Here is a 956713-nt window from a genome sequence, read left to right on the forward strand (position 1 = left end):
TAGGAAGACTTGAGAGATTGTCTCTGGTCTGGATTCCTGGCCATATTGGCTTGGAAGGCAATGAAGCAGCTGACTTTCTTGCAGAGGAGGGTGCTGCAAGCAGCTTCATCGACCCAGAACCTGTCATTTGCATGGTTTCAGGCATGGTTTCAATTTTCAGGCTTGGAAGGTAATGAAGCTGCTGACTCCCTTGCAGAGGAGGGTGCTGCAAGCAGCTTCATCGGACCAGAACCTGTCATTTGCATGGTTTCAGGCTTTGCCAAACAAAGATTGAACACTTGGATGGCAAGAAGATTTATGGACTTCTGGTAGAATCTTCCAGGATTGGCACACTCCAAGGCGTTTATTTATTTATTCGGCAGAGCCATACTCTTACCATCTGACCTGAAAGATCACTCACCATACAAACTTATCGGCTTCGTTAAGAATCTGGGTTTATTTGGTCGAGTGTGAATAGATGTGAGCCATAATAGACTCTTGCGGATTGCGTTGAAGGCACACTCCAAGGCGTTTATTTATTTATTTGGCAGAGCCATACTCTTACCATCTGACCTGAAAGATCACTCACCATACAAACTTATCGGCTTCGTTAAGAATCTGGGTTTATTTGGTCGAGTGTGAATAGATGTGAGCCATAATAGACTCTTGCGGATTGCGGTGAAGGGTCGAGTAGACCATCCAATAGTACTACTCTGAAGGGGGCAAAGTATAAATTGATCATTTTTGAGAAAAATCAAATTTCACCTAATTTTTAACAGTACAGCGTATGAATGATGAGAAAAATTATGAAAGAGGAACTTGAACTGCACCCATCGAAAAAGCTACACGATCCAATCAGTTTGATTTCTGGAAAGTACTCTGAATCACTTTCCTTCGCTTCATCGACCTTTATTCGTAACATTTCTTGAAATTCCTCCTGAAAGTCTACGTCACTGTTTCCTTAACGAACGTGACTCAATACAAAAACGCAACAAGTTTCAGACACAGTTATAGCTTTGACCACACTGTGATTTCATACTTCTCAACGGGTCTCTCAAATTAGACGTCACCACCGGCTCTAGACATATTATTTTTCTACGCGTCACTTCCATTTCCGATTTCTTGATTTCGTAAATGGAAAACACGACGAGGTGTCATACTGTAGTTGGAAATTAATTAGTTTTTTGCATATTGAGTCGGTTAGTGACCCCGTTTTATGGAAATCAGTTCGATTCGCGGTGCATTCTATTGGATTTCTTGGGAACAGAGGGTTAAGTTTGTTGTGGTCGAGAAGTTTTTGGTGAATTGCTGTGACTAATGGTGAGTTTTATGTTTGACATATATTTCGTAACTTGTTTTGTTTGTTATACTACATGAAAAGTTGAAAAAAATTGGGTCATTTCTTGCTTTCATTATTGCTATATCCATAGTTTCACTATAAAATTGAATGATCTTCCTCAAGATCTAGTTATTTCAGAGAATATATTAAAAATAATATTGAATGCTATGAAACTCATGAAGAGATACAAGAATATGATACTAGGTTCAAAACCAGAATAGTTGAACTAAAAACAAGGCTTCAAAAAACCACCAAAATTGATAGGGGACCCTATAACAACTTACCATCTCAATTTCGAAATTTACCTCTAAAAAAATTCAAATCCAAATTGAAATGTATCTGATCTAGTAACTGTATATACAACTTCCAAGAATTCACTCAGTTGATCGCTGAAAATCGGCATTTGTTCATGGATATTCACAGTGATTGAACATAATTTTCCATTTTATTGTTACGGAATATATTCATACATTTATCTATATTTCATTCTATACATTTTACATTATATATATATATATATATATATATATATATATATTTACATTTTATACATCATACTTCATATATTTTATACATGTACGTTTTAAATCTAATTCATACATTTTATATATTCATATTTTAGTCATCTCTTAAAATGTATTTTATCTTGTATGTAGATCATATACGTTTTTAATCTTCAATATCCCATATCTCAATTATTGTCAACCTCGATCATATTACCAGGGCTACAAATTATTCTATCATCTATCTTGTTGTTATTTGGGTTGAGGTTTGGATGAGTCTAAAATGTAAAATTTTCTTGAGACAAATAAAAATGAAATGAATTGAAACTATAACCAATCACCAGTCAGAAATACTACAATAGTAAAACAAAAAATAAAAAAAGAACCAGTGTATGGTGAATGTAAATTTGAAACAAGAACTTTTCCTAATTACCAGAAATGCAATACTCTTTTCAACGATGGAGAAAACCTGGTTGAAAAAACGCACATTGAGAAGAGTATTTTATTTCTGGTGATTGAGAAAAGTGATTGTTTTGGATTTATTCTACGACAGCTGTTCCAGTTTCAGTTCTGATTAGTTGAAAAATTTGAGCTGATTTCAAAAAAGGAATATACCAAACTTTTTGGTAAAAAATTATTATTTTGTATTATTTATTAACCAAAAATATAATCACTATGGGGTCCCAGAAATTTGATAGAGAATGAGAAGAGAAATGCCTTTGAATTGAAATGTTATAATTTCAGGAGAGATTTATTTTTACACAAACAAAATATGGAAATGATCCAAGGAAAAAAGTAAACAAACATAAACTCTACTTAAAGATAGAATAGAATAGAGTTTATTCGTGCAATGCATACATAAATAGTATTCGCATACGTCAATATAGTATATAAATTAAAATCAAATAAATACATAAATATTGTGCTATGAAAATATAACTATTATTAGACATGCAACAAATCTGTTGATGAGTCGAAATAATTAAAATATTCTTCGAATGTGTAAAAGGCATCCTGTAAAAGAATATTCTTAATTTTCACTTTAAAAGTGTTCATTCTCATGTCCAAAGTCTAAAACTCATATGGTAATATGTTAAAAAATATATATAAATGAGAGTTTTGCGATTTACCTAATCTATATTTGGGTAGCCTTACATTTGTTTTTTTACCCCTGGTATCATGGTAGTGTATGTCCTCCTCCTCAGTCAATTTATTTTCACCTGTTAAATTTTCAACATAACACAGACATTCATATACGAAGCAAGATCGCAGATTTATTTTACGGAGATTTTTGAAAAGAGGTTTACAATGATAGATGACATGATGAACCATAAACTATTAGTCCATATGTCATTATGCTGTAAAACATGGCGAAATAAGCTACTCTTAAACAACCGTTGTTATTATGTTGCTAAGTTGTTTTATGACGTATATACACGTGGATAGTCGCTTTGATAAATAATTTGTGAATATGTGAAAAGAAATTTAGAGATGAGTCAAAATAGGTACACTCCGTGTAGCTTGACTGGTTCATTATTTTTTATATTATTTTTAGTTGAGAAATCTAACGTTTTGGTTTTATCATCATTCATAGTGGGATAATTGCTTCTAGACCAGTTTGCTAAAAAGTTTTCAGATGTATTAGCGTTAGAAAGTAGATTGTGAGGCGTAGTGTCACTCAACAAGAAAGTTGCACCATCAACGTACATTATAGGAGAGACATTCATTAGGTTGAAAGTCATACCATTAATGTAAATAATAAATAATACAGGACCCAGGACTGAACCCTGTGGTACTCCATAATTTACTTTTAAAGGTTTTGATATTTCGCTGTTGAATTTAACACGTTGATTTTTGATTCTTGTAATAATACACCGTGGTGTACCATATCAAACGCTTTGAACATGTCATAAAATTTCGCTCAGCACAATTTACGCTCCTCAAAAGCTTCTATAATATTTTCATTCATTTCGCAGTGTAGTTCATGCAAAGAAGTAACTTTTAGACACAAACTGGAAGACTAATGAATGTTTGGAGAACAAACTGAATAGGAAAATGCATTTTTTATAGATGTATTCATTCGAAAATTATATTTTATGAGCATTGTAGCCTGTCAACATAAATATAAGGCAAATTTTTATGCCATCAGTCATCCGTACCTAACACGGCAAATATCGAACATGTCGCAAGTAGCAAGACCATCAAAAACATATTGAAAAGAAGTTTTCTTCACTTGGGTACAAAATTTTATGATGTCTTAACAAAAAATTTGAAAAATATCCAGAGCTGGAAACTTTTCAAACGAAAAACCAAGTCATGGGTTCTCCAAATTCCCCGCCTTGAAATCCATCGATATGTTGATGTGAAATATATTTATTACTTCTAAAAATTATTCATTTTTTGAAAGATGTTTCGCTCTGATACATACATTCCAATCCGATTCAGATTATGTGTTTCTTATGCATGCAAAGGGAATAAATTTTTTTTAAAAATATGTTTCTTCGTTAACCAGCTGCCGCACCCCAACAAACGACAACCCTCAGAAGACGAAACTTGTGCGAATTAAGGACTACTGAGGTCTTACCTTTTAACGTGTGATTCCTAACACAGATTGGACGATAGCACGTGAAAATCGATATGTCAATTGAACAATTAAAATATTGATTGCTTAACATTTCAAAAGGTTGAGTTTTGACATTTCTCTTCCAAATGCAATACGCCATAATCGTGATTGAACTTGTCCCCCTCTGCCAAAAGATATTTCGCAATAGTTGAATTGATCTTTCCATTCAAAAAACTACTTCCGTGCTCTTTAAGTTCTCTGGAAAAAGTTTTTCCGGTTTCTCCCATATAAAATTTCGCACTAGAACCACAAGTCAACTTGCATATTCCCGATCTATCCGACATTAGTGTTTTACATTCATTAATTTCATTGAATTTACTCAAATCATTATTTGTTCTAACTCTCAAGTGAAATTCTCACATTAAAGTGTGTTTTTGAAAACGATAAAATGGATTCTCATCAAGTATAGGTTAGTTTTATCATAATTTCATAACGACATGCCGTATGAATTAGTGGGTACATGGGGTGGTTGGTGGGATCAACTCCCTACTAATGAATCAGACTGCAAAGTGGTTCATTGTTGTACGGTTGATCTTACTTTCACGCCTTTCGAGACGACTAATTTGTAATTTTTTGCTATGAAAAAACCTAATGTCATAAAAATCGCACAGAAATGAATCACCTTTGCATGTAGTGAACACTTTCACAGACTGTTTTTTAGTGTTTCTACCATTTTTTTGTACAGCGTTTGGTTAGAAAATAACCTCGTCATGATTAGTACCTGAATTCATAGAATCCTTACAAGAATTTATGATGGATTATGTTGATGGAAGTGTGATGTTGAATGTCGAAAGAGTATTGATTAATATACAGGTTTAGTGCAAACGATTGAAATGGTTCTTGTTATCTTTGTAGAAAAACACACTCAACTTCAAGCGCATAGGAATGTATTGAACAATTATCATTGGTTGATGTTCATACATGAGAAAATAATAAATCAGTTCAGTTCAGTTTAAAACTATATTATCATTGCTATAGAATAACCTAACTTATGAATACAGTTTTATTTTCAAATCTCGAACACCCTCTAACTTCGCCATAATTTCTCTTATTTAATTTCGGCTTATACTCGTTTAGTACCTACATAAGGTCAGGAAAGTTGTCGCTAGAATCAGTAGGCAGGCTTTTTTTCGTTGTAGAAATTATGAAATGTAGAAATAATGCAATATTTTAATTATGTAAGGCTTGCATTTCCAGATATTCCAGGTTATTACATTTGAGAGTTGTGAGTGTGAAGAAACAATTAAGACAGTTCATTTCACTAAAACACTTAAATTCAAAATGGAAAACTAACAACATGAAAATAGTTATTTAAAAAGTACCCTCTGTGGTGCAATTCTCTAATCGTAAATCTTCCTGTCGTGTCTCAAATTGCCCCAATAATATAAAAATTGTAACACATTTCGCAAGAAAGGAAGTAGAAATTTCCTGGAAAACTTCATTATATCGTCGCCCAAACAAAGAATGGTGAATACCTCCACCTTCCCAAGGAAACCACGAATGAGCCGTAATCGATAGAAACACTTGAGAATTTGAAATGGTCGATTATTAAAATATGAGAGCATTGTTCAAGTTGCGTGTTCCTTATTGAAAACATGATGCAAGCCAAAACAGTGACGTTTGCATTCTTCAGAAATTCGATATTTTATAAGGATAGGTTAAAGAAAGAGTTCGTTCTTCTACATTGTGATTCAAAAAATGTTACTTGTGAGTGGTATGCTAATGAAAACGATGAAAAAAATCTATAGTTTGATTGATCTTCCATGAATGATGTGTCCGATAATGTTTTTTATTATTCTGTAAAAAGAAGCCAATAACTAAGGGAGATTGGAGTAAAACGGCTATTTCAAGGAAAAATCTTGTATGGAATTCAGTGTTCAATCGATAGTAATTAACAAGTTAATTCTATGTTGAATAATTTTTAGTTTTTTTTTTCTCTAAATCTTGCACTTTACCCAAACTATTGGGTTTGTGTTTGTGGAGATCAAATCGTGAGGTGTAGTTTTTGAAAAAGTGGATAATATATTTTTTGCCGCCTGAAATTATATATATTGACTTTTACAAAAAGGATTTGAAGCTTTATATCTTCTAATAATTATCTGCGAGCGCTTTCGACAGTTGGTAGTACTGTCATCTTCTAGGCACTCCTCAAACTGAACTTGTCATCCTATCGTCTGCCTCTTTATACGGTCAGAGCGTCTCAACTCAGGTATTCCAGGTACTTTAGGTAAATTAGCCTGTATTCATACTGCATCAGGTACTCTTCTTTGTGTTAGATCTTCTCTAGGAATGTGTATGGTTTTGTTTAATATATTGAATGTGAGGTCTTGTTGTGTTTTGATTTGTACTTGCTTCTCGATAAGTGATTTATGACTGTTAAATTTATGGATGTTCAAGTTTCCCTTGTTGACTTGTTTTATGAGTTTTATGTTCTCTGGTGGGGGGAAATTATGTTTGTTTTGTATGGCGTGTGTTGCGAGGTTTGATTTATATACTATTGGATTTATGTATGCCTTCTTGTGCTCATTGTACCTTTGGATTAGTTTTTTCTTGGTTTGGCCGATATAGAATTTGTTGCAGTCCGAGCATTGTATACTGTATATCCCGTTTTGGTCTTTGTCATCTTCTTTTTCATAGTTGTTTATTTTTTGTGTTATCTTCGGCTTGTATGTGATGTTAATCAGTGGTTTGAAGATGTTTGTTGGTTTTTTGGTTTGGTGTCCTACGTACGTAAATGCTGTCCATCGTTGTGCTGTTTTCTCTGTTGGGGTGGCTTGATCCTTGTTATGTATTTTTTGTTTGATTCTGTTTTCTAGTTTATCTATTGTCTTTTGGGTGTATCCGTTTTCGTTCGCTATTTGGTATTTGACTTTCCGTTCTTTGTTTCGGGCTTCATTGCTGAGTGGTATCCTTAACATTCTATATATGAATGCGTTATAGGCAGCCATTTTGTGTGATGGTGGATGGTTTGAACTTGTGGGTATGGTGGAGCTTGTTTGTGTAGGTTTCCTCTATATTGCCATTTGAAATTGTGTTTTGTTGTGGTTATATCCTATGGTTATGTCCAAGTAGTTAAGTTTTGAGTTGTGGTCTTCCTCAATGCTGAAACATAGTTTTTGATTTATTTCGTTAATTTCTTTTTTTATTTGTTCTATTCTATTTCCATTGTTTTGTGTTATGTACAGTCCATCGTCAACGTATCTGAACCATTCTCCTTTTTCATCATGTGTTTTTATTATTGTTAAGATTTTCTCATCTATGGTTTGCAGGTATATTTCGGATATAATGCTAGATAGTGGGAATCTCATCGCTAGTCCATCTGTTTGTTTATAAATTTTCCCTTCAGATTCGAAATAATTTTGAGTATTGTATTTAGACTGTGTTCCATTTGGTTAATGTAGGTTTTGTCTATGTTTTGGTGTTTTAGTTTCTCAGATATGATGTTTATACTTTCGTTGACTGGTATGTTGGAGTACATGTTTTTTTATGTCAAACGAGAACAGTTTAGTGTTCGGGCTGACATTTGTCGTAGAGATTCTGTCTGTAAGGTCCATTGAATTTTTGATGCTGTGGTCGTTGTTCCTGTTGATTTTGTTTTTCAGTTCGTCGGCTATGATTTTTGAAATTTTGTATGAAGGTGCTTTGGTGAAATTGGTCTTATAGGTTTATTTTCCTTATGTATTTTTATCTGTGCGTTGAGTTTTGGTGATCACAGACAAAACACAACAAAACACTGGTGGCCACTTTGTCACGACATACCACTTTACCTCAGACCAGAGAGAAAAAGTCATGCATTATTATTCCAACATAATGTCATATTCTGTTCCGGCCTGCCATAGAACTCATTAGTTACCAATAACAAGGACAATCCTGTATAAGAAGTGATCATCACGATTTCCTTCACAAAGCTGCCATCTATGAGATCGCCATTGAATCAAATCTCCGTATATATAAGATCGATGAGGATCCCTGGAAAGTAGAGGATCTGTTGAAATAGCAAACTTCGATATCAGTGCCCAAATTAGATATTGCTTCTCGTGTATCTGCATATTTCACTTTTTTATTAGTAATTTATGAACTCTGTGATACAACTAAAGGCAAAAAAGATAATACTTCAAAATGAACAACATCAATGTATGTACAAAACTCTCTATAGATCAGTATACACCAGAACACAGTGGAATAAATACTCATTGAGATATAGATCTACAAAATTACATGACATTAAATGGACAAAACTTTTGAAAACCTTATATATAAACTTTTTTCAATAAAATTAGCTGATAAACATGTTCCCAATTTTTTACCACAATTAGAAAATATCCTGACTAGATTCTTTTAAGGAGAGAGTTCGATTGACTTTATCTGCTTGATTCCATCTAGAGTGATGAAGGAAAATGAAGTACGTAGCAGTTCTTGTTTTTTAGGAGAGTGTGGAAGAATCGGTCAACGGACTTAACACTTCACTTTTTTTGTTGTTTTTTTAAGGTTATGCTACATAATTCTCTAATTATTTTACTAGCAAACAATAAAAAATGTATAATTGTTATTATCAAATACAGCTGCCTATCGCTTCGGGATTTAACTCGATACACCTCGAACTACATCTTCGAAGAACTTTTTCATTCAGCCTGGCGTTTCTGTTGTGTTAACTTCCCGGGTCAATATTGCTAAATGAATATAATCTTTACTAAATCGTTACTTTCGCTCAGAGCGTATTTAAGAATTTTTTGCTGTGCTTGTGCACAGCAAAAAGAGCCGACACCTCACACAAGCCTCATCCCAAAACCCTCTGAAAAGAATTCGTCTAAACCCTTTCCTCTTTTTTATACTTTTCCAGTCGGTGGCTCCGTCTCGGGCTGGCAGCAGGATGCAGCAGTACGACGAGGACGCCCCCCTCGACGAAGAAACCGCCGCCGCCACCTCCGGGGAGAGGTCGGCAGATGGCGGCACGAACGGCCGCCACGAAGATGAGGATGAAGACGTCGTTCCCGCCGCGACGCCACGTGACAAGACGGCGGCCGCCAACGGCGTCGCGGTCAGTGCGAATCGGGACGGTGGCGGCGGCAACGGCGTCCAGGTGCAGCGCGGGAACCACAGACGTGACGAGCCCGATTCCGACGACGAAGACGAGGAGGTCGCCAACTCTAACGGTGAGTAGAGGAGGAATTTGAGGTTAGTTGGGGTTAGTTCGATGGCTAGGAAAGCTTTTAACAACATATTAGGAGTTGAACTGTTTTCGCTACTTGGACACCGTCTGACTTTCACATTTCTTCGAAGCCTACGGGCAACTCTGCAGCTTCATGGGCTCATAGCCCATTTCCACAATTTTGTTACATATTCTTTATTATATCTTAATGATATTCTTCTGGGCATAATTTAGGTTATCTATAAATATCTGTTGAGCTCTTCGTAGGCTAACATAGAAAAATATGTTTTGATTTGATTTTATCATTGAATACAGTTGAATTCGAGAGCAATACAACGATTATAGTGATAATATAATTTTTTGATACCATTTGCATAGTTAGATTTATCTTAAGTCTCAGTTTCGATGAATAATTACCTCTTCCTCGGTGCTAAATTTCTCTCCAGCGAGCATTCTCTGTAGGTTTGAGAACAGATAAAAGTCGCTGAGGGACAGATCTGGAGAATATAATGGAGCTGAAGTAATTTGAAGCTCAATTTATGCAATTTTGCCATCGTTTTCATTGATTTGTGACACGGTACAATGCCTTGATGGAACAGCACTTCCTTTTTCTTCAAATGGTACCGTTTTTCCACGATTTAGTCCTTCAAACCTTCCAATAACTCTATATAATATTATCTGTTGATGGTTTTTCCCTTTTCGAAATATCGATGAATATTATAACATGCGCATCCGAAAATACTGATACCATAACCTTGTCAGCCGACTGTTGGGTCTTTGCACGCTTTTGGGTCATTTCACCATGTGCAGTCCACTCAGATGACGATCGTTTTGATTCTGGTGTAAAATGATGAAGCCTTGTTTCATCCATTGTCACATATCGATGCATAAATTCGCGTTTTTTATGGTGAAACAGCTCCAAACACTGCTCAAAAAGAACAATTATTCCAATATAGTCGCCTACTCTGATAACAAGGCAAAAGCTCTGTAGAATTTGGTAAATATAAACCACCTAACCTAACCTAACCACATAAAAAAAACAGGAAATCAACTTGATAATGAAATGTAGATAATGAAATATTAGCAGATAAAACACAGGTAGCAAATATTTTTGGAAAGTACTTTGCAAATTCTGTCAGAGAGAAGCTAGACTCTCCTAAGCTCCCCGTTGAACTGTGCATAAAATTAGCCATCACAATTCCTAATTCTATGTTTTCTGCTCCTGTGAGAAAAGAAATTTTCCACTGGCATAGATGAAATACCAGCAATTCTTCTGAAAGAGTCCATTGACAATATCTTAAGTACATTAGCCATTATTATAAATCACTCTGTCATTAGTGGAGTGTTCCCAAATAAACTGAAAATATCAAAAGCAGTTCCGGTCTTCAAGACTAGGCATACCAAGTGCGTGAAAAACTACAGAATGATATGTCTGTTGAGCTGTTTTTCCAAAATTAGGGAAATGGCAGTCTATAATCAAATAACATCATACCTGACTAAACATAATTTATTAACTCCACGACAGTTCGGATTCCGACCTGGCTATTCTATCGAAACAGCCTCAGCAAATCTTGTACAATATATACATGATAGCATCAACGAGAATGAGCTTGTGGTTGGACTATTCTTTGATCTGTCTCATGCATTTGACACAATCAACTCTAGGTATCTATAAATAAAACTGGAAGCTCTAGGCATCCGAGGTCCAATTCAAAAATTGATCGAGTCTTATATGTCTGGTAGATCTCTTAAGGTGCAGGTTGAGAAGTAGCTCTCCGAAAATTTGAATATAAAGATTGGCACTCCCCAAGGTGGGGTTCTTGGGCCATTGCTATTTCTGATGTATGTCAATGACCTTCTTAATCACATTAGACAAGGACGTACTTTCGTATACGCAGACGACACAAGAATCGTTGTTACAGCTAAAACTATTAATCAGGTACAGGCTAAAATAGATACTCTAATAAAATAATTCACATACTGGTGTGAAGTAAATCACCTTATCAGTCTTGCAAATAAAATGGCCCCCATTGAATTCACTAGTACATTTATCAATAAATGTTGGTAACACAGAAGTTCACAACTCAGAATCAACGAGATTCCTAGGCCTCGAACTAGACTAAAAACTTTCTTTCAATAGACAAGTTGATGCTCTGTGTGAAAAAACCCAACAAGCTATAATTTGCAGGTATTACTCTGAAATCGAACTTTCAAAGGCACCACCTAGTAAACCTATATTATTTTTAATATACAGTATCATCAGTAGTAACATCATTGTGTGGGAAAGAGCTACAGACACAAGCAGAATTTTCATTCACAAAAAAAATCATAAGGTTAATATATGATTTGAACTATAATTGAAACAATAACATTGAAAACAATATCCTAACACTATCATCTATCTCTACAAATTATAGAAATTATTAATATATACCTATCAGAATGCTAAAAATATGAACAGAAACAGTGACTACCATAAATATGATACCAGACAGAAAAATGACTTCCATTTGCACCACTTGCAAAGAAAGCAACACATAAAGAGTCCTCTCTATACTCGAGCACATTTGTTCAATCTTTTGCCTGAAGTCTTGAAACTCATTATCAATATGAAACATTTCAAAATATCTTTGAAAAAGTTTCTCATCCGTCATAACTTTTATTCCTTATACGAGTATAAACAACTTAGCGACTAGATAGTTATGTTTCAATATATTTTAACATGTGTTTATATTTGAATACTTCATTTTCATTCTTTTTTTTAATTATGTTTGTAACGACTATGTTATTTGTCTTTTTCTTGATGTTTATATCCAATGAGAATTTTTTCTTTTTATGTACTATGAGATCTCATGTTATGAAGCCACCATAAGAGATTTTCTGTCTATCTATCTATCAATTCGTTATTGTTTTTGGTCGATTGTGAGTTTGCGTGGCACCCTCTTTGAAGAGAGCTTTCGTACACCTAAATATTCATAAACGATATGCCCAACACGTTGCTTAGATATCTGTAGAGCCTCAGCTATCTCGATGAACTTCAATTTGTGGTCATTCAAAATTATTTAGTGAACTTTTTTATGTCTTCGTCGGAACAGCTTATTTGGGGCGTCCACTGCATGCATCGTCTCCGGTGCTTATTTCATCTCAATCAAATTCAGCAAATAACTTCTCAATGGTTGATTTTTCTAGTGCGAAGTCCAAATAATGTTTATCAAGCCAAACTTTGGCTTTAACAGAATTTTTTTTGCCACTTTGGTGGTATCACTTTTTGTAATTCTGATATGGCAATCGTTACACCATTAATATTGGGTAAAGCTTTGGACATTATAGTATATTTCCCTTTCCCTGTATGCCAATCTTCCTCGATTACTTCAGATCTAAAAGTTGCTGTGAGTAGGTAATAACGTTCACTTTCATCCAAACCACGTGAATCACAATTCAACCGAAATAGTATTGAAAAAATCATAATTTTGTTTTTGTCATAGGTGGCTACTGGAGATCAGCGGTGGCCTCGAGGCCTAGCACACCCCCCATGGCGGATAATGCCAGTGATGCCTCCTCCATGATGCCTCCGGCAAGGCCAAAGAGTCGCGTGGAGATGGCGACCAGCCGATACAGCAACTTGTCGTACTGGAAAGCTAGAAGAGTCGTCTTCTACAAGAATGGAGATCCGTTCTTTCCTGGAGTTGAATTCAGGTAGCTATATACGTAGTAACCCATTAGAAAAGTAGCAAAAGAAAGCAAATCTTTTACATACCGAGACCAAAAATAGTTTTTTATTTTCTGAATAACTGAAACCCAAAACTGACTGCTACGTTCTTTTTGGTCCTCATTTTCCTCCTCTATTTTCTATAGCTCATAACTCAAGAAGCATGTTTCATATTCCAGATTCAAACCAGGAAGAGACATTGTTAGTCTGGAATCTCTCTTGGACAAACTTTCCTTGCGGATGGATTTACCAAGAGGAGCAAGGTACATTTTCTCCATGGATGGTGATAGGAAATACAGGCTTGATGAGTTAGAGGATGGCGCTTCCTACGTTGTGTCTTCATACAAAGCATTCAAAGTGAGCATTTAGATAATTTATCCAGATACTCGTGTCCCCCACATTGATATATGAAATTGTATTATCTTTCAGTTGACGTATATGATATATATATATATATATATATATACATCGGAAAAGTCTAGGGATATTTTTAAAAATGGCAATAATTTTTTTTAGATCGCTTTAGGGAAAAAAAAGTTGACGGGTGATTATTAAACGAATGTAACTTACAACAAAATTTATTAAATGGTCAAAAATTCTGAGTGCGCATATAAGCAAAACTAAAAAAAAAATATGGCTCTTCTTTGGCACCCCGAAAAAAAATCATAATACAAAAAAAATTGGAATCAGTACAAAGTATGGCCTCCACGCTGGTTTATTACGGCCCTACATATATCGTGAATCGACAAAATGAGATTGTCAATGTCTTGTTGAGGTACATTTGCTCATTCAGCGATTAAAAGCTCTCTCAATTAAAACGTTGTGTGAATGTTCCACATATGCGGAGTAATTTTTCGTTTCAGAGTAATTTTTCCCATCGAGCATGTCCCACACATGCTCGATGGGATTCAGGTCCGGTGATTGTGCTGGCCATGGCAATACATCAACTCCTTCGTTGGTGAGCCAGTCAGTCACTAGACGCGCGACATGTGGACGAGCATTATCGTGTATTAGGTGGAAGTTTTCACCAACAGCACCAGCAAACGGACGGACGATAGGTAGAAGCTGTGAGGGAGCGATTTGGAAAAACGAGATCGGTTCTGCCGCCGATCATGATTCCGCCCCATAACATTACTGTACCACCTCTGTATGTGTGGACTTCCTGGACGTGTCTCGAAACGTTCATTATTTCCAGGTCGTCTCCACAGTCTTACTCGACGAGAATCTGGATGAAATCCAAATCTGGATTCGTCTGTAAACAAAACTGTGGCCCAATCATTTGCATCCCAGTTTTGATGTTCTTGACACCACTCTAATCTTCTACCGCGATTGCCTCTCGACAAAGGTGGACATCTAAGTAGCCTTCTGTTGTGGAGATCTGCTTCATGCAGTCGATTTCTGACAGTATCACGACCAATGGGTACATGGTGCGTCTGGTGCAACACGTTAACCAACTCAGGTGCTGTGATTGTCGGTTGTCTTCTTGCGGTTAAGACCAAAAATCGGTCTTGAACTGCAATTGTAGCGCGTCCTCGCCCTGGATGTTGTTCGGCTGGACTGCCAGTTTCTCGGAAACGCCGCCACAATCGACTGATAACACTTTGGGAGACCCCCAAACGAAGAGCTACATCATTTTGTCACATGCCACCTTGAAGAAGCCCTACAGCTCTATTCATCTCAGCCAATGGTAAGTGATGGCGTTCCATGTTAAAGCACAATACTTTTCCGATGTGTATATATATATATATATATATATATATATATAAATATATATATATATATATATATATATATATATATATATATATATATATATATATATATATATATATATATATATATATATATAAATAAATATATATATATATATATATATATATATATATTAATATTAATATAAGTCACAAAAGGATTTAAAGCTTTATAACTCCCATTTAATTATATGCGAGCGCTTTCGACAGCTGGTCGTGCTGTCATCATCTAGGCTCTACTAGTTTTGAGTAGAACATTATGTTGAAATTTGTTTTAATGGGAAGAAATTATCAAGTCTGAAATTGAAAGCCAAAAATTAATAGTATTTGGAACAATGAACATGATATTCGATAAGTTGTATTTTATTTTGGATCATTTAGTCGACTAGAAAATCATCTCAACTTGATACACTGATGTACGTAAATATATCATTTCTTGCATTGTAACCTACAATAATTCCTCCTATTCTCTTTATATCCAACAAAAAGACACCCGCTCGCCCAGAATGGACTGTACCATGTCCGCTTTAATAGTGACTGGAAAATCGATAAGTAAATACAGACCCACCTGGCTACTTAGCGAATTCACTTTCATTCGGACGTTAGTAAAAGAAACAGCTGATTTTCAAGCAAGCAAATGAACTCTTGGATTTGGGGCGAATAAGAACTTTTCTCTCATTATATAAAACCTTCTGAATTATTGATAGTGTTTTATCTTTCAAACACTAAACCAGACTTTTGAAGAAGAGTAAATTATTTCAAGTGTGCCAATTTATTACAACGATGTGTCAATAATGTTTTTGCGATAATACAAATACTGGTCTCTGTTTCTTACGTAGGAAACAGTAGAAGAGTAGAAAAAACTTATTCATACGCGAACATCTAGGAAAAATTACTATAGATGAGTTAGAAAAATACCAATAACATGACTTGTAGTCGGAGAATAAATAGAAATTGATTTTCTCACCCACAATATATGTTCAAATATGTTCTAAATATGTTTTTTCGCTAACCAGCTATCGCACCCTACGAACGACAACCCTCAGAAATCGAAACTTGTGCGAGCTAAGGACAAACGAGGTCTTACCTCTCAACGTGTGATTCCTAACACGGGTTGGACGATAGCAAGCGAAATATCGAGCGTTCGGCCTGGGGCTTGAATTATTGACTCACACATCGGCCGATTGACTGGGCGATCAAAGCACCCACATCGAACCACCTGGCTACCGACCGACCGACAGTGAAATTATACATCAACCATCACAGTGTTTCTTTATCTTTTTTTTAAATCTAATGATGACCCTCGGATCTAATTGATTTGATTCAGGAACTGAAATCAAAAGCAATTCATTTCAACAGTGGTTATATCCAGAAATTCATTTCGGATAACTTTTATGTTCTGTTTTAAAAAACTCTCAAAGCTGAGAACCATACAGTGTGACCAGATTTTTTTTATTATTGAGTTTAATAAAAATTCGATTTAACATCAATTTCTGCTTCGATCGGAATACACAGAAAATAATTCATGTGTTTCGCATCAGCGCTAAATTTTAAGTTTTTCCAAAAATGTCAATTTCTTCATGTACTGAAAAAGTTATGAGAAGAAATTTTTCTGAATACACTTTCTAGATGATCTGTTTTAGGTGCTTGAGATAATTTTGATATTTGCTAATTTTTTGTAAGTTAAAAGACACTGTTTGACGTGTTAGGAATCATACGTTAAAAGGTAAGACCTCGGTAATCCTTATCTCGCACAAGTTTCGACTTCTGAGGATTGTCGTTCGTAGGGGTGCGACAGCTGGTTAACGGAAAAACATATTTTAAACTGACAGATTTTTAAATACCCTTCAAGAACCATCTTTTTTTGAAAGTGTAGTTTCTGCTTGAAATTGATACAGTATAGTCAAGACAAATTAGTCAATTATAGTCAAGACAAATTAGTAATCAGTGGAAAATAAGTTGACTTCAATGAAAGTGTACATTTTCAACGATTCAATTCAAACATTTTGTGATTTTGAATTTTAAGTTTTTAATCGAATATTCAAATGTTGAGAATCAGACTCCTTTCAATTGAATCCAAAAACAAGCTTTTCTCCTAATAACCAGATTTACGAGAAGAGTGATTGGGTTTGATTGTGGGTTGTGATAAACCTACTTTGAGAAATTTAAATCCAATATACAATGCCAATCATTTGAATTTTTTTCAATTATTATTTATATTGATCAAAGCAGTCATTTAAGTAACACTTTTCGATTGCAATCTTTTGTTGAATTACTTTCAAACACGAGATACAAAAATAGACATACATAATCATTTCGATATATGAGAAAATAAAAATTTAACATTATACAATGCTGAGCATATGATTTTTATTTCTCGATAATTTTTTATATTGATTATATTGATATCAAAATCAAATTTAGAGAAAAACCATTATTGAAAATTTTCATATCACTGATCATTATGAAGTCTCTGTCTGTCTTAACACAACGAGCTCAAAAACTACCGAACTAATTTCAAAATGGTTCACCAATTTATCATTATTTTTTGTGAATCGAATGAAATATGAGGGTGACATCTGTGTGAAATAGGGGCGGAAACCCTACCTAGAAGTTTTCATTAAAAACGCCCTAGTCCCTTTAAGATTTAACGAAATTATTCACTACATTCTTTATGGAATTCAATTAGATATCATTCTCAGGATTGCTACACTATAGAGTATAATTCAAACAATATAATAGGAAAAATCCAAAAAAGATCTCAAAACATATTTACTGAACAACTTCCTGAAATTGTTCCTCCCTTGTATTTTCTCTATTTTTTTTTGAGTGTGGTCAAACAATTGATTGTTGAATAAGAAAATAACCAGTGACCCAAAAAGTTTATGTTTAAGTTAGGATTAGACAGACTCAGGTTAAGTAGGCTTAGGTTAGGTAAGCAAAATAAAAATAATGTGAGCCTTACTACAACAAGGGTTAACTGTTAGAGCACCAATCAGTGAAATTTCCCTTGAGACATTTATTATTATTATAATTTGCTAATTGAAAATGTATTTAGACAGATGTGATATCAATCCTCGTATATATTAGTTGCCATAAGCATTTCATGCACATTATAATGTGCATTCAAATCGTAGTTGCGCACAAGAAAATAAATTCAAGCAGCCTAACAATCGGATGTAACACGCTTGATGATGAAAGGTTGCAATTGCGCTGGTTTTACCGACGTAGTGAACCATTTTGGAAGTCACGGTGGCATTTTTTTTGATGTTGTTATTAGGTGAATAGCTACCTACCTATTTCAACATTAGAATTGTTAGTAAAATTGTTCAAAGGTCATTATTATCAGTTACCAGCGGGGGTGGTAGAAGATTCGCTCAGGAAGTTGATATGTGATTAAGTTGTAGATGGAATGAAATGGTTACATACAAAATTGGTTTCGAATAGTACACAATGTTCCAGAACATTCCGCAGCAATCAAACATGTTCCGGTATGTTCACAAACCTTCCAAACTATTCTCGAACATTTCACGGCATTCCAAAATGGTCCGGTTTGTTTTATTGTGGAATGCTCTCGAATTCTCTAGAACGTTCTGATTTGTTCTAGGAATTTCTAGAGGGCGAAACATTCAGGCCTTTCTAAAGCTAGCCCTTTGAATAATAATAATATGATAATAATAATTTATTCTCCTCTTGTTTTACATTTTCGTACATACATATGACTCAGTGAAGAAGATAAGTTGGGAAGGGGAATCAATGGGCAACAGGAACCTTTTTCTTGGATGTGGGATAGAGGAATATCTGGAATGTTCTGGGAATTTCCGGAACATTCCAGACTATTTCCGAACTATCCACAACATTCTGGAAGACAAGCTGACATTATGTCAGAAAAAAATATAGACTGCCACCTTTACGAATCCGGGTCGGGTCTCTAGTCAAATATGAATAACAAATATACCGACCAGCGTCTACATTTCAATCAGTTTGGAGCCCAGCTCCCTTACCCTTTTAGCTGAATCAAATATAGAGTTTATAGAGTTTCAAATGAATAAGAATCAAATTTATCACTAACCTGGGAAGTCTTTCAAACGTCTCCCATTTCATTGGTTGATTTACTTGTGATCGTGAATGTGTCAGTGCGTTTCACTTTGTGTCATCCAGCCTTAAAAAGATGAAATAATACTCGTTATTGGTTGACTTGGATGACAAAACAAACTCGTCAAGGGTAACAATATTAGTTTACGTTTTGACCACTCCCATCAAATTGATACGATACCATAGCAACCCGTTGATGGATTATAAACAAAGCTTCTTGTTCATCTGAAAAAGGAGTTCAGGTGAAAAATATTCATTACTTCAGGGTTCTTTTTCATTTTTGAATATCAATACCTTGTTATTCTAAAATTGTATGTTTTCAGAAACAGTTCAACTCAAAGGCACTTTGGCAATAACTTTCTGGAACATACTTCTCCATCTTTATATAAAAAATATGGGATTCTTCCGAAGGAAGGGAAAAAGCAATCAACTTTGAAATAAATCCTTTAAAAAAATTGTTGAGCATTCATAAGAATCACTTTCAGATACTAACTGAAAAAGGAGTCTGCCAGTATGAATACATCTGAGGAAGCTATTGTGTAGCGAAACACGTGTTTCCGTTCAATTCAGTTTATTGTCCAGAAAAACAATAAATGGTCCTAATTAGGGACTATAAATAACTACTAAGTATTATAAAATAACATAACCAGGATATTTTACAATAAATACATAACCTAGCTTGAAAAATAACTATGAAATGCACTCAAATATGAAATTGCTTTCAGAAAGTACATGTAGTACAATTGAATGAGTCATTCAATTATAGTTTTTGAACTAGAATACTTCAAATTGAAAGGGTTATATCTTCAGGAGTGACTAATTTTTGGGAAAGAAAGTTTTTGGCTTTCTACTACTCCATCTTGATACAAAAACATGTGTGAATCTTCCAAAGAAAGGAAGGAAGCAATTAACTTTCAGACACAAATTGGAAGAAAGAGTCCTCCTGAAACAGCTACTTTCATGTGGACATGAAAAAAATTCTTTCGTAACAAATACTTTTATATGAACACTGAATTATACAAAAAACACTTTCTGATTTAATTCCAAACATTCGTTGTGGAATTGAATCAGAAATAATTCACAGTTTTTCTACATAACATACTAAATGAAAGGTAAAAATTTCATTTACATGGAACACTGTCATCCTCACTGGTAGACATCGATGTTTCGCCGTAAGACACTTGCCTTAGGGCTCTTTAGTACCAAATTGGATAACATTATAAGAAAAACCACACAATTCATTCATAAATTACGATTAGAAGACTTTCTGTCTTAGATAATGCATAAACTTGTGCAGACTTCTAAATTATTTTAGTCAATTCAATAAATCTTTTGTTAGTATGTATTACATCAAGATGAAAATTATTTGGAACTTTTTGTATTATGATCAAGCAATCTGAAACTTTTATAAAAATTAAATATCACTTCTTAGGAGACTTTTTACAATGTTTATATGAATTTGGTTTTTCCAAAGTCATATTTTCAGTGATTTAGTACAATTTTGAAGTTTCGAAGTATGCCATGGCTTTTCTAATGAGTATGACTTTTACAGCTCTGTTCATTAAATAGTAAATTATATTTTTGTCTTCCAATGCAGAATGAAATGGTATTCAATAGAGTATACAATCATTATAAATTAGAATTTGTGGGTATATGAGTATCGAAAAATTTCATTCTTCTATCTTCTTCCACTAGTGGTATAATTAAGCCTTCAATTTCATTCATATGCTTTTCCAAATTTGAACACTGGTCAAATATGTTTAAATATTCATACTTTCAAGTTTGTTGATTATATCTTACCTAATTTCAACATTCACTCCAATATTGATCACATATTTTTTGAATATCATGTTAACTATCCATTATTGAATGTATGTCATTCAACCATCCATTAATCTTTTCGATATCATTGTTTATATTTCTTTTTAACGAGTTTTCAGTTTTTTCTGAATTGAATAGTGCAAGATCATCTGCAAATGAGAAGTGACCACACATCAAACCTACATATTTAATATAATAATAATAATAATGATAATAATAGCGTTTATTGCCCAACAGTTTCCCATTTACCGAGCAAAACTAACATACTTGAAGGAATAATACTATTTGATATAAGATCAATACTATTTGATATAAAAAACATAAATGACTTACGTGACTTACGCACAAGACTTATTTTTAATTTAATACAAATACTGTAACAAAAAATATCGATGTTAGTAGAGAGCTTTTTCGCATTACGACACATCAGATTGATTGGTGATTTCAACATTAAGTTAGTTTTTGCCCCTTGCTCGCACAAGTTTCGACTTCTGAGGGTTGTCGTTCGTAGGGGTGCGACAGCTGGTTAACGGAAAAACAGATTTAAATAGATCTTCAAGAGGAAGATTAAACTTCCTTTTAAAGGTGATCACTTGGTGATCACTTGATGAACCGTTATTTTTAACACCTCGACACGTGTTTCGATCACCAAGTGATCATCTTCAAGAGGAAGATTAAACTTCCTTTTGAAGATGATCACTCGGTGATCGAAACACGTGTCAAAGTGTTAAAAATAACGGTTTGGTGCTGGAATAAAACTCTAATCAAATCAAATCAAATCAAATCACTTTATTTCATTAAGACAACATACAGTTGTATAAGAAAGAGTCATGGTTACAACTGCATGGTAGTACGGTCGAGATTTAAATGAAGAAATGTAAAAAAGGAAAATAACAGTACATTATGGATTATATAACACTACGAACCATAATAAATATGCATATATATAGTGCACAGAATATAGACTTACATAAAAATACAGATTCACATTATATAAAAATTCTAGTTAAAAGTACTCATTCAAAGAGTATAGACATTTCTCAACCAGGTATCCTTTGATTTTTTTTTGAAAGTACGTTCATGTTTTATTCTTTTGACATAGGAAGGTGAGTTGTTGAAAATTTTTGCGCCGATTCGAGCTAGAGCTTTATAGGAAATATTGCGTTTAGAGAGTTGTAATCGTAAATCATCCTTACGACGTGTGTGGAAATCTTTATTTATGAAAAACAAATCCTTATTTTTGAAGACATAAATACAGATTTCAAATACGTAGAGGCCTGTATAGGTCCGAATTTCAAGTCTTCTGAAGATTTCTCGACAAGAATAGTCTTTTTTTATACTAGCAATACACCTTATGATTTTTTCTGTGATACGACAGTGTAGTCTCCCCATAGGCAAATACCATACCTCAGTCGACCTTCCACTTGTACGTAGTATGACTTCATCAATTGTTGCTGTGTCAAAACAACTTTGAGATTTCTGAACATATAGTGGAGAGATGAAAGTTTGGAAATCAGCGGCTTGCAATATTCTTTCCAATCTAAATGTGAGTCAACGAATAGTACTAAGTATTTACAGCTGTTATTTATAGGCAGAGGTATGTTATTTAAAATTAAATTTACATCTACCAATTCCTTCTGATGACTATGGAATTTCACAAGGTTAGTTTTGTCTGCATTGAAATAAAAAGTGATTTGATTGAACCAAGAAATTAGTTGGCATAGAGCAGTTTCACAGGATTCTTTTAGTTCTATTTGATTTTTGTTTTTTATAAAAAGAACTGGGCCCAAAATAGATCCTTGTGGAACACCTATATTCCACTTCAGTAATACTCATGCCTAATAATAATATCAAGGTGTAATATCTAAATGGTATTTACACACTATATGATCTCGATAATACTAGCTTTTCATACGAATGGCTACAAATCAATTGTGTGAATGAATAGCTGATAATTATTTCCAATTTGTTTATCAATATTTTCAATTTCACATTGATTGCCATCTCAAAGCTATAGCCCCATCGTTATGCGTCATGAATCGAACGGAAAATTCAGCAGAATATGACCTAAATGCGACCACCTATATAAGGAACAGATTTCATGTTTACTTCAAATATAAGAACGGCCAGAAATAGCAAGTGTTCCACGGTGATACGAGTATCGTAAAAAGTGGGTCAAATTAACATAAAATATATTAAAGGGCGATTTATCCCCAATCAACTTCGAATGAAAAGAATGGAAGTGAGCCTGAACGGCGTATTTACATTTGCAAATTCTATTTTTGAAAATTTTAAACATACACATAAACTGCTCTTTCGAAGTGGGATTAGATATACTAGTATGAAATGAAATGCATTGAATGACATGATATGAATTTAATGATATGAATTGGCGTGTTGACAACGTATATACGAAAAAAAACTAAGTAGTTACCGAACGTCGGCAGTTTCTTTGTATGGCATGGACGGCGTACTATGATATTTACTTAACATTGGAGACAATAGAGATGAACTGTTATTATTATTATCCAATGTTTGCCTCATTTCCTGACATTCATTGAATTTTTGTAACAATATTATATCACGTAAATTTCTAAGTAGTACAAACAAAAATGAGCTGAATTGGCCATTTCTGTGTTAGTTTCAACTCCCATAAAATATTGTTGAAAGAAGTACTGCCAGTTTGGTTCTGCCCCAGACTTCATGGAGGAAGTTGGAAGATGAAATAAAAGATAGAACTCTCGTTCATCTAGTTGAGATATTAAATATTTTCTGCTCCACGAATAGTGTGATTTTTCTGGCACAATAAATTTGAAATACAACCTATTGTTTTCTAACATTTTCCGAATTCTTTTTTGATATTAAGTAAAAAAAAATAAACTATCAACATTTCTTCATGTTATTATTTCGTAAAGCAACTCAAGTTACATATAAATTTACAAATCGCATGACTGAAGAAAACTCTTTATTGGAAAATAACTTGATATGAGAGCAGATGGGAGGGAATACTGCGTAGAAAATTATACTCTTCCCATTATCTATACGATATTATGTTACATAATTCTACGTTCGAAATGATAATGAGACCATTAGAATAACACCCGCTCGATAGAATGAATATTAAGGAAAATCCAATACCATTAGGCCACACCTTGGCGAAAAATCGAACCAACTTAATGCAATTCAATAAGCATTTCGCATGTCAAGCGCCGCCTTATGAAAATAAAACATTTCGTGTTATGCATATTTTAAACGGATTTATGACGATTGTACAAGAGCAGTAAATCTGAATATGTTGTGGGCGAGAAAAAAGCAAGTCTCTTATCCACACTGTGATTATAGATAAGTTCTTGATTGAAAAAGTTGAAGCGACCGATCACGTACACATTCTGTTGGGTTGATGGGTCCAGAAATATCCTGATTTTTTATCAATTTTCTGACAATTCTAGTCACTTACGTACCTAGATATGTCTGCTTGTAGTTTGATAGCCGCCTTCCACTTTTTATTGAAACTGATCTTTGGAACTGAGCTAGTGTGAATAATCCAGAAGTAGCGTCATCTGTTGAATAATGGTTTATTTCCAATAGTTTTCTGTGAAGATATAACGAAATCATCAGTATGGAATGTTACTTTTTTCAATTCAAATCTACAGATGGCACCACTTTCATAGCATAACAAAATATACAGCCTGAAATTATAAAAGAGCTCATATGAGAGTTGAAAATCAATAGGGATGAATCGGGAATTTGGCTGAATATTTTAGCAAACAAGCCACTATATTTGAAGTACATTTTCCTTTCAATTGTGGTATTTATCGAACGTCAAAACCGTTTCTGGGATACCTTCAGTGGAAAGTGGAAAGTCATCTTCATGTCATTCAGGCTTGGAGTCCAGCTCCCTTACCCTTTCGGCTGATTATTGGTCACGAGAAGGACCAATGGGTTCATGACTGATGGTATGGCGGCATGAAGTCCTCAGACATCAGCACCGCCCTTCACGGGATACCCCTACCTGGCTGTGGTGGGATGGATGCGAAAGCTGTTCATCCGTTAACGGGGGACATGAGGGCCTCATTCGACAGAGTGTCGGGGCCTTCTATCTACAGCATAATCTGTGGCTTCCCTAACTAACGTAACACCTTCACATCTTAATGTGATTTACTTTTTCTTTCACTTTGAGCGTTTAACAGTGGTCCAGATGTAGTGCCATCTGTTGATAGATTCTTGAGGCAATTTGGTACATAACCTTCCCACCATGCCCCTCCTCGGGTTGAGTGCCCTAAGTTGAAATCTTCCCCACATGGTTGATGTGTGCAGAACATCCTATTTCGTCCATCCACGCCCGCTCCTCCGGAGCGATCCTCAACTTACTGATGGACACTTCAGCAATATTGACATCTGACTTTCTATGGTCGTAAGTCAGCCTCTAGGTGCTTCCACTTTCTGATCTGTTGAATTGATTTATCATGACTTTCCTAACTGAAATATTGCATGGGGTCCCCAAAAACTAATCGGAGACGAGTGTCTTTAGTGGCGAGCAAGTGATGGTTCTTTGTGAATCTCTCGGGGGTGGTCTTTGGTTCTGCTTCGTTGGCCTCCTGTATTTGTCCCTCTCTCGGAATCTGGGGTCATCCCTGTTGAGTGCGTTGTGCAGGTCGCTTAGCACTGGATTTTCGTGCGCTCGAATTCTGTCAAACGTGTCCTCTGCGTGTTTCCTCATGTATGCGTTTACGTAGTGTATGTTCATGTCTAGATCCCGAAATATGTACCTATTCGGTACATATACTCCCACCTTTCGATCTTAGTGAGATTCACTTATCGTTTCATTGTGAGCGTTTAACTGTGATGATCGATTCATGAGGCAATTTGGTTGAGGGATCATTTCTCGAGGCAATTTGGTATATAGCCCTCTGATAGTTCGCTTACGAGAAAAACACAGTCAATTTCTAATCAGTTCGCAATAGGGTTTCCAAAAGATCAGTCTCATTTCTGAATTGCGAATACCATCGTATATCATGTTAGTCGAGAAGAAATATATACTTATGAAAGAAATGAATATTTCAGAATTGAATTCCATGATATTCACCTCTTCCAAAGTTTCTCCAAAGTAGAATCTAGCAAATGTAGAAAACAACTACCAATTCGGTTAATACCTCCATGGATATTGAATTATATCCGACTGACATGTATGCAAGTTACCAGCTGAAGGACCACACTGGAGCCAATCAACTAGATTACATTCAGACCTGTTACGGTTGTGCAGGGAATATCCGACTCCGTCGCATGGACATCACTCAGAAATTTTTGAATGGCGACAATGGCGATCCAGATTTGCGTTAACTGGGGACGAATAACGGGTATATGGTCATGACATCGAAACCAAAGTCGAATCTGCCCAGGAAATTCAAGACCAAGACCAAAAAAGCACGGCAAGTTCCATCAGATGTCGAGGTTTTGCTCCCTGTTTTCTTCGATCTTTAAGTTATGCGCCGTTTGCATACGATATTTTGGAAAGAAATGCATGGCTTTTGCATCACAGTAGTGCATCTGCTCACTCGTCATTGTTTGTTTGTAACTGTTTGGCCAAAAACAAAACCGTGATCATCTGATTGATTCTGATTGTGGAAATCAAATCGTAAGGTGTAGTTTATGAAAACACCGTAATCATGCCTCAGCCACCTCTTATTTACTGGATTTGCCCCCTGCGACTCTTTCCGGTAATACGAGTACACAACTCCACATTAGCCAAGCTTTCCTCTTGAAATTCTTGTGAATTAATTCCCAATTCACCACTCTGAGTATTTTTTGGTTATTCGATAACTTAACTCATTCTTTCATACACTGAATTTGAACAGTCTGTAATTCGACTCAGTAGATTCAAATCATCTTACACTAATTACGTCAATGATACAACTAATGACCAACAAATAATCAGCAGATCTTTTGACTTTCTATTATCATTTTTATGGCTCATATGTCTGAAATAAACAGATTACCAAATCTGGTGGAGTCGAGCTACATACTTAGATTTGAGTTGATGGAATATTCCTGAGCATCAATTTTTTATTCTCATTCACCGTTTTTCCAGAATCATCTATAATTGAACAAGACAAGCCGTATTAGCATTGAACAGATAACGTGTTACCTCAGGGCTAGTACCAGAGTGCCACCAAGATTTAGCCAAAGCCTAGGTAGATAATAACATTATCCTGAGGTGCCTTGAAGGGTAAAGGTAATCGCATTGCCGACTCTTTAGCTAAGGAAACAACTGGACTAAGCATTTTAGGACCCAGTGACACCAACGATCTGATGACATCAACAATTACCGAACTAGTCAAACGTCACGCCAATACTCAATCCCTTAAGAAATGGGTTGAAATCCAAGCATGCCAGGATCACCCTGTGCGACCCTGGGAAGCTGGCGCCGTAGAAATATCTGTTGATGACCAGGAAAAAACACCTCCATATTATAGGGCTAGTGAACATACCTCTATGCAGGATGTGTGAACAGGAAGATGAAACTGTCAGGTATATCTTATACGAGTGTCCGGGGTTATCATCAATGAAAGAGTGTGTGTACGGCGAGTATTGGCCTACACCTACCGATATAAAGGAGTTTCCCCAGTGACCTGTCCACCTTTCTGGAAAGGGCAGGATGTACGATGACCTAGGAGGACGACTCCTTGGGAGGGTGTACAATAGGTCACATGTGGCCTAAGTCCTGTGGGCCTACAATCACCCTCCCTACTCTACAGATACAGATTCTGTAGGTGTAGGTGATACCCATGGAATATTACTGATAGAAGTACTGCCACATTAGTTTTTCCTGGGACTTCGTGCTAGTGGGAGTTACAGAGAATAGAAGAATACACTTTTTCCGGTTCAAGTTCTCTTCATATTCAACCTGACAATAAATCTGACACGTATGTTAATGACAACGAAACTTCAACTCTTTAATACATATAGAATGATACACATTTTTTCAAATGAACAATTCCTATAACATTTATTAGTTTCCTCTTCTCTAAATATTTCGACTAGGTCTATACATTCATGTACAATTTAACCTCCATTAACTCAATTAAAAAATAATCAAACACACTTGCTCATTTCATTTTCTCTGCCATTGATTATGATAGAAGTAGTTGAGGTAATTTACGACCTCAACAAAATGTTAAGCAGTTAAGAAACGTCCCATAAATATTCCTGGAGCCTTGCTGTTTGATTAAATACTTCATGTAAGAAATTATTCCAGTAGGGGTGAGTAAAGTAACTGTTAAGGCAATACGACAATGCAACCAAAACGCTGATTTAGCTAAGTTTGAGAGACAATTTTCACTTACTTAATAATAATTTTCGGTAAAAGATACTGGAAATAAGCTAGAGAAATAGTCATAACTGACATGATAACATATATGAAATAGATGATCTCATATTTCTCATAGTAGTTTAGAATAGAACAAACATATCCGTTGATTACATAATTCAATTCACAAGGTGTGAATCTGGATATAGTACAGTTTGCTGAAATAGTAGAAGGTAAGAAATTATCAAATTAAGGAAACTTAATAAATTGAGGAAAGTTAAACTCCATAGAAATATTGTTTAATTTGTTGAAAACGTGCAATTATCAAAAACAACGTTTTGAATCCGAAGAATAAGGAAGGGTTGAAATTTTTTTCTGTTGTATAGTTACTTCCATAAGGAGAGAGAGAGAGAGAGTATACTGACACACACAATTTGAGTTCTTCGAAAAAATTTGAAATATTGCAATCGAGTAATCTATATTTTCATACAGCTACTACACTATGGACAACTTTAGGATATTTCTGTATAATATTTGTGCCAATCCATTATTTATAGTCAAAAACGCCAAGAATAGTTTTATAGTTCTCTTTGTGACAAAGTGTCCGCCTTCGTGAATGAACATAAGTATAAAAAAGTTTGATCTCCAAGATCTTTTTTTATGTAAATATTTTTTATTTTCAGATTTCAATAGATGGAATTGGAACTGAGTATGACTCACACAAGTGAAATCGAAAAATTAAAATAATCGCTACTTTTTTGAAGAGCTATTTATTGGAAAAAAATAAAATAAAATGGTTCAAAAGAAGTTCACTTCTAAAAAAAGTTTTTCTGTAACGAATGTTGATATTATAGTTGAAACAAATACTGGGGATATTGAAAATAAACATGTGACACGACAAAACTCACGAATAATTTCAAAAATACAAGCGACTTACCTAAGTTTTTAATGAGTTAATGTCGAGTACTATTATTGTTTTTTTTTCCTAAGACCAATATATTATAAATAACTAGGTATTCCAAAGTTGAAAAAAAAATGATAATAATTCAATTATCACTCGGAGATAAGCCGAACAACACAGAATATTTCCAGCAAACAGTAATATCATAAATCCGCTGTATACATGTTTACTTTGAAAGTGTCTCCATTCTAAGAGAATAAAAATGCATGAATGTCTTGAATAGGTCAAAGTTTTCTCTAACTTTCTCCGAAAACTCTACAATCCAACGATTAGAAATCTAGAAAATAAAAACAGCTGCGATCCCGCCATAATATCAACATCGATCACCATTTCCTTCGCCAAAATATCGCACGGACTTATAATGGAAATAAAAATGTTCTTTCATGAAAAGCATTTTGAATTAAATTTTCAGTTCATTTTCTCAACTTCATCCAAGTGAAGAACAATGCAAAACCACAAATTATTAAGTCACGGCGTATATCTCGTGTATGAAAATGTGTATGTAAAATAGTATCAACGAAATTCACTTTTTGACTCATGAAGAGAAATCAACTATTACTACATGATAATTTTTCCCCAAACCTAATTTCCGATCGAACTGCTCCTAATATTTCTTTAATTAACCAAATTATCAATTCAAATTTCATTTGTTCAATGAAAAAAATAATAATAATGGCATGTGTAAATTTTTATTGTGATACTTCACTTTTTTATATCAAATACATCAAATACATACATTATTATCAATTGAATTACTATCGAAAATTTTTCAAATTACAAAACTTAAACAAAGAGACAAAAATGTTTTCTTTGTACTCAGGTTGCCAATGCTTTCGATAGTGTTCTTGAGATGATGAAACAGGTTTTCAAAAATTATATTATGTAATTTGGCGAAAGAACTGGTTACTACAATTTTATGTTTTGGCGGAAGTACAATTGTTCATGATTTTTGTGATGCAGTTTTAATTTATTTAGTACCTTAAGAAAACTTATGAAGGAATCAAGATCTTCCATACGAATTTTTCCAAGTAAATCTGGAAAATCCACACACCCATTTTTGTAGACAATAAAAAATCATTGAACACAAAACAATTCAGTATATCGTCGAGCCAATTGTTTCAAAAATACATTCTGCTGAGTAGTAGTACAAGTATATGAAATCTCATTTTGGAATATCAAAAACCAAAAAGTTGAATTTTATTCATTTATATTTATAGTTTAGTCATTTTTTAAAAGTCTGGAGAATTACCAAAATTATGAACTAACGAGTTGAAAAATGTCTGAAGATGTAACTGAATTATAGATTTTATTCACGAAATCACAAAAATAATGAATATATGAACACAGTGTAATAATAGGTACTAATAATTCCTTTTTAAATCATCAACATTGAAGAATGTATGCTGTAATCAAATTCCCAAAAAACACTTTTCAAAATTTTCAAAGTGGAGTTTACGAAGATTTTATATGTCTACTCAGACTAGGAAAAGTAGAATAATATAACTCAAATTCATCAAAGAAATGAATTCGTAAAAATTGAAGGAATCGTCATTTTCTTGGCAAAATTGAAATTGTGTTCGAGTACAAAATAAAATAAAAATGACCAGAATAGTATTTAGCTAACAAAATGTGCTTAGATTATGGAAACAAGTAATATTTTTGTCGCAACATTAGGTATATTTTTCTGTTACTGAAATTGATAATAACAGTCACAACAACACACACATATATTACAAAAATTTCACTATGGCAAAACTTACAAATGAAATCATACCAGGCATGAGATACAAATAAATCAATATAGACTTCTAAGTTCTGAGTCGAAATAATTCATTGCTCGGTATTTTTTGATCTTATGAACGAACATTCATTTCAAGACCAAGATCTTCAAAACATCGATCAATCGATATAAAAAAATGTATGATTGAAATTGAATTGCTGCATTCACTAATCCCAGTGAAAAAATCAACAAATCTTAACGTCCATACACTCATTTCTGATAGTTTTATGAGTCCTAAATTTGGTAATCGTGGTTTTTCAGGAATGATGAATTGACTACAATTTTTGGAACTATAATTTTTTGTATGATTTATCCCTACGTCACAGGAAACTGTAGTTTCAATTCGTGTTTTTCCTGCTCAATTTCAACTTTATCGTGATTGTACTTGTTTCACATACAGTGGCTATTATATCTTCATCCCGAAATGACACCAACTTGATGAAATGATAAAACGCGAAGGGAATAGTGTGTGGGAAATAATGTGCGTTGCATATTGTTGTTGATATGTTAATTTTGATTTACTTTTTCCTCATTGAGAGTTAACAACTGTCACCGTTTTCAAAAACTCACCAAATAGTGTGTAGCCTACCGTACCCCACTTTCCCCCATCATCAATGCTAGGAAATCCCTGATATGCCGTTCATTCCACTTAACACGATTTTTGCATATTAATCGACGTATAAATTACTCGATATCATGTCAAAATGTCCTTGTCACGTATCGGAAAACGGTCTGATCGCTGGTCTGTTACTTTTCCAGACCTTGCGACCAAATTCGTGGGTATGAGACCTCAAACAACGGTTGACTAATTAAAGCGTATATTTAATAAATCACAGCAATATTCATCATATTGTGTGGTGGATCCTTGAAGAGATGGCCTTATTTGCGAAACATGGAAATGTAAACAGAAGCTTTCACGCATTTCTCTTTTATTGTATAAGAAATGTTCTGGCATGATTCAATAATTTGTATGCATCTACAGAATGAATTGTTAATGAATTCAATATTTGTTTTATGGAGTTGATTAGCTAATGAAGAAATGTTTACTTCAACATATATTATTTACCTTTCCAAAGAAATATTTCTATTTTTTTCTCAAAGTGAAGGTAATTGAGTTGACCACCTATTTATTTTGATGATAAAAACAACTATTTACTATACAGTTCTTCAAGAACCTTCCCACCTACTTTGCGTTGTAATTTTCAACTACCGATAATGTAATCACCGTTCAACAAATCGAAATCATAAAACTGTAATTTCTATTGTGGTTAAACCTGGTTCATCAATATCAATAAGTGTTGACTTCCAAAAATATTGTTGAACTTTGTTTATTGTAATTAGTTATTCTCATATAGAAATTGATATATTTGGTGATTTGGTTCATACAGAAATTAATACATTTGGTGATCCGGAGAAGTGCAATTTGTTTGTGTATGGTGAGTTATTAAATGTTCCTGAACTGGATTTGAAAAATTTGTACAAACACGTCTTTCACATATCTTCATCACAACACATAGTATCAGAATATCCTTAATAATATAATACATTTGGAAAATGATAGACAGTGTCACCAGTAACGTTTGCATTAAATGTGGAATATTTTGATGAATATCTTTATTCCAAATTTGACTTTGGCATCAATTACCTACGAACTGCCTTATACTTTTCCTAAGTATAGAGGACTGGATCCTTCGGAGAAGGAAACATTAAGAACAAATAGTTGTTGGTTCACAGATGGATCAGAAACACCTTCCGGTTCTGGTGCACGTGTTTTCAGTCGCAGACCCAGGACAGAGATATCAACCTGCCTAGGAACCTATGCGACTATACATGGTGTAACTGAATAAGTGTAAAACATTTAAGGAGGTGATTCCTCATCGAAAAAAAGATAGGATCTTTCATATAAAGAAACTTCATTGGATCATCCCTTGTTAGGATACAGCCCCTTAAACATCAGGTTAATTTCAATATTGTAACTTTTTTAGTGCTTGTGAAAAAAATTGTTAAACAAATTTTATGTACCCCCTTTAAGGGGCTGTATCTTAACATGGGATGCTCCAATGAAATTTCTTCATATGAAAGATCCTATCTTTTTCTCGATGAAGAATCACCTCCTTGAATGTTTTACACTTATTTAATTACACCCTGTATTTTAAGCGGAAATCTATGCTATTGAATTATGTGCGGAGAGACTGGTAGAACCAAACCGGATACACCTCATTCTCGGACAGTCAAGTGGCGTTAGAAGCTCTTGGCTCCTACCGAGCAATATCTAAGTTGATAGCAAATTGCCAAAAACGACTCTCCTCAATGAGAAGATTCAACAAATTGTCTCTGGTCTGGACTCTTGGCCACACTAGTTTGAAAGGCAATGAGGCTGCTAACTCCCTTGCAAAGGAGGTTGCTGTAAACTGCTTCATCGGACCAGAACCTGGCATTAGCATCGCTTTAGGTTTTGCCAAACAAACATTGAACACCTGGATGGCAAGAAGATTCAAGGACTTCTTGCAAAATCTTCCAGGATTGGCTCACTCCAAGACGTTCATTCACTGTTAAAAAATTTGTTAAAATCTGCTAACCAGCTGTCGTAACCCTACGAACGACAACCTTCAGAAGTAAGTCAAAACTTGTGCGAGCCAACGATTGACGAGGTGTTATCTTTTAACGTGTGATTCCTAACATGGGTTGGACCATAGCAAGTGAAAAATCGATCGTTCAGACTAGGGTTCGAACCACCGACCAACACGACAGTCAATTCAAGTGAGTGAACGTCGAACCGCTTGGCTACCGACCACTTTTCGAAGCTTGAATCTATACAGTTGTTGGACTTTAGTAAAGATGAACTACGATATCTAATAGGCCTCCTCACAGGTCCTTGTCATATGCAGAGACTCGGACTGTCGGAAGACAGTGTGTGTCGCCACTGTTTGGAAAATGATGAAATAGCAGAGCATATACTTTGTGCCTTCCCCGCTGCGGACCGGATCAGGTTTTCAGGTACTCTTACCAATTGACCTGACAGACCACACACCATACAAACTACTCGGCTTCGTTAAGAAGCTGAATTTATTTATACGAGTTTGAATAGGTGTTAGCCACAATAAACCATTGCGGGTTGCGGTGGAGGGTCGAATAGACCCACTCACTTTTGACCTGACCTAAACTAATCTTGGCATCAGTATCTGCTTTGATCGAGATGGAAAATGAAACTACAAAAATTAGTAACATGATTAGCATTATCAATCAAATTTTAATGAGAAACAAATCAACAGCGGGTTTGGGAAAAGTATTTAAAGAAGTTATTTGACAATGTTTTTCAATGTCTACAATTTCTAGTCCATATGCAGAATGTGTGCTGTCTAAGATGTTTTTTTATTTTTCCCTCCTTTTTAAAGGAGGGAAGAGTGTATATATAGGGTGTTCAAAAAGTTTTGTCGATTTAATGTCATGTGTTTTTGTAGATCTATATCTCAATGAGTATTTATTCCACTGTGTTCTGGTATATACTGATCTATAGAGAGTTTGGTACATACATTGATGTTGTTCATTTTGAAGTATTATCTTTTTTGCCTTTAGTTGTATCACAGAGTTCATAAATTACTAATAAAAAAGTGAAATATGCAGATACACGAGAAGCAATATCTAATTTGGGCACTGATATCGAAGTTTGCTATTTCAACAGATCCTCTACTACCCAGGGATCCTGATCGATCTTATATATACGGAGATTTGATTCAATGGCGATCTCATAGATGTAGTAGTAGTAGTAGTATATATTTGGTGCTAATACAAAGTTTACACAGGTCATAACAGATATTGCTTATCTATAAATACAAAATATAAAATATTCAGATAACTTGAATGGTTAAATGGACAATTACTATAGATATACATACATTTGTGCAAATAAAACAAACTAACTATGAAATAGAAATATAAAACAAGTTAAAATATGTATGATTAAGTGGTATTACATGTCTCGAAAACCATCACTAAAATATTCATCTAAGGAATAAAAAGCTTTTTTAATTAAAAAATTTTTGATTCTGTATTTGAACTCTTTCAAAGGTAGATTTTTGATATTTTGGGGAAGCGAATTATACATTTTTGGAGCATAATAATTTACGCCAGTTCTGGTTCTGTTGACTCTATGGTTCTGGAGATACAGATTTGAATTATTTCGAGTGTTATAACTGTGGATTGCATCATGTGTAGTATAACCTCTTATATGTTTTTTAACATGTAGCAGGCATTGCAATATATATAATGATGGAAGTGTAAGTATTTTATTATTTATGAAGCTACTTCTACAGTCTTGCCTGTAAGAAAGGTTATCAAGAATCCTAATTGCTCTTCTCTGGATGCCAAATAAATCTGATGCATTGGGCACATGGCCCCAGACAAGTACTGAATACGATATGTGAGATTGAATAATCCCATGGAAAGCTGTTTTCAGAACTGGTTTTGATACCGCTTTTTGTAAGTTCCTCAGGAGATAAGTATTTTTTGATATTTTGAGTATAAGTCTATCAATATTTATATTCCAAGTCAATTTGGGGTCAATGTATACACCTAGAAACCTAACATATTCAGGGTTACTGATATCTGGCACTTCGCGCAACGAAAAAATGACTGTTTGGCTCTTATCTTCATCGAGTTTAAGATTATTTACGGCAAACCACTCACTGACATTTGTCAGTGAGTGGTTTCCCGTGGCAGCTTTGTGAAGGAAATCGTGATGATCACTTCTTATACAGGATTGTCCTAGTTAGTGGTAACTGATGAGTTCTATGGCAGGCCGAAACAGAATATGACATTGTGTTGGAATAGTAATGCATGACTTTTTCGCTCTGGTCTCATATATAGGAATGAGGTAAAGTGGTCAGTCGTGACAAAGTGGCCGCCAGTCTTCTGTTGAATAGTTTGTGATCAGTTATTAAAATCTCTCAAGCTTTCGCATATATATATATATATATATATATATATATATATATATATATATATATATATATATATTACAATGTAGGTTTTCACGGATGGTAGAATATGATGTGTTGTTTTTCCGGGTGTTCATCAAGACGAGTTACTGCTTCGCTTCGAGAGGTGTAACTTAACGGATGAACACCCGGAAAAAACAACACATCATATATATATATATATATATATATACATATATATATATATATATATATATATATATATATATATATATATTATATATATTTCGAGCTTTTGTAGGTTTATTCATGTGTTTCATTATTATTGTTTGTATATATTATGAAATATTATGAATAAAATTATCTTATCTTCATCTTCATTCTCAAATTATTTTTTATCAAAATTGGATATAGCAGCAGAGCAACTCTTCATCAATAACAATGACGATTTCTTCTCTCTCAACATAATATTTGTTTGAATGATTTATTTCCGATTCAATTCAATTTTCAATAACTTTTTTCCCTACTATATAAAGTCGAGTTTTGGTTCTTATCATTATTGAAATCGACTTTCAACCATCACTTTTTTCATATTTCAAAATCAACCAATTGAACATATTTGAAAAATTCTCAATAAGTATTAATTGTATGTCAAGGTAAACTTCGTCATCCTGGATGATGTCATACAACAAAGAAAAACAATTATGTTAAAGGGCTCAATTAATCTTCAAGGTCAGTCCATGGAAAACTCGATAACGATTTCTCTAGGACACATACGAGCCCCTGCCAAAAGTCGTCATGGCGTGTGGAAAATCACTGAAACGGTAGCAGCGGCACTGACCTCCTGCTCCGGAAACTACAGCGTAATTTGCGACCTTCGGAATGGCAAGAATCCCCTCCATTGAGTGTTGGTGGTTTCAAAGAAAGAGTTAATTGGACTAGCGAAGATGAATTTATGATTAATTGGCACAACGTTCTAAAATTGCACTTTCTATGTATAAAGTATTTGAAAGAGGTGTAAAAATATTTTTTTAACTCGAATCCAGATGAGTACCTCAAGGAACAGTTCTTGAAGCTTTATCCTACAACCTATACTCAAGTATAGAAGGGAAATAATGAACTGAAACGGAATGGTACGATTTAAATTCCTGGAGAAATTCGAGATATGAGAAATGTTCTTTCAGTCATAATGGCTAATCAATTGAAATTGCCACAAACATAACCTGTGTATTGAAAACACTCCTATTTTTGAAAGTAGAAAAGCTTTCGGCTTTGTACTTCTTCATAGAAAAAATTATATGTGTTTCAATTTCATGCGAAAGTAGTTTGTATGTAAAAGAAACTTCTGTGTCAGAAGTGGAAAGCCGAAAAGCTCCATTTTATGAAGCTAATCTCTTCTAAAAGCATCCCTCTTGTTTTACGAATGACTATGAATAAATGAATGAATGTTTTACGTTCTCTTATGGCGGTATGAACATATTTATTTCATTCGGCGACATAAAGTCGTCGAGAGAAATGCGTGTTTTTTTCTTCAAAATTTAAATTGGTGCTGAAAAAGCGTTGAAAACAAGTGTTTTTTACATAAAACCCAGCCTAAGGATGATAGCGCTATGTATGTGTCGTAATCGTAAGGGAAGGTCTTTTATCCAGTTTCTTTACGCAAAGAAAATCATGTGCAAGATCCAGACATCTTTGTAATGAGTTTATAGATTGTCCACATTACCTAAAACCGCAGCAACTGATCCATGTAAAATGAAATGCCCTGATGGAAGTTGATGTTGCTATTCCGTATGCCAAAACGTTGTTAGATTGAGGAGGCCAGTTTATGTGACAATCCTATATAACATCGAATCCCATTGCTTATCTTTCCCAGATCACTAGAGCTATAGCTACAACGTTAAATGTTAAAAGAGGACAATTGTAGAATTTCCACTTTAGTTTTAGAGGTGAAGCTGAGTTTTCTGCAGCATTCCCTCCCTAGCATTCCTTCCAGCATACTGATGAAACTGTATTCAAATGTTCAAAACTTACTGAAACTTCTGAAATCATACACTTGTGAGACTAATATTACTTGGAACACAAGTCTCAGAGATATATTAGATCATCTCGATGTCCTGACAAAGAAAATATTGCATATCCTAAGAGTGAATTCAGGAACCACATTGTTACGGGCTTCTTCCTGGCTCAGAAGGAGTCTTTATATAATGTGTAAGAGTTTTATCAGTTGTTACTCTGATGGGTGAAACCATATCAAAATTTTATAGTGCTCTACCGAAAGCCAATATTTGAGGTAGGGTAGAGCACTGGTTAGCTCAGTGAAACGAGTGATTCGTATTTCCTAAGTAGTTCAATTAATGTAACCTTTTTCTTTGGTGAGAGAGGGAGAACGTATATAATACGTGACTCTACAAAACTCACTTTCTAATATACTAATACCTAGCCTTGTACGTACTAGGGGTTGAAACAAGTCTAATTTATTTATATAGTTAAACAAGTTAGCTTCAAAATAATTACAAATAACTTGGCCGGTGACGAAATTGGGTGTCAGAAGAAAAAGGCAATAATCAAAGAAATAATGGTGGTACTCATCCGATTCGTTAGCTTTCCTCCCTTTTTGGCTGCAACCTGGGAAGTTGAAACTGCACTCCCCCAACTTCCAGGAAGTAGCGGAACTGTCAGGCGTTCGAATTTCAGAAATTCCTTTATCATGTTATTCAACGGCATGAAACGGCACTGTGACTATAGAATACTTTATCAACTATTTTATCCATACCTTTGATGAAGGGTGGCCTTAGAGTCTGATTTCAGCTTTGTATCTCCTTTAAAAGAGATAATAACAACTATGCTCATAACATTAGTTATTAAAAATGGAACACGGCAATTCAATCCCTAATCGTGGGTAATAGTAATGAAAAATAATCCACAACGCGTATTTTCACACTCAATAAATAAACACACTGTGCTCCTGCCTGAAATCTTTTACTACTGATTCGAATTTCAAGATGTTGGAAAGGGTCTAGACTCCCGTTCATGAAACAAAATAATTAATAGCATTGTTGAACTTCTTTGTCCCACTCATGAGAATATTACACCTAATTTGGCAGCTAATTGTCAGTGATTGATGCGGAGTTGACGAGACATCGAGAAACGTACCTAGTTGCGAACTTTGCAGAACAATAACCCTGATATAATTTATCGAATATGCGAAACAGACAGACAACCACTCTAAGAGAAATTGTACTATAACAACATGAAGAAGTTTCACCTATCTATGGAAACAGTATTAAATGAAATACTATTGAAATAAAGATAGTAGCAGACAACAAAACTAGCTGTAAGAGCATTGTTTCACTCGCGATTATATATGATGAATAATTACATAGTCGGTAACACTTGGGGCAAATATAATGTGATCATCTAAGGACTACAAATGACATACACCTAATCCAAATCTGGACTGTGCACGAATTTCTCAATATTAAAAACTGCTGTGGCTATAATGGACTGAAAACTGACTTGGAGTAATACCATTTTTTTCAACGCAATAGCGGAAATTTGAATATGCCTGAGAACATTTGAGAGGACGTGAGGTTTTGAACCAAAAATTTTCTGCTGGTCATAGCACACAGCCATAAAACTTAAATTCAACAAATTATCTGCAAGAAAAATTCGTAAAGGCCAGTCTCAACTTAACTACACTGTATGTTAATGGACTGACACCTATTAGAAAACAACTACCCCCCTGGTTAATACCACGAAGAGCATTGAATCATATCCGACAGTTGTCAGTACAGGATTCTTCACTGAAGATATTCCTGCATATGCTGTTGGCGATACAAATGCCGGAATCGATTTTCAATTATTGGAACACACTTGCAGACCGATTTGGAGCTATTTGTCCTCTTGTCAGTGCCATTCTAGGTTAGGTTAGGTCCATCGCAACCCGCAAGGGTTTATTGTGGTTCACACCTAGTCACACTCGACCAAATAAACCCAGCTTCTTAACGAAGCCGATTAGTTTGTATGGTGAGTGGTCTTTCAGTACAGTGGTCTATCCAAGGATATGCTCTGCTGTTTCATCGTTAATGAGTTAGTCGAACAGACAAGGTGCAAGATTCCCACCTTGATACCCGCGACAACCTTCCCATATGAGGGTTTTTGCACGTCAGCTACACCTGACGATGCCTTAGATTCAACCGTGCAGGGCTTTTTGGCATCTGGTTTTGGTGAATCATCATTTGAGCGCAAACATTTGCTAACCTGCTCCTGGGGGATTCATTTCTCTACCTGAGACAGATTTTGCCTACGCCACTCAATATATTTTGGTGCAAGGCGGTTTTATAAGGTATCCCGCTTTTGAGGAGATAACTCAGTCGTTTCCTGGCTGCACCACCAAATCTTTTTTTTAAGTTCAGTTATTGGATCAGGAGTTGGGGAGTTGAGAAGATCTTGCTCCTGAACTAAATTTACAGAAAATTGGAGTCGTAAACTAGACATCCATCTCCTCTGTAAACTCGCTTCTGAACTGAATTTACAGGGAGGTCAGCTGGAGTCGTAAACTCGACATTCATCTCCTCTGTAGACTGGCTCCTGAACCAGGGAGGTCAGTTGGAGTCGACATCCATCTCCTCTATAGACTCAGTGTCTAAGTTTACTCTGTCCATAATAGTCCCATTAGTAATTAGGGAAAGAAGGTCAATCACGGCAGAGCCCCGCATTACCGTGACAAGGCGATGCTACGACGAGAGGGTGCCCGGTATCTCGAAGGATAGGATTGAGCCATCGTTGGAATGCCATTCAGTTAGGGAATAACAGAACCACAAGTGATTCTGTCGTTTCCGAATCCAGCGGGGAACATGGAAGCAGGCATCCTATGGCCGGTTTGCTCAACCCCAATATCCCAAGCCAATGCACTCACCAAAAACAGCATGCACAGTGGTTCAGGTAGTGAAAGATCAACAAGGGCAACCAACCCGCCAGTGCCATTCTAACAACCAATACCTTTTTTTCTAAACTTACAGAAAAAACTCCTATTAACTTCCAATTGAAATTAGTCTACTCAATACCATGTGGAAACTGTAGAATTAGATATATTGGTCAAACATCACAACTACTCAAAGATCGGATTGCTTTCAACAAAAGTAATAATAGATTACTCCCTGAGAAATGTGCTCCCAACAACCATGTTTTCAAAGAAGGTCCTAAAATGGACTATAATTCAACTAAATTGTTGACATTTGAAAAAAATGAATCTAATAGATTGTTGCTGGATATGTCATTTATTACAATCAGATAATTACTTCAATAGAAGGTCAGATATAAAAAACCTTCCTCAGCGAAATAAATGCCCTTTTGCTCGGCAATGATTATAACATACATAAATTCTTGGACATATGCAATTACTGACCAATCTCACCAAAAAAATCCTTGTACCACTTTATGTTCCTTCTTTGTTTTCTAGTTCCCAACATTTGTAACTTCTGTCTGATTAACATTCCCATTCCGGCATATTATGCAAATGTGAAAATTCCTGTTTCACAGCACTTTCCAACTTGATATTATTCGCTCATCAATCATTTAGGCGACTGATATGTGACCTAAAAAATGGCACTAGGAAAATTAAATCAAAAGTACTCCAATTCAAAACAACGTCAAATTTCCTTTAACAGGCTGATTATTATGCGTAAGCTAACTTATCCTTATCGTTCATCGGGGTAATAACGTAACAATGGAAGAATATTCAGCTTTTTGTGTGTCCCAGAAAAATTGTACGTTTACATATAAATTAAATGTTGTCGCATGTTTCTGAAATTGCGAGTCAAAGTTTGCCCTGAATATTTGGGGTTTCAATGACAGGGTCAAGTGTGTATTAATAAGTTCAGAAAGTAGGTTAGTGGAGAAAGGAATCACTGAAATAATCTGAGTTGGGAAAGTAGTTAGATCGTATTCTTTGTAACGTGTTTCATGAACTGCTAGGAAAAAATTGTGAGCCATCACAGGACGCCTGGCAGATGTGAAACATCAATAACAATATTTCGTGACTCCTGTGATGATTGTTGGGTACTGAAATATTTATAAAAATTATGGAATTGAAATATACATGAGAAAAATTTATTGTGGCTTTAGTACACTAGTAAAGTAAAGAATCTTAGCTAATTATTAGAATATATTACTAAACATCTTGAATTATAAACACTTATCAATAACAAATGTTTCAATATAAATTCCAACATTATCAAAAATTAATCAATTTATTAATGCTCCTGTATCAAATCAAATTGCTGGTCAGGCCCTATCCCTCGAAGCCCCGATACATTCGGGAGGGCGCGCCAGCATTATCAACCAATGACCACTCCCCACACCGTAGGGTAAGTGATCACTGGGTCCAAGAATCATGTGTCCTGAGCAATCGCAGTGAGCCAAGAATGACAGCCTTCTGCATCTGTGCGGCTAAGATTTCTGCCTTAGTGCGGCAAGCCGGTATGATTTTAAGATACGAGAGTAGAGAGGACATCATTCCACCAAGGACTCCAATAATCAGAACAACTATCTTGACAGAGTGATCTGGGTAGAGTCTGCGGAGTTCGAAGAGAAAATCTAGTTATTTTATCCGTTTTTCCTTCTCTTTTCTGACGATATTCGTCTCGCCAGGATCTGAAAACTCCACGACAAATATCCTTTTGGTCTGGTGGTCGGGAAGGAGTACATCAGGCTTATTAGCTTGTATGAGCCTGAAGATGGGGAACGAATAGTTCCAATAAATTCGGCACTTCTCGTTCCCCACAACGGATTCAATATCCCCCGGAGCGGGGGATATTGAAAACACTGAACTCTACGTAAAAGCAGCAACCGTGAAGACTGTCAGAGAAGCGCTTAAGGTACTCGTCTCCAAGAACAGTTAAGAGGGGTTGAATTCGCTGAAAACAAACGAGCAGGTCGAAGCAAATTATGCTTTGCAAACTTCCCGTTATCCTCATTTTGCATCTGAAGTTTTTCGAATACAGCCACGACCGTTGCACGAAGATTATCAACTTGAAGATTGATTCGACTTTGGTATCATCAGAAACACAGTCTCTAACAGAGAAGCAATACAAGCTATTCTCCGTCGTTTACCACGAAGGCAAAAATGCCAACATTGGACACTACGTGACCGATGCCTTCCACGTCGGCTACAACTGCTGGATCAGGTACGACGATTCTTCGGTCAAGACTGTGCAAGACTGAAACCTCAAGGAACGCAAGTTCCTTATTTGCTGTTCTACAGGAAAAGCGATAAGTTACTGCGTAAAAATCAATTGATGTAATGTTGGAGAAATCATCAGATCAATTTGATACAAATGTTTATCGGAAGAAAACACATACAAATAGATATCTTCACTATACATCGACTCATCATGCGAGTGTTAAAAAAGGTATAATAAATTGCCTTTACAAAAGAACTAAAACGATATGCAATTCAACTGAAAATCTCAATGAAGAAATATCATTAATTGAATCTGCAACGCTTATGCAATAGAAAATAAAGAGTCAATTGAAAACCAAACGAACATACAAACAGCTTCACAGATTCAACAACATCCAACTCAACATCCACCGACACCTTTCACAACTAACGTTATACCTTACATTCCAAGACTATCTGAAAAAATAAGACGAATTGGAAATAGGTATGATGTTAGAACTACTTTCAAAACAAAAAATACACTGAGATCTATACTCACACATACAAAACCCAACAACATTGAAGAAAAAACAAAAAGTTGTATGTATGAAATACCTTGTTCTTGTGGTAAAAGTTACATTGGTGAAACCTTAAGACCATTGAAAGTGCGTGAGAATGAACATCGAGATTACACTAAAAATAGACAATTGACAGGATAAAAATTGTCAGAACACATTTTAAAATCAGACAGTGAACATCGAGTGGAATGGAATAGGACAAGAATGATTACCAATGAGCCTCATTCTAAGAGACGTAAGCTAAAAGAATCAGCGTATATTCTCATTTCTGGAGAGAATTGTATTTCGAATAGCTCCTTAGAATTAAACCGTACTCGGCTACCAATCTTGAAGAAAAATTTGGATAGTGGCGAAATGGCAACAGAATGATATCGGAGAGTACCTTGTATTACATCGAATGTTTCAGTTGTCAATCAACAACATTGACATAATTTCACATTTCAAAACTCCTTTGGCATCTGTCGAAGAAGTAATGAAATAAACAATCAAAAAGGAATAACTGCGAATATATAGAATTTTTTGTCCATTTCTGAAGACGGAGGCAGATTTTGGCCTCCGAAACGTAAAAGATAAATATTGTATTATTTCTTAACAATTTTTTTGGATAGGCAAAATTGTTGAATACGACAAGTTACTGATAAATAGAAGATTTTTCTTTGTGAAAAATACTTTGATTTTTACGCAGTACCTTATCGGGGTAAACTAAAAAGTTTGCCCTTCTACACTTGTGTAAATTTCTCCTTTATAATTTTTATATTTTTCAGATTGTGAAAATATCCAAAAAAGGTAGATAAAAAACTGAATTTTTCCTCCACAAAAAATGACTTTCGTTGAATATTCAAGTCTGACTTTCAAAATCGATGGTGTCCAACACAACCATTCGACAAGATATTCAGGCAATCCAAAGTTGATGAAAATCAAAAGAAATATTCGGCAAAATTCGATCTATTAGAAAGGTACCAAGTTTTGCAGTCAGTTACCGAATGCTTTGAAAATTTGTAATAATCAAAAATTTCGAATTAATTTGATTTTTATAAATTTTTGTATAGATATATTCTCTGCTGAGTACATTTATGTGTATGTTGATGATCATATTCAATTATGAAAAATGAGAATTAAAACTTCCCCTGTTTCTATACCACTTTTGTTTGTACGTTACTGTAGTTTCATCCTACAAGATATGGCGGTCAGCGAACAAACACATTACATAACCGCAAAAGGAATGCAGTCGCCAATTAAACTCTAGTTGAGTACCGAAACGACTACAGAATTCTAGAAAGATCGTTACCGATATATAAGACCGGCTTCTCGTCCCAAGAGGGCAGTTGAGTTCAGAAAGTGAATCGAGCGGTTAAACAAGGAATAAAGATAGTGGAAATAAATTAAGTGTTAGTTGCTAAGTGTTGTAAATAAATTACTTTGTGATAGTGAAATATTGTTACAAATAAATTTGTTCATGACAGTAAATTCTTCAATTTGTTACATTATCAAGGAATGTTATGTATTATTATAGTAAACTTTAAGGGACAATCTGTAAACCTGCAACTGTTCACCTGACCATCATCTTCCTCCTCACTCTCTTGAACTCCGCCGCGATAACGCGAGCTCCACGTCGGGTCACGTCACCCACATTACCCCTACCTCCTCGTGCAACCCTTCATAACTGCGACCTTGGCGGTCTCCTACCCACTACCCCTTCATTAGCACAAATCACTGTATACACCATTTATCAGATATGATCGGTCTCGTGTCATAGTTGGCCAGCGTGTGGTTCATTCTGTTTTGGTGCAACTCGCCGCGAAGGTGGCGTTGAATAGTCATTTGATCTCGCGGCCGCCACAACGCGTCGTTCGGAATATTTTGACAAATGCTGAGTTTTAATTTTGATGACGATACGAGTTTTACCGTTGTTTCTGTACCAAATATGGTGAGTTACTTGTTTTATGACTTCATAGATTTTATGGGGAATTTTTGCTTCATGTAACTCTCTCTGGAGGCAATAATGCATTAATTCATATGTTTTTGGAAACCATCTTTGAAAGAACTTCCCCAAGTAGATATATGATGGAATTGGCCAATACTTGATGAAAATCCATAACTAACGTATTTAAAATATACTTTTTCGACACCCGTACTCTAACAATACACTTATATGACTATAATCCGTTTCATAATGATATCCATTATGATACAGATTTTTCATAACGATACAGATTATCAACCAATAGAAACCCATAATTTTTCAATCAAGAATCCTGTTCCTTTGTTTGTCCTAGATTCTAACCTAAATAACTAATTGCTTTATTTGTCAAAATCAGTTTTCATATTACCTACCTATATTATCAAAATGTCTGAAAACAGCGATATAGAAGGAATACCATCGACTCCAATATTTTTAAAAGATCAGATTAATTACAGTTGTTATATTCAATATAAATATAATTAGAATCTTTATAGTTTTCATATATCCATGATAATGCCATTAAGTTTGTGTTTTTTAAAAAAAAATATGAGTTAATTACTGTAAATGTGTTCAATACAAATATAATATTTATAGTTTTTCATTATTTATCAGGTTTAGAAAAAATAGCGTATGCAACTCTCATGTAATTGTTATTAATACACTCGCATATACCATACAAAACTCGCCTTCGGCTCGTTTCGTATCCCGGTTAATGCTCGTGTCTTAATAACCATCATTACATGTTCGTTGCATAATATACTATTATTGTGAGATTTTCAGTAAATAATTCTACAGAAACGCAACACGTGTTTCGCCATGCAATGGCTCCTTCGTTTGTGTCTTTCTTAAGAATATTCTACATATTCAATGCTTAATATACCCAGTTTTACAATTATAAGTACCTACACTTCAAATAGCTGATTTTTACCTAAGTTCTGGAGTGTAGTTGCTGGGTAATTATTGGAAAGGTTATTTTATCAAAGGCTCCCTCGATATCTATTTTGTAATGAATTAAATTACCAGGGCTTTTGTCCCAGTTTCCACATTTGAAAAAATATTGGGTAACAGGAAATTATTCAATTTCAATTGATCATTCAGTAAATTACCCGAATTCCTGAATCTATTGATTTCTAAACATGCTAGAAAATTGAGTTTCAAACTCGTCTCTTCTAAGTGTAACACGTCGTATTTATGTTTGAACTCATGTCCTTCTTCTAAACGGTGGTTTGCAAATGTGGAATTGGTCTTTCTATTTACAAATTTACTTCTATGTTCTTTAATTCTTTGGGAAAATATTCTCCCTGTTTAGCCAATATACAGTTTTGGAAGCCACAAGTCGGTTTATATACTCCTGATCTATCCGACATCGAAGTTTTTTCTTTATTCTTTCTAATAAATTAACTTAGACTATTAATCGTTCTGTAAGCTACGTTTATGCATTCTTCCTTCAAAAAACGGGCAATAAATTATTGGTTAGTTCACGCAAATGCGACAATGTCCTATAACTGAATTTGGGTAGACCTGGTCCATCGCTTGCTTTTGTAGTTTTTTTGGAAAGAATGGAGTCAGAATGTCATCGTCAATTCATCCAGGTTTGGAGACCAGCTCCCCTACCCTTTTGGCTGATTGTTGGTCTTGAGAGCGACCAATGGGTTCATGACTGAATAGGTGACGGCATGAAGTCCTTAGACATCAGTGCCGCCCTTCACGGGATACCCCTACCTGGCTGGGGTGGGATGGATGAAAAAGTTATTCATCCGTCAACGGGGGACATGAGGGCCTCATTCGACAGAGTGTCGGGGCCTTATATCGGGAGGGGTCGTCTACAGCATAATCTGTGGCTTCCCTAACTAACGGGTTTTCATGAGTTTCCTCGACTGAATGGACTGCCGAATGGAAGGCAGCTGCAAATCTCTGCGAATGGCTTCATTCCGCACGAACCAAGGAGCATTCATAATCATCGTCATTATCTTATTTTGCAATCTTTCCAAAATGGAAATGTTGGACGGAGCCGCTTGTCCCCAGACGCCTGAAGCGTACATGATGACAGGCTTGAACATCGTGTTATAGATCGTGATTTTGTTTTTCAAACTCATCTTTGATTTTCTATTGATCAGAGGGTACAGACTGGCTATCCGACCCTCGATCTTAGATTTGACGTACGTAATGTGCGGGTTCCAAGTGAGCCTGCGGTCTATCAAAAGGCCGAGGTACTTTACCCGCGCTTGCCAGTCAATCTCCCTTCCAGAGATTCTCACTTTTCTGGCCGGAGAAGATAGTAATCTTCCCATGGTTATCGCCTGAGTCTTTTCCGGGTTTACTCGGATCTTCCAATCGAGGTACTAGCGCTCGAGGTCGTCCAATGCACGTTGCATGTAGACGACGCCGAGCTCTCAACCCATGGAAGATGAGAGAAGAGCCGTGTCATCGGCGTACACTCGTACAGGGATATCTTCACTCGTTCGGACCTAGGCAGGTCGCTGGTATAGAGTGAATACAGCGTCGGAAAGAGCACGGCCCCCTGTAGCACTCCAGCGAGGATCTCTCTGCTGTCAGACAGAGAGCCCTTTACTCTGACCTGAAAAGTTCTGTCTTTCAGGAAAGACCCGATCCACCGGATCAGGCCCCGAGGTAGGTCGAATGCGTTTATCTTGTGCAGAAGACCTTCATGCCATACTCGGTCGAAGGCTTCCGAAATGTCTAACAGCACAATATGCACTTTTTTGTTAGTGTTTAGCTCGCTGATGGTGTTTTCGACCAACCTTAGAGCCTGTAACTCAGTGGAGTGATCTCTCCTGAAGCCGAATTGTTCGTTAGGCAGAACATTTCGGTCCTCAACTTCTTCGTTGAGTCTTTGCAGTACAACTCTTTCAGCCAACTTAGCCGCCGACGAGAGTAGACTGATCGGGCGATAGTTCTGCGGGAACAGCTGGTTCTGACCCTGTTTTGGGAGCATGACGACGATCGCATGCTTCCACCTTCTAGGGAAGTGTCTGAGGGCCAACGAACTGAAGAATGGAGTCTATAATATCTACCTTATAGCCATTGTTGACGGCGATTTATTTGATCAAACTTAGCTCTCGATGGAAATTACTCTCAGACAGTGGAATATTCAATAGTCTGTGGAGCATAATAATAATAATAATAATAATAATAATAATAATAATAAGCATAATAATAATAAATTATGTATGATAATGTTCGTGTAAAATGTTTTGTGGAAAATTTCAAATTCATGTTTATTGTTATTTTTCATAATGGTTGAGTCAAGGTAAGTTATTGAATTATTTACCTCCCTTTCAATGGTCAGATTTATTGACGGGTAGATGGAATTGACATATTCAATGAACTTGCCTAATTGCCTATCTGTATCAATGAAACAGACCAGTACAGAACCAGTATAGAAACATTTTAGATTTGTTATAACGGTCATCGAAAATTACTAAGAAGTGTTTGTTTTTTGAAAATTTCTCATTGATAAGCGATAACATATTCACCAACAAAAATCAAACGATATTCTAATGCCATTTAAATAACTTTGTTTCAATTTACGAAATAGTTTTGAATAAATAATTAACAATATTGAACATAATCCTTGAAGCGAAATCAAAATCAATCCAAAATTGACATTTATCAAAATAACTTAGCATGTTTGCTGATATCGTATTGCTAATCAGCATCCAGTTGAAATATAGCAAGATAACTGCTCAATGTTGTAATATACATTATACATTGATTATGAATACCTCTACAATGTTTTAACAGTACGTTGTTACGAAACTCAACTAGATACATGATAGATTTTGGAAAAACAACTATAATGCAATATTATTTCTAGAAAAACAGATGATTTATAAATAAAGAAAAGAGAATTGGAAGTTTCTATTTTCTTCTATCTTCTTCTTTTCTTCTTTTTGATTTCCTACCCCGTAGTAACTGCTATACATCCATTAATTGATTAATAAATATGTTGATTCTTGAAATTTCATGAGAACAAATTGATCAAGTCTCCTGTATAAAGAGTGTGAGGTTATGAATATGAGACAATTATATTACTATTGTACAAACGTGAAGTATCATTTCAGCAAAAATAGAGCATCATCAGGAATCCACGACTATGAAACACGACATCGCGACCAACTAACATATCGTACTATTGAAAAGTTAATTTCACAAAGAGCATATTCTTTCATGGCAACTATATTATATACCACTGTACCTGACAAAATGAAAAATTCTTATTTCAAACCAATATTCGAAAAACAAATAAGAAAACACATTCTCGAAAAAGATAGACAATTTTTCAAAAATCTATTAGAGTGAAATAAGTGAGTCTTAGTCAAATTTATCGCAAAGTTGTGTCACACTGTATTGTAAGTAGCATAATCTTATCCATATTGGCTAAGATTTTATCTATTTATACATTATTATTTTATTCTTAGATAACGTGCAATATTTGTTCAAGGTTTCATCTATTTTGTTTTTCTAGTATTTAATCGGCCTATTTTACGCCAAGCTGAAATATAATTTGTTCAACTATAATAAAATGTTTCTAGTTTCTACTTCATGAACGCCATACTTACTTCTTTACTATTATTTATATACCTAGACATTTTTTATAACGTCTTGCAGAACAGGAGCTCTGCTCTTAATGCCAAACCACTTTGTTAACATATTTTGTTTTAATTATACTCTAATATGTATACGTTATAAATAAAGTTATTATTATTATTATTAATGGTGAGTGAACAACTTCTTCCTGGTCATTAAAATGGAAAATTGAATACTTTCGTTTATTGATTTACAGAGAATCTAGCAAATTTAATTTTTCGTTTGATTTCCTGTATGCCAGAGTCCATGTTGAAATCGAAGTTGTTCTCTAAAGTGAAGGTGGATTTGATTTTCTTCAGTTCAAATTTTTTTATGTTCAAAGATTCTCGTATTGATATTTCTTGAAGTCGTTCCTATATAAATTTTTGGGCACAATTCACATGTTCGTTTGTAGACCCCGTTATCTTTATTCATGTTTGTCTTGTTGTAAAAATATAAAGAACGACAGTAATTTTTTGTGGAGAAGATGAAAAGTTTTTCTTAGAATTACTTCCGAATAAGAACAGTAAACAACACTGTACCACAACCATCCATGATGTATTTGAAATATTTATCGTACGTATGAACAATATTTGTATAACGTAATATAGGAAAAGCACCCACGAGAAAAACTTTCAATCTTTGGGTGTACTTCGAAGTTTCGGTTGAATACACTCGTCTTTACTCCTTTTTGGTCAACTCTGAAAGACGACTCACACACTCCGGTTATTTTATGATTCTTTTCTTGACCCAAATATACGAGTCATTTTAATCCTTGACACCATAAACTTGATGAATTGAAACATTCCGAGAAAAAAACCGACCGGAAACAGAAATAGGCTTAAACTAACGGACATTATGGAGTTCTATCGAAGAAATTGCCGGATGCGGCAGTCATAGACAGATTTATGGCCATACCACACGTTTTACGCTAATACCCAGCAGCGTGAATAGGGCGAAAATATTTCAAAGGATAATGACTGCCTTATCTATCTTGTAAAAGTTGTGTTGCAAACCCATAATGGTTTTTGAATGGCTGTGAAATTATTTCCCTATATACTCTTTAAATTCTAAATGTTTGATGATTTTTTTCAAATCCTGATGATATTGTTCTGTATTTCATTAGTTCGGACTTCCATCGGGTGATAACTGCGGGTGATAACAGTTATCACCCAGAGACGATTGTGGATACTAACAATCGAAACGTTGTGACATAACTTGGTTTGAAATCTTTTGATTTTTCTTTTTCATTTTTTGGTAATAATTATTTTTAATGTTTATTTTTCAGCTTTTATTAATATTTCAATTTTTATTTGTTTGATAGTTACTTGTATGTTATTTCTTTGTGATTTCAGTTTTTTGTTTTAATTAAATTGTTATTTTCGGTTAATCTTATTAATTTTTTAATTGTTTTTTTCAGGGTTTCCAAATCAATTTATATTATATTAGACAATGGAGGTCCGAACTGATGAAATACACCACGAAACATTGTCAACCACCTTCAAACAAACGATGTTGTTCTGGTTAGGCAGTATTTTTTCCTTGTGGGGAAAGAATATTTTCAATGTAATCCTTTGACAAGGTTCAAATTAGTCCAAAAAAATTGGTTTTTAGGTAAAAACTTTGCCTGCTAAAAACGTGTTTTTGAATTTTTGCAAAAAGTCCTTGCCCTTCAAGTAGTTACGATGCAAACTTGATAAATGGAAAGAAAGGCTCGAAAACAGTTGAAATATTGACAGTGGCATACGTTGACTGTACTCTGAATCAGAAAAATGACTAGACACATCGAAATTGATCCGTTTGTTTTGACCGATGTTTAGAACCTCTGCTCAATACTTTCAACCGTTTCCTGTCCTCTAAAGCACCTATATCGTACAATCGTACAACAAGCCATTTAGGGTTAGGTGCATAATTGCTGTGACTGAACTCAAGTTGAACAATACTAGGGAACAATACTGGGGAGCACCGTGTTTATTCGTATTTATACTTTTATAGGCAGTGATGGTGGGGGACTATTTATTGGATACCAAATTCTGTTGAGCCGCATACGTTTTTCTTTTCTGTTTGAATTGTTGGGATACTTATAGATCTCTTATAGATCTCTCTATGAAGTTGTGGGTGCTAATGTGACATATTGAGTAACACATCAGTTTTTGTGTATTCCATTTCTTTCTATTTCTACTAGAACATATAATACAATTACGAATTTCTCGAGTTTTATAAAATGGCAACTACGCTTTTTTTCTTCTATCCTGGTACTGAAAGTATTTTTTCTTTTGTGTAATTTAATGTTTATATGAAAGTAGTTGTTTCAAGAGGGCTTTTTCATGCAATTTGTGTCTGGAACTTACTTCTTCGCATGATCTTCACATCTTTGGGAAGTGTTCGTTTTGAAATCAATTGATTTCTTTCTTCCTTTGGGAGTTTCTCATTTTTTTATGAAGATGGAGAAGTAGAAATTCAAAAGTTTTCTTCTCAAAAAACTAATTTCTCTTACAAATACACCCCTTTCAATTTGAGTATGATATTCAATAGATATTTTCATTCATTCAACGTTAATTATTCATTCATTCATTCATATTGAACAACAGATTAGAAAATATGGAAATTTTCTTCAACTTTATTAGAACATTTTTTTTGCATTTAGTAATTGTTAACTTCAAATTGTTCATTACATTGAATTTTACACTTCAATTCATACAACTTTTCTGACATTTTGAATGTCATCAACTTATTATTATTTTTGTTCCAGGCTGCCAGTTACGGTAAAAAGAACGGAATATGGTACGCCGCCCCCGGAGGGCAGGGATGGAGCAAAGCGACAAGCAGGAAGGCGTCAATAGTAGAAACGGACGCTCCTCCCCCAGGGGGTGGACCTGTCAAACCGAGCTCCGGTAGAGTAATTAGGATAATAAATAATATGGACCACACAGTACAGGTAATTCAGTGTATTAAATACCACCACAAGTGATCCAGAAAGTAAGGTATTTCCTTCTGACAACAGTGGCGTACATAAAAATTTGTATCAGAGGCATCTTGTATCAGTGAAGACCCAAATGTATAATATCATAAAGGGAATTTATTTTTAATATTATGAACTCAAATGATCCATTACGTTGGTAGCAACTCAGGAAATGTGATTTATATTATATACAGTCAGAACTTATAATGTTGCTTCTATGATTTATTAAAAAAAACCAAACGGATTCACGGATTCAATAGTAAAATACCAACTGACTCATCTGAAATAATATTAGTCTCTTATCAATATAATTATATTTATTGTTTTCCCGGGAGTATTGAAAACGTAATAAACTTTCTTTCTATTCATCAGAGTTAGCTGTGAATCAAAAACCCATATCCATAATATTTTCAACAGAAAAAATTTATGGAAAAAATATTAGAGTCGAACTAATCGACTAATTGAATCGAAAGTCGTTTATGTTGAAGAGTTGCAAATCCTCAGTTTAGGCTCGGTACTGAAGTTGAGGAGTTGAAAGCCCGTATTGGCATTTTTTCTCAAAATTGAGCCAAAAATAACGTCCTTGAATAATAGCATGTTATCAATTCACTACCCTGCGTACAATAATTCCTTCACCAGAACATATACAGATCTACCTTCACCAGAATCTCTATATATGCTTTCACCAAAAATTAGAATGTGGTTTTTTGATAGGATTTTATGCACTAGTCTTTCTCAAAGTAGGCGTAACGTCCCCCTTGTGCGCGCTGGACGCCTATAGGGGGGCAGTAAAGGGCACATAGAAGATTGGGGGCGTTGAAACGATTTAGGGGGGCGATGGCTAATTCAAAAATGTATTTTTTAACACAAACTTTACAGCTCCTTTACGTTTAACGCGCGTTTCCTCGTGTAACACAATTTAGGGGACTAGACAGTAACTGTTTCCTGTCCGATAGTTGTCAAACAGTACAATAGATGGCGGTAAGCTTCAATGCGAAGCAAGAAGTTTCTAGTCTCCATTCTCGAAAGTACTAGGCCCGCCCGCTGCCTCATATAAAAGCGCGCGTGTCATCCAGCCAGTAATGACCACCCCCACGAGTCGCCGTTAGGCGACTCCGATAAGCATATTAATCAGACTTTCTTTCAAAAAGTTCACCGCAGAACAACTCGACCGCGATTCAATTATCCTCAGATTCACTGAGGAACGCTCGACGCTAATAACAATAGCCGCCGGTTAGTTTTTGGGGGCACCCATGCAAAAATAGTCAAGACAAAACATTTTTACCGATCACGAGATAATAGAACCCGGAAGGGGGCATGGGGGGAGCCAGTAATGTCATTCGACGATATTACGAAAAGAAGTGAATTCAGTTAGCGACTACCTAGGTGAAGTGCTGTACATGCGGTGGTGAATACTGTGAGGGGTGTCATTAGCAAGTTTTTAATACTCCATTCTTTACTTCGGCATTTTTGAAGACAAAATTATGTCGGAAACAAAAAAGAAGAAACGGCAGCATAGCGCGAACTGGAAAAGAAACACTCAGCTCATTCAGCTGTGTCAAAACTTTTTTTAGCGGCTTCTAAGCAAGACGATGACGGACTCCAAGCTTCCTACAATATGTCTTTGCTAATTGCTCAAACAGGTAAACCTCACACTATTGGAGAGGATTTAATTTTACCGGCAATAGTTTATGTGCTCCATAAATCGCAACAAATATTATCCGAAATTTTTTTTCACCAATAGTTCCGTGCAAAGACGAATTGATGAGATAGCTGTAAACATTGAAGAGTCATTGGGCAATCATCTGAAGACTTCTAAATTCTCAATTCAGTTAGATGAGTCCACTTTACAAACCAATGTAGGGTTGTTGTTGTCATACGTGAGGTTTATTAAAAATGAGAAAATATATCAAGAACTACTATTTGCCAGAAATTTAGAGACAGATACAAAAGAAGAAACCATATATAATACACTGGAAAAATTTTGTGATGAGAAAGAAATTCCACTGTAGAATATTATATCAGCTGCTACGGATGGCGCTCCGGCTATGACAGGACGTCACAAATGCTTCATAACGTACTTAAAAAATAAAATTCCAGATGTGCTCGCTGTACATTGCGTCATTCATAGGCAGCATTTGGTTGCGAAAAATTTGAGTGAGCGTCTCTCGCCATCACTGCAATATATCATCAAAGCAGTCAATAAAATCCGAAACAGTTCTTTACACGACAGATTATTTAATCAGCTTTGTATTGCTAATGATGAAGATTTCAACCGATTGCTATTCCACACAGAAGTGCGTTGGTTATCAAGAAGTAACTGTCTGACTCGATTTTACAATCATTTGACTCTGTAATATAGTTCTTGAACACAAAGACAAAGAATTGCACGACAACCTCATCACTTCAAAGATTGATATTGCCTACTTGATAGACCTGCATGAATTTTTCAATGATGTCAATCTCCAACTTCAAGGTGACGACTTGAATTTGATTAAAACAAAAAATGTAATTGCTGCTTCTGTTACCAAATTGCTCTTATACAAGAATAATTTCGGCAGACGTGAGTTTCGCATTTTCCCTAATTTGTCAGCAGTATCCTTCAACAACGACGACTTGCTTGTTTACTGCCAACATTTGGAGAACCTCCACAGTTATTTCGCAGAACGATTCCAGGATATTTTTAAATTGGAAATACCGGACTGGGTGTTGGATCCTTTTTCAAATGTCAACACAGCAGGATCACCCCAGCTGGAAGAAGAACTCATACAACTGATAACGAACGAAGAAATAAAAATAAATCGCAAAAATGGATTCCAAGAATTTTGGCTAGAAAAACCAATCCCGCAATTGTACCATGGATTTTGGTCCATCGTTCTACGATTTTTGACAGCATTCCTATCATACGTGGATTTAGTGCTGTGGCAACGTTTCTAACTAAAAAGAGAAATCGGTTGCAGATTACCGAACGCGGTGACTTACGGCTGTTTTTGAGTAAATTCGAGCCTAATATTAACAAACTTGTTGAAAATCATCAGATTCATCCTTAACATTAGATTAGTTTTGAAATTCGAATTGAAATGTTTGTTTTAATAACTTGAACGAAAGTTTTCCTAATATTACAAAATAGTGTTTCACATTACCCCCCTCAGAAAGTTTCATTTTCACATGACACACATAATTTAATTATTGAAATGATGACTGCGGTTGAAATTTTCAAGATGTAGTAGAATAAAAAAAATTGGGGGGCGCTAGAAAATAATTATTAATTCTCGAAGTGGGTGGTAGACAAAATAAGTTTGAGAACCTCTGAATACACGAATGTCAGATGTGATTCAACTCATTTTAAAAACTGTCAGGTACCGTTATACTCCATTTATCGTCCGCTAATGGGTGAAGCAAATGATTATTTGAACAGAATGGAATACAAATATTGTATTCCTGAGGCTAGATTCACCTTTGGACTTCTGAATGCTAACATCATCTAAAGCCCATGTCTGACTATTTTGCATGATGATATCCACTCAGACTCTCATAAACTTCGTTTGCAGTGTCGCGTCCTTCTCAATCTTCGAACCTCCCAGCCCTTCGAAGAAGTCCTCGAAGACCTGGGACAAGTCCTGAAGATGAACGGCGCGAAACGAATGTACACCGTCTCCGGGCAGGAAGTGCGGAGCTTTTCTCAACTCAGGAACGAATTCGCAGATGTCGACACCTTCTACTTGGGGGCAGGGAGTGTCGGTGGTGCGGTAACTCCAGGGGTGATGCTCTCTCCCGTGCGTAGGGCGAGGTCCAGGGCCCCTCAGACTGCGATAGTGGAAGACCTGAGTAAGCAGAGGAGGGCGAGGAGTAAAAGTAGACCTCGGGCCCTGTATGCGCCTGAGAACGAAATCGTTAGGACCAACGGTGAGTGACAACACTGTGTTGATAATAGAACGTTGCGGACTACATTATGAAATAACTTAACTGATTTACATTTCATTTTCAGGTGAACTAAAAATGCTTAATTTTTTTCAAAATAATAACGATATTAACCCTTGTGATGCACTGTTTCGAACCTTTGGTGTAGTATTGAATATAACGGGAGTTTTTCCCAACACCAAACCGTTATTTTAACACCTCGACACGTGTTTCGATCGCCAAGTGATCGCTTGTCGAGGTGTTAAAAAAAAGGTTTGGTGTTGGGATAAAACTCCAGTAATATTCATTATTAACCTTGTTTACCAACACAACAGTGTTTGAATTAGAAGGGGTATATTTTTAGAAGAGGTTAATTTTTTGGACAGAAAGGTTCTGGCTTTCTTCTTCTCCATCTTGATACAAAACAATGTGGGAATCTTCCAAAGAAAGGAAGGAAGCAATCAGATTTCAAAAAAGTAACTCTAAACAAAGATGTGTAAAAAAATATTAGGAAATGTTTAAACCAGTCTCAAATATACCTACACAGTAGGTTGAATGGACTGACGCCTATCATAAAACAACTACTCCACTGGCTAATACCATGAACGGCCTTGGATTATATCCGACAGGCGTCACTGCAGGAATCTTCAGAGAGAATTTCCTATATATGCAATTGGCAATACAACTGAAAGAGTTGACCTTCAATTTTGGAACGAGCACACTTGCAGACCGGTTTCGGGCTCCTTAGCGTCAGTGCAAGATAGTGACCATCATCGACCTAAAGTAAATTATATTCCATAATTGAAAATCGAAATTCTTTTAGAGTATTTCATTCCTCATCTTAGGTTAGAGCGAACAACAAAAATGTCACTCCATCTAGTGGACGAGTTACTAACCAACTGCATATCCGAAATTTGCCCGATTCCTCTGAATAAGGAAGAAAAACTTCCTTCGAAACAAATACCTCTATATGAACACTGACTTATACAAAAAACATTTTTCTGTATTGTTGTATTGTATTGTTTGTATTCCAAACATTTGTTATGGAGTTGAATCAGATGTCATTCACAGGATTCCTACACAATATAGTTAATGAAAGAGGTGAAATTTCACTTACATGGAACACTAAAGAGACGCCCGAAGAAGCCATTGTATGGCAAAATAAGTGTTGAGTTTTGGTAAAACTGAATATCTAAGTTGATATCTTCATTTATATTTCTCAAATATGTTATATGAATGTCCCATCATAACATAAATATGTAGGACATCTAATGTATATTAGTATCAAAAGTTTTTTGAGAAATTCATAAATATTTTTTTATTTAAAAGTACAAACATTTTTTAGGATTTTCAACACGCTTTTATTAGCTTCACCTGTATGTATGTATGTATGTATGTTTGTTTGTTTGTAACTCTCAAGCTCGGGATCTGTAGACAGAATTATGAACATTATTGCTTGATCTATTCGCGGGCAGATGGCGCTGTTCGTAACCTCCTTGATATATCGACATTATGGTTGATCTATTCGTGTGCAGATGGCGCTGTACGAAACCTAATTCGAATTCACTCCACATGTATTCCTCCATTTGAAAAATAGATTTTTTTTTATTACCACGCGCGCCTGCTGCCTTATTTGTAACCATCCTTTGCGCGCCTGTTGCCTTAGGCTTGGTAGCTGATTTTCAGGCTCCCTCTCCGAAATCTGAAAATATCAATGGTCATTTTTCTAAACAATATACGGCTGATTGATCCCAATGTTCAAATAAAATAAATATAGTTTAAAAAGACCAAAAAACACGCTTTCATAGCATACGAAACTAAAAAATGAATAATAAATATAGTTTAAAAAACTAAAAAAACACGCTTTTAAAAAACATCGAACTAAAAAGTTAAAAATATTTTTTTTTAAATAAACTCAAAACATTAACGTAAAAAGCGTGGGCGCTTTGTGCCATATTTTTTGTACATCGCTTTTTTCACAATAATAGTAGTATTTTTCGTTCGTTATTGTTTCAAGGTTATGTAAAAAAAATATTTTCAACTGCTTGGTCCGATGTTCTTTGTTTGTGAGTGCTTTTTTTTTAATTTTTCAAACTATATTTATTTATTTGAATATTCACCATTGAAGAATCTTTAAAGAGATATATCCTCATCGATACTGTATCGAACACTTTAGTAATAATAATAATAATTTATTCACTAAGAGACTAAACATTCAATTGGAATAGTTAAGTCTGGAAAAAAAAAACATACAAGGTAGATTTAACAATATCACATTCAGAGATTCGGAATACAAAGACTCACCGTTAAAAATATAGGTGAAAATGTAAAATATAAATAACAGAAACATTATCATTATTATTATTATAAAAAAAATGAAATCATCGGTACTTTGAAGTAGATACTTCAAAGTAAATAACAAAACTTACGTAAACCGATCTAACCTGAGAATTTCTTTTTAAAAAACACAATATAGTTCTTCACATCAGCGTTCGATTTACTGAAAAACATGTTTCTTCATCTCATCATTTCTTTGATGCCAGCTTCAGATTGCTAAGTAGTTGTTGATAAAACGTCATTCACAAGGTAATCACATTCAAATATTTTCAGACTACACCTTACTAGAAGTTTTGAAAGAAGAACCAGTTCGAGTGACAATAAAAGGTCTCAGAAGAACGTTCTACCCACCAATCCATCATGCACCTGTAGACAACACCCCTCCAGAGAAGAAAATGCAGTTAGAATGGGTGTATCCTTTTCCACAATCAACAAGCACAAAGTTTTATCGCGCTCACATAATTCAGTTTTTATTATTATTATTTGTATGTCGAAGCTAGATAAGACCCGGGTAGTCGGTATGAGAGTGAATAAATCTGAAAAGTGGAGCAACTCAAGACATTTGCATAATCGCCAGAAGGCAAAAGTGCATGTCTCTGAGCAATTTCGAAAGATCGAGAAAGAAAAAAGGCGTGCCACTCTTAATATCACTTCAATTAGGGCTGAACGACTATTTCATGCTCTGTAGGTTTTTAAACTTTCTAAATATATCGGTGAAGAGTTATCTATAGAGTACATCATGGAAACGTTCTATTTCCACTGTAATGTTTCAGGTGAATGTAGTGGATACAATATTCAATGAAGAAATCGAATGAATCTTTTGTTGAATTTGAATTCACTGCAAACACATTTATGACTTGGAATACCTCAAAAATCCCTCACCTAACACCAAACTGGTTTCTGGTAACCTGAGAGGAATCTTCAGCTACTTCATGCTGAAAATTGGATCAACTCGCTGATTTCTCTACTTACTTCGTGTATAAAATAATATGCGCCAGCTAGAATTACCGTTTCAAATTACAATTAGTGGCCTTTCACCATTCCAAATAAGTTCATGAATGTTCGTGCTTCTTATTTTGCGTGTTGGTAAATGGTAAGTTTTCTGCGAAAAAATATTATAACAACAATGACTTGAAACAAGAGAAATTTCGATATCCTTATCGTGCTACCGGGTGAATTCATCAACAATTGAAAAGTGAAGTAAATTTGCTCAACTAAAATACTCGTTTGAAGGAGAACATATTTAAATAATCCACTTGGCTGGGATGGGTAATTATTGAGGTTTCAAAAATATTTGTCTAAACAATGTACAGTTGCGTATAATTTGAAAGGAGGGGGCTTTATCCCCCCGAACTTTAATGAGAGATATAACTGTTTGCTGCATCACGAAATGATTCAGTTGAAGTAATAATAATCTGCAGTTGAATTCTGAGCATTTTATTCACTCGCATTACGGATCATCAATACGAAGAAGTCCAACAGCGCTGAAATAAGAAAAAAAAGTGAATGAGAGTTATAACATCGACTAAAATGCATATCCTAAAATTATTATCATACGGGGTATCTCACAAAAAGTTATGAGTGAAAAAATCAATCAGATATTGGCGATACTATCTCCATTCGAGTTTGAAGGCCGTCGTAGTTTGGAACTATCCTAACGAATGGCTGGCTTTTTCAGATGTTTATTCATCTTGATGATCCACCGATGACTGGTGATTTCTATCCTGTTCGTTGTCTTGATTCAGTCAGATTTTTGGGCCTGGGGCCCCTTATCCTTTCGGCTGTTTGAGATTTGGGTTCTTATGGCGGGGCGGCAGGGGATTGCATGGTCCTCTGTCGACTTCTTTTGGCTCTTGGCCCTGTGTGTAGAAGTCGCAGCATACTTCTTTTGGCTTTGCGGCCGTTCAGGCAGTGTTTCTCGTTTTATTTTCCGGCAACCATGGACTGCAGTACCGAAAACTTCACTAGAAGCGCCTGCAGCTGCCCCAAGGCCGTTGGGAGACCTTCGGGAGAGCTGCAGGCGTTCTCTAACGATGAGACGGCCCTCGCGTACGAGACGTCGCTCCTGATCAAGTTTCTTCCGACAGGCCTTGGGTTTGTGGTCTGTCTGTTTTCGTACCCATGGAAGATCGCTGGGTGTTCTCCCTTGCAGTTGAAGCATCGCAAGGGCGAGTTTTTAGGTCTTTTGCATCCCTTGGTCATGTGCCGTCCGACATATTTGACGTAGGCTAGATTTGCTTTGAAGTTACGTTGCGTGTGGCCGAACTTTTGGCAACTGTAACATTGCCCTGCTCGGTTTCTCGGCTTCTGTGTTTCGGCGCTTACGCACACGTTTTGAATTTCGGTAATCTCGTAAATGTTGTTTTGGCTCCTTGGTACCAAAACAAGCACGAATGGTATCGGTGCCTTGTTAGCTTTACTCAGGCGGGCTATGGAAAGGATCTCAAATCCTTTGGCCTGGAGTTCGGTCTTGATGTCGTCTCACTCTATGGACTCCGGGACCCCGCGAAAAACTACTCTGAGTGGTTTTTCACTTTTCATTGTATAGGTGTGGTAGGGTATCTTCTCTTGATGGAGGATCCGAGTAATTTTTCTATAGTCATCTGTATTTTTAAGGTGGACTTCAATTCCATCTGTTGTATTCACCGCCCGCAATATGGAGATGTTTTGCGCAGCGGCAATCGTGTTGAAAGCTTTACACTTTTCTTTTGCGCGAATGGTTATAGGTGGAGGCCTATCCGCTTTTTTGCGTGTTTCGGCCCGGTCGTTTTTCGGGCATCCGTTTTAAGTTCTTCGTCGCCTACTTCCATTGATTCAGGTGACGGGACTTCTGGAAATTTACTACTGGAAATTTCTATTTACTCGAGTGGTTACTATACTGGCTCCAACAATATCTTGCCCAATAGTTTCTCATTAACCACGTGGTCAATTGTCTTTAAGTCTCTTTTGCAAACTCGAGTATTCTATAAATCGCATACCCTGATTCTAATCCAGAATATTTCAGTACCTTGTATCAAAAATTCCAGATCATTCCATAGTTGTGTTTTCCAGATCATCCCATACAGTACCACAATCTACTCATCTCATTGATAACAATTTATGTAAAAGAGTCAAATTTCAAAGATTTGCTGGTTTATAAAGAAAACACGATTTCATTTGTCCTTGACCCTTTACCACAGATACGGATATCGAGGAACAGATTCAAGAAGAAACCTCTGGGTCTTACCAACAGGAGAGTTACTCTATTTCGTTGCTGCAGTTGCTGTTATGTATGACAGAGATGAGGAAACCCAGAGGCACTATATCGGGCATACTGAAGATATACAGTGGTAAGTTGGTTAGGTACAATTTATACAGAGTGGGCGAGTGAAAACGAAACGGGACAATTTCTCTTGAATAGCATTTGGAAAAAATTTGCTCGGACTCATCGATTTTCATTTCACGAAGGAATTTCTGGGCCTATTCCATATCAAGTGGGATCAAGGTCAAGCGATATCTCATTTCAAAAACCATCGATTTCTTTTTTCAACCCTTTCCACTTTTTGGGAATTGATGCGAGGGATATCAAAGAAACAGTTTAGAAATCAATATATGTTAACATGAAGAAAGTAAGCTTCAGGATTTTTCCACGATCTTACTTGATGTGTTCAAAATGTTGGTCTTCTTCTTGCTGGTTTCGTTCAAAACGCTCTTGGGCATTTTGAAGCAGTTCAGGTGTAATATTGAGTCACTCATCAATATTCCGTGGACGTAAGTGATTTAGAGACGCCGGTTGAGTTTTATAGATTGTCAACTTCAATTGACCCCACTAAAAATCTAACAGATTCAAATCTGGTGATCTTGTGGGCCACTCCACTGATTCTCTTCGGCCGATCCACGCACCAGAAAAGTTGTCAAATACCCACTATACCTTTGCCGTTACCATCCTGTTAGAATTTCAATTTATTGACTTTATCTGTTAATGCAAGTATTACATTCCTTCTGTAAGATTTCCTGGTAGAATAAAAGACCCATAACTCAGTGGTCATAAATTACAGCTCATACATTCAGCTCAGGGTGTTGAGTATGAACTTTTCAAGTCAATACTATTGACATTTCTGTTCACAAAAAACTAACACTCATCTGAGAAACAAATGTTGAACAACCAGTTAGAGTTATTCATTATCAGTTCACTCATCAACTCACAAAATTCTGAACACCATTTAATTCTTGCACAATATTGATTTTTACAGGTGGAGACTGTAGAGTACATGATCGCCTGGTTCTTAACGTAGAATCGATACCGATGTGGCCCAACACAGCAAGTTTCATATCTTAGTTCTCAATCATTTCATTTGGGGATTTCTTCTTCTGTGTTCAGCTGTGCTGTAGTATTAGCGCACCTATTATTTTCATGATAGAGTTCAGTTTTCCATACAGATGAATGAACTATATTGAGCAAATTAATAATCCGAAACAGTTGCGGTCAAAATCTGTGACATACGACATGTAGATTAATGGAATTCTGGATATTTTCACAGAGAATTTGACAAAAACTGCGTTTACTTTTTTATTACCAACATCGAATTCCAGAGTGGACAATACTAAATTGTAAATAGGTTAGTAAAATATAGTTCTTGAATCAAAAGCGGCCTAGCTACTCAGTAAAAAATTAGTATTGAAAGTGAAAAAACGCTTTAAGTTCGTTTAGTCCAGATTTTTTATTTACGTTTTTTTCTGAGAAACTACTGAATCAAATTTGAAAAAGTGGGAAGCGTTGTAAAGAGAAATAGATTACTTTCCAAATGGGGAATTTTGGAGCGACAGTGCCACCCCCTAGGCTCCGAGTGAATTTTTTTACGAATGCCATTTATAACAAATTATTTTTGTTCCGTTTTCACTGGCCCACCCTGTATATCGTTACTGAAGATTTTCAATAATTTAAAACTGGGATTTCTGCATATTTTCTGTTCAGCATGGATCTACATCCATCTAGAGAAATGGTAGCTTCAGGTCAACGAGCTGGTAGGAATAGAAAAACTCAAGCCCATATTAGGATTTGGAGTACCGAAACTTTACAAACACTATATGTTTTCGGAATGGGGGAGTTTGAAGTGGGGGTAGCGGCTGTGGCATTTTCACAACTGGTAAGTTGGAATTTTTACTGGAAATTTCATTTTAGGACCCCTTCTCTTTCAGATATTATATCCTCCTTTCAACATGAAGTTAATCAATCGAACTCTGTTAATGGAGCTAATTTCTAATGTAAAAACTGTGTCCCTGAGCACTTCTGAAGTTTCTGACAATACTGGAACATGTATTTATAAATGAACTCTGTTAAAAAAATGTTATACTTACCGGAGCCACCTAATAGCGACTCTCGGGGGTGGTCTCTGGTTCTGTTTCGTTAGCCTCCTGTGTTTGTCCCTCTCTTGGAATCTGGGGTCATCTCTGTTTACTGCATTGTGTGGATCGCTTAGCGCTGGAATGTAGTGCGCTTGAATGCTGTCAAACTCGTCTTCTTCGTGTTGTCTCATAAACGCGTCTACGTAGTGTATGTTCAGGTCTAGATCCCGAAATATGTACCTATTCGGTACATATCTTGAAGCGTTTACGGCGGCCCTTACGCACGCGTTCGTAAACGAGTGTATCTGTCTTCTGTATGTCGCTGCGCACTGGCCCCAGACACTTCACGCATACAGGATTATTGGTAATATTACCGTCTTTATGATCTGCAGCTTCACTTTCAGTCCCATATTGCTTCTTCGATCTATTATTGGTATATGTTTTGTCGGGCAGGAACTAGGGTCGTACTCACACAGAACAGATTCAAACGGTTTTTTACCCCTCTCTCTCTCTTCAGCAACTCCTTACGTGCCGTTGTAAATAGAATTATGGTAAGGAGATCACAGTCACGTTTAATTTTCTCCTTTCAGTGTTATTATTATTTGTTAACTTTCATTCCTCAGCACCTCTGAACAAAAGAAATTAAATCTAAAGAAATGAACTTTGAATGTTCAAGCCCGTCTCGGATCTTCACAGAAAATTTCCTGCATTTGCAATTGGCAATACAACTGAAAGAGTCGACCTTCAATTTTGGAACAGGCACACTTGCAGACCGGTGGCTCCTTAGCCACTCGTCAGTGCAAGATAGTGACCATCATCGACCGAAAGTCATTGATATTCCGTTATTGAAAATCGAAATTCTTTCAGAGTATTTCAATCCTCGTCTTAAGTTGGAGCGAACATCAAAAATGTGACTCCGTCTAGTGGATATACCTACACAGTAGGTTGAATGGACTGAAGCCTATCAGAAAACAACTACTCCACTGGCTAATACCATGAACGGCGTCGGATTATATCCGTAATTATTTGTTAATTTTCAAAAACCCATTAAATACAGTTCACGGCTCTACCAATTGACATCTACCATAACAACATCCGAGACAAAAAAAACAATCAAAACATTGGACTCGAAAGGGAGAACCGGCTCCAAAGAAGATGAAGACCGTTTCATTATAAAAACGGTATCGAACTCATTGAGCGTCGCTGGTAAAAATGTATAGAGCTGCAAGAAGATCGTTTTTTTCAAAAACTTTTATGTTTTCTTCTGGGTACTTCTGGGACCACTCCCGTATACTGCATCACACAGAATCACACAGCTTTTTCTAAATATCAACTGATAAATACTGCCTTTGGGAATAGATTGCTTTCAAAGAAGAGGAAGCATTCTTCAGTTTATTAGTTACATATTCTCTGAAACGTAGAGATGTATCGATTATCAATCCTAAAATCGTGGAAAAATATATAGCCGAACACCAAAGAAAGCTCTCTTGCTTCTAGACTGGAATACTCTCACATCAGTCTAATTCACTTCGCTTTATAAAGAATTTACAACAGAAACTTTTTTTTCAGAATGGCGGTAGTTACGTTTTAGCAGTAGATGCTGGAAGAGAAAGCATACTCTCGGTTTGGCAATGGCAGTGGGGACACCTGCTGGGGAAAGTTGCAGTGAGTATCTATAACTTTTGAGTTTCAAAACTGTCCATATTTCAATCGGTTTATAAATGAAAAAGTTATGTTAATTCAAAGTTTCACGCAAAATATCTATTGAAAAACACACTATAAAAATACAGTTTAGTTGATTATGCTGAAACCTTGTTCAACTATTATTATAGTTTGTGAAACAAAAATTGGAAAATATTCTGCTGCTAGAAAATCTGGGAAAACCCAAAACTGAAGTCCACGCGATCGAAGTCCCGAGAAACAGCTAATAATAAATATAATTCCTTACCAGAGCTTTCCAGAAAATCATTCGAAGTATTTTTGATCTCTCTAGATGAAGTTTTTGCAAAATGGTGATGTTTCAAAGAATTATAGTCTTATTAGCTATTAGCCCAAGAACACAATTGGCAGTCGATCACTCTGCAGTATCATTTCTACAGCAAGCCCCTTCATATTCTGAACAATTATACTTTGAATAAGTGATTGTAGAAAATATGCATAATCACCATTTCGTGATAAGTTCAGCATAAAACGACCTCATCGAGATGGCAACCACCTAAAAATTCACCTTGAACAAAACCCTCCTTTCTATTGTTTTGAATTAACATCTTAATCGGTACGATCATCAAATTCCTTTGATAAGGACACATTTGCATGAATAATAAAATATTTACTCTTACCTGTCATTAGTATTTCCTTTGTATATGATATATTTCAGGTAATAAACTCAAGGAGTGGTATTTTTCGTGTCAACCTTCTGTAAGTGGTTATTTTTTGTTTGGAAAAAGTCCTGCGGATTTTTCCGTCTCACTTTGAAATTATAATAATATATTTTATTTCATTTGCGGTCGGTAAATCAAGTAATGTGATACTTTAATGTGTTTTTGAGAACAATGACGTTCAAGTTTCGACTTTCGAACAGTTCTCACTCAAAAATGATAATTAGAAATTCCACTCAAATCTACACAAAATGTACAAGTTGGGTACACTATTTTTGCCATATTGACGAAAGCTAAGATTTCAATGATAACTATGTGCATCTGTTATAAGAGTAACTATCATAATTTAAAATCATAGCCAACTGGAGAAATACGAGGTGTGTTCAAAAAATAAGCCCCTTTTTTGATAGATAAAATCATTGATTTAGATAAGTAATCGATAAATAAATCAGTTTTCTTTGTGAAAAATACTTTGAATGTATCAGGGTGAACTGCAAAGTTTACCCTTTCTACACGTGTATAAAGTTTTCCATTACAATTTTATTTTTTTCAATTCATCTAGATCTCAATAATGAATATGATGAAATATTAGATAGTTAATCAAAAATACAAAATTGAAAATGATTCACAACGTCCCGTCTTTTATCTAGTACATTAAAATTGAGAAACTAATAAGTATTTGTTTATAATATTTCATCGAATAATACGCTTTTCTTAATGAATTCGTTATTGAAAATCAAGAGTGAACACAATAATAATAATAGTTACTCAAACTTGCACAACTCTAAATAATAATTTTGTAGACATTTTTAATTTTTATCATTTTTTTTTCGTTAATAACATCAACTGACCAAAAAATGTGACTTTGAAGAAAATGGTGGAATCATCTGTATGATAGTATGATAATGATATACATTATGAATATTGAGACAAAAATCAATATGATAAAACAATATTAAAAAAATTCGTTATCTGCAATTACAAAAATTGTTGTTGAGAGATTAACACAAAATTTTCACAATAATATTGTCACTGAAACTTCAACTGAATTTCTTGAAGTTAATATTGATAGTACCTACTAGATTTTGATCCAAATACATTTCTTGATGCTGGTTTTAATTCATTTCAGACTCTGCAAGAGGAGCTAACAGGAGCTGTATTCCATCCTCTAGACGACAACTTGATGATTACACACGGAAAAGGGCATCTCACTTTTTGGAATCGACGGAAAGATGGGTTTTTCGAAAGAACTGACATAATAAAACCAGTAAGTCAAGAGTAGTAAATTATATATCTCGTACTCCAAAAAAACTTTCAGATAACTAATGTAGTAGTAATCAGTGAGCAATTGTATGATTTACGATACCTAATGGATAAGATGACAAATTATTTGTAACAAAAATTAGATAATGATTTTCCAGACACTTGAAGAATTGTATTAAACTTAACTTTCGAATACGTTTAAACTACCTTTTATTTCAATAAACCAAACAATCATTTTCCACTCTGTTACATAATAATAAATGTCAACAGAGGCGGCCTTAGGAATGGCAAGCTGCATAACCATCCAGGGTCTCGCTATCGCCATAAGTTTGTGCGCATGGGGGTGGGCTTGCCATCACGTTTGGTGCTTGCTGTATCTTTCAGACAGAAACTGAAAGAATTGACCCTCTGGAAACAACTACTTTTATATAAACATTGAATTAAATGAAAGAAAAAAACTTTCGAAATAATTTCTGGATTAACTATTCACAATTATCACTATTATTTGAACTTGGACGGTGCTCGGTATCAAAAAATCGTCTGCATTCACCTGAATAATAAATACCTCATAAAATATCTATTATGATAGAGACAGCATACCCCGGTGATCGGTAGCAATGAGGACGAAGTAAGATATATAGATAGATATATAGATAGATAGATAGTTTATTTAGCCACATCATGTAAAAAAATACATTTGTAGCAAGTCAAAACAATAACATATGAACATCCAACAAACATTTCAAATAGATTACAATTTAAATAAAAAAAAATATGATAATTAAAGGCCACAATTAAAATGATTCAGATTCAAACATATGAGTTGGTGTGGCCAGGTACTCATTGACACTATAAAAACAATGTATTAAGAAATTTTTGGTATACCTTTCGAAACTACATACAGGTAGAGTGGCAATATATTATAAATAATAACATTGAGTGTATTGATCGAGGATTTGTTTAGTTTCAGCCTGCGCGGTCTTAAGAGATTAGCAAATCTAGTGTTATGTTCATGGACCTATGAATTGGTCAGATGTTCGTTTTTGTTGTTATGAATTTTCAATAGAGATTGATAGATAAAGATAGTTTAGTTTTTTGAAGAGGGGTCGGCAGGTATCTCTGAAAACGGCATTTGAAATTATTCTAATAGCTCGCTTTTGTAGTAAAAATATTGTCTCAGCATTGAGGCAATTTCCCCAAAGTAAAGTTCCATAGCTAACATGGGAATGAAAAAAGTATGGTATGTTGATAGAAAAGTGTACAACTTGACAAAATTCTTCAATTGCCCAGTAGAAATAGATATTTGGAAAGTTTCGAGCCTAATTCTTCGATGTGGTATGACCAATTCAGAGTATCCTATAGGGTGATGCCTAGTAGTTTAACAGTTTCACCTTTTGCTGTATTATTATTTGTAGAGAATGTGATAGTTTGAGTTTTATCCTTATTTAGTTTCAAAAGGTTAGCACTGAACCATTTCTCAGCCTGATTTATCACAGTTTTCATTGTGGCGAGCAAATTCACACAGTTTTGCTAAGTACACAGAAGAAGAAGTCACTTATATAAATGATGAACAACAGAGGTCCCAAAACGGAGCCCTATGGTACTCCAGATTCGATTGGCGAAAAATCCGAAGTTCAATTTTCACCAAGATCAACGCATTGTTTACGATTGTTCAAGTTAGAGCTGAAGAGGGAAAGTGCAACTCCTCTGATTCCGTTTTCATTCAGTTTCGTTAGTAGATTGTGGTGAAAAACACAGTCAATCGCACAGTGTGGCCGAGCTATGCTGTTTTTGTTCAAAACCATCAACTATGCTCTTGGTCAAGAGCATAACCACACGAACAACAGCTTGTAAAGTATAACCAGATTTTCTAAAGCCATATTGAACCGTGTTGAGGAGATTGTTGATATCAAAGTAGAGGTATAGTCTTTTTTTTTTTAATAATTTCAAAAATTTTGCCAAATATAGGAACTATGGAGATGGGTCAATGATGTTCAAGGAAGTTTATATCGCCCTTTCTAAAAACTGGAATGACCTTACTGATTCTAAATTTATCAACACAGGCATTACGAAAGTTAATTTCATTTTTTCAAAGTTGATGAGTTTCCAGCTATCTCTGACTTTATTATCCGAGTCACTAATGAATTTATCAAAAGCAGATCTTTTCGATTTCAAAATAACTTTATGATATACATTGTTAACATATTTAAAAACTTGTCCATGATTAGGATAGTTAGTCACGTCATAGATTGTTTTTATGGAATGTCTCTCATTTTTGTTAGGTCATCGTTGAACCAGCTAACAAAGGTTCTGTTGGACGCACTGGAGACTTTTTTAAGGGGAAATAATTTATGGACTAGCCTTACATAAAGATTCAATAGAAAATCTACCATAACTTCAGAAGAGCTATTGTCGTTGAATATGCTCCAATACAATTTTTGTGGCGATGTCTGTAGTTCAAGAATACCTGAGGATGTTTTACTTCTTCTGAAGAGAGGGACATTTGAGGCATGGATCAATAACGCCAGATTCATAGCTGTTTCCATTAAAGTTTGTATATTGTCTATACAGCAACTTTGAACTTTGATAGTAGCGAGTATATTGTCTATACAGCTCTTTGAACCATTATCAACTCTAGTAATTTCTTTGATAGTAACCTCAAGTTCAAAAGAATTTGTTAGACAAATCAGATTAGTAAGATTCGAAGAAGGTCTCAAGAAGTTTATGTTGAAGTCTCCGAGTAATATTAGCCTCGTATATTTTTGTGAAATAAAGATTAAAAGTTCTTCAAGCTTACCCAAGAAAACAGAGCAATCTTCAAATAGAAAATGGGGACGTCAGGAAAGAATATGGAAGGAATAAAATCAACTTTTTTCGTTTTTATCATATCGTATTTTGTTTTTCAGCCTCTGAGGACTTTAATCACCTCTCTTCAGTTCGAACAAGACGGAGACGTCATAACTGCCGATAGCGACGGATTCATAACCATTTACAGCGTCGATGCCGACGGTGCATATTTCGTCAAAATGGAATACGAGGCACACAACAAGGGTGTTAGTTCGCTGATAATGTTATCGGAAGGCACCCTTCTGTCCGGAGGGGAGAAAGATAGAAGGATAGCCGCGTGGGACTCGTTACAAAATTATAAGAAAATCACGGACACGAAGGTTAGCCGCATATGATTTAATTTACTGCAAAAACTACTGATGCAATTGTTTCAGCTACCAGAACTTTTTGGGGGAGTGAGGTCAATTTATCCTCAAAGACCTGGAAGAAATGATGGTAATATATATGTCGGAACCACGAAGAACAATATTCTAGAGGGATCGTTACAAAGAAGATTCAATCAGGTCAGTTTAAATATTTTCAATCAAATAATTATTCGGTCAAGTTCTTTATGGTCAGAAGAATTATAATTCCCATTGACAAGATCTGTAGAGAAAATGAATATAACATTATTTTTGAAGATTTCAGATATTTAAAAACATGAAATACAAATCAGTTAACAGAATTTAAAAGAAAAAAAAAGCGCCTCAAAAGGGCTGCTTCGTTTCCTCCTGTTCATAAAAGAGGACATATCCCCCTTACTCACAAGCGATTTAGGTGAAATTGAGGACACGTGTGAATCGTTGAATTCATGCCACTATAAGGGTGTCTGCAACATGCTATGTAATGCCCGTTGTGAGTAGTCCCACTGTGATTCGAAAACGCATATAGATTATAACGACAAGGAGCCACATTGTCTGCTGCATCTTCCTTGCACCTCGAACACGTTGGTTTTTCATCTCCATCCAGAGTTTCCTGTCTTGTGAAGAAATGAAACAGACAGTATGTACAATGATTATCAATGCTATATCAATGCTATATCAAAAATAAAATAGACTGAAATATAAAAATAATTCTAGCTAATTTCATGAAATCACATTTTGAAATCCGTTAATCATGGATCACGTCAGTCAAAATAATTCTATACGTGGACTGTTCAAAAAATGGTACTTTGTAATAGACAAGTTGCTATTCTCAGGATCATAATGGATATGAAATGTGAGGAAGTTTAATCTTCGTTTCGAATATTATTACTTGGTGATTGGAAAACTTGTCGAAGTGTTAAAAATAACGGTTTGGTGTTGGGATAAAATTCCAGTAATAATCACTTGAAACGTTGACAGTGGCATACGGTGATTGTACCCTGAGTTACTGAGTGGTACAAGCTTTTCACAGAAGGTCGAGAAGATAAGAATGACGACACTCGCGTTGGACGCGCCAACACATCAACAACTGATGAAAATGTGTTGAGAAAGTGGGTGAAATTGTTGTGGAGCATCACAATTAGTTGCTGAAGATGTCGGCACTTTGGAAAAGAAGAAAAGAATCTGTAAAAAATTAAAAAGGTCAGCTGAAAAGTAACAATTATATTAAGCAAAACAACTGAAATTACCATGAAATGAAATACAAACAAAAACCAGAAAATCAAAAAAATTGAACTATTAACACGAGAAATGAAAAATTAAAAATTTAAAGATTCCAAACCAAGTTACTTCACGACGTTTCGATTGTTAGTGTCCACAATCGTCTTCGGGTGATAACTGGGCTTATCAGGGACTGCCATCTTGATTTCGTACAGGTTGGAGCCTGGCTCCCTTACCCTTTTGACTGATGTTTGTCAGAGTGGGGGTATTACTCTGAGAACTGAATATTTATAAGTCATTCGAGTGCTTACATCTATATCCCCTCTTCCATTTCTCCGCTTCATCGGTTTTAGTGGAAGCTGACCGTTTGGCGGGAGTTGGTCGTGTTCCGCTTGATTTGAGGTTTCCATATGTTGCGTATCTCTACGCTAGCTTGGCTAAGTTGGACAACATATATGCGGCTTCTTTGTGAAAACACTGATTTTCTCCTAAACCAGTGTTCCTCCTTGTGGATGATTTCAGCTTCAGCCCACTTGATGTTATGTTGATGAGTCCAAACATGCTCTGTTATTCCTGATTTGCTGGTGTCTCCTCGCTGTGTGGGTTTCTTGTGCTCGGCAATGCGAACTTTCAATGACCTCTTAGTTTCACCGATGTATGATTATCCGCACTCGCAGGGTATCCGGTAAATGCAATTCTTGGAATCGCAGTCCGCGTTTGGTGGCCTGGTTTTCGTGACGCTGCTACGGTTAGTGTTCCCAGATCTGAAACAAGTTCTGATATTATACTTGGAACCAATCCTTCTTATCATATCACAAGTACTAGTTGTGGCGTCTTCTAGCTGAAGCCTGTTCCATCATTACTTTGGAGTAACAATTCCGTTGAAGGTCATTTTTGATGATGCCTAGTTTCTTTTCGAGACATTCCTTTGTATTACAGAGCCAGAAAGCACGGTCTAGTAGAGTCTTGATGATTCCTTTCTTAGTCGATTGATGGTGGTTGGATTCCTGGTTCAGATAATGTCCTGTGTGAGTGGGGTCGTCCACGTATCTCAACCAGACTCGGGGCTTCTTGTGGGCTTCTTCAATGGCCAGAGTTTCAAACCACTCCATATATATGTTGGCTATGACTGGTGAAAGTGGCGATCCCATTGGCAGTCCCTCATCTTGCGTAAATAATTTGTCCTTCAGTTGGAAGTAGCAGTTTCTTACACAGCATCCTAATAATTCCATGATTACTTGTATTGGTGAGTTTATTCTATCTTTCAAGTCCCCATCTTCAGATAGCTTCCTCTGTATGATTTGAAGTGCTTCTTCGACAGGGACGTTGGTGTAAAGGCTTTCCACATCGAAACTGATCAGTTGATCCTGCTCTTTGACTTCGATTGCCCCTAGTAGTTCAACAAAATGCCTTGAAGATTTGCAAAAGATGATGTTTTTCCTTGCAGTGGTTTAATTATTGGTAGTAAGAATCTGGACAAGTTCTGAGTGGATGAATCTCTAAAGCTACGATCGGTCTGAGCGGAACATCCTTCTTGTGGATTTTGGGTAGTCCATACAAGTGTTAGCGATGATCATCCCCAACCTTTTCAATTTTTTACAGATTCTTTCAGATATTTCAAATCAATTCATATCTTATTAGACAAGGAAGTCCGAACTAATGAAATGCACCATGGAACATTGTCAACCACCTTCAGACAAGATTGAAAAGACCCATGAAAGCACAGCGTTTCGCGATGATTGAGGAGATAATAACCGATTAGCTGAAAAAGCTCAAGGACATACCAAAAAGTGAGGGGGATTACTTTGAAGGGAACAAAATAGAAATTGATGAGTAAAGAAATATTTTTGAGGAAAATGAAAATTCACCTCATTTTTTAACAGTCCTGTACAGAAAGTCAAGTAAGAGATCAATATGAAAAATAGTTATAATGGCCTCCTAGAATACTGCTTTTGATGGGGGGGATTCTAAAATTACATGTAAGTTTTCTCCAGCAAGAGAATATTATTGCTCAGAAGAAAATAAGGATTTCGAATTGAATTTTTACCTTGAAACAAAGCAGTTGCTAAGCACTTTTCTCTTTAAAATGCGCCACTGGCAAGAATAAAATGTCATACTTTCTAACACATGTATTATTTTTCACAAGAATATCTGGGACAAAACATTTGTTTCTTATAACTTCATCACCCTATATTTCAAAAGTTAAGTTCTGCCTCGTTCAAAACGAACTCAAAAATAGCTTCCCCAATTTTTACTTCGTCATCTCAAGAACCACCCTGTATAGTACAGAAAAACTAGACCTGTATTGTATCAAGAGAATATAAATCATCACAAGAATATAAAGAATGGTTTTTTTTTTCTTCAAACATTTGATTTGTATTCATTGTATACCTGAACATTTCTCTCAGTCATTTAATCAAGGATAATTCAATATTTTTGAATCCTAAGTCCGATTTTTTCCGTTTTTATAACAGACGTGGGAGACTCACACATATCAAGAAGTTTTGAGAGGTGGTTTGTCAAGAGAAAACAGCAAATTTTTAGCTGAAGTAAAACAGAGTGATCGTCCCAATTTTATCCAGGTACTAATTATTTTTTAAATATTCAATTTCTAACTGATTGTGATTACACTCATTCATTCTCGAATTTTCAACTACGTCACCTGTCATTCACTAGTTGTGTGTTGTGAGTCACCATGCACGATATTTGCCCCCCGTATTAAAAAAATCAGTGAAGGGGGAATCTGGGTAACATGTAGCTATGCTTCTAGGTGGTTTTTGGACATGGAAGACAATTATGGGGGCTTGCGGTTCATCCGGATGATGAGATTTTCGCTACGGCTGGACACGACAAGAATATAGCTTTATGGAGGAAGAACAAACTGATTTGGGTAACTCAGGTATGAATCACTAGCCAACAAATAAGAAGAAAAAAATTGCAACTAATATTATAACATCCTGACTGCCACTTGAACATCAAAAATTTTTCATCACGTAAAGATTTTGAGTTATAGTTATTTTTATTGTATACTAAAATTTTCACATATTATAGGGAAATATATAATTTTGAGGATAACAAATTTTCTGGGAAAAAATTCAAATGGAAGTGCAAGAAATAGATTTTGAGAGACATGCAACATCCCATTCTGCAGTAGTTTTCAAGTAGTTCTTCTACAAGTGTTTCGTAATTTTCTACTTTCTTGTTCCCTAAAATCTCCGAAACAATTCTTTTGAAAGAACTCCACGCAGCCATTACTTAATTTTTAATCAAATTGTTGATCTCTTTTGTAGTTTTCTAATTTGTAGTCCAACAAATATACTTTCCTTGGCCGTCTCTTTCTGGCACATCATGGCAACCTGCCTGGTCGTCATACATTTCCAAATCTTCCTTCCAATTTGCCGGGGGGGTGTTGGAACTGGCAAACCTTCTCCATGAAGAACCGGCCTTCTTCAGAAGGAATATCCGGATATACAATTTTGTGTTTGCTCTTTCTTGAAAAACCAGACACGTTTGTCATGTAAAGGTAACCAGTTAGATTTGCTGCACAAGTTTGGAACATACATGAGGAGCCCAATCCCGATTTTGATCACCAACAACCAGGGCCGTCGCGAAAAGAAAAACCAAGGGGGGGAGGGAATCCAAATTTTCCCAACCCACCCGCAAAATTTCCCAACTTCCGAAGAAATGAAAGCCGAGGGATTAGTTACTACTATAATATATTAATTTTCTTACTTAGCTATCTAAAGATTGGCTGAATGCGTATGCCCGTTAGGGTATGCACAAACAAAAATAAATTTTGGTGATTATAAAAATAAAAATGAGAATTATTCTACTTTGGACCAAGGTCCTTGGTCTTCCACCACTGTGGACTGTTCAGGACTGTTTTCTTACTTGGGAGAAATTAAAATTTTTTGAAGATTTCAAACAACTCAGAATTCTCTTCGAGTTATGCATGTTGGGAAATCCCAACCTTCTCCTGATTCTTTTCCATTTCTTATTACCTCTTCTTTTCTTTTCTCTCATTTTTATTTTTTTAATTTTTATTATTTTTTTACTATTATTTTTTTCTATCTTCATGGCCCAAAATTTCCCAACTTTTTCCCAAGTCGAAAAAGCAGGGGGGAGGCTCCCTCCCCCCCCCATGGCGACTGCCCTGCCAACAACACATCCAAAATACTTATGGTAAGCTACTGTGGTAATTTAGTTAATTGGCCGTTTCTGCGATTAAGGGTAAACTGACCACATATACAGGGTGTTCCTTAAACACATGCTAATATTTAAGGAGGTAATTCTTAGACCCATTTTAAGGAAAAAACGTCCTATGGACGTATGTCCTAAACGCCTTAACTTTTGAGATACAGGGTGGCAAAGTTTTCAAAAATAATCAGTTTTTTAATAATAACTAAGATAATTTTGTAGTCATCTTTGGCATATTTGGTACATATTTTCCATGCCTCAAGGCGCCTTTTCTAATGTACAATTTTCTTAATTTTCTCTGCCAGTGGCGTACGTACGAGTTTTGAAATGTATATTTCAATTAAAATTACGTTATAACGCAGCACCGCTTAATAATTTTTGAAAACATAAATTTAGTTATCCTGGAATAAATGACGTGTAGCAGAATTTATTTACTGCACCTCTTGGAAATATGGAGTTTGTCGATATGTGATTTCTTTTAAAGATATTAAAAGCAGAAAAAACAGCGTACCCACCATAGCAATAAAAAACGAATTTTCTGTATGTACAAACGTCAGTAGCTAATATTGATGTTGGTTTAAAGTAAGGTGTTGGTGTTAAAAACTGTCACAGCGCGTTTTGATTGATTTTGAAGTGTTATTGAAGTTATTTTGGTAGTCCGCTGTTTTTATGAATATCAGTAAATATGGTAAATTATACGAATGCGGAAATGGCGCAAATGCAGTACGTATATGGCCTTGCCGATGGTAATGCAACAGAAGCCAGGCGCATTTATCAGGAAAGATATCCTAATCGTACCTTACCAGATAGCCGAACCTTTTCAAATATTCATCGTCGACTTGGGGAAACTGGTAGTTTCAAGAAAGGGACTCCGGAAGGTAGACCTCGTGTAGTAAGAACTCTTGAAATTGAGGAAGCGGTGCTGCAAGAAATTGAGGAACATCCTGAGACGAGTACGAGGAAGATCGCTAGAACTCTGGATATTTGTCATCAAATTGTTTGGCGTATTTTGGTTGATTTTTTGTTATACCCATACCATATTTCAAGAGTGCAGGCATTACTCCCCAGAGATTTTCCACAGCGTGTGAACTTCAGTCAGTGGTATCTACAAAGTATTGCACTAAATCCGCAGTTTGAGACACAAATTTTGTTCACAGACGAAGCAATTTTTTCTCGGAATGCCATTCAAAATTTCCATAACAATCATGTGTGGGCTAAAGAAGACTTACCTGGGTTATTGAAAGATGTGCCACTTGCGTTAAGGAATCGAATATGGTACATGCACGATGGCGCCCCTGCTCATTTCAGTGTAATTGTTCGAAACCATTTAAATACAGTTTATCCTAATCGTTGGATAGGTCGCGGAGGACCTCAGCAATGGCCAGCAAGATCCCCCGATCTCAACAGTTTAGATTTTTTTTATGGGGTCACCTTAAAACTCTTGTGTATAAAACTCCCGTTAATACTTTAGAAGATTTAAGAGAGCGAATAGTTGCCTCGTGTGAAACTATACGAAATACGCCGGGAATATTTGAACGAGTGCGTAATTCCATGCGTAGAAGGGCGGAAGCATGCATACTAAGTGCAGGTGGCCACTTCCAACAATTTTTATAATCAGTTTTGGTATTATTACTAATTAACAAATTTGTGCTATTCGTTTAGACTTACTGTCACAAAATAAAATAAAACTCGTTTTTGTGAAAAATTTATTTTTTTGCAGATTATGTTTTCAAATATTATTAGGGAATTGGTAATGCGTTATGAAGCAATTTTCAGATTCTCATTCATTTTAGAATTCATCTAATTTCTTAATTTGCTTTCTGTCGATTTTTATTTTTTTGAGTGAAAATCATGTGTCGGACAAAGAAATACTAGGAGATCAAATTTTCTCAAAAATAAATGAGGATTTTAAAAATGATTTTATTTTGAAAAGAAAGCATTGGCGTAGTACTTTTTCCCCAAAAATATTCAATGCGAAACCCGTAGGGATGCCACTGTTTGAAAAAATACAAATTTGTGTACATCAGAAAATGCGCCTTGAGGCATGGAACATATGTACCAAATATACCAAAGATGTCTACAAAATTATCTTAGTTATTATTAAAAAACTGATAATTTTTGAAAACTTTGCCACCCTGTATCTCAAAAGTTAAGGCGTTTAGGACATACGTCCATAGGAAGTTTTTTTCTTAAAATGGATCTAAGATATTAGCATGTGTTTAAGGAACACCCTGTATAGCAAAAACTATCTGCGGGATTAACGCAGCCACGTTTCTATACTTTAGACATTTTTGTACTGTTACATACGTCGAGTGCGATACTGCATTTACAGGAGTTAACGCAGTTCACAGGAGTTAAGACAGCACACATGTCTGGAATTAGTTATAAAGAATTTAAAAAATCATAGAATCTCCGAGATATGTTTAAAACTCAAAAAGTATTTTCTTTCCTTTAATGATTTTTTGTTTATTAGGTCTCCTTCGAATGTATTTCGCTCAGCTTTCATCCATTTGGTGTTGCTCTTGCTGTTGGAAGTACAGAAGGACATCTTATAATAATCAACTCGGAAACCGGAGTGGTCGTTAATACCATAAGGGTTTGCGGGTCACCACTCAACTGCGTTGGATTCAACCCCTGTAAGTTTAAAAATTTGGTTCAATTTTCTTATTGTTCGGAATGAAAATGCATTCGAAATATATCTAGAATTTTACTTATTTAGTTTTTTATATTTTCTACGGCTTTTCCCACTGCTAGGTGATATACCTTTATATACCATCATTTATAAATAAACTGAAAATTCAATTTAATCCAATTTATTTCATAGCTGGTGAACTAATAGCTATCGCTTCCCAAAACGGCAGCATATACCTCTTTAGGGTGAGCAGGGATGGTTACTCCTACAAAAAGTCGAATAAAATACGTGGTTCTCAAGGACTCATGCAGATGGACTGGAGTTCGGATAGTAATTTCCTCCAAACCGTCACAGCCGATTATGATCTTTCATTCTGTAAGAAATTAAAAATACATTGTGTAAGTAGTTTTCAATTTTGATATTTTCCAGGGGATGTCAAATCTCTCTCGCCAGAGAAAAGCCCCATCGCGATGAAAGACGTGAAATGGTACACTCACAACTCCACTGTTGGATTCATGGTTGCAGGTATGAGATAATCTGAGATAAAAACGTGTTTCGGTTTGGTTCTGAAAAAAATTCTAACAACTGTGTTCACCGAAAAAAGTAAACGAGTGAAGCTGAAAGCCAGAGCCAAAACACAACGCATTTATCAACGCATCAGTAGTGCTAGGCTGAACCTCAAATGCATTGCTACACTCAACAGTCCTTGAAGGCCAAGCCTCTTAATAAAGTTTATTAACTATAAGTTAATAGAGATGATGACGTTTTTTATTGTCTAGAATACACATTATTTATATCAGTTACTTCTTTACTAACTAGTAGGTACATAGGCATTTGAGACAATCATTTAATTTAATAAATACATGACGATTTCAGGCCGTTGTTATTGGTTAGTGAGAAAGATTGTCGAAGATTGTCGGTGTTATACTTCTGCACTCTGCTGTAATTCGTTGGCGAAGATCTTCTATGGACTCGGGCTGCGTAGCAAAACATTTATTTTTCAAGTGTTCCCAAAAGAAAAAGTCTAAAGGCAATAAATCAGGTGACCTGGCAGGCCATTCGATGGGGCCTCTCCTTCCAACCCACCGTCCGGAAAACCGGTCATCTAAAAACTCTCTTTCCGGAGCAACATAGTGAGGAGGTGCTCCATCTTGCTGGAAATGAAGCCGATCATCATTATGTTTTTGTTCATTTTCAATTATTTCTGTTATGAGAGGATTAATTGTATCTTCAAGCATGTTCAGGTAGACCTCACCAGTTAAATTCCCAGGAATAAAAAGTGGCCCTACGATATCACTACCTAATATGCCACACCAGACATTGATTTTTTGAGGGTACTGGGTATGGACCTCTCGGAATAAGTATGGGTTACTGTCATCCCAGTAACGGCAATTATGCCTATTCACAGCTCCATTAAAAAAAATGTACTCTCATCGGAAAAGCACGTGTTGAATGATAGGTGCGGATCATCAATTAGTAGCTATCTCAGTTGTTCACAAAATTGCAGCCTTCTATCAAGATCATCTTCATTGAGTTCCTGTACTAATTCAATTTTGTACGGATGAAATTTATAGGATTTTAATATCTGTATTATGGACGAACGAGAGACACCTAAGGCTGCAGCAAGCTGACGGGTACTTTGAGTATGATCCAATTCAACATGTCCCAAAACAGCGACTTCCACTGCTTCATTTTTGATCGGTTTCCGTGGCTGGTGTTTCACATTACAGACAGATCCGGTATCGACAAACCTTTGGACAAACTTGGCAACGTACGAATCATTCACATTTTTCCCGGGAGGACTGTTATTAAAGAGGCGAGCAGTAAGTCTAGCACAACTATTATGTTGATAATAAAATTTAACAATTTCAACTCGTTCAGGAATGGAATAAACCATTTTTACAGTAAAGTTGAAATAATTTCAAAAGCAACCGAACTGAATCAATGAACGTTTGCCTAAATTCTTTTTGTACACTCATCTGCTGTTTTTATTTGAACCAAGAAATTGAGGAATGTAGTAGTGATCAAAATGCCGTTTCTTCAACATTTTCATTAACACGAAAAATATCGAGTAAATGTTCTTTCTTTTTTTATAACTATTCAAGTAAATACAACAAATTAGGTATCATTGGAAAGAGAATTTTGTGCCCTTTCAAATGATATATCACTCGACCCCACTTTCCATTAAAAATTTTAGAGTTGTTACCCTAGCTAGGGGGTTGAAGGCACAGGTAGAAAATTACATCTAAAATGTGTCCCCCTCAAAATAAAAATTGACCTGTCTGAGCATTTTTGCGTTAAGTTACAAAAAAAGGAGAAAAGCAAGGTGCATACTTTTCGTTGGACCACTCGATATATATTAATTTTTAAATAAAGATACTGAATGAAAGTAACTTTTCTAAGATACATTTCTAGGATACCCACCTTTCTCAATATGAAATATAAAAATTGTAGTAAAGAATCGCAATTTAAAATTTTTCAGATCGTTAAAGATGAAATTCCTCAAAAAGTCGTAAAAAACTAAAATGCAGAGTTTACACTAGACCAATTGAAATGTTTGATAGTGTCATATAATGGTTTGTTTACTAACCTTCGTATATTCAAACAGTTTTATTTTTTTGTGCCTTTTTGTAGACCTGCAATAAGAAGAATATTGTAGCAGTTGATAATTGGAGTTTTATATTGAACCGTTTGAATTAACGTAGCTGTGTTATAAATTTAATTTAATAACTGAAAAACTTTGAAGACATAACAGATAGTAATAATGAGCTATAGTTATTAACGTAAGTGTTTTAGTTCACAATTTGGTCATTTTGTTTAAAAGTTGCAAATAAACGGTGTCAGGATTTCAATACACCTCTCATGAAATGTGAATTCGATACTATAACTTTTTGAAAACAAATAGAAGCACAACTCTTTAATATCATCAAACACCATTTTCTTTATTGAAAAATATAATGAACTTCTGTTTCCGATATACCGAACATTCATTATGAAGGAACCACGATTGAAACAAACTGGTGCTGTTAGAAAAAAGGCAAGATAACTCTAGATTTCTAAAATAATACCTACACACTTACGATAATTGTTTTTTTGGTATTTGTAACGGAATTTGCGTATCCATTATTTTCTATTTTAAATAGAGGTGAATTAGCAACGAAACTGAAAACAGTACAATATAAAAAGATTGTTATAATATTGAGCTGGAATAAAACAACGAATGAAGATCAATATAACAATCCTAAACATCAAAGTTAAAGATGCTATCATTTTTCAACTTTGAATCTACTAAGTGATACTGTTTATTAGCTCCTATAACTATATTAATGATGTGCATGAAGAATCTGTAAAAAAATTAAAATGATTAACCGAAAAATAACAATTTTATTAAACAAAAAACTGAAATTACAAGAAATAACATACAAGCAACAACAAAAAAAAATAAAAAATTGAGATATTAATACAAGCTGAAAATTAAAAAATTAAAAATATTAACAAAAAATGAAAATAAAAAAAAAGTTAATAATATAGGTTAATATTTTTAATTTTTTAATTTTCAGCTAGTAATAATATTTCAATTTTTTATTTTTTTTTTTGGTTGCTTGTAAATTCAATTTTTTGTTTAATGAAATTGTTATTTTTTTGGGATTTCAAAACAATTTATATTATATTAGATAATGAAGTCCGAACTGATGAAATACACCACGAAACATTGTCAACCAACCACCTTCAAACAAACCAAAGTAAATAATTAATATATTTAATAATAAACTACATTCAGCTACAGATCCCTCAAGGACTGTTTCCATTCAGAAAAACTTTTTTTTTATGTTGAACTTGTTTGTCACATTATTTGCATTTTCATTCTTCAGGAATTTGGAACAACAGGTTTTATCCAATGGTTTCCATTATAAGTACGGCAAGTAGATCAGCAGCACATGACTTATTGATATCTGGTGATACAGATGGTTACCTCAGATTATTCAGGTAAGATTAATATATTTAAGAGATATATTTTCTTTTGCTGCTTGACTTTCCTGCAGTAGATTTGATTCAATAATCTCTGTATCGGAAAATTACCATTTTCAAAATCCTTTTAGAATATCATGTGTAGCAAAAACCCCTGTATGGATCTAAAACATTTTTTATTCATTCATCTTTGAAACAGCATTTTTAAAGGAAATGTTTTCAACAAAATTAGTGTTCAGTAGCTGAACAGTTATACAACTAGGTTACAAGTTTTTGTCAAAAATTGAGAATATGAAATGCACATATGAATTATTTTTTAAATAATAATATGTTTATAATACAATATACAGAATCTCAATTTTGAACATGTTCTTACAAACCAACTGAACAACGAACATTGTTAATTTTTAGAATTCTCTCTTTAGATATTCACGTACTCAAATAACACAACACAGGTTTCACTGTACAATAACTTTTTCAGACGTGTTCAGTTATGATGTGTTATTTGAAGAAGTTATAATTGATATTCATCAAAATTTGGTCAGTTACAAAATATGACTTTTCAATTCACTTGTTTTTTTCAGATATCCTTGCTTGAATCCGAAAGCTGAATATAACGAAGAGAAAGTCTACAGCGGCACCGTAGCTTGCGCGAGATTCCTCTTCAACGACCGAAACGTCGTGACGGTCGGTGGCACTGACGCCTCCCTTATGCTCTGGCAGCTCGTAGAAGAATAGCAGACTCCCCACATGTACTTGCCCTTCCTGAGGAATAATAATAATTACGAGAAACAAGTTGAATCGGATTTCGGGTCAGATTCAGACAGCACAACATTTGAAGTTCTGAATTTACACTACTGAGGACGATGGAGTTGAAACGTACTCTGATACGGGATACAGTATACCTTTTGCTACTTTATAGGTATAAAAAAATATTTGTGGATTGGTGAAAGTGGTAAAGCGACTGATGAGAATTTGGTAATTGGCTTAGGAATGAGACTAACACTGTCCAATTTAAGAAGAGAAATTCGAGAATTCTCACTACCTGCTCATTTCCTGGCGGAATGAATATAAGATTTCCTTATATTTCAATTATTTACCTAATAATTATTCATTTGTATTAGGACGAAAGAGGATGGAAACTATCCGAGATTATTATTGCAACCTAATACTCTCACCGTCTTCTAACGCGCAACTAGTGGGCAGGAACATATTAAAATTTAGAAAGCTCTTCCTACATTCGACATGATGTAATTGAATTGACTTATTTTCCTCACACCACTAGCTATAAACGAGTTTGAAGCCATAACATTCAAAACAACAAGATGAGGCAACAAAATAATTCTACAGATTTTAAACAATCAAAACTTTGTTTCTTTCCATCCAATATTATGAAAATGTTTGAAAAAATATTAGGAATTAATTTAATAATATCCCAAGGTTAGATGTCTTTCGGGCGACATTCTTCACTCTGATTTATCCATCCGACATAACTTGAATTAACGTTATTTCTATATGATTTATAAACAGAGTTATCACATAACTCTGGATAGGTTCAGAGATTTTCCATTCTAATATCTGTAGTTTGTAAAGTAGATTGTTTCCGTTGGTGAAACTGAACAGAACTATTATGATACTATTTTCTAATAGTAATAGGTACATAGTTCTAGTTATCCAGATCGTGGAACTGGAGATGGGGTATTTTGATAATCAAAATGATGGAAGATTAAATATAACAAACACCCTTATTTTTAAGATCCTTGAAATACTCTTGTTATAATACTTAAGTATTCATTCTGTAATCAATAATTCGACAAACAGAAGCCTTCGGGTTATTCCAAACTGCCAATAGTAATAGATTCACTAGGATTAAAATTATCGAATATGTACATGAGTTCATAAATGATCAATAACTATTGAAAGCTTGGTGCATGATTATTAGGCTTATATTACATTTCTATGAATTCGAAATGACAGTAATATAATGAAATTGTTATAAATTTGTTTTGAATTATTTAGGAATGATCTAGTAAATAATTTACAATTGTGAAATAATTTTGAGAATAAAAATGTAAAAATTCCTAATCGTATTTTTCCTTTTCCTGAAGTGAATGAGTTATGTACTTTAATGTTGGCCAAAATGATGAGAGTGTCTTCTTTCACATCCCGATGAAAGTTATAGTTGGAGCGTTCATTTAGGTGTGGTTTGGTATAGCACGCCTCACAATTTGAAATCTCAAGTTATCCCACAAAAAAACGAAACAAAATTCTAATTAACTGCAAGAAAAGCTTTCACCAGCCTGAAAAAGAAGTATTTAATACTTGTTTGATAGGTATGTGCGTACATTTCAAAATATATTTACATGGAAAACTCGAACACGAGCTTGGGAGGTGATATTTGGGGGGTGATGCATATGTGAATTGAAGATTGAAAAAACAATATTACTCATCTATTTCGTAGAAATTTCAATACAAAATGTCACTCTGATATTTTCTATGGGTTTTACACCGCCATCTTACTGCATTGTCCACCCTATATTTTGTTATTCTTGAGTTTTTCGATGCAATCTAGCGGCAATCATCCAATACTTATTTCTTAATGTCACAAAGAGGCCTTCAGATGACGCTGGAGGGCCAGAGACAGAACCACAGTCTAATATTTTAAAACAAGTTAGTTTTGAGAGGTTTCGGCATATGAATTGGTTGTAAATAGCATGACCCAATTTTTCAAATGATAAACGTATCATTGCCGAGTGACTTATCGGGTGCAAGAAACATTTTACTCCGAATGAAAATCTAAGTATGAAAATAAATTTATGAAATATAAAAAAATGTGATGAGTTGAAGAATAGTATTGAAGAAATTAGACAAAAAATGAACAATAAGTATTGATGAGAGGTAATACCACGAAACTGGTCTGTAGGTGATCTATTCAACTGATTATAGCATTGTCCTGCTGCTGGATGAACGAGAAACATCTGTAAAACTAACCTCTGTGAGGTATCTTGCATGAATCTATCGGAATAATTCAATGTCCAGCGTGATATTAGCCGAGCGAGTAGTGGTTTTCTGGCGGGCATTTACCAGAACCTACGGTGTGGGTACTTTAGGAGAGATGAATGTTTCGAAATATTTTTTTCTATACAGTGTGTAAAAGCCAAATGGAATAAATTCATTATTTCCGTTACTGTACATATTTTTAAAATATCCCAAAACACATCAAATGTATATTATAATTTGACAACGTAATGTAAAAATGCCACAATGCCAATGCTACAATGTAAAAATGCCACCCCTACCTTCAACACCCACAACCCCCAATTTTTTAAATGGGAAGTCTAGGTTTGTGATATATCGTTTGAAAGGATTCTTCATTCTTTATTCAAAAATGTTATCGCTTTCAGGTTTATTTCAAAAATAAAGGTAATAAATTGAAATCATGTGGTTACCGAAATTCGATAAAATACACTCAAAAACCAAAATGTAATGCAAAACGTAATGAAATGTAGAACACGAAAAAGAACTATGGATGTTAACGAAGTGGATGTTTAAAATATTCACCGCGAAAGTCTTGGCAACATACTAATCTCAAATAAAACTGTCTTTCAACATTATTTAACATATCAGGCCGATCTACCTAATCGCAAGCGTTATTCATTCTTTCAAGTCATTTAATCGATCCTCGCCTCCTTTTCTACCGATTGGGAAATGTTGTATGGAAGTATTGCCAGACATTAACTTGGTAATGTGGTGGTGCTCCATCCTGCTGAAACTATATCGTATTCACTGGAACTTGTGGGTTTTCTGGATCAGGATATAAATCTGCTAAACTTGGAATGATATCATTTTGAAGTAGTGCCAAATAATTATCGCCATTCAAGTAGCCCTCAATGAAAAAAGGGACCAATGATATGGTTTCCTACAATCGCTGCCTAAACATTAACCTTTTGAGGGTATTACGTGTGTTCTCTCATCCAGTGATGACTTTTCGTTGACCAGTAGCGGCAATTTTGCCGATCATTGTCTTTCATGAGCTCCTGAGTAGGTATCATTTTATAGATATGACCAAGCTCGCGAAACTGTTTCTCTATTTTGCTTATTGTTCCTTGAGATATGGGTGGTAAATTAGGAAATTTGTCATGAAATAGGCGAGCTACTTCCTGTTGTGTTTGGGTTTTATCTCTTTAGCCAATCATTTGTAAAACTATCATTTTATGCATTTCCGTTAATCCAACTGTTTGTCAGACTTGAAGTTAACGAACTTTAAACTTAAATGAAAATACTGACAACAAATGTAATATACAAAACAAGTTGACACGTCATTTTAAACTAACGTTGCCACGGAAATTATTTGCAGTTTTTTAAAAGATACCATCTAAAAAGAACATTGCTATGGTTTTTATTTACTTTCTTATTTTCAATACCTCAACATGAAATAAGTTTTGAGTTTATTGCAATAAGTTTTGAGTGTATTTTATCGAATTTCGGTAACCATGTGATTTTAATTTATTTTATCTTAACTGTTGCAATGAACTTGAAGCGATAACAATTTTGAATAGAGAATGAAGAGACCTTTCAAACAATATATCACAAGCTTATACTTCTTATTTAAAAAATTGGGGGTGTACCTGTCATTCGGCGGGGGTTGAAGGTAGAGGTAGCATTTTTCCGTTGAAGTATGTCAAATTATGATAATTTGACTTGATTCGGGATTTTGTTAAAATATGTATAACCTCGATACAGTATTCAAACTCATTTTGATTTCGTTATATTTGCTAATAGAATATGAATGAAAGTTTGAATGATAATCATTGATGTAGAGAAATTTAAAACATTGACATTTCTCCATCATAATGAAAATCTACCACTCTCTCAATATAATGGTGTTTTACAATGATGGAATGGATAAAGGCTGGAGGCTCAGCAGACTGTCGTGGTGGGAGAATTTCATTAAGTTATTGTTAAGAAGTTTTGAGACATAGCTGTTCATAAACAGGAAATAAACTAATGGTGGTAGTTTTATTATATATTTCATCAGAACATTTGCACTTTCAGATGCAATTCATGGTCATTTTAATATCAATTCAATTAATCCAAAATTTGTGTTTAATTTGGTTGAAACTCGGAGAATTTTCAACATGACCGTCGGCCATGGTGTTCCGGTTCTGTAATGGCTCTTGGTGTGGTCCGGCGGCAGTCGATGTTCTGCGAATTTTTCACTCAAATATTACAGTTCAAAACAAACTCTTAGAAACGAAAAATCCTTTTGAAACAACCTAATATTATTTCACATTGCATTTTTTTGATGTAGCATTTTCTAATTGCTCAACATATTGTTTTTGTTTTTTCATTAAATTAATTACCATAAGAGTTGCCTACTCCACACTACTGGAAATAATATTTGAGACTAGGTTCAAGAATTATTTCATTGAATTTTATTTGCAAGATATTTTTGGAGTTGAGTACAAAAGGGTCATGATTAAAGCAGATGTTGCACACAGTTTTAATTTCACATTTGGGACGTAATGATGATGTCTCGATATAACATTTTTGATCATCACAACATATTCTGACACGTCGTAAATGCTGACTGAAATAGCATGCCAAAATTACAGATCATTTTTGCTGGGACAAGAAAAAAACTGATCATAAGAGCGCCTCCATAGGAAAGCTGGGATCGTTAACCAATGAGAGACCATATTTGCAAAATATTTACTTACCTCTGTTTCCTTCATTTGGGGTTTATTGTTTGAAATGTTTTTTCAGTTATTCATACAAACAAAAATTCTTAAAAGTTGAAAGTTGTTTATGCTGAGCATTAACAAGGTCTTGTCCTTCAACATGCCATTCCTAGTACGTGAAGATTGAAATAAAGATAAAATTATTTCTTAAGAAAACTGTAATACTTTGAAGCATGTACATATATACAAAGCTTTTTCAACAAACGATAAAAAATTAAAATATTGACATATTTACAGAATTAAAGTAAAATAAAAACAGTTTCAAATTGATACTTAATCTAAGTATTATCCCCAGACATGTCAGGCTGATCCTTCTTGGTTTTCCCGACTTCGGAAACTTCCGACGAAGACGAACTGTTCTCCTCACCACACCTTTCGCACTTCATCTCCCTTTTTTCACCCACCAAAACCGTCTCCTGATTTTGAATATCCGTAATATCCGTAATTTTTCCATCCTCGCCTTCCTCACTGATAACAGTCCTTTCACTGCCGAAACTTTTGCTCGGCACTAACTCCATGGCTTCCTTCTTCAGCTCCTCTCCCACTTTGTCGTTCATTTCTGAATTGTCATCCGCACATCCACAGTACCGATCGTCGAAAATGTTGGTGTAGACATGTTCGATGCACGGTCCCGGATTCTGAGATTCGTATTTCTCCGTTTTGATCCGACACGAGTCGAATACAGCAATGGTCGGCGTGTAGTTGATAGGTGTCGCTTCAGTACGTTCGCTGGGGAACATGGTGCTTTTGGTGAACACTTGGATCGGTCGTCGGAATCCTCTCGCTTGGTGCGGTGGGTAGCCTAGGATCTCGCTCTTGGCGAAGCCCACTGCCGGAGACAGGAGGTATTCCCGGAATTTGTCAGGGAAGAATTCTATGGAGTTGTAGTTCTTGTAGATAGTTTCCTGAAAAAAAATTCAATTTTAATTGTATTCCAAATTGTTACTTTTCAGCAAAAAGTATATAACTTGATTCCAATAACTTCACACCTAGTTTTTTTTTACTCTGTATGCTTAATCCTTATTTCTTCAATCGAAAATGATGCTATCTTCTCTTTTTTATATGAAATTTACTCTGAATTGAATGCTGGTGAAGTAGCTGTCGCAATTTTTTGCGATATTTCAAAGGCGTTTAATTGCGTCAATCATAAAATTATTTTATTAAAAAAACTTCATAAATATGGATGTAGAGGTGTAACGAACACTTGGTTCGAATCGTACCTTTTAGATCGGAGTCAAATGGTGAGGACAACGGAACTTTTGGAGAACAGGGCCATTGAATCTGGTGTTCCACAGGGTTGTGTGTTAGGCCCTATTCTGTTTCTGTTATATATGAATGACATATGATTAATATATCTGGTAGTTTCACTCTATTTGCGGATGATACTACAATATTGTGGAAAGAAAAAAACTCAATGGAGCTAAATAAAATGATATCATCTGACTTGAAGAAGGTGAAGAGCTGGTGCGATGCAAATTTACTCTCTCTCAATGCGTCCAAAACAAATATAATATCATTCAAATGTTCGCTAGATAAAATTTTAATAGACGCTGCCATATTAAATAATAAATTAAACACAAAGTTTCTCGGTGTACTCATTGATAATAGGCTGAAATTTGATGAAAACCTTAAATAACTGAAGAGTAAGATCTCTTCCGGATGGTATGCAGTTAGAGTGGTTTCAAATGAGTTGGGTGTCCATGTCGCAAAGACCATTTACCATGTACTTATTGAATCTCGACTACGTTCTGGAATACCTTTTTGGGGAGCATGCAACTCATCCCTTCTCTCTTCTGTATTGATATTACAGAAGAGGGCACTACGATGTCTCTGTAAAGTCAAACCCAGAGAATCTTGCAGGAATTTGTTCAGTGCCAATAAAATGTTAACAGTCATCGCACTTTTTATCTTAGAGACGGTTTGCCTTATTTACAAACATGCTTTTAGTCCTTATGCTACTCGCAATAGCAATTATACCTTTAGACTTCCCATCCCAACTTCGAATTTAATCAAGGATTCCATATACAATAATGGTGCTAAATTGTTCAATCATTTACCATTAGAAATAAGATATGCAAATTTAGGCAATATTCATTTCAAAAAGGCGGTGAAGAACCTACTTGTTGATACACCCTATTATAGTTTGGTAGAGTATTTTAGTGAATCCTTTTAACAATATATTAGCAATTTATTGTTTGTAGTATTACCTTATACATGGTGTTATTTTATCTATACATTTTTAGAACTTTTTTTATATTCACATTCATACATTTTTGGAACTTTTTTATATCTACATTTATACTTTTTTAGTACTTTTTCTATACCTATCAACATTGTATTTCTTGGACTTCGCCAATAAGATGCAAATCTTCGGACGATAAAGCATATTTTGATTTGATTTGAATGATGTATTCATTTATCTCACTTGAATAAAAAGAAATATAAATTTCCATAGGAACAGAAAATAAAGAGAGCCCATCAGACAATGAAAAAGAATCAAAAAAGCAAAGTGAACAAAAAAATTGAGAATGTAGCATCCTAATTGTTCAAGATACTTTCTCTTACAGAAAAAATATTACCATCAAATAAAAAACTAACTTGAAAATGACAGGGTGAGTGTCATCATTTTGTAATTTTTGGTGATTTGACTTTGCTCTCGGCAAATGTATTGATTACATTCTCAAAATCTAAGTTTTTGCGCAGTGGATTTCCCCATTGAGAAGGGCATGGTTTATGAATTTCAACTGGTTTCAACTTTCAGAAATAGAAAGAGTGGATACACCAACCACCTGTATGGTTTTCTATATTCCTGCAGAAAGTCGGTATCGTATTGACTAATTTTGTACAATAAATGAACAAATATATAACTGAACTTACTGTCAATTTCTTTTTGGACTTGTAACTCGCCCAATTCTGCGGTTCGAGAATGAGTTTTCCTCCGGGTTTCAGCTGCGCATACATCCTTCTGAAAGCCTGCTTCATGCCTGCATCTCCCCAATTCAGATGGATCCATTTGGTGATGCTGAGGCAGAGTATCACGTCGAACTGAGGCTGTTCCAAGACGATCAAGTTGTCGTCTTCTAGAATGTAATTACACTAGAAAATGAATAAAATGTGTTGAAATCACACAATCCCATCTACAATGTTTGGAAAGAAAGATGAAAATTTGTCCAATAGGACGTATTTTCTTCAGAAAAGAGGAGGTTTTGTTTGGCTGGCTACCCTACTCTAATGACAAATGTAAAAAATTAATTCTGGTATTATTTTCAAAACTGTGCTCAAAAATGAACCGGTTTTGGGCTATAACAGTAGAAATTTCACGCGTGAGATCAGTCCTATACCTACTAGCAATCAGAGCATTTAACAAAATTATTTTCAATGCTTGGAACCCATAATTTTAAAGCTTATTTCAGGATTTTTAGCTATGGTCTGCAGGTTTGTATTCCCTAAGTTTTGTCAACGACTTACGTAGATATTATTAAGGGTGATAAGACGACAGAATGAATGCTCCAGTTGCCTCATAGCAAACTTCGTTTGGTTTTCCGGTTTTATTCTATTGGTGATGACCTGTTAAGTGTACAATTGTGCTTAGGTAGCCATACTTCATTTATGTTAATTCTCTCTTCGTTTCGGATGGAACTATTTGTGTTTTTGAATTCCCATTGCCTCCCAAGATGTACAATTTCAGAATGTAGCTGAGAGTTCTATGGAGCACTGGGGTTTCATTAAACCAATAACGTGAGTGTCTTCTGTGAAGAGCGACATCATCCGATATGCCATCTTCCCCTCCGTTCACTAGTACATCCAAGAAGTGATTTGTTCCTTTGGTTTTCCGTTCCATTATGAATTGGAATGATGCAGTTCGAAAAAAATTCACTTAAGAGAAGTTGCTCAATTAGCAAATATGAATTCTGACGACCAGCACTCAACTGAACACGTCTCGAATTATATAATTAAACCATTGGGAATGAAGCAACACCCACCAAACTTGAAGATTTTATAACTTATGGACTTGCCGTAATGACACTTTTCCACTTGATACTTTGAGTACTACATCACAGATTAAATATATGTGACTACATGATAAAAAGAGACTGTGAAAGAGAAATGACAAATTATCCCATCCTTCACAATATTTCTCTTTCTTCAGGTCACATTTAGTAGGGAACAACCGACTTGAAGTATTATTACCCTTTTCAACAATGCAACCTTCATTCTTCTCCTTCTAAAGAAAATTTCATGAGTTATAACTAGTGTTCGACCGAAATTTCGGTTTTGGTCGAGTTTGGCAAAAATCGGGTTTCGCTTTAGTTTCGGTGGCAACCTGCCGAAAGTACGACCGACACCGAAACTGTATTCGGGGGTTCTCGCTCTGTGATCGGTCATGTTCGGCGCGTTGAATTTCATACAAAGGACGAAGACATTTTGCCGCGTCCACGTGCCTAATCATGTCGTGACTTAGTTTGTGATTTACTTTGTTTATTATATAAATATTAAGTACCTATTGTGATATTAGGTAGCAACTGAAATAATTTCATCAGTTCGGACTTCCATTGTCTAATATAATATAAATTGATTTGAAATCCCTGAAAAAAATTAAAAAGATTCCCATATTTTTTTGTATCAAGATGGAGTAATAGAAAGCCAAAAACTTTCTTTTCCAAAAATGAATCACTCCTAAAAATATAACCCCTTCAATTCGAAAATAACAGTTTTATTAAACAAAAAAGTGAAATTACAAAGAAATAACATACAAGCAACAACCAAAAAAATAAAAAATTGAAATATTAATAAAAGCTGAAAATTCAAAAATTAAAAAAAACTATTAACAAAAAATGAAAAATAAAAATTAAAAGATTCCAAACCAATTTACTTTATGACGTTTCGATTGTTAGTATCCACAATCGTCTTCGGGTGATGACTGGGCTTATTCCTCCGAGGTCATTCGAGTGCTTTCACCTATCCCCTCTTCACTCTCTCCGCTTCATTGGTTTTAGCGGGAGATGACCGTTTGGCGGGAGTTGGTCGTTTTCCGCTTGATTAGAGATTTCCATATGTTACGTATCTCTACGCTAGCTTGCCTAAAAATGCGTTGTTGGACAACATATACGCGGCTTCATCTTTGTGGATGATTTCAGCTTGAGCCCAGTTGATGTTATGTTGATGAGTCCAAACATGCTCTGCTATTCCGGATTTGCTGGTTTCTCCTCACGGTGTGTTTTTCTTGTGCTCAGCAATGCGAACTTTCAATGGCCTCTTAGTTTCACCGATGAGTTGCACTCGCAGTGAACTCGAGTGCGGAGTGCACTCAGTTTTTTGTTTAATAAAATTGTTATTTTCGGTTAATAATTAATATTTTTCAGGGATTTCAAATCAATTTATATTATATTAGACAATGGAAGTCCGAACTGATGAAATACACCACGAAACATTGTCAACCACCTTCAAACAAACAACTCAAATAAGTAATTTTATGTTTAATATTATTGAAAAACCATTAATAATATTCAAAAGAAGAATCTACACCTACTCAAATAAACACCTCACCTATTTTAAGCATTTTTAAGGTACAATTAATATTTTTTCTTAAATAACGGATTATGTTGATTATCAATAAGTAAAAATGTCGAAGACTGCATAACGTTAAGATTTAAAGATAAAAAAATAAAGACTGACTGATCACAATAACGTTTTCTTTATTTTTTTCTCAAAACATAATCCTTGTAAGGAATTTTCGGTTTCGGCCGAAACTGCGACCGTTGCCGAAATTCGGTTTCGGTCGTAAAAACCAGTTTCGGTCGGCATTAGTTATAACGTCTATGCTCCAACCAAACTTTAAGAATTTGCTGTTAGGATACTTGGACCACTTTGTCCGTTGATACATTATTAGAGTGAAGGACTCAAAGTTGATCCTTGGGGTACAACTCTGATTATACCCTATTTAGTACCTAGCGCAGTTGTATACGAAACCCCAGACATAAAAACCTGCGGACCACAGTAAAAAAAACTTGCAAAATAGCTTTGGCGCAGTTATATTCTTCATGACCCCACCGTAAATCTGACTCACCTGTTTGAAAGTAACGTTGTTAGGAAATCCTGTCCCTTTGGGCGTCCTATCGTGGAATCCTATAACGTCAATCGCTCCATATAATATAGGCATGCTTATAGGAAAAAACTCACTACTTTTTGTTATGCCGCCCGAAGCGGGCGGCTGGCCATCGTCCCCCCGGGGCGATTCCTCTGTTTTCACGTAGTGTTTTATGTTCTTTCGCGCGATCGAAATTAGCGTTTGGTCAATGTCTATGCCCAGTATGGTACGCGCCCCGTAATCCCTCGCTACGGACAGGGTCACGTGACCGATGTTGCAGCCTATGTCCAGGATATCTTTGTTCTCGAACAGGTAAGTGTGATGGGAGAATACGCGCAGCCGGTGGTCGATCTCGTTGTGGGGATTTCTGTAGCCGTAATATCTGAAAAAAAAACATCTGTTGCAGGTGGTGACTTTATGAAAAGTGAGACCTTGTTCTACTGGCAAAATAGTTGAAGAGGGTACGTTATTGTGAGAAGTTGATTACTCAAACGTACTATCAGAAAAGCAAAATAAATTAATAGCGGGATTTAGTGTATGGGTTTCGGTTGATAAAAGACTTTACAAAAACCCTTCACAAATGGTTTCCATTATGAAGACTTGGATCACTGTTTAATGGCGATATGATTCAACAAAACGTGCAAATAATGGAATTGTTTTATCATCTATTCGCAATGTGGTGAATAAGTTTGAGCAAAGACTACAGAATACTATAAGACGTGTCACTCGCTCATTTTTCGACATCTGAGAAATCTCGCCGCCCGCTAGCGACAGCGGGTAATTACCAGCCGAGGTAGTACAGTGTGTCGCTTGAAGTTACCAGTTCTCTTCGGCACACGAGATATAAAGGTTGTCCGTATTGTTTGGTATTGTCAAAGACTACAGAATCGGTAAACTTTGGTATTGTGATAGTGTTGTGTTCGTTCGGAGTTCGAAATATTTATTTTGTGAAAATGTCGACGTATTGCTCAGTGGATGGTTGTCTGAGTACGGTGGGAAGCCCAGGTATTTCGTTTTTCCGCTGCCCAAAGTACAGTGAAAGGTATGCATTCAATATATTCACCATCAATTTTTATTTTACCTATCTATACCTTTTATGGTTTTGTTGTATAAAATTATTCATAACGAAATATACCGCCGGCATTTGCCAATCCAAACTCATTTCAATCTTTTTTCAAAATGTTCAGTTTATCGATTGATATACTTGAATTTTTTTTAGGTGTCAACGTTGGAAAAATGTATTAGGCTTCATTGGGAATCATAGATATGCTACTCTTACCCCAGAGCAGAGTCACAATAGAATTAAAATTTGCAGCTTACATTTTAGAGCCGATGATATTGTGAATTCTCGTATTCATAGCTATGATGTTCCTTCATTGCGTCTGCCTCAAGATGGTTCTCAGAAAGGTTGGTTCAGTGAAGTTTATAGATTCAAATGATGAAAAAATCTTATTCCACTTTTTAACATATGAAATTTACAATATCAATTTTGTTGTTTAAACCTTCCAGATGATGATGCCATTGCCGGTACTAGCAAGGATTTTATTTACATTGATGCTCAGGTTCAAACGGATCAATTAGGATCACGAGGTGAAATATCTTTTCGTTATATTATATACTTACCTGATCTATTTTTATATGCTTCGGAAAAAAAAACGATGACAAGAAAACAATTATTGAAAGTACGTACATCTTTCTTTTAGATGAATGCAGCCAAACATCTGCTAAACTCTCTTCGGGAACTCCAAGAAAAGTGGCATTACGAAAAAAAATTGTATCACTAGAGAAAACAGTAGCTTCAACATCGAAAAGAGCACTGGACGAAACCGGAATTACTCTGGATGATGTTTTCAAGTTTCTGGATCGAAAATATCCTGAGCAATATTGTAAGCTCTTGAAAGCACAGCTTTCTTTGATAAATAAAGCACCAAAAGGGTCCAGGTATAGTGACGAATTCATACAGTTTGCATTGACTGTTTATTTTCTTGGTCCGAAAGCATACAAAAAATGTTCAACAATTTGTAGATTACCGTCAAAAAGTACACTTCATCGTTTCACGAAAAATTGGATTGTTGAACCAGGCTTCAACTATTTTATTTTTCGTGTTATTGAATTCAGGATTGGGCTCATGAAGGAGAAAGAAAGATATTGTATTTTATGCCTAGACGAAATATCTTTGAAATCTCATCTTTATTATGATATTTCCAGAGACAAAATAGTAGGTTTCCAAACAAGTTTGAATGGGACCTCTACTGACATAGCAAGTAGTGCTCTAACAGTAATGGTCAGAGGTTTGGCAAGCAATTGGAAAATACCACTTGCATACTTTTTCTATAAGACATCAGCAACTTCTGATGATTTGAAAGATATTTTGTTCAAAACGGTACGAAGATGCAAAAGTATAGGCCTAAATGTCATGGGGGTGGTTTCCGATCAGGGTTCAAATTTTCAGAAGTTGGTGAAAACTTTGAATGTTACAGACGAAAATCCCATATTTCTGATAGACGATCATAAACTTGTATATTTGTTTGATATCCCGCACTTGCTGAAGTCGACACGAAACAATTTGTTTTCCTATCAGTTTTTACTTCAGGGTGGAGAAACAAGAAAACATTACATAGAAACAATGTATAATTATGATAGAACTAAACAATATAAATTGGCTCTTAAACTTAATAATGACCACATTTATCGAAATAATTTTCAAAAAATGAAAGTCACGTTGGCTTCCCAAGTTCCCATCAAGAGATATTGTTGACCATGTAATAGAGATGGAAAACATATTCATTGAAAATTTTGATAAAATCGGCAGTGAGAAGGGAATTGGACAGTATTTGAAAACAAAATATTCGAAAATTCTTTTCTCACATCCATGTCAAAAATTCCTCTTCGATTATTATATATCTTTATATACAAGAGTTCGGATATACTTTACTTTAAAATTCATGAACCAGGACATGAAGATTGTTAGGAAACATAAATCATGCAATGTAAAATTGAATATTTTAAATCATTTATAAACATATAACATTATATAATTGTATTATTTTTGTTAATAAAACATGTTTTTCTGAATGTATGTTTATCATTTCATCAGTAAATCACTCTGATCTGTTTCTTAGATCATTTATTCATGAGTTTATCTATCATGTTTCTAGAAGTTGATCGACAAACAACTACTTTCGTATCTTTGTTTATCTGTCTGATACAACCGAGCAAGCGAAGTTTCAACTTCGGAACGTCCCCTGTAGATATCGCGAATAGGAACTGCCCTCGTATAACTGTCATGCGGCCGGCGGCTTCCAGACATCGTCTGTCGGCGATATGATTTATGGAAATCGCAAAAAATGCAATCCTGAGCCGTACCGACAAACGAATTCCTTGGAGTGAACCAACTTATAGTATTCGGTAAACTTTGGTTTGAGTCCACTGGTTCAGTAAACGATCGACCAACACCCGTACGTCGACCCGAAACATCGCTGTCTGTGAGTCTGTGCAAAAGAATCCGAGGCAATCGATTTTGCGTCGCTCACAACCATTAGATCAGAAAGTAAAAGCACCTAAAGGCTGACTATCGATTGAAGGAGGTTAGATGATAATCTTGCTGAAGTGCCCACCAGTAATTTGAGGACCGCTCCGGAGGAGCAGGGGTGGATGGACGCGATGGGATGTTCTTCACACAGTAACCGTTTGGGAAAAATTTCAACTCAGGGCACTCAACCCGGGAGGGAGCATGGGGAGGCTCATAAGAACTCGACCTTTCGCAGACTTAGCGTGACTTGGGCCTGCACCCGAACAAAATTCAACTGACCCAGGAACCAAAAGTAAACTACCATAGCGACTACCATAGTGTGTTCGCTCAATTAGCTCTGAAGCAGTTGGAAACTGAACCTAATTTTCATCGAAAAACCATCTTTAGCGATGAGGATCATTTCTGGCGGAATGGGTAGTACGTGAACAAACAAAATTGTCGAATTTGGGTGATACCACTCCATATGAGACCCTAGAGCGTCCAACTCAACCCGAGAATTTCACTGTTGGTGTGGATTTTGGGCTGGCGGCGTTTTCTTCTTTTTTCTTTTGACCAACTTCTTGGGCAACTTCCTGGTTGCATCCCTCTTGGGATGCAACCAAGAAGTAGCCCTTATTCAGACAGACTGTGACATCACACCAGCCAGATTGCCTATCAGCTCGCCATACAAGGCAGACAGATCACCCAGTCAACCAGAGTACACCAAACTGTCACGTGGTGTCCCGACACCCAGCAGGAACCAATCGGAGTGTACCATATTGCCACGTATCGTCCTCAAATTGTCACGCAGCTTGCCAGCTAATCAGAGCACACGCTTCTGCATCTCAGAACATCGTGGGGGAGATTTGAATTTTCTGTGGACATAAATAATTCAAACATACGACCAGGCGTTTCCCTTAACTAGAGAGACCACTCAGTCACATGGCTCGCTTTTCTCAACCCGTCACTTTTTCCGGCTCTCCACATCTTTGTGATGTCTCAGCACACGTCATTGGGGAATTAAAAAAGATCGGAGAATTGAACGCTGCGCTGGTTATCGCCGTGGTAGGCTATGTCCTTAGACTCGACACCAACGTGAGATATTGGAAGTAATTGTGAAATAATTATAGTGATAATCTGATGTCATCGGTTTGTACCTCGAGATCTAGAACTGGTCCTCGAATTGGGTCCTCGATTCAGTCATTGAATCGTTCTTCGAATTGGTTTTAGTCCCGATTTAAAGTTACATCAACACATTTGAAAGAGCTGCAATTATGATCTGATAATTTTCTTTGTGAATACTTGAATTTTACGACCTTCAAAATAAATAATCGATTTTAATTTTTCACCCTCAAAATGGCCCCCAAAAAAGTATGTTACTTTTTAAATAGCTGTCCTATGAATTTGTAACCATCAATTTTTTATCAACGTAGTTCAAGTTAATAGAACGCTGCATTCAAAGTTTCAAACAGAAAGAAAATTAGTCAGTAGTAGAGTTTTATTACGTCGAATCGTGTTTTACCGCTGGGTCGAAACCTCTATTTCAAAGTAATTTCATTGCCCTCTTAGTTTGTGATCAAAAACACCTTTAGATTTCAAAGAAGTATTTCATTTTGAGTGTGTGAATTTTTCTCATTAGAGTTTTTGAAATAATTTTTTGTAACAGAATAATTTGTAGGTAGTTGTAATAGTATCAATATGGTATGGAAATTTTTTCCGATTGCCACGATTATTTTTCCAGTCGCGGGCGAAATCAGAGCCTCAACATCCAACTTGACCTTGCCCTGCGACGTCGCAACGCTCCAAAAAGTTCAACATTCATATTCAATGTTTGAAATAGCGTTTTTTGCAGAAAATTTCTGCATCTTTCACTGCCTTAACCACTGTGCATGCTGTTTTTGGCGAGTGCATTGGCTTGGGATGTGGGGGTTGAGCAAACAGGCCATCGGATGCCTGCTTCCACGTAGCCCCGCTGGATACGGGAATGACAGAATCACGTGTGGTTCTGTTATTCTTCAACTGAATGGCATCCCATCGATGGCTTAATCCTAAGGTGTGTTTATCCGTGTCGAGAGGATGAATGACACTGAGCCTATCAGCTGTCTCTGCGGAACCTTTGAGATACCGGGCACCCTCTCGTCGTAGCATCGCCTTGCCACGTTAATGCGGGGCTCTGCCGAGATTGACCTTCTTTCCCTAGCTACTCATGGGACTTTTATGGACAGCGTAAACTTAAAAATTCTTTCTGACGCTGAGTCTATAGAGGAGATGGATGTCGAGTTTACGACTCCAACTGACCTCCGTGTAAATTTAGTTCAGGAGCGAGAGCTTCTCAACTCCCCAACTCCTGATCCAATAACTAAACCTAAAAAAAGGTTTGATGGTGCAGTCAGGAAACGACTGAGTTGTCTCCTCAAGAGAGGGGGGTACCTTATAAAACCGCCTTGCACTAAATTCTTGGGCGGCGTACGAAGAATCTGTCTCAGGTACGCTCAAATGATGATTCATCAAAACCAGAGGCGAAAAAGCCCTGCACGGTTGAATCTAAAGCATCGTCAGGTGTAGCTGACGTGCAAGAACTCTCATATGGGAAGGTTTTCGCGGATATCGAGGTGGAAATCTTGCATCTTGACTATCGGACTACCTCATTAACGATGAAACAGCAGAGCATATACTTTGTGCCTGCCCCGCTGGGGACCGAATCAGGTTTTTAGAGTTCGGCAGAGCAATACTCTTACCATCTGACCTGAAAGACCACTCACCATACAAACTAATCGGCTTCGTTAAGAAGCTTGGTTTATTTGGTCGAGTGTGAATACACCCACTCACTACGGACCTAACCTAACCTAACCCCAATAGTTTTGGTAAAAATTTTAGCCTCTAATGTTCATAAAGAAATGGGTTACGAATTTTTGAAAAAAAGAATCATCTAGGATCTTGACTGGATCAGGTTATTATTTTTTCAAATGTGTGTTTTTTCTGTTAGCCATAAGAATATGCCAGAGAGGCAAATCGACATTTCGAACTACGCTCCAAAAATAACACACTTCTTTGGTCGCCACTTTGGGGGTGAAAAAAATTTTAAAAATCAATATTCCATGAGTGTCGTAAAATTCAAGTCCACGAAAAAGATTCGCTAATATAAACCCCCTCGGGTACTTCCAGGACCTTGATTCAACGATATATTTTACTAGTTATTTGCGAATATTCACAATCTCTGGCAAAAAAAAAATGTATACGCTTAACCGGTACTTATGATTCCAACATTGAGGCGATTCACCATACTTTCGTTTCGAATGTTGCCTAAAGGAGCACCATCATCCCCTGATAATGCTAAATTGGTTTGCGAAAAGCGCGTCGAGGGATAGTGTTTTTGTTCTGGTGTCATATTAATTTTACGCCACTGTTTCAAGTTCTATCTATCACATTGGAATATTGTCGTTTACAAAAAAAATCTAATCGTTTTTCTTCTCCTAATTTCTTTTCCGGGATATTTCAATCAGTTATCCTTAAAGTTCTGTTTCCTTTTTGTTACCATAATAATCGCTCTTGCTCTATTTAAAACACTCAGCATTAAAGCACGCTGATAACATTTCTTTGTTTTTGTTCGCCGAACAATGGGTTATTCGAAGGCTTGGAATCCGATAAATCCAAGGTCGTCTAATTAATGAAATTCTCAAAACCAACACCTGAAAGCATCATTAACTTTTGTTATTCGTGTTTATTATAATACAGGTAAATGAATGATAATCGCCTCCGTACTTCTAATACTGTAACAAACACATACACCTCATTTTGATTTATATCAAATATACTTGTTAACATATTTCTGTACATCTGTAATATGTATATTCCGGACCAGGATGTTACGCTAGTAGCTATAGCTGCCTACGTGGTCAGGTTAATTGTTGCCTATGTTTTGTCCCATTTTTATGTGTTGTGTCCACTAATTTACCTCTTTTTAATTATTATCAAATATACTTGTTAACATATTTCTGTACATCTGTAATATTTATATTCCGGACCAGGATGTTACGCTAGTAGCTATAGCTGCCTACGTGGTCAGGTTAATTGTTGCCTATGTTTTGTCCGATTTTTATGTGTTGTGTCCTCTAATTTACCTCTTTTTGATTAATATCAATTATACTCGTTAACATCTTTCTGTATATTTGTAATATTTATAATCTTGACCAGGATGTTATGCAGGTAGCCATAGCTGCCTACGTGGTTAGGTTAGTTGTTGCCTATGTTTTGTCCGATTTTTATGTGTTGTGTCCTCTAATTTACCTCTTTTTGATTAATATCAATTATACTCGTTAACATCTTTCTGTATATTTGTAATATTTATAATCTTGACCAGGATGTTACGCAGGTAGCCATAGCTGCCTAGGTGGTCAGGTTAGTTGTTGCCTATGTTTTGTCCGATTTTTATGTGTTGTGTCCTCTAATTTACAACTTTTTGATTAATATCAATTATACTCGTTAACATCTTTCTGTATATTTGTAATATTTATAATCTTGACCAGGATGTTACGCAGGTAGCCATAGCTGCCTACGTGGTTAGGTTAGTTGTTGCCTATGTTTTGTCCGATTTTTATGTGTTGTGTCCTCTAATTTACCTCTTTTTGATTAATATCAATTATACTCGTTAACATCTTTCTGTATATTTGTAATATTTATAATCTTGACCAGGATGTTACGCAGGTAGCCATAGCTGCCTACGTGGTTAGGTTAGTTGTTGCCTATGTTTTGTCCGATTTTTATGTGTTGTGTCCTCTAATTTACCTCTTTTTGATTAATATCAATTATACTCGTTAACATCTTTCTGTATATTTGTAATATTTATAATCCGGCCCAGGATGTTACGCAGGTGGATATAGCTGCCTACGTGGTTAGGTTAGTTGTTGCCTATGTTTTGTCCGACTTTTATGTCTTGTGTCCTCTAATTTACCTCTTTTTGATTAATATCAATTATACTCGTTAACATCTTTCTGTATATTTGTAATATTTATAATCTTGACCAGGATGTTACGCAGGTAGCCATAGTTGCCTACGTGGTCAGGTTAGTTGTTGCCTATGTTTTGTCCCATTTTTATGTGTTGTGTCCGCTAAATCACCTCTTTTTGATTAATATCAATTATACTCGTCATCATACTGTCAATCATACTGTCACATTTTTGTGTTTTGTCCGCTATTACTCATCAAAGATCACAGTAACGGACAACGCATCGTAATAAAAATTTGCGCGATGCCCAATTCTGCAATCAATCAAACCACGTAGTTGGGCGTTGTAGCATTGAAGTCCGATATTATATGTCACTCATGAATAATTCATACTTCACTTGTTGATATTTTTGTAAAGGATTTTATGAATTGATATTCTGAAACAGCTTATGTTTAGGATTCAGTTTCATATGCCGGAAAGGTTTGGAACCTTTGGTGAAGTAATGAATATTACAGGAATTTAGTCCCAATACCATACCGTTATTTTCAACACCTCGACACGTGTTTCAATCACCAAGTAATCATCTTCAAGAGGAAGATTAAACTTAATCTACATAAAATGTTGTCCTTATTTATACCATAGATACATCTGCTAGGTCCCTTCGTATTATATGTCTTAAATTCAATGGGGAATGTTCCTCAATTTGGGTTATTACAGCAAATGCAAGTTTGAACAAAATAAAGTTGAATTTAATTCATGACTTTTTCAAATTCACTTCGAAAAGTATTCAAATTGATGTTTCAAATGTTGGGTTTTAATTTTTAAAGGTATTTCTTTACTAATTCTCAATAAAGTTGAAATAATTTATACGTACCTAGATATTCTACTTTGAAAAAGGGAAATTATCTTTATAAATCAACAATTAAAGCAAAATATAAATTAAAGTTCAATACCACCTCCACAAGCCACATAAACAACAGTTGTTTTGTTATTTATTTATATAGAGGAAGATAGGTTAGGTGTACAAAATGTCATATGTCACAGAATGTCTCGGAACTCGGAACATAAGTAAACAGAACAGCACGCCTCTGAAATATGTCATCTTTGACATATTTCAATTGCCACAGTCTAAAATGATCTGGCGACTCTAGGATCTTAGATTTTAACACTTAAAATGAGAGTCAAATAGTTCAGGACCGAATTGGTTTAATATCTTCGAATCTTTTTAGAGCCCCCGTATCATACAATAATGAGCATGTTGTGGAGATGAAATACGACACGTCAAATCCAATGAACCGCGGAAATCGTAAAACGTACACTCTCCATATGTGAATCATGAAATATTGCAAGCGACTCAACTGCCGATAGATCAAACAAACCTTGATATAGTGCCAAATATATGCATTTGATCATTCATCTAAACTAAATGATGTATTTCTATATCGTTGGATGGGCATTTGATTTTCATGGCAAACTTGGTAGTATAAAATATAAATATTTATTATATGGTTTCGCAAATAATGGAATATAGGCAAACATTTACTGCAGATAAAGTAGTAATAGTCTATAGGCCAATGGGTCAATATAAACATTGCTTACTTTATTTGACGATGTGGAAAACTGCACAATCAATTATGAAAACTGGTTATTCGCCGACATCCAACTGGGTTGAATCATTAAATAGTTATGTACAAATAAATCACGTTTCTATTAGTCAATTACTTTTGTAGTAATTGAAGAAGAATAAAAAAGTTACTCACAATAGTTTGTTTTTTCTCATTCATTTCTCAAGTCATTGTTATGGTGTTTCCTAAAAAAGTGACCAGATATCTTAGTATTTTTTTGGGATTCTTCTGGGGACTCTCGTCTTCCACAAACTGGGAAAAAATTGTGAAAAAGAACTCTATACAGGTGAAAGAAGTGCTAACTTCTAGATAAGTTACTGCGTAAATTCAACATATTTTTTAAAAAGGCAATTGCGTGATTCATCATTAATATGTCGCATTCTATAATTTAGATTATTAAAGAAAAGAGTGAAAAGTTGCAAAGATACTTATGTTTACGTTTCAGATGCCAAAATCTGCATCCACCTTCAGACCTGAAAGAACCAACTGTAGCTATATAGTAGTTTTTCTTCTCTATATCGAATCTTTTTCAGTATCTCACTGTTTGTCTAAGATTAGGAGGTTGCTTAAAGCAAATAATAGGTACCTTAATTGCCGTTCAGGTTCGAGACAGAGTGCTGTTTGAGGCTTCCTTAATATAAATAAGAACTTGCTATGGAACGCCGTTTTACTTTTTATTGTCACAAATATTCATTCCTCCATTTATTCAACTAACAATGTATTTGTTTGAATTTAATTGATTCATGCATTTGTTCGACACATTAAAAACGATTGTTCCCAAAATTTGTTCTATTTTAAATGACACTTGATTTGAAATGTTACATGAATTAATTTGTTTGATGAAAAGTTGCGAACAGTTATAATATAGATTCATTGTTTGAAATTTTTGGAAGTAAATGTTTGTCATATATACTATTTTTGTAACTATCGAATAATTTAATACAATTTCTGTGAAACATGAATAAAATGGTTTGTTGATAATTATAGTTACATGAATTAAAACGATTGTTGATAATTTTAATTCGGCGCTAGCGTCGAACGGATTCTTGCAGAAGCTGAATTTTTAAATCTGGTAACATGATAGTTTAGTGATAGTAACACAATATTCCGTCCGACCGCAGCGCCGAATAAAAATTATCAACAATCAATTTAATTCATGTATCACCTAAAAGCAACAATCAAAACAATTCATTTTTACAAAAGACCAATAGAAAGTAAAACGGCGTCACGGTTGAACGGCGTGTTGTCGTACTATAAATGAACTAGCATGTTGCCATATGTAACAATTGAGGTTCTTGATAAATCCGCTCGATACCAGCGCCGAATTAAAATTATCAACAATCGTTTTAAATGTATCTTTCAAATGCAACAAACCTTTTAAATCATCAAAAAATTTAATTTTTTTGTCAGGAATTAGCTTTTTAAAAAGACTGATGAAATAAAATGATACTTGCTTGAGAATGTTTTGCACAAAAGTTGTAACCAAATTTAAAATTGAATGCATTAAAGTGAATGTTGCAAATATTGAACACTTTCAATAAAATTGAAAATAACAATCTTTATTATTCATAGAAAAATATTTAGTATGGAAAGTTAATTTTCTATATTTTCAGACAAACGAAAGTCTATTTTTATTACCAACAATGTTTCATGGAAAAACTTTGACAGTCATTCAAATATATTCATTGAAATTTTATTCCCAAACTTACTTTTAGAAAGTGAATTTAAAGTTTCATTGTAATTCAACAGTCATATAAATAACTAACATTTTATTGAAAGGTCAAAATTATATGCGGAATTGAAACGTTTGTTGAATTTACTCGAATAATACATTCCATTGATTGTTGAATTGAAATGTTGGTTTATTGCTGAGTTTAACTATATGTATATAGATTATTTTTCAGCATAATATATAATGAATTGGCGTTCCATTTTCCAATACTCTGAAATAATATTTTTCTTCAGAATCAATAAAAGCTTCAAGTTATTTCATTACTCTTTTTTATTCAAATAACAATTTTATTCATGTAACTTTTTAAATCAAGTGTCATTTAAAATAGAACAAATTTTGCGAACAATCGTTTTTAATGTGTCGAACAAATGCATGAGTCAATTAAATTCAAACAAATAAATTGTTAGTTGAATAAATTGAGGAATGAATATTTGTGACAATAAAAAGTAAAACGGCGTTCCATAACTTATCAAAGATGATATAGTTGTATAGTCATAGACATAGTGCTCTTTGAGGTTTCCTTAAAATAAATAAGAACTTGAAGATGATATAGTTGTATAGTCATAGACACAGTGCTCTTTGAGGTTTCCTTAAAATAAATAAGAACTTGCCAAAGACGATATAGTTGACTAGTCATGACACAGTGCTTTTTGAGATTTCCTTAAAATAAATAAGAACTTGTCAAAGATGATATAATTGTATAGTCATAGACACATCGCTCTTTGAGGTTTCCTCAAAATAAATAAGAACTTGCCAAAGACGATATAGTTGTATAGTCATAGACACAGTGCTCTTTGAGGTTTCCTCAAAATAAATAACTTGTCAAAGATGATATAATTGTATAGTCATAGACACACTGCCTTTTGAAGTTTCCTCAAAATAAATAAGAACTTGCCAAAGACGATATAGTTGTCTAGTCATGGTGTTCTGAGTATTGGATACCAAACAGACTTCAAATGAGGTGACTTAATCAATTAACACAAATCATATTTCTAGAAATAAAGCAGATTAACCTATTCTTCCTAATGAATGAAAAATATTCACAAGAAAAATTCAAACTTAGTTATCATGGCATGTTGGTCCCAATAGACAAAACGAAGTATCCTTCGTATTTTAGTGAAAGTTTCTCGCCGATATAAATTTTAGCACAGTTACATGGAATCCTGTAAAATCCCGCTGTTTCGAGTGGATATCCGCTGTCTTTTGCTGATCTCAGATACTCCGATATATTCTTCATTGGTTTAAATACGGTGTTAATTTTCTCCTTCTTTTTAATTTTCCCGATTCGGTAGGCGACACCTTCTATATATGGCAGATAGACACATTGCCTTGGGGTTGCTCTTTACTGGTGTTCCTCTTCTTCTCACTTGCCCTTCTTTTCTCAAGGGACATAACTTCAACAGAAAGGAAGAGAAAACATATCTACCAAAGATCACCCAAATCACGCGGAAAATACGCGTGAACTTGCTATTACAGTAAATGCGCGAAAAATCAGCACTATAAATGACATTGCAGAAATGAGAGCTTCAGTTTCAGTTCATACGTCAAGAAGAGTACTTCGTTGAAGTTGAAACGTCTGAGATTGTGACTGAAGAAGACCACGGCAAAACCCGGAAACCAACCAAAACAATATTTTCATAACTGAGATTAAATCAAATGAGCATATGAATGCCAATACGTGACATGAGTAAATTTGAGTCATCCGTGACCTGAAATCAAAATGTTATGAATGATATAAGTGTTTCCTTCATCCCATGAGGTATTAAGACAAGTGTCTTATTCCGAAACTTCGAAGTCCACCATTCAGGATGATAGTGTTCCAGGTAAGTGAAATTTTATATCATTACTCTACCACATACATTATATTTTGTAGCATTCCTATGAGTGATATCTGACTCAATTCCACGTTTGGAGTGCAAACTGAATTGAAAAAAGTGATTTTTGTTCAATTCAATGAAAGTAGTTGTTCAATAAGTTAGACGATGTCGTATGTCCCACAATAACAAAGTTGCCATAGGTGGGATGGGTGCCCGTCCCGGCAATGTCGTCAACGATATTTCAGATGACGATAGCCTAATAATGAAACATTTCATTTTTATTGCAAAGCGGATGACTTGATGTTTCTGAACCCATCGGCTATGTAGTAACACAAACTATATTCACCGATTACATCGTTTTTCCATTTTCCTGAACATGACACACCGTGTACCCACTCATCAAGCGCCAGACAGCATAAACGTTAGACCAGTCAAAATAGACAATTCATGTTCTACAATTTCGGATTCCAATATGTGTAAATGAATAGGTAGAGTGAAAATAATACTTAACAAATTACGTAACACTAACATTTAATGTTACAGCTGTTTCGACACACTGTTTCATCTTCTGAGCGAGTTACAAAGATGACATCATATACCTAGATTGTCCAGACCAGAGACAATCTGTTCATTCCTCGATAGGAAGCCTTAACAGATTGTCTCTGGTCTGGATTCCTGGCCATACTGGCCTGGAAGGCAATGAGGCTGCTGACTCCCTTACAAAGGAGGGTGGTGAAAGCAGCTTCATCGGACTAGAACCTGTCATTGGCATCGCTTTAAGCTTTGCCAAACTAACATTGAACACCTGGATGGAAAGAAGATTTATGGACTTCTGGAAAACTCTACCAGGAATGGCTCACTCCAAGGCGTTTACTCACCATTCGAAGCTCTATACCAGTTTTTGGACTGCAGTAGAAATGAACTACGATGTTTAACAGGCCTTCTTTCAGGTCACTGTCTTCAGAAAGTTGTTGGTTTAAGACTATTAAAAATGCAGCGATATACGATAGAACAACGTATCTTTATCATAGAACACTATCTAAGAACATAGTGAAAGTTTGGCGGCCGCAGTTCCAAAAATTCCATACAAAATATGGTCGAAATAATGTTTTGACTTCATCAATTGAAAATTTTAGGGAGATTGGATCAGCTGGAGACACTGGATAAACTGGCCGTCCAAAAACGACCCGTTCAAATGTCAATATCGACGCAGTGCGTGAGAGTGTTGCTGAAAATCCAGGAACATCAATTCGGCGTCTTGGACAAGAATTACAATTTTCAATAAGTTCTTTACGGCTTATACTATTTAAATATCTGGGTCTCCATGCAACAATTGAAGCCTAATGACCTCACATAGCGAAAAGAGCTCGTTGAATAAATTATTGAAAATCAAAAAGTGGATGCTGATTTTTCGATCAAATCATCTCAAGCGATGAACCACGTTTTCATCTTGATGGCTTTAGTAATCACAAGCATCAGCCATCCATATAATACAAAAAATTGTAACCGATATCCAACTGAAGAGATATAACACAAGTTTTGGTGCAAATCAATATTTCTGTAAAGGTATAAGCTGCTGAACAGTCACCACATTCTAGTCACAGTCAGGCATATAAAGACTAGAATATGGTTATTGTTCAGCAGGTTATACAGGCCAGGCAGGCAGAAATTTCAACATAAGGTACCGCTTTATCGGACTAGAACCACCTGTCATTGGAATTGCTTTAGGCTTTGTCAAACAAACATTGAACACCTGGATGGCAAGAAGATTTATGGACTTCCGGCAAACTCTTCCAGGAATGGCTCACTCCAAAGCGTTTATTCCCGTCGAAACTTGATACCAAACAGTTGTTGGACTACAGTAGGGATGAACTACAATGTCTAACAGGTCTTTTCACAGTTCACTGTCGTCTGAATCATCATGTACAGAGACTCGGACTGTCGGAAGACAGTGTTTGGAAAATGATGAAACAGCAGAGCACATACTTTGTGCCTGCTCCGCTGGGGACCAAATCAGGTTTTTAGAGTTTGGCAGAGCCGTACTCTTACCATCTGACCTGAAAAATCACTCACCATACAAACTAATCGGCTTCGTTAAAAAACTGGGTTTATTTGGCCGAGTGTGAATAGGTGTGAGCCACTACAAACCCTTGCGGGTTGCGGTGGAGGGTCGAATAGAACCACACACTTTTGACCTAACCTGAGGTACCGCGAGCATGTGTCACCAGATAAAAAATCAGCTATTTATGGACATCTACAAGAAACAAACCACACAATAAAGAAAACATGATAATTCTACATACATACAGTAAAGAAAAGCAGGTGAATTTGTTGACAGCATTGGAAATAAAAAAAAGAATAAAAACCCTAACTTTAAAACCCTCAATGACCAACTAAAACCATGTAGCTCTCCCCTTTTGAAGTTGTGAATTTTGACAACTAGTATTTGGAGAAATCCACAAGTAGTGTTTGTGGATCAATACTAAGTCATTTTGATATGTTATGGAAGTTAAATAACTATTGTTTTGGTATCTCGGATAAGGTACTTATGATGCACTGTTTGGAACCTTTGGTGTAGTAATGAATATTACTGGAGTTTTTTTCCAACACCAAACCGTTATTTCTAACGCCTCGACACGTGTTTCGATCACCAAGTGATCATCTTCGAAGAGGAAAATTAAAACTTCCTCTTTGAATATGATCACCTGGTGATCGAAACACGTGTCAAGGTGTTAAAAATGACGATTTGGTGTTGGGAAAAAACTCCAGTAATATTCATCTCAGATAAGGTATTGATGGTAAAGATAACTGAGGGACAATGACTTTATTATTGTATATTTAAAGTTTTCTTTGTCACTGTCAAACATAGTCTTTTTGGATCAATATCTACTTAGTTTGATATGTTATGAAAGTTAAATAACTGTATTGTTTTGTTATTTCAGATAAGGTATTGATGATTCAGGTTTTGTTACCTGTTACCTGTTCAAGTGAAGTTACCTAAGGGACATTTACTATATTAAAGATTTGTTTGTCAAACTGCGTCAATATACTTGATAATGGTTTAATAAACCGAAACCGGCCGTAACAAATAAAAATCTCAGTGGAGATTAGACAAAAGGTATTTTCTCTTTTAGCTTTTTTCATGAGGTTATATGAAATCAAAAGTGTATGTCAAAAAGCCCGCATCACCCCTGCATTGAAAGAGGAAATTCAACGCTGCATCAATAAAATTCGAACGCATTTACGCAAAATGGTAATGTAAAATTTCGACAAACGTATATTCGTATATTCCAGCAAATATTGAAAGCTATTTGCCCGATGTTTTATTGAAAAAATAACAATAAAAATACCAAAACTCTATTTGAATCAAATCTTGCGTTAATTCCGAGATATCCTTTATTCATAACAGACATATACCAATGATTGTAAGCTCACCACTTTTTCGTCCATATCGAAAGGACTATGTTAATCCGATAGTGAAATAGCGAGCACGCCTCTAAACGAGATTTTTTTTATTACGACCGTAAACGGGCGATGAATGAAATAGTAACAAAAAACTCAGATACGCCACTATTAAATTCATATACATACACTCTAAATCAAACGGGCCGCAAATAGCGACGTTATTGAGTTACAATGGCGTGAGACTAGGAGATAAACCGGTAAAGAACTCGGAAAATACCGTTCCCGTACGATTTATGAGTGTGGATGTATGCGCTCGAGTTTACGAGTTTGTTATTCTTTTGTTCTGTGTTTACCTTTTCAAATTACTTTCGAGATACAAATCGTACAACGCGGGAGCAAATCGGGAATTATTTTGACAGAGTGACAGGAATACGGACGACGTTGTTCTGGGCTGTACATTTGCGCAATAGGTTTTGAAATACCTATTTTAAATTTTGTTTTTGCAGAAATCATCATCACTTTTTTCGAAAAAACATAATTTTTAAATTGAAAAATTATATTTTTAGAATAGACTAGTGTTTGGGATTTTATTTCTCCTGTTTTACACAAAAAATGTGACAAACTTCCGATCAGATATTACTCATAGGAACGTTGAATAATGTATCTAATATACTAGCGACTCGCCTGAATTCGCACGGGTGCAATGCTGATACTAAATAAATATATATATATATATATATATATATATATATATATATATATATATATATATATATATATATATATATATATATATATATATATATATATCGGAAAAGTCTAGGGATATTTTTAAAAATGGCAATAATTTTTTTTAGATCGCTTTAGGGAAAAAAAAGTTGACGGGTGATTATTAAACGAATGTAACTTACAATAAAATTTATTAAATGGTCAAAAATACTGAGTGCGCATATAAGCAAAACTAAAAAAAAAATATGGCTCTTCTTTGGCACCCCGAAAAAAAATCATAATACAAAAAAAATTGGAATCAGTACAAAGTATGGCCTCCACGCTGGTTTATTACGGCCCTACATCTATCGACAAAATGAGATTGACAATGTCTTGTTGAGGTACATTTGCCCATTCAGCGATTAAAAGCTCTCTCAATGAAAACGTTGTGTGAATGTTCCCCATATGCGGAGTAATTCTTCGTTGAAGCATGTCCCACATATGCTCGATGGGATTCAGGTCCGGTGATTGTGCTGGCCATGGCAATACATCAACTCCTTCGTTGGTGAGCCAGTCAGTCACTAGACGCGCGACATGTGGACGAGCATTATCGTGCATTAGGTGGAAGTTTTCACCAACAGCACCAGCAAACGGACGGACGATAGGTAGAAGAATGGTGTCGAGGTACTGTCGAGCTGTGAGGGAGCGATTTGGAAAAACGAGATCAGTTCTGCCGCCGATCATGATTCCGCCCCATAGCATTACTGTACCCCTTCTGTATATGTGGACTTCCTGGACGTGTCTCAAACGTTCATTATTTCCAGGTCGTCTCCACAGTCTTACTCGACGAGAATCTGGATTCGTCTGTAAACAAAACTGTGGCCCAATCATTTGCATCCCAGTTTTGATGTTCTTGACACCACTCTCATCTTCTACCGCGATTGCCTCCCGACAAAGGTGGACATCTAAGTTGCCTTCTGTTGTGGGGATCTGCTTCATGCAGTCGATTTCTGACAGTAAATAAGCCATTATTTCTCGTAAAAAGTAAAGGACAAAAAATGGTTATTGTGGGTTGTCCGTGAAAGATAGACATATACCATCGCGGACTTTCTATTTTAACACACTTTTATTAGCTTCACCTGTATGTGTGTATGTTTGTTTGTTTGTAACTCTCCTTGCTTGATCTATTCGCAGGCAGATGGCGCTGTACGTAACCTCTCGATATATCGACATTATTGCTTGATTTATTCAAAGGCATTTGAAAAAAGTATTTTTTTATCAACACGCTCGCCTGCTGCCTTATTTGTAACCAACCCTCCTTTGCGCGCCTGCTAGCTGCTTGGTAGCTGATTTTCAGACTCCCTCTCCGGAATTGGAAAATATCAATGGTCATTTTTCTAAACAATATACGGCTGAATGATCCCAAAGTTTAGATAAAATAAATATAGTTTAAAAAGACTAAAAAACACGCTTTTATAGCATACGAACCTAAAAAATGAAAAATAAATATAGTTTAGAAAACTAAAAAACACGCTTTTAAAGAACATCGAACTAAAAAGTTGAAAATATTTTTTTAAACGAGCTTGAAACGATAACGAACAAAAAATACTAGTATTTTTATAAAAAAAAAACGTGGGCACTTTGTGCAATATTTTTTGTATATCATCGTCCGTCGTTTTTTTTATAATAATACTAGTATTTTTTGTTCGTTATTGTTTTAAGCTTATTGAAAATTGATATTTTCAACTTTTTAGTTCGATGTTCTTTAAAAGCATGTTTTTTAGTTTTTTAAACTATATTTATTTGAGGAGTAAGACAGTTCTTATTATGAAAACTGAATCGAACTTATTGAATGTCGCTGAAAAATAAATACTTTTTTCCAAAACTTTTGTTTTCTTTGTTGGGCCGGGTACTTATGGGACCAACAGTTAAGTGAAAAACCAATAAAAACTCTCATGAAAAATTTGAGAATGAATAGCCAATATTTTATTTGACCTTTATTGGGTATTTTCAACTATCACAATCTAAACTTATCGTATTCAATAATTTTGCCTATTAAAAAAGAGCTGACGAATTGTACAGATACTTATCTTTCGGAGGCTAAAATCTGCTTTCGTATGATACATGAAGAGATTGATAATAACTTAGATTTCATCCACGAAAATTGACTTTCGTTCGATAAATTATATAATATTATAGAAAACTCCCGTGTTAGGAACCAAACGTTAAAATGTAAGACCTCATTAATGCTTAGCTCGCCTAAGTTTCGACTGTTGAGAATTATCGTTCGTAGGGGGAGCGACAGCTGATTAACGGACAAACAGATTTTTTAAAACCTTAGCAATTTGCGAGGGTCTCACACACTGAGCAGGTGTCGAATAAAAACATATACAGAAAAAAACATCTGCCGTGGAATGTATCTTCGAAATGATACGCGAATAAACGACGTTTGAATTGAATGTCGATTTCAATTAGCGAGGCATTTCTGCTTTATTCAGTTCCTTCTGACGTTCTCAGTTCCTGAATAAATTATTAGCAGAATATTTCACAAGGAAAATTACCTCGATGCAAAGATATAAATGGACAGAGTGAAAAACCGGCCAGCTGGAAAATATTAATTTTTAGTAGATTTGAGTCTGACATAAAGTTTAAAGTCGTTTCAGTTAGCAGAATACATTACGATTTTATGTTCAAAAACATTCATAGAGCACAACCGTATATACTTAACTGTCCATTATTTTAACAAGTTGATTCGTCATAAAATGTGCATGCACTGAGACCAATAATATCAGGGTGAAAGAAAGACAGAAGTGGATACGGCTTTGTCCCGATGCTTTGTGTACAAACCGAGGTGATATATTGATCACAATGTACAGTCCAGTGAACGATATAGTGCAACCTACCTTTCAACAGCTTCCTACTTTCCTTTAATAATATAGTTAGGGAGCTAACTAATTTTGTTATTCAATAATCATTTCTGATTGTATAAAAATCACAATAACTATAAGTTATTGTGTTCTAGGCACTCCTCAAACTCAATCGATTGATTCACAAATACTTCACTAACTTTAATCGAAAGCTTCTGATAATTCCTTTACTATAGTCCCTGTTGCACTATCATTGTCGTCATTTAAATCAATAATGAATTGATTTCCACCATTAATATGGAAGTATCTAACCTCCATATAGTCTTTTTCAACTAAAATTACTTTTTTGGTCCTTTTCTGCCAGTCTTCTTCAGTAATATTAGATACTTCTCCTTTAATTAGCTCTATTACCTTCTTATCAAATTTTGGAAAATAATTTTTACACCTGATGCTTTGTTTCAATTTTCTCGAAATCAACTCGATAGAATTGAAAACACAAAAATAGGGGGGAAGTCTCAGTATAGTGATACTTTTCAGCAATACTCACAAAGGCATATACTTTGTATTGCATCTTTTCTCAAATTTTTATTCGATCAGCTGTCGCGAATATAAAGTGTTGTCAAGAACACTATTCGCATCCAAATTTGGTATCAATGTGTTTTCAAATCATTCCTCGAAAATATTAGCTTCCATGTTCTTATGATAGTCAACATTGCAATCCTTAAGTTTTTTCCACATAATTTCAACGAATTCGGAACCCATCCTTTACTTCCTCCGCAATGCACAATGATTACTCGCGATCCTTTGTTTACAGACATGTTAGGTGTACACATTCTCGAACCCTCAGTCCACCTTTTCGTAACTATATCGTGAGTGTCATACCAAGATTCGTCCAAATAGAAAAAATTTGCCGTTGTTCTTGTCTATATTTAGTTATTTGTTCCAATAATTTTTTTGGCAACTTCACTGTTCTTCTGCTTTCCATAACTGATTGACGTTTGTTTATTATTTTAAATCTAAATCCTAGTTTCTTTATCCAATTCTGAAGAGTTTTGTCACAGCAGTTATGGCCGAAAGTATTTGATTTCTTCCTTATGATTTCAGTTGAAGGAATCTCGTTGCTTTTGTAACAGTCGTATATTTATTTTTTTCAATGATTTTGTTAGATGAACATTTGAAAGTTTTGGTAATTCTGGATAACATCGCATCTTGCGTTCATAAGGTTTGTTTTTGACTATTTTACGTACAGTTGAACTTGACTTTATTTCACTGCTACATTGACTATAAAATCAAACACTTTAATTGAAACTTCAAACTAGTACTGAAATGTCTATCGCTTTATTAGATCACTTCGTACCGCACGGTCAACTAGACTTCCTCGATATGCGTGTGGGTAGTGGTAATCGACGTCTCTCGAAGCCGATAGGGAAGTCGCTAGAAGTCTATGGAAGCGCCGCAATATCTAGAACGATCGCGAAGCGCAAGTCGAGTTGAGCGCGACCTTGGCCAAGTCACAATCGATTAACGACGAGCAGCGGTGGCCGGCGTTATTTTTTTCAGGGGGTGATTTACAACAATAGATATGAGGTACAATAAAATGAAAATCACCAATTTCAGTTTAGTAAAATATATAAAAAATAATCATTAGTCATTTCCATTGTTTTCCAATATTTTACATTCACTAATGTTGGCAGAAACTGCCTAACTGTGTCAATCGAAATGAAATTTGCTGATTTCTTCCGAAATAAAATTCTTATGACAACGATTAACTCAATCATCAGATTTTTATTATTGAATTCGAGTAGGTGATTTGAGCACCTACGTAAAAGTTAAAAAAATCGACAGGAGCCAAATCCGGCTAATACGATGGCCTAGTCAGTTTTGTTTTTAAAAATCTGGTCTTTTTCGACAAATTAGCTCTCTCAAACTCCGCATAACGCTCAGATAATATTCCTTATTTACAGTCTCACCTTCTGACAGGAATCCCAAATGCACAACATCGCGTTAATCGAAACCTTCACTTTTGATCGACTTTTGACGATTTTTTTCGGTTTCCGTTCAGTTGGAGGGCGCCATTCCAAATCTTGTTGACTGAATTGCATATCAAATTCGTGAACTCATGTCTGATCATCAGTTATATGAATATAATAATATGCGTTATATGAATGTGGGGTCGGAATTGACTCGTTCAAAATTGTTCGATCTGATTCATGAGACGTAGAAATTTTAGTGGCTATCTCCATCAGACTTAAAAGCCGATTTTCAGTCACCATTTCCTTTACTTCAGCGATGTAAAGTTCAGTTGAGGATGTTGATGGCTGATGAGAACGAGGCAAATCTTCCATTTTATACCATGCGAATCTCAAAATACTGCGCGTATAACCTTGAGTCTTTTCACGATTTGGAGTCGGTCATCACGTGCAGTCCACTGAGATGACGATCGTTTTGATTCTGGTGTGAAATCAATTGTCACTTATCGACGCATAAATTCTGGTTTTTTATGGTGAAACAGTTTCAAATACTGCTCAGAATAATCAATTCGTTGTTGTTTTTGGTCGACTGTTAGCTCTCGCGGAACTCACGTTCAACAGAGCTTTCTCATCCCCAAATATTCGTGCACAATATGTCCAACACGTTTCTATGATATCTTTAGAGATCAACTTCACTTTGCGGTTATCCAAAATTATTTTGTGAATCCCTTTTTGATGTTTTCGTCGGTAACAACCTCTTTGGAGCGTCCACTGCATGCATCGTCCTCAGTGCTCATTTCACCTCGTTTAAACTTAGCAAACCACTTGTCAACGGTTCAACAGTACCTATCTTTTTTTTTTGTCAAAAAGCAATGCTTTATTAACACACGAAATTCTTTTTTATCCATTCTCTTCAAACTTACAAAAGTTGCATCACTCAAAATATTCTACCCCACAGACTAATAGTCCGATAGCTGTGAAATTCGTACAGCTGTCTTTTGAAGGTTAGGGTTAACTAAAAATAATATGGATTTAATACCAGCAATACCATCTGTGTGATAGCATACGAACTTTTCAGCATATCTAATAATGTATTGTAATCAATCATATGAAAATAAAGTATGATAGTATTAATAAGTAATGTATAACTATGAAGAGAATTCTCTTTCAGAATGTACACTTCGTTTCCTACAAAATTACACCAATTAAATACAAACGAATAATTCTTAACCATGCTGATATCCAACCAATTTGTTATTTGCTATCTGCGCTTTAATTTCCCTATCAATCAACCTTTCAGTCGTTTGTAAACAAGCTTTCGAAAATCGAACTGCACGCTAAATTGAATTCTCTGTAGCTGTATATTCGTGAAAATGTTATATGGCCCGCGGGTGATGTCATAACATACGAAATCGCAATTCGCTTTGTTATACTTTGACGAGCGCAGGAAATAGAAGACGCGACAAAATTGAAGATTACAGTGTTTTTTTGGTTATCGGTTTCAAAATTGATCTGACGAGCCTTTGTCTTTCGCCTGGTTTATCGGGAAAGCTGCTTGAAATAATGGCGTATCCTTCAAGTATAGCCGATAAGTTGGGAGTAAGGGAGTATCAATTTAAAATTTTTAAAGTAAACCGAAACGCCAAATTATTCGTGATAAACGGACAAAAACGCGTAGCCTATTCCCAAAAAGGGCAAGAAAAATCTTTCAAATAACTATAGACCAGTCGCTTTGCTATAAGTGATATCAAAAATCATAGAGAAAACCGTAATAAAATATTTGGAAGGCTTTAACTTCTTGAGCGATCATCAATATGGCTTTCGGAAACAAATATCAACAGGCGATTTTCTATCGTATGTCACTCATATTTGGAATAACGCAATCGACAAACATGAAGAGCTGTTGCGCTTGATATGATGGCCCTTGACCGTATGTGGCATGAGGGTTTGCTGGCCAAACTTTGATGCTATGGCTTATCGGATCATTTTTGTGTATGGCTCTCCAGCTTCCTGAAAGAACGTTCCCTGCATCAACGCTAGTGTTCACCAGGAATCCATATTATCTCCAACCCTCCTTTTATTGTATATCAACGACTTATTGGAAAAAAAACAAGAATCCAATATACAGGGTGTAACTTAATAAGTGTAAAACATTTGAGGAGGTGATTCCTCATCGAAAAAAAGATAGGATCTTTCATATAAAGAAATTTCATTGGAGCATCCCTTGTTAAGATACACCCCCTTAAAGGGGATACATAAAATTTATATAACAATTTTTTCACAAGCCCTAACAGAGTTACAATATTGAAATCAACCTGACGTTTTGTACTACCAAAAAGACACTTAGCCAAAAACTTATTTGGTTTACCCCATGGTTGTGAGATGTGGAAAACGCAACCCCTAAAATTTATTTCCAATGTAACTTTTTCTCTTATTATTTGTTTACCATTTAAAAATTCATTTCCGATAGCCTGTTTCATTCTAAACAAAAAATGTCTCTTGGGTTTTTTGCCCTAAATAAACCAGTTCGCAGCAAAACATTATTTTACGAACAAATACAGAGATACATCGTCATAAATGCGAAAATACGTAACTAATCTATCTAGTAGGTCGCTATTAGCGATAGTGACAATTAAATTGGTATGACGCTGTCAGTTTGTGAATTTTCGAAACTGAATTAATACTAATTGTGTGTTGTTGTTCTGTTTTTAATTTGTTACTTTAATAATTCACTTGTTATTAAAATGACATACACAAATGAGGAAACGGCAGCATCCTTCGCATAGAATAGTTGCTCGACTTCATCAACGATTACGAGAATATGGTTCATTCGACAAAAGTACGCAGGATTGTGGTCGTCATCGAGAAGTACGAACACCACAGCTTGAGGAAGCAGTACTTAATTTGATTGAAGAACAACCTACAACCAGTACTAGAGAGATTGCTTTCCAGCTAAATGTTGATCATATGACGGTATTTCGAATTTTAAAGGAACAACTCTTATACTCTCACCATCTGGAACGAGTACAGGCACTGTTACCGCGAGACTTTCCGAACCGTCTTGAATTTTGCAATTGGATGCTGGAAATGATTAGAAGAAATTGTGACTTTCTGAAGACGATACAATTCACAGACGAATGTAGTTTTTGTCGGGACAAAATTATTAATTTTCATAATTACCACATATGGGCTGACGAAAACCCTAACGCTATTGTCGAAACTAACTATCAAGAACAGTTTTCTCTTAACGTGTGGTTCGGAGTTATTGGGGATGATTTAATTGGGCCTCATTTTCTACCTCCTCGATTAAATGGTGAGGTATACGTTCAATTTTTAAGAGAAGTGCATCTAGAACTGCTGGAGGAAGTTTCTTTGGGAGTCAGAAGGGATATGTTTTTTATGCATGATGGGGCTCCCGCCCATTTTAGTCAAGTAGCACGTCAGCATTCAACTGAAACATATGCAAATCAGTGGATAGGTCGAGGAGGACCATAGAACTGGCCGGCTCGATCCCCGGATCTCAATCCTCTCGATTTCTTTATTTGGGGCCATTTACAGCATTTGGTTTATCGTACTCCTGTTCGCGATGTAGAGGACTTAAGAAAACGCATCATCGATGCGTGCAGAGTAATCAGAGAGACTCCAGGAATATTTAAGCGAATACGTGGCTCAATGCGCCGACATCTAGACGCATGCGTAATGTCTGAAGGTAGACATATTGAACATTTAGTATGATTTCTACATGTTGTGTGTTTTGCTATTAATAAATTAGTTTTATTTATTACCCTTTAATTGTTTGATGCAGGTACTAACTACAAAATAACAATAAATCCAGTTCGCAATTATGACAATGTATCTCTGTAGCTGTTCGTAAAATAATTTTTTGCTGCGAACTGGTTTATTTTGGGCAAAAAACCCAAGAGACACTTTTTGTTCAGAATGAAACGGGCTATCGGAAATACATTTTTAAATGGTAAACAAATAATAAGACAAAAAGTTACCTTGGAAATAAATTTTAGGGGTTGCGTTTTCCACCCCTTACAACCATGGGGTAAACCAAATAAATAACTGGCTAAGTGTCTTTTTGGTAGTACAAAACGTCAGGTTAATTTTCAGTGCTTGTGAAAAAAATTGTTATACAAATTTTATGTACCTCCTTTAACGGGCTGTATCTTAACAAGGGATGCTCCAATGAAGTTTCTTTATATGAAAGATATTATCTTTTTTTTCGATGAGGAATCACCTCCTTAAATGTTTTACACTTATTCAGTTACACCCTGTATTGCTTTGCTGACGACAGCACACTTGTCTCGTCATTCCATTTGGATTCCAGGACATCGGCTACGGAGGCACATCTTCACCGGCAGCAGGAGGTTGCATATCTTAATGAGGATCTAGAAGTGATTTCGAATTGAGGTGGAAGTAACCAGGTTCAATTCAATGCCACAAAAACCCAGGCATCGGTTTTCTCCGAGAAAATAAATGTTTCCGAACCGGATATAATGTCAGGACAGACAATTCCGCATTCTACTTCGATAAGTTTGTTGAGGGTTAAAAGGGACTCCAATATGTCTTGGCACAATCATGTCGCTGGAGTTGCGAAGGCAGCTTCCAAAAAGCTTGGAACACTGTTCCGAACCAGAAAACTGTACGCACCTCAGCTACTTTTGATGTTTTATAAAGCTCACATCAGACTTTCTTTGAAATATTGTTTTGATGTATGGAGCTCTACCCCTAAACATACCATAAAGCTGCTGGATCCCATCCAGAAAAAAGCCATCCACCAGATTGGAAACGCAAACATCACTTGCAAACTTGATAGTCTGGAACATCGAAGAAAAGTTGGGGATTTGTCTCTCTTCTATAGATACTTTCACCACGGGAAGTGTTCAAGTGACTTGGCACATTTGATTCCACCAAAAGCGGTACATATCATCGTTTTGAGGTTCAACTCAGTACACCTCAAACTTCACTGTTCAAAAACTATTTCATTTGGAGAACTGCGTTTATTGGAATAAACTTCCTGAGAACGTTTTTCCGAATGGATTTAATTTCCAGTGATGTGAATCGCTACTTTCGCACAGGCACCGCTCTTAGAGCGCCTTAAGGATTTTCCTGTAGTGTTGCCCTTCAAAAAAACCTCTAATTAAAAATTTTTCAAAAAATTAGTGCGAGCCCAAAATACAGGAAAGAATATTGTGGGGGAATGGATTTGGAGTCTTTGGAAATAATGATCATAGATAAATTTGTTTCATTCACATATTTCGAGTTTTTCGTAACATCAAATTATTCGACTGAACGTAAAAACTTATATGTCTGCCTAGAAAACTGCTTGCAGAACGTCACTTGAAAAATAACCGCCATTGCACATTTTGATAAGTGGAGGAGTTAAATTCGACGCAACAACAATTCGACGTAGCAGGAATTTAAAGTAATAACCCTCCGATGTAGCAGAATTTCGAAGGAGGTAAAAGTGTTACTACGTCGAATTGTTGCTGAGTCGAAATATCGTTACGTCAAGTCTGATACTTTATAAACTGTGTGTCTTCGTAACGTCATCCTCAAGGTAGATGATGAATTTCACTGTAACAATAATTCGTTGTGGTTACAATAGATCGCAATGACCCACACCCGAATTTGAAATTCATCCAACTCCTATTCACTCCACCTCCCTATTAGTGACTTTTCAACGAAGAAACTATAGTAACAAAGCCAGAAACACAAACCAAAACACAAAAGAAAAAATCTCATCAAAAAAATATAAAAGACCGAGCACAATAATTCGAAAGGCAGCTTTCACACTCCACTTCACTGTCATTCGCGCAAAACTTCTTCCGTTCCTTTGTTGCCGTGCAGTGATTAAAATCCAAACAGTTTCAACTTTCAACCCGGACAAGTGAATTGAAGAGAACGGCGAATAATGCAGTGCAGAGTCGGACTGGCCATATAGTTGCGTTTGCCGCCGTGCCCTAGCATTACTATCATATAGCTGAAGACTTACATGTAAAATGGTTCTTCATACATAGAGTTTGCAAATCTAGAAAAACAGTTGAGAATCCTCACGTTCCCTGGCGCAGTACGCATTAGGATGAAAGAGGATGGAAAGAACCGCTCCTCAAGAATCATGGTACTGTTTACCGAGCAGGGCAATATCAAAATTCAGAAAGCTCTTCCTACATTTGGCAAGCTAGATTGCCAAATGTAGGAAGATAGAGACCAAAAGACGGGGTTTACTTGCAAAAGGCCCAGTAGTTCTAAATTATTTATGTGCTGTCTAGGACGTTTAGTGTTCAACATTGAAATGCGCAATTCTCCCCCCTCCACGCTTTCTGCCATCTTAAAAAACGACACTTTCTTCATAAATTTACTAATATTTTCTTTCTGGTGCCTTTTAGGTACAAATAAGTTCTTAATGTTGTAGAGAATATAATTTCCTACAATTCATATTCCTACAGTTTGATTCAAAGACTGATTTCAGAGTAGTTTTTTTAAATTAAAATAACGCACTTTGCGGAAATTTGATCAATTGCCAACTTAAAACACTCAACGTCAGTTACAGCCTATTTGAGGCTGAGGATGAAACTGACAAGAATTCAATTATCTACAGGAAAAGTTTGGAGACACTGTTGCGACTCCTCAAAACTTGTATTTCTGGTATGGTGGCAGTAGATTGTAGTCGTTGAACTTCCAACGCCAAAGCAAATTCAAGACCAGTACCACCAAGGTCATTCCCGAACAACCTTCTACCATTTACTCAACAGAATTAGTAAAGACACTGCTCCTCCAAACTTACTATATGGGGGGGGGGCATATGACTATGAAAAGGATGGCACAAATTATCACGCCTTTTTGCAAACTCTACTAGCCAGAATGTTATAATAGGAATCTTTGAAGACTACGCCGGTCTAAAGCCGCTATTCAACGGAAATGAAGATCTCCCGACTTCATTAACTCACTCCTTAAGGAACGCATATACATTTGTTAATTTTCATTCCTTATTTGTTTATAATTTTTTTTGCTGCCTTTTGTTCTCACGCTATTCAAATTAAAGTAACTGCTGTATCGATGAGTTATTTCAAATGGAACATCTTCTCTTACCAATTGGTATTCAAGTGATAATACCTGCCTGAAGAAATTGGCTTTGTATTTGTTCCACAATTTTTCCAAATGAAACTAGTAATTATTTTAATTTTTTTAGATACAGTGTGACGTCACAATAGCAAAAAGAGTAATATTTCGTCATGTTCGATTTTTTGTTCCCTCTTCCCCCGTAGGGTTAGTTCTATAGTTAATTTTTGGACTCGATCGATTCAAAATTTCCAAGACTTCTAAGTTTAGTAACTATCTTCCGAACGCTGGTAAAGCCAGTGCTTTAGTTTACAAATGAATCTAATAATTAACTTTATATGCAGTTTTTATCAATGAGGATTAAATTGATAATGCCTTATGTTTTATCAATGAGGATTAAATTGATAATGCCTTATGTCCTTTACTGTATGTCATTGAGAATTATTGATATGTATATTTCATTATTATCCGATCCATTTCCTGCGGAGGTGAAGTATCTAAAAAATTCACACGGAACGCTCACTTAAAAAGGTTTTAAATAAAATCAGACTGTACCTATGGACATGTCGCAGGATTTGTGAAACATCTTAGGGCTTAGATCCCAAAACAAATCCATTGAATATATGTGATGATTATTATCAGATCAAAAATCATGTATTGCCTGGTGGTCGAACATACAAAATTGTGCATATTTTCAACACTATTGGCTGACACTGAAACTCACAGCATTCTGGAAATAACATTTAAATACGAACTGTCAATGCCTGGTAGAGGGAACTGGATCGTACGGGAGGAAGGCAGACACCTTCAAGTTCTGTTGCAGATGCAGCCGTATTTCAAGCAGAAATGCCATTGATTATGTGAGGAGGAATTTGTGGAAACCACCACCAATAAAGATATCTGAGCACCAAGCGGCTTTGGAAGCATTTGGCTCTCACTGATCAGCGTTCAAGTTCCTGGAGAACTACCGAAAAAGACCTCCACAAAAGAAAGACTCAACAAATTGTCACTGGTCTGAATTTCCAACCCTGGAAGGTAATGAACTTACCGACAATTTACAAGAAAGGGCGCTGCAATCGCATTGATCGGAACAGAACCTGCCATTGCCATCGCTTTCGTCTTCGGCAAACCAATACAAAATACCTGGACTGCATCTTGACCATCATTTGAAGAAACTTTGACTATCGGAAGACAGATGACGAAGTTGGTAATGTTTCTCTTTTATCATTGACTTGAAAGACCACTCTCCAAATGAAGTAGTAGGCTTCATTAAGAAGCTGGATTTATTTGGTTGAGTTCGAAAAGGTGTGAGCCAAGATAAACCATCGCGGGTTGCAATAAACCTTGGCGTGGGTAGACTAGACCCACTCACTTTGAACCCACCAAGCTCACAAACAGCCTCACGGGCCCTTCTGGCACAGTACGAACCTGATGCAGATAACACAAGAGTGTCGAGATTCTCTGTAAAGTCGGTAGATGATTTTATAATTAAAATTAATTCGCACAACTCGAGCTCGGCCGTGTTTTGCGAGGATTAACACAATCTGTATTTCACTCGAATATCCCGTAGTTGATTCGGTGTGCCACAAACTCAAACTATCCTCAATTAATTACAGTTTTAGTTGTTTCATTTCGAACACAAATCCCGCCCTTTGGGACACGGAATTGAAATCGTTTTCATTGGAAATCATTCGACGGATTGCCATCCAATATTCATTTACCAAAATACCAATGATAGCATTTCAGAAATCTTTATAACGAAATGTAATTCAGATCTGCAAGAATGATACTTGTGATGAATTTTGCAAATATATGTAATTCAATATACATCGGTGGCGTATTTAGCGGGGCTGAAAGGGATGCAGTCCTGGGCGACAGTTGTGAGGGAGCGGCAAATCTACCCCCGTTTTTCTTTTTCTACTATAGTTTTTCAGTGAGTACATTACACTGTTGTTTCCTTTAGTGAGGCATGCAGCATGTCACAATAATTACGCCGACTAGGGATTCATTTAGGCGTGTTATCGAATGCATAAATAATTTTTAATTTTATCAACTTGGCTTGGTCTGCATTTTCTACTTTCATATAACAACTATTTGGATAATTGGTTTGTTGAAGTAAAGTAAATTCACAGATCCTATAATACATGTAAGTATAATACATGTAAGTATACATGTTAGACAATATTTTTCAGTTGACAAATTTGAAAATCAGTCAAACTATTCCTATTAGGAATTACTTTTACGCTCAGATATGACCACGGTCATCTCTGGACAAGTGTGGTTCCCAAGTAGCAAAGAAAAGACAATGACAACCCACTGGTTAGGTGTGTTGTAGACTATACCATAGAGGACACGACCCGTTTCAAATGAACCTGACTTAGTCGATACAAGGTATCCATCCATCTCTTGGTATATACCAAGAGATGAATATATACCAAGATATTCGTTTCCAACACAAACTCAAAGTAAACACACGCATGATCAGGGAGTTGACTCGTATCCCAATCTGCAGTATGGCTTTGGTTTTGGTTAAAAAGTGTCCACCTGTGATCAGTTATTACTGGCTTACTACAACCCTCTCCATTTGATGTTCACGTAACTGAAGCGCGTTTCTGTTTTGATGAAGCTTATCTTGAAGTTAAATATAGTGAATGAATAACGTTTTCCTCGTAACTCTATCAGGAGGGATACCAAAACCTGGGCACCTAGAGAGGTTCTCTAGAACCTCTTAGAGAGGTTCTCTTTCGCCACACCGTGTTCCACTGACTGGTTCATCATCTCAATCGAAATAATAGTCATGCTCGAAAATACCATGACCAAAGATCATCTACAAAACCCAGTTTAGGTTCCCTAGCAATCGGACTGTTCTTACACCTGATTTTTTCATGACTTCTCCTCGCGCTTGTGGTTCCTGATATTCTTTTTCACCTTATCCTTCCTTCCACATCTCCCTTATCCGATCTGTCCTCGCCTCTCAACAAGGAAGTCTTTGCAGGGCTGTGATTGTTTTATATGCACCTCTCAATACTCAGATGAATTAAACATTTGATGAATTTATGTCAATAAACTTGATGGATGAGCAAAGAACATTCAATGAGAAAAAAAACACTCACCTGTTGTAGTTCCCATACCGGAACTGCTTGTCCTTCTCCTTGAACAGGGGCATCTTCAGCTCCTCCGCCGGATTCTTGTTCTGCCTCGGTTTCGACCACTTATTCACCGAATTGCTCCTCTTCAGCCACGCGCCGGGTTGCGGCACGACCGGACTCACGATTTTGTCCATCGAATTGTTTTTGAATTTTTTTATGCCGTGTCCGAAGTCATCCGATTTTCGTTTGTTTTTCTCCTTTTTAATAGCCGCCGCCGGACCGGGAGTGGCGTTCAACTCGATGCTAAGGTCGCGGCTAACATTCGGTGCCCGAGGCGCGTTTTCTTCGGGTACGTCGGGAATCTTCGCGGAATCCGTCGACGTTTCGGGCGTTTTCGCCTCAGAGTTCGCGCTCACGTCCGCAATCGACTCCGATGTCGAATCCATCGTCACGGAAATGGTCCTCCTCTTCTTCAAGCGTTTCTTCTTGGCCTACAGAAGTAATAACATGAATTAATCTGAATAACATAAAGAATAAATAGGCATAGACATCTCCCATTGCGAAGCGGTCTTCTATGGAATCGACAGAAGGCTCAAACGAATATCAAAGATAAACGAGGCTCTCAAAGCGATCCGTAGCAAAGCCAAGCTTCAGTTTCGACCGTAGAACGAGTTTTCCGTCCTTCACTGCAGCTTTCACTGCAAGGCACCAATTGAAAGCAGAGCCCAAAAATACTGCTTAATTATTGAGCTCTGGTATCAGCATAAAGTATGTTGAAAAAGACAAGATTTGACACCCGGAGGAGGTTAGGGTACTTCAAAATTTGAAACATTCGAATGTTGAGTTTCATGAGATTCAGATAACTGATCAACACGAAACGTGATTATTCCACACGTATTATGTACATACAAAATATGGAATGAATTCGATATTTCATAGTAGAGTAGCTTGTTAGTTTAAAAACACCACGAATCTACAGAACTTGATATTTCTTTTGAAAAAATATCTGCTATCACAATTGTGACTTAAACTTCCATATAGGTACTGTACTTTTTGTTTACGACTTCATTTCAGCATACTTTGTATTATTCCTGTTATAAATGTTGTTGAATTAACGTTATCATTATTATTTCTGCTTTGATAATTATTCATTTCAAATAATGGTGGACGAGCGGGTTTGATGTCGTCGAGTGAAACTACATTTTTATCAAGACTCGTTGCTCCGATCGACTTTCCACACGAGTACTTTTATTCATAAAATTTTCCAAGTAACCTTAATTTGTTGAAAAATATTGAAAAATATCTGTCATTTCAAAGTTTTGGGGTGTGGACCATCGGGAGTAGTCCGTTCCTGACTTTGTAGCAAAACAACTGACTCCTGCATGAAAGCTCATCGAAGGAATTCATTTGTTTAGTCAATTACCAAAATTTGGATGATTTTGAATATTCACTTGAAAAGTTATCAAAGAAAAACATTTTTCATTTTGTAACTTCGAGGGCCCGTTAATTGGTAACGAAGGATTTTAGGAAAAAAAGTTATATGAAGTACTGGTGATATTTTGACCCCATCTATACATTCCCGAGAGGAAAAGAGGAAGTCCAGGGACACCCTGTATATTTCTTTTGAACAGCAATTCGCAAAGCGCAGATATGTTAAGGATCATAACATGCTGAAGGACGCTGCCATAAAAAAAAAATCTCGCCAGGAGTAGTAGTTACCAAAAACGATTGCCCAACTGAATTATGTATGGATCATTACAAACTGTCAAAGTTCACTCAGAAAATAAGAGACAATGTAAAGGGCCTCTTTGCTCCACTTGGAGGGCGGAATTATGATGGGAATATTCAGTGACATTGACACTATGACGTTATCGTCGAATTCTAAGTAACTTCCAAAAAGTGCAATTCATTTCAAAAAGAGGGACCTTCTCAGGTCACGTTATTCCAGTCAGAGATATGAAAGGTGACCCTGCAAAAATTTAAACTATCAAGACTCAGAAAAAAAAAGTTCAGTTCTCATGATCTGGCATCTAATATCGAAGGATTTCGAAAAATTTGCTATAAAAAGCTAAAGCTGAAATCAACTGAAAAAGATTTTAACGACAAATGCCCAAGAAAGAAACCAGGTCTGTTCATCCTAATGACAAAGAAAACTATATAGTCTAGTAGGGGAAAATCCTGGATGAAGTTTATCTTATTTATAACTTCATCTAGTATTGCAACATCATAACTCATTATCCATCGGAGCAGAGGAAAAAAATATTTTCAAATGACACTGAAGAGTTCTTGGATGCCTACCTCAAATGTCAGTTTGAATTCCAAAGAACTCTGTGCGATATCGACGTATTAGAATGAAGTCATCGGAACGATAAGTGGAACCTGTCACGCACTTGGGGGTCTAGTTCAAATTCGCGATCGTTTCTATAAGGCCAATAGTTGTGGGAATGTTGGTTAAAAAATGAGCTCGTTTGCTCTTCGGCCCAAAATCAGAAATCCATTAAGGGTAGCCTAATATCTTTGCGGGGATCATTCGAAATTACATTATTACGGTGGCCATGGAATAATTATGATTGCCTGGACTTGTCCTAACACCTAACCATAAATCTAGATAGTACAAAAAGCCACCGATAGTTTTTATCAGTTCGATATGTCAAATACGGTTGTACTGACTATAAAAAAGTGCCGATAATGTTTATGAATCGAAACGAGATCATCGCAAAATAACTGAGAGAAAGTTCTCTGTGGCGGTCGATGGATATCTTTCGAATACTTTCACCATCAATGCTGGTGTTCCCCAGGGATCCATATTGTCTCCAACCCTCTTTTTATTGTATAGCAACGACTTATTGGAAAAAAACAAGAATCCAATTTATTGCTTTGCTGACGTTCGTACACTTGACTCATCACTGCATTTGGATTCCTGGATATCGGCTACGGAGGCATATCTTCACCGGCAACAGGAGGTTGCATATCTTAATGAGGATCTAGAAGTGATTTCGAAATGGGGTGAAAGTAATCAGGTTCAATTAATTGCCGCAAAAACCCAGGCATCGGTTTTCTCCAAGATAAATGCCTCCGAACTGGATAATAATAATGTCAGGTCAGACAATTCCGCTTTCTGCTTCAATAAGTTTGTTGGGGATTAAAATGGATATCAATATGTCTTGGCACAACCATGTCGCACAAGCTTGGAACACTGTTCCAAACCAGAAAACTGTACACACCTCAGCGATTTTTGATGCTTTATAAAGCTCATATTAGACCTTCTTTAGAGAATTGTTCTCATATGTATGGAGCTCTGCCGTCAAACATATCCTGTAGTTGTTGGATTCCATCCAGGAAAGAGCCATCCGCCTGATTGGAGACGCGAACACCACGTGCAACCTTGATTGTCTGGAACATCAAAGAAAGGTTGGAGATTTGTCTCTCTTCTAAAGATACTTTCACGGCAAGTATTCAAGTGCCTTGGCACATTTGATTCCACCAAGAGCGGTACATATCAGAAATACGCGACGGACTCTGGCTGCTCATCGTTTTGAGGTTCAGCTCAGTACACCTGAAACTTTATTGTTTAAGAACTCTCTCATCTGGAGAACTGCGTGTATATGGAATAAACTTCCTGAGAACGTTTTTCCAAATGGATTTAATTTCCAGCGATTGAAATCCAATGTGAATCACTACTCTCGCACAGGCACCGCTCTGAGAGCGCCTTAAGGATATTCCTGCAGTGCTTGTATTTTGTCCATAAAAAAACTGTCTCGGAAAATGACAGACTCGATGACAGACAAAAAAAATCGTCTTTCAACTGTTTGTTTTCAATAAGCTGATAGCCATGGATTCTGAGGTAGATTTTCTATACTGAACTGAAAAAAGTCCTCCGGGTTAGATTCTTACAGCTTATCAAAAAGCAAATAATTATAAAACCTGTATCTATTTAAGTATGTACCATACAATTATTTCCAATGTCATAACATCGCGGTTGTCATAAAGCAAAGTATACATTGTAGCTCAAATTGCTTAGATAATGAATTCAAATTCAAATGCACATTTTTCGGTCGCTTCAGCGACATAACATAGCAGAAACGTGAAAGTGATTCTTTCGGTCCATAAATAAAACTAAACACATTTCTCTCCTTTTGAATGATTCATTCAACATGGACAAGTCGTCTACCGCATGTTACTCATCACTCTTACTGGGGCGCCAAGTTTACTGAACAATTGAAAAATTAAACAACGAAGAGATTTCATATTAGATCAACTTCTGATTATAACATTCATTATTTATAGCGAGACTGTTTTGAACAGAAACGAGAATTTCATTCTCTATGAAAAACGTTTATGGAAGATATTTAGCAAAGATGTACACTTGGGGCGATAAAACTTTACACATGTCAGCAATTTATGTATTTAAAGTTTATAATCACGGTATAATATCATTTACTGTGAAATATAAATTGCATTAATTGTGGAAACAACTATTTGCGTGGTATAAGAGAACTGAACTCCTAAAAACTTTTCATTATACATGTCAGGTGGTCCCATAATAGCAAAAAAATGATAATTTGACAGGACAGACATTTTAACATGGTCTAACTGATTCTAAGGTGCCGTTGATTCACGATTTAGAAAACTACGATCTAGATTATTTACCTTATTCTTTCTGGTTTGGAATTATTTTTCATTCAACTGGTGATCTGACCTTTTAGAGTACCACTGTACACATATATTTTAGACTTCTAATTGTACCATTGTACACATATGTTTTAGACAAAGAAGTCCAAATAGACTTCTTTGTTGTTTACAGCCAACTGGTGGTATATGAGCACTGAGCACTTACGTTAAGCGAGAAAATTCAGAAACACTTGAAATATTCTTTATCGGTTCAAAGACCACAAACCCGAGTTCAATATCCTCAATCCAATATCATCAGAATCACCATAAAGGGTGATTCTGATGATTTTGAGCAGTGTTTGAAATTGTTTCACCACAAAAAAACCCGAATTTATGCGTTGATATGTGACAGTGGATGAGACTTGCTTGGCCTCATCATTTCATACCAGAACCAAAACGATCGTCATCTGAGGCTGTCAATATTACACCGATTTTTTAAAAGCATTTGACACCGTGAACCATAAAGTTCTTTGTGAAATTAAAGGCAATTAGCTTTTTTGGGAGTTTGTTGGACTGGTTCTCAAGTTATCTTTGTGACAGATCACAGTTTGTGAAAATTTAAGGATTTATCTCTCACGAGATATCTGTTACCTCAGGAGTACATTCAGGGAGTCACTTGGGACTTTTTCTCTTCAATATCTGTGTAAATGATATCATGGAAAAAATTACTCACTGTGAAATACTGATGTTTGCAGACGATCTGAAAAATTTTAGAGCAATAGATTCGTTGCAGGATTGTGCAAAAATTCAAATGGACCTTAAATCTTTTTCTGATTGGTGTAAGATAAATTATATGGATGTCAATGTGGCAAAATGTAAAAGTATTTCCTTTTCAAAGTCATTAAACCTCTATACAGCTGGTTATAGTATTGCAGGGAAGAAGTTAGAACGTGTACAATCACGTTCTATACGAGATCTGGGTGTTATGATGGATGACAAGATGGACTTCAATTTACAGAATGAACACATAGGTATCTAACAAAGCTATGAAAATGGTAGGATTCATATGCAGATCAACTAAAGATTTTACCAACATTATTTCTATTAAAATAATATAATTTGCATTGCACTTGTATCTGGTCTCCAACTTACTTCAACCACAGTTATGAATAAAGTTCAGTTCAGAATAAAATTTTTACATATGTTGCCTACAAAATGAACATGCCAACTAGAAGTCATTCGCTCTTTGAAATTCGCTCTACTATTGGATTGCTCAAACTCTGTCCAAGACAGGCACATGCAGACATAATATTCCTACATAAATTGTTGATCAACGAAATTAATTGCCTAACGCTTCTCTGTCAAGTCAATCTGCATGTTCCCCCAAGAAGGACACGTAACAACAACAACAACTTTCACACTCGACTTTCATAGGTGTAATTATGGAAAAATTTCTCCTTTGTCCAGAATTCTATCGAATGTCAATGGGACCAATATAGATATACTCTACGTCGTATAGATTTATAAGACTATTTTTTTATCACAATTTTATTTTAATTTTCTCTATGTAGGTTGATTTATAAGATATATAGATACTAGAATAGTTAACTTTCTAAGGTTGATATATTATATGAAATTGGAGGTTACCCGTTGAATAAATAAATAAATAAAGTATTTTGGTAAAATATTCATCGACAATCTTGAAAAGCGAAAAATCATCAACAGCGAGTATCCCATGGCGTCACTGGAACGTTTGAAGGACGAAATCGCGAAAAACTGTCCCATTTGAAGAAGAAAGTGTTGTTTCATCAAAGCACCGTGTCACAAATCAATGAAAACAATGACAAAATTGTATGAATTGGGCTTCGAATTGCTTCCGCAACCACCGTATTCTCCAGATCTGACCTCCGGCGACTTTTTCCTATCATCAGACCTCGCTGAAAAGAAATTCAGCACCGATGAAGAAGCAATCGTCGAAACTGAGGCCTACTTCAAAGCTAAAGACAAATCGTGCTATAAAAATTGGCGGGTTGGCTGTCCTTGTTCATCTTTCACTGCCTGAACTACTGTGCATGCTGTTTTTGGCGAGTGCATTGGCCTGGGATGTGGGGGTTGAGCAAACCGGCCATCGGATGCCTGCTTCCACGTAGCCCCACTGGATACGGGAATGACAGAATCACTTGTGGTTCTGTTATTCCCTAACTGAATGGCTTAATCGTAAGGTGTGTGTATCCGTGCCAAGATGATGAATGACACTGACCTTCTTTTTCTAGCTACTCGTGGGACTTTTATGGACAGAATAAACTCAAAAATTCTTTCTAACGCTGAGTCTATAGAGGAGATTGGATGTCGAGCTTACGACTCCAACTGACCTCCCTGTAAATTTAGAGCAGGAGCGAGTCTACAGAGGAGATGGATGTCGAGTTTACGACTCCAACTGACCTCCCTGTAAATTTAGTTCAGGAGCGAGAGCTTCTCAACTCCCCAATTCCTGATCCAATAACTGAACCTAAAAAAAGGTTTGATGGTTCAGCCAGGAAACGACTGAGTCGTCTCCTGAAGAGAGGGGTACCTTATAAAACCGCTTTGCACCAAATTCTTGAGCGGCGTATGCAGTCGGGTCGCAGGGGTTTGTTTCTCCACCTGTCCCAAGTGGGGAAACAAACACCTGTCCCAGGTGGGGAAACAAACCCCCCATGAGCAGGTTAGCAAACGTTTACGCTCAAGGGATGATTCACCAAAACCAGAGGCGAAAAAGCCCTGCACGGTTGTATCTAAGGCATCGTCAGTTGTAGCTAACGTGCAAAAACCCTCATATTCAAACTGATCGGCTTCGTTGGGTTTATTTGGTCGAGTGTGAATAGATGTGAGCCACAATAAACCTTTGCGGGTTGCGGTGGAGAGTCGAACAGATCCTCTCACTTTGGACCTAACCTAACCTAACTATAAAAATTGTATGGCCGCTATAATCGTTGTATCTCTCTCGAAAGCAACTATACTGAACAATAAAATAAAATTTTATGAAAAAATAGTTTTTCCATGTTAGCCAACGAACTTTTTAGCCCAGTTGTTGAGCTACTCACAGCTTACCTTTTTAATCGGTGAACACAGCTGCTGTTCGTATTCGGCATCATCGGAGCAATCGATCAGATTTAGGGGATCGTGAATGTTTTTGGGGATTATTACTTCGATCTGTCCTTTCTTCCTCGGAGGGGTCGGGACAGGAGAAGATTTCGGAGTAACTGCGTTCATAGCCCTGAAACAAAAATATAGCAACACTGGACGTATGTATACACCTCAGATTTTCGAATAACTATAAATTACACTAAATGAAAGTTGATTACGACTGAAAAACGGAACGATACCTGAAAAAGAGTAACGAATATTCAATCATTCATAACTTTCTTCTTGTTTTTGGTAAAATTTTTTTGGGTTTGCAACACAGACAACTGTGGTTATTAGCCTCGTGTTCTTGGTATTGGTATCTAACCTTTTATGTGTGTTTGATATTTATTTCGTCATAAAGTCAAATTTTTACTCATCAGAGAAAAACAGTGGAAGTAACACAAATGTACACTAATTTTAAACCCTTGAAAAATGTTCTAATACCCAAAGAATCCTTTCTAAACAATAAAGCTATTTTTAGTTATTTAATTTGCATGTGGGTAATGTAATACCAAGAAACAAATGAAAACATTCAAGAAAAATCAAAGAATAAATGCAAAAAAATTAAATAGTACTACATAAATGTTTTTCCTTATCCTTATCCCAGTTATTGTCGAACTTCGTTAAACCTGGTCCTCCGCCAAAAATTATGAAAAGGTTTTTGTACGATAAATTTGAAATTTCTTCTGAATGATCATTAATTATTATATTTCGAAATCACTCAACACCAATGAGATGAAAGCATTTATGAGTACAGTGTGTCCGCAAAGTATGGAATAAATTCAATAGTTCCAAAACCAAAGGCCGTTTTACAAAAACCTCAAACACGTCGATTTTTAATTTTAATATTATTCATTTTACAACATAATTTCATTATACAGGGTGATCCATATTAATGTGGTAACGTCATCGGTAATTTTTTAATGCAACACCCTGTATTTGGTATCAGTTTTAGATAATCCGTAACGAGCTGATTCCGAAAAGGTATGATACTTGGGGTCTAACGGACAGAATTTGAAAGATGTGCGTTTAGAAAATAAATTTTATTGATATATAATAAAAGTAGAAATTAATTAATTATTTTATATTTTTTTCTAATGATTAATTTAGCAATGGGAAAGTAATCCAGTAATAAATACGTGACTTTATTTTAAATGTTCGAACTGTAGTTCTTGCTGTATTTGACAGTAACCTAAACGTTGAATAAATTCTTGTTGAACCTTGTTTATGGTTTCTTGAGAAATATTCTTTATTTCTGTTCGAATTATCTCTTTTAATTCTTGAATATCTGCTGGTTTCGTTTTATAAACAACATTCTTCAGATGGCCCCACATAAAGTAATCCAACGTATTTAAGTCTGGCATCCTCGCTGGCCATTCAATATGTCCACGTCTACTAATCCATCGGTTCGTAAACATTTGGTCGAGATACCTTCGAACATCTGCAGCATAATGTGGAGGCGCATCGTCCTGTTGGAACCATAAACTTTCATCAAAACTTCCAGGATTAATTCTACTGAGGAATAAATTAATCAAAGTAGGTACAAGATATCCTTTTAAAAACTGAAGGTATGTGAGCCCGTCTAAAATACCGTCGAAAAAGGGTCCGATGATCCTGTTTCTCACAATGCCAGCCATACATTTATTTACCTTTTGCGGGTATTGTGTATGATGCTCATACCACTGGGGGCCAAGTACCTATAATTCTGACGGTTGACCCCATGTAAAAAAGGCTTCATCAGAAAAAATTATATTTTTCACGAGGAGACGGTCTCGGTGACAGTTATCCATCATTGCTTCACAAAATTCTATTCTTCTACCTGGATCATCCTCGTTTAATTCCTGTAGTAGTTCGATTTTAAAGGAATGCCATTTTTCCAATTTTAATACGTTGTGTACAGTTGTTTTACTGACATCGAAATTACGACTAACCTTACGAACAGAAGTGTGCACATTTTCTTCAAAAGCAAGTAGAACATCTAGTTTTGTATCATCATTTACAGAAGGACGAACTGATTTGCGTGCATTTTCAACTGTACCAGTTTCTCGAAATTTCTTTTCAATCTTACTTACTGCTGACTGCGTTATGCATCTTTCTGGAGATTTTTCATTAAATAAGTTACAGACTTCCATCTGAGTTCGCGATCTGTCTCCATAACCAATCATAAGTATTTCAATTCTTTGCTTCACACTTAAATTCATTACAACTTCAAATTCATTCGAAACAATACTACAGAAAATTCACGAATTAATACAACAACAACTGTCCTATTTAACAGTTACTGAACGTCAATCGAAATAATGACATTTCACAATAACAAAAAAAGCTAGCCGATTAGTTTTTTGAAATTAATAAGAAATACTTGCTAGCACGGTTACTGTCAACTACAACAAGGACTACAGTTCGAACATTTTAAATAAAGTCATGTATTTATTACTGGATTACTTTCCCATTGTTAAATTAATCATTAGAAAAAAATATATAATAATGAATTAATTTCTACTTTTAATAGATATCAATAAAATTTATTTTCTAAGCGCACATCTTTCAAATTCTGTCCGTTAGATCCCAAGTATCATACCTTTTCGGAATCAGCTCGTTACGGATTATCTAAAACTGACCCCAAATACAGGGTGTTGAATTTTGAAAAATTACCGATGACGTTATCACATTAATATGGATGTAGAATATCAAAATTAAAAATCGACGTGTTTCAGGTTTTTGTAAAACGACCTTTGGTTTTGGAAATATCGAATTTTCTCCATACTGTGCGGACACACTGTATATATTAGTAACTAAATATGAACGCAATTGCTCAAGTTTTCTCAGTAAAAAAACCAAATATACAATTAACTTTGAAATGAATTATTTCCACGTATTGACAAAATCTCAAGTGAGATTATTCATTATCCAATTATAATACCTAGTTGCTATTTGTCAAAATTTACAACAACTATTGGAGACCTATGTTTTCCGTTGATCCCATTATTTATGAAAGAAATTATCATGTCCAGTTTTCATTATTTTTTTTATCAGAAAACAAGAAAAATGAGAAATAAAACTTTCTATTTTTTTTACCACTTTTATTTGTAACTAACGTTACTGCAGTTTCGTCCTTTAAGGGCATTTTCAAACTTATACATTGAACTAAAAATGATTGATTACATTCAGCCCTTATATAACAACAATGTAGGTAATAACAGAGGTACTTGACTCAATTAAGAACCTGAATTTTGTTTACCTGTGACAATGTGGATACGCTAATTTGAAAACCGGTGAGTAAACTAAATCGATTTGATCATTCAACAGGTTGCACCCGCAATGCTCATGCTTATTATTTTCCAAGGATTTCAAATAATTGAGTTTGCAACCCTTCCTTTCATAGCGCAAAATTTCCGTATCGTTTAGATTCGGGAATTTGTGGTTACATGCCAAGGATTGGTTTAAAAACGTCGAATTATTTTTACCTAGTCTGAAGGACCTTTCATGTTCAGCATACCGTTTGTTTTTGAATTACCTGCAAATTATTATTTATTCCGGGTCGAAGAACGAAATTTTATATTCTTTTAGAAAAGTCAGACGTCTTTCAAAAACTTTACTTTTTTTTTCAACAACTCATATTTTCACATCAACCTTGATCACTACTAACAAATGTCAACTAAAAACGATATACAGGGTGTAATCACATAACAATCATAAATCTATAACATTCTCCCCCTTAGTAATTGAATAACAAATTACTACTATTTTATAACATCTAAAACGATGAGTCTTGAAACTGGTCGTCGAAAAATCGTGCCACTACTATTCTTCACATCGACGATCCTGATTTTACCATCTTTGGCAGGATAAACTTCGTTGATAATACCTCTCTGCCAAATATTTCTGGGTCCATTTGGATCTACCATTAAAACAACATCTCCTACACTGACAGATTTTGAATCACCATGCCATTTTGATCTCCTGATCAAACTTGGCAAATACTCCTTTGTCCATCTGAACCAGAATAAATCAGATAATTTCTGTGCAGCACGCCAACTGGACATCAAATTCATATCCCTATCGCTGGTTTCGGTACAGGAGAGTGCAGCATACGACGGACCGATGAGAAAGTGATTAGGAGTCAATGCCTCTGCATCTTCAGAGTCCAATGAAACATATGTTAAAGGCCTAGAATTTAAAATATTTTCGCATTCAATCAAAAAAGTTCTCAGAATATGTTCTGGATAGTACTTTGATTTTAAAATTTCTTTTAAAACCTTTTTTATACTTTGAATAAGTCGTTCCCAACATCCTCCCATGTGAGGTGCTAGAGGAGGATTGAAAACCCATTTAATTTTTTTCATTGCACAAAATCGTAGTATTTCATCCTGGTTCAACTTCTTCAGTTCTTGAGATATTTCCTTTTCAGCTCCTATAAAGTTTTTTCCATTATCACTATATAATTCCTCAGGAAATCCTCTCCGACATCCAAACTGACGAAGTACATTGATAAATGAATTCGTACTCAAATCATGTGCTATTTCAAGATGAATAGCTCGAGTGACCATACAGGTGAAAATAACACCATATCTTTTTTCTCGGCTCCTCTTGACTGATACTTCTAAAGGTCCGAAATAGTCAACGCCTGTTTTAATGAAGGCCCTGATTGTGGGTTCAATCCTGCAAGGGGGTAGTTGTCCCATCATTGGGATTCTTGGTAAAGCTCTTTGATTTTTACAATGTTGACAGCTGTTCCAAGCACTTCTTACCGCTTGCCTCATTCTTAATATCCAAAATCTCATTCGCAGATTATTCACTACCATTTCTTGACCATGGTGGTGAACCATTTCATGATAATGTTGGATCAGAAGTTTAGTTATTCTGTGGTTAGGATCTAAAACTATAGGACGTTTTGCAGAGTCGGTCAACTGAATTGACTGGTCCAGTCTTCCACTGAGCCGTATGAGTCCATCATCCTCAGAATAACTACAAGAAAGAGTGTAAAGTCGACTTTTACTTCTGATGGGCATTTTATTTCTAAGAAATGTCATCTCTTCATTGAATGAATCCAACTGAATTTTTCTGAAAAGATGAACTTCAGCTTTGCAAATTTCCTCTGCAGTTAATTCGGACTTGAATTTACTGTGATTCTTAATAATTTCATAAAACCTAATGACATAGGCTGTAGCACGTAACAATCTCTTCCATTTAGAGAACCTATTCGGGTCAGGCACTATGAGATTATCTTGAATGAAATGATAGAATACAAATTCGCAAGGTCTTTCTTCCAGATGATCAATATTTACTTCCCTTTCCATTTTTTCTTTTGGCCACTGATCTGGTGATAATATCAAGAAATCTGGTCCGGTAATCCATCTCCGGTTATTATCGCTAAACGTAATTTTTTCCAATCTCTTCGTAGCTTCATCAGCCACATTTTCTTTGGAATTGATGTATTTCCATTCTGAAGAATTCGTCAAGTCCTGTATTTCTCCTAGTCTCTGGGCAACAAAAACTTTGAATCTTCTAGCTTCAGACCGTATCCAATGCAAAACCGTTTTTGAGTCGCTCCAGTACCAAATAGCCGAAATTTCCATGTCTAAGGTTTTCTTCAAGAAATGTCCTAGGCGCGCTCCCATCAGTGCAGCTTGTAACTCTAACCTAGGAATGGAAAGAGGTTTTAAAGGTGCCACTCGTGTCTTAGCAGTGATAAAACTTGTCTCAACTTTCTCTCCTTGTTGAATTCTTAAGTAGGCTACAGCTGCGTAACATTTTTCAGAGGCATCGCAGAATATGTGGAGTTGAATTTCACTTTTTTGTCTATCCAAAGTGAAGTATTGTCTGTGAATCTTGAAATTGTGGATAGTTTTCAAATCTGCAATCCACAGTTGCCACTTTTCATCCATACAATCTGAAATTTCATCATCCCAGCCAATTTGACTTCTCCAGATGTCCTGTAGTAAAATCTTCCCTTGAATTAAAAAATTTGCCAGAAATCCTAATGGATCAAAGATGGACATCAAAACCTTCAAGATTTCCCTTTTTGTTGGTCGTCTTAGGTGTTCCAAAATATCGCTGTCAATTTTCTGAAATTTTGTTTGAAAGCTGAACGTGTCGTCATGAGGATTCCAAAAAACTCCTAAAATTCTTTCTAATACGAATTCTCCATTCTTTTCCATATTCTTTCCACCTGAAGCTAAGAGTGAAACATCAATACTTTGGCTGATTTTTTCATGATTCGTGATCCAGTTACAAATGACAAAACCTCCTGCTTTGTGTACATGAATCACATCCTTAATAAGACTTATTGACTCTTCGAGTGTGTCTGCCGATCCCAAATAATCATCCATATAGTGTTGTTGTATGATGGCAGTTGCTGCTTCTGGAAATTCTTCTCTGAAGTCTTCGGCATTTCTGTTTTTAGCCTCCTGGGCTAAGCAAGGTCCACAGGTCGATCCAAAAAATACGACAACAATTTCATATGTATCAGGTTCAATTCGTCGATCTTTACCTCGCCATAATATTCGTTGTGCAGAGCAATCTTCCGGTCTTACTTTAACTTGCAAAAACATTTCTTTTATATCAGCAGTGAATGCATATTTTTTAATTCTAAAATTCAACAGAATATCATTCATGGAGTTATACAAATCGGGACCTGTCAATAAATTATCATTGAGGCTCACACCGTGACTTCTGACTGAAGCATCAAAGACAATTCTTAATTTATTTGGTTTGTTTACATTTGTTACCCCGAAATGTGGCAAATACCATGTTTTCTCATTCACATTATTTGCTTCTTTTTTTGTCAACTTCTTGATATAACCTTTCTTCTCCATGTCTTGAATTTTTTCGCAATATATTTCACCGTACTTCTCATCTCTATCCATTTTTCGTTCAATATAGTTCAGTCTTTTTAGCGCATTTGTTCTGCTTTCAGGAAGAACAATGTTATCTTTTTTCCATAGAAGTCCTGTTTCAAATCTCTCTCCACTTCGTTTCATTGTTGTGTCCAAAATATGCTGTGCTCTCTTATCTTCAATCGACAAAACTTTATCAGACATACTTTGAACAGTTTCCAATTTCCAATTTTCTTTAACCATTTCGTGTAGAATATCCAAATCATCCTTCTCATTTCGGAGATCGTGGGTACTGATATGACAGACGATATGTTCATTTCTACTGGAGACATCCAAATTTCCATGAATTACCCATCCCAATAATGTTTTACTCAGGGCGGGTCCATTCCATGGTCCAGAAATGAGTTTTCTGTTAACTAGAAGTGGCCAATTATCTTGTCCGATGAGTATCCTGGGTTGAGCATCTTTCAACGGTGAAATCTTGTCCTGGATGTATGGATACTTCATCCTGATTTTATCGAAATCTACTGTCTGCGAGGGAAGAGAAAGTTTCGTTGTTCGTACATGGCGCATCTGAAAATTGGGACCATTGTCTTTGGAACTAATAGTAAATGAAACAACTTTAGAATCATTTTGTTGATGAAACAAATCGTCATTAGTCCATTGTAGAGAAAGACTTTGTATGGGACCATCAAGACCAAGATAATTAGCAAATTCTTCATCTATTAAAGAAATTGTTGATGCGTCATCCAAAAGTGCATAAGTTTCGACTGTTTTGTTTCGACAAGTGACAACTACCGGTAAAATTTTCAGTAGAACGGATTTATTATTGAAAACGTGAGAATTTGTTCCAACAATGGCAGAGTCATCAACATTATTGCCTTCATTAATAGTCTGAGGAACGTCTTTATGTAATAACTTATGATGAAACTTTGGACATTGTTGGACTCCACATACCTTTCGTTTTCTGCATTGCTTTAGATTATGATAAAAACTCAAACAAGAAAAGCATATCTTATTTTCCGTTATTATTGACCACCTACCATCTACTGGCATTGACTTGAATTCAGAACACTCTGTAAGATGATGTACATTTTTCTTACAGCAAATACAAGATTTTTTGCTCGTTGCTAAAGTAACTCCTTTTTTGACATATTTTGATTTTGACGTATTTTCCTGAATGTCATATTTTGGAATTTGAATTTGACTAGCCGCATTTGCCTTTTCATCAAGCCACTTTCCTAATTCTACTAGTTTGAATCGTGGTTTTTCTAACTTAGAAAGGTGTTCTACCCATGATAGCTGATATGAGGTTGGTAATTTACTCATTATTTCATTCACTAGAATTGAATTATGTAAATGTTCTTCCTCATTGAGCGATTCTATAGTAGCTACAAAATTTTTGATTTCATCACAAAACTCTATGAATAACTCAAGCTTTTCTTCTCTCACGGGTGGAAATTTCTTTATTTTCTCTAACAACATCATTATTATATGATCTGGCCGACCAAAACGATTTTTCAGTAAATCAATAACTTTGTCAACATTTTGTGGCATTATTAAAAGGGATTGAACAATTTTTTTGGCATTTCCTTTTAGGCACTTCTGTAGTCTAGATTGATTTTCCTCGTTTGAAAATCCACAAATAGCGTCAGAATTATTATAATGATAAATAAAATTGGGCCATTCACTTGGATTTCCGTCAAAAATGGGAAGTTCTCGTGGCAGAGATTGCCTTGTTAATATTTTTGTCATCTGAGGAAGAGTCATTTGATACATATTGTTATGAAAGAAAGGGGTAGAATACTTTTCCGGACTATTTTTAGAATGAGAATCTCTTACCAATTCATCTTCTTTTACCATAAATATCGAATGCTTATCCTCACCGTCATGCCCGTTTGTCCATGGAGTTTTACCGTCGATCCAATCTTCCACGTTAGGCTTTTGGGACTGATGCATTGACATTGACTCACTTTCATCACTATTCTCTTCAATTTCTGCTACTTTCAGGGCTAGTTCTAGATCTATAAGCTCTTTTTCTAATGTTTTCTTCTTTATTGCCGTTTCGATTTCCAATTTCTTCAGTCTTGAAGCTTGACTACTCCTACTGCTTCCTTTTAGTTTGGAAGGAGATTTTCTGATTGCTCCTTGACCTTCAACTGCTGTCACGACTACATCAGATTTAGCCTCTAGCTTCTCTTTCTTTTCTTTCAATCTTTGACTGTACCTCAGGTTTTGAACAGATTTGCTTGCATTCATGCTATCCATGGTGTTGTTTCTTTGCATATCTCGAAGGACCATATGTTTTTGAATTACCTGCAAATTATTATTTATTCCGGGTCGAAGAACCATATGTTTTTGAATTACCTGCAAATTATTATTTATTCCGGGTCGAAGAACGAAATTTTATATTCTTTTAGAAAAGTCAGACGTCTTTCAAAAACTTTACTTTTTTTTTCAACAACTCATATTTTCACATCAACCTTGATCACTACTAACAAATGTCAACTAAAAACGATATACAGGGTGTAATCACATAACAATCATAAATCTATAACACCGTTTTTGGAAATTTCGACAACGTTGTCCCACATAAACACTATTATCTACACTCCGGACACTCAAGCTTATAAACTCCAGATTTCTCCAGCTTGTCAACTTTATCTTTGGCATTGAAAAGAAAATCAGATAACCTGTCATGTGATCTGAATACCACTTCCACATTGTTTTTCTGAAGAAACCCGCAATGGGGAATGCTACTCAATTTGGGTTATTACAGCAAATGCAAGTTTGAACAAAATAGAGTTGACCTCGATTCATGAGTTTTTCAAATTCACTTCGAAAAGTATTCAAATTGATGTTTCAAATGTTGGGTTTTCATTTTTAAAGGGATTTGTTTCTAATGTACATATTGGCAACAGCGCCTAGAATTTATACGTACCTAGATATTCTACTTTTAAAAAGGAAAATTATCTTCATAAATCAACAATTAAGGCAAAATAAAAATTATAGTTCAATACCACCTCCACAAGCCACATAAACAGTTGTTTTGTTATTTGTTTATATAGAGGAAGATAGGTTAGGTGCACAAAATGTCATATGTCACAGAATGTCTCGGAACTCGAAACATAAATAAACAGAACAGCACGCCTCTGAAATATGTCATCTTTGTTTGTCTCATACAGGTAACAGATTCATTGTCCTTTATTAGCTATAACCGATGTTGCCAAATGGTGAAATAGAAACGAATCCCTTTAAATGTTGAATGCATTATTTCATTCCTCTTTTTTAAGTATTCAAATAATTTTTTAAAGAAAAAGGTTGAAATGACAAGTATAAAATGCGTTGTTTTAGAGCTCTTTTATGAAAACTACTTGATTTTTGTCAGGAGGAACATTCCCCATTATCTCTGTTCTTTTTCCAAAATATGTTTGCGTTACCCATTTCTTGATTTCTAATTGTTTGATCTGGGGGTATATAAATCTCTAAGTGAATTTACGGCTTTGTTTTTTGACAGATTTCTGGATTGTGTCTGCGTTGAAACCATTATTATGGCCTATCTGTATAATTATTTTAATTTCCCTAGCTAGATTGTTAGCAGACAAAGGCAATGAGAATGCTCTGTGCAATATTGAATTGTAGGCTGCTAATTTATGACTGTCTGGATGGATTCAGAAAACCTAGCTATAGAGACATTTCCATCCCAAGTGTTTCTTTCCACAGAAAGTTCCATTTCTCATTTTTCATGATGATTTCCTATCACGTAGTAACGGCTACATCCATCAATTTATTAAAACAAGAAGAAATAAAAGATATAAAATAAAATCTACAAAAAATCAGTAAAAAAAAACGATGGCGTCTATCAGAAACTTACCTGTTTATCTCTTCGTCCTGGAGACTGTTCAAGTTGAGAGGATCTTTGATATTCCCGCCGAGCAAAAACTTGGAAGGCAGGACCGGCTTCTGACTTATCGGGAGGCCGCATCCCGAAAAACTTTTCGATCTCTTTCTGCTGCCTCTGTCGTACTTGTTTTTGCGCTTTGAGTTGTTGTTGTTGGTCGGCTTCATAGGGTGTTTCTGGTTGTTGTTGGGGCCGGTTTTTATTGGCGGCGGGTCCAACACTTGCACGGAAGACATGGTTGATGTCTAGAAAATGAAATCGTTAGGTAATTTATCTTGCTTCTGTTCATTCAACGGTCTCTAAAATGGCATAAATGTTTGCTAAATAAGTACATATGGCCAGCTACTGATGTATGCTGTCTACTCGACAAGATATTCGTTGATTCTGCTGGTTTCACCGTTTAGCTATCAAAATCAAACCAAAATCCTTCATTATCAGACAATTTTGAAATTGCAAAAATTTTAGTGTCATTCAAGTTTCCTTCATTACTCCACTGAACAAATTTTTGCTTCTCGTTGAATAGAATATTTATGTAACTACAGGCAGGCATTTCAGAAGTGAAAACAGTTTTATGGAAAATATTTCAATCCTGAAGAAACAATAATATACGGATCATTTCAGGCTCCTACTAACCCCTAACGCTGCATATAGACTTGTGCACAATGCCAATTGCACAAATCAATGTAATGCAGAGTGCAACAGACTGTTGCTTGACACTGGAAGTCACAGCATTCTGGAAAACCGCTGACTGTATGCCTCCAACTGTCAACTACAAACTGCCTTATAAAGTACTGTTCCCACAGAGGACTGGATCCTCCGGGAGAAGGAAATATTAAGAACAGATAGTTGTTGGTTCACAGATGGATCAAAAACATCTTCCGGTTCTGGTGCAGGTGTTTTCAGTCGCAGACCCAGGTCAGACATATCAACCTGCCTGGAAACCTATGCGACTGTATTTCAAGTGAGAATTTACGCTATTGAATTGTGTGCGGAGAAATTGGAAGAATACAAACTCAAATTATTTTTGGACAGTCAAGCGGCATTGGAAGCTCTTGGCTCCTACCGAGCAACGTCTAAACTGGTGACAAATTGCAAAAAACGACTCTCCCTCCTCGATAGGAACACTTAACAGATTGTCTCTAGTCTGGATTGCGGGCCATACTGGCCTGGAAGGCAATGAGGCTGCTAACTCCCTTGCAAAGGAGGGTGCTGTAAACAGTTTCATCGGACCAGAACCTGTCATTCGAAGCTTGATACCAAACAGTTGTTGGACTACAGAAGAGATGAACTACTATGTCTAACAGGCCTTCTCACTGTCATTTGAATCATCATATGTAGAGACTCGGACTGTCGGAAGACAGTATGTATCGCCTATGTTTGGAAAATAATGAAACAGCAGAGAACATACTTTGTGCCTGCCCCGCTAGGGACCTTATCAGGTCATTAGAGTTCGGCAGAGCCTTACTCGTACCATCTAACCTGATGGTAATCAGGCTTCGTTAAGCTGGGTTTATTTGGTCGAGTGTGAGTCACAATAAACCCTTGCGGGTTGCGGTGGATAGTCGAATAGATCCACTTATTTTGAACCTAACCTCTGACGCTGATTTTCCAGGTGTTGCGTTTTGAAAACGTTTCTGAAATTTTGAATTTTCAATAATTTTAGGCTTATTTCAGACTTCTTCATACTCTATATTGGCCCAACAGCGAGCAAATTTCTTCAAAGAATGAAAGAGCATAGAAGTAGTTTCTTGAATGGAAAGACCAATTCCACATCTTCAAAACATCTTTTGGCAGAATGACATAAGTTCAATCACGACTATGACGTGTTACATCAGAAAACGAAAAGTTAGAAACTCAATCTTTCAGAATGTTTAGAAATGAATAGATTTGAGAATTCGGAATTAAATAACTACCCGTTACTGAATATTTTTTCGAATGTGAAAACTGGTAAATAACTGATACATAAATTTCATTCATTACATGTTTATTCAAAAATTTATTTTCTCATGTCAATGTTTATTGATTCATTCTTGAACTCAGGTACACATTTTTAACATTAATTGGGTAGGAGAAATATTCAGGGACTTCAAACTGTAAAAAAATATATATAAGGCTTTGGATATAAAGATTTTAGTAAGTTTAGACACGCCTAAGGAAGTTATTGTATAGCGAAACAAGTGTTGCGGTTGTGTAAACTGTGTATTGAAAATCTCAGAGAGTGTTTATTCAATGAGATTCCTTCATTATCCTACTGAACAAATTACAGCAATCCATATTTGGGTGACTACCTCTCACACACACGGCAGAAGCGAAAATATGATTTGGAAACATTTTTCAAATGTGAGAGAGATAAAATATATTAGAAATGTTGGGCTTCCACTTTCTCTCTTGCCGGTTTTTCATATACTGCTATTCGAAATCAGTAAGTTCTATAAGCTTTATAGGTAAGATGACAGAACAATTAAATAAAACTCTGCACTTTTTGGAAATATTGCATTTGCAACAATTTTGGTCCCATTTTAGATCCCGAACTGAAAAATGGTCTGCTTCTCTTTTAGGTTGAATATTTAGATGACTAACAGCTCAGTGTGGAAGAGACAAAATATATTGGGCTTCTGCTTTTTCGTTAAGCTAGCTGTAAATTTTAGACTCACTTTAAGCTCTTCGTTTGAATTTAATATTTAGGTGATTGTCTCAAACTCACTTAATCAGTAAGTTCAGCTAGCTTTATCGTTAAGCTGACTGTAAATTCCAGACTCACTTTAGGCTCCTCTTTTGAATTTAGGTGATTGTCTCAAACTCACTTAATCAATTGGTTCAATTAGCTTTATCGTTTAGCTAGCTGTAAATTTTAGACTCACTTTACGCTCTTCGTTTGAATTTAATATTTAGGTGATTGTCTCACTCACTTAATCAGTAGGTTCAGCTGGCTTTATCATTAAGCTGACTGTAAATTCCAGACTCACTTTAGGCTCCTCTTTTGAATTTAGGTGATTGTCTCAAACTCACTTAATCAATTGGTTCAATTAGCTTTATCGTTTAGCTAGCTGTAAATTTTAGACTCACTTTACGCTCTTCGTTTGAATTTAATATTTAGGTGATTGTCTCACTCACTTAATCAGTAGGTTCAGCTGGCTTTATCATTAAGCTGACTGTAAATTCCAGACTCACTTTAGGCTCCTCTTTTGAATTTAGGTGATTGTCTCAAACTCACTTAATCAATTGGTTCAATTAGCTTTATCGTTAAGCTAGCTGTAAATTTTAGACTCACTTTACGCTCTTCGTTTGAATTTAATATTTAGGTGATTGTCTCACTCGCTTAATCAGTAGGTTCAGCTGGCTTTATCGTTAAGCTAGCTGTAAATTTTAGACTCATTTTAGGCTCCTCGTTTGAATTTAGGTGATTGTCTCAAACTCACTTAATCAATTGGTTCAATTAGCTTTATCGTTAAGCTAGCTGTAAATTTTAGACTCACTTCAAGCTCTTCGTTTGAATTTAATATTTAGGTGATTGTCTCAAACTCACTTAATCAGTAGGTTCAGCTAGCTTTATCGTTAAGCTAACTGTAAATTCTAGACTAACTTTTGGCTCCTCTTTTGAATTTAGATGATTGTCTCAAACTCACTTAATCAGTGGGTTCAATTAGCTTTATCGTTGAGCTAGCTGTAAATTTTAGACTCACTTTAAGCTCTTCGTTTGAATTTAATATTTAGGTGATTGTCTCAAACTCACTTAATCAGTAGGTTCAGCTAGCTTTATCGTTAAGCTAACTGTAAATTCTAGACTCACTTTAGGCTCCTCTTTTGAATTTAGGTGATTGTCTCAAACCCACTTAATCAGTGGGTTCAATTAGCTTTATCGTTGAGCTAGCTGTAAATTTTAGACTCACTTTAAGCTCTTCGTTTGAATTTAATATTTAGGTGATTGTCTCAAACTCACTTAATCAGTAGGTTCAGCTAGCTTTATCGTTAAGCTGACTGTAAATTCTAGACTCACTTTAGTGTCCTCTTTTGAATTTAGGTGATTGTCTCAAACTCACTTAATCAGTGGGTTCAATTAGCTTTATCGTTAAACTAGCTGTAAATTTTAGACTCACTTTAAGCTCTTCGTTTGAATTTAATATTTAGGTGATTGTCTCAAACTCACTTAATCAGTAGGTTCACCTAGCTTTATCGTTAAGCTAACTGTAAATTCTAGACTCACTTTAGGCTCCTCTTTTGAATTTAGGTGATTGTCTCAAACCCACTTAATCAGTGGGTTCAATTAGCTTTATCGTTGAGCTAGCTGTAAATTTTAGACTCACTTTAAGCTCTTCGTTTGAATTTAATATTTAGGTGATTGTCTCAAACTCACTTAATCAGTAGGTTCAGCTAGCTTTATCGTTAAGCTGACTGTAAATTCTAGACTCACTTTAGTGTCCTCTTTTGAATTTAGGTGATTGTCTCAAACTCACTTAATCAGTGGGTTCAATTAGCTTTATCGTTAAACTAGCTGTAAATTTTAGACTCACTTTAAGCTCTTCGTTTGAATTTAATATTTAGGTGATTGTCTCAAACTCACTTAATCAGTAGGTTCAGCTAGCTTTATCGTTAAGCTAGCTGTATATTTTAGATTCACTTTAGGCTCCTCGTTTGAATTTAATATTTAGGTGATTGTCTCTCTCACAAGGTAAAAGTGAAACTAATTTTCTGAGGTCATACCTGTCTGAGGTAATCGCACTCAAAATATTGAATTCAAACAAGGAGCAAACAAAATACAATGTAATGGGTAATGAGAGAGTCTAAAATGAGCCTAAAATTAATGCAAGTTCAAATTCACAATAAATGAAGAATTTAGATTTAGTTCGACCAGCTCAACGGTAAAGTTATCAAAACCCACCGATTTTTTTTAACAAAACAACACTTAGAAAATTGTAGATAGGGAGGAAAAACTATGTTTTTCTGTGGTTGAATTCTGCTAGCTTAACGTTACGATATATCCGTTAGAAGAGCGAACATTTCGAGAACAGAGTATAAATTTCGCCTTAAATTATGGCCTGAAAATAACGTAAAAATTGAAAAGTGGTCTTGCTAACTCAACAAAGGTGAGTTTACGACAAATTGAGAATCGAACCTACAGCAATCCATATATCCATCATCTCGAGTATAATTACATTTCACGTTCGACAAAATACCGTTATTTGATAAATCGATCTGTGTTCGACGGAAAACGGAAAATGAAGAAGAAAAAACGAATAACGACCGTCAAATTGGCTCGATTTTATGTGAAACGTCGATAGATGAACCAATAAAGATGTCGACAAATCCTGGGAGAGTTCGCAGATAACTATGTGTGTCATGTGATCGACTTGTTTCGAATCGCATGTTACACAAAGATAATTTGATTGACAGATACGTCTATTCTCATTTGCCGGCTCGGAATGTGAATTGGGAAGTAATTCCATGGATGGAATAGAAAAGTAATATGTCGAAGTGACTTACAGAATATTAATAACGTGTGCTATCAGGTATAATGATATCTTTAGGAGCACATTACTGGCACATATAGAGGTTTTCCGTTTATAGTCGAAGTAAACGATATTGTGCACATTTAAAGTTGGCGACACTCTCAGAGGGCAAAAAAAACAATACATGGAAATGAACCGGTTGCGAACTAGTCCACGTGGACTGTAGAATTGGCGGTTCGTATTGAATAAGTTTTACTAACAGAGTTTTATGATTGGCTGAAGAGTCATAAAATTCATGTTACGGTGACGAATAGAAATCGGGGAATGCGAGGATGGTTATCGCCGTCGTGTTCGGTTCAGGAACTGATCGCGATTTGACTGTTGAAATTCGATAATGGTGTAGTTATAATCACTTAAAATGTTTATTATCTGTTCAAAATGTGGCGTCCTTGGACAAATACTAATATTATTGACGAGTGTGCTAACAACGCAGACTTTTTCCGGTGTAGTGATTCCAATACCGATGATGAACAATGCGAAAAAGGGAAACCAGTGAATAAGATTCGAATGCATTTAATATTGCGGCCATAACGTGAGCTGCTGTGACAAAACTGTTCAGAATTGGATAAAGAAACTAGGATTTATATTTGAAATAATAAACAAACGTCAAGCAGTTATGGAAAGCAGAAGAATAGTGGAATCGCGTAACAAATACTTGAAACAAATAACTAAATGTAGACAAGAACAACGGCAAATTTTCTATTCGGACGAAATTTGGTATGACACTCACAACATAGTTCCGAAAGGGTGGACTGATGGTTCGAAAATGTGTACGCCTAACGTGCCTGCAAACAAAGGATCACGATTAATCTTTGTGCATTGCGGAGGAAGTGAAGGATGGGTTCCGAATTCTTTGAAATTATGTGGAAAAAACTTGAGGACTGCAATGTTGACATCTCAAGAACATGAGAGCTAACATTTTCGAGGAATGGTTTGAAAACACATTGAACCCAAATTTGGATGCGAATAGTGTAATAGTTCTTGACAACGCTTCCTATCAATCACCACAGCTCATCAAAGTTCCGAATAACAAATTGAGGAAAGATGAAATACAAAGTTTTTTAATGGATAACAATTTGTATTTTGAAAATTACTACACCAAAAACCAACTACTTGAAGTTTTACAGACAAAAACATTTGAAAAAGTGTATGTATATATATATATATATATATATATATATATATATATATATATATATATATATATATATATATAAATACGTTAGCTATGTGATTTATAATTTGTAAAAGCTCATGGCTTAATATTTTAGTCAAGTCTTATAGGATAGGTGTTTTTATCATGATCACAACGTTCATATTTTAATTTTGACTCAACTCAATTGCGACCAATCTCACTAACATTGTAAGTATCCGTCTGTTAACTTAAGTTCTGTATTAATTCAAAATCTATCATCTTAGCTCCCTGATGATGACAATAACCATTGTCGAAATATTGGAAATATAATGTTATAAGAGTACACTTGCGCTTCGCTGCTATCCCAAATAACTCCAAGGAATTATATATATATATATATATATATATATATATATATATATATATATATATATATATATATATATATATATATTCACTGGATTATACAACAAATCGGGAAGTTAAACTGAGTTACCAAAAAGTCGAAGATGGCACAGAGTCTAGAGCACACACGGCGAAATAAGTAATGAGCAAAAAATAGTGATTCACTTTTTTTTGTACGTAGCATGAGATCGTAGGTAGGTCTCTATTAATATGGTTTAGGTCAGGGGTCGGCAAGTAGTTTTAGGTGGGGCCGGATACTGTGGGAAAATTTTAACAGGGTCCAGAAAAAAAAACAAATATTAATAAAAAAATGCTACATATTATTTTGGTTTCAAATCACATTCTGAATCATAAAAGAAATACAAGACCTTTTATTAACGTGAGAAACTACACCGACGGTCTTTTTTTCAGTTTTTTATAGTTTGGTCCTCGAGAGGAACAGCAAATTCGAAGTGTGTCTTCTAGGTGAGCGTTTGTTAATCTCGAACGATATTAGTTTTTCAAAAAATTCATCTTTGAGAAAGATGTTTCATATATGTATGTCGAGCCAAACATAGTGGCCAAATTGATAGCTAGTCTTTTACAATTTTCATATTTTTCTGAGACATGTTTGGCCCAAAATTCTTCAGTGGATACCGTTCTATATATTTACAAAGACACATCTTCTTGCTCTGACATATTAAACAACTTGACAACTTTGCCGCTGCATCAATTTCAAATGGAGATTTAAGAAACGGAGATCTATCTCTGCAAATTCGTTTTTAAGATCGGCCAGAAATTTTACAAACTCTGCAAACTCTTCTTCAGAGGTCTCTCCTTTTTAAATTCAAGAATTGTCGGAAAATGAATAAATTCTTGTTTAACGATATCTTTTTCAAAGATATCCAGCTTACGACGATAAGCAGACACGCTTTGTATCAGATCACATATTAATTTTCCATTTCTTTGTAACTCTGTATTAGGCGCATTCAAATATTTTAAAATACCTTTCAGAAAAGCCACAACCAGCATATTGGGCTCGTTTTTTATAAACTCAAAGTTCTTTCTAGCTGCCTGCGTATCCAAGTTTTGCAAGATGGAGGATACTTCTTCTTTAATTAGCCAGAAACGTTCAATAACTTGACCTTTACTTAGCCAACGAACATTGTTGTGTTGTAGTAAGTTAGAAAACGCAGAATCATATTCAGAAAGGAACTCTTTGAAATGTCGGTGCTGAAGAGCAGAATGAGATCTCATAAAATTAATCCACCTGACCAAGCTATCCATCACTTCTTTGAGTGTAGCACAAAATTTTCCACAAAGAGCTGCCTGGTGAATTATGCACTGATACGATATTAGACCTGAATTTTTATCTCTGATTCTCTTTACTACACCTTTTTCTTTGCCAATCATTGCTGGGGCACCGTCAGTTGAAAGCGAACCCATTTTATCATAACTGACGTTATATTTCGTTATAATAAGTCTTCTCCTCGAGTGTTACCTTTCAACGACAATCTCGCTAGCAACTCTTCTCTAAAAATCTGACACTCAACTTCAAAATTTTATGCAAATTCTTTAATCCATCCACTTGAAACTGTGAACATATGTTCGAGACGAGTGTACCAACAAAAAAAACGCAATCGAATGTAGGTAGCCCGCGAAATTTGAATATTCACATAATTTTTTGCACAGACCTCATATAACATTTCATACAAAACATCATTTGCTAATATTACTCCACAACAATACAAAGATATATTTGAAAATGAAAATAGTTTACAGGAGATTCTGGTACTCCTTGGCGAAGTCTAGCTCAAAGCTACTCTAACTCAACCAACAAGCACCACTCCATAATGCACGCAAACATACAAAAATAAAAGCAATTAACAGTGATGTTACCACGAAATGAGAACCGTAAATAAAATAATAATTTGTGATTACCTTCTAAAGATAGTTGATAAATAATTTAATTAAATTGATCTGTTGTCTAAAAAGTAAAAGTTGACATTACTGACTATTATAGATATAATTTTTATATTTGTATTTGAATTTCCTGATATTGAATCTCTTCAATTGCTCAGGCAATGAATTATAGAGTTTTACAGCACCAAAAAGAAATGATCTCTGGAACTGTGCAGTGCGAGGTTGTGGCATAGTTAATTTGTTTTTATATCTGATGTTTCTTGAGTGAATATTCTCACGCAGAATTAGTTTTTGTATTAAAAGAGGAGAATGGGAAAGGGTGATCAATTTATGGACAAAACAACCCAAATGATGAATCATACGGTTTTTCATATTGAGCCAGCGGGAGTTTTTAAAGGCTTCAGAAATTGAATCATACTTACGAAGTCCATGAATTAGGCGGCAACAAGAATTTTGCACTTTTTGTATTCTTTTTTTATCTGAATCATATAAGTATGGCCCATATATGAAGTCACAGTAGTTGAAATGGCTTAGCACCAAACTATCACAGAGCATTCTTTTTAGAGGTTGGCTCAAAATAAAACGATTACAGTATAACAGTTTCAATGACATATAAACTTTTTTCATTAAATTTTTAACATGACTAGTAAATCTAAGATCAGTGTCAAGCATGACCCCTAAGTTTTTAGCTGTATTGACAGGAGTCAACATAGTATAACCTGGTTCTAAACGGAAATTGTTTTCTGCAAATTTACGATTCTTCTGCGATCCAAAGTGCATCATCATTGTTTTATTAGGATTAATTTTCAAATCATGTTCACTTGATAGCCCATTGATCAAATCAAGATCAGTGTTGAAGAGATTTTGTGCCTCAGCACACTCATCTATTTTAAAGTGCATGTATAATTGTATGTCATTAGCATACGCCTGTATTTTACATTTCTTGATGGACGAGATAATGTCAGTAGTATAAATGATGAACAATAAAGGTCCCAAAATGGAACCTTGTGGTACTCCTGATAGAATATCAAGAGGTAAGGACTGATGACCATCAACAACAACTTTTTGAGATCGACCAAGTAAATAAGACCAGATGAGAAATAAGGCAGAAAAAATACTAAAAAGTTCCTTTTTTCTCTTCAATATTCATTCCTCAAAAATTCAAGGGGAAAGTGCGATGAAAGTCTTTTCCTATCAATCACAAACATCCCCTGCCTATTTTACGAGCAAAAACGCTGGGCATCGATAACCAAGGGTATACATTTACATCCCTTTCGAACATGAAAAAGTTGCCAACGGAGCGCCTATATTTAGATAGACTACGGTTACAAAGTTCGACAAACAACATGAGGAAGAATGATGGTTATTCAACAAAAATAATAGCCTGCTTGACATACAGAATGCCCCGAAAGTTCCTTCGTAAAATACACCCATCATATAAGGATTCGAAGTACTGTGGAAATCGTCATACAGGGTGTTACTAAATACTCCTGTTATATATCTGAATGAAACGACGATTTCTAATAGACTGTCTTTATTTCAGTTCTCAAGTCAATTACATAAAAAACGCTGAACTTTTAGTTTTTGCTTCCGCCAAGGCTGCTACGATTTACTATGTTTACATGTTGTACAATATATTGACTGAGGATAAGAAATACAATACGTGACAACTCCAAGTTTCCTCTTCTTTGGAAAAGAAGATTTTAGTTTAATTAAGCGCCTCCTATCTTTGAATTTAAATAAAACAAAAATGTGTGTGAGATATCATCGAAATTTTTAAAAAAAATCTGTTTTTTCGTTAACCAGCTGTCACATCCCTACGAAAGACAACCCTTAGAAGTCGAAACGTACCCATTTTGATAAAACAATTTTGTTATTTGCACGTGTTGCTGATTGCTTTATCCGTTCATGGTGATTTGGCAAAACAGACTGAATAAATGACAACCAATTTGACAGATGTAGCTTCAACATGATGGCCGTTATCGATTGTCAAAGTTCGGAAGTTTCTATTGGAAGACCCTTTATTTAAAATACATGAAAAAAGGGAGGTCAACGATGCACTTTTCATATCCATTATCATCCTAAGATATTCAAATTGACTACCAAGGTAGCATGCATCTTTGATTCCTCTTCTTCTCGCATTTTGGATAATTGATTCTAAGAACCTTGTACGAGGGTTGTCTTTTATACAAGAACAAAAACAAATATTAATCACCGAAAATCACTTTATTGTTTTTCAAAATATTCCCCATGAAGATCTATATACTTTTGCATGCGTTTGAACCAATTGTCGAAGCACTTTTGCCAGTCTGAGGTATCTCCAAAAAATGCATTCTGAATGCAACAACCGCGTCTTCAGGTGTCGAAAAACGTTGACCTCTCAGTTTGTTTTTTACGTGCGGGAATAAAAAGAAGTCATTCGGTGCCAAGTCAGGACTATACGGCGGATGACTCATCAAATCGATGTTTTGAGTACTCAAAAATGCAGTAGTTTGAGCCGATGTGTGAGAGCTTGCTTTGTTGTGGTGAAGAGTGGTCCGTCTTCGGCGGTTGGTTTTCCTGATTTCTTGGAAGACAACTGGCAAACAAATGGTTGTGTACCACTCAGAATTGACTGTCCTGCGTTGTTCTAGTGGTACGGTTTTGACATGTCCAATTTTTCCTAAAAAACTGGCGACAATTTGCTTGGAAGTGCTTCGTGCGCGAACAACTTTTGTTGGATTTGGCTCATCTTAAAATACCCATACAGTCGACTGCTGTTTACTGTTGGGCTCATACGCGTCAATCTACGATACATCACCCGTCACGATGTCATAGACGTGTTTCGAAGCACCGCGATCGTATTTTTTGAGCATTTTTTTCGACCAATCGACACGAGCCTTTTCTTGAGGTTGACAAATTGTGTGGGATCCAACGCGAACAAATTTTTTGACAGTTAAATGTTTATGCAATATTGAATTGTCCCACTAATGCCTAAAGTTGTCTCAATCTCACGATAAGTCACATGACGTTCTTACAATATCAGTTCGCGCACAGCATCAATGGTTTTCGGAACAACTACTGATTTCGGACGACCTTCACAAAATTCGTCTTGGAGTGAATTACGACCACTTTTGAATTCACCATACCATCGATAAACACTGGTCCTTGATGGAGCTTCATCGCCAAAAATTGAATTAAGTTCATCCATGCACTGTTGCTGAGTTAATCCACGTTGAAAGTTGTAAAAAAATAATCGCAAGAAAATGTTCACGATTTAATTCCATTTTTGGGCCGAGATGAATCTTTAAAGTTACTGTAAACAACACAAATAACGCGCGTATGTCGAAACGTTCTGAGTACGTATAAGCTCAAAAATGTGAACTTTACAATAGAGCTGTCAGTTGCCAGATTGCAACACTAGGGTTGCCAAATCCCAAAACATAAAAGGCAACCTATCGTATCGAATGTGCTTTCAATATCTAAGAAAGTAGCAAATAGAATTTTCTTGTTCTTTTTAGCATATTCTCCTTTATCTGTGACCAATGTCACGTTTATACAGTGCGGTCCATATGTATGGAATAAATTCATTTTTAGCGTTATTATGTACTATGTGAAAAAACCTGAAACAGGTCGATTTTTATTCTTAAATTGACAATTTACAGTTTGAAAATATTATCCCCCTCCAGCACCTCTTCTGAATTATAAGCACCCCCTCGAAAATTTTAAATAGCAAAGGGGGTCGTGTGGCACCTTGTTGAAAAGGGATTTTAGTCCTCTGTTGAGCAATATAAAGTTTTTGAAGTTTGGTGCAATCATAACTGAGAAAATTATTTTTTCCAATTAAATTAAATGTTCAAAATGACCACCATTATTCACTTCTTGACAATAACCTGATCTATTAAACAGACCATCCCTGTTACACGCTCCTTACTAACCTTGAATCCTGGAAAAAATCTTTGAAGATACTAAAATATTAGACAAAAAGCCAAATAAACAATTGATATTAATTTAGTAGGCTGTGTCATTTAGGTATTTAAAGTCACTAAAAGACGTCAATATATTTGAGGGCGTATTAAATTTAATTATGGCTCATTTGTCCGAGACTCAAAGAATAGACATTTTAATTATGATTCGTTGTGGTAATAAAACAAGAACTGAAAAGGAGGTTTGTGAAATTTTTTATAATAAATAACCTGGTCAACACGTGTTGCAGTCTACAGGTAGCCAAATTGAAAAAAAGTTTCGTGAAACTGGACATTTAAAAAATATTGGAAAACCAGGTAGAAATGTTCAATTTACTGATGAAAACTCGAGAACTTGCCGCCGAGAATGATGTAAGTAAATCATCTATTTTGAGAGTTTTGCGTATAGAAAAATACCACCCTTACAAAGTTCATTTGGTTCAGGAGTTAAATGAAGACGATCCTGATAGAAGGCAAGAATTCTGTGAATTAATGATAGACAGAATAAACGCAGATTTGCAGTTCATAAACAAAATAGTGTTTTCTGATGAAGCGACGTTTCATTTAAACGGAACAGTCAACAGACAGAACTGTAGATATTAGAGCAGAGAAAATCCTCATTGGATATGTTCGACTCACACTAAATATCCTAAAAAAGTTAACGTTTGGGCTGGTATCATTAACAATAAAATTATTGGCCCTTATTTTTTGAGGGCACTGTTAATGGTGAGGTTTATCTAGATTTTTTGATTAACTTTTTAGTGCCTACATTACAAATACATTTTCCTGATGTTAATCATCGAACTATCTACTACCAACAAGACGGAGCTCCACCGCATTTAACACGTATAGTTAGAAATTATTTAAACGAGGTTTTTCCCAGTAGGTGGATTGGAAGACGTGGAACGATCGAATGGCCGGCTAGATCTCCGGATTAGACTCCTCTCTATTACTTCTTACAGGTTTATTTGAAATCTAAAGTATATTTTAATAGACCAAACAATATTGCTGATTTAAAAGTTACGATAACGGAAGAAATTAACAAAACCCCCGAGGTCATACAAAATGTTGTACGAGAATTCCAAAATCGCCTCGGTTATTGTCAAGAAGTTAATAGTGGTCATTTTGAACATTTAATTTAATTGTAAAGTACATTGAAAAATATATTCTAAATATTATGTAGCATTATTATCTTCATTCTACGTAAAGTTTTGGGATACCTAGAGACATTATCAAAATTTTACATCCTAAAAATCAATGTTCTCTGTTATGTTTACACCAAACCTAAATAAACTTTATATTCCTAAACAGAGGACTAAACTCCCTTTCCAACAAGGTGCCACACGACCCCCTTTGCTATTTAAAATTTTCGAGGGGGTGCTTATTATTCAGAAGGGGTGCTGGAGGGGGATAATATTTTCATACTGTAAATTGTCAATTTAAGAATAAAAATCGACCTATTTCAGGTTTTTTTCACATAGTACATAATAACGCTAAAAATGAATTTATTCCATACATACATATACAAACCCATATTCCAAACCCTGGTACCGATGCAATGACGTCATGGACAGATAAGTCCCTAATTTGCCTGTCAATATAATATATTCAACTTCCTGGTCTAAAATAATTTTCCAGATTTTTAACAATCTGCGTTTACTATTCCAGCAAACTGTTTGTACCCAGGCTCGTTGCTATTGAATTTGACATCCAACAAAGTGAAACTGTGTATTCTTAGCACCTAAACTGAAAGATGGGGTAAATATGCGAAAAAAACATATCGAATGTTTTGAATATTTCACCTTCCCTGTCCTCTCTCGCCCTGTTCAAAGTTGTGAACAAATTAGAGTATTGTAGAATAATTATTCAATCTTCTTCTTTTCTTCGAATTTCATCGAAACTAACTTAAACGGACATATCATAGTTATAATTATTTATATAATTTTCATACTAAACGCATTCTTAACTGAAACAGCATCATTATATCGATTCTACAGCACGGTTTCGAAAAGCAAGAGTATGATTAACCTGTTCATAAATAGTTGATTATTACACGAGTGAGCTGTGTTAGATTATGAGTCACGCAAGAAAACTATATCCAACATTTTCTGCGTTCGCTGATCGGTTAAAAACTTATGATTTCAAAGAAAGTGGGTTTTGAATTGTTTATTATAAACGGCTCTTGGTGATATGAAAATTACAGGTACCTTCATAAATCTTTTTTGGTAAGTAGATGTTTTATTATTCATTATTTCTTGCGTTCACTACGCAAGAATTAAAACATATATTTTGGCGGAAGTTCTGGTATGAAAACCAACGATTTTTTTTGATGCGTTCAAAAAGTATTGCTCCTAAATAGGTATATTTTTAGATATTCTCTTTGGAAAAAATATTTGGAACATAAAAGTAAAAATTCGCTACCTGAAACAATAAAAAAAAATATAATAAGCATTTGTTCCAAAAAAAGGTGGGGGTATACAAATATACTCGAACGTGGAAGATATTTTGTACAAATGCTGAACTAGGACTTCAAATACTTACCTGGACTTGACACAACTTTAACGACTGAGTTCAATACATCTTTCGCAGATGAAATTCTCCTTAATCATTGCTTTTTTTATCATATTACTGTATTGAAATTTTATTATAATGTTTATATACCTTCCTGTTATTTTATTATATTACTTTATTGAAAATTCATTATAATTTTTATAGGTCTATTTAAAATTAATTTCCTGTATGTTTTATTGCTATAACGAAGTCCTTGGGTACTTATCGCTTTTACTTATTTCAAAACGCATTTATATTTTGCATTTGTTAAGTGAATAAAGTTATGCGCGGCTTTAACATTTTAATACCACTTTTGTAGAACGATGTATCTTTTGCCTCAAAACAGGTCTCTCTTTCTTCATTCGAGCGAAATTTCTTATGGGAGCGCATTTTTTGAGGTTGGGAACGGCCAGTTGTCGCTGGGAGCCAAATCTGGCGAATATGGTGGATGTGGGAGCAATTCCAAGCAATGGAATTTCTTCTTGACGTTTCGCTCGCACGAGTGGCTAGCTTCTTCAGAGGTTAACCATCATGGCTTGCTGTCCGATGACTGACTTTTAGGCTTCGAAAAGTGTATTTATGCCTTGTCAGGTAATCAGTTGTATTGGTACCTGTATTTGTACCTGTACTTGTACGTGCACTTGTGCCTGTACTTGAACCTGGAACATTAACAATCTTGCTGTATGTTGTCATTCTTTTTGTTATTCTCAAATTCCTTGAAATGGGGTTGCATATTCGATTGAGGTTCACCGCTTCTTCTTTTCTATTGTTTGTGGATCTCTATTGCCTCCCGTACCAATCGGCTATAGTATCCCTTGTTGGGGACAATTAGTTCTGTGTTTTCAAACAAAATTATGTGGTCTCCTTCACTAAGCGCGTGTTCTGCCACAGCTGACTTGTCCTCTTGGCCTAGTCTGCAGTTCCTTTTATGCTCTTTCAGTCTTGTTCCCATGAATCGTTTGGTGGTTCCGATATATACCTTCCCACAAGTGCACGGTATGCGATAGACCCCTGCTGCTGATAATGGGTCTCTTTTGTCTTCAGCCGACCTGAGGTTGTGTTGTATCTTCCTCATGGGTTTGAAGACTGTTTCGATGTCGTGATTATCCATTAGTTTTCCAATTCTGTCGGTGACCCTAGGGATAAACGGTAGATTTGCACGTGCAACCATCTGATCCTTTTTCGCTTTTTGAACCGTGGTGCTCTTCGTTTTCATGGCTTTCCTGATCTCGGAGGCACTGTATCCATTCGATCTCAAGGTCACTTCAAGGTATTTCAGTTCCCTCTCCAGATGTTCTGGTTCACATATTCTCCGAGCCCGTTCCGTTAGAGTGAAGATGACTCCTCTCTTTTGGCTAGGATGGTGGTTCGATAGTGCGTGCAAGTATCTATCTGTGTGTGTGTATGGGTTTTCCATACACTTTGTGGGTTAGTCTGGTACCACATCGTTCTACTGGTACATCTAGGAAAGCTATCCGTTGGTCCTGCTCAATCTCCATGGTGAATTTTATGCTAGGGTGTTAGACGTTCAAGTGGTTCAGGAAAGGGTCAGGGCGTCTCTTCCATGTTTCCAGATGACGAAGGTGTCATCCATGTAAGGTAACCACAAGGTCGGCTTCAATTCAAAAGTGTCTATCGCTTTTCCTTCAAACCGTTCTATGAAATATTTTGCTATCACCGGGTTAAGTGGACTCCCCATCGTAACGCCACCTAGTTGCTCATAGACCGTTGAAAGCCCCTTGTAGCCCAACAACTGTTTAGTATCAAGCTTCGAAGGTTGAATAAACGCCTTGGAGTGTGCCAATCCTGGAAGATTTTGTTAGAATTCCATACATCTTGCCATCCTGGTGTTCAATCTTTGTTTGCCAATGGCAAGTTCTGGTCCGATGAAGCTGCTTGCAGCACCCTCCTTTGCAAGGGAGTCAGCAGCCTCATTGCCTTCCAGGCAATGTTGCCAATGCTTGTGATTTATCACCAGATTCAGTGATTTTCATGTCAATGTGGTGATTTTGTGATTATTTTTCATGTTCTGTGATATTTTGGCGATGTTTGTTTATTTATGACATATTTCAAATTGAAAGACAAGAAGAACGCAAAGCTTGTCGCTCGCATAACCCGGCAACTGAAAACGATAACCTCGCATTGTTATCATCGACATGAAGCATAGCGCACTTGTATAGCGTATGATTTTATGAGTTCTATGTTAAGTCACATATCTTCTGTGTTCTGTGGTTTTGTTCATAATTTAAATGCTGACATTGTTAACTGAGCCTAACTTATTTTCTTTTGAATCTATAAATTGTAAAAAATATCAAAATGCAAAATAAAGAAAATGAATTAAAGACGATGAAATCCATAGATAATGATACATTTTTAGGTATTATTTATGAAGGGCAAGTCTAGCTAACGAATTGATGTATCATTTGTAGAAGTTATTCATTCTCCCGTTGATACAAATTCATCAGAAACATATACAAATACAGTCCCTAAAGATATTGAAACAAAACAAATATCCAAACGGAAGAGGAATTATAAGCATAAATACAATTCTCAATCGGAAAAAAGTTTACATGGATTGAATCCATGTAAACTTTGATTGATTTGATTGATTGAAAAAAGTTTACATGGACTCGATGTAGCAAATTAGGAAGCAATTATGTAACATAGATTTGCAAGGTGAAATCTCATCAGTACAAAAGAATGAAAGGACGAAAAAACACATGCAGAAAGCTTCTTTTGTAAAATTGCAGTAACCAGTCTCACGAATGAGGTTATTCACAGACAACCGAACTCAAAAGAAAAAATCACAAGAACTAGAAATAAGATTAGCTTCATTCATTGTGGAACGTAACATAGCTATAAGCAGTGTTGATCATTTGGAAGAAATGATGAAAGAAACAAGCAAACATCCTGAGGCAGCGAAAGATGTTAATTTGAAGCGCACAAAATGCACTGCTATTATTAAAAATGTTTTAGGTCATCATTCACTAGCTTTGTTATTACAGAAAGCTGGATCTACAAAGTTTTCCATTCTCATTGCTGAATTCTGACACCCTCAGTGGAATTCTTCACTCTAAACGAGTTATATTAAACAATAAGAAAAACTGTTACAACTTTGAAATTTCTGATAGTATACTAAGGAAATGTGATCATAAAATGTATGAATCAAAATAATAGTAGTAGGTAGTTGATCAAAATATACTTGGTCATTAATTTTCTGGGTTTTTTTGTGTTTTCGTTCAAATATTTATTTACAAGAGAGTTCATTTTATTTTTTTTTCCTTTATTGTCTTGGCCATTAATTTTCTGTTTGTTTTTGCTCAAATATTTATTTATGAGAGAGTTATGTTTTTTTATATTTATTGTGTAAGAATGAATACTTATTTCAATAAATTTTCTGTTTGAAACTTTGTATTTAGTTTTGGTCACAATTTCCTATTCATTTTTTGTTCAATATGGTGAAATCTGGTGATATTTTTTCAAATCTGGTGATTTTTGCTTCATAGATTTGGTAATTTTAAATTTTGCCCGCCGGCAACACAGCTTCCAGGCCAGTATGGCCAGGAATCCAGACCAGAGACAATCTGTTTAGTCTTCCTATCGAATGGAGTTGTTTTCGGCAATTTGCTACCAATTTAGACATTGCTCGGTTGGAGCCAAGAATTTCCAAGGCCGCTTGACTGTCCGAGAATATTTTTATTGACGTGTATGAGATTTGATTCTTTCAACCTTTCGGCACATAATTCAATAGCGTAAATTTTTGCTTGAAATACAGTCGGATAGATTCCTAGGCAGGTAGATATCTCTGTCCTTGGTCTGCGACTCAAAACACCTGCACCAGAACCACAAGGTGTTTTTGATCTATCTGTGAACCATCAACTATCTACTCTCAATATTTCCGTCTCCCGGAGGATCCAGTCCTCTCTACTCGGGAACAGTACTTTACAAGGCAGTTCGTAGTTGACTGATGCCGAAGTCAAATCTGGAATAATGCTATTATGCTCTCTATCATTTTTCAAATGTATCATATTATCAAGGATATTCTGATACTATGTGTTGTGATAAAGATATGTGAAAGACGTGTTTGTACAAATTTCTAAAATCCAGTTCAGAAACATTTAATAATTCACCATACACGAACAAATTGCATCTCTCCGGATCACCAAATGTATCAATTTCTGTATGAACCAAATCACCAAATACATCAATTTCTGTATGAGAATAACTGGGTACAATAAAAAATCGCTAATTGAATAAAATTAGCCATTTGTTTCATACACCATTCGCCAAATACAATCTCGAAAAGAATTATCCGAGTATACTTGGCGCAAAATATCCAATAAACTACCCGAAGTCATGAAAAATTGTGAATAAATTTAAAATATTTTTTTAAGAACACATGTAATCTTTTTAATCTGTGACATGTCATTGCTTCTTTTTATTATTACTTTGTATTATTAAATAATGTTTCATTTTGTACTGTTTTCACTATTTTTCTCTCTTTCTTAAAAAATTGGGTATGCAATACTATTGGGTACTACATAGATATGGGTTGCAAATATGACGATTACCATACAATGTGAATTATCTTGAGATAAGAATGTATTCATATTCTTATTATTATTACTATTATAATACTCTTATTTTTATTAAAGTATTTTACTATTTACCGTTCTGGAATAAAATTATTGGTATCATGCAAACTCCTGTGAACTAGTAATTAAACTGACCTTCAGATGTTTGTTAGTAGTAGTTTTTACAGCTGAAACTCATGAAATAATTTCGACTAAATATTCAAGTACGAATCAACATCTATAAAAGCGAGAACAAATTTATTACCGCTCAAAACACGCACGCCGATGATAATTGTATAACAAAAAAAAACAGTATTGTGTAGAGAAACATATCAATTACCAAGCGGGAACTATTTATTTTAATGAAGACATCTAGGAATCACACGTTAAAAGGTAAAAGCCCGCACAAGTTTCTCAACTTCTGAGAGTTGTCGTTCGTATGGGGGCGACAGCTGATTAACGGAAAAACAGATTTTAAACAAACAGATTTAAGAAATATATCGGCTCACCTCATCTGAAATATGTTTAAAAAAAAAGTTCAAAATGTGTTTTTTTCGTTAAGCAGCTATCGCATCCCTACGAACGACAACCCTCAGAAGTCAAAACTTGTGCGAGCTAAGGACTAACGAGGTCTTACCTTTCAATGTGCGGTTCCTAATAATTTACATATTCACGCATTCATGACACACAAAGCAATATTTTAATTTTCTTTCAAGTTTTGATTTAGTTTCAATAGAGTTGCATAAAACAACTACTCGAAAAAAAAGTTGTGATTCATAAAAAAAAGTCCTAAAATTAAATTTGAAGTCATTACGGTGACGAATAGAAATCGGGGAATGCGGAGATGGTTATCGCCGTTGTGTTCAATTCAGGAACTGATCGCGATTTGAGTGTTGAAATTCGATATTGGTGCAGTTATAATAACTTAAAATTTTTATTATCTGTTCGAAATGTGGCATCCTTGGACAAATACTAATAGTATTAACGAGTGTGATAACAACGCAGACTTTTTCAGTGTAATGATTCCAATAGCGATATTGAACAATGCGAAAAAGAGATGGCAGTGAATAAGATCGGGATGCATTTAATATTGAAACACGGAGAATATTTTTTAATGTATATAAGAATCTACATTTCAAGTTTGGTTTCGAGGGAAACAAATTATTACAAGCAACATCAGATTTGACCGAAATTCCTTTCTCAACTTTAGATGTTCATCTAATAAAATCATTGAAAAAAACAATTTACGACTGTTACAAAAGCAATGAGATTTCTACAATTGAAATCATAAGGAAGAAATTGAATACTTCCGGCCATAACGTGAGCTGCTGTGACAAAACTCTTTGGAATTGGATAAATAAACTAGGATTTAGTTTAAAATAATAAACAAACGACAAGCAGTTATGGAAAGAAGAAGAATAGTGGAATTGCGTAACAAATACTTAGAACAAATAACTAAATATAGACAAGAACAACGGCAAATATTCTATATGGTATGACACTCTCGACACAATTACGAAATGGTGGACTGATGGTTCAAAAATGTGTTCGCCTAACATGTCTGCAAACAAAAGATATCGACTAATCATTGTGCATTGCGGAGGAAGTAGAGGATGAGTTCCGAATTCTTTGAAATTATGTGGAAAATAACTTGAGGACTGCATTGTTTATTATCATAAGGAATCGATAAATAGTTTGAAAACACATTGATTCCAAATTTTGATGCGAATAGTATAAAATTTCTCGACAACGCGACGGCTCATCAAAGTACCGAATGAAAATTCGAGGAAAGATGAAATACAAAGTTTTTTGAAGGATAACAATTTGTATTTTGATGATTACTATACCAAAAACCAACTACTTATATAGTTACTGTGATTCTTATACACTGAGTCCGCAAAGTATGGAATAAATTTGATATTTCCAAAACCAAAGGTCGTTTTACAAAAACCTGAAACACGTCAATTTTTAATTTGATTATTCTAAATTTTACAACAAAATTTCATTATACAGGGAGATCCATATTAATGTGATGACGTCACCCGTATTTTTTAATGCGACACTTTGTATTTGGTGTCAGTTTTAGATAATCCGTAACGAGCTGATTCCGAAAAGGTATGATACTTGGGGTCTAACGGACATAATTTGAAAGATGTGCGCTTAGAAAATAATTTTTATTGATATCTAATAAAAGTAGAAATGAATTAATTATTTTATATTTTTTTAATGATTAATTTAACAATGGGTAAATGTTCGAACTGTAGTCCTTGCTGCATTTGACAGTAACCTAAACGTTGAATAAATTCTTGTTGAACCTTGTTTATGGTTTCTTGAGAAATATTCTTTATTTCTGTTCGAATTATCTGTTTTAATTCTTGAATATTTGCTGATTTCGCTTTATAAACAACATTCTTCAGATGGCCCCACATACAGTAATCCAACGGATTCAAGTCTGGCGACCTCGCTGGCCATTCAATATGTCCACGTCTACCAATCCATCGATTCGTAAACATTTGGTCGAGATACCTTCGAACATCTGCAGCATAATGTGGAGGCGCACCATCCTGTTGAAACCATAAACTTTCATCAAAACTTCCAGGATTAAATCTACTGGGGATAAATTAATTAAAGTAGGTACAAGATATCCCCTTAAAAACTGAAGGTATGTTGGCCCGTCTAAAGTACCGTCGAAAAAGTAGGGTCCGATAATCCTGTTTCTTACAATGCCATCCCATACATTTATTTACCTTTTGCAGGTATTGTGTATGATGCTCACGCATCCAGTGGGGGTTTTCTTTGGCCCAGTACCTACAATTCTGACGGTTGACCCCACCATTTAATGTAAAAGTGGCTTCACCAAAAAAAAGTATATTTTTTACGAGGAGACGGTCTCGGTGACAGTTATCTATCATGGCTTCACAAAATTCTATTCTTCTATCGCTCATCTTTCAAATTCTCTCCGTTAGACCCCAAGTATCTACCTTTTCGGAATCAGCTCGTTACGGATTATCTAAAACTGACACCAAATAGAGAGTGTTGCATTTGAAAAAATTACCGATGACGTCATCACATTATACAGGAATCTGTTTAAAAAAAATCTGTTTAAAATATGTTTTCCGTTAACCAGCTGTCGCACCCCTACGAACGACAACCCTCAGAAGTCGAAACTTGTGCGAGCTAAGGATTAACGAGGTCTTACTTTTTAACGTGTGATTCCTAACACGGGATCACCCTGTATAATGATATTTTGTTATAAAATGTAGAATATTAAAATTAAAAATCGACGTGTTTCAGTTTTTTGTAAAACGACCTTTGGTTTTGGGAATATCGAATTTATTCCATACTGTGCGGACACACTGTATATATTAGTAATTAAAGATGAACGCAATTGCTCAAGTTTTCTTAGTAAAAAACCCAAATATTCAATTAACTTTGAAATGAATTATTTCAAGTGAGTTTATTCATTATTCAATTATAATAACTAGTTGCTATTTGTCAAAATTTACAACAACTATTGGAGACCTATGTTTTCCGGACACACTGTATAATCAGAAATGATTATTTAATAACGAAATTAGTTAGCTCCCTAATTATATTATTAAAGGAGAGCTGTTGGAAGGTAGGTTGCACTATATTGTTTACTTGAACGATGACTGTGTACACTTCGGTTATTTTAACTTTACCGATACGTCATCGTTGATGTGCATATGAAATAAATCGCGAAATTGTGGTCAAATGTAAGACGAAGTGGCTAATATCCCGATAAAAATTATAACGTGTAGTTAATGACAATAAATTGACATTTTCAAATTTTTGGAAATATCGGATCCTAACAACCTCAAAAGTTAGTTTTTATGTAGATGTGACAGTTAACGAAAAAGATGGCATTGCAATGTTTCCAAAACATTTGCAGACATTAATATTAACAAACGAGTTTCAATCAAATCATCCGTGCATGGATGCAGAGACACTGTAAAACTGACGAAAACAATACCCAAACACAAAACAATGATACTGTCAACTGTCAATATCATCTCTGGCAAATGTAGGTAAATTATAAAACACTGTCGGCTGTCTGGTTATCTCTTTCCACTGTTATGAGTATTAATTGATCATCACTATAACATAAGTCTTTGATTAGAAGACAAATGTTAACGAAGTGTCATCTGTTCATAGCGGTTGATAGAAAGATATGTTACATAGAGTGGTGTGACTTCTATGATCATAAATTGATGACGTATCGGTAAAGTTAAAATAATCGAAGTGTATGTATTCACTGAACACATTGTCATTATCATTAACTTCTTCGACAGCAGGACTCTAGAACACCAATTAAAACTGAGACATAAAGCATGATTCAATAAAGAATCATTAATTACGCAGCCCGTCTGGTTCGTCCTCGTAATTATTCTCAAATATTTATGGGAATTTATCGCCTAATTTATGGAGGAAACAGGACACCTGATATGTATGCATAGCACGAGGCCGTCGTACTTGTTAAGTTTTCGTACATGTTTGGTTCTGACGGATGAAAGAGAAAGGATGCTCGAATACTTTGATACAAAAAAGGCAGCGAAGCGAAAGACCTTACCCGTACGGGACCGGAGATTGTGCGATTGTAGAGAATACAGGGGACGCGATTGAATGAGCGGTCGTTATCGCTGTGTTACATTTTAACAAAGTATTATTAACGGAAACGTATTGAGGAACAAGTAGAAACAAGAAAGTATTTTTATCTTCAACGGTCAATCGTTATCTCAATTAGCTTTCGAAACAATCACATTATAACGGATTGAATGTAATGTTTTTACATATACTACGTATTGGTAGTACTGTAAAATTAAACAACGGAACAATAATAAAGTCTAGATAACCATAAAAATAGTTGATATTCCCTAAAGGTCACTCTCTGGCCTCTCAATGTGGAGTGCCAGAGCATTTTTTCTCACTCATTCGGAAACTACTATAGTAAAATGGGAAATATTCCTCCTGATCAAAATCAAGTAGTTTTCATAAAAGAGCTCTAAAACAACGCATTTTAAACTTATCATTTCAACCTTTTTCTTTAAAAAAATATTTGAATATTTAAAAAAGAGGAATGAAATAATGCATTTAACATTTAAAGGGATTCGTTTCTATTTCACCATTTGGCAACATCGATTATAGCTAATAAAGGACAATGAATCCGTTTTACCTGTATGAGGCAAACAAAGATGGCGTGCTGTTCCGTTTACTTATGTTCCGAGTTTCGAGACATTCTGTGACATATGACATTTTGTGCACCTAACCTAACTTGCTCTATCTGAATAAATAACAAAACAACTGTTGTTTATGTGGCTTGTGGAGGTGGTATTGAACTATAATTTATATTTTGCACAATTGTTGATTTATAAAGATAATTTTCCTTTTCTAAAGTAGAATATCTAGGCACGTATAAATTATTTCAACGTGATATAGGCGCTGTTGCCAATATGTGAATTAGAAACAAATCCCTTCAAAAATTAAAACCCAACATTTGAAACATCAATTTGAATACTTATCGATGTGAATTTGAAAAACTCATGAATTGAACTCAACTTTATTTTGTTCAAACTTGCATTTGCTGTAATAACCCAAATTGAGGAACATTCCCCATTTCATACTTCAAGTTTCCAACCCAACGGTGTCGAAAATATATTGCCTCCCAAAAATCCACAAACCGGGAAAATCAATATGCTCCATCGTGTCAGCTATTGGAGCTCCTACCTACCAAACAGCAAAGTGGCTCACTAAGGAATTTGAAACCTTGTCTATTGCGGAACCAGGTTTTAGTATAAAAAACATACAACATACAAAAAACATCGTTCTGTTTGTTCCTTATTTCCAAGCGTCCAAATTCCACAGACCTTGCAATACCTCGGGGAATTACTAGAGAAAAATAATTTCAATAATAACGAAATCAATGAATTCGTTTTTCTTACTAATTTGTGTATGAAACAAAATCGGTTCCAGGTAGAAGGTTGCTTTTATGAACAACAGGAAGGAACGGCCATGCGTAACCCCTTGTCCCCCTACCTGTCAGGCCTGTTCATGAACAGATTCGAAATGGAAACCAAAGAAAATTCAAAGTAATTTCCTAGGATTTGGCTAAGGTATGTTTATATTTTCGCAATAATCGATACCAAAAAATCGAATATTGAGGACTTTGTTTCCTTTTCAAATAATAGACGAATGAGTTAGAAAATAAAGGACAACTACTATTTCTTGACGTTTTGGTAATGAGGAACCAATATGGAGGGTTAGAATATGATATATTCAGAAGAGAAACAAGCACGTACAGGTATATTCCTGTCAGTTTACATCTGTGGACAGCACAAACGTGCTGGGTTGAATTTTTTAGTGCATCGTCTTTTGACTTTCCCTCCAACACATGAGAGGTTCACAAAAGAAAAACGTACAATACAGGAAATAGCAGCCACTAACGGTTTCTCGAGGGGTATTGTAGATGACATAATGAGGAAGAAGAAAGTTAGGTTAAGAATGAACGGAATCTCGACTTTCAGAAAGGACAAAAACCAAGAAAAATATATCTCAGTTCTATACCACCAATACACGAAGAACTTTGTAAAGATTTTCAAGGAACTAGGTATGAAGGTGGTTTTTGAAACAAGTCATACACCACAGAGCCTTTTGGGAAGTCCAAAAGACAAAGTCGAGAATTCAGAAAAGCCTGGAATTTAGTAAATTGAATGTAAGGACTGCAATGCAAAATATATATTAAAGTAAGATATAAGGAACACATACCACACTTAAAATATGGAAGACCTGAAAAATCAGCAGTCACCCATCATATTTTGCAACAAAACCATTTCATAGACTTCAGTTCATTAAGATTAGTTAGACAAGTTAACACAACAACAGGCAACTAGATGCCTATAAGAGTGTAGAAATTAGTAAACATAATATTATGAATAACAAGGACGGACCAATACCAAATAGCATACTATATGCTTATTAAAATAATATTATTAGATTTACTGACTATTACATAAGGACACATTGTAAAAATAAATTTAGATAGACAATAGATAAGACAGACGATTTGGTGTTGGGAAAAAACTCCAGTAATATTCAATTCCATATTAGTAGGCACTGAATTTTCAAAAATATTATTACATTAAAACAAAAACATTGTCAAGGTTGTGATTTTGTATATCCTTATCATGATTTTTCCTCATCTGTTTAGTATAACTTCCGTACGCCACAGCAACAGACAGATTAAGACAAAAATAACGTCAATCATGTCTGAGAATGTATTGCCTACTATTTTGGAACTATAGTATATACTACTGATGTTAATATAAAATTCAATGGACTATTTTTTTTCTGAATTTTATCTTTATTGTATCGTGAAGAATAACCCCCAAAACGTTTGAGTGAATTCGATCGGGTATTTTCTTTTCAATTGTTTTCTGAATATCTCCAGAACTATGAATATTTTTTGTGATAAAACGAGTTATCCTTTTCTGTTCATCATAGAATTATATACTTACAGACAAAATATTTAATGTTCATTTCTCTATAATTATATTATAAAATAAAGTCTCCCGACTCGTGTCTATCTGAACGCGATAATATCAAAAGCAACCGAACGGATTTTCATACGGTTTTCTCCAATTGATGAAGTGATTCAGAAGTGTGTATAATTTATCAATGTTTTGTGGGAATTGGTGTGAATATGTAGATGTTATCCGTAAGAAGTCGGGCGGTGGTGTTAGGTACCCGTGCACAGCCAGGAACTTTCATCGAAAACGCTGCCTAGTCCCTTTGAGATACATCAAAAAAATTCATTACATATTGTTCTCCTGTTATATCCCCCTGTTATAGGTCTACAAAAAAGCCCGCGATGGCATATGTCTGCCTTTTAAGGAAAGCTTACGAAACCCATCGAGAAAAACGTAAAAATCTTACTATGAAAACGTTTTCCAATGTTCTTAATTGCAGAACTACAACAGAAATGAGCATGAAAATTATTGTTTGAACATTACTTGTGTACCGCAACAAAAACTTTAGGAAATGTCTGGGCTTACATAACTCCTAAACATTCCCAAGAGTTATTTATTTGGAGTTTATATATGTTCAGGATACTTCAGGATACGAAAAATATTGGTCTCTCCTGTTTGAGACATTTCTGACCGGGAATTGTTCTGATGATGTTTTTCCGAAGGAAAACGTCAAGAAACGCATGTGTTGTGATGCGTGGCTGATGAATTTGTTGAGAATGACTTGGTGTTGATTATGGAATCCAATAAATAAAATTTATAGCAGATCGATCATACCAACACAAAAAGTTACTGTGCCACATTTTCATATAATATGAAACAGTGGTGGTGGAGCCAAAAAAGAAAATCCGACTATTTTAGTTTTTTTGTGAGAAAAAGATTTTTATTGTCCTTCAACTAGGCATTTTTTTTTAATATAACTAACCTTGCGAGTCTTACCATTTTCGAGATAGCAATAGTGGAATCAGACAAAAAACGTATTTATATCATTGGATGAAAAAATATATCCAAAACAATTACTTTCGGGAACACAAGATTTTAGCTTTCTGATTCTCCATCTTGATACGAAAAAAGGGAGAATCTTCCAAAGAAAGGAAGAAAGCAATTATTTAAAATTAATTGCAGGAAGAAAGTAATTATTTAAAATTAATTGCAGGAAGAAAGTAATTATTTGAAATTATTTGCAGGAAGAAATCAATTATTTTAAGTTAATTGCAGGAATAAAGAAATTATTTGCAGGAAGAAATCAATTATTTGAAATCAATTGCAGGGAGAAATTAATTATTTGAAATTAATTGCAGGAAAAAAGCAATTATTTGCACGAAGAAAGCAATTATTTGAAATTATTTGCAGGAAGAAATCAATTATTTGAAATCAATTACAGGGAGAAATCAATTATTTGGAATTAATTGCAGTAACAAAGCAATTATTTGAAATTAATTGTAGGACGAAATCAATTATTTGAAATTAATTATAGGAAGAAAGCAATTATTTGAAATTATTTGCAGGACGAAATCAATTATTTGAAACTAATTGCAGGAAAAAAGCAATTATTTGCAGAAAGAAAGCAATTATTTGAAATTAATTGCAGGACAAAATCAATTTTTTTGAAGTTAATTGCAGGAAGAAAGCAATTATTTGCAGGAAGAAAGCAATTATTTGAAATTGATTGCAGAAAGAAATCAATTATTTGAAATCAATTACAGGAATAAAGCAATTAATTTCAAATAATTGACGACTTCCTTTCTTTGGAAGATTCCCATATTTTTGTATAAAGATGGAGAAGTAGAAAGTCAAAACCTTTCTTTTTTAAACTCGCCTTATCTTTTCAGAATGTCCCATTCAAAATATATTGTTTGTGTTAACGGTTGTAGCTGTTGTTGCTATCTAGTTTCATTTTAATTTTTTCACTATTTCACATACTGATGTGTAGATAAGGTACAAATGAAATACGAAATGCTCATATGCTTCTAACTAATTAAAATATCAAGAATATTAATCAAAAAAGATGAAAAGATATTTCAAACCTAGGAGAACCATGTTGATTCTGGAACTTACTACTGATAGACGTGTATTAAAAAGTCATATACCGACGGAAAGTAAATATAACCTAGTTGTGACGTCATTTTATCATGATCAAGGCAAGTCCAGTTCAATGGAATTTACTTCTCTTTAACTATGTTGGATATAGATTTTTCAAAAAATGCAAAAATAATAGGCAAAGTACTGTGAGGCATTTACCAATGAAATAATAAAATTAAATTCCTGATAAAATCGCAAATTACAAAATTAGCGATTATCAAATAACATGTCAAACTTAACACATCCACTTCCAACACGATTTTTTTAAAAGGGGAAACAAAGAAGCAACATAATGAGACACTATAAAAGGATAGGTACAAACAAGTTTCAAAATTCCGTGTTTTCTAAAAAAACACTGAAGGAATAAAAAAGCATTTCGGAATCGAGAATTTCATTGAATCTTCATAATCTAGAGTAGTTTACCTATGACAGAATTTTTCTTCCGGCCTGTATAAAAAAACTGAATGACCCACACGTCTAAGTAAGAGTTTTATTTGATACTTCAATTTCTTTCTTTTGAAGTTTCTGACTCTTTATATTAATGGAGAAGTAGAAAGGTATTTTTTTTAAACTAATCTCTGCTGAAAATGCTGTCTTTTCAATAAAAGAAAATTCATTAATCAGCATAAAAATACTGAATGATAGGGGGTAACGACCTCGCTAATTTTGTATACAAATAATTGAAAAATCCCCCTTTTGTAACAATATCACTTCACATAACTTAATATTTGCTTTGTGAACTTTAAGAATGAAAAATAATTTCCGAATCTTTATGCCTAAATCTTAAGTAAAACTCACTCTTTTATAAATCCTGTATTACACAAAAATAGCAATACCAACGAAATCAAATATTGATAATTCAATTTTAAAAACTACCTTCAAAGGCTACGCTTGTCAAAGCATATGGAAAACTTCCAGTCAATAACTAGTTGTTCTCTATTATGCAGACATCCAGTATAAATTCTGGAAATATGCCAAACCACGAAATTAAATCCATGATCTTCCCCTCAACTTTCTTCGTCCATTACACTTATATCCTTCATTATATACCTACATACATCTATTGTTATTTTTTGAACATGATAAAGAATCTCAAAATATCAAATACTCCTAATAAGAAAATATCTAATAGAAGCAATGAGCTCAGAAATAATTTTCACTGCACATAGTTCCATGAGAAGGAAAATTCTTGTTTCCACAATGTCATAAAATCAAAATTAAATATTTAATGAAAGGAACTCTACAATAATACCTACTGCCGATTCACATATTTGCGTTACTCCTAAAGACTCAGAATAAATAGTTTCTAATACTTTTTCATGAACTTCTAAAAGAACCAAGGAAATGAAATTACTCAATTATTTATAACCACATAAAAATTCATCTTATCTGCGTCGCATATATAGACAGCCCACACATATTTTATTGTCCTGAATAGTGAAAATTAATTACATTTCAGTGGCTCTCAATTCGAAAACCCCGTAACAATTTTTTCAAAAGAATAATAAATATTAGAAAAGAAAAAATCCAGAATTAATCGTGTTCATTAAAAAAATATGAAGCTTATAAACTGAATATTTAAATATGCAATTACCTTCAAGCATTCCCGCAAAAAAATCGTACAGCACGCATGCGCACCTAACAGCAAACATTATGCCACTGCAGAGACTCGCCATGGGTCTCTTTTAAAATGGGATTTCAGCCTTAAAACTACATAAATGTCAAAAATGTTACCTTCTGTCGATTCAGCGAAGTATCCTGCACAATTCAACGTCAGATTTTGGGCACTTTTGCTTTACATACCGCAATAACTGAACATTAATCGAGAGAGCCTGATAAGAACACACCATCAATTCGTCTACAAATAGTTGTGCTTGTAAGGCAGACTCCATTTTAATATTGGAGACGATTGATTCCGAACGTAAACGACATGTACCGAGCGGGGTAGATATGAGTGCATTCTACAGTGTTGCCAAATGCAAAGAAATTTATTAGGATTTGAATAATTTAAAATTATTAATATAAAGTTTTTATCGACCTTCTTGGAGATTTTCACCTTCCACAATCTGCGCAATTTCTTAGCTCTCTTTTTCATTGGCAAAATCATCAAATACTGCTTATAAATATAAAACTTAGATTTGTGAAAAATGCTTTGAATTTATACCGTAAGTTATCGGGATTAAAAGTAAAGTTTGCCATTCTACACATGAATGAATTTCTCCATCACAATTTCATCCGTAAAAAATGAAATTTGTTCAACTTGAATGGATACAAATTTTTAGTTCAATTGATAAGAAATCTAAAGAAAAATTGGAGTCATCCAGAAACCAATCTTCAAATATAGTATTCCTGAACAAATCACCTCTGAAAGGCAGAATTATATAGTATAAAATTTGGAAAAATATGGTACAAAAAAAGAAAAATGCCAGCAAAGGGGTGACAATTTTTTTTTCGAATTTACTTGTAGAAAAAAAGTTTTACAACTGAATGTGAAACATGTATGTATGTACCTATTTTTTTTATGAGTAATGTTTTTGGTGCAATTACTATAGACATGAGTAACTGATCACAACAATTAGTGAAAATAGGATGTTTTATCTTTCGACTTATAGAGACCCAGGTGTTTTAACCGATTAACTTTTGTTTTGTTAAAAACTCTCGACGCGAGAAATGAGGTTCATTAAACTTTGTACACATGTTAATAGATGGTGCCAGAATCGAAATATATCGCGCGAATTTTGTTCAGATCTTCAATTTATGGACTATAATGTGAATAAATTATTTCACCAGTGTCAATTCATGAATGGACTGACCCGTTACTTGATGAAAATCAATAGTACTATCCTTGATAATAACTATACAATTTCCACAAACATTTTTATTGCATTTTCTACCGAGCAAGCTACGATGTTAGCGAAACGCGTCTAGAAATTGTGAAAGGTGTGTAGTTATTATCATTGATGTACTATCAATGTATCCCCAAATGTGAGTAACATTTAAAATTGAAGTGCTAACTTGACGTTGTCAAGTTGCCGCATTTAAGTTGTACTCGGCACCTCTGTGACTGAAATGCTGAAATGTATTGAATATCTTTATTAGGTATTATTTATCAAGAGTGCTGAAGATCGAGAGATTTTTGACAAATTATTTTACATGGGAAAGGGATTCAAGTGATTACACCAAGGGTATTCTATGCATCTTGGTTCTGGTATTCCTGATAGATGTCGTGGCTTGATGAATTGTCCTATGTTCCTCTTTCTCCCATGCGTTAAATGTGTTACCTTTAATTTTATATGCATCTATATACCATATTCGTGTTCTCGTACTTTCAAAAGAATTAAAAATATATGTAAATAAAAATAGCAACAGAATGAAGCTTGCTTATGTTACGCCTTCTTCGGAAAAAAATATTCTGAATCTTTTAATAAAAATATAGGTATAGTCGAAGTAAACGATAATATGCATATTTTAAGTTGACGGCACTCTCAAAAAATACAATACAATGAAAGCCGAACTAGTCCACGTGGACTATAGACTTGACGGTTCGTATTGGATAATTTTTACTAACCGAGTTTTTAGATTGGCTGAAGAGTCATAAAATTAAATTTGAAGTCATGTTACGGTGACGAATAGAAATTGGGAATGATAATGAATGATGACAGTTATCACCCGAAGACGATTATTGTGGATACTAACAATCGAAACGTCGTGACGTAACTTGTTTGGAATCTTTTGATTTTTCAATTTTTTTTTGTTAATTATATTTTCTAATTTTTTAATTTTCAGCTTTGATTAATATTTCAATTTTTCATTTTTTGGTTGTTGCTTGTATGTTATTTCTTTGTAATTTCAGTTTTTGTTTAATAAAATTGTTATTTTCGGTTAATCTTTCTAATTTTTCTCAGGGATTTCAAATCAATTTATATATTAAACAATGGAAGTCCGAACTGATGAAATACACCACAAAACATTGTCAATCACCTTCAAACAAATCTCTCACATACTTTGTTTAATTTAATTTTAAAAGATAGGAAGCGCTTAATATAATATTAGTCTTAATATTTCACTCAAAAAAACTCTGTTCCCTTGTGTTATCAACAGTTTGATTGAAAACTCATTATTATTTTTTAAATATAGTGGAATTATATATATACAAATTTTCCATATTTTTATTAAAATTTAATCAATGATACGAAATATTAATAAAGATATGTTTCATAAATTACAATTTCAATTAAATTGAGAATCATAATGCCAATAATTTTATTCATATTCAGAATTTATACCTACTGTCCTGATCAGATATTGTAATTGTTTTACAAATTCTACTTGTTATCTCTAAATGTACCTGTTTTGCAAGAACTGAGATGGTAATTTGTTTTACAAATTCTACCTGTTATCTCATTTACTATTAACCAATTAAGTGAGGTAAATCACTGTTGAATATAAAAATTGTTTGTCTTGTACTACCGATGATGGTGTTAGCGAAACGCGCATGTAGAATTGAAAAAATATTTGTGAAAATTGTTTAATTATCATCATGGATAGTGTTATTAATTTTCATCAAATAACGGGTCAGTCAACTTACAATTTATAAACATTTCAGTTGAACACCTGTATAGATATGCGTTTTTTGCAAATATCTGAATAACTATATAATAAATGAATCTCTTGACAACACTTCTTCCTCTCCAGAACAAAAATAGTGTCACTCGACGTGCGTTTCGCTAACCGAATTAGTATCATCAGGAGATTTGATGGTGCTAAAAAGTGTTTTCAACAGATCTGAAGTGCTTTTTATACAAAATATCTTTGAAAAATGACCTCATCCCGAAACTTTATCGCCAATATTCATAGTTTCAATTGAGCAGTGAAAATATTTTTAACCAATAAATGTGAATATTCAGGATTGTTGAATCTTCGAAAATAAAAACACTGAACTAAAAATCGTTTATCGTTGTAAAATTTAATATTGAAATATATATATATATATATATATATATATATATATATATATTTCAATATTAAATTTTACTCCATTTAAAAAATGTTCCATTTAAAAAAATACACATATTTTTATTCAAAACTATAAAGACAGAATTGACTTGTTATCTATGAACACTATGTAAGAAAATTTTTCGAATTGAATATAAAAACATATTGAGAGGAAACTGCTGAAGCAAATTCCACGAACTTATTTTTTACGGCTGATTCAAACTTTGGGAACTAGCGTTTTTAAAAAAATGTAATATATCGGAATCAACTGCATTCAGATATGAATAACTTTGTTGTCTTCTTAGATCTCAAAATTGAAATGTATAATAAAGTGTGTTCCATTAAAAAAAACATAATTTTAATATATTACATTTTTCATGGAAACCCTGTATATTTGAAAATAACTTTGAAACATGGCCACAAGTGACCTGCATATTATTCGTGCCACTCAGTTTATCTGAAATCACTGAAAATATGTTTCGTCTAACTTCTAGGATCCGTCTCGTTACTCGTGACCCAATCTATGTGTGTACATGAGTCTAAGATAAGAACGACCAGAATGTAAAATTAGGAAAATGTTGCCCAATTTGCAACTTATTTGAATGACCTCTTGGAATTTACTGATTGAACTAAATCAATGACCAGTCGTCAAACAGGAAAACTTATAATGGGTCAATATGAAAAAATAAAATTGGTGATGGTTTTTCGAAGACGAAACGCCGGATTAAAATTATGTGAACGCTATTATGTACAGCTTGAGACAATGTGTTTTCATATTTTAATATCTTCTTAAATAACGTCAGAAAAACATTCCAAAGAAATTGTCGAATTTTGATTCTTTGAAATATCTCCGGAACTAATTGGAATTTTTCTAAATGTAGAAACTTCATTAGAGTAAGCTAAAATGGACAGATTTTTCATTTTCCCATGCAGGTCCTCCTTGGATATATGATATATAATATCGAAAGGATGACCGATTTTGATACAATGCTGAATCTTCATTTTTCAAACACGTCCGTTGAATAGATCTTTGACAAACACTCAGAAAAAATCACAAACACGATCCCAAGTAACAAGCAAGAAAAACGAACTAGAACTCATGGAAAACATGAAGCACCGATGATGACGAAAATCCAAACTGAGCTAACCTCTCGACGTGTCAAATAATAACAAAATGAATGCCGCGAGCGCACGCGCATGATTTTCGATCAAGAACGTACAAATTCAAAATAAATGAATTCCTGAAAAAGAGAAGTGTGCCTATATAGTTGTAAATCTTCGAATATGTATGAAGTTACCGAATGTTAATTCGATATCTGATTTTTTGTTGTTTCAGATTTTAAAATGCCACTGCTTTCGAAGAAAACTTTTGCGAAACCCACGAAAAGACCCGCTAAAGCGTTTAAGCAACCAGTACTAACGCACAAAAATATCGAGAAAATTCTGGGCGAAGATACTGAAAAACCCAGGCGACATTCCAGTAATGCATCATCCAAAGCCTCATTTAAGGACAACAATGTCGAGCTGGGAAGTAATTCTTCGAAAAAATGTTTGAGCGAGTCCCTATCTTTTGAGGAATCCCAGCCTGAGTACAAATCTGAAGATTTATCGTACCGAATGAACGAACCAGCTGTGAAAGATGCCTACTTGAAGTTCGTTAAAAGTTTCAGTCAATCGAACAAAGGTAATTCTAATGAAAACAACTTTTCTCTCACATTTTTCTAACCAAATTAGCATCGTTAGGAGATGAAAGAGAGTGGAATTTATTGGTCATTAAAAATTTCACAATTGCATAAAAAAATACTTATAAAATCTTATTGGACTAGTCAGAACCCAAATATTAAGCTCAATATAAAATTACTGGAGACATATATGTAAATTATGCCCTGTAACTGAGGGTGTTAAAATACCCCGACAGTGGTATTTTATTTATAGCTCTGAGCCAACTCAGTACTGCTAACAGGACCTTCGAGATACCGGGAAGAACTTTCTTCATTGTAAGCCTTGTATCTGTATCCTGCCTACTTTGAATTTTTTGTTTTTTATAAGCAGAACTTCTGTCCGAGCACGTACCATATTAGTGCCTCTGGCATTATTTTAACTTACATTTTCTACGCACTTCTTCATTGGAATTTTCATATATCCCAATATTTCTAACGTTCTTAACTTGCAGGCAACAGCACACTTTTTTGCATATGCAGGACACTCTTGGGGGCTATTAATCTTCTGGCATGTATTTTTCTTATAATTGTTACTATTTTATCTAAAAAGTTTCTTCTAAACTATTATTACTTCAGTGATATGATCTTGGAACATAAGAGTCTTTTGTTCACAATGTTAATTGGTCCTGCAGAAATGGATAGCCTGAAGTTGCATTCCTTACGCCCACAAGCTCAGTTTTCATGAGACTACACAGAATTTATTCCATTGAAATTACAACTCTTAATCAATCAGTTAAAATGTTGTCCTAAAGTTTCACCCTCTTTGTAGCACTTATTTACTAGGGATCTACATACTATTCAATAAGTTGCAAAATTAAATTATATTCATTTTGTGTAGCCAGTATACCTGCAGATTCTGTACCAATTGTATTTTTTGAGTTGGACAGCTTTACCTCATTGGCGGATTGATTTTGACTCGTGGCAAGATGAAGATGAAAGGAAGTCTTCCAGAATTTCTACTGAGCGGCAATTTTTCCCTTGGATATTGAAATCTGGTGTCAACTTGATTGGTCCGCTCATCGAATCAATAGGTTTGTTCTGGTTCTCAGTTTTACTGTTTCGAATCGTCCTAAATCAGTGAGTCAGTTGTGGATTGAAAAGGTTTATGCGATGTGTTCAGTATTCAGTTGGATAACTGCTTTCTGACCGTTAGGAACAGTCCGGGCAGAGAACCAGAACAGGCCTCATATTTCATATTGTACTTATAAACTTCCTTGAGTAAACAATTTACAAGCTTCTCGACCTATGAATATGAATCTATACTTTCTTTTTTCCTGAATTATTCGTTCTGGCAACTTCGTCATGTTCAATTCCGAATGTTTTAATAAAAAGGCCTCTTAATTTGAACTCATTCTAATTTATTACTTCAAGACATCCTCAGTTCATAAATTTTTTGCATGGTCATCGAATGAACCTCAAGTCTTGAAGTTAATTTATTGGACTGAGTTGAAAGTATCGAAACTATATATTTTTGGTCATACACTATTAAACATCGAAGGAAGAAAGAAGTACACGTCATTGGAAATTATTTGCAAAGATGTGTAGATCATGCACATGAATATCATTCAGGTACAAACTGGAAAACAAATCTATCTAAAATAACTACTTCGAAAATTATGACTTGAATTCAAAGGAAATAATTTTTTTCATTCAATTTGTACTCCAAACGTTCATAATGGCATTGAAACAGATCATTCTCGGAATGTTAATTCGTATGTTAAATTTTGTAGATTTCCTGTAACAGATATGTTTCAATTCCATTATGAATGTTTGGAGAACTAACTGATAGGAAAAATTGATTTCTGTGTAATTCAATATTCATAAACTTGAAAGTAGTTCAAATTGCAAGCATATATTTTTAGGAGAGATTAATTTTTGGGAATGAAAGATTTTGGCTTTCTCTATACTTCTCAATCTTGATACAAAAAATGTAAGAATCTTCTAAAGAAAGGAAGGAAGCAATCAATTTCAGAAATTAACTCTATATGAAGATGTGTAGGCAAACAAGTAGCTTTCAGACAAAAACTGCAATAAAAAACCCTGTCGAAACAGCTATTTTCATAAAAACATTGAATTGCACGAAAGAAAAATACTTTCGAAACAATTACTTTTATATGAACGCTGAATTATATGAAAAACATTCCTTCTATTCCGTTCGTATTCCAAACATTCATAATGGAATTGAATCAGATATCATTCACAGGATTCCTACACAATATAATCAATTAAAGAGGATGACAGTGTTCCATGTAGGTGAAATTTGCTTTTTTCATTAATTATATCGTGTAGGAATCCTGTGAATGATATCTGATTTAATTCCATTACGAATGATTGGAATACAAAAGGAATAAAAGGGATGTTTTTCGTATGTAGGCTTTCATAAAAAAGTATGTTTTTCGAAAGTATTTTTCTTTCGTGCAATTCAGTGTTTTTATTAAAATAGCTGTTTCAATAGGGTTTTTTCTTCCAGTTTGTGCCTGAAGCTACTTCTTTGCATGACCTATACATCTTTATATAGAGTTATTTTTTTTAATTGATTGCTTCCTTCCTTTCTTTGAAAGATTCCCATATTTTTTGTATCAAGATGGAGAAGTAAAAAGCCAAAACCTTTCTTTCCCTTGAAAGTAGTTATTTCAGACTATTCATTCCAGTTTATATCTAAAAGTAACTTCTGTGCATGAACTACACATCTTTGTAAAAATGTTTTGCTGATATATTTAATTACTTTGTTGCCATTCAGAAGTTTTCCACGTTCTATACATATGATGATGAAGTATAAAGTGGTTTTATTAAAAAAACTGATCGCTCCTGAAAAATTTTTTTTCTTTCAATTAAAGGTGATTCGATTTGTTCGACTCCAGCAACAAAGGCGGACAGCATCTTATCTAAATCCTTGGAGGATCTGTTTAAATCTTTACCTGCCGACGAAGCTGAAGCTTCTGGAACCAGTAAACAGAAGATTCTTGATTCAAGTGAATCCCTTTCGCAAGAGGTTCTAAATCGTAAAGAGGTGAAAGACGCGTATTTGAAATGTATGGATCAGTTCATGGGAGAAGAAAAGTTCGATTTCATGAAGAACTTCAAGCCAGCGAAAAAAAGAGCGAAATCGTTCAAAAATTCGCCTGAAAAAATCAAGATTCCCAAACAGACGAGCAATTCCTCAAAAATCTCCAAAGACAAGAACATCACAAACTCCAAGAAGGTCAATAATGAGGCCGGTAAGAAAAGAAAGCTGCCAGAAGATGGAGCACTTGCGAAAACTGATCGCAATAAAGAAAAAACAGGGAGGAACTCTAAAGAAAAGAAAACCAAGCAGGAAAATATTTCACTTTACGATAAAATGATATTAATTCAAGAGTCCCGAAACGTAGGACTTTATGCCATATGTGATATTTGCGATAAAGCACGGTACCTGCCTGACGTTACAGATCCTCTTGATTTACCCGACAAGTGGTACTGCTCAATGAACCCGGACGAAAAGCATAACAATTGTAATTCGCCCGAAGAGGTATATGAAGAGGAGGAATACTTGGTTGAGAAGTTGTATAATGCTGGCAGTATTGTTTGGGCAAAAATTGGTAGCTATCCTTGGTGGCCAGCTATGGTCGAAGACGACCCAGACTTCGAAACTTATTTTTGGTTGGAGAAGGATATTCTGCTACCGGTGAGTGGTCTTATGTTTGCTGTTTTTTTCGATATCCTTAAATCCTTTTAGAGTTTTTTCAAGGTCCAGAACTTAACGACCTGTTGAAACTAAATTCAACAGTGATAACCTTTTAATTTTGAATTCAAAGATTTTAGCACTTGATCAAAAGTTAATCATGTTTAAAAGTGAACATGCCTCTGGCTAATTTCTCAGCATGACAGGCTGTTAACCGAATATATTCAAAGCTCAATAGTTTTTTACCCATATATATAAAATCTATTATTTCTTTGTCATTATATTCGTAGAGGTTATCAATATAACCATACAAAAGTTCAAGGTTAGTTATTAATGTCACCAAGTACGAACTTTTACTAATAGTACTAGTCTCAACAAATACAAACTTTTAAAACAATATTTTATGTTCAAATGGAACAAAAAAAAGAGTAACAAATTTATGTCATCTGCATTCATAGTTTCAATGAACGAGAAATTCGTTTTGTGAAAGTTGTAGATTTCACTAAGGAAAAAGTTTTCAGTTATTTTTTCAAATGATTTTCTGATTAACATACGCTCACTATTTCATTTATTTGTTTATCAAATACAAGTGATAAGCTAAGGCACTAATAATTAGGGTGCAATTTATTTTCTGGGACATTTATGATGTTATGTTCATATAGAATTAGAAATATAATGATACTTGATTAAAAATGGTCTAACAATATAGGAACCAATCCTTCATAGTGCAATGAAGGACTATGAAGGATTGGACAATTCCTACATCTTTTGACCTCGGTAATTGTGTGTGCAAGTTCTGTAGCTCAATATCAAGCTGGCAAATCTCCAAATGATATTTTTTTTAGTCAATCTGTTTAAATAAGCATAATAGATTATGTGATTGCAGTAGATAGTTCCATAATTTTTCCTGTACTCATGCAACATATTTGGGATTTAGCTCAAAAACACCAATTCTTTTTTCTTCAGACTTGGTACCACGTCACTTTTTTCGATACCACTGAAGTCACTAGAGCCTGGCTCCGCCCGTCTTGTATAAAACCCTTCAAAATCAACATGAACAATTCGGAGTTTCAAACACCAAAATTTGACAAACATAAGTCTAGAATCGAAGAGAGTTTCAAACAAGCTGTCGAAGCCACAGAATTACCTCTAATAGAGAGGTTGAGAAAATATAGTTTCATTCAGAGATATCCTAAACTATCTTCTTCTACGAAGACGGTAGTAAACAAAAAACAATCTCAATCGAGACGAATGACCAAGAAGAATGAGAATGGATCAATAAAAAAGAAACCTAAAACGGTCAGAAGAATGTTGTCGTCCAAGGAGAATAGCTTGGTCGAGTGTGATAATATTTCGGATATACTGGACACTATGGATTTGCAGAATGAAGAGAATTTGAACATGAACAAAAAACAATCTCAATTGAGACGAATGACCAAGAAAAATGAGAATGGATTATTAAAAAAGAAACCTAAAACGGTCAGAAGAATTTTGTCGTCTAAGGAGAATAGCTTGGTCGAGTGTGATAATATTTCGGATATACTGGACACTATGGATTTGCAGAATGAAGAGAATTTGAACATAAATTTGTTACAGAGATCCATTTCTAACTATTCGCTTACATACTAGGTATGTAAGTTCAAAGTTGTTTTTCTCGTTTATTTTCAAGTTATGTGTTTTCTTCAACATTCAAAAATTGTTAATTTTTCAAGTTGTGTTAATATTAGGTATGTAAGTTCAAAATTGGTTTTTTCCTTGTTCTAATTATCGAATAAAATGAAATAAAAGCGTCAATGTATATTATATTTGTTTTAATATATTCAAGTATAGCACATTCAAATATTAAATTATCTTCCATATGGAAAAATTATTGGATCTATGCAAAGGCATCATAATTAAACGAATAAATTATATACAATCTCGAAATTAATAATAATCTATTTCCTAAATACTATTTGTGGTAGTTGGATAATATCACATTTACATGACGAATACTTTTTCCACCTTCTTGAAGGGGAATATATCCTTTGTCTTTGGGCAAATTATTTGTCCATTGTTTTCGCGCGCCATCTGTTGCAGTGCCTGAAGAAAATAACAAAAAGTAAGTATTGAGAACTTTACTGATTTTTGTTTTTCATCAATGTATTTCGTCTCAATGTCCATCTTGCACAGTTGCCTAGTTATTATTATCCGTGAGGTTAGCTTAGAAATGGTCCACTTATTTTTGATACTAAACTGTTGACATCGTTAACCTTTGGCAATAAATTCTATGAAATAATTCAGGTTTTCTTATATATGTCTATTCTCAACAATTAAATAAAAACACTGTATTTGACAAAGTGATGGAGAATAATTTTGGTTGTAGTTGAAGTTTCAGACATTCACTGATTGAAAAAGCAATAATAGATCTGAAATTTAAAATGGTTAATGTCTGCCGGAAAACAACTACTTTCCCGGCTAATACGACGCTGGGTATTAAATTATATCCGACAGACATTTATGCAAGATACCACAAAGAGGTTAGTTTCACAGATGTTTCTCGTTCATTCAATAGCAGGACCCTAGTTGATAATTCCAACACTATACTCTGTCCATCTAAGCTACGGAGTGCTCCGAAACATTATCATGCATAGTGCATGTGATCTCCCAGACAAGGCTGCTTGTACAGAGTCGCATTAAGGAACGACCAATTTTTTTTTATAATATGCGGCTGGGTATAGTAAATTTTTATTGTGGCGTGTAGGGACACAAATTGTCAGTTTCTTCAGCAGTATCAGTACTTGACATCTTAAAAGGTGTAAACTTTGAAATACTGTTTATGTATGCCGATTGCAGTTAAATCTATTAGGCCAGCGTAAAGAGGCCCATTTATTTTACCCGATAGATGCAAATGTGCGTGATCATGCTTTGATCATGCAACTATCTTTGTTTGGGTTACTTTTTTTGTTGGATGAATACAGTTCAGAGTTTTTCATGAATTATGTTTTTTGAGAAATTCAATTCCTCCTTTTTCTACTTACCCCAACTCAACAAGATGGATATTTAAATCAAATATACAAGGTGTTCCACTAAAATTTGAAACTGATGTCATGTGACCAGAATCAAAATGATTCTAAAATTTCAACAAAACTTGCTACGTAACAGTTACTACGACATAACCTGATTGCAAATTATTGACCACTCTCGATATTTTCATAGTGTGGAACAGCTGAATGTAAAATTCATTATTTCAATCACAGTGCATATTTGTAAAAAATCCTGAAATACCTGAAGATTTGAAAACTGTATCAAGATTTTTTTCCATAAATTAATCACTCCTACGAAAATATTACCCTTGCTATTAATCGAAATGAATGGTTATATCATTATCGAAGAAAAATTATATCTTCCCCACCTGTTCTCCGTAGATATGGCCATTGGGTAGCATCATTGGTTGATTGTTTTCGTTCATAGGCAATCCGCTGATATGGCAATAAAGGCGAGACTGCGAACAGTGAGCAAATGGTAAATGTTCGGCTAGCTCGTTCAAATATGGCTGACAAACTGGGCAGGTTGGATTCCTGTTCTCGCAGCTTTCAGAATAACACTGAGTACTAGGTGTTAAGGATAATATTACAAAGCAGCAATAAATATTTCACTATATTTAATAAAATAGGTAAAACTCAACCCTACAGCTTGAACTGTTTAAAAGTTACCCAGGTAGGAAAAACATTCTAAAACCGTTGAATTATTTTGTTGTTAACATATATAAGTATTTTTTAGAATGATTCATACTTATTATTCAGGAACCCTTTTTTGGCATTCTACTTCATTTTCAATATGTGAAAAATGGTAAATCTCCAAAGAAAAAATATTATGGAAATTGTTCGAGTCATCTACATACATAGCCTTGAGATACAAAGAAAACCTACATCTTCCTTACTGAGGAGTATTCCCATTTCTATATATTAGGTTGTTTCAAAAGTTTTATCCGTTTTATTGTCATGTTTTTTTATAGTTCCATATCTCAATAAATATTTATTATACTGTGTCGATAGAGAATTTTGTATTCTATAAATTGATGCTTTTCATTTTTTTCAAATTTTAATTTTGTACCTCTTTTCAGCTCATTACTAAATGATGTCTCTAAGAAATCAAATTGGGCCAAAGCGCTGCCGACACAGCCTCAAAAATTAACCAGGCATTTGGAAACGATAGTGTTAGGCTAGGCGCAAATTGGAAGCATGTTGGGTGACGCAGCACAGCGCGATCTTTTGTAACCCATGAAAACCAACAGAATAGCGCAAGTTGGCGCCACCGGACACGAGATGGCGCCACTAGCGTGACACGTGGCACAGTGGTTGAGACATAGTTTTTCATGCCAATTCTTTCGGGTGTCGCCAAAGGTTTTGTATTGCACAACATTGCGTTTTCCGGTTTTTCATTGTTTCTTTGTTGTTTATTTTTTAAATTCAAAGTTATGGTTGAGAAAAAGTTAATTGAGGCTGTGAGGGCATACAAAGAGCTGTATGACCCCAGCGATGCGAATTACATAAAAACAAAATGCAAAATCAGGATGGAATGAACTTGCTGAAGAACTCAATTTGAAAGATGGTTTCATTCAATTCGGAATTGATTACTAAAATCAGCATCACTCATCTTCTTTGTTATCATAAATTGTCCACATTTTTTCCTTTCCAAGAAAAAATCGTTGTTGGGTGATTTTACTTTATTAACTAGCAAACAATAAAGCAAAAGTTCGTGTCCGCATCAGTCGGATTCCGATTCCGAACTCAATAAAAGCAATGATTTTCTAACTCTGTCAGACATAGCGATATGATTGTCACTTCGAAACTGCATTCAAATTACAGATCATCCACGCTACGCGTATGACACGTGCGTCTCATTCAGTTCAGCTCACATGTGCTCAATTTGCCCTCAGCTTCAATAAATGCACAGTTCGACTTTGGTTTGCAAAGTTTCGTTCTGAAGATTTTAGCCTCGAAGATGAGATCGACCAACATTAATTCAGAATGAGGGTTTGAGAACTGGGCGTCAGCTCCCATGCGGTTTTTGATGGTTCAAAATGTATTGGAAAGGTAAAAAAGCTCAAAAAGTGGTTGCCCTACGATTTGAACGATCAACAGAAATTGTCACGTTTCGAGGTCTGTTCTTTGCTTATGCGCGACCAAAACAATCCTTTTTTAGATCGTATCGTCACGTGTGATAAAAAGTCGATCCTCCAACAATAGGCCATTAAGGAACTTCCCAAAGGTGAAAATCCACCAAAACAAGACCATGGTTACTGTATGGTGATCACTGACTGGTTTAATTCACTATAACTTTCTGTAACAAAGTCAAATCATCACAACAGAGTTCTATTGAGAGGAAATCGACAAAATGTACCGAAAATTGCGTCAGCAGCAGCAACCGGCACTGGTCAACAGAGGAGGTCCGATCATGCTACACGACAACACCCGTCCGCACGTTTCACAAAACACCGTCCGAACGAATTGAGCGTCCAAGTTCTGCCTCACTCACCATAATCCACAGACTTCCCGCCAACCGACTACCATCTTTTCAAGCACTTCGATAACTTTCTCAGCGGTAGATCCTTCGCCAATCATGACCAGACAAAAACGGACTTCATAGAATCTCGAGCACAAAATTTTATGTTGGCGGAATTATCCGACTCGTATTACGTTGACAAAAGTGCGCTTATTCAAATGACTCTAATTTCAATTAAATTGAATAAGTATTCACTGAGATATTACAGTTTAAAGTAGACTCATAAAAACGGACAAAACTTCTGAAAATTATTGACGCGTAAATTGAAAGGCCATGAAAGTTTTTTCCCCCAACATAAGTTGAAATGAACTTACTACTTGCACAATTTACACATTCATATAAAATTGTTGGGAGAAATTCTGAAACAATCGGTGTCTTTTGTAAAGGATATGGCGTCTTGAGTGCCGACAAGCCAGCTTGCAGAGCAACAGTGAAAACAGACTGTGTAGCAAGTTGGAAGAGTCTGTAATTTTCTTGGCGAAATTGTTCAATAAGTGTGTCCCATCTTTTGACATCAAACAAAGCTTTGTATGGAGCTAGATCTGAAAACATAATAAAGTAAAATATGGGACCTCCTATAAAAATTTTATCAAAATTATATTACAAGCAACTAATATAGCCGAAAGAATCCTTATTTCCAAAATGATTATGATTTGAGAGATAACCCGTCATGAGAAAAAAACTAATTTATGAGAGAAGTGGCAATAAAATTATCTGTACCTTTTCACTGATAATATACAGGGCTATTCAAATTCGTTTATGTACATGGGGATCTCGTAAATGATAAGAGATAGAGTGTCGGTTAAATTGTGGCAAAGTTGTGTATTTTAGAGACCTATTCAATGATGTAAAGAAATCGAATATAGCTCTTTTGGTTCTGGAGATAAACAGGAAAAACCAAAAAATCCCAAATTATTTTTTTGCCTATATCTTCTTTATTCGCAGACATATTGAAAATCTGTCCACATTTTGCTATTGGCACTTGATGTGGGCTCTCAGAATATATCCATGAATCTTTTATACAGGGTGTCATCTGACTTGGGCCACCCCCATCTTTGAATTTTTAAATACGGACCTGTATTTTTGTTGTAGTTTTTGGATCGTAGACGTTCACTTTTTACTGAGAAATTAAATTATATTTTATATTTCCGGATATTTCCGTATTATTTGATTATAATTGGGTGAATTATTCCTTTTTAAATTACGGCCCTGGAAATTGTTTGACTGAGTTGAATAAAAACAAAATAGCAACTTTCACGTCTCCCTATGTATTGTAGAGTTTTTCGAGAGTTTTTTTTTTTCATTTTTAGGAACCTATTCATATTTTTTTCCCTTGCTTTGAGCATTTTCTACAATGAACTTCGAATAAGAAAACCTTTTATGATTATTTGAAACATATTTACATCAAAAATATATTATATGTGTTTTAATAAGCAGAAAAAGAAATGATACCAATAATAACATCCGTAATGAACACTATAATTGTAATGAAAATTGAAATGAAGTAATTTATATAGGTACCCAAAAAAATTATTGGCGCAATAAATGTTCGAATTGGAGTCCTTCCATTTCGAGAAATTTTTTAAACTCGGTTTTTAATATTACTTATTGCCTTTAATACACTTATTTGCTGCATTGTTGCGAAATTATTCAAAATCCTCAATCTCGAGTCTTCCACATTTTCTATCTCTCTACCAGCGTAAATCCTATTTTTCAATGTCCCCCATAGAAAATAGTCCAAAATAGTAAGATCTGGTGATCTTGCAGACCATCTTATTGTTCCATTATTTGTCTCCAATTTGAACATTTCTTTTTCATTATAATTGTAGTGTTCGTTTCGGATGTTATTATTGCTACAATTTTTTTTTCTGTTCATCAAAAAACATACAATATATTTTTGTTGTAGATATGTTTCAGATAATCATAAAAGGTTTTCTTATTCGCAGTTCATTGTAGAAAACGCTCAGAGCAATGGAAAAAATATGAATAGGTACCTGAAAATGAAAAAAAAACTCTTGACAAACTTTACAATGCATAGGGAGACGTGAAAGTTGCTATTGTGTTTTTATTCAACTCAGTCAACCAATTTCCAGGGCCGTAATTTAAAAGGGAATAATTCATACAATTATAATTGAAGTGAACGTCTACGATCCAAAAACTACAACAAAAAATACAGGTCCGTATTTAAAAATTCAAATATAAGGTGGCCCAAGTCAGATGACACCCTGTATAAAAGATTCATGGATCTGAGAGCCCACATCAAGGCCAATAGCAAAATGTGGACAGATTTTCAATATGTTTGCGAATAAAGAAAATATAGGCAAAAAAATAATTTGGGATTTTTTGGTTTTTCCTGTATATCTCCAGAACCAAAAGAGCTATATTCGATTTCTTTACATAATTGAATAGGTCTCTGAAATACGCAACTTTGCCACAATTTAACCGACACTCTATCACTTATCATTTACGAGATCCCCATGTACAGAAACGAATTTGAATAGCCCTGTATATAGGAACAGTTTAGTTAAGAGTGACATCCGTAATAAAATGATACATTACAACGTCGTTATTTTCATAATAATATAAAACAGAAATACTTGAATTAAAGGATTCAGCCCAATAATAAAACGAGAATTTACAAATTTTTGAAAATATTACATACATACATAAATGCCTACAAGAGAGGCATTTATGTATGTAATGTAATAATGTACTAGTCATTAAAGAAATCTATTTATTTTTATTATTTGGGCTCATTTAAATTTCCTCATTTTATTATTTTGCAGAGCTCATATATTAAAATCAAGAAACAGTTTCCTCAAAATAATTCGAAGAACATTGTAAATTAAGACCTCATTGAGGTTTACTGCACTTCAAGCAATCCAAAGGATAGTTATACTTTATTTTTACTTTAAATCAATGAATTTTGTGTAATTTCAGTTTTTTTTTGTCTTATTGTCAAAATATTCATGTATGTTAAATATTTCATAAAGACAATAAATGACAGCCAATAGCATAGCCTATAATTTCAGTCTTTCAAAAATAATTAATGCTCATAAAGTCATATCATCAATAAAAGTCTTCCCCACGATTTTATATTACAAATATTTTACTGTTTTTCAAAAGTATACCTGTGGTAACTGGAAAAGCTAGCAGTGCCATAACTTGCTGAATAGTGACAAGATGTTCCTCTTCAAAACTCGGAAAATGCTTCCGAGCATGCTTGATGGCATCCATTCTTCGCTCACTTCGAATCAACTCAACGAATTCCTGTATTCGCAAATTGAACTCCATATTTGATTTCAGTTTGCGCAACTTAGATTTATTATCGTGGCACCAAAGAAGGCATTTATTCGTTTCTCTATGAGCTAATGACCTTTCCACTTCACGGGATGTTAGGAAAATATCTAGAAAAGAAATTGATATCACCATTTTGAAAAATTTTGTGAAATGCCATTTTTAAGGAGCACCCCAATATCTCCTCTAATCCCTGAAATAAGTATCAGAGCAATTCCACTAATACGTGTAACATTTTAACTGTAGGGTTATCCGCATTCTTTCCTATGCTTAAACTAAACCACAGCTAATTACTAGTAACTACATCTGGACCACTATCTTGAATTCGATAGAAAGAGCACTCTCTTTCTCATTCTACTCCTTAGTTTTTCCTGACTCCCTAAAAACACGGAATAGTTGACTGCAAGGGTGTAAGTTATATCTCAAAGTCTCAGCAATGACTGACTGGCGAGCTTCAGTTCACTTGCATTTATAATTTTAGATGGTGGTGGGGTTAATAGTGGGGATAGTGATGAGAGTATCCCTGCGAATGCTCACTCCTGATTGGTCCCCACTTTAGCTAGGTTGTTCTGTTTGGTCCACGCTATTGACAGATCCACTACTTTTCATCAAATTCAAATGCATAAAATTATGATACCACATAACCTATGTTTTCAACTGACAAGACGTGACGTTTGGTTATTTGATGAGAAGTCTTTGCTGAGATATGTTCCAAAAGTGACCAGAAATATTTTTCAGTAGTTCTAAAATCACCACTTTTATGAAACACAGTTTCCTGAAAGCTGATGAAACAACCGTGAAAATATTAATCAATAATTTGTTGCGGTGAGAGTGACAATTGGCGTATAACGACTTTTAATTTGTAATACTTGAACGGGTGATTAATAAAAAGGATATCCATACTTTTATGTTGTTTTCAGAAAAACAGAAAACGTTCTGATGAACGATAAAAGAAGTTTTTGTAAATTGTTCAGAGATATTCTCAAAATAAAATGTTCCTTGATTCAAAACTAAACCACTGAATAGATTTCATAGATGAATACAATACTTACTTTCAATCATCTACGAGGTGAACAAAGAAAATGTGAAAAACATTTTAAAAATATACTACTCCAAATAAAATAACTTTGCCTCTTAAAAAATGAACAGCTCATTCGATACAGTTTAACAACAAATGTGAGAAATGCCTCAGTACTGATGATAATTCAGCTTTTTTTACTATTGTAGCGCAGCATTACTTTCGTCTGTCATTTGTGCAAGTGTTTCGCCATACAATGGCTTCTTCAGGCATGTCTTTACTTCCCTTTACAATAAAGACACGCCTGAAGAAGGAGAAAACTTCACATTTATTTTCGTTTTTGAGTTTGAATGATGCAGAACTATTTTATGAAGAACGAAATTTTCTGACAAAACGATGGTATAAAAGTTTTCCATAAAAGTAGTTTTGAAGATTGAATTTAAAGCTAACGTACCAATATTCGTTAGGTCCTTGATATCGGATCTATCAGCCAAAGTGATTGCAGCATTGTAATATCCATTCCTGAGGAAGTACTCCACCATCATCCTATCTAGTCTTTTGCGTCTCCATTGATTAAAAGCAGCCACAGATAATGTACCACTTGGAGTCAAGGTATTATGCTCTTTCAAGTGCTCCAAACGGCGTTTGCAAACATTTGAAGCCGCTAGTTCTTCGGAAATGCTCTCTTCGGCTGTAATACACAGAGATAGGTACAATATAAGAATCCCACTCAGGAATGGAAGAATTTCTGTATGAAGATAACTAAGAAAGCAATGATTGGATTTTTGATTGACTTCATTTTTAACCTTACACCACAATCTGCAAAAAATAGGAAGTTATTAGGATATCTTTTAAAGGCAGAAAGAGGAGACTACTAGGCTCTTTTTGAAAAATTATGCAAAACGGTTTTTTTTAATAGTGTCAAAAACACAAAATTAGTCAAAAACTTGTCATATTCCGAAAATTTCACAACAATATGGTTAAAACTAGCAAGTAGAATTAGTAATGAGAACTATATTAAAAGAGTGGAAAATAACATACCATCAAATATAAAACACTTCTGGAACTATGTGAACAATAAACGGAAAAATTATGGCTTGCCTGACACAATGTACAATGGCGGTTCGATTTTCAAAAACGGTAATGAAATTTCAAATGCATTTGCACGACAGTTCCAATCAATTTATAAACCTAATACAAATAACCATTGATTACGAGAAAACGATAGAAATGAATAGTTGCTCAATCAATTTGGAAATTATCTTGAATAAATTATCTCAATTGAATCCAGATAAAGCACCAGGACCGGATGGAATACCAGCATTATTGTTGAAAAATTGTAGATTTGCATTGGCTAAACCGCTGTTGTTACTTTTTTCGGCTTCTCTTAATTTAGGAGATTTTCCCATTGTGTGGAAATCTAGTTACATTACACCAATTTTCAAGTCCGGAGACAGAGCAAACATAAAAAATTACAGACCTATAAGCATACTGAGTGCAATACCCAAACTACTGGAACACATTATATGCGACAGCTTAAAGTTTCCCTTTAAGCAAATACTCATTGATGAGCAGCATGGGTTTTCCCAAGGCAAATCAACAAACACCAATTTGCTATTATATTCTCAGCATATCTTGAATTCTCTGGAAAACAAACGGCAAGTGGACGTAATATACACAGATGTTTCCAAAGCATTTGATACGGTCAACCACAGTATCCTATGTGCAAAATTGACGGCAGTTGGTTTCTTTGGAAGTTTGTTAAGTTGGATCTCAAGTTACCTTTGTGACAGAACACAATTCGTGAAAATCAAGGGATTTGTATCTCGAGAAATCTCTGTTAGCTCGGGAGTACCACAAGGAAGCCACCTGGGACCATATTTGTTCAATCTTTTTGTTAATGACATTAAAAAATATATCAATCATTCTGAAATTTTGATGTTTGCTGATGATCTTAAAATATTCAGGACTATTGAATCCAAAGAGGACTGCTAGAAACTTCAAATTGATATTGAATCTTTCATAGATTGGTGTACTGATAACTGCATGGATGTCAATGCAACTAAATGCAAGAGTATGTCTTTCTCTCGATCAAGTAATCACTTCATCACTGAATACACAATTGAAGGTAAACCATTGGAATCTGTAAAATCTATATGTGTATTGTAGTCGATGCCAAAATGGATTTCCATCTCCATTATGAACATATCACTAGTAGAGCGATGAAAATGTTAGGCTTTATATGCAGATTAACAAAGGATTTCACAAATGTTAACTCCATAAACGCATTGTACTTTTCATTGGTAAGATCAATTTTGGAATACTGCAGTTGTGTTTGGTCCCCGAAATATGAACTTTACAGTTATAACATAGAGAAAGTTCAGAATAAATTCCTGAAATATATTGCCTTTAAACTGAGCATGCCTCTGATCGATCACTGACTCTCAGATATCCGTTTCAAAACAGATATATCAAAACTCAGTACTCGTGTAATTCATGCAGATATTATATTCCTCCATAAGTTGTTCAGTTCGAAAATTGATTGTTCAACTCTTCTTTCTGAAATTAAACTTTACGTACCTCCTAGAAGGACACGGAACAATCAAATGTTTGCAATCGACTTCCACAGGTGTAATTATGGTAAAATTTCTCCACTTTCTAGAATAGTTTCTAATGGCAATAAGGTTGATCTTGACTTATTTTATATTCCTGAATGTTCTCTTAGAAATAGATTGAAAAATATTCAACTGTAAATCACAGGAATAAGTGCTCAAATATTTCTTTTTAATTTATTAGTATAATTAAAGTTAGATTAGTATTAGTGTTACTTCCTAAAATGTATTGAATTCGTGTATACAAATTGGGGTTACCCGTAGATAAATAAATAAATAAATAAATAAATAAAAATAAAAAAAATTTTGAAAAAAATTAATAGTTTCAAAGTTGAATGACAATGCTTTTTTAGCTTTAATCAAATTCAGCACATAATTATGCAATGAAGTGAGATATTTGTGTTTTAAATTCAGTTTTAACACAACAGAAACTAATTTACTAATTTGATTCTTTTTCTTTGATTGTATAGAGTACCAAATTCGTTTCTGTTAACACAATACACAAAAGCTAATAAATCCATTAGCTTCAATCAAATTCATCACTGATTTTTTGTGATAAGGATCAAATTTGTAATTCAAATTATACAGGGTGTAACTGAATAAGTGTAAAACATTTAAGGAGGTGATTCCTCATCGAAAAAAAGAGAATATCTTTCATATAAAGAAAATTCAATGGAGCATCCCTTGTACATAAAATTTGTATAACAATTTTTTTCACAAGCACTGAAAAAGTTACAATATTGAAATTAACCTGACGTTTTGTACTACCAAAAAGACACTTAGCCAGTAATTTATTTGGTTCATCCCATGGTTGTAAGGGTTGGAAAACGCAACCCCTTAAATTTATTTCCAATGTAACTTTTTTTCTTATTACTTGTTTACCATTTAAAAATTTATTTCCAATAGCCTGTTTCATTCTAAACCAAAAATGTCTCTTGGGTTTTTGCCTAAAATAAACCAGTTCGCAGCAAAACATTATTTTACGAACAACTACAGGGATACATCGTCATAAATGCGAACTGGATTTATTGTTATTTTGTAGTTAGTGCCTGCATTAAACGATTAAAGGGTAATAAACAAAACTAATTTATTAATAACAAAACACACAACATGTAGAAATCATAGTAAATGTTCAATATGTCTACCTTCAGACATTACGCATGCATCTAGACGTCGGCGCATTGAGCCTCGTATTCGCTCAAATATTCCTGGAGTCTCTCTGATTACTTAAGTCCTCTACATAGCGAACAGGAGAACGATAAACCAAATGCTGTAAATGGCCCCAAATAGAAAAATCGAGAGGATTGAGAACCGGGGATCGAGCTGGCCAGTTCTGTGGTCCTCGTCGACCTCTCCACTGATTTGCATATGTTTCAGTTGAATGCTGACGTGCTACTTGACTGAAATGGGCAGTAGCCCCATCATGCATAAAAAACATATCCCTTCTGACGCCCAAAGGAACTTCCTCCAGCAGTACTGGATGCACTTCTCTTAAAAATTGAAAGTATGCCTCACCATTTAATCGAGGAGGTAGAAAATGAGGCCCAATTAAATCATCCCCAATAACTTCCAGCCACACGTTAAGAGAAAACTGTTCTTGATTATTAGTTTCGACAATAGCGTGAGGGTTTTCATCAGCCCATATGTGGTAATTATGAAAATTAATAATTTTGTACCGAGAAAAACTACATTCGTCGGTAAATTCTATCGTCTTCAGAAAGTCACAATTTCTTCTAATCATTTCCAGCATCCAATTGCAAAATTCAGAACGGTTCGGAAATTCTCGCGGTAACAGTGCCTGTACTCGTTGCAGATGGTAAGGGTATAAGAGTTGTTCCTTTAAAATTCGAAGTACTGTCATATGATCAATATTCAGCTGGAAAGCAATCTTTCTAGTACTGGTAGTAGGTTGTTCTTCAATCAAATCAAGTACTGCTTCCTCAAGCTGTGGTGTTCGTACTTCTCGATGGCGACCACAATCCTGAATTCTTTTGTCGAATGAACCATATTCTTGTAATCGTTGATGAAGTCGAGCAAGGATTCTATGTGAAGGATACTGCCGTTGAGGATACATTTCAGCATATCTTCTAGAAGCTTCTAACCCATTCCCCTGCGACAGACCGTAAACGTAATGCATATCAGCCATTTCCTCATTTGTGTATGCCATTTTAATAACAAGTGAATTATTAAAGTAACAAATTAAGAACAGAACAACAACACAATTAGTATTAATTCAATTTCGAAAATTCACAAAATGACAGCGTCATACCAATTTAATTGTCACTATCGGTAATAGCGACCTACTAGATAGATTAGTTTTGTATTTTCGCATTTATGATGATGTATCTCTGTAGTTGTTGGTAAAATAATTTTTTGCTGCGAACTGGTTTATTTTGGGCAAAAAATCCAAGAGACATTTTTTGTTTAGAATGAAACAGGCTATCGGAAATAAACTTTTAAATGGTAAACAAATAATAAGACAAAAAGTTACATTGGAAATAAATTTTAGGGGTTGTGTTTTCCACCCCTTACAACCATGGGGTAAACCAAATAAATTTCTGGCTAAGTGTCTTTTTGGTAGTACAAAACGTCAGGTTAATTTCAATATTGTAACTTTTTCAGTGCTTGTGAAAAAAATTGTTATACAAATTTTATGTACCCCCTTTAAGGGGCTGTATCTTAACAAGGGATGCTCCAATGAAATTTCTTTATATAAAAGATCCTATCTTTTTTTTCGATGAGGAATCACCTCCTTAAATGTTTTACACTCATTTAGTTACCCCCTGTATAGAAGCATGAAATAGGTAATATAGTGATTGATTCTGGATTGGAACCAATGTTCAGAAAAAACACAAACATATGTTGAATAAACTACAATTAATCACTGTTTACTCAAAAAGTTGCAATAAATACAGATTTTTTCATTAGTATGTAGGAGGTCAACATGGTTTTGGTATTTTATGAAACATACAATTCACGAATGATAAACATAAACATTTTTTCAGTTCTATGAGCGGAAATTTGGAGGACATCCGTATAGTACTTTCAATACTTACCGACACATAAAAGTTAAAGGGCCTAGTGAGTGAGTAGAACATTCAAGGTATGAATTTGAAGGTAAAGTAATATTTAGCTTTTAACTTTCTAAAAGTGTTTTAGTTAATATAACTATTGTGTTGAAATATATGCCCCTCTATGAGGAATAACTCTAAAAGGTAGGGTTTGTTGCGTTTTCACCAAAAGTAAATATTTTGGAAAATAGAAGACATTTGCTTTATCTACTTGTTTGATATCTTACCATATCTATAAAAATATATACAATTCAAATTTTAATAGTATGTGCTTACCTAGTAAGTAGGAAAAAATTGACAGGTCCAACGGCCCCACAGCAGCAAAAAATTTACCAAAACATTCACATCAAACTAGCTATTATAATAAAAAAGTAGCAGTCAATTATATGTACAATCAAACTATACTCATACCATTTTGTAATACACTATATTCTCAAACATAGGATGATATATTTTACACAAGTTAGTAGATATGTTCCTGTAATATTTTCAAAGGTTTTTTTCAATGGACCACTTACCCTTCCTCTTCAAAACCTGTAGTTTCTCAACCATACCGCCCAACAACGAAGATATGTCTTGGGCTTTAACTTCTGGGGAGTCCAAGGTGTCTTCTATCAAAGAAGCAGCTTGCTGTACATGTGAAACTTCTCTATCTAGTGCTTTTTGTGCTGTTCTAAATTTCTTATTGAGAATTTCATAAGGAACCTGGAGATACAAATGAGAACTGACAATGTAAAAGTAAGTGTATTCACCATATTGAATTTTTTTCAACCTTTAGTATTCAACCACTTATTTTCAAGTATTTGATAAAAACTACAGTACCAAAAAATATATTTTGACACTAAGTGACTTGGAATTTACTGGGTGTATACCTACTCATAAACATCATAGAATGTATTTCTGTATTTATCAGCATTATTCACTTTACTATCTGGATAGGTCACAAAGAATCCATTACTTTAATCAACTTCAGAAATTACTCATAACCATTTTATTCAAGAGTTTTCAATGTCAGACTGTATTACAAATAGAACTGATGTGATAATCTATGAATAATGTATAGGACACTACATCATTGATTTAAGAATATAGGTGGATTATCCAAAATCCCACTACATTGCAATTTGGCAGTAACCCACCAATAAATATCTTCAATTGAAAAATATTGTTCTTTAAATAATTGGTGACAATAATAACCAAGAAAATTAATTCCAATTTTTCATACTTACCTTCAAAGTGGGGTGTTCTAAAGATTTAACATCTGCCATTTTGAACCACAAAATGAAAACATAAATAAATGTACGTCCTCCAAATCAGCTGAGTGATAACTCCGTCAAATATTTTTCTTTCAACTTATTTGTCAACGTCAAGTCAGATGAAAATAATGATTTATTAAGAAAGTGGTTATACCTTACTCATAAAATATTCAAGAATTAATTAAAGCAACACGGACTTCCAAAAATTTTTGATAATTTTCAATATTTTTAATTTTATTTGGGCAGATGGCCAGCGACGTCACATACGTTTATTACGAGTAAAGGGAAGATCATGTTTGCTAATATTTCAGTAGATGGCGCAATCTGACACGTTTCTTATCTTTAATATTTTCGAAAAAATTGATACGGAAATTCATTTTCTAATCAGTAAACGCCAGAAATAAATTTGCGGCTCATATATCAGTGTCCAATTTTTATCAGACATTCTCAAAATGTTATATTTATGGGGGTGGAATACGGAGTATGCGAAAGTACCTAATACCTAATACCTAATTCGAAAGTAAAATTCAAGAACACCATTGATTTTTGTCAATAAAACTGCAGTCACAAATATTCAAATGGCAATAGTTCAATTTATTCAGTTAGGTATGTCCAAGAAAATATCTATCAAAGTGAATACTTCATCTGCTGCAATTGCGTTCCTCTCCGGATATTTTTCAATTATTTCGATAAAGATATCTTTGTCGAAAAGTAAGGCCGTCGCGTCGCTTTTCTTCATCTGGACAAGCTTCTAGAACAATAGAGTGCGTATGAAAGCAACAGATTGGCGCTTTAAACGATTTAATTCTCGAAAGATAATGAAATGGTTTTCACCGAATGCAACTGTCAATTTGCGTTTCTGTACTGTTAGTTGCATAACAAAAATGAACCTAGTACTGAAAATTTCACGTCCTCGTTTTACACATTGTTTAGGGCATGACGTAATACTTTTAATGCATTCGAAACGTGACTATTCCCTGCCGCTCATTCTATTGGTTAATTCCATATTTTCAAATCGTAGTAGCCTGATCTACCAAATTTTCAGTATATCTACTGATTTACACTCTTCTGGTTTTATTGATCTTCTGATTGATTGTAAAAATGAAAAAACATGATGTACATCCAATAAATTGTGTTATTCATATGAAATTATGGATTAGATTCTAGAAAAAAAAAAAAACAAACTCACAGTATTCAATACTTTATATTTTGAGGTGGCAGTACAATTTTGATTTCACAAAAATTATTGATGATAAAAATGTTTTATCAAACTAGAATCCAATGTCAACGGTGTAAAGTTAAAAATTGACCATAATAATAATTGTTGACAGATGCACAAACTTAACTAAGATTGTTGATCTAGGAGCCTTTTAAAATAAAATGTGCTTTAATTGTGTTTGTTCCATATGACACATATACCTACATGTACATACCTACTTCATATATATTCTTGATTCGAAAACTTTTATTTGAAACTATGACATTCAGATGCACAGAACTATTTCTAAATTATCAAACTACTTTGTCTCCTATGGAATTTTATATTCATAGAAACACATCGATTACAACCCTGAAGAAGGTACGATTCATTTCCAAAACACAAGGAATAGGTACAGCTGTGTTGGCAGAGTCCTGTTTTTATGTTTAATTTGTGCTGAAAATAGCACCTAGTCACCGTATAGAAGTAATACGGTGGTATTAGTTTCGTTCCATAATTTAATGTTGTTTGTTGAAAAATTTCTACGGTTTCGATACTTCTATGAAAGACAAATATAGTTGTTGTCAGTTGTCACAATTAATATACTGCGGTCATTTCATATTTCATAGTAAGTCAATGTCGCAGTGATAGATTATTAATATTTTGATGAAATCCAGTTATAGTCTTTATCGAAGAAGGTTATCAAAAAGAAACAATCTCATTAATAATCATCTATGTGAATTAGTAAGTTTTTACTTTTATATCTTTGATGAGATTACTCTTACATATATAAACCATTTAAAATTACTTATTCGTTATTTATTTAAATTTCGATCTTGAATGGAAATATGTATAAATAAACATTTGGAATTTATTTAGAATTTGAAACATTTTTTTGTTTATTCAAAATAAATTATGCTTCTTCCATATCAATCTTTTTTAGAAATAAGTCGGAAAAAAAATTAATTATCATCATGATCGAAAAAAAAATGAAATTTTTTACAGGTGCAAAAATATTAAACTATTTATTTAAATTTCAACAAATTTTAGAAATTCTGAGGCAAGAATTTGTTATAAAATTTCATCAAATTTTAGTGAATAAATAATGTAGCTACCTTTATATAATGTGTTATTATTATAAGTATAAGTAAAAAAATTTCGCTGGATAAGTTTTAATTCAAGTGTTTTAATTGTGTGTGTGTGCGTGATTATGTGTGCGAAACATTTGATTATCATATTAAATTAGACATTTTTTTATACGTTGTCGAGGTCCTGAATAAAATTGTTTATCAACAATGAGTAGTTATCGAAAAAAATTAGCGGTGCACAATATCGTAAAAGAAAAGCGGAAGAATCTTTAAGAAAAGAAAGTTCACTAAAAAAAATCCCAAAAATATATAATTTTATGAAAAGCTCAACGAAATTTACAAGTAATGATAACGATCAACAAGCATCAGGTTCATCTATCGTAAGTATTTTGATGCAATTGTTTATAATTAATAATTATTTTCTGTAAATGTGATGTTTCAATCTTAATTAAGAAATTAAGAAGTATGGGCCAATATAGACTCAATGCTTTGGCATTACTGTCTATTGAAGCTTAACTAGTTCAAAAAATTGATTACGATGACATAGTTGATGCTTTTGCTCGGACAAAAGTCAGAAAGAAGAGATTTACAAATTGAGCAATACATTATGATTTGAGAAAACTTTTTATTATTATTATTTATTATGTTAAAGTTTAATAAAATTTGTTTTGTATTATTTATTAATTATATTTGAATAAAATGAAACATTTATTTAATAACAATTGTAAATCAAAATATATATAATTTTGTTGTTTAAAGGGCGGCGTATTAGATGGGGCCAAGGCGGCAAAATGCTTAATCCGCCACTGGAATGTCGTAATTATAATTTTTTAACCTCAAACTAGGAATAACTCTATGTAATGTATAATGTTCACTGAAATATTTGAATTAACACACATTGGAATTGAAACATGAAAATGAAATATTTACAGAATAATTAGTATAGTAATGACTTTTATGAAATTAACCCGTAAATTTCAAAAATACAAGCAATCCATCATTCAAAAGTTATGAATATATATTTTATTAGAATGAACATCTCATTTAAAATATATCCCAACAGTCGGAAAATATACTGATATGTAGTGAATTTTAAATTGCAAATGTGTTGACGGAATAAAAATTGACCTGGCAACTCTGTCGAGAAATTAGAAAGAGTAGTATGGAGCGAGTAGTGAGTAGTGGTGATTCCGAGACCTGAATTTAATTGATAGTCATAAACGTCTGGTTGTAGTTTGTGAAATTGTGGATAAGATAGGTTAGGATTTGATTGATGAAAGTGAAAATTGTACAACAGTTTGAGCAAAAGTTATTCAACTGAACTCGTTCAACATAGTTCATTCAGCATCCTCAGAAAGGTATAGTTATGTTAACTATATAAAGGTTTTTTAACGACAACTATTTATATTTTTATTAACTAAAACATGTTTTTCATCTCCGAGTCTCGAACAATTTTTACAATTCTCGTAAAAAAATTCTGCTGAGTTAGGTATTTTTACCATTTCAATTTATCTAATTTGATTATTTTCTGCCTTCTGTAAAAATACCGTTTTGTTAATTACAGATATATACGATTAATTTTAAAAATTGGAAATAAAAAGAAAAAAGTACTTCATAAAGAGGCTCCCTCCCGTTTTATAATTTCTAGGTATATATATAATTTCTAGATGTAGTTCAGAAAAAATTACATGATTTGAGAAACGTTCTCTTTATTGATGCTTATTGAAAGGGAAAGTTGTGGAAACCGGTTTGACGATGTTATAGACAAAAATGTGGGTCATGTATGTATGTCCTTTCACGTAGTAATCAAGTATCAAGTGCATTTTCACTTGACGTTGCTTACATAATTTTCCAGAAATAATCACGAAATAATGTTTAAGAATTTGAGGAACTCTTACTGTTGTTACAATTTTGAATACAACGTTTTGTCTAAATTTACAACTACATGCATAATTATGTGTAACATAAACATGAAAAATTGAGAGTAAAGATATGCTTCATGCTGGATTCAAGTTGCGTAATTATGTATGTAACTATTACCAAATATTCAAGTTGAAAAGTATAGGAGAGATCGGTTTTTGGGAAAGGTTTTTGGCTTTTTACTTCTCCATCTTTGCATAAAAAATGTGGGTAACTTCTGAAGGAAGGATATGTCAATGTTCGTACGAAAGGAGTTTTTTCCTAAGAATATATTTGTAAATAGTTTTTGAACTTGTTACTCTCTTCCTTCCTTCGGAAGTTACGCACATTTTTTCTATACAGATGGAGAAGTAGAAAGCCGAAATCTTCCACATCTACCCATTCATCACTTTTTTATCAGTTTCTTAACCTGTCCCTCTCTCTCTTCCTATCCCTATTCATTTTCCCCTCTCCATCCCCTACCTTCCCGTGTCCCCCTCCCTCTTCCCTATTCTATCCCATCCCTTCCTCCTCTTCTTCTTCATCTTCTTCTCCCTCTTCCTCTTCCACTTTCCCCCATAACACAGTGTGTGAGTCTTTCTCTGTCTCTCTACCATGACATCATTTCTTAAACCATTATTTAAAAAAATTTAAAAAATTATTGAAATGTAGATTTTGATTTTAGACGTATAACAGCGTCGGATTGTTGGAAGCCAGTTGATCAATTTCAGGATTCATAAGACACTTTTATACTGAAAACTCCTGCGATCACCTCGAAGATTGCGCAACATAATTTGAGATGTGCTGGTTAGCTAGTAATAGGTCTTATCCACAAAAAAACCTTGATCTATAATTGTTGCGAGTATGAGATAGCGCTGTTGCATTTGCCTACTAGTTCCATGATTTTATTTGTAAACTCCACCAACAAACAAAATACTTACATGTCAATTGACCTTGACATTCGCGCTATCGGTAAACAACTGAAGTGACTATTTCTAATCTTTTTTTACCGTTTTACGATAGCTTAGCGTTCACGGCTACGTTAATTTTCGTTAAATTGCCAACAAAAATTCATTTGGCAGATTACGTTGACAGTTGTGCGGATCTTATGTGAAAGGACTAATAAATAACGGGTATATGCAACCTTATAATCAAACCTAATACTGCATCTGACCGCCTTGGGAAGCCTCGTTTGATATTCGAGGATTTAGTTCTCTGTCGATCCCATAGATGGCGTTTTCGTAAGAGGAGATGTCATTGATCTCAATTACTTGCTTTGAAATTTTGTCATTAAAATGAAAATTTCGTATGTACCTACATGATGAATTATAATAAATGAATCCAAATTTAGATTCTTTAAAGAGTTCAAAAAATATAAAATAAACGAACACATATCAATAGTCAGTTCTGACAAATAATTCAAACACAAAATCTTGATAAAAGTGATTGTTCTGCAACAAAATAATATTTTCCATATGAATATTTAATTTTAGTCAGTTATAACTTCATTCTATGACTTTTAAAAAAAGCATCAATCACGAAATATGTTCAGAAAAAGACGGTAATTTTCAAATTTCACGGGTTTAGAGAGTTCAGTTGTCAATTTTTTTTTGTTATGTTGACATAGATGCCCCTGAAGTATAATAAAATTTTCAGCTGTATTCATTGTTTACTTTGTCTGTGGCAACTGCTAAGGTTAGACGTATTTTTAAGAGCTCGGCGATTTTCGTTTGTTGATACGAATATATCAAAAAGTTCGTATCAAACTTTGTTGACCTCATTGCTTGTTCGTGAATTTTTGCCCAAAAATAATATACTGAAGTCTCCATATTCGCCTTACGTGGTATGTCAGTGATATCAATATCTATTAAAAAATATTCACTGAAAAGTATTTGAAATTTATTTTTCCAAGTTTTGAGTTACTGAAATTTTTCAAACAATTTGGTTGATTATTCATTATAAAGTTGAAAACCACCGTGAATATCCAGATGAATAAATGCAAAATTAGAGTTTGTACAACATTGATGTACAAAATATAGAGTTGCCTGATTCTTAATATAATTGAAAAATTTTACAACTACTACTACTTCACAAATTGATATCCAACTATTCACAAAACTTCTGATACCTATATTGTGTATAATATTCGTAAGAATTTCATGAACCGCCGTATCAGTTGTTTTCTGAAGTCACGAAAAAAAAAGGAATACCACCTAATTAACTAGGATTTATATTTATGAAATAATCATTGAATTTTTGACACATTCCATAACAATTTTCGGTTTTATCTCCATTTATCGAAGTGTATTTCACTTTATCAGTATCACTATATCAAATAAAAACATTTATCAAAAATCTGAGTTAGATAGACATCAGTATTACTAACATACTTATCAACATATACGCCAAGTTTGGGAATAGTTTTCTTTCTCAATAATTGAAAATGTTTTATGGGCCACGTGTTAAAGAATAAACAGAAAATTATATTGTTTAGTCTTTAATTTGATAATTAGTGATTAATATAATTATTAATTAACCACTCAGAACAGCGGGATACTCGATAAATGAAACACATGCTTGTAGAAGTTACCCAATGTTCAATGTTTATTTATTTCTCATTAAAACCAATATGACCTAAACACCCTTGAATATGGTTTGATAAAAAAACGAAACGTCGGGTTGAATTAAAATAGTTTTAATTCACCATTGACCCTTTCTCGACCAGTACATCCTCAAAAATTACAATTTAATATTCGGAAATTTTCCCCCTCAAATAGTTTCTTACAAATTCAGTTCATGTTGATTTGCATTCCAGATAATAGTACATAATAAACTTTATCTTGAATTGTATATGGTCCAGTAAAATACCAACTTTATCTTTCTCATAAAATATTTAAAAAAATTCAGATAATAATTTATGGCGAATGCGCCAGTATTTATTCAGTGTGATTGATATTTCTTGAAAAACTCCACGAGTTCAAATACATTTTAGTTATTATACTTTTGATTTACCATTGACCTTCTCTCCACTAGTACAGTCTTAAAAAATTGAAATTCGGTCACAAAAACATCAGGAAATTAAATTTTAAACAATAATTCCAATTATAAGTTCAGTAACTATAACTAACTATTGTGTTTATTCATTTTCTTTCTTTCTTTGGAAAATTTTCACTACATGTTACTGTTCCTGTGACAAATCAACCAAGACCGATTCACCTTGGCAAAACTAAAATTTTATTTGCCATTTCGGCATCTACTTTTTCTTTTTTTAGAAGGCTCAAAAATAATAGTCATCTGATTGATGCTTTATGAAATTATACCATAACCAGTTATAATCATTAAGTTCCAAATTGTATTTGCAATCACTTTCGTTCGCATGTCTAGAGTGTATATTTTCCATATTTAATTATTTCATTTCATAATTTGATCACGTTATTCCCTACTTCTTGCTTAAGTTATTTAGTTGATTAGATCAGACGTTGAAGCCAGTCTTGATGTGTCTTCCCAAGGAAAAGGTAATTCACTTATATGTTTGTATTATCGCTTATTTTGTGAAGATAATTTTCTGTGGGCTCATTAAGGTCTCCCATTACACACAAATGAGCAGTAGAGCCCAAAAATGTTACAACCTTGTAAGATATACACGAAACGGGAAACCTATGTAGTTCTTTTTTATTTCGTTTTTGACGTACCATACAGATTGGAAATTTCAAAGGTGAGGTGGAATATGTTTCAAAAATATTATAATTTTGATTGATGCAACTAGTTTTCTTTTATTTTCAGTATTTTAATATTAACACTTGTTCAAAAAAAGGATTTGACGCTTTAAAAACTTCTAATTATTATATGCGAGCGCTTTCGATAGCAGGCTGTGCTATCAAAATGAACGTTTTATATTCTTGTTTGTTCTTTTATACAGTTAGAACGCCTTGGTGCAGGTACTTGTCCTCTCGTTTCATCCTGATGTTTCTTCAAATTTGTCTGTACTTGCGTTATATTTTATTGTGTAGTATATTGAATGTTAGGTCTTATTGTGTATTGATTTGTATTTGTTCCTCGATAAGTGAATTATGACTTTTGAATTTATGGATGTTTAGGTTTTCCCAGATATCCATACGATTTACTTTATTGACTTGTTTTATGAGTTTGATGATTTCTGGTGGGGGAAAGTTATGTTTGTTTTGTATGGCGTGTGTTGCGAGGTTTGCAACAAATTCTATATTGGTCAAACCAAGAAAAAACTCATCCAAATATACGCACAAAAAAGCATACATAAACGCAAACACATATAAATCAAACCTCGCAACACACGCCATACAAAACAAACAGAACTTTCCTGCAGCCAACATCAAACTCATGAAACAAGTCCATAATGGAAACTGTATGAACATCTGGGAAAATCTAAACATCCGTAATTTCAAAAGTAATAATTCACTTATAGAGGAACAAATACAAATCAATACACAACAATACCTAATATTCAATATACTACACAATAAAATACACATTCCTAGAAACAATGAACCTAGAGAAATACCAACACGAGACACATTTAAAGAGACATCCGAGTGACAGGAGAGGGCAAATACCTGAACTAAGGCGTTCTAACCGTGTAAAAGAATACACAAGAAGATAAAACGTTCAGTTTGAGTAGAGCCATGAAGATAGCACAGCCTGCTATCGAAAGCGCTTGCATATAATAAATCTTTTTTGTGAACAAGTGTTGATATTATAATTATAAACGGTTTCATTTCATTCAATTGTCGTTAATTCATTTGCATTTCCAGAATGGAAGTATGTCATGTTGGGTAGAAATCAGAAAATAACACAGAAATAAAACATTATATTTTGGCTATACAATCAACTACCAATAAAATCTCTAACGATAAAACAAACATGAAATTACATTTTTCAAAACTAAGAGTTTTAAAAATTTTAATTTAAAGCTTGGAAAATAAAAACATAGACAAACTCAATTTGGATTACAAAATTAATGTTTCTTTTGATTGTTGTTAAACGGTCAAAGTTTTTTGACATCGGTCTGCCTATCGCTATGAATATGGAGGAACGAAGCCCTAAAGTATCATATCGTACGTTTAATTCATTTCAAGGTCGAAAAACACTACTCACTCATACATGCACTCATAAACGTAGTATTTTCAATCCTGCAATTTGGAGAAATATCTTCATCGCGTGATTCATATACCGAAATAACATAATTTCTGTGTTGACTATCAGTATCACATATCAGTTGGACGGAAAAGTCCGTAGGCTAACATAGAAAAAATTATTTCTATTAAATTTTATTTTATTATGATCGCTATAATCGTTGTATCTCCCTTCGAGGGGCGGTCATAAAATTTTTCGATATCATTTTTATAGTACAACTAGTACTATGTTGCTGTATCGCTGCTGTTTCAATGTTTTGACAGAATCAGAATCAACGAACTTAGGCGTGCGCAGCGTTATAGAACAGTGCTTAAAAATTGTTCTACAGCGCCATCTAGTGGCGAGTTACAGAAAAATTGATAGCCTAAAAACCTTCTCTATGAAAAATTACTTATACATGTCAAGTTTCATCACGATCGGTTGAGCGATTTAGAAGTTTATCACATACCAACCAACCAACCAACCAACAAACATCCATTTTTATATATTAGATTTGTCTTTATCCTGAAAATAGGCCTTATTTTCTTCAAGGACAAAACACAGGCACTTGAAGAAAATCCTTAAGGCGCTCTACGAGCGGTGCCTGTGCGAAAGTAGCGATTGACATTGGATTTGAATCGCTGGAAATTAAATCCATTTGGAATAACGTTTTCGAAAAATGTATTCCACATGAAGGCAGTTCTCCAAATAAAAGTTTTTAAACAGTGAAGTTCGAGGTGTACTGAGTTGAATCTCAAAACGATGAGTAGTATTTCTGATATATACCGCTCTTGGTGGAATCAAATGTGCCAAGTCACTTGAACATTTCCCGTGAATGTAGAGAGACAAATCTCCAACCTTTCTTCGATGTTCCAGACTATCAAGGTTGCAAGTGATGTTCGCGTCTCCAATCAGGTGGATGGCTCTTTTCTGGATGGAATCCAGCAGCTTCAGGGTATGCTTGGGGGCAGAGCTCCATACATGAGAACAATACTCCAAAGAAGGTCTGATATGGGCTTTATAAAGCATCAAAAGTTGCTGAAGTGTGTACAGTTTTCGGTTCGGAACAGTGTTCCAAGCTTATGAGAAGCAGCCTTTGCAATTCCAGCGACATGATTATGCCAAGACATATTGGTGTCAACAAAGTTATCTAAGCAGAAAGCGGAATTGTCTGTCTTGACAATATTATATCTGGTTCGGAGACATTTATCTTGGAGAAAATCGATGCCTGGGTTTTTGTGGCTTTGAATTGAACCTGGATTGACGAGACAAGTGTGCTGTCGTCAGCAAAGCAATATATTGGATTCTTAATTTTTTCCAATAAGTCGTTGATATACAATATGGATCCCTGGGGAACACCAGCGTTGATGGTAAAAGTATTCGAGGTATATCCATCGACGGCTACTTCGAGGGAACGTCCTTTCAGGAAGCTGGAGAGCCATACACGACGATTACCTCTTCATAGGCTCCTAATTTCTTTCCAGTGAGCATTCTCTTGAGGTCTGATAACAGGAAAAAATCGCTAGGGGCCAGATCTGGAGAATGAGGTGGATGCGAAAGCAATTCGAAGCCCCATTCATGATGCAATTTTGCCATAGTTTTCATGTATTTGTGACACGGTGCATTGACTTGACGAAACAGTAGTTTCTTTTTCTTTAAATGGGGCCGTTCTCTCATGATTTCGTCATTCAAATGCTCCAGTAACGTTATGTAATAATCGCTGTTGGTTTTTTCTTTTCAAGACAGTCGATTGATATTATACCATCACCCCAAAATACTGATACCATAAACTTGCCAGTCGACTGTGCTGGCGTCTTTTCACGCTTTGGAGTCGGTTTACCATGTGCAGTCCATTCAGATGACGATCGTTTTTATTCCGGTACGAAATGATGGAGCCATGTTTCATCCTTTGTCATATTTCGATGCATACATTCGGGTTTTTCATGGTGGAACAGCTTAATACTGCTCAGAATCATCAATTCGTTGTTGTATTTAGTCGATTGTAAGCTCGCGCGGCTCCCACTTTGAACAGAGCTTTCGCATACCCAAATATTCATGTAAAATATGTCCAACACGTTCTTTTGATATCTCAAGAGCCTCAGCTACTCGATCAACTTCCATTTTGCATTCATCCAAATTTATTTTGTGGACTTTTTTGATGGATTCGTCGGTAACAGCCTCTTTGGGGCGTCGTTTTCGGTGCTCATTTCACCTTTTTTAAACTCAGCAAACCACTCCTCAAAGATTGATTTTTCTGGTGCAAAATCCGAGCTAAGTCTTGGCTTCAACAGTATTTTTTTCGCCAAAAAGCAATGCTTTATCAACACACGAAATGTTTCTATCCATTTTCTCCAAACTAACAAAAGTTGCTTCACGCAAAATAATCTATCCCATAAACTACTAGTCCGACAGCTGTGAAATTTGTACACGTTTCTTTTGAGCGTTAGGGTTAACTAAAACTTGTATGGATTTACTAGTAGCGCCATCTGTGTGTTACTCTACGAACTTTTCAGCCCATCTAGTTCCACTTTTTGGTGTGAGATAAAATGGCTTGCTTGATACTTCCCGAGTTTGACTTTATCAGGTTGGAAAAAATTACATACATGACGTTTTTTATCTTGGCGAGCCAGAAAGCACCCACTGTGACGATTGAGTCTTAGTTTCTACGTCATATTCGAAAACCAAGGTTCGTTTCGTCACCTCTTATAGCACTTTTCAGTAATTACTCGTATGCATCGTCGTTGACTTCATTCAGTGACTCCTGAGAAACTATTCAACAGTTTACCTGCCATGGTTTTCATACCCAAATAATTCGAAAAAAAACATGGGCTGACTTGCGACGCCTCTGATTGCGATTCGACGATCAACGATTCACTTTTCTCACGTTTTCATCGATTTATGTTGTGCTGGAGTGGCGTCATCTTCAACGTTTTCACGGCTATTTGGAAAACGCTCATACTATACTCTATTATATTTTATTTTATTCTCTACGCAAAATTTGATACAAATTCTTGGATCCATCTCGTTTTAAGAAACGAAAATCGCCGAGCTCTTGAAAATACATCTATCTTAACGGCTGCCAAAGAGAAAATTAATAATGAATTCATCTGAACATAAAACATTGACAATCGGACTCTTCGGGAAATTTAAAACAACAACACATGTATTTCTTGATGTTTCACTTCGAAAAAGAGACCAATATTCGATTTCCACTTGCTATCGTCCAACCCGTGTTAGGAATCACACGTTTAAAGGTAAGACCTCGTTAGTCCTTAGCTCGCACAAGTTTCGATGAGGGTGGTCGTTCATGCGGGTGCGACAGCTGGGTTAACGGAAAAACATATTTTAAACAGATCTGGAAAAATTACAGATAAACGTGAAAACCAATGCATAAGTTTTTCAATGAAATCATATACATATTTTAAAAAGGCTTAGCCTATTTTGCCCAATGTTTTCTGCGTTTTGAACCATCGTAAATATTTCTACATCTTGATATATCAAACTTGTTGCAAAGATAAATGATAATGGAGTTTTCACATTGATGAAACGCAGTCACAGATTTCTAAAAGTCATCGTAACTTCTCTATTGAAACATAAATATTTCTCGTTTCACCTGGTTACAATATTCAAATCGTTCAATTCCCCCGATTTCGTATCGAAGTGACCCGTCAGTTTGTCGTTTAATATGCAGTTGATTTAATTTTAAATTTTAATTTTGTCGATTCTCTCTCCCGATCGGTTTTGAAGCAACACTAATATTTTGATTGCGGTTTGAGCAGTATCATTGCTTTCCAACTGTGAAAACATACTATCTTTTCCGATTTCAACGTAAACTTTCGTGTGGTTTCCTGTGTTTTTCCCGAACAGCGGTAAACAACTTGATAGGAATACTCGAAAAAAAATTAATTTGATATTTACGTATATATTGAGCTTTTCTTCTTTTACCAAATACTGTGATTTGTGCAATCAGGGAAGAAACTGGCAAAATGGTGAGTAATTTTTTGTAATATTTTGACCTCTTCTATGGTTTCTCGCCTCAGATTTTCAAAATCCATTACGTTATCTCAACAGAAATGCTATTTGTCCAATGATGTTGCTCAATTGAGACACTCTAAGAGTCTGAAGCAGTTGCGTTGATATTCAGCAGTCATTTCATTATGCTTTTTTCGACAGCTTCCCCTGTCTTGGAAATTTTTTTCTATAACACTGGAATCAACATTAATAGACAGGGATGTGTCACCCCTGCTGGGTGATGTAGAGATAAAAATCCTCCTGAATGATAGCCCCAACTCAAGGTGCCATTCGTGCCAAAAGGATGTATAACTCGGAGCCCACTCAGTGGGCCGCTTCTGAGACCCTTTATAGACTCTGAAGTAACTAAACAATCCAACCTTGAGTCTACAAAATAGATGGAACGCGGCTAAACGACCCTAAGTATTGTTCCTATTACATTGAACCAAGAGCAAGTGCTTCTGTTCTTCAACTCCTGATCCTGTTAACAAACCTAAGAAGCTAGATGGTACAGACATCAGAGCAATATATCTTATAAATCTTCATTTCACCAAATTCTTGAACAGCAGAAGTAGAATCTTCATTAGCAATGCATCAAAAGCCCTGTATGGCTAAGTCTAATATATCGCCTGGTATAGCTGACTCACAGATGTCCTCGTGTGGGGAGGTTGTTGCGTTTCACCAAATTCTTTAGCAGCAGAAGCAGAATCTTCATCAGCAAAAGCCCTGTATGGCTGAGTCTTATGTATCGTCAGGTATAGCTTACTCACAGATGTCATCATGTGGGGAGGTTGTTGCGGTTATTAAGGTGGAACGGTGCACCTTACACATCCAATAACCTGAATATTGACCAATCAACTGGAATCTCCTCAGTTATGGCTGCCGAAGAAGAAATTTCTGACACAATACAATTCCAGGGCTCCACAATCCGGCCTGGATAGGCCTAAGTTACCTAATAGGATCAGGAACACGTACTCTGTATGGTGGCTGCAGTTAGTATCCTGCAACCATGGGAAGATGACTCCTTGAAATGGGTCACAGGGGACTCACTTCCAAAGCCACACTTTTGTGGCTTAGGTATTTACTAGACTGAGGAATATGTACCATGGTCTGTCAACCTTGGAGTGGACAAAGTCTCACTCTTGCAAGCTGATCTGCAAAAATCAATCGGCTTCGTTGAGAAGCTGGGCCCGTTTGGTAGAGTTTTGAATAGGTCTGAACCACAATAAACCCTCACGGGTTGAAGTAAAGGGTTGAGTAGACCCATTCAATTTATACCTACCCTACCCACCCATATGCCTTTTATTTTACATCAACGATGCTTTGGAAAAGACGGAGACGACACTACAAAATTTTCCAGTCTTTCAATTTTGATTTTCAATACTGCACTGCATACAGAGGAGTGGCAATTAAAATTCAGACGTTATAAACGTCTATATTTTCTACACAAAACGCTAAAAGCAAATAACCTAAGATAGGAAGAAAAACTCACTAATATAATTTGTGATTTTAACTATGAGAGGCATACGAAACTGCGACAGGTGTTTTGGTATAATGTAGCTCCCTTTAGCAGGACTGCGCCTTTGTAAACCTTCCATAGAAATCACAATAAACTATATTAGTAATTTTGGATGTTATGGACTTTTATCTACTCTCAGCCAATTACATTAAATTTTTTAAGGATAAAACACAAATACTACAGAAAAATCCTTGAAGCGCTCTGAGAGCGGTGCCTGTGTGAAAATAGCGATTCACGTTTGATTTGAATGTCCTGGAATCCAAATGGAATGACGAGGCAAGTGTGCTGTCGTCAGCAAAGCAATATATTGGATTCTTGGTTTTTTCCAATAAGTCGTTGATATACAATAAAGATAGGGTTGAAGGCAACATGGATCCCTGAGGAACAGCGTTGATAGTAAAAGTATTCGAGAGATATCCATCGACGGTCACTTGCAGGGAACGCTCTTTCAGGAAGCTGGAGAGCCATACACCAAAATGATCCGACAAACCATAGTGACCATAGTTTGGCCAGCAAACCCTCATACCACACGATACCACACGCAGTCAAAAGCATTAGAAATATCAAGCGCAACAGCTCTTGACTCTCCATGTTTCTCCATTATTACAAATATGGGTGACATACGATAGACAGTCGCCTGTTGATCTTTGTTTCTTTGTTTCACATTGATGATCGCTCAAGACGTTGAAGTCTACCGAATATTTATTATGGTGGTTTACGGCTTTCTCCATGATTTTTGATATTACTGATAGCAAAGCGACTGGTCTATAGTTATTTGGAAGATTTATCTTGGAAGAACAGGTTACATATAAAACACAGAAATATTTAGATAGCTCAAACAAGAATGGCTAAAACAAGAGATTTTCTTAGAAATTGTAAGTGTGTACATACACTGGATGTGTACATTTATTTGCCATCTTACTCGTACTTCTAGCAGAAGCAGCTTTTCAGAAATTTGGAATGCTGACAATTTCGATCCTGATAACCTGCTTCATAAAACCAAAATTCAACCATTCTTGAGATGCTGAGATATATAGCACTCCACCTCAACCTGAGGCTGCTAGCGTTCAGCTGTTCAGAGTTTATCTCACTACCGGTTAAAAACAGCATCCCCTTACAAGGTTACTGTAACACAGCTCACATTATCAAATTACAAGATAAAATTAATGAAGATTCTAACAAATTGATATAATTATGTATTATTGGGAGTAGGTATAGTCTATCCATTCCCAGTTGGAACGGCAATAAAAATAAGAGTACAGTCATAAACATTTCTTGTCTGTGGCCCCTAGTCGCCCAGATAGTTAGTAAACGTGGTATGAAATGTAGTTGAGGAATAAAGGCTCGGCCAGCTGGACTGGCTGAATACTAATTATTTGTTCGTTTCACAATATTTCTTTATCAGTGCCGTGTGTTCGTGGGGTTAGGTGAGGTAGTGAGTGGTTTTGCAAACCGATTTTTGAAAACTTTTTCTTGAGATCAATTACCCTAACACCAAACTGATATTGTTGGACTCGACGCGCGTTTCGCTAACAAGATTAGCATCTTCAGGAGAAGCAAATTTATACTGAATCTAAAGACAAGAGTTAGCTGTTTATATACCTAGAGTTTTTTTGTTCGATGTGGACTTTGTTTATTAAATGATGATTATCCTAATTTATTATTCGGTGATTAACTAGTGGAACCACTACCTGCAAATTAATTTGTCAACAATAGATTAAAGAAGGAAAACTGTCACAGTTCACAGAATGCTATTGTGAATAGAATATGCGAGTTAACGAAACTATCTCGTTCGACAGTTCTTCGAGTCACTAAAATAGGGGATGTCATTGACCATGCAATGAAACGAAAACAAAGGAATAAAAAATTCGCAAACGTTGATGGTGCTACAAAATATGTGATTCGGCGAACAATTAATGGTATATACCAAAAAAATGAAGTACCAACCTTGGAAATGATTTGGTATAAATTACTCGACTATCCCGATTACAATTACAAATCTTTAGAAACTCTACGAGGTGTCTTATTGTCAAATATAAAAAATTGTACAATCGGATGGTCATAATGGAATCGACACGCATTGTTCAACTCCGACAAGAATGATGATTCCACCTCATCCGAATATAGCGAAGAAAAATTTTGATTTTTCTAACAATTTTGTTGGCCTCTATTATTTTGTAAATATATGTCTGACGAGAATTCAGTATGATTATTTGTGTTTTCTTTGTATTTTAGAGTTTTCGACTCGGAAATCAACTACCCTGCCATAATTACCCATGGTGGAAAAATTCAGTTGAGATAAGTTTTTCATGGGGTTATCAATTGCTATGATTGTAAGAATAAGTAACTGAAAAACTACCACTGAAAGATAATATGCCGACGCCTATGTTGAGGCGGGAATTCCTTATATGGGGTGTTCCAATTGGTAGTGGAAATACTATACTATAATTGGTAGTGGAATAAATGAAAAAATGTGAAATATAAATTGAATTCTGTAATACTTACAGTTAATGCGAACAAAATTGAAATTCGATTAATGCAAATTTATCAAGAATATACTTTTTTGTACAATAACCTAGTCTATACTAGAACCACTAACATCATCAGTAGAAGAGAGATATATTTGACCATAATATGAATAATCGATAAAGAAAAATTACTATCAACTGTAAAACAACAACGAATCTCTGCTTGTCACAATAACTGTGACAACCGTCAATGTAAGAGTAAGGAAACAATAAAAAATTGAATCTCTATCTTATTTGAAATAAACAACAATATAACAAATCAATAAAAATAGCCGATAATCGAAGTTATACCCACCATAAATTAACACTTTGAATAAACTAATAATGTCGCCGACCGTTTCCATAGCGCGAACTTATAGTTTACAAAAACACAGGTAAAACACCGAAACCTTTTGATCTTTCCGCCTGCCTACGGGATATTTCATTGTTGACAAAAACATTCGCCCGCGATGCAGTCTTGAAAATGTTTCTCATTATGACAACTCAAGTTGTTGAATTCGACACATATGCTGTTTTGTTGTGGTTTTGTCTGTTTGGTGAAAATCAGTCATAAGGCATTGAAATAAAGAACAAATATAACACCAACGAACGTGGTAGAAGCTTTATAATACGTCTTGGGTCTGTCTCTCTTGAAATATCATTCCTAAGACCTATCAACTTCTTCTTGTTTATAAACAGACTATGTCGGGATAATGAGGTCTAACTTCATCTTTTTTCCAGAATTTCGATAACCTTTCAAGATATCCCAAACTTTGTAAACATTATCTCTGCTCCACGATATATTGTTTGAATAGGAATATGATCCTTCAAAGATCTTTGAGAAGGCAGGCATTAAGTTGCCTAACTGAAACTGTCAATGGAGGAATCATATTAAACAAAATGTAAAAACGTATTTCCAGTTACCTGAATTGAATAAATTGAAAATTGAATTGAATTATTCAGTACCACTTCAAAAACACGCATTTTCTCTCTTAACGTACTATTGGATATGTGACACAAATTTCCTCTTCAAGTTTTTGTAAAAAAATATGTATCTGCCTTCAAGTTGTTCCCTCTAAATTATTAGGAAGTTGTTATTGAACATATCTCTATGGGTTAAAACGAATATTTCTTCCATTCGTTTGTTTTTGTAGAAAATTGGTACTTTGAATGATACAAGGAACTATAACATTAATTCAAATTGTCTACGTATTTATTAACGTTGGGAAAGAAAGTTTTTGGCTTTCTACTACTCCGTCTTGATTCCTAGAAAAATGTTCGTTGAGGTAGCACAAATATCAATAAAAACGTTTGGCCATGTTTTCAAGGAAGTAATAAAAATATTAGATATTTTTGCAGAAAGTATTTTAAAGATAATGAACGGGAATTGTTAGAAATTCTTCTCTGTCAATTATATTTCCCACACGAGTGGGTGACCTCCAATTTAATGAAAACTTTCACATTTCAACAATTTGAAGTGGTTTCAAGATTGAAATGAAAAGAAAAATCTGGCAGTTTTTCACAAAGTAGCATTTAAATTATGGAAGAAAATTATTAGTGTATCTGTTATCTAACTCTTACACACTTGCTGAGCAAAAGTAAATGGTTGATTAACTATAATGGAAATGTTGATCTTATTAAATAGGGGCAGTGATGGCCTTAGGGGGTGGCAAGCGGGTCAACCACCCAGGGCCTCGCTCTTGCAGGGGCCTCAGTCAGTGACCCTAGTAGAATTAAAGTTGATATCTAATGTATTGAGTAAAACACTGAAACATAGGTAAAAAATTCAATAAATTTGCATTCCACTGCATCGAAACCAATGTCCAATCGTCCCATTGGAATAGTCCAGGAGAGCCAAGATCAAAAAAAGCACGCCCAGTTCGATCAAATGTTTTGCTCATTGTTTTTTCCATCACCGTGACCTGTTTCACAAGACGTTCACTGTCTTGTGAAACACTAATAACCTTTTAATTAATTTTTAATTTAATCTGTTCAAGTTCACTATAAAAATCCTTCCATGCGACAATGCTGAAAAATAGTAAACTTTATTTGTTTCTATTTCATTCATTTTTTATTGTGTTTCAATGTTATAGATGTTCTGTACTGTAGTAAACAATGCCTCAATATGCGGTAGTGTTGTAATTTACTGAAGCAGGAAGTTGTGATTGTTGATGACAGTGATTTTGATGTGTATATTTGGTTTGAAGAATCAATTATAAGAAGAGGAAAATCTATTTATGTTTCATTGTTCCTAGTGAGATTTGTTTAGCTATGAACTGAGTAGTGATAGCCCATGTTACATTAAATACCTACTCTTTATTCACTCATTTATTTCATTTCTTTGAATATTGTGTAAACGTTTATTATCTTTTCCTTAAAGTTGATTTTTTTTTTCTAAAGTTTTGTTCCTAGTCTTACTGAAAACTCTCGTTTGAATTTCATTTCATATCATAATAATTACTTTTTTATTTTGTATTCATATCAGTGAGTCAATCACAACAAATGAAAATGACGTGACGTCACAAACTGAAATATTTGTTGTTTACATAACAACATATAAACACTTAACCTCATTTTTATAAATATATCAACAGAGAGTAGCAAAACTATGGTGACCACAATTTTTGAGATAACGATAATCATTTCACTTCATTATTGTTTCATTGAGACGCGAATCATCTCGATTCAAATCAATAGTATTTGCGATTACAGATTGCATTACCATGTCAATCATTTTTCTTATCAATACTTTCGTCCCGAAAGATAAAGTTGAAATATGGAATTATACATTTAAGATAAAGTTTTCAAGCTGTTCATTTTGAATAATTGAACTATGTAATAATATTTATTTTTTAAAGAAAGTAAGTTTGAATACACTTTTCACGAAACTTCTTCAATATTAACGTGAATAATTTTATAAATTTTCAATTAAAATTCATTTTTGTTGCAAATAAAATTCATATATGTCTGTGAGTCATACAAAACAAAGATTATATTGTAATAACTGAACTCTGTTTTTTTTTATTAACCATGAACGTTTCTTGGTTGTTTTAATAATCAATAAATGCATAATGTACAATTAGTTTAGTATTGAGTTTAATCAGTTGTTCAGAAAAACTCCATAACAAATGCATAACGATTTGGCTGATGAATTGTCTTCATCAGCCAATTCCTGTCCTTTATTTTTTGTATAAATTGAAACTGCTGGAGTTTCTGGAAATCAATAAGGGCAAACATTCAAATTTCCCATTGAACGACCAACAAGAGGTAAACCTCTTTTCATGTTGTTTTTCCGGGTGTTCATCCGTTGTGTACTATTCGATAGTCGACGTTTCGCCATCATCTCAGATGGCATTATCAAGACGAGTTACTGCTTCGCTTCGAGAGGTGTATATATATATATATATATATATATATATATATATATATATATATATATATATATATATATATATATATATATATATATATATATATATATATATATATATATATATATATATATATATATATATATATATATATATATATATATATATATATATGTATATTCAATCAATCGCTTCAAAAACTGTCTGTAAAACTTCAAATAGTTGGTTTTTAGTATAGTAATCTTCAAATATCCATTAAAAAACTTTGTATTTCATCTTTCCTCAAATTTTTATTCGGTACTTGTCGCAAATGATAGGAAGCGTTGTCAAGAACTATTACACTATTCGCATCCAAATTTGGGATCAATGTGTTTTCAAACCATTCCTCGAAAGTATTAGCTTCCATGTTCTTATGATAGTCAATATTGCTGTCCTCAAGTTTTTTGCCACACAATTTCAAAGAATTCTGAACCCATCCTTCACTTCCTCTTCACTTTCACTGAGGCGTACACATTCTCGAACCATCAGTCCACCCTTTCGTAACTGTGTCGCAAGTGTCATACCAAGATTCGTCCAAATAGAAAATTTGCCGTTGTTCTTGTCTATATTTAGTTATTTGTTCTGAGTATTTGTTACGCAATTCCATTATTCTTCTGCTTTCCATAACTGCTTGACGTTTGTTTATTATTCTAAATCTAAATCCTAGTGCAGGAATCTCATTGCTTTCGTAACAGTCGTATATTGTTCATTCCAATGATTTTATTAGATGAACATCTAAAGGTTTTGGTAATCCTATATCACATCGCGTCTTGCATTCAAAAGGTTTGTTTTTGACTATTTTACGTACAGTTGAGAAAGTAATTTCGGTCAAATCTGATGTTGCTTGTAAATAGTTTGTTTCCCTCGAAACCAAACTTGAGATGTAGATTCTTATAGGTATACATTGAAACAGACTCTCTGTGTTTCAATATTCAGATGCATCCCAATCGTATTCACTGTTATCTCTTTTTTGCATTGTTCACCATCGCTATTGGAATCACTAAACTGGAAAAAGTCTGCGTTGTTTTCACATTCGTTATTACTATTAGTACTTGTTCAAGGACGCCACATTTTGAACAGATAACAAAATTGTTCAGTAATTATAACCGCACTAATATCGTATTTCAAAACTCAAATCGTGATCAGTTTCTAAACTGAACACGACGGCGATAACCATCCCCGCATTCCCCGATATCTATTCGTCACCGTATGATGACTTTAAATTCAATTTTATGACTCTTCAGCCAATCATAAAACTCGGTTAGTAAAAATTATCCGATACAACTCGCCAATTCTTCAGTCTTTGTATCAATCAGAAAGTGTATATTAGACGATTTTCAATATTTTTTCATGTATATGAATAAAAAATAATTATTCACGTCTCAAATATATTTTATGCATAAATTTTGGTTTCAGATGTGCCCCATATCAGGTCTTGTACAATTTTTGATAGTCTTGGTGACTCTACTTCTCATGTGCCATGCTGTGGTTGTCAGGAGTTTCAGTGTCAAATTCAACCCAAATTCAACTACTGTACATATGTATAGCAAAGCGGAAATACAATATGAAATAACTGATTTTCCCCCAGGTATGTATGTGATAATCTAACTATTTCAAAGACTACAATTACAACAGAGGATTTTCATTACAAGCTATACACAAAAGGTTTACTGTAGAAATATGCTTTTCATGTAATTCACATGTGTGGGAATACTAGTTTCTGGGAAAAAATGCCATCACCGCCAGAACAGTGAGAAAAGTGGTAGAACTTTTTTCCTTGAACTATTTTTTCCAAAATAAACTCCCAAAAAACAGATAGCACTCCCTGGTTTAAGTTTGACGATATTCGCATTGGCAGATCGAAATCTTTAGATGATGTGGTGCTGCAGGTTTTTCCGGGTTTTCCTGCAGCTGAAAAAGCAATTGTGCCACTGGAATCAATGAAGTCGCCCCGGAGCGCCAATAAATTTTTGTTGTTGTTTTATAATTTCATGATTTGTATTTTGGAAGTGTTATTCCTTATTAAATATGCATTGAAATTAAAAAATAAAATAAAAAAATGAAAGAACTATCCACAAATGTAATTATTCATATTAAAAAACCAAATATATAATTAACAAACAATGGATGCAATGTCAGACATTTCTGTATCTTTTGAACTGCTAAATTTTTTTATGACAAAATGAGTTCTTTACCATTATTTCAATTCCATTGCAGATGAGACAAGCTGTTTACTTTACAGTGACAACGAACATGTGGCATCACTGGATAAAGAATTTATCATATCGAGCTCTCATAATTTGACAGGGTCTTTCAATATAACTGCAAATTTCTTGGGTAAGTTTGTAACTTTCTCAGCTACAGTTGGGACAATGACACATGCGTCATTCCTTAAAAATGTTCTAAATCATGCCCGAAAGAAAATAACGCCGGCCGCCACTGGTAACTATAAACCAAACGTGACGTAGCTAAGAGCGCGCGAATGTACGATGATTCCCCGCCATTTTAGAAGCAGCGAGAATAATGCTACCGATTTCGACGGAACTTTGGCAAAATTTCTACGACATTCGATTACGATATTTGAAGGCTATCCACGAGGAAATCGACACAGTCAAGTGGACGTTACAGTGCGGTACGCGAAGTGATCTAGTAACGCGATAGACATTCAACTAATAGTTAAGTGTTTGTTGTATTTAAAGTGAAATAAAGTTAAGTTTGATTATTTAGTGTAGTCAATTATTGGTGAACCCACGGGGAAAAACTGTCGAACGCTACTAATACGTCATCAGTCTAAGAAATTGTCCATGACTCATGTCCATATATTTCTCTCTTCGATGTAGGTACTCAATGCAAGTTATCATCCCAACAAGAGATGAGTTTTCTATTTTTAACAAAACGAAAATGTTGACCATTTTGACTAAGGTTTTCACTTGTAGAAGAAAATGATGCTGCATAAAAGTATGTGTTTAATCGCGTGTTTCATTGATGATGCATGTGTATTTTTTCATTGTCCCAACTGTATCTACGTTTTCAAGATTATTTTGCATCATTCATATTTCATTGTCGTATAGGTGGTTCTCTGGTGAAATGCAGAGGTGTCAAAACGAAGAAAGTTGCTGAAGGGCAACTTGACGTCATAGTTGTTCGTAAAAAACGAATTATCGATACCATTTTCACGGCTTCTGTTGCTACTCTCGTCAGCATCCTGTATATCAATTTCGGATGTGCCATAGACTGGGGAGAGCTGCGGAATATATTGAAGAGACCCGTAGGACCTTCCATCGGATTTTTCGGGCATTTCTTTGTTATGCCTATGGTAAGAGTTCATTTCGTTTTACATAGAGCGTAATTCTACACGACAATAGGAAACGATGGTCTGTATGAAATTGAAAGAGAAAGAACACTAATAACCGAATATAAAGATAATAATAATAATGAAATATCCTTTAGAACTGTGACGTACACCATCTTAACTTGAGATTCAGGACACATTTAACAATACCACAACATAAAACTTCTCTATTTTGCGGATCTTTTACTTACCATATTGCCTAATAATATAATCGGATACCTATTGAATATAAACATCTGCCATTAGGAAGCTTCAAAAGAAAGATATCTTCTCACAATAAATAGATCCAAATAATCGAATTACATATGTCAAAATCAGTCTACCTTTCTCCAAACTCAACAAAATATATATATTTTGTATTTCAATTTCGCTGTATATACTTGTTGTACTGTTCTTGATAGCATACTTTTTTTTTCTCTTTTTTTTTTGTTCCTATGGTTGGATGGAAGAGCAATCTCTGCGATGATTTATCATACGCAGATATTGAATCCTGCCATTTGATTGGTTGTAATTGTATGGAACCATCAATAAAAGCCATCATTATTATTGTTATCATTATTATAATGCTATGCATAATCCGCAACCATGAGAGAGAGAGAGCAGGAATTGAAGCATTTTTCTTTAGCGCAGCTGTCAGACCGGCTTATAAACTCGATTCCGTTTTAGCCAAAATGACTACATAAAAACCGCAGAGATTACTTTACTCCTGCGCCAACACAAGGACAAGCCAACACATGGAATCTTCTTCAACATCATTGAATACGTCGGCTCACCAAAGCACCTGACCTTTGCTTCCCTCAGGTCGAGTGGTTTATTGGAACTAATCATTCCTCATCCTCAGGCTCATACCTACAAACTGATGTAATTCTCCTCGATCGTCAGAGAAAGACGATATTTGTCAAGCTCTGGCGAGACGAATATCGTCCAAAAGAAGAGGAAAGGCAACAGCTTCTATTATTCAGACCACTCAGTCAAAATGGTTGTTTTGATTATTGGAGTCCTTGTTGGGATAATGCCCTCTCTACTCTCGAATCTGAAGATAATGTCCCAGCCCACCGTACTGAGGCACAAGGCTGTCATTCTTGGCTGTCAATGATCATTTATCCCACGGTGTAGGGAGTGGTCATTGGTTGATAAAGCTGGTATGCTCTCCCGAATGTATCGGGGCTTCGGGGGATAAGGCCCGACCAGCGCAACCTTAGAAAAAAATAGTAATAATAATGATGATGAGTTTATTTATAAAATGTGTACAGAATGTTAATTTCGAACGTGTTCTTATAAACATTTCTCATAAATAAAATAAAAAAGTTTTACCAAGATAATTCTGTACTTACTATAGAGTCAATGAAACAAATAAAAACAACTGATTTCAAAGACAACAGAACATTATTTAAAGAGTCCCTATTTATAGATAAATTTATTTTTTAGTTTGTATCAACTTTTTCTTATCCATTCTTTTGGTTTTTTTTTGTATGAAAAAAAAAAGATTGATTAATTTTTTTTGAGCGATACATTTGCAAACATTTGATTTTGATCTACGCTGAAATTGATCTAACCAAGAAATTTTAAATGACTGTTCTTCGTTAATAGGTTTCCTAACCCACCCTGGGAATGGTATTGGGTAATTCTCCCCTTTTCTCTACATACAATTGTAGATAGTTGATTTTTCAATTTCGTTCATATGCATAATGAACGCTTTGGCAAAGAGCACTAAGTATTCTTTTTTAGTTGTTAATTCCGTTTTCCATACTAAAAGAAAATAATAAGAAAATATATGACAGATAACTAACGGGCCAAATCATCAATGAATTTTCCAAAACAAAATATTTATTGTTGAAAACAACTCCTCTACATATTCGAGATGACCACCGAGCAATTCTCAACTCTTCACTAGAAAGAATCTACAAATGAAATTCCATGTAATGTTTTTTGAGAATAAATCATTACTATCAATATAAAATCAGTATAAAATCATTGACAAATTTTTTGCAGTAACTTATTTTTTGTTTTTCAGTTAAGTTACGTACTTGGATTGATACTCTTTCCGCAAAACCCCGAAATGCAGCTAGGTATGTTTTTCACAGGGGTATCCCCCGCTGGAGGGGCTTCAAACGTTTGGGCAGTCCTGCTCGAAGGAAACTTGAATCTCTCTATAATAATGACTACCATAAGTACCATATCGGCCTTCGCCATGATGCCCCTGTGGCTTTTCACGCTCGGTAGGGTTATTTTTCAAAACGCTAGGCTCAAAGTGCCCTACATGGAGATCATGACCTATGTCATAGCATTGGTGGTACCATTGGCTATAGGGTATTTCATACAGAGGTACATGAAAAGAGTGGCTCATTTCATGACGAAGATAATCAAGGGGTTTTCGTCTTGTTTAATCATGTTCATCGTGGTTTTCGCAATCGTCACAAATTTGTACCTGTTTGAGCTGTTTTCCTGGCAGGTGAGTAGTTTTTATTATGCTAATTCAATAACTATAACGGTGAAGAAAGTTTTTGGCTTTCTACTACTCCATCTGATACAAAAAAATGGATGAGAGAATCTTCCAAAGAAAGGAAGGAAGTAATCAATTTGAAAATAAGTAACGCTATACATAGATGTGTAGATCATGCAAAGAAGTAACTTTCAGACACAAACTGAAAGAATGTCCTCCTGAAACAGCTACTGTCATATAAACATTGAATTACACGAAAGAAAAAAAATCTTTCGAAACAAATACTTCTATATGAACACTGAGTTATACAGAAGATACTTTTCTCTATTCAGTTTGTATATCAAACATTTGGTGAGGAATAAGAATCAGATATCATTCACATGAGTTCTACTTTGAATGAATGGTAATAAATTGTACTCACATGGAACACTGTCACCCTAACTGGTCATATAACTGGTATTTTGAATGTCACGGAATAAGCTTGATCTGCTTATGTCATCGATGACATCGTAATAACATTCATTCACCTATTTGATTTAATCCCTTTCAATTCATATAACGGTGAGTAATTTTAAAATCTCAGTCACTATCTAATGTCATTGTTGCGTTTTTTTTTAACAAGAATGGCTTACAAGTATACCCCATACAGTGTTAGGAAGAGCGTATTTACCATCCGATTTCAATAACCTTCGTATTGTTACTGTTATCTAAAATGTTACGATAGATAGTTTCTAGAAACTGTGTCAAAGCTATTTTGTGTTTTTTTTGTCTGTGGTCTGCTGGTTTATATATCTGACGTTTCGCCTGCTACTGCGGAAGACATTATCAAAGGCGATGAGGTAACAGTCGAAGTGTTCGAGTTGTTCCCAACGCAGAAACTACAATGCTGGAATTTGCCTCTGGTTTTATATTATCACAAGTGGACATGGATAACCTGACTCTTGTTTGTGTACAATTTAGGATAGGTAGCCAGGTAGCCACGAAAAAAAGTATAGGTACTTACCCATCTCTCTGAATACAGAAAAAATTGTCGCCTCGGAGAAACCGACAAATCATCTGTAGCTGAACATGCTCTCAAAGAAAGCACTAACATATCATTCGAAGATACGGAAATATTCAATAAATCTCAAAATACTATCCAAGAATATATAGGGAGGCAATAGAAATTCAAAAACACAGGAATAATTTCAATGGAAAGGAAAAGGCAATGAACATTAATAAAATCAGGCTACCTGTCCTCAATTGTACACTTGCTTTTGTTACAGAAAGAAAATTGTAAGAAACCCAACGACATTTCAGCCTTCATTTGTTTTTTATCTTCATTTGCAGTTTTTCACTGTTTCCAAAACGATTTCTCTTAAAATTATGTTCTTTTATTAATCCAAAAATAAGTCAAAAAATGTACCATGTATGAGACACCGTCTATATTAATTACTCAAAAAATTAAAAGTTGAACAATTAAAGAGTTCAAAAGAATATGCCCTTCTTTCAATATATTCTTAAATTCATGTAGAAAGTAATGAAATCAATTTCTTTTTAGAGATATGTTGCACTGACAAGTGAAAGTCTTGCTTAACCTCACATTGTAGCATTTACAAAAATTAATTAATCCAATCAATTTGAAAGTATTTTGCAAAACTATTTTACTACATATTTCATATTTTACAAAAATCGAGAGTATCAGTTTCAAAATTTTCCATTATCAAAAACTAACTGTAACAACTCCATTTATTTTAGATTCTTTGATTGACCGTTATAGGTGTGGAAACATTTTCAATCATAATGTCAATTCATAAGAGAGAAAACTTTTGATGGAAATGAAAAATCGACGTGTTAGAGATGCAAGGAGAGAAGAAAGTGAACTATGTCTCTATCAATCCATAAGTTTCACCATATTTTAGTCATTCATTTTAAAAGATTCCCTCAGACAGAAAGATTTAGAGGCAAGTTGAATGTTGCCATCGAATTTCCTCTAGACGGATTAGATATGAACAATTATGCAGCAGAAAATGTGACTCCTTATCGTTATAATCTATATGCACTTTCGAATCGCAGTGGGTCTACTTACAGCGAACATTATACAGCATTTTGCAGGCATCCCCATACTGGCACTTAACACGAATACAATGATTCACACGTTTTGACCAAAATCGCTTGTGAGTGGAGATGCATACACTCTCTTTTATGAAAATAAGGAAACGATTTCGCACCTTTGAGCATTTTGAAATATCAATTTTGAACTGTTAATTTTGAGAGTAAGATCAAACTGTTTGATTTTTCCCTTGAAGATCACTTGGTGATCGAAACACGTGTCGAAGTGTTAAAATAACGGTTTCGTGTTGGGAAAAAACTCCAGTAATATTCATTACTACACCAATGGTTCCAAACAGTGCATCACTAATTATATATATACACTTATTCCCAAAAAAAAATTTGCAAGTCTAGAAATATATGCCTACTCTTATGGATCATTCATTATCATCTTCCCAAATTAACTCGAAATCCTCTTAATACTTTTTGTTTACAGATTATTGTTTCTGGTATGGCGCTGCCCTGGTTAGGATATCTTTCAGGATATTTATTGGCAAAACTGTTCAGACAAAATTACGCTGATGCTCTGACAATAGCTATAGAAGTTGGGATACAGAACACTGGAATAGCAATATTTTTACTAAGGTTTGCTTTACCACAACCGCAGGCAGACCTCACCACAGGTTAGTTTTTGGTATTAATAATGATGATTTCAGTCCATAATATTGGTTGTTACAAAAGTTTCGTCCATTATAATGTCATGTTTTTGTTAGTCGATGGATAATTCTGTACTCCATACATCTATGCTGTTCGTTTTTTTTTTCCAAATTTCAATTTTTAGCCTAATTTTTCAGCTCATTACTATATTATGTCGTTAGGCGATTTTCAACTAGTTTTTCTCTGCGAATTCAAATTGAACCAAAGTGCTGCCGAAACAGCCCGAAAATTTAACCAGGCATTTGGAAATTATTGTTACTGTTCGACGTTGCTTTGCTAAATTTCGTTCCAGAGATTTTACCCTCGAAGATGAGCCCCAGAATGATCAATCCACAGTAATACAGGATGAGGATTTGAGGACTCTGGTGGAGACTTGCCCATCACAAACAGTGCGCTGGTTGGCGGAAGACTGGGCGTCGGCTCCCATGCGGTTTTTGGTGGTTTGAAATGTATTGGAAAGGTCAAGAAGCTCGAGAAGTGGGTGCCCCACGATTTGAATGATTGACAGAAATGCCACGTTTCGAGGTCTGTTCTTGTTAGCTGTTGCACAACCAGATCGATTCTTTTTTGGATCGGATCGTCGCGGGTGATGAAAAGTGGATCCTCTACGGCAACAGGAGACGTCCAGGACAGAGGTTGGACACCGATGAGCCACCCAGGCACTTCCCAAATGTGAAAACCCATCAAAAAAAGACCACGCTCACTGTATGGTGGTCAGCGGCTGGTGTAATTCACTATAACCTCCTGTAACTGGGCCAGACTATCACAGCAGATTGTGAGGAAATCATCGAAATGTACCGAAGATTGCGTCAGCAGCAGCCGGCACTGGTCCACACAGAAGAGGTCTGATCCTGCTCCACGACAATGCTTGTCCACACGTTTCATAAATTATCGTCCAAAAATAAAACGAATAGCCAACCGGTCTCGCCAACCGAATACCATATTTTCAAGCACTTCGATAACTTTCTCACCGGTAGAACCTTCGCCAATCAGGACCGGGCAAACACGGCCTTCGTCGACTTCATCGAATCCCAAATACTTAATTTTTATACTGACCTAATTAATCGATTTGTGTCACGTTGGCAACAGTGCTCCAACACCAATTCAAATGGCGCTTATTTCGATTGAATTAAATAAGTATTCACTGACATATTACAGTTTAGACTTTTGAAACAACCTAATAATAATGATTTCACTTCATTATATTCAATGAATTTGATTTTACTAATTGTCTGCATAGTAGTTAGTATTTGCTGGATGTAGGAAAATATATTGACCGATCTTCAATTCTCTAAATTCACAGACAAAAGTTGACTGAACTCAGCACAACTATATTCAATTATAATATTTTATACTGTTTCTCTAATATTGTTAATTATAAAATAATGGGCACCTAATTTTGAAGATATCTGGGTAATACGAGCTTCCGAATTAAGTTTATGGTCCAAATTCATTCCTAAAAATTTTATGGTTTCCACACACAATATTAAAGGAAATAACTGAATCAATGTTGAGTTTCTTCACAAGTTGGTCGAATTGATCTGTATACTGTATAATTTGTTGTGTGGAAATTCACAAAAATAGTAAATATAGCTGACAAAAATGGTGAATAACAAAAGTCCTAGTATCGAACCTTGAGGTTCTCCCACCTTCGGTTGTAGGAGATTAGATTTAGCTTGATTGGTTATCACTATACTAGTGTACGATTTCTCACGTTAGACTAATTATGTGTGATTGATGACTTGTTTATTTTGTGGTAATTCATGATCACTTTAATGAAATGAATAAAAACACTTTTGTCTAATTTCCACTAGTTAAGTGGAGATTAGACCTATATAAATCGTTTAGGGGTATATATTTCAGGTTATTAATTGATTGGAAGCCATAGAAATTAACAAATCAATTAAAAACCTGAAATATATACTTACCCCTAAACGAGCAACTCGATTTATGTAGGCCTCCACCCCTAAAATCTTCAGTGTTGAACTTTATAGTTGGCACCCTGGTTCGTTTAACTACCTGTCCTTCTATCTTACCTAAAAACTCCCGATATAACCGAGTTTTCAAATTTCACATTTTAGTTTTATACGTGATAATGGGGTTAAACCCGAAACCAGTGGTATAAATGAAAATAACTAGTGGAAATTAGACAAAAGTGTTGTTTTTATCCATTTCATTAAAGTGATCAGAATAGACTATTAATTTCAGTGGTTGACCATGAATGCCATTCTGTCTAGTTTGGGAAATAAAAGACTAAAATTTTAGAAGATCCCTATGGTGTTTTGTTTGTCATTGAGTGAATTATAAAAAAACTTCAACTTCTGTAATGGTGGATTTTTTCTTCCAAAACCCATTCTAAATCAATGGTAGGTAACATGTCAAAAGGTTCCTCAGTTCTTTAATCTCACATCATACGCACATTCAAACATATTTGGTATCTGGCTGGGTATGCAAATTAACCAATAATTTTTCAAATTACTTGGCAACACTTTATTTTTATATATAGAAATTTCTTTATGTCAGGATTTATATGTAGGATAAAATATTCATTAATCAAATGTGATAAAGGTTCTACAATATAGACAGCCACTGTTTTTAAACTTTGCCATTAATTTCACCAGTACCTTCAGTAGGTTGGGAAAAAGTTTCATCAATGATGGAAATCAATTCTTCAGTAGTTGTTTCAAATAAATATGAGCTTATACTATAAGCAGAAATCATATATTATGTGATTTCTGTATTTTCATATTACGAAAATGGTTTTTATCCTTTGTAACACTTTCCGCATCAGAACAAAATACTATATCTTCACGTGCGTTTCGCTAACCAAGAAATGGCAAAAACTAAATTTTACGGTTATCTCAATATTTTTATATACATCTGGATGGACAATCACCTTACCAAAAGTGAATTATTTCCTAGAATAATTTACTGTTTTTCTCAGCAATTCAAGTGTTCCTCACTTGAATTGCTGAGACATCAGCAATTCAAGTGTTCCTCACTTGAATTGCTGAGACACTTAGGCAATTCTCTAAGACATCTTGAGCGACACTAGACTTCTCTGGTCTATGAAACTAAGACAGTCTTTCGTTCTGGTGTGAGAACAACATTTTACCCATCAAATTATGAAGTGGATATTATTTCGTTGTTAACCATTTATTGTTTTTACAGTTGCCCCAGTTTCTGTTGCAGTACTGACACCGTTTCCTTTATTGGGTCTTTTGATTCTGAAGAAACTCAAATCGAGGTTGGTAGATCCCCCAATTCGTAGGTTTTTTGTTGGGTATTCATTTCACTGATAACTGACTCAATTATTATTTTTCAGGTTATACCCCTCTCACTCCAAGTTAAATTGTCAAGAAGAACCAATAAAGAGTATAAATCATCTCAACGAGGAACTAACCACGTTGCCCTAGCTACTGTTTCATTATCAGTTTCAATTGTAGTTTTGTGATAGGCCTGAGAGTACCCCTTAATAATTGTGCAGTATTTTTTTTTGATTTTATAAAATTGTTTTTTTATTGATTCTTTGTTAATTTTACATGTCGGATTATAAATTTGTGAAGTTTGCGAGAATGTGTATTATATATATTTCTATAAAAAATGTTGACTGTAGAATTCTCAATAAAATTAATTATTTTTTGAGTATTTCACTTTTTCTATTTTCATAATGAAACAAGTAAATTCGAATAATTAAATGAAGGAGAAGATTTCAGATATTTCCAGCATATTTCAGCTTTATGAATTGGGGATAACCCTTCTATTCCTGTAATTTTCGTTAATGGTATCTTGAAAGAACTCTCTGATTTGCTTCTTTTCTCTGTTCGTATTTTCTCAGAGCGAAGCAGTAGAAGGATAAAGAAAATAAACCTATGACTTATAAAGAGAGTAAGTAACTCTCAGGGTAAAACTAGAATTTGATTGAATTCTAATTTGAGTCTTCTGTATTTTGAAACCAATATGCAACGAATTTCATCTCTCTCTGACTTTATGAATGCCATTTGTAGTTTATTCGCTGTCTGTACAGAAAATAAGGTTGAATTTTCATTTCTCCCAAAAAAATATTTGAAGTTTATTCCAATAAGTGTAGTGTACATTTATCAACTATTATAAATTATTAATAGCGAAGAATACCAGTAAGAGACAAGGGCATCTAGGCATGAAATGCCTGTGCTAGGACCCAATCTCAACTTCTTTCTTCATATAATTGTACAATAAATGTTTAATCAACGAGTGTTTCAGAGTAAGCAAACAAAAAGAAGGCGAGTATGACGACGAGAGGAGGGGAAAGACATTTTATTGAAACAGAACATCGTTTTTTTTTCAGGATGACTCATTATAAATTGTTTTATGTATTGCTTGTATTTATAAATTTTTTTTATAGATTTCAGTTCAAGTGGAAGGCATTGTATAATTTAGGTGCGAAATAAAAGAACGACCTTTGAGTAATTGTTTTTTTGAAAAGTTGTGAATAGATATTTTGGATAGATTTTGATCTGCTTATTCTACTGTTATGATTTTCAAAAGTTTTATTTCGAAAAAACATCTTTTTAAGGCCATGATATTCGTAGAGCTCACGACATTCACCTCTTTGTATAATGAAACAGTGGAATAAGTCCATTTTTTCTGAGGATCAATTCCTATAACATATTTTGAGCAATTTGAATATTTTAAGTGTAGTTTCAAATGTTCCACCCCAAGCTGTTATGCAATATGTTATAATTGATTCGGCTAGTGCATTATATAACATCATAAGCGTTTTATTCCTTAGAATATCCCTCAAGGAATAGAATAGAATTCAAGGAATAGAATTTATGAAATAATATTCGAATTTTTTTCTGTAATATATGTAACATGATCATTCCATCTTGAATGTTTATCTATAATAACACCTAAATATTTTCTCTCAACAATAGTTGGAGAGAATGTTATGCATCTTGTTTTAGGTAGGTTCAGGCTCAGTAAATTATCATTCAACCACAGTCGCACCTTCTCCAAATCACTTTCTGCAAAACTTGCAACTCCATTCCAATTTTTACCGGTGAAGAAAAAAGCGGTATCGTCGGCATAGCAAATAAGGTGTCCCTTGAAGTATCTGATTTTTGACAAACTATTTATATAAATAAGGAACAGTATTGGGCCCAATACTGTCCCTTGTGGTACTCCAGTTTCTACAATAAATTCATTGCTTAAAACTTGACCTAGTTTAACTTTTTGAGTTCTATTTGTGAGATAGTTTTTAACAAGGTCTAAAGCTACTCCTCGTATTCGATACATATCTAATTTAACGACTAACTTGTGATGTGAAACAGTATCGAAGGCCTTGGCCAGGTCAAGAAAAATTGCCAAACATTTTGATGATCTGTCCAATGCCCTGACTGTTTGTTCTAGAAGATTGTTGATGGCCTCCTCAGTGCTGGAATTTTTGATAAACCGAAATTGCTTTTCTGTTATTACATTGTGTTTGTCAAAAAACGCTAGAAATCTATACTTTAGTGCCATTTCGAAAGTTATTAATAACTGAGATCAGTCTGTAATTGTTTAGAGCATCATGGTTTCCTGTTTTATAAATAGGGGTGGCCGTTGATTCTTTCCATTGTTTTGGAACTTCACCACTCAGAAAGGACACATTTATGATGTGACAGAGAGGTTTTATAATGTGAATGTGAATATTTTTATCGATTTTGTATGGATACTGTCAGGTCCAGAAGAGCAATTATTTTTGAGTTCCAAAATCAGAGTTATAATTTCGTTTTCTGTTACGGGTTGTAGAAAAATAGAAGAATCAATTTATGTGTCTTCTAGGAATTTATTGGGTAGAGTAACTTTTTCTACATCGTTCGCCATTTTTTTGCCCAGTTCAATAAAAAATGTATCGAAAGAGTTAGCTTTTTCTTGATTATCCTTAATAGTTTGACCATTTGAATCTGTAATTTGAATGCTTTTGACCGTATTTTTACTTTTTGTTCCTGATATGTTATTGCATGTATCCCATATTTTCTTTAAATTTCCACCCGATTGCTTTATTTCGTTTCGATAAAAGTCATTTTTTGTTTTCTTTATTAGAGAGTTCACTTTATTTCTGAATTCTTTATATTCTCTTCCACGTTCGGTTGTGTGCTTTTTTGTAAGTTTTTTTTTTTCAAAAGATCTGTGGATCTGTAAGAGTGATAATATCCTCCCAGGTTTCTACATTTAAAAGTGAGTTTAATTCGACTAAATCTGTTTTATATATTTTTTTATAATCAAATATTTCAGTGTTGTTTCTTGTCGTTCCAAGGTACTCTACAGAAGTATAAGGGGTGAAATGATCTGTCATATCAGTATGAAATAAAATTGGGCCAGTTTTGATTGATTTATCCAAACATTTTTCTTTTCTTCTAAAAATATGGTCAATTATTGATTCTGTGATTTGTGTTTTGTTATTCATGATATTGATATTTATATCACCTAAGAACACCTCGACACTTTGTTTGGTTAGCCTTTCCAAATATTCTTGTAGGTTATTTATAAAGCTTTGAGGATTAGTTTCGAGAGGCCTATAATAAGCTGTTATGCCTATATTGTTATTGTTATTTGATAGTGGATAATCAGTTTTAAATATTCATCAACTTCTATTTTGTCCCCTTAAAAGTATAATACACTTGTGCCAACGTTTTTTCCAATCTTCGAAGTAGTTCTGATATGCAATTTTTGGTATGTCCTTGAGCTCTTTCAATCGTCGCAAAACGCCGTCTTTTCATGAGTGACTTCAAACTTGGGGCCAAATCTGGTGAATACAGCGGCTGAGATATGATGACGGTGTTGTTTTTTGTAACTTTTTCCTCCAAGATATGTTTTTGTGAAGGAACGTTATTCAAAAAATTAGTTTTATTTATGTGAGACTCGGTGATTGAAGATTTTTTTGAGAAGGAGTTTAAAATGAGGCAAAGGAATCAAAAATGACCCCAATGTATAGCAAAAGAAAACGGTTTCCATACCAGAATTATGTCAAAAATCACAAAGAGGTTTCCCAGAACTTATTCAAGAGACACCTGCAAAGTGAAATTGAAAACGTATGAAATACATTTGTAGAAATAGGTAAAAATGAGGGTAGTTTCAATTTCCTGCCCTAAATTTGTCATATTTATTCTACAACGTAAATGTTTTACTTACTGTGATTAAATGACTTCTACTTCATACATTTCATGCGTGGGTACTTCAAAACCCGTTTATTGGCACTATCATACTTATCAATTTATTGCACAATAAATATATTGGTGAATTTATCGAAAACGTGGAGAATGTATTTTACAACCACGAATTGGTTATTAATTTTACTAATTCATCAAATATGAAACTTAATGGCTCTCCGATAAAATTTACAAACAAAAATATCTATAGGAATTGCATTCTTCTATGTATTAGTTTAACGAATTGTTAAAAATAAACGTTACGTTACGTAGGTAATTAAGCTATAAAGTCCATTTCAAGTGTTTGAATGAATGAATATTTACCGAGAAATTATACGTAGGTATATAGGAATCTATATTTTTCGAAAAACTATTCATTCGATTTTTGAAATTCTTTCATCTACATAAAGCCACATTATCAGTGTATATTTTACTTTCAAACAATCAGAGATTTTTGAGAAAATTCAATTCAAGATATTAAAAATCTAAAGAATTGCTATTCAGGGAAAATATTCATTTGTCTGTAACATAATTAAAAGTCCCTCCTACTTGGTTCATGAATTTATTCAGTGAAACCTGTTCTACCTGTGATGAAAAAACAACCACGGGAGAGGCATATAATACAGGAAAATAAAAATATGCACAAAAATTTCGAAGTGAATATGAAGTAAAAGGTAAAATTAATATCTGCCTATGCTGGGAATCACAAGTTAAAAGGTAAGATCCCGTTAACCCTCAAGTTCCGACTATTGAGGATCATGGTTCGTGGGGGGGAAGGTGAAGCGACAGCTGCTTAACGGAAAAACAGATTTTTACAGAAATAATATCTTACCATAACTTCCACCTAAAACACTAAAACAGAAAAAAATTTGGAAGGAGTGAGTTGATGTAGTTCATTTGAGGTTCTCGTAAGGTAATTCTAGAGTAGGAAAATGGCCTTATTAACTTCCACTATCAACTTCTTTCTCAAACTGTCATTTGGTCTCAAATATGACCTAGTGAAAAATATTAACGAAGAAGTGATATACTCAATACTAAATTTTCACTCCTTCAAAATAGTGAGATCATAATAAAATACCCCCTCTACACCAGATGAATAATTGTTTCCTTCTTAAACGAATTTACACATCAATCAACACACACATCAATATTTTTCACTTGTTTCAGGTTTGATGGGAAAATGATGTACTAAATACTGAATTTTCAATCCTCCAAAATAGTGCGGCCATAGAAAAAAAAACACCTCTTCCACATAATTTTTCCTTCTTAAACTTTCACTCGTCCCCAAATATGACCTGGTGAAAAATGTTAATGAAGAAATGATGTACTCAGTACTAAATTTTCAATCTATCAAGAAATTTGATGTTATTTTTAGATTGTATTCGTATATATTTTTTCTGATATTACCAGCATCATCTTTGTAGTCTTCAACTAGCTATCTCCGGAGTATTAAAAGTTCGTAACTTATTTTTATTACTGGTGAAAGGAACGAAAAATGTTTTCCCATAGTTAACTGTTTAGGTCTAAACCAGTTGAATACTTTTCTAAGATTACTTTGTACCGAGACTTTGAGATTTGACTAGCTGTCATCAGTATATAAGAAAGCTATGTCGTCAGCGAAACTTATAACCTCACCTTTGTTATTTAGATATAAAAAGTCATGTATGTAAAGTAAAAAGAGTACAGGTCCCGAAACTGTACCTTGGGGCACTCCATAAGTGATTTGTTCACTAGAGCTATATCTACGTATCGTGTATTTTCATCATTAGAACTCTGCTTACAAATAATTTTAGAAGATATTTAAAGCAATCCCCCTCACACCGATATCCTTCAAGATGTTCAACAGCTACAAATGACTCACTGTGTCGAATGTCTTAGCGTGATCCAGGAATACACAGAGAGGCGGCTTCGAATCGTTCAAATACTTGTATATAGCTTTTATTAACCTAGACAAACCTCAGAATGAGAATTCGCGATTCCATAATATTTATTATATACTTGTGATGCACTATTTGGAACCTTTGGTGTAGTAATGAATATTACTGGAGTTTTTTCCCAACACCAAACCGTTATTTTAACACCTCGACACTGTTTCGATCACCTTTATCTTCAAGAGGAAGATCCAACTGTTTGATCTTCCTGTTGATGAAATTCAATAACCTAGCTTTAATGGCCTTTTCTAATATTTTTGAGAATGTGGATATCAAAGAAATTGGCCGGTAGTTACTGACTTTTTTCTTATACCCTTTTTAGTAAATAGGTGATTACATTTTGCTTATTTTTTTTTTGAAATACACCTTGTTGAAAATAATTGGTAATCAAATGGAGCGGCAATGGAGAAATATCTGATAAGGCCTTCATTTCATCTGGTGCCCAGGTGCTTTCTTATATATTTTTTAGTTTATATGAAGTTTACAAGCTCTTTTTCGCCTACCTACAGGTGATAAATAAAATGAGTAAAGTAGACGGTTGTTTCTAGGGGCAGGAATCACACGTTAAAAGGTAACACCTCCTTAATCTTTAGCTCGCACAAGTTTTTCAACTTCTGAGAGTTGTCGTTCGTATGGGGTCGATAGCTAATTAACGGAAAAACATATTTTAAACATTTTTTTTTAACTTACAAATGTTTCCTTTTTTAATGTTAGAATGGTCTTTTTCATGTTCGTCATATAACTTGGGTTTTTTCCGTAATTGATTTGATTAATCCTGATGTTATCCAGGTTTTACGATGCCTCTGATTACCATTCAGGTTTTTTGTTTGGATAATTTTTTCAATGAAAATTGATAATATTCTTACTGAGTATTTCGTACAAATATCGACATTTTTATTAATAAAAGAATACGACCAATCAAAGGAAGTAATTTTCGATCTGAGTTTGCTATAATTTAAAATTCAAATATTTGATAGTTTTAATTTCTTTCACGGCTTTATTGTTGAGTTCTGAAAAAGGTATATGAAGAATTGTTGCCTTATGATATTTATGTTATTCTGTTGTCTAACACAATACCTGATTTTTTTTTTATTTAGATTTCAATCCGCATCAACCACACAGGATTATTAGCGGCGGTACATATGAGATACCTACAATTTATATCAGTATACATTGCATTAAATTAAACACATGGATCCGTTTGACATATTATATGACATTATTCCATTCGCTATTTAGTGTGGTGCGGTTTCTATCCGTGCGTTTCTATCCTACTGGTGTTGTTGCCAAGTGAAAAGGTGTTCCACTGTTAGGTCCATGTTGCAATTTTCCATTGCAATATGAATGTAGGGTAATTTGTACATTTGAGATAATTTCGGGAGATTAATCAGTAAGTCTGACACTGAATTCTACGGTCCGTTATTGAAGGATATATCTTCAACAGCATACCAAGCAGACCATGGATATCTTCAGTATAATTTCACTAAAAGCTGTGAAATCGCCTGCGTCTATTCCGTTCTTGCTTTTTAGAAATATAGGTCAGATGAATATGTTTTCCCTGTACACTGTCGCTTGTCACGTTTCACCTTCATTTTCGAAATATGTTCTCACATATAAAACAATCATTTTTGGCTCTCTAACAATGCGTGCATGAATTCGTCATGAATAATCTTGATTTATGAGGGGCTATTATTCAGTTTTCAAGATAAGAAAAAATGAAAACTATGGTTTGACAAAATTAAGTTTTAGAGAAACATTAAGCTACAGCAATGAATCCCGTTGTATTTGTTACAATTTTCGCATTGTTTTATAGTTCTCGTCATACAGATGCATTGCAAATTACTTTCATCCCCAGTGTTGTGACTGTTAATATGGGCGACAGTGTTTCGGTCAGCTATGAAATCCGGAATTATTCCCATCAAGGTTTGTAAAAATAATTATTCTCCTTCAAAGCAACTCATTTGCCACAACAATTATTTCAAATTGAGTTCTTATGTCGTATGTATATGTTTCTTATGATTGTATATGTTACGGTAAAAGTGGGTATTGCGGAAAATGTACACATTTTCAGGTAAATGTGCACATTTGCTTCCTCGTTTGGGTAATGTGCATTTAACTAACATTTACAATTTCAAATAAGGGAAATGTACATTGAATTCACAATGATCATGTCGTTTTGGTAAATGTGAGCATACAAAATACGAAATCGCAAGTGCTATTAATGTGACCAAGTTGGCAGAAGTTTTAAAATATGTTCAACTGATGAAAAATAGAGCTTTTCATGAGGGTATAAAGCATTATTCGGAACAAGAATGAAATTGGGTTTGAAAACATCAAATTTACCTATGTAATCTGTTGAACTGGAAACAGAAGAAGAGTTAGAGCAATTACTAGAAGGAGTACACAGAGCTAATTCACCACATAGCAAAGTCGCAGAAAACGATAAATTTTTCATTGAAACGTTAGATATAATTTTGAATGATGGTTTATTATGCAACCAAATTGAAGATAAAGATGGAAGTTTTGAGTTAAATTCTGTTTTGAACGAGAAGAAAATTTTAATTGATAATGCTTGAAAGAAAGCAAGGGAAAATTTAGAAAATCAAGCTATCAAAACGTGTAATCTTTCGAAAGAAAAATTTCCTGCTGCTGTGATTGGTGACAATGTTACAGTTTCCATTCCAGACGTTGATTGTAGTAAAATCGATCCAAAAAATTTGATTTCCGTTGTTTTGTCTAGAGATGACGAAAAAAATTTATATGAATTAGGAACTAAACAGAGAGTTTCAAAACAATCTTATTCTAGGCATGAATTCGCCATTTGCAAACAAAAGTTTATATCATACGAAGGTGTTCCTCAAGATGTTGAGATATCGTTAAGAGAAATTATAGTAATTCAATCCCTTACTGGTGGACAAGGTTTTGAAAGATGCATCTGTAGAGGAACATGTTCCTCAAAAATGCAGTTGTAAAAATGCTGGAATATTATGTAATTCCAGGTGCCACAATAGCAATTCTTGCTCGAATAAATAAAACTTTTCATTATGAAATTTCTATATGCTTCTTTATAGTTTTATAAAATTCAACTGTTACAATAAAGAAAAGTATGTTACTATTATTATTTGTTTGATTCCCATCGTATTGGTCCTGAAAAACTAGGACGAAAATTGTATTTACGAATTTTGGGATCATAACCTACGATATATTATATAATATGCAAAGAAAAGTATGCTTTGTTTGTCATTTACATTTTTTAATTAAAATATTTTTCGTTAATGAAGCCTTTTGTATTATGTTTATTTAAATAAATATTTTTTTATTGCAACAACATTTTTAATTTATTTGTATTCCAACTTTTCTTAAAACATGAAGGTAAGAGTATACATTTACCAAAACGTGAAGGCAAGAGTACACATTTGCCGGGAAATGTACATATACATTCTATTCAGTTCACATATATACCTAACTTTTTGGGAAATGTACACATTTTACGGTAAAAGTGAGAATCTCTTTATGACTAAGTATCAGTCAGTGATGTAATCATATCTTTCCTGTTTCGAATCTTCATTCATTTCACAACAGTTTAAAGCCGAAATTTCGAGTTTTAGAGTCGTAATTTCCAATAAACAAATAATAAGAATATGTGGCCCTTCAGCTCTTTCGTAAGGAATAACCTAACCTGATAATTTTCCAACTTCGAAACATTCTAGGCTGTGTCCTGTTCAGTTTCATCATTTATTAAATAATTTGTTTCTATAATCGCTAAAATGGAAAATGATGATGTTAAAAAATACACGATATTATAGGTAAGGTTAGGTCCAAAGTGAGTAAGTCTATTCGACCCTCCACTGCAACCCGTAAGGGTTTATTGTGGCTCACACATATTCACACTCGACCAAATAAACCCATCTTCTTAACGAAGCCGATTAGTTTGTGTGGTAAGTGGTCTTTCAGGTCAGATGGTGAGAGTACGGCTCTGCCGAACTCTAAAAACCTGATTCCGTCCACAGCGGGGCAGGCACAAAGTGTGTGCTCTGCTGCTTCATCATTTTCCAAACAGAGGCGACACACACTGTCTTCCGACAGTCCGAGACTTTGCATATGATGATTCAAACGACAGTGACCTGTAAGAAGGCCTGTTATACATCTTAGTTAATCCCTACTGTAGTCCAACAAATGTTTGGTATCAAGCTTCGAAGGGTGAATAAACCCCTTGGAGTGCGCCAATCCTGGAAGATTCTGCCAGAAGTCCATAAATCTTCTTGCAATCCAGATGTTCAATCTTTGTTTGGCAAGGCCTAAAGCGATGCCAATGACAGGTTCTGGTCCGTAGAAGCTACTTGCAACACCCTTGTTTGCAAGCGAGTCAGCAGCCTCACTGTCTTCTAGACCAGTATGGCCAGGAACCCAGACCAGAGACAATCTGTTAAGTCTTCCTATCGAGGAGAGTCGTTGTTGGCAATATGCTTCCGATTAAGACGTTTGCTCGGTAGGAGCCAAGAGCTTCCAACGCCGCTTGACTGCCTGGGAATATTTTTATTGATTTGTGTATGATGTTGGATTCTTCCGATCTCTCCGCACACAATTCAATAGCGTATATTTCCGCTTGAAATACAGTCGCATAGGTTCCTAGGCAGGTTGATATCTGTCATGGGTCTGCGACTGAAAACACCTGCACCGGAACCGGAAGCTGTTTTTGATCCATCTGTGAAACAACAACTATCTGCTCTTAATATTTCCTTCTCCCGGAGGATCCAGTCCTCTTTACTCGGGAACAGTACTTTATAAGGCAGTTCGTAGTTGACAGGTGTAGGCATAAAGTCAGGGGTTATTTCCAGTGTCAACCAACAGTCTGTTGCATTCTGTATTAAATTGATTTGTGCAATTGGCAATGTGCACAATGGACTGCATATAGAGTCCATCTAGCCTCTCTCTCCAAAAAATCGGGAGAGGAGGTAGATCTAGAAGGAACTCCATGGCCGCTGTTTGGCCATCAGAAGCCATAGTCGATATTAAAGATTTCTTTTTGTGACTTAATGATTGGAAATGCATAAATTCCGATCATTTTTTCTACTTACTCCTTCCTAATCAATAATTGAAATGTATTACTCGCTACTTGCTAATAGAGTGTGCATAAATTCACCTTAACTAAACCATTAATAAATCAAGAAAACCTGGACCAATTTAAGTGATTTTTCATTTGCTAGGTATATTCTCCTTCTAGAATAGCTGAATAATTATGAAAACTTTCGAAAAATCAAACAATATTCTAATACATGCTAAAAAGTCGCAAAATCGTGTTAATTACACCACTGGACTGATTTTCATGATTTTTGATTCGTTTAATTTGCCTCCGCCCCCCCGGTAAAACAGAATACCTAATAAAACATTTGAAAACCGAAGATTTAAATGAATTGACGAAACTCGGTTTGTTAGGTTATGACAGATACCAAGGCGCGCAAAGACGACTGAGGCTGTGATTGGGGTGTGACATTTGTGGATTTATGATCGTATGGATAATTGTTATGTCATAATAGAAGCAAAATCCGCAATATCCATCACAGTGTTACTTGCCATGCTGCGAGTAAGAAGATCAAATCTTTAACAACGAAGCAGAATGCAATTAGAATATGAAATATTGCGGATCAGATCACAACAACGTTGTGGCACAGTAGAAAGCAAGCTATACTGTGGTTGTAGGATCAGTTCACTGCAGATGAAGAAGAAATCGTACGAGAGAAGCGCCGTGTTCAGTGTTGCCAGGTCCTCTGTTTATGAAGTAGATCTTCTGTTTTAGCTCTCAAGCTACTGATCTACTGTTTGAGAGTTGAAAATATACTGCTGACCCAGTTTCTTGACTGTAAATAGTGGAAATTAACATTTATGTGATATTTATCTATAGTGTTTTTTTGTATCAATCTACTGTTTTTCTGACAAACTGACACTATTGTTCAAAAACGATTGGAAGTGTCTAGAATATTTTTGTCAATGAAAAAGGAATATTTAGACATTTATCTTGATAGAATGACCTGTACTGTTGGTTTGTACTGACAAATTTTGGAGCTGATCTGTACTGCCACAGTTTTCGCCATTTTTTGTGGTTCTTCAATACTAGGCTAATTCTCTCGAACTTGAAACAAATTTTGGTGGTTAGGTGAACCTAGAGAATATTTTATATAATGAATTGTTAAATTGAGCAATACCCATGTGTTGCTCCGATTTATAATATGAAAAATACCGTTGCTTACTGATATATATTTCATTTAAATTAGTTGTTTGTTTTCAGCTCAAGAAAAATGTATCCTTTATAGTGAAAATATAAACATTGCTTCTTTGGAAAATGAAACATTAGTTTTGAAACAAAATGGAACATTTGAAATAAACGGAATATTTTTAGGTGAGTGAAGCAATGGTGTTAAAAAAAAACTAGGTTTATATTAATTTTTCAGGAAAAACCTTCCTTTTATGCAAAAGTCAACAAAGGAACAACACAACAGAAACTATTGTAGAAGTCATAGTTATTCGCAAAGAAAGAATAATCGACGTCATTTTCACTGCTTCCGTAGCCAGTTTAGTGAGTTTGATTTATATCAACTTTGGGTGTGCTATGAACTGGGGTGATTTGAAACACATTTTGAAGAAACCCACAGGACCTATCATTGGCTTTTGTGGGCAGTATATATTCATGCCATTGGTTAGTCTAGGCTTAACTTAAGATTAAAATAATTGAATACTTACATTATATTTTTCAGCTTTCTTATGGACTGGGAAAACTGTTGTTTCCGACAAGCCCAGCAATGCAACTTGGAATGTTCTTCACAGGGACCTCTCCAGGTGGTGGCGCTTCAAACCTTTGGACACTACTCTTAGACGGAAACATCAACCTTTCCATAGCCATGTCCGCAGTTAGCACAATCGCAGCTTTCGCAATGATGCCCTTTTGGATTTTCACACTAGGTCGATTGATTTTTGAAAGCGGAAACCTAGCAGTGCCCTATACGCAAGTTTTTAGCTATGTTATAGCTTTGCTGGTTCCGCTGGGTATTGGATACCTTATCCAGAGATATTTGAGAAAGGTCGCAAATTACTTGGTCAGGATTATGAAAATATTATCGATTTGTTTGCTAATATTTATTATTATTTTCGCTAGTGTGACGAATATGTGGTTATTCAATATATTTTCTTGGCAGGTGAGAACAAACAATAACAGCAGTTTTGATGTTTTGTTTCAAAGTTTCTTTACTATATGATAATAATAATTGATTCTACACATATGGTAGAATGGATGAGAGGAAAGAACAATCTATTACAATCACAAATGTAAAAGGTATTTACAAAATTTGGCAGAAAATAACTTTTTTATCAATACTCTGAGGAAGTAACTTATAGAATTTTAGAATTCATACGAAGTTCTTGAAAAATATTCTTATTCAAAAACACCTTCACAGATCACCTTGATCCATGATGTTTAGGGAGGTTAATTACTCTTCAAACAAACTTTATATCTAGAACTGAAATTCAAAACATTCATCTCTTCTAACATTCCTACTCCTACTATTATTAGGCAAAATCCTAACGGAAATAGTCGTAGAAGAATTCCCTGAGTAATAGCATGACGGACATTGCAATATATCCGACGGAAATTCGTGCAAGTTCTCCCACATAGAAAATGTTAGGAGAAGCTTTCTGTTTGTCCAACAGAAGGATTTCTCTCAAATCAACCGAGAGATCACCTATAAAGGGGTCACGGAGTATTTTTCAGGACAGTATATGTTAATGATATCTACTTCTCTCATTAAAAATGTAACCTTCTCTTTATAAAAAATTGTGTGCAGTAACAAGAAAAGTCACTTGAGGTTTATAAAACGAAAATTCAAATAGTATAACAGCAAAGCATCTATAGTAGTTAGAACGAATTAAAATACACCACAATGCAGATACCCCAGTTATTTTGACTTTGACTTGAAAATTGATATATTTCTGTCATCTTCCATCGAGGTATCCAATTTGAATGTTGAATATTTTAGATCCAAGGTACAGGTAACTTTTTTATGTTTTATGTTCCAAAAGAAGCAGGTATCAATAAGTATTTTGATTTAAAAGAAGAACCATGATTTTGTCGGTTCAATATATCATTATATTGGACGACCATTTTGATAATAATAATATTTATTATCCACTCGACAACGTAAATTGTGAGGGATTCGTCAGATACACAGAAGTGTTAGAATCATTTCATCAACTAAAAATACATTGAAATATGGACGAATATAAATTATTATTTTTATCTATCAACTTCCGATGAAGAGTATTCCATAAATAAAATTTTCATAGGCTTATCCTTAAATCTATTTTTGAAAACAGGTCGGTAGCCGGGCGGTTCGACGTGGGTGCTTCGTTCACTCTCATTCGACCGATGTGTGAGTCGATGGTTCAAGCCGCAGGCTGAACAATCGATTTTCCCATGATAGGAATCACACGTTAATAGGTAAGACCTCGTTAGTCGTTAGCTCGCTTAGTTTCGACTTCTGAGGGTTGTCGTTCGTAGGGGCGCGACAGCTGGTTAATGGAAAAACAGATTGAAACATATTTAAAGTCGGCGAATTGGTAATAAAGTTCGGTAACTTATTGAATAACCGTGGCCCTACGAAATTGGGGCATTTACGTTATATTTATTGACGCCTGTATATTTTTAACAAGCTCAATTTATTTGAATAAACATAAACACAAAGTTCAAAAATAAATACACAGCGAATAGTTAAAATTTTAAAGTGCACACACGAATGGGAATTAGATACTTTTGCAATTGCTCTGATAATTCTTTTTTGTACTGGAGAGACTTTATAAGTGAAAGCGGATCAGTTCCAGAAAATTATTCTTTATTGCCGGCTCATCTCTATTTGTGTGTAATTGACAGAAATAAGGTGCTGCTCATCCAGAATAGTGCATAGATTCGTAAACATGTATATCGGTGTGTTCAATTTATAAAAAAACATCTATTTAGTGATTTCTGAAAGATAGGTTTTTAACGAAATAAATTCCAAAGAATTCAATCATCACATCTCACTTAATTCAGCTGACCCAAATACAGATGTTGAGATGAGACTTTTCACTGAACTATCTGATTGCATCATTCAGTATATACTATTACTTTTTGATGAAAGAGCATTATCTAATTTTTCAGATATCACAAAAGCATAAATGTACACATCATCCACAGAGATATACCTAATGTCATTTAAATACAATAGGCCCTAATACGGACCCTTGCGGTACCCCACACTCTACTTCCACTCAATTGAAGTTAATATGGTGCTCTACTGAATGGTCACATTTCTATCCAGTTCAAAAGTTCGTTGCACATTCCGTATTGGGCTATCTAAATAAATTTTGGACGCAATCGAAGCCCTGCTCAGATCGCAGAATACCCCAAGAGGGCACTCACCTGCCTCAGTATATTTCACGATAATGTGATAAAAAGAATTAATGGCCGTAATTATTAATCTACTGTTTCTAAATCCATTTTGATTCCTATTCAAAAATCATTTCCAAGAAAAAAAACTCAATCCAATTTTTAACAGAGACATAAACTGAAATTTGTTTGTAATTAGACACTTAATTTCTTTTTGTTTTCATAAAGAGGGGAAAACTTTACCAAACTTGTAATTATCGGGAAATATTCCAAAAAGGTAACAGGGTTTATAATATATTATAAAATCCTTTTAAGAAAAAAACTGGGAACTCTGTCGAAGCCTGAGCATTGTTGAGTTTAAAGCCTATTCATATGTGAATTAAATAATTCCTATTCAGTTTACGGACTCAAAAGCAAAACTTCTGTCAGATGTAACTCAATATCATTAGTTAAGTTAACCTACTAAATAAGGACACAGAGAGGTGAATGCTCATATTCAAAATTTTTATTTTCTTCGTTCTAATATATCCCTCTTCGGTACACTCATCAGGCTTATTTGATTCAAGTTTCTTTTCAGATAATCGTAGCTGGTATGGCAGTGCCTTGGATGGGGTTCCTGGCAGGATTTCTAATGTCAAAATTTTTAAGACAACCTCCACCAGATTGTACAGCTATTGCCATTGAAATCGGGATTCAAAATACAGGAATAGCAATATTTTTACTTAGGTTCTCTCTGCCACAACCTGAGGCTGATCTGACAACTGGTAATTCAGAACTTTAAACAGAACAAGGAAAATTCGCTAAACATGCTGATTTTTGTTTCAGTTGTTCCAGTATCTATCGGAATTCTCACACCGTTTCCTCTTCTATTTTTGTTGATATACAAGAAAATTTATGCTAGGTGAGTATTCAACCTTATTACTTCAGGAGACGATTATGTTTTTTTAGATTCTCCAGATCAACAAATAGTTCCACAAATGACCCAGGATCAGTGGCTACACTAAAGATATGAAAAAAACCTGCTATATATTCAAACAGAATGGGAGTAAATTTTTAAAAACATCATGTATTACAGTGGCTTGCCACGTTGAATGAAACTATGTATAAAATGGAATGACGGGTTTATTATGTGTAAATTCTTCAATGAGTACAATTAACAGATTCCTTTCGTAAACAATATATCACAATTATTAGTACATAATTTCGCACTGTAAAAGAAATCACATCCAAAATCACACGAAGTATTAATAAATATAACTGCTATTTCTATCTACTTGGTATGTATAAAATGCTATCAAATAAATAAGATATACAGTTGTTTCTAATATTGTAAGCTCTCAAAATTCATGTAAACTTTTTGCTAAAATATAATTATATTTAAAACAATCAGGATATAAGGCTTATCTCATCTACAACAAACAAAACACTAACAAAAATCGTATGAATGAAAGACCTATTTCAAAAAAAATTATATATTCTTGAAAAGCAAAGGATTGCCGTTTTCTTTGATAAAATCGTTGGTATTTGTTTGCACCAATTTCTGGTAAATAGACTGAAGAGGAACATGAAGCAGTTCTATCACTTTCAAGTATTCTTGTTCTGAAAATAATGTTTTTGAAAAAATCAGTTAAGTTCTATTTCAAAATTTATGAATCTGTGCTACTGAAAAAGGTATAAAACAATAGTTTCAACGATAGTGAAATGAAAGTAAAAGTAAAAACAATAATAACTCTTTACAAATATATTCAGATCTTGCAAAAAAGTTTCTTTCAGATATAAATTGGAAAAAAAAGTCCAAAATGAATATGAACATTGACTCACACACTAAAACATTCATAATGGAATTGTAACATAAACAAATATAGTTGAAACATTTCACTTACATTAAAATCTATTAAATTTCTGCTGATGAAGAGATATAAGTGTCTTGTCCCGGAACTTCGAATTACATCGAGATTTTAAAAGATTTCCATGTAAGTGAAATTTTATCTCAATATTTAGGAATCACACGTTAAAAGGTAAGAACTCGTTGATCCTAAGCTCGCACAAGTTTCGAATTCTGAGGGTTGTCGTTCATAGGGTGCGACAGCTGGTTAACGGAAAAACACATTTTAAAAACAGATACAAACAGATATTTTTTCATCTATTACATTTTGTTCTTGTGAATGATATTTGTTTCAGTTGCATTATGAATGTTTGGAGTACTAATGTGATGTGCTTGTCCATTGCCCATATTTATGAAAGTATTTTTTTCAGAGAGACTTATTTTCAGTTTGTATCTGAAGTAAACTTCATGTATGATCTACACCTGTTAGTCAACAGTTTTAATTTTAATTGTGTTCTTTCTTTCTTTGGAAGTTTCTCAAATTTTTTGTTGAATGATGGAGAAGTAAAAAGCCAGAATGTTTTTTACTTCTACACGTATTTTTTCCCTAGATTGATACCAGTAAAATGAAATTGAATTACAGAAATGATGTGGAGACGAAATAAGATTGAATTGTATACGACAAAGTCATTGAATATCCATCACATTATAAGACAAATGATTTAGGTAGTTAGTTTGAATGATGATATGGTCAGTGTTTGCCGAGAAAGTTTTTTTAGGTACCTGATGATATTCAAACTCAAAAAATCGAAATCGGTTCTCAAATTGACAGAACAATGGGACTTTTTATTTTTTTGCAAAACAAAACATTTTAGACCTCTTTTCAAACATCGAACAAGGTCTACAAATGTCTCTTTGAACTAGTAAATTAAAATTTTGGTACTTTTTTTTCAAAATTCATTTCTAAGCACAATGTTCTAGAGAATTATCAGAAATCAATTAAAACTGGGCACACTTCATTTCCTAATATCGACAAAGAATAAAGATGGTTTTTTTCAAAACTGAAATACAGCAAGGCTACATAGATATCAATTCCTGCTAAGAAATGAAGCAGGGACTTTCTGACTTTTGTGCTACCGTAACTTTGTTATGCAGAGAATTTGCAGGTAAGTTTGAAATGAGAGGTGGATTCTTTTAGAATACATTGAACAAATTTAATGAAAAATCAAGAAATGTATCTACCAAAGTAATATTATGAATTGATATATAACTGGTTTGGCTTCTACATGTAGTTATTGGATTCTCAACTGAATTAAAATAATGAAGTTAAAATATTAAAGCACTCACCATTTTCTGCTGTAACTACTCCATGCCTAATGAGAAAATCAAGGGCGACAGGGGTGCTTGTGGTTTTGAAATCTTCTGCCAGAATTTTTTCTAAACATTGATGAGCTGGAACTAGCTCAAAAGCCTCGACTTCACCATCTGCATTCTCTGGAACGAAGTCAGCCGGAAGCTCTAGATCAAAAACAAATTCTGTATTTGGAAAGAGGCCTCTCTCTGATTCAAAGAAGAATCTGAAATAGAAATAAATTCTTTAGCAACTAGGCCTGCCTAAAATGCCTTTTTTGTGTTTTTAAGTAATGGCATAGTCTGGGGAAATACTGGAAAAAGATTTTTCAACTTACGAAACACATCCTGCACTGCACAAGTTTCTCAAAAGGTGGTCTGGAACAGAAGCCTCTTCCTCAGCTTCCTTGAAGGCAGTTTCTAAGATACCATGACCAACAGATAATCCTCCTCCAACCATGTTATCCCATTTCCCTGAAATAATTCATTATTTAACCTAGTGATATGGTATAGCTGAGTTGCGCTACAGAAATGTATCTGGTAGCCAAATAATTTCAGTAAGGAAATGTGATTTCTGTGTGATTTTCAATCTATGCTTCCAGGGTAAAATCATTAATTTGCATCCAAATAGACATTCATTAAATGTATTCTGTCACTGAATAAATTATTTCAAACTATTTCTATAATAACACCTGCTTAATAAAAAAAATCAAATAATTTCAATATTGAATAAATAATGGACAATCAGATCTTGGATGAATTGTAAATAAATTGAAGAATGATTGAGAACGAGACCACCTTATCTACAATTTTCATAAGACAGTCTTAATTTGATTTACCATTCAATCAGACATGATCAAAGCAAAAATAGATAGTGAATTTCTTAGGAAAGGTAAATAAAAGTCAACAATGCATTATATATAAACAAAAACAACACTTGTAGTAAGAAGAGGTTCGATGAAACTATTTACTTTCGTAATTATTTACATTCACGAATATTACTTCAACACAATCTTTGTTATCTTCAATAGTTTTGACACAATTCTTTATTAACAGCATTGTCAGGAAATTTGTTTCAATTCAAACAAGTTTGCCATGGTATCGTAGTACACAAACTATCTTATAATTATTATTCAATCTGTTTAGAAAATAAACGATGTCTTTGTTTACATACATTGATATATTCCCTATTTTGAATCAACTCTTCCACAAAAAAGTTAGATTATTTTTCTAATTGCAATATTAATGAAATTATATAAATAAGCAATTGCTGTGTGATTCTTCAATGGGCTTTTTGACTCCGACATTTTTTATTAATAGATTATTTGAAGCATTCTTAGTTCTACCAACTTACTGCTAACATTTCACATGCAGATACATTAGAAAAGCCCACCTTGAAATGTTTACACCTTTTGATCTTGAATAACTTTTGCATTTTATAACCAGATTTTGAATATGTTTTAACTGAATAGAAAGAAATTTGTCTCAGATGAAATCACACAAAACAGACTTCTGCTAAGTCTGATTTATAAACACACTTTATTAAATAATTCATGAATTTGAATAGAATTGTGATATCAAAATGAGTGAATAAACAATGTATGGGTAATGAGCCAAGCTTACTTACAGGATGGTTTTGTGAAATTTGTTAACATTTCAAGGTTTTTAATGCACCTGACAAAAACACGTGTTTTGCTATACAATGGCTTCTTCAGGAAAATGCACGCCTGAAGAAACCAATGTAAGGCAAAACACGTGTTGAGTTTTTGTAAAACTCTTTGATGAAAATCTCACAATAAAGTGTTTTTTGAATACGTTATTGGTTTTTCATCAAGTATCGACCGATTCCATCAAATAACTTACCAGGCCATGTTTGTTTAGTAGATGAACGTTTTTGAAACCACAGACACAATCCCATCACAGGGTGTCTCACATATCCATTTATATCCACTCCGTAGTTTCTTATTCCAAACAGACAGGTGGCAGATCTGTCCATTTTTAACAGACTCTTGGAATTAAACTCCGTTTTCACTTCATAACACTAAAAAATTTAAATTTCCCCAACAGTTGTTTGGAGAGTAGATGTGCAGAAATATGTCACAATCTAATATCTTACTGAAGAATTGAAAACATGTAATTGAAAAATATACAAAAAGGCCAACAGTCAAATCAGTTTGATGAAAATGTCGAAGAGATATAGATAGTTACTGAAAAAGAAAATATCTCGAACAAAATTCAAAATTTTCACCTCTCATCAATGTTCCAGCAGAGGGCTGGAAAGTGACTACTTTCCTGGCTAATACCACGACAGGTGTTACATATAATATCCAACAGATAGTTGTACAAGTTTGATTACAGAGGAAATCCTTCAATATGCTTGTCATTCGTCCAAAAGGAGTCAAAATATGACATATAGATTGGTTTCAGAGTATTTATCCTTATCAGTGCAGGACAGTAACTTCAAGAGGACTTTCTCAAGTATGACAGAAAAAAAAACTTTCAATGAACTGAAGTAAAAAATGATATACAAACTTCAAAGAAAAAAAAAACAATTTTGAAAATGAAAGATGAAACTGGAACCTCTATCGTAGAATAAATCCAAAAGAAGCAGTTTTCCCAACCACCAGAACTGAAACACTCTTCTAGACGTGTGTTACACAAGGAGAATAGAATAGAACAGGATATCCTTTATTCGCCATAAAAAAATACAATAATATTATAAGGTTTTGTCAAATATCATATACCATAAGAATACCATAAAAACACTAAATGAATAAATAAAAAATAAACAAATAATGAAATGAGATGTGAACAATTTCAATATAAATATCACTGTCTACGTAATTGTAAATTCAAAATATTAGTTGGTGTTGAAGTCAAATGATAAGAATTCGTCGATACTATAAAAAGCGTTTTCCAGGCAGATATTCTTCCTATAAATTGTAAACGAGGCTACACTTAAGTTTTTTTATATCTTCTCGTAGTTTATTAAATAAAATAGGACCAGAATAATTTTTCGAAAAACGGCAGTGATTTAGTCTTGTGAATTCAATTTTAATCTGGTGTGATTGTCTGGTGTTATGTGAATGATAATCGTTTTGATTCAGATATAAGTGAGGATTTCTTTTTTACATAATTTATACACGAACAGACATAAAGAAAAGGTAATGTAAACATTTTATTATTAATGAATGTTGTTTAAACGTCTTCTTGATAACCCAGTTTGAAGATAACTCGCAAAACTTTGCAGTCCAAACACTCTTTTTGCATGAGGCGAGTGCCCCTAGAGTACTAGACTATAAGATATATGGGACATAAAAAGTGAATGATAAGCAGTAATAATGGTTTCGATAGATGAGATACCCATTAAACTTCTTGTAATATAAATGCTTGTTGCCAATTTTTTGCAAATAAAATCTAAATGTTTTTCCCAAGAGAGCTTTGAATCCATTTGGAATCCAAGAAATTTAATCGATTCATTTTGGTCTATAGGCAGTTGTTTGTGTGTAAAAAAGTAATGTTGCGTTTTATTAGTATTCAATTTTAATTTATTATTTGTCAGCCATCTATTAGCATTCGCTTCTGCTACTTTCATTTCTTCAACCACAGCCTCATAATTTGTATTTTGGAGCGTTAATGATGTGTCTTCAGCAAATTGAGTAATCAGAGTCATATTCAGTTTTGAAATCAATCACATAAATCAAGTATAGAACTGGTCCCAAAACCGAACCTTGGTAGACTCCGTTTTTTATTTCATCAGATACCTTATTATTCAAAAAAACGTATTGTCTATGTTCCGATAGATATGATCTAACAAGGTTAATTGAGTTTTCCTCCAATTTTTCAAGCAGAATTTCATGTGACACACAATCGAATGCCGCCTGAAGATCGCAGAACACTGTTCCTGTGTGGACACATTTTTGAAATCCTACGACAATTTTATCTACCAGCTGTATTACAGCGTCCGTGGTTGATTTTCCGTTCCGGAAATCATATTGGTAATCTGGAATGATGTTATGTACCTCAAGGTGTTCTACTAACTGCAATTTCAGAGCAGCTTCAAATATTTTGCCGATTACGGGAAGTATTGAGATGGGTCTCAGTTTACACAGTTCTTCGGCATTTTTTTCTTTCGGTATTGGGATCACTTTAGTAATTTTAAGGCAATCAGGAAAAGTTCCGGATTTTATTGCTTCGTTTATCAACTATGTTAAGGGTGAGATTATGATATTTTTGATTATTTTTATTAAAAAGATATTTAGCTCATAATAGTCAGCACTGGTTTTATTTTTCATTTCATTTATTATATTTCTAGTTACGTTAAAGGTTACTTCCCTAAATTTAAAGTTTGGGAAACAGTTGAGATTTCCTGGCAATGGAGATGTTACATGTGATTGGGTTTGTACTATACTGTGATATATATCGTCTGCTTTGTTAGTGAAGAAGTCATTTATCTCATTTTCGTTTAGTTTGATTTATGTGTGTTTTTTTGTTTTGTCTCCCTCTCTTCATTTGTGTAATGACATGCCCAAAGAAGCCGTTGTATGGCGAAACACGTGTTGCTTCATTATGAGATTTTCACTAAACTGTTTTACAAAAACTCAACAAGTGTTTCTCTATACAATGGCTTCTTAGGGCGTGTCTAAGAAGTCATTGTATGGCGAAACACATGTTGCGTTTCTGTAAAACTGTCAAATGAAATTCTCACAATAAAGTTTATTTTGAATACGTTAGGAGATGAAGTTTTCTTCATCGCCAACTTGATTGGCGAATCGCGCGTCGAGAAGAGAATTGCATTTCTGGTGATTGGGAAAATTTTAATACATTTTTCAAATAAAAAATGTTGTCAAGTTTATACGAAGATTTGATTAGTTATATAACGAGATTTCAAACTATATTACTTTTACTTTTCATAACTCTTACTTAAATGTGTTTTTTTGAGAACACAAGTTAACATAATTCCACAAAGATTGATTGTAATCAACAAATGAATTTCCTATGTATTTTTTAACCAAATCACAGTATAAATCCCTCTAGATTGTGGGAGTACATAAAACTCTAATCAACCAGATCGTGAATCATTTGGTTGACTTCTAGGGAAAAAAATTGTTTAGACTTTTCAGGAGGAAATTATGTGGCAAACATTTCCTGTCTCCTACAAAAAAATTTAAGAAGTAATTTTTATTATGTGCACATGTAAGTATGTACATTTTCTCTATATTATACTCCCGCTTTCAATGTTCACAATAATGAAATGAGGTTCAAAATACTGCATTAAAGTCAGTTTGTTTTTACCAGTCACATTTTTTATGTTTATTTTTTTTGAGGCTTTTTTGTTAAATCCAATATTGGGTTCCTCCCAATTGATTAGGATATTTGGAGTTCTAATGTAATTAAAACATGTGATGAAATTTAATATTGAAATTTCAATTGATAATTAATGTGAATGACTGATATACATTTAAATAGACAGCCTTGAGATAATCAGACAATTTTACGGAACTGCGAATGTTAATTGACCTGACAATTAAAACTATAGGTGAGGGTGATAGTGGCTACAACCAGCCTAAATTTTAATTAACACTATTAATTAACTTTAAAATTGGGGATTGGCAAATCATTTCTTAACATATCATCATTGATTAATAGTTGACAATAATGTTAAGCTACGCTGAATGTGGTGGCCCTCAAAATATTTGTGACAAAATATAGGTGTTGCAGTTGAACTTACCTCTTCCCTCCAACCTTTAAGAGCAATAAAAACATTTTCAGCTCTAAGCTCCCTCAAAACTTTGTCTACATGATTACTTCTTTCTTCGTAATCTCGAAAAGCTGGATTCAGTTCCACATAGCCAGAAGATACTAAAAAAACCTTCAAAAAACTGAATAGAGAATTCCCAGTTATTGATAATTGGTAATTACCTCGGGATATCTGAGTAACTCTTTCATAACTTCAGGTCTGACTAGGCCCACTTGGAATCCTTCGACTAGGAAGGGCTTACATTCAGAAGCCTTGAAGCCTGAAAGAAAATTATACATGGGTGTATCACTAAAGATCAATATATAGCAGCCATTCAAGTTTTCCTCTGAAGTTATTAACGGTTTTATAAATGAACAATGTCGAGATAGGTATTCACCAACTTCCAAAAGCGCTCATATTTACCTGACAGATAGAAACTATTAAATTTTTGAGCAAACTTGAAGAGGCGAGACATTTCTGTTTTCCTCTCGTATGACAAATTAGGTACTGTGTCTGACAGATCCTTATAAATTTGAAGTGTATTAGTTTCAAAAGCAACTTTTTATATTTGGTTGGTATCTTTAGGCATATTTTGTCGAAAAACACAATTGTAGATTAATGACGAACTAAGTCATCAACAGATCGCAGACGCAGTCCAAAATGGTTTCTTTCTCTCAAACTTTAAATATGATTGTGAACTACCACAAAAATATGGAAGTTCTTGATCGTATCCATGATACGATACTTTGCTTCATCAGTTATTGGTACGTACGAGTAGCAAAACGCGACTTTATTAAAATTTATGATGAAAATGCTATAACTATGTATTATCATGGATAGTGTTATTAATTTTCAGCAACAAGTAATGGGAAAGAGTGGTAGATTAATTGATAATAGCAATGTATTCTGAAACAAGAATTTCATAGGTAGTTACGACTCGCCTCTTCGTTCTGATATCTAATAAAAATAGTTTATTTATTTGTGATAGAAAATATAATTTTTGACAAGTAATTTGCATTTATTTATAAAATTACTATTTCAGTTGAAATTGTGTTTTGAAATTTTCAAAAATGCCTAAACCCAATGTTACTGCTAGTAAATTAAAAAACATAAGTTGTTGAGACTGGTTTCAGGTTATATCTTTGACAATGACAACACAACCGGGTGATTGTGTCAACTATCGGTGTCAACGATTGTGACGTGTAAATTTTCTAATATACAAATAAATATTTCTGGATTTTATTTGAATTTTTGATATATTTGTCAAATCAAAATGAGTTCCTTTAAAAGAGATAAAAAGGAGGAAGAAGATGGTTAGTATATATCGTTCTTAAAATATTCGATGATAAGAAAATACAGGTTACAGGAGGTGGCAATCCATTTCAAAACATCGAGAAAACTACTGTGCTCCAAGAAGCTAGAGTATTCAACGAAACTTCTGTCAATCCCAGAAAATGTACACCAATTCTCACCAAATTGTTATATTTATTGAACCAGGTAAGTTTGAACTACCAGATACCTGGTTTACTTAAACTGAAACTAAAGCATGAAATCCTCAAATACTAATGTTCAACTTGGAAAAAGTGTTGAGTTTTCGGTTTTTTTTATGATAGTCTAAGTTAGCCAAGTCCTAGTGAGAGTGCTGTATAGTACTTTGGAAAAAGTGTTGAGTTTTCGGTTTTTTTTATGATAGTCTAAGTTAGCCAAGTCCTAGTGAGAGTGCTGTATAGTACTTTCTTTTATCCTCAGCTAACTGAGAAATGCCATGGGTTCAGTTACTTTGAAAATTGCATCTTTTCCACTATTTCATTAAATAATATCTGAAGTTTTGATTTGAGGCAACTCTACAAACTTCATAAGTTTCATCAAGCTTCAGACTTGGCATAAATTTATGTTGTATTTAAAATTATCAATAAATTACTCTACTACTAACAATTCTTGTTTCGTTTTTCACCAATTATTTTTTTAGGGGGAATCTCTCAGTGTTCAGGAAGCCACAGATGTTTTCTTTGCAATGACAAAGCTATTTCAGTCGAAAGATGTAATTCTCAGGCGCATGGTATACCTGGGGATCAAAGAACTAAGCTCTGTCGCGGATGATGTTATAATCGTAACGTCAAGCCTTACAAAAGACATGACTGGGTTGTCAGGAAAAGAGGACATGTACAGGGCTGCTGCAATCAGAGCTCTTTGTAGCATAACTGACTCTACAATGCTGCAGGCTATTGAAAGATACATGAAACAAGCAATCGTTGATCGTAACTCAGCAGTAAGCTCTGCTGCTCTTGTAAGTTCCCTACATATGACCAAATTGGCTTCAGAAGTGGTTAAACGTTGGGTTAATGAAGCACAGGAAGCAATCAGAAGTGATAAGTATGTACAGAATGTTGAATTGTAGAGTGAATTTAGAAATAATATATTAATTTTTAAGCATCATGGTGCAGTACCATGCTCTTGGTCTACTATATCATATAAGGAAAACTGACCGATTAGCAGTTACTAAGCTAATTGCAAAATTGACAAAAATGTCTCTCCGATCCCCTTATGCTGTTTGTATGTTGGTAAGAGTATAGTTATATAAATTGGTAAAATTTTTTGAAAAACTTTTAATAAGACTCAAATATTTTTGTGGGCTGATCATGAATCTAAAGTCACAACTTGGTGCTATGGTCTACTTTCGAAGCGACTGCCACTCAAAAGTTGAAAAATGAAATGTTTCAGGAAACATTGAAAACTGTTTTTCCGTTAACCAGCAGCTGTTTGCCCACCAACGACAACCTTCAGAAGTTTAAACTTGCATGAGTTAAGGATTAACAAGGTTTTACTTTCTAACGTGCGATTCCTAGTATGGGTTGGATCGTGAAAATCAGTCGTCAGACCTTTGGGCTCGAACCACCGTTCCACATAGCGGTCAATTGAATAAGTAGAACAGACCACTCACTCTAACCCTACCAATTTTCTTTTCAATTATATAACACAAGTGGCAATTTCTATTCAAAATTGCAGCAAAAAACTGTAAGAGATATATAATCCAAATTCAATATGGCGACATTTTGACGTCATCTATGGAAATATCGTCAAACAACTTGATGTAGAGAGAAACTAAAGACAAATTTTGTTTACTTTTCAAGGAAAAAGTTGAGGTTTTTTATTTTTGAACAATTCACGTTCATTTAATTTTTTTTTAAAGTACACTATTACTTCTGTGCCAGTGAAAAAATGAAAGTTTCAAAGCTACTCTATCTCATTATGAATTAACAAATACTCACGTTTCACTGGCATAGAAAAATAAACCGGATAGTACCTTTTACATTTTTTTGTAGGAAAGAAGTTAAAATATGTATTCGAATTTTTGAGACGAGCGAAGTGTAAATGGCCTAAAAAAATAAATGAAAAATACCTAAATAGGTGAAAACTTTCAGTTCTTCAAATGTAGATAGGAGTGCAAAGTTTTGATCTCAGATTTGTGCTCATCAAACAAAAATATGAAACTTTTAGTTGAACTCTTTAAAAAAAATGAATCAATTATTTCAGATTCGAATAACCGCAAAACTTCTGGAGGAAGAAGATTCCCCTTACTTTGAATTCATTGAATCCTGCCTGAGGCACAAATCAGAAATGGTAGTGTACGAAGCAGCACACGCTATTGTCAACTTGAAACGCACCACCAGCAGGGAATTGGCTCCAGCTATAAGTGTTCTTCAACTCTTCTGTGGTTCCCCCAAACCGACACTGAGATTCGCAGCAGTCCGAACGCTCAATCAGGTTGCGATTTCACATCCTGCTGCAGTAACTGCTTGCAATTTGGATTTGGAGAATCTCATAACTGATTCTAATAGGTCCATTGCCACACTAGCCATTACAACACTCTTGAAAACAGGTCAGTAAGAACAGTTATTCCATCTTGGATTAATAAAGGATAGTTTACATCCAGAAACTTAAGTTAGATTTTAATGAACACATTACTTGATGAACTCAGAATAACACAAAAATTATTTGAGAAAGAAGAACTTAGCTAATATAATTGATTAATATCCTAGAGTTGAAAAATTAACACGTCCTTCAATTCTAAAAGTACTGGGCTGACCATTCGGCATACAATACTACCTCAAATTATATACAGTCTCAGTTGACAATGAGAGCTGGAAAAAAATGTCTCAAGGAAACATTTCAAGATGATAGTCAACAGTTCTCAATATTGATGTTGAAATATTGAAATTCATTATTTCCATTTTTCTCAGCAATTACCATCTTGAAAACCAAAAATTAATGTATATAGTCAAAGTGTTGTGAAATCTTTCGTAAGTGCCCAAGTGATGAGATTTTCAAGAAACTAATTCTACATTTCTACAATTCATGTTTGGCAAAATTATACGTTTATATGAAAGTAGTTGTTTTGAGAGGATTTCTTTTTTCAGTTTGTGTCTGAAAGTTACTTCTTTGTATGATCTACACATAGATATATAGATATATACTTTATTGTCCGAGAAAATAAAATCTTATTGACAAAGCTTGTTAAAAAATATGGTATATACAGCACTTCAAAGAATAAAAGAAAAGCAACAATTCAAAAACACAAATACCCAGAAACACAATTAGAGCAAAACTAAGTTCACATATCTAAAGGTATGTGATTATACAGTTTTTTACTTTCATAAATTAAAGAATACTTTGTTTGGCTCGTTTTTGGAACAGTAAGATGTATTTTATTTTCAGTTACTTGCCAGGTTATGTAATTTGTATGTTCCAGAGTTCCAACAATATTATGTTTTTTGTAAATCAGGCAAACAGTTTCAAGTATGAAAATACAAGTAATAGTGAGAATTTTTTCTCTCAAAAATAATGTTCTACATGACTCATGCACTCCCACCTTGCATAAGTATCTAACCGCTCGCTTTTGCAAAACAAACACTGAATGAAAAAGTTGTTGACTGCAAAATCCCCAGAAGGCAACACCATATCTCAGGTGGGACTCAATCAGAGAATAAAATATCATTTTTGTTGTTTTGTTCATCTTTGTAAAGGTTTCATTTTGGAATTATTTGTCAAGTAGGTCAAGTACAAACCCAAAACCTTTCTTTTCCTATCAAAAAAAATACTTATTGCTTAATCATTTTAGATGAGGAGGTATACTGTTGTAAACCTTAGTAATTTATTTACTATAGAACCGCAAAAAAGTTTGGGTTATGAACAATTTTTAAGATCTGAGCATCTGAACGATGTTTAACTTTTTGTAACAGATACGAGGATGATTTCATAGTTCTCATCTCAAGTGATTCAAGTCCATTTCAAAATTATCATTAATCAATCCAACATGTTCAAAACCTGTCTCTGTACCCTGTTTTATATAATACGACTTTCCAATCTTTTTTCAGGTGCTGAATCCTCAGTTGATCGCCTAATGAAACAAATTGCAACATTCGTGTCCGAAATCAGCGACGAATTCAAAGTAGTTGTAGTCCAAGCTATCAGGGCATTAGCTTTGAAATTCCCGCGAAAACATACTGTTCTCATGAACTTCTTATCAGCTATGTTGCGCGACGAAGGCGGTTTGGAGTACAAAGCATCAATTGCTGACACTATTATAACAATTATCGAAGATAATCCTGAAGCTAAAGAAACAGGATTAGCACATCTCTGCGAGTTTATAGAAGATTGCGAACACGTTTCACTGGCTGTCAGGATTTTGCATTTGCTCGGGAAAGAGGGGCCGAAAACAAAGCAGCCTTCAAGGTGAGCTCATTTTTCTAAAAATATATTTACATTGATTACCAGAGAATTCCAGTCGTTTAATTATTTCAGTGATGAAATTAAGAGTTTGTAGAGTATATTACGAGATGTTCTGGCATGTTTTTTTTTTGCAGATATATCCGTTTCATCTATAATCGAGTCATCCTGGAGTGTCCTTCTATTAGAGCTGCTGCAGTATCAGCTATGGCACAATTTGGGGCATCTTGTCCAGATTTGTTGGAGAACATTCAAGTCTTATTAGCTCGCTGTCAGATGGATTCTGATGATGAAGTCCGTGATCGGGCTACTTATTACAGCAGTATTTTGAGCAGAAGTGATAAAAGCCTTTACAATAATTATATTTTGGAAACTTTACAGGTAAATATAAAGTCTTTTGAATTTTTTATTATTTCAGTGTATGCTATTTGTCAAATAGTGTTGCTGCATCCAAGGCTTTGAACAATTTTTTTTTCAACATAGTTGAGACACTATAAATATAAAATATGTTGTTATTCTCCCTAATCAGCAAAAATGCTGGTCTCGGGATTCACAAACATTCAACATGACAAGTGAAACACAAAAACTAGTAAACCACTACAAAGCTCATAGAATCAACGTATCAGACATGTGCCTCGAGGCTCAGATGTTCTTTTAAACTATTGATGAATGAACTATAGCCCGGCAACTCACGTATATGGACAAGTAATTCATTGAAGACTTTTATAGCCTGTGTAAAAGGATTGTATTATCCTTTGTTCGTTCTTACCATGCTCAGGTGTAAGTCATTTCTACCCCTTGTATTATACTCATAAAACTGGTTATTGACTAGTAGATTGTTGTTGATTTTGATTCTTTTGTTTTTTATTTTATATATGTTCTTGCATTGCTCATGTTTAGGTAGATATTTAATCGGGTGTAGTTCAGTCTGTGAGAATAAATCATTCGTGTGGGTTCGAAATGGAATTTGAAATGAAATTTTTATTTATTTATTTTAAAGCGTTTGAATTTTTTTGAAATTAGTAATGCCACAATTACCCCATACCATTAACAGATATCTAAGATTCGCCAATATATATGCATTGTAAACCAAGTATCTATTACTGAAACTCAAGTAACTGGACCACCTATATAGAGATCCTAACATTGGTACGATTTTATCATTAATATGTTCTATGTGTCCTGACCAGTTTAACTTATCATCTATTATGAGTCCCAAATATTTGGTTTTTGCAACATTCATTAAGGGTTAGTTATTTATTCTTGATTCAATAGTTCCACAAATTCTATTTTTTTGTTTAAATAGCATGTAAATGGTTTTTGCAGAGTTCACCTTAAGTTTATTATGTGCAAGCCAATTTGAGTATTTAGAGAGATCTTCATTAACTGTGTTCTCCAGTAAATGTAAATCATATCCACTGTACAAAAGGACCGTGTCATCGGCGAACGTGAAATAAGCCCGGCCTGCCTCAGTGACAGATACATTACTTTTAGATTAACTGTTCAAATCAGGAACTTATTTATTTTTAAATAAATACTTTCTTTCAGTAAGTTTTTCTGATTTTCTAACAATGGTAATTGGTTTGAACTATTTCGAAAGACTTGTGAAAGGTTTATATTTGTTGATTTATTTATACTGAAGTACTAAACTTCCATCTGCTGATGCAGCAGACATCTTCATCTGTCTCAGCATCGTCTGTGACATTGCTGAGACTTTGAGATTAAACTAGAAAGAGCAAAAAGGAATCTAATGAGATATAACTGACTCCATCTTTTATTAATTGGATTATTATATTAATATTACACATTTTCGGTTCTCCTTAGTTTTTTATTCTCTATTTTCATCCAGGTTTCCATTCCATCTCTGGAAAGATCATTGAAAGAATACACTCAGAATGCATCAGATCAACCATTTGACATCAAATCAGTACCACTTGCTTCTATTCCAACTACTGAGGAGCGTGAAGTCAAACACAGAGCTGAGGGTATGCTTGTGTCTCAGGGCCCCGCAAGACCAGTTCCAGTCTCGCGAGAAGAAAACTTTACCGAAAAACTCAGCGCTATACCAGGAATACAGGTAACAAACATATATTTTCGAAGAACCTGTAAAAGTTTATTGTTGCCCATACCAATGGTTATAATAATACTAGTATGTGAATTGTTATCCTCTAATTTTCTGACAAGTGTTTTGAAATGCTGACTTTTGTAACGTTCTTCATTGAAATTTTTCATTAGCACAGTCAAACTTCTACACTGATTTCTTGTCAGATCCTCATAGTTTGGAATAAATTTATTGGGTATTCAAAAAATACTCATCTTTTGCCACTTATTGTTAGGTCAAAGTATTTTCACAAAATCTTCGATTACTCAAAAAATGAAGACTTCTCTTCGACCCCTGTGTTCTTCACAAATTTCTTTCAGGTAAGGTTAATTCAATCAATCAGTCAAGGTAGACTTTATTGTCGAAAGAAGAAAATTATAATTGACAACACATAAAACATATAGTTATCATATCAAAAACATTATATACAGACAAGTAAAATTACTTACACATACATAAAATTCATATGTATACAGGGTGTCCCTGGACTTCCTCTTTTCCTCTCGGGAATGTATAGATGGGGTCAAAATATCACCAGTACTTCATATAACTTTTTTTCCTAAAAGTCTTCGTAACCAAGTTACGGGCCCTCGAAGTTACAAAATGAAAAATGTTTTTCTTTGATAACTTTTCAAGTGAATATTCAAAATCATCCAAATTTTGGTAATTGACTAAACAAATGAATTCCGTCGATGAGCTTTCATGCAGGAGTCAGTTGTTTTGCTACAAAGTCAGGAACGGACTACCCCCGATGGTCCACACCCCAAAACTTTGAAATGACAGATATTTTTCAATATTTTTCAACAAAATAAGGTTACTTGGACAATTTTATGAATAAAAGTACTCGTGTGGAAAGTCGATCGGAGCAACGAGTCTTGATAAAAATGTAGTTTTACTCGACGACATCAAACCCGCTCGTCCACCATTATTTGAAATGAATAATTATCAAAGCAGAAATAATAATGATAACGTTAATTCAACAACATTTATAACAGGAATAATACAAGGAATGCTAAAATGAAGTCGTAAACAAAAAGTACAGTACCTATATGGAAGTTTAAGTCACAATTGTGATAGCAGATATTTTTTCAAAAGAAATATCAAGTTCTGTAGATTCGTGGTGTTTTTAAACTAACAAGCTACTCTACTATGAAATATCGAATTCATTCCATATTTTGTATGTACATAATACGTGTGAAATAATCACGTTTCGTGTTGATCAGTTATCTGAATCTCATGAAACTCAACATTCGAATGTTTCAAATTCTTCTTCACAGCTAAACTGTTGAGGAGTTTCACTGATAATTATAATTTTATGGGAGAAATTCTTTAACACGAATCTAAATTTAGCTGAAAAAACGCACATCGGAAAAAATATTTACTATACACGAATGAACTACAAAAACGGCTGCACATGATCAGGTGAAAAATATCCAGGGAATAATTATGTTCCATTTCTTTCACAGATGTTGACAAAAAAACCTTTTAGAAAGTTTTGATAAAAAATGAGAAACTGGAATGCGATTTTGTTTTGTTGAGTGATGCGTTGTCATATGACTATCATTGTATTGTCAATATTCTATAGGATATTTTGAATTTTTTTGATATGGCCGAACAGTTTACATTCAATGAATATGCAGATATGCATGTATTTTATGGACGAGCATTTTGTAATGCTGCAGAAGCTCGTCGTCTGTATTCCGAGCATTTTCCCAATCGAACGGTACCGTCAAGAGAAACATTCGAGCGTGTCGATCGCAGCTTGAGGGAGACAGGTATGTAATAATTGATAATTAATTTGAGCACGTTGTTTTATTTCGATATTATTGTAGGTACAGTTTTGCCAAAACGAGGTGGTGAGGGCGCTCCTAGGACTGTACGTACCGTTGTATTGGAGGAAAATATTTTGGAAGCCGTCGCTGATGATCCTTCAATGAGCATCAGAAATCTTATCAGAACAGTTCCATACATCCAAGTCCACTATTCATAGAATAATTAGGGAGCAACTGCTCCACCCATTTCACATCCAGAAGGTACATGCCATGACACCTCAAGATTTTCCAGCACGACTGGAATATGCCAATTGGTTCATGGATAGGCAAAGAGAGAATATGACTTTTATTAATCGAGTTTTATTCACTGATGAAGCAGGTTTCAGTAGAGATGGAGTTATCAACTCTCATAATCTCCATATATGGGCCGAAGAAAATCCCCATGAGATATTGCAAACCAAACACCAACGGAAATTCAACGTGAATGTTTGGGCTGGTATCATAGGAAACCATCTTATAGGACCATTCGTTCTACAGGACCGATTGAATGGAGAACGTTATTTGGAGTTCATTCAGAACGATTTGAATGGACTTTTGGAACATGTTCCATTGCAAACCCGAAGAGATATGTGGTTTATGCATGATGGCGCTCCTCCTCATTTTAGTTTGATTGTGCGTTACCATCTGAACCATATTTACCACAATAGATGGATTGGTAGAGGTGGGCCATATTCATGGCCATCGCGGTCTCCGGATTTAAATCCATTGGATTTCTTTCTGTGGGGGCATCTAAAAAGCCTTGTTTACGCTACACCTATTCACACAAGAGATGCATTGTTGAATAGAATAACATTACATTGTGAAGCCATACGAAACGACCCTGGAATGCTTAAAAACTAATATTTTCGAATAATGGTAGACATCTCAGGATAAATGTTGTTGAATTAACGTTACCATTATTATTTCTGCTTTGATAATTATTCATTTCAAATAATGGTGGACGAGCGGGTTTGATGTCGTCGAGTGAAACTACATTTTTATCAAGACTCGTTGCTCCGATCGACTTTCCACACGAGTACTTTTATTCATAAAATTGTCCAAGTAACCTTAATTTGTTGAAAAATATTGAAAAATATCTGTCATTTCAAAGTTTTGGGGTGTGGACCATCGGGGGTAGTCCGTTCCTGACTTTGTAGCAAAACAACTGACTCCTGCATGAAAGCTCATCGAAGGAATTCATTTGTTTAGTCAATTACCAAAATTTGGATGATTTTGAATATTCACTTGAAAAGTTATCAAAGAAAAACATTTTTCATTTTGTAACTTCGAGGGCCCGTTACTTGGTAACGAAGGATTTTAGGAAAAAAAGTTATATGAAGTACTGGTGATATTTTGACCCCATCTATACATTCCCGAGAGGAAAAGAGGAAGTCCAGGGACACCCTGTATACATAATCAAATGTGTCGCGTTGAAGAATATAATAAAATGCCTAAATAAAGTCATCATTATGTCAACAGAATTAAAATTAAAATAGATTTTGCATTATGCCCTTTTTTGCATTACAATAATAGCATTGGAAAACTGAGTTGTGGTTACACCCTAGAATGCTATTCCGTATCTTGAGTGTGCATCTATTAATTCAGCTGTCTGGACATCTAGTTCAATTGAAAACGTCCTGAGGATAATTTTGTCGAGAGGATTCTCATGTGGTCCCATCTACCTATAGCCCCAAGCATTTTGTAGATGAGCTATCTTCAGTAGTGGTTTTCTCTGTTGTTTGACCTAATGAGCAAAACTGCCTTAATAAGGGGCTGTTCATTAATCACGTGATGTTTTTTTTAGTATTTATTAACCCTTCCTCACCCTTGGTGATACGTGAGGTTTAAGACTAACCCCTCTCCCACACCCAAAATCACGTGTATTTTTCAGTTCCTACAAAGAATCTTAAAATTTTTCCTTTCGTATATTCTGCAAATAGGTCTTTTATGCAGATCACCTAGTTTAGACTTTGTTTTAATGAAAAACGCATGTATTCGGCGCCGAAATAACAATATAACTGGCAAGCCGAGCCAGGCGGTCATATAAGTGCAAGCGACTTCGTTTTTTGCCTGCCAACGGCGTGTCAAACTCATATTTTCAGTTTAAAAATCGCACGATTCACGAAAAAAATAAATACATGTGATATCTTACTATACCCCTTCCCCTCTTGTGATATTTCGTGACTTTTGCTAAATTCCCCCCCCCCTTCCAAGCCTCACGTGATTAATGGACGGCCCCTGATGTTTCCTAAGTCCAAATGTGACATTCAATATATTTGAGGCAATAGCAAACAATAATTAATTGTCTGCTTCATATTAAACTCACTTGGAATCTGCCTTTATTCATCAGCCACAAAATATTAACTGTCACCTGTTTATACATAATTTATTTATTTTATTTATTTATTTATTCACGGGTAACTCCCATTTAATATAAGTTATACAAATATCAGATTGTTAACACAAATCTTATCTAATTTAATTATAAGTAATAACAATTTAAACAGTTATAGTAGAGAATTGAAATGAAGCGAGAATAAAAGTAAATGACAGATACTAGCAATTTAAGAATAAGTATATCTTAACTTATTTCTAAGAATATTCTCGGAAATATGAAAGAGATCGAATTTTGTATTATTCCCATTTATGACTATTCTTGATAAAGGAGAATGCATTCCATAGTTACACCTATGGTAATCTATTGCAAAGGTTAGATTATTTCGTGGAAATAGTGGAAACAGTATGCTTAATTCATAAAAATAAAATGAGCATGTACACTCCCGGAACAAATTGTCACAACACCAGACACCAAAATTGACTTGACACCTTGACTCAGCATTCTCTGATTTATGAAAGTATTGAAGTATATAATCACCTTCCTACCATTCTAAAAAATAGCACAGATATCAAAAAGTTTAAAGATCTTTTAATCAAAAAAGCTTATTATTTGATCCATGAATTCTACCATGATAACCAATAATGTTCACCTAAACTCATCTGTCTTCTTAATGTTTTATTTGTGAAATTGCTATGTTTGTATTTCTAATATTTCTATGTCATGTATTGTATTCTGTATTTTTTATATTTTATGACATTCATTTGATTTTTTTACAAGACTTTGTCAATAAGATACTAATCTTCCGACAATAAAGCATATATTGATTGATTGATTGGAATCTGTATTGAACATGGTGTATGTTCCCAAGAGATGAATTCCTTATAGTCAATTACTGCAAGAACCGAAGTTCGTTAGTTTAAGTACCAGACGAGTAATTTCAACAGTGACATGTTTATATAATCTGTTGGAAAACGATATTGACTGTGTATCTCTTATCAAAAATTCCTTTTTATGTTCCTTGCCCTAACACTTGATATGAAATGAAGTAAACATTTTAATGCAATTTGCCATTCCTGTGATATCAATTATTCATCTCTCTGATATTTGCCGCTGCATTATATCTAACATAGTCATTGACATACTCTTTTGTCTTGTAACTAATAATAGCTTTTAATTTTTGGAAAAGTACTTCTTAAGCATTTTCTGTAATTAGGTCCTGTACTTGTTGGAATTAATTCATTATTATTATAAAGTTACAAAAAAATACTATTTTTTTAGAATAATGTCGAATTTGGTCGTCACAGAATTGACTTTTCATCTAGTAAATTAACTTATGGGTTATTTAAAAGTTAGAGCTTCAAACTTCCATTGTCTAAAAAAATGTTGGAAATTTTGAAGTCTGTTTGAAGAAAAAACGAAAGAAAAATAAAAAATGCCTTGGCCAAAATAGGAAGTTATATATAAAAATTAGAATAAATAGAATGTTAATCTACAATCAATTAAAAAAGAAATGACCATAAAAAAAAAGAATAAAAAAACGGTATTAAACCTTGCTCACATTTTTCTCGATTTTTGTCTGTTTCTTACTTACTTTTTTTTCAAAATTAATATTAAAACCTGTTGATACATTTTTTCAGCAATTGGGCCCCTTGTTCCGCAGCTCAGAAGTCGTGGAACTGACCGAATCAGAAACAGAATACTTCGTCCGATGTATCAAGCACTGCTTCACTCACCACGTTGTTCTGCAATTTGATTGTTTGAACACCCTAAGTGATCAGCTACTGGAGAATGTCAGGGTGGAGTTGGAGCCGAGCGAAATGTTCGAGATCATTTCGGAAGTTCCTTGCCCCAAGCTCCCTTATAACGAGTCTGGTACCACTTATGTAGTGTTGAAGTTCCCCGACGATGACCTAGCTGCTTGCGTTGGCACTTTCGGGGCAGTTCTCAAGTTCGTTGTGAAAGATTGCGATCCTACGACTGGGTTACCAGATTCCGATGAAGGTTAGTCAGATTTTTTTTGTAGAGTTCAAAAATTTTTTTTATTGTGGTTCTAGATGTTGACTTTGACATTGAAAAATGTCTAAATGTAGTGGAGCTCTGCAAGGGTTTATTTTGGGTCCAGTTTTATTTAAATTCTGTTTCAAAATTATTGCTGAAAGGAAATATTAAGTTATATGCGGGTGACACTAACTTTGTTTTTATAGAAATGTTAAAGAGTTTTGAACTACCATAATTTCATTGTTGACCTTACATAACAAATTGAGTTTTAATTATAGAAATTCTTCCTTATTGTTGTTAAGTATTGTAAAAATCATTGAAAAACTAGTTAAAAAACGACTACTTGGATTCATAAATGAGCATAACATCATCAGTGAAAATCAATTTAGCTTCGAGAATAATAAAAATAGGCACGATGCTATTTTCTCATTTTTGAATAAAGTTTATTCTGAGATAAATGTCGGTGAAAAGACTGCCGCAGTATTTTGTGACCTGTCGAAGGCATTCGACTGTGTTAATCACAAAATACTACTGAGAAAGCTCCAATGTTATGGATGCAGAGGAGTAACTCACAAATGGTTTGATTCCTACTTAATGGGACGGAGGCAAATTGTCAAAACAAGTCAACTTTCAAAAAAAAGAGAAATTAATTCTGGAGTTCCACAAGTTTCTGTGTTAGGTCCCATTCTTTTCTTATTATGCCACTTATTTCTTATTATGCCACTTCAAAATCGTGGCATGAGAATAATTCTGAGAACTAATCGTCTCACCCCCATAAGATCTATGTTAGCAACGCTTAATTGGTTCTCAGTCGAAAAAAGATTGTATTATTTCACAATGATTTTTGTATATAAAATATTGAATAACCTGGCTCCTGTTTACTTTCATACATTTATAATATTGAATAGAGACATTCACACTTATAACACTCGGGGTAAAAATGACATTCACATTAGCAGCACTGCTTATCGCAGTACTATGAACTCTTTATTTTTCAAAGGTTTCCAAGAATTTAATAAACTACCAGACTTCATTAAAACATCATCATCGTTGAATTTGTTTAAAAAACAATTGAAAGAACTTATTAAGATGAAATAGATAACGTACTGAAAGCAATTCTTGTAATTTTTGTAATTCTACTAATTCTATTAATTCTATTTTTAAAATTGTGATTTTCGTATATTATTGCTGCATTGTATTTCTTTTTTTTGTGTTTGTCTAATGTTGTATATATACACCGTTGATTTAATTGGGATATATATGTATATTAAGGTTACCTATTTTTTAAATAAAGATCTATCTGTATATTAATGACCTCACCAAGCTTAATATTTCTGGGAAGTTCTTATTTGCAGATGACACTACCATACTTTGGAATAATAGAAACACTTGTGAGTTGCACAAAATAATCTCTGCCGACTTGAGTTAAACATTGGTGTGATTCAAACATTTTATCTTTTAACTTAACTAAAATAAATTTATTATCATTCAGATGGTCAATCAATAAACTTTTTTTGAAGACAGATCACTGGAATCTAAAAATAACACAAAATTCCTAGGAGGACCAGAATTTAAAATTTTTGGATTATGTTAAACAACTCACTAGAAAAGTCTCCTCTGGCTGTTATGCGGTTAGAGTGATTTATAAAGAATTGGGGTTCAGCAGTACAAAGATGGCGTACTATGCACTCATAGATTCTCACTTATGCTACGGAATACCGTTTTGAGGAGCATGTAGTCCAACTTTATTCAAAAGTCTACTCATTTCACAGAAAAGGGCAATAATGTATATAGGAAACCTTAAACCAAGAGACTCCTGTAGAAACTTATTCAAAAAACATACTATTCTAACGGTAATTGCATTATTTATACTGGAATCTGTGTGTTTAATAAATAAGCATATATTAAATTTTGCTGCATCCTCTTCCCATTATAACACCCGAAACTGCAGACACACTAAAACTCACTGTGCCAACTAAAAACATTACCAGAGACTCTATATTTTACAACGATGGAAAAATGTACAATCATTTGCCTATGGACATAAGATCTGCCAATATAAATGACTTCCAATTCAGGAAGTTAGTCAAACAATTTCTATCTGATAGACCCTATTATACTTTGGATGAATATTTTGATAATAGCTTATAACTGACTTATGCATATTTTTATCTTTACTTATTAAGGAGCTCTTAAGTTGTTACTTTTTATGTCCACTCTTTTATAAACTTGACTTTTACTCTTTTATATATACATGTCTTTCATATCCTTCATTTTAACATAGTTTGTACCCACGCACCATTTATATTTTTATTTTTATTTCAGTTGGTATGTATTGCATTTTTTTAAGTATGTACTACCCAAGCTTTGTCTACAAGATTATGTCTTATGATAAAAAAGCATATTATTATTATTAAAAAAAGTTCGGAACGAGTAACAATGGTAATTTTGCTTTTAAAAACAATAAAATTGAATATTGTAATTTCTAGTTTTTACAGAAAAAAATTCGATTACAACGAATTACCACTATATTAGCTATGAATCATGGACGTAGAAAAATATTTTTCTATGTCCATGCTATGAATACAGAAATAAATGAATGAAAATGAAATGAATAAATAAATATCTGATAGCAAAAAACACAAATTAATTGATTATTTTTTTAAACTCTATTATGAAATGACTATTATTATATTTCAAATCAACTACTCAATAAAATCAGAAAACAAAACTCCAAACCTGATGTAACAATCAACATCTCACTTGTGTTTCAACAGTTCACACGATTTTTGAATAAGTAAATATAGAATCAACTAATTTGAAATTCTCGCCTTCATTCTTTTTTGTGCCCAGGCTACGACGATGAATACATGTTAGAAGACCTGGAAATCACACTCGAAGATCAGATCCAGAGGGTCAGCAAAGTCAACTGGGGTGCGGCATGGGAAGAAGCAGCAGCCACCTTCGTGGAAAAGGAAGACACTTATTCCTTGAGCTCTATGAATACTCTGGAGGAAGCAGTTAAGAATATCATTCAATTCCTAGGTCTCCAACCAGCAGAAAGAACGGATAAGGTTCCTGAGGAAAAATCAACTCATACTCTTTTACTAGCAGGTGAGTTTTCATAATACAGGTCATTATTGTTAATGTTGAGGAACACCTCTAGAAGCTATTCTCAATACTTCTGCAGTTTCTACGTATTTAATTATTACAAATATTTTTTTCTGGTAATTCTTCTTTTTTTTAGGAATGTTTCGAGGAGGTATTGACATTTTAGTTAGGGCAAAACTAGCCCTAGCTGATGGTGTGACTATGCAACTGACCGTGAGGTCACCCGATGCTGATGTTGCTGAACTTATAACCTCGTCTGTAGGCTAAGAGAAAAGTTAGCTTGGTTAGATGTTCGAAATTATCAGGTCATGTGTATTATATTTGATGTTATTCCAATTTTAATAAACCCTCCTAATTTAAGTTAATTACTTGTTTGATTTAGCCCAATTGATCATTAATTTTTTTTTTCATCTTAAACACATTGTTGTCATAACTACCATTTCAAGGCAAAAAAAATGTCTAGTATAAAAATAACATTGAATATATTGTTGAAATATTTATTATCATATACTTTCATAAAATGAAAAAAATTTTACATTTCAAACATATACTTGTAAATTATCCTTGAGATTAGAATCTACATCATGAATTTACTCTCCTGTGATTTAGATATTTCCTCTTTGAACGATGATATTGTTTCTTTGGCTAGTTTCAATTTATTCTTTAGGACCGTTATTTCTGTCCTAATTTTTTGATGTGCATCCAAAATGTTTTTCAATGTCTTGTCTTTTTTTTCTTCAACTAGAAAGGAAATTAGAAAAGTTATTTCATTTTCTGGAATAGACCCATCCACTGATATTGGGACAACCGGTTGAATTTGTATAGTTCTATAAACAATGTTGAATATAATTCATAACTATGATTTAAATATGAATTGAAGGGGTTATATTTTTAGGAGTGATTAATTTTTGGAAAAGAAAGTTTTTGGCTTTCTACTACTCCATCTTGATACAAAAAAAAGGATGAGGGAATCTTCCAAAGAAAGGAAGGATGTAATCAATTTGAAAATAAGTAACGCTATACATGGATGTGTAGATCATGCAAAGAAGTAACTTTCAGACACCAACTCAAAGAAAATCCTCCAAAAACAACTACTTTCATATAAACATTGAATTACACGAAAGAACAAACAACGAATGTTTGAAATACAAACTGAGTAGAGAAAAGTATCTTCTGTATAATTCAGTGTTCATATGGAAGTATTTGTTTTGAAAGAATTTTGTTCTTTCATGTATTTCAAAGTTTATATGAAAGTAGCTGTTTCAGGAGGATTTTCTTTCAGTTTGTGTCTGAAAGTTACTTCTTTGCATGATCTACACATCCATGTATAGTACTTATGATGTACTATTTGGAACCTTTGGTGTAGTAATGAATATTACTGGAGTTTTTTCCCAACACCAAATTATTATTTTTACACCTTGACACGTGTTTCGATCACCAAGTGATCATCTTCAAGAGGAAGATAAAACTTCATGTTCATGTATAGAGTTACTTATTTTCAAATTGATTACTTCCTTCCTTCTGAAGATTCCCTTATCCTTTTTTGTATCAAGATGGAGTAGTAGAAAGCCAAAAACTTTTTTTCCCAAAAATTAATCACTCCTAAAAATATAACCCCTTCAATTCAAATAAGATTCCTCTTGCCTGGGATTAAATCGAATAGGTGAATGAATGTCAATATGATGTCATCATTGACATAAGCAGATCAACCTTATTCCGTGACATTAAAAATGGTAATTCATGAATGAATTGTGTGTATTTTCTATAATGTTATCCAATTTGGTACTGAAAAGCCTTAGGGCAAGTGTCTTAAGGCCAAACATCGATGTATACCAGTGAGGATGACAGTGTTCCATGTAAGTGCAATTTGTTACCATTCATTTAAAGTAGAACTCATGTGAATGATATCTGATTTTTATTCCACAACGAATGTTTGAAATACAAACTGAGTACAGAAAAGTATCTTCTATATAATTCAGTGTTCATATGGAAGTATTTGTTTCGAAAGAATTTTGTTCTTTCGTGTAATTCAATGTTTATATGAAAGTAGCTGTTTCAGGAGGATTTTTTTTCAGTTTGTGTCTGAAAGTTACTTCTTTGCGTGATCTACACATCCATGAATAGAAATACTCATTTTCAAATTGATTACTTCCTTCCTTTCTTTGGAAGATTCCCTCATCCTTTTTTCTGTATCAAGATGGAGTAGTAGAAAGCCAAAAACTTTCTTTCCCAAAAATGATTTAAATATTATTGACACTTGGTTGCTATTTGAGTCAATCAATTTATAGATTCCTGATGATATTGTGAATGAAACGCTTCTTCGAAAAAAATAGTTAATATTATCGTTTCTGTCCTCCTTTATCTATTAACGACATCCATTTCAACTAGTGTGAACTGACTTCAACAGCATATTTTCACTTTTTCCTAGTTCACTCTGTATGTTGACAGCCTCATTGTCAATCTTCATAGAAAAACTTATTTGTCATTTGCATTGAATCCAATTTTCAATGGAGTTATGTAAGGAGCCAGATATTTTCATAGGAAGGAGAAGTAATAAGTTTCGCAGGTATTCAGGTTTGTTGGAATATCCTTCCTCACCAACACAGCATGAAAAGTTTGGACATCACTCCAAAAGAAGAGTCACTATCGATTCGTATGACGAAAACATCAAAAATAATGTGAAATCCAACCAAAATAATGATAAACATTCAATGAAAGCTGATCTAACCAATAAAGAACTTGGAAGCAAAGAAAAAAATTATAATGAAAGTGAAAAGGAAGTAAATTGCTGCACTCCTGTGAGAAGAAGTCGGAGAAAATATTTTCATTTGAACTGTACATTTTTTGAAGATACAGAAAAAGAAAATGAATTGGGGCATTCGGTTTTACCGAATGGTAGACGCTATTCACTACGCTCATCCCTTGGTACATTTGAGAATGGTCTCAACGAAACATCGGAGAGAAAAATTGGACAATGTTTTGAAAAATCGAGGGAAGACAATGAAATTGGCGGGGAAGCTAACAGATTGAGCAATGGCAAATTTTTTCAAAGAAAAAAAAGTACTGAAATAAGTAAATGTCTTGAGACTAATATAGATCAGAATCCAGTCTTCAGTCAAAGACGTCATTCTCTTAGATCTTATAGTGTAATCGACTTAACTTTGAATAGTAATGAAGGAGAAGAAGGGGTAAGAAAAGGGGTTGGTACACAAAATATAAATACAAAATTACAACAATATGGTACTATTCAGGATAACTTCAATGGAATTGGTGAAAGTCACAGAACCCTCTGCAAACTACAAGGCAGATCTGACAAGAGTAACAAAGTGAAACGAAGAAAATCGGTTGACATGAATTGCACATTTTTAGGAGATGCAGAAAATAATCCAATTCCTAAATTTCAAACCAACCAAGAAATGAGTTATACAGCCAAATCTTCAAGCATGAGTGAATATAATTTGAGAAAATATATGGATATTGGAGAGAATAAAGACAAAAATGGTTCTATTTGGACCGAATCTAGTGGTTCTGCAGAAAAAAGTATTATCGAAGAAAGCAAAAAAGGACTGATAGTCGAGGTTGACCAAATATCTTGGCCAAATTCAATGAATGTTCAAAATAATATGGATTTACCTTTAGTGAAAGATGTCAGAAATGAATGTTCGCTAGGAATATATCACAGATGCAACAAGAATGAAAGGGCATATAGAAGAAAATCTTGTGGCTCGAACTCCAAAATTATTAAATCTACAGAGAAAACTGTTGGAGAACATTCCTTTGATAAAAATTCACCATTCTCTTCATGCGACTCATTCGATAATAAAGGAAATAAAAGTAAAGGATTTGTTTCCAACAAAGAGCCACATGCACCCACTTCAACAATATATTCAAAATATTCAAAGAAATTCAACATAGTGAAGGAAAATCGCGGAACGAAAGGAAGAAGTTTGACATTGCTACCATACAAAAAAACAATTACTGAGGAAGATGAATATGTCTCGGTTGATACGGAAATGAAAACTGAACTTTTTCTCGAGAAAAACGCTTTTGATCAAAAAGAACTTGTTGAAAAATGGATCAGTTCAAACTTCAATCTTGATTCTAACAAACAATCTGGCAAAAGCTGCAACTTTATAGAGAAACCAGGAGATTTGAAGAGATCCTCTGTCCAGTACACAACAAAAAGGGAGAAGTACCATTTTGAGTCCAATATTGAAAGTTCTGAAGCCCAAACCAAACTTTTCTCAGCAAGCAAAATCAAAGGAGGTGGCAGAAAGAAAAATACAGGCAAATGTAAAAAACCTGACTCAACAAAACCACAGAAAAAATGTTCTTCTAATCTTGAAACAATTTTTGAAATTCCCGAGAAACAATTGATGAGCACAAGGAAGTTCAAGAGATCTATAAACTTTGAAAATTTCTGTTCCATTGCTAGGATAAGAAGAAGACAAATGAAAGCTAAAAAAATCAATTCTTCTCTATGTAGAGATATTGTGGACGTTTCAAAATTTAATGCAATGTTAGATAAGTTGAGCTTGTCGGACTGAAGAGTTTTAGAGTATATACTTATACATTCAAATGTGCTTTATTTTTCACCTTATCAAATTATCGAAGTAAGTGTACTGGAAAATTGATGTCGTCACAACATGGTGACGGGCACTATATAATTAATATTATTGACAATAATGGTGATTACAGTTTTTTTATCTGACAAAAATGTTTTGTATAGGAATTGACAATGAAGGGAATACACACAAATATAAGCCTCAAACTAGATACACGTAGACTATGACACTCGAAATTTTGCAAAAATTGTGAGGTTGTGCTTGAAAATAAAGTTTCACACTTTTTGATGGAACTTGTTTAATTTGTGGGAGCCAAATGATTAGGAGAGTCATAGAACACTTTCATTATCCCAAATGAGACATGAAAATTGTTTTTCTGTTGAGTATTGACATTATGTTTTGCGTTATTTAATACAAATATTTTTTTGCCATTCTTGAAAACATATAAGGACATGTTAACTTCAGGCATTCAACTTACCAATTGTGCATATCGCTTTTTCCGGTTAAATGAAAATATCAGTCGATCATATTGATAAGCTACAAAAACCTACATCATACTACAATCTGGAGTCACTCCAAGTATAGTAAAATCCTGACAACCAATCAATAATCAAAAACTGTTTTGAATTCTGAATTTGTTGAAATATAAGAAATATTTTTCTTGCCGATTATTATTATCTCATATTTTCATCATTTAGAAATGAACCTGTGCTGAAAGACTGAGAAAAGTGGCAGTTTTATCCAAGCAAAAAGAGATCGTTATTTCTATGCAATGACATTAAATTCTAAAAGATCATCATGTTTTTCGTAAAATAATTTGGTTTGTTGGACAGCTCAAAAAAAATTCCACAAGTGTAATTCTATTTTATTTATGTATATTACTCACCAACGTGAAAGTTATGTGTTTGAGCAACGTACTGTTGGCAGTGTTGCGATCTCCATTCGGATTTGAAGGGCGTCATGGTTTGGAACTGTATCCTAACGGTTCGCCACAATGGCCTTCAAACCCAAATGAAGATCGCAACACTGAAAATCTCGGCCGCGAAAGCCTTAACCAATTTATACTGTTAGCAATTTATGATGTGACAAAAATAATGAAGATATGCAAATTACTTTGCTTCCTAAATCTGAGAACCATATTGACACACAGAACTTACAATTTGTGTTGTGTTCCCACCTTCCTAAGGTCAACTGTTTCGTACTTGTAAGCAAATGGTGCATTAGCTGAGTAGGATCTTGAAAAATGATCTCATCATAACTTTCAGATACTAAACCTTTACTCTGTTCTATGCCGATATCTTGTGTACTTCCAGAGTGGAACAATTTGAGAATGTGGTACATGGTAACCTGAAACCATTAGATATGATCTTGAAGATGATAATTTCCAAATATTCTTACTACTCGTTCATTGGGATCATGAAAATGTATTTTGATAACAATCTCGAATTCTCCCCAACCAGTTTCACTTATTTCGTAGGGTGGTTTCACTACTATTCTATTTTGATTGGTATAACTTTCATGTAACTTAAAATGAACTTTTTTAACATAAGTGGACATGTCTTCATTATTATAAGGCTTTAAATAAACTGTCCATTGATGTGTATGTCCATCCTCTTCTCGCTTTTTACCAAAATATCTAGCTATATTGCCATACACTATTGGTTTTACAATGCATATTCCCTGTAAATAATATAAATAGAATAAAAATAAATAATATACATAAAATGCCATACTTTCATTCGTCCGCCAGAATCGGGTCCAAAATCTGTTGTTAAACTCATTTCAAAATCTTCACCAAGATTGTAGGTTGAATATTACAAAATTATTTTGAAATTATATTTACTTTTTTAAATCTCCCCAAACAATCTGTCAATTTTCAAAAAAAAAAGATAGGTTAGGCAATGATGGAATCATGGAACATAGATAATCCATATTCAGGGCCATCTTTTATTTACAGTGGTTTTAGATCTGGATGCCTGGAATTTCCATAAAAAGTTTGAGTTTTTATGAAATAAATATATAATTATCTAACTATTTTGTAACTTCCTAATTTGACTAATTGTTGTTAACGCTGGAGCCAAAACTGATACAATCGTTCAATAGTATAGAACCCATAACTTCTGCACAGAACCGACAAAAATATTAGAGCCCAATACTCCACTTCCCACATGGGCTCTGTAGTTTCATACACTGGGCTAGTAGTGAAATTCGATTGAAAACATGTTGATCTTGAAAACGGTAAGAACACAACAAAAGTTAAATGAAAGCAAATTTACTCATTACGGAGCACATAGAAAATTCAGTTTTGTTTTCCCATATATCAGGTTTAACTGAACAGATTTCCAAAAACTGTTGGCACTTTATCGTTTTTGGAATATGTTTGGTGAAAATTTCTATAGGGTGTTGTATTTCTTAAGCCACCCCGAACTTTGAACTTTCAAATACAGACACTCTAGATTAGCCAGCATGTGTCAGGTGTAAAACACTCCTGTGAGGAGGAGGTATTGAGTGTATATATGATATTCGATAAGGACTAATTGGTGTCCAAGTTTTCTTCTACTTCTCCATTCTTCTCCATTAGATAGCGACACATAAAATTTTTATTGTTCAGTTTCAAATTAACCACATTCAATAAGGAATTAATGGTAATCAGGTTTTCTATTTGACTAGAATTAATGAAATGGTTCGAGTTCGAATGTATAAGATGTCTTAATATTTTGACTGCTAATATTGCTAGTCATGACAGGGATCATAAAGGCCAACTATGAAATATAAAATCTGAACCCCACCTAACATGTTTTATATTTCATTTTTGATATAACTGAAAATCTATTCACAAGTAATTTTCCCAATAACCAGGAATGCAAAATTTTCCTCGACACGCAATTCACCAACTAAATTGACGTCTTCAGGAGATGAAAAAACTAATTCCTAACTCTGAACCTCTCAATTTATATCTATACTTTAATTTTCCGATACACATCAATGATTCCGGCTGGAAATTTGCGAGAAACGAGTTCTCAAAGAACACGCAGCACATATGCGATTTCAAAGACTAGAAAAATTTTACGTCCCACAACACGCCTTGGAGAATGGCCATAGAATAAATAAAAGCCGTCTGAAATTGTTGAGAGCAATACATGACACTACACAATATATTTTGTGTTGAACAATGTGAACAAAAACTAATTCAAGTTATATTCAACTTTTGTTGATCAACTAGTCAACTAAACTTACTCGTGAGAAAGTGCCTTGAAAGAAAGATTGTAGTGTCGAAAGATGGCAAGAATGGCAAATGTCAAGTGTCAATACTGGTGTAGTTGCAAAGTTGCATGAGTGGCGCTGACGAACAGCGAGTGGCTTTGAGCCGCCAAATGCGGGTGTTTGTTTGAGAATAAGAAATTAGACTGTTATAAGTTATTAGAAATCTCATGTTCTTTTGAGTTAAAAATGATTAGTTTTGTAGAAACTTCATCTCTTGCTGCTTCATTAATAGCTCTGTTCTCCTTGGTTTTTGTGATAATCTTTAACCTATACATTCTCAGAAGGTATGTGATCATCCTTATTTTCATGGATAATTCAGAAATATTTTTCCAGGAATGGATTTTGTGTGAATGCGAATTGTTGGTTCTGCAATGCTTGGACAAAAGTGCCATATAGGAACCGTAATAGTTTTGACTGTCCCTCTTGTTTGCAATATAATGGATTTGATAAAGATGGAGGTTACAACAAAGTTATTGAAGCACAACACAACACTTCATTTACTGAACTTAATACTACAAAGAAGACTGAACCGTACACAAATGGTTTATGTACTTATTGTAACAATAATCAGCAGTTGAAAGTGTATCAGCTTGCCCAATTTACGCCTATTAATGAAGAAACATATGACAAAGAAGTCGAACATTTTCAGTAAGTATTTATTATACATTATTTTTTCAATTTTATTGTAACAAATTATTTTCAGGAAGCAGTTAGATAAATCCTACAAGCTCTGCAAAAAATGTGATAAAGTCTTGAAATCAACAATTGAGAAGAAAAATGCTTGGATTTTTGGGAATCGCCTGAAAAATTTACGTAAAAAAGGCCTGTCCATATTAGATTTAACAAAATCTTCACATGGTTTAACTAAAGATGTTAAGCAATCATTTTGCCTGAAAGTGATAAAATACACATTAGTTTCTTTTACTGTTTTAGTGTTATGTCAAATTTTGAATGTTAAAATTGATTATCCAACACAGGATGTGCAGAAATATATGCCAAAATCTATCACACAATATGAGTTTATTCTGAGAGATATTTACAGTACAATATTCAACGTTTCGAGACGTCTTGATGATGAAATCAATAATTTCAATTCTTATCTACCAAAAAATATAAAAATTCAAAAAGGAAACTTGTTACCTATTACATCTGTAGGATTTCTTTTGGATTTTATTATTCTTCTCTGTGACAAGACATCAGTTTTTTCAAAAATCAATGGAATGTTAGGTTGGACAGTGCTCTTTTTATCATCATCCATATCATTCAGACAAGACTACTTCTTTTTCATAAACATTTTACAGGTGAGTACAGAGAGTTTTGCGATTCGTGTGTAATGTTTGTTTGTCATTGAATAATTTAATAGATATTCTAAACATCTCTGAGAAGATATTTTCAGAATTAACGTTTCCTTTGAAGTTTGAAAATTCAGTTACTTCTGTTTTTCTTGTCAAATGAAAAATTTTTCTAGTTCATTATTTTGGACACAGTCTTACTAGACAGGATGATATAATAAGAATTATTTTTGTTATTATTATTCATTATGCAAACATTTTTGCAGGTGTTTACATCTCTGTCGTTGCTCTATAGTTACCTGACGTATGAATCTATAAAAAAGAAGAAAAAAATTGGAGGAACAAAGTTTCAATTCAAGAAGATCAAGAAACCTATAGAAGTTTTAGAAAGCTCTGACGAAGAAGAAGTAGAAGAAATTCAGAATTCTTCAGAATCTTCAACCAAGTCAAAAAATTCATACAAAAGTTCGAAATCACTTCACTACCAGTCAGTCCGCTCATCTTCTCCTGTTCAACATTTCAGTAGCCCTATACGTCACAATGGAGATCTCAATCATAGCTTCACCACTGCCAAAAGTACGACTACTGCCTCATTCTTCGATAATTCTGCTAATACCATTAATAGTTGTGGTTTGCATAGCGATTTAAACCAGAGTTTAGATAATCTGCATTTAAGTAACCTCAACTTTAGACCACAGCCCTGTACTTCTCCTATATTTTCAGTGAGTTCCTCAAATCGGCCAATCCTATCGCCACCCAAACTCAAAAATATAACGCAGAATCCTTGGACAGCCGGCGGGTTCTGGAAAAATGACACCAACGTTCTCCCAGTAGCTGTCGCCAATACTAATTTAAGTCGTTCATCTAGTCAAAGTTCGGGATTCGTTTCTAGCACAGAGCCAGTAAATAATAATTTCAATTCCTCACCACCTTCGAGAGATCCATCAGTAGGTGGGGACGTCGAAAGATCTTCGATTCTCTCCGAATCTGCATATCATTTCAAGCCCATAAATTCTAGTGCTACTCAGTTTCTTAATAATCAACAACTGTACTATAAGGCTGATAATAATACTTTTTATCCAGTTTTGAACCAAAATAACATGCTGTTCATACAGAATGGTGTACCTACCCATAATTTACATAGTAGTTTTGGAAGTTCATCCCTAAGAAGTTTCAATACAAGAGGTGGAGGTTTTCAGTCCCCTCCTTTGTTCATCGAGAAATCCCCGAATACCTTATTTAGGAATGCTAACACGAGTGTGAATGAGCGTAATTTTATAAGAAAGCCTTCGTTTTGATATAGTTCCATAATATTTTCAATTCATCACTTGGATTTTGAGCTTTTTTTTTTAATCTGGCTATGCCCTGACAAATAATCAATAGTTGATGCCAAGAGTAGGTACCCAGAGATCCATTTATACTGAAAAGAAAAGCGTCTTGAACTCTGTTGCAGAGTCCGACATGTCATTTAGTTTTTGAATACTATTCTATGAACAAGCATACTTTTGTTCAGCTGTATCCTATATGCCACTTTCGAATGGTAATTTTCAATAGATTATGATTGCAAGTTATTGGAGTTAGAAACTCAACAGAAAAAGAGAACATACATTAAAAAATCTCCCTGTTCCAGATAAAATTAACAAAGAAGTTGAAATGAACTTCAATAAAGCAAATTCCTATTGAATGTTGCTTGTTTTTAGTTTATGTATGACAAAATCATAGAAGGGATTGGTGGGCATAACTAAGATCACTCATAAATATTCATTTTTGAATAGATATTCAAATTTTTAGCTCCTTGCTCATTGGTGTCTTTTCTAAAATAATTTCGAAATGTTCCCACCAGAAATGAGGAGTGGGGTTGAGTTTTGGGTTTTAGAATGGCTCTGGGTAATATAGGTTTTGAAACAATATTACTAGGTACATATTATGTCTATCTGATCATAAGAAATTTTATTGTTTCAATTTTTCAAAAACTATTGCACATTGAAGTATTTGCAATACCTTGTACATAACATTAACAACAGTAAAAACTGTTTGGGTAAAATCCATGTACTTTTCTAGGCTCCATGATGAAACGGGTAAATATCAGGAACTTAGTTTTTCAATATTTTAAGAATCTTTTTACATGACTCTGTGCTGTTGTAATATTCAATAGGTTTAAAGCTAGTTTAATGTAAGTGTAAATTTTTAATGCCAAAACGCTGATTAGCAGCAGTATCCTTGTTTCAATTACGCTACAAGAGGTTGTTTCATTTTTTCTATTATTTATTTTTGTTAAGTTTGCGTCTTCTTTCACGCGAAAATAATTACAGTGTGATAATTCAAGTAAATATCTTACTTCTCTTTATGAAGTTTTATGTAACATAACGATAAGTAGCGTTAATCTGAAGACTAAGAAATTAACGAATTGCAATATTTTTTTATTGAACTACATCTATTTATTTTAATTGAAGGTAATTATTGCTTAGTCTTTATTTTAAATTGATTATGTATATGCCCCACATATAAAAATATTTATTGTTATTCGATTTGTTTGAATGTAACTTTCTGTGAGATATTTGTGATCATTTTAAAATTATTTATACACTTAAGATAATGAAAATTTATATTTGGGGCACTTGTTAACTCTTTCAATGGTTCATTTAGGTTAAGAATGTTGTAAGCCGTTTGGTTAATTTTTTAAGTTATAATGTAAATGTCTTTATAGTCAGTAATTCACCAATTTATAGTTAGTAAAACAGACTATTTTTGCGACCATGTAATATATAACGGGAAGTTTTAAAATGTTTTATTTTTATCTGGGCAAGTCATTCATGTTTCTGATAATTGACAGCATCATACGGACAAAAATCTTCATGGGTTGAACTGACTTATTTCTCTTATTTGCAATACAACTCAAGACTGATACAATTCAAATTAATGTTTTCTCATCACATAACTTACCAAAAGAGCATGTTAATAGGGCTTTAGTTCAATATCTTATTTTTATGTGTGTGTTGAATGACGAGTTCTTAAATGAGTGAATCAATTCTTTAAATCCAAGCAATGAACAATATGATATAACTGACCGATACTTGATGAAAATCCATTATAACATATTCAAAAACCTTGACACGTGTTTCGCTATACAATAATATCTTCAGGCGCAAGTATTTTTACGCCTGAATCATCTTCAGGAGTTAGTATTGTGACGCCTGAAGATGCTATTGTATAGCGAAACACATGTCGCGGTTTTGTAAACATTAAAGTGTGTTTTGAATACAAATCGATGAGAATAAACAAGACATCTTTAACAAAAAGGTCCTAGAACACACAAAATGACTTGTTAAGTAAATGAGCAAATAAACAAATACTTTATGAAAAATGGTTTCATAATAATAAACATTTAATAATGACTATTTATGTGGCAAAAAAACTACATTGGATCCTAGAATGATATTTGGACTTATGTTTGCTTTTAATAAAACCGGTCGTAACAAATACAAAATTTAGTTGAAATCAGACAAAAGTTATTTTCTTTATTCTATATTCAATATGAATTTCTACAAAATAAATAGAACATCAGTCGAACAAATAATTTTTAATCTCTAGAATATTCCTGACTGAGCCAGGTATAGAATATTTTTAAAAACTAAAGGATTCACTCTCCAAACCATATCTACTCATGCATCATAATATTTATTGACCTTTGACATATATACAGTATACGTATGTATTTACTTATATCACTTTATCATTGCATGAATGACTTTGACGCTTTTTAAAATTCGTCACACAAGATCTGTGAAGTATTTCATCAAAAATGTTTTTCGTTCTGAACCCTGAAATATGTATAAACGAAGGATTCAAGTAACATTTTATTGTAAGATTGCCACTGTCTGATGAAATTGGCCAATACTTGATGAAAATTTATGTTTTCAAGTAAAACTGGACAGTGAAGTTTTTCAATTTAATGATGGAAACAAACACTGCCACAATTTTTACCCCAAGTTACTGGTTTTGGACTATGTACAATAAATAATGTGTTGAGAATTGTTGTTTTCATTTCCTTTTTCTTATATTATGTAGGCTTTTCGAAACATAATATATCAATAACACAAAGCTTTTAAATAAAATTCCAAAAAAGTAATGCTTCCGTTTTATTTTGAAATAACACATTTTGGTTCTGTACTCCTGACTTGTTTTGTAGGCACTGAAATCTGTTTTAGGAAGAAAACTAGGGAGTCAATAATGCTGCTTAACATATTTCCAACTTTTTCATGTATACAGAAGTGATGCCTAGAAATCTAGGAAATTGAAGATACTGTGCAGCATATTTCCAACTTTTTTTTTATAAACGAGATTTTTCAAAATTAGAGGACATTTTGTTTTTGCTTCTATTATCCTTATTTGTCTTTGTAGGTATCAACGTCTGTTTTAGGTAGAAACCTAGGAAGTTAATAATTCTACAACATATTCACACTTTTTTTGTAAATGTAATTCCAACAGAAGTAATGGGTTTGTTATACTCCATGATAAAAGAACATTTTGGTTCTGTTCTTGCTTCTGAGCTCCTGGTTTGTTTTTGTAGGCATTGACGTCTGTTTCAGATAGATACCTAGGTAGACAATAATACTGTGTATGTTTTACTTCAGAATAAAAGAATATTTTACTATTGCCACTTTTGTAGCTTGAGTATCGACTTTTGTTCCTATTTCTACCTGTAACTTTTTTTGGTAGAAATGTGGGAGATGTGTAATAAGTCAATATCTTTCAGAAACTATCCATGGACAGTCAGTCTTATTATGACCCTTCTAACTCTAATGAACAAAAGTTTGAAGTATACATTGAAAGAAAAACCAAAAAATTTCAAACCTATACACAAAACTAAACTTTGCATAAAACTGCGATACCTTGCAACTTAATTGAATCTCAGATAATAGGGAGAAGCATTAGTCTTGCAACTGAAGCTGGGGTCTGAATCTTCGAAAAGGTGTCAATCATTCTTGGTACTATAAATTTTATTATGCAAAATAATCTACATTCAAGTAATTGCATATATGAAATGATGATTTGAACCTATGGAATGAGTATTTATTTTCATTACAAATATTTTTGGAAGAGATCACCCTTACACTCCCACGTTATGGGGTTGCATTTTGAGAAGCGAGGATGATTAGCCGGATAAGGTCTATGAACTGGTCCAAACTGGGATTTCACTGCTGTAGGTCGAGTCCTTCAAATAATAGTTATTCAAACAAATGTACATGTTTCACAAGTGTGAATTACCATCGACTGAACTTGTAGAATTCAGTTTTTGGAGAAGGAAATTCAGTATCATACATAGTGAGAGAGGTACTTCTTGGATCCTGCTTGTCACAATCCCATTCTTGTTTTTTGCAGTCGGTTAATCCAAAATTACTAATGTTTCCCTGTATAGCAAAAAAATAAGTGTATAATTATGACTAAATTTTGTTTCTTACATAGCTTTTAAGGTATTCTTCTGTAGGGTCAAATCTTTGAAGTCTTGACATGTGAACTCTATCAATTTCTTTGCTATATAGTTTTGGAAAGTATTCAAAGGACAAATCATAAACTGTGGCGAAATTATCATGGAAGTTTGGAAATTCTTCACTGGATTTCTCTGGATAGAAAGCATGCCCCTAAAGGAAAAACTCTGTATTATTTTGCTTTTTTTTTATATTTTTGTCACCTCGGCTTTTATATGGGCATCCCACACCACTGACGGAGGATAAGTGGTGTATGGTTTCCTTTGAAAATCATCTGAATACTTGGAAGTATGCTTGAATCTGCTTTTCTGATAAGAACACTCTTCTTCAAACCAGTTTCCTACCAGTACTTTATTATTATGATAATTTTGCGGTTTCTAAAAATTGAATCTTATAAGAATGCTCGATTATTAATACTTCTTACCGGTAATTTCAGTCTTTCTTCCTGCATTTGATGTAAATTGTATTTTGAGTGATAACAAAATTAATTTCGATAAAGATTTCTATATTTGAAAAGGGAAATTATTCTGTGAGCTTATAAATATTGACAATAGATGTCAGCCAGCTCAATAAAGACTATGGCTAATGTCATATGACTATGATAAAGAGGATGGCTCAGTTATTATTCTCAATTATATGGAAATTTTATATGATTTCTCCGGTAGTCTTTGGCAGTTACATATTTGTTTTCCACAAGGGATATGAATATTTTTGTTATGGAATGTATATATTTATTCAAACAGACTTTGGTTAAAAACATATTATTTATGTTATCAACTCGATTAGCGTTTTGGCCTTTTTTAATGATGTATATATTATTGCATTTAATACCTGCATTTGGGGTAATAGTTAACAAAAATTATGGAAATTTCGGAGATGTCAACTATTTTAGTTTTCAGAGCTAAAAAATCTTTATATCAATATTGATTGACGAGCTGAAAATTAATCTTCAACTATATATGACAAATTCCAGGTGACTATTATATTTTATTACAATTTAAAAAATCAGAAATATTTTGATTTGTGATTCAGTGGGAATTCTGGCTTATGTGGTGGAATTGGCTCATACACTTCATTGTGAGATTTTCACTAAATAGTTCATAAAACTACAACATATTATACGATATATAGTTTCTTCAAGAGTATTTGATATGTTATTGAACAAACTATCCTATAGTCTACTACTTTATAGATACAGATATTCTTACCATCACTAGTAGTAGAAAAATACAATCATATATAGTAATTTATTCATGCGTTAATTGAATCCTGATTATTTTTCCATTAACTTTTAATTCTACCTTCAATAACTGATTACAGTCAACTAGTCAAATTTTGCGCTGCACATCAGAGATTTGGATGAAATATCAATATGAAATAGTGAAAATATAGTCACCAACCTCTTACAGTTCTCAATACCATCCTGATTTAATCAATGTCATAAACAATCGCTAAACTTGGCGAACCTTTTGACGCATATAATTGCCGCTTCAAAATTTCAAGATATGGAAACAAATATATTTTTATGTTTGCTTTTCTCGTTCTAGGTCATTATGCAAATAGTAATACTCAAGGACAATATTTCAGAACATATTCATTATTTTTGGATAATCTGGATTCAAAGCTGAGTAATCATGACATTTTGGTTTTAAATTTTAATCATTCAATGATGCTTTGTACTGTACGGTTATCCTAAATCCCGTTCCATAGCTGTGTGCAATTGCGCAAGCGCTCAGCAGGTGTATTCGCTGTCAAATCAGCTGTTTGTGTACAATTTTTATTAATTTGTTATGATTGAAAATATTAAAACTTAACGTGAATGGTGAATCGAACGAGTGTGAAATTAACATAATTTTTGTAGTGGTCGGTGAGTTGTATACATGAATTATTGAACGGGAGGGTTTTTATTTAAAATTCATCGATTTCTATGAAAAAAATGGTGATTTTTTATACCAAAAGTGTTCAGTTAGGCCCAATTATAACTGGTGATCGGTTATTTTCATAAACTTTTACGTAAAATCATGCTAAACTCCGACGTTAATTCATTCGTGAGAGTCGCCTCTATGTCTGTCGTCATGACGACCATCTCAGTGTCCAATTCCACAGATTCGTTTCTTTTAAAAAATAGTAAATTATAGTAGATGAAAAAATGGACGAGCCGCCGGTTACTGACGAAAATTGCGATACAAATATTAGTCCAACGTCCGAAGACGTGGACGAAGATTCCTGTCAGTTTTTAAAATGCACCCCCAAGGAAAACCCTCCTCCCTATCACGACCCCCTGATTGAAGGCGAGGATATTCCGGGGCACGTTTCTCTGAGAAGGACCCCCAACAGTCAAATTCATTCAAATGGGAATCAAGCCTGCCTTGGAAAGATATTTGTCAAACAAACCGAAAACGGAAGTTGGCTGCTTCGATGGGACGTGGAACGACAAACTGAAGAGGATTTCATAGCACTCTGTTATGAAGGTGAGTTTTTGTCGCTTTCAATCTCGCCTTTTTATCTGTCAGGAATTTCGTCATTATGCCTTTGAAATGCAATTCCGTGAACCGGATGTTTTTTGACCTTTACTTAATTCTACGATCGTTTTATGAATAAATTATTTGTGATTATTTTCTGGGATTGCTAAGTGTGATGCGGTGACAGTGACGTGCGAGGACAAGAATCGCGGCTTTTGAAAGAGGATTCTTGTCACCATTTATATTTTCTGAAAGCACATAAAAATAATTCGAAAAAGGCTGGTGAACAACAAATAAGTACACAGGAAGTACACAGCATTTTTTTGAAATATTGTGTTTAATTATAAATATATTGGGTTGCTGAACAAAACAAGCCGTTATCAGTAACTGTATAGGAAAAAGTGAGGAAACGTCGATTTTTGAAAGGTTGCACTTCTTTCTGTTTTTTGAGACCTTTTCATGACAGAATTTTTATATGCACATGCGTCAGCATCAGACATCTATTTCGTGCTGTTTCTTGTAAACAAACGTGTTAAAATTTCCGAGTAGGTACCTACAAATAAAAAACGAAAAAAAACATCAAAGGAATCACATCTTATTCAAATAAGTTAGAAAATAGTAATATAATAAGTTTTCTAAGTAGTTGAAAAAGAAAATTTTAAGAAACTATTATAATATGTATTTATGACCGGGATATTATAAGCTTATATCGTCATAGTTACGCTATCAATAAAGAGGGTCATAACTCCCTTGGGACATTATTGATTTTATAATTCCCTTTACCTTTCACAAGTAAAAATAAATAGAAATGAAAACTGAACCATATTTTATTTATTCACGTCATTACAAATAATAAATGTACAATTTTGAAATGTTTCCTGAAAATTACTTCCGCCACTGGAAACAATTTCTTCTTTTGTATGGCTGGAGCTTCTGTTCACTACAGTCGAGGTACCTGCCTCTTCTGATGACAAAGTAGACAACATACGCGCCGTTTTATTTCTCATAGAAAATTCCTTACCAGTTTTTGAAAATATGCCAGAAATACAGTTTCAGTGACATCTTTTGGCATAACATTTTTCCGTGTCAGCCAGTCCAGAAATATCTTGTATTCTTTTTGGTATACAGCTTCACTTTTCGATGGAATTAATGATTCTCTTGCTTGTTCAGCTTTTTTCAAAATATCCTCCATTATATTTGGGGTAGAAAACACGTTTTCACCGCAAACACAGCTTGATAACAAAGTTCTGTTTATAAACAAGTAACATAGCAACAACCTAGCAACAAGAAAACTCTACTATAATCAACGGTACCTGATTCAAATATACCGGGAAGGTAATGAATTGGTACATTTTTCCGTTTCAAAAATGAACAAAATTTTATTGAAATCGGTCAGAAATAAAATTATCTATGTACCACGGGAATTAATGAGCCTTAATAACCTCAGGCAATTGCTGTCCCTCGGGCCAGAGGTCCTCGGGACGCAAACTTTGCCATCGGTAATTAAGGCCCTCCTAATTCCCTTGATACATAAATAACTATAACTACCTATCCGAAAAGGAACAAAAACGCTGTTGCTATGGAGTTTGTAAAAACGATACAACATGTTATAAATCATTTTAAACTAATACTATCAAATGAACTTTTACAAAACCTTGATTTGAATATCGCGAGAAAAATAAATAAATCATATTCGAAAGAAAATTTTCGAAATGCAGAAACAATTTGGTCGAAATGACAGAGGTTTTTAATCGATTGATGATGTTACGAAATATAGATACAGAATACAGAAAACAGACACTTTTATTTGCTTCCTGCAATTTAGCATGTAGTTTATGATTATTAGTGGAATGACAATATTTTCGAAAGTATAATCTTAAACAGGTAAATGTGAGGTAAAATGTTCGAACTGCTGACCACAGCACAATATAATACAAAACGAAAATTGTCGACTATTATCGTCGACTCACTGTATCCCCTTGAAATGTGCGATACTGTTTCCAAAACTTTATTATTGTATGGAAGCAGGTTATCACTGAACATTCAGATGACTCAGTAGGTCTTTAAAATTACACATAAGGGCTGTTGAGGTTGATTGTTAACCGTCTTGGGGATGAAAATGGCTGAGTCAAAAATGCCGGAAAAGAGTTTTTCACTTCAATGAAAAAATTTGCGTCTCTTTGCGTTTCCGTAAAATGTTGATGCAGATGCTGATAAGGGTCACTCTGTATAAGTACATTCATTTATCTGTGGATAATCTTATTTAGAAACACACAAAACGTTTTACTCAAGTGACAGGCGATACACTTAATCTTAACGTAAGTCATCCTTTACTTTTTTACGTAGCGAATTTAAGCAATAGGTATATTTCAAATTAACGATATAGTGTAACCTACCTTCCAACAGCTCCCTTTAATAATATAGTTAGGGAGCTAACTAATTTCGTTATTCAATAATTATTTCTGTTATTTCTGTTTATATATGAATCACAATAACTATATATATATATAAATATATAGAGTATATATAGAGTATATATATATATATATATATATATATATACTCTACTTTCTCTGCAATGCACAATTAGTCGCGATCCTTTGTTTGCAGGCATGTTAGGCGTACACATTCTTGAACCATCAGTCCACCCTTTCGTAACTGTGTCGTGAGTGTCATACCAAGATTGTCCAAATAGAAAATTTGCCGTTGTTCTTGTCTGTATTTAGTTATTTGTTCTAAGTATTTGTTACGCAATTCCACTATTCTTCTGCTTTCCAAAACTTATTGAAGTTTGTTTATTATTTTAAATCTAAATCCTAGTTTCTTTATCCAATTCTGAATAGTTGTGTCTCAGCAGCTCACGTTATGGCCGGAAGTATTCAATTTCTTTCTCATGATTTCAGTAGTAGGAATCTCATTGCTTTTGTAACAGTCGTACTTATATTGTTTTTTTCCATGATTTTATTAGATGAACATCTAAAGGTTTTGGTAATCCTGTATCACATCGCGTCTTGCGTTCATAAGATTTGTTTTTGACTATTTTACGTACAGTTGAGAAAGGAGTTTCGGTCAAATCTGATGTTGCTTGTAATAGTTTGTTTCCCTCGAAACCAAACTTGAGATGTAGATTCTTATATTCCTTGAAACATACTCTGTGTTTCAATATTCAAATGCATCTGATTCTTATTCACTGGTATCTCTTTTTCGCATTATTCACCATCACTATTGGAATCACTACACTGGAAAAAGTCTACATTGTTATCACACTCGTTATTACTATTAGTATGCCACATTTTAAACAGATAACAAAAATTTAAAGTAATTATAACTGGCACGACGGCGATAACCATCCCCACATTCACCGATTTCTATTCGTCACCATAACATCACTTCAAATTTAATTTCATGACTCTTCAACCAATCATGAAACTCGGTTAGTAAAAATTATCCGATACGAACTGCCAATTCTACAGACCACGTGGACTAGTTCGGAGCCGGTTCATTTCTATGTTTTGTTTTTTTTGGCCTTCAAGAGTGCCGCCAACTTTAAGAGTGCACAATATCGTTTATTTCGACTTTATAGCATTAATTCTTATCTAATAAAGTATCTTAAATACATTGTGCATTTAATATAGATCAATATGACCTTTTGCATCATGTAATTTAAATGAATATTTTCCAAGATATCAGGTACAGATTTAAAATGCAGGGACATAGCGGTTACGGCGGTGCCGGCCAGAAGGCCAGCGGCGCGTATCTTTCAATGGTGCGTCAAAGGCCGCGCTTCGCCCTTTATGATTAGGAGCGATCGAACGCGTTTATATGAATATTTAATATCAGCATTGCACCCGTGCGCAGCCGGGGCGTGTCTCTAGTTCAATAATAAAAACTCACATTTTCAAAACATCTCCAAAGCAAAAAATACTGCTACATTGAGTTTGCATTGAAAATGCGGACGGTTGAATAAGAGTATCAACTTTTTGACGTAACTTCTTAACTTCTTGGTACAATATACAATTCCATTTAAGAAAAAATCAATTGCGGTACACCACACTTTTACTAGACACTCTTTATATTGGATTATATCCCAAAAAACCCATTTTATTGTAATCTAAAACTCCATACGAATTTTTTTTGGTAATTTCACTGCTAATAGAAGCTTGATGTTACGTACACTGTATATCGAAAACTTGCTGCCTAAGTTTTTGTTGTTTTGGTTCCCTGAGTGGTTATTTCGGGCATCCAAAGAAATTTTTTAGTATTTCACTGGTTTTATACGTTTGAAGTATTTACACTGTGTGTTTAGGGGCAAACATTACATTACATCATTTCATGCATATAAAGCGCTATGGAAACATTCCAAACTCAAGGAAGAAACAAACAGGTTCCTGTTGGATCTACTAGTCTACTACTAGCCAGATAGAAGCAGCAGATACAACATCCAATAGCAATTGCAAATACTATTATTATTTTTCGTTTAGTATCGAGGATAAAAATTAAATGGTTCTTGGCGAGCTGTTCATGATGCTACTTTTCTCTCGACTTCTCTTGTCCTATCTTGTTAAGAGATGACTTTCTTGTCTTGTCTCGACCAAGATGACCCGATCTATTGTCTTGTCAGAAGACGATTTTTTAAGCGTTCGAGATAAGAAAAAAGGAAACAAGATACTTGATATTATACAATTCTGAGTCCCCGGCGAATCCGCCATAATTTATAATATGATAGGATGAATGGAACCATTCGGACGTGTTTATCATTTCTTATTATAGAATCATCTGTAATTGCCTTAGATAAATCATAATTATCATTTCCCATATCATTATCCCATTTAGAAAAGTGTCCCCTCTTCAAGTTACCCTGTTTAGGATAACTCACCTGCTTGATTTTGAAGAAAAACTTCGGAGATTATATTTGCCATTTTTCATACATGAAGAGTCAAGTCGTAAGTATAGAGTAGTGTTGTGAAACATGTATTTGTTTGTACGAAAAAACTCATGAGATATACGTAAATATTCCCATTGAAAAATGATGATGTAATTTCCTATGAATTATTACTTACCACTTCTCATTTGATCCATGGTCTATATCAAGTTTCAATATTGAGTTTTGGTAGTGTAATTTATCTTGGATGATGATTATCTTATTTTCCAATATTTTGCTGGAAAATAAGAAAAATAAAGCCCACACAATAAATCTTTTCCCGATTATTAATGCCGGCACGCCTCTATACAGGGTGTAACTAAATAAGTGTAAAACATTTAAGGAGGTGATTCCTCATCAAAAAAAAGATAGGATTTTTCATAAAAAAGAAATTTCATCCCCTTAAAGGGGGTACATAAAATTTGTATAACACTTTTTTTCACAAGCACTAAAAAAGTTACAATATTGAAATTAACCTGACGTTTTGTACTACCAAAAATACACCTAGCCAGGAATTTATTTGGTTTACCCCATGGTTGTAAGGGGTGGAAACCGCAACCCATGAAATTTGTTTCCAATGTAACTTTTTGTCTTATTATTTGTTTACCATTTAAAAAATTATTTCCGATAGCCTGTTTCATTCTAAACAAAAAATGTCTCTTGGGTTTTTTGCCCAAAATGAACCAGTTCGCAGCAAAAAATTATTTTATGAACAACTACAGAGATACATCGTCATAAATGCGAAAATACGAAGTGACAATTAAATTGGTATGACGCTGTCAGTTTGTGAATTTTCGAAATTGAATTAATACTAATTGTGTATTGTTGTTGTTCTGTTCTTAATTTGTTACTTTAATAATTCACTTGTTAAAATGGCATACACAAATGAGGAAATGGCTGATATGCATTACGTTTACGGTCTGTCGCAGGGGAATGGGTTAGAAGCTTCTAGAAGATATGCTGAAATGTATCCTCAATGGCAGCATCCTTCACATAGAATGTTTGCTCGACTTCATCAACGATTACGAGAATATGGTTCATTCGACGAAAGAACGCAGGATTGTGGTCGCCATCGAGAAGTACGAACACCACAGCTTGAGGAAGCAGTACTTAATTTGATTGAAGAACAACCTACTACCAGTACTAGAAAGATTGCTTTCCAGCTAAATGTTGATCATATGACGGTATTTCGAATTTTAAAGGAACAACTCTTATACCCTTACCATCTGCAACGAGTATAGGCACTGTTACCGCAAGACTTTCCGAACCGTCTTGAATTTTGCAACTGGATGCTGGAAATAATTAGAAGAAATTGTGACTTTCTGAAGACGATAGAATTCACAGACGAATGTAGTTTTTCTCGGGACAAGATTATTAATTTTCATAATTACCATATATGGGCGATGAAAACCCTCACGCTATTGTCGAAACTAACCATCAAGAACAGTTTTTTTTTAACGTGTGGCATGGAGTTATTGGGAATGATTTAATTGGGCCTCATTTTCTACCTCCTCGATTAAATGGTGCATCCAGTACTGCTGGAGGAAGTTCCTTTGGGCGTCAGAAGGGATATGCTTTTTGTGCATGATACGGCTCCCGCCCATTTTAGTCAAGTAGCACGTCAGCATTCAACTGAAACATATGCAGATCAGTGGATAGGTCGAGAAGGACCACAGAACTGTCCCGCTCGATCCCCGGATTTCAATCCTCTTGATTTCTCTATTTGGGGCCATTTACAGCATTTGGTTTATCGTACTCCTGTTCGCGATGTAGAGAACTTAAGAAACCACATCATCGATGCGTGCAGGGTAATCAGAGAGACTCCAGGAATATTTGAACGAATACGTGGCTCAATGCGAAGACGTCCAAACGCATGCGTAATTATTTACTATGATTTCTACATGTGTGTTTTGTTATTAATAAATTATTTTTGTTTATTACCCTTTAATCGTTTAATGCAGGTACTAACTACAAAACAATAAATCCAGTTTGCATTTATGACGATGTATCTCTGTAGTTGTTCGTAAAATAATTTTTTGCTGCGAACTGGTTTATTTTTGGCAAAAAACCCAAGAGACATTTTTTGTTTGAAATGAAACAGGCTATCGGAAATAAATTTTTAAATGGTAAACAAATAATAAGACAAAAAGTTAAATTGGAAATAAATTTCAGGGGTTGCGGTTTCCACCCCTTACAACCATGGGGCAAACCAAATAAATTCCTGGCTATGTCTTTTTGGTAGTACAAAACGTCAGGTTAATTTCAATATTGTAACTTTTTCAGTGCTTGTGAAAAAAATTGTTATACAAATTTTATGTACCCCCTTTAAGGGGCTGTATCTTAACAAGGGATGCTCCAGTGAAGTTTCTTTATATGAAAGATCCTATCTTTTTTTCGATGAGAAATCACCTCCTTAAATGTTTTACACTTATTCAGTTACACCCTATAGTATTGGAACTTTGGAAAAAGGGCTCGACTGGTGCAATCATTGTGGCGATAAAAAATTATAAGTAAGTTCATTATGCATGAAATATATGTTCAAGGTACAACGGAAAACGGTGAGAGTTTTTTATTACTACACGCTTTATATTAGCTTCACCTGTATGTATGTATGTTTGTTTGTAACTTTTCTTTCCCGTTTGAATGCTTGATCTATTCGCGGGTAGATGGCGCTGTACGTAACCTCCTGGATATGATTCGAACTCACTTTACTGCTGCCTTATTTGTAATCCTCCTTTGCGCGCCTGCTGCCTTGGGCTTGGTTGCTGATTTTCAGGCTCTCTCTCTCCGGAATCGGAAAATATCAATGGTAATTTTTTTTAGACAATTTACGGCTGATTGATCCCAAAGTTTAGATAAAATAAATATAGTTTAAAAAGACTAAAAACACGTTTTTATAGTATACGAAACTGAAAAATGAATAAATAAATATAGTTTAAAAAACTGACAAACACGCACAAAAGTTAAAATTGATTTTTTTAAACAAGCTTAAAACAATAACTAACGAAAAATACTAGTATTATTGTGAAAAAAGCGTGGGCGCTTTTTGCCATATTTTTTGTATATCAAGCGCCCACGCTTTTTTTCACAATAATACTAGTTTTCCTTCGTTATTGTCCTGAACTTATTTAAAAAAATATAATTTTAATTTTTTAGTTGGATGTTCTTTGATAACCCGTTTTTTAGTTTTTTAAACTATATTTATTCAGTATCAGTAACATTTTGAGAAATTTTTCCAAAACTTAAAACTTATGGGTTTGATTGAGGTCCAAAATATAATTTTGTAGCTAATTTTCCAAGCCGAAAAGTGTGGGTAACTTGTTTCATTTTATCTCTGAACCTTCTGTACTTATTGTTTTTCGTTGGAAGAAAATCACAGACTACTTTTCCGTTTTGGAGTCCAATTCTTTTTGAAGACAGGGTTGACAAAAATTTTGGAAGTTCAATGACAGTAAAGTTGACTCGGCTAAAAGTTTGTGAAGAACACTCGGTACATTAATGGGTGTAGGTAATATTCATAAATTTTCCCGAAAATTTGTGGTTCGAAACGCCACTCTGTCCCCTGCAGACATAAATTATAGAAAAACAGACTCGGTTAGAAATCGAGTTTATTCGGCAAATATTTGTACAGCGTGTTTGCGCGGCCTTGGCACCTGTATTTCTGGCTGCGAGTTTAAACGGTAGTGTCAATAATACCGCTTGGACTTCTACTCTACACACACAGAGATGACGTTTTTATTTGTTTTTGGGATTGGTGGAAAGTAACTTTACCTTTAGAACGTAGGGGTTGTGTTTGTTCTTATTCGGGTGGACCAGGTAGGTAGTGCCGGTGAAATTGGTGGTGAAATGTACGGTATTTTCGTTTTTCGACTTCACTGTTATAGTAACGATGACATTTTTTTGAACATTCCACACATGTTATTTTGAACCAATCAAAATACGTTATTGTGACAATTCACCATGGCAAAGGGGAAATTTTTTTCTCGTGGGATATCCAACAGCGAATTACGCTGGAATTTTTTTGACGTTTACAGTAACAGATCATTTTTGACAGATTGGTTATTATATATATATATATATATATATATATATATATATATATATATATATATATATATATATATATATAGGAATCACACGTTAAAAGGTAAGACCTCGTTAGTCCTTAGCTCGCACAAGTTTCTCAACTTCTGAGAGTTGTCGTTCGTATGGGGGCGGCAGCTGATTAACGGAAAAACAGATTTTAAAACAGATATATATATATATATATATATATATAATGTGATTTTCCATCACATTTTCTTACCGAATTTTCTCACCGAATACCATGCGAGGTCAAATTAATATCCGGAAATAATTTGACCTCTAGTGGTATTACTAGTGACAATTTCCGAACCATAATTTTCGTAGAACCCTCCAGATGAAAATAATTTTGATTAATAGGACTAAGCTATAATTTGACGCTTACCTTTCTTTCCAATTGCTGATTTTCTACATGTTCTTTTTTACCACTACCGTATTTATATGTTATATCTCTGTCTGTTACAAATTATTCAATGGATTTCAACAAACTAATACATCAGAAGAGGAAGAAGTACCAGCTCGTTATAAAAGCATTGTTATTCTGTCAGCGGTTTCAACGGAAAATACGTGATTACAGAAATTTTGTCAATAATGTAACGAATTAAAGAATTAACTGTCTTAAACAAATTTATTTTAACAATATTTCACTATGAATATTACTGGAGTTTTTTCCCAACACCAAATCGTTATTTTTAACACCTCGACACGTGTTTCGATCACCAAGTGATCATCTTCAAAGAGGAAAAAAAAACTCCAGTAATATTACTACACCAAAGGTTCCAAACAGTGCATCATAAATATTTCCCTATCACAACTAATTTATGTTCGAATTCTTTATTTAAATGCACGATTCGCTTTCTGAATACAGACTGCTGCTTGGAACGGGAAGCGGCCTTTTTATATGGGCGACAATCGCTCCAGATCTCTCTAAGGGTTTCGGCACTCATCTATACCTTTCGCGATGGTTCGCGATGAGTCATGTGTTAACTGGCTGAGATATCGGTCAGGGCCGGCTTCAGATTCGTTACAATAATAATATTTGGGGTGATGAAACCACATTTACAAATTGGTATTTTCACTCGAGAAAACAAGCATTTTTATGCTGGAGAAAATCCGCACCTCATTCAGGAAGTGTGACATCAACATCGTTTTTTCTTGAACTGTTGATCCATTATTTAATATCTTCTTCTTCTATACTTATGAATCCGAAAGTCACTCACTTATTAATCTCTGTTTCTCCATACTGGTGAGTCCTAGGAAGCTAAAATTTTGTATATCGGTGCTTCTCAGGCCTTGGATGCCCACTAAGAAATGATTCATAAATATTCCAACTGGGGTGCCCTCCGTGGAGGTAAAAGGGGAACGTTTACATATGAAAATTACTTTTTCATCACGGTTTTTCCGTACTGTTATATTTTCGTAGGCTAAAATTTGGTGTGTAGGTTTGTTTTATGTTGTAGATATGCAATAAGAAATGATTTTTGAATATTCCAACTGGGGAGCCAGTCGCGGGAAAAAAAGCCCGTTCTTAAAATAAAGTTACCTTTTCATCACTGTTTCTCCATGCCCTTATGTATATTTAGTATCAGCATTGCACCCGTGCGGAGCTGGGGGCGGGTTGCTAGTAGGCAATAAAGTAACTGGACCTTTCTTTGAACTTATGAGTGCGGTATGTTAGACAATAAAGTACTTGAACTTTATCCCATTTGAAGACAAATCAACTGATAAGAAATACCATGTTTGGATGTAATAATTAATAAGCACATGTTAGCAATAGTATTAAGTTTATTATTTAGGGCACACACACTATACAACATGAGTATTCAGAAGAGGAACAGGATGTAACAACCAGCTTGAGGTTATTAGTTACAAAGATGTTACCAACCTGACATTTTCCAACCTAACATCCTCCTCCTTAAGTTTCAAATACAAAAATAAAATATGAAAATAAAGTACCCAGTAATGCTTCAAAAGGGACCGGTAGTACTGTTCAAAAAATTGTGTATAATTCTCAGGGCAAGCTTAGCACTGGGACACATACCAAAAATTTGGAGACTGATCAGGGCCACCTTCATTCCGAAACTTAGGAAAATCGGACAGGGCTCGGCGAAGGCTTTGAGACCAATTGTCATTTGCGTTGAAAACGCTGGAAAAACCACTTGACAGGCATATTAGGGACGTAACACTGGCTATCAGACCATTACATCGAGACCAATATGCATACAGGTCAGGTATGTCAACAGAAACGGCTCTATGTCGGGTAACAGAAAAAGTAGAATATAAGTATTTACAAAAACAAGAAAGTACTTTTAGCTGATTTCTTGGACATTGAGGGTGCATTTGATAATATGTCGTTAGAATCAATCAATCATCCAGGCGTCGAGGAGAAGAGGGATCGACAAGACAAGCTGCAGGTGGATAGACTGCATGCTTAGAGGATTATTGGTATATACAACCATTATGGGGGAAACAGTCGTGGCACGGGTAGCAAGGGGTTGTCCACAGGGGGGGTTCTATCCCCTCTGTTAAGGAACCTTGTGATGGACGAGCTACTATGTCCCCTGGACCGTAATGGGTATAAAGCACTGGGCTATGCAGACGACTTAGTCATCCTAGTCCAGGGTAAATACAATAATGTAGTGAAGGGATGCATGCAGCAGACCCTGAACATCATAACAAGATGGACCGAAGAGGAAGGGCTTAACATAAGCCCATCCAAATCGACCATAGTAACATTCACCAAGAGGACTACAACGGAGGGTCTCGGACCTCTAAAACTTCGAGGTGAAGAAATACAAGTGTCGGGGGAGGTTAAATATCTGGGAGTAATCCTAGATTCCAAACTGATCTGGAACCAACACTTGGATAGGATAAAGAGGAAAGCGGAGGTAGCACTGATGCTCGCCAGACGCACCTATGGAAAAACATGGATTCTAAAAGCAGACATGGTATATTGGCTATACACGATGGTGGTTAAACCCATGATAACATACGCATCTCTGGTCTGGTGGCCAAAGGTGAAGCAGGCGACCGCCATCAAAAAACTAGACAAGGTGCGAAGACTTGCATGTTTGGGAATGACGGGAGCAATGAGAACTACCCCAACAGCTGCATTGGAGACACTCCTGAATCTACCTCCTTTACACTTTGTGATAATGGGGGAGGCCAGGATGGGCCAATTCAGACTGGAAAACTCATCGAACTACAGAAGATCGGACCGAACAGAAATTTCGGAACAAGTGGAGGAGCACATTTTGAATATGTGCACGGACCACATGACACCGAAGTACACCTTTAACACAAACTTCACGGCCAAAATCATAAGCCGTGAAGAGTGGAAGACCATTAGTCATCCCGAAAACATGGCAAGGAACAACTAGAATCATTTGAATCTTCAACAGCTCTATCTATGTTTACATTATTTGAGACATCAACAGTTTCATCAAAATCGTTATGTTTGTGATAATGTGATTCAGCATCCTCTGATGGAGGAGCATTGTATTCCTTAATAAACACTGAATTGCGTCTATACATTTTGCCATTAATTTTTACTAAATATGACCTAAAATTGAGTTTTCAACAATCAGTGTTCTCTCCCACAACTTAGTAAACTTGTCTTGTAATAAAACAGTATCGTCCTCGTTAAACTCTACTGATTTTCGGCAGTGCTGATTAATCTTTTGATGATTTTTATCATAAACTTGTGGATCATCTATAACATGAGGTGCCAGACAGCTATCTAAGAAATCTACTTTGAAGGAGTTGGGAAGGTGAATATTTTAATCCTGCAACAGGAGAATTTCTGTAGTTGAGTAAATATAAATTTAAGTCATTATTTTCATGGTTACATTTTTTTAACATGGATTTCATCAACCCTACTGCTTTTTCTGCAAGATGGGGACTTGATGTCGTTATGACAAAATTCCACTGGTCTGAAAATTTTTTAAATTCGAAAGAGCTAAGTGGATTGTCAGCAACTATGATTTTGGGGATTCCATAAGAGGCATACGGAATACACAAATATGAGCAAATAAGTCATAAATATCGGGAAATGCGAACACTGAAATTGTTAGATATGAGAAAATTACATCTATTAAATATGACTCATAAAGTACTGAAATATAGAACACCAACATATCTATATGACGAACTAACTAAAATAGAGTATCTGATTATAACACTCGTAACTCGGGGTTACTGGCAATGTACAAACATAAAACCTCCATTTTTTAGTGATCTTTCACGTACAACGCCTGTAAGTTCTATAGTCAACTTCCGCATGATTACAGTACATATACTCTGATGAACTTCAAAAAAAAGTTGAAATCCCTATTATCAGCTCAATATGATTAACAAACGTCGAACTCTGCATCTACAGAACGGATAATGACCAGTCAATCACTTTATGAATTTAAGGTACTCATTAATTTGATAGATCTCAGACAGCAAAATTATGCTACAATGTAATAAAATTATACTAATCGTAGATATTATAGCTAAGATAATTAAGAAAATTGTAAATTAATATTGTTTTTCCATGGTTAAGTTGAAAAACACCCACGGGTGACACTTCGCTACTTTATCTTTGTCGAATACCTATCATTATCTCTTTACATATGTGTTCAAAGATGAATAAAGACGATTTATTTTTTTTTTTTTTTTCACCGTGCGGCTAAGATTTCTGCCTAAGTGCGGCAAGCCGGTATTTTAAGATTCGAGAGTAGAGAGGACATCATTCCACCAAGGACTCCAATAATCAGAACAACCATCTTGACAGAGTGATCTGGATAAAGTCTGCAGAGTTCGAAGAGAAAATCTCGATATTTTATCCGTTTTTCCTCCTCTTTTCTGGCGATATTCGTCTCGCCAGGAGCTGAAAACTCCACGACAAATATCGTTTTGATCTGGTGGTCGAGAAGGACTTCATCAGGCTTATTAGCTTGTATGAGCCTGAGGGTGGGGAACGAATAGTTCCAATAAATTCGGCACTTCTCGTTCCCCACAACGGATTCAATATCCCCCGGAGCGTATGGCAACACCGGTGTCTCGTCAATACCGTAAGAGTGCCGTAGATGGTAATATAGCACTCTTAGGGCCGCGTTATGTCGATGGATATAGGCCGAGACCGCATATGCCGGACATGCTGATAGCAAGTGCATTAGGGTCTCGGGCGCCTCGCGGCAGGCCCTGCACCTTGTGTCAGGAACCTCTATACCCATCACGCGACGGCGGTAGACTAAGGTGTTGCAGACACCATCCTGGCAAGCCATGATGAACCCCTCAGTTTCCGACTTCAGCCCACTCGACCTAAGAAAAGCGAACGTCAGGCGCTTTAATAAGCCAAGGTCTTCAATGTTATTGAAGAAGACCCCATGCATTGGCTTATCCTTGTGTCTCCACAGAAGTAAGGTGATCTCTGCGGCTTTTATCTGAGCTTTTTGCTGAACGGGTTCCAACTCGGTGACAGAGTTGTAGTCACCTCGTTCAGAGTCGAAAACTATACCGAGTTCATCAGCTGCTCGGGCAGCTGCCCTAAGGAGAAATGCTCCAATTCCTGCTCTCTCATGGTCACGGAACATGCAGATAAGGGGATCTGAACTCCTGACGACTTTACAGTCTGTATCCAGTACCATTCTGTCATGTACACTCCAAACTCAAAAGTTCACGGCCTCCCTGTTGTCGTGGGAAGTACAAACGGAGGATTTGGGATGCAAACTCCTATAGAGATGCATCATTTTTCGGGTCTTTACGTCGAGTTGATACAGCTCCTCCCGAGTCCACTTCACTACTCCAAACGAGTAGAGTAAGATTGAAACGGCAAACATATTTGTTGCAGCAACTTTGTTCTTTCCCGACAGTTCCGATGACCAGATCTGTCGAAGTTTGTGCTGATACTTGCCGCGGAGAGAGTTTTTCACTGCAGTTATCTGCAGTGAAATTATTATTATTATTATACTTAGAAATTATCCTTCCAATCCTTCAAATGAAGCTCGTTCCACGGAATATGTAGTCATATTGAGGTTCAACTCAGTACACCTCGAACTTCACTGTTTAAGAACTCTTTCATTAGGAGAATTGTGTTTATGTGAAATAAACTTCTTGAGAACGTTTTTCCAAATGGATTTAATCTCCAGCGATTCAAATCCAATGTAAATCGCTACTTTCACACAGACACCCCTCTTAAAGCGCCTCAAGAATTTTTCAGTAGTGCTTGTGCTTTGTCCTTGGAAAATAATGATGATAATATACCATAATTTTTGCTTATACCTAATATCTTCTTACCTAAGCATACCTATTCATTATTATGTGAATATTTCAAATCAAAATGTTATAACAATATCAAATGATTATAAATGAATAAACATAGTTTTTTAACAAATATTTTTGATTGAATACTCAAACGCACGCCACTGTGAGTAATTAAATGACTGTTAAGATCATTAAATCTTTTGTTTGGAATACAAACTGAGTAGAGACTTTTTTTTTTGTATAATTCAGTGTTCATATCGAGTGGTCCAACGAAAAGTATGCACCTTGCTTTTCTCCTTTTTTTGTAACTTAAAGCAAAAATGCTCGGATAGGTCAATTTTGCTTTTGAGGGGGACACATTTTAGATGTGCGAGGGTGAGTAACAACCCTAAAATTTTAAATGGAAAGTGGGGTGATATATCATTTGAAAGGGCACAAAATTCTCTTTCCAATGATACCTAATTTGTTGTATTTACTTGAATAGTTATAAAAAAAGCAAGAATATTTACTCGATATTTTTGGTGTTAATGGAAATGCGGAAAAAACGGCATTTTTATCACTACTACATTCCTCAATTTCTCTCGTGCGTTTTTTGGTTCAAATAACAACAGCAGATAAGTGTACAAAAAGAATTTAGGCAAACGTTCATTGATTCAGTTCGGTTGCTTTTGAAATTATTTCAACTTTACTGTAAAAATGGTTTATTCCATTCCTGAACGAGTTGAAATTGTTAAACTTTATTATCAACAAAATAGTTGTGCTAGACTTACTGCTCGCCTCTTTAATAACAGTCATCCCGGGAGAAAATCAATGTCTGGTGTGGCATATTAGGTAGTCATATCGTAGGGCCACCTTTTATTCCTGGGAATTTAACTGGTGAGGTCTACCTGAACATGATTGAAGATACAATTGATCCTCTCATAACAGAAATAATTGAAAATGACCAAAATCATAATGATGATCGGCTTCATTTCCAGCTAGATGGAGCACCTCCTCACTATGTTGCTCCGGTAAGAGTGTTTTTAGATGACCGGTTTCCTGGACGGTGGATTGGAAGGAGAGGCCCCATCGAATGGCCTGCCAGGTCACCTGATTTATCGCCTTTAGACTTTTTTCTTTGGGGACACTTGAAAAATAAATATTTTGCTACGCAGCCCGAGTCCATAGAAGATCTTCGCCAACGAATTACAGCAGAGTGCAGAAGTATAACACCTTATATGCAAAAGAATGTTGGGAATAGATTTGAACAAAATCTGGAATATTTTATGGAAGCAAATGGGTCACATTTTCAGCACTTGCTGAAGTAGGATTGTTACTCACCCTCGCTAGGGGGTTGAAGGCACAGGTAGAAAAATACATCTAAAATGTGTCCCCCTCAAAACCAGTCCGAGCATTTTTGCGTTAATTTACAAAAAAAAGGGAAAAGCAAGTTGCATACTTTTTGTTGGACCACTCTGTTTTGTTTCGAGAGAATTTTTCTTTCGAGTGATTCAATGTTTATATGAAAGTAGCTGTTTCAGCAGGCCTTTTTCTTCCAGTTTGTTTCTGAAAGTTAATTCTTTGCATGATCTACACATCTTGGAAGGTTCCCCTTTTTTTGTATAAAGATGGAGTAGTAGAAAGCCAAAAACTTTCTTTATCGATAATCAGTTACTCCTAAAAACATAACTCTTTCAATTTAAAAAAGAGTATAATTGGAATTTGAAATCACCCAATATGTCAAATCTTAAAAAAATTGATCAAACCAAAAGAAAAAAGTTGTCGGTCCACAAATCATTCAAATCATTTATTCTTTTTCATGGAGTATAATGTGAATTCAAAATTATGCTAATAATATTTTTGTTGATTTTTCAATACTAAAATATAATTCTTGTATTTATTTGTATTATATCATTATTTTTTTATATTCAGATGAGTGAAAGAAAAAAGTCTTCAGATACATTTTTGAATAAAAATACAATTACTTGGGGGACACAACAATAACTATTATTTTAATTCATTTTATCCTATACTCAATTTATGCCGGTCACCTTTATCATAATACATATTCAAACCTACGGCATTCGGTTTTGTCTTGCAGTTGAAAGAAATCCTAAATAAATATATCCCTGCCCTCTGCTATTCATGAACCAAATTTGCCTTACGCAAACAATTCATCAGAAAATCAACACATTTCATTCGAAATCAATTCACTGCTCCCTCCCAAACGGATTTTCGAAACAAGCCTATTGTCACTCATAGTTTTTGCCGCAGAACTTCCGCCCTAGCAGTTACCCGAAATAATCGAGTTTCCCTCCAGATTCGACGTTTCATACTTGAATGCATTTCACGATCACGTTCACGTCCTGCAGGTGCTTTTTTTCTCTTCAGCGACTTGTCAAAACGCACCTTAAATCCTAGTGAAATCGGATTAGGACCCCGAGAGACCGGACGTCCTCTGTCCGAATTAAGGGTAAGTCAGTTTGGTTCCGGTTTTGTAACGACCTCAGCCTCATTCAACTATTTCTGTAATGAATGTATGTATTATAGGTATAGTTTAAGTAAACGATATAGTGCAATCTACCTCCCAACAGCTCCCCTTCAATAATATAGTTAGGGAGCTAAATAATGTTGTTACTCAATAATCATTTCTGATTATATAAGAATCTTAATAACTTTATAATGTATATATAATAAATACATTGATGGAGTCAGCCATTACTACGTGGTAGGAAATCATAATAAAGAAAAGATAATCGACACTTTCTATGTTTTTTACCACTTTTATTTGTAACTAACGTTAATGCAGTTTCATCCTATAAGTTACAAATAGAAGTGGTAAAAAACATAGAAAGTTTCAATTCTCTTTTCTCCTATTAAATAAATATTTCGTTTATATAGATGAGTGGGAAAGTAGGGATTCAAATAACAGAGTAATAAATTGAAAATACTTCTGAATACTACTTACTCGCATATACAGCGTGACTCACGGTCGATGTTAGGTTAGACGTTTCTGGAAAACGCAAAGCATGATTTTTCTGAAAATATCACCTCTCACATTTCCTTAACTGTTCTATCGATCTAAAATATTTTCAGCATTGCGGCGTTGCCACTTCTAGCAAAAAGTCCTAGCAATTATATTTTTTTAAATGGAACTATATTAATACATTTTTGGAATCGCTTTAGTATTTTAATACTTTTGTTGATAATGTCCTATACCTATCTCTATCTGTTTTCGAGATAAAAAATAAATTGTGCTAAATATGGTCCAAAACATAGCCTTAATTGAAATTAAGTACATCAGTACTCTCAATTCATAAAAAGTTGATATTTTGATGATAGTTTGGAAAAACTCGAAATATTCAAATAACATCAAGAAATCGACTCCATATCATACAGGGCGTATTGTTCTTTCATTAATACCTCCAAAGCCTTTTCGCCGATTTTATTGAAACTAGGTGTGTTTGTTGGCAGTAACAAGGGGCTTCTTTTCATGAAATTATATTACGGATAACAATTCCAGTGGCGTCATAGAAGGTTACCTGATTGATATTTATGATAACAATCATTGTACGCCACTGTGTTGAACAATTATTACAAAAAAATATATTTTATGTCAAATCAAAATGCTTTCTGACTGGTTGACGTCACATGTCTTTCTATAATGAAAATGGATCAAAAAATTTGCATCAAATTTTTTGTGAAGAATTGAACTAAGTGCTCAAAAATACTTGGAATATTGACAGTGGCATACGGTGATTGTACTCTGTCAGAAAAATGTTCACAAGGATGTCGGCATATCGGGTGGCTCGTACCATGCAATTTTTTCGTAAATTTTGGGTATGAAAAGTATGGCAGCGAAGTTTGTTCCAAAATTGCTAAATTTTTACGCGTTGTATGAGCATCGCTCAGGAATTGCTGAATGACGTCAATGGCGATCCAGATTTGCTTAAAAGGGTCATAACTGGTGACGAATCATATGAGTATATGGTTATGACATCGTCTTAATGGAAGAGCCCAGGAAAGCCAGGACGAAAAAAAGTACACCAAGTTCGGTGAAATGTCAAAAGTTTTGCTCACTGTTTTCTTCGATTACCGTGGTGAAGTGCATCAGGAGTTTTCGTCACAGTCGTACGATTAATAAGGAGTAATATCTTGAAGTTATTCGCCGCTTGCTAGAAGCAATACGAAGAAAACGTTCGGTATTGTGGAAAAACAATTTATGGCTTTTGCATAACGATAATACACTTACTCATTAGTTATTGTTTTTTTTCTGTAATTCTTTGGCCAAAAACAACATCGTAATCATGCCTCAGCCACCGTATTCACCAGATTTGCCCCCCTGCGACTTTTTCCTGTTCTCAAAATTGAAGAAACCCATGAAAAGACGGCATTATGTGACGATTGAGGAGATGAAAACATAATCGGTGAGAGAGCTCCAAAACATACCAAAAAGTGCATAAACTGCTTCGAGGATTAGAAAAAACACTGGCACAAGGTTATTATATTTGAAGGGGACAAAATAGAAATTGATAAATAAATGAATATTTTATGAGAAAAATGAAAATTCAGAGGAGTATGTCAAAATTAGAAAAATAATTTAAATAAGGTGGAGTGGGGTAAGTGCAGGTTGGTTTTTATAAAGTTAAACTTTAAATCTATAAATTTCCAATGTGTAACAGAAATACGTTATACCGCTGATGAACAAAGCATTATGTAAGTATTGTTTCGGAAAATGTGTTATCACTGTCCACGTTTTTACTTTTATACTCACATAATAACAGAACATTTCACTACATGTCAATAGTCCGCACTTCCCCGTTAAAACGGGGCAAGTGCGTACATAATGAAACCTTATTTAAACCTCTATGGGACAAGAGCGTAATTCATAACAAATCTATATTCAACTGCTTTTCACCGCATTCAGTTATCTTGCTTCGTTTCAGAGTTGTTTTCTGTGAAAAATACAGACATCGTTTGGTGAAATTTTCAGCAGGGGTTTATTTGATTGAAACGTCTGCGTATTGTGGAATATTTAAGCAAGCTCTTTTAAAATCTGTTTTAAAATCTGTTTTTCCGTTAATCAGCTGTTAATCAGCTGATTGTACTTGTTAATAAACTGTTATGCGGTAAGTATAAGGAAAAAAATTCTAAAACAAAATAAACTGAGTATGTACTTATACTGCCTCTGATAACCAAATATTTTTGCCATTGAAAATTATATCATTCAGGTTTTAGATTCTTCTAGGGTCGTTTCTCTAATTCCTTGATTGTATTTTCCAACAATGTGAAATATGTGTCAATTATGAATGGATTACAACTTATTTTGCGGGATACCTCCATGTTTGGTGGCTTTTTTATCGAAGAATTATTTAATTTGGCGAACTCAAGACCAACACCGGAACCCCAACACCGGGGGTTCCGTCCTTGAAAGGAGTCTTAATCTTGTTTGACTGAACGAGCTGCCCAACAAGCTGAAGTACTTTCTTTCTGGGCAAACCAAATCCACCAAGTCGTTTTTCGTCTTGGATTGGAATCGCGATGCTTCTGCCAAAGGGATTTGGCATTATTGTGTTTAATGGTATACCATATTGCTTGCTATCTTTATTAGCATTAATACGTCCGCCTTTAATCTCCCCAATAGCTGCTTCTAGCGATTCTCTCGAATAATCACCCCTGTTGGTTTTTCTAACATATTTGCGGACCATGGCAACCCTAGAATAAAAACAGTAAATCACAAAAAATCAAAATAAAGTTAATAAACAAAAAAAATCCAAATGAAGTCCCTATCAAAATTCTTTGCCAAATTTCAATAGTGATTCAAATAAATTAATAAGTAACTGTAAAACCAAAATGAATTCAACAAGAAATGAAACTGGGGCAAGAGCAGACCAATATGCAGTATCCCCGCCACGTTGGTCTGCACAAGCCCCAGATGGTAATATCAACGGGGCAAGAGCAGAGTAATGAATTTTGGGTAGACTTATGAAAAAAGCTAAATATTTCCATGTCTAAAATAGAATTCAAACTATATTCTCATGTACTTACCAAAATTTACAGCCTTCAACATAATACTGTCCAATTAATAAAATAACTGAAACACGCACAGCTTGATTGTTTACCACAAACTGACACCTGTTTCTGTCGGTTGGTTAAACAGGCGGCTTCTTCACATTTCACTGGGCTATCTATATTAAAGAGGTAACAGCATTCGTTTCTCTCTTTCTACATGTGAATAACTGTAATTTGATTCATAAAATAATAACGCACTTGCCTCCGTTACGCACTTACCCCATTTCACCTTACTTCATTCATCGTTTTCTGAAATGGCACGTTTTTTCAAAACACCTGAATCGGAAGGCGGTGTCTATGTTTGGACAATACCGATCACTGTTTCAAGATGTTGAATAATCACCTTTCAATTCAGTTAAAACGCATTCCTCTATAATTGAATACAACAAGCCTTCTCTGCTCCCCCGCAATATATTTTCTTTTTCATTTCCGAGTCGCATAATCAAGTTCGAAATAATGCATTCATTCAGCTTTCTCTGATCTCGAATTCCACGTGGGTATAAGTGCAGTTGTCCAGTAGATAATATCGATACCTACAACAATACTCCCACATAAAAACAAATACCTACTGATTTATACTTGTTCGTTATCGAGCATTTATCATTTCATAATGGTGGTTATTTCAACAGGGCTTTCGTTGTGGAATTTCGAGACACATATGGTTCAACAGATCTGACCTATAAAAAGTATGAATTTGGAGATTAGGGGACAAGAAACCCCATTGGGTATTCAAAGAAATGTATATACTAGGATGGTATGTCATATCTCAGACATAGAGAAAATGTTTTCAGACTAACGGCAGTTCAATCTGAAACATGTATAGTATGTATCTAGGTGTTCCACAAGGATTTATACTGGTGCCATTGATATTCTTAATTATTATTATTATAATTGGATCCGAGAATCATGTGCCCTGAGCAAGCGCAGTGAGCTAAGAATGACAGCCTTCTGCATCTGTGCAGCTAAGATTTCTGCCTTAGTGCGGCAAGCCGGTATGATTTTAAGATTCGAGAGTAGAGAGGGCATCATTCCACCAAGGACTCCAATAATCAAAATAATCATCTTGACAGAGTGATCTGGATAGAGTCTGTGGAGTTCGAAGAGAAAATCTCGATATTTCATCCGTTTTTCCTCCTCTTTTCTGACGATACTTGTCTCGCCAGGAGCTGAAAACTCCACGACAAATATCGTTTTGCTGGTGGTCGAGAAGGACTACATCAGGCTTATTAGCTTGTATGAGTCCGAGGGTGGGAAAGGAATAGTTCCAATAAATTCGGCACTTCTCGTTCCCCACAACGAATTCAATATCCCCCGGAGCGTAGGGCAACACCGGTGTCTTGTCAATACCGTAAGAGTGCCGTATATGGTAATATAGCATTCTTAGGGCCGCGTTATGTCGATGGATATAGACCGAGACCGCATATGCTGGACATGCTGATAGCAAGTACATTAGGATCTCGGGCGCCTCGTGGCAGGCCCTGTAACTTGTGTCAGGAACCTCTATACCCATCACGCGACTGCGGTAAACTAAGGTGTTGAAGACACCATCCTGGCAAGCCATGATGAACCCCTCAGTTCCCGACTTCAGCCCACTCGACCTGAGAAAATCGAACGTCAGGCGTTTTGATAAGCTAAGTTCTCCAATGTTATTGAAGAAGACCCCGTGCATTGGCTTATTCTTGTGTTTCCGCAGAAGTAAGGTGATCTCTACGGCTTTTATCTGAGATGTTTGCTGAACGGGTTCTAACTCGGTGACAGAGTTGTGGTCACCTCGTTCAGTGTCGAAAACTATACCGAGTTCATCAGCTGCTCGGGCAGCTGCCCTAAAGAGAAATGCTCAATTCCTGCTCTCTCATGGACACGGACCATGCAGAGAAGGGGATCCGAACTCCTGACGATTTTACAGGATGTATCCATTGCCATTCTATCATGTAGACACTCCAAACACCGGGGAGTACAACCGTGGAACGGACGATTTGGAATGCAAACTCCTATAGAGATGCATCATTTTTCGAGTCTTTGCGTCGAGTTGAGTAAGATTGGAACGGCAAGCATATTTGTTGCAGCAACTTTTTTTTTCCCCGACAGTTCCGATGACCAGATCTGTCGAAGTTTGTGCTGACAAGGTCAGTTAAATGGGACATGAGTTTCATATTTTGTGGAACTAGAATAATCCCTTCCCAGATCGAGAATATCAGTGGTTGTTTTTGAAATATTCGTCATTGTCGAGTTTCGTTTTTTGGCGTTTTTGGATATAAAAAAAATTGGGGAACTTTCAGTACTATTTCATATTGATTATATGATATAAACCACCTTGCAATGCTACGTTTCCTTCATCCGATTTCATCATCAACTTTATTTTTTAAATAAAACCCCCTAATAGAATGCATAGCTGAATTGGTTATTACAGTGGCTACAAAAATCGATGATGAACTAGAGGTTCGAACATAAGGTCATAATTTCACGAATGAATTGAGTGCTTCATTTTGTAATTTTATCCAAGATTGGTGCTGAAAAGGCCATAAGGCAAGTGTCTTTTTCCGAAGCATCGGATGTCATTCATTGAGAATAACAGTATTCCATTCAAGTGAAGTTTTACTCCTTTCATATACTGTATTGTGTAGTAATCCTGTGAATTATATCGGATTCAATTCTATAACGAATGTTTGGAGTACAAACTTAATAGGAAAAAGTGACTTTTGTCTAATTCAATGTGTATATGAAAGTAGTTGTTTCAAGAGAGCTTTTCCTTCCAGTTTGTGTCTAAAAGTCAATTCGTTGTATGATCTTCATATCTTTGGAAGGTTTCAATTTTTTTGTATAAAGCCAAAACCTTTTTTCCAAAAATCAAATCTTTCCTAAAAATGTACCCGTTTCGAAATGACCGATTTTTATATTTTTTATTTTGTTGAGTATGTTATAGATTATCCAAGTTTGAATTTTCAGGCCTTCAATTTACAAATAATTTGCCGAAATTTTGACTAGCTGATGAACGTACTCGACTCATCACATTGATATTATCTAGTGAACCAGTGCAGCGGATATACACTTTTTTTCTCATAAATGCAAGCATAAATATTTTTGAGGAAGTCGCGTTCAAATTAAAAATAGACGCCGTAATAATTTTAATGCGCCTTCTCTGTAACCAATATAAAGGATGTTATTCTTTCGTTGGTTCAAATTAAACAGACTCAGGAAATCAATTATAAAATATATATAATTATGCTGTATATCTTCAAGTCGGCAACATTTGCAAAGTATGACGTCTTCAAGTCTCGTTGTTACCGGGTGTTACAATATATTATTTGTGAACCTGGAAAATTATAAAAAAGATGAAAACTTTTGGCTTACTGTAGTTATGTTTGGTAATTTGCCTGGTTAATTTGTCAGTCTGTTTCGGCAGCGGTTTGATTCAATTTGAATTGTTCGAAATTGTTCGAAAATCGCTTAATGACATCATATACTAATAAGCTGAAAAGAAGCAAAAAATTAAAATTTGGAAAAAAATTAACAACATCAATATAAAGAATACAAAATTCTCTATTTATCGGTACATATCTCGACACTGCGCTTTCTCAATGTAAATAAACTATCAATACAAAAATTAATAACAACACAATCACATAATCCCAATAAAAATTCAACTGAAATATGATTATGAAAAAATATTAATATAAAAGTTAACATCTATTATCCCTTCAAAACCGAAGAACCTACTACTCAATAACTTTCATTTATAAACCAGTGAATAATCTGATTGAGTGTCCCGAACTACTCTCCCACTTTCATGTTCCACGAATTAATTCTAGAAATGAACTGACTTTTCATCTACCAAATTCTAGGACAAAAATATTACTCAAGTCACCAGTTGTTGCAATGAGCAAACTCTATAATCAACTCTGTGTGAAAATCTCGACATTTATTATGAACCTATTGGTCGAGTAAAGAACCAGAGTAGAGTTTAGATGACGATAGTACGACCAGCTCCTTTTTGTGACTTACATTATATATATATATATATATATATATATATATATATATATATATATATATATATATATACTGTATTTTCCTTTTCCAATAACATTTATAAACAAATCCAAGGCATGCCTATGGGCAGCCCAGTTTCACCCATTTTAGCACAATATGTAATGGATGATCTGGTAGAAGCGTGTATGAATAAATTATCTTTTCAAATCCCTTTTTTAAAAAAATATGTTGATGATATTATTCTCAGTATTCCACATAATGGAATCAATGAAATTCTGCAGGTTTTTAACCATTATGATGAACTGGTACAGTTCACTATTGAGGAAGAGGATTCCAACAGAAGTGTTCCCTTCTTAGATTCCCGACTAATAAGGCGAGAGGACAATTCCTTAATAACTTCGTGGTATAGAAAACCAGGATCATCTGGCAGATTCTTACACTATAACTCTTTCCATCAGGAAAAACAAGAAATAAATTCAATATTGGGGATGAAAAATCGAGTAGTGTGCACTACTCATAGCAGCCTTCGTTCACAAAATTTAAAAAAACTTGCAGAATTGTTTCTTCAAAATGGCTATCCAAAATCTCTCATTTATAAACTACTCTTCAACAGATCTTCCGTTAACACAATTCTAGACAATAACAATTTGTATCAAAACAATAATTTGCATAATAATATTAATATTACTAACAATAACAATTCCCCACAAATGACATTTTATTTCTCGTTACCTCATCTAGGTAGCCTTTCATACAATCTTAAAAAAATTTTTAGTCAATTTGAACATGTGAAATTAGCTTTCAAAAATCTGAAGACTATTAAGAAACTTTTTTCCAACTTAAAAGACAAAGAAGATATAATTAATCTATCCAATGTGGTTTATTCCATCCCATGTTCCAGTTGTGAAAAGATTTACATTGGACAAACTAGTAGAAAATTAAAAGACAGAATCACTTCACACAAGAGTGACATAAGATGTAATAAACCGTCATGTTCCCTTTCTAATCACACCATAAATTTGGATCATGCTTTTTCCTTCGAGAATGTTGAAATTTTAGACTCAGAAAATAATACTCAAAAAAGAACTTTCTTAGAAATGTGTCACATAGTTAAAAATTCAAATACTATTAATTCCAGGTCAGACATTGAAAGTCTCAGCCTGATTTATACGTACCTATCTCCTTTGCTTAAACAAAGAAAACAAATTTGATAATACTTAATAATTTCAGAACAGAAACCCCGTACCTTCACTCTCTGTGATTCATCATTTTACAGTTCTGTGAAATCTCATTGGCAGCAATGCATTGGTCAGAACAAGAAATTCTGCCAAACTTAATGTTTCGTGTCAATCATGTCTGACTACCTGTTGAGTTCAATTTTCAAATTCATTATTTCATATTATTCGTGCAATCATCTCACATTATTGCAAAATTCTGAATGAATATTACATGTTTTTAACCAATTTTAATCTTGACATACATATATGAGGATCCTCTTTGTTACTTATGTGTTAACTTCATTTTAACCTCACTTTCGTAAGTATGAACACGTTGTCCATACCCGTTTGTTTATTCAATAATTATTGTAGAGTTTCCGATGAAGAGACAATAAACGCCTCGAAAGCTTGAACAGAAAAAAGAGTTTTACAATCTTTCTGCCTCTGACTGCTATACCCGATTCATTCCCTTCGTTATTCCTTAACTTAGCCAGTCGAGCTAACCTTTCCTTCTATATATATATATATATATATATATATATATATATATATATATATATATATATATATATATAATTTTTGACAGTTTGGTGTCTTTCCGATTCACTGTATAGAGAAGAGTTTTAATCTCTGTTAATTTGCTCATTGTTTCGATAATAAGAATTACGAGGACAGCCAGTTTTTAAAAAAAGTAGAGATATTCTTAATTGTTAAAAAAAATGTGACCTCAGTTTCACAAAGAAATTACTGCGACTGTGGGTAATTATATTTCCGATCTTTAAATAAAAATGTATTTTTATGTTTCTCATTTCACATGATTTACATGACAAGTTAGTACATCTTTAATTTTTGTGATAATATATCTATTCATCTTTTAATGATAATATAATGATGATAATAAGAGAGCAGAAATTGGAGCATTTCTCTTCAGGGCAACTGTCCGAGCAGTTTAGTTTTCGACACTGAACGAGGAGATCACAACTCTGTCACCGAGCTGGAACCCGTTCAGCAAAAGGCTCATATAAAAGCCGCAGAGATTACCTCACTTCTGCAGCAACACATGGGGTCTTCTTCAATAACATTGAGGACCTTGGCTTATCAAAGCGCTTGACGTTCGCTTTCCTCAGGACGAGTGGGCTGAAGTCGGAAACTGAGGGGTTCATCATGGCTTGCCAGGATGGTGTCTTTAACACCTTAGTCTACCGCAATCGCGTGATGGATATAGAAGTTCCTGGCACAAGGTACAGGACCTGCCGCAAGGCGTCCGAGACCCTAATGCACTTGCTATCAGCATGTCCAGCATATGCGGTCTCGACCTATATCCATCGACATACTCTTACGGTACTCTTACGGTATTGACGAGACACCGGTTTTGCCGTACGCTACGGGAGATATTGAATCCATTGTAGAGAACGAGAAGTGCTAAATTTATTGGAACTATTCGTTCCCCACCATCAGGCTAATGACCCTGATGTAGTCCTTCTCGACCACCAGAGCAAGACGATATTTGTCGTGGATTTTTCAGCTCCTTGCGGGAGGAAAAACGGATAAAATATCGAGATTTTCTCTTCGAATTACGCAGACTCTATCCAGACCACTCTGTCAAGCTAGTTGTTCGGATTGTTGGAGTCCTTGGTGGTGTAGAGGAACTTTAAAAGAAGGCTCTTCTTTTAGTCCCGCTGGGTTTTGGTTGTAGGTGGGTGGTTCCTTGTATCTATAGTATTCATTCTTATCACTTGGATATCCTCATTATTAGCATGTTCTTGACTCCTCACCATATGTGGAGCAGTGTATGCCAATGCATTTACCCCTTGATTCATATAAGAAACGTTTTCAAGACCATTTTGTGAATTTTTTACGATAAAAGTTGGTACCTTTCTGCTCTTTTTTTCAAAATTAACATTATTGTTTCTCCAGATAGGAAGAGTTCTATTTATTACTTGTTCGTTTTGCTGTGTATTCAGTGTATTAGCATTTGTGGTGTAAGCAGATCCATTTGTGCTTCCATATACATGATTTGAGGTATGAACCTGTGTTGTCAGTGGCCAATTTTCATTATCATTATACCTAGTCTGATTTTGAAGCAAAAATGATTCTGCACTCGCGTTATTATTATTATTATTACCCACATTCTGTTGACTGATTGCTTTAAAATTACTATTACTATCGTTAGCTAGAGGTGGATCACTACAAATACCTATTTCATTTGTATCTCTTGTTAAATCTTCTTTTTCTCTTGATTGAACTTGGTTAACATGTTGGAGAAAATTGTTAGACAAAGAAAACCATCTCCTACCTGAGTTTCTTGAAGTAAGTGGTGTTTTTTGACCATCTACATTACCACCTGCCTGACTAGTTTTTGGAATGGTTCCCTTGGTTTTCATATCATTCTCTGGATTACTTCTACTAACACTTTGTGTAATTTTGTTAATTGTTCGCACTGATTGCATTCTATTTCTCAAAGGTTAGTTTCTAACCATGCCTTCTTTCTGCTGTTCTCGTTCTGCCATTGCGGTGTGTGCTGAAGTGTCCTTGAAAACACTGTACCCTCTCAAGTCTCTCGGCCCCACGTTGGGCGCCAAGTTGTAGAGGAACTTTAAAAGAAGGCTCTTCTTTTAGTCCCGCTGGGTTTTGGTTGTAGGTGGGTTCACAGAGATATAACAGAGTTGAGAGGTTCACAAAACAAAGTTTATTTCTTGGTTGCTTGAATATAACAGAGCTAGAACCAGGTAACAACGTAATATGTAAAAAAATATCTAGATTTACACACCCTAAGGCTTCTAATATGAAATATTCAATGAATCACAAGAATTCCTAATCTCGTTCCTGATCGAAGCACACGGTTTTTTCAGAGTTAGTGGCTTTTTATAAATATCAAAACTGAAGATTTTCGTACCTATTGATTCTCCTACTGACATCTATAGGCGAGAGGCGCAACCCTTCCAATTCTGGTTAGAGTTCTATAATAATTGTTGGTAGATTATAAATGATGCCGAGATGTATATTGTTCCGTTACAGTGGAATGATGTCATATCTAGTCTCGAAGGCAGAAATCTTAGTCGGAGAGATGCAGAAGGCTGTCATACTTGGCTCATTGCGCTTGCTCAGTGCACATGAGTGGGGAGTGGTCGTTGGTTGATAATGCTGGCGCGCCCTCCCGAATGTATCGGGGCTATGGGGGATAGGGCCTGACCAGCGCATATTACGGTAAATAAATATATAATAATAATTACCTTCATTTACCCTACGTGTATAACATAAAACAAAGATGGCCAACTTCTTTTGCCCAAAGGGCCACTTCAATACTTTCACTAAAAGCGGGGGCCGCACAAAAAATTTAAGGAAAATTTAGGCTATATAAATATATAAAGAAATACTATGGAATACTCTTCAATTTTAATTTATTTATTTATTTATTTATTTGATCCATACAAACTTGTTAAGTTTTATTACATGGATTCCTATTATTAACAATACATACAATGTAAATTCAACTTAAAAAAGAAATATATTTTTATTACGTACTTACTATAAGAACTGTTGGGGTACAGATTTAGGTAGATTTAATTTTCACGAAGATATATTCAGTATATTATTCAGTATTGTGTTACGGAAATTGGAATATGGTAGAGACCAATCAATATCCGTTATTTCATTGAATTCATTAGCTAATATCAACATGGTTGCGAGAGGTGATCTAGAGCTAGATATTGACACAGAAATATTGAACATAATTGTATGTCGAGTACGGCGTGAAGGGACATGAAACGGAATCAAGTGTAGGATTTCGGGGGAATCAATTCGATTATTAATTATTTTATATATGAATATCAGGGCTGACAAATTGCGTCTTTGTTCTAATGATAATATTTTGAATTCTCTCCTTAGCCGTGATGTTCGTATTAAATTGTAATCGGGCCATTTATGATATTTTTTAAAATAGAGATATCGAAGAAATTTGTTTTGAACCTTTTCAATTTCTTTTAAAGTAGTTTTGTATTCTCCTGTCCAAATTATTGAAGCAAACTCCAGTTTTGGTCTAACTATAGTATAGTAGAGTAATTTAATTGTATTTATATTATTAAATTCACGCGTTTGTCTCATTAAATATCCCAACATACGATTTGCAGATTTTACTAATAGCATTATATGCTTTGTGAAGGAAAAAGTACTATTATAAGTAATGCCTAAGTCTTTCACCTCGGTTTTTTCACCCAGGACCTCTCCATCCATATGATATTCAAATTTGATCACATCTTTCAAACGGGATATTGTTAACGTATAACATTTTTTTATATTGAAAAATAACTTATTAGTATAACTCCAATTCACAATGTTGTTGATGTCTTTTTGCAATGATACGCAGTCTCTAACAGTCTGAATACGTTTAAAAATTTTGAGATCATCTGCAAACATCAGACAATGTGAATGATGTAAGACCGAGGGTAAATCATTAATGAATAATAAGAATAGAAGAGGTCCTAGATTTGATCCCTGAGGAACACCGGAATTAGCATAAAATTTTCCCGAAGTGTTCCCATTATGTTTAACAATGAAATATCTATTTCTCAAGTAATTTTTAATCAGTTCAAGAAAATTCCTCGACAACCCAAATTTACTAATTTTTAGCAAAAGCACATCATGATTTACTTGATCAAAGGCTTTACGGAAGTCTGTGAATACTATGTCCAATTGAGATTTATTTTGTAAAGTTTCAAAAGCATGGTTGCTAAAAATAAATAAATTAGTATTTACTGACTTCTGGGTCATAAAGCCATGTTGTTCAGGTGCTATGTATTTATTTGCGAATTTATACAGTTTCGAATATATAATTTGCTCCAATAACCTAGACGGAGCACACATAATTGAGACACCTCTATAATTTTCAATTTCTATTTCATTCCCCGATTTGAATATAGGTATGGTAATAGATGTTTTCCAAAATTCAGGAAAAATATTTGACTCAGCTATTAAATTGTAAATATGAAGTAATGGACCTCTTAACCATTCATAACAGCCCTTCAATATATAAGGAGGGATGCCATCAATTCCCGCAGCTTTTTTGGGTTTAATATATCATTTTATGAAAAAGTTCAACAGAACAAAATCAAAATCAAAATAACATATAAGTTATATTGAATAGGTACTCAGTTCTAGTTGAAATGAACGTATTGCGCCAAATATTCTTAAACGTCTTGACTTGAGTATGAATTTCTTTAAAGTGCTCCACAATTTAACTGGAAAAACGCATTAATGAGAACACTGGCGGGCACAATCGTTCACCAGTTCATGATAATCAATTCATATTGAGGTGGTGGCTACCTTCAGCAGGTCTCGAAGATGGTTGTCGTTAGTCTGTTTCGGTGAGTTGACTTTATAAATTTCATTGCGGAAAAAGTGCTTTCATAAATATATGTGCTTCCAAACATTGAAACAATTTTTTTACCGAAGTCACGTAGTTTGGGATACTCTTCCTCAGGCAGCCTACTCCAGAATTCAACACCAGTTTCCGGTCTTTTCTGGGGAAGTGGGTCACTTTGCAAATCACAGAGCTCCAACTGTATATCGTTATCTTGTTGAGAAATGTCACATGTCATGGAATTGTTAAATAAGACGAGATGTGGTCGTAGTTCATCAGAATTCAAAAACCGTTCATTGAATAAATCCAAAAGCATATTCAATTTTGGTACGCAAAAACTGAAATCACTGGTTGGAATTTCTTCCATGATTTCCTTGCACGATGGAAAGTGTACTAGATTAGCTTTTTCTAGGCTTGATTTGAAAACCTTTAGTTTTTATACAAATCCATCTAAGTGTCTAACTAATTCAGGGGCCGCAAAGAACAAGGCTACGGGCCGTCAGTTGGCCATCCCTAACATCATATAAAACAATAGCTCAAATATGGTTGAACGGAGCCCGATCAGTCAAGACTGGTCTTTCACGGGAACCTGCATGGTTTCAAATGAGACCATAACATTTTTTTTTTACCATGTAAGATCCCAGTTTTTAGTACAAAACCACATCTATGTGTCTCGAACCTGTCGGAAATAAAATCATTATTTTTATCAGTGTAAGTCTGAAATAATTCATATTTTTAAATATCATTCTCAGATAAATTCAGCATTTAACACTATATCACAATATAATGTAAGTATCTAGTTTTTTGTTAGAGCCTCACACACACCCTGTATACAGAACTAGTGTTTATGCAATTTAGAGGCCGAACTTTGGGTTTCTATAGCTGAATGTTCTAAATGTGGTGTCTGTATATTTTTTCAGTCGCTAGACGGTTTACTTGATTCGTCTCTTTTTTTTTAGGATTTAGGAAATTAGTCTGCTATTCGAAGTTTTCCATGAAACATGTCATCATCGTTTTATTTTTTCTAGATATATCTGATGATTGACGGGTGGTTATTATTTACTTACGGACGTATGTTATAATATAACAAATAAATACGTTAATAGAGTCATTTGACAGATTGTAATTGTTCGTGGAAAGAAATGCTCTTAATGTTTAGTTTTATTTCAATGTGGAACTTATAGAACGTAAAAGTTGTTTTGAAAAGTACAATTTATAGGTAAGTCATTACCCAGAGATTATTTTTTCGTCATAGCATTTGAAAAATGAAATCAAAATTAGTTTTATGATGAAACTTCATAACCATAAGCTGTTTGTTGAAAAAATTAGGTGAATTTTCTTTTTTCTCCCCTCCCCTTAAACTAATCCACTCCAAATACAATACCCTTGTGCCAGCGTTTTTCCAAATTTTCGAAGCAGTTCTGATATGCACTTTTTGGTATGTCCTTGAGCCTTTTATGCATTTTGATTTGTGTCTCTTCAATCGTCGCAAAAGGCCGTCCTTTAATGGGTCTTTTCGATCTTGAGAACAGGAAAAAATCACAGGGGGACAAATCTGGTGAATACGGTGGCTGTTGTTTTTGGACAAAAAATTACAAACAAGAAATGACGAGTCAGCAGGTGCATGCTCGTGATGCGTTTACTTCGTAATCCTCCTCGCAAGCGGTGCATAACTTGAAGATAATACCACTGGTTGACTATACGACCATGTGGCAAGAACCCCTGATGCACTAAGCCACGCTAATTGGAGGAAACAGTGAGCAAAACTTTGACATTTGATCAAAATCTGTGTGCTATTTTTGGCCTTGGTTCTCCAGGGAACGATTGGACTTTTGATTTTAATGTTATAACCGTTTACACCATTTTAACTGAAAATGGTCGAATAAACCGAAAACGGTCGTAACAAATAATAAACTTAGTAATTTTTTTTAAATAATATGAGTTATTCAAAGAATTCCTACATAGCATAAAACATCTTTTCAATAAATAATTGATTATTTGAACACAGAGGAACCATTCAAGGCCTTTAAATGATATGGAAGGTGGTTTTATATATCTTTGGACCGATGTATTCTGTCGGATATAATCCAACGCCCTTCGTGGTATTAGCCAGGGGAGTAGTTGTTTTCTGACAGGTGTCAGTCCATTAACCTACTGTGTAGGTTGTTGAGACTGGCCTGAACGAATTGTTCTTTTAGATGATTTAATGTATTCCGGATCACATGACGTTACTTTGAATAAGGGCGAATGAAAATGATTCTAGGTTCTAGTATCATGTTGATGAAGTTTTAGATTTGTGGTTAAAGTTGATTTTGAATACATACATACACAAGACATTGGCTACGGAGGTAAATCTTCACCGGCAGCAGGTTGCATATCTAAATGAGGATCCGGAGGTGATTTCGAATTGGGATAAAAGTAACCAGGTTCAATAAGACTTTTTCCTGATTATAGTACAGCGAAAGTGTCACGAGAGGCAGCACTAGTAGTAGGGACAAACATAAACTATTCACATGTAAAAAGTAGTGCGACAATATGAGAGCAGTTTAAAGATTCTGATGCTGGACATTGACATGCAGCATTTATTACTTTTCCATCATCATCAAGACCTATTACCACGTCTTAAATTGTAGTTTTAAAAGATGATTGGATTTTTGCCCTTAAATAATGAATATTTTCACAACAATTTTCTTTATGAACTATTTCCTTGAATAAACATTATTATTATTATTATTATTAATTATCTTGCAAATCTTTTATACGATTACTAATACAGTACAGTCGACCATGACCATGTTGAATGGCTTTTGAATTACCACAGACAGGCATTAAATCATCATTCCGTTCTTGATCATCGTCATCGCTCTCCTGTAAATTTTTACCTTGTGTAATATACTCATGTATAATACCGTAACAAAATGAACGGGGAATCTGTTTTGATGGAAAAGTTTGCCAATTATCATTAGGATAGAAAGTAGTAACGATGGTTACTGTTTTAGAAGAATCTAATGGCACTGTTGATCCAGATGTGGATGCAGATGTCGATGCTGATGTAACTGTTGAAGCTGCTTGCAAACATTGTTTTTTCTGCACTAACCATATTCCTTTATCGGTACCTTCAAAAATAACTCCTCTTCCGTTATTTATACAACCGTTGACCCTAATGCATACCAATAAAAGATTACTAAAATATTAAATACTAACTAACTAACTGACTAACAGATAAACTGATCACTGAGTTTTCATTTAAATATGTTTTCGAAATTATTTTTAAAATTATTTAAATGAATAAGAAATGAATAGTAAATTTTTCATACTTTATTACCATTGATTAGAATGAGATATAACCTCAATCGTTTATTAAATTATATTCATTTATTATATTTAATTAAATGTATTTCATTACCATCCATGTTTGATTCATATTCCACTCGGAAATAAATCTGAAATTCATAGTTATTTTAAATTTCTTCATGCAATGCAAATTTCAGTTTTGCTCCAGGAACATCTTCTTCTGTTACAAACATTCTTTGTTAATTGTACTTTACCATATGTTTATATGAGGATTAGGCAGTGTTTGTCCCTACCGACTACTTGCGCTGCTAGTGAGTGATTTTTTGTACTTCTGGAAAAAGGCTAGTTCATGGCCACATAAACCCTGGCATCGGTTTTCTCCAAGAAGATAAATGTCTCCGAACAGGATATAATAATGTCAGGTCAGACAATTCCGCTTTCTGCTTCGATAAGTTTGTTGGGGGTTGAAATGGACACAATTATGTTTTGGCACAATCATGTTTCTGGAATTGCAAAGGCTGCTTCTCAGAAGCTTGGAATACTGTTCCGAACCAAAAAACTGTACACACCTCAGCAACTTTTGATGCTTTATAAATCTCAAATCAGACCTGCTCAAAAATATACCCTGAAGTTCCTGGATCACGTGCAACCTTGTTCGTCTGGAACATCGAAGAAAGGTTGGAGATTTGTCTTTCTTCTAAAGAGAACGTTTCTCCAAATGGATTTAATCTCCAGCGATATAAATCCAATGTTAATCGCTAATTTCACACAGGCACCGCTCTGAGGGCGCCTGTGTGCTTGTGTTTTGTCCTCAAAAAAAAAATATTAACTGATGTTGAAAGAACACCGTACTTCTTAAAAAGTGTTTTGCATTATTCTTTGTTTGAACAATTTGCTATGGACCCCAGAATTCCTTTTTGTGCTATAAGAAAATTTCCTACTGTGGAAGATTCACTCCAGAAACAGACACCATACCTAAGTCTAGATTCTACTTGAGCATAATATATATTGAGCAACTGACTCTTTGTTGAAACTGTTCGTAAGTTGATGAAGAGATACTTCAATGAATTAAGTTTTGAAATGAATTGGTGACAGTGGGCCTTCCAGTTGAGAAACTCATCTAGAATGATTTCCAAGAATATTACATTGTGATCAGTATTTGTTAGGTTCACATTGTTCACCATGAAATATATGCTTTCCACTCTGTTTTGCCAATTGTGAAATAAATCATTGTTATTGAAGTAATTTGATATCTGGCTTACTGTCCGGGTACAATTGTTTTCTTATATTTTTGCATCTGGTGCAGATATAATTGGCGAAAAGTCATCTGCATAAGCGGTATAATGGGCTTCGATAACTACTGATTCGATGTTATTCACATAGAGTATAAACAATAGAGGACCCATTATTGAACCCTGGGGTTACCCATACTTAGATTCAGACATTCAGAATTGACTCCATAGATTTCATTTTTTTTCTTGACTTGTAGTGACACAATTTTTTTTTGTTTTCAAGAAATGAAGTCGGCCAACTGAGAGAAACGCCTCTCATACCAATTTCTAATTTTGAAATAAGTTTTTTTATTTTAATGAAATGAATAAAATCACTTTTGTCAAATTACCACTAGTTGTAATTAGACAAAAGTGTTTTTATTCATTTCATTAAAGTGATCATGAATTACCACAAAATAAACAAGTCATCAATCACACATAGAAGTTTTTTTTATGATTAACACAGTCAAATGCTCTACTTATATCATAAAGAATCACGGCTGGGTATTCTCCCACGTTAACATATTCTAGGATTTTGTTGAATAATGAAAACATTGCCGTATTTGTTGATTTTTCGGAACGAAATCCATGCTGAATTTGACTTAATATGGAATGTTTATTTAAAAATAAATATAGTTTAAAAAACTGCAAAACACGCTTTTAAAGAACATCGAACTAAAAAGTTAAAAATCTTATTTTTTCAAATAAGCCTAAAACAATAACGAACGAAACATACTAGTATTATTGTGAAAAAAGCGACGAGCGCTTGATATACAAAAAATATGGCACAAAGCACCCACGCTTTTTTCACAATAATACTATTATTTGCTTTCGTTATTGTTGTAAGCTCATTAAAAAAATTATTCTGACGTAATCTTGAAGTTTCTCTGATACTTCGGATTTCTGACTGAATAAATAAATAATATCTATCTATCTACTATAATCGTCTATGAAGGTGAGTATATACTTCTTTCCTCCAGGAGTTATAGTACACATGGGACCACAAACATCAGTATGCACCAAAACCAATACTTTGGTAGATTTTGTCAAAGATTTCTTTGGGAATGATTTTCTTGACAGTTTACCTTTAATGTAAGTTTCACATGTCAATAAACGTCCACAATTCTTGATTTTCATTCCATTCACCATGTTTATATTTGTAATTTCTCGTATAATGGTAGAATCACGGTGGCCAAACCTTTTGTACCATAAATGAATGCAGCCGCCATACAGTCATTGCTGAATTGTACTGATTTAGTTTATATAAATTACCAACCAGCGTTCCTTGAGCAACAACTTTATTATTTGATTTGATGAAACAATGCTGCTTATCAAATTCGACTTTGAATCCAAGAAGTGTTAATTTCTTGACCGAAAGTAAACTTGTACTGAGCTCGGGTACATAAAGGGTGTCCTTCACTGTGATTTCTGTTTTCTTATTGTCATCCAGAATACAAGTTAACTGTCCAGTTCCTACACCATAAGAACGAACTTTTCTACAGTCGGCTAATTCAACTTCACTCAGCGAATCCTTGAAATGCTTGAAAAAATCCTTATTGTTTGTCATATGACTACTTGCTCCAGAGTCTATATACCATTCATGAGCTTGAGCTTTATCACTAACGTTAAAGCAAACATGAGTGTTTTCGTCAGTTTCTTCATTATCTGTAGAAACTTCATTGGCTGTATTTGATTGTCTTTTCGAGGTCCCATTTTCTTACAGAAATGACATATCACATTTTTCGAGTTACAGTGCTCGAATGCCCTTTTAACAGACCCTTTCTTGTAAACTTTTAGAGCCATTTCACTAGTTGATGTGGAATTCTCCTTCCGCCTATGATACTCCTGTACCAATTTTCCTTTTACCATTTCTAGAGTCAGATCACACTCTGCCCTTCCTTCTAATGCTGTTACCAGATTTTCATAGCTTTTCGGGAGACTACATAAAAGTAGTGCTACTTGTAGATTCTCTGCTAGATTTTCTCCCAATGTGACTAACTAATCGATAATGCTTATCATATTAGCTATGTGCTTTTCCATGTCACCATTTTCAGGTAATGTTGTTTTACATAACCGCTTCACTAGAAAAACTTTATTGGTAAGAGTTGGTTTTTCATATTTTTCCTTAAATTCTCCCAAGCTTCTTTGGCTGTTTTACAATTCGTAACATGTATCACTTGTGAATCTACGATTAGTTAACCAATTGTAGCTCTCGCTTTACCATCTTTTGCATCCCAATCACTGTTCCTTTGTTCAGGTGGGTTTTGAGTGACTATGATCCATAGTTCTTCTTTCAGTAGAAGCATTTCAATCTTGTATTTCCATATTTGGTAATTATTGCTATTCCGCCTGACTATGTTGAATTTTGTCACATCCATATCAACAACAGTTTTACTTATATATGCCAGTTATATTGAAACGTTACTGGGCCCATAACCTGTTTGAAGATACTTTATATTTATGATAAGAACTTTATGGAGACTTTTTATAATTTTATTTCTAGTAAAAATACAACAACTGAACTTGACAATATATATCAACATACAACCATAGAAACATCGAATCAAAAATATATAAATATAATGTGGCTCAAATTCATTTTTGTTGTTAATCTCCAACAGAAGTTGCATTCAAAATATAAATTAATATTTTTTCAGTGAATAATTCAATTTTTCAAATCAATCTTTTGATTTGATATGTATGTCAAGCACTTTAATTCTAATTTTTCGATGTTTTGAAATATTTAAGTAACTGAATTTTCCAGGTGTACAATTTACGATTACGTTTTCATTGTTGAAATTCATATTGTGGTTTGCTATCAAATAATCGAATTAGATTTTGAAATGTATCTTCCGTTTCGTTCTAAACTTTTTTCTGTAATAAATCACGGCTAATTGAAAATATTTAAATATCTAAATATTTCAACTGTAGTACAAAATTTCGCTAACACTTGAGTATAATTCTTAAAATTCATTTTTTATTTTGATTTTCTTTTGAACAACCTATCAAGAAGGTTACATACAGCGCCACCTGCCCGCGAATAGATCAAGAAATATCAAGGAGGTAACGTACAGCGCCATCTGCCAGCGAATAGATCAAGCAATAATGTCGATAATTCTGTCAATACAGATTTCGAGCTTGAGAGTTACAAACAAAAGAAAATACATACATACAAGTGAAGCAAATATAAAGCGTGTAAAAATGAACAGAGGCGTTGAAGAAAAGCGTTTTCAAATACTTCAGAAAATCTACAGGGAACCGCTATAGGATAATTTTCCATTGATGTTGGTTCCCTTTTTTTAAAAATGGGTATAATAGAGGGTTAATAAAACCTAAATTCAAGTTTTCGTGAGTGGAGTTTGTCAAAATTATGCAGTATGGCTGTATTTTAGCTTCAATGATTGCACTAATGTGAATAACATTAGTAGGTAAACCGAAAAAGTACCATCGTTGAAAACTTGAAAGCAATAATGAAGTGGTAATTTTCCTATAATAATGGCGTGACAAAACTAATTGATTAAAATTCAATTCACAACGCCAACGTTGGACCGGCAAGAAATGTCACCTTTCACATTCGTGGAACACGCGCATTAAATCAAAGTAAATTTTCGATTGCGGTCGATTTAAAATACTCGAAACTCATCCACAGCAATTGATTACAAAGTCTCACTTCCGTTTGCTATTAAGCATTAAAAAAACCGAATGGACAAATTATGCATATATTTTCAATACACAATGTATTCCACAGTTCTCGGCTGTGGTGGACATTGAACCTTTGCACTTTGGCTGATTTCAATGGATGGCTTTTTGCGCCTCGTGTATTCCGCGAATTTTTTTCCGATGAATATTTCGCGAAATGTTTACGCGATAAGATTGAATATTTGGACGATTCCGCTCTGAAAACAAGTTTTTTTTTGCGAAGTATAAACAGTTTAGATCTTGTTTCGAAAACATATTATGACATACAGACTTTCTGTTATGTGTCTTGAACGTGTCTGTGATTTTCTTGATGGATTTCTCATTAGAGTTGTTGACTTGGAGTTGCATATGCACTTTATGTACAGTGTGTGTCAGAAAGTACTTCAACTAGGAGTTTGAGATGAAGGAGTGAAGGAGTTAATGAAAGTTCCAGTTATTATTGCATTATTCCAATTGGAACAGAATTTCAAGTGACAGAAATCAAAAATTAAAAATATATTTTTTTACGACTGGGCAAGGTGAAACACAAACCGAATAACGCAATTTATAAACCAGAATTGAATAAACTATAAACAATTGTAATTATTCAAATGTATTATCTTTGGCTTTTATAATGGTATTGTCGAAGTAAACGATATTGTGCACACTCAAAGTTGACGGCACTCTTGAAGGCCAAAAAAACCAATACATAGAAATGAACCGGCAGCGAACTAGTCCACGTGACTGTAGACTTGGCGGTTCGTATTGGATAATTTTTACTAACCGAGTTTCATGATTGGCTGAAGAGTTATAAAATTAAATTTAAAGTCATGTTACGGTGACAAATAGAAATCGGGAAATGCGGGGATGGTTATCGCCGTCGTGTTCAGTTCAGGAAATATCATTGTGCATTGCGGAGGAAGTGAAGGATGGGTTCCGAATTCATTGAAATTATGTGGAAAAAAACTTGAGAACTGCAATGTTGACTATCATAAGAACATAGAAGCTAATATTTTCGAATGATGTAATAGTTCTTGACAACGCTTTCTATCATTCGAGACAGCTCATCAAAGTACCTAATTGAAACAAAGCATCAGGCGTAAAAATAACTTTCCAAAATTTATTTGAAACCCTACTTTTCCACTCACCTATATAAACGAAATATTTATTATATATACAGGGTGTAACTAAATAAAGTTAAAACATTTAAGGTGGTGATTCCTCATCGAAAAAAAGGTAGGATCTTTCATATAAAAAAATTTCATTGGAGCATTTCTTGTTAAGATACAGCCCCTTAAAGGGGGTACATAAAATGTGTAAACCAATTTTTTTCACAATCACTAAAAAAGTTACAATATTGAAATTACCCTGACGTTTTGTACTCCCAAAAAGACATTCAGCAGGAAATTTATTTGGTTTACCCCATGGTTATAAGGGGTGGAAAACGCAACCCCTAAAATTTATTTCCAATGTAACTTTTTGTCTTATTATTTGTTTACCATTTGAAAATGTATTTCCGATAGCCTGTTTCATTCTAAACAAAAAATGTCTCTTGGGTTTTTTGCCCAAAATAAATCAGTTCGCAGCAAAAAATTATTTTACGAACAACTACAGAGATACATCGTCATAAATGCGAAAATACGAAACTAATCTATCTAGTAGGTCGCTATTAGCGATAGTGACAATTAAATTGGTATGAAATTGTGAATTTTCGAAATTGAATTGATACTAATTGTGTTGTTGTTCTGTTCTCAATTTGTTACTTTAATAATTCAATTGTTATTAAAATGGCATACACAAATGAGTAAATGGCTGATATGGCCTAATTTTGACAAAGAGAACTTCAAAACTGGATATATCTTTCGATGCATAAGAATCAAATATCCAATCTGTCACCGACTATCGTGTTTAATTCACAATCATTTGTACGGTACAGAAATGTTTTCACTGAAATTGTTCCCAAGGCATGATCGCACTGTAAATATTTATAGTTTTACCAATCTGAACACGTTTTCTGAAATCGAAATAGTTTTTGCACAATACATAATATTTGCATTAAGTGTGCGTCCGATGATTCATATCTCCCAGGATATCCGTCGATTTTCTCCGAGAGCTCGCTTCCTAATAAAATACTGCTGCTAGGATGAATGATAAGACAGGACAAGCGTTTTTTCTCATTCGGCGAGTTCGAAATTCAACCTTCACGTAATCATGGTATTGAATCTCGGCAGTCCGGCCCTGTACTCGCGATACAGGATGAGGCGTCTCCCTGTGACATTCTTCTGCCCTGCGAATTGTAACCATCCAAGGCCAATAGCTCTCTCACCGTATTCATGCAATGCCGCACGTTGAATTCCAATTTAAAATGTTGATCACACTTTTGTAAGTTATGTAACTGGGTCTGAATTGAAATGAACAAAATACGGTTGATGAATGGCTTCTTGGTGAGAATCATGATAGATAAGATTATTGAATATACGTGACGGTGGTGTTAAAGTTAACGTTTATCCTTGACCGTATCTCAAGAAGTATACGGGGTTAGCATGAACTCTGTTGACCCCCTGTAAAAATAAACAATGGTTTGTAGAGTGAAATTAGATGAACCATTTTTATAATTTTTTTTACTATTCCCATTATACCTCGCCTCATGAGATTGAGTGGAAGAGTAGCTCAATCAAATATTGTGTATTTATAACTTGACAATATGTTATACTCCGCCTATTAAGCCAACAAATACATATTCAATATCTAAACAATAAAAGTATATCGGTATATTGGTCTGATCCCTCTGGATCTGTACGTTAAGGAGGTCGCGTTAATGGTCAAGCAGCCAGTGATGCAGTTGAACCCAGGTTTGTGTTCAATAAACCCTACAAATTACAAATAAAACAGAACAGAGTCAGATGCTACAAATGCAATACGCATATATACAAACGGCTCAAAAATCAAAGAAGGCTCAGAATGTGGAGTTAACTCCAGAACACTAAGCCTGAGGATTAGGTGGGGAATGGAAAAAAATATCAGCGTGATTCAAGCAGAACTTGCTGGTATGTCAATCGCCACAAAAGAAATAACCAGGAAAGGAATTTCTGGCAAAAACATAACAATCTGCACTGATAGCGGACAAGCCCTACTAGCCTTGAACAGACAACATGTTACCTCAGGGCTAGGACTAGAGCAACGATTATGGACATACAGGATTGCTTACTTACATATATCGCCACGTTAAACAAGCGCCGAGCAGATGTGACGTAACACTGGTGACACTTTTAGTAGCTGCCATAAGACTGTGTGTTAATTTAACATTTTTTGAGGATTATTTTCGGACGGTACTACATTGTTTTTGTTCATTTTGATTGAATTTTCATTTGACTATACCAATTAGGTTTCTGAAACATTGAGTTTGTTATTGTGAAAGTCGTAGTTTTTGTGCTTTTGGACATTTTTTAAACCGGTGTAACGAGTAGACGCCATATAAGACTCTGTTATTTTCTTCCGTTTTGAGGTTTGTTTTTTGCCATTGTGGAGCTTTTTTTTTGTTTTTTGAAAATTTTTAACTTAAATTAAAGTAAAAATTGGAAATATTTACATTTTTGTAAGTAAAAACAATAATTGTCTAACCATTAAATAACCTCGTAATTTTTAGTTAAAATGCCTGGTCGTATTTGTGCAGTGTCAACTTTCAAAAGAAATCAGTTGACTTTAAAGAAAAGTGGTGTTACTGATGTGATATTTCACTCTTTTCTTATTGCTAAGGATATGGTTTCCACAACTTTGCAAATAGAATAGATTCGTCGCTGCAAAAGAGCGGATGAATTCACTCTCAAAAATGGATTCGTTTGTTCCAAATATTTTACTGAAAATGATTATGAACGAGACCTTGAAAATGAATTGTTAGGTGAAAACTTATTCTGTTAATTTACTGCTTACAATAAATATGTTTTTTATAGGTTTGCCTCTGCGTCGTAAATTAAAAAAAACTGCAGTACCTAGTGTTAACCTAAATTATCCAACAATTGATAAAGAGAGGGAAGTTTTACAGAATACAAGTCGCAATATTAGAGCCCTACAGAAAAAACACAATGGAACTATCAGTATGTTACTTGAATAAAATTTGGATAATTTTAAGCCATCCACATCTCAAAGTTGCTCTTCTCCTCATAATATTGTATCTCCTCAAAAGAAAAAATTTAAACAATTCTGATAATAGAAAAAAAATAGAAAATTAAATAAAGTAATACATTAGTCCTTTAAATTTATTTTTCTATGCAAAAAAAATAATTCAAATATATTTAGTGCATGAAGTAGTTCCTTTTTGCTCTAATGTAGTATTATAATATATTAAATTGTAGATTTATTAATTTAACTATTTATGGCACAAAGTTAAAGTTGAATTATTCTATCTGAATTACTCATTTTCTTAATAAAAAATAAAAAGCGTACCATGTATTTTCTGTCAAATGAATAAAAAAGTTGTTACACCTATAAACAATTATATATATATATATATATATATATATATATATATATATATATATATATATATATATATATATATATATTTATTTATTTTTATTGATGCAACTAATTTTCCTTTATTTTGAGTATTTCAATATTAAATTCTACAAAAAGGATTTGAAGCTTTATATCTTCTATTAATTATCTGCGAGCGCTTTCGACAGTTGGTAGTACTGTCATCTTCTGGCACTCCTCAAACTGATAATTAATAGAAGATATAAAGCTTCAAATCCTTTTTGTAGAATTTAATATATATATATATATATATATATATATATATATATATATATATATATATATATATATATATATATATATTTGATAAAACGATAGAAATAAAAACAACAATAAAAATTAATTGGCGCTCCGGGGCAATTATTATAAAAGATGGAACAAAAAGTTATAGATTTTTTTTTAGATAATACTATTATCTACAACAAAGTTCATTACAAAATTTTTGTGGGAGTTATAGTTTTCACGAAAATAATAAAAAAAACTGATGAAACCTCTTACTTTTAAAAAGGGCAAAATAGCTAGCCCTATCATCCACAAAAGAATAATTTTTACCTAGTATTAATCCATTCATTTTAAGTATTTAATTCTCTATAAAAATAATATTTTAATAGGGGATTTACATGAAATTTGTTTATTTTAATTTAAAAGTGCAGTACCGAATCAATCCAGTGTCACCCCTGTACGTCACGAGATCACGTGACGTGTCTAAGAAAATCGCAAAAGTAAGCAATCCTGTACCGTTCATAATCGTTGGGACTAGAGTGCCACCAAGATTTAGCCAAAGCCTCGGTAGATAATAAAATTATCCTGAGGTGGGTTGAAGGGCACGTCACGAGTAAATGTAATCGCATTGTCGACTCTTTAGCCAAGAAAGCGGCTGGGCTAAGAATTTCAAGACCCAGTGGCACTTACGGCCTGATGACTTCGACAGTTGCGCAACTAGTCAAACGTCACACCCATGCTCAATCCCTGAAGAGATGGGATGGAATCAAAGGATGCAGTCTTGCCAGGATTACCCTGGGCGACCCTGGAAAGCTGGCGTCGAAGTAATATCTGGCGATGACCAGGAAAAACCTACCCTTAACAGTAGGATTTCTGACGGGCCACTATCAACTAAGGAAACACCTCCATAATATGGGGCTAGTGGACACATCTCTATGCAGGATGTGTGAACAGGAAGATAATAATAATAATAATAGTCATTTATTTTCTTAAGACAGTTACAAACCATATGGAAAAAGTCACTTGTTTACATTCAAAATACAATAATACTAATACTGAAAAATTGATTTCACCGCAAATTGCCACAACAAATATTCATCCAGTTTATAAAAACACTGTTCTGTCAAAAATGATTTTAAATTATATTTGAATGATTGTTTTGCCATGCAGTTTCTCACATTTGAAGGAAGAGCATTGTATATTTTAGGAGCCATATGACTGGGGGATTCGTAAGTTATTTTGAATTTTCCAAATAGAATTGAAAATTCATTCTTTTGTCTTGTATTGAAACTATGATTTTGTTTGTTCCTCACATAAATTTCATCATTATTGTCGAATACTAGCATTCTCAACTATGATATGGCTAGATATGGTAATGTTGATATTTTCAGTCTCTTGAATATATCTTTGCATGAATCAGTCTGTGAAAGCCCCGTCATTGATAGTAAAATTCGTTTTTGTGCCACGAAGATATCTTTTGCTAGGGTAGATAAACCCCAAAATATCACACCGTATCGTAGCCTACTTTCAACTTGTGCATAGTAGAGCTGAATCAATTAATCAATATGCCGCAAATTTCTAAATTGAAAGGCAATCGAATTCAATTTTGAGATTAGATAATGGGAGTGAGCCTTTCAATTGAGATTTTCATCTATTCGTAATCCTAAGAAAATCGTTTGATCCGAACTAGTTGAGATCGATGGACTCGATTCGTTTAATTGGAATGACAACTCATTACATTTTTATTTGGATATGGTGGAACCTCAGTGCTTGCGTTTTCGAAGTATTAAAAAAACAAGTAATTTGCTGACAACCATTCATTCAAAGAAGTCAACATTTATCACGCAAGGAAGAATTCATTTTTTCAGATATGATTAACGACGTATCATCAGCGTACATTGTGAAGGATGCAGGTACAGAAAGTTTATCCAAATCATTAATATAGAACAGAATTGGCCCCAATATGGACCCCTGAGGGACACCAATGCCTGTTTCAGTTTGCTGTGAGAAATGAGTGTTGATGGCTACATATTGTGTAAGTTTGTCTATAAATGACTTTATCCAATCTAGAGGACAGCCTCTAATACCATACTTATACAGCTTTTCCAGTAGTATGTCGTGATTGATACAGTCAAATGCCCTGCTGAGGTTACAAAAGATTCCAACAGGGCATTCTTCTGCCTCAATATATTCTATTATTTTTTGATAATGAGAAAACACCGCAGTCTTCGTAGATTTCTTCTTCAAATATCCATGTTGGTTTCTCGAAACTGTCTGGCATGTCCTATGCGGTCGTCCAGAGTTATCGTCAATAAGAATGTGTTTTGGTGAGTCTTTGCCTACACCTGCTGATATGAAGGAGATGTCTCCTAGTGACCTGCCCACCTTCCTGGAAAGGACAGGATGGACGATGACCTAGGAGGACAACTCCTCGGAAGGATGTCATACGTGGCCTAAGTGCTTTGGGCCTACACTCATCCTCCCTACTCTACATATACAGATAGATATATCAGTATATTCAACTGTAGACTGTGGTAGCCGAGCTGAATTTAATCGTTGCCTTAAGAGCTTGGGAGGCGATGCACGTTCTGGACGTCCAAGAACTCCTACTACTGATGAAAACATCGCCAAAGGCCACCAAATGGTGTTAGACGAACGCCGAATTGAAGTAAGAGAGATAGTAGAGGTTATGAACATGTCAAAAGAGTGTGTTTGTCACATTTTGAATTAACATTTAGGATTGAGAAAACTGTCAGCGCGTTGGGTGCCGCATTTGTTCACGTTAGACCAAAAACGTGTTCGAATGAGCATTTCCAACGCTCTGTTGGCGCAGTTTAGGTGCAATAAATTCGAGTTTTAGCGCCGATCAGTTACTGTAGATAAAAGTGGACTGCAGAGAGGGGACCGGCTCCAAAAAACGCAAACACTTTGTTTCGGCTGGAAAAGTGACTGTTTTTTGGGATAGTCGTGGAGTTATTTTAATCGATTATCTTCGAAAAGGAAAAACCATTACAGGAGCATATTACGCATCATTGCTTGACAAGCTGAAGGCAGAACATTTGCAGAAAAAGAAAATTCTGTTTCACCAAGACAACGCATCGTCTCACGCCTCAGCAGTTGACATGGCGAAAATCTACGAATTACGATTTGAATTGCTTGACCATCCGCCTCACCCACCAGATCTAGCCCCAAGAGAATTGTTTTTGTTCCCTGATCTAAAAATTGCTCTCGGAGGACAGATTTTTGTCAAATAAAGAGGCATTCACCTTCGTGAAGAATTATTTTGCAAAGAAAAATGCCGAGTATTATTTGAACTGGTTACAGAGAGTATCACTGGGAAAAATAAGAAAATCCGCAATTTTTCAGGTAACCCTCGTATTCGTTACGAAATAAAACTAGTTCCAGAACATAAACGATGTGAATTACTTCTAACATTCTTGTCAATGAAATATTGGATATGACAACTTTTGAAATTAACGTCAAGTGTACGTCGCCTACAGACTCGTAAAAGAATTCAAATCAAGACACTGCAAATTTTTTTGAACAAATAAAAATCAAATACATATCAAAAAGGGCGTATTCAATGAGGTAGGTAGTTTATTCATGTGGGACAGTTATAGAATTAGATAATAAATTCGGACAGAGACAAAAATATTGATTACAAGGATTTCTACTGTGAAAGCAAGGAACATGGTAAATCTTGTTGATATGATTGTGTTGAATATGATTTCAGCCCACTTTCAAAAACAAACCGAAATGAAAAATTTCATTATCAGCACCAGTATCTAACTGAAAGTTATCTTCTATCAGTTGTTAGAAGAGTTGAACATTTCGAGACACTCATCTGACTTTGAATTTTCAAAAACTCCGAAAAATGTCTATATCACTTCCTGTCTTTTTTTTCATTTGTATACCATCGGCGGTTTTTTCAATGATTATGCACAAGCACTGCTAGAAAATCCGTGAAAATGATGATAAATCTCATTTGAGAAAACTTTGTCGGGTTAACCACAAATAAGTCGTTCACCAACTGAAAGAGCTTTTAACACGTGTAGCTGAGGTGTATTGAGTTGCTGTGGTTCACAATGAACTTCTAACATAACGCGCTGTTGGTGGAAAAAATCAAAGGTATAGTTCATACATATTACTGTATCCTCTGAAAAAAAATAACGCCAGCCGCCGCTGGTCTTTGTCAATCGACTGTGGCTTGGTAGGAAGGTCGCGTTCAACTCTACTTGCATTTATCAATCGTTCCAGAAGATTCCTATCGGCTTCCAGAGCCTTTCATTAGGATATATAAGCACTGCCAATAGGCAGAGGAGGCTAGTCTTGTTGAAAGTGCAGTACGAAGTGAGTTAATGAGGCTATGGATATTTGAGCATTAGTCTGAAGTTCAGTTGAAGTATTTGTGTTGTTTTGGCAGTTTAGTAGTAAAATAAAGTTGGGTTTGACTGTACAGTGTAGCCAATTATTGTCGAACCCACGGGGAAAACCTAACATTTGGTGTCAGAAGTGGGATAATGGGCTGAACATTTTTTGTTCAATAGTGAAAACATGGAGTGTCGATTACGACGGACTGGAAGAACTTACGAAAATGATGAGAGGGTGACTCAAATGCTATAACTGCGGCTGAGAGGGATATTTAAGGCGGGACTCTTAATCACGTTCAGGATTCGAGGAAAGAAGATACCCTTACGAGTGTGTTAGGGTGATCGGTAACTCCAGCGTTATGAGGGGTACATTGGCTGCTGCATCCCAAGCCCCCAGGTATACGATTTCCACGATAGGACGCAACAGTAACAGCTTAGTTGTCGACGGATTTCTGAATGATCACCAGTGTTTTTTCACCGTCGATACTGGAGCAACGGGATCAGTAATGAGAGCCGTCATTTCCAACACAAGCAGTTTGAAGAAATTATCTGTAGTATCCGTTCTGCAAACAGCCACTGGAGATAGACTGGTTGTTTATGGAGAAGCTGAAGTGAGACGTAGGCTTGGAAATTGTGAAATAGAAACTGAAGTATTGATGGCCAACATCGTCGAAGAAGTGAGCTAATAAGGCGATAGACATTTGAGAATTAGTCTGAAGTTCAGTTAAAGTTTTTTTGTCAACGGTGTAGTCAACGTAACAGTATGAAAACGCTTGGGAAAGCTATTGTATAGCGAAACACGTGTTGCGGTTTTGTGAACTGTCCAGTGGAAATCTCATAATAAGGTGTGTTCTCGATAAGTTATGGGTTTTCATCTAATATTGTCCAAAAAACCCTGTTTCCTTTACAAAAAAATTAGAATATTCACGAGAACCCTATGTCATCTTCTGCAAAAAAATTCAACAATTTTTTTTAAATAATACGTGGCCATGTTATGATTTGAAAATACTTTATTTGGGATTCATATATCTTCATAGGATTGACGAAAATCAAAAAAGATCAACTTTCATTTAGTGCACACTGTTGAGTTTTCCACTAGAATCATTTTATGGTCTGTCACACCGAAAAAGGATATCACAGTGAATAACAATGACAAGTGACTAAATCCAGTTTGATTGAAGCCCAAACAAAAGATCGAATAAATTATGACAACAATAAACAACAAGTTATTGTGAAAACATGGTAGGAATGAATGTTGGAACTTACTTCACTTGACTAAAATAGAGAAAAGGTCGGCCTATGAATACATTATGCGAAATAACCGTTTGAGCATAAAAATTTTCAAAATTGGTGGAATTGAAAAATTATTCATTCATTAACGGACCTAATTTTGATATAGATTTACCCTATTCACCTATTTCACGTTGTGTGTTTTTAATGAAGGAAAATATATCGTTTATTTTTTCAATTTTGATTGAAAAACGAGAATAAATTTTGATTTTTCAGTCTTTTTTAACACGCTTTTATTAGCTTCACCTGTATGTATGTATGTTTGCTTGCTTGCAACTCCCAAATAAGGCAGCGCCTGCTGCCTCATTTGTAACCCTTCTTTGCGCGCCTGCTGCCTTGGGCTTGGTAGCTGATTTTCAGGCTCCTGGAAAAAGACTAAAAAACACGCTTTTATAGCATACGAAACTAAAAAATTAAAAATAATTATATAATTTAAAAAACTGAAAAACACGGTTTTAAAGAACATCGAACTAAAAAGTTGAAAAACATTTTTCAAATAAGATTAAAACAATAACGAACGGGAAATACTATTATCTATTATTGTGAAAAAAACGTGGGCGCTTTGTGCCATATTTTTTGTATATCAAGCACCCGTCGCTTTTTTCACAATAATACTAGTATTTTTCGTTCGTTATTGTTTTAAGCTTATTTAAAAAAATATTTTTAATTTTCTACTTCGATGTTCTTTAAAAGCGTGTTTTATTTTATAAAATTATATTTATTTTCAATTAGCTCACCTTTCTGAATTTTGAATATACTGTGTGTTTTTTCAATTGAAATATTCGATGAAGTCGACGAAGGCCGTTTTGCATGGTCCAGATTGGCGGAGGTTCTAACGGTGAGAAAGTTATCGAAGTGCTTGAAAAGATGGTAGTCGGTTGGCGAGAGGTCTAGGGGGTATGGTGGGTGATCTACTTAATACCATTCAGATAAGTAACTTTTTATCTGTTCAGGCAATGTGGGTTAACAGAAGAGTGTAGATGCCTTAAAGAAGAATCACAGATGTTATATTTTTGAAAAGGATCTGAAGTATTGTGATTCTGGCGAAAAAATTAGCTTACCTAGAAGTCAACCCAAGTTGAAAGGGATGAAATAAGGATGAAAAACAGTATTTCACAATCTCCATCAAGATTATACATTTTTCATTTGTAGGTAACAAAAAGATTCACAACCTCAGTAGGACCTATATTTTTTCATGAAATGAAATTTCCAAAAAATAGAATTATTAAAACATGAATATTATTTTATTTATTTGTAGTGATGCCTCTTGTCGAGACAAGACAAGAAAATGATTTCTCTCGTCTTGTCTTGACTAAGTCGAGAGAAAATGGTCTCTCGTCTTGACAAGAGACCTGTTTTTCTGGCACTCTCTTGTCTTGTCTTGTCTTGTCTCGACTTCTCTTGGCGAGAGAACGTCTTTGGTATTCAGAATGTGCAGTAAACGGAAACTTAGTGGTTATTTGGGTACTTGAACGCTGCACTGAATTCGTCCGTTTAACAGTGATGTCAGTTGTATACTAATTGTGAATAACTTCGAATTATTCTGGTATAAGTATATCAGGCATTATTCAATCGAAAACTTTCTGACAAAACAAGATATTCTCCAATCAATGAAAGTGCCTTTCGAAGAGGATAAGGGGGACTACGAAGAGATATCCGATGAAGATCCTGATTTTATTGATAATGCAAGTTCGCCAGTATTACGTTTGAGGATACTAATGAAAAAAATAAAAATATCTGAACAGCTTTCTAATAATCTAAGACATTTATGCGAAGTTTTCAACGTGAAATATTCAGCTGTGTCTATTGATGTGGCTACCAGCTGGAATTCAACCTCTAACATGATTTCACTTGCTCTCAAGATGAAAAATGCCATCAACCCTTTATGCGACCACAATGAATGTTTGAAAAATTTCAAAATTCGAGATGACGATTGGAACACTCTTACCTTAGTAAATAGTTTTCTGAGATATTTCAAGGATCTTTCAACCATCTTATGTGGAGATCATTATCCAACTCTACCATCGGTAATTGTTGGCTTCAATATTCTGATAGATAATATAGAAAAACTTATGTTTGAACTCGATTCGAAACAAAATAGAACAGAATCAGATGAATTAATTATTTGTGCATTCAAATCAGGTAGGGATAAGATGCTCAAACATTACAAAAAGACTAACTGGATTTATTGTGCTGCGTTAATCTTGGATCCCCACCACAAAGTAGCTACATTTTCTAGAACAAGCTGGGGGAGAGAAATGAAAGAAAGTTCTGTTGAGAATTTTGAAAGAATTTTCAAAGGCAACTATCTTGCGCATAAAAATGCTCAGCCACCGGAAATAGTCGTTTCTGAGGAAAATTTAGAAGAGCCTTCGGAAAATGGAGACTTTCAGGATCTGAACTCATTTTATGGCTCCATTGACAAAGAACTGTAGTAAAATAATAAGAATCAAAAGTAAACTGATTAATATAATGTTTTATTTGAAATATTCCGCAACCACAACCAATACATATTAAACTTATTCTCCGCGATCGACCATGCCAAACGCTGTCCCATCTTACTCATCGCCTGCTAGCCTTTTTTCCGTTATCAGTTCGTACTCGCGCTCAGCTACTTTTTATCCTTTGATATCCATTAGCGTAACAGGCAACTCTCCCAGAGGGTAGACACACGGAGTCGATCTCCTAACATTCGGCCATCCTACCGTTCAGCCTGTCCTCAGGCGAACTCTCAGCAGTTTCATCTATAAGAAGAGAAAAATATTTAATTTCATAGAATACCACAAGTTTCCTCAGTTTTTTTTTTGAGCTTTGTACTTATAATTTACCCATCCTATAAGTGATTGGGACTTGTACACATATCGTACCCATCTCGACAGCCACACATACCCATATATGTGATTGAGCCTTGTACGTATATTGTACCCATCTCAACAGTCACACATCCCTATGTGTGATTGAGCCTTGTACATATATTGTACCTATCTCAACAGTCACACATTCTCATATGTGATTGAGCCTTGTACATATATTGTACCCATCTCAACAGTCACACACACACCTACATGTGATTGAGCCTTGTACATATATTGTACCCATCTCAACAGTCACACATTCTCATATGTGATTGAGCCTTGCACATATATTGTACCCATCTCAACAGTCACACACACACACCTACATGTGATTGAGCCTTGTACATATATTGTACCCATCTCAACAGTCACACATTCTCATATGTGATTGAGCCTTGTACATATATTGTACCCATCTCAACAGTCACACATCCTCATATGTGATTGAGCCTTGTACATATATTGTACCCATCTCAACAGTCACACATTCTCATATGTGATTGAGCCTTGCACATATATTGTACCCATCTCAACAGTCACACATTCTCATATGATGACCACTGAAAATGTCTCACCTTTCAGAATTATCCATGGTTTCATTTTGTCTACAGCAGTCACTGTCTTTAATCTTCTGAAATTCTCTCTCATATCTTGAACTTCATATCGGTCATTGAATAGAACCTTAGTGACTTTAAATGGACCTTTGTACTTTGGTAGAAGCTTTTTACTGGAACCGGTACTTGGAGAATCTGTTATCAACACCATTACCACATCATCTACCGAATATACCTTGGCTTTCGCCCTCCTGCGATCATACCTTTCTTTCTGATCCTGTTGATCCTTTGCTAGTCTTTTCTGAACCCTTTTCCTCAATAAAGGTAACTCAGCTCGTCCTAAGTCCTGCTGTACTTCTCTTAAAATTTTGCTCTCCGCCATAGTTTTACCCCTACAACCTGTCAAGGCTTCCATAGGGGACATCTATTGCTTTATTATACGTGGAGTTTATAGCACTCTGCACCTGTTTAATAAAGCTGTCCCACTTGCTTTCGGGGGCACCAGCCGCAGTACAACGTAAAGCATTCAAAATAGTTCTGTTATATCGCTCACATTGTCCATTTGCACGTGGAGTAGCTACAGCATTAAGAATATGTTTAATCCCGTAGGTACTACAAAATGTTGCAAAAGTCTTTGAAGTAAAAGCTGATCCTCGATCCGAAATTATTCTGACCGGTACTCCAAAAATGTGTATTATATCCAGCAAAACTTTTACAGCCAATTTCGTGGTAGTATCTCTTACAGCTTCGACGAAACAGAACTTTGTGAACCCATCTACGACTACAAATATATATTTGTTTTTCTTACTGCTGATTACAAATGGTCCTATGTGATCTATATGTAGTGTATGGAATGGGATTGGAGCCTTTACAATCGGATGTAGCATGCCTTCTTCTTTTCCGCTTTTCTGTTTGTAGTAGAGGCAATTCAAACAAGCATTGACATATTTTTTTACAAACCTTCGCATGCCAGCAAACCAATAATTTTCATTGATTTTTTTCAACGTTTTCTCTAATCCAAAATGCCCACAATCATCATGACAAAGTTTGCAAATTTGCCATCGTGAAGACTTAGGAACAACCCACAAAGCTTTTCCATTTGCCATCCTTCTGTAGATTTTGTCGTCCTTCAACAAATACATATCAAAATATTGCTTAGTGTCTCTATTGATAACCCCCTTTTGTAGTATACTTCTAACTATCTTCAACTGATCATCTTGCAATTGAGCAGCAAGAATCCAATCACCTTCGGTAACGTCGATACTCATGATATCAATATAATTCTCAACCGGAGCGCGGCTAAGTGCATCGACGTGCTCCATCTTCGATCCAGGTCGATGGATAACCTCAAAATCGAACTCCTGAACCTGTAACCACCATCTTCCGACTCTAGGTACGAGATCCCTTTTTGCGAATGCAGATCGAAGTGCATTACAATCTGTGACAACTTTAAACTGAATACCAATCAAATATACTCGAAACTTTTGAAAGGCTAGTACAACTGCCAAAGTTTCAAGTTCATAGGAATGATAATGTTTCTGTTCAGGGCTCGTTTGTTTGCTAAAATAGGCAACTACCCTGGACTTCCCGTCTTTCTGCTGCAACAACATGGCACCAAAACCTACAGAACTTGCATCTGTATGCAGTTCCGTCTGCAGCGTTGGATCGAAGATAGACAATATTGGCCGGGTCGTTAATGCCACCTTGACGTCCTTGAAAGCTGTTTCTTGTTCGTCCGACCACAGAAATGGTGTACCTTTCCTAAGTAGTCGTGTAAGAGGTGCCACAACTTTGGCATAGTCTTTAATGTACTTTCTGAAGTATCCTGATAGGCCTAGAAATTGACGAATTTCTCTAACGTTTTTGGGAGATCTCATGTTTTTAACGGCCATCACTTTCTGCTCACCTGGCCTAACTCCATCATAACTAATCTCTTGTCCTAAATAATTTAAGTTACTTTGAAAAAAACTGCATTTACTCAACTTCAGTGTTAGGTTAGCTTCTCGTAAATCACTTAGTACATCTCTCAACCTTTCGATTCCCTGTTCAACACTAATGGAAGGTATTATCAAGTCATCTATGTATGCAAACACCGTTTTATTAAGTCGATTTTTCAACACAGTATTTATCAATTTTTGAAAAACGGACGGCGAATTAGTGAGCCCGAACGGCATTCTCAAAAACTCATAGTGTGAAAATGGCGTAATAAAAGCAGTCTTTTCGATTGAGTCTTCTGCCATTGGTATTTGATAAAAACCCGAGGCCAAATCTAAAGCCGTATAGTATTTATTTCCTCCCAACATATCTATCTGATCGTCTATGAGCGGCAAAGGATACTTGTCCTTAATAGTAACAGAGTTTAAGCGTCGATAATCTATACATAACCTATAATCACCTGTTTTCTTTTTTACCATAAGAACTGGGCTAGCGTATGCAGAACTAGACTCCCTGATAATGTCATTATCAAGAAGTTCCCGCAATAACCCATTGAGTATATCCTTTTCTTGAATTGACATACGATAAGGATTATAGACAATTGGTTCTTCGGATTTGCATCTAATGTGCATCTGAATGATATTAGTTTTTCCAAGGTCCTTCAACGTAAACGCTATTCTATCTCTGAAAGTTTTCAATAATTCAAAGCAAAGCGACTTTTCAGAACAAGTTACATCGCCGATTTTTATCGTGCTTTCATCTAGTACGGATATTGGAGCTATTGATTTAATTTCACAACAGGTTGAAGAGGAAATTTGTCTAAGGACGATGGAATCCCCAATTTTAACGATGGCAATATCTGCATTATTCAAATAATCGCAGCCGATAATGACATCATATTGCAGCAATTTGTCTTCAACAATATATACATTAACTTGGAATGAAACTTCATCTACACTCAAATCTATATGAACAAATTCATCACATAACATCATATTACCCATAAAGCAGCGCAAAACTATACCTTCACGCATTTTTTGTAGGGTCAGCTTAAGTTTTCCAGCTATAGATTTTTTTATCAAAGTGCACGAACTACCTGTATCAATTAAACAATTCTTCAAAGCACAATTATTTATATACGCAGTTTTCAAAAACACATTTGAATTCTTGGACTTAGTAGAATTTACATCTTCGCTTTTTGTTTCATTTCGACTCAAACAGTGTTGATGTGAATGTCCAGCTCTTTTACAAACTGAACATCTAACTAATGGTTTTGGACAATTTCTCATTAAATGATTACCCTTGCAGTTATAACAACGTATGGCTTTCACAAAGTTTTTATTCAATTCTCCTCTGCTATTTTTTTGAAAACTCCGCATATTTTTTTTATCATCAAAATAAGAACTCTTCGATGTACCGGGCATATCACGGCGAAATGATTTGTTATATATACTTGTAGTAGGCCCTATACTATTTGCATTGTCCAGGTAATTAGCCAGATGTCCTATAGACGTAAACTTAGCTGCCCTAGCGGAAAGTTTAATGTGTTCATTTCCTATACCTTCAATAATCGAATCAATGATATTCGTCTCGTTGATATCTAAATTCAGTTTTTTAATTTTGGCAAGTTTTTCGAAACAATAATCACTCAGTTTTTGTCCCTTCTCATGTGAATAGTTTGCAGCTTCAATAAACAATTTTCCGAATTTAACATCACTAGGAAAAGTTTCGATAAGAGATGATTTCATATTCTCCCACAAAGAAAACTCTTCTATTAAAGAGTCGTACCATTTCCTCGCATTCCCACGTAATCTGCTAGTTGCCAATTTTACAGTTAACATATTGTCCCACTGATATATATTTTTCAGTTTATCAACTTTCCCTACCCAACTCACAGAGTCAATGACTTGGCATGCCGGATCGAATTCGGGAATCAACGATTCATCAATACTCAGACTACTATAAATGTTTCTACTCACGGTTTTTCTGTTCAATTTACTTTGAGTTGTTTTCAACTTTTTTTTTAACCTCCTTACTTCCGACGAAGAATCACTGGATGATGATGATGTGGAAATACGTCGGTTCCTTTTTTTTGATTTTCCTTTCGGCATTGTAAATTTTCGGCCTCTAACAGCTTTGTTACCTTCTCTCACGTAGATCACTATCCCACTTCTGACTTGTAGTAAAATAATAAGAATCAAAAGTAAACTGATTAATATAATGTTTTATTTGAAATATTCCGCAACCACAACCAATACATATTAAACTTATTCTCCGCGATCGACCATGCCAAACGCTGTCCCATCTTACTCATCGCCTGCTAGCCTTTTTTCCGTTATCAGTTCGTACTCGCGCTCAGCTACTTTTTATCCTTTGATATCCATTAGCGTAACAGGCAACTCTCCCAGAGGGTAGACACACGGAGTCGATCTCCTAACAGAACAGTCTCAAAGAGAGGGAAATTGATAGATATTTAGATTTGTCACGATCACCACAAAAAACCAATCTTTTGCACTGGTGGAAAGAACATGAGATTGAATATCCACGACTGGCAAAAATGGCTAGACTTACTGGCAATTCCAGCAACAAGTGTGCCTGCAGAGAGACTTTTCTCGAAAGCTGGCCTTACTATAAGGAAACATAGAAACAGACTGAATGCTGAATCAGCTAGAAGTCTTCTCTGTCTGAACTCCTGGTTCACCTGTTCGATGGCCCATAAACTGAAGTAATTTCATTTAGATATTTTATTTTATAGTGTTTTATTTTCTTGTGTTATCTTAAATCAGAGTGTTTTATAGAATTTTAATAATTTATTTTCAAGTTTAAAATATATATTTCAGTTTCATTATCGTTGTTTCAATCTGAAAAAAGTTTTTCTGGAAAAGATAGTTTCAACAACAAAATCCTAATATTGCAAAAATTTCAGTAATCTTGAAATTATTGTGGAATGCACAACCATATCTTCTGTTCTGAAAACATCATATTGATGTTGAAAATGCTCTGCAAAATTATAAATCAACAAAGAATCAGGTCAATAATTAAAAAAAACTTGCAAGAGAAAAATTTATAGAAGATCAATACACTCGTGGTGGTAGTGATTCTAAAACAAATATGGAATAATATATTATCAGTATATCAGTTATTGCTTACGTAACAAAGCTACTAGATTTGACAATACAATAATTAAAGAAATCAAAATAAATAGAAATGTGTTTATAGATAAAATCTGCAAAAGAAATGAACCACTGGTTTGTTACCATAGAAGACTTTATTACTAAAACAATTACCCATTATAACCTCAATCCCAAATCTGAATTTTCAATAGAATACCCTACAACTATTTATTCAAATCTTTCTGTGTTCTGAAGAATATTTTATACAAATTTAACAAATCTTAAATTTTATGTAAATTATGAAATGCACCATGTGCATCTGGTATATTTCCATTTGAGCTGAAGAAAATCTATAGTTTTTCCTATTAGAAAATGTAGAAATGTTACATCAGCTCTACTACCAGTTGACTACTTCTGAAACTGAGCTGGTATAATTAACCAAAAAATATATAATACATTATAAATGTATTTTGGTGGTATCAATAAACAAATAAGCATCAATTAAAACTTAATTTGCAAATTATTACCTTCATTCACTCCAATTGTCAGGATTCGAAATTATCAAATACAAAAATTGTAATGAACCATAAATTTTTGCATCAAAAGAATATTATAATTGGATTTCTATAATACTATTTTTCTCTCGACCTCTCTTGACTTCTCTTGTCGAGAGAAGCCTCTCTTGTCTTGTCTTGTCTTGTCCAAGAGGACCTTATGTCTTGTCTTGACGAGACAAAATTTTTCGAAAGGAAAATCTTCTCTTGTCTCGATCGAGACATGATTAGACAAGACAAGACGAGACAAGAGTCGAGAATCTCTTGTCTCGGCGGCAACACTATTTATTTGTCACGAGATTTGAAAAAAAAAAGTTTTGTATACTAAAATCTGTATTTTTCGATAATAATATTTAAGATTTTATTTTGTCGAAAACATGCTTCATCAAAATACAATGTCTTAGACTCAACTTTTTTGAAAATCACCGGTAGTCTTTTTTATTAAAACATGGTTAACAAACAAAAAAATGTTTTTTCAGTAATTCATTTCACAAAACGTTTTCAATAATAATATTACTTTTCTTTCATAACATCTGATAAAAGAAAATTCAAAAAAAAATATGTCACTGTTAAATTAAAATATGACTGTTTTCAGAATATAAATACTTTGAGCTGAAAATAGGTTTTTCAGGTATAACGTCAAAATGAGTTGTTTTAATGAATATCTCCATTAAAAAATTTCATATTCAGAACACAAAAAGGTAAGTTTCCAGTAAATTTCGTGAAAAATAAATGATTTTTCAAATAGGAAAAAATCAAAAACGTAAAAACTGGTTTTTTAGTTTCATAAGAAAATTTTAGATCATGTGGAAAAATGGTTAATAGAAAAGTTGTAAATATTTACATTTTCTACAACTTTCCACAACATTTTTCAATAGGAGATATAGTTTCAGTGGAAATAATGAAAAACCACCTCCAAAATTCACCTCATTTCATCCTTATATCTTGAATTATCATAACCGTAATTTATTTTCGCTGTTAGGTATGAATTATTTTTATGGTGCTATATTTTTTTTTCTTTTTCTTAGTTTACAACAGGTATCTGCACTAATCTAATGAGTGTTTTGCGTTATATATCGAATTTACTGTCGTTTTTTTCACTCTTCACAAAATCCGAATCCTTTACATTCGTCCAGCGGAAAATCACACGAATTTGCTTCTCGTGTGCCCGTAAAATGCATCAACAGCAGGCATAAACTCCAGACGATAACCCCCATCATAAAATTTGTTCATCTGCAATAAAAAAAGCTCGAACCTTAATGACTCCGCGATTAGCCAGTCATTAATAAAAAGTTATACCTGTGCGGAGACAAACAGCTTTTAAAAACTGAACAAGAGAAGATCAACCGGTTTGTTTTCGATGGGGTATCAATTTCATTTCGTAAAAAAAAATATGTGCAAGGTGTATTTTTTATGAGACGCGGCTCTCGCTAAGTCGAACCGGAGGTTGTTTAAAATTCTGTCATATAGTATGAGAGGTAGAGGAATGAAGGCCGATTCAAATTTCTGAATGGTATCCATCAAAATATATGAATGTACCTATTGTATACAGGATATTCATAAATGGTATGTGGATATTAAAGGGGGTGATCCTATATACGGAGGTGGTCCCAGAAGTACCTGGCTTGACCTAGAGATGGCGGTAGTTGTTTGAAAAATATCGTTGTATTTGAAAGTACACAATAAAGCATATGTTTCAAGTCTGAAGACGCTGCGTTGTTTAGTATTTGTTTGGCAGCCATCAATAGCGAACTTTTTCGGTGAATTTGTGAAAACTGAGAAAATACGAGCTGCCAAGACGAGCATTGCAGTGGTCGACCAGATGAGGTGACGACTCCAGATACGGTAAAGAAAATCTACAAAGCGGTACTGAATGATCGTCGACTGAAAGTGCGCGAGCTGGCATACTTAGATATTTCAAAAAGTGCGGTACATCATATATTATCTGAAAATTTGGACATGAGAAAGCTGTGTGCAAGATGGGTGCCGCGTTTGCTCACACTCGAGCAAAAACAGTGTTGTGAATATGTTTCAATTGAGTGTTTAGAGAAGTTTCACAGCAACAAAGCAGAATTCTTGCGTCGTTTCATAACCATGGATAAAGCATGGATCCATCACTTTACACCCGAGACAAAAAAACAATCAAAACAGTGGACTCAAAAGGAAAAACCGGCTCCAAAGAGGGTGAAGACCGTTTCATATACATGCAATATCATGGCATCGGTTTTTTTTGGCATGCGCGGGGGTTAATTTTCATCGACTATCTTAAAAAAGGCAAAACTATCAACGGCGAATATGAAACGAACTTATTGCGACGTTTGAGTGAAGAAATCGAGCAGAAACGGCCGCATTTGGCTGAGAAAAACTGTGGTTCCATCAAGACAATGTAGTCTAATCAACAAGTTCAAAAACATATGAAAAATAGGGATAAAGGTCCTAAAAATATGAGCGATAGCTCATTCGATTCGGAATCACCTCTAGAAAAATGTTTTTGAAGGATTTTGGTGCAATTGTTATTAACAAAATAAAATAAAAAAATGGTATTTAGTTTTTCGTTAATAACTCAAAAAATATTAATATTTAAGCAATTTTGAAAAAAGCTAGTTAAAGAGGAGGAAATTTCCGATAAAAAAGTCCTGAAACTCTATCTCCATTATTTATGATTTTAATTTGACGTTGAAAATAGGGTTCCGCGCGGCTGTTACGTCATGCGCGCGATGCCGTTAAAGAGAGTTTATCAAAAGAAATAATTTTTTTATAACATAAAATGTCATTTTAAAAATTTGAAAAAAATCAAATATCTTCTTAACACTTGAATGAATCGAGTCCCGTAGAAAAAAAAGTTTATCACCATTTTTCAAAAAGTTATTCAATTGTTAACTAACAAATTTTTTCCCAATCTCCGTTGGCATAAATAATGGGATAATAGCTATAAATAATTGACCTATAAATTTGAAACTTCGTGGAGCCATTTTGATATATATATACTTCATATGATCCTGCGATAAAAGTTCATAAAATTTTATTAATTTGATTTTTATAACTATTGCAAAATGAAATATCTAAAAATTGTTGATACATTTTTTTTAATTGATATTTCACATTAAACAATGGCAGTTATCAACATAGAATATGAATTTTTTACGTAATTTGTTTATTAAATAGTTTTAAACAAATAGAGACATTCAATATTTTTGAAAATTTTTTTTTGATATTTTGTTGTCTAGAGATAATTATGATTTAAAAATTTTTTTTTCCTAATTTTAGTTTTTAATTGCTTAAAATCGATTTTTTTATATTTCGATTGTTTAAATAATTAGTTGAGAAATAATTTTGCTTTTAAAAATCATAATTTACACTTTTAAATAGTTTGGCAAAAATTTTTTTTCTAATAATCATTTACTTAATTGTTTATTAGTTTAACAATTTGTTATAAACAAATATTAACCAACGTTATATTTTTTTTCTGAAGCAGAAAAAAATTATAAAAACAGCTATATATAAAAAAGTGCCATAAATTTTTTTTTGAATTTATCATAATACTTTTTATATCTATTATAATAAAAAAAAATTATGCCACTTTTTCATATATAGCTGTTTTTATAATTTTTTTCTGTTTTTTCTTTTGCTCAAATATTGACCAACGTTATATTTTTTTCTGAAGCCACAGAAAGATATTAGAAAATATTATAATAGATAAAAAACATTTATGGCAATTTTTTATATATAGCTGTTTTTATAATTTTTGCTGCTTCAAAAAAAAATATAACGTCGGTCAATATTTGTTCATAACAAATTGTTAAACAAATTAAACAAAAAAACAATTAAATAATAAATAATTTTTTTGCCAAACTATTCAAAAGTGTAAATTATGATTTTTAAAAGCAAACTTATTTCTCAACTAATTATTTGAACATTCGAAATATGAAAAAATCGATTTTAAACAATTAAAAATTAAAATTAAGAAAAAAATTTCAAATCATAATTATCTCTAGACAACAAAATAGCAAAAAAAATTTTCAAAAATATTGAATTTCTCTATTTGTTTAAAACAATTCAATGAACAAATTACGTAAAAAACTCATATCCTATGTTAATAACTGCCATTGTTTAATGTGAAAACAGACATAGGTAAATATCAATTGGAAAAAAATGTTATCAACAATTTTCAGATAGTTCATTTTGCAATTGTTATAAAAATCATAATTAACAAATTAATACATTTTTATGAACTTTCATCGCATGATCGTATGAAGTATATATATATCAAAAGGGCTCTACAAAGTTTAAAATTTATAGGCCAATTAGTTATACCTTTTATCCTATTATTTATGCCAACGGAGATTGGGAAAAAATTTGTTAGTTGACAATTGAATAACTTTTTGAAAAATGGTGATAAAATTTTTTTTCTACGGGACTCGATTCATTCAAATGTTAAGAAGATACTAGATTTTTTTCAAATTTTTAAAATGACATTTTAGCTGCAGCGCGTGCATGCCGTAACAGCCGCGCGGAACCCTATTTTCAACGTCAAATTAAAATTATAAATAATGGAGATAGAGTTTCGGAAGTTGGGACTTTTTTATTGGAAATTTCCTCCTCTTTAACGAGCTCTTTTCAAAATTGCTTAGATATTAATATTTTTTGAGTTATTAACTAAATACCATTTTTTTAAAATCTTATTTTGTTAATAACAATTGCAATTTTTTACCTGCACGAAAATTCTTCAAAAACATTTTTCTAGAGGTGATTCCGAATCGAATGAGCCATCGCTCATATTTTTAGGACCTTTATCTCTATTTTTCATGTTTTTGAACTTTTTGATTAGACTAATGCTACCAGTTAACAAAAACATTATCGCAATGACCAAAATCAACGAATTAAAGTTTGAATTGCAATCACATGCCCTCTATTCAATCTTCAAATCTTCTCAGTGATCAAAGATTTTTCAATGATGAAGAAGTGATGTCGGCAGTTAATGGCTATTTTGAGTAGCAAGACAGTTCTTATTATTAAATAAGTGTCGAACGTATTGAACATCGCTGGGAAGAGTGAATAGAGCTGCAAGGAGCTTATGTTGAAAAATAAATACAGTTCTGGGACCACCTTTTTCTGAAACTTGGTACACTGTTTCAGTTGTGTCTTGAACATTTGGACACTTTTCATTCAGAATTCTGGTGAAATTATGTTATAAATATTGCATTTGCTGACAATTTGGTACACCCTGGTTGGCTGTCTTACCGCCCAGCTAGCTGGGTGACAGTTTGAGGACACCACATGACAATTTGGTGCACTGTGGTTGGCTGGGTGGTCTGTCTGTCTTGGCTGGCGAGCTAAGAAGCAACCTAACTGGTGTGATGACATCACTATCTCGTTGAAGTGAGGCATATCCTACTCTTGAAGTATTCGGTTTTTAAAGAGGTTATTTTTCGATGTAAATAAGATACCTTTTTGTGAAATTGCTACCACAGTGTAATAAACCCCCCCTGTTGTGCAATTTATGGAAAAAGCTTGAAAGCTTGAAGTTTGCACTTTCCAATTGTTTGTTCGTATTGGATGGTTATATTAGGCCCATAAACAGTACATGAGTGATTAAAATTCGATAACACTAAAGTATACAATGTCGCCCTCCATGTATCACACGTAGGGAAGTTTGAGCTTTTTCTAATAATTTATTAGCCTTTTTTCGGAATCTCATGTTGCAATCCGACAATACACCTAAACAAATATTATGACCACTTTACTTAACACTATATTCATAAGATTAAACACCGTTGCGTTTATTTTTCATCAAAAGAAATAATTTTTGGTTCGGAGGAAAGTTCTTGATAAATATGTTCTCTATTGCCAGTTTGATGACTCAGAAGTTAAATAATTGATTCATTTATTACGAAGAATGATGAATAGCATAGCTGTATCGGTAGAGTAGGGAGGGTGAGTGTGCATCCTCCAGAGGAGTTGTCCTCCTAGGTCATCGTCCATCCTGTCCTTTCCAGAAAGGTGTACAGGTCACTAGGACACATCTCCTTTATATCGGTAGGGGTAGGCCAAGACTCACCGAACACACACTCTCTTGTTGACGATAACTCCGGATACTCGCATAGGACATGCCTGATAGTTCATCTTTCTGTTCACACATCCTACATAGAGGTGTGTCCACTAGCCCCATATCATGGAGGTATTTCCTTAGTTGACAGTGGCTAGTCAGAAATCCTACTGTTGAGCGTAGATTTTTCCTGGATACTTCTTCGGCGCCAGCTTTCCAGGGTCGCTCGGGGTGATCCTGGCAAGACTGCATCATTTGATTCCATCCCATCTCTTTAGGGATGGAGCATGGGTGTGACGTTTGGTTAGTTCCGCAATTGTCGAAGTCATCAGGTCGTAGGTGCCATTGGGTCCTAAAATTCTTAGTCCAGCCGCTTCCTGGGCTAAAGAGTCGGCAATGCGATTACCTTCACTTCTGTCGCGCCCTTTAACCCACCTCATGATGATGTTATTATCTACCCAGGCTTTAGCTAAGTCTTGGTGGCACTCTAGTACTAGCCCTGAGGTAACACGTTGTCTGTTCAAGGCTGATAGGTCTTGTCTGCTATCAGTGCAGATTGTTATGTTTTTGCCAGAAATTCCTTTGCTGGTTAGTTCTTTTGTTGCGATTGAGATACCAGCAGTTCTGATGAATAGCATAATAACTTGGTTCTTTTGAATGTATCTAAAACGCAAAGAATTTTTTTTCAATATTCATAAAATAAACCTAAAATATTAAAATAAATGTGAATACTGAGTCGATAAATGATTCAAACACCTCAAATTTTTTGGCTCTCACTATTGACTATGACTCAATTGAACCAAAAATTGATCAGAGCTATCTTTGTCTCCAGAACTCTAAGCTTAAATACAAACAAGGAAGTGGCGAAGACGATGTATTACTTCCACGGCCTTTTGCAATTTGGTATTGAATTTTGGGGTTTTTCAGTCGATTCAAGTTTCTCCATTATCATACAAAATCGAGCCCTACGAACAATGTTTGGTCTTAGATGTTGAGAATATATTATACCATTGAGTAAAAATAGGTTTCAAATGAAAATTAACAACTTTGTTTCTAGTATTTTCGAAATGACAATAGTGGTACAGCATGAAAAACATTCCGCATATCATTAAACGAACAATATTTCGAAGTTTCGTGTAAATATCAAATTGAAGGTAACTGTATCCCACATCCGCCTTTGGAATAAATAATACGCGAAAGATCGTTCGAATCCAGCAAATTATCAATTTATAGAAGCAAGGGTCAAATGTATTTGACATTCGGTGTTACGTCTTCATATTCATTCATAAAGTACATCCCACGTCGCTAAAAAAGGCCTTTGTCACATAAACTGTACGATTTCTTATCCGATTTTCCGACAGTTATTGTTTTTCGAAAAGAAATCTGATATATTTTGAAAATTAACATAAATTTATGGCTCTGCAAGTCGATCATTGCGTTGCAAAATATCACCATCACTTTATAATGAATTAGGAGATGGCGACTTTCGAATCGTTTGAAGTAGGTTTCAGCTAATTCTTAATGTGACAGAAAATTGCAATTGTAATCATTTCACAAATAACTCAACTCTGAATAATGTATTCATATTTTCGGTTTGACAAATAAATGACGATTTTCATCATTTCTTTCATTGAATTCATTACCAAATTCTGACTAGAAATTCTGGTAAACAATATTCTTTATTATTTTTAATGACATAACACAAGCACAACAGGAAAATGATTAAGGTAATATCAGAGCGGTGCCTGTGCGAAAATAGCGATTCACATTGGATTTGAATCGCTAAAGATAAATCCATTTGGAAAAACGTTCTCAGGAAGTTTATTTCACATAACGCAGTTCTCCAGATGGAGGAGTTTTTAAACAGTGAAGGTCGAGGTGTACTGAGTTGAACCTCAAAACGATGAGCAGACACAGTCCGTTGCATGGTTTCCGATATAATAATAATAATAATAATAAATCGGCTTTATTGGTAATACAAAAAAAAACAATACAAAGATATATTTGAAAATGAAAATAGGTTACAGGAGATTCTGTTACTCCTTGGCGAAGTGTAGCTCAAAGCTACTCTAACTCAACCAACAAGCACCACTCCATAATGCACGCAAACATACAAAAATGAAAGCAATTAACAGTGATGGTACCACGAAATGAGAACCGTAAATAAAATAATAATTTGTGATTACCTTCTAAAGATAGTTGATAAATAATTTAATTGAATTGATCTGTTGTCTAAAAAGCAAAAGTTGACATTACTGACTATCATAGATATTATTTTTATATTTGTATTTGAATTTCCTGATATTGAATCTCTTCAGTTGCTCAGGTAATGAATTATAGAGTTTTACAGCACCAAAAAGAAATGATCTCTGAAACTGTGCAGTGCGATGTTGTGGCATAGTTAATTTGTTTTTATATCTGATGTTTCTTGAGTGAATATTCTCACGCAAAATTAGTTTTTGTATAAAAAGAGGAGAATGGGAAAGGGTGATCAATTTATGGACAAAACAACCCAAATGATGAATCATACGGTTTTTCATATTGAGCCAGCCATATATGAAGTCACAGTAGTTGAAATGGCTTAGCACCAAACTATCACAGAGGTTGGCTCAAAATAAAACGATTACAGTATAACAATTTCAATGACAAGTAAGCTTTTTTCATTAAATTTTTAACATGACTAGTAAATCTAAGATCAGTGTCAAGCATGACCCCTAAGTTTTTAGCTGTATTGACAGGAGTCAAGATAGTATAACCTAGTTCTAAACGGAAATTGTTTTCTGCAAATTTACGATTCTTCTGCGATCCAAAGTGCATCATCATTGTTTTATTAGGATTAATTTTCAAATCATGTTCACTTGATAGCCCATTGATCAAATCAAGATCAGTGTTGAAGAGATTTTGTGCCTCAGCACACTCATCGATTTCAAAGTGCATGTATAATTGTATGTCATCAGCATACGCCTGTATTTTACATTTCTTGATGGACGAGATAATGTCAGCAGTATAAATGATGAACAATAAAGGTCCCAAAATGGAATCCTGTGGTACTCCTGATAGAATATCAAGAGGTAAGGAGTGATGACCATCAACAACATATGTACCGCTCTTGGTGGAATCAAATGTGCCAAGTCACTTGAACACCTCTCGTGAAAGTGTTTATAGAAAAGAGACAAATCTCCAAACTTTCTTCGATGTTCCAGGCTATCAAGATTGCACGTGATGTTCGCGTCTCCAATCACGCGGATAGCTCTTTTTCAATGGAATCCAACAACTTCAGGGTTCTGATCTGAGCTTCATAAAGCATCAAAAGTTGCTGAGGTGTGTACAGTTTTCTGGTTCGTAACAGTGTTCCAAGCTTTTAAGAAGCAGCCTTTCCAATACAGCGACATGATTGTGCCAAGACATATTGGTGTTCATTTGAACCCCCCAACAAACTCATCCAAGCAGAAAGCTGAATTGTCTGATCTGATATTATATCCGGTTCGGAGACATTTATCTTCTTGGAGAAACCGGGGCGTTTTTGTGGCATTGAATCGAACCTGGTTACTTCAACCCGAATTCGAAATCAAGTCATGATCATCATTAAGATATGCAACCTCCTGTTGTCGGTCAAGATATGCCTCCGTAGCCGATGTCCTGGAATCCAAATGGAATAACGAGACAAGTGTGCTATCGTCAGCAAAGCAATATATTGGATTCTTGGTTTTCTCCAATAAGTCATTGATATACAATAAAAAGAGGGTTGGAGACAATATGGATCCCTGGGGAACACCAGCGTTGATGGCGAAAGGATTCGAGAGAAATCCATCGACGACCACTTGCAGGGAGCGTTCTTTTAGGAAGCTGAAGAGCCATACACAGAAATAATACGACAAGCCATACCATCGAAGTTTGGTCAGCAAACCCTCATGCCACATATGGTCAAAGGCCTTAGAAATATCTGGCGCAACAGCTCTTGATTCTCTATTTTTTATCATCTCTTGTAATATACTCGAATAGTCATTGTACTGTATCTGAAGACCCAACTGAAAGAACAAAATCTCAAAAATTTGTTTTGCACTCTTTTAGAGGCACACAGTGCACATTGTAAAATGGAGACCAAATGATACATGCATATTCTAACTTAGACACCACTAGAGCTAAATAGATCCTTTTTAATGCTTCAATGGAAAATCCTGAACAATGACGTAAAATAAGACCCAGTGTTTTGGATGATTTCACATTCACTTGGTTAATATGGTTTACAAATTTGAGTTGTTCGTCAAATCTTTAATGGAGGAAGTGTATTCTAAGGGCTGACCATTTATGTAGTATGATGTATCGAATTTCCTACCAACTCTTGAGAAAGTAATAAAATGGTATTTATTTACATTAAGAGATAAGTTATTTGTAACACACCATTCATAAACTTTATCTAGATCATCTTGAAGGAGAATTTGGTCATTGTAAGACTTTATCGGTCTGAAAAGCTTCAGGTCATCCGCAAACATTTAAAATTCATTCACAAAAATATTGAATAACAGGGGTGAACAATGTGAACCTTGTGGCACTCCAGATATTACTAATATATCACTCGATTTGCATCCACCAATTTTAACCTGTTGTGAACGACCAGCCAAAAAACTACCAAACCAATATACCAAGTGTTTTGTAAAACCGAAATTTCCGATCTTCTTCAATAGAATATTGTGATTTATTCTGTCGAATGCCTTGGAAAAGTCAGTGTATATGGCATCCACCTGGCCTCTACCCTCCAAGACGAGTGTTATGGATACATTCTTATTGGGTACAGTGAGTTTATGGCCAGAGAAAATATCAAAATACTTAGGACCTTCAACATAGCATTGTTAGAGAGTTCGGAAGATTGAGGAGAAGGGGAGTTAATCGTGCAGTGAATAATATTCGTGCAGTGAATAATATTAGAAAAAGGGCACAGTTGTGTTATCATGAGCAAGGCCAGCATTTTGAGCATTTGCTGTGATTTACTTTTGTCTTTACATTTTAGTTAACTATTGTTATTTGTTCAAGGTTCTATTTTCATTGAAAAGGACGCAATGTCTAATTTACCGCATACACACCTCATTTATCAAATTTTGATTGTTGATTCTGTCTCCGTATTTTTTCATTGGCTTTTCAAACGAACCAAACTCGGTGAGATTTTAATCCCATAACTTGAACATAGTTCAATGTGGTTGTCGTCTTTCGGGATACAAGTGTAAATACATTTTTGATGTCCTGACACTCACTCGCATTTTATTTTTATTTTCCATTTCATTAAAAGAACGATGAAAACTTTTTTTGAATAATTGAATTATGACACAACATAACATATACCACAGTCTGTGCTATGCCTAGATCCTTCATTTATTACTTATCTCTTTCTGTCACACATACGAGCATAGAATTCGCATGCTCTAGAATTTCGTTTGGAAGCGATTCTATCGGCGTTGACGGGGAAGGATTACTTCAGAAATTGACATCATAGTACCGAGATTTCGACTTTGACGTCACATTTCGATTCTAAAATACATTTCTACTTATCAGAGTCCCGCCGCAGGAACAAAAACCTATCATGTATTCTGAGCTCAGTTTCCTCCGAAATAAAATCCTGCAACCCAAGTATGTTTTTTTCTCGAGGAAGAATACAATAGATAGAGCTCACACGTTAATTTCTGGCTTCAGTCATTTTTTCGAATGACTCGCGAATTCTTCTCAATCCTCTGTAACTTCTTTAAACAATATCAGTGAAAACCATCGCCAAACGTGAAAAAATAGCCTTCGACTTCTGCATGTTTGGTCTAACTCGTACAACCGGCACCTGCGCTTTCACGTTCTCGCGAAGGTAAATAAGACCGGATCTTCCCCCGCGCGCGTCCCTCCGACAGGCAACGTAAAGGTCGCGCGATCATGAATGAAACAATACCCTCCTCCCCGCCCATCCCCACGCCGGCCGGCTTTTCGTTCATGTCTCCCCACCCCTACGACGAAACCGCGAGAGGCGTGTGCTGCTGATCCGAGTTAGTTGTAAACCCGAGACCGGTTCATTCGTTTGTTTTGCATGGTCGACCCCGATATTTTCGGTGTTTTTATTGCATCGTCGATTCTTTTTTCTTCCGAACCTTGAGGTGTCCTCTGATCTGTTTTGTTTTGATCGAGGCGATTATTGAAGGTGAGTACTGTCGAGTTAGGTCTGCCGAAAGTACTGTTTGCTCGTGATGCGGTTTGGAAGTACTCTTAGACTATTTCTCTGTTTATTTCCAAACGCTTGGGAATCGCAATGCGAATGATGGTGAAACAGTTGAAGAATCGGCATTGTTTTTCAGACAAAAGGATTAGGTTACGAGAAAAATGGCGTGAAAGATTGCGAAACGAATCTGAACAAATGTGAAATTCTCTGGCTAAACTAGAAATCTAACTGATTGTGAAATAATTTCGTTTGAACTGCATTTACCGGCAACAGAATAATTAACAACAAAGGCGTTTGCATTTCTCATAATATTTTAATAACGATAAAGAATGTTTGAGCAACATGCTCTTGCTCAGATTCCTTTCAGTACCGGAACCAAATGGTCAAATTCCTTGAACAACTGAAGCCCCTTTGAAGGACTCACTTCACCATAACATCTGATCAGACCAAGAGGAGCGTCCTCTTGAAGATGATCACTTGGTGACCGAAACACGTGTCGAAGTGTTAAAATAACGGTTTGTGTTGGGAAAAAACTCCAGTCTTCTGAAGGGTTATATTCTAGAGTAACTAGATCCCCTGTACTCTGATCTGGTTGGGCTCGAAATAAGTTTAAAATAAAGGCCACCCATATATTTCATATGAAAAATCTCAAACTTTTTGCCTGGGCAAAAAAATTTCTTCAGTAGTCCTCAACGAAGTTGAACATGCATGGTACTGGTGTTGAATTGGGGATTTTCGAATATACAATTGTCCATCTGAAAAGAGGATAGCGGAGAGCATGTGCAGCAAATAGGGGAAGCACCATCCGGAACCCAGTTAGACGTATACGTATGCCATTCCCAAATACCTCTCTTTGCGGTACATATTATCACAAACTCAAACAGATTTAGTCAATGGAATAAAAAAGTTGCAAGCTGCTACAAATATAGGCTTGCTTGTCTTTCTCGGGCAGTGGGGATGTTACGGTTTTTTGAGTTTAGAGGACATTTATGAGCAGACAAAGTAAAAGGAATACATAGCAAAAACTTGAAAATCCAAATTGCTGAAGGAAAGGATGAAAATTATTGTAAAATGACAAAGAATGAAGATGAACTTAAAAATCAGATATGCATCATTTAAATAAACAAATTATGGTTAGCTGAAAAAAAAAACCCAATTTTTTCAAATGTATCAAGAAGAATGGAAAAAATTAATGTTGAAACGGTAATAAAGCGTTATTAAACTAATAGTACAGTGTGTCCAAATGGAACCTTTCCACCCTTGATATCCTCTCGTCATAAAATAATATAAAAATGGACCTACCTATACACCTTCTTATCCACTTCTAGAAAAAACAATCTAAGACACTTACTTTCGTTAATGTAACGTCAGTCATATATATTTTGTTCGTATAAAATGTCATTTTATTGACAACTCATTCATCAAAATCGGGAACAAATCTAGACGATATATAATGGAACTATATATAATGGGACACGATATATAATGTGTTAGGAATCATACGTTAAAAGGTAAGACCTTTTTGGTCCTTAGCTCGCACAAGTTTCTCAACTTCTGAGAGTTGTCGTCCGTATGGGGACGACATGTGATTAACAGATGTGAAAAACATATTTCAAACAGATTTTTTTAAACTACATGTATACATATAGAATAGACTGCGAAAATCATAACCACTGCGTGCGTTGGCTTGCAACAGTCAGAAGAAAATAAAAAAAACTAAAATCAGTTTAGTGAAAATTTGTGCTTTGAAAAGTTCATCTGACATTGTTGGGAAAAATTTTTGAATATTTTTCGTTTATTATATAAACAAGTTACATGTTATATGTATATTTTAATGTATTTAATACACATACGTTGTGTTAGCGATCATAAGCTTTATAGAGCAGGGCTGAAGTCTTCAAAAATGGTAAAAAGTGAAAAAAAAAATAGTAGGGTGAAACTCATTAGAAAAGGAGGGGAATATGATAAAAATGAAAGGAAAAATAAATTACAGGCGATCTGAGTTCGGCAAGTGGGATGGGGTGAGTTTTCAAGGGTGAAAAATGGTCTATCTCGATTTCCGGCAAAACTGCAAATCCTATGGAAAAATTTAAATAGGAAAGTTGAGATTTGAGATAGTAGAGATTTCAACGAACAAAAAGCACACCGATGTTTTGAAAGAAGCTGATATTTTGACGAGAGAGTTTTCGATTGGAAATTAGGGTGCTTTTTTATATTAAGTAAAAATAAGGTGAAAAAACTGAACAATTCAAATCAAATAAATTACAGTGTATTTGGGACAAAAAAAGGTAAGTTTTCACCAAATTTTCTAAAAAATTATATTTTTTAAAAAGATAAAAATAAAAAACCAAAGTTTTTTTTTTGAATCTTTCACATAAATTTTGAGGTTATATGAAAAAATTGTAAATACAAAAGTTGTAGATTTTTTTATCACCTACAACTTTCCATAACTTTTTTCCATAGCACTTGTAGTTTTGCCGGAAATCAAGATAAACCATTTTTTACCCTTAAAAACTCACTCCCTCCCACTTACCAAACTCAGATCGCCCGTAATTTATTTTTCCTTCATTTTTTATCATATTCTCCCCCCCCTTTTCTAATGGGTTTCATTCTACTGTTATTTTTTTTTTTGGTTTCAAAAATTATCGACCCTGTTCTATTAGGGATGACCGTCACTATGAATACATTGAAATATTTCAAGTGTAAGTTGTTTTTAATATTCAAAATAAATATCAATTGGTTTTACATAACAATTTCTGATGGGGTTTTTTTGTTTCGTACTCGTTAGAGCGCAATTTTCAAGTATTCTAGTTCAAGTTTTGAAACTTATTTTTTGTTTAAATTATTTCTGGGTTTATAATTTTGTTATAATGTATTCAAAAAGTCACTTCACATTTCTTTCTATGTTACATTATTTCACACGTACCCGTACATAGTTTTATTTTTAGAAATTCAAAAAGCTTTCTTATCTTTTCAATTTCTCAAGAGATCCTGAGTCGGAGTGGGTATCAATTAATTTTTTTTTTCAGTTATAACCAACCGACGAACAAGACTCTTCCAAAGATATCTCATTTTATAAATTGGGATACGTATGAATATGAGGGAACAGATGAACATACATACAAAATCATAACCTTTTTGCACACAAACATGGTGATTTTAGAGGCATTCCGGATACACATTTTCAGAATATATTTCTCTCGATTCATACCAAAAACTCAATCTCGTCAAGAGTCACTCTGCAGAGCGTGGATCTCACGTGGTGTACCGCAATCATCTCGTGACCCATGGAACCAAAAATAACGAGGACAATCGTGAAATCTGTCCATATAGTCTTGCAAATATTTCGAACGTTTTGAACGTATTACACAATCTTTAAGGTGTTCGATCGTGTGTTAGTTTCGACATAACGATGTAAAATAAGGCTTCGTAACAATCTGCTAGTGAGAAATTGCCACTTTTCGCGAAGCGCCAATTTGAAAATGATCCAGTATCAATTAATTGTGAAACGTGAAGAAAAAAAAAACATAAACATGTCGGTTTTATTGTCGACTGACGAATGAGGGAAGATTTAATTTAATTGAAATTGATTTTGAAACGTTCCTCCCGTGGTAATAAAGAGGGACACTTTTTTGTATTTTCCCACATTTCATAAATGATTAAAAATATTTTGAATTGATAATTGTTGAACAAGATTTGTCCTCTATCTTTTTCTGCAGCTTGCACTGTAAGGCAAATAGTTGAAACGAGTGCCCAAAACGTAGCACTTCGAGACGAGTCAAGAAAGTTTCCATTTTATTTTGAAATTAGGCTAGGTTAGGTCTAAAGTGAGTGGGTCTAGTCGACCCTCAACCGTAACCCACAAGGGTTTATTGTGGCTCACACCTATTCACACTCGACCAAATAATCCCAGCTTCTTAACGAAGCCGATTAGTTTGTATGGTGAGTGGTCTTTCATGTCAGATGGTAAGAGTACGGCTCTGCCAAACTCTAAATACCTGATTAGGTCCCTAGCGGGGCAGTCACAAAGTATATGCTCTGCGGTTTCATTGTTACTGAGGTAGTCGGATGGTCAAGGTGCAAGATTCCCATCTTGATACCCGCGACAACCTTCCCATATGAGGGTTTTTGCACCTCGGCTGCACCTGAAGATGCCTCAGATTCAACCGTGCAGGGCTTTTTCGTCTCTGGTTTTGGTGAATCATCACTTGAGCGCAAAAGTTTGCTAGTGGGATGTTTGTTCCTCCACCTGAGACAGATTCTGCGTACGCCGCTCAAGAATTTGGTGCAAGGCGGTTTTATAAGGTACCCTACTTTTGAGGAGACGACTCCTCTATAAACTCAGCGTCAGAAAGAATTTTCAAGTTCACTGTGACCTTAAAAGTTCCACGAGTAGCTAGGGAAAGGTCAATCACGGCAGAGCCCCGCATTACCGTAACACGGCGATACTACAACGAGAGGGCGCCTGGTATCTCGCAGGTTTCGTAGAGACAGCTGATAGAAGGGGTCGAGAACTATTGATAGTCTCGACCATCGATAGTATTCGATAGTTCGACTTTTGACTATCGATAATTATCGATAGTTTTCGATAGTGAACTTTTTTTTTAGTTTTCTATTATCAAATAAATTGAAATTAACACTCTATGGAAGCAAATAAAATACGATTTTTTTGGTATAAAAGTTTCAATTAGTTTCCATTCAAATCTAACCTAACAAAAATATGGAAAACGTTTCAAACTTGTTTATTAAACAAATGTGAATTCTTTTATTAAAAATTTGTCCATTTTTATTGAACGTACAAATCAGAAACCGAAAAAGAATAAAAAATAAAACTACAACTGAAACAAAACAAACCATAAAATATAAAATGTAAACAGTCGATGACTGGATTGACTGGTGACTTTTTTTTCTTTTCTTATCCTATAATGACAGATGAAACTGATGAAAGAAGTTTCATCTTTCTCTTCTTTTCTCACTTTTGTTCTAAACAATGTTATTTTCTACTCTTTGTTTCACTTCTTTCATTGTGTCATTTATGTCAACGGTCAATATCAAGTAAAAAATGTCAAGATACGTTGACATCACTCACATAACACAACTATCGAATACCATCGATAGTTCTCGACCCCTGGCTGATAGGCTAAGTGCAGTGCCATTCATCATCTCGGCATGGATACACACACCTTAGGATTAATCCATCGTTGGGATTCCATTCAGTTAGGGAATACCAGAACCACAAGTGACTCTGTCATTCCCGAATTCAGCGGGGCTACGTGGGAGCAGACATTCGATGGCCGGTTTGCTCAACCCCCAAGCCAATGCACTCGCCAAAAACAGCATGCACAGTGGTTCAAGCAGTGAAAGATGAACAAGGACAGCCAATCCGCCTATTTTCTGAAGTTCCTTTTGTTCTAAGGTAGTTTCATTACGTCTCAATAATAAGATGTCATCGTCTTTTCTTAGGCTTGAGCTTTTCTTCAAACTTGCATTCGGGGCACAGCACAACACTGATGAGAACTGCCGCGGGTCGAAACGCATTACTTGTTGTTGGATTACGTGTGCAATGGTTTTGGGTTCTTATGGCTTATCCTGTTTTTTTCAGTGTCTTACTGTGTGTATCGCGACTTTTCAGTGGGCGAAATTGAAAAATTACTTGCATACATTTTTTCTGATGATATAACTTTGCACATTCAGGAATTTATTCTCAGATGCTGTTTGCGACGTCACATCATCTGCTTTCGGTATCCTCGCCATTTGTACATTCAGTCTGATTATTAGAATTACAAAGCGTCGGCTGTCGCCTGAATTAATTGCACGTTTATGTAAATTTATGCCGATAAGTGGCTAGATGGGGGTATTTAACAATACATCGTATGGAAGATGCAGGGACCATAAAAGTTGAACGTGCTGGATTTTATTGAAAGATTTCTTTTTGTCGGAACGGGGTCAGCTCGAATCGAGAAGAATCGTGTTGTACTCGAAGTGTTTTCATTGTCATGAGTTAGGATTTATCGGTTGTTCTGACGCAAGAAACAACTGAAATTCGATTTTCACAGAAATAATCATGTAAATGTCACGGGTTATGTTTAGTTGAACATCAAACCAAGCATCTGCTAGACTGTATAAGATACTCTCGAGAGGATTTAATGTAAATAATGTTGCAAGTAGGACTTTTGCTCCAGAAACTTTGTGTAGTCTTCAGAACAAGTTTGGCAAATCCTAATGCTACTTGGCTAGTCCTATATCATTCGTAGTTGAACAGACCATTGCATCGAGATCAACATGCGACATATGTCGATGGAGATTAAATATCTAGCTGTATTATTAAATCCTGTACTAACCTGGAACCAATGTTCAGACCGGATAAAAAAAGGAGGATAGAGCACTGATGCTAGTTCCGAAACTTCTATTTTGAAGGATTATTTGTAGATCGAGGAATTTTTCAGTTTGAATTGTCTTGCCATCCCGCTTTCATCAAGGAGGCAGATTTTAATAGTGTTTCCATAGCTGCTGTTGATGCATGTTTCATCGCTCACATGATTCCTAAGCAAGCAAGTGTGTGCAATCTGTCGATAGCCACCAAACCAAGAAAGCATATTGGGTCAACTACCATTGAGTATAGCCAATACACCATGTCGGGTTTCAGCTCCAATGCCGTCTCGTAAGTGCTTCTGGTCAGTATTGGTGCTACTTTTGCCTTTCTTTTCATCCTGTTCAAGGTCAATCTGGGATCCAGTATCACTCTCAAATATTTATTCCTTCGGACAATCACATTCACCTCGGCATTTCAGACGTCATAGTTGCTCTATCGGTGAGCTGAGCCTTTTTTTCTCTTTGGTCCACCATCAAGATTTGCTGCCTTATCTCATTGGGTTATTTCATTTTTCTGAACTAGACTAATTTAGTTTGCATAACTCAGCACTGCATGTCCACCATGGCTCAAAACAACAGTTTATCGACAACAATGGGTCCCAAAATTGAAGTGGGGACAACCTCCCTTCTTGAATGCGTCCTCAATAACCCAGACTCCTAAAGTACTTCAGTGGTGACAGCTTTCCTTGTTGCAGGAGTCCTCAACGTCCAAGCCTATAAAAGTACTTCCTAGTTCTTATAGGCGCATTTTGCTTTTTCTGGGACTTGCTACAGAGCGGATTAGTTCAACATACTTAGTAGACCAGGTTAAACCAAACTTGAGGTTTCTTCTACACAGCAACTGGTGTTTTGTTTTTAGAAAGATCCTTCTAATCTTTTTAGGTACAAGCTAAACTTGAGTGATTTTTTTACAGACGCACAAGTACCAATTGATATAGGCGTATATTCTAAGTACGGTAACAAGTAATTTGCCAGGATTATAGGGATTTATTTCATTAGATGTGATTTCATAAATAGATAATGTTGCTAGGAAAGTTAATTGTTTAGCTACTACATTCCGCCCGCATAAGAGATGGATTTATGCATTGAGATAGTGACCAGAGAAATGTACAACCGCTTGGATTTTTTTTCCACTTCTGTATCACTTCTCTACTTCTGCAGATTCTTAGTTTTCATTTTTTTTCTTGTGAATATTGTTGATAACAAAGATTTGATTTCAAATCCTCTACTTCTTCGAAAAATTCGTATTGGTTCATTTTTAATATAGCAAGACCACGTGTTATTACAAAAACTTCGATTCGAAATCTAGGTCATCATTGATACTCGAAAATTTGGATCCAGTTGATATTAGTGATGTTGAAATAACTAAACATGTAAATTTCAGCACCGGAATTGAATTTTAAATATAATATTTTTACTAGAAAAGAAATGATTCATCATATTGTATGTCGTTTGAAGATTGTAGATTCATCTTGTAGATCTAGCGATTATCTGAAATCGATTCCATACCAAAGTTTAAAGGGTCTAGTCTTTCTTTGAGAGCCAAGAGAGGTGACTCGATTGAAGAAAGAAATATCCAAGTCAGTTTCAAATTTGGTTTCGATGAGTACCAGAATGTGCCAGTTTAAATTGAAAGCCCCATATTTTAGCAGATATAAGTTTGTGGGAAACAAAGGTTCTGGCTTATTTTTCTTTATACAAAAAATGCTAGAGTTTGTTTTGCAGAAGTTGATAAATCGAAATAATATTTCAACACAATGATACATTATCCACTTGAAGATTCGAGTGTCTTTTTCATTTCAAATTTTTTAATCATACGAACGAGGGATTGCAAACCACACCGCTGTAAATTGAAAGATAGGTTAGGCACACAGAATTGTGTGTATTCGAACTGACTAGAAATGGATTGTTAATGAAATATTTGAAACAATGGAATGGCTCAATTTGTTTATTGATTCAACTTACTCAAGCCGTCTCCTGTTTTACTTCACTGTACAAGAACCCGTTATGCATAAGGATATATTTTCTACGTGTTTTTTCATGTTTATTAATTACGTTCACACATTCAATTCCGCGTATTTCTAACCAAGAATGTAACAACCGGACTTTCCTAGTTTCTAAAAAAATAAAAATACAAGAAAACAACAATGATTTACAACACCTTCGGTGCCGTAAATTAAAAATTGTTATTTCTCTTTCACTAAGTGTTTTATGTCTGAGTCATTAACATCGGACACCGCTACTAAAATGCGGATTATATTAATTTTAATTATGTTATTTGTGTCTTTTTCTTAATTGTCCTGGGAAATAGTTAATAGTTTATTTCTCCAGACATGGTAGTTTAATGTTGCTTCCGGTAGTAAAAACATCAAAATTGGCCTTATAGGATTGTGTTTGTAATTGCGTCATTCATAGTGGTTAGCTTTTACGTTTCATCGTTAATGATATATTGTCAATGATTTGTTGTTAGTTTGCCTGATTAGTAAATGAAATCTCGGAAACTTCCAAAAAAAGTATCCAATTAATAGGTAAGAACATGAAAAGACGGATTTACAAATGTTCAACGTCAAGATAATACCAATAAAAATATAGTTGGAACACAGTTTTTTACAATGAACCTTTTTCCTGAAGTACGAAAAATCACTCACTAGCAGCGCTAGTAGTTCGGTAGGGACAAACACTGCCTAATCCACATATAAACATATGGTAAAGTACAATTAAAAAATAATGTTTTCAACAGAAGAAAATGTTCCTGGAGCAAAACTAAAATTTGCAACTGTAAAGGATAACAATGTTGTAACATTAAAACGTTGGCTTGCATGCCGTAATTTAAAAGTAACTGGAAAAAAAGTGAATAAAACAGTAATAAAAGAAATTGAATATAATTATGAATTTCAGATTTATTTCCGAGTGAAATATGAATCAAATATAGATAGTAATGAAATAAATTTAATTAAATATAATAAATGAATATAATTTAATAAACGATTGAGGTTATATCTCATTCTAATCAATGGTAATTAACTATGAAAACTTTTTTCGTCATTTCATGTGTAGAGCATACATATGAATATTTATTTTTTGCACTGTTAAATCCACTCTCCTCGAAGCATTTCTTACATCTAACCTCATTAATATGAGGTTTTATAAATGGTATAAAAAACACGTTTTCTTCCGGATATCGATTATCCGACGTACAATTCGCAAAACAGCAATGCTTTGTTGGCATTATACTAGTACAAAATAATTTTTTATATCAGATTTATATTTTCAAATAATAAATTAATATTACGTAAATAACACTGTTCTACACATGAATAGTTTATGTTTGTCCCGACTTCTAGTGCTGCCTCTCTTGACACGTTCGCTGTACTATTCTCAGGAAAAGGCTCATTCGACTCAGTAATAATGCGTTTTCATAATAAAAACTAACCGACCGTTCGGAAATACCTACTAGATTCATGAATATTTCAGTAATACGGAATATGTGAATAATAAATTTTGCTCACGATCGTTGTTCCTAGAATATCATCAGCATTTCAAAGGACAATGATTTATGCTTCTTGAATAAATCCATCAATTGTAAATTCGTAAATATGGCTGACGTAAATTCAACCGAATATGCAAATTACTGCTTAAATCTGTGAGTGTTACACAATATCTACATCAATCATTCCTTGAAAACATGATTCCTCCCTCTATATCAAAACTTATGGTCTCCCATTGAGACTATGATGGAGTCACAGTTTTTTTAAAATTTTGAATTAAATGAATGGATGTGAAGTTGACAGTTGATGAAATTATTGACAGTGATTTTCTTTTCTTCGAAAGCTTCTGATAATTCCTCTTCCATATTCTCTGTTTCACTATCACTGTCGTCATTTGAATCAATAATGAACTCATTTCCAACATTAATATGGATGTGTCGAATCTCCATATAGTCTTTTTCAACTAAAACTACTTTTTTAATCCTTTTCTGCCAGTTTTCTTCGGTAATAATAGATACTTCTTCTTTAATTAGCTCTATTACCTTCTTATCAAATTTTGGAAAATTATTTTTACGCCTAATGCTTTGTTTCAATTTTCCCCAAATTAATTCGATGGGATTGAAAACACAAAAATAGGGGGGAAGTCTCAGTATAGTGTGTCCATACTTTTCAGCAATACTCTCAAAGGCGTACCCTTTTTTAAATGTTTTTGTCTGTAATTTTTTACTTAATACTTGTAATTTTTGGTAATAAATTGTTATTGTCATAGTCCCATAAATTTTTGCCGCATGTTTAATAACCACCCTGTATAAGTAAATTCGTCATAAATTGAATATTACGCTTGCTGTGTTTGAAAACAATGATTATTCCCCAAGATATAGCAATTCGGAGTTGTGGGAGTGGAACCGATTTCTCGAAACCTAATTCATCACCGGAATTGGCAATAATTGGCGCTCGTGGGTTTTTCTTGTTCTGCAACAAGTTACGCCCCTACGGGAAAAATCAATTTAGCTAGCGACAATTATTTTATAATAACAGTGAAATATTGTGTCGAAGGAAAATTTATGCTTCACCTGTAATTATTCCATTTGTGAATCGATCCCACTTGATGGGCGTTACGTAAAAGCGACAAGATAAGTTCGATTTCACGAGAATTGAATAATGTAGTTCGAGTCATTTTCAACCTAGAAAGTTGACTTTAATATGTGTCCTGCTGGGATCTTTTGCGATCCCAGCAGATCATTCGATTGTGTCTAATATCTAAATTGGAATCATTTGACTTTATTGGTTATTGAATTTTTATGTCACAGACAGCAAGATTTCACAGTCACACATACTGAACCTACTTTAGGAAAGCACTCACATAGTTCAAACATACTCGAGATCGGAGTCGGGCTACCGCAAGGATCGATTCTCGGACTCATATTGTTTATATGTTACATCATCGATATTGCTATTACAGTCAATAAGGATTGGACAATCTCATAATTCGCCGACGAATCGTCGGCGGGCGGTATAGAAGCGTAAGTCTCGAGGTATGTGTTACAGGACTCAACTCATTAAATTAATGGTCCAATCAAAAGTGATTTTATTCAATGTTTGAATCCAAGGCAATATTTGTTCTGTTTCCCTATTTCAAATATTCATATATCAAAAAGAACACTTTACAAAAACAAAAAGGAAGTAGGAACTCATAATAGAAATTAACAGAATTTGAAACGAAAATCACATGTTGGTAGGGAACTGGATGATGGAAACAGTCACATTACAGGAACTACTGTTCTCAGAGCCACGCTGGGACAGAGTTTAAAAATATACTAAGAAAAGGAGGTGAACAAGGAAGTAAATATAGATAAGACAAATAAGAACGACAGATTAAGAAGTAAAAGAAAAACAAGGAAAATATTTATGACCATTCAACTCGTTGAAAACCACCTTTTTAGGAAAGAAGGAAGAAATTACCAAAAAGATACAAACCGAAGTATATAAAAAACTTGTGAGAACACCCATAATATATGGTAGTGATTCATGGACTTTCTCAAATAAGAATACGAGTAAGATAATAGCTACAGAAAGAAGGAAAATCGAAATTTTAACAAAAAGAGATTGGGTAGAAAAAGAATCGGCTACAATCACTTTACGCCTCAAACCAGTAAACACAATTATACAAGTATGAAGAGCAACTTACAAAAGAGGTATTGATTGGAAAGATACCAGGGAAGCAGCAAACTATAGAAAATAAAATTAAGAGAAGAGCAGTAGGAGTAGAAGAAAGTCTAAACTTAGAAATAATTATATATGCATTGCCATATTGTTACAGTTTTTCACAGTCCGAAACCTTAACCGGCAATTGAAAAAGTTCACAAAACGTGGTCCATATTAATATTATACCTTTGCAGCCATAACAACTGTCTCATCGGTATGCGGAGTTTCATGATGCTTTTACAGAAGAGATTGACTTCTGGCAAAAAGAAACACCGCTAGCGATTTTTGGCGAAGTGACTTAACCAGTCTTTTCTGTGATGTTCAGGATTTTTTCTCAACAGTTACAAAGTTACAAAATTATCCACAAATCGTATTCACAGAATTTATGTTTAGAAAAATAAGTTTTTGATTTTCTACTTCTCCAAAGCTATACAAAAAATTTGGGGAATTTTTCCAATTGTCTCAAAATTAAAACCCAGATTCATCCTGCTCATCGTTGTGAATTGCTTCAATCATATGAAAATTATTGCACCTAAACAAATTCTAATTGTCAAATTTTTTTTATTCTATTAGGCTGAATTTTAAAATAAAAAAATCAAGGGTCCCTCCCCCATTAATTTATTTTTTCCTTTGTTGGTTTCTTTAATTGAATTTCTGACTTTTATTATGTGTTAATTCAAGACTGTGCTGAATTTTTCAAATACTTATGTCCATTGATTCCATTTTCTAGATGTTATAGTGACATTCTAATATATATGTATATATACTTTGTTGCAGTTATGGTACTGAATACTTTTTATTAAAATCAACTTTTATTGTTGAATTTTAGGGGATGAACATAATTATCAATGTGGTTTGGAACTTGTGGCCTTTGTGGATATTACGGTTATGTGTGTATGATATGGTTTTACATTTTTCTTTCAAAATGTTTTATTAATTTATTTATAGTTTGAATTTAGATTTTGTTATCGATAAGGTAATTTATACTTCTACTTTCAGTCTTTTGAAAGATTTTGTGAGCTTCTTAATGTGATACTTCGATTACCTAAAGCTATAATGATACTCTTTTTGGGGAGAAGGGGCATTCGAGTGGAAATTTACAGACCTGCCAGACCAAGTTTTTCAGTGAACGACTGAGTTTTGATTTCATTTTGATTTTCAAATGATTATTGGTTAAAAAATGTTTTATTCTTCAATAAATGGGTGAGACTTCGTAAAATTATTTTCTTTAATAACCACTATATATTCGTCCACAAATCGTTTGCAGAATGAGACGTTGAAAGTTTAGTTGAAAGTTGTTGAAAACATTCATGGTTGTATTGAAAGTAATTTGAGGTTTTCATCATATTTATCATTTTTATGAATTCACTGAAAGGTGGTAGTATGCGTTTTTCTGAGTCATTTATCATTCATAGTTGCTTTTATTAGAGTGTTAGGTAAATTTGTCCTCAGTCAAAGACTAGTCAAGCTTTGTTCTGGTAAAGCAAAAGGACAAAATAAATATCTATGGGTCGACAGTTAAATTCTAGACTGTCAGAAATTCAATTTGTTTAGTTGTAAGTCATGAATATTACTGGACTTTTTCCCAACACCAAACCGTTATTTTAACATCTCGACACGTGTTTCGATCACCAAGTCAACATCTTCAAGAGGAAGATCAGTTTGATCTTCCTCAATTGATTATTACGAAATGACTGGTGGGTTGATTGTGCATTTCTGGTAGATATGAATAAACATTTGACATATCACAATGTTAAGTTATAGGGTAAACATCTGATTGTTACCCAAATGTATTCAAGTAGTAAATATTTTTGATAATTTTCCATCACCCTGTAATACGCATTTCCGTCCAGAGTACGCGTAGCCGCTTATTTTTTCGAATCGAAGCAGCCCGTGCGAGGAATATTAAGCAATCGCGATTCGCCAGAGCCTAACAATAATATTTACAAGCCGGTAATATCGGAGTGAATTCTGTTCACTGTCCGACACACAGGATGTGAGTAGGTGGACTCGTAAAAATTAGTCCTAAACTGAGAGTTGTTTGTTTCTCTTTAATCTTCTTTTTTTTTCGACTTCGCTGCCCACAGATGCGACGTTGAGGTTCGGAAACTACTTGTTTCCGCCGACTGGGGCGTCCTCGGTCGATGATTTGTGTCCAGGTGAATTTGATTGATGGCGCTCCTGAAGGAATTTAATATTTCGAACGAAGAGAGTAGACCTGCTCTTACTTTCTTTACTGTGTGAGGGGTCGCGATGTTGGAAACTTATTTGTGGTGTAGTAAAGTTGATGCGATAGCCTTGTCAAAATAATCTTGAAACCAGGGTGCCTACTACTCGAGGGAACCATTGCCGCAAGGTGGCGCTAGAGTTAGCGCCAAACTAAAGGAAAACAATAAATTCTAAGCCGATATAGTAATGTGACAGTTTTTATTTTTATATTTTAATTACGTAATCACGCAAGAACGACTGAAATGGTTTCGAGAAAATTTTGCGCACAGATAGTTTGTGACAGTTTTGTTAATACTACTATCCCTCCTACTGATATTACAATTATCTTTTGCCCGTGGACAAGTCCGTGACAGCGTGGATTTGGACCCATAGAGAAATGAAAAATTTGAAGAAATATATGTGATGAAAAGTTTCAGTCGTCATATAGCTTCCGATGCAATGGAAAAAAATACTATACAAACATATTTTATAATAGTTATCAGTTAAACAATGTAAACTGTCAAACGATAGTAATAAGTCATCAAGTCTCTCTTCTCTCTCTTCTGTACATTCTAACAAGGGCTCTCTCTAAATAAGGAATAGTATAAATAAGTATGTGTTTTATTGACGTCGCTCCTACATTCTTTCGTCGTCTCAACTGTATGTCTGTTTAATTTTTCTTCCCAATTATGAAGTCTATGCGAATAAAGTCGCGGGCAGACTTCAGTACGATAGATATTTGCAAATACATAAATGGAAACATTTGATGTGCTAACAGTTGAAATTATTACAGTTATATTGTTCGCTACAAAAACACATAAAAAGAATAGAACAACAAAAAGTGTTTCCACAAAACAATGTAATTATTTCTAAATTCTGATATGGTTCTTCCCACTGGTGGCGCGTTAGAAGACGGTGGGAGCGCTCAATTGCAATTATTATATAAATCTTGTCCATGGGTAGTCAGAGCACTCTAACAAACTGTGCATTTCCTTTTGATAATCAATTCGTTTGCTGTTTTCGGAACTTTCGGAAAGCTAGGTATTTTTAGGATATATTCATTATACTGTCTGATCATGATTATGGAATGTTGACTTTCACAGTTTTGTGTAAACGAATGTTACAATTTGAAAATTAAACAACAAGGTGATAAAAAGGTATTTTATTCAAGTTTTATATCCGAATTATAAAATCTAGATGTCGTCCGCTCTGTAGTATCCCCGACAGGAATAGATATCTGAGACAAGTTGGTGACAAACAATGTTGGTATCACTGATACAAAACATTAAATTTATGGGAAAGACAATTTTTAGCTTTCTACTACTCCATCTTGATACAAAAAACAAGGATGAGGGAATTTTCCAAGGAAAGGAAAGAAGTAATCAATTTTAAAATAAGTAACTCTATACATGGATGTGTAGATCATGCAAAGAAGTAACTTTCAGACACAAGCTGAAAGAAAGTCCTCCTGAAACAGCTACTTTCATATAAACATTGAATTACACGAAAAAAAATTCTTTCGAAACAAATACTTCTATATGAACACTGAATTATACAGAATATACTTTTCTCTACTCAGTTTGTATTTCAGACATTCGTTGTGGAATAAAATTCATATATTATTCACATGAGTTCTACTTTAAATGAATGAAAATAAATTGCACTTACATGGAGCACTGTCACCCTCACTGGTATACACCGATGTTTCGCCTTAAGACACTTGTCCCAAAGCTCTTCAGTACCAAATTGGTTAACATTATAGAAAATACACACAGTTCAAGAAAATACACACAGTTCATTCACGAATTATGATTTTTAATGTCACGGAATAAGCTTAATTTGCTTATGTCATCGATGACATCGTAATTCATTCATTCACCTATTTGATTCAATCCAAGCCAAGAGGAATCTTATTTGAATTAAATGGTGTTAAATTTTTAGGAGTGATAATTTTTGGGAAGGAAAGTCTTTGGCTGTCTACTACTTCATTTTGATACAAAAAACAAAGATTCCTCTTGGCTGGGTTTAAATCAAATAGGTAAATGAATGACATTACGATGTCATCGATGACATTAGCAGATCAAGCTTATTCCGAAACATTAAAAATCGTAATTCGTGAATGAACTGTGTGTATTTTCTATAATGTTATCCAATTTGGTACTGAAGAGCTTTGGGACAAGTGTCTTAAGGCGAAACATCGGTGTATACTAGTGAGGGTGACAGTGTTCCATGTAAGTGCAATTTATTACCATTCATTTAAAGTAGAACTCATGTGAATGATATCTGAATTTTATTCCACAACGAATGTTTGAAATACAAACTGAGTAGAGAAAAGTATCTTCTGTATAATTCAGTGTTCATATAGAAGTATTTGTTTCGAAAGAATTTTTTTTTCTTTCGTGTAATTCAATGTTTATATGAAAGTAGCTGTTTCAGGAGGACTTTCTTTCAGTTTGTGTCTGAAAGTTACTTCTTTGCATGATCTACACATCCATGTATCGAGTTACTTATTTTAAAATTGATTACTTCTTTCATTTCTTTGGAAGATTTCCTCATCCTTGTTTAATGTATCATGATGGAGTAGTAGAAAGCCAAAAACTTTCTTTCCCAAAAATTATCACTCCTAAAAATATGACCCCCTTTAAATAAAATAAAATTTATCAATTGAAAAAATCTATGAAAAATGGTAGAGCTGTCGTATTTGCCTTTCCAGTACCTTTTTCAAATTTTACATTGTTACCATTTATTTCAGTGATGATAATTGGCAACAGTGGTTATTGGGCAGACAAGAAATTCGTTCTCTTTTTCCAATGCCCTATGCCGCAAATATTTCGGGTATTTTTCTTTTTGGGATTTCATATCTATTCTGTGGTTTCTGAGATCCAATGATACAGTAACCCCACAAAAACATGAGTCTATGACGCTAATTTTTGAAAAATACTATGTTTATCAACATGGTGGGAAGGGAAAACTACAATTTTCACTCCATGTGAACACATTCAGAGATCATTCTCACCAAGACAATTATTTCATATGTAATGCATATTCAAAGAATGTAATACGCAATCTTTTATTTTCAGGATTATAAATTTCATAAATTCATTGTAAATTTCGTTTAATTTATGACAGAGATTAAATAGATCTAGCGAGCCATAAATGTAGAAATAATGATGCAAAACCAACCAATGGGGTCGATTTAAAAAACACGCCTACGTTGAAATTACATATCTATATCACCATTCCCCTTTGGTTAGTCTCTGGTCACAAGACAAGACTCAAGACCATCGGAACTATTTTTTGAAGTTGATGCCTTAGAAAGCAGGTAGACAGATTTGAATTGCGAATATCGAAAAGGCAGGTGGTCTGCTCGAAAAAAGAATAGAGTGATGGGTATCTGATGAGGATGTGATTAACATGAACCGAGGCGCTTTTTTTTCGTTTGACGGAATAATGAAGTGTGTAGGCAGGTTTCTGAAAATTGACAGTTTTATAACCTTTTGTTCAATAGTGGCTGTGGTAGTTTTTGAATGGGGTTCGTTAGAAATCTAATTGGAATCGCCATTATAAGGGAATGTGGGCTTGAAGGTTTAAAATATGATAGAATAAGAAAATATGGGAATGGCGTAAAATTATCGTATCAAACTTTTTTACAATGGAGAGATTTCTATAAAATTTTGAACAGTGATAAACCACAACCAAATTCTATTCCCTTATACTTTTTTAATGATCTACCACCTCGACGTAGTTTTGACAAAAACATTTCAAAACTACATGAATTCAGTATGTCAGATTTCAAAAAAATCTTTTTATTTCGATATCCTGCATCGAAAAATAATAAAAGTTGATCCTGAAAACAATGAACCATTCATGAAATTTGCTATTCTAGTAGACTTCTCGAATGCATGCCTAATATTAAAACCAATCGGTTGAAAAATATATCCAGTGAAAGTTCGCAATTCAATGTAATGTTATGCAAAATGAGTGCTGATGAGGTGATAAGACAAATGTCTTGTCCCAAAACTTCGAAGTACACCGTTAAGGTTGATAGAGTTCTATGTAAGTTGACATTTCATGTATTATACGTTGTGTAGCGATCCTTTGAATGATATCTGTTTCAAATCTATAACGAAAGTTTAGAGTACGAACTGAATGGAAAAAAATTGAAGATTTTCGCTTAATTCAGTATTCATGTAAAAGTAGTTGTTTCGAATATGTTTTTTCTTCCAGTTTGTATTTGAAAGAAACGTTTGTGCATGATTCACATATTTTTATAATTTTCATTTCATTCTTTGAAAGTTTACCACATTTTTGTTTGATGATGTAGAAGAAGAATGTCAACGTTATTTCTTCTGGATGTAATGCCACCCAGTGAATGCATGAATGTAGAAGACAAGATTTGGTTGTAATATTTGGATATTAATCAGCAAACTCGATTCGTTTTAAGATTTCTGACTGGTCTTTGAAAACATATCTCTTTATTATCAAGTGCACTAACTAGATCATGAAAGTTACTATTCACAATTGTACAATTCCTAAAATTTCCAAATGAATACAACAAGATGAATATAAATATAATTTTGTCTCCGCTTCAAAACGTTTCTGATTTCAGATAATAGCAAAATAAACAGACTTGAAAAAAAAAGCAAAATCGGAGATTTTTTTCGCTAATATTTGGAATGGAATAAATCTATTTTCAATCATAAAAATGTACATATTGTACTTTTCAGTCAAATCTGCGAATCATGTTTGTTCAATTCAAACGCACGTGATGAAAACATGAAACATTTTTTCAATATGGCGTTATTCGAATCCGTTCACGCGTTAAAATTCTTCCACATCAAGTTACTTTCAAAATATCGCTTTCAGCGGCGTAAAGTGCGTCCGTTATATAAATTTTTCATTTATTTTATTAACAACTAAAAATAAACTGCCGTGTGGGACATAAAAAACACCTGAATGCCGTGGGACGAAGCGACAGAAATTGAAGATATATTGAATTTTTAAGGATTTCTCTCGGATCCCACAAAAAATAACAAGACATTAAACGACATACTCGGAATTTATCACCAATTGTTTCCCATTACCTCATGTTTCGAAATTATTTTTTTTTTTCGGGTTTTGTTCGTTTCCTCTCTGTCTCTGGGCGATCCCTTGAATGGAGGCCGGAGTCTTGCGACATATTGTCCAGTTAATGAACTTTCTCCCGTACAATGAATATACCGATGTTCATGAAAATTCGGATTTATGTCTTATTTACCCCTTACGGAGGATTGCTTTTACACTGGAAATGGATACCACCCCTTCTCGGAGTTTAAAAAAGTTTGATCGAAAATGATTCACGAAATGGATATATATTGACTTATAGCATATGAAGTATCAAACGTTTCGGCTGCTACAGCGGCAGTCATCATCAGTGGTATGTGCATTGACTGCGAGGACGAAAGTTTTATCTCGAAGCCTCAGCAACGTGGTAGCGACTATTTTCAATCGGGGTGGTGATTAGGGGAAGATTTTCACATTTTTTGTCGCCGTAAAAGATAGAAAATGATATTATTTTCCTCATAAATGGCACTTCATGTTGAAACTTTCAATTTTGGCATTTGCGGAATGCATTTGTTTCGAGCCAACGGACACAATAAACCTAATTTACCCCGTTTACTAACAATAGTTGCTTAGTTTTTGAGTTATTTGCGAAAAATCGTCGGAAAACGTGGGTTTACCAGTTAAAAATTACAAAAGCTGATTAGAATTGTCAATCTATCATCCATTCTTGGATCAGGCCTCCGCCACCGTTTTCACCAGATTTGACCCCATGCGACTTTTTTCTTTTCCCATAATTGAAAAGACTCGTTTTGTGATGATTGAGGGATAAGGTCGAATCGCTGAGAAAGCTCAAGGACATACAGCGTATACCTATACACACGAATACATACATACATGTATACCTACCTACTTGCGAATATGAATACACATAAATTTAATTATTTATGTGCAACTTTGATATGCACCATCTGGTGTAGGAAGTCGCTTATATATTTCTGTTCAGTCTGTCTGTCTGTTTCGGAACCAGATAATGACAACTTTTCTGTCCAATCGACTTGTGTGTACGGGGTTACTGAAATTGATTAAGTCGTCTGGTATTGTAATTATGGGAGTTGCTAACGAGTTCATTCTTATACCTGAATTGCCTCAAATTCCGGTTTCAAAATGAACTTGTCTCAAGTCAATACAATAGACTCTTGATAAAACCAATCACTTGGTGAAGAAAAGAGAATTGAAACTTTCTGTTTCTTACCACTTTTATTTGTAACTAACGTTTCTGCAGCTTCGTTCTATTAGGACATTTTCAAACTTATACATTAACATTAACCGTGTTAGGAATCACACGTGAAAAGGTAAGACCTCTTTACTCCTTAGTAGCACAAGTTTCTCAACTTCTGAGAGTTGTCGTTCGTATGGGGGCGACAGCTTATTAACGGAGAAACAGATGTTAAACATGAAAATGTCCTTATAAGACGAAACTGCAGTAACATCAGTTACAAATAAAAGTGGTATAGAACATAAAAAAATATTTTTCGGAATGTAAACTAATGACACGGAATATGCAGCAAAATAGACACCCGCCAAGACCTACCTTTTACAAAAAGAAACGTTCTTCAATTAGATAATTGTAACAGTTGTCTTCTTCTTCTTCTTCTCTTCATGTATTGGCCTCAGCTACCAAGACTATCCGGCCAGTGGGTAACAAATTTGATACTTTACAGCCGAAAGTGGCCACAATAAAGTGAGCCTGGGACGGTCCCATAAATTTACACCGAGTTGACAACAATAACAACAAAAATGGCATCTGTCAAATTGGATCATCAGATCTGTGATTGGATATTAAAAACCAATACACTTGGCAACTTCGTTCTAGACACGATCAATCTTATTGGTCAGCAGACACGCGGCCAATTTAAATTCTTGCTTCTCGGATTGTTCTTTTTTCTGCAAATATAACAAGATCTTGGGACCGATTAGGCTTGATAAGTATAATATACCCCTAACTCGATCAGTCCATAAGTAAACCAGTATCATTTCCCATAGTATGAAACAAGCCCATGATATTTAGGATGTTTTACATTTCTCATTTTCAAATTGTGATTTGGACATGTAATTTTCTAATGGCAAAGTACGTTTCATAATCCAATTTATGATTACAGTAGCAAATATAAAAAATAAACATTTGAAACTGTACCGCCTCATCATAACCTATGGAATAATAATTTCATCCTACTTTAATCAATTTTTTTTGTTACAGGTAAGTGGAATTCGAATCTAATTTTCTAATTGGTGAGTAGTGATTTGTTTCAATTTTGGAAATTACATATAATGCCTGTGAATTTCTATTAAAAAATGTAATAATTTCTATTTTATTGTATTAAAATGACGGAATCTTAAATTAACCATTTCTATTGAAAAATAATTTTTTCTCTCAACTATTTTGTAAAAATACGTAATTTTTTTAGTACTTCACATATGAAATTGGAGATCCCAAAACACTGCTGCTTTGGAGTTTTCAGTCAAAACATATTGCCTTGCATCGAACTGCCACCTTAGGTGTCGTTCCCGCGATACGATAAGCGATGCAACATGAGCAATATTCTATCGTGTGTGCACTAGATTAGTTGCTTCCATTATGTGTGAAATCAGGATCGCGTTGCTTATCGAATCGCCTATTGCATCGCTTATCGTATCGCTTCAGTGGGAACCAGGCCTTAACCACTCGAACAACTTGACTACTTTTGATACATCGACGAAAAAAAAAGGAGTATGTCGAGTTTTCTTCCGGCGCGGCATTCCAAAATCGGTACGCTCCTTATCCGTATTAGAAAGTAAAGCCGAGCCGTCGCATTAATTGTATTAAACGAGAAATTTCAATGCGTTCGTTATTCATTTTTATCACTCAGGCATTCCTCAGTGACTCGGCAACCACTTATTTTACGCGCGACAAATCGGTTTATGTTTCCGGCTGTAAATTTTCCAAAAGAGTTACATGAATTGCGGGTGTACGCGTCGGCAGTACGACCGTTAAATCGAATGACAATTGGTGGAGTATTTATTGAACGGAACGTGGGCGAACACTAATTTTGAAATTATTACATTTCACTTCAGGCTTGAATGACCATCAAATGGGAATTTGTAATCCATTTTCATTGGCAACTATCTACGAGCAACCATCAGAAATTTTCATTGCTATGAGTAATGAATCTTCAGCGATTCAAATCCTATGTGAATCGCTACTTTCGCACAAGCACCGCTCCGAGATCGCTTTAAGGATTTTCCTGTAGTGCTTGTTTTGTCCTTGAAAAATGTCAAGAATCGAGTCCCTGCTACAAATCTTCATAACATAATGTGGTTAAATGAAGATTTATTTATCTTACTATCTATATGAAAGAGTATTGATACAAAATTTCACTTATGTGGAACAAGTACCACCTTGGCTGACGCTATACTATAACAATTTTCAATTGAAGGTGATTCATTAGCAACGTCGCACTTGAAGCGACCAACGGATAATCCTCTTACCAACTCTGCAGAGGCGTACCAAAATAATATTTTTATTTATTTAAACACATAGATAATTACGTAAAAATTGTTATAGTAGGTGGCGCTACCTGAACTACAAAGCAAAGAAATAATTACCTATGTTGTGCCATCCCGTCCAATCTCCACATTTTCTCTTCTTCCTCGATCACATGGGCTACATCATTAGCCCAATCTTCTTTCCGTATCCGTTCCATTGCGAGTTCTGATAAACGTTGGACATCAGAAATATGTCACGTTTTCACGAACTACGTAACCCTTAATTTGAGCCCAGATTAATTATATCGGGTTAGACTCGCAATGGTAAGAAGGAAGTCTCAAAATGGTGATGCCTTCAGCACGAGCTATCGTATCCACCACATGCTGGCGATATCTGTCACGATGCTGTTTAATGACACTCATAAGCTCGGCCTTAACCATGTTCTCGGATAATGGAATTCCTTTTTGTCCAAACCAACTGTGCATGTCTGCTTTTCTGGTGGTCATAGTTGGCGGCTGTTCTATTAATCGGCTGTGATTTACTATTACCGAATTTGGCTCGAATCGTGAAAGAAGGGATTTGAATCATCCTTTAAAGCGTTGGGTGTCCATGTCTTCGTGATAATCCCCCGTTTTTTTGGATAAAAAAATTAGTACACTATCGTCTAAAAAGCCACTCTCGCTACCTATATGGGCGACAAATTAGTCGTTGCCGTTTACCCGTTGGTCCGCGTAACCCTGTTGATAAACCGTCAACAAATGCTTGACGATAACTAGTTACAGTAGTATTTTGTCAGATCTCAGATATTGTGTGACCAGCCTTCACCCACGTTTCGTTCAGATAATAAATCTTTTTGTGAGCAGAACGCATTTCTCTAATAGAGCGAAGATATCTCCGTCGCCATGAGACTATATTCTTCTCTTTCTATTAAGACAGATTTACGGGATCGTTTGGCATACATAAATTTTAAATCTTCTTTCATTATTTTCCTTAACTTGTCTTTGCTCATTTTTGGAATGAGATAATTATCCATTACCTTTTTGTTCTAATGGATTCGAGGGTTGGCGCCTTATTCTCAAAAAAGAAAGAATGAATGGTATAGCATACAAAATTTTCCTGGTACTCGTCCAATTCAATTTTTTTTCTACCACGACAATGTACTTTTGGAGCTTGCACAATCCCAGTCAACTTTTTTTCACGTACAATGCGTTCAATTGTCGAACTCGAAAAATCAAAATGAAACTGTGCGAAACATTAGTTTTATCACATTTTAATTTCGCTGACTCTGTCTATGGTCCGAACTTAACAACTATTTACAAAAATAAAATTCAAAAAGTGCAGAATTCCTGTTTGAGGCTAATATACGGCGTGAGGAAAAATCAGAGAATATCACATAAATTAATTGAGATTGGATGGTTGAATATGGAAAATAGAAGAGTTCATCATGCGGTCACTTTATATTACAAAATTATTCTATCTAAAACTCCTTCATATTTGTACAACAAAATATCTTTCAGGACAGACATACATAATTTAAATCTACGATTTAGAGGATTATTATTCCCATCTAAATTCAAAACTGAAATGTTCAGACGATCTTTCACCTACCAAATTTATAATTTATATAATTCCGTTCCTGAAAGTTTGAAGAACCTCAGTATTACTTGCTTCAGATCAGAATATAAAAATAATTTATTCAAAACACAAGTCTAGATACCCCTCTGCCCTGCTGCCAAACCAACAAACATAACGATTTTCGTCACTTATCACTCATTTCTCTCATTGTCTATTTGTCAATTACATGTACAAACGCATATGAATTCTTCGACGCACTGTATTAGGGTTAAGTGGAAGAACATTTTCGTAGTAAAACTATCGTTTGTCTGCAGAAAATGAACTTCGCCCTTTATTTTCAGAAATGTTTTTATTTTTATTTTGCATACAATGTTAAAATCTATATGTATATTATTTGAAAATAATAAAGACCTTTATTATTATTATTATTATTATTATATTCCCGTTAAAAATGAACACTGGGCTACAGCTTCCACTATGCAGAGTGTATTTTTTAAATTTTCGTACACTCTACAGACAATCTGTTTTTCTTCTAACGACATAAACTTCCGCTTTCTTTGTACATTACTTGGACCTGCTACGGCATTCATCTTGATACTATAAAAATAATATAATTCAATGATATTATTCAGCTATTTGTCAGTTGTTTACTTACCTTAAAAACAATTTTAAAGTTGATGTATTTTGAAAAACACTTTATTGTGAGATTTTCACTAGAACAGGTTAAAAAATCCGCAACACGTGTTTCGCTATACATTAGCTTTTTCAAGCGTGTTCACTAACAAACTGAATTCTACATAAATTGTGATTTATATATACTTTTTGAAATATTACTATGTACCCAAAAACTAATAATATTCTAGGAACTAATTAATGACAGTTATACCTGAGTTTAACGAACATTTATACCTGAGTTTATTGACCAATTATCTCACAATAAAGTGTGAATGTGATGAAAACCTATGATAATGTATTTTGAAAAACAAGTATCGGCCAACTCTATCTTATATTTTAAAGTTAATAAATATAACAGTCTATTTAATAAATATAATAAAATATATTTAATGAATACAAAACAAAGTTACCTTCAATTGAAAATTGTCAGACTATAGATGACGCTAGTAGTATTGCATTCACCGCTTTTTCAGTTAGTACGTACCTTCAAGTCAAGTCTAGATTGATGTCAAAAGGGGATTTCATACAAGGATCAAAACAAACTAATCGGTAGAAACCAACATAGATTCAGATTTGCTCCAACCTGTGTAGATTTTGGGAATGATTATTAGAAATCATGAAATTATGAAACAACAACAAAAATTAATTGGCGCTCCAGGACGACTTCATTGATTCCAGTGGAGCATTTTCTTTTTCAGCTGCAGGAAAACCTGGAAAAACCTACAGCACCACATCATCTGAAGATCTTGATCTTATTGTCTTATTAGACACTTTCAAGATCATAGATCGTTGTGAACGCAATGGAATTTTATCAAGGTCTTTGACTGGGTCTCAAGATTGTGAATGAGGACCAATTTTGGCCAATTGGTAGACTTTACTTCAAATCAGGTTTGGCTGTTGGTTTGGTTTCCACTCGATAGCGACCCTGGCTCTTCTCCAAACAAATTTTGGTATAAAATCAGATGAACATTCATCACTCATTAATGCTGGGAATTCGCTTGATGATGAAAATAAAACTGATTTCTTTTTTACGAATCCATATCCTAAGAGGATAACATAGATTAGGTTGAGTCTGGCAAGGTAAATATGCAATTGAATAAAATTACGACGGATTCCTTCGGGTGTCGACCTGATTATCAATTTCATTGTGTGCAGTGTTCTGCTTTCTATAAATAAACTTTAATTATTGTACTTTATATTCCATCATCAATTAAAGCTGTTCTATCTTCGAGTTTTATGACGTGAAATTTCCGCTTCTACCCATTCGATTATTTTTTCGATAGTCATAAAAACTGGTTAACCAGATGATACGCTGATGTAGATAAGTAATGAATGGGAATAAATAACGTATTTTTATTGTACAAGAAGTGTACGACGTACGAACATGGTCTCCTACATTCATTTGTTTAATTAAGGAAGAGCAGCAGCGACAATTACTAGATCTGAATTTATTTGCTGCCCACTATCAGCGCAGGGGCGGCTCTGACACAATTACAATTTCTAGAAACGAAAGAAATACATAATCAGGAATTGATGAAGGGTCTTTACCAGGTGAGAATAGTAATACAAAATGAAAACTTGCACTGATTATTCGGGTGTCTTCTTTTTTGAAGCTCGTCGTTGAAATGTCGTCAATTGTAAATATATAAAAAAACGAATACTTTTTTTCAAGGACAAAACACAAGCACTACAGGAAAATCCTTGAAGCTCTCTAAGAGCGGTGCCAGTGCTAAAGTAGCGATTCATAGGATTCCCAAGAATTTAAAAATACAGACAGCAAAAAGTATTCAGATATATTTTTGTAGTTTATAAAATCTAAAACACCGTCGCATTACATTTTGATAATGAACGTTTTCGTTTTCAACCCTCCCATAATTTTTTTTTCAATACGGATCGACTATTTTTTCGTCTCACAAGATTATCATCTTGTGGTGTGTAGCAAAATTCAATTTGAGAAGGTTTCGTTTGTGTGAAACTCTTAATTGATTGATATTCATTGAAACTTCTAGCATGACTAATGATATTTTTGCCCCAGGCATGCTCTTTTCAGTTTTTTTTGTAAAAAAGAGGTCTGTTGAACTTCTCACTATTAATTTTTAACATTTTTCAATCCAAATTATTTTCTAGATTTTTATTTTATCAAATATTGCTATATCGATTTTATAGGTAGAATATACTCGAGAAACTAATTTTCATACCTTTATAATTTACATCACTCAGAAATGTTCTTCATCAAACCGTAGTGCATTTTGAACTGTCTTGAACGTTTATGTATTAATTTAGACACGAAAAATAGGTGAAAACAGTGGCCATATCCTTAATAAATAAATTATTCAACAGCGACCTCTTGTGAGATCCTTGAAGCGCTCCTATATAGGGTCTTCCAACAGACACTTCAGAACTTTAACAACTGATAACGGCCATCTGTCAAATTCGTTGTTATTTATTCAGTATGTTTTGCAAAATCACCATGGACGAGTTTAGTCAAAATGGATGTTCTGTTCGGGCAACGTACCGCGCACCTCGAACTATTCGCAATGTGATGGATAAATTTGAGTCCACTGGTTCAGTAAACGATCGACCAACGCCTGTACATCGACGAAACGCAAGATATGCCGAAAACATCGTCGCTGTATGTGAGAGAGTGCAAGAGAATTCGAGACAGTCGATATCGCGTCTCTCACAAGAACTCGGCCTTTCGCAGACCACAACTTGGTGAATGTTGCATCGTGCTCAGTAACTGAAGATAAACGACCATAAATAACGACGTGTATTCGCTGTATGGGCTCTGGAGCATGTGACAACTGACCCTAATATTCATCGAAAAATCTTCAGCGATGAGAGCATTTCTGGATGAATGGGTATATGAACAAACGAAGTTGTCGAATTTGGGACGAAATCAATCCACATGAGATCTAAGAGCGTCCAATGTATCCCCAGAAAGTCATTGTTTGGTTTGGATTTTGGGCTGGTGGCGTGATCGGTCCATATTTCTTTGAGAACGACGTTGGCCAGGCCTTCACTATCAATGGCGAGCACTATGGGTCGATGATTAATAACTTCTTCTGACCTGGATTGGATTATCTGGACACCAACGACATGACGGCTCTACGTGCCACACAGCTAATGCCACATTGGGTATTCTGTAAGAGCGATGTGAGGGCATGGAGGTGATGTGACCTGGCCACCAAGATCGTGCGATTTGACCGTGTTAGACTTTTTCTTGTGGGGTTTTCTCGAATCGCGGGTGTATGCGAATAAGCCACAAACAACAGCGGTCCTCAAAGCCAACGATTCAGCCTGATTTATACGACGTTGTCATGGAAAATTGGATGTTTCAGATGTGCTCCATCCAGAGAAGCCGTGGCGGAAAACTGAATGATGTTATATTCCACATATAATGGCATCTCACACACTGTTTTATTTGAATTTGAAGATAGAAAGTGCTTAATGAAAGACCCTATAGAAGTACTTCAATACTACAATTTAACCTGATACGCATTATTAATGCACTGATCATTTTACAAAGATGACTTTTTTCTATTCTATAAATCGTACCCATTTCTTCAAGTATAGCTATCAACAAGTTACGATGTACTCAAATGAAGGTTTTGCAGACATCGATGTATACCTATAGAATTAACCAGCGAGTACTAAAAATAGTAGTACTCGTAATACTAGGTGAACACATGATTGTAAGTGACCCTGTAACTAAATTTCTTAGTATATTCATTGACAGTAATTAAAAATTTGATATGCAAATTACTGCTTCAAAAAAAAATTTATCTTCTGGTTGCTTTGCCATAAATGCCATATCTCCTGAACTCGGATTTTCAGCAGCAATAAATGCATACTTCTCACTTATGGAGAGTCATATCCGGTATAGAATTCCTTTCTGGGGCTCAGCCAGCCATATTTTAATGCAGAGTATATTCGTTATCCAAAAAAGACCTTTAGGAATAATATTCAAATTGAAGATGCGTGACTCGTGTCGGCCACTTTTCTGCAGAATAAAATATTAACAATATTTGAAATAATCATTCCAGAGACTGTCTGGTTACTTCACAAACATAAAGAAAAGTTTGAAAGCCAGACAGAAAAGTCTACGCGTAGCGATAGAAAACTTGCCCTTCTGCTGCCCACATCATCTTTGACCAGGCAGTCATAAATCTATAGAAGTAGACAAATATATAATTATCTACCAAAACATATTACATCAATTAATGAACTTAAAAAATTTAGAAAGTTAGTAAAGAACATGACATAACTTGGTTTGAAATCTTTTGATTTTTATTTTTTCAATTTTTTGTTAATAATATTTTTTATTTTTCAATTTTTTCAGCTTTTATTAATATTTAAATTTTTATTTGTTTGGTTGTTGTTGTATGTTATTTCTTTGTAATTTCAGTTTTTCGTTTAATAAAATTGTTATTTTCGGTTAATCTTTTTTTTATTTTTCCAGGGTTATCAAATCAATTTATATTATATTAGACAATGGAAGTCCAAACTGATGAAATACACCACGAAACATTGTCAACCACCTTCAAACAAACGTCTAAGATCTAGTTTATCGATTGTTAAAATGTTAAAACCCAAAGGAGGCAAAAGCCAATAAAGAGACGAGAAAATGATCAGAAATGTATACAGCACGGAATCTGATTTCAATTTTAAATTTATAAGAAAAAACCCTTGAGAACTCAGTTTCATTACTCAAATACAGAGTAGTGACGTAGTGTCCGACTTCAAGTTGGCCTCTTTTCTGAATACTGCCCTGTATTGTCCACGGTGTTCAATGAGAGATAATAAATATAAGCAGTGGTCGGTATAAAATGGTAATGAGAAGTTTGTGAGTGCAGAGGTGTCGGTGGGTACTCGGCATTCAACCTGCTCGCTCTCTTCCATCTCGGTGAAAGACCCAAAACTACCCACAGCACCTGCCTACCTTATCGACCATTAGACAAGGTGGGCTCAAGCGTGGCATTGCTTTCTTTGCGTAACATGCGTTTCTGTAAAAGGCGATTTTTTTTCCCGACGAAAACGCTTAAAGTTGTCGGAATTTATTCAAAGGTTGAACTGTCATTTCGTTCATTTGTTTGGTAAAGACAGCGAAAAAAAAAAAATTAAAATAAAACTCAAAACTACCAAACTTTATTTGAAGGTGATTGACAATGTTTCATGATGAATTTCACTAGTTCGGACCTCCATGGTCTAATATATAAAATGATTTGAAATCCCTGAAACAACTAAAAAAGAAGAATTAAAAATAAATAGCTGTATATAACAATTATATTAAGCAAAAAAACCTGAAATGAAATAATAGTGAAATGAAATACAAGTAAAAATAAAACAATTGAACAAAAAATAAAGAAATACAAAATGAAAATAAAGATAAAAATAAAAAGTTAAGAGATTTCAAACCAAGTTAGTTCACGACATTTCGATTGTTAGTATCCACAATCATTTTGTTCAATTGTTTTATTTTTACTTGTATTTTGTTTCACTATTATTTCATTTCAGGTTTTTTGCTTATTATAATTGTTATATACAGCTATTTATTTTTAATTCTTTTTTTTAGTTGTTTCAGGGATTTCAAATAATTTCATATATTAGACAATGGAAGTCCAAACTAGTGAAATTTACCTAATTTTAATTATTTGGAGGAATTCTGGAATTTTGGAATAACTCTCCTACTATGCCAATCATAACAAAGTTCTATTTTTATTTTATTCATTTTGATAACAAATATTTGAGGATATGCTTGTTACCCAAGTAGAAAATAAAATATTATATTGTGAAACAAGTTTTGAAAGCAGCATTTTTCACACGATCCTCACAGTTTGATGCATAAGTTACATAAGTGTGAAAACCGAGTTGTACACTATACTTTTTCTATGACTGTTGTCGTGATGCACTGTTTGGAACCTTTGTTGTAGTAATGAATATTACACGAGTTTAACCCCAACACCAAACCGTTATTTTTAACACCTCTACATGTTTTTCAATCACCAAGTGATCCTCTTCAAGAGGAAGTTTGAACTGTTTAGTGTACCTCTTGAAGATGATCACATGTCGAGGTGTTGAAAATAACGGTTTGGTGTTGAGATTGAACTCCAGTATTTTGCAGACTTCTCAGCCTGTCTTACAAGGAGGGGTTCTTTCCTTCTTGTTAAAGATTGCTCGCGTTCAGCCTATTCCCAAAAAGGACAAGAAAAATCTTCCAAACAACCATAGACCAGTCGCTTTGTTATCAGTGATATCAAAAATCATGGAGAAAGCCGTAAACCACCATATCCTTAATATTTGGAAGGCTTCAACGTCTTGAGCGATCATCAATATGGCTTTCGGATCAACAGACGACTTTCTATCGTATGTCACCCATACTTGGAATAACGCATTCGAGAAACATGTGTGTGGCATGCGGGTTTGCTGGCCAAACTTCAAGCTATGGCTTGTGGGGTCACTTCTGTGTATGGCTCTCCAGCTTCTTGAAAGAACTTTCCCTGCAAGTGGCCTTCGACGGAAATCTCTCGATCAACGCTGGCGTTCCCCAGGGATCTATAATATCTCCAAACCTCTTTATATTGTATATACACGCCTTATTAGAAATAACCAAGAATCCAATATATTGATTTGCTGACGACAGCACACTTGTCTCGTTATTCCACTTGGATTCCAGGATATCGGCTGCGGATGTACATCTTCAATGGCAGCAGGAAGTTGCATATCTTAATGAGAATCTAGAAGTAATATCGAATTGGGGTGAAAGTAACCAGGTTCAATTCAATGCCACAAAAATCCAGGCATCGATTTTCTTCAAAAAGATAAATGTCTCCGTACCAGATATAATAATGTCGTGTCAGACAATTTCAATTTCTGCTTCGATAAGTTTGTTAGGGGTTAAAATGTACACCAATATGTCTTGGCACAATCATGTCACTAGAATTGCAAAAGCCGCTTCTCAAAAGCTTGGAACCCTGTTTCGAACCAGAAAACTGTACACTTTGGAGTATTGTTCTCATGTATGCAGCTTCGCCTCTAAGCATACCCCGAAACTGCTGGATTCCATCTGGAGAAGAGCCATCCGCGTGATTGGAGACGCGAACATCACTTGCAACCTTGATAGTCTAGAACATCGAGAAATGGTTGGTGATTTGTTTGTCTACTATACATTCTTTCCCGGTAAGTGTTCAATTGACTTGGTACATTTGATTTTACCAAGAGCACTCTTGAACCTGAAGTAGATATTATCCCTACTGGCTTCCACAGAAACATATCATTTAAGAATATCCGTCAGTTAAAATCAATGTTAGATACAAAGGAATGGGATATATCCTACGATAAATCATTATCGGTCAATTTCCAGAATTTCTGTGATCAATTCAAAATGATTTACGATGAATCATGTCAACCGATACCCAATTCGAAGACCTCACGAAAAAAAAAATAAAACAAATTGGTTTAATCTGGAGTTAAAACTGGCAAGGGATGATCTAGACAATGCCTACGTTATGAGTAAACAATCAGAAAATGCATTGTTGGAAAAATTGTATAAAACAAAAAGGAAAAATTATAGAAAACTCATAAGCGATGCTAAACGGGCTAGCATTAACGAAAACATTGTTAAAGCCAGTAACAAATCAAAACAAATTTGGAAGTCAACACAAAATTAGGCAGAAGTCCAAAAAATAAAAGCGGTATAACACTTACAATAAATGATACCACATTTACTGATCCCGTCTCAGTAGCTAATTGTTTTGGCGAACATTTCTCCACTAATATAAAAAACAAAATTGACGAATATTTCGGAGTTGACATGTCTCAAAGCTGCACCACTGGTGAAATGCAACAAAATACCTTTTTCTTCGAACCCGCCACAACCGAAGAGGTCAAATCAACAATATTCAACCTCAAAAGTAAAACGGCATCAGGACCTGATAATGTATTTCCCAATGTTTTGAAACTAGTTTCCATTAGTGTGGTGCAACCCCTAACTGACCTGATCAACATGTCTATTGAAACAGGTGAATTTCCAGATGTGCTGAAATTGAGTAAAGTGATCGCCATACATAAAAGTGGTAATAGATCAGAAATTGATAATTATAGACCAATTAGTCTTCTCAGTATTTTTTCAAAAATTTTAGAAAGGCTAATGTACAATAGACTAATGAATTTTTTAATAAGTCATAAAATTTTATCTGATTCTCAACATGGATTTCGCATGGGCAGGTCAACTGAATCTGCTACTACCCTTTTTGTTGATTTCATATCTAGGAATATGGACAATAGGAAGCACGTGGCAGGAATTTTCTTTGACTTGTCTAAAGCTTTCGACTGTATTGATAAAGTGTTTATGGCTTCCAAACTGTATAATATTGGCATTAGAGGAAATATTCTTGACTGGATCATTTCATTCCTATCAAATAGACAATTCTTTGTAGAAATAGATAGTGTTGAGTCAGAAATATATTCAGTTGATGTTGGAGTAGCGCAAGGTTCAATTCTGGGACCATTGCTTTTCTTACTATTTCTCAATGACCTCCCAATTAATGTCGATAGGCGCTTTTATCTAATCAATTTTGCTGATGACACAACATTTGCTATAGCTGAGTCATCTATGGAGGATATGATTTTATCGGTCGAACTCTGTATTAGTGAAATGACAAAATATTGTCATTCCAATAAACTGATGCTAAATGCACAGAAAACAAAAATTATATATTTCAATAAGAACAATTTGATCGATAGTAAAGTCCTACAGACACATAACTCCACTAAGTTTCTGGGTGTAATGATTGATAAATCACTCTCATGGTCTGAGCATATTGAAGGTTTATCTAAAAAACTATCCAAATCATACTTCGCAATTCTGCAATTGAGGTATGAACTTCATGAGAATATACTTATCCAAGTTTATTATGCATTAGTATATTATGCACTATCTTTTCACATCACGTTATGGGGAAATGCTACAGAAATAAATAGGATATTTTTACTCAAAAACGTAAGAGTAAAAAGATTATGACAGTTTGCTGCATTTATATTTATAAAATGGAGCATTAGAAAGCATGAAAATGAGCTAATAAAAAACAATTACCACCATCAATATTGCACTAGAAATGCTTCAAATTTAATAACAATGACTCACAGAACATCCGCATTTGAAAAATCGCCAACTTATGCTGGGGTAAAAATATATAATAAACTCCCTAATCTAATGAAGGCCTGTAATACTATCGAATTAAAAAAATCACTGAAAGATTTCTTATTGGCTAAATCTTATTATACATTACAAGAGTATTTCGCTGATTGAGTTTTTGTGGATATCTGTGTGTAAATAATCTTATTCTTTTATGTTTTAATCTTACATTTTTACACTTGTACATCAATACGTTTTTACATTTTTATTTATACATATATGTATGTATATATATATATATATATATATATATATATATATATATATATATATATATATATATATATATATATATATATATCTGTATTTTATGATCCTATGTTTATATGTATTGAATGTATATTTACATGTTTGTTTGTTTACATATTTATAAGTATAAGTTGACATGTTCGATACCATGTAGTTGGTCCATGAATGAATAAATTTCTTTCTTTCTTTCATATCAGAAATACGCGACGGACTGTGGCTGCTTGTCATTTTGAGGTTCAACTCAGTACACCTCGAACTCTACTGTTCAAAAACTCTTTCATTTGGAGAACTGGATTCAATCTCCATCGATTCAAATCCAATGTGAATCGCTACTTTCGCATAGGCACCGCTTTTAGAGCGCCTCAAGGATTTTCCTGTAGCGCTTGTGTTTTGTTCTTAACCCTACGTCTGACACGTGGGGTGTGAAATACCCCAGCCGTAGAAAATTCCATATAACTTTTCGAAATTGGCGCCCCGGCGTCTGATATATTCAGTAGCTTCCGCATATAGCCTCCACTCTCATATCCACATCTCAAATCAGTCGTCGTCGTTTGACGTATGTTTGAATCAGACCTGTTATAAAGCGACTGGGTGCACGAAATCCCACGTGTCTCTATACGTTCCAAAATCGTGCACATTCAAAGAAAACTAAATCTAGTAGATTATTCGATAAAAAAAAGGTGATTATGAGCGAGAAATGGCCCGTCTTCATTCCTTATGGGATGAAATAGGAAGTGATGATGATATTGACGAATCTGATGGTGATGAAACGAGCAATAATGTTAGCATCGCTAGTAACTATCCAGATTTCGAAGATCAGAGCCGAAAGTGTGGAACCTCCATCCAAAAGACTTGAACAAATTGGTCAAGGAAGGTGTCAAGATTGCTATCGGGCCCGTGATCGAAATACAAAATACATTTGTAACAAATGCAATGAATTCATATGTCTGGACCATGCAGAAATGTACTGCAAATCTTGCGTAGAAATGGCAAATGTTGATGACCTGTAATTTTTTGGGGTCTCACACACCCCACGTGTCTACAAATGTTACAAAAGTCCACATGAAAGACGCCGAAGGCCGAAGAGGTGTTGCCAACTAGTAGAACTATAAAGTCGCTACACATGAACCAAAATTCTGCCACACTGCTTCATATTCCGCTACGTTTGTATATCTGACGCAATCAGGTAGTTGGCTCATCCAAAATTGAATACCACAGAACTTACAGTTTGTAGTTTGTGCACCGTTCAGATACCACCAAACTGAACTGTCACTAATGTAAGTAATCAGGATCATGATGATTTTCAACCGCGCAACTCAGTAGATGGTACCTAATTTTCTAAGTTTACAGCAGTTAATTTTTGAAAGCTGCCGTCTCGACCAAATATTTTTTAGCTTGAAAAAATGATTTTGAAAAGTAAAAATAAAAATCAATTTGTTCACGTAGTATAGTCACACTGAGCTCTTGAACGATCATTCGCGACAGGACTAATCCATCCTTTCAAGTTGGAATCAGACAAACAATGTTGATGAAGAGTTTGTTTTCGAGACTTTTTGTATTTTTTTAACATATCCCATTTCCGTCAATTCCAACTGCGATAGCTTTTTCGCTCGAGTCATAATCAGATGAACTATTTTCCATTTCTACTGTAATTTGTTTCATATAAGTTATGATACTTGAGACAGTGGAGACTTTTAGTTTCAAGGTATTGGAGGTTATACGGTTTATGATATGAATGAAAATATTCAAAAATATTCTTCTTATTCACCTATGGCAGAAAGCGCTTACTGCGCAACCTCTGCTGCAGGCAACAAGTGATGCAATTGAACCCAGGTTTGTGTTTAATAAACCCTACAAAATACAAATCAAGCAGAACACAGAGTCAGATGTTACAAATGCAATACGGATTTATACAGATGGCTCAAAAACCAAAGAAGGCTCAGGATGTGGAGTGTACTCCAGATCACTAAGCCTAAGGATTAAGTGGGGAATGGGAAGAAATACCAGCGTGGTCCAAACAGAACTGGCTGGTATCTCAATCGCCACAAAAGAAATAACCAAGAAAAGAATTTCTGGCAAAAACATTACAATCTGCACTGATAGCAGACAAGCACTATTAGCCTTGAACAGACACCGTGTTACTTCAAGGCTAGCACTAGAGTGCCACGAAGATTTAGCCAACGCCTCGATAGATAATAACATTATCCTGAGGTGGATTAAAGGGCACAACAGGAGTAAAGGTAATCGCATTGCCGACTCTTTAGCCAAGGAAGCGGCTGGACTAAGAATTTTAGGACCAACTGGCACCCACGGCCTGATGACTTCGACAATTGCGGAACTAGTCAAAAGTTACACCCATGCTCAATCTCTAAAGAGATGGGATGAAATCAAAGGATGTAATCTTGCCAGGATCACCTTGGGCGACCCTGGGAAGCTGGCGCCGAAGAAATATCTGGCGATGACCAGGAAAAATCTACGCCTTACAGTAGAATTTCTGACTGGCCACTGTCAGCTAAGGAAACACCTACATAATATGGGGCTAGTGGACACACCTCTATGCAGGATGTGTGAACAGGAAGATGAGACTGTCAGGCATGTCCTGTGCGAGTGCCCGGAGTTATCGTCAATAAGAGAGTGTGTGTTCGGCGAGTCTTGGCCTACACCTGCCGATATAAAGGAGATGTCTCCCAGCGACCTGTCCACCTTCCTGGAAAGGACAGGATGGACGACGACCTAGGAGGACAACTCCTCGGGAGGATGTACAATGGGTCACATGTGGCCTAAGTGCGTGGGCTTACACTCACCCTCCCTACTCTACAGATACAGACAGATTCATCATGTAATGGTCTCACTACTAAGACTATAAATAACGTATTAGCTGTCAGCTTCGAGTGCTGTCTGCGGATAGCCTTAGTTGCTGAGGCCATTGAATCGAAAAGAAGAAGGAGAGTGCTGCCCACTGCCTCTTGTTCCATATTTTTGTCAATATTGATTATATAAAAACTTTATGTTCAAATCCGGTACGCCGCTACCGTCGAGTAAATTCCGCTACAGTAGCGCAATTCCGCTACGGTTGGCAATTCTGCGCCGAAGATACAATGTGAGTTATATGAGTGTCAAATGTTAAGCCTTCGATCAAACACCACCCCATAATCTTTAAACATGTCACCGTTATCGAGAGCCGTATTGTTTATGAAATATATACTCGCTACATCAGATTAGAAGTCCATTAAGCGAGTTCTGTGAATGTAGCAGTCGTCTATCGACTCAATTACTGAATAAATCTTCAAGTCATCCACGAAAAGTAAATGAGGGCATGCGATTCTTTCCGAAATGTCATTTATGATTGTGGACATCATTACAATATAATGTGATCAACCATAGTAAAATCCGTTTATTTATGGACATAAATTTATTACTTTTGGACAGAAAAAGACAAATATTTCGTCACGCCTCACCACGAATAATACTCGATAACAAATTATACCCTTGCTCCTGGTCCACTGAATTACTCTTTTAAATTAGGATTGTCATGCCAACTCCCAAACAGTTACCTACGAAATCCGTGAAAGAACAAAAAACAACACGAAACTACGTCTAAATTATAAAACGCCAGTGTAGTTGATCAGGCGTAGTAATTTCATTCAACCCTCGAGTGTAGTGAATTTTACGGACGATGGGCCAATTATTTTTAAATGAGAATCACATCCGGTTATTTGGTCTCGTAAATAACCAAGAGAGAAAAAAAAAGTCACTGGAGGTGATGTGTATATTATTTTTTCTTTTAGTGAATCTGATTATCTGGCTACTAGATTTTTATTCTTTGTTTGATATATGCCTCCTTCCATTATGAGGTGCACCTGGCTTTTTATGATTAGAAGTCGCCTCCAACGTAGCCCATAATTTTTCGGGAGTCTGCGTTTTATATGTAATTAAACTCGAAGGGATTTAGATTCAGGATAATATAGATTAGCTCATTCAATTTAATTTTTGAGGGCAATTCTACCGATTATTATGTAATATATAATGTGTTAAACATTTTTTTACGTGTTTCTCTAATGAAAATCTATCAGTGTAATGTGTTTTATGATTGAAATATAATATATTTTAAATAAAAAAGCATAAGACAATTTTTCTTGTGAAATGAAATTGAAGAAGTTATGGAGGATGTGCCAAAAGATCATCTTCGACTTTATTATTAAAGACAATATCAGAAAAAATGGTTAGTATACTTGCAGTAGGTGTAACTGTTACGGAGTTACTTGAATATTTCTCAGAACGCTCCTGCCAGTCGAAATCTTGCAAAATTCCATTACTTTCTGTTGAAATCTATTCACATCAGCATATCATATATTATCAAATGAATTTTTCGAATAACCTTACAAAAAAGTCAAGAGGTGTAAGGTCAGGCGACCTCAGCCCCAGAGCAAAAGTCCCTCTGTCTCAATGAGCAGGTAATCCATCCTGCTAGGAATTCAAATTAGGCCTAGTTATGAGATCAAGTTCATTGATACAATAATCAGAATGACTGATATAAACTCCACATAGCTTGTTCCATTCAAGAAGTCGTTTCAAAAAACAGAGTAATATTTTAGTCCACTTATTAATTCATTTTAATTTTGCGTCACAATTTTTTTTTCGTAAAAAAATTATCATTCTCATGCCTTTGAATTTTATATTTATGGTTTTGACACTAGACACTAGAAACCCCTAACATTCAGCTCCATTCGAAATTTTATTTCGTTCAATTTCTACTTCTGTCGAGATGAAAAATTACCAAAAAATAGCTAATCGGTCAAATTTGAATTTTTTGCAAAAAAATACAATGGTGGGCTATTTCACAAAATTCTGAAAACAGTTATCGAAATGAATTTTTCTGAATGCAATTTTCAGCTCAAAATTACGGTAGAAACAACTGTAACCAACCGGTCGGTAACCAGTTGGTTAACATGAGTAGTTCGTTCTATTTATTTAATTAAACTCTATGTGGGGATTGATTCGATTCCAACTGTGGACTTTTGTATTTTCCCTGCATGCCATCCGACTTGTGCTAGGAATCGTATGTTAGAAGGTAAGACCTCATTAAGTCAACAAAGATTTAGACTTCTGAGGGTTGTTTTTTGTAGGACGGGACAGCTGGTTAAGGAAAGAATATATTTTAATATATTATTCCAAAGGAAAAAAAGAAATGAAATATGAATTTAAAAAAACAACATTTTTAATTGCCAAGTTACATGGTTATTTTTGTTCAATTTTTTTTTAGTCAACGAAATGAAGTGAGAAAATGTATATGGCTGATAGCGAAGGAATATAATATTTTACTGATGAAAAATGAGAAAAAAACAATTTTTTTACCACTTGTATTTGTAGCTAACGTTAGTGCAGGACACTAGCGATCTGCCCCGAATCCGCACTGGTGCAATGCTGATACTAAATATAAATTCATCCAACGGAAAGTTACGAAGAAACGTTGATGAAAAAATAATTTTGTTTTATGGACGCGCCCGGCGCTCCAGTTGAAATATTCAAAAATCCTTTCTTATTGCACATTTACAACATAAAACGAACCTACATACAAAATTTCAGCCTCCGAAAACATAGGGGTACGGAGAAACAGTGATGAAAGTTATTTTTCATATGTAAACGCTCCCCTTTTATCCCCAGTGGGGATGCTCCAGTTGGAATATTTAAAAATCCTTTGGAAGATTCTCTCATCCATTTTTTTGTATCAGATGGAGTAGTAGAAAGCCAAAAACTTTCTTTCCCAAAAAATTAATCACTCCTAAAAATATAACCCTTTCAAATCAAATAAGATTCCTCATGGCTGGGATTAAATCAAATAGGTGAATGAATGTCATTACGATGTCATCGATGACATAAGCAGATCAAGCTTATTCCGTGACATTCAAAATCGTAATTCATGAATGAAGTGTGTGTATTTTCTATAATGTTATCCAATTTGGTACTGAAGAGCCTTGGGACAAGTGTCTTAAGGCGAAACATCGGTGTATACCAGTGAGGGTGACAGTGTTCTATGTGAGTACAATTTATTACCATTCATTCAAAGTAGAACTCATGTGAATGATATCTGATTCTTATTCCTCCACGAATGTTGGATATACAAACTGAATAGAGAAAAGTATCTTCTGTATAATTCAGTGTTCATATATAGAAGTATTTGTTTCGAAAGAATTTTTTCTTTCGTGTAATTCAATGTTTATATGAAAGTAGCTGTTTCAGGAGGACGTTTTTTCAGTTTGTGTCTGAAAGTTACTTCTTTGCATGATCTACACATCCATGTATAGAGTTACTTATTTTCAAATTGATTAATCCTTCCTTTCTTTGGAAGATTCTCTCATCCATTTTTTTGTATCAGATGGAGTAGTAGAAAGCCAAAAACTTTCTTTCCCAAAAAATTAATCACTCCTAAAAATATAACCCTTTCAAATCATTTAAAAATCATTTCTTATTGCACATTTACAACATAAAACGAACCTACATACAAAATTTCAGCCTCCAAAAACATAGCGACACGGGAAAACAGTGATGAAAGGTAATTTTCATATGTAAAGGCTACCCTTTTATCCCCAGTGGGGACGCCCCAGTTGGAATATTCAAAACTCTTTTCCTATTGCATATTTACAACATAAAACGAACCTACATACAAAATTTCAGCCTCCGAAAACATAGGGGTACGGACAAACAGTGATGAAAGGTATTTTTCATATGTAAACGCTCCCCTTTTATCCCCAGTGGGGATGCTTCAGTTGGAATATTTGAAAATCCTTTCTTATTGCAAATTTACAACATAAAACGAACCTACATACAAAATTTCAGCCTCCGAAAACATAGCGATACGGGGAAACAGTGATGAAAGGTAATTTTCATATGTAAACGCTCCCCTTTTATCCCCAATGGGGACGCCCCAGTTGGAATATTCAAAACTCTTTTCCTATTGCATATCTACAACATAAAACGAACCTACATACAAAATTTCAGACTCTAAACTTTTGTATTAGGTACAATACACAATGAACTTTTGTATTTGTATTACCTATTGAATCAATTATGGAATGGAGTAAGAAGAATAAATTATACTTCAATTTGAAAAAATGTTCGGTGCTCTCAATAACTCGTCTGAAAGATCCAATTACTTTTGCGTATCAAATGAATGGAAAGGTTTTAGAAAGAAAAACAGAAGTAAAAGATCTTGGAGTAACTTATAATTCACAATTCTCATTTTCTAGTCATATCAAAAAAAGTGTGAAATCTGCCAAAAGAATTTTGGGTTTTGTGTTCAGGCGGGCATCATGCTTTTCGAGTATACATACGATTAAGCTACTATATTATTCTTTAGTAAGGCCTAAACTAGAATTTGCTTCTATTATTTGGTCCGGGGAATATCAAAAGTATGTATATGAATTGGAAAAGGTCCAGAATAAATCACTAAGACATTTATACTTGAAACAGTATCATGTGTGGCCTGATTATAATACCATAAGAACATATCAGTTGAGATCGGAATTTGAAATATTATCTCTGGAACGATGAAGGAGCTTGAACTGTATGATATTTCTGCACAAAATAATAAATAATAAAATTAACTCTTCGTAAATTCTTAATGCGATTCCATTCAACATTTCTCCTCCTCGTACACGTTCTACCCTCATGTTCAATATATCAAGAATAGGGAATCCAGCAAGGGCACCACTGGTTTACATTCTCAAATTAGCTAATAATTTCAACACTGATTGATTTAGACTGGACCCTCACCCCAGCACTTTATCGTAAAAATGTTTCAGACTGCATATTGAATACAAGTATTTGAGACTGTTTGAGACATATTGAATACAAGTATTCGAGACTGATTTTCCACATCTCCATAATTTTGGACTCGGTTCATCTCCTACAATTCTGGGCATTTACTAATAGGTAGTTAGTATGATATAGACAATGTTTTTATGTAAATATTTGTAGTTCACTTTATTTATCCAAATAATTAGGCTGAAATAGCCTGTTTGGGTAATAAATAAATTACTGTATTCGTTTGAAAATGTTCTCTCTCTCTCTATTTTAGATGGTCGTTGCTTCCTATCGTAAGGCGCATATGACCAATGCTCCCCCTGTTGGTTAACAGGAGCTTCGTCGGGGGGCGCAGCGGTCTTGCACAAAGCAATGCTGCCACCCATTTTTTTTAACTTTTTATAATAAAAAACACTAGTTTTTTTTTAACAAAAACAATTTGATTTTTTGAAGTCGCCTCCTACTTGGGAGACCTTTTGATAATTTTCACATATATAGCCCCCTTTACGTGGTTATCCGAACCACCCCGGCCTGGATACCGGCGTGAATAAAGGGGGCCACTTATTCATCACTTTTTTAGACACTCCACATTTCAATTTTAATACGACACAACACAAAACGGAGCCCCACGATAGCACATGGCATCCGCGTACCTTCTTTGTGGACGGACGTTATCAGCACGTCCGTCCCCTACCACGGCCACCACGGAACTGGTTTGAAAATGTTCTTATAGGACGAGATTGCAGTAACCTTAGTTACGATTACAAGTGGTAAAAAAAAACATCGAAAGTTTTTTTTGAAGGTGATTGACAATGTTTCATGATGAATTTCACCAGTTCGTACTTCCATTGTCTAAAAATGATTTGAAATCCCTGAAACAACTAAAAAAAAAGGAAGAATTAAAAATGAATAGCTGAAAAAGTTGAATAGTTGAAAAAGTTTTATTTATTATTTTTCATGATGATCTCCTACCACGTAGTAACAACGCTACACGCTTCTACCACGTAGTAACAACGCTACATCCATAAATTTTGTTTGTTCAAGTGAGTTCGATACGGTTGAATAAAGTTTGGCAAATGCACTGGGAATCAGTTTAGTGCCAGAGGCAAGAGAAAATTGGTCTAATGAAATAATGGTCTTAGTGAAGTCCAGTGTTATTTAAAAAATTACAGGTGTTTCATGTAGTTGTTTTGTAGTAGGCTCATTAATAAATGAGCCACTTAAATGAATTTGTTGAATAAGTCGTGAACGTTGTCCCAATTTTGCCACGAACTTCAAAGTTGTTTGTAATCGAAGTGAATCAATTTCCACTACATCATCTCGATATGTAACAGATTATTCCTCACGGTGCCTTCGGGCCCATTATCTTTACTGACAATCAGTGTATGTTGCTTTCCTAACATGACTTTGATAAAGTATCTTGCAAGCAGGCAGCCAAGTCGTATGAAAGTCAACCTACTCCTTTTAATAGAAAATGATTACGAAGGACGGAAGTAAAAACATGTGCGCCTCATCATCCGAATGCCGGATGCACTTGGTATTGCTTGAATACTTATTAATTGCACATCCATCTCCAGCGACGAAAAAATATATCGTTTAGGTAGTGGTATCTTGTAAAATGGTATTCCTAATGACGCACAATCTTCTCTTTGTCGGTCTAAATAGGCTTTCGTGTTTCTTCGATTGTAATATTCGTACATGATTTTTCACAGTGATGCGGCATATACTTTCATCACGAAATAAACAATGGAAAAATTTTATAATAATTTCACAATGAGTCTCATTGACTAGTGGAGGAGAGATATATAGATATTGATAAAATAAGTATTTTCGAATGAAATTTCATTCCTGCACAGTAGGATCTGTTAAATGCTTGTCAGAAAACAACTGATTCCTAAGCTAATACCACGACAGACATTGAATTTTATTCGACAGACATTTAGGCAAGTTTCTTTACTGAGGAAACTTTTGCATACGGTCATGCAAAAGCATGACCCTGGTGAAATGAATTTAGTAGGGCATCTACCTATCAGTTTCGGAATATTACTCCTCGTCAGTGCCGGAAAGATCTGACCCAAATAGCAGTATGCCTGGGACGCTACAGTATAACAATTTTCAATTGAAGGTGATTCATTAGCAACGTCGGACTTGAAGTGACCAACGGATAATCCTCTTACCAACTCTGCAGAGGCGTACCAAAATAATATTTTTATTCATTTAAACACATAGGTAGTTACGTACAAATTGTTATAGTAGGTGGCGCTACCTGGTGCCAATGGTAAAACTGATTACATTTTCTTATTATGCCTACTACAGTACTTCAAAAAAACAGAAAAACTTATAAAATAATTATTATGTTCCTTATATATAGGAAGAGAACTGCAAAGCAAAGAAATAATTACCTATGTTATGCTTATGAAGTTTCAGAATCCATTGACTCATCCGAAGAGGAATCCCCAGTTAAATCTATTATTATTTGGTCGAAAACAGTGTCTATCATCCCGTCCAATCTCCACATTTTCTTTTCTTCCTTGATCACATGGGCTACAGCATTAGCCCAATATTCTTTCCGTATCCGTTCCATTGCGAGTTCTAATAAATGTTGGATATCAGAAATTTTATATTTGACGTTTTCACGAGCTACGTAACCCTTAATTTGAGCATAGATTAATTATATCAGGTTTAACTCGCAATGGTAAGGAGGAAGTCTCAAAATGGTGATGCCTTCAGCACGAGCTATTGTATCCACCACACGCTGGCGATATCTGTCACGATGCTGCTAATGACGCTCATAAACTCGGCCTTAACCATGTCCTCGGAAAATGTCTGCTTTTCTGGTGGTCATAGTTGGCAGCTGTTCTATTGATCGGCTGTGATTTACTATTACCGAATTTGGCTCGACTCGTGAAAGAAGGGATTCAAACCATCCTTCAAAGCGTTGGGCGTCCATGTCTTCGTGATAATCCCCCGTTTTTTTGGATAGAAAAAATAGTGCACTGTCGTCTTAAAAGCCACTCTCACTACCTATATGGGCGACAATTAGTCGTTGCCCTTTACTTGTTGGTCCGCGTAACCCTGTTGGTAAACGGTCCACAAATGCTTGACGATAACTAGTTACAGTAGTATCTTGCCAGATCTTAGATACTATGTGACCAGCATTCACCCACGTTTCGTTCAGATAATAAATCTTTTTGTGAGCAGAACGCATTTCTCTAATAGAGCGAAGATATCTCCGTCGCCATGAGACTATATTTTCTCTTTCTATTAAGACAGATTCACGGGATCGTTTGGCATATATAAATTTTAAATCTTCTTTTATTATTTCCCTTAACTTCTCTTTGCTCATTTTTGGAATGAGATCATTATCCATTACCTTTGTTCTGATGGATTCGAGGATTGGCGCTTTATTCTCAAAAAAGAAAGAATGAATGGTATATATATCGTACAAAATTTTTCTGGTACTCGTCCACGACAATGTACTTTTGGAGCTTGCACAATCCCAGTCACCTTTTTTTCACGTACAATGCGTTCAATTGACGACACGGATATTCCCGTTAAAAATGAACACTGGGCTACAGCTTCCACTGTACGGAGTGTATTTTTTAAATTTTCGTACACTCTACAGACAATCTGTTTTTCTTCTAACGACATAAACTTCCGCTTTCTTTGTACATTATTGGACCTGCTACGGCATCCATCTTAATACTATAAAAATAATAAAATTCAGTGATATTATTCAGCTATTTGTCAGTTGTTTACTTACCTCAAAAACAATTTTAAAGTTGATGTATTTTGAAAAACACTTCATTGTGAGATTTTCACTAGAACAGATTAACAAATCCGCGACACGTGTTTCGCTGTACAGTAGCTTTTTCAAGCGTGTTCACTAACAAACTGAGTTCTACATACATTGTGATTTATATATACTTTCTAAAATATTACTATCTACCTAGAAACTGATAATATTCTAGGAACTAATTAATGACAGTTATACCTGAGTTTAACAAACATTTATACCTGAGTTTAATGACTAGGTCAACTAATTATCTCACAATAAAGTGTGAATGTGATGAAAATCTATGATAATGTATTTTGAAAAACAAGTATCGGCCAACTCTATCTTATATTTTAAAGTTAATAAATATAACAGTCTATTTAATAAATATAATAAAATATATTTAATGAATACAAAACAAAGTCACCTTCACAAGAAACAGAGCACACTACGCCTATGCAGATGAGGACGCTTGATAATGAACAAACCGAATGACTAGTTATGGCATTTTAAGGACGCAAATATAATAGACCTGCGAAGACCGATGTTTCAAAGTATTTAACGAACTGGTTCATCTATTCGCTCGTACATCCTATCGATATGCAGAAGCTATCTTGTTACGGGGGCAAATTTTATGGAATCATCTTACTTTTCAATCATTTACAATAGCGATGCATATACAATAAAAATGACCCCGGTAAGAATTTAATTCTAACATTTAACATTGTTGCCGTTAGCTCTCAGTTCAATTTGTATAGGAGTTACCTTCAATTGAAAATTGTTATACTATACCTTGTTTATAATAGTATAAGAAAACACTGAGAAACTATATTCAATATCAACAAAATGTATGTTCAAACTTTTCTTGAGTTACCTAGTCACTATTCCAATCAATATCAGATCATTAATTTCACAAATGAGATTTTTCTGCTCTTATTATGATTAGGCGGGAGATTTGAATTATAATCTGGTGGAATACCTGTCAATTTTGTAAATTTCAAAGTACTGTTGGTGGAGCTATTCACTATGTATGACTTTTCTTAAATTATAGTTCCATGTTAATTTATATATACTTTATTTTACAGAATATTAGTATATATTTTCACTTCTTACATTTTTAACAAAACAATTGACAGTTGACTTGGACATGTCCTTCAGGATAGTTTACAAAATATTTAACATCCTATTCACATGTCCCAACTTCGAACTGAACCGGTCGGATTTCTTGAATAATTTGCTTTCCTCGAATGTTTCGTTTTCAACCAATATAACTGTCCTTTTAACTACACTCAATGAAAAATGTACAACATAATTCTAACATTCATTATTAAATCTAAAATATCAATGTAAAACGTAGTAACTCGATTCATTTCGAAATTTCGGTGGCAAAATAAACTCCGGTTTGATGCCAGAGAAATATTATCGAAATTGTTTTATTCGTTTAAAATGTCCGCCATGGCTACTTAAGGTCTTAGGATCAGTTGCCAACTGCTCCAGAGCCCATTCAATGAACATGCGTCGTTGTTTATGGTCGTTTACTTTCAGTTTCTGGGTCACTTGAATTTTGTAGGGGGTGCAGGCCCCAGTCACGACGCAAAGTTCGCCAAGTTGTGGTCTGCGAAAGGCCGAGTTGTTGTGAGCGACACAAAATCGACTTACTTGGATTCTCCTGCACACTCTCACAGACAGGAGCGTTGTTTTCGGCGTTTTGTCGACGTATCGATGTTGGTCGATCGTTTACTGAAAAAGTGGACTCGAATTCATCCACAACATTGCGTATAGCCCTTTCGGTAGGTAAAATGGGCGAAGCGCGCTGTACGTTGTCTGAACACCCATTTTGATAATACAGTTTTATTATTTGAATGCTATATTAGTCCATGATCATTTGACCGAACATACTAAATAAATGACAACTAATTTGATAGATGTAGCTTCCAATTAGATGATCGTTCAATTGCAACAGTTGCCCTCACTGTTGACTTCTGTCCTGTATAATTTAATGGAACTTTTGTTCAAAATCCGGTCCTGTATGTGAAAAATCGCTTCATAGAAATTACAACTGAATCATAAGAAATCTCTGAAAGGCAATTATTCACACCACTTCTTGGTATTTTCGCAACTGATATAAATCGCAGTGTCTGCATGTTTAATGAGTTATCAACAAATGTGCGAGCATTATTATTGAAAATGTCATGATTATTGCTATGAGCGAGGACGGGAATAATGAGTTTTATGAAATCCATTCACGGACATTTCGCATCGTTGCAAGTGCTATAACGAGGAGGTTGACTTCGACGAGATGTTAGCTTGAGACATTTGAAAGTCATGCATGGATTGTTCATCGATATGTTAGAAACTGGATTGTAAGAAAATAGTTTGTATGAAACGTTATATTTCCGCTGAACGATAACTTGAAAATCGTTCTGGATTGCGGACTGTTAGGATTTCTCTGTTTCTGAATTCGATATGTGTTCTCGAGAAAGCAAAATTAGATATTTTCTGTAACTGGGTGCAGCAATAGTTGGCTATAGTTTTTCCGGGATATTTTTGTGACAATCGTCCTATACAAAAAAGGGTTCTATAATGTACAATTCGAATTTTAAAATAAATTGAAACTTGATTTAGAAAACCTCTTCAAACTTTTTGTTGACTCCTTCCAATTTTTGGTCGTCTCCTTCAAACTACTCTTCAAATTTCTTTTCAAACTCCTCAAGCTTCTTTCCAACTACTTTTTCCAATCTCTCCTCTGTTTCCTGAAATACTTTTCCAAATTCTTCCTGAATATTTACCTGTTTTTCTTGAATTCCTAGTAGTAATTCACGATCTTCATTTCTGCGCAACTTTTCTTCCTCCCTCCACCGTTCATTTTCCTCTCTTCTGCCATTTTCCTCTCGTCTGCCATTTTCATTCTCCGCCAGGCCCGTTTGCAAAACCTTGAGCATTTGCGTAAGCTCTTCCATCTCGTCGTAATCGACACTCCTTGTTTTCACCTATAAATTTTCAGTCATCGAATGCGGTAGAAAATTCGACGGAATTCCATCGATGTCGGTAGCGTTATTCTCGCAACATCTAGAGCGGCAGCGAACATCGTACATTTGCGCGCTCTTAGCTACGTCACAATTGGTTTATGGCTACCAGTGGCGGCCTGCGTTACTTTCTTCAGGGCATTATTTACAACATTATTTATACCAAATGGTTTAGTTATAGTTCCTTTGAATGAGCAGGTTCCATTTAACGATAACATAAAAATTATAAGTTCCTCAAAAATGTCGAATGAAGTAGTTGAATATATTTTTATGGAAGTCCCAACTCTTTGGTTTCAGAAATTCCAAACACTGTGAATGTGATCAAAAATAACAATAACAGATAACAACACAGTTTTAAGTTGACCTTTTATTGAATTGCTAATATCTTTGGAATGGTAAACTATATTAGTAAGTTTTACGAAATTACCAAACAAATCAAAGTGGTTTATGTTTATGCTTCTAAGTAAAATTAATAATAATAAATTCTGTTAATGTTTTTATTTGCATTTATACTTCGGATCAACAAATTTCAACAAATTAGAATGACGTTTCTACCATTCCATTCATCTTGTCATTTTAACGTTTTGTCCAATGTTTTGGCGCCCAACGTGGGGCGACTTGAAACCCTATAAAGAGTAATCAGTAGAACGATGAGCATTAATTACTCGCACAAAATCATATTTACCATCTAAGAAAATAATTCATATCCTTAAATTCAGAGGACACCAAGATCTGTGTCACCTCAAAAAGTCATATTTTCAAAGTTCGTTCAATTATTTAGTTCAACATTTGTCTTTCAACATTTTTCTGTCACAATCATCTGCTGATGGTGCTAACTTAGTTAGCGAAATGTGCTTCGAGAGACGGTATTTATGTTCTGATAACGGAAAACTGTTTTCAATAGATTCACTTAACAACAGGGGTTCCAAATTCTAATTGTTAAACAAATTTTCTATATTTCATATCAATGAAGATATATCTCTTTACCTCTACTTGTTCGAAACATTCTTCATTTATCATTTACGAATTTTTACACTTTTTTTCGTCTCCTAACCGTAAACATTCACCGCTGCAGGAAAATTAGTTTCAATCGATTTCGTTACCGATTCGTGATATCACAGTTAAATCTAAAAGTCCTCGAGATTCCTGTGGTTTCAGTAATTCATTTCTACGCCGAACTATCAGAGTTTCAATGCCTTCAAACTTCTAAACGTTTCTACGATGTTAGTAAATTTATTCAACAAACAGACATAAAAAATGTCCAAGGGTCTGTGTTAAAATTATGCAAACTTCAGTAAATTTTCAAGACAGCGATGTATGAATAAAAAACGTTTATTCATGGGTTTTGTGACAGAGTTTGGATTTTGGGTAGTCGTTTTTGCAGGATCCCTGTTATAGGTTTATGCCTCTTCAAGGGGACAAGAGTCTGTCTCTTCAAAGTTCTGTCTCGAGATCACTCCAATGCCATTGAATGCAAGCAACTGAAAAGTAAGCTTATAAAAGCAAGACCAATGGTGTCAAATATTTTCAATCGAACAGTCAATTAGTTGTTGAGAGTCTAATGAAGAATCAGATTAAAGAATCATGTAAACCACTCTTAAACTAAATTAAAATATGCAGATAACTCCTATAAGATTCCAACAAGCGTTAGTTATTTGAGATTTGTATTTTTTCAACATCTACATAAAAAAGTATGAGCTCAACTGGTCTAGTAACCAGAAAAGTGTTTTTGGTGAAGTGAAAAACATATTTTAATGTATGAATATCATAATTTTTTTTTGTTAATTGCTTAGAACTCCTTTCAGTTTTGTGTCATGTAGAACTAATATCAATATAAGACCGTGCGTTGAGTAGAAGTCATATGTTAAAACTATGAAATAATAATTATGTTATTGAGCCTTGGAAATTGTTGATGTGTGTATACATTTTTCTCCTGTAAAGGCAGCTGCTAATTATCATTCACCACATACCGCTGAATATGTCGGTGATTTTTCGTCACAGATAATTGTTTTCTTACAGATTCATTTTTCGCTTTTAAATATTCATCGAGGCGGATATGATGTTATGATGGGTTTTGAATTACAACAAATTGTAGACAACAAAAGGAACCTGAGATTTATTTGAAGCGTGATTGATGGTCTGCTTTCAAGGACGTGGACGACGGAGACATTTAGTCTGGTCTGGTTGGGATTAGTGAAGAATTGGTCATTGATGTATCAGCTTACTTATACATTTCTTAGTGTGATGCATCTTGTGGTTCATATTTGAAAAAGGAAACCGTGGATTCAGGCAGGACTATGAAAATAATATTCATTTTTATCAAAGTAACACAAAAAAGTATTTAGTAATTTAGGAAACTATTGAACAGGGGGTATGCTTCCTTTGGAAAAAGGGACATCTTGTTGTAGTCATTTATGAGTTCTAACAAAAATTTTTGAATGGACTTCCACAAGGTACACTTTTAGGTCTACTTCTATTTTTTAATTTTATTTATACGTACGTATCTCTCCTCGATACAGTCTCATTTTGATATAATGCGTTTCTCAACAAGTGACAGTTCATGGAATAAGGCAATATCAAAACTCAGAATAAATCTATTCACAATTTTTTTTAAGCGTAAATTATTTTTGAAGTTGATTTTAGAAAAACCCCACCGATACACTACAGATCTTTTATATAAGGAATGCGGGATACTGTACCTGAGACAACTATATTGTTTGAATGTTATATTGAAATATAAAAAATAAAAAAATCATGCCAGTTCACCTACGCATAATTATGGTACCCCACAAAGATACCACAGATGAGCAAATATGTTTGTCAGCGATCATTTTCTTATATAGCACCCAAGGCGTTAATTTTATTCCTGGCCATATTAAAGAAATAACGAACTTTAACATGTTTAAAAATGAGTTAAAACGATTCACATACGAAAGACCAAGAGCCAAATGTAATGGGATCGTCAAACCAAATTTCTTCAACTGATTCATTTCATTTTATCTTATTTATACTCGCCTTTTTAATTCTCCATACACTGGTTTCATTTTAATTTTCATAACTATTACTTATTCCAAAATATTTGTACTTTCAAAATGTACATGTTAATGTGTTTACTTTTTTTAGTACTCTGTTATTCCCATATATATTTTTTAAGCGTATTGCTTTTTTTGTGGTGTTCTTGTATTGGACTAAATATTTATTAGGTAGTTAAGTAATGTACTTCTATCTCGAAACAGGTGTTTGCTCACTTATCGAGTATGTATCATCTATGCAAACAAAATATTTACTATATAAATGTTCTCATTATTGTGTTTGCTTTTTGTATTACACTGTCATTTCCATATATATTTTTAAGTGTGATGCTTTTTTTCATAATGTTCTTGTATTGGATTAAATATATATATATATATATATATATATATATATATATATTTACATAGTTAAGTAAGATAATTTTATCTCGAAACAAGTGTTTGGCCACTTATCGAGTAGATATCATTTATGCAAAAAAAATTGTATTCGCTGTATACAGTATCTCTATCTCTTTTCATTAATACATTATATTATGATTATTTTTATTATAATCAGCTCCTAACAAAGTATTTATAACAATGGATATGAAGCATATATCAAGCCATAAGACTTATTATCGATGTTGAACACAATCTTAGATTAGTTTCGAATTATTGTTTAAGTTGTGTTACTATCGAAGCATGTTTTATTAGTTTTTTTTGACTATTATATTTTTCATAATCTCTTTTTCTCTGCGAGAGAGAGAGAGTTATTTTATGAAGCTGTTTTCATCAGAGATCAACAAATGGTATTCATTTTACAAAAGAGGCATCATCTTCAACTTGTAATATTTCCAATAATCTTGCTCAACCAGTATTCACCAAAAAATAAATTATATTTCTATATTATATCCTTTGTACTTTAGTTTTGCGTTAAATGGTTTTGAAGTATGTATGTGTCGTTCTGTTTGTTGTTTGATCATACATAGCTGAATAGCAATACATTCGTATTAAAAAAAGGTCATTCACATAGGTGTTTCACATGAAAAATGTCTCAATCGAAAATAGTTATTGTGTATATGCTGATGAAAAATTGCGAAATCATGTTTACCATTAAATTAAATGGATAGACAGCGTATCTGTTGATTTATTATTTTTTTCTTTTTATTTCAGGTAGGTCAGATATAACGCTTTTGAAGGATACCTAATTTTCCATAAGTTTCTCGAGTGAGTACCTACCTATACATAATAATAATAATAATGTATTTTTTTTCACTAATAACCTGAGAAATTGCTATTATTTACTCCATTCCCCTAACGAGAATTAATATTTCTCACCCTTGGTAAATAATGATAATAAAAAAACACCTAGGTAAACAATGAGAACAATTCTATAATTTTGAAGATATTTACAGAAACTTTTGTTAACTTAATTATCAAGTAGAAGTAGGAAATTGAACATTGGAAATATGCTTGAAAATTATTTGAAATTATAATTAATTGTACAATTGTGACAAATCAGGCGGAGTACACATCATCTCTAAATCATCGTCACTTGAATTTTCACCCATTTTTCAATTAATTATATTAACGTTTTACTTATATAGATCTTTTAACTTCTTCAAAATGACATCTAAATTTGAATTAAAACCGCATTTGGCAAACTGACAGCAATAATAATCATTGTACAGTGTTTGGTTGTCATGGAAACGCCGGCAAACGTTTTCCTGGCCTAAGTAGATGTTGGGCGCTTATCATCGACATCGCGTATTCAACATGGAAACTGTACCGTTTCAATTTGACAAGCAACAATTCATAGCTGCCTTGGGTTATCATATAACCAAGGAAAGTTTTTTCTCATTATAATGCAGAATTGAGAAATTATATGTTCTGAACATACGGAAGCGATGAGAGAAGTGGAACATTGAAATAAATCAAAAATGCAATGAGATATTTCCCAAATTCATATCAAAATTTGACACATGCCAAATTTTCACATAAATAAAGCCAGTCTGATTAGAAACACACTCCACTCTACTTGATATTGCGATATATTCAACAAATTATTAGAAAATTACTAATGCCAAAATTAAAATTGTTAATATATCAATGTTAGTATTGAAAAAAAATCTATATATACCTCGGCTGAGAAAGCTATTATTTACCTCGCACATTATATCCTGAGGCGCGTAGCGCCTCAGGATATAAAAATGCTCGGTAAATGATATCTCACTTCTCACCCTAGGTATATAATATACTATTATTTACCAAGGTAAAAAAGAAAGTTCATAAAGGAAAATTCAATGGGTTTGGTAAAATCCTGGAGCGGAATTCAGGAGACAAGCGTGTGCAACACGCCGAATCCTGCTCTTCCATTCAACTCCTTTACAATATACAAAACTTAAAAGTATTCATCGAACATATGATGTACAAAAAATTATAGTACCTATTTAGTAAGAGAGAGAAAAAAAAAAGGAATAAAAGAGGGGTAATTCATAATGCTTACAGAATGACTTGAATTTTGCATTTCATTTGAGACTTTAGTTGCACGATAGCTGTTTTTCATATAGCCAGTTATGAGCCTGAAACTTGAAAAGTGGTAGTTTCATTTTTTTAGATGTGTGGGAAGGCTATTGTAATGAGTGTAGATAGAAAAACTGAACGATCTCTCGAACAGTGCTGTGATGTGGTGAGGGGCAGTTATTGCATTTTTGTGTGGGATATTCACTTTATGTTCATTTTCACGAAATCGAACTTTATCATAAAGATACTGCGGTGATTTGTTGATGATTATATTGTGAAATGAGGTTAGAGATTGCAGTAAGAAACGATTCCTCATTGACAGCCATTGCGACTGAGAAAGCTTATGAGAGATATGCTGAACTTACGGATGCCATAGATGTAGCGTAAACAGTAATTTTGGACTTTTAGTATCCTGCATAAATCTAGACTATCCAAACAGGGATAACATACAGGTGAACAGTAGGTGTCTGAGTATTTAGGTATGCTCGGTGAGGGTAAATTAATCTTAAGTTCGCGTAAGCTCTCTATAAATATAATGAAACTTGCTTTTTGAACCTGAAATCATTATCCAATATCAAGCCAAGATTTGTTGCCTCCGGTACTATATTTAGAGTTATACCATTCAGAGAAATATTTACTTGAGGTAAATACGTTTGGCATAATAACTTGGGACCAAACATAGGAACCTGCGTTTTATTAGGATTGAGTTGCAGTTCGTGTTTCACAGAAGAATCATAAATGTTTTGAAGTTCAGTATTGATGTCAGCAACAGCTTCATTCAGCAATTCTGGTTTAAACGATACATAAAGTTAGGTATCATCAGCGTAAGCATGATACTTACAGAGATTGATCTTAGTCAGTATATTTGAGGTATATAAACTAAAAAGCAAGGGCCCAAGTATAGATCCTTGCGGAACACCGCGCATTAATCTCACCGATTCAGATAGTTGTTTATGTTTATCTTTATCTGTTCATGTTTATCTTTATTGCTTAACTTCTCTATAATGTTATCAGATTTGAAACATCATTCATTAATGACTTGAAAAAATTATTCTTGGCATTGCCACGGAATTTAAATAATTATTTATAAAATTCAAAAGTAAAAAATAGACGTTTATCCGTTATATGTTTATGCGATTTGGTTTAAAAAGAAGCAGCTGGAAGTATATTTTTGTAGCTATAAATGTTTCATATTGTAAAACAACGAATAACATTCGATAACTACGATCGTGAAACAGGCATAATGAAACTGTTTTTAAAGGAAGGATTAGGTACTGACATTAAAGTTGATCACTAAGCCGTTGCGATTTTTCTAGTTTTTCGGGTCATATTACACATTGCGGCACAGGAATTGTAGAAATGAAGGTATTGTTTTTCCGAAGGGTTTTTTATTTGGCGCTATGTCTAATTGTTTCGAACTCAGTCTGAATTCATTACTTGCATACACCCTTTTTTTATTATAAAATTAGAAAACGTCAGTGCAGCCAATTATTAAATTAACCTTGAAAAATAAAAAAAATCAAATTCACTAGCAAACTAATTTAAAAAATAGTATGGCATCCACTATAATACCGTATTCACTGTGAATAATTCTATGACTTGGCCGTTCGAAACGTACAAAAATATTTCAAGAGTTATTTGAATGAATTAACTTGTTGGTTTTTATGATGTCATTCACAATGAATATTTGAATAATCAATCAACGCGTTACGACCATTCATAAGTAAGGGGGCGACATGTACTGTTGGTTTAATACGTTTTCACCGGTCATTCTTGAGCTTTAAGCTGTTCTTAATGACCACTCTTTGGAACATACAGGGTCACATAGATACTTGATTAGAATCCATAACGTATTCAAGAAACAGTTTATTGTGAGATTTTCACTGAACAGTTTTACAAAAACGCGACACATGTTTCGCTATACAATAGCTTTTTCAGGCGTAAAGACACGTGAAATAATGAAAAAGGATGCATTTTTCATGGGAAACATACAACATTATTTGAAGTACTTGAAAATTTTTTATTTAAATTTTTTTCACTGGCATAAAAACTGAGGGAAAATAATAATGGTCGCTATGTTTTTCAGGGACGATAAAATTCAAAGCATCTCTTACCCACAACCCTAATTGAATATAATTTTTGTGATTCCGCAAAAAATTGCTTTGTCTTCAAAATTGCTCGAAAAGTGTTAATTGGATAAATTGATGAATACAGATTATCGCTATACTTTGCGAATTATTGAAAAAAATTGAGTTATTTCGAAGAAAAAGCAATTTTGTGCAAATGTACATGTTATTTTCTCTCCGAATTCGATTCGGCCGTTACTTGATGAAGATCCATAGTAATTTCAAAAACTACACCTTACGATTTGATCTCCACAAACTTTATTTGAAAAATATATCACATGTTTCGCTAGCACAGTAGCTTTCTCATGTGATTCAAGTGTAGAGATCAAATCGTGAGGTATAGTTTGTGAAATAAAAGTATGTATGTTTGTTTGTAACTCTCAAGCTCGGGATCTGTATTTGACAGAATTACTTACATTATTGCTTGATCTATTCGCGGGCAGATGGCGCTGTATGTAACCTCCTTGATATATCGACATTATTGCTTGATCTATTCACGGGCAGATGACGCTGTACGTAACCTCCTTGATATAATTCGAACTCACTTCACACATATTTCTTCATTTGAAAAGCGTATTTTTTTATTAACATGCGTGCCTGATGCCTTACTTGTAACCCCCCTTTGCGTGCCTGCTGCTTTGGGCTTGGTAGCTGGTTTTCAGGCTCCCTCTCCGGAATCGGAAAATATCAATGGTCATTTTGCTAAACTATATACGGCTGATTGATCCCAAAGTTTAGTTAAAAACTCAAAAAAAAGGGAAAAAACACGCTTTTATAGCATACGAAACTAAAAAATGAAAAATAAATATAGTTTGAAAAACTAAAAACACACTTTTAAAGACATCGAACTAAAAAGTTGAAAATATTTTTTTATGAGCTTAAAACAATAACGAACGAAAAATACTAATATTATTGTGAAGAAAGCGTGGGCGCTTTGTGCCATATTTTCTGTATATCAACCGCTCGTCGCTTATTTAAATAAACATTATTTTTAACTTTTTAGTTCGATGTTCTTTAAAAGCGTGTTTTTTAGTTTTTTAAAGTATATTTATTCAAAACTAAGAACTTTCAACCGATCAAACTTCTAGATCATACAGTGTGTCTCACTTCTCATGGAAACACCCCCGTATCTTCCGTAATATTCGAGGTAGAACGATGAAACTCTCTGGACTGATGGAAATGCTCAAAATGCACCTACCACCTGAATGGGGTTGGCCAAAGTTATATACACTGTCCGCCACTCGCGATGGAACACCCCATTTTTACGGTAAAACATATTAGGAGGCAAAATAGGCTCAAAATTCCTTCAGACTCGTGGTCAGGACTACCAGCTTACTACGAATACACTTTTTTCCTGAAAAAGTTTCAGTCCTGAAAAATCACTTCTCATGGAAACACCCCCGTATCTTCCGTAATAATTGAAGTAGATTTTTTTTATTTTGACATCAAAGTGTATTCGTAGTAAGTTGGTAGTCCTGATCATGAATCTAAAGGAATTTTGAGCCTATTTTGCCCCCTAATATGTTTTACCGTAAAAAATGTGGGGTGTTCCATAGCGAGTGGCGGACAGTGTATATCACTTTGGTCAACCCCATTCAGGTGGTAGGTGCATTTTGAGCATTTCCATCAGTCCTGAGAGTTTCATCGTTCTTCCTCGAATATTACGGAAGATACGGGGGTGTTTCCATGAGAAGTGAGACACATTGTATATCACACCACAAGTACATGAAAGAAGTTGATTGAAATGTTATTTTTTTCCACAAAATATTCACTTTTCAAGTTTTTCGCGGAAAACCATCTGAAGACGTTGATTTATTAGTTGAAAAGTTGACAATTTGACTCGCAAATGAGTGGAAAAGTTTTCACTCTCAGAAAAAACATTGTAAAAAAAGGTTGCTTAGAATTATTCACTCTACTTATTTCCCGACTTATTTACAATAAAATTTCATCCCCGAGAAGAAATAGCATCCACCCCAAAGTTAAAAATACCCCTGGTAGAGGGTCAACTTTGAAGTAGACTAAGTAGAGGGTTAAGTAGACAAGAAAATCCAATTTGAATTGAAGGGGTTATATTTTTAGGAGTAGAAAGCCAAAAACTTTCTTTCCCAAAAAAAAAAAAATCCAATTTGTTATGAACATCAGTGCTGTTTGGCAAAATTATACGAGAAAATATTTTGCATTCATATATACATCTGAATGTGAAAAAACTCATGTTCAAATTGAACGAGTTATATTTTTAGTAATGATTTATTTTGGGAAAGACAGTTTTTCTACTACTCCATCTTGATACAAGAAATGTGGCAATCTTCTAAAGAAAGGAAAGAAGCAGTCAATTTAAAAATAAGTAACTCCATACTTGGATGAGTAGATCATGCAAAGAAGTAACTTTCAGACACAAACTGGAAGAAAAACATTGAATTGAACGAAAGAAAAATTCTTTCGAAACAAATACTTTTATATGAACACTTTTCTCTACTCAGTTTGTATTCCACATTCGTTATGGAACTTCTTTATACTTGTTATTACTTGTTTAAAGTAGAAAATCAATCGCTAAATTCAATTTGTACTCATTTTTTCAGACATTAACGGAATTTAAGAAAATCAAATACTTCAAGCATCGATATTTTTCGCACAAGCGGAGGAAACCGAAAAACGAATCCTAATCACGGATTCCGCATAGTGGCATTTCCTCCGACAGACCCTCGCGATATAATTGTTTTGCTTTTCTCGGTAGCACTCGGTACGATTTGTATTTTTGACACGTAACCCTTGCCTGGAAATATGATATGATCGTTTAATTATTTATTTGTTGTCTAATTTCCGCTCAAACGGCCACTAAATCGGCTTCCTTTATTGTATTTCGTTTTAATGGCGTCGTTACGACCTGAAAACGGTCCGACGATTCGTCAGACGAGACGGCTTTTAAAAATTTAATGCAACCTCAACGATGTTGCCGAATTACTAGCATCTGTTTTCTCAATTTGGACTCAATAGAATAATTTTTTAGAATGTATAGAGTGGTTATTTTAAATCGTGTGTTCATTGTCAGAAACCAGAGCTCTCAGGTTGTTTAAGCCAGACATGGACCACACCAAACTGAACCACGAATATATATATACCTAACCGTCATCTTCATATCATCCAAGATGGAGTTTCAATTCCCTTGCTCTATCAGCTGTTTGCTCTTCATGGGGTACAAGCATGGTCATCTTTCCTTGGTCAAATGGTTAATGTTTTTTTTGGACTTCGACCTTCTTCATATAACCAGCTACAAGTGGTGAGGGGAAGATATAACCGATCTTTTTGTTTCCCGCACCCCTCTGTGTCTTATGTTCTACTAACGAATGCTTCTGAATACTCCCACCTGGACATCCGGCCTCTATCCGGCGTGAATGGGGTGCTGTTGTTATAAAATAATAATTAATGTTATACTAACTAATGCTCCTGAATGCTATTGAGACCTGCTATAGGTGCTAGACTGAACTATGAATACATTCATTTTTTTCACTCTTGACTCTCCATGTTTCCCAATATGGGTGACTGTTGACCTTCGTTTTCGAAAGCCATATTGATGATCGCTCAAGATGTTAAAACCTTCCAAATATTTAAAGATATGGAGTTTTAGATAAAATAATTAAAAAAACTGGTGTACAAATATAATAATATATAATCAGCAGGTAGAAATTATGACAGATGACATCATACTATCAACAAGAAATGAAGAAAACCTAATGAATGTCATAAAAAACTGGTGAGTGCAGCAAAGGATCAAGGTCTGGAAACAAATGTGAACAAAACAAACTATGTAGTATTAGATGAACAAACTATTTAGAGGACAAAAGTCTCAAATATAGTGTTCACTACCGCAAATGGCAAGCAGTTTAATTGCAAAAGTTTGAAAAGATCAATCATTTGGGTTTCACAATAACAGGAAATGATAAGGAAGAAATCGAAATTGCAGAAAGGATTACAAAGGGCATAAAATGTATGGGTACCCTGATTCAGGTATTATGGTCTAAGAATGTAACAAAAAAAGCAAAACTGACTATTTAGAAAACTGTTATTAGACCCGTAGTCCTCTATGGTGGTGAAGGTTGAAACATGAACCAAAAAAAAAAAAAGAAGTGCTGGGGAAGGTGCTTAGGAGAAAATTTGTTGGTAAAAAAGAAAGAGATATATGGAGGTATAAACACCTACAGACCACGGCTAATAAATCCCTAAGCATCGGACAATTTGTTGGACACCGGTCGTGAAAGCCTGAACACCATGATCAAATAAAAAAGTGTTTGCAATAATTGAGTAAATCGCCGTTCAAATGGTATTATATAGTTGATATCTATTTCAAATCCATAATGAATATTTGGAGTACAAATCTTTGAAAAGTTATTGTTTGTGAAAATCAATATTCATATTTTGAAGTAGTTGTTTCAGTGGAATCTTTCTTTCATTTCTTACCTAAAAGAAACTTTTCTGCATGATCAATAAATCTTTGTGGAGGGTTTTCATTAATTTATATAATTTTTTCGTTTCTTTCTACACTTCCTTTTCAATGATGAAGAAGTCAATTTTCTCTGTAAATATTACTGAAAATGGGAGCTATGGTGAAAACGTAGCCATTTCAGAAAACATTTCATAGTCAATAATGATTTTTTTCAATTCCTTTGTTCAACAATTACATTTCGAAATTCTTTATATTTGTTACTTATCTTTCCATTATAATTATTTTTCTCGTTCCTAATTGAATATGTATGAGTCAACATTTTCTCATAAGTGTCTTTTCAAACAGAATAAGTGGCCTATCATCTTACCTTAACTGCTGAAAATCAAATTTGAGAGAATTAATAATAGACAAATTCCTTTATAAATTTGAATAGGCGCCATCTCGGTAATGAAGTATTATTTCATTATCTCCAGATTATGATAATATTATAATGAAAAATTAGTTAACTGATTTCAAATGATGACAAATATAACATCCGGATTAAGATAAGATTTCACAACATGATGGTCAAGTTGGATTGGAATTTATAACAATAGTGTGTGTGGGTTGTAGAATTCAACGTAGCAATTTATATCCACCAAATAACATACCTTTCTTCACAGTCTTTCAATGTTTGCTGACAGGTAGGCCTACAGCAGCAAGTGGAGGTAGGACTCGAATATGATTATTATAATTTATTCTTGTTAAGTCGTGAGTGTTTGGTGATATAGAAATAAATTCCATTCCTTCTGGAAGAAGTTAGTTTTCTTTCATTTTAAAGCTATTGAAAATATAATTACCAGGGTATAGTAAGCTTCTGAATCAAATTGGTTTCAGAACTGAAGAATTTTCTTCAAACGAAGTTCAATGTCATGATTGTCATCACTCCCATTGAATTGAACACTGAATGAAGTATCCATGAAAGTTTATTCAACAGTAACATTCATTAACCCTAATGTTAAGTAATAGATAATATATGAAGAAATTATATGTATAATATTATCAGATTACACTACGTAAAGTAACTCTATTTTGAAAAATATTAAAAATACCAGTTATTATACTTTACTGTACGTGGACGATGAAAATGTTGAAAAAAAAGAAACAAATCGTTATGGAGAATCGACGAAGGGAAGTTGTTGAGGATGTCAGCATATCGGTTGGCTGAGACCATGTAATTTTTTCGGAAATTTAGGCATGAAGCTTTTGGCATCAAAGTTCGTTTCAAAATTGCTGAATTTTGACTAAAAAAACCGTCTCATGAGCCGTCCCATGAGCATTGCTCAGGAATTTTTGAATGACGTCAACAATGATCCAGATTTGCTCAAAAGGGCCATAACTGATGACGAATCATGGATATATTCAAAGCAACTGATAATAATGAAGTAACTGCCATGGTACTTTTGGACTACAGTAAAGCATTCGATACATTAGACTCATTAGACCATTCTGTAGGGACTGTAGATCTATTGAAAAGTTACCTCAGAAATCGGACTTAGTCAATATGTCTGGATGGAAAGTGTTCTAGTGTTTTACCTGTTGACTATGGAGTACCTCAGGGTTCTATTCTTGGCCCCATTCTGTTCTCTCTATGTATATTTGACTTTCATAAAATAATTGATCATTGCACAGTTCATCATTATGCAGATGACACTCAGTTATATTATCGATTTCCTCCAAGTAACTGGCAGGTGGCAATGGAAAAAATTAACAGCGATCTACAAAAGTTACTGGATCTATATATAGCCCATAATCTGAAATTAAATTCTAAAAAATCTCAGCCGATACTTTTTGGCCCGAAACACAAAAAGTGGGAAATCGAAGGAAGAATTGAAATCATACTTGGACGAGACTTACTACAAATAATTACAGAAAGAAAGAACTTGGGTTTGTGGCTAGATACTGATCTGAGATTTCACAAACATATAAATTCACTTTGTCGTAGCTCGTACAGTATCTTACGTCCACTCTATCAAAGTAGAGATATTATGACTTCCAAATTGAAGTTGAAACTTTGCGAAACCCTCATATTGTCTAGATTAGCATATTGCGATATAATCTACGGGTCTGCTTTGATACAAATTGATGTAAATCGCTTACAGAAAATACAAAACAATTGCATTCGTCTTTCTTATGTTGTGAGAGCAAATTTGACCAAATATCCCCCAAGTTCGAGGAGTCAGGTTGGTTACCGATTGCTAAAACCTGGCAGTTCCACCTACTCGTCAATACACATAAATTCGGAATCGCCGGAATCCTGGTCAGTGGCAGAAATGAGTAGGGTGAGGGAAACTGAAACTCCCCAAAAGCCTTTGCGAAACACGCTACCGTGGATCAGCCTACCCAAGTTAAGGTGTAAGGAATCGTGCCGACAGCTAAAGGGCCGCAGGGTGATATGCGGTTACGAACGGAGAAAGAGAGCGATAGATGCAGAAGTGGCAGCAACTATAAGTGCACCCTTCAAGGAGGCAAGGCTAGGAACCAGCTTCCCCTGTAGGAAAGCGCCTTCACTTGAACACCTCCACTAGGGGAACCTCAGGAAGGTTGAAGAAGCCTCTCAACGTCAGTAATGTCGCTGCACCTTCTACAACCTTCGCGGAGGCTGCCGTGAGATACCTCAAGGTTGCCAAAGAGAGTGTGTGTTCGGCGAGTCTTGGTCTACACCTGCCGATATAAAGGAGATGTCTCCTAGTGACCTGTCCACCTTCCTGGAAAGGACAGGATGGACGATGACCTAGGAGGACAACTCCTAGGAAGGATGTATAATGAGTCACATGTGTCCTAAGTGCTGTGGGTATATACTTACCCTTCCTACTATATACATACATACAAAGTGACCCTAATTTTCATTGATAAATCATTTCTAACGATGAGGCCCATTGCTGGAAGAATATGTACGCGAACAAACAAAATTGTCGAATTTAGGACAATACCAATCCACATGAGATCCAAGAGCGTCCAATGCATCCCAAAAAAGTCACTGTTTGGTGTGGATTTCAGTGTGGCAGCGCCATAGGTCCTTTTGAGAACAACATTGGCCAGGCCATCACCGTCAACGGCGAGCACTATATACTCGTATTACCAACTTCTTTGGATTTCAACAATATGAGGTTTCAACAATATGAGGTTTCAACCGGATGGCGCTATGTGCCACACAGCTCATGCCAAATTGGATATTCTGCACGAGCGATTTGAGGGCATGGTCATGTTGGTCATATCACGTGGATGAGATGTGTATTGGCCAAACGAGATCGTACGATTTGACCCCTTAAGACTTGTTTTGTGGGGTTTTCTTAAGTCGCAGGTGTATGCGAATACGCCACTAACCACAGCGGTCCTCAAAGCCCACAAACCCATGTCATCGGTTAAATTCAGCCTGATGTATTTATTTATTTATTCAGTATAAACGGGAAACCTTTGTTTCACAATGATTGAATACAAAATTATATAATTAGTACCCTACACAGTAAAAACCAACTAAAACTGATATATAATCGCATTAACAACCAACATAGAAAAAACATAATTAAATAGAAAATATATAATCCTTGGCCTCCTGTTTAAATACTTCCAAAAGTTATGGAAAAATTGAGACCTGACTCGTTAGCCTCTCTCAGAATTCTTGATAGAAGACTATAGTGTCCATAGTTTGTCACGTGCCGGTTCACCATGAAGACAGATGTATCATCCCTTGTTTCACGTTGCTTCACCTTAAAATTAATCAAACTGAGTAGTTCAGGACAATAAAAGTGCCTTGACAATGTTTTGTATAAAAAAATTAAATCTGTTTGAATACGCCTATTTACTAAAGGAGTTAAACGAAGAATAGATCGAACGTCACTGTTGTTGAGTGTAGAGAATTATATAGAAAAACTGAGATATTTTTTGGACTTTTACAGTTTTATTTTTACTATCTCAAAAACAATTATCCTATCATATGTGTAAACAAACTTGTAACTAACAAACTCAGATTGACATAAAATATACAGCATGTAATGAAATCACAAACGATGCTGCAACTCTCGAACTCCAACATTCTCCCACCTTTTGCAATGTTGAATTGCAAAACAGTTTTAACTCATATATCGATCAGGAATCTTGAACAATCGTACTGACCTAGTACACACAGGGAACCCTTTCTTCTTCTGTAGTTGAAGATTGTTTGCTTTCCTGATTTGTATGATCTTCTTTGGTTGTTTCGTCTTCATACGGAGTTACTTTGGAATTTGAAATGGGTCGTTTTGAGAGTTTGCCTAGTATTTCTGGTTCTCCATTAGAGTTTGAAATTTCTAGTGGGTAGATTCGTTGAAATGGGCGTATTAATTCACCTGTAGCTAATTTGATTCGAGCCACTCTGGCAATCTTATCCTTTCCAGGGTGAATTTATATTATTCTTCCCATCGGCCAACTAATTATCTTGGTATTTCAGATCCAATCAAGACTACATCACCTATCACCAACTCATTACATTTTCTTTGTCCTAAATGAACCAAATTTGCTCTAACCGAAAGAGCAAGAAAGACATCATATCAAAAAACCAACTGTTCTGAAATTCTCTCTCGAAAACATTGCTAGCTCCTATACTATATCAAATTCCTAGACAAGTACTGACCTGAGGCAATTGAAGTAAAATCAAATATGAAATCGACGCATGAAAACTCAATTAATGGCAGTAAAAATAAAAATAATTAGTATAATTCATTATAATTTTCTCATAAACTTACCTGTGTCCGGCTGTCTGGAGACGCCGAACTGGAAAATCTCATTACGCTGGTTTCCTTAATAACCGTTTCGGTACAGTATTTTCTTTTATGGTTTCTCCTAATATATCCGGTGTTTATTTGTGTAATTGTTGCAAAGTGTTTCCGGTTCGGAAAAAGTAAGTCTCGGATGTTGCCGTTAGACGGCCCAAAATACGCTCAGTGCTAATTAAAATGTTTATGACTGGGACTGTGCGAAAATAAATATTTCCAATCGGTAGGTGGAAAAGTTGTTTTGGGATGCCATCAGATATGCCGGATAGTTCTGATTATCCAGATCAGAAATGATAGTTAATAGAAGATCCAAGTGACGTACGTACTGACAGAAATCGAACACTTCAATGTCACTGAAAAGGCCACATTCGTCGAAGATAAAATTTATATTTTCTACATACAGAACGATGTTGATCAAAAGCGACGTTGGCCAAAGAGTAATTTTTACCTTTTATAGTCACAGACTAACTTTTCTATATACTTACAGAGCTACGTTTGCTGTCAAAGGTAAATTTTTCCTTTCCTATTCATAGAGCAACGTTTTTTCAATTTCATCCTTCACCAAAGGTAACGTTTACTTTTTATACTAAAATATCAACATTTACAGTATGACCATATTCTCCAAAATTTCCATTCAACTCTTCTAGTTGAAGAGCAACGTTTTTTACCTTTCCCATTCATAGAGCAACGTTTTTCCAATGTCAACCTTCACCAAAGGTAACGTTTACTTTTTATACTGAAATATCAACATCAACATTATGACCAGCATATTCTTCAAAATTCACATACAACTCTTCTAGTTGAAGAGCAACGTTTGCTGTCAAAGGTAATTTTTACCTTTCCCATTTATAGAGCAACGTTTTTTCAATGTCAACCTTCACCAAAGGTAAAGTTTACCTTTTGTACTGAAAGATCAACATTCATTTATAAATCATGCTTTCCAAATCAACCTTTAACTTTTCTAGTCAAACAGCAATGTTTGCTGCTAAAGGTAGCGTTTACCTTTCCTATTTATAGAGCAACGTTTTTCCAATTTCAATCTTCACTAAAAGTAACCTTTACCTTTTATACTGAAATATCAACATTTACATCATGACCAAATGACCATGTTCTCCATGTTAAAGAGCAACGTTGCTGCCAAAGGTAATTTTCACCTTTTCTATTTATAGAGCAACGTTTTTCCAATTTCACCTTTCAGCAAAAGTAACGTTTATCTTTTATACTGAAAGATCAACATTCAATTATGACTATGTTCTCCAAAATTAACCTTTAACTTTTCCAGTTAAAGAGCAACATTGCGGCCGAAGGTAATTTTACCTTTCCTATTTATAGAGCAATTTCAGCCTTCACCAAAGGTAAGATTTAAGACTGTATATTTACGGTGACAAACTTATCAGCACCGACTCGTTCCAAACTAGTTGACAAAAAAACGTGTTCATTAAAATTTTTCGAGAATATCATTTTTTTATCAACTACTTGAGTATTCTTTTTGAACAGATAACAAATTATCCATTTAGAAGGCAACGTTCTGAAGGCATCGCATTGAAACAAATAATAAAGGAGCTATCAACATTGAAATGAATCCCAGTCTCCAGTACCTAAGTTATGAACCAATTTTGTCATATCGCACCCATTGCCTAACGTAATTTCAATAACTCATTTTGTAATGTGGACCGCAAAACTAGGCCAAATATCTACTTATCAAACGAAAGTGGACGTGAGCTTAGTGACATCCTTCCTGCACATTAGTCATGTATGAGTGTTCGGAAGAGCATTTGTTGATCTATTTCCTCTTCGTGAGTCACTGCCGATAGTGAATCGGAAACTCGTAAAAATATTTGGCGTTTACATGAACAGTATCTTACGAGCTAGCAAACATTATTCAATTGGTGGATTGTGTTTGTTTTGTTGGTCAGAATTTAGCAAGAATATCCTTGTGGATGTTTCTAGGAAGCTCCCAAATTTTTTGGAGACATCTTCTTGATTTCTTTGAAACGTATCACAAAATATTTCTATTGCGCAAACTTGAAAGCTAATATCTTTGTATCTTGAACCTAGTATTATCTCATTTGAAAATAGTTTCAAATTCTACATGAAACCTTCTTTAATCCAATCAATGGTTGATAATTGTGAGCATTTCCAACTTATATTGACAGATTTCCTCGTGAAAAACCATATACAGCTGCCGAACTGAGTCATGACCGGTAAGAAGCCCCTCCCTCAATACAGTAAGTACAGCTGCCGGACTGAGTCGTGGCCGGTGAGAAGCCTCTCCCTCAATACAATAAGTACAGCTTCCGGACTGAGTCGTCGCCGGTGAGAAGCCCCTCCCTCAATACAAAAAGTACAGCTTCCGGACTAAGTCGTCGCCGGTGAGAAGCCCCTCCCTCAATACAATAAGTACAGATGCCGGACTGAGGCATGATCGGTGAGAAGCCCTTCCCTCAATACAATAAGTACAGCTGCCGGACTGAGTCATGGCCGGTGAGAAGCCCCTTCCTCAATACAAAAAGTACAGCTTCCGGACTGAGTCGCCGCCGGTGAGAAGCCTCTCCCTCAATACAAAAAGTACAGCTTCCGGACTAAGTCGTCGCCGGTGAGAAGCCCCTCCCTCAATACAATAAGTACAGATGCCGGACTGAGTCATGATCGGTGAGAAGCCCCTCCCTCAATACAATAAGTACAACTACCGGACTGAGTCATGGTCGATGATCTTAGCTTTTATACATCTACAAAAACCCAAATAGCATTTAAATATGCATTTATTGTGTATCCCTTAATCCGTACCACGTCAAATTGAAAACAAAAGTTTCTATTTCTTTATTCCTAATACTTTCTTTGTAATACACCGACTCAAACTTTACGCAGATACCATTTCTCTCACCGGCCATGACTCAGTGTGGTAGCTGTATAGTATTTTGAAAACTACCACGTGGTAACTTCAGTGGATCAATCTAATAATGTTTTTTTGGTCGGCCTACAGGTGTCACTCATTTCCAATTTCGGCAACTTTCGGTAGCGTTGCATTTTGTTAATCCCACTACTTTTCAAAAATACTGACTAGTTTAATGTGCTTGCTTTTTTAGCTATTCTTGGTCTAATTTCATTTAGTCCCCCGGTTTGTCTTAGCTTTTTCGGAACAACTACTTTCATATACACATTGAATTACACGGAAGAAAAAATACTTTCGAAACACCTTCCTTTGGTATGATTATTGAATTATACAAAAAACACGTTTTCCTATTCAGTTTGTACTAGTAATATTCGTTATGGAATTAAATTAAATCTCTCTATATTTATAAATGCAAAAGTCACTCACTTAAATTCGCTTTATAGGTACTTCTTAGGTCTTAGATGTGCACTAGGAAAGAATTTTCAAATAATCTATCTGGGGCGCCCCCGTGGGGATAAATGGGGAGCATTTATATATGACAATTACCCATATTTCTCGATACCGCTATATTTTTGGAGGCTGAAATTTTGTATGTAGGTTCGTTTTATATTGTAGATGTGTAATAAAAAAGGATTTTCGAATATTCCAACTGGGTGCCCCCCTTGGTTATAAAAGAAGAGCGAGTACATATGAAAGTTACGTTTTCTTCACTGTTTCTCAGTAGGTACCGCTATATTTTCGGAGGCTGACATTTTGTATCTAGTTTTGTTTTATGTTGTAGATGTGCAATAAGAAAGGATTTTAAAATATTTCAAGTGGGTCGCCCCCCAGGGGATGAAAGGGGAGCGTGTACTTATGAAAATTACGTTTTCTTCACTGTTTCTCGGTACCGCTATATTTTGGAGGTTGAAATTTTATATGTAGGCTCGTTTAATGTTCCAGTGTGCAATAAAAAAGGATTTTTAAATATTCCATGTAAGACGCCAGCCGTGGGGTAAAAAAGCGCTTCATAAAAGTATCTTTAATATATCCTTTATCTTATCTGTCCATATTGTGATCAATAATTATATATGTAATTTGAATAAATATTTTCAAAGATATTACAGATCTGAAATGCAGGGACATAGTGGTTGCGGAGGTACAGGGTACTACATTCTGTAGTAGGTATATTCAGTGTCAGCATTGCTTTCCTTTTTATCAGATTTCTATTTTTTTAAGTTCATTTTTTAATTTTACTTCATTGCCCGTCTTTTTTTCGTCATATTTCTGGTTTTTGTTGTAATTTACCCATTTGTTTGAGTTACTCGCTTTTTCAACGGGTTTTAAAGTCGAAACCTTGGTACTTGAATATTGAGCTATCTCGTTTCGAAATCGCTATTTTTCTGATTCACATCCGCTCTTTTGTGATTCACACGCGATTCATGAATATGAATCGGAACCCGTGAACTATTTAATCCATTTTTCCCGAACATTTGCATATTCCAAAGTGCAGCCATTTGAATTCCGCTCGTAAACGAGTAGCGGTCGGTTGCGGTTTGCAAATTTCTAGAACAGATGCACCGAAGGAAATAATAAATAATTGTATGATGGTTAGATTTATTCCAGCGGTTTTAATCGACTTTTTCTGATGCTGCTCTTGGCCGCGAATCCGCTTAGTGGTGGGCATAATTCAAGCGGTACCTACTGTGTAGCGTGGGCAGTACCTGCAAGTATTTGAATCGCATTCCTGTTAATTTATTGGATTCTAATTAAATGATCTTATGTTGTTAAATATTACTGGAGTTTTTTCCCAACACCAAATCGTTATTTTTAATACCTCGACACGTGTTTCGATCACCAAGTGATCATCTTCAAAGAGGAAGATTAAAACTAAGAACTAGTGCGAGCTAATTCTATTTATGCTATAAAGGTAACCCATAGAGGTAAACCATCCAGGCGTACCAACCATACAGGTATACCAACCTAAATTAATTTTACAATTTTGCCTTATCTATTATTTTACAATATATGTTTATATAAAACAATTTTCAGCTATATAAAAATTAATTTCACAATATTGCATATCCAAATTTATTTTTGCAATGTGTCCTTATGTAGTAATCAGTAAACCCAACAACATTATTTTATTTTATTTTAACAAGCTATATAGTATGCTCTTTGGTGTAGGTCCGTCATCGTTATTCATAATATTATTGTGTTTACTTATTTCTACACTCTCATAGGCATCTAGTTGCCTGTTGTTGTTAACTTGTCTAACTAATCTTAATGAACTGAAGTCTATGGAATGGTTTTTTTGCAAAATATGATGGGCGACTGCTGATTTTTCAGGTCTTCCATATTTTAAGTGTGCTATGTGTTCCTTATATCTTACTTTAATAGATCTTTTTGTCTGTCCATAATATTTTGCATCGCAGTTCTTACATTCAATTTCGTAAATTCCAGACTTTTCCAAATTCCCGACTTTGTCTTTTGGACTTACCAAAAGGCTCTGTAGTGTATGACTTGTTTTAAAAACCACCTTCATACCTAGTTCCTTGAAAATATTTCCAAAGTTCCTCGTATATTGGTGGTATGGAACTGAGATGTATTTATCTTGGTTTTTGTCCTTTCTGAAAGTCGGGATTTCGTTCATTCTTAACCAAAACTTCTTTTTCCTTATTATGTCATTTACAATACCCCTCGAGAAACAGTTAGTGGCTGATATTTCCTGTATTGTACCTCTTCCTTTTGTGAACCTATCATGTGTTAGAGGAAAAGTCAAAAGACGATGCACTAAAAAATTCAACCCAGCACGTTTATGCTGTCCACAGTGATGTGTACTGTCAGGAATATACCTGTACGTGCTTGTTTCTTTTCTAAATATATCTTATTCTAACCCTCTATCTTGGCTCCTCATCACCAAAACGTCAAGAAATGGTAATTGTCCCTTATTTTATAACTCATACGTGAATTTCATTGATGAACATCTATTATTTAAAATGGAAACAAAATCGTCAATATTTGATTTTTTGGTATCGAATATGGCGTAAATATCATCCACATACCTTGGCCAAATCCTAGGAAAATACTTAGACTTTTCTTTGGTTTCCATTTCGAATCTGCTCATGAACGGGTCTGCCAGATAGGGGGACAAGGGGTTTCCCATGGCCGTTCCTTCCTGTTGTTCATAAAAGCAACCTTCTACCTGAAACCGATTTTGTTTTATACACAAATTAGTAAGAGAAACGAATTCATCGATTTCGTTATTATTGAAATTATTTTTCTCTAGTAATTCCCTGAGGTATTGCAAGGTCTGTGGAATTGGGACGCTAGGAAATAAGGAACTAACATCAAAAGAAACCAAAATCTCACCTTCTTGCAGAACCATGCTTCTTATATGTTGTATGAACTCTAAAGAGTTTTTTATACTAAAACTTGGTTCCGTAATAGACAAGGTTTCAAATTCTTTAGTGAGCCACTTTGCTATTTGGTAGGTAGGAGCTACAATAGCTGACACGATGGGGCGCATTGATTTTCCCGGTTTGTGGATTTTTGGGAGGCAATATAGTTTCGACACCGTTGGGTTGGAAACTTGTAACTTCCGTTTTAGTTGAGGGGTAAGTATGTTGTCGCATTTCTTAAGGACGTCTTTAACTTCGGCAATCATCTTTGGTAACGGGTTCCTGGACAATTTCGCATACGGTCCGTTAGTAATGAGAGTATTGACCCTTTCGTAGTAGTCCGATGTTGTTAAATATTTAAATCTGTTCTTGTGTCAACCAACTGTCGCCCCCATACGAACGAAAAGTCTCAGAAGTCGAAACTGGGGCGAGCTAGGGATAAACGAGGTCTTACTTTTCAAGGTTCGATTCTTAGTACGCTATAAGCAATAGACATTATTTTCCTGAATCTCTCAGAAATGTAAATGGTTTCAATATTTTTTCATCAGTTCTTTAGCATCGGATAATGAAACAAACATCTACTTAACTACTAAAAATAGCCATTATAGTCCACTTTTATTTTCAGTGTCACGTCTAAAAATCAAATTTCGGAGATTACCAATGATATACAAACTAAAGCTTATGGTTCTTGATAATAATAATATGTTTTATATAATCCTTTCTTTCAACACTGGCATCTAAATTAAAGGTGCTTTCCTAACTTTGGTCATTCCACATTCAAAAAAATAATTCTGAAAATTTCAATAACCTCAGATCAACTATTCTACCGAAGCTCTCGAAAGTACCTGAAGAAAACATCATGGAGGCTCAAATCAGAATGCATCTTGTTGATAATAATATCTTATTATATTATAATAATATCTTATTTGGAAAGAGAACAGAGATAATTGCGGGTTTCTTCAGAAAAAACAATGTGGAAGTGGCATTCAGACCACAAGCCAGGTTATCTGATTTCCTTTTCAATCCAAAGATAAGATGGACAAGTTGGAGAAATCTGGAGTTTATAAGCTTATGTGTTCGGAGTGTAATAGTGTTTGCGTGGGTTAATGTAGTCGAAATTTACAAAAACGGTATCCTGAACATGAAAGGTCCTTCATAGGAAAAATTGATTCGACATTTTCAAACCATTCTTTGGCATGCAACCACAAGTTCCCGAATCTAAACGATTCGGAAATTTTGCACTGTGCAAGGAAGGGTTACAAACTCAATTATTTAGAATCCTTGAAAATTCACAAGCATTAACATTGCGGGTACAACCTGCTAAATGATCTAATCGATTTAGTTTACTCACCGATTTTCAAATGAGCATATTCGCATTGTAACTAGTAGGTAAACAAAATATAGGTACTCAATCAAGCCAAGTACCTACAGGGGTGCTATATAAGGGCTAATGTAATAAACCATGTTTGAAAATGTCCTTATAGGACGAAACTGCAGTTACGTTAGTTACAAATAAAAGTTGTAAAAAACATAGAAAGTTTTCAATTCTTTTTTTTCAATATCTTATCTCTTAGGCAATCTGTACTTAGGGACAGATCTAGTTGTAGTAATGTAAACTATTTCGCTGGACTATTCTAAAGCATTCGATATGATCAATCACACAGTTTTGAAAGCTATGTTACATTTTTTAGGATTAATAACTATTTTCGAATTATGCTTTCTTTATATCTCAATAACAGGACACATTTTGTTGAGAGAGACAACAAAAAGTATGCACCATTGCAAGAAGAATTTGGAGTACCTCAGGGAAGTATCTTAGGACTTTTATTATACAGTCCGCTTTTTTCAGCTGATCCCGATACTCCTATCTCTAAAACGTTTATAGTTACAAGGTCGGTTGCATTAGATTAACGTTTCCAACTATGGAGAACTAGAATGATCTCTTTACAGATCTACAATACTCAAATTTTGTGTTTTTTTGGTCTACCGCCTCCATTTCGAATGGAATACATATTAACCGTTCCAATTTTTGTTATAATCTGATATGAAATAATTTGTTGGAGTACAATATTGAAGAGCATCTAAAACAATTCTGTTGTTACACAGTTACATGTAGGTTAGCGCAGGATTTGGACGTTCCTGTGGTTTTGTTCCTTTGTGGGCTACATCCTTCGACGGTTTTGGTGTTTCCGTTCGAAAACCGGAAACGCTTATAAAAGTCATTGTGTCACGGCTCGCTAATGTACTATTGTGGAGTGATGCGTGCGTGGCCTCGATCGGTATCCACTCCATTCATCATTTTCATTGATGCGAAAGCCGTACCATGAATGGTCCCGCAGACTACGGAGAAGTCGCGAAAGTACGATTCCTGAACGATAGTACGGGCGGTGAGTGCTAGAATGTATTGATCAGGAATATCGATCACGTCAAATACCTACCAATGTTCTACGAGGATGTATTGAAAAAATCTCAGCTACTATAGAGAAACAAACAAAATTTCGAAGTCAAAGTTATGTAGGGTTTCTCCTACTTACAACTACTTATCTTAGGAACATTTTATTTCGTTATTGATTTTCATTTTTTTATTATAAATTGTTGTAAGGAACTTTTCATAACTCATGTGGAGTGAAGACCAGCCACAAGCATTGCAAGAGCTATACCGATGCATCCCGAGAAAGTCACTGTTTGGTGTGGATTATGGGTCGGTGGCACCATCGGGCCGTACTTCTTCGAAGACGACAATGTCCGGAACGTTACTGTGAATGGCGAGCGCTACCGTGTGATGATTGACGACTTTTTGTTGCCCAAAATGGAAGAATTGGATATGCCTGAGATGTGGTTTCTTAACAAGACAGTGCTACATGCCACACGGCACGCGAAACAATGGCCCAATTAAGAGCCGCCTTCGGTGAACAGTTTATCTCACGTTTGAGGCCCGTCATTTGGCCGCCTAGATCGTGTGATTTAACGCCTTTGGATTATTTTTTGTGGGGTCATGTTAAGGCTCATGTCTACAGGGATAAACCAGCAACGACTGACGCTCTGGAATCCAATATTAAAGCATGTATACGTGAAATACCAGTCGATATATTTCATCAGTTCGGACTTCCATTGTCTAATATAATATAAAATGATTGGAAATTTCTGAAAAATATCAAAAAAATCAACCGAAAAAAACAATTTTATTTGAACAAAGAACTAACCTAAAAAACTAAAAACCAAACAACAACCAAAAAAATAAAAATTAAAATATTAATTAAAGCTGAAAATTAAAAATTATTATTAACAAAAATGAAAAATAATAAAAGCAAAAATTAAAAGATTTTAAACCAAGTTATGTCACGACATTTCGATTGTTAGTATCCACAATCGTCTTCGGGTGATAAATGGATTTATGCCTCCAAGATACGACTATTTATAGGCCATTCGAGTGCTTTCACCTATCCCCGCTTCTCTCTTTCCGCTTCATTGGTTTTTAGCGGGAGATGACCGTTTGGCGGGAGTTGGTCGTTTTTCGTTTGATTAGAAGTTTCCATATGTTAGGTAGCGTACAGATACGTATCTCTACGCTAGCTTGACTAAATGCGTTGTTGGACACGCGGCTTCTTTGAATTTTCTCCTGAACCAGTGTTCCTCTTTGTGGATGATTTCAGCTTGAGCCAACTTGATATTATGTTGATGAGTCCGAACATGCTCTGCTATTCCGGATTTGCTGGTTTTTCCTCGCTGTGTGTGTTTCTCGTACTCAGCAATGCGAACTTTCAATGGCCTCTTAGTTTCAACGATGTATGATTCTCCGCACTCGCAGGGTATCCGGTAAATGCAATTCTTGGAATCGCAGTCCGCGTTTGGTGGCCTGGTTTTCGTGAGGCTGCTGAAACAGGATAGGCGAAAGCACTCGAATGGCTTATAAACAGTCGGATCTCGGAGGAATAAGTCCAGTTATCACCCGAAGACGGTTGTGGATACTAACAATCGAAATGTCGTGACATAACTTGGTTTGAAATCTTTTAATTTTTACTTTTATTGTTTTTCATTTTTGTTAATAATAATTTTCAATTTTCAGCTTTAACTAATATTTCAATTTTTTTTTTTTTGGTTGTAATTTGGTTTTTAGTTTAGGTTATTTCTTTGTAATTTCAAATAAAACCACGAAACATTGTCAACCACCTTGAAACAAACCGGTCGATATGTTAGAGAGAGTGTGCCAAAATTGGACCTTACGCATGGGCTATCTGAAAAGGAGCCTCGGATAGCATTTGCATGAAATCATCTTCAAACATCAAATTATATTGATCGTTCTATCGATTCCAATTAAGAATTCATCAATTTTTTCAAATTTTTTGTATTGTTTTGAAAATCAAATCCTATACCTCTTGAAAAATCACCCAAGATACAGTTACATGATTTATTATTTTTAATTTTTGAATTATATACGCGCTGCTGATGCCTTCAGATGGTGTTTTAGATTCCGGAATTTTTATTTCTCGCTCAAATTCAAGTAAATTCATGATCTTAGATTTCTAATTCAGTTTCACTTGATGAGCTGTTCGTTGCTAGAAGTGCCGTACTCTTTCAATCCATCTGCGCTACTTCTCAATCCATAACGCGTCACACTTCAACACTTCTGAAATACACATCCAGAGGAAACAAGCTCTGGTTCATCGTTTTTTTCTCGATATATATAATTACATCCACAGTTTAACATTTAACACATACCGTGGCTTGGTAAATGGTACTAAACACGGCACTTCATCGGATCACGGCGTTTACCTCGTGTGTGAATAATAAGTTTAGTTGAAGTTCTCACGAGAATCTCCGGTTCCCAAGACGTACAAAGAAAGAAGGGTGAGTAGACGTGCTAATAGAAGTCATCATTGAGTGAATCCATTGAGGCAGTTAGCGAACTGTAAAGAGAGGCGGGGCTCTGAGATGTCGAAAGGTTATGTGAACGTGAAGAAAATCGAACAGGTTCATACGTTCAGAGCAGTGCACCGAGTGTCGAATTCGAAAACTGCCGGCGGAGATATTCCCGATGCTTTCACTCTCATCAACCCGTAGTTCAAAAGATTAACACCCTATATCTATTATTTTTTTAAAATACTTTTCGGAGGGCAGTGTTGCATAATGATTTTTTTTGAAAATAATGAAAAAAAAAACTGTTTCTTGATTAAATGGTGGCTTTATTTTTGTCAGTTTATACTATTTTTTCTTGGATAATGCAATAGTGAACTAAACTTGTCTCTATTCGCACAAAAATATTTGTTCCTTAACCAACAACCTACAAAAAAACTTGGTGTTGACAAGAAAATTTTCGGCAGCGTGCCGCGACTTTCCCGTCGATAAAGCCGCGAAATTTATTTTCCTGTAAATGTATTACAATTGAGAAAAACAATATTGAAAATATTATTCAAAAAACCTAAACTGTACTCTACCGAATGTTAGTATCTACCAATACGATATCTACCAATGTTTAACTTGGTATACACAAACAAATTCACACTTCAATCAACAAACAAAAAAAAAACAAACAAGATTCGTTACTTGTTCATCCATAAACATACCAACATTTAATAAAATTCACACACAGAGATGTATCTTCTATCATGGTCAAAAATTATTCAATCTTCTGCCAGTTAGTTTGGGTTAGGTTAGGTCTAAAGTAAGTGGGTGTATTAGACCCTCCATCGCAACGCGCAAGGGTTTATTGTGGCTCACACCTATTCACACTCGACCTAATAAACCCAGCTTCTTAACGAAGAGAATAGTTTGTATGGTGAGTGATTTTTCAGGTCAGATGGTAAGAGTACGGCTCTGCCGAACTCTTAAAATCTGATTCGATCCCCAGCGGGGTAAGTAGGTAGGTAAGTCTAAAGTTAGTGGGTCTATTCGACCCTCCACCGCACCCATAAGGGTTTATTGTGGCTCACACCTGTTCACACTCGGCCAAATAAACCCAGCTTCTTGGCGAAGCCGATTAGTTTGTATGGTGAGTGGTCTTTCAGGACAGATGGTGAGAGTACGGATCTGCTGAACTCAAAGAACATGATTCGGCCCAGCGGGGCAGGCACAAAGTATATGCTCTGCAGTTTCATCATTTTCCAGACAGAGGCGACACACACTGTCTTCCGACAGTCCAAGTATCTGCATGTGATGATTCAAATGACAGTGACCTGTAAGAAGGCCTGTTAGACATCGTACTTCATCCCCACTGTAGTCCAACAACTGTTTGGAATCAAGCTTCGAAGGGCGAATAAACGCCTTGGATTGAGCCAATCCTGGAAGATTCTGCCAGAAGTCCATAACTCTTCTTGCCATCCAGGTCTTAAGTATTTGTTTGGCAAAGCCCAAAGCGATGCCAATGACAGGTTCTAGTCCAATGAAGCCGCTTGCAGCACCCTTCTCTGCAAGAGAGTCAGCAGCTTCATTGCCTTCCAGGCCAGTATGGCCAGGAATCCAGACCAGAGACAATCTGTTTAGTCTTCCTATCAAGGAGAGTATTTTTTAGCAGTTTGCTACCAATTTAGACGTTGCTCGGTGGGAGCCAAAAGCTTCCAACGCCGCTTGACTGTCCGAGAATATTTTTATTGACTTGTGAGTGAGTTTGGATTTATCCAATCTCTCCGCACACAATTCAGTAGCGTAAATTTCCACTTGAAATACAGTCGCATTAGTTCCTAGGCAGGTAGATAACTCTGTCCTGGGTCTGCGACTGAAAACACCTTCACCAGAACCGGAAGGTGTTTTTGATCTATCTGTGAACCAACAACTATCTGCTCTCAATATTTCGTTTTCCCGCAGGATCCCGTCCTCTCTACTCGGGGATAGTACTTTATAAGCCAGTTCATAGTTGACAGTTGAAGGCATAAAGTCAGAGGTCATTTCCAGAATGCTCTGGAAATGACAACAGTCTGTTGCACTCTGCATTGAATTGATTTGTGCAATTGGCAATGTGCACAAGTCTGTATGCAGTCCATCTAGCCTCTCTTTCCAGAAAAATATGGAGAGGAGGTAGATCTAGAAGGATCTCCATGGCCGCTGACGGTGTGGTACTGATGGCACCAGTGATAGCCAGACAAGCCTGTCTCTGTAAGCCAGAGAGCTTCGCTTGGGCCGTTTTCTGAGAAGCCTTCGGCCACCAAGCAATTGCACTATACGTGATCATTTATCAGCGGGGTAGACACAAAGTATGTGCTCTGCTGTTTCATTTTCCGGCGGCACACACTGTCTTCAGACAGTCCAACTCTCTGCATATGATCACTCAAACGACAGTGACCTGTAAGAAGGCCTATTAGACATCATAGTTCATTCTTACTGTAGTCCAACAACTGTTTGGTATCAAGCTTAGAAGGGTGAATAAACGTCTTGGAATGAGCCAATCCTGAAAGATTCTGCCAGAAGTCCATAAATCTTCTTGCCATCCAGGTGTTCAATCTTTGTTTGGCAAAGCCTAATGCGATGCCATTGACAGGTTCTGGTCCGATGAAGCTGCTTGCAGCACCCTTCATTACAAGGGAGTCTGCAGCTCCATTGCCTTCCTGGCCAGTATGGCCAGGAATTCAGACCAGAGACAACCTGTTGAGTCTTTCTATTGAGGAGAGGCATTTTTGGTAATTTTCTACCAATTTAGACGTTACTCGCCGCTTGACTGTCCGAGAATATTTTAATTGACTTGTCTTCTGCCAGTTAGCATAAGAAATAATTCCAATCTCAATACATTCAAGAATCAATCAAAACATTTATTATGTTCAACAAGCTCTTCATCATTCCCAATATTCATCAATTCTGTAAATCAATTAATCGAAATGTATGTATATACAGTGTGACCCATTTTTAATGGAAACACCCCCCTAAAATTTGAAGTTGTAAATCGATTTTAATATTTTTTTTTTATATGTCAAGTACTGAAAGGTCTACCTTGGGACAAAATTTGAAATGTTTATTGAAGGTTCAGGGCATACTACGATATTTTTTCTTAGTCGAAAATTGGGATTTTTTATTACCGATTCTTTTTATTGAAAAAATCACTACGCTACTGGATTCATAGTGCCTCTAAATAGGTGTGACCAAAATTTCATGAAAAAATATTCATTATTAACAAAGTTATGACGACTCAAAAATTTGAAAACTCACACAGTCAACAGTCACAATATATCATTTTTATTATGATTTCAACAATAAAGTGCCGCCAGATGAAAAAAACAAATAGCATAAATAATTTCAATGAAAATAACGGAATTACATTCACACAATTCAACTAACAATGAAGCAAAAAATTTTAATAAACGTAACTAATAACTAATTATTGAAATGTTTCGATTCAGTGCGACAATTAATTCTAACTCATATTCTAGTAGCCTCTACTAATCCACCACGTATTTCGATACATGTGTCGTAGCGCTTACGAATATTTCTGATTACGTTCCTTAGTTCTTGAGGGTTAATATCTGCACATACCTGTCGAAATCTTGTACAAAGTTCATTTCTATCTCTTGAGAGGTTTTTGTAAACCTTTTGTGTGAGAAGTCCCCAGAGAAAAAAGTCCAAAACTGTGAGGTCTGGAGATCTGGGTGGCCACTCTATAAACGGACTACCACGGCCTATCCATCGGTTTGGAAAATGTTCGTTAAGCCATTGCCTCACAGCTCTGGCATAATGAACTGAACACCCATCTAACTGGACAATTATATTTGATCGTTCATTGATTGGCAGATCGTTCGTTCCTGTCATTCCTGTTTCGTCTTTGTACAGAATTACTTTTTAACATCATTTTTGATACTGCACCAGTTTCATTGAATATTTTATTTACCGTACCGCACCTAATACGAGGACGATCTGGATGTCTCCCATTAAATACTCTACAAACCTCTCTAGCACTTCTAACGTCATCTCCCGAAAGGCGTACAATTTCATTTTTCTCTCTTACGCTCAATCTTGCAGCCATGACACAAAATAATTCGAAGAACTGTAAGGTGAATATTGTTGACAATAGTACACTTAAGTCTTTCACAAGTGTCAAGTTGTAATATCATTTCCATGGCAACTAAGATTTAAATTGAAATAGTAGGTCTTAGTTTTAGTTAATTTGCGTGAAAACTTGAATGTACTTCCGTTATTTTCATTAAAAATATTTACGCTATTTGTTTTTTTTTTCATCTGGCGGCACTTTATTGTTGAAATCATAAAAAAAAAATTCTCATGGCTATATCTGTTGATATAGGGTGTTTTTTGTAACTGTTAGCTGTGTTAGTTTTCGAATTTTTGAGTTGTCATAATTTTTTTAATAATGAATATTTTTTCATGAAATTTTGGTCACACCTGTTTAGAGGCACTCTTAATCCAGTGGCGTAGTGATTTTTTTAATAAAAAATCCCAATTTTCGACTAAGAAAAAATATCGTAATATGCCCTGAAACTTTAATAATCATTTCAAATTATGTCCCGATGTAGACCTTTTAGTACTTGACATTTCAAAAAAAAATTATTAAAATCGGTTCACAACTTCAAATTTTAGGGGGGTGTTTCCATTAAAAATGGGTCACACTGTAGATATAAGATAGTTAATGACATATAATTGAATACCCTGAGACGTAGATGAAAAGCGCAACACAAGTACCTCAGTTACTTAGGTGCATCCATCCTCACACTGAGTAATAAAACTGTATGTATAAACTGTAAAAATGATGACCTATAAATAAATCTTGAAAAAATCTTGATATCTTAAAAAAATCTTCTCTTCAGAGTATTTAATTTCAACATCTGGAAACCTGTTTTGTACATTTCCATCTTTTCAGTATCAATGTGTCGATATTTTTTACTTCAAAGCCAAATACGTTTTTCTGTTGATTACTTTTTTATTTTGTCAATGGATTTTAAAAAACAATTTATTTTAGAACTTAACTGAAGTCAATTCCATTCAGAACTTTCACTTCCGAGTGAACATTCGTAAAATTTTCCGACGGTTAATTTCAGCCGTAAGACGGAAACCACAAACTTTGTCGTCGGCGTGGCTAATTTTATCTTCGGCGGCCGCAAAAATACAAGAAGCGTGTTTCCCATTTCCTCGAATATCATTCACACATCCTGCCACAAATAAAAAATTGACGCGCTTCTAACTCATTTAGATCTATATCTAGCATGTCGAAACGCTGACATCCACACATTGCATTTTCTAGTTTCGGCGACGAAAACTTGATTGATCGTATCTAGTCGAGGTAATGAAAGTTTGGCGGTATTCTCCAAGAGAGGGTGATGACGTTCGAAAAGCATCACTTTCTAGGGACCATTGGAAATCTGCCATTTAGTATTACCACATCATCAACTTATTGCACGTCTGAATCAAATACCCTCTCGTGACAAGCTTTACTGCTTTTCTTCACGACTAATAGGACTGTGCAGCAAACTGTATGAGAACAGTGTTCGTCATTATCAACAATTTAGATTTAGTTTCAAAATACGTATCAAACAAGATGTAACTTGACCCATTGTACAATTGAATTTTTATTTTAGGTTGAGAAAGGAGTTGAAACAACAACAAAATTAATGCATTTTGTATTAAATTCATATGATTTTCAGTTAACCCTAACCTTCAAAAGACACGTCGACAAATTTCACAGATTTCGGACTATTAATTTGTGAGATAGAATATTTCGAGTTAAGCAACTCGTGTTAGTTTGAAGAAAATGGATAAAAAGGAATTTCGTTAAATGATAAAGCAGTGTTTTTGGCGAAAAAAAATAATGCTGAAGCCCTTGAAGATGATCACTTGGTGATCGAAACTCATGTCGAGGTGTTAAAAATAACAATTTGATTTTGGAAAAACTCCAGTAATATTCGTTGAGAACTGGTTTGCTAAGTTCAAACGAGCTGAAATGAAACACCGAGGACGATACATGCAGTGGACACCCCAAAGAGGCTGTTACTGACGAAAACATGAAAATAGTCCATCAACGACTTTTGCATAGCGTTATTGGAGCGTTTGGTGTCAAAAACACTGAAAACGACGGCAAAATTCATGAATTGGGCGTAGGTGAGATTTGGCGTATCTCACACATTGGTTCTACGTATGATTCAAAGATATATAGAAACTAAGGTCGGTCCTACATTGGAAGCGGTATTTTTCGCGACCAGAGGATCTGAGCTGGGCTGGTTGGGTCTGAAGAAACTTAACACGAACATACGAACGAACACTTAACGCACCGTCTTCCCTCTTACACTGGGGGCGACTACGCATAGGTAGTCGCCCTGATATCAATTATTTCTTTGTTCAGTACTGGCTGAAAACTACCTGCAATGTAGGAGCGCCGAGTCTGGACTGGTCTGGTTGGCAGGGTCGGGTCTGGTGGCCAGATCGAGTCCGTTTCCAATGTAGGACTGGCCTAAGAGATACATCGCAAACGATTAGTTGTTACTTTTTTAATGCATAACACAGTAAATAGTTGTTTTCATCCGCTTTTTGTAATGGAAAACAGAATAGCTACGAAAACAAATCAAGGGATAAAAATGTTTTATTCATAGATGTTTTAGTCCATACAAATTCAAATGTAATAAGAAATGTCAGGGGCGCACATTTTTCATTCAATAATGTTGGATAATATGTGTCCTGAGCCACCTCTGGACTAAATAATTTGTATTTATTAGTTACGGTCAACTGGGTCTCTTGTCATTGAACATAGCATCAACAATTTTCACCGAATATAGAGCTGTGAATGTATTTTACGGAATACTTCAATAATTTATATTTTTTACCAGTTTGATAATTTTTTCTTGTTTTCCATTTTCCACTTGAGAAGTTTTTTGTTAAGAGGGTCAATCCGTCAAATGCAGAATATTGTTCATCAAAACATTAAAATTTGTATTTATTTTCGTTGAAATTTATTGAAAAGTTGCAGTAAGGTTTTAATTCTGCTGTTCAGTGTAGGTTTTCGATTATAAAAATCAACTTAGCCAAGTTTTTTTCAATATATTTCATTGAGGTTTTTTCGCTGTATAATCATAATAAAAATTTCTTTCCCAACATCACTAATACAGTTTATATTTATTGGACATGGACATAATATTTTGTATTCTTTGAAATATTTCCAAAATTCTGTTTCCCTACCATTTTGCAAATATTTTACAAAGCAAATATGCTAAAACTAATTGTTATCTCTTCTTGCTTGTAATCTTTTCTGTGGCACCCCCATCGCTTTTGTTTACCCGCAACTAAGGCAAACAAGCCGATAAATACACGAAACGGCAAAAAAACCGCCGGTAGCCCGCCCGAAAAATTTGTAAAAGATTTTTTCCGACGACAATAAAGCCATAAATACGTTTGACTCGAGTTATCATCCCTTCTGACAATTAGGGTGAGTTTCGACGGCCAGATGGCCGGCCCGAGACAGGAAAACGGAACTGGCATTGTTAAGGCGGTTGTAAAAGTTAAATCGGACATCCTATATCCGGCCTCAGGGAAGTACGCCGCATGGGGGTTATTTTCGGAAAATTAAGGGTTGGTGTATTTTGGGATTGTGTATATTCGGGCTCGGCGTGGATGAACTAAGTGTGGGTATTTCCACTCTGTTACCGACTACAAAACTACATGATTTTTAGATTCGGTATACAGGGTGTACCAGAATCAAGTAAACGCCCTGTATTTCGATATGCCTTCACATTGTGGTACATTGAGTAGAATAAATGTTTCATAGAATGTAAACGTTCACGGCCGGAGATAACTGTGTGAAACCTATTTTCCGGGTTTTTTGGCCGTGGTATGCAAGTTTTTATGCCTGAAGTTTCGTCTAAAACTGCGGTATACATTATCAAAGGCGATGTGTTGACGGTCGAAGCGCCCGAGTTGGTGCTTGAGTTGTTGTTCCGAACGCAGTAACTGAAGAGTAGTAGACGAAACGTCAGACACAAAAACCTGAAGACCACGGTCAATAAACCCGGAAAATAGCTTTCACAGTGTTTTTATATATTTGATTATTGAAACTTAGCTGAAACAGAACAAAACTTTGAAAGAATTATCAAACTAACTCTACAAATGAGAAAGTTATGGGCAGTGGAAGTTGCGCCTGCAAGAATAATTCCGTCCGGTGTGACGTCATTTGACCCAGACGACGATGTTCATATGCGTTCAGATGTCTCAATATCTACTTCAAAATTTGCAGTTATTTTATACACTCTTATCGTATTTCATTAATTACGATGGTTGGAACTAAAAAATTCACAGATACAAATTTTAACAATATTTGATAATATTTTACAAATATTTTATAACGACAATCGCGGCTAGGTTGGATGACGTCAGTTGCAAGCTGTTCTACGCTGAAAGAAGACGTGAAATTTCGTGATCTCTTTCTCAGTACTTTTAAGGGTTATTTTTTCGAAAGTTTTTCACTGATTTCACTGTTTTATTTCATATGTCGAATTCAGTTAAGTTGATCTGGCATTAACAATATCGTGAAACTTATCTGCTGTTTTAATAAAATATAATACACTGACACTTTACTTGATGCAAATTAATAACACTATCTAATATTCATCGGAAGGTCGTGAAACCAACCACGACCAGATATTCTCGGGAGAATTTATCTAGTTGAAGCTGGGATGATTTTGCAATGTTACATGGCTGAAGGACTGCGAATAGCAATGATGCTCACTAAGTGGCTCGGGGAGTTACTAACATTACCTTCCCAGGACACGAGGCTAATGATCAATGCAGTCGACTTCTGACTTCTGAGGGTTGTCGTTCATAGGGGTGCGACAGCTGGTTAACGGAAAAACGGATGCCGATGACACCCAAGCAAGAAACCACTATCTACATGGGTGAAAAAAAAACGCGGTATCCGAAAGAATGCGGGGCCGAGAGATTTTATAGGAATTAGTCAGTCATAGTTAGTCAACTTGAGCCAGCCAGGCGAGAGCATTGTTATATATTCATTTAATTGTTTATATCCAGATTGGATTATTATATCTGTTTTTCTTATGCCCAAGAAAAAAAAATTTATTTCACTTGTTGAAAAGGGAGGAATTATGAATAAATAGTATTGTCATACAGAAATGAGGAGGACGTCAATTGTAAGCATAAAAAAATTAGTGTTGAACATGTCATCCGTGAATGGCCGGCGCTGGCGTATCAAGCAGAACTATACTCTTTGTTCAGTGAACTCAGTCGTACTTTACGCGATGAAAATATTCGTAATCTCTTCAGTTTCCTACAAATCAAGACTGAAGCAACTTCTTCTGTCAAAGAACTGCTACAGTATTGATGACTTTTATTTGTAATCCAATTCTATATGTGTGTATAGGAAACAATTATCTATTATTATATTTATGTGGTATACATCTGTGTATGTTGTATACACGTGTGTATATATGTGTGTATATATGTATATATATGTATATATATATATATATGTATATATTTATTTTATTTTTTTACACATTTTTTTAATTTATAACTTTGTGACATTATCTATTTCGTGTAGTTTTATTTCTTTTCAATATTGTACATTGACGTTTTCCTCTTTTTCATTTGTACTTCTGCTCCTGTGGTATTACAAATCAATCTGAGTATTATTATTAGTATTAACTTCAATTTTTGGAAATTTCCCACATTCTGTGTAATTATGGACAACAGCCAATGGGTTTTTTTACAAAAGTCTACACAACTTATTCAACGAAAGTTATTTTGTTGTTGTGGAGTTGTGTGTGGAGGATTTTGAAGTTGTGGAGAAAAATCAGTTTTTTATCGACCTTTCTTGGGTATTTGTTACCTTCCACAATCTGAAAAATATAAAAATTATAATGGAGAACTTTATACAAGTGTACAAGGGCAAACTTTTTAGTATATATTCAATTATATATTTCAAAACTCCTTGTGACATCTGTCGAAGAAGTAAAGAAATAAATAATCAAAAAAGAATAACTGCCAATATCTTAGAATTTTTTTGTCCGTTTCGTTCACCGTTAAGGTAAGTATTGTATTATTTCTTAGCAATTTTTTTGATAGGCAAAATTGTTAAATACGACAAGTTACCGATAAATAGAAGATTTTTCTTTGTTAAAAATACTTTGATTTTACGCAGTAACTTATCGGGGTAAACTAAAAAGTTTGCCCTTCTACACTTGTATAAAGTTGTCCATTATAATTTTTATATTTCTACACAACACTTCTATCACACTAAGCATTACATTTTTGAAAAATTAGATGGAAATCCTCATGTGATAGTATAGTGAAAAAAAAAGTTGCAAGTATACTGGATTTTCATTTTACGTATTTTCAATTACGAATTTTCTTTCCATGTTTCCTCACTGTCAAATGCACTAAATGAAAAACAAGAGATTCTCGTTCAGTTTTAGGGAATGAGCTTCGTCAGGTGAATATGTCGGCTCCAAAGAAATTTGACAGTTTTCTATGGCAAAACAAATTTATTTTTTCGATATCATTCGGGTCAAAAAAAAATCACAAGCTCTCATCGAAAAAGTTTATCATGTGATGGAAAATCCATTGGTAGACTTTCCATTTTATTTCTCAGTATTATTCTCAGGAAACGATGTTATTTTAAAATATTCATAGATAACTTAGTACACATCGCTAACGATGATATCAGTTGAAGGGAAGAGTCCCCTCTTCCCCTCCCCGCGGCACGCCCGTTTCTAACATTCTTCTAATATCGTATTTCACATCGGTAACGTTCCTCTCCCCTCCCTCGCGATTTTACAACTTTACTATACTCGCCAAGGTGACTCATTGAGAAAGACATTCGTTCATTCATGAATGAATGTGGCACGTCAGTTGTCGGTTGAACGTAGAGTCGGTCGCTCGTGATTATAGAACCGTTTCGTTTCCGGTTCTTCCGGTACCAAGTGCGACAGAAAAAAAAGTCCCGTGAATTCCGGAAAAATCGCAGATAGTATCTTCGGATCGGACGTAGACTGTGGGCTGGGTAGAAGTTTTTTTTTGCGGTGTATAAAGTGACTACTAACGGTGTTAGATCTGTTGTGAGCTTGTTCTTGTGTTGTAAGTGCTGTAGCAGTTCAACTCGATTTATTCGAACGGAGTGAAAGTTCTATTTTTGCGTGAGTATTTGCTTGCATTGTGGATGTGTTACACGTTGAAACTTTCTTGAATCAATTTTCAACTGTAGTCTTTAGATATATTGTGATCTACTTAAACAATAGTTGTTAGATAGTTATATGGATAGATAGATAGATAGATAGATTTATTAGTGGGACAGTTCATATTTTTCAGGCAGGTATAATGTAAATGTGTAATATTATAAGATGTTATTTGAATAAAAAAATAACGTGACACACATTGTAAAACAAACACATACATATTAACATATAAGTTAGAAATAGATAAATAAACAACATGTTACGATATATACGTCACAATGACAGTGATCTGACATTACCAACTTCAAGTATAAATTCATCTATTGTATAGAAACCTTTTTCTGATAGAAAGACTTTCAACTGTTTTTCAAAAACTTGAGGTGGCAGTGTCTTCATATCGCATGGCAGTATATTAAAGGGACGGATACCAGCAAACACGGACTTTTTTTACTTTGCGTGATAGTGTTTTTGGCTGATGAGCATATGGTTATTCCTAGTATGATAATTATGGACTTCCGATCTCGACTCTAGTTGTCTTCTATTTTCATGGATGGCTGGATGGAGAATGAACAAACAGGAAACAATTTGTATTTTATTTTGACGGAAAATCTCTTCACATGGCGTTCTGTAATCTAGATTGAAAATTAGCCTCAGTAATGCTTTCTTTTTACGAAAATTCTGTCCACCTCAGTTGCTAAACCCCAGACAGCAATGTTGTTGTAAATAATGGACTGAAACTTGACGTAATGAACTGATATCAGTTCTTTAGTATCTAATGTATTCTTAAATGATTTAATGAGATAATACGATTTATTCAATATATTGGATGTGAACTTTATAAATATGTTCTCGCCAAGTGAAATGTGAGTCCATTATTGTTCCTAAGAACTTTTTTGAGCTTGTTACTACCAAAGATTCATTCCGGAAAATACAATTGAAATCATGTAGGCTTCGAGATGAATTTGCAAATTCCATGCAGACAGTTTTTCTCAGGTTAATTATAAGTCCATTCCTGTAACACCACTCATCAAATTCATGTAGGACCGAGTTTACAATGTTATGCATTTCTTTCATTGTTTTACTTGTTGTGGAATTGGCCGGGGTGGTAGTGCGCCCGACTCACGATCGGAAGACCGTGGGTTCGATTTCTGCCTTGACCAGACATTTTTCTCGAGAGAATTTATCTGGTTGAAGCTGGGATGATTCTGCAACCGTGTTAGGAATCACACGTTAAAAGGTAGGACCTCGTTAGTCCTTAGCTCGCACAAGTTTCTCAACTTCTGAGAGTTGTCGTTCGTATGGGGGCGACAGCTGATTGACGGAAAACATATTTTAAACATATTTAAACAGTGTCGTCTGCGTAAAGGTATATCGCACCATTACTTATATTATCAGGTAGATTATTCGCATATAACAGATAATTAGTGGACCGAGTACACTGCCTTGAGGTGTTCCATTTGTTGCAAGGAATTTATCGGACATTATATCATTCTGTTTAATCTGGAAATATCTATTTGTTAGGAAAGACATTATAAGCTGATTTATGTTTCCTCGAATACAAATCTTAAATAGCTTATCTGATACGAATTTAATATTCAAGGAGTCGAAGGCTCTACTCAAATAAAAAATAAACCTACCACAATGTTTTTTTATCCATTAAATCATGTACTTCTTGTACAAAGTTGAACATGTCAGTTTTTATCGAGCGATTTTTCCTGAACCCGTGTTGGCACTTTGTCATTAGATCGAATGTTTCCAAGTAATAATTTATACTCCCAGAAATAATTTTTTCAAAGATTGTTGAGAAAATACTGATTATTGATATGGGAGGATAATTCTCAATATTTTTACTGTCACCATTTTCAAGGACCGTAATTTTAAGCAGGTCAGGATATTCTCCAAAGGAAATACATAAGTTTAAAATATATCCTATAAATTCAGATAATATATCCACGCATTCTTTGATTATTCTTGTGGATACTTCATAATGTCCTGTGCTTTTCTTATTGTCTAACGAGGCTATACCTTTTTTTTATTACTCTATCCGTAGTGACTGGGTCAAAAAACATGGTTGCATTAACATTTGGCATTGTGGTACAACTTTTTGAATCTTTCCCTGGAAAATGTGTGCTGATTTTCTGATCAATTATTGTTGAGAAATACTCTTTGAATGTTACTACGACTTCTTCTTCGCTACTGATTGTTTTATCATTATGACTTAGTACTGTACATTTGTTTTCATTATTTTTATGTGGTTGTTTTATAATATTCCAGAGAGTTTTGGTTTTATTGCTAGAACCCTGAACTTTTTTCATGAAATGATTTATTTTTTCCTGACGTATTTCATTGTCAACACTCTTCTTGGCTATTTTATAAACGGTGTTACTATTTTCAGAATTTTCCTGTTTCCTCAGGTGATTCAAGTGCTTGAGATCATCAATTTTTCTCTTTAATGAAGTAGAAAGGATGATTCTGTTATTTTTCTCTTGTGGATTTAGGAAATGCTGCCTCAAAACACCAATGAAAATGTTCCCAAAAACATTAAAGGCTTCATTGGAATTAGCAAAGGCGGTGGAAGTAAAGTTTTTTAAAAATTACATGTCACCAGTTGGAAGTTTCCTAAATTCAGTAATAAAAAGTTCGTTAATTTTACTAAATTTATGAGTTTCTTTCGAATTCTTTGTGTTTGTAGGAGTATTTTTCATCTTATTTTTCCAACTTATAATTTGAGAATGGTTGGTAATTTTGTTGTACAGTAGATTCTGGTGAAGAAAAGAAGTTTGAATTATGGATTGTCAAGGTCTAGTATTCGGTTGGAGCGGCAATTGTTGAAAAAATAATCAGTCTTACGCATGCTGATAACAATTCTGGTGTTGAAACTCTGCGTTCCCATTTTTTTCCGGCGGTATGGCCACCCAAAAGTCGAAACTGTTTAAATTCGACTGAATTTCATACTTATTGGGAAAAAAAAGGTTTTGGGTCTCTACTTCTCCATCTTTATTGAAAAAAATGAGGAAATATTCCAAAGAAAGGAAGGAAGCAACAACTTTCAAAAAATTAACTCTATACAAAGAATAATACTTTGAAATTATACCACGAAAAGAAATGTGGAATTTTTCATATTGACAGTACTTTTGCGATGAAATAAAACTTGATAGGTCTTTGCTATATGAATATCTGTCATGATATTACACTCTACCATAATTTTACAATGGAAATTTACACTTCATCATAATTTTACAGCGAAATTTTACGCTCTAACATAATTTTACAATGCAATTCTTCATTTAAAGGTTATCTTACGTTTAGATATTACGTTGTAAATAGGAACGAATTCTGAAGAATTTTGAAGGAAATTGGATGTTGATAGGAAGGTACTCGAATTTAATCTAGCACCTTAAATTTCAGAATTCATCTTTGTCTTGTAACTTTGTTAATCACTTTGAAATGTACAAAACATACAATTTTCATTTATTTTATTTCCAATAAAAAAATTGTAAGAAATAATACCTTAACGTCTCATATTTTTATTTCTTTCTCAATCATTGGTGGTGTTATCTTGTAAGAGAAATGGAAGAGCCTCATAGAAACAATAAGTTCGAATATCTGCATAAATTTCTTTTCGATACATTTCACAATTCTAAATCGTCCAAACTCAAAAGAGTGAGTCCGAAAACCGTATACTTTCAATTAGTGATAAATAAGGTCCACAGCATGCGATAATGAAAAGAGATCTTTTTACACATTTTTGTAAAATGAGTTCCTAACATAGTTGATTTTTCGAATTTTGAGTAGCCGTTATTTCCGAAAGTAGATAGGAGCACTAACACTTCAGATTTGGGAATAGACCAAAATATTTTTTTAAACCTGGCGCCATTTTTCAATGCGTGATCTAACTTTCAAAACAACCTAATAGTATACACTGAACAGAAAGGTGATCCCTGACGATTGTTTGTTTTTTGTTCCAACTGAAATTAGCACATGATCAATGAACATATATTGCTTTAGTAGTAGTAACCATTATCATTTACCAACATCTTATTTCATTGTATAATAATATATGTATCATCTTTCCCTCCAACCGATTTCCTGGAGTCTTTGAAGTCCACTAGATACTCGTTAGGACAACAAGAGGATTGTTCCGCATTCTTCGGGTTCTTGTTAGTTACTCTTCGTGAGCATAACAATAGCAGAATCAATACTCCTGACCGCTGAATTATTCCGTACAGTCTATCTCGTCTTGTGTTTGTAAATATTTTGCTGGAAAAATTCTCACTTGTTTACTTTGTAGTAAATGTTCAAGAGGTAGCAAAAACGAATGTGAATTTCTGGAACTTCAACTAACGTTTCCTAATATGACCAATAACCAGTCCGTGCAAAGCTTATTGTTAAATCATCTGAAAATGGAACTTTTAACAGGTGATGATCGTCTGTATTGCCAAAAATGCGCCAAACTAACTGACTGTTATAAGGAAACAAGTATAGCTGAGGCACCAGTCAATCTAATAATAACACTGATGATCTTCAAAAATGACTCAACCTCTGACAAAAGCACCAAACTCTTACGAAGATTCGAAATAGATGAACACTTCAATCTAGCAGACCACTATTATAATATTCATGCAGTCATTGTTCATTGCGGTTCTGGCATTGAATCTGGTCATTATTACGCCTAGGTCAAAGATGAAACGAACTGGTTAAGTTTGACAATAATCGTGTCACTAAGTGTTCTGGCGATGTATTGAATTCATTGGAGCCTCTGGAGAGACATCCTACATTTTGTTTTATCAGAGAGATAGGACATTGGCATATCAACATCTTTAGATGATGTGGTGCTGCAGGTTTTTCCGGGTTTTCGTGCAGCTGAAAAAGCAAATGCGCCACTGGAATCAATAAAGTCGCCCCGGAGCGTCAATAATTTTTTGTTGTTTTATAATTTCATGATTTGTATTACATCGTTGCCTGTTCTTTCCAGGTAAACCATTCAAAATATATACTTATTAGATTTATTTGCAAACAATTTATGAGTCTGCGTATATTGTGAATAAATATAACCTAGATAGTACACGCTTCTAGAAAATAAAAACTACTTGCAGTTCAGAAGTTGCTGAATTAACCACGAAACGTGTTCGAATCAAATGTTTGGCAACAGAATTTCTCATTTTTTTGCGTGGTGATTTTGTTTGTTCCAACCTGTTAACATTATATCGTCCGTTTTTCAACTCCTACGCTATTCAGGTCGCCTTCTCAGTGACTTCGGTACTATTCGTGAAATTTGTTTTCAATGAAATAGTGTGGGAATACAAAGCGTTTACCAAGTTGGCTTGAATCGTAATAGCGTACTCAAGTACCATGAATAACAGCAAGACATCGTGTACCGAAGTAGATAATGTTCTGAGCTTAGTGGAGAATAAAAATAATATTTTTTGATTTTTTGAATTGTTTATAGCAAATCAATTTCATCAAGCTTTTATGGCTTCAATAGATCTATAAATTAATTGACAAAATATGCAAAATTTGAAGTTACATATGTTGATATGTTGATTAGGTTTCAATAAAAAATATTTACATTATCTAAAATTAAATTATATGATTATCAAATTATCAAATTAAATGAGTAATGTTATCCAAAACGGTGCTGATGAGATGATAACACACTTATTCCTATAACTAAGTATTTTAATGTAGTTTTTGTGCATGTTGTTTATTTGACCAGGACTTTTTTGTAATTAGCAATAATTTAAGATAAACATGCAGGTGATCTGAAGGAAAAAATTATTCATCGTCGATGAGCTGTACAAAATTGATATGATTTTCAATTAGTTTTATTTTTTCAATGGGACAAACGGAAATCCACTTCCTAGACTTCATCGCAAACGAGCACGTAGCTAACTGCGTTCGTACGTTAACGAAGATATATCATAGTAGTTAACGTACCCCATTATCTCTTGGAAGGTAACTGCCCTCCTAATCTTTTCCATGATAAAGTTTACCGAAGACTAATGAAGCTAAGACAAATGACATAATTGCCGGAAGTGAGATAATTGAATTTAATTCGTCTAATCAACCAAATTTCCCTTGGGTTATTAACAAGTACGGTGGTTCTTCCCGCAATATTCCAACTAGACTTTGTTAATGTTTCGGATGACTAATACTTCAGTTGAAAGGAAGGAGAATATGACATTTGAAGGGTTGAAATGGGATTGAAGTTAATTATGATTAGACCATTTGCAAACAAAGATGTAGGTACATTTTTGATACATATTGTTGCTATTCATACATATAATTCTGAATTTTGAATAAGGTTCGCCAGAGAAAATATCACAGAATTATAATTTCATAGAACTATCAATTTGTTGTGTTGATGAATCTTCACCTGAATAATCGAGTTCAAAGACCAGTGTGGAAGACTGAATGAATGAAAACCAACTCAATGTAGAATTAAGTATATTGAACCAGAAATTTCAAGGAAATCTGTGAAACATAAGTAGTGGAGTCTTACTTTTACTCAAACTTTTTTATGACCTATTCAAAGGTATAATTGGGAAAGTTCAACTCAACTGATTTTCAAACCAAAAATTATTATTTTTCTTTGAATATAACATACATGTCAAATGTATACAGCCTCTTTGAAGTTCAAAAGGAGTATTGATCTTTGAAGCTTCAAAGAATCAAGACCAATCAATAGAAATAATATGTAATTTGGTTTCATCAGTAATGCAAGTATTGTTCAGCCAATTAGAAAAGAATATAGCCTTGAAAAACGTCTTCATTTTATTATAATAATGTTGTAATTGATAACTTGGTAACCGTCTCCTTCACAATCGTATAACATGCAACGCAAATTTTATAATTTCCCGGTAACGTAATCTTTTTGCTGGAACAATTTTTCAATTTTTTTTCTGACGAACATCCATTAAAAAATATAATCAGAACGCTAATGACGCTCATCCATTTATAACTCATCACATTATGGAAGCAACATAAATTTACTTAATTGATTCCAAAATAAACATACTCGTTTAGATTAGTTTTCAAGTACTAATTTGTTAGGAGCAATTTCCAAATTGCGTATCGATGTTTGTAGTTAAGAAAATTACTACCAAATGTTATGACTCCAATAAATGTACATATTATTTTGAAAAGTCGTTAGTGGAAAAAAAGTCTACATGCACATTTTATCAATCAGTTTGACATTTTCAAGAATGGATTTTTCACGTCATATCTCGGCAATACGAGGTAGGTTCAGTAAATAACTGGAATTTTAAAATTCCATGTTTTCGGAGAGTCCGATCGTCAAATTTTCTTTAGTATACATATTCCTGGAGTATATGATGAAATTTTCAGCTGTATTAAAGTTGAACGTGTTTTTAAGAGCTTGGCGATTTTCGGTTGTCGAAACAAATCAAACAAAGTTTAACAAATTGTATGAAATGGTTACGAAAGCCTACGATGAGCTATAAGAAAAAAAAGTGTTTATGTGTGGTATAAATGTTTCCAAGATATCCAAACACATCAACAACCGATGTCAAAGTGGTAAAAGTGAATAATCGCTGAATCACAATCAGAAAAGTCGGTGATAATTTGCGTGAATCGATGTAAAAAAACGGATTCGTGGCTTTTGCACCACAATAATGCACCTGCTTCAATTTCATTGATTGTTCGTGATTTTTTTGCCAAAAAATACTGTAGCGATGATCTAGCCTCCATATTCGCCAGACATGGCTCCATGTAACTTTTTCATATCATCATAAATAAAGATATGCTTAACGGGTAGTCGCGTCGTTTCAAGAGCGTAATTAAATATTTTCATCAAAAAACAAAATTTCAGAATTTTTTTAACATACCCCGTACATGAATATTTCTAATAGTTCAAATTTCGATATTATACTTTAACTTTTATATTTCAGTATTACATTTTCATATGTTTCACTCAACATTTGTTTTTAAATTACCTACATAATCTTGATATTAGATTTTTATATTTTACACATATTTTTCAAATTTCACTAAGATTTGATATAGATTATATTTTTTCATTTCATACAAGTATTATATGCTTCCATTTCATCTCCATTTCTATTTTCATAAATAAAAAAAAATATAATTGTTTTAAATATTATTGTTGCTGAAACACCTCGTAAAAATGAATGATATGAAACATAATAAGTGACGATAAACTTCGCAAAAAGTGCGAATCAGTTCAAGAAGATATTAAAACACAAAATAATTTTTATAATTATAATTATTCGCTGTCGATTATTTTTCCCCACTGAATTTTTTTGGAAGTCATTTGTTATTTTACTTCCAAGGTACAGAATTAATTAAACGATAAGAATCAAAAAGTATGTATGTCGAAGGTTTTTGACAGGTATCTTACAGGTAGGTAGGTACACATTTATTATAAGAAATTAAACCAGGTATTCAAATTTTCATACATGTTTTATCACAGTCGTGTACCTATTAAATATTATGCGATATTAACTGCTCCAAGGAATCATAAACGGAATACAGGTTAGGTTTGGAATTTTCAAGGGGCTTTGATGATAGTGTGAAACTCAACGATTGATCTAGAAAATATCCATTGAGTGTTCATCCCAAAAATAGTCCAATAAAAACAGAAAAAAGCAAATAACTAAAATTTTATCCTAAGGCAGTTTGAATTTTTCTTTTCGAATAATCTTAACCGATTAATTCTACTTAGATAATTTGGTGAAGGCGTTTTAAAATCAATGGCGGGGTCTTCTTTATTATTCCTATCAATTATTTCAATAATATTTCACAATACACTAAATTTTGTGTGATAAAGAAATGAAAAGCGACTTCATTTTTGACTCGAGCAGATAAAATAAACTATTATTAAATTTATCAATCATTCAAAAATATCAAATCAAAATCAATTTATTCATCACTGTAAACTCCAATACAATTGCAAGAAAAAAACGAAAAACAATGTATAGAGTCTGTTGGACTTGTCAGAAAATAGGATTAGATTAAAATTATGAACATAATATATGTGTATACACACTTTAAATAATTAAACATAGGCTCAGTACATACATCTATACAAATATTATACATACTAAACATATAAATTCTACATATTTAAGAATTCTTCTGTGGAGTAAAATGCCATATTTAACAAATAGTCTGATAATAAAGATTTTATTTTTTTGAACTTTCTTATATGACCAAAAATGTCTATAACTTTATTATAGAATCTTATCTGTTGATAATGATTAGAATTTTGACCCACTGTCAGTCTAGAGAACGATTGATGAAGATGATTGCTATTCCTAGTATTATAACCATGTATTTCATTATTTCTTACCAATTTTTTATTTGCCATATCTAATACTAACAAATATATATAAAGAGATGGTAGTGTCATGATGCCTAATTCAATAAAATAAGGCCTACACGATTCTCTGGGATGTATTCCTCTCATGCAACGTATCACCCTTTTTTGAAGAATGAAAGCATTATTTAAGTGTGCCGATGATCCCCAGAATATTATGCCATAAGATAATATTGACTGAACCAGCCCAAAATATGCCAATTTTAAGACACTGATCGAAACCGTATTCTTTAGTTGTCTAATTAAGAAACATGCCGAGCTCAGCCTACCTACTATGTTATTAATATGTATCTCCCATGTCAACTTGCTATCCAGTGTTATTCCTAAGAATTTCACTGAGTTCAGTTCATGTAAGGAATGTCCATTCAATCTTATCAGATTACTATAATCGTGACGAATATTTTTCGGTAAGAAAGTCATAAAAACACTTTTATGAGGATTCACAGTAAGTCCGTTGCTCACGCAGTACTGGTGAAATTCGGCCACACTTTCATTAGCGACATCTATGAATTCTCTGTTTTTTCCACTAATGCCAAATGTAGTATCATCAGCATACGCCACTATTGAATTTAAGGTTAAACATACCTAGGAACTTTGTAGTTATGTGTGTGAAGGACTTATTATTGATCTGATTGTTCTTCTTGAAATATATAATTTTTGTTTTCTGCGCATTCAGTATCAGTTTATTGGAATGACAATATTTTGTCATTTCACTAATACCGAGATCAACTGCTAAAATCATATCCTCTATAGATGATTCAGCTTCAACAATGGTTGTGTCCTCAGCAAAATTAATGAGATAAAAGCGCCTACGAATATTTAGTGGAAAAGAGTAAGAAAATCAATGGCCCCAGAATTGAACCTTGCACTACTCCTATACCTAATGTATATTTATCTGACTCAACTCCAAATAATTTCACGAAGAATTGTCTATTTGTTAGGAACGAAATGATCCAGTCAAGAATATTACCTCTGATACCAATATTTTAATAAATATAATATAATCTTTTTCACAAATAGTCGGTGGGCATACTTGAAGACAGGCTATAAATCAAATCATCGTAAAGGAACAATTCGTTCAGGCCAGTCTCAACTCCTACACTGTAGATTAATGGACTGACACCCATCAGAAAACAACTACACCCCTGGCTAATACCACGAAGGGCGTTGGATTATATTCGACAGGTGTCAGTGCAGGATTCTTCACTGAAGTTATTCCTGCATATGTTGTTGACGATACAACAGCCGCAATATATTTTTCATTATTGGAACACAGTTGCAGACCGGCTTCGGGCTGCTTGACCACTCGTCAGTGCAAGGTAGTGTCTATCATCAACATGAAGTCATTGATTTCCGATAATGAAAAATCGAATTCCTTCAGAGTATCATTCCTCGAACTAGGCTGAAACGGACAACAAACAACAGGTTTGTCATCGCCCCATCTGCCTGTGAACGAGGTAACCAATCACATATCCGAAATTTGCCCAATTCCTCGTATAAGGAAAGAAAACTTTTCACATATAGTCAGTTGGCATACTTGAAGACTGGCTATAAATCAAATCATCTAAAAGAACATTTCGTTCAGGCCAGTCTCAACTCCCTACACTGTAGGTTAATGGACTGACACCTATCAGAAAACAACTACTTCTCTGGCTAATACCACGCAGGGCGTTGGATAATATTCGACGAGTGGCCAAACAGCCCAAAATCGATCTGCAAGTGTGTTCCAATAATTGAAAATCTATTGCGGCAGTTGTTCTTGTGAGCAACGCGAAATTGACAGCCTTGGATTCTCCTGCACACTCTCACGGACAGTGGCGACGTTTCCGGCAGATCTTGCGTTTCTTCGGCGTACTGGTGTTGGTCGATCATCCACCATAATGCGAATAGTCATATTGGTAGGACGATTATGGCGACCGTAAAATGGGCGAAGCGCGCGGTACGTTGCCCAAACAGAACACCCATTTTGATGAAACAATTTTATTATTTGCACGTATTGTTGAATGTTATATCCGTCCATGGTGATTTGACAAAACAAAATATTGCTTGTTTATTCATTAACAACTCAACGCGATCTTTTCGTTGAATTTAACACCTGTTGCGAATATTCAAAAACTTTCCAGTCTGTGATGCTCTCCAAATAATATTCGAATCAAGTTTCCTGGTATTGATACAACGTAGTTGGTGGGCGTTTTGATAATAACAATGAGTTCCCTAAAATTCCCCTGGCAAGTTTCATTTTATTGTTACGATATACAATCTGATAACATTTGATTATAATGAATGAAAATATGTGTTTTTCATCTGGGAAAATATCTTGTTAGTTTCAGATAAATATTTGCGATTTACTATAATCCGCGCGTGTTTACATGTTTCGATGAAGATACACGCATGTGCTGCTCTATCTCATCGAAGGACGAACGATTTATTTTTCAGATGATATTTTGATTAATGCGGTATTTTGTTGCAGATTGCGGATCTGCGGAGGAGTGCCTTGCGAGGCAACAAGTCCGGGGGCAGGAACAGAGTACCATGTGGCTTCTGGATATACCTCAATCGCATCATAATGGTGAGAAATTGCTGTGTTTTTCTAGTTGTTTCTAGTTGAATATTCCACTAGTATGTAAAATAACTTTTATGCGCGTGCTCTAAAAAGTAAGTCAAACCCATTAATTTAATACGTTACACAATTTATGCAACATAAAAGCTTATCACGAAATACACCTGTTTTATTGAAAAAATAATAATCAAGAATTGCTTATATTTTAATCAAATTACATATTATATTCTTGGTTATTTACACGGGTGAATTCAATTGTAAGCTGTTATATTTTATACATTGTGTAATGTAATAAATTGATGGGTTTACTTTAATTTAAAGCTTATACCCTTCTTGTTTGAAAGCGGTGGTGAATTTTATCAGTTCAGACTTCTATTGTCTTATAAGATTCGAAATCTTTGAAAGAACAAATAAAATTAGAATGAATAGCTAAAATATCAATTATATTAAGCAATACAACGTGAAATGAAAATACAATAAAATAAATAACAATCAAGGTAAAAGATAAAAATTACCACAGAGTAAAGAGAAATAAAAAAAATAAATTAAATAAAAGAAAATAAAAATATTTAAAACCAATTTATTTCAAGACATTTTGATTGTGAGTATTCGGGTGACGACATCATGACATGGTTTAATGGTTTGAAATCTTTTAATTTTTTTCATTTTTTTAGGTTTTGCATATTTTAATTTTTATTCTTTTTTATTTCTTTCTATTCTCTGATCATTTTCATTTTTTATCTTGATTACTTTATTTTAATCGTTTTATTTTATTTTCATGTCACGTCACACAGGGTTTTTTCTAACTACGGTACGAAACTTCAGAGGATGATTTGTTAGGTCTATTTAAGAATAAAAGGTCTAATGAACATATGTTTGGAGTTCCTTCGTTTCTGAGATACAGGGCATTGAAGTTTTAAAAAGGGTATTTGTAAAATATCATAAGTTAAATCAAAATTAATTTATTACATTACACAATTTATGCAAAATGAAAGCTTGTCACAAGATATAACTGTTTTATCAAAAAAAACATCAAAAATTGCTTATATTTTAATCAAATTACATATTGTATTCTCATTTATTTACAGGCGTAAATTTAGCAATAAGCTTTTATATCATATACATTCTGTAATGTAATAAATTGATGCTTATTTCCTTCTTGTTTGAAAGCGGTTGATAATGTTTCATGGTGAATTTTATTAGTTCGGACATTGTCTAATATGATTCAAAATCTTTGAAAGAACAAATAAATAAAATTAGAATGAATAGCTGAAATATCAATTATATTAAGCAATACCATGTGAAATGAAAATATAATAAAATGAATAACATAATCAAGGTAAAAGATAAAAATGACCACGTAGTAAAAAGAAATAAAAAAAATAAATTAAATAAAAGAAAATAAAAAAAATTCAAGGCAAGTTACTTCAAGACGTTTTTACTGTTAGTATTCGGGTGATGACATCATGACATGGTTTGAAATCTTAAATTTTTTTTTTAGGTTTTTGCTTATACTTATTAATTTTTTTTAATTTCTTTTCATTCTGTGATCATTTTCATCTTTTATCTTGATTGCTTCATTTTATTTTTATTTCACGTTTTATTGCTTACATACAGGGTTTTTCCTAACTACGGTACGAAACTTCAGAGGATGATTCGTTAGGTCTTTTTGAGAATAAATGAAGATATGTCCTCAGTTGCTTCGTTTCTGAGATACATGAAAAAAGTATTTATAAAATATCATAATTATCCTTACACCGATTTGGTTGAAATTTCCTACAGCTATTTGAAATGATAAGGCGCTTGTTTAGCCCTAACTAGATAGAAATTATTAGTTCCAGTGGAGTCTAAGTGGGCCCCACAGCCAACAATTAAACAATATTGGGAAAAAAGTACGCCACTGACTTGCTGTAATAGTCCTTAATTTTTTAGATCAATCATCTAAAAATACAACTTTTTCGTCGCTTGTGTTTTCTTCACCTTTGTGAAGTACAGCTTCGTGTACGATAAAAAAAATTGAAGCAACTTTGCATATCATGAACACATGCTTTGGAGACCAAATGACAGTGACAGAGTTGTCATATCAGTGAATGTCAGAGTTGTCAACTAATAATTTTACTAACGCTGAAATAACTGACATACATTTTTTTTCAAACTTCAACGCCCTCCTGTACCTCAGAAACGAAGCAACTCCGGACATATGTTCATAGGAACTTTTTTCTTGAAACGACCTAACAAATCACCCTCGTTTCGTACCGTAGTTAGGGAACACTCTGTATAATTGATATTTCAGCTATTGAATCTAGTTTTATTTGTGTTTTCATAGATTTCGAATAGTATTAGAATTATATCAGACAATGGAACTCCGAACTAGTAAAGTTATTTCCTTCTTTTTAGAGCGTGTGAATGGAAGGTTTATTTTTTTAAAATATTTTTTGCTAATTATAAATATATTTTGCAGTTTTCGCTGAATATATTCCTCAGTATATTCATTTTATTTAATGTGTCACTGTTGCACGATCGATCCCTACAATATTTGGGAACTATCCCTAATTTCCGCCTTGGAATTGTGGCCATCTTGTTTTACAAATTTTTTTTTTCAACAAGCCAATTGAGATTTTTTTTATTGTATTGTTTCGAAAATTATTAAGGCTTAAAAGTATTTCTGCTATGTTATTGCTTGCATACTCTTGCATATTTGCAGACTATTGAAATGCTAAAATTTCATTTTTGAACAGCTTGCTTTAAAAGTTTGAAAACGGAACGAATAAAAAATTGTTATTTTTAAAAAAACTGAGTGTTATTTTTTTAATACTATTCAATCTACTGGAAAAATAGTTATTATCCTAACTAGTGTGGATGCGGATATCAATCTAATTAGATTCTCAAAGCATATTTAATATTTTTATGATGCATAACATCTAAGGATTTTTACTTCTAGAAAAAAAATCGTTTCATTCTTGTTAACATTTGAACTGATCATTTTCAGTAAAATATTGAGATGTTCCTGTTTATTTGAAAGCTTCAACTACAATCATTTATGTAACTTAATCATCCAAATAAAAAGAAGCTGACAAATCTATTTTCTCTGTCACAAGTAGAATGACTGAATATAATTTGAATTTTTTATCGTATTTTTATGAGTTTTCTCATGTGGAATGGGAAACAACCCAAAATATATCTCCACAAGAAATAACTTTCATTCAATAACTTGATTTGATTCCACCAAGAGCGGTACGTATCAGAAAATCGCGATGTATTGTGGCTGCTCATAGTTTTGAGCCATTCAAATCCAATGTGAATAGCTACTTTCATACAGGCACCGATCTCAGAGTGCCTTAATGATTTTCCTTTAGTGCTTGTGTTTGGTCCTTGAAACAATATAATATAAATTCATCAATATTTATTCTAAATCCATTTGTTGAATATTTCGTTTTGCTTTTCAGATTGTGAAAAACTGTTATGCTTTCGCTACTACGACAGTACCACCTTAGACTACCTCGCTCAGTCGGATCCCCTCATCATCAAACACCCCGTAGACAAATTGAAAAAGTTCATAAAAAGCCGCAGACAGAAATCTAATGGCATCGAAAACTGTGCCTTCCAGGACGAGTGTGACCAACAGCAGCAGGTCAAAATATCCGACTCGTTGGAGGATTTGGAGAACGGAAAGGACGAAATTCTCTCAGGGGTCAAGAAAAAATCGCCAAACGGGTTGAGCATGGAGATTATGGGAGGTACGAAGAAGAAGATCAAGGCGAAGCCGAATACAAAAGTTCCTGGAAAGGATTACTATCAGATTTGGAATGCTTCAACGTCGCCTTCTCCAGAAGCTGAAGGTATTTTCTATTCATATTATGTTATTCAGTAATTTTCGAAAGTTATCTTGATGCTTTCATTTGTGATTTCAAATGAAACCATACAGGATATTTCATCAAGCGCTCAAAAACCAAAGAAGGCTCAAGATGTGGAGTTTACTCCAGATCACTGAGCCTAAGGAATAAGTGAGGAATGGGAAAAGTACCAAGCGTGGTTCAAACAGAACTGGCTAGTATCTCAATCGCCACAAAAGAAATAACCAGGAAAGGAATTTCTGGCAAAACAAACTGTAATGACAGCAGATAAGCCCTATTAGCCTTGAACAGACAACGTGTTACCTTTGGGCTAGTACTAGAGTACCACCAAGATTTAGCCAAAGCCTCGGTAGATAATAACATTATCTTGAGGTGGGTGAAAGGCATAGGAGTAAAGAAAATGGCATTGCCCACTCTTTAGCCAAGGAAGCAGCTGGACTAAGAATTTTAGGATCCAGTAACACCTACGGCCTTATGACTTGGACAATTGCCGAACCAGCCAATCGTCACACCCATGCTCAATTTCTAAAGAGATGGAACTAAGGAAATACCTATATATTATGGGGCTAATGGACACACCTTCATGCAGGATGTGTGAACAGGAAGATGAAACTGTCAAGCATGTCTTATGCGAGTGTCCACAGTTATCGTCAATAAGAGAGTGTGAGTTCGGCGAGTCTTGGCCTACACCTGCCGATATAAAGGAGATGTCTCCTAGTGACCGGTCCACCTTCCTGGAAAGAACAGGGTGAACGATGATCTAGGAGGACAACTTCTCGGGAGGATGTACAATGGGTCACATGTAGCCTAAGTGCTGTGGACCTACACTCACCCTCCCTACTCTACAGACACGGATGTCCGGCACGGCTGGGTAGAACGCATCCGAAACATTTCATGACTCTGGTGCTGAAATTGACTGATGCAATGGGTTATGTTGACCTCGAGGACCGCTGTGATTTGTGGCTTATTCGCATACATCCTGGGCTCAAGAAAACCCCACAAGAAAAAGTGTAACCGGGTTGACAGTGGTTGCTTGGCCAACGTCGTTCTCAAAGAAATATGGACCGATGACGCAGCCCGCCCAAAATCCACGGCAAACAGTGACTTTTTCGAAATGTATTGGATGCTCTTGATCTCATGTGGGTTGGTATCGTCCCAATTTCGTTTGTTCACGTACCCATTAACCCATTCATCGCCTAATGATGATTTTTCGATGAAAATTAGGGCAGTTGCCAAATGTTATCAAAGTTCGAAAGTCTCTGTTGGAATACCCTGTAAAAAACTGCAATCGTTTGCATTTTTTTTATTCGAAATTCGAAAGAAAATTCATTCGAAAAGAAAAGGCCCAAATCTACTGAAACGATTAATCATTATTAAAAATTAAAGAAATAGGCTATGGAAGCTAGTGCTACATGAGCGTAATAGCTTTCCTTCTTAGTGATAAACGAAGCGATCCCGTTGCCTCCATATTATTATCTAAGAGTATCTATTATCCTAGCACTCTTTTGTATTTTGACTTGATTTTTGTATCTATATATCATTCCATGAAGGTTTCGTGAAAAAAGCTAAGAAATTTACACCAAATCTGTGTCTGAATCACCTTAACATCTGTGTTGTTGAAAAATAAAGTATTCAAGTGTAACAGTAGACGAATAATTCAGTTGAAGCATCTAGGACGTAGCCAGCATTGAAACTAGGTCTAGCTTGTAATCTTTCAGAAAGGAATAAAACTAAAAGTGTAAGAAAATTATAGACTGGGTTAATTACTCGAAAATGTGGAACGATAAGACAAAAATGAAGTTCCAGGGCTCAGAATTTTTTCTTGATATCCGATGATGACCTTTCTTGAAATAGGAACCCATATGACCATGAGTTACTCTAAAGTTGACCTCTTAAGGTTATTGGATGATCGAGCATACTAAATAGTAAGAAAAAGTACAAGATATTCACTTTTTCCTCTTTACTACTCGACTTCAGCTTCGACCTTGATCAAGACTTCGATCAATACCTTGCAAATTATTTGAAAGTCTTGGTCAGATTTCAAAGGAAATTCATATTTTTCTTCTTGGTAGCAGAAGGAGTGGAAAATACGACTGAATTTGATATCTTCAGCTTGTTTGAAAGTCAAACATTAAGAATGGTAAAGTAATGAAGAAACTCAAGATGTAAGCGAAAAAACAGTACGATTTGTTCTTGGCTGTCCGACGATGGCCTTTTAGTTGACGCCGATATTGCCAGTTATTTTCATTCAAAAAACCTTCTGAATTGAAATCCAATTATTTGATACTGAAAACATAAAATGCGGGAAAAATTATCCGTAGTCCAATCTTTCTATTCGGTTTCAAGGGGAAACCTTACCGCTAAATCAAAATTTATATGTGGACCCAGCCGCTGAAGACAAGGTTATAATGTAAGGCTCTAGCTAGTGAAAGCAAGTTTATGTGCCCATCTAGACTATATTACCACTTCAAATCCATTAAATTGTAATATTTTGCTTCTTCGCTCGTATGTCGAAGCAGAATCAACCTCATGTGTACACTTTCTAAACACGATGAGGATCCGATCGCAATACGTTGAAACTTCTATAGTAAAGTTTAATAAGATTAAGCAAAACCTCATTGAAGTTAATCGATCCCATTAATAATTTCGACATAGTGTTCGTAACAAGATTCTGTTTTACTCCAAGTGAACCAGATTACAATCTGAGTATAAACCTACCACATTCTTTTCCTAACACCTACTAATACACCGCCCTGGCTAAGAGAGCCCGTACACGAGCCACATTTTGCGGTAGGATCGACCACACAGTTGCAGTCGCGTTCCAGCGAACTCAAGCCGCCCATAAGAAATACTGTACTACACGTACACGGGCGTTCACAAAAGTCAAAATGGGCTTCTGCAGTCAACTTGCTGCTGATCTCCGCCGAGATGTCATCGCGGCATCCGCCGTACACTAACCACAAACTTGCAGTCGTACCCAACCGCGTACACCGTCGTTTACTTTTTCTCATATTGGTCTCACAGCGTTCAATTTTTGATTTCAAAATTCTAATTAATTCATCAAAGAACTAATGGACATTCTGAAGTAATTAAAAACATTTTTTTCGTCTTTCCGGAATTTATCGGTTGTTGCTTGTATGTTATTTCATTTTAATATCAGTTTTTTGCTTGATAAAATTGTTTTTTCTGCTAATCTTTTTATTTCTTTACAGATTCTTTCAGGGATTTCAAATCAATTTATATCATATTAGACAATGGAAGTCCAAACTGTTGAAATGCACCTAGAAACATTGTCAACCACCTTCAAATAAAATATAAAAATTTCCTTCGTGTTGTCGCGCAACCAGAAGTGGATGTACCCAAAACTATCGTACTTTCCTACATCTTCTCCTTCTCCTCAAAATAAGAAGCAGTAGTGGTTCTTCTTCGAAATCCATATTGAAATTGGCACTAAACTCTGACACCACAAAATATAGATGTCAGTCGCCTCAACTGCAAGTGCGGTTTATATGACCACAAATCGACCACAAAAATGTGGTTGAGTCAACCGCGAAGTGCAGTCAACGTGGACACAATGTTGTGGTTGCCTCAACTGCAAATATGTGGTCCGTGTACAGCCGGACTAACTGAAACTCCAGCGTGTTCTATTCAACTCATTTGCTTTGCCAAAACTCCGCTAGACACCGAGTTATTAATCGTCACTTTCACTTCTTCATCTCTAGATTCAGTAAATTCCCTCAACTATTTCAAAGTGTCGAAAAGCACAAGCCACCATATCGATTATAATATTCAACTTCGCTATAAATAGATTTAAGAACCACAAACATAACTTTATTTTCAGAAAACGCTTGCGGTATGGACTTCACCACCGAGCCAATCGCCCCACCTTTACCCCCACGTGCCCTCCACCGACCTCTGGAGAGGTCCCACGCGTTGATCACCACCACCACTTTCAGTCCGCCTGCCGTGCTCAGGCAGAACAAGCCCAAGAATATACAAAAGTTGGAAGATACATTCGGCTTCGAACTCATAGACACCGACGAAGAATACAAATCCTTCAGCACGGCTTCCACGACTTCGTCACTTTCCGACGCTGAGGTAGCATCGACTCCCAGTCATAAAATGAAGGCCGCCTTGATCGAGAACGGCAAGAAGCTCATCGGTTGTGATAACTATATAACTACGGTTTTAAGTAAAAGTAAGTTCGTTGGAAAGAATATGAGAGCATCCTTATGGATATTTGTCGGGTATTTTTCTCTAAGCTGCTACTGTCATGTTCTTTGGGAAAAAGTAGTATACTTTTCTGGATTGTTTGAAAATTCTCAACCAAAAGTTGCAGTGGACCAGGTTACTGAGTTGCTTCATTAAGAAACTGGACATATTTCTTGAAATTTGATTTGGTGTGAGCCCCAATAAAATCTCTCACGAATTGTAGTGAATGCTCGATTAGATCTGCTCATTTCAAACCCAACAACAATCTAACCAACGGGTCTGAGGGTTGAGTATTTTCCTATGTGGTTAGTTCAACCACACTTCTTTTTCTCTTATAAAAGTTTCCTTCTGATATTTGTCTTCTGCATAATATCACCTTATATCTCTCATACACACTCACTGATGTCTCCACTGTAGTAGTGACACTAGTAAGACGCCCGCTTTTTAGCATTCTCCAAAAACGCTCTTGAGAAGAGTCATTGATGGGTGTCTCTGAGATACCCTTACCATCAAAACCCTAGGAAACTCTTTTTCTGTCATACGTGATCTATTGGAATTCGTGGTTTCAAATCGCCCTGAAAGAAACTTATTTTTTGTAAATCTTGAACTTTTCAAGAAGTTTCTTGCAACGCAATTTTGATTGGTCAGACGTATGCGATGGAAAACCTCATAGTTTCGGTATGTGGTAATGGTTTAAGGATGATATACTGGATCTCCTGACCAGTAGAATTTTAATTATTTTAGCTGAATATTAATTGTTTCAGTAGATTTTGAATTATTTTATATTCTACAGCTTTGATGGTGCAATGGGTTAATTATGGTGTCTTAAGTATTTCTCTAGATCTGGTAGTGGAAAAAACTCATGTGGAGCATAAAGTAGTGCTTCATCAGTGGATTTTCTATATTAATTTGAATTCTTATTTCATTGATTTCGTTCAGTGTAATGTTGTTTTGAAATTGCGGGCAAACATGTATTTTGTAAAAGAGGATTACACATTCCCTTAATCTCAGATCCTGATTATTTCCCTGTAGTTAACTACATTCGTGCTTCATTTCAGATTCTAGTCCACAAAATAATGCTCACTCACTATTAGAAAATAAGGACAGTCAAAGTTCGACTATATCAACACAAAGTAGCGGATCCGCTGACATGGTCGATGGAGAAGTTAACAGCGATTTAGCTGGTAAACCACACAAACCCCTGACGAGGGTAGTCCCGGAAGCAGAAGAAACCAATACAATTGAAGAAATTTCTCATACTCCCCTTCATAGGCCCAGAGTGGAAACTAAAGAGATGAGTAGGCCTCATCCAAAGGCGCTTCAGAGGGTGAGTATAAAATTATTTCATGACAAATTTTCCAAAGTGTCCAGTTCAATTGGAAAATATCTAAGCTTCTACACTACATTTTCTTTGATCCATGGTATAGAACTCTTTTTTTGTAACAGACAAAGCCTGGAGTTGTTTTAGCAATTTTGATTCTTGTTGCTTCAAATTTCACAAGTAGTTCAAGATATTTGAAAATATGCATGTATGTAACGAGATTTTTCGAAGTTCACTGCAAAATTATGCAAATTTACCCACAATGATATGGTACAAAGGATTATTTCACACATATTTTATCAATTTATAGGTGGCAGCTGCTTCAAATAGTCTAGTCCACATACCAGTATGTCCTCCAACGCCAACACACCATTCTAGGAAAACAAGGACACCAGAACTGAAACCTCCCAATCTGAAATCGGCAGAACCGCCTGATTTTCCACTAGAAGGCCAAGAAGTCCAACCCGCCCCTGAAGTTAAAAAGGCCAACAGAAGACCTTTGCTTACACGTGATTGGTGCGGGACTAGCACACAAATGGACGATACTGAAAACCTTATGGTGCGACTGATTGCTATGTCGGAACCGACGAATGTGGATAAAGATGTAACTAGGTAATAGGATCGTTCGGTCAAATATGATTTTTTACATTTTTCATTTCATTATCGTGCTTGCATTTATCGTTATCAACACACGCAAGTTTAAAACTGTAGAAAGTAAGTGTGACGTAACGAGATATGTGGGATTGTCGGTACAGTGTTTGAACCATGTCTGAACTCATAAAGTGAAGCATTCTATCTTTGAATGAAGATGTGTTCAGCCCAAGAAAGTTTTATAGAGGCAAACACAAGTAATTTACCACATATGGACTTATTATGGTTATGGAATATTTCAATAAGAATAAGGAATGAGTTTTTTGTAACATGTTATGATTTGAAGCGTTTCTGAAGTCCAATTAGGTATTGAAACTTGATTTTTTTGCACTTATGAAAAATGAAAGAGAAGTGATATACAGTGTGCTGCACCAAAAACGAAACAGATCGAATATCTTCAAGACTTATTTGTTGAAAAAAAATGTAAAAACAAAGCTTTTTTTGATTCAAGCAGGACATCTTTCTATCATAATCTTAACTGTTATACCATCTTCCCCCCCTGGGTAACTAACACTCTTAAAATTCCAATAGGAAAAGTGAGTATTAAGTGTGGCACACTGGTGAAAATGTAATTCTAAAAGGAATTCATCTATGTAACTATTCACCTAGTAACTTTTCATTTTGGCGACTCTTGCGAGAAAGGCAATATCATGAAGTAACTCCTCAATTGCTCCAAAATGCCTGACATTTCTAGACTAACTTATACTCATGTATGGCAGTTATTGGAGAACATTTCCAGCATCTACTGTGAATTAGTGAAGTTTGAATGCACTGTTTTGCATTTTTGGTTTATACATTTTATAAATTTTTGTTACCTTCTTATGACTTGTTCACATTAAATGAAGTATCTTACTTTGAAATTCGGAACAGTTGTTTTCTCACAAAAGGGTGCTAAAATGGGTGGAAGAATAGTATGGCAGTTGAGGTTATGATAAAAAAATGTCCACCTTGAACTAAAAATCGTCCTGATTTGTCCACACTGTTCATTATTCTGTATGTTAATGCATTTATTTAAAACAAGTTGATTTGATGAACTCCTATCTTTGTATAGCTATTTGCAAGGCTTTGTTAACTTTTTTTAGCATTTCCTGTTGAACAAGTATCCTTATGTAGCAACTTTATCATCCATAATTCCACAACATAATTTTTTTTAAATATCAGTAAATTATTTCAGATTGTTTTGTTGTCATTCAAAAGTTAATCATACATCAGTGCCTTTCAATACAAGTACGTTCAAATATTCAAGTCACGTATTCTTGAGACAAATCTGAGAAAAAAGTCTATGTGTCTGTGTCTGAAAATGCTTCGTTTCAGATATACAGAGTGTAAATAAGTAATTTGCATGAAATTTGGTACCCGTGGTTTTTTTGACGTGAGAAATCATAATTTCATATAAATTTTCATGTAACATATAGAGGGCGCTGCATGTACTGTCATTATTTATTTCAAATTGCCCTAATTTTTTTGACAGTAAACTTTTGGTACTTTTTATGAAAAAACTTGATTCGCACACCTTTTTCAAGTAAAAAAGATACACTTCCTCAACAACGCTGGAGGTGATCGTTTTCGAGATATTTTCAATATCGATGCGTATTTATTAGCTCTTAGGGCGCTAAGTGAAGTTGCTGAGAGCATTACAAAAACTGAACAAAACGAAGTATTTCCGGACACGTACTTACGTTACACACTGTATGTCTATGTTCTTTTATAAAATGATTTTATATTATTTATTATTTACTTGGGCCCATGAATTTGTAACAAAATTTGTATCTTGTCACAGGGGGAGATCAGAAACTAATGGCGAAGCTAGTGGAGGGGTACCTCTTCCCCTCCAGAGGTTGAGTACCACAAGATTACCGTCCATCCCAGAGAGGGGCCATCGAGGTGTGAACGTTCCAGAAGCCGCTGCAGAAGAAGAACCCTTACCACCATGTATGTATCTAAAATATGTTCCGTTACATATATTTTCAATTACCGACTCACCCTAATGTTTTCGTTTGTTTGCAGCCTGGGAAGCAAGAATGGACAGTCACGGCAGAGTATTCTATATTGATCATGCGACTCGAACAACATCCTGGACAAGGCCAGGGGGGAACACGAGTGCAAACATGGGTGGTGCAGGGGCTGAACAACACAGAAGACAGCTCGACAGAAGATATCAGAGCATCAGGAGAACTATAAGTTCGCATAGAGTAGATGTAGTTGATTGTCCTACGGCGCCACCTGGTTGTAGGTTGCTGACAAGGCCGGATTTTTTCACCATCCTGCATATGAATCATGTAAGAGCTGTGTTCAGATGATATTATATTGAAATATTCCATGCATGTAGGTAGATTCACAGTGAGTGGGTCTGTTAGGCTCTCCACTCCAACTCGTGAGGGTTTATTGTGGCTTACAGCTATTCCAACTGAGTCTAATGAAGCAGTTTACTTCATTTGATGTATGGCTGGCAATAGTAGGACTCTGGCAAATGCTGAAATACTGATCCAGTCTGCGGCATGGTAGGCATAGAGTATATGATCTTCTACCAGGGCCGGAATCTTGTGAAGAATAATTCCCCCTAAGATCGACCGACCACGGTTCATTTTCCTCATTCTAGTGAAGACTTGATTGGCAGTCAGTCTGTAATACAAATGTGTCGCTTTGATAGTAGGTCTCTAGTAATGCATTTCAGGGAGATGTCCTCTCATGGTCTGCAGCCTACTAATCCACCAACTGGTAGAGATTCCCCCAATCATCTCAGGTAACTTGTAGCTGAATGTGCAGCAAAATGTGGAATCCTATCTGTGGACGATTTTCTGAAATATCCTCTACAGTAGCCATAATGGCATACTGAAGTTGATACAGTTGAAGACATACAGACATACTGAAGACATACAGTTGATTCGTAGATATTGAGGTTGCCAGATGTTCAAGTTTCAAGACCCCTTTACCTGCTTCTGCTGTTCAACAATTTGGTGCAAGGCAGATTCATAGATATTTTGTTCTTGAGGAGGTGATGGGTTACATCTTGGCTGCATCTCTTAGCCTCTTAGGTTTGTTGAAATAATCAAGTTGGAGAACTGAAGAGCCCTTCCTCTTGATCAAATCTTACAGGGGCGACAATAGGAGTTGTTAGTCGACTTCTCCACTTTAGTGTCAGTGTCTGATTCTTTGTTTACTTCATGAGTAGCTAGGTAAAGGAGGCCCATAATTTTAAAGCCCCACATTAATGTGGGTCGAAATCATACATCATGATAGCACGCATACCTTTGGATAAGGCGTCATTTAGAAAAACTTTCACCTCTACTGGTGACACCTTATTCAACAGGGATATTCTAACACCTCCCACCCATTGAAGAAATATTGGGAATCATGTTTTTGAACATGATTTAGCACAATTTCTGCCATATTATATTTCAACAGATCCACAGCAAAGAGAGACTTGAGTTTTATTCACGAAAACTTGCTAAGCATTTGCTTGGGATTCTCTCATATTAACCTCAACATTATGACGTGGGGTCAAGACAAATAATTCCTAATAGTATTTGTGTCCCAAAAGCGTTTAAAGAAGGCTGTTTTTCAATTTGAATTTTTGAGACAGCCATCGAAACATTTTATTAGAAAATAAAATTCACACAGTACCTTTTGATGAAGGAGAACAGTATACCAGACATGGTAACTTACTGAAAATTCCCAAACATGGAACAACTATGGAAACCTGTACATCACGATGCCCTTACATTTCATGATAAAGTACCAGAATCATTCAAACAAGTATAAAGTTGTACTATATTCAGTAATAAAGTGAAAGTTTTGTTATTAGGGAAATTAATTCAACAATAATATCTTTATCTTTGAACATATGTTGTTATAAAAAGGTTAATATATGTTGTTATATGTGTATCCTAATACAGTACATATGCAAACGTTGATTTTAATTTTACCTTATTTCATTAACCCTACTATATAAACATAAAACTGTTTTATACATTTTTACCACCCTTTCACTCTTTGACAACTCACCATATATACTCTATATATTGACAATGAAATAAATGAATGAATTTTATTATGTAATAATCAAATTTCAGTCATCAAAACTACAATTAGAAAATATTTTTCAAAATGAATCACCTCAATGTGACTGGTATGAAATATCATATTTTATTTTTAGGAAGCACTTGCTTTATACAACAGAAATCCCACCCTGAAACATATGATAGTGAGAATACGTAGGGATGCAAGTATGTTTGAAAAATATCAGCATAATAAGGAATTAGTCTCTCTAGTCAATTTATTTGCCGACACCACCCAAGATCTACCTAGTGGCTGGGATACTAAGAAAGACAGAAATGCTAAGGTGAGGTTCTCATAAAAATTGTTCAGATTTTAGCCAATAAAGTATATGTCTTTTTTATTTCATTGATAAAATCGAAAAGTCGTATCGAAAGAGCTACAAAAGGAATGACATTATATAACATTGATATTAAATTAGAAAGACTAATAATTACTGATCCCCATAATTTATCATGTATGCCGTAATAAGTCTTAAATACCTATAGAAATATAAAAACCTCTTTGCTTCTCATTAGGCAGCATGACCATCGTATATCCCTAATTAACATGAGATTTTTGTTTCATAAAATCTACTAATAATTCAATTAACACTAAAACCCGGATGTAAAGCAATTCTTCATTGATCATACTAACAAGAAAACTACTTATATGGACCCGAGGATACCTCTTGAAACGTGCCCGAGAAGGGTTTCTGAAGATGGTCAAGTGAGTATCAAGTTATTTTTGGTGTTTTCGCTTCATGATACTTTCTTCTTCCTTTTTTAATTTTTAGATTTTCCAAAGGTGAAATTTCTTTTTTGCACTCATTTCTGAATACAAGATGTCCCAGAGTATTATTTTTAGATTTTTAATTTTGTTTTCTTCCAAACATGTTTCTACATTAACAATACCTACTCGTTCCATATTTCCTACCCATTTGTTCCATATTTTCTAATTATGTTTTCATCTTTTCCTATTTTTTAGCCATATGTTCTAATTCATTTCATTTCTTCTTCAATGCTCTTATTGTGTGGGTACCTTTGGTAAATCACAGGTTTTTTTGGTAGCACTTTTCCTTTTTGCTATCGTTTTTTGTTTGCACTTGTTTTGATCTGGCTCAAAGGACCATATTTTAGTGTTTTCTAGGCTTTCGGTATAACTCATATATTTTATACTATTTTAATATCATTTGTTACAGGCTCCCGTTCCTCCACCCCGTCCAACGACAACAACCTCAAATTCCAGTAGCATCATTGATCTTCCGGTGGCCTACAGTGACAAAGTCGTAGCCTTTCTCAGGCAGCCTAACATTTTTGACATTTTGAAGGAGAGACATTCACCAGTAGGAAATTGCTCATCTATCAGGGAGAAAATCAATGCTGTGCGAGTCGATGGTACCACTGCCTTGGATAGGTTGAGCCACGATATTCATCTTACGATTTTACTGAGGTGAGTTACTTATTCAAAAAATTGGTACATCTTAGCAAATGAACTGGGGAAAATATAACTGGATAGTGCATGAACAATGGACATATCACAAATATTTTGATCCATGCAATAATTAATAATAATATTTATTGATTTCTTTAGGACATCCTAATATACATACATTATTTTTAAAATATATAAATAAATGACATAAATAACAAAAATGATGATATGATAAAAGAAAAAAAAATAAGAACCATTTTTCAATGATTCCAGAATGGTTTCAACATGAGGATATACATAATAAATATATTATTAGAGACATGTTTCAAAATATTCCACAGATATGTTCATAGGTAATGTGCAGAGGAGAACCCAGCTCGGTAAAAAGGCATATCAACTCGAATCACATCGAAAAAGTGCAGAAGTTTGAGAGGTCTCATAGCAGCTTTAGGAATTACGTGATCAATTGTTTCGTATATTCAGTGATTACAGATGGTGCAAAGTTTACTTGGATTTATTCAATAGATCGAACTGTATTGATTTGATTGAGAATTAGCAGATAAGGCAAAACAAGCCATTTATGCGATACTACCTATAGTGGCCATTACTAGAATGAACTACTGGGATACTTGGGTTCATATATATGAACTGTGGGGAATACGATTTTCTGAAATTTCAAAAAGGGTTAGAACTCAATTTCTTCAAACTCTTTCTTTAACATTCTACCACCTCATCCGATTATGCTTTAATGGTAGAGACAGGGAGGATGATCTCTCCTAGACAGTTTTCAACTTAACTTTGAGCTGGGTTAAAACATCCTCGAATAGAAAGAAAAACGGTTTTCAAATTATCAAACAAACCGATGAAATGCTATAATCTATCTAGAAATTAACTGTCTTTTCAACCACATAACTAAACCAAAAATGCGGGACGGACAATTGACGAAGAAAAAACAAAAATGTTGATTACAAATTTTATTTCTGACCGGGATATTATAAGCTTATATCGTCATAGTTACGCTATCAATAAAGAGGGTCATAACTCCCTTGGGACGTTATAGATTTTATAATTCCCTCTACCTTTCACAAGTAAAAATAAATAGAAATGAAAACTGAACCATATTTTATTTATTCACGTCATTACAAATAATAAATGTACAATTTTGAAATGTTCCCTGAAAATTACTTCCGCCACTGGAAACAATTTCTTCTTTTGTATGGCTGGAGCTTCTGTTCACTACAGTCGAGGTACCTGCCTCTTCTGATGACAAAGTAGACAACATACGCGCCGTTTTATTTCTCAATTCGATGCTATCCTCCAAATACCCCTCCGCCACCGTGGAACTTTTCCAACCTCCGTGTCTTTTTAAGTTAGTCATAGTTGCTCCTGCATTGGCTAGAGCAGTAGCAGAAGTGCGACGAAGGCAATGTCCCGTATAGGAAGATGAGTTTGGCAATCCTAAATACATTGCGATTTTGCTGGGGATTTTCCCAAACATGTTTTTTCCAATTGGCTGAGATGTACATTTATTTTGTCGGAAGCTCAAAAAAAATCGTTCAATACCTTTAGGACGCAAAGACATATAAAGTCTTAATAAAGGCAAAGAGGAGAACTCTTTTTCATCCACAACTGTAAATTTCTTCGATACACCAGTTTTACTTTCCGGTACGTTCACTACCATAACGGAATCCCGGTCCTCTATATCCGATATCTTCATATTCAAAAGTTCCTGACTTCTGCATCCTTCAAAATAACCCATAATCAAAACAACCTATAACAAAAAAAAGGAAATAAATACACACAAAAAGGAAAATAAGAAAAAATTACCTTATGCAATAAATGAATATCATTAGGAGCGTCCTTTAGGAATCTGATAACATCTTTAGGAGATAAAACAGCAGACTTTTTCGGCTTATAACTTACTCTTCCGTTTCAAAAAAGCCTGTAGTTCATTGAACTTGGTGATATCTCGTTTCTCATGTATAGTCACCATCGATTTTAGCATTGACCATTTAGTCCATAAAGAATTCGGACTATACGTTTCTGACTGAAACGAATAAACACAATTACTACCAAATCTACTGAAAAACATAGAAAATTCCTTACCAGTTCTTGAAAATATGCCAGAAATACAGTTTCAGTGACATCTTTTGGCATAACATTTTTCCGTGTCAGCCAGTCCAGATATATCTTGTATTCTTTTTGGTATACGGCTTCACTTTTCGATGGAATTAATGATTCTCTTGCTTGTTCAGCTTTTTTCAAAATATCCTCCATTATATTTGGGGTAGAAAACACGTTTTCACCGCAAACACAGCTTGATAACAAAGTTCTGTTTATAAACAAGTAACATAGCAACAACCTAGCAACAAGAAAACTCTACTATAATCAACGGTACCTGATTTAAATATACCGGGAAGGTAATGAATTGGTACATTTTTCCGTTTCAAAAATGAACAAAATTTTATTGAAATCGGTCAGAAATAAAATTATCTATGTACCACGGGAATTAATGAGCCTTAATAACTTCAGGCAATTGCTGTCCCTCGGGCCAGAGGCCCTCGGGACGCAAACTTTGCCATCGGTAATTAAGGCCCTCCTAATTCCCTTGATACATAAATAACTATAACATTCATATGTAAAAATGGTGGCTCATTCATTTCCTTTCATTATTATCTCAAAATGATGTGCATAATATGAACGTTTAGCGATATGATAATAGCAGGGTACTATGTGGAATGTAAATATGACACAAAAATATGCCAATATCGTTGTTCCGTCTTCACCATTTTTTTTATTTTATTTTTTTTATTTTTCTTTTTTTTTCTCTTTGTGTATTTGTCTACTGATGATTTTCACTCAATTTACAAAATTTGTATTTAACGCGAAGTTCGGCTGTGTTTCTATTCTGATTAAATATATGGAGCGCTCCTCGTATCAATATATTTGGTCAGTCGCTGAAACAGCAGCAGAACAACAGAGATTCGATATATAGACTCGCTACAGAAAGCATCTCAGGTAATTCGACAACCTACTCAATTAATTAAGAAAGTTGCTGGCCAGCTAGTGTTGTGTGATCCAACGGGTTCTTACGATCATCCTCCTGGAACCAGAAATTTCTCTACAAGCCGCTACTAGAGCCGACATACCCTCTGGTGAGAACCACAGCCACGTAATCTCTCTCACTCGTTTTTTTGTGTCCAGACTAAAATTCTATTGGGAAATTCCTCAAATCATACAATCCTATATTATACTACAGTCCACTTATCTAATGAAGCTACATGTTTTTGGTCCTTCGAGACCTTCTACTCTCATTAAAATTGGATAGTTCAAACTGAACTGAAGTTTTAAGCTTCCACTGCCGAATAATTTTCTCAATTAGGTACGTTGACAAATCCGATAACCATTCATCTGTTCGTGTTATGCAAAAACTTTGCGAATGCTTTTCATACTTTTGCTTCAAACTGAAATAAATACATTCAACGAAATCTATTATTATCTTGTGAGAATATAGCTTGCTGGGTTGCATAATCTTGGCAGGTTATAAAGACATAGTATTTGAGAAGCCACATACATTACACAACCGTGTTGTGTTGGTTGCCTACAATGATTACCAGAAATGAATAAGAAAATAGAGGGAATTTTATTATCAAAGAAAAACGTATTGGGTTTCTCCTTTTTCAAGGAATGGTGGGTCGTGAGTTCAATAATATAGTGATTAACTGAGAAGGTGCGAGCAGAAAAAATAATGAATCAAGCAAAATAATATAAATACTAAAACTACCAGGATTGAAATATCCAGATGAGTTTTCAGTCAAGGAAAGCAAATAATATCAATATTTTGATTCTGGTATTTTTAATATTTTTGATATTACCTTTATTCTTTATTTTACATATTTATCCCTTTCCATAGATTTCAATTCTGTCAACACCTTTTTAGACAATGAAAGTCCGAACAACTTTCGTTGAAAAAAGCTGGTCAGTTTTTTGTTATCCTTCAGAGTTTGATATCAAAGTAAAACCTGCAGCTAGTATCCTTAAAACTTTTTGACAATAGTCAACTTGCTTTGGATACATTAAAATGAAATTAGAAATTTATAGCCAATGCAAATCAATTGATATTTTGATGTTCTCAGTTACCTAATCATTTCCAGGACGATTCATTAAGATACAAAATAGTGTAATTATGATTCATTCATAACACAAAACACTCATAAATAACTCCTTCCAAACTACATGTTCTGATAAAAGTTGATATTCATTACTCCTGCTGCATGGATTTTTACAAGTGGGTGATGTTTTTGAGAATTTACAAATTTATTCAACCTGTTCAGGAAAAAAAAATAATATTTTATAAGTTTATTTTTATTTCCACCTGTGTATTTTCTTTTCAGGAAGTATTCTTTTTAGATTTATACTTATACTTTGGTATGTAAAAAACGGAAAATTCACAGAGAACGAAAAAACTATACAAATAATGAATAAAATAGTCTTCAAGAAAAACTACCGGCCACTAACAAATTTCCCGCCTGCTCACTAATGAAAAAAGTCTACACGACATAACTATTTCATCTTAGGATATTAAATTATACATTATGAGCTGTTTATTTCTCAAAATGTTCTCCAAACCGCCCTAAAATAGTTTTTTGACCATAATTGCAAACAAATTAAAATGTCTGGGACTTTTATGTTTGATAATATACATACTTCATCTGTATTTTGAGTTGAAACAAACTGAAATATTTGGTTGACAATTAATTTTCACCACTGCATCTCATACGTTCTCCCGAAATATTTTGAAGACCGTGAAGATTTTTTCAAATATCTCACCTAATTTTTCATTTCTTCGAATAAATTTTTGTCTACCAGTAGACCTAACACGTTTCGTGAATTGGGAGATGTCAGGAGTTTTTTCTTTTGGCTGCGTACTCAATAACAGAGTTTAAAATAAGGTACAGACTTGAATTGAAAGGGGTATATTTTTAGGAGAGATTGAATTTTACGTTTTGGCTCCCTACTTCTTCATCTTCCAAACTTCCAAAGGAAGGAGGATAGTAATTGATTTCTGAATGAACTCTTCACAAAGATGTGTAGATCGTGTGAAGAAATAACTTCTAGACACAAACTGGAAGAAGAAGTCCTCTCGAAACATCTGATGTCATATAAACATTGAATTACATGAATGGTAAAATACTTCCGAAACAACTAATTCTATGTGGATATTGAATTATACAAAAAAAAAACATTGAAGATTGCAGCGTTTCATGTAAGTGAAAATTTAATCTCTCTCAAATGCTATATTGTGTAGCAATCCTATGAATGATATCTGATTCAATTCCATAACGAATGGTAGGAATACAAACTGGATAGGAAAAAGTGTTTTTTGTATAGTTCATTTCTCAATTCTTCAATGTTTATATGAAAGAAGTTGTTTCAAGGGAGATCTCTCAGTTTGGATCTGAAACTAACTTCTTTGCATGATCTGCACATCTTTGTAAAAAGTTAATATTCAAATTAATTGCTTTCTTCGTTTCTTTGGAAGTTTCCTACATTTTTTATATACACATGGAGAACTAGAAAGCCAAAATATTTCTTTCCCTGAAGTTACAGACTTTCTCCAAACTCCCTCAAAATACAGATAAAAAAAGCAATACAATTGTCAATATCTAAACTAATGTATTAACACATCGGTATCGGTATCTGTGTAGGTCGGTAGCCGGGCGGTTCGACGTGGGTGCTTTGTTCACTCTCCCTATCGACCGATAGATAGTCGGTGGTTCAGCCGCAGGCTGAACGATTTTCTCTTGCTATCGTCCAACCCGTGTTAGGAATAACACGTTGAAAGGTTAGACCTCGTTAGTCCTTAGCTCGCACAAGTTTGGATTTCTGAGAGTTGTCGTTCGTAGGGGTGCGACAGCTGGTTAACGGAAAAAGATATGTTAAACATTTTTTTAAACAGTGGTTGAGTATCATGAAAAATGGAAAATTTCTATGTTTTTTACTTTTTTTATTTGTAACTAATGTTACTGCAGTTTCGTCCTGTGGGGACATTACAAAACTTTTACATTAAACTGAAAATAAATAATATTACTCCTCTTATAACACCACTGTAGGTAATAACTAGGTAACTTGATTGAGTATTTGAATTTTGTTTACCTGTGACAATTTGGGAACGCTAATTTGAAAACCATACTCACTAGATCGATTTGATCATTAAGAGGTTATACCCACAATGTTTATGCTTATAAATTTCCAAGGATTCCAAATAATTGAGTTTCCAACCCTTGCTTGTATAGTGCAAAATTTCCGTATCGTTTAGATTATAAAGGACCTTTATGTTTAGCATACCGTTTTGAGAAATTTCTACCATATTGTCCCACATAAACACTATTACACTCCGTACACTTGAGCATGTAAACTCCAGATTCCTCCATCTTGTCCACTTTATCTTTGGTGTTGAAAAAGAAATTAGATAACCTGGCATGCGGTCTGAATGCCATTTCCACATTGTTTTTTCAGAAAAATCCATCCCGCAATTATCTCTGTTCTATCACCAAAATATGTTTGAGTTACAAATATCTTGATTTCTGATTGTTTGATCTGGGGGTATATTAATCTGTGAGTGAATTTACGGCTTTGTTTTCTGACTAACTTCGGGATTGTATCTGCGTTGAAACCGTTATTATGTCTCTATCTCTATATGTTATAGGCCATATATCAATTTTTCTAGCTAGATTGTTAGCAGACAAAGGCAGTGAGAATGATCTGTACACATTTAAATAAAGTAAATTGATGGATGTAGCCATTACTACGTGGTAGGAGATCATAATGAAAAGAGAAATGAAAATGTCTATGTTTTTTACCACTTTTATTAATAAAAGTGGTAAAAACATAGAAATTTTCATTTAAATAAAGGCTGCTAATTTATGACTCTCGGAATAGCGAGGTTTTCTTAATACATTGAATTCAAATTTATTCTTAGTGTGTGTAATGGTCAGATCTATAAAATTTATCTGTTTCTATAACTCTATTTCGAGTATGAACTGAATGTTTCTATTGAGATTATTCATGAATGTTATAAATTGGTTCAGCTGTCATGTATTACCTCTGAAACAGGCGAGAATATCGTCTACATATCTGTACCAAAAATAAATATGTTTTTTACCCATGTCGGAATTTACTAAAGTGGTTTCTAAGCTGTTAGCAGACATATTTATGAACAAAAATGGGATCAATCACTTGTTCATACCTGAAATTATCATTAGTATTATTAGATTATTTTTAATATTGGTGCCATTTTTCTTGGTTTTCAGATTTGCTTCAACATTTGGTGTTTTCATTTTGATTTGACACATTGTATACCGTTCTATAGTAAATATGACTTTTGGGATTTCAATGGGAGCACTGAACAAATTTTCCAATTAAGTAATCATCGTAGAGGATTAAATTACATTATGAGTTAATAACGTGACTCTTACCGTCCATGGATTGAAATTCTCTGTTGGGAATGATGAATGACAGACCCACAAGGTTGCGGTTTTTGAGATATTATTATTTAAAAAATGTATTCAAAACTGAGGTCTTAATGCATTCCTAATCGAATATTAATAACTTACGAAGTAGATGAAAGGATACCCAAAGTAGATTTTGCCATTTTTTTATGTATTCTAATGACAGTTCAAAATTATTGTTGATAATTGTTGATTTAATTCATTTGGTAGACATCGCTCATACTTTTATGAACACATTATTATTTTACCACGCCTGAGGCTATTATAGTTATGATAAGTAGCTCCGCTTTAGAGTTACTATAGAGTTGTTTTCATTTATATTTAATTTACCAACTCGGTTCGAGGTAGAAATAGACTGGGGTTTTTTTTCTCGGCGAGCGGTCTATTTTTTATCGTTCCTACTATGTACAATGAATGCTGTGATTTATTATCTTGAAACACACATACCCAACAATAAATAAAGTCCATAGTTATTATAAATTTTATCATTTGTAGTAATTGGTGCAAATCCGATGTATCAGTGAAAGTGATAGCTTCAAGCGAGTATACTTATTTTTCAAATGTATCTTTTCTTATCTCGTTCAGATTGAAATGAATTATTTTAAATTTCATTTCATACATATATGTATAGTTCTGAAATGTAATAACTACCCAAGGCAACTCCATTGTTCGAGTTCAATTCGTACATCTAGTTGTTCATGTTTTTAACAAGCTGTTGAAATTAAACAACAGGTAATAATCTGTCTATGTAATCTTTTTTTTTTTCATTTAACATCGACTAATATCCATACGCCCTGTTTTTTACAAAAGTTTTAAAAAAATCAGAATTTATGTTAATTTATTTTCGAAATGATCATTCAATTAGTCCTTACTGAAAGTTGTGTTGTTTTGTTAGTGAACAAACTCAAGTACAACAGGAAAATCCTTAAGGCGCTCTGAGAGCGGTGCCCGTGCGAAACTAGTGATTCACATCGGATTAGAATCGCTGGAGATTAAATCCATTTGAAAAACGTTATCAGGAAGTTTATTCCACATAAAAGCAGTTCTCCAAATGGAAGAGTTTTTGAAAAGTAAAGTTCGAGGTGTAGTGAGTTGAATCTTGAAACAATGAGCAGCCACAGTCCGTCGCGTATTTCTGATATGTACTGCTCTTGGTGAAATGAAATCTGCCAAGTCACTTGAACACTTCCCATGAAAGTATCTATAGATGAGAGACAAATCTCTAAACTTTCTTCGATGTTCCAGACTATCAAAGTTGTAAGTGATGTTCGCATCTTTCTTTTCTGGATGAAATCCAGCAGCTTCAGGGTATGTTTAGGGTCGGAGCTCATGAGAACAATACTCAAAGAAGGTCTGATCTGAGCTCTATAAAGCATCAAAATTTGCTGAGGTGTGTACAGTTTTCTGGTTCGGAACAGTGTGCCAAGCTTTTGAGAAGCGCCCTTTGCGATTCCAGCGACATGATCGTGCCAAGACATATTGGTGTCCAGTATAACCCCCAACAAACCTATCGAAGCAGAAAGGGGAATTGTCTGACCTGACATCATTATATATTGGATTCTTGTTTTTTTTTCCCAATAAGTCGTGAATATACAATGAAAAGAGGGTTGAAAACAAATTAGATCCCTGGGGAACACCAGCGTGGATGGTGTTTGAGAGATCGACAGCCACTTGCAGGAGACATTCTTTCAGGAAGCTGAAGAGCCATACACATACAAAGGCCTTAGAAATATCGAGCGCAATAGCTCTTGACTCTCCATATTTCTCGATTGCATTATTCCATATTTGGGTGACATACGATAGAAGGTCGTGTGTTGATCTTTGTTTTCGAAAGCCATATTGATGATCGCTCATAATGTCGAGGCCTTCCAAATATTCAAGAATATGGTGGTTCACTGCTTTTTCCATGATTTTTGATATCACTATCAGCAAAGCGGCTGGTCTGTAGTTATTAGGAAGATTTTTCTTGCCCTTTTTTTGGTGGGTTTTTGTATTTCGAAAGTGCCTGGGTGGCTCATCGCTGTCCAAGCGTTGTCCTGAACGTCTCCTGTTGTCGTAAGTGATACATTTTTCATCGCACGTGACGATCCGATTCAAAAAAGGATCGTTTTGGTTACGTAAGAGCAAAGAGGGACATACCTCGGAACGTGACAATTTCTATCGATCGTTCATATCGTGGGCTACCCACTTTTCAAGCTTTTTGACCTTTCCAATACGTTTCAAACCATCAAAAACAGCATTGGAGCAGACTCCCAGTTTTTTCGCCACCCTAGACACAGTTTGTGATTGGTCAGTTTCCACCAGGGTCTTCAAATCCTCGTTCTGTATTACTGTAGGTCGACCGTTTCGGGGCTCATCTTCGAGGCCAAAATCTCCCGAACGAAATTGAGCAAACCAATGTAGAATAGTTCGTTCATTAATACTATCATTGCCAAATGCCTGGCAAGGAATTTGACAATGATAGTGTTGATGATTTCAAAAATATTTTGAAACCGCATTAGTCATTCTTTGTTACTGAAAATGACTAAATCGTTCAGTACAATATTTATTCAAATCATACATTTATCTCAAAATCAACTAAAAACTTCGATAAACTTCCAATTGCAATAAAAGGAAGTTCTGATAATTTTTATCACTACATAGTATAAAACAAAGTCGCTTCCCGCTGTCTGTCCCTATGTATGCTTCGATCGTTAAAACTACGGCGGGTTTTTTTAATAGATAGAAATGATTCAAGGAAGGTTTATATGTGTATAACATGCATAATATAGTAGAAAAACACTGATGATTTGAAATATTTCTAATGTGATGTCGCAAATAAACTTTTTGCTTTTGAGAGGGACACATTTTAGATGTATTTTTCTACCTGTGCCTTCAACCCCTTAGCAAGAGTGAGTAACAACCCTAAAATTTTGAATGGAAAGTGGGGTCGAGTGATATATCATTTGAAAGGGCACAAAATTATTTTTCCAATGATACCTAATTTGTTGTATTTTACTCAAACATGTAGGTAATATGAAGAAAAACAACTACAACCCAGTACTTTGAAATGTGTAATTGACTTAGTAGAATCCTACTTCAGCAAGTGCTGAAAATGTGACCCATTTGATGCCATACAATAATACAGATTTTGTTCAAATCTATTCCTAAATTTCTGTAGCATATCAGGTGTTATACTTCTGTACTCTGCTGTAATTCGTTGGCGAAGATCTTCTATGGATTCGGGCTGCGTAGCAAAACATTTATTTTTCAAGTGTCCCCAAAGGAAAAAGTCTAAAGGCGATAAATCACGTGACCTGGCAGGCCATTCCAGGATTCTATCAGGATCATCTTCATTGAGTTCCTTAATTTAATTTTGTACGGATGAAATTCATAGGCACAGGTAGAAAAATACATCTAAAATGTGTCCCCCTCAAAAGCAAAATTGACCTGTCCGAGCATTTTTGCGTTAAGTTACAAAAAAAGGAGAAAATCAAGGTGCATACTTTTCGTTGGACCACTCGATATGTCTATCTCTTAGGGATTATTCTCGAGAAATAATGGCTTATTTACGAAACCATTTTAAATATTACAGCATTAATTCTCATCCAAAAGGGTACCTTAAATACATTGTGCATTTGATATGGATCAGTATGGCCCTTCACAGCATGTAATTTAAATTATTATTTTCGAAGATATCGCAGATTTAAAATGCAGGGACATAGAGGTTGAAGTGGTACCGGCGGGGGGGGCGGCGGCGCGTGTCTATAAATAGCGCGTCAAAGTCCGCGCTTCGCCCCAAAGCACTCTTATGATTAGCAGCGATCACACACGTTCATATGTATAGTCAGTTTGAGCATTGCACCCGTGCGTAGCTGGGGCAGGTCGCTAGTTTAAATATAGTTCACAACTTTGCGAATTATTTGAATGCTGCCCTGTGTGTCAATGGAAAATATGTTTATCTATGATGATTCCAGATGGTTCTAGAGTAAATGTTTGAAGCGTCACGTTGCTCCAGCAGTTCAGTGTAACTCACAAGTGTATCTTGGGCGTAACGATCATTTATCGGTTATGCTACCTGTAAGTGTATCATATGAATATGTCTGTCACCCTGGCATTAGTGAAACTTGAAAAAAATAAACTATAAATCATCAAACAGTTCATATTCATATATTGACAAAAATTGATGGAAATACGTTGTAACACCATGTGGCGTTGTATCTGGCGAACTGTTCCCACTAGGGTGGATATGTTGCAAATTGTCGCAATTTAGCACAACATTGTCTTCCATCCATGGTCGGAACTGAGCGTTCTTCAAACGGGCGCACGTGATGATATTCAAAAGTTCGTTGAAGCAGAATATCTGTACTGTAGATTATGCAAAGAAGTAACTTTCAGACACAAACTAGAAGAAAAAAACCTCTCGAAACTACCACTTCCATATAAACATTGAATTACACGAAAGAAAGTAGTTTCTAAACAACTGCTTTTTCCTATTCAGTTTATACTCTGAACATTCGTTACAAAATTTAATCAGATATCTTTCACAGGATTACTACACAATATAGTTTGTATATGAAAAGGAAAAATTTCACTTACGTGGAACACCGCCATCCTCAATGGCGGACATCGAGGTTTCGTAATGAGGCACTTGTCTCTTCAGTACCAATAGTTTATTCGAATAAAAACAGCAATATGATAAATGTCAATATATTAATAAAATACAATACAACGAATTCATTGAAAGTACAATAAAATTGTCAGTAGGTATATGTATCCTTGAATAAACGAAGGATTCCACTAAGGCAGGGCCTGTGCCTAGATATGACTTCAATTTTTCAGCCTATTCAATATTGTAACGAATTAAAGAATTCACTGTCTTAAACAAATTTTTTTCTAACAATATTTCACTATCGCAACCTAATTTATTTACAATACTTGGCACTTAATTTATTTTCACTATTTGAATTCACTTTATTTAAACGCACGATTCACTTTCTAAATTCGAATGCCATATCTGGACGAGAAGCCGGCCTTTTATATCGGTAACGATCGCTCTAGATTTCTTTAGTAGTTTCGGTACTCATCTATACTTTTCGCGGCGGTTCGCGGTGTGTTTATTCGCTGGCTGAGATATCGGCCAGGGCCGGCTTCAGAATCGTTACAATATACTAGTATTATTTTTGAAGAGGGATTGAAATTTCATTAGGTTCAAGTTGAGATAATAGTAAGCAATAATGAAATTTGATTAAAAAGTAATATAAACTATACTAATCAAATAGCAACAATAAAATAATTAGGATAAATGAATCTTTTTTACATAAAAGACTCGTGTCATCGAAATAGAGGAAAAACAAATAACATTCTTAAACCTTAAAATTAAATCTGTTGTCAAGTGTACAACTTCGACACAACTAATATCGGTTTTATACAACAACATTAATAATAATAATAATACGTCTTTATTATCTTCCATAATAACTTAATAACAGTTTAATACAATAACATTTTTATCACAGGGAAATGAAAGGCAAAGTTCCGTTTATTTTCATCCAAGGGAAATAAACATAAACTTTTCTTCTACTTAGCCTATCTTCCAATACCTAAGAACTCAACTCTCAGTAACTAGTAACCAAGAATGTCCGGTATATGCACATGTTAACATAATCACACTCCTATCGAGCACCTTCTAGATTGGTAGCAAATTGCCAAAAACGACTCTCCTCGATAAGAAGACGTAACAGATTGTCTCTGGTCTGGATACCTGGCCATACTGGCCTGGAAGGCAATGAGGCTGCTGACTCCTAGCAAAGGAAGTCTTTTCGACGTACGGGTGGGTATGCGTTCACCATCACCCCTCCTTTGAACCCGCTCATGTTTTCGATAGTTCTTCGTTTATCGCAGTAAACATTCAACGTTCAAAGATATAAACGTTATTCTACCGTATTCGAGTCCCTCGGATTAACGAAATTAACCGCCAATTCACGCGCTAATTCACACGGCTTTATATGAATGAAAAAATGTATTAGTTTCGCGCCTTATGGGCGTGGAATGCTCTTGGAAACGCTGATTAAAAATAGTTAATGCAGATTGGTGAATCTACCCGGTGCTAAAGTAAAATTTGAAAACAAAAGTCGTCTTCAATATTATTAGCTGAAAGATAGAAATGGCACCTCTGGAGTAGAACAAATCCAAAACAAGCTAGGTCTTAGAACCAATTCTTACACATAAAACACAACATTAATAAATACACATTCTAGCGCTATAGTTACATCAGGATATATATAGAACACAAATATAATGAAGGAAGATTCTAAAAAAAATAATTGATGTTTCATTGCTTTTCAAACAAATGTTTTTTGTCATTTTTTTGAAAGTGTGATTTGATAAAGAAAACTCGGGAACATCCTGGAGATTGCCGTGAGGAGATATCTGGTAGTTGAATAACCATTTATTAATTTCTTTATTGTGTGCAGGAATATGGGTCATATTTTTTCCCGAAGATTAACGTTATGCACTTCTGTCCTATATATAAAAATTCAGGATTTTTGAATTTTAGTATTTTATAGTGAGAGCGTGTAATATGCGCCTGTTATACATACTCAACCATTCCGCGTCCTTCAGCTTATACGAAATTCTTTCCCTCCTCCTAATGTGATACATCTTTCGAGGACAACAATTTTGAACTTTTTGGATTCGACGTATATCACTATAATCTATCCATGAACCATACACAATGTCACAGTAATTGAAATGGGACAATATCATAGTATAGCTATAGCTCAACATTTTCTTCAGTTCCAAACTTGAATAAATTCTCTGCTGATATACCAACTTCAACGACGCGTAGGCCTTTTGAAGTTTTTCCGAAACATGTACTTAAAAACTTAACTTAGAATCTATGAGTAAACCAAAATTCTTGCAGCTGTCCCTGAAAGTCATCATATCAGCCCCTAAGATTCTGAGTATCGTTACCAAACAATACAGTAGAAGATTTATTACAATTTATATATAAACGATGACGATTTGATTCAACCAACGAAATTGGAAATGTATATTATATTCTACTAGTTGTTGCCCGCGGCTTCGCCCGCGTAGAATTTGGTAGTTGTAGTACCAATTAGTACTATGTTGCTGTATCGCTGCTGTTCCAATGTTTTGACAGAATCAGAATCAACGAACTTATGCGTGCGCAGCGTTATAGAACAGTGCTTCAAAAAAAAAAGTTTCTACAGCGCCATCTAGTGGCGAGTTACAGAAAAATTGATAGTCTGAAAACCTTCTCTATGAATTATTACTTATACATGTCAAGTTTCATCACAATCGGGTGAGCGATGTAGAAGTTTATCACCTGCCAACCAACTAACAAACCAACCAACCAACCAACCAACATTCATTTTTATATATTAGATTATCTTAACGAAATTGGCATAATAAATATAGGAAATAATATTCTCCTTTATGATTCATTCATGTTACCTGATTTTGAGTATGTCTCAAGGAAGTGAAGAAATCAAAACGTAGTAACAACCAAATAATTGTTTAATCAGACCCAGTCAATGATAGATATTTGTGACGGTAATTCCATGACAAGGAAACAAGTCATTACTTGTTAAAACATATCAACAGTCCCACTACGAAAAACCCTGTATATTCAAATGGCTATCCCTGATATTTTAATGAACAATACTAATTGGATCACGTCTAAAGAGTTACAACACAACTCGTACATTTTTCGGACTTTTTTTTGCAGACTAATAAGAACCACTATTATATATATTATTATCTTTGTTATTCAAATTCATTTGAACTTAATGAAAATGTACAGTAATTTCATCGGCCTTGCTACCTGCCCATACTCATTCTAATATATAATTAATAAATATAATGTTGATTGTATTTTCTGTGACTCACTGAAATTGTTTACGTACAGATTTAAGGTTTTTTCAATTACTCCAATGGAGGTGTTTGTACAGTGTGTTCTAGTTTGAACTACGGTTCTATGTAAATATTGGACTGATTCATTTCTTTGTTGTTATGAAACAGTGATATTGGCTTTTCTAGAGGAAGTATGCACCATAATATTTTAGATTTGAGGATTCAGAATTACATTTTTGCGATACAACCCCTTTGACACTCTCTAATTAGTAATAAATGCGAAAGGTATATCTGGACAAGCACTTTTCCCAAACAACAGAACCGCAGTGATGAAGTAAACTTTGACTTCATCTCCTGAAGACACCAACTTGGTTGGTGAAACGCTTTCTGAGAATAATATTACAGCTCTGGTGTTTTGAAAACGGTTATTGTTTTGGAAAAATTTTGGCTTTAGTAAACTTCTGATTTATCGAATAGGTAATAGTGGCAACAAAATTACGTGCGATGAATTATTTTGCTGTTATTTGATATAATGCAGAGCCAGGTAATAATGATAATTAATTGATGTAGTCAACGATATAATTGTTTATGTTCACATGATCAAACATTTTTAATCAGTAACGGCTCTTATTCAGGTGTTTCATGAATAATGAAAATCGAGTCATTATTCAACCAATGAACAATTATTGAATCACAGGGTTGTTAATATTCTCAGGTATGAAGTTTTAAAAATAACTTTCAAAATGAATTGTGACATTGAAGAAATAAGTCAATACGCTGGTAAATATATCATTACTTTCTATAATTGATGATATAATTAATGACAAATATAGATTGTGTCATTATTTTTTCAATGTGTATTAAACTCATTATCCTTTTAAACATATTTATCGTGTTGCAAAATTCCATTTCAGGTTGTTCGCAACACATTCGAGCTCAATGAAATCATATCTGTTCTGTTTTAAAATATGTTTTTCCGTTAATCAGCTGTCGCTCCCATACAAACGATAACTCTCAGAAGTTGAGAAACTTGTGTGAGCTAAGGACTAACGAGGTCTCACCTTTTAACGTGTGATTCCTAACACGTATTTGACAATATTTTGTTGCTCTTCATTATTATCGTTTATCTATATAACTATACATCGATTTCTACTTTGTCCCCTTCAAAGTAGTCCCCCTCAGATATACACTGTGTCAGTGTTTTTTTCAATTCTCGAAGCAGTTCTAAAATGCACTTTTTGATATGTCCTTGAGCTCTTTCCGCGATTCGGTTTTTATCTCCTCGCAAAACGCCGTCTCTTCATGGGTCTCTTCAATCTTCGGAACAGTGAAAAGTCGCAGGGGACCAAATCTGATGAATACGGTGACTGAGGCATAATTGCGCTGTTGTTTATCTCTAAAAAATCACGAACAAGCAATGGCGAGTGAGCAGGTGCATTATCAGGATACAAAAGCCATGAATTGTTTTTCTTCGTATTACTTTTCGCAAGTGGCGCATAATTTCAAGTTAATATTCCTTATTGACCGTTCGATCATGTGGCAAGAACTCTCGATGCACTACGCCACGGTGATCGAAGAAAACAGTGAGCAAAACCTTGAAATCTGATCGAACTTGGCGTGCTTTTTTTGGTCTTGGCACTCCTGGGCTCTTCCTTTGTGACGATTGGACTTTGGTTTCGATGTCATAACCATATACCTATAATTCGTCACCAGTTATATTATAACCCTTTCAAGCAAATCTGAATCGCCGCCAAATACGTAAAACACTTCTAACTTTTATGCCTCTCACCAACAAACTTAAGCTTGTCGCCCATTTGTCCGGCACAGCACAGCACGGCCCGTCCCGTCAAAATACGAATAGGATTGGAACAGTGACAATGAATAGACAATCGCCCACTAGCCCGGCACGGCATAGCCAAGAGTGTCCTCCGCCGGAAAGGATTCCGGCTCTCCCATCCAGTCCGGCAAATAACAGTACGTGCTGTAACGGACTGGCCAAGTGAGTGCTTGCCAGTATCAACTTGTCCAAACGTGCCTGGGAAGTTTCTGTCTCTCTGGTTTGCTATTCCATCAGTTTACAGCACAGTGTCAGACAGACGGTACCTATGAAAATGGACGAGGAAACATTGAGTTGCTTGTTAAGGCAGACTCTAGAACATCCGGAATTTCTGAAAATTTGCCTGGAGTCATTCGGAAATACTGGAAAAATTTCAGATCGTTGAAAAGATGATGAAACTCTCCCAGATTTGCCCGCTTTTGATTGATGGGATGGACCCACAACATTCTTATTTGTCTCTATTTTCTTCTACATTCAGTAATGCGGCCACTTTAATGACGACTCTTCGTCAGAACTGCTAGTGATAGGCATGTTTCTGTCACCGCTCGATGTCAACTGAAATTCCCTTGAAATCGAACAAACAGCACCTTCAGTATGCTGGTTGTAGCTGGACAAGTGGGCGATGATACTACCCGTCGTCGTCGCCAGCTGGCGACAGACAGCGCTAATCCAATGTACGTAGTCCGCAAAATTTGAACATTCACCTTATGTTTTGAACAGTCCATCTATATTGTAATATTTTTGTTGTAGCCGACTTGTTGTACAAATTTGCTATGAATCTTTTTATACAGGGTGTAATTGAATAAGTGTAAAATATTCAAGGAAGTGATTCCTCATCGAAAAAAAGATAGGATTTTTCATATAAAGAAACTTTATTGGAACATCCCTTGTTAAGATACAGCCCCTTAAAGGGGGTACATAAAATTTGTATAAAATGTTTTTCACAAGCACTGAAAAAGTTACAATATTGAAATTAACCTGACGTTTTGTACTAACAACCCCTTACCACCCCTTACAACCATGGGTTTACCCCATGGGGTAAACCCATGGTTGTAAGGGGTGGAAAACGCAGCCCTTAAAATTTATTTCCTATGTAACTTTTTGTCTTATTATTTGTTTACCATTTAAAAATGTATTTCCGATAGCCTGTTTCATTCTAAACAAAAATGTCTCCTGGGTTTTTTACCCAAAATAAACAAGTTCGCAGCAAAAAATTATTTTACAAACAACTACAGAGATACATCGTCATAAATGCGAACTGGATTTATTGTTATTTTGTAGTTAGTACCTGCATTAAACGATTAAAAAGTAATAAACAAAACTAATTTATTAATAACAAAACACACAACATGTAGAAATAATAGTAAATGTTCAATATGTCTACCTTCACACATTACGCATGCGTTCAGACGTCGGCGCATTGAGCCACGTATTCGCTCAAATATTCCTGGAGTCTCTCTGATTACCCTGCACGCATCGATGATGTGGTTTCTTAAGTTCTCTACATCGCGAACAGGAGTACGATAAACCAAATGCTGTAAATCGCCCCAAATAGAGAAATCAAGAGGATTGAGATCCGGGGATCGAGCGGGACAGTTCTGTGGTCCTTCTCGACCTATCCACTGATCTGCATATGTTTCAGTTAAATGCTGAGGTGCTACTTGACTAAAATGGGCGGGAGCCGTATCATGCATAAAAAGCAAATCCCTTCTGACGCCCAAAGGAACTTCCTCCAGCAGTACTGGATGCACTTTTGAACGTATGCCTCACCATTTAATCGAGGAGGTATAAAATGAGGCCCAATTAAATCATCCCCAATAACTCCGAGCCATACGTTAAGAGAAAACTGTTCTTGATGGTTAGTTTCGACAATAGCGTGAGGGTTTTCATCAGCCTATATGTGGTAATTATGAAAATCAATAATCTTGAACCCGAGAAAAACTACATTCGTCTGTGAATTCTATCGTCTTCAGAAAGTCACAATTTCTTCTAATCATTTCCAGCATCCAATTACAAAATTCATGACGGTTCGGAAAGTCTCGTGGTAAAAGTGCCTGTACTCGTTGCAGATGGTAAGGGTATAAGAGTTGTTCCTTTAAAATTCGAAATACCGTCATATGATCAACATTTACCTGGAAAGCAATCTCTCTAGTACTGGTTGTAGGTTGTTCTTCAATCAAATTAAGTACTGTTTCCTCAAGCTGTGGTGTTCGTACTTCTCGATGGCGACCACAATCCTGCGTTCTTTTGTCGAATGAACCATATTCTCGTAATCGTTGATGAAGTCGGGCAAATATTCTATATGAAAGATGCTGCCGTTGAGGATACATTTCAGCATATCTTCTAGAAGCTTCTAACACATTCCCCTGCGACAGACCGTAAACGTAATGCATATCAGCCATTTCCTCATTTGTGTATGCCATTTTAATAGCAAGTGAATTATTAAAGTAACAAATTAAGAACAGACAACAACACACAATTATTATTAATTCAATTTCGAAAATTTACAAACTGACAGCGTCATACCAATTCAATTGTCACTATCGCTAATAGCGACCTACTAGATAGATTAGTTTCGTATTTTCGCATTTATGACGATGTATCTCTGTAGTTGTTCCTAAAATAATTTTTTGCTGCGAACTGGTTTATTTTGAGCAAAAAACCCAAGAGACATTTTTTGTTTAGAATGAAACAGGCTTACAACCATGGGGTAAACCAAAAAAATGTCTGGCTAAGTGTCTAATTTCAATATTGTAACTTTTTTGGTGCTTGTGAAAATATTGTTATACAAGTTTTATGTACCCCCTTCAAGGGGCTGTATCTTTATAAGGGATGCTCCAAATAAATTTCTTTATATGAAAGATCCTATCTTTTTTCCGATGAGGAATCACCTCCTTAAATGTTTTACACTTATTTAGTTACACCCTGTATAATTAAATCATCAATTTCATTTTTCATGAAAAATATCTATTCTCATTGACCTGTGCGCATTCTTCCTTCCACAGTTTTTCCATCACTCATCAGTTTTTCCATTTTCCGTAATGAATTTAATTAAAAATATAATCATAATTCTCTCATAATTATATATTATTTGTTTTGTTGTCTCAATCCATCATGATCTTGGGAAAAATATCAATTGTTCGTGAACCTGCGTGTGTAGGTTTTTTGTTATATTCCGCTTGTTTGTTGCGAAATGTTTCAATATCTACAACTAACAATGATTTTAATGCATTCGGCTATATCATGAAGGTAGTCAAACTTTTTATGAAATCGTACCCGTATTTTTGGCAAAAGTTGATAATTTCAATATTTGCGACATCAATTCGATTTTGTTTATAATATTTTCTAATGCTTTCGATAAAAATTATGTTAGTATAATCTAAAAAAAATATAAAACCTATAATGGCTAAAGCTTTCGCGGCCTAGGTTTTCAGTGTCACTATTTTCCGGGTTTGAAGGCCGTGGATTTTTGGAATTTCTTCAATAACGTAGAAAAGAGTCAACGAACATTTACTATTCCACAACGTGAAAAAGAGTGATAGTTAAAAGTAACCAGAATGAATTCTTTCAAATAAGAAAAAACTCAAGTCAGTAAACCTTTGTTCGAAACATTACAAACAGAAAAAATGTAAAACTTTTAAAAAATATGCTATTATTTCGAAGGCTGATATTTCGGGAACCAACCATCTTCTATTTTGTCACAGTTTCTCTACAAAAATTAACATCGCATTAATTCACTGTTCACTAATTGCGTGCTAGTTTTAGCATTTTCAAAAAGTGTTGTAGGTACATTGTATTTTGACAAGAAAAAAGTTCAATGGAATTTCGTTCGTAATTTTTCATCCATTAGTAAACGTTGATAAAAACAGATTCAGCATTCCACACAAGAAACCAAAAAGCAACGGAATGAAACTGTAATTTTTGTTCCAGAGGCGATGAGGATAACTCTGTGTACTGGCAAAGTTCTCATCAATTTTTTGTAAGGTTAAATTAGCAATTTTCGTGCATCCTTTGAATGATGAAATAAAACGAATCGCCCGTATTTGATGAAAGAAAACTCTTGTTTCATAAAGATGGTGTTGGTGAAAACATTGAATTACTTCTAAACTACAATGAATCTCTTCATAAGTGCAGTTTCTTTCGATGTGCAGTTACAACAAAAACGCACAGAACACAGAATGACTGATTCTGTTCCAGTGTTGCCAAGCAACACAACCAACTGACATTTTTGAGCGTTACATTTTGAAACCCATCAAAATTTGAAAACTTTCAAAAGGATACACAAGTAATAACATTTGGCGTACACCAACTCTACCAACTATCTCTAGAGAATTCTGACTTCACCAAATTCGAACACATTTTTTGGGAGCATGAGGTAGTCTGCTTGAATTTTTGACGTTTTCTTCTTAAAACTGTTGTCAATAATCAGCTGTAAAGAGCTAGTTTGCGCTCGAATTATCGAAATTATTGAGATTACGAAGATATTAGACAAAAACGCCCGTGTTCTAATAAACTGATGAAATCTAAACACCTGTTCACTTGAGGTGAATTTATTCATAGTTTGACTTTGGGAAACAAATTTCATTTCCTCTGCCGCCGTTTACGTAAATGGTTCAAGGCAAAATATTTGAATAACAACGATATTTTTATACTCCTCTGGCGTTGCATGTAAACGTAACTTTTTCATTGATCGTGAAAAAGATATAAAATGGCGTGAATAACACGTCATGCAATATTCTCATCGAGAAGTAATGATCATCGATATTTGCCCGTTTCTGATCAAGGAAAAAACAAGCGAACATGTAGTAGCTAAACACATTTATATTTTGCAAAGAACTAGAGTTTTGAACAGCGGATATATCGTTAGATAGCGGGGTACTGAAGCGCCACAGTGAATAATAATAGAATAAATACATAGGTCTGTAATGAAACAGTTAATTGCAAACTAGGTTTCAATGTTCAAAGAGGGATATTCAATTCATTCATCAAATATCATCAACGTCAGGTAATTCATTTCCTCTCAAATTCTGTTCCAATCATCACTACTTTTTCCAATGATATTCTGAGTTGATTACAGATGTTTTGTAATTAATCTTGTTCGATGACACTCTGACTCGATTTTCAAAAACATTTTGTATGAAAGAATACTTTGTTGGAACCGCAAGTTGAAACCAGACCCCAAAATCACTTAAACATGAAAGGTTAACTTATTTGGGTTCCTGCAAGATCGCCTAATTTGACACCCCTTAATTTTGTTTTCTTTTAGGGCAGATCACTGTTCTATGTCCTGTCCTGGAACTGTGCAACTTTACTGAAAATGTGTAACTACTCTAGGACAATCCCTTCGTCTCCCAAGGCTCCAAATTGGGACCGTTTGCTTTTTTTTGTAACATATATATGATTTGGTGAATTATATTACTTCTGATAATATCAAATTATACATCCTTGATACGATAATAGCTACAGATACTGATTAATACGAAGAAGGGGTAGACAGATTCGTGACAAGACAAGTGACACGTAATGTCACATCTTAGTGAATAATTTATTGATTTTTAATAGCGACAGATTTAAAAGTATGATCTCTAAAATATTTTTTCGCCTAATTTATAATCTGCAAGGAAGTGAAATATGCAAAAAACATTTCAAGAATTATAAAATTTTCATTCTTTCTTCAATTTAAATTTATAAAATATTATATCTCAAAAAGAATTGATTTGATTCCACCTACTAAAAGTGATGTAGTGGAAAATCCGAAGCATTTTAGTTCTCTTTCAAATATATTCTTGATATTTTTTCTAAAAAGTGTTGTATGAATGTTTTACATTGTTTCATGACATGTATTGTGAGTAAATATTTCTAGCAAAGTTCATGACATCTTCTAAATCATATAGTTGATCTGAAGAAATAAAGTATTATTATAATTATGAACAACTCTGAAGATGTTTCACAATGCCGGATTACGTAGGTAGCAAAGTTGTATCCTGTAAGAAAATGTATAAAATTGACCAGAAAAGTCTAGTAGGGGCAGCATCAGCAGCATCTTTTTCAGCTATTCACTAATTTCGAAATGGATCTCTGTAACTGTATAAACACTAGTGATATCGAAAAAGTTTACCTCAAGAATTGAATTTCTGAGAATACTTTTATTGATCATTGGTTCAAATAATTTTATAGCATCATCTTGCATTACTTCTCACAAGAACAATACTTTATAAAGATGTAATTATTTACACTGGTCTGTATTGTCAACCCGCATGAGCCTTTTCTTTGCTTCCTGTGTCCCGCTAATTAATCTTAAAGTAGGTCAAATGATCCGTCTCATTCTTTTCATTGAGAAGTCAATAGCCCGGATGATTGAGCTCACCTAGAGTTCATTTTTATTGTGGTCAACCGTGAAGAAAAACACTTTGTATATAATTCAATGACCCTAACTTGTTGAATGGGCTCGTGTATTTATATAATGTGTTGGATGTTAAAAAATCAAAGACATCAGAATAGAATTAGTAGATATTACATTTGTCTTTTATTTTTGTTTTAAGTACTGATTTAGTCATTCAATAAGCTTGCTTAGTCAAATGACAAATCAAAGCAATTTTACTAATGACTCGTATACGCTGATTTCTTTCAATTTTGTCACTGTTCGGAAGCATTTTATCGCTGTAAAAGACTCATCAGAAGGAATAATCATCCAAAATTCATACAAGAAAATCAGGTTATTTTTGGCGAAATAATAGATTGTTTCGACAGAATATATTATAGTAAATTAAAGAATTACCTGTCTTAAACAAATTTATTTCCAACAATATCTGACACATCACAAACTAATTCATTTATTACAAAACTTAGCAACTAACGCTTAATTTATTTCCACTATTTGAATGTCTTGTTTAGCAGCTCACTTTCTGAACTGCCCTCTTGGGTCGGGAAGCCGGGCTTATATAATATAACGGTTCTTTCTAGAAATCTGTAGTCGGTTCAGTACTCGACTAGAGTTTTACCAGAAGTTGCATTCTTTTTTCAGAATCATTTTCTGCCTACCACTGACCTCAGAACTGCTTCTGACGTTATAAAACGCAACGCGCCAGTATGAATTGCATTGCTTATTTTGAAATTCTCCTGTGAATTTCCTGGAATTCCTTTTGAGTGACATTGTTTTGTTTTATATACGCACACGAACATCCGTTCAATTTTTCCCATGTCCGTCAAGAACATCGATGCATAAAATTTCATGATACCACTTCTGTGATGAATGGAGGTGGACGGAACATACAGGGTTTTCCATTAATATAACAAAGTCCGATTTCTTTCTCAGAGAGCAGATTAAGGTTTCGATTAAAAGTTGTAACCTAATTCAAAAAATGAATCGTTTTATGAGAATATGTTCTGTTTCTCTACTGGAGATATAAATTACATCCAAACTTCCACACTTTCATCTCTGTAACATAATAAAAAGTTGAACTGGAACCTCCGTCGTAAAATAAATCTAAAAACAGGCCCTTTTCCTAATCACCAGAACTTCAATCGAGAAAAGTATTGAAGTTCTGGTGATTGGGAAATCTGCCTGTTTTTGAAACTTCAATCTTTCAATCCAAAGTAAATACTCATATACGATTTCTAGACCTATTGTTTGAACTTTATTTTTGGCCGATTGTTTAGAGTTTAAACTGACCGGAAGTTGCTTAATTTTCTTTCGAAAGCATCAGTTTTTAAACAAAATCTAAGGTTACTGCTGTTTCTTTTTCAGAATTCCTTTCTTTGCATTTTTACGAGTGCAATGTTATAAAAAGATTTGAGGAATATCCGGTGCTAGTATATTTTTCGAACGCTTTCCACTGATTCTAAAATTATATTGTTGATGTTTTCCTTCATGGATAATGAGTCAATTCATATGATTTCACTATTAACGTTATTATTGATTGCATAGTTAAGTGTTGGGACACTTTTGTAAAAAAATATAATTTCTTCCAATTTTTTTTCTGTATGTAATTGAAATGGTTATTCATTTGTAAATACTTATCTAACATAAATCCTAGATATTTTTAATTCAGTAATAAGCTCCATTTTGTAATTTCCTATTTTTATTTCAATTTTATTTGAATCTAATTCTCTGTACTTAAATGGTGTAGTAAGTATCATATCCTTTTTTTGTTGACATTCAGCTTCAATTTATGACTTTTCAAATATGTAGCAAAATTATTTAATGCTTTATTCATTTTTTGAACAGCTATATCTATATCTTTATCACTAACCGATACCAGGGCATTATCCACAAAATAATGTTCAATCAATGTTAGATCATATTTTTTTAAATTCTTTAATTAATATTTCTGGATCTAAAACCAGATTGGTTTGTGAAGAGTATGTTTTTTTTATTAAAATACAGTTTTTGATATACTACTGATTCTATTAGTTTTTCAGCACAGGGTAAACTGTTAATTGTGAAATTATTTGTGAAATTGATAATGTTATTTTGTCATATTATTATTTGAAATGAAATGCGAAACAGAATAGTTCATTGGAATTGAGTTTGCAATACATATTTTTAAGTGAATGAAATACCAAAAATGTTAAAATTACTGAAAATGATGTTATATGTCGTCCTGAGTAATAATACCGGTAGATTAAAAACAGAAGTATTCGATAGGGTATTCTAAACGATTTATTTTTGATAGAATTGAGGTAGATACATGATTTGAAAGTCAAGTTGCTATAAAGGCAGTTCACTTAATTAAGAATTCTCCGAAATAAACAGAACGTTTTTAAAACATAAAAAGCATAAAAAGCATCTTCTTGCTAGTTAAGAAAAAAAACTACACCACTCGCATAATGGGACAATTTGCCAAAATACCATGAATTATTCTATAAAATGAGAAAAAACCAATGCGATTGGACAACTATGTTTTTGACACTCCGTATATTAGCGAAACATCTAGAAAGTTATGAACCTGGGCATTCTGTAAAAAAGCAATGAGTTCAATAATAATAATAATAGTAATAATAATAAGATAATAATAATAAGATAAACTAGGTGCAAAACTAGGTTCTGTTTCGTATCTGATACGAAATCTTAAGCCAATATATTAACCACTGAACAGTTAGTAAATTATTACTATGCACATATAGAATCTAGAATCAGATATGGCATTTGTCTTTGGCGAAGCTCTTCATTGGCTCCAAATGTATTTATTGCCAAAAAAAAATTATACGGATTTTAGCAGGCGTTAATCAGAGAACCTCCTGCAGAGATTTATACAAACATTTGAAAATTCTAACTTTCCCGGATATTTTCATTTTTGAAATGTGTGTATTCATTCACACCAATAGGTCGAAATATGATCGTATTTCATCTTACCATAATGTAAATACAAGAAAATGCCATGATTTTTACATAAATCCCGTCAAATATAACATAACCGCTAACTCACCTTCTTACTTGGGGCTAAAACTTTATAACAAACTGCCCAACTCATTGAAAACTACCGATAGAATTCAGGTTTTCAAAACCATCCTTAAAGGTTTTCATTAGAACATAATTTTTATACTATAGATGAATTTCTCATCTTCCGTAATTTTATTTATCTATCACATTCATTTAATGATGCTGGAGTTGAATGAAGTTGATATGTTTTGTATGCATATGACAATCTTTCAAGTTTGTTTGGTTTAATTTTACTCTAAGTATTATTTTTATGTACAAATGCTATTTGACATATCCTATAACTTTGTAAGTTCTACAGGATGAATGAAGTGATTTGATTTGATTCAATAGCCTTTATTACCCAACAATTTAAAATCCATTTACAGGGTTAACTAAGTATGTTGAAAAAAGTAGTTTAGGTCCTTATAATAAGAAAGTTACACTTCGAGAAAATGAATAACAAAATTATAATATAATGAAATGAACTAATAAAAGAACTAACATTATATGTTGTTAGTGAGGAAAACCATTTTTACTTTACTTTATTTCAATAATATGAAAAAACATTCGTTCTACACCGTAGTGTTTCATTGTTTTTCATAGTATTAACGCTACATGCATTCCGAAAGGAAGGTGTAAGATGATCTAAACGGTTTTTGTTTCATTTTATACGCAACTGAATCCACACCGACTCGGAATTCGTTATTTACGCGGTTATTTTTCATTATTCATGAAGAATCAAAGTGAATCTCTGGTGAAAATTGATACTGGCGGTGGTTTTTAACGTCGAGTCAATGAAAATGATACTCAGTTGCGTGTTCTATCAACAGTATTGAGAGTTTTGCTAATTATCATCAATGGCTATTCAATTATCACTTACTCTCTGAAAATTTTAGAAGCAAGTGGTTTGAAAATTGAATGTAGCTGTCTGACACTTGATGAAATTTTCATCAATTATACTAAGATAATTTCTCTCTGACATTGCCATCATTTCAGAAGGAAATTACTTTCTGACATTTTATGTAATTTTCATGTAACACGTTCAAAATGAGTACTACTAAATCGATTTGATCGCGTTCGTTGAAAATGATCTTCTCATTACATTAACGTGTGTTTTAATAACATCGGTTAGAAAAAAATTCTTGAAGATACCTGTAAACGTAGCAAGGGTATCGAATTAATTTTATATTTGGTTTTGTTGTTACTTCATATCACTGTGAAGCCAGTGAAACATTTTTTGATCCATGATGTTTTTTGCCAAACGAATCATTACAGTACTACAGAACGTCAAAAATAGTTGAATTTCAGTCACATCTGCTTCAATTTCCTATTTATCTATCGTGTCAATATGTATTAGTTCTGACAACAAAACATTAAGTAACACACCTCCCACCTGTTGTATCCAGCCAGGCAAAAAAAATTAAAACTATCACTAACAAATGATAATTCTCCACTAAAACTGATTACAGTGTTTTGTTATCTCAGCTGTCAAGAAGTGACACAAAATATTCAACTCAGAAACAGACAACCATTTGATTTCACTTAAGAATGCGTTAGACTATCTCAGGGTGAGAGTTTAGAAATGGAACTGAAAATATCTTCGTACAAATTTTGATAACACCCTAAGAGCCAATTTGATATTCTGGTGAACTTGTTTTAAAGCCGTGAACTCTGTTTCAGAAAGCTTCGAAATGGGGTGTCTGAGCGCAGGTAATGGTACCGTTGTCGATAAAACCTTTTAGATAATACAGCGTTAATGCACTTGTCCTTTCAAATTAACTTGTGGTTGTAATTATGCTTTGATTGAACTGAAAACGTTCCATTCAAATAGAAAATGATTATTTTGGCCCTAAGAGAGTATATGGATCTCCAAGAGTTATTGTTGCTACGTGTTATCTTTTCTCAACTTATCTGAAAGACCACACAAACGAATTAAGATGACAACATTGTGAAAAGTAACGCTTTTATTTTATGTTGTGGAACATCTATCTATACGAGGGTTGCCTTTTATGTTTCGGGATTTGGCAACCCTTGTGTTGCAATCTGGCAACTGACAGCTCTATCGTAAAGTTGGACATTTTTGAGCTTATACGTATTCAGAACATTTTGACATACGCGCGCTATTTGCGTTATTTACAGTAGTTTAAAAGATTCATCTCGGCCCAAAAAATGGAATGAAATCGTGAACATTTTCGTGCGACTATTTTCTACAAATTTCGACGTGGATTAGCTCTGCAACAGTACATGAATAAACTTGATTCAATTTTTGGCGATGAAGCTCCATCAAGGACCAGTGTTTATCGATGGTATGATGAATTCAATCGTGGTCGTAGTTCATTCCAAGACGAATTTCGTGAAGGTCGTCCAAAATCAGTTGTTGTTCCGAAAGCCAATGATACTGTGCGCGAACTGATATTGCAAGATCGTCATGAGACCTATCGTGAGATTGAGACAACCTTAGGAATTCGTGGGACCAACATACATTCAATATTACATAAACATTTGACTGTCAAAAAATTTTGTTCGCGTTGGATCCCACACAATTTATCAATCGCTCAAAAAAAGGCTCGTGTCGATTGGTCGAAGGAAATGCTCAAAAATACGATCGCGGTGCTTCGAAACACGTCTATGATATCGTGACAGGTAATGAATCGTGGATTTTCGCGTATGAGCCCGTATGAGTTAACAGCAGTTGACTGTATGGGTGTTTCAAGATGAGCCAAATCCAACAAAAGTTGTTCGCGCGTGAAGCACTTCCAAGCAAATGGTCGCTTGTTTTCTCGTAAAAACTGGACATGTCGCAACCGTACCACTAGAACAACGCAGAACAATCAATTCTGAGTGGTACACAACCATTTGTTTGCCAGTTGTCTTCCAAAAAATCAGGAAAACCAACCGTCGAAGACGGATCACTCTTCACCACGACAATGCGAGCTCTCACACATCGGCTCAAACAACTGCATTTTTGAGCACCCAAAACATCAATTTGGTGAGTCATCCGCCGTATAGTCCTGACTTGGCACCTAATGACTTCTTTTTATTTCCGCACGTAAAAAACAAACTGAGAGGTCAACGTTTTTCGACACCTGAAGAAGCGGTTGCTGCATTCAGAATGCATGTTTTGGAGATACCTCAATCAGAGTGGCAAAAGTGTTTCGACAATTGGTCCAAACGCATGCAAAAGTGTGTAGATCTTCATGGGAAATATTTTGAAAAACAATAAAGTGATGTATCAAGATGGAGTAGCAGAAAGCCAAAAACTTTCTTTCCCAAAATTAATCACTCCTAAAAATATAACCCCTTCAATAAAGTGATTTGTTCTCTAATTCCGAAATATAAAAGGCAACCCTTGTACTGATATAAATGTAAAAGTTTTTGAGGATGTATGTATGTTTGTGGCTCTTTCACGCCTAAACGACTGAACGGATTTAGATGAAACTTTACATAAATACAGCTTATACATGAGAATAACATATAGGCTACAATTTACGAAGGTTTTGTGTAATTTTGGTCATAATATAACGATAAGTATTGAGTAAGTCGGAAAAATTATTGCTCCCTGAGAGCTATATTGGCGTGCACTGCCTATACTGTTGGAGTTACATGCAGATAATGAATCTTAATATTGTTTATCTTAAATGGTTCTAAATAAAAGTCCGCTATAGCATATCTCTTATGTGGTAGCCACTGTATGCAAAATACAGAGCCATAAATACAATTAAATTGGATACTTTTTTACAATGCAAATACACTAAGTAATTTGGACGAATCGTCTAAAAGTTATCACGATAAGATCATCTTGACGCAACGCAGTAAGCCATTGCGCGTCGCGTCTACTGTAAGACGACGGGGAACTATGCGCGGGGGTAGAGGGGCGGTCTAAGCAATAAAGCGTCATCGCCGAGAACGCGACCCGAACGCGGGTAGACGCCTGAGGGCAGACGGCGTTGACGGTCGTGTTAGTTTTGCGAAATTTCTTTATAGGTAACATGATTCGATTCTCCAACCTATTCGTTACTTAATGCAGCTGGCATTTTTTTTTGTTACTGTATTTTTAAAGTGAAATTATAAATTACTAGTCGTTACCCGCTCTTATATTAACACACAGCCGAAGCTACTGAACCAAGAATCTTGAAATATGCAGGTAGGTTCTTTGTATAGCGTAAATAAGCCCAAGAAAGGGAATCAGGAATGTCCACTCCCAAGGGGGACAATAGGGGTTCAAAGATTGTAATGAATTTCGTTGAAAGTTTTGGGTCCATAAAAATATATTGTGAAGCCGCGGGCAACAACTAGTCTACCACAAAGTATAAAGTACATCTGAAGAAAAATGTTTGAGAAATTGAAGAGTCAACCTCATTTTTTGATCCACTGATCCAAAACTATTCTCTGAAAATCCTTGAGAATCTCGTTAACAAGAAGTGCTTTCATGAATAATGATTACCCTATAACCAAAGCTCGTAAAAGTAAACAAAAGCAGATTTTCACTGGTTTTTATTGTTGTTCGTTTATACAGGCATGAAATATTTCATCATCCAACGCTAGCTAGCATTTATAATTCGAAACTGTAAATTGTCGGATGAAATATGAAGTTTCGGTAGGAATTTTTATGAACTCCAAAACCGTTGATTTTATTGTTTCAAAGTGCACCGAATAGTGTTTGGATTTCAGAAAGGCTTTACTTGGAAGGGTCTTTGGTATAAGGTATATTTTACACATAAAATTTCGATTGGCAGGTTGTTAAGAGACATCCAATCTAATCCCAAATTATATCGAAAATGTTCCAAACATCCATAATAATATCACTAGTGTTCCAGGTAGTTTTTCAAATATTATTTCACGGAATTGAGTTATATGCAGGCAATATGGTTGGATAACAAACAAGGAAATTATAGAAATGAATGCCAACTTATTCATACGAGTAAAAGCTGAAGGTTGTTGAAATATTATATATAGTCCAAGTATTAAACATACTAAACAAGTATTGGATGATAAGGAGTACATAATAAAGATCAAAGAATAAATAAATGCTGGAGGCAAAAGAAAATTGGAAAAATAAAAATAATAGGTAGAAAAAATTTGGTGGAAGTACTGATTCCTATCTTGTGTAAACGGTAGGAATATAATTCAGAGCATTATCAGTCAGGAAGAATCAATTCTAGAAAACAATCTGAGAGGATCAAATCTGGATATCTTGGAGTCAATTTAACATGCTTCTATTGCACCAAGAACTATAGAAAACGTTCAATCGTGCAGCAGGACAGTCAGTAAATCATCAGGTGCTATAGTTATCACCTACAACTTTTAAAGGAGGTTTGGTACAACTATAGCCACTGCAAGAAGCAGACAGACACTGAAGTATAAAAGTTTTTTAGGCAGTTACGGATCTGTTCACTTACTTTTTTCACTCAGATAGAGATGATAGAAGGCTTATCAGGAGTTAGTGAAAAAATTCATTCGATACTAAAATGTCTTCATGAAAGGAATAACTATTTGATTGTTGCAAGAAAGTAATATTAAATGTGTTCAATATATGTGCAATTTTGTGGCATATTTGCATCGATATCATTAGTGCCCATAACTTAGATTGGAAGGAAATACACTTATATTTGGTCGTGAGAGGAACTCAAATTGAGTCTTTGAAATTATTAAAAGCATAGCTAGAAGTATATAAATAAACCTATCAAACTCGTAATCATAAATAAAATAGAAGAGGTCAAGACAATTTTCTCAGACTCTTCCATGTGATTACAATTCAAAGTTACACGGTTCCAAATTGATCATTATTATTCCTCTAAGAACAAATAAGGGTTTCAACTATAAATATTCCCTTTGGAATTTCTCAGGCTCAGTAAATACATCAACCAGACCTTTAAAAATAATGTTTCTAGTCAGTCTGTTTATTCTTTTGGTTATCTTTTCGTTTTTATTATTATTCCAAACATTTGCATGCTACTTCGACAGAATATTCCCAGAATAGATATCACGTTACAACAATCCATGAAAGTTGTTTATTTGAAAAGATTCACGATGTAATACGAGATAAAATATTAACTGGGTTAACTTCTTATTTAAACATTTGCATAAATTGTTCAAAGTTTCTTTCAACACAAGGACTGTCTTAAATAATATTTTTCCAATTTTGAACAACTGCTGAGTCTATCGTTCTGTGATTTGATTCCAATATGGTCTGGGGTAATGGCCTGAGGAAAAAACATCACGAATCAAGTGAGAGTTTATTAGTTCATGCCGTATACCCAAAGTTATGAAAATTGTAGGTTAGACTGTTAGGTAGTCCGTTAAGTGTATACCTCTCTCATATTTCTAGTGTTATTCGTTTAGGGCCTGAAGAAAACAGTAATGGAGTTCTGGCTAAATTATGAGGTTCTTGAAGTGGATTGATTATCGTTAGGAAGTAAAAGAAACGTGACAGATGCAGCGTCAATCAACTTATTTGTTCACTAATGCTGAATAGTAAACAATGATTATTGTGTCTTTATTTCGAATAAAATCAGTTTTGGACTTGGGAAACAAACAAGATATTTGGGAAGGCATTAATGTGCCATTAATATGTTTATTGAGTGAAAATATTTCCTTTCCCACCACTATTTATTTCAGTAACTACATTTACTGATATAATAATCAATCACTAAATGACATGTATTTATAAAAGCATACAATAGAAAAAATAGGCGATTAATATAGATATAAGGAGTCTTATTATTGAATTTTTATCAGAGGAAACATAGGTATTGATGATTCACTTAAGTTTCTGGAAAACTTGTCTGCGAAACATCAATATCGAAATTCTTTCCTTTGAAGATGGTCAAGATATAATGTATTTTGAGTTATTCGGGCAAAACATTTCAATGCTATCGATAATACCTTTTCCTAAAAAGTAGTGAATAATATTCCTAGTATACTACAAAAAAGACACATTGAATATAAAATCTAAAAGTGTAAAATCTCTAAACGTGTACATAAGGTAAAACATATAAAACGTAAAAATTTAAATGTGTAAACGTATAAAAATATGAATGTTACAATATAAAATGCAAACTCGTCTTAAATTGAAAGTATTCAAAATGCGAGGTAGGGATGAAAAATATATATGAAAGTTGAGACATTAATTCAGTAGAATTTGTTTATACTAATGTTATATTTTCATTTTTGAGCCATTCGATCAGTGAAATTTTGAATAACTTAAACACACATTCCGTTTTTATATGATCTGGAGCAAGATTGAATAATTTGGGTCCAATGTATGTAATTGATCTTTGTCCAATAGCTTTGTTCATTTTCGGTATATCTAGGTTACTCGCTATGAGTCGGGTTTCATATCCATGTTGATGATTTTTGAACTTATTTCTGTTGTGAAATATAAATAATAATAATTGTTCAAAATAAAGATATTTCAAACTCATCAGATCACAATATTGGAATATTTGTGCCAACGGGAAACAAAAATTTAAATGAACTTCACTAGTTCGGACTTCCATTGTTTATTATATAAAATGATTTGAAATCCCTGAAACAACTAAAAAAAAATAATTGAAAATGAATAGCTGAAAATAACAATTATATTAACCAAAATAAACCTGAAACGAAATAATAGTGAAATAAAATACAAGTAAAAATAGAACAATTGAATAAATTAATAATTGAATAATTAAGTTCACCAACGTGAACTAACGTGACTTGGAATCTTTTTATTTTTATTTTCTTTTTTCATTTCTTTATTTTAATTAAGTATATTTCGAGTTCGAAAAATATACAAAAGGGCTCTGAATCTTTTACAAAGCTAGTCTATATGTATTTTCCAATTAAGATTATTGTCAATGTGTATTACTAAATATTTTACTGAACTGGATTTTTTCAAAGTTATATTCTTATTTCTGCTAGTTAAATGAATATTCATGTTTTGTGCACTGGGAAAACCATGACTGTTCCTACAAAATGGAATGTATCAACATTTTTGTCAGTAAACTATCATCAAGCCAATTTACTATAGTGCCAATATCGTTTCTTGTATGAGATATTACATCTTCCCAGGTTGCTCCATCAATTATTAGTACCGTATCATCAGCATATGAGACCACTTTTCCAGAAATATCAATGGATAACATATCATTCAAATATAATATAAATAGGATTGGCCCTAAAACAGTGCTCTGGGGAACTCCGTATTTAATTTCTAATGGGTCGCTCAGTACATTTGTACTCTTTCATTGAGGTAGTTTCTGATTAGATCATTTGCCAGACCTCTGATATCGAGATTATTACATTTCGACAGTACTTTTTCATGACTAATGATATCGAAGGCCTTGGCCATATCGATAAATACTCAAAGGCATGGTCGTTTTTTATCTAAGTGATCATATATTTGTGTGACTAAGTTAACTATGGCATCAGAGGTTGATCTTCCATTCTGAAAACCAAATTGGAAATCTGAAATTATATGATGTCTCTCTGTGAAAGTCATTGAACGTTTTTTGAGGATTTTTTCGTTTCGATGGTTAGGGATTTTTGACACTAGTCTTATGATATTTGATGGAATTGACAGTTACTTGATGGTAATCCATAAATACGTTTACACTAGTTTTAATATTTACAACATATTTATTTTCAAATCGAAGTACGTCGACGAAACGCAATATCTACCGAAAACATCGCCGTTATCTGTGAGAGCGTGCAGGAGAATCCGTGGCAGTCGATTTCGCGTTGCTTTAAAGTACTCGACCTTTCGCAGATCGTAACTTGGCGAATTTTGCCTTGTGACTTGCGTGTTCTCTGAAACGAGTTTTCATAGTTCGTTTGGTCTGACCAACATTCTTTAGTGGTCTCAGCTTATTTCATAACACCTATACCTTTCATTCCAAATCATCTTGTCCTTTATCAAGACGCCAGATGTGTGAAATTTTACCCTTTGAATTCGTATTGCACGTTTCTCATGAACATAACTGCGAAGACATCCAGATGCGAGATTTCGCGACACGTGTCCGCCCACTTTGCTCCCTAACAAAAGAGCGTAGGGAGACGAAATATGTGTCACTTGTTGAGCTCGCACAAAAGCCCGATTTCGTCCCGCATATCTGGCAGCGTCAGGTAGTAAGGCATCAGATGCGAAATCTATCAAGTGTTTTCGTTTTCAATAAGGCCCTCAGGGATTTGTCGGTTCAGGTAGACGGTCGACATAATGAAACATGTACCGTTAGACCGTTTACCCCAGTATTGAATTTGAAAAGCAGATGCTCTTGTCGGCCGAGATAATGCACCATTCGATTTTGTCGGGTGTTTGGATAAGCTTCACAGGAATCATTCTGGAATAAGTTTCTCGAAGATGATCAAGTGTATGTGAACATGATTGAATAGGTTTACATCGTTCGTTGTTGATTCGGGGGATCATACTGAAATTTTGAGACACAATTCTTTTTTGCAGGAATACTATTTTTTCGCAAATATCTACACGTTATTTTAAAGTTATCTTTTTGTCTAAAGAAATTAACTTTAAATGTTCAAGCCAGTCTCGAATATAGCTACACAGTAGTTTGAATGGACTGACGCCTATCAGAAAACAACTACTCCACTGGCTAATACCACGAACGGCGTTGGATTATATCCGATAGGCGTCAGTGCAGGAATATTCACAGAAAGTTTTCTGTTCAGTTCTTTAAATTCGTTTACTGTAGCCCACTGACTAATAAGAAAGTTTTTCTTCCTTATTCAGAGGAATCGGGCAAATTTTGAATATTCAGTTGGTTAGTACCTCGTACCTAGTATCTTGCACTGACGAGTGGCTAAGAAGCCGGAACCGGTTTACAAGTGTGCAATCCAACGCCCTTTGTGGAGTAGTTATTTTCTGAAAGGCGTCAGTCCATTCAACTTACGGCCGATTTCATAATCAATATCTAAAGTCCACTTTACCGAAAGTTGACTTTACACTACTTTAAAGTAGCTGTTGCCGTTATTTGGTTTCATAATTGATATTAAGTGCCATTTCCATAAAGTATCTTTCAAGTTATTTTTAAGATGTTGGTTAATCTGGAATTCATGGATTTTCACAAGATTTGTCATATTTGGCGAGTTTTTCCGTTCCATGTTTAAATAAATAAGGTTAAAAGTTGTGTTGTTTGGGGTTTTTATTATTTGTGAGGACTATTTATTTGGACAAAAATGGAAATTTTGAAAAATAATAAAGTTCGCTCGTCAAATTTTTCTCGAGAGGAAGAAATGCATTTAAAAAAAAACTGTTTAAAACCTGGTTTTCCGTTAATCAGCTGTCGCCCCCCTACGAACTACAACTCTCAGAAGTTGAGAAACTTGTGCGAGCTAAGGACCAACGTGGTGTTACCTTTTAACGTGTGATTCCACTGTTGCAGAATCATTCCAGCTTCAACCAGATAAATTATCTCGAAAAAAATATCTGGTCGAGGTGGGAATCGAACCCACGGCTTTCCGATCATGAGTCGGGCGCACTACCACGGCGGCCAATTCCACAATACAATAAATTGAAAAATTCAAGCATATTTAAGAATGCAAAACTTCTAATAAAGTAACTAATGCAGAAAAGGTATGTATTATAACTACCACCAATTTTTTGTGTGTATTTTATTTATTGTAGAATACAGGCTCATATAATCATAACCCTAATTTTACTTCATCAAGGGTGAAGGGTGTGAACTTGTAATAATAAATTAAAACTATATATATTTATGTAGTTAGATACCTCAATATACATTTAAAAATGATTTTAGGAAGAGGCTTGGCGCAAAGCACTTTCCAGCTTTAACTCTAGAAATCTACAAGTAAGAAGTATATGTCAGATTAAATCAAAATTTGATAATCTGAAAACAAAAGCCAGAAAGGATATGGCAAAACAAAAATCATACATGACGGGTGGTCCCGCAATAAAAATTGATTCAGATCCTGTTACAGAAGCGAAAACGTTGGTAAAAGTCAAGCTCATCATATTTTTCAAAACAGTCTGATCTTTTCTTATACACTTTTGATCTTGTAGTATAAATAAATTCTTCATCAGATGAACTTGAGCTAGACGTTTCAAAATTATTCATATTATTATGATCGACGACTAAACGAACACAAAACTAGGAAACGTAGCGAGTAGCACAAAAAATCCCAATTATATGAATTGAGGTTATATTGTCGTTAAATGACACTTTAGCGAGTTAAAATAGAGAAATCGACACTTCAGCCTCAAAGGACGTTTTTGGCTTAAAGAATACTTTGAGTTGGTTGTGAAATCAAAAATATTTATTAAAGTAGCCTTTAAAGTTAAAGCAACCTTTATGTTTCTTAATGAAATCGGCCGTTACTGTGTAGGTATATCCGAGACTGGCTTGAACATTTAAAGTTCATTCCTTCAGATTTGTTTACTGCCAGTTTTCAAGCATGGCCCACTGACTAATAAGAAAGTTTATTTTTTTTTTATGAGGGCACAGACTTATACATTCAGAAAATTATATATTCGATTTTCGAAACTATCAAGTTTGCTTGTTGTGAAGGGCCTTCCAATGAGAGGTTTCGAATGTTTTTATTTGCTACTCCTCTTTTGTTTGTTTTTAGAGTTTTTTGCGTCGGGGAATTAAGTAAAATTCGAACAATGGAGCGCTATACAGTCGAACAATGTATTAAAATATATTTTCAAAATGGGTATTCTGTGAGAGCACGTATCGACGAATTCGTGATTACTTTGTTGTACGCAATAGTCCGTCAAAAGTAACATTCGCAAAATAATACATAAATTCAAAACTATCGGATCTGTCAAAATATAAAATCAATAGTACGGAAACGTTTAGCTCGTTCGATTGAGAATATTCAGGCTATTCAGGAAAGTGTGGCTGAAAATCCACAACTGTCTGTTGAAAGGCATTCACAACATTCTAGCATCGGCAGAACTTCAAGATGACAAAAAAAAATTGGACTACATTCTCACAAGATTCAACTTGCACAGGAGCCAAAGCGAGCAGATCTTTGACAAAGTCGTGCTTTCAGCAACTGGATCCTACAGGTGAAGGCAGAGGACTGTTTTTGCTATAAAATCATTTTTAGTGACGAGCTCGTTCCGAAATACCAATGCATGCTCATCTTAGGACAGTTTGGTGCGGTTTTTGGACTGGGCTAAATTGACTGGGCTAAATTGACTTGGCTGTACTGGGCTTGACTGTACTGGGCTGAACTGGGCTGAGCTGACCATCATTGGTCCGTATTTTTTCGAGAATGAAGACTAACAAGCTGTTACAGTTAACGTAGAGCAATACCGAACGATGACTGATGTTTTTTAAGGGACTGGAATATGGACATGGATGTAGAGAATATCTATGTGGTTCCAACAAGATGGTGCGACATGTCATGCAGCACGAGAAACATTGAATTTATTGCGTACACGATTTATAGGGAGGATTAGCTCAAGGAATGAATTTTTTTTGGTGGGGCTATGTGGAAAGCAAAGCTTACGAATACCAGAAATTATATTAATAATTGGTGACATAACTCCATAAATGTGTTGCCGGGGAAGTCGGGGTGATCATTTGGCAGATATTGTATTTCACATATAATTGTACACTGACTAGCTACGCCCAGTCATAAATACATTTCAAGTATGTTATAAAACAACTTTTACCAACTGCTAAACACTGAAATACTCTTGGGCTCATTGGGTATTCCAATCTTTTCGATAAACTCATTCCAATAATCTCTTTCCCTGAAGTAGTTTGTAAAGGTCATTTGTTGGATGTTTGCCATCGTTTGGTAAAGTTAGAAAAATGTTTTACAAGCGGTATTAGCTTTTAACATGAGATCGAGAAGACGTGAATGACGACGCTCGCCCTGTACGCCCCTCACATATACAACCGATGAAAGTGTTGAAAAAGTGAGTAAAATTGTTATGGAGAATCGTACAAGTGAGTTCAAGAGGAAACTCAGTTTGATTTTCCTCTTGAAGATGATCATTTGGTGATCGAAACACGTGTCGATGTGTTAAAATAACGGTTTGGTGTCGGGAAAAAACTCCAGTAATATTCATTATTACACCAAAGGTTCCACACAGTGAATCACAACTACTATTAGAGAAGTTGCTGCATAAGAAAAAATTATAAATTTGGCCTTGAAGACTGGCGTTTAAAGACCGATCGGGTAGCTGTAACGTAAATTACGGTATATTTTGTTTTCCGTCACATACTCGGTTTTCAACCCATTTGTATACAAGGTGTTTTGCCAAACATGGCTGTTCATCATCCATTCTTCGTGGTTTCTGACAATATAGATTAAAATAGAAAGGGGCGGGAAGCTCTATTCTTCTCTAATCAAGTAGCACGAAAATGTTTTCCATACACTAGCTGTTCTCGTAATCTACGAAACGAAAGCTTTAAATTGATCAATCTTCACTCGTAAAATAGGCCGAGTCGAGTAGATAACATAGCCGCGAATAGATAAAGCGTTCTTCCCCACCCGACCCGCCGGGTAGTTAGTCCGTTTCTCCACCTTCGCAACCTCACAACCGTCAATTCTTCACATCGTAGCGTGCTGCGGAAACGAAAGCATGGACAATCGCCAGTCGCGCACGCACAGCTTTAGCTTGCCGGGAATACAAACATTGGACTCGCACGCCGGCACTAGAACGGATCTGTTCATCATCAAATGCACTGGCCGTTTTATATTTATCTCGAATCGAGTATAAACAATGAAGAAAATTTGCGCGAAAGTGAAACTATTTTCGTTTCGTGAGTGGTTGTGTTAGTCAGTTGTTGAAGTTGTGGTTGAAGTTGTTATTTGATCCATGGGAGAAACGATTGGAACTTGTTTGTTGATGTGGGGTGACGTTTAAGGGCTGACGTTTTTGATTTTTCATTTCGAAAAAATGGGCATCGTTACCAAGACAATTGGAGTCATATTTAGTCTGTGAGTGTTTCGTTTACTTTTTGTTATTGGTTTTTGTAAAACGATATAACTGGCGACTTCGCCAAAAATTGACTTACTTGGGAATTGCTGGCCCAAAAGATTGTCGAATTTAAATTAATTTTCAGGGATAGAATTTGAATAATCAATTTACAGAGACAGACAGTTTCAGCTTCTTCAATAAAAGTGTAGATAGTTCATCAAATATACTCTGCAGTCCAAAAGTAACGGATAAATTCGTCTTACAGCGACAGACAGTTCCAGCTTCTTTAATAAAAATGTAGATGGTTCCATAAATATACTCTGCAGTCCAAAAGTAACGGATAAATTCGTCTTCAACGTAATTTACATTTTTGAGTGAAATATTGAAATCTGTCAATTTATGATTCTTACATGTCGTTTTTCAAGCATAATTTTTATTCTTCCCCCTTACGCCCCTCAGAGTGTCAGTGTACCCTTTAAAATGTTCAAATAGAACGAGGGTGTTGGATAGTTCATTTGAAAGGGTTTTTATCCTTCAATACTCCTACTTCATATATTAGAAAATTTGATTCGAAAATTTCAAATTATATCTGACAAATCTGACTTTTATAACTAGTTTTATGTCAAAACTATCCATTTTCGATCCATCGATTTTTCTAATACCCAAATAGTAAACCGCCAAAAAAAAAGAAAAAATCAACAGTGTTCTTTGTGGCATATCAAAAGAATTATATATTTGAATTTTTCAAATGCTACATCTGTATACAAACTTACCATTTTAGTTATTTATCGCTGATTATTTGAACAATCAGTCTTTCGTTACTGAAAGAATCGGTTACTCCAAAAAAGTAAATTTATATATTATTTGACGTGTTGATAAAGTAACAAAGAAAAATTTATACTCTTAACTTCTGAAGATATGGAAGATAGGCACTATCAGCCTGTTGGTAGCCTGAAACATAACATTAATTGAAGAAAACTCATTTGAATTTATCAATTTTTCATACTGGTAGAAAGGCAGACGTGTTCTCTCAGAATGGCCCACCAGATCACCTGATATGACGCCTGTGGATTTTTCGGGTAGATACTTAATATCTGAGAATTTAAGAAATCAAGAATTTGATGCAAGGAAGGTTCATAAGACATCCTGCTTTTTCAACTTCTTTACAATATTTGCCCTGCCGCCCTTTTTGAGGTTGCCCATCTTGAACACATTCAAAAACTAATCATATTATAAATATGGGTTTAAGAGTACGACGATATGTTCAGAACTTGTGGTTCAAAGCGGAGCACTTTCATTATTTATAACTATATTAGGTTGTATCGAAATATCAATGAAAACAAAGCAGTTGATGTCTTGATAATTTTTTTCCACTACAAGCAGTCAGATTTCGAGAAATTAACCTCAGCAAAGAATTTTATTTGTCGGAGTTATTGCTTCTCGTCTTCACCAAACAGGTTCGTTATTGGATCAAATTATTCGATCCATTTGTTACGATAATCTATCGATCACTTCATTAATATCAACGTTTTTGTTCTGGTTATTTTTTCTTCAAAGGAAAGGATTCTTTCTGTGAAAAGTACCTAATGTTTTATGGAAAAATATATTTTGGGTGGTTTATTGTTTGGAGAAAACCCTCCTGGTTTCATATTCATGTATAATGATGCACCAATATCTGGCGCATCAACAAATTTCTACCGGCGACTTCGCCAATTTGTCGAAACGTTATGAATAATATCGATAGTGATTTGTATAAATTTGGGTTATGATTTCAATATACTGTTTTACTGTAAATTTCAGTATAATGTTTTTCCATCATGGTGTTTTTGTTTATTGACTTACTGAATGAACTCATCATTGTTTGAATGCATTCTTAGACTCATTTGAATTTCAAAAAATGTTATTGCGTTCAACACAGTCGAGTGCTTTTCCTATGTAAATTATTCGTATTTGGCCGAGTTTGTGTTAGAATTATTCATTTTTTGATTAGTCATTCTGGTACCATTTTATTCTATGAATATTTTGAAGAAATCTCAGTTTAATATTGAATTTCGAATTACATAACGGTAAACCGAAAAGTTCAAATTTTGGAATAATACTAATAATATTCTTAGATCTCTCAAAAATCAATCGATCACATCTCAAAATTCAAGAATTTCTAGTTAGAAATGCAAATATCCGAAAATTACTATAAATAAACCCATATTGCTATTCAGAAGTTTTTTGTATCTACTCCCAAAATCTCAAGGTGTCATATCGGGTAATTTAGCGGGCCGTTTTCTGGGGAGTATCATTGTAGGCACCCCTTATACTATTCACGAGTTCCAACATAGTGTACGGTTATGTAACGTAACCTGTAGAATTCACGTATCCACTCCCAAAATCTCAAGGTGTCATATCAGGTAATTTAGCGGGCCGTCTTCCCTCTCTTCCGGTTTGGATGATTAACAAAGCCAAACCGGTGGATAGCCAGACATGCTCACTCAAAAAACGACCAACTAGAGCACCTGATATGATGCCCTTAGGTTTTTTTTTTGTAGAGATACGTGAAATTTAAATTATACGTTATACAACCGCAAGTCTGTTTCAGAAATAGTCGATAGAAAGAGGTGTTTGCAACAAATTACCCCCAGATTCTTGAAAATAATATGAAACTGCCAATTCCTTTTTACCAAAAAGTACTAAAAATTAAAAAAAATCCTTTTTGATTTGATTTGAATTGAAAATTAATATTTATATTTTCATAACATCTTCAGTCGGAAAATTTATGAATAGGTTTGAATTTACATAAAAATCCACGTAAACAAGTTGTTCAATTGAATATGATTGATAGGTTTTACTTTTCTCTATGAAATAAATTAGTGGATAGATTGCACTTTCAAGTGTTGATTTCAGATCTGATAATCTGATAATTATTTATCTATCCTTTATCCTACCTTCAATCCCTTATGAATCATTAGCAGCTTCAAAATATTTTTTCCCATTGTGTATTTTCATTGGGGTTTTTCCATTGCTACTCAGTCGTATTTTCATCAAAGCATTATATGAAAAATAAAAATAACTCTTGCTCAATTCTTGTTGGAACTTTCCAATTGGCTTTGTGCATATATTTTCCACACTCTGTGAGTCTTTATTCTCTACCCTAATTCATGTTATTTCAACGGAAATGAGTCTGTAATTAAAATGTCTATTTAATGTATATTTTTTTAACGGTGTTAGGAAATGCCAATTATTCTCAATGTTAATTCGTCTGAAATCGTATTCAATGAAGTGAGGCAAAAATCGCCAGTACTAAAGTAGATAAAATGACATGAATCACTCGTACATAAACAAACATGTAGGTAAGTCAGGGTTGTAACCGATCAATACGATGTAATGTTACGTGCAATTGTTTCATGTCAATAATAATATGCTAAATTTTATTTAATATTCATGAGGAATCAGTCAATTATCTTTCGTTACTAAACATACTCTTTTCTATTGAATATAATTAAAAAAAATGAAGCCTAAAACTAGCTGACTAAAAATAGCAATTCATTCGCGATCAATCAAAAATATCGTTATATACAGAATCCCAAAATGGGGTTTAGTACGATTCTGGCCTACGGGACAAGGTTCTTGAAGCTTTTGTCGGTCGGTAGCCGGGCGGGTCGACGTGGGTGCTTTGTTCACTCAGTCAATCGACCGATGTGTGAGTCGATGGTTCAAGCTCCAGAATGAACACTTGATTTTCACTTGCTATCGTCCAACCTGTGTTAGGAATCAAACGTTAAAAGGTAAGACCTCGTTAGTCCTTAGCTCGCACAAGTTTCGACTTCTGAGGGTTGTCATCATATAGAACAAGCAAACGGCGTAAGCGCACGAGTGCCAACTTACTTGACAAAGAAAAGAAAACTGAGTCTGGTTTCCAGCCGGTTACCACTTCCAGTTGTCCCCATGTTGAATCACAGTCAGGTTTTTTCTAAGACATGCTGTATTTAAAATTCAGTTGTCAAACTCGCGCAAACAAACTTACTTCACAGTTTTGCTAAATCTCCAGACATTATCTTGTAGTCAAAAAGTTTGAAATAGCATCGAATTAAATGATCAATAGTTGTTGAATCAGTTTATCTTCGACAAGAATCTCTTCACCACTCAAAAAAAATGAGACGTCTCGGGACGCCTGGCAGATGTGAAACATTAGTAATGATATTTTTTAACCTCTGTGATGATTGTTGGGCACTGAAATATTTATCAAAAATATGTAATTGAAATATATATGAAAAAATTTTAATGTGGCTTTAATATACTAGTAAGCTCTAGAATCTCAGCTAGTTATTGCGATATATTACTAAAGATCCTTAATTATAAATATCAATAATAAATGTTTCAATATACATTCCACCATGATTAGAAAATAATTCAAATAATCAATTTTTGGATGTTCCTGTTAATAACAAATAAGAAAAACATTCGTGCGATACTCGTGCTTATATGCTATGAAAATTGTGTACATTTAAATCTGCCAAGAGAGTAGATTATATATTTACTGACCCTTGAGATAGGTAGACCAAATATATGCTGGCCTAATGCATAGATAAATGCACACTTTGATTTATAATATATTCACTTCATTGATGACTAGATAGTCGAAGTGTTATTTTGTTTTTTTTGCAGGAGACTGCTCACTTGCACTTTCTATATTATCACTGTCAGACATATTTTATTTTTAATTATTTAAAAAAATTATTTATTCACTGAAACACAGGTTATGTATACAGTAGTAAACACAACTGTAATCACTATAGGTATTCGAGCTCAGTGAGGCGAGAGAGGTAGCATAGCGCCGAACCAGTGGGAAGAGAATCGCACAGTCGCTTGCGAATGGCGACCCGTCGCCACGCCAATAATCGGTTTTACGAGCGGCTATACATGTGTCGCATCAACGAACAAATTTTACAATACAGTAAAAATGAATTTACATGGCAAAATCAAAATAACATTGATTGAAAAGATCAATTATGCAACACGCACCTGTATATTTGAGTTACTCGTTTTAGGTACTTCATGTACTTTTAAATCCTAGCAAAATTAATTTGAATTGTGCATAATTAATGCCACATCATAATTAGTTTCGTCTGGAACTTATAGTCGTTTTTTTTGAGAATTCATTAAAGTCGTAGACATTATTTAATTTTTCCAGATACTCTGCCTTCAAATTTCTATCGAACCTTAAATACATCATTCAATGACCAGTGAGAAGGCTAAAAATATTTCTGTTTGTAATGCAATGTTTTCTACCCTTTTCGGGATCATTGAAAACTCTGCTGACTTTGTAATAAAACTTTGTAGTAAGGCATTTGAATTTTACTTCAAAGGCAATAATAATTTCACCATCCATGAAAAAAAAATGTTTATGACTTAGAGTCACACATTTTGTGTAAAGCTGATCTAGAACTTGACCGCATGGAGAGAAAGTATATTAACATTTAAATTCAGCTACTATAAGATAGCTGAATCGTTTTGTCTTGTTGCTTCTCCATTAATTTATAAAGAAGGCTAATGATGATACTGTTTTCCTCAAAAATGAATCTCTTCTAAAAATACTTTCATTTCAATTGTTGAATCATTTGTGAACACTAATATTAATTTCCATTTGTTCTAAGTAATTATCTCCTGAAATTTGTAATCAGTTCCTAATGTTCTGAAAACCCCTGCAATATATGCATTCTATCATATTGACAACCTGTTTCCATTATCTTGACAGCATGTGTGGTACACAGTGGTAGTTTCATATATTTTTATCATCGCAAATATTGTGTAGCAACGAATATCTTATCTAAATGGCGTATCGATGTTTTTATGAACCAGTAATTGAAATGCCTCTCCCAAATATGTTATTTCGCATGACCGATACGCGATGATTACTCGAGATTTAAAAAATACGAAAACATTAATATTGCTATCATCTTCAAATAAGTAATGATTGCTCTATATTGCTTCAGTGAAAAATTAGTCATTGACAATATGCTTACCCACATTTTGAAAAACCCTGTGAGAGCCTCAACAATTTTCTGTTCTTCTTTCGTTAACATTCTTACTATTTTACTATTTCAGTAGGCCACTGTTTTTTTACTATCTTTCACATCGACAAGTATGACCCTTAGTCTGGGTATGCTGTGTTGTTAACTTCCCGAGCCACTCGTTTTTCTGCTATCTTTCACATCTTTCACACATGACTTTTTGATTTTTTTAACATTTGTTTTCAAATTTCTATTTGCAAATTATAATCAATCCTTACCCTTGTGAAAAGAGAAAATAAATAATGCAAAGGAAAATTGTCACTAGGGTGAGAAATGTTGATTTTTAAAAACATTGTTTTGAGCTGGTTGCCTATGTAATCAGTGGCACATAAATTGTAAATATGATTAAGAAATTCTGTCTCCAGATGAATGATACATTGTAATAATGAATCTGGAGGCATATATAAACTTCCAAACTGTTTGGCTACTGTATTACTATATGCCTTGAAATGACTTGTTGCATTCAGTGTGGTACTAGCCGCCGTGGCAAAATTTGTACATACTTCTCATGAATGTTTTCTTGAATATTTTCTCATAAGATATTCAAAAACATAGCCCAAGATGTTGCCTTCTGGAGTGGCTAGAGTTCTATAATCATATGTCTCTACTCTCAAAGGTTTATAGGGATTTTTTGGAACTTCCACAAGAATCTTCATTCCATTTATGTCTGCATCTGTAATACTAGATATAATCTCACTAGTATCTTCTAGACAGTTAGTTCCTTATGCCTGTGTGAAATACTGAAGAGTAAATGTGTTTTTGAAAGCTCTGGTGATTTGAATAGGAGTTGGGTTTCTGGCATTTCCACAAGTATTTCTCTGTTGACCAAAATAATTTTCCACACAGTCCTGATTTATATTCCTCGTCAATATGCAGGAGTCTCCTTCACTATGTAGGTTTTCTCAAAGTTGCAGAAATGCCGAATTTGTTATCTGCCATCCTTCAATGAATCTTATTTGTCCAGTCATGTTTTTTCGCTTTTTTTTTTATATTACAGTTAATTTGCTGGAAAATATTTTCATTCCTTTCAGAAAATCAATTTGTTTTGATGTTTCGAAAAAAGATTTTTTGAAATGTTTGACATCGTTTTGAATTCAAAATAACAAACACTATCCATTTTTTCAATGAATGTAGCTGTTCCTATTGCTGTTGATTGAAACTGGCACAGGTATTCATCGCTTTAGCTACCGAATGACTGAAAACTTGACTGGCTAATTTAACCTTTATCCTTTGAAGGTTAGATGGAAATAAATGAGAATCAGTAAGTTTGGGTGTTAGTCTATATTTCTTTTCCTTATCCAAGTTGTAAAGTTGCTCAAGATGACTTTTCTTCGTTGCATATTCATCAAATTTCAAAAAGACATCAAAAAAATGGTTTCTGCTACATTTCAGCAAATGAGTAGTATCAAAAAAGTAAAATATTTTTTTCTCATCAACAAAGAAATATGGCTGATCTACAATCACTTCGAGATCTTTTCTGGCAAGCTTATAAAAATTATAACCTAAATCTGAAATGATTCACCTAACTCTCAATCCAATTTTTGATGATTGCCTAACAGCTTCAATCAAAATACTTTTTATATCCAGTATTGATGTGGATGAATTGGTAAAAAAGTATGCAACAGGCTGTTTCCAGTTCGAATGTATGCCTTTTGCCATGACTACCAAGGCATATTCTGCTATAGAAGCCGTTTTCTTTTTAAATAATTCCTCAAAACCAACTATTCTATCCTTTCGTATACTGTGGAATAAGTGTGATTTGATGTTCATTTCATCGAAACAAATGTTGCAATCCTTATCTTGATTACCGAAGTTATTGATTTTTAATCACTCCACTATATATGGTCTATAATAATTCATTTTATGATTTTCGTTATATGTTCATTACTTCAGTCTTACATAATTAATAATAGAAAAACATACCTTTTCTCGTCAATTGGAAATCGAAAAAAATGAATGCCGACATCACCCTGCAAATTACATCAACCCACAGCTCGACACTTGCTCATTTTGAAACTAGACATAAATTTCTCTAAATACAAAACCACCACTTACAACGTCTCACTCTGTAATAATATTCCATGCCTCAATTTGGCTCTCATGGTTAACGCCTCAGATTCAGTCGGTTGCGCTGTAGTACGGCCGCGCATAAAATTCGAGGTGGGGAATCTTGACCCAAATATTACGGTGAGTGAACTTACTTGTGTTTACTTATATACAGTGGTCTGGGTATGCTATGTTGATAACATCCCGAGCCACCTACGGAACATCATAGCTATTCGCAGATTTCATCGTCTAACTTCGAAACAAGTCTTATGAATATAATCCCTATGTGAAAACGGTACGTGCCTAGTATTACAGCACGCCAATTCAATGATGATCTTTATATTACATACTTTCATAATTTATTGCGTAATTTCCTCATGACTTTTTCCTTTTAGGCAACGTGGTTTTGAAAAGTGTACTGAAACTGTCTTGTCATTTGTCGTAGAGCTTTTTTTGGTGCAAAATGACATGATAAAGTTTTGGTATATATTTTCATCAAGTATCGACTAGTTCATGAATTCTCTCAAACTGATTTATTTGTTAATTGGAAACATTGCAACAAGTCCATTTCTAAGTTTATAATTACGTTACACTATGTAAATGTTTTGTTGCATGTGAAATATACCTTGCAAATCGAAAAAATCCTTGCATCTAATAACTTGGTAATTAATAAGAAAAATGAGGACAAAATACGCAAGCTAATAAGGAAAAATCGTAATTGTAATAGCACAACCATTAAATGCAGTTTCCCATGATTGTTGCTTGTAAAAAAATCACGGTACGGGTCGTACGAAAGAATTACATACGATTTATTAATAGATCTTGGCATCAGAGTTGACCGAAAGGAATAAATTGAGTTACTGTTTTAGTCAAAGACAAGTAAACAAGTGAGATACTTCATTATAACTAATTTTTGAATTATTGTTATCACATAAAAGAATTTTTATGTTGGTTTATGAACCGTTTAGGAATCACATACGTTATTATGAGTGATTTTTTTATATTTATATCGATTACATTACGAATTATTGGTGTACAAACTGAATAACAAAAAGTAATTTCTGAATAATTCAATCTTCATCATCGAAAGTAGTTATTTCGGATGGATTTTTTCTTCAAATTTATGTATGAAGGAAAGTGATGTGCATAATCTATACAATAAGAGACTTTATTGACGTTTTCCGCTTTTTTTCTTCTTCTGAAGAGATCTATGTAATGAAATAATGTTTATCTTTAGACTTTGTTGAAGTTGGATTGAACCAATTGATTGAAAATTAATTTTTCTGAGATATTCCATGTGAACTACTAAGCCACTGTAAGCCATTAAGATGGCTCACCCATATAACTTTTTTATTATTGGAGATAGATAAAAGAAATTTGGGGGTTGTGTATTACGGTTCAATTTACATTTTTTGGTATATTTACTTGCTTTGCCGTACTTCCGGTATGACCGGAAATGAACCCAACTTTCGATTTTTAAATGGGAAATCCTATATATTTTTTTACTTATTTGGATCTAAAATGACATTTTAACTCCAACAATATTTCCCTTGTCAATATTTGTCAAATGAAATCATTTTTATTTCAATTTTCATTTTTTTATCTAGAATTTCCTCGTTTCTAGTATAATTTGCCATATCTAATTATTCGTAAGAAAACGATCTTTCACAAAAAGCCCCTTTCCATTTGAAAAAATCAAGTTAACTGGAAAAATTCATATTTGCGACTGTGACATAATTCTTAAAACGACTGTGAAGTCATAAGCCTCAAAATTGTAGTTTTCCCATATTACTTGATCAAGAATGAAGCGATTTACACGATCCGTGGCATTTTAGATCAAAAAATAAAAATTGGAATAAAAATCATTTTATTTGCCAAATATTGATAAGTGCAGTATTGTTGGATTTAGAATGTAATTTTGGATCGAAATAAGTAAAAATATATAGGATGTCCCATTTAAAAATTGAAAGTTGGGGTCATTTCCAGTCAAACCGAAAGTACGGCAAAGCAAGGAAATATGTCAAAAAATTTAAATTGAACTATAATACACAACCCCCAAATTTCGTTTTTCTCCAATCTCTCCAATCTCCAATGATGAAAAAGTTATAGAGGTGAGCCACCGTAGAGAACCACCCGGTATATGAAAAAAGAAAGTTTTTGTTACGACTCACGGAATGCTGTGATTTTCGTTTTGAAATAATTTTTTGAAAGTCCAACTGTCATCAAAAATAGCGAAATAATTTTAGAGATTCGAAGCGTGTGGACAGACAAAAATAAACTAGACCAAATTCGAGAGCTCTCATTGAAAAAACCACGTCTGCTCTCTCGTTTAAATTTAGTGCAATCGCACCACATCGGTGTCATTCATAAAAGTATAAATAAACCTCATACCCGACACTATTTAAGAGATAAGTAATTAGGAAAATGAGTGCAAGTGTGGTCTCTTAATGATATTTAGCCTGCCTCTAAAAAAACGAAACATGAAACCTTTTAATGACTGCAGAGTGTGGGAGAATTTTCGTTCACATCCGATTCGGACGAGAAATGTATCATTTCATTTGAGCTTAGTAGGCGAAAATGATAAAAAGTGTTGCATATATTCGAACCAGGCAAAATTTTAACGAGGAAATCGACGAGGAGAACGTGGAGAAACTTGATCTTTGGAAGATACCGTTAGTGGTTGGTGCCTTAAAGCATGTAATTATACAAATTGTAAATACTTTCATTTAGAGTGAAATTAATAGCCACGCTCATTTAATACGATAGTTTTGATTGGGATCTGAGGCGTGTCAAGAAAGCATATTTCCTAAGTAATGGACCAACGAGTTTTGGTGATAATTGAACAGTTATTATCGAATCAAGTCAACTTCTAGAAAAAGCATCATACTTTTCATTATTCAGATGGTGGAGTTTCTTGATTTCGCCAGAAAAAAATACTTTTAAAAACTCTGAAGTATTTATTTTTCTATGGATAGTATGAATCTACAGACAAAACAAAAAATATATTGAGAAAAAAAAGGGTTTGGCTTTCTACTTCTTCATCTTCTTCTTCCGAATAAAGAAAGAAATCAATCAATTTCAAAATGAACTCTGTATAAAGATGTGTATATCATGCAAAGAAGTTACTTTCAGACACAAACTGGAAGAAAAAACTCTCTCGAAAAATTGGCTTTATTCGTATTCGTAATCTCCATCAAGAGCCACACAATCAGTTCAGCGCCGCTCTAACATTTCAATACCACTTTTGTAGAACGATTTATCTTTTGTCTCAAAATAGGCCTCAGTTTTAGCAATACCCTCTTCATTAGAGCAAAATTTCTTACATGTGAGCATTTGAGGTCTGCGAACAGACATTAGTCGCTGGGAGCCGAATCTGGCGAATACGGTGGATGTGAGAGTAATTCGAATTTCAACTCATGTAGTTTTGACATTGTTTTGATTGACTTGTGACTTTGCAATTTCGGCCTTTAAACATTTTAATGACGCTGTATAATATTCACTGTTGATAGTATTTCCCTTCTCATGATAGTCGATGATTATTACATCACGCATATCGCAAAATACCGGCCATAACCTTTCCAGCCGATTGTTGTGCTTTCGGGCGCTTTGGACGAGGTTCACCAGTTGCTCTCCACTCATATGAGTGGAGAGCAACTGGTGAAGTTATGTATTAATGTGTTATCCATTTTTTTTTTGGTACCTTGGGAGCTGTCTGACTTGTCCATTTAGTCCAAATCTCCAGAAAACACTGCAGCCTTTTGGGCTTATTGCGTTTGTTCTCCCATCTTTTCATGACACCCTTTTTATCAGTCTCGTTCGCTGTACTAGTTTGTACAGGTACCGTGTTGGATGTTCGTCATATTCTTCTGGACGTAATTTTGTACGTCCATATATTGTCTGCCTCCTGTACCTCACATTCGCATAAGATGTGTAGAGCTGTTTCTATCCCTTCGTTGCATAATCTGCAGCTGAGGTCTCCGTTGTACAGCCCCATTTTATTCAGGTGTCCTCTAAGCGGGCAATGACCGGTTAGTAACCCTGTAATTATTCTGAGCCGATCCATACTATATTGAAGTAGTTCTTTTCTCGGACGGTTCCCTAATGAAGGTTCTACTGTGTTTGTTGCCAGGTACTTTTGTCCAGTACTTTGTGTGCTTGGTCCATGTACTAATCTGGTTTCATACCAATGATTTTGGTACCCCCAGAGCTGGTTCAGGACCTATATATGAAGTTGATGATCCGCGTCTAGCGCATTCATCTGCTTTATCATTACCTGTGATTCCTGAATGTCCTGGCACCCAGGACAAAGGTAATTTGTTCCTGTTTGCAAGTTCATTCAGTTCTTCATGGCATTCCCAGACCAGTTTTGATGTCACCTTCGGGTTTGTCAGAGCCCCTAGTGCACTCTTGCTGTCTGTTAAAATATTGATACGCTCATTTCTTTGAGGTCTCAATTTAATAAGCCTTGCACACTGCAAGATAGCATACACTTCCTCGTGAAAGACGGATGTGTATAGTCCTAGCGGATAACTGTAGTTTAAATTTCTATCCTCTTGGTATATTCCAGCTCCCGTTCCATGTTTGGTCTTCGATCCATCTGTATATCAGGTGTTTTTTCCAAACATGTTTTCGGGGTGACTAATGATCGTCCACTCTTCACGGCTTGTGATTTTGGCCGTGAAGTTTTTGTTAAAAGTGTACTTCGGTGTCATGTGGTCCGTGCACATATTCAATATGTGCTCCTCCACATGTTCCAAAATTTCTGTTCGGTTCGATCTTCTGTAGTTCGGTGAGTTTTCCAGTCTGAATTGGCCTATCCTGGCCTCCCCCAATATCACAATGTGTAAAGGAGGTAGATCCAGGAGTGTCTCCAATGCAGCTGTTGGGGATATGTTATTCATTGTCACATATCGACGCAAAATGCAAATGAAATTGTGGATATTTTTGGTGTTTTCTGATGTTACTGCCTCATTTGGACGTCCACTGCGAACAGCATCATCGGTGTCTCAACGACCACGTTTGAAGTCGGCAAACTAACGTTTAATTGTTTTTTCTGATGGAGCGGAGTCTTTATAACACTTTTAAAGCCATTGCTTCGCTTGAACGGTATTTTTTCCCATCAAGAAGCAGTGAAAATATCAAAAGTAGTGTCACTCTTAGCACAGAAACTCACAAGGTTATGAGTAGAATATCATGAAATCTCAACAGCTTTCTTTTAAAGGTTAGTACTAACTGAAGAAGCAGTGAATGCAATAAGACTAGCGACATCTATGTATTAGAGCCGATACTATTCAGCCCATGCAGTACACGAAAGAAAAATCCTTTTGAAACAACTACTTTTATTTGACTTCTCAGTTGGGACATTCCTAAACAGTAGATATATCCACCCTGGATTTTCTCAATCAAATGGAATGCTTGCTTTGACCGACATGTACTTGTGATGCACTGTTTGGAACCCTTGGTGTAGTAAAAAATATTACTGGAGTTTTATCCCAACACCAACCCGTTATTTTTAACACCTTGACATGTGCTTCGTTCACCAAGTGATCATTTTCAAGAGGAACATCAAACTGAGAGGAAGTTTATTTTTCCTCTTGAAGATGATCACTTGGTGATCGAAACACGTGTCACGGTGTTAAGATATCGGTTTGGTGTCGGAATTAAAACTTCAGTAACCGATATGTTTCCAAATTCAGAGCAAGTATGTTCGATAACCTTTGAGTGGTTCGATAAGTGGACTGTATAAAGATAAGTTTCGATTGATTTTCTGACCATAAAGACTTGCTGATTCTGTAGCAGCTGATGTTCGGTTCCGTAATAGTTTAGCGTCTAATGGTGTTTTCCGTGCCTATTGGAAGAAGGGACCCCTTGAAGATGAGTTCAATCAGCAGACAGTGAAACAAATACACACGTGCGCGCGGAATTTAAAAAAATTAGAGAATATTATTTCGCCTTAGCGTCTGTTTTTGAACTGTATTTCAGATATCAATTCTGATGAAAAAAATTTAAAAAATCTCTTGTGGTCAGTGGCGAGCACAAAGTGGTTTCCGCGGGTACTAATAAACCCTCAACGGCTATCCGCAACATAGTATGTGGAGAGTTTTCAATTTCAAATTATATGAAATCGAAATTGATTAAAAAATGGCAAAAACACTATAAGTGATTTAGAAGTGGTTACATTATTACTTGTCAAATGGGATATTAATTTTTTTTCAATGTGTTCAGGTCAATCACATGTTTTGAAATAATAAGTTCCAATAAAGTTATTTCGTTATTATTTCATAATAATTATGACCAAATATATCGTTATCAAAAATTCGTTAGGAACGTAACTTCTTTCCTTCGCTGACCCATTGACCCATGCATCTCGTAAAAGTCAACAAACAAACCTAGTTTGTTATGTTTCCGAACTCGGTGATACTTAAAATTAGTCGTTTAACCGTCGCTTCTATCTCCTGTAAATCTTTTTTCGCGTTTTCTAATTATAAGCGAATAAATGGGTGTTGCATATAAATTAAAAAACAATACGTTCATTCATTTGCTCTTCCTGTTGCATTCGTATCTTATTCGAAATCTCGGGACGGACGATTCACTTTGTTCACATCATTAATTACTTGTAGACACTTTCAATGCATGCGAAATAGGCGATGGTGTATTAAATTGAATCAGTGAAATTATTTTTAATGAGGTGCGTTTCATTCGAAACACTGCTCGCGTAACCTTGAAATTTTGCTTTCGTTTTTTTTTCATTGAGAATGATTTTGAAATTCGAAATTTCGACTTTGAACTCGACTGTAAAACTCGGAATTTCTAAGAAAAAAATTATAAAAATATATGGCACTTCTGCGTTTCCGTTTAAAACAAAGTCAGTTATTTCTTATTTTTCTCTAAATGGCCACTGAACTTGAGCATAGACATACTGGATTTCATTGTTGAAATTTATCGTGCCTTGATGAGACCGCAGAGTCGGCACTCAAGTCACCCGACATACTTGAAACGGCTCTATGAATTAACTGTACGTCGCGGATTCTTTTCGATTTCAATTAAATTGCTACTATTCAGAATAATATTTCGATTCGATTTGAGAATGTTTCATTATATCATTAACTTTCGATTAAGATATTGAGATTTCTGAATATCATATATATATATATATATATATATATATATATATATATATATATATATATATATATATATATATATTTCAATATTAAATTTTACAAAAAGGATTTGAAGCTTTAAATCTTCTATTAATTATCTGCGAGCGCTTTCGACAGTTGGTAGTACTGTCCTCTTCTAGGCACTCCTCAAACTGAACTTGTCATCCTGTCGTCTACCTCTTTATACGGTCAGAGCGTCTCAACTCAGGTATTTCAGGTACTTCAGGTAAATTTGCCTGTATTTGTACTGCATCAGGTACTCTTCTTTGTGTTAGATCTTCTCTAGGAATGTGTATGGTTTTGTTTAATATATTGAATGTGAGGTCTTGTTGTGTATTTTGATTTTTACTTGTTCCTCGATAAGTAATTTATGACTGTTAAATTTATGGATGTTCAAGTTTTCCCAACAAGTTTCCCTTGTTGACTTGTTTTATGAGTTTTATGTTCCCTGGTAAAATTGTAAAATTTAATACTGAAATACTGAAAATAAAGGAAAATTATTTGCATCATTCAAATATATATATATATATATATATATATATATATATATATATATATATATATATATATATATATATATATATATATATATTCCACTTATGTTTCGCTTGCGTTTGCGCAGCTATTTTTATTTTTTATCAAGTACTTTCTTGGTTTTTTCTCATTTTGTCTTCAATCGAGGACCGCCGGTACTGACGATGCCCAATAGGCTGAAACAGTTGTATACCGGTGGCTCTTAAATTAATTGAAATCAATATGGGTATGATCAAAGAGTACTTATATATATATATATATATATATATATATATATATATATATATTCCTGTAAATTGTTGATATTTGGGTGATGTTTGAATTGAAGGACTATCATTATTGTCTCTTGTATCTGTTTATTGTGTCGGTGGGTTTTATTTGATTTACATATTGATTTGAGTTGTCACAGTAGTGTTAGGGTTTACTCACTGTCATATTTATATTATTAAATTGAATATGTGGAATTCTATAGTAAACACAACCATAAATGAATATATAATTCCAATGGTTCAGTGACAGTGATTGAAATTGTTAGAAAGATGTTCAATTAAGTCCTGAGAGTCTAATCTAAAGTTAAAGAAGTCAGTTTTTCACACAATGATATGACACTTCTGAGACACTGGAATGTTTTGGCTTTTGACCTCTCCATCTTTATATGAAAAATGTGGAAAACTCCCAAAGGAAGAATAAAATGGAGAACACCTACAAAACTTTCACATACACAGAAACATCTTCAGATAAAATGAAAAGTGTACTAACAAAAGAGAACATGAAGAACAACACGTCAAAAAGGGACAAAGATAACAAATCCGAAGTCCACAAACTAACTTGCCCTCTTTTTAGAGAATGACCACGATTTCAACATGGGCTACGACACACAAAAAATAGACAACAAAAACCTGCTCAGTGAACGCAAATTTTTAAATTTTCTTCCAAACGGCCAACAAAAAGTTATGCATTCATCATTATTGGACTTGTTTTCATAAAATGTCATTAATTAACATATTGACATATTAACTGTATAATACCTATTGTATTAATTGTGCTTTCTATATTTACTTGTTTTATCAGAATGAATCATTCGTCTTAAGTTTCTTTAAGAAATGCCAATATTTTACTCGTTTTCCTAGAAGTAATATTAAATTTGAATTGAAGGGGTTATATTTTTTAGGAGTGAATAATTTTTGGGAAAAAAAGTTTTTGGCTTTCTATTACTCCATCTTGATACAAAAAAAGAAGGATGAGGGAGTCTTCCAAAGAAAGGAAGGAAGTAACTCTATACATGGATGTGTAGATCATGCAAAGAATTAACTTTCAGACACAAACTGAAAGAAAGTCCACCTGGAACAGCTACTTTCATATAAACATTGAATTATACGAAAGAAAAAAACTCTTCCGAAACAAATACTTCTATATGAACACTGAATTATACAGAAGATACTTTTCTCTACTCGGTTTGTGTAGTCTAAAAACTTTTTTCTTTCGTATAATTCAATGTTTATATGAAAGTAGCTGTTTCAGGAGGACTTTCTTTCAGTTTGTGTCTGAAAGTTACTTCTGTGCATGATCCCATGCACTTCCTTCCTTTCTTTTGGAAGACTCCCTCATCCTTCTTTTTTTTGTATCAAGATGGAGTAGTAGAAAGCCAAAAACTTTCTTTTCCAAAAAATAATATTAAATTGTATTGGTTTTTTCAAATCTACCTGTTTTAACAGATTGTCATTACCTACGTATACATTATTTTCGCATAATGAAGAGCTTTAGCAATTTTTTGTAAGAACAGATTAATGTCAACTCGATATTCCAAAAATTGTTCATGGCTGGTAATGAATTCAGTTGTAGCTGCTTCAACTATAAAGTAAACAAATAGTTTTTGCAAAAAATCAAATATTGAGTTTCAAATTTTGAAGCATAAAGTATTTTGTACGATTACGATATATCAAATGGTTTTTTTTAATTTAATCATTTTTTATACAGCTTCAGCTTGATACTGATAACTTTCATTCGAAATTTTGTTCATAAATCTTTTTGTCTCGAATCATTTTGAACCACAACTCTTTGAACAAATTGCCCATTCAATACTATCACTTCGAATGATTGGCCTAGGCCAACAGCCTAGGAATTACAAAGTTAGTTATAAAACTAATTTATTGTTTTAAGGTATTTGAATTCATTCTCATTTTTCACAACATTGTAAATATTTTGTTTCCTTTCATAAATTGCTTCATCACACCCAACAGATAACAGATATCGATTTAGGGGAATCAAATTGTTTCATGTTTTATTGATCGGTAGTCGATTGCAGTGCGATTTTCGATTTTTTTTCATTGCTCCGTGTTTCAAGTGCTCTACCATGTGTTTATACCAGAAAGTACACTAACAAAAGGTATTGTTCAATTTTTCAAAACTTCAACTCATCCATCATTGGATGAGATCCGACTAATAACATTTTCTTTCTGCCCGTGTGCGACATCAGATGCAGCAAAAATAACAATTCCGCGGTAAACGTTACCAATTAAATAATCATTTGCAGAAAGAAGAAAACATCGAGCGGCCAGGTTAATCATACGTTGAAGTGAAATTGTTATAAATAGGGCTTACCTACATGTATGTGAGCATAGCCTTTGGTCAGGCATAATGTGAAAACCGCAGTTTATCGAGTAAACGGTCAGAAATGATTAATAAATTAAGTAATCTATGTTACCAACAATAGATATGATTGGATAGAAGGCCGAAATATTCTTCCTCGTAAATGTGTATGTGTAAATATTATACGTATATATTATGACTCGATCAACTAACAAAAATAACTGAACTGCTGTGTATGGTGTAGTTTATACAGGCGTGCTAATGAAAAGAAAGAAAAGAAAAACAAAATTTATTGCCCAAGAGAGATGAATCCATTTACAGGACAAAATGCAGTATAAATAAAGGCTACTTGAGCTAAATATATAACAAAATATTGACATATTAAGGATTCGACAAATCAAGAAATGAATTCACATATATGATCGAATTAAGAAAAAATATGACATATTAATTAATTATTATTTGTAAATAATATGAAATGAAGACAGTGAGCTAGATGATGGTTTGTTCAATTTTGGATAATATGGTCTTCAGTGGATCGAAATTAATATCGCATTGACTGCAGTGGGTATTATAATTTTCACACATCAAATTTATAGGAGACACTTTTCCAAGGTTGGATCTAATAAAAGGGGTACAGAAAGTGATCTGTTTACGTGTAGTAGCTTTGCAATGGAACAATGCAAAATTTTGTATGACATTATAATACTTGATGAAACTCCAAGAAAGGCAGACCGAATCTTTGAAGTAGTGTGGAGTGACCAGTTCCTCTAGCAGGGTACACGCCAACAGTTCTAAATGCAAGAAACTTCAGAAAACGCCTTTGCCCATTTCCCAAGGTTTTCTTATGTACATTATAGAGAGGATACCAAATCAAAGTAGCTTGGAGCGAACGAGAGATTTATAAAGTATGGTTAAGGCAGTAATATTGGTGGATGATTTACAGTTGCGCAGAACAAAGCCAAGCATTTTTCTAGCCGATGCCGCGTATTGGTGTAGCCAACAAATGTCAACCCGCTGTCGAACGTCACCCCTAGATCTTTAACAGCTTCTTCGCAAATGTGTATTTCATCCTCGAAATTATAAAAATACTCAATTATAATGGCATTACGTGTAAAAGAGCAAACATTGCACTTTTTAATATGCATTGCTAATTTATTGATTTGACATCAGTTATCTATCCGGTCTAATTGAGACTGGAGGTAAGAGCAGCTCTCTATACTTGTGATAGATGAAAAGATCTTCAAGTCGTCTGCAAAAAGTAAGTTTCCACACGAAAGCTCGGAGGTGAGATTTTTCATGAAGATGGGGAAAAGCAGGGGTCCCAGATTGGAGCCATGTGGCACACCGGATGGTGATAAGTATAGTACAGAAGCAAATCCGTTATAAAAAAACAGCATTGGTTCTCTGATACAAATAAAAGCGTAGTTAAGTTAGTGAGATATTTGAACCCATTTGAGCTATTTTCTCTAGTAAGATGAAGTGGCTTATTCTGTCGAAGGTCTTTGCAAAATCTGTGTATATAACGTCAACTTACCCTTTTCTGTATATTGCTTCTATCAAAAACTGCTTGATACCTACTGCAGTGTAATGAAAATTGAACAAATACAGTACATAATGGAAAGGACGTTTTTCTGAACATATTTCTAGCACAATATTTGTTACTAAAAATTGAGTAATAAAAAAAACTGAACTAGAATTTGTTAACATGCTCTAAAAAAATACTTTAAAATTAGGTAAAATCCATCATTTCATTACATTACACAATTTATATGACATAAAAGCCGTTTATGAGATTTTCCTATAAACAAACATACTTTTTGTATTAAATAATTGTAAGACAAGTCGCAACAAACTTTTAAATTTTATGAATTGTGTGCAGTAATAAATTGGTGGATATTATTTGATTTGAAGTTTATTTTCTCACTTTAGAGCGTTTGTAATACCATTTATGATTTTTTCTCTTTAAACCCTTTTATTTCCATATCCATATCATCGGGTTCATCGAAAATCTTTGATAATCCGCCATATTGAATTTGGAGTAACGTCATGCTATTTTCATTAGTAAACGGTTTCATTTAGCTTGCCCAGTTTGTTTGTTAGGATCAAATTTATTTGACCCCTTCCTGTTGACAGATTGATCCAAAATATGGTACAAACATTCAGTTTTGTTGAAAATACAATTCAATAAATTCTGTATCATTTCAAATCCAAGACAACTACCTCAATATGGGTATCAAATGACAGGGCTTGACTAGTACTATACGAAGTGTTCTAGTACTAGTACACTTTGAAAAAGATGCAAATTCAAGATGACCGCAGCTAAAAAATGGTAGATAACATATTACCTTGTAATACTGAGGCATTAAATGAAATAAATAGAATGAGAAGAATTGAGAAACAAAATTAGAAAATAATAACTTGAAAATAAAATGAGTAAAAAAAAATGTTTATGTTGAACGATTTAGGGAGCCATTTTCCTGCATATTTGAATACTGAGAAGTTGGTATTGAATATGGCAGCATTTGTTTCTATATAAGATATTGTGTACGGGTCGATATTAACCTTGAAGTATCTCCTCGATTTAAAGTTGGACAATGTGCCATTGATTCCCAAATACAAGGATTCTTTGGTCAGAAAAATTTGAATGGAGCTTAGCATAAGTTCATTTCCATTTCGAGAATTGTATTGTTCATTTCATGTTGTATCGTAAGTATTAGGTATTTCAGAATAATATACCAATTTCCTAATGAAACATGTTGTGATAGATTTGTAATATGTGTAACACTATTCAAAAGCCACCTCGGACTTGTTCAGTGCTGTGCTAATACGTTTATATTGAACAAGCCAAATAAAATTGAAAAACTGTAAAATTTCTTTGAATTGTAATCTTAACCTTTATGCAAATAAACTTGTCAACGAAGTATCAAACTCAATAAATTGCATTGACAACATTTTTACTGTAATTTCCATTCTCCGATGAGAATGAATGCGATGGGTTGTTTTCTAACCAAAAGGGCCAGACATTCAGTAAATACAGTTTTAAATAAACAAATGTCTAGTGCGCAACTGTTTATAAACAAATAATGTTTGGAATTTGATCAAGAAGGTCTTTGTTGTTGACAGAGTCACCAGATTCTGATCTCGAGTTGAAAACACATTTCATTTCTATTTTCGGAAAGACACTCAAAAATTTTGTGGTGGTCTCGTTAATAAATCACCGACCCGAATTGAAATGTGGAAATAGAATAAAATCCGCTTCACTTGGTAGTACGAATATAGTACGTCTGAAAATAACATTTTCCCAGCATCGGAGTGCAGTGACACGCCCAACACTTTGTTTTTCATTATGTTTCTGAGTAAATATAATTCATAGACAATAAAATGTGTCATTGTACAGTATCAGTAGTGGTTATCAACTTTGCGTCTGTGAAATTTTTGTGTAAACAGGAAGAGATTAGATTTTGCCTCAGTTTTTTTTTTTCGAGAAACGGGTATTGTTTTTAATCGGATTTAGATTAATATCTGAAATATTGTGAAAATAGTGTATTATTCGCTGAGTATCGAGAACAATAAATATAGTTTGAAAAAACACGCTTTTGAAGAACATCGAACTAAAAAGTTGAAAATATTTTTTTTCAAATAAGCCTAAAACAATAACGAATAACGAAAAATACTAGTATTATTGTGAAAAAAGCGTGGGCGCTAGATATACAAAAAATGTGGCACAAAGCCCCCAGGCTTTTTTCACAATAATACTAGTATTTTTCGATCGTTATTGTTTTAAGCTTATTTAAAAAAATATTTTTAACTTTTTAGTTCGATATTCTTTAAAAGCGTGTTTTTAGGTGTACATTTTACGATAACGTTTTCATTGTTGAAATCCATACTTTGGTTTGATTTCAAATAATCGAATTAGATTTTTTAAAAATTTATCTTTCGTTTCGATCAAAACTTTTTTCTATACCAAACCAAACCAAACAAAATGTCGCTAAGACTTATAATTCTTAAAATCCATTTTTTATTTTGATTACCTTTTGAACAACTTATCAAGGAGGTTACATACAGCGTCATCTGCCCAAGAATAGATCAAGCAATAATGTCGATAATTCTGCCAATACAGATCCCGAGCTTGAGAGTTACAAACAGACATACAAACATACATACATACATACATACATACATACATACATACAGGTAAAAAACGGTCCATACATTATTTGAAGAGCTTTAGATATTAGTTTTTTTTAAAAAAGGTTGGTTGGGTAACAGGATCAATTATAAAAAAACAATTTTTTTTTCGACATTTTGAATTTGATTAAATTTTTCTTCAGGGCTCGAAAGGTAGTTTTTTCGTGTTGATAATATTACTATTTTCAAAAACCATCAGACATATTAGATACATATTTTAAAAAATAAAAAACATTGCAACAACCAAATTTCCGAGACAACATCCACACAAAACGACATGAAACATGAAGAATTTAATTAAATTCGAAACGTCGGCAAGAAAACTATTTTTTTTTCAAGAAAAAATTGACATGAGGGTTGTTGTGGGGAGGGGGTGCCTGACTAGTGGTTAATTCTCATTCAAAAATGTGCCCTTTTGAAAACTAAAATTGACGTGTTTGACGATTATTTCACAATCTTAATACCAAATGACTTATTCAGAAAAGCAAATTTTAACTGGAATGTATTCTGTATGTATTCTCTTGCCTTCGGTTGATTCTTCATTCATTTGACAAATTTTTAATATTGTGCAATTTTTGCTAATGTAGTTGCAAATATTTTCACTAGTATCTTTCCCGTAGAGCCTGATAATTCTCGATTTAATCAGTCTCTAAAATCCTATATATGTTTAAAATATGTTTTACCGTTAACCAACTATTGCACCCATACGAACGACAACCCTCGGATGTCGAAACTTGTGCGAGCTAAGGACTAACGAGGTCTTACTTTTTAATGTATGTAACGGCTTCCGACCTATGGATAGATAATATTATTTTGTTTCTCCAATCTTTGGTTACGTACATTTGTTCACTTCTACAGTTGTCTTAGCCTTGAGGTTTTGGCAGCTTCGATCTGTTTATTCTTTATGTCACGTTTTTCTGATATTATCCTCCGAGTTCTATTTTTGTACTCTCATCATGTCAAGAACTTCCATTGTAACTACTGAATAACCATTCCGATACTACCTACTTATCAAATTAATTAAAATTGAAATTTGCAATTTCAACAGAAGCTGCTAATGAGATTTTTAATTGGAGTGCAGTTATGCATAGCGATATTTTTAGAGTATCTTCGATTTTTGTTTTGATATGTAGATTCACTTTCGGTTGCCTCATTTGTAATTTGTAACGTTACTAATGATGGCATTGACATAATTGATTCCTTATCGTGAAGGATAAAATGTAAAGTGCGAAATGTAGAGCATGATGGTTAGAACGCCCGAAAATACAATAATGATGGAATATTCACATACAGACAATCCTTTGAAGCAGAAATGAGTCTATACATGAAAATAAAAAAAGGAGTAGGGGTTCCCCTTACAGTGGTGGCGCTGCATAGAGGGAAGATGTAAAGCATTCCTCCGTTCCAGTCGGGTTTGAATATCTTAATCTGTTCAAGGGGCATGGAAACTTCCCGGGTTACCTAGCCAGGTTCAACCTGGGACCTGAGGTTTAATGCCACTGTGGCCGGAGTGGGGGGGGAGCCTGAAACGGCAGAGCATGTGCTTGAGAGACGCATGGAGGGAGAGAAAGTTGGATGGCGGGAATGGAGAGCGACTCTAACGAGAAAACGGAGGAATGCAACTTAGGAGTGTGAATGGAAAAAAAAGGAGTGGATTCGCGTTGCGAATGAATGGGCAGAGAGTGTTGTGAGGGATGAAAGGGAACAATGAGGGGCAAGCTGTAAAAGGAATTCTGAGAGGAAAGATGGTGAAGGGTTCGCGCCCTAGTCCTGGCATGGATTTGGTGTGTGAACCTAGATTGTAAATAATTCCTGGAGGCCAGTGTAGCTGAGGTAGCAAGTAGTTTATTGTCGGTATCCTTCTTATTTTTTCTTTGTTATTCAGCAAGGACTAATGTGTATATAAGTGAATATAATTAGTTAAGTTTATGTTGAAGTCTGAATTGTAATTATGTTATTTTGGAAAATAAATGAAAATGGGTATTCTACCTCGCTGCTTTCGTCTCTTCGTGTGACCGGCGTTACGCGTCAACTGCACGAAGAGGGGGGGTGAGTTCGGAGGAGTAGGAGTCTTCCTAGTAGGACGATAGTGGCGAAGCGCGCGGTACGTTGCACTAACAGAACATCCATTTTGATAAAACAATTGTATTATTTGCACGTGTAGTTGAATGCTATATCCGTCCATGGTGATTTGGCCAAACAGACTGAATAAATGACAACTAATTTGTCAGATGTAGTTTCAACAAGATGGCCGTTATCAGTTGTCAAAGTTCGGAAGTCCCTATTGGAAGACCATAGTTGTCTTTAACATCGAATAATATTATCATAGTGATGATGGTTTGACTTCTTTCGCTTTTTTGGCAACCAATGCCAAAAGCATTGGTTTTCGTAAATTAGTCTTGACATTTGTCGAAGTTATTTTGATACCTCTTCAGCTACCTCCTTCTTTAAATCAGAAGGCAGTTGCGTTTCCTGCTCTTCTACGTTCACGTCTTTGTTGCACATCACTTCTTGCTTTTTTCAGTGTTTTCGATGCAGGTATAAAAATCATGGTAATGAAGGAAACCCATAGCAAGCCACTAATAGAACTTATTGAAACGATTGAGAGGTTTTCTACAAAACATGTTCTATAGAAAAGACTTTTTTTTATGTAACATAATGAATAATAATAATAATAATACCGTCTTTATTATCTTCTAATACATTCAAATCAAATTGATCATGTACAGTTCATTTATTATAAGAAGACAAAAGGCGAAGTTCAATTTACATGATGACAAGTCATCATTCAATTGTGAAATGGTGAATATTATTCACCATTTTACCTATTTTCACTTGATTTAGAGTTTTTACAAACGAGATGTTGAGATATAATGGAAATATGAAAACATTTTCAGCAAAATAGAACAGTCGAGAATTATCAATGAGTGTACATTATAAAACAACGCATATTCTTCCGCGATGTTTTGCGTTGCCGAAAGTAGCATAACTGGGAAAATGTATGAATCGCGATAATTTGCAAGGAAAAACACTTTGATAGCGTTATCTTGAACAAATGTTACGTTGTTTCCCAACTGAACTGAATATTCATTACTAGTGTTTGTAATCAACCAGTGAAACAGTCATGTTCCTCAACATTTATAATTTAAATTCGAGGTATAATTCTACAAAATATTAGCTTTTGTCCGTTATTATGAGTCTTTTTTAAACTGTAATATATCAGTGAATACTTATTCAATTCAATCGAAATAAGCATCATTTCAATCAGTACTTTCTTGTAACGTAACACAAGTCTATTAATTTCGTCAGCATAACAATTGGATACACGGATTTAATGAAGCCTACCAAGGCCGTTTCTGCCTGGTCCTTATTGGACCGGGCGGTGATTTGTGAAACTTGTGCGGATGGGCGTTGTCGAGAAGCATTGGACCTCTTCTGCTGACCAGTGCTAGCTGCTGCTCACCCAATTTTTGGTACATTTCGTCGACTTCCTCATAATAGGACTGCTATGATGGTTTGACCCGGTTGCTGAAAGTTATAGCCGCTAACCACCATACAGTAACCAGGATGGTCTTTTATTATGAGTTTTCTCATTTGGGAAGTGTCTGGGTGGCTAATTAGTGTTCAACCACTGTCCTGAACGTCTCCTTTTCCACTTTTCAAGGTTTCGACGTTTTCCTTACGTTTTGAACCACCAAAAACCGCATGGGAGCAGACGCCCAGTTCTTCCGACATCTCACGCACCATTTGTGATTGGTCTGGTCATGGTCCATCTACACCAAGTTCCTCAAACCTTCGTCCTGGATTACTGAAGGTCGACCACATCGGAATCGTGGAGAAAAATTTGCCAAAAATCGCTCAACGACATCGTATAGTAACAAGCTGAAACGAGACAAAATATTAGAATTTTGAAAAAAATTAACCACACAGTAGAATAAATATCCATTGAGATATGGAGCTGCAAAAACACACGACATTAAAACGGACAAACATTTTGAAACAACCTAATACCTAATTTATGACACGAACCTTGAAATGCAATTGCAATGTCTCTTTTTATTTCAGCCTCTTCGAGCAGGAGATTATGTCTTATGTTCCTGCGGTTACTGTAGACACCAGGGCGAACACTACTACTAGAAGTCCCAGGGGTTCCCCCCAGCCATCTCCCATTGCATCGCCGGGCTTGAGTAGGCATCGGGTACCTGCCCCCACAAAAGAGATTTTGAGGCGAAGCTGAGGAACTTCTACAGAAAATTAGAAAGCAAAGGATATGGACAGGGACCCGGAAAGTTCAAGTAAGTCAGACAAATCTGTACATGAACTCTACAGTGGGTTCAGTAGCGTTCCCTGGGGAACCTCTTTCTCTGTGTCAGATTTACGCTCATACCGATATTTTTTCTATAGGTTACATATCAGGAGAGAACATCTTCTGGAAGACGCTTTCAGGCGTATCATGTCTGCCAACAAAAAAGAACTGCAGAAGGGAAAGCTTTGCGTTGTATGGGACAATGAAGAAGGTCTCGATTATGGCGGTCCTTCTAGGGAGTTTTTCTTTTTGCTTTCAAGAGAGCTTTTCAATCCGTATTATGGTCTCTTCGAATATTCTGCCAATGATACTTATACCGTTCAGATCTCACCGATGTCTGCCTTTGTTGACAACTACCACGATTGGTAAGTACCATATTTGTTAAATAGAAGGTATATTTATATTATTTATGAAACAAAAATGTTTCCTATATTATTCAGTGAACAACAATTAATTTCCAGTTATTGTAACTCAATGTTGATTTATTTGAAGATGAAAGAAGGTTATCTGTCTTAAGACCAACTTTGTTTCTCAAACGTCGATTCTGTCAAACGTCTGATTGTGTTCAATTATTTTCAGGTTCAGGTTTAGTGGTAGAGTATTAGGTTTGGCTCTGGTGCATCAGTACCTTTTAGACGCTTTCTTCACCAGGCCGTTCTATAAAGCGTTGCTTCGCTTACCCGTAGCTTTGTCAGATTTGGAAAGCTTGGACTTTGAATTCCACCAGTCTTTACAGTGGATAAGAGAACATGACGTTTCTCTTCAGGGGGAGCTGGAACTGACGTTTGCTGTCACCGAAGAAGTTTTCGGACAAGTCTTAGAAAGGGAACTCAAGCCTGGAGGACGGAATGTTCCTGTTACGGAGAAAAATAAGAAGGTAAGAGGGTTTCTAAGAGACTAGGAATATTAGTATTGTTCAACAAAACGGTTGCATAAAACAAGACTCAATTTATTTGTTTGTTCTTGAATTGAGGTTTGTATTGAAAAAGTTTCTTGAGTTGGTTCAGGTTTTTGTTGATTTCGATAAAGTATAGATGAGTTTCGAGTATATAGAATATAATTTGGAAATGTACAATATCAAAACCTATTGTGGAGTCATAAAGGATTGAGTTCGATGCAATGCATGAGATAAAACTAGTGTGTCTATATGAATAGAACTAGCGAATAATATCAAAATATGCAATATTTATATTGCAACTTCAATACTGATAACAGAAAGAGAAATGTTAGTGTATTACAGTAGATTACATCTGGACGAAATAACGGTGAACAATACTGTCTTAGTACCAAGTGTATGCAGTTACGAGGTCTATTCAAAAATAAGGTGAATGTACAAATTTCATGGAGTTCTTGCCACATGGTCGTGCGGTCAATAAGGAGTATTATCTTCAAATAATGCGGCGCTTGCGAGAAGCAATACGAAGAAAAGTCCGGTATTGTGGAAAAACAATTCATGGCTTTTGCATAACGATAATGCACCTATTAACTCGTCATTGGTTTTTCGTGATTTATTGGCCAAAAACAACACCGTAGGTGTACCTCAGCCACCGTATTCGCCAGATTTCCTACCACTTTTTCCCGTTACCAAAATTGAAGAGACCCATGAATGGATGGCGTTTTGGTAGGATTGAGGAGATAAAAACCGAATCGCTGAGAGAGCTCAAGAACATACCAAAAGGTACATACGAGGGTTGCCTTTTATATTTCGGGATTAGAGAACAAAAACAAATATTAATAATCGAAAATCACTTCATTGGTTTTCAATATATTCCCTTTGAAGATCTATACACTTTTTCATGCGTTGGAACCAAATATCGAAGCACTTTTGCCACTCTGATTGAGGTATCTCATGCATTCTGAATACAGCAACTGCTTCTACAGGTGTCGAAAAACGTTGACCTCTCAGTTTGTTTTTTACGTGCGGGAATAAAAAGAAGTCATTCGGTGCCAAGTCAGGACTATACGGCGGATGACTCACCAAATTGATGTTTTGGGTGCTCAAAAATGCAGTTGTTTGAGCCAATGTGTGAGAGCTCGCATTGTTGTGGTGAAGAGTGATCCGTCTTCGGCGGTTGGTTTTCCTGATTTCTTGGAAAACAACTGGCAAAAAACTGGTTGTGTGCCACTCAGAATTGACTGTTCTGCGTTGTTCTAGTGGTACTGTTGCGACATGTCCAACTTTTGTTGGATATGGCTCATCTTGAAACACCCATACAGTCGACTGCTGTTTCCTTTCGGGCTCATACGCGTAAATCCACGATTCATCACCTGTCACAATGTCATAGACGTGTCTCGAAGTACCGCGATCGTATTTTTTGAGCACTTCCTTCGACCAATCGACACGAGCCTTTTTTTGAGCGATTGACAAATTGTGTGGGATCCAACGCGAACAAATTTTTTTGACAGTCAAATGTTTATGCAATATTGAATGTATGCTGTTCCAACTAATGCCTAAAGTTGTCACAATCTCACGATAGGTCACATGACGCTCTTGCAATATCAGTTCGCGCAGAGCATCAATGGTATTCGATAAACACTGGTCCTTGATGTAGCTTCATCGCCAAAAATTAAATTAAGTTCATCCATGCACTGTTGCTGAGTTAATCCACGTCAAAAGTTGTAAAAAATAATCGCACGAAAATGTTCACGATTTAATACCATTTTTGGTCCGAGATGAATCTCTTAAGCTACTGTAAACAACACAAATAGCGCGCGTATGTTAAAACGTTCTGAGTTATAAGCTCAAAAATGTCCAACTTTGCGATAGAGCTATCAGTTGCCAGATTGCAACACTCGGGTTGCCAAATTCCGAAACATATAAGGCAACCCTCGTATCAGAACTGCTTCGAGGTTTGAAAAAACTCTAGCACAAGTTAATTATATCTGAGGTGGACTACTTTGAAGATGATAAAATAGAAATTGATGAATAAATGAAGATTTTTGGAGAAAAATGAAAATTCACCTTATTTTTTCAAAAGACCTCTTATAATGATATTTATAAAGTAATTGAAACAAACCTGAGCCCTTAATAGTAACTACTAAATACTTTTCTGAATGAGTAATCAAATTATTTTTCATGTCTATATATTAGATAAAAACAGTCTTTTTTTAAAATTTCTACACAACAGGTTTTCTATCACATATCAAGTATACGATTGAGAAGTAAAACAGGCGTAGAATAAAGCCAAAACAATCACTGCTCCTAAACACTAGAACGGAAACATCTTTCTCGACGTGCGTTTCACCAAACAAGTTGGCGCCTTCCACTTCATTTAAAGAACTTCAGAATAAGACATTTTCACCAACCCTGTTGTTAAAACGCATGTTGAGAAAATTGTTGCAGTTCAGGTGTAGTAGTACTTTTACTTGTACTCTCAACTTTGTTATTCATTTTCAAGAAATGCAATCACGGTTTTTTATCATTTTCATCAGGAATATTTGGAGAGGATAGTCAGATGGAGATTAGAAAGAGGAGTGTCTGAACAGACGGAATCTTTGGTGCGAGGCTTCTATGAAGTCATAGATCCTAGGTTAGTGAGCGTCTTCGATGCGAGAGAGCTAGAATTGGTTATAGCTGGTACGGCAGAAATCGACTTGTTCGATTGGCGACACCACACAGAGTATAGAGGAGGATATCACGACCAACATCCGGTTGTGATGTGGTTCTGGGAAGCTATCGAAAGGTAAGACATATCTCAATAATAGTCGATTTGAAAATGACACTAACCCGAATCTACAATCAATTAACATGTTTTCTATGCTGATATTTCAGTAGGCCATATATAAAAATATCAATGTTTCTAGGTTTTATCAGGGAAAACAAATTATAAATTATTTTTTATTTGGTCGTAATTTTGTAAGTGCAGATTTCTGGCATATTGTCGATGGAGTATGAAATATGTAGAAAAATTATTGGACTTGCAGGTATCTCCAAACTAAATATGATGTAGTGATAATTCGATTCAAACTATATTTTACTGAGGAAATTAAAGATTTAAGATATTTTATTCATCATATCCGTTTTTTGAAATATTCAATATAAAATGACTGTGTTTGTTTATTTTTTTGTTTTCGATAGGTACTGCTGTTGATACTTGAAAATACTATTGTTTCTTATTTTGTACATACATTGTGCATTGTACCACATATTCATCAACTAGTGAAACTTCATGTAAACCAAATTAACAACAGTAAATTGACAGATTTCTACAAACGATTTTACAAAATTGCAACATGTATTTCACAACAAAGTAACTTTTACAAGCATATTCAGTACGATATATTATTGTGTCACCTTGAATTTTATTGATATTTCTACTGTCTGCCATTAAGAACAATACAACTTTTATTTCGCTTCAGTACTGATTTTTGCTCCATTTTCCTCCTCAATCCATGGTGTCCTCAGATAATTTTTGTGGTATCATCGTCTCAAACTATATATTTTTTTATTCACTATTCATTTTCTATACAATACTGCAGATCTAATTACTTCATACCTTCATATAGTTTTCCTCTGACATTTTTTTGTCTCCATATCAAAATTCAAACAAATATAGAAAATTCCTAGAATGACTTCACTAACACTCATGGAAATTTTGCTTCTCCTATGTTCAAAAGTGAGACAAATTGAGTCTTCAGATTTCCCTAGCTCGTAAGAAAAACCCAGGCATGTCATCATTTCTTGTGTATTTATTCGTCAAATGTCTTTGGGATCAGTGCCAACAAAATTGTAACAGTCATCATATTGTTTTATTTTCGAGATGGTATGCTGGATACACAAACAGAACACAAATTTAGTTTATTCTCCATCTGCTAAATGAAACAACAAGTTTAGTTTCAGACATATCATCCCACCTCAATTCTAGTCGAGAATTCGCTATGTGAATAATTCAGTCACTTTGGTAACACTGTTGCGACAATTTTCAAAGAAACAAAGTTTTGACAGAAACTCAAGGAGTCTTATACAGAGTAAAGTCAAGAAATTAGGCGATGGTGCCGACGTAGATACTCCAGTCATTGATCTTTTCACTGTGTAATTTTGCCAAACAGCTTCGATGTTCATAGTTGGCCTGAAATGGGGTTTCTTTTACTCTGGGGGTGTATGCCGCTTCTTCTTGAACGTGTCAAATGTTTCAGTGAAAATAAGTCAGGGAGTAGATAGATTGATTGACTCTTAGCAACTATAAAGTTTTTTGAATGTCAAAAGACTTATTTTCATTGAAACATTTTTCACCCCCGGATAGGGGTGGTATCGACCTCCGGTCAGGATAAACTTCCTAGGTAGGGTAAGTGGATTTTAAATCCTATATCAAATCAGTACTGTTAGGCAAAATTATACGGTATCACTCTATTTTAACTTCAAAGATTGGACTAAGAAAGTTGTTATTGCCATCTTGGTATGTTGTTGATGCATTAAAAAAAAAATAAGAACTGTTCTCGTCTAACTCGAAAGCCCTGAAAAAGCTCTGGTAACCAATCGAAGACAACATTTTCGCCGTTTGCTTTTTTCAAAATGAAAAACTTCATATAGACATATGAAGAGTCTTTTGATATTTTTTCATTCGTCCGGCCTCTGACGCTATCTGATGTTCGTATTTATTAATTACCTTAGTACCTACTTTAAGTTTTCCAGTTACTTACGATGGATGAAACTAAGACATACTTTTGAAAATATTAAATACGACGATCACGACTAATTTCGCTTTATTCCTCAGTAAACTCATTGATGACTTTCCAAAATTCTTTCACTTATTTCACTGCTTTGTTTTATATTTCAAATTCAATAAAATTAATCTGGCATTAAGTGTCCTGAAACTTTTCCTTTATGTAAGCTTCAAATAATGCAGTCATACCTCCATCTGGTAACCTCACTTCCAGTTCAGAACGTCTTCAGCTTCAACGTATTCCTGAAATATAAAATTCTCTTCAACGTCACCTCTCCACAGCCGGACTAGGGATTATAACACTAAGTTAACAAACCTCCCAACAGGTCAGGGTTTGTTATATAGGAAGGACTTGCTCTCAACATGCTGCCCCACAACATTATCACTCCTCCTTTAATTTTAGAATAGATCTAGCAGCCTGAATTCTAGTTTGTTTTTCTAGAGCTCTTTGAATCCGAAGTCGATGGTTGTCTGATGTGCTATTCTGGTTTATTTTGTGGAGCTGAGAAATTCTGTGAATTATCAACTGTCTGCTAGTATTGTTGTTGGTACAAAAAACCAGTTTATTTTGTTTTGACAACTCTGGAAATGTTGTCATATACTGCTATATAAACTCCTATCATGAGGTCTCTTCCTTCAGCAATCAAAATAAGCTTGATGACTTGTATCAAATACCGAGTGATTTCATAAAAGTTCTGTGTATTTAGGATGTACAATAGATAATCTTCTACATTTGAAAAAGAACCGCTTGGAAGACTATTCTTTCATAAGGGCTATATATCAAAAGTATTCGCGATATTTGTCGAATTCTTACCAAGTTTGAATTTTCCAGATTCAGCAACGAGCAGAGATTGAGACTCCTCCAGTTCGTAACCGGAACATCGAGCATACCCTTCGAGGGCTTCGCAGCCTTGAGAGGCTCCATAGGACCTCGTAAATTTTGCATCGAAAAATGGGGCAAGCCCAACAGTCTTCCAAGGGCGCACACTTGCTTTAATAGGCTAGATCTACCACCCTACCCTACTAGTGGGGTTTTGTACGAGAAGCTATTACTTGCCGTCGAAGAAACCAATACGTTCGGCATCGAGTAAATGGTACTTAACAGTAATACTTTTTGATTTATTTCTTTGGAAATCTTATTATGATTAGTGGGTTGTTTCCGAATGAGTTAATATTTAAGTTGTTTGGAAAGATTAGGTTCCTGCGCTTTGTTGAGCCAGTATTAAGATGATGGAGTTTCGACTATATTTACTTACCAAATAATAATTTTAATTACCTGTACAGTTTTGTTTGGAGCCATTCAGGTTAAGTTTGTAAAAAGTTAATTTATTTGTGAATAACATATTTTCTGTTATAAATCAGTCATAATATTTATACATTTATTAATGGATGTCTGCGTGCAGGGTATTCTATTGATGGTCAATGTAAATCGGGTCTGGTGTATCAGCCGGTTATGTATATCCTAATAATATATTTTCGCTGTATGAATTTAAATTATTTCATAACTTAGGTCAGATTTTGATATTGTTGTATTAATTTATTTCATGTTTAGTTTTAATAAGTTACCAATGATTATTCTGTTTAAGTAGTATAGCATGTTCAAGTTAATAATGTTGTGATTTCTTTAATTCTAGTCAGTAAATAATATATATTCAGTTACTTGCACAAACGCCGTTTTCGTTGTGGAAATATTAAGATCACGGCCATTTTGGTGATTTTTGCATACATGGTTTGTAACATTCCAGAAAATAAAAACATTTGTTATGTGGGACAGTCTTTATTTGAAACCATTTACCCTCTCCTTTTTCGCCTCGAAGCAATTCCCGCATGAATCATCAGGTAAAATGTTTTATGTTAAACAGTTTTATTGAAAAAAAAAGATAATAATGATGTAGATAATGTACTAAAAACCAAAATATAATTCGGAAGGTTCTAGGTAGCTGTCATCACACCACTCTCCTCAGCAGTGTACGGTATTGACCAGATAAAAAAATAAAATCGTTGGGCCTGGTATTTACATATTTACTCAGTTTACGCTACGCCCAACGATTTTATTTTTTTTATCTGATAAATACCATAGGAGAGTGAGGAGAGTGGTGTGATGACAGCTACCTAAGACCTTCCGAATTATTTTTCAGCTTTTAGTACGTTATCTATGTTATTATCATCTTTTACTTTTCAATTGAACCATTTAACATGATTTTTTTCACTTATTTTATTTTAATGTTTTTAGTTTTTGATTTTGTTACTCAATTCTCATTCTGTTTAGTTCATTTAGTGCCTCAGTGTTACAAGGTTTATTTTCCGACAATTTGTTGCAATATAACTCCTCAATACATAAAGCTTCCAAAGACTTAACTCTAATTGGGACCACGTATACAAAAATGTGGGAATCTTCTTCGACAAAGTTAAAGACAGCTCACTAATTAGCTTTGCCATCACCCAAAGACGATTTTTTTATTTTTTGCACAATTTCATTTTATTGTAATTTCATTTCACGTTTTTATTGCTCGATATAATTGATATTTGTAGCTGATCATTTCAATTTTATTTGTTCTTTCAAAGATTTCAAATCACATCGCAAACATATTAGACTAAGGAAGCCCGAACTAATAAAATTCAGATATAATTTAGTTTCACTGTCCAGAGAAAACTAATTGAAAGAAACCAATTACAGAGAATCGCGATAATACATTGAATAATAGATGTCAATGGAATATCAATTACTAGTTTTAAGATAGTAAATTTTTTTGTAAATTTTGCATTTTGTGCTTCTTTCTGTTCATACGTTAATTTTGAACGCCACCGATTTTGTCTCTTAAATTTTTCAGCAGAAATCGACTTCAGCACTGATATATTGAAGTTTCATGATTATTGTGAGATATGAAGATTTCAATTGAATATGGTGTTGAAAAAATGTAGATGAAATTAGTGGAGTACAAGCATATTTTTTACTTCATAAAAGACACAACCACTTCTGAATCAATTATCACTGGCCATGTAATCAGATGAACATCAGTATTAGTATCACTCTATGAAATATAATTTTGCTGCTATTGTTATACTAATAATGGACTTTATACTACAGATTGATGACTGAAAGTCCTGGTGGTACCTGTGAACAAATATTTGCAGTAATACATCTGCAATATATCTACAGCTGAAAGTCAAACAACTAAGCAAAAGGGAGATGACATGTATACAAATGCAAAGTAAAAGTGAGTTGGTGATCCAATCCATTTAAAACAGGTTGCAAGTCGACCATTAACAATGAACACTTGAACATATTTCATATTACCTACTGATTAGAATTGTTGCCGTTGTTTCACACTCAGATAATGGGAACAGAAAACTGAGAAAAGGTAATCAATCAAACAAGAACATAGGCTTGCACAGTCGGTGTTAGGATTAGAAAGAAAATCCGAAATTTTATGAAGTAGTAAAAGGAACTTGTAGTACTAAACATTTATCTGCTACTGCAGAAGGTATCTTCAGAGACATTGGCGTTGACTGCGAGGATGATAATAGAATCAATGACTGACTTATTTTTTGAGAACAGTCCTTTCTGTTTGAGGATATTTCAGAAATTTTATTTAATTTGGCCTTCGACTTCAGTTCCGAACTTTCTACGATGACAGGATGACACCCAGTGCAACACCACACGTTAAACGTACCAAACATCAAACGAACAAAGAATATATTTGACATCTGACAGCTTTTCGACATCTGGGGTTAGAATTTGATTTAATTTTGGGTCTACTTTTAAATAACGTTAAAACAACAATATGTCTTCGAAAAACACACATTTCACCGAAGAAGATTTAGAAAAGTTTGACTGGTTAACTTTGAGAAAAGACATGGATGCTGCCCTTCCTATAGAAACATTTACTGAGAAATTTATAAGAAAGTTTAAGGAGAACCCATTCGTTCCCATTGGTGAGCTGGAAGATTATAATTCAAGTTGTGAATAAATCATTCCAAGTTTTAAATAGCTGTTTTGAGCTTGAATACATTAAATTTATTTGGCAGGATGTGCTGCAACCACAATAGCTCTCAGTTATGGTGTATGGTGTCTCGGAACTGGCAAGAGAAAGATGTCACAGTATATGATGCGAACAAGAGTTGTTGCTCAAGGCTTCACCATACTGGCTATGGTGGCTGGTGTCACTATGACTGCACAGAAAAACTTCAAAATTTAATTCAGTTTAGACATTGTATGTAGCCACTGTATATAATTTTAGAAAGGTTGATATTATTTAGTTCCAATATTACAATAGATATATTATCCCTTCCATTGGTGCACATAACAACCGCGTTTTATTGAATTATCAAGTTCTTATCCTTACTGAAGCATGTATGAGAGATCAAAAGGACAATTTTAAGCTGTCTTTATTTTAGTGCCACTGTTTCTGAAATTGAATAAAACCTAGGAACATGATAACTACGAAAAGCTGAAGACAGATCGTAACATTCCAAAGCAAAGTGGATGTTGATAATGATGGCAGACAGATACACATATTTTAAGGTTCTATAGGTTTATAAATTTATATATTCTGAAAAGTAGAATATATATTTAAGGAGGATTGGTTCAAAATATAGGGTGGACAAAAGTTATTGCAAAATATGAACTTTGTTAAAAATATTCAATTTGCATTCATGCTTCACTTTTAAGGTTATAAGTTACATGTGCAAATTGAAGTGGGGCAACATTTTTGTTTCCACTAACATTGATTTAACTTCCTATAACTTATGACTTTAAACAGGTGCACGAGTCCATCCTTTGAATTTTTCCAATTAAACAAAGATAAACATGTTCTTTTTCTATCAAAATCTGATGGTTTGGAAAATAATCGTTGTCAAATATTGGTTTCTACTCAAATCGTTTTGATTTCAAGAATTTGTTGTTTAGACGTCTGTCAAATGCCTAGGTGAAAAAATTTATAAATATTACTGAATACATAATTGAATTTTTTATATACTTGTACAGCCACTTAATTACTTTAATTTTCCATTTCTTGAAAGTTTTTTCTCCATTTAAACCAATTTCAATTTCGTTCTAATATTTATTTTTATTATTTCTGTAGTTTTTCTTTGATAAGTGGAAATGTCTCCGTAAATAAATGAGTGAAGTTTCTAGAAATTACGTTCCATGCGATTATGTTCTCAACAAATTCCAGAGAGTATGAAAATCTATTGTTTTTCGAGTCCAATTTACGTTAAAACCGCCATATCTAGATTTATTTTATAGCACATTGTTCTGTGCGTTACTATATTTGTCATCAGTGTCAGTTATTTTCACTCAAATAGCTTGCAGATTATCTCAATGAACATTCTGCAAATAAAACTGAAAGATGTGCTATCACCAGCGACATACTACAACTGATGCTAATGTAAATCATATAGAGTAATGAAATGAAAAAAAAAATGAAATTGTTTCATATATGGTGCACTTACTTTGATATGGAATTATACAAACATGTGTTCTGTGCAACATGATCAGGAACAAATTTAATATTTTCATTGTATCTTGACACAGAACACTTATAGATCAATTGTTATCTTTCTAGTGTTTGCATATCATCTACAATAGCAGTGTAATTTATAATCTTCTTTTTAAAAATGCAAATTTTTTACAAATATTTGAGAATGACTTGGTGTTGAATTAGGCATTATCATGTCACCGGAAATGTGTCGTCAACTCTTCTCTGTATGTGATAACACAAATTTCACCAGAAGTTAATAATTTTGCAAGAAATACCCAGACAAGTATGATTGATCTTGGAGCTTACCGAGCACATTTTTCCTCGCTCTCTTAAATACCGACGCTTGCCAAGCGGAGTGAGCTAATCGAGCGCACCGATATGTATGAAACGAACATATCTTAGATGTGTTCTGTTTTGAAAATCTGGAGTTGAGCGAGCAGATGCAGATTTGATACCACATGATCACAGAGTCAACGGTGTGAAATATATTTAAAGAACGCTCGATTATGTCTGAATGACAAGTTGACATTTGTGGTATTATTTGTCACAACAAAACCACAAAACCTCGAAATATCGTTGAAGTTTTATTCTGCAACAGAACGGTAATTTTTAATTTTCTATTCAAAATGCAAACATTTGTTTCAAATATTCAACAATGAATAGCGTTAAAAAAGCCATTATTATACATTTGAGAATTTGTCATTAACTCTCTTCTTAAAAAAGTGATGTGCCGGCAAACAAAAGTAAAAAATTTCATCAAAAGTTATTAGTTTCCATGAAAATACTTAACACTCTAACATTCTCTTCGAACTCGACATACACCTATAAAACCTATTTTATTTCCCGTTTTCGTAAATACCGAACAAAGAGCAGATGTTGGTAACTTAGAAAACAGATCTACATTATCGACTGTTTTCCGGGCGAAGCGAGCTAATCGAGCACACAGATTTTTATTAAATGAATGTAAAATATGGTAAAATGAATGTAAATGCGCACAGTGGGGTATTTCATTTACAGAGAGGATTCTTAAGCAGGTTGTCGTTAAACTTCCGAACGCTAGATGTCGGGCCAAACCCAAGGTACACAATTTTTACTCTATGCACTTTTACCACAGTATAGCATCCTACTTTTTACCGTCCTCGGTTGGCTATCTTGTCAGTTCAGTTTGTTGTACGAAACTCATGAGAGCTAGAGCATAGCAAGCTGCGTTCGGCGCTGTGTCGGCTTGATTGTGTTCTGTTTTTATGTTTTCTTCAATATCTTGTTGCCCCGTGTCCTATCGATAGAAAGTGCGTGTGTAAATTGTTGAATATGTAAAAAAGTGTACAAGTTCGTTGATCTGTAAATTCGCTGGACAGTGATTCTTACTGAAATCGAACGTTAAAATTTGAATACGACCGTTCAACATAACCTTTAACAGACAGCTGTTTGGGATCGGTGTTGGCCAGGTAAATGCAGACGGCATTTGTTCCCTAAAGTTGAACTGTTGAGTTTGATCGTTTGTGACATTTTGTAATCAGTGCCTGAGAAATTTCGGAAAAATGTTGGAATTTACGACTTCTAGAGATGGTCTTCTGCAGATCGAAGACGACGTATTGTGTTCTGTTGTCCAGAGAGAGTCAATTTCAAGCGTGTATGATGTGGATAAAACACCACTTGGCAGGTATGATATTATTACTTTTAGAAAACCAGTGAATTTTATCTTATCCTGTGATAAGATAAATTACTTAACCCTAGCCTGGATAAAAATTTTCATGAAGCTGTTTTGATAAAATAATAATAGCATTTCAACATTTAGATTTGAGGTACATGAAGAAATGAATACAAGTGTACTAATGATGAATGTTATTTGCTTTAATTGTAAATGGTATTTTGTGAGAGATTATGATGATAAATAATGCGAAACATGCAAAATTTTACGTGAGTCACACCATGGGTAATCATTCAGAATAGAAACTCAGTAGAATGAAATGAGTCAGGCCTACCTATTATGAGAAATATCGAGAATTTAATTAGTTGTTTCAAACTGAATTTTGAGTATTATAAATATAAGATCTATTCTTTAATCTGATGTTAAGCTTACAATTTTGAGGTATACCTGAGGGCTCCAGCTGAATTGTCAAAATTGATAAGACCATTTGTTATTCATTAATTCCATTATTGTTTTGAAATCACAGTCTTACCAGTCTTCTTCTCAACAATGAAATTTGAAACTATTATCATAAAACTGAATAAAATACCTTATCAAGCTATTTAATTCTCAGAACAGATTGATCTAGAATTTATATGATTTCTAAGTAAGTTATAGATATTTCTCGAGATATTCCATTGTGCAATTATTTAAGTGTATTTGTTGAAAAATTAGCTTTATTATATGTCTGGATATTTCTAGTTGGTTTTTATGTTTTACATAAATCAGAACAATTTTGAGGCGGCTGTAAAGCTGAGTTTGTAATGAAAAGGTGGAGTTATATGCTTTCTTCAATAGATATTTCCAATAAGTTGATAAAATTATTAAACATGGACTGATTATTCCATGGATTAAAACCATACAGGCATATCATATGGAAACACTTAATATACTTAACTGTGTTTATTGAAAGCTGTTGATGAAAGTGATAGTAACTATCTCCACAAGTGTATTGATTGTGGCGTGATTGGGCCTACAATAATTCATCTGTAAATGAACAAAATCGATACTGGGAAATATGTCGTGTAATCAAAATTGATCTACACTGTTTTGTTATCTCACTAGAAGTAAGACACATGATGATTGTCACTGCAACATTTTTATTAACGTGAAGTTAGCCACATATTTCTAGCCACACTTTCTGACGTAGGGAAACTCTAACGTTGGATAGAGGAGCAAACACAGGCGGTGTTGTCATATTGTTTTTCTTCGTTAACTTCCTACGATCAACATTTCTTAAGGTAATTGGAGTCGGGTAGTGATGTAATTCGATACGATACCTCTAATCATTCACAATTCACTCAATATATTTCGAATGCCAAAATTTCGCAAATATGGGTACATGTCTGAGATGATATAGGTATAGACCTTACTAATTTGTTTGACCCTTAGAGACAGAAAAAATTAATTCTACGGGAGACTATCAGTAATCCACCCGAAATATTTTGAGTGTCGGAAATTCTAGAGTTTCTCAAAAAAGGTTAGGTATAAGTATACGGGTTGAAATCAATTTGTTTTCTCGCAGAATAGCGATCGGTCAGTAACAAAAGTGTGGCTGGGCAATAAGTACCAAATATAATTGTTATGTTGAAAAAGTTGATTGATTGTTCGACCAAAGACATATCAAAGTTTACAAATACGTGACTTGAACAATTTGTTTGACCAAAATTAACAGAAAAAAAATGTTGAAGGCATAGTAGCAATCCATTTGAATTGTCAGAAATTCTTGAATATGAAATTCTCATAGAGGATTGAGTGAAATTGCCTACCGATTTCTTTGGATTGCCGTAGGAAACTTGGGAAAAAATTAAAACTTTTCCTTATACCATGAAATTTCCATTGAACAAAACATACCGTGAGAAAGAACATCTGAAAAAATTCATAAAACTGCTTCCAAATCCCTATGGATGGCCGTAACAGACTTGGAGAAAAATAAAAACTATTTCTCGTACCATGAAATTTCCATATGGAGGTCCTCTGCCACTGAACAAAAATACCGTGAGAAACAACGTCTGAGAACATTCATGAAACTGCTTTCAGATCCCATTGGATGGCCGTAACACACTTGGAAAAAAATTAAAACTTTTCCTCGTACTATGAAATTTCCATATAGAGGTCCGCTGCCACTAAACAAAAAATACTGGTAGAAATAACATCTGAAGACATTCATAAAACTGCTTTCAGATCCCTTTGGATGGCCGTAACACACTTGGAAAAAAATTAAAACTTTTTCTCGTACTATGAAATTTCCATATAGAGGTCCGCTGCCACTAAACAAAAAATACTGTGAGAAAGAACATCTGAAAACATTCATAAAACTGCTTTCAGATCCCTTTGGATGGCCGTAACACACTTGGAAAAAAATTAAAACTTTTCCTCGTACTATGAAATTTCCATATAGAGGTCCGCTGCCACTAAACAAAAAATACTGTGAGAAAGAACATCTGAAAACATTCATAACACTGCTTTCAGATCCCTTTGGATGGCCGTAACACACTTGGAAAAAAATAAAAACTTTTTCTCGTACTACTTATGAAATTTCCATATAGAGGTCCGCTGTCACTGAACAAAAAATACTGTGAGGAAGAATATCTGAAAACATTCATAAAACTGCTTTCAGATCCCTTTGGATGGCCGTAACACACTTGGAAAAAAATTAAAACTTTTTCTCGTACTATGAAATCACCATATAGAGAGAGGTCCGCTGCCACTAAACTAAAAATACCGTGTGAAAGAACATCTGCAATCATTCATGAAACTGCTTCCAGATCCCTTTGGATGGCCGTAACAGACTAGGAAAAAAATAAAAACTTTTTTTCGTACTATGAAATTTCCATATAGAGGTCCGCTGCCACTAAACAAAAAATACTGTGAGAAAGAACATCTGAAAACATTCATAACACTGCTTTCAGATCCCTTTGGATGGCCGTAACACACTTGGAAAAAAATAAAAACTTTTTCTCGTACTATGAAATTTCCATATAGAGGTCCGCTGTCACTGAACAAAAAATACTGTGAGGAAGAATATCTGAAAACATTCATAAAACTGCTTTCAGATCCCTTTGGATGGCCGTAACACACTTGGAAAAAAATTAAAACTTTTTCTCGTACTATGAAATTTCCATATAGAGGTCCGCTGCCACTAAACAAAAAATACTGTGAAAAAGAACATCTGAAAACATCCATGAAACTGCTTTCAGATCCCTTTGGATGGCCGTAACAGACTAGGAAAAAAATAAAAACTTTTTTTCGTACTACTTATGAAATTTCCATATAGATGTTCGCTGCCACTGAACAAAAAATACAGTTGGAAAGAACATCTGAAAACATTCATGAAACTGCTTTCAGATCCCTTTGGATGGCCGTAACACACTTGGAAAAAAATTAAAACTTTTTCTCGTACTATGAAATTTCCATATAGAGGTCCGCTGCCACTAAACAAAAAATACTGTGAAAAAGAACATCTGAAAACATCCATGAAACTGCTTTCAGATCCCTTTGGATGGCCGTAACACACTTGGAAAAAAATTAAAACTTTTTCTCGTACTATGAAATCACCATATAGAGAGAGGTCCGCTGCCACTAAACTAAAAATACCGTGTGAAAGAACATCTGCAATCATTCATGAAACTGCTTCCAGATCCCTTTGGATGGCCGTAACAGACTAGGAAAAAAATAAAAACTTTTTTTCGTACTACTTATGAAATTTCCATATAGAGGTTTGCTGCCACTGAACAAAAAATACAGTTGGAAAGAACATCTGAAAACATTCATGAAACTGCTTTCAGATACCTTTGGATGGCCGTAACAAACTTGGAAAAAAATAAAAACTTTTTGTCGTACTATGAAATTTCCATATAGAGGTCCGCTGCCACTAAACAAAAAATACTGTGAAAAAGAACATCTGAAAACATCCATGAAACTGCTTTCAGATCCCTTTGGATGGCCGTAACACACTTGGAAAAAAATTAAAACTTTTTCTCGTACTATGAAATCACCATATAGAGAGAGGTCCGCTGCCACTAAACTAAAAATACCGTGTGAAAGAACATCTGCAATCATTCATGAAACTGCTTCCAGATCCCTTTGGATGGCCGTAACAGACTAGGAAAAAAATAAAAACTTTTTTTCGTACTACTTATGAAATTTCCATATAGAGGTTCGCTGCCACTGAACAAAAAATACAGTTGGAAAGAACATCTGAAAACATTCATGAAACTGCTTTCAGATCCCTTTGGATGGCCGTAACACACTTGGAAAAAAATTAAAACTTTTTCTCGTACTATGAAATTTCCATATAGAGGTCCGCTGCCACTAAACTAAAAATACCGTGTGAAAGAACATCTGCAATCATTCATGAAACTGCTTCCAGATCCCTTTGGATGGCCGTAACAGACTAGGAAAAAAATAAAAACTTTTTTTCGTACTACCTACTTATGAAATTTCCATATAGATGTTCGCTGCCACTGAACAAAAAATACAGTTGGAAAGAACATCTGAAAACATTCATGAAACTGCTTTCAGATCCCTTTGGATGGCCGTAACACACTTGGAAAAAAATTAAAACTTTTTCTCGTACTATGAAATTTCCATATAGAGGTCCGCTGCCACTAAACAAAAAATACTGTGAAAAAGAACATCTGAAAACATCTATGAAACTGCTTTCAGATCCCTTTGGATGGCCGTAACACACTTGGAAAAAAATTAAAACTTTTTCTCGTACTATGAAATCACCATATAGAGAGAGGTCCGCTGCCACTAAACTAAAAATACCGTGTGAAAGAACATCTGCAATCATTCATGAAACTGCTTCCAGATCCCTTTGGATGGCCGTAACAGACTAGGAAAAAAATAAAAACTTTTTTTCGTACTACTTATGAAATTTCCATATAGAGGTTCGCTGCCACTGAACAAAAAATACAGTTGGAAAGAACATCTGAAAACATTCATGAAACTGCTTTCAGATACCTTTGGATGGCCGTAACAAACTTGGAAAAAAATAAAAACTTTTTGTCGTACTATGAAATTTCCATATAGAGGTTCGTTCCCACTGAACTGAAAGTACCGTAAGAAAGAGCATCTGAATACATTCAGGAAAAAAAATCTCTATGAAATTCCTAATGAATTTCACTAGTTCGGACTTCCATTGTCTCTACTATATAGAATGATTTGAAATCCCTGAAACAACTAAAAAAGGAGAATTAAAAATGAATAGCTGAAAATAACAATTATATTAACCAAAAAAACCTGAAATGAAATAATAGTGAAATAAAATACAAGTAAAAATAGAGCAATTGAACAAAAAATAATAAATAAAAATAAATAAATGAAAAAAGAAAATAAAGAGTTGAGAGATTTCAAGCTACTTTAGTTCACGACGTTTCGATTTCGATTGTTCGTATCTACAATCGTTTTCGAGTGATGACTGGGTGATGGAAGTCCGAACTAGTGAAATTCATCATGAGACATTGTCAATCACCTTCAAACAAACGATGAAATTCCTAGATGGAGATCCAGTGCCAATGAACAAAATTCCCCCAGTAAGAAAATTTCAGATGAAGATACGCTGCCACAAACAAAAACAATTATTGATATGTTCATCGAGGATGTTTCACTCAATATAATGTACATAAATCAAAAATTACATTTGAATTACTGTTCGTGGATCGTTCCGCAGATATTATGCATTTTGTATGATATTTTCGAAAACAATTTTCGCACCTTCTGATTCGATGATCAATTTCTTCAATAAGCCTTCCGCAAAATAAACATTTGTTTCTCATGTCATCCGAATGTTGTAGGATTGTGTTCTTTATACAATTCCTGTAGTCAATTATGTCCACTTGGTTTTGCAGCGATTCTCCCTTCATTATTTTTTCAAAGAAATAAAGGATGAACACTCCACAACTGAAACTGTCAGTTTGTTTATCATGTACTAACACTTTACTTACCTATCCATTTGTATTCATTGAAGCATTATTGTTTAAATTGTTATAATATCTGAGATATTTTAAAAATTTATTCATATATGATTTAGTTTCATGAAAAGAGCTACCTACAAGATTGAGGAACACAAATTCTCTTTTTGAAAAGTTCACAACACATAAACAAAAATGGTGCTGGTTGGGTTGCGGAGTTATGCCCGAATAATTGTGGAGAACTGGAAGAATCAACTTCTCACTATTTATTTGGAAATTTTCAATGTCTGTGTGATTCTCACCAATCGAGTATAAATATATTCGAGTGGCTATTAAACAAGGCACTACTTGATATTCCAGTCCTTCTTTGATGGCATTATTAGGATCCTTATTCCTTATTTTGAATGGACATTTGATTTCCAGAATGCCATCTTCTCCAACTAACCCGTCGGGTGAAGAGGCTATAAACTGATGGGTTTCGTGAATGACCAGTCCAGATATTTCACATTTTGTATTTGTTTATAATACAATCTGGCATTGGTTTCGTTAATTATGTCGTGGGTGATAGCTTCTGTGGTGATTTGAGGCTGTGCTATAATTTGAAATGCAATATTTTCGAGAGTTGATTCTCGGTTTGCCCTAATGACTTTTCCAAAATAGGATGCTGTTATTCGTTTTTGTCTATCTATAAACCATAGTGGACAATCAGACTGATCTCTAGTCTTGAGCTCGATATCAAGTAGTTCAGCGCATGATTTATTATATTCTCTATCGTAAAACAAGGAACACTTTGAGAGGTTCAGGTATACTTCTTTCTTATAATCAGAAATCGGTAAAGAACTCTTCGATGCTAAACAGAATTTACAATAAAATGGATCGGTATCGATCACCGGAGGATTCCTTTCACAGGATGCATGAACCCATCCTTGACAAATGTCGCACCTATACCAAATTGCTGTGTGGTCTAGGAATCCTATTCCGCAATAAAGGCACGGGTGAATTGTATCATCCGGTAAGTTGTTAGAATCCGACAATAACTTGTCGTTCAACATCTTCTTCAGGGAACTACTGTTAAAGTTGTTTTTATTACATTTTAATTTTTTCTTCCAAACTTCCTGTGAAGCAATGCCCATATCAGAATGAACCTCTGTAGTTTTTTTACGTTTATTACAGACACCTCGTTTATTTGTCAATTTGAGTTTCTCCTCTTTATACATGAAAAGCACATATTTTCTCAATTTTCTGAGAACTCTGCTGCATTTTTGTCCCATATGCTTATTCAAAATGGTGTTTTTGACGACACCAAAATATCTTTCGATAGGAGCATTACTTTTCCTATCGGTGTTCTCCAGAGTTAACGTTGTCCATAAAGATGTATAGGTTAGATACTTTTTTATGAGTACAGTTGAGAATTTAGAATTGAAATATAGATTTCTATGAAAATGATTTCCAGTATTCTCCTGCAATATGAGTTGTCTTTGTTGTGAAGCAACTTCTTGAAAGAATTTGAAAAAGGGCTGTTTCTGAAAAATGTATCGTTTTTAAAATATTGTTTTTTTTCTATTACATTTCCATTTGAAATAACGGCATCCTCTCCGACAATTTTAGAATCAGAACCACAACAAATATTTAGGAGTGAACGTAAACATGATTTGAAGTGGGGTGTTTCAGTTGGTGAATTCAAAATAACGTATAAATCTTGAAACTATTTACAAAATTTATTCCATTTACCAAGTTTGAAGGCTGCAGCCATTATTTCTTTAATATGTACCTGAACTGTTTTATCTTGATAGTGTTCCTTTATATCCTCTGACATTATACGGAACATATGAAAGCAACAAACGCAAATTTTTATTTTATCTTTTGGAAATGGTTTGGACTTAGAAACCACATCGAATGTGAGTTCTAGGTATTCTTGAAGTCCCATAGAGTTCCAAGCAATAGGTAAAGCATTTAAAAAGGCAAAACTGAAATCAACCACCACGCAGTCGAAAGCAGGCCATTTTCTAGAATTCGAAGATGAATGAAATGATTTAAATTTCAATAACCAAGCGCCGATTGATCCACCATCATGTTCACATGAAACCATTTCGAGAACAGGACAAACTCTATTATTTCTAGGTAACTGTATGACACCAGCATAATAATAAACTCGTTTAAATGATTTATCAGGCTTTCTTATTATAGATCCCGTCGCATCTAGATGTAGAGTAGGTCTTTTGTTTGCCAAAAATATTTGTTCTTCACTCCAAATGTAAACTTGAAGAGAAATTGCTACAGATCTGATATATTCGGGGTGATCTTTTTGCATCAAAAGCAAATCCTGTAAATCGTTGTTATGTCTATCGTTTTTGGCAGTGATTTCTGCTTTTGCCTTTCTATAAACAGCATCAGATCGAACATTTTCCTTACTTTTCAATATCGATATAGAATATTCTTTCAATGATAAAACGTCATTCTGAAGTACGTTTAACGGTTTCAAATGGAGCAGTTTATTTTCTGTTATATTTCTCTCGACACCTCTCAATTGTTTACCCATTTCTTCAACATGGTTGAAATCTATGGAAGAGCTAAATACTTCTACCGTATGAGATATGTCCTTCAATTTGGAAACATCCCTAATCAAAAAAATGAAAGACTTACATTGATGTTGGCAATATGCATACACTTTAATCGTATCACTCTTTTTGAGAAAACGTTGATCTTTGAAATATAGAGCACACGTGTTATTAACAGATTTCATTTTTTTGTTGATAACCAGCTGGTATTGACCTTCTATAAGTTTCTTATCCCTGCTAATGGCATTGAATTCATTTTTTGTCAATGAAAAAACTCCTTCCTTGATGGTACACCTATCGTAAGTTGGTCTTGTAAAATTTTCTATTTTCAAATTTTTGGAGCCACTGGGAAGTATTTTTTTGCACCATAAGATTTGTTCGTCATACAAATTAGAGAGCTCAACCGGAATTTTCTCATAATCAGGACGTGTTTTATCACTTGTTTCAACAACTTTACTATCATTTGATTTGAATTTTTGAGAGAATGATGAGTGATTATTATTTTCAGCGTTGCTTTCTTCACCGAACGTTGTTTCTGAAATATTGAAAACACCATCACCTAATGACTGAACTGGATGTTCGATACTGTTTTGATCCGTTTGGTTCGAGTGAATAGGTGTAGAACTGAAAATATTAGCATGACTCATATCAACATCCATAAATGACAAATTATCGTCGCTCCCATCAGACATTGCCACTTCCATTTGTTTTTTAATATCATCCACAAATTGCTTGCAGAACGTGTAAAAAACTTTCCTATTTTTATTATTATTCTTCTTTTTGGAGAATTCACAAATTCTGCCGTAAATGGATTTTGGTGAACGATAGCTTTGTTGACTAAACAAATCAGTGGTATTATTTGTTGTTTTGAGAAATTCAATAATTTTAGAAATCCTTTTTCCTTTCAAATCTTTGGAAATGCCTTGGTGTCTATTGGAAAACGAAGAAGTCTTGATCATTGTTCTTATACCACCTGTGTTTCTTCTAAGTACTCGTAATACGGCATGTATTGGTATTTGATGAAAAAAGATACAGAGCCGCCTGCTCTATCAAAGGACTATTGATACCCAGGTCTTCTGGTGAACAATTCATCATATCAAGATTCGCGTTCAAAAATTCAGCTAAACCCAGAATGGGAAATTTGTTTCTGACTGATGTCATTTTTCTTTGAAATATGCGATATGAGCAGACAAAACTGGAAAAAATTCTTAAGTTCACTTAGTAATCGAAACAAAATTAAGTACTAATCCAAAAACTATTTGAAGCAAAATAATCATATACGTCTACAATATACCTATTCCAGAAATATTGAGATACGTATTCTTTTATCGATAAAATTATTCGGATGTAGAAACAAATATTAATTCATGTAACTGCTACGAGTAGTCCGCTATACGGCGCGACAAAAGCAAACTATCCTGATCGAGACAGGCGATGATTTACAGGTGCACGAAAATATTATTGATATTATGAATATTTCTATTACTCAATAACCATTGCTCTAATTTGAAAACTGTAAATGACTAAATATTCGTATTTTTTTGTGTTCTAGTGGTACCAAGTAAAAAAAGTGCGAAAAAAAAAATTTTCAAAACAGTTTCAACAACGCGATTTTCAGATCGGAGCAATGATATTACAAAAAAATGCGAAAAATTAGTCATCTACAGTTTTCAAATTAAAGTAACGGTTAATGAGTAATAGGAATATTTATAATCCCAATAATACTTTCGTGCACGTGTAAATAATCGCCCGCCTCGATCAAAATACTCTGCTATCGCTGTTATTTCTTTTAGAAATTAATGAAAGGAGAATGGTTGCAAAACCAAGTGTACAGAAGTGGGATTGTATAAAGAATACAATCTTACAATATTCGATGATATGGAAAACAAATGTTTATTTTGCGGAAGGCGAATCAGAAGGTGCGAAAATTGTTTTCGACAGTATCATACAAGATGCATAATCTCTGTGGAACAATATCCGAACAGTAATTCGAATGTAATTTGTGATTTATGTACTTTATATTGAGTGAAACATCCTCGATGAACATATTAATAATTATTTTTGTTTGTGGAAGCGTATCTGTATATGATTTTTTTTTACTTGAGGAATTTTGTTCAGTGGCAGTGGATCTCCATACAGAATTTCATGTTACGAGAAAAAGTTTTAATTTTTTTCCAAGTGTGTTACGGCCATCCAAAGGGATCTGAAAGCAGTTTTATGAATGTTTTCAGATGTTCTTTCTCACAGTATTTTTTGTTTAGTGGCAGCGGACCTCTATATGGAAATTTCATAGTACGAGGAAAAGTTTTATTTTTTTTCCAAGTGTGTTACGGCCATCCAAAGGGATCTGAAAGCAGTTTTATGAATGTTTTCAGATGTTCTTTCTCACAGTATTTTTTGTTTAGTGGCAGCGGACCTCTATATGAAAATTTCATAGTACGAGAAAAAGTTTTAATTTTTTTCCTAGTCTGCTACGGCCATCCAAAGGGATCTGAAAGCAGTTTTGTGAATGTTTTCAGACGTTCTTTCTCACGGTATTTTTTGTTCAGTGGCAGCGGACCTCTATATGGAAAATTCATAGTACGAGAAAAAGTTTTTATTTTTTTCCAAGTCTGTTACGGCCATCCAAAGGAATCTGAAAGCAGTTTTATGAATGTTTTCAGATGTTCTTTCCAATTGTATTTTTTATTCAGTGGCAGCGGACCTCTATATGGAAATTTCATAGTACGAGAAAAAGTTTTTATATTTTTCCTAGTCTGCTACGGCCATCCAAAGGGATCTGAAAGCAGTTCCATGAACGTTTTCAGATGTCCTTTCTCACATTATATTTTGTTTAGTGGCAGCGGACCTCTATATGGAAATTTCATAGTACGAGAAAAGGTTTTTATTTTTTTTTAAAGTCTGTTACGGCCATCCAAAGGGATCTGAAAGCAGTTTTATGGATGTTCTCAGATGTTATTTCTCGCGGTATTTTTTGTTTAATGGCAGCGGACCTCTATATGGAAATTTCATAGTACGAGAAAAAGTTTTAATTTTTTTCCAAGTGTGTTACGGCCATCCAAAGGGATCTGAAAGCAGTTTTATGAATGTTTTCAGATGTTCTTTCTCACAGTATTTTTGTTTAGTGGCAGTGGACATCTATGTGGAAATTTCATGGTACGAGGAAAAGTTTTAATTTTTTTCCAAGTGTGTTACGGCCATCCAAAGGGATCTGAAAGCAGTTTTATGAATGTTTTCAGATGTTCTTTCTCACAGTATTTTTGTTTAGTGGCAGCGGACCTCTATATGGAAATTTCATAGTACGAGAAAAAGTTTTTATTTTTTTCCAAGTCTGTTACGGCCATCCAAAGGAATCTATAGGCAGTTTTGTGAATGTTTCCAGATGTTATTTCTCAGGGTATTTTTTGTTTAGTGGCAGCGGACCTCTATATGGAAATTTCATAGTACGAGATCTGAATGCTACGGCCATCCAAAGGGATCTGAAAGCAGTTTCATGAATGTTCTCAGACGTTCTTTCCCACGGTATTTTTGTTCAGTGGCAGCGGACCTCCATATGGAAATTTCATGGTACGAGGAAAAGTTTTAATTTTTTTCCAAGTGTGTTACGGCCATCCAAAGGGATCTGAAAGCAGTTTTATGAATGTTTTCGAATGTTCTTCCTCACAGTATTTTTTATTTAGTGGCAGCGGACCTCTATATGGAAATTTCATAGTACGAGAAAAAGTTTTTATTTTTTTCCAAGTCTGTTACGGCCATCCAAAGGGATCTATGGGCAGTTTTGTGAATGTTTCCAGATGTTATTTCTCAGGGTATTTTTTGTTTAGTGGCAGCGGACCTCTATATGGAAATTTCATAGTACGAGATCTGAATGCTACGGCCATCCAAAGGGATCTGAAAGCAGTTTCATGAATATTCTCAGACGTTCTTTCTCACGGTATTTTTGTTCAGTGGCAACGGACCTCCATATGGAAATTTCATGGTACGAGAAATAGTTTTTATTTTTCTCCAAGTCTGTTACGGGCATCCATAGGGATTTGAAAGCAGTTTTATAAATTTTTCCAGATGTTCTTTCTCACGGTATGTTTTGTTCAATAGAAATTTCATGGTATAAGGAAAAGTTTTAATTTTTTCCCAAGTTTCCTACGGCAATCCAAAGAAATCGGAAGGCAATTTCACTCAATCCTCTATGAGAATTTCATATTCAAGAATTTCTGACAATTCAAATGGATTGCTACTATGCCTTCAAAATTTTTTTTCTGTTAATTTTGGTCAAACAAATTGTTCAAGTCACGTATTTGTAAACTTTGATATGTCTTTGGTCGAACATTCAATCAACTTTTTTAACATAACAATTATTTTTGGTACTTATTGCCCAGCCACACTTTTGTTACTGACCGATCGCTATTCTGCGAGAAAACAAATTGATTTCAACCCGTATACTTATAACCTTTTTTGAGAAACTCTAGAATTTCCGACACCCAAAATATTTCGGGTGGATTACTGATAGTCTCTCGTAGAATTAATTTTTTCTGTCCCTAAGGGTCAAACAAATTAGTAAGGTCTATACCTATATCATTTTGACATTCGAAATATATTGAGTAAATTGTGAATGATTAGAGGTTTCGTATCGAATTACATCACTACCCGACTCTAATTACCTTAAGAAATGTTGATCGTAGGAAGTTAACGAAGAAAAACAATCTGACAACACCGCCTGTGTTTGCTCCTCTATCCCACGTTAGAGTTTCCCTACGTCAGAAAGTGTGGCTAGAAATATGTGGCTAACTTCACGTTAATAACATTTTTTGAAGTACAATAGAATTTGGAGAATCTTTTCAGAAAAAAAAACAAATAATTCTTTGCAAGAAGTCAGGAAAGAAGAAATTGAATTGTGTTTCAATTCATAGAGATTCAATTCATTTAAATAACGAAAAACCACGTGTGAAGTGCATGTATAGGTTTTTATAAAAGAGAGTTTGGTAATAGAAATTTCCTATAAAATAACATTCATTTAAGATAAATGTTCTTGTGGTGTTTTTTTTTGAGATATCAAAATAACATGGTTCTGATTCAAGAAACAAAAAAATGATACTGTTAGACGGTCAGAATAATTTTGGAATTTAAAATTCATTTTTTGGCTGAGTTTAGGCCTTAATTATAATTCTGTAGTCTATTTTGGATTTTTTATTCTTACCATAATCAAAACTGATTTAATCATTTACTGATGTTTTTGGGAACAAACTCAGAGAGAGTAAAGAAGTGAATTACAATACCGGGGCAGAATGAAGACGTTTTTTGCTAAAGTTGTCGCCGAACATTTACTCCGTTTCAATCATTCTCTAAACTTTTTATAGCTGTCAAATACGGTTTAAAGACATCCATCGTCCATATAACTTAAATTCAATATGTTGATATAATCAATAACAACTCCGTCTAATGGACGAAAGAATTCTGAAGTTTTAGTTTACAATGAATACTTTTTTATCTAAATATTGCAGAATAATATTCGTGAAATGAGAAGCAACGTGAATGTGACATCTATTGTATTATATCCTTTTGAATAGAGCTAGTAAAAAACAAAATCTGATAGTTTTGTTTTTTTGGCACATCTTCCGGAAATAAGTGGAATTTATCGGGTTCCTCAACAGCCTTTTAATGAAATTGTACAACTTTTCTATAATTAAAAAAACTTATCTCATGGTTTCCGAAATTCCAATGATAGTCATCTTTATCTTGGACACACTGTATATATGATGGTAGGTTACCCTGATCAATTAGTTTGAATTTGGATGAATCTTGAGATCTCATGACTTCCTTTAAACTTTCTGAACGTGTCTATAGGGTTCACCTAGTTAGGCGTTCCGATAAAGAAAAGCAATTCGTTCCTAGCGAAGTGTTTATTTATTTTTTGTTGTTGTTGAATAATAGAAGATCGCAATTTTGCTTCAGTTCACACCTCGGTTTACACTGAATAACCGACCATATCGAAACGAATTGCACTATGGCGTTGTCGTCGTCTTTATCGAAGACTGTACAAAACGACAGTTCATAACTTTGCATCTTTGCAAGTGTAATGTTATTGCACTTTTGTTCGCATATTGTTCGTCTGTAACCTGAATTTGAATCGTGAGACACGTTTTTCATGTCGATATAACCATAACCGATAAAATTTATCGACGGTGGTTTTCTTTTGTATGCTCTGACACTCACTTTCTGGAATGGAAACGATAAAGATGGGCACGGTATGGAAGGAACGTGCTTTTGAATACGTTGACCCATATATGTGGATTTTATATAGCGAAAATGCAAAGTAGGCTGCACCCACTTTGTGAAAAAAATATTACTTAGGTGAATGGTTCGGAAATTGAATTGGCCCCTGGCCGTTTCAAAGATTTCAAACTATAGATGATTTTAGTTTTCTTCAAGAATGTAGAACTCTTTGAGTTTTTTGTGACCAAAATCCCGAATAGAATTGAGTTGGTACTATTTCAAAAAGATATCGAATTGAATTTAATGAATTTATTTTTGAATAGAAAACCTATATGTGTCCTTCCTCTGTTGATTTATCGGAACCACTTTATTTTTAGGTCACAATTAAGTACATTACTATTTTTTTCAAGGATCTTCGGCATGTAAAAAAGTGTACCTACTTAGTCCAAATCAAAATATATCTAAAGTTTTAGATGAAGTGGATTAATATATACACTTCAAATAAAACAATGGGTAAAATTATTGAAAAAGGAATATTCTTGGAGATATAAGCTTCTAGAGAAAAACATATTTGGTCACCCCTCCTCAATCGATAAACAAAAAGAATGTATCCCAAATTCTCTTTTAACGATGCAAACTCTATATTGAGCCTGGAGAGACCCATTAATATTCTGACATAAATTCAAATCAAAGTGAAAACCTACTTCTTCTAAGATAATACTATTTAGCCACATTATTTCAAAAATGTTTCCCGACTTTCAAAAACATTCATTTGAACAATTTGAACAATGCATTAGATTTGAGTAGTGTTCTTTCTATATGTTTTTTAGATTTTTTGTTGGAACAATTGTTTTTTTATTGTATCTTGAAATTCGCCAAATTTACGGGACAATAATCAAAATGTACAGTACTTAAAATTTCATTAACTCGAATACGGTAACTTAATTTTTTCAGTCCTAATTATTTTCAAATATAATGAAAACGAATATTTAATATTTTTAAATAAATATTCGGTATTTGAGTATTTTCAAATTCTGGTGCGATCAAAAATCTCCGTTTATAGCCAACAGTGGTAAAGACAATGTTGAAATTTTTTCAGTAGTTAGTTGTTATGTATCTCTCCAAAAAACATTTTATTTTGAACGAGCTCAACAAATAAAAATTTCAATTTCCGCTCGTAGTAACTTTTTCTAATTCACCTACTTACGTACTTGCAAATAATTTTAATTATAATTCCGAAATACGTTTCGAAATTAGCATCTTCGGATATCATTTCAAAAGGTAATGTTTCTACTTTTTCGCTGATCAGTTTTGTTTTTTCGAAAACAAAACCATCATTTGTTCATTCATATCTAACTATGAATGCCAGTTTGCTAAGAAATGTCTTTTGATTTGTATAATCTGGCAGTTAAATATATCTAGGACATGACTATCAGAATTAGGGGTATCCCACATTGTATAAATTGGAGATTTTTTCATTATATTTGTACGCGTAGTGTTGAGATAAAATGTGATACTATTTCTAGGTGACCGTCTAGGAACCCAACATATGTTGGGAGCAGGTGATGATATTGTTTATAACCTTGAATAAAAAAAGAAATTAATAATATTTACGCCTCACCTCGAGACTACAAAAATAGTGAGTTTCAAGCATTTCATAATAGGGTATTTCTACAGTAGGATAGGTACCTTCAAGTTTACAAGACATATATTCTAGGAAGCGCCTCTGTAGGGCTTCTAGTTGATTTTAATGAACCTGATAGTAGGGACTCCACACGATAGATGCACAATCCAGCCTAGATCGAAAAAAAGTTAAATAAAGTAATTTCAATGTTGAAGCTTTTCCGAAGTCTTTTGTATTTCTAACTAAGAATCCATATATGCGATAAGCTGCTGTTAGAGTAGTGTCAATATGTTTATTTAAAGAGAGGGGTGAATCAAAAGTAACACCTAGATCAGTAAGTGTGTCAGGACGCTCCAGAACTTGATTGTTTATGACGTAGTTGTGTAAATTCAAGTTCGTTTTCAGTGAGTAAGACATTACATTACATTTGGATATGTTGAGAGATAGATTATTCTTCCGACACCATGTAGCAACGCGATTTAAATTCAGGGCGAGACTTTCGCAATCATTAGAACACGTTGTGTTGTGAGAGAGGTTCAAGTCATCTGCGTATAAAAAGAAATTGACATCAATCTCAGCTCCGATATCATTAATGAACATATTGAACAGTAGGGGTCCTAGATTCGATCCTTGTGGTACACCAAATGTTGCTATATATTCGATAGACTTGAGGCCATGCACATATTACAGATACCCAGAATAATATTTTGGTGAAACAGGATCTTATACTGGATAGTTTTTTGAAAAAGTAGGTTACCACGTGAAACGTGGGTCACTGATCTCACGGAAGCCTTCGAACACCTCAGTGCATTCTTTGTTTTCGATCCCGGACAGAAAGAAACATCAATAGGCATTCTATTCTAGGAATATTTCACACTTCCTTTACGGTAGGTATCGACTTATCGTGTTAACAAATCCGTCGACCGTTAGTCAAACATTAGTTTTGTGCGCCACATTATGAGGCCAGACGTGTCATTGGCCGCTGAATGTTCCAATTCGTCGCCCTTTTGTTTGAATTAGACAGTATCGTGTCAATGTCGAAGAAAGTAATACGGCGGCGCCTCAAATGCTGGCATGCGTCGTACAACCGTCAGGATACGGGCGAAGTACAAGGTTGATGTATAACTAGGCAAACATCGTTATTCCACGTGTCACTCGACGTAAAGTGTTTTCAGAGATATACCGAATTGATATTTTGGCTGGTGGTGTTATGGGTAGGTAGTGTTAATAACTCCTCGTGCCACTCATGGCTATTCGCAGTCATGTGGCAGACTCAAACCACCTTCAACAAGATTAATTTTTGAGAGAAAAATATCTGATCGGAAGCGGGTTCGAACTCACTATCTTCAGGTTCGGGCACACTACCACTGCAGCCAAGTCAGCGTTGAAAGATGATACATATATCTATACAGTGCATTTCTTTAATGCCCCCCCCCCCTTTTATTTTTTGAACGGGTCAACTCAAAAAATTGAAATTTGGGATAATGAAATTAATGTATGAATACTTTATTTTGAAGTGAAATTGACATATGAAACTTTCAAGATGGCGACCGGGCGCCATATGGGAAAAAAATTAAAAGGAAAGGGGGGTGACACATCATTTTGAAGCTCCTGACGAAGACTTCACAACCCTAGAATATGAAGTCAATATCTTCACCTACTACAAAATGGCGGAACATTTAATAATTTCCTGAATACAAACACATTAATATCGATATTTCTAGAAATATTCCGTTTCCGATAAGGTTTGTAAAGTTATTTTTTGTTTATAAAAACGACAAAAAATGTCAGTACGACAATGAACATCATTGTTCAGTTAGAATATTCTCATTTAGTTTTCGGTTTCACTAGTAGAAAGGTACCACATCATCAACAATCTCTAAAATGAAAAATTGCCGTGACACCAACCCTCACGTTTTCCGGGAAATACATACCCAATATCCAGAAAAAATTAACGTTTGAGCAGGAATATTGAGAAACCATATTGTATTTATTGATCAACATTCAACACGGGAACTGTATTTGAATATGCTGGAAACACTGTTGACCCTCTCATCACTGTAATCATCGAAGCGAATCCTAATGAATTCGATATGAATATTGTATTCTAATAAGATGGAGCACCACGACATTACTCTAGACAAATAAGAAACTATTTGGATACAACTTTTTCCGGTCGTTGGATTGGCCGTCGAGGTTCTACAGAATGGTCAGCCCGCTCGCCAGATTTGACACCTTTGGACTCTTTATGGGGTTATTTGAAGTAAAAGGCGTACGAAACTGAACCTGCTTCAATATTGGATATAAGGCAGAGAATAATAAATATTTGTAGAGATATTGATGTTACTGTATTCGAAAATGTTCGGCGTGAAATATCGGATAGGCTGTTGATATGTCAAGAAGTTCAATGCAACCATTTCGAGCATCTTCTGAACTGACCTCAAGCTTATTACCTCATATTATGAAGTTGAATGTCAATGTATTCAGGCAATTATTAAAAGTTACGCCATTTTGTAGTAGTTAAAGATATTGACATTATATTCTAGGGTTGTGAAGCATTTGTCAGGAGCTTCAAAAAGATGTGTTACAAGACCCCCCTTTCCATTTAATTTTTTTTCCAAATGACGCCCAGTCGCCATCTTGAAAGTTTCATCTGTTAATTTCACTTCAAAATAAAGTATTCATGTATTAATTTCATTATTCCAAATTTCAATTTTTTTAGTTGACCCGTTCGAAAAATAAAAGGGGGGATATTAAAGAAATGCACTGTGGAATAGTCCTTGAATGGAGGAATATTTTGTTGGATAGTTGAAGTTATTCAGAAATCAAACATATTTCAACCTAAAGTAAAATATTACATATTCAAGAATTAAATCTTTTTTTTAGAAAAATAATATTCCAAATTTATTCAAAATCTGACAAATGAAAATAGAAAAATTGAAATTTGTTTTGATTTTTCAAAAACTCTGCCAAATTTTCATTAATTGCAAAATAGGTAATATCAAAAGTATTTTCAATAAAAGTTTGGCAAAATATCATCTTAACATAATTCTTAAACATGATTCTCAAACCAAACATTTTTAAACATGATTCTCAAACCAAAATAACAAATTTTTTGTCTGATTGTCGAATAACTGCTTCTTTTCAAAGTTATGAAGTTAACGGGTTTTTCCAATGTCTATATTTCTTATCTCGATTTACTATCTTTTCACAATTGCATTGTCTCCGTCATTATGCAGGTAGTAATTTTATAGGGATTCAACTCATTATTGGTGATGGGTTGAAATCTTGTGATCATTTATTTACATTTATCATTGAATAAACTACGAACTTCTTACCTGTTTGGGACATCGCTTGGTGTACCTTCAACTTTGCAAGCGATAATACGTATCTTTGACTATGCCAACCACTCGCTCTGACGAAACGTCAGGAATAAATTCCAACAGGCGACGGTCAAAAACCGCTGTAAACGTATATACCACTGAAGATATCTGCTAGTACCAGACGAAACGTTTGGTATTACAACAACGGCCTACCAGTCTAGATTTTGTTTTCTCTAATCGTGACCCCGACCGTGGAAGTCTTACGTTCTTTCACAAAGGGTCTAACAAAAATTTGCCTTAATCCCTAACCCGTACATGTACCTGAAATTGTACATGTACCTGATTGTTATTCAGGTTCAGGATAATTCGTGACTGGCCTAAGATGAAAAACAGAGGTTGCATCTTTTGTTGCAACCAACTGATCTTCAGCCTTTCCCGTTGCAGTAATGTTCACATTTATTTATTGTATCATTATGGGAATAAATACCTATTATTATTATTATTATTATTATATATTATATAAAGAACAGTATTTTGGGGTTGCAACCCCAAAATACTGGGAAAGAAAGTTATTGGCTTTCTACTACTTCATCTTGATGAAAAAAAGTGGGAATCTTTCAAAGAAAGGAAGTTTAAAAAGAAGAAACTCTACACATAAATGTGTAGATCATGCAAAGAAGTAACTTCCAGATACAAACTGTAAGAAAAAGCCCTCTTGCAACAGCTACTTTCATATAAACATTGAATTACATGAAAGAAAAATTCTTTTGAAACAAATACTTGCATATGAACACTGAATTATACAAAAAATGCTTTTCTCCACTCAGTTTGTATTCCAAACATTCGTTATGGAATTGAATCAGATATTAATAACAAGATCTCTACACAGTTTACTAAATGAAAGGTAAAAATTTCACTTACATGAAACACAGTCATCCTCACTGGTAGACATCGATGTTTTGCCGTAAGACACTTGGTTTGGGGCTCTTCCGTACCAATATGCATAATATTATGAGAAAAAACACATAATTCATTCATAAATTACGAGTTTTTATGTCACGAAATAAGTTTGATCTACCTATGTCATCGGTGACATAAAGTGTATATTGGAACATTTTCGGATGGACTCCGTTGTTTCCCTCCACATCCGGTGGTTACTTTTTCATTATGGCAATTACGTCAGTCTCTGAGAAGAATTAAAAATAACTCTTGGAGCATACTGCGATGACGTTTGACCTCGTCATGCTGTGACCCGAAGGCCGAAATTTAAACAAGCCATTCCCATATGAACTTTGTAATCTGAACTGTCCTATCAGTTTTCGTGAATGAGGAGCATATGGCTTCGCGTTCAGCGGTCCGAAAAAACCACCTGCTTCTCTGGTTGCGATGCCAACTCTTGTATCATAACTCAAAATTGTTTCATAAATGCACATACTTACATAACTATTATGAAATTGATTGAGGTAGCTCTCAGAAAACAGTGGCAATTCATAAAAAATATTATTAATTTTGAAGTAACCGCAATAATTTTTTCCATCATAATTAAATTATATTTCTTGCTTTTCCAGATGTTTCTTTTTTTTTCGAAACTTTCTGTTTTTTTACTACTTTTATTTGTAACTAACGTTACTGCAGTTTTGTCCTATAAGGACATTTTCAAACTTATACATTACATAAATTTGTATAGTTCGAGTAAACAATATAGTGCAACTTACTTTCCAGCAGTTCTCCTTTAGACCCACTCGCTTGTGACCTAACCTAACCTTATTACTCACTCATATAATAATAATAATAATAATAATAATATTTATTCACCATTTTTGATACACTTGGGTATATATGGTAAGTCAGTTGTACTACAGGCTAGTAAAGATAAAAAGAGTTGGAGATTGAACACAGAATCACCTCTAAATATACACATATACACATATATACACATACATATATACACACATATACAAGTAAGCATAGATGCCCTCAAATTAACTAAACATTTTACATCATGCACATAATTTAATCTAAATAAAATTTCGTCCACTGTGAATTTGATTGTTTGTGAGATTGTCAATTAAAAAATCTTGGTAAATGTAATAGCCTCTTTTTAAAAGCATAGTTTTAACATAATCATGGAATACCTTGTCACTTGTGATTTTTTTAACTTCATTTGGCAGCTTACTGCTGCCATATATATATATATATATATATATATATATATATATATATATATATATATATATATATATATATATATATATATATATATATAATTTCTCTTCCATATTCTCCGTTTCACTATCACTGTCGTCATTTAAATCAATAATGAATTTATTTCCACCATTGATGTGGAAGTGTCCAATTTCCATATAGTCTTTTTCAACTGAAATTACTTTTTTAATCCTTTTCTGCCAGTCTTCTTCGGTAATATTAGATAATTCTTCTTTAACTAGCTCTATCACCGTCTTATCAAATTTTGGAAAATTATTTTTACGACTGATGCTTTGTTTCAATTTTCCTCACATCAACTCAGTGGGATTGAAAACACAAAAATAGGGGGAAGTCTCAATATGGTGTGTCCATATTTTTCAGCAATACTCTCAAGGGCATACGCTTTTTTAAATGTTATTGTCTGTAAAACTTCGAGTACTTGGTTTTCGGTATAGTTATCTTCAAAATACAAATTGTTATCACTTAAAAAACTTTGTATTTCATCTTTCCTCGAATTTTTATTCGGTACTTTGATCAGCTGTCGCGAATGATAGGAAGCGTTGTCAAGAACTATTACACTATTCGCATCCAAATTTGTGATCAATGTGTCTTCCAACCATTCCTCAAAAATATTATCTTCCATGTTCTTATGCTAGTCAATATTGCAGTCCTCAAGTTTTTTCCACATAATTTCAAAGAATTCGGAACCCATCCTTTACTTCCTCCGCAATGCACAATGATTAGTCACGATCCTTTGTTTGCAAGCATGTTAGGCGTACACATTCTCGAACCATCAGTCCACCCTTTCATAACTGTGCGTGAGTGTCATACCAAGTTTCGTCCAAATAGAAAATTTGCCGTTGTTCTTGTCTATATTTAGTTATTTCTTCTAAGTATTTGTTACGCAATTCCGTTATTCTTCTGCTTTCCATAATTGACGTTTGTTCATTATTTTAAAACTAAATTCTAGTTTCTTTATCCAATTCTGAAGAGTTTTGTCATAGCAGCTCACGTTATGGCCGGAAGTATTCAATTTCTTCCTTATGATTTCAATTGTAGGAATCTCATTGCTTTTGTAACAGTCGTATATTGTTTTTATAAATGATTTTATTAGATAAACATCTAAATATTTTGGTAATCCCGTATCACATCGCGTCTTGCGTTCATAAGGTTTGTTTTTGACTATTTTACGTACAGTTGAGAAAGGAATTTCGGTCAAATCTGATGTTGCTTGTAATAGTTTGTTTCCCTCGAAACCAAACTTGAGATGTAGATTCTTATATTCATTGAAACATACTCTGTGCTTCAATATTCAAATGCATCTGATTCTTATTCACTGGTATCTCTTTTTCGCATTATTCACCAGCACTATTGGAATCACTACACTGGAAAAAGTCTACATTGTTATCACACTCGTTATTACTATTACTGCAGTTTCGTCCTATAAGGACATTTTCAAACGTATGTAATGTGTAAGTTTGAAAATGTCCTTTATAGGACGAAACTGTTGTATCGTTAGACAAATGATAGTATATTATGCAACGATCATGTAAAGATGGTTATTAAAACACGAGCATTAACCGGGATACGAAACGAGCGGAAGGCGAGTTTTGTATGGTATATGCGAGTGTATTAATAACCATTACATGAGAGTTGCATACGCTATTTTTTCTAAACCCGATAAATAATGAAAAACTATAAATATTATATTTGTATTGAACACATTTACAGTAATTTACTCATATTTTGTTAAAAAAACACAAACTTAATGGTATTATCATGGATATATGAAAACTATGAAGATTCTAATTATATTCATATTGAATATAACAACTGTAATTAATCTGATCTTTTAAAAATATTGGAGTCGATGGTATTCCTTCTATATCGCTGTTTTCAGACATTTTGATAATATAGGTAGGTAATATGAAAACTGATTTTGACAAATAAAGCAATTAGATACTTAGGTTAGAATCTAGGACAAACAAAGGAACAGGATTCTTGATTGAAAAATTATGGGTTTCTATTGGTTGATAATCTGTATCGTTATGAAAAATCTGTATCATAATGGATATCATTATGAAACGGATTATGGTCATATAAGTGTATTGTTAGAGTACGGGTGTAGAAAAAAGTGGTTTCAATTCTCTTTTCTTCATTATGATTTCTTACCACGTAGGATTTTCTTCTATCTTTATTGCCTTTTGTAAATGAATTCAAGTGTTATGTTAAATTATATTATAAATTTGTTATATCTTCACTTCTTTCTTCATTTTGGACTTGGTTTACGTTGACTTGAACAAATTCGAACTAAATATTGTGCCTCCATTTCAAAAGGTTGACAATCAAGAAAAAGTAGTTAGTTTCATGAAGTAGAACTTATCACTCGGAAAAAAATGAACATAATCCTTCTTTGTCGAAGCAAATTGTTGCTACTGTTGTAAGATTTTATCAGTCATTGTTGAAAATGGAAAATTCCAACACGAACAAATCGGTCAATATAAACAAGTGAACGTCCATTAAACGGTAATTGTTTAGAATACCCTATAAGTACGTCCGGTTGGCAGTATATCATGACGCCAAACTACCGAAAACAAGTTCCTCATGAGTCAACTTATTTCACTCGAGTTATATAGTACAGTAAAATTGAACAAAGAAATACCTATTCCAGGTAATCCATAAAAATTGTTTTGATATTGCTAGTTGTTCATTTGTTTTCAACTGTGAATCTGGTAAAAAGTATTGATGGCCAAATCTTTAGGTTTGACAAGGTTAGAGAATGAAGTATTTTTGTAGTTCTACATCTTTGTCACTGATAATACCAGGGTTGCCTTTTATGTTTCGGGATTTGGCAAATCTAGTGCAATCTGGCAACTGACAGCTCTATCGTAAGTTTGGACATTTTTGAGCTTATACGTACTCAGAACGTTTTGACATACGTGCGCTATTTTTGTTGTTTACAGTAACTTTAAAGATTCTTCTCGGCCCAAAAATGGAATTGAATCGTGAACATTTTCGTGCGATAATTTGTAAAACTTTCGACGTGGATTAACTCAGCAGTGCATGGATGAACTTAATTCAATTTTTGGCGATGAAGCTCCATCAAGGACCAGTGTTTATCGATGGTATGGTGAATTCAATCGTGGTCGTAGTTGTTCCGAAAACCATTGATGCTGTGCGCGAAGTGGTATTGCAAGATCGTCATGTGACCTATCTTGAGATTGAAACAACCTTAGGCATTAGTGGGATCAGCATACTTTCAATATTGCATAAACATTTGACTGTCAAACAATTTTTTTCGCGTTGGATCCCACACAATTTGTCAATCGCTCAATAAAAGGCTCATGTCGATTGGTCAAGGAAATGCTCAAAAAATACGATCGCGGTGCTTCGAAACACGTCTATGACATCGTGACAGGTGATGAATCGTGGATTTACGCGTTTGAACCCGAAAGTAAACAGCAGTCGACTGTATGGGTGTGTCAAGATGAGCCAAATGTCGCAACTATACCACTAGAACAACGCAGAACAGTCAATTCTGAGTGGTACCCAAACGATTTGTTTTCCAGTTGTCTTCCAAGAAATCAGGAAATCAACCGCCGAAGACGGATCACTCTTCACCACGACAATGCGACCTCTCACACATCGGCTCAAACAACTGCATTTTTGAGCACCCAAAACATCAATTTGGTGAGTCATCCGCCGTATAGTCCTGACTTGGCACCGAATGACTTCTTTTTATTCCCGCACGTAAAAAACAAACTGAGAAGTCAACGTTTTTCGACACCTGAAGAAGCGGTTGTTGCATTCAGAATGCATGTTTTGGAAATACCTCAATCAGTGCAAAAGTGCTTCAACAATTGGTTCAAACGCATGCAAAAGTATATGAATTTGAAAATATTCAAAACCATTGTTTATTCCACGGGGTTTCCGTGAATGTGTTGGTGCAGTACTTAAATAACTGCAATAACTTGCAAGGTGGTGATTCACTTGATAATCATTCTGATTTCTGAAAAAAATTGCAAAGTTTTATTAACAAATATGTAAATCAAATTACACCTCCAAGAACAGGTATGCCACAGTTTGTTATATCCGAATAGATGTAGGACATGAGAAAGAAATGGGTACGTCTGCAATACTTACAAATGATTGGTATCCGTCTTCTAGTTTGGTGGTGTGTATAACCAGTTTTCGTGACGAAATTCTCATTAAATACAGTCCACTGGCTTTTTTAAGAGTCACCAAGTATTTCAATCTTTCCAAATTTCACTAACTTATGAGGAATTTTTTTTTTATTTACAAAATATCCGCATCAACCATCAAGGTTATTAGCGGTTGACATAGTATTTTACAAAAGTTGTTTACAATTTATGTAATATCTTTATGTCGGTTAAGAATGAGATGAGTGGTCGTGTATAACAGCTTTCCCCTAAGATGTCTTGACGATTTTCCGCTAAGTTATGCTCCAGCCTTTCCGCACAGTACATTGGACACTCTACTAATATGTGTTTTACTGAGAGGTCTGTCTCGCATATATTGCAGGATGGTTTTTGTTTTCCAGTTATTAGGTATTCATGAGTGAGCCTTGTATGGCCGAGGCGAAGTCTGGTGATAGCTATTTGATGGCTTCTGACTTTAGTTGAAGTTTTGTAAGGTGTTGAAATGATTGGTTTTATTTCAGCTAGTTTTGAGGGTTGTTGGGACCATACTTGTTGCCACGTATCAAGCACTTTGTTTTTTATGAACACTTTTAGGTCGCTGGGCGTTGTTCTTGTTTCTGTCATGGTATCTGCTTGTTGCGCAGCTTCTTTCGCACTTTGATCGGCTTTTTCGTTCCCACTAATGCCGATATGGGATGGAACCCATACTATAGCTACCTACTTATGAGGAATTGTTTCATCTTACTGAAAGAGAGTCAACAAAGAAAAAACTATTAATATACTTATATTTTTCCAATTCCGAAGACGGAAGTAGATTTTACCCTCCGAAACTTTAATATGAGTATCTATCTGTATATGTTCTTAGTTTTTTTTAGACACACTTGAAAAATACAACAAGTTCTCTGAGTAACATACTTTGAATTTACGCAGTAACTTATCGGGGTGAGCTGAAAATTTCTTTTCTGACTGTGGAAGGTGAAAATATCGTAATGAATGTGTTTTGAGCTAATTTTACTGCATCATTGATAACATTGTGAACCGCCTCGAAATTCCAAACCCAACGAAAATTGCGTCTAACGAGGCGACCTTCGTACCAATCGAAATATGGCCATACACGACACGAGCACGCATCCAGCAGCTCTCTCTAATGGAAAACTAGAATTTCTACAATTCTTTATTGAAATTAATTCGTATCGTTGATTCACCGTCGCCGTTTAGTCCGCAGGTGTTTTTAATGGTAAAGGTCAAGCGATTTATAAACGTAAAAAAGATTCAAGAGGATCGTAAATAGTAGACAATTATAACGTCAATATTGGCAAATCATTGGCATGCAGATAAGTTGCTTTGGAGTCATTTTCAAGAATCACTTAGATTTGTACTTACATGACTCAAGGACGAGGTCGTAATCTCCCTTGTCCCCAAGTCTCGTTACTAGCTCTATGCTTGCTGTGTTCCACTCTAAGTTCGCACTGATCACTCTGCCCCCCCAGGCCCCCTCCCGGGATGAGTGCCCTGAAGTAGAAGCTTCCCCCCCAGCTATTTAGCGAGGAGAACCTACTACCCCACTCCATCCACCACCGCTCTCCGAGCGGTCCTCAACTTGCTGATGGGCGCTTCAGCAGGATTGACATCTGACCTCTTTTGGTCGAAAGTCAGCCTTTAGGTGCTTTTACTTTCTTATCTAATGGTTGTTTTATCTGACTATTCCTAACTGAATTTAAGCATGGGGGCCCCCAAAAACTAACCAAGAAAACTGTTTAGAGTCGCGATCGCGGGTGAAGTGCTCTTCGCTGAACCTACCTGGAAGAGAGTGTATCTGGTTAGTTTTATACTTACCTGAGTCGCCTGACAGCAACTAACGGTGGCGGTATGTTGTTCTGTTTAGTCGGCCTGGAATGTTTGTCCCTTTCTCGGAATCTGGGGTCATCCATATTTAACGCATCGTGTAAATCGCGGAACGCTGGATTTGAGTGCGATCTGATTCTATCGAACGTGCTTTCTGCATGTTCTCTCATATATACGTCCACATATTGCGTGTCCAGGTCTGTCTCTGTATATAAATCTGTTGGGTATGTAATAAGGTGCGTTTACAGCGGCCCTTACGCTCGCATTCATAAACGATTGGATCTTCTTTCTGTATGTCTGCGTACACTGGCCCCAGGCTGTGCATGCAGACAGTATTATTGGCATTAGAATCGTTCTGATCATTAGTAACTTGACTTACAATGCCATGTTACTGCTTCTTCCTATGATCGGCGCCAGGCGTCGTCTGGCCTGTCTGGCCATTCCTATTCTCTGCTGTACGTGGGCCTGGAATGTTAGTTTCTTGTCTAGGATTACCCCCAGGTATGTCGCTTTGTTTGTCCATGGAATCTCTTGTCCGTTGAAGGTGACGTTGCCTTCCGGTTGTACGAACCTGCGAGTGAACAGTATCGCCTGACTCTTGTCAGGGTTGATACTGATCTTCCACAGGTTAGCCAACTCCTCCAATCTATCTACCTGTTGTTGAAGGTATCTCGTAACATGTGCTTGACTCGTAGATCTCGCCAGCAGGGCCGTGTCGTCCGCGTAGAACGCCAACTTGTTAAAGTTGTTCTCTGGCTTAGGCACCTCTGCCGTGTATACGGAGTAGAGGTGTGGCGAAAGGACTGCACCTTGCGGGACTCCTGCCTCCAGTAGTCGAACTGTTGATAATTCGTCTCCTACTTTGCAGCGGCATCGCCTGTCAGCTAGAAAAGACTGAATTAATCTTACCATCTGATCACTCTGTTGTTTGGGGTCCATATTTATATTGTTGTGGCCGGTATCCGGTCTACCTGACCGGGTACCTGAGTTATTTTCAACAATATCCTCCATATTTGTAGTAGTCTCTGCGAATCATCTCGCTTGTTAAGGCAGTTGGGAAGTTTTTCAATTTCGATTGCTTCCCGAATTATCCTGGCCTGAAGATTTTTCTCCGTAGCAATGGTCTTGGTGTTTTAGAAGCTTATTGTGTGGCCTGTTTCCTGGTGGTGTTTGAAGAGAGATGATGCTGGATCTGATTTGCAAACAGCTAGTTCATGTTCATAGGCTCTTTTGGGAATTCTTCTATTGGTCTGACCGATGTAAGTTCTGGGGCAGTTAGAACATGGTATTTTATACATGCCCTGTGCTTCATTGCGTATCGTGTCTTTGGGTGTTCTTAATCTAGTGGAGATTTGGTTGTTGGCAGTGAATACTGTCTTTACGTTATGTTTCTCTCACTTTGTCAGTAACTCCATGAATGTAGGAGAGAAAAGCTTTTGTCTGGTTGGTCTGTTCCTCGGGTAACTCGTAACAAACACAACCCCACCCCACGAGTTACCCTTACTTTTCTGTCAGGTGTTATTACAGTGCTCATTTAAATTCCGTACTCGGCCTCTACGTCGCCTCGTCCGTGAAACAACTCGTGCTATAATAAGTAACCTAAATACCGGGTTTGTAACGTAAAATACTATTAATTGATTTTATTACGAATTGTTTGCCTTATTTACTTCATAGAGAGTTTAATTTTCGTTCCTCCACCGAAATTTCATTCATTTGCTCTATTTTATGGCTCTATTCAGTTGGAATTGGTCCACTTTTGCCTCCCTCAGCGGTAGAGGTAGTTTCAAGAGTGTCGAGGGAGTGACTAAATATCTGGGAGTAGTAAGTCCTAGGGCTATTTGGATCCAATATTTAGACAGGTTTAAAAAACGGGGCTTGCGCTCATACTGACCAGAGGGGTACTTACGGAGAAACATAGTAACGGTTTTTGACGTTTCATTTTTTCTTCTTTAATAAAGTGTAGTTTGAGAAATCGTGTAGTAAGATTCTACTTGTTCTTTGAATTGTCAGAAATTTTTCATTTATCTCATTCATCAGTTGGTTGTGTTTATTACAGCCGTTTTGAATAACCTCAATTCAGAAAATAATTAAAAATAAATTATGACTCAAAATTCAAATACAAATTATGACAAAAAATTCAAATATAATTTATGCTTATATTCAGTACATTCTGAGAATTCAAAAAATAGATTGATCGACAAAAAGTTCGATTCAATAATAATAGTAATCGACTATATTCATCACAAGAGATAAAGGATATCTGTATTTCAACTCAACCCGGAAAGTTTATGTAACTTCTGGAAAAACTTGGGTGCGAAAAGATTATCAAGCCGAGTATTCTATAAACTTTCAGCCAGTATATTCGATTATAAAATAATTTTCAAAACACAGTTCATCTGAAATAGAAAAATAATTGTTTCCAAAGTGTTCTCCATAATGTGCAGTTACCGCGATTCCTCGCATTATCTACACGTTGTATGCTACCTAAGGCGGTCACTGACATCTAATTCATCGGAGTCTTGGGTTGTTAACAAAAATCAATACCATCCGACTTGGCACAAAAGCCATTTGACGCCCGGGGCCGTAATCAACCTACGTCCTACTTAAATTCTATGCCATAACAGAATCCTCACATCGATTTTTAACAAACACTCAATTCTCTTCCGTTTCTCGACGTTCCGAGTCCGTATACAACAACCACTCCTTACACGATTTACTGTTAGATTATTCATCTCGGACACCTATTTCACCAATAATTTTACTAATTGAGTTAATTCGATCGTTCACAAACCAGTTTGATTTCCTTCTTTCGTATTCTTTTTCGGTATTTCGTTGTTACACTTGGCTTTTACTTTGGAATAATGAGTACAAAACAATTACACTTGGTGAATACCTGAAGCGATAAGAGACATACTTTTTTGTTGCATCCCATTCGTCAACAAGTGGAAAACGGAGACGTTTTCGTTAATTTGGATGATGCCTTGAACTCGGTACATGGGAAAGAGATAGCTATACAAAGTTGAGTTGTTGACAGTTCCTCAGATTGTGAGACTATCAACCGATACTGAACTGTTGATAGTTTGTTGTTTTTAGTTTGCACTTTTTATACTACACAAATAGTCGTTATTATAAATATTAACCTCGAATTGGAAATGGTAGGCGGAGCTACTGCTCAGGGGCGTCCACAGGAGAAGCCCCCCTTCCAATAAAGATGAAAAAATATGCAAATTTTGACGGGTCAGCAACTTTTACGTTTCTCCTTCCAAATTTTTTTTTTGCTTTTTTACTAAGAATACTTGCACAAACATACTAAAATTGTTATCGGCATTATTAGAAAGCCCTGATTGCCAGTTTCCATTTATTATCAATTTTCAGTTTGAAAAAGCATTTCAGAGGCAATACTTTTTTCAATGTGTAAGTTGAAAGGAATGAAATAAGTAAAAAAATAAATCCGAAAAGCGGTTGACCCTGCAGGTCATCCTGCAGCTCCAGAAGCTAGATTTCAGCGAAATCATTAACGACTCCTCGTCGAAAATAACTTGCAAAGTCCCATAGTTAACGCTGTAGTTTAGTTTTCAATAAACTGTATTTATTTGAATTTAACAAATCACTACATTTTTTGTTAAATAATTTTATTAGAAATATTTGAAAGACTTGCCAAAAAATATTTTCTTTTTTTGGAAAATCTATACTCACTTGAAATTCATTAATCTCTGTTTCTCCATACTGGTAACTTCTAGGAAGCTGAAATTTGGTATGTAGGTGCTTCTTAGGTATTAGAGTAAATGTGCAATAAGAAAGGATTTTTAAATGTTTCAACTGGGGCGCCAGCCGCGGGAGAAAAAGGCGCGTCTATAAAACAAAATTATCTTTTCAACACTGTTTCTCCATGCCCTTGATTTTCCGGTGGGTGAATTTATATTTAGTATCGGCATTGCACCCGTGCGGATCCGGGGCGAGTCGCTAGTAATTAAAAAATTAGGGGCCTCCACTCCTTCGTTGCCCTAAAGCCTCCAAACTTTCAGATTCGGCCCTGGCTAATGGGTTCACTTGATATTCAATGCTCAAATTCGATTAGAAAATATTTAGTCAGAAAAATTGTCGAAAAAGTTGTTACTAACCAACTGTGATAAACACTTGATCTGAGCAAATTTGAAACAAGTTGAAAATGAAAGTATTTTGATAACATACCTCCAATTACTACTTAACTTTCTAGACGTTAAGTAGCACGATTACCTTAAAAAAACTTGTAAATCGTGACATTGATAGCAATGTTTTAACCGTGTATCAACCATACCCAGCCTATTCTCGTTCGCTATAAAGTACCATTTGTCTGTCTTGAAGTTTTTAGTGAATTTTCTTGTAAGTGCCTTATCGAAAACGCCTTACATTCGCCGACACGTTCTCAACAAAAGCCACGCGTCAAAAAAATGTCATTCGGCGCGAACGGATCCGGTTCGTAGGACCAAAAAAAGTTTATCAGCTCGTTAGGTATCTTACCGGCCGGTATTCGATCTTTATTTATGCGATGTTCGAAATAGCCGTGCCCGTTTTATAAGCTTGATTTTCACCTCCGCCATTCTTTGCAGGGTAATTATAATAGTGCATACTTGTCGTGGTGTAACACTTTCGTATGATTTGCTGCACCTGTCGATTTGGTCGTACGGGTGATATTCGAATATTTATCTTACTTTGATCACAAATATCTGTGAACTGAATGTGCTGAGAATGTGTTGATGAGAAGAGGTCATTAAAAGTTGGAAAGATCCTAGAAACATTAAGAACTGATAACGATCCTGTAAACATTTCTGTATTCGACCCTCCACTGCAACACGCGAAGGTTTATTGTGGCTCATAGTTATTCAAACACCAGAACTTCAAACGAAGTAGAGCACATACTCTGGGCCTTCTCTGCTGGGTACCGGCAGAGTATGTGCTCTACTATCAGAGCCTGAATTTATTTGTGAAGAATAACCTTTCGTCGAAGTTGACAGGCACAAGTTTTCCTCAAACTTGTGAGGACCTGATTGGGGGTCAGTTTGTGACTACCTTCGTCAGGTAGGTGAACAGCATTAAAATATGGTTCGGGAAGTGATGGCAAAAAGTCCTATGGCTGCAGGGTACTAATTGCACCATTCAATCAGGAGATCCTCTTCTGATATTCTCAGGAAACCTGTAGCCATCTGGGTTGAAATGTGCGGCTCTGAATACATTACAGTTGATTGGCCATTAGTGAAGTTGTCTTATTTTCAAGGTGCAAGTTTCCCAACTTTTTTGGCGGACTCATCGTTTGAGCGTGTTGTTTCCTCTCCTGATGCAGATCCTGCATCTCAAGAAATTGGTGCAAGGCAGATTCATATATATCTTGCTTTTGAGGAGGCGATAAGACGCCTTCTGGCTGATCACTGATCATCCTGGGCCCCTAGGTTTATTTACAGGTCAAGAGTTTAAGAACTGGATAGCTTTGGCTTTTGATCCGATGTTACATGGAGACTTGGGGTCGTTTAGATGTCCAACTTTCTGGTAGACTCAGGGTAGGGGTCTTTGGGTACTTTATGGTTCATAAAGGGTCTCACGACCCTTTATGAACCATGCTAGGGGTAGAAGGTCCATCACAGCAGAGCTCTGCATTACCGTGATTAGGTTCGCCTGATTAGGTTCCGTTAGTGATACGTAAAGGCCCCAGAGTCATACATCCTATCGGCACAGATACCTACATCTCATGAGGAGGCATCATTTACGTCCAACAGTTTAGTTCTAGTTTATTTCGTCAGCAAAAAGATAATCATCAGTGGCTGCTTGCAACCAATCTTCTTCGAGAAAGCTGGAGAGCTATGAATAAAGACGATCTGAAGATATGAATAATCGAAGTTTAATCACTGAAGCCTTACGCCAGACATGGTCAAAGGTATTGGAAATATCAAACGCAATAACCAGATACTCGCCGTGATGTTCGATTGTTTATTCCAAAGTTGGTGATGATTGAAAGAAAGTCGCCTGTTGATCTTAGCTTCTGGAAACATCATTGGTGATTGAGATGCTGAAGCATTCCAACTATTCAAGAAAGAGTTGCTTTACAGTTTTCTTCGTCATTTTTGATATTAATCATAGTGAAGCAACTGGTCTAAAGTCTAAAGATTTTTCTTGGCTTTCCTGGGAATTGGTTGAACTCGATCAGTCTTCCAACAAGAAAAAAAGCTCACTTTACATATCGATGAATGAAGATGATATTTGTGATGCACTGTTTGATCTTCCTCTTAAAGATGATCACTTGGTGATCGAAACACGTGTCCCGGTGTTAAAATAACGGTTTGGTGTTGGGAAAAAACTCCAGTAATATTTAATAACTGATATATTGTTGATTGTACGGTGTGGAAAGTGGGCGGAGATGTTTCCTGAATGTCAAATGTTGTATGGGGTGGAAATTGTCCAGGAAATAAATATATTTTTTCAGTAACTGTAGTTGCTGTTGAACTATGCGCTGGAGTAATTGTAGACTTGGTGATATTCTGACCATCAGTCACTGATCAGAAAAATCAAGAACGGAAAAGAATGATTCCCAATCCAATTCTATATCTATGCGTACACATTACTTTCATTTATTCTTAATTTGCGTTTGTTGCGAGATTCAATAAACAAAGAAATCGTATCAATCCGTCGGCATGTAATATAATTTGTAGATTTCGTCTCGCGAAAAAGTGTATTCAGGTAGGGTAAACTGAATGTGATCATATTGTCTTTTCATAGAAGTCGATAACGTCGACTTTCCTACAAAGCACATCGAATATGCTTAACCATCTTAAAATTACATCTTCTGATCGCTTCCTAGAGCAACGTTATAAAAGGCATTCCACAGTAATCTATTATATCCTGGAAGTGCGCGGTCGAATCAAAACCAGGTGAAAAACTGAATTAACATAAATGAGTAATTGTTAGCAACAACAATAACTCGAACATGGGAATCGACAATAATGCAATTTCTCACTGTGTACCTCTGTCTTGCTTATGCTCTAAATGAGCATAATCTCGCAATCTGCGTTAATCAGTTTGGTATTCGGTACGGTTATATCACCGCATCGGCATTTTTTACTGATAACGATTGTTGAATATTGAAGGTTATGATGTCATTTCAGGCGACTCGTGCAAATTTTTAGATATGACACTGACGGGATAGTTTACCTGAAAATGGTCACGTGAGAGTTTATCAAAAATGATATTCATTTGCTGTGGAAGCACTTCGGAAGATATGTTCATCTTTTTCAGAATATAGGGATCTGTTAGGTATGGTTAGGTCCAAAGTGAGTGCAATGGTTTATTGTGGCTCCCACCTATTCTCACAAACAAACCCAGCTTCTTAACGAAGCCGATTAGTTTGTATGGTGAGTGGTCTTTCAGGTCAGATGGTAAGAGTACGGCTCTGCCGAACTCTAAAAACCTGATTCGGTCCCCAGCGGGGCAGACACAAAGTATATACCCCTGCTGTTTCATCGTAAATGAGGTAGTCTGATAGTCAAGGTGCAAGATTCCCACCTTGATCAGCTACACTTGACGATGCCTCAGATTCAACCGTGCAGGGCTTTTTCGCCTCTGGTTTTGGTGAATCATCATTTGAGCGCAAACGTTTGCTAACCTGCTCATGGGAGGTTTGTTCCTCCACCTGAGACAGATACTGCATACGCCGCTCAAGAAGTTGGTGCAAGGCCGTTTCATAAGGTACCTCACTCTTGAGGATACGACTCAATCGTTTCCTGGCTGCACCACCAAACTTTTTTTTTAGGTTCAGTTATTGGATCAGGAGTTGGAGAGTTGAGAAGCTCTCGCTCCTGATCTAAATTTACAGGGAGCTCAGTTGGAGTCGTAAGCTCGACATCCATCTCCTCTGTAGGCTCAGCGTCAGAAAGAATTTTTAAGTTTACCCTGTCCAAAAAAGTTCCACGAGTAGCTAGGGAAAGAAGGTCAATCACGGCAGAGCTCCGCATTATCGTGACAAGGCGATGCTACGACGAGAAGGCGCCCGGTATCTTGAAGGTTTCGTAGAGACAGCTGATAGGCTCAGTGTCATTCATATGATCGGCACTGATACACACACCTTAGGATTAAGCCATCATTGGGATGCCATTCAGTTAGAGAATAACAGAACCAGAAGTGATTCTGTCATTCCCTTATCCAGCGGGGCTAAGTAGAAGCAGGCATCCGATGGCCTGATTGCTCAACCCCCACATCCCAAGCCAATGCTCTCGTTAAAAACAGCATGTACAGGGGTTCAGGTAGTGAAAGATGAACAAGGACAGTCAACCCGCCTAGGGATCTGTTACTATTGTTACGAATGTGTCCTAACAGAAAACAACACATAGCGAACGATGAATTCAGAAAATGTAAAAAAATACTTCATACAAAATGAAAGTGACGTACTTGGATATAATATTCATAACTCAGAACATCTATTTTAAAAACGATTTAATGAATATTAAATTCAAAAAAGGATAATAACAATTTTACCATTCGTTATTTTTCATGTTTCATTAAATACCTAAATATTACTCACATATTCCATACTCGTCATTCTGCCAATATCAGAGCAAAATATTACGTTCTGAATATTTTTACAGTTTGGTATTTCGAGCCGGATATTTGAATTCTTTGAGTACGTGCTATTCGGGATTTTGTTGATACTATGAATCATTCCGTCATACCATCAGTTATGTATGAAATTTTCCGATGAGACAGATGTGAATCAATAAGGAAAACAGTCTTTGCAACATAGACAATAATGACCTTAGAAAATATTGAAAAGTTCTTGGGAAGCTACAACAAAAATTGGGTAGTGTCGATGGAACCAAAATAATTGTTGTGATTTAAACAAAATGATAATCGTTAATTATTGATTATATTTATGTTGATCAATTTAAACTGAGGAAGAAAGTAAACATTTCTAAGAGTAACACCCATGTATTACTCACATATCTAATCCGCACTCATCATTCTAATAATAACAACCTGGATATTTGCACTTCATATTTGGTCTTTCGAGCCGGATATTTATCTTTCATAAAAAACTTCGTGCTGTTCGCGACTCTTGTTGCTACTATGAATCATTCCATCATACGCCATCAGTGTTGTACGTATCAAGAGAGAGACTTCACTCATTCACGAAAATTCCGAAGAAACAGTTATGAATCGATCAGTGTGTGTAATCTGTACCTCGGTCAGACGGTCAAGTATCGCCGGACCGACACGGCATGGGAAAAGGCGGCTGTGTCCCATTTTTGTATTGCGACGGCGACGAATCGAAACTAGATCTTTGTAGTCGACTTGAATGAGAGGTTGCGTAGTTTCGTATAAAATTCTCACTAGATGAAGCGACACAGAGTATTCTATGATGATGTGCTGATAACTAGGGCGTTTTGAGATGCAAACTTATTTACGAAAAAAAACTCAAGTGGAGCATCGGATTTTTCATTTACGAAATGAACAACACAAATTAATGGGTTAATTATGTAATAATTCAACACGACGCCGACGGTGGTTATTTTTATTTTCCAGTATATGACTAGTAGATTTTTTTAAATGTTTAACCATCTATAGTCCGTTCATAATTTGTCGATAGCACAAAATGAGGGCCCAAGTCATAAAACGGTCGTAAAACTCGTAAAATCATAGGCGGAGGTTCCTGAGGTGTTTATTCATTAAATATAAAGCTTCAGTTTATATTCGAAACTTGCCTTGAAAGGGTGAAGTTGTTACGAACGAAAATAATTTTTGGTTTAGTACATTTTTTAATCGCATTTAATTTACGGCTCGTTGGTGTTTCGGCGTCTACGGCAGTAATTAACGTCTCTAATATTTAATTTGCGAATTTTGTGCAGTGTGTGAGTAACTTTTTTTCATATTCCTACAAACATATACGTACCTTTCGTTCCTGCTTGTTTTGTTTGATTGCTTGCGATGGCTTCGTCATCATCATCAACATCATCAAGTTTTACACCGGTACTGTTGCGTACAGTCAGTAAGTCTGTCTATTCACCAAGAGAGAAGACTATTGTTTTGAACGTTCACGATGCTCTGGTTTCTCATAATCCCACAAACACTGTTCAGAACATAATCAAGAGTTGTGCCAACATGACGGGCGTAGGGGAGTCAAACAATATATAGGTTCCTATCAGAAAGAAAAAAAAAGGTATAGCTTACCCAAATACAAACGAATACTTAAAGAGGGGAAGAAAACCTATTGAAATTGATGAATTTGCCAAAAATGGTATTCGAAGGAAAATTCACGAATTTTTTTACAAAAAAGAAATACCCAACTTAAACAAAATTTTACAAGAAGTTAGAGACGACCCGGATTTGCCTCATGTCGGACGAACCAAATTGTGGCAAGTTTTAATAGAATTAAATTTCCGGTGGGAGAAATCTGACCGAAAATCACTTTTGATTGACCGGGAAGAGATAATATGTTGGAGAAGAAAGTATCTAAGATCTATACGAAAATTTCGGGCTGAAGGAAGGCCAATTTACTATCAGGAAACGTGGGTAAACGCAGGTCATACTCTCACAAAAATTTGGACAGATAAAAATATATCAAGCTCCAGGCAAGCCTTTATGGAAGGTTGGTCTACTGGTATTTCCCCACCCTCTGGTAAAGGCAGTAGATTAATAGTTTCTCACATTGGCAGTGAAAAAGGATTTGCTAAGCATGGTTTTTTGGAATTTGAATCCAAAAGCACAAAAGACTATCACGAGGAGATGACAGCTGATGTTTTCGAAGAGTATTTTGAGCAGATGATTGAACATATACCACCAAACTCAATTATAGTATTAGATATTGCACCTTATCATTCACGACTAGTTGAAAGACTTCCAACGACTGCGTGGAAGAAACAAGATATCATTGACTGGCTGCGGAATAAGTCCCTGCCTTACGAAGATGGAATGGTTAAAGCAGAACTTTTAAAAATTGCCCGGCAACACAAATCTAAGTTCAAGAAATACGTAGTTGACAAAATGGCGGAAAGACGAAACATCACAGTCCTTAGACTTCCACCCTACCACTGTGAATTAAATCCAATTGAACTCATTTGGGTACAAATGAAAAGCTATGTGGCTAGAAAAAATACGTCATATAAAATACAAGCTGTACGTGAATTGTTATATGAGTCTTTACAACATATTACAGAACAAAATTGGCGAGATGCAGTAAGACATGCAATAGAAGAAGAACAAAAAATGTGGGATCTTGACAATATAATTGATGCGACTGTAGAGACACAACCGCTAATTATTAACCTGCAAGACGATTCGGATTCCGAAGATGATCCTGTTTATTTTGAATTTGAATAGTTTTGTAAGTAATCGTAGTTTATATCATTTAAAAATAGGTATTAATTAAATAAATGTATCTTTTACAAATTGCAAGTAACTTATTATTTTTGAATAAAATAAAGAATTTTTTTAAAAATAAAAATACAGTTTACAGTACCTACAGTTTAAGAATATTAATATATTTATTTATTTAAAGTAACTAATGTTTTAATCATATACTCTACGACACTGGTCACTCATTTCCACTCAAAATACCTACATAATCGGATTAAAAGTTTTATAGCTGTATTGTATTTCTTCAGATACAAGGTGGGTTAGTCGAAAACATCTTAAACTGCCAGTTTTAGTTTGGTTTTTGTTATTATATCATATTAGCTGTCCTCTCTGTATTTCAGTTCTCTAATGAGGGTCAAACTTGCAGTGAGCTATCAACAAATTATGAACGGACTATAGTACTAAAGTATCATTTTTAGAAATCAGACAACTACGATGTAAAACCAATGCCTCTTAGTACCTCCGAAAAAGGTACATTGTGTTTAAGTGCCATCAAGGCTCGAAAAGGTGAAATTAGAAAACCCCACGAAAAATTTGTAATGGACAAATGCATTTAAATAACACTTTATTGTAAGATTTTTACTCAACAGTTTACGAGTCCGCAACAAGTGTTTCATTATGCAGTAGTTTCCTTAACAATATAAACAGGCCTAAGGAAGCTGTCCTATGGTGAAACACGTGTTGCGCTTTTGTAAATTGTTCGGTGGAAGTCTCATAACGAAGTGTCGTGCTGAATACGTTATGGATTTTCATTGAATATCGACGTATTCAATTACATATTTCACAAAGGAGTTTTAAAAAGTTTTGTGAAACTAAACTAAGAAAATGTCACACTTTCAAAAATCCAAAAATATAGGTATAGGACAGAATAAGGAATATTGTTGTAATGGGAACAGAAGAAATAGTTATCAAAAGGTTGAATATGTCGTGGATTATGTTTAAAGAAAGACAAATGTGATTCACGATTTAAATAAAAAGACCAGAAAAATCTCAAAGCAAGCAAGTTCAAGAACATAGCAGGGTAAAAATGAGTAAAAACTAAATGCGAGCTGAAAACCTTGAATAAATAATATTTAGATATAAAGAGATATAAAGACAGTAATAGTTGATATATCATACTGTTTTTTCAAGTAACACTTTATTCAGAGCAAATCTGGTGAATACGGTGGCTGGGGCATGATTACAGACAGTGTTTCGATGTCATAACCATATACTCATGAATCGTCATCAGTTATGACCTTTTCAAGCAAATCTTGATAGCCGTTGACGTCATACAACAATTCCTGAGCTTATGCGACGGTTTTTTGGTTAAAATTTTGCAATTTTGAAAGGAACTTCGCTGCAACACGCTTCATGCCCAAAGTTTCTGAAAAAATTGCATGGTATGAGCCAACCGATATGCCGACGTCTTCAGCAACTTCTCTAAAGGGGCGTCCACACTATGCCGATGGACAATGTCAAACGATATAGGCGACATACAAAATAAAGAATTACAATACTCGGATAACATGCATTTTAATACAATTCAGAATTAGAATTAGAATTGGTACAACTTTCATCGCTAAAATTAAGCGTTGAAGTTACCTGAAACTGTTTGTCGTCCTGCTCGACGGATTCTTCACTGATTTATCTTCTTGTTTTGTTGATTTGCAAGACTGATTCCGATGCTGATGGTGTTCGAATGAATGCCTTTTCGGCTGGAAAATTACTTCCTTTGGGCTGCATCGTTAAAATGAATTTTATATATGTGTGGGAAGAAACGACTGCCGATTTTGTTATGGTTAGAGAACGGGGTTATTGGTTTTATGTACAAGGTGAGGTCTTTATGTGGATTCCAACTCCCCCGGACGGCGAATATTTTGATTGTTTTCGGCTTTTATAGAAGCGATCGGGTCAGTAGAAGTATAAATTCGGCTTCATTCTGAACACGAATATTTTCCACTTATCACTACAGGATCAATTTAAAAAAAAATGTTGAAGGAATTTTTCTTCCGGGCTCTGTGACAATGACTTTTCGCAAACATATTATTTCAATGTTACGAGGAACTGTGAATCCTTAAATAAATTACTCTCCGAAAAGAAGTGTCTTCGTGTTGAAAATATAACTATCTCAATAACATCAGACATATTCAATACATAATACAAATGAAAAACACCAAAATAATAAAAATGAATAAAAATCAAATGAATGACTTTATCTGTGTTAGTGAAATGGTGGTGTCTGTCTTTATCAATGACAGAACAAATGAGAATGTAAAAATATGTATGATATTCAGTTTCTTAAGAATTCCTCGTGTGAAACTCGCGTTTGAGACAGCTTTCACAGTTCAATTTGTACATTGTGTTGGTATCTTTTTTGTTTCGAAAAAAAAAATACTTTCCATCTGTATTTTCATTTGAAAAGGTCACTTTAATATTTTGGTTATTAAGAAACATTCCAAGTTTTTCAGACAAATTTCTACAGCTGGTGTTGTTATCTCGATTAAGTATGTAACCAGATTAAAAAAAAATCTAATACTGGATTAGGGTTGATATGATATCGATGTAAATTTGATGGTTTTACACAAAATTACCAGTTCTCATTCTTATTTGTAAACGAGGTGAATATGAATGAAATTCAATGAAAGCAAAACGTGTTCCTAACATGAAAAGTATCTGCTATCAGTCTGTATTTCAAAATTATTTAAACAAAGTGAAAGCAAGAAAAGTGAAGTGTATAGTTCTTTCAGATTGCTATGATAATATGAAGGGACTTACAAGTTTCCATCAAGTAGCAGGGAGTTACAAGCCGCAAATTTTTTCCTAGTAATTTATGCTTCTCTGTTGTCTCTGGCCATATCCCTCTGTTGTTTTCCAATACTACAAGACTGATAAGCATGAGGAATATGTTTAAAATATTCTAATACATAATAACAAGATATTAAGTTACCAATAGCCGGTGAAAAACAATTCTTGTAACCTTGTACAAAAAGTGCGAAACACTTCTGAAATAGAAATAACAAAACCATTTTCTGAGAGGTTTCAGTAGCTTTTGATGTGATGAAGATTGCTGCCCACGCATTTTTTGTTTGGTATAGGGAAACAAAAAAGTTCCATCATCAGGAGAGCATACTTTATGAGATTGATATTCAAGTAATCAATTGTTGGCTTGATTTGTTTCAGGTAGTTTTTCCTATTTTATCAGAGACTTTTGGCAAACAAAATGTTCCACCAAAGGTTCCAAAAAGTGCATCACAAGTAAAGAAAATGTTGTACAGCATTCAACGTAAACTATTCTTCGATTCTCCAAAAGAATGGTGGTGATTTTTCCAGTGGAGCAGAACAAATAAACGAGGTGTTTATAATAATAACTAACTAACTAAACAACAGGCAGAATTTAATCTCTGCAATGTTTGATCACGACAGAAATTGCTCATTTGTGAGATCTGCTTTATTTAGAAAAACCTAAACAGTTGGATTGTTGCCTTAGTTAGGTTATATGCGACTGTATTTCAAGCGGAAATTTACGCTATTCAATTGTGTGCCGTGAGATTGGAAGAATCCAACCTCATACATAAGACAATAAAAATATTCTCGGACAGTCAAGCGGCGTTGGAAGCTCTTGGCTCCTACCAAGCAACGTCTAAACTTGTAGCAAATTGCTAAAAAGCAATCTTTTCGATAGGAAGACTCAACAGATTGTCTCTGGTCTCGATTCCTGGCCATACTGGCCTGGAAGGCAATAAGGCTGCTGACTCCCTTACAAAGGAGAGTGCTGCAAGCAGCTTCGTCGGACAAGAACCTGTCATTGGCATCGCTTTAGGCTTTGCCAAACAAAGATGGAACACTTGGATGGCAAGAAGATTTATGAACTTCCAAGGCGTTTATTCACCCTTCGAAGCTTGATACCAAACAGTTGCTGGACTACAGTAGGGATGAACTACGATGTCTAAGAGGCCTTCTTACATGTCACTGTCATTTGAATCATTATATGAAGATACTCGGACTGTCGGAAGACAGTGTGTGTGTGTCTGTCGCCTCTTTTTGGAAAATGAAGGAACAGCAGAACCTGCCCCGCTGGGGATCAAATCTCTTACCATCTGACCTGAAGGACCACTCACCATACAAACTAATCGGCTTCGTTGAGAAGCTGGGTTTATTTGATCGTGTGTGAATATGTGTGAGCCACAATACACCCTTGCGGGTTGCAATGGAGACACACTTTGGACCTCACCTAACCCAACCTAGTTTTATATGAAGGATTCCACAGTTCCTAAGTTGGACTTGGAGAATTTCTGCTGGTGCTGAGTCGAGCAGCACATCTATGTGTGGAACAGTTAGAACAATATACCTAGCCACACATTCGGGCCATACAGGAGTGATATTTTTATGAACGCTTCACCCTCAACGCCCTCTGGTGGTTTAAATAGCTCCCGTCAGTCGTTGCCGGGACTTCGACATATCTTAGTTCTCACAGTAAATGCACTGGAGATGTCTGCCGCAGTGGCAAAAGAAACGTTTGACACTACCATTGAATTAATCAAAGATAGATGACATATGTAAATTTTTAAGTATATGTTAATTTATGGAAATACTTGTTTGAAATCCCAAGGTGATTTGGAAATTTTCTTATCGCCGAACTTGCTGTTTTGTTTGTTGATATCCTATCGGAGACCAATGGTCTGGTATGCGCGGTTATTAAAATGCAATAAACCGAGTTTAAATGAAAAATGTCGTTATCAGTCGTATGATAAACATTTTTCGCGATTACTTCGGTAGACTCTTTGTCGGGAAATATCGGGTTCACGAGGTCAACGCCAAACAAGGCTGATCGGATATTTTCAAACGTTTTTGTATAGTAGAAATAATTTAAACAAATTTCGAAAATGTGATTGAAGTGTTGAAATTGCGGGTAATTGCATATGTCAACAAATATAAATCTGCGCCGACTTTGATCAACATTGTTTGGTTCGTGAATAATAATTCTGAAAGGTCATAAACAACAGTTTTGATATGTCATTCATTGTACAGTTTCTTATTGGAAATTTTCATTTTCGATTTGATTTCGATTAAAGCATTTTTCTTATAATTAAGAAAAATATTACTGAAAATTAATCCTATTATGACGGTACATCCTTAAGGGTTTTTTGTGTTTGTTACACGTGAAAGGTTGACAGTAAAATATAGTGAAAAATAAATAAATCAAATGATAGTGAAAAATAGTGGCACTGGATGATATTCATCAAACTGGATGAACCAATATGGAATTTCGGGTTATGGATCTGAAATTTGTTGTTTTTATTAGTCCCAAATTTAACAAATCATTTCATAATAAAGGCAAGACTTGAACTTTGGTTTTCGGTAAAAAATCGAATAGAAATTAGCTTTCGATTATTTCTATTAAGTATAGGTAGTAAAAACTATATTTGGCGTTTTTTTTGCAGAACTCTCTTTGAACCTAAATTGGTTTTTCGTCTGAACAGTTTTTCGTCTGAACAATAAAGAATAGTAAATATGTTCATTCGTCGTTAAATTTTGCTGAACAATAATATTTAGTGACCATTGTATAAAAAACAAAAATGAAATAGAATAATTTTTGGAAAAAATAATTATCAGCCTATATATAAGACTAATCAAATCTTTCAGAAATAAATGGGTTATGTTTCCATAAAAAGTTAACACATTATCATAGCTTTACGAAGACTTTGAAATTGAATTTGAAAATAAAATTACCGGATACCAGGTGCAGGTGTTTTTAAGGTGAAGCGTTGCAGCAATTTGTATTTTTCTCTCATCTTTATGCACCTAGACCATGTTTTTTCCTATCCCCGGTTCTTCCATACAAAGGTAAGCGCTCCATTCTTAATTGTATGCACTGGAAAGTGGCAATTTCGCAGGCATTAAAGACGGTTTTTGCCGCGATTTATTTGCGTTCGATACGATCTGCATCCTTATAAATCGTCCTGATAGTTATAGTTAATTTATACGCGAATATCTAATCTTGATGGAGTAGAATGTACCTGTCTGTTATTAGAGGGTCGGTTTTCTAATTGCGCATATCTAATAGAAATTTGTATATAATCTCGGAAAATGACGGGGTTCTGCGAGGTCTTATTACAAGACCACTTACAGGAGTCTTGCGTTTTACATTGTTGCTGGTACGGGAAATAACGGATTGTTTATTATAAGGTTCGTTGGACGGTAAAGTGTGGATTGTTGAAGGAGTTATCTACATATACTGAAAAATGAATATGTGAAAATATTTAACGCTTTGCTGACATCAAGTTCCCAACACATTGTAATTCCATGGCTGAAGAAGATTAAAGACAAAGTCCTTGCTGGTTAGGTCGTGGTCGAATGGAATCGGAAGTATCAAACGTTTCGTCTGCTACTCCGGCAGACATCATCAGAGGAGTCCACAGTCCATAATCATTCTCAACGCGAAATAGCAAATAAGTATTGTAACAGCCCCCTTTCAGTTTCATAAATGCAGGCAGAAAATATATGCCAATTAGGCGGGACATAGGTAGGGATGTTGCAATAAACAAAACTACCGTTTTTAGCACCAACAAAAAATACTTTCGACTTCTTGATACTTCAAAAGTGTTGCCGTGAAGTTAGCAAGATACCTAATATCTCACCGTCAAGAATGATAAACACTTGATAATTCGAAAATAAAAAACGTCGCGTTCGAAAATTGTTTTGAAATATTTTATTCAACGATATTGAAACTCGGTCTTTTACTTTCTGAAGTACTGTATACTCCTGTAGGTCCGTAACTTCCCCACATATTCATAATGCAATTAGCAATACGGATAAATTAAATTAATTCACAGCGACTCTGATCTTTCTGGGTAGCCGGTTGAAACGCTGTGTGGCTCGATCCTTTGATTAAACTCATCATTACTAATATAGCATCAGAAGCTAACTAACTGACATACAGAAATTCTACGATCGCATCGCCTTAATGAACTCGCAATTGCTGACTTCTTCAATTCAGAATTGTTATTATTAATTAATGTTTATGTGTTAATGGGCGCAGTCAAGGTGGTTCTTTCAATTAAATATAATTGTGATGGGGAGTGGGGGAGGCACCGCTACCGCATAGGTACGTGACGGGTGGTGCGATGGGGCGTCCACCTTTCGACCGGTCTTGACCCCCATTGACTTTGCCGAACGGATATTTGGAATTCATTGATAGAAATGGCAAAGGAATGATTTAGGTGCATTGACCGATTTTCAGTTGTTTGGTTTATTGTTGATGACTCGATATATTCCGTCAAATACATATATCGAATTATTTGCTATATTTTCGGAGCATCCACCTTGAATTTTTTTTCGTAGTAATCTTTTTTGTGAGTTCACTGGATAATAAGGTGTGTCCTTTTGTCTAAAAAATAAACGTGAAAGCGATAACGTTTTTGAAGGGAGAATGAAGAGACTTTTCAAACGATATATCACAAGCCTATACTTTCCATTTAAAAAATTGGGGGTTGTACCCGTCATTCGACGTGTTTCGGGGTTTTGTTAAAATATGTACCTACTGTGAAAGAAATAATGAATTTATTTCATTTGGCTTTTACACACTATATTATGTTTGTGGATCTGTAACTAGAGAAGTGTGAAGTGTTTTAAATATTTAAGAATAGAAATACTTCGAACTAGAATTATATTTGACAACTGTTTTGAGTAACTCTTCAAAAAGTAATATTTCTAGAGAAACAAGTTATGAGGATGGAAAAATTGTAGCGGAGAATGAAACTTTTTGAAGTAAGGATTATTTAATAAATTTGGGACTAAGAAAATTTCCAAATTTTGGTTCCAAAATGTAAGAAATGGTAGTGTCAAACGTTTCGCCTGCTACTGCGACACACATCTTCAGTAGTATATGTAACAGCCTTGAATAACAAACTACAAATTTGTGGTTTGTTCATTCGAGCATTTGACTGTGTTGATCACTATGTACTGATCCAGAAAATGCATCGCTATGGGGTTCGTGGAGTTGCCCAAGATTGGATGAGGTCCTATCTAGAGAACATGTTAAAAACAGTGATATTCCAAGGTGCTCACAGCCAGTCTTTGGCCTGCAAGCCAGGAGTTCCACAGGGGTCTATACACGGACCACTGCTTTTTCTTATTTATGCGAAAGACTTGATACAATACCTAAATAGTCTTTCAAAGGTACATATAGTTGCATATACAGACGATACAAATGTTCTGGTCATCATAATACATTAGCATTTACAGAAACAACAGAATCCATATATGAGAAAATAATGAAATGGGCTGATAAAAATCATTTAGCACTAAATATCAGCAAAACAGCATTAGTAAAATTCTCAATGCAAAACATCACCGAAACTCTCAAAATATAGCCAACTAGAGGTGACATCCAACACAGAAACAAAAATGCTAGGTCTAATTCTAGATCATAAGCTCAATTGGAGTCCTCATATAGATTCACTATGTGATAAACTACGAAAGAACTGTTATGCACTGAGATTTATGTCGAATCATTGTGGAAGAAAGGTTTTCCTAAAACTGTATCATGCGCTATGGAATCTTGAATTGGAGTATGAGCTCCTCTGCTGAAAGAGTATTTATTTTACCAAAGCGCGCAGTCAGAATAATTGCTAGTTTAGGATGGCGACACTCATACAGAAGATCATACAAAGAGCTGAAAATACTCACAGTTGCTGGTATATGTGTCTCTACGTTTATAAGAATAGAGAAAAATTTAGCGCAATCAACAAGACCACCCATACGCAACTAGAGCTAGAAGATTGCTGATAGCGAATCCTCACCAACCTCTCTCTATCAGAAGAATCACCTATACCTTGAACCCAAACTATATAACAAGCTAGATGTTTCTATCAAGGACTCGATGAATATCTGCACATTCAAAAGACAATTGAAAAAATATCTCATTTAAAGAAATTGCTACATTGTTTTTTACCTTTATATGTCCAGTTTAGTATCTGGCATGTTTTGTAGTTTTATATATATATATATATATATATATATATATATATATATATATATATATATATATATATATATTTGTTTTCAGTTATACATAGATGTCTGCCTTGTTACTCTATATAAATATGTATTGTAATGCTTTCACACTGTTCAACAAGTGAAATAAATATTTTTATTATTATTATTATTTGTCTTTATATCTTTGTTCAAAAAAAGTTGTACTTATTACTACTTTGTGTTATATTCCTCATTAAAGGAAACGTGGTGAATCAGAAGTTTATTCTTTCAATCCTTGTACAGATTTTCTGACAATTTCTTTTGACATTATTTACATTGTTTGAGATACCCAAAAAACAAATAAATAACTTATAAAAATGACGTTCGAGCAATAAAACGTTTTCTAGAATATCAATGTAGTACAGAAAATCCCGTTGACTGGTAATCCTAATGAGTGTCCAAATATCCACAATTAAAACAACAAAAGTAAAATTAGAAACACGCCCGTTCCAAACTAATCGAATAGGAAATTCGTTGTTCCTACGACCCAAATTAGGCTATCGTTCTCTATAAATTGATCCTAGTGAATCACTCGGTACGATAATGGTTATGGGTCTAATTTCCGGACAGGAAGTTCGTCATTTAAGTCTAAGCTGTGCTAGTACTCTCAAGCGGCGGCCATTCAAAGGGAAATATCACGACGATATTCATAATCCCTCGATAGGCGAATAAAGGGCAGCGCACATGAATTAAGGCAATAAGGTTGTTATCAGCATTTCCGTAACTACTTTCAGCAATTCGACTTTATTTCACTTAATATTTTGAAAACACCGTCAAAAAACATCTGCTGAGTTCAACAATTATCAGAAAAATTATAAATATTCAGATCTTAGTCTAAATCAATATTTTGTGACCTTTTATGAAGGCATTCTTTGAGGCGGAGAAACAAAAATGTTCGTTTAGGATAAAGAAAAAATATATTTGCAAATTCACAAATGTTCTCAAAGAAATATAGAGTGTGGTTATATTTTGATAACAGACTCTTTTATTGAATTATTCAACGTTCAATTTTTCTTTTTTGTTGTGCGTGTCTACTTGTGACGGATATATACATATTTTTTCTTCAATTCAGTTACATAAATCTTACAATATTTTTAAACGCATCCATTTCACAAAGTCATGGGTTATATAAATATAATATCTCTGTGTGTTGTCTTATAAACTCCTTTATCATTATTAAATTTATTTTGATGACTATATCACTTCGTGTAGGTAGTCGTTCCAAGTTCGGCTATTATCTTCATATGTATACAACAAACAAGGTATTAGTATCAGATTAATTTGATATATATATCACAATTCGAGAAGATGATTGTTGCTTTGTTGTGTGAAGCATTGCAAAACTCGAGTTTGATAAGGATTATTCGGAAAAAATTCTATAAAGAGCACAATGACGTATATATCCTGTCTTTAACGCAAAACGTTTTGATATGCTAACTAGTTGACCTCTCGTTTAATTACCTTCTGAATATTCAACTAAGTTTCTCTGTATTGAAGGAATTTCTTCGTTTTCTATTATTTTGCATAGTCTTCTCAGCAAAAACTTTGAAAATTGTGGAATGAGAAGAGTCAAATTTATATTTTCTCATCACTACACTATGTCAGGGTGTAGACGATGTCAATATTGAACTTATATACGATCTATCTCAGTATTGAGAAATAGTCATATAGTAACTAACATACAATCTATATTGTGAAATTTCACTCAATATCTGATAATTTCTATATTAGTTAGGTTAGGTCTAAAGTGAGTGGATCTATTCGACCCTCCACCGCAACTCGCACTAGGTCCTTATTATTATTATTTGATGAATTACCAGACTATGTAAGAGAGAGTCGAACCTTAACATGTTTTAAAAAATGTCTTGAACATTTTTTAATTGAAAGATGCTATTATGAAGTCGATCAGGCACTATATAATAAGTATTTGTAAATCCTTTATGATTTGTCTGTTATTTGTGTATTTGGGTGAATATATGTATATGTGCGTATACATGTATATATGTCTGTATATGCATATATGTGTTACACAATTATTCTATACTATAGATGAACGACTATAATACCTGCAAATTTAATGTTTTGTTATATACAATTCAACTAAATGTTATCATGTTCTGTTAATTTTAGATAAACAACTACTCCTATACAATACTTGTATTGTCCTTCTGGAGAATAAAGAATTATTATTATTATTATGTTTCAAATGACAGTGACCTGTAAGAAGGCCTGTTAGCCATTGTAGTTCATCCCTACGGTAGTCCAACAACTGTTTGGTATTAAGCTTCAAAGGATGAATAAACGCCTTGGAGAGAGCCAATCCTGGAAGATTCTGCCAGAATAATTTATATGTTAGTAGTGTTCGGTATCTTTCGATATAATCATGAGAAGAGAGACAAACCAGACAAACAAAACCAGAGGGTTGGACAGATAGACACATACAGAACTTCATTTGTTGACACAAAAAACATTTTCTTCAAACAAACTATGGGTCTTTCTGATCGGAGAAATAATTTTGTATCCGCCATGAAAAATACCACCAAAAAACTTATTACAATAAATATTATTTATAATTTTTGATATCGATAAAATATTATTTACCGTTTAGAAATCGATCAGTTAGATTTTTACCGTAATATCAAATGAAATCAAATGATTTTTTAATAAACGGTAACAGCTGGGAATTTTAATAACATACCGGCATTTAATATCAGTTGACCAGTTTAATATGTCTGTTTTGATTTGCCGAGTCGCTTATTATGAAAATAACACCGATGTAAACAATGTTCGCGTTGATAAAAATCTACGACTTTCTCTCTGTTTATTGCATTGGGAGAAATCGAGGCAAATTGATTATTGAGGTAAGAATTGAAATATGGCAAGGCGTTCATCGCGTTTTTTTTGTTTCTTATCGTTCGATTGTTTTCATATCGCTTCCAAGTGGTTACGAAATTATTACAAGGGGACAAGGTGGAACGAAAGTCAAGTAATGCAATTAAGAGAAACCAAACAACAGAAGTACCAACTCGGGTGTTGCAACCGTTACCACATCGCTTTTAATAATGCCTACCGCAGTAGTCGACGAAACGTTAGGCATAAAAACCTGCAGATCACGGCATGGCGAGAAGAATCATAATTAGGATTAGTTCCCGGCCGAAATCCCCGAATAGACTGAATACATCGCCTAAGAAATGTGTTCGAAGTATCTTTCTCACTGACAATGGTCGGGTCATAAATATAGTTAAAAAGGATCAACCACTTGGGCCCTTGTCTTAGTGTTAACAATGAGTACCTACTCGAAACATCCCAAGTCGTGGAGAGAAGATGATATGCGATGAAAAAATACAAAAATGATAAGCAAAAATTTAAATAAGAGAATTACCATAAAATAATCCAAGCAGATAGATATTTAGAACGCCTACGCGATAAAAAGGTTATGAAAAGTTAATTTTGTAATAAAAAATTATGATGAAAAATAAAAATCAATAACGAAATTGAATGTTTGTAAACTAAATATTTGTAGGAAAAAACCTACATAAGAATAAGTAAAAATATTCAAAAAATCATAATCACATGTAAAAGTTTATTTTTATATATTTTGAGTATGCTCATTGCTTATGTGATTCATCGAATATGCATGGCCAAATTGTCACAAGCTCTTAAAAACCATCTGGGTGTGTTCAAAGTTCACTGTTAACTCCTTCAATTGGTGACCAGGAAATGAAATCAAATGAGATACTACCAAACTGTACATATGCAACCATTCGTATATGTTTATTTATTCTTTCATTTCATACACGCAATCCATGTAGCTGGCTTGCGCTGGATCCCTTATCATTATTGTTTGAACAAAAACAATTGACTCGGATCAAAGGTCTAGATAGTTTAATTGGCATTTGGTGCGCTAGTAGTAATTTTTTTAATGTCGCATCAAGTACATCGAATAAACATTAATCAATAGTTGAATCGGCAGACATGTGGTTTTATTTTATGTAATAAATTGGCAAGTTGTGCAAATATCGTTGTTTAATAGCTTTTTGATGTCGTGAATTGGTCGCCTCGCTATCGCGAAATTGGCGTTAGAGCGTTGAATGATTACTGTTTATATATTCGAAGGGTTTGACGACATCTCCTCGGATAATGGTTACAATAATGATGATAATAATCACATAGGTGTTAATCATGTAACTCAACCTTCGATTATAACTTTAATAATGAGGGCAATAGAGGATTAATTTGAGGTTTCATTCAAGATATTAAATCTTGCTGAAAATCAGTTTTTTAGTTATTTTGAGAATTCAATATAACAAATAACAAAGGAAGTTAACAAAATAAATCAAAAACTGATTTTCAGCGTAGAGGAAGAAAACGACTCGAAACTCAACTACCTGGACATAACTATCGGATACAACAATAACAAAACACACCAAGACCTAACATTCAATAAATTACACAATACAATACACTTTCCTAAAAACAATGAAACTAGAGAAACTCCATCCGAAAGACAGGAGAGAACAAATACTTTCACCACTAAGCCGTTCTAACCGTATAAAGAAACAAACAAGAAGATAAAACGTTCAGTTTGAGTAGAGCCATGAAGATGATAGTACAGATATATATGTTTCAACCAATTGATTGTTTCATATAAATTACTTTCTTACTCCAAAAATTAAGTCTATTCAAACATTGTGAATTCTCTGAATCCTACCTTCATTCAAACTGTTGAGATGATGATTATTATAGAGTACGTCACATTTCATGTGTTGGTTTTCAAAACATATGCAATTATTTCAGAGTTATGTTCTCGTTGAAATGCAGTATTTGAATTCAAAAAAATGTCGGAACGAAATATTGGAACGATGAAAAATGTATTCAGTGAAAAAACAAATTATACAATTTCCAAATCCTAGAAACATATTTATATATTGTTTTTTTTTCAGGTAAGCGAGCTCTTTAAACAGATTAGGGTTCAGGTAAGTTTATACTTGACACAAAACATTTTGAACACTTGTGTTTCAGAAAACACAATTCGAACTTTAACTAACAATATCATGAATGATTTTATATTATATTTTTTATCTGAATAACGTATATCTTCGAAAATTTAGTTTTTCTAACCGGTTCAAATTTTCATTATTACTATTAAGTATTAACTTTATTGTTGCGAATAACTTGGACAGTGCAACATATTAAAAGCAAAGTTCCCTGTATATTTCACGCGTTTGTAACTGGGAACAATGCCCGCCAAGATTACAACACTCTCTTAGGACTTCTCTCCATGCATGGAGTATTTCACGGTTTCACCAGTGGCGTAGCTCAAGATTCCGAAATTATGAGATACTTTTTTCAATGGTGGATAATTGGTCTGCATAAATAGTGTAGATCACTGAATCGAGGCCAGATAAACACCTGATTTTCTGACTGTTACCAGGACGAATATTGATCTAAAACCGACAGACACTAAAAAATGTTAGGCCCCCAAATCAGGTGAACGGACAAATTATTGGATAAGTCAGTTTAGGAGGTTCCATCAAATCTTCCTCAAGAAAAATGTTTTGGAGATATTCTGTATGACTTTGGTCGGTGCAGGTTATATCGAATAACGTGGACACAATTTTGACAATTTTAGCATTTATTAGTAGTGCAAATTAAAAAAATTAATATTTCGTATTGGCATTTAGATAAAATTTAGATAAATACAGCTTGTCAAATCAGGGAAGAAACTTGAGAAAGCCCTTTTCTCTCTCTTATCTCTCTCGTCTATCTCTCTCTCTTCTCTCTCTCTCTCTTCTCTCTCTCTTCTCTCCCTCTCTCTCTTGAGAGAAACTTGAGAAATCTATCTCTTCTCTCTTTCTTCACTCTCTTCTCTCTCTTCTCTCTCCCCCTTCTCTCTCTCTCTCTTCTCTCTCTTCTCTCTCTCTCTTCTCTCTCTCTTCTCTCTCTCTCTTCTCTCTCTCTTCTCTCTCTCTTCTCTCTCTCTTCTCTCTTTCTCTATTCTCTCTCTCTGCTCTCTATATCTATTTTCTCTATCTTTCCTTTCTCTTCTCTCTCTCTCCTCTCTGTCTCGTCTCTCTGTTTTCTCTCTCTCTTCTCTGTCTCGTCTCTATCTTTTCTCTCTCTCTTTTCTCTCTCTCTCTCTCCATATCTTTTCTCTATCTTCTCTTTATCTCTCCTCTCTCTCTCTCTTCTCTCTCTCTCTTCTCTCTCTCTCTCTGTTCTCTCTATGTTCTCTCTCTGTTCTCTTTCTCTGTTCACTATATCTCTCTTCTCTCTCTCCTTCCTCTCTTTTCTCTCTCCCTCTCTCTCTCTCTCTCTCCCTCTCTCTGTTACTCTCACTGTCTTCTAATGAATGCAGGTCTAGTGGGCGGGGCCATAACGGAATTCAGAAAGCGCTTTCTACATCTGACAAGCTATAACTATTCTCTTAATTGGTAGTTGATGATAGTATTTCTTTCATTTGACAGAATAAAAGATCACGAGAGGGAGTGATCTAAAATCAAGATGCTAATGATAATTTAATGTATTCAATTACTAATAAAATTCATAGATATTTTTCTGTGATCTTTCCTTTGGTGAAATAAGGTATAATATGGATACTGATTATGGACATTAAGAAAAAGTAGGAATACTATCAATATTTGGAGGTGCGCCACTGCATTTTACTTGGTTTTCCTTTGTGTGTACAGAGCGGCAAGTTCCCAACCAATTATACCGTAAAATCGTAACTTTTATTGTGAACGCACACAAACGCATTTGTAGATATAACTAACTACCTCAAAGTTTGAAGTACTCTTGCCTGCAACTGACTCATTCTTTATCTTTTCAAAGTGTTTAATACTGGGGAAAAGATATGCTTTTCAATCCATGAACACTGATATGTTAAAATATAATTGTTTGAATTTTTTTCTCTTGTTCATTGTGCCTTAAAACGGATGTCATGTACCTAGGTAGTATCCCAGGCCTAATGGTAAAGCTAGCAGAACCCACATATTTATAAAAGACAACATATGAAGAAATGGTAGTAGAAAGGAAAGAGAGCCTGAAATGAACTTTGAATTATGATGTAGTCTAATTCCACAAAATATTTGTATGTGGTTAGGTTGTAGTTTAACGTAAAGCTAGCCAAACCCACATATTTATAAAATACAACATATGAAGAAATGGCAGCAGAAAGGAAAGAGAGTCTGAAACGAACCTGATATTATGGCGGAATATGATTCAACAAAATATTTTTATGTGGTTAGATTCCAGCGTATCGTAAAGCTAGCAGAACCCACATATTTATAAAAAACAACATATGAAGAAATGTTAGTAGGAAGGAAAGATACCCTAAAAGAATCTTGAATTATGGCGTAGTCTGATTCAACAAAATATTTCTATGTGGTTAGGTTCTAGCTTGACGTAAAGTAAGCAGAACTCACATATTTATAAAAGACAACATATGACAAAATAGCAGTAGGAAGGAAAGAGAGTCTGATACGAACCTGATATAGCGGAATCTTATTCACCAAAATATTTTATGTGATTTATTAATTGATTCAGGCTTAATGGTAAAGCTAGCAGAACCCATATATTTATAAAAGACAACATATGAAGAAATGGTAGTAGAAAGGAAAGAGAGTCTGAAACGAACCTGATATTATGGCGGAATATGATTCAACAAAAATATTTTTATGCGGTTAGGTTCCAGCGTATCGTAAAGTTAGCAGAACCCACATATTTATAAAAAAACAACATATGAAGAAATGCTAGTAGGAAGGAAAGATACCCTAAAAGAATCTTGAATTATGGCGTAGTCTGATTCAACAAAATATTTGTATGTGGTTAGGTTCTAGCTTAACGTAAAGTAAGCAGAACTCACATATTTATAAAAGACAACATATGAAAAAATAGCAGTAGGAAGGAAAGAGAGTCTGATACGAACCTGATATTATAGCGGAATCACCAAAATATTTTTATGTGATTTATTAATTGATTCAGGCTTAATGGTAAAGCTAGCAGAACCCATATATTTATAAAAGACAACATATGAAGAAATGGTAGTAGAAAGGAAAGAGAGTCTGAAACGAACCTGATATTATGGCGGAATATGATTCAACAAAAATATTTTTATGCGGTTAGGTTCCAGCGTATCGTAAAGTTAGCAGAACCCACATATTTATAAAAAAACAACATATGAAGAAATGCTAGTAGGAAGGAAAGATACCCTAAAAGAATCTTGAATTATGGCGTAGTCTGATTCAACAAAATATTTGTATGTGGTTAGGTTCTAGCTTAACGTAAAGTAAGCAGAACTCACATATTTATAAAAGACAACATATGAAAAAATAGCAGTAGGAAGGAAAGAGATTCTGATACGAACCTGATATTATAGCGGAATCTTATTCACCAAAATATTTTCATGTGATTGGGTTCTAGCCTAACGTAAAGTTAGCCTAACCCACATATTTATAAAAGACAACATATGCAGGAATTACAATAGGAAGGAAGAAGAACGAAACAACTTTAAATTATGACGTAGTCTGATTCACCAAAATATTTTTATGTGGTTGGGTTCTTGCTTAGCGTAAAGCTGGCAGAACCACAATATATATCCGTTAAATGAAAAACAATAAGTTTGGGAATAGGATAAAAATGGTTTTAAGTTATGGCCTGAAAATGAATGTGTACTGCTTTACAAAAACTCAACAGGGGTAAAATGTGGCAACAATATACTGTCTTGGAAGGTATTTTGCGGAGAACCCCGTAGTTAATAGCAATTCTGTAATCGCAATGATGAATCTACAATTTTCATATGTTTTTTATCCAACGTGACTTGAAAGCGACATTTTTTTATTGACCATGAGCAAATGTCGCCTCGTTCTGGATGACGATTATTTACCATTTAAAGTGGACTTTTACATGTTATGTAAGCGAGAAGAACGGCATTTCAACAGAGATAAAACAAATTACCGCAATATATCGTTCTATTAAATAACAGTATTCAGCAAAGCAAAAATATGTAAGCGGCCTTGTTGTTTAATGGAAATGGCAAAGTTTTTGCGTTGCGCTGTTGCTTTTTTATCTGGCTTCCTAGATAATAAAATTTAATGCTAATGTGAGAATATCAGAAATTAATTGCAGATATGAGTCTCTGGAATTTTTCAAATTGAAGGTCGAATATTCTGGTTTCGTGTATACGGTTTCACAATAGTAAATTTATCTGTATTGATTGAAATTGTAAGCGAATACTCGTTATCCCTATTATAGTTTTCGTGCTGTGAAAAATTCAGTTGTCGAATTGAATAATTTATTTTTGATTTTCTACTTCCTCATCTTATATAAAAAATGTGGGAAACTATCGAAGAAAGGAAATGAGCAAAGGAATTCAACGTTAACTCTTCAAAAAGAAAAAGAAGTGTAGATCATGTATAAAAGTTTTTTTCAGATAAAAACTGGAAGAATGGATATAGTTTTAAAAACAAAAACGCCGAACTAAAAAGTTCAAAATAGTTTTTTAAAATAAGCTTAAAACAATAACGAACGGAAAATACTAGTATTATCGTAAAAAAAGCGACGGGCGCTTGATATACAAAAAATATGGCACAAAGCGCCCACCCTTTTTTTCCCAATAATACTAGTATTTTTCGTTCGTTATTGTTTTAAGCTTATTTAAAAAAATAACTTTTTATTCGACGTTCTTTAAAAGCGTCTTTTTTTTTGAACTATATTTATTTTTCATTTTTTAGTTTCGTCTGCTATAAAAGCGTGTTTTTTATTATTTTTTAACTATATTCATTTTACCTAAACTTTGGAATCAATCAGCCGTATATTGTTTAGAAAAATGACCATTGATATTTTCCGATTCCGGAGAGGAAGCCTGAAAATCAGCGACCAAACCCAAATTAGCAGGCGCGCAAAGGAGGGCTACAAATAAGGCAGCAGGCGCGCGTGTTTATAAAAAAAATACTTTTTTCAAATGAAGAAATACATGTAAAGTGAATTCGAATTATATCAAAGAGGTTACCTACAGCGCCATCTGCCCGCGAATAGGTCAAGCAATAATGTCGATAATTCTGTCAAATACAGATCCCTATACGAAATGAAAAGGAGAGTTACAAACAAACAAACATACATATACATACAGGTGAAGCTAATAAAAGCGTGTTATAAAGCCGTTTCGAAACAACTACTTTTACACATGAACAATGAATTACATGAAAATTACTTTTTTCCATTTAGTTTGTAATCCAAACATTTTATGTGATATTCAAACGCATAGCACAGACAAGAACGTCACACACATGAAACTCTTTCAAAGATTTCGTTGTGTGGGGTTCCTGTGAATGACATATCTGTTTCAATTCTATAAAGAATATTCAGAATACAAATGTAAATGGATGAATGTAGTTGTTTCCAAAGCATTTTGTCTTTCATATAATCACTTCGTTGGTCATGTGAAAATAGAGACTTCTAGGCATAATCACATTTTGTGAAGAGTCTATTTTGAACTCAGTTGCTCCTTTTTTTTTATAAAGATGTAGAAGTTGAAAGCCTTTTTTTTCGAGCTATCATTTATTGGACAATATTCATGACATGGTTCCACATTCGATAAAACCGGGAGATATGATATCCAATAGTTTTATTGTTGAAGATATCGACGTCAATGAATTATATCTTCATTCCAGTTATCTATAACACTAAAAATAATTTAATTTCATCACCCGGTATTTATAAAATGTTATTCTATATCAATTAGAATGTGTAATGTAATGTGTGACATTCCGAAACGCATTTTCTCTGGTGAATTTTAATTTTATTTGAGTGACATTATTGATTATATACTGGATGAAAGTAGAACTATGAATGAAGGCGAGGCTCCTTTTGAAAGCCGGACGCAACAAACTTGTCGAAGTGAGCGGTGATGGTTGAATTATTTGAAAAAGTATCATGACTTGAAACTCGCATAATTTTTAAATGAAGATACACCTTCTTTATCTGAAACACGGTATTTATTAGTCTGGTAACAAATACCCACTTGAGTGTTTTCTTATATCTGGGATTTTCATACAGTGCATTTCTTAATGTCCCCCTCTTTAATTTTTTGAACGGGTCAACTCAAAACATTGAAATTTGGGATAATGAAATTAATGCATGAAGACTTTATTTTGAAGTGAAATTGACAGATGAAACTTTTCAAGATGGCGACTGGGTCAAAAAATACAAGGGGGTGTTTTCCCCCGTAAAGAAATGCACTGTATATTGAAATACGGGGGTAGACCAGAAGTTCCTGACTTGAAGAATGAACGATTCATTCCTCTAAACATCAACATAGCACAAAGTGCCAATCTTGAAAGTTTTAGTTTCAAGATGTTATACAGTTTTCGCTGAAAACTTTGCATCAACACATGAACTTTTTTATTATTGACTTTTCGTAAAAATTCTACGATATTTGGTCCATTGTATGTAATTCACAATTTCACATTCAAGTTTTTCACATTCAAGTTTCCGATTTTTATTGTTAACGAAAACGTCATAAATGGAATTGAATGAACTTTTCCGTATTTTTATGTATGAATCCATCCAAAAAGCAATTCCTACGTGTTAATCTCTTGTTATATAGCTGTTTGAAATAACTCCATTTTCTAATGGGATGTTGCGATACTTGAGTTGAATTGTGGGTTTTGCTTCCATCTACCCATTTCTAATGGCAATTCAATTTCGATTAGTTACATTCAATTGAATAAATATAGTTCGGAGAAAGATTGTACCATAGTGGTAGAATCACCATTAACGTATCTTTTCACGATATAGGCCAAACCACTAAATGGTAGTGTTTAAGATTGAAAGTCCATAATTCAAAATCGTCGGCGTATAAAATCATGTCGATGGTATTGATATATCTCACGATGTTATATATAAACAAATCATTTACGGCATGTACCAATTACGGCAACGTATTTTTTTCTCTTTCGTTATTGCATCGACTAGTTTCTAGTCCGTGTACCGAACTGCACCCAATGAACTTTGATTGAATTGCAATAATAATAGCAACAGCAACACCGTTATACGGTATAACATTCTTGGTTTTCCTTTCGTTTCGCTAGGCGATAACATTGTCGAGAGGAATGAAAGCATTCGAGCGTCCTTGCAACTCATTCGTATTCCGCCTCCCGTAGGTTGGGACACCGACCGGAGACTGTGGTGGTCCGCGCTCCTTTTTGATAATAGATTGCTATACGAGGGGCGGTTGTAAAGTAATATTAGGTGGATGCGCATCCGAAACGTCCAATTTTTCACGACTCTGGCGCATAAATTAGGGTGGATTTGACCGATGGCATGGGTTATGTTGGCTTCTAGGGCCGCTGTGGTTTGAGGCTTATTCACATACACCTGCGACTTGAAAAACCCTTCACGAAAAAGTCTAATGGGGGCATATCGCATGATCTCGGTGGCCAGTTCACATCACCTCCACGTTGTGAGACGACATGCTTTCAAATCGCTTGTGCAGAATATCCAATGTGGCATGAGCTTGTGGCACGTAGCGCCGATCTGTTGAAACCACATGTCGTTGGTGTCCAGATCATTCAATTTAGGCCAAAAGAAGTTGGTTATCATCGACCTATAGTGCTCGCCGTTGACAGTGATGGCCTGGCCACTGTCGTTCTCACAGAAATATGGACCGATGACGCCGCCAGCCCAAAATCCACACCAAACAGTGACTTTTTCGGGATGCACTGGACGCTCTAGGATCTCATATGGATTGGTATCGTCCCAAATTATTATTATTATATTATTATCTTGCGTTTCGTCAACGTACGAGTGTTGCTGGATCGTTTGCTGAACTAGTGAACCACATTGCGAATAGTCCTCTCAGTAGGACGATTATGGCGACCGTTAAATGGGCGAAGCGCGCGGTACGTTGTCCGAACAAAACACCCATTTTGATAAAACAATTTTATTATTTGTACGTGTTGTGATTTGGCAAAACAGACTGAAAAAATGACAACTGATTTGACAGATGTAGCTTCAGCAAGATATAAAGTAAAGTAGATGATGAAAAAATTCATATAAAATGGGACCCGATTGCTCACGGTTTTTAAATAATTTTTATAAAAAATGGAAAAACAAATTATTAAAAACGTACGTAAGTTTTAAACAAAATTTTTTGGAGTGAGTAGCAGAATTGTAGAACTTTTTTTTTGCAAAAAATCTGGCACCTTTGTGTAAGTTTCTGTTATTTGAAATAATGCAGTAGTTCAAATGCGTGTAACTCTAACCAACACACTCTCTTTTGGTGAAAAATGATACATTTTGCGCTGATCAAAAAAAATCTCATTCGTTCGAAAATTACAAGTTCTTAAGTCAGTTTTCTGAGGTAATGAGCTTTAATCCTTTGTATGATAATAACATTGTTAGTCATAATTGAGGTTTACATCGGTCAATAATTACCTTAAAAGGACTTTGGACCCGTGGTAATAACTCAATGTGTTTCCTGTATATGTCCATTCAACAAACGCTTTATTGTGAGATTTTCCACACTAAACAGTTTTACAAGAATGTAGCACGTGTTTCGCTACACAATAGCTTCTTTGGGCGTGTTTTTTACACGCCTGAAAAATCTATTGTATTGCGAAACACGTGTTCGTTGATTCTTTTAGCCTGAGCCGAATTGATAGTTGTTGGGTTGGTATTAGTAATAATGAGCTACTTGGTTTTTAAGTTTCCCTTGCAATTATTGTAGAGTATTCGATTGAATCGCAGTATGCATTATCTTTCAGACTGAGAAGCAGCATTTCACAAAAAAACACTTCTGGTTTAAATGAAATGAAATTGGTAATGTGAACTTTTTGCGTGGACACTTTTGATTGATTTCATATTGTTTTCTTGACATTTTCAACATTCACACTTCTTCCAACGGTATTTGGTCTTTAATAACGAACTCCAATTTGGTAATTTTTGTCTTACCAACTGTTTTTAAAATAAACATGCGATTATTATTACCGTAAACTCCATTGAGGGGAGGAGGAAAATTGGTAACACATGGATTAATGGAAATGATTTTATTTTAGCATCAGTATCACTGGAATTATGTTGAACTAGAATTGGGTGTCACAACATTGATATGAATAGCAAATATTAAACCATTATATACACACAATTAATTTATCGTAAATAGTGTTATTCACTATATAAAATTTCCTTACCACTTAGATAACCTTGTATGCGATTCGTACGAATCTACAAGGTTTAACTTTGAAACCATAGATAAGCTTCTCGGATCGTCTTTCTTCGTGCCATCCCCAGAACTAATAAATAATTACTTGTTTATTAGTAAATTTCCGATTCGTTTTTGTGCTCGTTAACGTTTTCATTGTGTTTGTACTGGAAACTATTCGTTCGTCCTTCGCGATTTTTTAGATTATTTCCGTAATAAACGCGAAAGGATAATGCGTTACGCAAACGTTTGATTGGGATTGCAACTGACATGTTTGAAATGTGTAATATACCACAATTATGTTGGCAAATAGGAACGTGAAGACATACACTTGTGATATTCGATTAGTAATCAAGAAGTTGGTTTTGAAAAGATTATCATTATGCCGAATTATAAGCACTGCAATCTACAGTGCTCAACTTGAGGCCTCAATGAAATGAGCGAATCAATATTTTTCTAAACAGCCAGATTATACTTAGAGCAGGAAGGTTCTGCTGCAGAAAAAACGAGAAGCATATAGAAGAAATCATAGTGTGATAAAATTAGCACAAATGTCTGTCATCTATACTCAAATGCCCATCGTGGTATCGGCCGAGAAAGTAGTCGTTTTCCGGTAGGCATATGCAATATCGTGCTGTATAAAAGCGTTTAAAGAGGTCTGAAACCTGCTCACACATAATTGCTTGTTCGCGAATTTTTGGCTAAGAACAATACTGCAACGATGCCCCAGCCTCCATGTTCGCCATACATGGCTTTGTGTGACTTTCCTCTTTCCAAAAGTAATAAGAACCTCAAAGGGCCGTCGTTTCACAAGCGTAGATGACATAAAAAGAGCATCGCTGAATGACCTTGAGGTTATCTCCAAGATTGAGTTTGAGAAGTGTATCGAGGATTGGTTGGAGCGCTGGTACAAGTGCGTAATACTATCTATTGGATACTATTTTGGAGGCCACAGAATCAGTTTAGACGAATACACAAATATATTTTTTGAAAAACGAAAATTACTATTAATTTCTGAACATAACTCGTACATTTTTCTAATTCTTCTAGTGTTTTGTAGTTTTTTCAACATCCTTCGTTAGAATAATTATCAAGCAAACCTTTATTACTTATCTGCCTACCACAAAGCAATCACCTTATCGACTATCTCGTATGGTTCTCGAACAGGAAAAGGTTGCGATATGCACCCAGATCACATTTATCTGTGCGAAAGTTCGATTGACGTACCCGCCCGCCATTTTTGTTTCGCGGTGGAGATAAGCACCGGACCATCACTCGAAAACCGGATGTCTGGTCGGACGGTTGCACCAACTGAAGGAGGAAACATAAAAATTCACGATGCAAGAATATACGGCAACAGAAAAAACGGATCGTTCGACCTTCTAACTGACTGAATTATGTTGTCGAAATCAGTGGCGTGTTGAAACGTTTTGTAAGGATATTTTGTAGTTTGAAAGTTTACAACCATATAATGTTACTTTATAAGGTGGCAGTTGTTATAAATGAATACCTGAACTTGAAAATAGTATTCCTCATTTTGGTTAACGAAAAGTTTATCATTTCATGTATGTATAGCAAACAGTGAAATAATTGCCTTTTGAAATGAGTTCTATTACCTCCATATAATCTGGCTCGAAGGACCAAAGTTGCATTCGTACAGTCACTTGACATCATTTGGCGTGCTCTGCAAAAACAATTGATGATAGATAAAATAATGTACTGCAAGTTTGTAGTACTCATTACCCACAACAAACTCTGCAAGGGTATATATCTAACTACTTTGGTCAAGTCGAAATAATCGTTTTTTGTTAAAATTAGACTATCAGAATACAGGTGGAATCGAAAGATGTTGACATTCGTATCATAATATGGATCGTTATCCAATTAAATAGTTCCATAATCGAGGTAACTCTTTTCATTTTTTTTCTTTACCGATTGTTATCTTTTCGGTGTTCAACACTGTTTTGGGTCATTTTCTGATAGCATGTTCATAGTTTTCGTCGCTTTATCCTTCACAGCTTCTGCTGTATCAACCTGGTTCCTTTCAAAGCTTCCTCCACTTTCGGGGACATACAAAGTGCCATGTGGGCTGAGGTATTGTCTTGATGATGTATCATCGACTTGTTTTTTCAAAACTCTGGTCGCTTTCCTTTTACTCGCTCACGGAGCGTGACTAGCGCTATTAGATAGTATTCTGCATGCACTGTTTGTCCTGTAGGAACCTATTTTATATATAGAATTCCACGATTGTCAGAAAAACAATTTGGATTTGAAGCTTTCTTAGTTTCTGGGTCATAGGTAAAAAACGTGTTTCTTGATGTTTTTCACGACTTCAGAACATTGAGAATCCGGGAGGATTTTAGGTACCATTTTGAAATACACTTTTCTAGTATTGGAATGTTATTGTGTAATATTTGTCTGATTCTTTGTGGAATCCTATAGTTTCGGCAACTCAAACGGCTATCGTGACAGATAAAATTGACTATTTTCTCGATGTTTTGATCCGTTGGAGGACGTCCTGGGCATATATCTTAGTCGATAAAGAAACCATGTACGTGACGTACATTCATATCCGGAGATAATAGGCCTCTGTTGCGGATTTACCCCAACATTCTACCGATGAGCGGTAGATAAAAGATCAAAAGTTATAGTCAACTGAGCAAGCTGGTGTCGTCCAACCGGCTGGATTGTTTTGGGGGGGTGTTGAATATTCTTTGTGAAAGATGACCTCACCAACGAAAGATGAACTTCAATATCTTTCAAAAATGTTTGTGGTTAATGGTTGACCTATATTATCTAGAACGTATCACACATTAACGCAAAAAACAAAGATATTCATAAAAGTCAATAAAAGGGAAACTTATTGCTTATATTTATCTGATAACACGAGGAAGAACCTGTTACGGAGATGTCAGAGCATGAGCAAGAACAAGATTTCTACAATTCTGTACAAGGGTTCATATACTAATTTACCTTTCTACATCTATTCAAAAAGTAATGGAGGCGCCTATGTTGCAGAAACCACGCTTGCCATAAAAGTATTCTACAGATAGAAATATGACATCGGCACACCCAAAACATGTATCTATTCGATTAAAATGCATATCAGTCTACGTTTTTTATTCACACCTTAGTTACAAAAAGTGTTCTTGCGTCCGTAACCTTATAGGATCGAGATCGGACAGCGTTTGCAACGAATTAGATAATATATGTTTAGCAAGAGTGCATTTGTAGGCCGGGAATGTGTATCCGGATTGCGATTATGATTTTTTGGCAGCCCTTTATCCTCAAAGAGGACTTCAAGTGAGACTTTCACTTGAAGGTTTACAAAACCGCGACACGTGTTTAGCCATGTATGTATGTATGTATATAGTAGGGAGGGTGAGTGTATACCCACAGAACTTAGGCCACATGTAACCCATTGTACATCCTTCCGAGGAGTTGTCCTCTTAGGTCACCGTCCATCCTGTCCTTTCCAGGAAGGTGGACAAGTCACTAGGAGACGTCTCCTTTATATCGGCAGGTGTGGGCCAAGACTCGCCGAATACACACTATCTTTGGCAACCTTGAGGTATCTCACGGCGACCTCCGCGAAGGTTTTGGAAGGTGCAGCGACATTATTGTCGTTGCGCGGCCACCGCGATAGATTGAGGTGAGCAGTTCTGTCAAGCCTTGGGATTGGTTTTTGTTGTGTCTGTTTTGTTTGTTTCATATATGTAGCAAGCGAGTAGCAAGGGAAGAGTTGGTCACCTCTGGCATAGCCTCGCATTACCAGAGGAAGGCTGATTAGGTACAATAAGGTTTCGCCCGGTTCCCAAAGGCATCGTTCGTAGCCGTATATCATTCTGCGGCCATTCAGCTCTCGGCACTATTCCTTACATCTTAGCTTGGGTAGGCTGGTCCACAGTGGCTTGTTTCGCAAAGGCTTTTGTGGAGTTTTAGTTTCCCCCACCCTACTTATTTCTGCCACAGACCAGGAGTCCGGCGCTCCCGTCTGTAAGGCTTCTCGGACAGGGCCCCCAGTTTCCTGGCCGTTCCCCTAACCGCCACCTGGGGACGCGCCCGATAGGTAGCCCAACCGTGTTTAGCCATACGATAGCATCTTCGGATGTCACAGTGTTGACAATAATCTGTCAGTTCTACCATATTTCTACCTCTTTGTGTCTTTCCATGATCTACACATCTTTGCAAAGATTTCATTTTTGAAATTAATTGCTTTCTTCCTTTCTTTGGATGATTCCAAAACTTTTTGTCAGTATAAAGATGGAAAAGTAGATAACCAAATGACAAATTCGACAAACTTGCCCAACTTTCTACCTGTACTAGGGAAACAGACCAAAATATATTCTACGTTTCTGTATTAGTATGAGAATCTGTTTATATCACAAACAGCCTTTTGCTAGGCGACTATAACTTTAAGGCCTTCTCGGCCGAGGGGTTCGAATGCCGTGTTTATATTGATTCAGGTAGTCTGGTGTGATAATCGTGTAGCTAGATTTGGTAAATTGCCACTAACGTTCGTTGGCTATTTTCTACCTGTTGTCATGCTGTTTGCTATTCTTGGACTTCTTAGAATGGGATTTCATATTCGATTGAGGTCCACACCTTCTTTTTTTCTGTTAACATAATTATATTATCCGTGTGTTTGTGGATTTCTATTGCCTTCCGTACCAGTCAGCTATGGTATCCCTGGTTCAAACAGAATCCTGTGGTTTCCTTTCCTAAGTGCGTTTTCCACCAGCTGAATTGTCTGTTTTGCCTGGTATGCAGTTTCTTTCATGTTCATGTTCTTTCTTGTTCCTGTTGATCTTTTGGTGGTTGCGATGTATACCTTCCCAGAATTTCACGGTATTCGATAAACCCCTGCTGATAGTGACTCTATTTTGTCTTTAGCCGACCTGAGGCTTTGTTGAATTTTCATGGTGGGTTTGAAAACCGTTTTGATGTTTTGTTTCCCCAAGAAATTTCCAATTCTGTCTGCGACCCTAGGAATATAAGGTAGATTATGCGCGTGCAACTATCTGAACCTTCTCCCTGTTTTGAACCGTAGAAGTCTTTAGTTTCATCGCTTTTTTGACCTCGGGTACGCTGTATCCATTCGATCTCAAGGTCACTTGAAGATGTTCCAGTTCTTCCTCTAGATGCTCTGGTCCACATATTCTTCGAGCTCGTTTCGTTAGAGTGGAGATGACTCCTCTCTTTCAACTAGGATGGTAGTGCAGGATGGTGCCTGTATTTTTGGTACACTTTGTGGGTTAGATTACCATACCAAACTACCACAGTCAACATAAATACGCGTTACGCAGCCGTAATATCCAGTCATTGGAGATATTGACTCAGGATGCTTCTGGGGAAGCTAGCCTCTCGTGCCAGGAAGAAATTCCAAAAATCCACGATATTGATTTGGGGTTACCTGAGAGAGTTATGTTTTGAATATTATTCAACAATTGATATGTATCACTTATACTAAATCGCGATCCATACACTTCGAATCTGAAACACTTAATTTTATTTTCCTGAAATACGCTCATTTCAGATTCAAATAACTTTCCAGAGCTGAAATGCATTCAGCCTAATAGGTACTATTTCATTTGATATTAATTCAGCTCCTCTACTACCTCAAGACTTTGCTGATTTTCCTACGTTTAATTGATCTTTGGTTTTGATTATAGTTTTTAATTGGAGAAAAACAACAGATAAAATTGCCACAATGATACTAGATTAGTTCAGTATTCAAATTAATCGATGCAATGTGGACGAATTCAAGAACAGTGATTTCTGTGTGTAATTTTTTTTTGAAATTTCAAAAATAGTTGAACCGTTATCTGTTGTCTCTTACGATGTTTGATGAACATAAGGTAAATATTTTTGTTCGAGTCAAGCAAAATAACAAATTTTCAATACTGACATACTGAAGTAAAATTAATATAAATGGGTGTGATGCTGAATTGAAGTTATGAGTACTTTGAATAAGAGATCCAAATCAGCTAGTATCCCAGTTTCCACATTTTACTTTTCCTTTGGTTGTCTCTACGAAACAACAAAGCCAAAGATGTCCGGATCCTATCTTCAGAGATGTCCACCTGGATGAAGTTTAACGAAAACAATTAAACTTATATTTTACGAAAAGTAGTCTTAATTATATAATTAGTCGTAAAATGTTGTTAGTTGTATAATGAGCTGAAGTATTGAACCTACGAACTGAAAATATATTTGTGTTCTCATACCCATTCATTGGAGTAGTCATAAAATTATTTTTTCGTTGTTCCAAGAGTGAAAGAATAATAAGATTAGCATCCAGTAGGTCAATTAAACAGGCTTTGTAGTTAAGAATATGATAATTTTTCCCTGCCAGGCGGACTATTATATTATTTTTTTTTTCGATCTCACAGTCTGATACATTTGCAATGCTTCGTAATAGACATGAAGTAATCTTACATTTAATTACGTCAAGACAATCGACAACGGTAACTTTATTTTATTCAATCAGGTTTATTATTGTTTTATGTTGGTGTAAAGTAATTTCGCTGATTTATTTTTCAATTTGTTGTTGCCGTTTCTTATCATTGCTCAGTTCATTTTTATCGAATATGGAAAAATAACCCTGGTATTGTTTTCGTTTAACCTTTTCAGGTCTTAATCCGGTTCGAAGGACCAAACAGATTCGCAATAATTTTCGCCTAAATTCTCTCTTGGAAGCGTGATGACGTGTTTGTATTCGACTTATCTTGTTTACCCCCATAACATTTTACTGTACTGTTATTTTTATCTAATTTTATGAATCTGTAATTACCGAATAATTTAGTGATTTATTATAAACTTACCGATGGAAACGCCGAAAACTTTTTTTTTGTCTCGAACCACTTGTGGTTATATTTGAAAATATTTATTACACGATTTAGTGTAGTGGTGGAGCTATTTTAAATAATGTAGCTATTGAATTAGCAAAATATCAGCGATCTCTGATCCCAAATTGCAAATGTTTTATTTGTTTTGTTAACAATTTCTCTCGTAAATAATCTATTCTGCACATCTAAGTTTGCTAGATAAAGCTTGTCTAGCAATAATAAAAAAGTCGTCAGTTTGGAATCGTCAGCCACGGAAAAGAGGCTATGATACTTGACGGATGAAGCGTATCAATAGTATCGTATCGGCATAAAAGACATTCCTGAGAAGGACGATGCGTGTCCCTTGCGCTTCGTGATTGTTTCACGCTACGCGCTAGATCTTGATCGAGATGGTTCAATTCGCTGGTCTGAGACGGGTTGTCGGCCTGCGGTTCGTTATCCGGTAGGTAACAGCATTATATAGCGATTTACTTTATTGGAACTCGTCCAAAGGTGCACCGCGAGGATCTGTTTCAAAGGAAACCGGCCGATCAGGCTCGAAGGACCAATATTGCTGAATAGGGTGAATGGATCATACTTTGGGTGTTTTTAGACAATTGGTGACGTAGCTTGGTCGTCTAAATTTGAGAATGGGATCAGGAAGTATTCTCAGTTTGTGGGTTGTTGCTACACTGTCTCTGGACGCGCGTTTCGCTAACGAAATAAGCATCATCAGATGGTAAAAACTGAATTTCACATCTAAGCTATGCCTCGTTGTATACCATTACCTCAGGTACGTGAGTTACCTGTTGATGTTATACAATATTATGAATTCCTAGTATTGTGTTAGTTTATAATATCCCAATTCTGAATTTATATTGTGATGCACTATTTGGATCTTTGGTATAGTAAGATGATCTCTTGGTGTTGGGACTAAATTCCAGTAATATACATTACTATACCAAAGATCCAAATAGTGCATCACAATATTTGGATCTTTGGTATAGTAATGTGATCATCTTCAAGAGGAAGATTAAATCTTCCTCTTGAAGATGATCACTTGGTGATTGAAACACACATGTCGAGGTGTTGAAAATAACATTCTGAAGTAAGTTACTGAGCACCTATTATGTACCTATTATTTGCTTGATTTCTTTGGTAGAGTGAACAACTGGCTGTTTTTTAATGGAACCTTTATCGTTATTCATAGATCTCATCCTATATTGTTCAAATTATCAACTTTCAAAGGCTCGTATAAACCTGTTGTAATCTACCACTCCCAACAATTTTAAGCGTTCCTAATTTACTCTGTGGTCGTTCAAGTTGAACTACACTAGACTTTTCTGATCTACGAAACTGAATATATGAAACATGTTCTTCGAAACGTTTCGCATGGTTTGACCAACATACTCTTCGTTGCAATCCTCACAACTTATTTAGTAAATTCCAGTTTGTGTGTATGAAAAGTTTTGGAAACCATTTTTATGTTCAATTTTTTTTTTAAATTAGACCAATCTATTGGTTTATCCGTTCATTTGAAAAGACTATAAACTTTGGGTCACCATCTTTCTGAAAAGTTGAAGATTTACGATTACACTCTCTTAATTTTTATTTCCTTGATGAATGACTAAGTTTTAAAGATACCTGTTTGCGCTCAGCTATTTCCTTGATAACTTTTTCTCGATGTCGTGGACAATGGTGGAAGCTGTCAGGAATATATTTGAAAGTTATAATATTCTTTCTGTACACATCAAATTCTGCACCCTTATTGGCCTTTTTTATAACCAGTATATCCTGAATTGGTAGCTTTTCAATTTCAGAACTGAACTTTATATTCGAGGATCTGTTATTGAGACAAAACACAAAACCTCTACCTTACTCCTTTTTGTGTCGAAAATGGCGAATGTATAATCTACATAACGAATCCAAATCCGGAGAAAGTAATCTAACTCTTCTCTTGCTTTCATTTCAAATCACCCCATGAACAGATTAGGCATCAAAGCAAATATCGGATTTTCCATTGCCGTACCCTCAAGCTACTGGTAGCGACAGTTATTGAACTGAAAGCAATTCTGTTGCATTTGATGTCAACTCATCTTTTCAGATATTATCAGGCTCGAAGAACCAAACCGGACGGAAAGTGAAAACTCTTCTGGCAAAAAAAACACGCGCTTCTTTTCTGAATAATGAGCCGCGGTCAGGTAGTAGTCTGTTACCTGTACCAATACGTTGTAAAAGGAATCATCTACGAAATTGGACCCCGTGAATACTAACGTGATTCACGATGGGTATCATCGCGTCTGCTATTTATGCAAGCCATCGAAAAAAGAAACGTTGAAACGTATGCGAAATGAAGATGACTAACGCCTCAGGCATGTCGACCGTTACCAGCACACAAATCTCGTCGGATAGTTGGCCGCCCGTAGGCTATAAGGGTCGAATGTAAACCGTAAAGTTGAGTTCTGGGCGTCGTGAGAACGGACCAGATAGGAGTCGCTCGAAAATGGAACAGTAACGCCCGTGGACATCGTCGGTAATGTGTTGTGTAACTTTTGTGAACGGTATTGTTCTGAAATTAACCGTTCGACTCGTAATTACTACGTTAGTTTAGTAATTGACAGACTTCTTTAGCAGCGTTACGGTTATCCGACGCGAAGGACCAAAAAACTGCTAAGGCTAAATAGGAGTGTCTGCGAACTATTTCACATGCGCATTTTTAAACTGCTAGGTATATGTATGGCGAAATGATCTGAAAGGCGATCGGGCTATTACGATTTTTAATTTTTTTTCCAGCTTACAATCTAGGTAATGCAACACTTAATTCAATATCCTACATGATTATAGAAAAATTATTTGTAGGTAATCTATATGTTTACCAATGAGATTAACCTGTTGATTTCAACACAAGAAATAATGTACTTTATGATACAGTGATCAACTTTTGAAATCATTGAACTAATCAATTTCACTGGATCCGGCTCAAAGGACCAAAAAAACTGCTAAGAGCAGATGGTACCGTCCGCGGGCTATTACACATCCGCGAAATATATGACATAAGAAGCGATCGGGCTAGTGCTATTTTCTTTTTTCTTTTTTGCAGTTCATAATATAGATAATGCAACACTTGATTTATTATCTCCAATTTGAGAAAAATACGTTATTTCTAGGTAACCTAAATGTTTATCGATGGAATTAACTAGCTAATTGTTTACGATTCAAATTGTGAACATTAATTGGCTGTTTTAGCCTCAAATGGAGATCGGTCCATTCCGTTTAGTACATCAATAGTTGATATAAGAACAATCTGCACCTGTTCAAGTGTTCGTAACAGTTATTCCAAATATCGCACAGTATGGCCTCTGCTGAATACAGCAGAGGCTGAAACGTAATTTGCCTCACTGAATCCGGCCCAAAGGACCAAAAAATCAATAATTTTTTACTTCTGTATCTATTTATTACTGTTGATGCGATGTACTTGCATCTGTTAGCGTACCGGTAGAATAACTCAGTCTTGCGTGTAATTCGGTTTCAAGAAAGTGAAACATCGATTGTCTCGGACGAATAATTGAATCATTATTCGACGCGTAACTCGCAAGGTGTTTAACTTGTGAATTTGTTTTTACATCATCGATCGATCGTGGGATTCGATATGCATTAAACATGAGGACGGGTTTGTTATTTAGAAGAATTGTCGCCGATTCTTGTGTGACGGTTGGCATTGTTTTTTGAACTTATTATTCCTGTCAAAATAGGTCCGTTGATATTGTTGACGAGTTTCAGATCTGTGCATATGTTGAAAATATCGCCAAAATTGTCTTAAATAACGTCGTGTTACTTTATCTCTTTGAAGGTTAACGATATTCTTATTTTGTATTAATTGGAAATACCTACATAATTGATCATGAATTTTTCCGTATTTTTACAAATGATCTCTTGCTTAGAAACCGTTTCACTGGGCATAAATTTTTCATAACTACTGAAAATTCAAAATAAAAAAAAATATCTGGTTACTTCCATTTTTAAAAGTAATATAGATATCTCAAAAACGGTACATAATTGTTATAGAACATCCTTCACAAACTTGAAATTGATGAGATTAAAAAATTACCAAATATACGGGGTGTTCCGTTTTGAAATTATAAATTCGCCTACTTGCGGTTGTACCTGAAGATCATAAAAAGGTACATGAATTCCTAAATTTTCCTGTAATGAGCTTCCGTTGAACAATCACCCTGGATCAGATTTATTTGTTTTTTCCTGAAAGTACTGAACGAATCGTCAAAAACTAGTTAACTAAGGGGAGGCGATGAGTCAGTTGTAAATATCTATTGAATCAAATAGAGTAAAAACTAGTCACTCAAATCTTGCAACCGAATACATTTTATAAAATCTAAAGCACGCCAATGCCTAACGATTGTTTTATTTTTGGCGGCTAATCTCTTATATAAGACTAATGTACAATTAAATTATGATTTCAAACCGTATTTGCAAAAAAAATTATCTTTTTTGTGTGTAAGTGGAAAAAGAGAAGAAGAAAGCTGATTTTAAATACATAAAGTATACTGTAACCCTAAAAAAATGTGGTGTTGAGAATGCACACTTAACTAAAAACGTATTTCTAGTTTCCGCACTATTTGACCCCGATACTTACAAGACAACTGTAACATTACATCTCTCTGAGTAATCGAAAATACACACATCGCAAAAGTCTAGGGATATTTTTATAACATACTAAATATCATAAAAATAAATGCATGAGGTCGTTTAATTTCGATTAAATTGGTACACTCGACCAGCCTGTAGATTTCTATGGGTTGAACAAAGCCTGCGAAAACGGTAACTAATCTTTTATCAAGTTTATTACAAACTGTAGGTTTTCGGCTGAAATGAATAATCTGAAAGTGTCGAGTTTGTACACTCTATGCAGTTCTTGCTCAGCAATTAAACTGGAAATATTGTGCTTTAACATGGAACGCCATCACTTACCATTGGCTGAGATGAATAGAGCTGTGGGGCTTCTTCAAGGTGGCATGCGACAAAATGATGTAGCTCTTCGTTTGGGGGTCTCCCAAAGTGTTATCAGTCGATTGTGGCGTCGTTTCCTTGAAACTGGCAGTCCAGCCGAACAACATTCAGGGCGAGGACGCGCTACAATTGCAGTTCAAGACCGATTTTTTTCTTAACCGCAAGAAGACAACCGACAGTCACAGCACCTGAGTTGGTTAACGTGTTGCAGCAGACGCACCAGGTAACCATTGGTCGTGATACTGTCAGAAATCGACTACATGAAGCAGATCTCCACAACAGAAGGCCACTTAGATGTCCACCTTTGTCGAGAGGCAATCGCGGTAGAAGATTAGAGTGGTGTCAAAAACATCAAAACTGGGATGCAAATGATTGGGTCACAGTTTTGTTTACAGACGAATCCAGATTTGGATTTCATCCAGATTCTCGTCGAGTAAGACTGTGGAGACGACCTGGAAATAATGAACGTTTGAGACACGTCCAGGAAGTCCACACATACAGAGGTGGTACAGTAATGCTATGGGGCGGAATCATGATCGGCGGCAGAACCGATCTCGTTTTTCCAAATCGCTCCCTCACAGCTCGACAGTACCTCGACACCATTCTTCTACCTATCGTCCGTCCATTTGCTGGTGCTGTTGGTGAAAACTTCCACATAATGCACGATAATGCTCGTCCACATGTCGCGCGTCTAGTGACTGACTGGCTCACCAACGAAGGAGTTGATGTATTGCCATGGCCAGCACAATCACCGGACCTGAATCCCATCGAGCATGTGTGGGACACATGCTCGATGGGATCATCGAGCATGTGTCCCACACATGCTCGATGATCCCATTAACCGCTGAGATTTCAGATAACAAATATAGAAATCGAGTAGATGCTTGTGAACAAACAGTTATTTCAACCCAAAAAAGTAATTATGCTAGTATAATATATGATTCTGTTTAAGGTCAATTATTTACTGACACAAAATATACCATAATGTTGAGTCCTCAAAACACCAACAATTTTTTAATTCCTGAATAAAGTGAATAAGTTTCTAGCTTTTATTTTCATCTTGGCTTAAAGTTGAAAGTGGCAATTAAAAATCTTGTAATCACTTTCAATACACACGATGCCATTATTGCAAAACTAGGGAATTCGTACTACCCAGCAAACCATAAAAAATAATAATCATCTGATAATAATTGGCTCTTGTTAATACCTTCCGCATGACTACTTCATATGAAATGAAGAAAGGTATCCAAACGGGAACTTTGCTTATCGACGTTTCTCATGAGTTTTTTGCATATCAACGCTAATTATACCCGGCGTATTATGCGTCATCGGCATGTGGGAATTTTAATTTAATTGATCCAATATCAAATTCTCATCACAAACTAGCCGTTACACCGTTACTTTCACTGATAGGTTATCGTGCGATTGTTTTCCTGAATACAAAATACGGAGCGGAATATTACAAAACAGTTGATAGATTGAATACGTAATGCCAAGAATATTTATCGTTTCATGAAATGGGTAAAACGAATTGTGGTTGTTATCGAAAAAATGGCGAAATAAAGGAATGTTCAAGGATTATTACAAACAAATTGATTTCAATATTAGATTGATTCGAAAAATAGGTCAGATTTTAAATTATAACCCATCTGCACCATTACAAATATTTGTTTTAACGATGCATCTTTTTTATGAAGCTGTTTCGAATTTTTTCTAGTGGGGTAATTTTTCAGTGCATTTGTTGATATCACTCTCTTTTTATTTTGGAAAGATTAATTTCAAAAAATTTAAACTCGAGGTAATGAAATTGATGCATGTATACTATAATCGATAGTAAAATTGACACATGAATATTTCAAGATAACGACTAGACGCTATTTCGGAAAAATATATAGCACGTTAGGTCTTGTAGCAGGAACATCATTTTGAAATCCCCGACGAGTACTTTATAACCCTAGAATATAAAGACATCTGTACCTACTACAAGATGGACTTTTATTGCTCCTCTCTCCACCAATATTCAATAATTTTTATAACCAATTACCATTGAGATAGCAAATTCAATAGGCCAAACGTGTCCTACAACAAAGGCACGAAACTTGAATAGTTCATTTTATGGCAGTTATAAAGAATATTCTTCCTTTTTCGAACAAAAATCCAATTAACTTCATAGGAATATTTCGAAGGTCAATATGAAATAAAGGTTTGTTATAGTCTGACAATTACTTAAGAAAAGGTGATTCACAGACAACCATGTGAACACTTTTCAATATTTGCCCGAAATCAAGTACCTAACGGTTAGTCGAAAACCTCATGCGCTTTCTTCATAACCTTACTCTCATCCCTGGATAAGATATTGTTTACGTCAATTGAAAAACTTTAAGGCGACACGTGAATTGAATCTTTTTTATGCAGAATCTGCCAATAAAAATTAATCATAATGAAGATATTGCTGCTTCTTCTCAATTTGAGAAGCTAAAGCTTTCAGTTGAAATTTTCACACAAAAAATAACCTAGAAATACACTCAATATATTGATATAATTTCAGTCAACATGTCATGTCAACAATCGGGATATAGCATTTGCTGTGTGTGGAAATGAAATCAATTTCATGATTTATAATTTCATAATGTTTCTTCCTACACGGAATTTGTCAATCATAAACAAACAAAAATTGTGACGATATCCCAAAAATATTCAGTTGTCGCCTACCCAAGTAGGTTCGACACCGTGTAATAATCGCGTATAACGAACAGAAAGTTGGTCAATCAAAATCAAATGAGAGTGAAATTTGCCAATTAAACGATTGCAATATAACTAATTATCATTATCCGATTATTATTCATTGTGAAACGTATGTGCAACCCACAAACCGTTGATGAGGGGCTAAAAACGGATATAAGAACAATTTTCTCATTTTTATACATAATTATTATTGTTTGTGTCACCATAGAAATTGTGCCAATGTTTGAACCATTTCAAACTGTTCAGGGAAAAATTTTTCTGATGTAATTATATATTAGTCTCATTGTCAAATACTTTTATATACTCCTATTACTAGACAGGATTCAAAGGTACTTGAAATAAATTTTCAAAAACTAATAACGATATTTCAATAAATTTCAGATAGTAATTTGCGTACCTATATTATCAATAAATTCCAGAACTCTTAGCCCACAACTTTTTCATTGAAAAACCAAAAAGAACAACATCGTTTACTTATAATGTTATGATGAAGGAGGCATAAATAAATAGCATGAACAGAATGGAACAATTCAGAGAAGGGATGTGTTGAGTGCATGACTCAGTTGCTTTGTTGTGACGAGAAACTCGTCTGTGGAGTAAAAGCAGTGTTCAAGAATATATTTTTTGTGCGTTTTTTGAACTGATCAAAAGATAGTGATTTGATTCTTTCCGGCAAGCAGTTATATAGATTGATATTCAGAGAATTATTTTGAGTTTTGGTTAATCTATATCTACATAAGATATTCTCTGAAGGATCATCTGATACAGTTATCTTTATATTAAAGGAATCTCCATAGACAATTTTAGAAAGTATGGAAACCTCTTCAGACAGCGATGATTTCCAAACAAAGGGTTCCATGATTTCAAAATACTACTTTACTCAGATCAGATGGGTTAGAGCGATCCAGAGACGTTTGAAGACTGCTATCTGCTTCAAACATCGAAAACTCCTCTGGCAAAGGTTGGGTCCAATATGGCCATGTTGAGGTGCCATGGTGGATGGAGGAAAACGTCGGTTGCTGAATTTTTAATTTCTTATTTGAATGTCATCTACATTACTTTCAATTTTTTTACATTTCTATTAATTACCAAGTTTTTTTTTAATTTGTACCCAGTGTACCAAAGTCGTTGTTTTCCAACCACTATGTATACATAGTGTTCAAAAATAACGAGCAACCCAATTCGTACAAAAGAATTGTCAGTTGGATATAATCGGTTCTTGTTTCTGGGACACCTTGAGTACGAGCACAACATTCTTATTCGCATTTCACTAAAGAATGTATGCAATTGTATGGGTGTGAATCAATCAATTTGTCTCAATTTCAGGGCTCATTACGTGGAGAAATTCTCCGGCAACTGCACAGCGTGTCAACAACATTGACGATTGATTCGGTTCCCCAATCGCGTTTCGTTTGTAGAAACGAATGCAAAATTTTCACTTCGCTCCGTTTGACCTTCCTTAATGAGAGTAAACTTTCGTCAACACCTGTGCATATAAATCAGTTGCATCTTGCGCAAGTGATGGGTCAGGCCTTCATTAAATATGGCATAGGGCAAGTTATGGTCTACAATAAAAAACTAATGACCAAGCAGTCAATGGCGTAGATACCCATGAAAAAAATGTCAAAGTTGAACAATTTGTTTTTTTGTCTATTTCATAATTATTGTTACGTTTTTCCCGTGGGTTTGCTAATAATTAACTACACCGTACAAATAAACTTGACTTTATTTCAGTCCTCATACAATCAAACACTTTAACTAAACCTTCAAACTAATATTCAGGTATCTATCGTCTTATTAGATCACTTCGTAACGCATTGTCCACTAGACTTCCCTGATATGCGCGTGGGCAGTGTTTATATATGGCAATCAAAGTCTCTCGAAGCCAATAGAAAATTCGCTAGAAGTCTATCAAAGTGACCCGACATCTAACTAGAACAATCGCAATGCGCACGTCAAGTTGGCCACGTCACAATTGAATTACGACTACCAGCGGCGGCCGGCGTTATTTTTTTCAGGGGATGATCTGCAGCAGTATATAAAGATATAATGAGACTACTGACTACTAGCAGTTCTAATCATCTGATGACGCTAAGTTGGTTGGCTAAACGCGACTTGACAGACAATATTTTTGTTCTGGATATCAGCTTATTGTTGATTTCATCCCAAATTTGAAATGAATCAATAAAAACCTAGTGTCAGACAATGAAACGGAACAGAAAATGTATACTGAACATAATATGCAATTGGTCGCTATAGGAGCCGGTACCGCAATTCTCGGATTCCCGGTAATATAAACGAGACCCGGCATCGCCGCAGGGATACTTTCAATGTCAGCGCGATCCGCGAAGGACACGAGAGGCTGAAGAGAACGATTAATTAATTAGGTTCCGCGGCACCGAATCGAGAACGAACGATCGCCCGAGGAAAAATTCATGACACAATACTCGAGAGCAACGTCAAGTATCTGGAGCTACCGTTATGCGCGGCTCGGCAGGCAGTCGTCGAGAGATTTGAATGGATGAAAAAAAAAATGACGAGAGAATCGTTTAGGTATGGAGAAAGCTCGTACGAGATTAACCACTAATGAGTGATGTTGGTGACGCGCGGCGATGGGGAAGCTGATATTAACGAACTGTGTATATTCGGAATTCGGTCCTTCGAGCCGGACTTGACTTTCTTCAAGCGGTTGTAATAATGCCTGGGGTTGATACCCAGAAACGCTCACTGTTTTAAAATTATGTCAGGCATGAAAATTATCGTCAAATAAATTTTATTGACCCTAATCTACGCACACTCCAACCCTGATGTCACAAGAATGACCATTTTAATTCGAAATTTCGAATTTGGTCCTTCAAGCCAGATTTGATTTTCCTTGTTTGAGGTTATTGTTGAAGGGGTTTCCTCACAAAACTTCTCCCTCAAAATACCATATTTTTGACTTATGCGATTACTTATTTGCTCATAGCAATTCTATTCAGTCGTTGCAATTTTGAATGGATAGTAAAAAATGACGAGAATCGTTTGGATAAGAAAAAAGTGCGAGGAAACTTTACTAACAAAGAGTGGTGTTGGTATTGGGAGGTATTACCGAAGAAAAATATAGTCGATTAACGAAGTTTATTTCAAATTTGGTCCTTCGAGCCGGATTTGATTGTCTTCGTGCGATATAACAATAAGTGGAAGTCATTACTCTCTGAAATGAATGTGAATGTTGTAAAAGAAGTTTCGATCAGTCATCTGCTTATAGGAATCCAGCAAGCTCGAAGAAGATTGACCATTTGAATGAAAGCAATTGGTGTCGCGCATCGATGGAAAAATTATATCCGATCAACGGACTTCATTTCGAATTTGGTCGTTCGAGCCGGATTTGATTTTCTTCGTGCGATATATTAATAACTGGAGTTCGTTGCTCTGCGAAACACTCAGGAAGGTTGTAATAAAGTTTATGAAACGAAATCCCTCCCTCATTGTTCGATATTTACGACTTCTTCGATTTGCTATTTGCGCATAGGAAATCCTGTTTAGTCGTCGCAATTTTCCGGTCAACGTACCTCTCGTATAATTTCCGACGATCATTCAGTTACAGCCGTGGTTTCATGTAATATAATTTTCTGCGACGAATTGTAGTTGCTAAGAAAACGCTCATTAGGCATTCCGACGATCGTCCATTCATTCCTCTTTGTTTTGTTGCAGGTAAATACATTTATAGGCAGCATTCATTGAGTTGAAGTAGCGCTGAACGAAGTGGTAAGCGACTTTTTGGTTATCCGCAGTTGATTTATGGTTTGTTAATTTTGATTCGCATGATGGTTCTTGCTGTTTTTGTCATTCCTTCGGAAATTATTGCCATTTTCTAACGACGGCATTCCATAAAACTTGTTTCTCGATGAGTTTATTGTTGAAATGGTAGGTAAGTGCGACGATATTCAATGTCACGCTCAGCATAACAATGCAACTATGTCATCGCTTACATAGAAGTATACTTATGAACGTTATCACAGCTAAATAAACTTCGAGACAGACATTTTATTTTACAAATACTTCGCATTTGGAGATTCGCAGCTAAGATCAGTTGTTAATACTGTGCCAGATGTTTCATGATCAATTTGGAAAATCATGAAACCTCAAGCTGAAAAAAAATACAGCGAATAAAATTTGGTATAGCGAACTATCAACTTTCAATAGAACTTGAAGTAGTTGCAATTATTCCTCGCTTCAAAAACTATTTCCACTGAATGCTCTAATTGGAACTAATTAGCAACCTCTGGTATTTTCCAATAATACCGCAGCTACCAATGCGAAGCAACCTAGTAGACTTATGAAATGTGAAACTAGAACAAAAAGTTTTGTCTGCCAAGACCTATAATGAAACTAGTGTTGGTGACATCAGTAAGTTACTCCATCGATCTAAATGAAATTTTTTCGTGGTATGTCATCCAACTTTTTACCTTGGTAGATAATCTCTATCTTCTTTCATTGTGTGATAAAAAAGAAACAGTAGTCTCTAGACAGGTCGATACAAGTGACATTTTAAGGGAAACGGTGGTACCGCATAATGATTCCCAGTTAAATGAAGAGTTCAACGAGATCAAAATTCAAGCTCTGCACACTTAGAACCAGTCTCTTCATCTTCAAGACAGGATTACATTCATAGAATTGTGACTGTGAAAATTTTGAACATGTTGAGGAGACAGACCAAGTAATCTGGATTCTGGTGCTAGGTTACAAAGGAATGAATGGCATTTTGCATAAACATAATGGTGAAACTGCAACTGTGGACATTTAGTCAAATAGAATTTGAAGGAGTAAAGTACCAGTTCAAATGGAAGCAGAAGTTGACTTAGTATACTTTTCGGGATATCGCTATGCTTGTTCCGCTTAGTGCGAACTTTTCGTAACTTATTACGTGAATAGCTTTTCTTCAACTCTGCAAATCATAATGCAGCTTCAGAGTTGGTTGACTCTCAAATGCGAGGACGGGTCATAGGTTTTGTAGTCTATTATTTGACAACTAGGATTACAATTGCCGATGTTAGTATTTTAGTATCACTGTGAGTTGCCATCCGGTCTACAACTCCTTCGTCAGCTTCCGCAATTTTTTTCACCAGCCAAATGAGATCTTACCACTGATGCTGACCCAATTACAATATATTCGTCGATTTGAGCGCTTTACCAATTTATTTTCTTTTTAGTGACACGAAGGCAGGTACACAGGCGCTTGATTTATGTCGATCACGAGTTGCTTCTTCTCATCACTTTTTGCAACCATCAGATGTGATCTGGCAGCAACGTAAAATCAAATATAGACTTTTCGGGATTTCTGAATCACCAGCTTTTCTGTGATATTGACCTATTTCCTAAAATATCTGAAGGGTCCATCTCCCAGCTGTTTCTGGAATACCAACATCCCTTTGCCGTTATCACAAAAAGCTTTCGTTCAGTTAGTCGCTCTAAATTTTAGCAAAATTTTAGTTGCACTTCATGTTTATTTGGCTATCAATGTAGATTATTTCCACTGTTCAATTATAGTGTGCTGTGGTATATGTGAGAATCGTGAAGTCCTAAGTTGCATAAGATTTTAGGTTGAATCAATATTTACTGTCAGAGGTGTTCACCAAAGTGAAGTATAGCAGTGAACTGAATTTTGAATGAATCATTGATTAAAAGAGTAATAGAATGAGTCTCAATACAGATCCTTGTGATAACCCGTAAGCATATGTGCCCTAGTCGAGGTTTTTATGTTATTGTAAACCAAGTAGATATTGACCTCTACCAGACAAATATGAAAAATGATTGCCAAATGTTTTCATTGATATGTTGAAATTTGTAAATCATTGAATGTGTGTACCGAATGATTCCTCAAGGATTCCATATTACCTACACCTTTTATCACAATTCTGTGAGTTTTTGAGGTATACCCATACTAATTTGGAGTGAGCGAGACAAGTTTAACGCCCCAACCAAATCGGGATTTAAACTCTGAACTCCAACCAATATATCACGCTTTTTTCAGTTACTCCAAGGTCTCTAGACAACTTTTCTGACTGATTTATAACACTTGAATGTTCCAAGATGCGGAATGCCATTTACTATAGTAATGATGATAATTCGATTCAACGTTTTCAGGGCCGCAGTTGACGCCTCCTCAAGTAATTTGGAGACAGTCTCGTTCGAATGTCAATTGATTAAATATGGAATTTATTGTCCAGGAAGAAAATAAATTACGTTTAATGTCCGATAAAAGCTGGCAAAATAAACAACGTATTAATTGATTGTGATTCGGTTTCGTATGTACGGGTAATCAAAGGAACGGCTAGCGATGCGTTTTATTTTCAATTGTATTTTTTCAAGACACGCTGGCACACACAAGTTGATGGGAAACAGTATAGATAGATAGATAGATAGATAGATAGATAGATAGATAGATAGATAGATAGATAGATAGATAGATCCAGGGGGACTCTCGCCTAGGCAACATGGGTTTATCGAAGGGCACCAAACACTTGATGCTATTAATGAAGTGCTGGCAATTGCAAGGAGAACTCTAAGAATAATTTACTCACGCACATCGAATACTGTGCGTTGTCATAACCTTAGATGTCAAGAACGCGTTAAACAGCGCCAGCTGGCAGATAATTCTAAATGACTTGAGAAGGAGAAATATAGACGAGAGCTTGATCAATATCATCGCATCCTACCTCTCCAATAGAGAAATAATAATAGGGACTGAAAATGAGTCCAAAGTGAGAAGGATCAACAGCGGAGTGCCTCAAGGATCCGTCCTTGGTCCAACCTTGTGGAATGTCATGTACGACGATTTGCTAAGACTTGAAATGCTAAAAGACGTCACACTGATTGTTTTTGCCGATGACATAGCCGTGGTAGTAGCTGCTCAAAACGAGAAAATACTGATGAATTCAGCCAATACTGTGATTCAGCGCATATTAAATTGGATCCACCTTAATAGGCTCAAACTGGCACCAGAAAAAACTGAAGCAGCACTTCTCATGACTAGAAGGAAAATAAAGCCTATACAATTCGATGTGCAAGCCATCAATCAAAGTGCTTCCAAAGAAAGCAGTGAAGTATTTGGGGGTCTGGTTGGACACGAAACTAACGTTCGCTGTAAACAAAGCATGCCAGAAAGTAGAAAAGACCGTAGCCGCCCTATCGAGGATTATGCCAAATGTGCAAGGACTTATAGAGTCGAAAAGAAAACTAATAATGAGTGTGGCTCTCTCGCAATTACTTTATGGCGCATCAGCGTGGTTCACAGCGGCAGAAAACCTAAAACTGGTCTCATAATTGCAGAGTGTCCAACGCAAAATGTCGATCAGAATATGTTCAGCTTATAGAACAATTTCCGCAGAAGGGGCTGGGGTGATATCTGGCGTTCCCCCAGTAAAACTTCTTATTTATGACCGACTGGACAAATACAATGGAGTAGAAGAACAAACCTCAAAAACTCTTCTCATTGACAGATGGCAGACCATCTGAAACAATGGCAGATATGGAAGATGGACCCACTCTTTGATTCCTGATATACATGTATGGATTGATAGACCGTACGGGGAAGTAGACTACTACTTGACCCAATCCCTATCTGGACATGGGTGGCAAAGTTCACGGGACACATTTCAAATGAAAACAGGAAGACTTTTCACTGCCAGTAACATGGTGACAAATTCAGTATCAACGAAAAAGGGTGAAAACATGTATACCAAACTATCCGCCACATAATCGAGAACAAAGAAAAGGAAGAAAGACCAAATAGAGCATAGAACGGAAAAAACTAATATACTTCATTGAGGGCCAAAGAAGGAGGAGGGATTTTGCCCAGGTATACAGGACTTGCACACACCACCCTGGAGTCGCCGGACTGTCGTGCGAGGGAGGAACTTTGCACGGCGCTATTAAGGTTTCTCCTCCGAGCCATATGCCAGCTATCCCTGAAGCAATGTCTAACGACGGTACCAGGGACTAGCACAGGAGGCGGCTAAGGAAAAAAAGATAGATCTTTATTGTCTAAAATGTAATACACTTGTCGACAAAGGGTGTCATGTTTATAAAACATAAAATGTTAAAAATATATAAAATGTGGTTTTTTAAAGACTATATAGTATTAAAAAAAATACAGTAAAGATTTAAAAAATACAGACAAAAAACCAATCAAAAAATATTGAAGATAAGAAAAAATATACAAATATGTTATTTATAAAACAATACAATTTTGGAATTACTTGACATAAATCGTAATATACATCGTGGTATACCTAAATACTAGAATTTGTATTCAAAATACGCTTCCAAAGTTACAAATGCAATACGCATTTAATCAAACGGCTCAAAAACCAAAGAAGGCTCAGGATATGGAGTGTACTCCAGGTCACTAAGCCTAAGGACTAAGTGGGGAATCGGAAAAAATACCAGCGTGGTCCAAACTGAACTGGCTGGTATCTCAATCGCTACAAAAGAAATAACCAGGAAAGAAATTTCTGGCAAAAACATAACAATCTGCACTGACAGCAGACAAGCCCTATTAGCCTTGAACAGACGTGTTACCTCAGGGCTAGTACTAGAGTACCACCGAGATTTAGCCAAAGCCTCGGTAAATAGTAACATTATCTTGAGATGGGTTAGAGGGCACGACAGGAGTAAAGGTAATCGCATTGCCGACTCTTTAGCCAAGGAAGCGGCTGGACTAAGAATTATAGGACCCAGTGGCACATAGGGCCTGATTACTTCGACAATAGCGGAACTAGCCAAATGTTACACCCATTCTCAATCCCTAAAGAGATGGGATGTAATCAAAAGATGCAATCTTGCCAGGATCACCCTGGGAAGCTAGCGCCCAAGAAATATTTGGCGATGACCAGGAAAAATCAACGCATAACAGTAGGATTTCTGACTGGCCACTGTCAACTGAGAAAACACCTCCATAATATGGGGCTAGTGGACACACTTCTATGCAGGATATGTGAACAGGATGATGAGAGACTGTCCTATGCGAGTGCCCGGAGTTATCGTCAATAACAGAGTGTGTGTTCGGCGAGTCTTGGCCTACTCCTGCCAATAAAAGGATATGTCTCTCGGTCCACTTTCCCAAAACAAGGTTCTTTACTGATTTTCAAAATTTTTTATGTTCATAAATTGATGTAATATGTTTTGGCAGATAATTATATATTTGTCCACTTCTATAAATTTGAGACAGCCTGGTCAAAGGTGATGTGGACAGTGGAAGGGTAAATTTTGTATCGCTACGCGTAGACCATTCTGTACGGCTTTCAAACTTTTCTTCATGTTTGTGAAGTGAGCAGACAGTCTGTAGAATGTATATTTCAAATAGTGTTAATATTTATTTTATTTCTGCAGAAACGTGGCCTACACTAGTAACGCATCTTTAGTTTGAAAATTATTCTCAATGCTCTGTTCTGGATAACGAATATACTCTGCATCAAAATCTGGCTGCCTGATCCCCAGAATGGAATTCCATACCGGAGATGACTCTCCATAAGTGAATAGTATGCATTTATTGCTGCTGAAAATCCGAGTTCACGAGCAGTAATTTGCGTATCAAATATTGTGCAACAAGTTTTGAAAAATGTTTTTAAACACTATACTTTTTGTACGCATTACTTATTTCAGTACTTTGGCGTACCATTAAAATAAATTGTTCACATTAAGTTGAATAAAAATTTTGCGTTGTTTCAATATTTCTTCTACTAACCCCAACTGATCAACTATTATAAAAGCTTGAATATCAACTAATTAGATATTTTTCTATAAATTGATAAAGGGGTGGTAAATGAATATACAAAAGTAGGTTATTGTCAAAGCGTTATTCTAGTAGTTCTGAAAATATATTCAGTGAATTTCAAAAAGTTTGCACCATATGGGAAACTTTTTTATTATTCATTTGTATCCATTTGTTTCCATTTGATTTGTATCCATTTGATAGAACTTTTGATCAAGAGTAAACTACCCTTATTTTCGACAATATTAAAAAAAGTTCATTCAGAAAAGTTCTTTTAAAATGAAAACAATATTCAGATTTAAAATCACAGCCACCTACGTAACAAAACAAAAAAAAACATTTTTTTTGAGTCGGTGACCTTGGTCGTGTTTTGGTGGGTTTTCGCCTTTGGAAAGTGCTTGGGTGGCTTAACGGTGTCCAACCACTGCTATGAACGTCTCCTGTTGTCGAAGAGGATTGATTCACTTGTCATCCCACGTGACGATCCGTTCCAAAAAAAAGTTCTTTTTGGTCAAGAAAAACAGACTAAACGTGACAATTTCTATATATCGTTTTTGACCTTTCTAAAGCGTTTTAAACCATCAAACTTTCAACACGACTTAATACCTATATAATCAAATATATTTCAATGTGTACTTCCCCTCAGAATAAAGATGAAACGAATCTTGGGTTTTATAGAGCATTCCGTCCCACGCCAGATAAATTCAACTGAAAACCGCTTTCGCTTGTTTGTACACATCGCCATTTTACTTATTACCGTGTGTACACAATACACATTTACGTGTTTGTGGACTCGCTACAACAAAGCTATTTTATTATATTGTAGTCGCTATCTCGACTTGCTACATTTTTTGTTTATAGACGGAGCGTTTTGTCATGGCTGTCGGTCGGATGAGGTCAGCGATGTTTTTTACAACTCGTGTAGCTCTGCAGATGTTAGAAAAAGATCGAAATCATCGGAACACTAGTTTTCTTTTCCAGGTATTGAAAATTGATTTCCACGCAAACGGAGGTATTCCAACACTTTAGTTTGGAAATTTACAAAACTGCAGCTTTTCTACCTTCAAGGCGTATCTTAAAACACGCATATAAATATTCCTATGCACTTTCATCATGTATTTCCATCAACTCCGTCACAGAAATCGAGAACAAACAGAGAGAGAAAATTTTAAGAATTCAATGTATTAGCCACATGATGGTTTTGGCTCTGGTTTTGGGCTTTCAAATGAATTAGCGTCTGTAGACTATTCGCATGTTTACTTAGCACAATAGATATCAACACATCCTCATATTGCATCCCTTGAGAATTCAGAGGGAATTTTTATAGTTAAATACTGAATGAAGCAAAATTTATCCTGCAACCATGCTTAGTCAAAATTAGAATCAATGCAACTGAAAATAAAAAAATCATTCATTGCATGAATCTAAATATAAGAGCTTGACATTACATTTTTCTACTTACAAAAGTAGCCCTGGTTCTTTTGTAAATTTAAATGTGAAGAAGTTCTCCGTCTATATGACCGCCCATCATCTTCGTTTGTATTTGTGAACCCAGAAAGCCGACTTCTAATTAATCCCGTAGTTAAAAGAGAAAGGAACCTTAGACGGCGATGTTTCATCTTTAACTTTTTTCGTCTAGAACCGGCGATCTCCGATGATCTCATTCAATAGAAAATTATAAGACATACCAGTAGTGATTCAGGAGTATTTTAGTTCATATAAGTGATATACTTCATCAGTAGGTTAAAATTATTATGTTTCCAAAATGTCTGTTTTTATTTGCTATAGAGTCATGGCTAAATAGGGTGTTTAGGAATCTCTGTATTACAATCTACTTGAAATTTGTGGTGGATTTGAAAAACAGCATTTGCGTTTTGCGATTTGGAGCTTGCGAGTATCTTTGAGTCAGAAGTGAAAGTGACCAGGTTCAATTCAACGCCACAAAAACCCAGGCATGACTTTTCCAAAAAGATAAATGTCTCCGATATAATAATTTCAAGTCAGAAAATTCCGCTTTCTGCTCCAATAAGTTTGTTGGGGGTTAAAATGGACACCAATATGTCTTGGCATAATCGTGTCGCTGGAATAACGAAGGCTGCTTCTCAAAAGCTTGAAACACTGTTCCGAACTAGAAAACTGTACACACGTCAGCAACTTTTGATGCTGAATTCCATCCATAAAAGAGCCATCCGCCTGATTGGATACGCGAACATCACTTGCAACCTTGATAGTCTGGAACATCGAAGAAAGGTTGGAGATCTGGCTCTCTTTTATAGACACTCTCACTGGAAGTTTTCATGTGACTTGGCACATTTGATTCCACATATCAGAAATACGCGACGGGCTGTGGCTGCTCATCGTTTTGAGATTCAACTTAGTTCACCTCGAACTTCACTATTTAAGAACTCTCTGATCTGAAGAACGGCGTTTATGTGGAATAAACTTCCCGACAATGTTTTTCCAAATGGATGTAATCTCCAGCGATTCAAATCCAATGTGAATCACTTCTTTCGTACAGGCACCGCTCTTAGAGCGCCTTAAGGATTTACCTGCAGTGCTTGTGTTTTGTCCTTGAAAAAAATTCAACAGATGCCGAGGAATTCACTGAGATATCTCTTTCGTGATACCCTTCACGTGCCATTTTGTGCTGTACTTGTTTTCTTTAGAGATGAGGAATTACTTCTGCTTGAAGTAGCCATGATGAGTGGTGTCAGGAAGCAAGTATTTGTTAGATTCCAGTTGGTATTTGCTTGATTCTACTGTGTAGGAACGTTTAGTGAATTGAATGTTTCAAATTTTCATTCAGAATATTATATATCTTTGGAGAAAGAATGGAAAATTGAGTCGTGTATTTTCAATGATCTAGAGCTACGGCCATAATAACCGGTACTAGTGACATTTACATCCAATGCAGAGTGTCTGCAAAGTCAATGAGATTTTGTTCAGACCAAAAACTCCATCTTTCAAAGTAGCTAGAGACAACATAACTATAATAATTCTTCTTCAAAAATGCATACTACTACAAATAATAACTATATCGAAGGGCATATCGATACATTTATTTTAGTGAGATCTGCCATTTAGAGTTACAAATTCATCGATTTATTACAATCGACTTTCCTCTCAAGATCTACTTCAATTTATTTGAATCACCTGTAATTTAACGAAATTTGCGTTCGGTCTCGAAACGTTTTGGGATTAAACACTATTTCTAGAATTAAGCCTCCTTCTACATGTATGCCTCCAGACCCTTGGGTAGTTTTAACAGCATTATTCGTTATTTCAGTTTATCCCTACTCAAAACAGTCATATTTTAGATGTAAACTAAACTCGACATGACACTTTTAATGAGGAACAGCTCACACGAAACAAACCGAAGATGACAAATTTGGTAAGAACAAGTAATTCCCGAATGAAAAGAAGTGTGTAATGCGACTTTTAAACAGATTGAATGAGACAGGTGCTTCTTTAACGAGGAATGAGGTATGGGCTTCCGGTTTGAAAATATCTACGAGTACTTTTTATATAGACATAGAAATATTGAGTTTGGAGAACGCTATTAGTTTATCATACAGGGGGTAGAAAAGGTAACGAATAAATGCAAAGGGTAAATGAGAGAAATTGATCGAGAAAAAAGCTTTCTAGCTTTCTACTTCATCAATATATAGGGAACTTCCAAATGGTGTACTTCGAAGTTTCGGGACAAGACACTTGCCTTATCACCTCATCAACAGCGTATAGGATAACATTACGGTTAGTTAACATACAGTTAGTAAACTCAATCCCAGCCAGATTAATTTCATTTCAATTTAAATAGGAGTATGGTTAGGAGAGATTGGTTCTGTGGTGAAAAGCTTTGTCGTCGTATACTTCTCCATCATAAAACAAAATGTATGGGAAATTTACAAAGAAAGGAAGAAAGAAAATAACTACAATTTGAACTCATAAAGATATGTATAGTATACACAGATACAAACTGGACGAAACTCAAGTATTTATCATTGATTCTGTCGCTGTTCTCCAAGACATGTTGGGCGTCACTAGACTATGGTCTCGTGAAACGTGTTCCTTGAAACGATTCATTATAATCCGCTTAGTGTGACCAACATACTTTTTGTCGCAATTATCACAGCATATTTCGGAAAATCTAAACTTTTTTCTTCATCCTGTATTGCCGATAAAAACATTCCACCAATTTAAGAGAATGGTGCTCTGGTTATAAAAATTCTGAATAGAACATGCAGATAATGTGACATTTGGTGACGAAAGAGAATGACAAAATGGTTTAGACTTTCACGGCTGAGGTTTTCAGTGTCATTGCTTTTCGAGTTGGAAAGCCGTGGATTTTTGTAATTTCTTCCTGACGTTTCGCTGGCGCGAGTGGCTAGTTTCTTCAGAGGTTTAACCATCATGGCTTGCTGTCCGATGGCTAACTTTCAGGCTTCGTAAAACGTATTTATGCCTTGTCAGGCCTGAAAGCCTAAACTTTAGTCATCGGACAGCAAGTCATGATGGTTAAACCTCTGAAGAAGCTAGCTACTGGCGCCAGCGAAACGTCAGGAAAAAATTCCAAAAATCCACGGCTTTCAAACTCGAAAAGCAATGACACCGACGAAAGAGAATGTTCTCATTGGAAAATATTGTAGGCTGATTCGAATATGCATTCAATTCAGGCGACTTTTCTTACTATACTGCCCATTGTTCGCGTAATACCGTCAAAAAAAGTATTCACTCGACTGCAGGCGCCAACAATGTGTGCAGTCTTCTTTTTTTCTCTCGCGCGTTTGTTTTCAACAATATTGTCGAGGGCGCCACGTGAAGTGCAATATCCCGGCAATGTATACAGCTGGCGCCGCGAATGTAAGGACTTTTAGAACGAGAGGAAATTCCGAAGATGTGAAATCAACAATGAGTTCGTAACCGCACACTTGAATTTATATATAGAGCGTTTCTCATCGGCTGAATCAGATTCGGTTTTCCTGTTTGTAACGCTTCCTGTACCGAACAAGACGAAAAAAATCACACCGTAACTTGTTTTACCATCACAATTTGTGTAATCCTTCTCTTTGGACTAACAATTTCAATCACTTTCAGTTAAAAATCATTGAACTCGTGCCTTTTTCATCTCTCATTTGAGTTTATGTTGTCCATATGATAATAACGGGTATGGTTTTCTGTGAGACAAACGACGCAAGTCTTGAGGTCAAACGCCATATTGCCGAGTTGACTGACTCCCTTATCCTTTTCCAGCCGGTTAAACTTCACTAGCTTGCTCAGTTGAGCCACAGACAGTATTCTTGTCAAATTGTGTACCCAATTGGCCAACGTGTCAGTGTAAAATTGTTAAGAAAACTTGGTGAATCCGCAGCACATACCTATTCTCTTTTGCAACAAGTGTATGGTGATGAATTTATGTCACGTTCACGGCTTTTTGAATGGTAAAAACATTTCAAAGATGGGCAAGAATACATCGAAGTTGATCTAGGATGTTTTTCTGGACTCCACGATGATTTTTTTTTTGAAATCCACAGAAGTCTAAATGTAAATTGGGTTCCTTCAGGACAAACAATAAAAAGAAACGTATTAGGCATTCTTCGTGAGCGAGTAAGAGGTCTTACAGGTCACTGTCATTTGAATCATCATATGCAGAGACTCGCACTGTCGAAAGAGAGTATGTGTCGCCTCTGTTTGGAATATGATGAAACAGCAGAGCACATACGTTGTTCCTGCCCCGCTGGGGACCGAGTACGGCAGAGCCGTACTCTTGCCATCTGACCTGAAAGACCGCTCATCATACAAACTAATCGGCTTCGATAAGAAGCTGGGTTTATTTGGTGGAGTGTGAATAGGTGTGAGCCACAATAAACCCTTACGGATTGCGGTGGAGGGTTGAATAGATCCACCCACTTTTGACCTAATCTAACCTGCATGCATAGCCTTTCTGAATTTGAACAAAATGTTTTTCTGTCTGATTTCTTAGGTATAGATAAAATCAGTTACAAATTTTAGATGGTTCGTTGACCGTAACTACAAAAGTATGACCGTCCTTTGTGAAGTCATGTAATTAAATGTAAATGCGAATTTGGTCCGACGCGCCTTTTCCAAAAACAATGGAACACGATTTTCGTGGTCTTTATGCTACAGCAATTTAGTGTAGGTAAATGAGTTACGTTTCCCATAAATATTCAACGGTGGTTGCGAAGTTACAACACAAAAGTTCGTTTTACTTAGTTACTTAGGCAACGGTAAATCGTACGATAGGAACGTGCATTATGAAACTCGTTTGTATTCCGACGTACAATTTCACATTATAATAACAGAACGCATCTCACGCATCATCCGATGTTTTGAATTTGAACAAAACTGCGACTAATGGTCGTTGACATTATTTTATAGGCCGTTTTCTTCTGTGAGTGTCGCACCGACACCGAATTGAAATACACATAGAGTAATGTCGTCTAGAGACAACTAGAATCTTTAGAACTTTAAGCACAGGAGCAAAATTTATTATTGACAATTCTAACACGTTTTAAGGTGAGTTGATTAACAATATAAATAAAAAGAATGACTGTAAATTTAGTAGGAATATAATAATAGTTTTATCCTGGTATATAACGAAACCTAATCGACATTAGGTGCAAATGAAAAAACATACTTTTTTTCAAATTTACATCTTGAACATTTCCTGAAGTGATTTACACGATATGTAATGGAATTGATCGATACTTGATGAAATTTCAAAACGTATGCAACATTTTATAATGAAATTTCCACAAATCACTTTAGAAAACACTTGTTTCACTACACATCAACTTCTTCAGACGTGTTCATACTCCAGTATAAATGATTTGAATTTCTGAAACGTAATCCCAAAGAAGTACGGTTCATGAATTATGTATTGTTTTTTTAAGAAGTGTTGGTGTCTAGTTGGATTTTTTTTTTAATTTCATATCAGACTCAATTCAATTCAAACATTCCTAATTTTAGAGGAGTAAAGAGCCCACAAATTTTAAAAATATTTTCTTAGCATAGAACGTGAGTCGCCTTCGCGAGTGTCGAAACTATCGGAAATAGGAGCAAAGTTTTAATTCTAAATTTGAATCAAAAAGTTGTACTTTTCGCTAGGCTTAAAGCTAGTCGGGACAAAAATTTTAAAATGTAGTACACCTTTATAGCTGTATTGAGTGATATCGTGGGAATCAGATGAATCGGCCGAGTCATTCGAGTAGAAGCCGTCGATTTTTCTCCTTTTTAATGTCGTGACGATGCAAAAGCGCGTCGTCATTTATTTGTAGTAATTAGTCAGTGAAACAATAATTAATATTATCTAATTAACTAGCGGCAAAAGTATTCGTAATGTATATCCATTATGCCTATATCAAATATTCCAGTTCGTTATGGTGGGCAGGGCATTTCATTTATTAGCAATCGATTATGGAACTGTGTACTTGGACTCCGGGAAATTCTACCCGGAAGAAGTACTTCTACGGAATCGGGATACCGTGAGAATGCCGATAAAAGGACACTCCCGTCAAATATCGAATTTTTGCTGCTTGGAGCAGAACTGATATAGAAACGTTTTTTTAACATATATTTGATTCAATAGACTATCAGATTCGTATATTTTTCTGCAAAAAGTCCACTGTACCTCTGTTTTATAAGAGGAAGAGTAACTTCTATTTAAGCAACATCCCAACTTTCGATCATTTAATTCTTCTTGTAATATTTATCCATAAATATTTTTGTAAAACATCAGCAACATCGTTCTGAATATAGTGGTTTTCAAGTCAGATTTTAAGGCAAACAGGTACTGCGGCGTGAATTTCAAAAAGCCGCCGAAAATATTTAAAATTTCTGCGAATTTTTGTGCGTGAATGGCATTCCAACCGCTCAGACCGTAAAGAAACCGAAATACGAATTATTTAGCCGGTCTTCGACTCGTTTGCTTTGAATTATGCAGACTGAATACGCAGTGACGTGGAGGTTGAATATTATCGCTCCAAATACTAGAGATAATGTCGAAGTACTTGTAAAAGGTCTCTGAATAACTAATTACAATAGTTTTTTTTTTTATTTTTTTATGTGCTCCTCGAAACCACTTTTTGTGTGGGACTAGTTCTTTGACATTTCAACTACTTTCATTCGATTTATCATCCAAAATCAATCTATAGAAGCATAAAACTCATCTGGAATTCGGGATCATAATTTTCATAAATTCTTTTTTTTTATCAATAGACCACCACATCTCGATAGAAAGATAAAATACCACGGATATAGGGATATTCGCAATATTTATCATGTTAGAGAATTCTCTTCAGAACATTCCACGATTTGATTTGTAAAAACTATAGTCACATACAGACAAACAATGTAATGAAGAAATGTCTGTTAATCGTGAAGGTGCACTGTGATAATCAAGCGTTTTGTGTCAATTTTCCGTGATAAATCCTGCAAAATTACTGTTTATTTTAAAAAAAAGGTATGTGAAAGTCGACATGACTATTCGGGGCTGAAAGTTGAATGGAATCCATAAAATTAATTGAAAAATTATATTATAGGCTTTGTAAAGTGTTAGAAAAAATACAGGACCCTACAATAGTATCTTCAAAACGTCTTTTTTCCAAAATATTGTGATGAACAATGCATTTGTGAGGCCATGCAAACCCTCCTTATTGTTTCTTTCAATTGGTCAATATTTCCAAACAAGACTAGACTCTCCGACAAGAATTCCAAGTATAATTCCCACGTCAAAGATGTGTCAAAATAGTAGGGAACTATAATATTGTCGTCTAGCCAAACATTAACAACAAATCTCTCTTGAAAATGTGTAGCTTCATGCTAGAAGGAATTGTCTTGTCTCCAGTGATGATGAATGTTTCTTTTAAACCTCCGTTATTTGTACATCTACTCTCATCGCACCATAAAATTTGATCACCGATTTCATTAGAAGATTATTTTTCCAATTTGTCAAACAAGATAAATTCTACAATGTATTCAATAATGTGCGATAAATATAACCTAATTATGATTTTTCAAACCTTGAGAAAGAACTTTTTTTGAATATACATATGAACTACCTCAATCTTTTCGTACTATCATATCTTATGTACGTACTCTCCTAATTAAAAATGGCTATACTTTGGATTTGAAAAACCACGAATACGTTATTTCTGATACTAATGATTGCAATGGTTATGTATCAAGATGGGTTCTTGTTGAATACTCTTCGTGAGCAAAACAATAGCAAAGTCAATACTCCTGACCGCTCTGGATTGAATTCCGTACAGTGTTTGTAAATATTTTGCCGGAAAAATCCTCACTTGTTTACTTTGTAGTAAATGTTCAAGAGGTAGCGAAAACTTATGTGAATTTCTGGAATTTCATCTAGCGTTTCCTAATATGACTAATAACCAGTCCGTGCAAAGGTTATTGTTAAATCATCTGAAAATGGAATTTTTGACAGATGATGATCGTCTGTATTGCCAAACATGCGCCAAACTAACTGTTAAGCAAGAAACTCTTTCGAAGGTTCGAAATAGATGAACATTTCAATCTAGCATATCACTATTATATTCATGCAGTCATTGTTCACTGTGGTTCTGTTGTTCACTGTTGGTCATTATTACGCTTTGGTCAAAGACGAAACGGACTGGTTTAAGTTTGACGATAGTCGTGTCACGAAGTGTTCTGGCGATATATTGAATCTATTGGAGACACCCTACATTTTGTTTTATGAGAGAGAGGACATTGGCAGATCAAGATCTCCAGATGATGTGGTGCTGCAGGTTTTTCTGGGTTTTCCTGTAGCTGAAAAAGCGAATGCGCCACTGGAATCATTGAAGTCACCCCGGAGCGCCAATTAATTTTTATTGTTGTTTTTATTTTTATCGTTGTTTTAGAAAAATTTGTTTAAAAATTGTAAATATCGCCTAACTAAGCTGATTTTTTTAAAAACAACTTGGTAGGACTATTTTTTGTATCAAGATGGAGAAATAGAAAGTCAAAACCTTTCTTACCAAAAATTGTTGTCCCTTTCAATTTAAACAATTTTTTTCATTGTGCATTAATGTGTTATCACTTTCTATGTAACAAACCTGCAATTGCATGTAACTATGAGGATTGTTATTAAATGTTATAGAATCATGATTTATAAATCATTTCACATCAATTGTGCAAAAGCGATTATATGGTAATTATTGTGATTGTGGCAGGTATGAATCATGTAATAAGTTATGAAAACACGGAATACGGGACGCATTTCTCACAGTTTGATCATTACTTATTATGTTTCAACGGTACACTTTCTTTTTTCAATATAATTTCTTGTAAATTCATGGTCCAAGACTTTACCAAATAGGCAACATTAAATATGGGAAATTCTGTATTCTGTATTTATTTCCTTAATGGCCTAAAGGTTTGAAAAACGAACTCCACAATTTTTTAGGTTGTTTCCATATTTTTGAATGAATAGTTCAAACATTAAACTTATTAGTGGTTTTTAGATGCATTCGAAAGTTCAGAAATCGAAAAATGTGAAAAATGTTTAGAAATGGCCATGAAGGTCCCATACTAAACAGTCCGTTTCACACAATAATTCCAAGTAGAAAGCATGTATTAGTTATGATAATCGGGTAGTCATTGATATATAAACAGGTAGAAAGATGCAACAACAAAAATTACTAAGAATACATTAGACTACCTACACGAAGGAGATTGTTCAACCAGATTTATAAAATTAAGTTGTAGGATTTGCTAGAAGATCTAATTCAGCCTATCAAGTTATTCGCAGAGTTTTAGGAAAATCCAAATATTTTGAACATCATCTGGATTTATGCTACTCCAATTTGGTATGCTAATGTGAATTTTTCACAAAAACTTTCCGTGTTTTTGAATAATTCTTCTGAATTAGCGCAACAGCTCTATACATTATCGCTTATATAACAATAAATAAATCGTGTTACCTATACGATAATCATAGCCATAGAACAATAGATGCCGGCCGCAGATATTATTCTATGCGAATAATAGGTTTATCAACAATAACGTAATTAGGCAACGATTTCCATCGAGTACGGTAATTTACAACGTGTGAAATTGGCGATTGTTACGTGAATTCGGTGCTTGACCTGGATATCTCGTAACAATCATTTTTTTGCATAACCTTTCTTCATATTTCACGGTTCTGTGGATCGCTTACATGCTCTAACGCCTATGCAGAAATGGATTTCATTATCGAGATTCGATTTTCACTTCAAACTGTACGGAAAAAGTGTTTGGCCGATATTGGAATTTGTATTTCGTCCAACGTTCAAGGACGAATATGTCTGTAATAAACAGGAAACGACGAGGAATGCAACAAAACACTGCACAAACCCAAAATAATGTGCGAGAAGAGGATTTCGTGCAGAGATAATTGTTCAATAATACACTTTTTTGGGTTTTTGCTCAAAATATTTTTTTTGTCGTGTCCATAATTCAAACAGGAAAAAAATTATTAAATATTTACTAAGATAAACTTTAATAACTACTGTTGAAATTTTAATAATGGCAATTAAAAAGTTCATCTAAGTACAAGATTGGGAAAAAGTTCACTAACCACAAAAAAAGAACTCCGACACTTTTTATTTGTCACTACTAAGCAATGACCAAATAGAACAGAGTATAACTAACAAGTTAACTAGAATATACGATAATCCCAGCTCTTCATTACTATTAAACAGTAAAATAGTTAATAAAATTGTATTTATCGTTGATAAATTGTATACTTATAAATAAATAAAGTACTCACCTCAACTGGTCCATCTGCTCGTATACAATTCTAACATTGATGTTTTACTCCAATATTTAAAAATCAGTATGGATATATTGAACATGAAGTAGGTATAGTTCAAGTAAAAGATATAGTGCCCCCTACCTTTCAGCAGTTCCCCTTTAATGACACACACAACGCGGTACTCATCGCTACATTCTGTTGGTCACCGTAACATGACTTCAAATTTAATTTTATGACTCTTCAGCCAATCATAAAACTCGGTTAGTAAAAATTTCCAATACGAACCGCCAATGTTTCAGTCGACGTGGACTAATTCGTTGCGGCATAATTCCTTTGTATTGGTTTTTTTGGCCTTTGACTTCGCCGACACCTTTAAGATTACTATATCGGTTACTTTGACTATACTATTTTGAGAATGTTTTCAGATATCAACCAAATTTACTTACTTTTCATAAATATTTTCCTGAGACAGGGTACACAATACCCCATATATATGGCTGTTTTATTGTTTTGATGTTGAAGATTGAAAGGCCAAAAGATATTTTAGAACTTTCTGTATACAAGTGGATGGGCTAATTGAGGTAAGTATTACTTTTCAATTTTCAAAAATAAGTCTTTCCTTTCGATTTTAAGTCATATCCCTGAAAAAAAATTATCCCAAGTGTATTTTGAATGAAATACTGCAGATACTCGTGAAATCCAATACTTTTGTACCTGGATACCAAAACACTTCGAAACAATTCATGTTATACCTAATTTCAAGTGTGATTGATCCACAAGAAATTAGTAGAGAAATTCAAAGATGTATGTTGGAGCCATTTTAGTATCAATTGGTGTATCTTCTGTAAACAACGTATAATAAATGAAAACACGTGTGTCGCCTTTGAAACTTCAGTATTAGAGTAACTCTTTTCTTTATTTCAAACGTCAAATTTGTTGATGTCATAGAACATTACAGATGTTACAGAATATAAATATAATAGACTTTTTGCTTGCTTTTAACGTCTTCGTTGTTTTCAAGTGTTCCTATACTAAAATCAATTGAATACTGGTTTCTTTTCAGAATCAATGGTATAATTTTGACTGTCATGAAGCAGTTGAAAGAATACAACCACAGCTCACACAAATATGCATAGAACAGGATTACTATCAGTTCAACAACTGTTTCTACAAAACGAGGGCACGTTGAAGGAAAGCCCACTGTTTCCATTTCGACTAATTTGTACATCTATTGATCAATGTTTTCAAGTACCATATTAAATTCCTACAAATCAAAAGCAAAAATTCTATCGTCACATTTAAACGTGTTTATTCAAAGTACTCAAATAAGTTCAGACTTCTGAGGGTTGTCTTTCGTAAGGGTGCGACAGCTGGTTAACGAAAAAACAGATTTAATTTTTTTTTAAACAGAAACAGAATTGATCATTTCTATACACCAATACTGGAAAGTTCTGAGATGGAGCCTTGTGGAACACCCAGACAAATGTAATTATATTCCTAATTTTGTTCTGAACATCTACAGAGTGATTACGACGTGTTAAATATTATGGTATAGGTACTGGAAGTGCATATTTATTTAATTTGATCATGATCTACTTATTGAAATGCATCAGTTCAATTGAATCAATAAAAAATAATTGATGTAGTCAATAGTTTGAAAAATGATTCATATAGATTCATTCCTGGGTTTGCATTAGTGTCGAGCTAGCCCTTTTTATGCAGTAATTTTAATGGTAAAGTAGAAAGTTTTAATTTCGAATTTAATATCAGGATATGTTGCAAATGGAACGATTGTTTTTCATTCATAGTCGTTCGTATGTCATTTTGAGAGGGCACGCTTCTTCATTGAATTTCTCCTCAATTTATTCTTCTATCGATACCAGCGAATTGTCGAAACTAATTAAAAACTCGTGTTAGTGACGGTAAATAAAAACCTCTCCACAAAAAATTACGTGATACCAATTACTTTGTGCACTTCCTACCTACCTTTATGGATCTTTCTCTTTGTCCGTTTGTCCGCGAAATGCGCCATAGATCGTGTCACCGTAAAGAGCTCTAACGGTAGCTCTCTATTTAATTTCGCAATCGGCAAACAATATAATCACGCTTTTATATTGATTGCCCATTGATTTTTTATTATTTCGAGAGCGGTATTTTCCGCGGTAGTCGCAGAAAGACGCGTGAGCGGTAAATTTTACAAGAACTGTTAGCCGATTTGAAGGAAGGAGCTATTAACCTGATTGAATAAATTTTCGATTAACGTAAAGTTAATTGAACAAGATATGCTGAAACGTGTGGTTCTGTTGCGGTGGAAATTTCGTTATTATTTGCAATTATTTTGTCGCGCATATTTTATATAAAAACGGCCAAGTGCCGTTTTGTATTCAAACGACTCGTGTACTTTTCAGAGGGTCGTGCACTTTTATTCACAAAATATGACACACATACACGACATCCTGCCAGATCCGAGGGAACAATTAGTGTTCCTTTTTGTTAAAATGTATATACCCAAAGGTTTGTTACTTACTTTGGACCGAAACCGAAATACAAAAAATATTAATGAACGCAAGAATCCACTGGATTATGTCTGAATGATTTTTTGTCTCACTTAGACCTGACACCCTTCCGCCTGATTGTCTGGTCCAATCCTCCTGCGGATTGGTCATTGCTTTCTATTAATTTCTTTTAATTATAAATTTTCATTTCTTACTGAAAGGAATATTTTTGTCTCACTTACTTTTATGTACTGTCATTATTATTAAATACATGCTAAAATCTATTATAGACAAGAATATGTATTTGTTTCTTTCTTTGTCATTTTAAAATGCACTAACAATAAGTGGTATAGAACCATCCAAAAACGCTAGATTTTGAGAATGAAGACATTAGGGAACATCTTTCCTGTAAAGCGTTTGCTTCAACTTTCATGAACCATCAAGTTTGTGAGTTACTGTGCTAAGAGTAAGTTAGGTTAGGTCCGAAGTGCGTGAGTCTATTTGAACCTCCAGCGCTACCCGCAAGGGTTTATTGTAGCTCACACCTATTCACACACGACCAAATAAACCCAGCTTCTCAACAAAGCCGATTAGTTTGTATGGTGAGTGGTGTTAGAGTTCAGATGGTAAGAGTACGGCTCTGCCGAATTCTAAAAACCTGATCCGGCTCCCAGCGTGGCAGGCACAAAGTTTATGCTCTGCTGTTTCATCGTTAATGAGATAGTCGGATAGTCAAGGTGCAAGACTCCCACCTTGATATCCACGACAACCTTTCCATATGAGGGTTTTTGCACGTCAGCTACACCTGACGATGCCTTCGATTCAACGGTGCAGGGCTTTTTCGCCTCTGGTGAATCATCACTTGAGCGCAAAAGTTTGCTAACCTGTTCATTGGGGGTTTGTTCCTCCACCTGGGATAGATTCTGCGTACGCCGCTCGAGAATTTGGTGCAAGGCGATTTCATAAGTTACCCCGCTCTTGAGTTACCAAACCTTTTCTTCAGATTCAGTTATTGGATCAGGAGTTGGAGAGTTGAGAAGCTTTCGCTCCTGATGTAAATTTACAGGGAAGTCAGTTGGAGTCGTAAGCTTGACATCCATCTCCTCTATAGATTCAGAGTCAGAAAGAATTTTCAAGTTTACTCTGTCCATAAAAGTCCCACGAGTAGCTAGGGAAAGAAGGTCAATGTCGGCAGAGCCCCGTATTACCGTGACAAGGCGATGCTACGACGAGGGGGCGCCCGGTATCTCAAAGGTTCCGTAGAGACAGCTGATAGGCTCAGTGTCATTCATCCTCCCGGCACGGATACACCCACCTTAGGATTAAGCTATCGTTGGGATGCCATTCAGTTAGGGAATAACATAACCACAAGTGATTCTGTCGTAGCGGGGCTACGTGGAAGCAGGCATCCGATGGCCGGTTTGCTCAACCCCCACATCCCAAGCCAATGCACTCGCCAAAAATAGCATGCACAGTGGTTCAGGCAGTGAAAGATGAACAAGGACATCCAACCAGCCGTGCTAAAGTAACACTACCGTTATTTTCAAAAGAGTGGATCAAAAACAATTTCGTGTTTTAATTTTACACTGCTTCTTGATGAGAAAAAATACCGTTAAAGCGAAGCAATGGCTTGAAAAATGTTATAAGAACTCCGCTTCAGCAGAAACAACAACTGAACGTTGGTTTGCTGGCTTCAAACGTGGTATTAGAGACAACGATGATGCAGAACGCAGTGGACGTCCAAATGAGTCAGTGACACCAGAAAACCTAAAAAAACACAACATCGTTTTAAATGGTCGAAAAGTGAAGTTGTGTGAGTTAGCTGACACTGTAAAGATACCAAAAAAAACGTGTTGGCTTTATATTACATGAGAATTGGAAAAGCTCTGTTCAAACTGGATGCCGCGCAAGCTCACTGCCGTTATCTGAGTGGTGAGCAATTGGTGTGTTATGTTTTGTTTTGTATCGGACTGGTTAAATAACAACGCCAAGTTGTGAACACTTGTTGACTTTAATGTAATAATAAATACTTCTGGAACAATCAGTATATCATCCAATGGAGGCCATTCAGTACTGGCTGGCTCGCAATATTCATTGACCGGTTTAGGGACGACCACCGAAGTGCGACGTTGTCAACTCAATTGTCAATACCAAATGTAAAATATGTAACACCTCGTCCAAAGCACCCGAAAACACAACAATCGGCTGGAAATGTTATAGCCTCGGTGTTTTGGAATGTGCGTCGTGTAATAATCATAGACTATCTTGGGAAGGGAAATACCATCAACAGTGAACATCATATAGTATTATTGGAGCGTTTGAAGGCCGAAATTGCAAAGAAACGACAACGCACCGTGGCAAAATTACATGAATTGAACTTCGAATTGCTCCCACATCTACCGTATTCGCCCGATTCGGCTTCCAGCGACTACTGGCTGTTCGCAGACCTCAAAAAAATGCTCACCGGAAAGAAATTTCGCTCGACTGAAGAGGTTATTGCTGAAATTGAGGCCTATTTTGAGGCAAAAGATAAACAGTTCTAGAAAAGTGATATGGAAGTTTTAGAGCGGCACTGAAATGATTGTGTCTCTCATGATGAAGAGTACGTTGATGAATAAAGCCAATTTTGAACAAAAAAAAACGATTTGCTTTCCTAGGCCCGGGACTTTCCAGCCCATTTGTTATCTCTTCGGCACCATTTTAATTTACTTCAATTTTTGCCTCGTTCTGTTTGAAAGTTCGCACATTATTTATATCAGTTGATTTTATTTCGAGCTATTTCGTCATGGTTACTACTTTCACCGAAGTTTATCTGTAGATAAGAGGTAAAATATTCTCTTTCAGTATGAATTGGAATTTTCAACTAAGTCCTTCTGGTAATGTAGGGTACTAGTGTACGTTTCAATTGTTCTTTGAGACATATCATTACCAAAATTGTTTCCAGCTTTGCAGCAATTCATTTTAGGCATCAACCTTCAGTGAGTGGTTTTTGTAAATCTAGCTAGTTCATTTCTTTGGGACCGGAGCAATTCAACGACGAAAGTATTATGACTGTCCAGACTAGATTTTGATAACATTGAAAACATATTTCCAAAGTAAGGGTTTTAATATTCTCTGTATTGCAAATATTCCTTCTGAACCTGGAAATAATTATATCTTGTTCATGCTTTATTTTTTGGGTTTTGATTACAATAAACTAACATGGATGTGTAGGTGAAAAACCTACCTGAAGAACTCAGTGATGCTTTGAATCCAGATAAATTTGAGATTTTACTAAAGTATCTGATATCTATAAATATTGTACATCTAATATGATTGTAATGTGATTCAAATTGTACTACACCGCTAACAACCTTTGTAGTTGATGCGGTTATATTAAAAAAAACTAACATGGAGTAATACTGTCTTTTTCCACGAATTCACAGTTATCTGATTGAATCTTCAGATTTGCTTTTCGAAGTAATTTGAGAACATCTTTTAGCTTTGTTGTAGAATTTGGTCTATGATGTCAATAATATGTGAAAACATTTTTCGTTTTGTACAATAAAAGAAGAGCCAAAACAACAAGCTGAAAAATACGAAACCTTCACGCACCAACCTAGACCAGAATATGGAAGTGGAGGCGTTGGAAAACGACCTCTTTCTTCAAGAAACGTTTAAAGAGAATTTCTTCCAATGGAATATGTATAATGTACAGTTATTTTATTTCATTTTCATTTCATTTTCGAACGGAGCGCTTTGAGTATTTTTCTATAGTACGTGTGTCTTATATGAGAAAACTAAATCTAAGGAATACAGGTAAAAACGGATAGAGTGAAAGGTTTCATAATAACTATTTCGATAGTAATAAACAACTTCTATAATAATATCTTAGGCATTGATACCCAACGAAAATTATTATCATTACACCGATTACATGTAACAGTTGTGTAATTTGTATCGCAACAATAATCAAACGAGATTATTGATGTTGACAGTCTTATTGAAATAAATTGTGTTTATATTTGTTGTGAAGCTCCTTTTCTCATTATAATCTAGATACATTGTGTCAAAACAAAATTAAAGGATTTCCAAATTTGAGGATCCGTTCACTTTACACATCGTTAGTTTCGCTGAAGAGTGGGTGTTGACTTGCCAAATTGAGCGATCGATGAATAAATCAATAAGTTTATTTCTCACAGAGACATTTGAAATGGGCATCTCGTCTGAGATTTGGTTAGTGGGCAACCGATATTTAAAATGCAAATTTCGGTTTCTTCTGCTGTTATACAGTCTGTTCAAAAATTAAGGTGAATGTTAAAATTTAGTGGCTATGTACATTCGATTAGCGATTTTTTTGATTTTTCATGTTGGTTTTGAACATATTTTTACAGTTTGAGCTGTTGTGTATGTTTATTTGGTGAGAGGCATTGAAGTCAGAAGCGTTTTGTGTGTTCGGCGATTATCTGCTGTCGAAAAAAAAAGAACCAAAGAATTTTCTTCAAATTTGGTGTGAAAAATGGGATAAAGTGCTCAGAAACACTTGAATTATTGACAGAGGTATACGGTGATTGTACTCACCAGAGAAGAGACAATACGAAGAAATCATCAGGTAATGTGGAAAAACAATTCATAGCTTTCACATCACAATGTGTCAGCCACCATACTCACCAGATTTGAAGAGGTCATACAAAGACGGCGTTTTGCGATGATTGAGGATATAAAAACTGCATCGCTAAGAGAGGTCGAGGACATATCAGAAAGTGGATATCGAGAACTGCTTCAAAGATTGAAAAAAACGCTGGAACACAAAAAATGAATATTTTTTGAGAAAATTGGAAATTTACCTTATGTTTTGAACAGTCCTCGTACATGGAAAGGTCCAGTAGCAGTGATGTTTCATTTCATCAGTTACAACGTTGTGTGGTGATCATATAGAATTTGATTTTCGCAGAGTAGAACTACATCACCCTACTTGTTGAATATAACATACTTAGAACGTAGGGAAATTAAGATAAACTTATAGAAGTTGTTATTGAGACGGGAGTTCCACAGGTATGGATTTTGGGGCTTATTTATCACTATGACTACTAGCAAGTGCAGAAACAATAGTCTCTAAAAACGACCTAGCTCTTCGGAATTATAGATGGAAAGTAATACATTGAGGCTAGCACTACAAAAGCGAGGTATCATTATAAAAGAATATACACTTCATATTGAGTTATTCAACAATTCTGGAAAAATACGCTGATTTGGTGTTATGTTAGATGATAACTGTAATTTCGATTTATATTTATTAGAAAGATGGTGAGGCAAGCAGAAGATGGAATATCAGCTCTGGGCATAACTCAAATATCGGTGGACATCGATCGATTAAGCTCTACGGCGAAGAGCACTAGAAAAAACCAGCGGAGAAATACAGAGAAAGCTCTGAAGCAAATTGATCGGTCTACAAAAGCCTTACAGCTGACAAAAGGAGCCTTACGAAGTTCTGAACTGTTAGCTGAATACTAGATTCTTATATCCTCAATTGGAATCAGGAAAATCGCAGAAAGAAAACAGTAGTGAGAGAAGACACTAATACATGATAATAGTCAGGTCGTAACACCTCAGCAGGCTATGCTAAAGTATTCATTCGCGATACAAAAATATATTGAAAACAAACCTCATTATATAAATAAGGGGACATTTCAAAATCTACACAAAAAGAATAGGAAGGGTTAAAGCGATTGGTTCAGATATTGATACAGTAGAATAAATGCTGTTTGATTATCCTTAATGGAAGAGGGCATAACAGGTAGCAGGCAAGCGGAAGCGGTTTCAGCAATAAACTTGCATGGATTCAGTAATGTTGTTCGAGCATGGAGACTAAATAAATTGAAGAAGGAGCAACGTGTAGTGAAGAAATTAAGACAACTACCATTTAGAAGATTCGCCCGTAAGCAGTGCTGCAACACCGTCTAAACCGGTATGGTGGGTGGAAATTCTGCCAAGTTCCCATCATGGAGGTGCTCGATCATCCTTGATCAACACCAAGAGTCCTATTTTCAGGACGTCATGGTTTTCCCGCCATTTTGTTCGAATTTGCAGCTCTGACACGTATTCTTGGGACCAGCGTGTCCATAGTGTTGGAATTGTTGAAGGCGTTGGAAATGAGACAGACCTACAAATGACGATGATGGGCTGATATTCAAATGATGATGACATCGACGAATTAGATCTTGGGCTTTCTTTTTTAGTAATCATCTAAATGGACACAGGATTTTATTATATCATTCGAAATATAATTAAAATTCCAGTCTAGATCGATTACACTGGTAACGAACTAGTTCTCATCTGGCGATTTCGTGGTCTATTTCGATTGTAATCTCTGGGTAAGGTACCGGATTAAAAGTTTACGATGGAGCAATTGCGAAAGATAAGAGAAATCTGAATTCAATTAGGACTGTTCCGTATACGAAACGAGTTGAACGGTATTTCCACCACAGATTGTTTTTTTTGATAAAGTTTAATGAACATCAGTTTTCGATTAATATTTTTTAGTGCTTTGTTCAAGATCTTGATGTCAGATGAGAAACTGTAAGTTGATTTGACAAATTCTTGCTTGTATTTTTTGAAAAGGAGCGGGAGACTAGTTCCTGAATTTTTGATAGCTTTGATAATCTCACTTGATTTACATATTGTTATTCATTTTGGGGTCACAGATTATAATTAACATCAAGCTCAGTTGTTTTTGAACGTGGCAATCTAATAGGGCCATGAAAACCTATTTCTTGTACAGAAACTATTAGCTATTTAAGAGAGGAATTTCTAATTCGATATAAATATAATATTGTGAAACGATCTCTTAGTAGATGTCTATTAATTCATCATAGAAAGAAAAAATATGGAGGAATCCTTCCATCATTTTGTCATATAACGAAAATATCAGTGAGTTGTTTGTGTGTACAAACCTCTATCTGAACAAGAATAGAATTGAACTTGATCGTCTATTTTAGACACCCAATTGCTACTATTCTTGTTGTTGTTGTCAGAAACCTTTGTTTGAAGTTTTTATTTTTATTGGTTTGTGAAGTGGTTAAAGTTTGTATAGTGTGTGAATAATATTTTCAGTTTTTTTGCGTGCTCGATGAACATGTGCAATTCTCCTTGTTTATATCCTGAATCTGACAGAGATAGATATAACGGTTGTCTGCATAGCTTCAAGCGTAAAATTCCTATATTTTTTCTTCCTCTGGGACTTCATACTCAATCCAGACGAGTTACAATATTTCTCAATGTAATATACTTTTTCACGTATAGTCACTGGGCATACTTGAAGACTTGCTATAAATCAAATCATCTAAAAGAACAATTCGTTCAGGCTAGTTGGTTACCTCGTTCACAGGCAGATGGGGCGACGACAAACCTGTTGTTTGTTGCAGTCTTCAGCTTAGTTCGAGGAATGATACTCTGACGGAATTCGATTTTCAATTATCGAAAATCATCGACTTTATGTTGATGATATACACTACTATGCATTGATGAGTGGCCAAACAGCCCGAAACCGATCTGCAAGTGTGTTCCAATAATTGAAAATCTATTGCGGCAGTTGTATCGCCAACAGCATATGCAGGAATAACTTCAGTGAAGAATCCTGCACTGACACCTGTCGCTAAGTGAAGTTGCTTAGAACATTACCAAAACTATGTATGTGGTAGATCTCTTCAAAATAAACAACTTTTTCCTATGAAATGTTATAAAAAAATCGTTATTTTTACCGGGACAACCCCGTTTGATCAATTATCGCAACGAAAGATGTAAGTAATGAAAAAGTCGAGCAGAGTTATCAAACTAAAAAATGAGTCATGGCATAAAAATGCCGCTCAAACGGCGCGGAGCGACCTTGAGAAGTCGCTGTTTGATTCGAAACAATACACAATCAATTCTAAAGGCATGCGACGACCATTATATTTAAATTAGATTAATTTTTTGCAGTTTGAAAAATGCGCATGGGCCAATGTCATTCGGTCACATTCCAACTGATAAACAGAGGAAGGTCCTGAAGATGCATGAAGAAATGTTGAAGGAACATATTTTGATGTTTTTACGTCGGAGTAATTCTGTATTTATCATTATTCGAATATTGTTTTTTGTTTCATGTATGTTAGTGGATCCCGTATGAACTTTTGTGCAGATTTATATTTTTAATGCGATGTTCGTAGATGAGAATTATATTTAATACTGTTTTTTTGGGTTTATATCCTTCCATAATCTGAAAAAACTAAAGATAAATCATTAGCGAATCTGCTTTTTTCTTTTGGCTTGTGTCAAAAAAATTATCACAGTTTGATAGAATATTTTCATAGTGAATACAGGTTTTGAAAACTGAAAAGGATTGTTTTCTGAAACGTTCACCACTTAAAAAAGCTAATTATCAATATTCATTTTGCCTTGCCTCTGTGTCTATTATGCCGTGATAGATATTCACAAAAACAAATATTGTTATTCGAACGTATCCGAATCTCATAATCCTGGATCAGCGAATCTGTTCAAAATACCTTTTTATCGACTTGACGTGTCCAGGAATAACTCAGCTGAACTGCATTTATACAACAAGTTACCAGCTAGTTTGAAACAACTTTCCTAGGAGTATCCATAAGAAAATGCTAAGTACTATCATTAAAATATTTTTGTGGATTATGCCCGGGGGAAAGTAGTGCCGGCCGCCACTGGTAACCATGGGCCAAACGTATCCAAAAGCGAGTTAAGTAACTTGGAAGTCGAAAACCGTTTTTAAAAACAATTTATTTCACTCAAAATTACAATAAAAAATTTCTAGAGAACTTTCCACATCGAGATCTGCAAATAGAATGGATCCGTGGTGGGAATCTGCAAGCACTGCATTTTTTTGGATAGTCTGCAAAATCTCTTCACATAACTAGCGCGATGACTCCCTGCCGCTCGAGAAGCAGCAAGAAACATGCTACGGATGTCGATGGAACTTTGGCGAAATTTTACGATGTTCCATTGCGATATTTAAACGCTGGCTGCAAGCATATTCGGACAGTCAAGTCAGTGAAGTGGACGTTATAGTGCGATACGCGAAGTGATCTGTGTTTGTTGTATTAAAGTGAAATAAAATTAAGTTTGATTATTCAGTGTAGTTGATTATTGATCAACCCACGGGCAAAAACGTAACAATATTGTTTTTATTCCATCAATGAATTTCTCAAAGCTCCTTGGAACGACAACTCTATATGATATTGAGATTCAGTGTGATTTCAGACAATTTTCGACAAAATAAAATAAAAACAACAATCTGAAGATCTTGATCTAACAATCTCTTCTCTCTTATAAAACAAAATGTAGGGTGTCTCCAGAGGCTCCAATAAATTCAATGCATCGCCAGAACACTTCGTGACACGACTATCGTCAAACTTAAACCAGTCCGTTTCGTCTTTGGCGTAATAACGACCAAATTCAACGCCAGAACCACAGTGAACAATGACTGCATGAATATTATAATAGTGGTCTGCTAGGTTGAAATGTTCATCTATTTCGAATCTCCCAAAGAGTTTCTTGCTTCCGTTAGAGGTTGAGTCTTGTTTGAAAATCATCAGCGTTATTATTAGATTGACTGGTGCCTCAGCTATACTTGTTTCCTCATAACAGTCAGTTAGTTTGGCGCATGTTTGACAATACAGTCGATGATTTAACAATAAGCTTTGCACGGACTGGTTATTAGTCATATTAAGAAAAGCTAGATGAAGTTCCAGAAATTCACATAAGTTTTCGGTACTTCTTGAACATTTCCCACAAAGTAAACAAGTGAGGATTTTTCCAGCAGAAGATTTACAAACACAAGACGAGATGGGCAGTACGGAATCATTCAGTCCAGAGCGGTCAGGAGTAATGATTTTGCTATTGTTTTGCTCACGAAGAGTATTCAACAAGAACCCCAAGAATTCCTCTTGTTGTCCTAACGAGTATCTAGTGGACTTCAAAGACTCCAGGAAATCGGTTGGAGGGAAAGATGATACCTTCTTACGAAACTGCAGCTGCATGAACAGGTGTTTGAGTTTGATGAATAATTAGGAAACATTCCCGTTCTCGTTCATCATTAAAACTTCGTTCTTGAAATTCTTCGTCATGAACAACACTTGTAAAATGCTATTCATGTAGCAAGTGTTTCCTAAATTATACAATCCAATTTTCTTCTCTAGATTTTCAGGACAACTATCTACTGATTCGTAAGGAAGAACACAGAATCTCCATAAGAACCATTACTCAAGCTGCGATCGATCCTTCCAAGTGAATTAGGGTTTCGTAGAGGGATGATTCGGCTCTTGCTTTATGAAGGTCTTCCACTGAAAGGGAACCAGTTCTACGAGGACTGCAATTCATATTTGGGGAGCAAGAATGACCTGAGTCCACCGACCGCACTGAAAAAGAAGAAGGTGGATTAATCACTTGTGAATTAACCTTGATAGGAGACTGATGAATATCCACATATCTCGGCTTGTTTCGAAGAGGTTTCAGTTCCGTACTGAAATTAGGGCAATGCATGATCTCATCAAAATTATGTGAAGGAGGAATAGTTCCAAGTACTGAAGCAGCATTGCCACGTTGAATAGCAATACTAATTATTTCTATCAAAAAAGAGGTAGAACGGTGATCTTTCGTTGCTTGGCCTATTCTCCTTCCAAGTTTATGAACGAATAACAGAGATTCCGGGCCATAAACACCAAGCGTTTCAACCGCTACTAGATGAAACAGATAGTTGTTTCCAAGATTCATAAATGTCATATGAGTGTAATGGTACGCAGATCGACATACTATTTTAACTTTGTAAGCCAAACCGTTAAAGCAGATTTATTGGAACATCGTTGAACATCAACTGGAATTAACGATATGTCTAATATTCGAAAGAAATTGAGGTATATTTTTGACCGGTACTTGACAGCAAAACTATGCATTCATTTTTCGATTTCATTTGTGCAGCGATTGAACACGGCAACGTTTACTTTCTGCCGTGCGTGTGGAATCTATCGGCGCGTAGATATTTTATTTTTGCTTTCCTCCGCTTCCAGGTATGGTTCGTGCTGCCTCGTTGGCCACCTCGAACCGTGGATGTGTTGACTCATCAAGAGAATTCTTCGGCGATGACCCATACGAGAACAGCGGCAATTGTGTTTTATCATGAAATCAATTGAAACGTTGGAAATGACAAACAACACACCTACTGCTAGTAGTGCATCTGGTCTAAGCTGATCTAAGAAATCCATGTCTTGCCAACCCAAGTTTTGCTTACAACTATTTCAGGCGATTTCAAAATTATTTTCTTGTTGAAAACGTTCTCTACTGTATCCCTTATCAACATTCAATGAAATTATGTTAATACTGTTTACATTAACTTTACACAAATCGGATTACTCATGTTTACGATGCATGATGGTGTGTAATCTGTACTGTATATGGTAAGTGGAGTTTATCCATTCATATTTTTTAGTCTTTCCAAATATGACTCGGACAAATTGTTTACCAATTTGGAATCAGATTATTGATATGTCAGGAGGTGATGTATTAAATAGTAAGGGAAGAATTGATTTATTGCCGTTGACGATGATGAAATAATACATAACTCTGTTTTACAAATCTTGAATTCCCAATTTACCTGGTTACACTGTTTTTTTTCCACAAGACTTCTGAACATCCTGAACAATAACTATGAAACAATACAGCTCCCACTCCATCCATTTACGCATCGGTAGTGCCTTTATTGTCTCATTCATTCTTCAATCTGTTTCAATGCTATTTTCTTGTTTTCTTCAACGAGGATCTTATGCACTTTGCGATAGATTAACTAGAGAGCCTTCTGGAAATGTATAATAAGTCTGAGTGAAAACTTGGATAGGCAGATTCTTGGGTTAAAGGCTGGATAATGAAAGTCAGCTTATAAATACATATTACGAAAAGGCGACAGCATGTCCTATTACGTCCTTCTATGGAATCGAAAAAAGACTACGAATTTTAATAACAAACGAAGTTCCCAAAGGCGAGCTGTTGCAGCTTCTCATACATCTAGATGGTATTAGAGCCCAAAAGGGTTGCACTCATAATTCTATACCAGAGAAAGCGCTGTTTCAATACGCTTTGAATCACATCAGTGGCATTTGCCAGGCATTTTCAACAAGATGTGTCGTCTAATTTAGTTTTTAAGGGTTAGAACAGAAAATAAATGTATGATCATGGATAACTTAAGGTCAAACGAAAAAAAAAATCAAGGGACCAAATTCGCTCAGAAAGAAATCATTTTGAAAATTATTTTCATTTCAAGAAAAACAGTGACGAATTGCACGTACCTATGCCCAATTTTTCATACTTAGAAGATGCGTACTTTTTACGAAACTATCTGAGGCCAAAGTTATAATAAAACATGTTTTTTTTTAATCTTCCGCCCTGAGTTCAAAAGTTAACTATTATATGCATCAGCAGTATTTCTTTTTCTGATTCCTAGTTGATGTGATTATCTCCAAGAAGTTTTTGTTTTTTCTCCGGCTCCCACTTTTCAGTTTCGAATCGTTTCTCTTTGTTTTTTATATACCTCACAGTTTCCTAACTACGGTTCGAAACTTCAGAGGGTGATTCGTTAGGTCGTTTTAAGAAAGGAAGTTCCTATGAACATGTGTCCGGAGTTACTTCGTTTCTGAGATACAGGACGTTGAAGTTTAAAAAATGAACGGTGTTCATAAAATACTAGTACTATGTTGCTGTATCGCTGCTGTTCCAATGTTTTGACAGAATCAACGAACTTCGGCGTGCTCAGCGTTATAGAACAGTGCTTTAAAAAATTGTTCTACAGCGCCATCTAGAGGCGAGTTACAGAAAAATTGATAGCCTGTAAACCTTCTCTATGAAAAATTACTTATACATGTCAAGTTTCATCACGATCGGTTGAGCGATGTAGAAGTTTATCACTTACCAATCAACCAACCAACCAACAAACATCTATTTTTATATATTAGATAAAGATGATTACACAGATTTGGTTGAAATTTGAAGTAATAAGGCGCTCATTTAGCCTGAACTTGATTGAAATTATTAGGTCCAGTGGTGTTTCAGTGGCACCATAGCCAACAATATTGAGAAAAAAATCCGTAAATAAAGTGCATGTCAGCCATTTCAGCGTTAGTAAAATTATTCATGATGGAATCACTGTTAATTGACAACTCTGGCTTTCACTGATATGACAACACTGTCACTGTCAGCTGGTCTACAAAGCAGGTGTTCATGTTATGCGGAGAGGCTCAATTTTTTTCTCGAAAACAAAGCTAGGTATGAAGAAAACACAAGCCGCGAAATAGTTGTTTTTTTAGTTGATTGATCGAAAAAAATAAAAAACTACAAAACCAAGTCAGTGGCGTACTTTTTTCTCAATATTATTGGCTGTGGTACCCACTGAGATGCCACTGGACCTAATAATTCCAATCTAGTTAGGGCTAAATGAGCGCCTAATTACTTCAAATAAATGAAGCAAATTTCAACCAAACCGGTGTAAGGACGCTTTAATTATTTAATAGAAACATATAAAAGAAGAAAGTAATACATTTTATGAAATTATGAAACAACAATAAAAACTAATTGGCTCTTGATTGATTCCAGTGGCGCATTTGCTTTTTCAGCTGCAGGAAAACCTGCAGCATTACATCATCTAAAGATCTTGATCTGCCAATGTCCTCTCTTTCATAGAATAAAATGTAGGGTGTCTCCAGAGGCTCCAATAAATTCAAGGTATTGCCAGAATATTTAGTGACATGATTATCGACAAACTTAAACCAGTCCGTTTCGTCTTTGACCAATGCGTAATAATGAACAGATTCAACGCCAGAATCACAGTGAATAATGACTGCATAAAGATTATCATTTCATTCGATATGTTCAAGAATTGTATTGTCGATTATGTAGGGGTATAAAACAATCAATTTTCTAGTGAAAGTCAATACTTCACATTCAGAAATATTTAAGAATTAAATTAATATCAAAAATAACAATGGCCCCAAGTTGGAACCTTGGGGAACTTCACTGTTTGCAATATAGTTCAGTGAGCAAAACTCATTTTATGAGGCATACTGCTTTCTATTTTTCAAGTATGATTTCGAAAGGTTTATAAAAATATTATTGAAACCCAAACAAGTAATTTTCTTTAGGAGTATTTTATGGTTTATTTTGTCAAAGGCCTTGGAACATGTTGAGTTGCTAGATAAATGCGATTATACAATATAATCTCCAAAACCTTAGCAAGGTTCTTCATGATTGAAATTCGTCTATAATTAGTGATAGAAGCACGGTCTTGAGATTTGTGAACAGGAGGTCTTGAGATTTGTGAACAGGACACTGCGACCGTTACCACATCGCTTTTGATAATATCTACCGCAGCGGTAGACGAAACGTCAGACATAAAAACCTGCAGTCCAGGGCCAAAAAACCCGAAAAATAGCTTTCGCATCATACAAAATTAATTTCACTCTACAACAGTGATTATTTAAAATATTTTTATTTGTGAAATCATAAAACAACGATAAAAATAAAAACAACAATAAAAATTAATTGGCGCTTCGGGGCGACTTCATTGATTCCAAAGGCGCATTTGATTTTTCAGCTGAAGAAGATCCGTAAAAACCTACAGTACCACATCATCTTAAGATCTTGATCTGCCAATGTCCTCTCTGTCATAAAACTAAATGTAGGGTGTCTCCAGAGGCCCCAATAAATTCAAGGTATTGCCAAAATATTTAGTGACATGACTATCGTCAAACTTAAACCAGTCCGTTTCGTGTTTGACCAATGCGTAATAATGAACAGATTCAACGCTAGAACCTTCTCCATCAAACCTCTCTATTTTGGAAAGATTGTAAAACAAACTAATCAAGATGATGGTGAATGCTCCATGTTTTGTGCGGAATGAAGCCATCCGCAGAGATTTGAAGCTGTTAACTATACGGCAGTCCATTCAGTCAAGGAATCAGAGAGTTTTCGAGTCAGCGGAAACTCATAATAATCCATTAGTTAGGGAAGCTGTAGATTACACTATAGACGACCCCACTCCATTCAGAAGGCCCTGTCGCTCGGTTGAGTGAAGATCCCACGACGTCTGTTAAAATGATAAAATGAACACTTTGTTCATCAAATACCCCAGTCAGGAAGGGGTACACAAGACCAGAGCGGCATAAAGGACGTTGATCTTTATGTCGTTACCAAAAAACACATTCAGTTATGAACCACTCGTCCCCTGACGAAAGACAGTTGAAAGGGTAGGGAAACATTTCCAACCTGAAGAAAATGAAGATGACCAAATGAGAACGCCAGAACCTCAGTGAACAATGACTGCATAAAGATTATAATAGTGGTCTGCTAGATTGAAGTGTTCATCTATTTCGAACCTTCGTATGGAGCTTCGTATGAAGATCATCAGTGTTATTATTAGATTGATTCAGCTATACTTGTCTTATAATAGTCAGTTAGTTTGATGCACATTTGGCAAAACAGTTGATTATCACCCGTTAAAAGTTCTATTTTCAGATGATTCAAGAATAAGCTTTGCACGGACTGGCTATCAGTCATATTAGGAAACGGTAGTTGAAGTTCTAGAAAATCACATACGTTTCTGCTACCTCTTGAACGTGTACTACAAAGTAAACTAGTGAGGATTTTTCCAGCAAAAATGATTTTTGAAATAGATAGATAGTTGTTTGGTTGAGTAAGTGAAATTTCCTCAATAGAGTTTAAGAACTGTGTGGGATATTTTTGATCTTTTTATTGAACAGTTTGCATTTTCCCGTCGCTTCTGTGTTACTGTTTCCACCTGCTTCTTCACCTATCTACAAAAAAATGGTAACTCGTGGCGACCACCTTCAAATTCAAACAAAAATAGTTGTGCTTTCATTTTGCTGGGGCGGTATTTTTTCTCCTGCTCAGACGGGCAGACCTTCTCACCGCAGGCTATAAATAGCAATAGAAAATTTGTCATATAAATTAACTCTTGCCTCACTACCCCGTGTTATTCCGTTAGGTATCCAATTACTAAAGATTTCCTACTCTCTCTGTGTGGCAATGCCACAGTACGTTCTCGCTAAGTGAGTCATCAGCCGATTTATGCGTTCGTAACGAAAAAATCCGTCAATTTGCCGGAGATAAATCAGTTTGAAAACAGAACCGACTTAATGGACTCCAATCAAATTGGACAACCGTTAATATACAAGACTCCTGAAGTGCTTCCGCGATATCACTGCTGGGTGACGATTGGTGCGTGTGAATGTGTTTTACATTCGACTGCTAGCTTGTCCGATACTAGTTCCTGATTTATTTCATCGACAGATTAACGGTTAGGTTTGGGCTGCAAATTTTTGGTGACCGTAAAGCGGGTGCTGACTGCATTTTTTTATTGTTAGAATAACCGATCGTGTTGTAAATAGCACGTGTTGAAAATGGTCAAACTAACCTTTTTATACGTTTTATAATAGCTTCACCTGTATGTATGTTTGTTTGTAACTCTCCTTCTCATTTCATTTCGGGATCTGTATTTGACAGAATTATCGACATTATTGCTTGATCTATTAATAATAATAATAATAATCGTCTTTATTACTTTCAAATAAATATATACAAAAAAATAGATAAAAATACTGATAACTATCCTAAATATCAATGAAAATAAAGGGCGAAGTTTATTTTTATAAAGTGTTGAACACCATCAAAAATATTCGTCCACTTAACCCCAAAACAGAGATGTGTTCTAATTTAATGACAGATGGCGCTGTACGTAACCTTGATATATCGACATTATTGCTTGATCTATTCGTGGGCAGATGGGGCTGTACGTTACCTCCTTGATATAATTCGAACTCACTTTACATGCATTTCTTCATTTGAAAAAAGGATTTTTTTTATTAACACGCGCGCCTGCTGCCTTCCTTGGGCTTGGTAGCTGATTTTCTCCGGAATCGGAAAATATCAATGGTCATTTTTCTAAACAATATACGGCTGATTGATCCCAAAGTTTAGATAAAATAAATATAGTTTAAAAAGGCTAAAAAACACGCTTTTATAACATACGAAACTAAAAATTGAAAAATAAATATGGTTTAAAAAAATAAAAAACGCGCTTTTAAGGAACATCTAACTAAAAAGATGAAAATATTATTTTTTAAATAAGCTTAAAACAATAACGAACGAAAAGTATTTGTAATAATGTGAAAAAAGGGTGGGCGCTTTGTGCCATATTTTTTGTATATCAAGCGCCTGTCGCTTTTTTCACAATAATACTAGTTTTCAGTATTACTTACTAGCTTACTACTTTCAAGTTCGATTTAAGAGCGTGTTTTTTAGTTTTTTAAACTATATTTATTTTATTGTTGGAATAACTGATCCTGTAATGAAAAGCACATGTTGTTTTAAGTTCAATTTTCGATGTTTAGGTGTACCAAAGAAAAATAATATATTTTTTTGCCTCGCACATCCACTGAAAAAACTATATGGGTCTAACAAAATGAGATATTATTGCTTGTCTCAAAGGACATTCCCGGTCTACACCCGATTTCGGGGACCAGAAAAGTGTAGTGTCGCTCTACACGCTTTGGAAAATGATCAAACTAACCGTTTTCGAGAAAGATGATCGTACGTAGGAAGTTACAGTACTATACCTTGAATTTTTTTAAATCTATTATTGCTATCAATTGTACTTTCCTAGTTGGGGTTGAGTATGCTTTGTTACATGGTTGATGGGTCTGCGAATAGCCATAATGCTTCCTATTAGTAGCTTGGGGAGTTATTCACATAGGTACCCAAAACACGAAGCTAATGACTTTAGCATCCAATGCCGTTGACGCCGGGAAAAAATGATATTCTATTTCTGTTCTGAAAGTACACCCGTTCAAGGGTTTTTCTGGATATGGTATACTTCCAGATAGTTTGTAACGGTAATTTTCTTTTGCAAGACTCTGTTAATGAAATTATTTCTTTATACCCTTTCTTATGGGTATTTTCATTTCTGATCAAACAATTGTAATGGAGAAATTTATACAAGCCTAGAAAGGGCAAACTTTTTAGTTTATCCCGATAAGTTAGTGCGTATATTTAAAATATTTTTCGCAATGAAAAACGTACTCTTATTCAGTAACTTGTCGTATTCAATGATTTTAGGTGTCGATAAAAGAGCTAAGAAATCATACAATACTTACCTTAACGTTTCGGAGGCCAAAATCTGCCTCCGTTTTCAGAAATGGGCAAAATTCAAGTTTATACGCAGTTCTCTTCCTTTGCTGATTATTTTTATTTGTCAACTTCTTCGACAGATGTCAAAGGAGTCTTTTACAATTTTCATACTTTTTCAAATTGTGTTTTTCCTCCACAAAAAATGACTCGTTCAAAAATTATTTCCTCTCTTGTAATTATTTTGTCACAATCAGGGTCGGTTAATCATTAGTTTGATACTAATTTTGTAATGTTCTTAATTATACCGCAAACTATCACCCAGCGGATATTTCATATTCTAACCAGGTAGAGGAAATCCGTTTTTTATCTTTTTTTTTTGTTACAATAATGAACGTCAATTATTCTATAGAGAGTAATTGATGTTTATCAGTTCTTTGAGTTTTGAAAATGCCAATAGTTTAATAAACTATGTATAGTTATAATAATTATTTGTTTTTTTTTCAGGTGAGTCAACTGTTATCCAATCTTTTCAATGAATAGTAAGTTGAACATATTCGTTTTTATCCTTTCACGATATTATTAATAATAGGTTAACCTTAACATTATGAATAACCTCAATAACTTTCATCGTAATTGTAGCCGGGTTGAATGTTTGTTATAAACCACGAAAATTGTTGCTGTTTCAGTGTGATATTTCTAGAATTAAGATGATCTGATATTTCTGGATTATCTACTCAAAAGTTTTAAAAATTCCATTCAAACGATGCTCATTTAGCAGGTAACTTTTTTTACTATGAAACAAACACTAATTAAAACTGGCATTTTCACATCTTTCATCTGTACTTTTTCAACAATTGATTACAAAGGCAATATACGGTATTTTATGTTGTCATTTTTTCTCTATAGGGGATTCCCCAATAGTCGTAAATATACAGCGAAGCATTTTTTTGGTTGATGTTAATGTTCCCCAAAGTATGTAGAATAATCTATATATCCATGAAATAACTTTAAAATAGTAGAATCTTCAACAATTAGACAAGAGAAACACAGGCAGCATTGACATTTCTAGTTTAAAATGAACTTAATAGAACTGTTGGCATTCATCAGACTAATTCCTGAAAACTAACTTATGAGATGTTCATGAGAACAATGCAGTGTTTAGAATCAGTTTTTTGTTGTTGTTGCATACGTTTAGGACGACACATCGCTATTTAGAATGTTCTATGAGCATCAATAAGTCTGGTGTCACAATAAACGCAATTGTTTAAAAAAATATTCCTTTATGAGTCACCTTTCTCTAATGCATGTTGATCAGTCGTATACTTTTTTGGTTCACGGGATTGAATATGAAGTATTCATATTTCATATGAATGAAAATTTGAATATTCTCAAAGATTAATAGCTATTCGTATTATTATTTCTACCTATTTCAATACCTTTCTGAGGTTGTACATTTTATGTACACATACAAGTCGCATGTGTCAAAATTGAAGTGTCTTGATGTTTATATTTTTGTTAAAAAAATGTTTAATTCGTTCATGCAAAGCAAATAAAAGTCGAATTGCACTGGATAACTTGTATTAATTTTCATCGCATGTCATTTCGAAGAATAGTCGAGCTCATAAACATATAGATTGGTACTGGAATTTTAATCACGCAATTGAGAGTTTTTGATTCATTCCGACATGATCAATTATATAGTCATTTGAAAATTTCTTTCTAATCTAGCCAGTTATAAATTATCCATCATTCATTCCTACTGCTCTTAACAAAATAGCATTTATTTGTATATAAACAGCCATATTTATCATTACCTCACATTCATTTTTGAAATTACATCTATTCATACAAAACTTGAACATTTAGCCAATTGTCCTCGACAAACTCGATGTTGAATTTTTTTTACAAAGCTTTGACATCAAGGAAAAGTGTTTTCTGTCTCTCTACGGCTATCACTTCATACTACACTTAAATTTGACGTAATGTGATGTATACGTATACAGGTGGATGCATTGACATTTCTAGTTTGAAATGAGTTGAATAGAACTGTTGGCAGTCATCAGACTAATTCCCGAAAACTAACTTGTGAGATGTTTACCAGAAGTGAACAACATATTTTCGTAACATTCCTCAAAACATGAATGAGAATTTGAATATTGCCAAAGATTAATAACTATTGTCATCTTTGAACCGATCTTTAATAATTTTTTTAGTTTGACCCACATATTTGTGTAACATTCCTCAAAACATAAATGAGATAATTCATATCAACTTATACACTTCAACTCGGACAAAAGCTTTTCAGCTTTCGACTTTCTATAATAATAATAATAGCTTGATTGTGAACTACAGAAAAATTGATAAATTCAATAGAAGCCTGGGACGACATTTGGAGAATGTGTTAGGATATTATATAATGTGGAACTGTCGACTTCAAAACTTTTTGAAAAAGGTACAAAATGAAGGATCTTTCATCTCAATTTCTATAGAGCATTCGACAAAGTATCAATAAACCAAATCACTTCATTAATTAGACTTCATAAATTAGAGCACTGGTATGTGAAAATAGAGTGATTTTTCAGAGTAACATCTAGGCAGTATTTATTAGTTTGTAGGTGTTTCAGCGAACCATAATATTTCTGTATAAGTGTATCCATATGATCAACACATTTGAGATCAGAATCCATATGAAGTCCAGGGCACTTGATTTTGTCCGTCGCCTTCCCAAACATGATCATGTATGACTTAATAGGATTCAGTTACAGGCAGTGATTTTTAAAACTCTCAAGTAGAATTTTGATGTCTTTCTTTTGAATATATATTCTTGAGAAAAGGGGTAGTTCACCTTATCAGATTAAAACAAATTTGTATTATCCGCATTGTTAGGTATTTTGAACTTACCGATAACTTGAAATGGGAAGTAGAAATAATAAAGAGTGGTTGGGTCTGACCCCTCTGGAGCTATACGTTAAGGAGGTTGCGTTAATGGCCATGTTACGATTGCGCACGACTAGTGAAAACTTCGAAGTAGGAATGGATCAATTGAGGCTGAGCCTATGGCGATAAGCGCTCACTGCGCAACCTCTGCTGCAGGCAACCAATGATGCAATTGAACCTAGGTTTGTATTTAATGAACCCTACAAAATACTAATAAAACAAAACACAGAGTCAGATGCTACAAATGCAATACGCATATATACAGATGGCTCAGAAACCAAAGAAGGCTCAGGATGTGGAGTGTACTCCAGATCACTAAGCCTAAGGATTAAGTAGGGAATGGAAAAAAATGCCAGCGTGGTCCAAACAGGACTGGTTCAAACAGAAAGAAATAACCAGGAAAGGAATTTCCGTCAAAAACATAACAATCTGCTGTGACAGCAGACAAGCCTCATTAGCCTTGAACAGACAACGTGTTACCTCAGGGCTAGTAATGCCACCAAGATTTAGCCAAAGCCTTGGTAGATAATAACATTATCTTGAGGTGGGTTAAAGGACACGACAGGAGTAAAGGTAATCGCATCACCGACTCTTTAGCCAAGGAAGCGGCTGGACTAAGAATTTTCGGACCCAGTAGCCCAGTGACTTCGACAATTGCGGAACCAGCCAAATGGTACACCCATGCTCAATCCCTAAAGAGATGGGATGGAATCAAAGGATGCAATCTCGCCATGATCACCCTGGGCGACCCTGGAAAACTGGCGCCGAAGAAATATCTGGCGATGACCAGGAAAAATCAACGCTTAACAGTAGGATTTCTGACTGGCCACTGTCAACTAAGGAAACATCTCCACAATATGGGGCTAGTGGACACACCTTTATGCAGGATGTGTGAATAGGAAGATGAGACTGTCAGGCATGTCCTATGCTAGTGTCCGGAGTTATCGTCAGTAAGAGAGTGTGTGTTCGGCGAGTCTTGGCCTACACCTGCCGATATAAAGGAGATGTCTCCCAGCGACCTGTCTACCTTCTTGGAAAGGACAGGATGGACGATGACTTAGGAGAACAACTCCTCGGGACAATGTGCAATGGGTCACATGCGACCTGAGTGATGTGGGCTTACACTCACCCTCCCTACTCTACAGATATAGATAAAGAGTAGTAGGTCAAAAAGTGAACCTTGAGGAGCTCCTTGGGAAACATTCAGATCCTCGGAAGTACGATCTTTCATTACTACTCGTTGAATTATATTTCTTGAAAATTATTTTATGAATTCACATGTATTTCTACTAAAATCATGATAGAGAAGTTGGTTGTTGTCAAATGGCTTGCTACAGTCGAGAATATTACGGAATTCGCTACACTTCTAGAGAATCATTCCCGTTACAGATAACCGTCGAAGTACACGATCTTATTCGTTATTGCATCGCAATGCGTAAGCAAGTAATGTTTATTCAATTATCATATCAGGATGTGCCGTTTATTGAGTAATATATGGCGAACGGCGCCAGTTTGTCACTGCCGTATACATTCTTCGTTCAGTGTATGTTGATATCGAATTGGATGCATTGAACGTTATATTGGGTGTTTAACGTTAGGTTTTGAGGTTTAAGCGCCATTTAAATCTTGAAATGACAGGAAAATGAATACTTATCGAAGTGTTTCGACCACCAGTGTAGTAGTCCTGGCTTAGAATGGAGTGCTATCATTATTATTTCACATATTATGTTATGAAGCTCTACATATCATTACAACCACATATTTACGTGTTCCTTTCAAGTATAAAAGTAAAATTAAGAGGTTTTCGTGTTCAATTACGTTATTATATTCAGTAGAAAAAATAGCAAACTGATGACTCCATTTTACCATATGCTCAGCAAAAATTCAGAATTATTCAAAAATTGTTACAAAATTATTACAAATTTTACCTAAATTGTTATCTGTTTAAAATCTGTTTAAAATCTGTTTTTCCGTTAACCAGCTGTCGAACCCCTACGAACGACAACCCTCAGAAGTCGAAACTTGTGCGAGCTAAGGATTAACGAGGTCTTACCTTTTAACGTGTGATTCCTAACACGGGTTGGACGGCAGCAAGTGAAGATCGATCGTTCAGACTAGGGCTTGAACCACCGACCAACACGGCAGTCAATTCGAGTGAGTGAACAAAGCACCCACGCCGAACCGCTTGGCTACCGGCTGTTTGTTTTTTCCGTTGAACAGCTGTCGCACCCCTTCGAACGACAACTTTCAAAAGTCAAAACTTGTGCGAGCTAAGGACTAACTAGGTCTTACCTTTTAACGTGTGATTCCTAACACAGGTTGGACGACAGGAAGTGAAAATCGATCGTCCGGCCTTGCGGTTCGAACCACCGGTTCACACAGCGGTCGATTGAGTGTGTCGAGTCGAGGTAACTCTTCAAAATCACTTGGTGTTGCTTTAAACGAAACATATACACAGTGGTTCTTTTACACTACGATACTATACAATTTGTGAACCAATATATATCTAATAAATCTCTTCACAGAAACAGCAAAAAAATACATAGCTTCCATTTGAAATATAAAAATTGGATGCGGTTCCGATCAAACCGGAAGTGTCATATTTGGTTTGATACTTGCTAAATTGAACATTCATATCATCAAATCGAAGTACCGAATTTGAAACATGCACATAAAATAACATAAAATAAGATACGAATTGGTTCCGGGTCACTCGGTATATTATAATCAAGTACAAAGCGTTATTTTTCCCTAACAGAAAAATATTCACACTGTTGGTGATGTTCATCAATATATTATATAATTTGGATGTTCCTAAATATCAGTATTAATAGTTTTGTTAATCTGTGCAGTGACCTAAAACTACAGGGGCAATCTTTTTTCTCAGTTGCTAACGAGTTAATATTAATGGCTACACGCACTCTTCTCTATATAAAGCCTTATACTTACATTAAAATCACTTTAAAATTCGGTAGAATTTTCTTCGAAGTTGATTATCGTGAAAACCCCGACTTTATTTTTGTATTCCCAGATACTAATATTTTGTAATAAGAAATTATTCATAGAAATAATTTCATACACTTGACTTGACTTGACGTGTCCAGGAATAACTCAGCTGAACTGCATTTATACAACAAGTTACCAGCTAGTTTGAAACAACTTTCCTAGGAGTATCCATAAGAAAATGCTAAGTACTATCATTAAAATATTTTTGTGGATTATGCCCGGGGGAAAGTAGTGCCGGCCGCCACTGGTAACCATGGGCCAAACGTATCCAAAAGCGAGTTAAGTAACTTGGAAGTCGAAAACCGTTTTTAAAAACAATTTATTTCACTCAAAATTACAATAAAAAATTTCTAGAGAACTTTCCACATCGAGATCTGCAAATAGAATGGATCCGTGGTGGGAATCTGCAAGCACTGCATTTTTTTGGATAGTCTGCAAAATCTCTTCACATAACTAGCGCGATGACTCCCTGCCGCTCGAGAAGCAGCAAGAAACATGCTACGGATGTCGATGGAACTTTGGCGAAATTTTACGATGTTCCATTGCGATATTTAAACGCTGGCTGCAAGCATATTCGGACAGTCAAGTCAGTGAAGTGGACGTTATAGTGCGATACGCGAAGTGATCTGTGTTTGTTGTATTAAAGTGAAATAAAATTAAGTTTGATTATTCAGTGTAGTTGATTATTGATCAACCCACGGGCAAAAACGTAACAATATTGTTTTTATTCCATCAATGAATTTCTCAAAGCTCCTTGGAACGACAACTCTATATGATATTGAGATTCAGTGTGATTTCAGACAATTTTCGACAAAATAAAATAAAAACAACAATCTGAAGATCTTGATCTAACAATCTCTTCTCTCTTATAAAACAAAATGTAGGGTGTCTCCAGAGGCTCCAATAAATTCAATGCATCGCCAGAACACTTCGTGACACGACTATCGTCAAACTTAAACCAGTCCGTTTCGTCTTTGGCGTAATAACGACCAAATTCAACGCCAGAACCACAGTGAACAATGACTGCATGAATATTATAATAGTGGTCTGCTAGGTTGAAATGTTCATCTATTTCGAATCTCCCAAAGAGTTTCTTGCTTCCGTTAGAGGTTGAGTCTTGTTTGAAAATCATCAGCGTTATTATTAGATTGACTGGTGCCTCAGCTATACTTGTTTCCTCATAACAGTCAGTTAGTTTGGCGCATGTTTGACAATACAGTCGATGATTTAACAATAAGCTTTGCACGGACTGGTTATTAGTCATATTAAGAAAAGCTAGATGAAGTTCCAGAAATTCACATAAGTTTTCGGTACTTCTTGAACATTTCCCACAAAGTAAACAAGTGAGGATTTTTCCAGCAGAAGATTTACAAACACAAGACGAGATGGGCAGTACGGAATCATTCAGTCCAGAGCGGTCAGGAGTAATGATTTTGCTATTGTTTTGCTCACGAAGAGTATTCAACAAGAACCCCAAGAATTCCTCTTGTTGTCCTAACGAGTATCTAGTGGACTTCAAAGACTCCAGGAAATCGGTTGGAGGGAAAGATGATACCTTCTTACGAAACTGCAGCTGCATGAACAGGTGTTTGAGTTTGATGAATAATTAGGAAACATTCCCGTTCTCGTTCATCATTAAAACTTCGTTCTTGAAATTCTTCGTCATGAACAACACTTGTAAAATGCTATTCATGTAGCAAGTGTTTCCTAAATTATACAATCCAATTTTCTTCTCTAGATTTTCAGGACAACTATCTACTGATTCGTAAGGAAGAACACAGAATCTCCATAAGAACCATTACTCAAGCTGCGATCGATCCTTCCAAGTGAATTAGGGTTTCGTAGAGGGATGATTCGGCTCTTGCTTTATGAAGGTCTTCCACTGAAAGGGAACCAGTTCTACGAGGACTGCAATTCATATTTGGGGAGCAAGAATGACCTGAGTCCACCGACCGCACTGAAAAAGAAGAAGGTGGATTAATCACTTGTGAATTAACCTTGATAGGAGACTGATGAATATCCACATATCTCGGCTTGTTTCGAAGAGGTTTCAGTTCCGTACTGAAATTAGGGCAATGCATGATCTCATCAAAATTATGTGAAGGAGGAATAGTTCCAAGTACTGAAGCAGCATTGCCACGTTGAATAGCAATACTAATTATTTCTATCAAAAAAGAGGTAGAACGGTGATCTTTCGTTGCTTGGCCTATTCTCCTTCCAAGTTTATGAACGAATAACAGAGATTCCGGGCCATAAACACCAAGCGTTTCAACCGCTACTAGATGAAACAGATAGTTGTTTCCAAGATTCATAAATGTCATATGAGTGTAATGGTACGCAGATCGACATACTATTTTAACTTTGTAAGCCAAACCGTTAAAGCAGATTTATTGGAACATCGTTGAACATCAACTGGAATTAACGATATGTCTAATATTCGAAAGAAATTGAGGTATATTTTTGACCGGTACTTGACAGCAAAACTATGCATTCATTTTTCGATTTCATTTGTGCAGCGATTGAACACGGCAACGTTTACTTTCTGCCGTGCGTGTGGAATCTATCGGCGCGTAGATATTTTATTTTTGCTTTCCTCCGCTTCCAGGTATGGTTCGTGCTGCCTCGTTGGCCACCTCGAACCGTGGATGTGTTGACTCATCAAGAGAATTCTTCGGCGATGACCCATACGAGAACAGCGGCAATTGTGTTTTATCATGAAATCAATTGAAACGTTGGAAATGACAAACAACACACCTACTGCTAGTAGTGCATCTGGTCTAAGCTGATCTAAGAAATCCATGTCTTGCCAACCCAAGTTTTGCTTACAACTATTTCAGGCGATTTCAAAATTATTTTCTTGTTGAAAACGTTCTCTACTGTATCCCTTATCAACATTCAATGAAATTATGTTAATACTGTTTACATTAACTTTACACAAATCGGATTACTCATGTTTACGATGCATGATGGTGTGTAATCTGTACTGTATATGGTAAGTGGAGTTTATCCATTCATATTTTTTAGTCTTTCCAAATATGACTCGGACAAATTGTTTACCAATTTGGAATCAGATTATTGATATGTCAGGAGGTGATGTATTAAATAGTAAGGGAAGAATTGATTTATTGCCGTTGACGATGATGAAATAATACATAACTCTGTTTTACAAATCTTGAATTCCCAATTTACCTGGTTACACTGTTTTTTTTCCACAAGACTTCTGAACATCCTGAACAATAACTATGAAACAATACAGCTCCCACTCCATCCATTTACGCATCGGTAGTGCCTTTATTGTCTCATTCATTCTTCAATCTGTTTCAATGCTATTTTCTTGTTTTCTTCAACGAGGATCTTATGCACTTTGCGATAGATTAACTAGAGAGCCTTCTGGAAATGTATAATAAGTCTGAGTGAAAACTTGGATAGGCAGATTCTTGGGTTAAAGGCTGGATAATGAAAGTCAGCTTATAAATACATATTACGAAAAGGCGACAGCATGTCCTATTACGTCCTTCTATGGAATCGAAAAAAGACTACGAATTTTAATAACAAACGAAGTTCCCAAAGGCGAGCTGTTGCAGCTTCTCATACATCTAGATGGTATTAGAGCCCAAAAGGGTTGCACTCATAATTCTATACCAGAGAAAGCGCTGTTTCAATACGCTTTGAATCACATCAGTGGCATTTGCCAGGCATTTTCAACAAGATGTGTCGTCTAATTTAGTTTTTAAGGGTTAGAACAGAAAATAAATGTATGATCATGGATAACTTAAGGTCAAACGAAAAAAAAAATCAAGGGACCAAATTCGCTCAGAAAGAAATCATTTTGAAAATTATTTTCATTTCAAGAAAAACAGTGACGAATTGCACGTACCTATGCCCAATTTTTCATACTTAGAAGATGCGTACTTTTTACGAAACTATCTGAGGCCAAAGTTATAATAAAACATGTTTTTTTTTAATCTTCCGCCCTGAGTTCAAAAGTTAACTATTATATGCATCAGCAGTATTTCTTTTTCTGATTCCTAGTTGATGTGATTATCTCCAAGAAGTTTTTGTTTTTTCTCCGGCTCCCACTTTTCAGTTTCGAATCGTTTCTCTTTGTTTTTTATATACCTCACAGTTTCCTAACTACGGTTCGAAACTTCAGAGGGTGATTCGTTAGGTCGTTTTAAGAAAGGAAGTTCCTATGAACATGTGTCCGGAGTTACTTCGTTTCTGAGATACAGGACGTTGAAGTTTAAAAAATGAACGGTGTTCATAAAATACTAGTACTATGTTGCTGTATCGCTGCTGTTCCAATGTTTTGACAGAATCAACGAACTTCGGCGTGCTCAGCGTTATAGAACAGTGCTTTAAAAAATTGTTCTACAGCGCCATCTAGAGGCGAGTTACAGAAAAATTGATAGCCTGTAAACCTTCTCTATGAAAAATTACTTATACATGTCAAGTTTCATCACGATCGGTTGAGCGATGTAGAAGTTTATCACTTACCAATCAACCAACCAACCAACAAACATCTATTTTTATATATTAGATAAAGATGATTACACAGATTTGGTTGAAATTTGAAGTAATAAGGCGCTCATTTAGCCTGAACTTGATTGAAATTATTAGGTCCAGTGGTGTTTCAGTGGCACCATAGCCAACAATATTGAGAAAAAAATCCGTAAATAAAGTGCATGTCAGCCATTTCAGCGTTAGTAAAATTATTCATGATGGAATCACTGTTAATTGACAACTCTGGCTTTCACTGATATGACAACACTGTCACTGTCAGCTGGTCTACAAAGCAGGTGTTCATGTTATGCGGAGAGGCTCAATTTTTTTCTCGAAAACAAAGCTAGGTATGAAGAAAACACAAGCCGCGAAATAGTTGTTTTTTTAGTTGATTGATCGAAAAAAATAAAAAACTACAAAACCAAGTCAGTGGCGTACTTTTTTCTCAATATTATTGGCTGTGGTACCCACTGAGATGCCACTGGACCTAATAATTCCAATCTAGTTAGGGCTAAATGAGCGCCTAATTACTTCAAATAAATGAAGCAAATTTCAACCAAACCGGTGTAAGGACGCTTTAATTATTTAATAGAAACATATAAAAGAAGAAAGTAATACATTTTATGAAATTATGAAACAACAATAAAAACTAATTGGCTCTTGATTGATTCCAGTGGCGCATTTGCTTTTTCAGCTGCAGGAAAACCTGCAGCATTACATCATCTAAAGATCTTGATCTGCCAATGTCCTCTCTTTCATAGAATAAAATGTAGGGTGTCTCCAGAGGCTCCAATAAATTCAAGGTATTGCCAGAATATTTAGTGACATGATTATCGACAAACTTAAACCAGTCCGTTTCGTCTTTGACCAATGCGTAATAATGAACAGATTCAACGCCAGAATCACAGTGAATAATGACTGCATAAAGATTATCATTTCATTCGATATGTTCAAGAATTGTATTGTCGATTATGTAGGGGTATAAAACAATCAATTTTCTAGTGAAAGTCAATACTTCACATTCAGAAATATTTAAGAATTAAATTAATATCAAAAATAACAATGGCCCCAAGTTGGAACCTTGGGGAACTTCACTGTTTGCAATATAGTTCAGTGAGCAAAACTCATTTTATGAGGCATACTGCTTTCTATTTTTCAAGTATGATTTCGAAAGGTTTATAAAAATATTATTGAAACCCAAACAAGTAATTTTCTTTAGGAGTATTTTATGGTTTATTTTGTCAAAGGCCTTGGAACATGTTGAGTTGCTAGATAAATGCGATTATACAATATAATCTCCAAAACCTTAGCAAGGTTCTTCATGATTGAAATTCGTCTATAATTAGTGATAGAAGCACGGTCTTGAGATTTGTGAACAGGAGGTCTTGAGATTTGTGAACAGGACACTGCGACCGTTACCACATCGCTTTTGATAATATCTACCGCAGCGGTAGACGAAACGTCAGACATAAAAACCTGCAGTCCAGGGCCAAAAAACCCGAAAAATAGCTTTCGCATCATACAAAATTAATTTCACTCTACAACAGTGATTATTTAAAATATTTTTATTTGTGAAATCATAAAACAACGATAAAAATAAAAACAACAATAAAAATTAATTGGCGCTTCGGGGCGACTTCATTGATTCCAAAGGCGCATTTGATTTTTCAGCTGAAGAAGATCCGTAAAAACCTACAGTACCACATCATCTTAAGATCTTGATCTGCCAATGTCCTCTCTGTCATAAAACTAAATGTAGGGTGTCTCCAGAGGCCCCAATAAATTCAAGGTATTGCCAAAATATTTAGTGACATGACTATCGTCAAACTTAAACCAGTCCGTTTCGTGTTTGACCAATGCGTAATAATGAACAGATTCAACGCTAGAACCTTCTCCATCAAACCTCTCTATTTTGGAAAGATTGTAAAACAAACTAATCAAGATGATGGTGAATGCTCCATGTTTTGTGCGGAATGAAGCCATCCGCAGAGATTTGAAGCTGTTAACTATACGGCAGTCCATTCAGTCAAGGAATCAGAGAGTTTTCGAGTCAGCGGAAACTCATAATAATCCATTAGTTAGGGAAGCTGTAGATTACACTATAGACGACCCCACTCCATTCAGAAGGCCCTGTCGCTCGGTTGAGTGAAGATCCCACGACGTCTGTTAAAATGATAAAATGAACACTTTGTTCATCAAATACCCCAGTCAGGAAGGGGTACACAAGACCAGAGCGGCATAAAGGACGTTGATCTTTATGTCGTTACCAAAAAACACATTCAGTTATGAACCACTCGTCCCCCTGACGAAAGACAGTTGAAAGGGTAGGGAAACATTTCCAACCTGAAGAAAATGAAGATGACCAAATGAGAACGCCAGAACCTCAGTGAACAATGACTGCATAAAGATTATAATAGTGGTCTGCTAGATTGAAGTGTTCATCTATTTCGAACCTTCGTATGGAGCTTCGTATGAAGATCATCAGTGTTATTATTAGATTGATTCAGCTATACTTGTCTTATAATAGTCAGTTAGTTTGATGCACATTTGGCAAAACAGTTGATTATCACCCGTTAAAAGTTCTATTTTCAGATGATTCAAGAATAAGCTTTGCACGGACTGGCTATCAGTCATATTAGGAAACGGTAGTTGAAGTTCTAGAAAATCACATACGTTTCTGCTACCTCTTGAACGTGTACTACAAAGTAAACTAGTGAGGATTTTTCCAGCAAAAATGATTTTTGAAATAGATAGATAGTTGTTTGGTTGAGTAAGTGAAATTTCCTCAATAGAGTTTAAGAACTGTGTGGGATATTTTTGATCTTTTTATTGAACAGTTTGCATTTTCCCGTCGCTTCTGTGTTACTGTTTCCACCTGCTTCTTCACCTATCTACAAAAAAATGGTAACTCGTGGCGACCACCTTCAAATTCAAACAAAAATAGTTGTGCTTTCATTTTGCTGGGGCGGTATTTTTTCTCCTGCTCAGACGGGCAGACCTTCTCACCGCAGGCTATAAATAGCAATAGAAAATTTGTCATATAAATTAACTCTTGCCTCACTACCCCGTGTTATTCCGTTAGGTATCCAATTACTAAAGATTTCCTACTCTCTCTGTGTGGCAATGCCACAGTACGTTCTCGCTAAGTGAGTCATCAGCCGATTTATGCGTTCGTAACGAAAAAATCCGTCAATTTGCCGGAGATAAATCAGTTTGAAAACAGAACCGACTTAATGGACTCCAATCAAATTGGACAACCGTTAATATACAAGACTCCTGAAGTGCTTCCGCGATATCACTGCTGGGTGACGATTGGTGCGTGTGAATGTGTTTTACATTCGACTGCTAGCTTGTCCGATACTAGTTCCTGATTTATTTCATCGACAGATTAACGGTTAGGTTTGGGCTGCAAATTTTTGGTGACCGTAAAGCGGGTGCTGACTGCATTTTTTTATTGTTAGAATAACCGATCGTGTTGTAAATAGCACGTGTTGAAAATGGTCAAACTAACCTTTTTATACGTTTTATAATAGCTTCACCTGTATGTATGTTTGTTTGTAACTCTCCTTCTCATTTCATTTCGGGATCTGTATTTGACAGAATTATCGACATTATTGCTTGATCTATTAATAATAATAATAATAATCGTCTTTATTACTTTCAAATAAATATATACAAAAAAATAGATAAAAATACTGATAACTATCCTAAATATCAATGAAAATAAAGGGCGAAGTTTATTTTTATAAAGTGTTGAACACCATCAAAAATATTCGTCCACTTAACCCCAAAACAGAGATGTGTTCTAATTTAATGACAGATGGCGCTGTACGTAACCTTGATATATCGACATTATTGCTTGATCTATTCGTGGGCAGATGGGGCTGTACGTTACCTCCTTGATATAATTCGAACTCACTTTACATGCATTTCTTCATTTGAAAAAAGGATTTTTTTTATTAACACGCGCGCCTGCTGCCTTCCTTGGGCTTGGTAGCTGATTTTCTCCGGAATCGGAAAATATCAATGGTCATTTTTCTAAACAATATACGGCTGATTGATCCCAAAGTTTAGATAAAATAAATATAGTTTAAAAAGGCTAAAAAACACGCTTTTATAACATACGAAACTAAAAATTGAAAAATAAATATGGTTTAAAAAAATAAAAAACGCGCTTTTAAGGAACATCTAACTAAAAAGATGAAAATATTATTTTTTAAATAAGCTTAAAACAATAACGAACGAAAAGTATTTGTAATAATGTGAAAAAAGGGTGGGCGCTTTGTGCCATATTTTTTGTATATCAAGCGCCTGTCGCTTTTTTCACAATAATACTAGTTTTCAGTATTACTTACTAGCTTACTACTTTCAAGTTCGATTTAAGAGCGTGTTTTTTAGTTTTTTAAACTATATTTATTTTATTGTTGGAATAACTGATCCTGTAATGAAAAGCACATGTTGTTTTAAGTTCAATTTTCGATGTTTAGGTGTACCAAAGAAAAATAATATATTTTTTTGCCTCGCACATCCACTGAAAAAACTATATGGGTCTAACAAAATGAGATATTATTGCTTGTCTCAAAGGACATTCCCGGTCTACACCCGATTTCGGGGACCAGAAAAGTGTAGTGTCGCTCTACACGCTTTGGAAAATGATCAAACTAACCGTTTTCGAGAAAGATGATCGTACGTAGGAAGTTACAGTACTATACCTTGAATTTTTTTAAATCTATTATTGCTATCAATTGTACTTTCCTAGTTGGGGTTGAGTATGCTTTGTTACATGGTTGATGGGTCTGCGAATAGCCATAATGCTTCCTATTAGTAGCTTGGGGAGTTATTCACATAGGTACCCAAAACACGAAGCTAATGACTTTAGCATCCAATGCCGTTGACGCCGGGAAAAAATGATATTCTATTTCTGTTCTGAAAGTACACCCGTTCAAGGGTTTTTCTGGATATGGTATACTTCCAGATAGTTTGTAACGGTAATTTTCTTTTGCAAGACTCTGTTAATGAAATTATTTCTTTATACCCTTTCTTATGGGTATTTTCATTTCTGATCAAACAATTGTAATGGAGAAATTTATACAAGCCTAGAAAGGGCAAACTTTTTAGTTTATCCCGATAAGTTAGTGCGTATATTTAAAATATTTTTCGCAATGAAAAACGTACTCTTATTCAGTAACTTGTCGTATTCAATGATTTTAGGTGTCGATAAAAGAGCTAAGAAATCATACAATACTTACCTTAACGTTTCGGAGGCCAAAATCTGCCTCCGTTTTCAGAAATGGGCAAAATTCAAGTTTATACGCAGTTCTCTTCCTTTGCTGATTATTTTTATTTGTCAACTTCTTCGACAGATGTCAAAGGAGTCTTTTACAATTTTCATACTTTTTCAAATTGTGTTTTTCCTCCACAAAAAATGACTCGTTCAAAAATTATTTCCTCTCTTGTAATTATTTTGTCACAATCAGGGTCGGTTAATCATTAGTTTGATACTAATTTTGTAATGTTCTTAATTATACCGCAAACTATCACCCAGCGGATATTTCATATTCTAACCAGGTAGAGGAAATCCGTTTTTTATCTTTTTTTTTTGTTACAATAATGAACGTCAATTATTCTATAGAGAGTAATTGATGTTTATCAGTTCTTTGAGTTTTGAAAATGCCAATAGTTTAATAAACTATGTATAGTTATAATAATTATTTGTTTTTTTTTCAGGTGAGTCAACTGTTATCCAATCTTTTCAATGAATAGTAAGTTGAACATATTCGTTTTTATCCTTTCACGATATTATTAATAATAGGTTAACCTTAACATTATGAATAACCTCAATAACTTTCATCGTAATTGTAGCCGGGTTGAATGTTTGTTATAAACCACGAAAATTGTTGCTGTTTCAGTGTGATATTTCTAGAATTAAGATGATCTGATATTTCTGGATTATCTACTCAAAAGTTTTAAAAATTCCATTCAAACGATGCTCATTTAGCAGGTAACTTTTTTTACTATGAAACAAACACTAATTAAAACTGGCATTTTCACATCTTTCATCTGTACTTTTTCAACAATTGATTACAAAGGCAATATACGGTATTTTATGTTGTCATTTTTTCTCTATAGGGGATTCCCCAATAGTCGTAAATATACAGCGAAGCATTTTTTTGGTTGATGTTAATGTTCCCCAAAGTATGTAGAATAATCTATATATCCATGAAATAACTTTAAAATAGTAGAATCTTCAACAATTAGACAAGAGAAACACAGGCAGCATTGACATTTCTAGTTTAAAATGAACTTAATAGAACTGTTGGCATTCATCAGACTAATTCCTGAAAACTAACTTATGAGATGTTCATGAGAACAATGCAGTGTTTAGAATCAGTTTTTTGTTGTTGTTGCATACGTTTAGGACGACACATCGCTATTTAGAATGTTCTATGAGCATCAATAAGTCTGGTGTCACAATAAACGCAATTGTTTAAAAAAATATTCCTTTATGAGTCACCTTTCTCTAATGCATGTTGATCAGTCGTATACTTTTTTGGTTCACGGGATTGAATATGAAGTATTCATATTTCATATGAATGAAAATTTGAATATTCTCAAAGATTAATAGCTATTCGTATTATTATTTCTACCTATTTCAATACCTTTCTGAGGTTGTACATTTTATGTACACATACAAGTCGCATGTGTCAAAATTGAAGTGTCTTGATGTTTATATTTTTGTTAAAAAAATGTTTAATTCGTTCATGCAAAGCAAATAAAAGTCGAATTGCACTGGATAACTTGTATTAATTTTCATCGCATGTCATTTCGAAGAATAGTCGAGCTCATAAACATATAGATTGGTACTGGAATTTTAATCACGCAATTGAGAGTTTTTGATTCATTCCGACATGATCAATTATATAGTCATTTGAAAATTTCTTTCTAATCTAGCCAGTTATAAATTATCCATCATTCATTCCTACTGCTCTTAACAAAATAGCATTTATTTGTATATAAACAGCCATATTTATCATTACCTCACATTCATTTTTGAAATTACATCTATTCATACAAAACTTGAACATTTAGCCAATTGTCCTCGACAAACTCGATGTTGAATTTTTTTTACAAAGCTTTGACATCAAGGAAAAGTGTTTTCTGTCTCTCTACGGCTATCACTTCATACTACACTTAAATTTGACGTAATGTGATGTATACGTATACAGGTGGATGCATTGACATTTCTAGTTTGAAATGAGTTGAATAGAACTGTTGGCAGTCATCAGACTAATTCCCGAAAACTAACTTGTGAGATGTTTACCAGAAGTGAACAACATATTTTCGTAACATTCCTCAAAACATGAATGAGAATTTGAATATTGCCAAAGATTAATAACTATTGTCATCTTTGAACCGATCTTTAATAATTTTTTTAGTTTGACCCACATATTTGTGTAACATTCCTCAAAACATAAATGAGATAATTCATATCAACTTATACACTTCAACTCGGACAAAAGCTTTTCAGCTTTCGACTTTCTATAATAATAATAATAGCTTGATTGTGAACTACAGAAAAATTGATAAATTCAATAGAAGCCTGGGACGACATTTGGAGAATGTGTTAGGATATTATATAATGTGGAACTGTCGACTTCAAAACTTTTTGAAAAAGGTACAAAATGAAGGATCTTTCATCTCAATTTCTATAGAGCATTCGACAAAGTATCAATAAACCAAATCACTTCATTAATTAGACTTCATAAATTAGAGCACTGGTATGTGAAAATAGAGTGATTTTTCAGAGTAACATCTAGGCAGTATTTATTAGTTTGTAGGTGTTTCAGCGAACCATAATATTTCTGTATAAGTGTATCCATATGATCAACACATTTGAGATCAGAATCCATATGAAGTCCAGGGCACTTGATTTTGTCCGTCGCCTTCCCAAACATGATCATGTATGACTTAATAGGATTCAGTTACAGGCAGTGATTTTTAAAACTCTCAAGTAGAATTTTGATGTCTTTCTTTTGAATATATATTCTTGAGAAAAGGGTAGTTCACCTTATCAGATTAAAACAAATTTGTATTATCCGCATTGTTAGGTATTTTGAACTTACCGATAACTTGAAATGGGAAGTAGAAATAATAAAGAGTGGTTGGGTCTGACCCCTCTGGAGCTATACGTTAAGGAGGTTGCGTTAATGGCCATGTTACGATTGCGCACGACTAGTGAAAACTTCGAAGTAGGAATGGATCAATTGAGGCTGAGCCTATGGCGATAAGCGCTCACTGCGCAACCTCTGCTGCAGGCAACCAATGATGCAATTGAACCTAGGTTTGTATTTAATGAACCCTACAAAATACTAATAAAACAAAACACAGAGTCAGATGCTACAAATGCAATACGCATATATACAGATGGCTCAGAAACCAAAGAAGGCTCAGGATGTGGAGTGTACTCCAGATCACTAAGCCTAAGGATTAAGTAGGGAATGGAAAAAAATGCCAGCGTGGTCCAAACAGGACTGGTTCAAACAGAAAGAAATAACCAGGAAAGGAATTTCCGTCAAAAACATAACAATCTGCTGTGACAGCAGACAAGCCTCATTAGCCTTGAACAGACAACGTGTTACCTCAGGGCTAGTAATGCCACCAAGATTTAGCCAAAGCCTTGGTAGATAATAACATTATCTTGAGGTGGGTTAAAGGACACGACAGGAGTAAAGGTAATCGCATCACCGACTCTTTAGCCAAGGAAGCGGCTGGACTAAGAATTTTCGGACCCAGTAGCCCAGTGACTTCGACAATTGCGGAACCAGCCAAATGGTACACCCATGCTCAATCCCTAAAGAGATGGGATGGAATCAAAGGATGCAATCTCGCCATGATCACCCTGGGCGACCCTGGAAAACTGGCGCCGAAGAAATATCTGGCGATGACCAGGAAAAATCAACGCTTAACAGTAGGATTTCTGACTGGCCACTGTCAACTAAGGAAACATCTCCACAATATGGGGCTAGTGGACACACCTTTATGCAGGATGTGTGAATAGGAAGATGAGACTGTCAGGCATGTCCTATGCTAGTGTCCGGAGTTATCGTCAGTAAGAGAGTGTGTGTTCGGCGAGTCTTGGCCTACACCTGCCGATATAAAGGAGATGTCTCCCAGCGACCTGTCTACCTTCTTGGAAAGGACAGGATGGACGATGACTTAGGAGAACAACTCCTCGGGACAATGTGCAATGGGTCACATGCGACCTGAGTGATGTGGGCTTACACTCACCCTCCCTACTCTACAGATATAGATAAAGAGTAGTAGGTCAAAAAGTGAACCTTGAGGAGCTCCTTGGGAAACATTCAGATCCTCGGAAGTACGATCTTTCATTACTACTCGTTGAATTATATTTCTTGAAAATTATTTTATGAATTCACATGTATTTCTACTAAAATCATGATAGAGAAGTTGGTTGTTGTCAAATGGCTTGCTACAGTCGAGAATATTACGGAATTCGCTACACTTCTAGAGAATCATTCCCGTTACAGATAACCGTCGAAGTACACGATCTTATTCGTTATTGCATCGCAATGCGTAAGCAAGTAATGTTTATTCAATTATCATATCAGGATGTGCCGTTTATTGAGTAATATATGGCGAACGGCGCCAGTTTGTCACTGCCGTATACATTCTTCGTTCAGTGTATGTTGATATCGAATTGGATGCATTGAACGTTATATTGGGTGTTTAACGTTAGGTTTTGAGGTTTAAGCGCCATTTAAATCTTGAAATGACAGGAAAATGAATACTTATCGAAGTGTTTCGACCACCAGTGTAGTAGTCCTGGCTTAGAATGGAGTGCTATCATTATTATTTCACATATTATGTTATGAAGCTCTACATATCATTACAACCACATATTTACGTGTTCCTTTCAAGTATAAAAGTAAAATTAAGAGGTTTTCGTGTTCAATTACGTTATTATATTCAGTAGAAAAAATAGCAAACTGATGACTCCATTTTACCATATGCTCAGCAAAAATTCAGAATTATTCAAAAATTGTTACAAAATTATTACAAATTTTACCTAAATTGTTATCTGTTTAAAATCTGTTTAAAATCTGTTTTTCCGTTAACCAGCTGTCGAACCCCTACGAACGACAACCCTCAGAAGTCGAAACTTGTGCGAGCTAAGGATTAACGAGGTCTTACCTTTTAACGTGTGATTCCTAACACGGGTTGGACGGCAGCAAGTGAAGATCGATCGTTCAGACTAGGGCTTGAACCACCGACCAACACGGCAGTCAATTCGAGTGAGTGAACAAAGCACCCACGCCGAACCGCTTGGCTACCGGCTGTTTGTTTTTTCCGTTGAACAGCTGTCGCACCCCTTCGAACGACAACTTTCAAAAGTCAAAACTTGTGCGAGCTAAGGACTAACTAGGTCTTACCTTTTAACGTGTGATTCCTAACACAGGTTGGACGACAGGAAGTGAAAATCGATCGTCCGGCCTTGCGGTTCGAACCACCGGTTCACACAGCGGTCGATTGAGTGTGTCGAGTCGAGGTAACTCTTCAAAATCACTTGGTGTTGCTTTAAACGAAACATATACACAGTGGTTCTTTTACACTACGATACTATACAATTTGTGAACCAATATATATCTAATAAATCTCTTCACAGAAACAGCAAAAAAATACATAGCTTCCATTTGAAATATAAAAATTGGATGCGGTTCCGATCAAACCGGAAGTGTCATATTTGGTTTGATACTTGCTAAATTGAACATTCATATCATCAAATCGAAGTACCGAATTTGAAACATGCACATAAAATAACATAAAATAAGATACGAATTGGTTCCGGGTCACTCGGTATATTATAATCAAGTACAAAGCGTTATTTTTCCCTAACAGAAAAATATTCACACTGTTGGTGATGTTCATCAATATATTATATAATTTGGATGTTCCTAAATATCAGTATTAATAGTTTTGTTAATCTGTGCAGTGACCTAAAACTACAGGGGCAATCTTTTTTCTCAGTTGCTAACGAGTTAATATTAATGGCTACACGCACTCTTCTCTATATAAAGCCTTATACTTACATTAAAATCACTTTAAAATTCGGTAGAATTTTCTTCGAAGTTGATTATCGTGAAAACCCCGACTTTATTTTTGTATTCCCAGATACTAATATTTTGTAATAAGAAATTATTCATAGAAATAATTTCATACACAAAAAAATGGTACTTTGTATTTGAAGGATATATTTTTTTAATCTGCAGATATATTTCTTTGATTATATCAGTAATCAATATCTTTATAATTTACACATTCCTTCAATATGTATTGGTATTTTTACCAAGTTTTTTTTTGAACGACAAACAAAACCGCAGACACCAAAATGTATGTTTATTCCTATCCTGTCTCAAAACATTCGATATATTTTGATGGTTCGAGGAATACTGAAGCTCATTCCTTTCTAATTCCAATGTGAATTATATTGTCCATTCTTGTTTATTACCTCATACGATCAAGAAAGAATTCAGGTCGCTTTGACTATATATACTTCTAATAAAAATAAAGTCAGCATACCTCTAGCGTTCTTTCAAATATCTGTAATGAAATTTCACAAATAAATGTTATGTGGAGATTCTTGAAATGTTTTTTTTATCTTCTCCTATTTGTTCAATAAATAATTATAAGAAATTCAAAAAAATCATATTTGAAATTACTCTTTCAAAATCTTCGTTTTCAAGTATAACAAAAAAAAAGTGTCACTTTGAAGGAGAAATTTCTATAATAAGTATTTGTGTTATAGGATAAGTCAAATAGCATTTGTACATATATATATATATATATATATATATATATATATATATATATATATATATATATATATATATATATATATATATATATATATATATGAATAATACTCGGAGTATAATTAAACCAAACATACTTGAAAGATTGTCATATGCATGTTATAGTTTTTAACTGTCCAATTTCTGAAAGAGTGTCATTTCTGATTTCTTTGCATACTCGATTTCATTTCACGATTCCACCAATAATTATACGAAATTGTATTCTACCAGTAATATTGAATTAATTGCTGTTTAGAATGCCAAAGTACACATTGAAAGACTTTATTTCTCCAAGTGCTTTCAGTAGTATCCACGGTTAATCTCTGGACTTCGTTGCTGAACACGACAGGACCGTACTTACCCATTTGTGACGGTGTACCCTCACAACTTAATCAGTCATATGTTGAATTATAATAAAAGAGTTCTCTAGGCTAGGATCATTTGTCATTGTTTACTTTTGAAAGCATAACCTACAGTTGTAGTTATTTATAGTGTATATCTTTTTGGTGGGTAAATGAAAATTCACTTTTCTCATACTTTTTTTTAAAATTAAATTCATCATATATGCATTCTCTTATCTGTACTAGTTTGTAATTCTTTCAAATTCCAACTTCGAAACTTTATTTCGATCTATTCTCTAAAAGAAATTCGTGTATGTGCATTTTCGAGCAGTCCTTATTATCTTTCACGGAAATACTATCAGCTCCTGAGCCTGACAAACAAACACATCTGTTTGATAAGTACATAGTCAGGGTTACACAGAATTGCAATCTCTTACGAAAAAAAATCAACATCCTCTCAGGAAGTGCGTCGTAGGCAAGTTTAAAACAGTGTGACAGTCGGCTCGTATTCACTATCTCTTCTGTATTTATATAGATTAGGATAAAGCTAAAGATGTCACATATGGGATAGAAACGAAGTAAATTATCTCGTAATTTAGATCAGACAAATAGTGGTGTACGTACGTTATCAGACTGTAAAGTTGTATGATGACATGATTATTTGTTTATAACAGTAATTCAGATCTTAGAACTAGAAAAAAGCTTTTTCTAATAATAATAAAGCGACGGTCAAAAAAATTGGTGTTTTTAAAAACCGATGATAAAAAATACTTCATAATCAAAAAATGAAATTCTTGTGAGCGGAACCGAAGTGAACTATATAGTTGAATGATTTTTATGAACTGTCATTGCTCTCCATTGTCAAGTGAAATTTATGCATGGATCAGAAATTACCCTTTTCTACATGTAAATGTCCAAAATGAAACTCAAGGCCAAGGCCAATTGTTTGTTTACCCATTTCAAGGCCACCCAGACTAGATCCGTTAAACTGGAACAGGTTTGATAACCATTGCTTTAATTACCTTGAAATGAACAAAAGTACTAGAACTGGCCTTTGATTACCTCATGAACATGAAAATTATGTTTTTGATCTGAAATAATGGTTTTTGTTTCAAGTCCATTACGAATGTACCGCCCCCAAAATGACGAAAGAAAATTGATTTCTGTTCAATTTCAATTTATTGAAATCTGGAGTACAACTATACATAGAAAATAATGCTTATTATATAATTCATTCTGAATGAGTAAACGACACCTAGGGATACAAATGTCTGTATTATGCTTATTCACTCATTCATGAACAAAATTTGAAGTGTAGAATAAATATTTTATCGACATTCAGTGATTAATATACACTAATAAAAATATATATAAACACATAGAAAAATACATTGAAGATGTGTCGTCAAAATGTCTCATCGAGTTCCTATTCACAGCCATCATTTGCCTCTATCGTTGCAGTCGACAATGATGCCAGTTCACAATGATTTTGGAGGAAAACAATTCAAATTAAATATGACTTTTATTGTGACTGGCGATGAATAGTGATCTGCGGCAGTCCAGCCATAAAATCTAGTCTTATTTTGATCCGGTTGTAAATTTCAATTGGGCTCGAATTTACTATGATCTCGAACGAGAATAGACGTTGTGAATGTGTTGATAAGTGGTCCGGGGTCCATTAAATTCACTTAACGGTTGATGCGGTCCGTGCATTCGAAACTAAAAGCTCGTAATTTTCCGTTTCGTGAAACCGTGTATTTTTAATTTTACGGGATTTATCGTGTTTTGACTGCGATGTGTCTGCTGTAATCGTGGTGTATTGGTTTTGTTTTTTTTTGTTACCGATTTTTTGTCGCAATATTTTTGTAGAATTATGAGTGGCAAAGTCAAAAAGCACTGCTCTTAATAGTATAAAATCTAACGTATTCAGAAAAATAGGTGTGTTTGAACGTTATGAGAAGATTCTAGAGTGAGTGGACCGTCAATCTGTAAGATTTAAAAAATATGGCTTTCTACTTTTTCATATAAGGAAATTTTTTATTTGATTTTCACGAAACAGTCTCTTTCAACGATCTCTGAGTTTATTTCGTAAATGAACTGGCTCAATGACTTACAAGTCAAGGTCACTACATATACTAAGAAGAAGGAGATTCTTGTACAATTGGACAAATTCTGGCCAGAATCCTTCAATTTGGATTTTGTAATGTTAATTTCTAAGCTATTATTTGAAAAATACTGTTTCCTCTGAACTGATGATATATTCATGATCAATATTCAATTTACTACTACCTGAAGCACCCTTGTTTCAAAAATAATCATGAGTTATTTTGCTACTAAATCAACGAAAAATCAACGAAAAATCAACATTGATGAACCAGGGAATTTTTTATCTAACTTTTCAATCTTTGAATCTGTTCCACAACGGCGTCAATGTTAACGCTTATGAATTATCCACAGATCCCTTTATTAATGATTTTCCAATTATTACTAAAGTAAATAAAGTTCTTTCAAATAGGAATTGAAGATTCCTATCATAAAGGAATTGTATGAATGAATGTTATCAATGAATGTTTTGATTATTGATTTCAAAATTTGAAACCTGATCAAAGAAACATGATCAAAGAAACATGTTATCAATTATTTTTGACTGAATCCACAGATCTGTCTGGCAGATACAATAGATTTTTTTTTACTTGCACTTCCAGGAAATAACTTGTCTGTAGCTGTCCTTGTTAACATCTCCCCAGGAACATTTTTTTATGTCGGTTATATTATGTTAATTTAACCAATGTTTTTTTTAATAAATTAATTAAGAATAGGTTTTCTTTCGTTAAATAGCTAACGTTTACATACAAACGACACCCTCGAAAGCTGAAACTTGTTCAAGTTGAGGTTAACGAGGGCTCATCTTTTAATGTAGGTACAATTCCTAGCGATTTATGGGGAACTTTGAAATTGTTGTTCCTGGGTCCTTCGCCAAAATTCTGAATATTACCATTGTGCTATATTTTTTCATGTTCGACTCGAAAATCATTCCATTAGGGAGAATTTCAATAGTTGACAGTGAATTTCACTGTTTAAGGAGGTCGACCAACTGATTAGAAACGAGAAACAAGACACACTAAAATACTAGGATATAAATATGGATTTTTTCATTCAGGTTTTTGTTTCATAACTAATATCGAGTCTTTTAAATGATGAATAATTTTTTAAAGACAAAACCCAAGTACTTTAGAAAGTGAATTTGGAGATGTTTGAATAAGGATATTTTTGAACTTTGATTTCATCTACAGATGGTTGATCCTTATTCGCTGAGAAAAATGAAATATATTTTAGTTGTTTCATGTATATATAAACTCTCCCATGTTCTGCTGAGACAAAAAATTGCCATATCATCAGCAAATGTTAGTATCTTACCTATGAAATTTGATATAGCAATAATTGTACAATATCAGGTGCGAGTAATTAGTTCGGACAGAACGTTGGAAGACAATCACTAATATTTTTTTATAAAATCCTCTAAAAACATTTTTTGGTATCGCTGAAAATCCATTCTAACAAAACCTTTGAAATAAAATATTCAATGGCTGAGGCTACATACATAATAATAAATAATCGTTCTGCACCTGCTTCGTAAAAGAAGAATTCTCCTATTCAAAATCCTCATAATTCCAATTTGAATTGACCACAACTAGTCGTTGCGATTAATGACCTCAGTTTCAATTTTTGTTGTTCGATTTCCTTTCGAAATCGATATCGTCTCGATTTTATAGTCGAAGTGGAAATAAAACGTCTCGTAAAACGGAAAATATGCTTATTGCCAATGTCGTCCAATCGATGTTGTTCTGCAAACTTCCTGTCGGGGAAAATAAGCAATTAAGATGTATCAGAGATATATGGCTTATGTTTCAATGTAGTCGTTGTAGCAAAGGAATTTCTTGTCGAACTGAGTGTCAAGTTGTGGAAGCTGAACATGATTTTTGAAGGTCCAAGGTCCAATAATATGCTGATATAGGGTTTTTGAGTAAGCGCTTATTTTTGAATTTAAATAAAACAAAGTGTGTGTGAGATATCATCGAAATTTGTTAACAGGTTGAATGCCGGAGTATACGGGCATCAATATCGGCGACGCCACCCTCTCCGATCGGAGGGTTGTGTATGCCTAAACTTGTGAAGATATTGAGCACGTGTTATTGTTGGTTACGCAGCTTTTATTTTTTGTGTCGTTAAATATGGACGCCAAACCTGGACCTTCTGGATTGCAGAAAAAAAAACATAATTTACATGTCTACAGTAGGAAACCACTCATAGATGAATAATTATTGCAGTGTTTAGAAGATAGCAGTGTTGACGAATATTTGCCAGAGTACGAAAGGTGCGTATTCTCTGAGCGAACGAAGGCCGAACGAACAGCGAACTCCGAACTCCGAATTTGAATTCGGTCATTGTGTACGTTAAAGCGAAGGCAAAACGAATGGCATCTCTACGTTCGGTTCGCTTTCATCATTCGCTGTTTGATTCGCTGTTTGGTGTGGACGGGATTCGCCATTTTCTAGTTTCATTTCGAACCGAACGTCGAATGTGCGTTGAAATGTTCAGATATTTTTCGAACAACTTCAGACATGTCAAGTTAGTTAAAAGCTCCAATCCCCTATATTGATTTCGACTTTGATAAATTTTTGACATCCATTTTTTGTTTTGCACTGGTTTTCAGTACACCTGTAATAACTATGAAAGATGATGCTGCAATAATTTTGTCACACATGTTTGCAATAAATGGAGTCGAAGCCAAATGCCCAGCGAATAGCGAACTTTTTAAACACTACATTCGGTGCGGAGTTTGCTTCATCGAAACGAAATCGAGGAATTGCTGCCGAACGAACCCCGAACTTTCGTTGTTCAGAGTTCGCTGTTCGTTCGGCCTTCGTTCGCTCAGTGAATACGCACCTTAAGAAGAATGAATATCTCTCCGAATCAGAAAGTGATTCAGATGCACATGGTGATAACCAGTCATTAGGAAATATTCCAGTTTCGGTTGTAAATACCAATTTAGCTTTGACTAATGCGCAAGATAAATTCCAGTGGACAAAAACAGGTACATTGAAACAGTTTACATTAAAAAAAATCAGTACCGAAAGGCAGACCTATAGATTTTTTCAGACTAATAATTGACGACACTATTTTATCCCAAACTGCAGACCAGATAAATTATCATGCTATTCAAGTTTTTCTTAGTAGTGGAATATTTGCAAAATCACGTATCATATTACATTGAGAATATTTATATTATTTTATTTTTTTATGAATGATTAGGCATAAACCAAATTGATTCTTGTATTCTTATGTGATGTTACCAGTTTAGTTTTTATGTCGGTATCCAGTGAAAATATTAATGCTTGACGCCAACCACTCCGATTGGGGTATTTTTTTTATCTTAATTTCAAAAATAGAAAGAGAATGATAAACATGATAACACTATTATTTAGATGATATATGACATAAAGAAAGGCAAAAAAACAAATAAACATAACGGCATCCGAGAGTACCTCAAAAATATGGTCGGCAGTCAACCTGTGAAATAGTTTCAAAGACCTATTGACGCCATTGTGGGTGGAATATAACATCGTCCAAATATCCGCCATGACTTCTCTGGGTGAAGCGCACCCGAAACGTGCAATTTTCCATGACCCTGTCGTATAAATCAGTCTGAATTTGGCCGATAGCATGGGTTATGTTGGATTTATGGACTGCTATGGTTTGTGACTTATTCGCACACACCTGCGACTCAAGAAAACCCCATAAGGAAAAGTCTTACGGGTTCAAATCGCACGATCTCAGTGGCCAGTTCACATGACCTCCACGTGCAGAATATCAGACCATTGCTCGTGCCGAATATCCAATGTGGCATGAGCTGTGTGGCGCGTAGCGCCGTCCTGTAGGTGTTATTTGTGTCCAGATAATCCAATTCAGGTAACTGTCGCCCTACAGTGCCCGCCTTTGAAAGTGATGGCCTGGCCAACGCCGTTCTCAAAGAAATATGGAAAAGGTTACATTAACTTCCACGCACCAGGTGAATTGAGTAATCATCGGGTGTGAGAATCATGTGTCCTGGGAAGACATAATGTGCCAAGAATGTCAGCCTTCTGCATTTGTATGATCTTGAGGTTCATGAGTAGGGAACGCACCATTCCATCGAGGAAACCGATTTTTGGTCATTATTATTCCAATAAATCGAAAGCATCAATCGAATTCAATTGTGTCGATTCTGTCGACAATTATAAACTCTGTATTCTAGTATTGCTGTACCACTCTATAGCATTCGATCGTATTAACCACTCCCTACTTCTGGCAATACTGAAGTACCTGGGTTTTGCCTTTAGCGTGGTCACTCTGCTTGGAAATTATCTACTGAACCGTTCTCAGTGTGTCATACTCAATAACAAAAAATCTAATACCCTCAAAATAAATAATGGGGTCCCTCAAGGATCGATTTTAGGTCCATTTCTCTTTGTTTCATATACTTCTCAGTTCTCACACTGCCTTCTTCACACTTCCATGCATTGTTACGTCGACGATACACAGTTGTATTTACAATTCGATGGAAATTCACTCAATATTGCGCTCAAACAAATGAGTCATGATCTGCACTCTCTGATAACTGAATTAAGTAGATATTGTTTCTCTGTAAACCCATCTAAATCATGTGTCATGCTCTTCGGTAGGCCATATGCAAAGAATCGTTGCAGCGAATTGATTAACATATCCATCGATGGGGTTCAATTACCAAAAAGTGACGTCATGAAAAATTTAGGCCTTTATCTCGATAATTCTTTGCGTTTCACTTCACATGTTTCTCAGATTCTTAGGAAGTGTTATATGAATCTAAAATTAGTATACTCGAGTATACTAATAGTAAATGTTCAAGAGGTAGCGAAAACTTCTGTGAATTTCTGGAACTTCGTCTAGCTTTTCCTAATATGACTAATAACCAGTCCGTGCAAAGCTTATTATCAAATCATCTGAAAATGGAATTTTTAACAGGTGATGATCAACTGTATTGCCAAACATGCGCCAAACTAACTGAATGTTATAAGGAAACAAGTATAGCTGAGGCACCAGTCAATCTAATAATAACACTGATAATCTTCAAACAAGACTCAGCCTCTGACGGAAGCAAGAAACTCTTTGGAAGGTTCGAAATAGATGAAAATTTCAATCAAGCAGACTACTATTATAATAGAATATTCATGCAGCCATTGTTCACTGTGGTTCTGGCGTTGAATTTGGTCATTATTACGCCTTGGTAAAAGACGAAACGGACTGGTTTAAGTTCGACAATAGTCGTGTCACGAAGTTTTCTGGCGATGCATTGAATCTATTGGAGCCTCTGGAGACACCCTTCATTTTGTTTCATAAGAGAGAGAACATTGATAGATCAAAATCTTCAGATGATGTGGTGCTGCAGGTTTTTCCGGGTTTTTCTGCAACTGAAAAAGCAAATGCGCCACTGGAATCAATGAAGTCGCCCCGGAGCGCCAATTAATTTTTATTGTTGTTTTTATTCTTATTCTCATTGTTGTTTTAATGAAAATTTTTCTCGTATACTCGAGTAAAAATCTTTTGAATAAAACAAATTAAATATTACTCTGCGACGCACTGGTACTATCTCATGTCAACTATGCTGATATTGCTTATGGTCCAGGACTCATGAAATCTGAATATGTTTTTACCATAAATATGTAGAAATCATCAAATTTATCATTATGTTTGTGACATGATTTTTCACATATAAAACATCAAATTCTCATTTATTCGTTTTTTGACCCTCTTTTCTGCTTTTCTTTCTTTTTCTTCTGCTTCTCTTCCTTCTTTTCTTATTCGTTTGTTCGATTGCAAATAATGTGTATTAATATAAGTTATCTATTACTGGTTGGATAGAAGAGCAATTTCTACTTTGATTTATCATGCGCAGACGTTGAATTCTGCCATTTGTTAGGTTAGATTAGTATCTCTTGTACTGAGTAACCTTTCAATTAAATCATTCATTATTATTATTATTATTCGAAGTGAATGACTCACTGAATTGAACTGACCAGTACTTGATGAATAGCCATTTCTAACACAAAATACTAAGTTTTCTGTGTTCTCCCTCGCTAATAATATAATTTGTCATGCTCTGCATCCTGAACACGACATAAAAAGATGCATCAGACCATCTGACCCGAACTTGGGAACCAACGACCTAGACATAAAAATCCGACGACACCTTTTAATTGCATAATATGATCTGGCGCCGGCGCGAACAATTGCAAGTTGACAAAAAGTACTCGAAATGCCAAATCAGAACTCACGCGGCGAGGTTCCATAAATAAAAACGCCACCGCACGCATTACAATAGCGAGCGAACGTTTTTCAAGATCGACACCCACATCTTGAGAAAATCTCGACTATTTGGGTTGTCCTGGAATCGTGATTGTTATCATTGCGTGTTGACAAATTTGAACGCGCCTTTTGGTCATCGTTGAGGCAGTTATGACAATTGTGTAATTAGTGGATAAACAAATCAGTAGAACGTTAATATTTGTGTTAATGATAATGTTTCAGATAAATTGCTTTGGATTATTTTTGGAACATTTTTATTTTTTTGAACATTTCCTCAAATTTTGACTCGGAAAAAAAAATAGTACCCACTGACCTGATAATAATAATAATAATATATGATGGAATTGGCCGATACTTGTTGAAAATCCATAACTAACGTATTTAAAAAACACTTTATCGTGAGATTTTCACTAAACAATTTTACAAAAACGCAACACGTGTTTCGCCATACACTGGCTTTTTCGGGCGAGTCTTCACAAACTATATTCTACATATTCAATGCTTAATATATCTAGTTTTATAATTAGAAGGACCTACATTTGAAGTACCTGATTTTTACCTAAGTTTGTAATGAATTAAATTACCTGAGCTTATATCCCAGTTTCCACATTTGAAAAAATATTTAGTAACAGAGAGTTATTCAATCCTAATTGATCAATCAGTAAATTACCCAAATTACTGAATTTGTTGATTTCTAAACATTCTAGAAGATTGAGTTTCAAACTCTTCTCTTCTAAATGTACATCGTATTAATGATTGAACTCATGTCCTTCTGCTAAAAGGTGGTTTGCAAATGTGGAATTGGTCTTTCTATTTACAAAACTACTTCTATCCTCTTCAATTCTTTGGAAAAATGTTCTCCCTGTTTGGCCAATATACAGTTTTGGACAAGAGCCACAAGTCAGCTTATATACTCCTTGTGATGCACTGTTTGGAACTTTTGGTGTAGTAATGAATTTTACTGGATGCAGAAGGATGTCATTCTTAGCTAGGTGCGCTTGATCAGGGCACATGATTCTCGGACCCAATGATCACTTACCCCACGGTGTAGGGAGTGATTGTTTGTTGATAATGCTCCCGATTGTATCAGGGCTTCGGGGGATAGGACCTGACCAGCGCATACTACAGTAAGAAAAATAATAATATATCTTTTATTTCCCAACAGAAACCATTTACAAGGCAATTTTGAAAGGATAGCAAGTGGAAGTTGCCTGAAATACCATACCCAGATTCATCATCATCTTAGGATGTGATTCAATGCTTTGCAGTATTTAACATGCACAGTCTTACCAAACCAAAAATTCTGGCTTATTTTATCGATGTGAAACTGACAGAACTAAATCAGAATTTGTTTTATTTTTCAATGAGACTATTGGATATTCCAATTTCACACCCGATGAAGAATAATTTTGAAACGAAATTATCTTTTATTTCATAGTCGTGGCTGAAGCAATTCTATAAATGATCAATTCAGACAAAAAGTGAAAAATTTTATGTGATTGTTCTATATTATTCCTAACAATACTTTAAATTTAGGTTTTTCTTGACTTATAGTTCATCTTATAACCATCTTCAAAACATGGTTACTGAGAGCACACCTCTCAGAATGTAATCTACTTTTATGTTAGTAATAATTTTATTTTTCAGATTTCGGGACGTAAAAATGTCCAACAAGAGTCAATAAAAACTTTGACTCTACAATTAATGAATTTTGTCCAATATGAACCGTATAATATGAACAGTCTTGGCCGTAGTAATAATTTTTTTCTCAGAAGTACTTCGTCTCATGGATTGAGTATATTAAAAACATCCACATCGAAAGAATATAAATAAAAATTCATCCGACATCTGCCTTGCTGCTGCACAACCAGATCCAAATATTATCTCCAAATACAGCCGCGTCTGGATTTTTCTTTGTGTCGCTCAAGAATCTCAATCTAGATCTGTGCACCTATAAAAAGCCATTAGTCCCACGTGGTTTGTGACAAGTAGAACACGCCAATCACCGTGCCACATATCCGCTGTAAAAGGGTATACGAGAACAAACAAAAAAAAGTAGGAAACCGCAGTCGAATCACTGCTGTACACACATTGTTTTGCGTCGAGAAATAATGTTGTTTAGCCACGATGTTCATTCAATTTTGCTGAATGGGGTTCGACTTGTTTGTCTACGAGGGTATTACGAAACAGTCTCCTTATATAACGCTTCTACAACAAACATTGTGAAATGTCACAGTTTTTTTAGCAGTATAATAACCCAGTATTATACAGATGTGGAAAATAAATATCGGAACATACGAATCCCGATGTATTTTGGACGGGATTCGTGCTACCAGTCGATCTGTTCAAAATTAGAGATTTCTTCGTTACGGAATATCAAGTATTTGACTGAAATACGCGACGGACTGTGGCTGCCTGGTTTTGGGGTTCAACTCAGTACACCTTGAACTTCACTGTTCAAGAACTCTTTCATTTTGGAAACTGCGTTTGTGTGGAATACACTTCTTGAGAACGTTTTTCCGAATGGATTTAATTTCCAGCGATTGAAATCCAATGTGAATTACAACTTTCGCACAGGCACCGCTCTCAATGCGGCTTAAGGTTTTTCCTGTAGTGCTTGGGTTTGTCCTCGAAAAAAAACCGCACATTTCTGTAATGAGTTTGATGGAGAAGTAAAAAGCCAAAATCTTTCTTTCACAAAAACACTATTTTGCTTTATTGGAAATTAAAAATTTTTTAGACATGTAAAATTTGTGACGAAAGACATTTTTATTGAGTTGATTTTCGAAGAATTCTTTCAAATGTTGAATCAATAATGAATTGTAAATAGTACATTTTACAATTATTTTGTTTGGTACTCAAATTGACAGATCTCCAGTTCTACATCAAATTGAATTATTTCTACATTAGTTTGAATATTATTTTCGAATCAGTACAGTTGTGTCGGTTGAAACTTCAATAATTTCCTACATGAATATGTGATACGGTAGAAATAAAGTCACGTCTCTTTTTTTAATATCCGAACTACAACATGAACGCTGACACAATTCCAGTTCCAATTCCAATTATACTAACAAACGGATTCTTGTTTTCTTGTCAGCTTTTGTGATTACATCTATTAAGAATGTCGTGTTGTAAAGCACGTCCTGATGAATCGGTTGTACATATTATCGATATGAATTAAGATGGACAGGAGTGTTGCAGCGTTTGTCCCGGGGTTAAATAAATTAGTGTTACAACAATATGCGATGATATATGCATTACTAATGAATCGGAACATCTGTGGAACATAAATTTATTCAAGTACTTCAATGTGATAGATAGAAATTTGTAGTAGTTTGGTATTGGTAGTTCTGAGTTATATCTGTTCAACTTGAATTCAGTTGCTAAATAAAAACCAGTAGGAAGCTTTTTCTTCTGCAATGTTGGGTTTCAAATGAAGATGTGAAATGTCTTCATTTTTTCATGTTAGGATGATATCATCAGCACACAATACATTTGATACGGTTCATGTGAAAATTGAGGTCATTGATAATAATCAAACATAATAGAGGACCGAAGATCAACCCTTAGGGGATACATGATTAACCGTGGGTGTACAGAATGAGTACGTCTGATCAGCTTGCTTGCTCTTGAATAGCTCTAGAGCGATTCCTCTCGCTCTCGAATAGCAAATAGGATGAGAAACACCTCAAGACCATCTGCTATGTTACTCAACATCTTCAGAAGGGCTTTTATAGCAGATACTTGTGATTTGAAGTAGAAGTGGGTACTATCCAGGATTCTTTTGGATCCTAGCTATATGGAGCCGGTATATTTTTCATGTGAATCTCCTGAATTTTGCTCAATTTTCTGATTGTATCGCTATTGGCTGAAGAACGGTTAAAACAAAATTATCAGATGGAAAAATATGGTTGTAAGACTGGAGGAAAAAACACATTTTTACAAAATCAAATGTAAAATGAAGAGCAAAAATAACATGTCAGAATTGTGACACTAATGAAATAAAAGAGTGTATATAAAAGATGCTGGAAAAAATGTTTCACCAACTTAGCTGGTATCATCTTGGAAGTTAATGACACATATGAAAGAAACTGATGGCATAATGGAAAAAACTAAAAACAACGAATTGAAATATATGGTTCGGAACCAGATCAGTTGGATCCATGAAAAAGAAAGGGTGACGGAAAAATATACCTCGGTAAACACATGGGAAAACCTTCATGAAGGGCCGTTTGAGAAAAGAACTGTTTCAGTAGAACAGGGTACGCCTGCTGTTTAAAAATACTCTGCGAATCACATACTTCTTTCATTTCCTTATTGATGCGCAATACATAATTTTGAAACGTTACGTGCTTTTTTGTCCAAGCGATCTAGTTATTTTACATCATCTCTAATTGCGGTAATCTTTTAATTGATCATGAAAAACCGCCGTTAATTTCCTATTTGATGTTTTCTGTCCGTTAGCAGTAAATCCGAGAAATGTGTTTCGTATTTTATGGATAATTTGCGAATGTTTTGATTGCTGCTCGGCATAAAATGAAATAGTAAATTTTTATCTTGGTACCATACAGGTGGGTATTCCTGTCATGAATATGGGTGATATTTTATCTTTCAACCGTTGGATTTTATTATGGGAAATTAAATCGGAGATCATGACTTGATGGCATTGATCTTTTTTAGTTTATTTTCTTAATTATTTCCTAATAATATAGATAGTAGGTGTGAAACATGTGATAACTATACATTGAAAATTCATGGGACTAGAAAGTATATTCAGTATAAAAAGATAATATTCGTTTTTGTTTTCGAACCATCATTGAAATATTCAATTCAATTTTTCATTTTCAAATAACAGTTTATAGTTTACAAATCGCAATAAGTGTTTCCTTTTCAAATACCTTCTTTAGACGTGTTTGTACTAACTAGTCTGCTATTGCTGTTCCCGTGCTAGGAATCGCCTGTTGAAAGGTGAGACCTCTTCAATCTCTAGCTCGCACAAGTTTCAACTTCTGAGAGCTGTTTTTCGTAGGGGCAGGGATTTGTTATTACGTAATCCAATGGGGAATGTTTCTCCTGACGAAAATCAAGTAAAAAAAAAACTAATCAATAGTCTATGATTTTCACTATAAGGGTTTTACAAAAACCGCGACACGTGTTTCGCTATACAATAGCTTCTTCAAGTAAACTTCTTCATAACTTGAAGAAGCTATTGCATAGCGAAACAAGTGAAAATCATAGAATAAACTCTATTGATTAGTTTTTTAAATATGGATTTTCATCAAGTATCGGCCAGTTCTATTCGAAAATCAAGTAGTTTTCATAAAAAAGCTCTAAAACAACGCATTTTAAACTTATCATTTCAACCTTTTTCTTTAAAAAATAATTTAAATACATAAAGAGGAATGAAATAATGCATTCAACATTTAAGGGAATTCGTTTCTATTTCACCATTTGGCAACATCGGTTATAGCTAATAAAAGACAATGCATCTGTTACCTGTATGATGTTCTGTTTACTTATGTTCCGAGTTACGAGACATTCTGTGATATATGACATTTTGTGCACCTAATCTATCTTCCTCTATATAAATAAATAACAAAACAACTGTTGTTTATGTGGCTTGTGGAGGTGGTATTGAACTATAATTTATATTTTGCCTTAATTGTTGATTTATAAAGATACTTTTCCTACTTTAAAGTAGAATATCTCGGTACGTATAAATTATTCCAACTTGATATAGGCACTGTTGCCAATATGTGAATTAGAAACAAATCCCTTTAAAAATTAAAACCCAACATTTGAAACATCAATTTGAATACTTTTCGAAGTGAATTTGAAAAACCCATGAATTAAACTCAACCTTATTTTATTCAAACTTGCATTTGCTGTAATAACCCAAATTGAGGAACATTCCCCATTAATAAGAAATTTTCTATTGAATATTTTGATGCTCCCCAGAAAATTTCAACGACAATGTGGATTTTTTGTACCAAAATGTTACTAATTTGGATGATGTATTCATACTTTTTTCCTAGTTGCCTCAAATGCCTATCTGAAACAGAAGAGGGTTAGTTTTTGATTGAATTTTATATACAAGTTAGTTTTATCGTGACCTCGTCGTTATTATAATAAATCATGTATCCGGGATGTTCAGAGAGATATGAGAATGAAATGGTGTTTCTATTGTCTTCGACTGGAAAATCCCTTTGATAACTTCTCTACAAAAATGCGGGGATTTTTCAATAAATCAACGTGATCTATCAAATGTTCCTGAATAGAAATTACTGAGATTTTACTTAGCTCTGACAGTTTGAGTCAAAAATTAATCCCTCTTTGGTTATCACGCGTGCTGTCATGAAATAAATGAGGTTGTTCCGCTCAATGTTGAATAATACCTCGGGAAAAAAATTTCCAAACTTCCCCCTATGATAGAGAAAAAATTAATGCACGAACTGCGTGCAAAATTTTTGGTCCAGAAAATATTCTTATTGACTTTTCTACAAAAAATAAACCTACACCCAGATTTTAATCGGAACTATCGATTGTTTCACATTATTTTGACTAATAATCCTACAAGGAATGTACATTCAGCATTTTCGTATGCCACGTCTTTTCTATTCTATTGAAGTGATGTTTTCTTTAACCACCATAGGTTGATAATCAATATGAAAATTTTCAAGTAGCAAACTAGATACTAATCTCTTCATACATGGCTGGAACACGGTTTACCGAAAATGAACAAAAGTGCCCTGACACTTTTTTCCAACTATTACCTGTACTATGAATCGCACTTTAAAAGGTAGGATCTCTTTAATCCTCAGTTTGGATACGTTTCCATTTTTGAAGACTATCGTTCGAAGCGAGAGCGATAAATGGTTGACAAAAAAACGTATTTCAACAGATTTTTCTAACAGATCATCAATAATCAAATACTAGAATGCATTATTTACGACAATAACTCCAGCTCTTCATTTCTCTTATTCATTTCATTTCTTCTTATTCTTCATTTCCTTCTGCTGACCTGGCTCGGTAGCATCTTCCCTCTATCTAACGCCACCACTGTCAGGGGAACCTCTTCTCATTCAAACCAGCGCGGTAGAATACCCAAACTTTATTCAATCGCAAAAAAATAATTACAATTCATGCAATGGTATAAGAAACTTGAGTAACCAATTCTATATATACAAAGTATATATGGGCAAGCTGGTAGCTTGCCCCTCACCCGTCTCAATCATCCCTCACCACACTCTCTGCCCATTCATTCGCAAAACGTATCCATTCATTCCTCCTTCCATTCTTGTCTCACAGTTGCATTCCTCCTTTTTCTGTTCCAGCCGTTCTTTCTCTCAAGCACACGTTCTGCCCCGTGAACAGTTGAACTGTCTTCCTCGACAGATCCAGTAATTTATACTTGACTACTTCACAAACTCTGTAGAGAAGTCGCCCAGTCATACCGTTATCCCATTCTCGCTACCATTCTTCCGTGATACATTCCTTCATCATCTTTCTCTCTTCTCTCTCACTACTCATTTTTCTCTCGTCCTATGATGCTCATGCCTTTAGTGGTCTCCTCGTGGGCCTTTTCATTTCCCAGGTTGTCTTTTTGATGATCCTTCCGCCATATGGTCCCCTTTCACTCCTTGCTTCAATCATTCTCTGAATCATAGCCACCCTTCTGTTCTTCGCTCGGCATAGTCACTAATTACTTTAACATTCTCATTCATACTCCACATATCGATCACTCTCTCTATCGCAATCAATTCGGCTCTGCTGTCATGCACCCACACTTGCACTCCATGCACTCATTCTTGAACAGTCAGTAATTGGTATAAGCGAGAACTTCATTCATCGTTAATAAACTCTATATTTGCCATGATTAAATAAAGTATTTCCCCCAACTTATCTTTCTGCTTGTCGAACATTCTTACATACATATTCTTTGATCTTTTAGGCTCCATCCACACTATGATGCCGTTCTCGGTCCGATCTCGCTCCGGTCTCGGTCCGTTCCCGGTCCGGTAAAGTATTCTCAAACAAGAAAGAATCAGAATTCTCACTATCGTATCGCTCTGGTTCCGATCCGGCATCGCGCCGGTACTGGTTGGTCGAAAAGAATATTTGACTGGAGCGAGACTGAAGCGAGATCAGACCTGTCATGACTTGTACCGACAGTGTGAATACGTTTTTGTTTCAACTCCAGTCTTTCTTCGGTCTAGCAAGCAGACGTTACATTTTTCTTCTAGTCATGGCTAGTTATAAATCGTGGGATTCTGAAAAAGGTAGTACTTTAATTGAGTTATTTATAACATTTGATCAAAAATAATAAACTTTTCTTCGTCGTTTATCACATGACGATATAACGTGTGATATTCGCCTTCTTCTTTTCACGTTAGTAAACTGGGATGTATCCACATTCTTTTTCTTTTCATTTTATGTTGTAATTTTTTTTCCATTTGTATTCTGTTCGTCCAAACTAATAGCTATTATCGTTAATTCTTCGATTGAAAAATTAAATGCCATTTTTTGGCGAGTACAATTTATCGAATTATTTCGAGAAACGTCCTATGTCGACCATGGATCGAGACAGAATGAGTGTGGAACTAATTGTGTAGACACAGCGAGATTTGATTGGACCGAGACCGGAGCGAGATCGGATCGAGAACAGCATCATAGTGTGGATCGAGCCTTACTCCTCAATTTCAAAGTTTAAAAATTATGATATACATACACATGATAAATATTGAATAACATGACCATATTTCAGACAGCCAACCTGATTTACTTGCTTCTCATGAATATTTCTGTGATAGTTCCAATATTTATTATGTACGGCGGTACATATAACTGTTTCAATATTTTGAAAGTGAAGATTTAAAATAATGGACCATATATCCCCTTGAATTGATTGTAATAGAGGTAGAATATAATTTGTCGTTCTTTGGGGGAAAGTTGAGTTGAATCCAAATCACTTTTTCTAGCGAGTCTTCTTTGTGAATGATTCGTCCAATGGGTCCAACATATTTGTTATTTATCGAGATAATTATTGAACTCAAAGAACGTACGAAAAACAAAATAGATATCCTTGAGGTGTTGTCTTCAATAAAGAATATGTTAATATCAACTTCTAATTATATGTTCCACAATGATGTCACCATCAGAAATTATAATTCATGTAATATACAGTACCGCTCATGGGTATCTGTTTCACACGATCTAGAAAATAATAGTAGTATTCTTCGACGGAACGTGCAAAATGACCACTTTCTACGCCGGAGGTTGGCAGATCTGCTTTATTATGGAAATATTCGTACGCTTATAGATTCTGTTAGGGTAATACATCTCAGAGCTGCAAGGTGAGAAAGTTTATAGACGTTATCTGGAACGAAAAAGATAAAAATGATGTTAATAAATACGCGGCGTTTGTTGTTCAAGAAGGAAGGCAGTTTCGTTCGTAGATAATGATGAAGTTACTGTCAATAAAGTAATATTCACCTACCGTTACACCATTTGTGTTTTATTTTTGGAGTACGGGACATTCTGATAGTTATTCTAGTTTGTCATGGGTTGAATAACATCAGTTCGGGTTCATTGTGAAATAATTTTTTTACGAAATAATTTTTGATAAGAGCAAAATAGATCCTTCTATAAATATATAGAAGCGAAACGAACAATAGTTCGTTTCGTTGTGTAGAAATTCTTGAAATTTATTTCGAAAATCACTAGTAGAACATAAATTCAACTATCATGATTGGCACTTCGTTCTTAATATCAATGTTTAATAGTACACTAACACTTGACATTTATGTATAGATAGAATAATAGTAATATTACGCTGTCTGTTAAAAAAATAAGGTAAATTTTCATTTTTCTCAAAAAATATTGATTTATTCATCAATTTCTATTTTGTCGCCCCTTACATTTATGTCAGCGTGTTTTCCAATCTTCGAAGCAGTTTCAGATCGCAGGAGGCAAATCTGGTGAATACGGTGGCTAAAGTTTTTGGTCAAAAAATTACGAGCAGGTACATTATCGTGATTCAGAAGCCATGAATTGTTGTTCCATAATACCGGACGTTTTCTTCCTATTGCTTCTCGCAAGCGGCGCATAACTTCAAAATAATACTTCTTACTGACCATATGGCAAGGACCCCTGACGCAATCGAAGAAAACTGAGCACAACTTCGACATTTTCGATGTCATAACCATATACCCATGAATCGTCACCATTTATGATCCCTTTAAGCAAATCTGGATGGCCGTTCAGCAATTTTGGGACAAATTTCGCTGCCACACGCTCAGTGTCGAAAATTTTCGAAAAAATATTTTTATCGGTTGTAGATGTGCTGTGAAAAGCTTGTACCACTTGTAAACATTTTCTGATTTAAAGTACAATCACCATATGCCACTGTCAACACTTCAAGTGTTTTTGAGCACTTGATTCCATTTTTTACACAAAATTTGATGCAAATTTTTTGTTCCATTTTTTTTTCGATAGCACTTCAATATCTAATTTTATTTTTAAGATTTCACAATACACATACTGTGTATGTACTATTTATCATACTCTCTCCAACCAAGCAACAGAGTGCTCCATTATCATGCAAAGTGCAAATGATCTCCCAGACAAGGCTGCTTGTACAGAGTTGCACTAAGAAACGACCGACTTTTTTTTAATATAATATGCTGCTGAATATAGGAATTTTTTTAGGTGGAGTGTAGGGACACAAATTAGCAGTTTCTTTAGTCGTATCAGTACTAGACATTTTAAAAATTTCATACTATAAACTATAAAATACCGTGAATGTACACAACACAAGCTTTAAAACGTAACTGACCATTACGACACTGTAACAATGAATTACGCCAGCCGATTGTTATTAAATCTGTTCGGCCAGCGTGAGGAGACTCATTTATTTTACCCAATAGATGCAAATGTGCCTGGTGATCATGCTTTGATCACGCATCTATCATTGTTTGGGTTGCTTTTTTTGTTGGATGGATATAGTTTAGAACCGATGATGCTATGGTCTATAACCATTTTATTTGTGAAGATTGCTTTGATTAACATCATGTAGAAGTGGACTGTTGAAAGACTGTATATGTCATCTCTGTTTGAAAGATGATGAAACTGTACACCACATATTTTGTGCTTGCCTCGTCGCGGCCGAATCAGGTTTTCAGTGTAGTTGGTTTCGCTAGCTGGGTTCATTTGGTCCATTTTGATTGAAGGTATGAACTACAATAAACCCTCGCGGGTTGCAGTGTGGGGTCGAATAGATCCATTCAGTCTATATCTACCTACCTACCATTTTCCTATTCTCCTCCCTGTGCTATTTTCTTTGTTCTCTAATTCATTAGAGCATTAGGACTTAACAACTGAGCGCGTAATGAATCAGTATCTGGTCTTCGTCGCGCGGGTAGACTCTTCAAAAGCGCCGAAGGCCGACCATAATCAATTTACGAGAGATAATATTCAACGATGCGCATTATTTATCGAGAGCCATTAGAATGCGTGTTTATAATATAGTCGAACGCGCTTTCGAATGTATCGTTGAGTTATTGGTAGCTAAAAGCGGTCAAAAATAGTGAAAATGCGCACTAATTATCATAAAAGATGCGATACGGGACGACGGCTAACGACCCGTCCGGTGTCGGGTTAATGATGTTACGAGGGTCATTCGAAAAATAATAAGAAACCGTTTAACGATAATTATCTGATTTCGAAAGAGGTTTCTCGACGTAATTAAGGGCTGCTTCAAAATCATGTTCTTATCAACGTCAACAAAAACTTTCTACCCACTCCATTATTTATTTATTTATCTTTATACAGGTTACTATTCATTAAATATACTTCCAGAAGATAGCGTTGTTGACGCATTATCGATTAGTTGAAGAAAAATATGTGCCATAGTATCATTATCCAATACCCTTCAGTTCTCCAACTTGCAATTTGGAGGGTGATCTAGTGGAAGGAAATCAAATAACCCGAATTTGTTGTTGATGAGTGTTCGTTTTTTTTTAAATATGATGTTTATAATCATAACTGTCGGTATTTCTCATAAACCCGCACTGAGTAATTAAGCTCAGACTACATTCTGTCAACCTAAAATCGTAAGCAGAAACTTACGGCCATTGCGTTGTTTTTTTTTTCTATTCGGAAATTTTACACACTCAATCCAGAGACAGGGCTTTTTTCTACAAAAACAGCATTATATGATTTCAGTTGAAGTTTAATAAAAACTCTGGTAATTTTAACTTGTTCAGCGCGCCTAAAGTTGGTGACTTCCTAGAAAATTTCACTGGTTGTGTAGAACTATAGTCTATATGAAGTCAATTCGAATGGCATAAAAACAAAATATTTACCGAATGTCGGCAGTTTCTTTGTATAGCATGGGCAGCGTGGTATATTTTACAAGGTCTAATCATTATTCTTATGCGGGAGGTTTCATATGGTATTAACTAGTAAATTCATCAGACTCGGTACATTAGTCTTTCATTTAACTTTTCGAATTGACTTCGTATAGACTATAATCTTTCGATCAATATATATTTCATTCGAATGTTGGTGAAATATGTGGATATTTTTGCTGTACCTTCTCGCCTAGCAATAGCACCTGCAATGATGACTTAGTTTCAGGTATTATGAATTATTTTACACAATCACCAAAGTTTGACGGCCACCAAAGTCATAAAAAAACTTTTGAGTTTCCAGATTTCTTACAGGATCTCAAAAATCTATCTGTATAGCAAGATAATACATCGTGTTTTGGTTGGTTTCCGGGTTTTGCGGTGGTCTTCTTTGGTACCAACCCCGAAACGTTTCAACTGCAACTGCGGCAGTCATCTTCAATGGAGTGGTCGAAGTACTCTTTTTGACGTATCAACTGAAGATGATAGCCGCAGTTGCAGTTGAATGTTTTGGAGATTGTAACCAAAGAAGACCACTGCAAAACCAGGAAACCAACCAAAACATTGACGCCAGCCGTCAAACCCTACCTTTCTATAATACATCGTGTTGAAACTAAACAAAGTAAGGTTCAGGTAATTCTGAAATTCATAAGAAACAAATGGTAGTCACTAGATGCCAAATCTGGACTATACGGTGGATGGCCACATGTTTATTCAATGATAATGATTGTATGAGTCAACACTGTAAATGAAGGATTTTCCAATGCCCTACTTTTGGAATTACCTTCATATATGCATCCATCCGATATCATATGCTCAGAAAAAATGTGTTTTCCCTTATAGCAAGCCTATTAAATGCGTCTTATTGGAACCTTTCCTTTAAAATATTTCTTTGACTTTGTGTTAATTTTTCAGATTTACTTTTTGTCTCGATTATGTTCACTTTCATCAATTTCGATGTGGTTCTAATTCAGGGTTCGTTGCTTGACATGATTACCACTGTTAGTAACTTACGTACGTGAATACGTAACAGACGCAGTCGCTTGAACAAATTGTGGCGTCACAAACTGTTCCTTATGCATTTCTCGTGACCAGATTAATTAGATTTCATATTAAATTCGATTAAAACCATTCAACTTTTCCCATAGCGAGTTATTTATTGCTGCAAAACCGTTCGCGGTTGCTATTCAAAAATGCCTTAATAGCATGATAGACCTTGTCCAATAAATGCACATAATTTTCCTTTGTGCGGTAAAAACGTTTAGAAGAGAACTATTGGCTATTACTACTGATATGGAAAACGGTATCAATGCTTGTCTGACGCACATTGTGAACTTGTGAGACATTTGCTTTTACTGAAAGCGAAAATACAATCGGAATACGAAAGGTTTTCCTAAAAGTTGTAATTATGAAAACTAATTCAACAGTTTTTACCCTCAGTTATCATTAAGCGAATGATGATATGAATGAAAAAATATTCATTGACAAATAAACCTTCAATGACTTCAGCAGTTATATTTTCAAATCTCAATTCTTGGATATTTATTATAAAGTACTTTATTGACTAATTTTCATCTCATTCCGTTTACAGACAGACAGAGAATTACTTTCTATTAATTCAAGGCCAAAAAAGCTTTCAGAAAATCAAATCCCATCTACGTATTTTTCCAAAGACAAAAAAGACTTCAAATGTGGAATATGTAACCTTTCTGTAATGTATTTATACGATTGTTTGCGTAGTAAACACAAAATTATTTGTATTTGGTAAAAACTGAAGAACTTGACAATGTATGGCATATCAAACAGTAAAGATATACAGTGTGTAACAACGAAAACTTAATAGAGCCGTTTTTGAATATAAAAAGTAAGATTTTCAAAAAAAGCTCGGACACGTCGATTTCTAATTAAAGAGGGACACCTTTCAGACTAATCAGATTTTTTGTAGTACGCACCCCCCCGGAGGGGTTCGTCCGACGACCCTTATTTAGATAGGGAAAGTAGGTCGAGTGGCACCTTGTTTTAAAGTTCTTTCGAATACCTTTTCAACTCTGTTGTTTGTAACGATTAGTTTGTTTGTTGTAACGATTAGTTTTCGAGATAATTTGAAGTTAAAATTGCCATGTTAATAATACATTAGACAGACCACTCGGTAACTTGTATGCCTAAATAAAAAAAATTCGAGCAGTTCTTTCATCAGTTTTTCGTTAAATAAAATCCCTTTTTTAAAATCAATACCCACTTCCCTTCTTCCAGTTTTCATTAGTACATCGTTCGATTGTTTTGTTTAAATGGGGCGTGTATTGTTATTTGTTTAAAAATGCCTTACACTACTGCTGAAAGGGTTTCAGTTATTGCTTTATTTTTTGGCAACGACCAAAATGCTAATAGAACATCAATTTTATTTACCGAGCAAAACCCTGGTTAACACCTAAGCAGAAATCACGTTCTGGATTTGGTCACAAAATTCAGGGAGACAGGTTCGGTTTTAAATAAGAAAAGAAATGTTCAGAGAAGGGTAGTGAATGACGATAATGCGATTGGAGTGATTGGTCAAATCATCGCCAATCCCAGGTTAAGTACCAGAGGTTTATCAGCAATGGCCGGAATAAGCCATATAAGCGCATGGAGAATTCTTAATAATCACAAATTCCATCCTTACAAAATTAAATTTGTTCATGAACTCAATGAGGATGATTTTGACCGAAGACAGGAGTTTTGTGAGGGCATGAGTGAGAGATTAATGCAAAATCCTGAGGTGCTTTATAACATCTGTTTTTCGGACGAAAGCTCATTTTATTTAAATGGTTGCATGAACCGTCACAATTGCCGTTATTGGTCGGATGAAAACCCAAGACAATACGCAGAAATACATACCCAACATCCCAAAAGTTGAATGTCTGGGCCGGAATATTAGGCAATCATATTATAGGTCCATTTTTCATTGATGGAAATTTAACCGGTGATTCTTATTTACAACTTCTTGAAGAGGCAATACAACCTCGTATAGTTGAAATAATTGAACAGGATCCAATATGTCAAGATGAATTTATCCATTATCAACAAGACGGTGCACCACCCCATTATGCCCAGCAGGTTCTAAATTTTTTGAATAATCATTTTGAAGGACAATGGATTGGCAGAAGAGGTACAATTGAATGGCCAGCACGATCACCAGATTTAACACCACTGGACTACTTTTTGTGGAATTATTTAAAGGCTAAAGTGTATGCTACACAGCATGAATTACGTCGTAGAATTATTGATGAATGCCGAGCTATAACTCCTGAGATGTTGAATAATGTAAGAGCAAAATTCGAACAAAATCTTTATTGTTGAATGGAGCAAAATGGCGCACATTTTGAACAATTACTCTAAATTTCCTATGTGAGTTACCCTTATTAGGTGTTACTTTTTTTGTGTGTGCTTTAAAAACAATTATTGGGATTTATTAACCCTTAAACAGTTTTTTTAACTTTTCTGTGTCATCAGCATTCAAGGAAATCAGCAGGTTGTATTCGTTGTGTAGGTAAGTTTTTAGTATGATTCACTTTTTTATCAGAAGCATAAAATATCCACGTCAAAAGGCAACCTTCATAAGGAGGTGCCACTCAATTCACCTAAAATTTAAGGGTGGTAACCAACCCCATCCTCCGAAAAAATCTCCTCGTAATAAACAAATAATTCTTACTTTTTTACGAAATCAAATGGACACGTATCAGCAGGTTGTCATAAAAAGCAAACATTTATTTTTTTATGAAAGTTCTGAACGTAATTTGTACATTAAAAACAATTTGATTTATTTTAAAAAGAGTTGAACTCAATAAAAATACCTTTAAATCTTCAAATTATCTCGAAAACTAATCGTTACAAAAATTTTCTTTTAACAGAGATGTAAAGGTGTACGAAATACCTCTAAAACAAGGTGCCACTCGACCTACTTTCCCTATCTAAATAAGGGTCGTCGGACGCACCCCTCCGATGGGGTGCATACTACAAAAAATCTGATTACTCTGAAAGGTGTCCCCCTTTAATTAGAAATCGATGTGTCCGAGCTTTTTTTAAAAATCTTACTTTTTATATTCAAAAACGGCTGTGTTAAGTTTTCGTTGTTACACACTGTATTGAATTTTTTTTTCGATCATAGAAGATTTTTTCATTTCTATTCCTTTTTTATAATTACAGAATTGAAATATCGAATTATCATTGATGATTTTGATCAAATTGAATGAAACAGTTTTCTTTGTCTTTTGTCTTATTCCTTATAGTTATTTGAGTATTTTTACGAATGTAGAGGTAATGAGGTTGATACCTAACTTTCTACATATGAATGAATTTTTTCACGTGATTTCTGGAGTTCAAAATTTGTACTGAAGTGAAAATATATTCTCTTAAATGTATGTATGTGTAATCAATCAGAACTTGTATTCTGTGATCTGGAATTACGTTTTATGATATTGTTAGTATGCTCATAGTCATTTCATATGCTGACAATAATAATTCCTCATACCTAATTTTCGGTTTGGTTTTGCAAAATTCAGTTCCCTTTTTCAATTCAGAAATTACTTACTTGATTGGGTTTCAAATATAATCATTGCTGGAGTCGAAGTAGAGTTGCCATGAATATTTTCTTCAATTTCAATTCTAAGTCAAATTTCGTATATTCTTTTTGTTCTTTCCAAATTGCCTCTGTCATAACATTATTGGAACTAAACAGAAAGCTTTCAAAGCCACATCTGTTTTTAAAAAAAACTGATTAAAATCTGTTTTTCCGTTAATCAGCTAATCTATCACAACTTTTGAAAACTGGGGGATTTGACACTTACAGAAACTCTTTATTTCAGTAAAGAATCAAACTTTCATTCTGGGAACACTGGAACAATGGAAACACTGTCGAAAAATACAATATCTGGAATGAGCTTTCGAAGCTAACAGATACAAAAACTGGACATTTTGCCTGAACAAAACAAGGGTCAATTCAAGAAAATGCATAAGAATGATATAGTTTTTACTGTCATTTCAAGGGACAGTGATATTAACAAACGTCCAATTTAATAAAAACACTAAAAGCTGACGAGAAAACTCGAGTCTGAAAACTTCAATTTAGATTAATATGCCTGCAGCTATAGTATCTGGAACCACGTGAAACCCAGTAATTTGTCAACATAAGCTAAAGCATGTGGATGTTACGCCAACCAACCAAATAGAATACAGGGCGAGTGGGAAGTTTACACTCTGGTCGTAAATAAATATATTATTCAATAGTTTCGCGGAGGTGTCACAAGGGTCACAACATTTTTATCTCGATAAATAGACATTACGAAACGAATCGTGTCAATTGAATGCTGGCGAGAGAAATCTTTCAGTCGCTGATAGGGTCAACCCGAATGTCTATCGAAACGGCCAAGGGTCAGATTACTTTCCATTCTATTGGTATTATATCTGCCTGAGATTTAGAGAGTAAACGGGATATCGGGTGTCTACTCTATTTGACATAGTTCGCGGATTGTTACGATTGCGGTCAGGAAATTATGCAACGATGCAGAGATACTTACCCAGATGAATCGGAGCTGTTTTTACGAATATCACGAAAGTTGCGATTAAGTACGTTATTTTTTGATAATGAGGGTCCTACATGTTTTCCAAATATGACAATAATTACGTAATGCAGTAGTTTAGTAAGTTAGTTTAAGTATTTGTGTTTACCTTTGCAGAGGTTTTTTTTTACTGAAAGGGGTATAATATTAATTTTTGGGGAAAATGTTTTGGGTTTCTATTTCTTCATCTTCATATAGGGACTTCCGAACTTTGACAATAAGTTATATCTGTCAAATTGGTTGTCATTTATTCAATCTGTTTCGCGAAATCACCATGAACAGATATATCATTCATTAACATGTGCAAATAATGAAATCGTTTTATCAAAGTAGGTCTTGTGTTCGGGCAACGTACCGCGCGCCTCTCCCATTTAACGGTCACCATAATCGTTTTACCTAGGGGAAAATTCGCAGTGTGGCGGATAAATTTGAGTTCAATGTGGTTCAGTAAACGATCGTCCAACACTTGTACGTCGACTAATCGCTAGATCTGCCTGAAACATACCCGCTTATACATATAAGTTTTACTAAAACTTCTAACTTCAACTCGGGCGTTTTGTGACAAAAGAAAATTAATTGAAATGCTCATTGAGAATTTCGAAAAAGTTGGTATTTCTGCAAGACAATCACGTAATGATGCTGACGTCTCAATAGTTGAAACAGCAATTGAAAAATCAATTAATAATAATACAATTATCGTTGGCGAAGACAGATCTATTCTATAACACTCACACAAATACTCATAACACTAACACAAATACTTGACCAACCTACATCTATTTTTTTTAAGAAACCAGGGAAAAACAATGTTGAAACAAAAATATACTCGACTGAGAGCCTCAACAAGTATCCACACTGCAAGAAAAATATTCTGTTTCTACATGCTATGCCCGGATGTTACACAACTTCAACACTTTTTGGGAAAGGAAAAATTAAAGTCATGAAGGTGTTTGAAAAAAGACCCGATTTACACAATTCTGCAGGAATATTCCAACAAGAAAATTGCGCTCGAGATGTCCTTGTCAATGCTGGAATACATTTTCTACTAGCAATGTACGGTGCTCCAAAATCAGAAAATTCAATGGACAATTACAGATACTGCAGCTTTGCTAAACTAACAAGACAAAGCACAGCTGTGAAATTTCAATTATCACCACCCACTTCTTCAGCTGCTCAACAGCATATTCATCGAGTGCATTATCAAATACAAACCTGGCTAGGAAAATAAATTGAATCAGAACAGTGGGGTTGGGAGTTGAAAAATAATATATTAAAACCAATAACAACTTTATTGCCACCAGCACCCGATGATCTACTAAACACAATCTTTTGTAATTGTACAGAAGGTTGTGGCGACAAAAGTGGATGTAAAAAAAAAGCAGACTCCACTAGTAAAAAAAAGATGTTGATTTAAAAACAGCAATAAGTCCACTCGATGTTTTGTCAGCAACTTTTGATGAAGTTGAAATTGAGAATATCGACGACGAATGAATATAAAAGAAAATTATATACAAAACTTTTTTTCACTATTTTTCAATATAAAAATACAAAATTATTGAGCATAAAATAAAAAACCTTTTATTTCAGTTCATGGATTATGCCTACCTGGGAAACCATGTAAAAAAACACGCGCCTTATAGTCTACTTCAAAGGTGGTGCGGAAACGAGTGCATCTTCATAATGTAGTCTCTTTCTCAGCGCGCTAGTCCGAAAACGGTTGACTATACAGAAAAATGCAAGAGACATTTTTTGTAGATAATCGTATGAGGAATAATTTTTATAATGACCTTTATTGACCTCCGAGCCAAAGGTCGCGAGATATTCCCGAAAAACTTATTTTCGTGACCTTTTGACCCTTATAACTTTTTTAGCCGGCACGATATCAATGTCGATTTTTCACATCTTGATTGAAACGCCATAATGAATGGGTATACCAAAATTCAGCTCAGTGGGAATTTTTCTGCAGATAAAACCTCAAATGACTGGACTGTAACTCAACGTTCATATGAAAGTACTTATTTCAAAAGAGCTTTTTCTTCCAGCTCGTGTCTGGAAGTTGCGTCTTTCTACGATCTACACACATCTTTGTTGGGAAAGTTTCCCACATTTTTTCCATGATTATGGAGAAGTAGAAAGCCAAGAGTCTCACCAAGAGCAAGTTAATAATATTCGCACATTGGATTACTTTGAATGAAGATCTATCTATTTGCAATTAGACGTGGATTATTAACTGTCCATCAACCAGACGGGCACAGTTTCTCATCTTCTGCAGTAATTGCATCGACGTCAACATTGTTGAAGGACGTTCGTCAATTTTTTTTGTTTCTATCGTTCGAACAAAACCAACACGATATCATCGTGGTTGGCGCCGATTTCTCGCGAACAATTGCGCTCAAGCCCTAACCCGGGGCGCATCTTATCCGATCCGTTCGAGAGAAAATAAAAAAGGAAGGATAAGAAGAATAGGAAGAAGAATAAAAAATAAAAGAACGGCGATAAATCTCGGAATGGCGGAGGACGGACCGGTCACGAGTGAGCTTTACCGGAATGTCTCGCACCCTATAAATAGACGGTCAACGTGCTTCGCGAATTTTTTCTTTCAAGTGGTGTACGGGGCGGTGAGAACTTTCTCGAAAGACTTTTTTGGGATTTTTTCTCAATGGATGTTTTTGTGCATTTTTTGGTTTATATATAATGAAAAACTGATATTTGTAAATACAAATCATACTGAAATTTGCAACGGGGATTTTTTTCTTTTTTTTTTTGTAGTATATAGATCCTTTTGTTATCACTTCAATCAAAATTCATAAAACTCTTCGGATATTCTTTATATTTCTCTATAAGGCCGATAGCTCAATTAAATTTATTGCTCAATTGTTCATTTTATGCATTTGCAGGGTCGTATTCATTTGTTGTTATCTGAGTGAAACTGTAATGATGTTTGTTATCAAAATATAAATAGCATGATTTGAATATCGTGTATAATGCATGCAATCAACAATGGGTAAAGAATAGAAACCTTTGTCACTTCCGATATAATAATTACATGACTACATTGACAATCATTCATAATACAAGTCTGCAACAAATGGGAAACTTTTTTATTATCGATTTCTCAGAAAATTTTATTCTTGACAAAAGTTGATGCATGTTCCAAAACTATACCAAGTATACCTGAAATGGCTTTATGACAAACACCATACAGGATAGGCCAAAAAATATAAAGTTCGTTCAAGAGTAAAGTACCCCTATTTCAAAAAATATAGAAATATGTTGAAGAGAAAAGTTGCTTAGAATTAAAAGTTATGTTCAGATAAAAAGTCATGGCCTGCTATTCGATTTTTTCTTTTGGAAAATTTTGAATTACCCCCGTATGATACATATTTTCAATATTTTGATTTAATATGTATTTGAAGTGTATTTGTAAAATTTACTTGGATTTGTATTTTTTTAGGTGACCGTCAACTTCATGTTTGTTGCAACGATATTTATCAGAACTCTAGAATAAAAGAAATACTCTTTTTAACGGGGCAAATACTTTACTAACTAAATATTCATCTGACAACAATGCCTTAACTAGAAAAGATATTAAAAAACAATCCAAAATCTATCACGGATAGCCATGAACAAAAAACACATACGCCCTAAAACAATACTGTAGTTTGATAGTGTAGCTTCTTAAAACTTGCTTGTGAAACGTTTTCATATTTGTCCTTAATTAAAAATGCCTCCCCCAGTATTATTAACGTTAACTGAAAAGGCAGAATTAGTTTTAATCTGAGGTGACGGTTATAAAACAATGCGCGAAGATGCAAATATTTTCAACGAGCGGCATCCGATACAAACAAATTTGCCATTCAAGTATAAATAGAATTTTAAAGAATTTCAAACAGACCGGCTCACTAGAATATAAACATAATACGGAGCGTACGAAACCTGCATGCACATCAGAAGAAAACCAGCTTGACTTACTTCAAGCGGTAGTAGAAAATCCTAGCAGGTCCACTCAAGAAATTAGTGATTATACCGGCATAAAAAAACCTCTGTGAAGCTTATTCTCAAAAAACATAAGTACCATGCTCACAAACCTACATTCATTTGCATATTTCAAGAAAGAGACTATGATTTGAGATATGATTTTTCCATGTGAATTCAGAGTGAAATAGAAGAACAACGAGATTTTCATCGATGTATTCTGTTTGGAGATGAATCTACTTTTACAACAAATGGGGTTCTATCATCACAAAATTGCAGATAGTGGTCAGATGTCAACCCAAATTTTATTATTGACAACAAAAATCAATACTATCAGAAAACAAACGTTTGGTGTTGTATATTAAATGATTACTAGGTCCGTTTTTTTTCGCGAGAATTTGAATGGTGACAGGTACTTGAACTTTTTGGAAACTGAAATAGGAGAGTTTTTGGATTATAATATGGTATTAAAGTAACGGCAAAAGTTATGGTTCCAACATGACAGATGTCTTGCCCATTCTACTAGAAATGTTTCTCAGTAGCTGAATAAGACATTTCGTAATAAATGGTTAGGACGAAATACCGATCATCGATGGCCTCTTCGTTCTCCAGACCTTACACCTCTAGATTATTTCTTATGGGGATACTTAAAACAAAAAGTCTACAGAGATCGCCCCTTTAATAATGTTGATGAGCTTGAAACTTCAATACGAGTTCATTGCTGAAATATTTCCGCTAATGTGTTGCGATCTACATTAAATATGTCACATATGACATATGACATCAAGTGCAAAATGTGGACAGATTTCCAATATGTCTGCGAATAAAGAAGATATAGACAAAAAAATAATTTGAGATTTTTCCTGTATATCTCCAGAACCAAAAGAGCTTCATTCGATTCCTTCACATCATTGAATAGGTCTCTAAAATACACAACTTTGTCACAATTTAACGGACACTCTATCTCTTATCGTTTACGAGATCCTGATGTATAGAAAATTAAATTTTATTTATAATCAATTGTTTTCCAGAATTTGGCATTAGCCTCAAAGAATACATAACATACAAAAAACTTATTAATATAAACAAAATGAACATTGTTTATAAATCATAGTTAAATCAAATTTATTCAGGAGATAAAATATTATGTGGAACTACTGTTCATTATTGTATATTGAACCATACAGCTGTATAGGTAAGACGAAACGTTAATCTTTTCTTTGACCCCTACTTTTACTCACTACACAAAGCGTTGAATAGGGACAATCACACAATTCAACAGACACCCCCGGGTCACTGCAGCGTATAGAATTACCGCAGACGCCAGTGTGTCTATGCACTCAAAGGAGTGAAAGAGGATTGGAGTATGTAGTTATAATCGATAGACGAGAGTTCATCCCATGTTTTAAACTTAGTGAGCCAGTGCTGAAACCGTATTGAACTCGTATCATACAGAAACGGAGATGGGTTTGTTTCTTGAAAAATTTCAAAGCTCGAAAGAAATTGAATTTCAATTTCAGTTTCAAAGTTCTCTATGATTATTACTATCTTTATTCCCAAAGCCCCAATACATTCGGGAGGGTGCGCCAGCATTATCAGCCTACGACCATTCCCCACACCGTGTGGTAGGAGATCATTGGGTCCGAGAATCATGTGCCCTGAGTAAGCGCAGTGAGCCAAGAATGACAGCCTTCTGCATGTGTCCGGCTAAGATTTCTGCCTTAGTGCGGCAAGCCGGTATGATTTTGAGATTCGAGAGTAGAGAAGTCAACATTCCACCAAGGACTCCAATAGTCTGAACAACTATCTTGACAGAGTTGTCTAGATAGAGTCTGCAGAGTTCGAAGAGAAAATCTTGATATTATATGAGTTTTTCCTCCTCTTTTCGGACGATATTTGTCTCGCCAGGAGCTGAAAACTCCACGACAAATATCGTCTTGCTCTGGAGGTCGAGAAGGACTACATCAGGCTCATTAGCTTGTATGTGCCTGTGATTGGAGAACGAATAGTTCCAATAAATTCGGCACTTCTCGTTCCCCACAACGGATTATCGGATATCTTTGATGGTATCAGACAAGTGCATCTATATCAAATACCTTTATAAATAATAGAATCTGGCGAGTGTTCCATCTATTTTTGAATTAACTATATCCGAGTTCATTTATTTATTTTTTGTTATTGTTTCAGGTGAGTTGATTAACTGGTTGATTCCGTGTTGAACTGGAATTCCGGATGATGAGAGAAACGAGTAGTGAGTACTTTATTTTGATCTCAGAAGTGTTTTGTCAGTTGCATTATTTTTGGTGGAGTAGAATTGGAGACTTTTACCTACAGGGCTACTTCCCCATAATATATAATTTTCGTGAGCACTTGATTCGTTTCGTATTCACCCCAGTTTTGAAAATGGTGTAATAGCCGAAACTAGTCAACAATAAAGATCTATCATTGAAAATAGACAAAAGTGTGTTTTTGTAGTGTATCCTCAGTGAACATGAATTTCCACAAAATAAACAAGTCGTCAATCAAAGAAGTACCCCAGGGCCTGACTCAATCCTAAATAATTGCAATAAATTTGTTTTGTTTAGCGTTCTGATGGAAAAATAATTTGAAATAAAGTGTTTCATTAAGTTCCCGATTTCAATGGCTAGTTCAACGAGTTGCGGTCGACACACCCTGTGGCGCAACTTCCATATTTGTCGTAGCATCGACCGCGAGCAAAACCAACCCGCAATTTCCATTAATAAACACGGATAATACGTTTAAATCGTCGATAATTCCGCATCGAGTGCTGTTTATCGACGGCACTAATAAGTACGATTCTCGTGAGATACTTTAGAATTATTAGAATTGCAACACCTCCGAGGTGTTTTTTTTTTCCTTTATCGTTTTCATGGGAATTATTTTTCCCTATCTCCAGTTCCTACTAGACCGGTATTTTGCGAACCTAACGGTATTGGTACTTATCATGAGGAATGGTTTGTGAACGTGCGAAGAACCACAAACTGATCATGCAAGTTTTCTTCGTATTCTCCTTTGGGTTGCCTCACACTTGTTCACTAAGTATTCAAATTTATTTGCTGGTAAATTTTGACTAATTTATTCAACTGGGCAATGTATATTGAACCATATAGAATAATAATAAACTTGAACCATGACAGCTATGCATTTGAAATTTACTAACCAACGAGACCAGACATCTTCGCAAAAAAGGTCAATTTTATGTGCTGATTTAGCATCCTTTTTTGAGGAAACAATACTTTGACGGAACTCAAGGAAAGACTTGATGAATATTATGGGAATACTGCACCAATAATTTGGTTAAGAAGTAGTTCAATGGGTTCCGTTGAGGTGATAACAGCACAAGTAAAGCCAAACGTTCAGGTCGCCCAAAAGTGGTCATCACGCCAGAAATCATCGATAAAATTCGTGGAATAATATTGGACGATCGGCAAATGTAAGTACGTGAGATGGTTGAACATGAAAAAACTATTCGCGAAATAGGCGCCGCGATTGTTGACACTCGATCATAAGAGCGACCATGTGACAAAACATGGATCTATCACAATACACCAGAGATGAAGGTGGATCTGTCAGACATGAAAGTCATTATGACGATGACTTTCATGTCTGACAGATCCACCTTGAGATCCACCTTGAAGAGTAGAAATATCACTGGCAAATGTTATTTGGAGCTTTTAGACAGATTCGATATTGATTTGAAGCAAAAACGACCGCATTTGTTGTCGCATCAAGAAAATGTACGGGTGCAGATGTGTGTAGGGACGATGACAAAAATCCATAAATTGGGCTATAAACTGCTAGCTAATCTAGCATATTCAGCATATTTAGCCCCCTGCGACTATTTTCGGTTTTGAAATTTGAAGAAATGGATGGGTGGTGAGCGATTTAGTTGCAAACAAACGCATATTTTCAGAGCTTTCAGAAAACACATTGGCCGCGGTGGTAGTGCGCCCGACTCACGATCGGAAGGCCGTGGGTTCGATTCCCGCCTCGAGCAGATATTTTTCTCGAGATAATTTATTTGGTTCTGCAAACGTGTTAGGAATCACACGTTAAAAGGTAAGACCTCGTTAGTCCTTACCTCGCACAAGTTTATAAACTTCTGAGAGTTGTCGTTCGTATGGGGGCGACCGCTGATTAACGGAAAAACAGATTTTAAACAGATATCAAACAGAATGAAAATTTGAGAAACGTAATACTAACTGTTTAGAGCTAAAAGGAGATTATGTTAAAAAATAAAATGATTAATTGCCGAGAAAAATTTACTTATCGAACAACACTCGTACATATACACGTAAATGCCATCATAGCTTCATAAAAAGTTTCGCAACACTAGAAAAAATCAAAACAAAATTGACGAATTTTTTACTCAGATCTCCAGTGCTAATAATGTCCTACATTTTGTAAATAAGCTCTGAAATGGGCAACTCGATCCTAAATCAACCGATTTTCCCATGTGGTGAAGCGTCGATAAAGTCAGTCGAAAGTCACGGACACAATGCTCTCTTGGTTAGATCTCTTCTTCAATGATGACGAGTAATATTCCTAAACCGGTGTAAAGGTGATCACTCGATTGGGTTCAACAATGCCCTGCTACTTAATTTCTTTTTTGTGAAAATTTGTACAAATGACTCTAGATGTAATTCATTATCCGTCGGGGTTTTAGCCAAAGCAGTTGCTATTGTTTTGCTGGTAGGCATTTCCCAGATCCTACTGTATACCAGTTAGAGAAGGGTTTTAGATATTGGTGATTGATTTTTTCGGCAATGATGAAATGTAGGTACTTGATAGAGTAACCTAAATCATATATCCAAGTGTATAACTTGGAAACTAATTTACCCACGAGAAACTAGAAATATGGATCAAATTCAATATGGAGACTTTCAAGTCAATATTACCAAATAAGGAAGAACGTTAGCATCTACGGTTGCAGCACCCAAGCCAATTTTTTTAGATACTGTATACTTATTTAAATTAACGTTTGTTAGGTACACGATTGTTGTTAGGTTTCATAAAATAATAAATATTTCCACTTTTTTAATAACTCATCGTTCAGCAATTGGTTTTTGTCAATATTGTTTGAATTTTGTCATATTTATGATATCTCAGTAATCACGCTGGTATAATTTTGTTCAGTATTATAAGAAATGTGAATCATGTGCTCTAGAATAGAATAGATTTTTATTGGCTACATTACGCTACATCCTCACCTAGATTAGTAAGTCTAGATAAATATAATATTGTTACATATGAGTTGAGCAAAGTGTTACACGGTGAACAAGTGAAACTTGTTAACGTTATTTAATTCTGAAAATATTTCAACACATATCTTCTGAGTGAAAGAAGTTGGCGAAATTCAATCTCAATTTATGATATTGAAAAATAAGAAAAAAGCTCAATATGTAGCAAAACTATTTTTCGGGTTTGTTGGTCCTAGTCTATCAGACGCTTCATCTGCAACTTCGGTAGCATTATCAAGTGCAATAAGGCAACGGATGGACTAGGCTAGGTTAGGTTAGGTCCAAAGTTTATTATGGCTCACACCTATTCCAGTCGACCAAATAACCCCAGCTTCTTAACGAAGCCGATTAGTTTGTATGGTGAGGGGTCTTTTAGGTCAGATGGTGAGAGTACGGCTCTGTCCAACTCTAAAAACCTGATTCGGTCCCCAGCTGAGCAGGCACAAAGTATATGCTCTGCTGTTTCATCGTTAATGAGGTAGCCGGATAGTCAAGGTGCAAGATTCCCACCTTGATACCCGTGACAACCTTCCCATATGAAAATTTTTGCACGTCAGCTACACCTGGCGATGCCTTAGATTCAACCGTGCAGGGCTTTTTCGCCTCTGGTTTTGGTGAATCATCACTTGAGCGCAAACATTTGCTAACCTGCCCATGGGGGGTTTGTTCCTCCACCTGAGACAGATTCTGCGTACGCCGCTCAAAAATTTGGTGCAAGGCGGTTTTATAAGGTTCCCCGCTCTTGAGAAGACGACTGGCTGCACCACCAAACTTTTTTTTAAGGTTCAGTTATTGGATCAGAAGTTGGGGAGTTGTGAAGCTCTCGCTCCTGAAATAAATTTACAGGAAGGTCAGTTGGAGTCGTAAACTCGAATTTCATCTCCTCTGTAGACTCGCCTCTGATCTAAATTTACAGGGAGACCACTTGGAGTCGTAAGCTCGACATCCATCTCCTCTATAGACTTTCAGCGTCAGAAACATTTTTTTAAGTTTATTCTGTCCATAAAGTGCCATGGGTAGCTAGGGAAAGAAGGTCAAGCACGGCAGAGCCCCGCAATACCGTGACAAGGCGATGCTACGACGAGAGGACACCCGGTATTTCGAAGGTTACGTAGAGACAGCTGATAGACTCAGTGTCATTCATCCCCTTGGCACGGATACCCACAGCTTAGGATTAAGCCATCGTTGGGATGCCATTCAGTTAGGGAATAACAGAACCACAAGTGATTGTTATTCCCGATTCCAGCGGAGCATAAGATGGCTGGTTTGCTCAACTCCCACATCCCAAGCCAATGCACTCGCCAAAAACAGCATGCACAGTGGTTCTGGCAGCGAAAGATGAACAAGAATAACCAACCCGCCAACGGATGGACTGATATAATCATCCTTCTAACTAACACTACAACGTTTAGGGTTCGGGTCTTCGGATTCGGAGTAGAATTTCGTTCTTATCATTTGGGTTTATTGTCCTGATTTGTGTATTGAGGATGGGTAGCCAAATTTTTTTTTGTGTTGAATCACCTCTTCCTTTTGTTTGCATTGTCTTTGTGTTTTTGAAAAAACCTTACATGATCTTGGATAGTAGCTCTGGATTCTGTCAGGCATTGGGTCTTCTTTTAGGCAATTGCTGATTGGTCAGTATGCCGAAAACGGCAATGTCTTTTATTTTCAGGGAACCTGGATCTACCTTTTCTTTTCGTGGTTCTAGAGTAGATCGATCCACACCTACAAGAGATCCCAATGTTACTCCCTGGAATCCTTATCTAACTTTGGAATCTCACTTTGATGGTTCTTCTACATACGGTCATACATATAATACTTCAATGACAAATGAAAATCCAGTGAGTTCTTGTATCAACGTCAACAATAAAACTCACTAGACTAACGAAAGTAAGGTTATGATTGTCTAAAGTACATCTTAAGTACTGCGAAATACGAAATATACTTTATCATTCAATCAATGGGTTGATCGAAGGATAGTATACTGTATACTATTTACGATCAGTAAAAATGATGAAGTAATAATAATGGAGACATCATTCTAAAGGAGATAAATATATGTAGTGTTTCACTAGTAAGTATGATGGTAATTGACCAATAAGTATTATTCCGGACTTTTCCGAAAAATATTGGAAACAGTATTTTTTGGTATTAAGTATTTTATTTTTCTCATTCTATCGTGTGAAACTATGCAGCCCTTCCGAAATATATCAGTGTTGCTCTTTATTTTTGTGAAATTTATGTCAATATCTTCAATTGGTTCTTAGCTGAAAATCTGTTATGGACGCAACGAAACCAGTATAATTCCATGTTGTTCTCGTGAACAAAAACTTGGCGTCCTAATCACCATGTTCACCAATGCGTTTCCCAAACCGAATAATTAATTTCGCATCATGTTCGCTATAATTAACGCTGACTTTCTAACAGTGAGATAATAACGGAGTCAGCGATGAATGAATGGTTTGATCGCGAATATTTGGGACATCTCAAGACCGATGTCATTGTTGATGTGTTAATGACGAAAGATGTATATCTTTGTTTCTCACAGGCTTTCGATCTACTTTTATAATTATTGTAAAAATGCGGATGGAAATTGTATCTAGAATTTAATAGGGAAATGGGAGAGTACATTATGTTGGGCTATTCATTTTTTCAAAATGAATCTGGTATTTCACAACACTAATAATTATTATTACAATTATTGCCAGTACATGAGAAAAGTATGAATCAAATATAAAATTGTGGCACGATAGCTTCACTGTCACCACACAAAAATTGTACATACTTTCGATCACGTTCTGCAACGACTGAAGAGATATTTAATTTTTTTCAATTATTTTTTAGGTTTATCTTCTCCCTATTCACGGAGTTTCCCTTATTGTTTTTTGTAATAGTTTTTCAATCGGTATGAAATGGCATTTAAACACATTGTGAAAAAATTATATTTAAAAAACAATAAGTTCTGCTTTAACTTTTAAACAAAACAAATTGGAATCTTGCACTTTTTTGAAATTTTGAGTTTACTTCAATTTTAAGGTTTTCAAGACTCCCTTATCAACTTATTGAGCTGTTTATTATTATTATTTCTTTAGTGCAAAGGTAATCCGAAGTGCGATTGCCTAACAATGAATTGTGAATTCCAGAGTAGGGGGTCAAATTTATGAAATGTGATTTATGGTACTTGTAAGGCTTTCGAAATTTTCCTAATGCTCAATGAGCAATTCCTGACTGTGTCCTTGTCATCTATTTAATGAACCCCCATTGTTTTCGAACAGAACAATCCATCGAAAACATTTTTACTTTCTTCGTCGTTAACTATAATAGACGTGCGTGTACTGAAAGTGAGAAGCTTTGTAAGAAACCTTAAAACATTGACCTCCCGTCGAACATAGAGAACTTTCTCCTGACCCTGGCAACTCATCCTAGTCACGGTCGTGATTGAATGATGTTCATTTTTTTTGGAGTTTCGTCATGAGTGGTTGAATGCCGTCGACCAGTGTTTTTCGTTACATCCGTATAGAAATCTAGACTTTGCGTGCGCACAGAAAACTGCCCAGGAGTGAGGAGAAAATTATGAGAATTGAATAATATTTCAAATAGTCGTTTAATTTTCACTTGTAATACCACTAGAGGTCATATTAGTTCCGGAAATTTTTTCGAGCTCAGGAATATTTTGAAAATTGCGGACGAGGAAAATTTTCTAAACTCTTTGGAAAGTTCGAAATAGATGAACATTTCAACCTAGCAGACCACTATTATAATATTCATGCAGTCATTGTTCACTGTGGTTCTGGCGTTGAATTTGGTCACTATTACGCCTTGGTCAAAGACGAAACGGACTGATTTAAGTTTGAAGATAGTCGTGTCACGAATTGTTCTGGCGATGCATTGAATTTATTGGAGCCTCTGGAGACACCCTACATTTTGTTTTATAAGAGAGAGGACATTGTACCAGTGTGAAGGTGGCCATGCGTTTTCATCCATGTGTTTGGTGAAAGAGAGGCGAGCGCGCTATTCCGCCATAGGTCGTTTCACCACAATTATTCACATGGCTAGCCATGGAAATTTTTACATTGATAGACTCATTGCTGGAAACGAACTGATGTGATTGGAAATGATTCAAATGATGATGAAAATCCTTTTTTTTATGAAATGAACCGCATTTTATTGAAATTGTACAAACAACTGATAATAATAGAAGCAGAAAAATAATTCCAAATAGAAATTCGTTGCTAGGAATATTTTTTCTGTCAATTAATTGAATACACCCCCGACTACCCTTAATTCAATTTTCATTAAAAAAAATCATAAGTCCTTGCAAAAACACATTGCTGAGAGTATTTTTTCATAAAACCATCGAATTGGCATGCTTATTAACCCCAGAGGGGTCACTGATTTTGTCTCACGAAAATACACCCCCTTCTACCCTCAATTCAATTTTCATTAGAAAAAATCATAACTCCTTGCAGAAACACATTGCTGGGAATATTTTTTCATGAAACCATCGAATTTGGCATGCTTATTAACCCCAGAAGGGTCGATGATTTAGTCTCGCGAAACAACACCCCCAACTACCCTTAATTCACATTTCAGTAAAAAAAAATCATAAGTCCTTGCAAATACACATTGCTGGGAGTATTTTTTCATGAAACCATCGAATTTTGCAAGCTTGTTAACCCCAGAAGGGTCTCTGATTTAGTCTCGCGGAAGAACACACCCAACTACCCTTAATTCACATTTCATTAAAAAAAAATCATAAGTCCTTGCAAAAACACATTGCTGGGAGTATTTTTTCAAGAAACCATCGAATTTAGCAAGCTTGTTAACCCCAGAGGGGTCACTGATTTTGTCTCTCGAAAATACACCCCCTTCTACCCTTAATTCAATTTTCATTAGAAAAATTCATAACTCCTTGCAGAAACATTGCTGGGAATATTTTTTCATGAAATCATCGAATTTGGCATCCTCATCAACCCCAGATGGGTCACTGATTTTGTCTCACGAAAATACACCCCCTTCTACCCTTAATTCAATTTTAATTAAAAAAATCATAACTCCTTGCAGAAACACATTGCTGGCAATATTTTTTCATGAAACCATCGAATTTGGCATGCTCATTAACCGCAGAGGGGTCACTGATTTTGTCTCACGAAAATACACCCCCTTCTACCCTTAATTCAATTTTAAATAAAAAAATCATAACTCCTTGCAGAAACACATTGCTGGCAATATTTTTTCATGAAACCATCGAATTTGGCATGCTCATTAACCCCAGAGGGGTCACTGATTTTGTCTCACGAAAATACACCCCCTTCTACCCTTAATTCAATTTTCATTAGAAAAAATCATAACTCCTTGCAGAAACACATTGCTGGCAATATTTTTTCATAAAACCATCGAATTTGGCATGCTCATTAACCCCAGAGGGGTCACTGATTTTGTCTCACGAAAATACACCCCCTTCTACCCTTAATTCAATTTTAATTAAAAAAATCATAACTCCTTGCAGAAACACATTGCTGGGAATATTTTCTCATGAAACCATCGAATTTGGCATGCTTATCAACCCCAGAGGGGTCACTGATTTTGTCTCACGAAAATACACCCCCTTCTACCCTTAATTCAATTTTCATTAAAAAAAATCATAACTCCTTGCAGAAATACATTGCTGGGAAAATTTCTCCATGAAACCATCCAATTTGGCATGCTTATTAACCCCAGAAGGCCCTTCCACCCTTAATTCAATTTTCATTAAAAAAAATGATTACTCTTCGCGAAAACACATTGAAAGTTCATTCATAACCGTAACTTTCTGTCAATAACTGAAGCAGATTATCAATTTTTTCGAGAATCATATCATTCGCAGCATTCACAATGGGTTTCCAATGATAGTGTTGAATAAGTTTCGAAAACCAAATCCATTGATCTAAGTTTTAGTCGTAGTATTCACACGTAGAAAAAAATCATCTATTTCGAAACCACTATGCTCTTCAACTTGTAGATAGAAGGTGTTTGAGTTAACTTTCTTGGAGATCATTCCAGCAATGTGTTTCTGCAAGGAGTTATGATTTTTTCTAATGAAAATTGAATTAAGGGTAGAAGGGGGTGTATTTTCGTGAGACAAAATCAGTGACCCCTCTGGGGTCAATAAGCATGCCAAATTCGATGGTTTTATGAAAAAATACTCTCAGCAATGTGTTTTTGCAAGGACTTATGCTTTTTTATTAATGAAAATTGAATTAAGGGTAGTCGGGGTGTTCATTCGCGAGACTAAATCAGCGACCCTTCTGGGGTTAACAAGCTCACTGAATTCGATGATTTCATGAAAAAATATTCCCAGCAATGTGTTTCTGCAAGGAATTATGATTTTTTTTAATTAAAATTGAATTAAGGGTAGAAGGGGGTGTATTTTCGTGAGACAAAATCAGTGACCCATCTAGGGTTAATGAGCATGCCAAATTCGATGGTTTCATGAACAAATATTTCCAGCAATGTGTTTCTGCAAGGAGTTATGAATTTTTCTAATGAAAATTGAATTAAGGGTAGAAGGGGGTGTTCTTTCGCGAGACTAAATCATCGACCCTTCTGGGGTTGATAAGCATGCCAAATTCGATGGTTTCATGAAAAAAAAATCCCAGCAATGTGTTTCTGCAAGGAGTTATGATTTTTTCTAATGAAAATTGAATTGAGGGTAGAAGGGGGTGTATTTTCGTGAGACAAAATCAGTGACCCCTCTGGGGTTAATAAGCATGCCAAATTCGATGGTTTCATGAAAAAATATTTCCAGCAATGTGTTTCTGCAAGGAGTTATGATTTTTTCTAATGAAAATTGAATTGAGGGTAGAAGGGGGTGTATTTTCGTGAGACAAAATCAGTGACCCATCTGGGGTTAATAAGCATGCCAAATTCGATGGTTTCATGAAAAAATATTTCCAGCAATGTGTTTCTGCAAGGAGTTATGATTTTTTCTAATGAAAATTGAATTAAGGGTAGAAGGGGGTGTATTTTCGTGAGACAAAATCAGTGACCCCTCTGGGGTTAATGAGCATGCCAAATTCGATGGTTTCATGAAAAAATATTGCCAGCAATGTGTTTCTGCAAGGAGTTATGATTTTTTTAATTAAAATTGAATTAAGGGTAGAAGGGGGTGTATTTTCGTGAGACAAAATCAGTGACCCATCTGGGGTTAATAAGCATGCCAAATTCGATGGTTTCATGAAAAAATATTCCCAGCAATGTGTTTCTGCAAGGAGTTATGATTTTTTCTAATGAAAATTGAATTAAGGGTAGAAGGGGGTGTATTTTCGTGAGACAAAATCAGTGACACCTCTGGGGTTAATAATCATGCCAAATTCGATGGTTGCATGGAAAAATATTCCCAGCAATGTATTTCTGCAAGGAGTTATGATTAATGAAAATTGAATAAAGGGTAGAAGGGGATGTATTTTCGTGAGACAAAATCAGCGACCTATCTGGGGTTAACAAGCTTGCTAAATTCGATTGGTTTCTTGAAAAAATACTCCCAGCAATGTGTTTTTGCAAGGACTTATGCTTTTTTTTAATGAAAAGTGAATTAGGGGTATTTCTAGCAACGAATTTCCTTTTGGAATTATTTTTCTGCTTCTATTATTATCAGTTGTTGTACAATTTCAATAAAATGCGGTTCATTTCATAAAAAAAAAGGATTTTCATCATCATTTGAATCATTTCCAATCACATCAGTTCGTTTCCAGCAATGAGTCTATCAATGTAAAAATTTCCATGGCTAGCCATGTGAATAATTGAGGTGAAACGACCTATGGCGGAATAGCGCGCTCGCCTCTCTTTCACCAAACACATGGATGAAAACGCATGGCCACCTTCACACTGGTGGACATTGTTAGATCAAGATCTTCAGATGATGTGGTGCTGCAGGTTTTTCCGGGTATTCCTGCAGCTGAAAAAGCAAATGCGCCACTGGAATTATTGAAGTCGCCCCGGAGCACCAATTAATTTTTATTGTTGTTTTTATTTTATTTTTATCGTTGTTTCAATAAAATGTTCAAAATTCTAAAAATATTCATGAGCGAGAAAAAATTTCCGGATATTAATTTGACCTCGCGTGGTATTCGGTAAGAAAATTCCACACTGAATTGTGGTGGAAAATCAAATATTTTTAAAATTAATTTTTCCATTCTCAAAATGGGTGGTAGACTTGATTGTTAAGTTGCCATGGTAACTAAGTAATTTCTACTCATTGCAGTTGCATGGGAATACCCTTTCAAGATAGAAAGTAGTATTTTCTTCAATTGTTCCATAAGTTTTCAGTAACTACAAGTGGTAGAAAATTGTTTTTTTTTCCTGCGTTTTTATTAATGTGGGTTATGCGCGCTTTAATGATATGGAATTCATTACCAGCGTCAGCAAGCATCAATCATCAAACATCAAAAAAACTCCTGTTTTGTTGCAATGAGGAATATTGCACAGTCAATAAAACCAACAAAATTCTTTGTTCAAAAAATTAATCGATTTGAAAATCATACTATATGCAAAATATGCGTGAAATTGTCTGATGTAATGATCAATCATCGTACCATGACTCATTTACTCGCATTAATAGAGGATTGTGGCTTCAACTTGAAGAAAGAAAATTTGATCGAATTATATATATTTTATTAGACATAGACAATTGATTGTAAACATTTAAAGTCCTGCATTTTCGCCATTAAGAAGAGAGGAGGTGTCCTACGAATATAGAAAATATCTTAGCTTTGTAATTAAAATGTATATCAAAACTAAATAATTGTGAACAAATAAAAACCAACCTGTAAAAAATGATCTATTATTGTAAATGTCGAAAAATTTCCAGTATAATTCGAGAAAAAAATTTCCACAAAAATACCTCCTTTGCCATGGTGATCAAAATAACGTATTAAGATTGGCTCAAAATTACAGGTGTGGAGTTTTCAACAAAGTTTTAATGATGATCGAATTTTAAAATAGAAGTTCAACACATGAAAAAATAAGTTTTTTGTTTGATGAGTCGCCTCTTTAGGGTAGGCCTCATTAGAATGAAATGATTTAAATCGCGGTTTAAATCGAGTGATTTGGGATTGACATACCTTGAGGTTGGACTGGCAGTGATGTTGAAAACTGCATGTCAGATCAGTAATTAAAAACTAAGCATCGCAATGTCCTTGCATTTTTCTGATATACTTTTGTCGAAGATTTTATAGAATGTGAAGGATATACCTTCACATTTAGAAAGCACTTCTATGTACTGTCGACTTTTGAACAAAAAATATATTCAAATTACGTAAATGACAGTGCTTTATTAATGATTAATAAAAACATTTAGATTCGCTATTGTTGAATGAGATTATTCCTTTTTCACGTGGGTTGACAACGCGCCTTCGGAAAATATAATTAAGCGAGCTTTTACTTTGAGGTATCTGTTGGTTTCCATTGCATTCCGATGCAGATGTATTATCTTTGATTAATCTTTCCTTTTGTGTCCCGTGAAATGTTTCAGTTGGCAAGTGCACACCTACGAACTCCGAAAAGGTCATTTGCCTCACCTGAATTAGTGCTGCGCCAGTCCCATTTTGAAGCGGATCGAGGAGTTCCAATTCACTTTCACAAAAATTTCAGTTACTTCGGCGATCTTAAAAATAAATATGAAAATCCGTTTGGCATATCACGTTCCACAGATGATTAATTCAGTTTTCTAATGATATGACACCAGTTGAACATTGGTTCGTTTGACTGAATTGTTGTACAGGTTAGGTTGGTTCTTATGTGGATTGGTATCATACAAAATTCGACAATTTTGTTTTTTCACGTACCCGTTCATCCAGAAATAGGCCTCATCTGTGCAGATGATTTTTCGATGGAAATTAAGATCAGTTGCCAACTGCTCCAGAGCCCATTCAGCGAACACCTTCAGCTTCGAAAGGCCGAGTTCTTGTGAGCGACACGAAATCGACTGCCTCGGATTCTCCTGCACACTCTCACAGACAAATATTGCGTGTAGATCTTGCGTTTTGTCAACGTATGGGTGTTGGTCGACCGTTTATTGAACCAGTGGACTCGAATTCATCCACTACATCGCGGATAGTCCTTTCGGTAACAACAGAACATCCATTTTGATGAAACAATTATTATTTGCACGTGTTGTTGAATGCGAAACAGACTGAATAGATGCCAAATCATTCGACAGATGTAGCTTCAGCATGTGGGCCGTTATCAACTGTCAAAGTTCTGAAGTCCCTGTTGGAAGATCCATTTCTGATATAATGTAAGGTTGGGCCCCTTCTGATTTTTCTAGTTACTGGATTGCTATCCTAAAACATTTTTCAGTTTGACGATAAAAATCTGGTTAGTCTCGATAGACGTTTACAAATTGAACCGGATTTGAAACGAGCTCACCCAGCATTAGGTCGACGCATAGCACGTTCACTAAGAACTGGCTAACATATTGACTTCTAACACGTTATGTCATAATGAATGATTTGTGTGACACCAAGTGCAGCAAAAACGTTGACGTGTTTGCCATAATTCGTATTGTAAATTATAATCATTGCCATTTTATTTTAAAATCTATTGGCTTTGATAGCTGTCCATTGGGTACAATCAATAGTTTTGTGTTTAAGACTCAATCAATTTCATTGTTCGTTGTTCCAATAAATTAACATTTTTCTTTTTATTGAAATTGCCTAATTTTAGTCTGAACTTTTGATGTTGTATTGAAGTAGTTTTTCGAAATGAATCAAATCGCCACTAAATTTTCAATATCTGGGGTCCCTTCTAAACGTAAATGTCTTTTTAACGACTGCTCCATCGCTTATGGTATTTCCAAGTCTGTTGAAAAGTGAAAAATCAAAAAAAATTATAGAAACTGATTACAGCAAATAATTATAATTGACAAAAAATTCAGGGCACGGTCACCAAAACAGAATTTTACTGCGATGAAACGCAGTAAAATTCGGTTTTGGTGACTGACAGTCATGATATTAACATTTGAGTGTCATTATTTTTGAATCATACATGACCTGTGGACCTAGTTATGCATCGTTCTCACAATTTCAATCACTGTCACTGTCCTAATCAAATTCAAACAATGAAATTAAATATTCGAATATGATTGTGACTAAATTTTGAAACTTTGCATGAATGCTTCTACAGAAATTCACAGGTTTAATTTGATATTATGATTATGACAGTGACTAGACCCTAACTCTACTGAGACAACTCAAATAAATATGCGAATCAAATAAACACACCATTGCAAAGAATACATAGAAGAGATCGAGATGAAAAACGAATTTCCACACTCCGCTGTCCACATAACTTCACAAAAATATGACAGAAACCCTTCAATTCAAACTCCATCTGAATACCAACATTTTTTATATGATATCCAGAAATCTCGATATTCTAATCAAAACTTATTGGTATAATAACATTTTAAATTCGAATTCGAATGTTCTGAATAGTGCTCCCCACCCTCTCAACTTTTGAACGGAACATATCAAAGTCGGATACAATTCACGAAAAATGTACTATAAACTCACTTCAGTTCATTTCAGTAAATATTTAAGTTAGTCACCATTCACTTCTTGACAAAAATGAAGTTTGTTTACAAATTTATCATGGATTTCTGGGGTAATTTCGTTAGAAGCACCTCTTATTCTAACCATGGGCTCTGGACTAGACGTAAACTTAAGATTTCACTAATCCTGACTGAGGTCGGCATATCCCCTTACGAAGACGCCATCTATGTGATAGAGAGAGAACTCATTGCGTTGCTGGACTTACTGTCCTTGAAAGACAAGCCTGAGTAGCAGAGGTCGACATCTCCCTTTATGAAGACGCCAGCTATGGGATAAACAGAGAACTCATTGCGTTGCTAGACTTAACTGTCCTTAAAAGGCAAGCCTGAGTAGCAGAGGTCGACATCTCCCTTTACGAAGACGCCATCTATGGGATCAACAGATAACATTATGTTTTTCTGGACTCAACTGTTCTTAAAAGACAAGTCTGAATAGCTGAGGTCAACATCTCCATTTACGAAGACGCAATCTATGGGATAAACAGATAACACAATGCATTGCTGGACTTGACTGTCCTTAAAAGACAAGCCTGAGTAGCTGAGGTCGACGACATATCCGTTTACGAAGACGCCATTAATGAGATAAACAGAGAACTCAATGAGTTGCTGGACTCAATTATCCTTAAATGACAAGCCTGAGTAGCTGAGGTCGATGACATCTCCCTTTACGAAGACGCCATCTATGGGATAAACAGAGAATCCAATGCGTTGCTGGACTCAACTGTCCTTAAAAGACAAGCCTGAGTAGCTGAGGTCGACGACATTTCCGTTTACGAAGATGCCATCTATGGGATGAACAGAGAACTCAATGCGTTGCTGGACTCGACTGTCCTTAAAACACAAGTCCGAGTAGCTGAGGAACGACATCTCCCTTTACGAAGACGCTATTTATGGGCTAAACAGGGAACTCAATGCGTTGCTGGAGTCAACTGTCCTTAAAACACAACCCTGAGTAGCTGAGGTCGACGACGTCTATCTCCCTTTACGAAGACGCCATCTATGGGATCAACAGAGAACTCAATGTGTTTCTGGACTCAAATGTCCTTGAAAGACAAGCAAGCTTGAGTAAGTGGGATCGACATCTCCCCTTAAGATTACGCTATCTGTGGCACATCAGGTAATACAGATGATCATTCTAAGAGACCAGGTTTACCTATCCACTGGCTGGGATAATTGTCATCTAAGCAATTGAAAATAAACTCAAAAGTGGTTAGAGAACGATGAATAGGACGTGAGTTCAAATCCACCTCGACCAGATATTTTTTTCAAAAACATTTTTAAAATAGGGATGAATCTGCAAAAGTACATGACTGACAGGCTGCGAATAGCCATAGCCACAATTTCATTAAAATCGAAAAGAATACGCGACGTAAAGTTGCAATACCGATCTAGCAATATCCAAAACCATACGATGATGATCATGATGCTTGCTCTCATGGTATTATTATATTATTAAATAACAAAGTTTTCTTTAAAATTGGAAGGTTATCGATACAATTTTGAGGTCTTGTATCACTTTCGATGATTTGATGAGTCTAATGTTCCATATCAATGTTTTTTTTGTTTCACTTTGGTAATAATATTGTAAAGAATATTCTATCGTGGGAAAGAAACATATCTTCGTTATTTCATTCAGTAGGCAGTCGATCATAAACACTTGACGCTGAGTGAAGTGAGGTTAAGAGTTGGGTGTGTAACCAATGGACAAAAAGAATTTTCACAACCATAAAACCGAACAAAGATTCTTTGTTTACCAAGCACGGCTCACCCGTCTTCGTGGGTGTTTCATGTATCTATAAATTAATTTCTTGCACGACCTTGGAAGTGACATGGTTCTCAACGTTTTTTTTGTTCTATAAACAATGTATTAAATTCATTAATAGAAAAAGTAATGTCAGTCATTATTTCCTATTCGCTTTGTGTGCCGGTGATTTTTCCGAAGGAAGTCTTTTTGAATAAGCAGAAGTGACGTAGATTAATGTTCGAAAATTAGTTTTTGAACAATTGAGGGCGTTACAATGCCGGTGATATATAAGAAACTTAGTATTTAGGTAGTGAATAATTTGTTTAAAAGAGCAATTATTCAGAGGTTCTTGTTACATGGGCTTTTTTAAGTGTTTTTCTTTTATGTTTTCAAGAATCGTTTGACAGAGGACACACATCTCCAATTTGAATTTATTGAAACATCTAATCTAATCGAATGATATCTGCAGTTTTTCTTTTCATTTGATTTATTTTCAAACGTCCTCGACTGTTGAGATGTGAAATATGTCAATGTTATTGATTCACTTCTGAAACATTCAATAAAGTACAAGGTTTCCTCTGTTATTAATTAGTCTGTTACAATTTCGCCACTATCCATAGCTTTCTTCAAGACGGGTAGCCAAATACGCTCCATTTCTACGATCCCCCATAGAGTGTTTCATTCATCGTTTGATTTCAAAATGTGTTCTGCCAATTTTGATCTTGTTATTTATCTATTTCTGATGTAATCCCGATGTTCATTCTCACGCAGTTTTAATGGTGTTGAAGTTTCACCAGTGTGACTTTTACCACAAGAGCAAGGTATCTTGAAAATGCACTTTTATCATTTTCGTATTTTATCATCGAAATGCTCTCTTCTCTCGAAATGAAAGTTTATTGTTGAAAAACATATGGATATTTAGAACGACAGAAGCCACTTGGGATGTTTCGAGCAGTTACTCATTGTTAACACTTTTATGAATTAAGGGCCCAAGTGGTTGACCTTTCTCGACTAAATTTATGACCCCGAGCATTGTGAGAGATAATTTTTCAAAAGTTACTGGGAACACATTTTCTCAGCCGATGCATTAATTCTGTTCTGAGAATTCGGCCGAGAACTATTTCAGTCTGTTCAGGGATTTCGGCCGGGAACTAATCCTAATTCTTTCTATAAATTGATGGATGTAGCCTTTACTACGTGGAAGGAAATCATAGTGAAAAGAGGAATGAAACTTTCTGTTTTTTACCAGTGATGGTCACCAGTGGTAAGAAACATAGAAAGTTTCATTTTCCTTTTCAATCCTAATTCTGATTCTCCTCGCAACGAGGTTAAACTGTTATTTTCTGTTTGTTCATTTGTTGGTGTTTTTAATAAATTGTATAACTTGTAAATGCTGCGTCCGTCTGATTAATAATTCACCTATCACCAGTCCCAACATTGAGTTTTGTATGTGTGAGTAGGTATAGTATACTATATAGTTTATTTGTTGTTTTGCAAGCATCACATTTTCAATTTTTCAATTCGTCTTATCCTTTCAGATAATCCTGTTTCTCCGTTAACCTCCTGTCGCAACCCTATGAACGACAATCCTCAAAAGTCGAAACTTCTGCGAGTTCGAGATTAACGGAGTCTCACCTTTTGAAGTGCAATTCCTAACACGTATAGCGTTCGAATCGTGGAGGAAACTAGTAGCGAAGTTAGGAAATATTGTCTCACACTAGTCGTAGTTTCATTAACATTAACTTTCAACTTTCGTATACGCAATATTCCATAAGCAAACCTTTTGTTTCATTGTTATTCACTTTTTCTCTCAATACAACAGCTTATAATTTTATGATTAAATTGCAGATATACAAAACACGACTGAAATAAGCGAAAGTAACAATCAACTTCGAAGCGCACCACAACATACAATTCTGTACTTTAATATTCAATAATGATACACCTACAATGAGTGAGGTGCGATATGGTTGGATTATGCACCAATGCGTAAATGTGTACAGTTATGACTTTTATGAGTATGTGAGTTTGCGTAATGAAATGTTAACTCGATAACAAGTAGGAATGTTTGTTATATATCATTTAGGAATTAGTGACGGGTTGTTGAATGTCTTGATTCGTGGGAATATTGGTAGGTGGTCAAATATTCCCCTATAATCATTCTCTGGGATGAAAAATATGGAGGTTTTTGTTCTCAGTTCTCATGAGATTCGAATGTTAATTTCAGTTATTTCATATGTCGAGGTTTTGAGAAAACACTTTTGTAGACAAGGCAATGCCTGCAGAAACCAGAGAACATTTTCTGGAACTACTTTTTTGAATTCATATGTGAGAAAAAATATTTGTGTTGATAGTAGATGATAGTAATTTTGAAAAAAAAGGCCAAAATTCAAACTTTTCATCACTTCCAGGGAATTTTCACCTTCAACAATATGAATAAAATAAAAATTGTGACGGAAAACTTCAGTTATTTTTTTTGTGATTTGAATCTGAATAAACATTATTATTATTATTATCATTATTATTATATAGGTGTAGAACTTTTAGTTCGCCCCGATCAGTAACTGCGTAAATTCTATAGCTTGTTATATTTGAACTTTATATTTCATAGTGGTTGTGAAAACGTTTCGGAGAAACAAATTGTAAAACTGAAGAGCTATAAATAGGAAAGTGACACCGTTTTATAAAACATTATAGACTTTATCAATATTTTGTAAGGCCTTTTACAACCACTACAACATAGTTTTATAAACATTTCGGCAGTTACTATAAAATAATTTAAATACAATTTTATAACAGTTTCTTAGTAATTCCAAGCTTCATAAAATATAATGCAGTCTAAAACGATAACGATAAAATATGAATTACTGCACTATATGTGCAGTAATTCATATTTTCAACTCATCTAATGGCAGTATTCCGAATTGCTATCATTTTATAATGGCGTCGTTCTATAAAATAATTTGGTATCAGTAGCAATGTGTTTTAGCTTCTATGTTACCACTATAAAACTGTTAAGAAACGCTTAGTTTTAGTGGTGATGGTATTGGGGCAGAGTCGGACTTCTTTTAAAGTTATATTATCTATCGGGATGTTTTGCCTAAGAAGCTTCTTCCATCCGTTATAAGGCAGAATTTCGAAGAAGTGTTGAGCTAGCGATTTGAGTGTATATAAACATGGTGCTACATTTAAATCGACGGATTTTAATCATCGACAACCTTTTCCTGTTTTCAGCAAGAACAAAATTGAAGCGCTAGGTAACGTGAGTCTTAGTCTGAAACGAACCACTTTTCTTAATTTTTTTCCAATGACCAATATTACACGGCGTTATTAGGTATATATTTATTGGGACGCTAGTAAAATAAAACTGACAAATTATACTTCATTACACGACTTCTGAAATCAATGTCAGCTGGGTCTTCTTAAATGCTGTATTTTATTCTTGGTGACAGCAAATATACATTAGCGGAAGCAATTTGATTTTATAACAGTTATTTTATTGTTTTGGAATTGTAGTAAATATACCAAACTATAAAATAGTTGGGAAATTATCATTGAAGTGACAATATGAAAATTAATTCAAAATTGTGCTTGAAAGCATTCCAGTAAAATAATGTCATTAAAGCTACAGGAAGCGGTTATAAAATAATCTTGAAGTAGTTTTATAAGAAGTATAAAAACCACACAGAAAAGTGCTATGAAACTGCTACAAATCAATTTACTTTTACAGGAAAATATGTTTTATAAGTTAATTGTAAAAACGTTTCTGTGATAATTTCGTGACTATTTTATAACGGATTTGTCAATTTTATTTTATAAAAGTTTCTATGACAAATTTATAAAACAATTCTATTGCTTACAACTGTATTTTGTTCACGGCTCGTCTAATATAATCAATTAGCATTTTGGAAGTAATTATAAAATACCAACAAAATGAAACTGTTGCAGCACCATGAAATTAAAAAACAATTTTGCTGGCAACATTTGTTGTTGAATTGCTAGGGCAACCAGGGCGAGCTTCGTTATTCACATCTTCTTGACCTTCTGTAAAAAGCTTGTACCACTTTTGAGTATAACATAACATTAATGCCTGGGAACTGTGACCATATGCTCGAGACGAGTGTACCAACATAAAAAATAAAAAAAAACGCTAATCGATTGTATGTAGCTCGCGAAATTTGAACAATTTAACTTATTTTGTGAACAGACTTCGTATGTGGAATAAAAAGAATAATACATATAAGTATTTCTAAGTTGTATAATTGGTATACATCACCAATAGAAATAGAAAGTTTTCATTATACACGTTATTTTAAAAATAATTGATTTTTCATTTATTTTTTAACTTTCAGAAATTGCTTGACGAAAAAATTGATCTGATATAAATAATTACAAACGTATTCTATCAAAAGGTTTTGATATAAAATCAACATGGAAATTCATGTCAGTTAAAAAGGAACTAGAGTTGTACTAGAGTACTACTCAAATTTTTGATTAATCTTGTTCATTACATGTCATTAATAATGTCGCCTGCGTGCGCTATCTCTGTGAAAGTCGTAACTTTTCCGATATTCGTCGTTACGCCAAGAGCAACGTGAGTCCTCAATAAGTTATCAATGATTAAAAACATTTGTAAACGTAAAATACCTGTCAGTCGAACAATTTACTTTTAATCCAGCTGTTAAAGCTTTGCTCGTAGAAAGTTTTGACGTGTTCTTTGCTGGGATACGAATGTGCGCCTTGAAATGTCCGAGTGGCGCCTGATTAACCGGTGAGCTTCCGCTTTACCCTTCCTCACGACTGAGTTGTCCCCAATACGAGAGTGGTTTGTAGAGTTTCCGAACTAACAAAGATACAAGACATTTTTTTCAGATTTTTTTATTTCTTTTCCAACATAGTCTCCTTTCAACTCTACACACTTCTCTTAGTGATGCTCCCGTCTTTGTAACCCGTCCAAATAGTACTCGGCGTTTTTCTGTGCAAAATAATTGTTCACGAATTGTGATTGCCTTTTTATTTGACGGAAATATCTTGTGTTCCGAGTGGCGCAATTTTTAGATGGGGAAACAAAAAAAAGTCGCTTGGGGCTAGATCTAGTGAGTGAGGTGGATGGTCTAGCAGTTCAAACCGTAATTCATGGATTTCTGCCATGATAACCGCTGGGGTGCGAGACAGTGGCGTTTTCTTGATGAAAGAGAATTTTCTCTTCCTGCGAATATGGCCGTTTTTTGGGTAAGTTCTGCCTTTAGCTTGTCCAGTAATGATGCGTAGTAGTATGCTCCTATAGTGGTTTTTCCTTTTTTAAGATAATCGATTGGAACAACGCCAGGACTATCTCAAAAAACAGTCGCCATACTTTCCCAGCCGAAAAACCAGATTTTGATAATTTTGGAGCCGTTTGGTTCCCCCTTTGCAGTCCAATGTTCGAACTGTATTTTTATTTAGGGCGTATACTAGTGCATCCATGTTTCATATTCAGTATTCAATTGGCGCCAAAACTCGGATTTATTTCGCCTGAACTGCCCAACAGAACGCATGTGGAAATGTGCATTCAAACATGTTTTGGGTCTCACGTGAGCAAACGCGGCACCCAACGAGAGGACAGATTTCTCATGCTCTTATGTTGAGTTACTCGAAATATGTGACAAAAACGTTCTTTTGACACGCTCATAACTTCTGCTATCTCTCTCACTTCAATTCGATGGTCGTCTAGCAACATTTGGCGAACTTTGGCGATGTTTTCGTCGGTAGTTGCAGTTCTTGGACGTCAAGAACGTTAATCGTCTCCCAAGCTCTTACGACCACGTTAAATTCAGCTGCCCATACACAGAATCCAACTTATCTTTGATTTGCGTAGGCCTTTCACCAATAAATATTTAATGACAGCTTGATACTCGATCTTGTCCATTTTTATAAAAATACTCACTCAAACGACTGTTAGATAACAACTGAGGGTCCAACTTTGACTAGTAACTGTTAACAGATGAACAACGAAATTTACTAGCTTCTACTCACGAGTGCTGCTTTCTTCATGTTGACATCGGAAACTTTCCAGATCACCCTCGGATATCCAGGAATCAATTTGGAATTTAAATTGTTACTTGTAAATAGATTAAACGAATTGGGCGAAATTTAATAGAAACTGCTGCGACTTGGAAAATGTATCTTTCGAATTTGAAAGATGACACCATTTTCAAAAGTTATTCCATGTTTCCTGTATATATTGGTAAATCGTGGTAAATGTCATCAGTAAAGAAACAAAAATTTGTCAATTATCACACCAGATAGTAAGCTTAACGTTTCCGAATTGTTGTCAAATTTCGTAGCTGACGCTGACAGGTTTCCCTATGTAGACAGAGTTTCGAAAAAAAAGCATCATCGCCCATCAAGTAAGCCGCGTACGCGTAATCAAGCTGAACCGGAACAAAAGAGCAACGAGCGTCCTTGCGTGTGAGTCAGAGAAGGCCTTGCCGTGAACCCAACGGTCACCATTTGAACGAACACCTGATGCGATGTTGCCGGGCTTACGCAGAAAAAAATGACAGTGTCATCAAATTCTACGGTGGCCTCGTTTTATCGGTAAAAAACCCAGATTTTCTTTCTCTTTCTCGCGATGCCTTACCAAGTGATGAAATGTCGAGGTCTCACGTTTGTTCCTGGAAAATGACCGTTGTCGCAATGTTCGTATTGAGGATAATTCAAGTGGACGGTATAGTTTCTCTTAATATGGAGCAGTATTGTAATATGCAGTTTTATTAAAAACGGATATAAGTTTCTACCCAGTTATGGTTAGAAAAACGCGCTTTTTTTACTTCTGTATGTTGTGATATATTTTTCAAATAAAGTTTCTGGAGATCAAATCGTTAGGTGTAGTTTTTGAAAAACTATGGATCTTCATCAAGTAGCGGCCGAATCAATAAAAAAAAGTGTAATAATTGATTTCTCGATCACCTCCTTAGTGATCTTGTTTATTTAGTTCATTATAGTTTTGAGTGCATTAATTGAAAAAAATTAATGAAATATAATAGCAACTAAACAAATATTTATTTATATATGAAGAAATAAATAAATAAAAGCAGTGAAGATGATGACAATAAAATGAATCTACTCTTTTATGATAAGCAAGACGAGTAAACATATTTAGCAAATGAGAAAATATTATTGGGGTGAGGAGGGAAAATCTCAAAAGTAATTCAACTTATTCCTGTGATGAAACAACATGAAAAAACAACAAAAAGCTGTTCTCGCAGACAATTGTCATACTGTCTGCTCATCAAAATTTCCAACGTTAACGTTACTGGAAAAACTTAATATGCCCATGAGGCTGCAGTGTATTTTGGAGAATTGGAAGAAACGGAAAAGTCTGAGTGTCCTCTACCAGCTAAAAAATCTAGCTTCTTTGATTGAAGTATCAATATGAATACCGAAATAAATAGAAATATTTCGCGTGTTTTCTGTTATACCGCCAATTTTACTTAAAAATAAAGTTTTTTCAGTCTATTGTACCCCATTTTTTTTGCTATAATTAAACTATTGCTAGAAGTCTTTATTCAGTTCAAGCACATTTTTGCTCTTGGCCTATAATGTAATTGTTTGAAAATATTGTTATGCCATTTGTTTCTAATCTGACGTTAAATACTGTCGTAAACATCAAATTTCAGTTACGTATTGATAACTTTCCCACATAGGTACGTTTAAACGAAATATACTTAATCGAAAACTTTCGGTATTGAAAATACTTTTAATGACTTTAATTGAATAGAAGATTGAAATTTTGATCAGGTCTGATGTTTGTGATGCGAAGGTACCTGTATCTGTAGAGTAGGGAGGGTCAGTGTAGGCCCACAGCACTTAGGCACACAATGGGTCACAATGGATGCCCATGACATCCATGACGTCCTCCCGAGGAGTTGTCCTAGGTCATTGTCCAACCCGGTCTTTCCAGGATGGACATGTCACTAGGAGACATCTCTTTTATATCGGCAGGTGTAGGCCAAGACTCGCCGAACATACACTCTCTTTGGCAATCTTGAGGTGTCTCACGGCGGCCTCCGCGAAGGTTTTGAAAGGTGCAGCGACATTACTGTCGTTGCGCGGCTTCTTCAATCTTCTTGGGGTTCCCTCCATGGAGGTGCACAAGTGAGGGCGCTTTCCTGCAGAGGCAGCCGGTTTCTTGCCGGTATTCAAGACGGAGCTCTTGGCGCCCACCACAAGAAGTTCCCTTTCTATTGGATGTGGAGTGAGGGAGGAGGTGGGTGCACTTATAGTTGCTGCCACTCCTGCCTCTTTCGCTCTTTTTCTCCTTTTGGCCTCGGCGCCGCAAATGCGCTTACGCCTTGCCATTTGATTACATCTCGAGGTTATCTGCTATGTCCAGCATCATTCCGAGCGGTAGGTTGGGGTGGATATTTCCGTTCGTCCCCAGCCACCTTAGATTGAGATGAGCACTTCTGTCCAGAATCGGGATTGGTTTTTGTTGTTTCTGTTTTTGTGTTTGTTTCATTCATGTGTGTGCCCACGAGTAGCAGGAAAAGAGTTGGTCACCTCCGGCAGAGCACCGCATTACCAGAGGTAGGCTTATTATTACAATGAGGTTTCGGCTGGTTCCCCAAGGGGAGCGTTCGTAACCCTGCGGCCATTCAGGTATCGGCACGATTCCTTACACCTTAGCTTGGGTAGGCTGGTCCGCGGTGGTATGTTTCGCAAAGGCTTTTGGGAGGTTTTAGTTCTCCTCACCCTACTTATTTCTGCCACTGGCCGGAGTCCGGCGACCCCGTCCATAAGGCCACATTGGCTTCCCGGACAGGGGTGATGCGAAGGTATGCAGATTATTTCACAAAATTCAAAATTTATCCTGAAATTCATCTGCTATAAGCAGACTTGTCTAGTTGAGACAGGAAGCTCTTGAAATAACTCATTGGATTGAAAATGGCATGTAGAAAAATGTACATGTTCAACAGACAAAACAAATAATTGATTTGTCATAACCGTCATTGAATAGGACAAAAAAACTGTGGAAACTATGGCATCATTGGCAGACTTTCACGTGATGTAACTGTAGGCATGCATAGATAAACAGTATAATTATCAGTAATTGCGTTATGATGAAATTTTAGTGGTTGGTGTTTCTCGAGTCCATCATTTTATTAATAACATATTTATTCCTCATAACTTCATATATTACTGAAAATTTTTAAATAAAGTCAACTTTATAATTAATACTGAAGCAATAACTTTTATTCGATACTGATTTGGTAATGAGCTCATTCAGTTTTTTATTGTTTTGTTTTTTTTTTTGGCTTGCTGACCGTTGTATACTTGATTGTTACTCAGTGTTTCGCCGTCCAGGATGCTGGTCATCGTCAGGAGTACTGTCAGAAATATAATGAATATGGAAAGCGACCTTCAACCGAAAATTTAGTTGAAAAAAACCGGGGATATAAGACATTGACACAATATGGAGACATACATATTGTCATAATGAACGGCATAGGATTCGCTAATTGAAGAATAAACTCTGAAACAAGCCAGAAAAAGTAAACAATTTGGTGAATCAATATGATGCGAAACAGAGAATGGGAGTTTCTCAATGCTACTATATGTTATATAGACACCCCCGAAGAAGCTTTTGTATAGCGAAAACGTGTTGTGTTTTGGTGAAACTGTTTAATGAAGATAACACAATAAATTACTTCTTGAATATATGTTATACATTTGATTGAGTCGCATATTTCCTGTTAAGCATAAATAGAATAATCTGGAGGTGATGAAGCAAATAGAAACAAAAAAAGGGAAAAAATACATACGTGCATACAAAACTGAAGTGCTCATTCATCAGATGGTCACGTCATAGATATGCAGTCTGGTATAATAGGATTGGAATATCCAACGTATTATTCTAGTATTTCTTTAGTGGTTTTGGTATTCATTCGGAAACTTTGACGTCGTATATTTCTCATTGAAGAAACACTTCATTGTGAGATTTTCGTTGGATAAATTACAAAGCCGCAACACGTGTTTCGTTTAGTATGAAAACGTCCGAAAAAGCTAATGTTTAGCGAATCACACGTGTTGTATTTTGTAAACTGTTCGATGAAAATCTCAAAATAAAGTGTTATTTAAATATGTTATAGATTTTCATCAAGTATTATGTTCATCTATGGTTGTTTGAAGTTATTAAGTTACTTCACGAGTGACATTCACAGATGAGATCTCAGTACAATAATCAGAACTTTTTCACAACTTTTTTTGTAATTTTGTCACAATCAATTGCATCTGTTGAAAATACGATTTCCATACCAGAACACGCGTTTCTCTAGCCAAGTTAGTATCATCAGGACTGGAATAAATCATTGCAGACGATAACTTTTAACGAAAGTATCAGACTATCAATGTTAAATGATCAGTATTCACTGGACGTATGTTGAAACAGGGTTTGAATTTATCAAACAAAGTGTTCTTTTACAATTTTCGCAATATCCCCCGTAAAGTAATTATTATCTACCGTCCCCTAATGGCATTCACTCGCAACATGCACTCGAAGTCTTTTTGCAGCTGGCATAGATGTTTGATTAAGTTAACGAACAATTTTTAAATGAATACGATTCTGCTGTCAGCAAGTTCTCTTACGAGCGGTGTAATTTTCTCGGTAAATAAGGAGTGGTGGGATATAATTACTTCTCTTGTTAGTGAAAAACATTGTCGAGGATGTGGTCTTGGGCGGGGTAATGCAACTCCTCACGTGAACTACACATTATCTGATCTGAATTATTGAAACGTTGAAGAAAAATAGTTATTTATGTAGATAGTCTTCAAAAATCATGTATTTGTGTCTGTAGAGTAGGGAGGGTGAGTGTAAGCCCACACTTAGGCCACATGTGTCCCATTTCACATCCTCCCGAGGAGTTGTCCTCCCCAGTCATCGTCCATTCTGTCTTTTCCAGGAAGGTGGACAGGTCACTGGGAAACATCTCCTTTATCCTTATTGACGATAACTCCGGGCACTCGCATAGGACATACGTGACAGTCTCATCTTTCTGTTCACACATCCTGCCTAGAAGTGTGTCCACTAGACCCATATTATGGAGGTGTTTTGTTAGTTGACAGTGGCCAGTGAGAGATTGAGGGATTGAGCATTGGTGTAACATTTGGCTAGTTCCGCAATTGTCAAAGTCATGAGGCCGTAGGTGCCACTGAGTCCTAAAATTCTTAGTCCAGCCGCTTCCTTGGCTAAAGAGTCGACAATGCGATTACCTTTACTCCTGTCATGCCCTTTAATCTACCTCAGGATAATGTTATTATCTACCGAGGCTTTGGCTAAATCTTGGTGACACTCTAGTACTAGCCCTGAGGTTACGCGTTGTCTGTTCAAGGCTAATAGGGCTTGTGTGCTGTTAGTGCAGATTGTTATGTTTTTGCCAGAAATTTCCTTCCTGGTTATTTATTTTGTGGCTGTTGAGATACCAGCCATATCTGTTTGGATCACGCTGGTACAGTTTCCCATTCACCACTTAGAATTAGGGTGGGGAATCAATTGTACCAGACAGTTCTGTTTGAACCAGCGTGGTTCAAACAGAACTGTCCGGTATCTCAATCGCCACAAAAAATAACCAGGAAAGGAATATCTGTCAAAACATAACAATCTGCACTGATAGCAGCCAAGCCCTATTAGCCTTGAACAGGCAACGTGTTACCTCAGGGCTAGTACTAGAGTGCCACCAAGAAATAGCCAAAGCCTCGGTATATAATAACATTATCCTGAGGTGGATTAAAGGGCACGACAGGAGTAAAGGTAATCACATTGCCGACTCTTTAGCTAGCTAGACCAAGAATTTTATGACCCAGTGACACCTACGGCCTGATGACTTCGACAATTGCGGAACGTCACACCCATGCTCAATCCCTAAAGAGATGGGATGGAATCAAAGGATGCAGTCTTCCCAGGATTACCCTGGGCGACCCTGGAAAGCTGGCGCCGAAGTAATATCTGGCGATGACCAGGAACAGTAGGATTTCTGACTGGCCAGGCCACTGTCAATTAAGGAAACACCTCCACAATATGGGGCTAGTGGACATACCTCTATGCAGGATGTGAGAACAGGAAGATGAAATTGTCAGGCATGTCCTATGCGAATGTCCAGTTATCGTCAATAAGAGAGTGTGTGTTCGGCGAGTATTGGCCTACACTCACCCTGCCTACTCTACAGATACAGAGATACCTTAATTCTAATACAGGCGAATAGGCCTGATATAGTTATTCTCGGCCATCAGAGCAAGACGATATCGTGTTGGAGTTTTCAGCTCCGGGTGAGACTAATATCGCTCGAAAGGGAGACGAGAAACTGATGAAATATCGAATTTTTCTCTCAGTCTGTTGTGGAATGATGCCAGCTCTTCTTCAGACTTTCAGAAAAAAAAATTATAACTCATCTTCATTATTTCCCTCATGAACAAAATACGCAATGTTATTATTCCCAATTACATTGAAAATGATTTCAAATGAAAACTCTTTTCCACTACTTTACCTATTATCTGACTTGTCCACTATCATTGTTTGCTTTTTTCTATTCAGAAATAGATCTAGAATGTAAATCTGTAAGGAAAATATATGGTGGTACAATTGAAATAACGAAGTTCAAATCTACTTTCTGTTCAACCAGAAGCTCGCCAAATTAGAAACAATTTTATTGTCGCACTTAAAAATTTTCATAAGTTTTGTATTTATAAGTTTTGTATTTGTACTTTTTGCAAATCTCTTGATGTCGTTCCTGGCGGATCACTCTACATATATTTCTTTAAATTATGTTCGTATTCGAATACTAATATCAATTTTTATTTCTAGGTAAGCTTCAACCAATCAATGAGGTGGGTGAAATCTATCGCTTCGTAGATATTGGCAATCCAAGTAAGTCGATAAGCAACATTGTAACGTCGCCTTCACCTCTTCGGGAATTTCAATTCTTTATAAAGTCCGTTCCATAAAACAACGATACTCGCATAACACACATCCGATCCTATCGCTTCTATATAAATATTTTCTCTTCTCTCTATCGAGAAATGTCCGTAAATTCGAGCAAATTGACGTTAATTCTGCTCTTGGGCGGTCGCTGTACTCGCGATGCGCGATCGTTTTCGAAACGATCGTAAATTTGTCTGATTTTTCTAAGACGTTTTCGCTAGAAGTCATCGTCGAGCGTATTTATTGTTATGGAGCGGGTTCGTTAGATGTCCTTGGGGCATGCCTCGGCCGGTCCGATAGTAATGAGCCAGCTGCCTTCGGCTTATAAAACTATGAGCGCCCGCTGAGATGGATCTCGGCGATTAAAAGGAGAGTTCGATGACGGTTGAATTATTGCGGTTGTTTTTGACTATTTGGTCTTATAGAAAAAAAACAATGATGAACTTTTTCAATTGGAAGGAAGTTGTATTTTTTTAGACGATTGCATTTTGAAGGATTATTGAAAGTACTGAAACTAGACTTTTTTCAACCTACTGAAATTGTACTTAATATAGAGAAGAACCTTTCTCACATCAATTTTAGAAGTTTTATAGATATCATCCCAACTTCCACCAGTGAAGATCATGGCCGTATCAACAGCATTATTTGACCGTGAAATGTATTAACCTGCCTTATTGCGTTTATGTGAGCAAGAAAAAACATCGGGCCAAGTACTCTTCCCTGGGGTATACCCACATTTATTTCTTATGTTGTACTGAGCTTGCTACTAATTTTAACAGTTTGCATTCGTTCGAAAGAACGAAGTCATTTCCACGTCATTTTCAGTATTTGATTTGTTTATGAACCCGAATTGCAGTGTTATCATGTTATCGAATTGTAGTAAATATCATAATATTTACTGAAGAAATCTATTGTGACAAATTAAAGAATTAACTGTCTGAAACAAATTTATTTCCTACAATATTTCACTAATCACAAAGTAATTTATTTACAACACTTAGCAACTAACGCCTAATTTATTTCCACTATTTGAATTTCTTGTTCAGCCGCTCGATTCACTTTCTGAACTGCCCTCTTGGGTTGGAGAGCCGGGCTTGTATCGGTAACGGTCCTTTCTAGAAATCTGTGGTCGGTTCCGTTCTGGAGTTTTACCGGCGATTCCCGACTGCACTCTTTCGCGGTGATGTCATGTGTTTGTTCGCTGAGTCGGCCGGCATATCGGTCAGGGGTGGCGTCAGTTTCGTTACTCTATTAATTCGATTTTTGGCAAAATCATTGATGACAGAAATTGGTCGCTAATTGTACATATCATTTTGACTTCCAGTTACTCTACTAACTTTTCACTGGGACGGTATATTAGCCTTTTTGTAACAGAAATTTGTGACTGGTTCAAAAAATGGGGAGGATGTTACTTAGGTTTCATTTATGAAGTTTTCGAGTGAGTCACATTTTTCAGTTTTCTTTGATATATTTACACCTTCATTATTTAAAAAAATATATTTAAAAGATCAGCTTTTTCTTCATTGTGTCACTAACGATTGAATTTTTTGTAACATTTCTCAGTCGTTTTCCCTTGCGATTATGAAATTATTCTCTTCGGATCCCCATATCACGATCTTCAAGTAATAAGTAAATCGTGTCTATATTTCAATCGTATATAAAACGATAGCGCAATACGTCCATCAATCGGTAAACGTTTTCTTTGTTATTCAACAATTTCAATGGTACGGCAAGTATGATCTCATGCATGCATTTTTATCTTCTAACCGTTGGAATAATGGTCGAAGTATGTGCTACGGTGACGGCTCTGTCATCTATTTTTACAGTAATGTCACAAGATAATTATTCAACAGCATTCCGCACCTTTCAACAGTCCCGTTCCGCAGGTACAATATGTCGTTTTGGTTATAATACTTCAGTTGATTAATGCAAATATATAGGATAACAAAGGACTTTTACGAAGTCTGCAAAGCTTCACCTAATGAATCAACTTGAACTGATACGAAAGTAGAAAAAATAGTCTTTAGTAAAAGATGCTACTGGCCAATTCATGATTACTTTGGAGCAAGTGCCGCACCCGAAGTTATCCTAGATTATGTTACATAAGACCCATTGTACCTAATATATTTTTTGAAAAAGGCATTGAAAACATTTTTACCAAAGACTAAAGTTGTCTTGTTGACTATAGACACATGAGATTCCATCATCTCTTAAAATTCTGAAGGAGATAGCAACTCCCTTTTGCATCCATGGTTCTGACACAGACAACTAATGCTATCCTCAATTTATATTTCTTCCATTGTTCCATAATCGAAAGAGGTCTTGGGTCCTGAATGAAAAAATGACGAAAGTTTTTTTTAGCACGGTTTCCTTATGGCTAACAGAGATCAAGATAATATGTGAGCATAGTTTTCGTTTTCTGCTATGAACTTTGATATTATGCTCGTCAGATTTTCTCCATTTGTGTATCTTCCCAACTTTCTCACAAAGCTTTCTTCTCGAAAAGCTATTGTCGGTTTTCTTTCAGATATCTTGCACTATACTTGCATTTCGATTGTTCCGATTAATTCAGTACCTTCTTAGAACCTTTCAATCCACCAAATAATTGAGTGCTAAAAATGTTTCGCAGTTAATAACCTTGTGGACCAATCTGATCCTTGCATGTGGAACTTTTGTTGACGTTGTTCCAGCAAATTAGTGGTATCATGCATGCATTTGTTGTTTAGAAGTTATCCTTCGTCTTCGATTGTATAGTTTCGGAATACCAAAATAAACTTTTTTTTAATTTTCGCTATGAGATGAAGTTTTCTCGAATACAATGCGACAGTGCAATAGAAATAATCCATGAGATTTCTTGGCGTTCAGATCAGAAACAATTGCCAGGTGAGGAAGTCATCTTGGCTCTTTATAATAGTTCTATTTTTATCTATCACATATTTGTCACATTATACTTAAGATGTAATTGATCCATTCCGTCATTTATTTATAACTCACCTGCTTTTATAAATAGACTGATTATCGTTAATTATAGAATCTTTAAGAATGTAATAAATTCGTTGTGCATCTTCTGGGACTCGACTGATTTAGAACGTATAAATTAGGGACTTTATCGAATGAATAAAATTATCACATACAAACGAATAAAACTGCGATATACCTATTTTTTTTAATCAGAATGATGTCAGTTCTGGTATAGTAGAGAATATTTTTTTATGAAATTATTTCAGTTAGGTTGTTGTCGTAAAAGTAACCAATTCCAATTTGTTTCGTGTATTGTATATTTGAAATCATGATTTATTGTTGCCAAACTATCATACTTTTTCCACGACTTTTAGGAGCGGTAGGCTACTGTCCGTACTGACCGTAACTTTTTTATTTGAAGGGTTAGAGCCAGGGCCTGATTTGGAAATTTGGAGGGAACACGACGGAACCCTCGATTTTTTTTATAAAATTTGAATTTTTCAACTTCCCGCTAAGAAAATTATTAATTTTCAAAAAAGGGGGTAACAGATGAAAATCGACGGGTTCAATAGATAGTGTCGTTCAAAAATTTCCATTCAAGTGATTTCGTCGAATAATTTTTAAAATTTTGAGCTCGAAGAAGTAAGAAATTGTTAGGATGACCTGCCATTTTTCGGATTTTTTTACTTGTTTTATTTCTCTTCAACTCATGGGTACAAATTACACATTAAATAAAGTATCGCCACTGAAATGCTCGTTCAAATAAAAAATAGATAGAATATTAAAACTTGCAATCAGGGCTTTCTGATATATCGATAACAATGTTATGTTTGTTCAAGTATTCCTAATGAAAATGCAAAAACATGTTAGCTCCGTCTGTTCGTCTGTCTATCTGTCGTCTGCTGGTTGTGTTTATGATTTATTTCCCGTTTGTCACGAACGAAATGAATTATTTATTCAAAATTTCCACCATCAATTAGATTTTCGTTGGTATACAGATCATATAAGATTTCGAGAGGAGTCGAAAAATGAGAAAAACGTTTTATCGTGATTTTTCCGAGAAATTTCATAGACATCGCTAATTTTTTCGATAGCTTTAATAGTACTGGAGATATTTACGAAATCACAGTTTTTTCCAATATGTTCGAAAACATTTTTTTAAGGTTTAAAAGATTCATGAATAATTACTCCAATATCTCAACATCTCCAATCGTTGCAAAATGATTCGATGAATTATGATTCAAACCTAAAAATTTTCTGGGTCGGAGACAAGTTGGAATTAAAAACTGAAAACGTCGATAAAACTTATATGACCTCTTTTGTTTCTATTTAGCAGATGAACGAAATGGCTTCATAAGAGTTTTCGGTAGATGACGGTTCAGGATTGGTTGATAACTGAAAAAGCCTTATTTTGTGTTCAAAAGTTTCTACATGAATAACATTGTCATAGAACCAATTAAGTCAATGTCAACGGTTTCCATAACTATTCTATAGAAAGAAATGGAACTGAAATTTCTATCCAGTTCACTTTCGGTCGTTTCATCCATATAATATGGAATAGCTAATGACAGTGGAACGGTAGCCGGTTGGGTTGATGTGAATGGTTCGTCCCACTCTTTCAATCGACTGTCAGATGAATCGATGGTTCGAGCCGCGCAGCCGGACGATCGATTTTCCCTGCCTATCATCCAACCTGTGCCATAAATCGCACGTTAATTGGTAAGACCTCGTTAATCGTAGGGGGACGAAAGCTGTTCAACTGAAGAACATAATTCAAAACAGATTTTCAAAATAGTTTTCGAGAATTTTGAACTAAACAATTTGATTAACTACGATTCTATACAAATTGAAGTGGAAATATTTTTGAGAGAAATCCTTCGTCTCATAATGTTATCCAAAACGGTGCTGATTAGCCGATAAAACAAGTGTCTCCCGAATCTTCGAAGTACACCATGAAGGATGATAGAATTCCATGTAACTGACATTTTAAATCTATACTCTTCCATATATCACGCTGGATAACCTTTCTGTGAATGGTATCTGCTTCAATTCCATGACGAATGTACAAATTGAATTAAGAAACAGTGATTTTCAAGTAATTGTTCACATGAAGATAGTTGTTTTTGTTTTGTAGCTTATATTCTAATCAAGTTATCATCTACGAAACAGTACCGCCAACACGAAGATTGAACACCCTAAAACCGCGGGTGGTCGAACTACATCATCCTCGGCTGTCATCGGGTCCGTATTCATTTACATTGACAAAATTATTTATCTTTTTCTGTATGAGAGGCGTCTTATTTTCGGGCCTGTCACACAAATTCGACGGCATTAATTCACAGCTAGTTTAATGAATAGTGGGGAAGGATATAAATAAACTTTATGATATAAATAATGATATAAATGTCACTGCGTGAGACAGATTTCGTGTGTCCTTAAGGATTGTCGGTTCTTGTTTGTAAGCGTTGTGTATTAGCATTTAAATAGAAAGAAATTAATGGGGAATTATATTTTTTTTTCAGAGGATTTGATTATGTTCGAGATTAGTTGGATTAAATTTCGTCAGCTTTCGGAACGAGTAGAATGCTTGAATCTCGATATAGTGAAAGTGTTTCTTGTACAGGGTGTCAGTTTATTATAATGATTTAGGAAATTTTAAGATTGACTCAATGAGTGATTTTTTCAGATTTTTTCAATACATCAATAGCATTGTTAGGTATAGTGTTCTTCGTCATCAGAATCGATTAACGATTGATTAGCCCGAGGATGAGCCCCCTTCTACTGAGGATAAGGAAAGGTGGTAGTACTTTGTCGACTTTTTTGAAAGGGTTCAAGTCAGAGTACATTTGCTTCTAGCCCGTGAAAGCGCATCCAAGGCTATGGTCGGCCCAGAACCCTTCTGTGGGGTAGCGAAAGCATGTATGAAGACATCCATAAACTCATTGATGCAAGCCGATTGGTGGAATAAGCTCCCAGGAATGAGGCAGGCGAAAGAGTTCATGAAGAAACCATCTCCCAGATTCACGGAAGACCTGCTAAACCACAACCGTAAGATTGTATGGGTAGTGGTGGGTCTACTAATGGGACATAGCCGACTCAGGAAACATATGAGCGACATGGGTCTGATAGAAGAAACCCAATGCAGGTTCTGTCAAGAAGAGGAAGAAACCGCACTGCTTTGTGAATGCAAAGCGATAGCAAGGTTGAGACACGCAAGATGCGGGGAAGAGAAACCAGAGGCTGCCAGCTATATGAAGGGGTCAGTGTCAAGGCTATGGAGTTTCATCAAAGAAATCAAGCTAGACAATGAGTTCCAACAACCAAGAAGCATCACAGTAGATCTGAAAAGATCGCAGTGAATCAGGCCATGGGCCAGCTCCCCGACAATCTAATCCACATTTGCTTTGGAGTTTTTTCTCTATTTTTCATAAATACGATTGAAATGTGTCAGATAACATAAACACGAAGTCTTCGAATACAATATTTATTCTAATCCCATAACGAACATTAATAAACAACACGTGTGGACTCCAAGAATGCTTAGCTGTGACTGTCCTCATTCAACCGATCCAGGGTTACTCGTCATCTCCTACATTCGGCCATCCTGCAAAAGGTCTGTCCTCAGACCTTATTCTGACCTGAGAACAAAAAAATTATAGAAAAATTCAACAGAGCAACGTGTATTCAATGGTGACGTTCACCAAAGGTAACTTTTACCTTCTTTACTTACCCAGCAACGTTTGCTCAATGGTGACGTTCACCAAAGGTAACGTTTACCTTCTTTATTTACAGAGCAACGTTTGCTCAATGGTGACGTTCACCACAGGTGACGTTTACCTTTTCTACTTACAGAGCAACGTTTGCTCAATGGTGACGTTCACCAAAGGTAAAGTTTACCTTTTCTACTTACAGAGCGACGTTTGCTCAATGGTGACGTTCACCATGCCTTTTCTACCTACAGAGCAACTTTTGCTCAACTTACTTTTGGTCGTCTTGTATACTTATCCATTTCTTAAGATGATCTGGAGACATAACTTTTCTTGAGCGTCTATAACCTTCTATGAGATCTTCCGCTTCTTGACAATTGTGAGCTACATGTCATGAAATACCACAATTAAAACAAGTTGAACCTCCTTTGGATTTTTTCCTATTTTGGTCTTGATGAACAGGACGACTATTAAATGAAGGAGTTTGGTAACTAGCACTAGGGACTGTGATTTGAGATGGCATATCTCCCATGGTATTCAAATAAGCATATAACAAATTAGCATCAGTATACTGGGCTGATCTAACAGTACGAGCTGAATTTTTATCTGTTATACCACCTATTACAGCATCGACTAAACGTTCATCAGGAATTGCCAAATTGAGACAACTTTTGAAAACAATAGTCGCCTAAGTTCTGATCAGGTCTTGTGTCATAATTGGCAGCACTCTTTAGCAAATTAGAAAATGGAACAGACTTACGGAATTGAAGTTTCATTAAACGTTTTACTTCTTCCCAACTTGCGTCATATTTGGTATTTTCGTCGAACCAGTGCCGTGCGTTGCCTCTCAACCTCCCCGATATCAGCCGTAGTATTGAATCATCATCCCAATCGTATCTTGCAACCAGATAATCGACTCTACCAAACCATTGTTCTACCACTGAGTCATCTTAGATGGATCGAACAAAGGAACCAGAAACTCGTCGCCTTTTTGATGAGTGTACTTAACCTGCCTTTGTTTCAATGTCTTGAATTCAGATTTCAATCTTTTAAATTCCCGTTTCGTGGGACCATTACTATCACTACTGGCACTACTTGAGGAAATTTCCCGTTTTCGCGAAACCGATTGTTTCTTGTCTTTACTTTTTTTTACCCATTTTCACTTCAGAACTCTGTACAATATTACGAAGGACGTATTTAGATTATCATCCCACCTCTGTCTTTGTCAGATAACATAAACACGAAGTCTTCGAATACAATATTCATTCTAATCCCATAACGAACATTGATAAACATCACGTGTGGACTCCAAGAATGCTTAGCTGTGACTGTCCTCATTCAACCGATCCAGGGTTACTCGTCATCTCCTACCAATGATATCCAAATAGGCTTCAACCTGACTATACCAGATATTCTCTGAGCACATAAACTACTTAAGTGAGGTGTTGAAAACGTACGTTTTGACTTGAAGCGCCAATGCAAATCAGAACTTAGAGTTGAGTTTTAAATTACTACTATGTATTTCATAATTTTCAAATTTTATATTCATGTAGAAGGCGCTTCGTGCCACACAGCTCATGCCACATTGGATATTCTGTACGAGCGATTTGTGGGCATGTTCATCTCACGTGGAGATGAACTGGCCACCAAGATCGTAAGATTTGACCCCGTTAGACTTTTTCTTGTAAGGTTTTCTCGAGTCGCAGGTGTATGCGAATAAGCCACAAACCACAGCGGTCCTCAAAGCCAACATAACCCATATCATCGGTCAAATTCAGACTGATTTATGCGCCAAAATCAAGGAAAATTGGACGTTTTGGATGCGCTTCACCCAGAGAAGACGTAGCTATCAATAGGTCTTCCGAACGAATAACAAAATTTAAAGATAGGAAGCACTCAATGGAAGACCATATATTTCCGAAATGTATTATACGAGTCTTTGTTTTGGTACATAATCTTCCGTAATGACAAATTTGTATCGAACGATAATTTTTCCGTTTCACATTAACATATTCAAGTTTGTTGCGAAATCGTAAGCAAGATCGTTATAAACAAACCGTAATTTTTCCGTGTATGTCTCGGACAGTTATTAATATGACGACAATTGAAAGGAATGTATGTGAAATCAAATATTTCTAATTACTAATCAAGCTGTTTGTGTGATTTTTTAATTAATATTCCGTTAGTGTTAATTAGTGAAAAATTCATTTGAAAGACAAATCACTTGCGATATTAACGATTGTTTTTGTTATATTTATTTCTTTAACGATCATATCCTTGATTATATTTTCTTATTGACATCCAGTGAAACATTGAATCAGAATTTGTGATTATTATGTGGTAAAATCCTTTATTAACGCCATACAGGTTTCAGTTGACTAAATTTTAAACTTAGACTATGCAATCCACTCTAATTTTTGTTACTAGGCGAGCATTAGTGACTTCAACTACTATCTCCCTACAAATGTTTGTTAGTTGTTTTCCTATTATGAATAGAACAAAAGGAGAAAAAACCTTCGTTTGAAAACGTGATCTCCGTAGTAACGGATAAATGAAAAGGCTGCATAAAAATAATTTCAATCTTTAACTCTTAAATGACATATTACAAGCATATTTTTATACTTTCCCTTTGGACTGAAAACACCCCCTTCAAAATGTTAAAAGAAAATTAACTTGATTGCTCATTTGTGAATGTAATTCCTTATCTGTTTCCGTTTAAAATCTGGTTTTCCGTTAACCAGCTGTCGAACCCCTACGAACGACAACCCTCAGAAGTCGAAACTTGTGCGAGCTAAGGATTAACGAGGTCTTACCTTTTAACGTGTGATTCCTAATACGACAGCAAGTGAAAATCGATCGTCCAGACTAGGGTTTGAACTACCGAACAACACAGCAGTCAATTCGAGTGAGTGAACAAAGCACCCACGTCGAACCGCCTGGCTACCGAACGCCAGAAAATGAACTTGATTGCTCATTTGTGAATGTAATTCTTTATTAATCCTATAATGTTCGTAGACTTTTCAATTCAAAAATAATATTGCTTCTTCATCAAAAAAAATAGTATAATGTTGTCGTCTATTTGCCATGATCTAGTCCGAGATCGAGGTTTGGCATATATACATAGTCTAGGATTGTATATGTTATATATACATTGTTCAATGTACATTGAATTCACAATGAACATGTCGTTTTGGTAAATGTGTGGTCAGAAGGTTTAAAATATGTTCAACTGATGAAAAATAGAGCTTTTCATGAAAGTATAAAGCTTTATTCGGAACCAGAATGAAATTGGGTTTGAAAACGTCAAATTTACCTATGGAATCTGTTGAACAGCTGGAAACAGAAGAAGAGTTAGAGCAGTTACTAGAAGGAGTACACACTGAACAATTCACCACATAGCAAAGTCGCAGAAAACGATGAATTTTCCATTGAAACGTTAGGTATAATTTTGGATGATGGTTTAATATGCAACCAAATTGAAGAGAAAGATGGAAGTAAAATTCTATTTTAAACGAGAAAATTATTTCAATTGATAATGCTCAAAAGAAAGCAAGGGAACATTTAGAAAATGTTCCCTTTCGAAAGAAAAATTTCCTGCTGCTGTGATTGGTGACAATGTTATAATTTCCATTCCAGACGTTGTCGTGATCGTGGTAAAACGGATCTAAAAAATTTGATTTGCGTTGTTTTGTCAAGAATGACGAAAAACATTTATACATGAATTAGGAACTAAACAGGGAGTTTTAAAACAATCTTATTATTCATGAACTCGCCATTTGCGAACCAAAGTTTATATCATACGAAGATGTTCCTCAAGATGTTGAGAAATCGGTAAGAGAAATTATAGGAATGCATCCCTTACTGGTGGACAAGGTTTTAAAAGATGCATATGTAAAGAAACCTGTTCTTAAAAAAATGCAGTTGTAAAAATGTTGGAATATTATGTAGTTCCAAGTGCCACAATAGCAATTCTTGCTCAAATAAATAAAACTTTTTTCATTATGAAATTTCTATATGTTCCTTTATAGTTTTATAAAATTCAACTGTTATAATAAAGAAAAGTATGTTATTATTATTATTTGTTTGATTCCCATCGTATTGGTCCTGAAAAACTAGGACGAACATTGTGTTTATGAATATTGGGATTAAAACCTACGATATATTATATAATATGCAAAGAAAAGTATGTTTCGTTTGTCATTTACATTTTGTTATTAAAATAATTCTCGTTATTAAAGCCTTCTGTATTATGTTTATTTAAATACATATTTTTTACTGCAACAACATTTTTAATTAATTTGTATTTCAACTTTTCTTAAAACATGAAGGTAAGAGTATACATTTACCAAAACTTGAAGGCAAGAGTACATATTTGCCAGGAAATGTACATATACATTATATTCAGTTCACATATACCTAACTTTTTGGGAAATATTCACATTTTAGGGTAAAAGTGTACATTTCCCAAGAGTGTACATTTACCGTAACATATACATACATTTTGAAATTTTTCGATTCACAACAACTAAAATGTATTTTCCCAAAAAGAATCAAAATATGGAAAGAATTAGTTCACTTGATTGAGGTATGTATGAAATATATATCAGTAATAATGTAATAGTTCATAACAGAAAATATTTTTTTAAATTTTTGTTCAATCTCAGTTTGTGAAATTTGTCTCAAGTATTTGGCAAATTATCATATGGTCCAAGGACACTTAAACTGACATTTGAAACTCTTGAATACCGTTTCGAATGGGTTATGTTTGTCACTGTTTATTTCGAAAATCAAATTCGAGTATTCAGTTTGTTTCTCATCGGATGAATTAAGAATACAGTTTGAGTTTGAAATGTCTAATATGTTTTTTAATTTTCATGAATTAGTAATTGTTTCATTAGAAACTATTTTATGTCTATAATTTATTCATTATATAACGTTATTATGGTTCATATCTCGGTTTAAGTATAGTATGCAATTTTTCTTGATGGAGCAAATGCAAAATTCAAAAATTTCAGAATTAAAAAGGGACTTCCTTTAGGATTTGTCATTGATTCTAAATTGTGTAGATAATTATGTTTTTGTTACTTTTGAGGTACACTGACTACTATGTACATGTGATACGAAATAATTGATTTATTTTCTCCACCATACTGTAACAATCTGCTCTATGTACGACTTTTATGTTATATGTTTTCGAAGAAAATTGAGTCCGTTGTCCTTTGAACAACCCTTTCCCACAAACGCCATAAGAATTAAGTAAACACAACTGTTTATGTTTATAATTACAGACAGACTACTTTTATCTGTTCAACGGCGGTTAATGTCATTTCGTAAAACAGCTGCAAGAAAAACGGAGTCTGAGCAAGTAAATGCATTCGGCGAATGCCTATGTCAGAATAATTAGATGTGTCACACGCCTCCTATGATGTTTGTTCCTTGGTTTTTTCCAGCTGTTTGTGCTCTTCAAATTTCGCCGTTTTTCGTTTTGTGTTTGTCAAATTCCGTGCTTTTTTATGATCGATGTACAATTTTTCTACTACTTTAACTGAGAAATACCTCTCCAAGTGTGAGCTATTTCTCAGTTCCAAGTGTTGAGGTATTTTATTATTTCGTTCGTATTTGAGATTTTTCCAACGTTTCGCCAAACCGTTAGTTATTTCAATGAACGCATTTTTTTTCAAAAATACTATTAGCAATATTAGTTTTCATGATAGAAAATAGTTCTGAGGTTTGTTATTGGTCTTTCAAACCAGAAATTCGTTGGGAGCGGCAGAGAAAAACATTTCTGAAGAGTTAACGCTGCAGTTGTTCCTTCAATTTGAAAGCAGCGTTCACAATCGAAAAAAATTACATTAAGTTAGTAGTTTCTCATAAAAGAGTCATTAAATATGTGAAATATTACCAATCATTTGGGAGAAAATAAAATTAAACTTCAGCGATTAACGGCCCTTCGAGCCAGATTCAAAATCATTCGCTTCCGTAATTCTGTTTACACAATTTTATGATATCTAATGAAAGGAAGGCATTTACTTTTACAAAAATAATATTTGACGGCATTCACATCGTAAATTATTTTATTGTTCCTGTATTAACCGTTAATTATCAAGAAGACTATACTTAATAATAACTTTTACTGAGATATTTTTTCTGTAATGTTATACCGTTTTTTTTTATTCGTTTTTGGGATTGATACGTGTTTGCAAGTATTCAAAGCAATTATCGAAATAGTTTTTCTACTCTGAAGTTGATTTATTAAAAACATGATTTTGGAAGGCTTCAGCAGCGTCCTGAATCGATAAAAATCGATGACTAAGCATAAAAAGGGGGTAAATAATTCAATAAATATAATTTCTCGACACATCTCTATCAGTAAAAAGTAGCAGCGGATTATTGAATATTCCACTGTTAGAAAGTAATTCGTATTTTGTGATGTATCTGTAAATAAAAATCGTTGGAATCGGCAAATTAAATTTCCATCAGTACATTATACTTGCGGTCAATTTAATGCTCTAAAAAACTTTGGAAGATGTTTTTAGAAAGTTTTTTTACTATGATCCAAATGTCAAAAATCAATAGAGACTACAGGATAAATATTAAGAGATCAGGTATAGTTTTGAGGTTATTGTTAAGGTTCCTTGAATTAAAACAATAGCTGGAGGTAGACTGTCTTTAATTTTCTTTGCACTCCTTTTTGTTATCACTTCCTACATACAAGTACAATCCATGGACAAAGTATCTAGGTACAGTAAGTAACAGAAATAACTACATTCATGACAGTTATGTCCTTCGGATCACTTAATAATAACGAGAGAGTTTTAAACTGGTCGTTGATATGAAACAGGTTTTGAGGACTTTGCCTTGTTTACGATTCTGCTAATGTGTTTGTTGATTAAAATAATACTCATTGGTTTTATACGATTCTAATTCATTGAATAGTTTCTCAACACTCTGTGCTGAAACTGACATGCGTAGTCAAAGCAGCATGGTGCAAAATACGTAGAAAACTTCCAAAAATCAGAATGTCAAATAATTGTCCGAAGATTTCGAAAATTTGCAGATTTTGGCCTTGTTGGCAACTCTGCTTCTGTTTCCGTTGATTCTTCCGCAATAAAAGGCAAATTTTATGAATTTCGTCAGGCCACATTTCCTTTCGTGTTCGTTTACAAAAACTTAAAATGTGACTGGTATAGCGTAACGAAACTTGCATCCAGGATCGCCGATATTCATTGCGGTTTCGTTCGTTAGTCAATATTGTTGTTGGGGTTGGTAAAATTCATATAGGGGTCGGTTACACAAAGCCCGACCGTAATCGTGAGCATATGGGTAGATTTTCAAAGTAAATATAATAAATCACTAACAAGTCGTTTATTAACCTCAAATAGCGAGGGGGTAAGCCGACACTTGACAAAATTAAGAGGGTGCTTTGAAGGGAAGTAATTTCATCCGGATTGAAGGGTACTCCAAAGGGGTTTCGACAAGAGGCAAAGTTGTTCTGATGCAGTACCTTTGTGAATTCAATTCAAGGATATTCGTATTATACTAATTTATACGCACATAGTAATATTAACACAGCATTGACAAGAATTTACACTTCACAACAAAAAAAGTAAAATCAATATTATTCGTTAGTTCTATAAGAAAATGGTTCATTCGTCAGGAAGTAACAACCAAGTTTTTTCATTTCGGAGGAAATGAAAATGTATATAATTGTTCAATTTGCACGATTAAATATCTCTTCAATAAACAACAGCAATACAGGAAGAAGACGAAAATCAAATTATGCAATACAAATAAGTTTTACGGTGTTGCCTACTTCATATCAGATTTTAGTGTTTCGGTGTCCACAATTGCTTCATGGATATATAAAATTTCGAACTTGATATATATATTTTTTTGGGTGTAGATTTTTCCAATGGGTCGAAGTTTCCTCTACTTCAACTTCAAGTTGATGTTCAGTTCGGGATTCTGAGCAACAGCCGGATTTTTGTATCCAAACAACGGCATTTCGAGTTCAGAATCATTCGAGAGACGTGAATGAGCCCCTGTTAGGTTGGAAATGAATAGCAAATTCGAATTGATTCTTTCGCATGTGAATTAGATTTGCAAAAATTATAAGTTGGATTATTCTGCATTTATTGCTGGCTCTTCATTTGATTCACTTCAATAATATTTTTTGATTTCAGGAGAGAGAAATGTCAAGAAAAAGACAATTTCGCTCCGAATAATATTAAGACGCTTTTTAACAAAATTTTCATTATTTGACCGTTTCTTTCAGGTTCCAAGCTATAAGTGTACAATTCAGAGCAGCAATATCGAATCGTTTTTCACATAATTCATTCTGAACCGTTTAGTCTGTTTTTTAATCTGCTTAACGGTGTTACTGTCCATTATTCATGTTGTAGTTACCTGTTGAAAGTTCAGGGATTTTTCTTCGTTGCAACTCGATTGTTTTATCATTAAACACTCTGTATATCACAATTTTGATCTTATATCTTCTTATGACACTCTCAATAATTGTAGAAATATGTCTCCAGAATCCCATCCTTTATTAAATAATGCTCGTTAATCAGTAATAAAATAAATTATCTTCTATCCAAACAACACTTGTCAGTATAAATCTTCGAATTAAGAAGAATTGTGTCCACCGAGACCGGATAAATAATGGATGGCCTAAATGTTAATGCTTCTGCAGGGGTTTGTTGACTGCACAGAGATAAAGATCTATCGGATAAATGTCAAAATCGTGAAAGGGGATGGCACCATAGGGGGAATAGTTTTATGGTCTAGTAAGGAACCAATCCACCCTTTTTGTCAGCGGGTGACTTGGGATTACCAATAATCCTGTCAGCAGTGTAGATGTGATTGGTGGTGTAATTGGTCCTTCGGGACGGATATGTCAATAACTTGAAAATATTCGTGAAGTAGTTTGAAATTATGTATGGTTTGACATTTTTCGGGTCCATTCAATGTACATTTTTTAATATATTTTCATGACTTGTTCACATTTTTTTTCGGGTAAAGTATTATAATTTGAAATACGAAACAGTTGAACATACACACCAACCTTGTACTTGTTTAGTACCTTTGGTGTAGTAATGAATATTGCTTGAGTTTTTCCCAACACCAAACCGTTATATTCCACACCTCGATACGTGTTTCTATCACCAAGTGATCATCTTTTAGAGGAAGGTTAAACTTAACTTGAACTTACTTATTTTTAACAACTCGACACGTGTTTAATCACTAAGTGATCATCTTCAAGAGATCATCTTCAAGAGGAATATTGAACTTAACTTAAACCCAGTTATTTTTAACTGGTGTTGGGATAAAACTCCAAAGGTGACAGCCAACCCGGCCGGGGAATTCTAACGCCCTTTGCTGTATTCTAAAGCACAATTTGAACCCTGCGGCAGGTTTTTGATAGATATGATTTTCTATCAGGCATTAAGAATTCTGGAATCTGTTAATCCGTTCTCCATAGACATTATCATCACATCAAATTCAAGAAAAAATCATAATCTCAACTAAATTGTACTACTTCTTGTGTTTGTTCTGAAGATAAATTGAAATTTCTATACAATTTTCACTCGTAAACGTCAATTAGTATCCAAAATTATATGTACAAATTGCAACAATATGTACAGAATGTGTTTCTGGGCTTTTGTTTGCAAATGATGTAACAATAATTTAATTAAATCCTTAGCGAGTTACTACCTTCTGGTTTTACGATAGAGCTTAACGTTGTCAATTCGGTATTCCTCTGAAAATAACATACCAAAAAAGATTCGTGGGAAAAACTCACCCGTTCATTAATTGTAATTTCTCCATCGACAAACTCGATTATCTCGCGCGCAGCAGCCGTGAATAACTTCAAATGTTGTGCGAAAAGCTTGCAAGTCCTAATAAAATCTGTCATTAGCGCTGACTTATGCAAATCCATTAATTATCGTGCGATCTTTTGCGAAACTGCACTTCATGAATTGCACGACGAGACCGGCATATTTTGGCACAAAGAAGAACCTACTTTGCAATCGAACCAGGACACTCTTGATATTCGCGTATTTTGAACGTACTCCAAAACCGTCTACATTCTCGGAGTGCCTTTTTGTTTCAATGTATACATTCTCCGACTTTACAATACGGTAGTAGGATAATGTTTAAAGCATTTAAAGAAAATTTGAACAAAATGGGGCTGTAGTTTGTCCCGATAAATAGGTTAGGTTGGGTTAGGTTAGGTCAGTGTTTCTCAAACTTTTCGAATTCACGGCTCCCTCATGTTTTTTGAAGGTTATCGCGGCGCCCCAAACGTAAAGACTACAGTAGATATTCAATTAATAAAAGTAGGTAGGTGGCTGTCTGAACGGATTGCATTTTGTAATTACCGATATTATCATATTATCAGAGGATTTTTATTAATAGATACCGACGTATTACCTTTAATCTCAGTTATCTATGTTGTAAAACGTTGTACCTTGAAACTCACCCGTAGCCCACGGCGCCCCACTAAAGGTTCCACGGCTCCCCAGTAAAGGTTCCACGGTGCCCTAGGGCGCCGCGGCGCGCACTTTGAGGAACACTGGGTTAGGTCCAAAGTGAGTGGGTCTATTCGACCCTCCATCGCAACTCGCAAGGGTTTATTGTGGCTCACACATATTCACACTCGACCAAATAAACCCACCTTCTTAACGAAGCCGATTAGTATGTATGGTGAGTGGTCTTTCTCGTCATGGTGAGAGTACGGCTCTGCCGAACTTTTAAAACCTGATTCGGTCCCCAGCGGGGCAGGCACAAAGTATATGCTCAGCTGTTTCATTGTTAATGAGGTAGTCGGATAGTCGAGATGCAATATTCCCGCACCTTGATACCCGCGACAACCTTCCCATATGAGGTTCAGTTATTGGATCAGGAGTTGGAGAGTTGATAAGCTTCCGCTCCTGATCTAAATTTACAGGGAGGTCAGTTGGAGTTGTGAGCTCGACACCCATCTCCTCTGTAGATTCAGCGTCAGAAATAATTTTCAAGTTTTCTCTGTCCATAAAAGTCCCACGAGTAGCTTGGGAAAGAAGGTCAATCACGGCAGAGCTCCGCATTACCGTGACAAGGCGATGCTACGACGAGAGGGCGTCCGATATCTCGAAGCTGATAGGCTCAGTGTCATTCATCCTCTCGGCACGGATTCACACACCTTAGAATTAAACCATCACTGGGATGCCATTCAGTTAGGGGAATAACAGAACCACAAGTGATTCTGTCATTCCCGTATCCAGCGGGGGGGCTACGTGGAAGCAGGCATCCGATGCACAGTGGTTCAGGTTCATAAATAGATAAGTACGTACTATTCTGATCATTCCCGTATTGATTTCAATTTAAGAGCCACCGGTAGACAGCTGTTTCTGCCTATTGGACATCGTCAGTACCGGGCAGGCGGTCCTCGATTGAAGGCAAAATGTGAATAACCAAGAAAAGTACTTGATAAAAATAACTGCATTAACGCAAGCGAGACACCGTAATTTTTCAACAGACCTCTGAATTAAGATATGTTTTTCTCTCGTCCAATCTTGCGTTTGATTTCCGTCTGATCTATTTAAATTTCAATATTTCTTTTTCTTTTAATTCCGTTGATCCCGAAAATCAATCTGCACATTCCATTCGTTTTTCTCATACGACGCCATAAAAAGATACAATTATTTATCGCCCGACTTCAAAATATCTCAAAATAAACGTCCCAACCTTAAAATAGAGTCCCGTTTTCTATGTCGTAACGTTCGAATTACATTCTTTCGTCTTATTATACAACAATATAAAATCGGTGATATATTGGATGCTTATTTGGAGTAAAAAAACGTATCTGAACGGTGGGCGCCAAAAAACATCGTTTCATGCGCGTCGATAAAAAATCGTACGTCCCACTTTCTGTTCCCGTCCCACGGATCTACATAGTTGAAGCGCTAAAATGTGTGTTTCATTTGATAAAGATGTCGAGTACGTTAACCATTTTCGGCGGAAAAATAAACAGGTTGAAGTATCTTCCATTAGGTGTGTTTACGCAGGTTTTTTTTCCATTGATAGCGGAGTGATTTTTGACGGTTATCGTTTTATATGGATATTGGTCACTCTTGACGGATTGATCTACGTGTTCATGACCTCTATTCGGTTGAATCAATAGGAACTGACAACATTTTTAACATAATATCAAGGAAAGGAAAGGGAAGTTGGCCATTTCGTTCAATTTCTATTATGAACTTTTTTATTGATTCTTGTTCGTTTAGGCATTTCGAAAATAAATTAGATCATTATCATTTCATATTGTGGAAGAAGAAAATTCCCAGAAAGATCAAACTTTTGATTTTTCCAACAAAAATAACTTATGATCAATATCATTTCATTTTAATATGTATTGAATGAAAAATCTGAAAGATTAGATGGGTAACTACAAATTCTTAGGTGTTTTCTGAGCCATCAGCGGCTACCATCCAGTTACTATATATTCATCAATCAAAAGTATTCACATTCAAACGATCAGTTATCATAACGGTTCAATTCAGACATTTCAGATGCTAATATAATGGGGAACATTTGAATACAATCAAGTATTGATGTCTCTAACACGGTTTCTAATAAAGAAATAGTTAAACTATTATGATGTGTCTGTCATGTAATTTACAATAGATAGTAGCTTTTGTTTCGTTTGAATAATTGGTAACAAAATAACGAATAGCTAGGATTTGTCACGTGAACACACATTGAGCATTCCATTTGGAGAAGTTCTATAAATAACAACAATTTCATTTTAACAATTTCTTTCATATTATCTTTTCAACACATAGTCTTCATTATTGGTAATGAATATAGGGATTATTTTTTGTTTCATGCGTTTCGTAAATGTATCGGATTGCTCATACAGGGCATTCTGAAGAAAACTTGAGCCGCCACCGTTTCACAAATGAGCTTGTGATAAAAAATTGCAAATAACACGTCAATTGGTGTTTCGACAGATCTAATTTTCATATGAAATTAATGAAAAGGTCGCTTGTCTTTCTAGTACCCTAGTATTTTTTTTCAAAATTGAATAATTCATTATCGATAAATTTAATGTTAAAGTTTCATATAATAGTTCAGTCGACTACCAAACTTTTTTTGCTATTATTCAAGATGCCCAGGGTCCAGCAATAGACAATCCCGAACAATTTTCTGGCGCACTTTTTTTTCAACCTCAGCTCTGTACCCATTGAAAAAATTCAAGCGTATTAAATCTGGTTATACAGCTGGCAATTCCACTGCATTGAAAACCGTTTTTTCAAAAACTGTCTCGAGCGAATATTGAAATATGAGATTGCATCAGTTTATATTCTCTTTAGTAGAAAAAACCGTGCAAGTGTACCATTTCGTTAGAATCGGTTTCCAATGTCTACAAAATAATAATTTCCAACAGTACAGATATGCTTAAAAATATTTTTGAATAACTGCAAAAAACAAGGGAATGATAACCCGGCAACCAAAAACCATCGCCTCCTCGATCCAAGGTCACTGAACGTTTGTTGGCGCTTTGATGCGCCATTTTATAGCGGAGATATATGTATATGTACGAAGAACATCAAGTAGCCACACATTCTGAACAGTGCGAAGAAAATTGGCAGAGGTTTATGAAGCTAGAGCAAATTCAAATTCAAGATAGAGTGGATGTAAACATTGACATGCCCTACGCACGTGATATTGAAAATCCCAAGAATTGGCCGGGGTCGTGTTCAGAACCAACATCTTGTTGATCGCAAATGCTATATCATACTTTGGAAAACTTTTTTATAATAACGAGTGAAATGCACAAGTTTTGCAGTTTAACGGGAAAATGCAGATAATATGTGTAATATAAAAAGATTTCATTGGATTTTTCACAGCGCACTCAAGCATTATATGAAAAGAGACGTAATTATTTATTTATTGATAATTTTCATTTTATGTAAAATCAAAAGGAATATTAATCAAAATTATTCTACTGGATGAATTTGTCTCTTCATCAGTAGTGTCATCCTCACCAATCTGAATTATCAGTGGCTCGATTTGTGCCTCTATTATGTTATCAAGCTTCCACATCTTTGTCTCGACTTCCGATATCACATGCCAAACACACTTCTCCCATTTCTCCGCTGTGACTCTTTTCAAAGCCTCATCAAAAAGCCTCATTTGAGATCTGCAAATTTGAACGTGGTGTTATGCTGAGCTACAAAATTCTTCACATCCGCCTATATTAACTCGATGGGATTGAGCTCGCAATGATATGGAGGCAGGCGAAGGACAATTTTGTTTTGGCCTGCTGCCATCTCATCGACTATATATTTTTGGTATTCAAGCTTGCGCTCCTTGACAATTTTTAGTAGCTGTACTCTTAGCATTGAGTCTTCAAAGCTAATATTCTTTGATCGCAGCCAATTTTGGATTTCAACCATCTTTGAAGACGTTGTCGGAATCTTCTCTAACCGTCGCGAATGATAATGTGCATTGTCCATTACAATCACAGCATTATCCTCCAGATGGGGTAGAACTTTGGAAAACCACTGTTTGAAAGATCCACCGTTCATTTCTTCGTGATAATCTCCAGTTTTCTTCGACTCGAAACACCACAGCCCTTCAGCAACAAACCCATTCTCATTGCCGATGTGACAAATAATAAGCCGTTTTCCTTCACCTGAAATTATGAAGAGGTATGTAAGTAAATGAAACAAAACGGGGGTTACTTTTTATATATTGAGATTGAGGCAGGTCTTAATATAAATATAAGTTTACCTGATGGATTTGTTAATCCGGTGGATAGTCCATCTAGAAAGACCCTCCTAGATGAGGTCACAGTTTCATCGACCCATACTTTAGAGGTAGTATGACCAGCATTAACAGAGGTTTCATCCATATAATAAATTGTTCTCTGTTGTTCCCTATAATATTTAATTTTGGTCAAATACTCTCTCCTCCATAACACAATTTCCTCTCTATCTAATAATTAACTATTGCGCCCTCTTTTTTTCCATACAAAATTCAAATGTTTCACTACTTTATGGAATGTTGACTGCTCAAAACTTGGCAATAAAACATCTCCATTTATTTCTGTGAGTACTTTGTCTATCGTGGGTATTTCATTTCTGAAAAAGTACTGATGCACTTTCCTCCTGATTGCATGTTTATCAGCATCATCTATTGATTTTATAATGGTTCGACGATTCTGATTTTGATTCGGTTTGGAAAATGTATGATTTTGTTTATATTCCCGTAAAACATTGTAAATCGAAGCGCAACACACTCCAATTTCATCGGAAACTTTCGATACGACTTCGTCAACAGTCGATGTCTTAATTTCTTCCATCTCTTTCTTGAACACATTTAAAATCACTTCTTTCATCTCAACACTCAAATGTCTTTTTTTGGATCGTTTCCTGGCTGGACTCAGAGGATAGCTCACAGTGTCATCAGCAGTGTCTGTACTGGACATCTTGGAAAACAATTTTAAACAATATACTATAACGCACGCCACACAAACGACTGATTACAACCCTGTGCTGGTACCGAACTCGTACCAAGAAGGCGAATTCACCAATGAACACTGCCCTTTCCCTCTGACACTGGGCGATCACGTGAACATCACGCTTCGGTTTTGTTTTGTTTTACTCTATCTTGGATTTGGATAGACTTTAGTCACTTACAGTCTATTATGTTTCCCGAGTGTTTATTGACAGCAAACACAGACTGTCGAGCTCTGTTTCACTCTCATTTATAATTTTAGAGAGTGGTGGTATGATATGGGGTTGGCGGTGAGGGGGATATGGGGTTGGCGGTGGGGGTTATGGTGGGGATGGAAATGTCCATGCGAATGCTCACTAATGATTTGTGATTTCTGATTGGTCCACATTGTTGACAGGTATGATGTTGATCGGAGTTTTATTCAGACTATTTCTGACCTTCTTGTCTACTGGATACTAGGACAGCAGTTTCTTGGTATTTTATTATGTGGTTTGTTTCTGTTAGGACATGTTCTGTAATTGTGGATTTCTCCGGTTGCATGAAGCGGCAGCTGCGCTTGTGTTCTAGTATCCTGGTGTTGATGCTGCTTCTGGTGGTTCCGATATAAACTGAGTAACAAAAACAGGGTATCCTGTAAACACCGATAGATGTCCCTAGCCGTTCTGATAGTGTTGATTTCTTGATTAGTTTACTTGTAAATGGTTACCATGTTGTATTGTTCAAACAATTTTCCAATGCGGTAAATCATGTGTACAATTATTATGTACTATCAATTTTATTGTAATTCATTAGCGCAACAGTGTTGCGACTTTCCTCTCATTATAGATTGCTACTGGGGTTGGTTTTGACATTAATATTGTGGAATGCATCGAAGGAAGACTCATTTATAGATATGCGGATCATGACAATTCACATTAATGTCCGTCGTTTGTGCAGCTTTTATTGTTCGAACGCGTACGTACGAGAAATCAATATTTCGCGAACGCTTTCATCTACCCGTCGCGTCGTCTCGTTCAGTTTGAACGAACCCTTTCGCTCATTCCGCAGAAGATTACGCTCCGAAAGATTTATTTCGGCGCATTATCATCGCGCCCGATGATTTACAATAATTGCACATCGCCGATTAAGAGCATTCCGCCGATGATTTAAACCGAACGTAAAACTTGAAAATACGCCACGTAATTGCCGCAACTCACACTTCAGTGCACTCGAATTATAAAGCGACGTATGTACGAGAGAAAATCGAGTATGAGATGGACCTTAATTTATAGACTTCGGTCGCCAAGGATTGTAGTCGTTTTGAGAGTTTTCGTATGAGCGGAGGAGGCGCTGCGTATGATAGAAATCGCTTCGACCGAAATCACGAAACTTTTTTCCAGTTATGAAATAATATCTCGTAAAAATTGATATTTTTGTTGAAAAACCATTCATATCCTCAAGAGGCAACCCGAAGACAAGGATATGCAATCATAGAATTATTAGACTTTCCACTTCCTTAAATCCGGAAAAATATATTAATATAGTAAGGAATAGACCCCGCAAGACAATGGACTGTCAGTATTAACAGTCATGGCCGACATATGCATATAGTGGAAGAAATTTCAAAATGAATTTTCGTTTCTAGACGTGAAAGTGATCAGGACCAAGACCTCGACTAAGACCAAGTGTGCAGGAAGCCAACTTGCATTGCAGTAGTAGGTTGGTACAAAGTGAATGGGTCTATTTTTTACGGATTTCTACTGTTTTTCATCGATTTCGATTAATGATGATTGATTGACTTGTATGTGACTTGTAAAACAACTAGACAAAAATTGTGCTCATGCTCAACCTCGCCAAATGGGCCATCTTGTCTGTTTATTCATAAGTTTATTACGATGTAAACACCACATATGTATTTCTGTGCATAATAAACTTCAGTCTCAACATTCTTATCGAAGCTGATTAATTTTTTTGGTGAGTGATCTTTCAGGTCGATGAAGAGAATGAATCATTGCCAAACCCTGGAAACATGATTCATCATCTTCTAAAGAGGGACGACGCACACAGTCTTCCTACAGTCCAAATCACTTTATTTGATGATTCAGACGACAGTGACCTGATAGACAACGTAAGTCATTCCTGCTGTTTGGTGACATACTTCGAGTTCCTTGGAAAGGGCCAATCCTGGTAAATTTCGCCAGAAATCTGATAATCTTCTAACAATAAGATCTGAGACGTTTCTGAGGCTTGGAGAAATAACATTGGTCTTTGTAGTCTGTAGGTACATACAGATGATGTCTCCTGCACTACAAATTCCATTCGTTGATGGCCTTCTAGCCCGGTTTTTGTTTTTTCTAATCTTCTTACAGTCCAAGCCTTCAGTATTTTTTGGCAAAGGAGTCATAACCTTTATTACCTTCCAAGCAAGCATGGGCAGGATTCCTGACCAGAGAGAATTTGTTGAATCTTTCTAATGAGTATTGAGAAAAAACATTTTTGGCAGTCGCATAGGCCCCTAACAGATTAGTCTTCTTCCGGAGGATCCAGGATTAGAACTGTATGAGGCGAATCGTAGTGGAGCTGGAAGCAGTAGAACATGTTTTATGCTTTTGACAAAATGCACAATTCTCCCGATCAGTTGAAAGTATAGTAATTGTATCTTGTCTAATTGCATGTCTCCCCAGAAAGATGGAGAGGAGGTTAGTCTAGAAGCTTCATCTGAGCCATTTGCTGTAGAACTTTCGGCCAACAGCCAATTGCTCCGAACGTGGTTATTTATCGAATGGATTTGGTTATTCCCTAGGCCCAAAAATTTTCCATAGAACTGTCAATAGGGGTCTGTCGCTAAAATCTTTTCCAAGTGCGCGTTCTAAGTGATTTGTTTCATCCAGAATAATACCTGGATATTTCATTTCCACTGTAAATGAAATAACGTCAGTGTTGTAAAAATAGTGGAATTGAATCATCCAGATTTCTCTTCCTGGTGATGGGGCTATCACAGTTCATTGACATCTGGTCCCTCTGGCACCAAACATAAACACAAACGTTCTTTGGTGGCTACGTGGTCGGCCATCAAACCATAGTGAAGTATCTCTTCATGCACTAAAGTTATATTAAATCGGTTCGAAGTTAGGTTTATCCACAAACAGTATCACTAGTTTAAAAAAGAGTTCAAAGAAACAGTACATAATGTACAACGATGTATTCAGGTCAGCTTAGATATTTGCAAAATGTGAAAAGCAATAGGTGAGGGTGAAACGGGCTGTAGTGCAGTGAACCAGAAAACCATGCTAGAACCATAACTTTTCAAGTTTTTTTGACATAATAAAAACATACAGTCTGCTCAGATCTCGAAAGGGACAAAAACTTATCAACTTTCTTCTTTTGTAGCTTCGGTTGAAATTTAAAGTAAATTAAATCGAATTAACAGTATAATCTCTTAAGAATTACCTGAATCTTTATATTTTATCTGGCATAAAATAAACTGCATATACAAGAGTGAATCAAGATCTGTGATTCATTATGTACGAAGCAACTTCGTCAACTGAATTTTTACGATTTAACGTTAATTTTCACGATAAGATTTTCACGGTAATAAAAAACAGGAGAAAATACGTTGGCAGTTGTAATTTCTTCCAGCTGCAAACATTTAACATTAAGCTGGATAAGTTCAAGTCTATAATTCATCTTTCTGGCTAGATGTGGAATTGAATAGCACAACCAGAGTAGATTAGCAACGATAAATATGGAAAATGATTGATCTGAATCAAGAATAGTAATGATTACTTCATTGGCGATCAATTAGCGCAATGGTTGATCAGCCCTCAACCCTCGAGTGCTGAGGTCGAATCCAACTTATCAATACAAAGGTTTCCTTAAATACGTAAATGGAAAACAGTGATTATAGCATTAGAAACTAGAAAATAAGAGTCAAAGTAAATTTTATTATAGGGGCCTGAGGACTTGTGGGAATTTATGAAAAATTCACATATTTTTTTGTGTAAAGTACTATTTCTTTATCCGAAAATTAATTTGTGGCAAACAAGTGTCACCGGTTTTTCTTGGCATCAATTTTATTTATAGTATGCAAATTACCATTTTTTTCTCGTTACTTTCATGGGTGGGAAGAACCGAATGTAAATCAAAATGCCTTTATGTCCTCATTACCCTAACTCATATAGTAATATTTATAACCAGAAACACGTTCGTTTCGATACAATATTTTTGTCAAGAAGTGCCATCGTGTAAGTTCCGTTTATTTTTGTCGTAAATATCTGGCATAAACGTCAAATTTACTTATTACTGCACTGATTTAAAATGTGTTCCGCGGCATGTAAAACATTAGATTTAATTTCGTTGGAACATTTCGCTCACCTGAAATATGCGGAGTAAACATCGCTTTGGAATGCGAGTTGTTTTCATTTATGAAATAGCAGGTAGTTCAGCTGGTTGTGAATCATGAATATTTGGCTGATGGCTCATTTCTCATGTGCCGACAAAAAGTGACAATAAATAGAAAATGAAATGGGACTTTTCGAAAAATTCTCAAGTGAATATCTCATGTTCCTCCAGGATTTTATTTGCAAATATGTACTCTCAACTTCCATTGTGTGAGCCTTCAGAACTTCTTGTTCACTACAACAAATGATTGGTTACTCTAAAGCAGAGGTTCTCAAACTTATTTTGTCCACCGCCCACTTCGAGAACTAATTATTTTCTAGCGCCCCCCAAATTTTTTACTTTACTACATCTTAAGAATCACAATCGTAGTCATTATTTTAATAATTAAATTATGTGTGTCATATGAAAATAATACTTTCTGATGAGGGTAATGTAAAACACCATTTTGTAATATTAGGAAAACTTTTATTCATGTTATTAAAACAAACGTTTCAATTTGAATTTTAAGACTAATCTAATCTGAAGGACGAATTTGATGATTTTTAACAAGTTTGTTAATATCAGGCTCAAATTTACTCAAAAACAGCCGTAAGTCACCGCGTTCGGTAATCTGCAACCGATTTCTCTTTTTAGTTAGCAACGTTGCCACAGCACTAAATCTACGTTCACACAAATACGATGATGGGAATGTTATCAAAAATCGTTGAACGATGGACCACAATCCAGGGTACAATTGAGGGATTGGCTTTTGTAGCCAAAATTCTTGGTATCCATTTTTGAATTTTATTTTTATTTCCTCGTTAGTTATCAGTTCTATAAGTTTTTCCTTCAGCTGGGGTGATACTGCTGTGTGTTTTTCCTCCAGCTGGGGTGATACTGCTGTGTTGACATTCACCCAGTCCAGTATTTCCAATTTCAAAATGTCCTGGAATCGTTCTGCGAAATCTCTGTGGAGGTTCTCCAAATGTCGGTAGTAAAAAAGCAAGTCGTCGTTGTTGAAGAATAGGTACTGCTGATAAACTAGGGAAATGGCGAAACTCACGTCTGCTGATATTGTTCTTGTATGAAAGCAATTTGGCTACAAAAGAAGCAATGACATTTTTTGTTTCAATAAAATTTAAGTCGTCACCTTGAAGTTGGAGATTGACATCATTAAATAATTTATACAGGTCTATCAAGTACGCAATATCATTCTTTGAAGTGATGAGGTTGTCGTGCAATTCTTTGTCTTTGTTTTCCAAGAACTCTATTACAGAGTCAAATAGATTGTAAAATCGACAGTTACCTCTTGATAACCAACGCATTTCTGTGTGAAATAGCAATCGGTTGAAATCTTCATCATTAGCAACACAAAGCTGATTAAATAATCTGTCATTTAAAGAGCTGTTTTAGATTTTGTTGACTGCTTTGATGATATATTGCATTGATTGAAAGAGGCGTGTATATATATCCGTGTATATATCCATCTCTAAATGCCTAGCAAATAGTAGTTCTTGATATATTTTCTCATTTTCAATAAACCTCACGTATGATAACAATAATGCTTTATTGGTTGGTAAAGTGGACTCATCTAACTGAATTGAGAATTTAGAAGTCTTCAATGTTTTCAGCCATCTCATCAGTTCGTCTTTGCTCAAAGGAATTTTTTGAATATCTGCCGCTGGTTTATGGAGCGCAGTAGTTAATACTTCTTTCATTGCTGATAAATTTAAATCCTCTCCAATAGTGTGAGGTTTAGGAAGCTTGGAGTCCGTACTCGTCTTGTTTAGAAGCCGTTGAAAAAAGTTTTAACACAGTTGGCTGAGCTGAGTGTTTCTTTTCGCAAAACAAAATTACTGAGAGAGCTCAAGGACGAACCAGTTGGGATTTGCAGTTTATGGAAAATCATCTGATGAGTAAATACTAATTAATTCAATGATATGTGTAGGTTCTGCATGTTGAAATCCAATATGCAGTCACATCACATTACTTGTCTTACGATTCATCGCATATAAAGGTTATGATTCAGCAGATTCAGTTTCATTTGGAGATTTCTTATTTTGCCGCGAGAATTTATTATGTCGCGTGATAGTTTTAATTTTGAGACAAATCGTGAGATAATAATTTGATTTGTATGGTAAAGGCAATTGAAATGGACATGAAAGGTTTATGTTAACGAACGTATTCATTTGATAAGGATTTTTATCGTATTCGTATAAATGATTTTCCAATTACTACATTATACAGTGCATTTCTTTAATGCCCCCCTTTTATTTTTTGAACGATTCCACTCAAAAAATTGAAATTTGGGATAATGAAATTAATGCATGAATACTTTATTTTGAAATGAAATGGACAGATGAAGCTTTCAAGATGGCGACTAGGCGCCGTATATCCAATATTAAAGCAGGTTCAGTTTCGTACACCTTTTGCTCCAAATAGCCCCATGAAAAAAGTCCAAAGGTGTCAAATCTGGCGAGCGAGCTGGCCATTCTGTAGGACCTGGTCGACCAATCCAACGACGGGAAAAGTAGTATCCAAATAGTTTCTTACTTGTCTGGAGTAATGTGGTGGTGCTCCATCTTGTTGGAATACAATATCCATATCGAATTCATTAGGATTCGCTTCGACGATTTCAGTGATGATAGGATCAACAGTAGTTTCCAGCATATTCAAATAGAGTTCGCCTGTTGAATTTTGATCAATAAATAGAGGTCCTATAATATGGTTTCCCAATATTCCTGCCTAAACGTTAACTTTTTCTGGATATTGGGTATGTGTTTTCCGGAAAACGTGAGGGTTGGTGTCAGTCCAATTTTTTATAAACAAAAAATAACTTAACTAACCTTATCGGGTTGTTGGAATTGCCATATGGCAGATAAAAAGAATATTTCTAGAAATACCTATATTATTGTGTTTGTCTTCAGGAAATTATTAAATGTTCCGCCATTTTGTAATAGTTAAAGATATTGACATTATATTCTAGGGTTGTGAAGCATTTGTCAGGAGCTTCAGAAAGATGTGTCACAAAACCCCCCTTTTAATTTATTTTTTTTTCTCAGATGGCGCCCAGTCGCCATCTTGAAAGATTCATCTGTCAATTTCACTTCAAAATAAAGTATTCAGGCATTACTTTCATTAACTCAAATTTGAATTTTTTGAGTTGACCCGTTCAAAAAATTAAAGGGGAGGGACGTTGAAGAAATGCACTGTTGGTTACCATTATTTTGAACATTAAAATGGGTGTAGCAAGCTTTCCTTTAAAGATGAACATATGTCATCGCAGACTTTTTTGTAGACGTAAAAAAAACAATATGCAGTGAATTGTTTTTTTATGTCTCAAAGGTTTTGGGCAGCACAGTTCATCGCGTTCAGACAGAACGCAGATGGGGATTGAAGCTGAATAATCCCATTTTTTTTTTCCTTAGGTGCGAGATATAAAAAAATTGTCCGTTTCAACTTATCAAGAATCGAGGTCAATGAGTTTTTTGTAGGTCAATCCTTCATTTCGAAATTTGGACCAAGATTGACGAGAGATTAAAATAACAGTTTTCAAAATGATTTGTCCAATAGAAACTTTTCATGGATACTTAATCTGTTGTTATAAAAATAATAACTGGGAATCAAGTCATTCAAATGGTACCTATAAATCAACTCGTTCTTGGTGGATATGTCATTATATAAATTATCAGCTTTTTTATCGCTCCATATTATGAAGATTCGTAGGTTTTTCTAATTTAAAGCGACCGTATTTACATGAGTTCGCTACCGATTGAAGATAAAAAAGTATGTATTCAATTTCTTTGTTTCGATATGAGCATTGCGTAGGCGATTCGTTTCAATGTCAAAGATTTAATGAGCATTAAGAAAAAAAGGGCAAATGGGGAGATATGTAGAGATTGGAGAATTAACAAGACGACTTCGCAATGCGTTCACTTTTGAACTAACTGAAATTACTTTTAATGCATTGTTTGAAACTTTAATCTTTTTCTTGAAGATGATCACTTGGTGACTGAAACACGTGTTGAGGGTGTTGAAAATAACTATTTGTTGGGATAAAACTCCAGTAATATTGAAATTACTTTATCGAATGTGAAATCACAATATTTTTGATTAATAACATTTTTTATTCTTATCAAATACGATGAGAAAAAACTGGTTGGTATCCTGTGGATCAATTCTTTGATTTTTTAAATGAAACTTCTCAACATTTGAATAGTATGACTGACGTTCAATTTTTGTCAGCTGGGCAGTATCGGCTATCTGCCGAGTACGGACATGAGTTAAAAAATCTAAGAATTTACTTTACTCAAACAGCTCAACTATCCATAGAATTATTCAAAAGCAGAAAATTCGCTTGGATGATCATTACAAATATACTTTTCTCAACATTTTCGAGGCATTTGGAAATACTCACAAACACTACAGGAAAATCCTTAGGTATTACTTATATCGAACTATTCAGTGATTGTTTTCCCAATTAACAACTAGTATCAAGCGATACATCGTTTGAAATCTAAATACAAAATTACCACTTTGAGGATTGATGGTTTTTTATTCTCAAAGTCAAAGGTTAGCTCCAAAGATTTAGTGCCTATTGGATTCTAGTTCAACCTTTCTATATAATTTTCTTTTGTGGAAATTTTTGGTGTTGGGAATTTCTGCTTTGATTACTGAATTCAGGGACTTGATAATGAAGAGAACACTTTTTTTTAATAAATGAATTATTTCAGGTTGAAAATATTTTTAAATAAATATAGTTTTAAAAACACGCTTTTGAAGAACTTCGAACTGAAAAGTTAAAATATTTTTTTTAAATAAGCTTAAAACAATAACGAACAAAAAATACTAGGATTATTGTGAAAAAAACGACGGGCGCTCGATATAAAAAAAACATGGCACAAAGCGCCTACGCTTTTTCCACAATAATACTAGTATTTTTCGTTCGTTATTGTTTTAAGCTTATTTAAAAAAAAATATTTTTAACTTTTTAGTTCGATGTTCTTTGAAAGCGTATTTTTTTAGTTTTTTAAACTATATTTATTTTTCATTTTTAAGTTTCGTCTGCTATAAAAGCGTGTTTTTTATTATTTTTTAACTATATTTATTTTATCTATCAGCCGTATATTGTTTAGAAAAATGACCATTGATATTTTCCGATTCCGGAGAAGGAGCCAAGCCAGCAGGAGCGCAAAGAAGGGTTACAAATGAGGCAGTAGGCGCGAGCTTTAATAAAAAAAATCATTTTTTCAAATAAAGAAATAAATGTAAATTGAATTCGAATTATATCAGCGCCATCTGCCCGCGAATAGACCAAGCAATAATATCGATATATCAAGGAGTTACATACAGCGCCATCTGCATGCGAGTAGACCAAGCAATTATGTCGATATATCAGGGAAGTTACATACAGCGCCATCTACCCGCGAATACATCAAGCAATAATGTCGATATATCAAGGATGTTACGTATAGCGCCATCTGCCCGCGAATAAATCAAGCATTAATGTCGATAAACTTGTCAAATACAGATCCCGAGCTTGAGAGTTACAAACACACAAACATACATACATACATGCATACAGGTGAAGCTAATGAAAGCGTGTTGAAAATATTTTCAGACAGCGCAGCGTCTATCTGAAATTAATCATGATAACCCTAGTAGCTTATTCTAGAAACGCTAGGAATCGCGAGGGGTTTAATGCATTTCCAAAAATGCATACTCTGTCTCTTGAAAATAAATCATTGAACTTTCGAAAGTGCATAGTTTTTTCCATCAAAAACTATTTGAATCAAGTCGGGGGATTTTCTGTTGTTCAAATAATAATGGAAATAAACCGAATTGAATTAGAATCGCTACTTTACCTTCTTGAAATGAATACTTCCTGCATGAACATTTGACATTATCATTGCCGTATTGTTGGCACTGACTTTTCCACTTGCCTCGTACCACGACTTTGAAAATTTTTTTTTTCGGTTCGGGCTCCATTCTCATTCTTGCGTCGGCCAACGATTCTAATAATAAGCCGTTCTGGCATCGACTCGTCATTCTTTGGTTTCTAAACTTAAAACCGATACATAATTACGTAAGGCGAACCTGAGAATCGCCCTGCGAACAACCATTATAGCATTCCTCGGGAGTGAATGCTCGTCTTTGAGTCCAGCTGGGACGTCTCCGAGATGACCGCGAAGATGTTGCAGACTAATTGCCTCGGTATGTGGCGAGAATAGATCGCAGAAAAATGACGGCCGTTTGTTGTGCATTACTTGACATTGCTACGGAAGTTAGTCGGTTATCCGGCTCGAAGGACCATTTTTCAGATGGCGACTAATTAAGGAAACTTTGCAGGTGTTCGATCGTATTTCAAATTCAAAATCGATCATTGAATTTTATAGATAGCATCAAAAAGCTGTGAGTACTGATAACACTTGGTATGGAGACCACTGTCAATAGTGCTTTATGTCAGCTTATTTTAGAGATAGTAAGAAGCAGCGAAGAAAGGACCTGTTAACCATCAGATCTTCGTATTTGTCAGAAAGACAAATTAAACTAATCGTAAACAACGGAGTTCCAGTGGGAGTTCCAACGTTATGAAACGTGTTTATGTGGACAAACTCTTCGAGAGGAAATCACTTGATGGAATCACTCTTGCAGACTATAGCGAGAAGTGAAACTCTATGAATGCAGCAAACAAATCATAGTTGGTGATTTCGAGATGGATGGACGGTAAATGTCTGAAATTGTTGTCAGATTAAACTGAGGCTTTTCTTGTGTCAAAAACAAATTAAGCTGTAATCAATAAAGTGGAATATGGAGGAGACAAGTGTAAAACTAACTAAAGCCGTAAAATATATCGGCATTTGGCTCGACCCAAAACTGAACTTTGCAAAACAGGTGACTCAAGTCTGGAAATACCATAACAGCATTATCAAATCTCATGTCTAATGTAGCAGGTCCGAAAACATAAAAATGGACAATGGCATGTGTAGTCCACTGACAGATTCTAAACAGTGCTCCATTAAGGCACATCGTAATACAAATACAGAACACTAAGCTGGTTGAAACAAATGGAAATACATACTTTATTAGAAATATCCTAGGCCCAAAAAGTGAAGAAAAAAACAGCACATACTCGCACTCGAAAAGTTTGAAATTAGAACCAATAACCGGAAAATTCCTGAGGAACCAATGTCAACAAACGAGATAAATGAAAAGAAAGGGAAGGAATAAATCAAAAGAGGAAGAAACAGTACCAGCTGAAAGGAAAAAAGGCAGAAGTAAAAGCTGAGGTAGAAAGATAATGAGATTGGAAGGAATAAAATAGACCACCCAAAAGAGAAATGTATTGACAGAGATATATTATAATTGATATAGAAGAACCAACGATTCACGTTTCCAACTAACAAATGAGTAACGCCTCGTTAGACCTTCACCATTAAATCATCTGCCAGTCGGGTATATTTTTGATTGATGCACATATCACTTTCCGTTCGTGCCATTGGTACGTTGTCGCTTTCGGGAGTTTTTTCACCCTTCTAGTATTTCTGAAAGCAGACAAAAGTCCATATGGAGTCGTCACACCCTGTTAATTAAAACCGACATAAATAAAATGCATTTAAAGATACCAATTAAGAAAAACACCCCGACGCGTTCGCAGTAAAATGCCATAACAAGAACATCCGGTCGTAATAAAAGACATCAAAACGTTTTAACTCTGGCTATGGACTCCATGTTTCCATGTTTCGTTTGTTTTTGAAAGCAAATTTAGTCGGCGGGCAAGCCAAAAAGTAAACTGGATTGAATCTTATTTGTTAAGCAGTTATAGTTACCCTGGGTGTAGAGGCTAGAAGGACTGAATATAGACTTGTTCACATTGCTAATTGCACAAATCAATTCAATGCAGAGTGCAACAGACTGTTGATTGACACTGGAAGTGACAGCATTCTGGAAATGACCTCTGACTTCATGCCTCCAAGGACTGGAGGAGGACTAGATCCTCCGGGAGAAGGAAATATTAAGAGCAGTTCTTGGTTCACAGATCGGTCAAGAACACTTCCCGGTTCTGGTGGAGGTGTTTTCAGTCGCAGACCCAGGACAGAGATATCAACCTGCCTAGAAACCTATGCAGAAATTTACGCTATGGAATTGTGTGCGGAGAGATTGGAAGAATCCAACCTCATACACAAGTCAATAAAAGTATTCTCGGACAGTCAAGCGACGTTGGAAGATCTTGTCTCCTGCCGAGCAACGTTTGAATTGGTAGCAAATTTCCATAAACGACTCTCCTCGATAGAAAGACTTTACAGATTGTCTCTGGTCTGGATTCCTGGCCATACTGGCCTGGAATGCAATGAGGCTGCTAGACTCCCTCGCAAAGTAGGGTGCTGCAAGCAGCTTCATCGGACCAGAACCTGTCATTGGCATCACTTTAGGTTTTGCCAAACAAAGATTGAACACCTGGATGGCAAGAAAATTTATGGACTTCTGGCAGAATCTTCCAACCTTCGAAGATTGATACCAAACAATTGTTGGACTACAGTTGGGATGAAATACGATGAATCATCATATGCAGAGACTCGAACTGTCGGAAGACAGTGTGTATCGTCTCTGTTTGGAAAATGATGAAACAGCAAAGCACATACTTTGTGCCTGCCCCGCTGATGGGGACCGAATCAGGTTTTTAGAGTTCGGCAGAGCCATACAAACTAATCGGCTTCGGAAAGAAGCTGGGTTTATTTAGTCGAGTGTGAATAGGTGTAAGCCACAATAAACCCTTGTGGGTTGCGGTGGAGGGTCGAATACAGCCACTCACTTTGAACCTAACCTAACCTACACTGGGTATGTCACAGGGTAGTGTTCCGGGACCAATATTATTTCATCTATATGTGATGTACATTTGAATATAGGAGTGAGTAACTGTTCATTGTGAGGTGAAAATACTTGATAAAGCTATTGTATAGCAAAACACGTGTTGCAGTTTTGTAAACTGTCTAATGGACATTTCACACTGAAATGGTACTCGAATAATTCGAATGTAAATCACACTCAACTTCGAATTTCCTAAAAAATAAAGCTAATCATGGCTACTGCTATAGACATTACCTAATTCTAAATAGTGCTGAAATAAATACTGTGGGGTTTTCGAGTGAATGATTAAATGGCAGTTTCTTGGTTGAATCAGATTGAAAATAAGTCCATTCAAAAGTCTGTAAAGTATTCAATGAACATTAAACAGTTGAACTGAAGTAATCTATTAGATTTTGATTTTGGTAAAATGTCTGAACAGTTTTTTCATTTGGAATCTTAGAACTGTTCTACATAGAATGCCTAGCCAATGAAATATACAAACAAAAACACAGACAATAATCCTTGATATTAAAAATGTCTTTTGCTATAAGCAGGAATATTTTCAGACGGATTTTCAAAAATAAGTTACTTTCGATTCTTTTTTAAAATAACCTCTCATTTTTTTGACTACTTTCATTTTAAATTCAATTCTGTAGATTCTGTAGAGTAGTTTTTTATTGAAAGTGTCTGAAAAAGTATATATCAATTCATTGACGATATGTTTTCAGTCGAGAAAAGAACAGTTGGTATTTGGCGTAAAATAACTAGTCAGTCATTTGGTTTTGTTAAAACATTATTTTTTTCCCACATCGTTACGTGTGTTATCACGTAAGGATGTGGGAAGATTATTGTCCAATAATATCAGTTGCAAAAAAAATTGTGTTTTGATCGTAGGTCTGATTAATGTTATTTTTTAAGCATAAATTGGATGATAATTTGGGCCTATAGACTAATGAACTTCGGCATTTGTGGCGTGTCGATCTTTTGTACGTTTTTCAAACAAATATCTATATCGGTCCGGATTTGAACTTCTGGCGTTCCTTGTGGAATGTCTTCCTCCGAAATAAAAATACCCTGAACATTAACCGATGAAATGTTGTAAAGGCTAAAACAAATGACAGGTTTGTTTACATCTGTTTCGAGCTAATTGAAGACAGTTTTATATTTTTCACTTTAGAAAAAAAGCATCGTTGCTTTCGCTACCCAGCCAAGTACCACTGTTGTCATCGAAACAGCGTTGCCCGCGAATACAGAACTTCTAGTCTGTTTGCAGTGAAACCTGCTCTGAGAGCAGGTTTCAATTCTTAGGCACATGATTTACATATGCGCCAAAGTCTTAAGCTAGTTGCACACACACACACCGATTTTGGACTGCCAGTATAAAATCGGCCGATATTTTATTGGTAGCGGGTGCTTGCACACTCACCGAATTTTTATCGGTCAAACAATCAGTCAAACAAATTCACATTTGGTAAATATATATTAATATTATTAAGTAGTAACTACGGTAATTTATCTTGACTTCATACAATCTATATTTGATCTAAACTAAATATGGATGGAAAGGTATATGTTGAAAAATTAACAAAGTTTGTTGCAAAATTCGTGAATATGGCAAATTAGTTACCTAATTCATCAAATTAATTTAATGCACGTTCACTTGTGATGACCTACACGGGTATACATTTTTTCTTACTTTTTCCATGTCCCACCAACCAAAACGTCAATATTTGCGTTATTCCTCGAACCGTCATTGGTAGGTAGTGTTTTTGCAATATAATAATGTCGCAACTCAACCTCCAAAAAAATACCACTTTGCATTTTTATTAGCGCTAATTTACTATTATCACATTGAAATTGTTTGTTTTCATGTCCCATGATTGTGCTACCTTATCCGCGGTTTTTTATTGTCCCGCGAAAGCATTGACATCAATTGAGAGAGCAAACATTTTCATCAGCTACGCCTACAGATTCATTTTTTGCGATGACATTTTCCATAATCGTGGTTATGAATGCGAAGTCAGTTGATTTATTTGCCGTTTGATCTAAATAAACGAGCTGGAGAATAATCCGCGAATAGATGAGTTGCCTTGAGATCTTCAGAAATATCATCCCACCACATTTATGAAAGGAACAATTGAAGTGTTTTCGATGCATTTGATAGCAGAAAGTTTCGATCTGAAACATTTTCGTGGATCTGTTTGTGTCTGAGTGAAATTAGCAGAATGGTTGACTCATTGGAAGATTCCTCTAATGTATCATTTCAATTGATGAATGTGATAAAAGTAAACAATGTAATGATGTAATTTGGACAGTTTTTTTCATATCTTAAAGCAGCAGTTTTAGAAACAGTAGTTTATTAGCTTCATGGTTCTACAGAAGATTGAAAATTCAACATTTATTGGTTTTGTTCTGCTTTCAAGGTTGTCTTCGAAATGGTAAAGTAAATGTTTTCCATGTTGAAGGTAATAGTTTATGCTCCTTTCTTAGATTTCCTTTTATAGCGGACCGTAAACCAACGGTAGAAATATCAAAATCAACGGTACAGCAACCGTTCCGTGTTTCAAATTATGATACTTCGTTTTAAAGATAATTAAAAGAAGTCATAACATTTTATGAACCTGAAAAATAGAAAACCGTGCATTTCAATAATCACGAACCACAATAATTCACAGTAGTTACTTGAGCTGTTTCATCTTTAATACTTGAGTGTAAGTTAATCTCGAAACGTTGTGTTTGTTACATTTTGGAGCATTTCTGGAGTTACTTTATTATTTCATTTTTCCCGCAAAAGGGGGCCAGAATGAAAAGTTTCATAGTGAACAGTCACATGGATGAATTCCTTATAAAATTACCTTTCGATGATGTGTCATACTTGATAATTTCCCTATTCAAATTCTAAGGGTGGTGGTCACCAAGGGGAGGGGGAGGAGGGATGATAGTTAAAGTCCCCCTTGAATTGAAAATCGATGGTTTTGCAGTTTTTTCTCAACAAATGTTTTTTGAAGATATTCGGTCTGTTTCGTTTTGGGGTCGCACACTGTATTGTTTCTGAAGATAGAAGTTATGTAATTTAAAAATACGGAGAACGAAACATATGTTTTCAAAAACATTTGAAAATCAGATGTGTGAATGATTTCATTAAAAAAAAGTTTGATGTTATTAACGGAAACCTGGAAACTATTGCATTGAATGTATGAATCCAAATATGTTGACAAAGCCAAACCAACATTGGCCATATTTATAGATCTCGCTAAAGCGTTCGACACCGTCGACCATTATACATTGCTAAAGATATTGGAAAGCATTGGAATAAGAGGAAAAACATACGATCTGATGAAAAACTATCTACAAGAAAGAATTCAAAGAGTTAGGGTAAATGATAGCCTCAGTGAAGAAACAGTAGTAAAATACGGTGTCCCACGGGGCACAGTCCTGGGGCCTATACTTTTCAACGTTTATCTCAACGATTTGCTGAAACTAAATTTAGAAGGAGATGTGGTAGGTTATGCTGACGACACAGCAATTATATATGTAGACGAGGATTGGCAATCTTTAAAAAAAAAAGCTGAAAGAGACTTAAAAATAATCCAAGAGTGGTTTAAAAATCGGCTTTTAACAATGAACATCGAGAAATCACATTTCATACCTTTCACCACTTACGTGAAGAACTTACCAGAATATGACACCCTTCAAATAGATGGCAACCAAACAATATCGATGGTCCAACATATTAAATATTTGGGAGTATTCATAGACTGTAATTTGAAATGGGACATCCATATCGCCTTCGTCTTGAAAAAACTACGAAGTACATTGTCAAAGTTCAAATATCTATCGAATATTTTGAAAATTGATCAGCTTCGGATATTATATTATGCCCTAGTTGAACCACACTTAAATTATGGAATATTAGCCTGGGGAGCGGCAACAAATAATTATACCAAACAACTGGAAAAAATACAAAAGTGGATCATCAAAATAATATTTAAGAAACCATACACTTGCCCCACTAATGATTTATACCGCGAAACGAAGTTATTTGATCTTTGACAACTATATTTTCTATCAGCAGTAATGCGACAGCATACTCACAGAAATACACTGATAGTCATAAACCATAACTACAGTACACGTCACAAAATCAATTCTTCTGTTATACCAAGACAAGAAAAAAACACTCTACAAAGAAGTTATGTCTACTTGGGACCCAAATTATATAGCTTGATCCCTCATGAAATGAAAGAATATAATTCCCATCATTTATTTAAAGCAAAAATTAAGGATTGGATAAACGCCCAGTCACGCCTTTCCATCCATCAATATATTGATATAAAAATCACATATCTATAATATAAATATTCTTTCATTATAAGTAGTCTTTCGTTACTGTTTCTTTGGTATTCATATTTAATGTATGTATAATGTATATTAAACATTATTCTCTCTTCATTCAAAACTTCTTCCATGATATTTTATATATACATTACTTTTAATTTTATATTTGCAACACCATTTTTACATTTTATATATAAAACACTATTTTTTCCATATTTTATATACTTTAGACTTCATATTTGAATTTTATATCAACAGCACTATTTAATATTCTTCCGATACTCTTTCCATGATATTTTATATATACAACATTATCCTTAATTTTATATTTACAGCACTCTTTTTAAAATTTCATATTCACATTATTTTGAATTTTATTTTTACAACAAAATTTTATATTTTAGACACTTTGTAATTCACATTTCAATTTCATATTTTCTTTTAATTTTCCTGATATGATTTCGAGATTCTGGATCTACGTAGACAATTTCACTGTAGTCAAGGTCCGCCTTTTGGTATTTTGTCTACTTTGACTAGATCCCCTATTAGGCTAATTGAATGTATAGATATTACTTTTGTAAAGTTTTACTCCCACTACCAAGGCTTGCCTTGTTGGGTAGTATGTATTTATTTACCATTGAATGTCTTCTTTTATTGTAACTTTTCTTTTAATGTAATATAAATATTATTATCAGTTGTTTTTAGCAATATATATATTTCGTTTTATATTTCTAGTTTGTTTGATTGCCTACAGTTACTATTTGTAACTATGTTGAAGAGTATTGGAGTTCTGGTTATTGGTTAAAGTATTTGTTTTTACCAAAATAAACGTATATGGGATGAAGATAATGGGATAATGAGAATAATTTCATAATATATATTCATAATTATTACAAGTGGGCATTCTTGATGCATTTGGCTCATACAAACTGACTTTTTTTATCTGAATAATAATCAATTTCTATTTATTCTCAACGAATTTCCGAATACGTACCAATATAAATGTGAGATATAAACATATACTGCCTTCAAAATTCTATTAGAACCTCTGGTGTGAAAACTTGTTAACATAAACGTTTTTTTCTATTCGTTTGTTTCTTTAAGTGTCATTTAAATAATAATAAGTTGGTGATGAAATGTTGGTTCATAATCAAATACTTGATCATTTTTGAGGCCCGCAAAAGGTATGTGCCCAATTTTCCTGTTGGTTATTCGAATTTCGTTATGTAGGTTTGAAGGATTATAGAAGAGTATTATTAATCATCGATTTTTCAACGAAAATCCAAACATGTTGAATTTACATAACACGATTAGGTGTTGTTAATATACCAGCTGTTTTGTAGCTATAAATCAATATGTTAGATAATTTTCTAATAATAGTTTGGCGATATTTTATATCTACAATTTTGGAGAAGTGGGAAATCGTTCGTTTGAATCTCTTGTCAAGGTTGTACTACCTGTCAAATCGAATGAATTATTGAAAATCGATTAGTTTATATAACTGCCTCAGATAAACAGCTTCAAGGAATCGGTCGTAATTATTGATTTTAAATATCAGAATGAACTGAATAAACATTCGTATTATTTTAGATTTAATCTAATTCAAAATCTGTCTAGTAGGTAGATCTGACGTTGCTGTTTATGGTCACATATATGGATACTCTATTATTATTACTATAAATACCAGTATCATTATTTATATCATAAATACTCTGATTCACAAGTATAAGAATGAAACAGTAAGAGAGTGTTATTTATATTCAGAGACATGAAACCGAATGGCTCGTCTGGCATTCCTCAGGGTTTAGTACTGGGGCCCATTCTATTTATCCTGTTGTCTAACCTAAGCTGTTAACCGGCAAGCTGCAAATTATACTGAAAAACAAATTATTCTACTCATTTTTTGCTGAAATTTTAAACCTCAAACATTGAAAACACTTCTAATCATGTCCGCACATATGTTTTTCAGGTTCACCGTATATTTAATATCTATTGAAAAGGCTACACTGATTGCGCCACCAAATTGAATCTCTAGGTCACTATAAAGCGATTCTGACATCAAAAGAAATAGGCGGAGCTTTCTATCTGTATATTTATTTAATCTGTAACCTAGAAATCCAGAAACATAAAAATAGTGTAAAACTGAAGGAGAGGGGTTAACTTTAATGAAACATGGGTACCTGTTTTTAGTAACACACGGATCAAGCAAACCAAATCAACTAATACAATGCTAGCCTACCGCCGATACGATAATGACAGGTTAAACATTAATTTATTCCCCAAAAACTACAATGGTTTATACAGGCAGAGTTTCGTACCTTGATGATTATGCGCTGAAAAATGACTGTATCTATTACTTCAACGCTTAACGGTGTTAACCGCAGTTATAGACGAAACGTTAGGCATGGAAACTTGCAGATCATAGCAAACCTGAGAAATAGCTTTGACACATTTTCAATTTCGTCCACGATCAATCCAAGATGGAACCGAGCGAGACTAAGGTGATCCCAAAACATATCGCTGGTAATTAATGTTGGACTTTGAATGGAGACAGAAAAATTCTGGGTTCGCTGACTCTTTCATAGTATTGACATGCAAAACTGGATTATATTTCTAATAAATATTCCGAAAATTGTTCGTCCTCGCAGAAGCTTTGTATGATCGCCACTCGCTTCGACATAATATATCGTTTGCATTCGACCGATCGTACCTCTCGCTCGTTCGCAAATAAAAATCTTGGCTAATGAATTTTCCATCGCGCATTATCGTCCGTTTAGATCAGAAACGTCCATTCTTCATCCATCTAATTAAGATTCGCCTGACAAACTAAATACGTCGCTCGGATGTTTTAATTGGCCGCCTTATAGAACGAGCTGCACGGCCCATATAATTATTGTTTAGTATCGCAATTTAAGTCGCTTTATCTCTGTTATAATAATTGATGTGTCCTTTATCTGCGAGCTGTGCGCGTGTTCTTTGTAATTGAGAAATTAACGAGTCCGTACCGTAAACCGTGGTTTGATTGGTTGGTATGAAAAGGCGCTACAAGTACTCGGTGTGTTCAGTGTGGTAGACTTCTATGACCACTGGTCAGCCAACAAGGCAAAGGTTTAATGCTGGGCCACAGAATTTGTTGGAAGATTGCTCGCGTTTAGCCTATTTCCAAAAATGGCAAGAAAAATCTTCCAAACAACTGTAGACCAGTCGCTTTGCTATCAGTAATATCAAAAATCATGGAAAAAGCCGTAAACCACCATCTTGAGCGATCATATGGCTTTCGGAAACAAACATCAACAGGCGACCTTCCTCTAACGGGAATCGCTACTTTCGGACATGCACCAGTCCTAGAGCGATTTAAGGACTTTTCTGTAGTGCTTGTGTTTTTTCCTTAAAAAAATTGAGAACTTCCTGCAGTTTTCTTTGACATTGGGCAGGAATCAGTCATCCAAGCTTTACTGTTATGAAATCGTGTAATGGACGAGTTACTATGTCTTATGGACCATTATGGATGAGAAGTACCACTTCTCATCAGGACAAATATAATAATAATATAGTGAGAAAACGTATGAAGCAGCCCCTGAATATTCATATCAAGATGGACTAAGGAAGAAGGGCTGAACAGAAGCCCAACGAAATAAAGTAGCATTCACCAAAAGGGTCCAAATATAAAGGGACTTCAACCTCTACAACTTCGAGGTGAAGAGATGCAACTGTTGAAAGAAGTCGAATACCTGAGAATTACTAGATCCCAGACTAGCCAGGAACCAAATTTCAGACAGGATTAAAAGGAGGGAAAAGTTAGTACCACAAGCATCCACGGAAAGACATGTAAGTTAAAATTATAAATGATGTATTGACTATACTCAATGGTAGTTAAACATTGGTTTGATGACCGAAAGTGAAACATGAGACTAACTATCAACGATCTTAACAGGATGCATGTCTTGCTAGTTTGGCAATAACGATAGTGATGAAACCAACGTTAAAAGCTAGCAGCATTGGTCACACTTCCTTACAGCTTATAATAACAGTAGAGGTGAGCTCGGAGGCAAGGGTGTGTCAAATTTAGGGTGTGGAAAATTCAACGAGTTTAGGTAGTAAAGTTACAAATCGTGAAGAATATTATCTCTGAGAATCACTTGGTGTACAGATGAAACGAAAACCTAATATATAACGTAGTAACGGCTACATCCATCAATTTATTGAAATCTGAAATAAACCCCCATCCTGTTGGTCTATACATATTCGTCTTCCAGGCGGGACTGTATGCAAAAGTGCTATGCACAAAGAATAATAATTTGGGTACTCAGGGAAATGTGTAGATCACAATTATTATACCTGATCATACAGGGGTACAATTCAAGACGCTGCAAATTAATATCCGGGCATACGGGAGTACAGTGTATTTCAACAACCTCCGCCTCAACACATGATTTGCGCTCCAGTGAACTTTTGACTCTGTACTGGGTGCCTGGACACTCAAGAATTGAAGGCAAATGAAGCGGATCATCAATTCCCTAAAGCAGCTGCGGAGTTACCAAAATCCTGATATGGGACTAGACCAGGCTTTGTGTTTTCCGGAGAGTAGAGAGGGAAAGCTTTGTTGTGGTGACTCATTTTTTACCTATCAATTCCTAACGAAGTATGCTATATAATGTTTTTTGCATTCTTTTTGTGTTGTGTGCTAATTTCTTGTCTTTTGATTCAGTACCGACTCCAGGAACTTTGCGCAACAACTGTTGACATTCATCAAAGAACATACCTACTGTATACATTTTAGAAATTCGTAGAGATCATAGTTATGGAAGTATTTCATTCCATATACATATATAATGATATCATTAGATCGTAAACTTTTGTATCCTTTACTCATGTGAAAACTAATTATTTTTTATTTATTTCAGGTATGTACCAATATCCCTTCGCATTTCATTGGTGGTTTGAAACGACATACTGGGTGAGAAAACTTTGTTCAATTGATAATATTTTTCTTATCGATTTTGACATTACAAATAATAATATATTTCTATATAAGAATTCATCATTTTAAAAGTTATCATAGACTTCATTAGTAGGTTCGAAATTTCTAAAAGTTTTGGGAAATTTGAGACTACTAATTGAATGTTCAACCTCAATTCGTTCTAATTAATATCGAGCTCAAATCAAAATTTAAAATAGAGTTTCAATATTTTATCAGATTTGAACTACTTTCAGTCACGGAATAGATCATCTTTGACATTATTTTAATAATGATTAATAAGTAATAGAAATATGATGGAGAACATCATGTTCAATATTGTCAGTGTCATCTGGAAAATGTTTGTTCTAGTTAGTTGAATCAACCCAAGCCAGCTATTTTTTTCTTTCTAAAGCCACTCCACTCCAAAGTGGGTGTGTCTATTCAATCCGCAGCTAATTACTTATTTGATGAGTGACCTTCAGGTCAGATGGCAAAATTGAAACTCTAAACACTGAAAACCTGATTCGATCCGAGGCGAGTCAGGTACAGAGTGTGGCCACTCCAATTCTCATCTTCCAGAGACGGCATACACTATCTTCTGACTGTCCAAACCTCTGCTTCAGATGATAGTGACCTGTAATTAATCTTGTTAGATAACTTGGATCATCCCTGATGTAGTCAATTGTTTGGTTATATACATCGGAGGATGAGCAAATGTCTTTGGTATGGGGTAGTTCTGGCAGATTTTGCCTGACGTTTGAAACTCTTCTTGCATTCCATGTGTCCAGTGTTTGTTTGACAAAACACAAAACAAACCTAATGCCAGGTTATGGTCCCATGAAACCGTTTGCAGCGCCCTTCCTTGTAAGGAAATCAGCAGCTTCATTACCTTCCATGCCAGTATAGCCACAAATCTAAAACAGAGACAGATCGTTGAATCATAATGAAATAAGTCCTTTCTGGCAGTGCTCTATCAATGGACGATCCGTGGTAAAAGCAAAGTTTTCCCGAAGCCGTTGTGTTCCTTTCGCTAATATTTTCATTGATTTTTGCGTAAGGTTGGTTTCTGACAATCTCTCCACTCACAAATCAATGAATCAATGACGTAAAATCTGCTTGACCAGTTGCCGAGGTCACTAAGCAGGTTGTTATCTCTGTCCTGGGTCTGCGACACCTTCCCCAAAATCTGAAATATATCTGTGAACCAACAGCTAGTTATTCTTCGTGAAGGATCTTATTCTCTCTACTCGGGATTAGGACTGTATAAGGCAGGTCGTAGTTGAGAGTTGGAGTTCATTCCAGTTTGCTGTTATTTTTTTTCAAATAAATTACAAGATTCAATTAATCTCATTGACTATACATGGGAAAAATGGTCACGACAATTTAGTTCATATCGTAAATATATCAGTAAGTAATTTTTTTTCTTGATTTCGCAATCATTCTCGTTGCAAAAAGAAGATTAATTATTCGAGAAAACTCAATTTTGAATATTTTGCATTGTATTTAAATTTCAATCGACTTGGTACATCTTACTGTGTTGTCCGTTTCTGTTTCGTGTCGCTTAAAAAAAAACAGTAATATCAACATTTGTGGGCGAGCGCCATTTAAACACGCCTCATTACCATACTGTCATTAAGAAATAATTTATATTTATATATGGCGCTTGTCCTTGAAATAAGATATTTTTTCTGCTTAGGCAAGCGGTACCTTATATTTCTTTTCATTAGTGAACGATTAAGGTCCTACGTTTTGCATAATGGTTTGTTTACATTGTTGTTACATCACCTCGATATGTCCAGATGCTCATTTCTATATTTCCTCATTCACATGATATAAATTCTGAACAGACTTGAGTTTTTGCGGAAATGTGGTCCTTTGAGCGGGATATCAAGCGGTCAAAGTCTTCATTTTCAATTTCAACTCCTGGCAATATATCACTTTGAACTAAGATGACATCCTGCTTGCAATAACGAATGTGGCGATCATTATAATGTCAGTCGTGTCATTTTAAATCAGATTAAACTGCCTTGAACTTCCTGTTCAGACGCTAGACAGTCCGAGTAAAACGTTGTCAAGGAATGTAATGTATAATTATAATTTGATTCGGACTCTCCGATATCAATCTGACAATTTGTTTCCATCATTAAAACGGTTGTACTATGCAGATTGTTTTGGCATTGTTATTTATTGTTCTGTAAAATTATCTGATAGAAAATTCTCCAGGGTGGGAAGTTCCTCTGTTTTGCCACTATAAATGATATGTTGAATAAGAGACATATATCAGCTTTATTTGATGACTATGATTAAGAAAAGACAAAATTCGTGAATATAATTTCCAACGAGATTGCATTCTGAGACAACAAAAGCATTTACTGGTATGAGATGATGATGTTGCTTCAGCTCCAGAAGAACCAAGTGAACCTAAAAGCTTGAATATCTAGAACATGCTAAGAGGGGACGCAATACCTAACTGGGCATTGAAGAAACTTTGGAAACCAAATACATTCCTTATTGAATTTAATCTGGTAGTTCAGGTACTTTTCGAAGTGATTCAAATCAACTGTAATACTCAGATGAGTACCCTCATCAATCTTCTTTAGGTGTTTTGGCAGTGGACCCCATGAATGTCTTCTTCGCAAACTTATCGGCTTTCAACTGTCCTGCTTGAAAGAAATAACGTGAAATGCAGAGGCCACAGCAGATCGATCAATAAGAAAGATCAGAATTACTGAGATGAAATAACTAGGAACACACCCAAAGTGGTCTTTCAGGTCAGATGGTAAGAGTACGGCTGTGCCGAACTCTAAAAACCTGATTCGGTCCCCAGCGGGGCAGGCACAAAATATATACTCTGCTGTTTCATCATTTTCTAAAGAGAGGCGATACACACTGTCTTCCGTCACTCCGAGTCTCTGCATATGATGATTCAAATGACAGTGACCTGTAAGAAGGCCTGTTATATATCGTAGTTTCTCCATACTGTAGCCCAACAATTGTTTGGTATCAAGCTTCGAAGGGTAAATAAACGCCTTGGAGTGAGCTATTCCTGGAAGACTCAGTCAGAAGTCCATAAATCTTCTTGCCATGCAGGTGTTCAATGTTTGTTTGGTAAAGCCTAAAGCGATGCCAATGACAGGTTCTGGTCCGATGAAGCTGCTTGAGCACCTTCCTTTGCATGGGAGTCAGCATCATTCCAGGCCAGTATAGCCAGGAATCCAGACCAGAGACAATCTGTTAAGTCTTCCTATAGAAGAGAGTTGGTTTTGGCCATTTGCTACCAATTTAGACGTTGCTCGGTATGAGCCAAGAGCTTCCAACGCCGCTTGACCCAATCTTCCCGCACACAATTCAATAGTGTAGATTTTCGCTTGAAATACAGTCGCATAGGTTCCTAGCCAGGTAGATATCTCTGTCCTGGGTCTGCGACTGAAAAGACCTGCACCAGAACCGGAAGGTGTTTTTGATCCATCTGTGAAGCAACAACTACCTGCTCTTAACAGTTCCTTCTGCCGTAATTAGACGGTACCCAAACAACAAAAACAATATTGGTACTCTAATGCGTCATGTACAGTGTTTCAAATCTTTATGGGTAAACATTGAATTGAGATATGATTCCCAGAATAGAAACGAATGCTTCACGAATTCAACGTAAGGCTTAGACCGCACTACGACGAAACCGCAGCGGATTTTAACCGCACGATTTTGTGAGTAAAGGAAACTAATGGAAGCGGTCGCACTGACTTCTTACGGAATGGCTAGCGGGAAAAAACCGCGACAAAATTTGTAGTTCATAAAACTTATATTGGAGCGCACACGTTTTTCTGGTGAAATACATAAGCGAAATGTTGTATTTATATAGGATTAGAGCAACAATACAAGCAGCTCTCTTGAAATCCATCTTCAGACTGAAAATCGTGGTCAGTTTCGCGGTTTTCAATCGTAGTGTGTGCGTCTCTGGCGGTTTTACGGTTTGGCGGTATACTGCTTGCTGGGAAAAACCTGTAGTGCGGCCTCAAATCGCCAGGAAGCAACAAGGATTTTCATTTCCTTCTGTTTATGACCATTTTCTCGTCAGAAAAGATACTAAAGCAAAGCGGTTAAGTGAGTAAGATTATATGAATAACGGAAAATCCAAGAAGAATAAAGGCAAAATTAAATAAGAAGTTTTGTTTATTTCCAAACTCCACAAATCACTTTTTCAAAACTTTTTCGATCACTCCAAAATGATGGTATTGTTTTTAATTTCTTTTCATTAATATACTTTTTCTGATTGAACTATTTTTCGGCAAAGTACAACTCTGTATTTATGAGAATATATCTGTTTGATCCACATTTATCATTCATTATAATAAGGTAAAAACATCCGCAGTCGATTAGATGGAGTACGAATAAAATCGACTAGAGAAGCTTTGATCCTAGTCGTTTTGATAGATTTCGGTGATTTTTCGTAATTGAAAACAATCGCTTAATAATGATTTTGATAAAGAGTTGGTTCCATCATACAGTCTGTTATAATGGTGTTTTATTGTTAATTAATTAGCAACAAATATTGTATCCTGTTTTCGATTCATATCAGGATTTTATTGGGAGTAGTGTTAAAAATGTTAATAATTACATTCGCTCTTGTAAAGCTGCTGTTGTCTCTAGACGAACATAAGGGCCATAAGGTCCTGCGTTGTCGAAAATGCCAAGCTTAGTGGATCCGCATGTGGATCCTATCAGTTACGATTTATGAACTGGCGAGGTTATTACAATAAAATGCTGTCGACCTGAATTATGGACCGACATTGTTGGGAAGTGATCGAGACCCACGGATATGCGCCGTTTTTGGCATGTGTGAGCGTTGATATTGATGTCTTCCTTGGAGCACACGACTGAACAACTCGATAGTCTAAAAAAGAATCGTCGAATGGATTTGTATGAGCTTCGCGTTATTCATAGCGCCGGATTCGGTTGAGTCATTCAATTCGTGCAGTAGATACTGTAATTTTCATCGTTTTCTCGAACTTCTTGTACAAGGAATTTATCCTCAGCGTTATGAAACATGGGTATAAAATATGTTGTAGAAACAGCAACCATCAACAATTTTTTTATTTCTTCAACTACTGCAAAGTGGCCATTCATGGGCCAGGATTTATTATATCTAAACAAACAATCAATAAATATAATGAATCTCATGGAGCAAAGGAACCTGGTTGTGTGTAAAAAATAAAGAGGCCAAAATTTAAAGACAAAGAAAATTCAACACCTCAAAAATTCAAAATCGAATAATCCCAACTTACTATACATATCATTTAAAGTGAAAACTTGAAGTATTTACTCTGTACATAACTTCTGTTTCTACGCTATAAATACGGTTCTACTAATGCTGTTTCCAAATTATGGAACTATGTTTTAACGTGACAAAGAACCTGTTTTGATTTGTTTTTTAGTTATACCAGTGATTGTCATCGCAGCAAGGTATCATCGGCATGAGTTTGAATAATAATAAGTATGTTCAAATACAGGTTGAAAAAAAAATTGGTCCCAAAACAGTTCCTTGTGGTACACCACGTGTGATCAACTTTGCACTGCTTATATGTTTCCTAAGTCTTAAAAATAGTTTTCTTTTCGACAAATTACTTCTCAGAAGGTCATGTAGACACTACCTTATTTCCTTTCCCCCACAGAACATCAAGTAGTGTGAAGAAATCAATGATGTTTGACGTTTTTATTTTCATAAGCGTTTATAATTCATGTGAGTCAGCTGTTTTATTTCGTTTTAGATTGAATGTTTATCTCTAAAGCCATACTATGATTCTGACATCAACTAGAAATGTATCTATCCTAGTGACTTTCTGAAATCTTTGCTAAACATATCAATAATGAAAATGGTCTGTAATGAATTATAAATTGGTGTAACTTCTACATTTTGAAATGGTAAAGGGGTTATTTCCTCTTTTAATGACTAACAGACAATAAATTAACGGGTTTTATTATGTATCGTCGAGGGTAAAAAAATGGTCATCATGAAATCACAAACTGTCTTAAAAGATAACTTTCTACTTTCCCATCGTACTATTTTTATTTCGATACTATTCGAGATGATTTTTTTAAGGTTTCTAGAAAACAATAATCCTATATTTGTACTTTCTTCACTCAAAAATGGGAGGGTAAATGGCAATATCACTGATCCTACCGATCAAAAAGGTAATAGCAAACATAATCATCATTCATTTGAAAAATGACAATAAATATATTTTTGATTTCTCAATACTGTTTCGCAAGGAGGAAATTCGTCGAAACAGCTCTTTATCACCTTATCAACTGTAAAAATAGGTACACAAATTGATAAGAAGTGGCGATGATGACTGGTAGAAAAATCGAACAACAGATATAAATAAATATAGTTTGAAAAACTTAAAAAACAGGCTTTCAAAGAACATCGAACTAAAAAGTTAAAAATATTCTTTTTTAACGTATTTACGACGGGCGTTGGATATACAAAAAATATGGCACAAAGCGCCCGCGCTTTTTCCACAATAATACTAGTATTTTTCGTTCGTTATTGTTTTAAGCTTATTTTAAAAAAAATGTTTTCCTTTTTAGTTCGATGTTCTTTAAAAGCGTGTTTTTTAGTTATTTAAACTATATTTGTTTTTCATTTTTTAGTTTCGTATGCTATAAAAGCGTGTTTTTTAGTCTTTTTAAACTATATTTATTTTTTCTAAACTTTGGGATCAATCAACCGTATATTGTTTAGAAAAATGACTATTGATATTTTCCGATTCCGGAGAGGGAGCCTGAAAATCAGCTGCCCAAGGCAGCAGGTGCGCAAAGGAGGGTTACAAATAAGGCAAACGAAGAAATACATATGAAGTTCGTTCGAATTATATCAAGGAGGTTATGTACAGCGCCATCTTTCCGCGAATAGATCAAGCAATAATTTCGATAATTCTGTCAAATACAGATCCCGAGCTTGAGGCTTACAAGCAAACACACATTCATACATACATACAGGTGAAGCTAATATAAAACGTGTAAAAAAACAGGCAATGGACCCAAGGGTAGTCCATTGAAATACCAACTTCGACATATACCGCTGAATGACAAATCGATTTCTGTCTGTGTCTGCAGCTTTCACTGCTGGCGATTGATAAAAGAGTTCAAACGTAACACCCATGACCTCGGAAGTCACATACTTTCCGAAGTACGTAGGTTTATACGTAAGTTCTTTCAAGCGAAGTGTAATAGATTTTCTATATAACTTCATAAATGTATGTACAAACTACTGGTCATATTGTCAATCAAATGTCAAATACTGATCATCGTCTTGTGCACAGCTGATGTGAAAGTGGTCTTTCAATTTTTCTAAGCCACACTTCCTTCAATATTTTTGTTCCGCCGTTCTCTTTATTTTTCAATCAGACCTAATTAAGTTCTATTATTTCTACATTCCGAATATGTCCAGAAGCCGGATGAAGAATTTACAGTTGTCAGAGTGACCATTCCCGGCCGGCCAATCAATAATAACTGACAATTACTTGAACGTGCGTGATACGCATTACGATAAAGACGCATTATGTTTCTCAAGGTCCAGGTAGGTCGTACACGTCTTTAGTTCTTGTTCGATATGAAGATTCGACATAGCAAATGGCTGTAACGTTATTGCTGGATGATCGACGTTCTCATGTTTCGCTGTGTAAGAAATCACTTTCGGGAAAGAAATTGAGTAAGAAAGGCTCAATTTCATAACGTAACGATTGAAGATGAGTTTGAACCGTCCTTCGTAGCCAGAGACGCGTAAAAAGCAAAACTAAGCAAGAAGATCGGTCAATCCAGATATCAAATCAGATAAGAGTTACCTAGAGAAATGATGGAAAACAAATCAGGTGAACAGGAAATCCACAGCTTTAAATAACACTATTTATGTTGTTTGAATGATATGTATACGAAATTTTTTTTTTCTTAAAAAGTCTTTCCATAGAATGGAATAGAAGTGTATTCATCACTAAAGTTCACATGTACAACATAAAAAAAGTGTAAATACATGAAACTTATTGGACTAGTCACAAAGAGAGCTTAAAAGTAATTAAAATTTACAAGATTATACATATACATTTTTGATAAGTAAAATATTAAAATATACAATGAACATCAACAATTTAAAAATTCTTGAAGAGAGTAGAACACCTTGTTTTTTAAAAATTCATTCAACCAACATTTTAGTTCATTCCTACTCATTAAACTTAGCTCAGGATGAATAGCCATGAGTTTGTTATAACATTTAATACCTTGATATACATGGGAGTCTTGACCAACTCCTAATCGTGAGTATGACTGGTATAATCTTTCACTGTTTCTTGTACAGTAATTATGTATATCTTTTTTTTTCCTCAAATAATTTTCATCTTTTTTAACGTATAATATGATCTGCATCACATAAAGTGAGGGGACTGTGAGAATTCCTAGTTGATTGAACCATTTTCTACATGATGTTTTGGAGTGCACTCCTGCCATACATCTGATAATTCTTTTTTGCATACCAAAAACTCTATTCATATGTACAGAGTTACCCCAAAACATTATTCCATAACTTATTGTCGATTGCACTATTCCAAAATAAGCCAGTTTAAGGGTTTCCAGAGATATTGTACCTTTCAATTGCCTGATGATGAAGCAACTTGTGCTTAATTTATTTGTTAGATCATTAATATGAGGATCCCATGTCATTTTTTGATCTACTTTGATACCTAGAAATTTGATGTAATTCACCTGTTCTATTGTTTGATGATTAACTCTTATTAGAGGACTGAAATCATAATTTATATTTTTTGTTGTAAACACCATAAAAAATGTCTTGGACAAATTCACTAGCAATCCGTTGAACACACACCACTCATGAAAATCATTAGCACAAATATTTGCCTTGATTACAGTATCCTGTAATTTATTCTCAGAAATCAGAATATCAGTATCATCAGCATACATAATGATTTTTTTTTGGCTCAGAGCATGAATAAACCATATCATTTATAAAAATTGTGAAGAGAACTGGCCCCAATATAGACCCCTGAGGGACACCAATGTTCAATATTTTCTTTAGATTTTTTACCGTTTATCACCACTATTTGTTGTCTGTCATGGAGATATGAAGCAATCCAATCACTTGTAACTCCTCGTATGCCAATTCGGTGTAATTTTTCCAAGAGTAGTTGGTGATCAACTGTATCAAACGCTCTACTTAGGTCAAAATAAAGAGCAATGGGATTTTGTTTATTATTGTTATAATTGTTAATATAACAGAAGTACATTAGCTATTCTCCTAATAACTATGGCACCAAGGTTGAAGTTGTTTTTGATGAATATAATAATAATGGAAAGTGTCTCAGATGAATCATAGTCAGTCAATTATTTATTTGAAGAATTAATGCCTTCGAATACAACAGAATTGAAATTTCTAGGAAACAGAAAACTATCAGAAAATTCAAGTAATGTGGATATTTCAAGGGTACAATTACCCCTATAGAAACTTTTATGATGTAGTTGTTGCAGCAGAAAACATTGATGTGTCAATGGTGTTGATATTGGCTTTAGCACCTGAATTTATAATACAAGAAACATTGATTTCATTAATTTTTTTGAATGATAAGAAGTTACGTGCAGCATTTCAAACTCTAATGGTTGAAGTATTTTTAATGAAGGTATTGATTGTATTCTCACAATGTACTCTACACGATTGCCAAACTCAGGTGGTTACCTCCGACAACAAAATAACAAGAAAATATTACTTGCAATTTCAACAATGAAAATGTAATGAAGAATTGAGTTGAAACTTCTTGAAACTAACAAAAAGAATTAAACAGCAGCTTTTTTCCAAAAGTTTTTCTTTGAAGGCATGTCTTCATGTGAATAATCGATTGACGTATAATTTATATATCTACGATTCCTCTCAGACGCCTCAGTTCCGTCATTATTATATTCAACGTCGGTGTCATTGTTTTTGCGTGAATATATCTAATGTACTGCTGTTATATTGATGAATATGAGCGAAATTAAACAAATCCACGCAAAACTTCATTACTTATACAAATATCACGCACATTGTTTGAATATAAAGATTCTGTCCCCAAAAAGTTTGTATGAGATTTCTGTAAAAATATGAGGAAACTGAATATCAGGCATAAGATTCAATTCCTAGATTTTTGAACACACTAGCTCCTTAATGTCTCCACAATTCAATTAATAGACAGTGTCAGATTCACAGAAATAAACTAAGAGTTGATTTATTCATCATACCGCATCATCATTCCACAAAGTTTGAAGAATAATTTTTCCACATCTCCCCAATTTACTTGAATGAAATACCAATTTTGAACTATTCGTATAATATATTCAGAATTTTAATTCCTTTCTCTAGAAGTTCCCCCAATTTTTCATATAAAGATGTAGAAGTGAAAGCAAAAAGGTTTGTTTCCCAAAACTGATCTCTTCTAAAATGTACACACGTCAATTCGATTATATTGTTATTAGTAGTTTGGAACACACGTTGCTTTTGGGCGAGCAGAAAAACCCCATTATATTCAGGAGGGCGCACCAGCGTTATCAACCAATAACCACTCCCTACACCGTGGCGTAAGTGATCCTTGGGTCCAAAAATCATGTGCCCTAAGCAAGCGCAGTGAGCCAAGAGCGACAGTCTTCTGCATTTGTCCCGCTAAGATTTTTGCCTTAGTGCGGCAAGGACTCCAATAATGAAAACAACCATCTTGACAGAGTGTTCTAGATGGAGTCTGTTGAGTTCGAAGAGAAAAATGTGTCTCGTTTTTCCTTCCTTTTCGGAAGATATTCGTCTCGCCTTGCGATGATGGTCGAGGAGAACAACATCAGGCTCATCAGCTTGTCTGAGCCTGAGGGCGGGGAATGAATAGTTCCGATATATTCGGCCCTTCTCGTTCCTCACAACGGGGAATTATCAATATTATAAAAAATATTCGAAACAATCGTTTTGACTAATCATTTGTGATGGAGCATAATTTTTCTAATGCATAAATCTCACAATATATCAGTAGTTATTACTTCCTCATTCTTATAGTAGGCAGGAAAGTTGGCGGAAGGCAAGTTTTTCATCCAGCTTGTGCGCTGAAACATAATATCTGCCATTCCGGTGTACCTATCAGCACTCTAGATGCATATAGATATGATAGCTACGTGGGTGGCTAAACGGCGAGTGCTCCAACTTCTTCCGACCTAACAGTGACAGTAAATAGACGCCGTAAACTTGCACATTCTTCGAGGTCGCGGTGTCCGATTTCTCATAACAGTCGCCAACGTTATGGAAAACGTGTTTGATGCATCGATACTAGATGTGAAATCTCGTGTGTTAAAGACATTCGTCGAATGGCGGCCAATGGAAATGTAGGACAAACGCGTTCCAACTCACCCATGTGCGTTGAAGAACACAGAGATAATTTACCGCAAACAGGATGTGTCAATGGACTGTTGGTGTTGAATCGTTGAGATATCTCGAACAGCAATTATGGTTAATTGAATGTTGAATGTTGTAATATTGTAACAATTGATATTCCTAGTTTAGAAATTTCAAGATCAGTCAGGTCCTGTACATTAGGAACAGCAGCAGAGTTGTTTCTTAGCTAGTATAGTAATATATTTTAAACTAGTTTCGAGGTTTTATGGAATAACATTGATCATGCTTCAGTCACGAGTGTTTTCTCCTCTTGCAGTGATAACAGCTTGCAAACGATGAGGCATGCTTTGATTTTTTTATCCTTGTACCAGTATGTCACGTAGCTCTCTAGAATTTCTGGGAGCCGGCAAATGTCTTCGTAAACGTTTCTTAAGCTCATCCCAAACATGTTCAATTAAATTTGAATCCAAACTGTGCGCAGGCCAAACGAATCGCGTGAGTTGAACCTCGTTGAAATACTGAGAAACGATACGATCAGTGTGGGGACGTGCAATGATCATGCATAAAAGTTGCATCAGGTACCTATGCGAATTCAATGTCCCATTCTTGATAAAGACTAACTCCGTGCTTTCCTGATACGCCACCAAATGGAAGTCGCTCGGCAATACACGCTTGAGCATAGCTCTCGCCAGGTCGTCTCCATACTTGTACAGCCTCCAATCCGCTACTGTTCAAGTCAAGTGAAAATTCAACCTTTCAATCTGGTGATAACGGGAAAGCGGCGGTCCAGTAACTCTAGTTCGAGATGATAGCCCAGCAGCACGGAGTCGCCTCCCAACTGTCCAGTCACTTATGTTCACAACTTATGTTCCATGTCTTCGAAGGTAAACTGCCGTAACTGTTCGGTTTCTCAAGGAACTAGATACAAGAAAGCGGTCATTCTATCTTGCCCTGAACCAGGTCTTCCGAGTTAGCAGACCAGTTTCGTGATACCGCCGCCATACTCGTTGCACATTCGAGAGATATATACCAAGATGTCTTGCAGTTTAGCGCTGACTGCGGCCATTTTCCAAACCCTCCACATTTCTTGCCGAAAAAACAGAAGTTGTATTCTACATCTATCTTCAATTTTGTTGGATGTTGCTTCCCATTCGGGTGCATTTGTCCAGGCTCCTCCTATCAAAGATGACAGGAGCTTCGTCGAAACTTTTTTGTCGAACTTTTTTACGACGAAAACAATTCAACTTTTTTATTGTCGGCTTCTGCTTGGAAGACCTTTTGATTTTTTCCACATATATTTTTTGAATCGCCTCCTCTTCTGGAGACCTTCGGGTTTATAAATTCACATACATGGCCCTCTTTACGTGGTTATCCGAATCCCTCCCCGGCTTGGATACCGGCGTGAATAAAGGGTGTCTTCACTTCACATTTCTGTCTAAACTTTCACATAAACTTTAACATATTGATGACTTTGCACAATAGACAATCACAACATAAATAGAAGCCCCGCGATAGCACGTGGCATTCGCGTACCTTCTTTGTGGACAGACGTTATCGGCACGTCCGTCCACTACCACGGCCACCACGAAACTTCAGAAGTTATATTCATTTCGATACATCAACATTGATAACATAACACAAGCAAAGGCAATTGGCAGTTCTAACTATAGAAAAAAAAAACTAATGATGGTTTTTAGGAATTCAAATGAGGGCTCGTTTTTTATCAAACCCTTATCACAGAAACAACAACAATTATGTTTTCGAAGCAATTCATTATATAATACAGTATGGTACATTCAAAATGATTCAAATCCTTTTAAAATCATTGCAAATGTTAAACTGAAACTCCTCAAAGACAAGCTTTCTCGAGCTTTTTTGAGGTTCCCTATGTTTATTTTACCAAACTCTTCGTACCTTAATAATGTATTGAGATTTTTGTCTATATTGTAGTGCTGTAATTTTGTCTATATTATTATTATTATTATTAAATTTCGAAGATAGTATTTTTAAGCTAGAATAAACCCATAATAACATACGCATCTCTGGTCTGGTGGCCAAAGATGAAGCAGGCGACCGCCATCAACAAACTAGGCAAGGTGCAAAGACTTCCATGTTTGGGAATGACGATAGCAATGAGAACTACCCCAACAGCTGCATTGGAGACACTCCTGAATCTACCTCCTTCACACTTTGTGATAATGGGGGAGGCCAGGATGTGCCAATTCAGATTGGAAAACTCACCGAACTACAAAAGATCGGACCGAACAGAAATTTCGGAACAAGTGGAGGAGCACATATTGAATATGTGCACGGACCACATGACACCGAAGTACACTTTCAACACGAACTTCACGGCCGAAATCATAAGCGGTGAAGAATGGAAGATCATTAGTCATCCCGAAAACATGTTTGGAAAAAACACTTGGTATACAGATGGATCGAAGACCAAACATGGAACGGGAGCTGGAATATACCGAGCGGATAGAAATCTAAATTACAGCTATCCGCTAGGACTATACACATCCGTCTTTCAGGCGGAAGTGTATGCTATCTTGCAGTGTGCAAGGCTTATTAAATTGAGACCTCAACGAAATGAGCGGATCAATATTTTTACAGATAGCAAGAGCGCACTAGAGGCTCTGACAAACCTGAAGGTGACATCCAAACTGGTCTGGGAATGTCGTGAAGAACTGAATGAACTTGCAAACAGGAACAAATTAACTTTGTACTGGGTGCCAGGGCATTCAGGAATGACAGGTTATGATAAAACTGATGAATGCGCTAGACGCGGATCATCAACTTCATATATAGGTCCTGAACCAGCTATGGGGGTACCAAAATCATTGGTACGAAACCAGATAAGGACATGGACCAATAAGAAGCACACAGAGTACTGGACAAAAGTACCTGGCAACAAACACAGTACAACCTTCGTTAGGGAACCGTCCGAGAAAAGAACCGAAGAACTACTTCAATATAGTAGGGATCGGCTCAGAATGATTACAGGGTTACTAACCGGTCATTGTCCGCTTAGAGGACATCTGAATAAAATGGGGCTGTACAACGGAGACCTCAGCTGCAGATTATGCAACGAAGGGATAGAAATAGCTCTACACATCTTCTGCGAATGTGAGGCACTGAATCACAGGAGGCAGGCAATATATGGACGTACAAAATTACGCCCAGAAGAATATGACGAATATCCAATACGGAACTTGTACAAACTAGTACAGGGAACGAGACTGATGGAATGGGTGTCATGGGAAGATGGGAGAATAAACGCATAAAGCCCAAGAGGCTGCAGTGTTTTCTGGAGACTTGGACTAAATTGACAAGTCAGACAGCTCCCAAGGTACGTTGAAGCAGTCTCCATCGATTTAATCACTTTCTGAAATTTACCATTCCAATCGAAATGCGCATTACTTTCGAATACGCGTACCGTGCCTAATCCTATTTAGTGATTAACATCTACAATTACACACACGAGCCGCATTAAAAAACCCACGTAGGTACGTTATTTTTTTTCGTCGTACATTATCGTAGGCGAATTAATAACGGATAAGTCAATTGGCAAATTGGAAAGTTCGCGAGTCGTTACGCTGTAATTTTCAATGATAGATGAAGTTGTCAATTTGGAAAAGTTGAAAATGAGGCGTGCCTGTCATTAATTTTCGCCCATCGTTCGAATTAACATTTTTACGGGTTTGCAAGTCGTTTACCTCTTGTTTTGCGTGACGCACATTTCGAAATTATAACTGTGTCCTACGGAAAGGTGTGAAAATCTGTTTCCTATAATTAAGTTGTTTCGAGCTGTTGATTGCGGCGACGCCTTTTGTCTAATTGGGGAAGAGGTGATGACTAGCTCTTGCTTTTGCTTTCAGTAGGTGGAAGAATGCTAGAAATTCTCGATTGAAGGCTTTTTGAAATTGGAAACAGTTTTAGTGGCATTTTTCATACTTTCCACTAAATTTATTTACCTTTGACGGATTTGGAATCGGTTTTACACAATGATATCGAAGAAAGATTGGAGATTTTTCTCTCTTCTATAGATACTTTCAAGAGAGGTGTTCAAGTGATTTGGCACATTGATTCCACCAAGAGCGGTACATATCAGAAATACTCGACGGACTGTGGCTGCTCATCGTTTTGAGGTTCAACTCAGTACACCTCGAACTTCACTGTTTAAGAACTCTTTCATCTGGAGAACTGTGTTCATGTGGAATAAACTTCCTGAGAACGTTTTCCCAAATGGATTTGATCTCTAGCGATTCAAATCTAATGTGAATCGCTACTTTCGCACAGGCACCGCTCTGAGAGGATTTTCCCGTAGTGCTTGTGTTGTGTCCTCAAAAAAATTATATCGAAGAGCAATTAATTGAAAAATAGAATATTTAATTATATGTTTTAACAATTTTTTATAATATTTTTCAAAATTTAACGAATAAAAAATTCTGGTAACAAAAATTGATTTCACAATATTCACGAAGTAGAACAAATTGCCAGAATTTACTTGATTTAATAGAACTGGCCGATACTTGATGGGAATCCATTTCAAAACTAATGACATTTGAAATGAAAGGGGTATATTTTCAGGAGAGATTAATTTTAGGGAAAGAAATGTATTCGCTTTCTATCAATTTTAAAAAATTAACTACATATAGATACACACACTGCAGAAAAAAACTCTCTCGAAACAACTACTTTAATATAAACATTGAGTTAGAAACAACTTCTTTCTTATGAACACTGAATAATACAAAAAATACTGTTACGTTTTTACCCGTGGGTTGATCAATAATTGACTACACTGAATAATCAAACCTAACTTTATTTCACTTCAAATACACCAAACACTTCAACTAAAACTTCAACTATTATTTGAATGTCTATCGCTTTACTAGATCACTTTGCGTACCGCACTGTAACGTACACTTGACTGTGTCGATATGCCCGCCGCTAGCGTTTAAATATCGTAATCGAACATCGTAGAAATTTCGCCGAAGTTCTATCGACATCGGAATTATTATTTTCGGTGCTTTTAGAGTGGCGGGGAATCATCGTACATTCCCGAACTCTAAGCTACGTTACGTTTGGTTTATGGTTACCAGTGGCGGCGGCCAGTTTGTGTCTTTCTTTGCATGATGCACACATCTTTGTATAGAGTTAATTTTTCGAAATTGATTGCTTTCTTCCTTTGGAAGATTCCCACATTTTTTTGTATAAAGATAGAGAAGTAGAAAGCCAAAACATTTCTTTCCCGAATAATAATATTTATTTTGATTTTTTCTATAAAAATGTTTACAAAATTACGACACGTGTTTCTCTATGCAATAGCTTTCTCAAGCAAAAATTTACTCCATAGAAATCAAGAAATTCATGAAATTCAAATAATTACTGGTTTAAATCTGAAAATCAAAAGTTGTCAGTCGGATTAAAAAAAATTCAGACAAGAAATTATAGTAGAAATATTAGCAAAATACTATAGGAAAACTAATACTGAAAATCGTATTATTGAAGCCAGGACGCAGTTGATAAAGAAAAGGTTGGAAAAAAATTGGAGGAAAATGTAGAAGTTTCAAATTTGAAAACTAAAATATCAACATAATTGGTTAATGTTGTGATTAATTTGTGAATGTTGCTTCGGTCCCAATTGTATGACGAACGATGTTCACTGCGTAGGTATCGTCCGACCCGTACTGGAAATCACATGTTGAAAGGTAAGACCTCGTTAAAACTCACCTCGAACATGTTTCAACTTCTGAGGATTGTCGTTCGGGAGCTAGTAACCGGAAAAACACCTTTTTAAACTCCCAAAATTCGTCACTACTACTGTAACGACGTGTTATCTATGGGTCGTAAAATTACTATTTTTTGTTATTCAACCAATAAGTTCAATAATGAAAATGGCAAAAAAATATAGTGCAAATCATAGTGCAAATCAATAGTGTAAATCAACTTTTAGGCCAAGGTATTCCCATCTTTTGTTTAGTGACTGGCTTATTCATTGACATTAAAAAAGCCAGCGAAATAACTCAGTACACATCTTGTTTGTTTTTTCAATTCATCGACCTCGTTAGTCATTTTCTTGTTTTCGCCATTCTTTATCATTCCAACAGATGCTCTACATGTCAGTCGAGCAAGTTGGGTTGATAAAAACGTGCTATTAAGTATGTTTGTCAAGGATCAACAAGTGCGTAATTTGGTTTCTTTTTTTTATATATTCCCATGGTAAGAAGGAACAAATGTCGAATAAATCATACAGAACGGTATCTGAAACATTTTTAAAAGTCATCTCCTTGTAGAGATCAAAGTATGAAACTGAAACATGTACATCAAAAGTGTATTTTGTGAAAATCGATGACAAACGGGGATACAACTCATCACTAGATAATTATACTGGTAATGGTAATAGGTCAACTGAGCACCGATGAAAGAGTTTAGAAAAATTGTTCATTGTTCTACTGTAATTTTTTGTCGTTTTCATAAACAAAAAATAACTTAACAAACCTTATCGAGTTGTTGGAATTGCCATATGGCAGATAAATAGGAATATTTCTAGAAATATCGTTATTAATGTGTTTGAAAAGATTTGGAAAAGCTGAATACACTTATTTGAATTAATGAATCGAAGAGGTTTTGTATTAAAGTGTATAATTTTTAAAATTCTTGCAAAGCGCTTTCGACTTTCGTCATCATTTGTATTAAAGTGTATAATTTTTAAAATTCTTGCAAAATTCTTTCATCATCACTGATGATGACGAAAGTCGAAAGCGCTTTGCAAGAATTTTAAAAATTATACATCACACATCATCACTGATGATGACGAAAGTCGAAAGCGCTTTGCAAGAATTTTAAAAATTATACACTTTAATACAAAACCTCTTCGATTCATTAATTAATGTGTTTGTCTTCAGGAAATCATTAAAAGTTCCGCCATTTTGTGGTAGTTGAAGATATTGACATTATATTCTAGGGTTGTGAAGCATTTGTCAGGAGCTTCAAAAAGATGTATCACAAGACCCCCCAGGCGCCCAGGCGCCATCTTGAAAATTTCATTTGTCAATTCTACTTCAAAATAAAGTATTCATGCATTAATTGCATACTCCCAAATTTCTATTTTTTGAGTTGACCCGTTCAAAAAATAAAATGGAGGCATTAAAGAAATGCACTTTCTGTGAACTACTAAATAACTTCAATTATTGAAATAAATGAAAAAACCTTATCGATAATTAGAACAAAAATAAAAATATATCTTGGATTCAGGAAATGAAAGAAAGTCAACCTAGTACCGGATAGATCCAATTGAAAAAGATTGGGCACAAATTATCTTTCACGGCATGTAAATCTATACCAACGACCTGGTAATCCTATACGGACAAATGAATGGAGTCATTCGATCCAAAAATCCTTTCACACACTTGGAAGGCTGCTATAAAGCCTTTGAAGTAAATTGTTGGACATTTTAAGTATCGATGCGATACACATACAGAGTGATAACTTGTAGATTTATCTCGAACACATGTATCCTACAATATTTAGATGAAGTCTGAATAGTCGGTTGGTTGAACAGAATTGTTTTGAGTAGAATATACTATTTTTATCATAATATTCTATATCAAAATGCATAAAGTTTGGTTCATTTTATGATCACAGTATAGAAACGTTTCAGTACAAAAACCTCGAACTCCATGTCTCTCAAATACGAATAAGTATGGACAGTACGATATCTGATTATTATCAGTATCATTGTAGAAATATTGTACTCGAATACTTGCTTCATTTCTTCTTCTTAGGGCCCAGCATGTTTTGATTGGTAATATATCGCGGGAAAGACATGTTGGTACAATTTTTTCAGTAAAACAAATTATTATGTAATGTTTCTCTCCAGAGTCGCTAAAGGCTTATGAATGACATTCACTGGAATGAAAGTAAAAACAACAAAACCTAAACAAAGTTTTAAATTAGTCAGTTGAATGAAACACTATGAAACACTACCTAAAACCGAATAATACTTTTGTGTAACATTCAAACAATGTTAGTTACGTGAAGCTACAAATCTTCAACCTAATATCAAGTATGTAATTATGCTTCAGTGAACGAGATCTTGATGGCGACCTCATGTGTAAAAAATGAGTGCCAGTAATATAGACATTCAGTAATGACAAACGAGTCAACAAAGAGCTATTATTTTTGATTATCAAATCATCAACCGCAGACCTAAATCAATACTGTAGTATCGCCTTTGAGAACAACCAGAATATTTCGTTGCTTCATTGCCTTCAATAATGTCTACCGCAGTTGTAGACGAACCGTCAGACATGAAATCCTACAGTTATATCCTGTGAAGAAAGTTCACACCCTCTGAAACATCATCACTTTTTCAAAATGAGAAATTCTGGTCGAGGTGATGAATTATTTAGAGCATCCAACGAAAAAAGAGTTGCAAACACTATGGATAACCGGGAAATACTAGCAATAATGGTATTGTGAATCATCCCCTGAAATAAAATAACGACGGCCGCCACTGTTCCATTGTGACGTAGCCAAGGTCTCACCAACTCGACTGGTGCTTCGCGAATGTTCTAGTTGTCGCGTCGCTTCGAAAACAATTTTACCGGCTTTCTAACTTCCACTGGTATATAAACACTAAGCAACACGTATATCGGCAGAAGTCAAGTCAAGTGACAGTGCGGTGCGGAGTGAATTCAAATAGAGCGATAGACATTTGAATATTAGTTTGAATATTTGAATATAGAAGTTTTAGTTAAAGTGTTTGGTTGTATTATCAGTGTAGCAGTGAAATATAGTTAAGTTTGATTATCATATTATTATAGAGTTTAGTCTTTTATTGTGAAACCCACGGGAAAAACGTAACAATAGTCAAGAAAGGTGAGAAAGAAACGATGTTAGAAAAAACTGGGAAGTCATCAACAAAAATTGTTTGGTGTTGTGAACCTCCATTCTAGATCAAAAATCTAAAATCCTGCGATTTTAGAACCCATAGGCACAAGCCGGGACGACGGAAATCCGTCGGGTAGTATGACAATGTTGGAAAAACGGTAAATTTGTTGTTCGGGACTATACTTGTGTGGATACATTAGCAACTTGCCATATTCCTGCTGCTTCTGCGAAAGCCGGTGCAGCTGCCTCTTTAGGAGAAAGTTCCAAACTAGGGAAATATCAGAATTTGGGAAATGATTATATCTTTCGCCCAATAGCTGTTTAAACTTTTGGTGTTTTTCGCTCTGAAGCCTTATCTTTCATCAATGAAATTGGGAAAAGGTAACCAATGAAACCCACGAGTCAAGAGCCACATCTTTTCTTATTCAAAAAATTAGTATAGCCATCCAAAGAGAAAATGCGGCTTCGTTTTTTTTGGTACTCTTTCGAATTGTTCAGTAATACATTCTTCAGTAAAAACCCTTGGGCTAAATGAGTTGAAAAATATTGGCAACACTTGTTTCATGAACAGCGTAATCCAATGTTTATCAAACGTGAGATTGTTATTGGAATATTTGAAGAAGGGTGAATTCAGGAAAGATATCAATGCTAGTATTTCTAGGATGGAGGGTGCTTCAATGAAAGCGTTTGCAGAAGTCATCAAGGAATTGTGGTCAGAAAATTAATTTGAGTAGTAAATACAGTCTCCTTAAAAAATCAGATTCAAAGTTTCGTTCCTCGATTCATAAGTGATGCCCATAAAGACGCCCAAGAGATTCTTCGTTATCTTTCAGAAGGTTCACATAAAGACGTTAATATAATTATTGAGAAACCTAAACCAATTTTAACGAAGATCGACGAAAAATTGAGCAACAGCGGAAATGCACAAGAGTCATGGCTCACATATTTGAGGATGCATAACTCTAAGATTGTAGATAATTTCGTTGGTCAATTGAAATCCACGATGAAAGGCACACACTGTGAACACTGTGGACATCTTTGATCCTTTCTGGGATTTGTCTCTCTCCATACCACAAAGAACCGACCAATTGAGTTTGTGGCAATGCTCATATCGTTTACAAGAGAAGAAACTTTGGATGGAAATGAAAAATCTACGTGTTCGAAATGCAAGGAAAGGAAAAAATGCAAAAGTCCCTATCAATCCACAAGTTTTTCCATATTTTAGCAATTCATTTAAAAATATTCTCTCCAATGGAAAGATTTAGAGGGAAATTGAATGATATTATCGAATTTCCTCTACGACTCACATGTGTCACCAATTTCACCCAAATCGCTTGTGAGTGGAGGAAAAAAAATTGGAACAGTTCGAGATTCTCCGTTTTCCAAATGCATTGTTACAAGGATAGATGACTTACGGAAGGAGCTCTCGATATTTGTTTGTGGAAACCATTCTAATGATAACATTTTAGAGAATTTCGAATATTTAAGGGTATTTCGATGTGTAGCTTTCTCCATAACATTCGGTGTTGATAATAATTTGACGAGCCTAGAAATCTCAGTTGCCGGTTGATTGGTCCAAATTTAGGGAGGGTGATCGAAAGAATGAACTTTTTCAGCTGTTCCAGAATTCTACTTTAGACTCTTTCAAAATGAATTTTCGAGCAACAGAAATACTGGATGGTATTATGTTACTTGGTAGTTGTTAGATGTGAGATTTTGCTCCTGTCGGCCGAAGTCATTGCTCCGTTAATGGATTCAGTCGATGTCAACGCTCCCGATGGTTTTCATCAAAAATCCGCATACTCGTTACTCAATCCCGATATGAATCGCCATCGATCACAAATTGATCGTTCGTGGCTAGTGTAAACAAAGCCAATTTGCGGCACGTCAGCTCTAATGCCTTCGGTTAATCTGCAGTGTAAATCCCTTAATGAAGGCATATTCAACTGACGGTTGAGATGAATCGCGCTCTTCGTCGTTATTAATAGTCTGCCGACTACGAAACGTTATCTCCGTCGATGGATGTTTTCCTTTTTTCCATCTGGAACCTTGTAGACTACTTCCTTATCTGTCTGGACGTCAATTGGGACGGCTTATCATGCGCTCGGTGGTTGTCGGGAATTATCTTCGGACAACGTTATTTGTTTTAGGAATTGGTTTCCTGGATGACTTTTCGAAATTGTAATCGTCGATAATTGATCGTTGAATACGTAGCGAGTACGGTGAAGTGTAAGAGAAATTGAATTTCATGGTAGCTGGTTGCGTGGTAAGAATGTGGCCGATGTTCAATGTTTAATACAAATGTCTGTATAGATAACAACTTCTTCGAAATGAAGTACATCTAAATGGTCTTCCATGTCTCAATCGGTATTATAGGAACATTTTCGATTTACCTCGTTTGCTAGACTTTGTAGAGAGGACGGTGTTTTGAAGCCATTCAGTGTATTATTCAAAGAAAACGCGAAATATCTATTTCATACATATTCTGCAAATTTTATTTATTCTGAGCTTGCAGATGTTAGTCTCGATACTAGAGAAAACCTTTGACCACAACTCTGAAGTGACATGGAAGAAAAATGACCATTAATATTTTAAATAAGTCCCTACTAAATAAATATAGATATATCGACTTTTGGTATCATCATTCCGTCAACTGTCATATTTTTAAACATGCTTTCTCTCATGACAAAACTGAGGTGCAACCTACATTAAATCAGTGGAAATCTAGTTTTTGCTCAGAGGTCTTGTGGTACCCGGCCAAAAGGTGAGAGCCTTGAACAGCTGATACCTTTCTGTAAGACTCGCTTCACCAAACATGTGGTCTGGTACATGTTTTTGTATGTACTATATGTCTTCAAACTTTATGCTTCTAGAGAAGAAAGAATATCCATCAGACATGGTGGAATAGTACACGCATGCTTTAAGTCTTCTGGGAATCGACATAGACAATATGTACGGGTAACGGAGGAGAAATGCAGTGAATGCAGATGGAAGCATCTTATACAACCAAGGTACCGAAGAGGCAATCTATACTTACCTCAAGATGGAACAACTCCACCCACAAAAGATAAACTCAATAAAGAATTCCCTACGCTGCTCTATCACAACAAACTCCGACAGAACTGGTCATTGGAACTGCCAAAGAAAGAAGAGAGATGCTGCTATGTTGTTGCTACAATGAAGAACGAAAACTAATGAACATCAGTGAGAACATAAACAATGCGGAGAAAAATATAAAATTTATAAAGAAAATTAATGTATACAATCAAATATGAAGTTCGTATATTTATCTATATATGTGTGTGTATATATCTATTATAACTTGCAATGTACCCCGCTAATAACCCTCTGTGGTTGATGCGGTTCTTGCTTTAAAAAAAATGCTGCTATGTTGTTTCCGTTCTGATCTTAGTGTGGTGTATAGTTTCCCCCCAATAGAGAAGTCGTAAACTTTTTCCTCATGAATGGATTTCTTTTCTCTGAAGAATTCAATACGCCGCTCTATCAGAACAAACTCCGACAGAAATGGTCATTGGAACTGCCAAAGAAAGAAGAGAGTTGCTGCTATGTTGTTGCCGTTCCGATCTTAGTGTAGTGTATAGTTTCCCCGACAATAGAGAAGTCGTGAACTTTTTTCTCTTTTCTCTACATAGTTCATGGAAATGAGAGAGCCAGAATTGGAGCATTTCTCGAGGCAGCTGCACGAGCAAGCATGATAAACATGCTTGCCGTTCGGCACTGAACTGATCTCGTCTTTTATCGAGTTAGATAACCCGTTCAGCTGAAGACCCACATCGAATACACAGGGACCAATTCACTCCTGCAGATATGACTTATGAAAGTAGTAGATCTTTGCTTTTCTCAAGTCGCAAATTGGGGGATTTCATCATAGCCTGCCTGGATGGTATTTTCAATACTTTGATCTACCTCAGCGCAGGGAAGGGTTAAATGAAATATCAAGACTTTGTCTTTGACTTCTGTCAAACCACTCTATTCGAAAAGATGTTCTGATGATTGGAGATTAAGTATTAATATAATTTCACCGTTCTACGGCTGAATTTTCAACATGACAAAGGTTATCCTTCCAGGCCCATTTCTTGAGGTTCTTGAACAATATTTTTTGCAACGTTTTCCCTTCTAGTGTTTTTCCAGATCGCTAAAATAATCAATTTGATTCCCAATCCACTTCTTTCTACTTTTGTTTGTGGTATTGAAATCGTATATGCTCCGGCCTGTAATGCAACCTTCCGTATCTGGCCTCCTTTCGAGGCACGCGACCGTAACTATGTCTCTCAACATGTTCGTGTCATTATATTAGATCGGTCGAGTTGTTCGTACATGTGTTAATTTCAGGAATTGAGGAGTGTGCGAGATCCAAAACATTTATGAGGTGCGGAAGATGTCCTCTGAAATTCACACCCTTCCCACTATGTATTATTCGGTATGTGTTTGGCAGTAAAATATTTTTAGATATATACCGAATCGATATTTTGGCTAGAGAGTATAAACAGTTGTGGAGCCTTTCAAATATTAACAGAAAACACAACTATGCAGATATAATAATTAAAATATATTTTAGTAAGGAAGGACATAATTTTTTTATTGAATTTCATTTAGACACTGGGTTATTAGAACAAGTTGATTGTGACTCAACTCTATTTCTTCTACCATTCTTGTTTTTCAACTAGCATGGATAGATTTTCAAAGAGATAACTCAAGAAGTGTCTCAAGGTTCTGTTCTAGGGCTTCTGTGAGTTCTCAACTTCAGAAATGATTTGTCTGATTTATTATTTGAACAGCATATAACCGTGTTCTCTGTAGACACAACAATTGTTGTATCTGTAAAAAAGAACCAGAGTCTAAGAAAATAAATACAATAAATACAAACACTATTTTTCAAATATATTCTTACATGTTGGTACTGAACCACACAATTATTCGTTGGTTTGGGTAAGTTAGTTCCACGTTCAAATCCATCGTCTACATATTTCAAATGAAAATTCATCGAAATTTCATTTATTTTCCATAATACAACCTTCCAAGATAAGATATAATCAAATCCGTTCCCAGACCTGTTGCAGTAATTTGCTATTACTTTGGTACTAGTTGGTTCCAATAAAGAATTGAAATTGCTATGAAATTTTCACATGGAAAGTATTTTAACGTTTAGCTGTCAAATCTAGGAAGTGACTTGAAAGTCGCCTAAGATACGCGTTCGTTAGGATATTGTGTGACAGAGAGACAGAGAGAGAGATAGAATTCTTAAGTCTCTTCCTAGTTTTGACAAGCTGTATAAACGTCATTGAAAATCAAAAATTATATATACAGATTCTATTAACACGTATCGAATACGTACCACGCCTTTATTTGCAAATGGTTCAACAATAATTTACTTGCTGGTTTTCTTATTCAAGTTTGAATTGACAATTCGGTATATTTCTGAAGATACTTCACACAAAACAATGAAATCCAAGTTGCTTTGTGACTCGGCGTTAAATTCAATGATGCATCGATGAAATATGGTCGACTTATTCATGCACTTTTTTAAATCTCGTTGCCCGGAACTAACGAAGCCTGAATCGGACAATCCCACAACAATTACATTAGGTTGCCATATAGAGACTTGTAAGTTTAAAAAGCAACCAATTAGTGGAGCGCGCAAGTGCATATTTCCCTTCTAAATATGGCCGGCTACTACCGATTTGGATGCGGGTATTTTATTTAATAAATTAGGACACACTTTGTCGAGAGAGACCGTATTAGTTTGAGCATGTCGTTATGTTTTAGTTGTTAGCTGAACAAGTTATATTTCCGACCACACATCGAGCTGCATTTGGAATGCATCCAGTGATTTGTGGTTTGTCGAACACAAGGAAAATGACCCGATGGGAAATAACATTCATTCATAAAATAAAACAGTCAAATATTCTAATTAACTTTAATTTTTTGCAATAACATTTATTGTACATTGACTGGAAGTAATTTGCTCAGGACTTCTGCTGTACATCATCAATTCAAAATGTTTCGAATTCAAAAAATTAAAACCCTAACCTGAAAGTGAAAAACAAATTGTTGTTACACTTCTTATCAATATTTGTATTACAATCCTTTGAAAGGCGTATTCGTTTAGCTTCTTTTTCGTTCTCTGTTGTCCATGATAATAATTATAGAATTTTTCCAATATTTTTTATTTAAAACACGTTTTGCTACACGGTAGTTTCATCAGATACTGGCAACTATAACTGTATTATCATGCAGAAGCACCGTGTTACTATTGCTCGAGCTACTATTTTACTGTTTAAGGGTTAAAATTTACTGATTATGATGATAATGGGGAATGTTCCTCAATTTGGGTTATTACAGCAAATGCAAGTTTGAACAAAATAAAGTTGGGTTTAATTCATTAGTTTTTCAAATTCACTTCGAAAAGTATTCAAAATGATATTTCAAATGTTGGCTTTTAATTTTTAAAGGGATTTGTTTCTAATTCACATATTGGCAACAGTGCCTATATCAAGTTGGAATAATTTATAGGTACCGAGATATTCTACTTTAAAGTAGGAAAATGATCTCTATAAATCAACAATTAAGGCAAAATATAAATTATAGTTCAATACCACCTCCACGAGCCACATTAACAACAGTTGTTTTGTTATTTATTTATATAGAGGAAGATAGGTTAGGTGCACAAAATGTCATATGTCACATAATGTCTCGGAACATAAGTAAACAGAACAGCACGCCTCTGAAATAGGTCATCTTTGTTTGACTCATACAGGTAACAGATTCATTGTCCTTTATTACCTATAACCGATGTTGCCAAATGGTGAAATAGAAACGAATCCCTTCAAATGTTGAATGCATCATTTCATTCCTCTTTTTTAAGTATTTAAATAATTTTTTAAAGAAAAAGGTTGAAATGATAAGTTTAAAATGCGTTGTTTCAGAGCTCTTTTATGAAAACTACTTGATTTTCGTCAGAATGAACATTCCCCATTATAGAAAGTAAAACTAGTTATAAAACTAGTTTTACTTTCTATAATAATTATCAAATTACCTAGTATGTAGTATGTATCTGATAAAATATGTTTTTATTGGATAAGAAGTTCGCCGAGTCAACCGAAAGCTTTTCAAAATCCCTATTCCCAGGTAGTCACCGCATTGTACAATGTGAATTTTCAACTGGCGAAAAAAATATCTATTGAATATTTTGGGAACTGTAGTTCACATATTGTAGTTCTGTGTATTTTCGGTCTCTTCTGACCACAGTAGATTATGAAATATGTTCACGATCTGGTTGTATTTGACGGAACAATTTGCTTTCTTCTTGCTGAGTCTGAATCATAGCAAACAACATCAGTCCTGATTGAAATTTCAATTCTCTTCAGAAAAAGGCCTTTTCAAAAAACGTTTTGAATAGTGGTCTTCATCAAAAATTATGTTTGAGGTGTTAGGTTAGGCAAGGTCCAAAGTGAGTGGGTCTATTTGACCCTCTACCGCAATCCGCAAGGGTTTATTGTGGCTCACACCTATTCACACTCGACCAAATAAACCCAGCTTCTTAACAAAGCTGATTAGTTTGTATGGTGAGTGGTCTTTCAGGTCAGAGGATAAGAGTATGGCTCTGCCGAACTCTAAAAACCTGATTCGGTACCAGCGGGGCAGGCACAAAGTATATGCTCTGCTGTTTCATCATTTTCCAAACAGAGGAGACACACACTGTCTTCCGATAGTATGAGTTTCTGCATATGATGATTCAAATGACAGTGACCCGTAAGAAGACATCGTAGCATGATACGATGATACCAAACAGTTGTTGGACTGTAGTCCAACAACTGTTTGGATTCTTCCAATCTCTCCGCACACAATTCAATAGCGTAAATTTCCGCTTGAAATTCATTCGCATAGGTTCCTAGGCAGGTTTGATATCTCTGTCCTGGGTCTGCGACTGAAAACACCTGCACCGGAGCCGGAAGGTGTTTTTGATCCATCTGTGAACCAAAAACTATCTGCTTTCTCCCGGAGAAACCCAGTCTTCTCTACTCGGGAACAATACTTTATAAGGCATTTCGTAGTTGACTATTGGAGGCATAAAGTCAGAAGTCATTTCCAGAATGCTGTGACTTCCAGTGTCAACCAACAGTGTGTTGTACTCTGCAATAAATTGATTTGTGCAATTGGCAATGTGCACAAATGTTTTTGAGGTGTCATTCGATTTCTAACTGCACACGATTTGAGCCAAGCTGCACTGACCATTAATTTGAAAGTAACAAAAAATGTAGTCAAACAAAAAACCAGTAAAGGTGATGGTAATTCCCTCGACTAAGACGGAGAATTACCCGAATATCAAGGATAAATAAGGCCCTCCAAGGAGGTCAGTTGCAAAGCCTAGCTTCGACATAAACAACTGCACGACATTCGTCTAATATCTTTCACTAGAACTTTCGCTGCAAGGCTACTTGATGGATTTGTGACGGGTCAGAGTATTCACGATACTCTGTTGTGTTTCTGATATTTGAGTAAACGACACCATGCTGAGAAAAATGTATTTATCTGTGCTGTTTGTAGAAAACGCAGAGGTATACTTGCCTAATATCCATCATATTACTAACATAACTGTTTTTTACGTTTTCTGTCACTTCATCCATTCATCAGAAATAGTTTCATGAAGAAGACGATCCTAATTACAAATACGATCACAATAAGAATTATGGTCCTGCAAAATTTTCAGAGACAATTTGAAACTAAATGTATTGCTCTACAAATGTTTTCGCTTCTAGCCACTAAATTTCGCTTTTAGTTTTTTTTCGTCAACTAACTACCTTCCAAATCTTCTTTTTGAAAGTTGCTAGACTTGCTAGATACACGAACAAGACTTTCTGTAGATATTTGTTAAAATAAATGAGCAATTACATCTTGATGATGATGATCCCTTCAAAAGTGATTCAATTTTATTATTAATAGAAGCATTTATCGATCACGAAACGAAGAGAAAACAAATGCAAGAAATGCAGACACCATTTATAATCGTAATCGTTTCAATAACGAAATCGCATCTTCGCAAGCACTTTCGATTTTTTCTCGCGTCACCATAATTCATCAACTGTTTGATAAATACTAGTTGGTATTTATGTCGGCATGAAGAATTGCTTGTATAAATCAAAGGTTAATCTATAGACTGCTGAGATCAAAAGGTAGATAAACGTATTGGAACTAAGGAGAAAGAGAAGAATATATTATGATTTCTATAGAAAAATGTGGGCTTGGATTTATAGACTTGTTTTTTCGTGTACACATGCTTCATCAATTTGTGAATCCGAAATAAGTGGACAAAACAATATTGAAAAGGAAACGATGTGGCTTATGATCAGATGAAATTTAAATTTCATTTTCATCGATGAATTCACAGTTTTTTTTTTATAAAAATATATTAAAGATTGCCAGAGTGTTCTGATTTGAACATTTGAACGAGTTCAACTGCAATCAATGTCTCTCAGATATTGTTCAAATATTTGAAGTAACGTTTACATAAATGCTGATTTTATGTTTTTTTGCAGGTGAGTACTATCACGCCAGAGCTGATGAAACTTTACATAGATACTGATTATAAAAAATACTGTTGACCCTTCAGTATACGTTTCCAGAAAAAGTAAGTACCTACTTTGAAGAGATACTACTGGAGATTTCGAATCGAAACTTTTTTTTCTCGAATTTCATATTTCAATTTTCGATTTTAAATATGTTATATACTTGAATTGAAGGGGTTATATTTTTAGGAGTGATTAATTTTTGGGAAAGAAAGTTTTTGGGTTTTCCAGGAGGACTTTCTTTCAGTTTGTGTCTGAAAGTTATTTCTTTGCATGATCTACACATCCATCTTTAGAGTTACTTATTTTCAAATTGATTACTTCCTTCCTTTTAGAAAGCCAAAAACTTTCTTTCCCAAAAATACACATTTTTCGATGATACATACGTGTTTGAGCCATGAAACTCATCTTAACTAGATCTCTAGATTCCTGAAGAATTTGCATATTTACCATTTCGCGAGATATTTCGAATCGCGCGGGTGTTAAAAGTATAGGTTTTCTGTATTTAGGTTCGAAGTACTGATTTTATGTGTGTGCGCATGTCAATAGCGTTAATATCATGTCATTGAACGTGCCTGAAAGGGTAATTGAATACATAATCATGGATTTCCAACAGTTTCTTGTGGTGATGAAAATAGCTCTCCACGCAGTTTTTCTTTGACATAAGGAAACAAGTCTTCAGGTGATGTTTCTGTTTCTTCTTTCGTATTTGATGCTCTAGTTATGCTAAAAGACTGCTCATCATTTTGGTCGTCCTTCTAGGACTTTCCAGAACTATTTAATAGGTTCATCTGTAACACAAGCTTGGCTTAGATAGCCACGATCCTTCATAGATGTAAGTTGTATCGGTTTATATTTTATATTAATCTGAATTGAATAAATTTTTTTTGATAAATCCGCAGAATATGACCAGTGAATTAGCAGTTAGATGTTTTTTTCTGGCAATATCAATTATTGATGGGTTGATGTGTTATTGTTTCTTTCAATAACGTCGAAGAATGTTCGCAAGAAATTTGTTATATACCATTAAGTTTCAACTGCTCTTCAATCCACTAACGAAATGGTGGTGATAATCCCAGTGGAGTCAAAAAACAAGTAATCATTATCTTGGAAGTGCATCGTTAACGAGCAACTCATGGGTTTGTTATGGATATTTCAAAATAACCCAAACAGATAATAGATTCTCAGTTTCAGTGCATTTCATCACCTGTAATGATGTTGTATAGGTACGGATTTTTCAGTTCCCAAGTTGACATTTTTCTATTCCTCATTTTTCATTTCCTATACTCACGAGTCTTTTTGGGCATCAGTAAAATTGTGCTGAATTTGTCTGGAGTAGTTCATGACATTGAGTTTTTTTTGGAATCACAACGAACTGCCATGAGATTTATTACTGACAGTTAACAATAGAATTCTACAATTTTTTTTAAAAATCATAGTAAATCGTCCAACGAACACCTTCACGAGTGATTCCCGTTTTTTCACACACACTTCTTTATTTTCAAACACCCACTATTATATTACTGCGCTGTTTCTAAACTATCGCTGATTTTATAAATGAAGGATTTGTTTCAAGTAGGGCCATCTGACGGTCGTTTGTATAATCATAAATGACAACTGATGCTTGAGACCCAATAGAATAATATAACCAGTAGGCTCTCTTACCACGTGATCCGCCCGAGTTGCCAGGGACCTTCAACCTCTCTTAGGATGATATTCTCATCCAACACGTTCAGTGCTGTAGTATCGAAGGATTTGACGGTACGATGGACATCGGATAAGTTATAATAAACGGTCGGTAATTGATATTGTGTTTAGTTTATTCGCTGTTGTTATTATTGTTTATAGTTTTTATAGTTGGTTATGCGTAATTTACCACAAAATATTCTATAATAACCTTAAATTTCGTTTTCATACGAACACACGCGAATGGTAAAAGAACGAAATTGGCTCCACACTTCGTTTCGAGGTCACCCAGAGATGAAAGTAGTGTGAGTTGACTTATTGGTTGATTTTTACTATGCTTGAGGTTTCACTTCACCGTATTGCTATTCTAAACAAAAGTGATAATGATGTTACTGTACACAGAACTTTCAAAATTACGTGAGCAATTGTTTCACCTTTGTTTTTGGAAACCTAGGAATGTTTCTTTCCGGAATTGAAGGGTTAATGATGCGGAATCTACCTAGTTTTTCAGATAACTTTGCGAAAATGTTTTTTTTTCTTCTACAGTTTCTAAATCGCTTTTTTAAATATCTTGATACTGCCTCGCTATATACTGTGATATCAAGTGTTTTCCAGTGAATCTTTTGTTTGCGTCAATTCATGATTAAAATGAGTATCTAAATGATGTCTGTATTATCGAATGATAATCGCATGTCATGAGAAAAAAATTTGTATGTCATTGATGTTCAACAAATTGATAAATGTAGCCATTACTACGTGGTAGGAGATCATTATGAAAGATGAGAAATAAACCACGTGTACAAGTGGTATAAAAACATAGGAAGTTTAATTTCTCATTTTTCATCATTGATGTTAGTTTGCGATCAAAGGATGTGTGTCGGACGTCGTGCAGCACGTCCCTGTTGACATGTTAGATGCTGTCATGGAGAAGCGCTTGTAGTTTTTGTTGGCGACATAAGGAAGATGCGGTATCTCCGTAATTACCGTACGTACGTAACGAAGGCTATTTTTTTCCAGAGGAATGTACATATCTTATACTCCAGACTGTTATTAATGTTTGTTAACGGGGGAATTTCATCGATTGTAGACGGTTATGATCGACTCTGCGTCGTATAGATAAATAAGACATATGACGTTCGTAATTGCTATTGTGCTTCTGTCTGGTTGCAATTTATAGTTTTTTGATGGATTTGTCAGCCTCGTTAGCACCTTCTTGAACTATTAAAGGCAAAAATATACGCATTTTTTGCACCACATTGTGACTGTATGTCACCGGAGGAGACAAATCTGCTTATGTTACGATAACAGTACCTGAAATATTTTTACGTTGTGTCATCGTGACATTATCTACAGTTCATTTTGAACTTGATTGCTTTCTTCCTTTCTTGGAAAGTTTCCTACATTTTCGTATAAAGAAGAAGTAGAAAACTGGAAAACCTTTTTTTTGAAAATTATGCTTCTGGTAGGAGGTTTTATATAACGCATAAATGCGTCAAAAAAGCTTTCATTATCAGTACATAAATTTTATTTTAGTTTTCAAAACTGCAAATTATATTTTCATTGAACTTAAGTCCAAATATACAGGGTGACAATATGAAAACTCACAATGGCTATATCTGAGCATACAAATAAAATATAAGAAATCTCTGAAGACAACTTCCATAATAGGGAGGTAATTCCCTACTTGTGATCCCTTGTCTAAAAGCCCTTCACTGGTACCCTACAGAGCTACATTTGATGAAGTTTTGGTTTGATAAATAAAACACTATTTATTCAAATTGAAATGTTATTTTCTGATATTAATTTAGGAAATGTTCAAAAACATTCTTATTGCCATCGTAGCAATGATATTGAGACTCATAAACATTTTACGCCTGTACTATTTTTGTTTATTTGTACCTGAAAAAAATGTATTTAGTTGATGAGTAAAAGTAACATGTTTTACTTCAAAATGGGAAACGAATACTCTTATTATGAATACATTTGATTTTTATTTCGATACATTGTACACGTGAAACATAATTTTTATCTGCAACAATGGTATACAACACAGCTGAACGTGTGGAAATGATTTTTATTTATGTTGGGGAAGATCAGTGTTACATTCGCCAACTAGTAGCCAAATTTCAAGAAACTTGTATTGTCACAACCAAGATTACTGAACGAAGTAACGTAAATTATAGTACTCGGACTGTTTGCAATAAATCATACTTTATCGACTCGTCAGGCAGCTACAGCAACCGGATTATCACGCGAATCTGTAAGGAATCTTACATAAATTTCATTCATATGAAATGCAAAATTTTCAAGAACTTGGTGAAGATTGCCCCGACAGAAGAATTTAATTTTGTGAAATTATGACGGCTAAAATTATCGCAGAATCTCGGCTCATCAAAAATATTTGCTTTAGTGACGATTGCACTTTTTATTAGAATGGGCACACAAATAAACAAAAGTATCGTTACTGGAGTGACGAGAACCCATGACTATTTAGAGAAGGACATACGCAATATCCCCAAAAAGATAATGTTTGGGTTGGTATATTGAAAAATGCAATTATTGATACATTATTTATAGAAGGAAATTTAAATGAAGAAATGTATGCTAGAAAAATCTATCGAATCTCGGATAGTTCATGAATTGAAGACTCAGAGAGACATACACGCCAAATTATCTTTCGAAGAAAATTTATTACATTTTCTCTACAGGATTGGGCATCATTATTTAGTTCCAGTTAGACAATGGTTGGATAATAATTATGCAATTCTATGAATTGGAAGAAGAGGTCCTAGCGAATGACCTCCTAGATACCCAGACCTATGTCTTCTTGATTTTTTTCTCTGGGGCCACCTAAAATATGTTGTTTTTAAGACGCAACGAGACTCAATAGACCAACTGAAGAAAAGAATAATCCAAGAATGCCAAGCTAGTTCCAGAGTTTGAAAATAGACTCTATTATTGTCTTGAAAAGAATGGAAGTCATTTTGAATTGTTCTCAAATTGATAATAGAAAACAACTAAAGAGTTGGGGTGGCTGGAGGTGACGGGATAAGTGAAAACAAGTTAGCTATTACATCATTTTGTTTCCCTCTATTATGGAAGTTGTTCTTGGCGATTTCTTATAATTTATTTAGTTGCTCAGATATAGCCATTGTAAGTTTTCAAATTGTCATCCTGTATATAATGACATCCAAAGTATATTTCAATTATTTCTCAGAACTCGATTACCAGCTGTTTTGCTCCTACCTATATACACATTAATTGACAGCTAACATCGAAGTCTAAATTCGCAAAAATAATGACCTGTGTAATTTTCAAATTCCAAAAAGGAAAGGTCATACTATTATTGTTGTTTAATTATTACTCTAATTACCAGAAAAGTTTATGTACTGTATTTTTCCCAAATTAAGTTTTAATAACAATCCCTATATTTGAAAATAGGGCTTGGGACTCCTCGAAATGCAACTTAGAATTTAATATTGCAATTGTAGTAATAGTAAGTAATACTTCAACTTGAGCGATTGTCTTGCACACGCAATAGGCTTGGGGTTATAACGTGCCATTATTAAAATCATCCTTGAAGTATCTCGTGGTGAAATCCACCTGTTTCTGTGAATGCTAAAAACTTTTGCAACGATCAACTCTTCAATTTGAAAGGAAATTGTTCGAAAGCGCAATAGCTGATTTGTATTGCAAAATTTAGGCATTCTCCGATCACGGTTTCGATTTTTTTTGTTTTTTTCAGTTGGTATATTATGCTGACTATTGTCTCGAAGCAATGAGTTATCAAGGTTTCAGTTGAAAGTTGAAAAACAGGTCGTGATTGAGTTTGATTCGACAAAACTATGTTTTGCCACGACTTGGTGCATATGTTAAATTTGTTTTAAATTCATCTAAACTACTATCTACTAACACTACTATCCTGTATGGACTTCATGTTTGTCCATGTTGAAACTATAGAACAATTAGAGCTGTTTTGGTGTAAGTGTGAGAGATATCTGCAATGAGAAATCCAAATGCCTTATTTATGGAAAAACTTTAAATTTAATTGCTAGAAACAATTATTTGTTATGTGAAGAAAAACTTATTCTTTTATTAAGGAAGATATTGAGTAATGAATGACAATTAGATTTGAATGTACTAGACTATTGAAAGACAAATTATATTATTTATTAAATACATTTGATAAATATTTTTGTAGTTGGCGTCTTGTAGCTCATAAAACAATGTAGGGGTGGAACTTAAAAATACCAGGGAATCAATCATTCCTCAGAGCCGTAGGGGACTGTGTGGTATGGTCAGTTTGTTAGAAACTCAAGTTTCTAAATGCACAAAATTAAAAATACCACTCAACTTCGGTTTCATAAGGTGTCGTGTGGTTTCATAATCTTTCAAAATTGTTTCCATTCGTTGGAATAAGCAAACATATATTTTACACCTTGTTATCACAATAGTACTTTATCGATCTGAACGAGTCTAAATGATTAATTCCGAACCGATCAACAACAATTCCGTAACCAAAGAATCCGCATCGCGTTTCATCGTAATAGAATGTAACAATAATAATAACGGTCTGCCAGTTATTATTTATTATCCCGTCGTCGTGGACGAAATAGCGTGGGACATTTCGGACGAACAGATCAGCAATTATCCGTGCGCCATTCTATAAATCACGCGAACCAACTGGGTCACTTGAACACGGATTTTTTCGGGAGTGGCTATCGAACCGAACTCTATGTTCGTTAGTTTTTCGAAGTGATGTGCGATGCACGATATCGTTACAATGTGGTAGAGGTAGAAGTTCGGGCTCTATAAAGAGAACGACCCTGAAAGTTTTCTATTTGGTGCTCTAAATAGTCCAAATGGAAATGAATTCCATGAAATGGAAATCTGGGAGAGTATAAAGAAATTTAATTTCTTTCTTTTTATATCCGTTCTGATTGTTTTTGTGTTTCCAAGTTATCCCATGTTATGACTCAAATCAAAATACATTATTTCAACGAGAGAAGGCTGCATTTTCTGAAAAGAGAAATGAAAATTCTGTATTTTACCACTTTTTTTCTTTAACTAACGTTACTGCAGTTTCGTCCTATACGAACATTATATATATTATATTATTATTACATCATATATAAGTTGTATAAGGTTGAAAATGTCCGTATAGGACGAAACTGCAGTAACGTTAGTTACAAATGAATGTGGTAAAAAACATATAAATTTTAATTTCTCTTTTCATTATTATTTCCTACCACCTAGTAACGGCTACATCCATCAATTTACTGCATTTTATGTTTTTCCAACATAAAATAGTATCGAATATCGAATGGCTTCATATTAAAATCAAGGAAGATGCTTTGAATCCGAAGGGACTCGAGTAATAACCGCCGGTTTGGTTCAATAGTTACTCCCGTTGATCCTTTAGTCTAAACTGGTGATTTCTGAAACGGAATAAGTCCGTCCGTGATTCGCCCAAGGTTTGGTTTTATTGTCTTAATGAGCATTTCGTGATTGATTCGGACAAGAGATACAGTTTCAGATGCGGAAATGTTCAAGGTTTTTCACAAGATAAGTGTTGCTCCTTCTTTCTGTGGGGCACATGAATGAAGTGGACGAAAAAGTTCATTGCTGACAAATGTGCTTTCCCAAATAGGAATTACCCGTTATACCAGAGTAAGAATTAAAGTGGACTGTATACAATTAGTAAAAATAATTTATGTTATACAATGCATACTTATGGCAATACTCAACGAGCATTCAAATGGTGAATATTGAAAGAAGTAGATACTGAAATATTAATTTTCACTTTGAAAGAAGAATTACACAAAAACAACTCTGCTGATGATGATTTTATAATGATTTTTATCATGAAAGAAAGTAGGACTTTCTCATTGAGGCTGAACATCTGGCAAGTCAAATAGTAAGTAATCAATTATATAATAATAATAATTGTAATATGAAATATTGTACCATAAGTACTTTAACTCGAAAAAAAATGTTTGACATTGCACTGACTGAAGAAAATAAAGCATTGTCTTATAGGATTGTGAAAGCCTGCTAAAAACTGTAGATTTCTGGATTTCCTTAGATCCTGTTTCTGCGTTTATTTGATAGCTGAATAATTTGTGAATTTTTGTGAGGCGTCATTTAAAGGGTTCTGTCATGATTAACTTTTTCAAATGAGAAAAATAAAAAATTGATTGCTTCCATAATTCAATTATTAAAAAATTAATTGAATGTAATTGACCACAAAACCGATAGTGACGCCTCTAACTGGGTTGTTTTCAGCCATTTTTCCGTTTCTAGATCATTGCGTCTTGAAATTGGCCTGCCTTCTGCCCTAAGTTGAATGCCATTTTGTTCATCTCGAATGTATTTCGAAAATAATCTCAATAACCTCCGTCATTTGTAGAAACCATTCTAAAAACAAGTAGCTGTGTTTCTCGCCTGTCCTTGACATTCCCGAATTCCGAGCATACGAATTCTCTACATCGAATTAATTATTTATGGTTTTGGTTTTGTTGATTCCTGCTATTCCTGGAATTTCTGAAACAAGCCTAAAACGTGTGCTTGAGTCTCGCGAGCACATCGGCACACGTGATGCGCGTGTAGAGAGGACGACGCCCGCGTTGTGAGTGGCGTCTAGACTCTCGTCCGTGGATCGACGCTTCCATTGATCCGGCGCCGCGAAGCGCCTACTCGGTATGCGACGGGATGTCTTTATTCCAGGCCGGAGTGGTTAGGTTAGGTCTAGAGTGAGTGGGTCTATTCGACCCTCCACCGCAACCCGCAAGGCTTTATTGTGGTTCACACCAATTCACACTCGACCAAATGGACCCAGCTTCTTAAGGAAGCCGATTAGTTTTTATGGTGAGTGGTATCTGAGGTCAGATGGTAAGAGTACGGCTCTGCCGGAATTTAAAAACCTAATTCGGTCCCCAGCGAGGCAGGCGCAAAGTATGTAGACATCGTAGTTCATCCCTACTGTAGTCCAACAACTGTTTGGTATCAAGATTCGAAGGGTGAATAAACGCCTTGTAGTGAGCCAATCCTGGATGATTCTGCCCGAAGTTCATCCATCTTTGTTTGGCAAAGCCAAAAGTGATGCCAATGACAGGTTCTGGTCCGATGAAGCTGTTTGCAGCACCCTCCTTTTGCAAGGGAGTCAGCAGTCTCATTGCATTTCAGGCCAGTATGGCCAGGAATCCAGACCAGAGGCAATCTGTTAAGCCGGAGTGGTTACTCGAATTGGTGTAGAATCAAGAGCCATCAACAAATTAAATTTTATCTCGAATACCATTTTTCCAACTTTTGCTACTTTGCGCCATACTATGAGTAAAGTGTCCAGAGATAGATTGAAATATATGAATGCAATATTATAAACAAACTATAAACAATATAATGAAAGAATTCACAATACATTCATGAAATGATTTATAACCACACAAACTCAACAAAGGATCTTAGCACAGATAAAACATACCAATTCAAAAATATAATATAATAATAATCTTAGCCGCACAGATGCAAACGGCTGTCATTCTTGGCTCACTGCGCTTGCTCAGGGCACATGTGGTCATTAGTTGATAATGCTGGCGCGCCCTCCCGAATGTATCGGGGCTTAGGGGGATAGGGCTTGACCAACGCACACTACGGTGAAAAAAAAAATAACGAGACACCGGTGTTGCCCTACGCTCCGGGGGATATTCAATCCGTTATGGGGAACGACAAATATCGTCAGAAAAGAGCAGGAAAAACGGAGATTTTCTCTTCGAACTCCGCAGACTCTATCCAGATCACTCTGTCAAGATGGTTGTTCTGATTATTAGAGTCTTTGGTATAATGATGCCCTCTCTACTCTCGAATCTTAAAATCATACCGGCTTGCCGCACTAAGGTAGAAATCTTAGCCGGACAGATGCAGAAGGCTATCATTCTTGGCTCACTACGCTTGCTCGGGACACATGATTCTCGGACCCAATGATCACTTACCCCACGGTGTGGGGAGTGGTCGTTGGTTGATAATGCTGGCGCGTCCTCCCGAATGTATCGGGGCTTCGAGAACAGAACAATGTAGTAAGAAGATAAAGGTAAATAAATGAGTACTCGATTAGTACTTGTTTCGTGAAAATACAGTGCAATAAAACTAATAAAGTAAAAAATAAACATACTGACTGACATTACGGAAATATGAAAAAATCCACTGAGTATTGTCAATCAATCAAGATAAAAGATGGAAATGACCACAAAGTAAAACAGTAAAAAAATAAAAATGAGCAATATTTTTTCAATAATAAACATAAAATAAAAAGAAATAATTGAAAAACTAAAAATAGAATAACAAAATTAAAAAAACAAAAAGATTTCAAACCAATTTCACGACATTTCGATTGTTGGTATCAACAATCGGCTTCGGTATTCTTATTCATTTTGTCTTGATTATTTTATTTTAGTCTAGATGTTTTGGCCATTATAATAGCCCTCAGGATAATAGTTAAGATGATAGCTCCTTGAGTTTGATTTTTATTTTGATTTCCATTATACGGAGCTAACAAATTGTCAGACTGTACGCGTACGATGTAACTATTACGCATCGAAGGAATAGATTTTTTCATTATTGACAGGTTTTATAAACATTTCATGTTCAAAGCTAATATCTTTTTTTTACACGGTCGCACAATTCTTGTTCGGAACAACTTTAGCGTGCAAGTAAGGATGAGCTTACTAAAATAATAATGAAATGTAATCAGGAGGTGACTTGCCAATTCTGTTCGGTGAGCCCTTGTCCGCGCGCGGCCTTGAGATTGACCAGTCATGAGATTCGTATTTGCATATCATGTAAAAATACTCGGATGATACAGTCATCAGCAAGTAACTGACGAAATATTTCCATGGCCATATTGTTATCTAAAAAGTATTCTGGTTTATTATGTACAAACTGTCGAAAACATAAACAAGTCCTCAGAGTCCCCATAAGAATATTACCCATGTACCGTTTTTATTCTCTGTTTTTACATATTTTCGTCGTTTGATAAGAAAATGAATAAATGATGTTTATTGAATCAGATAACTTCATCCACTTTATACCATCTCAAATGAAAGTGAAGTAACATTTAGTTATAATGGTTTTCAAGTGATACGTTACTTTCTTCCACAAATTCAGTGAAAAATATCGTTAATGCTAAGTCAAAAATAATCAATAAGTTAATAATTACTTCTGAGTGTATAGTTTGCAGTAGCTATTTTACAGCTTTGTTCGGGTATCTTTCAAATAGTCTCCAACCACTCGATCATCATTCTGAATCGATTAATCGATTACTGAGGTGTTGAAACGATGTTTCTGCCGGTCACTTCATAAAGGTTTGTTCGTGTATTTTCCATGTATATTTTCCCAGTAGTCTTTGTTTCTTATTGACCTAATACCTAATCTGGTTCCGTTCCAATAATTTTAGTAATTACACTTGGTTCATGTCCCATCAAGTATATGGAGTTGATTATACAGCCTAATGAGAACTTATTCCCAGCTGGTATGTGCGTTGATTGCGTGGACAAATCTCGAAGTCTCAGCGACAACTAACTGGCAAGCTACGTGTTCTCTCGTATTTATATTACCAAAAAGGGTGATGGTGGAACTGATATAGGGGTGATATAGGGGCGAATGCTTACTCCTGATTGGCCCGCACTCTTGCTGGGTCGTTCTGATTGGTATGCACTGTTACTAGGTTGATCTTAATGGTCTATGTTGTTGACAGGTGGTACGTCGTTGTACGGGAGTTGTATTATTTCCATTTCTGCCCTTACACCTGCCCTTCTGTTAACATTGTTGTGATGCTAGAATATGTTCTGCAATTATTAATTTCCCCGATTGTATAACGCGACAGCTACGCTTGTATCCTGATATTGATGCTGCGTTGGTAGTTCCGATGTAAACCGAAGCACAGGAACAGGAATTACACAACCTTTCCAATTTCTTTGATTCATGAGTGTTCTGGGTCAATTCTAACGGTCTTTCACTGCAAGGAATTGTATAGCTGGTTTTTGGATGAATTTCATTAGTTCGGACTTCCATTGTCTAATATTATATAAAATGATTTGAAATCCCTGAAATAACTAAAAAGAAGAATTAAAAAATTAAAGAAGAGGAATAAAAATGAATAGCTGAAAAAACAATTATATTAAGCAAAAAACCTGAAATGAAAATTAGTGAAGTAAAATACAAGTAAAAATGAAACAAATTGAAAAAAATATAACAACAATAAAATTTGAAAAGTTAAGAGATTCCAAGCCAAGTTAATTCACGACGTTTCGATTGTAAGGTATCCACAATCGTCTTCGGGTGATGACTGGACCGATTCCTCCAACTTTTTTATTTTTATTGTATTTATATTTTTTTTTCAATTTGTTTCATTTTTACTTGTATTTTACTTCACTTATTTTCATTTCAGGTTTTTTTGCTTAATATAAACGTTTTTTCAGCTATTCATTTTTATTCCTCTTCTTTAATTTTTTAATTCTTCTTTTTAGTTATTTCAGGGATTTCAAATTATTTTATATAATATTAGACAATGGAAGTCCGAACTGATGAAATTCATTATGAAACATTGTCAGTCACCTTCAAACAAACGTTGGTTTTTGGATATCACGTTCATACATGATGTTGTCAATAAACACATAACGAATTGAGTAAATCTATTTGTAGAAGCAGATGTCTCTAATGTAGAGTGCAGGGTCAGTTCACAAATATCCTTTCAATAATAACTAGGAAGTTCGTTCAAGCCGAAAATAGTTCCTTCTTCAAGTAATGAGTACTACAGAAGTACTTTTACTGTACCCTTATAATCAGTGGTAATCACAATAAATGCCGTGTACGGGAAGAAAATATAGCATGCGAAACTTCAATAACGAGAAAACCATAACATTCAATCAGGAACTATTCGACGAAGCCTAGCACTTTGGGCATTCCGTTCGGCAAGGTACTGCCGCTGTTTACCCAAGCCGAGCCGATTAAAATCACCGGCGTGGAATAACATCGAGCTCTTCTTCTTCCTCTTCGTGCTAGACACGTATTGGCGATTTTCTCACACGAGGTTATTGGCGTTTTCGTGCCCTGCGGCTAGGTCAAGTCTAAGGTCACATCTTCGCGGCGAAGTCGTATCGTCATTAGAGACTCCCTGGGTCCTTCTAAGGACATGGACGCGCATATAACTCGTCGAAGAGTTGTGACTGTATACTCTGGTGAGATTATTCGATTCATCCAACGAAGAATAATAATTATTACCTTGGAAAGAAATGAACGAAACGCGTATTCTGTTTTTATGGTCACAAGTACTACTTGAAAATGCTGAAATTAGGTGAATCTTTTAAGATGATTCGCACGCAGTACTTTTGAAAAAAACCTAAACATTTTAGAAATTCCGAAATTGAAGTTGAATTAGACTTGTGACAGAACTAACAAAGAGTCGCTCCAAAGATGGACACAATGTGAAGAAGTTGAAGAGGTTGAAAAATCTTCAACCAGGTAATTTTCAACACTAGACAACTATTACGAAACTTAGGCAGAATTGAAGTGATTTCTTTGAACATTTTTTGTGGAGGACTCAATATTTTATTATTTTTTTTTGGTTTATAACCTTCCACAATCTGAAGAAATAAAATGTAAATCAATGGAGAATCTGCTGAAGTGTAGTAGAGGGCAACCTGAAAAGTTTACCCCGAAGTTACCACGTAATATAAACTACTGGAAAGTCCAATTAGTCAATAACTTGTATTCATGAATTTTGCCTACAAATTGAAAAAAAAATCAATTGAAAGAAATGAAATATATACCTACTTATCTTTCTCAAATGTATAAGTTTCGGAAAACAATCCTTTTCCATTTTCAAAATCTGTATTCATTATCAAAATCTCGTTTCGTTCACATTTTCGAAAAAAGAAATTTGTCGTCACTTCCAATTTTTATAAAGAATTTTAGTAAACCGTCATACAAACAGATTGTCCACTTTATAGGAACCTATGCGACTGTATTTTAAACGGAAATTTACGCTATTGAATTGTGTGCGGAGAGATTGGAATAATCCAACCTCACACACAAGTCAATAAAAATATTCTCGGACAGTCAAACGGCGTTGGAAGATCTTGGTTCCTACCGAGCAACGTCTAAATTGGTAGCAAAGAAGCTGGTTTTATTTGGTCGAGTGTGAATAGGTGTAAGCCACAATAAACCCTTGCGGGTTGCGTTTGAGTTTCGAATAGACCCACTCACTTTGGACCTAACCTAACCTAACCACTTCATAGTTTTCCTCAAAGACAATATAAGGATGATTAAGTTAGGTGGGACTCTTGTTTGTATTCGTGTAAAACTTCTTATTGAATTCACATGTTCTCTGAGAAAGAATGGACAGTCAAATTCCCGAGACAAAAGAACGAACGAACCAGGATTAACAGAGAATTCATGATATTCAGATAACATCTGAAATTATCTTTCAGTTTCTTCCTAGCGATTTAAAGAAATTTTCAAATCGATTAATTGAATTATGTTACTTATTAGATTCGTGTAGAAAAATATCACATGAGCATATATGAAATTTTTCCAATTTTTTTTTCAGAATTATGTAAACTACTTCCATATATCTTCAACATTGCTATCAACACACTGTTGACACCAATTCAAAAGCTATCAACCGTTTCTAATATCATTTCGAATTAGATAATTTAGAGCTCACACACTTTCAATAATACCATTTCGACAAATAACACAGATAAATGATATTAATTATGAAAAATGTATGAAACGATATTTCAAAAACGAATTAATTTATAGTCAGCCTCCAGCTGGGCTTGGAAATTGATTTCGTAGGAGCTTTAATTTATCGTAGCGCAATTTTGATACCATTACCAACATTTTCAATTAACGAATACGAAACCGCCAGAGTCGTGCTAGCGGAAGTCAATGGGGTTCTTGTATTCATTATTCAATTTTTTTCAACTGGGAATATATTTCTTCGTTCTTGACGTCATCACACCACATGAAACAAGTATACCAAATGATGGAACTGAAAATTCATCCAACAATGAGGAATTGACTAACGATTATACAGATCGATTTTTAGCTATTCCCTCTGTAGTCCAGTTATTTGGTCAAAAAAAGGGGGGTTACCTAGGAAGTTTTCCGGGAGTTTTGAAAATTGGTTATTTTATGAATTTCGGTATGCTCTTTTCGAATTTCTACTTTGCTACCTCGTATCTCGGCCCCTTGCGTCGCCAACATCATATGCAGGAAAAACCGCTGTGAAGATTCCTGCAGTAACATTTATTGGATATAATCCAACGCCCTTCGTGGTATTAGCCAGGGGAATAGAATAAATTGTTCTTTTAGTTAATTTGATTTACAGTCAGTCTTCAAGAATGCCCACTGAATATATATGAAAATAAAGTTAAAGTTTTCATCACTGTTTCTACATGCCCATAAATTTCCGGTGTGTGAATATATATTTAGTATCAGAATTGCACCCGTGCATAGCTGGGGCGGTTCGCTTGTGGCAATAAGGAATAGACACAACGCATGTTGGTATCTGTACCACAACTCATATTTTCGATTTTGCAGCTAAAGTCAATTATTTCCTCTGATTTTTTACTATTTGCTAGATTAACATAATCTCGACAACTATTAAATATAATATGGGAACAAAGCAGACAACCTTTTTGTGCTGTTTAATAGCTGTTATGATCTGATTCAACCTTGTTTCACAAATATGTAGTTCTCGATGTTTCTTTTCGGAAAAATATCATCAGAGTTCAAGTAATACAATTCCCTTTCAAAGATGTCTCACAAAAGTGAAGAACTCGAAAACATGGATATGAATAGATATGAAAAGTCCCATGCAGTTTTTGTAAGAGGATTCGAATTTTGGTCTCAACTTTTTTGAAACATTTCTGTTGGGAATTGTATGATTTGACTGAGAGAAACTTGCGTTTTAATACATGCCTGAACTTGTATGATAGAAGATACAAAAAATGCTGAAATAAACAATTATTCATATTTGAAAAAAGTTGATGGTGGAATCAAATTAACGAAACGTTGCGTTGAGAATTGGTTCATACCAAATCATGAAACCTTGAAACAGTTTATGAAGTTACTCTGTCTTATTTTCATGTTATTTGAAATGGAGCCAATAAACAAAATCTGTCAATTTTAGTTTTTTATGAATATCTCAAAAAGGTCACAAGTTGTACGAAAGGTACACTTCAAGCACGTTCAATAAATCATTCAATTTTTTTGCTGATGTTATTTTGATGTGACATACTCACATATAGCTGTTAGATGCATATTTATCAAATGGAAGGTGATTTAAACACGCAGGAAGTAATTATACCCAATTAGATAAATCGGTATCATTTTTTTTGAATTCGAGTGGTGAAAAAAAATTAATTTCGTATTTATACGACATAAACGGTCTTTCCCATGGACCTTGAGGAATTCCAAATTTTTAATTGTGATATCGGTATGTAAATGTATAGCGTAATCGACAATAAAAGGGTAATTTTCTTGAACGATGCAGGAAGTTCCGAAACGACATTCTTCCTTATTTTCCTTCTTTTTATAGCTGTCAAGATATTATTATTGAAATGATTAAATTCTAAATTTACGTTGACATCCATTATTAATGGTGTATGCGTACGGAATATTCCCCTTCAATGTCACCAGCGAGTTTAACGCAAAGCTAATTACTTGTCAGTTGATCTTGAATTCATTATAAATCTTCAACATATAAATCGTCTACAATGTATTTATATTCACATAAACAATAGAAAATAGTATTCCGATGATATTTGATCTCATTAATTACATTAGTTTATACGGTTTAAATATTAGGTTGTATCAAAAGTTGTGTCCGTTTCTATAAGTATACTTTGAAGTATCTCAGCATGAAAATTGTGTGCTGGAGATTCGATAAAATAGACGAAGGCCTTTTTTAAGTGAGAAGTGTTTTATTTTCAGTTTTCGATTGAAGTTGAAGAATATGATTAGGCGTTATAGTTTTTATTCAAGAACCCACTAGACGTAGCAGGATTATTTAATCCTTTAACAGACAATGAAAGTATGTTCATAGTCAGTATTTCGCGAATATTTTGTGTGCATACACCGAATAACGACAATCGTTAAAATGTATATGTACACGAATATATCATCCTGTTTTCCATCCGCCATCTCCAATAAAACCTTCATCGTTTTCTCGAAAACGATAACAAACATTGAGTCATTTCTTGAGACGCGCACACAAACCGAATAGTTAATATTAGACCTCGAAGAGAAAACATCATCAAAGGATGTTTCAGTTGGGAACTGCGATGAATATGTAACAAATGTCAAAGAGATCGCTAATATTATACCGAAAGGCAAATAATGTACTCGAATCGAGATTATAATTCAACGCTGGAATTCAAATTCCTCGGAGTGTTTATTGGTTGTTCAACTGTGGTGGTGCAATTGAACGGTTAATGGCTGTGGAGTGGAGGTATGTGAGCGTTTTGTAGAAGTTAAAGGCATGATAGTTTGTTAAAAACCTGAAAAATTGTCGCCGGAATGACTGATTCTGAGGGTCATGTTATGGTACTTTTCTGTTGCTTGGGAACTGTCTGATTTATCTACTTCTTTCAAGTTGTTGGAAAATACCTAGCCTCATGCGCTTATTGCAATTTATCCCACCTTTTCGTGAAACCAATTCCAATATTATGTTCCCCGTAGTCAACAGAGAAAAAAGATGTGTGAGAGCTATTTTCCAGGTCTTTTGGCCGTAGTTTGCAGGTTTCAACACCGGTTTTATATTCTTATTAGTTTCTCTTCATTGCATTTTCGGGCTTTGTTTGTGTACCCCTCGAAACAGGTAGCCAGACCTTATTGATGTTCATTGCCTTTTCTTCTCTATTAAAAATATCCTTGTGTTTTTGAATTTCTATTGCCTCCCTATATACTCTTGGATAGTAATTTTGAGTTTCATCGTGTATTACTTTATCTTCAAATGCTTTCTTTGTTTTTCGGCAACAGCTGATTTTTCGATTTTTCTGAGTCGACAATTTCTCTTGTGTTCAGAGAGACAAGTACCTACACTTCTTTTCATGGTTCCTATGTTGACAAACCCGCTGCTACACGGAATCCGGTATACTCCGGGTGTTGCTAAAGGTTATCTGGTGTCCTTGGCTGATCTTTGACTTGGCTTATCGTTTTTATTGAACCAAAACAGTCGTTAATTCAAACTTTCAAAATCTTTCGAATCGACATTCTTTTGGGTTTTGCTTCTTTGAATGTACGTAGTATCATCAGGAGTTTTTTTGATAAATTCTAAAGATAATAATTATTATTCAACCATTTGGTTATTGTAACCAAAGAAGCACTAGTCACTGTCTTGAGGATTCACCAGACAGCCTGCCCGAATCAGAGCAATCCATCTTTCTAGCAAATATGAACATGAAGATTCTGGATGTAATGCTAGTTGGGCGAAGCTTGAAATGGTTATAAACAGTCACCAATCAGACAGACGTACCAATTATAGCTGGGTTGCAGACCTAGTATGGTGTTCATACCACCAATTCCAATATTTTTGTTCCCTGTAGTAATTTGTTCAGGTCTTTGTTGCATGTTTGGAATGTTTGTCTCTGTTTCATAGACTTCAATTGCATATGTATGTTCTTTTGGATTACTTTTAGTCTAGTGGTTCTCAATTGCATAAGACCTTCATTAAACAGGCAAGTTTTGTGCAAGGATGCTCCAAATGGATAGTTGCCATTGAGTAGACCTGTTGTTTGAATTTTCTCTCTGACTTCGGTCTCTGTATAAGGGTTCCATCAATATTCTTTGTGATTCTTTTATCTCACTTCCTAATATAGTTTCGTAACAATAATTTAATACGCCTTCAATTGATTTGGTCCAATATAAAGCTGATGATCCTGCAATATCTGAATGTTCTGGTACCAAATACGAGTATAAATAAATCTATTCTTGTCTGTCAGCTCTTTTGATTTTTCAAGACAATTCTAGACACTTTCGGGTTCATCAGTACCCCGAGTATTGGAGGAGTCCAAATTTAATTTTTATTGATCGATCTGCTATCTGCGTTTTTTTTACTTATTATTTTCGATCATTTATTCAAGTTTTGCTTTTCCAATCCAATTTTTTCATTTTGTTGGATCAGGAAACATGATTATTGATTAAAGTTCAAGAATTGAGAAATGGTAGGTATATTAACACAGTTTTTAAATTGACCAAAATGAGCTGATGTATCTGTATCTGTAGAGTAGGGAGGGTGAGTGTAGGCCCACCATACTCAGGCCATTGTACCCATTGTACATCCTCCCGAGGAGTTGTCCTTCTAGGTCATCGTCCATCCTGTAGCGGAAAATTGTTATATATACAGCTTTAACAGTTAAACATATATTGTAAAATAACAGATGAGGAAAAATTGTAAAATTAATTTAGGTTGGTTTACCTGTATGGGATATCTATATAGTATACATAGGGTTAGCTTCGCGTTAGTTTCTAGTTTTAATCTTCCTATTTGAAGATGATCACTTGGTGATCGAAACACGTATCGAGGTGTTAAAAATAAGGATTTGGTGTTGGGAAAAAAATCCAGTAATATGGATGTACCTTGGTTAGTTGTTAGATCAATTGCATGCAATTTGACATTTGTGTTTTCCTTCAGTTAGAATTTATGGATTGATTGTTGAGGTAAATACATGTACCTTGAAAAAATTTCACCAATAATAATTTTTGAAATGAAGGATTGACACTGAAATCATATACAAGGTGCCGGCGCTTAAATTATCTATGAGATTACTTATTTCCTGTTACTAAAATCTCCTTAATGACCTTGCACCCCGTCTGACCTATTAATATAACGCCATTTCCAGAAACTAACATTTTATCAAACTCGATCTCCTTTACTCACTATGCAAAGACTGTCAATCGGCGATGCCGATATCAGTGACCATTTCTCGTTGGAGGTTACCGACCCATAGAAAAGATAAAGGACCTTATACAAATGACGCCTGAATATAGTAGATGTCGAGATTGCGGAGCTCGGCTTCTTGAATTGATTAAACCGTTTGCGAGGATTTATTTTCTACATGTTAATGCCTCGACGTACCCGCTTTGTTCGAGGAAGTCAACCGTGAAGTGTTTGTACCTTCGAGGAAGGTTGTAAATCGAAATTTCACTAGGAGCAACATAAGAAGAAATTTTTTTTGACGGATCCGTTACGAGGCAACATCTGCTACGCCAAAAACAAGACAATCGTACTCTATTGAGTTGCTGTACATTGATATAGTGCAGATGTAACAAGTTTCACCCTTCTTGACTTTTAATATACGGAACTGGAATAAAAAAAACAACTCGCCGCGAAGAGAACATTAAAAACTTGTTTTTTTTTCAAGATACCCCGTTTGCAAAATCTTTCAATTTTCTATCTACTGGTTTATTTTGGAAATCAGACCAGCCGTTCTAGTTATATTTCTTCCCAAGAAGTCGATCCGAAGAGCTAACAGCTAAATAGAAGACTAATTCACCGGGCCTGACTAGTTAATACCCTATAAAACCTCCCACATAAAAATAATGATTAGATTTCGTATGAATGTCTTACCTCTCACTCAGAGTATGACATTCGTATCTAGTCAAAGAAATAATATTGCATGGACAGAGAAGCAAAAGATGATGTTCAAAAAATGTCGGGTCCACTGAGAACGCATCTGTTTGCATTTTCTGAGGAATTGTCAATGCTGTGGCTTGGGTTGGAATTTATAAAATGAGTTATTTCTACGTTACCTTGCATTAGTGTCGTGTTTTTCTAAATTATTTTCTTGTTGTTGTTATCATTTAATTAAGATGGCATTGTGAAGAGCTTTTCGTGATGTTTCTGATAATAAAATGGACAATGTTGAAGGCTCAGCCACAGTAGAATGATACAACCAGTAGTCTCTTTTACCACGTGATCCGCCTGAGTTGCCGGGACCTTCAACCGCTCTTAGGATGATATTCTCATCCAACGCATTCAGTGCTGTAGTATCGAAGGATTCGACGGTACCACGGGCATTGAATTAATTATAATGAACGGTCGGAAATTGATGTTAATAATGATCATAGTTATCGATGCCGATGATACTAAATTGGAAGAAAAACCAACTCACACATTTTATGTTCCGAGATCACCCGCAGACTCAAGGTGAAGAAGACTGCTCCCTCACCTATTCACGGAGAGAGCAGAGTGTGCTACTCCCCCACCAACAAAGCGTTGGCTTTTTCCGACTCGATGGAACGTCAGTTCCAAATTAACGTCGACGACATCGATGATATCGATCGCGTTATGCTGTTGGAAGATCGGGTTCACCGCATCCCCAGGGAAGATAACGACGATAACATCCGCCCAGCTTCTGTGAAAGAGCTGAGGGGTTATATCAAGGCCACATAGCCAAGAAAGCTCCGGGGGTCGATTCAATAACCAATAAGTTGTTGAAGAGGCTCCCAGACAACTGCGTCGAAAACTTTTTTTAATATAATAGACAGTTTGTTGGCCCTCGGATACTTCCCCAGAAGGTGGAAGCACGCGATCGTCGTCATGCTTCTGAAACAGGGTCAGAACCCGCTGTTCCCACAGAACTATCGCCCTATCAGTCTGCTTTCGTCGACGGCTAAGTTGCCTGAAAGAGTCGTTCTGCAAAGGTTCAACGAAGGAGTTGAGGACCGAAATGTTCTGCCTAACGAACAATTCAGATTCAGGAGAGACCACTCCACCGAGTTACAGGCTAAATAACTACCGTTAAGTTCGCGTTGTCCTATTAGACATCTCGAAGGCCTTCGACCGAGTATTGCACGAAGGACAAACTAGACGCGTTCGACCTGCCTCGGGGACTGATTAGGGGGATTGGTCTTTCCTGAAAGAAAAAACATTTTAGGTTAGAGTAAAGGACTCTCTGTATCTGACAACAGAAAGATCCTCGCTGGAGTGCCAAAGGGAGCTGTGCTCTCTTCCGCGTTATACTCGCTCTACACCAGCGACCTCCCGAGGTCCGAGCGTATGAAGGTGTCTCTTTACGCCGATGACACGACTCTCCTCTCATCTTCCAGATGAACCCAGAAAACCATGGCGATAACCATAGGAAGAACGATATCTTCTCCGGCTGGAAAAGTGAGGGTCTTTGAAAGGGAGATCAACTGGCAAGCGCGGGTAAAGTATCTCGGCCTTCTAGTAGACTGTAGGCTCACCTGGAACCCGCATAGTATATCCGTTGAAACAAAGATCGAGGGCCGGATAGCCAGTCTGTACCCTCTGATCAATAGAAGATCTAAAATGAGCCTAAAAAAAACAAAATTACCATCTGCAACACGATGTTCAAGCCTGTCATCATGTATGCTTCAGGCGTCTGGGGACAAGTGGCTTCGTCTAATATCTCCATTCTGGAGAAATTGCAGAATTAGTTGATGCGGATGATTGTGAATGCTCCGTGATTCGTGCGGAACGAAGCCATCCTCAGAGATTTGCAACTGCCTTCCAGTCAGCAGTCCATTCAGTCGAGGAATCAGCGAATTTTTGATTGCGCAGAAACTCAAGATAATCCTTTAGTTAGGGAAGCTATAGATCATACTGTTGAGGATCCCTCCCGATATAGAAGTCCCCGACACTCTGTCGAATGAGGCCTCCATGTCTCCCAGATGAACAATTCCTTCATCCATCTCACCCCAGCCAGGTAGGGGTACACCACGAAGGGCGGCCCTGATGTCCGAGGATATTCATGTCGCCATCCCACTATCAGTTATGACCCGTTTGTCCCTCTGACAACCGCCAGTTGAAAGGGTAAGTGAGCCAGGCTCCAACCTGAACAAAATCAAGATGGCTGTCAATGTTTCGAGAATCTATTTCTAAATATTCATTATCTTTTCCTTGCATTCAGTTAACTCAAAACAGGTTTCTGCAAAATTCAGCCGTGAGATCGATAGAACTGTCATCCCACATAAAACTTTAAAGAAATCATGGCACTTTCACAACAGTGAGATGCGAAAAACTCTGAACGTGGACCTCGCCATGATTCGATTATCTCGATTTTTACTTACTTGTCGATAATCATTTCTCAAAAAAACTGTGCAAGAATTCCTCCTGCACGGGTTATTAAAGATAATTCTACCGTATATAGATGATTTAATAAATAATAATCATCTTAATTAAGTTAAACAAACACAGCTGATAGAAGTCACGACATATGTGAATTCCGATGGATTGGAAGGCATGACATTTTATGACAGGAACTTGTTTTTCATTGATGAAGTAAAAGAACAAATGACTAATAAATTAAAAAAATATTCGAAAGGCCCCATTGAACCGGCACAATACAATTAGAACCACTCGTAATGATTGACAATTAAACAGGTATGCGTAGAGACGGTTATTCTGTTGGTTTGTTTTTGTTCTTCGTTTTCGTTATTAGCTAATAACACTTAATTAGTCTTTGTTTGAAGCGGGAATGCATCAGTTTGAGCTAATGATGGGAATGTATGTAGAGAAAAATAAAGTATACTCGGAAAATTTAAAAAAAACCCGGATGTTTGACATAATAGATGGCAGTAACAATAAAAGGAACCCACCTTATCAGAAACGAATGTTTCAAGAAGTATTTGGAAATAGAGAAATATGTGACATAATTTGAATTTATTTGCATAACAAACTGTTTATCCCTCCTTCTTTGTCCACATATGGTTCAATTGACAATTATTTCAATGATTTCTAAGAGCTCTGTAGGTATAAACTATAAGTTGTTTCATGCGAAATTTAGCACTTTGAAGTTGAGCAAAACAGAGCTGGATACTCGCAGAAGAATCTTCAGACGAAAGTCGTGGTATTAGCTAGGAGAGTAGTTGTTTTCTGATAGGCGTCAGTTCATTCAACCTACTTTGTAGGTATATCGAGACTGGCTTGAACGTTTAAAGTTCATTTCTTTAGATTTGTTTATTGCCAGTCTTCAAGCATAGATTAATAAGTAATATGCAGTTTTGAGAACTACCTGTATGTTCAATTTTTAAGAAAATGCGATCATCAAAATATAAGATTTTAGAATTTTTCCTAACTTTAAAAATGTTCAAGGAAAGTACAAAACAATTGAGTTTGAATGAAATACTCAATTAGGATAATGTACACGTTACATGCTTGGATATGTTCAAATAATTCATTTATGTTTTATAGATGGATATTTGCAATTCCTCATATCTCATTCATGTCGCCTGATATCGCAATAAATGTTCATCAACCCAATAATGCCCAACCCACTATACGATTTTAAAAGGGCCATTCAAACAAAAACATAATTGTGGTATATATACTCTCCATCAAAACGTTCATTAAACATTACACATATAACTATCAGTATCAACGTCAAGATAATTACAATACGCTTACGAAAAAAAAAAACAATAAAAAACGCGAAAAAATCCAGCGGTCATCCTAAACTATATCGTAACTTGAATTATATCTAACTAGGTAGTTCTATAAAACAGTGATTCGCTTAACGGTATCATAGCGCTTTTACAGACACATTATATTTAATCATAACAATTACCTTGTCACCCGGCAGAATCTTTGCAACAAAACAAAAGCGATTTCGCTGTAAGCGCATTTGTGAATATTTCCTTGAAATAATGCCATTACGACGTACGTTGAATACTCAGTAAGGTATTTATCAAACAGCCATTCAGCAGATTGTCGGACGGTGTTCCGCAAGGACGTATCGTGGGCCTCTTGAAGGTCGGTTTGATGATTCTTCCTGAATAAAAGTTTTCTGCTCTTCTTTCAAATTTTGAATATGTGCAATAGTTTTTGAGATATTTGCAACAAACATCTCTTGTTTTTTTCACTTATGACTTTTGAACTATTGGGGACTAGACAAATATTGACAAATATTGACAATATTGACACTGAGAGGTTGGATCGGATTTTCAAAACTATCGATGTGTTCACTTCAACAAATGTTTGGTAACTCGATAAAAGACTGAAGGCTCTAGGATTTATGAAATGAGATGTTGAAGGCTGCAACAAAATTATGTTGATTAGACATTAAAACCCTTTCCTTTTACATTGAATTTGATTTGACATTTGTGAAAATTATTCTAGTTGTTGACGTTTTCTCTTCAAAATTCCAATAAAAATTTCACTTCTATCATTTTAGTTTTTTTCTCGGTTGTTATATGTATGCACCAAACATCGAAACAATCTTATGTACCCTGGACAATTATATAATTATATGAATTGGGATTTCTCAAAATTGTACAGAAATTTGGCAACGTTTCTATTCGATTTTATTTCTCCTTCATACTATTTTATTTCAAGAATAGTGATTATGGCGAATTAATAGAAGATCGGGAGTGTATAGACAGAAAAGGAAATGAGCCTATCTATTGAAATCGAAATCTACTTGAGACATGGTATATTCTGATTACTATTTTTTCAATTATTTTTCAAGGGCTTTTTATTATTTAAACTGTCTCGAACGATTCGTCTGGTCTGCCCAATACGTGTGTTCGGTTTAAAAATATATAATTTCGAATCAAATGCGTCGAAAAGCAATTTAAATTCATATAGTCTCTAAATGCCTTATGTGAGGTTACTTAACACCTGATTCAGTCCGAAGCGATGGTAGTTATGTGGGATAATTTCACTTTCTAAGCCTCATTTTATTAGTAAAACAGCACCTTTAATAACAAGTTAATGCAGACAAGTATATATTCGAAATCGGCATTAAAAATACATTCTCACTTTTAATATTCTCTAATGCTATGGAATTATCGTCTGCGAACGGATATTTGTACGTAGAATGCTTTCAATTATATTCTTAATGATAATCCATGTTCCTGCATTCTTACCTTGGAGAATATTTGTGTGAGAATCAACCGGTTTGAAATTCGTTTTCAATAAATAGAAACAAGTACATTCAAAACTGTAAAAACTAGATGTGATAAAATTAAGAATAGCCCATTCAAAAGAGGAAGGTTTACTTACAAAGAGTTCGGTAGTTCTAAATGATATGTTGTATCGGATGATTGGTAAGGTGGTAAGTGTTTAAAATGAAAAATACATGATTTCTCCCTTTCCGCTTCTGCCGCTATTTAAAAAACCGAATAAAATCGCCACTTTCTTCAAACTTCCGCTTAAATATTTTCCGGTACATTTTAGATACAAAATAGTTCTACTTAGTGTTGAAGAGACTTAAATTGCTACAATTTATGTTCCTTGATCCTTCAGGATTGATTGTGTGATTTGTCAAACTACTAACTTTAGAACTCTTCACTTCAGTTATAACCTTCTTGTTGGAAGATTGCTCCCGTTCATCCTATTCCCAAAGAGGGCAAGAATAATCTTACAAATAACTATAGACTAGTCGCTTTGCAATCAGTGATATCAAGAGAAATCCGTAAACCACAATATCCTGATTTATTTGGAAGGCTTCAACATCTTGAGCGATCATCAATATGGCCTTCGGAAACAAAGATCAACGCAATGGAGAAACATGGAGAGTCAAGAGCTGTTGCGCTTGATATTTCCAAGACCTTTGACCATGAGGGTTTGTTGGTCAAACTTCGATGCTATGGCCTGTCAGATCATTTTTGTGTATGGGCTTTCCAGCTTCCTGAAAGATCGTCCTATGGTGCTTGTGTTAAAAAAAAAGTCTATTTAAGGAAAACAAGTATAAAAATAGTACAAGTTACACTTGTTACAGAGCAATCGTTATGAAGCAGGTATTATTTCACTTGAATTCCTACAACACAGCAGATACATTTTTTAAAATTGTTTTATTCGAATAAAAAAGCAGAAATAGGCATACAGAAATCTGTAGTAATTGAGTTAAGAATTGAAAGAAAAAAATGCATGCGCATGGTTCATTTCATAGGGGGCGAGTTAATAAGTCGGGTCTTCATTATCGTCGAATAGAGGTTCTAGATCTAGATCGGCGTCATTTTTATCGGCGATTGCTACACCTCTAGCATGCGGTTTATGCATCTGCACGAGATGGTCTCGGGTAAGTTTAAGGAATGTGGTGCGTCTATGGTCGGAGGTAGCTTAGCCAGATTGAGCTTGGTAGTACCGTGCTGGTCTTGAATTTTCCTCTTCTGTTAAAATGTCTTGGAGAGTGGCAGCAGGGTTCCCCAACTTACACCCGCCTGCAATAGATTGGTATTCACTTCAAATTCAAGGCAAAACTGTAAAGAACTTATAGTGATATTCAAAATATAACCTAAGCAAGAAACAATATTCTGTTGTTTTGGTTTTTTATATGCCAAAATATGAAAGCGGTTGCAGATAAACTAAATTCCCTATATATTTTATTCTACTGTTTTTCTAAAATATACTATAACTGAAATGACGTGTCCTGAAGTAAGCAGTTTGACAAATTTTCGGAAAGGGGGATGTTTTTTATTCTTTAACGTGTATATTTACACAAAACTATCAGTCGTAGAAAAAAGTTCGGGAACATAAATAGTAGAAAATTTGATTCTCTACCACATGGAATGAAACTATTTTGTTCATAAAATGCATGAAAAAAGATATGAGCGAGAGTCTGGAAAAAGTGACGATTTATTTCGGTGTTTTCCAGATGACTTTGGGCGCTGTGGTGGTGGTGTATTTTGCATTTTAAATGAACACCTACTATCCACCTATCAAAAAATCAAAAATTTTAAAAGTAAAATTTCCTTCTTTGATCTAGAGGTCATGAAATTTTACTAAAATTTGCCCTTTTGTTTTATATATCAGAATGTTACTTAAAATATGCATCGAAACCAGTCAGTGAAGATGATACTCGAGTAACCGTTAACGTCTGTTTCACTAAACACGTATTTGATAATTTAAATATGATTCATATTTGAGTAGAGTCGGGTCGTACATAATGCGAGCCTCGACAAAAATTCCTCTGCATATTTTTGTTATTAATACTTTTCTATGAATAACTTGAGAACTGTTTTTATATGAGTGGCGCCGAAAGATGCGTTGCGTCATCGCAAATACCTTAAAGAATGAAATACTTCAGACGTTTCCTCATTCAGGCGACAAATTCGAGAAACTGGTTCCATCGGTTGCTTTTCACCAATGCAAATTCGTTTTAATGGTATGTATAAATCATTTCTGATCTCATTACAAAATCGTATTGTCAAACCGGCAACATTCGTGATGTGATTGGTCCTTCGAACCGGATTTCACGTATCGCTCCAATTTATTTACCGAAAATATGTAGCTTTCTTAATATTTCGAATTGTGGCATACCTCCTGCTTGGTATTCATTTATGCATAGTGTTTTACTAAATATCGCTCTGCTAGATGATTTCGTGAAATCTATAAGTTACACCACGATTATCTGCTGGCGATTCGTGACGCTATTTACTGAGGTGTAGTGCACTGTAGGTGAGGTGTTTTGTCTTGCGTTATAATTAGATCTGGCGAGTACCACTGACGAGATCCATGGCGGGTCGAAACAGCGTTGTCTGATTGTTTGATGTAGAATCACGAATGCGTTGTGTTTGGGCTCTGATTTTCAATGCAAGTTAGTGTCAATAATTTTTGGAAAATAAGGGTTTGAAACTCTGGCCTTTGCTTTACAAGCACAAGTAAGGAATTCATATGAACTTGCGAGGATTATCCCAGGAACAAAGTCTATACTTTATAGCTGGAACTCTCTTGATGCGAAGTAGACAGTTCTTGATGATGATAAACTCAATTTTCTCGACATAATTCTTGTTGCACAAGTTCGAAAGGCAAAAGAACGAAAGACAGTCGTCAACATATAAGCCTAAAAATGTAGTTGTTGATTTATCCAAAAAAATGTAATCTAAACTGCATCTGAAAAATGAAATAGTCTTTGTGGTATTGAAGGATAATCTATTTGCATCACACCACTTTCTTTCTGAACCTAACTCAGTTTCAATACTTCTAATGTATTATAATTAAGTAAATTCACCTTTCTTTTAGAATTAATGAGAGACGGCCATGTCAAAGCTATTTTTTCGATTTTGGTGACTGTGGTCTGCAAGATTTTATGCCCAATGTTTCGTCTACGACTGCGGTAGACACTATCAAAGACGATGTGGCAACAAACGCCTTCAAAGCGGATACTACAGAATTGGTTTAATTCTTCTAATTTGTTCCATTGCTGGAAAGCGTGGCTTCGAATCTATTGGTTGAATTCAATGACCAGATACAAGAGGAATTAGGTGCAGGTAGCCAAATTTCATTAATGTTAATTTCCTCTTTCTTCGGTATTTCTGTGCTTCTGAATTTCTTCCGCTTTCCTATATATTCTTGGATAGTAACTTCTTCTATCGGGGTCTTGAGTCTCTTCAAACACGATAATAGAGATATATTCTCTAAGTACATGTTCATCTACTGCTGTTGTTTTGAGAACTGGGTACCTACACTTCTTTTCGTGTTTCCAATGTATACCAACCCGCAGTTACAACGGTTTGATGCTAATTCACAATGACTTCTTTTGGAGGATAGTTTGAAAATAATATTCCGTCGACATTTTATCCATTCCGCATTGTAAACTCTTTACCAAACTACTCATGAATAACCATTAAACTTTACGAGTGTTTTATTCTAACATTATTTTCACGACGCTTATCATATGGTCACACTATAAAGTTATTACAAGTCATTTGTGCTTTCTTTACAACTCACGCTTTACCGCTGTACGACAGTTCAACGAGGTATTTAAATTGTCATTATTTTTTGTTGTTCAAGAGACGTTTCGTGAAATCGGTTGTATTATATAATCACAAAAGTTTGAATCGTGGTGAGTAAATCATATTACCATACTTGTGACGATTAGAAAAAAATAAAATACAAATTTGTCAATAGGATGCGAAATTGAACAGAGTTCATTCTTCCTCTTGCATCTTACAAAAAAAAAGATGGCAAAGATAAAAACAAAAAAAAATTACAAAGAACCTAAAACTGTAATTGTAATTGTGAGAGCGAATAAAGAGGAAGGATGAGGCGGATATAAGTCCTATTAAAGATTGCATTAGTGTTCAGGGACTGCGTTTCATTAGTAATGTTGGTCCTACGAGCCGGATGTCATTTCCATAACAGTGCAGATTGTTTCATTTTCCAACCAAAAACTATATTCATCTCATCCAATTACCTTTTTCTACTCAATTGCCATTCATCGACTCTCTTAGAATGAATCACGTTGTAAAAATCAGCGCCGAATAATTTGTTTGATGCACACCACTTGAAAAAGCTCGAAGCGTGTATGTGTGTGCGTGTGGGCGTGCGAGATTGCGCTTGATTGGCGTGTAAGTACGCGCGTTTTTTTACTGATTAATATCGCATTCATAATAATTGGGCGGACACGAGGCAATTGGTGTTGGGTCAGAGGTCAGATGCAGAGAAGACGTTGAGCTGGTCATGAATAAAGCCGAGAGTTTTCAATCTAGCACTCAAGTTACCTAATGTAAAATATAATCTTTATGGTTCGATTTTATGTATTTTTCTTTGGAGATTGGTACAATCAGGTTGGTGTATTTCGTCTGACCGATCCACTCTCTTTATCTGCAAAAATCTCATGAGGTATACTTTTTATTCTGAAAGTGTACAGTATATTTATAAAAGGTAAAAACGACGTTTTAGAAACTAATGACTTATATCAGTTCAAATTATAGCTAACATTACTAATTATCATTCACAAGAATTCACAAGAATTGAACAAATGAAAAGGTTAACTAAAAAATCAAAACCTATAAAACTTAACGTAACTGTTATGAATTTGAAGTAACCATATAACTGAATTGTATTTTCTACTTCGAATTAACCTATAGAAAAAAGTCCAGTGGCTTTAAGTCGGGTGATCAGGGTGGTCAGTAATAATCCAAATCACATCCTATGAGTTTACCTCTGAACATTTGATTTATGCACTGCTTTACTGCAACAGTTTGGTGCAGTGATTTGCTACCGAGATGGGCCCCTTACTTTTGTCTGGTAATAAAGTCCATATTATCCAAATCCACAGATATCAATAGTCATAAAATATCGATAGCCCTCTTTAAAGAAATGTGTATGTGTTTGAACTATTTGACTGTCAAATACTCCGCACTATTCCGCATATGTTGCTTACTTTAATGGTGACACTATGTATGTATACTTATGTATTCACCGCGGGAGTACAGACGGTCATCGTGAATTAGCCACCATTAAAATATGTTATCGGCAAGTCGAGTGCCGCATCAGTCATGCAAGAAAATATAGGAAGTGGAATAATAGCCACTCTCAGTCGGAAATTGTATGGTATTTAATGTAGTATACCTCGAGGACGTGTGATAATTCAGTGCTTTGTGGCGCTTGAAATTCATGTATAAATGTATTACTCGTTTAATAACTGATGGAGAGAGGTAAAAACATAGTAAACTGTCACGCGTCTTAGCGATCCTTATAAATCAAACCGCATTTCAAAGAAAAACTAATCGCTTCAAATCCATCTTGATTTATGTTTAGAAGTGCATAATCTCGTGGAATGTTATCGAAGATAGATATTTCTCCCGGGCAAATAAGTATTGAAGAGAACTGTCAAATTCCAATGAAACAGTGCATTTCTTTATTGTCCCCCCTTACTTTTATTTTTTGAACGGGTCAACTAAAAAATTGAAGTTGGGGAAATTAATGCATGAATACTTTATTTTGAAGTGAAATTGACAGATGAAACTTTCAAGATGGCAACTGGGCGCCATCTGGGAAAAAAAATTAAATGGAAGGGGGGTCTTGTGACACATCATTTTGAAGCTCCTGGCAAATACTTCATAACCCTAGAATATATTGTCAATATCTTCGACTACTACAAAATGGCGGAACTTTAAATAATTGCCTGGATACATTGACATTTAACTACATAATATGAGGTAATAAGCTTGAGGTCAGTTCAGAAGGTACTCCAAATAGTTGCCTTGAACTTCTTGACATGTGAACAGCCTATCCGATATTTCACGCCGAACATTTTCGAACACTGTAACGTCAATATCTCTACAAATATTTATTATTCTTTGCCGTATATCCAATATTGAAGCAGGTTCAGTTTCGTACACCTTTTGCTTCAAATATCCCCATAGAAAAAAGTCCAAAGGTGTCAAATCTGGCGAACGGGCTGGCCAATCCATCTTGTTGGAATACAATATCGAATTCATTAGGATTTGCTTCGACGATTTCAGTGATGAGAGGGTCAACAGTAGTGTCCAGCATATTCAAATACATTTTCCCTGTTGAATTTTGATCAATAATTAGAGGTCCTACAACATGGTTTCCCAATATTCCTGCCCAAACGTTAATTTTTTCCGGGTATTGGGTATGTGTTTCCCGGAAAACGTGAGGGTTGGTGTCACTCCAATAACGGCAATTTTGTCTGTGAACATTGCCATTCAAGAAATGTACATTCATCACTGAAACAAATATTGTGGAGATAGGTATTCTGTTCTTCGATCAGGATACCATTTTAATTTTGTATGGATGATACCTATTCCTCTTCAAAAGTCTCCACACACTAGAAGGAGACACCTCACAAACATTCGCGACGGAATAAGTAGACTGTTCAGGATCTCACCAATTATTTGCACTTGCTGTTTTTTCGGAATGGACGGATGACCTGGCGGCTTTTTGTTATGTACACTACTGGTAGTTGTGAATTTGGATACAAGTTCCCTCAAATATTTTCTACAGATAGGACGATTCGGAAAACGTTCATTGAAAATCCTTTCGGTCTCGTGAAAGAGTTATGTGCCGCACCATAAATAAAAATCGCTTCAATTTTTTTCTCCCAATGGACGAGAATTGACCATTTTAAAGATTTTTGTCGTTTTTTTTATAAAAAAATAACTTAACAAACCTTATCGGGTTGTTGGAATTGCCATATGGCCGATAAAAAGGAATATTTCTAGAAATATCGATATTAATTTGTTTGTCTTCAGGATATTATTAAATGTTCCGCCATTTTGTAGTAGGAGAAGATATTGACTTCATATTCTAGGGTTGTGGAGTATTCGTCAGGAGCTTCAAAATGATGTGTCACAAGACCCCCCTTTCCATTTAATTTTTTTCCCAGATGGTGCCCAGTCGCCATCTTGAAAGTTTCATCTGTCAATTTCACTTCAAAATAAAGTATTCATGCATTAATTTCATTATCCCAAATTTCAATTTGCGATTTTCACCAAACGGACAAAACCATAACGATTTCGACAAAACAGAAACTTGAGTTGTCAAAATGAGACACATTTTGAAGACTTATTCAACAACGGAGTGTCCCGTTGGCGGGCGGAAAGATTAAAAGTTTTCGGTGTTTTGTCTGTGTTTTTGTAGAGTTCGCTATATGGAAACGTTCGGCGACAACAACAAGCAGCTGTAATTTGTGCTATGTTTAAACATTCTTGATCCCAGAACATTTAACAGGTTCTCAAATTCGTGATTGAACAGTCTTAGAAAATTACAAATCGATGATCTCAATTTCTCAATTCCATTCAAGTCTATGTCATCATTAATCAAATCTGCCATAATTTTATCAGTTCCATGATGTATTCGTCTTCTTGACAATGATCTCATCTAGTATCTCGTTTTTTCTCGCTTTCGCTCTTTCCGCTCGAAAAATTCGATAAAAAAAACCGCAGTCCATTACCTACAAAAACATAATCTAGAAGAAGATGAAAACTGTTCGTGTCGTGGAAATCCGTATGGTGAAAGTCCACCTCAATAGTTATATTATTCAACGAGCGGGATTTGTGGTCATTACTCACGAGATTGTCGACACCGGCCGAAGGTCAATCATTCGAGCAAGTAATGACCATTACTCAGTAGAATACTGTACTTTTTCTATGGCTCATATAAGGAATATTTCAAAATGAGATCCATTTGATTAGTGTAACGTAAAACAATGTAGGAAACAATTCAAAAATACTTCTTATAGTTTGAAAATTGGATGGTTTCAAAAATGAAAGTAGGATTCTAATGCAGAACTCTAGATTGAAAGTCCCGTGTTCTACCAATTTCTCAAAGTTGTGAACAAATTGGTGTAACTTGAGTTTCAAACTATTCTCAATTTGTTATTGATGTTGAAATACTTGCATTTTCATAATTTGGTAATTTGTTCTTGTTGACATTGTATATATTTATAGGTAGTTGAGAGATTATTTTGACGTAATAAAAATGTGAGTCGAGTTGCCAAAAATAAATACATTCATTTAAGAGTTTACTAGAGAAAAGTCCTCTACTTCAACAATTAGGACATGAACTTTTGAAAAATATTATCAATTCGATACGTTACTGATTTCTGGTGAGATGCCTATACTAGTTCTACTCTCAAATCCACGTTTTTATTCTGCTTTTTTGTTGAATACCACGTATTTTAAAATGAAGTGTCACCTCAATTATTAAATTTGGAGTTTGTAAACATATTTTGTAGCAGGTTCCCCTTTTTTTCAGTTGATGAAAACTTTCTTCAAAGATATGTGCTGCAAAAGAAATACAGTAATATCGTGGCGATTGTATGAAGTAAAAATTTTCAAATACTTCTTTTAGCACATATTTCATCCCTTTAGATGGATTTATGGAAAATATATATTTTTTAAGTAGATAAGTTCACCTTCAACATAGGAAAAAGTATTTTGAGTACAGAACAACGTCAAATTGAACGAAAGTAATTTTTTTGTGGAGGAAATCTGAAGTTTTTTATCGAATTTTTTGGGTATTTTCACCTTCGACAATCTGATAAATATAAAAGTTGTGATCAAAATCGTTATTAAATCCTGTCATCAACCATTGTTTTTCATTTTCCAAAATAATTTTAATATTTTCTGAATTTACCAAAATATAATGTAATATCAAATTATATGATGGAGTCGACCAATACTTGGCTATTATTAAATCACTAATTTCATAATCAAATATTTTCCATTCTTTCGATCCTATTATCTACCAATCTTATATTCGCGGGAACTTTTAGATAATACCGTGTCTGAGGTGATCGATTACATATTCGGTTCGAATTCGAGAGAGCAGGTGTGTCGAGTCGGGGTAAAATTATAGACTGACCTTTGACACGGCATCCGTTATAGCAGGCGTACGTAACTGTCACGCCCGTGACCCGCCACTGACCTGCCTGCCAAAGAATCGACCGGTGCTCCATACGAGATTTTCGAAATTCACATTTTTCTCGAGAATTCAGTGTCACAATTCTTATTCGTTAACCCAAGCCTGACCTATAATACGGTTATGAATCTTTGCTGCTCCGAATAACTTGAGTTTTTAATGAAAAAGTGCTTTTATTTATGAAATTCACTTTGAAAAAACTCCATGCTACGACTTGATTAAACTCATGAACGGCTTCATTAACACAAGCCTGAAACAAAATTTTGAAAGCTGTTTTGATTTTTTTTGCGTAATTCTTTTGTTTTTGGGTGTGCCGAATGCGAAAATGACTTTTATTTTGTCACAGAACGCCACCTTTTCTGACAATGTAGTTATCATCTTGATATAGAAGATAAAAGACTAAAAAACAATTTTATATTCATAATTTTTTTATCTTGAATACATTCACTAGTACGCACTAAATACATTTATGTTCCCAGTGAAACTCCTTTTGGTACATTTTCGTTTGTAGAAAGCATCTGAAGCATCCACCATTAGTCTGTCATTATGAAGCGCTCTGTCTTTCCTGATATCTACTTTATATATTGTTAATACCTTAGTGGAATCATTCACCTTGCCATTGACTAACATCTAAATTTTCTGAAAAGTTTTGTTACGTTAGGTTAGGTCCAAAGTGAGGGGATTTATTCGACACTCCACCACAACCCGCAAGGGTGTATTGTGGCTCACACCTATTCACACCCGACCAAATAAACCCAGCTTCTTAACGAAGCCGGTTAGTTTGTATGGTGAGTGGTTTTTCAGGTCAGATGGTGAGAGTACGGCTCTGCCGAACTCTAAAAACCTGATTCGATCCCCAGCGGAGCAGGCACAAAGTATGTGCTCTGCTGTTTCATCACTTTCCAAACAGAGGCGACACACAATGTCTTTCGACAGTCCGAGTCTCTGCATATGATGATTCAGACGACAGTGACCTGTGAGAAGGCCTGTTAGACATTGTAGTTCATCCCTACTGTAGTCCAACAACTGTTTGTTATCAAGCTTCGAAAGGTGAGCCAATCCTGGAAGATCCTGCCAGAATTCCATAAATCCAAAGCTTTGCCAATAAAAGGTTCTGGTCCGATGAACCTGCTTGCAGCACCTTCCTTTGCAAGGGAGTCAGCCTCATTGCCTTCCAGGCCAGTATAGCCAGGAATCCAGACCAGAGACAATCTGTTAAGTATTCCTATCGAGAAGAGTCGGTTTTGGTAATTTGCTACCAATTTAGACGTTGCTCGGTAGAAGCCATAAGCTTCCAAATCCGCTTGACTGTCCGAGAATATTTTTATTGACTTGTATATGAGGTTGGATTCTTTCATTCTCTCCGCATACAATTCAATAGCGTAAATTTCCGCTTGAAATACAGTCGCATAGGTTCCTAGGCAGGTTGATACTTCTGTCCTGGGTCTGCAACTGAAAACACCTGCACCAGAACCGGAAGGTGTCTTCGATCCATCTGTGAACCAACAACTATCTGCTCTTAATATTTCCTTCTCTCGGAGGATCCAGTCCTCTCTACTCGGGAACAGTACTTTATAAGGCAGTTCGTAGTTGGCAGTTGGAGACATAAACTCAGAGGTCATTTCCAGAATGCTGTTGTGTCAACCAACAGTATTTTGCACTCTGCATTAAATTGATTGTGCAATTGGTAATGTGCACAAGTCTATATGCAGGTCACCTAGCCTCTCTCTCTAGAAAAATGTGGAGAGGAGGTAGATCTAGAAGGATCCCCATGGCCGCTGACGGTGTGATACAGATGGCATCACTGATGGCCAGACAAGCCTGTCTCTATAAGCCAGAGAGTTTCGCTTGTGCCGTTTTCTGTAAAGCCTTCGGCCACCAATGATCACCATAAGTGATCATTGGTCTGGCAATCATCACTTGAATCCAGTGGATTTGTTTGGGACCTAAACCCCAAGTTTTACAACAAATCTTTCGACATGTTCATAGGGACAGTCTGGCTTTGTGTAAAACTTTTTCCAAGTGAACGTTCCAAGTGAGTTTTTCATCAAGACCAATGCCAAAATATTTCACCTCCGTTCCAAATGTAATGACCTCACCATTGAAGGAAAGTGGCCTTAGATCGTCCAATTTTCTCCACCTGGTGAAGGGGAATATTACAGTTTTGCTGGGGTTGACAGACATCTGCTCCCTCAGGCACTAACTGTGGACAACGTCCAACATTCCTTGGAGGATATTACAAGCTACTCTTCCTGACGTGGACTTTGCCAAGATGACAAGGTCAACTGCATGAGCTTGCAGATCTACTTTTCTTCTGTTGAGGGCATCAAGTAGGAGCGACCACAGAAGGTGAGATAGTACCCTACGTTGAGGGCAGCCTCTGGTGACCCCGAACCTAATGGCCTCGCCTTGAAGAGTCGTGATTGCAGTTCTTTTCACCAGCATGGCATAGATCCAGTCAGTTATCGTCGATTCTTTTCCAGTCAGAGATGATCCTTTATATTTAGGTAGTGCATTGTCAACTGCTCCTTCAATATCGAGAAATACAGCAACAGCAAGTTCTGGAAAGTAGTCGAGGTGGGAATGAAGAAAATGTACTTTCAAACTCATTAGGCAACCTTAAACTTGAAATGCTTTCAATAATCTTTTGACGATTTTTTTACAGTTGGGGTATTTTTAATTGCCCAATTTATCCATTGCCTCTTTGATGGCAATCCACCCTTCTCTTTGAGGATTCGTCATCGTTGTGATAACGGATGTGTGGATCAGCCATAAGCTGTCTAATATCTGGTCCAACAAAAACACTTTCCTTTAACTTTGCCTCTGAGGGGCCTGGAAACTTTGATATTGAGTATTTGAAGGATTTTCCATCTCTTGGAAGTGACAGTTAAAAGCCAACTCGGTAAAATAAAACAAAAATTGTACCATTTTTATGATTTGCAGTTTGGAATTAATCTCTCAACAAATGTACGCGAATACTCATTTTTGTTTGAAATTTGAGCTATTCTCAAGGCCTTCTTGATGATACATTAACGAAGTCCAATTCATTAAGTAATTTTCAAAACACATTTTGAGTTTTTTTCACCACCTTAATAGTTTTGTATACGAACTGACTTGAAATATCTTTGGTCGGTATTAGTCAAATAAACTTATATCTTCTTTTGTTTCAGGTAAGGGTCAATGCGGTGCATCCAGTAAAGTAACTCCGATGGTAATTATTGAAAAATTATCGTACTGACCGGAGGTATGTCTATAAAACTCAATAATTTCTCATTGAATCTGCGACACCGGAGTAATCGACCGGAACGAGTCTCTTGCAAGTCGATAAATTCTGTGTAAGACGATCGCACATAAATTTCCTGAATTTTATGATCAGTAGATTATCTAATAACACGGAGGAATTTTGATAAGAGGCGAGAATCAGGCGAGAACTAGATAAATCATTCTAGTCGACTAGTTTTTCTTCGTTCGGCTTGTTTTGTAAACATGTAGAAGGTTAGATCGAATTTAATTTTCTAGTTTATCGAAGTCTTGTTAAAATCGTGTTGATTTTTACGTGAATAACGATAATTTTGAAATAATAGGTGACAGTTCTAGTATATTTATAGTTGTTGAATATGTACGAAGCCATGAAAGGTATTTTCTATGTGATGAATGGTGGTATAATTGAAACCAGAGTGTTGATGTTATTTTACCATACATTATTTTCTTAGACCAGATTTTTTCACAATTCGAATAATTCTAACAAGAATAACTTGATCAATATAATTGAAGGTGGATGATTGTTTTAAATCTGTTCATTTTTTTTGTCTTTAGCGAATTTTATCCAGGTTTGCAGTTTCCTGATTATTGACTTACAAACTTCAAAATTCTCAAATTACTAAGGATGTCGCATTGAGCACAAGACAATGTCAATAAACCATTTCTAACTTAAACAGAAATGTCACCCATTCATTCTACCACACCATATCACCATTCATAATGAAGATATACCTGTCTTGAATCAATATCATTACTGTCAAAGTACCATCCTCAGGGAATACTGTGAATGAATAATGATTTTTCTTTCTTGCTAAATCTATAAGTTGAAAAGTCATCGCAATATTTAATTATACGGTTGAAATTAAAATTGACCATTTTTTCAACGATATATTTCTTCATTTCTTCCAAACTAACTCTATGGACTTCAGGTCTGGATGACTTGGAGATCATTGCCACTTGTATTAGAAAGTTCATAATTTTTTTTGTTTTTACGTTTTTTCATGTCATTCATTTATATTCATTTGTTCTTCTACAGATTTCAAGTCTGTCAACACCTTGTTCAAACAAACTCCGAATTTGTAATATTCTCTTATATCAAGTAGCACAAAAACATAATTAATATTTTGATAAACAAACCAAATCGTTATTTTAACACCTCGACACGTGTTTCGATCACCAAGTGATCATCGTCAAGAGGAAGATTGAACTGAATATTAAACAGTTTATTCTTCCTCTTGAAGATGATCACTTGGTGATCGAAACACGTGTCGAGGTATCAAAATAACGATTGGGTGTTGGGAAAAAACTTCAGTAATATTCACATTACTACACCAAAGGTTCCAAACAGTGCATCACAAAAACTTGCATTGCATTTAATATCTTGGCTAAGTATCTTAGTCCCATTTCCATTTCATTTTTGATCGACATTTTGAAATTTATAACTTACAAAAATGTAAAAACCTTATATTTTGAGTTGTCGCTACAAAATATACTAAGGGAAATTAAACACCTCAGAGGCCAAGCTATAATAATCGTCCTATAAGTCGGATTCTTCCTACAATGAACTGTTACTATGCCGAAATCCATCTATTCCATTTTTTTAAGACAGAACACAAGCACTACAGGAAAATCCTTAAGGCGCTCTAAGAGCGGTGCCTGTACGAAAGTAGTGATTCACGTTAGATTTGAATCGCTGGAGATTTAATTAATTTGAAAAAACGTCCTCAGGAAGTTTATTCCACATACACGAAGTTCTCCAAATGAAAGAGTTCTTAAGCAGTGAAGTTCGAGGTGTACTGAGTTGAACCTCAAAACGATGAGCAGCCACAGTCCGTTCTTGGTGGAATCAAATGTGCCAAGTCACTTGAAAACCTCCAGTGAAAGTATCTATAAAAGAGAGACAAATCTTCAACCGTTCCAGCAGTTTCAGGGTATGCTTGGGGGCGGAGTTCCATATATGAGAACAATACTCCAAACAAGGTCTGATCTGAGCTATATGAAGCATCAAAAGTTACTGAGGTTACTGCTTCGGAACATTGTTCCAAGCTTTCGAGAAGCAGCCTTTGCCATTCCAGCAACATGATTGTGCCAAGACATATTGGTGTCCATTTTCACCTCCAACAAACTTATCGAAGCAGGAAGCGGAATTATCTGTCCTGATATTATTATATCCGGTTCGGAGATATTTCGGAGAAAACCGATGCCTGGGTTTTCGTGGCATTGAATTGAACCTGGTTGCTTTCACCACAATTCGAAATCACCTCATTTACGTTAAAAAGGAATATTCCCAAACAGGAGCAGATGTAGGAATTTATTGATGGGAGGGAGGCGCACTCGAGATTGATTTTTCACTATGAAGAAATAAAAAAATGTGAGATCATAACCTGCCTCTTTCTTCAAAGGACATTTGTAATTCAAATGTAATAATTAGTGACTGAAAATAATATTTTGAATTAGTGACAGTTTTTTTTTCTATTTGAAAATAACCGCATCAACCTTATTAGCGGCGGAAAAGATATTTACAAACAATAACTATATTGATTACAACATTATATTTTGTTAGATAAGTTCAGAGCACTTAAATAATTTAAAATCTTGCTAGCACTAAAATAACTCAAGGTTTCCTGCGATTCCGTCGATATTTTGCACATTATTATATATTTGCACACAATTAGTGACAGTTGTTTTATTTAAATAAGTTAAGAAGACTCATGCAGGAATCTGGTTATTGGTTACGGTTTGTTAATGTGCAAGAGTGGCTTAGGCCCCATAATTTAACATTTTCTGAGCCCAAAGGGGGGAAGCGCCCCCTCGCTGGATCCGCCTCTATTCCCAAACACATTTCATAACAGATTTGCATTTCGACTCAACAACAATTCGACACTGCGTCACAAATCATCAGTGCTTCACAATTCTTTTTTTTTCGTGTCGGAAAGTCGAAATCTCCATTAGTCAAGACAATTTTCGTGTCTTTGTGACATCAGTAGAGGAATAAATTTCGTCCTTTAGAGAAAAATCGACGAAATTGAAAGGAGCACACGGCGTACGTCTTTTTTGCATTATTCTGAAACGATTTTTGCCTCTGTGTTCACATAAAATCGACTCGTATATCCTATCCGTCAACTAGTATCAACTTATCCCGTAAATGGCGAACGTAAACGATGGCTCTAATGGCAATTCCGCTCGAAACAGTTAAATGGCAAAGGTCTTACGAATTCCCTGATAAAATCCGATCGGTGCAGGCCCCTCGAGACCTTGTAACCTAGAAACGTTCGAAAAGGAACTATCGCAATTCGATAAAGCTCATCGAGAATGTGGGACGGACCGCGAGTGCTTGAGTATCGGTTGCAGGAAAAAGCGACATGTCGAAAATGGATCGAACAATAGATTGAGAACGAGATGAGGAAACAGCTGAGGGCACTTTCTTTAGAACAGCACACAGGGCCGTAGCAAGGTCATTCTGCACCCTACTAGTTTGAAACATCTACGCCCTCTAGATCTGCGTGCTCCAACAAACTAGAATATTGAGCAATAGACTGATGTGTTGACCTTCTCTGGACTAATTTCTCACTGAAAAAGAAAATACCGTTTTGGAATTTCTGACCTCTGAAGAAGCATAATTTGTTGTTCTGTGACACAAATTAGATACTGTCTCAGGCACAGAACATACGGAAGTTCATTCAGGTCCGCTATTTTCACTCAAACTATATAATAATAATAATATTTTATTCACCATTCACGATACATAGTGTATATATGGTAAGTCAATCAATAATCAGAATTAATACTAGGTATAAATTTAAAAATGTTAATATTTATACAAGACGTCACTAAAAAGAAAAAAAAGAAATAAATTTATACATACATATAAACACATACACAATTGAAATATATAAAAACGTATACAGATCTAGTTCATATTCTATTTTTCAGAAATTATCGTCTAAAAATTCTTGGAAACTATAGTAGCATTTCTCTAATAGCAAGTCTTTAACTTTCTTTTGAAATATGATGTTACTTCCAGTCCGTTTGAGTGATTCTGGTAGTTTATTGTAATATATGATTGCATTGTAATCCGGAGACCTCTCTGAACGCGACCTGACCTTGTTTCGTCCTAACAAAATCGCGGAGTCAACCGAAATTCTCTTCCTCAGTAAAAGGCGACCCAATCGGGTGTCTCTTCTGATTGTTTACTCTTCTATGATGGTACATTGCAGTTACAAGATAGTTTTCGAAGTGAATGATTGCTTTTTGTTTGTGTTGGCAGATAGTTCACGTGAAGTATTTTTATAATAACTTTTTCCATTTGCTTTTTGGATGGTTAGATGGAAGAGCAATATCTACCTTGATTTATCATGTGCAGATGTTGAATTCTACCATTTGTTAGGTTAGGTTAGTATCTCTTGTACGTTGTACCCTTTCAATAAACGTATTCATCTTTATTATTCACATGAGATTTTTTAGTCTGATGAGGGGAGATTTTTTACTTTCAGTTATGCGCTTTTTTTGTACTTGGACTCTCAACGCCACTACCTAGCTACAGCTACTACGAATAGTATTATTGTGTTTGATATTGTTCACTGAAGTACTGAGGAACATTGTCTAGCCACTGATCATTCAATGAGTTATGAAATTTGTTTTTTTTTCTGATTGACTCTGCCGTTACCTACTTGATGAAGTAATTTCACAAACTACACCTAACGATTTGATCTTCACAAACTTTAAAAATATCACGACATGGTTCGCTAGCACAATAGCTATTTCGTAGTGAATAACAATCCCACTGGCTTATCAAGATCTTCAGATTATGTGGTGCTACAGGTTTTCCGAGTTTTCCTGCAGCTGAAAAAGCAAATGCGCCACTGGAATCAATGAAGTCGTCTCGGAGCGCCAATTAATTTTTGTTGTTGTTTTATAATTCCATGATTTGTATTTTGGAAGAGTTAACAAGTAACTTATTTGAAATTCAAAATATAACAACAACAGAACGTATATAGTGTATAGAAAGTACATAGTTTTGGTCTACTTATCATTCTATTCTATCTACATAATATTCTTCCAAACTATAATAGGTTCTATCGCATAGAACTCTTTTTACTGCTTTTCTGAAGCTGGCCTTGGACGGTATATCTTTGATACTATTTGGAAGATGATTGTACATTTTGCAGCCGTTATATATGTATAATTGAATCCTTAACGAGAGTGGAAGATGGTAATGGTAGTTTGGGATGGTTACTTTGACGGGTGGGATATCTATTCCTTGTAATGAAATTTTATTTGTGTTTATTTATGAGACACACTGTTTCAAGTGTAAATAAAGACACTATCATGCAATGCATCATGTGAAACTTTGCTAAGAAAACATTATAAATTTAGCGAAAGAACCATCTTAGACTGTATTTAGAACCAGGTTTCTAAATACATCTGTATAATGAGGATAAAGCTGTTACATAATTTGTGCTTTGAAATAGTTATGCTTGCTAACATTGAAATTGCTTCACAAACTTGTAACTTTAATGAATACGATACTGTCATTTTATAGTTAGAAACACAGCGAAATTGTTAGTAAAACAAAATTAATATTCGTAAAATTGAATAAATTATCATTAGGTAATGATCTCTAGAACATGTGTATGTGGAAACTCACTTTTACTTGAACTTTGAACTATTTTCAAGGCCCTCTTGGTGATACATTGAAGAAATCTAAATTCACTTCTTTAAAAAAAATCTATTGGATGTTTCCTTGATTTTTTGAAAACGCATTCAAAATAATATCATTAAATATTTCTATTAATCAATTTTCCAAAACGACTGGTTGCTGTTTTATTGTTCATGTAATCAATGTAGCTACTAAAAATGTTTGTATAACGAAATAGCAAACTATCCCAGAAGCGCTAGAATATATTGTTGAAAAATGTTTTCTTTGAAATTAACAAAATAGGGCTTTAAATTTTTGGGAAAGAAAGGTTTTGGCCTTCTACTTCTCTACTAGTACAGTCACTTTTGACTTGATGGTTTAAGAATATTTTTCAACCAAAAATTTGCATATTATTTGAGTTTTTTCCCAACACCAAACCGTTATTTTAACACCTCGACACGTGTTGCGATCACCAAGTGATCATCTTCAGGAGGAAGATCAAACTTGATGCAAACTATTTCATATGTTTCTTCCCCAGACGAAAACCTAGTTGCCGTATTAGATAGAGATCGTGAAAAATATTTAACTTATGTTCTCATATTCTCCCGTTCGTTCCATTTGCTCGAGTTATTAATGATATCGTCCGTCGAAAGATATAGTTAAATGGGTTGTCTGAGGACCGACGAAAGATAAATCTGCGAATGTACGCGTTTTGTAGGACAAAATGCAGATGCTCGAATACAGGACCGAGCCGGCCTTAGAATCGTAGAGTGTGGATAGTTTTTAGGGCTCCTGCACCGACTTGGTCGATATGGATAGTTTGGCTTCCTGTAATATTTTTAGTACATTTAGACGATTTCTCGAAAAGTTCAAATTTAAAATTATTTAGAGCTTTGTTCAGAATCTTCATACAAGTAAATTTGTATAGTAGGTGGTGAAAAAGTTGTATGGTAGGTTATTTTTTCTATGATGATATCATGATTCTTTGTTGACATGAAAGTCGTAGCTTGTACTTGGTATAAATGAGGTTGGTAAATGAAGAAAGGGTATCTGTTAGCTTTTTGGTGGACTATTGTACTTGATTCTTGATTGTGTTTTTCAATTATTCTCCTTTGTAGTAAATGATTAATTTGATTCATAAAATGATTTATTTGATTCATAAAATGATTTTAATTATGCCTGGAGGCAACAAAAAATAATTTTCTCTCCTAATGGGTAGATATGTCAAAAACCGGAAATACAAATAACAACATATAATAATCGATTTCACCCGGATAAACTTACCTCCTGCTCAAGTTGAGGATGTTTATTATTTTATTATCACAAAAGTTTTGTGAAAGAAGAAACTGTCCAGAGAAAAGGAAAAGTTTCGAAAAACAGAGTTTACTTAGTGTTACCTAACTAAAAATGTATTTCAGTAAAAAAAAGTTTACTTGATTCACATCATCAACCTCGAAATTTCGAAATTTTTTTTATAAAATTTTTGAAAAATGTATAAACTTTCTACGGTCTTCTAGTCGTGATTTGAGATAGAACTGAAACATATAATTGTGAATTCTGAAAAAATACTGTTTTTTATGTTACCTCCACTAGGTGGAGTAAAGCATGATTGCTTTAATTTTCTATCTGTATTTTTTTTGTTTTTGTTTTGTTATTTTTAGCGATTTATCAGTTGTGATGACAACTTTTTGTGTGGTATAAAATACTTCAATAGAAACTTCACAGTAAACAGCATTAAACTGTCAAACGATAGTGATACGTCATCAATTATCGAATTCAGACTTAGACTCAAGTTTGTATAGGCTATCTTAAAAGTATCGAATGCAAGCTGACATCAAAACAAGAGCTCTTTGATTAAACATGAATATTTTTCACTTGTTGAAGAAAATGATGTCATATAAAAGTATATGTCTTGTACTTCAGGTATTGTTAACGATACCTGTTCCAATTGCTAGAGACAATTAATAAGAATATTTGAATAAATTTTGAAATTTCTCAATTATTATCATCAAACTATCTAGTGTATGAGAAAATTTATGGAAAAATTTCCCGCTAGCCAGTCCTGTCGTGACAGACGCATTCCGAGTTCTATATTATCGCGAATAAAAGGCGTGACTAATGGACCTTTTGGACGTGACGCGATCTATTGTGTATGCTGATCGAGGACAAAAGTATATACCGATGCAGTATGTGTCTGGATATATTTTGTCTGCGCTCCGATCTAGTCTAACATAACCTAGAAAACGTTGCTTCTGGCTGGGGCGTTACGGGTCACTGTTTATAGTTCGCTTGTATTGTCGGTCTTGTATTCGTGCAGAGTTCGACAGCCTGAGGTTCAACGTAAATATTCAATAAATAACAATTTCCTGCTCAAAACAATGTTGTTTGGGACGGGTTTTCTCTATAATCTAGGAATATTACATATAAAATCGCGGACGGTTGATTTTTACTAGGCTTTTATTTCGTAGTAGAAAATTTCAGCGGCAAAAATGTCAAATTTGACAAATATAAATTCTTACCAAAATTTTGGGACCTATTGATAATAAGATAAAATGAGTTATGGTTTCCATTATTTGTTCATTATAATATTTCTGTCCAAAAAGGAATGCTTCTTTTTAGTGGACCCGTTTTTTTTTTGGAAAAAAAATGCTGGGACGTGGCTAACAGAACGAATCATATATTAAGCAATTGTATGAAAAATAATTAGGACAAAACGTCAGTGTTATATATAGGTTGACTTGCCCAGAACTTTATGTTGGGCAAACGGGGGAAACATTTTCCAACTATTTTTTGGCAGGATGGCATGAGTTTGGAAGAGAAAGGTTTAAAAGTCAATCTTTTGTCACAATTTTTTCCTTGGGGCTAGCTCTGGTGAGTAAGGCGGATGGTCAAGCAGTTGGGCGGCAGCCCGTCGGTTCAGGTGGGTGGTTTGCTCTACTCACTCAATCGACCGCTGTGGGAACCGGTGGTTCGAGCCGCAAGGCCGTACGATCGATTTTCACCTCCTATCTTACAACCCGTGTTAGGAATCACACGTTAAAAGGTAAGACCTTGTTAGTCCTTAGCTCGCACAAGTTTCGACTTTTGAGAGTTGTCGTTCATAGGGGAGCGACAGATGGTTAACGGAAAAATAGATTCTAAACAGTTCGAACCGCAATTCGTGGATTTTCGCCATTGCAACCGCTAAGGTGTGAGTCGGTGCGTTGTCTTGGTGAAACAGTATTTTATTTTTCTGCAAATATAGCGGTTTTCCGTAAGTTTTGTCTTCAGCTTGTCAAGTAATGATGCTTTGTAGACTCTTGTAATGGGTTTTCCATTTTGAAAAAATAATTGATTGAAATAACTCCATGCCTATCCCAAAAAACAGACCCCTAACTTTCCCAGCCGAAAAATCAGTTTTTGCTTTTTATGGAGCCGGCTCCCCCTTTGCAGTCTACCGTTTGGACTGTATTTTTGTTTCGGGCGTATAATGTTGTATCCAGGTTTCATCTACAGTAATTAATTGGCGCCAAAATTCGGATTTACTGCGCCCGAACTGCGCCAACAGAACGGTAGAAATGTTCATCTGAACACGTTCTTGGTCTAACATGAGCAAACGCGGCATCCAAAACGAACACGCCAAATATTGATTCAATATGTGACAAACAGGTTCTTTTGACATGTCAATAACCTCTGCTATCTCTCTCACTTCAATTCAGCGGTCGTCTAGCACTATTTTGTGAACTTTTGCGGTGTTTTTATCGGTAATTGGAGTTTTTGAACGACCAGAACGTTCATCATCTCTCAAGCTCTTAGGGCCACGTTTGAATTCAGCTGTCCAAAATTTCACTAAAGTAAGTGATGGTGCAGAGTCCCCATACGCATAATCCAATTCATCTTTGATTTGCGTAGGCGTATTGCCTTTCAAAAACAAATATTTAATGACAGTTCGATACTTGATTTCGTCCATTTTCATGAAAACATTTACATTAACTCACTCAAACGACTGTTACATAACAACTGCGCGTCCAAAATGGCTGAAACTTTGGTGAGAAACTGGTGAGTAACGAAATTCACTAGCTTTTATTTACGAGTGCTGCTATCTTCATGCTATCTTCTATCAGTAAGTTGGTAGATGGTCAAATTGTTATATAAAGCATAGAATTTTGTCAGTATGAATACGCCTGAGGAAGCTATCGTTTAGTGAAACATTTGTTACGGTTTTGTGAACTGTTCATTGAAAATTCCACAATGAAGTGTTAGGTTAGGTCCAAAGTGAGTGGGACTATTCGACCCTCCACCGCAACCCGCAAGGGTTTATTGTGGCTCACACCTATTCACACTCGACCAAATAAACCCAGCTTCTTAACGAAGCCGATTAGTTTGTATGGTGAGTGTTCTTTCAGGTCAGATGGTAAGAGTACGACTCTGCCGAACTCTAAAAACCTGATTCGGTCCCCAACAGGGAAGGCACAAAGTATGTGCTCTGCCGTTTCATCACCATAAGTCTTCTTGCCATCCAGATGTTCAATCTTAGTTTGGAAAAGCCTAAAGCGATGCCAATGACAGGTTCTGGGTCCGATGAAGCTGCTTGCAGCACCCTCCTTTCAAGGGAATTAGTAGCCTCATTGCCTTCCAGGCCAGTATGGCCAGGAATCCAGACCAGAGACAATCTGTTAAGTCTTTCTATCAAGGAGAGTCGTTTTTGGCAATTTCCTACCAATATAGACGTTGCTCGGTAGGAGCCAAGAGCTTTCAACGCCGCTTGACTGTCCGAGATAATTTTTTTGACTTGTGTATGAGGTTGGATTATTCCAATCTCTCCGCACACAATTCAATAGCGTAAATTTCCGCTTGAAATACAGTCGTATAGATTCCTAGGCATGTTGATATCACTGTCCTGGGTCTGCGACTGAAAACATATACACCAGAACCGGAAGGTGTTTTTGATCCATCTGTGAACCAACAACTATCTGCTCTTAATGAATTGTTGCTTGAATACGTAATGAATGTTCATAAAGTATCGGCCAACTCCATCACAGATCTTTACTCGTAGTAGTTGAGAGTGAAGATAGACTTTTTTGTATATCACCATAAAATACAAATCTTTTTTCTGATCCATCCCGGGCGCTTTCCGATGTCTCAATAAAATTCATCTAGTGGCGTTCGAATTTGGCCGGATTCCCGGACCAACTTCTCCGATCATTACCTCTCCCAATTACATGTGCTCGACGGACGATGGAATGCAAAGCCTCCTCCGATACTTTATGCGCCGTCTGCCAAATACTTTCGCTAGGAATACCTGAACGCCTGCCAAAATACCTGGTGCGCATCCGAGAGATTTACGACTTTTTTGTTTTGTTCCGGAAAACTCGTGCGTGCGCGTAAAAACAAGCGAGCAACGATAATTGGTACTTAGTCCAGTATACGAGTGCCATTTAATAATTTTTGTGTACGACTTCACAGAAAATTCTGATCGGGGTGTCATTCGATTCGTGATTTCACACACAATAATTTACTATTCAAGCAAGTTCCGCAAACAAATAGTTGAGTTATGAATATCTCCAATAGTTTTCTTTTTCTCAAAAACAATTGGAGATATTCAAAGTTGAAAAAAATCATGAAAAATTTGAATTGAAACTTTCTCTTTTTGTTTATCACTTTTATTTGTAACTAACGTTAATGCAGTTTCGTCGTATAAGGACATTTTCAAACGAATACAATAATCTGAAAAATTAATAGATAATATTAGCCCTTTCTCAACACCACTGTAGGTAATAACAGAGGTACTTAACTCAATTGAATACCTGAATTTTGTTTACCTGTGACAATGTGGGTACGCTAACTTGAAAACTGGTGAGTAAAATAGATCGATTTTATCATTCAACAGGTTGCACCTGCAATTTTTATGATTATGAATTTCCAAGGATTCCAAATAATTGAGTTTGCAACCCTTCCTTGAATAGTGCAAAATATCCGTATCGTTTAGATTCGGAAACTTGTGGTTTCATGCCAAGGAATGGTTTGAAAACGTTGAATCATATTTTCCTAGTCTGAAGGACCTTTCATGTACAGCATACCGTCTTGAGAAGTTTCGACCACATTGTCTCACATAAACACGTTTACACTCCAGACACTTATAAACTCTAGATTTACCCATATTGTCCATCAATTTAACAAAAAAAGATTCTCAAAGAGCAGAAAACTCACTAAAAAGACCTAACTGTAGCACTGAGAGGTGATAATACTGATTAAAATTGGTAGATCCGTTTTTGCACACCTGATTCGGATAATTTACACCACTTGATGGCAATATTGAAGAATAAAAAAATTAATTGCTGAATAGTTGAATGAAGAACGACATGCCAGCAAAAATTTGTATCGCATTGCTTCTTTTATTTTCACTTTTGTTAAATAACAAATTTTTCCAAGTTGATACTTTAATATATTTTTTAAAACTGAAGCTTGGAATTTTTTCCATTGCCTGGATTTTTTTCTTTGCTGAAACAATTTTTTGATAGCTTAAGAAATAATACTCGGGTTGGAAAATAAAAAAAAAAAGATAATTGATAAAAGCTACATTATTATAATTTTTTCAAATATTTTATTCTTATTGTTTGAATAATTGTATTGAATAAATGCATTGCTTATAAGATAATTCCATTTTTTCTTCCAATGATTAGTGCAATTCATGATTTTGAGGGTAATCGTTCTTAAAAAAATATTTCTATTACATGAAAGGTATTTTTGACTATTTAAATTTGCCAGTATACATTGATATTTTTTTCAAAATACTCTACTCTTTCCTATTATAATTTAAAAAAATACATGTGTTGATTTAATGAACAATTCGCTAAAAAAATTAATTTTCTCAATTTATTTTATGTTAAAAATTAAAAAATCATATATTCTTCAACATTTCATTCACTGTAATTTTTTCTTCAATTTTAAATTGAAGAGAAGAATTGAAAAAATAATAATTATTTTATAAACAAAGTATTCATTTATAACCGTGTTTGTGATACAATGAGAGGCATATGCTACTTATTTAATCAAAGAGGGACATGAGTTCAACCATGAATTCAAGCCCCTACATTTCCAGAAGAAACGTTTAAAACTTAACCTGTTGGAGAGTATGGAAACAAATTTAAAAACTCCCAATATCGTATGAACCATCAAACTGAACTAAATGATTCTCCATTATTAAATCTGAATGTTATTGAAGTTTTATCCCAATACCAAGCCATTATTTTGACACCTCGACACGTGTTTCGATCACCAAGTGATCATCTTCAAGAGGAAGATTAAACTTTCTCTGTTTATTTCCACGTAAGAAAAGTCAAGAATAATTATGATATTTCCGAAAGTTTCATTTATTCGTATGGTTAATGAATTTATACCTGACCTTTTCAGGTAGATTCATCATTAGCTAGTAGGCAAACAAGTAGGTAATACAATAAACTGTATTAATGAGTTTTCACATTTTTTCTGTTTTAATCAACATTCACATTTGAATTATTTGTTGGCGGAACTTGCCTCAAATTTTCAATTACTCTGGCTGTAATTACAAATCGAATGACACGTCAATTATAATTTTCAGAAAAAGCGAATTCAAAAGTTGTGAAATAGATCTTGTGAACTAGACTATGGACAAACCACAAACAAGCGAGAAACGATAATTGGTACTCGGGTTATTTCATATCGAGGTGCATCGCATAGCCACCTACTGGATTCGCGAAATATTCGGCTCGCCGCGCCGTGACGGTGGATAAATATAATAATGAGAACGACCCGAGTGACGACACTGCGTCGATAAATATATTCATCTATACGTATTAATAAGTTTATTGGCAGCTAGTTATCGACTAATCGAGATACAGACACTATTTCAATTGGCGACGACCTCTCAGAGAATGCGATCTTATGCAATCGTATGTACGGGATGATTCCGAAATTGCTTTTTTGTACTTGTGTATAACATAAGAAGTGATAGAACTTTTTGCAAATGCTCCAAAACGCTGTTACATTCTCAAGACGTATTTGTCTATTATTATAGTGATTGAGTAATTTAGCATAACTTTTTGGCAGGATTCATTTTGTCCCCATTCCTCTTGTGCCATTCTTGATGAAAGCGGAGCGTCAAAGGAAAAAAACATGGCTAGCGTTGGCCATTGTCGTTAGCAGAGAAACCCGATGTTCTTGTAGTTGTATAACATGACTTACGACAATCGCTGAATGATAACGAGCTCCATATTTCACACGAAAACGATATCGTTCGAGGCGTAATCGGTTCACCGTTACAATAATATCCCTGCAAATATCGCTAACGCCCCCTCGTCCCGCCGCAGGACGGACGTCACCGAACACGTGGGGTAGCAGGAAGTGGCTATGTTGATTTTTTCATGCCCAGCTGTCTCTCAGACATTCCGATCTGGGCTTGGTTTGTTGTATAGGGCGTTAAGGAAATCACATTTGTAATTCGCATTTTTGTTACTGTACGGAGAAGCTGGTATATTTGTAAGTTCATTCTGAGTATAGAAAATAGGGGTTGCAGAGACATTGGTGATGAATTATTTGGTAGTTTGAAATTTTGCTCACAGTAGATTATTCAACAGAGGGGCAAGTATCATAATTGAAGTGAAAACGGTAGGTTCACAAATATTACAGCACAGTTGGTTGATGGCCAAGAGCCACATGAGCATGTTAACCGAAAATTTGTTAATGAACAGGTGAAGTATTAAAAAAAGAAGCTTTAAAAGTTGTCATAATTGTCGGATGAAAGTAATTTGTGGAAACATTACAGTATTTGTAACTATAAAAACAATACAGGTGAGATAAACTGACAAAAGCAAAATTCTGGTTCACTATTGATGATATAATATAGCCAAACAAACAAATATAGTTTATCATAAACCTTTTCTTAGTAGAACTATAATCAGTATCATCTTCGAAATTGAACATTTCTCACATTTTTCTTGAAATGAAAATTTTGGTGCAAATGGGGTTACGAACTGACATAGCTGCGGATTGGTTTCACAGCACCCTGGGTACAATTCTTTTTGTGAAATTAAATAATTGTTGATGCGAAGGAATGTACTTTAAAAATTGACTCTTTTGAACATAACATGGAATTGAAATATTCTGCTTTTGTTTATATCTCTACTCTAGTACGATACTCTTTGAAAACAAAAAGAAAAAACTATCTTCGCCTGGGAAGTATTTACCTTTCGTCGCCGAGAGTGTCATGTACTGATTCTTGAACAATTATTTGTACGCGGTCCGTACCGCCATTCTTTTGTCGTACCGTAGTCTCACATTCAACACCTGAGGTCATGGATGTCACCGTAAAACAATACTCAGTGCCATTGTTTATGGCCTTACAAAAAAATAGAAGAAACAAAAGGTGAGATTGCTTAGTTTCTTCACGCTGTGAGGTATCTCGAATCCGACTGATGTGAAATGCCGACGATTGAAAGAGTAATGATTCGCAGTAAGTCTTTCCACACAGAAAAATTTTTCGTCTTTATGCAGTTATCGAAAAAAATTGTGTTTTATTTTGTAGCTATTTCGAAAGCAACCGTGAAAAATTAAAAAACAAAAGTTGGTTACACCTATAATAAACATACACTTGTACAATTAAAAGGCAATGACTTCACTTACTCTCTTCTAGTTGCTTGTTAACTCTATCTGAAGTAAACTGATTCCAATTTCCGACGAATTCGTTCTTATTTAGGCAGTTCTATGCAGCTACATTCACCGCAATTACCATTATTCCTTTAGAATTCACCATTTCTTCAGGATCTTCTAGAGTCACATGTCGTTACTCTTTCGTTGATGTACAGGACCATACTTGTCCTATTTGAAATTTTACATTTAGAACCTTGCAAAAAATGATCAACGAAGAAAGCGATTGAGATTTTTGTCTAGAGAATCCAAATGGAAAAAAATTGAATATAAAATAAAATTTAATTGCAGTGTACGGAGGATGTGATTAGAGTTGAATAGTATGGTGACTACCAGTGTCAAGTTGATATAAATACTGCAATCAATTCGGTTTTTCATTGAAATCATTTGTACTGAAATTGGATAGTAATAATGTGAATACTGTGGTGGAAAACAATCCTTGTTTTCTATTTTTCTGGGTATTTCTTGAACTATTGGCTTTATAAAAATTAATTTCTTCAAGATCAAAAATAAAAATGCCGGGATCTTGTTCACTGAAGAAACATTTTGAAAAAACTTGCCTGAATAAGATTTATTAAATTTTTCACGAGAAGAAAGATCCTTTTCTGAAAACATATGTAAAGTTTATTTGGTGGGATGTTTAAATTTTGAAGAAATCAATTATATAAAAAAAACTAATCAATTCAATGTATTGTATGATTTTTACTACCAAGGGTTTTACAAAAACCGCGACACGTGTTCCGCTATACAATAGCTTCCTCAAGCGTTAACTCGATTATATATATATATATATATATATATATATATATATATATATATATATATATATATATAAAAGTAGGATATTTAATGACTGAATCTATGAATTAATCAGATGGTATCTTGAGGTTGCAGTCAAGGTCAATAATGAAAACTCTTTGGTAGTTTGTCAAGCTTTCGGAAATGTTTATTTCCTTCTTCATGACAACTGAAAAGATGATTGTATAAATATATGTTTATTGAAATTGAACAAAATTTCTACAAACGTTCTTTTCTAGAAATGATACACATAAATGAAGAATTAAAATCCATGAATAAAAGAACTGACTTGAATGGTCTCAGTCAATTTTATACTTATTTGTTTAAATTAGATAATGATAATCGAAGAAGAAATAGTAATGCTGATTCATCCAGTATGTAACTGATGTAAAACAAATTATTATTTTTATGTTATCAACAAATACGTGTCATTTATTGATTCATGTCGAAATTAATTTTCAGAAAATATTTTTCGTTTCGATTTGCTGCTGATTTTTTATATTAATCTCATGTTGAGTAAGTTATATCTGTAACGTTTTATACATATATTTTTACAATCATCTTTTCAGTTGTCCTGAAGAAGCAATTTAAGAGCCACCGGCATACAGCTGTTTCAGCCTTTTGGGCATCGTCAGTACCGGGAAGGCGGTCCTCGATTGAAGACAAATGTGAAAAACCAAGAAAAGTACTTAATAGAAATAACTGCGTAAACGTAAGCGAGACATAAGTGAAACCACCTATTTGTGTGACACCCAAGTCAACTTGCCAAGTTTTTATGTCAGTGTTGGTGGTTTGACCAATCAGGACCGCCTGCCCGGTACTGACGATGCCCAATAGGCTGAAACAGCTGTCTACCGGTGGCTTTTAAATTGAAATCAATATGGGAATGATCAGAATAGTACTTATTTATTTATCTTTTGATTTTCATGGAATTATTTTCCAGCAGCTTGACTGCATTAACCTTTTTTGATTTCGTATCATTTCTAGAAACATGTGGATTCGTTTTTCGATGGCATTCCAGATTAGCTTCCCAAACTTCTGCCACCGCAGTTGTCGGTTGATTGGTCAAACCACCATCACTGATATAAAAACTTGTCAACTATTCGGAATGGTTTCATTTACTTGGGTTATTCAGCTCTCCATCACTGTTTACTTTCAAAAATTTTCCAAGCTACATTTCATTAAACATTATTATTCTTGACTATTTTAGGTGCGCTTCTGTGCTATATTGTAGTAATTTTTTTAGTGAACTGAAAAGTTAGCATTCATTCCAAGCTCTCGATAGTCGTTTTATTATTTCAATGAGAAAACTTGACCTTTGCAAAAATAAAAACACTCGCCGTCATTTCGACTGCCAATTCTAAATAAAATAGAATCGCTATAAAATGAATTCATCGACGTTTTAACGAGTTTACGATCTGCGCCGGGCCATAATGTTCTCTCAATATTACTGACCAGACTCAATATCTTTTTTGGTTTATTTGCAAAATGCCACCGTGCTACTAGTTGGTGTAGGTTATGATTTGATCACTGGCGTGCAGCCCGAATTCTTTTGAACTTGATTGCTCTCTTCTTTCTTTCGGACGTTTTCCACATATTTGGTATGGAGATGAAGAAGTGGAAAACCCAAAAAGTATTCTCTCCCAAAAATATACCCCTTTCAATTTATATAAATATTATATCATTTTGCGAAAAATTTGCAAATATTAATAATCAAAATTACTAATCTGTCCTTTTGTTAGTCGCCTTCAAAATTTCTGTCGAACAAAAGGAAGATCAGGATGAAATTTAGGTCAGATATGAACCTTGCCTAGACTTGTTTATCAAATTTTTTTCTCTAAAAATAAATGATTTCCTAAAACCAAAGAACCTTCCAAATGGATCATTTCACACGAAACATGAAAACGAGATTCAGATGGCTTTTAAGTTTAAAATCGGGAAAAAGTTATGGATTCTCGAAAATTGAAATACCAATATTTTCGTCAGTTTCTCCGAAACGGTCAAATAAGTCGGAAATTTTTAAAGGTTACGAAACAATTTTCAGCAATTTTCAATATCTCAGTAGAAATCGAAGAAAAATTATAGCATTCTCTTTGTGTATTCCAAAGCACTCAACAAGTTATTTAAAAGCAGAAAGAAATCATTGAATGTAACTTATCTGCATGATATATACCTATATCTTTGTTGAAAGTGTATTTTGAACTTAATTGTTTTGTTTGTACATTAGGAAGTTTACTTTAATTTTTTGTATTAAGATTTTGAACTGAAAACCAAAAGATTTTTTCCTGAAAACTAATATCTCTTAAAATTGAATCTAAAAAGAATCGTTTCACAGTCCAGTTCTATCAATACTGAGAATATTTGATAAAGTACATTTTATTCGAATATCAACAACTGCCAGCAATTCACAACAAATTGTTTTTCTTTTATAAGTCCGCGATGGCATATGTCTATCTTTCAAGTATAGCCTAATATAACCATTCAAATGTTTATAATAATAATAATCATATATAATGTAGTAATTGGAAATCTATTTAGACGGTTAAGAACGATAATAATTCTTATCATAAATACGGTAATTGCCTTAAACATTCCAATCGATGCGACAAGATATAGAAAGATTTCAATTGTGTTTTCACGTAATGAATCATTTTGAAGATCAAGGTGGCATATCAATTTTGTATTGTCTTCAGATAGGTACTTATTTTAAAATGGAAATTGTGAACACTCTTTTGTGTAAAACAAATACTTCTATATAAACACTGAATTATACAGAATATACTTTTCTCTACTCAGTTTGTATTTCAAACATTTGTTGTGCCTAAGTGAAATTTATCAAAGGTCATTATCATTGTTTATTAGTTAGCATTTTCCGAATCCCCCAAGCCTCATATCGGTACCGCCCCTGGTGCTTCATTATCCGTTTGTCGTATAACGCAAAAATATTTATGGCATGAATTCAGCCGTAATTATAGGAGTCTGACAAAAGGCAATTGCAGCCTTTATGAGGATGAACGAAAATAATTCATATTATTTAGCTTTGATGAAAATGCGAATGAAAGACTATCGAGGTGCTATTTTAATGTTTTCCCAGACGGGCAATTATAACTATCGAGTTTTTTCGACGAAAATTATGGATATGTTGCTACAACTTTGTAGATGAATTTAAATATATGACTGTTTCGCAGAAATGATGTATAACCGCTGAAAATTATTGCATTCCTCGGAAATTATGAAGTTGCGAGAGGATATTTTTAGATTTTAATGATTGCCGACGGGCAGTGGGATACCTACAAAGGACTAAGTATCGCCGAGGGGGTCTAGTAAATTGCGCGGATACACCTAGCCTAGATAACATCGGGAGGTGTCAAAATAGTAATTGTTGCGTGGGTCTATATATCAAATAAATCTTTATCTTCCCGAAAAAAATCATGTGAACGGTTTCAAGCTTGATGTTGTTAGTGGAAATTTCTGCAGTACCTACTCTTTCTAAATGGATGATTTTCACATTCCACATTGAGTCTCATATCTTTTATGAAGGATCATTTGGCGAGTTTTGGGCACTTAAAATTGGCTAAACGGAAAGAACCTTCTCCCAGGAAGCTGGAGATCAATACACAAAAATGATCCGAAAAGCCAAAGCATCGAAGATTTGTGGTTTACGGCTTTATCCATGATTTTTGATATCACTGCTAGCAAAGCGACTATAATTGTTTAGAAGTAATTCTCTAATAGACAGCCTAGATGTAGTTGTAGATGTGCCAACATCGAGTTTGGTCTGGAAATGCCGTAAAGGGTAGCAAAAACTATTGTATGGAGTTAGATCAGGAGAGGCAAAGAGTAGGTACTGGAAATATACATCTAGTAAATCTAGTAACACCCATGGGGGAACTTTTAGTAAAGCGGCCGTCTGGAAAAAGAACTGTAGAACTACCTCAGTAGGCTTAGAATAGGCTTAGCATAATGGGGAATGTTCCTCCTGACGAAAATCAAGTAGTTTTCATAAAAGACCTCTAAAACAACGTATTTTAAACTTATCATTTTAACCTTTTTCTTTAAAATTATTTAAATACTTAAAAAAAGAGAAATGAAATAATGCATTCAACATTTTAAGGGATTCGTTTCTATTTCACCATTTGGCAACATTGGTTATAGCTAATAAAGGGCAATGAATCTGTTATCTGTATGAGACAAACAAAGATGACATATTTCAGAGGCGTGCTGTTCTGTCTACTTATGTTCCGAGTTCCGAGACATTCTGTGACATATGACATTTTGTTCACCTAACCTATCTTGCTCTACATAAATAAATAACAAAACAACTGTTGTTTATGTGGCTTGTGGAGGTGGTATTGAACTATAATTTATATTTTGCCTTAATTCTTGATTTATAAAGATAATTTTCCTTTTTTAAAGTAGAATATCTAGGTACGTATAAATTATTTCAACTTGATATAGGCACTGTTGCCAATATGTGAATTAGAAACAAATCCTTTTAAAAATTAAAACCCAACATTTGAAACATCAATTTGAATACTTTTTGAAGTGAATTTGAAAAACTCATGAATTAAACTCAACTTTATTTTGTTCAAACTTGCATTTGCTGTAATAACCCAAATTGAGGAACATTCCCCATTACAACTACTACAACTACTTACAACTACTTGAACACTGTCCATTGAGAGGTCACTGTAGAACAAAGTAGGACTGTATAGCGGAGAGCTTAGCTGCAGACAATGCAAAAGAACTGACAACAAACAGCGTGCTTCTTGAGCGAATGTTACATAATGTAATAATGTATTGTCCAAACGGGGAGAAGCTTTACTCGAAGAATAAAAAATCATAATATTGGCTAAACACGGATAACCTTTTTCCAAAGAATAAAAGAACATAGGAGTGTATTCTTGAATTCGAAGAGCAATTCCACATTTGCGAACTATTTTTTGACAGAAGAACAAGAGTTCAACCACGACTATGACGTATTACAATTGGAAGAGAAAGGTTTGAAACTCAATATTTTTGAATGTTTACCCCCGAGGAAGCTTTTGAATGGTGAATCACGTGTTGCTATTTTTTTAAGCTGTTCAGTAAAAATGTCAATAAAACATTACTTTGAGATTACTCAAACATGGGAAACAAACTACAAATTATCTTCCATCCCATGTCTATAACGCCTCATTTCGCTCTTTTACTTTCAGTCATCTGTTGAAAAATCACCTGATGACTGTCAGATGTTATAGATCATGTGCCATTATCTGCGAGGTTATCTGTACTCGTCATATGTAACTTCTGTGGTGCTAGCTACTAAGCAAATAACTAGTGGATAATGGAAATACTATTTGGGTAAAAGGGTTCAAGACACATTCCTCGCAAGAGCAGTTAACATAGTTTTTTTGGTCGTTATCTTACCATATATTATTAATGTGGAATTTACTCAAGGTGCGTTCAGACGAGTCAAGTTCAGTCGACCGACGCGTCGGTCGCGACGATAGTTGATCAACAAAAATTGAATATCACTTGAATTAGTTTTGTTTCACATTGTTCGACAAAAAATGTTTCAATATATTTCATTTTCCACTCAGTTTGATATAATTCAGTTGAAAATGGCATAGAACGCAGTTGTGCGTTTATTCAAAGAAAAACTGAAAACAATTCTCGTTATGTGTGTAAAAATGGTAAAGACAATATTTCAACTTGAAAGGAATGGCAGACAACTCAACTTGAACCATAAAGGTTGACTCCGTCGAACTTTTGTTAATCCACTAAAAAGTTAATCAACTTTTGTTGATCCACTAAAATCGTTCTACTAAACGATTTTTCATTTACAAACTCTTTTTGCCTAAAGAAATTTTCTTAAAATACACATCAGAAATACGATTTTCACCCGAACAACAAAGATCACATGTATATAGTTTCCACGCAAAAGTAGTAAACGGCGAAAACGACCTATATTTTATAGGATGAAAGGGAAGTGGTAGATAACGGGGTACGACAAATAGCCATATATTCCACTTCCAAATATTTTTTATTAGCTAAAAATAACCATGTATGTCTTATTGCGTATATGCAAAATATTTTTAGAATACGGCAATTGTGGATAGTGATGAAATTATATAGATTCAAACAGATAAAAAACGCGCCAAAAATATTTGTGACGTCAGAAGGGATGAAAGAATGAAATGTTCCTGGGGTAATATCGTTGCAAGCACCACCAGTTCTGAAATGTATTCAAATTGTGAATCATACGCTTCAGATGACACTTATTTTCTCAAACACATCTAGAGGCGTCATAGCAGGTGATCTAGTAGGCTTTTCTAAAGGATTAAGTTTTGGCAAGACGAACTGGTTTGAAACCAGTGGTTGAGTGACGTGGTCCCTTAGAATGATCCGCTGCATTACTTGATACAACGCAGCTTAAAATTTACGTTACACAACCGTAATCAACTGCAGAGCTAATGGTTAAAATAGGAGGTGCTTTTAAAGAAATTACCCCCAGTAACATTTCATAATGAATCATTAAACAAACTTCTTTATTGCCAGGAAGTGAATGTACAAATTTGAACATAAACTGGAATGAACTGAAGTGAATTTGGGATACCTTTTTTCTTGAAACCATGATGTTTATCGTTTGTTCGTAGATCCGTTAATCTAATATAAAACTGCTGATTTCTCAGGTACGACTTTTATCGAAAAGTACTCAAAATGACGGGTGTGAAGTTATCCACATCCACAACGTACACTGAGAAAAAAATATCACATTATTATTTTTTTCCTTTACCGACTCTGCACTCCTACCATTTTTCAATATGATACGCTTATTGACTAAATTAGTAAAAAAACAGAACCGTCCTAGTTTATTAAACTGTCTGAAGGGGTGAAAATAGGGTGTAAATATTTAAAAAAAACGTAACATGAAAAATCGACTTTGTACACCTAAAAAATTGAAATATGTTATTCCTGATGATCTACCCGACAGAAAAAACTTCACGTCATAGTTTTCCAGGCCGTCTGAGGGGGTGAAAATGGGGTGGAAAGTTGAAAAAATCATATATTTGATAATTGACTTTGTACACCTACAAGATTAAGATATGTCATTCTTGACACCCGATTTGACGAGAAAAACTCAACGTTATAGTTTTCCAGGCCGTCTGAGGGGGTGAAAATGGGGTGGAAACTTGAAAAAATCTTATATTTAAAAATTGTCTTTGTACATCTATGAGATTGAGATATGTTATTGCTGACACCCGATTTGACGAGAAAAACTTCACGTTATAGTTTTCCAGGCCGTCTGAGGGGGTGGAAATGGGGTGGAATCTTGAAAAAATCATATATTGAAAAATCGACTTTGTACACCTACAAGATTAAGGTATGTTATTCTTGACACCCGGTTTGACGAGAAAAACTTCACGTTATAGTTTTCCAGGCCGTCTGAGGGGGTGAAAATGGGGTGGAATCTTGAAAAAATTATATATTCAAAAATTGACTTTGTACACCTACAAGATTGAGGTATGTTATTCCTGATACCCGATTTGACGAGAAAAACTTCACGTTATAGTTTTCCAGGCCGTCTGAGGGGGTGGAAATGGGGTGGAAACTTGAAAAAATCTTATATTTAAAAATTGTCTTTGTACATCTATGAGTTTGAGATATGTTATTGCTGACACTTGATTTGACGAGAAAAACTTCACGTTATAGTTTTCCAGGCCGTCTGAGGGGGTGGAAATGGGGTGGAATCTTGAAAAAATCATATATTGAAAAATCGACTTTGTACACCTACAAGATTAAGGTATGTTATTCTTGACACCCGGTTTGTTGAGAAAAACTTCACGTTATAATTTTCCAGGCCGTCTGAGGGGGTGAAAATGGGGTGGAATCTTGAAAAAATTATATATTCAAAAATTGACTTTGTACACCTACAAGATTGAGGTATGTTATTCCTGATACCCGATTTGACGAGAAAAACTTCACGTTATAGTTTTCCAGGCCGTCTGAGGGGGTGGAAATGGGGTGGAATCTTGAAAAAATCATATATTGAAAAATCGACTTTGTACACCTACAAGATTAAGGTATGTTATTCTTGACACCCGGTTTGACGAGAAAAACTTCACGTTATAATTTTCCAGGCCGTCTGAGGGGGTGAAAATGGGGTGGAATCTTGAAAAAATTATATATTCAAAAATTGACTTTGTACACCTACAAGATTAAGGTATGTTATTCCTGATACCCGATTTGACGAGAAAAACTTCACGTTATAGTTTTCCAGGCCGTCTGAGGGGGTGGAAATGGGGTGGAATCTTGAAAAAATCATATATTTAAAAATTGACTTTGTACACCTACAAGATTAAGGTATGTTATTCCTGATACCCGATTTGACGAGAAAAACTTCACGTTATAGTTTTCCAGGCCGTCTGAGGGGGTGGAAATGGGGTGGAATCTTGAAAAAATCATATATTTAAAAATTGACTTTGTACACCTACAAGATTGAGGTATGTTATTCCTGATACCCGATTTGACGAGAAAAACTTCACGTTATAGTTTTCCAGGCCGTCTGAGGGGGTGAAAATGGGGTGGAATCTTGAAAAAATCATATATTTAAAAATTGACTTTGTACACCTACAAGATTGAGGTATGTTATTCCAGATACTCGATTTGACGAGAAAAACTTCACGTTATAGTTTTCCAGGCCGTATGAGGGGTGAAAAGGGGGTGGAAATTTCAAAAAATCTTATATTTAAAAATTGACTTTGTACACCTACAAGATTAAGGTATGTTATTCCTGATACCCGATTTGACGAGAAAAACTTCACGTTATAGTTTTCCAGGCCGTCTGAGGGGGTGGAAATGGGGTGGAATCTTGAAAAAATCATATATTTAAAAATTGACTTTGTACACCTACAAGATTGAGGTATGTTATTCCAGATACCCGATTTGACGAGAAAAACTTCACGTTATAGTTTTCCAGGCCGTATGAGGGGTGAAAAGGGGGTGGAAATTTCAAAAAATCTTATATTTAAAAATTGACTTTGTACACCTACAAGATTAAGGTATGTTATTCCTGATACCCGATTTGACGAGAAAAACTTCACGTTATAGTTTTCCAGGCCGTCTGAGGGGGTGGAAATGGGGTGGAATCTTGAAAAAATCATATATTTAAAAATTGACTTTGTACACCTACAAGATTGAGGTATGTTATTCCAGATACCCGATTTGACGAGAAAAACTTCACGTTATAGTTTTCCAGGCCGTATGAGGGGTGAAAAGGGGGTGGAAATTTCAAAAAATCTTATATTTAAAAATTGACTTTGTACATCTATGAGATTGAGATATGTTATTGCTGACACCCGATTTGACGAGAAAAACTTCACGTTATAGTTTTCCAGGCCGTTTGAGGGGGTGCAAATGGGGTGGAATCTTGAAAAAATCATATATTTAAAAATTGACTTTGTACACCTACAAGATTGAGGTATGTTATTCCAGATACCCGATTTGACGAGAAAAACTTCACGTTATAGTTTTCCAGGCCGTATGAGGGGTGAAAAGGGGGTGGAAATTTCAAAAAATCTTATATTTAAAAATTGACTTTGTACATCTATGAGATTGAGATATGTTATTGCTGACACCCGATTTGACGAGAAAAACTTCACGTTATAGTTTTCCAGGCCGTTTGAGGGGGTGCAAATGGGGTGGAATCTTGAAAAAATCATATATTTAAAAATTGACTTTGTACACCTACAAGATTGAGGTATGTTATTCCAGATACCCGATTTGACGAGAAAAACTTCACGTTATAGTTTTCCAGGCCGTCTGAGGGGGTGAAAATGGGGTGGAGACTTGAAAAAATTATATATTCAAAAATTGAGTTTGTACATCTACAAGATTAAGAGATGTTATTCCTGACACCCGATTTGACGAGGAAAACTTCACGATCTATGTGAAAAAAAATTAAAAATCTAGCTATCTGATTTGAAATACTAGTTTGAAATACTAGTGAGGTATATTAAACCCCCTTTTCACCCCTCATACGGCCTGGAAAACTATAACGTGAAGTTTTTCTCGTCAAATCGGGTATCAGGAATAACATACCTCAATCTCATAGATGTACAAAGACAATTTTTAAATATAAGATTTTTTCAAGTTTCCACCCCATTTTCACCCCCTCAGACGGCCTGGAAAACTATAACGTGAAGTTTTTCTCGTCAAATCGGGTGTCAAGAATGACATATCTTAATCTTGTAGGTGTACAAAGTCAATTATCAAATATATGATTTTTTCAACTTTCCACCCCATTTTCACCCCCTCAGACGGCCTGGAAAACTATGACGTGAAGTTTTTGTAGGTGTACAAAGTCGATTTTTCATGTTACGTTTTTTTTAAATATTTACACCCTATTTTCACCCCTTCAGACAGTTTAATAAACTAGGACGGTTCTGTTTTTTTACTAATTTAGTGAATAAGCGTATCATATTGAAAAATGGTAGGAGTGCAGAGTCGGTAAAGGAAAAAATAATAATGCGATATTTTTTTCTCAGTGTACGTTGTGGATGTGGATAACTTCACACCCGTCTCAAAATGATACGTAGATGTTATCCAGTAAGTATACTAATTGATCAAAGAAAGAAAGAGCGTGTATGTTTGTATTGATAAATGTTTTATTGCAATTTGTAGAAGACATGCAGGTAGCCTATTACTTGCGTTTTGTGTTCCACGGTTGTGAAGTTTGTCTTCCATGCTAAAATGAGTTTGAATATCACTTTTGCAAAGCGAATCTCCATATGAAGATTCGGAACAACCCATGTTGAAAATTTGCTTCATCTCTTCATTTCATACAAGAATAACTAAACCAGAAAGATTCAATCTGAAAGCATTATCTCCGTTATCTCTAATAACAGCCTATTACAGCCTCCATTTTTTGTCATTGCTATTATTAGATTCGATGCAGCGTGGTGAACGTTGCGGATTCATTTGTCAAGCTCGGGATGACATTGCAATCGGTTCTATGTAACAAAACAATAAACGGCATTCCTCGTGTACAGTTACCCGTGAAATCATTGCTTATACTTATTTATTAATTACCTTCTTGAAACTCATCCGCCGACAGAACGATACTGGATATTTTCATAGAAGCGAATGCTGTTGAATCTAAGATATTCGACTAGGGTTGATGATGTTGATAATGTAGGGTTGATTCACTATTAATAACTTTATCAAAACTATTTTGTCATGGCACTAAAAAATTTACGCTGTCAAAACAACTGGGGTATTGCATGCGACCGTTGCCACATGGCCTTTAGTAAATACCGCAGTTGTAGACGATACAGCTACCTCCGGTCGTGATAATTGACATTCTTCGATCTCAGCTTTATTCTATTGATTTTAATTTGCAAAACTATCAAAAATTATGTCACTGTTAAGAAATATATTTCATTTAGTAAAGTATATACATAAAGTGTATTTTTATGTAAAGAACAGTATGTAGCTGTGATTAATACCGGGTGGCAATGAAATCATGGTACACTACGCCATTCAGTTGTTTCTGGGGTGAAAATTCGAAACGATGATATAGTTTTTCAAAGCTTTGGATTTCTGATAAATATTAATTGAAAATCTATCTCGGTTTACTCAAGTAACACTTCATTCTGAAATTTTCACTGAATAGTTTACAAAACCGCAAAACGTGTTTCGCTATTCAATAACTTCCTCAAACGTTTTCATAATGACTAAATTATACTTGATGCGTGTAACTTTTACCTACGTAATGAGTAATATTTCTACCCGAGTTCTGATAAACATTAATTAAGAAATCTTCAAACATCATGAAAGAAGATTTTTCCAAGTCCACACATGCTCATTCACTTACGATGTTTGAATTTTTCTATAAGTTTTTACCTAAACTCAGATTAAATTGTTTGTCATTGAGTACGCAGAACATCATTCATTGTTATTATGTATAACACAAATGGTACCTAATTAGTTTATCCCATGTCCATTTAATGACTTGGTAAAATTCATAGTATCGCCATGCTCACTCGTCATTACTTATTCATAATTTTTTGGTCAAAAGCAACACCGTAATCATGTCTCAGCCACCTTATTTACCAGATTTGTCCCCATGTGACTTTTTGCTGTTCCCAAGACTGAGAAGATGAAAACCGAATCGCTGATAGCTCAAGAACATACCAAAAAGTGCATATCAGAACTGGTTCGAGGATTGTAAAAAAACGCTAGCACAAGTGTATTATATCTGAGAGAGGCTACTTTGAAGGGGACAAAATGGAAATTGATGAAAAAATAAATATCTTTTGAGAAAAATTAAAATTCAGCTTATTTTTTGAACAGACAGCATATAATTATTGATTTGTTTTTACAATCACGATATTATTATTCATTTGCAAATAGCCATCTGTATAAGGCTTCTGTTCTATAGAGATTTCATCATTTATTCACATCATTTTTGTGTACACATTTGTTAATGTTTCGTTTTAATGTTGCGAGTATGCGAATAATAGAGTATAATTTTTTTAAAGTTTTGTCCTTAATAAACAATAACTTTCGAAAAAATCAGTATTGTTAATATATTAATGCATTGAAAGGTAGTGAAGGAAAAACAGATAATCTGAACCAGTCACAGATCGGGTGTGTGAGATGTAGCAAAACAGTTTTTTTTAAACTAAAGGTAGAAAAATGAATACCACAGTTGGCAGGAAATGTAAATGAAAGATACATTTGTAGGTCTTCCTCCATAATTTGTCAACGTATAATTTCGTCTTGAACGAGGTTCATTCGGTACTTTCCATTTTCGCGTGTACCTCGTTTTTACAAAAGACTTGCAACTGTTTTCCTGTTGATTATTTCCATGCCTACATGCTTAGTGCAGTGAACTAATGTGATTTTAATGTCAATTTCTAGGACTCGACGCTTTACCGTAAAACTAGTAAATATCATTTCCACTTTTTGTTTCTCATTCGTTTCGAATTGCCTTGAAAGTAACTAACGGCATAGACAAAGAAACGTTAGGAACTACTATGCGTTATTAGGAATTTTAATAAAAATTCGTATCTGTGTACTTGTCGGTGCTTGTGAGAGATTAAATCGCACGATTTCCTGAGAGAGCGGCAATACAGGATGTAACATGGAAGGTCGTTTGCATATTATGTTGCGATGGTGTGGGTGAGGTGTTTTGATCTATTCCGATATTCGGCGAGTATAAAAAAATACGAAAGTTTTTTATTATTCCATTCTTGGCTTTCTACTTCTCCACCTTTGAATAAAAAACGTGGGAAACTTCCGAAGGAACTAAAGAAGCAATAACTTCGAAATAAAGGCTTTAAAAGATATGTAAATCACAGATGTTTTCGAAAAAATTACAATCAAATACAAACTAGAAAAAATTAGTTGTTATTTATTCAGTCAGTTTTGCCAAATCACCATAGACGGAAATAGCATTCAACAACACGTGCAAATAATGAAATTGTTTTACGCTTCGCACTATTCGCAATGTGGTGGATACATTTAAGTCCACTGGTTCAGTAAACGATCGACCAACACACTTACGTCGACGAAATGCAAAATCGGCCGAAAACATCGCCGATGTCTGTGAGAGTGTGCGAGATAATACGAGGCAGTCGATTTCGCGTCGTTCACAAGAACTCTGCCTTTCCCAAACCACAACTTGGTCGTGACTTGGGCCTGCACCTGTACAAAATTCAACTGATCCAGGAACTGAAGGTAAATGGCAATAGTCAACGTGAATGGGCTCTGGAGCAGTTGGAAACTGGCCCTGAATCATCTTCAGCGAACAGACCCATTTCTGTATGAATGGGAACGTCAACAAATAAAATTTTTGAATTTAGGACAATACCAATCCTCATGAGAATCAAGACGGTCCAATGCATTCCAAAAAAGTCACTGTTTGGCGTGGATTTTGGGCGGACTGCGTCATCGGTCCATATTTCTTTGAGAACGACGTTGGCCAGTCCTTCACTGTTAATGGCGAGCACTATAGGTCGATGATTATCAACTATATTTGCCCTGAATTGCATGATCTGAACACCAACGAAATGTCGTGTCAACAAGACGGCGCTACGTGCCACACAGCCACATTGGATATCCTGCACGAGCGATTTGAGGGCATGGACATCTAATAATGATAATAATAAATGCTCTCTCGCGGCGCCCGAGACCCTAATGCACTTGCTATCAGCATGTCCAGCATATGCTGTCTCAGCATATATCCATCGACATAACGCGGCCTTAAGAGTGCTATATTACCATCTACGGCACTCTTACAGTATTGACGAGACACTGGTGTTGCCCTACGCTCCGGGGGATATTGAATCCATTGTGGGGAACGAGAAGTGCCGAATTTATTGGAACTATTCGTTCCCCACCCTCAGGCTCGTACAAGCTAATAAGCCTGATGTAGTTCTTCTCGATCACCAGAGCAAAACGATATTTGTCGTGGAGTTTTCTGCTCCTGGCGTTACGAATATCGTCAGGAAAGAGGAGGAAACACGGATAAAATATCGAGATTTTCTCTTCGAACTCCGCAGACTCTATCCAGATCACTCTGTCAAGATGGTTGTTCTGATCATTGGAGTCCTTGGTGGAATGATGTCCTCTCTAAGGCTTCGGGGATAGGGCCTGACCAACGCACACTACGGTGAAAAAAATAAATAATAATAGTAAATGCTTTTATTGAAAGGTTACTCAGTACAGGAGATACTAATCTAACCTAACAAATGGCAGAATTCAACGTCTGCGCATGATAAATCAAGGCAAAAATTGCTCTTCCATCCAACCAGTAAAAAATAACTTATATTAATACATGTTATTTGCAATCGAACTTAATGAAAAATAAAAAAAAAGAAAAGAAGGGAGAGAAGCAAAAGAAAAAGAAATGAAAGCAGAAAAGAGAGGCAAAAAACGAATAAATTAGAAATTGATCTTTTATATGTGAAAAAACCATGTCACAAACATAATGATAAATTTGATAATTTCTACATATTTATGGTAAAAACATATTATGAATGTTATAAAAGTAAGGAACCGGATTGTAGCATAAATCTCTTCAGATTTTTCTTGAAACTAAGTGGTGGTAGGGATTTCAATTCAATGGGTAGCCGATTATATAAGCGTGCAAGCAAGCGAAAAAGAGAAGTTTTATGTTTAGGTGCAGTCAAAAGATGTTTAAATCTCAAATTTAGATTATGTATATCGGTTCTAAAGGACAGTTTCGTGAATAGGTAGGCAGGTTTCCCAGTGGATATGACCTTATGGAATAAACTAGCAGAATGCAGCGTGCGCCTAGCTTCCATGTTTAGCCAACCGAGTTGTTCCACGTATTGAGACACATGCTCACGACTTCTTACGCCTGTGACGAGTCTTATGCACGAATTCTGCAGTTTTTGAAGTGTCTGCCTGTCAGATTTCAAGAGGCCTGGACCATAAACACTATCAGCATAGTTGGCATGAGTGCCAGTGCGTCGCAGAGTAATATTTTATTTTTTTTGTTCAAAAGATTTTTACTCGAGTATACTAATTTTAGATTCATATAACCCTTCCTAAGAATCTGAGAAAGAAATGTAGTGAAACGCAGATAATTATCGAGATAAAGACCTAAATTTTCCGTGACGTCACATTTTGGTAATTGAACCCCGTCGATGGAAATGTTAATCCATTCGCTGCAACGATTCTTTGCATTTGGCCTACCGAAGAGCATGACACAAGATTTAGATGGGTTTACAGAGAGACAATATTTACTTGATTCAGTTATAAGAGAGTGCGGATTATGACTCATTTGTTCGAGCGCAATATTGAGTGCATTTTCATAGAATTGTAAATACAACTGTGTGTCGTCGGCGTGACAATGCATGGAAGTGTGAAGAAGGCAGTGTGAGAACTGAGAAGTATATAGAACAAAGAGAAGTGGACCTAAAATCGATCCTTGAAGAACCCCATTACCCAGGTACTTCAGTATTGCCAGAAGTAGAGAGTGGTTAATACGATCAAATGCTTTAGAGTAGTCCGGCAATACTAGAAGACAAAGTTTATTATTGTCGACAGATCAATCAACAACTTTCAGAAGATCTCTAGTGCAGCTGTGGTTTGGCCGGAACCCTGATTGATATGTAGGTAATATATTGAAATCATTCAAACAGTTACATATCTGTTTACAAATTTTTCAAATGCTTTAGATATGGCACACAAAATACTAATTGGGCGAAGGTCAGTCAGACTCTCTGCATTGCTTATTTTAGCTAACGGAATAGTATGCGAATATTTCCAGATTATTGGATAAATATTTTTTTGAATACAATCATTGAATAATATCGTGCGATTGGACCCCGTTAGACTTTTTCTTGTGGGGTTTTCTCAAGTCGCAGGTGTATGCGAATAAATAAGTCACAAACCATAGTGATTCTCAAAGCCAACACAACCCATGCCATCGGCCAAATTCAAACTGATTTATGCGTCAGAGTCATGGAAAATTGGACGTTTTGGAGGAGCTCCATCCATTCTAACGGGTCTTTCTAACGAATGAAAAATTTCGCTGATATCTCACTCACACTTTGTTTTATTTAAATGTGAAGGTAAGAAGCCCTTGATAATAAAACAGCTTTCTTTATGTTTCATACAGTGCATTCCATTTAAAACGAGCCACCCTGAATAACCGTTGAGGAGGTGTCAACGATGAAGCTATTTGTACTGCACTTTTAGGGCACGTTGGACTAATGGAAAATTCGCAATATCTCACTAAGTTATCTCGAGAATCAGGAATCAGTCGTACAAATGATTTCCGGATCCTTCATAAGTACAAATTTTATCCATATAAGATTAGACTAGTTCATGAATTGAACGAAGAGGATTTCGATAGACGCATCGAGTTTTGTGAAAGTCTCACTGAACGGATCAACTTGCATCAGAATTTCTTGTATAAAATTTGTGTTTCGGATGAATGTACGTTTAGTTTGGATGGAGAGGTGAATCGGCAAAATTGTATATATTGGAGTGATACGAATTCTCATTTATACAGTCAAGTTCATACCCAACGACCTCAAAAGCTGAATGTTTGAGCAGGAATTTTAGGTGACCACATCATAGGACTTTTTTATCGATGATAATTTGACTAGTGATAAATATTTGGATATGTTGGAGAATCGAATAATACCGTGCATCAATAGGACCATTGAGGAGGATATAAATTTATTCGAAAAAGTTATAGTTTTTCAGCAAGATGGTGCACCTCCTCATTATGCAGCTCCAGTGTAACAATTTTTGGATAATCATCTTCCTGGTCGCTGGATTGGCAGAAGAGGTCCTACAGAAGGGACACCAAGGTCTCCGGATCTCACTCCTGTAGATTTCTTTGTATGGGGTCATTTGAAATCTAAAGTGTATGAGATAGAACGAACAATATTAGAAGGTTTGAGAGAGAATACCATGAGGCATTGCAGAGAAATAACTCCCGATATTCTCAACCATGTGAGGGCGGCTATGGAAGGTCGTTAGTACCATTGTATTTTAATATCCTGTCATCAGATTTTGATTCAAGAATCAATAAAAAATCTCTTTTTCTGATTTATTGCTTCCATATTTGTCTCTAGAACAAATATTTCGAAATGTGGCCTCCTATATAATTGTTGACCTGTTTGTTTATTTTTCCTGCAAATCATTGTTTCAAAAGTTATTCTGATTGGCTGGTTTTCAACTCAAATAATTTGTAGCTCCCGAACCATAAGCTTCAGACCAAATGTTTTATACTTTATTGAAATCTGCTCATCATGTGCGAAACACATGCGAAAAAATATAGGGTGATCCATTCAAAAAAAATGGTGACTGAGGGGAAGTAACATCAAATGTGAATATGTCAAAATGTTTGTATAGGAGAATGCGCTTTTTCTTCTACTATTCAAGGAAGGAACTAGCAACGGAAATGTTATAAGAAATCCCCCTGTATGGATAAGCATCCGTTTTTTTGATATCAACAATAACCAGAGTTGAATCTCATCCCCACAAAAAATTTTATAAATCCATCAAATTCAATCTTCAAACATATTACTGTCGACGTCGATTTCGTATCTTATAGACTCGCTTGTGGATGAATATTATTATTGAGTGGCGATATTTCTATACCTTGCAAAAAACACAACTTACGAACCAGAGACAAAACAAAAAATAAACCTGAGTGAAGGTAACACACGGAGAGGTTGGCGTGCATCTAATTTGATATGCCGATGCATGTCTTTGCCACACAAGAGCAAAATTATGCACTTGCACAGAATGCATTGTTTGTTGCCGATACCCCGATTAGCATTTGTTTCCGGGAAAGTTGGCATAATGCCCTTTCTTGGTCCCGAATGTAACCTACGTGCGAAACAATAATTTTCAGAATGCCGGTCGGTGTCATGTATCTAAAGTGTCTATTCATACGGTGTTGCACTAATGATCGATGTCAATTTATTCTAGAAAGGATTCTGCGAAATCGTAAATGGTGTAGATTGTTGAAGAGGTTTTTTCTGTAAATTCTCCTAAAAGTATTTGTTTAACACAGCTGCTTTGACTCTCGTAATGGATCCCTGCAAAAAATTTTAAAGGGCGAAAAATTATCCTTTCGACTTGGTAGTCAGATATGCAAAATATATTTCGAATAAGATGATTTTAGAAAACGTATGGAAATATATGCCATGAATCGGTCGCCGCTTTGTCAAATGTGAATTATTTTGTGCACTTTTGAATATATTCATAAAAAATATAAATGCGGGTTGCATTCCCCATCAGCTTGACAACATTCCTTTTGATTCTTTCATTCTTTTATGACATTGTACTATTTATATCAGAAAAAAATATATGTGATATGATACTCAGAGCCAATACTGTAGCAAATAAATTTTATAGCTGGTGTACTTATAATGGGCCATTGGTGAATTTGGAAAAAATGTGTTTCATGCAGTTTTTAACGGAAAATCTGAATAGGAATTCTAGCTCATTAATAAGAGTGATCATAGTAGCATTGAACAGAATAATGTTGGATATTGGACAATATATATATATATATATATATATATATATATATATATATATATATATATATTCCAAATTACTCTAAATATAAAAACACAAGAGAATTTCATTCTTAAAAATAGCAGTTTACACAATTATGATACAAGAAAATATGATAACCTACATCAACCATATCCAAGATTAACCACTGGGCAAAACTCCCACATATAATAATAATAATAATAATAATAATAATTATCGTCTTTATTGTTTCCCAGCTGTACATACAAATATTTACAAAAATTACAAAGCTAGTTGCTGATATAACAAAAGGCGAAGTTCAACTCAGTTAACACAAGTGTTACTGAGTTGTTCTTCCTTACATATAAAGGTATTCTTTGTAACAATAGATTTATAGATTTGTTCAATAGCAGAATTGGCCTTTCAGATCTGAAGATTTTCAAAAACTTTACAAATATTTAGACTCCAGGGCATTTATTTGCTTGTTAGAGGGATATCTAGAGGAATTAACTAATATGTTGTATTTAGGTATATTTATATGTATGTATTTGTGTAAATACTAAGTTTACATTATATTTTGTGAGAAGTCTAATAAGTTATATAGTATGTTTCACTCTAAATGGCATTGGCTTATCAACTGCAATAAACTACCTAATATCCCCATTGTGTAGAAAAGTAAAAGATGAAAATGTGCTACAGGGTCGATCTTTAGAAATTGAATTTATAAATCCGGTCACACAGCTCGTACCTCAATTGATTTATTGAAGGAAACGTTTGGTAACCGCATAGTTTCAGGTTTCGGACCCGTGAATTGGCCTCCAAGATCGTGCGATTTAACGCAGCTAGACTATTTTCTGTGGGGATATGTGAAGTCGCTAGTCTACGCCTTTAAGACCGAAACGATTGACTACGTGGAGGACAACATTCGCCGCGTTATTACCAATATACGGCCACAAATGTTGGAAAAAGTTATCGAAAATTGGACTTTCAGATTAGACTTTGTCCGAGCCAGCCGTGGCGATCATATGCCAGAAGTTATATTCAAATTACAAATGCCAGAAGATTATATTACGAATAAAGAAAGTTTCATATCAATTTAAAAATTCATCTTTGTTTTACTCCATTTCAAAGTTCTATACCTCTATCAAAAACACATTAATGTGCTCCTTAGCAATAGAAAAAAATTTAATTATATCACTGTCAGAACAATGATATGATACACCAATTAATTATGTCGGGACTGGTGATAGGTGAATTATTAATCAGTCAGATACAGCGTTTACAAATAATAACATTTATTAATAACACCAACAACACGACAAACAGAAAATAACAGTGTAACCTCGTGGCGAGGAGAATCAAAATTAGCATTAGTTCCCGGCTGAAATCCCTGAAAAGAATGAATGCATCGGTAAAAATAGTTAAAAAGGACCAACCACTTGGGCCCTTAACCCATAAAAGTGTTAACAATGAGTAGCTAATCGAAACATCCCAATTGGTACCTGTCGTTCTAAATATCCATACGTTTCGCTGGCGAGAGTGGCTAGCTTCTTCACAGGTTCATACATCCTGAGTTTATCTTCGATGACTGGACACTACGGCTGCGTAAAGCGTATTTATGTTGACTCCGGCAGTCTGGTGTGATAATACATGTACCTGGATTAGGTGATTTGTCAATAATATTTATCGACCCTTAGCTACCTACCGTCATACTATTTGCTATTCTTGAACTATTGACTCCCGTACCAGGGATTCATACATTTGTTTTTGATTCAATAAGTAAATTGAACATATACGAAATATTTCTTGCATGCGGAACTTCCGTTATTATAGTCTGATATTCGAGAAGGAATGTGACGTACTAGAAGATGGCATCCGAAGGCTCAACTCCGCTGGTGCTGATGCATTACTTGCTAAAGCGGTTTCCATGTGTAAATAATTTCTCCCAGTACTAGCAGCTATGACCAAAATGTAGTACCCCTCCTCTGTTTCCATCACAAATTCGATTCAATCAATTCAGTATACAAGACAATTTGCATTTCATCACGAAAATAGATCGAAATACCTCGATCGCCTTGTCGCAAGTACTTCCCTCGTTGTTTACATAACTCGCATAACCATAAAATGGGCAAAGACCTCCTCTGACGTGCGGTGCTCATTTTACCTTTATTTGTATGCGCGCAAGAAATGGCGGAATGTATACTGCATTATTCAGGTAACGACCGATCAACGACGGAGGAGAAAAAAAGACGGACGACGATCGTGTGTGTCGTGCATGCCTTCCGAGTGGTATTTTTGTGGTGAATCGCGAAAAGACCAATCAATTATCTCAACTCAACGGAACCGGTCCTCGTTACAGACGGACGGCACGCGGATAAATGCGCGACGATGCTGCGCGCAGAGTTGCCAGATGTCGTTTTGAAGGGTGGTTTTCATCGACAAGAAATTACGGAGGGAAATATTGGGTCTACGGATTTTTTCGAGGACTTGGCAACGCTGTTGGTGCCCGGGTAAATGAGCTATTATCTCTTTCGCAACGTTGCCGTAAGTTCGTGAAATTTGTTGTCTTTGTTTCTGTTAGAGCTTATACATTTGTCGTTTCATTTATTGTATGATTTGGCAATCCATTCAGTTATACTATCACAGTGTTGCCTTTTGGTTTCCTGAATAATCGTCATTGGTGGCATGCCTCAACTTCTGAAATTTTGAAAGAAAGTTGGGGTAATTTTCAGGAATTGGTTATACAAATAATATCTACGCACAAGTGTTTCGATTATTTCAGTGAACCTTACATATATAAAGAAAAGAGAGGAGAAATCATATTTTGTTTGTTAGTTTATTAAAAATCCCACGACAACGAAGCAAATAATAAATTACTCTATAAAAAGTGTTTTTTTTTCGTAAGAAAACTCATATCCAGAAGTAACCTAACAAAGCTTTTTGTTTTTATATTGCATTTCAAACAGTTGAAAACTGAGCGAAAATAATAATAAAATAAGCGACTTTAGCCCGAGATTGAACCCAAAACTCCTGACACTCAATTCCAATGTACTAGCAACTACACAACGAAGAGGCTTACAAATTGGTATACAATTTATAATTATCATACCAATTAGTGAGAACCTTACCAATTTGTAAAACCTCACAAATTGATAGGAGAATTTGTAAGATTTTTCCTGGTGTAGCTGTTAGCTATTTATGTTTTTAGTTTCTCCGATTTTGTTATCAGTTTCTTTGACACATTACAAATTTCTGGAGTGGTACACTCGTTTTCGTTTTCACTTTGCGAGTCCATGTTTTATTTTTATTCCGTTAGAACATATTTTGAAGTAAGTAAATCCTTAAAGCTCATTTGTGAATGAAAATACTTCGAATCAAACTGTAAAGTAATACAAATAGTTATGCAATCGACACTTTTTTCAATAGGTATAGGAAAGTATTTTCATTTTGTGAAGTACTCAAATCTCTTTGGTGATGTTGATAATTTGGTTTTTCCCGGTTTTAGTTACTGAATTTATAGTAGACAAGGCTAAGTTTGGTTTCATTATATATTTTTCTGTGAAACTTATATTCTGAATACATGTGCCAAAATCTTTTTCTTCAGTTTCAGTTGCATTTACTGTTTCAAAAATACAGCTGTGAAATATTACTTTTAGCTTTAAGGTGCATATTCACCAAAAAAGCGAGCACGAGCGAACGTGAGTGAACACGAGCAAACATACACGAATGCTCGCTCATGCTCGCTCGTGCTCGCTGTTTTGGTGAATACGCAACTTAATATTCTACTTTGATCATTAGCAACCCAGTTAAATTCCCACTCAACAACTAAAATGAAACTGAATTCACGCTTTCCGCACTATATCTTCCCAGAATGGAGTTCACAACATTAAAATCTAAAGGTGCGTATTCACCAAAAAAGCGAGTACGAGCGAGCATGAGCGAGCATTCGTGTATGTTTGCTCGTGTTCGCTCATGTTCGCTCGTGCTCGCTTTTTTGGTGAATTCGCACCTTTACATTCAATTCAGTTAAGTATTGCCGACAATATTTTATCAAATTAGTTTTTATAGTAACCAAAAGTCTTGTGTGTGGTAATAGGTTTGATTTTTGCTAAAGTATCTATGTAACCTGAGTACCAATGTTATCGGCTGTTCCTAACTGCTGGATATACAATAAGGGCATCATATTTGAAGGAATAAATAAAAGCTGTTGTGCATCGACATAGACTTTGTGTGTTTTGACAATACTTCATACAAATCCATTATTAGATTACCAGTGGAGCAAAACAAAGCCTAACTGATTTAGTGAACCGGCACAAAATAGAAACAGACTTGTAGTAGCTAATATTTGAAAGCAACTACGGGAAAATGTCCCTTTTATCGATGATTCATATATGTCTTCGAATAGCTGAAATGACATGAGGTTTGAAACCAAAAATTCAATAAGCCAATACCATAAACTTTACTAATCCGTTTTAATATGGATTTTCATCAAAGAGCGGCCAGTTCTATTCAAAACTCTTCAAGAACAAGCCTGAGTATCATCAGTAAGCATGGATATATCTTCCCTTACGTTACAAGTCTCATCTGATAGGAGATGTGACTAAACAGTTAACCATTCACCTAGTAAAAACCAGATATATCCAAGTATGATTTTCGAAAATAACACCCCCGACAATAAACGGCAACATCGTCGTTCCGTCGGCCTTCAATGACCTTGACAACAACTGTTGTTCCAAGAGAGAAACACCACCGTGTGTAGTAATCGGTAACGCTACTTTGCAATCAAGACAAACCACTCTCTCAATGTGGTGACGTTTTTATGAAGAGTCCTTTAACCCCGGAAACTATCGCCATATAGGCAACTTTCAAATAAATTGCCTCGATTAAGTGATATATTTGTATTTATATACAAAACGGTCCCGATGACCGCTACAGTTAAGATTGGTTGCACGTGAGAACACGATTGGTTCCATGATTGTATCGATTATTTCTTCTGGTTAATGGGTGACATTTGTTTTTGTTTAACTGTTTCACTGAATTATAATATGTAGTTATTGAAGGAAGTTCTTTTGTTGCCAGCGACGGTCCACACAGAAAACTTCAATTAGGCATGTGATGACTTCAATGAAACAATGAAATAACTCACTATTCTAGTATCAGCCTATTTATTGTTTTAACACTGAAATAGTTTGGCAAAAACTAATCCTGCAAATGGTGTCAGAAGTGGACTCTCAAATTACACTAGTGACAGAAGTGTTCTTGGATATTTGTTACATATTCTTTACGCTCAATTGCTTCAACAATATTTATCTTGTCCATAAAATTTGAATTACATTACTTACCTTTCTTCTTACATTACTTATATTTTTTTATTTAATTTCAGGGGTAAATACGCGACAGTATGCCGAGCAGTGCATAAAAAAACAGGAACGTCATACGCAGCCAAATTTGTGAAGAAGAGACGCCGGAATGTAGACCAGATGAAGGAGATCATTCACGAAATAGCCGTTTTGATGCAGTGCAAATCGACGAACAGAGTTATTAGGCTACACGAAGTTTACGAGTCTGTCTCTGAGATGGTGCTCGTCTTAGAGTTAGCTGCCGGCGGTGAACTTCAGCACATTTTGGATGGGGGGCAGTGTTTAGGAGAGGTGAGAAGTGTTTCCTCCATTTTAATGAAGTAAATTCGAAACCTGAATACAATTACTCTTCCTTTTGAAGTTCAATCACCTATTGATGTAGAAGTTGAAGAGCTCAAATAAATATATGCTACTACCAATTAGGAATGATCATAATTTTGTACTCGATTGGAAACAAATTATGTGAATCTAGTCCTGATCAAAGAAGTATTTTTTAGAAAGTCCTTGATTAATATTTTGAAATTTTTGTTTTTTTTATATTATTTGAGGTGGGAATGGAATTGTTCATATCGTTTAAATGATATGTCATTTTTTATCTAATTTTTGGTAAAAGTTTCCAAATTATTAACTTCACGAAAAAAACTTGACTTCTTCACAGAACTCGTAAATAAACAGAATTCTTCAATATTTGATACGATAGACGGACAGATGAATCTGATTTTTTAAATATGTTTAAAGAAAGCAATTCAATTATTTTTAAATATTGCACATCTTACCTATAACATTTTTTTTACACTGACCTTAGTACTTGAATTTTTCAAAATAAATTCTTAGGGAATAAGAAAGTTGATAAATTTTTCGTCCTTCAATATACCTTCATTTTTTGTTAAAGGTGGAAGCTCGTAAGGCCATGAAACAAATCCTTGAAGGTGTGGCTTACTTGCATGATAGAAATATTGCTCATTTGGACCTGAAGCCTCAAAACTTACTGCTTTCCGTGCAAGACTGCTGTGATGACATCAAACTCTGTGATTTCGGCATATCAAAAGTACTCCTCCCAGGGGTTTCAGTACGAGAAATTTTAGGTGAGTAAAATTCTCCAAATGTTTTCGATTACAAACATTGCGATAGTAAGTAATCAACAAGTAACTCAGAAATGTAATCATTATCTTCGTTAAAGACAGTTACTAAAAATCTAACTCCTTTCCACACTTTCTACCAAAGATGTTAGAACGAAAGTAAAGCAGAAGAAAGCAAATATGAAGTCCAGTGCACCTTTTAGATATCTCGCATAGGTGTTACTTTGCAATCTGTCTTGTCATAATTATTTTTTTCAGCAATAATTTTATATCATATAATTTTATATCTTTCAACAAATATTTTGTTTTCCGAACAGGTACTGTAGACTATGTAGCTCCAGAAGTTCTAAGCTACGAACCAATAGGCCTTTCCACTGATATATGGTCAATAGGAGTGCTAGGGTATGTTTTACTGTCGGGATTTAGTCCATTTGGAGCGGACGACAAGCAACAAACTTTCCTGAACATATCGAAATGTTCCTTATCTTTCGAACCCGAACACTTCGAAGATGTTTCGAGTGCTGCGATAGATTTTATCAAGAGCGCCCTTGTTATTGATCCAAGGTGAGTATACACACCTTACTTTAAGGACTCCTTTGAACAAATATCGAACGGTTTCTTTTTAATAAATATCGGGAAAGAATTTAACGTAGAAAGTGAATTTGTCGAAAGTGTAGTACTTTGATTCAAAATATGATTTTTCTAAATCTAATTGTTATTTTTTTTCATTTCCTGGTGACATTTCTTTATTCGTATTTTATTTTCCAGGAATCGACCCACAATACGTGAGATGCTAGACCATCCCTGGATCTCTCTGAAGAGCAACCTTCTACCCGCATTAACCTCAAAGCCTTCCGAACACCAAACCTCAAACAACCTCACGCCGAAATCGACTCCCATCAGTCAAAGAAAAAGCTTCTCCTGCATCACTGACACTCCCAAATCGGCCCAGCGGAAGACATTCTGCGCAGACACTTTGAATGGCAGTTTCACAGATACCACACTTCGTACGTACACCGTTTCTAATAACTGTCTATGTTCTCAGTGTGGTACAACATGTCGCCACATCACACACACGCCAGTGTCTAAAACGACGATCACTATCGATCGGGGCATTTTGTGTTAGCTGGGGGTTGTTTGGCTGCTCTGTGTACGCTCCGTGAATGAATAACAAGATTCAGCACTTTTTTATCAGGACTCGACCGTAAATTAACCGATTTCCAAGTGGGGAGTATTCAACTGTGTATCAGTAGTCATTTTGTGTTATGTAACACTGATGTTTTTTTCACATATTGGTGGCATCTCGGAGTTACGGGTATGTTATATCCATGTTACGTGGATATGATTTCCATGTTACATTGATATTATATGAACGTCACATGAATGTTATAGAAACGTTATGTGAATTTAACATTGTTGTTACATTTAGTTTGTGATTTCTATTGAAAAGAAATACTTTTGTAATATTTTGTCTTTTATATGAGATTGGTTCCTGGAAACTTTTTTAAGAAGACGAGGACTGGCGGCGGAATTCTTAATAAGTAGTAGCACTTAATTATCCTGTTATCATACTCATAAATAATGGTGTGAAAAGATACAGAAATTTGCATAGATGGAAATTCAGTTTTTGGTATAAAATGTATTGAGAATAAGTAACGATAGGATATTTTTCGGCATTGTATTCATCTTAACGCTTTCTGTACTTTTTCATTTACATATAGCCTATTTTGTTTAATAGTATTGTTTCCAATATTGGTATGGTTACATAAATGTGATACAGTTGAATTTTCCCCATTGATCTGAAGCTGGATTATTCATTTGGCAGCCCCCAAAATTCCATCATTTTTTTTTTAGTTACAGAACTTTTCATTTGTGCTATTGTTGGGATGTACAGTGCTACTTGTATTTAAGTATCATTAATTTATATTATTTTGTTGCCTTAATTTACTTCAGTTGGTGTGTACCTAAATAAAGTTATTTGTTAATTTCAAGCTTTATTTGGTTTTATTTCGAGGTATATTAGTAGCATTGTTTTATGATTTTGTTACTTGAAGGTATTAATTTATATGTTGTCGATGGTATTTAGAATACTTGTATTCTTTATCATATCATATTTGGAAATTTGAAGGTATTGAAACCCCTTTATTCGAAGATTTAGAGAGGAGAATGCTTTTAAGTATAATGAACTGTATTCAAAACTGCCGGATTTGGATATTTCAAAATTTCCAACATCGTGAGAGTTCCTTTAAGTATTTTTATAGACATTGGCGAGTTTCAATATTGAATGAAATAATACTATAGTAGAATGTAATTAGTCATCTCAAAATATTGCAACGTTAATTCAACGAAATCTTAGGATATAATAATATAAGTTCGATAATATTGTATTTATTTTAATTTAGTCTAACGATACCTTGTGAATTAGGATGAAAATTTTTTGTGAATAAAGAATAATTTTGATAAAAAATGAACACCTGAAATGTGTTTCAATGTGATGGGGAGAAAAATTTGAACCGGGAAAATATATCAATTCATCCTGAAAAATGGTGAGTCTTTAAAAATTAAAAAAAACAATACAAATACAAAGTGTATACGATATCAGGCCAAATAATTTGACTCATGGTTCGTTTGTTTTCGAGTTGATCATCTCAAAATGGTGGCTTTCCGTGGACATACCTCGATATGTTCGAATAATGGTAATGCTGGTTGGCTAATGTGGGCTTTTTTTTTATAATTCTGTTTATAATTTAGTGTCTTACGGTGGCTTTGCTTGTTTGAAAAATGTGGCATATTTCTGAGGAATCATTAAATAATTTTTTTTTTGCAGCGGATGATTCTAATTCCAGTGAGGACAGTGTTTCTTGACACATACTGTCAAAACTGTTCAATCTAGGGTATTGTTTGACTGCCATTGTTGTAAATAATTGTATAAAAAAATAACTTATTGTATTCAATAAATTTTTTTGTTGTTTTTGTCTTCTTTATTATGACAAACATTCAGATTTTGCTGCAAGAGTGAATTCTTGTTATGAGTTGAAAAATGAATATGAAATTATTGTTGACATGAGGTGAACGTCATTATTAATCAAAAGCAAATATTTTGTTTGAAGAAAAGTTTTTTCAAAAATATTTCAATAAGGCAACCACGAAGTTTCTTGCCGCGAGAGCACGTGAGGTCAGTTCTCCTGGTTCTTTCGTTTTTTACATCTCATGAAATGAATTCATTTGAATTATGTGACGAGGAGTTGAGAATTAAAGAAGGTAGGTTTAAGAAGCGATACCAATGAGTTGAAAATAATATGGAAACAATATAAATTGATATAAAATGATGAAGTTTAATGATGCAAAAAAGAAAATGAAAATAAATGTTTTGAATCAAATGACTTCACGAGATTTCAATTGTTAGTATCCACAATCGCCTTCGGTTGAGAACTGGCCGATGCTGACCCTCATTAATTTGCAACCCATAATTAGAAAACTTCTGGAAATATAAATATTGATAGATAGAAAATATAGTACTCAATTTAAATCCTAAATAAAAATCCCTTGAAACACGTATGAACACGCCAAAGCTATTGTATAGTGAAACACATTCTCATTTTGAAATCTGTTATGGATTTTCATTACATCAAATACCCTGATGAAACTGTAACCAGTATTAAACATTTTGTGGGTAATCTAATCTCGTATATACAGGTTTTTCAACAACACATGCATTTAGGTTCAAGCTCCAGAAATAGTCCCAAGATGGCGCTGTTGTCAATTTTTCAATATACTCGACCAAGATACCATGTAGAAGTGTTTACTTTTATACAGTGACCAAGTGAAGAGTGCAGTACCCGAACTTCTAATATGAACGAATGAATAAGCTAAGAATATCATCTCAAATTGAAGTTGAAATGTATTTTAATCATCTGTTTACACAGAGTTAATGTAATTGAGACAACAGATTTGCATAATCTTGCTTGCCGAGCAAAGCGATCTAATCGAGCTCTTAGATCTGTAACAAACGAACATACCCTTTAGGTGTTGTATTAAACGAACGAACATACCTAACAGATGTGTTCGTTTAATACAAATCTGAGCGCTGGAACTGGTTGCTTCGCTCGGCTCGGCAAGCGTTCTATAATGCAGATCTGTTGTCTCAGTTACATCTGCTCTGTGTTCGGTGTTGGCGAGAAGGAGAAAAAGTTAGGATCAGATAGACTTTTCAGTTGTCATTTGCCATAATTTGGTGGTTTGGTTGAGTTTCAGGTATTTATTAGAAAAATTTACCTTTATTGCAATTTTTTAATCTTGTCAGCTCATATTATTCCAGAGAAGAATTCATGACACATTATCATTGATATGATGTTGCTTTCTTTTAAACTGGTCATTCTTAAATAGTTGTAAAAAATATTCGCATTTTAAAAAGGAAAATATGAATTACAGGTCTGTTATAGAAAATGATTTCATCGCTCATAGAATAGAATAGAATAGACATTTATTGCGCCCATAAAAAATACAAATATTTTGGACAAGTCACCTATTACATTGTACAGTTACATAAAAAAGCTGTAAATGTAACAATAAAATTAAATGTAGAGTATTAAATGCATTTTAAAAATTCTTAACGTATAAAGAAACAGGAATAAAAAGTGGAAAAGATGCACTAGGTATCTCCAAGCAAATCCTTGAGAGTAACATTGAACTCAGAGTATACAGGCTCATTTTAGTGAGAAGTTTTTTCACTGTACTTCTGAAAAGTCTGAGTGGCAGATGTTTGATTTTTTCAAGAAGTAAATTGAAGCAAGTGATGCCAATTGATTTGCTTTTATCCAATCTTCTTAAGAGGGGCACAATATTATTTCCATTGCGTGTTTTGTAGGAGTGAATATCCGAGTGTGTTGCGAGTGTGTGATAATTTTCTTTGACATGCTGAACATTGTCAAAGATAATTTGTGAGAATGATTCCTGTATTATCAAACAAAGGCTTACAGTGTTCATTATATTCAGCTTTAACAATGCTACGTCCAGCAGCTTTTTGCAAGACAAATACTCATATGTTTTGTGACGACGAACAATACCACAAATGTCAACTTGTCATTTAGAAAGAATCGAGCGTTCGTTAATTATATATCGTTCCGTTGTTTCTGTAATCACATGGTTTCATATTTTCATCTGCTCTCTCGGTTCTAGATTTTCAAATCCGAACATACCTATTATCGAACACTTGCCGAGTGGAGCGAGCTAATCGAGCGCTCCGATTTGTATTATATGAACATACTTTAACTTTGACATACTGACAGTAAGCTGCGCTGCGAGAATTGAGGGAATTAAATGTTAGGTACTAAAGAATTAAATGTAACTTTTATGAAGAAGCCAAACAAATTCGTTAAGTGAATTCATTAGACTTTTCAAATTCGAACAGATCTCATCAACTGAGGTGACAACTGGTAGGTGTGTAGTTCAATCCAATTTGAATTCACAGCAAAATCAATATTCTACTTCCGACATATTTGAAACAGCTTCTACATGAGTCGGCAGTGAATATTACTTTTGTTATCGATATTAAATGTGTTGAATAACGCATTATATAATTTCAGAAAATGTATAATGGCATTGGACTTGCAACTCCCAGGGGATCAGGAACAAATGGACATGTTCAAAGAAATTGGGCCGTCGTGAAGCCCCGTGACAGAGAGAAAACCTACAGAAGTGAACAGGAACTTGCCACTTTGGACACTGCTTCGAATAAACAACCTAACAGAGAAATTCTGGACCATGAACGTAAACGAAAAATTGAATTGAAGTGTGCAGAGTTTGCTGATATTCTTGAAGAACAGGGGTTTGTTGATTTTGGATTATATTGTCCATAAGTCCCGAGAAAAGATGTTTAAACATCCAGTGAATTTGAATAGATTATATCATTTTGATGTGTTTGGATTCGTATGAAATGGATATCGAAAATATGCAAAGTGTCAGTGTCACTACACTAAAAGGTCCATTACAAAACAAAGACTTTGCTGTTGGTCACCACCATCATCAAGAACATGATTGCAAGTTTTTTTAAAATTGTAACAAATGATGCACCAATTTATTCTGAGTATGGCAATATGCTGTTTATTATGTTTGTTTTGAAGTTTTGTTGTGAGGTTGAATTCATTAGCGACCGTAAGTACCTGAAAAATGCCTCGTGAGAATTTGAGGATTATGTCGAGTACTATTGAGCGGTCGCCAATGGTTTTCACTTCTCCAATGAAATATCTTCTAGCGGCTCATGTGATTTTTTTTTGTAAAAACAGTACGTACGTGTCAAAATCTTCATATACGATATTTTTCAACCTATGACAAATATCACAACCTCGCGTTTCTGCGAAAGAGTCACTACTTTGCTAACGGATTCTTTTCCTTTCGCCTACCAATGTTCTAAACCAATATGCTCCTGAGACGAGGTATTGCCAGATTACTGTAATAATTTCTGAATTGGAGAAAAATGCCCATTGGCGTTATTATCTTGTGACATTTAGAAATGAATATAGGGAACTAAATATTGCCATACTGACAATAAAGTGACGCACCACTTGTTATCTATAGAGCCATAGGGACTTTTAAAAAAAAAGTTGCTGGTAAGTGGCTTCTCTGTTAGTAGTGAGGCTGTTAAAATTGATCTTTCTGAATTCGAGGATAGCTTCTCTACTATTGATGTCATAGGTTGTAAGATTGTATTCAAGGACAATATTTTTTTCATGTTTGTGATTTACATACCTCCAAGTACTAGCGAAGCTCATATCCTGAAACTCTAGAGTCACTTGAATGTTTATACAATAACAAAATTCCCATTACAGGTGATTTCAATATACCAAACTATTCAAACAAAAATCTCATAAATGGGAATCACAACTTGGACAATATCCATCGATTCAATAGTTTTTATGATCTAAACCAATTCAATTCTCTGCTTAATATTTCAAATCGTTTACTTGACCTCGTCTTATCTAATTTTCAATGCTCTGTATCCCACGATGAACTACTCCTTCTAAGCGAAGATGGCTATCACCCAGCACTGAACATAATTTTTGAATTCTCATCACCAGAACAAGCAATACCATATAATTCATCAGAAAACAGGTATAACTTTCGTAAAGCCAATTTTCCACTTTTATGCACTCAATGCAAAATGTTGACTGATCGCCCATTGACCATTGTACAGAAGTTAACTCAGCCACAGAATTATTCTATTCATTATTAACCCCAATTATTAGTCTGTGTGTTCCGGTTAGTCACAATTTCATTAGAAAATATCCTCCTGGTTCAATAATGAAATAATCAACGATATTAAAAGAAAAAACAGAAAACTACAGACTCAGGTATTCTCAAAGAAGAATTCCGATCTCTTTGTCGATCAATCAAAACAAAAATCTATTTAGCATACAGAGAATATGAAAATAAATCTGAAAAGGCAATCAAAGAAGATCCTACCAATTTCTGGTCGTACATTCAAAATAAGAAAGGTGCATCAAGAATTCCTAGTATTCTATTCTGGGACGATGTTGAATACAACAATGCCTCCGAAATCGGTAATGCATTCGCACAATTTTTTGAAAGTGCATATTCTCCACCCCTACAATCATATGAACACACGAATGTTACCTCAAACAATCCTATCATTTCTTTAAAACATTTTTCACTAATTGAATCTGCAATTCTCTCAACAAACTAAAACCAAAACTCACAAGCGGGGATGATAACATACCTAGCTTTTTCGTTAAAGATTGTACACACCTCCGAGCAATACCATTACAGTCAATCTTCAATCAAGCACTGAGTACAGGATGCTTTCCTAACAAATAGAAAATATCAAAAATTTGCCCAATTTTCAAAGCTGATGCCATAAACAATATCCAACTATCGACCTATAACCTTGTTATCAAACTTTGCAAAGGCTTTTGAGATGTGCCTGTACAACAGAATCTTTCCTAATGTTGAGAATTTAGTTTCAAACAATCAACACGGTTTCTTTAGCAAAAGATCAACAATAACTAACTTAATGTGCTTCACACAATCAGTAAGTAATGCACTTAATAATAACCTACAAGTAGATACTGTCTACACAGATTTCTCTAAGGCGTTTGACAAGTTGGATCATAACATTCTTATCAATAAACTTCACCAATATGGATTCGACTCTCAACTCTTAAACTTTTTCCGCTCATACTTAACTGAACGTATCCTATTCGTACATTATAGGGGTCACTCTTCATTAACGACATAGGAAATACTCTCTCTAGCAATTTCTTACTCTTTGCAGATGATCTGAAAATCTTTCTGCCCATTACATCACAGGAGGACTGCTTCATCTTACAAAAAAACCTTGACTTTTTGTACATTTGGTGTATTGAAAATAATCTTCCCCTCAATACAAACAAATGTAAATACTCAAAATACATCCTTAAACATAATGTTATTTCTCATGATTACTGCATAAATAACACACCTCTTCAAATAAGCACTCATCAAAGGGATCTTGGTGTCACATTTGACCCTAAACTGAGTTTCTCCATCCACTATGACACAATAACATGCTCAGCCAAACGGATGCTAGGGCTCATTTATCGTAACTTTCGTAGCAGAGATATTTTTTTAACTCTTTTCAATGCATACGTCAAATCTCGGCTGGAATATGCCTCCCTTATATGGTCACCCATATACAATGTCCACATAAACAAAATCACATAATACTACTGAATAAATTTAATCTATTATCGCTTCAAAACCGAAGTACCTTCTACTCTATAATTTTCATTTATAAACTAGTAAATAATCTGATTAACTGTCCCGAACTACTCTCCCACTTCAACTTTCATGTTCCACGAATCAATTCTAGAAATGAACTGACGCTTTATTTACCAAATTCTAGAACAAACATATTACTCAAGTCAACAGTTGATGCAATGAGCAAACTTTACAATCAACTCTGTGAAAATCTCGACATTTATTATGAACCTATTGGTCAAGTTAAGAACCACGTTAAGAAACTTTTACACTCTATCCAAAATACATGAGCCCAAATTGAAAGTTATTCTACCATGTGAACTTATTACTACTACTGTATTACTGCCGTTTTTTTTTGTAATACACCTGAACTATGTTTTTATTTGTTAGTTCTATATCTGACTTGAGGTTTTTTTTTCAATTACTCTCCTAGCTTGCTGGACACCAAGTGTTCCAACTAATTTTTTGCTTGATTCTCCTAAATGTTTACTTTATTTTATTTTTTGTTTACTCGCTTCAGGTGTTTCTAGTTGATAAATTAGTATTGTATTCATGTATATATGTATGTATTTATGTATGTGTATTGTATGTATATATGCAGATATAAACTGTAACTGTTTAGTGGTTACTAATATGTTTATTTCTTTACTTTGTAATAGACCTTTTAATCTAATTTACAATTATTTGTTGATCATCATTGTACGACACTGGCACCCTGTACATATTTCTACAAAACAATAGTTAAGTAATGAAAAGAATAATTTCAGTTTACTTGCCAAAGAGACTTAAGCGGTTATATAGTATAACCACTTAATTGTACTTTTCATGTTTACAGATATGATGTTTGAAATGCCGTATTAATGTAAGTTTGTTTTTTCATCCATTTCGAATTTCCTTTGAAATGACCCGTTTTTTACTAAATTTGATTGCTCAGATATTTGTATATCTCAATTAGGGTTGCTCCCAATAATTTCTGGTAATTGGAGTTCTACTGTATTCTATGATATGGCTTTGGTATGATGAGTTTTTTTTTGACAAACAAACATTACAATAAAATCTTATTAATATGCCTGATCAAAAACCATACTCTAAAAACCTATTAGCACTTAATTGAAATGTTACAATAGGCTTAATATAGTATAATCAGGAAAATCAGTTCTGGTTATTTACTTTATTGTGAGATTTTCATCAAGTACTGGCTTATTTCATCACAAATATGTTGTAATACATATGAAGAGAGTTAATTTGATAAAAAAATCATCATGTATGTCTAGGTGTGCAAGTTTAGTATCATAAATGTTTCAAGAAAAATGATTCCTACTAAGCTAATAAGATGTTGATCAAGTTGAGCTGAAGACAAATTAGAAAATTATTATTTGGAATTACAATTTATTCTACACAACAAGAACTAGACTTATTTTGATTTCTGAAGACTAATTTTTATGTTAAATTGTAATTGTTGAGCTTACTTTGTGTTGATTGTTAAGTACATATTAATTGTTACAGATTCACTGAAGAAGCCATCAACAATAAAGTGAACAATTACAGAAACATGCTGATGGGACAAGGAGGCAAACTAGAAAAACCAGTGGATCAGTGGGGTAGACCATGGTGAGTTTTTAACTTTGTATACGAATTAATTTGTTCATTATTTTTGAGTTATCGGTAATGGAATTCTCTCTAAAAAGTAATATAATATTTGATATGAATTGCGGCTTCCTAAGCTCATACAACTTTATATTAAATTACATGGTTGAATGTGGTTGTTTGCTTTTTGAAAAACATGAGAAATTGAACTTTTGCTTTTACAGGTTCGAACTAAACAATGAAATTCAATGTGTTGAAATAAATCAATATACAATAATAATAATAATAAATCAGTAAACAATAATATGTCCATAAACAACAATAATAATAACTAATAACTAGAGTCATACATATTACTGTAACCTAACAATATTGAGAAATAAAATAGAAAAGGAAACAAAATTCAAAGTTAACTAACCTAGATAAGACTATACTAACAATTTAAAACATACTGATACATGATAATAAATGTTAAGATTTAAGACTACTGATGTTCTGCATCATTCAATCTTTTCCTACAAAATTGTGTTTGTTTTAATATAGTTGTTTAGTTTAGATTTAAATATATAAATACTTTCACTTTGTTTATGTCTCTTGGCAGCTCATTAAAATGCTTTAAGCCTTTATAAAACAATATTTTCATTGAGCTGGTTAATCTGCATCTTGGCAAGTGAAAAAGATAACTTTGTCTTGTCTCGTAGTTGTGAGTACTATCATGATAAGTAATGAATTCATCAAAATAAGATGGTAACATATTATTAATAGTCTTAAAAATAAATATCATTGCTGATCTATAGAACCTTTCTTTTATTGATAACTGCAAAATTGAGACATGTTATTCCTGAAGGTGGATTCAACTAGATAAACATCACGTCGGAGTTTTACATTTCTCACATGTTAATGTGAGAAATGTGATCAACACGAAGTAAACAGAGTTGATAAGGGGCTGTGATTTTTTTTATACGCATCTGCAGTTTGGCATTGGTTGTAATTGAGCCGTGCGTGTAAATGAAGTGTGTTTTCGTTTTGAAGGAGCTTCTTTTAGAGTTGATTATAGTGTAGTTTTTGAAGCATTCAAAAAAATTACGCCTGCTACGTTAGTGTTTCAAATTTAACGGTATTTGAAAACTAATGGTGCTAAGACTTCCATTTTCTTAATGGTCTTTAAGTCCATATTTTGTTCCAGTCAATAGGGATCTCAACATGAACATGAAATTCAAAGAATGTAAACTTTCAAGGCCGGAAAAACTGTGTGAAAGCTATTTTCCGTTTTTTTGGCCGTGGTCTGCAGGTTTTTACGTCTGACGTTTTGTCTACAACTGCGGTAAACATTATCAGGATGTGGTAACGGTCGCAGTGCTCGAGTTATTGTGAACAGACGTGAAGATGGTACATTGGGTCACAGAGTGTACAGGAATCCAACACACATAGACAGGTACCTGATCAGGAACTGTAACCACCAGAAACAATAAAAGATAGGGGTAATTAAAACGTTGGTTGAGAAAGCACGTAGTATGTGTGAACCTGAGAGTCTTCCTGATGAACTGAATCACCTAAAAAATGCCTTCAATTAGAATGGGTATAGTGGAAGAGAATTCGAACGGGCCATAGGACCCAGGAGAGAGAACTCCAAAGTAACACCAGCGAGGCTGGTCAAGGAAAAAGCTTTCCTTTCCTATGTTAGGAATGTTACAGACCGGATCTGGAGAATTTAAAAAAAACATGATGTGAAACCAATATTTAGGCCAACAAAAACTATCAGACTAACCCTCAGATCTGCTTAGGACCCAAGAGAACCTTTAGCAATACCCGGGATATACCGGAATTCTTGTAGCTGCGGGTCTACATTGGAACCACGAAAAGAAGTGTTGGTACCCGGCTCTCTGAACACAAGATAAATTGTCGCCTCAGACAAACCGACAAATCAGATGTAGCCAAACATGCTCTAAACAAAGAAGGCACTCACATTACAGCTGCCGTACTGAGTCATGGCCGGTGGGAGAAATCGTATCTGCGTAAAGTTTGGGCCATAAAATTGCATATGTTTAAGCAATTTACTTTTAAACTCCATCACTAACTGAATACGGTCCTGAATTTGGATGTTTAGGGCTCGAATAATCTAACAGATTTCTACACAACTACTGCACATCTTGATGGAGGGAGTTCTCACCGGCCATGACTCAGTCCGGCAGCTGTATCTCATTCCTAGATACAGTAATACTCGATAAAACTCAAACTTACCATCCTCTTATAGAGAGGCGATAGAAATTCAAAAACACAGGGATAATTTCTAGAGAAGAGAAGGGTCAATGAACATTAATAAAATTTGTCTACCTGTCCATAAAGGTACACAAACAAGGTCAGGTAATCCAATTAAGACGTTACCACATCGCCTTTGATAATGTGTACCGCAGTTGTAGACGAAACGTCAAGCATAAAAACCTGCAGATCACGGCCAAAAAACCCGGAAAGTAGCTATCACACATGAAATTCAAAATCCAATTCATTTTGCCTGTTCAGGAAACAAAGAAAGTGAGGTTGGATACCTCTTCTAGTTCGAAAAATTGTTCTGGTAGTGGTTGTGACTATTGTTGGTGTTTGATTTTGTTTTCAGTTTCTTAAGGGAACCAATAAGTAACTTCAAGAATGTTTTTGATGGAGAAAATGTTTCAGAATTTAGTGTTGTAGATGAAATCAGCTTGGCTTGACTGTAAAGTGTTTTATTGAATTTTTTTTTTAATTTTGGGGAAGTGAAAACACTCAATTGATGAAAGATTTAACCAGAATAGTACATCAATATTGTTTTTTTTCTGGTTTATGTCTTCGAAACTTTCTGGACCCCTCGAAATATTATTTGATTTCATCCTTTCAATCTTCAAAAGTCGAATCATAATTCGTGTGCCGCGACGAGTTATTCTTTCTAATAATATCGATTTCCTCGTCCGCCACGCTCGGATGCTGCGCGTTCTCCCTTCTTCCTCCCACCGACGCTGTATCGCCCCCACACCCCTCTAGTCACCACTGAACACCAGGCATCAAGTTCCCCAGTTTCTATCTGAAATGGGGCCTTATTGGACATCCGGACCGCCCGTTACATAATCCGGAAAAACGACGGAAATCTTCCACTGAAATGTGACGGATAATCTGCGGTGTAAATAATTTCAAAATCCGAACGTCTTCCAATAAAGTAAACTTACGGCTTATAACGAAACCAAGTCTTCCAAGATTAGTAATAAGTGTCGCAACTATTTATCGGATTTTTTTATTGGTAATCCTTTGCTTCCCCGGCCCTTACGCTTCAAATTTAGGAGAATAGTTTATTGAAAAGTTGTAGTATATTGTGGCTTTGGAAAATACTACTGGAGTGATATTGTGGACTCAGAAAAAAATATATTAGAAGAGTGATTACCGAGTGAGTGATCCGAGAAGCGTATCCAATAGAAGAGGACACGATTAGGACCAAAAGTTTGAGCCATAAAAAAAACACTCAGAAAGCTGTGCCTGGAACCCAGAAAATAGTATAAAAATAGTTCACATTTATATTATTTCGTAATTTCTTCGAATGTGTGTCACTTCTGAGTGACAGTAGACATTTCATTTAGAAAACAATCCAAATGCCTCAGAAAAAAATTGCTTACGACAACCAGCTCAAAAATGCAATGGCGAGGCCTCAAAACAAGGCCACTTACTACGGCGGGGGCCTCTACTGTCCCGATACCTACCATAGAAGAGCTCCTCAGAAAAAAGGGACTCAGAAAAAAATCCGCTACGCTGCCGCTCAGAATAGATCCGGCAAGTTTCGCTACTACGATGCATATTCTCGGAAAAAGTTCCAGAGCTTCGGTTACTGCGGCAATCCGCCTATTCAGCCGAAAAAAGGCGGTTTTTCTCTCGAGGAGAAGGTGATATTCGAAAGGCTGTGGAAGGGCGCTTTGTATCAGACGTTTCGCGGTCGCGTGTCCACAGGAGGACAGGCTCAGAAAAAATCGTGCTGCTGTCATTGTCAGTGCGACGTTGGCGACCATGTGGGCGGCGAAGGTCCCGCGGATGCGATGAGATCTGTCGTCAGGTAACTTTCTAAACATTTAAAGCCAGTATTCTCAATTGAAAGTTTGAGGTTCATCGATAAAAATACTATACTTTTTCTTCGTTGCTACTTTTTCTCTTTCTGTATATAATCTTTTATGTCTATTCTAGTTTATGCTAATTAGAATTAGTGATAGATACCGGAGATTTCAATAAATTTTAAATAAGGTGGTTAGGCGGTATTATAGTGAGATGGTGGCGATTTAGATTAGGTTCAACGAGTGAGTCATTGATAAATTGATTAAGGCTTTCACGGCCAAGGTTTTCAGTGTCACTATTTTTCGGGTTTGAAGGCCGTCAATTTTTGGAATTTCTTCTGGTGTGATAAAATCTGTACCTGCATTGGAAAACTCTTGGTGAAACAGAACATTGAAACGACTTTCAAACCCACAAAGAAGATACAACAAAGTCTCAGGTCGGCTAAGGACAAAAGAGACCCACTATCAGCAGCAAGGGTATATCGCATACCGTGCACTTGTGGGAAGGTATACATCGGAACCACCAAAAGATCCACGGGAACAAGGCTGAAGGAGCATGAAAGAAACTACAGACTAGTCGGCTGTGGCGGAACAGGCACTCAGTGAAGGAAACCACAGGAGTCTGTTTGAAAACACGAAACTCATTGCCCCCGACCAGGAATAACATAGCCGCGGATAATTTCAACAGAAAAGAAAAAGCGGCGAACCTCAATCGAATATGGAATCCCATTCTTAGAAGTACAAGAATAGCAAACAGCATAACGGCAGATAGACAAGGGTCGACAAATGTTATTGACAATTTACCTGTTCCAGGTACAGGTATTAGCACACCAAACTACCTAGACGCTTTACGTAACTTACCTAATCCAAGTACAGGTATTAAGCGGCCTACACACATGGAAACCTGGTTTGCGGAACTTGGTTCGCGTGAAACATGTTCATCATTTGTTCCTCTATGTGTGGTGTTTAACGAAACAATATCGCCACAGTTTCTCACGAACTGGGTCTTCCATCGGGTTGGAAAACATTTGTTGGCTTCGCCGGTAGGGCGCACCAAGTTCCTTTGTGTGTGGAGAAGGGGAACCGTTGTTCGTAATTTTTCCCGGTGCTTGTGGTGATATGGCGCCCGAATACTTGAGTCCTCTAAGTTTCTTCCAGTAGCTAGGTAGCGAAGTGTAACAGCGAGATGATTTTCGGCCGATATTGACATATTTGAGTTGTTTTGATATGTAGGGTGTCACAAGTTCCAATAAATAATTGAATTTTGTTTCGGTCATTGTTGAATAATTGGTGTAATCTTTCGCACTGTTTTCCCTAAAAAGATATTAGAGATTGAGGTGAGACCACTGCTCTCTCACGAAGCCACTGTTTGATCCATTGCCATATTTTCTTCTTCTTTTTTGTGAAATCCCCGAAGAACTCATCACAACTGCTGGAATGAAACTGGTCAAAGGGCGAACCGTTGTTCACATTTCCCTCCACTGGGTGTAGGGATTGAAGAGTCAACTTAGAGTGGAACACAGCAAACATAGAACTAGTAACGAGACTTGGCGACAAGGCAGATTACGACCTCGTCCTCGAGTCATGTAAACACAAATCTAAGTGATTCTTGAAAATGGCTCCAAAGCAGAAGCGAGACGTCGAAACGATGAAAATTACAGACGCGGTTCATCCCGGACAACAGTATATCATGTTGTACGAATCTCATTGCTTTGGCAACAGTCGTATATTGTTTTTTTCAATGATTTTTTCAGATGGACATCTAAAGGTTTCGGTATTCCTGTATCACATCGCGTCTTGCGGTCATAAGGTTTGGTTTTGACTATTTTACGTACAGTTGAGAAAGGAATTTCGGTCGAATCTGATGTTGCTTGTAATAGTTTGTATTCCTCGAAACCAAACTTGAGTTGTAGATTCTTATATACGTTGAAACATAATCTCTGTGTTCCAATATTCAAATGCATCCGAATCTTATTCATTGGTATTTCTTTTTCGCATTGATCACCATCGGTATTGGAATTACTACACTGGAAAAAGTCTGCGTTGTTATCACACTCGTTACTACTATTAGTACTTGTCCAAGAACGCCACATTTTGAACGGATAACAAAAATTTTAAGTAATTATAACTGCACCAATATCGAATTTCAACACTCAAATAGCGATCAGTTCCTGAAGTGAACACGACGGCGATAACCATCTCCGCATTCCCGATTTTTATTCGTCACCGTAACATGACTTCAAATTTAATTTTATGACTCTTCAGCCAATCATAAAACTCGGTTAGTAAAAATTATCCAATACGAACCGCCAAGTCTACAGTCCACGTGGACTAGTTCGCTACCGGTTCATTTTTATGTATTGGTTTTTTTGGCCTTTGAGAGTGCCGCCAACTTTAAAAGTGCCCAACATCGTTTACTTCGACTATACAAACCTTTCAAGAAGCTAACCACTCCCGCCAGCGAAACGTCAGGAAGAAATAACAAAAATTGACGCCTTCAAACCCGTAAAATGGTGACATTGAAAGTGAATTATTATTATATGCTTAGGAATCAGTACGGTGTGCAAAAGCAAGCAGCTAATATTTTTATGACTTTTTGTGGAGATGTAAAGAATAATTTATAATAGTTTTATAAAAAAAAACTGACACTTCTATATATTTCTAGTATATTGGTATTTCTTATTTATGAACAACATTGTTCAATAAATAACTTTCGACCAAACACTCCACTTCCGCGACGGATAATCCCCAAAGGTAATAGGTTAAGCTGATTACTTTCCTGGCAAAAGTGGAAGTTGTCCCAAATCGCCTTATAGCGCTCCCCTCTGGTGAATTTAGAGGTGGAATTCGAACGTTTGAACGTTACATGTTATATTCACGTCACTCAATACCTAATGACAATTATTGTTTATTTACTATCGAGATAATGGATATAAATCGATGATCAATTTTGAAAGATTTGAATCGAGTAGATCGTTAGATTCTAACATATACGTAATTGATATTTTGGCTTTAAACTTTAAATAGTTTATTCCGTGCACTTTCAAAATAAAATCATGAATGAATTGAAGGCTGGGCCACCAAAACAGAGTTTTATAGCGATAAAACTGATAGCCATGAAATTAACATCTATACGTAATTATTATGCCCTATAGTCTGGGTGACAAGATTCTTTTTTTGGAACTTCTTTCCAAGGGCACCGCAAATTATGATCCATGTCTCATTCGGTTCGGAATGACCTCTAACAACTTTTTGAAAATTTTCAAGAGGGGCTCGAAAAAATTGCAAAAGTTCTAAACAATTTAGTAAAAAATGGGAGTTTGGTTTTTTGCAAATATCCCTGAAAATATTAAAGATATCCGGAATTTGAAAATAGATCCTTAAAGAGGAGGAAATTTACTTAGAAAAATCCCACCTCCCGGAACTCTATACTTTAGTTAATTAACTAATTTTTACAAGTTTTAAATTTACATAAAAACCTGATGATTTTTAAAGTAAAAACCTCAAATTTTGTTCACTTCCTGGAGCTTTTCTTGAAAGTCTTCAAAAATGATTCGCGTTGGAAAAATTGAAAAAATTTAATTTTCCACTTTGTTATTAATAATTAAAGACGTTAAAAAGTGAAAAATTCAATTGAAGCAATGATTTTTTTTAGTATTGAAATTTATTCGTATTCTTATTATTTAAAGATACATAAAAATGTTTACATATTTGTTTAAAAAATTGTTATGAACAAATTTATTGTTTATAAGATATTTGAAATTGTTTTGGGGAGATTTTTATCGTTTCTTAAAAAAATGTTTATTGCTTAAAAACGCATTTGTTGATTAACTACTAAATATGAATATTAAGGTACGATTTTTTTCAATCATATTTTCTATTTATCTTTGATACTCTGAAAAAAAAATTGAAAATTTATATTTCCTTTATTTATTTAATAAACAATTTGTTTCGAACAAATTAATGTTAACGATATATTTTTTATCAACCAACGACCACTCCCCACACCGTGGGGTAAGTGATCATTGGGTCCGAGAATCATGTGCTCTGAGCAAGCGCGGTGAGCCAAGAATGACATCTGTCCTGCTAAGATTTCTGCCTTAGTGCGGCAAGCCGGTATGATTTTAAGATTCAAGAGTAGAGAGGGCGTCATTCCACCAAGGACTCCAATATAATCAGAACAACCATCTTGACAGAGTGGTCTGGATAAAGTCTGCGGAGTTCGAAGAGAAAATCTCGATATTTTATTCGTTTTTCCTCCTTTTTTCGGACGATATTCGTCCTGCCAGGACCTGAAAACTCCATGACAAATATCATCTTGCTCTGGTGGTCGAGAAGGACTACATCAGGCTTATTAGCTTGTATGATAGTGGGGAACGAATAGTTCCAATAAATTCGGCACTTGAATCATGTCCGGCTCACTTTATTAACCAAAAAACGTGGGAAACTTCCATAGAAAGGAAGAAAGAAATGATGAAGAAGGAGAAAACCAAATAGCTTTTTTTACAAAAAACTAATCTCTCCTAGAAGTATTCCCTTTTGAATTCATTTCTATATTGCAGAAAATTTATTTGTTTCGGGTATTCACTGCGCAAAACTTTATTCAGTTGTAGAAAGGGTAAGTCTGTTCAAAATGTTAATGTTTTGTTAGTTTATAGTTTAATTATTCTGTAAAATCCGACAACCCTCACCAGAAACATAATTGAACACCTGACAGTTTTCATATATGATGCCTGTTTCGTAATATAATGTAGGACGTGCATATAGTGACTCACTCTTCGACGGGGGTAGGAAATATTGATTTATCTTGTCGCGTGTCGCGTTAGGGGGAAATGAAATGCTTCGGACCCGAACACTGGCAGGATTTCAGTTAAAAGCTTTCTGTTGTCAGTAAAGTTCATGATTTAACTATTTGACGTTTTTTTGCGAGAAATGACTCATTAACAATTACTCATTTCATCGGAAGTAGTGAATAACTTAGGGTGATAATGGTTTGTTTTAACGACAGAGAAATGTAAGGGTTTTCAATGAACATTTATTCATTCAGTATTGTATACAAGATAATAAATAATAACAAAACTATGATTTATGTTATGTTATGTGGTTAATATAATATTCATTTTCATGTAAACAAAAGAGGAAATACATTGACACTGTACAAGTTGACATTGAAAAATTTGTGTTGGTAAGTTTTCTTGAGTACCACCATCATTAATTTGAATGGAACCTCATTTACATTTTCAAGTTTTCAGATACTTATAGTTAGTTTGATGTTAGTTTGATCTATACCATCCCATTTTCAAGATACTCTTTCTATTGAAAATAATCATATTATTATGATTTGGAATTTTCTCTTGTAGGCTCAAGAATAAGTTATAATTGTTTAGGAATTATTTTGGGCTATTTTGTGTCCTTTTCTTATACTTGTGATGCACTGTTTGAAACCTTTGGTGTAGTAATGAATATTACTGGAGTTTTTTCCCAACACCGAACCGTTATTTTAACACCTCTACACGTGTTTCGATCACCAAGTGATCATCTTCAAGAGGAAGATTGAACTAGAAACTAACGCGAAGCTAACGCTATTTATGCTATATAGATATACCATACAGGTGTACCACCCATACAGGTATACCAGACTAAATTAATTTTACAATTTTGCCTTATCTATTATTTTACAATATATGTTTAAATGTTATAGCTGTATATAAAACAATTTTCAGCTATACAAAAACTAATTTCACAAAATTGCCTGTCTAAATTTATTTTTGCAATGTGTCCTTATGTAGTAATCAGTAAACCCAACAATATTATTTTAAAAGCTACGTAGTATGTATGCTATTTGGTATAGGTCCGTCATCGTTATTCATAATTTTATTGTGTTTACTTATTTCCACACTCTCATAGATCACTTGGTGATCGAAACACGTGTCGAGGTGTTAAAAATACCGATTTGGTGTTGGGAAAGAAACTCCAGTAATATTTTTTACTTTTTATTGTTATATTTTATCTATTAGATATGTGAACTTAGTTTTGCTCAAATTGTGTTTCTGGGTATTTCAATTGTTTCTTTTCTTTAATTCTTTGATATGCTGTACATACCACATTTTTTAACAAGCTTTGTCAATAAGATTGTATTTTCTTGGACTATAAAGTATATGTCTATCTATAGATTAAGTAAAAATTTTCCAGTAAATAAATATTTGTTCGAAAGAATCAAGGTAACATGTAACGATAGATAAATTAACTGATTTTATTGGCGTTTGTATAAAAGTACTGAGACATGTCAGTAGTCTATTAATCATTACATTTCACCATTTTGACAAAAAAATACATATTTTGAGGTTATATGCTATAAAGTTGGAATAATGTTGAATGAAAAATTAATTGCTGCAGTCTGCAGTAGTGTGTGACATGCCAGCAAGTAAACTATGTATGTGTTTTTTTTTTGGAAAAACTGAGTAATGTTTTGTTTTTGTTTCAGTGTCACCGAAACTCATCAGGTAGCCGAAGCTCAACAGGAAAAGAACGCTCGTCTTCGAGAGGCGTTCGGCATATCCGAGTACTTCGTAGATGGCAGTAGTTTCGACCCGGACAGACAAGCTAAAGAAAAATTGGCGAAGAGCGCAGCGCTGCAGGAGAAAGAGAGGCAGAAGCTGATTGATAGAGAAAAAGAGAGAGAACTGGATAAGGCTCAGGCGACAAGGTACGAACTAGTGCGCACTCCAAGTCCAGAAGTTACCGAAGAGAAAGAACAGGTCAAAAGCGGGAAGAGAAAGAAGAAACAGAAGGACAGGTATAAAAAGTTTTTGGAATATTATCTTAGGTTACTGTTTCATTACTTTTCCTCATAATAAACATTAATATTTTTTGAATGTAATAATTTTCTTTTGTGAATACCTTGGATACTTCTTCCTCTCTCCCTTTTTCTTTTATCAGCAACTTATTGCTGGTTGTATATTCAGTATGCTGATAAGTAAAGATAAACTGTTAAATACATATGTGGGAACTTGTTAATTATCTTGTAAAAAATAGGCATTGTCGTAAATAAATAAATAAATTAACGTTTTATTGAAGAAAAATATTCAATACATGGTCTTTTGACACATGCCTTGTAATTTAAAAGTTGTATGTTGAAGTGATAATGTTATTATTTTTTTTATAACAGGCGGTCAGTTTTATCATTTGAAAAGTTTACTCAATCTATTTTTTGCCATTTAATGATTTGACTCTACCAATGATTGAAAAAATAAACACAAAAAATACAAAGTTATATTAATTTGAAAAGTTACAAAAATCAATAGAACTGGGTGTTGAGCTTTTAGTCTGCCATGTTCATTATACACATTGATGACAGTATTTGCTTTTGTTTGTTCCACTATTTCCTTCACAAAGTTGTACAGCCCAAGAATTGGAATATAAACTAGAATTTGTAAACAGAAATGAAATTCAGAATTGATTATCGTTTATCATCAATATAACAAGAAGGTCAATTCAAAATTTGTATTTATAAAATCAGCAATCGAAGAATACAATTCTTCATCGTCAAATTTAGTTCAGTACCTACCGAATTGAATTTTTTAAAATCAGTAGTATTTTATTCCATATTAATAATATTTTTGGATATCTGTAAGCAGTAAGGAAGAAGTAAGAAGTTTCCAGTATTTGTGTTTTTTCTTTTTCTTTGGTGTCTTTGTTTTTCTTTTCTGTTATTATATTAGCTTCCAATCATTCAATATATTTATAATATTGAATACCACTAGGCAGTTTTTGATTTGTTTGTGTACTGGTAGATTAATTTCAGAAGAAAAATTAACCTAGAATGTAACTAATAATGACATTTTATTCATTCTAAAAATTGGAGGTGTTCTATTCAGTACTTTTCTTATTTTCTTTTTCACTGCTGGTGATAATAACTAATAATGAAAGTAGAAAGTTTCACTATGAAAAATTTCATGTAGGAATGCCATAGAAATTGCTTAGTGGAAAACATTTACAAGAGATTGTCTATAACTGAATTTCTTGTTATAGTTCATCTAGCGAAGAGCCAAAAAAGAAAAAGAAGAAAAAAACCAAAAAGAAAGAAAGGTAATTGTACCCAATCTGATAATACTTTCCGTCGTTTGCAATGCACAGAATTTCACTATAATAATGATCAGTAGGTTCAGGAAATGTTAATTTTGTGCATTGTAACAAAAACGATATGTAATACCACTTAATTTTCCGTTAATTTGCCTAATTATATGCCTATATTTTGTGAAAATTATTACCCCTATACTAATATAATGGTGGTATATTTTTTTGCCCTACATTGTAAAGAAGGCTCTAAGAATCAGGTAATGATATGGTTCCAATATATCAAAATCGACAACTTTTTACTTGTTGCCTTTGCCTATGTTTAGCCATTCCAAGAACGGAGTTCTGAAGGTGCGTTCAAGCAATAGACTCTCACTAACGAATATTTTTGTATTTAGCATTGAACACATTGTATCTATTTGATTGATTGTTTGCAAGTCCAAAACATATACAGTGGTGCTGTTTTAGTTCAATTATGAATTAAACTTGTTTTTTGATCTTGACTCAAAAAAAAATTGGCTCAAAATGATGTTTCAACGAATACAAGAGATTCCAATAACATTATTATATTATAATAGAGCCATAGTTTTGTTTCCAGCTCCAGATCTTCCTTCAGTACATGAGGGAGCCTATGTTTTATTAATTTTCAATTTTTCAAGAAGACATTCTAAGTACCTCATAATATGTAGACAAGGTTTAGTTTAGATCATATTTGTAACGGCATTAATACATTTGAAACCTAGTAGAAAGATGAACAAAATAGGAATATAGTTGAAAAAATATTTGAATGAGTTACTCAAAAATAGATGAAGTGAAAATGCCGAAAAAACAAAGAAATATTGTAAGAAACAAACAGTGAAAATAAAATTGGCAACTAGCAATGAAGAAAGATTATGGTGACTTGAAGACCTATTCTTGACCAGCGAATTTTTCTTTATGTGTTTAGATAGGTTTCCAGAATAGGAAATGAGATGATCATATGGTTTTGAAAAACAAATTATGAAGCTGATGCTTTATTAACATAAATACAGTCTCCAAAATATACAAGAAGTAGGAAGGTAGCACCGAAACAGATTTTGAATAAAGTTAAACGACTAGGACCATCATTAAAATGCTTGTTTAAACTCAAGTTAGGCAAATAGCTTGACTTCAAAGATGATTTTGAATTTGTATTCATACAATTATGAAGTTCGGTAATTGATTTCCATTCAGTTGATGAAAAAGTTTCCTTTGGGATAGTGAATTGAAAATCAAATTCATCAATCTCATACATTTCTTGATTTGGACATTTGTTGCACCACTTTGTATGCTTCGGATTGTCTGTCTCATCTGTTAATTTTTTTGATCGTTACAACTGTAATTTTCAATGGTGATTTATTCGACAGATCCACCAAATCCAAAGAAAAAAAGAAGAAGAAGAAATCTAAAAAAGACGACTCCTCTGCGGAATCGGATTCTGATGATGATTCAGACGAGGACTCAAGCAGCGAAGATGACAGGAAGAAAGAGAGGAGTAAAAAGAAGGAGGTTAGTTTTGTTAATCGGCAAAATCAGGTATTACTGTGATTCATGAATGAGCTGAAGTCATCTAAGAACTGAAAATTTTGTTTTCGAGTTTTTAGAAAGCTTTTTCTCTTTATTTCGCATTTTGTAGAAAATCTTTTTGTTATTTTCTCATTTGAACTAATCTACAATTCACCACCTCATGTACATCTTGATTCAATAAATTGCTTCAAATGGACGCTACATGGCTATATATCTTGGAATGGATATGACAGTAATTGACATTCATGTTCTACATTTCTCAGCAAATTCTATTGTCATTTTTTAAAAACTATACAAATGAAATATGAAAATTTGGGATGAGTTTTTTTGGAACAATTCCAAAATATTGACTTGTGTTGATCTGTATTTATTCATGAAAACATTTTAACTGTCAGTCTATATATTCTCGAGTCTGCTTGTTATGTAAAGAAACTTTTAAATGAATGTCTAATCTCCAAAGATGTAAATAAGTATATTACTAGAAACGGGGACAAACTTTACTTACCCACAGCTCATCTAACACAAGTTCACAAAGGACCTTTTATGACATCAATAAAAATTTATAATAATCTTCCAATTAATATAAGAAGTTGAAATAGATTTATCACTTTTGAAAAAGCAGAGAAAGACTATCTGAAAGGGTTATACTTTTTATTCACTTGGAGAATTCATGGCAACTAAATAGAACTTCTAAATCCAAAACAAATTTTAATCTGCTTTGTGTTTTGTAACTTAATATATGTATCTGTATTTTATTTTATTTTTTGAATGTTAATGTAGGAGTACTGACAATTCTGGAAACCTGTATGGGTCATATGAAAATAAATATTATTATTTCTATTATATACTTTCATTTATATCAATCGTTGAGATTCAATTCTGATTTGTACTATAGTAAGAGAAGTACTACTAAAAAAGCACTATTGTAAAATGTTCACTTCCTTCAATCAATATGAAAGTACATTACCAAACTCTTTATTGAGTTTCGATAATTTATATAAATTATCAAATAATATCAATTCTGAAAAGATGAGGTAATAAACATTTGTGTCACAAATTAAGATTGTGTACATTTGTACGACTAGTTAATTTTTCAAATAAAGTTTTACTAGGGAAACGATTAATCACAGATATTTCTTAGTAATATCCAGATGAGAGTTTTTTGTTTTGACGTAAAATATGATATTCAATTAATGATAGGTCGATAAATTTTGTGGCTATTTCAGATGTATTTTATTTGTGCCCTGAGTTGTTAGTATCATCACAAAATTATGAGAATTTACCTTCTATGTAGTTGTAGGATCATTAATATTTATAAGAAACAGTAATGTTTGGCTAATACTTGATAAGATACTATCATCACTTGTACCTAATTAGATTAAAACAAAGTGATTCGCATATTCAATTCACTCCATTCAAAATATAGCATGCTGAATAATTTTTTTTTGGTAGAAAATTCCTTATTACAAATTTTCATATTTAATATCTGTTTAGTTTTCCCCATATTTGTGAATATTACAGTCATCCTGTGAATTAGCTATCTTTTAATAATCGTTTTTGATGAAACTGTCATTCTTGTTCATTGAATTGCATTAATTTGTGAACATGTTTTCAGGGTGAGCAATTTAAATATTAGATACCTACAGTTGTTATAGAGAGTTTGGTTTCATTTTTAACTCTGCGTGCATAAAAAATAGTCAGTAATTTCTAGAATTTTGTTTTGCTTTACATTTTTCATCTCTGTTTAGTGTATTCAAATACATCAAACACTTGAAAGCGCCAAAACCCATCGGTACAGAAAAGGAGGAGCTTTTTCTCCAAGTTTTTTGCAGTTAAATCATTAACCTCAGGGGCCTATACTATTGTACACTAAAATTTCGGCACTAATTACAATTATGGAAATTAACAACGTTTTCAAATAATTTTGTTATTTCGGCCTTCATATTCCTTCATTTTGTTTATTAATTTGTAAAATGATTTCAAGACAGTCATTATTCATATAATTCGTAAATATTTGAACTGAGTTGAAAGACTTATTGAGTTGATGAATTATATGTATAGGGCTATTCAAATTCGTGTCTGTACATGGGGATCTCGTAAACGATAAGAGATAGAGTGTCGGTTAAATCGTGGCAAAGTTGCGTATTTCAGAGACCTATTCAATGATGTAAAAAAATCGAATATAGCTCGTCTGGTTCTGGAGATATACAAGAAAAACCAAAAAATCACAAATTATTTTTTTGCCTATATCTTCTTTATTCGCAGACATATTGAAAATCTGTCCACATTTTGCCATTGGTACTTGATGTGTGCTATTAGAATATGTCCATGAATCTTTTATACAGGGTGTCATCTGTTTTTTTTTCATTTTTAGGTACCTATTCATATTTTTTCCATTGCTCTGAGCGTTTTCTACAATGAACTTTGAATACGAAATTCTTTTATGATTATCTGAAACATATCTACAACAAAAATATATTATATGTGTTTTTATAATTGCAATGAAAATTGAAATGAAGTAATTTTTATAGGTACCCAAAAAAATTAATGACGCAATAAATGTTCGAATTGGAGTCCACCCATTTTGGGACATTTTTGGAACTCGGTTTTTCGTATTATTTATTGCCCTTAATACACTTATTTGCAGCATTGTTGCGAAATCATTCAAAATCCTCAATCTGGAGTCTTGTACATTTTCTATCTCTCTGCCAGCGTAAATCCTATTTTTCAATGTCCCCCATAGAAAATAGTCCAAAATAGTAAGATCTGGTGATCTTGCAGGCCATTTTATTGGCCCATTATTTATCTCGAAATGGAAGGACACCAATTCGAACATTTATTGGGCCATTAATTTTTTTGTGTATATAAATTACTTCGTTTCAATTTTCAGTACAATTATAGTGTTCGTTTCGGATGTTATTATTGCTATCATTTCTTTTTCTGCTCATAAAAACACAAATAATATATTTTTGTTGTAGATATGTTTCAGATAATCATAAAAGATTTTTTTATTCTGAGTTGATTGTAGAAAACGCTCAGAGCAATGGAAATATGAAAAAATATAAGTAGGTACCCAAAAATGAAAAAAAAACTATCTAAAAACTCTACGGTGCATAGGGAGACGTGAAAGTTGCTATTGTGTTTTTAATTAGCTCAGTCAACCAAGTTCCAGGGCCGTAATTTAAAAGGGAATAATTCACCCAATTATAATCAAATAATACCGAAATATCCGGAAATATAAAATATAATTTAATTTCTCAGTAAAAAGTGAACGTCTACGATCCAAAAACTACAACAAAAATACAGGTCCGTATTTAAAAATTCAAAGATGGGGGTGGCCTAAGTCAGATGACACCCTTTATGAAAGATTCATGAACATATTCTGATAGCTCACATCAAGTGCCAATAGCAAAACGTGGACAGATTTTCGATATATCTGCGAATAAAGAAGATATAGGCAAAACAATAATTTGGGATTTTTTTGTTTTTCCTGTATATCTCCAGAACCAAAAGAGCTATATTCGAGTTTTTCACATCATTGAATAGGTTTCTAAAATACGCAACTTTGCCACAATTCAACCGACATCGTTTACGAGATCCCCAAGTAAAGTGGACTCCATGCTTACAAGTTTTCTTTGAATTTTTTTCAAATCTGGTCACCCTGAAAACTATCCATCTAATGAATGCAATTATCAGACGATAATCTTGTATTTTAAACATATTCCTCACACTTTTAATTTTTTTTTTATTTTGACGCATGCCAGCATATTTTGGTTGATGAAAGTAAAAAATGTTCTTTTTGAACCTGCGCCCCATTACATAGGATAGCCTGTGACGGGCTAGATGACAATTCTAGTAAGTACCGTTCCCAGTGGGAGCAATAGCAATCGACTGCATGTACCATTTATAAAAAATCCGGATGAAGTTTTTTTACCGATAAATATATCACATCAAAAAAAAATTATAGTGGAAATAATATTTCAGAATTATGCATTAGGTTGTTGAATTTTAATCAAATGACTGGTTGTCACCACTGCAAAAAAACTATATTGAAGTTTGTACCAATCTGTAGCATATTTTCTATTTGAAGTTGGAAGCACATGTGTGATGATGAGTGTTAGATAATTATATGCCTGTTTCATTTGTAATTCTTATTTTTCTCTTTTTTCACAGAAGAAAAAGTCTAGTAGAAAGAGAAGCCGTTCTTCATCCGAGAGTTCAAGAGACAGGTAAGGCTCTATTGGTGAAAAAACTATTTCTATTTACCAGTCACCACAAAATAGGAATGAAAAATAAGTAAGTCGTTTTCATATCACGAAGACGCCAATTTGGTTGGGGAAGCACATCGAGAAGAGAATTGCAGTTTTGATGATTAGAAAAACTGCTTGTTTTTGGATTCAGTCTACGTCAGAAAGTTCACTTTTACCTTTCACCTTTCATTGAAATACATATAGTGACCAGAAAATTTATTTTTCTAAAGAGTAATAACATTTTTTGAGTAGTAAGGACTTTACTTCATTTAAAACACAGTCAGTCAAATGAAGGGAAAAATATATGATATTCAAGTTCATTAATTCAGGTTAATTGATATTAACAAAAATGTTTAGAACTACTATTTTGGTCTGTCTGAATACGTTTTACAAAGACCATCATAACCAATATTTTTCAAATAATATATTCACTTTATATCTACTTTTGTAGCTTAGCAGAATAACCCAGCAAGAGCTTTTATGTATGGTTTTGTTAAAAGCTGTAAAATATAAATAGTAATAGTAACAGAAGATATTTAGACCTCAAAAGTTATGACCAGATTTTTCATTTTTTTATTTAATTTTTTTCTGTATATAAGTTGTTTTATTTCCTTGAGCTTCGAATAAGTTTATGAGACTTTTCAAAGTTTGATTTATTTAGCCATTTGTTTTTTTGAAAATAATGAAAAACTTGATATTCAGACCACACTGAACTAATAAATTGCAGAGAAACCTAAATCGTACAATAAACAAGTTCAGATTTGTAAAAAAGCCCTTGACAACTGAAACTTACATTATTGATGAATATTTCTTTGCTAGTTGAAGCAAAAATTAAATTTGATATCTTATTTTCGAATTTTCACAATTGTACTAAATGTCTGTCTGTTTAAAATCTGATTAAAATATGTTTTTCTGTTAATCAAGTGTCGCACCCCTACGAACGACAACCCTCAGAAGTCGAAACTTGTGCGAGCTAAGGATTAACGAGGTCTTACCTTTTAACGTGTGATTCCTGAATACTATTATGTATTTGTTAATGTCAATTGTCAAAGTATTTTGTAATTTTCCTTGTTCTATTAACATATAAAATAATTGTTTTTATTTATTAAATATTCTTTAAACATGCATTATTTTACTGTCTAGACGTGTCGGATATTACTCTGGCTATGATCTTTTAAAAACTAACAAATATTTTACTTTGCTTTACATAAAGAATAGCACCATCAACTGAGATAGACGAGTTCACAGTTTGAGAGCTTTTCTGGTTACAGATATCTTCTCATAACTTCTGTCTTGAAAATTCATTGACTGGTTGGGTTTTACATAATTGAAGTTGACCTAAATAATCTGCAACTTTCGGATTACTCAATTCAGAGACAACAATTAGAAGATTTGAAACTATCATGCAAGTTGAAAAATGTGTAGCAGTTTTTTCAGAGAAAATTGTTGTTCTCCTGTTTCGTGAAAGAGAGATTGTGGTATTAAATATAATTTTTACCGAATTTGATGTTGATGGTTTCAATTTTCAAAGCTTTAGTTATCACAAATCTTGAATAATATTAATTTGTTTTCAGTTCACCTGAGAGTATTAAAAAGTTGAAATTAGATAAACCACGAAAGAAGAGGAGAGCTAGATCACAGTCTGTCAGGGAAGAAAGAGCACCGTCATTTGAAAAACGACACGCTTCTAAAAAAGATAGATCAGTTTCTCCAAATTATACCAAAAAAACTGAAAGATCTCGAAGACATTCGAGAGAAAGAGATTATGATGTTTCATCTAAAAAATATAAAAACAAAAAATCCAGAGATTCCAAGTCAGTGGAAAAAAAGAAGAGACCCACATCAGAGTCTGCCGACAGGAAAAAGAGGTCCAGATCCAGATCGGTTACTAGAAGGCGAAAATCTAGGTCTGTGGAGATACCAAAGAGATCTGGATCAGTAGAAAAATCCAAAAAATCAAGATCCAAATCCCGAGATAAAAGAAGGAAATCAAAGTCCATTGAAAAAAGACACAAATCTAGATCTAGGTCATTAGAAGAAAAACGGAGATCTAAAAAGTCTAGGTCTCGTTCACCTAGTAGGAAGAGGAAGCTAACAGCTAGATCTAAGTCAGTGGAAAAAAAAAGATATAGATCACCGTCAGTGGAGAAGAAAAGAAATAGATCGCAGTCTGTAGAGAAGATAAGAAACAGATCCAAATCAGAAGAGAAGAAAAGAAAGAAATCCAGGTCAGTGGAGAAGAGAAGGAGTAGATCTAGCTCTATAGAAAAGAGAAGAAGCAGATCTAGGACGGTGGAAAAGAAGCGAAGATCTAGTTCTAGGACAGTGGAAAAGAAGCGAAGATCTAGTTCTAGGACGGTGGAAAAGAAGCGAAGATCTAGTTCTAGGACGGTGGAAATGAAGCGAAGATCTAGTGATAAGACTGTGGAAAAGAAGCGCAAATCTAGATCTAGGACGGTTGAAAAGAAGCGCAGATCTAGGTCTGACTCGGAAGGTCATAAAGTCAGAACAAAAAAGGTCAGATCACCTGTCTGTGAGAGGTCCAGAAGTAGATCTAAAGAGAGGAGAACAAAAAGAAGGTCCGAATCTCCATCAAAAGATATTAAATCTAATAATAGATCCAGAAGAATGAGTCCAAGAATATCCAAATCACCAGATCATTCAAGAAAATCACCTTCCTTTCAGAAAAGGCTTTCCAGAAAAACTGATAGATATGAAATGAGGAGTGAACACTCCAGTCCATCTCCTCCAAAAGAAAGTCCTCCAAGGAAGGACAGATCACCTAAAACTAGTAAGAGAAGTCAGTCTCCCAAGAAACGAGACACATCTCCAAGGAGAAGGAAATCATCCCCCCGAAAAAGGAGCGTGTCCCCTTTGAAAACAAAGTCCTCTGCTTCGAGAGGTAGTCATTCTCCTGATAACATTTCTTCCGGGAAAAAGCTGTCAGAAGCTAAGAAAGACCTAATTTTAAAAAATTCGATATTGGCTCTTTTGAACCCTGATAGAGCTGCTGAATTAGCGACATACAATGATACCTTAAAGAAATTTGAAGGTGATAGTGTTAGCGAAACTAAAAGGTCTAGGGAGTATTCTAGAGAAGATAAGTCTAAATCACCGGAGGGAATAAAACACGATTTAAGAGTTGAAAGCAGTGAAAGAAGTACTGATAAAAAGAATAGCTATGAAAAACCTTCGAGTCATAGTTCCTTGAAAAAGTTATCTCCGACTCCGGAAAATAAAATCAAACATCCTAAAAGCCCTCCAGAGAGGAATACCAAATCCAGATCTCCTAGTCCTGAAGTTACAAAGCACAAGCTACGTGAACAGTCTAAAAAGAAAAGTGCAGAAAAATCCAAACCAAAAAAACCTTTGCCAGTAGTAAGGTTGAGGGCTTCTTCTAGCGAACCGGATCCTTCCAACAGCGATGCTGAGAAAGACGAAGAAGTCGACGACAAAGAACTGAGAATGCTGAGATTATTGAAGTCTGATTTAACGGCCAAAGCAAAGGAAGCCCTCGAAAGGAAGAAAGAAAGACCACCCAGTCCCAAAATGATTGCGAAGAGGCATATTGAGCCTGATTTCTTTGACATCAAAGTTCTACCTTTGAGAAAAGAGGAAAAGTCTCCAGAGATAAATAAAGACGAATTCAATATAAAGGAGCATCGTAGTGTGAGCAAGTCTAGGTCGAGATCGAAAAGCTATTCGAAGAGTCGAAAAAGTAAATCCAGATCTAGAAGTTCATCAGCTTCGAGTGACAGGTAATTATCAAAAATAGATAATAATAGTTGAAGACATTTTTTGAAAGTTTATTTTTAAAAACTATGATATTAATCATACGTAGTGATATGAAGAAAACAGTCTAGAGGAATAACAACCAAAACCCTGTATATTCTTGAGTCGAGCGCTGAGCCCAAATTTTACAGGAATTAAAAATTATTGAGAATGGGGAATGTTCCTCCTGACGAAAATCAAGTAGTTTTCATAAAAGAGCTTTAAAACAACGCATTTTAAACTTATCATTTTCAACCTTTTTCTTTAAAAAATTATTCAAATACTTAAAAAGAGGAATGAAATAATGCATTCAACATTTAAAGGGATTCGTTTCTATTTCACCAGTTGGCAACATCGGTTATAGATAATAAAGGACAATGAATCTGTTACCTGTATGAGACAAACAAAGATGACATATTTCAGAGGCGTGCTCTTCTGTTTACTTATGTTCCGAGTTCCGAGACATTCTGTGACATATGACATTTTGTGCACGTTACCTATCTTCCTCTAGGTAAATAAATAACAAAACAACTGTTGTTTATGTGGTTTGTGGAGGTGGTATTGAACTATAATTTATATTTTGCCTTAATTGTTGATTTATAAAGATAATTTTCCTTTTTTAAAGTAGAATATCTAGGCACGTATAAATTATTTCAACTTGATATAGGCGCTGTTGCCAATATGTGAATTAGAAACAAATCCCTTTAAAAATTAAAACCTAACATTTGAAACATCAATTTGAGTACTTTTTGAAGTGAATTTGAAAAACTCATGAATTAAACTCAACTTTATTTTGTTCAAACTTGCATTTGCTGTAATAATCCAAATTGAGGAACACTCCCCATTCTGCCAATAGTGGACAATCATAGTCATAGTCATCAAATAATATTAGGTTCAATAATTATAGGAATTTTACTTTTAATAAATGTCGATAGCAAATGAACACTTAACTAAAGTAAACAATACAAAAGTTTCGATTTTTCTGATAGGATACTAATTCCTCAGAATTTCTCATACCTTGCTTTGAAGTGGGTTAGGAAATATTTTCAGTCACGACATTAATTAGAGGTTGTGTAATTTTTATCATTTATTCTGGTTCATTGAGGATTCAACAACTATATTTTTGATCATTTTTACAGTTCTAAAGGCAGAAGCAGATCATCATCTTCCAGCAGTAGCGCTTCACGCTCAAGGTCGAGATCAGTTTCTAGGTCACGCAGCAGGTCGAGCTCAGTGAGTAGTTCATCTAGCTCAAGTACGAACCGCTCCAGGTCGCCCTCAATTCCACGAAGACACGGTTCGCCCAGTTTTTTGGACAGAAGAAGGATTACGAGGTAGATTTTGTTTTTACAAATAATTCTTCAGCATGAGTACCAGTTGAAAGTGGTAATGTGCCTAATTTCATTGACTCAGTCTTTATTTTTTCTTTTGGTAAGTGATTTGTTCATCAATAAAAAATTAGAAATATGCAGGTACTTATACTGAAGAATTAGTTTTCGTGTAATGTTAGCAAGCACTTCGTTTTTAAATGTTTTATTTGCATTCATTTTTATTTTATTTTTATTTCAGACACAGGTAGTTTTGGAGATTGAAAGTGGAAATGTTCATACTGTATTTATTGTTGTGTATTCCGATTTTCAAATACAAAGGTAGCGTTTGTATACAATAAAAGTTGATCTAATTTTAATCGTATTTGATTTTATTAGCGATAGTTATAGAGGTAAGTTGCATGATTTTTGATGTGCTTTTTATTAAATGCTAATTTCTGGTTTGCCGAAAAATTTAGAATGTCAATTTTTTTTTACGAAAAACTCATTTATATTGAAATAAAAAATTGACATTTTACGAATTCCAAAATTTGCCGACTAATCGATACTAACAACCCTTACTAACAGCGCAAGGAAGAGGCCTATACCTTACACAAGAGCCTCTCCGTCTTCTCCATCATCTGAGAGCAGCTACAGCAGCGCAAGCCCTTACTATTCACATCAAAGATCGACAAGCCGATCTCCTAGCCGACGGTCTTCTAGGTCTCACTCCCGCTCACCCATTCGCTCTTCAAAATCCCCCTAGCGTTTAATTGATTGCCTGAATGAAGTCATAAAAAAAGTGCAATAATTTTCTATGTAATACTCAATGATATTTGTTTGGGTTGATTTTCAGTTCACTGTGGCATCTGAGCTTTTTTATTTCCCTGTATAGTTACTAGATATAAATCGTTTGTATATAGTTTGAAGATAATTCACCCAAATACTCGGCCATGATTGACTGACTTTATCAGGGGACAATCAAGAGATATTCTAACATTCTTTGTTTGATATTCAATAATTCAAATCATGACATGAGAATGTTTTACTTTAGCAGAGATTTACGCCCATCCTGTGAATGCTCGTTTTCACTAAAAATGTTCATTTTCAAAAACTGCTATATCGAAAAAGTACAGCCAAGGAAAAATGAAGTTTCATTTCCTTAAAGCTAAATGAGGTGATGAGGAAAGATAATATTTTTGTAGGTAATGCTGAATTAGGTGGGATTTCACCTGTTTTCATAAAACCTATTGAAAGTTGAAAAGGAATACTTATTTTACCGTGTTAAGTATACCAAATAATATATTGATATTAATGTGCAAATTAATAATTTATAAAATTATTTTCCAAAGTCACAAACTGAATGTGCAATTTTTTTTAGTAATCTAGTCAATACTCTAGTCAAAGTACTTGTTTTTGTGTGATATTTTTCAATTATTAATTTAATTTATTGTATTTATTTATTTATTCAAGAAAGCATGTAGATACTAATAAATATTACTAATATGTTCACTTTTGTTATTTTCCACTAATCACATAAAATGTTTAAAGCTTCAACCTAAAAAGTCTGTTTTTCCTAAATCACAAGTTTCATGCCAGGTGTCTCTAAATTGGTTTTGAATTGTTTATACATTAGCAAGCTTTCATAAATTATTCAGAACAATACAGTACAAATACTTCAAATCACCCAACATACCTACCCAGTAGGTACTGGTAAATACCTACCGGAAAACAACTACTTTCTCGGCTAATACCACGTTGGATATTGACTTATATCCGACAGGTATTTATGCAAAATACCTCACAGAGGTTAGTCTTGCAGATATTTCTTGTTTATCCAGCAATAGGACCACACTGAAATCATTCAAGAAGATCACCTAAAGACCGGTTTTGAGGTAACGAGTAACAGTTCCATCTCGTGAAAAAAACCTCAAGCGGGAAAGAAACATCCCATTAGATTTGAATAATCCAATTCATTTCTCACTGATGAAGTTGAAATAAGTTAATAGTCCGATTTTTCTATTATAATGATCAAATGATTTAGTTAATCGACATTCAAGGAAAACGTTTTGTTATTAAATTTAGTGCTAGTGCAACTGGAGAAGCTATTATACAACAAAACATTTATAGCTTACAAAGGTGAAAAAATAAAAAAAATCACACTTGGATGAAAAGGTGGGAGGGCTACATACCAAATTGCTTCGAGAAACGATCTGTCAAAAGATGGCGCCATATCTGAACTACGGTTATACGCTCAAAAAGAAAGGATAAGTAAATCACAATTGCCTTAAGAAAATAAAAAATATCAGTCCAAAGGGTAAGGGAGCCAGGCTCCAACCTGTCTGAAATCAAGACGACGTGCAGGAGAAAATCAACTGATGGCGCCACATCTGGACTATGGTTAAACGCTCACAAAGAAAATATAAGTAAATCACACTAAGATGGGAAGAAGGAACCGAATTTCCTCAAAAAACGATTTAACAGATATTTTTTCAAGAAACGATGTATCTACGGTTAAACGCTCACAATGAAAATATAAGTAAATCACACTAAGATGGGAAGGCACCAAATTGCATCAAGAAACAAGGCGGGAGGGTTATATCCCAATTGCCTCAAGAAATGATTTAACATATCTTGCCTCAATTAACGATCTATCAACAAATATACCAAATTACTTCAAGAAACGATATATCAACAGATGGCGCCTCATCTGGACTATCGTTAAAAGCTCACAGTGAAAGGATAAGTAAATCACAGTCAGATGGGAGGGTTATGTACCAAATTGCTTCAAGAAACGATCTATCAATAGATATTGCCTTGAGAAAGGATCTATCAACAGATGGCACCACATTTGGACTACCGTTAAACGCTCACAGTTAAAGGATAAGTAAATCATACTAAGATGGGAAGGTGGGAGGGTTATATACCAAATTACCTCAAGAATAACAGATATTGCCTCAAGAAAGGATCTATAAACAGTTGGCGATATTGATTGCCTCAAGAATAACAGAAATTGATTGCCTCAAGAATAACAGATATTGATTGCCTCAATA

The 956713-nt window shown here is 35.0% G+C and overlaps 17 protein-coding genes and 3 long non-coding RNA genes across 40 annotated transcripts; 13 read left to right on the plus strand and 7 right to left on the minus strand.

Annotated features, from left to right (window-relative positions):
- Nucleotides 1-1033: 1033 nt before the first annotated feature.
- DCX-EMAP (Doublecortin-domain-containing echinoderm-microtubule-associated protein) lies at nt 1034-85661 on the plus strand. Its single transcript, XM_023174469.2, has 19 exons — nt 1034-1299; nt 9285-9597; nt 13079-13289; nt 13482-13659; nt 52999-53184; nt 56760-57114; nt 59719-59857; nt 62625-62774; nt 64400-64571; nt 66340-66435; nt 68278-68415; nt 71318-71578; nt 71633-71761; nt 75591-75719; nt 79491-79653; nt 79842-80024; nt 80079-80174; nt 83522-83636; nt 84203-85661. Exons 1-19 carry the CDS (start codon nt 1297-1299, stop codon nt 84354-84356), a joined length of 3171 nt encoding a protein of 1056 aa, XP_023030237.2. The 5' UTR covers nt 1034-1296; the 3' UTR covers nt 84357-85661.
- A 3838-nt stretch (nt 85662-89499) lies between these two features.
- On the minus strand, nt 89500-178235 carry LOC111518099 (7SK snRNA methylphosphate capping enzyme). Of its 3 annotated transcripts, none has more exons than XM_023174458.2 (8): nt 178075-178235; nt 146674-146945; nt 135886-136051; nt 128209-128675; nt 95543-95829; nt 95427-95485; nt 92237-92455; nt 89500-90264 (listed from the first exon to the last, which is right to left on the minus strand). In XM_023174458.2, the coding sequence occupies exons 2-8, from the start codon at nt 146934-146936 to the stop codon at nt 89638-89640; spliced, it is 2088 nt and encodes a 695-aa protein (XP_023030226.1). In that variant the 5' UTR covers nt 146937-146945; nt 178075-178235; the 3' UTR covers nt 89500-89637. The 3 variants fall into 3 exon arrangements, with proteins under 3 accessions (XP_023030226.1, XP_023030218.1, XP_023030210.1); XM_023174450.2 differs by having other exon boundaries at nt 95540-95829; XM_023174442.2 differs by having other exon boundaries at nt 95427-95829.
- On the plus strand, nt 96114-110362 carry LOC141482453 (uncharacterized). The gene is made up of 5 exons (XM_074175776.1): nt 96114-96489; nt 96667-96854; nt 96957-97037; nt 97151-97486; nt 110214-110362. The coding sequence occupies exons 1-5, from the start codon at nt 96401-96403 to the stop codon at nt 110360-110362; spliced, it is 843 nt and encodes a 280-aa protein (XP_074031877.1). The 5' UTR covers nt 96114-96400.
- On the minus strand, nt 139542-145354 carry LOC141482414 (uncharacterized). Its single transcript, XM_074175605.1, has 2 exons — nt 145167-145354; nt 139542-145115 (listed from the first exon to the last, which is right to left on the minus strand). Exon 2 carries the CDS (start codon nt 145098-145100, stop codon nt 139704-139706), a length of 5397 nt encoding a protein of 1798 aa, XP_074031706.1. The 5' UTR covers nt 145101-145115; nt 145167-145354; the 3' UTR covers nt 139542-139703.
- Nucleotides 178236-182498: 4263 nt separating the features above from the next.
- LOC111518087 (uncharacterized) lies at nt 182499-188517 on the plus strand. Of its 2 annotated transcripts, XM_023174433.2 has the most exons (4): nt 182499-182621; nt 182672-183019; nt 185894-186720; nt 187684-188517. In XM_023174433.2, the coding sequence occupies exons 2-4, from the start codon at nt 182680-182682 to the stop codon at nt 188344-188346; spliced, it is 1830 nt and encodes a 609-aa protein (XP_023030201.1). In that variant the 5' UTR covers nt 182499-182621; nt 182672-182679; the 3' UTR covers nt 188347-188517. The 2 variants fall into 2 exon arrangements, with proteins under 2 accessions (XP_023030201.1, XP_074031707.1); XM_074175606.1 differs by lacking the exon at nt 182499-182621 and having other exon boundaries at nt 182629-183019.
- On the minus strand, nt 188514-203805 carry Kaz (E3 ubiquitin-protein transferase Katazuke). Its single transcript, XM_074175607.1, has 7 exons — nt 203492-203805; nt 202781-202967; nt 197034-197270; nt 195396-195671; nt 192656-192806; nt 190112-190307; nt 188514-188799 (listed from the first exon to the last, which is right to left on the minus strand). Exons 1-7 carry the CDS (start codon nt 203528-203530, stop codon nt 188698-188700), a joined length of 1188 nt encoding a protein of 395 aa, XP_074031708.1. The 5' UTR covers nt 203531-203805; the 3' UTR covers nt 188514-188697.
- A 3158-nt stretch (nt 203806-206963) lies between these two features.
- LOC111507876 (hepatic sodium/bile acid cotransporter) lies at nt 206964-236489 on the plus strand. Of its 4 annotated transcripts, none has more exons than XM_023163271.2 (8): nt 206964-207162; nt 225715-225886; nt 226516-226635; nt 227370-227614; nt 229665-230102; nt 232621-232807; nt 236013-236088; nt 236167-236489. In XM_023163271.2, the coding sequence occupies exons 2-8, from the start codon at nt 225715-225717 to the stop codon at nt 236255-236257; spliced, it is 1329 nt and encodes a 442-aa protein (XP_023019039.1). In that variant the 5' UTR covers nt 206964-207162; the 3' UTR covers nt 236258-236489. The 4 variants fall into 4 exon arrangements, with proteins under 4 accessions (XP_023019039.1, XP_023019047.1, XP_023019024.1 ...); XM_023163279.2 differs by lacking the exon at nt 206964-207162 and adding an exon at nt 211183-211218 and having other exon boundaries at nt 236013-236108; XM_023163256.2 differs by lacking the exon at nt 206964-207162 and adding an exon at nt 211183-211218.
- Nucleotides 236490-243168: 6679 nt separating this feature from the next.
- On the plus strand, nt 243169-254702 carry LOC111507853 (ileal sodium/bile acid cotransporter). Of its 2 annotated transcripts, none has more exons than XM_074175608.1 (7): nt 243169-243867; nt 248231-248341; nt 248394-248638; nt 248697-249035; nt 251934-252120; nt 252182-252257; nt 252305-254702. In XM_074175608.1, exons 1-7 carry the CDS (start codon nt 243714-243716, stop codon nt 252366-252368), a joined length of 1176 nt encoding a protein of 391 aa, XP_074031709.1. In that variant the 5' UTR covers nt 243169-243713; the 3' UTR covers nt 252369-254702. The 2 variants fall into 2 exon arrangements, with proteins under 2 accessions (XP_074031709.1, XP_023018993.1); XM_023163225.2 differs by having other exon boundaries at nt 243172-243867; nt 248697-249134.
- LOC111507865 (uncharacterized) lies at nt 252461-260853 on the minus strand. Its single transcript, XM_023163246.2, has 7 exons — nt 260695-260853; nt 260454-260551; nt 260263-260403; nt 256395-256572; nt 254870-255005; nt 254529-254758; nt 252461-252955 (listed from the first exon to the last, which is right to left on the minus strand). The coding sequence occupies exons 1-7, from the start codon at nt 260744-260746 to the stop codon at nt 252825-252827; spliced, it is 966 nt and encodes a 321-aa protein (XP_023019014.1). The 5' UTR covers nt 260747-260853; the 3' UTR covers nt 252461-252824.
- Nucleotides 260854-261424: 571 nt separating this feature from the next.
- Nucleotides 261425-277722, plus strand: gammaCOP (Coat Protein (coatomer) gamma). Its single transcript, XM_023163216.2, has 11 exons — nt 261425-261584; nt 261638-261768; nt 262241-262644; nt 262703-262832; nt 263806-264151; nt 265647-266004; nt 266136-266379; nt 267848-268075; nt 273886-274249; nt 277100-277360; nt 277494-277722. The coding sequence occupies exons 1-11, from the start codon at nt 261545-261547 to the stop codon at nt 277622-277624; spliced, it is 2637 nt and encodes an 878-aa protein (XP_023018984.1). The 5' UTR covers nt 261425-261544; the 3' UTR covers nt 277625-277722.
- A 118-nt stretch (nt 277723-277840) lies between these two features.
- Nucleotides 277841-283980, minus strand: Gas41 (YEATS domain-containing protein 4 Gas41). Its single transcript, XM_023163201.2, has 4 exons — nt 283656-283980; nt 283321-283602; nt 283080-283269; nt 277841-278098 (listed from the first exon to the last, which is right to left on the minus strand). Exons 1-4 carry the CDS (start codon nt 283701-283703, stop codon nt 277935-277937), a joined length of 684 nt encoding a protein of 227 aa, XP_023018969.1. The 5' UTR covers nt 283704-283980; the 3' UTR covers nt 277841-277934.
- Nucleotides 283981-285236: 1256 nt separating this feature from the next.
- Nucleotides 285237-290510, plus strand: LOC111507819 (uncharacterized). 2 transcript variants are annotated; one of them, XM_074175610.1, is made up of 5 exons: nt 285237-285470; nt 285520-285834; nt 285890-286487; nt 286745-287054; nt 287202-290510. In XM_074175610.1, exons 1-5 carry the CDS (start codon nt 285373-285375, stop codon nt 287774-287776), a joined length of 1896 nt encoding a protein of 631 aa, XP_074031711.1. In that variant the 5' UTR covers nt 285237-285372; the 3' UTR covers nt 287777-290510. The 2 variants fall into 2 exon arrangements, with proteins under 2 accessions (XP_074031711.1, XP_023018947.1); XM_023163179.2 differs by having other exon boundaries at nt 286745-290510.
- Nucleotides 290511-291457: 947 nt separating this feature from the next.
- On the minus strand, nt 291458-292513 carry LOC111507828 (uncharacterized). Its single transcript, XM_023163191.2, has 5 exons — nt 292392-292513; nt 292171-292344; nt 291941-292120; nt 291747-291889; nt 291458-291693 (listed from the first exon to the last, which is right to left on the minus strand). Exons 1-5 carry the CDS (start codon nt 292416-292418, stop codon nt 291561-291563), a joined length of 657 nt encoding a protein of 218 aa, XP_023018959.1. The 5' UTR covers nt 292419-292513; the 3' UTR covers nt 291458-291560.
- Nucleotides 292514-293696: 1183 nt separating this feature from the next.
- Nucleotides 293697-556882, plus strand: Hecw (Hecw ubiquitin protein ligase). Its single transcript, XM_023163118.2, is given in 17 exon segments — nt 293697-294438; nt 466441-466539; nt 469977-470369; nt 474226-474582; nt 475655-475923; nt 476228-476529; nt 478349-478500; nt 478576-478847; nt 480725-480910; nt 481237-481332; nt 481805-482055; nt 549211-549349; nt 549352-549440; nt 549550-549816; nt 550031-550328; nt 552884-553134; nt 555947-556882. Coding segments are annotated over 17 exon segments (4002 nt in total). The 5' UTR covers nt 293697-294116; the 3' UTR covers nt 556206-556882.
- LOC111507812 (uncharacterized) lies at nt 483143-485381 on the minus strand. Its single transcript, XR_002722446.2, has 3 exons — nt 484144-485381; nt 483865-484084; nt 483143-483808 (listed from the first exon to the last, which is right to left on the minus strand). It is a non-coding gene; the product is annotated as an uncharacterized lncRNA (long non-coding RNA).
- A 1932-nt stretch (nt 556883-558814) lies between the features above and the next one.
- On the plus strand, nt 558815-559424 carry LOC111507758 (HIG1 domain family member 2A, mitochondrial). The gene is made up of 2 exons (XM_023163107.2): nt 558815-559050; nt 559144-559424. Exons 1-2 carry the CDS (start codon nt 558900-558902, stop codon nt 559311-559313), a joined length of 321 nt encoding a protein of 106 aa, XP_023018875.1. The 5' UTR covers nt 558815-558899; the 3' UTR covers nt 559314-559424.
- Nucleotides 559425-561743: 2319 nt separating this feature from the next.
- LOC111502532 (Death-associated protein kinase related) lies at nt 561744-923277 on the plus strand. 8 transcript variants are annotated; one of them, XM_074175624.1, is made up of 6 exons: nt 561744-562260; nt 919251-919518; nt 920120-920312; nt 920624-920870; nt 921075-921313; nt 923134-923277. In XM_074175624.1, exons 1-6 carry the CDS (start codon nt 562139-562141, stop codon nt 923169-923171), a joined length of 1107 nt encoding a protein of 368 aa, XP_074031725.1. In that variant the 5' UTR covers nt 561744-562138; the 3' UTR covers nt 923172-923277. The 8 variants fall into 8 exon arrangements, with proteins under 8 accessions (XP_074031725.1, XP_074031722.1, XP_074031728.1 ...); XM_074175621.1 differs by lacking the exon at nt 923134-923277 and having other exon boundaries at nt 561745-562260; nt 921075-922297; XM_074175627.1 differs by lacking the exons at nt 561744-562260; nt 923134-923277 and adding an exon at nt 765972-765991 and having other exon boundaries at nt 921075-922297.
- Nucleotides 637516-649983, plus strand: LOC141482419 (uncharacterized). Its single transcript, XR_012465522.1, has 2 exons — nt 637516-643068; nt 648694-649983. It is a non-coding gene; the product is annotated as an uncharacterized lncRNA (long non-coding RNA).
- LOC141482418 (uncharacterized) lies at nt 836564-837190 on the plus strand. Of its 2 annotated transcripts, none has more exons than XR_012465521.1 (2): nt 836564-836697; nt 836860-837190. It is a non-coding gene; the product is annotated as an uncharacterized lncRNA (long non-coding RNA). The 2 variants fall into 2 exon arrangements; XR_012465520.1 differs by having other exon boundaries at nt 836654-836784.
- Nucleotides 923278-925568: 2291 nt separating the features above from the next.
- Nucleotides 925569-955170, plus strand: LOC111502530 (Serine-arginine repetitive matrix 2/3/4). 5 transcript variants are annotated; one of them, XM_074175614.1, is made up of 10 exons: nt 925569-925745; nt 925892-926133; nt 930567-930671; nt 941196-941507; nt 942743-942799; nt 944173-944314; nt 948506-948561; nt 950157-952340; nt 953493-953687; nt 954249-955170. In XM_074175614.1, exons 2-10 carry the CDS (start codon nt 925895-925897, stop codon nt 954424-954426), a joined length of 3468 nt encoding a protein of 1155 aa, XP_074031715.1. In that variant the 5' UTR covers nt 925569-925745; nt 925892-925894; the 3' UTR covers nt 954427-955170. The 5 variants fall into 5 exon arrangements, with proteins under 5 accessions (XP_074031715.1, XP_074031716.1, XP_074031712.1 ...); XM_074175615.1 differs by having other exon boundaries at nt 925569-925741; XM_074175611.1 differs by lacking the exons at nt 925569-925745; nt 925892-926133; nt 930567-930671 and adding an exon at nt 934247-934716.
- Nucleotides 955171-956713: the final 1543 nt, after the last annotated feature.

This window comes from Leptinotarsa decemlineata, unplaced genomic scaffold (assembly GCF_025532065.1).
Source record: "Leptinotarsa decemlineata unplaced genomic scaffold, Ldec_3_MD MMD2_tig00001064_RagTag_RagTag, whole genome shotgun sequence".
In the NCBI taxonomy this organism is placed as follows: Eukaryota; Metazoa; Arthropoda; class Insecta; order Coleoptera; family Chrysomelidae; genus Leptinotarsa; species Leptinotarsa decemlineata.

Coding starts and splice junctions, on each gene's coding strand:
- LOC111507865 (XM_023163246.2), bottom strand. CDS start 260,746: ATGTCTCGCCTCTTCAAGTTTGCTCAAAAATTTAATAGTTTCTATCTG. Junction 260,552..260,694: donor TAATAGTTTCTATCTGTCAG/GTAAATATGAGC, acceptor ATTTTCTTTCAG/GCTTCAAGGCTTCTGAATGT. Junction 260,404..260,453: donor AGTTACTCAGATATCCCGAG/GTAATTACCAAT, acceptor AGTTTTTTGAAG/GTTTTTTTAGTATCTTCTGG.
- LOC111518087 (XM_023174433.2), top strand. CDS start 182,680: ATGCCACTGCTTTCGAAGAAAACTTTTGCGAAACCCACGAAAAGACCC. Junction 183,020..185,893: donor TTTCAGTCAATCGAACAAAG/GTAATTCTAATG, acceptor TTTCAATTAAAG/GTGATTCGATTTGTTCGACT. Junction 186,721..187,683: donor AGAAGGATATTCTGCTACCG/GTGAGTGGTCTT, acceptor TTTTTTCTTCAG/ACTTGGTACCACGTCACTTT.
- LOC111518099 (XM_023174442.2), bottom strand. CDS start 146,936: ATGTCTTCCGTGCAAGTGTTGGACCCGCCGCCAATAAAAACCGGCCCC. Junction 136,052..146,673: donor CAGGACGAAGAGATAAACAG/GTAAGTTTCTGA, acceptor TTTTTGTTTCAG/GGCTATGAACGCAGTTACTC. Junction 95,830..128,208: donor CGGTATGGGAACTACAACAG/GTGAGTGTTTTT, acceptor TTTTTTTTTCAG/ATATTACGGCTACAGAAATC.
- LOC141482453 (XM_074175776.1), top strand. CDS start 96,401: ATGTCGACGTATTGCTCAGTGGATGGTTGTCTGAGTACGGTGGGAAGC. Junction 96,855..96,956: donor TCAAGATGGTTCTCAGAAAG/GTTGGTTCAGTG, acceptor TAAACCTTCCAG/ATGATGATGCCATTGCCGGT. Junction 97,038..97,150: donor GGATCAATTAGGATCACGAG/GTGAAATATCTT, acceptor TCTTTCTTTTAG/ATGAATGCAGCCAAACATCT.
- Kaz (XM_074175607.1), bottom strand. CDS start 203,530: ATGGCAGATGTTAAATCTTTAGAACACCCCACTTTGAAG. Junction 192,807..195,395: donor AGCTTTTCCAGTTACCACAG/GTATACTTTTGA, acceptor TTATGTTTTCAG/ATCTAGCTCCATACAAAGCT. Junction 190,308..192,655: donor TTGTCGGCACTCAAGACGCC/ATATCCTTTACA, acceptor AACACCTAGTAC/TCAGTGTTATTCTGAAAGCT.
- LOC111502530 (XM_074175611.1), top strand. CDS start 934,262: ATGCCTCAGAAAAAAATTGCTTACGACAACCAGCTCAAAAATGCAATG. Junction 941,508..942,742: donor AAGAAGAAACAGAAGGACAG/GTATAAAAAGTT, acceptor TTCTTGTTATAG/TTCATCTAGCGAAGAGCCAA. Junction 948,562..950,156: donor TCCGAGAGTTCAAGAGACAG/GTAAGGCTCTAT, acceptor ATTTGTTTTCAG/TTCACCTGAGAGTATTAAAA.
- Gas41 (XM_023163201.2), bottom strand. CDS start 283,703: ATGAGTTTAACAACAGATTTTGGACCCGATTCTGGCGGACGAATGAAA. Junction 283,270..283,320: donor ATGATCCCAATGAACGAGTA/GTAAGAATATTT, acceptor TAATGGTTTCAG/GTTACCATGTACCACATTCT. Junction 278,099..283,079: donor GTGGGAACACAACACAAATT/GTAAGTTCTGTG, acceptor TTTCCTTTCTAG/TTGAAGAAAAAAAAGACAAG.
- LOC111502532 (XM_074175621.1), top strand. CDS start 562,139: ATGTTGGAATTTACGACTTCTAGAGATGGTCTTCTGCAGATCGAAGAC. Junction 562,261..919,250: donor GATAAAACACCACTTGGCAG/GTATGATATTAT, acceptor ATTTAATTTCAG/GGGTAAATACGCGACAGTAT. Junction 920,313..920,623: donor TTCAGTACGAGAAATTTTAG/GTGAGTAAAATT, acceptor TTTTCCGAACAG/GTACTGTAGACTATGTAGCT.
- DCX-EMAP (XM_023174469.2), top strand. Junction 68,416..71,317: donor GAACTGACATAATAAAACCA/GTAAGTCAAGAG, acceptor TTTGTTTTTCAG/CCTCTGAGGACTTTAATCAC. Junction 71,762..75,590: donor TACAAAGAAGATTCAATCAG/GTCAGTTTAAAT, acceptor CTATGCTTCTAG/GTGGTTTTTGGACATGGAAG.
- LOC111507758 (XM_023163107.2), top strand. CDS start 558,900: ATGTCTTCGAAAAACACACATTTCACCGAAGAAGATTTAGAAAAGTTT. Junction 559,051..559,143: donor GAACCCATTCGTTCCCATTG/GTGAGCTGGAAG, acceptor TTTATTTGGCAG/GATGTGCTGCAACCACAATA.
- LOC111507819 (XM_023163179.2), top strand. CDS start 285,373: ATGATTAGTTTTGTAGAAACTTCATCTCTTGCTGCTTCATTAATAGCT. Junction 285,835..285,889: donor AAAGAAGTCGAACATTTTCA/GTAAGTATTTAT, acceptor AATTATTTTCAG/GAAGCAGTTAGATAAATCCT. Junction 286,488..286,744: donor TTTTCATAAACATTTTACAG/GTGAGTACAGAG, acceptor ACATTTTTGCAG/GTGTTTACATCTCTGTCGTT.
- LOC111507853 (XM_023163225.2), top strand. CDS start 243,714: ATGAATCCCGTTGTATTTGTTACAATTTTCGCATTGTTTTATAGTTCT. Junction 243,868..248,230: donor CCGGAATTATTCCCATCAAG/GTTTGTAAAAAT, acceptor GTTTGTTTTCAG/CTCAAGAAAAATGTATCCTT. Junction 249,135..251,933: donor TCAATATATTTTCTTGGCAG/GTGAGAACAAAC, acceptor GTTTCTTTTCAG/ATAATCGTAGCTGGTATGGC.
- LOC141482414 (XM_074175605.1), bottom strand. CDS start 145,100: ATGGTCCTTCGAGATATGCAAAGAAACAACACCATGGATAGCATGAAT.
- gammaCOP (XM_023163216.2), top strand. CDS start 261,545: ATGAGTTCCTTTAAAAGAGATAAAAAGGAGGAAGAAGATG. Junction 261,585..261,637: donor TAAAAAGGAGGAAGAAGATG/GTTAGTATATAT, acceptor TACAGGTTACAG/GAGGTGGCAATCCATTTCAA. Junction 266,005..266,135: donor AAAACAAAGCAGCCTTCAAG/GTGAGCTCATTT, acceptor TTTTTTTTGCAG/ATATATCCGTTTCATCTATA.
- LOC111507876 (XM_023163256.2), top strand. CDS start 211,198: ATGTGTCTTCCCAAGGAAAAG. Junction 226,636..227,369: donor TATAACTGCAAATTTCTTGG/GTAAGTTTGTAA, acceptor ATTGTCGTATAG/GTGGTTCTCTGGTGAAATGC. Junction 236,089..236,166: donor CTGAAGAAACTCAAATCGAG/GTTGGTAGATCC, acceptor ATTATTTTTCAG/GTTATACCCCTCTCACTCCA.
- LOC111507828 (XM_023163191.2), bottom strand. CDS start 292,418: ATGCAGGAAGAAAGACTGAAATTACCG. Junction 292,121..292,170: donor ATGCCCATATAAAAGCCGAG/GTGACAAAAATA, acceptor TTTTTCCTTTAG/GGGCATGCTTTCTATCCAGA. Junction 291,890..291,940: donor AAGAATACCTTAAAAGCTAT/GTAAGAAACAAA, acceptor TTTGCTATACAG/GGAAACATTAGTAATTTTGG.